At 40.3% G+C, this 1,085,314-nt stretch overlaps 6 protein-coding genes, 2 long non-coding RNA genes and 1 pseudogene across 16 annotated transcripts; 3 read left to right on the forward strand and 6 right to left on the reverse strand.

The window, feature by feature from the left end:
• Positions 1-37,373: 37,373 nt before the first annotated feature.
• Positions 37,374-262,395, reverse strand: RSU1 (Ras suppressor protein 1). The gene is made up of 9 exons (XM_003831179.6): positions 262,086-262,395; positions 261,731-261,842; positions 226,619-226,669; positions 208,937-209,057; positions 199,346-199,464; positions 197,396-197,478; positions 197,017-197,131; positions 139,488-139,620; positions 37,374-38,128 (listed from the first exon to the last, which is right to left on the reverse strand). The coding sequence occupies exons 2-9, from the start codon at positions 261,837-261,839 to the stop codon at positions 38,026-38,028; spliced, it is 834 nt and encodes a 277-aa protein (XP_003831227.1). The 5' UTR covers positions 261,840-261,842; positions 262,086-262,395; the 3' UTR covers positions 37,374-38,025.
• A 6,658-nt stretch (positions 262,396-269,053) lies between these two features.
• CUBN (cubilin) lies at positions 269,054-583,997 on the reverse strand. The gene is made up of 68 exons (XM_003831178.7): positions 583,868-583,997; positions 574,405-574,750; positions 573,882-574,011; positions 572,590-572,685; positions 571,538-571,576; positions 568,378-568,479; positions 567,584-567,687; positions 560,275-560,401; positions 558,484-558,646; positions 555,381-555,512; positions 554,102-554,197; positions 549,920-550,038; positions 548,885-549,071; positions 547,590-547,702; positions 544,488-544,722; positions 532,638-532,819; positions 530,065-530,227; positions 528,741-528,931; positions 516,303-516,447; positions 515,902-516,080; positions 513,082-513,247; positions 512,540-512,756; positions 509,982-510,112; positions 491,907-492,096; positions 490,427-490,587; positions 489,503-489,684; positions 488,217-488,373; positions 485,420-485,607; positions 464,202-464,352; positions 434,504-434,685; positions 428,271-428,445; positions 426,655-426,824; positions 398,511-398,670; positions 396,361-396,474; positions 394,086-394,196; positions 392,590-392,718; positions 391,347-391,479; positions 384,184-384,389; positions 383,115-383,299; positions 381,743-381,935; positions 377,242-377,439; positions 372,316-372,462; positions 369,735-369,925; positions 369,392-369,575; positions 364,120-364,294; positions 362,779-362,957; positions 359,976-360,185; positions 359,185-359,325; positions 357,965-358,146; positions 351,961-352,132; positions 350,655-350,861; positions 348,422-348,571; positions 345,970-346,091; positions 345,257-345,482; positions 343,629-343,816; positions 335,032-335,188; positions 333,606-333,755; positions 322,100-322,300; positions 319,576-319,705; positions 314,800-315,017; positions 296,296-296,504; positions 285,967-286,129; positions 285,412-285,617; positions 281,330-281,477; positions 280,098-280,279; positions 276,328-276,493; positions 273,888-274,123; positions 269,054-270,171 (listed from the first exon to the last, which is right to left on the reverse strand). The coding sequence occupies exons 2-68, from the start codon at positions 574,521-574,523 to the stop codon at positions 270,064-270,066; spliced, it is 10,869 nt and encodes a 3,622-aa protein (XP_003831226.3). The 5' UTR covers positions 574,524-574,750; positions 583,868-583,997; the 3' UTR covers positions 269,054-270,063.
• Positions 583,998-591,490: 7,493 nt separating this feature from the next.
• TRDMT1 (tRNA aspartic acid methyltransferase 1) lies at positions 591,491-646,773 on the reverse strand. Of its 7 annotated transcripts, none has more exons than XM_008956572.7 (11): positions 646,278-646,773; positions 619,327-619,436; positions 613,593-613,669; positions 606,917-606,988; positions 606,238-606,303; positions 605,057-605,126; positions 603,897-603,980; positions 602,214-602,536; positions 599,429-599,486; positions 598,254-598,383; positions 591,491-593,892 (listed from the first exon to the last, which is right to left on the reverse strand). In XM_008956572.7, the coding sequence occupies exons 1-11, from the start codon at positions 646,339-646,341 to the stop codon at positions 593,792-593,794; spliced, it is 1,155 nt and encodes a 384-aa protein (XP_008954820.1). In that variant the 5' UTR covers positions 646,342-646,773; the 3' UTR covers positions 591,491-593,791. The 7 variants fall into 7 exon arrangements, with proteins under 7 accessions (XP_008954820.1, XP_003831225.1, XP_008954824.1 ...); XM_003831177.7 differs by having other exon boundaries at positions 602,193-602,536; XM_024930460.4 differs by lacking the exon at positions 591,491-593,892 and adding an exon at positions 596,658-596,847 and having other exon boundaries at positions 602,193-602,536.
• Positions 646,774-658,925: 12,152 nt separating this feature from the next.
• On the reverse strand, positions 658,926-673,495 carry LOC100993576 (uncharacterized). Its single transcript, XR_609336.6, has 4 exons — positions 672,788-673,495; positions 670,498-670,734; positions 660,863-660,970; positions 658,926-660,047 (listed from the first exon to the last, which is right to left on the reverse strand). It is a non-coding gene; the product is annotated as an uncharacterized LOC100993576 (long non-coding RNA).
• On the forward strand, positions 672,254-682,348 carry VIM (vimentin). Its single transcript, XM_003831176.5, has 9 exons — positions 672,254-674,742; positions 675,407-675,467; positions 678,334-678,429; positions 678,517-678,678; positions 679,446-679,571; positions 679,922-680,142; positions 680,599-680,642; positions 681,047-681,132; positions 681,983-682,348. The coding sequence occupies exons 1-9, from the start codon at positions 674,180-674,182 to the stop codon at positions 682,022-682,024; spliced, it is 1,401 nt and encodes a 466-aa protein (XP_003831224.1). The 5' UTR covers positions 672,254-674,179; the 3' UTR covers positions 682,025-682,348.
• Positions 682,349-759,827: 77,479 nt separating this feature from the next.
• On the reverse strand, positions 759,828-898,740 carry ST8SIA6 (ST8 alpha-N-acetyl-neuraminide alpha-2,8-sialyltransferase 6). Of its 2 annotated transcripts, XM_034930052.4 has the most exons (8): positions 898,304-898,740; positions 897,708-897,806; positions 834,467-834,556; positions 803,890-803,976; positions 775,813-775,957; positions 771,424-771,536; positions 767,444-767,536; positions 759,828-765,766 (listed from the first exon to the last, which is right to left on the reverse strand). In XM_034930052.4, the coding sequence occupies exons 1-8, from the start codon at positions 898,402-898,404 to the stop codon at positions 765,298-765,300; spliced, it is 1,197 nt and encodes a 398-aa protein (XP_034785943.1). In that variant the 5' UTR covers positions 898,405-898,740; the 3' UTR covers positions 759,828-765,297. The 2 variants fall into 2 exon arrangements, with proteins under 2 accessions (XP_034785943.1, XP_054948422.1); XM_055092447.2 differs by lacking the exon at positions 834,467-834,556 and having other exon boundaries at positions 898,304-898,517.
• Positions 830,887-852,207, forward strand: LOC117974515 (uncharacterized). The gene is made up of 3 exons (XR_008619890.2): positions 830,887-831,026; positions 843,039-843,136; positions 851,889-852,207. It is a non-coding gene; the product is annotated as an uncharacterized LOC117974515 (long non-coding RNA).
• Positions 898,741-1,026,972: 128,232 nt separating the features above from the next.
• Positions 1,026,973-1,027,906, forward strand: LOC100992512 (pre-mRNA-splicing factor 38A-like; annotated as a pseudogene).
• A 12,024-nt stretch (positions 1,027,907-1,039,930) lies between these two features.
• On the reverse strand, positions 1,039,931-1,067,193 carry HACD1 (3-hydroxyacyl-CoA dehydratase 1). Of its 2 annotated transcripts, XR_010113227.1 has the most exons (8): positions 1,066,842-1,067,193; positions 1,053,652-1,053,769; positions 1,053,448-1,053,466; positions 1,053,282-1,053,370; positions 1,049,017-1,049,138; positions 1,043,923-1,044,101; positions 1,043,370-1,043,432; positions 1,039,931-1,040,107 (listed from the first exon to the last, which is right to left on the reverse strand). XR_010113227.1 is itself a non-coding variant. In XM_034930056.3 (7 exons), exons 1-7 carry the CDS (start codon positions 1,067,096-1,067,098, stop codon positions 1,040,025-1,040,027), a joined length of 867 nt encoding a protein of 288 aa, XP_034785947.1. In that variant the 5' UTR covers positions 1,067,099-1,067,189; the 3' UTR covers positions 1,039,931-1,040,024. The 2 variants fall into 2 exon arrangements, 1 of the variants encoding a protein (XP_034785947.1); XM_034930056.3 differs by lacking the exon at positions 1,043,370-1,043,432 and having other exon boundaries at positions 1,066,842-1,067,189.
• Positions 1,067,194-1,085,314: the final 18,121 nt, after the last annotated feature.

Below are 1,085,314 nucleotides of genomic sequence, written 5' to 3' on the forward strand. Positions count from 1 at the left end.
TGAATTTGGGTAATGCCTCCAGATTTGGTGTGTTTTTTGTTTGTTTTTTGCTTAGTCTTGCTTTGGCCATGTGGGCTCTTTTTTGGTTCCCTATGAATGTTAGGATTGTTTTTCTAGTTCTGCGAAGAAGGCTGGTGGTATTTTGATAAGAATTGCATTGAATTTGTAGATTGCTTTTGGCAGTATGGTCATTTTCACAATATTGATTCTGTCCATCCATGAGCATGGGATGTGTTTCCATTTGTTTGTATCATTTGTGATTTCTTTCAGCAGTGTTTTGTAGTTTTCCTTCTAGAGGTCTTTGACCTCCTTGATTAAGTATATTCCTAAGTATTTTTTTTTGTTGTTGCAGCTATTGTAAAAGGAGTTGAGTTCTTGATTTGATTCTCGACTTGGTTGCTGTTGGTGTATAGCAAAGGTACTGATTTGTGCACATTAATATTGTATCCTGAAACTTTGCTGAATTCATTTACCAGTTCTAAGAGCTTTTTGGATGAGTCTTTGGGGTTTTCTAGGTATACGATCATGTCATAAGCAAACAGTGGCATTTTGACTTCCTCTTTACCGATTTGGATGCCCTTTATTTCTTTCTATTGTTTGATTGCTCTGGCTAGGACTTCCAGTACCAAGTGGTGAGAGTGGGCATCTGTGTCTTGTTCCAGTTCTCAGGGGGTTGCTTTCAACTTTTCCCAACTCAGTATAATACTGGCTGTTGGTTTGCCATAGGTGGCTTTTATTACCTTAAAGTATGTCCCTTCTATGCCAATTTTGCTGAGGATTTTAATCATAAAGGGATGCTGGATTTTGTCAAATGCTTTTTCTGCATCTGTGGAGATGATCATGTGATTTTTGTTTTTAATTCTGTTTGCATGGTGTATCACATTTATTGTGGTTGTTAAACCATCCCTGTATCCCTGGTATGAAACCCACTTGATCATGGTAGATTATCTTTCTGATATGCTGTTGTATTCTGATGGCTAGTATTTTGTTAAGAATTTTTCCATTTATGTTCATCAGGGATATTGGTCTGTGGTTTTCTTTCTTTGTTATGTCCTTCCCTGTTTTTGGTATTAGGGTGATACTGCTTCATAGATTTAGGGAGAGTTCTCTCTTTCTGTATCTTTTGAAATAGCATCAATAGGATTGGTACCAATTCTTCTTTGAATGTCTGATAGAATTCAGCTGTGAATCTGCCTGGTCCTGAGCTGCTTTGTTGTTGTTGGTAACTTATTAATTACCATTTCAATCTCACTGCTTGTTATTGGTCTGTTCAGAGTTTCTATTTCTTCCTGGTTTAATCTAGGAGGGTTGCATATTTCCAGTAATTTATCCATCTCCTCTAGGTTTTCTCATTTATGCATGTAAAGGCGAACATTCATAGTAGCCTTGAAGGATTTTTGGTATTTCTGTGGTATCAGTTATAATATCACCCATTTCATTTCTAATTGAGCTTATTTGGATCTTCTCTCTTTTCTTGGTTAATCTCACTAATGGTCTATCAATTTTATTTATCTTTTCAAAGAACCAGCTTTTTGTTTCATTTATCTTTTGTTTTTATTTCAATTTCATTTAGTTCTGCTCTGATCTTGGTTATTTCTTTTCTTCTGCTGGGTTTCAGTTTGGTTTCTCTTTCTCTAGTTCCGTGAGGTGTCACCTTAGATTGTTCATTTATGCTCTTTGAGACTTTTTGATACAGGCATTTAATGCTATGAACTTTCCTCTTAGCACCACTTTTGCCGTATCCCAGAAGTTTTAATAGGTTGTGTCACTATTCAGTTCAAAGAATTTTTTAATTTCCCCCTGGATTTCATTGTTGACACAACAATTTTCAGGAGCAGGTTAATTTCCATGTATTTGCATGGTTTTGAGGGTGTCTTTTGGAGTTGATTTCTAATTTTATTCCACTGTGGTCTGAGAAAGTACTTGATATAATTTTGATTTTTAAAAATGTGTTGAGACTTGTTTTGTGGCCTATCATATGGTCTATCTTGGAGAATGTTTCATGTGCTGATGAACAGAATGCATATTCTGCAGTTGGGTAGAATATTCTGTAAATATCTATTTAGTCCATTTGTTGTAAGGTATAGTTTAAGTCCATTGTTTCTGTGTTGACTTTCTGTCTTGATGACTGTCTAGTGCTGTCAGTGGAGTATTAAAGTCCCCCACTATTATTGTGTTGCTGCCTATCTCATTTCTTAGGTCTAATAGTAATTGTTTTATAAATTTTAGAGCTCCAGTGTTAGGTGCATATGTATTTAGGATTGTGATGTTTTCCTGTTGGACTAGTCCTTTTATCATTATATATAATGTCCCACTTTGTCTTTTTAAACTGCTGTTCCTTTAAGGTTGGTCTGATATAAAAATAGCTACTCCTGGTGAATTTTGGTGTCCATTTGCATGGACTATCTTTTTCCACCCATTTACCTTAAGTTTATGTGAGTCCTTATGTGTCAGGTGAGTCTCCTGAAGACAGCAGATACTTGGTTGGTGAGTTCTTATCCATTCTGCCATTCTGTATCTTTTAAGTGGAGCATTTAGATCATTTACAGTCAATGTTAGTAGTGAGATGTGAGGTACTATTCTATTCATTGTGCTATTTGTTGCCTCTATCCTGTTTCTTTCTTTTTTTTTTTCATTGTATTTTTTTTATGGGTCCTGTGAGATTTATGCTTTAAGGAGATTCTATTTTGGTGTATTTCAAGGATTTGTTTCAAGATTTAGAGCTCCTTTTAGTAGTTCTTGTAGTGCTGGCTTGGTAGTGGTGAATTCTCTCAGCATTTGTTTGTCTGAAAAAGACTATCTTTTCTTTATGGAGCATAGTTTTGCTGGATACAAAATTATTGGCTCATACTTGTTTGTTTAAGGAGGCTAAAGATAGGACCCCAATCCCTTCTAGCTTGTAAGGTTTCTTCTGAGAAATCTGCTGTTAATCTGACAGGTTTTCCTTTATAGGTTCCTGATGCTTTTGCCTCACAGTACTTAAGACTTTTTCCTTTCTCTTGACCTTAGATAACCTGATGACCATATGCCTAGGCGATGATCTTTTCGTGATGAATTTCGCAGGCACTCTTTGAGCTTCTACTATATGGATGTCTAGATCTCTAGCAAGGCCAGGGAAGTTTTCCTCGATTTTTCTCTCAAATATGTTTTCCAAACTTTTAGATTTTTCTTCTTCCTAGGGAACACCAATTATTCTTAGGTTTGGTTATTTAACATAATCTCATACTTATGGAGGCTTTGCTCATTGTTTAAAGTTATTTTTTTCTTTGTCTTTATTGGATTGGGTTAATTCAAAAGCCTTGTCTTTGAGTTCTGAAGTTCTTTCTTCTACTTGTTCCATTCTATTGCTGAGACTTTCCAGTGATTTTTGCATTTCTCTAAGTGTGTCCTTGCTTTCCGGAAGTTGTGATTTTTTTTTTATTTATGCTATCTATTACACTGGAGATTTTCCCATTCATATTCTGTATCATTTTTTAAATTTCTTTAAGTTGGACTTCACTTTTCTCTGGTGCCTTTTTGATTGGCTTAATAATTGACCTTCTGAATTCTTTTTCTGGCAATTCAGAGATTTCATCTTTGTTTGGATCCACTGCTGGTGAGCTAGTGTGATCTTTTGGGGATGTTAAAGGATCTTATTTTGTCATATTACCAGAATTGTTTTCCTAGTTCCTTCTCATTTGGGTAGACTATATCAGAGGGAAGATCTGGGACTCAGGAGCTGCTGTTCAGATTCTTTTGTCCCACAGAGTTCCCCCTTGATGTGTTGCTCTCCCCTTTCCCTTATGGATGGGGCTTCTGAGAGCCAAACTGCAGTGATTATTATTTCTTTTTTGGATCTGGCCACCCAGCAGAGCTACCAGGCTCTGGGCTGGTACTGGGGAGCATATGCAAAGAATCCTGTGATGTGATCTATCTTCAGGTCTGTAAGGCATGGATACCAGTACCTACTCTGGTGAAGGTAGCAGGGCAGTGAAGTGGATTCTGTGAGGGTCCTTGGTTGTATTTTTGTTAAGTGTTCTGGTTTTGTGTTGGCCTCCAGCCAGGAGTTGGCACTTTCAAGAGCACATCAGTTGTGGTAGCATAGGGAAGATCAGGTGGTAGTGGGGGCCCTAGAGCTCCCAAGAGATAATGGCCTTTGTCTTTGGCTATCAGGAGAGGTAAAGAAAGACCATCAGGTGGGGGCAGGGATAGGCGTGTCTGAGCTCAGACTCTCCTTGAGTGGGGCTTGCTGTGGCTGCCGTAGGGGATGGGGATATGGTTCCCAGGCCAATGGAGTTATATTCCCAGGGGGATTACGGCTGTCTCTGCTGCATCACACAGGTCACCAAAGAAGTGAAGAAAAGCAGGCAGCCACACGCAGGCCTCACCTAGCTCTCAAACAGCCTGCAGCCAAAAGGCCAGACTCCTCTCTTTCCAACCATGCCCCAACAACAGCACCAAGTTTATTTCCAGGTAGCCAGTGAGCAGGGCTGAGAACTTGCCCCAGGATACAAGCCTCCCAGCTCTGAAAGCAAGCGGACTCACAGTTCCTCAGTTGTCCCACGGAGCCTGCAGCAGTAGTCCTTGGAGCAAAGGGTCTGTGGATTCTCTTAGCTTTCCTGGTATGTTCCTGCATTAGTCCTTGGAGCAAAAGTTCAAGATGTAGCTCTCCACACACTGCTCTGTCCCTTGAAGTGGGAGATGCAGATTAGTTCTGCCTCCTATTCTGTCATTTCTCCCCCTTTGGTGTTCTTATCCTCTCAGGCAATAATTTTTGAATACTAGAATACTGCCTCATGCTTCTGTGCTGTATGCAATGTAGCAGCTACACACACAACACGTTTTTGTGTTGTGTGTGTAGGATTAACATTTTCTCCATCACTTAAAGCCTGGAAAATCAACAAATGAAAAATGAAGCTCTGATTTGGAGGGTTTGCCCATTTCTGTGGTGTAAATCTAGTGTGTAACCCTCTAGTATTAATTACTAAGCTGGAAGCTTGATGCGGGGAGGACAGACCCTTATCTGCTATGCACACAGCTGTATCCCCTAGACATTGTACAGTTTATGGTACATGCAAGAAGAAAACAGAAACTCCTAACCTTTTGGGAGTTATTTCATTAAAATTGCTTGGTTTAGAGAGGTGGTTACTTTTTGTTCCTATTTTGTGACTGAGATCTAGCAGTCCCACAGAGGGCTGAGAGGGTTTCCCAACATCCTTTCCTTCCTTGGTCAGTAACAGGGATGGTTGAGGGAAAGAAGTGAATCAGAAAATCCAAATTATATTTCTGCCACTTAGCTCAGAATAAATTCCCAGTTGAAGGTGGACTTCTGTAATAAGAAAGAGATTAGATATCCATTCTAAGCTTGCTTTCTTCCTCCTCATGTTTGTATTAGTCACACTTTGTCTTCATTCCTTACCATCTTCGTCCTGGTCCTAAGTGAATGCTGCCTGATTGAGCTATTAAGTGTCGCTTTGCAGGTAAGGCTTTCCTTGGCCACCATATTTAAACAGTATGCATCTCACATCACCATAATCCCTTTGCCTTTCTTTAGTTTTCTCTGAAACACTCTACACACTATATATTTAATATATAGAAATTATATTTATTATTTCTCCAAAACACTGTACATACTACATATGTTTATGGGTTCATTTTCTGCCTCACCCTACCAGAATGTAAGCTCCAGGAAGGCAGAGATTTTTTGTTGTTGTCTATTTGATTAAAGTATCTCCAGTTCCTCAAACAATAGATATTAAATGCATAAGCCAATGTATTGAGCACCTACTTTGAACCACAAACTGTTCTAAGAGTGAGTGGTAAACAAGAAAGACAAAATTTCTACCCTTAAAATTTACATTTTAGCAAATTTCAACTTATATAAGACCATAATTCATCAATGATTTATGTGAACATAACAACATACAGCATACTTACATAAGACCATAACTCATCCATGACATGGATGTATACCACAACATACTTAAGTATACCATAACATACTTATTATACTTGTTAAGTATACAATAACATGCTTACATACAACAATTTACATAAGACCATAACTCATCAATGATTTACGTGAATTCTTTTTTGTTTAGTGGCCAAATCATTGATGAGTTATGGTCTTAGGATGTAAGTTGGAGGTAGGGTACAGGTTGATTAGCCAAATCCTAAATTAATGGAATGCCTCTGATATGGTTTGAATCTGTGTCCCAACCCAAATCTCATGTTGAATTGTAATCCACAGTGTTGAAGCTGGGGCCTGGTGGGAGATGGTTGGATCATGGGGGAAGTTTTTCATGGTTTTACACCATCCCCCTTGGTGCTGTCCTCACTGTGCTGAGTTCTCATGAGATTTGGTTGTTTAAAAGTGTGTGGCCCCTCCCACCTCATTCCCTCTTGCTCCTGCTCCAGCCATGTGAAGTGCTCATTCCCTCTTTGTCCTCAGCCCTCATTGTAAGTTTCCTCAGGCCTCCCCAGAAGCCAAGCAGATGCCAGCATCATGCTTCCTGTATAGCTTGCAGAACCATGGGCCAATTAAACCTATTTTTTAAAAAATACATTTCCCGGTCTCAGGCATTTCTTTTTCTTTTTTAAAATTGAGACAGGGTCTCATTGTATCACCCAGCTTGGAGTAGAGTGGCACAATCTTGGCTCACTGCAACCAGTGCCTCCCAGGCTCAAGTGATCCTCCCACCTTAGCCTCCAGAGTGGCTGGGACCACAGGTATGCACCACCACACCTGGTTATTTATTTTTGTGTTTTTAGTAGAGACGGGTTTCGCCATGTTGCCCAGGCTGGTCTTGATCTCCTGATCTCATGATCTGCCAGACTCGGCCTCCCAAAGTGCTTGGATTACAGGTGCAAGCCACCACGCCCAGCCCTCAGGCATTTCTTTATAGCAATTCCAGAATGGACTAATGCAGCCGTACTTACCCATTTCCCATTTAGAAAAAGTGCAGCTTGCTGCCAGAACTCATTTAATTTTACATAAACACGCTCTTTGAAGTTGAAGCAAATCTTACTGATTTTCAATGTGAAAATGAAATATAAAACATGGCTGGGGCATGGTGGTTCATGCCTGTAATCCAAGCACTTTGGGAGGCCGAGGTGGGTGGATCATTTGAGAGCGATCAGCCTGGCCAACATGGTGAAACCCTGCCTCCACCAAAAATTGTCCAGGCGCAGTGGCTCACGCCTGTAATCCCAGCACTTTGGGAGACCAAGGCGGGCAGATCACGAGGTCAAGACATTGAGACTATCCTGGCTAACACGGTGAAACCCTGTCTCTACTAAAAATACAAAAATTAGTTGGGTGTGATGGCGGGTACCTGTAGTCTCACCTACTCAGGAGGCTGAGGCAGGAGAATTGCTTGAACCGAGGAGGTGGAGGTTGCAGTGAACCGAGATCTCGCCACTGCACTCCAGTCTGGGCAACAGAGCGAGACTCTATCTCAAAAACAAAAACAAAAATCCTGTTCGTGGAGTTATTTGTAAACAAAACTAACATCAGAATCATCCAAATCATCAGAATTGTCTGTTTCAGAAAAATCCGATTCACGAAATGAATTTTCAGCCTACGGCTGTTAGAGAATCATATTAACATCATGTGTAGGAATGCTACGTTTTCTAGAATTTGACATTTTCAGCAATTGAGAATTACTATATTTTGTAAACGGAAATGCCACTACTAAAAACAGAATGCTATAAATAGAATGATGTCTTTGGTTTCCAAAGTCGATGAAATAGAGCGATACGATAATAATAAAAGTGAGCTATTTTGTGGCAAAGTTATCTCGGGGTGAATGCTGCATCCACAAGTACTGCTGGCGAGTATTCTCGGGGCAAACAGGAAAAGGGTTAAAAATCACTGCTTTTTAGGCTGAGATTTCACAGAAGTTATGTAGACACAACCAAGCATCAGGAGTGAGGGCAACAGAGAGCTATGTTAAGCATTCAAGAACCTAAGGAACAGGGTGCTGTGAGCCCTTGTTGGACAAAGTTGCTTGCTGACAAGATCCAGCAGCTCATGAATAAATACAAATTTAAAATTTTAGCTTAATTACCAAATTTAGTGTACATTTAGTAATTAGGCCAGGTGCGGTGTCTGACGCCTGTAGTCCCAGCACTTCGGGAGGCCAAGGCGGTAGGATCACTCGAGCCCAGGAGTTCAAGACCGGCCTGGGCAACATAGTAAAACCCTGCCTCTAAAAAATATAAATAAATTTAGTAATTAAGATGATATAGTGGAAGAACTAGCTGTGAACACTGAATCTCTTTAGATAAAGGACTAAGGATAAACATAATGGCAGTTGTGGTTAGGACCATAATGAAAACCTTATAAACCTTGACAACATAAAAATAGTAATAAAACTGCAAAACTAGAAGGAGGAGGGAAAAATTGTAGGAGGAAGTATGAATGCTAATTTTCTAATCTTTTGTAGCAAGGAGTCAACAGAATCTGTTAAAATCAAAATACATGATTTAAAAATTATAATGGGTTGTTAGTTTTACTTACTGAGTTTTGAGAAGTCTATATAACTCGGATACCCATTATGAGATACGTGCTTTGCAAATATTTTCTCTGGGTCTGTGGCTTGTCTTTTTTTCCTCTCAACAATGTATTTTGAAGAGCAGATGCTTTAAATTTGTGAGGAAGTCCAATTTATCATTGCAATATCCCCAAGTTGGAAAGAACCCAAATATCCATCAACAGGTAATGATAAACAAATTGTGGTACATAGGTATAATGAAATATTATATGGTAATTAAAAGGAATAAACTACTGATGCATGCAACAACACATCAAATAATCTCAAAATAATTATCTGAGTGAAATAAGCCAGACAAAATGAGTGTGTATTATATGATTCTATTTATAGAAAACCCTTAACAAATTCAAAGTAATCAATAGTTTATAGAGAAAGAAAGCACATCTGTTTGGCGAAACATGGCAGGGAAGGGTAAATGGAATCTGCAAAAGTGTACGAGGAAACTTTTGGTAGTGAAGGTGTGTTCACTCTCTCGAGTATGGAGATGGTTTCACGGCACGTACAAAGACAAAACTTACCACCTTCAATGCTTGGAGTTTGTGCAGTTTATAATTCGTCAAGTATAGCTCCAGAAAGCTGTTATAAAACAGAATAAGTCTATTTACTAGTCTGTGTTTTTATTAACTTTAGGGGGATTTTCCTTTTTTTTTTTTTTTTTGTAGACAGAGTTTTACTCTTGTTGTCCAGGCTGGAGTGAAGTGGTGCAATCTTGGCTCACTGCAACTCCACCTCACAGGAGTGATTCTCCTGCCTCAGCTTCCTGAGTAGCTGGGATTACAGGTGCCCATCACCACACCCAGCTAATTTTTGTATTTTTAGTAGAGATGGGGTTTCACCATGTTGGCCAGGCTGGTTTCGAAATCCTGACGTCAGGTGGTCCACCTGCCTCAGCCTCCCAAAGTGTTGGGATTAGAGGCGTGACCGCCTGCACCCAGCTGCTTGTTTCTTACATGTGAGGGAAGCTGCGCTAGATACAAAATGCTTGGAGAGGTTGGGGGTGGTGGCCAGGCAGAAGAGGAACACTTGGGGGAAGTATAAAGAACAGGGTTTATTTGCCACACAGCAGTCATTCTTGCTCCTGCCCTTTAGCTTTTTATGAAATGCAAACACATCCTTACAGAGTGTGCACAGTTCCTGACTTGCTCTTACAAGGCTTTGTTGTTTCTTAATTCCAAATTATGACATGGATTGGGATTTTTTTCCCCTTACTTCCCTTGTTAAAATAGAAATAAAACAACCATTAGTAATTTTCAGATGGTTCCATTCTGAAAAATTTATCAGTAGACAATTGAATTTTTTTGAGACACTGTTTTGTCATGTTGGCCAGGTTGGTCTTCAACTCCTGACATCAGGTGATCTACCTGCCTCGGCCTCCCAAAGTGCTGGTATTACAGGCATGAGCCACTGCACGTGACCTTTTTTTCTTTTTTCTTTTTTTTTTGAGATAAGGTCTCACTCTGTTGCCCAGGCTGGAGTGCACTGGTGCAGGGAATACGGGGGTACACCACCATGCCAGGCTAATTAGAAAGAAATTTTTTTTTGTAGAGACAAAGTCTTACTACATTGTCCAGGCTGGTGTCAAACTCCTGGGCTCAAGCAATCCACCAGCCGCAGCCTCCCAAAGTATTGGAATTACAGGTATAAGCCACTGCACCCAGCATGAAGTACTTTTTACATGTATATATGTGTGTGTATATGTATTATGTAAGTAATATATATCACATGAGCATGTATAAAATATATATACATTATATGTAACATACATTTAAATGTATATACATATGTATATTAAATATATTTTATGTGTGTGTATGTATTTAATATGTACTACATATCTTAAACATGTATACATATTTATGTATTTGTGTACATAAACAAGGTTTGAAACAATGTTCAATGTGAATGATAGTAATTAGTGGTGAACTGACTTTTTTAAGACTCTATTTTGAGCTCTGTATTGCTTGAGTTTGTTGATTTGAAGCATACTGCATTTTTGGTAAACAAATAGTTATTAGTTACTATGAAGAAGGTGAGTGGCAGGAAGTCAACCGAACAGGCGGAAGAGCATTTCCGGAACTGGGAATTCTCATGGGAATAGTCTGAAGTGGGAGGGGCTTGGTGTGAAACAAACGAACAAGGAAAAAAACACACACAAAAAAACCCAACAGTGGAACATGAGGGAGTGTTCAGAGACGAGGGGAGGGCAGAGAGAGATCCTAATTCGATAGGACCTTGTAGGCTACCTGAAGCATTTAGGACTTCATCCAAGCTTGAAGCAGGGAAATATCCTATCATGAGAAGATCACTGTGTTTAAAGTCTAGAGAGGTGACTGCTGTTTTTTTTAAAGGTATAGTCATAGGAAAATTATCAGTTTTGGTAAACCTGAGAGAACAACAATCCAGAATATATTGGGGTTTCCGCTAAAATGAGGTGTGTTCTTCAGTCCCAGTGGACGCCACTCGGCAGTCAGTATTTTCGCCCAGGCTGGTATCTGTGCCTTTGAAGGGGAGTCTCGCCATTGCTTTGGGTCCTGTCACCCTCAGAAGATGATATAGCTGTAATCACACATATATATTCCCGTACAACATGGAGATCAAGCTTTGATCAGTTACGAAAGGAGAGTTCCTCATTTAAGATAGGCAGACAGAGAGAGAGAGAGAGAGAGAGAAAGGCGGGGGTGGGGAAAGAGGTAGAGAGGGAAGTGGAGCATGGGGAAGGAGGCAAAGAGGGAGGTGAATAGTGGCCTGGGGAGGGAGGCAGAAAGTGGGAGGTGACGGGGTATCCAGAGGCAGAGCGAGAGGGAGGGAGGCAGAGAGGGAAAGAGTGAGGGAGGAAGCAGAGATAAAGGGGGAGAGGCAAAGAGAGGTGGAGTGGGAGGAAGAGAGACAAACAGAGGGAAAGAGTGAGGGAGGAGGCAGAGAAAGGGGGAGAGGCAGAGAGAGAGAGGTGGAGTGAGGGGAGAGAGACACACAGAGGGAAAGAATGGGGAGGAGACAGAACGGGGGAGAGGTAGAGAGGCGAAGTGAGGGGAAGAGAGACACACAGAAGGAGAGAGAAGAGGGAGGGAGAGGAGGGGAAGAAAGAAATGGAGAGACAAAGAATTGCAGAACCAAGCACAGCTGAATGGAGTTCATACGAAACTGAAAGCAGACAAGAATAGAGAAGGAAAGAAGAGAGAAAAGGAGGGTGGAAAAAGAAATAAAATGAAGCAAGAAGGGTCAACAGCAGCAGATCTGGGTGAATCCCTCCAGGCCCCAGCCTTGCTGTAATTATTTAGCTCAGTGAGTTTAGGCACCAGCGCCAGCCCCCCGAGGGCTCGTCTGAGACCCTTCACTGTGACCAATTAGTTTCACTGCATCCCCTGATCTGCCTCGGTCATTTTTCATCACCTCGGGTCATGGGCTCCAGGTTTTCACACCTCAGGTTATTTTTCTATGAAATGGGAGCAGTGATATATTTTGACCTCATGGGACTGCTTTTTAAAAATGTGCATAATTTACTTGAAGCAAGAATGACAATATTTAAAAAAGAATTCTCAATTCAGAGTGAATTTTTTTGCCTTTTCTAATTTGTCAATAAACAAAAGTTAACTAAGGCTCTACTTTTGTGTTCAAAAAAGCCCAGTTCCAAGGTCAAAGCTGTGGAGGAGACAAAGTAGATATTGAAAAGCATCCCTTTTCATCAAAATTCACAACTTCTCATCTTCAAATGACAATGTTAAGAAAATAAAGAGGCAAGCCACAGATTGGAGAATCACAATACATATATCCTTTTTTTGTTTGTTTGTTTTTGTTGTTGTTGTTGTTGAAAAAGAGTCTCGCTGTGTTGCCCAGGCTGGAGTGCAGTGGCACAATCTTGACTCACTGCAACCTCCATCTCCCAGGTTCAAGAGATTCTCTTGCTTCAGCCTCTTGAGTAGCTGGGACTACAGGCACGAGCCATAGAGCCCAGCTAATTTTTTTTCCTTTTTTTTTTTGTATTTTTAGTAGAGACAGGGTTTCACCATGTTGGCCATGTTGGTCTCAAACTCCTGACTTCAAGTGGTCCGCCAGCCTCGGCCTCCCAAACTGCTGGGATTACAGGTGTGAACCACCACACCCAGCCTATAATACATATATCCAGCAAAGGACTACATCTAAAAAATAAAAAGAATTATTGCAATTCAACGATAAGACAACCTGATTTTTTTTAATGAGAAATGATATGAATCAATATTCACATGCCTGAGCACATGGAAAGAAGCTTAACATCATTAGTCATTACCCACAACTACATCCTTCTACAGACCCACTACAATGGCCGAAAGTTAAAAGATTGCCAACAGCAAGTGTTAGCAAGTGTAAGGAACAAGTTGAAGTCTCATACACTGCTCATGAGGATATAAAATTGTTCAACCCTCTTGAAAACAGTTTGATAGTTTCTTATAAAATCATATTATCATGTGCCATACAACAGGGCTCCCCAACTCTCAGGTGGTGGACTGGTACCGGTCCCTGGCCTGTTAGGAACCAGGCGGCACAGCAGGAGGTGAGTTGGGAGCTAGCGTTACTGCTTGAGCTCCACCCTCCGTCAGATCAGCAGGGACATTCGATTTTTTTTTCTTTTTCTTTCATTTTTTTTTTGAGATGGGAGTTTTTTGCTCTCGTCGCCCAGGCTGGAGTGCAGTGATGTGACTTGGCTCACTGCAACCTCTGCCTCCCAGGTTCAAGCGATTCTCCTGCCTCAGCCTCCCGAGTAGCTGGGATTACAGGTGCATGCCACCGCACCCGGCTAACTTTTTTGTATTTTTAGCAGAGATGTGGTTTCACCATGTTGGTCAGACTGGTCTCGAACTCCTGACCTCAGATGATCCACCCGCCTTGGAGTGGAACCCTATTGTGAACTGTGCATGACCAGGATCTAGGTTGTATGCTTTGTATGAGAATCTAACGCCTGATGATCTGAGGTAGAACAGTTTCATCCCAGAAACATCCCACGCCACCCACAGTCTGTGGAAAAAGTGTCTTCCACAAAATGAATCCCTGGTACAAAAAAGATTGGGGACTGCCGCCCTACAATACTCTTCCTAGATGCTTACCCAAGAGAAATAAATATGTCCGCAACAAAGGTTTATTTATGAATAGATAAAGCAGCTTCACTGATAAAGGCCCCAAACTGGAAACAAAAATGGCTGTCATCAATTGAATGTCTACACATGTTACACTATGTTCTCACAAGCCGAAAAAAGAAAATGAACGGCTGATACAGGAAACGTGGGTGAATCTCAGAAGCATTGTGCTGAGTAAAGGAAGCAGACACAAAATTCTATACTCTTTAAGATTGATTGATATAAAACTCCAGAAAAGAGAAATCCAATCCAATTCATAGTGATATAAAATACGTTAGCATTTGCCTAGGGCTGAGGGGTAGAGGGTGTTACCTGGGAAGGACCAAAAAGGAACTTTTGGGGTGATAAAATGTACCTTGATTGTGGTAATGGTTACACGGGTGTGCACATTTGTCAAAACTTACGGAAATGTATACTTAAATTGGGTGTATTATTTTATTGTATATAAAGTGTACCTCAATAAAACTGATTTAATTTTCTAAAAAAAATAAAAGCTTACATCAAGGGGTAGCAAGACTAAGAATCATTGCATCCTTAGGGCATTTTATTCCAAATTATATCAATTTGAGGAGGTGGAGAATTTTCTAGTAGGGGATCTTAAAGTCTGTCCTAATATTAACATACTTTCTATATTAATGTTTCTATCAATCATATCTCAATCTATAAAGTGACAAAGATGCTAAGTAAATCAAGCTGCATACCAAGTCCCTCTAGTGACATCTTGACTATCCTTTATAATGTCATCTGCCTTCAAACAAATCAGATTTTGTCCTAAGAGGTACTATTCATAATATTGGTGCCATCGGTTTTACATTTATTGTGCGTACTGGCTAATAGCAAGGTTTTTTTAAGCTTAAGAGGCTCAAGTGATGTTTGAAAAATATCTGAGATGAAGAATGTAGTAGATGAATAATTTCCTTAATCAGTGTAATTGCCAAGAAATTGATTATCACAGTTTATAACTGGTTCGTAGGAATATTTTTGAAGGCCTTGGACTACTGTCAAATTAAATGTGTTACCAATGATCGTTTATATTATGAAAAAGAAGAGAATAATCAAAAGCTACTTTTTCATATCCCTTCTGCTCAAATTCCTTCCAATTACTGTCACTCATTCTTTTGTGGAATTTATTGCCATTACCTTTTCATGACACACTTGAGCTCTGATGTACCCATAAGAGCAAGAATTGTTGCACAAATGCAAAATGCTCTGATTATAGCAGAATAACGTAGACTTTGCTTACGCAAGAATGACAACATTTCCTTGCTGCCTTAATCTTTGCAAAATGTTCCTTGTCTGGTTCATCCTAGATGTGCAGGGCTTATAATTCTGTCAACTAACACCTGTGGAAAGGTCTCCTTTGGTTGTTTATTTCTTGTTTTTTGTTTTGTTTTGTTTTTGAGATGGAGTCTCACTCTACGGCCCAGGTTGTGGAGCAGTGGTGCAATCTCAGCTCACTGCAACCTCTGCCTCCCAGCAATTCTCTGACTCAGCCTCCTGAGTAGCTGGGATTACAGGCACCTGCCACCATGCCCGGCTAATTTTTATATTTTGAGTAGAGATGGGGTTTCACCATGTTGGCCAGGCTGGTCTTGAACTCCTGACCTTGTGATCCACCCACCTCGGCCTCCCAAAGTGCTGGGATTACAGGCGTGATCCACCATGCCTGGCCTCCTTTGCTCTTAAGGTAAATCTAGTTGCAGGGGAATCTAGGCATCTCACTTTCCACTTTGTTTTTATTTGTCATTATTAGGGAAACTAAATGATAAGGATGATTTAAAAGTCTTCTAGAGTTACCAATGCCAATTGCCTGACTGATGTGGACAGTGGGATTTTTTGGTCTGACGTCTACCTTCTGGCATCTCATTTTGGATCATCTTCAGTAATAGGTTTCATTCTTGCTTGAGCCATACCCGTTGCACCCTTAGAAGGAAACCAACCAACAAGCATCTATTGCATACTAGGCACTGTAGAACAAGTTTTAATTCTCCAAACCTCCCTACAAGGTAGCGATTATTGTTGTCATTTCCATTTTTGCAGAGAAGAAAACTGAAACTAAGAGAGGTCATGTCATTTCCCCAAGGACACACAGCTAATGATTAAAAGAGGTAGGAGTCAAATGTAATCAGTCTGACTTCACAGTCACCAAGGTATACTACTTTTCTTATTGCAAACCTTGGTGCCTACTTATGCAGACATCAAAGACAGTCCAACTCTGTTCAATGGAAGAGAGATTTTGCACAGAGAATAAGGATAGACTCAACCCAAAACTAAAAGTCAATCTGGTAGAGAGTAGAAAGATAGTTACCAGAGGCTGGGAAAGGGTAGCATGGGGTAGGGAGAAGTGGGGATGGTTAACAGCTACAAATAAACCCTGAAGTAATTAATAATACCTAGTATTTGATAGCACAGCAGGGAGACTATAGTCAAAATAATTTAATTGTGCATTTAAAAATAACTAAAAGAGTGTAAATGGATTATTTATAACACAAAGGATAAATGTTTGTGGGGATGGGAACCCCATCTTCCATGGTGTGATTATTAAACATTGCATGCCTGGATCAAAAGATCTCATGTACCCCATAAATATATGCACCTATGTACTCACCATTTTTTTAAAAAGTCAACTTGGTATATAATTTTGACCTTATACTGCAAGCAAATTAAAATAAGAACAGTAGTTACACATGTGAATCCTTTACTAAAACTCTCCTAATTTTCAACAAGTTTGATCCAAATAAATTCATTTTTAAGAGCTAATCAGAAAATATTTGGAGCGCAGATAGATAGTATCTGTATCTATTAAACGTGTAGATTTACACATTTACACAGTAGATTACAGACCACTAGGCACCTGTAATCCCAGCTGCTCAGGAGGCTGAGGCAGGAGAATCGCTTGAACCCAGGAGGTGGTGGTTTTAGTGAGGTGAGATCGCACAACTGCACTCCAGCCTGGGTGACACAGCGAGACTCTGTCTCCAAAAAAAAAAAAAACCACTAGGCAATTGGAGATGAAGACCAGAGTTTTAAGATAATCATTCCACATTAATTCCTATTAATTACAAAATTTAGATTGCACATTTTTGATTCAGTATTTCCACTTCTCAAATCTGTCTTACAGTAAAACTTGCTCAAGTATTGAAATACATGTGTGCAGAAACATTCTTGGCAAAAGCGATTGTCGGAGCAAAAACAAAGAATCCAACAAGCCATAATTGGAGATTGGTTAAGAATCTTTTGCTACATTTATTCAATGGTATTACAATGTAAATTTAAAAGAAAGAGATAGAGTTATACCATGTAGGAAGCTATCCAAAATATATTATGTAGAAACGTATATGATGCATAACAATATGTATGCTATTTTTGTAAAAATAAAAAGATATATTTGCATATGCATAGAAAAACCAGGAAAGATACAGTTTAATTATTAACAGGGGTTATCTGTATGAAAATATTGATGAGATAAATATAAGGAGGGAGGATAATATTTTATTTGTTATCTTAAGTACTCTCAGATGTCTGTAATAAAAATGTGTGTGTGTGTGTTTTAAATAAAAGCAAAGTAGGCCAGGCACAGGGGTTCATGCCTATATTACCAGCACTGTGGAAAGCTGAGGCAGGTGGATCACTTTGAGTTCACGAGTTCAAGGCCAGCATGGGCAACATGGCAAAACCCCATCTCTAATAAAAGTACCAAAAAAAAAAAATTAGGTGTGGTGGCACACACCTGTGGTCCCAGCTGCTCAGGAGGCTGAAGTGGGAGGATGGCTTGAGCCCGGGAGGCAGAGGCTGCAGTGAGCTGTGATCATGCTGCTGCACTCCAGCCTGGGTGACAGAATGAGACTCTGTCTCAAAAAAGTAATAGTAATAAATAAAAGCAAAGTAGGCCAGGTGAGGTGGCTTACACCTGTAATCCTAGCACTTTGGGAGGCCGAGGCAGGCAGATCACTTGCTGCCAGGGTTCGAGACCAGCCTGGCCAACATGGTGAAACCCCATCTCTACTAAAAATAAGAAAATTAGCTGGGCTTGGTGGCATGTGCCTGTAATTCCAGCTATTCAGGAGGCTGAGGCAGGAGAATCACTTGAACCCGGGAGGTAGAGGTTGCAGTGAGCTGAGATTGTGCCACAGCACTTCAGCCTCGGCAACAGAGTGAGACTCCATCTCTAAATAAATAAATAAATAAATGCAAAGTATTTGAATGTATAGTGCTCTTTACTTTTTACAGTATATTCAGGTATATGTAGTCATTGTTTAATTTTCATTCTGTGTTTTTTATTTCAAAAGCTGTAAGGGTATAAGTGGTTTTTGGTTCCATGATGAATTGTAGAGTGGTGAAGTCTGAGATTTTAGTGTACCCGTCACTCAAGTCATATACGTTGTACCCAATATGTAGATTTTTTATCCTTCCTACTCCTCCTACCCTCCCTGTATACTCATTTTTAAAAACTGAATGAATAAATCAAATTATTAACAGTGATTATCCCTGGACAGTGAGACCAAGATTTATTTTTAATTTTGTGCTGTATGTTTTATATTTAAAAGTTTTCCCTCATGAATGTGGATTGATTTTAGTCATCATAAACTGTATGAGTCCCTGGGGAGAAACATTCTCCTTTCTGGAACTTGGCTCTATCAACATCCCAAATAGACTGAGAGAGTAGGATGATCCTTTACTTTTGTTGGGCAAAACAACATATTTACAACTTAAAATACTTGGTTCTACCAAACAAACAGAGTGTTTTGGTTTTCTGAACATACGTAGGCATGTTCTTGTGTCCCGAATGTCTTGGAAATATCAGTTCCCAAGGCCTGTATCAGTTGTCCCGTAACAGTTGTTAAGCTCTTGACTGCAAGTAACAGAAGTTCCAAAAGAATGTGGCTTAAATGATAATACTATCTCATATTAGAAAAACATCTCAAGATGGTTCTAGAGTTGGTTAATTCAGTGACTCAGTGTCATCATGAGAGACCCAGAATTTGTGTGTCTTTCAACCCTGATTTTCTTGGGAATATACTAAAACCAATCCATTAACAAGGACTAATCTACATGAGTGAATAGCAGAAAATACGGTTACATAGGAGAATTAGGACAGGACTGGAAATACAAATGTATTTAGATATAAAAAGAAATAGGTCACCGTCCTGATGAGTGTGTGTAAGGGAGTTGGCTTCCCTGCACCGTAAGGATTGATTTCATGGGGGACAGACTGGATTCAGGGAAACAAATTGGGAAGATATAACAGTGTCCTTGGCAGCTAGGGGACTGAATTAGGTGATGATAAGGGGAACAGAAGGGAGTGGTAATAGATTAGATGAATTTTATAGGGAACATGGACAGAACCTGGCTAGATATGGAGGGTGAAAGATAGGAATAATTAGAAGATAAAGTTTTTGATCTTGGTGGCCTCAAGGATGGGAATAAAAGTGACAAGATTTGGGGGGGATAAAAGCCAATTTTTGTTCACAGGTGATCGTGGGTTTTTTCATAACCATGTTGAAATAGAGGTAGCAATGAAACATTCCAATAGAAATGACCACTAGGCACCTGTAATCCCAGCTGCTCAGGAGGCTGAGGCAGGAGAATCGCTTGAACCCAGGAGGCGGTGGTTTTAGTGAGGCGAGATCGCACCACTGCACTCCAGCCTGGGTGACACAGCGAGACTCTTGTCTCCAAAAAAAAAAAAAAAAAAAAAACAAAAAAAACCCACTAGGCAATTGGAGATGAAGACCAGAGTTTTAAGATAATCATTCCACATTTACCAGTCCCAAATGGGGAGATACGACTTCAGAACAGTGTGACTACTTTCTCCACAACTACAACTTGCACGAAGTACAAAGGTCATAAACTCACAAACTTTAAAAAAAAATCTATGTTGTTCAGTCCACAGGTATTACATGTTTCCAATCCTATTAATTTCTCATTTAGCCATTCCCTCCTGAAGAGGATATAGGATATGGGCTGAGAAGAGAAGATTATTTCTCTGCAGAGTTCATTTTATGTTTTCAGATACCATCATCATCCAGGAAGATTTATTTATTGACAAATTAAAGTTGAGCTATATCGGGTGTTGCACAGAGATAACAGCACAGATATGGTCCCTGGCTTTGAGACTTTTACTTATACAAATGAGTGAAGTATTCACAGGCAGAAAAAACAAAATTCTAAACAATGGACAAGTAGGAAGTATGGACATTGTGTACAGGTTGAAAGTATTGCAGAGGAGAAGGAAGAGAGAATATTAGAGAATTATAGGGAACATTCCATAATTATACAAAATGGTAAAAGAGGCAGTGCAGTGTGAAAGTGAGGTGGTCACGGGACTCCTGTCCTATCATTGAATCACTGAACTACTGCATGGTCTTCAGCAAATCAGTTAAATTCATGGAGTTTTCATCTCTCCATCTGTCAAACACCACTGACATCTGTTTGAGGAGAAATTTACCTGTTTGCTTATTCAACAAATGCCGATTGAATTTTACCTCCATATGATGGTCCCTGTGGTTGGATCTAGAAATGTAAAAATTAGCATAACATAACCCTTACCTTTGGAGAAAGTTAGTAAAAAAACATTTACTAGGAGGGAAGTGTATCAGTTGGTATGCTTTTGACTGCAAGTAACAGAAGTTCCAACAAAATGTGGCTTAAATAATATCTTGCATTTAAAAAGTCTCAAGATATAGAGGGTTCTAGAGTTGGTTGATTCAGTGGCCCAATGTCATCATGAGAGACTCAGATTTTTCTGTCTTTCAACCCTGATAGGTTCAGTGTGTTGGCTTCAGTCTTCACACGTGTGGATAAAAATGGCTGCCACAGCTCCAGCCATCAAATCCTGATGCAACTGAAGATTGAAACTGTGAGGATTAACAGAAGTGATGCATATACAATGCATAGGCCTTGGCACCTAGAAATTGCTCAATGGATTTTAGCTTTCATTTACTTTTGATATTATGTGATACTATCTTGCTCTAAAGAAATTTCTTATATTGGATTGCTAGAGCTTTCATAACAAAGTGTTATGGTTTGGCTGTGTCCCCACCCAAATCTCATCTTGAATTGTAGTTCCCATAATCCCTACATGTTGTGGGAGGGGCCAGGTGGACATAATTTAATCATGAAGGCTGTTACTCATGCTGTTCCCATGAGATCAGATGGTTTTACAAGAGCCTATTCCCCTTTTGCTTAGCACTTCTTGCTGCCACCATGTGAAGAAGGATGTGTTTGCTTTTGTTTTTGCCATGATTGTAAGTTTCCTGAGGCCTCTCCAGCCCTGCAGAACTGAGTCAATTAAACCTCTTTCCTTTGTAAATTACTCAATCTCGGGTATGTCATTATTAGCAGAGTGAGAACAGATTAATACAAAAGTCTCAAAAACTGAGTGGCTTAAGCAACATAAATTTATTGTCTCATAGTTCTGGAGGCTATAAGTCTGAGATCAAGGTGATAGCAGGGTTGGTTCCTTCTGAGGGCTGAGAAGGAGGGATCCATCTTAACCTCTCTCTTTGGCTTTAGATTCATCTTCTCCCTGTGTCTCTTCCCATTATCTTCTCTCTTTGTATGTCTCTCTTTTTAATAACATTAAAAGAAATAAGATCATCAGTCATATTGGATCAGTTGCTCACCCTATTCCAGTATGACTTTATCTTAACTAAATATATCTGCAGTGACTCTGTTTCCAAATAAGGTCACACTATAAGGTTCCATTGCTGAGGACTTCAACATACAAATTTTTGGGGAGGTATAATTCACCCTAAGAGCACTACTCATTTATGTGCTTTAGTTCACGTGTCTGTTTACTAAAGACTTTAAAAAGATTTTAAAATCATCTTTCCAGAGAGAGAAAATAAGTGAGGAAATAAGAACTTGGCCAAGTGTTCAGTGTACTGGGTCTCCCTTCTATGTAGCATATTCCCTTTCTCTGACTACGGGTGGATTTCTGATCCACTTGGAGGTGAAAGCTGTTGTGGAAATTGTGCATATACTGAGCTCTTTCTAAAAATAATTATGTTATCTTCCTTGGTTTTGTTTCTGTCACTCTTTTCCCTTCCAACTTCATTTCACTTATTTTCTTGCTCTTTTTAAGAAAAAGGGGGAAAATCATATTGTATTCATTTGCATTTCTTCCCACAATGGGGGAAAATACCAATGGCCAGGAGCTTGTGAGTGCATTTTTGTCTTGTTGCCATCCTTTTCTTCCATGAGAGACTGTGGCTGGAAGTTGTCCATGGTTTATGTAGTCCACCAACCAAAGCAAAACATAATACCTTTTACCAATTTTCAAGCTCTTCTGGATGCAGGAAGGGTTTGTAAGCTATGAAAAGTTGAGTGAGCACTCTCAGCTGCTTTTGGGAAACACAAAGATCATCTGGATGGTCATTTAGGACCACAGTCACTCTGCCCCTGGCCTGGAGGGAAGCTGGATGGGAGGGAGCCCTGAGTTTCATTGCTGGAAAGAGATGGAAACTGACAGGAGACCTAACAAAGACTCCTGCTCATCAGGTGGATAGCAGCCTTCTTCATTGTCTGGTCTTGGCTTCTTCATTTATACTAGCTCCTGGCTACCTTCCTCTTCCTTTGTCTTTCTCATCCACCAGACCTCTTACTGTTTGTGAACTGAAGCTTTTTAATTTTGTAACTCAGAGCCCTCCAACCCAGAGCCATTTCCACCAGTGCACACTGGCACTTTACACCCACTCGGTGGAATGGAGAACTTGGCATCTACCCTGCTGTTTGATAAAAATGATCAGGTTGGTTCACGGTGATTACTCACAGATGCTTGATTCACGGTGATATGAACAATTTTTAATTTCAAACTAAGCTGTCTGAAAACCAAATTAAAGACTTCTCGTTTCTTTTTTAATGCTTACCATTAATATTTTTAAAGGAGAAAATGAAAAAAAAAAGTTTTAACATCTCCAACAGTGTGTTCCATGAGTTTCCTGGTGGGAGGTGATAAAGGCATTTTTTTTAACTGACTAAAAATGGTTAGCCACAACACCATGAAAATATCTCAGAATGTTTTAAAATGAAAAAATTCTGTGACATGGAAATAGCAATTTAGAGGGGGCCCAGGGGTTGATGGAAGCTTTGAATGGCTGATTTGATTCTTCTCTAAACCTCATGATTTCCACACCAATTTCCATCTACTTCAAAAAAGCAAGCCTCCTGAGATACAGAGCTGGGGGGTGGGGGGAAATGGGACCATTTGTTATTTTGGACACAGATGATTCCAACTGAGGGAGGACATTAAAATGTTTCAAGAAACACAGCCTTTGAAATACAGCAAGAGGTTCACATCTATAACAGACTCTTCCGTAATGTCAACCCCCTCCACCCAGTGCAGAACCCTTTTGTGACTCTGCAAGCTTCAGAGCTCACTCCCTAGGCACCTTTGAAGCAGTGGAATTTAGCTAGAGCCTGTACCGATGCTTAACAACTCTTGTGCCACACACAGATCTAAGCATAAAATTATGGTAGACAACATCATTCTCAAAACTTCTGTCACGTTAAACTTTTCTGTTGAAAAGTGGGCAGAAGTCCGCTGCTTGGCTGTGTATTTCCAGAGGGAGGAGAATGAACACCCTTAAGAGGAGGATTTCAGTTGATCTGACTGGAAAACAAACAAAAAACTTTAACCAAATTTACGTGCCCAAAATAGAGGCGTGATGAAGGCAATTTAGGATGATTTGCCTTTACTTCAAACAATACTGAATGAAAATGTGACTCCCATCATTCTGGTTGTTAATTTTTTATTGTCATGCAGATTTTCCACGACAATTTTTCTGCTACCTTCACCTGCCTCCTCCATGTTATTCTGGCAGTTCTAGGCTTTTGATGCCCATGAACAAGGCTACTCAAGGGCTATCCCTCGAACATCTTTCTAGATAATTAGTTATTCTGGGGATTCCTTATTTTTTATGGATTCAAGCTCCCTCTTAGGGAGAGCTGCTTGGGGTTTGTATCCTTGTTTTAGAGGAGATCGAGGGTTTATAGGGGTGAGAGAGAAAGAGTAGGGAAGGAAAAGATGTAACAGGATGCTGCTGTTCATACAGGTTTAATGTTTGTCCCACCCTGGGTGAATGAAAAAGATCAATGGGTGGGGATATGTAAACATACAACTTAGCACTGCCATATTATGCTGGGGTTATTTGAATTTAACTGAAACAATGTGTAAGGAGCCAGAACATATCAGAGACCAGGTCAAACAATAGTTAGTTCTCTTCCTTTATCTTCTGGCTCTGTTAGCTTGGGAGAGAAATCTAGTTCCAAATGAACAGAATGGTCTACAAGAGACCTGCTGGAAATATATGTGTCTGCTAAGGGAATTGAGATGGATTTTTAACTCAAATGTAGTTCTCTGCTTCAGGCAGTCTTCAAAAGGTATAGGAAACCACCAGCTCTGTTTCACTAGCCCTTCGGTTTACTTGATCTTTCTCATTGGTTTTAAACAAAATACGCTCATCTTTGCATGAGCTCTTATTGTGCCTTTCTGAGATAATTAATGAAAGGGGGTTGTTTTTGGTCTTTTGGGTTGTATTTTCACCCCAACCTCAATCAGTCTCTGACGTTATCCAAATAAACATCTTGTTATATCACGTTCCAGGTATCAGGGCTTTTACCATGTGGGCTTTGAATCAGCTTGACTTGACCCTGGTGGTTTGCCTTCAAATCCAACAGTGGGGCTGAGTGTTTTGCACTGTGGCACAATAACCATTATGCCACGTTCTTAGGCTACTGACACTTTCCTGTTGGTAACTCCATGCAGTCTCCAAATAGCAAATCTCCTAAATCACTCAACTCCTCATAAAAAAGACAAAAGCTACAGATACTGTCATTCCCACTTTTCAGATGAGGAGAGTGAGGTATATATATACACACACATATATATATATATGTATGTGTGTGTATATATATGTGTGTATATATATGTGTGTATATATGTATTACATATATACATATATATTACATAGATAGATAGATTGATTGATTCATGCGTGCATAGGGTCCCAGCTACTTGGGAGGCTGAGGTGGTAGAATCGCTTGAGCCCGGAATGTCAAGGATGTTGGGAGCCATGATCATGCCACTGCACTCCAGCCTGGGTGACAGAATGAGACCCTGTCTCAAAAAGAAAACAACAAAAAAAAGAAATTCTGAGGATAGACCACATTAGCATACATTTCTTTGGTTTGTTTCTATTCTTCTTTAGTATTTTACTGAGATGATTCTTTAATGATGTCTGGATGTCCAGATTCTTGTCTTTATTTTGCCACTAATCTGCTGTGAGACTCTTGAATTTCTGGGATCACTCAACTTGTCTCTGTGCTTCTATTTTCTCATCAGCCAAATAAAGGGACTGAACAAGATGTTCTCTGGAAGCCTTGCCTGAGCACATCCTTCAAGGTTCTCTGACATCCAGTTTTCAGACTATGATCTTTGTATAAGAGGAGGAGGGGGATGTGGATAAGATGATGACAGTATTTTTTTTTCCCAAAACTTTGATTAAACGAAATTGGCTGAGTAGGAAACTTATATCTATCTACTCTTGTCTCCATATATAATGGCATAAGTTGCTAACTATATGCAAGGAAGCATTCTTGGGAAAATGTGAAAAATGTAAATGTGGTAAGAACTCTTTTATAATGTGTACATATGATCTCTATAAAGTTGGTGATCTCTGTTCTCTTGCAGTCAGAAATCATATAGAAAAAGAAATCAATGAGAAGCTAGGAGGGCTGTATTAGTGCCCTTGAAGGGTAAAATGGCAAAATGAAAGTTGTCTTATAACAGGAATGTCATTATCTGATTCAGTGTGACGAGTTGGTGCCTGGACTCAGATTAGTGTCATTGCAGAGCTCTGATTTTATGACAGTTTGTTAAATGCTGGTGCAGTGGTGAACTCAATTTGTGCTAATTGGTCTTCATGCTGAAAAGAAGTTTATTACCCTTTTAAAAAGTTAGCAGTCAAAACCAATAACCAGATTAAATGCCATCTTCCCAGTTCTTGGTTTTCTACAAGAATGGAAATGGGTATGGATATACCATTGCTATGGAATAGAATGGCTGCCATTTTGCTATTTAAGGCCAGTAAAATAAATGCTGGTCTTGTTCACCTTGGTCTCCATGCAGAAAATGGCCTGACACAGCTCATCACCCAGGGGCTACTGTGCCAAGACAGTCTGATACATCTATTCTCCACCTCTCCCAAGTGGTCTTTTAAATAACTACATGGGATCATATGGATTCTCTGCTTCAAATCCTTCAGTGGGTTCCCTTTGGGTTTGTAAGCAAATCCAACCTCCATGAGATGGCTGGAATAGCCCTGTGTCTGTTCACTGCTGTGTCCCTGGTGCTGGGAACAGCATGAGGCATGGAGTAAGTGCCCAGTGAATGCTTGTTGAATGAATAAGGATCCTGCAAGGTCTTGTCCCTGTTCTTTCCTACCTCTTCACTCTGCTCCAGCCACACTGACCTTCTTCCAGTTAGAGAAACAGACCATGCTCCTGTTCTGCTGAAGAGCTTCATCATGCCGCTAATTTCCTTCTTCTTGTCTAGTTAACTTCTGCTTTCTTTCAGATGACTCATAATTCCCTCAACAGTTTTCCATGATGCTCTGATCTTACTTGGTCCCTTTTATTATGCATTCTTACAGTACCAAATTCTTCTCTTTCAGATAATTATCCAATTCTGATTGACACAATTATTTTGTGAATATTAGTTTATAGTTTCTTCCATTACGCTAGGCTATTAAGTTCCATAAGGGCAGAGATTGTGTCTGCTTCATTTAAAACTATATGCTCAAGACATGGAATCAACCTAAATGTTCATCAGTGGAAGACTGGATAAATGAAACCTGGTACATATACACCATCGAATTCTATGCAGCCATGAAAAAGAACAAGAACATGTCCTTTGCACAAACATGGATGGAGCTGGAGGCCGTTATTCTTAGCAAACTAATGCAGGAACAGAAAACCAAAGACAGCATGTTCTCACTCACAAGTGGGAGCTAAATGATGAGAACACATGGACACAGACACTGGGGCCTGCCTGAAGTGGGAGGACGGAGAGGATCAGAAAAAGTAACAAATGGGTACTAGGCTTAGTACCTGGGTGATGAAATAATCTGTATGACAAACCCCTGTGACAAGAGTTTACCTATATAAAAAACCTGCACATGTACCCCTGAACCTAAAAGTTAAAAAAAAAAAAAGTGTATGGATGTTTCATAATCAGTGCAGTATAGACATGTAATAAGCACCCAATAAGTATTTATTTTAAAAATATTTTAGAGGGCTGGGTGTGGTCACTCACGCCTGTAATCCCAGCACTTTGGGAGGCAGAGGTGGGTTGATCACGAGGTCAGGAGTTCGAGGCCAGGTTGGCCAACATGGTGAAACCCTGTCTCTATTAAAAATATAAAAAATGAGCTGGGCATGGTGGCACGCCCCTGTAATCCCAGCTACTGGGGAGGCTGAGGCAGGAGAATCGCTTGAACCCAGGAAGTGGAGGTTGCAATGAGCCAAGATCATGCCATTGCACTCCAGCCTGGGCAACAGAGCAAGACTCTGATTCGAAAAGTGTGTGTGTGTGTGTGTGTGTTTGTGTGTGTGTATTATATATATATTTCAGAGAAACCATTGCCATATTAAAAACTTAATTCTAAATATTTCATATATATACACATTGATGATTATACAATGATGATTGTCACACTGATGCTTTTTTAAAAAGGGTATACAGTAAAAAGAAATCTTCATTTTCTATCCCCAGATGCAACCTGTTACATTGCTTAGATCTCATTCTTGGGATAATCTGTGAATATATAAGCATATATTTCACATATGTTCAACAAATAGTCTTTTGATGAATGAATTCATGAATCACTCTTATTGCAAACCCATTGTGAAAGTTTTTCATGGGGGCAATTAGATGAGAGCTTCTCATTCTGTTCATAAAACTGTGTTGAGTAAGCCTTACCTAGGCAACAACAACAAAAAACCCATAATTTAGCCAGCTCAGGAAAAATAAAACACAAAAACAAACCTTTTCATATTGAATCTTTTTGTCTTTGTTTATAGCTCTGGATCAGAAAATCAACAATGATTATAGAATGTCACCCAACTCCTACAAAGAAAGGAGAATTCTTTAATGAGGTAACCAAAAAGATTTTCTTTCCACAGAAGAGATAATTCTGTTCTTAGACTTTATTTTAGCAACAGAAGCTACCTGGTGAAATAGGAATCTTTCAGGTTTGGTTTTGTTTTGTTTTCCCGAGACAGAGTCTCCCTCTGTTGCCCAGGTTGGAGTGCAATGGCACAATCTCGGCTCACTGCACCCTCCGCCTCTGGGGCTCAAGCGATTCTCCTGCCTCAGCCTCCCAAGCATTTGAGATTACAAATGCCTGCCACCATGCCTGGCTGATTTTTGTATTTTTCGTAGAGATAGGGTTTTGCCATGTTGGCCAGGCCGATCACCAACACCTGACCTCAGGTGATCTGCCCGCCTTGGCCTTGCAAAGTCCTGGGATTACAGGAATGAGACACGGTGCCTGGCCCCATTTGGGTTCTTAAATGGGGAGCCAGAAACACAAGGCTGGGGTAGAGAATGTCCCCAAGGCACTCCGGGGGATTCACTGCCCAGGCTGATTTGCCTCATCCAAGGCAGTTGGTCACACATAGTTCTGCGCCTCCCAACAACGGAATGCAGAGCCAGACAGCCCTGGTTTGCTCTGGCTTCCCTGTTCTGAGTACAGTGGCAACCACTGCAGGCAACGTTTCATGTCGCAGCGTCTGCTCTGAGCTCGTTCTGGGCGCCTGCGTTTGTTTACTAAGTGCACTATATCCAAGTACCACCAATGTCGTGGTGGCTTAAACTAGCAGAAATGTGTTCTCTTACATTTCTGGAGGTGAGAAGTCCAAAAATCAAGGTGTCAGGAAGACCACGATCCCTCCGAAGTCTCACGGGAAGGACCCTTCCATGCCCCTTCCAGCTTCTCCTGTTTCTGGCTGTCCTAGGCTCTCTGGGCTTATTACTGTATCCCTCCAATCTCTGCCTGTTTCATCAAGTGGCCTCTTCCCTGCATGTCCCTGTGTTGGCACACAGCCTTCTCATAAGGACACTGTCATTGGATTTAGAGCTCACCCTAATCCAGAATAACCTCATTTGAACATGGCTAACTGTATCTGCAAAGACTATTTCTAAATAAGGTCACATTCTGAGAGTTCCAGTGGACATGAATCTTTGAGACACACTCTTCAACCCAGAACAGTGTCCAAGGCAGGCAAGTGTGACCAACTCTCTGCGGGGTCTTCCCAGCCAGCAGGGACACCAGTATCTTTTACACACCTGAGGTTTAAATAACTACTTTCTCATACCATTTTTTTTTTTTTTTTTTTTTTTTTAGCTAGGGTCTTGCTCTGTTACCCAGGCTGGAGGGCAGTGGCGTGATCATAGCTTGCTGCAGCTTGGAACTACTGAGGTCAAGAAATCCTCCAGCCCCAGCCTACCTAGTGATGTAGTTAACATCACTAACTACATCTGCAAGGACTATTTCTAAATATTTCATATTAGTGTCTTTGTAGAGCTCTGATTTTATGACAGTTTATGAAACATCGGTGCAATGGTGAACTCAATTTGTGCTAATTGCTCTTCATGGTGAAGAGCAATGTTAGAGAATACAAGCCACCACGTTGGTGGTATTTGAATATAGTGTGCCTAGGAAACAAGTAGCTAGGACTATAGGTGCTTGCCATCATGCCTGGCTAATTTTTAGGATGTTTATTTTAGACCTGGCATGGTGGCGGCTCATGCCTGTAATCCCAGTACCTTGGGGGGGGGCCAAGGCGCATGGTTCACCTGAGGTCAGAGGTTCAAGACCAGCGTGGCCAACATGGCCAAACCCCGTCTCTACTAAAGATACAAAAAAATTAGCTGGGTGTGGTGGCGCATGCCTGTAATCCCAGCTGCTTGGGAGGCTGAGGCAAGAGAATCACTTGAACCTGGGAGGCAGAGGTTGTAGTGAGCAGAGATCGCCCCACTGCACCCCAGCCTGGGTGACAGACCAAGACTGTGTCTCAAAAAAAAAAAAAGAATTTTTTTGTAGAGACAGTGTCTCCCTATGTTACCAAGACTGGTCTCAAACTCCTGGCCTCAAGAGATCCTCCCACCTTGGCCTCCAAAGTGCTGGAATTACAGGCATGAGCCATCGTGCCTGGCCTCATGTCTTTATGGCCTTTCATTCAAATCCTTCCAGTTACTGATCCTAACCGGCAACAGCAAAGCTCCACATCACACTGGAGCTGCTAAATGGTTTGATGGTCTGCATCTCAGACCCAGCCTTCCTTAATGAAAATACTGGTTTCACAGCTGCATTGTGCACGGCGAGTTAAAAAGTGGCTCTTTGTTAAAATCCTGATTGCACAATGACAAATACAGCAGCCCACACAAACAGCGAGATTGTCCACCTGGTGTGGCAGGGCTATTTTGGGTGGCGCTCTGGGGGAGTTATGAATGGACTGAGCTTCTTTCCCTGCTTTCAGCTATTAGTCAGTGGAAGCGCTTTCTTCCTAGGGCAGGAAGGAGTCAGTTTTGCTGACAACATCTGTACACTGGAAATGGCAGCATCAGAATGTGCTGGGCAGTCGATGTATACAGAAGACTGTGTCTCCAGAGACACATAAAGTTGGTCCTTTGAATGCAGACACTGGGAGGCTTCCTGGGGTGGTCGTTGGGGGACAGCACAATTCTTGACCCCAGGGAGCTGTGTGTATGTCAGCTATGTAACTGAAGTCTTGTTGATTCTAAGGAGGGTCTGACACAAACCGTAAGTAACTGGAGATGAGCAATTCTAATTACAAGTCTTTTCTGATAATGCTTTATTTGTATCCAACCCTGATTGCTTAATTCACTCCCAATTCCTGGGTCTGAAAACATAGAGATATTGGCTGACTCCTATATCCCATCACAGGACATGGTCTCTCCATTTATAGAGGGAGTATAAATGCTTAGGGAAAAATGTCAGTAGGGCATTAGAAATTTCCAGTGGAAACAGAACATGCATGCAATAATGTTTGAATGTCCAAGGTTTCAGGTACTCACTAGCTGTAAGACCAGGATGGATGAGATGCGGTCTCTCCTCTCTGGTTTTCCTTTCCTTTTCCTTTTCCCTTTTTCTTTTCCTTTTTCCTTTCTCCTTTCCTTTTTCCTTTCCTTGATAGAGTCTCACCATGTCACCCAGGCTGGAGTGCGGTGGCAAGATCACAGCTCACTGCAATTCTGATCTCCAGGCTCAGGTGATTCTCCCACCTCAGCTTCCCAAGTAGCTGGGACCACAGGCCTGTGCCACCACATCTGGCTAAAAAATTTTTTTTGTAGGGACAGTGTTTCATTATGTTGCCCAGGCTGGTCTCTAACTCCTGAGTTCAAGTGATCCTCCCACCGTGGTCTCCCAAAGTGCTAGGATTACAGATGTGAGCCACCTCACCCGGCCCTCAGTCTCTGATTGAATGATTAAAAAACAAAGTCTCCAGGTGGTCTGATGATGCTAGCCCAAACCTGCTTCAAAACGAAACCCAAAGCCACTATCTATTTCAGGAAGCGCTGCTCTTTGGGTGGGTCATAGGAGGGAATCCCCTTTGGAGTAAAATAGTTCACTGATAGGACAGTGTTGGAAGTGAATTTCTGGATGAGACGGGGAAAGGGCAAAGTTATTCTCAGAAGTGAGGCTTATCCGCTTTGGTCAATCCATCACTGAACCATCAGAGAGATGCTGTCGCCTGACCAAGCATGAGGAACAGAGACAGCAGAAACCAAAGGTTTCTGTCATTTATAGAAATGGGGTAAAGCGGTCATCATGCAGTAACTTGAATGTGTTAATAAAATGAACACTTAAGGAGCTCAAAAGCAGAAACTTCCTTCATCGGAAGGAAAATTGCTGCCTTTTGGATAGGCCAAGGGAGTCTTGATTGACAGCAGAGTGTGATGTGGGATTAAGGAAAGGACATTAGCTCTACAGTCAAATGCATGTTCTTTTCCATCCTTCCTCTGCCACTTGCCAGCTGTGGGCTCTTGCTGGAAGTTCCTTAATTTCTCTGAGGTCAAATTTCCCACAAGATGAGGATATCCATTGAGTGAGAATGAAAGGAAACAAAGTGCCTGATACATGAACAGGCTGCAATCAATGAGTGCTATTATTAGTAAAAGAAAATAGATTAAGAGGGAAATTTAACAGTGGCCAATTACCAAATTCTATTGTGTACAAAATAAGTATGTGGTAAGAAAGAGGTAATACACAAAATGTTTATGCAGTCTTAACAGAAACATGATGTTAGAGCCCAGGAGTCTCCCAAAGCTGTTGTTGATGGGAAGATCAATTATAAAAATAAGGACACACCATATATGGTAGGATCACATGATACTATAAATGGAGAGATACACACAGGAATGATTAATGCCTAATTTTAGGTCACAAAATGTCCAGAGAACAGAGACTTTTCACTTTACTTGCCAATTCTGCTGCTTCTAAACATCTGAATTGACTCACATTGACAAGGCCAGTTTGGATTTTGCCTTTGACATGAACCCTTCTTCTGGGTTCATACAGGTAAATTGGGGTGCCAGCCCTTTCTGGTTTTGTTACTGAAGAAATTGATGGTTGTTTGAGGAAGGCTAAATGGTCAAGTATGAAACAATTGTGTAATTATAAGGAAAACCAAACATCCAGGTAAAGGTTTGAACTCTTAACAGGGTTGCATAAATTCTCACCTGTAATAATATTCATACATTTTTTTTCCCTTACGAGAATTCAACTTTGATAAAGTAGCCCAGAATGATGAGGTATAAAAGGGATGTCTAGGACTTTTTCCCTTCCCTCTACCTTAATATTAGCTTTATATCATCCAAATCACAAGTATCCAATTTGTAGTCTATTCAATTAAATAATTATTGAGCCCCTATTGTATACAAGGCACCATTCTGGGTGCTGGGGATGTAACAGTTGATAGAATAATCAGCAGAAGTTTCTCTGGAAAGGGCCAGATAGTAGAAACCTTTTGCTTTGTGAGCCATAAGGTCTCTGTGTCAGCCAGTCAGCTCTGTTGTGGTCACATAAAAATAGCCACAGACTGGCTGGGCATGGTGGCTCATGCCTGTAATCCCCGCACTTTGGGATGCTGAGGCAGATGGATCACTTGAGGCCAGGAGTTCGAGACAAGCCTGGCTAACATGACAAAACCCTGTCTCTATTAAAAATACAAAAATTAGGCTGGGCGCAGTGGCTCAAGCCTGTAATCCTAGCACTTTGGGAGGCAGAGGTGGGCGGATCACGAGGTCAGGAGATGGAGACCATCCTGGCTAACATGGTGAAACCCCGTCTCTACTAAAAATACAAAAAATTAGCTAGGCGTGGTGGCGGGTGCCTGTAGTACTAGCTACTCGGGAGGCTGAGGCAGGAGAATGGCGTGAACCCGGGAGGCGGAGCTTGCAGTGAGCCAAACTGCACTCCAGCCTGGGAGACAGAGCAAGACTCCGTCTCAAAAAAAAAAAAAAAAAAAAAAAAAAAATTAGTTCAGTCTGATGGTGCACACCTGTAATCCCAGCTAGTTGGAAGGCTGAGGCATGAGAACCACTTGAATCCTGGAGGTGGAGGTTGCAGTGAGCTGAGATTGTGTCACTGCATTCTAGCCTGAGCAAGAGAGGGAGACTCCCTTTCCAAAATTAAAAAATAAAAGAAAAAAAGAAAAGAAAAAAGCAGCCACAGACCTTAAGTGAATGAGAATGGCTGTGTTCCCACAACTTTATTTACAAAAACAGGCGTGGGCCAGGTTTGGCTTCTGGGTGCCTCTGAGCTGTAGCTGGCTGACCCTTTTCCTGGAGGAACCTCTACTTCGCTGGGGTGGGAGGCAGGTGACGGACAAAATAAATTGCAAATTTAAAGCAGGGTAATCAGGGGAGGCTCTGTTGAGAAAGTGACTGTTTAACCAAGATTTGAAGTAGATGAAGGAGTTACAGGTATACATTTGGCAGAACATTCTAGAAAAGGATCACCTGCACAAAAGTCTTGAAGGGGGAAGAACCTGGAGGAGTAGGGGGACCCTAGACCCTGGTAACCTAGGCTTTCACTCTGAGTGAAAGACACAAGGGGACTTCACTGGAAGACAGTGGGCAGAAGAGCGTCCTGATGTGATGTCAGCATATAAAAATTTGCTCTGTTGCATGGAGATCGCAGCGCAAGAGCAAAAGCAGGAGCCCCACCAGAGGATACCAGAGTGGAGCAGTCAAGAGGGCAGGGTGACCTGGGCCAGTGTGGAAGAAGATGATGCGAAGTCTTCAGTTCATGTTATGTTTTGCAGGTAGAGACTAGAGATTTTCTAACACGGTACTTGTAGGATATTATGACTACGAAGCTTTGTTAGAAACCGAACTATTAGTGACTTAACTTTGCAATCTGAGGCAACAAACAAGTGTTGTGTGCAGAGTCTGTAGAAGGAGGTAAAAGTACAGGATAAGAAACATGGACGGGGCAACTTGTATTTTCAGTGAATATGGACACAATGATTGGGACAACCCAGTTCTCTGCAGTCACAGGATTTTCTCTTCTATATTTAAGTTTATCAAAGTGAAGATTCACTTCTGCAGAGTGGTGTACAAGTCACTTCTATTCCAAAGGGCGAACCTGATGTGACTGGGGGCCTGTCGCTTTCCTAACGTGGGTTCCACAGATTATAAGGGCGGTACAAAGCTTAGAGAAGTGGTTCTGTGGCCAAATGGCCCATCCACTTTTTCTACTTGCTCCTACCTTAATTGAAAAAAAAAAAAAAAGGCTCCTAATAAACATTATATCACCTCCAGCAAATAAAGAGAAACACTTCTCTCCTAGATCTGAGAACCATTATACAGTTTATTCTCAAATAACCTGCCTTACCTATCCCACAAGGCTCTTGCACAGACCATGTGATTATGTGTATGAAAGTATTTTGAATAACATCTCTAAGCTACCTAGCCACGTGGGCAAGGACAGTGTTTTACATAAAGGGGAGAAACCCTGTGGAAGAAGTTTCAAATGAGGAATAAAAAAATATGCACGGCTTCCCATGTGGGCTCTTAGCACTTGGAAGACCAGACTGCAAGGCATCAAAGGCCGGGGGGGCGGGGGCCAGCTAATTTCACCATTGGGCTAAAAAGGTTAGATTATCTTTGTGAAAAAGCCACCTTTCAGCCGGGCGCAGTGGCTCATGCCTGTAATTTCAGCACTTTCGGAGGACGAGGCGGGCAGATGGATCACCTGAGGCCAGGAGTTCGAGACCAGCCTGGCCAACATGGTGAAACCCCGTCTCTACTAAAAATACAAAAATTAATTGGGCGTGGTGGTGGGTGCCGGAATCCCAGCTCCTCGGGAGGCTGAGACAGGAGAATCGCTTGAACCCGGGAGGCGGAGGTTGCAGTAGGCTGAGATCACGCTATTGCATTTCAGCCTAGGTGACAGAGAGAGACTCCGTCTCAAAAAAAAAAAAAAAAAGGCCACCTTTCAAACTTTGGATATTTTGTTTGCTGATCCAGATATCAAGTAACTAAAAACTGTAGGAAAAGACGTGAAATCCATTTTGGTAACAAAAAGAGAAAAAACCCTCCTGACATTTTATATTATGGCTTGAGCTTAAATATATATTTCCTGGATTGCATAATATACCATGACATACCAATTTGATTTTGAAAAACACATGCATTTAATATTTTCTGATTACAAAAGTATGTTCATTAGAAAAAATTTAAGTACAGAATGAATAAGTAAAATTCTAGAAAGTCTTAGTTCACAATACAGAGATAATTTAACTGCCTTAAAATTGTGTTCACCTCTATTTAATTTTTTATGCATACATATTACAAACAAGCTTCCTTTTGACACAGCTGGGACCATCCTTATATAATTAGTTTGAAAAATCTTGCTTTTTCTGTTTAATCAGATGTTATGATTCTCTCCCTTTGCCCTTATTGTTGAACAATTTTTTTTTTCTTGGAAACAGAATCTTGCTCTGTTGCCCAGGCTGGAGTGTGGTGGTGCAATCTCAGCTCAGTGCAACCTCCGCCTCCTGGGTTCAATCAATTCTCCTGCCTCAGCCTCCTGAGCAGCTGGGACTACAGGCGCACGCTGCGACGCCCGGCTAATTTTTTGTATTTTAGTAGAGACGGGGTTTCACCGTGTTGCCCAGGCTGGTCTCAAACTCCTGAGCTCAGGCAATCTTCCCACCTTGGCCTCCCAAAGTGTTAGGATTACAGGCATGAGCCACTGTGCCTGGCTGTTGTTCAACAATTTTTAATGTCATAAAAGCCTCATGCAGACACACCGTAATTCATTGAACCCCTTTTCCACTGACAGGGATCAGGCTTTTCTCTGTTTTTCTTGTGTATGCAATGCTATAAGGACAATTCCTAAACATTGCAGTCTGTGGGGATCTCTGATAATTTCCTCAGGATACATTCCTAGAAATAAAAATTCTGGGCCCCAGTACACAATCTGAAGGTTTTGCCACCTATCGTCAAGCTGCTGTGGCCTTTCTGGAGCGAAATTTATATTCCCAGTAGCCATGTGAAAGCATGTTTATTTCATGTTACTCCTCTTGCACTTAATACTGCCTTAAAAAATATTTGCACACTTCTCTTTGTTACACATGGCTTCTTTTTGCTTTGATCTGTATACTTTTTAAAAATATTACCAGTGAGTCTTCGATGATTGCTTCACGTTTCTGGGAGGTATTTCGTTCCTGTGCGTTTCTGGTGTTTTCATCTTTTGAAAAAAATGACTCATAAGAGCCCTTCATATTGTTAGATTTTTACTAATGCTTTCTTGCTGGTTTAATTTTAGGTTGTCTTTCCTATCCACAACAGCAAAGGCCTTGTTCTCCTTCGTGCAATCTCAGAAGCTCAAAAGTCAATTACAAAAATTCAGGCAGAGGCATACATGGCACCTAGAAAAATGGTATCTATCCCTAAACAGGGGATGGGACCTGGGGAAGCCACTTCCCACATTTAAATGTTCTATCAGGAATTTGTCTAGAAGCCAGAAGTTTAGACCTTGCTCTGTGGCCTCTCTGATTGAAATGCGAAGTCTTTTCCTAATTAACTCAGAACTTGTTGTTTGATTGTGATTTTTGACTTTTTATATGCCCCAGTGGGTCCTGGTCTTGGGAGCTCAACTGGGAAGCCGAAAGGACACAGCAGAGAAGGGCAGGCCCCCTCTCCCAGGCCATTTGAAAAGACGGTGCATCTTCACATACCATTTTTTTTGTGTCGGCCTTCTGGGGTTGACAGCCCTTTCAGTGAGCACAAAACCTCAGCTTGCATTTATTTTGATTTTCGTAGGTATCACTGTTGAAAAGAAGGAAAGCTGCCTATCACAGATGTTAAACAATTGATTGTTTAATGACTCTGCAACTGTGGTTTCCACCCTGGGTGTGGTGTAGCGCGTGCACATTTACACAACTTCCTTGGCATCGAAGTCGCTTAGAAGAATGCTTCGATGTGAGCAGATTTTCTGCTGTGACAAAATACACAGTTGAGGTTTTTTCTCTCTCCCTTTCACAGTTCTTGTCTACCAGCCCCTGGCAGAAATCACCATTTCTTCGGCGAAGGAATGCTGCTTTCCAAAATCCTTTGGCAGAATCTCCTAGAGATTTGTTTTTCTGCTTCCTAATTTAGAAAGTCTTCAAAGAAAAAAAAAACTTGACAAATTAATGTGAGAAGAAACGAACTGTGATTTAATTTTGCATTTCTTTCATGAAAAGTTTATCATGTATAACCAATAAAATTGGATAAGATGATTTTGGGGGAGAAAAGTAAATGAAAATGTGTTATACCCCAAGATCAGACTGTTCTTTTATTCTGAGTCAATAAGTAACATGTGATACAAACTCAAGATTTTATTAAAATCATTTGTAAGTTAAATTAGCATATCTCGGTGGTTGGTGAAGGAAGACTTTTAATAAAGCAAAATAATGAGTTATGTGAATCAACAGAAAGAGTGAAAAGTGTTAACAGTGACATTTAAATGGTTACATGATTTTAATTATTCTTTTGATAATAAGCAACCTTGTGTTGTCTATTCAAGAAAAGCCAGAGCCCACTATGGAATTTGCAGTTGAATAAGAGCTTTGTTCCCTGCTTTTGGTAATGTTAAAGAAACAAATGGAAATGGTTTAAAGACCTTATAAAAATCTCCCACCTAGCAAAAGAATCTAAAAGGTAAGGTGGGAAGCATTAGAAAGAGAGTGAAAAGAAAAATAAAAAAGGCCTCACACGCATTGGGTTTATTTGAGAGACAGAGCAAGAGAGAATGAAGTGTTGGAGAGAGAAGGTGCTGGAAGGCCAGCCGATGCCAATCCCTTCCTTATCTGTTCTTGGCTGCCAGGGGTTTCCGGCTGATCTTTTTCGATTTGTCATTATTCTTCTTCGGTGGTTCTGGGTTGGCCTGCATGTGTCTGCCGTAGAGGCTGCAAAGACAGAGAAAGGACACTATCAGATCTATTTTGCCAACACAAGATAGCTTTCACTGGAAGAGCTTTCAGGAATAGAAGAATCTCCAAAAATATTCAGTAAGCCAAAGAAAACCAAAAGATCACTTCTGTGTTCTCTGGGTGCTACGCTGTGTTGAATATAAAATTCTCTTACACATGCATGCCATGCCATGATGTCCGATCACAGACCAGTCTCTTGGGATTTCACACTCACTGGGAGAAGTGGTCAGGCCCTGCTCAGCCGTTCTGGACTGAAGTTCAAAAGCTTATGAGTGTTTAAGTCGACAATGATAAAAATGGGATTGAATGGAAGAGACAGAGTGTCCATTTAGTGAAAAGCGAGCATGATGCTTGGCCCAAAAGCCCAGGGGCTGGCTAATGGGACAGAGAGCAATGGTGTCCGAATCTGTGCTGGCTGCTCACCCATGATGGATAGCGTGGGGCTGGCCACCACACATCAATGCCACATTAATAAGTACCGCTGATTAAATGCTGACAAAGTGCCCTATAATTACGGTGGATGGCATTCATTGCGCAGCGAAGCTGGCTCCGTGGCTGAGAGGATTTAACTGAACAGCAGAAGGTAATTAATCGATAATTTATGAGTAATTCTGATTAAACCAAATTAAAAGCCACCCTAATATAAATACAGCTCAAAATTAACTCCTTTTATTGATATAACTTTGTCTCCACGAGAGCCTGGTGGGTGTCTCAGGTCCTCTGCAGCAAGGGCATACCCGGCTCCACAGCCCGCAGTTGCTGTGAATGAGGGTTGGCACAGAGCCTGACGTCCCTGTACCAGGTGGCCCAGCTCCAGCATCCACACAAGGAATATGCACACTCTCTGGATGCTGGCATCTTGGGCTGTTTAGCATATACTGGCATCCGGCATTTTTTTTTTTTTTTTTCCTCAGTGTCTCACTCTGTCACTCTGCTCCCCAGGCTGGAGGGCAGTATATGATCATAGCTCACTGCAGCCTCAAACTCCTGGGCTCAAGCGATCTCATGGCTCAGCCTCCTGAGTAGCTGGACTACAGATATATGCCACCATGCCTAGCTAATTAAAAAAAATATATATATATCATATATAATATCTATTATATGATATATGATAGATAATATATGATATAGATGATATATATCATATCTATATCATATATTATCTGTATATCTATATGTATCATATATTATATATGTATCATATATTATCTATCATATATATCATAAAATATACTATTATCTATTATATATAAATATATATATATATATATATATTTTTTTTTTGAGATGGAGTCCTATTGTGTTGCCCAGGCTGGAGTGCAGTGGTGTGATCTTGGCTCACTGCAACCTCTGCCTCCCAGGTTCAAGCAATTCTCCTGCCTCAGCCTCCTGAGTAACTGGGCTTACAGGCATGCACTACCATGCCCAGCTAATTTCAGATTTTTAGTAGCAATGGGGTTTCACCATGTTGGCCAGGCTGGTCTTGAACTCTTGACTTCCAGTGATCCACCCATCTCGGCCTCCCAAAGTGCTGAGATTCAGGCGTGAGCCACCATGCCCCAACAAAAAAATTATTTTAATAGACATGGGGTCTCACTAGGTTGCCCAGGCTGGTGTTACACTCCTGGCCCCAAGTAATCCTCCTGCCTTGGCCTCCCAAAGTGGCATTACAGGGATGAGCCACTGTGCCTGGCCTCCAATACTAGTGTTCTTGATGACATCTCCACCATGGCTGACAGGCAGAGGGGAAAGGCTGGCAGATGGAACTGCCCAGTTGATTTTGTGATCCAGGAAAGCTGGACGCTATGGTTTTGAAAGGCCATACTGTATTCTAACTATTCCAGTCTTCCAAGTGTTGCCTTGGAGGCGGTACAAGCAGGTTCCATCCGCGGTCACTTTCCGGAGTGTAGAACACAGGGTTCAGAGCTGGCCAGAGACAGACCTACGAGCCAGGGCGTGCACATCCAGCCAGGTGCTGGGATTGCACTCCAGGAAAAGGGGAGGCCATTCTTTTGCATCAAGAAGTTTCCATATGTCCTAGACAGAGAACATAAGAGCCTGCAAATTGGCTTTCCACATCTCTAGGAATTAGTTTGGAGGCCTTTTTGCTTGTGTAATGGAGACAGTAGCCCTGTCCTGACCAGCCCGGCTGTGCCTCCTCTGAAGCCACAGAAGAAGAAACAACTCCTTAAGAGAATCTGAACTTCGGGAGGCTAAGGCAGGCAGATCACGAGGTCAAGAGATGGAGACCATCCTGGCCAACATGGTGAAACTCCATCTCTACTTTAAAAAAAAAAAAAAGAAAAAAAAAGAAAAAATTAGCTGGCATAATGGTGCATGCCTGTAGTCCCAGCTACTCAGGAGGCTGAGGCAGCAGAATTACTTGAACCTGGGAGGCAGAGGGTGCAGTGAGCTGAGATCACACCACTGCACTCCAGCCTGGCAACAGAGTGAGACTCTGTCTCAGAAAAAAAAAAAAAAAACTCCATGAAAGCACATTTTTCAACCTATAGGGGCTCCCCCAACCTACACTTTTAAAAGGGTCACGGGTACCCCTGAAGACGAGGCCATGGCCACCTGGGGGTCCTGGGTCCTGTGTCCCAGGTGGGAGACCACTGGTTTAGATAGGGAGTAAAGTTCAGCGGGTCCAACCTTGTCTTTGTTGCTGCCCCCAATTTCCAAAGATACCTGTGTTCAAGTCCTGAAACCTGGGAGTATGTTACCTTACATGACAAAAGGGGCTCTGCAGGTGTCGAAGTTAAGGACCACCCTGCATTAGCCATGTGGACTCAACCTGTGTTCCTCCTTCTCGGCATCTCTCCCAGACACAACAAATAGGCAGAGGAAATGCTCAAAGTAGATCCCTCCATTCTATTCCTCATCCTCCAAGCTCCGAAACATGCTTACTCCTCTAATAGCACCTGCCCTTGTCCTCGGATGTTGATCTACTCAGGGCCACTGACTCAATGCTCAAGGGCTTAGCACTGCAGAGTAATAAACCCTGGAGGCATCAGGTCTCCAAGCTCCCCTCACCTGGCAGGAAGCAAGGGTCTGACTCTGTTATGTGTCTTCACACAGGCACCTATGGCCTAGGTAGCTTCAGCTACACACACACAGCTTCCTTCCAGCCTCAGAGATCTTTCCTCTATTTCCCAACCCCTTATCCGCACAGAGCAAAAAAATACGTATGTACATTTTTATTCAAAGACAGTTTCAAACTTTAAGGATTATTATTTTTTCAGATGGAGTCTTGCTCTGTCGCCCAGGCTGGAGTGCAGTGGCACTATCTCAGTTCACTGCAGCTTCTGCCTCCCGAGTTCAAGTGATTCTCGTGCCTCAGTCTCCCAAGTAGCTGGAATTACAAGTGTGTACCACCATGCCTGCCTAATTTTTGTATTTTTAGTAGAGAGGGGGTTTCGCCACGTTGGCCATGCTGGTCTCAAACTCCTGACCTCAAATGATCCACCCACCTTGGAAAGGCTGGGATTACAGGCGTGAGCCACGCACCTGGCCTCCAAACTGTAAGGATTCTAAAAGTCGACAGAAAGATGACTCCACTGTTCATGCCCATGGAAACCTAGCAATACCCAAGTGTAAGGAAAGAGTCTTGGCAATGATAAGAGGTCAGCAGAGGGAGAGGAGCAGTAGGAATTGAGAGGAATTGACAAGGCCCTTCTTCGAGTCAAGTGTTGAATGCGGGAAGGGCTGAGGTGGGTGTTCAGCTTGGCCCTGACGATGGGGATCCAGGCAAGCGATTTCAGAAGGGGTTGCAAAAGCTGCAGGGCTCTTCTCCTTTTTCGGAGCGAACTGGAATGTTCCACTGTTTCAGTCTCTGCCTTTTTATATTCAGATCCCACTGTGTGTGTCTGAACATCCTGGGGCTGCAGAACAAGTCACTACAAAGGGCCAGGTGGGAGCCAGTGGCCCTGAACTTGCTGTTCAAATCCTGCTTTTGACGTTTATTAGCTGATGACTCTGGGCAAATGATCAGCAATGTTTGCCTCCCTCTCCGTGCCTCAGTTTCTTTATCTGTAAGCTAGAGATGTCGTTTGTCTTCCTTGCAGGGTGTTTCGGTAAGCCCAGCACCATGGCAAACCTACTGGAAGCAGTCAGCGAATGCTTATTGAAAAGTAGGACAGACATGGAGTTACAGTCAAGAGTGATTAAATCAAGATAATTATATGATTACCTTCCTTCTTTAGGGCTGTTTCCCCTGCAAAATAACAGGGTATTTTCTATCAACACTAAATCCCCAAACACCTCTGGAACAAAGGTTTTAATCCTTTTTGAAGAAAGCAACTAAGACAGAGCTAAATGCATGGCCCACTTCCTCAGTGAGTCATCGGCAGGGCTGGATGACGCTGCTGTCCGCCGCACGATCCTTTAACTCCTCCAGCTGTGTGGGCAGATGAGAGCTGGTGTTTTACTAAGCGGCCATAAGTGGCCGTTTTCACAGGGATGTGGCTATGGCAGTGGCGGTGCAGTCACAACAAGCTCCAAAGTCTGGTGTTCCATTCCTGGCTCTGCCAGTTACGAGCCATGGGGCCTCAACTGGGCAAGTAAGTGTGGTAGACAGAATCACAGCTCCCAAAGATGGCCACATCCGATCCCTGAAACCTGTGACTGTTATTTTCCATGGCAGTGGGGACTCTGCAGGCATGACTTAGTTAAGAACCTTGAGCTGGGAAGAGAATCCTGGATGATCCCGTGGGCTGAGTGTCATCAAAAGGGTCCTTATAAGAAAGCAGCAGGAGGGACCAGCTGCAGGGGTACACATCTGTAATCCCAGCACTTCGGGAGGCCAAGGCAGGAGGATTGCTTGAGGCCAGGCATTCACGACCAACCTGGGCATTACAGGGAGACCCTATCTCTACAAAAAGTAAAAAAAAAAAAAAAAATTAGCCAGGTGTGGTGGAGCACACCTGTAGTCCCAGCTACTTACTTGGGAGGCTGCATTGGGAGGATCGCTTGAGCCTGGGAGTTTGAGGCTGCAGTGAGCCGTGATCACACCACTGTATTCCAGCCTGGCCATAGGGCAAGACCTTAACAATCAATCAAAAATAAAAACAGGCAGGGGGTCAGAGTGAAAGAGATTTGAAGATGTTACACTGCAGTCTCTGAAGTTGGGGAAAGGGGCTATGAACCAAGGAACACAGGTGGTCTGTGTAAGCCAGAAAAGCAAGGAAATGCTCTTCCCTAGAATCTCCTGCAAGAGGCAACCTAGCAACACTGGTTTCAGACTTCTGACCTCCAGAACTGTCAGGTAATACATTCGTTTTGTTTTCAACTACTAAGTTCTTGGTAATGTGTTAGAGCAGCAATAGACTACTAAGTTCTTGGTAATGTGTTAGAGCAGCAATAGAGAACTAACATAGTAGGTGAGCCTCTCTGGGCCTGACAGGGTGGCCTGTCCGTGAGGATTCTGCTTAATTTCAATAGGGAAAATGAGTTTCTGGGGTAAATTAAAAAGATGGAAAAATGAAAGAACCAAGATGCAGAGAGGCAAGGTGTGTCCCAAAGGAAAAATGGGTGTTGTTTCTACGAGAGGAAGTGCAAATAGCTTTGCAAACTGTCCCCTTGCTACTACGAACTGGCTGGTCCCTGTCCCACCATCCTCTGAAGCTAACACTCGTGGCTTGTTTTGCATGTACCTGGATTGAATTTATAGCAGTGACTGACTACAGAGGACAGAACAGTCAGTGCCATTGAAAGACAACCTATTCCTTGCAGTTCCTGAGAGGAAAGTGTGTGGCATACCATGCAGGGCCATGCGGGGAAGTGCCAGGACTGGCGAAAAACTTTTGTCCTGACCTCTTGTAACTTGTACTTTTCCCCCAGGGCCTTGGTGAACAAAGCTTCTCCATCTCCTTCACCTGGGAAACGCCAACCATCCCTAAGACCTGGGCACCACTGTCCCCTCCTAGACAGCATGTGCCCTCAGGGCCACTGCAGCTCTCTGCTCATGTGGTACCTGTCTGGCCCTACAGGAGCCCACCACATCCTGCACTGGGGATTCCTGGAGAACAGTCTCTGGGACTCACAGCCACCTCTGCCTTCCACACCCTGCTCAGCCCTGAACGATGTGTGCCCTGGGGAACCTCCCTCACCTCCCACAGTCTGATGTCTCCATCTCCAAGAGGAAGATGAAGATTCCCAGCTACCATGGAGAGCTTGGGAGAAGATTAAATTAGGGAAACGCTCTTGTCCCTTGGGCACACAGTAGGCATTTCAGAATGACAGCTGCCGCTTCTAACCTCTCAGGAAGCTTCTCTGACGCAGGCTACCAGGGCCAACTCCTTCCACCTCTTGCAGGCTGCTGCCATGCCCTCGTGCTGCCCGGAATCTGCACTGCCAGCCTGTGCCTTTGGTGTAGATCTTTCTGGGAGAGCTTCGGCGGGCACTGCCACTCGGCTATGACAGCTGGAGAGTGATAAAGAGAGCCTGGCCCAAGGTCACCCATGGGGCTGCAGTGGCTGGTGGGTAAAATGCTTAGCCCAGGAACTGGAGGAAACCCTTTGACATGGAGCCCTAGAGCATCTCTCCCCTGACAGCCGGGGTTTGGAGAGGAGAATTGGGAGATGATTAAGAAGTAGGAAAAAAACGAGAAAGCGCACTCTGAAGTGACACAAGAGGATCAGTTGCTCTTGAGAGTCTGGTAACAGGCTTCTGTCACTGAAGACGGTTTCAAAGATGAGATGCCTGCGACGCTCTCAGTGGTGGGAGATGAGATGAGTGAACCAGTCTGCTAGGCTCACAAGGGCTCTTGATCTCACTGTGAAGCCCAAATGCCAATGTGGGAGTGGGCACTGCCCTGAGTTGCCACCCCAGGAACCCCTGCTGAAGCCCATCTCTCGAAGGATCATGGGGAAACGATCCTGGAGACTGCCTGGGTCGGTAGGCTGGTGACTTCGGTGGCGTGCTGTTAAAACAGCCTGCAGACAGGCCGCTCCAAGCTCCGTGCAACTGACCACTACCGCCTGGACAGCTAAGATTGCACAGCAAAAAATTCCAGTCCACTGTACTCAGAATAAATGTTGTAACTTTTTTTTGATTAAGCAGATGTATTATGCATGATTTTCTATTACTGACAAGTGGTTTATTTTGGGGGGGGGGGAGTTTGAGACAGGGTCTTGATCTGTCCACCCAGGAATGCAGTGGCATGATCGCAGCTCACTGCAGCGTTGACCGCTGTGCTCAAGCGATCCTCCTGCCTCAGCCTCCCAAGTAGCTGGGGCTACAGGTGCAGATCACCATGCCCAGCTTATTTTAAAATCTTATTGTAGAGATGGGGTCTCACTATGTTGCTAGGCTGGTTTCAAACTCTGGGGTTCAAGCAATCCTCTCACCTCACACTCCCAAAGTGCTGGGATCACAGGTGTAAGCCACAGCGCCTGGCTGATACGTGGATTTTATTTAATACGGGCATCTTCATTTTTGGAAAAATTGAGTCTTATGTCAGATCCAAGGGTCTCATATCCCTTTGCTGCAGCAGCAAGGAAGACCCCCCCCCCCCCCCCCCACCGCAGAGCCATTCATTCTTAAAAATGTCCTCCCGTGGCTCTAGGATGTCATCCTGGTTCTTGTTTTCTCTCTGGACACCTCTTTGGTCTTGTCTGTCTTTGTGTCTTCTTTCCATCTAATTTTATAACTTTAATGATTGTCTCCGAGCAGCTGCTCTCCAAGTCCTCATCAGCCCACTGGGACATTTTGGCTATGAATCCCCAAAAGGAAGGGAAGAGTCCCTCACCCCACCTTCCACAGGTCTGTCCCTCCATGTCTCCAGAACTTCAGGAGCAAACGCTAAGTTATTTTGACATTATCCTCTTTTTGTTTTTGGTCACCATATTAATCAGGTCTGATAGGAATTTAGTTTCCTCTACAGTAGAAGTTCTTAGCCTAGGACCCTAGAAGTGTCTGAAACTCTAAGTAAAGTTGCATATGTATATTTCGGCAGAAAGGGACCGCAGCTTTCATCAGCTCCTCAAAGGGCCCATAACTCATTAATTAGCTGTTTTATGGTACCTCGTTTATTTCCATCATCCACTCCTTTTTTCTTCTTTAATCAGGCCCATGTCACATGGCCATTCAATTATTATAATGGTTCCCTTCTTTTTCTTCCTGATGCAGGTGACTTCCCTTCCCAGTGTGTCCTACACAGGATGTCTGAACAACTCTTCCTGGTGCATGGATGAAAAACAGCAACCTCTGGCCTCTGGATGGGGTACCTAGCCTGGCACCTGGCACGGAGCAGCCACAGCGCATGTGGCTGGGGAATCTGGCTTGCCTAATGTCCTCTCTTTCTGCACTAACAGGCGTGTGCAAGGTAAGGCTGGGCTTGAGGCAGGCAGGGCAGAGTGCAGGAAAGATGGAGTGAGTGTGAGTTCTGCCACCTATTAGCTGAGTAGCCTCAGAGTCCTTTGTCTTTCCAGAACCTCTGCCATGTGAACTGGAAAAGGGGAGTATTCGCTCATTATCTCTCTGGCAGGTGAACTGGTAATCAGGTTGACTTGGGCTCACTCATTGAAAAATGAAAAAATGGCTAACTCAATCTGAGGCCTGAGATAAGCCTTTCCTGACAGCCAACATTCCTTTTGGCTTGTTGTTGTTGTTGTTGCTTATCTGTGTTATTACTGCCAGGAATGCCTGCTTAGGTCCCCTCTGCAACTGAGATCTCCTCTGTCCATATTTTGAGGCCTTGAAGACTTTCACAGCTTCCTCCTCCCCTTCTCCATTCTGCCATCACAAAGCCCTATGGGATGTATCAGGATCTCATCACTAAGTCCTTGATGATACATAAAGTGACTCCTGACCTTGGCATGTTATCTCAAAACATCAGCAGAGTGCCGTGATCACAGCACAACATTTCCAATGCAGCTAACGTGCATTCATTATTCACTGTCACAACAACCCAGCGAGGAAGCTCCTATTATGATCATTATTTGTTAGATGAGGAAATTGAGGCTTAGCAGCTTGAGGCTCCGATAAACCCAGGCAATGACTCCAAAGTTCAAACTCTTAAAGCACTAAGTTACCTCATCTCCCATCTTGGTTTTGTTTTCTTAAGAAGTCTACCATTTTCTGCAGGGCAGGGAGTGCAGGCTTAACTTCTTTTGTAGTCTATACACTCCAGGCACTGCTAGAAACACACTGTGTGCTATGTAAATATTGTCTTTCAGAATGCCAGGTATATGAGAGGTGCAATATGCTGTTCTGAAGTCGTTTGCTCGTGTCATATGTATCCCTACTGTTGTTTTGGGTGTTTCCATGGCAAGTCCTCATACAGACCAAGAAAAGAACCAATTTTAAAATCTCAGGATATGGCCAGTGAAAATAATGGAGAAAAATAATTTTGCTTCTAATCTGTAATCTTCTGGTAGGATGCTAAATTTAAAATCTCTGCAAATAGATCTGCGGACAAAGTGTGAAGTCGAGATTATTAATAAGCACTTGCGATAGCTTTATTTCTCCTAGCCGGCAGCTATCAGGGGCTGGTGATAGAACCTGAGCATGTAAATTGCTGAGTCTTAAAGAAAAAAAACATTAACAGTTACCCTAATTCCTGTGAGAAGTCTCATTAATTCAAAAGGAAATGATTATTTTTCTTTTTGAGATCAAACCTCCAAGAGATGGTTCCATGCAATTTACGAATGGCAGCGTGTGTCTGTCACATTCTTCTCCATTATAACCTGCTTTCTGTTCCCAACATAGTGGAGAAAGAAAGTATAAACATGCATGCACAAATGGCATCTATATAAACAGCCACAAGGAAATGTGTAGTTGGCTTAAGACAGATAGCAAGCTATATGAAAAATAGGCTATAATATATAAGGCAGATTTCAAAACAGCCATATATTCTAGACTCACGATCTGCCCCACTGGAGGGGAGAAATGAGGATTCTGGCAGAGCAAAACTAACAATATCATGCAAAAAAGATGCTCATTAAACTTCATCATCCTGTCTACTCTAATGATGCTTTTACTTAATAAAAATTCCCGGAGCAGTTGCAAGGATATTAGGTAAGGTCTTTGGTTATGTATCAGAGGTCCAAGCTGTCACCAGCAGGCATGCAGTTCAGGAGGTATGTTCCCTGGGGAAGGAGCTTTCACGGAATACATGCAGAGAAAAATCAATAACTGCAACTTGCTTCCCTGCTTAAGCATTTAAGAAAATAGGTAATCCTTTTAAATTAAACTGCAAAGTGCTAAATGTTGCAATTTCCAGAATAAACTCAAAGGCAAAAGGAAATCAGTCCAAGGGCACTGGTAAGTTACTTCCCTGATAGACTTCATACCTGGAGTGGATTTCTTTTATTTATGAAAAGAAAGAATCATTTTAGTACTTGGCATCTGCAGAGACTAAAAAGAGACATCCAACTGTATATGTATGTGCTTGTAATACAACGATACACAAACCTATTCATAAATATAAGGAAGTAAGTTAGGAATTATTTTTGTATGGGCAATTTACCCGTTTAAAAATTACTCTTCAAAACCACTACTATGAAAATGCACTAACTTGAATCTAGCTCTCAGAACCTAAATAGTAATCATCTAATGGACCTCTTAAAATGGCCAGCTGGATGATGATACGATACAGTCACCAATGGTCACTTTGGCCCATATTAACATAACCTGCTTCAGATTTTATGCCCTGCCAACACAGAACTAGCTGGGGATGACTCTGGTCGGGGCAAGAGTGAGGCACCACCCCAAAACTTGAACGTATGGGGAAATAAGGTTTTCCCCTGGGTGTAAAGTAATAAAAATCAACACAGAATACATCAAAGCAGAAACATGAAAAGTCACCCAAAATAACACCAGCGTAACTCCCAGACCAGTGCGCCTCGACTATAAGCAGACCAGGGATATCAGCAAAGCTGGAGAGAGAACCTGCCCATCAGAGTCAGCACTGAAAACGGGGGAGAAAATGCAGGCAGTAGGGACCAGCGGCTGTGAGTTCTGTGGATGCCCTGGCGGGACTATGTGCCTAGGAGGAATCACAGAAAACAACACAGCACCGCCCACCTGGCACACGCGATCCACACCTGCACGGTCCAGCTTCTGGCCAGCTCCCCTCCATACCTTCTGCCACGACCCTCCATGCCCCTGATCCCAACTCCTTAGGGGCTTCTGTTTCCCATCGCTATTCACTCTGCCTGGAATGCTCATCTCAAGGTCCCCCTGAGACAGGCGCTACCACCATTCCCATTTGACAGGTGGGGAAACAAGGCCCAGAGTTTAAATACCGTGATGTGACTGCAGGTGTTGAGACTCAGGGGTCTGGCTGTGCTTCCCTGATGTTAGTGTCAACATGACTCAGTCTTAGGTCCATCAGGGTGTCCTGTCACCCTGGGTGCCGTAACTGGTTTACACACAAGCACAGGGCCAAGAAGAGCCAGCGAGAAAAACAGGCCTCACATCGGAGCTCAAACCACATGGGAAGAAAAGTCCTTTCTTTTCTGTTTTACTTGAAGTAGGAAGGATGAGCCCAGATCTGCTGGTACCTTGTCCTAGCACTGTGGCGAGAGAGCCTGCTTGGGGGAGAAACCAGCAGACAAAGCAGGATTGAAGGACGGAGAGAGACTGGGCCTGAGGACATTTTGTGGGTCCCCATGCCTGAAGTCAGCTGTATTGCTGGATGATGTTTAGTGTAAAATCATCAAATAATCCCCCTCCCTCTTAGGCCTTGTGTTCCTTGTAATCAAAGCAATGCTGGTCTTGATGAATACATCACCACTCTGGTCTACTGCAAATGTGAGTTCCCCAGCCAGGTCATCTTTGCCCACACTTTCTATCTTTGACTATGTTCATTTCCATCATACCACTCGTCACCATCTAGTTATTTATTTGATGTCTGTTTCCTGCCTCCCCTGATAGAAGGTTCATTCCTAGAGCACCAGAACCTTATCTGTCTTGTTCAGTGTCCCTGGGACACACTAGAAATGTTTGTTGATTGACTTAATGAAAGTGTGTATAGCTGTACTTACTAGGAAGTATTACAAATATCCAAATACATGGATCCCAACTGGATCATTAGTGCCTCTGAGACAGGGACTAGGCCAACATCACTTTTGTTTCTCCAGTGCCTGGTGCCTCATACACAACTGTCACCCCAAAAATATGGAGTGACTGAACATCTGAGCCAAGCATCACTTCCTGATGTCCTCAATTCCATGCTCATCAGGTGACTACCATCAGTCTACTGAAGGGATCTGTGCTGTGCAGACCGAGGCAAGTGTTCCCATCTTTGGGGGCAGTTATCCTCTGTGGTGGAATTCCGGTTCCTCCAACAACTTCTTATGTTTTTTCCTCAGTTGGCTGCAGGGTTTCATTTCTCTTGCCTTTTTGAGACAGGGTCTCACTCTGTTGCCCAGGCTGGAGTGCAGTGGTGCAATCATGGCTCACTGTAGCCTCCACCTCTTGAGCTCAAGTGATCCTCCTGCCTCAGCCTCCTGAGTAGCTGGCACAAGCACATGCCACCATGCCTAATTTTTTTTCTTAAACACCTGGCTTCAAGTGATCCTGCTGCCTCAGCCTCCCAAGGTGCTGGGATTACAGGCACACCTTGCCAGCTTGCAGGGCTTCTAAGGCTAAAGGGAAGACCAGGCACTCAGTAAAGGCGCTGCAGTGCCGCTTTGTGAGGCCTTCTGGGAGCCAGGCCATTGTCCTCTTGCGGACACTTTTGTACAGTACTGTGAGCAGGGTGATTCTACTAAATTCCTTTAAGGTACAAAGGACTTTTATAGAATGTTAATTATTTTTAATGTTGATAAGAACTAGTTGAAGATAGTAATTTATAAGAGAATTTGGTTAAAATTAACATTATATATATATATTTTAAACTATTTTTATAGATGGGATCTTGCTATATTGCCCAGGTTAGTCTCAAACTTCTGACCTCAAGTGATCTCAGACTCCTGAGTAGCTGGGATTACAGGTACAACTCACCAGGCCCAGCTAAAATTAACATAAAAGTAGTGTTTTCTTCCCTTTGTTGGAAAAAAAATCAGAATGAATTTTTATTATCATGGAAGGGTTAGAGTCTTTCTGGCCTCACGAGGCTCCTACATGGGCAGATGAGGGTCGTTCATGACCTCTGAGTCATTAGGCTGGTCATCACCAGGGCAGGATTCCTGTAGTGTGCGCACAGGAAGCTTCTCTGCCACGTTGTATATACTAAGTCATTGAAGCCTTAAGCAATATCACGTGAAGGAAACCATGTGGAGCACACATTGTCCTGTGGCTCTAGATGTAGTGACATTACACAGATCTGGTGTCCCATGAAAAGGAATGCCAGTATCTAGAGAGAAGCCTTTGCTTTCTCTTGTTTTACGATAAGGACAAACGGTAAAAGCATACCATACATAGTGGTATTAGTATCACCACTGATATTCCTCCTCCTCTCCCTATTTGTGGCTGTTGGCCATCTGCTCTTGGCACTGTCCCTCCCTCTCAGTTTCTCTCTGCCCAGGTGACCTGATGATTTCACCACAGCAGGTGACACATGGCCGTGTGCTATAGTTTGGATCTGTGTTCCCACCAAATCTCATGTAGAATTGTAGTCCTCAGTGTTGGAGGTGGTTGGATTATGGGGGCGGTTTCTCATGAATGGTTCAGCACTATCCCCTTGGTGCTGTTCTCGTGATAGTGAATGAGTTCTCGCGAGATCTGGTTGTTGAAAAGCATGCAGCATGGACGCCCTTGTGCTCTTTCGTTCTGGCTCTGCCATGTGTGCCTGCCTCCTTTGCCTTCCACCATGATTCTAAGTTTCCTGAGACCTCCCCAGAAGCAGAAGCCGCCATGCTTCCTGTACCTCCTGCAGAACCATGAGCCAGTTAAACCTCTTCTATATAAATTATGCAGTCTCAGGTATGTCTTTATAGCAGTGTGAGAATGGACTAATACACCATGTCAGTGGAAAGCTGGACATCACGTTGAATCTAAGTTCAGGCCTATAGGTTTCAGAGTGCAGGGCAGAGAATGGTGAATTGGAATTCAGAAGGCTTTGGGATTAATCCACTAGCAGGGTGATTTGCGTTTCCCCAAACAGAAAAAGGAGGTGTGTGGATCTAAACAGGGATGGTAACTATCTGGCCTGAGCACTGCTACTCCCCATCTCGTATCCACGGCAGATATCACACACTGAGCAGGTGCTCTGTTGGAATGTGCCAGACCTCACAAAGATAAAGCACTCCAGGCAAAGGATTCAACCTGGTCAGGGTTGGGCATCTGAATGGAACTTACATGCTTTGCCCAGGAACCCTGTAGAGCAAATCACTTTAATATTAACATATTTACCCCTTAACCAAATCATGTTACGTGAAACTCTACAGGGCTTGTACCTCTAAGATTCCTTCTGTGCTCTGGTTAGATTATGGCATGATAATCTATAATTATCGTGAGTTTTTTTGAGACAGAGTCTTGCTCTGTCGCCCAGCTGGAGTGCATTGGAACATTATCAGCTCACTGCAACCTCTGCCTCCCAAGTAGCTGGGATTACAGGCACATACCATCACACCCGGCTCATTTTTGCATTTCTTGTAGAGATGGAGTTTTGCCTTGTTTCCCACGCTAGTCTTGAACTCTTGGACTCAAGCCATCCACCCGCCTTGGCCTCCCAAATTGCCGGGATTACAGGCGTGAGCCACCACACCCGGCCATTATCATGGGATTTTAGACAGCACTGTATTATTTTCCCCCCCTCCATCGCCCATGGATTTTCTGGAAGGTGAATCACGTTCCACTTATGGAGCAGACCAGGTGTGGTGGCTCATGCCTATAATCTCAGCACTTTCGGAGCCTGAGGCAGGAGGATCCTTTCAGCCTAGGAGTTCAAGATTAGCCTGGGAAACATAGCAATACCCCGTGGCTGTTTAAAAACAAAAACAAGTAGAGTAATGATATTTTAAAAATCCTTAGGAATCAACGCCAGAAAATACCCAGCTACCTACTACCTACATGTGCATTATCTATGCGGCTCTCACCAGGTGAGCTTTAGGCAGAAGCAGCTCAGAGAAACTGCATCTGGTACCTTTTCCCACTTCCCCGGCAAAGACAAACTTCCCTATGTAAGCCGTGTTCTCTTTGAAGTGGCAAATACTACCCACAAACACAGCATCTCATTTCTGCCGGTGTGCAGGAAGAGCAAAGTGGTATTTAGGAGCAACTGAACACCTGGCAATGGGATAAGGGAGACGGCATCTCCGAGAGCTCAACAGGAGATGAGACTTTGAACTCCATCTCTTCTTTTTTCACTTTCACATTTTTGAGTTTTTTGGAAAAAAAAATCCTGAAAAAGAATGAAGAGTTTAACGTTTAAAAAAATACTTGTAGCCCTGGGTAGATTCAGCAGACTTAATAATTTTCATCCATTTCCTCCTAGTTTGTTTAGGGACAGGGTCTTGATCTGTTGCCCTGGCTGCGGTGCCATCATAGCTCACTGCAGCCTCAAACTCCTGGACTCAATAGATCCTCCTGTCTCAGCCTCCCAAAGTGCTGGGACTACAGGTGTGTGTGCATCATCATGTCTGGCTGATTTTTAAATATTTTGTAGAGATAGGGTCTTGCTGTATTGCCCAGGCTAATACAGAACTCCTGGCCTCAAATGATCCTCCTGCCTTGGCCTTAGACCTCCTCCTCCTCCTCAGACCTTCTGGGATTACAGGTGTGAGCCACGGTGCTCAGCCTAAAATCAGATTTTTAAGAATCCCAGAAAAATGTATGGTCTGCAAGTGCAAAAAGCTTAAAAATAAAGATGTCTATGATCTATGAGAAGATTCCATGCAGCAAGGAATTGAGTGGGACCCTGGCACTGCCTCACCTAGGAGCTGCCTCTGGCTAGGGGAGAGCCTTAGCTGCTTCATGCCCCCAACAGGCCCCGTAGGCTGCAAGCAAAACTGTGGCTGTGGGTGGGGAGGGAAGAGCCGAAGCTTGTCATAACAGCCCCTAGCATCCAAGAATCCAAAGTGTTTCATCTAAGAATCTCACCCACAAAACACCCCTGGAAGGTGCTAGAGCATGCTAAATACAGCTGGTGAAAGCGAGGTGGAAGTAAAAGCGTGGGGTGGAGATGGCAGAGGAGCAGGTGTCTGCAAAGCCAAGCACCTCCTGGGCCCCGTACGACGACACTGGATGGAACATTCCAAAGGAACGTGTGCACCATGGTTATTTTCAAACGTCAACAAACCATGTTCTGTAACAATCGTCTCCTACCGCCCCAACAATATTCTCATGGAAAAGTATTCTTCCCTGAACAACGATCATCCAAGAAGATTTCCATCCAACGTATCTCCCCAAAAAGGTAAAACAAGCCCTCTTTTATTTAGTATTTGCTCACTGAATACCTCGAGTGAGTTAATTTCTCATAAGCTGTTTCTAAAATCTTCTTAAACACACATTAGTATGTCCAATTTGCAGAGACACATTCCATATTCCACTATCTCTGCAGAATAGCCCTGTCCAAAATATAACTTGAGCCATGAATGTAGCTTTAAATTTTCTCGCAGCTGCATTATAAAAGTAAAAAAGACTGGATGGAATTAATTTTAATATCATATTTTATTTAACCCAATATAGCCAAAATATCATTTCAACATGTCATCAATTTAAAAATGATTCATGATCTATGTTATCTGTAATTTGATGATGAATAATTTAGTAAATTTATTACATAAATTTAATGATTTTTTGAGTACTATGTCTTTGAACTCTGGTGAGTATTTTAGAGTTAGAGCACACTGTCCGTCAGACAAGCTACAGTTCAACAGCTCAGGAGCCACCTGTAGCTGGTGGCTATGCTACTGCACAGCAGATATAGACAAGCTGAATACGGTGGAGTTGAGCCACCTTCTTGTACTTAGATGAAAGACATTTTAAAGGCTGACGGCCCCTTTCCTGTCATCCTGGCACTTGGTTACTTTTAATACTTTAGAACACGGATGGCCAACCCTTGGGCCGTGGACAGGTACCTAACCGCAGCCTGTTAGAAGCTGGGCCGCATAGTAGGTGGTGAGTGGCAGGCGAGGAAGCAAAGCTTCATTTTTTATTTACAGCTGCTCCCCACTGCACATGCGAGAGATCTAGGTTGCACGCTCCTTATGAGAATCTAATGCCTGATGATCCGTCACTATTTCCCATCACCCCCAGATGGGACTGTCTAGTTGCAGGAAAATAAGCTCAGGGCTCCCACTGATTGTGTATTATGGTGTACTGTATAATTATTTCATTATATATTACAATGTAATAATAATAGAAATAAGGCATACTATAATGTAAAGTGCTTGACGCATCCCAAAACCATCTCCCCGCAACCCTGCTGGTCCATGGAAAAACTGTCTTCTACAAAACTGGTGCCTGGTGCCAAAAAGGCTGGAAACTGGTGGTTTCGAGTAAGGAAGGATACACACAGGAAATCTGTTATCTAGAGTCCTGTTTACCTAGAGATTTTCCCAATATCCTTATTTGTAATAGTTGTGATATTGGAAAGGTTTTTAAGCCAAAATGAATAACTCCTGAAGCCCGTAAATGCTACTTGGTTGGAGAAAATATGTTCAGTCCTTCTCTTCCCCCAAAGCACAAAAACATAAAAGCAGCTTTAAGAGCCAAAGGTCCCCAATGCCCAGCTGGCTAGAGTGCATTATCCATGAGGCCCTCCCTGGGGGCGCAAGCAGCAGTGACTACAGGCTGGGTGCATTCATGAGTTTGCCATTTCCAGGGTGGACCAGACTTCCTCACTCAGCTGTGATCCTTCTCGAGTGGCCATACTACGTCTAGCCTCTGGGCCCATTGCCAGGGAAGACGGGCTGCAGGGAAGTCTCCAGAATAGGCTGCAGTGGCCAGGAGGAGGGACGTCCCAATCAGGCTTTTATAAACAAGGCAATAAACTGCTTAGAAATCCCCTGGTTATAATAGGGCTAACTGTATTTTTTAACTTCCCCATTCTTTGTTGAGGTATTTTTTTTCCCCATAAAATTTAGAAATACACAACTGAAAACTAAAGAAAAGGTGAGATCCGAAGACGCTACTACTGAGTTCCCATAGATGTCTTCATTATTCTTTTGACAACTGTTGATTTGTTTCCAAATACCACTTTGCTTCTTTCCCTGCAACAAGACAGCCCCTCACCCACTGGTCTCTTTGTGTTCTCTTGCTCTGCTTCTAACTCCCATGTACTGGGGGCTGACATCTGCACCTCCAGCTAATAGTGACAGTAAACCCTTTCTCATGGGAGACACCTGTATAGAGTTAACTTTTAAAATACACAGCAAGCAACGCTGGTATGACTCATGAATACTGGGTGAAAGCAAGGCTTCTGGATAGACTTACTATCCAGGCTGCTTTTCCAGAGAGCGAGAGAGGGAGAGATAATGAATATGAATGAATCTCTCTTTATGTTCAGCACCTGTGTGAAAGTTATAATGTACAGCAGACTGGTAGAAATGACTTTGAAATTCATTCGTGATTCTTGGCAGCTGGGTACCCTTAGACAAGTTACCTAACCTCTCTGATAAAAGTGCTTTATCCTCCATAAAATAGGACTGATAATAATAGCACATAACTCAATAGGGTTGTTGGGAGGACAAAATAACAGAAATACAGAGTGCTCAGCAGGTATCAAACAGGTGCTCAATAAACCAAGGCAATGCCACACTACGCTCAGAACTGGGGTTGTCCATTCAAATGTGGTTGAAGCCATAGAGTTGCAATATGCCTTATGGTTGTGTGCCCAAAGTTTTAGACAAAACACTGTTTCTTTCCAAAGAGATATATATTTTTTAAATGTTGCAATATGTATGCTTGAGGAAAATAGCAAATGGCAGAGAACATAAGGAGGAGGCCTTGGATATGAAACTACCAACAAGTTTAGTCACTTTCTGAGCCTGGTTTTCACTGAATATTACACATGACCATGCCAGTCATTGCCAAAGACAATCACCAAGATTCTGCCTGGAGGAAGGTGTAAACTCTTTTTGCTCTGTCCATGGTCCTGAACAGGCAGCTCCCAAGGACTAATTGAAAACATGAATAAGGGGACTGAGTATATCTTCAGTCCTCTGCAGCTCTCCCATTCACAGGCTAAGCTGTTCTCGAATCTGTTCAGATGGGAACCATATTACGTAAGAGTCAATAATCTTATGGTAACTCTGCAGTGAAAATGTCATTTGTTGTAATGAACACTGATCATAGGTTAAGCCTCTAGCTACTCTCTCTGTTATTTTTCATTATACTGTTCCTTGCTCTGTTATATTTCAGGAGTACTTGGGGAATTCATCCAACTATGTTCGCTAGTCAGCTCTTCGTTACCCAGATTAGATTCTGCTAAGATGCAATGGAGCAATTTGCAAACACACTGATTCTTAAGGAAATGCATCAGACACTGGTTATATATTCTCTCCTGATGCCAGCAGGCAACCTTCCCCCCTCCTCTTCCCCCTGGTTATTTGTCCCCTTAATTTGCTATTTTCCTCTCTATTTATCTTCCACTCAGTTCACAGTATGGTTCTCCAGGCCCAAATCTTTGAGAGAGCATTAACAATGCATTTCTGGGTATTTTTTCCTTCAGTAATAACTCTTTGTTCAATTCAACACCCAGAATAATGTTTCCAAAATCATCATCGCCTCTCCCCCAGCTCTCACTTGCAAACACCACTCTGCTTACATTACAGTTATTCCCCCTCTGGCTGCTTTAAAGGACACTAACTCCAAAAGGCACACCAGTGAGGCAAAGCTGGAACTCTTCCATTTTTTAAAAAAGCCAATATGAAAAATTCATTTTGCATGTTGTATATTAAGCATGAGAGTGGAATTTCCATATGTCTCTGTGCTTCCTGCTCCTGGAATTGCTTGTAAGCAGGCTGTGAGTCTCCACAGAGACTACCTTCCTGCCACGCCTTAGTGGTCATGACCAGCACAATGGTTCAGAGACTGTGTGGGTTCATGCCAAGAGTCGGCACCTTGGTCAGAAACACTAGTGGACTTCACCACTCTAACTGGGTGTAGGGCTTCATCCCATCCCCATCTGAGCCTGGGCATCTTTCGTTTTGATTAGACTATTAGCTCTGATCCTGGTTGCCACTGTGCTGGAGAATAAAATATTACAAAAATGACACCTGCAGACACCAAGAATCTGGGCTTGCCACCTTGGTTGTGATTTTAGGGCAGACTTGGCTGGGAATGTTCCCTTTTCAGGGAAATCTAGCTCAATGAACTGAAATGTATTCAGACAGGCATGTTGCAGTAATGCTATATTCTCTGTTACTATACTTTCCTCCTGATATGCATCAGAGAAAAGCTGAGAAGAAACTTTTATTAAAATGTCTACAGCTCGTTAAAAAAAAAAAAAAAAAAAAAAAAAAAACCTTTCCCCAGACATGACATCTTGCTTCTGGTGAGTGCAGAAGACTAACTACTGATGGATATGAAGATCACATGTGTGTAAAAATACAGGAAACAATCTCTTGCCAGGCTATATTCCTTGGGAATTTGAGGTTACAAGGCAAAACTACTGGGTCGGATTCAGGGGTACTCGCAGGGATTGTGGACAACAGCATTAAGGCCAGAAAAAAAAGTTCAAAATATGGGTAAGGAATAATGTTAGTGCTGAGATGAGCTATATAACCCTAACATTTAGGAACAAGAAGTACAAAGTAGGTAAGCAAAGCTCCCCCGTACTTAATGGAAATAATCGTGCTTAGCAGTTAATTCACCAATATCTAAATTTCAAATTAGGTATAACATATAAAAACTGTAAACAAGCAAAAATAATCTGAAAATGTTGTAGATGTTAAATCAAGAACCAGCTAGTCCATGTTCTTACTAACTTATGGGATCTAAAAATCAAAGCAATTGAACTCATGGAGATAGAGAGTAGAAGGATGGTGACCGGAGGCTGGAAGGGGTAGTGGGGGGCTGGGAGGAAAAGTAGCGATAGTTAATGGTTAAAAAAAAAATAGAATGAACAATAATTAAACGAGGCACTATAGTCCCCCCACCACAAGACAATTGTAATCAATAATTTACACTTAAAAATAAGAGTATCATTGGATTGTTTGTAACAAGGACAAATGCTCAAAAGGATAGATACCCAATATACCAAGATGTGATTATTACACATTGCATGCCTGAGCCACAGTATCTCATGTTCCCCATAAATACATACACCTACTGTGTACCCACAAAAATTAAAAATAAGCTTTTAAAAGAGGAAACAGCCACTTTTTGATATGCACCAGAAGACAAAAAGCAAGCTGCCTTAGATGACAGACAATAAATAGACTTACCCCAAATTCAAGAGGACTCACTAAGGAATAGATCACCATGCAGAGCCACCGAGGCAAGAATCCTGAACAGGTCTGAGCCTCATTTACTCATATCTAAAATGGGCATTCCCTGCCTTACAAGAGCTCCTGAGGAAGCACTAAATATGGAAAGGAAAAACTGGTAACAGCCACTGCAAAAATATAACAAAATATAAAGACCAAGAACACTATGAAGAAACTGCATCAACTAATGTGCAAAATAACCAGCTAGCATCACGATGGGATCAAATTCACATATAACAATATTAACCTTAAATGTAAATAGGCTAAATGCCCTAGTTAAAAGACACAGACTGGCAAAGTGGATAAAAAGTCAAGACCCATTGGTGTGCTGTATTCAGGAGACCCATCTCACGTGCAAAGACAAACAAAGGCTCAAAATAAAGGAATGGAAGAATATTTACTAAGCAAATGGAGAGAAAAAAAAAGCAGGGGTTGCAATTCTAGTCTCTGACAAAACAGACTTTAAACTAAAAAAAGATAAAAAAAGACAAAGAAGGGCATTACATAATGGTAAAGGGATCAATGCAACAAGAAGAGCAAACTATCCTAAATATATATGCACCCAATACAGGAGCACACTGATACATAAAACAAGTTCTGAGAGACCTACAAAGAGACTTAGACTCCCACACAATAATAGTGCAAGACTTTAACACCCCACTGTCCATACTAGACAGATCAACAAGACCGAAAATTAAGAAGGATATTCAGGACTTGAACTCAGCTGTGGATTAAGTGCACCTAATAGACATCTACAGAACTCTTCACTCCAAATCAACAGAATATACATTCTTCTCAATGCCACAGGGCACTTATTCTAAAATCAACCACACAATTTGAACTAAAACGCTCCTCAGCACATGCAAAAGAATGAAATCGTAACAGTCTGTCAGACCACAGTACAATCAAATTAGAACTTGGGATTAAGAAACACTCAAAACTGCACAACTACATGGAAACTGAACCTGCTCCAGAATGACTCCTGGGTAAATAACGAAATTAAGGCAGAAACAAGTAAGTTCTCTGAAACCAATGAGAACAAAGAGACGACATATCAGAATCTCTGGGATATAGCTAAAGCAGTGTTTAGAGGGAAATTTATAGCACTAAATGCCCACATCAGAAAGCTGGAAAGATCTGAAATCAACACCCTAACATTACAAGGAAAAGAACTAGAGAAGCAAGAGCATACAAATTCAAAAGCTAGCAGAAGACAAGAAATAAGATCAGAGCAGAACTGAAGGAGTCAGAGACAGGAAAAACACTTCAAAAAAACCAATGAACCCAGGAGTTGGTTTTTTGAGAAGATTAACAAAATAGACCACTAGCTAGACTAATAAAGAAAAAGAGAAGAATCAAATAGACAAAATAAAAAGGGGATATCACCCCTGATCCCACAGAAATACAAACTACCATCAGAATACTATAAACACCTCTACTAAAACTAGAAAATCTAGAAGAAACGGATAAATTCCTGGACACACACCCCCTCCCAAGACTAAACCAGGAAGAAGCCAAATCTCTGAAGAGACCAATAACAAATTCTGAAACTGAGGCAGTAATTAATAGCCTACCAACCAAAAAAAAAAAAAAAAAAAAAAAAAGCCCAGGACCAGATGGATTCACAGCCAAATTCTACCAGAGATAAAAAGAGCTAATACCATTCCTTCTGAAATGATTCCAAATAATAGAAAAAGAGGGACTCCTCCTCAACTCATTTTATGAGGCCAGCATCATCCTAATACCAAAAACTGTCAGAGACACAACAAAAAAAGAAAATTTCAGGCCAATATTCCTGATGAAGGTCAACAGGTGAAAATCCTCAATAAAATACTGGCAAATTGAATCCAGCAGCACATCAAAAAGCTTATCCACCAAGGTCAAGTGGGCTTCATCCCTGGGATGCAAGGCTGGTTCAGCATACGCAAATCAATAAAAGTAATCCATCACGTTAACTGAATCAAGTACAAACACCACGTGATTATCTCAATAGATGCAGAAAAGGCCTTTGATAAAATTCAACATCCCTTCATGCTAAAAACTCTCAATAAACTAGGTATTAATGGCACATATCTCAAAAAGAGCTGTTTATGACAAACTCTAGCCAATATCATACTGAACGGGCATTCCCTTTGAAAACTGGCACAAGACAAAGATGCCCTCTCTCACCACTCCTATAGTATTGGAAGCTCTGGCCAGGGCAATCAGGCAAGAGAAGGAAAGTATTCAACTAGGAAGAGAGGAAGTCAAATTGTCTCTGTTTGCAGATGACATGATTGCATATTTAGAAAACCTTACTGTCTCATCCCCAAAACTCATTAAGCTGATAAGCAACTTCAGCAAAGTCTCAAGATACAAAATCAATGTGCAAAAATCACAAGCATTCCTATACACTAATAATAGATAAGCAGAGAGTGAAATCATGAGTGAGCTCCCCTTCACAATTGCTACAAAGAGAATAAAATACCTAGGAATCCAACTTACAAGGGATGTGAAGGACCTCTTCAAGGAGAACTACAAACCACTGCTCAAGAAAATAAGAGAGGACACAAAGAAATGGAAGAACATTCCATGCTCATGGATGGGAAGAATCAATATCATGAAAACGGCCATACTGCCCAAAGTAATCTATAGATTCTATGCTATTCCCATCAAGCTACCATTGCCTTTCTTCACAGAATTAGAAAAAAACTACTTTACCTTTCACATGGAACCAACAAAGAGCCCATATAGCCAAGACAATCCTAAGCAAAAAGAACAAAGCTGGAGGCATCATGCTACCTGACTTCCAACTATACTACAAGGCTACAGTAACCAAAACAGCATGGTACTGGTATCAAAACAGATATATAGACCAATGGAACAGAACAGAGACCTCAGAAATAACACCGCACACCTACAACCATGTGACCTTCGACAAACCTGACAAAAGCCATGGGGAAAGGATTCCCTATTTCATTAATGATGCTGTGAAAACTGGCTAGCCATATGCAGAAAACAGAAACTAGACCCCTTCCTTACACCTTATACAAAAATTAACTCAAGATGGATTACAGACTTAAATGTAAAACCCAAAACCATAAAATCCCTAGAAGAAAACCTAGGCAATTCCATTCAGGCATAGGCATGGGCAAAGACTTCATGACTAAAACACCAAAAGCAACGGCAACAAAAGCCAAAATAGACAAATGGGATCTAATTAAACTAAAGAGCTTCTGCACAGCAAAAGAAACTACCATCAGAATGAACAGGCAACCTTCAAATGGGAGAAAATTTTTGCAATCTACCCATCTGACAAAGGTCTATTATCTAGAATCTATGAGGAACTTAAGTAAATTTACAAGAAGAAAACAACCCTACCAAAAAGTGGGCAAAGGATATGAACAGACACTTCTCAAAAGAAGACATTTATGCAGCCAACAAACATGAAGAAAAGCTCATCACCACTGGTCATTAGAGAATGCAAATCAAAACCACAATGAGATACCATCTCACACCAGTTACAATGGCAATTATTTAAAAGTCAGGAAACAACAGATGCTGGCAAGGCTGTGGAGAAATAGGCACACTACTACACCGTTGGTGGGAGTGTAAATTAGTTTAACCATTGTGGAAGTCAGTGTGGCGATTCCTCAAGGATCTAGAACCAAAAATACCATTTGACTCAGCAATCCCATTACTGGGTATATACCCAAAGGATTATAAATCATTCTACTATAAAGACACATGCACACGTATATTTATTGCAGCACTATTTACAATAGCAAAGACTTGGAACCAACCCAAATGCCCTTTGATGACAGACTGGATAAAGAAAATAGGGCACATACACACCGTGGAATACTATATACAGCCATAAAAAAGAATGAGTTAAAGTCCTTTGCAGGGACATGGATGAAGCTGGAAGCCATCATTCTCAGCAAACTAACACAGAAACAGAAAACCAAACACCACATGCTATCACTCGTAAGTGGGAGCTGAATGATGAGAACACAAAGACACAGGGAGGGGAACTCACACACTGGGGCCGGTGGTGGGGTAGGGGACAAGGAGAGGGAGAACATTAGTACAAATACCTAATGCATGTGGGGCTTAAAACCTAGATGATGGTTGATAGGTGTGGCAAATCACCATGGCACATGTATACCTATGTAACAAACCTGTGTGTTCTGCACATGTATCCCAGAACTTTAAAAGAATTATAAATAAAATGGGCATTCCACCTGCTACCTAATAGAGTAGTTATGAGGACTGAACATCAGGTACTTAGCACCTCATTGAGAATGATTCCCTTAGAGGACAATGTTTACAATTCTGACCAAAATACTCAAAACACGTCTACTATGAAGTGCTAAGAAATTAAAAATGAATGGCAAGACAGATGGAAGCCTGCTTCAGAAAAATATTACTTGATAGAATACTCACGTAGTTTACAAAATATTCTATGCCTTCTGCGAGCAGCAAGCATCTACCTGGCAGTATGTGACAGAGAGTAGCATGTTTTCACCTTACAGTCTTCTCCATGTGGTTCCAGATACGAGTCTTCACTAGGGAGAGCTGATGGTGACATGATCTACCATCAATGTCCCCTCTGTGATGGCAACGGGAACAACTGCTGTGATTCAGAGTGAACCAATCTAGGCACATCGGGTTCCCTGCTCTTTTTCTTGGGAGGTACCACTTAATCTCACCCCAGTGTAGCATTAAAACAGAAACAGAGGGAGTGAATCAACTCTCCTGCTTCCCATCAGTAGGTATCTTCACTGGGTTCCCTAAGGAAGTGCCTCGTGTGTTTCCTTGAACAAGAGGTGGCAGGACAGAGCCCTCAGCTCAACGGTACATCAAATAAACTCTGAACGACTGCTGAGCCTAGACATATGGACACATGGACAGAATATGGTCATTTCTTAGCTAGAGTTACAGAGAAAAAGCAACTTTGGCAGTTATGTTAGCTATATCTATCTCCCTTCACTTTTAACTTACAAATTTCATTTTCCAAAGAAGTAAAAATATATTGCAACCCATTTAGAAATTCACAAGGGAGTTCAAAAGAAAACTGCAGAAGTATCCCACTTAAACATAACTTCTGCTTCTATTTTCGTATATTTCTTTCAAGTTTTCATCCAAGGTACTTAAAAAAACAAACCAGTAACAATCACAGGGTGCCAACAGGTTTATACATTTATATAAAAATTATGACATCAGTATACCACATACTCATAATTATTGACAGGCTACCTATGAATTCATGCTATGTTTCATAATTAACGTGAACATTGCTCTGTTTTGGGGGAAACTGCTTCAAATATTCTGCTTTATCAGAATAGCAATGTCAGTGGTGTGGCTTTGAGCAGGTTATTTAACCTATCTAAGGTTCAGTTTTTCTCATAAAAAAGTAGGGATCAATAATATTAACCAGCAACATTAAAGTGTTGTGAAAGTTAAAAGCGAAAATGCACTTAAAGTAAGTATCTCGAAAAAATGTAGGCTGCTGCTGATGTCAACAGTGGATGATAGTGAAGTAATTTCTCACGGAGTTTTCTTGAAAGGAATCACATCTACATATAAGCAAAAAACAGTGAGGAGGGGAGGGAGGATCTGGTCTTTCATTTATGCATGAGATTTCTTTGAGAACTGACATTCAGTGGGGAGACCTAACTCACCTCTACAGTGGCGGAACCAAATGTGGCCTCAGCAGGTCTCATGAGGGGTCAAGACAATCTTCCATTTTTGGGGGAGGGGAGTTACTGGCATATGAACAAAATGTTAAAAAAAAAAAAAAAAAAGTCTTGCTCATGCCTGTAATCCCAGCACTTTGGGAGGCCGAGGCGGGTGGATCATGAAGTCAGGAGATCAAGACCATCATGGCTAACATGGTGAAACCCCGTCTCTACTAAAAATACAAAAAATTAGCTGGGTGTGGTGACGGGTGCCTGTAGTCCCAGCTACTTGGGAGGCTGAGGCAGGAGAATGGTGTGAACCCAGGAGACGGAGCTTGCAGTGAGCCGAGATCGCGCCACTGCACTCCAGCCTGGGCGACAGAGCAAGACTCCATCTCAAAAAAAAAAAAAAGTCTCAAAAATTGTAGTGAATTTTATTTTGTAAAAAATTTCTCCCTCTCTTCTTTCTATTTTGAACAACAATGCAAACTGGGCAGTCCTGAAACCAGAATAGGTGCAGAGAGACTCTAAAAAATTCCCTTGCAGTGTTTTTTCAATCTGCATACTTAACCAAGTAACAGTTTAAGACCAAGGACACACAGAAGAATTAAAGCAACATAATGACTTATGTGTGACTTATTTGTGACACAGGCACAGTCGTAACCTGTGCAATTCTGCCTCTGCCAGGGGATATTTGGCAATGTCTAGGGATATTCTTGGTTGTCAATTGTCACACCTAGGGGTGCCTGTGGGGGTGTGTTATTGGCATCTAGCAGGTGGAGATCAGGGATGCCACTGAACATGCCACCCTGCACAGGACATCCTGGCCCAAAACATCAACAGTGCTAAGGCTGAAAATTTCTGGTGTAAGAAAAACTTACAGGTAAAATTAAATCTGAGGCCCCTACGAATATTAACACTATGGACAACTGGCTCTGTTTCCCATACCCAGCCTCAGTCACTGAAATGTAACATTTCCTTCCAGTAGTCGTTCCCAAAGGTGTTCTATGAGAAGATTCTATGTGTACACAGATGCAAGTTGTCAATTTTAATGACTGTATTAGTCTGTTCTCACACTGCTAAGAAAGACATACCCAACACTGGGTAATTTATCAGGAAAAAGAGGTTTAATGAACTCACAGTTCCACATGATTGGGGAAGCCTCACAATCACGGTGGAAGGTGGAGTAGGAGCAAAGGCACATCTTACATAGAGGCAGGCAAGAAAGCTTGTGCTGGGGAACCCCTCTTTATAAAACCATCAGATCTCATGAGACTTATTCACTATCACAAGAACAGCATGGGAAAAACCTGCCACCCATGATTCAGTTACCTCCCACTGGGTCCCTCCCACCACACATGGGGATTATGGGAGCTACAATTCAAGATGAGATTTGGGTGGGGACACAGCCAAACCATATCAATGACTATGTATGTAATTTTATTGATAGCAAATGAAACCTAGTTTTCATTTAGAATACTGCTATAGTTTTTTAGAAATAAATTTGAGAACTGAACTTATTAAAGGAAAAACATTATAACAATACAGGTGCCTTGCTTGAGGGAATGGATACTCCATTCTCCATGCTCTGATTATTTTGTACTGCATGCCTGTATCAAAACATCTCATGTACCCCATAAATATACATACCTACTAAATGCCCACAAAAATTAAAATTTTAAAACCCCAATACAGGTGCTGTTTGAACATGACAAAATACCTCCCCTGAAAAAGTGTTTCTGTGCTTACTTTGTGTTTTTATATAGATACTATTCACATTGGCTGTTTTAACAGATTCAACTGGAGGCTGATGACGACATGAGGTCAACAAACTTCTCCAAGCTCCAAAATGAAAAACAAAAGCATAGATCCACCATTTCCAAGGTTTCTTTTTCTGAAGAGAACTGTGCTTGTAACAATATATTCAGGGATTTCAGAACCATTGCATTAGGGAAGCGTTCTAAAGAGGGCAACTGATGTTGACTTTAGAACAGCAGGCAGAGTTCTGGAAAACACTCTGAAAAAGTGCTCAGGTGGAAAAACAATTTCTCTGGATATATGATTTTATTGAAAAAGGCTATAAACTAGGGCTACAGAGGGTTTACACACACACATACACACAGGTGCAACCTGAACTAAAATTAGCACTCAGTGAGAATAGATATGGGAAAAAAAATGTTGAATGGCAGAGTTCGAGGAGAGAAAAGCATATCAAACTGAGCTCCCTGAAAGATGAGCCTAAATCTACAAAGGATAAACCTTTGTGAATCACCACGGCCCAGGATCAAGGTTAAGGATCCTTGCCCTTGAGGTGTTCTTGGATGATTTAAAGTAAATGCTACTCATGAAAGTTTATCAAGGAGCAAGCAGAGTCTCAGACTGCCTGGCCTCAGGGCCCCTGAACAAGACCCACAGCGCTCTGGCAGGCTAATTTAAAAGAACTGCAATTTTGCAGACACAATTCAATGATCTGAATGTCTAAGTATGAAATTAGGAGAGAGCTGCATGTGAGACTACAACTCAACTTGAAAAAAAACTATAATAATTAACACACTGTGTAAATCAAGAAAAAGTACATTCTAATCTTTTTTTTCCCCCAACTTTCATTTTAGATTCAGGGGGTCCATGTAGAGATTTGTCACCTGGACAAAATGTGTGATGCTGAGTTTGGGGTACTAATGAACCCATTGACCATGTACTGAGAATAGTTTTTCAATAGTTTTTTGAACCTTGCTCCCTCTCTCCCACCTGCCTCTAGTAGCCCTCAGTTTCTATGGTTGCCATTTTTTCGTCCATGAAGACCAGTGTTTAGCTCCCACTTATAGGTGAGAACATGCAGTAATCTGGTTTTCTGTTTCTGTGTTAATTCGCTTAGGATAATGGCCTCCAGCTCCATGTGTTGCTGCAAAGGATGTAATCTCATTCTTTTATGGCTGTGTAGTATTCAGCGGTATATATGCATCACATTCTTTTCATCAAATCCGGCACCGATGGGCACCCAGGTTGATTCCAGGCCTTTGCTATTGTGAATAGTGCGGCAACAAACACACGAGTGTATGTGTCTTTATGGGAGAATGATTTCTTTTAGATATATACCCACCAATGGGATTGCTGGGTTGAATGGTAATTCTGTTTTAAGTTCCAGTAATCTCCAAACTGCTTTTCACAGTGATTGAACTAATTCATATTCCCACTAGCAGTATATAACCATTCCGTGTTCTCTGCAGCCTCGCCAGCATCTGTTGTTTTTCTGACATTTTAATAACAGCCATTCTGACTGGTGTGAGATAGTATCTCACAGTGGTTTTAACTTGCATTTCTCTAATGATTAGTGCTGTCGAGTATTTTTTCATGTTTGTTGGCCCCTCATTACAACTTATCTTCATAAAACCCTTCTCCAGTTACAAGAGATTCAAGAAACTAGAATTCAGTGGATATTAATACATCAGTGTCAAGAGACATTAAAACATAGGTTTTAAGGTGCTTCTTTTTGAGCTCTTGCTCCTGGCTCCTTAGATCTTAGACCTTGGGCTCTGAAGTCAAAATGAGTATGAAACCCAGTTCTGCTTCTCAGTCTAAGGGCTCACATTCAGTCTTCTGTTTGTAAAAAGGGATTACCCACAACTAGGTATTGTTCTAGGTACAATTTTATGATGTGCTGGGTGGTCATGTCAACTACACATAGTGTATTGAGTCCCCTCTTTGACCACTTCCCCGTCCTCTAGCTCAGGGTATCAGGTCCCTGCAGGAGGCCAAGCTTGCACATGTGTGTGTGTGTGTAAGTGTGAACAGAGTCAACAATATCAATAATGTAATGGCTGGTAGACCGACTGAGAGCTGAAGGGCTGGAGTAGACATCCCAGCTCAATGCCAGTTACTTCCCTTTCTGGTCCCACTGCCCTGACCTCTTTCCTTCCACCTCTGTGGCTGCCCATCACTCCTCACCTTTTGGAAATATGATCCCTCCTCCTGAGAGCCCAGTTCTAGCCATCCCAACTACTTCTGCCCATGACTGTCAATCCTCCCTCTGAACTCCAGCTCTTCAGCCTGCCAGGTGGTCCGTAACCACCCTTGTGCCCCAGACTCCCAGGGGTATGATACCCTCCCATCACTTACACCGGCTCACTACTGCAACCCCAGAGCAGGAAGGGCACCAGTGTAGTTTGAAAAGCTCCCTGACCCCCATAATGCGACACTTCTCTTATTCACTCATAGTGTTGTGAAAATGCTTTGACCTCACTCTCTGAAATACTGGCTCTCTATCTGTGCACACTCTTTGATTAGGTGGAGATTCTGAAGGCAAAGACAGAATCTTATAAATCTCTGTCCACATAGTCTGGTCCCAAGCACGCAAGGTATACTTAATAGGTAATTGCTCATGGGCTGATTGATTAAAAAAAGTTCAGACTGACTCCCGTCACAGGTTCCTAAGAAATATACCATGAAACTGAAGGCTACAGCTGGCTTCCTAATTAATATTAGTCACTTGGCAGTTCTTAATTAAGAACTCTAAAACAAAGACCCACCTTTCCACCATGCCAAGTGGGTACCACCTTCATTAGTATTTAAGTGATGTAGCCACAACTTCATTTTTATGCTCTTTTCTCTGCCCTGCCAGATGGGAACATTAGCTGCATAGTATTTATTAATATAATAAACAAAGACAAGTGCAGAAACTTGGGGAAATTCAGGCAGAATCCGTCACTTGTACTCTTTTACTGCAAGCTTTTCATGTAAGCTGAAGGAAGGCTTCTCTTGTCCTGCTCCTGAGAGGAAGTGAACCAGACTGGACTTGGGAAGCAGACTCTCTCCCAGTCACCAACTGGGAAGAGCTTCTCTCTGGTGGGGTCTGGTGTGTCCTCACCAGGCCCGCCCCAACCCACTCTCATGATGACCGGAGGATCACCTGTCCCTGCCTCACGAAAACAGTGGGGACTTTTTAAACTAGAAAAGATCTCAACAGAAAAATCTCACCATCCTCAAGATAATCACGCATTCACTGAAAGAAGCAAAGCGGTGTTCCTGTGACAGCAGGGTCCCCAGTGCGTTCTGATCGGGAAACCCACGACACGTTTCCAACTCTGTACAGAAGCATCAACCATGACTTGGTAAGGCTGCTACCTGCTTCAAGGCCCTGAAACAGGCATCACTGAGTGACCCACATCAATGTCCTGGTGGAAGTGTCCCCTGTCACTCTCAAAAATGTCTTTGCCTGACTAATAAATTATTTGCTCACCTTACTTATCAGGTAATGAGAAAGAAAGTGGACGGAAATCAAGAAGAGGTGGGTGAATGGCATCAACAGGTTATACACACCCATCCTCTTGAGGGCCCATTCTGGTCTAAGGAGTAGGAGCAAGAGGTTGGGCTTTGAAGTCAACACAAGATTGAAATCAATCCAGTTCTTCTCATAGGCTGGTTGACTGGGGAAAGGGCTCAGACTCAGGCTTCCTGTTTGTGAAAAGGGATTACTCACAACTAACTACACTGCAGGGCTGTTGTGAACATTCGGTAACATACACAAAACACTGGGGCATGGTATTACAGCTGGCAAGAGATGGGATGGGCGCTCAGTGCATTTCAACCAATCCTTTTCCTTTTTTCTTTTTTTTTTTTTTTTTGAGACAAGGTCTTACTCCGTTGTCCAGGCTGGAGTGCCAATGATGCGATCAGGACTCAGTGCAGCCTCATCCTCCCAGGCTTAAGTGATCCTCCCATCTCGCCTCCTGAATAGCTGGGACTACAGGTGCATGCCACCACGTCCAGCTAATTTGTTATTTTAAATTTTTTGTAGAGACAGGGTCTCCCTATGTTGTCTGGGCTGGTCTTGAACTCCTGGGATCAAGTGATCCTCCCACCTAGGCCTCCTGAGGAGCTGGGGCCACAGGTGCATGCCACCACACCTGGCTAACTTGTTTTTTTATGTTTTGTAGAGACAGATTCTCCCTATGTTGCCCAGGCTGGTCTTGAACTCTTGGCCTCCCAAAGTGCTGGGATTATGGGAATGCGCTACCATGCCTGATCAATCCTTTTCCTTTTCATAAGCACAATTCTAAAAAATGATCCAGTAAGCCTACTCGGGCTCTTCTGTGGCAATGCTGGCCTGTCTTGATGCACTGGGGAGGATGGAACAGTGGGTTAAATGCAGAGATTCTGGGGTCAGACAGATCAGAGTCTGAATCCCAACTCCTCTACCTCCTAGCTCTTTGTCTTTGGGGAAACTACTGAAGCTTCAGTTGCCACATCTGAAAAGGAGAAATGAAAATCCTAGTAGCCTGGTCTCATAGGGTGGCAACGCTTCACTGTAGACTTTTGGAAATCTATAGGGCAGTTCATGATCGACCTCATGAATGGGGGATTCTACTAGTATTTATTGAATGAAGGTTTGGATGCCAGATGTCCTTCATGAATAAGCCAGGCCTGGAGCATTGGGAGTGGTCTCCCAGGCTGCATACCTTCTCGATGTCCCAGTGGGTAGTCATGGAAACGAAAATCCTGTTTACAAATATTTGTGCCTAGAACCTAAATCTGTTTTATATGTGAATGCAAAGCATTTTCTGGCCAGTAAGAATGTATACTGATATTCCTGTGCAAATGAGGTGAGACTGAATTTGGGGAACTTTTCTAAGAAGTATTCACCAATTTATAATATCACTTCACTGACAGGACGACCAGTTCTAGTGTGAGTAGCTAGAACATCACTTCGCTATCAGTCTGCAATTACAGCTGTTAGATTCGCAGTATTTCTATGCACAGATGCAAATGTCTATTACTTCCCTCCGTTATAGCCAGAAACAAATAACTTATATATTGAATGTACTCAACAGTCAATTCTATTCCCTTTATTTCTTCATTATGTTACAGTTGGGGAATTATAATGACTTTTAAAACAATTACGTGTAGAGTAGGTTATGTTAGCTACAAGATCTATTTCAGGATCATAGTGGCATGACAAAAATGTTTGTAATGAAGGATCTGAGAGGTTGCAGAATCTTTCTCATAGGGTGAAGATTAAGAAGTAACAATTATTGGCCAGGCATGGTGGCTCACACCTGTAATCCCAGCACTTTGGGAGACCGAGGCAGGTGGATCACTTGAGGTCAGGAGTTCGAGACCAGCCTAACCAAAATGGTGAAACCCTGTCTCTACTAAATACAAAAAATCAGCCAGGCATGGATGGTGGTGCATGCCTGTAATCCCAGCTACTCAGGAGGCTGAGGCAGGAGAATTGCTTGAATCTGAGAGGCAGAGATTGCAGTGAGCCAAGATTGCGCCATTGCACTCCGGCCTGGGCAACAAGAGTGAAACTCCATCTCAAAAAAAAAAAAAAAAAAAAAAGAAGTAACCGAATTATGGTACCGACTGCGGAGTCCAGCACATATAGAAGCAACTGCCTAAGAAATGTTGGCTTCTCTGATGATCATTAATATTATCAGTAGCCACCCTTCTTTCCGCCTCCTGTTGCTTGACTAACTGCTAGTAGAAAATGAAATTTACTTTCTGCTTCTCCATTCAGAGGTGAGACCAGCGATGTTGAAGGGCACTCTTCCTTGAGTCAGAGGGAGACTAATAACGTATGGCAAACCGCCCAGAAGGAAGAGAGATTTTTCCAAATAGCTCTGACACTCACAGAGGGTACTTCATTAGCCTGTCTATTACAAACCACTTACGACACATATTTATTGACAACAATCTGCCAATTGATTAAACATCTCAATATATGAAGCTGACTTTTCATTAATTAGCAGTTTGGAGAACATGATCCTAGAAATTAGGGTGGATAGTTTTGAACATTCTTGCAACACTTTGATTTGCTTTGACCTTCTGTAAGAATATCAGCGCATTATAAAATCAAAGACTATGTCATCTTCCTCCATATCAGAACACATTATTCATACCACGTGTTAACATACCTATATGCTCACACTTCTCAGTAGATTCGATTTACCTTCTAATCAATTTAAGTCGTGTACCTAATACTTAATTTCTTTCGATATAAACCTTAAAAACATCACTGACCACATCATTTAACTTTCTGTAAGTGAGGTGTCAAGTTCACTTATTAATTAGAATAAACAAACTGCAAGAAATTTTACATTTTAAACTCAATAAACAACTACATGAGAAAGGAAAGGCATTTGTTAATGCATGCTGTGTATTTTTTCTCAACAAGAGATACAAGTAATTGTTTTATATGACACATACGATTTTTTTACTTTGTAGTTGTTTTATAAGAAATGTGAACTTACAGGGAAAAAACATGGGGCAAAGTGCCCTGTAGTTTAGCCGAACATGAGAACCTTGGTTTATAATTAAGTTTTTGCCTCCCTCTCTCTCTCCTTTTTTAAAATTAATTCTTACTTTTCATTCATTGTTTGACTTTCCAGTCAATCAATGTAGAATGAATTTCTTCTCCAAAGGTGGAAGAAAAATTCTTCCTCAACCACACAAGCAGCAAGGTCCATGAAGAGAGATTTTTCACTTTTACAGCTTTGCTTGTGTTCAGGTCATTTTCATCCCTCCTCACTGTCCTCCGTTCCTCATATATTCCTCAAATGCGTCACTCTTGGCCACAGCACTATCAACACCGCTGCGATGGAGTGAAACTCAGGCTGTGTTCCTGTGTCTATCAGCTTGGGGTTTGCCTGGGAGCCTGCTAGACCTGCAGAGCTCTCCACACTTCAGTGTGCATAGGAATTGCCTGGGGACCCTGTGCACATGCAGATTCTGATGCGGTGGGTCCGGGGTGGGGCCTCAGACTGTGCATTTCTGACAAGTTACCAGGTGATATCGATGCTGCTGTTTGGGAGACCCTACTTGAGTATCAGATGTTTATGCTGCTGAACTGGCCCCTACCCTCCTTAACCTTTTGAACAGGACCGAACTGCCAATCTCTACCTGTGCCAAGAGGGGCTCTGCAAAGGTGCAGCTTCCTTTCTGCAGAACTAGGACAGGCAGGAGGCTCTGAGTCTGTTTAAACACAGAGGGCTTTCCTTTCTGGCTCAGGGGAGGGAGAATTGAGGTCACTGAATTACTGCATGGTAAGAATTAAAAGTATCAAGGAAAAGCTGGATGAAGCAAAGAAAAATGAGATTTAATAAATATAATTCCCCTAAAATTCCTTCCTTGGATGCAACAAAAAGTATCTGAAAATTCAACCCTAAATGTAATTGGAAAAGAATCTCAGGGACTCTAAAGCAGTTTCTTATAACATCATTCCTCCCTCAACTATACTTGTTCTGCTCTGGAACAATGGAATTTATGTATCTGTCATTACCTCTGTGTAAATTTTCCCTGAGAAATGACTGTATTTAGAGTGGTTCACGTGTCTCTAAAGGAAGTGGGGGAACTCATTGACCTGCTGCATCCACAGGTGACACTAAGGGGAAATTTCTGTGTCTGCCACCAGACAGTCCTGTATGATGAAAAATGATTGAGCTGCAACATTAGACAAAACTTATTTTTTATATTGTTATAACAGCCACCCTCATTTAACAAGAAATTATAAATTACTTAACTTTCTTTGAGAAAAAAATGACTATTAAAAAATCCCATGGAATCCCCAAAAAAGTATTTATGGATGCTCTTTGTTTACTTTTTAAAGTTTTTAAAATTTTTTTTTAGTTTTTGAAAGGCGGCTTCTCACCATGTTGCTCAGGCTGGTCTCAAACTCCTGGGCTCAAGTGATCCTCCTGCATCGGCCTCTCAAAGTGCTGGGATTACAACAGGTGCAAGCCACCGCCCTGGCCTTTGTTTACTTATTTATTAAAAATTACTCTAGAATGCATGCTTGGAATATTGCCTGTATCATATCATATGTGTTGCTAAATAAAGCTACCCATTTCATAACTACACAAAATGATTAGGAAGTTTCCATCGTGTTCTTTACTCTGTGTTCCTTCTCCACTAATATTTGATCTCCTTCCTCCTCTTTTGACAAACTCACAATAGATTATCAGCCCTTCTAATGATCAAGGGTCTGCTGGCCTCTTTCTTATTCGTTCCAATGATAGCTGGTGACAGCATCAATCTTGCGTCACACAGCTCCATGAAGTATCTGCCTGCCTTCATCTCTGTATCTCATTAATGGAACTGTTGATGGGAAGGAGTGAAATGATGCTCAAAGCTGGCATTAGCACAGCCGACTCCCAGACTGTCTCTTTGTGAGCCCGGCAGCTTTGTTCACACCACGACCCCACGCTACAGGTGTGTTTCATGATTCCTTCTGCAGTGGTCATGATCCATTTAATTGAAGATATTTCTTCCTGGGTGGTACTTGCTAGAAAGGCTTCACAAACCCAGGACACAGTATGAAGGCAAATTAGATAATCAAACTTAGATATTCTGAGAACACCTCCCAAATGTCATCTCCAATTTAATCAATGCCAGTCTTTTTGCTTTACATAGAAATAGCCAAGCTCAATCCCCTCTCTAACAGAAAGTAGCAACTAATTAACCACTTCTCTAAACCTTCTCACTGCGAGCAAGGGTTTGGGTAGATTTCACTCAGATCTCAGTTAACTCAGTCCAAAAGTTTCCTGGCTTAATCTGCATTGTTTTCAGTTTTAAAACATTTCTTTCTTATTTTATGGTTTTTCATTTTTCTCAGCAACAACAAACATCAACACATTTGGGTTCCAGGGTCCCTAAGGTTCCAATCGTAATCAGCATCCAACTGTCTGCTAGCAAACCATTTCTAATAATTAATTTGGCCATCACAGAGAAAACTGTCACGTTTCACAGGAGAGATGTGAAGGCAAGCTCTTGCATGAGAGCTGCAATGTCATCAATTGGGGGGACGGTTCCAAGCATGTCTCCAGAGGGAAGAATTCAGGGTGCTGAGATGAAGCCACAAATAAGCCCAGGGCGCACTGACGCTGGGGCCTGTTAGCACGGCAGGGACATGGCCACATCTCAGAGAGTGCGCTTGTCCTGCGGTGGCCACCATCAGAACCTCGGCTGTGTGTTTCCATGAGCCTCACAAGGAGGGGAAACACGGCGTGACTTTTACCATGGGGAAAAAATAATCACACAATTGGAGGAGGATCCCTGTACTGTGCCCTAGAACATCTTTAAACTCCAACTGGGCCACCACAACTTAACAAAAACTCCCTCATTTAAGTTTTGCCATTTTCATTTTAAAAGTGAAAAGTGTCACTCAATCATTATGCTTACAAGCCAGAAAAGAAAAAGAGGATTTTACCTGGTGGGACAATTCAGAATCCCACAGTCCTTTGTTTATACTGCTGGTCTTATGTTGCCAAGTGACAGCACATGGTGGGCCCAGGACTCCTTCCTTGCCCCAACTTCTTTGTCCCTAAGGAGTGCACACCTCTTGTTCCCATTCTAGGATCTTGTACCAAGCCACAGATAAGGCCAGCACAGAGGGGGCACCCCAGAAATGTTGATTTCATCCATTTTCAAGTTTGGATTGGTCTCGGTCATGGGGATGGGGGACAAGGGGACCTGATGTTCATGGCAAATGTGATTGATTCTGGAAGAGTCCAGAGAGTCCTGGAGCTCAGTGAAATTAGCTGCTGCCTTGACTGACAAGCTCTTCCACCTCCTCTCTCAGCATGGGCCCTACCCCAGAAAGCGGGTGTGGGAATGACCCAGTGCCTCTGTCATCATCTCACCACCATATAGCAACACTTGCATCATTATCTTTGTCTTCTAAAGTCAAGGAGAAAAAACATGACCTCACATGTTTTTTCAAAAAAAATATTTTTGGTCTCCCCTGGTACATACATGAGATCAACCAAAGCAAACCCCTATGAAGCAATAAACAATTTACCAGATTTAGAATTCTCCATAAACTACAGCAAAGAAATTGCTTTCTTAAACTGGATGAATAAGCTATTGAAAAAACAAGGCCTTTTAAAACTCTTTGATTGGGACTCCGTGCTGTCTTCTCCTCTAATTGGAGGTAACAGATACCTCCTTGGTTTATTAGTAATAAGTTGGACGTGTCTTACAAAACCCGAGAGACCTTTTTAAAAAAAGCTCCTAATTATGATTCAGAGATATCCACCAATCTGTGAGGAAAGTTATGGTTGAAAGCTGGCAAACTGCAGTGCCCCTGCATCCTATCACAACCACCATGCCCCACAACACCTGATTTTCCACAAATTCTTTCTACAGCAAACTGCTTGCTTCTACACAAACTCTTCTGTAAGAACCCTAAAGACAGGCCGAGTGTGGTGGCTCACACCTGTAATCCAAGCACTTTGAGAGGCCAAGATGGGCATATCACTTGAGCTCAGGGGTTTGAGACCAGACTGAGCAACATGGCAAAACCTCGTCTCTACCAAGAATACAAAAAAAAATAGCTGGGTGTGGTGGTGCACATCTGTACACGTCCTAGCTCCTAGGGAGGCTGAGATGGGAGGATCTCTGAAGCCTGGGAGGCAGAGGTTGCAGTGAGCCAAGATCATGCCACTGCACTCCAGCCTGAGTGAGAGCCCATCTCAAACAACAAAATTTTTAAAAAAACCCTGAAGACAAATATAAATGCAGATGGTCCTACTGGTTGGCTATTTATGGTACCTTTAGACTAGAGTTTCTCAGCCTTGGCACTGAGATGTTCTGGGTCAAATCATTCTTTGTTTTGGGGGGCTGTCCTGTGAACTGTAGGGTCTTTATCGGCACCCCCTGGCTGTTACCCACTGGATATCAATAGCACCCCCACACCAGCTGTGGGAACCAAAGTGTCTCCAGAGAGCGCCAAGTGTCCCCAGCGGGAGTGGGGGTGTGTGTGAAATTGCTGTGGCTGAGAGTCATTGCTTTAGAGTTACAAATAAATGGACTTTTGGGTAGCTATGGAGAGCATCAGCCGAACATGGGAAACGAGTTGTCTCTATAGACCAATTTAAAAATCAGCACAGCTTAGGGTATGATGGCCCCTGGGTAGGAAAAAATGTTAATTTGTGCCTCCAAGAAAAAACAGAAATAAAATGCTTATTGTGTCCAACACCCATCCCCACCTGGGGAGAGGAAAAAAAAACATCCAGAGCTGTTACCCCAAGCTAGCTTTAGTCTTTCTTCTTATCATGGAAGAAAGGTTATTCAGCACTGGTGTGGTGAGGCTGAGTCCTCAAGGAATGTTCTGGAATGCCTGAGTCCTACACAGTGACTATGTTGAGGTGGTGAGTCCCAGGTCACTGGGGGTATTCAAGCAGGGGCCAGACGACAACCAGCTCAGGGAGGCCGTGAAAAGGACTCCACCCAGGGCAAGAGTTTGGCCTAAGTGACCTCCACTGTCTTAACTCCACGATTCCATGGGCTTCTGTGTGCTTTTCAATGCTCACACTCCTCAGAGTCCCTTCCAAAAAGGCAGTGACAAGCAGAGGGCATTTGTCCTGCCCTGGGTGGGTCAGGATCTCACAACCCCAGGACCCCGAAGGGTGACCGAGACCGATTGACATCTACCTCCACCACTGATCACCACCTGGTTCGGGGCTATCTCCAACTGGTTTTCCCCTCCCAATTCCTAATTCTCATTAACCTGAAAGACAGATTACGGCAGTGCACGATCTCACACTGATGTTCAATCTGTCTTTTCCAGCATCCTCTATTTATCAGACAGCTTCCACCAAGTGAACCATGACTCCTCAGTCTTTGGCGAAGTGCACCTTCACCAGGCAGTGCTGAAGTTTGGGAACAGCTAGAAGATTAACAGAGAAAGATTTATAGCAACGCTTATTTAGATACATTTACAGACCAGAGCTAGCGCAAAAATGGCCCTGGGGCTACCGACTCTGTCTGGTGGGAGGAAACAGAAATTTCTTCTCTCCTGGCTAGAGAGAGCCCAGGCAGACAAAACACTTGCCCAGCAGTACTGCAAAGTAATAGAGGCAAAAGTTTTGTTAAGCTGGCTTCAAAACAAGCCACAACAATCCAAACAGTGGATGCGCAACCTTTTTTTCCTCAAACCATCCAAATGCATCTCCCGGTATTTGTTGTAATTAAAACAGAATTGGAGCTATTCATAGGTATTTAACTTTTTACACACGAGTAGAGTCCTGTATCACCTTACAATGGTTTTTTGAAAGAATATGTGATTTTCACACAAAAGTATATACTTCATAGCAGCCTCATCCTTTTGCCTCCGCATCTTATGTTCTAGATTTTTTCTTACTGTGTCCAGTATATTAAATGCTGCTCAACTCCCATGGGATAAAAATGTACACAGAGGTGTCTTTCTATCCATTACCATTTGGCACAATTCCACCAAAAATCAAAGAATGTGGGGTCTGGAATGGACCTTACAGGTCACCCAGTTACCTCAATTACCTAAGGAAATTGAGTCCATGGATGTTCGGTGATGTTCCTAAGATTTGCTAAGACTTAGCTGTGACTAAGTAGAAACGACAGAAGCTAACTCTCTATAGTGATAGAAATTCTGTCTAAATTTCTAACTTGTAAATTTCTACTTTTCATTTATTATAGCTAATTTTCTGTCTTCAGGGGTGAAACATTTGCCTGGTTACTTTTACAGAACAACTACTTCAGAAAATTGTTTGGCAGTTTCTTACCAAGTTATTATATACCTATTCTATGACCCAGCCATTCTGCTTCTGGGAAGAAAACAGACGTCCATAAATGAATGCTCACAGCAGCTGTATTCATAACAGCCTCCTACTGGAAATAACAATCATGCCCAATATAGGCAAATGAAATACACAAATTGTGGTACACATGTGCAGTGGAATATTGGCTGCTTTTGCCAATATCCAAACCAAATTCTCCTGATGCAGCAATGAGAAGAGAAACTTCAATTTTCTTGAGTTATCACCTCTTGAATTATCATCTTTCTACTTTTCTTCTCTATCCCTCTGCTAACCAACTATTTCATGTCCTTTCCTCTCTCTGCTAAACTCTAATATGATAATGCTTTCTTCTCCATCCTCCCTCTCAGCTAGCTGATAATCCTGCTTCGTATTTCACTGAGAAAACTGAAACACTCCAAAGAGAACTTCTGTCTGGTCCCCACACCCTTACCAGCCTACCATGCAGCTACTATACATTCTGCCTTTTCCCCTGTCGCTGGGACTCTGGCCAAGGCCATTCCCTCCACTGGCATTCAAGATCCCAATCCCTTTTCTCTGCACAATGATACTGTCCCAGCAACTGGGCCTATCTCCTACCTCATTGTCCCCACTCTGTTAGCCAACCGCAATTACAAAAGACACATTGTGTTACTGCCTTTCTTAAAAACACCATTCCTTAACCCTACATCCTCTTCCAGCAATTGCAATTTATTTGCCTTCACTTGGAATAAACTGTTCAAGGGCTTATCCATTTTGTACCCATCATGGGTAAGCTTCTAACCCCATTACGTCACCAAAGCCAGCTCCTGGCCTTGCTAGGACCTCCACATCCTCAACTCCAAAGGCAACCTCTCCCTCTTAACGTTACTCCAGTCATCAACAGCAGTGGGCAAAGCGAACAACGTTTACCTTCTGGAGATACTCAACTCCCTTGGTTTCCAGGACACCGCGCCCTCTCGGTTTTCTTCATGACTGGCTGCTCCTCCTCAGTTTCCTGTGCTAGTCTCTTCTCTTGCTGCTGGTGCCTCCAGGCTTGGTGTATGAAGTACTTCTCTTCTTTTTATACTCACTTGCTAAGTGATCTCTTCCAGACTCATCACTATCAACCAACAACACATCTCCATCTCCAGCCAAGATCTCAATCCTGCCTCCAGATGCCCAGAGCCACCTGCCTACTGAATATCTCCACTTAGATATCTGGAGGCAGCTCACCTTTAACTATCCCCAAACTGCCCCCTCCTTCAAATCTGTTCACTCTCAATATTCCCCCATCTTAGTAATGCCAACACCATTCTTCAAGTCGCTCAGCTAAAATATAAAGTGAGCCCTGACTCCTCTCCTTCTCTCCCATCCTACATCCAATTCTTTGCCAAACTCTGTCCCTCTCCCGCTTCGAATAAGTACCTAGCATTTTACGACTTCTCATCCTGTCTGTGGTTGGCACTCTGGGCCAAGCCACCTTCAGCTCTTGCCTGGATGATTGCAGTTGCCTCCTGTTTTCTGCGCTTCCCTTTTTACCTCCTTGTAGCAGTGATCATTTTGAAAAAATTACTCTGATCTTGTCACTCTTTTGCTTAAAACCCACCCAGGCTTTTGGGTCTCCTTGTGAACAAAGGCCAAATTCCTTAAAATGGTGCAGGAGACCCCCTATCTGATCTGTCTCCTAGCTCTCTCCTGTGTGAACCTGCTTCTCCCTGGGGGCAGGGCGGGTGCACTTGCCAGTCCCACTGTCTGAAACATTCTTTCTCTAAATTTCTGCACATCCTTTAGGTCTCTGAGGTCTTCTTTGATCCACTATAACTGTGCAATCTCCTTCCCTCACATCCCCTACCCCTCACATTCTTATCACCCACCATCAGGCACAATACACAGCCATCTGTTCACTGTTTGTCTCCCCACTAGACTCCAAACTGCATGAGGACAGGGATTCTGTATTTTATTCCCTTTTGTAAGAAACAGGCACTATAAATATTGGCTGAATAAATAAATGAATAATAAAAGAACGGCTATGCTTGTATTGAGTGGAAGATGTTCCCTTATTTCCTGCAACCAAAGCATTAAAGATAAACCACATTATTAACAAATTAGCTAGCTGAGGCCACTGCTCTCCAAGCCACCACAAGCAGTTTCAACTGCACCAAATCAAACCATGAAGAAATTCAATCTTGCCCCCACATGAAATAAAAAGAGCACTTTTATGATATCCACAGTTATCTGTTAATTCAGTAAACGTTCATGAACATGCCACTGTGAGCGTAAACTAGTTAGACAGGAGGAATCAGGAGGTTGGACCAAAAAGGGGTTTACGCAGGGGCCTGCCATCTACCAACCTGTGCAGCGGGGAATCTGCAGTGAACTTTGCTCCCCCATCCTGACTCCCTTAAGAGTGGACGCCGTGCTAGTTTATACTTGTCATTTTCCTAAGGATTTTTTTTTTTTTAACTCATAAACCCACTGGAGTTTCAGTTCTGCGAAGTCTTTTCAGGCCATGATGTGTGATACTGGAGAATCTTTAGGCGGGGATGATCTGCGTAAGACACAAGACTCCCTGTTTTTCAGTTTTGTTCTTTTAGTAAACCTCAGGCCATGCTGGAAAAGCAGACCATGGAAAACAGAGAGAACACACAGATAATCATAGGGCCCCATTATGAAGAGAAGCCATTCTAGGCATTATAAGAGTGAGCATTTAGATGACCGTGTAAACATGACTAGTAAAGCCACTTAAAATGAGAACTCAAGACCAAGCGCTGACTAACGGCAATTTTCTGCAATTAGTAATATGGATCCTCAAAAAAAAAAAAGTGATTTTCCTAGCAGAGAGGAGAGTTGGATAGGAAGAATAAAGGAACACAAAGAACAGTACCCGCATCCCTAGACTCTGAACAATTAAAGCATCGGCACATCATTTCTTCCACACTGTTTCCAAAAAGACCAAAGGAGAAAAAAATCATCATCTGTTGCATTTTTATGGTACTTTCCAGCTTGTAAATCACCTGAACATACCTTGTCTTTTCTGCCCTGATAAAATTTGAGTGGTGGCCAGAATATTGTAGCGATGTACTTTTTCATATATTTTGATTTAGATTTATATATTTTATAGGCAAAGAACTTGAAGTTAAGCTACTCTTCCAAAAAGGGTTCTATGGTCAATTAAGTTTGGGAAATACTGCAAGCTGGGTCGGCTCCCTGGACACTCATGATGTACAACTGCATATCAGAAAACAGTCTCGCCAAGGTTTCCAAGCTCATTTGAACGTAATGCCTTTTTTTCGCGCGTGTGTGTGTGTGTGTAGTACCTTTTAACATCCTTGTGTCTTACGCAGATCATCCCCGCCAAAAGATTCTGCAATATCACACATCGTGGCCTCAAAAGGCTTTGCAGAACTGAAACCCCAGTGGGTTTATGAGTTCAAAAAAAATCCTTAGGAAAATGACAAGTATAAACTAGCACGGCATCTGCTGTAAAGTAGTCAATCACCGAGTGTTAGTTTCTTTGCTTCCGCACAAGGACAGGGGCCCCAAGGTGTCCTCACAGGGGGCTCTTTGAGAGGTTCGTTTTGGATGAGATGAGACTGTGTTCTCGGAGATGGTAATGGATGCCCAGAGGCTAGCACATACAGAGGCTTTGCAAACCCTAAGCTAAACCATGACACACGTGTCATTAAAATACACACAGCTCAATCCCGTCCATATAACAGCTTCTGAAATGCGAGGAGGCCTGGCGGGAATGGTGGGGTGCACGGAGGAGGGCCGCGCTAGACGAGAAAATTCTACAACAGAGCATTAACTCAAACACCTTATGGTTTTCACAACTTAAAGCATGGATGTAGACTTCAGTGGATAATTCATGCTTATTAAATATGTGTGAAATTATTGTGATTCATCTTCCTCCTGTGTTTTAAATGACTTTGTAAAACCCAGACTTGGCATCAACAGAAATAACATAATGCAGTGTAAAATGATCTCATTATTACAAGTATCCTTTAATGCAAAACAATCTCGGACAGTTATTTCGTTGTGATCCTGAAGGACTTCTTTCCTGTTGACGAGTGGTAATGTATGGGGTAAATTATTTCTTGCATATCATGTAAATGGAACTTCTGAACTCATTATGTATAAATTATTAAGTTATAAAACACCACTGCTAATAAAACTGTGGCTACAGTGAGAAGTGTGATCAAAATCACACGTGACTCCGGCCTATTAAACAATAACATATTAATCCATAAAGCTGAAAGCAGCGTATCCAGTTACTATAATTAAAATATGCTTCACTACTAATTGCCTTACCAATCCTTAAATTTCCCTCAAACCATTTTCAAACGGTGGCAAAACAGCAGCCCTTACTATTATATCTTCTAATACTGGTGAAGTAAGAGAACCCTTGTAATAAAGAACCTTTTATCTCTGTTCTAAGGCAATCCTATTGATTAGTATGAAATTATAGCTGGCAAAATATTTTGGTACAATTAATGCGGGTTTAAAGGTAGAAAAAAATCTATGCACAGAACTGGAGGGGAATAACAATGTTTCACATATTTCTGCCAACATATTAACTAATACAGCAAAAAGGATCCTTGATATGTCATTTGTTGACTGATGAGAGCACAGAGCTGAGACTCGGGCATGAAATTTTATTGCCAAAGACATTTTCATCTGCAGCCAAATCACCAGGGAAACACTTTGTCAAACAACTTCATTCTGCATGGAGACTTTGTGACAATATTGGCATCCTAAGAATTTGTTCGGGTTTTTCCTATTGCATCTATCTGTCTGTGCCTGGAAATATTTACAGCAACACCGCAATTCAAGCGGACATTTGGTTTAGCACCTAGAAACAACCCAGCCAGCTCATGTTTTATCTCACCAGCGAGCTTCAAATAAATGCTCAGAAGTTGTATGCTTTTTAATATAAATGAGACAATATATTTTAGAAAGGTTTCATATCAAAATTCCATTTCATATTAATGGGAACCGATCTAGCATTGGGTATCTACAAAGTTATGGGCCAAAGTTTCCAAAGTTTCTTTAGAAGTACCCAATCTTTCTGCCTGAGTTTAAACCAGAAAATCAGAAAAATTATGACAGGGGAAGAGAGGGAAGGAAAAGGAGAAAGAAGGAAGGAGAGGGAGAGAAAGAGGATAAATGCTGGACTCTGGTCATCTAGAATTGCATTTTTAATTTTAGATCCTGTATTTATTTTGCCTGTGGTGGGAGCATAACCCCGAGAAACAACCCTTGATATTTCACACCTCCTCTTATCTAATCATCACTTAGGTGCTGCCAAATTCTCAACCCTAAGTAACTTTGTTAACCTCTTCATCATCCCCCTGGTCTGAGTTTCCACTGTCTCTCATCTGGCTCCTGAAATAGCCTAGCAACCAGCCTCTCCACCTCATTCTATGCACAGAGTCTAAAGCAATCTTTTCAAAAAGTCAATCTGATCACACCCCTGCCCTTTCACATTTGCTACTAGAGGATAAAAATCCTGAACATGGGCCACTGGGCCTGGAATAAGGTAGCCCCTGCTTGCATTCTGACCTTCCCTGGGACCACTGGTGACTACTCCAAGCATAGTCAATTTCTCAAATGGGCCTTACCCTCTGCCGCCACAGGGCCTTCGCATGTGTGCTTTTCTCTGCTGGGAACGCCTTCCAGGCTCACACCCGGATGGTACCCGCCTTCTCATTCCTTCACCTGGTTAGCTCCTGCCCCTCTTCAGGGGTTCGGCTGGCTGTTGGGTCCCCTGTTACAAGCTCTCATAACACAGCCTGATTCACCATGCTTTGAGCTTACATCTATTTATGAAGCTCCCTGTCTTCAGGTACCACTGAATCCCTTAGCCAAGGGCCTGTCATAAACATGAAACAGGTTCTGAGGCAATGCTGCTGACTGAAAGAATGGAATTGAACAATGGGTCCTCCCACAGCATTATTATTAGGGAAGAAGGCTTGTAGTATCATTGTTCCCACCATGGCCACCATTAAAGTCAGGCTCTACGTTAGGAAAACTAGCTAATGCATGTTACGCTTAATACTCAGGTGATGGGTTGACAGGTGCGGCAGACCACCATGGCACACGTTTACCTATGTAACAAACCTGCACGTCCTGCCCATGTACCCTGGAACTTAAAATGAAATAAAATAAACACTCAGGCTCTAGGATCACAAATGGAATCACCTGACAACACTACAGTCCACCAACTAATTGGTTATGTTTTCAGGTTGTTTGTTTCCTCAAAGGAGATTGAAGACTTTAAAAAGTTTCAGCCTGGCCAACATGGTGGAAACCCATCTCTACTAAAAATACAAAAAATTAACCGGGCGTGGTGACAGGCACCTGTAGTCCCAGCTACTCGGGAGGCTGAGGCAGAAGACTCGTATGAACCCAAGAGGCGGAGGTTGCAGTAAGCCGAGACTGTGCCACTGCACTCCAGCGTGGGCAACAGGGTGAGACTTTATCTCAAAAAAAAAAAAAAAATTAAAAAGGTTATTCACACACCCACACTCACATCTGCATATGGAATTGGTTGTTGTAAGTACATCTTTATTAGGACAAGCACACAGCCAGGGCTTGGGTGGGCCCATTAATGAACCTGGCTCTCTGAAACTCTCAGGCCAGATTTCCATTGCCAACAACAGCCCCTGCCTTCCCAGAATGTGACTTGGAGCCTGAAAGCCTGGATAATTCTTCAACTTCTGCTACTACCCAGGGATATTCATCCCAGGTTCACATCCAGTAGCAGTCGTGCCCACTTTCACAGCAGACCGACTTCCCATCCAGGCAGGAGAGCAGGAAGGCACGGGCTGGGTTGTACAGTTTGGCTCTGAGCAGGGTAAGGCATCAGAAACCTGATCCATGTAGCAGAGTGGGCAGCAGGGCCTGGAACCTGGCCCAGGACCCTCTGACAAGCTGGCTGCTCCAAGTGTGAAAAGTGTCCCACAGGATTCCTTTTAGCGCTGACAATCTAAGATTCAGCTAACTTTCGTAAACTTGGTATTACAGGTTTATAAAAACATCCTGCTGCTCTTGATTTTTTTAGGATATGGAAACAGAGATGGAATTGATAACAGGCAGCAGTCTGATTTCAGTCTGATTCTGATTTTCTGTCACCTGACACATCACCTGATAGAGAGGAATACTGAAATCCACTTTCTCTGTAAAAACGTTACTGAAAAAAACAGTGAGATGAGCTAAGGCAGGCAGGCAGGTAGGGAGGAGGAAAAGAGGCAAGGGACATGGTAATAAATGTATGCAAAACCAAACAGGATAATCCAGAGAAGCTGTAGAAAAACAACGTGCTGCTCTGTGGAGACCCACAGAGGGCATCTTGCAGGCAGAAACTGCACCAATGCCAGCTTCTCACCTTGGACTCTGGTTAGCAATAGGAATCTATTACCAGTGATAGATTTTTGAGTCTCTAACCTTTCCTATCAGTGATTTTTCATAGACTGTCTGCTGCATGCTGGGGGAAGAGCCACTTTCGTCTTAAGTTTTTTGGCCATTAATGATATCCAGGATGGCATGTTTTCATATGGTAGGTAAACAAAGAAACATCATTCTTGGCGTTATGTAAAATTAGAGCATTATTCTTAAAATTCAATTTGTAACATTCTCTTCTAGTCATACAGATAAATATTCTCTAAATGGAACCTGAAATCATATATTATGTATGTAAAAGCACTAATCTTAAACCTATTTCCAAAAGACTAACCACGGCATCAAACAAAATCCTTGTAAATTCCGTTTTGAATTTATGCATACTTCTTCGCCAGTCTCAACATTTCAATAGTTATGCATTCCTTTGCCTTCTAAAAGCCAGGTTTATTGAGGTATAATTTATGTACAGTAAAATTTCATGCTTATTCTTTAAATAACAAGTCAAAACAAAAAACTACCAATGCTTATAATTAAAATGTTAATTTTAAGAGGTGAAATGTTAACAAGTCCTTTTTGATAAGTACAAGTGTTTACTGCTTACTTTACTTAGGAGACAAAAAAAATCAATATTTTCATAATGATGGGATTTGTAAAACAGCACGGCTATGTAGAGATATCACCTTGAAGGACAGTTGTGAATCTGTACAGAACTAGTTTATTTAATAATCATAATACAGTATACAAACTCAGTAATGCCCAGCTATGGGGGTGATATGGATTTGTCTGGATGACTTCAAACACATAAATAACAATTTATAGAAAAGCATGGAAGATGTGATCTGTTACTGAGACATGAAATACCATCATTGCCTTAAAAATGATAGCCACCCTTTGCTTCAATGATTCCTAGTAGATACTTTGAAGATGTAAAAGTTATTTTCAGTACATAAATAATGCTCATACATTAAAAAGTTGGCTAGATTATTAACTTAGTACTTTGTGGGCAGAAGCTTTATTTATAATAATGAATGCATGACTTAAAATATATAAATTATATATTACATACAAAATTAGGTTAGAAACAAGTATATTGGAACTCTTGTTGCCTTACTTCTCCTCCTCCCAAGAATTAAAATGACAAACACCTTGTATTTCATATTCACTCTCACTCACATAACATAAAGTGAGCAGTATGCAAAACAGCCCATAGAGTTACCTATCTGCCTTTATTAACTCTGTGATCTTGGGAAAGTTAGCTAACTTTTCTGTGTCTCAGTTTCCAAATCTACATAATAGACTTGGAACATGGTTCTCCAAATGTGCATACTAAGAGCAACTGCCTTAAAGGGTTGCTGTTAAGGCTAAAGTAGAGAATGCAAGTATATTCAGCCCTTCATATCTGTAAGCCCAATCAACTCCAAATAAAAAAAATACTCAAAGAAAAAACAATGGATGGCTGCATCTGTACTGAACAAGTGAAGATTTTTTTTTAAAAAAAAACTTGTCATTATTCTCTAACCAATACAGTGTAACAACTATTTACATAACGTTGACATCATATTGGGTATTATAAGTAATCCAGAGATGATTTCAAGTATAGGGGAGGATGTGCATAGGTTACATGCAAATACACCATTTTATTTCAGGCACTTAAGCATCTGCAGATTTTGGTATTGTAAGGTGGGCAGAGGGTGGTGGGGGGGTCCTAGAACCAATCCCCTATGGTTACTGAAGAGTGATTATATAGTCCCTAGAGCTGTGTTTGGCACCTGCAAAGCTGTCAATAACTATAAGCTGGGGCAATTCCTATCTACAACTCACTACTATGCTCTCCAATGAAAATGACTTACAAATTATATAGGAAGTTCATGTTTTCAAAGTGAGTCATCTCCACAACAAACATGTTTCTCGATAGTCTGAGGGATCTGAATTTAAACACTCCCCTTTCCTACCCTAAGTAGACATAACCACAAATATGGTGATTACACATTACGTGAGTGGCATTTCCCACGTGCCAGATACCTGGCTGTGTGTGTTTTTCTGCACTATCTTATTATTCTTCAAAGTAGTGCTTGGATATATGTGCTATAACAGACTTCACATGTTACGGAAGAGGAAATTGAGCCCTAAGAGAACTTAAAGGTCTTGCTCAAGGTCATACAGCTAAAAAGTAGTGACTCTAGAACAGAAACCAGGCTCTGGGTCTCCCAGACCTGTGGCATTAACTGCCACACATAGCGCAGTGTTCTGATTTTGCCTGCTAAATGGATCTGCAGAAAGAAGAAAAGGAAAGGGAATATTTATGGTGAACAGTAGAGCAATATTCATAGCAGGAGGAAGTAAGAGTGAACATTTTCTCAATCCTATTAATAAAAGTGATCTGATAAGCAAAAATGTGTATTGTGACAGGTTAAATTACATTTAAGAAAACACCAGTACAAATAATTGAGATTTAATTATTTCATGGCATTTCTGCAATCACCTATTTTTTCATGAAAGCATTCCAGAAAACCCTATATTCCTGGTCTAATTTTATCTGAAAGAAAATAAAATCAAGGAAATTGTATGATAATATTTAACAGTTCTGATTTCTCAACACGCTTCCTCATATATCTTAAAGGGGGGAAAAAGCAGTCTTGTTGGAATGGGTCCAGAAGTTTCAAGATACAAATATATTTTTCCTTAAGCCATTAAACACCATAACCAATGGGCAAAATCATTTTATATGGCTTTCTAAAATATCATGTCAGAGTTGCAAATTTCGTAAACATAAATAAGGATTTGGGCTAGCAAGGTTGGTGAAGGTCACTTCTACTCTCATCTTTTAAACCATATCTTGGAGAGTTTTTAAAATGCAGAAGTATTCATTCTAGGTGAGATTTAGTACCAAAGGTGGTTTTGTTTGTTTGCATGTTTCCCAAAAGCTCATCTTTTCCTCCAAAATGTCATAGAAGATATCAGAAAAAGAATGAATCATAATAATGAAAAACCCTGAAAATCCAAACATTTCATTGGAAAATAAACTTTTCCAAAAGAAAAAATTTCTTTCATGTATGCAACAGACCTAGGATACTCACTTCATCTCTCATAAATCAAAGATTACAAGTCACAATTTGGCTGGGTGCGGTGGCTCACGCTGTAATCCCAGCACTTTGGGAAGCTGAGGCGGGCGGATCGCTTGAGCTCAGGAGTTCAGGACCAGGCTGGGCAACATGGCAAAACCTCATCTCTACTAAAAACACAAAAATTAGCCAGGCGTGTGGCGCACACCTGTAATCCCAACTACTTGGGAGGCTGAGGCAGGAGAATCACTTGAACTCGGGAGGCGGAGGTTGCAGTGAGCCGAGATCACGCCACTGCACTCCAGCCTGGACGACAGAGCGAGACTCTGTCACAAAAAAAACAACAAAAACAAGTCACATTTTGTCTAAAAGGTTTTAAAATATATATATGTGTGTGTATATATATATACACACACACATATATATAAATGTGCATTCAAAACAGAAACCACAACTACAACAAAAGCAACAGCAAGAAAGCAGTTTCTGGAACCACTGGGCACAGCTCTCATTCTGGTGTTTTGTGATATCCCGCCCCTTCTGAGTGATAGGAGAAAGCCCGTTCCCCATTTGGGAGGGTTTCAGTAAAGGAGAAAGACACCAGGTCAGGAACACTGTGTTCAACTGTGGCCTCAAACATCTTAACTGTCAAGAATCAAGACTCACAACAGCCCCTGCTCACTATCCGTACAGTCAGGAGCCGTGGTTTATTCATCCTGGTATCCTCCTTCTTGGTTCAATGACTGAAACATCATTGTTTACAGATGAACCATCACCTCCTCTCTGACTCTTTTGCCCCGATCAAGTCCCTTCTCTCCAGCAGAATCAAACCCTTCCACCCTGATGTTCCCATTGGTCCCCGCACACACTTCCATCGTAGCTCCCCAAACACTTTATTTCATATATTTAAAGTGTTTTTTTCCTTCCTCCTACCCTGTATGTCACCGAGGCAGGGCCTCAAGCTCCTTCCAGCTCCAGGGGTTACCACATGGCACATGTCAGTCAATACTTCTGAGTAACAGTCTCAAAGATACCATGGTGGCAAGCATTAGCTTGCAAGGCATTGTAACTAATAATATTAAAATATGTGAGTAAGCACATGGATAAGATGTCCAGCATCAAAGCCATTAGGGAAATGCAAATCAAAACCACAACGAGACATCACACTGGTGTGAAATGAGGCTGGAATCAACACGCAAACCAAAACCACAATGAGATAGCATTTCATACCAGTGGGTGTGAAATGGGGCTGGAACCAAAATGTCAGATGGTAACATGTGTTGGCCAGGATGTGGAGTACTGCAACTTTTTTTTGTTTGTTTTGAGATGGAGTCTCTCTCTGTCTCCAGGCTGGAGTGCAGTGGCATGATCTCGGCTCACTGCAACCTCCGCCTCCCAGGTTCAAGCGATTCTCCTGCCTCAGCCTCCTGAGTAGCTAACATATGCGTGCCAATGCACCCAGCTCATTTTTTATATTTTAAGTAGAGATGGAGTTTCACCATGTTGGCCAGGATAGCCTCAATCTCCTGACCTCGTGATCTACACGCCTCGGCCTCCCAAAGTGTTGGGATTAGAGGCATGAGCCACCGTGCCCAGCCCGTACTGGAACTTTCACACATTGTGGATAGGTATGTAAAGTGGTTGCAGGTGCTTTGGAAAAGAGTCTGGCTGCTCCTCAAACGGTTAAACATAGTTACCATTTGACCCGGCAATTCCACTCCTAGGTATACGCCCAAGACAAATGAAAACATATGTCCATGCAAAAACTTGTACGGAAATGTTCACAGCAGCATTACTCATAATAGCCAGAATAACCCAAATATCCATCAATTTGTGAATGGACAAAGAAACATGGTAAAACCATATAGTATGATGTTATTCAGACATAAAAAGGAATTAAGTACTAACATATGGTATGACTCCATTTATATGCAATGTCCAGAACAGGCAAATGTAGAGAGACAGAGAGTAGACGAGTGGTTGCCAAGGGCTGGGGGAAGAGAAGTTGGCGGTGATGCTAAGGGTTGTGGCATCTTCTGGGGGGATTATAAAATGTTCTATAATTGACTGTAGGGATGAATGCTAACTGTATGAATATATAAAAAGCTACTGAAGTGTACATTTTGAATGAGTGAATTGTATGGGATGTGAGTTTTATCTCAATAAAGCTATTTAAAAAAACTCCACCACCACATGAGCTCTTTGGCATCTGACTATTCTTTAACTGGCACATAGGCAGGAATTGGGATGACTGCTAAACTGTGTGCTTTCTTCTTTTTCTTGTTTTTCTTTGAGACAAGGTTTTGCTCTGCCACCCAGGCTGGAGTGTGGTGGCCTGCTCAGGGCTCACTGCAGCCTTGACCTGCTGGGTTTAAGCAATCCTCCTACCTCAGCCTCCCAAGTAGCTGAGACTACAGTCATGAGCCATTGTGCCTGGCTAATTAAAAAAAAAAAAAAAAAAAAAAAAAAAAAAATATATATATATATATATATATATATATATATATATATATATTTTTTTTTTTTTTAAGATACTAGGTCTCACTATGTTGCCTAGGCTGGTCTTGAACTCCTGGGCTCAAGCCATCCTCCTGCCTCCACTTCGTAAAGTGCTGGGATTACAGGCACTAGCCTCCACACCTGGCGTTATGTGCTTTCTTCTGAATGAAGTGTCTTTGAATCACTTTTGTCTTTCATCTCACAAAGACTGATCATTTTGGGGAAAGGAAGGCAGTTCAAAGGCGGCTCAATCAACCAAAGTCAGATAACCTGTTTCTCAAATGCTAATGTGCTGACTCTGGGCAGAGAGCTTATTGCTTTTCTCCTTCACATTGCCTACGAAGATAGGTCAAAGTTTGCTATGAGCCTCCACATTTGAGAGAGAGGAGGAGAAGCTGTAGTCTACAGTTAGCCAAGTCGATGGCTTGTTTGAAAGAGCAGGAAGGGGACAATAGTGAAGAAGGGAGATGGACAGATGGCTAAAGTAAACAATGGGAATTCATTTTTTTTCTAAAATCAAATGGGAAATTCAATTATTCACTATTCTACTTGAAAGCACTGCTTTCCAGAAAATTAAATGTACCTGGACTACATTCAGAAGATTTAGAACAAAGAGCTGCCAGCTTTCACAGTTTATTGTTGAAAACCAAGATACTTAAAATAAATAAATAAACAAATAAATAAATAAATAAATAGCTTTGCTTTACTATTAAGAACAGGAAACCGTGGGCTGTAAAATGTTAAACAGTTTACCCAAGTCACAACTATAAAAGCATTAGTATAAAAGTCATTAGCAAATGACTTTAAGATTTCATTTATTTATAAAGAAAGACTTCTGTGGTATATTCACTTTCCTCTTTCCAGTAGATACTCTATAAAATGATTCCGTTCTGAGACTTTTAAATGGTTAGGAAAAATCCATTTAAATATTTCCCTTAAAATTCACAAGAACTTTATGAGCTTGCTTATTAATCAAAGATTTAAACAATCTCATCTTTATTTTAATTTATTTTTTGAACCATTAATGCAGTCTTAACTTAAAAAGGTTTTCATTCTCTTTTTTTAGAAGCAAGACAAATACCCTAACAAAATGCAGATTAGAAATGGCTCTTATGAATCACGAAGGCATATTCAGCATGTATGAAAACGAGGAATTAAATCAGTCTCCTTCTCAGAGATATGCATCTTATTTCATTATCCAAACAATTGGAATAGCTTATTTATCCAAATCAAGTAACACAATTAAAAAGAAAAAGCATATTCAAAGGGGAAAATCTTATCAGTCTTTAAAAGAGAAATATTGTACCTGACAGCTTTGTAACTCCTAAGAGGTACTCGAAATCAGACTACTAAAAAAAGACAAAAGCAAATAAAAATTGTAACTTTCCAATATGGAAGGGGCACACACAAAACAGAAAATGAACTCAAATGCCCTGTTACTACCTTGCAAATCAGCGACAAAACTGCCAAAGAGGAAAATCATTATCTTCAATTTTCCCTATTAAGTTCTTTATAGGCACGTGATTTTTCTAGGGGGCACACGGCACAACAGAACTATTTACTGAATTTAGTATAAAAATTCTCTGTACAAAAAATTCAACCATCTTCACAAATCACTAATGTGTGTTAATGTCCAAATTTTACCAGAAATGACTCCTGTAATCTTGTTTGAAATGAGATTTCATAAGAGACATAAGGAGATTTAATTTTTGGGGGAAAAAACCCCACCATTCATATAGCAATAAAGTCCCAATTTATCACTATGAAAAACCAGGCCCTAACACTATACTAGGACTTTTGTTTAAAACCAAAAGTAAACACATCTTGCCATTTAAAACTCTTCAAATTCCACTCCTTCCCAAGGAACTTTTAGAACTAGGCATTTCTCATCACTGAGAAACACGGTTGTAGAGCGCTTTGTAAAATTACACATATGCAATTATCTCATTTATTTTGACAATAATTAATTCTCTCTTTCCCTCAGGCTCAATCTGTAAGAATGGAATCACGCTAACAGAAAGCTAAATTAAAAGATGCAGGCATGTCCATTCTGTAAAAGCTGAGACTATCTCTAGCTCACTGAGAGGTTATTTTAAAAATTCTGTATATTTGCAGACACGTCAAAAGGTTGACAGGAGGAGGCAGGTTCATGGGGTCTCATTAATCACCTTTCTATTATAACAGAGGTTTAAGTGAAGATTATACAGTAGCATAGTTAAGCACACTTCCAACAACATTTTTCTTCCTCAAAATAGCACTGACCTATTGTTACGTTTATCAAACCTGCCACACAGTAGGTCCTCCATAAATGTTCACTGTTATTCATAAAGACAATGATAAAGGCATCTTTTGAGAAGAGACTTACAAGTAGACAGGCAAAGAAGAGAAAGAGGCAGAAGAACAAGAAGCGGATCTAACTAAAACTGGAAGTCAGCACTAATAAGGAGTCCTGAAAAGCTTTTTTTTTTTTTTTTTTTTTTTTGTGAGACAGAATCTCCCTCTGTCTCCCAGGCTGGAATACAGTGGCACAATCTCGGCTCACTGCAAGCTCCGCCTCCTGGGTTCACGCCATTCTCCTGCCTCAGCCTCCTGAGTAGCTGGGACTACAGGCGCCTGCCACCACACCCTGCTACTTTTTTTTATTTTTAGCAGAGATGAGGTTTCACCGTGTTAACCAGGATGGTCTTGATCTCCTGACCTCGTGATCTGCCTGCCTTGGCCTCCCAAAGTGCTGGGATTACAGGCGTGAGCCACTGCACCTGGCTGAAAAACTTTCAATGTTTTTATCCAAAAGGAGAAAGCAGTGAGTTTTTCATAATGTATATTTCATTCATGTTTTTAATATTTATAACAGATACACACAATTTACGAACAAAAATGTGCAGTATGGAATTTAGATTTGATTTACTTGAATCATCTTTATTAGATAAATTAATTTTTATTGTCACATATTCAAGATGATCTGCACATGAATTTTTACTATGAAATAGTTTAAAACTTTAAATGCCATATGCATCAACGTTTTTACTACTGAGCTATGATGTTCCTTTTTATGTATTTATAAAGCTTATTTTTCAAGCTGATGTCAAGGCATACAGGATTGAATCAATGATATGAAGCAACCTCTTTATTCTCTTGTTTCTAGGTTAAAAGGTGTTCTGTGTTTAATGATGAAACTTATTCATTTATTTTGCCAACTTTTCATCTAAAATTTATTCAAGGAAGTGTCAGTTCAAATGTACTTTGTTTGAAAGAAAAATGTCAAATGCTCACCCTTGAAGATTTTATTTTTTTACCTTAGTTTAGCATAAGCAGATAAGTTCTCAGTGTCACCACTGCTGGGTTTCCCTGCTATTTTTATTTTCCACTGACAGAATATTCAAAGCTGACAAATGTTGTAGAAAATACTTAGTTATTAAAAGCTTCAATTTACAGCAAACAGTGACAGTTTCTTTTGCTCCTTATAAAGCAAAATCGAAGAGGTGTAAATATACAAGGCAAGGTAGAACAAACACACTTTGCATACTTTCAAAAACAGTTCTAGTAAGTAGTGCTCATTTGAAATATTACTCTAAAGGTACTAGTTTAGGTCTTGATTCAAAGAATAAAAATTGAATTATGGCTGACAAATCTCAATAGTACTTTAAAAGCTTGACTTACAGATAGCTTTTATACCTAATGAAGCCTTTAAAAAATAACAAATAACTGACTTAAAATAACAGACATAGTTTAAACTAATGTAACACTACGTGTTTGCCAAGAGGAAAACAAAATAAAGTAAGTAAATGAAATATTTATTTCTACTTCAAAGAAATGGCTGCTTTGGTATTGAGTTAAATTTCCTAAATATACCAAAATTGACAGTAACTCAGACTTTTACATTTTACTAAATTTGGGGGAGGAGAGAGCGCATTTATGTACGCAAAAACTATGTAAATTCTGAGTGGTGCGGGGGAGAGTAAAAACATTTCAGAGACAACACTAAAATGCTTCTTATTGGAAAGCACCCTTAAATGACCTCTTTGGAGTCTAAAGGTTGTGCTAAATGTAAAATATATTGCCAGCATCACCTGGAAATGAGGAAGAGAGATGCTAGGAAGATAATAAACAAAACAAAACGAAAAACTGGAAAATTCTCATAGAAAAAGAAAGCAAACTTTTTCCTCTTCAAGAAGCATGTCATCAGTAAAAGGAGGCTGATTGAGAAAGACTGTAGCTCTGAAGCAACAGGAGGGGCGCTGATAACAAGAGATGATTCACCTGCCCCAAAGCAAAAAAAACCCCGAGAATCTGGAGGAATGAGCCATTCTTAAGTGGAAAAAAACATTTCCCAAACTTGCCAGGATGATCGGAATGTTCCATACCTAAACTGGTATATTGGTTATACACGTTTGTCAAAACTCAGGGAACTATATTATATACACACAAACACACACACACACACACACACACGGTCTGTACAAATGTATGTAAATTACACTTCAATTAAAAAAGAACTCATAAACATGGCAAATGTATAAGTTTATTTTAATGTATTAGATACAAAACTAAAAATCTTATTTTATTTATTTATTTTTGAGACAGGGTCTGACTCTGCCACCCAGGCTGGAGTGCAGTGGTGTGATCACGGCTCACTGCAGCCTCAACCTCCAGGGCTGAAATGATCCTCCCATCTCAGCCTCCCGAGTAGCAGGGACTACAGGTGCACCACCATGCCTGGCTACATTTTTTTTTTAAAGAGATGGGGTCTCGCTCTGTTGCCCAGGCTGGTTTGAAACTCTTAGGCTCAAGTGATCTGCTTGCCTCAGCCTCCCAAAGTGCCGAGATTACATGCGTGAGCCACAATGCCTGGCCTAATTAATTTTTAATGAATCTTTCTTTACATAGAGAACAGAAAAATATAAAAGGGAGAGCTAAAAAAATCTAGGGAAAAAAATACAAGTAAAGCCGAGAGACAAACCACTAAACTTTGCATCACCATTGGAAAAGAAGTATCTTTCCAAAGGTTCTAACAGTGCTCATGAGGCAAGCGAAGAAAGGGAAGAAGCAGGCTTCAAGTCTGTGTAACTCCGACATATGTTACCTACTTTTAATAAACAAGTTTCTGTGTTACAACAGGCTATTAACACTATCTCCATTTTAAAGTTGATGAAATATACAGAACAGTTCAGTGACATCCCTAAGGATATACAATTAGGAAACAGCTAGGATACAAATAGATCTCTAAAACTCCTACACATAATTCTTCTCACAAAACAATACTCTGTTGTGTGTGTGCAGAGGGTAAAAATAAAAACCACTGCAAGTTTCACATGGTAGTAACACGGCTTTCCCTCCTCGCCCACACAGGATGGATGAGTATAAATGTGCCGGGATGTGCTTTGACTGAGAGCATGAACTGAAACAATCGAGATTTTTTTTTCTTAAATATTCATTCACTCCTTGGTTGAAAATTCTGCAACAAGTAATACTTGTGCCTAAAAATACATATAAGCTAAATACTTAGGGCCAAAAGGGGTCTCTGGCTACAAACACTGAGTATTATTTTTTATTTCAGTATGCAATTTGTATTATGATTTGATTGAAGTCAGCTGTACTAGATTTCAGAAGAGCAGAAAGAAGATAATATCGGACAAGAGCATACTACCTGTGCATTAATAAGTGGGATATGCTTTCTAGAAATGGTACGAAAATTGGGGAGAGGGGAGATTGAATTATCAAAGGAATTTCACAGAATTTCACTGATGCCCAATGTGACACCAGAGCTAATCCCTAGATTTATAAACACACAAGTAAAGGCTCTACATTAATAATGCCTGTTTCTCCATACACCCCCAAGTAACCCTAAGTGCCTACAGTAAGAGGGTAACTGTGACTTCTTTTTCATTTTTTTTGAGATGGAGTTTTGCTCTTGTCACCCAGGCTGGAGTGCAATGGTGTGATCCTGGCTCACTGCAACCTCTGCCTCCCGGGCTCAAGCGATTCTCTTGCTTTAGCATCCTGAGTAGCTGGGATTACACGCGCACACCATCACGCCCGGCTAATTTTTGTATTTTTTGTAGAAACGGGGTTTCACCATGTTGGCTGGGCTGGTCTCGAACTACTGACCTCAGGTGATCAGCTCACCTCGGCCTCCCAAAGCATTGGGATTACAAGTGTGTGCCACCGCTCATATGGTGTGACCCTGAAACACAAATGTGTGCCATATTTGGTTTGTTGCCTACATCTAAATTTCCAAAAAAAAAAAAAAAAAAAAAAGGAAATTGGCCAGGTGTGGTGGCTCATGCTTGTAATCCCAGCACTTTGGGAGGCTGAGGTGGGTGGATCACTTGAGGTCAGGAGTTTGAGACCAGCCCGACCAACGTGGTGAAACCCTGTCTTTACTAAAAATACAAAAATTGGCTGGGCATGGTTGTGTGTGCCTGTAATCCCAACTACTTGGGAGGCTGAGGCACAAGAATCGCTTGAACCCGGGAGGTGGAGGTTGCAGTGAGGCAGACTGCACCACTGTATTCCAGCCTGAGTGATGACAGAGTGAGACTCCATCTCAAAAACAAAAACAAACAAAAAAAAGGAAATGATTTAGTGTGAATTTAAGAATCACAACCTTTAACACAGCCCAAGTGCACCTTTTCCTTCCTAAATAGAGAAATGGGCCCAGCATAGTGGCTCATGCCTATAATCCAAGCACTCCTGGAAGCCAAGGTGGGAGGATCACTTGAGGCTAGGAGTTTGAGACCAGCCTGGGCAACATAGTGAGACCTCATTTCTACAAAAATTTTTTTTTGAAAAACAGGTGGGTGTGGTGGCATGTGCCTGTAGCCCTAGCTACTCAGGAGGCTGAGGTGGGAGGATCACTTGAGCCCAGGAAATCGAGGCTGCAGTGAGCCACGAACGTGCCTGGAGTGCTGGGCAACAAAGACTTTGTCCCTTAAAAAAAAAAAAAGAGAGAGAGAGAGAAATGCATTCTGTATCATTCAATAAAATAAGTGAAATGCAATCTAATAATTAGTCAATAGATATTTAAAAATATCACTTGCTTCAATTCAGTTGTGACAATCTTTATAATTCTCTCTCAAATGAATTTTGCATCTTCTTCTGCAATGAGAAATGGAAGACAAGAAATGGATAAAGGCAAAACCACTGCTAATATTTGACAACAATTAAATAAAGTAAAAGACAAAAGGGCAATGCTTAAGAGCACGGGCTTGGGACTTAGGCTCCAGGTCAAAGCTGGGATCTGTCACTTAGAGGTTAACACTACTGAGGGCAAAGCACTTGATCAAATCCTCAGTTTGCTGACCTACAAAGTGGCGATGATTATGTTTTCTGCCTACCTGAAAACTTGTAGAAAGAGCTTAGCAGAGTATGTGATATACAATAACTGTTTGATAATTATATATTATATACAATTTGCATATGTATGCAGTAATTGCTTATTATATAATTCATATTCATAAAATTGTTAATTATATATGCATTTAAAGCATATGCCTATAATACAGGCATACCTTGTTTTCTTATGCTTTGGAGATACTGAAAGTTTGTGGCAACCCTATGTCAAGCAAGCTTTTGGGTGCCATTTTTCCAACAGGAGGTGTTTACTTTGTATTTCCATGTCCGCATCTTTAGCAGCACATATTTTAAATTGAGGTTATGTCCACTATTTCTTTTAGATACAATGCTATTGCACGCCCAATATATCTTAGTACAGTATAAATGTAACTGTTACATGCACTGTGACTTGCTTTATTGCACTATTTGCCTTACTGCCATGTTCTGGAGCTGAGATATCTTTGAGGCCTGCCTGTAATTATATTGAATACTACTGTGATAATAAAAATACAAGAAATGTGATTTTTTTTCTTAATATATTTCTCATTATGAAAGTTTATTAAAACATTTCTATGTTTTTAGCCAAAATAATAAATCATTGAAATTTACATGTTGTTAGAAAAAAATAAATTAGGTTGCACATAATAATTAGAGAAAAATTACAAAGTACTGGAAAGCATAAAGAGAGAAAAAAGTCACATACAATCCTACCACTTAAGAAAACTATTAATATTTGAGATGTATCCTTCAAAGCTTTTTTTTTGTTTCCATACAGATTTGCCTTGGGATACAGACTCTCGGCTTTTCAAATTTATAGTATGGTATGAAAATTCTCCAAGTCATTAAACCACCTTATACATCACAACTTGAAATGGTTGCCTAGGATTCAATCATATTGTTGCATTGTTATTTACTTAATCAATCAAATCTCACGGCATTCTGTTGTTTCCAATTGTTAGTATTACAAATGAGATTAAGTTTTTGTTTGCTTGTTTGTTAAGGGGATTACCTTATGTACAAAATAAAGAGAACACCAGCTAAAGAATTCTATTTTATTTTAAGGTGTCAACCAGGGCCTGCAAAGTGAGATTGTATAAAATCAATGTATTTAAACAAGTGATTCTCAGGTAGCTTCGCTATTCCTTTCCATCCTTGACCAACCAAGTATGCACAAGCATATGCACAATCATGTATTGAATTAACAGAGGTAAAACTAGAAGGTCTTATCTACCTAACAGAATCGGCTTATATATATTACTTCATAAACACAACATGTAATGCACAAAGCAAAGTGGCTTTAACAAAAGTCGGACATTTTATTCAGGGTTTTTAAGAAAATGGTTTTGAAATATGCCATCTGATTAAAAAAATTCCCCACTTCTACTATTGAATCAACAAAATTAGTAATGAGCAGGAACAAAATGAGAGACAGTTTGGTAGCTGTCAGTGTTTTCCAGTACAGTACAAATAGAAGAACCGTCCACACAAGGAAAACACTGTTCTCTTTAAATCTTGGAAATATGCAAATACAGTATAGCTTTAGAGGCTGAGAAAACTGGTTCTTTATTCCGCAGAGATTTTCCTGTCAGTGTAACAAGCTGAAAACAAAATATGAATGACACGTGCACATGCTTAGCTGATGGAGAACACAGAGTCAAACAGGAGCCACATTAACCTCTCATAGAGGTTATATGACTTGCAGGCAGAGATACTGATTCAGATCTAGTTCACTGCTACCGAGTTTCACAAGTATTCAAATCCAAGTGTGGAAATTTTTCCCTAAGATGGTAACTCCTAGTACTTCCTTTAGCTTCCCTGGCTAATTAGGTAACTTACTTGACCATTCAGTTTAGTTCAAGAATTAAGAATGTTTAATAAATAGGCTGTCTGGTAGTAAGAATATGTATGAATATGTCTCACTAAATACTGAAAGTTATTTGGATACTAAGAATTTAAAGAACAAGGCAATATGATCACTGCACTTATTCTAGGTTAGACTTTTGGGATTTTTTTTTTCATTTTTAATATTACCATAACATCTCAATCATACTAAAAAAAAAAAAAAAAAAAAGCAATTCTAGGGTACATTTTATTCTTCCAGAGTAGACATCTGTGTTTGTTTGCATAGACAGACTTCAGAATATTTTATTATTCCTTTCCTATAATCTTGTTCAGCTGCCCCGGAGGTTATGCCTCCAGACAGCTTTGAACCCATTATCATCAAATTCTGTAATCCAAAGGGCCAGGCACGGTGGCTCACGCCCGTAATCCCAGCACTTTGGGAGGCTGAGGCGGGCAGATCACTTGAGGCCAGGAATTCGAGACAAGCCTGGCCAACATGGTGAAACCCGATCTCTACTAAAAATACAAAAATTAGCCAGATGTGGTGCACACTTGTGATCCCAGCTACTCGGGAGGCTGAGGCACAAGAATTGCTTGAAACTGGGAGGCGGAGGTTGCAGTGAGCCAAGATCACACGACTGCACTCCAGCCTGGGGAACAGAGCGAGAATCTGTCTCAAAAAAAAATAATAAAAAATTCTGTAATCCTGTCTCATTGGTTCATGACAAGATGCAACTTGATGCCCCGGGGGATTCTTCTAGGGGATAACAGGGCTCAGTTGCTTGATTTCTCTCTCAAACATGGAGAATTTTAGCAGTTTGTGCCTTTTCCTTTATTCCAATCACTATATATTTTGTGTTTTAATTTTTCATTTTGTATGTCAATTTGTCAATTTCCATTTGCAATAGAAATAAAAGCAGAATATATCTAAGAGGGCTATTCCTTAAGGTTCTCTTTTGAATTATTTAACCTTGGAAATTGGGATGAAGATAAACAAAACTGGTATCCATCTGGGATGCAGTGGATTTTTCTCTGCAGGTATTTATTTCCCCTTGAAAATATAAAGCACATCTATCTCAATATTCAAGGTTTGACCAGAGAACAATTTGGCTTGAAAATATTTTGGTGTGGACGGGCACAGGGGCTCATGCCTGTAATCCCAGCACTTTGGGAGGCTGATGCAGGCAGATCACTGGAGATCAGGAGTTCGAGACCAGCCTGGATAACATGGTGAAACCCCGTCTCTACTAAAAATACAAAAATTAACCGAGCATGGTGGCAGGCACCTGTAATCCCAGCTACTCAGGAGGCTGAGGCAAGAGAACTGCTTGAACCCGGGAGATGGAGGTTGCAGTAAGCTGAGATCGCGCCACTGCACTCTAACCTGGGTGACAGAGTGAGATCCCGTCTCTAAAATAAATAAATAATAAAAATATTTTGGTGCTCGTTAAGAAGAACAGATAAGATTTTTGTTAAATCAGCTTCTCCTTATGTTTGATAAAACCCTAGAGAACTTAGACTATACATGTCTGCCTTGGTCTTTGCAGGGAATTAGATTGAGACCATCAGAGTTCCTGTGGCTCCGTATCCTTGCCCACAAACTGTATTGTTCCAAATGTTAATTTTGCCAACCTGGTAGATATAAAATGCTGTCGCATGGTTTTAATTTATAGCATGGTTTTAATTTCTAGCTCTCTAATTACAACTGAAGTTGACCATTTTTCATGTATATTAGCAAGTCATGTTTTCTTTTCTTTGAAATGCTTGTTCATACCTTTTATCAATTTATCTTTCTTAAATGTTTTAGATACTAATCGGCTGTCAGCAATGTGTGTTGCAGACCACTTTTCTCAGTTGTGGCTTGCATCTTTTCAACTTATTAATGGTATTCTTTGATAAAGAGAAAGTTCATTTTAATGTAGTTGAATTTATTCATCTTTCCTTTACAGTCTGTGTTTTCTTGAGTTTGGGGTAAGAAACCCTTCTCTACTCTGAGGTTATATTCTTTTTTTTTTTTTTTTTTAAAGTTCTTTGAAAGTTCTACTGTTTTCCTTTCCTTTAAAACCTTTCTGTTGGTGATTTAAAAATACAAATATTCAATATACCTGGAACCGATTTTTTGTGTACTTCAGGATCTGGTTTCATTTTGTTTCTCCACATGTATGATCTTGTAACTGCATGATTTATTGATTAGTTCATTCTCTCCCCATTGATCTGCAATACTCCTTCCATTGTAAGTCAAGTGTGCATATATGCATGAGATTATTTATGGGCTTTTTATCCTGTTCCATTGGTCTCTTTGTCTATAACTACACTGGTACCCTAATACCAGGCTGTCTTCGTTATTATAGCTTTATAACAGACCTTAATGTCTCTAAGGCAAGACAGCCCATCTCTACTACTTTGGTTCTTCCTCAGGAGGGTTTTGGTTATTTTTGACCCTTCACTCTTCCAAATAACTGCAGAATTAGCTTGTCAATTTGAACTCTTTTCTTACTGGTTGCTTTTAATGTCTCCTCTTTTGTTTTTGGTGTCCACCATGATAGGTCTAACTATATATGTATTAGTGCTGCTTGGTATACAAAGTGTAAACTGTATCAGAGGATTCCAATGTTCCAGCGTTCTGAAACGTCTCAGTCTTAAATTGTTTCTCCACTAGTGGGAAATAATTCTCCATGGGACTCACAAACTTTTGCATATTTTGTGAGCAGAGGCCCTGACAGCATCAGTTCTGAAAAAACTATTCAAGGATATTTGGAAGATAGAGATAGTATCTCTCTGGAGCAGACAGCAGATTTGTTTACTGTCTAGTAAGGTAATACTGTCTACTACGATAAATAATACTAAAGATAATGTCTCCCTCCAAGGTAAAGAGCACATTTGCTTACAGACCATTTTAAAAGGCTTGGGCTTCCGAAGCTCAGATGTCTTTGGGCATGACTCAAACTCACTGCATGCCCAGTGTGCATCAGGGCCACAACATCCCCATGGGACTTGGGGAGCAGGGGGAATTGGCTTGAACATAAAGTTCATGCTACCTGTTGTGCAGTGAGAAATAAAGTCCTTTGTGTTTGACCCAGGAATGTTGTGTCTTCAAACAGCATCCATGAAACTGTGGGAAGCTAATTTATGAGCTTGGAAGGAAGGTAAAATCTCAAACCTTTCCCAATTCTTAACTTCTCTCATTTTCAGTATTTTAATATAGTGGATCTTCAATCAACATATGTTAAATCTTTTCAATCTGTCATCCCTATGTCTTACTCTCTCTTTACTGTTTTTCATCTCGTTACTCTGTGTTTTGTGTTGGGTTATCTTTTTCATGACTTTCCAGTTCATTTATTCTTGAACTCTCTTTTTTTTTTTTTTTGAGGAAGGCTCTCGTTCTGTTACTCAGGCTGAAGTGCAATGGCACCATCTTGGCTCACTGCAACTTCCACTTCCTGGGTTCAAAGTGATCCTCCCACCTCAGCCTCCTAGTAGCTGGAATTACAGGCACACACCACTACGCCCAGCTAATTTTTGTATTTTTAGTAGAGATGGAGTTTCACCATGTTGGCTAGGCTGTCCTCGAACTCCTGGCCTCAAGTGATCCACCCACCACAAACCTCCCAAAGTGCTGGGATTACAGGTGTGAGCCACTGTTCCTGGCCCACTTATTCTCTCTTCATTTATGTGTAATACCCTTTTTAACCTATCTACTGAAATTTTAATTGTGATGATTATATTTTTCATTTTTTGTTATTCTATTATTTTTCAGATCTTTCTGGTTGTTTTTGATGGTTGCTGACTCTTTGCTCAACGTTTTTCTCTATATAGCTCACATGTATTTTTCTATATGCAGTATTCTGCACCCCAGTGTTATAAGGCATGGGGGATGTAGATCTGTGTTTCTTGTTTCTGCTGAGTCTTGCAAATTTTGGCTTATGTTATTCCCTGTTTGGTAATTTTTCATTGCTTTCTTGAGAGTGTATGTGTGATATGTAGAGAGTGTGTGTGTGCGTGTGTGTGTGTGTAAGTATTTATGATGACTTCATATCAGCTGAATCTGTAGGAATTCTTAGGACACGATTTTGTTAATGCTTTGCTCCAGATTTATGCTTATCTTTACCAAATGCCACAGAGTTCCACCAATTTGGAAACAAGTTATCTACATTTTTTAAATTAGAGTTTCCATGACCTGGCAAGTAGCGTATACTTATACTGCATGCCCATCCAACATTAAGCTTATAGTCACAAATGGTTAGGAGAGGAGAGAAGATGACTATGATGACTACTATTTTTCCTTGATGTAGAGCAATGGCAAAAGCAGACACATTTTCCCATCTGCTTCCTTTCTTGGTAGGCTAATTTTTTCAGCTCTGACTTTCTCTGAGGGGGTAGCCCCTTTGAATGTGCTAGCTTTGTGAAAGAGTTTGGTCCTCCAACTGCAACCAAACCCCAGGCCTAGTCATCTTTTTCCATAGTGGTTAAGTTCTGAGTTCCTTACATGGGCATTGCTATTGAGACAGTCCTGGTCTCCTTTAGCACATTTCTTTGGTTTCAAATTATTATAAGGTCTTTCTGCCCCTTGAGGATTTTCCTCTACTCTTACAAGTTCAGCAATATAGTTATAAAATATATTTCTCTGACTCATTCTGCATCTAGTCTACCATGGTGAGAAGGTTTTCAGAATATCTGGTCCTCATAAACTATCATTTCTATATGTATATTTTGCCCATGCACCCAAGAATTGGGCATTTTTCCCTTTTTGCAAGTGCCTTTTAGAGATGGTTAAAATTAGTTGACCATACAAGTGGGCAGGAGAGACTGCAATTATAGCTTTTCTGTAAGTTACAAAATTGAGACCAAAATTCATTCTGTAACACCCACACAGCTGGTATAACCCAATACATTGATCAGATTGGCACTCCTATTTTTACAAGACAAAGAATTTTCACAGATTATTTTACTTCATGTGCCCATGGTGTCTACAGACAGCACTTCTCTTTGAGAAATACTGGTAAATTTTTTGAATGGATTTCTGATTAATCAAAAAATCATAAATCCTTGTTAACTAATATGTGTTTCTCTGAGATACACACTACACACCTAAAAGAGAAGTTACCATATATTTTTGGTAAATAACTCAGCTTGTTCCTGACTGCCCATAGACTTCATTTTTTCACTTTCCTAATAAAATTACACTGACACCTTTTGCCTGTCCTTATAAACATATTGTAGCCTACTTTAACCCTGATGGACTCTTGGGTGTCTTAATTGTGGCAAATTTAGTCACAGCATTAGAAGTATATTTTTGGTGACTTCAAACACATTTTTTAAAACTGTGAAATACAGGAAAAGAAGAATCAATAAATGAAAATGGTGCTGAAATTCTATTTTTGTTTAAACGAAAGGAGCTTCCAAACTTCAACTGGTTAGATATTATCTGATCACTCATATGCTAATTCATACAGACGTATTTTAATTACAGAAAAAAATTGGGTTATTTTTCTCCTGCCATTTTAAAAGTAAAAGACAAAATAATCCAAGAAATCAAGCATGTGATAACATTAACTATTCTGTGAAGTTAAAGATAAGATTAAATTTGACTATAGTCCATGAGTGAGTGAGAAACTGGCTGTGGTAATCATCATTTCGGGGGCATCTCTCAGCAATCTTTAAAAAAAAAAAAACACCCTCTAAGTCTGAAAAGATGAGAGCAAATTTGCTCAGCGTAGAAACAGAAAGGAGCTAGAAATAATGACGTAAAGAAAAGCCCATTCATGGTGTCTCAGATGGGTGCTTTCCCTTCACGTTGCCTGAACACCTTTAAATATCTTCCAACCAGATCTGTATGCGCCATGAGAGCCTGGCAGACATGGTTAGGATCGTTCTGAAAAATTTTTTCAAGGCAGTCCATTCAAAGGCATCCTGTTCTAAACAAAGGGCCCTATGTGCTCCTGTACACCAGGAGGAAGAAGCATGTGTGATGCTCTGTCTGGATCTGCCCCTTTTCATGCTTTCAGAGTGAAGAGAGGAGTCTTTATCCTGGAAAGATGAAGGGATTGCAAATAAAGATGGATTACTATTTAAGGTTGTAATTTGCTTATTTGGGAGTCTACTTTCTTCAATTGAAAGAGCTGTATCAAGCAAGACTCTTTGAACATTTCCTCCTAATGCTCTTGATAATGGGTTAAAAATATTCTTCAATTAAGCCTCAAAACTGCTCTGTGGAACAAGCCCAGGGCCATTATCTCTGCCATTATACAGTGCAGGAGGCTCTGCAGGCTGGGAAGCTACGCCTACAGCCAGAAAGGTCACATGAATAGCCACTCACCGCGCAGTACAACTACATGTGTCGTCAGTATGCAGAGGTCACCCTTGCGCTCTCTTAGTTTCACATGTGACCACGAAAATACAGAAGGAGGACTCTGCTCTGCATACCCCACAGATCAGTGTGACGACAGTCTTTTCACTTTCACCTCAACTACAAAACTGTGGCTGAGCCAGAAGGGAAGCTTCCACTCCCATGCTGTGAATGAGATGAAATCCACCCTCTTTTCAGACTGCCCTTTGGCGACAGGTGGGTCCCAGAGCCAGGAGCAGGTAGTGCCTCTAAGAAAAAAGAGTGCTGGGTAGTAGTGGGGTCTTTCTTGGGCAGTGACGGGTACAGGGGCATTTTCAAAGAAGAGTAGTTCAATTACTCTACGCTCCAGGCGTCACAGAAGGGACTAGGGTTAAATATGACTCCACGAACACTGTTTATGGTACCAACACTGACCTTTCCTTTATTGCAAATTTTATAGAACCTACTAAAATATACTGCACAGAAGCATCTAATGCATCTCCTTTAACACATGACTCTATTTTATAAGGAAGAAAGGCTTTATGTTAATTTTAGAAGTTTATGAGGTCTTGAGGGAAATTACAGATCACTCCACGGACATTCCATTTTCTGTACCCATACCAAAACGACCACTATCGTCCCAATGAGGAATTCAGGGAGAGCTGCTCACACGGACTGATGATGGCTCTAGCTCTGCGACAGTCAGTCACTTTCTGTGTGACTCTTAGGTATGTGGAAAGATATTTCTGGAGGCTTAAAAGTCACTAGGACACCAAATCCAGAGAAGCAAGGAAGTGTTACATACTGCCTAAAATTTCACGTACTGCTTATTTCCCAAAATTATTGCTGCATCTAAGACAACATTGATGAATGCTTCTTGCTAATAAATGAGTGTTTCAAAACAGGCCGAGTACTAGGCTTTGAACCAGGAGACCTGGGTTAGAGTCTGCAGTCCCAGATGGGTGATCCTGCACTGGTCACTTGACCTATGGGAACTACGCTTTTTACCTACGCAAAGAGAGGTCATTAAACTAGATTATCTGAGACTTCTTTGAACTCTACTATATTATAATTTAATTAGTACTCTAGCTTAAGAGTTGTACAACTTTTCTTTCCTAATATCATCTTCTAATGAAGTCTTTAGCAGTTTAGAGACATAATACCAGAAATAAACTTCTCTTTACTATATATTCTTGCTAAAACTCTAGCCTATGCTTGCTGAGGCATTCCATGATATACTATTATTAACACTGACAGCACCTAGTATTTATTGAATGCTTATTATGTGTCTGACTCAGTTCTTTTTTCTTTCTCTTTTGAGACAGATTCTCACTCTGTTGCCCAGGCTGGAATGCAGTGGCACGATCTCAGTTCACTGTAACCTCAGCCTCCCAGGTTTAAGCAATTCTCCTGCTTCAGTCTCCTGAGTAGCTGGGATTACAGGCGCATGCCGTCACGCTGGGCTAATTTTTGTATTTTCAGTAGAGGTGGGGTTTTGTCATGTTGGCCAGGCTAGTCTCAAACTCCTGACCTCAGGTGATCCCACCTGCCTCAGCTTCCCAAAGTGCTAGGATTACAGGCATGAGCCACCACACCTGGCCACGTTCTAAGTGCTCTTATATGCATAATCTCATACACTCTTTCCTAACAACCCTCCAAGATGAACACTATTATCATCTAATTTTACAGATGAGCTAACTGGTGCTCAGAAAGTTAAACAACATAAACACTAAGTGGGGGGCTCAGGATTTGAACTAAAGGAAGTCTGACTCCAGAACCCACCACCCAAATACACTGTTAAATTGAATGACCACAGCAACGCATTAAATTCTCAACAAATAATACTCAGAGCAAACATAGTTATCTCAAAATCTGCATGAAGAACACAAACTTCTATTCTTCCACAAAAAGCATTCACATCTTGTCCAGATTTTAAGGTAACAGAAATATTTTGACACATAAATATTAATGATATATAATAACTTTTCGTATTGAACAAAGACTTCTGTCTAAAATTTATTTCTTAAAAAAACTGCATTTTTTTCCCCATGGAGATATCTTCTAAACCTATGTAAAAAGATCATATTAGGCAAAACGGAAAGAATAAAATATTTAAGACATGCTGACACTGAAGATACTCCACGGATCATACTAAAATTTAGATAAATTTCTATTACGGTACTATGATAAATGGACAAGATAATATATTGGACAAAGGAACAAGGACTTAACAGTTCAACTAGGCAGCTATGCAGTTATGAATAATTTTAATAAATATGCAAAGCTGGTATTCTGCCACATAAAATAGCTAGTCAATTGTGAACCTGAAATATATTTTTAAAGTATACTGTGTCCTTGGGATTAAATAATTAATCATAACTTTCATGAATATCACTATTTTTGACCCTATGGTATCTGCATTTTTGGCTTATGCTTTTTTAAGATTAATTTTGATCTCTTCACCATTTTATCTGTGACTATTTTACAGGTTATTAATATAACTCAATTTTTATTCTACAGCTATTCTAGGTCTGTATACTAGAATACATTGATGATCCCTTACTACAAGTACTTTTATACCTAGAGATAGCACTGCTGAACTAACTTCAAGGATATGATTTGAAATAATAGATCATATCTACATCTTTGAAATATACACAGAAAGCCACAGAATGCATGTAGAAACAAATACATCTAAAAGGTCAAAGGGTAAAGAAGCAAGTACCCTTCTCCTGTAGTAACTGAACAAGGACATCACAACTGCACTCTCAAATAACATGTTGATCTGAAGATACTTACTTTAGACTTTCCTAATGGCCAAAGCTTGAGATGCTGGTTCAGAGAGTTATCTGGGCCAGGCGTGGTGGCTCACACCTGTAATCCCAGCACTTTGGGAGGCCGAGGCAGGTGGATCACATAGTGTTTGCACTAAGTATTTAAAAATAGTCCAAAACTATTGTAACAAGTTTGTGTTTTGCAAGGATAGACCTAACTGCCCCTGGGAAATCTCTAGGCGGGCTCACAGCCACCTTAAACTCAGGGTGTTAAAAAATGAGCCATCAGCTGGGTGCGGTGGCGCACACCTGTAATCTCAGCACTTTGGGAGGCTAAGGTGGGTGGATTACTTGAGGTCAGGAGTTCAAGACCAGCCTGGCCAGCATGGTGAAACCTCATCTTTATATAAAAATACAAAAATTATCCAGGCATGGTGACGCATGCCTATAATCCCAGCTACTCAGGAGGCTAAAGCAGGAGAACTGCTTGAACCCCAGCGTTGGGGGGCGAAGGTTGCAGTGAGTTGAGATTACGCTACTGCTGCACTCCAGCCTGGGCGACAGAGTGAGACTCCGCATCAAAAAAAACCAAACCAAAACAAAGCAAAACAAACAACAACAACAACAAAAAAAAAAAACAAAGAAAAAAACAAGTTATCTGTTAATTACCACTGAGTCATAAAGACTCTGGGTCTATCTCCAGCTCAAGAATAAAACTGACACCAAGGAGGGAACTTATACTTTAGCTGTCTGTTAGTTAATCTGAAATCACCTCTGGGAAGCAATATATTTTCTAAGATTCACTTTTCTAATAATGTTCATTATAGGTACCCAAAGGGGTAGGGAATAAAAGTTAAGAGCACTGAGAATTTGGATTCAGATTCTGTCTTGTTATCTTAAGCTAAATCTATTTATTACAATTAACCTCCTTTCAGTTACTGAGTACTAGCGAGTGACATGAACTAGTGACTACTCTGTATATATTATCTCAATTCTCCAAACAATGCAATTAGTACTAGGGTACAATTAAATAGTACCATAAAATATGCCATTAACTCTATTATTTATTATTATTATTATTTTTTTTGAGACAGAGTCTCCCTCTGTCACCCAGGCTGGAGTGCAGTGGTGCTATCTTGGCTCACTGCAACCTTTGCTTCCTGGGTTCAAGTGATTCTCGTGCCTCAGCCTCCCAAGTAGCTGGGATTACAGGCGTGCGCCACCACACCGGGCTAAGTTTTACATTTTTAGTAGAGACAGCGTTTTGCCATGTTGGCCAGGCTGGTCTCGAACTCCTGACCTCAGGTGATCTGCCCACCTTGGCTTCCCAAGGTGCTGCAATTACAGGCATGAGGCACTGTGCCTGGCCAAAATATGGTATTATCACCTCTACTTTACATAGGAACTATATTCAATGAGCCTGCCAGATATCAGGTACTTAGGCTCTAAGCAAAATTTGGTGAATCAAAAAGATACGTAATCTGAGCCTAAAAGTTACATTCTAGTAGAAAAAAACGTATTAATCAAATAACCACACAAATAAATATAAACATATGAGAACAATAAATGCTAAAGGAGGAACAAGGTATTCTGATAATAGAATAACTGGTAGACTAGGACTGAGCTTGGAGTTTGCAGTGAGAAATACTTGGGTTTCAATTCTGGCTCTACCACATATTAAAACTGTAACCTTGAGCAAGTTACTTAATCCCCCTGTATTTCAGCTTCTCCTTTGGGGAAATGGGGATAAGCAGTATTCACCTCATAGAGTTATCATGATTAAATAAGTATTCAATGAACATTAGATGCGGTTGTTTTCTGTTATTATCATTATTTGACCTTGATGAGATGTGGGGGCAGTGGTCAGGGGTAGACTTCCAAAAGAAAGTGATAAAAGACCTAAAATCTGCAGAACAGTGGAAATTAACTGTGCAATGAAGGAGGATGAGCATTGTATAGAAGAAACGTTTCAGGCAGAGGGACCGGTGGTTGAGAAGATCCTGTGAGCAAAATATATTACCTAGCTAGATCGTCTTGGGTTGGTCATTTAATCATTTTGGAACTCAATTTCATCATCTAAAAAGCAACAAGGAAAATGAGATCATTTCTATGGTTTCCTGAACTTTATAATTCTATAAAATTTGAACATCATAAAACATTTGAAATAGGATTTAATTGAACATGTTTTTTTTCCCCCCAAGTTTTATTGGTTTCCCTGGTTCTCAGTGCAATCACAAAGGTCCTCAGATATAAATTTCAAGAGCATTCCTATTTTGTCTCCTTTCTACTCCCCTTCCTCTGATCTCCCTCATTATTAACTTTCCTAGATCTGTAAATAAAAGGAGGCACACTGCAGTGACCTCGTTTTCTGTCTTTGATGGTGGTTTACACTTTTCCCACTGTGATGTCAATTTGCCGTTTCAAGAGTATCAGCCAGTGACATGATTCCAGGCAACTATGTCTCCTCAGAAAGCCTGTTGTGTATAAATATGGCTGGTTACCTGTTTAAAGTTACCAAACTTCTCAGAGAATCTTATATATAGTTATGGCCATAAGACATGTTCATTCACCAAGAGGTGGTGCACTTTTCCTTTAACACTGTTGTGCTTTCTGTAGCGGTTCAAGCCTCACTACTTTGACCTGCAGTCTATTACAAAGAGTCTTTGTAAGTTTCTGTTGTTTAAGAGGAGCATTTATACAAATGTTAGAATTGTGCTATCAGATCTTATTTTTCCCAAAACAAATGCTAGACCAGAGCTGTGCATAGTGTGACCTACAAACATGCAACTCTTAATATGTTACAGAAGAAAAAAAATTCAGGGCATTAAAATAATGCGCTCACGATCATGTGACCACCCAGAATGTAGAACTGTCATTCAAACCCAGGCCTGCCTCACTCTAAAAGGCCCATGTGATTTCTGTTGTATTGTCTTCTTGAAATTAACATTTTCTGTTCCCCCTCCCACCCCTAAAGCACCATACTGCTTTTTAACCATTTTTCATTAATTCCCCTTTTGGAATTTCTACCAGCTGCTGATCTTTCACCGTGTTTGGCTACTTACCCACCCCAGGGAAAGCCAAGCCAATGTCTTCTTTCCACATCATCAAAGAGAAACCTCCCTCTTCCTGTCAGTGACACTCATCTACAAAAGCTGCCATTTCTTCATCTTCTCTTTTTTTTTTATGTGTGTGTGTTGTTCCCCTCCTTGTGTCTAAGTATTCTCATTGTTCGGCTCCCACTTACAAATGAGAACATGTGGTGTTTGGTTTTCTGTTCCTGTGTTAGTTTGCTGAGGATAATGGCTTCCAGCTCCATTGGTGTCCCTGCAAAGGACATGATCTCATTCCTATATTATGGTTGTGTAGTATTCCATGGTGTATATGTACCATATTTTCTTTATCCAGTCTATCACTGATGGGCATTTGGGTTGATTCCATGTTTTTGCTATTGTAAATTCATCTTCTCTTCTTTATTCATACTTACATGCCCAAAGTCAGAGCAAGAAGGCAAAAGTGCTGGTATTTAATAGCATATAGTATGTCTTTCTTACCTTATAGACTGATTAAGAGGAGTTCACAGAAACTGTAGTCTCTCACAAATGGTGTCTAGGTCCATTTTTCCCCCCAAATGATAAAACTAAGATCTAGATAAAGCAGTTTCTACTCAGGCTCATGTAGTGCAAATCAATTCAGTAAGTTGTTTTCTAAGCTGACCAGGTGAATTGTTTACTTCCCATTGCTTATGCTGGAGAATAACTAAGGAGAAAAAATGTAGAACATTTTAAATTACAGAAGAAAGCACAGGGGCTAGCAAAGTTGGCTTGGTGCCTAAAATGAAAACAGACAGATTTCGACAATGTTCACTGAGCTTCCTACATAATTGTACATGCTAAAGACTCCTTTTTATTCCATGGTAAGATCCAAGATATGGCCACTCAATCTGATAAACAAAACTCCTCAAAGCAGCTAGCAATGCATACACACAGACATGAATTGATAAACTGAGATCCTACCTCTTCAAAGCAAAAGGCCCTGAAGCTAGAATATTCTGTTGCTGCAGTGTTCTGGGCTGCACTATAATGAGGGGTTGCCAGGCTGGTGACTAATCAAAGCAGGGGTTCTGGGAGGACTTGGCCACAGGAAGGTAAGTTCTACCTCCAGCCTAAACTTGCTTCCTGAATTCCAAGCCCATAAAACCTTCTCGATTAGATATCTCTCCACTTAAGGGTCTCCCAAAACCTCAAATTTAGTGTACATAAGACCAAACTCATCTTTCATGCTCCCTGCTTTGCTTCTTTTTCTTCTGGTGTTCCCTTGATCAATACTGGTCAGCACCATGGATAGCGCCACAGAACCTCTTTTTTAAAGCCTGAGTCTTGTTCTTGTCACCCAGGCTGGAGTCCAATGGCACAATCTTGACTCACTGCAACCTCCACCTCCCAGGTTCAAGTGATTCTCCTGCTCCAGCCTCCCCAGTAGCTGGGATTACAGGGGCCCACGACCACGCCCGGCTAATTTTTTGTATTTTTAGTAGAGAAGGGGTTTCACCACGTTGGTAAGGCTGGTCTTGAACTCCTGACCTCAGGTGATCCACCCGCCTCAGCTTCCCAAAATACTGGGATTACAGGCATGAGCCATCACACCCAGCCAGAACTCTTTTAAAGCTCCTGAAATGACTGAAATGAAAGAACCTTGTGGTAGAACAATTTACACCTACTCCTATGTTCATCGCAGCACTACTCACAATTGCAAAGACATGGAATCAACCTAGGTGCCCATCAATGGTGGGCTGGATTAAGAAAATGTGGTAGAAACAGGGTCACACTATGTTGTCCAGGCTAGTCTTGGAACTCCTGGGTTCAAGTGATCCTCCTGCCTTGTCCTCCCGAAGAGCTGGGATTACAGGTGTGATCTTTTGACAATCTTTGATAGCTCTGTTGCTTTCTGGATTGGTAAGATGTTTGAGGTTTTGTTGTACATTCTCCTGATAGGGACCTGCCATTAGTCATTTCCTCAAAGGCCCCAAAGGGGGTTGTTTTGTTTTTGTTTTGAGGCAGGGTCTTGTTCTGTTGTCCAGGCTGGAGTACAGTGGTATGATCAGAGTTCACTGTATCCTTGATCTCCTGGGCTCAAGCAATCACCTCAGCTTCCCAAGTAACTGGGACTACATGCTCATACCACCACATCTGGCTCAAAGGTTTTTTTTTTTTTTTTTTTTTTGAGATGGAGTCTCACTCTGTTGCGAGGCTGGAGGGCAGTGGCGCGATCTTGGCTCACTGCTACCTCTGCCTCCCGGATTCAAGCAATTCTCCTGCCTCAGCCTCCCAAGCTGCTGGGGCTACAGGCACACACCACCATGCCCCGCTAATTTTTGTAATTTTTTTAGTAGAGATGGGGTTTCACCATGTTGTCCAGGAGGGTCTCAATCTCTTAACCTTGTGATCGACCCCCCTCGGCCTCCCAAAGTGCTGGGATTCCAGGCGTGAGCCACCATGCCCGGCTAGCTCAAAGGCTTTTAAGTGAGAAATTGTATATAAGATAATCCAGGATTATCTTATTTTACAGTTTTTCAGTTACTTAAAAAGGTAAATCCGGCTGGGCGTGGTGGCTCATGCCTGTAATCCCAGCACTTTAGGAGGCTGAGGCAGGCGGATCATGAGGTCAGGAGACTGAGACCATCCTGGCTAACACGGTGAAACCCCGTCTCTACAAAAAAATACAAAACAAACAAACAAACAAACAAACAATTAGCCAGGCGTGGTGGCGGGTGCCTGTAGTCCCAGCTACACGGGAGGCTGAGGCAGGAGAATGGCGTGAACCCGGGTGGCGGAGCTTGCAGTGAGCTGAGATCACGCCAACGCACTCCAGCCTGGGTGACAGGGCAAGACTCTGTCTCAAAAAAAAAAAAAAAAAAAGGGTAAATCCATACCTGCCATGTGACCCACCCATTCCACTCCTAGGTGTTTACCCAAGAGAAACAACAGCACATGTTCAACAAAAGACTTTCACACAAAGGCTCACAGAAGCTTTATTTCTAATAGCCCCTAACTGGAAATAAGCCTAATGTCCATCAGCAGGCAAAAGGATAAACAAACTGAGGTATATCCACACAATGGACTACAAATCAGCAATGAAAAGAAATCAACTACTGATGCATGGAACAAGAATGAATGACTCTCAAAATACTTATGCTGAATGAAAGGAGCCAGTTTTTTTTTTAAATAGAGTACACATTATATGTCTATATTTATCGAACATTCTACAAAATGCAAACATACAGTCAGAAAGTAGGTCAGTGGTTGCCTGGGGATGGGGGAAATGAAGGGAGAGGCACAAATGAGAAATATGGTTTATACACAGGCACAAAAAAACCCTTGAGGATGAGGAATTTGTTCACTGTCTTAAGTTGATTGTTTTACAGATGTATACATTTATCAAATGCATCAAACTGTACACCCTAATTGTAGTCTGTTTTATGCCAATTGTTGTCAAATAAAGATGTTAAAAGAAAAACAAATCTATCTGGCCCAATGTCACAAAGCTAGCATAGGGCTTGAACCCAGGCAGCCTGTTTCCAGGGCCAGGATTACACCCACTGGTCTACAGGTGGAAGAGAATCTAGCATGTCTCCTAGGGCCAGCTTATTCTCCAAGGTTACACCTGCTCCTCATTAAAAGGCACTTCATAGTTTTAGTACATTTCCTTAGGTGGTAGTCAGAAGTCCTTTGGCCCCATAGATACGCTTCTTCAGGGTCCATAAGTCCTGCTGGCAGAAGCGTGCATCTCCGGTACCTGGTAGGACTCAGAGACCAGAAGCGCTGTGATACTCACAGTGGTTCTGACAATTGCTGTGGAGTCCCTGTTTCTCTTTTGTATAGCATGCAGCCACACTTATTCTCAAAAGCAGGACATTTGCTCCAACATGAACAGAGCAGCTACAAATTCTTCTTTTTACTGGTACCATACATAATTAAAATGAAACCATGTTATTTCCACATTTTAGGAGAAGGAAACAAAATACCAATTTTCTCCTCAACACTTAATTAACAATGGGAATTTGACTGGGAGAATTTTTCTTAGCAATATAGAAAATTAATTCCATCTGTGAGAAAATTTAAGCTCAAATGGAGAAGCCCTGTCTTGACAGGATTCTTCTGTGTGGAGAAAAGCCAAATGTTTCTTGAAGCACGTGATCATGCCTGACCGTCGCTGGATGTCCCTGTGTTCAACAGGTCAGGCTCCATCTCAAATGACGCAGGTGGAAGGATGAGCAACGGCACAGCCTCCTGCAGCACACGGATGCTTCTCAATGGGGCCGATCAGGAGACCCCTGGCACCCAAAGACTGCGTGATGACTGAGGGAGTCTTTATGCTCGCTTCCGCCTAGGTCCTTAGGCTCAGAGATCAGACTCTAAGTACTTTTTCTGACTTGCCAACGTAACCCGCACATATTTTAAGGGCTGGAAAGAAGAGCTGCCTCCCCTCCCCTCTCCTCTGCTGTTTATTTTCAAGCAATTACTATAGTTCAAAGCCTGCCAATTTACCTTTTATAGGCTCTTTCACACCATCGTGATGGAACACAAAAGCAACACCTGCATCCTGAGGCTCTCAGCAGCCAATATCTAGGTCCTACACACAGAGGTGTCTGTTAGGGGATGGGAGGCCTGGCTGACTCAAAAACAAAACAAAATATAAGGCAAATGGGCTGAGTCCAGGTCAAACAAAGCGTCTGTTTTTGTTTTGTTCCCCTTCCCCTGGCCCCCGATATTGCCCTTTAAAATTCTGTGTGCAGGAGTTTCTTTCAAAGCCTAGCTAAAAAGAGCGACTAGATTTGATGGGAAATAGCTGGTTGGGAAAGGCTGCAGCCTTGGAAACATCAGAGCAACATTTATGGTGATGGAAGTGGTAGTAATAATATGAAATCTGAGCAACTCAGACACAAGGAAAAGCGAAACACTGAAAATGTGTCACGGATGTGTCACGGAAGGTTTTTTTTTTTTTTAAATCCTCTAACAGAAATGTTTACACTGCAGGTGACAAAGTATGCTTGAAACAACAACAGCTCTCATCGAATATTCAGAGAGTCCACTAGGTGCCAGGCAATGTCTGAAGCTCCTGAGGACAGAGCAGTGTACAAAACTAAGTCTCCCGCTCTTGCAGGAGACTCCATTCTAAGCATAAGAGAGACGATAAAATTGGAGGCAGGAGTGGGTGGTGGGCGATGGGGTCCACTTTAGATATAGTGATATGGAAAAAATTTTGTTGAGATGGCATTTGAACTGAAACTTGAATGAGATAAGACAGCAAGCCTAAGGTCATTTAGAAATTGAATATTAAGTGTAAAGCTGGCCAGAAGCTGTAATCCCAGCACTTTGGGAGGCCGAGGTGGGCAGATCACTTGAGAGTCAGGAGTTCGAGACCAGCCTGGCTCACACAGTGAAACCCCATCTCTACTAAAAATACAAAGATTAGCCAGGCGTGGTGGCACGCGCCTGTAATCCTAGCTACTCGAGAGGCTGAGGCAGGAGCATCTCTTGAACCTGGGAGGCGGAGGTTGCAGTGAGCCAAGACTGTGCCACTACACTCCAGCCTGGGCGACAGAGTGAGACCCTGTATCAAAAATAAATAAATAAAAATAAAAATTAGCTAGGCATGGTGGTACATACCTGTAACCCCAGCTATTTGGGAGGCTGAGGCATGAGAATCACTTGAATCCAGGAAGCGGAGGTTGCAGTGAGCTGAGATTGCACCCCTGCACTCCAGCCTGAGTGACAGAGCGAGACTCTGTCTCCAAAAAAAAAAAAAAAAAAAAGTGTAAAGCTGTTAGTGTTAAAAGACAAACATTAGTGCCCAAGAAAATCAGGAGGTAACAGACTTCAAAAGGTTTTGTAGTTATGTCTTCCCTATGTCACTGTTATTGTTCCATAATTAAATGGTATTCTATCTAGACATCAGGTGACCTAAGGCTTTCTACTACTGAGTGGCCCACTCTTCTTTTTTTCTTTTTTAAAGTATAAAACCTAGAAGGAGGTCGCTGTTTCTTTTTCTTTTCAGGCAGGTATTGCTCTGTGGACAGTAACAAGGGGAACTTCCTGAGCTTACACACTTGGCAGCCAATTCCAGAACACTAGAGACCAGCGTCAGGAAGAGACAAGAAAATGAAAATTTGGAAATATGGGATCACTGTTCACATAAACACATGGTTTCATTTAGTACATATGGCTTGGCAAAGGGGGACTGGATTAATAAATTCTGGTAATATAGTAAGGACAAAATAAATGTAAAAAAGATAGAAGTAAATGGAGAACATCAACATGAACGCGTGCTCCTTTGAGTAGAAAGTAATTTTTCTGCTTTGTCACTCAAATAGCTGGCAGACCTGACATCACCCTGCCTCTGCTTCCATGCTCTACAACTTTCTTGGGCCTCAGATTTGGATGCTAATATGATTTTCCACTTAGTGGATAAGAGCTCCCTGGAGAAGGGCTCATTCTTGGATGGGCAACAGAATTAGAGCCTGAGTCTAGAGCTAATAAAACAAAGACAAAGAAGGGATCACGCAGAAAGCTTGGTAAAGACTGTCCTGGCCAATCTGATTACAGTCAGTTGGTACATGATGAGCCAAGAAAGGCCAGGAGTCCATCCTCAACTCCAAAAGAGACAAATACTAGTAAGTATTCTAGAGAAAGGTCATACCCTTTAATATGCATTAACAGACTGAAGCCCGACTACAAAATAACACAGGTTGATCCCTGTATTAGTCCATTTTCATACTGATATGAAGAAATACCCAAGACTGAGTAGTTTATAAATTAAACTTCTTATGAAGAAAAAGAGGCTTAATGGACTCACAGTTCTGCATGGCTGGGGAGGCTTCACAATCATGGCAGAAGATGAAGGATGAGCAAAGGCACATCTTACATGGTGGCAGGCAAGAGACTGTGTGCAGGGGAACTGCCCTTTATAAAACCATCAGATCTCATGAGACTTATTCACTATCACAAGAACAACATGAGAAAAACCCACCCCTATGATTCAATTATCTCCCACTGGGTCCCTACCACAACATGTAGGGATTATGGAAGCTACAATTCAAGATGAGATTTGGGTGGGGACACAGCCAAACCATATCAATCCTTCATCCAGAATTCTTGGGACCAGAAGTGTTTTGGATTTCAGATTTTTTTGGACTGACATATTTGTACTCTATTTACCAGTGCATTATCTCTAGTCTGAAAATCCAAAATGTTCCAATGAGCATTTCCTTTGAGTGTCATGTCAGCACTCAAAAAGGTTCAGATATGGTGCCTTTCAGATTTTGGATTTTTGGATTAGGGATACTCAACCTGTGTAAGTGTGTGTTATATATCCACTGTGGGCTGCAGTTATACAGGTTGAGTATCCCTAATCCCAAAATCAGAGGGTGTATCTAGCAGAAAGATAGATTTGTACTTGTTGTACCAGAACCACTCAGATAAGGGGTTGTTAAATTACAATCAGGGTGAATTGCAGGAAGATAGCCTTGAGGGACTAAGGAGCTGGCAGTAGGAATACTGTTAGGGACCCTTGAATGTCGCATGTGCCTGCAACCCTAGTATGAGGATGAGGCCTTGTAGGAGGCTGAATTTGATTCAAGAACCAGAAAAGTCAAATGATCATGTACATTCCCCTAAACTTCATACACTGGCTTCCCTTTGAGGCTATCAACAAAAACTTAACGTTTTCTTATTTTCTTCCCAGATGTTACTCAAAGCAACATGGAAAATGAGACAACGTTCTTTTAAACTGGCCAGAACTTGATTTCTGGCTTTGTCATCAGTTGTTTTACTTAAACGATGACTGTCCGTTTTCTCGTCTGAAAGCAGAGGCAAACTGTGAACCTACAGGAGATGAATTCTGTAAAGAACTCACCAGGGCCTGGATGTGCATGGTAGGAACACAGAAGTCAATAAATGTCAATTCTCTCTCCTTAGTGTAACTGAGGCAAACTGTATCACACACTAATCTACATGAAGAAAATAAAAATGGGGGTAGGAAGTTGGGAGTAGCTGACTTTATAATGCAGGTCCTGAATTTTTCTAGTAAAAGCCACTCAATACTCTTAGTACTGAAACCAGAGTAAACCCAAGTCGTCTTGTATCATGCATGTGTACAGTGGCCTGCAAGGAGCTGTTTCCCCATTTGCAGTTCTCTTCTAAGCATGTTCCAAAAATTTATAAAGAATATTTTTACTTTATGGCCAGTATTTTTTCTTGTTGCCCTGTCTCAACTAAACTTAGAAAAATGAAGCAGAGACTGTCTTCAGAAAACTTAAAATAATATAGCTCCAAGATTATAAGTATTTCAAAACAAAAACTTTTATTGACAACATTTACATTTCTTAGGAATTATCCAGAATTTAGCACCAAAATACATTTGTTAGTTGCAAGACACATTCTATTAAAAGATCACACCACTCACGCAGTTTCTATTGGGAATGCACAAGAACAGATTAAACATGCTCATAATCCCACATAAACAGTCTGAAACACACACGTCATCTTAGTTGACAGCTTAAAAAAATTAAGGAGAAAAGAAACAAAAAAAAAAACCCTTGTCTCACTGTAGGAATCCGAAGCGCATTTCCATCCTTTAAGACACAATCAATTCTTTCAAGATCCATTCTTCCTTATTTCAAACCCTCATGCCCTTTCAAAAATCGAAAAGCCTTTCTCTCACTTAAAGTCTTAGGTGGGAAAATACCCCTAACAAAACAAAACAAACCCAACGTAGAAATCCATTTTCTTGCTTTTTCTTTATTCTTCTCTTTTGTTGGTCTTCATGAATGACCATCTTTTTTCATTTGATTCTCAAGGAAAAACAGACTGCCACAGATTCTTCCAAGAACACAGGAAAGCCTAATGTTATCTGACAGGTGTTATAAACAGCGGAAGATTTCACAATGCTTCAGCCAAGAATTGGGATGGTCCATGCATTAAGCGAGAAACCTTCTCTCAAGCTGTCTTTCAAATTGTCTCTTTCCAAGATTCGGGACTCATTTTACGAGGTGATATCACCTTGAAAATTTTTAGTGTACCTGATCAAAGGGAGACTAAAAAGGAGGACTTCCACACAATCTTCAAATGAATGAAAATAGGAGATAGTGTAGACAAAACCAGTTACAAAGCCACATTCTTTGTGATTTCTTCCTTTATACATTCATGGGGAAGTAAAAACTTCCTACTGGGGAGTATTTTCTTTTTTTAAGAAATAATCTTTTCAATAGTGAATACATGTGAAAATAGGACATTCAATAGGTACCACAGGATAAAGAGTGAAGAGGATGTGCCCACTCCTCCCTGTCTCTTGCCATCCAGTTTCTTTCCCTAGAGATAACCACCATTACTACATTACTAGTTTATTGCCTATCCTTCAGGAATATTCCATCCACTTACAAGCACAATCACGCATTCCACATGCCCCATGGACTACTCCATCATGGAAAAAGAGAAGGCAGACAAGTGAATCACAGATCCCTCAGATTCGAATTAAAAAAAAAAAAAGTCTTGCTTTCAAACATAATTAGTTTATTGGTTAAGGAAATGTTTCATTTGCACTGTAAGAGTAATGTGGTAAAAAGATCTATAAAAATAACGAAGTACCATAGGGAAGACATAATCTAAGCTGAGTATTAGATAGAACACATTTTAATGTTTCCAGTACTGTTTATTACCTACCACCAAAAACAATGAACTGTATAACTTGGAACACTCCAGACCCCAGAATGGTCTTTTCAGAAATTAGGGTGACCTGTCAGAAGTTATATAAGACACTGGGGATGTCATGTGCAAAGCCCAGTCAAGAAGGAATCTTGCTCTCAAAAAGACTTGTTACAGGAGAAAAAAACACATACTTAACTACTAAAATACAGGTAGTATTCACACCAATAAATATTGAGTGAGAAACTTACATATAGTACATACAAGGCATACAATGTCTGACACCTGGGAAAGAAGTGATAGCCACTGTTATTAAAATTACTACTAATGAAAGTAGAGGCCCTAAAGAAAGATGATAAAAGGAGCCTAGAGTTGATGGGCAGTAGGGAAACCTTCCAAGAAAAGATCTCTGAGGAAGCGATATTTAACCTGAGACTTGAAGAATAACTGGGCATTCAATAGGTAAAGATGTGAAGAAAGAGCATTCCAGACAGACAAGGCAGCATACGTGGACGTGAGGTGGAAAGCAGGTTGTATCTCTGCTGGGATGTAACCCGGCCTTGTCTTTCTGGGTCCATTCCCAGCAGCTCTGTCTGAAGGCTCTCTATTGCCAGCTCAGCTCCCATGTGGCCCACCATCACCATCCTTCTGCCCTAGAGGATACTGTGATGCAGGAACACTCAGGGCAAAGATACGGTGATGGAAAAACTCCCCTCATCTGGCACAATAAAGACTCAAGTTTTTTTTTTTTTTTTTTTTATGAGACAGAGTCTCACTCTGTTGCCCAGGCTGGAGTGCAGTGGCACAATCTTGGCTCACCGCAATCTCTGCCTCCCAGGTTCAAGCGATTCTCCAGCCTCAGCCTCCGGAGTACCTGGGATTACAGACGTGCACCACCGTGCCTGGCTAATTTTTGTATTTTCAGTAGAGATGGGGTTTCACCATGTTGGCCAGTCTGGTTTCAAACTCCTAACCTCAAGTGATCTGCCTGCCCTCGCCTCCCAAAGTGCTGGGATTACAGGTGTGAGACATCGCACAAAGCCAAAAACTGGATTTTTAAGAAATCTGGTCTCTTATTACACCTTTAACGGGGTATCAAAAACAGTGCCGAGAATACAGCAGACACAGGCCTGTGTCTCAGGACAGAATGTACACGTGAAGCCTGGACATAAGAAAGGCAATCTGAATACCATTTTCCCATGACATTCCAAAGAGCTCAAGTTTAAAAAAATAGTAAGAAGAAGAAAAATAAAAAACAAGGACTGTGTTAGTTCATTCTTGCGTTGCTATAAATACCTGAGGCTGGGCAATTTATACAGAAAAGAAGTTTAATTGGCTCATGGTTCTTCAGGCTGTACAAGAAGCATAGTGCTGGCATCTGCTTGCTTCTAGGGAGGCCTCAGGAAGTTTACAAACATGGCAGAAGATGAAGGGGGTGCAGGCATGTCACGTGGCAAAAGCAGGAGCAAGAGGAAAGGGAAGGGGAGGGAGGGAGGTGGCACACACTTTTAAACAACCAGATCTTGTGTGAACTCAGAGCAAGAGCTCACTCATCACCAAGAGGACGGCAAAAGCCATTCATGAGGGATCTCCCCTCTGATCCAAACACCTCCCACCAGGCCTCACCTCCAATGCTGGGGATTGCATTTCAACATGAGATTTGGGTGCGGACAGATATCCAAACTATGTCAGGAAAAAACGAAACAACAAAACAAAACAAAGAGCTCAAGTTTAGCACCTTGTTCCCAAGGGAAAGGGCTGAGCTCAGTAACTCTTAATTTTGGATGACAACTCTAATAAAATCCAGAAGAAAATGGAGATACTGCATTAAAATAAATGCTATAGGCTTAACATTGGGAAATGATGCTTCCTATTGTGTGTCTATTTAGCAGTCTTAGCCTTATAGTTACACCAAACACAACATTCTGCTGGAGAAAAACAAAGAGAAAAGGTTGACCTAAGACAGCAACTATCACCCTGCTGACTATTTGCATGAAATTATCAGTAAGTTCTTAGATATTGGTTGTAAATATAATGCACAACTGACAAAAAGCACCATCTTAAATGATCCTTTACATGCCACTTTCTCTAACCTATTAAGATGCTCGTTGTTTCTTTGATTTATCTGATAATAAATTTTTCACGACTGTTAAGTCTCATAAAATTGCTCTGGTGCTGACTACACTGATTAATAAGTCTGAAGAATCGAAACTGTCAGGAATTCGTGTGTAAGAATAAGTTACTGCCAAACATCCATTAGATATTCCATAAAATATGGAATGAAAAGGTTGATCTGGTAATTTTATCTTGGATCCATTTTCCCGTAACAATTTGTATTCAGGGTCATCATTGTCTTCTATTGCCTTAAAAAAATCGATAAAGCAAATCCAGATGGGAGGCAAATTTAAGAATTAAATTGAATTAAAAAAATAATGAATTGATGTCAATAAAATATGTTTCCTAGAAAAATAAAGAACTGAGGATTAGAAATCATTGCTGGGACGACCCTCAGAGATGATCTAGTTTGAAACTTGAGCTGTGCAGATAGGGAAGCTGAGGTGGGTGGGATGAGGTCATTTGCCATGAGAAAACTGACACTAGAAGCCACCTCTAAGATGAGTAATCTAAGAACAAGTCCTATGTATATGCCATATATATGTGCTGTATGTTTTTTAAAAATGTTATTTTGATTTTAAAAAGTTCAAATTTATAATAAAAATCAATCCATCTCTACCTGGAGCCTTTTTCCTCTAACAAGTCCTATATTCCTTATTTCCCCTTCTTTTTCCTTAGTGTTTCACGGAAGAGTCACTGTGTCTTTACAGCATGGTGCATCCTATGAAAATAAGCACTCCATCTTTGATACCTCTCTCGGCATGCTGAGAAAGCAAGCCAGCTTTAACTACATGAGAAGAGAATTCTGTGCCTCTTGATGCTACCCACCAATCCATAGATCTCCTGGGACAAGGTAGGAAAAATGAGACAAAAATCATGAAGGCTGTAGATGTGGTGACCAGAGTCCCAAGATGGGACAGGGAATCTCTGACTCCACACTCTATAGGGCAAAACCCTCAGAGGCATTCGAACCAGAGTGACTCCATCTTGAGTGAGGGCTAGGAAAATGAGGCTGGGACCTGCTGGGCTGCACTCCCAGGCAGCTAGGCATTCCTAGCCTCTAAATGCTTATAGTTACGGGAACAGACTGATAATGCTGACTAAACAGACCCAGACTTGGGAGTGTCCTGATATCCCGATATCTGGAGAACAAAGGCATTCCTAATTTTGCTTTAAAGATAATATTGATTCTTGCAAAATATAGTAATTAAGAAAATTAATCCTTTATCAGAAACCCTTGTAGCAGAACACATCTCTCCACAGTCTTTTAAAATCATTCATACACACACACACACACACACACACACACACACACACGCATGTTACCTAGGGTGGACATGCGTTCCTCCTCTTACTTTCGGGAACACCCTACTCTGTCTCTGGAGTAGCTGTTCTTTCACCACTTTACTTTCTTAATAAACTTACTTTTACTTTGCCCTGCAGACTCACCCTGGATCTTTCTTGTGCAAAATCCAAGAACCCTCTTTTGGGGTCTGGATCGGGACCCCTTTCCTGTAACAAAACTCCAACAGCCATCACACAGGACCACACAGGTCCCAGGATCCACACCTACTGGAGGAGGTCCCATCACATGACGCAGACCCTCCACACCGCACATGCCCTCCTTGCCGCAGATGCCCTCCTTACGAGTGAAGGACACGATGGGGGTTGGTGCTCTGTGGAACCCTCCCTTCATGAATTCTCTACCAAATAGGACAAAGAGGCGGTTTGTTAGGTACCTTTCATTCCTAACGCATCTTCAAATTCAAAGCAGCTTTTGTTTTAACAGGGTCCATTCTTAAAAGATTAACAATAACAGACCCCTCTGCCATTCCTTACAATGAAACAGTGGTAAATGTGCATTTCTGGAGAATAACATGATGTTGAAACCCAAGCCTTAAGACAGGAATGGGTGTGTGGTGTGTGGTGTGTGTGTGTGTGTGTGTGTTGTGGCAGGGGTGTGGATCAAGACTTAGAGAGCCATTTAAACGCACTGGCTCATAAACAGAACGTGTCTCCCTGTGAAGGTGTAGAGGCTACAGATGAAAAGAGGAAAATGAAGGAACAAATTCATAAAGAACTCAATGCCGTTTCTGGGCATTTGAGTAACAATAAATATTTCATTCTATTGTGTTTGTATATTATTTCATATGTGTTTATAAGGCTCATGGTATTAAAAAATAGCCCAGGAAATACTGTTTTCCACTATAATGGTTAATTTGTAAATCGTCTCATTGGGAAGATAGACAATTCTATCACCTTTGACATGCACATACTTTTGATTGATGTTGTTTATATGGAGACTGAGTAAATTATCATTGAAGTTTTAGTTATTTTACATGGCAAATTTACCAAATACTTTTTTGTTGAAGTCCTAACCCCCTAACAAAAAGAGTAGAAACTCTGTAAAATATTTGGAGAGATTTATTCTGAGCTAAATATGAGTGACCACAGTCGTGACACAGCCCCCAGGAGGTCCTGAGAACATGTGTCCAAGGTGGTTGGGGCGCAGCTTGGTTTCATGCATTTTAGGGAGGCATGAGACATCAATCAAATACATTTGAGAAATATACTGGTTTGGTCCAAAGGCGGTTCAACAATTCAACTTCAATTCAATTGTTCAACTTCGAACAATTCGAAGCTGGGTCTTCCAGGCTTTAGGTAAATTTAAACATTTTCTGGTTGACATTGGTTGAGTTTGTCTAAGACCTGGGATTAATAGAAAGGAAATGCTCAGGTTAAGATAAAAGACTGTGGAGACCAAGATTCTTGAAGTGTCATACTGGCTGTCCTTAGAGACAACAGATGACAAATGTTCCCTATTCAGACCTATAAAAGGTGCTAGACACTCAGTTCATCTCCTCAGGATTGGGAGGGTGGTGAAAGAAAAAGATCTAGCTATGTTAGCAGAGATTCTTTACAGATGCGCATTTTCACCCACAAAGGATGGCTGTGCAGGGCCATTTCAAAATATGGCAAAGAAACATGTTTTGGGGTAAACGATTTTTATTTTCTTCTTTGTCACATAATGTTATGCCAGAGTCAGACTGGAAAGTAAGTCAGGATATGTAGGGTTAAATAAAACCCATCTGATAAGAATTTATGGTTTGTAGGGCATGACTCCCCAACTCTCTAGATACGAATTTTGGCAAGACAAAAAAACCAGAGCTTAGTCCTCAATGGTCATATTTGGAGACAGCATTTTTAAAGAGATAATCAAGTTAAAATGCAGTCATTAGGGTGGGCCCTCACCCCGGATAACTGATATCCTTGTGAAATGGGGAACTTTGGACACAGAGACAGAGATACCTAGAGAGATGATGATGTGAAGCAGCACAGGGGTAAAAGAGCCAAGGAGAGAGGCCTTAGACAAACCCTTCCCTAACTGCCCTCAGAAAAAACCAATCCTGCTGACACCTTGATCTGGGACTTCCGGCCTTTAGAACATGAGACAATGCATTTCTGCTTTTAAACCATGCCGTTTGTGGTACTTGGTTATGGCAGCCAAAGCAAACGAATACAAATAGTAAAGACAAAATCAGCTGTCACCAGGAAAAGAAAAAGAAACACCCAAAAGCCACTGTACTTATTCATTAACCTGCCACAAAAAAACCCCAAAACTTCAATAATTTAATGTCCAAATAGACACTACCTAATTGGATAGAGAATATAAAGTATGTGCATTTTGACAATGACAGTATTGCATATGTTCCAAATGAGATTATTTAGGCCGGGTATGGTGGCTGATGCTTGTAATCCCAGGACTTTGGGAGGCTGAGGTGAGCGGATCACCTGAGGTCAGGGGTTTGGGACCAGTCTGGCCAACATGGCAAAACCCCATCTCTACTAAAAACACAAAATAATTAGCTGGGCATGGTAGTGTGTGCCTGTAACCCCAGGTACTCGGGAGACCGAGGCAAGAGAATCGCTTCAACCTGGGAGGCAAAGGTTGCAGTGAGCCGAGATCGCACCACTGCACTCCAGCCTGGGCAACAGAGCGGGACTCCGTCTCAAAACCAAACAAAACCAAATAAGATTATTTAAAAATGAACTGTTACAGGAAAGGGGTCGCGATCCAGACCCTAAGAGAGAATTCTTGGATCTCACAAAAGAAAGAATTCAGGGTGGGTCCACAGAGTAAAGTTAAAGGAAGTTTACTAGGAAAGTAAAGGAATAAAAGAACGGCTACTCCACAGACAGAACAGCCCCAAGGGCTGCTGTTTGCCCATTTTTATGGTTATTTCTTGATGTTATGCTAAACAAGCGGTGGATTATTCATTCCTCTCCTTTCTAGACCATATACGGTAACTTCCTGACATTGCCATGGCATTTCTAAGCTGTCATGGTGCTGATGGGAGGGTAGCAGTGAGGACGACCAGAGGTTACTCTCATCACCATCTTGGTTTTGTTGGATTTGGCCAGCTTCTTTACTACAACCTGTTTTATCAGCAAGGTCTTTATGACCCGTATTTCGTGCTGACTTCCTATCTCACCCTGTGACTTAGAATGCTTTAACCATCTGGGAATGCAGCCCAGCAGGTCTCAGCCTCTTTTTACTCAGTTACCATTCAAGATGGAGTCGCTCTGGTACATGCGTCTCAGAGAGAACTATTAAAGTGGAAAATAATATTTTATTCTTGACTACATTTTAGAAAATATCAAGAGTCTTATAAACAAATAATATGCAAACACAGTAGAACAAAATATGGAAAGTTATTTCCTTAATGCTTGATGAATACATTGAGGCATGGATAAATGCCTGTGAACATAACTCACATTTAAGTTTTTTATCTGATAAAGTTGATTGAAACTCCTTTCATAGCATTTTGCATTTTAATCTAAAATAACTGACAACACAGAAGAACCCTTAAATGCCCAAAATTAAAAATTTAAAAAACCCCACAAAACCTCCAACAATGCCTGGCCAGGATAAGAAACCAGAGTTCAATAAAAAACCAGCATGTAATAAAACAAGTTATTACTGTGTAGAGATTAGAAACCACAAACAGTTTTGATTATAAAAGCGCCACTTTTAAATTTATCTCTCAAATAAAAACAGCAAATGCAGGCAATAATTCATCTCAGCTGAATAGAAAGCACCAAGCATTGAACTTTTAAGATTCCTGGGAGTTAATAATCAATATGTAGAGCTGACCAATTTCACTTCACTGAGGTCAATATCCAATAGTTCAATATGATTATATCAAATGAATAGCATCCAAAAAGAGGAGCTAAGAATACCTCCTCTTGAAGAGAACATAATCTGACACATTTTGGGTTTTTTGGAGTATGGATGGAGTCTAGCTGATATTTATTTTGCTTCTGTCAAGTGAGACAAATTATCTACATTCTATTTACCTTAAATTGATACTGTAATGTATCATGCTCCACTTTAGGAGATGTATAAGGCACGCCAAATGCAGGCTCGACAGTCAACAATCAAGTGAGGGGGATGGAGAAGGGAACAGGGGAAAGAGGGGACTGGAATAGGAGGAGAGAGACACACACACAGAGAGAGACTGAGATAGTTTTACTCTTTAAAGTCCTATGGAAAAGCCTTTTGTAGTGCAAGGTTCAGGATAAATCTCTCTTCTCCCTTTGATGTTGCAGCTGTAGTTTTTTTCCCCTATGCCCCTCTAATAGTTATCCACAACTCTTCAAAGATAAGTACACTAGTCATTGAATAAAATGCAAATTGCTTTGAGTAAAAAAGGCAACGAGCATAGAGTTTTTTCTCACTGGTCAAACCTGAGCCTACCAGGTCCCAGTCAGAGCTCCCAGGCAAGCACAGAGTGCCGGAGGATTGACCACATTAGAGGACCAGAGGGAAGTAGTGAAGAAAGCAACGTGGATATGGGAGGGTACATTTTCCAAGTCTTTATTTGCATCTATTGCATATCACAGTGAAAAACACTCCAGAGTAGGACACGTATAAAATGGAGTCTTACTAGATGTCTTCAGGAATACAGCTAGTCTCCTGAAGCTGGTTTTTAAGCCCTAGTAGAGTTTCACCTTTGACCTTCATAGGATTAGGGGATGGAAGTTCCCAACTTAACTCACAGAATCCAAGTGTCCTGGAAATATCAAATGGGAACAAGCACCTTCCATTTAAAAAACTGAACCATTTTGCATGAGATATAAAATTACAGAAAAGTAAAGCCTCAAAAGCCTGTGAAAACATCATATATTGAATAAATTATGAAAATGCAAAAAAGGGAAAAATACTAGTTACCTGTGAAGTATATATGAATAATAGTGTTAACCAAGTTACAAGGCAGAAAAAAAAATCCTTTAAATGCAAAATACACTAAGCAATCTATCACAACACTTGGAAGAGAGTAAGAACTTACGTATTCTTCCTTACATCCTCTGTATTCCTCCTGACATATTAAAGAGGGAGGTATCAGTTTAGCAGGGTAACTGATACCTCATGATCACATACAGGAACAGTTGAGCCATTAAACAAAAAATCAAATTATTATTATTATTATTATTATTTTGAGATAGGGTCTCACTCTGTCGCTGGAGTGCAGTGGTGTGATCTTGGCTCATTGCAACCTTGGCCTCCTGGGCTCAAGGCATCCTCCCACCTCAGCCACCCAAGTAGATGAGACTACAGGCATGTGCCACCATGCACGGCTAATTTTTTTCATTTTCTGTACAGACAAAGTCTCACTATGTTGCCCAGGCTGGTCTTGAACTCCCTGGGCTCAAGTGATCCTCCTGCCTCGCCTTCCCAAAGTACTGGAATTACAGGCACGAGCCACTGCACCCAGCCTTCAAAAGTTAATATTACATATTGGCTTACTTTTATTCAGTAGAATAAACATTCTGGAGTTTTTTGTGTTTTAAACTGTGATGCTACCTAATTTTGTCATTGAAGTTAACATGAAATAAGAGATGTGACACAATACACCCCAAATATAACATATTATATGGGTTTCCCTTTTCTCTGATACTTTTTAGCAATACTGGTTAAATGCAACATATTTTCTTGCAAATAGGTCCACAGATGCCAAAACTTTGAGTCACATATTATGGATAAAATGTGATAATGCATTTTCAACTTTAAAAAAGAAAATATAGGCCAGTCGTGGTGGCTCAGGCCTGTAATCCCAGCACTCTGGGAGGCCGAGGTGGACGGATCACGAGGTCAGGAGATCAAGACCATCCTGGCCAACAAGGCGAAACACTGTCTCTACTAAAAAAAATACAAAAAATCAGCCAGATGTGGTAGCGAGCGCCTGTAGTCCCAGCCACTCGGGAGGCTGAGGCAGGAGAATGGCGTGAACCCGGGAGGCGGAGCTTGCAGTGAGCCCAGATCACGCCACTGCAGTCCACCTTCGGCGACAGAGCGAGACTCCGTCTCAAAAAAAGAAAAAATAATACAAATATGTACCATTCATAAAGAAAATATATATCACCAGGAAGAGAATACAGTCAACTTGTAAAATGTAAAAACTACCTTTATGTTAAAACCCAGGTGCTGTGGTGCATGCCTGTAATCTCAGCGCTTTGAAAGGCTGAGGCAGGAAAATCTCTTGAGGCCAGGGGTTTGAGAGTAGCTTGGGCAACATAGCAAGACCCCCAGTCTCCACAAAATAATAAAATAGAAAACTAGCCAGGCGTTGTGGTGTGTGCCTGTAGTCCCAGGTACTAGGGAAGCTGAGGCAAGGGGATTGCTTGAGCCCTGGAGATCAAGGCTGCAGTGAGCTATCATGGTGCCACTGCACTGCAGCCTGGGTGACAAAGTGATACTGTGTCCCTAAGGAAAAAAAAAAAAAAATCTTTACAGAAAAACAGTTCTTCATTTTCATGTCTACTACACAGAAATTGTTTTTCTGTGGCTTAATTTGAGCTATTTTCAGATACAGCAATGAAAAAGAAGAGTCTACATTGTTCTACATACTGATTGTCACTATGTTCAATTTACTAACCACTAGAAAGATCCTGGAAATTTAACCCTCTCCTCCATCTTTGTGAAGATATTTATAAAACCATCTGCTAGCTCTGTGCACCCATTTATACTTCATCAGATGTTTATTAAGTTTTTCTTAGAGATAATTTCCTACAGTGAAGGGCCGTTTTAAAATGAATGGGCTCACCTATTAGGTTTGAAATGCCCTAGCCTTGTGGTGGACTGGTTGTATCAGTGAAGTTATTTAAAGAATTTCTAGGCCACTGACTCAGCAGTCACTAGAGGATATAGTAGTTGTTTAATAAAGCCCATGTACGTCCATTATAGCTTGTAACAGGTTTGCACAGCGTGCAGAAGAAAAATAAAACATTAATTAGCTTTAATTCCACAAGTAAAACAATGTGAAAAACAACAACCAACAGCCAAAAGAATGTTTCCTTATAAATCAAACAGGATGATTTATTTGGCTAGATTTCTAATAAAGAGGAATTCTCAGCTTTTATCTCATGGTTTCCCACCATTCACCAAAGACTGCTTTGTTAAAATGTTTCTGTTAACTAATATGAATAATAGTATGGCTGGTCTTTCATTTAAGGTTAAAAAAACGGAACACAGAAAACACAAATGAGTGGGGAACTTTTCCGGAGAGAGAAAAGAAAGGTGAAAAGACAGGCAGAATGACGAGGAAGCATCTTGTGAGTGATGCCATGCTGGAAATGAGGCTTTAGGACTGCCATGCTTGGCAAATTGCAGTTTTCATGATGACGTCTGTTTGCCAAATACCTCTTTCAAGGGAAGCATTTTCAACCTAACATTTGTCAAACCTCTTTTGTTAACTTGTTGACAAGAGTTAACTTGTCAGCTTTTAAAATGGCTTGCAGTTGCTATCCACGTCCCTCGATGGAAATGTGCAAAGTGTGAGTTACCCCCTTTCACAAAGGATCTTGTCAAGGGTGCTGACTTCAACTTGACTGCCTCTCCTGGGGGAAAAAAATCTACCTTCTGGAAACTTAAGTGATGAGTATTCCATCATAATTCTGCTTCAAAGAAATAAAAGAGGTCGAAGAGACAACCACCATCAAATAAAGAGTTAACAGGTAATTGTATAACTCAGCAACAGTTTAAAAACACAACGGAGCATGTAGGATGTGAGCTTCAACGACCCAACCAAGCTCATCATTTTATGTTAACCGGCAACTCAATGACACCAGCCAACACGTTCCCCTGTGGAAGGCACGAAAGATGAAGAGACAGCAGCTTCCACCTGAGACATGATGAAGGGGCCGTGATTAATGCCCAAAATGTTACTCCAAAGAGCAGTCTCTGAAGAACTATACCTCACCATCCTTCCAGCCACACCCCTCCTGCTTAATGGAACAAGTTCCCATCTTCATGAAGCTAAGTCATCTCCAAGTATTTTAATTCTGCTGACACACTGAATTCATTGTTTTCTTTCAAGTATCCATGTCTCCTCTTGGAGTCCATTAGAGCCTATAAATCAGATCATCCATCCTCTCTGCCCTAGACTCAGAAGAACTTAAGGACGTGCTCTGAGGAAGGTCACCGTGAATGCCGATCACAGACATGAATGAAAAGAAAATATTCCGATAAGTTTTTTAGTTCTTTATTCCTCTCATTTAGGTAATGGGTTAACTGGTTAGAAAAAAGGGGTTGGGGTGGGGGAAGGAGGAGGAGGTTCACAGGCGTTTTAAGTGCCAAAACCAAAAGTATGTTTTCATGGTAGTTTAAAGATAGACAGATAAATACATATCCGCAACACACAGACACTGATAAATATATAAGTAAGGATTCTTTTTAATAAAGGGGAAGTATGCGGCTTAAACAACAGAGACGAAGTGAAAATTAGGAACTATAATAAGTTTTAGACTAGAAGATCAAAAACTAAGGCAATGAATGTGAAATTTGCTTTTTTAAAAAAACTATGAGTATCATGAATAAACTGCCGCCCCCGAAGGCTACCACATGTAAAACGTTTTTAAAAAGTAGCCAAATACCTGCTAATTTGCGTAATATTTTTCAGATAGGATACTAAAAATCCCCTAATTATGAAATGGCTGCTTCAAACAAAGAGTTGAGTTGGGTTCTAATTGTATGAGGATATACTTAATATAATACAGATCTATTCATATAAAGGAGGCCCTTAATTTTGAAAATCAGTCTGTGTTAATCTGGTGAAACACAATAGCGGCATTTTTGTGCAGTTTTTTTTTTTTTTTTAAATGACTAAGAGTTTGACTTATTGTCTTATCAGCTAACAGTCCATATTTTGGGCTAGTATGTTTGACAAAGGGGTGACGACAGCTGCTACAGGAGAATGAGAGAAGGACAAAAAAACTGAAATACCCAAAGTAACCAACCTTCTTCTCCTTCCCAAGGAGGAGAGAAGAGAACTCACAGCAGGCCTCTGCCCTAGCATAGCTCATGTACCTTGTGACCTCCCAGCAGAGGATCATGTAGATGCCCCTAAAAGCAGCCGTTATGGAACCAGCTGGTCCCCGTGGAAAGGAGGCAATGGCTCTCCGGTGCTTACTGAAGCTGCTGCTGCTTCTTTTTTTTTTTTTTTTTTGAAACACGGTTTCACTATGTCACCCAGGCTGGAGTGCAGTGGCGCCATCTATCTCAACTCACTGCAACCTCCACCTCTCAGGTTCAAGCGATTCTCCTGCCTCAGCCTCCCAAGTAGCTGGGATTACAGGCACCCACCACCACACTCGGCTAATTTTTGTATTTTGAGTAGAAATGGGGTTTCACCATGTTGGCAAGGCTGGTCTTGAACTCCTGGCCTCAAGTTATTCACCCTCCTCATGGTGAATCACCCCACAATTCACCCCAAAGTGCTGGGATCATAGGCGTGAGCCACCGCACCCAGCCTACTGAAACTTTTTAATGTTGACTTAACTGCATAAAAGGTAATCCAAGGCTCCATGAGGAAATGAAACAAAAAGTTAGCAGACACATTGCTTAGACTATGCCAACCCCCCAAAATAGGATGCTAATAACAGACATAAAAACAGATATACCAAATATGTTATAGATACCTCTCATTTATCCAGAATCCTAACCACATACAAATCAGTTAAAATAGTCTGTAACAGTGCAGAATGGTGATTAATTGCCTAATAATTACTTTGAGGTAATACAAAATCCAGAAACTCACAATTTAATCTTTTAAAATTAAAAGCACTTTCATATGCAATGTATTCTCATCCTCTGTAAATTATAAACTGATCTATGGAAAACTAAAAATTGTTAACCAGAATAATAAACAGAGAATTTCCTCTAATTCCAGATGGCTAGGAGTTTGTTCATGCATTTTTCTGTATACTATCATATACAGAATGACTTTCTTCAAGATACCATACAAACCAAGCTCTAAATAGCTTCCTGTTTACTAAGAAAAAATTAGAGCCCATCTAAAACTCATGATAGCAATGATTAACAATTTACAAAGAAGATAAACAATCATCTACTAATTTGTGACTATATTTTCACACATTTTCATAATTAACTAATTTCTAAGGGTGAGCTACATTCGTATTTTTTTTTAAAAAAATTGAATCTGTAATAACTGTACATATCTATATGGCTTATGAAACAATTAATACACATCCTATACCTATCTCATTTTATCCTTAAGGTAAGTCTTTAGACTTATACTGTAAGTGTTATAGTATTGTCTAAAGTAATCTAAGCCATGCTTTACATTGCTTTTATATAGGAGGATACGGTATCATTTTGGCAATTTTAGTGTATTTCATTTTAAGGCCATTGTTCTTTTTTCTTTTTTTTGGGGTGGAATCTTGCTCTGTCGCCCAGGCTGGAGCGCAGTGGCACGATCTCAGCTCACTGCAACCTCTGCCTCCCTGGCTCAAGTGATTCTTGTGCCTCAGCCTCCTGAGTAGCTAGGATTACAGGTGCCCCTCCACCATGCCCAGCTAATTTTTGTATTTTTAGTTTCACCATGTTGGCCAGGCTGATCTCAAACTCCTGACCTCAAGTGATCCACCCGCCTTGGCTTCCCAAAGTGTTGGGGTTGCAGGCGTGAGCCACCATGCTCAGGCCGGCCATTATTCTTTACAGCTTGTCTTCTCTGTTTCTGTCTGGTGGAAACATGGCCACAGCAAGTGCTAAATGTTTGACCAGGAGCATGGTGCTCAGGCTGCAAGACTGCAGAAATGCAGCCAGCCACTTCTGCGCAGAGGCTCTGCCCTGCCAATCAATCCCGACCCACTGGCCTGGCACAGATTCACAGGGTTTTCTTGAGTGTGGGACATATTTCTGATACCAAAGAAAAAAAAAAGAAAAGAAACTCTTAACTAAATGTGACCTTTAGCAATCTTCTAGCTTTCTTCCAATAGTTGGGATGTTAAATTCTCAAAAGTTGGTGCCAGGCTGGGCATGGTGGCTCATGACTGTAATCCCAGCACTTTGGAAGATGAAAGCAGGATTGCTTGACACCAGGAGTTTGAGACCAGCCTGGGCAACAAAGGGAGACCCCGTCTCTGCAAAAAATTTAAAAAATTAGCTGGGCATGGTGGTGTGCTCCTGTAGTCCCAGCTACTTGGAAGGCTGAAATGGAAGGATTGCCTCAGCCCAGGCGCTTGAGGCTGCAGTGAGCCGTGATTGTGCCACTGCACTCCAGCCCAGCAATACAGTGAGACCCTGTCTCTTAAAAAAAATAAATTAATTAATTAAAAAATAAAATTTAAAAGTTGATGTCAGACACAAAAACAGATTACATTTGACTAGGGATGTTTTTGTCTTTTTTGTATATGCTTAAAATTATACCAGATCTCAGCATTTGGGGTCAGGCAAGCATTTGATAAATGACAGTTTGTTTTGCAGCTGGGGGCTGGGATAAGGTAGGAAAATAATGATGGTACATATAACAACAGAAGCACGTGGAAGTGGCAGAATTTCTTTCAACCTTGACACATGGAGGAAGAAAGAAGCAGGAATGGTGAGGTTTTTGGGACAGTTTTGCATAGACTCCTTTCACCTGGAGTGAGGACTTGAGGTATTTGGATGCTGTGACTTCAGGCTGGCAGATTCCGCTTCCTCTCCTGCCTTTTCCTTTTCTCTAAGAGATTATCATCTCACTACAGTACAAGCTTCTCTATAATAGAATGACGCATTGCTAGTACTCTCTACTGATTTTATAAATAAACTGCTTAACAATTTTGTTCAGAACACTTGTAATTCTTTGCATTCACAGAAGAAAAAAAATATGTTCTGATCTGAATGGTGAATTTCCTTAGTGCCATGAATATTCAACTAATTTAATACCTCAAAAATTCTCTAAAGAAAATCGGTAAAAATCCCCTTGAAAATATCAATAAAAAACAATTTACAAATAGAGACAATGACCACATGCTGTTTTTTCTTGTTTTTGTTTTTTTCTTTTCAGAAAGGGTCTTGCTCTCTCATCCAGGCCCGAGTGCAGGGCATGACCACGGCTCTGTGCAGCCTCAATCTCCTGGGCTCAAGTGATCCTCCCAACTCAGCCTCCAGAATAGCTACAATGACAAGCATGCACTACCATGCCTGGATAATTTCTTTTACTTTTTCTTTTGTAGAGATGGGGTCTTGCTATGTTGCCCAGGCTGGTCTCAAACTCCTGGGCTCAAGCAATCCTCCAGTCTCGACTTCCCCAAATGCTAGGATTACAGGTGTGAGCCACACCACACCTGGCCGACATGCAGTTTTTAATAAAACATTTTAAAATGCTAAGTGCTAACTGCCATCAATAGGATACTGTCACATAATATTTTTAAAGGCGTAATTATAAATACTATAAAATCACAGTCTACTATTTCAGAAAATCAGAGTCTACTTACTATTTGTATGTCTCAGAACGGATATACTCAAAAACATGGGACACGCCAAGCTGGAACTGGTCTGCAATGGGGGTCACCCAGGGATTGTTCTCTGCTTTGAATACCTGCTTCTGGCCAGTTAAATCCAAGTTTCCTGGGAGGAAAAAAAAAAAAAAGTAAAGGTCACTTCATCCAATACAGATCAGGTCTAAGAAGTCCTTCTCAGTAATCACAGCCTAAGTACCCTAAATCAAACCCTAAGTGCCTCTTGGATCATTTGATGTCTTTTAAATTTCTTAACCCAAGTCATCACAGGTACACAGTCATGACAGTACCTTGGCCCCAGAAATTAAGAACAAAGGAAGGAAGAAAGAAGACAGATGGAAAAGAAAAGCAGAGCAGAGGGAAGGAGGTATTTGCTGCAGAGACAAAAATGACTTGTTCAAGATTAAGAGAAGTGATAATATGAAAACCATTTAAAATTCTATCTTGACCATGTCAGTATGCATCATGCCTTGTCCTGGCTGATCTTGGGCCCAATCTGATCAACACCACTTTTTTCACCAATCAAGAAAGCATATGAATGGAGAAAGACAGGAATATTACCCAAGCCAAACCGTTGTTACTCAAGTATAAGAGCATAAGCACATCTCGGAATCAGCCCTAAATGAATCTCATTAACATGGCAGTGATAAAGACTAATTACCTTTTAAAATCATTCCTCATTTCATTCTCCAGCAATCTGGAAGGTCAGATACTAATATTACTTTATAGGTGAAGAAATGGAAACTTAAGGAAATTAACTAATATGCCCAAGATCAGAAAAAGCCAGCATGAAGATTTCAAGCTGATGCTCAATCTCATACACCTTCTACAGTGTCTGGTGAGGCCATCAGATTACATACCAATCTAGATAAGGTTGAGTTAATGAAGGTAGCATAAAAAAGCCAGCAAGCATGCCTCATCTGGATATCCTCTGTTAATGACCAGTTGACTGTTTTTTTTTCTTTTTGATATATTCAAAAATGGAAAAGGCAATGTGTGAAAGAACTTCCTAAAATGTGCTCGCCTATGAAAGCAAGAAGCAGAGAAAGAGAGGTTAGGCAGCAGGGATATATGTGAAGGTCTGTCCCTAAAAGTCCTACTGAGGAAATCAATTTTCAGACTTCTCGTCCATGGCCTGGTACTGTTTGAACCTAGAGACACAGCAAAGATTTTTGCTAAGACACAACCGAAGTTACGTGCTGTTGCTGTTCCCAGGTTCTACTGCCTATGTTTTCATAGATGGTAACTCAGGACAATGAAAACATATCCTGGGATGCAAGTATAGCACAAAGCAAATCACTGCCTAGCTGATATGAGCTTTGGAAATGAAAGGATAAATGAATTTTTTTATGCGGAAGATAATGCAATATTGCTTGTTAAAACAAAATAATAGATACTTTGAATCTTTCCTTTTTGTTCTATGAACTTGCAACTATTCAGAAAAACAAAGAAAAGAAAAACGACTACAATTTCACAAAATCTTTTTAAGAAAACAGACACTACTAAATATCAAGAGAGAGTAATTCATCATCTTTCCAAAGCTACTAAGAATTTGTTGGCGCTTGGTACAAAAATAAGCAGATCCATTTCTCTCCAAGATTATCAATATTGTCAATTTCCTCATCTTAATGGTTAAACATCGTTAGTCAGATATTAAGTCACTTGGGAAATTAGTGAGCTTGATTCTCTAAACCATGAGTCAGAAAGCTGCCTAGGGCGAATGAAAACCCAGGGGTGGTATGCATTCTGCTTAGCTGAGTATCTCACCTGGGTTTCATCTTGTTGGCAAGGGGCTGCCATTGATCTTTGTTTTTATCTTTACTTAGGGAGGGGGTTTTTAGAGTCCCAAGAATGAAACTGACCCCTTGTTTACATTTCTCTATAATTCTTATTTCCTCTTAAAATCTAGTTTGCTGCACTTAATTTATCTTGCCTTCCATATAATTCCTTCATGGTTTTTTCCTCCAATTTTTCCTTTTCCTAAAAATGAATATAATATACATTCCTGGAAAGAAGCCATCCATTTAAAAACAAGTCTATTTCTGATGTGTCGTATTTTATGTGCACGATGGTATGTTGCCCATTGTGCACAGGGGGCAGGACTAGTAAGGGAAGGGGTTACAAACCGGACAACAGTGACCACGGTGCAGCAATGCCCTCATCAGCTGGGAATGGTAGTGCTGCAGCTCAATATATCTCTCTTAAAACATTCACCTGAGAAACAACCTATGCTTACATCTTGTCATCTTCCTGCCTCTAATCTCTGCCCACAGACATCAGCATGAATCAACTATGAAAAAAATAAACTTGAGGTGTTTGGAAAAAATATGGGTATTCTTGGCCAGGAGTGGTGGCTGATGCCTATAATCCCAGCACTTTGGGAGGCCGAGGCGGGTGGATCACTTGAGGTCAGGAGTTCGACACCACATGGCAGTTTGGCCAACAGGGCAAAACCCAGCCTCTGCTAAAAATACAAAAATTAGCCAGGCACAGTGGTGCGCACCTGTAGTCCCAGCCTCTTGGGAGGCTGAGGCAGGAGAACTGCATGAACCTGGGAGGCGGAGGTTGCAGTGAGCCGAGATGGCACCACTGCACTCCAGCCTGGGTAACAGAGCAAGACTGTCTTAAAAAAAAAAAAAAAAAAAGAAAAAGAAAAAATATGTGTATTGCAAAGTAGATGAAAAAAAAGCAGCAGAAGCCATGAAAAGTATAAACTACATATTTATGGAATAGGACAGAAATGAATTCCTAAGCTAAGGGGATTTTCTAGTTAGTGAGTATTTTGCCCTAAATATCTTTCCTTCTTCTGCAAAATTGGTTATCCTAATGAGAAATATAGTCAGAACTTCTAGTTGGTAGAATTTTATTCTGTTGAAGAAGCGTCCAGGATTTTCAATCATTTACACAACTGCTTTGCTTTTAACATCTGGTTCAGAGGGGGGATTGCAGGAACACACCTTTTTTTTTTTTTTTTTACTTTGGGAAGAGGGAGAAGAGGAGGGAAGTCAGCTACATTTGGGCACAGAGCAGCATTTCTCACCACACTGTATTTTCAGGGCCCTTGGCAAGCATGAGAACAACGTGGAGCAGGGAAAGGATCCGGGAAGGATGACACACACAAGTCTCAGCTATTTCAAATTTTCCCTGGGAAGACTTGCTTGGGATAATGAGGGGAAGAGACTCCTCTTTTCTAGCCTGCATCACAAGCTCCCTTCCGCCGAGTCCCAAGCCTTGCCCGATCATCCGAAACTGAAGGTATGTTATGAGTAAAGCTGGTTTTAAAGACCCCTCCTTGAACTTAAGGAATAGGTACGTATTTCTGCGGGAAAGAAGCACTCGTGTTCTACTAGTGACAGCCTGCAAAACCACTCTGGAACGCACACAGCCTCTTGTTAACTTATTAACAGCATCTTACTAAGTGTGCAGTCTTTTCAGTGGTAATCCTCTGAAAATAATGTACTAAAGTTCTATGCTCCCTGACTGCCACTCATGGAAGGAGAATAATGCCAAGAAAGGTCAGCCATGTTCTCTGGGCCCTTTTGTCTGAAGCCTGTAACCCCCTGGAGATCTGTCAATCCCAAGTGATGTCTCTATTTAGGTGCTGTCAGTGGAGACGGCAGAGGCATCACAGATTGCTAATGACGGCTGCTAACTGGAGCACACAGGAGACGCTGGATGCGAGCTAGACATACTCCCTTAAGGGAAAAGGAGTCACATGCTGATGTCTACAAGTCAGAGTTAACAGAAAGGACCACAGGCTATTCACGATCATCTTCAGTTATATCACTTCCAACCCATCTGCATATTTTAGCTGGGATGGGGAGTGGGAAGGAGGGGACAGATGACTGGGTTACCCTCCCCACCCTCATTTACTTACTTCAGTATCAAGCAATGCTACTAAATTAAATCCACAAGTGCTTCCTAAAGCTACATGAACTTAAGAGCCTAATAGAAAAGAATGATTAGGGTTCACTGGGGAAAAAAAAGAAAAGAAAAAAGCTTCTTGTATGATGTTGTTCTTTCTTTTTAACAAAGAGCCATGAAACCCAGGTATAATGTCCGTGGCAAACCTTAAAGGAGGAAACTATTATAAATGACAGAAATGGAAACTGCGCGAGCGAAACAGAGCAATGTCTCTTTGGAGTTAGAACTGGGACTTGCTATAATAGGGCATGCTTGTTTTGTTTTTCAACTTAATGTCGCCGGTGGATAACACAATACCTGTTTCTGTAGCGCTGCAATCCTCCCAGCAAGTGATTTGTCTCTGGGTTCTCTTGCCTCACTCTGCACCAGTTGGGGATGAAGCAATTTCAGAAGAGGGTTAATATAATTAGAGTAAAGCTGGCCATTATATTGTGTGAAAAGATGACACCCGACTCATACTGGCCTAGCAACAAGTTACCATTGCCTCGGCAGAGCTCGTCTGTCAGCTGTCGGAGGTAGGTTCCCTTTTAAGTAATAACATGCAGGAAGCATCTCACCCCGCTGTCAGTCAGCCTGCAATCGCTCTGACGCCACACGCTTCAGTGCGTTGAGTTAGGAGCCCTCACCCATCCCCTTTATTAGAAGGCTGAGCGGCGCTCTGGTGGTGTTCTAACAAGGATCAGGCAGCAGGATTAAGCACTGTGACAAAGAGGATCTAATAAGCTAGAAAGTGGTGCATCTACAGACACGCTGGCTGGCTCCCAGACACAGATTCACTTTGCTCACTCCTCAGTCGGAAGGCGCAGGCCACTGGGGAAGCCAGGCAGCGCCGTGATTAGCAGTGACCCTCTGACCGATGCTGCTATGAAGATCGTATATCACTCAGAGGCTTATTCTGCAATTGCAAATTGGATTTTCCATTTTATTACCTGCAAAAGGACCACATATGCTTCTTTCCAAAGCCTCTAGTACAGCAAGCTTTGCCATGCAACTGCAATTGTGTAAACATTAAATCATGCAAAACACTCACTCTCCTTGCTGGTTATAAATGTGATTGAATGCAATAGACAATTGCAGCCCCATTAATAAGCATGCTCATTTTCACTTATGGAAATTGGTTGTTTCCATAATCACACTCTAAGAATTCTTCCTGAGGATTCAAAATCCTGAAACATGTGGCTAGCAGCACCATTTATCACATAGTAAGCAATCGAGGCGATCTGGGCAAATTTTTCACGTCATCAAAGTAGCATTCCCTCTCTTCCTAATTTCAAAATGGTACCACAGAGAGCTTTTTTAAATTAATGCACTCCAAAAGCCATGCTCTCGCATTCACTCATAAATATCTAAGACTGTGGTCTAACAAGGTAAAACTAAAAAAAAGTGGCTGATTGGGTATAGTCCATCATTACTATACTAGATTTGTCCAAAACCAAGCAACTGATTTGCTCAGAAAGGATCGAGATGAGACATAATAACAGCTGAAAGATACCTCCTCTCTGCGGCGAATCCTCACATGGAAGCGAACCACAAATGACTCCAATACAAAATAAAAGCTACATTTAGGGACTCTCCCACATAGACAAAGATTCTACACATAAGTCTCCATAATTCTCATTATCATGTGCTAGGCTACTAATTATAGCAGTGCATGATTACAGACAAATGGCCGACTCTGGAAAGTTCCTACTTTTTCACTTCTTTAGGAACACACTTTACTGAGTGGAAAATGATCAGAAGGCCTATAAAATGCTCATATTGTAATAGACAGTGTCTGCAGTAACTAAACATTGGAAACAACTGGAAATTTCATTACCAGGTGATAAGCAGAATAATGTGCTATAGCCATACTGTGAAATGCTATTCAGTTATTAAAATAGAGTTATTTGTATGCACTGACCTGGAGGGAGGTCTGTAACTATAATTAAAACAATGAGGATCTACCAAGCTTGCTATCAACCAATTTTTGAAAAAATACAGTAGAAATCCATATATGTATATGACTAAATGTTTATGTGTAAAAGAAGAAAAGGATAATATTAAGTTTTTAAGGTTGATTTTCTCAAATAAGGGAAATATTAATGTTGGTTTTCTCAAATTAAGGTAGGGCAGGAGGTTGAACTGGCAGAGCAAAGGATAAACATTAATTACCGATTTGGAGAATTCCATGTTAACAGTATGGATTATTTTCATAATTAAAAAAGATTAAAGTACATTGAAAGGGAATGGTCAAAAACAAATTCAAAGCACATGGTGCACACTAATTGGTACAAAACAGTATCCTTTAATTTAAGTATAGCCTATTGCAGCGAACATCATGCTTGTGGCCCATTCTCTTCTGTCTGCGTAGTAGATGATGGTCTAAAAACCTAAGTGGAATGAGAATCTAGGTCTGAGGTTGCTTTTCTTTCTGTGCATCATCAATGCAATGTAAGCTGGGATGTCTCATGACAGCTCTCAAATTTATTCTGTGGGGAACGCAAGGCCACACTGTCATTCCGACAACTGTCTGCTTGGCCTTTCCAGCAACACATTTTTAAAAGAGGCATTCTGTACATTTAATGCATGCATTGCATTGCTGCTTTAAGATACATACTAAAATAAACGGCTACTCTTCGGATCTAGTCGGGGAAGATAGTACAACTTACACACACACACACACACACACACAAAGATTTAAAAAGAGAAAACCACCACCCTACCAAATGGTTCCAACACAAGCAGCACCTGATTTAAGTGTGTGCTGGTGTGAAGAGGCCCAGAAGCCCTTATGCCAAAGAAGAAAAATAGCATTTTACATTGCTTCCATCTGATGCTCTTCTTGGCCATTTGATATCTGTGGTCCAGGTTAAGAAGGGATAGAAAAAGCTCTCAGTTGCTTATAAATATAATTAACCAGCAACAGAACAGTGCCATCCTCAACAGTCACCTCCAAGGTTGCCTTATGTTACAAGTTGAAATGGCTGTTAAGTAAATCATTTATGTTTTAAACCTGGCATTCATTTAGGATTTCTCAATCATTCTTCTAAATGTGGGAGGCAATCTTGTTTTTCCTTGCCAGATTTCCTTTTTATTGCTCAGGTAATGTTAGGACATAATGGACAAAAGTCTGGTGGATCTGGCTCCTGATCTCAAGAACGATTCACTGACTTGGGCAAATCCCAGAGTGAAAGAATTGAAGATGGGAAGCCTCTGCCTAGATTTCAGAGAATGTAGGGAAAAGCCTGGATGTCCAGGCAGAAGCCTGCTGCAGGGGCAGAGCCCTCATGGAGAACCTCTACTAGGGCAGTGTGAAGGAGAAATATGGGGTTGGAGCCCAGACACACAGTCTCCACTGAGGAACTGCCTTACTGGAGCTATCAGTGGAGGGCCACCAACCTCTAGACCAGAGAATGGTAGATCCACTGACAGGCTGAACCCTGCACCGGGAAAAGCTGCAGGCACTCAACGCCAGCCCAATAGAGCAGTCACAGGAGCTAAACACTGCAAGGCCACAGGGAGCCATCCAGGGCTTTGGAAGGCCATCTCTTGAATTAGAGTGCCCTAAATGTGGAACATGGAGTCAAGGGAGATAATTTTGATGTCTTAAGATTTAATGACTGCCGTGCTGGGTTTTGAACTTCCATGGGAGCTGTAGCCCCTTTCTTTTGGCCAATTTCTCCCTACTGGAACAGGAGTATTTACCCAATGCCTATACCTCCACTGTATCTTGAAAGTAACAAACTTATTTTTTATTTTATAGGTTCACAGGTTGAAGGGACCAGCCTTGTCTGAGGTGAGACTTTGGACTTTTGAGTTAATGCTGGAATGAGTTAAGACTTTGGGGGACAGTTGGGAAGGCATGATTATATTTTGCAATGTAAGAAGAATACGAGATTTGGAGGGGCCAGGGGCAGAATGATATCGTTTGGATCTGCAACCCTGCCCAAGTCACAGGTCGAACTGCAAACCTCAATGTCGGAGGGAGGCCTGGTGTGAGGTGGCAGGATCATAAGAGTAATCCTTCATGAATGATTTAGCAACATCCCTCTGGTGCTGTTCTAGTGACAGCAAGTAATCACAAAATCTAGTTGTTTAAAAGTGTGGGGCACCTCCCTACTTCCTTTCTTGCTCCTGCTCCTACCATGTGAGTCATCTCACTCCCCCTTTGCCTTCTGCCATGATTTTAAGTTTCCTGAGGCCTCCCCAGAAGCCGAGCAGATGCCAGCATCATGCTTCCTATAAGCCATGCAGAACTCTGAGCCAATTAAACCTCTTTTCTTTATAAATTACCCAGTCTAAGGCATTTCTTTATAGCAGTGCGAGAACAGACTAATACAGCAGCGCTGGTTGTGTTAGAGGAATGGACAAACATTTTCCCTACATTGCTGGTTAGAATCCCAACTGGCACCTCTTCTCTGAAAAGCAATTTGGCAATTTCTATTAAGAGTTGTAAAAATGTTCATACTGTTTGACCTGGTAATTCCACCCTAGTAATAAATTTATGCTGAGGAAATAATCACTCATATTAACAATGATTTATGAATACAGATTTTCAACTGAGTGTTGCTTATGTCCTTCTGAACAACTAGAAACAACTCAGATGTCTAGGGGGTTGGTTCATAATTATGAGAAATTCAGAGCATGGTATAATATGTAGCCATATGATTAAAAATGTTTTCAAATAAAATTTAATGACATGGGGCAATGGTCATGACATAACATTGAAGGTCAAAATGAAGGCTGTAAAACTTATACAGCATGATCTTAACTTTTTAAAACACCATAAATATATACACAGGTGTATAGGAAAAAGACTAGAAGAAATACACATATAAGTGTATATGCATATGAACAGAGAAAAGACTGGAAAAAAATCTCAGAATTTAAAGTGGTTATTTTTGGATGACAGATCATAAATGCTACCCTTTTCTGTTTCCCAGATTTATTGAAGCAGGCGTTCTCAAACTTGAGTGTGCATCAGAATATTTTTTACAGAATGACTACAACTTTCAGAGTTTTTAGTTTCATAGGTCTTGGGTGAAGCCCTAGTGTTTGCATTTCTAACAAGTTCTTAGTGGATGATGGTGTTTCTGGTCGAAGGACCACACTCTAAAAGAAAATCAAATCCCTTTTCTTTCACAAGGATAAAATTTTTAACATTAGAACTTTAAAATTTTAAATAAAAGAAAAAATTAAATCTATTTTGAGTACTGAAAAAGAAATCTGAATTTTTAGATACTATCACAAGTTCTACAAAGGATAAAAACCCACCAACTGGAGAATCATCATTATCATAATAATATTGGTTTTTATTTGTTATACATGTACCATATACCAGGTATCATTTCAGGAGCTTTGCATACATTATTCCAGGGTGTCACAATAATCTTGCATGGAAGGCATTATTATGATCTCATCTTAAAATTAAGAAGCAGCAACTACCATTTTGGGGGTTTAGGATTCATACTCAAGGTCATGTGACTAGTAGGCAGCCAGGCAGGTATTTAAAAACCAATTTATCTGGCTCTTTCAGAGGCCTTGGTCTTTCCAGTACATGACACTTAACAGATTTTCTCCCTCCTTTCAAAAGGTATTGAATGTTGTTGGTATAATCAATAATGTGAGATGATTTAGGAGAACTGGGGAGTTATACACAAAAACAAGTCACTCACCTCCCTCACAGGGCCCAGAATTCTGTCATCAGAATCATTCCCTTTGGGCTGAAAGCCCTATTACCTGCAGAAATTTTATTTTTAAATTAAAACACCCTAGTGGGGTAATGCATTAGGTGAATAAACTTTCTTTTCTTTTTGATTAGTTTTTTTGGTTCTACTTTAAATTGGTTATTTTTTAAAAAAATAATATACTCTGCTTTTGTTAGTTGACTGGTTAATTTTTCCCCCACTTTTTATTTGCATTAAAATACACATAGGATAAAAATTATCATTTTCATGATTTTTAAGGGTATGGTTTGGTGATATTAATACATTTGTAATTTTGTGCAAACACCACTGTACCATCTGCCTCCATAACTTTTTTTCATCTTGTAAAACCTTAATTCTAAAACCATACAACAATAACTCCCCATTTCTCCTTTCCCTTATCTCTTGGCAACCACCATTCCGTTTATCTCTGTGATTTTGACTGTTCTAAGTATCTCATATACATGGAATAATACAGCATTTTTTCTTTTGGACTGGCTTATTTCACTTCATATAATTTCCTCAAGGTTCGTCCATGTTGTAGCATATGTCAAAATTAACTTCCTTTTAAAGGCTAATATTCCACTGTATATACAGTCATCTCTCAGTATCCATGGGGGACAGGTTCCAGGACCCCTGTGGATGTCAAAATCCACGGATGCTCAAGTCTCTCATATAAAATAGTGTAAATTTTCATATAACCTATACACATCCTCTGTATGCTTTAAATAATCTCTACATTATTTATAATACAATGTAAATGCGACATAAATGATTTTATACTATATTTTAAAATATGTATCTTTAAAATTGTTGTTCTGCTATTTTTGTTTTTTTTCCCCATGCATTTTATTCATTTTTTTGAGACAGAGTCTCGCTCTGTCACACAGGCCGGAGTGCAGAGGCGTGATCTCAGCTCACTGCAACATCTGCTTCCCAGTTCAAACGATTTTCCTGCCTCAGCCTCCTAAGTAGCTGAGACTACAGGCGAGTGCCACCACACTCAGCTAACTTTTGTATTTTTTAGTAGAGATGGGGTTTCACCATGTTGGCCAAGCTGGTCTTGAACTCCTGACCTCAAATGATCAGCCCACCTCGGCCTCCCAAAGTGCTGGGATTACAGGAGTGAGCCACTGCACCCAGCCCCCACACATTTTATTTATTTATTGGCTGATTCTTTTTTGAGAGATGCTGTCTCTGTTGCACAGGCTGGTGGTGGACTTCTTGGCTCAAGCAATCCTCCTACCTCAGTCTCCTGAGTAGCTGGGATTATAGGCACACACCACCACACCCAGCCCAAATGTTTTTGATCTGTGGTTGGTTGAATCCATGAATGCAGACTCTGTGGATAAGAAGGGCCAAATGTAAACACCATATTTTGCTTATCCATTCATCTGTTGATGTACATGTGTGCTGCATTCACATTTTAGCTACTGTGAACAATGCTGCTATAAATATGGCTGTACACATATCTTTTTGAGACCGTTTTCAATTATTTCGGGAATATACTCAGAAGTGAAACTGCTGGATCGTATGGTAGTTTTAATTTTTCGAGAAACTGTCATACAATTTTCCATTTCCACCAACAGTGCACAAGGGTTCCCAACCTCATCTTTTTAATATTTGTAAATTTTTTTATAGTAACCACCCTAATGGATATGAAATTATATAGCATTGTAGTTTTCACTTGCACTTCCCTAATGACTAGAGATGTTGAACATTTTTTCATGTGCTTATTGGCCATTTATGTATCTTCCTTGGGAAAAAGTTATTCAAGTCCCTTGCCATTTTTCAACTGGGCTGTGTTTTTTATTGTTGCTGCTGTTGAGTTTTAGTTCTCTATATACTCTAAATTTTAATCCTTTATCAGATATACAATTTACAAATATTTTCTCTCATTCCATGGGTGGTCTTTTTAGAAAAAATAATTTTAGAAAATTTTAGAAAAAATTTTAATTGACACAGTGAAATTATACATACTTATGGGGGTACAATTTGATGTTTTGATACCTATCTATGCTATATAATTATCCAATCTGGGTGGCTAGTATTCTTCACCTCATGCACTTATTTCTTTGTGGTGGGAACATTTGAAAGCCTCTCTTCTAGCTGTTTCCTAATATACAATATTTCACTGTTAGTTACAGTCACTCTACTGTGTAACAGAACATCAAAATTTATTCCTACTGTCTAATTGTAACTATGTATCCACTGGCCAACATCTCTGCATCCTTCCTTCTCTTCCCTCCCCTCGCAGTCTCTGATAACCACTATTCTACTTCCTGTTTCAAGGATACCAACTCTGTTTTTGTTGTTGTTAAGAAAAAAAGATCTCATATGAGTGAGATCATGTGTTATGTGTCTTTCTGTGTCTGGATTATTTCACAAAACATGACTTCCTTCAGGTTCATCCAATTGTGGCAAATGAGAAGATTTCATACTTTCATGGCTGAATAATATTCCATTATGTATATACACATTTTCTGTATTCATTCTTGCATTAATGGGCACTTAGGTTGATTATGTATCTTAGTTATTGTAAACAGTGCTGCAATAAACATGGGAGTTGAAGTTTTCTCTTCAACATAGTAATTTCTTTTGGATATATACCTAGTAATGCAATGGCTGGATTGTATGGTAGTCCTATTTTTAATTTTTTGAAGAATCTCCATACTCTTTTCCATAATGGCTAATTTACAATCCCACCAACAATGTGTTTCCCTTTCTCCACATCCTTGCCAACCCTTATTTTCTCTTTTTAACAATAGCCATGCTAACTGGAGTGAGGTGGTATTTTATCGTGGTTCTGATTTGCACTTTCTTGATGATTACTGATGTCGAGCGTTTTTTCATATACATGTTGGCCATCTGTATGTCTGCTTTTGACACATGTCTATTAAGGTAGTTTGCCCATTTTTTTAATCAGGTTTTTTTTTTTTTTGCTGTTATGATCCTGTTATGTTCTGAATATTAACCTCTTGCTGGATACATAGTTTGTAAATATTTACTCTCATTCTCTAGGTGCCTCTTCACTCTGTTAATAGCTTCCTTTGCTGTGCAAAAGCTTTATAATTTGATGTAATCTTGTTTGTCTAGTTTTGCTTTTGTTGCCTGTTGCTTTTCAAGTCTTGTTTAAAAAACCCTTCTCCAGGTCAATGCTGTGAAAAGTTTCCTCTCTGTTTTCTTTCAGTAGTTGCATAGTTTTGGGTTTTACATTTACATTTTAATCTGTTTTGATTTTTCTTTTTTTTGGTAAGAGGTAGAGGTCTAGACTCATTCTTTTGCATGTTGATATCCAATTTTCCCAGCACCATTTACTAAAGAGATTTGTCTTTTCCTTAATGTGTGTTCTTGCTACCATTAAGAAAAATTAGTTGGCTATAGGTATGTAAATTTATTTGTCAGCTCTCTATTCTGTTCCACTGGTTTATGCGTCTGTTTTAAAGCCAGTAACATGTTTAGGTTCCCTCAACTTTGTAGTAGCATTGACCCTTGAACAACTTTTGACTTCCCCCAAAAAACTATTAATAGCCTACTATTGATCAGAAACCTTACGGATAACATAGTCGATTAACATATTTTGTCTGTTACATACATTATATACGATATTCTTACAATAAAGCTAGAGAAAATGTCATTAAGAAAAACATAAGAGTAAATATATTTATTATTTATTAAGTGGACGTGGAGAATTATAAAGGTCTTCATCCTCATTGTCTTCCTGGTGAGTAGGCTTCCTGTTGAGGGATTTGTCTTGCTGTTTCAGGGGTGGCAGAAGCAGAAGAAAATCTACATAAAAGTGAGCCTGCACAGTTTAAATCTAAGTTCTTTAGGAGTCACTGTACATTTTGAACTTGGTTGGTGTGATACCTCCAGGTTTTTCTTTTTGCTCAGGGTTGCTTTGGCTATTTGGGACCTTTTGTGGTTCCATATGAATTTTAGGATTTTTCTATTTGTGTAAAGAATGTCATTAGTATTTTGATAGGAATTGTATCAAATCTGTAGATCATTTTAGGTGATATGGCCATCTTAACTATATTAATTCTTCCAAACCATGAAGACAAAGTAGCTTGCCATTTATTTGTGTCCTCTTCAATTTCTTTTGTTAAAGTTTTAGAGTTTCAATATAGAGAGCTTTCAATTTGGTTTTGTTTCTATTATCTTTTTTTTTTTTTTTTTTAGCTATCGTAAATGGAGCTGTTTTCTTGATTTCTTTTTCAGATAGTTAATGAACTAATATTAATAATGGTTAATATATAGAAAGACTACTGATTCTTGTATGCTGATTTTGTATCCCATAACTTTACTGAATTCATTTATTAGTTCTACCAGTTCTTTAGTAGAGTCCTTTGGTTTTTTTTCTTAATTATACTTTAAGTTTTAGGGTACATGTGCACAATGTGCAGGTTAGTTACATATGTATACATGTGCCATGCTGGTGTGTTGCACCCATTAACTCGTCATTTAGCATTAGGTATATCTCCTAATGTTATCCCTCCCCCCTCTCTCCTCCCCCCACCCCACAACAGTCCCCAGAGTGTGATGTTCCCCTTCCTCTGTCCATGTGTTCTCATTGTTCAATTCCCATCTATGAGTGAGAACATGCGGTGTTCGGTTTTTTCTCCTTGCGATAGTTTACTGAGAATGATGATTTCCAATTTCATCCATGTCCCTACAAAGGATATGAACTCATCATTTTTTATGGCTGCATAGTATTCCATGGTGTATATGTGCCACATTTTCTTAATCCAGTATATCATTGTTGGACATTTGGGTTGGTTCCAAGTCTTTGCTATGGTGAATAGTGCCGCAATAAACATACGTGTGCATGTGTCTTTATAGCAGCATGATTTATAGTCCTTTGGGTATGTACCCAGTAATGGGATGGCTGGGTCAAAGGGTATTTCTAGTTCTAGATCCCTGAGGAATCGCCACACTGACTTCCACAATGGCTGAACTAGTTTACAGTCCCACCAACAGTATAAAAGTGTTCCTATTTCTCCACATCCTCTCCAGCACCTGTTGTTTCCTGACTTTTTAATGACTGCCATTCTACCTGGTGTGAGATGGTATCTCATTGTGGTTTTGATTTGCATTTCTTTGATGGCCAGTGATGATGAGCATTTTTTCATGTGTCTTTTGGCTGCATAAATGTCTTCTTTTGAGAAGTGTCTGTTCATATCCTTCTCCCACTTTTTGATGGGGTTGTTTTTTTCTTGTAAATTTGTTTGAGTTCATTGTAGATTCTGGATATTAGCCCTTTGTCAGATGAGTAGGTTGCAAAAATTTTCTCCCATTCGGTTTTCTATATGTAAGATCATGTCTGCAAACAGGACCATTTGACTTCCTCTTTTCCAATTTGGATGCCTTTTATATATTTCTCTTCCCTAATGGCCTAGGCTAGGACTTCCAGTACTATGTTGAACAGAAGTAGCAGAAGTTGGCATCCTTGTCTTGTTCCATATATTAAAAGAAAGCTTTTCCTCATTCAGTATGATGTTAGCTGTGGGTTTTTCATACATGACCTTTATTGTGTTAAGGTACATACCTTCCATAACTAATTTGTTGAGTTTTTATGAAAGAATGTTGAAGGATGTCAAATGCTTTTTCTGCATCTACTGAAATGATCATATTGTTTTTGTCTCTTTTTGTTAATGTGATGTATTACACTTATTGACTTGCATACGTTAAACTACCCTTGCATCACTGGTATGAGTAATACTTGATCACAGTGAATGATCTTTTTAATGTGCTGCTGGATTCAGTTTGTTAATATCTTATTAAGAATTTCTGCATCTATGTTCACATTACAGATATTTACCTGTAGTTTTTTTTGTTGTTGTTGTTGTATCATTGTCTGGTTTCGGAATCAGGGTAATGCTGGCCTCATAAAATTTTACAAATACTCCCCGCTTATCAATTTTCTGGAATAGTTTGAGGAGAACTGTTATTAGTTCTTCTTCAAATGTTTTGTAGAATTCAGTAGTGAAGCCATCAGGTCCTAAGCTTTTCTTTGATGAAAGAATTTTTTAATTTTTTTTTATTTTTTATTATACTTTAAGTTCTGGGATATATGTGCAGAACGTACAGGTTTGTTACATAGGTATACATGTGTCATGGTGGTTTGCTGAACCCATCAACCTGTCATCTACATTAGGAATTTCTCCAACGCTATCCCTCCTCTTATCCCCTACCCACCGACAGGCCCCGGTGTGTAATGTTCCCCTCCACGTGTCCATGTGTTCTCACTGTTCAACTCCCACTTATGAGTGAGAACATGCAATGTTTGGTTTTCTGTTTCTGTGTTAGTTTGCTGAAAATGATGGTTTCCAGCTTCATCCATGTTCCTACAAAGGACATAAACTCTTTTTTATGGCTGCACAGTATTCCACATGGTGTATATGTGCCACATTTTCTCTATCCAGGAAAAACTTTTTATAACTAATTGTCTCACTAGTTATTAGTCTGTTCAGATCTTTAATTTCTTTATAATTGAATCTCGGTAGGTTGTATGTGTCCAAGAACTTATCTATTTCTTCCATGTTATCAAATTTGTTGGCATATAGCAGCTCATAATATTCTCTATAATTTTCTGTATTTCTGTAATATCAGTTGTAACATCTCCTTTTCCATCTCTGATTTTACTTGAGTCTTGGTTTTTTTAGTCTAGCTTAAAGTTTGTTGATTTTGCTTATCTTTTCAAAAAACCAACTCTTCGTTTTGTTGATCTTTTGAATGTTAATTTGTCTTCATTTCTGCTCTGAGCCTTATTCTGTCTTTCCTTCTATCAATTTTGGGTTCAGTTTGTTCTTGTTTTTCTAGTTCCTTGTGGTACGTCATTAGGTTGTTCACTAAAAATCTCTCTTCTTTTCTAATGTAGCTGTGTATCGCTATAAAATTCCCTCTTAGAACTGCTCTCTCGCTGTGTCTCACAGGTTTTGGTAAGATGTGTTTGCATTCTTATTTGTCTCAAAGCAATTTTTCATTTCTCTGTTAATTGACCCACTGGTTGTTGAGGGACATGTTGTTTAATTTCCACGTATTTCAAAGTATCCAAAGTTGCTCATGTTGTCGTTTTCTAGTTTCATACCATTGTGGTTAGAAAAGATACTTGATAGGATCTCTATCTCAAATCTGTTAAGATTTGTTTTGTGGCCTAGCATGTGCTCTATCCTGGAGAATATTCCATGTGCAATTGAAAAGAATTTCTATTCTGCAGCTGTTAGAATGTTCTGTAAATATCTGCTAGGTGCATTAGGTCTTTGATGCAGTTTTAGTCTGATATTTCTTTGCCAAACTTCCCTTTTATAATTTATTGCAGTTGATCTGTACCTTTATGTGCAATCATGTTTGTTTTGTACATCTGTATGTTTCAGGGTTGAGTGCATATGTATTTGTTACAATATTCTCTTGTTGAATTTATCCTTTAATCATGACATAACGACCTTTTTTCTTTTTCCAGTTTTTGACTTAAAATATGTCTTATCTGATACAATTATAGCTACTCCTGCTCACTTTTGGTTTCTGTTTGTATGGAATATGTTTTTCCATTCCTTCACTTTCAGTTTATGTTTGTTTTCAATGATGATGTGAGCCTCCTGTAGCCAGCGGATAGTTGGGTCTTATTTTTAAAACCTGTTCGGCCACTCTGTATTTTTAAATTTGAGACTTTAATCCATTTATATTCAAGGTCATATCGATAAAAATTTATTCCTGCCATATTGTTGTTTTCTGCTTGTTTTGTAGATCCTTTTTCCCCTTCTTTTACTCATGTTATTTTCCTTTGCGGTTTGGTGGTTTTCTGTGCTGCAAAGTTTTGTTTTCTTTCTCTTTACTGTTTATTATTCTGTAGTAATTTCTTTCTTTGTGGTTACCATGGGGCTAACATAAGAGTCTTCTAGTTACAATAGACTACATCAACCTGATAGCAATTTAAATCTGGTTGCATGAAAATATTCTAGACTTAACCCCATACACAATTAATATTTTTGTTGCCTTAATCTACTTATTATATATTTGTAGCCACTAAGTGTGGTTGTTGTTGTTTTTGACCATTTTGACTTCTAAGTCTTCATACTAGAGGATTGAGAGATTTACATAGGACCATTAAATCACTAGAGTATTTTAAGTTTATGAATTTACCTCTACTAGTGAGTTTTACACCTTCACATGTTTCCATGATAATTATTGTCCTTTCTTTTCCAGTGGTAGCACTCCCTTAAGCATTCCTTATAAGGCCAACCTATTGGTGACAAATTCTCTCAGCCTTTGCTTCTCTGAAAAGGTCTTTATTTCTCCTTCATTTCTGAAGGATAACTTTGTTGGATATAATATTCTTGGCTAAGAGTTCCTCCTCCCCACAAGCCCCCCTTCTTTCAGCACTTTGAATATATCATCCCATTCTCTTCTAACCTGCAAGGTTTCTGCTAAGAAATCTACTAGTAGTCTAATGGACATTCCCTTGTGCGTGATGTGACACTGTTTTCTTGTGGCTTTTAAAATTCTGTCTTTAACTTTTGAGAGTATGATTATAATGTGCCTCAGAGAGGACTGAATCTAACTGGGGACCTCTGAACTTGCTGAATTCCTATGTCTGTATTTCTCCCAAGACTAGGGAAGTTTTCATCTATTATTTCATTACATACGTTTTCTGTGCCTTTCTCCAACTCTTCTCCCTACGAGGTTCCTATAATGCAAACATTTGTTCATTTAATGGTTTCACATGAGTCCCACAGGCTTTCTTCACTTAAAAAAAAATCTTATTTTTTTTTCCCCTCTGACTGGGATAATTCAAGAGGCCTCTCTTCAAGTTCAGAAATTATTCTGCTTGATCTAGTCTGTTGTTGAAGCTTTCAGCTGCACTTCTTATTTCATTCATAATTCCTCAGCTCCAAGATTTCTGTTTGGTTCTTTATGACACTTATCTTTGTTGCATTTCTCATTCTGATGCTGAATTGTTTTCCTGATCTCACTGAATTATTTGCTGTATTCTCTTGTATCTCCTTGAGTTTCCTTAAGATTATCTTAATTTATTTTCAGGCATTTCATAAATGTCCTTTTCTTTGGGGTCTTTTACTAAAGACTTATTGTATTCCTTTGGAGGTATCACGTTTCCTTGCTTTTTCACATTCCTTGTGTCCCTATGCTGATATCTGAACATCTAGTAGAATAGTGACCTTTTCCAAGTTTATGAAGTAACTTTCATTAGGAGATAATTCTTCCTGTAGATAGGTCCCAAGGTGTCATTTGAGTGTGGTGAGTTGGCTTTAGTTCTGGGTGGACTCAGTAGCATGGTCTACATGTAGTTTTTTCAGCTGCAATCTTCATCAGCAATGTCTGCAATTGCCTCAATGGCCTATGCTGTAGGTATTTGTGGTAGTCGTAGTGTGTGGTTTTGCTGGGAGTAGGGGTGTTGGGCTGGCTGTTGGGCTGAATGTGTATGGGTGTGGAGGGCCAAAAGGCTCTCCAACAGGCTTTTCAGGGAGGTGGGGCCACCACTAGTCTGGCTGTTGGGCTGAGCTCAGGTGCATATGGGTGTGGCTAGCTGAGCAGCTATGCAGCTGTCTCTTCAAGAGGATGGATGAAGAGTCTACTTGTCTGATGCTGTGCCAGCTGCACATAGGTGCAGCTGTGTCAGGTGGCCCTGTAAGAGTCTGTCTAGAGGAGCAGGTCCACCACTGGCCCAGCTCTTGGGCTGGATGCCAGCGTGAAATGGGGTTGGACAGCCCTGCAGTTATTTGGGAGGGAGGGCTGCTGGTGGACCAGCTGTCAGGCTAGACATAGAATAGCATTCAGCTGCTCTTTGGGTGTCTGTATGGGGGAACGAGGTTGCCACAGGACCAACAGTTGGACCAGCTATGGGTGCACCATGCTTGGTGGGACAGGTGGCTATGGTGCAGGTATGTGCAGGAGAGGTAACTGGCTGACTGTTCAGTGACTTCAGCACCGTACAGATCTGTCTGTTCCCTGGGGGGTGGGGGGGGGGGTGGTGTGTCACTTGGGTTTGAACACTGGGGTCTCAGTCATTCCATGTGACCATGGTCATGGTGCTGCAGGTACCTGTGTGAATGTGGTATAAGGATAGCTGGGCCTCCAGGATGAAAAGAGTCAATTGCTACTGGCGCGCAGGGCAGGATGCACTCTAGTAGTGGGAAAGGTTCAAGACGGGACAGAGTTGAAGCCGCTTAGATTGCGGGTCCTCAATGTGGACACTGAGGCATTGCATCTGTGTGAGCTCCCGGCTACTCTCCAAACTGGATTGGGGACCTGTGAAGTTTAGGGGACTCCTATATCAAAGACTTCTAGCATTTCTGGTGGCAATGGGGACTGCTGGGAATCACCAGCATACCTTTCCCCATAAACAGCACCCCATGACTGCCAAGTCTCCACTGGTGGAGATTGTGGCAGAGGCAGGATGCCTCGCTCACCTGTCCATGGTGCTGTCCTGGCCTTCCATGCACCAGACTAAGTTCGCTGCTCCCCTAGTGCTGTCCAGCATACTTCCTCAGTCACTCTAGTTGGAATATAGTTGTTTATTTGTTGTTTAGATCCCCTTTTGGGGGAGGGATGAGCACTAGGCAACTCTCATTGGCCATATTGCTCTGGGTTGTCTTTTCGTTGTGTTGATGTTGTCTTTTGATGCACAAAATTTTTAAATTTTCATGAAGTCCAATTCGCCTATTTTTTCTTTTGTTGTCTGTGCCTTTGGTGTCATAGCCAAGAAGTCATCTTCAAGTCCAACGTCTTGAAGATTTTATCCTACGATTTCCCCTAAAATTTTTAAGTTGTAGTTCTTACATTTAGGTTTTTGATTCATTTTGAGTTAATTCTTCTATATGTTATTAGGCAAGGGTCCAATTTCATTCTTTTGCATATGGCTATGTAGTTTTTCACTTCATCATTTCTTAACAAGACCGTGTTTTCCCCATTGAGTGCTTTGGGCACACTTTTCAAAAAATCACTTGACCATATATGCAAGAATTTATTTTTGGGCTCTCTGTTCTATTCCATTGGTCAATATGTCTGCCTTTAGGCCAGTACCACACTGTTTTGATTACTGTAACTGTAGCAAGTTTGAAATCAGGAACTGTTAAATCCTTCGGTTTTGTTCTTTCTCAAGATTGTTTTGACTACTTGAGGTCTATTGCAATTCCATATGAACTTTAGGATGGGATTTTCTATTTCTGCAAAAAACATCAGCGAGATTTTCATAGCAAGTGCATTAAATCTACAGATTGCCTTAGATAGTGTGATATACTTTCACTAATAGGACAGAACAAATATTTTTAGCAGGTTGCATTTAAATATAGGCAAGCATTTCCCTATTCAAGAGTCAAAACAAAGAAGAAAAATTTTTCTTAATCAGATAATTTATTTACATAGTCTTTAAAAAGAACAAAATCTCATGTAAGTATATGTTGAACAAATCTTTTTAAAAGAATAAAATCTCCTCAGTCGGAATTCTTGAGGAAAATCATCACACAGAGATTATGGAAACTGAAACTATCTCAGAAAAAGTTCAAATGTAGGAAAAGGAAGAACGGGTCTAGATAGGGCATCAGAGAGATGCCTTCACAGGCAGGCTAAGGGAGGTGGGTGCCAGGGCCAGGGCATAAATGTTCAACTGAGTGTAGCAGGACTACGATGTTCTGTGGGAGGCTTGGAGCTCTTGGAGTTGAGGTGTTATATTTTAATCTATCTTTATTTTTAAGAGTAGAAACGTCTACACTATTGCAGAGAAAAAGCCATGACTCACTTTTCACAATGTACATGGCTGATCCTAAGCAGTTCTGAGAGCCCTCACATATTTCTGCAAGTTTGAAAATGCTGCTTTCTCTGGGAAGTCGGGTAGGGAATGAGAGGCAAAGGGGATATGCCCTCCTGATCCCTGCCACCTCCCTCCACACATGATATGAGCACCAAAAGACCATACTCATCAGATGAGATAAGAAGACTCCAGGGGACTGCCTCTTCAGGAGGCACTGATAAGCGTATTTCAACCTTTGATCTATAACCATGTATACAAATACACTATTGATAACATTACTTAGAAAAGGAGTCTGACCATGATCTAGATGCCTGTACAACTAAAGAGCCCTTTCAGAGAAGTTTGGAGGGTATGAAGGGTTATTAAATTTTAATTTCTAAAATATGTAATAGGAGGAAATGACTTCTTAGATACCTTCATAGGAGATAAGAGGTCAAACAAATACAGACTGATTTAATCACTGTGCATATGATCACGTAATCTTAATATTCACCTTAAGAACCTTCCCTTTTTAATGTCTAACCTCAAACACTGTTGCTAAAAAAGTATGGGAATTTTTTCAGCCAATAGGACAAATACTGAAGTTTAAATGTCATTGTAATATATTACTAGACACTTGCTCATAGGGAAGTATGAAACGAAATTAACTTTATTTTTTTATTTACATATAAATACCCTTGAATCCAATTTTATTAAAGGTTAAGTAAGGGATCAACCTACTATACAGAACCTAAACTTAAGTTATATGTAAAAATGGCTTGTTTCAGCTTTGCTTCCCGCTCTGGGGCTTATATTTTTATTACTTTGGTGCTATGTGTTACATTCGCTACAGAGGCTGGAGATGGTGAGTGTGCAGATATTATGTCATATAAAATATGTACAAAGATAATTAAGAAGTATGAGTGACATAACTGCCAACTCTGCATAAAAACTGCAACAACTGTAACTTAAATTCCAGTGAATTCAAAATTCTTCATGCTAAAAATAAACCAATCCAATAGTTTTTAGGTTATATATTAACAATGCATTTTAATGCATTTTCATGAAACATTTTCACTTGTTCTCAGGTTTAACAAGAATATTTCAGAAGAAACAACGAAAAGAAAAGCACAACTATCTGAAAGCAATTATTTCCATATAACCATGTATGTAAACACACAGATAAATGTACATAACCTTCTTTAGGACTGGAGAAATCTGAGAAAAGCAAAAACAACATACCAAAGCTAATATAAATAAAGGATGCCTTATTGTCTAGTATTACTCCACAGTCAAGCACAGACCAAGGACATAAACTGTTGTACTTCAAAAATTTAACAGTAGGACTCAAGAAAAATGAAAGCAAATTAACTATATGACTCAAGGGAAAAAATGTCTATCCCGCCTCTCAAGGATCTACTTAGACAACTTACCAGTCCTAACACATAAAAACGCATTACTATAAATAACAGAGTGAAAGTGGAGATCTACCACAATTTTGGACGCGGGTGAGGATGATTACATCATGCATTTGTTTCCAGTATTTTTGGAAAGCCAACTGTCTTGGGTTAAAAATATGAAATACTGTCACAGTAACAAATAACAAAAAAAGAAAGTACTATGATACTCTACTCAAGAAAGAAAACAATCAACAAACACAAAGTCATTTTCAAATGTGAAGGTGTTTCCAAAGCTCAATTTATTAAAAAAAAAAAAGAAAGAAAGAAAGAAAGAAAAGAAAAAGAAATAGAGCTTGAATTATCTGGGCCCTGGCTTGACTCCAAGCATTGGCACTTCTTGCTACTGGTTTACACAGCATTTTCCATACCCAAATTCCAGCTTGCTACTATCAATTCCCAAATTCCAGACTATTCTAATATTCCTTAGCATTAATATAATAAAAATTGACATCAAAAAAGGGTACACAGAATTTATACTCAGTAGCAAGAATCATTTTAAACACAAAATAACAACCTTAGGCAGTAAATAAACTATATGTGACATGTTATACATTATTCGTATTTATCATTTTATTTGATTATCCTGATCTGGAAAGTCAAAGAGATGGTCACAAGGGCAAAAATTTTTGTTTGGTAGTAGTCTGACATCAACAAATGTGAACAAATGGCGTCCTCTAATCTAATGGAGAGCCAGGTCCCCTAGCCAATGCTGAAATTTTAAAACGGTAAATGGTACATCTTAGGAGAAACAAAAGTAGGCCTCTCAGAATGCTCAGACTCGTGGCTCAAATTTTCTACAACTGTATTTAAAAATTGTAAAATAAAGTAACAACAAAAAAAGTGGTGGCCCGGCATGGTGGCTCACATCTGTATTCCCAGCACTTTGGGAGGCTGAGGTGGGCAGATCACCTGAGGTCAGTAGTTCAAGACCAGCCTGGCCAACATGGTGAAACCCCGTCTCTACTAAAAATACAATAATTAGCCGGGCATGGTGGCGGGCACCTGTAATCCCAGCTACTTGAAAGGCTGGGACAGAAGAATTGCTTGATCCCTGGAGGTGGAGGTTGAAGTGAGCTGAGATCGTGCCACTGCACTCCAGCCTGGGCAACAGAGAGCGAAACTTAACCTCAAAAAAAAAAAAAATTATGTTGGCTGGGCGTAAGGCTCATGCCTGTAATCCCAACACTTTGAGAGGCTAAGGCAGGAGGATTGCTTGAAGGCAGGAGTTGAAGACAAGCCTCAGCAACACAGTGACAACCTATCTCTACAAAAAGATAAAAAATTCGCCGAGTGTGGTGGCGCATGCCTCTAGTCCCAGCTACTCAGGAGGCTGAGGCAAAAGGATCACTTCAGCCCAGGAATTTGAGGCTGCAGTGAGCTAGGACCACACCACTGCACTCCAGCCTGCACAACTGAGGGAAACTCCATCTCAAAAACAAAAACAAACCAGAAAAACCCCAATGTCATTCAAGATCATTCTTACAGCAATCCAGTTTCTTTTCCAGTCCCTTTCCATCAGACAATGGTGGCTCACTTGTATCACCCCAACACACCATGGGCTGTCGCGCTTCTTCACCTACCCAATACCCTCTTCTCCCCTCTGCTTCCTAAAACGTAACTTATTTGATGTCACCTCTTCAGAGACGCCTCCTGGATGTCTCCACTAAAAGTTGCTCCTTCTTATTTTAGTTTCTCCCAGAATCTATTGGTTTGTTTCACAGTACTTAATATATTTTGCAATTATCTTGTTCATGTTTATTCCCTTTGGTCTGTCTCTCCAACTGCACTGTAAGCCTCATGGGCACAGGGGCCGCACAGACTTGCTCAGTGTGGTGCCTGGTGATGACGGCTTCTCTAAGCTCTGTCTGCATCAATGGCTGCTATGTCTGTGCTCCTATCACCTGGCCACATCCCACCGTTTCCTTACCAGCTTCTCTCATTCAGTAAGGAAAAAGAAAACAAAAATGTTTGCCTTAAATGAATATCTAACAATTCAAGATTGGGGACAATGCTTTTTGCATATATACACCAGAGGAGACTAGCCCACATGCTTTATGTATATAATCTCAGCCCTCAAAGGAACCTGCAAATTGAGGTGCTTTGCAGCCGAGGAAAATGTGGTGCAAGGATTAACTCATTTCCCAAAGGTCGCAGGGTCAATACACAGTAAGGCTGGGATTCAAACCAGGGTCTGTTCCTTCCTATGTGGCACAATCACGTGTCTGAAGGGACATTTGCTTTCCTTCCCGCAACTCTTTCCAATCTTTCCTTTTTCCTCGTCTCTTCCCTTTAAAGAAACATGACAGTGGCAATGGCAAATAAATCTTGATGTTCTTTGGAGTCAAGGCAACTGGCTGATTATCCCTAAACCAGTACCTAACCATAGTTATGACAGAAAACATAGAGTATATTACATAAAATATTCTGGATAGCAATGAACATCTATATCTCAGAAATAATTCTACAAATATACATATTGAACAGAAATAAATTATCAAATAGAAATTAAATGTCCAACAGAAATGCACATAGTCACTAAATCATGACAGATAGTGGCAGAATTACTTAGATAATCTCTGAATATTTTACAGCAAAAAACAACATGTATAATATTAAAAATAATATTTAGGGAAGAACTCTAATTTTATAGTTAAACTCAGGGTAAACAGAAAATCCTCTTAAATTCTTGTTCAACATTTTCTCATATAAATAAGTATCCTACACAGAATATACAAATAAGTATACTACTCTTAAGGAATGCAACGCCCTCTTTCACACATGTGGATGTCTTGTGTGTATGTGCGTATGTGCACACACAAACCCCCATCCAGCTATCACATGGTTCTTAGCAGTTATTTCATATGCCACTGGATTCATCTGTTAGGGCTGCCATGACAGCCTGGGCACCATGGCGAAACTTCACGTCTACAAAAAATACAGTCATTAGCTGGGCATGGTGGTGCACTCCTGTGGGCCCAACTGCTTGGGAGGCTGAGGTGGGAGGATCACCTGAGCCCTGAGAGTTTGAGGCTGCAGTGAGCTGAGACTGCACCACTGCACTCCAGCCTGGACAACTGAGCAAGACCCTGTCTCACATAAATAAATAAATAAATAAATAAATAAATAAATAGAGTATCTGGTTCTGGTTCATCAAAGTACATTTTCATTCACAAACATTCCATTAGTACAGTTTGTGTCATGAAGATAAATAACTTGTCCGTCAGGTGCTCTTGGTCTAGTGGTTCATATGGATACTGAAGAAAGAGCTCATGAGAACACCACAGGCTCTTGACCCAGTGTAGAGACAGCAGTGAAGAGGCTCGGAATGACTTTCTGGAGGAGATGCTTAACCAGATCATAGTGAATACAGCAGAGTCTCCAATATCTCTGGAGGTGGAAAGCAAAAACCACAATGCAAACAGGGAAGCAGGGGAGACGAGTCCAGAGAGGCAGGCAGGGGCTGCACCATGAGCTGCCTTTCTGGCTGGGCTAAGGAGCTCCAGCTTTACCTGGACACACCAAGAAATAATACAAGGGTGACAGCATGAAAGCCACAAGGTCCAACTGCTTCCAATAGAACACTTGAGCCATTCTGTACAGAGCAACAGTCATTGCCAAACACAGGCTTCCTGGCATGTGGCTGGGAGGCCTAAGCCACTTCCCCAGCGATTTGTTACTCATGATGGTTGAGTGACTTATAAAATGTTCTTCACAAATTAGACTAGATCCAAGATTAACCCTTTAATGGTATCACGCTCATTCTCTTGCATTGCAATAGGCTTTTCTGAGTGGGAGAGATGTGGGTGGCAAATCACTTGATAACTGCAATGGAAAATCGACGCCCTGGTATTCCTTCTCCATTTCCATACATTGCCATTAGAATCCCAGATGTACTAGCAATATGAACTTGGACAAGTTCATATTTACCCTCTCTGCATCTCAGTTGCCTCATCTAAAAATAAGGATTCTAAGTGCTTACCTTACTAAGGGATTAAAACATCAATGTAAAGCTGTTAGAACAAAGCCTGCTACATAGCAAGTACAACAGAAATCTGTATTATTAATTACTACCGTGACTATTGCTACTGCCACTGTACTATCATAGTAGGTCTCTCTTATCCATGGTTTCAATTTCCTGGTTTTAGTCACTCATGGTCCAAAAATAGGTGAGTCCAGTATGAAGAGATATTTTGAGAGAGAGATACTACATTCACATAGCTTTTATTACAGTATATTGTTATAACTGATCTATTTGATTATTATTGTTAATCTCTTACTGTGCCTGATTTATAAATTAAACTTTATCAAAGGTATGCATGTATCAGAAAAACAGAGTACTGTTTTTCTAGGGTTCAGTACGATCTGCAGGTTCAGGCATCCACTGGGGGTCTTGGAACATATCCCACACTAATGAGGTGGGAATACTGTTTAAGAAAACAGATGAAAATAAGAACCTCTGATCCAGGAAATGGATTTGATGAAGCATGGGAGCTGACACCCAGGCTTCTAGCTGGTGGATGTATGAATGGTGGTGTCATTGACCTAAGCACAGAATTCAAGAGGAGTGGAGGAGCCCAACCTCAGGCCTGCTACAATGTGAGGTGCCTCTGGAACATGAAAGTGAAAATATCCACCAAGCAATAAGATTTATCATCTGGGGTATCAGGTGAGAGGACTAGCTAGGTTGGGGATATGGAGTTAGAACTCATGAGTGAAGAAATCCAAAATTAAAGTTAAGGATATTATGGGTCTATATAGCATTTACAGAAGGGCCAAATAGACAATATGCCAGACAATAGAGGTTAGAGAAAAGCAAGCTATCTGTCTTAAGAGCACACTTTTTATATAACTCAAACTACATATGTGTATATCTGTATATATGTGTATGTGTGTCTATATACATATATACACATATATACATGTATACAGCCACACATATATACATATACATACACATATGCATATATGTATATGTACACAGATATACATATATGCATATAGACACATACACATATATATGTATATGTATATAGACACACATACATACACACATATATATCATGTGATATATATGTATACATATATCATACGATTTGCTGTATTAGTTGGCACATAATTTGAGCTGGGAGAGCAAAGTCCATCGCAATGTGACTTCATTATTCTTATGAGTGTTTTCAACTGTGGGTACCATTTTGGTGAACTGGAAAGCAAAGATACAGTCAGACATAAAGGTTACATTTCTCTTTAATTATATAAGATGCAACGTTTTTTCAACCTTCAGATAAAAAATTTTCTCAAAAATGTTGCTGTCACTTTAAATCTTAAACCTGTGTCTATTTTTAAAGAGATACTGTTCCTTCTGTAAAGTTATGGCTCTGATCTGAAGGGGCTGCCATGTTGGCACCAAATTATACACATTATACACACTAGAACAAAAAGCGCCTCCCTACAGTTCAGTGAAGCATTTGAGCAAGAGCTCCAATGGCAGATTCCAGATGCTTTTTGATGATGAATGAGATTAAGCTCATACTCAAAGGCAGTATAGAATAATTCTCCATTCCCTGATATTAAAAACCTATAAAGGAACACAAAGCTAGCCACATACTATAGTTTACTCCCTCTGGTTAAAGCATTCTTCTGAGTTAATCAGCCTCCAAGAAGAATGGGAAGCTTCAGATGGCTTGGCAGGTGTCATGGCTAACACAGGACAGTGGACAGCCAGGCCTGCAGGAAGATGGACTAGAGGGTGGAGGGCAGGACGCTGGGACAAATGAGGGGGAAGAAGGTGACTGAGATGGCCCCAAAAGGAAACTCAGTCCACCCGTGCAGAGATACACCAACATGGTAAATATTCACCATGTTAGTAATCCTCACATTATCAGTCCTGGGTTGTTAAATGCACTTATTCCTAAGCTAATTTATGAGACATGCATTTTTATTTATTTTTTTGAGATGGGGTTTCACTCTTGTTGCCCAGGCTGGAGTGCAGTGGTATGATCTCGGCTCACTGCAACCTCCATCTCCCGGGTTCAAGCGATTCTCCTGCCTCAGCCTCCCGAATAGCTGGGATTACAGGCACCTGCCACCATGTCCAGCTAATTTTTTTGTATTTTTAGTAGAGATGGGGTTTCACCATGTTGGCCAGGCTGGTCTCGAACTCCTGACCTCAGGTGATTTGCCTGCCTTCGCCTCCCAAAGTGCTGGGATTACAGGCATGAGCCACCGGGCCCAGCTGAGACATGCAGTTAAACAGGAAGGAACAAAAACATTTCTGTATATTCTCCTTCCCTAAAATCTACTGTGAAAGACAAAAGAATAAAATATAATAAAATGGTTTCATAAATAAATGGTTATTACTCCAACACCACAAACTATAATGAACATTAGCTGAATACAGGGAAACTGGACCAAAATGAGGGAGGGCATTAGCAGTGAACACATGGCTCCTTGGAATGCAAGCATGACACAGATTTTTCTCAGTCCTAAAAGAACACTGAAATGAGCCATTGGCTAAAGGGCTAAGATCTGAGTGAGAACATACTAAAAGAAAAGGGGCAGCAGTGGGTATCCCCAGAGAAACCCTGCTAACAGCACATGGCAGAAGAGGAGCAGAAGGGGGAATCACGAACAGTGACTTTACTGTCCGAGAAGGAAGTGACAGGAACGAGGGAGGGGACATAGTGCTCACTCATCAACCCACTGACAGCCTCTATTTCACTGCCAGTCCCAAAGTGGGGAATGACTCAAAAGTGACAAGGCTGTTGCTTAAGCCAGTAAGTAGCTCAAACGAGAACTAGGGCTGACACACAGATAATTCACATATCATGGGAGCAAGGAAAATGAATGAAATACTGCTCTATGCAACAATCGGGATCAATCTCAAGAAGCAATGTTGAGTGAAAGCAGCCAGAATGCATACTGAATGGTTCCGTTTATGTAGAATCCCAAAACAGCAAAAGTCAATAATATTAGAAGTTGAAGAAGTAGCTACCTTTGAGCAGAGAGGAAGGCCTGCCTAATGACTGAAAGGAGACCAGAGGAAACTCTGAAACTCCAGTGGTATTCTATTTCTTCACCTGAATAGTTGTCGTGAGTTTTTGCATGTTGATCATTCACTGAACTATAAGATTATGTTATATGGACTTTTCTGTACATGTACAATGCTTTAATAAATATAGTAGAGATGGGAGAAGAGAGAGAGAATATGAATAAATAAAAATAAATAATCCTATGTACATCCTAGCAGAGAAAGCAAGTCATCATTAAGTGGGAAACTCAAGTTAGCCCCCAATGTCACATTAAGGAAATTCAATGCCCAAAGACAGTATCTACAAGATTCCAGTAAAACAAAAGGTGACTCGAGATTTTTATACCTAGACAAATTATCTATTAAATGAGAAAGGAACAGATACTCTGAAGTGTTAGGGTCTGAATGTTTCTGTTCCCTCTACAATTCAAGTTCAAACTTAATTATCAACGAAAGCATCTTGAGAGCGGGGGCCTTCAGGAGGTGATTAAGTCATGATGTTTATAAGCACACCTAAACCCTTGTGAAAGGGATTCGGTGCACTTATAAAAGGGCTTGAGAAGGGAAGTTCACTCCTCTTGCCCTTCTGCCTTCTGTCATGGGAGGACACAGCATTTCTCTTCTCCAGAGGATGCAGTGTCACCAGATGGAATGCAGCCCTCGCCAGAAAACTAAATCTGTCCGCTCCTTGATCTCAGGCTTCCCAGCCCCCAGAATGGTAAGAAATAAAGTTCTATTATTTATAAATTACCCAGTCTCAAGTATTTTGTGAAACCAGCACAAAATGGACTAAGGCATCAAGTATGCAGGAACAAAGGATATATAACATAAACCATATTTGAAATAAACAAAAATAAAATTCTTGGCAATTAAATCTAGCCAAATAAGCAACAAATCAAAAAGCTATCAAAACTATTTTGAAAATTACAGTTTAAAATACAGTTATATATGTATAAAACATACACAGGATGTAGATACATAGGCACGTATATATGTGTATATACATATAAAACTTCTCAATATTGTCAATAATTGTTATTTTTACTTTACAGTAATATTTTAGGAAGTAATAGCTTAATATTCTTGGACTCACATAGTAAAAGTTCAGAAATTACTTCATCTGATTTTCCTTTCCCAGATTCAAATTTACATTTAAAAATATTATGTTTCTTCATTTGTCAATATAGTTACCTGCTTCTTGACCTACCTTTCTGTCTATCTTAGGAACGTATCTTTTTTTTTTTTTTTGAGACAGAGTCTTGCTCTGTCACCAGGTTAGAGTGCAGTGGTGCAATCTCAGCTCACTACAACCTCCGCCTCCCAGGTTCAAGTGATTCTCCTACCTCAGCCTCCTGACTAGCTGGATTACAGGTGCCCACCACCAAGCCCAGCTAATTTTTGTATTTTTAGTAGAGACGGGGTTTATACCAAGTTGGCCAGGATGGTCCCGATCTCTTGACCTCGTGATCCGCCCATCTTGCCCTCCCAAAGTGCTGGGATTACAGGCGTGAGCCACTGCGCCCGGCCAAGAACGTATCTTGAATGACTGTCACCAAAACATACTTCTGATTATTTCAAGGTGGTGGGAATTTGACTGAAACGTTTTTAGCTTTCTGAATGTTTCAGTTGGTTGAAAAAATGAATATAAATTATTTTTATGAGAGCAATACCATCTTTTTTCTCACATTGAATTAGTTACCAAAAAAATGGCCCGGCTGCCTTCTGCTCACCACCCTCCTACTCTACCTCCCCTCCCAAAATTTGTAGTATTTAATGTACCTAAAAAAATGGACCTCTTTATTTACTATCTGTAGGCATTGGATGAAGCGAGCCAGTAGGTTCAAGGAACAAAACAAAATCCACCATGCAGAAGGGCGTTGCATATGGTTTGACTGTTTTATAAACAAGATGACAGATTCTGATGACTAAACTTGTTTTCTCATTATCAAAAGCAACACTCTGAACTCCAGAACATTTGCTATAACAACTTACCTGGAGTTAATGAGGGAAGAGTTTCAAGGAACTAATTAATGTGCATTCCTCACAACACAGGCTGCCAGTTGGTGGTTTTTGCCAAGATGCCTACCACAAGGGAACAGGATGTGGCCTCCCATCTTACCTATAGTGACAGGAGTCATTGACTTCAGAGTGGACTCACCTGGGCGGAAAGAGTGACGATGTTCCGCCTGGCTGCATCTTTTGTTATAATTTCACAGAGGAGATAACTTGATTGGAGGCAAATGGATACAAATCCTCCCAAAGCACCCAATTCAACTTTTATATCAAACTTAAAAAACATGCTACCTTTTCTGAGATAAATATGTGTTTCTGGCAAATTCACGACCACAATGAAGGCCAATTAAAGTTCAAACAGAAGCTGGCAGAAATTTCATTTCCCTCAGAAACAGCAGAAGGCTGTTCAATCATGGATTGCCGCTACCAATATGCAAGTATTACTGATCACGCGAGGTAATAACGGCTGGAATTTCAAAATCTGTGTCTCTAAAAATATACAAAATGTCCAACTCGGGCCACTGTTTTTGGCACAAGTTCTGGGAGACTCTTAGGGAGAACATTTCGTATTTTTCACTCCGGATCCATACTGTGAAGCAGGCCCTGAAATTTCCAGTGATGACATGAGTAAACAGTAACAGTAAAGTGATAAAATAAGAAAAATTTTAAAACAGCATTCAAGACACCACTAGCCAAACGGCATCGTGCTAATGACTTCTACTTTTAGATGACAAGTCGTGCTATTTAGACAACCAAATTTCATTGCAGACAGCCTTCAGGAACAGGTACCAAGGCAACCATACCGCTGCCAGGCTGTGGGTAGCCGTGAGGGACTAGAGGAGGGAGAACACACGGATGAAGATCCAAAACACCACCACAAACTTAAAAAAATTATCTACAGAAAAACTAAAAACTGGACTTCATTCAACACCCATCTGGCATCTAGGAGAGAGAAAGAAATCACTTAGGGCTCCCTGTCTTCAACAAATTGTATCTTTCAAAACTGCAAGTAAGGCAGATTCCAACCCTCTGAATGAGACTATTTGCAAGAGATTTGGGTGGTTGACACTTTAGTGTTATTTCTGGACATGACATCTTTGGTTGATTACTTGGGTATAAAATAATGAGCGAGTGGCCCCTGTCATTTACTCCTGTTACAACAGTGAAAAGCATGCCATTGCTGCTGTCAAAATACGTCATAAAAGACTCATATTTCAAAATAGTTTGGTGTCAAAAGCTATTAATCATAATATCAATATATAGAATGAGGGAGGAGAGCAAAATAAACTTCATTTCTCCCCAATATGAAGAATAAAAATCAGTCACATATACACCTACACCCTTCATCATACCCAGACCCAAATCCCAGTGGAATCAGGATCAGGAAGTGAGGCAGAACCCTGCAGACCAGCCAGCTCATCCAGAAGATGACACATAGGCCCATCGTGAAGCAGGGGAAAGAAACCATTTTCACAAACGCAACGGAACTATGAGGTTCATAGGTGTGTTACTATGTGTGGGAGGCGGGGTGATGGCTCCCCAAATATATTTCTGTCCCAATCCCTGGAACCTGTGCATATCAGCTTATGAGGCAAAAGGGACTTTGTCGAAGTGGATAAGTGAAGGATCTTGAGTTGGGGAGGTTATCTGGGTGGGCCTGATATAATTACAGTGGTGCTTATAAGAGGGATGGGAGAAGAATCAGAGTGAGAGGAGAATGCAATGTGATGACGGTAGCAGAGAATGATGTGGTAGGTTCTGAGGATGAAGTAAGGGGCTGTAAGCCAAGGAATGCAGGCACTCACTAGAAGCTGAGAAAGGCAAGGAGCCATTCTCCTCTAGAGCCTCCTGAAGGAAGTGACTTGGGTGACATGTGGAGTCTAATTCAGTGAAACAGATCTCAGACTTCCGCCCTCCAGAAGCGTAAGAGAATAAATCGGTGCTGTTTTCAGCCACTGTTTGTGCTCATTGTTTATAGCAGCAATAGGAAACTAAGGCACTATGCAAACATATGCCGTGTATTTATCTCCATTAGCACTTTCAGCTACTCTGCAACTTATTTTTCTAGGCCTCAAAATACTATTCATAAAGCATCTATGCAAGCTTTTGCCTCCTGTTACACAAAATGAGAGTAGAATAATCTACTTTTGTCTTGGCACAGAAAACTTGCAATGAAATGCAACACATTTTAATTCTTACAGAAGGCTATGAAACATTATTAGCGATATTGCAAAAACAAAAATACACTTCCAATTCAGACCCACAAAATGAGTACTCTTCGATTATAATTCTATTCACCTCCCTGTGAGTACCATGCTATTGGTTTTCTTCTGGGTGTGGCAGGAAGTTTCAGTGAAAGAGAAAGAAAAATTAACAGATAAGCCCAAGTACCTGGCCACTCAGGCTGAAAAGGGAGTGGTAGGGGAACTAAAGGCTAGATAGTCAAGGAAGGCTAACTGTATGCTAGATGGCCAAGGAAGGCCAAGGAAGGTGATCACTGATCTGCCCGCCCCCCTCTTCGCTACTCCTTATAACCACAAAGGCATGAAAAGATATGGAGACCTCTGAAGCAGTCAAAACATAAAGATACTATCACTCTCAGAAGGCTCTGCACTAGGATTCAGATGGGTTAGGGGTTTATTTTTCTTTTTTATGGCATTGATATCACTGTTTATGTCAAAGATTGTTTGCAAAAACAGCTGTGATCATCCCTCCCTCTCCTCTGTACCTTCCATGCCCTTGGTGTTTCCTTGTACACTGGCTCTGGGCCTAATCAAGTGAATTGCTTTGGTCAATAGAGAGGGCATTAGCAAATGTGAATGTAACAGACTTGGAAAGTGCTTGTGTACCTGGGCTTATGTCTTAGTCCATTTTTGTGTTGCTATAATGGAATACTTGAGGCTGGGTAATTTATAAAGAAAAGTGGTTTATTTGGCTCCTGGTTCCACAGGCTGCACAAGAAGCATGGCGCCAGCATCTGCTTCTTGTGAGGGCTTCAGGAAGCTTCCACTCAAAGCAGAAGGGGAAGGGGAGCTGTTGTGTATAGATGACAGCGAGAGGATGGAGGGATAGATGGAAGGGAGGTGCTAGGCTCTTTTTAAGAATCAGCTCTCCTGGGGACTCATAAAGCAAGACCTCACTGGTTACCATGAGGACACACCAAGCCATTCAAGAGGGATCCGCCCCAATGTCCCAAAGACCTCCCACCAGGCCCAACCTCCAGCACTGGGGATCAAATTTCAACATCAGATTTGGAGGGGACAAACATCCAAACTGTATCAACTTGCACCTCATGCACGTGAGCTGTACCTTGTACTATCCCTGGAAGAGACCACCATGTGAACAAACCCAAGCTAGCACATCAGAAGGCGTGAGAAGCCACCCGGAAGAGAAGTGCAGTGCCTTGGACAACGGTCTGCCAACCACCACAGATGAGTGAGACCATCCTAGGGTACCCTATTAGCCAACCCCCCAGCCAACCCCACATTCAGGAGAGAGCCCAGTAAATATCAGCTTAGACAGTTCTGACAAAATTGTAAGATGGTTTTGTTTTAATCCACTAGATTTGGGGGTTTTTTTTGTGCAGCAAAAGGTTACTGGATATAATCTATAAAGCTAACACCAACACACTGGAGAAATTATAAAAAATAAAACACAAGTAGAAAAATAAAATCACTGAGAATCCCAACATACACGGATGTTAACCAATAATTTTTTCATTTATTTATGCACCTATGTGAATATTCTCTGTAACTGGAATCACACTGTAAAGCAATGTTGTTGTTTTTTTTCAGCGAGACTGAGTCTCACTCTGTCGCCCAGACTGGAGTGCAATGGCGTGATCTTGGCTCATTACAACCTCCGTCTCCTGGGTTCAAGCGATTCTTGTGCCTCAGTCTCCGAAGTAGCTGGGATTATAGGTGCCCGCCACCATGCCCAGCTTATTTTTGTATTTTTAGTAGAGACGGGGTTTCACCATGTTGGCCAGGCTGGTCTAGAACTCCTGATGCACCTGCCTTAGACTCCCAAAGTGCTGGGATTACAGGCGTGAGCCATAGCACCCGGCCTTGTAAATGCAATCTTATAATGTGCTATTATAAGTATTCTCATGTCATTTTATGTTCCATCATCTACTAGTTAATTTAACCATTTTTATATCAAGGTGGCTCAAAGCTTCTACTGTTAAAAGTACTGTGGCAAATGAAACCCCGTCTCTACTAAAAAATACAAAAAATTAGCCAGGCGCGGGGGTGGGTGCCTGTAGTCCCAGCTACTTGGGAGACTGAGGCAGGAGAATGGTGTGAACCCAGGAGGCGGAGCTTGCAGTGATCCGAGACAGCACCACTGCACTCTAGCCTGGGCAAAAGAGCGAGACTCCGTCTCAAAAAAAAAAAAAAAGAAAAAAAATACTCTGGCAAGAAACATATTTATACTAACCTTTTCTGAGTTCCTGATTATTTCTTGATGATAGAATTCCAAGGGAGCTTACTGCAACAAAAGGTTGGAAGCTTTTACAGTGCCTGGCATATACTCCAAAAATGGGTCTAGAATTAACACGCTAATTTACAATCCAACAGCAATGCATGAAAATGTCTATTTCACCAAACCTTTACTATCACTTTGCATTATCATTTTTAAAATCTTCGTTAATCGATATTCTAAAAAATAGTAACTTGTTTTCATCTGCATTTCATTGATTGCTACTAAGGCTGACCAGTTTTTTATAGGCTTGGTCATTGATCTTCTCTTGTGAAATATCTGTTCTTGCTCATTTTTTTTTTCTACTGAGGTATAAAAAGTAGCTTTCTGCCATTTATCTCCAACACTTTTGAGAGTGGTTAAGATAAGCCGATACTGTTGGGACAGGGCAGAGATATTTAATCCCAGGTCCCATGGTCAAGTATATACAATTTTTCCTAGACAGAATCTATGGCTTTCATTGACTTCCTTAAGGGGCCAATGGACTTATAAACTCTGAGAACCAACTGGGCTAAATGAGGAAGTACAGTATCAGTAGCTTCCACCCAACTGATGCCTCAGTATTACCCAACTAGTCACAGAAGACCTAACTGAATGAAAAGCAGGAGTTCTGATGAGTGCTCATGGAAAGTACACAAAGGGACAGAGACCATAGCCTAGTAACAGTTTAAATTTATATTCAAGTCATGAAATGTAATATATACCACTGCTTTGCGTTTTCTCTTACCATTGTTGATTCTGCTATGTGCCAGCTAAGGTCTCACCTCTACTTGCTGTGGACTGAGTATTTATGACCCCTCCAAATCCATATGTTAAAGCCCTAAGTGCTAATGTGTTGGTATTTGGAAGTAGAGTCCTTGGAAGAGAATTAGGTCATGAGAGTGGAGCCCTTATAAATAGGATTAGTGCTCTTATAAGAACAGACACAAGAAAAATGATCTCTCTGCCACGTGATGATACAGAAAGGATGTGTCACCTGGGACCAGAAAGAGAGCTCTTGCCAGGAAATGAATTAGCCAGCACTTTGATCTCAGATTTCCCAGCCGAAAGAACCATGAGAAATAAATTTCTGCTGTCTAAGTCACCCAGTCCATGGTATTTTGTTATAGCAGCCCAAGCTGACTAAGATACTGCTGAAGCTTTTTTAGACTATCTCAAGCCATGATGATTTCTACCCAGGCTACATTTCTACTGCAGTGATACCTGGTGTTCCAATTTAACAGGTTAACTATTGTTCAGGTTTCACTAGGTTAGTAGCTCTGTTAGAAACAGAACTGGGTCATATCTTGTGTGTCTTTCAGAAAGGCTTACGAAGATATTAGATAAGAATTTAATAAACATTTCATAGGTTCTTAACCACTTCTGCAGAAGTGGTTAAAAGCTCTTGGTTAACTTCCAAGGTTGAAAGCAAGGATGGAGTTTGATAAAGTCTACCTGCATGGCTTTGACAGGTTACTCTAAGCTTAACACAGCAAGTTGAGAAATAACAGTCTGCAAGATGTTATAAAGTTGGGCAACTAACTTTTCTGCATTCTCTTATAGCAAATTACAGCCGGCAAAGTCTTTTAGATAGCAATTGCTTTCAATTCCTCATCTGTAAAATGGGAAAAAAGTAACTCCACCTCATAGAAATATCTTATTTAAGATGACCTATCTTAGGGAAGATAAGCACTCATAAATGGACTATTAGTATCATCAGCCATCATCGTTACTAGGCAAATATTTTCACCTATATTCATTTCTAAAAGCTGGTCAATTTAAGGCACTGAAATGCAAAGTTATATAAATCTTATTAAAATAGAAAACCCGGCTGGGCATGGTGGCTCATGCCTGTAATCCCAGCACTTTGGGAGGCCGAGGTGGACGGATCACCTGAGGTCAGGAGTTCAATACCAGTCTGGCCAACATGGTGAAACCCCATCTCTACGAAAATTAAAAAAAAAAAAAAAATGAGCCAAGCGTGGTGGCAGGTGCCTGTAATCTCAGCTACTCAGGAGGCTGAGGCAGGAGAGTTGCCTGAACCCAGGAGGCAGAGGGTGCAGTGAAGTGACATCACACAATCGCACTCCAGCTTGGGTGACAGAGTGAGACTCTGTCGCAAAACAAACAAACAAACAAAAACAGAAAACCCAATGTTATTCAAAGTGGTGTTTGCTATAGTTCAAGTAGTGATCAGCGAAAACTCAAAGTCTGAAGCAACAGAAAGCTGTGATAAATTAGGGCTCAAAGAACTGTTATAAAGGCTATGACACAGATGCAAAAATTTTTGTGAAAGAAGTAGGTGAACTGCTAAAGTAAAAAACGTATATATACTGAGCATGCAGAAATTCTAGAATATCTATTAAAAGCTTGAATGAGCTTGAATGAGAAGAACAAGCTGAATTTTTTGGTCACTGTCCTAGGAACACAGCAAGTTGAGAAATAACAGTCTGCAAGATGTTATAAAGTTGGGCAACTAACTTTTCTGCATTCTCTTATAGCAAATTACAGCTGGCAAAGTCTTTTAGATAGCAATTGCTTTCAATTCAATCAACCAAAATGACCAATGAACCTTTAACACTAACCATTGATCTTGCTAATTACGTCTGCCACTATATCAGCTTCTTTTGTTCCCAGTCAGCCCTCTTCCAACACGATTCCAATTGCTAAATTGTCAGAACAGACAAAGTGACAGATTTAGTGTTTCATTGGCAATTTATATAACTGACTGCAACACTGTTGTAGTGAATCATGATTTATTTGTCTCACATTGCAGCACATAACCTTTTAAATGCAAGGGGGAAGAAAGCCAACACCTCTTTAAAGTTTAATATGTGACCATCTACCACTACATCCTATGATCTGAAAGAGAGCAGATCAAATGAGTGATGTATTGCTTTTCCCTTTCAATACCTATAACTTCCTGCACTAGGCATTCATGCATCCTGTGCTCACACACTCTTCTTCATTTGCATGTGATTCAGAGGGAAATCTGGTAGATATACATGAATGACATCTATACCAGTCAGTGGATGCAACCTAGAATAAAGGGTTACAATGATGAATATTTGGGGTGGGAATTCTGTACTAAAGGGCACATGCGTGGATATGGGGGCATCTTAAAACTCTCCAAATTAGATGTAAAATGTCATATGTGAAAATATATATTGGGGGGTTTATCTCCATAGGTTTCGCTTGTTTCTTAAAGATTTTTGAAAAGATGAAAAATAATGGCTTAAGGAAACTTGACTTATTGTTGCAATAATGAAAAAGAATGATAACATGAATAAGCAGGTGAACAATGAAACAGTATCACAGGATATCAAGTTTTACACCAAGGCTCAGCAGCAAAAAGTAAGAAACATGAGAAATGGTTGGTGTTATGGGCTGAATTCCATCCTAACCCTCAATATCTCGGAATGTGACTATTTGGAAATGGTGACTTCACAGAGATGATTTAGTTAAAATGAGGTCATATGAGTGGATCTTAATCCAATATGACTGTTGTCCTTATAAGAAGGGCAAAGCTGAACACAGACAGGTACTGAGGGAAGGCACAGTGAAGACACAGGGAGAAAAGGGCCACCCACAAGCCAAGGAGTGAGGTCTAGAAAAAATCATTCCCTTAAACCCTCAGAAGAAACCAATTCTGTTATTTTGACATTAGACTTCTAATCTCCACGAACACAAGAAAATTTATTTCTGTTGCTTAAGTCACCCAGTCTTTGGCACTTTGTAATGGCAGACCCAGCAAACTAATACAGTTGGTCTCGGCTATAATAGTGCATTAACAGATAAGTTAAAAAGCAATAAAGACCAAGAAATTATCCTAGGGGTTAAAAACTTGTTAATACCAAGAATAAAGATGAAAATGGTCTTAAAGAACATGTGTACATAACATGAAGTCTGATATGCATCCTAATACTGCTATGTCTGCTATGGAATCCAGCCAGTGAATGCAGGGTTGAGGGAATGACCTGAGCAAAAATAACCTCTGGCGGTTGTGTAAATGGGTAAGAAAAGAGCAGAAAAATAATTATACCTTTCCACATTGGCAGTTATCAAAAATTAATCCAGACTTTTGCTTCTGGCATTCTGAAGTAACTGGACAAAACGTATAATAGAAATGCTTCTAGATATTGGGCAATGTATTAGTCCATTCTCACACTGCTAATAAAGACATACCCAAGACTAGATAATTTATAAAGGAAAGAGGTTTAATTGAGTCACAGTTCAGCATGGCTGGGGAGGCCTCAGGAAACTTACAATCATGGCAGAGGGGAAGCAAACATGTCCTTCTTCACGTAGCGGCAGCAAGAAGAGGTGCCAAGCAAAAGGGGAAAAACCCCTTTATAAAACCAACAGAGCTTGTAAGAATTCACTATCACAAGAACAGAAGCATGGACTAACAGCCCCTATGATTCATTTGTCTCCCACTGGGTCCCTCCCACATGTGGAGATTATGGAAACTACAATTCAAGATGAGATTTGGGTGGGGGCACAGCCAAACCATATCAGGAAACAAGCAGCACAGGACTATGATGCATGAGGGAAGGGAAATGAGTAAGGAAAACTCCACATTCACTCTGGTTTTCTCTGAGAAGCATTTCCAGACAGCTGTGCAAGAGTGGATCAAACAATACAGTGGCAATGCTGAATTGAAAGGACAGAAATCAGAGTTTGAGGCTACTCAAGGAGCTGGAATTTGTGGGGCAAGGAGGGCATAGCAGGAAAGGAGCTATGAAGAAAAAGAGGCCCAGAAAGCTGCACGGGAATTCCCATGAATCTTTGCCAAATATTAACTACAATCTTCAGGACAAGACTCCTAAAGGCTGGGAAAGAAAAAACAAAAACTACCAGGGAAAGACCAACTACGAGGAAGATATAACTACCAGGGAAAGACCAATTACAAGGAAGATATAAGCTAAACAATCACTGGAGTTTTCACAGAACTAGAAAACACTCACACTCTGATCAGCCAGAGAGTAACGATGTTACTAAGCACCCTGGTCAAGAGGTAGTAATTCCAGAAGTCTTAAGATTAGGGTTAATATAGCCCAGGAGTAAAGACTAGTAAGGACCAAGTCTAACAGGCATTAAAAACCAGCCCTGAAAGAATCAAGCTAACCAAAAATTAACGACCTGCTAGAATGAAACCCAACAGACCATAAAAAAAGACAAAAAGAATTCATACAACCAAAAATGTACTATTCTTAATGTCTACAATACAGTAAAAACCAAAAACCAAAAAACAAAAAAACCCACAGAAAACTAGACATGCAGAGTAAGAGGAAAAAAGTGGCTTACAAACAAAAGAAAAATCCATCAATGCAAACAGAATCAGAAATTACATTACCAGATAAAAAAGTTAAAACAGCAATTTAAAATATGTGCAAAGATTTAAAGAAAAACATGAACATAATAAGGAAATAAATAGCATCTAAATTGAAAAATGAAATTATAAAAAGAGCTATACCTTGGATACACTTGGAAGTGAAAAATGCAACATCTGAAACAATAAATCTTACTGAATATGCTTATCAGGAGATTAGACACTACAGAACAAAAAAAATCACTGAACTTAATGACAGTGCACAAGAAACTATCCAAACTGAAGCCAAAAGCTGGATGGTGGGGGAGGGGAGGGGGGAAGATGATGAAAAGAAACAAAACAAGATAAAAAGTTTTGTATAAGTGACCTGTGGAAGATATCAAGTGATCTAACATAAGAGTAATGTAAGTTCCAGGAGAGGAGAGAAAGATGGGAAATCAATCAATCAATTTAAAAAAAGGCTGAAAATTACTAACCTACCAACCAATCAATTAATTTTAAAAAATGGCTGCAAATTTATCAAACTTTATGAACACTATAAACCCATATATGAGACAAGCTCCATAAAACTGTCAAAAAGAAATAAAGAACATGTTACATGAGAAACTGCTAAAACCCAATGATAAACAGAACATTTTAAGAGGCCACAGAAAAATGGACACAGAGAACAATGTAAGAAAGACACTAAAACAATGCAAACCAGAGACAAGAAAACACCCTTGAAGCAAGGTAGAAGTAAAAAAAATAAAAAACCTGTCAACCTAAAATTTCATATCCTGAAAAAAATTCCTCCAAAAACTGAAAACAAAATAAAAATATTTCAGATAAACAAAAGCTAATTAATGACCAAAAAGAACTGTACTACAATAAATACAAAAGAAAAAATTCTTCAGGATAAAGGCAAATGATACCAGATGGAAGTGCCTATCTACATCAAGGAAAGAAGAGCATCAGAAACGGTAAATAGAGAAGCGGCAGTCAATGTAAAAAACTTTTTCCTCCTCTCTAAAGTTATTTAAGAAAACTAACTTAAGGAAAAAAAAAAACAATATTACTGGGAGTTATAACATATCAACTAATGTAACCTAACATTTATGGAACACTGATGGGGCACATAAAATTTTTAAGTGTGCATGTAAAATTCACCAACTAGAGAATATGCAGGCCCATAAAACAAATCAACAAATTGTGAAGGATTAGAATTATATAGACTATGAATTTTGATCAGGACATAATTTAAATTAGAAATCAGTAACAAAATGTTTCGGATATCTCCAAATACTTGAAAACAAACAAATTCTCAATTTCTAAATAACAGGCCCCAGGTCTTACAAAAGAAAATATTTGAAACTGAATGATAATGAAATTACAGAATGTGTGAGATGCTGCTAAAACAACTGAGAAAAACTTCTAACTTGAAATGCTTACACTAAAAAAGAAGAGGCCAGGCACAGTGGCTCACGCCTGTAATCCCAGCACTTTGGGAGGCCAAAACAGGCAGATCACGATGTCAGCAGATCGAGACCATCCTGGCTAACAGAGTGAAACTCCGTCTCTACTAAAAAAAAATACAAAAAATTAGCTGGGCCCGGTGGTGGCCACCTGTAGTCCCAGCTACTCAGGAGGCTGAGGCAGGAGAATGACATGAACCCAGGAGGCGGAGCTTGCAGTGAGCCGAGATAGCGCCACTGGACTCTGGCCTGTCTGAAAGAGCAAGACTCTGTCTCAAAAAAAAAAGGAAGAAAAACTGAAAATCAATCACGTAAGCTTTCACCTAAACAAGCTAGAAAAATCACAGCCAGCTGTACTCAGAAGAAGAAAAGCAAATCATTGAAATACAAAACGAAGAATAAAATAACTCAGTGAAACTACAATCAGCTATTTGGACCAATCAATCAAAGGAGGGAAAAATGGAAAACATAAATTAACAATAAAAATGGGGACAATACAGACTAACTCGGAAGAAATGTACTTTTAAAAAAAAAATTATTTTAAGTTCCAGGATACCTATGCAGAACTTGCAGGTTTGTTACGTACGTATACATGTACCATGGTGGTTTGCTGCACCTATCAACCCATCAACTAGGTTTTCAGCCGCACATGCATTAGGTATTTGTCCTAATGCTCTCCCTCTCCTTGCCCCTCACCCCCCAGCGGACCCCAGGGTGTGATGTTCCCCTCCCTGTTGTCCCTGTGTTCTCATCATTCAACTCCCACTTATGAATGAGAACATGTGGTGTTTGGTTTTCTGTTCCTATGTTAGGCTGCTGAGAATGATGGCTTCCAGCTTCATCCATGTCTCTGCAAAGGACATGAACTCATTCTTTTTTATGGCTGCATAGTATTCCATGGTGCATATGGACCACATTTTCTTTATCCAGTCTATCATTGATGGGCATTTGGGTTGGTTCTAAGTCTTTGCTATTGTAAATAGTGCTGCAATAAACATACATGCACATGTATCTTCATAGTAGAATGATTTATAATCCTTTGGGTATATACCCAGTAATGGGATTGCTGGGTCAAATGGTATTTCTGGTTCTAGATCCTTGAGGAATTGCCACACTGTCTTCCAGAATGGTTGAACTAATTTATACTCCCACCAAGAGTGTAAAAGTGTTCCTATTTCTCTACATCCTCTCCAGCATCTGTTGCTTCCTGACTTTTTAATAATCACCATTCTAACTGGCATGAGATGGTATCTCATTGTGGTTTTGATTTGCAAGAAATGTACATTTTCTTCCCTTTTTTTTTTTTTTTTTTTGAGAAAGAGTCTCGCTCTGTCGCCCAGGCTGGAGTGCAGTGGCGCAATCTCGGCTCACTGCAAGCTCCGCTCCCAGGTTCACGCTATTCTCCTGCCTCAGCCTCCTGAGTAGCTGGGACTACACATTTTCTTTCTTTCTTTCGAGGTGGAGTTTCACTCTTGTTGCCCAGGCTGGAGTGCAATGGTGTGATCTCAGCTCACTCCACTTCCTGGGTTCAAGCAATTCTCCTGCCTCAGCCTCCCGAGTAGCTGGGATCACAGGTGTGCACCACCACACTCGGCTAATTTTGTATTTTTTGTTGAGATGGGGTTTCTCCATGTTGGTCAGGCTAGTCTCGAACTCCCGAACTGAGGTGATCCACCCGCCTCAGCCTCTCAAAGTGCTGGGATTACAGGCGTGAGCCACCGTGCCCGGCCAAAATGTACATTTTTAAGACATGAGAATTACCAAAAGACTCTAGAGGAAACAGAAAATCTGAAGAGCCTTATATCAAAAAACTGAATTCATAATTCAAAACTTTCCCACAAAGAAAATTCAAGACCCAGATGGCGTCAATAATGAATTCTTTCAAACATTCAAAAAAGAAAAACTATCAAATTTTACTCATTTTATGAGACTTGATAGTCCTGAAACAAAAACTATACAAAGATACTATAATACCAGAAGAAAACTACAAACTAATATCCCTCATGAATGTGGAAAAATTTTAAGTAAAATACTAACAAATGAAATCCAGAAATATATAAAAAGGAAGATACAAAAAATAAAAGCCACATAGACATAGAAAAGGCATTTGACACAATTCAACATTTCATGGTAAATCATTCTGCAAACAAAAAATAGAAGGGCATTTGTAAAATCTGACAAGGGTTACACAAAAAAATCTTACAGATAACATAATATTCTATGGTGAATGACTGGATGCTTTCCCCTTAAGATTTAAGACAAGGATGTCTGCTCTTGCCATCTATATTCCACACTGTACTAGAAGTTGCAGCCAAAGTAATTGCCAAGAAAATAAAATTAAAGACATCCAGATTGGAAAGGAGGAGGTAAAACAGCTCTCATAAAGAGAAAATTCTAAGGAATCCACTAAAAAACAATGAGAATAACTGAGTTCATAAGGTTGTAAAATATAAAATCAATACAATATCCACTGTCTTCCCACATACTAGCAACCAACAACCCAAAAGTAAAATTAAGAAAATAATTTCATATATAATAGCAACAAAAATAATAAAATGCTTAGGAAAAAATTTAGCAAAAGTATAAAAAACTGTGAAATCTACAAAACATTACTGAAATAAATCGAAGATCTAAATAAATGTAAAAAAATCCCATGTTCATGGATCTGAACTGAAGCCTTCATATTGTTGAGATTATGATAATCCCTGAAATAATCTACAAATTCGGTGCAATTTCTACCAAAACATAAGTTGGCTTCTTTGTATAAATTAACAAGCTGATTCTAAAATTCATATGGAAACTCACAGGCCTCAAAATAGCTAAAACAATCTTGAAAAAGAATAACAAAGTTGAAACTAACATGCCCCAATTTAAAAACTTACTACAAAGCAACAGTACTAAAGATAGTGTGGTACTCGCATAAGGATAGACATATAAATAAGTGAAATAGCATTGAGAGTACAAAAATAAAACTATATATCTGCTGTCAATTGGTTGTTGACAAGAGTGCCAAGACCATTTGATAAAAAGAGAACAGTCTTTTCTACACATGGTGCTGGAACAACAGGACAGCCACAGGCAAAAGAATAAAACTGAATCCTTAGCTCATATCACATACAAAAATTAACTCAAAATGGATCAAAGATATAAATGTAAGAGCCAAACTATAAAACCCTTAGGGCTAGGAGAGATGGACGGATTGGAGCGAGAAAGAAAAGGGTATGGCGTTTCATTTTGAGGTAACAAACGATGTTCTAAAGTTGTGATAATGGTTGTACAACTCTGAACATACTAAAAAACACTGAATTGTACACTTAGAATGTATGAATTGTGTGGTATGAGCTGCAAAAATATTCAGGTGAAAATTCCAAGGAGAGAGCAAAGATCATGAAAAAGTGAGAGGAGGTTATTGACAGCGGCTCATGAGTGAGTGAGGGTGATAAGTAGCATGGAAACCATGGGTGCCAGATGGGCCTTAAATATTCCTAGGGAACACTGAAGAGCTCTAATTGACAAAGGCATACAATCCACTCTGTAATTTTCTAAGATCACCTTGACTACGGGGTGAAGAATGGATTGTAAAGGGAAGGTAGGAAGCAGGAAACCAGTTGGGAGGTTATTCTAGCAACCCAGGTGAGAGATGAGGGTGGCTTAAACCAATGTCTTGGGGAAGCTTACATTCTAGCAGCCATTTTGTAATGTTTATTTGTGCAGCTGTTTCTTTCTTTCAAAGATTTTCTTCATGAAGGTAAGGGTTATGTATGTTTCATTTAACCAGTGCTCCCCAAACTGAACTGATTACAGAAATATAATGTATATGGGGTTGGAAGTCAGATTCTGATATGGTTAAGATGGATTCAATAGGGGCTGTCCAAGGAGAAGAGCTGATATTTTTAAAACAGCAAATATAAAAGGCAACAGAGAGTACTGGGTGTGTTAAAATCACTCTACGTATGTTGAAAAAATGAGCATAAGCTTATTTACTAATATTAGAATGCTATCACCTAAAACTTCACAGGAGTATAAATGGTACAATTAGATGCTTTTGTGTAATGGGTAGTCAACTTATGGAATTAATACTCAGTTGAAAATGTGAAGAATTCTGGAAAGGTCTAAATATAAATACGAAAGACTGATCCATGATGTCACGGTAAGGCCTAGATTTCTGGTGTTGACAACATGAGGGACAACTGTCACCCACTTCACTCCTTTCGAACTCCCACTGCAGTCTGAAAGAAACTCACACTCATACACGCATGCAATACCATTTGGGTCTGACTCAGTATAATCTTGCTTTTTTTTTCTTTTAACATAGGAACACTATAATATATAGGAGACGCCTCAAAGGGAGAGGCTACATAAATATAAGATATTATATATGTATTGAGGTGATAACAACTGTATTTACAGACATGCCTCTGGAATTAAAAAAAAAAAAAATTAAATCTGGAACGTTAGCACTGCCGGCATTTCTCCCAGGGCAAAATACATTTAGCATCCTATTAAATCAAAGGAAGTCCACTGCACACAGTGGCAAGCTTTTCCAGCTGGTGTTAACACAGATTGATGCACATGTTCAATCACGCTGAACCTGACGCTGGGCTTCCTGAAATTTATACTACAAAACGGAAACGTTTTATGTGTTGCAACTTCCCAACCCCTTTAAGGCAATAACTCACCAGGCAGAAATATAATTCACTTAGCATTTTAAAAATCCATGCTGAAAACATTTTCTGGGGCTAAAGATTTCACTGAAATAGAATATATAAAATGGAACTTGTTAAAAAATATCATGTAGGAGACTGGACGGGAGTCATTTTTGATTATCAGTGAAGGCCAGGGGAATCAAAGGATATGGTATGATTTTTTGTGAAGTATGGCAAAAGAAATATTAATGCAGAAACAAAATGTAGGAGCATGCAATAAAATCCAAGTCAAAATTCAAAGTTGGGTACAAATATTCTATTCCCAACATTTTCTTTTTCAAATAAAATTAAGGCATATATTTGGAACCACAGCAATCTGTCATCTAATAATAAATTAGGCCTTTTTATTGGCTCAGTTTTGACACATTGATGGGTATACCATTGGGAGGAATGCTTATTTTTGAATTAGGAAGATCTGAACTAAAAACTGGATTCTGTCTATAATAAGCCATGTCAATAATGTGGCCTTAGGCAAGTCACAATCTCCCTTGGTCCCATCATCTTTAAAAAGAGGCCAGAGAGCTCTCCTTGCCTACATTATACAACTGAGATTAAGTGCATGAAACTCTTCTGCAAATTACGATATTCTGCACAAAAACTAAGCTATGTCTGTAATTATATCTAGCTTAAAACTAATCTGAAAAATGTTAGTGATCAATTGACAAATTCAACCTTATTCATGCGAAAGTGGCACAGTTTACAATTCCATAAAGAACATCCTTGTCACTTACTGCTCTATCTATTAAGCTAGACCTTCTTTTCATAGTAATAGGATTTAGGCAAGAAAACCAATTCTGATAAACAACATAAAGCTGCCTTGGGTTGGGGAAGGTAATTACCCCGAATCAAAAATCTAGTCTAAAAAAATTAACTTTTTTATTATGTATTTGGAGTCTGCTTATTCTAGACATAGTTAATAATCACACTGCATCTTTTCTTAAGGAAATAGTTAAAAGATTTAGCCAGGTGGGTGCCTCATTCCTATAATCCTAACATTCTGGGAGGACAAGGTGGAAGGATGGCCTCAGCTCAGGAGTTCGAGACCAGCCTGGGCAACATAGGGAGACTCAATCTCTAAAAAAGTTAAAAAATTAGCCAGGCATGGTGATGCATGCCTGTGGTCCCAGCTACTTGGAAGGCTGAGGTGCAAGGATCACCTGGGCCCAGAAGGTCAAGGCTGTAGTGAGCCATGATCATGCCACTGCAAGCCAGTCCGGGTGACACAGAGCAAGACTCTGTCTCAAAAAAAAAAAAAAAAAAAGAAAGAAAGAAAAGATTTCATATGAGAGCTGAACTACTTTGTCGAACTCCAGAAGAGACTTCTTTTTCTATAATGCTTTTAATTTATAATATAATAAAGATTTCAAAAGATGGATTTATATAGCATATTTTAAACATGAAATAAATTACTAATATGTAGACAAGTGACAAAAGCATTATAGTGTAGGCACACAACTGATATAACAAATGAAGCAATTGGTTCAGAACAGTGGTTGTTATCATGAATTCTGGGAGAATAAAAAAAATCCCCAATGAAATAAGCGCTGTCACAAAAGGTAATGTTAAGACAGTGAGAAATTAAACAATTAGAAAATAATGTTGTCACTTGCAGAGAGGTAGTTTAAGATCTTAATATGGATAAAGAAGTGAGTCTAACCAGTTAGTGCAAGTACTACAAAGTACCCAACACTTACTAGGAACAAGTTAATAATCATATAAAGGATGTCAAAAAGGAAGAATTGAATGAATGGGCGAATGAGTGAATGAAACAACCAATGGTCCAACCAAAAAGCCAATCAGAGCTTTTTACACAGAACAACCAGAACTTGCTCCCAGCCTCAATATAACACTCCCAAGAAAGGCACAGACTTGGAAAATTGCTTGTAATTATAAAATTCTTAGGATGGGTGGACTGCAGGCATACTCTTCTTGCTATGTCTTTTGTCCACCCTGAGTACTGGCCATGCAGAATCCCTTCATCTGAGCTCCTCCCTCTTGCCCCTTCTTTTCCCTCGCTTTTCTCTTCTGACCCTTCCTATGTGCCTCAATTTTCACACAGGAGGATAATTCCCAGCCTTTCTTTTATCCACAGGATACACTGACCAATCCCACTGTGTGAGGTGAGACTTTGGCTTTGGATCTACTCTGTTGTTTCTTTCTCACTAGGCACTCGGTAACTAACTGCCTCTTCCCTGTCAAAAGGGTGGGGCTGGGGTGACCTCTCTGCTTAGACTGTTTCAGAAGAGCCCAGGTTTCAGAAAGTTGGTCTCTAAACAGTCAAAGTTTAATAGCATAAATATCCACTGTGCCCGTATGTGTATGTGTGTGTGTGTGTTCATTTACCTAACATTCACTGAGCAGCTGTACTCATTCCTGAATCAAGGCTAAATTCTTTAAGCAGATTATCCTTTTAATCCTCACAAAGACACCATGAGGTGGGAGCTGGTATTATCCTCATTTTACATGAGGTACAGAAGGGAGGTAAAATAACGTTATCTGTTCTAGTCCGTTTTCACGCTACTGATAAAGACATCCCCGAGACTGGGCAATTTACAAAAGAAAGGTTTAATTGGACTTATAGTTCCACGAGGCTGGGGAGGCCTCACAATCATGGTGGAAGGCAAGGAGAAGCAAGTCACATCTTACATGGATGGCAGGAGCCACAAGAGAGGGCTTGTGTAGGAGACCCCCATTTTTAAAACCATGAGATCTTGTGAGACCCATTCACTATCACAAGAACGGACCAGGAAAGACCCGCCCCCATGATTCAGTCATCTCCCACCAGGTCCCTCCCACAATGCGTGGGAATTATGGGAGCTACAAGATGAGATTTGGGTGAGGACACAGAGCCAAATCATATCAATATCTGAAGGTCACAGAACAAGGCAGTGGGAGAGTGAGGTTTGAACCCAAGCCTAGTGATGGAGAGTCCAGCACTTAACCTCTATCCTCTACTGTTTACATTTAAAAAATGTTTTAAACCTCTGGATAAAATAAATGGGAACCAGTTGACAGAATGACAATAACAGAAGAGAAGATAAACAAGACACTTATAATCAGGGACTTAATTGACCAAACAAAGAATACTGGATTTTCTTCTTCCCTGCCTCAGAAAAGAAAGTTATTTTTCTTTAGCTTCTTAATGTCCACAGGAAAACGATTAAGAGATATAACAAGAGATTTTTGACTGTACATCCACTCATTGTTAATTCTGTTTATTCTGGAGTATATAATTGAGAGGAAATTCTCAATTCATAACATCCTTTACTCTCTGAAGGGGATTAGTATTTGTTTCCACTCTTCACAAGTATGCTAGAAAATACTATGCTTCTCATAGTTACTGTAGTAAAAAATGCTATCGATTGTGGGCACAAATTGCAGGGCACTAAGCTGGCTAGCCCCAGGTGTATGCAGCGTTGCAGACATACGTCCCATAGGCTGCTGGGATTGGTGCAAATAAGGTTTTGATGTCTATAGCACTTTGTTTTGTTGCATGCCGAGCAGACCAATGTGATTTTTTTTTCCTCTTCTCCAAAGGCAAAATTATCTGGGTAACAAATGCGGGACAAGAGGTCCCATTACTGCCTAGAAACCAAGAAACCAGAAACGATTCCAATTCAGAACAAGCAGCAGAAACCATGGAATGCTCAGGAAAGAGAGTTAAGCAAAACACAGAATCCAGATCTTCAGCTCACACAACAGCAGTCTCATCGGCAGGTGAGAAAATGTAGAAATGGAATAGAAAACTGCTAACAAACCCCAGCTGACGTCACCAGCTCCCAAATCACTTTTTTTTTTTTTTTCTGGGGCTGTTGACCTATTCTGAGGATTGTTCAGGGTATGCATTGAGTTTCCTTTCTTCACTACCAACGCAGGATTTTTATCCTCTCTACTAATTAATTCTTCAAAGAAATAATATATAAAAGAACAAAAAAGGGGTGAAAGTTCAGTTAGCCACACGGCTGGCTGCTTTTTAGGAGTCTGGATGCTGGCTGAAAATACTGGGCAAAAAGAGACTTCTGCATTCAGGCAGGCTCCAGAGGATATTTCAGTTATGTGCATTCCACTGTCCTGTCCTGGCCGAGTTAACTGCATATGTCAGGAAAAAGAGAATAATCCCCCAATCCCCATCTGTCTCGTAAGAGAACCCCTTTTCCCTATGAAGCTAAAACACACCACACAGCTCCAGCAATGGGGAGCCATCTGTGGTGTCAACCGAGGTGGCCACAGTCCCTGAATGGCCACGGATGTCTGCCTGGGAGTCAGCCCCACCCATAAACATCCTCGATCCTTCTGGCTTCAGTGTTTAGGAACCACAGTGCTTCAGGCTCAATCATTCACTCTCTGCAGTCACACACAAGGGATCTCATCCAATTTGTAGTCTTAAATGTATGCTGATAATGCCCCAAACTATATATGCAGCCTAGACTTCTCTTCTGGACTCTAGATTCTTATACCCTATTGCCTTCTCAATGAGCCTAGACGTCTCTTCTGGACTCTAGATTCTTATACCCTATTGCCTTCTCAATGAGACACCCCTAAGGCATCTCAAATTTAACATATCTGAGGCTCAGGTCAGGATGACCTCCTCTCCTCAATCCCTCTCCTCATCTACTCTTCCTAAAATCTTTCCCAGCCTTCCAGTTGCTTAGACCAAAAACCTCACAGTTAACCTTAACTCTCTCACCCCTCATCTAAACTGTCACCAATTCCTGTTAGTTTTGCCTTTGAAACAGATCCAGTATCCGACCATTACTTCTACCACTACCACTACCATTTGGATGAAGCCAGCATCTACTCCCACCAGGATTGCTATGATAGTCTCCTATCTCTCAGACTCTCCACTTCCACCCTTGCCCTCTGCCCTCCAGCCTATTTTCAGCACAGCAGCCAAAGAACTCCTCTGAAAAACAGTCAGGGGCTACACACCATGGCTCATGCCTGTAATCCCAGTGCTTCAGGAGGCTGAGGCAGGAGGATCACTCAAGCCCAGGAGTTTGAGACTAGCCTGGGCAATACAGCAAGACCCCATCTCCACAAAAAACTGAGAAAACCAGTGGGGCACAGTGGTGCACGCCTGTAGTCCCAGCTACTTGGGAGGCTGAGGCAGGAGGATGGCTTGAGCCTGGGAGACAGAAGCTGCAGTGAGCTATGACTGCACCACTGCACTCCAGCCTGGGTGATCACATGAGACTCTGTGTCTAAATAAGAAAGTCAGATCATGCTATGCCTTTCCTCAAAACCCTTCAATGTCTTCCCATTTGTATCAGTTTCCTTTTGCTGCTCTAACCAATGACTACAAGCAGTGGCTTAAAATAATAGAAATCTAGTCTCTTACTGTTGTAGAGTGCACAAGTCCAAAAACTGGATTTTATGGAGCTAAAATTGAGGTGCCAATAAGTCTGCATTCCTCCTGGAGCCTTCGGGATTGCAGGCGGGAAATCCAGCTGCATGCCTTTCCAGTTTCTGGAGGCTGCCTGTACTTCTCGGCTCGTGGCCCCTTCCATGAGTGACTCCAGCCTCTTGCTTCTGTCACCACGTCTTCTACTCCTACCTCTGACCCTCCTTCCTCCCTCTTAGGAGGCCCCTTGTGATTACACTGGGCTCACCTGGGCAATCCACGATAATCTCCCCATCTCAAGACTCCAAAGTCCATAAGTAAAGTCACTTTCCCTATATAAGGTAACAAATTCTCACATTCTGGTGATTAGGACGGGAGCATCTATAGGAGCGCCCATTTCACCCGGAGTAAAAGCCCAAGTTCGGACAATGTCCTACTAGTTCCCATGTGAACCAGACCCCATTTCCTGTCTAAGCTCATTGCTTACAACTCTCTCCCCTTCACTCACTCTGTTCCAGCCACACTGGCCTTGCTCTTCCTCAACACAAGCCCACCCAGGACCTTTGCACTAACCATTCTCTCTGTCAGGGGACCTCCCTCCTTCCTTTAAGTCTCTGCATAAAGGGCACCACCCTATGAGTGAGGGTTTCTCTGATTACCCGTTCCCCAGCTGGGCTCTCCCTTCCATGCTCCATTTTTTTCCCAGAGCTCTTAATACCACATATCTGTCATTCATATTCTCTCTCTCTTTCTTTTGTCTTCTCCCACTAGAACATCATCAATAACGCATGTTCTGTCTCTTGTTCTAATCCCTAGCAAATACCAGGGGCTCAACAAACAGTTGTTGAATAAGTGACTCTTACTTTACCGGAAAAAGCAAGTTCCTTGGACTCAAAGGTCTGCCCTCAAATAGGAACTTAACCTGAATGAATAAATGAATGAATGGGTACACGAGACTCAACTTACATCTCATTTCTTATAGGTATTTAGACTAATATGAAAGCAAGTGCTTTACTACTTAAGAACCAGACATAACAGTTTAAATAGCTTATTCAAAGACACACAGTAAAGGTAAAGTAATACAATCACATATTAAACCTCCAGCCAAGCCCCTGACTTTATTTTGCTGTGTCCCTGTATGTTCTCAGACCTGATAAATCAGAACTCGCCTGGATTCTCTTGCTTGGCTCAAATACCAGTACCAAAAAGGTTACAAGTCAATAAACTCTGGATTTATTATGAAAGGAAATTTCACAGAAATCTCAAAAGCATTTATCTCGTGTATTCAGATATGTAAAAAATATACAGGGAGAGATCATCATCCACACTTTAAAACACCCCCAGAAGCAAACCTGCAGCATAAGCTTCATATGCATCACCAGTGCCCAGCACTGCCCGTCAGCCAGCCCGGAGCAGCATCCAGATGGTCACCTCAGGTCTTGGGGTCACAAAAAAACCAAAGACGATCCCATCCTGGGGCGTGTTTACTGAGGGGAAAGAGACATGGGGACAACGCAACTGGCTTGGAAAGGGCCAGCAATTTGTCTTGCAGAGGCCATCTCAGCTGCATTTTGCAAAGTGTTATGCTAGCCTTGCTCACATGCCGGCAAAGCCCACGCCAACTCACCATCCAGCAACATCTCTCCGCCTGCCTTTTCGGGAGAGTGTGCTGGGGTTGTGTTTTGTTCAAACTTGGAAACTGCATTTCTAGGAATCCTCTTACCAGCATATGGGTGGGAAAAAGGACCTCACCATGATCAGGAAGCTGGACCCAGAGGAGGGACTGTCAGGTTCAAATCTCACCTGAGTCACTAGGTGTGTCCCCACAGACTTGTCACCAACCAACTCTCTCTACGCCTCAGTGTCCTCATCTTTAAAATGTCTCCTTATAATTCTTACGATAATTATAGGTGATATTGCAGGAAAAACATTTACAGTGCCTTGCAATTCCAGGCCTTAATAGATACTATCTATTATTATAATAGCTGTTACTGTATTAGTATTATACTAATCTTGACTTTTAAAAAAAAATCACCATTCAAAAATAAATAGTCCATTTGTCTTCATCTTGAGTTTTGCTTGTGACAGTGACTTCTAAAGGTTTATCACTTACTTACAACTGTTTGTCTATAATCAGGAAAAACTGCTATCAGGCAAATGTTAAGATTAAGCTTTTCTACATATGGCTGGCAAAAATAAAGTCATTTAAAGCCTTCCCCCTCAATTCTACACCTGAATAAAAATATACATGATTTGTTAATGGAAAGCCTTACAGAAATGTTGAACAAATATTACCTCATGCAGTATTTAAATAAGATAAGCAAAATGAGTAAGATTTTAAAATATATACATAGGCATGCGTAGGTTCAACTAGACATTTTTGTGGCAAATTACTGTCTGATAAAATAATTGTTTAATATCCTACGTTGCCTCACTGCTTGAAAAATGAAATAAGATCAAATGACATCAAAATACACATTTATTTTTCCGTTTCTACTAACCACACTAACCAAGCATACATGTCAGAGGCATTAAGTGAGCTTTACACCAAGTTATAGAAGAATTCACCTCACACAAGGAGATTCTGATTTAGTAGGTTGGGGAGGGAGCAAGTTTTTGAGTTCTGCAGAAGCTCCCCAGCTATTACTTATGCTAACATCTGTGGTTATTAACCACTGTAGAAGATCTCCTTTTTTTTTTTTTTTTTTTCCTTTTAACAAGGTCTTGTTCTGTCACCCAGCCAGGAGTGCAGTGGCACGATCACTGCTCACTGCAGCTTTGACCTCCCAGGCTCAGGTGATCCTCCCACCTCAGCCTCCCGAGTAGCTGGGACTACAGGCATGCACCACCACGTCCAGCTAATTTTTTGTACTTTTTGTAGAGACGGGGTTTCACCACGTTGCACAGGCTGGTCTCAAACTCCTGGGCTCAAGCTATCCGCCTGCTTTGGCCTCCCAAAGTGCTTGGATTACAAGTGGGAGCCACCGTGCCCAGCCCAAGATCTCTCTTTTAACAAGAAGTTTTTTGCCTTGAAAATGTTTGCAAAAAGCGTTTCTTGATTCTGTCACCCTACTCCCAAAGCAACACTTGACTACTTGCAACTCAGTAAAGAGAAGCGTTGAGTTGCTCCTCAGCCCTTAAAAAATCATTAAATAATCCTCTGGGTGGATTTTTAACACTAGCAAGAGAGCTAAGGGAAACGGCAAGAGAGGAGGCGGGACTTCCCAGCTGGTCCACGAAATCACGTGACTGCCTTCCCTTTAGACTAATATGGCTGCCAACAGAACTCTAGGTGCTGATAGGCGTGCTCTGTGTCTCAGTCTTCCTATGCGTAACCATTAGCCACATGAGCCTGCTCATAACCTTCCTAACGTCCTGTCATCCAAGGTCCTTGCTTCATTAATTCAGTCAGTGTTTTCTGAGCACCTACTGTACCCGAGGGAACAAATAGAAAAATGTCCCTGCCCTCCTGATGACTGCATTCTAATTTCTAACAAATGGCCTCTTCAAACCGCCAAACTTGTTTAAAGAACTGCTTCCTCAATGTGTTTCTTAAAAATGATGGTATTTTGGAGTAGAAAAGCAAATAATCACAGTTTGAGAAAACAATGCGGTTCAAAGGATTGAAGAAATGAGAGGCTATGGAGGGTCTGCACAAGAAAAGATAAGGGAACTCGTGAACCTTTTGCAGTGGAACGAAGCAGTAACAGAATTACTGGCTTGGAGGTTATTTCTGGCGGGGGACATAAACCCACCCTGAAAATAGGAACGACCTGGCAGAGAAACAGGATTAGGATTCAGCAGCCAGGAGTAGGATCCATTCCCAGCAAGAACATATTTAACAATTCCTACTAGAGATGGGATCAGGAGAGAGGCAAATCACGACCCGCAGAGGTATCAACATGTTCAAGTAGCCGTAACAACTACTTTAACTATTTGGTAAAAGTTTTTCCAGGTCAATAAAAATTTAAGGGGTTAAAAAGTAAGAGTGATACTTAAAGTTATTAATAACCAACCAAGACCCAGAAAGCTTACCCAGCTAGTCAATGAGGAGCCAGGGATAAGGCTCTTATTACTAATCCCATGCTTTTCCCACTACATCACGCAGGGAGCTGAGCGGGGTCATCTTTCATCAGCAGTTTCTAAGACACGGGACACTACAGCTGCAGAACACAGGATCGGGGAAGGTCAAACCTATAACAGCTAACTCTGGTCAATGACAAATGGTTCTCAAATGATCAGCATCGTGTGCCTAGGTGGAGAGTGTTTGCCAAGAAGAGGACAGAGGTTGTTCAGAATTGCTACATTAGGATAATTGTTATTCATGAAACCCAGAACTAAGTTCATTCATCAGCAACCTTACCTAGTTCTGGGGGCAGAACGGTGAGGCGGTTCCCCTGAATGTGGAGCTCTTTAAGCTGGGTAAGCTCCCCGATTTCCTTAGGCAGCGAGATCAGGTCGTTATCCCTAAGGCTGAGCTAAACAGAAGAAAACAAGTTGTCAACATATTTACACATTAAAAGGTGCTCCACAGAAACTCTCATCCTCTATGTCCTCTCTTCTACTAAAGCTCAATCCTTTCCATGTATTTACAAGTGCCGGCAGATAATCAAGAAACACTATCAGGAGTAGTGGTTTATTCCCACAAAACAAACCTTACTCCTGCTCAAATTGACTTGATTCTACCCCTACAAGGCTGCAGCAGTGAATTGATTTTCTAAGAATTTAGATAAATTACTTACTATCTGCAACTTTGTGAGCTTCCCAATATCTGGCGGCAGGATTTCAAAATCGTTGTCACTTAGATAGAGTGCACGCAGGGTGGCTGCAAATTAAACAGCAATATATAAACAGGGTGGCATGGAACACAACCATTTGAGGTCTGATCAATACGAGGGAGTCAGCTTTGATTAATAACCCTGGCTTGGTGAAAAGCCTTTGACATACCTAGGGCTCCCAATAATAACAAGCAGGTCAAACTTAGATTTACTGGCTTATTGTGTAGCTGGTGTGTCCAGGAAAACATCTATATCCAAGAGGAATGACGCAATTAACAACTGTGGGCGCCAGCATTTTGGGGCACAGAGTTTCAGCACATTTTCAGAAAAGATTGCTATTCTTCTCATAGATTACTTTTGATTCACATTTATTTCTCCATTTGCATCCAAAGTAAAACAAAGAACACTACTGTGCCACTTTTATGGATACCTACGGCAAAAGGGTTCTTTCAAGAGAATACAGCTCTGTTAAAATAGACCTTTTCCTATGTAAATAGCACTGTGTTACAAATTAATGGAAGGCTTTCTGGTGATGGAGGCTATAACCACAGCTCATCAGTTCCATAATCTGACTAATTATTACTACGTGTTTCTACAGCCTTAAGGACAAAAGTAAATGAAGACAAAGAGGCTAAAATAATGACACGAAGTTAACAGAGTAAATCCTAACTTAAGGAGAATATCAGTAGTCAGAAATTTGTTCATAATTATTACACAATGATAATACGATTCCAACCTACTGAAGGCTAAAATTCTAAAGCATCTGTTTATCTTCAACCAAAAAAGCTGAGTATAATTAGATACATGTTTTGTTTACCCGTATTTATTTTTTAGAGACAGAGTCTCGCTCTGTCACCTAGGCTGGAGCGCAGTGGGTCACTGCAGCCTCAAACTCCTGGCCTCAAGCACTCTTTCTACCTCAGCCTCCCAAGTAGCTAAGATCACAGGCTCATGCTACTATGCCTGGCTACTTTTTAAATTTTTATTTCTAGAGACAGGGTCTCTCTATGTTGTCCAGGCTGGTCTTAAACTCCTAGCCTCAAGTGATCTTTGTAGCTCAGACTCCCGAGAACTGCATGTTAATATAACATAATAAAAATAGTTGCTCCACTGCCCAAGAAAATACTTTATAGTTGGTTTCATGTGCTTGAGAAAGTCATAGAAAGGTAATGTACATAAGGTAAAAAATAAAATTTTAGAGACCAGCTCTGAAAATTCAGATTTTCTGAATGCCACGCAAGTTACTATTTGAAGAAATAGAACACTGATTTAAGGGAAGCAAACCTTGTCCAAAATAGTGCATGAGTTCCCAGAAGAAGTCATTTTTTAATTTTCAAAAGCATCTCCAGCAAGAAATTTGTTTGCATATGAAAGAATAAAGTGTGTTCACCTGTGGCCAATAATTTCTTAATGCCTGTGTACTGGATAAATAGGTCAATAAGAGTACTTTTTAAAAGGCTGAAAATAAGAATACTGGCTGGAAAATTTAAAAATTGTGTTACTGGTTTATTAATAAATATTTTTAATAAATAATTGGTTGGAATATCCTGGGCAAATATCCTACAAAGAATTAATAGCAACATAGGAAGATACTTTTTTTTTTTTTGGCATGCTATTTAAAAAGAAAGTCAAGTCTCTTAGCTAAATGTGAGGCTTGATCTCATTTAGGTATATAATCTCTCTCAGAATGTTGATATGACATTACTAAGTCCACTTCAGCCCAATGGTGTCACATAACGATATATCAAATGCACATAATGCTGAGCTACGAAGGAATATTCAAAAGGAGTCTCTAAAGAAAAAATTATCTCTGTCCAATAATTTCTCTTGTAGTTTGGGTCCTGGCAAATAAATTTCCCTCTCAGAACGCAAAGTACAAGGTTGAGGAGATTTATAGAATTGAAAGTTTCTTACTCAGGTAGAAGAAGTTTCCAGGAAGAGAATTTTCGCTCAAGTTGTTGTAAGTCAAGTCCAGAACCTCAAGAGCTGGCAGGGAGCCGAAGCCTCGTGGCAAAGTGTTCAGCCTGTTCATGCTGTTGCAGGGGGACAAAAATCTATGTCATGACACCAAAGACACGTTCATACAGACTATCAAGGGCACCTCTGTTTCAGACGCTGAAAGTTTAAGACAGTGCCATGATCCTAGAGTCACTTTATACTTTATTTTTATTTTTTATTTTTTTGAGACAGGGTCTTACTCTGTTGCCTAGGTTTTAGTGCAGAGGCATGATCTCAGCTCACTGCAGCCTCAACCTCCCCAGGCTCAAGCGATCCTTCCACTTCAGCCTCCCAAGTAACTGGGACCACAGGTGCACGCCACCACGCCCTGCTAATGTTTGTATTTTTTGCAGAGATGGGGTTTTGCCATGTTGCTCAGGCTGGTCTCAAACTCCTAAGCTCAAACAATCCTCTCACCTAGGCCTCCCAGAATGCTGGGATTACAGGCGTGAGCCCCCATGCCCATCCTTTTTTTTTTAATTAAAAAAAGCATTTATTTAATATTTACAATGACAAAGATTGTACATACTTATGGTGTACAACATGATACTTCTGATGTATGTATAATACATCGTGGAATGGTTTAAATCACACTATTTAACATATGAACTGCCTCATATGCTTGTCATTTTTTTTGTCTTTTGTGGTGAGACTGCTTAAAATTCACTCTCTTAGCAATTTTCAATTATACCACATATTGTTATTAACTGCAGTCACCATGATGTACAATCCATCTCTTGAACTTATTTCTCCTAACTAAAATTTCATGTCCTTTGGCTAACATCTCTGCAATTCCCCTCTCCCTCCAGCCTGTGGTAACCATTTTATTCCCTGTTTCGATGAGGTTTACTTTTTTACATTCCACATATAAGTGAGAAGGTGTGGTATGTTGTCCTATTTAGGCTAATAATTTCAGTCAGACAGCTTACATGTTCTTGAAACACTTGAAAATTTCTTAGTTGTTATTTTCCTCCAACGGTGAAACTTAATCACTGCTTTACACAAAAACTCAAACCATTACAAAATATCTTTCCTTGTAAAGAACAACTTCCCTATGAACGTAGTGATAATATCTCAAAATATACACATGAAGCTTTGTAGTTTTCAGGCTTTTGCTTGATTTCATTCCATTTATTCCTTTTTTGGAGGGAAAATCTTTTTTTTGTTCTACAACTGCTAACACTGAAAATTATCTTCAATTAGAATGGTGATGGCCAGGGGCTGGAGGGAGGGGGAATGGAGAGGTGTTGTTTAATGGGCATAGGATTCAGGTTTGCAAGATGAGAAAATTCTGGGGATTGGCTGAACAACAATGTGAATACGCTTAACACCACTGAACTGTCTACTACAAAGACGGTACATTTTGTGCGCATTTTATCACAACCTAAAAAATTTTTAAATCATACAACTGACCCTCGAGCAACATGGGTTTGAACTGCCTGGGTCCAATGACACATGGATATTTTTCTTCTGCCTCTGCCACCCCTGAGACCGCAAAACCAACCCTCCGCTTCCTCCTCAGCCCACTCAACATGAAGAGGACGAAGAACTTTAAGATGATCCACTTCCACTTAAAGCACAGTAAATGCACTTTCTTTTCCTTATGACTTTCTTAATAACATTTTCTTTTCTCTAGCTTACTTTATTGTAAGAATGCAGAATGGAATACATGTAACATAAAAAAGATGTGTTCATCAACTATTTCTAGTTTTGGGAAGGCTTCCAGCCAACTGCAGGCTATTAGGAATTAAGATTTTTCGGAGTCAAAAGTAACATGTGGATTTGTGACTGCGTGAGTCATTGTGTTGCTCCCTCAACCCACGTGTTGCTCAAGGGTCAATTGTGTGTGAGTGTGTGTGTGGGGTGTGTGCTGTGCGTGTGTGTGGTATTGTGTGTGGTGTTATGTGTATGTGTATCTGGGTGTTTCGTGTGGTGTGTGAGGGGTGTGGTGTGTGAGGGGTGTGGTGTGTGCAGGACGTGTGGGGGGCTGTGTGTGGGGGGATATGTGTGTGGTGTGGGGTACGTATGAGTGTGGTGTGGTGTGTGTATAGGGTGTGTTTGGGGGTGTGGTGGTGTGTGTGTACGCAGTGTGTGTGTGGTGTGTGTGTGGGTGTGTTTGTACACGGTATGTGTGTGTGCTGTGGGTGTGGTGTGTGTGGGTATGTGTGTGTGCGCGTGTGTGTGTGTGTGTGGGCGTGTCTCCAATGAAGTCTAAGGGAATTTTTTTCTACACTATCTTTTATCCTTTCTTCAAGCCCCTTATTTTTCTTAATGCAGTTCCCTTTGAGCATACTTAAAAGCCAATTTTTTAAAAAAAACTTTAATAAAAGTTGACAGATATTGAAAGTTGGAAGGGACTGTGACAATAAAAATCATTCTAGCCATCGATCCTTCTCCTAACACTTTCAGCTCTGTCCAGCCCTACCAAGAGGGCCTCACCAGAAACAGCTGACAGCAGAGGGGGCAACCAAAAGGGAAACGCGGGTTCCCCCTGTCAGGCAGAAAATGTCCCAGACAGACTACACCCAGCAAAACTACCTCCACGACTATCTACTGCCACGACAGCAAGAACAAACATTCTCCATGAAGTCACAATTTGTGAAGCACACTATGGCAAGGACTTCGCTTGTTCACTAAAACTACCTTGCAATACAGGCAAGATGGAGCTTGTCATTAATGCTATGTTGAGATGAAAAAACAGCCTAAGAGAGGGTGAGGAGCCAAGACTTCAGAAGTGACTGATGAAGATGACATGTGTCTGGAAACACCCCATACCGCACGGAGGCCAAAGCTGCTCCAGACCCTTGGGCTCCGATACAAGGATTCTGAGAAGAATTGCAAGTCAAAGGAAGGAGAGCAGAGAAGACCACACTAGGTGCTTCTGTCTTTAAACACTGCTTTAAGTTATCTGTTTTTGAAAACTGCTGATTCCTTAACATTTTTCTCTGCAAATAAATACACTTTTGCAGTATTAGGTAGAGGAAATCCACGGTTAGACAGGCTTAGAGGGAAGAGGCATCTCACCTGAGAGAGAGATCCCACTCAAACTCCAGCCCAGAGCAAGCCTGGAGCCGTTCCACCTCCTGGTGGCAAGAATCTACTTAATTGCAGATTCCTTTTTCCTTTGAGTGACAAACCAATACCCACAACATTTAAGGAACACAGCAGAGTCCCATGTGCCGCTGACAGCAGTAAGTAACAGTAGTAGGCACACCACCCTGGCGGGCAGAAAGGAAGCCCTTAAACAAATGCTAAAACTTCAGAAGAACTGCTAGCAACAGCCCCAGCTACAAAGCGGCCAAGGAACTGCAGAGACTTCTGGCCACCTCTCCGGACACCAGTCCAGGTGGATGGTGACATGGTGGCATCTCTCTCTGCAGAATGAAGGATGGAACATGCTGGCTGTCCCCCCTCCCTCCAGCAGGTGCTAACATCCATCTCCATCCATCCACATTTCGACACATAGCAATTCCATGCTCAGGGCCCCACTCTGACACTGCTAGCAATCAAGGTTTCCATGAGAGGCTACAGTGGGGGTAGCAAAAGTATGGAGCTTTAAGGTAGGAGAAAGCTAGGTGAGGAGACCGGCTCCAGCACTTGCTAGCTACGTGACCTTCACCAAGTTACTCAGCTTCTCTGAGATCCAGTTTCCTCAACTATAAAATGAGGCTGACAACACCTTCAGGGCAGGATCACTGAGAGGATAAGAAAGAAAATATCCGAAGCACCCAACACCCAATCCATGGCTCACACGTGGCTTCTCAGGGAATGAGAGCTGTTGCTAGAATTATTTTTCAAAAGATTTGAGAGAAAATTTTGATTTAGCCCTAAGCGAGCAAGCTCACCTCATGACAAGCCACTCTGGATAGTCTCAACTATCAAGTGTGGTTTTCTATTTGTGCCACACTTGCTTAATCTCAGGTGACTTCAGGTGTTGAAACATAAAGCTTCGCAGGGCTCAGCTATGCCAAGTGGTATCAATTCTTTTGTTTGCATGGGAAGATGTTTCAAATGCGTGTTGGAAGTGGGCAAATGCCTGCATATGATGGAGAAGTTGATAAAACCAGGGGGTTTCAGGCTATTTCAGCATCTTTTTTCCTTGTCTTCTAAAGCCCCAGAAAGGTCTGTACTAATGTCTCCTTTTCAGAGCAGTTTCTTCTCCGCAGGTTGTCCTGAGCACCTCCAGCTTCAAAGAAACCTTCTTGTCTAAAGGCACTAATTTTTCTCACCTCCACAGTGACCTACTCACACTTATCAAAAATAAAAATTAAAAAAAATCCAGGCCGAGCCCAGTGGCTCACGTCTGTAATCCCAGCAGTTTGGAAGGCCAGCACAGGCAGATTGCTTGAGCTCAGGAGCTCGAGACCAGCCTAAGCAATATGGCAAAAACCCGTCTATACCAAAAAAAAAAAAACCTACAAAAATTAGCGTGGCGTGGTGGTGCATACCTGTGGTCCCAGCTACTCAAGAGGCTGATGTGGGAGGATCATTTGAGCCCAGGAGGCATAGGTTGCAGTGAGCGGAGAGCATGCCACTGCACTCCAGCCTAGGTGACAGAGTGAGATCTTGTCTCAAAAAATAAATAAATAAATAATCCAAATCCATAAATACCCAACACGGGACTTAATAAAAACTTCTATGTGTTTATGAGACAAGCTCTAGCAACAAACAAGATCAAACGTTATTCCCGAATAGTTGGGCACGGTGGTCCTGCAGTGAAGTTACCCTAGAAATAATCATCAACATGGATAATTGTTGAAGCCACATCAACCTATGTGGCTTCACACTTTTTGGAAAATAACTCTATGAAATAAACCACATTTAAGGAATTGAGAACAGAACTAAACTTTCTTTTACTTATTCAGGTGGCCTAAAATTCTCTCATGTCTTACAATCATCAGAATAAACTGTAAATGCTATAAAAACTTTGAAAGCAAATTCTGATGGAGGGTGCCTTTTGGATCACACATACAAGTGGCTTCCCATCTCCATTCTGTGATCTCCTGTGTGTACGCTTTTCACCCTGGCTCCTTAGAATAAGGAGTCCTCCCTATAACTTGCCTCACTGTGTGAGTATAATTCTTTATGCCATTTGAGGACAGAGCATCCTTTAGTGAAACCCATCTTAGCTCCTTTCTCAAAGAACTGGGAGTTTTGTTCAAACTTTGACAACTCCGTCTATGTAGCTATGTAATTATATACAAAAAGCTTTACACAATCAGTACAGCACCGACAGCCAAAAATGCAAACAACTCCAAAGAGAACAAGAAGGCAACTAACATGCATTCATTGAAAAATAAAAGTTTAGGGCCGGGCGCAGTGGCTCATGCCTGTAATGCCAGCATTTTGGGAGGCCGAGGCAGGTGGATCACCTGAGGTCAGGAGTTCCAGACCAGCCTGACCAACATGGTGAAACGCCATCTCTACTAAAAATACAAAAGTAGCTGGGTGTGGGTGTGTGCACTTGTAATCCCAGCTACTCGGGAGGCTGAGGCAGGAGAATCGTTTGAACCCAGGAGGTGCAGGTTGCAGTGAGCCGAGATCATGCCATTGCACTGGAGCCTGGGCAACAAGAAACTCCATCTCAAAAAAAAAAAAAAAAAAGAAAAGTGTACGACTCTGTCCTCTGCTGCCTCAAACCAAAATGTTATTAGGAAAGTCAAAAAAGAACAAAATTTGAGCTTATTATCTTCTTCCCAAACCTGTCTCCATCTGTTGTATTTTTCAGCTGCCCAACACAGAAATGAAGGTATCATTCCATCCCATCAGTTACTGTCTGTCAACGTTACCGCCTGTATATTTTTCATATAAAATACCCCCCTGCCTCCACTGTCACTGTCCTAGTTCACCTGGGAACTGAAGCTCAAGTTCTTACTGGTCTCCTAACCTCTAGTTTACCTCCCTCCACCCTCTTCTCCATACTCTTTCATACGGAAATGTGACCATATCTCCTATCTGCTACTCTGCTATGCAAATTTCTCAAAGGTCAGTATAAAATTGGAGCTCATTTATTTATTTTTGTATGTATTTATTTTTGAGATGGAGTCTCACTCTGTCACCTAGGCTGGAGTGCATTGGTGCGATCTCAGTTCACTGAAACCTCTGCCTCCTGGGTTCAAACGATTCTCCTGCCTCAGCCTCCCAGGTAGAGTAGCTGCGATCACAGGCAAGTGCCACCACACTTAATTTTTGTATATTTAGTAGAGACAAGGTTTCGCCACGTTGACCAGGCTGTTCTCAAACTCCTGGCCTCAGATGACCTGCCAGCCTCAGCCTCTCAAACTTCTGGAACTACAGGTATGAGCCACCATGCCCGAGAGGAGCTGCTTTTTTTAGCACAGAGCGCTTTTCTTAGCACTTTTTACTTCCTGTCATTATTATAAACATTTATTTGTTTATAGTTGGTTTCCCCAATTGTAATGGAAGCTCCATCAGGGCTGGATGGCCAGTAGCTAGAACAATGCCTGGTACACGGTAAGGAACTTGGTAAATCCTCATTCACTGAACAACAGACATCCAGGATTCCCTCTCTAGCCTGACCTCTGACCTGACAGCCGCCTGCCTCACACTTTATACTCAACAGTGCCAAAAAACTGACAATTCCCAGGCCCCAGGCAGGCAGTGCTGTGAGCGTTTAAATATGTCATTCTCAGCCGGGCACGGTGGCTCCCACCTGTAATGGCAGCACTTTGGGAGGCCGAGGCGGGTGGATCATGAGGTCAGGAGATAAAGACCATCCTGGCTAACACCGCAAAACCCCATCTCTACTAAAAATGTAAAAAATTAGCTGGGCGTGGTGGCGGGCGCCTGTAGTCCCAGCTACTTGGGAGGCTGAGGCAGGAGAATCTCTTGAACTCAGGAGGTGGAGCTTGCAGTGAGCCAAGATTGTGCCACCATACTCCAGCCTCGACGACAGAGTGAGACTCTGTCTCAAAAACAAAACAAAACAAAAGAGTGCCATTCACTCCATCTGAGATGCCTTCCTTCAACTTGTAAGTCTGAGAAATTCTCACGCATCAAGTCTCGGCTCCTGTGCTACCTGCTGTGTTCGTGCTCCTGAGGATCTCATCTGTGGACTAAAGTGCTCCCCGGTCTTGCTGTTCCCCCTGTTGGTCCACAACCGCCAGCATATCTGTGACCTCATTGGTCTGTTCCTGTTTATAACCAGCCTTGCCCCAATTGGTAAGGTCAGGGACCATAACCTTCACCTTGGCTCCCCGGTACTAGGAAGATTCCTGACATAGAATAATCACTTACATAGTCATGGAATCAATGAAAACGTAAATAAGACAATTATGATGATAACAATAGCTAACTAATACTAGGTACTGGTCAGTATGTGCCAAGCACTGTTCCTAGTGATTGAGATTTTATATATATATATATATATAAAATAGATATAATGTGTATATATATTTCATTTAATAAATGAACAAATTAACAGTAAGAATATACATCTATATGTAGTTTTAGCTTCTTTCTCACATACAAATTAAAGATCAGGATAGAATAGCCTGTAAAACCAAGATATAAATGGAGCATCTTTTCATTTCTGCTTTGCCAGATGGGTATACAGGCTCCAAATTTGTAGGGAGAAAAAAAAAAAACCATCTCATCTCAAGCGATGTTCCTCCCTCCTTTTAACTTCACTTTCCCTCAGACATAAGAATAAAGGCTGCCCATGGATCTCACAAAGTTGGTCCCTAGGCCCAAGTGAACTTCAAAATAATGTGTCTGACCAAACTCCTTGTGGGAGCAATAAACTAAAAATCATTCCATGAATGAGATTTTTTTTCATGACTGCTCCCTATTAAAATGGCAAATACGGCCAGACGCAGTAATCCCAGCACTTTGGGAGGCCGAGGCAGACAGACATGAGGTCAAGAGATTGAGACCATCCTGGCCAACATGGTGAAACCCCATCTCTACTAAAAATACAAATATTAGCTGGGCATGGTGGCGTACGCCTGTAGTCCCAGCTACTCGGGAGGCTGAGGGAGGAGAATCGCTTGAACCCAGGAGGCGGAGGCTGCAGCTAGCCGAGATCGCCTGGTGACAAAGCGAGACTCTGTCTCAAAAAAAAAAAAAGAAAAAAAAAAAAAAAAACCTGGCAAATACCTGGCCAGCATCTATTGCCACTCCACGTCAATCACTAACTTAACTAGAGCATTTAGTGGCTACAAATTTAATGAACATATGACTTCGCACAGAGACTGCAGCGTGAGTGGGCAGTTTCATCTGATAGCTGCGCCAATGAAGATGAAATTCTGATGCCGCAGTTCCGGTTGGGGTCTATGGATGTATTTGTCTGTTCTCCCATTGCTATAAAGGAATGCCTGAGGCTGGGTAACTTACAAGAAAAGAGGTTTAACCGACTCATGGTTCTACCGGCTGTATAGGAGGCATGGCAGCAGCTGCTTGTGGGGAAGTCTCAGGGAGCTTTTACTCATGGTGGAAGGCAATGCAGGAGCATGCTTATTACATGGCAGGAGCAAGACAGCACAAGGGGGGAGGTGCTACGCACTTTTAAACAACCAGGTCTCACAGTAACTCACTCACTATCATAAGGATAGTACCAAGAGGGGATGGTGCTAAACCATTCAGGAGAGCTCCGCCCCCATGATCTCATCACCTCCCACCAGGCCCCACCTCCAACACCGGGGATTACAATTCCACATGAGATTTGCTGGGGCCACAGACCCAAACCGTAACAATGGGGTCTGAAGGAGCCTTCAGACCCAGAACCATCTTCCCAGCTTGGCCGCTAACCTCAGGGGTGACCAGGAGCCAGGCCCTTAGCCCCTTTGAAAAGGCTTGGCTTCCTCTGTATACAATGAAAGCACTAAAACCTGCCCTCCGTACCTCACAAATGTTCAGAGGGTCAAGTGCTGCAAGGCAATACACAAAAATAGATTATCATTATTATTATTTACTGCTCCCTGGTTCTGCAACCTCAGCTGAATCAAAACTCCTCTCTTCACCTTTGCATAAACAAAGACAGGACTGTCACCTCTCAGCTAAAGAGAAGAACTGCATAAATGAATGAAGCATCATTAGGGAAAATATTCTTCCCTCCATGGCACGAAGGTGCTTTGTAAACTATTCCAATTTAACACAGAGAGGAAAAAAAAATCAGCCATATTACCACTTGTCCGCCAGTTCATGCTATGCAAATAAGTCCCTTCTCGGTCAGCAGAACTGAGATAAAATTTTACTGGACAGAAAATACAATAAAAATTTAACTTCCTTATTGCGCCAACGATTAGCCTCAAATTTAACTTCCTTATTGCGCCAACGATTAGCCTCAATTAGCTCTCAAATATGCACTAATGTAGGCCACTGAAAGAATATATTAAAACAATAAAATTTTTTTAAGACCCAAAACATAAAAAGAAATTAGAAATCCACTTCTGTGCAATAATATAAAAGGAATTCCTCCCCTGGCCTTACGCGGCACGCCCCTTCCACTCTCTTCCTCTCCAACCTTTCCCCTCCACTGATACTCACCCAAGGTTCAGGTGTTTGAGTTTCTGAAGGCTACTGATCTGTGTGGGCAGCTCCTCGATTTGGTTATTAAAAAAGTTGAGCACCTCCAAATTCTTCAGTTCTGCGATGTTTGGTGGCACCGCTATGGAAACAAAAATGCTGAGTGTGAATCTGGGAATGGAACTCCTAGCAAGGGATGGCAGCGGCACATTTTGTTTTTCTTTCAAAGCAAAGAAAGACATAACTTCAAAAGGGCCATCGAATTCACCTACCGGTCTTATTTATTTTTTACAGGTTTTTCATAAGCAGTCACTCACTTCTGAGTGGCTGCTTAAATGCTTCTTCATATATGGTTAGCTAAGTGCTTGGCATAGTTTGTTTCAGATGGACAATGAGGGGGGAAACAGAGCAAAAATGCACAAAAGAGAATTTCTGTACTATAAATAGCCTATAAAAATGAATATTATGAAGCATATATACTTATGGTTGTCATATACGATCTTCTAAGTGCAACTTTTTTTTTCCTTTTGGTTTTCTTGCATTGCCGTCAGAAGAAATGCTTCTTCGTATATGATTAGCTAAGTGCTTGGCACGGTTTGTTTCAGATGGATAATAGGGGGGAAACAGAGCGAAAATGCACAAAAGAGAATTTCTGTACCACAAACAGTCTATAAAAATGAGTATTATGAAGCATATATACTTATGGTTGTCATATATGATCTTATAGGTGCAATTTTTTTTTTCTTTTGGTTTTCTTGCATTGCCACCAGAAGAATGATGGAGACCTCCAAATCCCTTCCGGGATGATGTACATTGAAGCTGCTTAAATAACCCAGTATCTGAAAAGCTGTCCTCTTAACATTGCATTAATAACAATATAAGCTCAATTTTAAATGATGAAATATTCACCCTCCCTAGTTTCTGATTTTGGCCTCTGGAGTAATTTATCTTGATCAGTAACACACACACACATACATACATATACACACACAAAGGTTACATCGGATTAGCAAGAGATCGATACACTGTTATTATATAGAAATACAAAAAGTCAACTCAGTAGCATGCTACGAATACTAGTATTCAGATCAAAGGTGAAAATCAACCACTGGGGACCTGAAAGGTTCCTCCTTCCCTAGAATATATACACTTGAAAATACAAATGTAAAAGCCAAAGGCATCTTTATCTTAAAAGCACAAACTGTAAATTGGCAGCAGCAGGAGTTTCCATAGACTGTAATTCATCTATCCCCTTTGCTCTTCAGTCTTTCTACAAACATTTCTGTGGGTGATAAGCTTGGCCATGGTTCACGTAAACTCTGATACCAAGACTATCCAGATAACTAAGAACATGAACAGGGGCGTGGAACTCAGCCTGAGAAAGTGTGATGTCTCTTATCAGTCAGGTTTACTTCCCATCCCATCTGCTTCCTCCAGGGGTGCCCCAGGAGGCTGGGAGACCAACCTGCTTCCTGCAGTCAGACCTAAACTCAGACCCGGGAGCACCTGTGATTAGAACCACCACAAAGGTGTGTGTAAAATGCCAAACATACATCTAAAATATTTAAGCAGCTAGCCATTTCAAGACGACCAATTGATAACTCCCAGGGGAACAAAAGTAAAGGGACAGGCACATTGCTTATTATAGTTTTGAGTCATCATTTTGAGCTTTCTGAAATGTCTAAGGTATCACTGGCCTTTTAGAGGTAAGGCTTGGTGAAAGGTAAAAGAGATGCTTTCGCTGGAAGAAGGGACTGTGAAGAATACAGATTACTCTGAACTGGGGCACATGGGCAGGGAGCAGTGGTCTAGTGAGCAGCCCCTGGGTGAGCTCCTGAAGTGGCCGTTGATAAAAGAACGAGTTTTCATCGGGTAATCTAGACAGCTCAAAGTTCCTCCAGAACCCTCCGTCTTGGATACCTGCAGGAATGCAAATGAACCCTACCTGTACAGTGTGGCTGCAAATGTACGTTCTTTCTTAGGTGCACAGTCCATGGAACACTTCTGTGTCAATGAATGGTATTCACTGTGTGTAAGGGATTACCAAGAAAATCACCAGGGCCGGGAGCGGTGGCTCACACGTATAACCCAGCACTTTAGGAGGCCGAGGTGGGTGGACTATCTGAGGTCAGGAGTTCAAGACTAGCCTGACCAACATGGTGAAACTCTGACTCTACTAAAAATACAAAAATTAGCTAGGCATGGTGGCAGACGCCTGTAATCCCAGCTACTCGGGAAGCTGAGGCAGGAGAATCGCTTGAACCTGGGAGGCAGAGGTTGCAGTAAGCCAAGATCATGCCATTACACTCCAGCCTAGGTGACAAGAGTAAAACTCTATCTCGAGAAGAGAAAAGATTGGCCTGGTGCGGTAGCTCACTCCTGTGATCCCAGCACTTTGGGAGGCTGAGGCAGGTGAATCACCTGAGGTCAGGAGTTTGAGACCAGCCTGGCCGATGTGGTGAAACCCCATCTCTACAAAAAATAAATAAATAAATAAATAATTAGCTGGGCATGGTGGTGCACGCCTGTAGTCCCAGCTACTCGGGAAGCTGAGGCAGGAGAATCGCTTCTGGGAAGCAGAGGTTGCAGTGAGCCGAGATCAAGCCATTACACTCCAGCCTGGGTGACAAGAGTGAAACTCTATGTCCAAAAAAAAAAAAAAAAAAAAAAAAAGAAAAGAAAATCACCAGGCTGTCCCTTCTGGGTCACTGGATGTCATCTTCTCCCCCCAGATCATAAAGTATATACATTACAGCTGCCCACAGACCTCATCCCTCCCCTGTCCACCCTCCAGCTACCACTAAGCCTTCATCTGATTAGTTTAAAGAGCACATTCATCTGATTAGTTTGAAGAGCAATAAGGAAAGTTAGTGAAACCAGGAGAAAATGATGATCTCAATTTAGCCACAAACCAAGAATAATGCAGCCAGAATTACTGCCTTCTTCCCGAAGCTACTCTGCCAATGCAATTAAATGCTGGTCTAAAGGTATCGCCTTTTTGACAGGATGAGAGATTATTTCACTCTCCTTGCTAAATCAGTCCAATTTAAAACCACAAATTATGCTAAATGTGATTTAGGGCTTTGTTTTGTGAACGCAAACAATAACCCCATATTCAATTTACAAAACCTCTCCCAGCCTTTTGGTGAGCATGTGAATTTTTCGTTTAAGACTCCATTCAAGCTAGACGAGGAAAAAAAAAATAATACACAGCTAATAGTCTCCCTCAATATACGGAATTTTTTTTAACCCCCAGCCATAGTGAAAATCTAAAGAAATTAACATGCAGACCCTTCTGGATGGGATGGTATTCACTCTTTGAACCAATATTTAGAGAATGCTGATTAGGTGCACAGTGCCATACTTTGCACACACAGCATCTCAATACTTGGGAGATAAAATAGGAAAGCATGTTATTTAAAGAAAGTAAGTTACAAAAGACAGGGTATCAAAGTCAATCAACTGAAACAGGCCTAGTGCTTGGAAAATAAACTACTCTCAACCAAACTCTCTGAAAAAATAACCAGTTAGCAATATGAATTGTGCTATGACTAAATCCTATATATACGTGGCGGGAACAATTTTAGCTATTCCAAAAAGGCCACTGCAATATTTTACCAGTCAAAATATTCTACTGGAATTTTCTAGATATCTACAGGATGCATGAGCAAGAAGCATTTTAAAAGCTAACTGTGCACATCAGTATATTTCTTACATCTTTGAAATGATCCTTTTTCATCAATCTGTCCAGCTTCTGATCTATGACCCCAGCTGACCTATGACACCAAAGGAACTAAAGAGCAACGTGGTCCCTGACCCTACAGTGCTGTGTGTGCCCTCACTCAACTCATAACCTCTCTGGGCCTCTGTAAAATAAGAAGGCTGGATTATGACCATTTCCAAGGTCTCTTCCACCTCATTTTAACATTCCAGGATTCTAAAAGGAGATGGATTATGAAAATCAATGATATGGCTTTAAATAATTCAACAAATGGGGCTCTCAATTAGGAAGCTTAGTCATGTAGAACTTCGCTTCTGACAGAGAATTGAGTATCATTTTCTGCCTAGCCAAAGATGGCTGCTTTAATTTTGAGACTTCAGTTGCTAGGTTTGCAGGAACAGTCCCAAAGGACTCAGATATCCCCTGGCTCCTCAATGTCCCATTTCACTCTAGCCACAGGATCACAGGACTGCTGGGGACGCTGTCATCCCAGAGCCTCTGCTGGTGTTTTGGAAAGGTGACAAGGATGTGGTCACATCACCCCAGAGACAAATCTCAAAGTTTCTTCTGGACTTTGCAGCAGCAGTTCCGCCTAACACACCCGGCATGACCTTCTTTCCTTCAGTTCCTCCTAAACTGAAGAAACTGAATGTGATTCAAGAGTTTTGTCCATCTGATGTGCCAGCCCAGACTTGGCAATTCAGCACTCCCATCTCCCCCAGCAGTTTCTGGAAGGTTCCACAAGCAGCCCAAAGTGCCTGAAGGGTTCATTAACTTCTCTTTGGCCGGAAGCACCTCCACTTTGCTGGACAGGCTGGAGAAACCAAAGTCCATCTGCGTGAAATACTGACACAGCCCCTTCCTGAGCAACAGCTTTACTCCTAAAAGGACATGTATCTACGGCCATCGGTAATATCTGCAACAGGCAGGAGCCAGCCAGTACTGCACCATCGATGCACATTCACAAAATCAACTATCAATCAGCTCAAGAATAGGCTTCCCCCAACTGGCCAGCAGCCTGCAAACTGTCTCCCCTCCATAGGAAGAATCAAAATCACCTGTTGTAACAATCGCAGTTTCAATTCTCTCGAATAGAGTAAGGAAGATTCTGTTCTATGATCTAAAATTAATAATTCCACAACCAACAACTCAAAGCATTTTAGGAGTTTATACAATAATAATTAGCAGGGTATGTTCTGGGCTGGGCTTTCTGATGGACAGCCACTAGTTATATGCAGCTGTTTGAATTTAAATCTAGATTAATCAAAATTAAATAAAATGATGAATGCTACTGTTGGTCACAGCAGCCCCATTTCAAGAGCTTGACAGCCACATATGGTGACTAGTGGCTCCACTACTGCATGGCAGGGATACTGACCGTTTCCATCACCGCAGAATGTTTTATTACACAGCCCTACCCGATGGCAGTGGGTCTCAAACCACAGAGACGTCAGAATCACCAGATGGCTTGCTAAAACACAGATGGAGGGGTATCCCGGAGTTTCTGATTTAGCAGGTTTGGGGTAAAGCCTGAGACTCTGAATTTCCAACAACTTCCTGGGGGATGCCGATGTTGCTGGTCTGGGAACCCTCTTTTGGCTCAGAAAACTTTTAATTCATTGGCAGCATCACGATTATCAATCCAACACATATGTCCCTTACCCCATGCGATAATGCGATGAGTATAATAATCAATCTGATCGAAATAAAGATGCCTCTTGAGCCTGGGGAATTGATGACACGTGAAACAAATGATACTCTAGGTAGCTTAACACGTTCAACATGGATGCTACAGTCAAACCCTTTCTAGTCAGCTTCTGCTTCCCCACACAGGATTTTATGGTAAGATCACTGTTGCTTAAGACGGACAACTTTCCAGAGGAGAAAAGCCTTGAATTCCCTAGCACACTGAATTAAGTCACTCAGTGGCAAATTCATCATGACCAAGGGTAGTCATACAAAGAGATGTCACCTGCTCTACTGCTCGGCTTCAAAACACTGAACCCTAATGGCAGGATGCTGGGTGGTAGTGACTGTACAGACAGATCGGCTTGGGTGCAGCTGATATGGGGGCTTTTTGAGCAAAAGCATCTTGGGGCCCTTGAGGCAAAAAAAAATCAAAGCTGTAAGCAGCGACAGACTCTGAGAGCAGCAGGCACCACGCAAAAAACATAAGGACAGGAGCTCTGCCTGGGTGCAGCCCACGGGAGGGTCAGGGGGTCACACTTTGGTCTTTAGAGCCATATGGTTACCAGTGACAGCCAGGTCCTCTTCAGCTCCAGAAGGGCAGCACTAGACCCTGCACCATGCTAACACACACCCACGGCTGCCAGGAAGCCAGAAGCTGCTCCAAACACATGGCGCTTTCCCTCCGCAGCACAGGCATGAAATCTGGAGGTGACCTCCACCCACCATCTCCACCAAACTTCTGGGGAGTTGGGGGCTGCACTACACCCAACTGTTTTTGCAGAAGCACCAAAGGATGTTTTCAGAGCTGGTGATTCCTGAGCTAGGGCTGGCCCAGGGCATGAAAGCCAGGGGACCCAGACTCTTTGAAACACGTGAACTGATAGCTCAACCTCTGCCTCCAGTGATGGATTGTGAATTACAGCAAGGGGATGAAGAGGAGGACTTAAGGCAGGTACTTCGTGGGAGGCAACTGCTCACAGCCAGGGCCAGGACAGCAGGTGGCATTGTGGCATGTCGGCCCTTGTGCTGCAATGGAGGCAACGCTACTGTCTCGTGCCCATTTCCAGGAAGCAAAAGTGCCACCAATCCTCGGGCCAAAGAGTCCCCAAAGAAACTACATAGAATGAGTCACAGCAAAATGAAACTGAGTAGTATTGCTTCTAAAAACCTGACATATTGCTATTTAAAAAAAAAAAAAAAAAGGAAGTTTTTGTCTGTTGTCATAACAAATGAAAATGCCTGGGCAGATGTTCACAATGTCATATATTTCTGCAGCTTTTTTTATAAAGCATAGAAGGACAGAGGATGGCAAAGGATATTAAAATTAGCTTGTTATTTAGATAACTTAGTATGTTACATTACTACAACCAAGTCACTAGAAAAATTACTCAAAACATGAGAATAGGTGAAAATGAGTGAGGTTCTTCATTATATATACGGGAGGGGGGGGGATAGACCATTTATGAGAAAATGGTGAAAGCAAACATTTCCTTGCCCCAGCATTTGATGAATATGATACTGAAAAACAAGCATCCCCCTTTGGCCTGAATGAAGTAAGGGAGGAAAAAATCAAATTAGCAGAAACTAGATGAAATATGACGTGGGGCATCCGTGGTCAAAGTAAAAGCACAGCCTTTTTAATCTCTAGCTGTAATAACTGGAGAACATGAGTCCATTCATATCACAGAGGTGGTGTCTAGACTAATTACATACATGCCGATTCTTTCAGCAAATCCTAGTTCTCAATGCCATTTTAATGATTATACATAAAGAAGAATCTTCTCACTCTCGCGTAGGAATAATTACACTCTTCAGCACTTTATATGCCAAAAAAAAAAAGGCCATTTGTAGTTATAGTGATTAATTACCTTTGTTTTCTGGCCAAAAACACAAGGTGGATAATAATGAACTAATTACATATTACCACAAGAGTCTGATGTTCAAAAGTATACTAATGATAACTGTCTTCACAGATTTTATGGGATTTCCCCCAAAGCAGCTATTAAAGCAGTGAATTACGGTAGTTCCAGGTTATTTAAAAACATAAAGTTTATGAAACAGTAAAACAAATTCTCATTTAAAAGGTTCTACATGCTCCTCAAGGTAAACATAAAATAGCAAAGTATCTAAGCATCTACCCCAAGAAAGGCCAACATCCTCCAATTATTAGCTTTATAAATAACAATGGTAATGTACTTTTGGTTAATAAACAACAAGTATTACTGGGGACCTGTGCCCCAAAAGCACACGCTCACTCTATGCTATCATGAGCCGCCTCAGGATTCTATAGCCTAAGTCATTTTAGTAAACAAAAATATCCCCTGGCTTAACTCACCGCAAAACAATGGTCCTACTCTTTCAGCAGCAATGTGAAAAATCAATTACGTGAAAATTAGAGGAAAAAAGGCATAAGCAAGTGATAAGGTCGATTTTAGAGGATAAAGCCAAACATGCAAAAATGTATGTTCCTGAGCTATAAAAAGTATGTATGCATAACCAAACAAATTTCCTAAAAAGCTGACAAGTATGGATTTCTTCTCCTCTGAGGATATAAAAATTAGTTAATGCCTGAATCTTGTGTTAACTCCCAAAGCATCTTCAGGAGGACGTATGAACTCTGAAATCTTGCAGGAACACCACTTCTAAATTGCACTACAATTCTGATGTGCGACCCCTCCAGCAAAGCCATACATCAATAAAGAGCTTTAATTGGGGAGCTGGGAGGGAGAAGCAGCACTGAGGAAAGGAAATGGCATTCAGTGGCCTGGGGAGGAAGTGACATCCAGCGAAGGGTAAGAAAAGGAAGGGTAGGAAAAATGCCTAGAAAATTCCAAAACACTGGAAAGAGAGAGGAGTAGAATATGAAAAAAAAAAAAAAAAAAAAAAAAACAACTTCAATCCATCAATGGAAAAGAGCAGGCTCAGTGTTATAAAAGGACTGATCTAGGCTCTTTTATATGAGTACATGCCTTTACTATGTATAATATATATGGATGTATATCTACACATAAGCCTCGATTATTAACATTACAAGGTAGATAGTCAGCAAGTCACATTCTATCTTGCACTCTTTTACATGCACACAGAAAAAGCACGTTTTGTCATTAGTTTCTGTCTTATTTCACAATTAAGAATTAATCTAGGCTGGGTGCAGTGGCTCACACCTGTAATCCCAGCACTTTGAGAGGCCGAGGTGGGTGGATTGCTCGAGCCCAGGAGTTTCAGACCAGCCTGGGCAACAGGGCGAAACCTCACCTCTACAAAAAAAATTAGCTTTGCATGGTGGTGCATGCCTGCAGTCCTAGCTACTCCAGAGGCTGAGGTGGGAAGATCACTTGAGCCTGGAGGTTAAGGCTGCAGTGAGCTGAGATTGCACCACTGCACTCCAACCTGGGCAACAACGTGAGACCCTGTCTCAAAAAAAAGAAAAAAAAAAGAAAAGGAATTAATCCATCAAATCCATCAAGAGGCCACAAGTGGACTGCTTCTCTTCCTACCAGACCTTATGTTTAGGGTCACTGCATGAAGAGGGCAGGAAGGGGAGGAAAAGGAAGAGGCCCAGGGCTAGGAAAATCCACCAAATCCACATGGGAGCTTTGATCATTCCCTTCGAAATAACCCAACTATGGCTTTTAACCTTAGGAATTCTCCTGTTCTTTGATTGGAAGGAGTAAGGATCCAGAGCCACAGGAACGCTTCGTCCATGGAGCTCCTACACTGACCTAACGGGACGTCAAGTGCACACACAGATCACTTGCAGAGGCAGCAGGGGACACGGCGGAGCAGCCACTTGGAAGCTGTACAGAAAGCTCTGTTGCCTCCTCATTCTGGTCACTTAACCACTTTACACCTGCCTCCTCCACGTGATACAGAGTGGGGGTTCAACAAATTCACTCTTTCCTCTTTCACTTCCTGCTGAAGTTATTATATAGGTGTTGTTCTTGATGGTCCCACAGGCTGTGGGGTGCCTTGTATTTCTTTCCACACAGTGCTGGTTCAGTTGGATGAAAAGGAGGGCTTCACAGAGAAAGATGAGCATTCATCTCAACTTTCTGAAGGATAAGCCAAATTCAGAGAAAGGGGTAGGAACATCAGTCTTTTTAAAAAAATCAGGTGACTAGAACAAAGAATAGATAGGCAGGGGAAAAAAGCTAAAGAACCAGCAAGAAATTAGACAAAAGAGGGTTCAGACTGAAAACAGCAAAACGCAAGGTCAATGAGTTTGTTACTGGTTATCAATTGTATTTGAGTGGTTTTGGTCTATGAGGCTGACTGATGAACAGAAAGAAAAATGGAAATGGGAAAGGTATTCCGTTAAAAAAAAAAAAAAACTGCATATGCCCCTATGCCCACACACGTTCTGTTCAACCCTGGGAGCTACACGATTGCAAATTCTTATTTAACAAAATGTAAATTTAAGCAGATTAATAAGATGGCACTTATCAATGTTTTTTAAAAAGTCATCAAGAATGAGTTCTGTGATGCATTAAAAATCATCTAAAGTTTTATACAAATCTCCAAGGAGCATCTCCTTTAAGAAATAGCATCATTAGGCCAAGGCAGGCAGATTGCTTGAGGCCAGGAGTTCAAGACCAGCCTGGCCAACATGGTGAAACCCGTCTCTGCTAAAAACAAAAACTAGCTGGGCATGGCCATGCACACCTGTAGTCCCAGCTACTAGGGAGGCTGAGGCAGAAGAATCGCTTGAACTCGGGAGATGGAGGTTGCAGTGAGCCGAAATCACGCCACCGCATTCCAACCTGGGTGACAGAGTGAGATCCTGTCTCAAACAAACAAACAAAAAAATAGCATCCCTATGTCCACACTGCATGCAAACATACTAGTGTTATCTTCATCCGATTCCGGAGTTTCTAAATCTGAGCTGCATGGACCTCTAAAGAATTCATGGATGAACACAATGGGATCCACAAGCCTCTGCTGGAATTACAACCATCACGTGCACTTCTCTACGGATCAGGGTTGTAGTTTTCACTCTATTATTTAAAAAGATCAGTGACTTAAGAAAAGGTAAGAAGGCTGGGCACAGGGGCTCACAGTGGCCTGTATTTCTGGTACTTTTGGAGGCCAAGGCAGGAGGACCACTTGAGCCCAGGAGTTTGAGTCCAGCCTGCGCAAATTAGCCAGGCGTGGTGGTGCACATCTATCTAGGAGGCTTGCTTGAGCCCAGGAGTTTCAGGTTACAGTGAGCTAGGATTGTGCCACTGTACTCCAACCTGGGTGATAAAAACACTATCTCTAAAAAATAAAAACATAAAAAAAGGGAAGAGATGCTCTACAAGAATGTATGTACCTAAGTATTGCACCTCTTAGTATATCTCCTCTATCATTCTGCACACATACTCACATGTACACACACATCAAGTGATACAGGAGAGAGGGCATCAACTGAAAATGTATGTATAATATTTTGCTATTAAATCAATTCTGTTTGATAGACATTCTATCATCAATAGCAATAGAAACCTTTTTCAGGATCAGCCCTGCACATGGGCTAATTATGAGTTGGAAAGTGACAGGCTTACACTCCCCCGTCTTATTTTCTCCACAGCCTGCCACCGTTCTGAAGTTCTCACGATTGGGGTGGTTCCATTTAAAAATATATTGTGGAGGAATTAGCACGTTAGCTGGCTTCTGCTTAGCACAAAACAGGACCTCTAGAAAAAGGATTCTAGAACAGGTACATTTTGGTTGGTGGGGCTGACAACAAAAGGAATGGGGGTGGGGGGTGGCCACAGTCTACAAGCTGAGGACAGATAAGATGCCACCGGCAGGACACGTCTTCGACTTCATTCGCTGGCCTTGGCTGCACTGGTTCTGGGTTCCTGGGTCAACAGACCCTCCCATAGCATGATCTCAGGTGCTCACTCACTACAGCCAAAAAATAGCAACACATGCCCAACTGCCAGTGCTTTTTTATGGTAACCTGACTACCGGTACCATCAGATAGATATTGTTTAATTAATAGCTGTTAGACTCAAAGATACTATGCATATTTTTTTAACTCTCATCTTTTAATGATGGCAGAGAAGCAAACTGATAAATGTGCAGTAATTTAAAAAAATAAGTTATTGATCAAAGCCTCTGTATTATAAACACATTTACACTCTGTTAAAATGCGAACAGCAAGTTGTTTTGATATTGTCACAAGATAAATTCATGACACAGAGACCATTTATTTTACATATTCCCCCCTCATGGTTTAATTTCATACAAGCCATGCACAAGAACTTTTGCATAAAGCATGACAAATAATCTATGAAGGAGGGAATAACTACAGACTTAAGAACAGCAAGGTCTGAGAAGAGTGGTGAAGGTCATCCTCAGGAATTCAGACAGTTAATTCTTCTCAATCATCCCAGCAATCTATTATGTCTGCATAAAAAGGTTTCAATGTATTATGCTTTTTAAAAACTGCTAAATTTTCTTCATTATAATTGGATCTACAAATTTTAAGAATGCAGTATTTTCATGTGAAATATGCTGCTTAATTTGTTTATAATATGACTTATGGGAGATAATCAATATATACATCTGCATAAAATTTAAAAGTATTAAGTTCTATGTACTTAGGATATTATCTTTGATAAATAAATTATTGAAACCACCAAAGAAGGTATCTTAGTATTTCTTGTTTGTTATAATTCTAAATTCATACATAAGCTATAACTAATAGGAAATAGTGTATATTACAAAAAAAAAAACCACATTTTGCCATAAAACTTAGGTTTACTACCTGCCTGGCCATTTCCGATGCATTAAATGATGAGATATGGTCACAGTGAAGACCTGAAATTGTAGGCAAAACTGCCAATACCTCAGGAAAAGGTTTTACATGGCAGTTAAAAGTATAAAACTAAACAATTACATTCAGAGACCCACACTTTTGAAAAGTTTTACATAAATGTCGGCTCCTCAATGTTTGCACAGAGCAAAAAGATATCCTTGGTTATTTCTTGCACAAAATGACGAATGTCTAATCCTCAACACACATGGGTCGCAAAATTAAAAAAAAAAAAAAAAACTACTGTCATATTTAAGCCCACCATTCCTTGGCTCTATGATTGTAAAGATGAGATGGCCATCATTTACTGGACATAAGGTCATGTTTTCATTTATTTTTTATTTTTTTTTTTGAGATAGGGTCTTGCCCTGTCACCCAGGCTGGAGTGCAGTAGTAGCTTGCAATGTTTACGTGTGGGTTTTGCTGTTGGAATAAAATTATTTTTAAAACTTAAGGAAAACTTCACTTAAAAATGTAATGCCCAGAGCTTGTTTTATCACTGCTACAGAATGCAATTCATTTCCTGTTGTACATTCATTTCATATTCTCCCCAACACAATGGAATTGAGCAGTATACGAATCAGCATAAATATGCACAAAATACACATTTTCCTGATTTTTACAGTTATTTTTGAATTAAAATCTGGTTACATAAATACTTCAAACTTTCTTCCACAGATTAAAAAAAAAAATCTCAAATATGCCCAATACAAAATACTATGGAAAGCAGTATAATTCTTTCAACGTAAAGGATATTGGAGGAAGAGAAATGTTTCTAATTTGAGAAAGTAGCCATAATAAACACTAAAAAATGATATGTGAAACTGAATATTTTCATGGTAGGAGAACAAAAAACACAGCATACCTCCTTCTATAAGGATTTACCTTAAATGTGGTAAAAACTGCACTGTGTAAGCAGCAATAGCAACATGCCCTGTGGTGCCGGGCCGGAGAGCCTGCACAAAATTTATTCTCACAACAAAGTTGGTTTCTAATCTTTAGGTACAAAACCTGGAGGAGACATATGTGTCTCAACAGTGACCTCTAGTGGACAAGTCTTAAAATGGTTGTCCCCAAAAGAAACTCCTTTTTAAAAACAAAAAACAAGTAGGAAAGCATTTACAAAGCTCACACTTCCAAAACACCATAAAACCTAGGGATTGGATTAAGGAGAAGACTAAAAAAGACTCAGCTGACAGTGGCTTCAAAGGGAGGGTAACCACAGAGGCCAGGGGCAGGAAGGAAAAGCAAAGAAACACAGGAAGATGACCTTCGGCATTATTGCTGCCTTCCCACGCATCTGAGTGGTCATGATAACAGTTTCCCTGGCTGCGAGTCCTTTGTGTGCCTGAGTAACACATCACAGCCCATCATTCCTTGGCTGTATGATTGTAAAGATGAGATGGCCATCATTTATTGGACATAAGGTCATATACCTTTTTTTTTTTTTTTTTTTTTGAGATAGGGTCTTGCCCTGTCACCCAGGCTGGAGTGCAGTAGTACAATCACAGCTCACTGCAGCCTCAAACTCCTGGGTTGAAGTGATCCTCGCACTACAGCCTCCACAGTAGCTGAGATGCCTGGCTCATGTTTTTTTTAAGAGATGGGGTCTTGCTATGTTGCCCAGGCTGAAGGTCATGTATCTTTAGAGCATCACGCTCTACCATGTTTGAAATGAGCACACAACGAGTAAGAAACAGAAGTCTGTGGCAGCCACATCTACTCAAGTCCCTATACCAGTTAATCCCAAAGAAACCATCTGATCCCAATGTTCCCCACTTTCTCTCCAGCCAGCAGTTTCCTCTCTGCCCTTCCCTGTCATTCACATACCTCCTGGGAGCAATGAACACTCGGTTTATACAGGTAATTACTGCGAAGCCACTAAGGGCCCAGTCACAGGCATTCAGGAAGAATATGAAATGATCCCTGCTTCCACAAAAGCTGACCATCTATTTGGAGAGAGAAAAAAAACACAAAGGAAGAGAAGGACAGGGAATGCCATGCTGGAGTTAAAGAGTCTACATGCAAGAGAGTTTGGGGAGGAAAGGCTACAGATGGGCCAGACCAGCCAGGGGGCCCCCAGGGGAGGATGGGGAGAGGCTGGTAGAGAGGAGGAGGGAGGAGGAGAGGCAGGCAGGAGTAGATCCTGGGCCCAGAGGCATGGCTACGGGGGGACAGAAGATGATCCATCTTCCTAGAGCAGCAAATGAAGAGGAGAGGCTGGCATGGGATGTGGGGCAGATTAGGGCAGTTTCTGAAAGGCAAAGAGGGACAGTGAGTGCATGAGAGTGAGCCAGCCTTCTGCCAGGTGCGTACTGCATCACAGGCAGGTGCTCAAAGAAAGCACTGTTTCCGAAAGGATCTTTAATCTGAAACTCTTCCCATTGGGCCAGGATGGCTTTGCATTCTGACTTTGCCAATGACTTTGTTGCATTCAAAGTCAGTACCTGCCCATTCACAGCAAAAAGGCAGAAGAAAAAAATTCACTTGCAACTATTCTTCCCATCTCCTTAAACACATCATGCATATATACATATCTAGGAAAGTTGCTACAGACAGATTAAGTCCCCCGCTGACTTCAAAAACCCATCAACGCTGCCCCAAGCTCCCAGGTTTAAACTCAAATAGTGTCACCATAATAGTCTTGGAGCATTAACAGCAATTAGCTTGACAATACATAAATATTTTTATGAACTGCAGTATCTAAAATTTCAGGAATTTCTGCTCCCAGATTCTTGAGGAATTTCAGAATCACAGATCCCACTTTCAGCTTCCTCGTCGCCTCACTTTTACTGCCCTGGGTGGACATGTCAAGGCCAAAACCACTGGCAAGAAAAGGCAAGTCAACCACGTGCCACACTGTTTCAATAACCCTGTAGATCTTAAGTCAGTGGAGTCAACAGTGTCCCCAAATCAATGTCCCAGTTTGAGTAAACCATTCATTCCTTCCATGAGTACATAAGTGGAAATGTCAGAGAACGGTGTAATTGGCATACTAAGAGAAAAACATGAATACTTTTGCAAGATAAAAGCAGTGCCGGGTGAGGGGGTGGGGGAGTTATCTTTTGAGTCCCTGTGGTTTTAATGTGGCGTTGTCAGCTGGTCCCTATTAAAAACAACAGAAAGTGAAAGACACTGATTACCATAAAAAGTGACAGCAGGGTGTGCCTAGCCACTTACATTTAATGCGTATTTATATTTCCATCAAATGGACATATTTACTATAAACACTTGAAAAACTATAGCAAAGTCATTCATTTAAATGCCAGAAAAATAGTAAAGGATGCTAATTTGACCTTACTGAAACAGATCGGGTGTCAGTGACACTACTCAGGATGGCTTGAAACAGAATTTACCAAGACTATTAATTAGAGTTTACTGGATTAGGTCAAGAGTGTCTCAAATGGAGTGAAGAAAAGGAAAAAAAAAAAAAAAACTGGCAAGGCAGAAATATAAAGTTTGGATTCTTTCACAGTCAGTCTCCTGAATGGCCAACACAATGTAACTCCACATATAAATATGCCCCTCTAAATTAACCTAATATTATAATGCCTGGAGGAAGAAACTGATCCATTGACTCCTGAGATTTCTATCTTTGTGAAGATGTAAAAAGAAATAAACTACAGTGATCTGAAAGATGTTTTTAAAGAAGAGATCAATGAATGATATAATAGAAATAAAGGTTTTGCTTTCTTCCTGTTGGAGACAGGGTCTACCTCTGTCGCCCAGGCTGCAGAGCAGGGTCGTCATCATGGCTCACTGCAACCTCGACCTACTGGGCTCAGCCTCTTGAGTAGCTGGGACCACAAGTGCTGGACCCACTATGTCCAGCTAATTTTTTGATTTTTGGTAGAGATGGGGGCCTCAGTATGCTGCCTTGGCTCGTCTCAAACTCCTAGGCTCAAGCAATCCTCCTACCTCAGCCTTCCTAAGTGCTGGGATTACAGGCATCGGTCACTGATCCCGGCCAGTTTTGCTTTCTTGTGTAAATTGGTTTGCACAAGATAAGCAAAACAAGATATCATTGTTGTAACAATGGTAAGCTTAGCAATTTCTTAATTGCTAAGTAAAGTATTTCTTAATACTTTACTAAACTACACAACAGAACATATCAGTTATTACTGCTCACAAATCTTGGGGGATTTAGGAATCACGTGGTCCACGCTTCAAAACAAACCATGAATCCCTTCTGAACTGAGAATCGGGTCTCTGTGGACCACGGGACCATTTCCCAGAAAAACAATGGAACCGGCAATAAATTACCTGTTACAACAATGACCACACATGACTTGTAGGTCTCACTTTTGGCTTCTGTGGCCACCACTACTTAAGTGTGACAACTGTGCCGTCACTCTGCCTTGGCCTTACAAATATATGCTTTGGCTAACAACGACTAATCCACTTGTTTCTTGCACATGAGGGGACCCTGCTGCCACTCTTAATTCTCAATAATCAACAGCTCTGTGACATCGCTTCAAGCTGTATATAATGCACATACACACATAAATTCGTGACACAAATCCCTCAACATGACATTCTGCTCAATTTTACTGGACTCGGAAAGCTCCTTCACAAATTCTTGCCACATGATTAGAAAATCATTCAAGTCTGCAAGAAAAATGGCAAGCAAAAAGAACTGACAGTCATTAGGAATGGGAAAGGAGCGTGGGTCCCTGTCATTAAAATCTTTAAAGCCACAGCTCTACGAAGAAAATGGCACATCATGCAAACAAGATAGTCATATAAAAATAGGCATTCATCCTACTGTATGCTAAGCAGATACGTCTACTGTGGGGCTCTATGGATGCCCAGCAGAATTTTTCTTTTGGGGAAGCCAGACTCAAAAATTTGAAAAATGCAGATGTAAAGGTATATCATGTATACAATTTTGCATCTTTTCCTCCATCAAGCAGGGACGGAAAGTGTATTGAACAGTTAAAACTTTTCCTTTTGAGGAGGAAATATAAATGAAAACAAAGAACTCATTCTAATAATTTCAAGTTTTCAATGCTTTCAAGTAAGTTTTGCTCATGAAATGCTCACCAATGGTCTGGCAGTTCAGGTCAGCATAGCATTTACTATCTCTGAATGGAACCACTTCCAGAGCAACAATGTCATTTTTTATCTCTTTGGTTTATAAACATGATAAGAAAGAATCTTCAGGCCAGGCGCCACGGGTCATGCCTGTAATCCCAGCACTTTGGGAGGCCAAGGCAGGAGGATCGCTTGAGCCCAGGAGTTCAAGACCAACCTGGGTAACACGGCAAGACCCTGTCTCAAAAAAAAGAAAAGAATCTTCAAAGTAGAGCTAACTACAAAAGGACAAAATACAGGATGACAATATTCTCATCTTAGTGTCACCAAAGTAAACTAAGGTTTCTGCAAATAATCATTCGTCATTAGTTTCTCCCAAGGAAACAGTAACAGACTCAGCAGTGCCATAGGATTACCTAAACGTCAGAAACTGTAACAAATGAGAAACATCACTTACTTGTTAGCTTGTTATGGCTGAGGACCAGTTGTGTGATATGGGATAAGGTAACTAAAAAGAAAAAAAAAAAAGTCAGTCAGTAAATGTATCACTGTATCCGGATTCTACCTGTACTCCTACAAAGCAAACGGCAAAGTTATTTTCACAGGTTGAAGCATTATCGCTCACCAAAATAGAAGCTAGGATTCATGTAACACGATCTATTCAATGTTAAACCAAAGGAAGAAAAGGCATGCAACTAACCGTGCAATTAGCTCAGCAAGTTAGAGCTAATCAGATTAATGTCACAGAATCCAACATGACGAGGGCCAGTTAGCTCTGCGTGGCGCCCCGGCCTGCTTGCCCAGCCATTAGTGATCCATTTCAATTATCTGTGCCAGTCAGAAAGAACAGCCAAGGGGGCAGAGGTGCACAGGGGCCTTACCTTGTGCCAAAAAATTTTAATTATTATTATTTTTGAAGCCACTTCATCCAAACAGAAACTTTATCTAGCAGAAGGCCGCCAGTGTTATTGCTTCAGCTATGTTCCGTGCCCATCCAGAAATTCTCCTCCATGCTATCAGATGATCAGAGTTGAAACCCTTCACAATTTCTTCTAAACATATTTTGGTTGACATTTCAAAGCACTGATTTGAAATGCAGATTGCTCTCTGGCTTCAAACATTATCATGGTGGTTTAATCTGCTCAGTAAGATTAGGTTTGCTTAAAGGATGGTTTTTCTAACTATAAATAAAGAAAATATATACAGAGCCACAAAAGTAAAAGAGAGAAATGATCTCCCCTCTACTCTGGGGTCTAAAACTTTACTGCATGTGTCAGCATTTACACACATATGCATATACACGTGTGTGTGTGTGTATGTGTGTGTGTGTGTATGTGTAAATTTTTCCAATTTTTTTTTTTTTTTTGAGACAGGGTCTCAATCTGTTGCCCAGGTTGGAGTACAGTGGCACAATGTCAGCTCACTGTAACCTCCGCCTCCCAGGTTCAAATGATTCTCCTGCCTCAGCCTCCCGTGTAGCTGAGATCACAGGTGCATGCCACCATGCCCGGCTAATTTTGTATTTTTTGTAGAGATGTGGTTCTCGGTATTTTGCCCAGGGTGGTCTCAAACTCCTGGGCTCAAGTAATTCTCCCACCTTAGCCTCCCAAAGTGCTGGGATTACAGGCATCAGCCACTGTGTCCAGCCTCCAATATTATTTCTTTAAGAACTTTCTGTTAATGCAGTAGAGGTTTTTCCTTAAACGGATAAGACAAAAATTTTTCTCAGGAAGGGTCTCGATGTTGGGGCTCAGCACGCTTTGAAGAAAATATGCATCACTTCTACTGACCACAACTTTTGCTTTTTTTTTTTTTTTTGAGACTGAGTCTCACTCTGTCGCCAGTTTGGAATACAGCCGCGCAATCTCAGCTCACTGCAATTTCCGCCTCCCAAGTTCAAGCGATTCTCCTGCCTCAGCCTCCACAGTAGCTAGGACTACAGGTGCGTGCCACCACGCCCAGCTAATTTGTGTATTTTTAGTACAGATGGGGTTTCACCATGTTAGCCAGGATGGTATCCATCTCTTGACCTCATGATCCGCCCACCTTGGCCTCCCAAAGTGCTGGGATTACAGGCGTGGGCCACCGAGTCCGGCCGCATGTTTTTTTTTGTTTTGTTTTGTTTTTTCAAACCATTGCAAACTTATAGAGAAGTTCAAAATGCAATACAAAAACCTGTTTTCCCAGCTTGAACCACTGAGATTAAGCTGCTGGCCTGATGCCCCATAAAGTCTATGGTATATCTCCTACAAGCAAAAATGTACATAACCACAATACAACCATTAAAACAGTTAACCCAGTACATGAGGACCATCTAATCCTAGCCCCCCATTCAAGTTTCTCCAAATGTCCCAATCATTTATTTTAGGGAAGAAATAGGATCTGGTTGAGAATTCATGCTGCAGGTAGCTGTCAGGTCTTTGTCGTCTCCTCTAAGCTGAGAATTTCTCTTTCCTTGACTTTCGTGACCTTGGCAGTTGTGAAGATTGCAGGGGCAATTGTTTTGTATTATGTCCCTCCATGTAGAATTTTTTTTTTTTTTAACATGACCTTGCTCTGTTGCCCAAGCTGGGGTGCAGTGGTGCAATTACAGCTCATTGCAGCCTCAGCGTCCCAGGCTCAAGCAATCACCCCACCTCAGCCTCCCAAGCAACTGAGACCACAGGCTCACAGCACCATGCTTGCTTGATTTAAATGTTTTTTTGTTTTTTTGTTTTTTTTGTTTTTAGAAATGGGTTCTCACTCTGTTGCCCAGGCTGGAGATTTGTCATTTGTTGATTCTTGATTCATTCATCTGTATTAGTCCATTCTCGCATTGCTATAAAGAAACACCTGAGACTGAGTAATTTATAAGAAAAGAAGTTTATATGGCTTATGGTTCTGCAGGCTGTACAGGAAGCATAGAAGCATCTGATTCTGGGGAGACCTCAGGGAACTTATGGTGGAAGGCAAAGCTGGAGCAGGCATCTTCACATGGGGTATTAGCCTGTTCTCACACTGCTAGTAAAGACATACCCGAAACTGAGACTGCGTAATTTATAAAGGAAAGAGGTTTAATGGACTCCATATGGCTGGGAAGCCTCACAATCATGGCAGAAGGCAAAGAGGAAGCAAAGGCACATCTTACATGGCAGCAAGTAAGAGAGCGTATGCAGGGGAACTCCCCTTCATAAAACCATTCGATCTCGTGAGACTTATTCACTATAACAAGAACAGCATGGGAAAGCCCCACCCCCATGTTTCAGTTACCTACCAGGTCCCTCCCATGACATGTAGGAATTATGGGAGCTATAATTCAAGATGAGATTTGGATGGAGACACAGCCAAAGCATATCACATGGCCAGGGCAGGAGGAAGTGGGGGGTTGGGAGGAGGTACCACACACTCTTAAACAACTAGATCTCATGAGAACTCTATCACTATACAGTACAAAGGTGGTGTGATGGTTAATACTGAGTGTCAATTTGATTGGATTGAAAGATGCAAAGTATTGATCCTAGGTGTTTCTGTGAGGGTGTTGCCAAAGGAGATTAACATTTGAGTCAGTGGGCTGGGAAAGGCAGACCCACCCTTAATTTTGGGTGGGCACCATCTAATCAGCTGCCAGCATGGCCAGGATATAAAGCAGGTAGAAAAAGGCTAAACTGGCTTAGCTTCTGAAAAGGCTAAACTGGCTTAGTCTCCCAGCCTACATCTTTCTCCTGTGCTGGATGCTCGCTGTCCTCGAATGTTGGACTCCAAGTTCTTCACCTTTGGAACTTGGACTGGTTTTCGTTGCTTCTCAGCTTGCAGATGGCCTATTGCAGGACCTTGTGATCGTGTGAGTTAATACTACTTAATAAACTCATTCACTCTCTCTCTCTCTTTCTATATATATATACATATATACATATATACATATATACACACATATATACATATATATACATATATACATATATATATACATATATATATATATAAAATATTAGTTCTTTCCCTCTAGAGAACCCTAATACAGGAGGGATGGTGCTAACCCATTCATGAGAACTTTGCCCCCGTGATCCAGTCACCTCCCACCAGGCCCCACCTCCAACACTGGGGATTACAATTCCACATGACATTTGGTGGGGACACAGATCCAAACCATATCAGCATCTTTGGCAGGGATATCGCAGAAACACTGTGCTCTTGTCATGGCACCCTACCTAGGACACACGACTTCCATTTATCCCATTGATAAGGATCTTCACTTTGATCGCGGAAGTCTGCCTGGCCTCTCCATTGTCAATGTCTTGTTTTCCCCTCTTGTAATTAGTAAATTTGGGAAAAGGAGGAAGGGTACTTTGACACAATGTCAATATCCTGTTCCTCACCAAACTCTAAACTTATTGTGTCTTTTGATCCCCAATCAGGGCAACTTCCCCACGCCCCCACAATTGGGATATCTGGCAATGTCTGCAGACATTTTGGATTGTAACAACTGTGGCCACTAGAAAATCTAAAATTTCATTGGTGACTGGCATTCTCTGTCTGCTGGATGGCACTAATGTAAAGCACTGGTGTAGTGGGTGGAAGCCAGGGATGCTGACACACATCCTACATCACGCAAGGCAGCCCAACCCATGACAAAGAACTGTCCACTCCAAAAGGTCAACAGCACTGGTGCTGGGAGATCATGGTTTATTTAGTTATACTTGTATGGCTTTGCAGCTTGCTATTTTAGCTGATGGGTTATAATCTATCATTATTATTTACAGTGATGGTTAAATTGCCCCTGATTTGGCCAGTATGAGTCCATCCAAGCTGGCTTATTAGTCCTTTCGACACACGCCCTCATTCTTGCAGCACTTTCTTGCCTTCTGACACAAGATATTCAGGTTCATCTTGTATTTTTTCTGCCACAGTCCTGGAATCAGCCATTTATCCCATGATCTCTGGTTCCCTCATTCTTGCAGCACTTTCTTGCCTTCTGACACAAGATATTCAGGTTCATCTTGTATTTTTTCTGCCACAGTCCTGGAATCAGCCATTTATCCCATGATCTCTGGTTCCTTTTTGTGGGAAATAATATTTATAAGCCAAAATTCAGGCACTAGATGTGCTCATTACTTTGGGGTAGGGGGAAGTTAGGTACCCTCGTCCCCTCTCAGTGGTCAGAGCTAGGGAATAACACACTCCTAACACCTGTACTGATTTCACTGTCTACTTCTATTTTTAAACACCCTACGTTCACCCCAATCTACTCAATTCCAATACATCTCAGGGCTCATTCTAGTTTTCTCCCTTCCCGTATTTGTAATTCTCTCCTCTAACGACGAGAACTCCGCTTCCTTGGCCTTTAAACCGTTTACTTATTTAATAAATGCCCCTATATAGAGCTACATAAAATGGTTATCTTACAGTGAAACCGGGACAGCTCTGTGCTCATCTGCAAGGACACCTGGAAGTTTGGTACTGATTCTTAATCAAGATAAGGAGGAGTGGGCCAGCTTAAAGTTAAAAACGCCCCTGGTGGTCCCCAGAGCCAGCTTGCTTGACCATTCAGGGAGGTGCGGATCGGATCGATGCCTTACACCTGGACACAGGGCCTGGGTTGGCTTGGTGACTGGCCAAGCACAGAAGACAGTGCTTGATGTTTCTGCCCAGGCTCTCCTGACACCAAGATTCCTTGGACACGTGTTGATGGTTCATAATCTGGAGACAAAATGTGCCCTTTGGAGCCACAACAGTGAGTCTCTTGGGTCACTGATGCTGGCTTGTGCTTTCTTCCTACAGCTGAACCACCTCCTGTGCTTTTATTAAGTCTTCACGTGAGCAGGTGCTGTGGAATCTTGCGAGCCCTTTCAATTATCCAACACGTGTTCCACTATGTAGAGCAACCAATCTCCCCATCACCCCTTCCTCCTCACTCTGCCCTGATACTAAACTCCATGCCAGGCCACCTCCACCAGGACGCCCTCCTCACTCTGCCTGGGCCCCGACTTGCCCAACCCGCACGGCTGCTCTCTTCACCAAGGCGCCAATGCTCCCCCGCAGGCCACCCCTGAACGCCTCTGTTTTCCTGTCCCACTGATATGGTTAGGCTGCGTCCTTGCCCAAATCTCACCTTGAATTTTAATAATCCCCACATGTCAAGGGCGGGGCCAGATGGAGATAACTGAATCATGGGGGGTGGTTTCCCCATACTGTTCACGCGACAGTAAATAAGTCTCACAGGATCTGATGGTTATATAAATGGGAGTTCCCCTGCACACGCTCTCTTACCTGCCCCCATGTAAGATGTCCCTTTGCTCTTCCTTCATCTCCTGCCATCATTGTGAGGCCTCTCCAGCCATGTGGAAATGTGAGTCCATTAAACCTCTCTCTTTATAAATTACACAGTCTTGGTATGTCTTTATTAGCAGTGTGAAAACTAACTAATACACCCAGTTAATGGCTTTAGGACTGAATTGTTACAGAATGGGACAGAAAGAGGCCAAGGGGAAGAAGAAAAGCATTTTTGTGGCTTTTAAACAGAATCCTGATAGTGGTTTCCCACATCATGGTTAAGATTTTATATGCTGCAGAAATCTCACACATTTTTATTTCTTTGAGTTCAGATTTTTCTGTCCACCAGACAAAGCACTGCTCTATCCCTGAGATGTATAGTCTGACATGAAAAAAATCTCCCCAGAAATCCCTGATAACAAACAAGATTATTAAATAGATTCACAGATGTATCAGTTAAGACTATGCTCAGCTTCATGTAAGAGCAAACCACACTCAACAGGAGTTACACAAAACAGGAGTTTCTCTCATAGGCAGTCCAGAGGCCCCTGGTTTCCCGTTACCAAGCCATCCCCTATGCATGGCTCCCACCTTGCTAGGGACTACACATTTGAAAATTTTCCCCAAAAAATTCATATACGGAAGCCCGAATCCCCAGTGTATGGTATTGGGAGGCGGGGCCTTTGGGAGGTGATTAGGTCATGAGGGTGGAGCCCTCATGAATGAGGTTAGTGCCTTCATAAGAGGAGACATGCGAGACACGATCTCTTTCTCCACTGGGTGAGGATACAAGAAGGTGGCCTTCCACAAACCAGTAAGACAGCCCTCACCGGACACAATGCATCCGTCAGTACCTTGATCTTGCATTTTCCAGGCTTCAAAACCACGAATAAAAAACTTCTGTTGTTTAAGTAACCCAGTCTATAGTATTTTTGTTATAACGGCCAGAGCTGACTAAAACACACCTCAAGGTCCAAGACGACAGCCTGAGGTCAGCCATCACATCTACATTCCTCTCAGGAAAAAGGAAACGATAAAGAAGGCTTCCTCCTTCAGGACACTTCCAAGAAGTTGTACAAGGTATTTCCACTTACAAGCAATTAATCAAAATTCAGTAACACAGTGATGCCTAGCTACAAGGCTGGCTTCTGGATGACCACGTGCCAGCTAAAAATTAGGGGTTTTATTACCAAGAAAGATGGGTGAGCTGCAACTGGCAGACAATTAGCAGTGTCTCACACCTGCAGACCAGCCATCTGAGAGTCACTGAAGTCAAAAGAAAACTGAAGGTACTCCCATCTTCCCTTAATTTCTCCGAAAATAGCACAAGCAACTAATTAGCAAGGAAAAAAAAATGTTGCTCTTCTCAAAAAAGTGCAAAGTTCACAAGCTCAGGTTCACGAGGACAGATTTAATGAGGGAAAACTGGTTCTTTTCAGTCATTTCATCATGTCCTTTCAACAAACACTTAGCAGGAGAGAAACTAAAAAAGTTTAAAAGTTGTGTTTTCTTTTCTTTTTCTTTAATGGAGAAGAGAAATTCAGTAGTTGCTTCACCCGATCACACCACTAGAATGTATTTTTCTTTCTCACTCTTGCCACAGGGCCACATGCTAAAGTAGGTAAGAGGAAGAAAAACAAAAGCAGAAAAGAAAAAGTTAATAAAAGATCTTTGAGAAAAATATTTAGGGCAACAAAGGACTCCAGGTCGGGTCTGCAGGGAAGGCAGTTAAGCTGAAAGAATCAACAGACCCCCACAAAGCCCGGACAGGCAAAGACCAAGTGGAGACAGACGTATTTATACAACCAGTCACTCCTTTCCACTCGGGAATGGTGAGTTCACTGTGAGTCTTGTATGGAAACTGCGCTGTTAGAAAAGAAGGGAGAAAAGGTCTACCAAAATAGAATGGGTTATTTAAAAGTACAAAAGCTGCCCCCGTTGAACATGTCGGGAAAATGGGAGCAGGCTGTACCACTGACCCGCTACTGCTGCCTTGCTGACCGTAATCACACCTAGTAGATTTTCTGCTGTGTTGATAACATCCTCTAATGCTCCTGCTAACCAGACACCGTTCAGAATGAGCTCCCCCAAAGCAGTGAGAACAAAGTGTTATTAAAATTCCTAAAGCAATATTCAACCATGCTTTGCCCGGGCATTTTCAGAGTAGAATACATTTCAAAATTCAACTCAGTAACTAAGAAAACGTGTTGACGTGCACAGTTAAATACTACAGTGCCTTGGTTATCATTCTACTCTAGCCTCTTTAGGAATGTTATTTAGGTGAACGTTGGATCTGGCCAAAATGAACAGAGGGAAGCAAAATCAATGGGAGGGAAGCATTTGTGGGGTGTGGGGGCAGGGTGAGGTTGCTGGCACTGTCCCTGTGATTTATGATTTTTTTATTCTTGAGCCAGGAAGGGAATCAGCAGGAAAATGCTCAAAAGGAACTAGTTGGTTCAATAATTTCAAAAGAAAGACAATCAAGGACTCACGCAGGCACTTATTGACTGGATATTTACTGATCACACTCAGAGCGCCGGCCGTCTCTACCTTGGAGATTCTCATAGAGGCAGCATCGACCACACATCCTGATTAGCCTGGAATGGTCTTGGATTATACCAGCTGTCCCTCTAAAAAATGTCCTGGTTTGGAGGATAAGCTACACGACCACCCAACTTACGGAACAGAGAATATAGACCAACCACCTAACACGCTAGGTACAAAAGAATCATGGACACTGAGAGGTGGATTTAGAAAGACAATGGCAGTTCAGAAAGAGATGTTACTTATCGTAGGATGACAAACTGAGAAATGCTTTAGGGTAGAGAGTACACCATGCACCCAGGGGACCTACACAACTCATGGGTGATGGAGTCAATCCCAGGCTTATCTGAGCACAGAGATGAAAAACAGGGAAGGCATATGATAGGGTCTGGCTCTGTGTCCCCTCCTAAATTTCATGTTGAATTGTAATCGTTTGTGTTGAGGGAGGGACCTGGTGGGAAGTGACTGGATCATGGGGGTGGATTCCCCCTTGCTTTTCTCATGATGGTGAGTGAGTTCTCACCAGATCTGGTTGTTTGAAAGTGTGTTAGCACCTCCCTATTTGTTCTCTCTTTCTCCTGCTCCCATCACGAAGACGTGATTTCTTCCCCTTCGCCTTCCACCATGATTATAAGTTTTCTGAAGCCTCCCAGCCATGCTTCCAGGTACAGCCTGTGGAACTGTGAGCCAATTAAACCTCTTTTCTTCAGAAACTACCCAGCCTCAAGTAGTTCTTTATAGCAGTGTGAGAACATACTAATACAGGATATAACATGGAAGGAGTGGTCAGTATTTTAATGGAGTAAATTCAGAAAAATCAAAGAACTAGCTGGAGTGCAGTGGCATGATCTTGGCTCACTGTAACCTCCACCTCCCAGGTTCAAGCAATTCTCGTGCCGCAGCCTCCTGAGTAGCTGGGGTTACAAGCATGCACCACCATACCCAGCTAATTTTTCTATGTTTAGTAGAGACGGGGTTTCACCATGTTGGCCAGGCTGGTCTCGAACTCCTGACCTCAGGTGATTCACCTGACTTGGCCTCCCAAAGTGCTGTGATTACAGGCGTGAGCCACCTGTCAAAAAAAATAAAAATAAAAAATAAAAAAACTGGGCAGATGTGGTGGCTCATGCCTGTAACCTCAGCACTTTCGGAAGCCGAGGTGGGCAGACTGCCTGAGCTCAGGAGTTCAGGATTTCAGGACATAGTGAAATCCCGTCTCTACTGAAGTACAAAAAATTAGTCGGGCATGGTGGTGCATACCTGTAGTCCCAGCTACTCGGGAGGCTGAGGCAGAAGAATTGCTTGAAACCAGGAGGCGGAGGTTGCAGTGACCGACATCACACCACTGCACTCCAGCCTGGGTGACAGAGCGAGACTCCGTCTCAAAAAAACAAACAAACAAAAAAAAAAGAAAAATCGAAAAACTAAAACTCCTAGAGAAAGAATCATTATGTCTAGATAACTCATGGAAGCAGGTATCAGTATTTGAAATAGGTCCCGCTTTTTCCTCTTCTTCAGGATAAAGTAGACAATATAAGGAAGGAAAAATAAGCAGGATACAATCCACAGCCCTGTAAGATGACATTACAGACTCGTTCCCAAGGTGGCCCAACTTATCACAAAGATGTGGAACTCTGGAACTTGTCTCCATAGTTTTCAATCTGGCAAATTAGGAAGCAAATGATTCCTTTAGTAGCACTTCAGAGATGGGAAAAAGTTCTAGTGTCACAGAATGGCACTTACATCCAGACAGATGAGGGCGAACAAAGCCAGGATGAGACACGGGAAATGAGGCCTGAAAACACACAAAATGATATGGAACTTGGAAGTTTCTAAGATCTTCTCATGGGTGAGCATTGGCCATCTTGGACTCTAAATGAAAGGTTCTGTAACGTTGGCCATAAAAACTAGACTGCAATCACCAGTTCAGCTCACAGACTGTGCATTCCGAATGAAAGCCACTAAAAAGGCCTTTGCTATCTGCAAAGGATTCATCACTTTTTTGTTTGTTTTGAAACAGAGTCTCACTGTCGCAGGCTGGAGTGCAGTGGCACAGTGTCGGCTCACTACAACCTCCGCCTCCCGAGTTCAAATGATTCTCCTGCCTCGGCCTCCCGAGTAGCTGAGACTACAGGCACGCACCACCACAACTGGCTAATTTTTGTATTTTTAATAGAGACGGGGTTTCATTATGTCGGCCAAGCTGGTCTCGAACTCCCGACCTCGTGATCCACCCGCCTCAGCCTCCCAAAGTGCTGGGATTACAGGTATGAGCCACTGCGCCCGGCCAGGGCTTTTTCACACCTCTTGTGGTTTCAAATGTAACATGCTGGAAGAACCACCATACCTTCTAGAATATTCAAAGGAGTCTGCCTTGTTTTAGCACTGCAGGCTGCACTATTCCAATTCTGCAAGATTCTACAAGTTGCACTGTAGACAGAACCCTCGGCAGTTGTGCACAGAGACAGCCACGTTAATGCAAGTCATCCCAGAGTTCTAGACCACAAAGAATTAACTGGATCTTAACATACAGCACGGTGTAAATGGCCTTTCCATTTTGGTTCCCTGGTGGACTAGAAACAGCCACAGCTTTAAATAACCCTCATCAGAGGCTCCACAGGAATGTGGAAGCTGGCCAGATGTCAGCACCGGGCAGCAATGCTGACCAACTTGAGCTCTGCATCTCCGTGATGCTGCTTAAAATGCCTGCCCATGTCGCATGGCTGAAGTTATTTCACCCTTGGTAGTAGGACACAGATTCTGATCTACTTACGTATGCAGGTTCTGACAATGTATTAAAATGAAGACAGACAATAAAATATTTGATATCAATAAATAATAAAAATATCATATTCACCAACACACCCAGAATCATAAAAAGCTTTCTTCTGAATTTTGTTCATAAGTTAAAACTTTTAAAATATCACTGTGGGATGAAAGCTTTTCCTTATTTCACAACTAATTAGTGTGCAGGGTTACTGAAACTCTTCAGTAGTAAGTTTTCAAAACACTTGAAATTTTGAATACTTGACTGAATTCTACTATTTATAGATAAAGGGTCTATCAATCACAATTAAGTCCTCTCTCAATCAATGACAAAACAATTGAACATAAATGACAACTGAAAAAAAAGATGGCCCCTGTTTCTACACATAATAGCAGCAAATTCACCTATCTTGAGAACCCCCCATGAGCTGGTCACTAATTGGGGTCTATGAGTCCATCAGGACATTAAGGAGAAAGAAGACAGACAGACCCAAGACACTGGTATTTAAATTATGGAGCCCACATCACTCCTGTCCAAACACATAGTTTTTGCTCCAGGAAAAAATACACAGAAAAACTATTTCTGAAGATGCCTGAGAGAATTAAAGAGAAAAATATAGTAAGCCACCTAAGATATGCAGTCACTGGATGGTATTAACAAAACTTGGTGAGCTACAACTACTCTGCAAGCCACTGTACTTCTTTGGTGGGACAGGGATAGAATATGAGTGAGATGCAGCTGCTGCCCTCAATGAGCTTCCTCTGCAATAAGGAGATGAAATAAAACACTAGGATACAATACAGAAAGTGATGGTGAATGTTATTTGTCAACTTGACTGGGCTACAAGATACCCAGATAGCTGGTAAAATGTTCTTTTCCAGGGTCTGTGAGGGTGTTTCCAGAAGAGATTAGCATTTGAATCAGGGGACTGAGTAAAGAAGATCTACCCTTGCCAATGCAGGTGAGCAATAACCAATTCATTGAGCGCCTCAATAGAATAAGAAGGCAGAGGAAGGGAGAATTCGTGAAGATCCATCTTCTCCTGCCCTCAGACATCAGAGTTCCTGGTTCCTGGGCCTTCAGATTCTGGGACTTGCATCACTGACACGCACCCCTCCTATGACTCTCCAGCCTTTGGCCTTGCACTAAATTACATTACCAACTGTCCAGGTTCTCCAGCTTGCAGACAGCACATCATGGGACTTCTTAGCCTCCATAATCACCTGGGCCAATTTCCATAATAAATCTCCATATATATATTGCCTATGGATTCTGTTTCTCTGGAGAACTCTGACAGGCAGACTTGTAACATAAAAGTAGTAAGCTGCTTTGAAACTCCCATTAAAAGGGAAGTGCCTGAAAACTTTTTTAGGGTTAATAAAACCTTCAAGGACCAGAGTCCTTTTTATTTTACTTCTAACTACCTTCCTCCTCTGTCTCTTCTTTTTTCTTTTTGGCTTGTTTGTATTGACTAATTTTTCTAGCATAAACTATTTTATTTGTGTAACACAAAATATATGTAGTTTTAGAAATCATGGTTGTAGAACGTTGGAGCCAAAGGAACTCTAGAAATGAAAGAACTTAAGCTCCTCAATTTATAGATAAGAAAACAGTGGGCCAGAGAAGTAAAGGTATTCTAAGATTCCACGGGCCAGCAGAATCAGTACAGAGTACAATCAAGGTTTCCAGATTCTAAATCTTGAGCTTCTTCTTTGCAAACTGGAAAATTATTATTGACACCTGGATGCAATGTCCTTTATGACAGCAATTCCAACCATAATAAAAATAATATAAACCTGAATCGAAATTTCCTTCCTATCTAGAATAAAATAAGACACAAAAGCAAAGCAAAGAATGCACAGTTCCTAGCAGGTGAGACCTGCCCTGTCATCCCATGAGATCCTGAGAAAAATCACTGGATTGTTCTGGAGCACAAATTCCTCATCTTTAAAATGAAACAAATAAAAGAGAGAAAAAAGATTATTTATGTAATGACCGCTACATCAATGTGTTGCGCTGAGCACTTCACATATGTGTTCACTAGAACCAAAAATGTTAAAACAGTCCTGGCGTGGTGGCTCATGCCTGTATTTCCAGCACTTCGGGAGGCCGGGGCAGGCAGATCACCTGAGGTCAGGAGTTCGAGACCAGCCTGGCCAACATGGTGAAGCCCCATCTCTACTAAAAATACAAAAATTAGCCAAGTGTGATGGTGGGTGCCTGTAATCCCAGCTACTGGGGAGGCTGAGGCAGGAGAATTGCTTGAACCCAGGAAGCAGTGGTTGCAGTGAGCTGAGATCACGCCACTGCACCCAAGCCTGGGCGACAGAGTGAGACTCCATCTCAAAAAATAAAAATAAAAAATAAAAAAAAATAAGGTAATAACAAACAACAATAGCTAATGCTTACCAAATGCTTAAAACATGACTGGCACAGTTCTAAGAACTTTATCAATTCACCTATTTCTCACGATAACTACTACAAGGCAATAGTAGTCTCTTCTTCCCTCTCAATTTTAGATGAGAAAAATGAGGCACAAAAGGTTATGTAACTTGTCTGTGATTTCAGAACTAGTAAGCAGAGAGAACCCCCTAAAAGCCATTTCCAAACAAGAAGCTGATTAATTCTGATACTGTCTTACTGGCTAAACAAATATGCCACCGGTTGCACCCACAATTTGCCAACTGCATGGCATTTTATGATGTTCAAAAGACAAGAAGGAGTTTAAGTACATAGGTTATTTTTTTGCCAAAGTTAAGACATGAGCGGTATTAACGGTGCACACTTTGCATTTCAGAAAATCGGGTGTATCTTCAACCCCCGGGACCCCTAAACAAGCCGCCCAGGTGAGGCACCGGCACCCTCTTCCCAGGGGCTGATGTCAAACGTTTCTCTATGACTCTCCATTCTCCCCTTGAGCAGCAGCGCTCTGCGTCCGCCTCAACCTTCCCCCATACTTCTCACCTGAACCTGGCCCCACATTTCCCTGGGAAAAGTAAATCTTCTTTCCAAGCAGGAGGAGCTGGAATCCTAAACCTGCTGCCTGTACAAAAGCCACATGACTCTTGGAGCTCTAAGAGTTCTAAGTCCCTCAACAGTCACTAAACATTAGAAGCCCATGGTGTGCCACCTGCTCTTACCCGAAGGCAAAACATGATTTGGTCTCGTAGGCAGCTCAACCATTATTTTTAACCTTGGATTTTGATTCTCTCCCCACATGTCATCCCTTATCCTGGCCTCCAAGTGTTGCCTTCTCCAATCCTATAACCAGTCACCTAGATTGACACTGATCATCAATCAGCCCCTAAGTCAAACTTAGGTCTGTTTCTTCTGATCTGCTCCAGGGCCTCGCTAGGTCTTCACTGTGTGTGATGTCTTTTCTCCCAATTCTGCTCCAGTCCATTCCCTCCGCCTTTCTCTCAACACTGCAAACAAATCTGCCATCAATGACACCCACAAACCCTCACCCTCTTGTTCTTTCCTCACCCCAAAGGCCCATTAGACTCTTCACCCCTAAATCCCCCTCTTATCAGAGCTCCCACAATGGCAGCTTCAAAACAGACTATGCCACTGCTCAACAAGTATGAAATTGTCAAACTGTTCATCACAATGATCATTTTTTGAGTACCTGGTCTGCATCAGATACTACATACACATTATCCTTCATTTGAGGAGAAGCTTATTTTTCCCACTGTACCAAGGAGGAAAAAGTGTAGGTGCAGGAAACGTGGAGGCAGCATGGCAGATTTTAGGAATCCTGAAGCCCTACATCAAAATAGAGAAACTAGGCAGCAAGAAAAAATTCAAGGACACAATTTACAACAAAACTAGGTTATAAAGTGTCCCCACAAAAAACTCCAAAATACAAGTAGATGAGGACAAGCTACCAGTAACCCAAAGATTGGCGTGATATCAGCATGCATGTGATGAAAGCAGAGAGAACCCAAGGAGCAACTAACAAACTTGACAACTGAGAACCCCCGAATAGCTAAACAAATTCACCAGAAAGCCCAGAAGACCTCTGTGAGAATAGCAGCTGAAATTAGGAAGGGTTTGCCCATTCCAACAGCAGGGCCTGCAGTAGGGTCTGATGGATTAGGACAAGTCTAGGCCCTGTGACCTGGAAACTGACCACCTAGGGCTCCCTGGCAGGACAGGGCCTAGAATCAAAGCTGGATAAGACAGAAATAATAGAGACCAATGATAGAGGCACACTGCCTATAGGGTAGCCCTACTCCACAAGGAGCAGTAAGTAAAAATAAAACGCTTTTAAAAAGAGAGAGAAAAAGAGACCAAGGATAGAGAAGATCCAGATAAAAGTGGGCAGAAGGACTGAACCAAGTCATCTGAAAGCAAGCCACTGTATTTCTGAAAACTACATAAAATCAACCAGAGGACAGAGCTCTGTAAAGTTAGAAAAGCTATCTAGAACTAAGCCTTCCTCTGAAAGTTTAGGAAAATTAATTTCATTTAAAAATGAGCAACATAAAAAATATTGGGAGCAAATCCCGTAACGTTATTATGGAATAAAAGGAAAAAGAAAGTGTAGAAGAACATCATTGACCATGAAAACTCACTAACCAAAAAGATGCCCAGAAAACAGGGCAAAACTATAATTGACTATTTCAAAACAAGGTAAAAAGCCATTACCACAATGATACATGACATAAAACAGAAACATAAATCTGATTTCCAAAAATTCAGCAATAAAGGGACAAAACTTAAGAAAAAAATTAGAAACAAAAAAAATTATTTCAGAAATGAAAGCTAAATTCAAAGACATATAAGAGCAAATAAACACAATATGTAATACTTTACAAGAAACAAAAGTTAAAGTGGGGATTTCTTCTTCTTTTTTTTTTTTTTTTTTTTGAGATGGAATCTCGCTCTGTTGCCCAGACTGGAGTGGAGCGGGGCAATCTCGGCTCACTGTAACCTCTGCCTCTCGAGTTCAAGGGATTCTCCTGCCTCAGCCTCCAGAGTAGCTGGGATTATAGGTGCCCACCACCACGCCCAGCTAATTCTTGTATTTTTAGTAGCGACGGGGTTTTACCATGTTGGCCAGGCTGGTCTCGAACTCCTGACCTCACCTGATATGCCTGCCTCGGCCTCCCAAAGTGCTGGGATTACAGGCATGAGGGATTTCTTTTAAAACAAAGAAATGAAGCAAGAACAGGGATCTGGGCAAAAGTGACAAATATTAAAGATGGGCAAAAAGATCAACATACAGACCCCAGAAAACCATAAAGAACATAAGGAAAGAGCTCATAGACTAAAAATCACAATAAAAATACTTTCTTGAAATAAAAGGTATTTAAAAGTTTTGATATGGTTAGGCTGTGTGTTCCCACCCAAATCTCATCTTGAACTGTAATCCTCATAATCTTCGTATGTCAAGGGAGAGACCGGGTGGAGATAACTGAATCATGGGGGTGGTTTCCCCCATACTGTTCCCCCGATAGTGAGTTCTCATGAGATCTGATGGTTTTATAAGGGGCTCTTCCCCCTTCGCTCAGCACTTCTCCTTCCTACTGCCTTGTGAAAAAGGCACCTTGCTTTCCCTTCCACCATGATTGTAAGTTTCCTGAGGTCTCCCCAACTATGCTGAACGGTGAGTCAATTAAACCTCTTTCCTTCATAAATTACCCATCTTGAGCCGTTCTTTGTAGCAGTATGAAAACAGACTAATACAATTTTCAAACTTTAAAGAGCATACTACATACCTGGGAAATAATCAGACCAGAATGACCTACGCCCTACACCAAGTCATACTCCAGTAAAATTACAGGAAATAAAATTGTATCACCAGACTTTCAGACAATGCTTTATGCCAGAAGAAATAGAGTAACACATCGACAACACTCCAGAAAAGAAACTGTCGAGTCTCTATACCTGTAAAATTGACTTTCATGTAAAAAGAACACAAATTTTTATGTAGTATCCACAGAAAAAACTCTGGGATTATTCTCTTGATACCTTTCTGAGGAATATTCCAGAGTATAAGCTTCAGACAATCAAAATAACTAGAGATACATTGTCCTAAGGACTCCTAATGCGCATAAAAGATAGGGGTGCCTGTAGAACTAAGACTACGTGAGGGCTAAAGGAGAGACTGCATCATAGGAAATGGCTACAGGTGCTGAAAATCTAGATACAGTTCAAATTCTAAAAAGCATCATAGGAAATGGCTACAGGTGCTGAAAATCTAGATACAGTTCAAATTCTAAAAAGCAGGGAGCAGTATTTCCAAAATTAATACCAGATTAGAGATGTATCGGGTTTCTGGTTAGCAAATAGAGATTCTGGACGTTGTCACTACCATACTCACAGTATGAAGAAAGCTGAGCAAAGAGAAAACAAACAACTCTTCCATAGATTCATTAGAAAACTCAGGTCACAGGGCAAACCACCATACCGAAATCTAGAGACAGGCAAACACAGAGAATCACAGCATAGTAGGAGCAGAAATACCTGCTGGAGCCAGCAACCGGTAGGGATGCCTCAAGGGTAACTGCCGAATTGCCAGAGGCTGAGTGGTAGACTAATTTGAGAGATTAAAAACAACAACAACAACAACAAAAACAACAACAAATTCCTGGGGGCCCGGTCTTAAGGGGTCTCCTGTACTTTGCTGAGTTTTACCTCTAAGAGCCCTACCAGGTTCTAAGGGTGAAAAAATTAGAAAAAAAAATCCCTCTGTGCTTCATGGAAGGGGAGAAGAGCAACCACTGTGAAAGAAGCCCAAAGCATTCTGCTCTCCTTAACAAACAGAGAAATGATTTAGCAGAGCCTAGGCTACCTGGGATTTACCAGAGCCTGACCAACAGGAACCGATGGAAATACCCAACTCCAGCCCGCTCACACCTTCCTGTCTCAATTTGGTAGCGGGGGGGGGGGGGGGGGGGGGGGGGGGGGGGGGGGGGTGCGGAGGAGATGCGGGGAAGTTGAGAAACAGCTGTGAAGGTCACAGCCAAGTGGCACAGGCTCACTAGAGAGATCTAAGCACAGGATTACAGAACGTTTCCCTTTTCCCGATGCCTTCTCATCAGAAGGAGTCCTATAAAATAATACGGAATTACAGCAGAAGTTCAAGGCTCACACAGTATTTAAGGATTCAACAGGGAAAATCTAAGACAAAAGGGGAGGAAAACACAAGAGAAAATTTTACCCTCTGACACCAAAAGCTACAAAAATGTGAGAACTCGCACTAAAAGCCTATTTACCTCAGTTCCTTTTACCCAATGCATCATGTCTGGCTTACAACAAAATTACAAGGTACTCTAAAAAGAAGAAAGGCTGAGGAGAGAAATCAAGCAAAAGAAGCACACTTGGATATGGCAGATATTTTAAAGTTATCTGACTGGGACTTTAAAATTAATATGATTGATATGCTAAGAGCTCTAATGGAAAAAGTAGACAACATGCAAGAAAAGATGGGTAATGTCAGCAGAGACAAAAGCCCTAAGAGAATGGAAAGGAAATGCTGGAGTTCACAAACACTGTAACAGAAATAAAGAGCACCTCTGACTGGCTCATTAGTAGAATGGATACAGTCAAGGAAAGAATCAGTGATCTTGAAGACATGTCAACAGAAACTTCCTAAACTGAAAAGCAAAGAGAAAGAAGAGTAGGAGAAAAGTAAGACAAAATATCTAAGAACAATGGGATAATTACAAAAGGCATAACAGGCATGTTGGTTGATTATAGTTTACAGATAACTGAAATGAATGATACCGATTCTATAAAGAACAAGAAGAAGGAACTGGAAATGTCTGATTTTAAGTTACCTGCACTGGCTCTGAAGTGGCACAGTGTTATTTAAAAGTGAGTTAAGATTAATTGTACATGTATATTGCAAACTCTAGGGCTATCATTAAGAAGTTTTTATTCCTTGCTTTATCCTCCTTCTAAAAAATAAATTTTTAAATGTACATTTGCTGAGAAAACATAAAATGGAATATGTTGTGAGAAGAGAAAATGAAATCATATTAAATGCTCAATTAAAGCCACGGAAAGCAGAAAAAGAGCAGAAGACAAAAAAAAAAAAAAGAACAAGGGCAAGAATAGAAAACACTTACTTTGTAGGTATTAATCTAAGTAATATCAATTATCACATTAGATGTTAATAACCAAACATATCAATTATAAGACTATCAGTGTGGATCTTTTTTTTTTAAAAAAAGGATCTAACTATATGTTATCTATGAGAAATCCACTTTAAATATAAAATATAGATACAACTAAATTAAAAGTAACGGGATGGAGAAAGAGATATGACGCTAAACACTAAGCAAAAAAAGCTGCAGTAGTCATGTTAATTTCAGACAAAGTTGACTTCAAGGCAAGGAAGATTATCAGAAATAAAAAAGGGTATTACATAACGATTAAATGGTAAACTTTCCAAGGAAGGCACAGCAATCCTTAATGTGAATGTATCTAACAACAGCGTCAAAATATGTTAGACAAAAACTTATAGAAATGCAAAGAGAAAGAAACAAATTCACTATTATACTTGGAGACGTCAAGACTCCATTCTATCAGTAATTGACAGACCCAGCAGGCAGAAAATCAGTAAGGACAGAGTTAAAAACACAACACCACCATCTATCAGCTGGATATAATTGACATCTATAGACTACTCCATCTAACAGAAAAATGCACATTCTTCTGAAGCTTGCACAGAACATTCATAAACATAGACCACATTCTGGGCCATAAAACACCCCTTAAACTTAAGAAAATAGAAATTATACAATATATGCTCTCAGTCCACATTGGAATTAAACTAGAAATCAAACAGAAAGATAGCTGAAAAATCCCAAAACATCTGGACATTAACAACATATTTCTAAATAACATGTCAAAGAAATGTCAAAAAATGTTTAAAAATATTTTAATTAAATGAAAACGAAAATACTACTTATCAGAATTTGTGAACTGCAGCAAAATCAATGCTAAAGGAAATGTATAGCATTAAATGCATGTATTACAAAACAAGACAGTTCTATTAGGTTGGTGCAAAAGTAATGGCAAAACGGCAATTACCTCTGCACCAACCTAATAAAATCAATAAGCTAAACTTCTACCCTAGAAAACAAGAAAAATGAGAATGAATTGAACTACAAGTAAACAGAAAAATATTAATAAAAATTAGGGCAGAAATCAGTGATACTTAAACAGGGAAATAATGGAGAAAATCTCTGAGTACAAAAGCTGGTTTTTGGAAAAGATCAATAAAACTGGTAATCCTCTAGGGAGGCTAACCAAAAAAAAAAAGAACGAATGAATCACAAACAGAAATGAAAGAAGGGCCATTACTACTGATTTCACGGATGTTAAAGGGATAATAAAGTAACATTATAAACAACTCAATGTCCAAAAATGTTATAACTTAGATAAAATGGACCAACTGCTGGAAAGACATATAATCTACCAAAATTCACACAGGAAGAAATAGAACATTCGAGTAGGCCTACGTCTATTAAAGAAATTGAATGATAAATTAATAACCTTCTAAATGAGAAAGCACTATGCCCAGATAGGTTTACTCATGAATTCTACCAAACGTTTAAGGAAGAAATTATACCAATTCTCTACAATACCTTTCACAAAATAGAAGCAAAGAGAACAATTTCTAACTCATTAAGCCAAAGACATTACAAAAAGGAGAAACTACAGACCAATCTCTCTCATGGACATAGATACAAAAATCCTCTACAAAGCGTTAGCAAATAAATTCAAAAATGTACTAAGAGTACACACATTGACCAAGTGGAACTTACTCCAGGTATGCAAAGGTGGTTCAAATTCAAAAACAAAAGCAATCCATCACTTCAAACAGGTGAAAGAAGGAAATCCATACGATTATATGCATAGAGGCAGAAAAAGCACTGGAAAAATTCAACACCCATAAAAACTCTTAGCAAACTAGGAATAGAGGAAGAACTTTCTCAACTTAATAAAAAATATCTACAAAAAACCTACAATTAACAAGATACTTAATGTTAAGGAACTAGTTGCTTTCCTACTACAGTTGGGAACAAGGCAAGGATGTCCCCTCTCACCACTTCTAGCCAAAATCAGATTGGATGTCCTTGTTAACGCAGTAAGGTAAGAAAAAGCAGCAAAATGTATGCAGATTGGAAAGGATGAATTAAAACTGTCTTTCTCCACAGATAATATGATGTCTACGTAGAAAATCCCAAAGAATCAACAAAGAAGAACTGAAACTAATAACTACAGCAAGTTTGCAGGATACAAGGTAATATACAAAGGCAACTGCTTTTCTATATAAAAAATTAGAATTTTACATTAAAAACAGACCATTTACATTAACACCAAACAAATGAAATATTTAGATATACAGCTAACAAAATATGTACAAGTTCTATATGAGAAAAGCTTCAAAGCTAGTATGGAAGAAATCAAAGACCTAAATAAACAATGAGATACTTCAGGTTCATGAACAGGAAGACTCAACATTGTTATGATGTCAGTTCTTCCCAAGTTGATCTACATATCGATTCCAGTCAAAATACCAGCAAGTTTATGGATATCAACAAACTGATCCTAAAATTTACATGGAAAGGCAGAACAGCCAATGCAATATTGAAGAAAATACAGTTGGAGCACTGACACTGACCAACTTCAAAACTTAATGTCAGTTATAGTAACAAGACAGTGTGGAGTTGGTGAAACAATAGACAAGTAGGTCACTGGAATAAAATAGAAAGCCCAGAAATAGACCCACACAAATATAATCACCTAATCTTTGGCAAAAGTGCAAAGGCAATTCAGTGAGAAAAGGAGTCTTTTCAACAAACGGTGCTGAAACAGATGGACATCAACACACACAAAAATCAATCTAGACAAAGACCTAACATCGTTCACAAAAATGAACTCCAAATGAATCACAGACCTAATGTAAAACACAAAGCTATAAAAATTTCTAGATATAACAAAGGAGAAAAATCTAGTTGACCTGAGATTTGGCAATGACTTCTTAGATACAATACCAAAGGCACAACTTACGAAGGAAAAACTTGATAAGACTTCATTATAATTAAAAATTTCTGCTGTGTGAAAAATATCATTAAGGGAATGAAAGACCAGCGCAAACAAGGAGAAAGTATTTGTTAACACACATATCTGATAAAGAACTAGTATCCAAAATATAAAAAGAAGACTTAAAACTCAGGAACACCAACCCAATTAAAAAGTACGTGAAAAATCTGAATGGACATCTCACCAAAGAAGATAAACATATGGCAAATAAGCATACGAAAAGATGCTCGGCATCATATGTCATTAAGGAATTGCAAATGGAAACAATGAGATACCACTGCATACCCACTAAAATGGCTAAAATACAAAACACCAACAACACCAAATGCTGGTGAGGATGTGGAGCAACAGGAAACCTCATTCTTTATTGGTAGAAAACAAAATGGTACGGCCACTTGAGAAGACAGTTTAATAGTCTCTTATAAAGCTAAACATAATCTTATCACATGATCCAGTAATCACATTCCTAGGTATTCGCCCAGATGTGCTGAAATCTTCTGTCTATACAAAAATCTGCACAACAATGTTTACACCAGCTTTATTCATAATTGTCCAAAGTTGGAAGCTGCCAAAATATCATTCAATAGGTGAATGGATAAGCAAACTGTGGTACATCCAGACAATGGAGTATTATTCACTGCTAAAAAGAAATGAGCTATCGAACCACAAAAAGACATGGCGGAATCTTAAATGCAGGTTGCTAAGCAAAAGTAGCCAATCTGTAGAGGCTATATACCCTATGATTCCAGCTATATGACATTCTGGAAAGGGTAAAATTACAGAGACAAACTGTGACATTTCAGTGGTTGTCTGAGGTTTTGGAAGTAGATAATGAGGGAGAGGGGATGAAGAGGTAAAGCAGAGAGGATTTTTAGAGCAGTGTAACTGTTCCATGTGATACTGTAACGGTGAATACATTACATTAATTTGCCAAAACCCATAAAACTATACTATATACAGTGAACCCTGATGTTAGCTATAAGCTTTAGTTAATAATAATGCATCAACAGCCTGGCTAACTTGGTGAAACCCCATCTCTACTAAAAATTAAAAAAAAATTTGCCGGGTGTGACGGCACCTGCCTGTAATCCCAGCTACTCGGGAGGCTGAGGCTGAGGCAGGAGCATCCCTTGAACCTGGGAGGCAGAGGCTGCAGTGAGCCCAGATCACACCATTACAATCCAGCCTGGGTGACAGAGTGAGACTCCATCTCAAATAATAATAATAATAACGCATCAATATTGGTTCAGCAATCATAGCAAACGTAACACACCAATGCAAGATGTTAACATGGGAAACTAGGAAGGGGGGATGGAGGAGAGACGTGGATCTGTACTTCCTGCTCCAGTTCTCTGTGAATCGAAAACTGCTCTTTAAAAAATAGCCTTTTTTTGGCCGGGAGCGGTGGCTCACGCCTGTAATCCGAACATTTTGGGAGGCCGAGGAGGGTGGATCACGACGTGAGGAGATCGAGACCATCCTGGCTAACACGATGAAACCTTGTCTCTACTAAAAATACAAAAAAAAGTTAGCCAGGCGTTGTGGCGGGCGCCTGTAATCCCAGCTACTCGGGAGGCTGAGTGAGGCAGGAGAATGGCGTGAACCCGGGAGGCGGAGCTTGCAGTGAGCGGAGATCAGGCCACTGCACTCCAACAGAGCGAAACTCCGTCTCAAAAAAAAAAAAAGAGCTTTTTTTTTTTTTTAAAGAGGGAGAATGAAGATAGCATATGCATAAGACAACTGTTTTTAGCAATACTGGCATTAGTAATATTAGTATTGTTAATTGCGTGTCAGGTACCAAATCTGAGACTGTGAGATATTCCAATTCTATCATCACCCATATCTGTAAGAGGCACGCTTCTGAGTGGAAGGGAGGTCAAGATGAGGACTAGAAGGAGGAGTTAAGTAAAAGCCTTGCATTCTGTTATGTATTTCCATTGGAACTACCAGTATAAGCTCAGGAGGCTGGCAGTCTCAGGACTTAAAGGGAGAGTGACTAGGAGGAGCACCAGCTCCCAACCTACTGATAATGTTTCTTGCTTTGAAAATCTGTCAACTTGTACTGTCATTATGCACTTATCGATACGAATACTTCAATAAAGTTTTTTGGAATAGATTTTTTAAAAATTATGTGTAAGTATTTTGGGAAGATGAGGGTTCCTGTTTCCCTGGTTCAAATGGGATAAACATAGGTAGTGTCCCTGAATGCATTCCTAAATTGTTACAGAATCATTAGCCCAGACAGGACAGCTACCATGGCTTCTAGAACATGACCGGGTGGCCACAGGCACTCAGCGTGCTCGCTGTATTGGCCGTTATCTTCATCTCCTCCACAGGGTATGTGCATATGACTGTCAGAAACGAGTAAGGCAAAACAGGAGAAGCTGAGAACACTGCTTCCGAAGTCTGCATGTGTGGCTTCAAATCTGAGCTCTACCACTTATTGTCTGGGTGACTTTGAGCAAGTTAATGATGCTCCCTAAATCTGTTTCCTTACCTATTAACTATATAATGACAATACATTGTGAGGTTTGAAAGATTAATCCATACAGAGGGCTTAGCACAATGCCTGGTATGTGGCAAATGTGTGCATGTATTATATTAATACACTCCATGCATAGATGGCATGGTATTTCAATCATATTACCTATTTTCATCCTCCTAACAAAGAGTGCACAACGTTGTAGAATACAAACATATAACAAATTACACAGGCATCTTTGACACGCCCTAAAGACTTAAGCATTTACAGCTGTTTCATTATTTATTTATTTTGAAAGAGTCTCACTCTTCTCGCCCAGGCTGGAGTACAATGGCGTGATCTTAGCCCACTGTAGCCTCCACCTCCCAGGTTCAAGCGATTCTCCTGCCTCAGCCTCCCAAGTAGCTGGGATTACAGGCATGCACCACCACACCCAACTAATTCTTGTATTGTTAGTAGAGAGGGGGTTTCATCATGTTGGCCAGGGTGGTCTCAAACTCCTGACCTCACTCAGGTGATCCACCCACGTTGGCCTCCCGAAGCGCTGGGATTACAGCAGGCATGAGCCACTGCGCCCAGCCTCACTTACAGCTGTTAAGAACACCAAGTTACATAGACCACCATTCAAACACTGAGATTGCAAACCACATTACCGTTCTCCGGTCTGCACTGTGTCCTGAAAAACTAAGAGGCGAAACCTCCTTGCAAGTAATTGCTTGTTCTGATGTGTGCCTTTCATTTGGCCTCACCCTTAAAATATAAGCTACACAGAGTCCAAAGGAATAATTAATGGATATGCAAAGAAACGGATGAAATAAGAAGGATCTTTATGAGGTATGGATACTATAACTAAAACTACCATTTAATGTACTTTAGGTTTATTCTATTTGATACATGAACCAATATTTCCCCAACACAATCTTTTCTAGCCCCATACTTTGTAGTGTTTTAAGCTAATGTTCTAAGTTTGAAGACAAAAGAAAATGAATTAACATATGGTATACAAACATCTCACATCTGATCATTCCATTCTATTGAGATTAATAGTTTTTCAGGAAATCATAAAGAAAGTGGGGAGGGTTCTGCTAATATTGATGGAGATTAAGTTGCTTCTTATGTTTTCTTCAACAGTTAAAGCTCTGCAACCATCCTGTAAACCCAAGTTTCCAAGCTGGCAGGGCTAGCCCAATAACACTATTTTATTTGCCTAACACAGTGTTTTAAAGAATTCTGAGACAAGGTACGGTGGCTCACGCCTGTAATCCTAGCACTTCGGGAGGCTGAGGCAGGCGGATCATGACGTCAGGAGATTGAGACCATCCTGGCTAACACGGTGAAATCCCGTGTCTACGAAAAATACAAAAAATTAGCCGGGCGTGGTGGCGGGTGCCTGTAGTCCCAGCCACTGGGGAGGCTGAGGCAGGAGAATGGCATGAACCTGGGAGGCGGAGCTTGCAACGAGCCGAGATCACGCCACTGCACTCCAGCCTGGGTGACACAGCAAGACTCTGTCTCAAAAAAAAAAAAAAAAAAAATTCTGAAAATGAATGCCTTACCGTAAGGCAGGCCCTAGGAGTCACCTCTCCTTGGCATCCAAGCCTGGCCCTGGTGAGCCCTTCGGGGCTAGGATACAACACAGCACAGTATCACACAGCAAACCTTTCAGACACACTCAAGAGTGAACTCCAACCGGGCGCAGTGGCTCACACCTGTAATCCCAACACTTTGAGTGGCGAAGGCAGGTGGATCACCTGAGGTCAGGATTTCAAGACCAGCCTGGTCAACATGGCAAAACCCCATCCCCATCTCTGCTAAAATTACAAAAAATTCGCCAGGCGTTGTGGCAGGTGCCTGTAATCCCAGCTACTTGGAAGCCTAAGGCAGGAGAATCGCTCGAACCTGGGAGGCGGAGGCTGCAGTGACCGTCATCATGCCACTGCACTCTAGCCTGGGCAACAAGAGTGAAACTCCATTTCAGAACAAAAAACAAAAAACAAAGTGAACTCCGTTTCCACCACTGCCTGAGTGACACTGGGGACTTTATAGAACCTCCATAGCTCTCTACTTTCTCATCTATAAAATGCTGACAGTAATCAGGTGAACCAAAGAGGGATGTTATGAGTGTGAGAAGCACTTACCACAGAGTAGGCACTCAGGTCTGTATCATTTGAGAACCTCTAATCTAGATGTTATGGAATGAACTATGTCTTCCCAAAACTAATATGCTGAAGCCCCAATCCCAAATACCTCAACATGTGACTATATTTGGAGATGGGGCCTTTAAAGAGGCGATCAGGTTAAAATGAGGTCCTTAAGGTGGACCCTATCCCAATCTGACTATTGTCCTCATGAGAAGAGGAAACTGAACAGACTGAGGGACACCAGGGATGCAGAGGGAAGATCATGTGAGCACAGCAAGAAGACGGCCACTTGCAAGCCCAGGAGAGAGGCCTCAGGAGCAGCCAGCTCTGCTGACACTATGATCTTGAACTTCCAGCCTCCAGGACCGTGGGAAATAAATTTCTGTTGTCAAAATCACCCAGCCTGCGGTGTTTTGTTTTGCAGCCGTAGGACATTAACAAAGTAGGTATTATTAATCCTATTATTGGCCTTTTGGGCTTTGCTAGCACCTCAAACCTGAAATACTGTTTTACAGCATTAAGCATCACACGCTGATGTAATCTGCTCAATGGGGACACTGCAAATTCCATTTCCTTTGATTGGAAACATGCTCTGATCAGCACTTCTCCATTCAGAGGCCACATGCAAGGCAGCTGTGAAACATGCCAACCTCATAGATACTCTGGTTGACTGTAACATACGTGAGATTTCTTTCACTGTGAGCTACACAGATAAAATGCCATTAAGACTCCATCTCTCTACCCAAAGATAGAACCTGGCGAATGAAGGTGGAAGAACTGTAGAGGCAGCAAAGCTCTGTGTGGAGATGAGACGAGCTGTGTCCAGCCTCCCAGGGAGCCCAGGAGCAAAACACAGAGGCTCAACACTGACCCCTGCTGCTCACACACTTGATCTAGACCAACTGCTCCTTGGCCACATTTTTACATCATCCTTTGGTTTAAAAAATAAAAAAATTAACCCACCTGCACAAACTTGCTATCCAAAGAAGAGGTCTTTATGCTGAATTAAAAAAAAGTCATCTCTAGTCTTTTCTCTAACAATGGATCTCCTGTATCTAGATTGTGTTTTCTTTCAACTAGGTTCATGTGAATTTATGAATAAATAATACAGGGTATGGTTTTCAATTATTATCCATACCAATTGTAGCATTGGTTATAATGGCAAAGCAGTGAGTGTTATAGTTTCTTATGGTGAAAATATAACTACTTCACATGTAACAGACACCTTATAGTCACCTTAACATAACAAACAATAATTTATCAGTAGATAATTTTAAAATTCAATATAAGACCAGGCACAGTGGCTCACACCTGTAATCCCAGCAATTTGGTAGGCCGGGGGTGGGGGGGGGGGTGGTGAATCACCTGAGGTCAGGAGTTCAAGACCAGCCTGGCCAACAGGGCAAAACCCCATCTCTACCAAAAATACAAAAATTAGCGGAGCATGGTAGCTGGCACCTGTAATCCCAACTACTCCAGAGGCCAAGGCAGGAGAATTGCTTCAACCTGGGAGGCGGACATTGCAGTGAGCCAAGATCGCGCCACGACACTCCAGCCTGGGCAACAGAGTGAGACTGTGTCTCAAAAAATAAAAAAATAAAAAAATAGAAATTAAAAAATTCACTGTAAACTCCCAAACGAACTCTGGTTACATAATGCCTATCATAAAAAAATACATTCAATAAATAGTTACTGCAGGACACAGAGTATTTTAATTATTAGTGGAAAAATTACCAGTTTTCAAAGCATGTCTGCCATTCTCAACAGAAACTTGGCCACAAGCACATCCCAACGAAAATCCTGCTGCTGTTCCCCCAGCAGCCGCCCCCCGGGCTATGCACAGCTCTGAACTCACCAGTGTGTGGCCATGGCTGTTCCTCTTGACCCTAGCACACTGGGCCCAGCCGCCAAACTTCTCCTGGGAATTCTGACTCAGGTGAGGAATAAGGCAGTGGGTGTGCTGGTTTGACAAGAGCATGGGACAGGTGGGCAAAGACCACTGAGAAGTACCATCACCAAGATTTCCAAGAAATAAAGATACTGTTTTGCACTTGTTACACCATCACAGATACAACGGTTTTTACAATAGTCATGCACCGCTTAATAATGTTTCACTCAACAATGAACCACCCGGGAGGCTGGGGCAGGCAGATCGCTTGAGTCCAGGAGTTCAACACCAGCCTGGGAGAAATGGCGAAACCCCATCTCTACAAAAATTACAAAAATTTGCCGGCAGTGGTGGCATGTGCCTGTAATCTACGCTACTTGGGAGGCTGAGGTGGGAGGATCACTTGAGCCCAGGAAGCCGAGGCTACAGTGAGGCAAGATCATGCCACTGTAGTCCAGCCTGGGCAACAGAGTGAGACCTTGTCTCAAAAACACAAACAAACAATGGACCACAAATATGACAGTGGTCCCATGAGATAACAATAATGTACTATATTTTTACTGTATCTTTTCTATAAAGACACACACACTCACCACCATGTTACAATTCCCTATGGGATTCCATACAATCACATGCTGTACAGTTTTGTAGCCTAAAAGCAAAAGCCTGAGTCACAAGCACACCATCTAGCCCAGGTGTGTAGTAGGCTACACCATTTGGGTGTGTGTAGGGACATTCTGGGAATGATCACACAATGACAAAATCTTATTATGCATTTCTCATAACGTATCCCCACCATTAAGTAATGCATGACTGTTCTAATAATAGCAAGTATTAAGACCATCAGGTACCGGGTGGTACACTAGGCCCTTACAGATATTAATTCACAATGACCCTATGAGGTGCTCTTATTATTCCCATTTTATAGATGAGGCACCTGAGGCACAGAGAGGTCAAGCAACTTGCCCAAGGATACACAGCTAGTAGCAAACAAAAAAGATGCTTACAAAAAAGCCACCGGGGCTACTAGGGCCAGAATGTCAGAGGACCGACAAAAAGTCAAATGCCATTACTGATTCAGGCATGCCAAAGGGGCTACAACTCTTCTTTGTTTCAATGAAACATTTCCAGTTTTAACCCTATCATACAATCAAAAATAGAAGTTGTCAGTTCCATCTTGTTCCTGATAGCTGGAAACTGCTTCCCTGTGGAAACTGCAGAGAAGCCTGCAGGAAGGAGACAGAGTACATGCTCTTTCTCCAGAGCTATGCTTTCTCCCTTAGCCAACCTTAATCTCTTAACTAAAAGCAGTAACATTCCTTCTTCAATAAATTTTTCCCAAGTACTATGCCAAGTAGAGAGACACTTCAGCTAGGCTGGATGGGATGGTGGGTCAGAACTGAGTATTCTCGAGGGGCCTCCGTGAGGAGGTGACAGGAAAGGGAGTCATGTGAATAGTTAAGTCCTTCCTTCTTTCAACAAGCACTAACTGACAAGGGGGCAAGGGCTAGCTGGAGAGAGAAAAACGAAAAGGGCTCCCCAGGCCAAGATGCGGCGTGTTTAAAAACAGAAAGGTGGGCACATACACACAACCTAGAGGAGTGAAAACATAAATAATTTTAAGGCCGGGCACAGTGGCTCACGCCTGTAATCCCAGAACTTTGGGAGGCCAAGATGGGTGGATCACTTGAGGTCACGAGTTCAAGACCAGCCTGGCCAATATGGTGAAACCCCATCTCTACTAAAAATATAAAAATTAGCCAGGTGTGGTGGCGCACGCCTGTAATCCCAGCTACTCGGGAGGCTGAGGCAGGAGAATTGCTTGAACCCAAGAGGTGGAGGCTGCAGTGAGCAGAGATCACGCCACTGCACTCCAGCCTGGGCAACAGAGCAAGACTCCATCTCAAAAACGAAAAACAAAAATTAAAAAACAAAAAATGATTTTAATAGATTATAGCTAAAATTACAGGTCCTCCACAGCTCTTTAATCTATCCCCCAAAGAAGGTCGACATGGATAGCATGTGTTCCAGGTTTAACAAGACTTTTGAGATAGCTCTTCCAGATAACCCATGATCACATTTGTTTATTATTTTGCCTGGTCCTTTAGAAAGACCACTCCCTTGAAAGCAGGTTGTTTTCGAGATTTATCTGAAAAATATTTTAGTCTAACTTGGAAAAAAAATGATAAAGGTTTGACCACCCAGAGAGGGCAATACACTTGAAGAGATTAAAAAATCAGGAAACACTGAAATAAGAGAAATGAAAGAAAGCTCCTCCGGCTACAGCTGGGATTCTGTCTCTATGGAAATGGAAGCTGATTACAGGGCCCTTCAAAATCAACTTTATCAACCAAATGAAGACAGCTGCTGCTTGGGAAAGAGTTTCTGCAGTGAAATCTCTTTAATAAAAAGAATAAAATCAGCAGCATTACGATTATGCTGGGAAGCTTTTTTTTTTTTTAAGAGACAAGGTCTTGTTCTATCACCTAGTAACACGATCATAGCTCACTACAAACTCAAACTCCTGGGTTCAAGCAATCCTCCCACCGCAGCCTCCCTGAAAGCTGGGACTTGCACATCACCCTCAGCTCATTTTTTAATTTTTTGTAGATATGGGGTCTCACTCTATTGCCCACACTGGTGTTCTTGGAAGCTTTAAGGAGAATGTGTGTGCAAATTACATGCCATGTTAAAACAAAATGATGGAAAAGAAATAAATTAGGACAAATTTTAAATAAATAGCTATCTAAATCAATTAGAACCTTAGGCAAAAGTACCAAACACTACAGGCTCTAATAAGCCACACAAAAAATTCCAACACCTGATACAAATGCCTTACCCAGTCGAGTTAACAAAGAAAAATTCTTGGTTCAGACTATTGACTGTGTTGGAACTGGGTATGTCTGAGGCATATGGGCCTATAGCTGGATATTCATATTAATAGTTAACATTTAATGTACGTTATTGGATCTAACACTAACTAGTTAATAACTAACATTTAATGTGCATTATTGCATTTAACGCAAACCATTAAACCAGTCTTATGAAGTGGTTACTTAGGTTACCATTTGTTAAGGAACTTGAAGATCAGAGAGGTTAAGTAGCTTCTCTAAGGTTACACAGTACTAAGTAGCAGAATTTGAATCCACGTCTATCCAAATCCAAGTTCCCCTCCTATGTGCTGTACTCCTCTGCCTCTCATGGTAGGAAGTGAGCATTTCTAGAATCTGGCTGGACTACTAGAAAACTGTAGAACCTGTCTGATATCTGTCTCCAGCCTAAGAAGTTTTCCCCATCAGAAAGTTCTTGGTACCTAAACTCCTCAAAACATCTTTTAAAGGTAATTTGCTGTCTCTAAGGAAGGGCTGCGTTAGAAGATACAACTCTCCCAGGAAGAAAGACGGGCATCTCATATGCTTAGTAGTACAAAACCTTACTTTTATCTTCAAAGCTTAATTCTAACCTCTTGAGAAATTAAACAAAGTAAGAATAATAAAGGGAAAACTTGAGATGCAAGAAACAGCTATTCTCTGTACATAAAAGTTTAAGCTGTGTTTAAGCTGGATACTAATATATAAAACTTCCTGGTTACAGCTAAAAGTTTATCAGTAAAGAAACATGGAGGTTGGGTGTGGTAGCTCACATGTGTAATGCCAGCACTTTAGGAGGCCAAGATGGGGGCACTCCTTGAGCCCAGGAGTTTGAGGCCAGCCTGGGCAGCATAGCAAGACCCCATCTCTACAAAGAAATAAATAAAACCATTAGCCAGGCGTGGTGGCGTGTACCTATAGTCCCAGCTACTCGGGAGGCTGAGGTGGGAGGATTGCTTGAGCCTGGGAGGTTGAGGCCCCAGTGAGCTGTGACTGCACCACTGCATTCCAGCCTGGGTGACAGAGCGAGACCCTGTTTTCAGGAAAAAAAAAAAAAAAAAGAAAAAAAATTCTTACACTTATAATTAATGTAGCCATGTGAAGTATTTTAATACTTGTATATATTAAGCACTGTGTCAGTGTGTGTGCACTGCTGAGAAGTGAGCCCTGGTGGAGGCTTCGAAGAGCATCCCGGAACCCCCTAGGCTCCGAGGAGTCCTGAGGTCAGGGAGTTTGCAGAGAGCAGCCTTGGCTCAATGCTACAGAAGCCAGAGGAGGTGGAATCTGCAAATCTCCAAATTCACTTCCACCCAACTTCCCAAAAAGTACTATTATCCTTTGTTAGCTACTTCTTTAGGAAAATTTAAGAATGATCTCGCTTTTCACCACCCAATGTTATACCGGAAATATACTTCAGGAAGCAAGTGGCTATCTTTTCTTCCTTAACAAAAGCCAAGGCTTCAAAGAGATAACGGAGCTGAACCGAAATAGCTAAGCCATTCTCCCCATTTATAAATATTACATAAAGTCTCCTCCTCAAAAGCCGAAGGGTACAAAGCTCCTCTGCTGAAAGCAGCCTCTCTTCTACCCGGTGAGAATGAGTGCTGGAGGGAGGAAGGCCATGCGGCCAAGGGTCCCGCTATGCATCATCTTCCCTATCCCCTTCTCTTTCTGCTCTGTATCAACAGTGGCCCCAATAATGACCATGGTCATGGCAGAGCCGGGCAGGGGCAGCAAGGGGCAAACTCAGATATCCAATTCCAGAGGCATCTGCTCAGTTGCTGACAGCAAGGACCCTTACGGAATGCAAGAGACCAACACACACCAAGCCTGAGAGGCTAACTAGTACACAACCTAAGTTTAATGGCACGTATTTTCATAAAGCCTACGAAACGCAAATCTACGTTTCCTCCCTTTTCCTTCTGCCAAGACATATCAATAGCATCAACTCCAACCTCTGTCCCAGGCAGGTTTTCGAACCGTGAAAACCATGAATTCACAGTAAACCTGACTCTGCCGTTCTCTCCATGCCTAAATGGCTATCCATCGCCTTTCAGGGTCTCCTGAACATCTCCCTTCTTCTCTCTTGTCACATCCTGGAGTTGATATCCCAAACTCACAGGCCTAATCCATCATTCTTTCATTTTCTTCATTCCTCAACTATTTTTGAGCATCTACTGTGCTCCAGGCACTATTATTAAAAAAATGCAAGCATGAATATTGCACAGCTTTTGTCTTCCCAATGTCCCAGCAGAGAAGAGAGACTTCTAGATTAAAAAAGAAAAAAATCAGTACAATCCTATGTGAGAGGAGTCACAAAGCAATACACACGACCACCTTCACAGAGGAGGGAAGGGATATGTTAGCCTGGTGCAGACGGATAAGGTTTTACACAGGTGGTGATGTCTAAGCTGACTCTTAGAAGTAAAAGGATTTCAGGTGCAAAAGACTGAGAAAGAGGGAAAACAGAATTCGTAAAGGCACCAAGATCTGAACGAGTAGGCTCTGGTCCGGGAAGGGCAATAGGTTCAGAAGGGCTGGAATGCCAGCTGCATGGAAGGGTAAGGTTGTGTTCAGATTCAGAAAGGCCTTGTACATCACGCCAAGAAACCTGGAGCATTACCGTCGATAATGGACAACCTGGAGAAGTGCGGAGAGGGTTTAAACCAAAGCCACGTCAGCCTGAAGAACTGCTTTAGCTCGCTTATCACAGGTTTTTCAAATATTAGAATTAGTAGCCAACATCTAAAAATTAGCAAATTTCACATAAAAATATAGAATCTTGGTTCCTTTAAGAAAATAATCTGGCACATTGGGCCGACATTCCTATGGTGACATGTGTCTGAGTAGCAGGTGCAGCAGCTGGCCCCTTCAAGTGGGACACCTATCACCTAGTTCATAACCGCCCTGACCGCCCTCACTTGGAGGCATGTGAATTTGCAATCCCTGATTTTAAGGGAGAAGGTAACACCATAGACAGGGGTTACAGGAAAATGACACTGAAAGTGACCCACTGATTAAACTGGGCAGTGAAACTGAAGGCAAGAGGGCAAGTTAGGAGGATTTCACCACAGCATGAGGAGGTGACAAAAGCCTGAACCAAGTTCGGAGAATAAATACTCAGAAGAATGTAAAGATTCAAGAAATGCTTAAAACGCTCCAGGCACAAGAATGCTTATTAATCATGGAACTTTTCTGTGTCATTTGTTCATGGACAAAGACTGTATTAGGAGACAGGAAGGACTCAAAATTAATTTTCAATTTATAATTAAAGTGACTATTAAGCAAACTGTGGAAAATCCACCTCAATGCCATACAGCAGAGACAACCGATGAGGCACAGCTGTCTGTGTGATTCTCATCGTGGACTCTCAGGATCGTTTTCCAGGTGGAACAGAACAAATCCTACTGCAAACCCTCTGCGCGAAGCCCCTGACAAGTGATGTTTACAAGCAGGGGCTGGGGTCTAAACCAGTACAATCGCTCACAGCAGGACCAGCAGTGAATTGGCAAACTTAGAAAGCCTTCCAGCTCATCCAAGGGAGGGTCCTGCCCGAGAACTCACAGAGGCCGTTGACATCCAGCATGTTGGAGATGCCCCGGTCACTCATGTCCACTTCGGGCTGGTTCTTCTCCCGGCTCTCCTCCACCAACTTCTTCAGAGACTTGGACATGGTCTGCACCAAACAACAACAAAGCACGTGGGCGATGACAGCAAGCGCAGGGGCAGAAAGGAAAGAGGCCTTCGCAGCCACTCTGAGGCTTCCCCAGGGTTGGAGCGGGTGGGCGTCCGAGGGCGTCCCAGGGGCTGGTCCGGGTGCGGGGAGGGGATGGGGTAGGGCAGGGGAGTGGGAAGGGTTCAGCCCCGCTGCGGCCACGCAGCGAGAAGCAACCCCAAGTGCAACACCGCACACACTCACCACGGAAGGTAGCCCCTAAGAGGATGGGCGTGCAACCACAAGCTTCGCCAGAACGCACTCCGGCTGCCCTCACTCCCTGCAACACCGGCACTGAACAGCGAACACGCCCTGTCTCGGCGCCCCGCGCAAGCGCACACAGCGCCGCTGCCAGCTCCACGCCCGACCCTACCCATATTAGGAGAACAGCTCTCCAGACGTGGCTCCAGGGCCAGGCTCCGCCCTTAAAAGTCTGTGGAAGAGGCTGGCTAATCACGTTCGTTATTCGTCTTCGAGACCCCGCCCCACGCTGAGGATAGTTTATCCCCGTGGCGTCCACCCCACGGTTTGGGACGCTGATTGGGCCGAAGTTGGCGCGTGCGCAGTAGACTTGGCGCAAGCTCAGTTGATGGGTCGAAGCCCAGAGGGCTGTGGGCGGAAGTGGGGAAGTTTGTGGCGTGACTGTGTAAGGGAGGGTGGTGGCTCAGGGTGGGTGTTGCGAAAGCTGGAAGTAAATTGCTTCCGAATGTTTCGCTTGTGTAATAGCCACTCCACTCGCCAGAAGTTGCTACCCTGAGCCCGTCTCCACAATGTGCCTCTGAGGGACCTTGTGGGGCACGCAGCTTCCCGCCCTATTAAGAGCTTCTCCAGGCAGGGATTCCGGCGCGGTCTGCGTTTCCCCAGCGCCCCGCTGGAAATCTTTTTTGACAGGTTTCTAAGGCTGGCTTTTAGCCTTTTTACTTGTAGCTAGAACCTACAAGTAAAACCCTACTATTTTAAAAGTCATTTGAAAACACCACTAAAGCGATGTGTCTTTCCCAACTAGGACTTTTACATTTGTGAAACATGACGTTCTGGCTTCCAGGAATCTCCTGCTTTCTCTTCCAAAAGCAACCAAATTTTAAATCCCAGAGAAACTGTTGCCCTCTGCCTCCCTATTTCCTGACCCAGTCTCAGTCACCCAGCAACATCCTGTGCTTCTCTCACCAAAAACCCTGTCCTAAGAGACTATTTTATACTATGGAATAAAAATTGGCACCAGGCACTTTTCTTTTATTGGTCACCTAATTTGATGATAAGACGGATGCCACACATATGCATTTATATATTGTAGATTGTGGCAGGGATCAAAGCCTTAAGGAGATGTGGTAAAATAATGTAATTATATCTCCGAACCAATTGGATAAAAAAAGGATCTGCACTCTTAAATTCTAAAGCAGGTATTTCTTGCTTAAAAAACATTCCAGATGAAAGAGTTATTCCTCCATTAGTCTTCTTTGATCTGGAACCGTCCTTGGCTTTTATGTTTATTGAACTAGACATTATTTAAGAATACAGACCAGGTATTGTGTGGAATATCCTTTAAAGTAAGTTTGATGTTCCCTTTCAGGTTATGAATTTTTGGAGAAACACCACTAAAGCGATGTGTCTTTTCCAGTGCATGATATCAAGGTACAGATGGCATCGGTTTCTCCCAGTATAGGTGATGTTCACTTAGGTAAGGTAGTATCTGCCAGGTTTCTTCACCATAAAGTTACTATTTTTTTCTTTATGATTAAAAATAATGCTGGGGGGAGGTGCTACTTGATTACACCCCATTCCTCATCTAATTTTTACCCACAAGTTTTAGCATCCACTGATGATTTTCTAACTTCATAATTTCATCAATAAGTATTAGTTGGTAATCTCCTAATCCATTTATTTCTTGAATCATTAACTCTTTTAAAGCAAAAGTCCTGTTTTGAAGCAATCAGAATTTTTCTTATCTATCAATTTCTAATAGTCAATCTTGCCTATGTAGGCTGAAGACATACAGTACCTGTGTTAGTCGGCTAGGGCTGTCGTAACAATATACCACAGCCTGGATGGCTTAAACAACAGAAATTTCTCACAATCCTGGAAGTTCTAGATCAAGGTGCCAGCAGATTTGATTTATCCTGTGGCCTCTCCCCTGCCTCGTGGATGACTGTCTTCTCTTGGTGTCCCTCCAGGGCATTTTCTCTATGCAGTCACACCCTTGGTGTCTCTTCTTCTTTTTTTTTTTTTTTTTTTTTTGAGGCGGAGTCTCGCTCTGTCGCCCAGGCTGGAGTGCAGTGGCGCGATCTCGGCTCACTGCAAGCTCCGCCTCCCGGGTTCACGCCATTCTCCTGCCTCAGCCTCCCGAGTAGCTGGGACTACAGGCGCCCGCTACCACGCCCGGCTAATTTTTTGTATTTTTAGTAGAGACGGGGTTTCACCGTATTAGCCAGGATGGTCTCGATCTCCTGACCTCGTGATCCACCCGCCTCGGCCTCCCAAAGTGCTGGGATTACAGGCGTGAGCCACCGCGCCCGGCCTGGTGTCTCTTCTTCTAAGGACACCAGTCCTATTGGACTGCTGGCCTATAATAACACCCTGCATTTGTTTCATGAATGTACTCTCTTCTCAAGTATCACCGAGGATAATAGTTTTTAAACCTCTCTTTTGTTCACTCAATTATATTTCTTCAAGGGTCCATTCTTACGTGTATTTATCTAGTCTTTTCCATAGAAAAGAAGGATTCTTCCCCTCTCTGGTGATTGATTCTTGGTTGTCCTTTTGAGTTCAAGTGTGAAGATCTGAACTGGTTTTTCTAGATAGCTGGAGTGGTCTCTTGTTTGTTTGTATTGTTTTCCTCCTAGATCCCTAGACTGATAGTCGAATTTCTTTAGAGGCAAGAACCCAGTGTTATGCCTGCAGGTCATCACCCGGCTACCTTTGCAGGTGGAGGGAAATGGTGGATTGTGAGTGCCAGTTAGGGCAACTCCCTGACTTTGGTTTTAGCCCCTCACACTGCACCTGCCAGCCCCACATCCAGGTAACACCTGGAACAGAGAGTCCCAGCCCTCCTGCATGTCTCTCTTGAAGTTATTTTGAGCTGCATGCCTCCATTCACTCCTGTTTCATAGGAATTTGTTTTCACTCCCATTTGAGATAGGAAAAACCAAACTGTTTTTGCTACTCTCCACTGGCTCAACACTTCTGACACCAGAGAATCCCCCACACATGAAACAGTTCTCCAGCAGACACCAGCTCGGTGTCTTACAGTTTAACTTAATTCTGACACTGTCTACCTCAACTTACAGTCAAATCCCACAAGTTAAAGGTTCATTTCCACAAGACTTTAGGTTGACTGTCACCTACACTTCTGACTGACCAGCTATAAATCAGGGTTCCCACACCCCCTTCTCAGGTTTGATTAATTTGCTAGGATGATGGTTAGCCTGTCCAGGGTCCTGATTGCTAGCAGTGAAACTTCATGGTGACACAATTTGGAATCAGGAAACTTATCCCTTGGCCACTAGATCTGGGAAGTTGGCTCAATGTATGTTTCACCAGATAAGAATGTTAAGGTTTTTGCCTCAGGACTGGCTCAGGAAGTCAAGCAAGATAGAGCTGGGAAGTGTGCTTTGTGAAGTTGGGAGACATCAGCTGCTAGTCTTGTATGGCTGTCTTGTTCTCTGCTTTATCTTCAGTGCGCTGAGTACATATCACATAGCTGATGCTCAATAAACATTTGGAAACAAGTGAATTAAATGTAAAGCAGAACCAGAGGATATACGGTGGGTCTTACGAATGAGAGTACAGTTGACTCTTTTCTCCTTCTTCCAGTTGAATTACTCAAAAACTGAATTACTCAATAACTACTTCCCTTGGCTATACACGAAAATGTCATTCTCCCAAGCCTGACCATCCCTAACCCACTAAAAAATCACTGCTTATTTCCTAGATGCCCAGCCTGGAAGATTTTGTAAAGCTTCATTTTGTCTCTTTTTTTCTGTATTTTTAATTTTAAAATTACATAATAATATTGACTATGCTTTCCTCAATTTCAGGTACACACCTCCCAGATATTCCAATATGCGTCCTAGAAAAGCATGCCCTTCTGAGTGGAAATGATACCGTTACTCTAATGATGCAGTCCATGATCTAAGCATCATTTTTTTGACAGTGACATCATGTTAATCTTTCTTTCAGACAAGTATTATGTCATTTCATGTTATTGTTAAACTTTCCCTGTATTCTGTACTTTTGCAATTCATTTTTTGATAAAAGAGAAAGATCTTATATCTGTCACATTTCGTCTGTTACAATTGGCCCATTGTTGTAGCTTATCAAGACCTTTTGGATTTGATGGTGTTACTTACCTCATTCACTGTCCTTTCCAATATAATTGTCACCCATAAAGTTGATATATCTATCCATAATACAAAAAGGGAGCAGGAATTTTTGTTGTTGTTGTTTGTTTTTTTGAGATGGAGTCTCACTCTGTAACCCACACTGGAGTGAAGTGGCACGATGTTGGCTCACTGAAACCTCCGCCTCCTAGGTTCAAGTGATTCTCCAGCCTCAGCCTCCTGAGTAGCTGAATTTTTAAGGTTAGAGTATTTTATTTCTGTGGCTCCATACTCTGTCCAGAAATAATTATCTGCCATTTGAATATTAGAGTAAGATGAAGTTACATTCCTCAGCTTCTTTCATTCACATGGTCTTTTGTTAATAACCCTTGATTTTGCATAATTAACATAAAGCAAATCTCCTTTGTAAAGGCTTCCGCTTTTCTAGAGGCACTGAAAAACTTTATAAAAGCATTGAATTTTCTTATGAAAAGGAAGCTAATAACTACCTCACTTAGTTACATGTCTGGCAGCATTAGAGATAAGGATGTGCTACTGAACTTTCTACTTCTTGTTAAGTGGCAAACCATATTGTTTATTTATAACTTAACATATTGTGTTAAGGAATAGGCAATGGTGGTGCTTATGGAAACTTTGTACTCCTGAGCGTAAATACATAATAGAGTTTGGATATTTGTCCCTGCTCAAATCTCATGTTGAGTTATAAAAGCCAGTGTTGGAGATCGGCCTGGTGGGAGGTGTTTAGATCGTGGGGGTAGATCCCTCATGAATGGCTTGGGCCATACCCTTGGTGATAAGTGAGCTCTTGCTCTGAGTTCACATGAGAGCTGGTCACTTAAAAGTGTGTGGCACCTGTACCATACTCTCGCTGTCTTGCTCCTGCTTTCACCATGTGACATGCCTGTTTCCCCTTCGTCTTCCTCCATGACTATAAGCTTCCTGAGGCTGCCCCAGAAGCCAAGCAGATGTCAGCACCATGTTTCCTATAAAGCCTGCAGAGCTGTGAGCAGATTAAACCTCTTTTCTTTATAAGTTACCCAGTCTCGGGTATTTCTTTATAGCAATGCAAGAATGATCTATTACAGAAAATTGGTACCAGGAGTGGGGTTTTGTTATAAAGATACCTGAAAATGTGGAACTGACTTTGGAACAAGGTAATGGGTAGAGGTTGGAAGAGTTTGGAAGGCTCAGAAGACAGAAAGATGAGGGAAAATTTGGAACTTCTTAGAGACTGTTTAAAAGTTGCAACTAAAATTCTGATAGTGATATGGATAATGAAGTCCAGGCTGCCAGGGTCTTCGATGGTAATGAGGAACTTAGTGGGAACTGGAGCAAAGGTGACACATATTATGCCTTAGCAAAGAACTTGGCTGCATTCTGTCCATGCCCTAGGGATCTGTGGAAGTTTGAACTAAAGAGTGGCAACCTGGGGTATCTGGTGGAAAAAATTTCTAAGCAGCAAAGTGTTCAAGATTTGGGCTGGCTGCTTCTAATAGCATGTGCTCAGATGTGGGAGCAAAGAAATGACTTCGAATTGGAACTTATATTAAAAAGGAAAGCAGAGTGTAAAAATTTGGAAAATTTACAGCCTGGCCATATGGCAGAGAAAGAAAAAGCTTTTTCAGGAGAGGAATTCAAGCAGGCTGTGAGGCATCCACTTGCTAGAGATATTTGCATAACTAAAAGTCAACTGCTAATATCCAAGATAATGGAGAAAAGTCCCCAAAGGCACTTCAGAAACCTTTGCTTAAACCCCTCCCATCACAGGCCCAGAGGCCTGGGAGGAAAGAATGATTTCATGGACCAGGCCCAGGGCCCTGCTTCCCTGCACAGGCTCAAGACAGGGCTCCCCACGCCCTGGTCACTCCAGCTCCAGCTATGGCCCAAAGGGGCCCAGGTACAGCTTGGGCTGCCACTTTGGAGAATGAAAGCCATAAGCCTTGGCAGCCTCCATGGGGTGTTAAACCTGCAGGCACACAGAGTACAAGAGTGGTAGATTCTTGGCGGCTTCTCCCTAGATTTTGGAGGTGGTATGGAAAAGCCTGGGTTTTCAGGAAGCAGCTTTCTGCAGGGGCAGAATCCTCACAGAGGACCTCTACTAGGGCAGTGTAGCAGGGAAATGTGGGTCGGAGGCCCCACACTGAGTTCCTACTGGGGCACTGCCTAGTGGAGCTGTGTGAAGAGGGCCACCATTCTACAGGAGAGTGGAGAATACTCAGAGAAATTAAATAACCAGGAGAGTACAGGGTCCTGGGGATAAATGAAGAAAAGGTTCGGCGTGGCCAGGAGAAACAGAAGTTTGAGTCAAATGGGAGGGAAATAGAGAATTCAGAGGTTACAGCAAACTTCTCTGTAGTTAAGGCAAGGTCTTTGGAGAAGCTCAGATTGACCTAGGGGCATGGCAAAAGGTAAACACAGGTGAGACTTGGCCCTGGCTTTGGAGGAGTATGGGAAAAGCAGGTACATCTGTATGGTAAGGAGGAGAGTCATACTACTACTAATTGACATAGAAGCTAGCATTTACCAATTACTTAATATGCACCAGGTATTGTTCTGAGTCTTTACACATATATACTTAATTATTGCAACCCTGTGAGACAGGTAAAATAATCCCCTTATACAAATGAAGAAACTGAGCACAGAGAGATTGTGTAAGCACTTAACTAGTACAGTTAAAATTCAAACTCAGGCAGCTTGGCTCCAAAAATGAAGCTCTGGAAGATTCATATATATATTGAATTCTTTGCCAAAATGTAAAAATTAAACTTGAAAATTTATATATGTCCCATAGTGAAAGACAGAGTTTTAATAAGTCAAAAAATTAATGCAGCATAATTGTGTACAATTCAATAATGTTTATTATGTGTAATTGAACATTCACAGGAAATTTATGCTTCTATATTATCATTAACTTTTGTTGTTCTTGTTGTCATTTTTGAGATAGGGTCTCAGTCTGTCACCCAGGCTGGAGTACAGTGGTTAATTCACAGGGTTTCACTGCAACCTTAACCTACTGGGCTCAAGTGATCCTCCTGCTTCAACCTCCTGTGTAGCTGGAACCACGGGTGCATGCCACCATGCCTGGCTAATTTTTTGATTTTTTGTAAAAATAAGGTCTCACTTTGTTGCCCAGGCTGGTCTCAAACTCCTAGGTTCAAGCAATCCTCCCATCATGGCCTCCCAGCGTGCTGGGATTATGGGTATGAGCCACTGCCCCTGGCTATTATTATTAACTTTTAAAAATGTATGTCACATATGCCATAATCATTTCCAATTCTTTCAAAGTTTTTTTAAATTTCAGCTCAAAATATTAGAATGAAATGCACACTCAAGACTAAAGAAGCTATATTCTATGTTCGAGAAAATGTACAAATATTGATTCTGGTTTTTTTTGTTTTTTGTTTTTTTTGAGATGGAGTCTTGCCGTCTCGCCCAGGCTGGAGTGTAGTGGTGTGATCTTAGCTCACTGCAACCTCTGCCTCCTGGGTTCAGGCAATTCTCCTGCCTCAGCCTCTCGAGTGGCTGGAATTACAGGCACCCACCACCACGCCTGGCTAATTATTATATTGTTAGAGAGATGGGGTTTCACCATGTTGGCCAGGCTAGTCTCAAACTCCTGACCTCAGGTGATCAACCTGCCTCGGCCTCCCAAAGTGCTGAGAATACAGGGGCGTGAGCCACCACGCCTGGCCTACAAATATTGATTCTATCCATGGTTTGGTGAAAAACCATACAAGTTCAGCTTATTCTCTGTGGCATCAGCAGGGGTCATGTATAAAGATGGCAGAGTCCTGTCCAGCGTGCTGCAGAGGGAAAGTGCTGAGTGAACACGAGTTGTTACCCACTTAGCTGTCCCAAGTTAATCGGAATGCGGATGGACGCCGTGCATAATCAGCATGAAATTTTATGAAGAGCTGATTTGAGGAAGCCACGAAGGGAGCTATGCTGGTGTCCTAAAATTGAAAAAAAAGTATCCAATTATATATTTCACATATTTGAACGTTTTTCTAGGAATGTTAGCCTAGTAACAAAGTACCACATAAAGAAACTTTATAGAATGTATGGTGAACCTGCATATATTTCTTGAAGTAACCTTGCAAAGAATGAATGCAAATGCTTTACAAAGGAATATTTCTGGGTGTGGGGAGTTGAGGGAAAATGGGGAAGGACTGCTAATGGGTACTGGGTTTCTTTGGGGGGGTAATGAAAGCGTCCCAAAATTGGCTGTGCTGATAATGGCCACACAGCTCTGTGAACCTACTAAAAACCACTGAATTGTATACTTTAAGGAGATGAATTGGATGGTATTGAAATTGTATCTCAATAAAACTGTTATCAAAAAACTTGAACTTCTTATTCAAGTTCTTACTGCAAATTTAATTTTTCTGAAACAAACATATATAATTAAAATGATCCTATTAAGTAAAATATAGTATTTTCATCCTCAGTGTTTATAGTTTCCTCTTGAGATTTATTTTCATATACTTCTGTGGAACAGTGTGTGTTTGTGTGTGTGTTGGGGGGATACATGGGTCCCTGTTGTCTCTCACTTTCTATTCATTCATTTGGCAAATATTGATCAAGGCACTGCCACGCTGCAGGTATTAAGAAGACATTAAAAAATGAGCAAAACAGGCAAAAAGCCCTGCTCTCATGATGCTTACATGACTGGCTTCTCCTGCCTCAGCCCTACCCCAAGTCATCAAAACACAGGCTTATTTCCAAGATACTCACTTACTCAAGTTAAGTGTAGATTTTTTTTTCTGTAAGAAATACATCAAGGAATATACAATATTTTTATTCCTATGCACATCTACTTTTTACTTCCATTTTAATCTGCTTCCAAATTTCAATAACTTCTTTTATATTGACAAACTAGTGTGTCACCAGACTGTCAACAGAAGTTTTAGAATCTCCTTTGATTCTCCTTGTTTGTCCCATTATTCTTTCATTTGCTAGATCTTCATTTTCTGTAGCTGCAAGGGATATAGGATTTCCCTGTGAACAATGGTATTTACCATAATATAAAATATCTCCAAATCAGGGTTTGTGTTTATATTAGCAAAATAAGGAGCTACCTCTGTATGTACATTGTATGTATTTAAATACTGTATGTATATAAATATTACAAGTTTAACAAACATATTTACATGCATATTTACATACATAAAAAGTTGAATTGTATACTTAAGGAGTATACATACAAAAGTATACAACTTTCATATGTATGTAAATATGCATGTAAATATGTATGTATGTAACATGTAAAAGTTGTATGTATGTAAATATTAGCAAAATATTACAACTTCCAAAAAGTTGTAAGTATGTAAATATTAGCAAAACAAGAGCTACCTCTGTACTTCATGTTTTATGCTTATGTTTTACATTTTTTCATTTATGTTTAACATTGATAAAGTGTTAAAGAAATCAGTGGTACCTTTAAGAAAAAAACAATTACACATGAAATTATATCCACATTTATAAAAAAATGTAAAACTGGGAAAATACCGTAAACACCAACAGTTAAAAAAATTGATGTATCTCGCTATATACTTCAACTTAACGTGGCATTGGATTAAATGGCCGTCACTTCTCTCAGTGACTCGGTTTATACTTGTTCAGTATAAACCTGAACTCGGTTTATACAAGTCCAGGATATACTTGTTCTTTCCACCTTATGGGAGTGTCACTGTGGGGATCAAACGGGGTTGTATGTTTGCAAGCCACCGAAAACCATGCCCACAAAAAAACCCCTACCAATATAAAGTCATGGTATTGTTAAAATTGCCTCTTTTCCTCCCTTTTGAAATGTTTGTAAATTTCAATTCAATGTCTAAGAGCTGATTAGCTTCTAAATCTGATGTGTGGCACATTTACTGGGGTCTCTCTCTCTGTGGGCCTTCTGTGCATCCCCGTGATACAGTGTCTGCTGGTCCTGTGATTACCATTTCTCACCAAGTAATGTAACTATATGTATAAAGATATCACTACCAAAAAGTTTAAGTGTTGTCTGTAGTTGCAAAAAGTTCAAGAGACCTAAATGTCCACTTAGAGGGGCTTCATTAAATAAATTAGGCCACACTCGTGCAACGGAACACTCTCCAAAACTTAAATATGATGCACCAGTGTTTTTATTGATATAAGTTACTAATGATATATTGGTAAGTAGGAAAAACACACCATCAAACAGTAAAAAATATGCATGTAAAAATATATGCAAATATATTCAACGAAAGGTGTTAAGAATATATGAGAATGCCCAGGGTTTTAGAAAAATTAGACTATTTTCTGATACTTCTGAAAACAGCATTTATCAATTTTATAAATAGTAAGTTATATTTTAAAAACCATCTAGATTTCCAGCTGATACAGTTCTCTGTCTAGTTTGATTACAAAGTCTAAGTGATTAAAGGGCAGAAAAATCAGAAACAGATACCCGCTTGCCAACAGCCAATTTTCCCTTACTTACTCTCTTGTTATTTTGAGATGGAGTCTGGCTCTGTCGCCCAGGCTGGAGTGGAGTGGCGCCATCTCGGCTCACTGCAACCTCTGCCTCCCCGGCTCAAGCAATTCTTTTCCCTCAGCCTCCGGAGTACTTGGGATTACAGGCGTGTGCCACTATACCAGCTAATTTTTGTATTTTTAGTAGAGACGGGGTTTCCCCATGTTGGCCAGTCTAGTCTCAAACTTCTGAGCTCAAGTGATCCACCTGCCTGGGCCTCCCAAAGTGTTGGGATTACAGGTGTGAGCCCTTACTCTCTTTAAGTATCTACTTGCACATCAAATGAGAGGATCGTAAGCACAGATGCCTGCAATATTGAATCAACGTCAGATTCTGAGTTGTTTAGGGAAGATATCAGAGCTTTACAAAAACAAACTATCGGTCACCATTTCTTCAAATAATTTCCGCAATTTTCAGCAAGAAGTAGATAAAATAGAGCCACGTGTCCAAATTTTCTACAGTTCTATTTATGCAGAAATAAACATGGGTATTCAACCCTAGGCAGTGCACTGACGTCACAGAGGGAGCTTTTTTTTAAAAAACAGCGCGCTGTGACTCCTCCCTGGGAAATCCCGATTCAGTGGGTTTCGGTGGGAACTGGAAGTCTAATGTAAGTAACTCCACAGGTGATTCTGACGCAGAGCTGATTTTGGTAACTCTTAATAGTAATTTAATGCAATGCCCACCAGATGGCACTCATGCTCCCAGAATAGAAAGGCAAGTGGGAAAACTGCTCAATTTGTTAAAGGCTGTGCTTCCTCCTCTGCAGTGTCTGCCTTTGAAAGTCTACACTAGGCCGGGCCCAGTGGCTCACGCGTGTAATCCCAACACTTTCGGAGGCCGAAGTGGGTGTATCACCTGAGGTCAGGAGTTCGAGACCAGCCTGGTCAACATGGCAAAACCCTGTTTCTACTAAAAGTACAAAAAGTAGCTGAGTGCGGTGGTGGGCGCCTGTAATCCCAGCTACTCAGGAGGCTGAGGCAGGAGAATTACTTGAACCCGGGAGGCGGAGGTTGCAGTGAGCTGAGATTGCGCGCAGCACTGCACTCCAGCCTGGGTGACAAGAGCGAGATTCCATCTTAAAAAAAAAAAAAAAAAGTCTACACTAAGTGACTCATTATTGTCTAAAAATAACAAATGGGAATATAAAATGTTTGTTTTACTCACGCCTCCGCAGTATGGTCCAGAGGATGGAGAGCTGGCGTTGGGCCCATCGTAGAGTGTGAGATAGTTCTGGACACAGTCTCCTGGATCGTCAATGCTGATGAAGTAGAAGTTGATGGTGACAAGCCTTCCAGCAGGAGCAACAAGGACCCACTCGCAGTACGTGTTGTTTGGGTATGTGCCTGGATAGCCAGGGCTGGTGAATGAGCCTCTGTCTCCATAAAGAGTTCCACCACATCCTGCAAGGAAAACAGGACAAGAAGTTTGCTTCAACAACATATAAACCGTCCAGTCTGGCTTGTTAGGCAATAAGACTTTATTTTCTTGAGGTGCTGAGACTCTGCAAGAATAATGGAGGCAGAAATCCCTTTTCCTTTTCCTCTTCTTTGGGCTACACCCTTTCTCCTCGCTTCCCCTCTCTTCCCACTGCCACCTCCACCTCTTCCATCCTCCACACACGTGCCTTTGCCTGCATATCACAACCCAGGGATAACTTCCTCCAGGACTGTACTTTGAAAATTGGGAGTTGAGAGCAGAATGGAAAAAAAAAAAAAAAAAAACTTGATAAAGTAACTGTGGGAGAAAATCAAGTTGTTGTCTGTGTGCTTTCGATGGTGTAGAGATCTTTGCATGCCCAGAGTTGACGCCAGTGATGTGAGTGAAGTAAAATTAGAAGTAAAATTCAGCACTAAACCAAGAGGGAGTGCATTATTGTAGGTGATGGCAGGAATGACTTCATTATAAAAGTGACTTTACCAGGCTAATAACTGACATACTTAAGGTCAAATACTTCAAGTTTTGGTGTTAATTTGTTCAATTTGATAATCTGTATATGAAGGCTGTCATGATTGAGACTATATATCTGTGGAGATCCAGGTCATCTCTGGGACAGGAAGAAGCTGGCTGGCATAGTTACAGAGCACGTGGCTGGGCCTCTGACCACTGAGGTCTAATCTCACCTCCACCTCAGTCTAGTGGAGCATTTTGGGCAACTCATTAATCTTGGTGGGTTTTTTTGTTTGGTTGGTTTTGTTTTGAGACGGAGTCTTGCTCTGTCGCCCAGGCTGGAGTGCAGTGGCACGATCTTGGCTCGCTGCAAGCTCCACCTCCCGGGTTCATGGTGGGTTTTTTTTTTTTTTTTTTTGAGACGGAGTCTTGCTCCATCACCCAGGCTGGAGTGCAGTGGTGTGATCTCGGCTCACTACAGCCTGCATCTCCCAAGTTCAAGTGATTCTCCAGTCTCAGCCTCCCGAGTAGCTGGGATTACAGGCATGTGCCACTACACCCAGTTAATTTTTGCATTTTTAGTGGAGATGGGGTTTCACCATGTGGGCCACACTGGTCTGGAACTCCTGACCTCAGGTGATCCACCCACCTTGGTCTCCCAGGGATTACAGGTGTGAGCCACAGCACCTAGCTTAATCTTGGTGTTTTATTTGCTCGTTGATAAAATTTGAGCATTGGAGGTCACCTTTAAGCTTCCTTTGGGTGCCAAGATTCCGTTACCCACGATTGTCTTTATAGAACCCTTTTCTTAAGATATTTAAAGTGAGTTCTGTTTATCTTTCTTATTTTGAAGGTATTTTGGTATTTTGGGATATTTTATAAAGGTATTCCTCCTCTCTTGAATTAAATGTATTGACATGACTTAAATTTTCTTTAGTTGTTTGATAAACAGCCAGCCAAAAATGTGAGAAGATACTTACTACCCTAAAAAAAGCAATTTCTTTCCAGGACCGCCAAGAAACGTCAGGGCCTGCGAGAAGCACAACCACTCATATATATGCCAGAATGTGTTCATAAGTTGGATTTTTGGTAAAAATTTTTCTTTAAATTCTCAAAGAACTTCCTTGATGGTCAAGCCAAAAGTCAAAAAGTCTAAAAAAATTTAATTTACAAGGAATTTTTGAATCTTCCTACCTTACCTTATATATGCTTCATATATGAATATATATTCTTTTGTAAACAGAAATAATGAATAAATGTAGAATTTAAAGTAATCTGGCCGGGCGCGGTGGCTCATGCCTGTAATCCCAGCACTTTAGGAGGTTGGATCACCTGAATTCAGGAGTTTGAGACCAGCCTGGCCAATATGGGGAAACCCTGTGTCTACTAAAAATACAAAAATCGGCTGGGCATGGTGGCGCATGCCTGTAATCTCAGCTACTTGGGAGGCTGAGGTAGGAGAATCACTTGAACCTGGGAGGTGGAGGTTGCAGTGAGCTAAGATCACTCCACTACACTCCAGGCTGGATGACACAGCGAGATTCCATTTCAAAAAAAAAAAAAAGTAATCTGTACTTTCATTGTTAAAATCTCTATTCTTAACATAAACTAATCAGGTACACAGGTAGCTAAAAATATAAGGTTACTTTGCCTTTTACTATTAGACACCTCATGTTTTTCTCACAGTGCTTTCCCGTACAAAGTGCAAATGTCTTACGAGAGGGTGATGAAGTCCAGATGATTTCATATCCACGATCAGAAGTTACACTATCACTCTTAAATCGTAGGTATAGTTCATTATTTTGAGAGAAGACAGGGTTTGGCAGCAGAGTTCCACAGTACTTGCCCAGTAATGGTGAATTGCTGTTACTTCCATTTCTCACCTTTAGGAAGGAGTCATTCATTATTAAACTTACACTTTCTTCTCTAAGGTATATACATTAAAATGGGAGACAATTTGAATGATGACATTGGTCGGAAAAGCTTTGTCTTTTTATACAGTTAAGAATGAAGGGTTTTCTGAAAATACATGCAGAAGTCACCTTCACTTGCAAAGGGGAAAAATGTTCCATGTGTAGATCAAAAAACATTTGCATTTGGATTCGGAAATATCTGTTAACCTACAGCAATTAAAACACCAGGCAGCTTTTTTATACCATAGTTTGTGCTGTGATCCTGCAGCCTTTGTTTTTGGGGAAACATTTTGGAGAATGTAGGTGAAGTGAATTTTTAAAAGGTGGAGATGGGTGGGGGCAATGTTGCCTGCTCTGTTTCCAGTCAACTATTACACCTTTTTCATTGTGTGTGTGTGTGTGTGTGTGTGTGTGTGTGTGTATGTGTGTGTGTCCACGTGTTCTCATTGAAAATTACTTGGCTGTAAAGAGGCTATGAAAAAATACAATGCAAAGTATAATAAAGTTCAGAACGAAAGGAATTTCTGCATGGGCAAAGGACAGAATTATAAATCTATACAATGTCTGTTGTTAAATATGTTTTACAAACACATTCTGAGGCCTTGTTGTTTTTTTGTTTCAACTCATTTTTGAGTAGACACATATAAAAACAGGAGATGAGCCTCTGTTTTATAGGGAGAGAGAACCACACTATGAACTGAACCCCTTTCTGTCCCTCAGCCTGGCTCCTGCCCTGCATTCACAACCATCCCTGCTTCCAGGAGGGCTCTCGACGCTTCTTACGGAAACGTTACGCGGGCAATGTATGTTGGAACCAGCCTGACATACAGAAATGCTGATTTTACTGATCTATGTATTCAAAGTATTGGAAGTTCCTCTGTTCCCTATATAATTCCATGGTTTAAACTTTGGTTAATTGCTGGTATCTTAAGTCACAGAGTTAAGACATCTTGCTGGGCTGTGTTGATCAGGTGAGATTGCTTTTAGGTCTATGTAGTAGCCCATGGGAGAGAATAATGCCTTTCTAGTGCTTTGGGGACTATTCTGCTGAGTGTTTAAACAAAGTAACCTTGCCATGACAGAGTAGCCAGTCATCCGCTAGTAGATGGGAGGGCTGCCATAGCCAGCACCACGCTCTTGAGTTTGGGCGTTTTTCCCTCAGGGTCCTCTTTCAAAATGCCGTTGCTCTGAGAGGAGCAGCGAGATACTAATTTCCACCGACACTGCTGACAACTTGTCTTATTCACTTTCCTCTCCTAGGAAGAATGGGGCCACCTAGAGCAGTGGGCATCTCTGGGACATCAGAGGATCTTGAAAGGGGAGGTGAAGGCATGAAAACAGATTCCAAGCATGGTCTAGAGCTCGGCCCTCGCTTGGTAGTAACACAGTCAGAATTCTCAGTCAGACATTTCCGTTCCCACTGCAGTTCACAAGAACGGAATGCTGAGGCTTCCTGGTACAGCTGCCAAGAAACTATGCCCACAGCCTTCCCACTGAGAGCCAGATGGAGCTACATTTTACAGGCCTAAGCGGTGGTTTCCTTTCTTTGCTTATGGGACAGGAAGTTTCAGATCCATTCTGTGGAGTAACGAAGGACAACTAGGAGGAGGAATTCTCACTCTCCACGGCTGGAAAGCAAGGCTTTGCTTCCCAGCATCTATCAGGCAAATGGCAAACGGTGACTCTGATCAATAATGGTCCATTCAAGCTGGAGTGAGTTAAGAGTTAGTTGCACTGTGACTCCAACCTAACGGGATTATTCCATCTTTCCTCCAGATCCCACTCTCCTCATTCTTTCTGCTTTACACTTCATATAAATATTTGGATCTCCATGGTGGGGGAGGTACACAGGTCCAAGTTGAATAACCTGACCGGCACAAAGAATAACTGTATTTGCCTCTTCATTTCCTCCCTGCTATATACATCTTTCGGTCTCCTGTCGTGGCGAGTATTCCTTTAGAAAAGGCATGAGCTTCCTCCGAGTGTTATTTATGGCACTATATGTTAAGGCTATTGATTAATAAAGGATTTAGATGAATTCCAAAGGGGAGAGCTTTCCAGGATGATAAAACTCCGTGTCAGGAATCATGTTGAAGCTAAACCCATATGCAAAGACCATATGCCGGAACACCCTTCCTGGCCAGGCTGGGCAGAAGGTGCCAGCAGCCCTAGGAGCCAGATCAGATGAGGGGGGTTGCAGGGGAGAAAAGAAAGAAAAGAAAGAAAGAAAGCCCTTGGTGCTAAGAAGCAGAAGATGTTTTGTTGGGAACAAAGGCTGAAGCTACCAAGAAACTATCAGCTGAGCAGAGGCCCGCTAGAAAGAATCGTCCTACAGAATGAAAGGAGCCCGCTGCCTACACCGGTACATTTGCTTATGCTACAAAGGTCAAATCCTCTTGGGCAGCTTATTTTGAATGAAGACCTGATTAAAGAGGCAGTGAGAAAAAAAATAAAATAAAAAATACAACTCCAGATCAGGGGTAGAGGAACAAGCACACTTTTTGGAAACTTTACTGAAGACTCTTGTGTGGTGCAAAGCCAGTTTAGAGACGGTCAGGATGAGGTTTAGATTTAAACTCCACTCACAGAGGAACTCAGCATCTTTATGCTCTTGGTTTTTAGGTTCCACCTAAGTATATTTCCTAAGGATGAATGCATTTTCGACAGAGCTTGCAAAGCTCAAACCCCGTGAGCTCTGGGGTTTTTCTGGCAAAACACAGGGGCTGAGTTCCACACACTGGGTCCACATCAGATGAGGCTTATTCAGACTATCTCCTGCCTATGAGCGATGATGTTCATGTTCCATCTCATATGCCCAATGCAGGCAATGGGGCAGAAAGAGCACAGAGGGAGCTCATCGGGGGCACTGGAGGACCCCAAAGTTTCAGGCCCACGAGGCGCATGGTTCTGCCTGCTCCAGGCACAAGGGGGCTTCTCTCTCAGTGTGTCCTGGGGTGGGAGTGGAGGGTGGGTGGGTGGACGATGGGCAAACAGTGAAGTCACTTCTGTGCCCAAATTCAAGCTCTGGAGTTGTGGTGAAGAAAGGACAGACCACACCCCCTGAGACCAGGGAGCATTTATTCAAGGAAACACTTGTCTTTAGAGGATGTTGACGATGCCCCAAACTTACTGTAGCTGTCAGGAAAATTAGGTGAGCTATTTAGTATCATTGAGTTTCATTTTACAGAACCAGCATGTTGTCCTTAGACTTCCCTCTGATCCTTTTAGGTCTCAACTTACATATTGCCCTCTTGAGCCTTCTAGTTCCCAGACTGAGTTAGGAACCCCAACCCATGCTGGACTCAGTTAGTCCTTTCCACATTGTGCTGTAATTGGCTATACCCTATCTGTCCTTCCTGCCAGACTAGGAGTCTCCTGCAGGCCCTGAGGTTCCCAATTTCCGGTGTTTGGACTGGTGCTCTGTAGATGTTTAGGGAATGAAAGGGTAATGAATAAATTAATGAAACAAATAAGAATCATATAGTATTAGCAGCACTAGAGAAAAGGTGTAAAATCTTAAGTGATCCACCATCTTTTAAATAATTCATTCAAACAATATTCAAATGCATGTCACCTCCAAGAAATCGTTTCTGCATTCAACTGAGTTCTCGATGCCAAATGAATGAAAAAAGAGGGAAATGGTGTGGTTCTGGGGGGCCGTGAGAGTAACGGTGCAATCCTTGTCATTGTCGTAGTTATCTGGCCATCCAGGGCTTCTCAGGTTGCCAAATGCCTTGTGATAGTCTCTGTTGCAATCTTAGAGGAAAAATATGCATAATTAATGTATGCATTCCAATATTTAGTGCTCTTTCAACTTCACAGGAATCCTTCAAAAAGATCATTACATTTGATAAACTTTAGAAAAAAGTAATCCAGCTTCTTCGTTTACCTTTGAGATAATTGAGACCCTGAGCAGTGAACTGAATTGCTCAAGCAGCACACACAGGTGCAACGCAACAGCTCGTTCACACAAACACGCCTACAGGAAGCATGACACAGGAGGCTTCTCCTTTAAAGACGAATACTTGAGCATCCTTTGAACTTTTCTGATCACATTGAGGTGGAAGTAGCATTCAGACTCTCTTTTCGACAAGGATGCTACCTCCAAGACAGAGTTTTGCACAAGGATTTTAAATCCATTGTTGAGTTATTTGTGGCAAATCGTTCTTTACCTTTTTTTTTGGTAAAAAAATACCAAAAGTACTTTTGTTTGTTTTAACCAAAGGAAGCTTTCATTTGAGTCAATTCAAAATAAGTACTAAATAAAGTGTTCTGTGAAAATAAACTTCTTAGTGATAGTAATCAGGTAACTCTTTCAAGGCTTTTTGCTTTTTACAAAATAATTTTCAAAGATTTTCAATTTTGTGATTTTCAATTTTGTGAAAATACTAAAAACCTCTGCAATATAAACTTTAAGGTAAATTGTATGATATGAGACTTATATTTTGATAAAGCTTTTGTAAATAAATATATATATTTCTTGTAAATAAAAATGTATATTCAATGTGGTTAAGTGTATAATTAATAAGATAACTGGCATATTTTTAAAATCAACTACATATACTTTGAAGAAAATGCTAGCATTCTAACCATCCTGGTTAGTATTATATGCTCTTTATCTCTTTAGAAACCAACTGTAGTAATTTGCTAAATTCGGCTGGGTTCTAGTTAAGAGAGGGATGTGGTTTTTGTTAACAAATCCTAATTTACTCACAGGAGTCAATTCTAGAAATAATTGTAATTATTCTAGGAATAATGGTAATGATGGCAGCTTTTCTGAATAAAAGATGAAGTTCCTGGCCTCACCTGCAATCTGATAGGTGAAACTCATTCTAGAGTTTCTGTTTACAACTCCAGATTTGAAAATGACAATTGCAGTACTCATAGAAGAATAAAACACTGGCACAGCTGAAGCATTTCTGCCACAGAACTGAATTCTTGAATTTCCGTGACCCTGAAATGAAATGGGAGCCAAATCATGTTAGATTTAGTCTTAGAAGAGAACAGGCCGTAACAGAAATTAGACTGCATATAAAAGTATGGTTTAAATATTTAGCCATGGAAACCAGCTCTGTTGTTGGAAGTGCTCTGCAAGAAGACTCACGTTGGCCTTGGAATTGATGCAAGTTGCACCTTCCCAGAGGAGCAGGAGGAAGGGAGGCAAAGCTTCTGCTGAAACCACAGACATTTCCCTGCTGAAAATAAGATCCCTCGCCTTTTATGCAACTTCCTAGCTGAGGCCTGTGCCATTGCTCTGAGGATCGCTAGGCTGTTTGAGAGCTCACTGGATCTCTCCTCCTGGGGCTTTTGCCATTGTCCTGAGCTCCATGGGACTAACAACCACCATCGCCCTGATCCAGCCCTTACTACCCCTTAGCAAATCTAATCAGAGCCTTTGGTTCCACTGTACATCCCCCAAGCCAGCCGGGGCCTGTCATGAGGTACCGGTTCCCCTTTGCAACACTAGGGCAGCCCTTATCACCTCTCAAAAGCCTGGAGTAAATGCAGTCGAATGCCCATCAGTTCTTGGGTAAAAACAAGTTGTACCAAAGTCAGGGTATTTGCAGCCTCCCTGTCACAGGAATGTCTCTAATATCTGCAGTCCTTAGGAACCTACTGAAACACCCCACCCGTCTCTGCTTGCAAAACTCCTGTAACTGCTCGGGGCTTCCACCCCTTTTCCCCACTGTCTCCTGCTCTTGGTCCTTGTCTAACTTTGCTGTATCCTGTGAACTTTAACCGCACTGTCAGTCATTCTCTGTATACATCCCCCACCTTTCCACTTTGTGGCCTTAGCAAAACCTGGTTCTCCAGCAGCCTCCTGGTAGAGGCTGTTCTTTACCCATGCTCCACAGTTCATTGAGTGGGAAGGGTGGGGGGCCAGCCTCGGGGGAAGGGAGGGATGCTCCACATTCCTCACTGCAGCTTCCATCCTCGTCTCAAAGCTGGTTCTCCTTCGACGGTCTCTACAACTGGCCAAAGATATTCTTACCATTATCGTCACTCTCATTTACTTTTCTCCCAGTTACTTCCCTTCATTTATGAAAGACTTGAGGTGTCTCAGCTCATAGTCATCTCCTGCCCCCGATTTCCTTTCTGAACCCTTTAGAGGTTTCTGTGTTTTTATAGACAAGCCATTAAACACCCTTAACTTTGTATTTCTTAACTCTAGGGCCTTCCATCTCTGCATCTCTGTTCATCTCCAGTGCCAGCTAACCACTGAACATCCTCCGTAACCACCCGACACATCATTCCTTCATGATCTGCCAATTAGGGCTGCTCTGTCTACTCTTGGATACCCCGAGAATCCCAGTTTCTCCCAGCTCATCCGTCAATGTTTGTCTTTCCTCCCTACCTACCCAGTCTGAAACCCTTGATTGTTTCCTGTATTCATTCAGTGGAAAACATTATTCAGTTATGACAAACACTGGGTCTTACTCGAGGCTGCTCCAGCTGCTGTTATGTTTCAGCCGGTGCCTCGTGCCCTGAAAGTGCCATTCTGTGCCCCACTGATCCCCATTGTCTTAGCTTCGTGAAGCCAGGGAAAATTGAGAGAGCTTTCACCCAAAGGGCCTGTTCCACTTGGCTGTAAGTCCTCTAGGGTACCACTGGGTAATGAGATTTTGTCCCGAAAACCATTACCAATGGAATGACGATAATCTAGCATCTTGTCCACCTTGGGAGCTCATCTCAGCATCTATGCTTTGCACAAAACTCAGCAAGTCCAGGGTCTATTCAGCTGCCAGCACATCTCACGCCTCTTCACACTGGAGTCACACAACCTGGACTTTTCTTTCCCCAGCAAGACCACATGAGAAGCAGGGGACCCCAGATTTATAATGAAGGGGACCCTGAAAACTCAGAAGACAACAGATACTCTACTAGTCCAGCATATGGGGCTTTGACCATGACATTTTACTGGAATGAACTGGGGAGGGTTAGTTGCTCCCCAAACTGCAGAAAGACAATCCAGGTATTCTCAGATGTTCTCCCGGTATCCATCCTCAGTTCATGGCCAATCCCTTTGCATATTTTCCCCAGATAATCTCATTCTTCTCATTTTTCAATTACCTATCATGATAATGATGATGCACAAAAATCTTTGGGCCTTCGGTCAACAACCCACTTTGTGTCCAACTGTCTCCTCAACATCTTATTCCAGAGGAAATTCAGACTCAGCCTTTTTTAAAGCTCAAAATGGATTTTGTTGTTGTTGTTGTTGAGACGAAGTCTCACTCTGTCGCCCAGGCTGGAGTGCAGTGGTGCGATCTTGGCTCACCGCAACCTCCGCCTCCCAGGTTCAAGCGATTCTCCTACCTCAGCCTCCTGAGTAGCTGGGATTACAAGCACGCACCACTGCACCCAGCTAATTTTTTGTATTTTCAGTAGAGGCAGGGTTTCACCACATTGGCCAGGCTGATCTTGAACTCCTGACCTCAGGTAATCCACCAGCCTTGGCCTCCCAAAGTGCTGGGATTATAAGCATGAGCCACCACACCCAGCCCTTTTCTTTTTATCTCTCTTATATTACCATGAATATAAACCTATCGGACTAGTGCCAAACAGCCTCTTCACTGATTCTCTTGTGTTCTGTACTGACCCTTTCAATTCAACCTATACATAAATCCCACTAACTAGAGGTATTTCTCCAAGCATGGTCCGTGGAGCTCTGGTACTGGCACCAAAACACCAGAGGTGTTTGTCAAAAATTCAGATAAATGGGTGTTACATGGGGGATTCGGTCTCTGAGGGTGGGCCAGGGAGGATGCACTTTTAAGATGCATCTTAATGCATTCTTAGGCACATGAAGCTTTGAGAGCTCTGGACCTGCAGGACCAAGTTCAAGTTTCTTGACACACCTGATTGGAGGGCTTTGTGTATGGATGAAAAACACATTAAGCTGGAAGTAACTTAGAAAATTATTTCATCATGAAACAAACAACCCCATCAAAAAGTGGGTGAAGGATATGAACAGACACTTCTCAAAAGAAGACATTTATGCAGCCAAAAGACACATGAAAAAATGCTCATCATCACTGGCCATCAGAGAAATGCAAATCAAAACCACAATGAGATACCATCTCACACCAGTTAGAATGGTGATCACTAAAAAGTCAGGAAACAACAGGTGCTGGAGAGGATGTGGAGAAATAGGAACGCTTTTACACTGTTGGTGGGACTATAAACTAGTTCAACCATTGTGGAAGTCAGTGTGGCGATTCCTTAGGGATCTAGAACTAGAAATACCATTTGATCCAGCCATCCCATTACTGGGTATATACCCAAAGGACTATAAATCATGCTGCTATAAAGACACATGCACACGTATGTTTATTGCGGCACTATTCACAATAGCAAAGACTTGGAACCAACCCAAATGTCCAACAATGATAGACCGGATTAAGAAAATGTGGCAGATATACACCATGGAATACTATGCAGCCATAAAAAGGGATGAGTTCATGTCCTTTGTAGGGACATGGATGAAGCTGGAAACCATCATTCTCAGCAAACTATTGCAAGGACAAAAAACCAAACACCGCAAGTTCTCACTCATAGGTGGGAATTGAACAATCAGAACACATGGACACAGGAAGGGGAACATCACACACCAGGGCCTGTTGTGGGGTGGGGGAAGGGGGGAGGGGGGAGGGATAGCATTAGGAGATATACCTAATGTTAAATGACGAGTTAATGGGTGCAGCACACCAACATGGCACAGGTTTACATATGTAACAAACCTGCACATTGTGCGCATGTACCCTAAAACTTAAAGTACAATTAAAAAAAAGAAAATTATTTCATCATGGCTTCATTACTTCAAGTGTTTTGCAAATACTGGTGAAAAGGTCACTAGATGTGACTGCCATTCATCCTATAATTGTTACCTGCGGTGAGTCCTGAAGCTGTAAGTAATTCTGCGTGCAGTCTTGCGAGGTCAGCTGTAATGCCCACACAGTTATCTTGACCTGCTGATGCGGAGGGGAGTCAATGACCCAAGTACAGATGGAAAATGGGACATCTGGGTCTGATGAATCGGGTGATGAAATATTTTGTGGGGTCCAAGTTGCATTGTATGTTCCACCACAAGGCACTGGAGAGGGAAGAAAAAGCAACACAGGAGACATTTTATTCATGTCTCATCTCAGGCAATCTTTAAAATTCTGTCTTCCCTGCCTCCCACCCCGGAGGAGCTATATTTTCATCACTCTATTAAGAATTCAGGGTTTATATCCTTGACTAAAGATTGTATCAAATTTGTACCACAGATTAAACATACAGTAATTAACACGGTGTTTAGCAATTGACATTGAGTTTAGATAGTAATTGACATTGAGTTTAGTAATTAACATTGAAATTTCGATATAATAAGCAGGGCATTCTTTTCAGTGCATAAATACATGTGTATTTCATAACATATAAAAATGCTTCTCTTTACTCACTGTCCATGATGGTGTATGTAGCATTAAATCCTTCCCTTTCTAATGTTAAGTCACTGATGAATTGAACCGTAAGGAAGTTACCAGAAGAGATAAAAGGAGCAGGTACTGTGGAACCACAAAACGTTCCAGCCAAGTTCGCATTTTCACTATCCCCATCATATAACTGAGAAGAAAAACAATTCATTACTTCTCCATTACTAAAAAAAAATTGCATATTTCACACTAAATTGGATGTGAAGTCGCAATAGGTCACGATTAAACATTTTTACATTGATTTTCTTAGAGGTAGTCTTAATTTAGGAACAGAATTATAATTGGATTGATTATATTATGACTTTCAGGAAAAACCTGTTATGACGCCTAACATTTTTTTCCTCTTTGGGAAATATATGATTTTTAAAAGAAGGTGTTATGAGAGTCCGCTCACCCGCTGCTGCTTTAACCTCTGCACCGACTCACACTATGGCCCCAACTGCTCTGATCTCTTGCCTAGATGATCACTGCAGCCTCCCATGAAGCCCCTGATTCTGCTCGTGTTCCTCTTTAGTGTATTCTCAAAATGTCATCGAGAGGATACTGTTAAAATGTAAGTCACACCATGTCACTGCTCTGCTGAAATCCTCCTAACTGCTTCCCATCCACTCAATAGAACAGCCAAAGGCATCACAATGGCTTTCTCTCCTCTCCCACCCCTGACCTTTCTAATCTAATTTCTTATTGTCTTCACTTTGTTCGATTCTGCTTCTTGAGCCAAACCAGGTGTGTTGCTGCTTCTTGGGTATGGCATTTGCTGTTCACTTTGCCTGGAATGCTCTTCCCTGTATATCCACATAGTTTGTCCTCGTGCATTTCTTCAGGTCTTTACTCACATATCCCCAACTCGGCCGGGCGTGGTGGTACACGCCTGTAATCCCATATACTTGGGAGGCTGAGGCAGGAGAATAACTTGAATCTAGGAGGTGGAGGTTACAGTGAGCTGAGATGGTGCCACTGCACTCCAGCCTGGGTGACAGTGCAAGACTGTCTCAAAAAAAAAAAAAAAAAAAAAAAGATATCCCCAACTCAATAAGGCCTTCCGGATGTAAACTCTCCCAACATTCCCATCTCCTTTCCTGCTTGATTTTTCTCCACAGCAAGCAACTGTTACCTTCTTCTATATACTACATATTTAGCTTTTTTTTTGAAATAAGGTCTTACGCTGTTGCCCAGGCTGGAGTGCAGTGCTGCAATCATAGCTCACTGCAACCTTGAACTTCTGGGCTCAAGTGATCCTCCCACCTCAGCCTCCCAAGTACCTGGGACTACAGGTGCATGCCACCATGCCTAGCTAATTAAAAAAAATTTTTAGAGATGGGGTCTTCCTATGTTGTCCAGGCTAAACTTGCTTATTTCATTGGCTTTCCCTCTGAAGAGAATACAAGTTCCATGAATGCACAGATTTCTTTTCTGCTCACTGCCATGTTCCCAGTTTTTAGAAAAGTGTCTGCACGTGAGAGGCTCTCAATAAATATCTAATAAATAAATAAACAAGTGCTTTGATTCCTCTGTCCCACTAGCCCTCCCAAAACTGTTCTCCCAGAGCCATCTTTACCTCAATGTTTCAAGCCTACAACTTTAGTCATCTCTGATTCCTCTCTCTCTCTCTTCACTCCACAACTACTCCAATCTACCTGCAAAATACATCCCAGAGGGCTCCATCTCCAGGTGACCTCCATCGTCCTTCACCTGTTCCCACTGAAACATCTTCTTAATAGGCCTAATTCCAGAGCAGCCATAGTGTTCTCCACTGAACTGCCTGCATGTCTGCAAACTCCAATGAGGTGATGCTCCTGCTGTCTAAAATGCTCCGGCAGATCCCCATTGCACCTAAAGTAAAATTCCAGCTCCCTCCCACAGTCTGCAAGCCCCAGCTGCTCTGGCCTGTGCCTCCTTCCCAGGCTGCCCACACCTCACTGCTAGCTGCACTTCCTTCATCCCAGGAGGACTCCTGTCCACAGCTCTGTTCCTGCTGCTCTTCCTTCCTCAGGTGAAGCTGAACCCACACAGCTAAGGACTCCCTGTCATGGGCCCTCACCTGACATGTCACCTCCTCAGAGAAGCCAATGCTATTGAATGTTGCCCTCCCATAGCATCATCCTGTTTTATTTTCCTATTATAATCAAAACTGATCTTATTTATTGTTTATTTACTTTGTCCGGTCTCTTTCCCAACAAGGATGTAAGTCCCACGTGTGGGGAGACAGAGAGTCTGTCTGACTTCTTCACTGTGGTGTCGCCAGTACCCAGAACAATTCCCAACCATGGCTCCCTTCTAGAAACATCCATTGAAATAGTGGGTGCTTGGATTTCTCTGAAACACATAACTAGAAAACGTTTTCTTCTGAGTAATCTCCATTTTACTTCTAAAATGAGTGTCTGTGTGTATCTAACTCCAAATATTCAATTCATAACAGAGCTATGATGTGTTCAAGGCCTCAGAACAGCCATGACCATGACCACTGACATTATTCTAAAGTGCTAGGATTATGTAAGACAGGAATGACTAAAACCAGTCATTGTAAAAGAAAAAGAAATGCACCACTAGATGGCACTGTCTTTCCAACTTAAACATGATTTTAGTTAATTCAGAACCAGATGAAACTCGAGTTTTCTAATCTTCACCCCTTTGTTTCATGGAAGAGCACATTTGCCAAGTTTTAGGTCATGCACTTTTTCTGGTAAACAAGTTAAAATTTCATGATAATCATTGCTGTCTTTATGATCACATTTATATTAGCAAGCATTTTTATTCTGGGACCTGTGTGCCAGGCCTCTGTGCTAGATCCCAGGCATACAAGGACATGTAAAGCCCTTTCCTCATCTTCAAGACATAAGACCCCTTCATGAACAAAGGAGAGTAAAGGTCTACAAATTAAATATACAAATACATATATTTGTGTATATATGCACGTACATTATGCATACACATAAATATATGTGTGTATATAAATTATATACAAAATAGAGAAAAATAAGTGCTACAATAAAATAATGGGAGTGTATCATGAGAACCCACGTGATGGAGACTGACATTTGGGATGGCCCTTAAATGTAAGTAGAGACCTTCCAGACCTGCGGGGCGTGGTGGCTCATCCCTGTAATCCCAGCACTTTGGGAGGCCGAGGCAGGCAGATCGCCTGAGGTCAGGAGTTCGAGACCAGCCTGACCAACATGGAGAAACCCCATCTCTATTAAAAATACGAAATTAGCCAGACGTGGTGGCGCATGCCTGTAATCCCAGCTACTTGGGAGGCTGAGGCAGGAGAATTGCTTGAACCCGGGAGGCAGAGGTTGCAGTGAGCCGAGATCGCACCACTGCATTCCAGCCTGGATGACAAGAGCGAAACTCTGTCTCAAAGAAAAAAAAAAAGACCTTCCAGACCTACAAAACAGGAAGGGTATCCCAGCCAGACAGTAATAAATGCCAGGCCATGGAAGTGTGAAATGCATGGCACGTGTCAACAACTTCTGACCCCCTTCATTGGCCCTGGAGGCCAGGGTGAGAGAACAGGAGAAATGACGAAGTCCAACAAACAAAGCTGTGAAGTTCCATACATTTCATCCAAGGAGTCTGGATCTGATCCTACGTGATGTAAGATCAGATTTGGGTTTTAAATGGATAACTGGTAAATGTGAAGGAAGGTAGGAGGCAGAAGCCAGGGCTGGATGGAAGGAAATGACATACATACCTGGCCCCAAGCTGGTCTTGTGTTAGTTCATTCATTGCCATAGTAAGATTTCTCCTAAGTGAGTTGAAATAGCTTGTGGCCTCGGGATAACTGACACAGGAGGCTCTAAACTCCTCTGCCTCAAACCCAAGATCTCTATCTGCTCTCTTGTTCTCTGATAACACTAAATCTTCACTACAGACTTTTGCCAGGTTGCCCTACAGTGCGTTGCAGGGGACGCCCTATCTAATGACGAGGAGGGGGAATCGTATATAAACTGGGATATAAATGGTGCCTTTAGGATCTACACCATTATACGCAGCTACGGGCCACATTCTGGGAGCAAACATTTCCTGGCACAACTGTGATGGACCTGGAGCTTGAATTACGTTCTAAGTCTTGTGGATGTGGGTAAGTGCTGAGAAGAATGTTATATTTTCTCAACTTTTAGAAATCTGATCGTTTTAGAATCTGCTAAAGATCCTGAAGGCATTGTACAAATAACTTAGTGGCAGGCAGGCTCTGCTACAATCACGGCAAAATCCCACATTTCACCCAGCTACTGACTTGAGCAGTTAGAAAAACTGGGAAAGAAAATTTTTGGATTTTAATTTCTACGAACTTTTAATGCACAAGGGCAATAGACTTTGATATTGGACTACAATTCTTTTCAAAGGTAATAATTTCATACATTAATATCCTTAGGACTTTATCTTTTAATATTTTCCTGGGAATTTGATCACAAGAGGATTTTGATATTCTTACTGGGAGCAGAATCTTAGAGTATCTTCGTGAATTCTTTGATCTTATTGCAGAACCTCTGAGGAGGCCTGCAGGGCAACATACCAGGGCGTAATTTAGTATGGGAAGAAGAATAGAGAGTGACTTCTCCGGTTTGGGGCTAAACTCTGACCCATTTCAGAATCTTCTGGAGAAAAAATTATACTAGTCCCAGATGTCTGGGAAAAAGCCACAAAGAAGCAATGATTAGAATCAGCTCTACAAGAGCAGGAGTTTTCCTAGTATTGTTTTCTAAAATCTCTATGTTCTTCTCTAGTTCTTGCAGCAATGTCTAGAATATAGTAGCTATGCTAATTAACACTGAACTGAATGAAAGAATGAATGAATAGTAGGTACGACCTCATGTGGATAGGAACGTGATGCCTTCCATAGACTGCTGATCCTCTCCCCAAAGATGGACAGCCCCTCCTCAGCTCCAGTGTCTGACACAGACTGAATGGTTAAGCCCGGTGCATTGAGTCAGACCTTCTCAATGAGGTCAATACCACCCCATAGGGAGTGTTTTGCACAAGTGTGGTGGTTTTTGGGTCATCACTATAATTTGGGCCTATAACTGGCATTTAGTAATTCACAGGACAGTTTTGCAAAGTGAAGATTTTTGTCCCACATAACTTTTGAATGTCCTGTCAGACATTTGTGTAAAAAAAAAAAGTTATTTATAATTATTTGATCCCAGAACCTAAGTCCATTTTATATATAAACACAAAAATATTTTTGCACAGTTTTGATATGCACCAAATTTCCAGAAATGCAATTATTGTGTAAGCTGAGGGAAGACTGTACTTTGTTTGGTTTAGAAATGTTTGTTTTGAGTTTTTCCACCATTCTGGAAACTTATCTTGCAGATGGTGATGCTGCTATTGGCATGTGGGTTGCAAATACAACCCACCCGTATTTGTTTACATTTATACTTTTTATTCACCACCATTCTACATATAAAAGGAATCTATTTTATTATGTGACTTTGTGTAGCAGTGTTAGAGTATTTACATATGTGAAGACACACTATTTTATATACTTTCCTTTTATTTCTCCTTTTCATTGCCTTTGGGATAGTATAGTGATTTTCTGAAATTACATTATGGGTAGGTTATAGCATAGATGACATTCACTTCAGGTGGGAAAGGAAGGATTACAAAATATTGGCTATGAAAAGGGGCAGTGACACCTGTAATCCCAGCACTTTGGGAGGCCAAGGTAGATGGCTCACCTAAGGTCAGGAGTTCAAGACAAGCCTGGCCAACATGGTGAAACCCCGTCTCTACTAAAAATACAAAAATTAGCTGGGCATGGTGGTGCATGTCTGTAATCCAAGCAACTTGGGAGGCTGAGGCAGGAGAATCACTTGAACTCGGGAGGCAGAGGTTGCAGTGAACCAATATCGCACCATTGCACTCGAGCCTGGGTGACAAGATAGAAACTCTGTCTCAAAAAAAAAAAAGAAAGAAAAGAAAAGAAAAAGAAAAAGAAAAGGGGCACTGATGGGGTTGAGGAAAAACTGGGCAATGTTAGGATGAGGACCTCTCTCTGCTGGTTCCATACTTCCTGGCAGAAAAAGTCAGCTAGGTTCATGCTCCTCTCAGTTTCGTAAAGGATAACAAAAGGGAGTGAGTTTCTGTTCATTTTGTAAATTCCAGCCCAGCCATCACCCTCTAGAAAGCCTTTCCTAGCCAACACAAAGCCAATCAGAGCCTCTTCTGCTCTGCCCTTCTATGTTGTTTCTATTTATGATTTTTGTCATGTTATGCAACACGTTATACAATGTGAAAAAAATGTCCGTTATTTAAATGTATTTTGGCCGGGCGTGGTGGCTCATGCCTGTAATCCCAGCACTTTGGGAGGCCGAGGCGGGCGGATCCCAAGGTCAGGAGATCGAGACCATCTTGGCTAACACAGTGAAACTTCATCTCTACTAAAAATACAAAAAATTAGCTGGGTGTGGTGGCGGGCGCCTGTAGTCCCAGCTACTCAGGAGGCTGAGGCAGGAGAATGGCGTGAACCCGGGAGACAGAGCTTGCAGTGAGCCGAGATAGCACCACTGCAGTCCAGCCTGGGCAAAAGAGCAAGACTCCAACTAAAAAAAAAAAATGTATTTTATTTGTACTTTAAATGTAATTATTTAAATGTATGTTTTTTGTTTACATGTCAGTCTCCTACACTTTACTAGCAGCTCCTCAAGAAGCTTGAACTCTTCAAGAGATGTCTTTAACTCTCTACATCTCCAGTGATGCTGGTACAGGGCCTGACACATACCCTTGCCAACTAACTCCTGCAATGGATGCGATGTGGATTTCAACAGAGACCGCTCAGTGACATGCACAATTCACTACGTGATTCAGTTACCGTAATTACTCTCCAAGTCAACCCTTTCACAAACGATCATGATAGAATTATGAAGGAATAACGGAATTGGTATGATTTTACTTGTGTATCTACCACAGAGTTCAGTTAAATTAGCTTTTCTAAAAAGTGATTTGATTATAATCTCTAAAAAAAAATCTAAAAGGAATCAACCGTCCCATTTATCACAGAAAAATCTCTTTAATAAAGAAAGCTCCAAGCTCCACATTCCAAGGGCTATTCTTTGATCTGCCAGTTTAGTGGTAGTTGGAAACGTTGCCAATGCAAGGAAATTGCTTTTCCAAGGGGGAAAACAAGAATAGTTCTGAACAGAATTTATTTGAAAAAAACGATATTTTATTTTGAAGCAAGAAAATAACTCCTTGTTTTTGATATTGCAGTTTCTGGCCTGAATGAATTGCGGAAATTCAGACAATGACAGGCTGTTTTGATGACATTATCAAATCACACTCCATAAAAATGGATCTTGAGAGTAAATCCAATCAACTCTCCTAGCAGGGCCATACTCAAATCATTCTATAAGAATTTAAAGTTGTAATTTTATATGCAAATCCATTATTTTTAGTTTTTAATAAAAAGAAATTCCATAGTGCCCATGCCTATTTGGAATTACTCCAAGGGGGAAAAAAAGGGAGGTAAATTTGTTTACAATTTATGTCAGGCACAGTGCTAAACGCTCTAGTACACATAATTTCAATCCTCAAAACTGCCTTTCACAGTAGGTACTATTATGTGATTTAAAGAAGAATTGACGAAATGATGAGGAATCGGGGAGATTAGGAAATTTGTCTGACAGCAAAATTGGGTTAGAGTCCCCATACTGTCCGTCTCTAAACCTTATTACCTTTCTGTAAAGCCAGGAGAGCTCTCAAACAGTTTTGAATTCAACTTTAGGACTGCTCTAGTCATTTTGGTCTCTCCCAGCCTCTTTTTTTTTTTTTTTTGGCGAAAGTATCTCACTCTGTTGCCCAGGCTGGTGTGCAGTGATGCAATCACGACTGACTGCAGCTTATACCTTCTGGGTTCAGGGGATCCTTCCACCTCATTCTCCCGAGAAGCTGGTACCGTAGGTGCACAGCACCACACCCAGATAATTTTTTTGTATTTTTTGTAGAGACGGGGTCTCACTACGTTGCCAGGGCTTGTCTCAAACTTCTGAGCTCAAGCAATCTGCCTACCTCTGCCTCCCAGTGTGCTGGGATTACAGATGTGAGTCACCGCACCCGGCCGGCCAGGTCTCATTTTAGGAAAGGAGAATTAAACTGGAATTGACATTCCTTGCTATCTTTAGTCTTTCATGAACTCCTCTGATCCAGCTTCTGTGCCAATACTTTATTAAAATGGTTGTCATCCAGTGCAATGAGGCTGTTCTTCATCTTTCCCTTTCTTGGCCTCTACTTTACAATTCAATAGTATTGACCACCCATGCTTTGTAAAAGAATCCCCCTGCCCCTTGACTTCAGGGATACTACACTATTCCTGGTCTTCACATTTATCTTTTCATGACACGTCTGTTCTTTTCCCGTGCCTTTTGCCTTCTCCAACTGCCTCCCTGGGTACTTTTCCTGGAGCTGAGAGCCTGACTCTCTGAAATCTATGCTGACTCCCTCTAAGAAAGCATCCTTTCTCCTGATGGAAGGAAGGCTCTTTGCTGTGTCCTCTCTATTCATGGAGCTGTCTTCTCACTAGAGCCCCATTCCATTCTCTGCCCACTGCAGTCTCACTTGTCTGTCTTGCTCTCACCAAAACCACACTGTTATTTTTCTGGTCTCCAAGCCTTAGCCCTTTTCATAGTAAAAACATAAGCATATAACTACGTGCTCAAATGGGTATTCCCTCCACAAATTTTCCTTCCTTTTCTTTTAAAATTATTTTCTTTAAAGTTTATTGCAATCCTAGAACTTAAGTTTCTCTTGCACCCCTCTTGCCATCACCGCCATGGCTGCACCCCTGATCCAGGTCTAAGACTGACTTTCTCACCTAGGAGGGACCTCTCTCTGGAGCCCTCCCAGCCTCCTCTCCTTCCAGTTCCCACAGCTGCTGATTTCAGGTTAGTCTTCCCTAGCTACTGCTGTTGTCACCTCACTCATTGGAAAACCTTCAACCACTCCTTATTTTCACCCGCACAGAGTCTAAAGTCGTTAGTTTGACTTTCAGGATCCTCTGTAATCTCAGTATTTCTCTATGTAGGCCATCTTATTTCTTGCTACTCTTTAGCACTATTCTGCTTCAATACAGCCAGCCTCTTTACGCTTTCGAGAACATGCACATATCAAGTTCTATGCCTTTTTGAAAATGTTCACCTTGCCTGAATTCTCTCCTGACCTGAGTAAGTTTTCGCTTGCTCTATCAAGTCATTCTTGATCACACGAGTTTCATGAACTTTCTTTCCTTCTAAGCTTGCACATTGCTTCAAGCCTGCATCGAATGCATTCATTAGCGCTTAAATGCTGACTATCCTGAACTATGCATTCTTAATTTGCATGTGTCATCCCATAATTTTCTAATCAGACTTAAGCTCCTCATAAATACAAATCTTGCCATACTTTTTATTTTTCCCCTGAGAGTGCAGTAGTAAATATTGATTGATGCTACTTAACACTTGTAATCTGAACCTATATAACCTGATAGGTATAATAGTTTAATATTAAAGTCATTAAAAATTGAACAGAAGTTTCTTGATTTACTTTTTTATTTTATTTATTTATTTATTTTTGAGATGGAGTCTTGCTCTGCTACCCAGGCTAGAGTGCAGTGGCGAGATCTCAGCTCACTGCAACCTCCACCTCCCGGGTTCAAGCGATTCTCCTGCCTCAGCCTCTGGAGCAGCTGGGACTACAGGCGCCCACCGCCACACCCGGCTAATTTTTTGTGTCTTTAGTAGAAACAGGGTTTCATCATGTTGGCCAGGCTGGTCTCAAACTCCTGGCCTCAACTGATCCTCCTGCCTCGGCCTCCCAAATTGCTGGAATTACAGGCATGAGCCACAGTGCCCAGCCTTTATTTACTTTTAATGGGATTTCAGAACCATTTTAATATCTAAACATAATGTGATAAGCAAATCTATAAGCCTAAGAAATAGACAAATTAAGAGGTGATTATTTGTGTCACTGACATTGTTTATTTTAGGATTTGCCAAAGGTCCTTTGAGTATCTCTCTCCAGAAAACCGACCTTCCTATAGATCGTCTCTTGCAAGACATTGATGAATAGGAGATTTAAATGCTAATGTTGGAAGCCAGTCACACAAAATATTTGAGTCACCCATATTAAAGATTAATTTGATATGAAGATAGAGCATCTATAATATTAAATGTAGCATCACTGAAGAATAGGTCATTTTAAAAAGCAGTAGCACCTGTACTCACAATTAGCAGGACTTCCTGTAACGATATAAACTGGAATACACTATATTAGAGTCTGGGATGAATAGACTCTGTTAAAAAAATACAACAGCCTTACCTTTACATAATCATAAAGGCATCTTTGCCTAGTACTTGCTGCCTCCAGAGCAAATGTATTGAAGGTGAGGTGAATTACTTTGTTTACAGGTGCAATTATGATCCATACACAGTTTAAATTCTTGTCATACATTCCATTCGAATCAGAATCAGGAGAGGCAAAGGTATTATTCCAGCCTGTCAGATAACCACCACATCCTTGCTGAGGCCCTGCATTAAAACAAAGACATCACTATGCAGACCAAACAGAACCGACCTTACATTGTACATGGAGGGTTTTTAAAAAGAACATAGTTTCCATTTTCTGTCACACTCTGAGAACATGATCAGATCATTCCCTCCTGGGCTCCCTCCTTTCCTCCCTCCCTCTTTTCTTTTCTTTCTTCCTTCCCCCCACCCCGCCCCATCTCTCCCTCCTTCCCTCCCTCCATCTTTCCCTCCCTCACTCTATCTTTCCCTCCCTCCCTCTATCTTTCCTTCCCTCCAACTTTCCCTCCCTCCATCTTTCCCTCCCTCACTGTCTTTCCCTCCCTCACTCTCTTTCCCTCTCTCCCTCTATCTTTCCCTCCCTCCATCTTTCCCTCCCTGACTCTATCTTTCCCTCCCTCCCTCTATTTTTCCCTCCCTCCCTCCCTCTATCTTTCCCTCCCTCCCTCTATCTTTCCCTCCCTCCCTCCCTCTATCTTTCCCTTCCTCACTCTATCTTTCCCTCCCTCCCTCTATCTTTCCCTCCCTCCCTCTATCTTTCCCCCCTCCCTCTATCTTTCCCTCCTTCCATCTTTCCCTCCCTCCCTCTATCTTTGCCTCCCTCCCTCTATCTTTCCCTCCCTCCCTCTATCTTTCCCTCCCTCCATCTTTCCCTCCCTCCCTCTATCTTTCCCTCCCTCCATCTTTCCCTCCCTCCATCTTTCCCTCCCTCCATCTTTCCCTCCCTCCATCATCTTTCCCTCCCTCCCTCTATCTTTCCCTCCCTCCCTCTATCTTTCCCTCCCTCCCTCTATCTTTCCCTCCCTCCCTCTATCTTTCCCTCCCTCCCTCCCTCTATCTTTCCCTCCCTCCCTCTATCTTTCCCTCCCTCCCTCTATCTTTCCCTCCCTCCCTCTATCTTTCCCTCCCTCCCTCTATCTTTCCCTCCCTCCCTCCCTCTATCTTTCCCTCCCTCCCTCTATCTTTCCCTCCCTCCCTCTATCTTTCCCTCCCTCCCTCTATCTTTCCCTCCCTCCCTCCCTCTTTCCCTCCCTCCCTCTATCTTTCCCTCCCTCCCTCTATCTTTCCCTCCCTCCATCTTTCCCTCCCTCCCTCCCTCTATCTTTCCCTTCCTCACTCTATCTTTCCCTCCCTCCCTCTATCTTTCCCTCCCTCACTCTATCTTTGCCTCCCTCACTCTATCTTTCCCTTCCTCACTCTATCTTTGCCTCCCTTGCTCTTTGCTTCCATAGCAGAGCCTTCAGGTGTCTCCTTCTTATTCACAGAGTTGCTGAAAGAAGTGGGAAAACACATAGGGTTCTACAGACGTTTTTGGGATTGCTGATGTGATTTATTGAAGATTTTCCTGGCCTTGAGAAATCCAGTTTTATACAAAATCAAGTACTTTGCATAATAAAGCTGGTGGAAAATGTGCATATGTTTTACTTTTATGTTCCGCTTTCATGAACACTGTCAGACTGAAAACTGAATTTATGAAGAATTTACCCAACAAACCAAGAAAATTGCTGCCAACAAATCTTTTATTTACACAGTGTGATAGAAAGCGGCTGAGAGGCATTTAACACTGCAGTCCAGTTTATATTCAGCCACAGTCTATATTTAACTTTTTCTTTTCCAAAACATGAGAAGCTAAAGGAAAAAATCTTTATAGAAGAAAAACACCTTCTTTGAGATAAAAATTTTATAATTCAGAATAAAAATACAAAGGAGAGATAAAGAATGATCTCAAGATGATTAAACGGTCTACCATAAAAGAATACAAAAAAACAATCCTCAGAACATAAGATTTAGTTTTGTCTACTCCATGGCCTAAGCAGACAGCTCAGAAATGATTTAAGAAGAGCATAAAGGGATGAACAATTTATTGACAATTTTGAAAGAAATGGTGAAATAAGCTCAAAATAGCCCTAGTAGGAACAGGGATTAAACTGGTGCTGAAACTAATGTCTATAAAGCTTGTATTCTACACAAATATAGGTCATGGCTAGTTCCAAAGTTAAACTTCGCTGGGATTGGCCTTCAGTCTATTTTTCTCATTCCATTTTCTGCTCACGGTGAAAAGACTGCTTTCAACATTAGGGGGTGCTAAGATTTTGTACTTGGACCTTGGCAGTAAACATGAACAATGGTGGCTCTCCTGAACCCTGTCTGTAAATCCAATGGATAGCAAACGTGCAGGGTGATTTTTGTTACAGGCACATTACTTAGTAGGTCAGGCTTGGCCTGTCCATAGCTTCTAAGTCAGGCGAAACTATAGAGTATTTGCATAGTCAGACATTTCCCAAAGTTGAAATGCTTCCAAAGGCCCAGTCCCTGATATATTCACAGAGGTCATCTAGGACAAAATTATTCTGAAACGTAAGCAATACGCAGTGCTTCACCACATGTTGCTAATGATTCTGCTCATCTGAAACGGGCCTGCAAACTAAAGAGAGGGTTGGAGTTTGTGGAGTTTGAGCAGCTTTGATTCCAGTGTGAACTGACTGTTACTTAAGGAAACCACTTAAGCTTACTGGCATGCGTAGCACAGAAGAACGATGACTGAGGGTATGAATGGATTGATAAATTTATTTATTACATATTGTTTCAATATTCAAGAAAGTATATTTAGTATTTAAGTAGAAAAAGATAAATGATAGTCCATTAGTAGTAAGACATAGATAAATAATGATGACGCAATTTAGAAAATGATAGGTTCAGTAAAAGAGGCAGAAAAGTCTTACAGTTTTGCAAAAAGATGAAGATTACTTTGGGCTATGAGGATCTCAACTGTTCCAAGGAGGAGGTGATTTGGATCTGGGTCTTGAAGCATAAATAGAATAAAACCATGTAGAAATGGAATTGGCATTGGCAATTCCAGCCTGAAAGAATCTCTTGATCCAAGGCTAAATGGGCAAGAATTTACATTATATGCATGGGCAAGCATAACTCTGAGAAAAGAATAGGGCACATGAAGGAGAATAATGAGAATTAGGATTGGGAAAACAGGATGGGGTCTTCTATAGAGGGCCTTCAATGCTGGATTATACAGAGTTTGGCTGTCAGACTGTGTTCTGTGGCTAATGGGATTCAGTTGAAAGATTTTTAATCAAATAAGTGGTAGAATCAGGATGCACTTGCTAATCAAGTCTTATCTAAAAACTGATCCAGAACCAGCATTTTACATGCAAGGGAACGAGACTGAAGGAGATGAGACCAGGTGAAAGGACATTGCTGTGGTGAGGGCTGCAGGTGGGAGCACTGAAGAGTTGGAGGTAGGTAGACAGGAAAATGCTGTTGCTGGGCATTATTCTATTAATCATCAGCTTCAAAAACTAAATGTTATTTTTAAACATTCAAGCTATATTTATCACTACTTGTTTATTAATTGTTACTAATAAGTTCATAAGGGCAAGATGGCAATTGTACTTGGGCCCAGTGAATGCCATTACACACACTTATTCTGTAGTACTACTGCTATGACTAATGCCATAAGGCAGCACACCCACATTCCAGGGAACCCCAGAACAAGCATCCTTAAATCACTGATGTGTTTGCCATGGATTGAGTGGTAAATTGGCTGATCCATCCTCCCTCCTTTCCTTCCTTCCTTCCTTCCTTCCTCCCTCCCTCCCTCCCTTCCTCTCTTCCTCCCTCACTTCTTTTTTCTTCCTTTCCTTTTTTCTCTCTCTCTCTTTCTCTCTCTCTCTTTCTCTCTTCTTTCTCTCTATCTCTCTTCCCCTCCCCTCCCCTCCTCTCTCCTCCCCTCCCCTCCCCTCCCTCCCTCCTTCCCTTCCTTCCTTCCTTCCTTTCTTCTAGATGAGGACTTGCTATGATGCCCAGGCTGGTCTCGTATTCTTGGGGTCAAGCAAATCCTTCCACCTCAGCCTCTTGAATAGCTGGGATTACAGGTGCATGCCACCATGCCCAGCTTAACTGGCTGATTTTTAATTCTTCAGTCTCTCTCTTTGCACTGCACTAAAATGGAGAGTATATTTTTCTGTGCACTTGATGTTAGGCTTGGCCCTACGACTTGCTTTAGAATGAGTGTTAGTGGTCATGAAGCAGCCAGAGGCCTTAAACGTGCTTACGTTTTGTTCTTGTTTTTATTGTTGTCTAGGACTTTGTGCTCCTGTGATCCACTAAGATATCATGTGCTGAGTAACTGCTGGTTCAAAGAAAAAGTGGATTCATGTGGAGCAGACTTGAACCCAGACTCAACTTTACAGCCAACTACAGCCAACCCGCAGCTTGGAACGGAGGCAGGCAAGCTAGTCCGTGGACCCATAAGTAATAAAAACAAATGCTTTCATTATAAGACACTGAATTTTGCATGGTTTGTTAAGTAGCACTGTCATGGTAATAGCAGACTAATACATACAACTAATATTAATAGCTTGTTTAAGCTATCAAACTATAATAGAGCTCATTGTTCAATTCACAAAATATACACACAGAATAAAGAACATGGAGAAAAATATCATGAGATAATCCTGGCCAAAATAATCAAATATTTGAAGTGAATATCATATTACATGAGTGAACAGTTATTTGTGTAGTGCAGGGAATAGCAATTGCTCTAATTCCCCCTCTTTAGTGCTTAAATATAGCAAAACTGCTCCATGCAAAATGAAATGTAAGTGTATATGTCTTTGAGAAAATGTAATGATCAATATTAACAAAAGAAGGGTTCTTTCCCAAAAGGAGCTATTGCCACATTGCTCTTTCTGTGTTTCAATGGTGGAGGAATATAAACAAGGGTGACCTCTGTGACTATGAAATAGAGTCCCATGCATCAGAAAGTCATATATATTTACCATACTGATATTTTGAAATTGCATTTTTTAATGTATAAGCCATCTTAACCTTGATATGTTTAGCATCACCAATCCATCATTTCCTCATTACTACACATTTTTGGGCCACCTAGACAGCTCTCATCCATCAGCACCTGCCTCATCAATCAGGTGTGTTAGTCACTCTCTGATGACACAGTGTGTCCAAGAACAAACGTCACTCTAACTTTCTTCCCTGAATTGGAAATATCTCTCTCACACAAAAGAGCCATTTCTTCAGAGAAAATACATGTTTTGGCTAAAGAAATATTGGAAATATAACCCCATAATAAGGAGTGAGATCCAGGTCTAAATCTACTTAATTAAAAGTCGGTAACCGAATCCTGAATTATTACCTTCCAATGACTAAACCTCAGAGTGAAGCTTAAGCCAAGATCAATCTGATAAGGGAAAAAATAGTTACATTCTCTTGGATAAAACATCTTGAAGGCTTCAGTGGAGTCAGATACATTTTTAAATCGTTATTTGGAGAATTGACATTTTTGTGGCTCACATTCTATACGGCTGACATTTTCCTGAGGTTGTCTGGATAGTATCTCTGCCTGTCTGGTTGACCACTACTGAGAAGGTGCACAGTGTGCTGTACCAGCAGATACAGACTGGCTTGACTTCAGGCGCTCTCCTGTTTCCAGCAAGCCATCTGTGGCTTTAGGCTGCAGCTGAAGGAAGCTTTACTGGAAACTACAGGAAGCAGAATACAAAGACATTTAAAGCTGGTGCCTTAGGGAAATGCGAGCACACCTAGACAGCTTCCTTTCTACCACCCAGGGATGCAGGGCTAGAAATGCATTATCCTTTTTTGGAATCAGCCTTACTGTAATTTATAAAGCTGCAGATACACAATTGCCCCAAAGCAGTGTATTCATGTAAAAACATTCTACTAGGTTTCAGACGAACCTGTTTTGTCTTTTTCTCTAAAAGTAAACAGTGTTTATTATTTTACTCCCTAATCTCCAATGTGTACAATACTTCAGGTATAATATTTATGTTTTACAAGAAAAAATGTTAGTAGTTTTTGTAATGAGGTTTTTTATTGTTTTGTTTTTAATAGCTTCACTTAATTTGACTCACTTTAGTTATCCTAATTAGAAACCCAGCTTAATCTAAATTAAAATATGTATTTAGTCTGGTAATATTTAGGAATCATAAAACTAAAAGAATGGTAATTTGCTAAAAGAAAGGTAATTTCAGCAAGCTAATCAGTAGCTGTAGTTAATAGAAAAAGAGCAATACTTGTATAAAGAACTTAGGAGAAGGAAAATTTTATCGTTATCTTTTAATTTATCTTGCATTATTTAGATATCACTGAAAATACTCTATGTATACATCATTAGCCCCAGAGCATTTTATGAGAATCATTCTTTCCAACTTGGAAATTAACAAAATAATTTACTAAGCAAAATGACATGATCATGTCAGTTGATGCTGAAAAAGGATTTGACAAAATCCAACACACATTCATGATAAAAACTCTTGGCAAACTAGGAATAGAGGAGAAATTTCTTGACTTGATAAAAACCATCTGCAAAAACCTACAGCTAACAGCATAATTAATGGTGAAATACTAAACGCTTTCTCCCTAAGATCAGGAACAAGGCAACGATATTGATTTCACACCCCTCTAACTCAGCATAGTATTAGAATTCTTGCCAGAATAAAGCAAGAAAAAATATATAGAGAGACTGGAAAGGAAGAAATAAAATTTCCACTTTTGCAAGTAACTATTAGCTGCAGAAAATCCCAAGTAATATGGAAAAACATTCTTAGAACTAATATGTGACTTCAGCAAGAACTCAGGATAAAGGAACAATACACAAAAATCAATCAAATTTTAATATACTAACCATTACATGTGGAGACCAAAATTAAAAAACAATACCATTTATAATCATTACAAAAAAATGAAATATTTAGGTATATACTTAATGAAGCATATATAGGCTTATGTGATGAAAATTACAAAATAATGTAATAAATAAAAGAAGGCTTAAATAAGTCTAGATACATATATGTTCATGGATTGGAAAACTCAACATAGTAAAGACATCAGTTTTCCCCAAATTGATGGATAGATTTAATGCAATTCCTATAAAAATCTCAGCAAGGTTTTTCTGCAAACATCAAAAAGCTTAACTTATTTTTATTTTTATTTATTTACGTTTTTTTTAGGATAGAGGCTTGCTCTGTCACCCAGACTGGAGTGCAGTGGTGTGATCACAGCTCACTGCAACTTTGAACTCCTGGGCTCAAGGGATCCTCCTACCTCAGCCTCCCAGTTAGCTAGGACCACAGGCAAATGCCACCATGCCTGGCTAATTTTGTTATTTTTGGTGAAGACAGGGTCTTGCTATATTGGCTGGGCTGGTCTTGAACTCCTGGCCTCAAGGGATCCTCCCACCTTGGTCTCCCAAAGCTCCGGGATTACAGGCATGAGACACTGCACCCAGCCTTTATTTTAAAATTTATATGGAAAGGCACAGGCCTTCAAATAGCTAAAACAACTTCACAAAGAAAAATGAAGTGGGAGGAATCACTCCACCTGATATTAAGGCTTACCATGTAGCTATAGTAATCAAGACAGTGTGATATTGGTGAGGAGTTAAGACACATAATCAATGGAATAGAATACAGAACCCAGAAATAGACCTATACAAATATATCCAACTGATTTTTTTCAAATGTGCCAATGCAATTCAATGAAGGAAGGACAGCCTTTTCAACCAATGGTGCTAGAGCAATTGGACATCCAAAGGCAAAAAACTGACTTCCACCTAAATCTCATATCTAAACCAAAATGAGCTCAAAATGGATCATAGACACAAATGAAAAACGTAAAATCATAAAACTTTTAAAAGAAAACACCAGAATAATCTCTGGGACCTTGGGGTAGGCAAAGAATTCTTAGACTTGGTATCAAAAACATGATCTATAAAAGAAAAAGTCGATAAATTGAACTTCAACATTAAAAACTTTTGTTCAGTGAAAGGCCAATATAAGGCAAGAAAATTAAAAGGCAAGATATAGACTGGTAAATAACATTTGCAAACCACATACTGACAAAGGATCATTGATTGAGAATAGATAAAAAGCTCTCAAAACCCAACAGTAGAAAAATAAACAATTCAATTAGAAAATGGGTAAAAGATATAAATAGATATTTCACCAGCGAATAGATATATAGATGACAAAAAGCACGTGAAAATTGTTCACCATTAAATTAAAACCACATGAGGTATTAATACACACCTACCAGAATGGCTAAAATAAAATTAAATAACAACAACAGCAACAATAACAGTACCAGGGGAGGGATGGGGGTCCCCAGTTATAGAAAGCAATGGCTTCCTAATCAAAATAACACAAGCCAGAGCATGATGGAATAGCATCGTAAAGTCCTGAATGAAAATAAATGCCAAATTAGAACTCTATACTCAGAGCAAGAATCCCACAAAATTTAAGAAAATCAAGTCATTTTCGAAAAACAAAAACAAAGAACACTTTCTACCAGAAGATCTCCAATGAAAGAAACATAAAAGAGAGGTCTTCCAAAAGAAATACATTAATCCCATATGGAAGCATAGAATTTCAGGAAGAAAAGAAAAATAACAGCAAGGGTAATTTTACATTATTAGTAATTGTGTAAAACAATAAAAATGTTTTGTGTACCTATTATGTACGTGGAATTAAAATACTTGGCATAGATAGCACAAAAGACAGGAAGTGGGTAAGCGGGTTTAAAATGTTCCAAGGTCCTTGGATTGATTATTGATTATAACATGATAAAAGTATCAACTTTAAATTAGATTCTAACATATTAAGGTTGAATACTGTAATCTTTAAGGTAACTACTGAAACAAGAGTAACAGGATGTATAAATAATAATTTTAAAAGGGGAGTAATAAAAAAGTGATTAATTTTAAAAAGAAACGATAGTTAAAGGAAAACAAAAAGAAGTGGGACAAACAAAACACAAATAGTACAAAGGTCTATCTAAAACTAATATTGTTAGTAATTTTATCAGATATAAACACATTAAATTCTTCAATAGAAAGGCATAGCCAAACAAAAGCCAAATATATTCTTCAGGATAGAGACAAGTTGAAAATAAAAGGGTTTAAAAACATGTCATGCAAATATGAATCAAAAGAAAGCTATGGAAGTTATACTAAATCAGAACAAGTAGAAATTAAGGTAAAAAGCATTTAAAAACGTTGTTACATAATGGTATCAGTCAATCCACTAGAAAGATGTAATAATTATAAATGTACATGTGCCACATTATATGGCTTCAAAATAAAAAAGAGCAAAACTCCAGCCAAGATGTTTCTACTGAGCTTCTAACTCTCTTATCTGACTACCTACTGAACACTAGCTGGATATCCTAAAGGCATCAAATTCTCCAGACAAAACCCAACATTTTTATTATTTTATTCTGCAAAGCACTGTCCTCTCCTAGTAATTTTCCATTTGAATAGTGGTGTCACAAGACATTGTCCAGAAACCTTAGGAGCATTATTATTTCTTCTCCCCAAGCCGCTTCTCTCAAATGGAACACTGTGTTATTGATTCAATATCTTGAGGATTTCTCCTTTCAGTCTCTTTCTTTATTTTCATGGTACCACGGCTCTTATCATCCCATGCCTAAACTATTGCAATACTTTTCTAACTTTTTCCCTGGAATGCTGCTTCAAAACATCATCCCCACAGGTGCTGGGATGTGCTTTCTAAAATAAGTCTGACCAGATGATAGCACTCTCCAGCTCAAAACAATGACTGGCTCCTCTTTGCACATGATACAGAGCCCTCCATGTCTGGCCTTTGCATATCTCTCCTCTCTCAGCACCTATTGTTCTCTGCCTTATGCCCCAAAGCATTACCAATGTTCAGGTTAGCCGGCATCCATTGAAATGGGATGCACCTGTAACTTTGTGCATGTGTTTTATTTCTTCATAGATTTTCCATTTTCCCAATGAATGCCTTTTTTTTTTTTTTTTTTTTTTTTTTTTTGAGATAGAGTTTCACTCTGTCACCCAGGCTGGAGTGCAGTGGTGTGATCTCCACTCACTGCAACCTCCGCCTCCCAGGTTCAAGGGATTCTCCTGATTTCAGCTGCCCGAGTAGCTGGGACTACAGGTGTGTGCCACCAAACCTAGCTAATTTTTGTATTCTTTGGTAGAGATGGGGTTTCACCATGTTGGCCAGGCTGGTCTCAAACTCCTGACCTCAGGTGATCAGCCCGCCTCAGCCTCCCAAGCTCTGGGATTACAGGAGTGAGCCAGCATGCCTGGCCAAGGAATGCCTTCTTATCCTTCCAAAATAATACTATTTATAGCTAAAAATTCTTGCATGTGAAATGAATGACAAGTATTTTCTAATTTAATCACTGAACCCTATAAGGTCATTATTATTAGTGTACTGTTTTTACAGATAAAAAAAAAAATCAATACTCAGAGTGGATAAGTAAATTGTCCAAGATCGACCTCATTGAGATGTACAAACTGAGTTTGAATCTGGGATGTGATGCTCCACGTTTACCCTCTTACCCACTGCACCAGAATTCAGGACTCACATTCTCTGAGGTGCATGCTCTAACAGTCCTGTGTCCTTTCTTCCACGGAACATCCAAGTACCATAGATCCCTTCTTTCCTGCTTCCAGTGCCCTTTTGCATACATTTCTGTTAAAAAGAATCCCTGCGGGCCGGGCGCTGTGGCTCACACCTGTAATCCCAGCACTTTGGGAGGCTGAGGAGGGTGGATCATGAGGTCAGGAGTTCGAGACCAGCCTGACCAACATGGTGAAAGCCCGTCTCCACTGAAAATACAAAACTTAGCCAGGCGTGGTTGCATGCGCGGGTAATCCCAGCTACTCAAGGGGCTGAGGCAGGAGAATTGCTTGAACCTGGGAGAAGGAGGTTGCAGTGAGCCGAGATCACGCCATTGCACTCCAGCCTGGCAACAGAGTGAGACTCCATCTCTCTCTCTCTCTCTCTCTCACACACACACACACACACACACACACACACACACATCACATCCCTGGGTATTTTTATCAATTGCCACAGAGGCAATGAAGGCTTACTAAGAAAATCATGAGTTTGGGGGACAGTCAAACCTAGTTCAAAGCCTGGCTTTACCTCTTACAAACCCTCTGGACCACAGACAAATTACTTAATCTCTTAAATTCTTCTTTCGTCCTTTGTAAAATGGGGTAATTCCTGTCTCATCTGGTAGCTCTGAGGATTAGATAAAGTAATATACATCAAGCAGCTCATGCTACATCTGGTAGCGCACAGGTTCAGGGACAAGCAGTGATTTTCACGATGCCCTGGGATTTCCTGACAAGTCTTTACTTGTGAGCGAGCAAAATGTACAGCTACCATGTAATATTAACAGACTTTTCACATATTAGAATGAAGAGAAGAACACAGTCCCACTATTATATTTCCTAACAATTTATTTATAACAAACGAATGTTTTAAAATTTTTATTGCTCACTGCATATATTTTGTTTTTATGTTCCTGGGAATGCTATAACAAAGCCAGGCTGATCTGAGTAAGGATGTTGATTATTATAGGGAATTTATGGGTACAAATAATTTAACCCAAAATAACCAGTTACCTGCGACAAAACTAGGTTGCGTCTTGTGTTTTAGATTACACATAATTAGTGCTTCTTCCCAGCACCTGTTCCCTTCAGTGTTTTTCAAAATGTTATCCTATAATTTACCATTAACTCCATTTTATCACTTAGTTTGGTCTCCACAATACCATGTGGTTTTATTTTCACAAGGACAGCCCCATCTTTCAAGACCAGGAGTGGCAATCTAGTCATTGGTGGGGGCACAGACTCCAGTGTTGAAATATGTTTATTAAGAACCTTTCCTTTCTTCTTGCTGATTTGGTATTTAACTCCTGTCTACTTGCTTTTGTAAAGTTTTGGTGAACTAAGCATTTCTTGGTTTCTTTATCCTGTTCCCACATTCTCAGCTCAGCAAAAAACCTTTCCCCATAAAACCCACAAAGAATAACCTGAAGATAACCTTGTCTTTAGGATCATCCCCCAAGGGAAGTCTAATCACCAGTAAAAGGTACAGGGCTTAAAAAGGGCGGAAATAAGCTTAGTTGGGTTTTTCTTTAAATGGGTTTACAGTTTCAGCTCATCTCATTCTCAGACTTCATCACAGGGAGCAAATGACATTAGGAAACCAGAAAAATGACATTCCTTGGTTGCTTTCGAGCAATACCCTCATTATTGCTAAACTGAGAGTTATTTGATCAGTGATTTATCCAATTATTCAAGTTATAATTCAACTTCCTTATTACATTTGTACTTCTAACAGTAACGTGAGCTGACAACTTCAATCAGGCCACCAAGAGGTACCTAGAGACGCATACATATATTTTTTATGCCATTGAATTTTTAAGTTTATTCTTGTATTGTTTAACTATTTTAGAATGCCTCACAAAGTTTAAATTTAACACCAAAACTGGGAAACTTAAACATAACTAGAAGCAGAAGTCTGAATTGGACATGTTAGATTTTTTTTTCCATTTGTTGTGACCATGTTTTCCATCTTTGTGGCCCTAGACTCTCTTCAGCTTTCTCTGTCTCCTTTCTTTCTTTCCTGTTTCCTTCTTTTTTATCCCCTTCAACTTCCTCCTGCCACTCCCACTGTCTTCATTTAGCGTGTTTGAGAGACATTTTCCAGATGTTAAGGTAACAGGCAAAAACTCACAGGCGAGAAACACAGATGACCTAAATACTGAGTGTGATCCGGTATTCCTAATTCTCTGAGGATGAAAGTGATTCAATTTACCTCCCTGTGTAGAGCTTACCCAACAATTATATAAACCAGGATTGAATTTTGAGAATGAGCTGAATCTAGATAAAATCTAATGTGTTCTATATGGTATATTATTATATCTCATTATAAAATATGATTTTGAAGTAGGCACAATTTATCCATTTATTCTGTAAATCACTCATATGGACAATATCGATGGAGTAACAATTGTGCACCAGGCCTCTGCAAGGCCTGAGGATTTAATCAGAATGTAGCTTTTGATTTCAGATTTAGGTTATAAAATGTACTTTAGGATTTGACGGTTAGGAGTCACTGCAAAGTGGGTAGGAAAGAACAAAAAATCACGGTAGCATGATGTGGTCCTGTTGAGAATGTTGATCCCTGCCCACCCCACCCTCAGCCACCCCCCAACCTTGGAAATAGGGTTGGGGGGGGCTTGAAAATTTGGGACTTCAATATTACTTTCTAATACATAGAGTCTTTCACTCTGACAGCTAAGGTGCTTTCCAGAAATTATCTGCTTTATCCCCATCACATTCTTAAACAGTTGTAATATTTCAAATAGATCAGTTTTTTAGTAGATAAAAATTGAGATTCAAAACATTATAGGGCTTTTCTAAAGCCGTATCACCAGGCAATGATATCATGCATCAATCAGCTCTTTCCATCTGGTCATATGTCTTTTTTTCTTTTCTTTTTTTTTTTTTTTTAGATGGATTTTTTTGCTCTTGTTCCTCAGGCTGGGCACAATCTTGGCTCACCACAACCTTCACCTCCCAGGTTCAAGCGATTGTCCTGCCTCAGCCTCCCGAGTAGCTGGGATTACAGGCATGTGCCACCATGCCTAATTTTGCATTTTTAGTAGAGACAGGGTTTCTCCATGTTGGCCAAGCTGGCCTCGAACTCCCGACCTCAGGTGATTCACCCACCTCGGCCTCCCAAAGTGCTGAGATTACAGGTGTGAGCCACCATGCCCAGCATTTTTTTTTTTTTTTTTGAGACGGAGTTTTGCTCTTGTCGCCCAGGCTGGAGTGCAGTGGTGCTATCTTGGGTCACTGCAACCTCTGCCTCCTGGGTTCAGGTGATTCTCCTGCCTCAGCCTCCCAAGTAGCTGGGTTTGTAAGCATGCACCACCATGCCTGGCTAATTTTTTGTATTTTTAGTAGAGACGGGGTTTCACCATGTAGGCCAGGCTGGTCTTGGACTCCTGACCTCAAGTGATCTGCCTGCCTCGGCCTCCTAAAGTGCCAGTATTACAGGCGTGAGCCACCGTGCCCAGCCTACCTGAACATATTTATACATTTGTTGGACTGTAATTCATTCTGTCCTTGTTATACATGTGCTTGGATATTTTTGCCTTGGTCTCTTAGCAAAGGTCTCTGAACTGACCTTAATGCAACCTGACTCATTCTCCATGTGACAAATACCCCAGGTGGAGGAAGGCAGACAGTGGCCCTCGTCGTCAGCATGTGTGCTCTGGGCAACAGGGGCTGGCTGGGAGCTTTGAGTCCAGGTGAGAGGTGAAGCCAGTTGGACTTCCTGGGTCAAGTGGGGACTTGGAGAACTTTTCTGTCTTACAAGAGGATTGTAAAATGCACCAATCAGTGCTCTGTAGCTAGCAAGAGGATTGTAAAATGCACCAATCAACACTCTGTAAAATGCACCAATCAGCAGGATCCTAAAAGTACCCAATCGCAGGGAGGATTGAAAAAAGGGCACTCTGATAGGACAAAAATGGAACATGGGAGGGGGCAATATGGGAAAAGAAGCTGGCCACCCCAGCCAGCAGCCGCAACCTGCCCGGGTCCCCTTCCACGCTGTGGAAGTTTTGTTCTTTTGCTCTTTACAATAAACCCTGCCACCGCTCACTCTTTGGGTCCATGCCAATTTTAAGAGCTGTAACACTCACCACGAAGGTCCGTGGCTTCATTCTTGAAGTCAGTGAGACCACAAACCCACCAGAAGGAACCAACTCCAGAAACACAGGCACTGCCACCACTTGTCCCTGAGGGTGCGTCTTCCCCATCTGTCTTCCTGTGCTGTCTGTCCCCCTGCTGTCTTGCAGGGGACACCCCTCAGTCTCTCCTTGGCAACTCACTAATTGAAATGCCTGCAGACCTCCCATCTAATAGAGCCAAGTTCCATTTTCTACACTGAAGTTTTGCTGAAGTGTTATAGAATACATCATTTTAGAAAAAAAATGAAACAACGATGCTACTGCACAGTAAATAAATAAGTTTACTGAAAGCCCCTGATCTAACCCTATGTGTAGAAGTTTGGTGTGTAGTGTGACGTGCATATTGTGAATAGGCCAAGCAACTTTCTGGTATGAGACCCCCTCAGGAAGAAGAACTGGAGGCTCTGATGGTTAAAAATATGTTTGCAAGTGTGAAGTGCTTTGTACAGGACACACATAAGCAGAGTCAAGGCAGGAGCCGACCCTGCTGGTAAAGGAAGGGGCAGCAACTAAACTAGCAGAAGTTAACAGGACAGAAGGTACTTAAAAGCATCCGTTCTGCCTACAGGCCATGCCCACTTAGCCAAATCCACAGAACCAACAGCTTTTTAAACTTTATAGGAGCATAGAAGCCATTGACAATCTGATGCAAACTATGAACTCGGTTAAGAAAAATGCTCCGATTTGCAGATTATTTCAGAGTTTCACAGATTGCTGCAGCCCAGTGTGATCATTTTGCTGGTTGTCAGCCATTCAGGATCAATTATTCATATAGCATTGGAGCACAGGGGGGAGACGAGCAGGCACATTTCCATTGCAGTTAGAGATCAGCTCCTGCTTGCCAAATGTGCTTTCTCCTTACCTTGCATCCATGCATATGGGCCTCTAGCAGCAGAAGTTCCGAGGAAAAAGGAGACCCAATTTCACTACATATTTAGTAATTAGCAACTAGGGATAGTTCCCCCAAATTTGCTGTGACTCACTAGCAATACAAATATAACAAATGCACAAGGCGAAATGAACCTAATAGTCACATAATTATATAAGCCAATCTCTTCATCCTGAAAAATCGAAGCAGATGTACATAAAACATTGCCAAGTGTATAATCTAAATAGCAAATCTGCAAAACCCTACTTAGTGTTTTAGTTAAGATCGAAACGGAAATGTCATAGACTAAAATGGTCTCCTCTTCACATCAATTATTTACTAAGTGAAGATATTGTTTTCCAGGCTGAACAAACAGCTTTGTAAATGAAAATCCACTATCTGGTCCACAAAGTTGCTTTCCCTCTCTTCGGGGGAAAGACAGAGTTGTTTTACACAAATGAGTTGGAGGCAAAAGGGGCATCCTATTAGCCAAGTTTGTCTTCATCCAAAGCTGTAACTAAACGACTCTATAAACCTTACAGTCAAAGCTATTCTTATTGTTCCTTCCCCCTCTCCTCACTACAAACAACAAAAACCAAAATGAAACAAAATTTAAAAGTTATGCAGAATGATCAATAAACTTGTCAGTGTGGTCTTGAAAGCTTTGTAAGACCACTGCAACGCAAAATCATAATACTTAGGTTTTCACTTAAACATTACCATCAAAGAGTAGTTACAATGACTTGAAGTATTTCCACGTGGCTGATGGCATTTATGCAGATGAAAAAGAGGTAAAAATCATCTTCGTGAAATACAGGGGTAACACAATGCTGGCAAGGAGTTCCGTTTCTACATTCTCCACTTAGACCTTTTCTCTAACTGTGGCCAGAGGAAAACAGTAAGTGACTGTAATTGTTCAATGACTCATGCATAGAGAATGCTTCTGACAGTGTAAGACTTTTCCTTCTGTTAAATCACAATAGGTCTAAAAATGTCTTCTTTGTGGCTTGGAAAGACATGGTAATTGAATGAGGCTAGGGAACCCTGGCTCACTTGAGAAGCTTCATGAAGATGATAGCAGTGAGGAGATTGTTAACACAACAATTACCATTTTCTTGTGAGACTATATTAGGAAAAAGAAAAACAACTTGAAAGGTAGCAAAGCAAATGCAGGCATAGGACATTTGGTCTAAAGTCTGTGCTAAAGGCAAGAATATATCCCTTTTTTGTGCAAAAAAAATCTCCAAAGGAAAATTAATTTTTCTTTCAAAATAGCCTTCTGGCTTTTGTATGCTACTTCACCTACACAATTCTGTTAGGGCAACACTCTCTCACTGCCCGTGAGACTTGCTTTCAAGTTACTGTTGAGACAGCTTAGTAGGGGAGGTGGCAAAGGGATTTCCTGATACAATTTGTCTTGAGGTGTGTGGTTTACCGGGAAGCCTTCAAAACACAATGTCTAATTGCTTTCCTCAAGTACTGCATGGAAAAATTCACATGCCCAATATCAAGAAGTTGAAGGTAAACTCCATTTTGCATCAGAGAAACGAAGTTTATCCACACTATGGGAGAAACAGAAAGTTTGAAAAGTGAATCAGGGTTATTATTACAGAAAACTGCCTGGATTTTTCTGAGTCTTCACAGAGTATGAGATTTGTTTGGAGAGTTGTGCATTTTTAGAACATTAATCACATCTATATTCAAAAGGAAAAGGATCAAAACACTTTCCAGAGTCGAATATTAATGATCTTAGACTGTGTAACCGATGCTGTTAGAATAGCCAAACAGGTAATTGATTAACTACCTTTCATTTTAAATTATTCAAAATTCTGAGTTAATTTGATATGGGTATTTCTCACCGGCGGTGTTTGATGTGGATAATTTATTTCTCACATGCAGTGGGAGTAATCTGGGGCATATTTTCAGTTTATCCTCTCACCTAACTTTACCTATCCCCCCTACATCACCCTCTCCAGTCCAAATTCCTTCTCAAGCATCAGCTTCCAACTAGACAGCTCCATTTAAACATGTCTTCCAACTTAAAATACTCCAAATTAAATAAAACATTTCTCCCTTAAATCTTAGTCTCCTAAGCCACCATCATCCAACAAATTACCTATAGAAAGTCATCCTCAATTCATGTCCTCATTAAAATATCATCAGAGTCCAAACACTGTGCTTCCAATGTATTCTGCCTTCTGTCTCTCAGATTTCTGCCCTTCCCTTTATCTCGTTCCCCTCTGGGTCCGTTCAAGGCTTTGACACTTCCCATCTAGATTTCTATCATAAGCTTCTTCCTTCCCATGTTGTAGGTTCTTCTAGCCTTCCTCCACTGTGCTACCAAAGTGATCCTTTTTTTTTTTTTTTTTTTTTTTTTTTGAGACAGAGTCTCACTCTGTCACCCAGGCTAGAGTGCAATGGTATGATTTTGGCCCACTGCAACCTCCATCTCCTGGGTTCAAGCAATTCTCCCACCTCAGCCTCCTGAGTAGCTGGGATTACAGGCACACACCACCATGCCCAGCTAATTTTTGTATTTTTGTAGAGATGGGGTTTCACCATGTTGGCCAGGCTGGTCTTGAACTCCTGACCTCAGGTGATCCACCCGCCTCAACCTCCCAAAGTGCTGGGTACATTTGTTGAGTGATTTTTTTACAACATTAAAATATGTCATACGTAAGTTTTAAAACCAAGCCCTTACATGGCATATTCTTCTAAGCTTCAAGGAAAAGCAATCATAATCAGGTGGGAGTGGGGGTGGGGGCGGGGAAATTAAATAAAGCAGAAAGGTAACAGTCCTGAAAAATAGATTTACAAGTCCAGAATTCTTACCCAATGTCTGCCGGAAAGACATCTTCCAGCCTTTTGCTGTCTGAAATGAATCTGTCTTGAACACCAGGAGCATACTATTATTGCTGCTCTTCACATTTGGTGGGCGCTTGGAACCGCAGAATTTGCCAAGAAGGGGATCGCTGGTATTGGCACCATCGTAAATTGCCAGGTAGTCATGGGAGCAGGAGGTGGAGGGAACCACATCAAAATCACTGAACCTGTGAAATGTACCTTGTTAATACTGATGTTTCCATTTGGACTTCTATTAAATTGTAGCTTTAGCTCTTGCAAAAAATGACAAGGAAAAAACTACCAGTAGAGCATTCAAAACTCACTTGATAGGAAATATTAGAAATCAAACAGTACTTTACCGATCGGTTCAAAAGTTTAGCCAAATTTGTTTTTAGTAATTACAATACACCAAAAACTGTGACAGCAGCTGGGGATGTCAAAGTGAGTAAGATACAGTCTTACATTTCAAGGAATTCACAGTCTAGGGCATATTAAAGTCCATCTGAGAACAACTTTTGACAAGTTGAACTGATATTTACTATCCCAGCAATACTTTAGTTTTTTAGGTCTCATTAAAAATACCATATTTACTCTTCCCTTGTTATTTTATGAGATGAAGTAGAACTTATGGGAAGCATGTTAATATAATAGAAGAAATGCTGCTTTTAGAATCACAGCTCCATTCTCCTCACAGTCTCATTTTCCTCTTTTAAAATGAAGTTTATATTAAGGTCAGGTGAAGAACAGGAAATTCACATTTAAGACCTCTGTGGTGGTCACTGACACTTCTGCACATGGTCCCAGCTCTCTGCCTCCCCAGCACTGGTAGGATTGCCCTAGGGGCACACTTTGAGGCTTGACATGGCTGCTAGGAGTTGCTTTGACCACAGAAATGTAAGCAGAAGGGATACATATTACTTTACGGAAGAAGCTTTACAAATGACTACTTGCTTTGCCACACTGCCTTCCCACTGCAGTGATGATCATGGAAGCAAATGTAAAAACGAAGCTTCCATCAGCCTGGGTTGTTGGATGACCACGATGAGCAGAGCTTCCATGCCAGGCCACACTGAACATGCTCATTAGAACGAGAAATCAACTTGTTGAGTTAAGCTGCTGTGAGGTGGAGTTGTTTGTTACTATGTGCATAACCTATCCTGACAGATGCATCCCTAACTTTTCTCTGTCTTATACAGTGTTTAATTTAGGCCTCATTCTTTGTCATTTCAAATAACGATTTCTAGAGTTCCTGGACAAGCAAGGCTTCTTACATGGATTTACTTTAGAGTTTTGTGGTGGGTTTATTATAGCTTATTTTAAAACTTGTTTAAAAAAAAATATTTGATATCCTGTCCTCATTTTTATAGGTTCTTCTGCTTTTTCTTTTTTTTTTTTTTGGGGGGGACAGAGTCTCACTCTGTTGCCCAGGCTGGAGTGCAACAGAGTGGCACAATCTCAGCTCACTGCAACCTCTGCCTCCCTGGTTCAAGTGATTCTCTTGCCTCAGCCTCCCGAATAGCTGGGATTACAGGTGTCCACCACCATGCCTGGCTATTTTTTTTAATTATATGTATATTTTTTAGTAGAGATGAGGTTTCTGCCATGTTGGCCAGGCTGGTCTTGAACTTCTGACCTCAGGTGACCTGCCTGCCTCAGCCTCCCTGTGCTGGGATTACAGGCATGGGACACCATGCCCAGCCTGCATTTTCAATTTATTTTGGCAGTAGCTCTAATAAACAATTCATAATATGGAATAATTTTGAAAATATATACTAAATAATATATATTTATATTAAAATATATAACAAATGCTTCCTTTTAACAGCCTTGAGAAAAAAAATTGTTGGTTTTTTTTCTAAAAGGTTTTGGTTGGTTGAAGGTTTTCAGACTGATGCTGAGGAACAAGATGAAAACCGTATTGATTTTCTTTTACCACATTTAACATTTAATGTTATTGTAAAAGATCAGGGAAGAACAATAGCTAGATAATTTCCAACAACACTGTATTCATTTTAATTCTCTACAGACAACACATTTATTTTCCACAAAAAGAATCCACAGAGATAAAATCTGAGTTTCTAAGAGGACTTAAATCTGCTTTGGCTTTTTATTTTACATCATTTTCCCAGGAGAGCACAGAAGAGATCTGAAAAGCCCATTGACAGAAAAGCTTGTGTAACCAGAATCTTTTGAGAGCCTTTTATTAATGTCTGTATCTTCTACCACACCTAGAATCTTATCTGTTTCCTAGAATGTAGGCTCTTAGTGAGCAATAAATAATTTTCTAAACCTGCAGATGTAGGCTGGGTGTGGTGGCTCACACCTGCAATCTCAGCACTTTGGGAGGCCGAGGCAGGTGGACCACTTGAGGTCAGGGATTCAAGACCAGCCTGGCCAACATGGCAAAACTCCATCTCTACTAAATATATATATATATATATATATATATATATATATATATATATATATATACACACACACAAAAAAAAATTACCCAGGCTGGTGGCACACACCTGTAGTCCCAGCTACTCGGGAGGCTAAGGTGGGAGAATCGCTTGAACCCAGGAGGTGGAGGTTGCAGTGAGCTGAGATCACGCCACTGCACTCCAGCCTGGGTGACAGAGTGAGAGCTAGTCTCAAATAAATAAATAAGTAAAATAAAATAAACATGCAGATGTAAATTTCATTATGGTGAGCTCCAGGATCCAGGCTGAAAACTGAAAAAATATATTTAGATTGTATACATACATATATATATATAGATAGACAAAGAGAGAGAGAATATATAACATACCTCTATGAGTTGGTGTGTATACCATGGTCGGAATGTTTGTGTTCCCCTAAATTCATATGTTCCCTAAGCTAATGGTATAGGAAGTGGGGCCTATGGGAGGTGATTAGGTCATGGGGGAGGACCCCTCACAAATGGGATTAGTGTTTTATAAGAGGCCCTTCCAGCTCATGAAGACACAGCAAGAAGGTACCTTCTATGAGCCAGAAAACAGGAGCTCACCAGACAACGAATCTGCCTTGACCTTGGACTTTTGCAGCCTTTTGTTGTTTATAAGCCACCCTAGTTTATGATATTTTGTTAAAGCAACCTGAACAGAACAAGGCAATAATCAATCCTACACATATGAGAAACAAACAGTGAGTCACAGTAGCAAATGGCTCCCAGTTACACTTCCACGCCTGTGCAGGCGTACTTCACAGACCTTCTGCTCCTGGCCATCTGACAGTTTCTGTTCTTTTGTCCCCAAGACCTAAAGGACACTCTGTTTTCCTACAAATAGTCCAGGTAAGAGCTGCAGTTTTCTTCGAGGTCCAGCCTATAGAACGCCTGATACAGGAACCAAATCAGGCTTGATGAGAGATGTCTTTCATCAAGACATCTCTTGTTCACTTGGAGAGCCAACTGATACATGAGGCCTCTGGAAGTAAACTGCAGGGAGTACAGAATCTTTAGGGTAGAAAATGATCACAGACAAATAGAGGGGAGGTAGGTAGGTAGGTAGGTAGGTGTGGTCTTAGCCCATCAGGCTTCTGTATGGAAAGTCCTACATGACCATGAACTATACTACTGTCAGAGTTTCCCACTACATGCCATACGTATATCACTGAAATAGGCTGTCAGGTGAAAACAGTCTTGAATTTTATCATTCTGGAGAGTGGGAGGTTGCATCGCCCTCATCAGTCTTGCTGGGAATAGGTAAGACTGGGAAGAAAATTGACCAGCGATGCAAGCTCTCTCTCATAGCATCAGTTTAGAGGTGTTCTGACACAGGTATAAAAATAGATTTCTTAAGTAGTTAGAAAATGTATCCTTTGAGGCTGGGTGCAGTGGCTCAGGCCTGTAATCCCAGCACCATGGGAGGCCGAGGCGGGAGGATCACTTGAGTTCAGGAGTTCGAGACCAGCCTGACCAACATGGTGAAACCCCGTTGCTACCAGAAATACAAAACTGAGCAGGGCATGGTGGCGCCTGCCTGTAATCCCAGCTACTCAGGAGGCTGAGGTAGGAGAATCTCTTGAACCTGGGAGGCAGAGGTTGCAGTGAGCTGAGATTGTGCCACTACACTCCAGCCTGGGTGACAAAGTGAGACCTTCTCTCAAAAAAAAAAAAAAAAAGAAAAGAAAAAAGAAAATGTATCCTTTGAGAGACAGTATTGGGAAACATTGAGGATGTGGTGTTTGGAGGAAGCCTGGCATGAATACACATTTTGACTCTTCATGTGTGTGTTACTTTTGGAAAGCAATTTGATCCTTCTGAGCCTCAGTTTCCTCATCAGTGAAATGGGAATAATCTATACAATTCCCAATCTAGAATCTATATATACCTCATATGACTGTTTTAAGAATACAATGAGACAATTACGGCACGTGTGAATCAAAGTTCTTTGTGTATAATAAATACCCAACACATGGCAACTGCTTTCTCTTGCCCTTCCTCTCTCCTTTGATTTCAAGATGGGCTTATTATACCTTGACAATCCATTTTATGATGCTCCTTCACAATTGTTGGGAAACTATAACGACTGTTTTAACTGGTGAGTGCTTATTTTTTGCCCTTAGTTACTACCGGCTTGTGTGGAGAGGGGGAGTGTCATTTCCCAGGTTGAACTGTCATCTAGGATCATCATTCCTCCGTGTAGATTTCCCTCCAGACTGCCGATGAGAATCAGTGCCCTCCATCAATAAAGGAATGGCTCTTCTATAAATAATGCTGAAAGGATTTTCTTAAGAAAGCCAATTTGTCTTACGTACTTGAGCTCGATCACCTTGTCGTCACTAACGGTGATGGTATACAGACAGTGCATATCATTTGGGTAGTCTGTGTATGAATAGGCAGGACTCGTGATGATTCCAGAAGAGAAATTGAACACACCACCACAGGCTGCAACAGAAGACAAGGGAATATGAAGAGAACAACGATTAGTCCCAGCATGGAAAAATGATTTTAAGAGATTCTATACTATTGTACATTTTTCCCTAAAAGAGGTAATAATTATTTTTCTTGAAGTGACTTATATCTCCCTTCACTGTGTTTACACATAATTCTGATTTTTCCACTAGGAAGGAAGATGAAAGACAGCAAGAGGGTAGAAATAGGGAAGAATATTTAAAGGTTCATCTTGGAAAGGAATCAGTCTGAGTCAAATTAATGGCCAGAGTGAAAATGACAAGAAGGAACATTTCACCATCACTTCGCTGTATTTCATTGACAGGTTGAGAGAGGGATGACAACAGTAACGAAGTATGGAAAAGGCGGCCAGAATGATGTTCTGGGCGTACAGATCTAGGAAAGGTTGTGATCTGGAAATCCGAAATAATAGAGGTCCCTGTCTCTTCTGTTAGGGATAGAATATTATAAGGTAAACTACTGGAAATCATTTTTGGAACTTTCCAGTTTAGTTCCTTCTGTGGGCTCAAATGCATAGCTCTCCAGTCTGGTGGATTTGCAGTCAGTTGTGAGACTGGTAAGGACTCAACTTGCCCCAGTTTGTATTAATATCACTGATCCTCAATCCTCAACAAGCAGGAGGAGGCCAGGCCCATTCCTCTCCAGGATTCCAGCAATTAACAGCTCAGAGCCTTGAGCTAGACCCATTAGTCAATAAAACAACAGACATAAAAATGTAATAAAGCCTTCTTATCCACAATATAAAGTGATTATTTTTGCTTGGGTTTACATTTGAGGATCAGATTGTACCTCCTGATGATCACTCTCCCTGCAGTGGAAAGACCTATCTATGTATATTTATGATTCTAAAATTATAATGGGGTTAATGCATTTTGAAGTATTTCCATGGTTTATACACTATCAGTGGACACGTTCCACTTTACATCCCCAGAAATGAGGAACAAATTGGGGCTGCCATGTCAGGCTCTTTATTTCTTTACTGTTTTTGCCTCAGCTGAGCCCACCTTGCAGGGAGCACTCTTCTCTATGTGCCTGTAAGTACTTGTGTGTTCAGACTCCCAGGTCCGTCTGTAAACGTGAATTACATGTCAGATAAGGGTAGCAATCACTCCTTTTCACTTTATACGTAATTATGTGGTCTCTGGAAGTTTATCAAGGCCTAAATAACTCCCATCTTGGCACAATATCAGCATTTGAAGTCTTCACATCAACGACACTCTTTAAGTGGGACTCTTATACTAGAATATATTGAATCTTGACGACTTCCTTGTAGGAAAATGAGAGATTAAAGAGAAGAAGAATATAAAGCAGGAGTTTACCTCTCCAAAGCAGCAGTTGTGCCAAAAGAATAAAACAAATCCATCCTTCTCTTTATTCAACAAGAGGACGGGAGAGGAAACGTTAATTGCGTGGTTCTATTCTGCTAGAGCCAACGGAGCTACACAGCCATATGTAGTCATACTTTACAAACTGTGGGAGTCAGGATGCCGATAGCAGCTGATGTGAACAAATTATGGAGGCCCTTTTCAGAAGTAAATACATATTTTTAGTCTTCTCTGGGGATGGGAACAATAATTTATTCCAAGGGAAACTATTTAACTTTCTACCTTTAGCAATGGGTTTGGTGGAGCAAAGATGAAATAGACTCAAGAAAGATGTTACAAGATTTGTGTGCCAGTTTGACTGCAGCTGAGATGTCTATTAGATAGTGCATAAATATTGTCAGCAAACTAACCAGGCAGGAGGGGAAAAGACTATTCAAGATCAGGAAATGCAATCTTAGAATTTTCTGGGTAGCAACAAATGCCTCTGTCCAGTCTGTTGCTCCTCTTTTCTCTTTGCCTTTGAAGCAGAGAAGCTGTAAATTATAGCATAGTTGAATATATCAATCTTTTCCATTAGGGCTTGTGCTTTGTGCATAGTGTTTTAAAAAAGTCTTTCCTATCAGATTGTAAAGACATTCTCTTATATTTCTTCTAAATATATAAAATATTAATTTTCGTATTAGCAAAATGACTTGAGGAAACAAAACAGGCATCTGGATAATTTGGACTAACAGGCAACTTTGTGTAAGGTAAGAAAAACAAAAAAATAGCAGTAGTATTTATTTAAATTAAATTACAAAACAAATGTCAATTCTTCATTTGATTTTCAGAGTAGTTCTAGCCAAAGTTCCTGAAAAAGGTCCTCTTCTTTTTAAGAAACAATGTGTATGTGTATTTTTTAACCATGAACCTCACTGACAATCTTTTTCCCTTAAATTCTCTGAATCTTCAAGTTAATGCTGTATGAATCGCAGTGAAAACTCTTTGTATACATTACTCAGAAAAGAAGAAAATTCCAAACTCTGTCATTATGGCTACTCACAGATTATCCTATAGGAAAACTTGAATCCGAAGTCTGTGATTTGCTCGTTGGAGTAGAAGTTAAGCAGAACAGGCCCGGCGATGGTGAGGGGAGCTGGCATCTCATCCCCACACACAGTAGCAAATGGGGTGGACGTGATGCTGTAACCTCTGATAATGTGCACGCCATCATTGACACAGCTTCCCGTCACAGCAGAACGAGCTGGAAAAGGCATGGAACAACCGCATTATGATCAGAACCTACACAAACAATTAATGCCATAAAAATAAAAACAAAAATGTGATGATTCATGCAATTGCTATAAAAATTAAAATGAGAAACAAGAGATATTTAACTTAGTTTCCTGTTGAAACAATGTTTAACTACAAAACAAGCACAGGTATGATAAAACAGGTAGGACTTCACAATAGACACTTTCCACCTTGAAACAATTCAGAATTTCCTTTCTTTAGATAACGGTTCCTTTAACTCAGTGACTGTAAACTGGGGACCGTGTTGCCTCCCCAAGAACACCTGGCACTATCTGAAGGCATTTTTGCTGTCACACTGTAGAGTGGAGTAGAGACCAGGGATGCTGCTGAAGATGCTGCTATACACAGGGCAGCCCCTACACCCCGGACCCTCTGGGACCCACAAAAAACTACCTAGCCCAACATGTCAATAGCGCTGCTACTGAGAAAACTCGCTCCAAGCTTATGTCCAGATAAGGGACTCCTATCATGGAGATATCATTAGAAACTCCTTAATGTTTATTGAACAACCATTTTAGATGTTCACACAAACACTATTAGTGTTTAAGGACTATAAAATATATATTATTGTTTTGTTTGCCAATTATAATGTGAATATATGCTCCAGCCTACCATCCCCCCAAAGAAAAATATAAAACGAAATAAACAAGAAATTAAAAAGATATGTGTCCACTACAACATATCCAGTGATTTTTGTAGGTGAACACATACTGTTAAAATATTAATTTGGATCATACCTAATTTGTATTAATAGGAAATGACACCCATATGGTAACCTAATTTGTATCAATATGAAATTACATCCATCATGCATTTGTATGTGATTAAATATTCTTCTAAAACATTATATTAGGGCCAGACATGGTGGCTCACGCCTATAATCCCAGCACTTTGGGAGGCCTAGGCGGGCGGATCACCTGAGTTCAGGAATTCGAGGCCAGCCTGGGCAACACGGCAAAACCCTGTCTCTACTAAAAATACAAAAATTAGTCAGGTGTGATGGTGCGTGCCTGTAGTCCCAGCTACTCAGGAGGCTGAGGCAAGAGAATTGCTTGAACCTGGAAGGCAGAAGTTACAGTGAGCTGAGATCGCACCACTTCACTCCAGCCTGGGTGATAGCGCAAGACTCCATCTCAAATAAAATAAAACATTATATTATTATGAAAGGAAAGGAAAAAAACCATCATAACTTTTGCACCAACATAATATATTAATGCCTATATCAAATTCCAACATATAGATGTGCCATCCACATTCCATCAATCCCCTATTGCTTGAAATTCTATATTCTCCACATTTCTGTAAATAAAAATATTGTTGAAACAAACGTTCCTGTACATAAATATTTGAGGAAGTTCTTCATTATTTCATCAGAATAAGTTTTCAGAAGTTAGATACTGGCACTAAGGTAAGACTATTTTTCAGGTTACCAAATGATCCCTAGATTGGTGTTGCCAACTTACTCTCCCACAACATTTTTGGCATCTGACATTCTTCCCAATTCTACATTTTCATTGCCCATAGGAAAATGTTATGCCCATTAACAATCACTCCAGTCTCATCCTTCCTGTATATGGTCTCCTGCCCTACATAATTACTAAACTACTTTCCGCCTCTATGGATTTGTCTACTCCGGACATTTCACATGAATAAAATCATGCAATATGTGACCTTTTGTGGCTGGCTTCTTTCACTTAATATAATGTTTTTGAGTCCATCCATGTAGTAGCATGTGTCAGTATGTCATTCCTCTTTATGGCTGAATATTTTCCTTTTTATAGTGATAGCACATGTTGTTTATGTATTCATCAGTTGACAGACATATGGTTTGTTTCCACCTTTTGGCTATTATGGATAATGCTGCTACGAACATTCATGCATGAGATTTTGTGTGGGCACATGCTTTCAGTTCCTTTGGGTATATAAATGGGAGTGAAATTATTAGCCCCCAAATTAGGTATGTATTTAATTTTACTAGAAACTGCCAAACTATATCTCATAGTAGTTACATCAGTATACATTCTCACCAGGGATGTGTGGGACTTCCAGTGCTCTGCAGGGATGCCAACATTTGACATTGTCAGTCTTTTTAATTTTAGCCATTCTGGTGCATGCGAAACGAAACTTCATTGTGATATTTAATTTTAATTGCTCTGATGATTAACAATGTGAAATACTTTCCCATTTTCATTTACAAACCACGAGAACAAAATGCTTTTATTTCATGGCGATGCTAACTTGAACATATATCTAATGATCCACATCACCCCAACACACAAAATTTACTTACTTACAAATGCCCCATTGGGAATGACCAAAACTACATTATTTTATATAAGCACATACTATGGCACGGTGGACTCTGAAATCAGACATCCTGTTTGCTGTTTGCTGTTAGAATACTCTTCCTATAAGAGCACGCTGACAAAATCGTTATGCACACTTACTTTATAATTCCAAGTCCCCTGTCCATAGACCTTGGTTCAAAGGTGGGTGTGTGACCCAATCCAGCCCAATAAAGGTGAATTTCAACACCCTTGTTTGATATTTGGAAGTTGGAATAGAGGTAGTAGTATGCTGGTAAATATAACAACCACCTCTCCGAGAGATTTGTGGCATTTGCCAATTTCCATCGTATAAATACTCCCACGATAGCCAATTTCAAGCTATTAACAACAAGTCATTAAATGCAGAATAGGAATAGATGAGCAAAATTGACTCTTGCAAGATGGTGCAACCCAACTCTAGCTTACCACGGGATAGAAGCCGTCTCTCTTTCTGATGTGGGTGAGGAGTACCCACTGTGAGAGCAGCACCCCTACAGCAATGAGAGGAGCCAGCCTTAGGATGAGGCTCACACTGGAGTAGCACAAAGTAAAAACAGAAACAGTTGAATATTTGATGACATAATTAAAATGCTGAATTGAGAGATTTGAGGCACACCCAACTTTGAAACCTTCCAGAATTAAAAACCAATGAATTGCTCCTTTGTGTTTAAACCAGGTTGAATCAAGTTTCCTGTTAATTGTGCCATAAAACCTCATAATGGATATGGTAGATATTTTTATGATTAGAGTCACTGTTGCTATTGTTTATACAACCCCACCATCCTGACCATGGTTGATTGATTGATTGATTGATTGATAATTCCAGTCAATCAATGGCAAGGCATGGCATCAGACCCAATCCAGGCCAATCAGATGTGTCCAAACTGCAACTGAGTAAGAGTCAATGGTAGGAGCCAAAGATACTAAACTTAAAAAATGTCTGCAGCCATGTTTCCTGACACATTAAGGAAGCCAGGCTGCCATAAGGGAAAAAGAAGTTGTGCAGCAATCAGCAAAAAGAGCGGGGAAGAGAGAGCATGCTGACAGATTCTTGTCCCTGGTTTCCTTTGTTCTAGAAGCCCTTCCTTTGATGAGATGAAATCACCCAGTATCCTTCTTATAAACCCTACTTTGTATCTAAGCTAACTTTTGAAGATAACTTGCCATTCAAAGAATCTTGACAAATACTTTTAAAAAGCATCTCTGTGCATTAAAGAGTTACCACACATTCTTAAATCATTTTAAGAATACATTCAGCTCCTTCGCTAAGATTCTCTTCAGCCTGCAGAAATCTTGAGGTATCAATTCAAGATATACATTTTTAAATTAACCTCAAAGAATTCCCTTATTTTGAAAATGCTGGAATAGAAATATTTCTAATTGGGCATAAATCTATAAGTTGAAAGAGTGAAAGACTGAACTTCAATGGCCTTTTCATGTAATTAGAAGCAATATGATGTGGGAAAAGAGGACAAAAAAGAAATAAGTTAAACTCAGATTCATGGTTTGAATATTGCCAAATTATGTACCTTAGTTATAACCTCAGTGTTTGTCTTTAAGACATCAAAAGCTCCACTGGAATTTTAAAAAATTCAAAGTAGATGAGTTTGAGAATAAAACAATTGTGCATTAGTTACAGAAATTATTTAGCAACAATACATCAAGTTATAAAACCAAAATCACAGAATGCAGGGAAAAATTGCTGATGCTGGATTGAAATCTTGGTCCCACATTTGATCAAATAGGCTGCTATGCATGTGTTAGGTATTAAAGAGTTAGTTGTTAAGTTGTGGGCTAATGATATAAATGATCACAGTGGCAGTTGTCTTAGAAAACAGTGAAAAGGCTGTGAAACATAAGGTATAGTGTCACTTATACTTGATTATGTTGACAAATAGTTGATTAAAGGAACTAGTTGAAATACAGAAAGTTCATTCATGAAATGGCAGTGGTACGAGACTAATCAAAACTCATCAACAATTTATTAAATGTCTGTATTGAACAATAAGGAAGTTTGTTGGGGAAATGCAGAGGAAGTTGACAAGGGATTTTAGATTTTTTGTAGATGGCAATAGAATATCAACTAACTAAACAAATTATGTAAGACAGTCTGCTTCTCAAAGCTTAATTCAGTAAAATGTAGAAATTATAATATCTGGCAACTTATTTCATGGATTAAAACATTCTTGTATCCTTTCTAGTAGTCGTTTGTTTAAGGTAGGATGTTATGCCCTTTCAAATTCTCTCCAAAAGAAATCAAACATGTACATAATATTAGAAGCTGGTAAAATTAGCTAAAGTCTAAGAAAATATAAAGAATTAACAACAACAAAGTAATATGCAAGAAAATGGATATGTGTGTCACTAGACGTTAAGTACTTTACACACATATATCATATTCTAAAGTTCTATATATCCCATCACTGCATTAGATCAAAAATATCAGCCTGATTCTTCAGTGAGAAGGTGTTGATGACAGACTAAAGGCATCAGAAAATAATTATATTAAACACTTTCTCATCATTATTGGAAGAGCCAATTGCATGTATAATCAAAATATACACAACACTCTCATAATTGGGGTGACTGTCTTCTAGGGAGAGAAGGAAACTTAGTTGAGGTTTGGAAAAACTTCTTCAAGAAGCAAGATGGATATCACAGTTGAGTTTATGACCAAGAGGCAGCATTCGATCAGACATATGCGAACTTGTGAGGAAGAGAAGCACCCTGAAATTGAACAACACTTTCTCCGTGGACTAGAGTCCACGTCATGGGACCGGGAACTCAGTAATTCTTAACTCTATCTTCAACAAGTGATTTGATAGACATTTACTACTGAAATCTCTGAGCTGCAAAACGATTCCCTATCATTTGTTTTTATGACTATTTTCCATCCTTCCTAAAAACTTTAAAACATATTCATCGTTTGCAATGGGCAAGGCTCTATGCCATGCAGTAAAATTTAATTTTTTGTTCTATTTTTCCAGGATTTATTACTGGGCAATGTCTAATTCCAAACTTCATCATAGTTCTAAGAACTATGAGAGAACTGAAGGAAAACTAAGGATGAGTAATTCCACAAATAGAATAAACTTGTGGGATTTAGAGTTGGACCACAGTTTTTCTCCAAAGTGGGGGGAGGGTGTGGGCCGAGACACCAAAGAGGACTAGAGATGAGGGAAAACCCTTTGTTTGGGATATTTCCATGTTGTAGATAAGATCAAGTATTTTCAGGAAATAGAAATGGGTTCTAGGGGCCAGGCACAGTGGCTCACACCTGTAATCCCAACACTTTGGGAGGCCGAGGCAGGCAGATCACTTGAGGTCAGGAGTTTGAGACCAGCCCGGCCAACAAGGTGAAACCCCATCTCTACTAAAAATACAATAATTAGCTGGGCATGGTGTCTGGTGCCTGTAATCCCAGCTACTCGGGAGGCTGAGCCACGAGAATTGCTTGAACCTGGGAAGCGGAGGTTGCAGTGAGCTGAGATCGCACCACTGTAGTCCAGCCTGGGCAACAGAGCAAGACTCTGTGAAGAAAAGAAAAGAAAAGAAGGAAGGAAAAAAAAGGAAGGAAGGAAAGGAAAGGAAAGGAAGAAAGAAAGAAAAGGAAAGGAAGGAAGGACGAAAGAAATGGGTTCTAGGCAGAGGCACATGAATTACCAGGCAGCAGTGACTGCGACCTATCATCTGTCTTGTTAACTTTACCCTGAGTAGCTGGGAGACTGGTCTCCTCTACGGAGGCATGATTCAGAGGAGGGGGAAGCATGTACTAGTATACAGCTAAGTTCCATTGCGCACGAAGGCCAAACAAATTAAAGTAAATTGGAGTGTAACACAGGCAAACAAGGGATTTCACAGAAACTACACCATCTGCTCCAGTGCTCTGCCAATTGAATAAAATATCAATAGGAAACATTTCAAAAGGACCACTGCCCACTTTTTTCTAAAGTAATGTGGAATGCGACCGCATTCTGAGTTCTTTAGAAAGAACTGAGAAAGCAAAGAGAAGAAACAGTAGTTGAGCAATACCAGTTTTTAAAAAATTTAAATAGGAGGAAATAAAGAAAACTGACAAAGCTCATTTATTGTGCTTCTTGATGGGGAAAAAAATGTCAAAAAGAAAAATCTAAAACTAATTTTTTTTTACTTTTTTTCTTTAAGCTTTCTATTAGGTATAACCCATAAACTGGGACTTCAGTTAATCCAAGAGAATTTAGGCAAATATTAGGTGTGAATCTGGGCCCACTCCTGTTGGGGCTTTGAAGCCATCTCTAGAGGACCACAAGCAAAGGCATTTGTCCCTCTGGTGTTTCCACCTCATGAACTGAGTGCTGCTCCACCCTCCAATGCTTGTCAAGAATTCCTGGATCTGAGAAACACTGAGTTTACAGTTTACTGCGTGTAGAATTTTTAAATTGAGAATTTCTAAATTCCTCATTATCACCAAGGTGAATTAATGTTACTACCCAATTTTTTTTATTTTTTAAATTTTATTTATTTATTTATTTTGAGACAGAGTCTTGCTCTGTTGTCCAGGCTGGAGGGCAGTAGCGCAATCTTGGCTCACTGCAAGCTCCGCCTCCCGGGTTCACGCCATTCTCCTGCTTCAGCTTCCCGAGTAGCTGGGACTACAGGCGCCCGCCACCACGCCCGGCTAATTTTTTGCATTTTGTTTAGTAGAGACAAGGTTTCACCGTGTTAGCCAGGATGTTCTCGACCCCCTGACCTCAGGTGATCTGCCCACCTCGGCCTCCCAAAGTGCTGGAATTACAGGCGTGAGCCACCATGCGCCCGGCCTACTATCTAATTTTAATGAAAGAATAATCAAGGTTTAGAAGGCACTGGCTTGCTTCATTTTGCCTCAAGAAGTGCTTTATCTATGAAGTAAGAAAACTGGATCTATAATTTTTTTTTTTTTAGCAGATCGAGCGCATCTAGCTGGCCATATGAATAATGAGAACACAAAATTTTGGACTGTTTAATATTTGGGAAAATAAAATAAGCAGTTATTTAATAATACCAGATTCCAAAATGAGGACAAACATCAATGGTCTGTAGTTCATGGAATGTCTAGTACTGGAAATGTAAAAGTAATGAGAAAGTTAGAGAAATTTAGACCAACATTAAACTTGGAGCAACTTACTTTGTGGTAAGCGGAAAGTAGGTCACTGAGCCTTTGTAACCTAAGAGTTGAGTGTGGTTCAACAATCTGTATTTTTCCCTTCATGGTAAAACCCTCCCTAAGCAGTTGTCAATGTTTAGTAGACGCCATATAGGGACAAGTGTGTTTCCTCACAGTATTTTGTAGCCTGGGATACCACATCTTTTCCTTGCCAATCCCACCTTTTGTGCTAATGGTCCACCAAGATGACAGATCTAGAACCTTCATCACCACCTAAGTCAACACTGGCTCTGCTGGGATCCTGGGCTCAGAAATGCTTAGCCATTTGAACAGGGTCTCTCAGAAACAGTTCCAAGTGCCTATAGCAGCTAGAAAGGCCAAGGCTCCTTCAATAAAGCTATGACCTTCCTTGAGAGCAATTCTCAGTTTCATCCCAATATATTGCACATGAATCCCTCAGGCTCACTTTAGAAGGGCTGGGGAAAGGTTACTTTTACTGTAGCTAGCGAATCTCTAGCTCGGTGATGGTATTCAATAAATGTCAGCATTGATATGGTTAAGGATAAGAAGCTAATTATAAAATAAATTTGATTAATGTCACCCTTTTGGGGAATCATCATAATTAGATGAATCTATAGCCAGAAATTACTCAGGCAGCAGTTTGAAAATGCTGAACACTTAAACACTGGAAATGTCACAAGGCATTGTTGTAAGGATACCATCTTAGAAAAGAATCAGTCTTCAAATGAGTGAGGATTGGCAAATCCATTAGTGGAAGCAGAAATCAATCTAACATTATCTGACTTTCAGAACTACTATTATACATATATAATAAATATATATTAGACACACACATACACACATATATAGCAAAGTGCTATATATATATAAGTATCAGAAATAAAGGTGAAGTAATTTGCACAAAGTCACTTGAATAGCAGTAAGTGGCTGACCTGGCATTAAGATCCATCCTAAATGCTGTGCTCACTTTCCCTGTACTATACTGAGATATTCCAGGGCTGCTCCCCTTTTTCTCACCTGATCAACTGAGCTCAGGGAGCTGTCTCAGGTCATGATAGAGTCTCTTATAATAATACATATACCACTGGTATCAGCAGTGCTTTCTGTGGCTTTATAGTACAATTACTAGAGTCTCCTTTCTTAGTCTGAATGATACGGTCTTGTGAGATGCACTGTTCATTTAACTTAATGACCACAAACACAAAATCCAAGCCATATGTTGTTCCCCTGCTATTAAAATAATTGTCCTAATTATAAAAGTAACATAAAAGTTATAAAGAAGAAAATAAGCATCTCGAATAAATCTGTCACACAGTGGTGACAACTCTTAATGTACTGGTTAATAGCCTTATAGATTTTATTCACACACATTATTTTAAAAAGAAAATTGGATCATCTTATACAAACTATTTTACCCTCCCTCAAGCCTTCATATATCATGGGCATCTTTTTATGGTACTGGGATTTTGGGCTAGCAAATGCTGAAAAGATGACACTTTATATTCCATTTTTACAGTGACATACATTGATTTACACTTGGCATTTTTTTAAGCAAACACATGTGCTAAAAATTACAACTGCAGAGATGTATGAAAAGGCAGTGAGGTCATAGGAAAAAGGATTAAGTGAGACAAGCTTTGTTAAATTTATCCATTTATGAGTTCTGACATGTCATTTTTATAAACCATACATTTCCCAGATGTTGAAGGCTATAGAACATTTTGCAAAGTGTAACTTTTCACTGCCATGAGAGACTAACCCAAGAGTAAGAAATTTCGAATATACCGAGGTAGCTTGACAAATCTGCAGATAAATTGTGGTTTAGAAATAGAAAGCTGATATGTAACAAGAAAATTAACGTGGTTATAAGTGGTTGAAAATGCCCACCTATTTGAAGGAATTTCCTTTCCACTGTGTGAAAGCCTCCATTAAACACCAAGTTGTGTCTATTGTCAGTCAAAGCCCAGCCCAAATCGGCATCTCTACTGTTCCCTCTGCCAACGGCCCATTCCCCAGAGTGGGAGAATGAACACAGAGGGCACTTGTGGCCAGGAACTCAGGCACTGAAGAGTCAGGACTGAGAAGATGAAGATGACCGAGATGGAGCAGAAGAAAGAATGCCCAATGGTAGTATTTACTAAAAGCAGGGCACATATATTAATTTTTTCTTTTTGAGACAGAGGTTTGCTCTTGTTGGCCAGGCTGGAGTGCAATGGCGTGATCTCGGCTCACCGCAACTTCTGCCTCCTGGGTTCAAGCGATTCTCCTGCCTCAGCCTCCTGAGTAGCTGGGATTACAGGCATGTGCCACCACACCTGGCTAATTTTGTATTTTTAACAGGGACAGGGTTTCTCCATGTTGGTCAGGCTGGTCTCGAACTCCCGACCTCAGGTGATCTGCCCACCTTGGCCTCCCAAAGTGCTGGGATTATAGGCGTGAGCCACCGTGCCCAGCCTATATTAATTTTATTAATTTACTCACTTATTCAATATTTGTCAAACACCTATGTTGACTCAATAAGACAGTTTCTCTCACTGGTTTGGTTAATAGTGTGTGCATGAATGTGGGTGTGTGTGCACACGTATGTCTATAAACTTTAAATGCAAGTGAATAAATTAAAAGCTATGTTAACATGAAACATTTCAGACTTATTTTCTTTAAGCAATTTATGCAATACTTATGTTGTTAAAGTTCTCTCACTATTTTTTTACTTCTAGATGGAATACATAGAATAATACTTGTATTCTTTAAAAATTGGATGAAATTTTAATCACGTTTACATTAAATCTACTCTGTAACATATTTTCAATATTTTCTTTAAATGGTGAGTTTTAGACTTCTGCCTCTACTTACTCCTCATTCATTTCTGAAGAACCAATTAGAGTTTACTTAAGAATGAACTTATCTTCCAAGGCTATTATCAAAATACAAGAGAAAAGTTTTGGCAAGGATGTGGAGAAAAGGGAACTCTTCCTTGTACACTTTTGATGGGAATGTAAATTAGTGCAGCCATTATGGAAAAATGCATGGCAGTTTCCCAAAACATTAAAAATAGAACTACCATATGATCCACCAAGTTCACTTCTGGGCATAGATCCAAAGGAAATCAAATCAGCGTGTCCAAGAGATTATCTATACTGTTGTGTTCATTGCAGCATGATTCATAATGGCCAAGACATGGAATGGACCTGAGTGTCCATCAGTGAATGAATGGATAAAGAAAATGTGGTAGATATACACAATGGAATACTCTTTGGCCTTAAAAAAGAATAAAATCTTGTCATTTGTGACAACATGGATGAACCTGGAGGACATTATGCTAAGTGAAATAAGCTACACACAGAAAGGCAAACATTGCATGATCTCACTCGGATGTGGAATCTAAAAATGTTGAACTCATAGAAGCAGAGAGTAGAATGTTGGTTACCAGAGGCTGGTAGGGTATGTGGGAGTGGAGATTTAGGATATATTGGTCACAGGATACAAAATTTCAGCTAGAAGGAATAAGTTCAGGAGATCTACTGTACAACATGGTGCCAATAGCTAATAACAAGGTTGAATACCTGAAATACTTGATTACTTGCCGAATACTTAAAAATTGCTAAAAGAGGTTTTAAATGCTCTCCCCACAAAAAGTGCTAAGTATGTGAGTGAGCAGACATGTTAATTAACTGGGTTTAGCCACTCTACAACATGTATATATGTCAAAACATGTTGTACACCATAAATATACAATTTTTGTTTGTCAATTAAACGTAATTTTTTTAAAAGAATAAACTTACCTTCTAAGTGGAACGACACAAAAGTCAAGAGGACCACTGACAGAGGATTAGCCTCTATGACATAGGTGCAATTCATGTTGTTGTCATATTGTTTTGGGTAATTTGGAGAAATGATGTAACCTGAAGGGCCAGTGAAATTACTTCCACATCCTATGTGGGAACAAAAAGTCATCATCAGATCATTTATTTCTCATGTATCTATTTTGTCCATGAAGGAAAGAGGCATTTTCCTAAATTATCTATAGACATAGCTCCCTGAGATATTCCAAATGGAAGAAGCAAGAACGAAGAGAATACAGCTCTGATTTAAAAACATACATATGTGCTTAATAAGAATATTATATATTTTTAGAAAATGCTGCAGAGTTTTATGGACTGAGTCATCGTAATATTACCACAAATCTACTGCAAATCCCTTAATATTAAGATATTAAGAAAGGATAAATGAGCAAAGATAGAATATGGTTCATGCAGATAAAGAAATAAAACAGATAAAAAATGATTTGTATCTGATTAGTACTTTACACAATTAATGTTTTTTAAATGTCTTATTATTAGAAAACTGCTATTTTCATTACCATTGTAATCTAGCCAAAACAATGGTTGCTTTTTAAAACTAGCTGGATTTATTAATCCCAACTCTTATCAAATTCTTACATGCATCCCTGGTTTTCGAAACAGAAAGAAATATCTTTTCACCACTAAAATGATTTGTTTTCATACAACCATTGACTAGTTAATCCACTTCACTCTCTGATCTATCAAGCACGAAAATATATCTATCCTTTTAAATTGACATTAAAACACACACAAGTACACACGTGCACACTTACACAGTGGACTACCTGCCGACCTAAGATTTGGTCTGGGGTTGTCTTTCAGTACTTCCTTTCCAGCACTCTCTGATTCAGTCTGAAAAACCTGTCTATTGTATTACTTCCTCTAATTCCTTTCCTCAAACTTTTCCCTAAACAGTGGTTTGCCATGAGTGGCTACACTTGATTTAACTCAGCCAACAGGCACACATGGAAATTCTGAATTCAGACGGGCCTGGAGTGAGGCTCAGGAATCTGCATGTGTTTCAAGCCCCTCACGGGATTTTGTGGTCAAGGTGCCACAGGCCAGCCACACTGGTTGTTTGCTAACGAACTAGCCATCTGCGCTTCTGCCCAATATCAGCCCACTCTGGATGCCAGGCTTATTTCTAGACGTTGGCTAGTGCCCCTCATGGCTTTTATGTCACTTCTCAATTCAGTTCTGTTCTCACTGCTATTTGGAAGAAAGGTGTCTTCTTGGGATTAGGTGACTCATCCTCCCCATAGACCCCCATACTCCTCCCCTAGACCCCCAGGTTAGCCAACCCTGCCTGCCTGTGACAACCACACTCCCTCAAAGACCTCTGGGTTTGGTTCTTAGGGCTACTTACGGCTAACAAAGGACGCAGAGAAGCCCTGAGCTGGTGCCTCCTGAGACTGGAAGACGGCAGTGAATGTGTTACTTGGTGTGATAATGGGACCCGGAGCCACGTTCCCACAGCCAGTGGCTAGCAGGGCTTTGTCGACCTCCTCAGTTCCTGCCCACACCTAGCATGGACATACACAGAACTTTAATGCTCAAGGGTTTCCCATCAATATTTTAATGCACTTAGGTTTCAAAATAATGGCACTCACACATATACAGAACTAAGCATAAGAGTAAACAAAACACGGACAAATCTGTAGTGTTTTCTCTTGAGAATAATTTTTTTAAAGCTGTTTTTAAAATAGCATGTCCCATTCTTGACTTCTCTAAGGAGATGGCGTTCCTTTTTGCATAGCTGGGTGGTAATTTTTTAAAAATCCAGCTTCCTGGATCACTGTTCGGTTTCCTCATAACTTCTAGTTGCCCTGACCTAGCCGAGCTTCCCGGGTGCTGAGGGAGACGGAGCAGCCAGGTGGAACTCAGCCCTGCTCCTGGGAAGATAGCAAATTGTGGTCACAGCTGGAGAACACCAGCAAGCAAGAGGCACATCGTGGTGCATGAAGAAAGTGGGCATGAATTCCAAGTATACGTATAATCAGCATGAAATGGAATAAATCAGAACACTTCTTGGCTGTGTGGAATTGTAGGGTCCATTTTGATGAAAAGCTGACATCCAGCCAGTGTGTGCTATTCACCAAAGATTTGGTTGGCAACTCCCAAGTAGACCTGGGCTGTCACTTAATTGGTCTGGCCACCTTGAATGACTGAATTTATATACTCATGCAAAAAACAGTTGCTAGGAAATAAACGGTGAGCACCAAAATTCCAAATCAAACCAATTCTTATCAGTCCAGGGAAAAACAGAGACATGAATCACAGAATCATAAATTTACATGCAAAATTCCAGCTATAAACAAGGCATTATGATGGGGCTGTTGAGAATATATAATTGGTGGCTTTACCTAACTGGGGGAAGTGAGCCTGCTCCCAGCGAACCCCGATGGCAGGAAAGGCCATGGCTAGTTCAGAGAACAGAGAGAAAACCAAGGAGGAAGGGGTGAGGAAGCCTGCAGAGGGGGCTGCAGGACACGTTAGAGAATCGGGCCACTGTCCTGAATACAGCAAGGAGCCACCAGGAAGCTTGGTTTTTGGAAAACATTACAATTCGGAAAATAGGAGTCAGAAAGGATGCCGGAAAACAGTCAGGTAGGTTTTGCCCTAGTTCAGGTGAGAGATCATGGTTATCTACAATGCTGAGTCACTCAAGGAAAGTATGCATATTAGGTAACGAATATACAAAACTTGGGGGAATAAAACCCCAAAAACATTAAACATATTAACCAGAGAAGCTCGTCCCAGTTCAGAGGTCTCAACTAGGAGCAATTTTGGGACCTCTGGCAAGGTTTGTAGTCATTTTTCTATTGTCACACTCGGTGTGATGGGTAGTATCTAGTGGGCAGGGGCCAGGACTATTGCTAAGCAACCTACAGTGCCCAAGACAACTTCTCTCCCAACAGAGAACTATCTCAATCAAGGATGTAATTGGATGTGTATTAATCTTACTTGACTATTCAACATTTTCTTCACATGGAATGATACCAAATTACTCATTCCAAACACATCTTTTCTCAAGGATATTCCTCACCCACAGCAATAAAACATCAAGTCATTAAAAACATTTCTATTGGGAAATCAGTCCATAGGAAGAGATGTGAAATAGCACTGATTCATAGCATTGGTTTAATAATTCTCAGCTCTTTAAAGCCGTATTGTTTCAATTGATTTTTAAGCACTGGGTATCCAGCTGTTAGTCATCCTACTGAAGACAAATTATATTAGCCATTTATTAGATAAGGGAGGTGCCTGGCGCTGGACCTACTGAGAACAAAAGTGCAGATATTCTGCCAAATGCCTAAGATCAATAAAAATGTCAGGAAAAAAATGCACCTACTCAATTTTACTTAATGATCTCTAATTAGATTTCCCCCTAATAATCTATCCAAGGAAACAGTATATGGCAGTTTTTTATCCACATTTCATAAAATTATAAACACAATTTATCAATAGATAATCTGTATATATATTTTATATATATATGTATTTTTTTGAGACAGTCTCACTCTCACTCAGGCTGGAGCGCAGTGGCACAATCACAGCTCACTGCAGCCTCAACCTTCTGGACTCAAGTGATCTTCCCACCTCAGCCTCCCAAGTAGCTGGGACTACAGGTGCGTGCAACCATGGCTGGCTAGTTTTTTGTATTTTTTTGTAGAGATGGGGTTTTACCATGTTGCCCAGCCTGGTCTCAAACTCCTGGACTCAAGTGATCTGCCTGCCTTGGCCTCCAAAAGTGCTGGGATTACAGGCATAAGCCACCATGCCTGGGCCATATACTATATTTTTACAAACATTACTAAACAGGCAAAGTAAGAAGGGCTAAAACTTAATAAAGAGCCTCAAGTTCTTTAATGAAGGAATCCAAGAATGCTTGAGTGCTTATACTTTTCTGAAGTCATTAATTATAGATCTGACATCTCTACCTTTTGGCCTGGGAACATAAGTTTAATAATAATGATGATAATGGTGATGACAATGGTAAAGAGTTATTCAATATTCATTTCTGCCTTGCCTATCAAGAACTCATTTCATTGGCTATATGACAGAGGACTCATCAAAACTATATTGAACCTACAAAATGTTACTTAACTGTCATCAGGTCAAAAACTTTCTGATTTTTCTTAGTGTTCTATATAATTCAGTCAGGTTGTAGGTTATATTTTATCATTCAACTATTTTTTTAAACAAATGTTTACTGACATAATTGCAGATTCACATACATTTGTAAGATATAATATGGAGAAATTCCTTGTACACATTTCTGAGTTCCTCCAATAATGACATCTTGCAAAACTGTAGTATACTATCACAACCAGGTTACTGGCATTGATATAACTCACCAATTTTACTCAGTTTCCTAGTTTTACTTGAACTCGTGTGTGTGTGTGTGTGTGTGTATTAAGTTATATACAAGTTGTACACAATTGCATTCAAGATACTGAAATTCCAATACCACAGGAATCCCTAAGTTGCTCTTGTTATTTATAACCACATACAATTTACTCCTACATTGCCTTCTCTCTAACCTCTGGCTCTCTGCTTTCCATTTCTAAAACACTATCATTTCAAAATATTATATAAATGGAACAGCAGAGCATGTAATCTTTGGAGGCTGCCTTTTTTCACTTGGCATAATCCCTCAGTGATTTGTCCAGATTGTTAATCTATGAATAGTTTGTTTTTATTCAGGAGTTACATTCCACGGTAAGCAAGTACCACAATTTGTTTAACCATTCACCTGTTGAAAGGCCTTAGTGCTGGTTTCAACTATTACAAATAAAGGTGCTATTTATATAGATTCGTAAACAAGTTTTTGTGTAAACATAGTTTTCATTTCTCTCGGATAAATGCCCAGAGTGCAATTGGTAAATATTATGCAATTGGTAAATATTTGTCTTCGAATAGGTGTGTAGTGATAGCTCACTGTGGTTTTAATTCATACTTCTCCAGAAGTTAATGACGTTGAACATCTTTTCTGGTATTTATCATCTGTAGAGTCTCTTTGGTGGAATATCTGTCCATGTCTTTTGTCCATATTCTAATAGAATTGTTTGTATTTTACTGCTGAGTTTGAGAGTTCTTTATATATTTTACATAGTAGTACATTGCCTATGTGAAGAAAATGAACAGGCTGGCTACAGACTGGATGAAAATATTTCACATGACATAAGATTTTTAATTTAAATGAGGTAAAATTTATCATTTTATTTTTTCTCTTATGAATCATTCTTTTGCTGTTTCATCTAAGACCTCTTTGCCTATCTCCAGGTCCTGAAGACATCTGCTATTTTTTTTTTCTCTAGAAGTTTTATATTTTACTTTTCAGTCTATCTTCTATTTTGAGTGAGGTTTTCTACAAAATATGAGGTTTAGGTTGAGATTCATATTTTTTGCCTGTGGATGTTCAATTGCTCTAGTACCATTTGTTGAAAAAACCATTCTTCCTACATTGGAATGTTTTTGCACCTTTGTCAAAAATCAATTGAGGATGTTTGTGTGAGTGTATTTCTAGGTGTTCTGTTTTCATCTGGGTTTTCAACCAATACCGCATTGTCTTGATTACTGTAACTAAGATAAGTAAGCCTAGGTAAATAGTAAGGTAGAATTCTTCCTCCCATTTTATTCTTCTTTTCCAAGATTCTTTTAGCTATTGAAGGGTCTCTGCCTTCATATAAGTTGTGGAAAAAGTTGTCTATGCCTACAAAAGACTTTGGAGAAATTTTGATAGGAATTGCATTAAACCTATCCATCATTTTGGGGAGAAGGGACATCTTTACTATGTTGAGTCTTCCAATTCATAAATATAATTGTCTCTTTCATTTAGGTCTATGCCAGCATTTCATCATTTTTAGCACTCAGATCCTGCACATATTTGTTTGGGGCTTACTTGGCAATGAGACCATTTCTATATCTACACTGATCCATCTGATTCTTACCAGGCACTTCCCATGGGAAAAAATGGACGATTGAGGGAGACAGAGCTTTCTCCTGTTTGGCCTCTTACACCACAGCAGAAAATGATGAAAGACAGGACTGTTACTTACATTTTGGCCTGTTGTTTTAATTAGCTGCTCCAACACTTGGCAGCTCAGTTCTCTCCAGCTCAGCTCAGTGCTTAATAAGATATTCTTTCTGTTATTGTTTTTTAGTTCAGTTTTAATATAGTCAAAGAACACACTCTGTATTTCAATTCCTTGACTTGGCTGAGGTTTTTTGATGTCTCAGGATATGATCTACCTTGGAACGTTACAAGAGTTCCTAAAAAATTGTGTATTCTGATGTTGCTGTGTGGTGTATTTTACATATATATACATATATATATATACACACACACACACATATATATACACACACACATATGTCAATCAGATCCTATTAACTGACGGTTTTGTAGAGTTCTTCTATATCCTTGTCATTTATCTCTCTAGTTGTTCTATCAATTACTGAGAGGAGAGTGTTGAAGTCCTCAGCTATAACCGAAGATTTGTCTACTTCTCTTCTTAGCTCTATCAGTTATTGCTTTATGTATTTTGTGCCTCTGTTGTCTGGTGCATACACATTTAGGAGGATCATTATGTCTTCCTGGTGGATTGATCCTTTTATCATTATGTAAGATTCCTCTTTTTCTGTTGTAATTTTCTGTACTCTAAAGTCTACTTCATCAGATATAAATATATCCACTCCTGCTTTTTTTGGTTAACCTTTGCATGACATCCTTTTCCATCCTTTTACTTTTCATGTACCTATGTGGTTGAATTTGAAATCAGTTTATTATCACTTAGATCATGTTTTGGCTTGATAACCTGTATTGTGATTGGTCTAACTAAACTATTTACAATTATACTGATATATATCAGTTCTGTGTCTACATTTTATTATATAATTTCTGTTTACTTTATCTGCTTTTTGGTCCTCTATTTCTCTTTTCTTGATATCTTGGGGATTCCATTTTGATTGATATTAGCATTTTTCTGTACATTTCTTCACACAGTTTTGGTAGTGGTTGTTCTGGGTGTGACAATGTGCCTATGTGATTATAGTAGTCTACCAGCATCCACATCTGACCACTTGTGGAAATGTGATTTCCATTTAGGTCCCCTTTCAACTTTTCCATATCATTATACTGAGTATCAGAGGGCATTATAATTTCTTGTTTTATTAAATATGATTCACAAGCTTTATGGGGAAAAGGATATTCTATTGTATGTATACATATTTTTGCTTTTTCCACATTCCTTTTTCTTTTCTCATGCTCCACGGTTCCTTAATAATTTCATTTTTGTTTGAAGAACTTCTGTTTGACCATCTTTAATGGTAGGTCTCCTAGTGATAATTTTGTTTAGTTTTCCTTCATATGAGAAGTTTTTATTTCCTCTTTACTCCTGAAAGATAGTTTTCCAGATATAAAATGTATGGTTGACAATTCCTTTGTTTCAGCACTTGAAGAATATATTGTCAATTCATTAGGGCCTCCATGGTTTCAGATGAGAAATCTGCTTTTATTCTAACTGGTCTTCCTCTCTAGGTAATGTCCCAATTCTCTCTGACTGCTTTCAAGACTTTGTGTTTGCCTTCAGTGTTCAGAAGTTTAATTAAGATATGTCTGAACTTACATTTCTTTGTGTTTATCTTGGTTTAGGTTCAGTCAGCTTCTTGAACCTATAGGTGTGTTTCTTTTGCCAAATTTGGGAAAGTTTACAGCCAGTAGTTCTTTGACTGTTCTTTCAGCTGCACTCTCTCCTCTCCCTTTGAGAGAATTTTGAATCTTTTGTTATTGTCCATGAGTCCCTAAGTCTGTGTTGATCTAGTTTGTTTGTTTTTTCAGTCTATTTTCTCTTTGTTGTGCAGACTGGGTGAATTCTATTGTTCTATCTTCAAGTTCACTAATTCTATTCTCTGTCATCTCCATGCTACTATTGAGCCTATTCAGCATGTTCTTTATTTATGTTAGTGTATTTTTCAGTTCTATAATTGCTATTTAGTTCTTTATTGTAACCATTGTTTTTTTGCTGATATTTTCTATTTGTTTCAAGAGAGCTCGTCAGTGATTGTTGAAGCATGTTAATGGAAGCTACTTCAACATCCTTGTCATATATTTCAACATCTGATTTATCTCACTGTTGACATCACTTGATTCTTTTCTCTTTCAAGTTGTGATGTTCTTGATTCCTGATACGACGTGTTCTTTCTGATTGTACCCAGCACATGTCATTTATTATGTTAGGGAACTTTGGGTCCTATTCAAATCTTTTATTTTAGCAGGCTGTCACCCTGTTTATGTTTACCACGTGGCCTTGCACTTTTTGTGGGTTACAGTTCCAGTTGCTCTTCAATATTCAGAATCTGTGTGGTGGAATTCTGGTCTGCTTGGTTTACATGGTGCTACCAGGGCTCTCACTGGTTCTTGCTGGTGCTACCTGAGGGACTCTGTGTGTTTCTCAGTTGAAGGCAAAGGGTATAGTAATTTTCCCCTACCACTACCCCCGGGTTCCTCAATGTCTCTGGGTGGAAGAGGAGCATGTCTGGCCTGTGGGGACAAAGAGGCTTCCCAGACTGGCCCCTTTCTGTGACTGGGACCCATTTTTCCAGTCCCACCTACCCTGGTGTCTCTGGGTGGGTAAAGAGAATCTCAGCTTTACAGGTGTTAAGTGGCTTCCTGCAGGGGCTGCTTGCCGAAGCTGGGTCCCTTTACTGGTTCCGTCCACCCACACAGCATTTCTTGGCAGAAACAAGCATCTCGGGCCCATTAGGAGAAGACGAGTGCTTCCCATGGCCACTTACTTTTCGCAGGGTTCCTAATCCATCCCACTCGCCAGCAGTGTTGGGCTTGCCCGATGTTATCAGAGGGACCCCCATTCAATCCAGAGAAGGAATGAGCCTAGGCCATTTTCCACATTCCAGTTTTACAACTGGAGCACTTGAAAGTTTTACTTAAGTCTGAATACTTCATATTGATTCATTTCATGAGAAGAGAGTTCATTTAGTTCATGGAAAAAGCCATTAAGTGTATATTAAATGTATTTTATTATATACATATGTTATACACATATGAGATTTTCATTTAAACAGTAAGCATGGGTCAATGAGATATAAAACATCATTTGAGAGTTGATAGGAAGTAATAACACTGACAATAAAAGCCACTTTGACTCATCAAGTGACTTTAAATTCCAAGTACTTAGCACTACCTATGTTATTACATCGTATTACCTCCAATGCTTAAAACAGCCCCACTAAAGAAGGAATCATGCTCTTCATTTTACAGTTGAATAACTTAAAGGCCAATTGTTTAAGTAGCTCAGAGAAGAACATGCAGGTGGTAGGTATGACAGACATGAATGGAGGGGCTAACGTGACCAGTGTTATTTCCACTGGAAAGGCACAGTGGAAATAAGGCACTCTTTCTCTAAAAGGCACAACCTTTTAGAGATATAACTTGGAAGATGCAAAACAGTACAGATGAAATGAATTTCTAAGACAGTCATCGTAGTCACAAGTCAGTGGAAAGTGACAAGCCACTGCCACACGAGCATCATTTATAACTTTAGATTTTGAAAGAGCTTTGCTCTCCTGATGCCCCATTCCCATCATTTTTACATGGTTTTCTCACGGTTTTTTCAGACTGTGGGGTCTTAATGCCCAAGGTGAAGGCTGGCATTAGCTGCTCCTTCAACGTTCCGTAATTTTTGTGGCATGCTTTAAATTTTGCCTGTGGTAGTGCCCTACATTATAAAGGGCATTTTTCCCTTTAGGATCTATTAGAAAAGTAAGAAAGAAAAGAAATTCTAACTCCTAACAGTCGAGGTTTCTCACTTTCTCACTTTTCATCCAAGGAATCCAGGCAGCAAAATTTTCTTACTTTGAGCGACAATGAATCATTTCTAGCTTAAACACTAATGTTCACAAAACCAACTTGGCTCCAATTAAATGAACAAGTGTACTAACCTTCACGAAGCTATTCTGACATTGTCCATCACCGCTGGGGATTAGGAAGTTGTTGTCAAAGCTGATCTCCAAGTGTTTACTTTTGTGAGTAATGGCCGTCCAGGAACATCTGCTGTTTTCGGGAAAATTCTGAGGCCAGTGAGGGGATCTGATTGTACCATTATCGGAATGAAATATTCCACCACAACCTACAATATTGCCATGTAAAAAGCCATCAATCAGCAAGGAAAGTAATTTTGGAAACTCAAGACTGCTACAGAAGGAAAATTTCTAAATGTGAGATTTCAATTCATCATTTTTTACAAGTGATCATCTTCCAGTCAGGTGCACAGCAAGCTCTCTCCATAAATGGAAAGGTGAGTTAAATTGAGAGAAAATTTCAGCTGTTACAGTTGTGTTACATTGATATTGAATTCAACCAAGAACACTAATCCGTGCCATAGAGAGGATAGATTTCCATCCTGTCTCCAAACAGGAGCTGTATTTTTATTCTCTTTGAGCCTATGTAGTATATGTAACCTGGCAATGCTAAGTTCTGTATTTTATTACCATTCACACATGAGAATATTACTCTACACTCCATTTGCAACATTACTCCAAGTGGACTAGAGAAAGTGATTTTGAGTTGGGGAAAATTCTTTTATTAAGCAATCTGATTGATTCATATTGAAACTGACTGATGGATCAAAATTAATTACGTAGATTCAAAGGAAGAAAAATCTAGAATTTTCATACAAAACAAAATGAAGTTAAAGAGGCATTCTCCGAATCTTTTGCTGTGAAACCCCTGGAAATCAGGGATTCACCTAAAACTCCCTTCTCACTTCAATAACAGCCAGTGGTTGTTAACCAGGGGAAGTCTGACTCAGTCAACAAAGAGCTTCATAATAACTGTGACTCTACCAGAAAGAATTGTCTTGTGTAATATACAAGATTTACAGAAATCCCTAATAAAGTATGTGATAAAAGTCCTTGTATTTTCTGAGAATTTTCACAATGTTTATACTTTCTATGCACAAAAACTATTCTTTTAAAATGAAATCTGTCATATTTTGACCCAGGACCCATTCACTACAGCATTTGTTCTAAATTACAAATCTCATCTTGTCACCTTCCTTTTCAAAACTCTTCAACAGTTTCCCATTGTTCAAGGGATAACATATAAACCAAGGCTCTTTATGTTGTGGACTTATTTTCCTGCCCTCAGCTCACCACTCAGCATTCTGCTTTTAGGCTCCAAATATTTTCAAGCACTTGGGATTCCAACTCATGTTTCTTAACTTGAGATTCCCAGGTTGTGCCATACCCTTTTGCCGATGAAGGCAGCATCATGAAGTGTTGAGATCAAAGTTTCTGGACTGAATTGCCTTTATTCAAATCCCAACTCTACCAATTATCGGCTATGTATCTGGGCAAATGATCAACCCATGCTTCCTCAGTCTCTGCCCATGCAAAATAGAGACGTGAGGTATTGATATTGTGTTATCCCACCAGGGTTGCTGAATGAGATGACATGTGCAAATATTTAGAATTAAGCCTGATGTAAAGTAGGTACAAAATGTACATATTATGAGTTCATAATATACATCACTAAAAAGAAAATCAAATGGAGCAAACATTTCTTTTACCTAAAGTTTGTGTGTTCCACGTAGCATAAAATCCACCACCTTGCAATGAATGATCTGAGTTAAAAGTCACGACCAGCTGATTGGAACCTGACTGTATTGTCCTGGGGTTTGAATTTCCACAGTATTGTCCTATGATGGGTGATTCAGGGGACCCACCATTCCTGACAGTGACAGAGTCCCAAGCACAAGTTGTATGGGGTTCAATATCAAAGTCACTAAATGTGAGCTGCAGGAGAAAAAAGAAAATGGTTGTCAGTGAGCTTTTATCAACCGTTACGAAGATAAGGCCCTTACAAATCGTTTAATTTTGTTTTAATTTTTATAATTTGTATTTTTGTCTCTTATTTAATTCTCCCTTCCCCTCTACTTTTTTTTCCTTATTGAAGGTTCTCTTGGAAATTTTGAGAAAAGACATTTCCCTGGTTTGAGATGGCAACACATATTAAGAAACTGAATACACTTCTCTCTAAGACGCAGAATTATCTTCTGCGTATATCTTTCCCTATGCTTAAAAAAGAGATTTCACTCTTCATTAATAATAAATGCCAATGTATGTGCTCTAGTGAGAAAATGTTAGGGAAAAACAGTGATCTCATTGTAGAATCAAAGCCTTCTCTAATCACTTGCTTACTAAAAGAGCTCCATTTTCATGCAGGACAGGCTATTGTGGTTCTATTGTCTCAGAAGCATTTCACCCAGTCATTAGCACTCACAGTGATGGTGTGCCCTTGTGGGGCCTCCAACAGCCAAGAGCAGTGGGTCAGGCTGTCATAGGCATTTGGATAGTTGGGGCTTGTGATCACTCCACTGTCACCTATCTGTATTCCGCCACAATCTGAAATGAGATTGGTAACCCTCTCAATAAAACAGAAGTAAAAAAAAGAACCAATAATGCCAAAGTAAGTAGTAATCATAACCATCAGATTTTGTGATTAAAAACATAGTAAGGCCAGGCATGGGGGCTCATGCCAGTAATACCAGCACTTTGGGAGGCCGAAGTGGGCAAATCACCTGAGGTCAGGAGCTCAAGACCAGCCTGGCCAACATGGTGAAACCCCATCTCAACTAAAAATACAAAAATTAGCTGGGCTTGGTGGTGTCTGCCTGTAATCCCAGGTATTCAGGAGGCTGAGGCAGGAGAATCACTTGAATCAGAAGGTGGAGGCTGTAGTGAACCGAGATCATGCCATTGCACTCCAGTCAGGGTGACAGAACAAGACTCCATCTCAAAAAAAAACCATATATATATATACACCATATATAGTGTATATATATATACACACACCATATATAGTGTGTGTATATATATACACACCATATATAGTATATATATACACATTATATATAGTATATATAGTATATATATAGTATATATAGTATATATATTTGTATATATAGTATAAATATATTTGTATATACTATATATACTATATATATTTGTATATATATATTTGTATATATAGTATATATATTTGTATATATAGTACATATATATTTGTGTATATATAGTATATATATATTTGTATATATATATTTTGAATATTCTTTGTATATGTATATTTTATGTATATATATGTATAAAATAAATGAAATTAAATAGAAGAAAAGTAAAATTGGGTAAAAGTTTAGGAATAACAAAATTCCATATGGTATTAGCATAGAAAATTGAAAATTGAAAAACAAATACATTTCTGAAGAATAATATGGTCTGGTGTTCAATACAAATAATACTGTTTACTGAAACCTGACTCTTCTTTGAATCTGATGAAGGAAAATCAACTGGCAAGATGGTTGAGTGAGTAGATAATCAATTTCACTCCTTCAACCAGCCATTTGGTTATAACACAAAGGAATGTTAGATAAAACCATAACTAAAACGTATTTTGATTCATAGCCAACTCAATGGAAAGAAAAGCAGCTCTCCAAAATCTAGCAGCAGTAAGTGTACTCAAAGTGAGAGGAGTGAAACTGAAACAGTGAAGTCTGAGAGGGTAAAGAATGCAGGTTTGGGTCCCAGGGTTGGGCTCTGAGGTTTTGATGACCGGGTAGGAGGAGAAGATAGGTCTCTGGGTCTCCACAGAAGGAAGGACTGGAATTGAGACTTTTACATGAAGTTGGGAATCTAAACAAACTGGCTTGCTCGTGAAAAGGGACTAGAAAACCTCCCATTGCCAAGGGAAGCAGTCAAGAGTAGGGCTGGGTTTTCCAGCACAAATTCTGAATGTTGCATATGCAAATCCAACACAAAACACTAGCAAATAATACCCATTATATGTATAAAACACACATCATGACAAAATAGGATTTATCCCAGAAATGCAAGGATGGTTTACCAAGAGAAATAAATCTTTCATATAATTCGTCACATTAACTTATGAAAGGAGAAAAAGTTGAATCATCTCAATGGATGCAGAAAATCATCTGATAAAATCTTATGCCCATTTACATTTAAAAAAAGCTTTTTCACACTAAGGATGGAAGGGACTTTCTTTAACAAAAGATATTTATTGGAAACTTAAGAGTAACCAATATATTTAATAATAAAATGTCATAGACAGTCACATCCAGGTCAGAAACAAGATGCTATCATTCCTTCTGTTCAATATTCGATGGTGGCCCTAGCTAGCAAAAGGATGCAAGAAAATGAAATTAACTATTACGACTGAAAGCATAAAGAACTAACATTTGCAGAAGTTTACACAGAAAGATCAAAGAGAATCTATAGACAACACATTAAAACTAATAAGAGGATAGCTAGATCTTTGGACTAAAGTTACATGTATGCAAAATTATAAATTTATAATAATTACACAAATTATAAAATAATTTTAAAATTATTAAATAATAATTACTATTAATAATTATTTATTATTATTAATTATTAAATAATTATTGGATAATTTTAAAATTTAATAATTTTAAAATTATGCAATTTATTATTGAATAATTTTAAAATTAAATAATTTTAAATTATGCAAATTATAAAATTTCTAGATATCAGCCACAACCAATTAAAAAATGTAATTTAGAAAATCTCATTGATAATATTAACAAAACTAATAGCTATGTAGAAATAAATCTAACAAAATATATATGAAATCTTTATGGGAAAAAATCATTAATCTTTATAAGTAATTTTATCAAGATCTTAATTATAATTCTTACCTGTAAAGGAATACTTTGCATGGAATCCAATGTGTTCTACACGTTCGTTGGTGACAAAGTGAATCCATACCTGAGAATAAGGTATAACCAATGGCAATGTAGGCTTTGAAGGACCACAAAGTCTCCACATCAGGGGCCCATCAGCATCACCTGAACAAAATAATATACCAAGTGCCATCATTGACACAGCTTTTGAGAAATACATTCAATGAATTTGATAAAAACAAATTTCAAGATATTCATTGACACACATTTAAATTCTGATTTAGTAGCAGACATTGCACAATGTTTGTGTGTCTCTGTTAACTGCAACAGAAAGTCCCTCCAAGGGGGTAAAACAAACACAAAAAAATCAAAGCAATTTTGAAATGAACCTCTATGATGGACACCATTTTGTTCCAATTTGTGTTTTCATAGTTATTTCAGCATATCTAAACAGAGATACAATGAATTAAAATAGCACTTTTGGACACACCTTTTGTAGGGTGTAGGAAATATAAATACCAACAGTGATAAAATATATCCTCAAGATAAAGTGATCATTGCCTAAAATTTGAAAGATTTCTTCACTATATTCAATCAACTGAAATGGACTCAATATTTGGCATTCAGGCCAAGAGCTGTCAGATCTGAGCCTAATATTTTTCATGAAGATTACTTTTCGTGGGTTTGATGAACATGTACAGAGCACCAACAGAGCTCTCATTTATCTGCTTTCTTTTTATTCTGTCAGATAAACATCACTGGTCTTCTAAATCAATGATATATAGTATTTTGACTGCCTCTAAACCTGAGCAAATAAAGAGAAGACAGCATTTAGCTGACTGAAATTTGAGATACAGCTGTTCTGCTTAATACCACAAGCCCGTGGTTTTGAACCAGGCAGAGGGGGTGAGGGTTTATCAGAATTCCATGGAGAACATTCTCAAACCACAACTTCCCTTTCCCTTATAAGCCTTTTTAGACTCTTCAGCCTCAGGGAGGTTGGAGGACTCTCTGGCTGAGGCCCTTGGTCCGTGGGTACAGGCTCTATCAAATTCTCCTTCCTGAAAATTCTGTCGCTCACGTTCTCAAAGGTAATTAACATTGACCTCTCAGTTTCCCAAGGACTTCACCAACTAACTGATGAGCTTCTGCTGCTTTCAGCCTCCTTTTCTTTAAATTTTGGGATTACACAGAACTCAGCAAAACTTTTACAGTATGGATGATTATGTACTATTTACAATATTATTGTCTTCCTCTATCTACTTGTTTATTTACTGAGAAAAACATGTCAGCATAATCATGGAAGCAACCTAATGAATAACCTACACCTTGACCATGGGAAAGAAAGAAAATTGATTCATCCTCTTTGAATACAGAGTTTTAAAAATTCTTAAGAGAATTATGGTTTATTGAGTACACCGCAATCCTTTTCCATCACGAAAACCAAGACAAATGACTGCTTTGGGGTTATTTCCCCAAATAGCTTCCATGTGTTTCTCCATCTGGTATATTGCAAAACTTCTTTTAACTCCTAAGGCCTCAGGAGAATTTCACAGAGCCTTCATAAATCCTGGAAGTTGAGGAAACTGCCAACACATGCTGAGCATGCTAAGTCCCAGTCTCCTTGGAAAGGAGTCTTGATAGTAGTGGACTCTCACTTCGGCAAAAGTCACATGCCAGGAAACGAAGTGACTGTAACACAGAGTCTAGTTGTACAGTGATCTGCCTCACTCACTGTTCCTGGGGTTCGTTTTCCTCAGCTGGGCACACAGAATTATGGCTTTGAACAGAGTTCTTTTGGATCGTGTGTACCTATGTTAGAGCCATTTGACTCCCTTCATTGTTAGTAGTCTCCAAGCATAAGAAGAATATTGTAGGCCAGGCGTGGTGGCTCATGCCTGTAACCCCAGCACTTTGGGAGGCCAAAGAGGGAGGATCACTTGAGGCCAGGAGTTTGAGACCAGCCTAGACAACATAGGGAGACCCCATCTCTACAAAAAATTTTAATAATTAGTTGTATGTGGTGGTGTACACCTGTAGTCCAAGCCACTTGGGGGACTGAGGCAAGAGGCTCACCTGAGCCTGGGAGGTTGAGGCTGCAGTGAGTTATGATCACACCACTGCACTCCAGGCCGGGCAAGAGAGCAAGCTCCTGTCTCAAAACAACAACAACAGCAGCAACAACAACAAAAAAGATAAAAAGAATATTGTAGATAAATGGGAGAATGCATTCTTAGATGGAACTCACCCACTCGAAACTCGAGGACATCAAATTGACAGTCTTGGTGACTTTCTAGGTAAAAATCTTCAAAATGAATGGAAATGGATGAATTTTCCTGATTTGGATTGCTGAGAGTCCATTCGCAGTTCAGGTTTCTTGAGTAATTCCTGACTCCGTCATAGCCAGGAGAAGTAAAGTTTCCTTCAGGAGTATTTGGAAGAGACCCACCACACACTAAGAAAACAGAAGGCAACAGAGAAAGTAGTAGTAAGATTCAGGCCACAACAGAAGAGATAAACAATACAGGAACAGTAACTAAAACATCAACATTACTGCTTTGATTTGTTTTTCTAGATGCAGTCAAGCTTATGGGTAAAAGGCATGCAAATTATGGAAGTTTCTGCAAGTTTATAAAGGAAAGATGTGCAAAAATCAACAATTTCTCTATTTTCCTGTTGCTGTAGATTAAGTGGTGGGCGTTTGGCTCTGTATCAATAGGTCCAAATATTGAGGCCTACTGTTCATTAATATTTACTTTAGAGGAATACATAAATATAATGGTGGCAGGTCCTAATGGCTTGATTAGCAATTCTCCACTTGATCTAATAAATTATTTTAAATCAAACAGATAATAGGACATTAATTTGCCATTAATTTGCCCCTTTTTAATAAAGGAACAGATGCTTCTTGTACCAATGAAATAGCTTAGCGTTTTTCTTTTAATATTCACTCCCACTTCTAAATTTTAAAACTTCTAAATTTTAAAACACTCCCACTTCTAAAATTTAAAACCCTTTAAAATTTTGAACCCAATTCAGGAAATAGGAGGATATTTATAATTAGAGGCCATATCTTGCTTAATTTTGGAATATTCTATATCAAATCAAACCTCCCATTTATTTTCACTGGAAATATGTGTGTGGATAGATGACTAGAAACAATAAAGCCTGTTCTGTCCCCAGCAAAATTAATTACTCTCTGAGACTAAGTCACCCTCTAGGAGGTAGATGGTTTCTTTCAGCACAAAAGAATTGACCAGGGACTACGGAATAGGTCACCAACCCTCATGGTAACATGACCTGAAACTGTGCTAGAAGCTAACCTAATAGCATTAAAAAGTTTCAAATTCACTATGGCAGTTTCTTTCTGAAATCAGAAAGCTTTTTTTCTGTCTGCAGTGCGTTTTTGATCTGCTTATGTGTGTTTGTCTTATGTCAAAGATTCCAAGTATCACTAAAGGGAAAATGGATGGCTCTGCTGCCATTGGCAGTAGCTGGGGGCATCTGCAGTGCCCCTGATTAAAATGGGGGGCATTTACAACATCTTACATTACCTGCATCTTCACTGGAGGTATAGGAAGCAGTGAAGCCGCCATATGGCCTGGATCCATCCGTGAAAAAAATGACTTTCATTGTGTTTCCTGAAGATTTAATCTCATTGCTTACATTCACACTACTACACAGTTTCTCTAGCTGGGGTGAGTTACTTCTAATGCCATTGAATACCTGTTGGAAAAAGAGTTTAACCTTCAGGCACACAATCCATCTTACTGCATATTTCCTAGGAGGTGATATTCCCAGCCCAGACCCACTTCCTTTTATGGGAACCCTGCCCCAAAATGAATGACCTAACAATGCAGGTTTCTATCGCAGTGCCACAAGCCACTGTTACCCCGAGCACATTTTGTGACTTCAGGGTGATTTCACTAGAATGAAAGTATTGCAGTAATGCCTTCCTGCCATGTGGTGATAGATTAAAAGCTGCTATACACTTTGCAACTGGAAACTGTGCTCTCAATGTAAAGGAGATGAGCCATTGTGCTTACAATGTGGTCTGCAGAGCTCACTGATGGGCAGTTTTTCTTAACAATGCATCAGGACATTTGTTACTTGGAAGGGAAGCTTAAATATCAGTTTCTGATGATTTCATGTACATAATAAAGCAGATATTTTTCTTTATTTACTTTAATTTTTATTTATTTATTTATTGAGACAGAGTTTTGCTCTTGTTGCCCAGGCTGGAGTGCAGTGGTGTGATCTTGGCTCACCGTATCCTCCACTTCCCAGGTTCAAGCAGTTCTCCTGCCTCAGCCTCCCAAGCAGCTGAGATTATAGGCATGCACCACCATGCCCAGCTAATTTTGTATTTTTAGTAGAGATGGGGTTTCACCATGTTGGTCAGGCTGGTCTTGAACTCCTGACTTCAGGTGATCCACCTGCTTTGGCCTCCCAAAGTGCTGGGATTACTGGTGTGAGCCACAGCACCCAGCAAGCAGATATTTTTAAATACCTTGAAAAGTAATTTGAAAAATCAATCTCCATCTGCAATTAAACATAATAGTTCTTTCCTCATTAGTTATGGATTCAAAGCTTCAATTTTCTTACTTATTTGAATTTCCAATAATGGATTATTATTGACTCTAAAATATTAAATAATAGCTGTAGTCATTCACATAGTTACAACAATTCGCAAACTATTCTTCCAATGCTTTATAAAATCAAATGAATTTGCATGACTGGTTTTCACAGTTCAAAAAAAATCTAGATGAAATAACTGAACAATAATTCATTGATTGAATGGTTGATATTCCCATTTTTAAAAGGATTTGAATGACTCAAGATTAGAAATAATGACTCAGACTATGGCACTAGCAGTTATGCAGAAGGAGAATGCACTCCACAACAAAAGATGTCATCTCTTTAAATTTACTATAATTAATCAAACTTAGCTCTCTGGGGGCTTCTGGTGTAAAGTGTCTTCTGGCTCACTGGACCAGAAGAAGAGTTTGCTATCATTTACTGAGCAGACAAAAATGCCAGTCTTTGCTTATCATCCACTCAGCCTGTCTTATCTAATCAACAAAACACCCTCCCAGGCAGATAACAGTATCCCTGTTTTCCAGATTAAGATACCAGAATCCAGAAAGATGATGTAATTTGCTGAAGGTCAAATAACTAGTAATAATAGAACTGGGATTCAAACCATCCCTCTGATTCCAAACCATTAAGTAATGCATAAAGAAACAGATGAGGAAAAATATTTCTATAATGCTGAAAACAGGAATGGGCACCACATTGATGGAATCAAAAGGAATTAGAACCAACTATAAGGTTAATGGGACATGTTGGAAACTGTGATCAATGGCTGTTATCCTGCCTCTGAGTCTGCCTTTGGCATAGAATCACAATGACTGAACATGTTATAGTCATCCATTTATCACATGGACTTCTGCTGTTAGAAGCAACCAGAATGCAATTCCCATCATTGTCCTCTAATCCCTTTTGTACTTAGAAACTACAACTCTCAGAGTACAAATGGATAGGAAGCAGGCACGTGAGATTTAGGATCTGCTATGAGCAGGGACAAAATCAGACACAGGTCTTATTGTAGGACACACTGGGTGGCATAGCTTTTTATTTTCTCTATCTGTACAGAGAGTCAGATAGGCAGGTGGGTTTAGAGAAATTTTAGGCTCAGTCCAGCTGGATAAGGTATTAGCTAGGAAGCAGTGCAATGAAAGTTAAAGCTGCCTCCTCTGCACCAGCAGATCTTCTTTCTTCTTCACTCTTTTCTTTTTTTCTTTCATCTTTTACTTCTTCTTTTCTCTTTCTCCCTCTCCTTCTCATTCTCCTCCTCCTTCTCTTTCTCCTTCTTCTACTTCTTTTCTTCTTCTCTCCTTCTCCTTCTTCTTGTTCTTCTTTTTTTCTCCTTCCCCTTCTCCCTCTTCTCCTTCTCCCTCTCTTCTCCCTCTTCTCCTTCTCCCTCTTCTCCTCCTCCTTCTCCTTCTCTTTCTTCTTCTTCCTCTTTCATCTTTCTTCTTCCTCTTTTCGGCAAGTTCTCAATCAAATAGAGTAGGGGCAAAGGCCACCCCACATGCCCTTGTTTGGAGCAGAGTAAAGAGGAACCAAAATAAACATTGAACATATAAAAATACATTTCAAAAAAAGGAATGTGGACATTAGAACTAAAGACTCAGAAGAAAAATTAATTCTGAAAGTGATTCGTTGCTGGAGTTTTAACCTCCCCAAGAGAAAAGACCTGTGGATATGACATTTGTAGGTTTGCAGGTTTTGCTAAAGAGTCAGGGCCCCCTCATGCATACAGAGATACCAGTCATCCTTTCAGTAATTCATTCTTAAATACGAATGAATAGCCAAGGATCAGCAGACATTTAGGGAAGTGACTAATGTAAAAGACAGAGACCAATATTAGTAAACAGGAGATAGGAACATGAAGAAAACTGACCCCAAATGAGCAACACAAAACTTCAAAATTATTATTAATATATTCATATATATTAATATATCAAACATATAAAATATTTAAATATATACTTTTCAAGGATTTATGGTAAAATAAAGATAATTGCAGGTATACCATTTTTCAAAAGATTTATTGCCCTTGCCCATTTCCTTGGGGAGCTGCAAGAGGGTATGCCTCACCAAAAGAGGAAATTAACCAAGAAAGGGACGTGCATAGCATCACAAAGTCAGCTCTCTAGCCCAGGAGAAGAATGAAGGAACTTGCACATTTGATGGCAAAGGGAAATTCTGAAATGACAGCTAGCATCAGGCTTGCAGCTGACGTACAAAGGCTCAAGGAAGGATATTACTGAGGAAAAGAAATGGAACTGGTATGTTTTACTACAGAAGGTAGAGATGCACATCTGGGGTGGAGAGGGTGTGGACGAATTGGTGATCAATGCATAAAACCCAAGAAAATGTAAAGAGGACCCAATTATTATTATTCCTTAGGAAAACAAAAGCAAAGGTTGCCATACTACACTACTTGGCTCAGTTGTGAATGGTGTTTACATAATCATGGTAATGTCAACTGAACAGCAATTTAAGCAAAAGCTGTGACATATGTATTTTGGGAGACGATTGGGAAAGTATATAAACATTGCATACCCCATGTGTGTTTGTGGTGGCAAAGGGGTAAGTCTCATCTTCTAGAGTAGGATGTGGATAGATAATGTCCAAAAAAAGCAAGGAGTAGTAGAATAGGAATATTATTTAGAAATAATGACATAAAACCGACCAGCAGTAGCTGCAAGAGTTATAAGTTGATAATTAAGGGATAGGGAGATGACAAGTAAGATCTGCTTTGGAATTTGTGGTTGTGACTGTAACTTTTATTTGAGATCTAAAACTATGACTGTTCATATTCTCTTTCCTAAAGGACATGTGAATACTCTGCTTGTAAAATTCCTGATAATCATTATATTCAGTATGATTTAAACTATGAACATAATTTCAAAGGTAAAAAACAACTGTTAGCATATACATCAAAATTTTAGTAATACATGAGTAGAGTTAAAAATATCTTTATATTTTTTATTTTCTGAACTCTCCAAATATTGCTCAGTAAGCATCCATTATATTTATAACCAGAAAAATAGATTAAAATCAGAATTCAAGTGGATTTATATCACATGATTACAAGTACATAAAGTATGCTTTGCCAAGAAGAGATGAGAAAATGAATCAAAATGTGGTATAGTGGGAGTGGTTAGTATTTTTTCTACTTCATCTTTGTTTATATAATTCAATCAATAATAGGAAAAAAGTTTCTTTATAATAAACAAGCTTAGTCCAAAATTTCCTGGCTCTCAAATAAAAGAAAACACACTTGGTTTCTTATTTTCAAGATCTGAAAGAAAACAGTTCAGTCCTTCAGATATTAGAACTTGGAAATAAAATCTGAAGGTTGAATGAGATCATTTTACAGCAATACAAAGTGGTCATAAGATACAAAGATATTTCATATTTTTGAAATTCACTACCCAACAGGAGACGATTAAACTGAAAACAAAAGTGGCTTGTTATAAAAGGGATAATGATAGTACCTCTACTATCCATTCATTCAACAATTATTTATCTCTATTATGTACAGGCACTGGGGATTCAGTGAATCCCCGGCAGTGAATGAAACTATGGCTTGACCTCAAGGAGCTTACATTCTAGTGGGGGAAGCAGACAATAAACTGATGAACAAATCAAAATGATGTATGGCAGCAGGTGTGAAGTGCTGCAAAACAACATGGCAGAGAAGGGTCAGGCCAGGGTGGGGTCTGTAATATAAGGTACTTAGACCTTATGGATTAAAAGACATTCGAGCAGAGACCCCAGTGAAGTGAGGGTGTGGAGCAGGCCGCCATCTGGGGAGGGGCATTCCAGATGAAGGCAACAGCCAGATGGGGAGCATCTCAGCACATTCAGGGAACGGAATGGAGGCCAGGTGGCTGGATCCCAGAGAGCAAAGAAGAGAGGAGTTTGAGATAAGACAAACAGGTAGAAGAGGGAGGGGCAGCAGATAATGTCAGCCAGGTGGGCCACAGGTGCAATTTGGGATTTTCCTCTGAGTTAGATGAGAAGCCATTAGAGGATTTTCAAAGGCAGCAACATGATCTGATTGAGGTTTAAAACCATCACATGCTGCTGTGTTGAGAATGTAGGGAGAGGAGAACGGAACCAGGGGGACGAGGTGGAACTTTCTAAAATAATCCAAGTGAACGGTGGGGGTATTAGTAGTAGATATGATGAGAAATAGTTCAATTGTGGATATTTTTAAAGATACACCCAATGGGACTTGCTTATAGATGCCATATAGGGTGTGAGAGGAAGGATTCCAAAATAGACATCAAGATTTTTGACCCAAGCAACCAGAAGTTTGGAATTATTTACTGAGATAACAAACACTGCAGAAGGGGCAAGTTGGGTGGAGAAATTTACTAATATTAATCCAATCTTCCTATCTACACACACATATGTGTGCACAGCACTTCACAGTTAACAATCTATTTGTCATTCACACTCAGGGATCTCATTTGCTTTCTTTCACTGCAGGAAGCTGAGAGTGCCGAAGGCACATCTGAAACCACTGGAGGTTGGTGACATGGAGGTCACGTAGCAGTGCTCTCCCAGCAAGAGTCCCTCTGTACCCCTGGAGAGAGCAATGCTTATGCAGGACCACCCACCTGCTCAGAACTTTCGTGGTGGCTTGTGCTGTGACTCTGGTCCCATTCAGCTATGTGCTGCTGTAGGCTTAGCTTCCCACAGCCTCTCCAGTTTTGCCATTTGTCATGATCATTCACTCTTAAAATTTATTCTATGACCCCGATGCACAGAGTGATAGCTGACAGTCTCTTCAAACAACTTTTACAATTATTTTGACAGGTTACTGTGATTTTGTTCTTTCAACAATACTTCGAATTGGTCTGAGTTATAGTTGCATAGATGGCAATTTTCCTGACCTAGTTTTCTGACTATGATTTATGGGTCAGTAAACTCTTTAAATGATGGAATATAACATCTCAGGCGGCAGGGAACACTTACTATCACATGCTCATTGTTGCAGGACGGATGCGTGGCCAGCCTCAGGTTGTTAAACATTAGGGTGATCCGCCTTCCCTCCGGGGCGGTGATTCTCCACTCGCAGATCCGGCCATGAGGATTTGGGTTCGGGTAGTTGGGAGAAGTAAATGTTCCAATAGAGCCCTGAAGATCCCCACCACACTCTGACGTGGGGAAAAAGCCAAGAAAACTTTCAATCAAATCAAAATGTTTCCTTCCATCAAGAAAGCTCTCAAAATTCAGGTATTTAAAAATTATCCTTCTAGATAAAATTAGTCTCCGTGTTTATTTATGTGCATGAGGATTTTAGTGAACATATACATTCATTTTTTATCTCTATTAATATTTAACCCTGCCTTCCATGGGTGATAGTCCGCAGGCAGCAATTTAGTTATCATCATGGCCCAAGAAATGAGAGACCAATGAATGTAATGAACTTAAGAATCAGGAAAATCGGGCCAGGCATGGTGGTTCACACTTGTAGCACTTTGGGAGGCCGAGGCAGGCAGATCAGAAGGCCAGGAGTTCAAGACCAGCCTGACCAACATGGTGAAACCCCGTCTCTAATAAAAATACAAAAATTAGCCAGGCGTTGTGGCGTGCACCTGTAATCTCAGCTACTCAGGAGCCTGAGGCAGAAGAATTGCTTGAACCCGGGAGGCAGAGGTTGCAGTGAGCTGATATCATGCCATTGCCCTCCAGCCTGGACAACAGAGCGAGACACTGTCTCAGAAAAGAAAAAAAAAGAATCAAGAAAATTGGCCAGGAGTGGTGGCTCACACCTGTAACCCCAACACTTTGGGAGGTCAAGGCAAGACCCCATGTTTACAAAAAAAAAAAAAAGAGGAAAATCAGAAAGTTAATGTTAAGTACCCAGTTTTTCTGAACAAGATCTTTATTTCATCTGAGTTTGTTGGGTTTGCAGTAAGACAAATTCTGAGTAACTACAGGACTCTCTTAAGGTGGGCATTACAGTATAACTCTCATCCTCTTATTATCTCTCTCGTGATACTAGTTATTTTCCCTTATAGCATTGATCACAGCTGTAATTTTTCATTTATCACTGTGACTTTCTGATTAAGGTCCAAGAAAATAGGGGTCATGTTTTGTTTTGTTTTTCAAATATTTTAACACCGGTGCCTAGTACAGTGTCTGTCCAATGCAGGTGCTCAATGTTGTGTTGAATGAATCAATAAACTCACCTTCCATACTGGATTCAAATCGCAGTCTGAATCCTGAGGCAGTCACAGAGCCGTCTGTAACAAACCTGACCACAGCAGTATTGCTAGAAGTGTCTACGCTGTCAGGAATGGTGTTTCCACAGTATCTGCCCAAGATGTTTCCTGTGAGAGACAAATAATTAAATATACATGTCCAAGTGATTGATTTCTTTTAACCTCTATTCAAGGTGTCCTGTGTGTACAAAGAAAATAATAAAAAACAAGACCCTGCCTATGAAGAAACGTTAATCTCTGTCAAGACAACAGGAAAACATGAATAAAAATGAACGTATTCAAATACATGAAGAAGTGAAAAAAATGCAACCAATTAGGGGAAGGATATCTCAGCACAATGAGGAAGGCTTGCTCATTTGGTTGAAAAAATGATCTGAGACAACAGAGTGACAAGTATCTGCCTTATGCTACCACTAGGAGACATGCATGATTCCTTCCCCGTCTCAAGCTATAGAACACCCCTCAAATAACGGCATGTGGCAATGGGATGTCTCAGCAGCAAGAGGTGCCTTCCCACTACCGTTGCTCTCCCCAGGTGGCCTCCAGGGTGGGCTATATGACACCTGGGCTCTGGGCATCCATTGTTAATGGTAGAATTGAGGGAGAGAATCACCAGTACTGCCCAAAGCTCATTAGTCTGCACTTCTCTGCAGAGTATAGATGTGCTTTTGCCTTTCTTGGAAGTGAAGAAACTTCAGAGGCTGAATAAGTACATGTGAAAATAAACACCCAAAAGAGAGCAGATATATTTTACTAACCAGAGGTATGATTGTCCCAGATCTCCACGAAGTCTTTTTCACAGCCAGAAGAATTCTGAAGGTTAAAGTCTTCAAAAGAGATGGTGAGATAGTGTCCAGAGAGCCCCTGCAGATGCCATTCACAGAATAAGTTGTCTCTGTATGGAAGTGTTGGATGTCCAATGCTTTCAACAACACCACTTTGCCCTGGTACTCTTCCCCCACACTGAGCTGCAAAAAATAAAAATAAATAAATAAATAAGAAAGCAAGCAAGCAAGAAAGATTGATTCTATTACAAATTTTGTTTTCTTCATTTCACCAGCACATTTGAAAACTTTTAGGTGCCAAGTGACTCTGAATTGAAGTTTTTAAAATTCTGAAAATGGTTAGTGCTTTCCTCATTATTTGAATTCTACTGTTGATGTAAACAGAAATGATATCACAAGTCCAATACAATAATGGGAAACAGAAGATGATGACTAAATGGAATATTCTGTAATGTCACATTAATTATTTTGGGACACTATGTAAGAGCTAATAGTCGCAAGTAAGTTTCATCTCAAGAACCAACTGATAGGCTGATCTGGCCTGCCTAGTACCCTGTGTTGATCCTAAAGACTGAACCCAAGCTCAGCTGGAAGGGGTACTGTGGGGACACCTGCCATTCCTAGTTTTACTCTCAACTAAACAGTTCACTACAGTAACTGATATCTCAGGGCCTTGAAAATTACTATTCAATTATGTCTTATTAGCTGGGTGTGATAGCTAATTGAATTATATGCAGCTTGACTCAGGATATAACATGATCTATGGTGTAGTTAAACATTGTTACCACTAGGCTTTCTGAACGTTCGCGGTATTAAATATTTGTTTGGTTTGTGTCTAAACCTATTAGATACCAAATTATGTGCTATTGTGACCATATTATAGTGAATCTTCAACCGCTCATTTTTTAAATAAGGAAATCAAAATGCTGAAGAGGCATATTTGCTTTCTTTTTTTCTTTTCTTTTCTTTCTTTTTTTTTTTTTTTTTTGAGACAGAGTCTTGCTCTGTCACCCAGCCTAGAGTGCAGTGGTGCAATCTCGGCTCACTGCAACCTCCGCCTCCTGGGTTCAAGCAAGTCTCTGCCTCAGCCTCCTGAGTAGTAGGAATTACAGGTGCCCACCACCATGCCTGGCTAATTTTTGTATTTTTAGTGGAGACAGGGTTTCACCATCTTGGCCAGGCTGGTCTTGAACTCCTGACCTCGTGATCCACCTGCCTTGGCCTCCCAAAGTGCTAGGATTACAAGCATGAGCCACCATGCCCCACTGACATGTTTGCTTTTTATCCAGTGACTGATTTGGCACTAGAGACTCAGAGAAAAAAAAGGTTAATTATTTTATATATGATGAGGAATTCAAAGACACTGTTCTAAATAGAGTTACCTGGTTCTTAAATGGTTTTATTACTTAAAGTAATAAACATACTGCATTTCTTCCTTTTCCTTGGGGGATACATTCCAAGACCCCCAGTGAGTGCCTAAAACCTCAGATAGTACCAAACGCTATACAGACATATAGACTATTTTTTTCTCTATATATGTACCTATGATAAAGTTTGCTGTATAAATTAGACATAAGAGATTAACAACAATAACTAATAATAAAATAGAAGAATCATAATAGTATACTGTTAGAAAAGTTATGTAAATGTGGTCTCTCAAAATATCTTGGTGTACTGTACTCACCTATTTTTGGGCCTCTGTTTACCAAGGGCATTGAAACCATGGAACATGAAACTATGGATAAGAGAGAACTACTGTATTTCATAGTAAGCTGAAGAAACAGGAGTTTGATTTAACCACATATATTTCTTCACAAATAAGTTAGAGAAAATATAAAATATTTAAGTTTACTAAGATTACTTTTTAAAATGAAAATTAAAAGAGAAATTAAGGTTGATTAATGACTGTAGTTTCAAACATTTACACTCCTTACTTATTTCTAGCATTAAAATATTTTTAAAATTAGGCAAACAGACTTATTTTTAAAAAGTCATGGTTTTTAAAAAAGTTTTAACATATTCATTCTATAATAACTCTTATTTAATATAAAAATGTTTCCCGGGTTTTCATAGTTTCGTGTTTTACAGTTAAGTCTTTACTCCATCTTGAATTAATTTTTATATATGATATAAGGAAGGGGTACAGTTTCGTTCTTCTGTATACTGCTGGCCGGTTCTCCCAGCATCATTTATTGGATAGGGAATCTTTTCCCTATTGCTTGCTTTTGTCAGCTTTGTTGAAGATCAGATGCCTGTAGGTGTGAGACCTTATTTCTGAGCTCTCTACTCCATTCTATTGGTCTATGTGTCTATTTTTGTACCAGTACCATGCTGTTTTGGTTACTGTAGCCCTGTAGTATAGTTTCAAGTCAGGTATTGTGATGCCTCTAGCTTTGTTCTTTTTGTTTAGGATTGCCTTGGCTATTTGGGTTCTTTTTGGGGTCCATATGAGTTTTAAAAGAGTTTTTTCTAGTTCTGCAAAGAATGTCATAATAGTTTGATAGGAATCCCATTGAATCTGTAAATTTTGGGGAGCAGTATGGCCATTTTAATAATATTGATTCTTCCTATCCATGAGCACGGAATTTTTTTTCATTTGATAGGGTGGAGGGTGGGAGAAGGGAGAAGAGCAGAAAAAATAACTATTAGGTACTAGGCTTAGTACCTGGCTGATGAAATAATCTCTACAACAAACCCCCAAGCACGAATTTACCTATATAACAAATCTGCACATGTACCCCTGAACCTAAAATAAAAGTTTTAAAAAAATTATTACCTATAGAATACTTGGCCTTGAATCCCACATGTGTGGGGCTGTTGTCAGATCGAAATCTCAAATACATAACCTCTCCTGAGGACCACTGACTGCTGGGCAAAGATGTCCCACAAAATTTGGAAAGTATTGGTGCATCCGAATCCACTCCATCCCGCAACTCAAGGTAGTTGGAAGTACAGCTGAAGTGGGAACAAAATTCTGTTAAATTTACATGGTCAGATGCTTATTTTGATAATGACAACCTTACTTACTTTCTTTGAAGATATTATTAAATCATCATTTCTTAGCATAAAAAACTATGATAGAATCAGCATAAGCCATGTCACTTTAAAATGCTGTATGATATTTTTCCTAATAATACATTCTTTTATTAGTAGCTCAAAAGACAGGTTTTACATGTTCTACATTCAAGAATATTTACTTCCCTTCCATATTCTGTATTGGTTTTACAAACGTAAATGTTGCTTTCAAATTAGTCCCTATGAATTTCAAAAAACAACAAATATTTTGTTCCACACAATGACTTGATACATTTCACAGGACAAAGATAAATTCTCTAACAGCTCTGTAATTGGGACTAATGGAGCGTCCCAACTGGAATTTTCTGTGTCCATAAAAGTAGATAAGCATGTATCTAACGTTTCTTCAGGAAGTCACATTAGCCAATTAATGCTCCATGAGTGGAAAAGTAGTATTAGACCCAGTGCCAGAAATAGCAACAAAAGATCTTATATCCAAGTTTTGCACCACAGCTGCATTCATGCAAACGTATACACACTTTTGTTCAAGGAAAGAGAAAAATGTTTTCTACAATCAATATAGTTTTTCTTTCTCTTCAACATAGTAAGACTTACTGTTTTGTAATCCCTTCAGAACTCTTATTAAATAAAGACTGAGAAATTATACTGTGCATGCTTTAGTACTGTTCCGACAGTGCTGACCCCTGGTGATACACCACACAAATTCCCATTTGTTAAACAGACATTTTATCATTTGTGACACCGAATATGAGGCTGGTCAAATAAATATTCATCTATCAGAAACATGATATATTTCCTGTGGGAGGAAGAATGGATAACATCAATCTCAAGTAGCCACCCTCAGTGTCCCTTGCAGGAAGTGTCTAGGGTCACAAGGGACAGTATCCACGTACATAACTGGCTCAGCTGATGGGAGAGTGGCTGGCCGACTGTGTTTTCAGGCCTGAGCCATTAAGCATTTCCCTTTTCCCCTAGATTTCCTTGCAGTATGTGCTACTGAAAGAAATGGACTGTTTTGAGACATGACGGTTAAAAAATACTAACTTTGGGTAGGAAAAAAATGAAAATGGAAGTGACATACTTGGGTGTTACTTCAATATCGAATCGATCTTCAAATTGCAGCTGTATGCGTGTTTCCGGTGGAGCCGCTAAGATCCAAATGCAATCAGCGTGCGGGGGATAATTATGAGGGTGGTTGGGGGAGGTCACATACCCAGCAGAATCAGCATCATGGATGTAGACGTTGCCCCCACAGGCTGTGAGCAAACACACTTAAATCAGTCTATGATCTGGTGAAGGGGATGCAGTCAATGGCCACAAATCATCTTTTAAAGTCGACTTCTCTGTATTTTGTCTCCATTTCCTTTCATCTGTTATGATCCTCATTTTCTTTTCCAGCAAACAAATTCTCAATTTGCTATCGAGGGAGCTACCAGGTGTGACACTTTTTATTTTGCCAGACCATCTATCTATTCTCATTGGAAATTTCATTCTTTCTTAAAGCCAACCAAATGATTATGGCACATGGTGCACGGGGCAGAACATCACAGAAGCATGAATAAATATCCACCACTTCGATAAGCATGTAAGTATGCTAGCAGTTACAGCTTCCCACTGAGCATTCAGTACAGCAGAATGATGCAGAGCTATGATCTTGGTATATTTAAAAGACTAAGCAGATATATCTTTGCACAACTCGGGGAGCATTCATTCATTACATTTCTTCAGGATTTAGATGCATTTGAGAACCAAGATCAATGGAATGAAATAATTTATTAGTAATGTTATGCCAGAGGATAAAGGAGCTTTTTAATATTTCTTTTCTAAAAAACCAAAGCATTATCAAAAAATATTTTTCTATTATCAATAAATATTCGTTGGCGTTTTCAACAAACAAACCAGAGAGGAGTAAAAGTACTTACAATGCCAATGAAATTAACCTGTCCAATCACTTAGCCATACACATACTTGATCTGCTCAACTCTAGAATATTTGTGTCCACTGTCACTCATCCACTTATAGTCACATCCTGAATTCTGTCATACTTCCAACTCCCCCATCTCTGAAACTCTAAATTGCAAATCCCTTTGATGAGCTCCAACTCCCTTGCTTCGTGTCTTTCCTTCAAACTTCCCTTGCAAAATACCAACTCCGTGGTTGTGTTCAATTCAAGCCATTCATTCATGGAAATTGATGCCCCTGCAAATATATGTTCTCCCATCTCAACACCGCCAAGCAATTCACCCATTACTTTTCATATAAACTACAATGGCTGTTTGGAACTTTACTCCCTAAACCCTTGACTTTCCCCATTTCCTCTTGATTCTAAGCACATTACATTAGGCTCCACTTTACAAAGAAAGTAGAAGAAATCAGATGAGAATCTCTTCCATTTGTTACCCCTAATTTATTACTATCCTCAATAAATTAATCTGCATCTCTACACTCTATTTTTCCCTCTGTACATTAACTTCCTGTATCTCTGGATCAAGTTCCCATCCTATTGTCTCCTCCAGGATCTTGCCCTATTTAATCTCTCTCTCCCTATCTGTCTGTCTGTCTCTCTCTTTCTCTCTTTTCGCCCTTCCTTCTTCAACCCTATGAAAGCACTCATGTTCTCCCAAGTCACCTCACAGTTATATGCCCAAAGAACTTTTTAAATTCTTATTTTATATCCACAGCATTTAACACAGTTGATCACACTGTTCTTCTTTACATTTTTGTCCCTTGGCTTCTGACACCAAGCTCTTCTCCTCCTTTTACTCTTCATGTCATTCTTCCTCTGGCCCTTGGGCGCATCTCTCCAGGGCTTCCCTGACATTGCTGGAGGCCCTCAGGAATCCTCCTGTAGGCCTTTCATCTCACTCTGAATAATTCCCCAATTGCTGTCATACATCCTCATGACTTAAATGATAAGCAGTCTGTTGATTATTCCGTATTTACAGATTCAGTCTAGATCCCTGTTCTGACCTCGAGATTCCTGTTCCAACCACTTACTGGGCATCTCCAATGGAGGTAATTCAGAGATTTCAAACTGAACTTGTCTCAAATGAACATTCTCATTTGCTCGTCATCCAGAGCTCCATACCTGAGTCTGCTGATGACAGCATCAGCCCCTCTTCCTATGGACACTCTGCATCCACTCTTACTGCCTTATTTTTCTCCTTGATACCTTTCACCATATGGCATATTATATATTTTACTTATTTATTGTCTGCATCTTAACACTAGAATTAGGTTCCATGAGGACATAGATTTTGTTTGTTTACTGCCATATCCCCGGGGCCTGATACAGTGTCTGTCCCATGGAAAGTTCTTGATAAATGTCTGTGGGAAGAATGGATCCACCCAGCCAAAAACCTAACAACTGCTCCTAAGGCTCCTCCCATCCCTTCCCTCCTGCCTCACATCCAACTGACCGCCAAATTCACTCAATCCTGTATTTATAATATCTTTGATATGCCCTCTCTCCTACCTTCTTACTGCCATTGCCTTAGTTCAGGGAGTAAATTTTTTCCCTAAATTACTCTTTCATCTGGTCTCTCTCTCTTCAGCCTTCCCCGTCTCCAATGTTTTCAGTGTTGCAGCTACATTAGTGTTTTTAATCTGATCACGCTGTTCAGGCTTTGGAGCAAAAACTTCCAGTGCCTCCCATAACCTTTTGATTAACATCTTAACTAACTGAGGGTGGCATCCAGGGCCCTGAGCAGAGTGATTCCTGCCTGCTTCATCACTATTATGTTTATCTCTTTTTGACTCTGTTCTCTAGCAGTAGTGAATTCTTTCAAATTATTGAATATGACTTGTAACATTGAGACTTTCTATGCATTCACATCTTTTTATCACTGATGGGCAAATCTCTTCATCCACTTCCCCTGGAACCCTCTCTGATGTCCTGGGCTGAAGTAGGTGTTTCTGTTCTGTGCATTCCTCTTTCTGGCACTTATTATACCATATACCATGTTCTTTTTTTTTTTTTTTTCCTTTGAGACAGGGTCTCGCTTTGTCACTCAGGCTGGAGTGCAGTGGTATGATCGTGGCTCACTGCAGCCTCAACTTCCCGGGCTCAAGTGATCCTCCCAACTCAGCTTACTGAGCAGCTGAAACCACAGAAGTGCGCCACCATGTTCAGCTACTTTGAAAACTAAGGTCTTTCTATGTTGCCCAGGTTGGTCTCAAACTCCTAAGCTCAAGTGATCCTCCTGCCTTGGCTTCTCAAAGTGCTGGGATTACAGGCGTGAACCACCGTGCCCAGCCTTATATCATGTTCTAATTGTCCCTTTGCTTGTCTGTCTCCTCTACCACACTGTGAACTCCTTGGCAGAACTCGGTGGTTTGCATGATGTGAAACACCTTGTAAATGTTTGATTAATTAATTAACAGGGCTATTAATCAGGTGAGAATAAAAGGCATCTACCACAGGGTCCTAGAAATCTCAATCAACCATAGCGAAGGAGTGTCTCTGGAGAAAAATGGTACAAAACTAGGTGATTTGATGTCAAAAAATGTTCACAAAAGGACCTAGGTTAAAGGCTGAGAAGTGGGAGTGGCATGGAAATAGATACGGTGGGAAGATAGCCAGATAGACGTGGGAAGTAGAAGGCTGGCTATAGCTATGGAACGTGGTTGAGTTGGTAAGTAGAGAGAAATAACAGCGATGCTGTTGTTTCAGGTTGCCAAGAACAAGTTGTGAAATCAAAAGACTTTTAAGTCTGATGTTAACAGCAGTCATAATAAGCTTCAAGAAAGACAGGGAGAAAGTAATGGCCATAACCATACTTGCATGAACAGTGAATCCACAAAGGAATAGAAGAGGTGCAATGTCAAACACACCCTTAGTGTATCTCTTAGTGTATCTGAATTACCACTAAATGTTGACTTTAAAAATATAAATCAAACTGAGTCTATTGGCTGAGGACGGTGGCTCACTCCAGTAATCCTAGCACTTTGGGAAGCCGAGGCAGGTGGCTCACCTGAGCTCAGGAATTCAAGACCAGCCTGGGCAACATGGTGAAATCCCATGTTTACCAAAAGTACAAAAATTAGCTGGGCATGATGGTGCATGCCTATAATCCCAGCTACTAGGGAGGCTGGGTCAGGAAATCACTTGAGCCTGGGAGGCAGAGGTTGCAGTAAGCTGAGATCGTGCCGCTGTACTCTAGCCTGGGCGACAGAGAGACCCTGTCTCAAGAAAGAAAAAAAAGACTGAGTCTATTATAAACAAAAACAAAAGAGTAGAGTTATGTAGGATGGGTAGGATGGGCTGACGTCTACTCACTAGACTCAGGACACTGCTACTCTTGAAATGCTTTGGTACCAGGTGAAAACTGCCCATTCATGACTCAGCTGCAAAGCTCAGCATCAAGAGATGGAGGGATGAGAAGGTCCCAGCTTAGAAAGCAATGGCGCAGGTGCCCACAGAGCTGCATTAAAGCTCCCTCCTTGTGCCAGAGCTCTGGGAAGTGACCAAAGCTCCTTCCCTGGTGTTCTGGACCTTACTCAAGCTATTTGCTTATTTTTGTGTGTCAGTTGGTGAAGACTCTTATTCATCTCTTTTACCAAAATAAAGAAACCATGTTGACTTTAAATCTCATACAATGTGCAATAAAACCTATGATTTCATTTACATATATATATATATGAATCTGGGATTCAAGTCATAGGATCATTTTGAAATCTATATTATCTAACTTCTGGTGGGACAAAGGAAAAATTTATTATTATATTACTTTCTACTGACATTACTCCCCTTTTTTGAAGTGATGCCTATTTATTTATTCAATTAAACATTACTAAAAAGCAAATGTCATCAAAATCAAATCATTACAGTAGAATTAAATGCAATTATAATCAAGTGTAATTAAGTACAAGCAATTAAGGATATCATGTAATATATAATTAAATCAGTAATAATAGAATAAAAAAATTATGTGTTCTTTTGAAAACAGCATACAAATTATTACAAAAATAAGGCAAATGTAAGTCTTATAATGTTTCTGTAACTAGAATTAACTTACAATTAGACATCTTATAATGGAAAGGTCTAAGGAATTTCAGGGATCAAGAAGAATAGTTTATTTTATACTCATGGAAAATTTCACTTTGGTCACTAATTAGGTATGTGGCCTTGGAAAAGTCCAAGCCTCATTTTATTTATCTTTAAAATGGAAATAATGATACTTTACTTGAAAAGTAGTCACGATGAGATATTGAATGTATCAAATATAATAAGTACTTGAGAGTAGGCATTCTTATTAATTCTATTACTGTTGGTTCAGAAAAGAAAATTTTATATCAAAGAAGATCAAGCAATTGCAGGAAAAGCAGATATAATTCTCAGTGAAAATACTTACCTAAACTCTTTGCCTCATATTTGATTTTAAATCCTTGCCCTTCATTACTGTGATCAGAAATAAACTGAACAAACATTTGATTATCCGAGGTGAACAGAGTTGATGAAGCACGACTGCCACAAAAATGACCATTTCCTCCAGGGGGTCCCAAGGGTGGAGAATAGATATCAGGACCATTTCTTAGCTGGAAAGACAAATTAAAATTGCATCAACTCCTTTACATTGCAAAAGAAGGAGTACGCAATTCTTATCCATTTATGTCCCAGGAGAGAAAAATTATCATTTTGTTTTCTGCATGAAGTCTATGGAAAATGTAATTAGAAAGGGTAGCAGCAAGACCTACCACCAAGTAATCCCCCTGGTTGCAAGAAGAATCTCCATTTGGAATCTGGAAAGGCTGTTCAAAATGGACAGCGATGGTCAGGCCACTTTGGACCAGGACGTGCCAAGAACAGTTGAGGTTGGATGGGTAAGTCTCTGGATACTTGGGGGACGTGATGATCCCTCTGTCTGCATGCAAATATCCACCACAGCCTTCCCACAGAGAAACAAAGGTCGGTTATTTAAATAGCATTGGCAACTGGATTTTTATGCTTTCTTAGTTTTCTTGGGGGGTTTTCAAAGTGGAAGCAATAAAAATGCTTGAAAATAAAGCCAGAATGCAGGAAATGATTATCATAACAAGCATGTATTGAGCACATGCTATTGGCTACTCAGTTTGTGGTGGTCATTGAGATCTGGGATACAGAGGTAAGTAAACAAGACAAATTACCTGCTTTCATAAAGATTTCTTTATAGATGGGGAAGACATGCAATAAACAAATACATGATATGTGAGATGGTGATAAATTCTATAAAGAAAAATGGATGAGAGGAGGGAGAAGGGTACTTTATTGTTAGAGTTAAGTTAGAAAAGCCACGTCATTGGAGTAACATCTCAGCAGAGACATGAATGAAATGAAGGATCAAGCCAGATAGTTATGGGGGAGAAAACATTCCAGTTCAGAAAACAGTGTAAAGGCTTGATGTGTTAGAGGTACATCATGGAAGTCAGAATGGATGAGGCAGAATGAGAGATTCCAAAGGTAGCATGGCTAGGTCATGCAGGAAACTGAAAAGACTTATTCTGAATAAGAAGAGGAAGATGTTGAAGGGTTTTGGGCATCAGAATGGCATGATCTCACTTAAGTTTGAAAATATCACTCTATGTGCAGTCCTTAGACTGTAAGGGGTGGAGGACAGGGAAGGACAGGAGCAGAGTGTCCAATAAGGAGGGGACCGCCTGAGGCCAAGGAGAGATGATAGGTGCATGGGCTAGGCTGGTAGCAACAGAAATGGAGAGGCGTGGTTGGAATCTAGATACACTGTGAGGGTAGAGCCAGTGTGATTTGTTGATGGTTAAGTGTGAGACAAACAGAAAAGTCAAAAATAACATAAATATTTTGACTTAAATAATGAGAAAAATGTACTTTCCATTTGCTAAGATTATGAGGAGTGTAGAATTGGGGGGTGGTGGCGTGGAAAAGGATGGGAATAAAGTGTTCAACTTTCAAAGGTGAAATCTTTTTTTTCTATCTATCTATCTATCTATCTATCTATCTATCTATCTATCTATCTAATTGGGATACAAGTGGTTTTTCGTTACATGGATGAATTGCATACTGGTGAAGTCTAGATTTTAGTGCACTGGTTCCCTGACTAGTATACATTACACCTAATATGTAGTTTTTTATCCCTCATACCCCACCCATCCTCCCTGCTTCTGAGTCTCCAAAGTCCATTATACCACTCACAGGTTAAATTTGAAATACATTCTAGACCGGGAGCTGCCAAGTATGTATATATACATAGATACACACACATATTTATATACATTATATACATATATAAACACACATATTAATTCCAATGGTTCCACCCTTACTATATACATACATGTGTATACATGTATGTATGTATAATAAGTTGCGATACATAGTAATATATACATGAGAGTGAGAGGGCAGGAGATAAAGGAAGAGGATAAAAGGAGGAGGCATTAATTCTCCAGTTGTCAGGGACTAGAAGCTCATCAGTAAGGGCAGACATCTCACACAGCTAGTTAAATTGTAGAGGTGAAAATGTGTCTTAGGTCTAGTTCCAAAGCCCATGCTCTTAAGCCACTATGCAGCCTGCCTCCCTTGAGCGTGAGGAACACAACTTATCTTCAGTTGCTCCCTACTTTATAAAAGGTATATATAAGCATGGAGGAAATATTAGATTAATTTTTAATGTTAGATTGAGAATCTACTTTAAAATTATGTTTTTTGATCAAAACATGAGAGTCTTTCACTCTTCCTTGGACTACTTTATCACCTTTCAGTTAGTTTGGATTTAAGGCTGTTACTGGACTTTACATGTCAAGTTTGAAAAGTCTCAATCATACTGTGCATGATGGTATCCCATATATGGTGCCCGCTTTTGACTCATCAAATTCATATTTCAAGAGCAACAAACTCTTCCTGCCAACCCTCAGATGGCTGACTTCAACCAAGTACTTTATGAGAATAAATGATGACGTTTTGCTCCTTCGATGAGTTATGGATATGAGCTGTGCTCTATCTAGTTCCAGCCCTCAGCTAGGCTGAAAAATTGCTTTAAAGCTCTCTCTCATGCATTCCCTGGACACACCTCCTTTGGAGCGAAGATGCCCCACTAGAGACCTGAAGGCAGCACACTTTTGTACGACTTGGCCCCAGTGCTTTGGATGAGGACTCAGCACTGATGTAAGGGGAGCCAGCCATCCAGAGCCTGGGCAGAGACCCGTGTCCTGTGACTTGTCTTGTGTCCTGGTGCCCAAAAAAATTATATTAGGAAGAGAGAAAGAGAGAGGAAAAGAGAGGAGATGTGATAACATGGGATTAAAAAATATTTGAACTCATTACTCTTGTGAAAGGATGCATTGAAGCCTGCCCTGGTTACACTGGAGTCCGAGGTGAAGCGGATGAACATGTACTCTCCAGTAGACCGGATGGGCCCAGGGATCTCTCTGCCACAGAGAACTGCTAGCTGCTGGGCCAAGTTATTGTCTCCTACGTTGAAAGAAAGGGAACAACATGAAAGTACATCTTGAGAATCTACTCTACAATCATTTGCAGCTTAGCCAAAGCAGCTCACACATTTTTCTCAGAACATCAGGACTCGTAGGAGATAATGGGATTCTCAAAAAGAAGGACCCCTCAGGGGTGATATCATTCTGGCTCCAGCTTGCAATGGTGCTTCCTGCCCTTTTCTTTACCCCCACCCCACCCACCCCCCCTTTTTTTTTTGAGATGGAGTCTTCCTCTGTTGCGCAGGCTGGAGTGCAGTGGCACAGTCTCGGCTTAATGCAGCCTCTGCCTCCGGGGTTCAAGTGATTCTCCTGCCTCAGCCTCCTGAGTAGCTGGTTTTATAGGGGTGAACCACCACTTCTGACTAATTATTGTATTTTTAGTAGAGGCAGGGGTTTTACCATGTTGGCCAGGCTGGTCTTGAACTCCTCATCTCAAGTGATCCGCCCTCCTCAGCCTCCCAAAGTGCTGGGTTCTTTACCCTTTTCGATAAAGACGTCTTTGACAGTTTCCACCGTCTTTCTAAAAACTGGCTGCCAGTTCTCCCTGTCACTAAAACTCAAAATCAGAGTACCTGGGATTGGGAAGCGATGGAGACCCAGTGATGATATGTCTGTCGATTAGAGACTCTGACCTCAGTTACTCTGATTGCTGAAGGTCAAGTAGGTAAAAGAAAAAAAAAAAAGTTGGCTCTTTGACCTCAGATCCTACACTAATGTTACAATATCATTCATCAAAAGGTATGCAATTGTATGTGCCCTTTCTTCAGTGCCAGTGGGTTTTTTTTAAACAAAACTTTTCATCTGTGTTTGTTCATTGCTTTTGTTTGTTTTGGTATAAAAACAACCACACATTTGTGTGGAGGGTGAGAGAAGAGTTCCAGCAACTGTGCCCCACCCCCACAGAGACACAAAGGACAGCAGGGGCACCTCACGTCTCCTTTCATCTTGATTATCTTGGATATAAGCTTTGATCAAAGCCCCTGTGCCGGCTGAAACCAAAATGGAGCAAAGGGGATTATAGCAGACTTGGATGCCGTGGCTGGGAAAATATGTTGTTTTTTTTTCTTTAGTCCTAAGGCAGAGAATTAATAAATTTCGAGTTTATAAAAAACAAAAATAGAATATGAGACATGAGTAAATATGCCCTTTTATACAACCAGCCACATGGATTCTTTGTGGCACTGACTACAACTTGAAACTCATTCATTATTAACCACTTTAGAAAATAAGTTATTTTCTATTCTTGTGATTACAAATGTAATGGCAGAGTTATAAATACAAAATGCTCAAAATGGCATTCTTTGGAGGGTTTCTGATCGCTGGAAACTTTTGCGTTCTTTATAATTCAAAAGTGTATCTCTTATACTTCTTTTGCATTTATAGTAAGTGCACTTCATTATGCTATTTTGCTACACATTTCACCCAATATTATTTTTTGTTGACTTATTCTCTGATTACCTGTACTACAAAATTTTGAAGTTTATTATATGTTATTAGTTCACGTGTATATTTTATCACTGGATGAAAGTGAGTTGAGTCTATTGATTTTGATTTCTTTTCTAAAATTCACTCCAGATCATCTGGTGAAACAATGCTTATCTCAAAATAAGTGCTTGTTGATTAGCCTACCCATTAGTGGGAAGATGACCCAAAAATCACAGATGGTTTGTTACTTGCCCATCCACCCCTTCAGTCTTCATACTGAGTACTGGGGTATTTCTGGAGCCTTCCAAAACTTCAACATATAGATTGCAGAAAGATTGAGCCTAATCTTTAAAGAGGAGGGGAAGTCGAAGAACAGTAAAGGCTAGCACTAGAAGGCAACTTGGCAATTCTTTCTCTAGTCCAACCTCTTCAATTTACAGATATAGACACTGAGGCCCCAAGATTATTCAAGACTGACATTTATTGAGCAATTACTATATACCCCTTTAAGTGCTTCACATGTACTATCTGATTTTATCTTCACAGTGACACTATTAGGTGGGCATTTATTTTTATCCCCATTTTGTATATGAGGAACTGAATCTTACAGGAGATACAAGTCACTTTGCTGTATGCAAGGGCTTAGAGATAGAAGTTAACAGTGATGTTAACCTTTGCAGATTAACCTCAGATGCCCCAAAACCATGCTATTAAATGATTTATCTAAGGTCATGAAGAAAGTACACTTAAGATCTGGAACTAGATTAAAGGATTACTGATTTTTTAATACAATTTCTTTTCTATTTAAAAGTTTTGCTAGGACCAATGTAGTTTCATGGACTCTCAGTTTGGAGGGATCTTTGGTATACAGAATGGGTAGATGCGTGGTCTGGAAGAAACTGATTCATTTTGAACCATGGCAACTCTATAAAATGAATAAGCAGGTGGGACAGTGACTCATTTCTCCCAAGAATGCTGCATGACCCTCTCTGGGGTAGCCCAGGAAGGTTCACAGCCTCCATACGGCCAAAGGCCTGTGATGACAGGCCAATTGCATGAGCAGGAATAGCCTATAAGTATCTTTGTCTGTGGCCAGTTGGCTTTAGATATTTGCTTCAGAATGTTACATGCTTCTGCTACTCAGAAGCAAAAGGCTGGCTGGGCAAAGAACAAATAATTGAAGTGGGATTTAAAATTTAGTCATAGGCCAGGTGTGGTGGCTCACGCCTGTAATCCCAGCACTTTGGGTGGCCAAGGTGGGCAGATCACGAGGTCAGGAGATCAAGACCATCCTGGTTAACACAGTGAAACCCCATCTCTACTAAAAATACAAAAAAAAAAAAAAAAATTAGCTGAGTGCGGTGGCGGGTGCCTATAGTCCCAGCTATTAGGGAGGCTGAGGCAGGAGAATGGCATGAACCCGGGAGGCAGAGTTTGCAGTGAGCCAAGATAGCGCCACTGCAATCCGGCCTGGACAAAAGAGTAAGACTCCGTCTCAAAAAAAAAAAAAATTAAATTTAGTCATAAAAATATATTAACAATGTGTAAATGACTACAATACTCACCAACTCACACAGACTAGGCACTCAATAACTATTTCTTGAATAAATAATTAAACAAATGAGGAAGGAAGGAACCTTATTGAGCATCTACTCACATTGCCAGTGCGTAAAAAGGAATCCATACGGAAAGGCCGCATAACTAATTTAAAACATTTGTGTTGTTTTGGCACGCACCTGAGTTTCTTTAGCTCTTTCAAGCCGCCCTGTGCCTGAGCAAGGACACTGATTAAACCTCTCTTAGAAATTTCCATCTAAGTAAACTGAAATCTAAACTATTCCAAATTCATCATCTACAAAATGCTTGTACTTTTGCTAAAAAGATTTCATTTATTACTTTCCTTAATCCTCAGAAAAAGCCTGTGAGGGAGGTATTTGTCTATCTCACAGGTAGAACGGGTTTGGAGCCACTTTGTGACCTGTGCAAAGCCACACAGGAAAAAAGGACTGCTCCCCAGAGTCTCTGCTTCCAAGAGAAGTTAGTGATGGAACAAAAACAACTCAATGGAATGTGATTTTAAAAGAATAACCATAATTTACTTCATAGATGCAGTTACCTACTTAAGATTTTTTTCAAAGATATTTTTTAAAACTTCTAGTAGGTTCTGAACACCAGAATATGTGTGCAAAGACACATATCCTTTCCATTACATGAAAAGTTTTAAATTTCAGTATGCACAGGAAGGCTTAGATGTGAAGAGAGCATTCTGGTGCTTTGATGCTCCTCTGTGCAACGTGCTGACAGCCGATTGCTGATGGGAAAATGGGGGAGAGTCACGCTTTGACATCTCATCACGTGTGTATGATTGATTTGAGTCTCCACTTAGTGTCCTGCCTCTACAGAAGGGACATTAAGCACCTTCACCATTCGATTTTTCTCTCTCAGCAGGGGTCTAGGGATCAGGGATAAGGGAGACAAGATCTTGCACACCAGCAACCTGTGGGCCAAAGGCAATCACGTTTCTTTTTGCTGAGAATGTATACATCTAACAAATGATGCTGTGGATCTGGGGGCCACAGTGAGAAATACTGACGTGGAGGATGTGGCCTTTCTGCTGTCCTCCTTCATTCCAGTCCCTGTAAACTGTGAAGCCCAATTTTGCATAAGGCATACATCAGCAATATTTATGTCTCTAACTTTATGTCACATAGCAACACCATGCCTGTGTACAAAGGAAAGAATACAACAATATCACCCCTTAACTCTACCTATTCTACCCACATTCAGGGGACAAAGAGAAATGAATACATTACTATTTTACATTCTTCTTATTATTATTTTAGAGACAGGGTCTCATTCTGCTGCCCAGGCTGGTCTTGAACTCCTGGACTCAAGTGATCCTTCTGCCTCAACCTCCCGAAGTGCTGGGATTATGGCGTGAACCACCGTGTCCAGTCACATTACAATTATAAGTATTTTTTTCAGCCAGAAATATAAAATATCAATATTTATCTCAGAGGAATCTCAATAGGACAGGTGAACAATGTTGACATTCAGACTATTCTTTCCTTCTTAAGCCTCTAAAAAAGCCTTTTTTCCTTATAGAAATGTGCTATTCCTGACATTCTGTGACCGGTAATTTAATACTTTCTATGTCCTTCAGAAGTTGTAGCCATTTCTGGTACTGATGCCTTCCTTGACCATAATATCTGTGTAATTCCAAACCCTGTGTAACTCCATCCGTTGATGGAGGCAGTATGCAAGTCTGATGATAATGGACTAAAACTAAATATGTGTCAGGGTTGAAACTCAGCATTCTTTATAATGTTCTCACCATCTCGTATCACAAGACTATCATAGGCACACGTTCGGTGAGATTCAATGTCCAGGGAAAGGACGTTGAGTTCCACGGTAGAGTCGGGAGCCTGGATGAGCCACGTACAGTCCACTCTATTACTGTAACTGTCAGGCCAGCCCGGGGAGAAGAGAAACATGGGTGCGTCTCCCGTCCTCAGGAAGCCACCACAAGCACCTGTAGAATAGAAAGCAACATCTTTGACACCGCCCTAATGGAAAAGACGCTAGCTAGCACTTTTTCACTTGAAAGTGACAGCCCTCTACTGAAAAGAAGCAACCAATTGAAACAATTTCTCAGAGAAATCAATGAATATCGTATGTAACCCACTGATTCGGAGAGCTGTAATTTCCACAATTGATCTTTGATGTAAAAAAAATGCATTGTGTTCTCCATTTTCACCATAATTTTGCTATATAACCCATTTAATATCGAGTGCTATTTAGGCATCAATAAAGACACGTAAAGGATCCCCTGTATTACTGAGGTAGAACTGTATTCATTCCTGTGTTTCTCATGTTTCTTTATCATTTTTGCGTAGTTACTTATGTAATTTATATCTAGGCAATTTTGAGGTGACAGATTAGGGCCTTCTCGGGGTCTATTTTTGGGCATGTGCACAGCTGGGCTATGTGTGTGGCCTTCTAGATTTCCAGAAACATGTTGGAGCTTTTCAAAGCCCCAGTGGGCATCTCCTTCCCCATTTTTTCCTTTCAAGTTTACTGGTCAGTTTCTCATTAGCTGTAACTGATGTCACTGCCTTGCACGGTTGTGATGTGAAACAGCTGTTGCTGATTGTTTTCGGCAAAGACCCCAGGGACAGGGCTGTTTACAAAAGAGAGAGCTCTTGCCCAGGTCCTGTGAAGACAAGACCTGAGAATGCAGTTTTCCAGGAAGTTGCTAAACTGGAATAATGGCAATGCTGAGGAGATGCGCTGTTTTCTGGACCTCTGCGGCCCCACCACCCACAGCTGTTAAAGCTGCTCATTTTCACAGCTACTGTGGTCATGAGGCTACTACAAAGCTAGGAGGAGAGAGAGAGATGGGAATAGGAAGAGAATGCCACAAAAATGACTCTTACTGAGATTCAGTGATTTTTCTTGAATAAATATGCCGCAGATTGTTGTAAGGCTTTGGTCTATTTCCAGAGTTCTCAAAAAGTTGATTTTAACAATTATTTTTGCCATCACTTTTATGTAGCAATAGATTTCAGAGATCCAATCTTCACCATTTCAGAAGTTTACGACTTTTATACCATAATATGTTTGAATCTTATCAGGGCCAACAGGAAGTGAATATAAAATGTTGCAGAACTAGGTCCTGATTTCTTTACCCTATTACTATGTAGGCTACAGATTTTTTTAAAGCAATTTCGCATGGAAAATCTGAATGCTGAATGTTATCCAGTATCTTCAAATTTTAAGGTTTTCCTCTATGTGAAATATTTCTTATCTTGAATTTGTAAAATATAGTTATAATGACTGTGGGTCATTAGTGCTGTTTGCCAAATATTTCCTTTGTCTCCACTTCCAAACACATGGTAGAACTGCATTCTGCAAGTGGCTGAGAGAGGCCATTTGACCAGTTTTGGCCAATGAACTATGAGCAAAAGGCATGTGTTACTTTACACTGAGCACTTTTAAAACGAGACATCCAAGGGCTCTTTTGCCTCCTGCCATGGTCTCAGGCAATATCGCAGACAATGGCAGCTCCAACAGCCTGAGTTAGGAAGTGATGGATGATGAGAGGCACCCAGTTAACATGAGAGGAACATGTAGAAGGAGACCTGTTGTTTTCAGCCCCTAAGAGTTTGAAATTGTTTGTTACCGCCATATGGCTGAGCTTTTCCTGACTGACACACTGACTGCTTTTCCTACTCAACACATTGAATTTCCTTCAGTTGACCCTAGTCCACAGTAAGCTCATTTTTCTTCCCTTGCTTGTTTGCTACTGTTACCACTTGCTTTGTCATGTACCCATTTAATTAGGATACCATTACTTAACTCACATATGAGTGTTTTTTCTTTCCCAATCTCTTTTATTTTTTATTTTTACTATTTATGTATTAATTTTTAGGACAGGGTCTCACTGGAGTGCAGTGTCATGATCACTGCTCACTGGTAGCATTGAACTCGTAGGCTCAAGTGATTCCCCTGCCTCTGCCTCCTGAGTAGCTGGGACTACAGGCATGCACCACCATGCCTACCTAATTTTTTAAATCTTTTGTAGAGATGGGGTCTCCCTCTGTTGCCCAGGCTGGTCTCAAACTCCTGGGCTTCAAGCAACCCTCCTGCCTCAGCCTCCCAAAGTGCTGGGATTATAGGCATGAGCCACTATGCCTGGTTCCCATTTCTTTTAAGCTCCTGGAGAGTAGAGATTGTATCTCATTTTCCTTTCTTAGTCTTCTCAGTGTATCCATAATAAATTCTCAATAAATATGCATTGATTTAAAATAAATATATGTGTGTATAAGAAATGCTGATAGGACAGGACGGATGCAGTGGCTCACGCCTGTAATTCTAGCACTTTGGGAGGCCGAGGTGGGCAGATCATGAGGTCAGGAGATCGAGACCAACCTGCCTAACACGGTGAAACCCCATCTGTACTAAAAATACAAAAAAAATCAGCCAGGTGTGGTGGTGGGCACCTGTAGTCCCAGCTACTTGGGAGGCTGAGGCAGGAGAATGGTGTGAACCCGGGAGGCGGAGCTTGCAGAGAGCTGAGATTGCGCCACTGCACTCCAGCCTGGGCGACAGAGCGAGACTCCATCTCAAAAAAAAAGAAAAAAAAAAGAAAGAAATACTGATAGGACAATGCTCAATAAGTTGACATATTTCAAAATATTAAGGTTTTTTTAGTTTTAATGATACTTTCACAGTGTGGTATCATTACAGGATAATCACTTATGCCATCTAGATAATTAGTAAACTCTAAAATTCTCCTGACCCCTTACTTTCCTTTTTTCTTTTTCTTCTTGACTAAGAAAAATAAGGTTTATGGCTCTCTTCTTCACCTGTCCACTTACATCATATAATTATGAAATTTCATAATAAAATATTAGAAGAAAATTTGTTGGTATAATATTTTACACAAGTAAATAATTCTTTTCTACCTTGAGGGTTGTAAATATAAAAGAAAGCTTAACTCAAGTTTATTTCTAAGAGCTCTGGATATATCCATCCAGAATTAAATGTTGCCTCTAAATTGCATTTGTCAGTCTTGCTGATGGTTCTTTGCTCTTAGATAAACAGATCAATATTTTAAGTAAGAGATTTGTATTCAGTGTCATGAAAGCACCTTATTAGAGAGGTAAGAACAACATTTCAGAATGGAATACTAAGGGACATTAAATAAATATAAGTACAAATTATCTTCATTAGTGACTTCTGCTGATATAAGAAGTTAGAAGCAAATAGGCTAATCTTTTAAGTCATAGAACAAGTTCAGAGTTCAAATATTCTTCAATGAGATACCATGATTCTGTGTTCCAATCAAGTATTCAAGGACTTAGAATATCCTCCAAGAAATATCTAATGAATTTCTTCTATGTCAATCCTGAAATCCATAAGAAACGCTCAAATTCATTTAAATAAATTGCTTTTCTTTTCTTTTCGAAACGGAGTCTCACTCTGTCGCCCAGGCTGGAGTGCAGTGGCATGTTCTCGGCTCACTACAAACTCTACTCTGCCTCCTGGTTCAGGCAATTCTCATGTCTCAGCCTCCCGAGTAGCTGAGGCTACAGACGCGCTCCACCACGCCCAGCTAATTTTTGTATTTTTAGTAGAGATGGGGTTTTGCCATGTTGGCCAGGCTAGTCTCGAACTCCCGACCACAAGTGATCCGTCTACCTCTGCCTCCAAAAGTGCTGGGATTACAGGCATCAGCCACCGCACCCGGCCTCATTTAAAAATTTTTCAAGAAAAAAGTCTCCCCAAACAATGCTAGCTCAATATTACTTTCACTGAGAGGATTAGGAATGTAAAAAAGTAAAATAAAAGTTTAAAATTCGGCCCATTTTACTTTGAAACATGGAAATTTACAACCAGCTAAGGAGAAACTGAAGCATTTCTGAAGGTACATTTGAAATAAAATGCAGAAGAAAAATAGTTACTTTTATGAGTTGGTCCTTAACTAACTGATTGTATGTGTGTGTGAATGTACATGTGTAGTATCTGCAAATCAAATTTTCAGGGATTTCTAAAGTGGTCTCTAGAAATTGTAAGTAGACGATCTTATGGATATCAAGCCCCTAATTAATATAAACAATATAATGGGACCTGCATTTTTTAGAAAGAAACATACAATTTCTACAAAAGGTAGTGTTTATGAATTTAAAACAACATCTGAACATATGGTGGAAGGGCTTTGGGGCTGTACTTATTCTTATTTTTATATCTGACCCCTGTTATGATAGGATCCTTTGAAACATTGGCCTGCACATATCAGTCCTAAAAAGAACTTCATTTATTACCAAACACACCTGGAGCAATGGTAGGTAAAACACCATCAGGTGCATCCACTGCAAACCACTCCAGAAGGAACCCCTTCCCCGAGATTGAAGAGTCGGAGTAAAAATGAAATGTCAAAGAATTTCCAGTGGAGCTGAAAGATTCAGTCTGGGTACCACAGTAAGCTCCAATTAGGCGGGCGTGAATGCTAGGCCCATCATAGATCTGTACATAAAAACAGATAATAGAGCATTGTATTATCTATATTTTTCTTCACAAAAAGATAAAATAAAAAAGATGCCTTATATTATTACAATGTTTTCATAACAAAAAAATGACAAATGAGTAAACATTTAATTTTAGCTTAAAACAGATACTGCCAGAGAATATAAAATATTATTGAAGGTAATTTAATGTTTTGAAAACATTTGCATCTTTGTTGCAGAATTATATTAATAAACATGCACTGTGGGAATCACTCATAAGATGATTTACAGCAAAATTTGTGGATGGAAAAATAGGAACCAGGATGGTTGCCTACCAACAGTACTTAATAAATGTGCTTTGGGGCTTCAAAGGGAGGAATTAGGAAGAAAGAAGGGAAAATAACAAGAAGAGAAAAGCTTTAATGAGAGAAAGTGGACAGGTATCCTAAAGGAGTCCATATTTCCATAGAAGGAAAGAAGAATTAATGACAACAAAATAGCCAAAACTTGTAGGGCTCACCATGTTCAAAGCACTTAGTAAATCTCCTACCTTTGGTTTTAAAATCTCAAATTACCTATTTTGAGGCATATTCTGTGATAATTTTTAAATAGCTCAGGACAAATTCATATGAACAGTTATTATAAAATACTCTACCAAACAAATTATGTAATAAGTCATTCCCATACATACTGGGCACCCATCAGGCTCTGGGATCTATTCATGACCAAGAATCCAAGATGAATAAGGTGGGGTCATAGCCTGTAAACATCCGATTGTGTTTCTGGAATTGATATGGTAGCCAGTGTCTGGATAGCAATGATCACCATGATTTTTATATTTATATTTATTTTTATATGGTCATTAAAATTTTTAATACTCTAACATAAAAACAAAGAGGATAGTAGGAAATAAGACAGAATAAATACTTATTTAGGACATACACGCGTGCTTAGACAAAGCTCAACAGGAAAATTATAATAATCCTAAAAAACCCCTTAGATATGAAATGGAAAATAATAAATACAATACTGAAATTGCCTTTGTCCATGTAATCTAGAGGCAGTCTGCTCTAAATATGATTTAGAGCAGACTATCCCACATGATTTGCAAATGCTTGAATAGACGTTACCTTGGATTTATTTTTACCAATAGCAATTCACCAATATTTATGAACATTGATTGCATGTGGAAACTCACCCTTAATTTGTCATAATAGCAGTTTTGTATTTCTTCTATGTCCATCTCCAAGATTCTACTATGGACAACGTGAGATGCATTCACATTTACTGTCCATTGGTAATTGGAGTTATGTGGGTAGTTTTCAGGCCAGAAAGGAGAGGCGACTTTCCCATGAGTTCCCACAATATTATTATTGCCAAATACTAGGAGGGAAGACAGAGTAGTAAATCAGACCCACTTAGAATTGCTCTTTAATCAAATGAAAAAAACAAAAGGCAAAGGGTGTTGAAAAGGATGGACTTTTAATTGACTGTGATTTCTTTTCTGACTATTGAAAGAAATACTGCTTCCTTTTTGGTTTCTGGGCTATCACTTCCTTAGCAAAGGTCCTTAAAACGTTGCATGGTGTGAAAAGAGGCCACAACTTCCCATGTGAAAAGGGGTTCTGAGCCCCTAGGGGACTTGGGGACATGGGAAGGTGGGGTGAGCAGCCCCACTCTCTAATTTTGGTTTATCTATTATACTTTGTTTTTCAAAAGAATGGAACATTTAAAAAAATTTACAAGAAAAACTGATAGTTTGAAATCACATATGAAATAGCCAATAATGGAAAAGTTGAGCTAGAGAATAAAAATATTTAACATTTTATGCTATTAGAAGAATACCCTATTGTTGTTATATGTGAGCACTTAAGCCAATCCCAAAGTAATACTAAATGTCTTAAATGTGAAGAACGTAGAGTTTATGAAATCAAATGAAACACACTTGATATAAATACACCAAACCCAAACTATAATATATTACCAGACTCTAACACAATATCATGAAAAAAACTAATTTAACATTAGGTAGAAATTAGAGCTTAAAAAGAACAATAGAACCATTGAGAGTGCTCTCCCTTGCCCTTATTGAGCCATTCATATATAATTCAGTTTTTCTAATACGTTATAAGGTAATTCACAAAGACAATGTAGGAAAATAGTGTAGAGTTTAGGATTGTTCTTGCTTAATATATTACTGAGAAAATTATTATTTCTAGTTTGTAAGACATATTCTGGAAGCTATCACTAAAATAGAAACAACTTACTCTTCATAAATGTGGCCTGGAAGCCTGTGCCGCTGCCAGAACCATCCGAGATAAATCTGACCCACAGGGTATGTCCAACGATGGAAGAATAATTGAGAGGGAAGGAGTTTCCACAGTATCGTCCCACCAAGTGACCCGTGGCATTTCCTTCACGGATCTCCACAAAATCTCTGCTGCAGTCCTGAGAGTCTTCCAACTGGAAAGATCTGATTTGGGGAAAAAAATATTTAAAGGGATTAAATTGAGAGAATAGACTTTGGGATTCTCCCGGATCACATGCTAGGTTAACCCGTTCACTTTTTTAAACTTTCTTTAACTTTGATCACAACATTATTTGGCTGTCTCAAAAAATTTCTTTCACTCGGACTTGTTGAAATGTGTATCCAATAGCTACAGAGACGACGAATACACTTCCATCAAGGAGTTTTCTTCCTAGTGGGCAAAACTGGGCGAGAATACAGAAAAAAAATATATAAGGCAGAATAGTGTGAGTGCCATCAGAGTTATAAAGTGGCGTTTAAGAATTGCAAAGCAGAGGCATCATATCTGATTGTGGTGCTCTGCAATAGCTTGATGGGAAGACTTTTTGAGATGGAAATATACATGTGAGCTGGATGTAAGCACTATAGATGGTGGGCAAAGAATCATGCCACCAAGGCACATGTGCAGAGAAGGGTGGGACATATTGAGAAAACTGCGAGATACCTGGTTTGTTTAACACACTGAGTACCTCTAAGACATGGTGTGGGTTGGTTGAAGGTAAATAATAAAAAAAAAAGAAACCATTAAAACACGTAACTGGGGCAATATGATGGGATCATTTAGGTGGCACTTAAATGCGCCGCAAAGACGTATATACTTAATTTCTGGAGAGGCAGCAAAATTATGGGATTTGTAACAACACCCGCTGGTGCTTGAATGTGACCTATTCAACTTGTCTTATATTCTGCAACTATGATGTGATGGGGAGTCGAGGCTAGGAAATAGTATCTACCTCATATGATGTTCATAGGTAACATATCTAAAGAGTCTGGAACATGTAGGTGCTAGTTGAGTACTTTCAAAACTTGGCCTTACTGCTTAAAAACATGAGCTACTCAAGATAAAGTGGTATTGGTGTAAGGGTAGACAAATGGATAAATGGAATAGGAAAGAATTTCCAGAAGGGGACCCACAAATACACTGTCAATCCAATTCAATCCATGGTGCCAAGACAAATCAAGGGGAAAACTCATTTTAACAAATGGTGATGCAATAACGGATATCCTTATGGAGAGAGAGGAAAAAAAGAAACTCTACCTCTGCCTATCTTCATACACAGAAACTAATTTAATATTTCTCAAGGATGTAAATATAAAGGCTAGAAACATAAAGATCCTAGAAGAAAACATGGAGAAAAATCTTTGTGACCTTGGGATGGGCAAATATTTCTTAGATAGAATGCAAAAAGCACTAACCATAAGATAAAAAATTAATAAATTTGAATTCATAAATAAACATTTCATTAAAGACATGAATAAGAAAATGAATAGGCTGCGTGTGGTAGCTCACAACCATAATCTCAGCACTTTGGGAGGCTGAGGTGGGAGGATCATTTGAGCCCAGGAGTCTGAGACCAGCCTGAGCAACACAGTGAAACCCCCTCTCTACAAAAAATAAAATGTAGCTATGTGTGGTGGTCTGTGCCTATAATCCCAGCTACTTGGGAGGCTGAGGCAGGAAGATGGCTTAAGCCTGGGAAATAGAGGCTGAAGTGAGGGGTGATCGTGCCACTTCGCTCCAGCCTATGCAACAGAGTGAGACTCTGTCCAGAAAAATATATATATTTAAAAAAATGAAAAGGCAAGTTACAGACCGGGGTGGGGAAAGGGGAGATAATCGTAAAGCATTTATCTAGCAAGGGACTCAAAGTTGAAATATAAAAGGAATTCCTACAGATAATGAAAAAACAACCAAATTAAAAGTGGACAAAGGGCTTGAACAGATATTCATAAAAGAAGACAAGAAAATGGCTACCAAGAATATGAAAAGTACTCTGCATGATTAGTCATCAGAGCAATGCAACTTAAATACCACAGTCAGATATCATTCCACACCCATCATAAGGGCTAAAATTAAAAGGCTGACAAGATCAATTGTTGACAAGCGTGCAAAGCAACTGAAGTCTTATATATTCCTGGTGGGACTGCATACTGACATAGCCACTTTGAATAATTATTTGGGAGTTTCTCATAAAATTAAATGTACATCCAATTAATGCCCAGAAATTCCACCCCTAAATATATACCCAAAGAAAATAAAAACACATGACCAAGGTAGTATCCTGAATGTAAAATAACTCCTGCAACTCGAAAATTAAAAAACAAATAACCCAATTAAAATGGCAAAGAAACCGAATACACATTTCTCCAAAGAAGATTTATGAATGGCCAATAAAAACATGAAAAGATTTTCAAACATTATTAGTCATTAGAGAAATGCAAATCAAAACCACAATGAGATAACACTACAAACCATCAGGAAGACTATTATTTAAAAATGGAAAATAAGAAGTGCTGATGAGGATATGGAGAAATTAGAACTCTTACGCATTACTAACGGGAATGTAAAATAGTCCATCCCTATAAAAAAGTTTGGTGGTTCCTCAAAAAGTTAAACATAGTATTATCATATGAACCAGCAATTTCACTTCTAGGTTTATACCCCAATGAAACGAAAGCACGAACAAACAGGAAAGGGGAAAGGGTAAAGGAAAAAGGGAAGGGAAGGGAAAAGGAAGGGAAGGGAAAAGGAAGGGAAGGGGAAGGGGAAGTGAAAGGAAGGGAAGGGAAGGGAGGGGAACGGAAGGCAAGGGGAAGGGGAAGGGGAAAGGAAAGGAAAAATGTACTTCTCTGTCATGTGTATCTTTCTGTTAATGCTCAACATTATCCATTGCAAGATTTTACTTTATGCTAAGTATAGTGCTCCCCTGGGGCTCTATCTCAGCGAATGGAGGAGAATAGTTAGAGATAACCAGCCTGGAGGCTCTGGCCACCTCAAGCCCTACCACTAATCAATATACCAGGCACATCTCTGGTCACTCCCTGCCTACCAGACCACAGGGGTGAAGTAACCAGTCAGCTCTGCTCTAACCTAGCTCTCAAGCCAGATACTAGCATTGGTAGGTCTCTAACCAAATCAGTAAGCCTGGTGGTAAGCTGGTGGCTCTCACAATCCCACCAAGGTGGGTCACTACAGTATAGACCATCTGGACTAGTCTAGATGGAATTTTTATAGCAAGCTATAACTGATAACTGAAATCAGGATATATCCACATCAGACAAAGCAAACCACATATTTGTCTCCTTTGACAATCTGATGATTTATAACACAATATTTCTATCTTCAATCATTTTTTTATTTTGCAAGGAATTGGTCTAAATCCATCTTTGGGATGGCTGCCAAGTTTCGTGCATACATTCAGGCTCAATTTTATTACCCATAATATGAGCAACAATGTGAAATACACTAAAATTGTTTTCTTCTGCTTCTCAGAAAGCAGAAAGGGAAGAAAGGGAGATCATTTTCCTCAGAAGGTAAATTACACGGAGTTGCCTCTAAAATCTTTCTATGCAAAGTGCATAATCCAGCAACATCGGCATCACCGGAGAGCTTGTTTGAAACAAGGAATCTGGCCCCACCAACCAACTCAGTGAGAAAGTGAATTTCAGCAAGATCCTAGGTGATCAACATGCACATTAGCATTCTGTCCGATGCTCCAGAAGATTACAAAGTGAAGGTCTTTTCTAAGTACTTGACTACTGTAATCCAGTGCTAGATGGCAGAAAAGACATTCCGTTGGACATGGTGGTAGGCAAATACCTAGAAGGATTAAATGAAACTATAAAAAAAGCTTTATTATGCTTGGAAGTCTTTGCTTTAGGCTGGTACATTTTATAAGCAACTACACCCTTTGGCTTAGATCTGTTAGTAAATGTAGGATGTGGAACAAAAATAGTACAATCACTGTTTCTTATTATCTCATTCTGATTCTTGAACTGAGACCTATCACTTTCTAAAAGCACTCTGCAAGTATAAAATACAATTTCTGTCAATTCCCTGCTCACCAAACCGCAGGGGTGAAGTAACTGGTCAGAAAGATTGCACTGCACTTTGAATAGAAAGATTTTAGAGACAACTGCATGTAATTTACCTTCTGAGGAAAATGATCTCCCTTTCTTCCCTTTCTGCTTTCTGAGAAGCAGAAGAAAACAATTTACCATATTTCACATTGTTGGTCATATTATGGGTAATAAATGGTTAAATATATGTCTTACAAAAAACTCCTTTTTAGGTTTTATTTCTCCCCGTTCCTTTTTGTTGCAGATTCAACCATAATTTCTCCAGTCTTCTTCCCTACTCAGTTTCACCACAATCCCAGCCCCATGTTTTAGAACTTGATGTGATACACATGCTTCTCATACGCTCTCACACACTCCAGGGTAATGTTTCCAAGCATCCATCTGGATAGAATTTAGACCAGGGCAGAAATAACTCACAGGCCTTGCCTTCTCATTAATCAACTGCAAAAAAAGAGGCATCTTGCAGCCTAAAAAGTCCATTTTAAAAATAAAACTCAAGCAAGTAACTCAGAAGAATCAAAATTAACTTCTTACAGGCGAGAAAGGAAATAGCTGAGTCATTACGATGTTCTATATGGTAATTAAAATGTAATGTCTATTAAGCACTGAAATAGATGAAACTTGCTTTCTGTGTGTGTAATCTCCCATCCTCTGGAAGGAGAGCCTAGTGCTGCCTGTTTGGATTTATTTGTGAGCTATCACAGAAGATACTTCAGAAATGATAAAGATTGAGAGAATTAAGTCACCAAACATTTGCTATGCACTAGCTGTGTGGTATGTGTTTTAAATTTGACATCTTCTTTAACCTTCACAGTCCTAGAAATTTGAAATTACTATAAATTTGTTTATAGAAACTTGTTATTATTATCCCACAGAAATAAAATGAATTTAATTAAATAGCTTCTTAATGTTGGCTTATGAGTAATTTGTCAAGACCTGAAATCTTGTCTGTCTTGAACACCTAGCTCAGTTCCTGGCAACCACTGAATGACAGCAGTCAACAATGTGAATGTGGTAGAGACAAATAGGAAAAGACCAAAAAAAAAATCATTTTATTTGGCAATTCTGATAGGCCTACTAAAGCTGTGCGAAGGGCTTTGGATTTTATTCTAAGGACAATGATGGTGTTTTATTGATCAATGTATAGAAAGCACCTCACAGGAGTGTAGCATGTGCCAACTCCATGCCTAGCACATATTAGGAGCTTAATAAATATCTGTTGAGTGAAAGAATAAATATATGTCTAGTAAACATTATAAAGTATATAGATTTCTTCCCATCCAGAACTCTGTGCTCTTAGAGAAGACAAAGACAAACCAGGCCAGGCACAGTGGCTCATGCCTGTAATCCCAGCACTTTGGGAGGCCAAGGTGGGTGAATTACTTGAGGTTGGGAGTTCGAGACCAGCTTGGCCAACATGGTGAAACTCCATCACTACTAAAAATATAAAAACTAGCCTGGGATGGTGGCATGTGCCTGTAATCCTAGCTACTCAGGAGGCTGAGGCAGGAGAATAGCTTAAACCCCGGAGGCGACGTTTCAGTGAGCTGAGATCACTCCACTGCACTCCAGCCTGGGCAACAGAGCCAGACTGTGTCTCCAAAAAAAAGACAAACCAAAACCTCCTTCCTGTGAGGCAGCTTAAACTTGCATTGCCTTTCGGCATGCAGAGGTTGTCTTTGTTCTAACACAAGGCCACTTATACCCTGAAAAGGCTCTGTCTGATTAATGGATTAAAAAAAGCAACTTGAGATGTTTGAACTTGGTCCACAAATAGGATAGTTGTCCCATATTTTTAATCAGTTCCTGATGCACAGATTAGCAAGTCTTGGAAGAAAAGTAAGACTTTTAAATAAACAGGCCAGGGTCCTCAAAACAATCCTCTTCTCTCAACCATAAGTTACTTATATTCTCTTCAAAACAGAATTAGCAATCCCAACCACAGCCTAGTAATATGTAACATAGACTGGTAAATAAATTTTAATTCAAAACGGCAATTTAAATTCCAGGATCTTATGTCTCAATATACAATAAGCATCCATTATCAGTGTGACGTGTCACATATACCTCTCTATCAGTTGATTAAAATGTGTGCTTTTTACATCTACTCTAGGAGATATTATTGTTGCTGTCTAATTTAATTCAAGACCACTCAGAATGTGATAGGATCCTACTACTAATTCCATATTTATAGTCCATTTCAAAAAGTGTCATAGTGCAATGAGGAATATGAAAGTGTTCTAAAAAATTAAATTTAAAGTTTAAGTAAGTTTAAGTTTGGAAGTTAAAAAAACTTCCAAAACCATTCTTTTTTTTTTTTTCAAGATGGAGTCTCACTCTGTTGCCCAGGCTGGAGTGCAGTGGCTCAATCTCAGTGCACCACAACCTCCACCTCCCAGGTTCAGGGCATTCTCCTGCCTCAGCCTCCCAAGCAGCTGGGATTACAGGTGCCCACCACCACTCCTGGCTAATTTTTGTATTTTTAGTAGAGACGGGGTTTCGCCATGTTGGCCAGGCTGGTCTCGAACTCTTGACCTCAAGTGATCCACCCGCCTTGGCCTCCCAAAGTGCGGGATTACAGGCATGAGCCACTACACCCAGCCCCAGAACCATTCTTCTGACAGAAATAGAAGGAAAGGTGGATTGAGGTAGGGATAAGATAAAAGCGTAAAGAATGCTTAATTGAGATGGGAGGGCTCTGCTGGAATAAACAATACTAGTGATTCCCTGGAAGAACCTTAATGTGTCTAATTCCAAAAAAAAGATAAGATTCCTGTACTCTGAACATGAGTGCGCCACAGATTCATTCATTCACCAAGGACTCAAGAATATACTTTTGGAAATGTTAGGCAGGACTCAAGAACCATGGTCGAGAGAATCTTCATGCTATTTATAACTCAAACTGTGACTGAAACAGAGGAAATTTGGAAAAATACTTCCTAAATTTCACATACACTATGAGTTGCCCACCCTATTAGCACCAGAACTTCTTTCCTACAGATTCATTAGCACTGAAACAATACACCATAAAAAAGGATTTACATAAAAGACAGCTGGAGCCCGTTGCCAGGGGAACTAACAATGTTCCAGACACATTCCACATTAGGGGGATAAACGTCTGGGTAGCCAGGGCTGTTGAAGATGCCTTCAGCCATGTAGAACGTTCCACCACAAGCTGGAAGAAAATAGAAATAAAGTGAGTATCAGAGCAAAGACTGCATCAGACACTACAAAATAAAGGAGAAAGAACGCTAGAGCCATTATCAATGTAAAAGAATAGATAGTATTTCCATCTCACATTTTAAAACATTCATGTCATATAAAATAAGGGAACAATTCTGCAAACTGAAGACCAAGGGCCATGCAGTGTGGTGGATTAGAAGGAATTTCTGCAATGTCTTTTCTCAAAGCCGTTTCTTCCTGTGAACGGTAACTTTGAAGAATAAAAGACTTGTTTACCATCCTACAGCCACTTGGCTTTTGTGACCAGGATTCTATTCAACCCTGGCCTAGAACCCAACACAGCATGCTTGCTTTCCCTCTCAGTAGAGCACCGAAATGCACACACCAATCTTCTAGGTGTTCTGTAGCTTTTAACCACTAAAAACAAGGAAGATGGCAGTGACCAACAGCACTCTCTGGGCTAAGAGGCTAAGAAACCCAGTCCTGGGTAACTACTCGTTCCTCTCCTCCCCAGGTTGGGGCTGCCTTAACAAACAAGCCAAAAAGAACACCAGGGTGAGCGCGGTGGCTCACACCTGTAATCCCAGCACTTTGGGAGGCTGAGGCTGGTGGATCACGAGGTCAGGAGTTTGAGACCAGTCTGGCCAACATAGTGAAACCTCATCTCTACTAAAAATACAAAAATTAGCCCGGTGTGGTGGCGAGTGCCTGTAATCCCAGCTACTCAGGAGGCTGAGGCAGGAGAATCGCTTGAACCGGGGAGGCAGAGGTTGCAGTGAGCCAAGACCGTGCCATTGCACTCCAACCTGGGCGACCAAGTGAGACTCCGTCTCAAAAACAACAAAAGAACACCAAGTCATCTGATAGCATGGCATGTAGCTGAAAAGACAGCTACATTTCCAACCAATCCTCCACACTTCCAGAGTTCATTATTGCTAGAATTGACAACACGATCACTTAATTGGGAAGAAGGTAAGATTTGGCCCAGAGGTGATCTCAGGAAACTAGCTCCCAACTACGAAGGTCAGAGTCCCCAATAACAAACCAAGAATTTCTACCACATCCCTGTTAACCGCTAGAGTCAGGTGCTAAGGTTTCTTACCCGACACTGATGCAGTGACCGTGGTGTGGAAACCCCCAGCACTCATGCTAGAATCAGAGACGAACCTCAGCGTCAGGGCGCTGCTGAAGGATGTGATAGGATGGGGCATGTCGGTGCCACAGTAACGGCCTAAATAATGAAGATAACGACAAGGAGAATGAATGACAACATGGCAGAGACCGCTGTTTCTAGGAAACACATCTTTACTCGAATTACCAGAGACCAAAACAAAGTGAAGAAATTGCCACTAGGAGAACCACTTCATTCAGGGTCAGTGTTTGAGACAATACCCGATGATTTAAAATAAACTATATATAGGAGCTATATATAGGAGAGGTGATTTATAAACATGTTCAAGAACAATAGGACCAGAGGAAAAACTTAGATGACTGAGGGACACATGTACCTAAAGCAAAAATCTCCAGCCCAGTTGGACCCATACAAATAAATGCACTAATATCCAATATTTTGTAGCACAGAAAAGTGTGGATGCTGGAGCCAGGCTACCTGGATTCAGCCCCTGGCTCAGCCATTTGCTAGCTGTGTGATCCTAGGCAAGTGACTTACGTGCTTGGTGCCTCAGTTTCCCCACTTGGAAAAAGGGGCATATTGAAAATAATGAAACCTATCTCATAAGATTACAAGGATTGACCTACTATTTATAACATACTGAGAACAGTACTCAGCACAAGGTATTGCTATGTAACAGCTTGTTAAATAATATACCCTTATCCTTGGTCAAATGCTTACTAACAAATGCTGTGAGAGGTGTGCATAGGGTGTGGAGAGTTCATTGATTGTTCACTATTTTCTCAGACACTGTCCTGGGCACTGGGAATTAGGCAACAGGCAAAACAGTCTCCTCTCTGACAGACCTTGTCTTCTAGTGCAGGATGAGAAGTTTTTACAACAAAATTCAAAAGTTAGGAAATTTACGGAGAAAGCTTAAATGGCCTGGTGTGTGTGTGTGTGTTTGTTTGTTTTGACTGAGAGCATTTCAGAAACTAGATAGCGGCACTCTTTAATTTTATTGGGATGTCTAACAAACAAAAAGACAGATTTTTAATGGAATTAATTAATTAATTAACTAATTAAGTGCTTTTTTTTTTGCTTCCACTAAGGACAAGGCTGAAAGAAACATGCTCCATGTGAATGTAAGAACTTGGTCAAATATTAACAAGAAATTTCTGATAGAATGCTATCTAATGCTGGGATGGGTTGCATTCCACTATTCTTTAAAGCAGCTGCAATTTTAAAATGTTTTAAAACATATACACAAACTATTCACACGTTTGAATATATTAATAAACAGGCTGAGTTCCCTGAACCCCACATTCAAGCCTGCTTTCTTACCCTCTAATCATCTTTATTTGGCTTAGGCTGCTCTTTCTATTTATTGGAAACATTGTAACCTAGAATGGCAGCCTATAAATATGCAGATCTATAAATAAAGCACAGCCAAGACCACAGATGTAGATGAGTGAACGCTGAGGTACCTCGGAGGGGCGCGTCTTCATGGCCCCCATCCAAAATTTCTACAAAGTCACGTGCACACGTTGTGCTTCTTTCAAGTTCAAAGTGGGTAAAAGAGAGGGTGATATGATTTACTGGAAGAAAAAAGAGAAGATTCTCTCGTAAAGTACTGGCAAATAAAACATACAGGGAGATGGGGCAAGACGGGGAGGTGGGGATGGTTAATGACTATAAAAAATAGAAGGAATGAGTAAGACCTGTTTGATAGCACAACAGGGTAATTGTAGTCGATAATAACTTATTGTACATTTAAAAATAATTAAAAGAGTATAATTGGATTATTTGTAACACAAAGGATAAATGCTTGAAGGGATGGATACCCCATTTCCATGATGGGATTATTTCACATTGCATGCCTATATCAAAACATCTCATGTACCCCATAAATATATACATCTACTATGTACCCACAAAAATTAACAATAAAATTTTTTTACAAAATAAAATTAAAATTAAAAAACATACAGGGAGATAAATTTTACTTCTGGTAATTTCATGTAAGGGTTCTCCAGCAGAGAAGTAATGAATGAGGCGGGTTTGCACATGGTTGAAGGGATAAAGCAAGGGAAGGGGACAACTTCTATCCTAGATGGTTTCCTTTGAAGAGTAATAGAATAGATGGTTTCCTTTGAAGAGTAACGGAATAGATGCTTTTGAAAGTGCCTGTGGCATCTGAAACACTGGCAGTGGTAAATAAGAGGACTCCTGGGTAGGTTCATTCCAGGCACTATAAGGGAATATCTTGTTGGAAAATGCCGTCTTTCCAGTTTTTATATCACCATTGCTGTGTTCCTCGCAGAAGCATTTTTCTCAATAGACTCATTTCCTTAAATTCGGATTCTTTGCATGTGCTTGTAAATAAGGCATTCTTTTCTCCCTGGCGCTCACATTTTAGCTCACTCAGTTTTATTTTCAGGCTAGAGCTAGTGCCCTAAGGTTCAGAGACATTTATCAAGAAAGTTTTGAATTACTTGCAGAACAGCAAGCACCTGGATACATTTTCTTTTTGTTGTTCTTTAAGCTCCCTAATCTTCAGAATAGGATCTTTTCCTATTGCTGTTCTTGAACCAGTGAGATCTTTCATCTAAATGCTTTACAACTCATTAGAAAATAATCCTCAGGCACAAACTTCTCAGTTCAAGGGAGGGGGCTTCTTTATCTACAGCTCAGTTTCTGGCTGGCTGGCAACTTTCTTTGGGGCTCCACCTCCCCGTTTGAATTGGCTAAGGATGACATCATCGGCTGCCACATCTTATGCATGTCAATGAAGATACTAGCAATTTGTTAACTCCTGACATCCCAGGGGAAAGTGCTAGAGAATATTTAAGCCAAACTCTTCATTTTGCAGATTACTTTTTCATGGCCTGATTAGCTTAAGTGACTTCCCTATTTTCACACAGGCGATTAATTACTGTGCAGAGTGAAGAACTTAAAGCCTTTCCTACATTATGCCTGAAACTGTATTTTCCTGCAAACCTCAAAGGAGGGCAGGGCTCCTCTGAAACAGGATTCAGAAGGGCCCCAGCATCACCCGCTTTGCAGCCATTCTGTCATGTCCTTGAGGGGCATTTCCTGATGTTCTCTGTCTGTAAAATGAGGACAGAAGTCCTTACCATCAGACTGTTACCAGGTCAGAAAATAAGATTCTAGGGTTCCAAAAAAGAAAAGAAAGTAAGCGTTTATTCAATGTTTCTTCTAGGCCTGTGCTGGAATAGTACCTTGCAGGAGAGCCCAGGTTTTATGAATGTTTGCTTTGATGGATAGTTGCACGCATTGCATTCTGGCCCGTGAGTCACTGATTCTCCAGTCTGTGACTCTTCTTCATTTGTTCACTCAGCAACTGTCTTGAACATCAGCTATACTCAAGGCACACATGTCAAAAACTATTTATCGATTATTTTGGTTTACCCCCAATCTCATACGCCTGCATACGCCTGTTAATACAGCAAGGTTGTAGGTGTGTTGTGTTGCTGTGCGTGTGTGTGTTTTTTAACCTTTGCTAGGCCTTGAAATGAAAAAAAAGAAATTGTTTTTAAATTTAGAAGCAACTGTAAAAATGACTTCCCTATCAGATTAGGAAATGCTTGTTCTTATGCACATCAGGAATTGGGACTTGCAAAAGATGAAGAGGAAGGCCATCGATTGTTAGCACTGAGATAAGAAGGTTACTCATAGACTGACCTTCCCACAGACACCGTCTCTCCTGTGTGCCTTTTCTTTTTCATTTTTGTTACTTACATGGAGGTTGCGCTTGAATGATCCAGCTGCAGTTCTGATTGTTTGGATAATTGGCAGGGAACCGTGGAGAGGAAACAGTATCAAATGAGCTGGTGAGGATGTGGCCTCCGCAGGCTGGGGAACACACAAACACACATACATGTCATATGCTTTTCATTTCTACTGACCGTACAAAACAATTATTTGATGAATAAAACCATCAGTGATTTTTCTTCTTATTTCTAAAATGCACACCAAGAAAGTTCTCCATAAGGAGAGCTGTACATAAACCATGAGAAAACAGGAGCACAGTTTATATTTTTAACAATTATTCTTCAACTACAGGAAGTAGGAAGTGGCAAAAAGCAAAAGATTAAATGTCTATGAATTGCCTAAGTCATTCAAACAAAATTCTTGCATGGATTCACTTACCCTGCCCACTCATAAATCATAGGTATAGGGATAATCTGCTTATAAATGACCTCTTTTTTTCAGGAAAATAAATACTCAATTGAATAAGGCTTCATAAGGATGACTGCAGATTACTAGAGAAGAGCAAAATTCGATGTGAGTCTTGAAGAGGGAGAGGCGGTCACCGCTGGAGGGCGTAAGAGGAGTCTTGCTGAGGAGGAGGCCGAGGCTAAACTAGGACTTGGAGGGTGAGAAAAGGGAGGCCAGGGAGGGGACTGCCTGAGCAGACACAGAGGAGCATCTATAGAGGCTCAGCTGGAGCATGGGGTGCCCCAGGGATGTGGGTGACTGATGCTGGAGAGAGGTCAGGGTGGGTTCTGGGGCTCTTGGTTAACATCTGCAGGAGCTTGAGCTTTATTCTCCAGGCCAGGTGGAGACAGGACAGACATTGAGCATTCCAATGGCATGATCAGAGCAGGGCTTTTACAGGCGACCTTGGAGAGAGATGGGGTAAGGGTAGGTGACTTTCAGGAGGTTGTTATAGTCCGGATGAAAGCTAGCAGGGACTTTTTACTATGAAGCAACATACAAGTGAATAATAACATGCAAAAGAACTATTAGGAAACTAGTTTTTCTTTAAAATCAACAAGAATATAGTCTGTCTTGCTCCAAAGTCTAAAGGTCTATGGTGCGTATTTGGGAGACCTCGATCCAGGCACTGTCCCCATCCAGAGCTCTTTACTACAGAATATAAGCGAGTTGACTAAGATAGACATAATGACTACACAGACTAAATGTATTTGTAGTGAATGTTCTGAATCATCTGAATACAAGTCATCTGTGACTATGGGATAAGGGGTTCATCTCTTAGAACGAGCAGATGAAAGGCAATGGGTAAAAAGGTCTTGGAGAAGTGGTGATTTAAGAACAAAAATGGCCAGGTATGGTGGCTCATGCCTGTAATTCTAGCACTTTGGGAGGCTAAGACAGGAGAATCACTTGAGGCCAGGAGTTTGAGACCAGCCCGGGCAACAGAGCAGATCCCATCTCTAAAAAAGAAAAAAAATAGCCAGGCGTGGGGGTGCACCTATAGTCCCAGCTACTCAGGAGGCTGAGGTGGGAGGATTGCCTGAGCCTGGGAGGTCGAGGCTTCAGTGAGCCGTGATTGCACCACTGCACTCCAGCCTGGGTGACAGAGAGAGACCCTGTGGAAAGAAAGGGAAGGGGAGGGAAAGAGAGATGAGGAAAAGGAAGGGGAGGAGAGGAAAGGGAAGAAGAGGGGAGGAGGGGAGGAAGGGAGGGAACAAAGAAAGAAAAATAAATGGAAAACAACAGTGACTCCTCAGTTGGACAATGGCAGGATTCAGAAATGAGGGAAACCACTGCTTCCGGGGGCTGGCATCTGAATACATTACAAGCAAGTCTTGTAATTGATAGCAGTGTATCCCATTCTAGTGTAAAGCCTTGGGTAGTGCTAGATCAGTGAATTTGGATAAAAACTTTTCTATACTGTTTCTAGTCTTAAAAGCACTTTTAAACTTGTTAGAGATGCGGGTCCAAAGGAAGTCAGAGAAGGAGAAGGTTACAAGCATCAGGAGTTGGGATAATTGTAAGTCACAGTTCTTTTGTTCTATTTAATTTTTTACACGTTAAGTAGAAGGCTGTGATCAATTTCTGAGCACAGGTCTCATTTCACTGTTGCACCAAACAGAGCACTGAAGGATTTCTCTTGTGCTTGGGAAGATCCACAGGGTACTTGCCTTGCCTGAATTGAGCTCGGAAGCCTCTGTTCTGTCTGGAAGGGCCAGACTGAAATCTCAAGAAGAGGCTGTTTCCTGAGGAGACGATGGGGTTAGCCAGCTGCTCCCTTCCACACGTCCTGGCAAGGCGGGACATTGTGGAGCTTAAGCCATCGTATGCCTACAAGAAAGGAGACAGGGCAAACAGTGGTTCAGATTCACATCTAGAAGGCCTGTATTCCACGAACTGTCTGCACGCCGATGTACTAGTGGATAATCACACGTTTGCTGGATCTAGGGAAACTGGCTTTATTTTCTTGTCTTTTCTCACAGCTGTAACAAGTCTTTGGTCATTTCTAGGGATGCTGACGTGAATTTCGGCAGGACTTCCTCTGTCAGAGCCACTATTAGATTTCTTGATATCTTCATAAATGCCGTCCCTTCCACACTCCTCTTCCTCCCCAACCCCAGTGTAGTCACCTCACAGGCCATGCCCACAACATGTGCTGGAAATGTGTAATGCAAGAATAGACACATGAGAAAACAGATGAGAAATAATGATGAGTGATGAGCATTTGTTGTCAGAATCCCGACATTGGTTGGATCTGTTTGTTCTTCATAAGTTTCGTGATAGGGTAATGCTCAAGAGAAGAGAAATGGCAGAATTCTTTTCAAATGATAGGGGTGATATAAGGCTGATTTAGAAAACTACCTCTCTCTCTTTTTGCCCGTGCATGGTGGCTCACATCTACAATCCCAGCACTTTGGGAGGCTGAGGCGGGTGGATCACCTGAGGACAGGAGTTCAAGACCAGCCTGGCCAACATGGCGAGACCCTGTCTCTAATAAAAAATACACAAATTAGCCAGGTGTGGTGGTGTGCACCTGTAGTCAAAGCTACTCGGGAGGCTGAGGCAGGAGAATTGCTTGAACCTGGGAGGCGGAGGTTGCAGTGAGCTGAGATCCCACCACTGCACTCCAGCCTGGGCAACAGAGAGCGAGATTCTGTCTCAAAAAAAAAAAAAAAAAAAGGAAAAGAAAATTACCTCTCTCTTTTTAACTGTTGGTCTCTGTCTTGCCTAGTGCCATGCTGGGACCTAGCTGACCCTCCAGACATGTAATGAAATGGAATCTATGTCACATATACCTGAAATCTCTGTATTGATTTGTAAAATTTGAAGCTTACTAATTTGCTTGGAACTCAGTGTCTAGATGAATTTTTGAATACTCTTATGTGTAAATCAGGGGGGAAATGAGTTCCTTTGCTTGGATGATTAATAATAACTCCCATTCATTAGTGCTTACTATGTGCCAGGAACTGGATTCAGCCCTTCACGTACACTGTCCCATTTTATCCTCCCAAATTTCTTTCTGTTTTTAAGAACAGGACAACAGAGGCACAGAGAGCCTAAGTAATGGGCCCAAGTCACACAATTCCTAAGAGGGAGCAGGTCACGTTGAATCAGACCACTAGATTCCAGAGTCCAGAATTGAAACCCTTTCCTCTTGTTCACTGCAAGGTATCAACTGAGCAGGACGCATGCATCAACCTGCCAACCATTAGAATGTGACTGAAAGTATGAAGGTAAAATATGGCCATTTCATTAAAAACAAATTGTCATTTATATTTCATAAGAAAATCTTGGGGAAAAAAATAGAAAGTTCAGAGATTCAATGTAAGGAAGGTACTTGCAAGTGACTTTAAAAATCTGGTGATGATCATAATCAGTGTTCTGTTTAGCTCACAGGTATGATTCTGCATGTTCTCTTTAGCCACAGGTATGATTGGCAGGATATTCTCAGTTTGGCTTATACAAGCCCATGAATCAAATATCAATAGGATTTTTAACTTTCTGAGGAGCTAAAGCTCTTACAATAATAAGTTTAAAACAAATGTGGGTCTGTTCTGGAGCAGCAATTCTTTTCTTTTTTATTATTTAATGTTCAAAATTTAAATATATATATATTTATCTCCAATAAATGAAACCTGATGACTGATTTTCATTCAACAAAGATTGATTAAAAACTAAATTCCATTTTTCTAACCAATTCAAACTATAATTTCCAATCTAGTATGAATGCTTCCTTTGAACACATTAAACACTGTAAACAGTAGACAAAATGACATTTAAACCATCACTACAAAACCTCTTACTACATTCATATTTGAGTCTACTCTCAAATATCACCACCATTGGTTTAATTCAAGTCTTTATTATCTCTATACTTGGTTTTATGCTGTCCTAAGGTTATAGATACAGCATCCTAAGCTTTTAGTAATATTCTATTAATACTGTCTTAGTTTTAATAGCAAAGGATAATGAATACCTTCTTAGAACATCTGTGGTTACAGAGTATGGAGAATATACCAATTGAATCTTAAGGCACAGACTATTTACTTCTCTCAAGATAATTTATTCATTTATTTGCTTAGAATAGCATTTTTTCATTTTTATAAAAGTTTAAGATTCAATTTTATGAATATATATAGTTTATATTTATTTTTTATTTCGGTTTTAACTGATGCATACTAATTGAACACATGTATGAGGTATAGTGTGATGTTTCAATACACATATACATTGTGTAATTATCAAATCATAGTATTCAGCATGTCCATCAATTCAAACATTCATCATTTATTTGTGGTGAGACCATTAAGAATCCTCTCTTCTAGTTACTTTTAACACACTATAATATTTATAAACCATAATATTGTTTACTGTGGGTGCCCTACTGTGTTATAGAACATCAGAACTTATTCCTCTTACCTAACTGTAATTGTGTACCCTTTGACAAATATCTCCCCATAATTTCCTCCCTGTTACCGTCCCCAGCCTCTGGTAACCACTATTCTACCCTGTACTTGTGCAAGATCAGCATTTTTACACTCCACAAATGAGTGAGATCATGCAATATTTATCTTTCTGTGCCTGGCTTATTTCCATGAACATAAAGTCTTTCAGGCTCATCCATGATGCCACAAATGACAGGATTGTGTTCATTTCTAAGTACCATCCCATTGTTTATATATATCACATTTTAAAAATCTATTCATCCATTGATAAGTCTTTTTGTCTTCAAAAGAAGACATACAAATGACCAACAGGTAAATGAAAAAATGCTCAACACCACTAATCACCAGTGAAATCCAAATCAAAGCCACAGTGAAATACCACTTAATCCCAATTAGAAAATAACAAGGGCTGGTGTGGATGTGGGGAAAAGGGAACCTTTACACACTATTGATGGGAATGTAAATTGATACAGCCATTATGAAAAACAGTATGGACATTTCTCAAAAAATCAAAAATAGAGCTACCATATGATCCAACAGTCTCACTCCTGGGATAAACAGACAAAGAAAATTAAATAAGAATGTTGAATATATCTGCATTTCCTTGTTAACTGAAGCACTAGTAACAATAGCCAAAATATGGAATCAACCTAAGTGTCTAGCATTTCTTAATTTTTTAAACTAGTGGAACAATGGGTTCTATGGTGTTTATAGACTTCTCAAAAAAGAAAAAGAAAAAACTCTAAGATTTTGCAAGTCCATGGACTCACAAAATAAGACTCTTCTGGTTTTAAAAAAATTTTCTCCGAAATTCAAAGGTCCAAGGAGTAAGTACATATTGTTTCTTCCCTCTCACCGTCCTTGTTTTCAGTCTGAGTGGTTGGAATCCTCTCAAGGGACAAGAGGAAATAAGGGGAACAAAAGTAAACTAAAACATTAAGGCTGAAATCTTCAGAAAATCACCCGAATGACCCATTTCCTTGGGGATCCTTTGAAAGGGGCACACCTAGAAGCTTTACAGACTTCCCAGCTATTTCCCCTACCCCCAGCCCCTGAGGTCCTGGAATTACAAGACCTCTGCTAAAATTCATCTGGCTGAAGTAATACTTCACAAGGAATGGATCAAAAATAGAAGGTTTTCTCGAGACCAGCCTGGCCAACATGACAAAACCATGTCTCTACTAAAAATACAAAAAAAAATTAGCCAGGCATGGTGGTGGGCACCTGTAATCCCAGCTACTCAGGAGGCTGAGGCATGAGATTTGCTTCAACCCAGGAGGCAGAGGTTGCAGTGAGCCGCGATTGCACCACTGCACTCCCTCATGGGTGACAGAGTGAGACTCCATCTCAATAAAAAGAAGGTTTTCATGTGTCCCAGAATTCAGATTACATACCAATAACACCCCAAATGTGATGAGCATGTTATAATTTTACAAGCTCCATCACAAACATCCTAACCTATGTGATTTTCTATAAAAATAAAGACAGGGAGGCAAGTGCGTAAGCTATTAAACTACTGTCTCATTCAATGTAAGCTAGTAAGTCATCCAAGTTCACATCACTAGTGAGTAGCAGAGTCTTCTCTCTCCAAATTCTAGATTTACCATGTTACTTCTCTTTAAAATGCTCATGACACACCTCAGTCTGCTTCTTTGTGATACCATAGAATACCTGAGGCCAGGTGATTTATAAAGAGCAGAAATTTATTTCTAACAGTTCTGAAGGCTGGGAAGTCCAAGAACAAGCTGCCAGCAAGTTACAGCCGGGTCTCTCTGCTTCAAGGTGGTACCTTGAATGGTGCATCCTCTTGTGGGGAGGAACATCATGTCACCAAGTGGCAGAAGTGCAGAAGAGAGAGAACCTGCTCTTGCAAGCCCTTTTTATAGCAACATTAATCCATTCATGATGGCAAGGCTTTCAGTACCTGAACACCACTCAAAGGCCATACCTCCTGACACTGGAGGAGGTATTAAGCTTCCAGCACACGAACTTGGAGGGGACACATTCAAACCGTAGCATTATAGTTATTAAGTTTTATGTACCTAATTGTCATTTTATGAAATTTTAAAACCTCAGGCTATCAAGGAGGGAGAATATTTTTAACAGATTTTGAAATATAAATTCTTTCATTTGAGTGTTTTTAACACTTATAATATCAAAGCAATAGTCTCAGGCTTCGTGTGGTGGTTCACGCCTGTAATCCCAGACTTTGGGAAGCTGAGGTGGGCAGATCACCTGAAGTTGGGAGTTCAAGACCAGCCTGACCAGCATGGAGAAGCTCCATCTCTACTAAAAATACAAAATTAGCCAGGTGTGGTGGCACATGCCTGTAATCCCAGCTACTCGGGAGGCTGAGGCAGGAGAATCACTTGAACCCAGGAGGCGGAGGTTGTGGTGAGCTGAGATAGTGCCACTGCACTCCAGCCTGGGCAACAAGAGCGAAACTCCGTCCCAAAAAAAAAAAAAAAAACAAAAAACAACTCACATTTAAAGTTTCAGTTTATAAAATTCCACAAGAAAAGCACTTCAAGGAAGAAAATATGAGAAACCTTGCTCCCATTCATTTACAATTCTAAAGTCATAAAAATTATCAATATGAATTTCCCCTTAACTTCCATTTAGTTCCCAAGGCAAAGCTAGCAAATGATATTACTATTGGATACACATATATTAATATAACATATAATTCTTACTTAAGTCTACTGCCAAGAGTTTGCTAGGCCTCAGCATTGATTTTCCGATCGTTACTTAAGTGGTAAAAGTCAGGGCAATATACAAACAAAATAAAACTTTATACATGTCAACTAATTCATTTCTAGATGATAGTAATAAAATAAAAATTTGAAGTTGAAGCCACAAAATAAAAAGTGGCCACTGTCCCCCAGAGAATTCTAACTGCCGAAGCTCTTAAAACAGAGGCAGATCTAGTGGAGTGGTCATTTAATTTCTACAGAAAAGTTGACCAGTCCTTTTGTAAAATATCCAGAATTTTATAAAATGCCAAGATACTAACACACATATTCAAAATACATATGAGGCCGGGTGCAGTGGCTCACGCCTGTAATCCCAGCACTTTGGGAGGCCGAGGCAGGTGGATCACCTGAGGTCAGAAGTTTGAGACCAGTCTGGCCAACATGGTGAAACCCCATCTCTACTAAAAATACAAAAACTAGCCAGGCGTAGTGACGTGTGCCTGTAATCCCAGCTACCTGGGAGGCTGAGGCACGAGAATTGCTTGAACCCGGGAGGCAGAGGCTACAGTGAGTGGAGATGGTGCCACTGTACTTCAGCCTGGGTGACAGAATAAGACTCCATCTGAAAACAAAACAAACAAAAAACCCCCACAAAAACAAAAAGCTTAACTTTATTATATAAAAATAGACTTTTTAAAAAGTACAGAACCTGGCACATACAGGCAATAAATGTTTGATGAACAAATGAATAAATGAATATGTATGACAGTTGCTGGTCTCTAAAAATTGAGAACTAGGGTTGAGGAAAACCCTGGGCTAAGAAACAGCTGTCCTTGCCCTCATGGATTCAATGCTGTAAACATATAGTAGACACAATTGTGGGTAAGAGGCTATTCACAGGGGGACAGAGGTCAGCTCGGCTGCTTTCTGGGCAGGCTTCCTATATTCCAGGTCTGAAGGAGAATGAAGGGGCCCAACCACAGGGCACAGCCAATGTCATGCACTCCGCTCCCGGGGGCCCTTCACCAACAGGGTGAGAGAAGGCAGAGGCAGAATGTGGGCAGAGGACATCGGACCCGTCCCCAAGGCCCAGAGTATTCTGAACACATGATATATTATGGTGCTATCAAGTCCCCTCCACATCGTCAGCTCTAGCCAGAAGTGAGAACTAAGCCAAACATTTATGAAATTTCTTTTAATTATTATTATAATTATTATTTTTGTAGTCAGGGTCTTACCCTGTCACCCAAGCTGGCATACAGTGGTGTGACAGCTCACTGCAGCCTTGACCTCCTGGGCTCAAGGGATCCTCCCACCTCAGCCTCCCAAATAGCTGGGACTACAGGTGTGCACCACCACACTTGGCTAATTTTTAAATGTTTTGTAGAGAGGAGATTTTGCTGTGTTGCCTAGTGTGGAACTCCTGGCTCAAGCGATCCTCCCACCTCAGCCTCCCAAAGTGCTGGGATTATAGGCATGAGCCACAGTGCCCGGCCTTAATTTTCACACCTGATGCTTTGATACCTTGAGGAGATTTGCATAAATGTCCATCATTTCTAAAGTTAACACGTGTTCAACTTTGTCGCATGTCAAGTGACACAGGAGGAAAACCATTCAAGTGAGAGACCAACATCCCTTCCTGGTGGCATTTCTAGTTCTGGAGGCCTGTGATCATAGTTCTAAAGAACGGTAATGTGGGAAAATAAAGAAGCCAAGCAAAGGGAACTTTTTACTTCTCATAAACACCTTTGTCGTATAAATAAGCATTATTTAAAAGTATGTTGCATTATTTAAAAGTTGGTGGCAGGATTCCTTTTAGAGGGAAAAGCAATCTCTTTTTTTTTTTTTTGAGACGGAGTCTCGCTCTGTGGCCCAGGCTGGAGTGCAGTGGCGCGATCTCAACTCACTGCAAGCTCCGCCTCCCGGGTTCACGCCATTCTCCTGCCTCAGCCTCCTGAGTAGCTGGGACTACAGGCGCCCGCCACCGCGCCCGGCTAATTTTTTTGTATTTTCAGTAGAGACGGGGTTTCACCGTGTTAGCCAGGATGGTCTCCATCTCCTGACCTCGTGATCCGCCCACCTCGGCCTCCCAAAGTGCTGGGATTACAGGCGTAAGCCACGGCGCCTGGCCGGAAAAGCAATCTTTATTGACGAAAATATCTTCATAGGCTCTCAGAACATGAGTATAGTAGGGGAGGTGTTATTTTATGTTGTTGGGGACAAGCTGCCCCCTTCTCTTTGCTTCCTCATCTGTTGCTAAGTTTCTTAATCTGCAAAATTGGATTAATATGAATATACAGCTCATACTGTTCACAGGAATGTTAAAAGATACAAATACTTAGGAGAGTGGCTGGCATGTAGTAAGCATGTGATAGATGTTAGCCTCTAGTATCAAAGTGAGACAAAGTGGGAGCTAAATTGCTGTGTAAGAAATGAAGTAGGGAATTAGAAAGCTATGGAGGCAAAAAAGAAAAGAGAACCAAGGGGTGGGGGGGGGGGGGGGGGGTTGTCCAGAAATACGGGTAGGTAGGAGTTGGAGAGATAAGAAATGAAAATTTTCCAACTGGAGATTGTAGGTGTGGGGGGTGGTAGGCAACTTCTGACCCAGCTCTCAGTGAGCCCCACATCCTGGTATTCATGCCTCTGTGTAATCTCCTCCCTGGCGTATGGATAGACCTCGTGATTTGTTCTAATTAACAGAATACAATGGAAGTGATAGTCTGTCACCTCCATAATGTGGTGAGAAAAGATGGTTCCTGCCCTCTTGCTAGCACTTTCTGTCTTGTTGGACTCTCTCTCGTCCTCTCTATTGCTTGCCCTGGTGAGCAAGGTGCCATGTTCTGAGATACTCCGTGGAGAGGCCTGTGTGGCAGGGAGTCAAGGGAGGCCTCAGCCAACAGCCTGCAAGGAACTGAACCCTGTGTACATTCACATGAGTGAGCCAGGAAGCACGCAGGTGAGTGGCACCTGGCTTCCTGACCCACGGAAACTGTAAATGTTGTTGTCTTAAGCTGGTAAGTTCTGGGGTAAGTCTGCGGGTATGGAATGAAGAACAAAGGCTTCCGAAGAATGAGGCTGTCCAGTGCTGTATTCAAGTCACATGCTGTACTGCTCTTTGCAGTAACCACCTCAGAGACCTCACCTAAAAATGAGGGTAGGTAAACTCCCCTTGCAGCCTCATAAGGTTATTGTAAAGATCAAATAAGACAATGTATTGAAAGTTTTGTGGAAACTGATTACAAGTATGAAGGTAAGTTTTTCTCATTTCGTTCCAGAAATTCTCATATATACATTTCTTTTTTCTTTTCTTTTCTTTTTTTTTTTTTTTTGAGACAGAGTCTCACTCTGTCACCCAGGTTGGAGTGCAGTGGTGCTCACTGCAACCTCTGCCTTCCAGGTTCAAGTGATTCTCCTGCCTCAGCCTCCCGAGCAGCTGGGATTACAGGTACACACCACCACGCCCAGCTAATTTTTTGTATTTTTAGTAGGGACAGGTTTTCTCCATGTTGGCCAGGCTATTTTTGAACTCCTGACCTCAAGCAATCCATCCACCTCAGCCTCCCAAAGTGCTGGGATTACAGGCATGAGCCACTGTGCCCGGCCTCATATATAAATTTCTAACGAAATTTAACAACATACAGAAAAGTTAAAAGCTAGCAATTCCACTTCTGCAGGTTTACACTAGAGAAAGTCTTAGGTGGTTACATACAGATATTGCTACAAGAATATTCGGTACAAAAAGTTGCTAAGGAAAAATATTGCAAGCAACTTAAATGTTCATTAACAGGAGAATGGGCAAATGACTTGTGGTGCATATATAAAATAGAATGTGTAGTGACTAAAAGAATGCATTAGATCTGTATGCGTTACAATGTAGAAAATGTGAAAAACAGAATAATGAGTGAAGAGAGCAAGTTGAAGAAGGATATGTAGCGTGTGACATGATGTACATAAAGTCTTAAAATATGCAAAATAATATTTCATAGTGTGTATGGATATATGCATATAATGAAAAAACTATAAAAACCTTCATGGGAATCACAAACCAGAAATCTCATTAGCAGTTTCCTCTGGGACGGGGAACAGGGCATGGGATCAATGATAGGAGCACGTGGGACTTCACCTGTGTCTTGAACAGTTCATTTCTGTTTGGGAGAAAACAAAAGAACTTGAAGCAAATGTGGCAAAATATGAAGATTTGGCCAGTCTGGACAGGGAGAAGTTTTTGTATGTTATATACTTTGTATGCATTATATAGTCTGTATTTCTCTACATACTTAAAATATTTCATAGTAGAGTGTTCAATAAAGAAAAGAAAAGCTATATAAAGGAAATAATAGGAAATGTACTAAGATTCACATATAAAGATACTCCTCATAGCATTGTTATAACAAGAAAAGAAAAAACCCATTAATAATCCAAATGGTTAATAATAAACCATGGCTAACTGAATTACAGCACGTCCATTTCATTGACTAGCCAAAGAAACTATTTAAGAAAATTTCAAATAATATGAAGTGAAAAAGGCAAGATATAAAATTATATATAATATTATCGTAACTATGCATGTTTGTGTGTACATGAGTACGTGTATATATTTGTATGTGTGTGTTTGTGAGGGAAATAAACCAAAATTTCAATAGTTTGTATCTATATTGTAATACTAAGGATGGCATTAATTTCTTATTTCTTCTTTTCTGTATTCTACAAATTTAATATGAGGAGCATGTAAGATTTAAATATAAAATCTATATTAAAAGTTCTTTAGTGTTTCATCACTCAGACGCATAAGTGATTACATACAGACATGAAAGGGCACTATTCATATAACAGCACTGCAGTACCCAAGCCAGATGGCTACTAATGCCAGTTAATCTAGCCTCTTGCTGCCGCCAGGAATGTATCAAGTTTAATGGACGTGGCTTCTGTTTTAAGATCTCCAAAGCATCTGTTCACTGCCTAATATCTACAACTGTGCCCCAGTCCTCTCCCCTAAGCCCTAGGCTCGTATAGACAACTGTATCGTAGACATCATCTCTTCCATGTTCCACAAACCCCAAAAATCAGTGTCTCAAACTGAAGCCCTCTTCCTGTCCCTCTCATTTCTCCCTTACCTACATTTCTTGCCACAGTAAATGCCGGAAGCATGTACCCAACGGCCAGACCGTTTGGGGAACCGCCCCCATCCCTGCTACATGTAGTGGATCAGCATGTTCTAACATCTGTTTGTCCGATGTATCGCTTGGCTCCTTCCCTCTACTTCATCCATGTCCCTCTCTGGTGTCTTGGTGTGGGGCCTCATTACATCTTGCCTAGGCCACTACAACACCCTGAAATTTCCCCTGCCTTCCGTTTGTGTCTTCCTTCCATTCAGTCTCAAAACAACTCAGTGCACAGCGTGCGCTTTCTAAAATGTAACATCACATACTAAAGTAAAGCTGAGCATACATTTTTAAACTGCACGAAATAAAGACCAGTAATCACGCATGCTTTGCCTAAGCACTAAAGACCACGTGATTGACATGGACGTGATGCAGAGCACTTCAGCGGCTGCCCCTCTCTGCTGTAATCAAAACCCTGGGGTGATTAAATGGCTCATGACCACCTGACTGAAATGTCAGTCATCGTTTGCACCCCTCATGACTGAGGGGGAAATGAATTGTAGCTTCCTCAGTAATATCTGTATTTTTATTTCAAAAAAAAAAAAACAGGAATATATTCCCTGAGATTGTTGGAAAGTAGGAAGTGAGGAATTTTTTTCTACTGGATTTTTTATCTTCTTGTTTACTAAGTTTCATCTTGCTCAGGGAGAAAATTTTTTTTAAAGATTCCTTAAGATCTTTAACATAGCGTTAATAGTAATAGAAGCAGGAGTCATTGTAATAGAAAAATTAGGAATAGCAGCAAATACTTATCTGAACCAGACACTGATCGGTACTTTAAATACATTTGTTTACATTTGATTCTTACAGTTCCACTTCGCAGCAGGGAAAACTGAGCTCTGAAAACATACATGACTTGCCCAATCACACGCTTAGCAGTGCAGAGCCAATATACAAACCCCATCTGTCTGACATCCGACCAAGTATGATTAAACCTAGAGAAAAGGTGAAATCAAGTTGTATTCATTCAGTGAGAATGTTGAGAGACCTTGATTCTGTGAAGCTAAGTGAGATATTCACGGTCTCCAAGAAAGAAAACCACAGCAGCTCTGGAAATAGGGTGGGAGTCCCCCATCCTTTGCATTTGAACCTGCAATCAAGCATCCTCAGTAGCATTTGAGAAAGTCTTGTATTGGGCTCCTGTGGCTTTCCAAGTGGTTGGCATCTGTCCTGCATTCCATTCCAGTGAATGTGCATGAGATTCCCAGCATGGCTCACTTAGCAGAATGGGTAACAAAGAGCACAGTGTCTGGGGTCAATACATAAACCCAGAACTTCTATCGTTGCCACATAAACTTGATTCTATTCCTGGATTCAGATATGAAGCTCCTCCTTGTCCTTCTCTGGTCCAACCACCATTCTCTGGTCTAGTGTGGCCTCTTTCTCACCTGGACCCTTATGCTTTACTACATTTTTTTTTTTTCTGAGACAGAGTCTCGCTCTGTCGCCCAGAATGGAGTGCAGTGGTGCAATCTCAGCTCACTGCAGCCTCTGTCTCCCAGGTTCAAGCAATTCTCATGTCTCAGCCTCCAAAGTAGCTGGGATTACAGGCATGCACCAGTACACCCAGCTACATTTCGTATTTTTAGTAGAGACAGGGTCTCACCATGTTGGCCAGGCTGGTCTTGAACTCTTGACCTCAAATGATCCACCCACCTTGGCCTTTCAAAGTGCTGGGATTACAGGCATGAGCCACTGTGCCAGTCCCGCTTTGCTACATTTTTAACTCCAGATGGTAACACAGGTCTCCTGCCCTGGATTGCCTTTGATCTTAGCAGGGTGCAAAAATGTGGTGAAGAATAAGACATTTAGGGCACAGGAGAGATAATTCACATGGAGGTGCAAAGTGATTTTGAGGATCGAGAGTCCATGAGGTATTTTCGCATGTTATAATATGGCGGTATAGCTGCTAATGGAATTCCCACTTTGGAATACGAACTTCTCCAAAATAGAGGAAACATTAAGTGATAGGGAGGGAAATCCCTCAGGAAATTATACAAGCTGTTACAGTCATAAATGTGAATGCAGAAGGAAATGAAAATATTACTCATTATAGCATCTTTTCTTGGGGCTGGGGAAGGAGGAAGCATCAGTTTCCTTTGTCAGTGATTTTTTGCCAGTTACGCTCCTTGGAAATTCAATACTAAGTTCAATTCACAACCCCACATCTCATATCACGATGCGTTCACCCCTATTTCTTTGTTCTACACTCTCCCACTCAGTCTTCACATCTTACAAGAGACTATAAACTCTAAAAATTTGCAGTTGTTGTGAGCACTGACTCAAAGATTCCTGGAAATGTTGACATGAGAAGAAATCTAAGACGCTCGTTTTACTTTCACAAATAAACATTTAAGGAGAGTCTGAGCTGAAATGGAAACCAAGCCAAACCAAATCCGTGTCCACAGATTGAGAGCTGTGGCTTCAACTCAACTCTTCCTTCATCTTGCAGATTCAAAGCACTGGCTCAGCATTTGGTTGTTAATAAGACACCTGCACCAGGACGCAAAGTAGCTAAGCATGTTGATACAAATGCAAGTCACAAGATAAACGTTTGAAAAAGATCATCCTCAAGTATCAGATGGAAACAAAAATTCCTGTGGTGGGGCGTAAAGGAGGGAGGGAAGAAAGAGAGAGTGAGAGAGAGATAGATGGAGGAGAGAGAGAAAGAGACAAAAAGGGAGAGTGAGAGAGAGATAGCTGGAGGAGAGAGAGAAAGAGACAAAAAGGGAGAGGGAGAGAGAGGAACAAAGAAAGGGAAAGATAAGAAGAGAAGGAGGGAGAAAGAGAGAGAAGGAGAGACAGAGGGAGAGAGAAAGAAGGAGAGACAGGGAGAGAGAGAGAAGGAGAGACAGAGGGAGAGAGAGAGAAGGAGAGACAGGGAGAGAGGGAGAAGGAGAGACAGAGGGAGAGAGAGAGGGAAAGAGGAAGAGAGGGAGAGAGAGCAAGAGGAAGAGGGAAAGAAAGAGGGACAGAAAGACAGGGAGAGAGAGAGAGAGGAAAAGAGAGGGAGAGAGGAAGAGGAGGGGAGAGAGAGAGACTGGTTTCTGTCATGGATTTGTTTGTAAAACAGTAAATATTTAAAGAAGACTTGTTTCCATCATCTCTTTGAAACCCAGAGTTCTATTATTCCTGTGTCTGTTTGCTCTGCTTTGGAAACGATCAGTGTTTTAAAAGGAAACACATCATGGGTGGTGTATTACAAAAATACAACAAAAGAGGATGCTGCGTTAGGTATCTGCCCTGTTCCACCCTGCATTTTATTGTCGAATAATGGAACAACAACAGACACTGCAGCTTTGGGTGGGAGCACAGGGAATTTTTTTTTTTTTCTGGATCACATCAGACACTTTTCTTTCTTTCTCCTAGATAGACACAAAAAGCTTCAGAAGTTACTAACCATATTGCTTTTGCTTTTGCTTTTTGGTACCAGGCTCTGTTAGCCCTCGTTTGTGTTTTCCTCCAAATGAGAGGCAGGACCTGGACCATGGTCGGCTTGCTTTGAGCTGCTCCTTGCTGATTCTCACAAAGCAGACATTCCAATGATCTGAGCAAAGAGGATGCTGGAAGCAGAGGTCAGGAATCTCCAGGGGCCAGCTGGTGCTGCTGAACGGACTTTCCTCTTCCTGCTCTCACACTGAGCTACAAGCAGCCTTTCTAGGAGATCAATAAGAGCTTGCAGAGCTACATGAATCGAAGACTTAGAAGAAAGGCTCTAATTAAGCAATTAAACTGTCAGTCAGAGGTCACTTTAATACTCAGCCTTCGTGAAAGGAAACGTAATGAAGCCACTTGCGTGCTGACCAGACAAGGCCATGCCCAGCCGATGGGTCCCACAGCTACCTTAGCAAGAAATGCTCCTGATGTGTCACTGAGGAGAGCCCAAGGTTAATTACACCAGACACTTGAAGGTGACTGAGCAGAAAGTGCAAATATATTACCAAATGTGTTGAAACCTGCCTGCAAGTCCAGCTTCCTGATTAGCTCCCCTCGATGCCATCACAATTTCAATAGAAGTCAGAAAATCCAGTTTTTCCCTTTTCTCATTATAGCAGCATGCAATTCTAGAAAACGCACTTCTGTGATGTTATCTAAGTCCTCATGTGGCTCACAACACGAAGACTGTATATCAATAACAGTGCCAGGGAGTGAACTGAGTACAGCACATTCCCGATGGTGTCCTCTGAGATTTTCCACCAAAGCACTGAGCATTGCAGGAGCAGAGATGACAAAAATTCATTTATTCAGCTATGCATCTATTAACAATTCATGCATCAAAAACATTGGTGCTTTGGCGATATAAAGACTACTGCTGTGGGTTCTGTGAAAGAGGATGGAGGCTGTGTATTACTGCTCCATTTTTTTTTTTTTTTAGATGGAGTCTTGCTCAGTTGCCAGGCTGGAGTGCAGTGGCACGATCTCAGCTCACTGCAGCCTCCGCCTCCGGGGTTCAATTGATTCTCCTGCCTTAGCCTCCCGAGTAGCTGGGACTACAGGTATGCTCCACAAAGCCCAGCTAATTTTTGTATTTTTAGTAGAGACAGGGTTTCACCATGTTGGCCAGGATGGTCTTGATCTCTTGACCTCGTGATCTGCCTGCCTTGGCATCCCAAAGTGCTGGGATTATAGGCATGAGCCACTGAGCCCAGTCTACTGTTCCATTTTTAAATGTTCATTTGTTTCTTCTACTTGGCGAATTTTGCCTTTGTTTCCATGACACCAAGAGTAATGGCTGTTACATGTGGGCTTAGCTTGCCTCAATTTGGAACCTATGGGGACTAGGCCTACTCTAAGAAGAGCTTTCTATTGTATTCCCAGAAGAGTATGGGGATAGTCTTGTAACCCAGAGATCATGTGAAGCCTGGTGGCTGCCTGAGGTTGACTTCAACTTTGAGGATGAAACCACCACTGACGTCACTGGGCCCTCAGTGGCCATTTCATCTGCCATCTTGTCCTCCTTTTCTTACCCACAAATGCAACTCCTAACTGAATCCTCTTCCCTAGTTTTCTTCTTTCTGCTTGTGTTCCCCAGGCACCTGATTTTCTAAATAAGCAAACTAAGAACTCCAAGCCATGAAGAGGGTGAGGGGTGGTACATGTCCAGAAACAAGCGCCTGGCAGTGTCTGGTACATATTTGGCACCGAAGGGGAAAGTAATGAAGGAAACCCTGACCTCCTGGCTTCAAAGCAAGGACACTTTCCATTTCATATTTGAATTCTTAACACTTTTCCTTCTATTGACAAATGAAGGCTGGGCTCATCAGATATAGAAGTCAAAGTGGGCTGGGCACGGTGGCTCACGCCTATAATCCCAGCATTCACACCTGTAATCGGAGGCCGTGGCGGGTGGATCACCTGAGGTCAGAAGTTCAAAACCAGCCTGACCAACATGGTGAAACCCCATCTCTACTAAAAACACAAAATATTAGCCGGGCATGGTGGCACATGCCTGTAATCCCAGCTACTTGGGAGGCTGAGGCAGGAGAATTGCTTGAACCTGGGAGGTGGAGGTCGCAGTGAGCTGAGATCACGCCTTTGGACTCCAGCCTGGGCAACAAGAGTGAAACTCCATCTCAAAAAAAAAAAAAAAAAAATCAAAGTGGCTCCAGCCTGATACTAAGTTTATTTTCTCCCTCTATTTTTCCAGTCTGCCATTCCGTTTCCTGTACATAACTGCAATTTTTATATTTTACCAAAATACTTATTCACTTCGTAGGAAGCATAAGGCTTTCGTTTTAGTGCTGATCCTGCTGTTAATTTCTACTTAGCCTTGACCCTGACATTTCTGGATCTCAATATCTTTTTTATTTTTTTAATTTATTTTTATTTTTTGCACTGCCCCACCTCCACCTCAATGTCTTTTTTTAAAAAATTAGGTGACAACAGCAAACGAACTCTAAGCTTTCTTCTTCCAACCTTAACATTCTATGTATCTATAGGTTTATGACAGTTAATCATATATTAAATCATATTTAACATACAGCTAAATTACTATTTCTTCTTCTAACAACCCAAATTGTTATAGAAGTTTTGAAAAAACAGGATGGCTGGTCCCATTCCAGCATAATTTTCATTGGTATTTAAAGAGTACACTTGAACTCTATTAAAAATCTCCTGAACCCCAACATTATCTGACAGCATCACTGGCGACTGAATATTTTTCTCTTTGCTAATAACTCTGTCTAAGCAACAGGACCAGGACATTAACTTGTATGTCTCCAAAATGAATGATTGGCTTTATATGAACTGAGACTGCAGAGATATTATGTAAGATGTTGGACTTTGGGGTACGTTTCCCATCCAGTGTCCATCTGGCTGTAAAGATAGAGGGCTGGTGCTTCAACGCCGGCCTTCATGAATCCCTGGACAACTAACTGTAACTGCAAGCCAAGCTTCCAGCCTTGCCAGGGCATTGCCTGGTGTGGTTCCAAACCTCTGCAGACCTCCTGTCCCCTTAAGTGGGCACTTTTGGCAAATATATAGCAGATCTCCACCCCAACTTACCTGGACAGTCTTGTTTTCTTTTAAAACTTCCTTATCTTTTTGTGAAGTTGATTTATAAATCATCCAAGAAAAAATGACTTAGTTTGTATACAATTTATGCAATTTTTAACATAATGAATTTATAAATCAGAAAAATCTTGTGCCAAGCCATGGGTTTCAATTTCTTACTCTAAAAAATACAAAATGAATAGAACCAATCTGGTGCTTCTTGGTGTCTCTGTCCTGAAAACATGATTTTCTCTATTGTTCGCCTGGCTCTTACAGTCAGCTGCTCTTTTTCCACCCTGCCCTCTTGATACAACTTAAATTTCTCCATTTTTTTTTAAAAAACCAACTCTCCACTGATTTTGGTTAACCCATTGGTTACTGCCCATTTTCTCCTTATGCCACTCATTTCCGTAACTCTGGGGAAAAGCTCAGAAGCTCCTGCACCTCCTAACCACTGTGACCTTGAGTCTTCCACCACCACCCGCCACAATCCTGATCCTTGCAGGTTATTAAAGACGGAATCCAGGGGCTTTGTTGCAATCCTCATGCTCGTTGGTATCCTGCATGGGATTTGATACCTTTGATCACCCACCCTTGAAATTCAGCTTCCCTCGTGGTTTGAATGCTACCACTCTCTTCTGGTTCTCTGCCAAGCACTCAGCGCACCTCCTCAGCCTCCTCTCCTCTGATCTTTCATCCACCCGTTACATGGCAGTGTTTCCCCAAGAGTTGGCTTGGCCCCTTTCTCTTGGTAAAATACTCCTAAAAGTGATCATACCTACTCCCACAACTTTAATAACCACCCAATATACAGAAATTATCCTCAATTGTATATGTCTAGCTCAGATCCTATCCCAAGCTCTGAACTCTTATGTCAAACTATATAATATTTAAACCCAAAAGTTTACAAGTCAAACTCACTATCATCTACTCCCTTTACTCAGTTAATGGCCTCATCATTCACAATTTTTTTTTTTTTTTGAAACAGGGTCATGCTGTCACCCAGGCTGGAGTACAGTGGTGTGATCACAGCTCACCGCAGCCTCGACCTCCCATGCTCAAGCCATCCTCCCACCTCAGCCTCCTGAGTTACTGGGAATACAGGTATGTGCCACTTTGCCAGGCTAATTTTTTTATGTTTTTTGCAGAGATGGGGTCCAGGCTGGTGTCGAACTCCTGAGCTCAAACAATTCTCCTGTCTCGGCCTCCCAAAGTGCTGGAATTACAGGTATGAGCCATCATTCCCAGCCATTCATTCATTCTTCAAGCAAATAGCCTTCCCCCCACCATCTCTATCACCAGCCCCACCCACCACCATGTAATTAGCCTCTAATTCTAGTGACTGCCACCGTGACAGTTCTCCACGTGTCCCTGAGCTCTCCATGTGTCCCAAGACCACTGCCTACTATGAGACCTTATCACCTCTGATCCAAGCTTTTTCCATTGCTTCCCAAACAGACATGCTACCATCTTTCTTTTTCTCTGCCAACCCATTCTTCACACACTGCTGCCTGTTGTCATTGTAGAATACAGCTCTGAGTATGTTATTCCCGTTTTACAGAAAATTTTCACTGACTCCATACTACCTATAGGATAATTTCAAATTCTTAACTGGAGCAGAAGAGAGCTCAGATGTCTTCTGTAGCCCCTTGGTCTCCACATGTTTCCCAGCATTTGTTCACGCTCCAGGGACAACACTCTCATTTTTTATTCCCAAATGTGTGTGCACCATTTCCCCATCCTTCCCTTGCAGCCTCCTCTCGTGGCCTCACTGCTGCATTTCTACTGGCGAGACTCTGCCACTTAAATGTCGCCTCCAGTGTGAACGCTTCCCTGGCTTCCAGGCCCAAATGAATGATGTCGGCCATTTTCACAATGATTCCAGAGCACTGAGTCATAGATATGCTAAATCCTAGGTGCTATACTACGAGAAAGATTCGAAAGTAGGCTCTTCTACTTAAGAGCTTGAGGCCCAGAATTACAGATGGCAAGTCCTGACCCTGACTTCTTTTTTTAAAAGACTTTCACCTTAGGTTCAAGGGTCCATGTGCGGGTTTGCTATAGAGGTAAATTGCCTGTCATGGGGGTCTGGTGTATAGTCTATTTTGTCACCCAGGTAATAAGCAAAGAATGTGATGGGTAGTTTTTCAATTTGCTCCCTCCTCCCAGCTTCCAACCTCGAGTAGGCCCTGGTGCCTGTTGTTCCCTTCTTTGTGTCCATATGTACTCAGTGTTTAGCTCCCACTTCAAAGTGAGAACATGCAGTATTTAGTTTTCTGTTCCTGTGTTACTTCATTTAGGATTATGGCCTCCAGCTCTAACCATGTTGCTGAAAAGGACATGATCTTGTTCATTCTTGTGGCTCTGTCATATTCCCTGGTGTATATGTAGCACGTTTTCTTTATCCCATCCACCATTGATGGGCATCTAGGTTGATTCCATGCCTTTGCTATTGCGGACAGTGCTGTGATGAACACGGGCATGCATGTCTGACTCTGACTTCTACGTGCATTTCTGCTCCTAGTATTCCACGCTGTCTCTTCTTCTAGTCCTCATTAAATGAACCTCCCCCAAAACACTCACCATCAGCAGCATCATAATGGCTAGCACAAGTGGAGAACTTTCTATGTGACAGCAAGCAGGTCATCTATATTATCTCAAATACCTAACAATAAATCTGACCCAGGTCCTCTTATTATCCCCAATTCCATTAAGGAAACTGAAGCTGAAAGATTAACTTTCTTCCAAAGAACACAGCTAGAATATCACAAAGTCCAGGCTCAGCCCCAGATCCACCCTATATTAGAGCTAGATTTCTTAGCTGAAGCACTGTGCTGACTCACACTATCGGTGTGGCTCACCTTTTATTTTAATATCTTGCCTGGGTGCTTAGAGGTATTTGCTTCTAATGTCTCTTCTGCCCACTGGCTGGGATTTTCCAACTACAATTAACTCTTTTTTTTTTTGAGAGGGAGTCTCACTCTGTCGCCCAGGCTGGAGTGCAGTGGCGTGATCTTGGCTCACTGCAAGCTCTGCCTCCCGAGTTCCCGCCACGCCTGGCTGATTTTTTATATTTTTAGTAGAGACGGGGTTTCACCATGTTAGCCAGGATGGTCTCGATCTCTTGACCTCGTGATCCTCCCGCCTCGGCCTCCTAAAGTGCTGGGATTACAGGCGTGAGCCACCGCGCCCGGCCTACAGTTAACTCTTGAACAACACATGTTTGAACTGCCTAGGTCCACTTAAACACAGATTTTCTTCCGTCTCTGCCACTCCTGAGACAGCAAGACTAGCGCCCCCTCCCTCTTCCTGCCCAACCCACTCAATGTGAAGATGATGAGGATGAAGACCTTTATGATGATCAACTTCCACTTAATAAATAGTAAATATATTTTCTCTTCTTTACAATTTTCTTGATAGCATTTTATTTTCTCTAGCTTACTTTGTTGAAAGAATACAGTATGTAATATATAAAACATATAAAATATCTGTTAATTGACTGTTTATGTTAATGGTAAGCCTTCTGTCCATCATAGGTATTAGTAGTTAAGTTTTGGGGGACTTGAAAGTTGTATGTAGATTTTTCACTGCACGACAGGGAAGCAGGGGGCCAACGACCCTAATCCCAGCATTGTTCAAGAGTCAACTGTACTTCATACAGCATTATCTGATTCTGACAACTTGTTTGGACTATTATTACATTTTATATTTTGCCTTACCTACCAGCCCAAACTCCTCCCAGCACTTGTTTTTGAGTTTATTTTCCATCTCCGTGCCTAAGACCCGATCACATTTGAGGTTTCACTCCTGCTGTTTCCTCCTGCTGCACTTTGTTAAGCCAAGCCCAGCTGCATGCTGAAATATGGCAGTGTTCATAGAAAACCTTGTCTGTGTGTTTATGTCCCATGTAGGTGGAAAACCCTCCTCATGACCACAAGAGGGAAAATCCTAGCCATGCTGGCATGCTGTTGACCTAGGCTTTGGTTTGGTGATACACTTTGTATGTTAAATTCCATGGATTCTGCACTGTATCAAAGAAAAGAACACCATGCAGACGAGGGAGGAAACAAGGGGTAGAGCAATACCCACCATAGTCAAAACTATAAGTAGCTTTGTCTCTGGCCCATTCAAACTTCTCTTAAAGACCCTCTTTTTTTTTTTTTTTTTTTTTTTTTTTTTGAGAAGGAGTCTCGCTGTGTCGCCAGGCTGGAGTGCAGTGGCGCAATCTTGGCTCACTGCAACCTCCGCCTCCTGGGTTCAAGTGATTCTCATGCCTCAGCCTCCCAAGTCGCTGGGATTACAAGCACACACCACCACACCCAGCTAATTCTTGTATTTTTAATAGAGATGGGGTTTCACCATGTTGGCCAGGATGGTCTCAACCTCCTGACTTCATGATCTGCCTGCCTAGGCCTCCCAAAGTGCTGGGATTACAGTTGTGAGCCACCACGCCGGGCCAAGACCCTTCTTTTGCCTCAATATTTATTTCACCTTTATTCCTAATTTTTTTTTTTAACAGGGTCTTGCTTGTTGCCTAGGCTGAAGTGCAGTGGCAAGATCTGTGCTCACTGCAACTCCTGCCTTCCACCCTCAAGTGATCCTTTCACCTCAGCCTCCCAAGTAGCTGGGATTACAGGTCTGTGCCACCATGCTTGGCTAATTTTTTAACTGTTTTGTAGAGACAGGGTCTCACTACATTGCCCAGGCTGGTCTCAAACTCCTGGGCTCAAGTGATCCTCTTGCCTCATGCTCCCAAAGTGCTGAAATTACAGGTGTGATCTACCATACACAGCCTCACCTTCATTCTTAAAGGAATTTTAGGAGAGCATAGAGTTCCTGGCTGGTAGTTACTTTTTTTTCTTTAATCTGAATATATCACTCTATTGCCTTTAAAACAATTTTTTTTACTTCCAATCCTGGTTGAAAAGTCAGCGTTTAGTCTCTACTTTCTAACAAGCAATCTGTTCCCCACCTACCTACTCCTCTAGCTGACTGTAACATTTTTTCTTTATCTTTGTTATTATTATTTTTTTTTTTAGAAAAGTACATCATTCTATTTATCCTGCTTTGCTGTTTGGGTTCCTTGAGATTCTATTTTTTTAATGATGACTTCCACCAGTTTTGGAAAAATTTTAGTCAGTAGCTCTTCAAAGTTTGCTTCTGTTCCATATATCTCTCTTTTCCTTGTGAGACTCCAATTAAGTGTGTGTTATATATTTTCTGAGTGTCCTCTATGTGTCTTAACCTCTCTTATATATTTTTCATCCTTTTTTTATCCATACTTTTTTCTGAGTATATTCTTAACTTATCTTCCAGTTCACTGTTTCTCTGTAGTCACTATTTATCTCTTCATCTCTGCCTAATCCCCCCAAAAAACCTTCTGCTGAGGTGTTAATTTTAGCTATGGTATTTATCAGTTCTCAAATTTGTAGTTGGGTCTTCTTCATATTGCAATGTCACTTTCTATAGTATGCAGTTCCTTGCTGAAAGTTCTCAGTTTGACTTTTATTTCCATGAGTTGAGTAATCACAGTTGTATAGCAAGTGTGCCAGGTAACTTTAGTATCTGGCATATTAGTGGATTTGTTTCTATTGTCTCTTACTCATATTACATCTCATTTTTGTTATATTGTCCCCTCAAGTACATGACTATCTTTGATAGTGTGTTGGTGATACACACAAGATACAGGGAAATACTAGGTAGAAGAGGGCAGTTCCCCAGCAAAGGCCCCACTCTCAAGCCTGGAAACCCGCGGCCCTAAATGGGAACAGGCATTCCTGTTTCCACACCCAAATTTTGCCTTTTGGCCTGCCACACCCCCTTATCCTGTACTCATATAAACCCCTAAACCCAGGCTTCAAAAGTAGACAAGCAGATGAGCAGATAAATAGAAGAGCAGGAGCAGAAGAGCAGTACAGCAGAGAAAGAGAGAAGAGAAGGAGCATCTGAACATTGAGAGGAGTTCAGCCAGGGTCAGTCAAAGAAGAAATCGGCCATGGGACAGTGAACTCCAGGGGGAGGATCATCTTCCCTTTCCACCCCCTTTCCAGCTCCCCATCCATCCCACTGGGAGCCGTCTCCATCATCCAGTAAAACCCCTGCATTCACCATCCTTCAAGCCCATGTGTGACCTGATTCTTCCTGGACACCAAACAAGAAGATGGGTACCAAGAGGACACTGAGCTGGTTAAAACTTAAGCCATCTGAGGATGGCAGAGCCAAAAGAGCACTGTAGCATGCCCACTAGGGCTTTGGGAGTTGTAGGCACCCACCCCTAGATGCTACCATGGGGCCCGGAGTCCAGAAGCACTCTCCCCAGCTCCTGCAACCCCTGTCTGCATGCTTCCCTGCCCATAAGGGGTTTGAACATGCAGCACTTGAACAGATGAGACACACCCCCGTTGAATGTCCTGTAATGGAGGTCAGGGAACTCTCTTATTTAATCGGCTATTATACATGAAAAATTATAGGTACAAATGATGTCTAGAATGTTAATATCTCTCTTTGAAGAAGATTTTAAATTGCTTTTGCTGGATGTCCAGTGCCTAGATGCACGAGAAATACAAGATTCACTCTCATTATTCCATGGCTTCAGATTTTGGGGATTCACTCAGGTAACTCAAACATTGAATGCAGTCTCAGTGAAGGCTGTTTTCCTTTCATTTTACCTAAGATACGAATGGCTTACCAAGACTGCCACTCTAACAAAGCTCTGGACTCAAACTTTGGTCCTCTTTGTCCTGAGAGGCTCTCAGAAGAGCTGCTAAACCTTTGTGGATCAGTAAAGGCCCTGCAGGCAAAAATGGTCCCAAAGACTGGACTCACACCTCTCTCAGATATTCACTCAGAAACTTCACACTACCTCATGAGCCATTGGCTACTTTTAGAAAGATGTTTGTAAATGTCAACCAAAATTTCGAAATGGTCTTTGTCAGGAGAGTAGCTGGATGTTCTACACGTTCAGTCTGCATGATGCTTAGCTAACTTAGACTCTGAAGACTCATTTGGATGGTTAATATACAGTGATAAATAAACTTAACTTGCATTAATAACCTAATCTTGTAAAATAATATTGAAATCATACCATTAAAATGGACTACTTGGAAAAATGTAAAACAACCTTTGAGTTTTTTTGAGTTAAATTTGAAAGAAGCTAGCCAGTTGGAACTTGTGTAGGAAACTATCAGGACGCTAACATTGAAAGATCCAGTAACCAAGAGAATCTGGTTTGTATTTGAATGAAATGTTGATATACACAAATGAAAGATGAAAAACTTTTTGTTAGAAAATCAGGTAGCCCGGAACAAGACAAGGGTGCCCTCTCTAACCACTCCTATTCAACATAGTATTGGAAGTTCAGGTCAGAGCAATCAGGCAAGAGAAAGAAACAAAGCATATTCAAATAGAGAGGAAGTCAAATTGTCTCTGTTGCAGATGACATGATTGTATATTTAGAAAACCCCATTGTCTCAGCCCAAAATCTTCTTAAGCTGAGACAGAGGCAACTTCAGCAAAGTCTCAGGACACAAAATCAATGTGCAAAAATCACAAGCATTCCTATACACCAGTAATAGCCAAACAGAAAGCCAAATCATGAGTGAACTCCCATTCACAATTGCTACAAAGAGAATAAAATACCTAGGAATACAGCTTACAAGCGATGTGAAGGATCTCTTCAAGGAGAATTATAAACCACTGCTCAAGGAAATAAGAGAGGACACAAACAAATGGAAAAACATTCCACGCTCATGGATAGGAATAATTAATATCATGAAAATGGCCATAATGTCCAAAGTAATTTACAGATTCAATGCTATACCCATCAAGCTACCATTGACTTTCTTCACAGAATTAGAAAAAAAACTCTAAATTTCATGTGGAACCAAAAAAGAGCCTGTATAGCCAAGACAATCCTAAGCAAAAAGAACAAAGCTGGAGACATAACATTACCTGACTTCAAACTATACTACAAGCCTACAGTAACCAAAACAGCATGGTACTGGTACCAAAAGAGATATACAGACCAATGGAACAGAAGAAAGGTCTCAGAAATAACGCCACACATCTACAACCATCTGATCTTTAACAAACCTGACAAAAACAAGCAACGAGGAAAGGATTCCCTATTTAATAAATGGTGTTGGGAAAACTGGCTAGCCATATGCAGAAAACTGAAATTGGACCCCTTCCTTACGCCTTATACAAAAATTAACTCAAGATGGATTAAAGACTTAAATGTAAGACCTAAAATCATAAAAACCCTAGAAGAAAACCTAGGCAATACCATTCAGGACATAGGCATGGGCAAAGACTTCATGACTTAAACACCAAGAGCAATGGCAACAAAAGCCAAAATTAACAAATGGGATCTAATTAAACTAAAGAGCTTCTTCATAGCAAAAGAAACTATCACCAGAGTGAACAGGCAATCTACAGAATAGGAGAAAATTTTTGCAATCTATCCGGCTGACAAAGGGCTAATATCCAGAATCTACAAGAAACTTAAACAAATTTACAAGAAAAAAATAAACAACCTCATCAAAAAGTGGGCAAAGGATATGAACAGACACTTAAAAGAAGACATTTATGCAGCCAACAAACATATGAAAAAAAAAGTTCACCATCATTGGTCCTTAGAGAAATGCAAATCAAAACCACAATGAAATACCATCTCACGCCAGTTAGAATGGCAATCATTAAAAAGTCAGGAAACAACAGATGCTGGCAAGGATATGGAGAAATAGGAACGTTTTTACTCTGTTGGTGGGAGTGTAAATTAGTTCAACCATTGTGGAAGACAATGTGGCGATTCCTCAAGGATCTAGAACCAGAAATACCATTTGACTCAGCAATCCCATTACTGGGTATATACCCAAAGGATTATAAATCATTCTACTATAAAGACAGATGCACACGTATGTTTACTGCAGCACTATTCACAATGGCAAAGACTTGGAACCAACCCAAATGTCCATCAATGATAGACTGGATAAAGAAAATGTGGCACCTATACACCATGGAATACTTTGTAGCCATAAAAAAGGATGAGTTCATGTACTTTGAAGGGACATGGATGAAGCTGGAAACCATCATTCTCAGCAAACTAACACAGGAACAAAAAACCAAACACCACATATTCTCACTCGTAAGTGGGAGTTGAACAATGAGAACACATGGACACAGGGAGGGGAACATCACACACCGGTGCCTGTCGAGGGGTGGGGGGCTAAGGGAGGGATAGCATTAGGAGAAATACCTTATGTAGATGACGGGTTGATGAGTGCAGCAAACCACCATGGCACGTGTATACCTATGTAACAAAACTGCAGCTTCTACACATGTATCCCAGAACTTAAAGTATAATAATAATAATAATAATAATAATAATAATAATAATAAAAGAAAATTAGGTAGCCAAAAAATTTAAAAACAGAAAGAAAAAAGAAACCTTCAAAATAAAACTTCATTCACTCTTATATGAAGCGTAAAGCATTAGTTTCAGGTAGGAATGCATTAAAAGTGTTGGTAGTAGTGATGGGACAGAAGGCAGGAAAATGCTTGGTAGAAGAGGTTGAGGTCCCTGGTGAGTGCCCCACCCTCAAGCCTGGATCTGCCACTCAAAGTGAGAACCATCCCTGTTTTCCCACCCAAATGTTGCCTTTTGGCCTGCCCTGCGCCCATCTGGTGCCCATAAGAACTCCAAGCCCCAGACTCAGCAGACACACACACACACACACACACAGAAGAGAGAAGTGTCTGAACGTCAAGAGGAGAAGAAGGAGCTGGACATCGGAGACTATGGTCAGAGAGGAGTTCAGCCAAGGAAGGCCAGACTCCTGCAACCCACTTCCTCCAACCTCTTTCAAGCTTGCCTTCCTGCTGAGAGCCACTTCTACCTCTTAATAAAGTTATCCACATTCACCACCCTTCAATTTGTTTGTGTGACCTGATTCTTCCTGGACACTGGACAAGAACTCGGGTACCAAGAGGTCAGGGTGTAAAAGGCTGTCACCCTGACCCTCCACTGAGCTGGTTAACACTTAGCTGTCCATGGATGGCAAATGCTAAAAGAGCACTGATTGCAACACATGCCCTTTGGGGCTCTTGGCGTCGCAGACACCCTCTCCGAGATGGCAGAGCTAAAAGAGCGTTGTAACAAGCTTGGACGCTGCCGTGGGCCGTGCACAGAGCCTGCTCCCACCAGAGAGGAGGGACCAGCCAGTTCTAGGGTTCGTTCACCCCGGTTCCTGCATTCGTCTATTCGTGTGCTCCCTCCTGAATTCAGCTAGGCAGCAAAGCAAATAAGCCACCCCCTTCGCAAGTCCTGTAAAGCAGTCAAGGAAACTCTCACATCTCAGTAGCAGAAACTCTTTTTGTCATCTGACCAATTCATAGCCATATTCCTTCTCCTCCACTCCCATCTCCCAACCTGTTCTATCAGAACATGGATTTGTTCAAGTAGCAAATCAAGATATCCTTGTCTCAAGAGAAGCAGAATCCTGTGAAAATCCCAGATGCTTAATAATAATAATTGATCTAAAACATTTATGATAAATCTATTCCATGATACTTTCTGGATCTCTTTTGTAGTCAGTTCTGGCTAACGATATATCAGGGGCTTTTTTGGAAAATTTGCTTTCCTTATTAAAAGAAACACAAACAAAACAGAAATAGTTAACACTATTGCTTCTTCCTTTTTTCAGAGGTAGACTCAGGTAGGACATTCAGATAAAAACCACTGCAGCCATTTTTTGACCATGAAGTAACAACAAAATGAAAAGCCAACAGGCTAATAATGGTAGCGCAGAAACTGACTTGCTAAAAAACCTAGAGATTATCTACTTCCTGATTTGTTTTTAGGTAAAAAATAAATGTCCTTATATTTTAAGTTGCTAATAGTTTGGTTTCCTATGATTCAACATTAAAAACACCCATAAGTAATACATTCACTAAATACGCTTATATGGCAGTGTTTTGACCCAGGTTTGACTGGAGACAATGCTTGAAATTTATGTCACTTACCATAATACAAGAGTCTTGTGGTTCAAGATCAAAGTCAGTGAAGTTCAAGAGAACACGATGATTTTTGTCAACCCGAATGACCCAAGAACAGTCTGTGTTGCTCCTATAAGGACTGGGGTAATTTGGAGAATGAATCTCTCCACTGGGAGCCTGGAAAATCCCACCACAACCTGGAAGTGGGGAACACAATTATTTCATGAGAGGAATCATGGATGCTCTAAAATAATCCATTACCTGGTTGTATAGATCAATACATTACTTTGCTTCACTATCAGTTAGTCGATGCTAAAAACACTGAAGAATTTGATATCCACATTAAGCCATTTATCCCAACAGAATAAGAAGGGATGACATGGATGATACTAAGAAAATACTTCAAACACTTTAAATACAGATGCCAAAATTTATTTTTAAAAATAATTAAAAGGAAACGCAAATGAAATCACGTTTTCACAAAGCCATGGAACGCTGCTTCTTCACTGTCCTCTAAAAATATAGCATACTGGAAGAATAACATGTTTCCTTCCAAGAATTGTGATAATCTAGTAATGCATGCATTTAAAAATAATTTAATATCTACCCTTTAAAAATTTAATATTCAGATATAGTACAGTTACTTAGGTTTTTAAAAATTCCTTTGATGTTATCAAATACCTGTTAGTTCAATGTCTTCTCTATGACCCACCATTTCTTGGATTTATGATAATATAAACCAATAATAGAAAACTTTGGCACTATTTTCTAATAATGGAGAATCATTTAGGGGTAATCTAAACACTAAATGTGTGTGTGTGTGTGTGTTTATTTAAATTCCTACACAATTAACTTTAGGGGAGAGCTGTTATATAGATACCTTGGTTATGATAGAGTTGACGAAGTATGGCCATAAGGTAGTCTGGGATCACATATGTGCTTTGACGTTTTCTAGCTGTGGAACTTTGGGCAAGCCACTAACCTTTCTAAGCTTCAGTGTCCACACTGGTAAGATGAGGATATGAAGCGGACTTCCCTCACAGGGTGGTTGTAAGGACTAGAGATAATCCCCATAAAATAGTTAGAAAAGTGCCTAGTACACAGTAAGCATTCTGCAAATGTGGCTATATCTAGTAGTTGCATATGCTAACATCTGTTACACTATTTTGTGCCATAGATTTTTGTTATAGTTTAAAAATATACAACAGGCAATTTATTTAGACTACCTAAAATCTTGGGCAGAAAGTCACCATAGAACACACAGTAATTCCTTGGGATTCACAAATTTAATGTTTGCAAGTTTGATATTTGCCAAGAATCTAAAGGTCTGTACTATGGCATGAGGTATGGAGGCTGGTTAAGAGGTATGAGCCCTTGGAGAGTGGGTCTGGCCTATCACCCTAGTTCTGCTCTCACCATGGACTTACACACTTACATTCTTGCTTTCACATATGTGGTGACCCTTAGGAAGTTAAACTTTATCACGTATTTTAGGGAAGGGTATATGTCAGGTCTCAGTAGGCTGCCCTTTGGGATGTCACTAAGTTATCAGAGTGTAGCCTTCATACGTTTTCCCAAGCATTTCATGAAATTTAACGAGGGCTCGGCTTAAGTACTTTAGGAAACCTCCTTTTCTCACTCACCTCCAGTGACTGCTTGCCATGACGCATTGAAGCCTCTCCCATTTATAGACAAGTCGGTCTTGAATCGAATTGCTAGCTCATTTCCAGTGCTGGAGACCTGCATGGGGTTCTCAGGTGATCTCTGGGTACACAGTTGGGCTATTCTGGGAGAGTGGAAATCGGGGCCTCCATAGATCTAACATGGGATGTAGGAAAAAAGACTTCAAAAAATATTTTAAGCAATTACAGGCCCTTGCCCTGGCTCATTTTGACCCCCGGCTCCTTGGGTTCTATGATTATTAGAGATTGAAATCTCAGCCTCCCTGGGTGGGGATGCACTATAAACTTGAGCTGAGTTTTCAAAGGCACTCCCTGTGCCTTAGGAACACACAAGTTCAATCACCCATAAAATGCCTTCTTGTTTCATCAGCCAGAATTGCAGAGGAGGACGGAGTAGATTATTCCAGAATCTTGCCTATCTCCTCTTTTTGTCTTTTGCATGTCTTCGTGGGCTTTCCTGCTTTCTCTAGCAGAAACATTACAGATCATACAATATTAAGTCGATTTTCTGAATTTTAGGGGGACCTTTAAAAAAAGAAATGTCTGATTTTCTAACTCTGGCACATATGATTAGTCTGAGCATAAAGCCATTTTGTTATGAAAGTTGAGTTCACTGAAGGCTACCAATATCCCAGTTATATTTTTAGGAATTTCCACCTACCCTGCAAACTGAATGTTTTCTAAGACCACACATTGAATATAACACGTATGCTTCTTTAGGAGGAGTGGAAATACCAGCTCTCTGGGTGTGTTTTGGAGCCTAAGGAAGGGGATGCTATGCACCCTCCCTGTGCCTGCTCCCAGCACGCCCATGCCCAGGAACCTGACTAAGTGCATCCCACTTTTCGGCTCAGGGATTGCCCTAGAGTCTGCCTTAGTCTCCAGATGGCTCCTTCTGATATAGACAGCAGACAGGGAAACACTGGGTAGAAGAGGGAGGTTCCCTGGCAAAGGCCCCATCCCCAAGCCTGGAAACCCACGGCCCTAAATGCGAACAGGCATTCTTGTTTTCACACCCAGATGTTGCCTTTTGGCCTGCCACGTCCCCATCTCCTGTACCCATATAAACCTCCAACTCCAGGCTCCACGAGCAGATGGGCAGATGAATAGAAGAGCAGAGGAGGAGAAGAACAACATGGCAGAGAAGGAGAGAGAAGGAGCATCTGAACATTGAGAGGAGTTTGGCTGGGGATGGTCAGACAGTTGATCATCCACAGCACAGCCAAACTCTATGGGGAAGATCATCTTCACACTCCATCCCCTTTCCAGTTCCCCATCCATTCCAATGACAGCTACCTCCATCACTCAATAAAATCCCCACATTCACCATCCTTCAAGTCCGTGTGTGACCTGATTCTTCCTGGATGCCAGACAAGAAGTCGGGTACCAAGAGTCACTGAGCTGGTTAACACTTGAGCCCTCTGTGGATGGCAGAGCTAAAAGAATACTGTAGCCTGCCCATGGGGGCTTTGAGAGTCACAGGCACCCACCACTAGACCCTACTGTGGGTAGCATCTTGCCTGGGTTCCTGCACCTGCCAATCTGCATGCTCCCCCTCCCATAAGGGGTTTGAGGGCACCACAGCCGAACAGATGTGCCACACCCCTGTCACAGGTCCTGCAACAGGGTGGTCAGGGAACTCTTTTGTTTCACTTCTAGATCTATCACACATGACTTCAGACCACGTAGGCTCCTCCAAATCTGCCAAACTGTCTGTCTGACTGGAATCCAATACCCCAGTGACATAGTCCTCTGGAAAGAGTCTCCTTGGGCTCACGGAGGGCATCTTGCAGGCAAGGATAGCCTAGGCCAGGCCTCCAGGAGGCCTCACAGACAGGTTTCTCAGTCTCCTCTGGGTCCTGTTTATCTCCTATGTGTATGTGTGGGGCTGGGGAGGGTGGCGAAGGGAGGATGGGAATCAAATAGAAGATGCTGACTCCTCATCTTCAGGTCTTTTCAAACTTCGATTTGTAAAAGAAAGACCATCTTTGGGAGACAGTTTTCAAAGAGTTGGTATCTGAGACCTTCATAACTGCAACTGCAGCCATCCATGTACAGGCACTCAGGACCAGAGCCAGGAAGGCGGCTCTCAGGGGGATCTGGGCACAGCGTCCTCCCACCCTCCCTCTGTGCCTTTCCCCCACCTCGGGACACTCTGCCCCCATTCCTCAGCACCCCCGGCCCTTGCCCACCCTCAGGACCCACTGCTGACTGATAGGAAAATCACTCAAGTGTTCTCTGGGGAGAGGGAGTGAGAACAAGAAGCCTACTTTGGGGAGGAGTGTGTGATTTGAATCTATAATGATTTCTTTGTCTGATTAACTCCCCCCAGCCATCCGGTAAAGGCCAAAATGAATGAAACTGCTGTTCCACAGAGGGCTGAGCACAAGGACAGTAATTGCAAAGGAATGAAGCATACCAACTGCTTCAGGCTTATTTTTATTAGGAGGAGCTGATGTTTGTGCACTCCCCCTAAGTCCCATCAAAAGCAGGGCTTTAGGAAGAGCCCTGTGTGGCCCCTGACACGTACACATATGCAAATGGCAGAAGCAAGCTTGCATGGTGTGTAGAGCCAGCTTTCTTTCCCATTTTCAAGATCTCCCTACCCCCTTGCCTAGGGCACAGTCCCCACAGCATGAAACTGACAGCATGTGCTCCCAATCACCCAAGCCCAATCAACAGCACATATTTGGAAAGACCACTGAACTCAAGTGTTAAGTTCTAACAAAGAAAACTCGCACGTCGGCAAAATATTCTTTGTTTTCTCGGCTCAAACATCCCCTTGAGATCACAAACATAATGGGTATGAGTTGGCTGGACCCAGAAGCCTCTAGAAGAATAAACACTGCCACTTTGGACATTATTTGCTTCCCTTCTCGCAAGGCTGAGCTCACAAAAGCCTATCGCAGAGAGGCCAGACTGAGGTAACTGTCCACACCAAGCAATTGTCCTGGTTTACTGCTTCAAGGAGTGGATTTCCTTTTCTGCCTAATGCCAGTTCAGAATCTCTCTAAAGACTTTCTCAGAGATTAAAGTAAAATCAGGCAGAGTGTTTCCATGACCGAAACAATGGTCCTTCTGGCTTCCACAAATAAAACCGATAGTACATGACTCTTCAAAAGAAGAAAAAGATGGAAAGAATTTCAGGGCGTGGTTCATTCAACTACAGCATATGACTAAACTTTGGGGGAAAAAGAAGTGGTCTGATGATCAGAGATTTAAAAATGTGTTTTAGCAAATGCTCAGGATGGAGGACATTTCAAAGCCTATGGTTTTAATCTGTTTTGAACATTTCTTTCTGCTCTGTTAGCTCCATTTATTGTTACAATCAAGTCAGCATTCCGGGGTTATGAGTAACCAAACAGCTGCTGCTTTTTGCAATGGGCCACTTTCCGGACTCTGATTTTTCAGGGGAAAAATGGCTTCTGAATAAATTTTGTGAAACCCAGGTAAGCCCAATACTTAGTGACTGTAAGGCCCCACTTGACTACACTCACATGCAGGCTGAGAAAGTCAGCAAAGTTTTTAGATCACATGCCCATCATGGGTAACAAACTTTTAAACCCACTACTAACATGTTATCAGCAGCTAGGGAGGGGTGAAAAAAACCATTCCACCACCATTAGCCCAATTTTATTACAGCGCTTTCCAAATGAACATTTGCAGAAAAGCAAAACAAGGCTTTTGAACAAAATGTCAGAGGGTTGCTCATTTTAGCTTTCAGAAAAAAACTTTCCCCAAATATTTAAGAGCCTCAGAACAGTCCCCCAAACCCTGCTTTTGGTGGAACATGGGAGGCCACTGCAATGTCAGCTTGTCATAATAAAAATAAGCCCCAAGCAGACTGTGCGTCTTCTCACAGCCATTTCTGTCAGGCATAGGGCTCTCCTTGAAAGCTGCTTCTGCCTGGAGTCCCTGATTTCGTCCCTCAGGCCCCAGGCCTGCTTGTAGGGAAGAGCCCCTGTCTCTACTTTCTCCCGTAATGGGTATGACACAACCCGAAACACAATTGGCCCATTTATAATTTGCCAAGTGGGCAACAATCACACGCACTTTGGAGTATGAAAATAAAGGGTTTGGAACATTGCACATAGCTGTGGAAGATCCACCTCCAGCCCTTTGTAAGTGATAAGGGGTCTTATGCAACCAAGCAATATCCTTGCAGGCGAGCGAGGCCATCTGAACATTCTGCACGTGGATGCTAGTCCTATTTTGTGCTGTGAGTGTGAGTTTCAGGAGGCACCTTGTTTCTCCTCTGAGATGGAGTCATGACTTGGCAACAGTCCTTCCATGAAGACTTTCCAGTTCTATCTGATTTCATTTACAATTACAATAGTAAATTGTCTGTAGAGCTACAGTAAATGAAATCAGAGATAGAAATGGTAAGTCTTTTAGAGCTACTAAAAGTAATTCCTTGTGACTCTCACTGAGAAGGATGACTTTACTAAATTACTAAAAGTGATGAATTACTAAAAGTAATTCCTAGTGACTCTCACTGAGGGGATAATTCCATTTCTTTTCAAGGTAAGAACTTGTTTTATAATTAAAGGTTTTGTTAAAGCTTCCTGTAACGTCCATACTATTCATATCGACCCCTTGCACCCTGCACCCATCTATGGTCTCAGGATTTGCTGGAGTGTTGAGCAGTGACTGGCTTCAGTTATTAGCTCTTCCACTCCCCTTCCATGTGGTCATGGAAAAGCCCATTAATCTTTTTGAGCGTTAGTTTTGACCACTGTAAAATGGGAATAAAATTCCCCTTTTACCTCATGGAACGATTTAATGTTTAAATGAGAACATGGAGGTAAAAATTCCTCTGTACAGTGCCCTAAATGTGCATTATTATGGTGTGACAATCAGAGACTTTGATGCTTTCATTCATTCCACAAACATCTATTGAGTGTTTACTCTTTGCCAGGTACTCTGTGGAGCTGGGAATATAGCAGTAAAACAAAGCAAACAAACATCTAGCCTCATGGAATTTAGGTTCTACTGGATATAGAATCCTTGTCATGCTGTGCTACAGCAGTCCCTAGAGCTGAGGTGACAGGATTTTTGTGTGTATTTGGAAGATATTAAAGTTTGCAGACAGGTCAAAGTTCAAAGTATACATAATAAATGTATTACATACATGTAACTATATATAACATATTACATAATTATGTAGTGTATTATATACTTACATTAAAATATATAATATAATAATCTATTATAATAAATATTAATTATTGTAATTGTTAATTATTATAATTTATAATGTAAGTATATAATATACTATATAATATATTACATATATCTGGGACATATCTATATATGTTATAAAATTATATAAGAATATTACATAAATAATGTAACTATATAGTATGTTATATAATTATAATGAATTATATTTATATAATTTTATAAACTATAACAAAATATTTTAAAGCTATATATTTAAAAAATATATATATATACACACACACATATTCTAATGACTAAATTCCTGCAATTAAACATTGATTATAATAAACTTTTGGGCTCAAGATTCTCAAAGACTGTTTTAATGATCCAAGACACACCCTTCGCAGAAGCGCTGGGAAAATTTTCATCTTCAAATGCCTCATGCTACCTAGGTGGCCATTTTTTTACAAAAGCGCTCTGCGGCAGATGGCCCTGGCGGCCCCTTGAAGAGCAGCGGCAGCCCTGGTAGGCCGTCCCTGTGCTTGTTGGCAGTGCCCAGTCTCTATGCTCCGCCACACGAATGCTGTTTCTGGGGGAGCTTTCTCAGACTGCAAGTGTGAGGTGTTAGCCATCCCAAGTGCAGTCCTTACCAATGGGAACCAGAGTTGGCGGACCAGTGCCTCCACTGTGGTCCTTCAGAAGGTCCCAGCGGACGGAGCCCAAGTTGCCCCCAGGGGCTCCCTCTGCTGGTTCCCCCTCCTCCTTTCCTTCACTCACTCGTCCTGGGCTCCTGCTTCCTGGCATCACCTCCTAACTCAGCTGCTGCAAGGCCCTCAGGCATTGCTTCAGGAAAACCCAAACCACATATTAATCCCATGTCTACCAAATGATCACCGAAGGGCTGATGCTCATTAAAATGTCTAAGAATAGAACACTGCTGACTACTGGAAAGAATTCGGAATCTTGGCAGAGTGATTTCCTGTTCTACCCCAAACTTTGGAATGTGCTGAAAAAACCGTCTCACTTCCTACCTCCAAGACATCAAAGTTGCACCTTGAATGATACTCCACATCGAAGTCATGGATGGTGAGCTGAATGCTATTCCCGGGGGCCGTCCTAATGTACCAGATACACTCCTTGTTTGGTGGATACCTGTTGGGGTACCCGGGGCTGCTGAAGGAGCCTGTGGCCCCAGATAGCTCTCCACCACAACCTGTTAAAACAGCAAGGCTCAGTCAGTTCAAAGTGGGCAACAGCCCGTGGAAAATAATTCCAAATTCAACTCACCGAAAGGCCATCAAAAATATACAATGCCTATTTTAGGAGAAAACTGTTAAGTTACAATAAAGTTATAATTACACAGTTATAAAACAATGAGAAAAAAAAATCATGGCTACAACTTATTAAGTTTATCCCTTCAAAAAAAAAAACACTGGATTATATATAATTTAGTACAATAGTGCTCGATCCTTTTTCATACCATATCAAACCTTTGTACTTTAAAAAAAAAGTCATTCTAATTTTAGATTTTCTTTATTATAATGAGGTAAGAATTACATAACATAGTCGGAAGTACAATGGACCTTGTGAGCCGTGGTCATGAACTTCAGGTCCCTGGGCCTTCAGTGTCCTTGTAGCTAATACATTATTCCGCAGTCCCGTGCAGATCTAAGAACTAGAATTTTAAGGGCTAAAAATCCTTAGGTTTGTACCAAAGACTGTAGGAAATAAACAAGTAAATTATATAGTTCCTAACTCAGCAAATTTATATTAAAAAAATACAATGGATATAGAAAAATCCAACCAAGGAAAAAGACAACAGCATGTGTTTCAGAATCTTGATATGTCATGCCTTAGAAAGCCATTCAGGCAGACCATGACAACAAATAATCAAATGCTGTAGCCTGCGGCACACAGTAGAATAATGCCACCTTTCATTGAGTGCTCATATGGGCTTTCCATGTGTTTTCTGTTTCAGTACTCATAAGGACCACATGAGGTAGGTACTGTTAGGATCCCATTCTTAAATGAGCAAATCAGTGCAAACAGAGGTGGTGTGGATTTTCCAAGGTTAATTGATGCTAGGACACTAACTGAGGTGATCTGGTTGTATCTTAATACTTCATTACTATACCGCACAGGCTCTCAAATCGTTTGCAGGAATTCAGACAGAGATTTCAGTATGGAGAGGAAGAGAAAACTTTGCAGAAGAGGTAAAATTTGAGGAAGGCTTATGAGAGACACAATTAGAAAAGAAATTATCTTGTCTTCCAACAGCAATTTTTGGTGATTAACAAAACATTTTTTGCTCTTAACATTTCTGGGCCTCTTTTTCTGTTTTTTTTTTTTTTAAATATTCTTTATTGGTTGGTAAATTCTTCCAATTACCTTCTCTTATTCTTCATCAAGGCTTTTTATGTGCGATCATTAAAAAGTCAGGAAACAACAGGTGCTGGAGAGGATGTGGAGAAATAGGAACACTTTTACACTGTTGGTGGGACTGTAAACTAGTTCAACCATTGTGGAAGTCAGTGTGGCGATTCCTCAGGGATCTAGAACTAAAAATACCATTTGACCCAGCCATCCCATTACTGGGTATATACCCAAAGGACTATAAATCATGCTGCTATAAAGACACATGCACACGTATGTTTATTCCGGCACTATTCACAATAGCAAAGACTTGGAACCAACCCAAATGTCCATCAATGATAGACTGGATTAAGAAAATGTGGCACATATACACCATGGAATACTATGCAGCCATAAAAAATGATGAGTTCATATCCTTTTTAGGGACATGGATGAAGCTGGAAACCATCATTCTGAGCAAACTGTCACAAGGACAGAAAACCAAACACCACATGTTCTCACTCATAGGTGGGAATTCAACAATGAGAACACTTGGACACAGGGTGGGGAACATCACACACCAAGGTCTGTCATGGGGTGGGGGAAGGGGGGAGGGATAGCATTAGGAGGAATACCTAATGTAAATGACGAGTTAATGGGTGCAGCACACCAACATGGCACATGCATACATATGTGACAAACCTGCACGTTATGCACATGTACCCTAGAACTTAAAGTATAATAATAAAAAATAAAATAAAAGTAACAGCGCCTCCTCACTCCATTATGAGTAAACGTGCATTTTTCACATGAATAACATTAAACTACCATGGCTTCTAAAGTAAGACACCAAGTCTGAGATCTTGTCTACTGTCCACTCTATGCAAATTCCTCCTGTACAGTGAGTTAGAAGAAAAGCTTTTAAAAGTTAAGGAGTTAAAAAAAAAAATCTCCGTGCAGAATTCCCCACTGCACTGAGAAGCACTGAGAATTCTAAGAATCTTGATTCGGCAGAGAAATCTGACTCTAGCTCAAAGCACTACTACCTTCTTGACTTCTCAGTCTTCTTTCACTTGAAAACCTCTGCGTTTTCAGACTTTAAATGTATTGCACAGAGCAATATCTTTCCTGTGTCCTAAAAAGTTCCCGCTTTTATTTCTAAAGCCTACGAAAAAGCTGTTTAAAATTAGAGGTGCTGACATTGTTTAGAGACTATGATGAATCTTAAAAAACACAGGTACTGTAAAAGATGAGAAAATATTTGTCCGACTACAACAACACATGGCAAATATTCCTGAAGCCAAAATCATCACAGATTGTCCGTATCTCCTGTACCAATGCCCAACTCCAGGGAGCACCGCTCACAGGACATTCTATGACATGATGCTTCCGGAGTGGTACAACACAGTGCCTCATGTAACTCGTGTTAAGATGTACCACCTTTTACTAAAATACATTACAGGTAAGCAAAGCCTGTTACTGAAATTTTTTTCTCAACTTGCATTTTCAGCTCAGATGGTTCTTTCTATCAGTGGTATCAAATAAATTATCCAATGGAAAAAATCTAGAGGAAAATAACTTTATGGCCACATGATATAAAAGATAAGAAGGAAATGAAAGTTTAGATAACTCATTTCTGCATTTTTATTTAGCATTCGTTCATCAGCCAATCTGATTCAATTTTTTTATCTTAGTTGATTCACATAAAACTCTGTGTAACATTTTTCCATTGTCTTTTCCAATTGTTCTACGTTTCCTTGTGAATTCCTTCGCAAATAACAGGATACTAATACCCTTAAATTGTCGCTGTAAACTGGAATGGTAATACAGATTCGTGGCATTCAGTAATGCTTTAAAAAAATTACAGTATAGTTACATGGACCCACAATGTCTTTTTTCCTAGTATTTAAAGCAAATAATCCACAAGGTTTTCTTTAATAAAAAGAGCAAAATTTTACTTTTAAGTATATCTTGTTAATAGCACATATATGTATGCTTCTTAAAGAAAAATTTCTTTTTCTTTTCTTTTTTTTTTTTTAGTAGAGATGGGGTTTCATCACCATGTTGGCCAGGCTTGTCTCGAACTCCTGACCTTAGGTGATCCACCCGCCTTGGCCTCCCAAAGTGCTGGTATTACAGGTGTGAGCCACCATGCCCAGCTGAGAAATTTCAATTTTATAAGTGATACTCTGTCAGGAAAAATATTGTATGATCATGAGAAAGAGGGAAAGAAACAGTTAGGGCTTGAAATCTCTGAAGTTTTCTTTTTCTCCTTCATGCTCTCACTACCTCTGAGGATTAACATATCAAAAGGAAACATTTGAATTAAAAGTTCACAGCAAATGCAAAATAGGATAGATTAATTTAGTGGTACTTTCTGGTCAAAATTATACAGTACTAGGAGGGTGCAGCACACCAACATGGCACACGCATACATATGTAACAAACCTGCACGTTGTAATTCTGGTAATTACGGTAGAAACTTAACTGTCTTCGTATTTCTAAAATTTGAAAGAGGTAAAATAGCTTCCCAATTCCATTTATTTATTCCTTCATTCACTCATAAGTGTTTACTGAGCATCTGCCCATAATACAAGCAGTGCTATAGAAGCCAAGCGTATTTAATATCTCTTGAAAAAAAGAAAGACATTTATAGACATAAAAAGTGTTATTGCCCACATGTCTTCTTGCAAGTTATTAAACCCTTTTTCCTTTTCCTTCAGTTTACTAAGAGTAATTTCAATAAGTTTTTATTTGAAGAAAACAATGTGAATACTATTCTATCCTTTACATGTTAATCACTGGTAAGTTACAAATAAGAATAAATAACTCATCCTCCCATTACCAGTCATATTTGCGACTCTAGATGCATGACAAAGGGATAACAAACAGGGAAGGGAAAAAGAGATGGAGAATACACAAGTCTGGAGAGGAAAGAAGTTAGATAAACCAATACCCATCAGGAAATAACACAGGCAGGGATGTTTACACCACCAACATCCTTGTCGTCATCCGGTTACCTGTCTGGTTGAATGAACAATAAATTGTAAAAGAAATAGAGAAGTTTTTAACACTGGTCATTCATAATCTAAAATAGATGACAATGATTTAGAAAAGCCTTTCAAAAGAAGATAAAAGAAGATAATTTAAAAGATGAAAATACCAGCCAGGTGTGGTAGTTCACACCTGTAATCCCAACACTTTGGGAGACCAAGGTGGGCAGATCACCTGAGGTCAGGAGTTCGAGACCAGCCTGTCCCAACGTGGTGAAACCCTGTCTCTACTAAAAATGCAAAAATTAGCTGGGCGTGGTGGTATGTGCCTGTAATCTCAATTATTCAGGAGACTGAGGCAGGAGAATTGCTTGAACCCAGGAACCCAGGAGGTGGAAGTCGCGTTGAGCCAAGATCACACCACTGCTCTCCAGCCTGGGCAACAGAGCAAGACCCCGTCTCAAAAATGAAAAAGATGAAAATACCAACCAAGAAGGGAACAGTGACATGAGGAATAAAGAGTTTTGAGAGAAATAGACACACTGGCTCTTTGTCACTTTGGTAAGAGAAAGTTTTCATGGAGTAGACACGATTTTAGAACTGCTTAATTGGCATGTTAGATTGCAAAACTTTTGGAAACATTATCGTGTAACAAAGGAAGCACGGGCTGTAGTTCAGACAAATGGGTTCCTAAACTGGCTGTGATAGTTCCTAGGTAAGTAATCTAACCTTTCTTTCATCTATAGCTGTATGAATACTTACTTCATAGGGTTGTTACATAGAATGAATGAAACAATCCAAAGTTTTTAGCTAAATGTTGTGCATATCATAATCCTTTCATACATGCTGTGTATTCTATCTTTACATTTTTTTTTTTACTCTTTTCTTTTGAAACAGGATCTTGCTATATTGCCCAGGCTGGTCTTGAACTCCTAGGCTCAAGTGATCCACCTTTCCCTCCCAAAGTGCTGGGATTACAGGTATGAGCCACCACACCTGGCCGTGTTTTGTATCCTCACAAGACTTTATCCCCAGATTTGAGACAAAGACTTGGAGCTAGAAGAGGAATTACTGGTGAAAAAGCTCTCATGAATAGCGAGAGAAGAGGTAAGAAATTGGTTTTTCATTAAGGTGCACAAAAATGTTTTAAAAGACAATCCATATTTTTATGGTAGTTCAGTTCTCAAGTGCTTTTATTTTATTTGAATTATTTTTATTTGAAATGCATTATTTTATTTGAAATTAATCATGACAACGGGAGGCAGGTAACAATGATGTCAGGCCCATTGTAGAGGTGAGCAAAGTGAGGTTCAAGAAAGCTGTGGAACATGCTCATATCACTTAGTGAATGGCAGATGTGGGTACAAAACCCTATTGTGACACCAACCCTCCCCGATCCTGACCTCCACTTCTGTGTTCTCTCCCCCATGCCTTGCCGAGAATTTCAGCTCAAAGGCACGGAACTAACAATGTTGAATGCTGCCCTCATTACTGTCCTGTCCCTCCACTGAAGACAATCACCATAGCAACCTGGAAAACGTAAACAAAGCAAAAACCTTTTAATTGACTTTGAGGCAAAATCTAACAGAATACATCATTAGACATCAGCTGAACTGGAATAAAATAATGCCCTGAAGAGAAGCCTAAGTTTTTCAGTTTTAAAGAGTTAATCTTTATAAAAGTTTTAGAACTGGTGACTGATCATCTGTTTGCCTTGATTTTCCTCCAAACTCTCACTCATCAGCTGAAAGGAAGTGCTTGCTTTATCTGCAGGAAGCACATTGATCTGCTGAACTCATAACAACCAAGAGTTACAAGCTGTTGCTAAACCTGCTTACTTGTGTAGATAACTTAAAATATGTTCATAAAAGAACTTCACTAATATTGTTTTGGTTTTTATCCAAAACAAGCCATGAGTTATAAAATTCCAGTACTGAAACATTCAATAATAATCTCCTATGTAGGTACTATCTTTAAGTTCATATCTGTGTGTTTTTAATAAAAGCTTTAATAAAAGCAAACCAGTAATGAAACAGCTAAATGGAATCCAAGGCACAAAATTTAAAAAGTAAATGCTGAATTGCCCGGCGACTGCTCAAATGCAGTCAGCGCTTTGCTGGCTGGCATTTTCCTGAAACCATATGCCATAAACTGATGGCATCAGGAGGAATAACATCTTGAAATAGACATGGCTAAAGCCCAAAGAGGATGGCAGAAAAGGAAGAGAGAAGTGATTCAACACCGACACCCTCCCACCCTTATCCCTTCATTCCTAAAGGAAATGCCTGGGAAATCAATAGTTGCTGTTAAAACGAAGCCAAAAGCCAAGGCACAGTGAAAGAGAATTAAATTTTAAAAGTAATTAGTGAGGATGTTCACGTGCTTCATTAAAATGCTCAATTTATATTTTAATAGCTTTTTTTCTATAACTTAACAATAAAAACTCTTTCTGCTCTATAAGACCTTGAGATGTGCCTCACTGGCAAGGCCAGTTTGCCTTCCTTGTGTAAAAAGGCGGCTTGTGGGCTGGGCGCAGTGGCTCATGCCTGTAATCCCAGCACTTAGGGAGGCAAAGGCAGGCCGATCACAAGGTCTGGAGACCGAGACCATCCTGGCAAACATGGTGAAACCCTGTCTCTATTAAAAATATAAAAAATTAGCTGGGCGTGGTGGCAGGCACCTGTAGTCCCAGCTACTCAGGAGGCTGAGGCAGGAGAATCACTTGAACCCAAGAAGTGGAGGTTGCAGTGAGCTGAGATCACACCACTGCACTCCAGCCTGGCGACAGAGTGAGACTCCATCTCAAAAAAAAAAAAAAAAAAGGCAGCTTGTGGAGGAAGGGAGGACACAGAAGAGAAACTGCCAGCAAGGACTCTTTTGGTAAGGCAGGTGTGATGTGAATTGGTAACTAAGAGCTCAGAATCTGGGGAAGGCCCAACCCAAGGCAAAGTGAACTATTTCCTGGAGTGAGTATACAGGCCTCACTTCCGATACATCTATGAAACATAAAAAAACGTAATTACAAGGATTTTGAACAGAAACTTTCAGGTCAGGGAGGGTGGGGAAGTGGACAGGAATATGTGCTCCTTAAAATGGCCAAAGTTGTCCAAAGGTGACTGGCATGTAATGAGAACCACAAAAAGTCAGTAATTCCTGGTTTGATGTTACCAGTTAATTCCCCAACATTTCACAGGTATGTGGCCAAGTGATAGGCATCTGTCCTACTAGGGTCACTAGTCCTCTCTGAACACAAGGCCAAGGGTGGAGCTCCTCAAATTCATAAGGACATGAAGCATGTGCAGATGGATTTTTCTGAGGGATTTGGTCAGATAGCATGTATTCTGTGAGGAAGGGGACACAAACTGGAGTGATCACGAGATGAAATCAAAGAAGAAAATCAAGTAATATAAAGGCCAAGGAACATAAAATTTCCTTGAGAAAAAAGAAGGAAGAAAGAAGAGAGTGAAAAGGACGAAGAGGACAAAACATCGTGACTCCAGGAGAGGAGAGAGTTGTCCCTGTATTGGGTTGAACACTGTCCCCCCAGACTTATGCCTACCAGGAACCTGTGACTGTGACCTTTTTGGAGGAAAGGGTCTTGGCAGATGCAATCAAGTTAAAATGAGATCATACTGGATTGGGGTGGAACTGAAATCCAATATTCTTGGTATCCTTATACGAAGAGGGAAATTTGGTCCCAGACACCAAGAAGGAAGAAGGTCATGTGTGGATAGAGGCAGAAATTGGAGTTATGCATCTACAAGGCTTAGAAAGCCAAAGATAGCCATCAATCAACAGAAGCTAGAAGCAGCAAGGAAGGGTCTTCCCTAGAGCCGTCAGAGGGATGACCCTGCCAACACCTTGACTTTGGAATTTCAGCCTCCAGAATAAAGAGAACAAATTTCTGTTGTCCCATGCCACCCAGTTTGTGGTACTTAGTTACAGTAGCCCTAAGAAGCTAATATATCCTCATTCTTTTCCTGATAATTGAGGTGGCCAAACTCCCAGGTAGGTACAAAATGGTAACAACTATTTGTGTGGTATTCAAGGAGTGCACATTTGTAAACCTTCTGTATTCCATCTTGTAATTATTACTTCCTATTTGTCATCTTGAGGTTTAGAGGATGGTTGGTCAAGGGTAAGATTTTCATGAAAACAGAAAAGGTCTATTGTTGAGAAAACTAGCAGCAAATACAGGGCCAGGTATCACATCAGGAAGAAATAGGTAAACCCAAGAACCAGGGAGTTAAGTCATAACGATTTTTAGCGTTGGAGAGTCAATGAACGTTTAGAAAGTTTCATGTTCCATGGAGACTTCATCCTTGCCCCATATTTTGTGATAATCCATTTTATTCGACTAATTTCTATACAGCAGTGGATATAAAGTAGAGCGTTGGGTTTCAATGGTAGAGATACAATAAAAAAGAGTGAAAGAATAAGTTATTGCATGAAGTCAGTGACTTGGAAAACAGATACAAGAAGCTTAGAAATCAATGCTGTGGACCGCTATAAAATGACCTTTACATTCCTATTCAAGATGTCATATAAATACTCAAAGTTAAGACTGTCATAGCCATCTGACTATCTAAGACGGCCTAGATCTAAATACTGATGTGTTTCCCTTTAGTACATCATCAAAGAGAAAGAAATCCAAAGAAGCCATAATTTTGGAGTTTCTGTGTAATATAAATTTTAATTTCCTGTATACAAAAGGATACTATCTTTCATCTTAACCTAGAGAAGTTAGCCAATCTTGTCATCTTTTCACTTTGATTAACTTTATCAGTTTCCTTTTAAGCTACTAATTTCAATCAAATTAAAAAATGATTTCCCAGTAGAAATCCCTTGCTTACAATTCTTCAGGAGAAATCAATCATTTGATCAATCTCTTTTCCCTCTCCTTGGATGTTTTTGAAATGATTAAAAACTTCTAAACAAAGTTTAGTATAAAAAGGTACAAGGAAAGAAATGAGACTAAGATAACTGTACTAATCTTCCCTGAAATAAGCAGTCATGTCTAAGGCTACTGAAAGCTTCTTTATGAAATCCCTCAAACAAACAAAGACAGAGAAAACATGTTCTCTGTAGGCAGTTTCCAAGTTCAACAGTCATACTTCTATTTAGAAATATTATTCAAACCTGCATTCCTTCAATTTCATTATTTTGGTACACAGGGCTCTTGCAGGGAAAAGCTCAAATTGCCTCCAGGGACCCACATTGCAGGCCTCTCCCTGATTCCTTCCCTCACCTCCTCCAACCTCTAACCTTCCCTCTGCAGGGAGAGGACTCCACCCGGGGAAATGGACACATGTGGGCAGCACCACATCCATGGCAGTGGTGTTCTGTGACCCTTTAAACTCTGTCCAAATCTGAGTCTCAAGGTTGTTTTCTCTGATTACAACATCCCATGCTGCAGGCCCCTCGCAGGGCAAATCCTGCATCCAGCCTGGGTCCTTGGCTTAGTGGAAGCAAAACAACTAAATTACCCAAATCCTCACATGCTCCACCCCATTCCCATGGTCCACTCTAGCCCAGCCAAGCTGTTCTGGGAGCAGCTACCCTTTCACTCTTCACTTTAATATAACTTCTCCCTCCTGTAAGCGAGTTTGTATAACTAAACCTTGGTAACTGACCAGATGATCTCCGTGGTTTCTCCCAGATCGGTGGATTCCATCAGCAACATATAGCAGCTCCAGAACAGCACTTTATAAATGAGTAATAAAGCAGAAATTGTGTTTAAGGATTGCAAATAACATCAGCTATTTTGAACTTGTCTTTTGCCAAGCAATGCGCCCCTCCACCCCAACCCACATATTATTGCTACTTGAACCTAAAGAAAGAATGAATTGTGTAATTTAGTGGGAAGCCTTTGAAACTGGATCACCATTTACTTGGGAAAGATTGCACACATCTCTTTAAAAACATTTATTATTATGGGAATTTATAAAATTACCTACTATAAGCTCTGACCTTCTTTGCATTGCAATATCATTTGACCTTTTTTTGCAATGAAAAGCTGTGGGGAAAAAATATTTGCTTTCAGGCACCATCGTGCTACTTATTGCATGGCCTTTGAGTTTGACATCACACACTGAGTTTTGTGCTCCGATTCCATTGCTTAGTGGATTTGTACGTTTGGACACGTCACTTAACTTGTCTCAGGCTTCTTCCTCAGTTTTCTCATCCATCATAAGGGAATGATAATGCTCATTTAAGAAAATTATTGGGATGAGACATGAGATTGTGTTCGGAATTGGTTTCTTCCGGTGGGTTCTTGGTCTCGCTGACTTCAAGAATGAAGCCACAGACCCTCACAGTGAGTGTTACAGTTCTTAAAGATGGTGTGTCCGGAGTTTGCTCCTTCAAATGTTCAGACGGGTCCGGAGTTTCTTCCTTCTGGTGCGTTCGTGATCTTGCTGCCTGCAGGTGTGAAGCTGCAGACCTTCACAGTGAGTGTTACAGCTCTTAAAGGTGGTGTGTCCAGAGTTGTTCGTTCTTCCCGGTGGGTTTGTGGTCTCACTGACTTCAGGACTGAAGCAGCAGACCTTCACGGTGAGTGTTACAGCTCATAAAGGTGGCGCTTTCGGAGTTGTTCATTCCTCCCAGGGGGTTTGTGGTCTCGCTGGCTTCAGGAGTGAAGCTGGAGACCTTTGGAGTGAGTGTTACAGTAGTGCGGACCCAAAGAGTGAGTAGCAGCAAGATTTATTGTGAAGAGCAAAAGAACAAATCTACCACAGCGTGGAAGGCAACCCCAGTGGCCTGCCACTGCTGCTCAGGAGGCCAGCTTTTATTCCCTTATTTGGCCCCGCCCACATCCTGCTGATTGGTCCATTTTACAGAGCACTGGTTGGTCCACTTTACAGAGTGCTGATTGGTCCGTTTTACAGGATGCTGATTGGTCTGTTTTTACAGAGCGCTGATTGGTGCGTTTACAAACCTTTAGCTAGCCACTGAGCGCCAATTGGTGCATTTACAATCCTTCAAGCTAGACAGAAAAGTTCTCCAAGTCCCCACTGGACCCAGGAAGTCACATTTTTAAATTACATATGTTGAGTCATGTTTTAAAATGATAACATCAACAACAGTAATAGTGAATGAGATGTCAAACCAATGCACTAAGCGTTTAATCATATTTTCATTCACTCTTTATATGGCAAGATAGTTTATTTTTATCATAATATCTTCAGACAAATTTAAGATTACATTTAGGTGGTAAAATCTATATTATTTATCCTGCATTCCTTCAATTTCATTATTTTGGTACACAGGGTCAAAATAGTCTATATTTGAGTAGCCTGTGGAACTAGGAGGAGAAAAAAATCAGGGACAGAGTATATTATTGTCATTACTGATCTACAGATTATCAAATTCTACTAACTCTTATAAGTGGTAGTTACTGTCCTCCACCAGATTTGTTCTGTTTGTGAGACAATGCTGCTGCCACCTGGCACTGCTTCCTCTGTTCCTCTGAGTACACAGTGCATTCACACAAAACAAGTGCTTGGATATGTAATGTTTGAAACAAATATGGCAACATTTAAGTCAATGGTCAAAAAGAGAAACCTCTGGGGACAAAAATTCAGGTTCTACACTGAACGTCACATTTGTTCTGAGTTGGCTTAGAACTCAAGTTTCTACACTTCATTTTTGGCTGCTACGATATTTGAAACTGAAAAAAAAAGTGTGATTTTGGTTTTTGTGTCATACGAAAAAGTGTGGAATCCCCTGAAAAGTACATGCATTTCTCTATTGGGGATATTGTTGCCAGGGAACCAGAACACAAACAGAAGTTTCGAGAAAGCCCTTTCTTTGGCCCAGATCTCAAGGACTCTTATTACAAATTGTGCAATCTGTGATTTGGGAAGGTCATGGTGGTTTGAGGGTTATTTTTTTTTCTTTTTATAACTGTTTCAAAGAGTGGCAATAGAAATAGAACTCCAACTTTTTCAAACAGTGGCGACATGGGAATGGGGCAGCGAGACTCCTGAGAGGCCCTTGCTGGTGAAGAGACTCAGAGCCAACATGAGATGAAGGTCAACTCTGTGGATGTGTATTTACTGCTGTCGTCAAGGAGGCAGAAATGTCAGGAGTGAGCTTTTCCACTCATTCTGAAAGGTCTGCATATGCACAGCTTTAATGCTGCCTCTGATCATTGGGACCTTGCTGGAGAAACTCTGAAGTCAAGGCCAAAAGAGCTGCGGGATTTTCTTAGTCACTATCCCAACTTTACAACAAGGAGTTATTTAGAAACAGATTTCTTAGAAATGAGCATCGTCCATTAAGAATTTCTTTGCAGAAAAGATATAAGTGAAAATTTGTCATAAATAAAAATCAGACTGAGTATCATGATGCAGAAACCTGTGCTTTGGTTCCACACTAAGATGGAACTCATTTCCAGTCTCCATGCTTAAAATTATTTTAAGAGTATCACAAAGACAAAAGCCCAAAATATCAAATAGGCTAAAAAAGCCATCATAAACAGGATGGGATATAGCATGTATAAATGTGAGAGAAAGAATAGTCAGCATTTAGGGAAATATCTCTTAACTTAAACAGAGCTAGTTGTTTTTAAAAGCTTCTCTTTTACTTAAATTTCTACCAAAACCAAGCAGGATTTCCTTATCTGACATCACATTCTTGAGGTTACTTTGGAGGCGGATGGATGGGTGCTTTACCATTTCTCTCTGTGTGACATTATGTCTATCACAGCCTAGCAGGAAGCGACACTGTGAAAGCAATTCCATCACCTACGGAGAGAAGGTCTGCGCCTGAGATTAGAACCAGACAGTGTGATTCACAGCCCAGCCCTGTGAACCTGCCCTAGAATCTTTGCTGACCACAATTCATAAATCACTTTCATTGCCAACATCATACTTCCAGATTGTTGTGAATTTTTTCACCACGTGGCAGCAAGGACACACAATAATAAAAATTTTAAATTGAACATTTTTTGTTCAATAAAATTTTTTCGTTCAACAAAAGTTTTTTGTTCAATAACAAAAAAGAGCCCTAAAATCATTTTCAAACTGGAAAACTTAGGTAATCATGAGTCTGTATTTCAAAGTTATAACTTTGAAGAAATTATTAGGAAGAGAGAATGCGGCAATTGGTCTAATATTTTCTGTGCCAGGATTTATCACAGCACTGGCCACATAGCCCTTGAGTGTCTTTGCTGAGGATTCATCAGAATGTTACTCACCTTGGATCATCAGTTGTCTTGTCTCTGCAGACCGCTATTCCCTGCTCTTAGTAACCAGGACCCAGAATTGTCCCCTGGGGTTGCCTCTGTCACTGTGATCTATGATGTCTCCAGTTGTAATCTCCTCCCTTGACATTTCCCACTCCATTGTCTAAAACAACAGTGGTTCCCTTTTCCTTACTACATTAAGTTCACACTAGTCTGGCTGGCTTTGAGAGTTCTAAAGAATCTAGCCCAGGAGGTCTACAAAGCCTCATATCCCACTGTCTTCATTACATCAGGCTTGTTTCTCTCTCTTTCTTTGCTCATGCTTATCCAGGCACCATCTGTCATTTCTTGTCCTGATCATTCTTCAAGGGCTCTAAAATCTCAAAGAGTCCGTGAAGATTTTCCCCAGTGACTTCCAGCCTCCTTACTAGCCTTGCAATAGGCACCTCACAGTTCAGCACTTGTTAGTTTTCTACACCTGCTTCCTAACTGATCATGCACAGCTTGAAGACAAAGACTAATGTGGTATTTCTTTCATATGCCTAAAAATACCTTGCACAGTTTTGGATACATATTTCATTATGCTCACAACTCCAAATTCACCAACATGTAGTTTATTCCAAAGTCTCTTTCTCTGGCCCAAAACCTCACCTAATTTTTATACTGACACCGGCAATTGCTGAAAGGATACATTCCCTGAACATCTCAAATTCAGCATGTTCAAATAGAAGCTCACAATTTCCCCCCAAACATGGTCTTTATCTGGGATTTCCTATCTATGAATAATGGCACCAACACGCGCCAAATCATATACTGCAGGAAAACGGGAGCTATCCATGATTCCTTCTTCTGTCTCCCAGATTGACACACATCTACTCCACCATCAGATCTGCCCATCCTACCTTCTAAATAGCTCTTTTATTTTTTTTTAGCAGAATCTCACTCTATTGCCCAGGCTGGAGTGCAGTGGTGCCATCTTGGCTCACTGCAACTTCTGCCTCCCAGTTTCAAGCTATTCTCCTGCCTCAGCCTCCTGAGTAGCTAGGATTACAGGCACGCACCACCACAGCTGGCTAATTTTTGAATTTTTAGTAGAGATGGGGTGGGCCAGGCCAGTCTCAAACTCCTGACCTCATGGTCCACCTGCCTTGGCCTCCCGAAGTGCTGGGATTATAGGTGTGAGCCACTGTGCCCAGCCCTAAACAGCTCTTTAATACGCTGCCTCACCCACTACTCATTTCCTTTCTCCCTGCCCTGACTAGTCACCAAACTCTCAGTCTCTTCCTCTTCTTGGGCATCCCTCTACTTACCAGAACTCTTATTCTAAAGTGTACTTCTGTTTGCATCACTTAATTCCCACTTAAAAATCCATCGGTGGTCTTTCCCTGATGGCAGGATAAAATCCAAATTCTTGTGATGTTTCTTATCAGTTGGTTTCCGATAACGTGTCCTGCCTCAACTTCTATCACTCCCTTTCCCTAGTGTTTCTCACCTTTTGTTCATTATCAGCCCCCTAAGGAGATTGTTCGGACATTTTTTTCCAAATTCTCAACCATGAAAATTTAATACCACAAGTATATTGCATATCTGTTATGTACTGTATATCTTTATGCTTTATACATTAAAGAGTAAGAATTTCTTAATCCCCCTACCAAGAGCCAATTTTACCTCCTTGGAGTTGATACTGCCCCAGTGGAGAATGCAGAGAACGTGTGGTCTAGCTGAAGGACTTGCTCTTTGCAAAACTTTTGTGCCCTCACGCCTTGCTGCTTCTACCTAGAAATGCCTTCCTCTCCTGGATATTTGTCTGATCAATTCTTGCCCATTCTTTAAAACTCAGTTCAAATGTCAAAGCTGCCTGGAGGGCCCTTCGAACTTCCGCAGTCTGTCCTAGCTATTTTTTTCTGTGTTCCCATGGCGTCCTGGATTATGTATATATTTCTACACTTGGTTTACCCGCCTTGCCTACTCTATGACTAACTCCCCAAAGTCAAGAATGTGATCTCCTTCCTTTCTGGTATGGGCTGAATTGTATCTCTGCCAAAATTCATATGTTGAAGTTTTAACTCCCAGACCTCAGAATGTGATTGTCTTTGGGGATAGGGCCTTTAAAAAGAGGCGATTAAGTTAAAATGAAGCTCAATGGACTGTAATCCAATCTGACTGGTGTCCTTATAAGGAGCAAATTTGGACACACAGAGCTATCAGGATGAACACACACAGAGAAAACACCATGTGAGAACACAGGGAAAAGGCAGCATCCGCAAGCCAAGGAGAGAGGCCTCAGGAGAAACCAACCCTGCCGACACCTTGACCTTGGACTTCCAGCCTCCAGGAGACAGCACACTTCTGCTGCTTAAGCCTCCCAATCTGTGGCATTTTTGTTACGACAGCCCAAGCAAATTAATACTCTCTATATTTAGACACCAAGCCCAAAATATGTGCTGGATGGTTGGTTGAATGAATGAAAAACTTCTTCTCAAAAAATATCTGCTGGCACAGGTTATGTGTAATTGACATGTAAATAATCATGTAATTAACATGATTCACAGTTGTAGCTGCCTGTTCATTATAGGCTGGGTCCAGCAGATCTTCTCCTAGAGCCCAGCTTACTCACCCTCACACACCCTAAGGCACTTTCTCTCACACAAGACAAGTGGATAACAGAATTACAAAAGATAAAACCTTTGTCTTTAAAGGGTGAACCTCCCAGAAATCCTACTACATGTACTCTAAGTCACAAAAGGAATATAATTTTTGAATGAGAAGGAATTCCCCTGAAAGACCAGTGATAAACAAAGACTAATGAAAGACCACTCGAGAGAAAGAGACCTGGAGCAAAGATCTAACTTTAAGAGAAACACTGCTGACCTCATGGCGGTTTTCTGCCAGTGCTCTAAAGATGTTTTTTAAAAGCCCTTTGGTACAGTGCCTCATGCCCACAGGTAGTCAAGAAGGCACTGGCTTACATCCAAACCGAGCCAGTCATAAAAGATGTTGACACGGTTTTTAAAATGTTCTCTTCTAACTAATTTCTGAAACTTCTCAAGGCTTGAGAAATCTCCTTAATAGCTAAAAGGAAGATAAAATGGACCCAGCCCCCATTTGAGAGGCTGATGTCATCTATCTTCCCAAAGAAAAGGCCACTTTTTCCTTTGTGGAAATCCTGGGTGACATCACCTCCTGATCACATGCCCCTTAGCCCTACTCCTGCGAGCTCCCAGCTGAAGGGTTCCCTCCCTTTGCAAATGTCACTCTCTCACTCACAAAGCTCCTTGACCTTGTTTGTATGCTGGATTCCATCACTAAGTGAAAGAAGGCTTCTGGGAGCAACGACCAGAAGAGGCAAGGGGGTCTGTGCAGCTGGTTTGGAGGCCACTTTTCACACAGCCTGTGGAAACTTCTGTATTCCCCACCCCTATCCCCCACCCCCTCCCCCCGCAACCCAGATGGAGGCCTCCAAGGCCGAATTCAGCCGCGGGACAATGCTGTCAAGGCTGAATACCATGAACCGATTAGAGACAGGGCAACTGTGGCCATTTCTTTATTTCCAGGGTGGGGCCCTCTTTGAGGACCCGCATAAAAGGCCCTGCAATGTTACTTTGTCTCATGTCTACATGGCCATGTTCAGAAAGAGCCCACAGATAAAGCCTCGTTGTAGATCCGTTTTCTTAAAGCCAATAGAAGGTTTGTGTCGTTCACAAAGAAGCATATTTTGTAAATGCGTTTGTGTATGAACTGGGGAAATGAATGAAGTGTGTAGGAACTCTTCCTCAGAAGCAGTGCTCAGGAAATGATGTTGCTGCCAAGTTTGAACTCTCTGCTTGGTGTTTGGAGATCGTACTGCACAGTTTAGAAAAGAGTCCAGTGGGGAGGGTGGGGCAGGGGAAGGGATTGCAAGGTGATAGGATTCTGAGGAAAAGAGGCTGGGAGTTTAAAGCCGCTTGACCTGGCCAGGGCAGGAAGAGCAACTCCAGGGCCAGCGTTAGGGGGGCTGTCCTGAGCCCTCCACCTGATTCTGAGAACATCCCTTGCGGGGCTGTGCAGGGAGAAGCCTTTCTAATTATTTTCCTTCTGATATGTTACACACACTCACACAAATGCATTTAAGAATGTTATGACCAGCTCAGTGGCTCATGCCTGTAATCCCAGCATTTTGAGAGGCCGAAGCAAGCAAATTGCTTAGCTCAGGAGTTTGAGACCAGCCTGGAAAACAGAGAAACCCTATCTCTACAAAAAATACAAAAGTTAACTGGGTGAAGTGGTGCACCCCTGTAGTCCCAGCTACTCAAGAGGATGAGGTGGGAGGATCACCTTATCAAAAGGCTGAGGCTGCAGTGAGCTGAGATCGTGCCACTGCACTCTAGCCTGGGAAATAGAATGACACCTTGTCTCAAAAAAAAAAAATTACAATTACACTTGAGCATTGAGAGTAATTTTTACATTTATTTAGCCCCATGGCTGTAGAGTCCCTGCCCGTGTGTGGTGTGTGTGTGTGTGTGTGTGTGTGTGTGTGTGTGTGTGGTGTGTCTCTTGAGCACTGAGAGTAATTTTTACATTTATTTAGCCCCATGGCTGTAGAGTCCCTGCCCGTGTGTGGGGTGTGTGTGTGTGTGTGTGTGTGTGTGTGGTGTGTGTCTCTTGAGCACTGAGAGTAATTTTTACATTTATTTAGTCCCGTGGCTGTAGAGTCCCTCCCCGTGTGTGTGTGTGTGTGGTGTGTGTGTGTGTCTTGAGCATTGAGAGTAATTTTTAAATTTATTTTGGCCCCATGGCTGCAGAATCCCTGCCCGTGTGTGTGTGTGTGTGTGTGTGTGTGTGCTTAGCCACATCATATGCTTAGCTCTGCAGCCACCTTGGCAGCGCTGTTTCTCTTCGACTCAGTTCCATCCTCTTGACTTCTCAGGTCCCTCAGGCTCTCCCTGCTCTCTCCTATCACAGGGTCTTTCTTCTACCTGGAATCCTTTTCCTTATCCTGCTTGCCTAGTTAACTCCTGCTTACTTTTTAGGTTTTGGTTCAGAGGTCTCATTTGCATGGAGATCATCCCTGACCTCCTGCTGGGCCCAAGTCAGATGCCTGTGTGTGCCCGCTTGGCACTACTCACGGTTTTGATTTTCTATTTATTTAAGTGTGTTTTTGCGTGATGTCTGCTTCTCCCACCTAGCCTAGCTCTGTAGAGTAGAAACCAGGCCTGCTGGTCTGAGTCACTCTGTGTCCCCCGTCTCAGCATAGTACCTGGCACAAAAGACATCCTTAGTGTCTGTGGAATGAACAAATGCGTGAATGATACATCATGATTTACGTCTTTCATTTACCTCCAATGGATCAAAAATGGCGGGACCTCTCCCATGGAAGAGCTCGCCCTCTCTGTGGGCTCCCCTTCTCAGGTTACCTCAAACTAAAGACCTACTTCAGATGCAGAGTATTGAACTCTGTGTACCTGTGGCATTGCATACCTGTAGAATATGATAGTCAATTTTGCACACATCTAAATGACTAAAAATTCCTTTCCAGAAGTTTCCTCCCAAGTATAATTTACATATTGTGAGCAGCACAGAGTTAAAAAACAATTTTATATTTCAGTTCTGGTCCCAGCTGGCAACATTTTGTTGCATAACTCTGGCTCCGAGTTTCCAGCAACTGGGAGAAAGTTTTGAAATAGTAAACAGGAAAGCAGAATAGACAGAGGGTGCCTTTGACTCTCCCAAAAGAAGACAGATTCCAAGTAGAACTGGTAGAAAAAAATGTTCCCAACATAAAACTCAGAGATTTCACCAGAATATTCAGCACCTTGGCTGGAAGAGCCCATTGATACAATAATCTGGGCACAGCCTGCCATGACCGTTCAATCAAGCTCCTTAGAGTGGCCTTGGGTTAGTAAGGCTAGAACAGCCTGGAGGGGAGAGGAAGCAGCCACTTAGCAGAAAGTAATCAGCAAAATCACTGCCCTCCCAAACTCTCCATCCTGACTGTACGGATGAATCACTTAAGGAGCATTTAGAAATTAGCAATAGTCAGGGCCCCGCTGCAGACCAATTGAATCCTGTCTCTGGATATCGGAACCCAGGCATGGGCACTTTTTAAAACTCCCAGGCAATTCCAATGGTGCATCTAGGACGGAGAACACTCTCCAGGGCCCTGAGCCCAGGCTTCCTGGTTAACATTTCTTACCTTCTACACTTCTGTCCCTGGGGGAAAGTTCTCTCTGCTTTAGATCTTGCTATTATCCTACTGTCATTAAAACAAACAGTACAATGTGCCCTTTCAACATCTCAGAAGGATTCTCCAGTCTCTAGGGATACTGTCTTTCTACCATCTGATTTCTCCAGTCTCAACACTTGCTCTCACCTTGTTCCTCAGAGTGGTCCATAGAGCAGCACCAGCAGCATTACCCGGGAGCTTGTTAGAAATGCAGATTCACGGGCCTTGCCCCAGACCCCATCCTCTATCCAACAAGATCCCCAGGGTTCATGTGCACAGGAGCATCTGGGTAGCACGTATGCTCTGGAGAATGCCCCAGCCCTTGAAATTCTGGGCCATTTCCCAGGATTCTCCTGACCTTTCTGTCTCTTTTCACACTGTTTCTAGTTAGAATCATGTGTTTCAGAATCATGGAATACTACAGATCATCTGTATTATAGAGATGAATCAATCCAATCCCTGCATTTAATGGATCCATGAGTTGACTTAGGTTGAATCTACCCACTTGGGCCAGGTGCAGTGGCTCACACCTGTAATCCCATCACTTTGGGAGGCCAAGGCAGGAGGATTGCTTGAGCTCTGAAGTTCAAGATCAGACTGGGCAACATAGCAAGATCTCAACTCTACTAAAAAAAGAAAATGCCAGGTGCAGTGGTACACACCTGTAGTCTCAGCTACTCAAGAGGCTGAGGTGAGAGAATCACTTAAGCCTCAGAGCTCAAGGCTCCAGTGAGCTATGATCAGATCACTGCACTCCAGTTTGGATGACAGAGCGAGATCCTATCTCGATAAATAAATAAATAAATAAATATCTACTCACTTGATGAAGAGGAAGGTCCAGAACTTCTACAAGCTTAATTATCACAACTCATTTACTTTTGGAATTCCTAATGTACGTTTCAAGCTGCAAGTAGCTCTGTGGATGACCACTGACTATTTTTAAATAGAAAGCCCCACACATATTTTAACAGACATACACTCAGAGCCCAGTTTATAATCTCAGAACGCCTAGCACTCCTAAGTGTATAATAGGGCTATTCAGTTATAAGTAGCTCTGACATTCCTATAATGAGTGCACCAGAATGTGAACAATGTTAAGAGTCAACCACTGCACACATTCATGTGTGCTCAGCTAGAGCTCAGCCCTGATTTTGACAGCAGGGCCACAGCTTAGATGTCTATGCTTGATTCCTGGTATAATCTTGGAACTCCACTTCTCTTTCCAGTTGATTGAAATACACCAATGAGCTCTAGCATCATGGTTGAGAACTACTGCTATGAGACCCACAAGCACTACATGTTCCAGGGCTAGATCACTCTAAGACAGTAGTGTGTCTGGAATTTATTCCTTCTGGTGGGTTCTTGGTCTCACTGACTTCAAGAAAGAAGCCACAGACCCTCACAGTGAGTGTTACAGTTCTTAAAGATGGTGTGTCCGGAGTTTGTTCAGATGTTCAGATGTGTCCGCAGTTTCGTCCTTCCAGTGGGTATGTGGTCTCGCTGACTTTAGGAGTGAAGCTGCAGACCTTCACCATGAGTGTTACGGCCCTTAAAGGTAGTGCGGAGTTGTTTGTTCCTCCCGGTGGGTTCGTGGTCTTGCTGACTTCAGGAATGAAGCCACAGACCTTCACAGTGAGTGTTACAGCTCATAAAGGTAGTGTGAACCCAAAGAGTGAGCAGCAGCAAGATTTATTGTGAAGAGTGAGAGAACAAAGCTTCCACAGTGTGGAAGGGGACCCGAGCAGGTTGCCGCTGCTAGCTCGGGTGGCCAGCTTTTATTCCCTTATTTGGCCCTGCCCACGTCCTGCTGATTGGTCCATTTTACAGAGCACTGATTGGTCCATTTTACAGAGTGCAGATTGGTCCGTTTTTACAGAGTGCTGATCGGTGCATTTACAAACCTTTAGTTAGACACGGAGCGCAGATTGGTGTGTTTTTACAAAGTGCTGATTGGTGCATTTACAAACCTTTAGCTAGACACAGAGCGCTGATTGGTGCATTTACAAACCTTTAGCTAGACAGAAAAGTTCTCCAAGTCCCCACCTGACCCAGAAGCTCAGTTGGCTTCACCTCTTAATCCCCCCTCTAAACAGGACACCCCAACTGCTGCTGGGAATTGGGTGATGACCACTCTAGCTACTTCCCGCTGGATAGGGGCAAAGAAGGGGCCCTGCAGTTGTAGTGTCCTCCAGAGGGGAACTCTTTAGGCCAGTGAAAGGGTCAGTGGGTCGGTCCAGGGGTCCTTGATAGAAGTTGTTAGTTGAGCTCATTTGGGGTTCCATTTGTAAGACCATCTGTAGCTTGATGGCCTTGATTCTAGAGGAAACAAATTTGACAAGGAGGTTAAAAATACAGGGCCCGAAGGCAAGTAATAGCAAGATGGCTGCCATGGGACCTAGAAAGGGGAGAAGCCATGTTGCCCAACTCCAGAGGTTGGTATAAGAGTTTGAAAGGCATTGTCTGATATCAGAAGCCTTTTCCTGTAAATGCTGGGTGGCATCTCGTACTATCCCTGACTGGTTAGTGTAAAAGCAACACTCTTTCCCAAAGAAGGTGCAAAGTCCTCCTTTCTCAGCAGTGAGGAGGGTCTAGGCCTCGGCAGTTTTGGAGAGTCACTGCTGCCAAAGAGTCTATTTGGGATTGTAGTTACTATCCTTACTGGACAGATTTTGTTATTTCTTGCAAACTGTCTGAGAAATGCTTTGAGAGTGTGTGGTAGTAGGATAATGCATGTTACACTGTTAACTTTTAGCAAACTCTACGTTAGTAGAAAGCCTTGTAACTTTGGGATTTTAATTTTTCTTTGCTATTAATAAAACCTCATTCCATCCATATTAACTTAGAATTGGTATAGATGGCTCCTTCCTGATTCTGTAAGTACTTTAAGATTTGGCTGAGTGAAAACAACTTGCACATTTGAGCAGACCAATTATTAGGCAATTTTCCTAACTCTGCTTCTACAAGAGTTTCCTGAATACCCATTGTGTCTTTTTCCTTAATCACCTGGGAGGAACCATCTATATCCTGTCCTGAAGGGAGTTCCTCCTATGTCTGGTGGGACCTTTGTATGGTAATTAAGACTTAGATCCCCTGTTAGGAAACTTGCTGGGTTAAGGATGTTTGATAGGAAGGCTACGGGTTGTCAGTGGCCTCAGTGCTTTCAGGTTATGCCCTTGTTTACACTGACAACAAGGTGGTATTGGAGTGTTACAGAGTTACAGAGAAGACCTTCAATTATCTATTATAGGTTTTAAATTTACCCTGGCTTTTAAAGGAATAGGGTACACTGTTTTTTCTTTACTACTTCTATCTCTTTCTCTCTCTTTGACTCCTTTGTCTCTTCCTCTCTTTCCTTCTCTGACTTTGTCTGTCTCTTCCTCTCTCTCTCTCTCTGACTTTCTCTCTGTCTCTTCCTGTCTCCTTCTTTTGACTTCCTATCTTTCTCTTTCTCTCTCTGTCTCTCTGTCTCTTCTTCTCTCTCACTCTCTGACTTTCTATCTCTCTGTCTCTTCCTCTCTGTCTCCTTCTCTTTCTTTCTCTGACTTTCTCTCTGACTCCCTCTTTGTCTCTCTCTTCCTCTCTCTGTCTCTCTGTCTGACTTTCTGTCTCTTTCTTTCCTTTCTGCTCGTCTTTCCCTGCCTCTGCCAGCCACTTATGCTGCTGTTCTCCTCTCTCCTTCCCCTTTTTGATGGCTTCAGCAGTGTAAGACTGCCACCTTCTTGGGTTTTGGCACTGAGTGCAATAACTCCATGATTTCCTTGTGGTATTTAATGGGGGTTCCCCCAGAGGTTAGGAACTCCCTTTCTTTCCATATTGCAGCACAGGCATGTAGGATTAGATAAGCATACTTGCTATCTGTATACACATTTATTCTTTTTCCCTTTCCCAGTTCTAAGGCTCGAGTAAGTGCCACTAGTTCCGCTAACTAGTTGCTGGTCCCTGGGGGAAGAGGCTTACTTCAGTATGGTTACATCACTAACTATGGCACAACCTGCCTTTCGTATCCCATTTTCCACAAATGAACTTTCATCACTATATAGGTTAAGGTCAGGATTAGCTAAGGGGACTTGTAAAAGATCATCTCAGGCTGCATAAATCTGGACTATAATTTCTTGGCAGTCATGCTCAATTGGTTCCCCATCCTCTGGGAGAAAAGTGGCAGGGTTGAGGGCCGTGCATGTACGTATCTGAAGCACTGGTCCCTCAAGGAGTAGCACCTGGTATCTAAGTAGGTGGTTGTCTGATAGCCATAAACTTCCTTTGGCACCTAGTATGCCATTTACATCATGAGTAGTCCAGACAGTGAGATCCTTTCCTTGTATTATTTTGATAGCCTCTGACTATTGCTACTATATCAACTTTCTTACTTAGGTATGCCACTGGTTGTGGGGTTGTCCCATGAGTCTAACGACCCCAAGAGCTATTCCTGCTCTCTCTGTGATGTATAAAGAAAAGTTTTGTCCTGTGGGAAAGCTTAAAGCTGGAGCTTTTACTAGGGCCTGCTTTAAGGTTTTGAAGGCTGTTTCTGCCCCTGGTTCCCATTCTACTAGATGAGTATTTGCCCTCTGGGTATCCTTGATTAGAGTATAGAGGGGCCTGGCTATCTCCTTGTATCTGGGGATCCACAGTCAGCAAAAGCCGATGATTCCAAGGAACCCCCGCAACTGTTTTAATGTCTTAGGGTGAGCATAATCCAGTGTAGGCTGCTTTCGTTCCTTGCTGAGGGCCCTGGTCCCTCTGGCTAAGATTAGGCCTAGATATTTGGCCTGCTGTAGGCAAAGCTGGGTCTTCGACCTAGATGCCTTGTACCCTTGATTAGCTAGAAATTTCAAGAGATCTAGAGTCGCCTGCTGGGATGAGGCTTCCAAACAGGTAGCCAAAAGTAAATCATCCACATTTTGAAGGACCAGAGTGCCTGGACTTGAGAAGTTACCTAGATCTTGGGCCAGTGCCTGAGCAAACAGATGAGGTCTATCCCTAAACCCTTGGGGCACAACTATCCATGTAAGTTGGGACGTGTGGTCTGTGGGATCCTCAAAGGCAAAGAGAAACTGGGAGTCAGAGTGCAGGAGAATACAGAAGAAGGCATCCTTGAGGTCCAGAACAGCAAACCAATCTGCCTCCCTTGGCATTTGAGAGAGCAGGGTACAGGGGTTCAGTACAACTGGACATAGAGGAATCACCACCTCAATGATGAGTCCAAGAGCCTGCACTAGTCTCCAATGACCATTCGATTATTGTACTCCTAGAATTGGGGTGTTGCAGGGACTGCTGCATTTCCTTACTAAGGCTTGAGCTTTTAAATGTTTAACAATATCCTGTAATCCTTTATGAGCTTCAGGCCTTGAGGGATATTGCCTTTGATAAGGAAAAGTGGTGGGGTCTTTTAGCCTGATTTGGACTGGGTGGGCATTTTTTACCCTTCCAAATTGTCCTTCCAGTGTCCAGACTCCAGGGTTGATTCCCTCCTCAAGTAGGGGAAAACAAATGGGTAAATTGTTCCCCATATTCATGTAGATAATAGCTCCAGCTTTGGCTAATATATCCCTCCCTAATAAGGGTGTGGGACTTTCAGGCATAACAAGAAGGCATGTGAAAAGAGCAAAGTCTCCCAATTACAACTGAGGAGGTAGGAGAAATACCTGGTTACAGGATGTCCCAGGATTCCTTGGATGGTAACGGACCTTGAGGACAGTCGTCCAGGACAAGAGATTAACACTGAGAAGGCCATGCCAGTGTCCAGGAGGAAGTCAATTTCCTGGCCCTCAATGGTTAAATGTACCTGGGGCTCAATGAGGGTCATAACATGAGCTGGCACTTGCCCCGGGCACCCTCAGTCCTGTTGTTGGATCATCTGGTTGGGGACTTCTGCCGGAGAACCACTGCACTCTGGGGCAGTGCACCTTCCAGTGATTGCCTCAGCATAGTGGACATGGACGAGGGGGCGGCTTGTTTCTCACTGGACAATCTTTTTTAAAGTGTCCTTGTAAACCACACTGATAACAAGCCCTCCCAGGTGATTGGCCTGCTCCATTTTTTGTCCTTTCTGAACCACCAAGGTTTGTTTGTCTGAGGACCATGACTAAGGCTGTGGCCTTTCTCTGATCTCACTTTTCCTTTTTGGGTCTGTTCCTCTTGGTCCCTATTATAGAACACCGAGGTTACCAGGTTTAATAATGCCTCCAGATTTTGTTCAGGGCCCAGGGCTCGCTTCTGGAGGCTTCTCCTGATATCTGCAGCTGATTGGGTAATAAACTTATCTTTTAGGATCAATTGACCCTCGAGTGAGTCGGGTGACAGGGGAGTATATTTTCTTAAGGCCTCCCATAGCCGTTCGAGGAAGGCAGAAGGATTTTCTTCCTTTCCTTGAGTTATGGTGGACATCATTGAATAATTCATGGGCTTTTTCCTAATTCTCCTTAGTCCTTCTAGAGCCCAGGTCATTGGATGTTTACAACTCCAGTCCCCATAATCTGAGTCGAGGTCCCAATGGGGATCCATACTGGGGAAGGCTTTTTGACCAGTAGGGAATTTGTCCCTTTCTTCAGCTGTCACCCTATCATTTACTTCACTAAGACACCAGGTATCTCCAAACTCTTGGGCTGCAGCTAAAGCCGCATTCTTTTCATTAAAGGCCAGGGTTTGATCTAACAATAGCAAGATATCTCTTCAAGTGAGATCAAAGGTTTGCCCTAGACCCTGTAGGACATCTATGTACCTATCAGGATCATGTGAAAACTTCCCCAGGTCTGTGTTGATCTGCTTTAAATCAGAGAGGGAGAAGGGGACATGTACCTGGGTTGGGCCAAATTCTCCTCCCCCTACAGCTTGAAGGGTACATAACCAATATCCCGGGGGTTTTTGTGGTCCCTTGGAGATTTTTTGCTTATTTCCTTCTGGGTGGGGGAGATTAGAGGAGGCTTATCATTAATAGGGAGCGGAGCTATAGGGAGGCTAGGATATGGGGGTAAGCTGAAAGGTCCTCCTGTGGGATGTAAATTGCAAGCTTTGCATAGTTGTGTATTCACCTTCAATGAAAAGAAAGCTTGGACATAAGGTATTTCACTCCATTTGCCTTTCCTCTTACAGAAAAGGCCAAGCTGCAGGATAGTATTGTAATTTATACTTCCCTCAGGTGGCCATTTATCCCCATCAGAGACAGAATATTGGGGCCAGGCCATAGTGCAGAAAAAAAATGAGCCACCTCTTTTTCAGGGTTTGAGGGTCAAATTGGTCCCAATGGCTTAGGACACATTTCAAGGGTGAGCCTGTTGATGCCTGAGTGTTTCCCATCTGAAAGACAAAACTGCCCGTGGTTTTGGTTTGTTTTGTTTCTCCCTCTGCCCAAGAACCCGCAACAGTCCCTGGACCCTGCTGATCGGAATAGTTGCACTCACCAACGCAGCAGCAGAAATACTAGTTTTCCTCCTAGACCACAAGGAGGACTGAGGAAGGTCAGATTTAGTGGCCCTTACCAATGTATTCTCCAAAACCTGCACCCTTGCCTGTCCTCCTAGACCACAAGGAGGACCAAGAAAAATTGGATTTAGTGGCCCTTACTGACACATTCTCGAAAACCTGTTAGAGTCCTAAGCATTCTCTTGTTAGTACTGGGACCTTACCCGCATCATATAAAGGTGTTATGCCCCAAAAATGAAGCAGAGGGCCATATCCTGAGGAAGGGAAGGGATCTCCAGAGTTGGAAGAGTGATGCCTTTTGTCCTCACTTATATGAATAGGAAGGATACAATTTCTGATGCTACCCATATCCTAGATTCAGGAATAGCTTTTGATAGGCCTGCTTGTCTGAGGAGGGATCCTAAAATTCCAGATAGTACCCCCTACAATGGGGCTTTGGGCAAAAATTATGTCTTTCTGATTGGTGAGCCCAGGTGCCTAAAGAAGGTAACAGAGTCCTGGAGTTTATACTAGAAATCATTCTTACAGGAGAACCTAGAAAAGCAACAGAGACAGGGAGTGGTTTTTAGAAGCGGGACTAGCCTCAGAGAAGAGAGGCGAGAGGAAATTTGTCTGACAGGCATTAGGACCCAGGAGGCAAGGGTCAGGATAGATAGGATAGATGGGCAAGTCTTGCTTGGGTGACATGACTTTGAGAGTTCTACTCATGGCTGCAGGGTCAACCAACTTGTTGGGACCCCAGAGCTGAATGGCTTTCCTCTCTGTCAACCCTCAGCTCAGCCCAGAAGTACAGGAAAAGCGGAAGCTGGTTCCAGGCCAACCAACGCTCCCACTTCCGAAGAGTTGGGGGTTGTTAGAGAGCCGTTTCCCAGAAAGCCTGACACCCGTGTCTTTAGTCCGGCGGCCATGCTAGTCACTTTTAACTGGCCGACAGGTGCCCGGTATATAGCCCCCAAATTCTAAGGAAAAATAGGACAGAATAGCAAGCGAAAGGGGTCCAATGGTACTCACCGCTTGGTGATTGTCCCATCTGGGTCACCAAAATGTGTCCGGAATTTATTCCTTCCAGTGGGTTCTTGGTCTCGCTGACTTCAAGAATGAAGCTGCGGACCCTCGTGGTGAGTGTTATAGTTCTTAAAGATGGTGTGTCCGGATTTTGTTTGTTCAGATGTTCAGATGCGTCTGCAGTTTTTTCCTTCCGGTGGGTTCATGGTCTCGCTGACTTCAGGAATGAAGCCGCAGACCTTCGCAGTGAGTGCTACAGCTCATTAAGGTAGTGTGGACCCAAAGAGTGAGCAGCAGCAAGATTCATTGTGAAGAGTGAAAGAACAAAGCTTCCACAGTATGGAATGGGACCCAAGTGGGTTGCCGCTGCTGGCTAGGGTGGCCAGCTTTTATTCCCTTATTTGGCCCCGCCCACGTCCTGCTGATTGGTCCATTTTACAGAGCACTGATTGGTCCATTTTACAGAGCACTGATTCATACATTTTACAGAGCACTGATTGGTCTGTTTTTACAGACTGCTGATTGGTACATTTACAAACCTTTAGCTAGACACAGAGCGCTGATTGGTGGGTTTTTACAGAGTGCTGATTGGTGCATTTACAAACCTTTAGCTAGACACAGAGCGCTGATTGGTGCATTTACAAACCTTTAGCTAGACAGAAAAGTTCTCCAAGTCCCCACCTGACCCAGAAGCTCAGCCGGCTTCACCTCTCAGTAGTTTCCAAACTTTAATTACCAGGGAGACCAGTTAAAACACAGATTATTGGGCTCCACTTCAAAGTTTGTGATTCTGTAGGCCTGGGATGGGGCCCAAGAATTTGAATTTCTAACAGATTCCAGGTAATGCTGATGCTGCTCTCTAGGGACCACATTTTGGGAACCACTGCTCTGGGGCTCTCCACTTGCAGATTGGCCCACCTGAGATTTGAAGACATTTCAGATCTCTTGTTAAAGAAGACCTTTCATCTTCAGAGGAATGATGATCCCTACCTCCTTCCTGAACCACCATTTCGTAGGTGGGATCCAGATGTGCCCCTTCCTGTTTGACAAGTACAACACATGCCTCTGGCTTTGTGCATCGCAGCTCAAATTCTCCTCCTCTCAGGCCAACCCTACCCCTTCCTTTTCCCCAACCCTGTCTGACTTTCATTCTTTCTAGTCTATCCCTACCCTTTCTCTGCTTAACGTCAAGGTGAGCCTTAAGTCTCATTCTATTCCATTGCACCTGAGATACTCCCACCCCAACTTGCAGTTAGCTTGCTATACCCAGGTTCAACTCTTCATCCCTAGAAACTTCATTCTGCTTCTTTCTTTATCTAAGGCAATTTATTACTACACCTACAATTAACCAAATTCTTTCCACTTTGATGTCACTTCCTCTCTTAATCCTAACAGACTTAACTCTCCAAGTTCCATCAATGTCTAAGTATATTTCTTAAACCCTTGCATGAGATTACTACCTGGGTTCCATTATTTGTTCATGGTATTGTTTCTAAGTTTGGAGCCGAAAAAGAAAAAATTCTTGGCCAAATAGCAACTGCAAATACAACTGAGATCAGCACCTGGCTTACCGTAAACAAACCACTGCATCTGAAATCCTTTCTCACGGCGGCCAACCCCATCTGTAAGGAGCAGCACTTGAAGCTTGGAGCTTGTAGTACTCCCTGGAGGGGGCAGGTCTACTCCACAGTAGCGTCCCATCCGCCGTGGTCCATCATAGAGCTGAAATTGAAGAGAAACTTTCCCATATAAAAACACATGGTTTGTGGGATGGAAAAATCCAAGTCTACACAAGTAGCAAAAGCTGTTCCTTGGTTCAGAAGTTAGAAGTAAATCTGCTGCAGTGGGTTGAGTACACAGAACTCAACATAAGAATTAAAAATTGATAATTGCATAGAGAGGGTATTAGAGATGGATCTGATTCCTAAGCCCAATAAATTTGGAAACCCAACTAGTAACTTTTGGTTTTATGTCAACCTAGCAAGTCCAAAGTATAATTCAGCCTCAGAATACGGAAATAGTAGGCATTCACATATTAACAACACATAGGGGGGCTCAATGAATAGCAGCTATTATAATTGTAAGATATGATTTAAAAATATTTTTAAATGTTTATGGGTACATATTAGGTGTATATATTTATAGGGTACATGAGATACTTTGACACAGGCATGCAATGTATAATAATCACATCATAGAAAATGGGGTAGCCATCCCCTAAAGAGGTAATTTTTAAAATAAATGCTATCTGTAAAATAATCAGACATTTTAGAAATATATGAAAAAGGAAAATACAAACATTGATTCGACTAAAGACAAACACTGTTAATATTTCATTAAATCCAAAAATTTCTCTTGATACTTTTTTCATTTGTATATATGTGTAATATACCTATTTGTGCAGGTGTATATATGTGTTTATACATTTGAGCTATGTATTTAATTGTGTTTCTTGTTTTTCATTGAACATATCACTTAATTGTGTAAACCTTGGCATAAAATGCCACAAATATAATGTATTTATATTATAATTCTATTGTTGTTTCATTTAAGATATTTCCAATCTTTTGCTGATATAAATAGCTGTTTGATACTTCAAATGTTTCTTTTAAAAGATTCCTAGAAAGGGAATAACAAACAGTATAATCATATGGCTCTTTATAAAATATTATTAAATTTCTTTCCAGAAAGTTTATACCAACCTATCCTCCCACAAGCAGTTAACAGAGGTGTTTCTTTCAGTGGAGCTTTGTCAATTATGATGACGATCATGTTTTAAACTAGTACTGACAGTGAAAAATTGCCTTTTTGTAATTGTCTTAATTTGTGTTATTTTAATTACTTTGACATTGAAGGATTTTTTTTTCATGTTTAGGGGCATTTAGATTTCTTCTCTTATAAATTGTTTACTGATGTCTTCGCCCATTTTTCCATTGAGGTATTTATATATCTTCAAGGAGAAATGGAGGGTGCAAGGTTGTGTCCCCTTAACCTACCTCATTTAATGATTTTATCAGCTGTATATCTCCAAACTGAAAAATAAAAATTAAAAAACACAAAAATCTCTCTACTATATCTCTTCACTTGAGAAAGATAATGGCAATCCAACAAGACTGGCTTCCTCAGGACTAAGGCCATTACATTTTCACCTAATCGCCTTCATGTTCCCTTTAAACACTTTGTTCCAGTTACCCTTGGGATAAGCTGCCCATGACAACGAAACATAAAATACCTGGTAATGGACTCATGGATTTCCTCGAGGATTCCCTTGGAGAGTACATCTACTTAAGAGTATGTGTGAGTGTCTGTGTGTTTGCATGTGTCCGTGCATAAATGTATAATCTGGATTCAATGAATTCCAGACTGATCAAAATCATTTTCATTGAAAAAAATGTTATGACATGAAATATTGTTTGAAACTTATTGATTTGAGTGTGGAGAACTTTACCACCAAATGTTACAAAGCACCTCCATGGAGCCGCCCCTAATCCCTGCAGTCAGGCATAAATTAGTCTGCCTTTGAAAGCCCTTAGCTTTTCATCTGTGCTTCTTTTGTGGAAATGGTCACATCCCCAGGCATTCTTGTTATGGGCTTGTGTGTCTTACCTCCCCTACTGATTGTGAGTCGCCTTAAAGCACAGACCACCTCTGGCCTTCCCCTCACTGCCCAGAGCAGGGCTTTGATAAAGGCAGGTTCCCCATGCATCTCCAATGAATGAACGCAGTGATTTCCCCCGCCAGCTGTATTTATTTTACTTAGGACCCAATCTGCACGATTATTTGCACTCTGTACAGTTAGATAGGTAGTAGTGCCATATAATCCTCAATTTCAACAGGCTCCTCTTAGACCATAAAGGATTTGGACCCTTTGTGCCACTCCGCAGAAGGGAGAACCAGGTGAGGGCCTTGTTTAAGGTTATGATAAATCGCAGATTTTTAAACCTTGGCCTGTCTCGCTGAGTTCTCAAATCGGCTGCTCATCATAAGTGCTTGTGAGATTTCAGGGAAGGTCAGCAGATATTTTTAAAAAGACAAGCTCAGAAGCCTATTATGTCATTCACCCCAAAGCACTAAACCTAAGCATTTTAAGCAGATGAATAAAGATGAGTTTTATTTTTCAGGGTTACTGCTGTAGCTTCCTTTTTTCCTGTTTTTCATACTGCTGCTTTGAATGTGTATATTTATTATCAAGTTTCTAATATTCTACACATTTATCAGAAGCCTCCCTTATAATGAATAGGGGAGAATGAGAGAAGAATAAAGCAACAGAAAATGAAGAAGGAAACGAAACGGAACAGAAGCTTTTCACCTTAGCGTTCAGTCCCACCCTCTCATGCAGGCAGAGAAACCGGAGGGCGAGAGGCCAACCTTGCAGTCTGTGCTTCTAAATCCCTGCTTCCCTGCAGGAGATTCATCTCAGCTTTAGAGTTTTTCTTAATTCTAGGGCATGAAGTACAGTTCTAAACTAATTAGCACAGAAACAAACATACTGCTCCCAAGTAGTGGAGTAATTAGCAAGCAAATGCTCTACCATCTTTCACTCCCCAAATCTTAACCTTTGGATTGTAATTTAGTGACCAAAGCATAAATTATTTCATTTCTGTCAGGCCTCTGAGCCCAGGCTAAGTCATCATAACCCTTATCCAACAAAACATAAGGTAAGATTTCTCCATAACTATAATCACCCTAAGCTCGATGTGTCTTACGGAATACTAGGTCGCAACATGTTGCGGAATCACATTTCAGTTCTGCACAAGGTCATAAACAGCATAGCATTTTTGCCTGTCAGCTCTGCAAGGTTAAGAGACGTGGCATTTTCACGTGATTTAGAGAGTTTTTTTTTTTTTTTCCTTCCTTCTGGATGGGATTACACATTGAAGGAGACCCCTGGATCTCAGCTGTTCAGTGGTCTTTAATAACACATTGTAAAAGTACTGGGTGGGGGTGCAGGGGCTAGGCAGTAGGTTTGGGGGGCAACACTGATGAATGACAATTAGTTTCTTTTTGCCTTTGAGGGGGAGAAAATTATGCATTAAAATAAGCATCAAATAGACATTTATGAAAATGCTTAAATATAATGTCCAATCAAGTAATAAATGTGTAGAACAATGTCTCGAAACGGAAAAAAAAAAACTCATACCTCGTTTTTTAAAGTTTGCCGTTAATAAAATCAGGTTTTTTGTTTATATTCACACAGATGGGTAACGTCACCTCTACAATTCATTCCCGCACAAATTGACCACCCAAAACCACACAAAAAGGAACAGTCATTTTTCAAAGTATACAAATACAGGTTACCATGGAAACCCGTCTCGCTGATTCTGATTCTGTTTTCAGAGCAGAATGTTAACCACAGGACGTTCCAGCTGTGACTCATTGCAACTACTGACAAGCACGCTGGAGTGGCCCTGCTTTTAGAGAGCCTGAAGATCTACTCAGAGTGAACAATACTTGAAGTTCTAATTGAGTTACAGAAAGGAAACTAGTAAAAACTAAGAAAGATTGCGATTCTCACCTTGAATATGCAGATCTAATTTCTATAACTGTGTTTAGGGGTATTTTTCTAAATTACTAAAATAATGCTTACATTTTCAAATTGGCCATTAAATATATCTTCAGATGTGGAGATGTGTATATTACAAAACCTTCCTCTGTGAAATCTTTTGTTATTCTCTTAAAGAGATTATTCATTTAGGATTTTCGTGGCTTAGGTCCCCCCACCCCCACCCTACCCCCAAATATCTCAACTCCTCTTGACACACTCAGAGAGGAAGGAAATCTCTTGCCTTAGCCATACTTACCAGTTTCTACTTCCTTTGCGCGGGTTTGATAATTTGGCACATAGTTTACAATACCATTAGTGAATTCAGACTCCAGTTGCAATAGGAAGTGATCCGTGGACTTCTAAATAGGAAGGACCCATAACAAAGGGGAGGATATAACACTAAAGACACCAAGTGTGGTCAATCACTGATAGAGATCCAATTTTTTTGTAAGATTGAGGGTACTTAGGAATCACTGAAAGTCAAGTTCTAAGTGAGCAGAGACCCAGACACCCCACCTGTCCCCTCAGTAGAAATCAACTTTATGAACTGCAGGATCTCCAAGAACAAAAATATGTCTTTCAAGTGCCTTGCTTGCTAAATTGTTTTATGGCTAAAAATTTAAAACTGTAATAAATTAAAATTACAAGTAATTATCTTATATATATGAGCTTGGGATGTAGAGATTAACTTTCTTTCTTAACTATTTTTTTGTTTGTTTGAGACAGGATCTTGCTCTGTTACACAGGCTGGAGTGCAGTGGTGCAATAAGGTTAACTGTAGCCTCACCCTCCCAGGCTCAAGCAATCCTCCTGCCTAAGCCTCCTGATGGCTGAAACTACAGGCATGCAGTACCATGCCCAGCTACTTTTTTTGTATTTTTTGTAGAGACAGAGTTTCGCCATGTTGCCCAGGCTGGTCTCGAACTCCTGGGCTCAAGCAATCTGCCCACCTCGGCTTCCCAAAGAGCTGACATTACAAGTGTCAGCCACCATGCCCAGCCCCAAACTCATTTTAGAATCACAGTGAGTGACAATTAAAACTCAGCCCTTTCTGTTTTAGATTGACATCTAATTCATACTGTTTGTAAATGTTGTTTCTTTTATTTCCTGGAAGGTCTTCTGGAAGAAAATTCTTTTTTATAGGAGATCAATTTTAAGAATTAATTAAATATAGTTCATGTAGAAAAAGCAACTCAAGAGTTTCTTTAGGATGATATCATTAAAACATGGAGAAACTTCTGGAGAATAATTTGGTCCATTTCCAATTATAAATCTTTGCAAATTCCATAAAACCTCTATTCTTTAGAGCTTAATATGTAATTGAAATAATTCATCTGCTGTGAGGAGAAATTTTGGGTGTAGTAGAGAATCCCCTATTCTTTCTATAGAATAAAAATTCTACTCAATGAAAAGATGATCGTTCAATTTTTGAGAACTATACTCAATCAGTTTATAGAGTGGCATTTTGAAGTCAGTGTCACTAATAGAAGATTATATTTCAATCACAAAGCAGGAAAGCAATTTTATTGTAGAATGTACTAGACTAATGTCAATGTGGCCAGAGCCAGGCTCTGTGTTCATAGCCCAGCTCTAAAATTTAGAGAACACAATTTTGTGAAAATTATTGAACTTCTTCAAGCTAAAATGTCTTTATCTATAAATCTGGCACCATAATGGTACTTATCTCATAATATTGTTGCCAACAGCAAATGAGATAAACCACGTAAAAGGTTTGCTATGAGGCCTGGCATGTGGAATGTGCTCAAATTGTTACTCTAACTCTTTGTCAGAGGCAAAGGGAATCAACATTTTTTTCCAGAGAAACCACCCAAAATAGCTATGAGAAAAGAAAGATGTTGGGGATTAGAGAACAGGAGCTGACTCACATAAAAGAGTTCACAGAAATCGTCACTGGTAGGGCAGATGGGGAAGTGATGAATTCAGTGAGGAGGTGGAGGCCAATCCTTGCAGTGTGTTGCTATGACAACTTGGGCATTGTGGAGACTGAGGCATCCTGGACAGCCATGCAGAAACCAAGGCGAATCATCCTGTGTTGGGTGGAGATAAGCATGCTGTGTGTGTGGAAGGGATTGCGGGAGGACAGATCATGCAGGGGACAGCAGCAAAGAGAGTTAGGAAACCAGAGGCTGTTAAGGCTGCCACGGTGAGGTGGATAGAGTCCACTGGCAAGCAAAGTGGCTCTCATGGTAAAAGTGAGAAGCATTTCTTCCTGTTGCAGCCTCCCTTCCCCTTTGGGTCCTACCCAGCCCTGTAGTTCCTGCTGCTGAATCACTGGAGATCCAGAAGGATGGGACCTAGGGAATTCTCAGGGCATCTGCTCAGATGTTCCCCACCCCAAACAACCATCACAGCAGGATCTGTGGAGAGGCCTCATTAGGGTGATTGTTAAAAATGTTGTTGCTGAGGTTTGCACTCACATCTCCTGGAAAAACTTGGAACTTTATCCAAGTTTAGGTTACTTTAAATTTGAAGGGCTTTGAAATGTTCCTGTAACAACAGTAGAAATTGCAAAGCAAGAATCACAAAGGCTGGGTGTGGTGGCTCACGCCTGTAATCCCAGCCCTTAGGGAAGCCGAAGCGGGTGATCACTTGAGGCCAGGAGTTCAAGACCAGCCTGGGCAACATGGCAAAACCCTGTCTCTACTAAAAATACAAAAAATTAGCCGGGTGTGGTGGCGTACGCCTGTAGTCCCACCTACTTGGAAGACTGAGGCAAGAGAACCACTTGAACCCCAGGAGGTGGAGCTTGCAGTGAGCTGAGATCGCACCACTGCACTCCAGCCTGGGAAACAGAGCAAGATTCTCTCAAAAAAAAAAAATAAATAAATAATAAGAATCACAGAGGAGATACAGCGCTTCCATTGTGGATAAGCAAAGCCCAAGGGGGCAAATGCAAAATCAAATCATGGTGGATAAATGAGGCAAATGTAGAGGAAGGCTGATAAGCAGAGCATGGTTGATCCCAGCTGACTCCAAGATGGCCCTTGGGAGGCTAAGTCCCCTCCATAAGGCACATGGCCACTCATAGCATGCTCCCTGACATAGGCACAGAAAAAGCCGCCTTGCCATGTGCTGACAGGGTGGGGCAGGAAATATGAAATATCATCTAAAAGTAACAATTACTCATAATGTTGGGCTTTGCATGAGAGCAAAAAAACCCATCGAAAGACCACATTTTGAGTTACTTGGTGTCACCCTGAGTTACAGGTCTGTCTCATATAAAAACCAGCGTTTCCTTTCTATGTGGTGGCTAGTTGCTATCTGCTCTTACTAGTGAATTTACATTTTTATTTCTGCTTTCTATATATTACTCCTATTAGAAGCCACAATTTGGGTCTTTTTATTTTTTAAATCATTGTCCAATCATGGGTGTGGGAAAACATTTAACTACAAAGATACTTATCTCAGAACTGTTTCTAATGGTGAAGATTTGAAAAGATTCTAAGTGTTTCACAACAGGAATTGGTGGCTGTATTGTGATGATGGGATGTGCAATGTTGAAAATGACATAATAAATAACATGGGGAAATAGTCACAAGCTATTGTTAGGTGAAAAAAGTCATTATGGGTTAGTATGTATTGAATAATCTCCTTCGAATATTAAAATAAAATAAATATACAAGGAGCGATGACAGGAAATCAATGCCACCAAATATTAGTAATAGTGATATAATTTAGGATTTTTTAATCTAGCTTTTTCTACATGTTCCCAATTTCCTATAATGACTATAAATTCCTTTGTGATCTGACAAATTTATTTTTAAAGCAATATCTTTGGGGACCTATTGACATGGCAGTAGAGATATGCATTAGTAATGCTTCTCCAATCTCAGAATTTCATACCCTTTTAGACTGTCAAATAAACACCTGGCCTACTAAAAATATTATATTGTCTATCTCCACAATCTTTTCTTAAGTATCTCAAGGTTATATGTAAAAATTAATCCACTGAAATGTTACCATGTAAGGTAATCTGCTCCAGCATTCATTTAAAATCATATTTTGCCTATAATGCTTCCTTTTATCATAACTAGATTTTTATTATTAATTAGGCTAATTATTTACAAAAAATTATTTCTTTATTCCCATGATGCGACTATCACGCATTGCATGCCTGTATCAAAACACACCATGTACCCCATAATATATACACCTATTAATTACCCACAAAAATTAAAAATTTTAAAAATAATAATGTCTTCAGATGTTCAGGGACTGACGGTTTCATGTAAACATATGTTTCGATAGTCACTGATGGAGCAAGGGCTCCTAAATCCCTCCCTAGTGGTAAGTGAAATGCCTTGAAAGCTAAGCATACTCTCCTGTGTATACATGAAAATTTAATTCCATAAACCTCAGCCTTCCCTCTGCCAATTGTCCTGCTACAGTAAAACACTAAACATTTATTATTATTATTTTTATTATTATTATTATTATTATGCCTCTTAAAATTCTCAAGACCTGCTGCAGATGGTCTCAGGAACAGAGAAGAACCTGGTTCATAGAACAACATGAAATCATAGACCTTTGAGCTGGAAGAAGCCAGAGGACTGCCATCCGGGCTCTCCCTGAAGACAGTGAGAGCAGGAAAAGAAAGTCTATTAAATAAAGAGCCTGCCGGGTGCGGTGCTTCACGCCTGTAATCCCAGCACTTTGGGAGGCCGAAGTGGATGGATCACGTGAGGCCAGAAGCCTGAGACCACACTGGCCAACAAGGCGAAACCCTGTCTCTACTAAAAATACAAAAATTAGCCAGGCGTGGTGGTGGGCGCATGTAATCCCAGCTACTCAGGAGGCTGAGGGAGGAGAATGACTTGAATCTGGGAGGCGGAGGTTGCAGTGAACTGAGAATGCAACACTGCACTCAAGCCTGGGCAACAGAGTGAGACTCTGTCTCAAAAAAAAAAAAAGAAAGAAAGAAAGAAAGAAAAAATAATAAATAAATAAATAAAGAGCCAATGTAGGAACTGCAGGGTAAAGACATGTTTAAACAAAATTCTGTAATGTTGCAATTGGAAATCTTTCCCATTTTAAAAAGTAGAAAGTCAATATAGTTAACTGAAATCCACAACTGTGATTACCAGTGTTTAAAATTTAGCATTTTGCTCAATGCATGCTTATTCATACCATGAGCCTGTCTGATAGTGGAAGAGACCTTTCGGTTGCCCTGCCTTTGGCCAGTCTGAGGAGCAGAGCAACCTGAGGTCAACCAGGAAAGGCAGTGTGCATAGGACAATTCAAGTTCTGAGCATCTAATGGAATTTTTACTGCTTCAGGGTAGTTCAGAAATTATTTTAGGTTTGATTATTATTCATCCTAATTCTGTCCTTCATGTTTGAAGAGAGGAAACACGCAGAGTTTCTTTTGAATCTGAGAGCAGAGGCTCTTTTGAAGGTTGGAACGTTTGGTTCATTAACTGCTGCAAATTAATGCAATCATACGAAAATCCTTCATTGTGAAAGATGGTCAGAAAAGATCAGCATTTCTTTTTAAGGAAAGGGATTCTGATCACACTGAAATAACATTTCTTCTTTCAATTTTTATAACTAAAAAATCACATTTCACTCAGGCAATCTTAAAACCAAAATTTCTTCTAAAATGCCTCATGCTAAACTCAACGACACTACAAAGCATCTGGCTTCGCTAACTAATGGATATACTTCATTCTAAACTCTTTTTGAATCCAGGTATCATGCTTAGTACGGTGCTAGACTCATATCTGGTATCAAGTTATAAATTGAAATGTTTGGTAAACTCTTCCCAGCTTTTATGCATGTTTTTGAATAGCAGCTGAACTCAGAATTGTAATAGCTTATCTCTAAGCTCTAAGCAAAATGCAGAAGTCCCAGAAGCAAACTTCCTCTGACAGACAGTTCCAGGAAGCATGACTCATCTGCCCAGGAAGCGTTGGCGGTGGAGCCATAATCAAAGTCGGCTCAGATCCACCGCTGCTCAGACAAAATCTCATCTGCTTCTCTGCATCTCGCCAACTGGAAAACAGGATTTTATCTACAATCCCAGTGGCTTTTGTAGGAAAACTGGGAGGCAGGAGAAGCAGCACTGCTTTCAACACAGTGGGGCCAATTGATGTTAATTACAACTGGGAAGGCTGCTCTGGAAACCACAGATTTATTTACCACAAAATGCTATAGAGCAAGGGCCCCAGTCCCCAGACCAGTACTAGTGGCATTAAACTCTCATAGGAGCATGAACCCTATTGTGAACTGCACATGCGAGGGATCTAGGTTGTGTGCTCCTTATGAGAACCGAATGCCTGATAATCTGTCATTGTTTCCCATCACCCCCCAGTGGTACTGTCTAATGCAGGAAACCAAGCTCAGGGCTCCCACTGATTCTACATGATGGTGACTTGTTTAATTATTTCACTATATATTACAATGTAAGAATAATAGAAATAAAATGCACAATAAATACAATGCACTTGAATCATCCTGAAACCACCCTCCCACCCCACCCCTGGTCCATGGAAAAACTGTCTTCCACAAAACAGTCCCTGGTGCCAAAAAGATTGGGGTCTCCTGCTTCAGAGCACAAAAAAATAATCCATGAGACTATGTTTATGTTAAAATAACCATAGATAATATGTATTAGCACTTATTCCATGCTGGTCATTATTCTAATTTAAAAATCCTAGCAGCTCTGTAATGCAGGTAGTATTGTTATCTTCATTTTAGAGTTCTGGAAACTGAGGTAGGTAGAGGTTTAGTAATTTAATATTTTGAAAGGCATCAACTACTCAAGAAGAATTTTTCCTATTTCCTTCTGTGGCAATTATTTTCTTAAGAATAAGCATTGTTGGTCGGGCATGGTGGCTCATGACTGTAATCCCTGCACTTTGGGAAGCCAAGGTGTGTGGATCACCTGAGGTCGGGAGTTCGAGACCAGCCTGACCAACATGGTGAAATCTCATTTCTACTAAAAATACAAAAATTAGCCAGGTGTGGTGGTGGGTGCCTGTGGCCCCAGCTACTCGGGAGGCTGAGGCAGGAGAATCATTGGAACCCGGGAGGCACAAGTTGCAGTGAGCCAAGATTACGCCACTGCACTCCAGCCTAGGCGACAGAGTAAGACTCTGTCTCAAAAATAAAATAAAATAAAATAAGAGTTGTTAAACTCCAGGATACAGCAAGTCTTTATTCTCTGTAATAATAGAGAGTAACCAAAACAATTTTTAAAATGATAGGGACAATACGAACACTCCTGTTAGTCACTGAAATTAAAATTTTTTTCATTATTTTTCTTAACAGAGCTTTGAGTAAAATAAGTGGACAAAAATTGTTGGTTTTATCATTTGTCATTTATCCTTAGTGAGAAGTGTCAAAATGCATTAACCATGCAGGCTGCAGGCAGAAAACAAGAGGAAAATTAAATGTCTTGAGAAATGAATCATTAATTATATCTCAACCTAAAGAATTGAAGGCTCTCTATTTGTGAATTTCTCTACACCTTACTGAGGTGTTTCTCTTACATCAGCATCAGTGCAAATAATAACAGTGAACATTTATAGATTTGTTCGCTATTTGCCAGACTTTGTTTTGGCTCTTTACATATATGGATTCATTGACCCTTATTACTCCGTTTTACAGAAAGGGAAAGTGAGGCACATAGACACTAAGGAACTTGCCCAAGGTCACCTAGCTACTAAGTAGTGGAGTTTGGGTTTAAACTTCATTCTGAAGTTACCTGCTTCACTCTGAAGCAGGTACAGAGACTACCAATTTAGCACATTCTATCATATGTCTGGGGGCCTAGAAGACATTCTCTTGCGAATGAGTGCTAGAGGACTTACTACATCTTTGTCATTAGCATCCCATGGTAGTCACCAGATAGAAGAGTGCTGGCTGAGGCAGTTCTAATTCCAGTGACTCCCCTCTAGAACAATAGAAAGCACAGTGCCTGGAGCTGTTTTCAATAGGGAGCTAAAGACTGGCGTTTACCTTTAAACCAAGCAATTTGGAAACTGAAGAATCATCCTTGGCACCTGTTTGGAATCTGTTATGCCGTCATGTGACCAGCAGTGACGTGCACTGCAAACACAAACATTGATGTACGCTTCACTTATTAGAGCGGATGCAAGGTCTTTCCAAGGATAGAAGAAATTTGCCTTTAAACAGATTCTGAGAGCACAGAGAGAAAGCAAAGCCCTTATGGAGAAGTCCATGAATCGAGTTAGGGAACTCGGAAGAGAAAGAAAACAAAATGTGAACTCTGCCTGGAGAGGAAGATAGACCTTGCCAGGGAGGAGCCACAGCTCCTAACTGGCAGGGCACAAGGAATGGAGATGGCATTTCCAAGAGATGGAGGTCAGCTGGTGTAAGGGTGAGAAACCATTTCCTGAAGTGTCCCAGGAAGAAGCTGAATGACCAGGCAGGAGCTTGGCTCTCTCCAGAAGGGGCATGGAGGGGAGTAATGAGCATTTCCTGAGGACTCAATATTTTCCAGCTGTGTGGATTATTATCTTCATTTTACACACGAGAGAGCCAAAGCAGCCAGACGTTAAATTCCTTGCCCAAGATCACAGCTGGTAAAGAGCTCTGGAGCCAGGTGGACTCCAGAGCCCACACTGTATTCGTGCAGCACTGAGTGTGAACGTAGTTTCATCACTTCCTGTAGTGATGACACTTCCTGCACTGAGTATGGTTCCCCATCTCAATCCCTGTTCTCCTGTGAGCATAATTATACTCAGTTACTGGACTCCTATGAGGACAGACAATTATATCTATCAAAGTATTGGTAGTAGTGTCTAGCACATGATGGGCATTGCATTAATGACAAATATTACTGTAATTCTCAAAATAAACATCTGAGATGCAAATAACTCTCTAATGCCTCATGAACTTCAAAGTTTGCTTGTTTGTATGAGGGGAAAATGAAATAAACTTGGAAAATATCTCTAGAATAATGTTTTCCTGAGAATGTTCTATGGAATACAAATGTCCAATAGTTGTTCATTAATCAGACTTCTGGGCAAGGATAATCTCTTTGGGACTAATCTCCCCTGGTGGTTGTCCCTGCGTGCAGTTCTATCAGGCTATATTCTGATGTCTCCCTTTCCTTCATCCTGTTGTTATCCATTTCTGTCAATTGTACCTCCTAAGTGCTCTGAAATCATTCGATCTCATGCTTCCTCCCCAGCAATGGTGAAGACCTGGAGCTCTCTCTCCCTTGGCCTATAGCAATCCCCTTACTGGGTCTCCACCGTTACTCTTACCTCCCTCCAGTTTATTCTGGTAGCCAGAGTGATTGTTTTAAAAGTGCAGGTCTGACCACATCCTTGAAAGACCTCCTGCTGCTCTCCAGGAGGTCTCTGAAACTCTTAATGTGCCCACTCTGCTCTGCAGGCCAGGTCCCTGTCCACCTGAGAGCCTCACATTGCTCTCCTTCCAGTCCCTCACATCTCAAGCCTCCTGGCACCTGGTGTGTTATTCATCCTCAGGGAGGCCTTTCCTGACCCACAAAGGAGCTCAGTTCCCATCTCATGCCTTCTGGGTGCACTATAATTGTCCCTCCCAGCACTTAACACTGCCTGTGGTTAAATTTTTATTGTGTGATAAATTGATTAAGGCGTGTTTCCTCCATCATGACAAGGAAAACTGATGCTAAAACAGTCACATGTCCATAGCCTAAGTGTCTAAAATATATCCTACTGACTGGATGCATGGATAAAGGAATGAAGAATGCATATTTAGGATAGTGACAGCCTGAGGAAATACCACAGCAAACACAAAACAAAACAACAAACCCTGCTTAATTGTGTTTTAATTTGGCATATCGCAGATTTATTAGAATATAGGTCTCTATTTGTGAAACATCTACCAACATTTGTGGCAGAGACAGTTATGTGGCTTCTGCAAATTGACTTCCCCTTCCTTTGGTTTCATGAACTACCACATGGAAGCCAGGAACACCTGCCTTTTACTCTGATGTGATTAGAAATAACCTGTGTTGCAGTAAGCAACTGAGAATGTATGAGTTCTCCATAACAGCTAGCATCACTTTAAGTATTGACAATATCCCATGAGCCCGATGTTTCTCAGTCATGGTATATGGAAAATGTTGTTTAGGCTATAGACATGGAGAATATGGACGTGACACTGCAAGATTCAGGGATACTGGTGATGTTTTTTATCCATTCTTCCTCTTGGAATGCATTATTTTGCAACTGAAAGGAGAATATGGGAGTGCAACAAACTGTGATATAAGCATTTGGGGTGAACAGGATGACATCAGCAAGGATTTGGCAAGAGATGAAATGCATGTTATAAAGACTGGAGGGAAATGCCTTTGATTGAAGTTCCCCACACTATCACGAGGACTTGAAATGGACTTTAGTAGAAAAGGGGAAGGAATAAGGAAATGATTTAATGGAAGATGATAGTGGTCAAGGTGCCCGATAAGGAAAAGGGGGAGAAAGTTTAGAATCAGAATACAAAAACTGTAAAGTGAATCTGACATTTTTAATATAATGAGGTAAACATAATATCAACAGTATGACCAGGCCTTGGTGAGATAAAATACATAACTCAGCCATAGCAATGGAAGAGTAAGTCCTCACTGGAAAGTAACATTTAATAGCAGGCAAATGTATGTTAACAAGACGCCTATTAAGAGACTTTTCCCTCCCCAGGAGAGAGCATTGAAGTGAAGATAAAACAGGCTATCTTGGTGGAAGTGGGCTATGAACAGTGGTCTCAAGTGCTGGACCAGGGGCTTGTGCAAAGCTTGCTCTTGGGGAATCCTCAAGGATTTGATTAAGTCTGGGATGAGGACTAGGAATAAATTTTTCTAACAAGATCCTCAGATGATTCTGGAATGCAGCCAGATTTGGTAGCCAGTTATAAGGACTTTACCCTCCCACCTCAGCTTCTTTTCAGTAGAGACTGCAATCTTTTGTAAAGGAAATCTATAAACACTAATGTACCAAAAGAAATCTACGGGAGTGGCGACGGGGAGACTGTTTCAACCATCTGGACACCTATGAGATGTCTTGTTCCCCAAAAAATGTAGCATTTGTTGAATTCTTTATATGCTCTCCTCATATAAAGGAGACAGTGAAGAGAAGTGCAACTCTGGACTAATTCTGGCTAGCAAAGAAGTGGTTGTTAATATGGAAGTGACCAAAACAATAGGAGACAGTGATCGCCTTGCCTTAACTTAGAGCCTGTGATGGCTGACCACTTAACTGGACTAAGGTTTTGGGGATTCAAACTTCAAAACAAGATATAAACCTATGGATAAAAAAAAAATAAACAAATGAAAAAGCAATTGAAAAAGGAAAGAACATTCTAGAAAATTGGCAAATTCTGAAAAACTAAATTCTCACTACAAAATCAGGAATAATTTTGGGGGGTGCAAAAAAGGAGAACCCTCTAAAGAAATCAATCTAAGCAGAAACCTAAGAGGCTCCATGGAACTTTCTGACCATTTTATGGGTACACATACGAACTAGCTAAACTTTGGGAAATGGCACAGAAAAATATTGTTGAACATTAGAAAAAATGTCTAATTTTAAGGCTGTGACTAGGGCAAATGAAAGAGGGAAACATGGATGGCATGGATGCTTTCAGAAGAGAGTGTGATGTCAATGAAGAGGAGGTAGAAACATGCCTAGTTTGATTTTGAAACTGGAAGCAGAGACATGGAATTCCAGTTTAGAAGATAAAAGAGTCAACTCCTTTCAATGAACTTTTCCAGGCCTAAGGGAATTATATTCCACAGCACTGAAAGTTATAGTCATCACAGAGCTGATTTTGTAATCTTGGTGAATTCATGGGTGCTTAGTTCATGGTTAATGTTTTCGGCGCAGCCATGAAAAAGAGCAAGATCAGGTCCTTTGCAAGAATGTGAATGGAGCTGGAGGCCATTTTCCTCAGCAAACTAATGCAGGAAACAGAAAACCAAGTACTGCATGTTCTCACTTATATGTGGGAGCTAAGTGCTGAGAACACATGGACACATGACAGGGAAACAGCAGGCACTGGGGCCTACCTGAGGGTGGAGGGTGGGAGGAGGGAGAGGATCCAAAAAAATAATGAGAACTAGGCTTAATACCTAGGTGATGAAATGATCTGTGCAACAAACACCCATGACACAAGTTTACCTACATAATAAATAAGTTCAGGGTATGTGTACTACTATCAGGGTAGTGCACATACCCTGAACTTGAAAGTTAAATTAAAAAAAAAAAAAGTTTTAGCATTCCAGCAGAATCTATGCCCCTGCTCACGAGTTCTGCTTCTGCCCAGAATATAATCTGTGAACATCACCGGCTAGAGGGCTTGGCTACACTGCTCTAATGAGTACCGTCCATAGGCAGGCTAGACCCATGCATTTGCTGTCGAGCTCAAACACATGAGCTCCCTGTGCTGGGGATTTGTCACCAAGGGAAAGTCCGGTTGTATGCAAGCACTTGAGGTAAATGATCCTGTAGGGTCAAGGCTGGGGTGGTCATGTGGTTGAAGCTAAAATTCTGAGGTTGCTGAAACTCAGAGGAAGCCTTTGGGGAGAGGGATGGGAATGGATGGGAACAGTCAGGGAGCAGGAGCAGAGCCTTAGGAAGTGGGAGTGGAGAATCTGCCTCACTGTCTTGGCTTCCCACCTTCTCCGGGCTTCTCAGCCTCTCCTGTGTGTGGGGAGGTGTGAGCCTTCTCAAAGTAACCAGCCTGTCACATGCGCCTGTCCTCTTCATGTGGCTCAGATTGTGTTTCGGTGCCACCACCAAGAGTGCGAGCCCAGGCAAGGAGAACCAGCAGGGCTGCCAGGGGGCTGAAGGGAAAACGTTCCAGCTTCCAAGATGCGGAAAGATTCATTCTAGAATCTCGTAGATCAGTAAGATTAACAGTAATTTTTGGAAAAATTCTAAATTAGACACTAAAAATAATTTGTCAACATGAAGCAAAGAAAGAGGTGATTATAATAAATGACACCTGCTTATCTATGGAGTCATGCAAAACATTGATTTCTCTTTGCGGCAGTGTCAATAGAATGGTAGACTTGGGGGCTGCAGGAACACTTCCCCATGATCCCTGTGAGGGTGACAGGACGCTGTGAGAGTGCTCCCAGGGTATGTGGTGTTATGGCTGAGAGCATCGGTGTGGAGTTACAGTGCCTGCTAGAAAGCCTGCCTTGACACTTATAATCTTTCTGAATATGAACAACCTATATCTGCCTCACTTTTCTCACCTAACGAATGGGGATAATATTTCTTATAATACAGGGTTGCTGTGAGAATTACCTGGCAAATAATACACGCTGAATAAATATTAGCTTTTATTACCTAGTAGTTTGAATAGTGCTATTCCAAAAGCACTTAATAATAGATCAATTTTAACCAAAAGAACCTATCATTTAAGAGTACTTGAAATAGATGCAATCTTGTTTGACATTTTTATCAATTATTTTTGAAGAAGTACTAGGTCAGTTGCCAATGAGCCTGTATGCAAATGAATAATGCTCTGAAAAGCAATGAATGAAGATTTAGGGAGGTTATGATGTGTTGGGATTCTCAGACAAAATCAAATCTGACTTATTAGGAAAAAATATCTCTTTAGATTCTTAAAAATCATATAAACTAAGGCTATAAATTCATAATAATTCATGTAAAAGTGATATGGAGATTATAAATCTTGATATAGGCCAATATCATGACTTAGCTACAATAAACCCCATTTAACTTCAGCATAGACCACCAGAAATATATGAATTGGATAATATAGTTCCAACCTACTTGGGCCTAGCCAGGTTTAGTTGAACTGTTGCATCCAATTCTGGGGCCACATTTAAAGAGGCACTGACACACAAGAGAACATGCAAAGGAGTGTGTCCCACACACGTGAACTAGATGAGGACCAGTTAGGGAAATGAAGGATAAGGATTGGAGAAAAGAAGCCATCACTTACTCTGGTTTGTTACAGAGAGCCTCAGAATTCAGGGACCTAGACTTCAGTCTACACTCATTCTCCTCTTTGTACCTCTTTACACTGTCTGGTTCCTGCTCTCGCCACCCCACAAACACTGCTCTGACCAGAGTCACACTGATCTCCAAGGGACCCTTCTGAACCACAACCTCTCTCGACTGCTCTTCCCTTGGCTCCCATGACACAGTCACCTCTTTTTTTTTTTTTTTTTTTTTTTTTTGAGACAGGTTCTCACTTCATCACCCAGGCTGGAATGCAATGGTGCGATCCCAGCTCACTGCAAACTCCGCCTCCCGGGTTCTAGTGATTCTCCTGCCTCAGCCTCCTGAGTAGCTGAGATTATAGGCCTGAGCCACCATGCCCAGCCACAATCACCTCTTAGTGTTCCTACTTCCTCTTCTCACTACACACATGCTCCCTGTTGACTTAACAAATACCCTGGGCTTCCTATACATCTCCATGTTGATTTCTCCCAAATCTATCATTTCCATTTCTATATTCAATCACTCGTTTGAAATCTCCTCTTCTGCATGGAGACTCAGACTCAAAATAAAAATGGAAGACTGAAATCAAGTTGTAAAATACAGCCAGAACTCTTCAGGTTGATTCCCCATGTTTGCATGGGCAAATGGTCTTACTCCTTTAAGCAAACGGTCCCTTCTCCCACTGTATATTTTATTTCCAGATCTGAAACATTTTGTTTTGCCCAGAGGGTGAAATAATAAAGGATGGATTTGGTTTCCAATGGGATCTTTTCCAACCTATTCCTCTCATCAAGGCGGGATAGTGTCTGACCAGCACGTAATTAAGTCTTTTTATAGTTTCCATTTTATTAATTCAGAATAACTAAATTCTGGCTTTAGTAACAGGCATCCAATTGGGATTTGGGGAAGTCAGTTGAAAAAACCCAGAAGCGATTAAAATAATGGAAGCTAGATTTCTGTGAGTTTTCTCTCTGTAAATGGTTGTTTGTGTGTTAAAATTTCCATCATAGACCAGCTATTGCAGCTATTGCTCTGGTCTGGCCTCTTGGCTCACAGAGATGGAAAACAATCTCCTCCCTCTGGCAACAGCGCCATTTTTTTGGAAGGCCTTTCTGAACTTCTGGTTCTCATTTTGTATTTTTGCTCTTTCACCGTCAATGTTGCACAAGAGAAATGGCATGACCATAACATGACAGACACGTCATCCATAAGGGGCTCTAATGAGCTACTCTGCAGTTGCTGGAACAAGCATTTTTTAATTTGAGTTTTTAAACACCTTTTTGTTGCCATTTCATCCTCAAATGAGTCGAAAGAAGTGGAGTTCAGGTCCTGGAAATGTTTCATCTCTTTCCTACCCCCGCTTTCTGCCAAAGCCTCCTTTAAAGCCCAGTTCAAAAGCATCCTCCTTTCTGTAGCTTTCTCCATTACGCTTTACCAAATCACGATTATGGTGCCCAGCACACTGTTATACATACAACGCTCGGCAAGGTCATGAGTCCTATTTTGGTTTGTGCTCCAATTTGTAGGATTGCACTGCGTGTGTAGGAGGTCATACAAAAACGCCAGTTTGGAATTCAATCTTTCTCATTCATTAGTAGTTATCATTAGACTGATACTAAAATATGGCTGTGATATTCAATTCAACTTGAACTTACTGAACTCCTGTAATGTCCCACCTGTATAATAAGTGCCTGGGTTACAAAGTTAGTAGGAGACAGCACAGACCTTCGAGAAGCCCACAGTCCAGTGGGAATCAGGATAGTCCTAACTGGTAAAAGGAGGTATGACCAACTGCTGTGTTCATGGTATAAACAAAGGGCTTTGAAAGCAACTTTTCTGCTTTTTCTAAAACACAAACAAGGTCTCACCATGTGAAGAAATGGATGCCTATTCTAGTAGTATCTTAATGATACCATCCTGGTATCATTAAGCTTGTGAAGACCAGTTGAACTCCAGGTCAAGGAAGGTGGACTTTAAAACCATTGCCAAGTACGTGCTTGTAAGTTTGTTTCATGTTGTGTCATATTTTCTTAGAATACTGGTAAACAAAACTTTCTAATGGGTAAACACTATGGCTAATATTTCTGTAATATTATACTTTTGTAAGTATAAGGCAAAATTTTTTCCCAAAAAATTATCTCTGAAAAACAAGGGAATCTCCTTATAGTTAGGACCTCACAGAGTCTCTCAAAGTGCAGAATGCTTTGTTGTCACTCTTTGTTTTCATAAACAAAAGTGCTATTTGGAAAATATATGTCAACCTCAAACAACCTCAACCAATGCTAGTTTTCCTGCAGAACTTGTAAAAACACAATTAAGAACATTTTACAAGAATAACATATTTTTGCCTGGGAATATGACCCCAGAGTTGCCAGCAATGGATGTTGAAGTCTTTGTAAGTAAGACTTCTAAAAATCACTGACCACCTTAAAAACAACTACCTTAAGTCACTAGGCTGCAGGTAGGTGGGCAGGTGGGAAAAAAATGTCCTGTTATCAGAGCAAGTACTTATCACTTCAGAAAGGGTATCTAGTGAAAACATATGTGGATTTTTTGAAGTATTATATATTAACAATATAGACAGAAATAAAGATAATGCGTTAGATGACTCAAAAAGTTATTTTACTGATGACGAAACGTAGATGCCAAAATAACCTCCCAATTTGTAGCCCTAAAAGTTACATATGCAAGTTATCAAAAAGCTTTTTAAGTTAAAATTTCTTATTGCAAAAATAACATATTACCTTATATTCAACATTGCCTAATATTTAAGCAAGATTTATTGCCTAAAATTGCATACAGACAGTTGAATAAATGTTACTAGTGGTCATGATTATAACAATTGAAACTTCAATTTTACAAAAATAAAAATATGCTGAAATGAACTTACATTTAAAAATAAAAACAACAATTAAAACCATGATACCTCATACTAGAAAAATGACATCTTAAATAAATCCAAGATACCCAAACATTTTCTGATCTCTTATACACAGAGAACAAACATAAAAACAACCAACAAAAAATAGAGGTTATTACTCTCCTTCCATGTAAGTTAAGTAATATGAGGTCAATGAGTCCAGAAGTTACACTGAAACCTAAAAACATAGATAGTTCTCTGTATTCACAATTTAATACATTAAATATGAAATATACCTGTTCAAATACCATGGGTGGTTGGTGTGTTATAGATGCGTGGGGCAGAGTTAGGGATTTTATTCTAAAAAGCATGATGGATTCTAACTTGACACATCTCCCTTGATCTGAAAAAGCAGTGATCAATCAAGCTTTATAATACATACCTCTAAATAATCTGTGGAGCAGTTTATGTGATGTTCCAAGTCAAATGCTAAAAATGTGTAGTTCACAGTGTTGCCTGTTGTTGCCCGGATGGTCCAGTTGCAATGCTGATTTTCAGAATAAGGATTCGGATACCCTATACTCTCTAAGATGCCATAGGTTTGATTGACTATTACCACATTCTCACATGCTGGAAAAAGAAATGACTGTTAAGAACCACTATTATATACTTCATAAGTGCTCCAAGATGAGATTTTCCTTTAAAAAAAAAATAAAAATCATCTGTGTATGTACACACACACATATATGATGTGTATATATGTGTGTGTATATATACACACACAGAGACACACACACATATATATTTGGTGCAGTATTTTCATAGTGAAAGGATTTCCATTTAGAAGAAATGTGAAATAATACTGAAGTGAATTCAAACTAAAGAGTCATGAAAATTAAATAGTCATGTTAAAATAGGCATCAAATTCCCTTGAATTTGTGGAGAGCAGAATAACTTGGTTATATTCAGGGATCAGTCTGATTTGTTTGTTAGAGAAGTGCATTCGACATTCTGTGCTGCTGTTTTTTTAATGTTAACATGTGGAAGGGACAGAAATTCTGACTTTTAAATTCAACAGTTTAAAAACCCAAAATCCTATGGGAATGCTAAAAACCAGTAACAACATGGCTTTGTTGAACATTCAAAAGTCTGCATGAAATTCACAATAAAGGCTCCGTTCTCCCTCTAGTTAGTCATCAGGAAGTACCAAGCGAATAGACAGAGTAGAAAGGATTTAAAGAAGAAAGGAAAATGTGAAATTACAGAAAAAAAGTCTTCAATCCAATGGTGGCATTTTCTTGAGCTGAGTTTTCAACAAAACCAAACCAGATACCTCTAAGTATGTCTAATCCTGGGTGCCCAGTTCAGCCAATCCTAATGACTTAAACAAGGAATATATTATCTCTACGATGTGCAATAAAAGAGAACGAGAAATAAACAATATATGGAATGAGCTGTCTCTGAAAGTGTGATTCATAGATACATTCCTACTACGATATGCTTTCTGAAGGTGGGTAGAACACCATTTATAACTTTGGTTTAAAAAAGTGTACATTTGTGGCTCTTCAAAATATTGCTTTGTTGGAGCAGGGAGAATACTTAAACCCATTCTGTTTGAAAATCTTTAGGTCGCAGTTTTGTCCATAAAGGATTTTTAAAGAATAATCTTATTGTTTTAGAAGCCTGTGAGAAGGTACACCTATTAGGCAGATAGGCATCACGTGCCTCGATGACTAGGGGCAACACAGGGCCCAGGAAAATACATTCCAGTAAACCACATGGGCCACTCTCAGCACTCAGACATTACACTACTTGTAAATCTCCAATTTCCCATGGCAAATTTTACAGATAATCTCACTAGTTTGCTCTGATTTTGCCTCTTACGTGCACTCATTTACACTTTCAGGATTCTGAAATTATGAGAGAAAAATAAAATATCTCAGAAATGAAAAGAAAAAAAAGAAACCCTTAAACAATCTGATTATAACCAGAAATAGATTAGCACAGCAGTAATAAAATTAGATAAATGATTACATAGTCAAACAGATGTATCTCTGATAGAACTTAGGAGACCTTTTTATGTACTAGTGATACATTTCTGAAGAACAAAGCTATATATTAAAACTCAATATTCAAAACTATCTAGGATTCAGCCTAATCCCCAGATATAAATCAATGTGAATCTTAAAATTCATACATAATCAAGGTTAAATGTTATTACTCTTTCACTTAATTCAAGGGATATTGTGTATACAGTTAATAATTTTGTGATTTTTAATTCCATTTTCAGATAATTACATAAAATTATGGATAAATTTTGATTCTGTGGGAAAAGATAATTGTGTAAAATTATGGATAAATTTTGATTCAGTAGAATTATGTTTCCAAAACCTAGACTTTACTTTGATAAAGTAAAAGTCTCTATCAAATAACAAATTCAAGAAAATATTGTTTTCTTGAATGTCCATTTTGGAACTAACTTCAAAAAGCATTTAATTCTAGAGCTAGAAGGCAGGTTTAGAGACCATCTAATTTAATCTCCTTTTCTAAAAGAAGAAACCATGGGACCACAAAGAAAAGTGACTTTCTCAAGGGTTAGGAGCCAGAACAAACCCCAGGCCCCTTGACGTTTTGCTCAGTGTTCCTTTAATTCCATCATGTTGCTATCTGGGAAAAGTAGATTTAAAATGGCATCTGTACAATGGCCAGGTTTTTCTACTGTAAAGAACATGCTTATTCCATGCATGACTCACATGGACCACAGCTTTCCCTAATAAAATTAAGGTACTTTTTAAGGTAGAGACTAGTGTGATAGAATACTATGTACATTGGAATAATATAATGTACACTGCAAGACTGCAATGTGTGAGGCAAATGAAAAGCTATTAGTCATTAGTCTGGTACACTGATCTTTCACTGAATTGCAACTCTCTCAGCATATTAAATACTCTTCTAAGTTTCTATAGTTTGCCAGATGTTTTAGTTATATGAGATTAAATTTAATACGTATTTCTCCCTCAAATGGAGTTAAACAATTCACAGAAGAAACTAAGATGAAGTTCAATTGCTCACACCAATGCGTTACACTTATTTCAGTTTGTTTCAAGAATTTGAAGGCCCACTCTAGGCACTGAACAGCCAGTATACATACTTACTCTGCTGGTATTCACACTTACTCTGCCGGTATTCACACTTACTCTGCCGGTATACACACTTACTCTGCAGGTATTCACACTTACTCTGCCGGTATTCAGCCTTGAAGCCACGTCCTTGCTGACCTTCATCTGTCCTCAGTTTTATAAACATGCTGTCTCCACTAGAACGAATAAGAGGGGGTTTCTCATCCCCACAAAGCTGAGTTAGCAGATGAGAGTTGCTACTTGGGCCATCATATACCTTTAAGAAAATATTTTGAATGTTAGATGGTTGAGACTATAAACATTATGTAAAGGACTATAATCCAGAAGAAGTGAGGAAGAAAAAATATATATATTTATTATGTATATATATTATAAATATATTATATGTAATTATATATAAAATATTATGAATATTAATTATATATTTATAAATAAATTTATTTAACACATATTTTTATATATGTATTAAATACATATGTTTATATTTGTATTAAATACATATATTTATATTTGTATTAAATATTTATATGTAAACATAAATATATATAAAATAAATATATCTTTATATATAATAAATATATATTTTTTGTTATATATATGACATCACAAAAGAATAGCCATGAAATAAAATAACCTTACAAATTATATTTAGGTATTTATAAACTCAGGCAATTAAGCTGTGGACATGTGCAGCAGTAATAAGCGTGTGAGCTTACGCTGAAGGCTGAAGATTGAAAATGAAAGCCCAATACATATTGTAATGCCACAGCTGATGTCAATTGTCCTCCTTGTTTTTTGATTCCATAGTTTATGATTCATGACACTTCAATACATTTTTATTTAGATTTTTAACAAATGAACAATGGTGAATTGCTGTACTGTGAAAAGTCCTAGTTGAATGACTCATATTATCTTCTCTACTTCGCCAAAACCGAATTCTAAATTGTGATTTTTCAATGCATATGTGGAAAAACATAAATAATGATTATAATAAATCCTGTAATCCCTTTCAGGAGATTTTCACCATATCTTAATAGTCTATCAATATATTTTAAATACTTAGTGTATCGAGCCATTGAGTACTTCACCATATCTTAATAGTCTATCAACATATTTTAAATACTTAGTGTATCGAGCCATTGAGTACTTCACCATATCTTAATAGTCTATCAGTATATTTTAAATACTTAGTGTATCGAGCCATTGAGTACTTCGAAGATGGTCACTTTCACCAAATTTCTTTTATGTTTTTATTTTGTTTGAATTTTTATATGGATGTTTGGTTTAGATGCTCCCCTTTCCTGAATCTCGAAAATAAAAATAAGTGCATTGTGCGTTGGGTGAGATGGGAGCAGGGAACAATATGATGGAAACATTATACTTACAGCCAGGTAATCTAAAGTGCAGTTTGGATGATGCTCCAAGTGAAAGTCTTTGAATTCCAGTTCAAATGCGCTGCCGTGGCTAGATTTCAACCACCAGTAGCATTCAGAGCTGTGGTAATAGGGCATCGGGTAGTTGGGAGATATGAACGTGCCGCTTGAAGTGGTGAGATTACCCCCGCAACCTAGAGGAGAAAGAAATGGAATGACGCACACCCCTTTCCTTCCGGGGAAATTGTATCTTTTTGTCTGCATTAAACTGGTGCCATTCTACTATCCTTTAAATCAAATTGCACAGCAAAATGGCATCATGAAAGAGTAGTTATAGCCTAAAAATCCAATTTCTATTTTTTTCTTTCTTTTTTTTTTTTGAGATGGAGTCTCACTGGGTCACCCAGGCTGGAGTGCAACGGCATGATCTTGACTCACTGCAATTTCCACCTCCTAGGTTCAAGCGATTCTCCTGCCTCAGCCTCCCTAGTAGCTGAGATTATAGGCACCTGCCACCACATCCAGCTAATTTTTGTATTTTTAGTAGAGACGGGGTTGGCCAGTAGAGACTATGTTTAGTAGAGACTATGTTGGCCAGGCTGGTTTCAAACTCCTGACCTCAGGTGATCCCCCTGCCTCGGACTCCCAAAGTGTTTGTGAGTACGGGAGTAAGCCATAGCACCCAGCCCCAATTTCCATTAATGCAGTTTCCTTATTCTAACCAGGATTCTTATTTATTGATAAAAAGAAACTAGAACTTTCTTCCTTTGTCTGTTAAAAAGAAATGGCTGCTGTTAATTTAAAATTATTTGCAATATTGAAGTTTAAATACAGCTGAGCAAACATGGACAAGTGATGGACAGAGCATGACAATCCCAGAATCAAGAAACCAATCAGATTGGCTTCTCCAGTAAAAGACAGCTCTTTGCTATTTACCTGTTGATGACCCATCCCAGTAAGCTGAGAATCCAGACCTTGTGTCTATTTGGTCACTCTTAAATTTTAACCATAGTTTGTTACTATGAGAGATGATTGTTGGGGGTAGATTTGAGCCATAGAATATTCCCAGCAATGGTGATTTTTCATAGCCTCCATCTCTGGAAGAATACAGAAATTAAAATTTATTGGGTTACTGACAATATTACTGTATAAACATTTAACATAATTTGAACTTTGGGATTGCAAACATTAGCAGTTTATTGGATGAAGTAATTTCTCTCAAACACTACACTTACTCTAAAAAACACGATTTTAACTTTTAAATTTTTAAAAATCGTATTTGAATGACTTAAAGAATAACCATCATTCATGGCTGGCATGGTGTTTTATATAACCAATCACAAACTGAGAGAATATGTTTAATCTTCACCCTTTCGAATAAAGCCTCTGGCAAATGTGTCAGAGAAAACACGATAAAGAAACTATACTATTAACTATATAAACATACTGCTGTATTTTACAGAGAATCTTTCAACGTTTTCCTTCTGATTTGGAAATTTTTGAAATGTAATATATCATATTTGATATATTTAGCAAAATTCTGGAAATAGCATTTTCCTAAAAACTTTTGGGGCCTTAAATCTAGTTTATAATCTGTAGCTTTTTGAAACAAACAATAAAAAAGGGATTTATTCAACATCAAAGTCCAGTGAGTAACTGCTGTAAATTAAGAAAATTATGTCATTTTAGCACGATAGGGTCCAATTATGATTTATTATTTTAATACCTTACTTTATATTATAGAATAACATTTATTATAATACATAAGATTCCAGATTTAAAATCCCAAATAAAACATTTGATATAGATGCCCACCAGAATGATTAGCCTAATTTAACTCAAAGTAGTGGCATGGAGAGATAGTAACATATAAGTTAACTTACTTTTACTGCAAATATAACTTTATAAACACATTCTTTCAAAATGATGATAATGAAAGAATAATGCCTTCTACTGAAATTCACAAGCATAGACTTTTATTACCTGAACATGAAAACTTTGTGAAAACTTTAAGATTGCTATCCTGCCATCATTTTATAATATAATTAGATTAAATGAACAGCAAACAGCCTAAAATTTACATCGATTTTACATAATTAAAGTAGGTATTCAACAGTAGCAAGTTACATCATTTCAGAGTAGTAGCACATCTGTTTCTTTGCCCACATAAAATCTGGAGTTTATTTTCAAGTATTTCAAATAAAATAATCACTTCAAAATAACCACAGAATCTTATGCAATTCCTGTATTTCTCCTAAGTCAGGCTCCAAATGACAAACTTTATTTCTTGCAAGAAAGTGCACAGCAGGGAGCTTTGCAGAGAAGTTCCGTATTTTTTTCCTTAATCTTCCTAGGAAAGATTATTAATGAGAATAAATAATGAAAAGATTATAATGAAATAAATAAAAGTGCTGACCTGATTTCCAGAAAATCTGTATAATAGTTTCCAATGGCTTCCTCCAAGGAGAAGTTTGTGAAGTGCACTGCAATCAGTTGGCCAGTTCTCACTGTGATCCGATAAATGCATTCCCAGTTGTTGGGATAATTACTGGGGAAGTTTGGAGAAGTGAATGTCCCCAAATCATCTGTGTAGTCTTGCAAACATGCTGTGAACAGAAACAGACCATAAGAGAGAAAATAGAAAATATTGATATGTTTATAATACATCCAGTAATATGTATTTCATTAATTTGTGCCTATACTTGATTTTCAATAAGCCATTCTGGAATGTGCAAATAAAGATTTCATTCTGAAACAAAGTTTTTGTAATCTTAAAGGCAAAATAATTACCAACACTAAATCTAAGCTATGGAGTGGAAATTGTTATATATATCTTGAGTAAACAACCCTTTAAGTCTTGAAAGTGTTAGGTTTTTCTAATCCTTGCAAATTACCATAAACATTAAAAATTAGGATCCACTGCAGGAGGGCCTAGAAATAATTCAGTCTTGTCTTTTCATAAGCTCCCTTTAAAGTGGTTTTCACCAAAGCATGCATTTATGAGAAATGACAAAGCAGGTACCTCCACCATGGGGTGAAGAATAGGGGCCCAGGCTCAAGGATCAGAGTGATCTCAAATGAAAACCCTCTCAAACACTGACAAGCTCTGCAGCCTTGGGAGAGTTACTGTACTTCTCTAAGCCTTAGTTCTCACATCTCGCAAATGAAGAGGGTTGCTACCTTTGACTGAAGGTTTCAGAGTTAAAGATAATGCGTTACAAGGGCTTAGCCCATGATATGCACTCAGTAAATGGTGGTCATTTACATTATAAGGAAGACATTAGGTGATTTATAAAACATTTAGCATAGTACCTGGACAATTTTGAAGTCCTAAATAAATATCTTCTTTAAAAACTTTTCTAGTTTAACAGTTTTAACGTTACCTATTCAGTCGATTCTGTGTTTACTACCACCCACTCAATCTCCTATGCCCCCCAAATCTGAAATATTTTACAAAGAAAATCTGGTTTGAATGCTTTTGTTTTTGTTTTTGCTTTTGAGACAGGGTCTTGCTCTGTTGCCAAGGCTGGAGTGGAGTGGCGGGATCTTGGCTCACTGCAACCTCTGCCCCCCGCGTTCAAGCAATTCTCCTGTCTCAGCCTCCCCAGCGGCTGGGACTACAAGCTTGCACCACCATGCCCAGCAAATAAGTGCATTTTTAATGTATTTCCAATTGCATCCAGCCATAACCTAAATCTAGGGTATAGGAGTAGACAGAGGTCTCCTACTGAAAGGTTTTGGATACAATAAACTATTGTGTTTCATTGTGAGTCAAAATAATAATAATAATAAGGATGTTTAGTTATGCTGTTTCCCTAGTTGCTGCTATATAATCCCCATACTCAGAAAAGAAGAATCACTGGTATTGAAAACATAGAGATGCATAGAACATATTATAGGTTCTACTATCTGTGTGTAGCTCTCAAAGGAATGGGCATTCGCCAGATATTTGATGTTACTCTATTTGAAACAGCAAGCAATCAAAGCTTTACTTTATTGAAGGAATTCACAGTGACATTTAACACCAAAGATTATGTTTAACTCCAAAAGTGTAGAAAAGTATGCTTCTCTGTAGTCTGCCAAAATATTTCCACAAGTGGAAAGGAAGGTAGAGAGGAAGGGAATAAGACAGACAGAAAGGAGACAACAGGAAAGGCAGAAAAGAGGGATAAAGAGAGCGGGGAGGAGTATAGCATTGGTCTATTAATATTTCAGACCCAGTAATGAAACTTACTAAGCTAAAAAAAGGACATCAGATGAAAGCAATGACCCAGTATCCCTGGGTTGACAGAATAGACAGACTCATTGACCCACACACAGAGAGCTTTAGCCAGTAAATCAAATATTTAGAGGAAATTATCTGTCGTCACTTGTTCTTGCTTACTCACTGTACTCCCGGAGGGGAAATACAATTGTCTTGCATATCTCTAATGCAACTTGTCTGCGGGAGAATGTTAAGTGTGATTAGGTTCTCAGGTGGAGGAACCTGAATTAATGACATTTTGGGGCAATAATGGTGGGTAGTTCCCCTTTATCTTGCTTACATGCATGTGATTATTCTGGAACAACTGGTGGGAGTCTGTTAACCTGTACTGAAATTTTGATTTACTTACCAAGCTTCTTTTCTGTTGCTGGCACAAAAGTAAACTACAGTTCTTGATGTGTTCCAATGATATTTACACCATTCACTTTGTCTGAAATGCTTTGCCCTTTACCTAACCCCCCACCCCACAACCCCTGCCAATACACAGTTTAAAATATACACTCTTACCCATCATTTAAGGTTGGCTGAATCCTTTCCCAACCAAGCAGAATTAATTTATCTCGCATAATAAAATTTTATGCAAATAGCAATTTGAACCCCAAACATATTTTGTAATTGTTTTTATGTGAGTATATTTACCTTACTAAACCTTGGGATATGACTAAGACCTTATTAACCATTATTTACTATCACTGTAGTACCTGGCCCAGATGAGGTCCCAGTAAGTAGTTGTTGAAATATTATTACATGATGTGTTGGAAACGAAGGGGACTGGTACATGCATCTAAGTTCCTCCCACTCTCCCTACTCCATTCAGTTCTTCTCTTTCAAACTACCCCTAAACCCCAATCCTACGACTTCTATTTTTCTCACCTCATTTTTCCTCTCTCTCTTCTTCCTGTACTCTATCCTGGTTGGCTGAGGTTCTTTAATATTTTTTAAATTCCAGCTATGACAAGCAACTGTACTAAACTAGCTGCTCTCTTTAAGAACTGTAAAACTGAACAAAATATTGGACAATCTGCAGTACAAGATTGTGATTCTTGACAGAAAGGAAACTCATGATGTACGACTCTTGATTTCCTCGGCTTTCTACCTGTGCAGAATTTCCTGACCACAGAAGGGAGCTGAAGTCCAAGTAGTGAATGACAGTCCTACTGAGCTGATGATACAAAGATTAGAGTTGCCAAAGCAGCTGGAACTATATGGAAATTCTACAGAGAAAAAGAAGTATATAGAGAGGAAAGCCGGGCATCTGAGTAGGGCTTCCCATGGATTCTTAGCTAAGCCTGGGCTGAGAATACATAAGGTGAGACTTCAGAAAGCATGTCAGACAGGAGCTGCTACTAGGCTGGAAGCGGAAACAAGATCATTCAGAGTTCTCTCCCATTCCAGAACGGGGATACCTCCTTAACACCTCAGGCATTCAAATGAGACACCTAAAAGGCCATATCTTACAAGCGAAGACCATGGCCAAGAGTAGGGCTCTCTAGAACTCCCCTGCCAAAGGATAAGTCTTAACAAGACCTGCAGGAATCATAGAAGTTGGAGGTTGAGACCTAGCAAGTTAGAGGGGCTCGAGAAACAGGGATGTTCACAAATATTCTTTAGCAAGTAAAGATATAAACCTATGCAGATACAAAGTAATCAGCTAGATATCAAACTAGCTTCAGAGGAAGATAAGATAATACAGAGTGTCTACAACACATAATTTACCCACATGATATGGGACACCCATATCATGTCCCAACCTATCATGTCCACTATAAAACCCAAAACTATTACAAATGTTAAAAAAAAAAAAAAAGAGAAAATATGGGCCGGGTGCGGTGGCTCACACCTGTAATCCCAGCATTTTAGGAGGCCAAGGCAGGTGGATCATGAGGTCAAGAGATCAAGACCATCCTGGCCAACATGGTGAAACCCCATCTCTACTAAAAATACAAAAAATTAGCTGGGTGTGGTGGTGGGTGCCTGTAGTCCCAGCTACTCAGGAGGCTAAGGCAGGAGGATCGCTTGAACCTGGGAGGTGGAGCTTGCAGTGAGCCGAGATCATGCCACTGCACTCCAGCCTGGCGACAGAGTGAGTCCGTCTTAAAAAAAACAAAACAAAAAATGAGAAAATATAATCAAATCAAGAAAAGAAATGTCATCAGTAGTCAAGAAAAATGTGGTCATAGTTGAGAAAAAAAATGTCATCTTGTGATTCAAAGATGATCCAGGTGTTAGATTTAAAAGAGAAAGACTTTAAAGCAGCCATTAAAAATATGTGCAAAGACTTAAAGAAAAAGCCTTAAAAAGTAAACAGATAAGAAATTTTGGCCCAAAAAGGGAGAAAATTATTAAAAGGAACCATGTAAATTATATAACTTAAAATTACACTAATTCAAATTAAAACTTCATGACAAGTTTAACAGTAAACTGTAGGCAGAAGAAAAAAAGGTCAGTAAACTTTAATATGTATTAATAGACGTAATTTATATCTAAAGAACAAAGAAAAAAGAACTCCAGGAAAATGAACAGATATTTAAAAAAACAAAGAAAAAACAACAAATAGGTTAACACACATACAATTAGAGAACCAGAAGGAGAAGGTAATAAAAATGGGCCAAAAAAAGAGAAGGAAATAGGGGCTAAAATTCTCCTAAATTCTATGAAAAATGTCTAGTAAGATATAGGAGTTCAGTCAACACTAAACAGGAGAAATAAAAGAAAACTACACTTGGACATGTCAGAGTGAATCTATTAGAAAACAGACACAAGGAAAACACAGAAGCCAGTTGGGGCGGGGGTGGGAAGCCACATCACAAACAGGGACATCATGATAAGGATGACAGCTGGCTTCTAATCAGAAGCAATGGAGGCAAGAAGAAAATGGAATACATCTTTAAAATGTTGAGATGGGAAAAACAGGTTTAAATATCCAGCAAAACTACTTTTTTAAAAAACGAGAGTGTAACATTTTTAGACAAACAGAAGCTGACATAATTTGTCACTGGAAGACTTGTAGTGTATGAAATAATAATATCCATTGGGCCAAAGGAAAATGATACCAAACAGAAAATATCTCCAAGAAGGAATGAAGAACACTGGAAATGATAAATCATTGTATAAATATAAATGATAGGCTTTCTTTTCATTATCTCCTTAAAAGAGAATTAGTGATTTAAAGCAAAAATAATAGTAAGGTGAATTTATAATATAGAGAGAGAAATAGGGGGTGCAGTGGCTCATGCCTATAATCCCAGCACTTTGGGAGGCCGAGGTGGGCAGATCACCTGAGGTCAGGAGTCCGAGACTAGCCTGGCCAACATGGTGAAACCCTGTCTCTACTAAAAACAATACAAAAATTAGCCAGGCGTGGTGGTGCATGCCTGTAGTCCCAGCTACTCGGGAGGCTGAGGCACGAGAATTGCTGAAACCCGGAAGGTGGAGGTTGCAGTGAGCTGGGAGCTTGCCACTGCACTCCAGCCTGGGCAACAGAGTGAGACTCAGTCTCAGAAAAAAAAAAAAAAAGAGAGAGAGAGAGAAATAGTGATTTAAAGCAAAAATAATAGTAAGGTGAATTTATAACACAGAGAGAAGTAACTAAAACAGCACACAGAAGGATAGGCACATGGAATTACACTAGTATGACAGTATTTCACTTGTGAAGTATAAAGGGGAATTTGTGTAATATGAAGTGTCAGGTATGAATTGGAAGGTATGAAATGTAAAGCAGCTGCATATTAACTCTAAGAAAACTTGCTTATAAGTTAAGGAGTATATTTTTAGACCTAATGTAAAAATACAAAAAAAAAAGGTATCATTAAAAAGACAATGAAGGAAATAGAATGGAATACTAATAATATTCTGTAAACCAAAATGAAGACAGAATAATGGCAACACAAAAAGAGATGAATGGAAAACAACTACCATAATGGTATGTTAAATTCAACCATAAAAATAATTACATTAGTTGTAAATGGTCTAAATACTTCAACTAAAACACAGAAAAAGCAGGACCCAATTATATGTTTTTTACTATACATGCACATTATATATAATGACGCCAATATATATAATGGTGAAACTAAGTTGTAAGTAAAAGAATGAAAAAAGATATACCATATGAACAGTAAATATAAGAAAGCTGAAATCACTGAAATAATATCAAACAAAAGTGACTTCAAGAAGGATAATATTATTAGATTTATAGAAAGACATTTCATAATGACAAAGGGGATGATTTATCAGTAAAACATAATAATCCTAAATGTGCATGCACGAAGTAATAGTTTCAAAATACACGAAGGAAAGTGAAAAGGCAAAAATTAAAGAAAAAAATAAAACCATGATTAGAGTTGAAGATTTTAACACCTTTCTCTCAGTAACTGAAAATGAAATAGATAAAGATGAATAGGGGTATAGAAAATCTGACCAACACTCAGCCGACTTAAAGCTAATTGACAGAGAGCACTACACTTAATAACTGCAGACAACACAGTTTTTCAAGCATACATGAAACATTCAGCAGCATAGGCCACATGCAGGGCTGTAACACAATTCTCCATAAATTTTAAACAGTTGAAAACTTAGAAAGTATATCATTTAACCACAATAAAACTGAAATTATAAATCAATAAGACATCTAGAAAACCTACAAATATTTGAAAGTTAAATAATACATTTGCAAATAATCCATAGAACAAAGAAGAAATCACAAGATAATTGGAAAATATTTTGAACTGCAAGTTAGTGAAAATAAAACATTAAAATTTGGGAGGTGGCTGGGCACAGTGGCTCACTCCTGTAATCCTAGCACTTTGGGAGGCCAAGGCGGGCAGATTACGTGGTCAGGAGTTCAAGACCAGGATGACCAACATGGTGAAACCCCGTATCTACCAAAAATACAAAAATTAACCAGGCATGGTGGCGAGCACCTGTAATCCCAGCTACTTGGGAGGCTGAGGCAGGAGAATCACTTGAAACCAGGAGATGGAGGTTGCAGTGAGCTGAGATCGCACCACTGCACTCCAGCCTGGGCAACGAGAGTGAAACTCTGTCTCAAAAAAAAAAAAAAAAAAACTGGGGAGGTGAAGTGAAGTAGTGCTTAAAGGCTATATCTATATCTATCTATCTGTAGTTAATTTTTTTCTAAAGAAACTAGAGAAAAGCTAACTAAGGCAAGAATTAAATGAAATAATATAAGAACAGAAATCAATTAAATGGAAAATGCAATAGCAATAGAGAAAATAAACAATGTCAAAAATTGGTTCTTTGAGAAAATTATTAAAATTGATAGAATTCTACCAAAACTGATCAAAGAAAAAAGAAAAAAAACACAAATTACCATTTTCAGGAATGAAGAGGGGATGTCACTATGGAATCTTCAGACATTAAAATAATAGAAAGACACCATTACAAAAAACTGTGCAAATATATTTGACAACATACAAAAAATAGATGGATTCTTTCAAAATTCCCATAACTGACTCAAAATGAAATAGAAAGCTTTAATAGTCTCTATGAGTTGAAGAAATTAAATTTGTAATATTAAACCTTCCTACAAAGAAAACTACAGGCTCAAATAATTTCACTGGTGAAATTGTATCAAACAATTAAGAAATTGTTTATATTCCACAAACTCAGAAAATAGAGGAGAAGATATTTTCTAACTAACAAGACCAATATTACTCCTATACCAAACCAGACAAAGAAATTCAGGAAGATTACAGTTCAGTATGTCTTACATTGATGCAAAAATCCATAAGAAAATTTTAGCATAACAATTCTGAATACACGTAAAAATTATAATAGATCAGAACCAGGTGGAGTTCTGATGTATTATACAAGATTGGTTTGACAGTGGAAAACTAAATCAACATAATTTACCAACTAAACAGAATAAAAAAAGAAAAGCTTTGAAAGATACCAAAAGATGCAGAAAAATTCAACACCTATCCAGGATAAAAACTCAGCAAGTATGCCCAGAAGGGAACTCCACAAACTGATGAATGGCATCTATGGAAAATCCAAAGCTAACATCATACTTAAGTGGTAAAGGACTACACGCTTTCCTGTCAAGATTAAGAAAAAGGTCAACATTCCAACCTCACCCTTTCTGTTCAAGAATGCACAGAAAGTTCTAGCCATCACAGCAATACACATACACAGAGAAAGAGGGACAGAGAGAGAGAAGGGAAAAAATAAAACTTATTTGACTTATTCACAGTTATTGTCATCTATGTAGTATATACTAAAGGATTTATTTAAGTTATTAGAACTAATAACTGAGTTAAACAAGACTGCAGAATACAAGATATGTATACAAAAATCCATTTATGTTGCATATATCAGCCAAACAACCAGAAAGTAAAATTTTAAAATAGCATATATAATATGGCATGTCATTTTATAATAGCATAAAAACACGAAACAGTTGATAACACGTTTAATAGAAACATGCACAAATTCTACACTGAAAACTTTATTGCTGAAGGAAATGAAGGAAGATCTGAATAAATGGAGAGGTAAAATATGTTCATGGATTGGAAGGCTGAATTTAAGATGACCTTTATCCCCAAATTGGTCTGTAAATTCAATGCAATCTCAATCAAATTCTCAAGTTTTTTAATATATTGAAAAGCTGATTCTAAAATGAATATGGAGACACAAAAAATCTAGGATAGCCCAAACAATTTTGAAAAATAAGTATCAATCTAGAGGTTTTATACTTCCAGATTTTAATATACAATATGAAATTATGTAACATTAAGTAATATAATGTTCTATTGTTAAAGGGGTAAATATGTACAGCAGTGTGATGAAATAGAGATTCCAGAAGCAGACCTACACATGAACACAGGCAGGTGATTTTCAACAAGAATGCAAAAGCAATTCAGTGGGAGTGGGGGTGAAGGAGAATCTTTTCAATAAATGGTGCTTGAACAATTAAATACCATTTGCTAAACACACTTGGACACATAACTCACACCATATAGAAAAATTGATTCAAAATGGATCATAGAACACATATAAAATCTCAAACTATAAAACTTCTAGAAGGAGCCGGGAGCGGTGGCTCACGCCTGTAATTCCAGCACTTTGGGAAGCCGAGGCGGGCGGATCACAAGGTCAGGATATCGAGACCATCTTGGCTAACACGGTGAAACCCGTCTCTACTAACAATACAAAAAATTACCTGGGCGTGGTGGCGGGCGCCTGCAGTCCCAGCTACTCGGGACGCTGAGGCAAGAGAATGACGTGAACCCGGGAGTCGGAGCTTGCAGTGAGCCGAGATCGCGCCACTGGACTCCAGCCTGGGCGACAGAGTGAGACTCTGTCTCAAAAAAAAACAACTTCTAGAAGGAGGCACGTGGGAGATCCTGATAACTTCGGTAGTGAAATATTTCTCAGACAAGATACAAAATGCACTAACCATAAAAGGGATAAAAGGATATATTGAACTTCTGTTCTTCAAACGATACCATAAGGAAAAGAAAAGTTTAGCCACACACTGGAAGAAAATACTTGCAATACATTTATCTGGCAAAGGACGTATTTGTATGCAGAATATATAACATATGACTCATTAATAAGAAACAAACAAAAATGAACCATATGGTTTTAATGAACACCTCACAAAAGAAAATAAATGAATTGTCAAAAAGCATGTGAAAAGGACTCAGCACTATTAGTCATCGGGGAAATGCAAAATAAAACCATCGGATACTGCTATGCAACTGCCAGTGGCTAAAAATGAAAAGACTGGCAATATTAAGGATTGGGAAAGATGGAGAAAAGAACTGCTGCAAGGCAGGCAAGCCCCCATATTGGGACTCCACCCAGGAAGGTTTTGGACTTCGCCCAGGAAAGAATTCAAGGGTGAGCTGGTGGTAGAAAAAATCAGCTTCACTGAGGTATCAGTGTTTCAGCTCCGTGACTGCTCCTGCAGAGCAGGGCTACCCCATAGGCAACGTGTTGAGGGTAGCAGCCTGGCGCAGTTGTGCAGTCATATTTACACCCACATGCAAATTAAGGGGTGAGTTTTTTGGAAATTTCTAGAAAAAGGATGGTAACTTCTGGGTGTTGTCATGGCAACGGCACACTGTCATGGCGCTGTTGGGCATGTCTTATGCAGAGGTGCTTCTGTCTCTTCCCTGTTTTAGCCAGTCTTCCATCTGGTCTGGTGTGGAGCCCCAACTCCTATTTCAGAATTGTCAATCATATAGGTGGGAATATAAAATGGCATAACCACTTTGGAAAACAATTTGGCACTTTCTTATAAAGTTAAACATATCATTACCATATGAGACCCAGAAGTTCTACTCCTAGGTATTTTACGCAAGAGAATGAATATGTCCACAAAAAACCTGCAAGTCAATGTTCATGGTAGCTTTTTTTGTAATAGCTAAAAACTGGGGAAAAAAAGCTCGACTATCTAACAACAGGTGAACAGATAATCAAATTATGATATATCGATGCAATGGAAGGCTAGTCAGCAATAGAAAGAAAAAAACACATAAATACAGCAATATGAAAAATTTCCAGACACATTATGCTAAATGAAAGAAGCCAAGCCGGGTGCGGTGGCTCACGCCTGTAATCCCAGCACTTTGGGAGGCCAATTTGGGCAGATCAAGAAGTCAGGAGTTCAAGACCAGCCTGGTCAACATGATGAAAACCTGTCTCTACTAAAAATACAAAAAATTAGCCGGGCATGGTGGCGCACGCCTGTAATCCCAGCTACTGGGCAGGCTGAGGCAAGAGAATCGCTTGAACCTGGGAGGCGGAGGTAGCAGTGAGCCGAGATCGCGCCACTGCACTCCAGCCTGGGTGACAGAGAGACTCCGTCTCAAAAAAAAAGAAGCCAGACACAAAAGAATACATACTATGTATTCCTGTTCACAGCTGCCTTTTGCACAGTTAAAACTATTCTATATTGGTAGAAACCAGGTGTGTGTTTGCTGACATAGAGGTTGTTGAGGAAACTAATAAAAGGAACACGAGGATCCCTTCTGGAGGGACAGAAGTATTCGATAGCTTGAATGGAGAGGTAGTTAAATGGGTGTACACAATTCTGAAAATTATGGATAAATTTACTGAAATTACAGGGAAAAATCCATATTATGTTAAAAGCTTGAAAGTTCTGTGCACAGACAGGTTGCACTCTCTAGAGAAAGTCCAATAAATAATTCAGATATCTAATAAAGAATACATAAAACTGAAATAGAGAAATAAAACATCATATTTGAAGGGACCCCTGCTACACATATTAAACAACAGGATATTTAATCTTAAAACCTGATGGTAGTTTTACGAGATTCAAATTTCATAGAGAGAAAAATTACTATTCTCTGAACTTAATGCATCTATTTCTTGAAAGATTAAAAACCCCTCTTAACTATCACTGAACTCTATAGATGTTTACATTTCTTCCCTTGACAATATAAATGGCTCCTTCTAGAATAATAGTAATACTGAAAAATATCAATACTAAGTTTTGGTTTCCTCTTGTGATTTTCAACAAAGCACAAATGATTAAGTTAGAATGTGTTTCCATACAAGGATATTTATGTGTTGGCATGATGCTTATTATTACATCAATACAAAATGCAAAGATAAAAATGTATCTATGCCTTTTATTTTATCTTATATTGCCAAAGGAAAATTCATATCCAATATCAGTTTAGCCTTTTATTATGGTCTAAGAACATTTACAAAGAAATGGAAAATGAAAGTACATTTTTTCTATCCCCTAAATTCAACTGAACTAGCAATGGAAAAGCACATCTCTGAGGATCAAAGACAACTGTTGGCAAAACTCACATATTTTTCTCTCTGACCAACCTCAAAAAAAACAAAAAAGTAAAGAAAGAAATGAAAAAACATACAAATGCCTTCTGTGGACCATTACAAAAATCACAAAACTAGACTTTTCTAAAACTCACAATGTATCTTTGCCTTCACTAAACATTTTCAAATAAGTTTTTGTAACACAGGACTTGGCTCATTATCAAACGGGAAAATGAGAAACATCTATAACCTTCCAAACCACAAAGCAACAATGATATCAGTCCCATAAAATTTGAGCCACAGAAATAGGATAAGCTGATCCTCTGGAGAGAGGAATGCATCTCATAGGGAGACTCTAGATTATGGGGAACTGCTCCAGCTCCTTCCTGCTTTGCATTATGGGATGATTTATGTGACTATCCAATTACATTGAGGCTCAATCTTTAGGCTATGCTTTCTGAAATCACTTATGAAATGTTTGGTTTCTGAATGAATCCATATGACCTCAGATATTCTAGGAATGTGCTAAATAAACAGCCAACCCAGGAGCCATCATCTGCTTCCACAGACATATTTGGTTTAGCATCCTTCAAAGTGAAGACCCAAGGGAAGATATAATTACAGGTTCAGTTTCTCCCTTAAGAAAGAAGAAGCCTTCTCAATCAAACTCAACATTTTGCTACAATTTTCTGCTAGGCGGTCATGGTCATTGCTTTTTCTTTTCCCTCTCAGATGACCAGTGCAGATTCATATAGAAATAAGCAAAGTAGCTATTGTAAAATTGTCCTTGGATATTGAGAATCATATTTTATATCTGGCAAAGTCATGGTCCTTTACAACTCTAATGTAATTTTCACATTGAATGTCTCATTTTGTCTTCCTCAACTTTGCAAAACAGCCAGGCATTATCACCACACTTTTTAGAGAGGTGTAGATGAGAGATCTCAGGTTCCTGGAGATTAAATTCTAAAAGACACTTAACTTCAGACATGGCCAAGATAAAATATGAACCCAAGTTCCCTCTTTCCAAATCCTATTCTCTTTAACAATCCCTGGTTTTTCTTTTCTTTTTCTTTTTCTTTTTTTTTCATGGAGTTTCGCTCTTGTTGCCCAGGCTGGAGTGCAGTGGTGCGATTTTCTCTCACCGCAACCTCCGCCTCCCAGGTTCAAGCAATTCTCCTGCCTCAGCCTCCAAGTGGCTGGGATTACAGGCATGAGCCACCACGCCTGGCTAATTTTGTATTTTTAGTAGAAACTGGGTTTCTCCATGTTGGTCAGGCTGGTCTCGAACTCCCAATCTCAGGTGATCCGACTGCCTCGGCCTCCCAAAGTGCTGGGATTACAGGCATAAGTCACCCTGCCTGGCCACAATCCCTGGTTTTTCTACACAGGAAATGTCAATTTAAGGATGAAGACAAGTAGGGAACTCAGAATATCATGATTAAGCATTTTGTTGCATTTTTATTCTAAGGAGTAAGAAATATAACAAACAAGATAAATGAACTGAGCAGAGAAGTGCTGGGACACCTGTACATACAAAATTATGAGAAAACATTAGCCAGTAAGAAAGTAAATCTTTAAAAGACGAATCGACTTACTACAACACCTTTTCCAGAGGGAAAATATCTGAATCTCTCATAGCAAAGAATACAGAATTCAAGGTCGATAGAAATAATCAGAGAGGCTTGTGAGTTGTCCAAAGTATTCCAAATTATGGCTGGGTGCGGTGGCTCATGCCTGTAATAACAGCACTTTGGGAGGCTGAGGCAGGGGGATCACCTGAGGTCAGGAGTTCAGGACCAGCCTGACCAACACGGTGAAACCCTGTCTCTACTAAAAATACAAAATTAGCCAGGCATGGTGACCATGCCTGTAATCCCAGCTACTTGGGAGGCTGAGGCAGGAGAATCACTTGAACCTAGGAGGCAGAGGTTGCAGTGAGCTGAGATCTTGCCATTGCACTCCAGCCTGGGCAACAAGAGCGAAACTCCATCTCAAAAAACAAACCAACAAACAACAAAAACAACAACAAAAAAAACCCAAAAACAAACAAAAAAAAGTATTCCTAATTAGTATCAAGGCTGAGAGTAGGACCAAGACTTCTGACCTCCCTACAGCATCCCCTTTCCCTGTGTCATGAATAGTACTTTCCATCATGAGCAGTTACAGTCCAATCCACTATTGTATCTCCCTTGTAATTCTACAGCAATTCACATGCTAAGGCTTGACTTTCAGAGTCCTTGATAAACTACAAAGTTTCACTAGAACCCCTTGAATTGCTTGGCGAACAAGCACCCTAGACCTATTTTAATCAGAATTTCTGGGTGGGGCCCAGATGCCTGAATTTATAGCAAGAAAATCCCCCATCTCAAATTTCTTATGAACACTAGAATTTGAGAACACTACACTCCCAAACTGAAGTTTTAAAATAGAAACAAAACTCTCTTTACCCGTTTAGTGTAAAGAAGGCCTCTTTGGGCATGTTTGTCATCATTTCTTAACTTTGCACTGCTAGATGCCTCTTCTGAGCTCATTCCAGGATCACTGATAAAAAACAGCACTAACCACCCACTGATGAGTAGGTGGGAACCCTGCCCTGGGAAGGAGGGAGGCCAAGAAAGCCCAGTAGGGCTCATCTCTAATCCTGTGTTGTTGTTGTTGGGATCATCCTTGGCCATTTCCCTGGACAATTGTGAAGGTTTTCGCTTTGCAGGAAATATGAAAAATCCACCACAGTTTGATGATAGCCCTGAATTAAATGTTACTAGCTGTTATATGCAGTTCATTTAGAGCGTTTCTAAGAGCTAACCTAGACATGGCAAAAGCAATGGATTCTAAGACGGGACTCAGTTGTTTAGTCTGACTTTCAAACCAATCAGCTATGTATTCTTGGGAGGATAAATTCAACATCCTAGACTTCTATCTCCCTCATTTAAAAGTTAAGGTAACTGGAATAGATTTGTGCTTCAAACTTTCTTGACATACCCTAAAAAATACATTTACATTAGCCACCCATGTGCACGGAGATACTACAAACAGGTCTCATGAAGCGGCACCTTACTTTGTATGATAAACTCTGATACTTTCTCTCCTATTCCTTTCTATCCTACTCCATACTTTTAACAATCACAAGTAGCAACCGAATAAATTAATTTCATGACTCATGAATGAGTCATGAATTGCAGTTTGAAAAGCATTGGACTAGATGTTAAATAGGTTTTCCTCTAATATTAAAGTTGAAAATGAATCAGGTACATTTATCTGTTCCTGTTTATACTTTTAAAGTTCCCTCTTAGCAGGATTATATATTAATGTATATGCAATACATGTTAATAGAATATAAAATTTTACTTTAAATTGATAACATTAGTCAATTACATTCTCTCAGGATTCAAATATTTTGTAGTTTGAATGAGCAAAATCTAATACGTTAAATTAAAGCTTAGTCTTGTAATTTCTAAGAACTTCGTAAGAGTTTTAACCTGTTAACCTTGTACTTGTTAGTTCTTTTCTTTCTGTTTTCCCAGGCACATCTGGATAAAGGCAGAAACAAAGTAACAAGGGAGGAAGTCCCAGTAATCACAAGAAGCCAATCTTTTTTCTCCCAAACACATATTTTGGGGCTGACATCATAGCCACATGGCACAAACTACAGATGGAAAAGTATCTGAATTTAAATCCGGAAACTTAACCTTTATCAGATGAAGACAAGAAAGACTTCAGCAGGCAAACTCACACCTGTTGGGCTGAGGAGCTAGAAATCAACAACCAAATACCAACATTACTGCTCTGGAAATAACTTCTGTTAGAACAATAAAGTAAGATGAGGGCCAATGACTGAGCTTCCCTTGATGCTTTTCCCTGATGCTATTTTATTCTGCAGAAAATATCCAACATACGATGACACCTGAAAAGAATGAGTCCTAGCATCTCTGTGTTTCCACACCAGCAGCTCACTCTGACTCTGGCTGCCTTCTAGGTCTAGCCACTGCCTTAAAGGACTAGCCCACGACCTGGTGTCACCAGCCCAACACCAGCTCAGTCTCCTGACACCAGCCCTTCCCTAAAAAATGCTGCAGGACCCCGCCTCAGCAATGCATGAGAGCCGATCTCTCAGGTCTTGATCCATGGGAAACTGTGACAGGCTCCAGAATTATAAACAGAAGGTGTGTTGTGTCTTCCTGGATCTCGTCATCTGATTGCTATTTAGAATGGCTTGACTGTGTTAGTCAGACCTATGAGTTCATCCAACAACAAGCGGGCACAGTGACCAGCCGGGCTCAGCCCAGGGACAGAAAGCAAACACTCCCTCGTCTGTGATTTCAGCCTTATGCAGACCAAATAGAGGCCAAAGTAATGATTATCACACAGGGAAGCCGGCTGGAGAATCTTTTGAGTTTCTATGAAAACATCGTCTCCCCTTCACTTTTATCGCTTGCTTTTTCTTCTCTCTTTCTTTATAATCTCCTTTCCTGTCCAGTTTGCTTCTATCTCTTTCCTGACTCATTTTTATTTTACCTGTATCTTATCTTTCTGAAAACTTTTAGAATTAAAATCTAATATCCTCCCTGCCCAATTATTTTAACTGCTCTGGGTTCTTTCTGCACAAAATATTGCCTTACAAGCTAGGATGGTAATAGAATTGTTTTACAAAGGTATGTCTTACTTTGCATATCATTACAAAGATTTCCACATTTTCAGGAGGCCCTGCCTGTATTATATGTTATCTAAGATACAGCCAGTTTATTCATGCAGCAAATTAAAATTATGTTCATAGATGATTAAAGCCAGAAGTCATCCCTCGAAGATTACCAAATCCAATTCCTTAATTTTACAGATGAGAAAACTGTGGCCTAGAGAGTTCAAGTGACTTGCTCCAAATCCTGATCTAATATTCAGTGTGCTTTGGGGCCAAACATACGAGACAGATAAAACTACAACAGCATGAAAAATTGTGTGCACCCTATAATTTCTTAAGAAACCAATTTTGGTCACTGGATGTTAACCACCTGAATGAAGTCCAGTGAATACATCAATCACACACCATAGCCTATTGTAACTGCCAGGGATTCCATTTCGCATGCGCTTGCACTTGAGCTGGATAATGAACTGCTCCTGCAGAGGTTCCCACCTGGGAGAAAAGTATTGATTGATTCTCTCACACTCAGGATTCTGGAGCAAATCTAAAGCCATGCTTTTGAACATAGAACTTGAACTGCTGCAGAGTTTTGCCTGAAATGAAGAGTAGTGGCCAGCCCCTCTGAAGGAGAAATAAATGGGAAATTGGGTAAGATTTTGAGTGGGAGATGTTTAAACTTTTATTTATTTTAGGGAGTGGGGACTTTAAAGGATAAGCATCTGGGGTTCTCAGGATGCCAGAGTGTGTCACAGGGTGCATGTCCCAACATAGGAAAAGCTACCAGTTCTTTCTGGAGGGAGCTCAGTGAATTGTACCATGCTGCTGGGGTAATCCCAAAGCAGAGAAATGCTTGGAAGCATGGTCACCATATGCCTACTATGGGTCTATGCTGGATGTTATTTGGGTCCTTTAATACAATGATGCAAAAGGAAAGCTCAGAGTCTCTAAAAAAGAACACATCCTAGGGAAACATGAGCCTAACGAAATATGACTCCTTCATCAATCCCATGCACAGGCTCTTGGGGCTGGGAGCATCTCTGGTTCACATCTTACCTCAAAGACTGTGCCTGCAAAAGGGATTTGTTTCCTATACTTCATTTGCAAAGAGCATAGTAATAATGAGTAATTAAGTAATAGGAAAAATACAATGAAAGGAATAAATGCTGAAAAGTTTAACTTCATTAGGTCAAATTGAGAAATGCATATTTTGCCAAGAAATCTTCCATTCCTTTCCCTGGAATTTCATGCGGTAGTCTCTAATTTTTATACATTGTTATTCTGTTTCTAATTTCTTAACATAAGTATTCAGTCTCTTTGGTAACTTTTCATTCTGATAGAATTTTAAAAGATGCAAGAATGAGCTCCTGAATTCTTTTTACCCAGATTTGTTATGTATTTGTATTCTGCTCCCATTACTTTATCATTTCTCTCTCTCTGCCCCCCCCACACACACGTGCACAGACACACAAATATTCACACTTATTATCTCAGCCAATTCAGAGTACTTTGGAGACATTATATTTCTTTACCATCTGAAAACTTCAGTGTATTGTTCCTAAGGGAAGAAAAAACATTCTTTTAACAAAACCACAGTACAATTACCAACATTAGAAGATTTAATATTGACACAATATTCTTATCTAGTCACTACTTTTAATAAGGAAGGTATTTAAGTCACTACCCTTTATTCTAAATATAGCTCTCATTGTGTGCCACAGGTTTGCGGATGATGTATTCTCATTGTGTTTTAGCTATTAGCACTGTTTTGCAATGGAGTCAATAAAACCGAGTATGCAATGCTGTTTTGTTACCTGTTGCTGCACTGATTGCTTCATAGTTTATTAAGAAGCCTTCATAAGCGAGGTCGGAGTCAGTCACAAACACCAGCATCAATGAGTTACCACTGCTTGTGAGAGACGGCAGGATCGATTTTCCACAGTATCTATTCCAAACCAAGAAAGGACAGATGTGTGTATTTTAGTTTGGTATATTGAAAATGATGTAACAAAAATTTGGACATGTAAATATAATAATAGGTTTTGTTCTCTACCTCTCATCAACCTTAAAACACAAATATATTTCAGGCAAAAAAGATTTGCAAACTTACGAAAGATTGTCCTGTTCATGATTATATCCCTGAAATGGTTTTAGGTATGTGACTGGCTATGTGAGTTGTCATGTATGAGAAGTTTAGTAAAAGCTACACTAGATCGCCATATAGCATATTAATACACTTTTTAATAGAAATGTAATAAACTTATACAACAAGGGGAAACAATATATCATAAAATCATAGAGTCATCTCTCTAATCTAAACTCATAGATCACTCAATCCCTGTGCCTTGCCTTCCTCATCCCTAAAATGGGAATGATGACAGTACGTACTTCATAGAGTTGTTTTGAGAATGTGATGAGTTAATACCCTGTATATAAAGCACTTAGAACAGTGCCTACAATCGTAATCCCTATAGAGGGAATCTATTGTCCTTAAACAGCTCACTTATAAAGATATAAGAGTGATGATTCAGCCATGGCATGTTTCTGCTGAACAAAAGCAGTTTAGCTCAGAAAAACTATTCTATTAATGTTAAAAAGAGAGTTGTGATAAAAGACAGAATGCCATGAGCTTTTATCTGGAGAAATACCTGTAGGAAAAAGTGACAATAAAATAGGAATCTCAAATCAAAGCACACTTGGTAAAATTAACCAAAAGAAATGATAAAGAAAACAAAGATAGAAACCAAAAAAAGAGGAAATGTTGAGTACGGGAAATGGATAAGTCAATTGCTAAAGGAGAAAAAGAAAGAAAATTTGGTGTATAATACCATTGCAGTGTGAAAAAAAATTTAATATCTTCATCAAAATAAAGGTAGGTGAACTAATTGATACTTTAAATGCCTTCGTATATGCCCATGTATATGAAATTTGGGGAAGATCATTATAGTTTATGCCATTCAGCAAACGTTCTGTATTTTGCAGTGGTGATGTGTTAAGTACCTTCCCAAAAAAGAAAAAGAAGAAAGTTAAAAAGATGAAAGGTTAGGATAAGAAGGATATTTAAAACATGAATGAGAAATAAAGAAAATAAAATGCAAGATAAAGACATTTTAAAATATCAAAAGATTTCCATTTCCAACAGAAATGTAATAACAGGGGCTAGATTTAACTTTGCACCTGAAACAACAAAAATCCTGGACAAAAACGTATAAAACAATGGCTCTCAAAACACTGGATATCAAGCAATGTAGGACAACAAACCTTCAGAGACAGGAAACAAATGAGTTTAAAGGCAAAACTGAAATGGATCAACCTGTTTCCAAGTAGCTTAACTGCTTTCCAGAACAACGTTCATGAATACTTACAGGAATATGACAATGTCCAGCAGCCAAAAACATAAAATTGAAAATGTCTGGTATCCCACTGAATATTACCCAGACATGAAAAGACATGGGAAAGTATAACTCAGAAAGAGAGGAAAAATCAATCTATAAAACCATAGCAGGAAACAATCCAAATGTCTGAATTAGTAGATAAAGTCATTAAAATAGCTACAACTATATCTCACAGATTTTTTAAGCTAGAGAAAAAAAATTCATGTGTAAAGTAGAGACATGGACTATATATAAAATGACTCAAATTGAACTTCTAAAATGAAAACTACAATATCTAAGATGAAAAATACACTTGGTAAAGTTAATAGCAGATTAGACATTGCATAAGAAAAGATGAGTGAACTTGAATATATAGTAATAGAAACTTTCCAAAGTAAAACACACAGAGAACAGAGGCTTGAAATCAAACAGACTATCAAGAGAGTTGTAGAACAATTTCAAGTGCCTAATATACATGAAATCAGAGTCCCTAATGGGGAGGAAAGACAGAAAAATATTTTAAGAACCAGTGGCCAAGAATGTTTCAATTTGATAAAACTACAAATCTTTGGATCCAAGAAGCTCAACAAAAAATTATGCTAATTGAGGAAAGTCAGAAAAACATTCAGTACGTATAGTACGATTCCATTTAGATGATATGCAAACGAATCTACAGAGATAGAAAGTAGATTTGTGGTTTCCTGTGGGTGGGGGTGAGGAGCAAAAGCAAGGAATTATAACGGAAAGGAAGAAAGTTTTGTGGATAGTGGATATATGCATTATTTTAATTTTGGTTTTGACTTCATGAATATATACAGATGTCAAAACTTAATGCCTACAGGCCACAACTACAGAGTAGTTATGTAGAAATGCTCATTAAGAAGCATGAGGATCTCACCTGGTTTTCATAACACAACGTGGTCGATTTTAAGATCCTTCACTGAAGCAGGAAATCAGTGAAGTTTTATTGTTAAACAAACAAACAAAAATAACCTTACCTTCCAAGGGATGTCTCAGAGTCAGTGTCATAAACTTCCAAGTAGTCGTTTGTGCAATTGTAATGAAACTCCAGATGAAATGTTTCGAACATTAAATGAATCAGGTGATCAGGTTGGACTAATATATGCCAAGTACAGTTGATACCGTGGGGGTAGACATTTGGATGGCCAGGACTTTGAATGGTCCCTGTTGATTCTGTAAGAATTTCTCCACATGCTGTTGAAATAAAAATTATAATTACCACAGCAAGTAACCAAGCTACCTGGATTTCAAATTAAAAGGCTCTGATAATAACCTCTTCAAAGATTAAAAGTAAAAATGTTTCTTAGATGCCACTTAAGATAACCTGATTTTTCTCTTATTAATAAGTAACAATTAACTTTTGATATAAATGTTGATTCAAAAATATATATTCTTTGTCTTTGAGTGTACTTTAAAATTTTTCACAGTACAGATGATTTTCATATAATTTATTTCTATCATTCACTTATTCTGATACAAGCCCAAGAGGAGGAAAAAAAAAAAGGGAACAATCTCTTACCCAAATCCTCAGCACTGAACTTAGCCATGAAACCATGGTTTTCAGTAGAAGAACTTTTCACGAATGTGACATAAAGAAAATTGTACACAGATGTTATAAATGAAGGTATGTCTGTACCACAATACTTTTTATTTTCAGGAGAACCCAAAATGGAACTGCTACCAATCTAAAATTAGAGAAGATATGTTCAACTATGTTGTATATCAATTTTGAAAACTGCTTCAAGAATAATTATTTCTGAAATGTTTTTAATAGAGTACAAATCAATTTGAGAATACAATCAATTTTAGCACATTTTAGTCACCCCCCAAAAAACACTCATATCCTTTAGCAGTCACTCCCCATTCCCCTGAAACCACAGCCCCAGGCAGCCACTAATCTACTTTCTGTCTCTGTAGATTGCCCATTTTGGACATTTCAAACAAAATGGGATTATACAATATGTGGTCTTTTGTGATTAGCTGCTTTCACACTGTATAACATTTTCAAAGTTCATCCACGTTGTAGCATGGATCATTATTTCACTCTTTTTTAATGCCTTATAATATTCCACTGTAAAGATATACCACATTTTATTTATCCGTTTACCAGTTGATGGACACTTAAGTTGTTTCTACTTTTGAAATTAAAAATAATGATTGCATTTTGCTATTTGTACATGTTATTATAGATGATGACTATAGATATATTCACATACAAATTTTTGTGTGGACATATATTTTCATTCCCCTTGAGAATATATCTAAAAGTAGAATTGCTGGATCAGATAGTATCTCTATGTTTAACTTTTTGAGGAACTGCCAACTGTTTTTCAAGGTGGCTGTACCATTTTACATCTCCACCAGGAGTGTATAAAGGTTCCAATTTCTCCACATCCTTGTCCACACCATTATCTGACTCTTTTTATTATAGCTATCCTATGGGTGTGTCCTTTTGTTTTTGGCATTTTTTTTTTTGATACAGGGTCTCACTCTGTTACCCAGGCTAGGGTGCAATGGCACAATCATAGCTCACTGCAGCCTCTACCTCCCAGGCTCAAGTGATCCTCCTACCACAGCCTTCTGAGTAGCTGAGGCTACAGGCATGTATTACCACACTCAGCTATTTTTAAAATTTTTTGTAGAGATGGGGTCTCACTATGTTGCCCAGGCTGGTCTCGAACTCCTGAGCTCAAGTAATTCATCCACCTTGACCTCTTAAAGTGCTGGGATGAGGTGTGAGCCACTGTGCTCAGCCTCCTTTGCCCATTTTAAAAATCAAGTTATTCGTTTTTAATTTTGAGGAAGTTATTTTTCTTTTTTCTTTTTTTGTTTGTGCTTTTTGTGTCATATTTAAGAAGGCTTTGCCTAAACTGAAGGGCATAGAGACTACTCCTAGGTTTCTCCTAAGAGTTTCATGGTTTTAGCTCTGACATTTAGGTCTATAATCCATTTTTAGTTAATTTTTGTGTATGCTATAAGGAAGGGGTCCAGCACGATAATTTTGCATGTGGCTATTGAGCACCATTTGTTGAAAAAATGAATTTTCTCCACTGATATGTTTTGGCATCATTTTCATATATCAATTGGCCATAAAAGTATGTGTTCACTTCTGGACTTGCAATTGTGTTCCATAGATCTATATTTATATCCTTACTTCAATAAGATACTGTCTTGATTATTGTAGCTTTGTTCTAAGTTTTGAAATCAGGAAGTGTGAGTCCTTCAACTTAGTAATTTTTCAAGAACATTTTGGTTATTCTGGTTCCCTTGCATATTCATATGAATTTTACGATCAGCTTATGTATTTTTTTAAAAGAGCCCGCTGTGATTTTTATGGGGATTGAATTGAATCTTTAGCTCACTTTAGGGAGTATTGCCATCTTAACAATATTGTCTTCTAATCCATGAACATTAAATGTCTTTCCATTTATTTAGGTCTTTTTAAATTTCCTTCAAGGACGTTTTATAGTCTCAGAGGACAAGTTTTACACTTATTTTTAAAACTGTATTCCTTCATGTTTATTATTTTTTTATGCTATTGTAAATGGAATTGTTTCCTTGATTTCATTTTCAAATTGTTCATTGCTGGTGTATAGAAAAAGAAAGATTTCTATATTTTGATCTCATAACCCACAGCTTGCTGAATGGATTAGTTCTAATAGTTTTTTATGTGTGTGGATTCCTTATGATTTTCTATATACAAGGTCATGTTATCTGTGAATAGAGAGAATTTTACTCGTTCCCTTTCATTCTGGATGCATTTTATCTCTTCTCCTTAGTTAATTGCTCTAGCTAGAATTTCCAGTGTAATGCTGAATAGAAGCAGTGAGAACAGACGTTCTCGTCTTTTTGTGACCATAGGGGCAAAGCATTTAGTGTTTCATAATTAAATACGATGTTAGATGTGAGTTTTTAAATGAATGTCCATTATGAGATTAAGGAAGGTTCCTTCTATTCCTAGTTTGTTGAGTGTTTCATCATGAAAGGATGTTGAATTTTGTCAAATCTAGCAAAATCCAGATCTCACATCTATTGAGGTGATCATGGAGTTTTTGTTCTTTATTTTATTGGTACCATGTATTACATTAACTGATTCTGGGGTTTTATATCAACCTAGAATTCTCGGGACAAATCTCACTTAATCATGGTATATAAATCCTCTTTTTGTGCTAGATTGACTGAACCAGTATTTTGTTGAGGATTTTTACATATGTATCCATAAGACATATTGGTCTACATAAACTGCTTTCATTTCCTCTAACAGATTTGAAGACAACAACCCATAATATTTTTTATAATATACAACCAAATACAAATTCAAAGATTTTTTCCCTCTTACCTCAACATAATCTGTTTCACAGTGGGCAGAACTTCCAGTTTCAAAGACAGTGAAGTTGAGGAGAATGACTTGGCTTTGGGGCTGGTGGATGGTCCACCTACAGGTTCTTTCTCCAGGATACACATTAGGAAAAAAAGGCGAGCGAATGACCCCTTCTCCAGTTAATTCACCCCCGCAAGCTGTAAGCATAAAAATTATAGTAGTGCTTGTCCAGATATTAATAATTTTATCTCAAGTTTTTTGCAAAATCTATTACTGCCTGAGGAGATAACCGAATATAACATTTCTATGAGAATATTTTCCACTTAACACTTGAGGACATAAAATGACTAAATTATTTTGAAGAATTAAAAGATTACAATCAGGCAAATTAGACATTTAAAAATTATATGTTTCCTTACCGACTTGATAAACAGCTCTGAAACTAGCTTTTTCAACAGAAGCATCTATTTTAAACCTGATCCAGACACTATTAGTAATGGATTTAATGTGAGAGATGGTTCCGTTGCCACAGACTTTTCCAAGTAAGGTTTCACCATCTCGAACCTAAAGAGAAAAATAAAATAGAGATGTAATTCTAATAAAGAAACTTACGTCGGCAATGGTGGCATTACTTGGAGATGAAAAAATGGCAGATTCAAAATGAATGATAATCCAATTTGAGTTACATATTTCTATTATTTTCTAAAGTAGTAGGTCATTTTTAAGCACAATGCAATAACATGAAATGCTGATAAAATCCTAAGCCAATAAAGTCCAAAATCACAAGAATTTAAACAATGTTCTCCTAATAATTTTCACAATATCAAAGAGGAAATAAATTCACAATTTAGACTACTTGGAAAACAATAAAAAATGAGAATATTACCTATGAAAAAATACACGTGTTAGCCAAATCTGCAATCAAAGAAAGTTATGGACTAAACTACTTTTGCCATTGAAAGAAAAAAGGAAAAAAAGAAAAGTTGATGAAAGAGAGAGAAAGTAAAAGAATGTAAGGAGTCAACTTAAAAACTTAGAAAGAAGGCCAGGGACAGTGGCACACACCTATTATCTCAGCACCTTGGGAGGCCAAGGTAGGAGGAATTGGAGACAGCCTGGGCAACATAGTGAGACCCAGCTCTATGTACAGTTTTTTTAAGTTAGAAAAAAATCCTTAAAATGAGGAAGAATACAGTAAAAAGAAGAGCAAAACTTAATAAATGAAATACAAAATCATGTGGTATTCATAAATACATTCAAGAACTGTTTTTTTGAGGAAGGTTATGGGTGGGGATATAAAAGACAAATCTCTGGCAGGTCTAATAAGAAAATAAATATATAAGCACAAATATACAAAATTGAAAATGACAAAGACACAGATACTAAGATTTTTTTAAACGTGAAATCTATGTACAACTCTATGAATGTTTTTAATGGGTTATTTTCAGAAAAAGTATAACATTAAAATTATCTGAAGGAGAAGAAAAATAAGATTTGAACAGACATAAGTCATAAATAAAATTGAAAACATTATCAAATAATTATTCCCATCCCACCCTCAACCCTCAAAAAGAAAAATCTCCCATAAGATGCTCTACTTAGTACATTCTTTAAAACTTTTAAGGAAGAGATAATTCCCATGTATAATTTATTCTAAGCCATCCTCAAACATAGAATAATTTCCAACTAATTTTTGTCAGAACGCTGTTACCAAATCCCAACATAGATTATAGAAATAAAAACTATAGACTGATGTCACCTATTAATATAGATACACAAATCCTGAACACAGTTCTAGAAAAATAAATTCACAGTCCATTGCCAGCTTATATACCAGATCAAATATGGGAATAATAATAGTGCAAGAAAGGTTAGAAATTATAAACTATAAATTAACTTCCTCAGTAGATCAGATAAGATAAGCCATATGATAACTCCATAAATTCAAAAAACATTGTTAGCATTCCTGTTTTATTAGAAAAAAAAGGAATTTCCTTCATATAATAGACTACTGATTTTAAATCAATAACCAGCTCTTTTTTTTTTTTTTTTGAGATGGAGTTTTGCTCTTGTCACCCAGGCTGGAGTGCAATGGCGTGATCTCAGTTCACCGCAACCTCTGCCTCCTGGGTTCAAGTGATTCTCCTGCCTCAGCCTCCCAAGTAGCTGGGATTACAGGCATGTGCCACCACACCCAGCTAGTTTTGTATTTTTAGTAGAGACGTGGTTTCTTTATGTTGGTCAGGCTGGTCTCAAACTCCCAATCTCAGGTGATCCACCCACCTTGGACTCCCAAAGTGCTGGGATTACACGCGTGAGCCACTGCGCCCGGCCAAATAGCCAGCTCTTATAGTATAGTGGCCATGAACGCAGTCTATGGACTTGGGTTCAAAACCTACCTCTGTCACTTACAAACCACCTCACTTAATAGCCTTGAGCAAGTTACTCTATCTAAGCTCATGGGGTTGTTGAAGCAAACAGATGAAACAATAGTGTGAATTCCTTAGCCAAATGTTTGGTAATGGAAAATGTTGACTAAGGATAGCTGTTGTTATTCTGGACATTTTTAGAGGTGAAACACTGGAGGCTTGCTACTATGAGCAGGAATTATTCAATGGATATATATACCGCCGCTGTTCAGTACAATTATTCTGAAGGATACAGCCATCCAAATATTAATTCATTCACTTCATTAACATTATCAAGGCATGAATAAATGCCAGGAACTGTGCAGGTGACAATACCATGAAACAGTCACTGCTCACAAGGAACTTACAATAGGCAGGAACATTTTTGAAAAGTATGATGACTGTGGTTTTTGGGGAAGCGCAGGATGCTTCATTGTTACCTAACCAATGGTTCTCAGCAGGGACCACAATCTAGCATTTGGGAAATGTGTGAGAGTATCTTTTTGGTTTTGTGTTAATTATTATCACAGCAATCATGGGGCATTACTGGCATTTAGTAAGTAGCAAGGGACCAAAGACACGAGGCAGCCTGAAATGTGAGCGTCACACACAACAAGAATTCTCCTGAATCTGTGTGACATTCACATAAGTGAAAGTTCTGTTATTGGGTGTAAAATCTCGCTCTATTTTACATATTAAGCGCAAAGTAGTTTTGTGCAATTTTAATGCATACTGAATTCTCCAGGATTACAAGTAGAGTGTAAATTGAAGATTCTTTCTCCTGGAAATCTGTCAAGAGTTAGTCACTATTTCTGAAAAATTAGTCACCAACCCACATAACTGTGTCAGCCTGCATTTGTACTGTCATATTCACAGCAATTTGGGGTCCAGACAATCAACTACTTTATTTTGTCTTCAAGTACAGCTTGCCTATGTTTTCAGATACTGAAATAAATGTGTTTTTATTCTGTTACTTTATTTTTTCTTAATGTTATTCTTACAACTTTACATATTTTTAAATATAATGTGTCTAGTGGGGTTAAATCAGTGAATTTCATTTCTGAATAATCAAGGAGTGATTTAAAAAGTCTTAAATTGTAGAGAACCACTGGGTTAACCAAAGACTCTGAACTCACCCAGGGGATTATGGAAAACTCAGTGGAAATAACATTTAAGCGGAGACTTGAAAGCTGAGTAGGAGTTATCTAGGCCAAGGCAAACAGGTAGTAAAGAGAAGATTTTTCTTTGTTTTCTTTTTTTTTTTTGAGATGAAGTCTCACTCTGTCACCTAGGCTGGAGTGCAGTGACACGATCTCGGATCACTGCAACCTCCGCCTCCCAGATTCAAGCAATTCTCCTGCCTCAGCCTCCCAAATAGCTGAGACTGCAAGGGCACGCCACCACACCCAGCTAATTTTTGTATTTTTAGTAGAGATGGGGTTTCACTATGTTGGCCAGGCTGGTCTTGAACTGTTGACCTCAGGTGATCTGCCTGCCTTGGCCTCCTAAAGTGCTGGGATTACAGATGTGAACCACCGTGCCTAGCCAGTAAAGGAAAGATTTTAAAAGGATGATATTCAAAGTTGGTAGGGATGTGGCAACACAGTTACTCTCATCCATAACTGGTGGAAGTATAAAGTTCTGGAAAATAAACTGACAATAGGTATTAAGGGTATTTCGCTTCTAACACTGTATCACAAGGAAATTCAAGATGCAAGAAAAGACATATACAGATCCACATCAAAGTCTGCTCTATAATAGCAATAATTGAAACCATTCTAAAGGCCTAATAATAGTGAGGTGATTAAATAAATTATGATTCAGCCATATGATAGAGTCTGACACAGACACGAAAAATCACATGCCTCTCCACTGACTCAGGCTCATACTAGTTCCTTTCTCTGAGCTCTTACAACATCTGTAACACAAATTTCACATATTGTAGTAAAGTTATGCTAAATTTATCTCTAACCAAACAGTAAGTCTCTGAGGGAAGGGAAAAATTTCTGTTTGCCCTTCAGCATCTAATAAAAAAAACTTTGCAAATAGGTATTTGACAAATTCTTGTTGATTCATTAATTTTAAGGTACAGTATGATGGTTCAGTTTTTGTTAGAGATACAGACATACTGCAGCTCTTGAAAACTAGAAAGCATGAAACACAGAGTAAGTTATCTTCCTGCTCTCTAATCCTCCAGGGTTCTATTTGCTTCTTCGAAGATTGTAGTCTCTCTTCTCTATTTTGCCCATTAGAAGATGACAAGAAGGAAAAAAAACCAGCCAAATAGCATCACTGCAAGCTAAAGTGGGCCATTCCCCTGGGCCCCAACTAATGAAATTCAAGGATTTTAACAAGGAGAAAGGCAGCTGTAGTCCAAATGTTTTAAGAGGAACTCACAGGGCTCAAGGGCCCTGAACCTAGAAGGTGCAATTGATTTTGGCTCTGTTTCTCTCTCTCTGTGTGGAAATGAAACCTTATTAATTCTGAAAGCCTGTATTCTCCCTGAATCCTAGACATGGCAATACTTTAACTACAACTCCTTTGAAAGAGACACTAGAATAAAATTCATCAAATGTTCTAAAGTGACCCTAGCTACCTCTGCAGCATGTATTGCATTCAATAATCTAGGACTTGATAAATTTGCATGCCCACCAAAAAAAAAAAAAAAAAACCTCTTTCCTTTATGCTCATGAACTGGGATGGATGGCATTATTTTACATAGTTACTCACTTCCCTTCCTGTAAAAGGATTGACTATCTATGCTTTTTGCCATGTGACTTGCAATACCGCCATACGGAGAATTAATACATAATCTTCCCATTGACTATGGGCTTAGCCATACGACTTGCTTTGCCCAACAGAGTGTGAGCAAAAGTGATACACCAATTTCCACGTAGAAGCTTTGGAAGTCACTGCATAATTCAACCATCTTTTACTTTTCCCGCAGCAAGCTCTAGAGCCTGGGTCTCAGGACGGTGAAGGCACGGGAAACTGACATAGGAAACAGAATTGCAGTGGATCCAAAACTAACGTGCTATTGTGAGCAAAGAATAAACACGTTATGGAAAGCCACAGATGCTTTTGGTTTGTTATTGTTTTTGATTTTTCTGGTTGTTGTTACTAATTGTTTGTTATTGCAGCATAACCTAGAGAAAGATGACCAATATCTGAGTCTGGTTTGTGCAGAAAAACTGAGTTTTTCTAAGTCAGGTGAAGCCATGCCGTGATCACTTGCAGAGGATTCACAGCGAATTCATTCTTTTTAGTCAATCGCATTTGCAAGGAAACAACAAGAACCAATTCAAAATTCTAGTGTTTCATGGACCAGGTTCAGATTTCTTGTGGATTGCCTTATTCGTCCAGGAAACACTGAAGGTTTCAGGTCCCAGGATGTTAAGCATATGGTGTATTCCAAATGGCTTCCAATTTTTACATTCATCAGATTAAACTAGTTCCAGAAGAGAAACTACTCATAAAAAAAACAAGTTTTTGTAAAGGAATGATTTTCTATAGAGAGAACTAAAATTTACTGGGCTGAGAAACACCATTTACATGAAATTTTAAATGTGGGCTTTTGAGCCTAGTGAGTCGTGAGCTTTAACATCTGGAATGAGTCAAGTCCCAAAGCCATGTCTTAATACGCACGCTCATTTGTCTTCCTCTGCTATGAATCCAGATTTGGTTTTATACTATAATTTCTAAAATATAAGCATTAAATTTTAATTCAAAGCCATTCAAATATGCTGGCACTTACGCTTAGTCCATCTGAGAGCTGAAAACAGAACCACACTGTATGGTAGTGTTTAACATGTGGCTTTCTGTGAAGTGAGCTTCAGGCTGACATACATCTTAGCTAAGTAAAGACTGGACCTTAGAGAGGAGCCTTGGGCTAATCTGGGTGAGCAGGAGAGGAATGAGGCCCTGCCCCCAGTGAGAGAATAAGGGGTGAGGAGGATAAGAGATGAGAGAAGCCATTTAGGATCTCAAAATCATTTACTTTGGTTATTATCCTTTGTTCTTTATTAGTATGTTTCATGATTTTTAGAGTTGGTATTTTAAACCTTTTCATGCCTTGTGAAACAGTGTCCCTTCTAACATCTCTATTAATAAATAAAATCTGATCTTTTAAGATCTGATATTCTAAAATCAAGAACACATGAATAAGTTTTACCTATAAGTGCCTTCCCTCATGATTGCAAACTCCAGTAGGTCACCTTCTCCTGCCCTCTCTTCTCCTCCCCATCATCATCATCATCATCGTCATTATCATCATGATGTTAACTTCAGTGAGCATTCATTGTGTGACAGGCACCATGTGACAAGGAACATTCTAATTGTTTGTCCTTGCATATAGAATATAACCCAGGCTCTTTATCTCAGTCTACAAGACCCTTCAGGGTCTAGCTCCTGCCTAACTCATATTTCTCTCTTCCATCCCTGTGTGATTCCAGCCACCCTGGTCTATTTCCAATTATTTTAGTTTATTTTTTCTGACTTCAGTCTCTAGGGCTGGGTTAGCACCACTACCTGGAGTCCTCCTTCTCTCAATTCTTTGCATTTCTCACTCCTCATCTGCAGATCCTACGTACAGGGTCTACAGATGAGAATGAGCTAGCCATACAAAGACCCTTGAGAAGCAAACTCAGACTGCTCCACTGAAGTCAGTAGCCCTGTTCTTTTCTCTTACAGTACTGTTTCTTTCCCGCCCATACTTATCTCCTCTTGAAATTATGTAGTTTGTGCTTACTTATTTAATATCTATATTACATACCCATTCCCTAGCATGGTGACTGAAACCTAAGTGGTTTGATAAATATTTAGAGAATGAATAGATAAATGAATGAATGGTCTCTTTTAGTCCCTTTTGGGAAACTACTAGTACTATCCCTATTACACATGAGGAAGCTGTGGCTTACAGGTATCTTGCCTTTAGTAACACAGAGAGCTGAAGGGTTTTATCATGTTTCCATGCAATATTGTTTCCATTTTATATCAGAAAAGTACCAGCCATACCCTCTATTTGACCTAGGAATTTGTAATGTTCTTGATAATGGTCCATCCATATCCTCTTATTCCTGCTTACTGCTGTACATCACGCATGTTCAATGGGTTTGCAGCTTCTACATGAGCATGCAACTACTTCAAACACAGCAAAAATGTATTCTCTACAAGTTCTCACAACTCCAAATTAGGTGTTCTATCATCTCTCAGTCTGTTTCCTGCCTCCCACTACTCCAACCTACAGAATTATTTCACTAGAGGAATGGCCTATCTTCTTCCTTCACTAAAAAGCATCAGGATGGTCCAGCAGTTGTGGAAAAACTGTGCTCACAACAACAGAGCTCAGAGTCTAACCAAATGTTCCTAGTCTCTGTCAAAACCCTAAATCCAATATGCTCAAGAATGCAAACTCTTTTTTGTTTTTTGTTTTTTTTTAGATGGAGTCTCACTCTGTCACCCAAGCTGGAGTATAGTGGCATGATTTCAGCTCACTGCAACCTCCTCCTCTTGGATTCAAGTGATTCTCCTGCCTCAGCCTCCCAAGTAGCTGGGATTACAGGTGCCCACCATCACACCTGGCTACTTTTTTGTATTTTTAGTAGAGATGGGGTTTCACACCATGTTGGCCAGGCTGGTCTCAAACTCCTGACCTCAGGTGATCCACCCACCTCAGCCTCCCAAAGTACTGGAGTTACAGGCATGAGCCACCATGCCTGGCCAAGAGTGCAAACTCTTGAGGATCTCCCCCTTTTCCCTTTATCCTACCCTCTCTAGAAAGATATTTTTCTGACCTACAATTAATTTCAATATGTACTTAACAGAAAAACAAAATACTATTCAGCCTATGTGGTGTGTTTGCTTGCCCCAGGCCTTATTCTTTTTCTGACATTTAGGTGTGTAGTCTGTGAATTGCAGCCATGAGACTCTGAGCAGCAGGTCCACTTGAGGGAAGCAAGTGCCTCATGCATTCCACAAGTCCTGGCTCTCCCCCACCCAATCCCAAGCTCATAGCGGAATCATCTCAATGCCTAAGAAGTCACAAAAGGAGGTCCTTTGTGAATTTGCATTCATCTAAAGACATGCAGGAGATGCAGGAGGGCTGCTTAGGCTGAAGCAGGAGTGTAGCGGGGAGGGAGAGGTAGAGGGAAGGATGGAGGGGAAGGTGGTGAAAGAAAAGGTTCAGACGGAGGACAGACCTTCCTGCCTCAGCTTCTGCTCTCCTGCTTTCCCAATTATTTTGGTTCCCTTCTTTTAAATCTTAAAGATTTTACCAGGGAGTTGAGTTTCATCACATCTCACAGGTTTTGATACACAGCATTTCCTGTTTGTCATTTTCTATGTAGTCTTTCATTTTTTATTTCTTTCTCAAGCCAATGATTATTTTGGAGAGTTCACATACTTCCACACACTTGGGCATTTTAAAATGTTTATAAATAATCTAGGGTTATGTTATATTGTGAAGAGATGTACAATTTCTGCTTTGTTAATTTACTGGGATTGCCATAGAAGTCTAAAATATGATGAATTAGGGTTCAATGCCACTTGTAGAACAGGTATATTCCCTAGATTTCAGAAATAAAACTCAATGTAAATTACTCCTTCCTGTCTTATTGATTATATTTTTCAACTTTTCTGTTTGTATTTGCTTTCCACATCTAAGAAACAACAACTTCTCGAAAGCCCTTCTCTTTCTCCAGAAGGCACATCGCTCTCCCTGCGTCTCTTGTAGAGCCCCCTTTCCGGTTCCTCAGTGTCTCGGGAGAGGAGGCAGATACTTTAGGAATGGTCAAGGAGATTTGATGGGTGAACAATTCTACTCATTTCCCTTCGTATCCTACCTCAAGCCTTCACCTTAACATCGTATAGCCTTCTGAATTTATTATTCAGCCTACAACTTCCCTTCTCTGGGATTTAAAATTAAACTTTCATTACTACCTATGTGTCCTTCACTCAGAGTTCTGATGGCTTAAATCACTTATGAAATATTAATGAGAGGTGCTGCTTTTTATTCTGGAAAGATGCTTCCATCACCTTCATTGAACTATTCTATACAATTTAAAAGCTCTCTTCGACAAAAACAGATGAACTAACAATTGATCTGTTCTTGTATTCATTCATTTGTAGCCATGTCACATCTTCCATGGGTAATGTATATCTTTAAAAGTAGAAACTTCACTTAAGAGAGATATATAAATCTAAGAATTAACATGTTAATGTGTGTTTCTTGTGTTAAAAAAAAAAGATATGCTACACTGGGTCAATATCATTCTTATCTTTTGCAGTTAAAATCTATTCTTTAATGAGTGCTTATGGAACTCTCTTACTGAGCAACAGTAAGTCTTTCAAAACCACAGTATCTGTGAAAGATACACACTCAGCAATGGTACCTTAATCTTCATCTGAAGGATATGTTTGCCTGGCAACCAAGGCACCTAAAACCACACAAAGAGAAGATCTAGGATTCTTAAAAGTACACCTATTCACATGCAAAGTAAATGTCCTTAGGATCATTCTCCCACATCTCTGTAGAATTTCTTTTCTCTTCTCCACTCTTTCTAAAATTTTGGGTGGACTGCTTTTACTCATCAATGGAGTCAGTAAAGGACAAAGTCAACCCCCCTCTAAACCACCAAAGTATTCGAAATACCAACATTCTTTTTTTAATTCTTTTTCATAAATATTTCATTTTTTAGAGATAGCTTTAAAAAATGAAGACATCATTTTAGGGAACAATATATTGAGTCATAATAATGTCATTAGAATTTGGTTCCTGTATCACTTTCTTCTATGACCACTATCTGAAGAACAACAAGAGAAGTGAATATACTTTTTAGAAAACGGGTTCAGTTCACAAATTTTCCCAATGGATAGAGATGATTTAAAGACAAGAGCTTTAACCAAAGTCAATGTACGTCCATCTAGAATCTAATAGAGGTACATCTAAGTTTTACTTTGACAATAACTAGAGTTTGACCTTTGTGAGCCTCAATTTTCTCATTTGTAAAATTAAGGTCCTTGCTGAAGCCAAAATTCTACAGGTTGGTTGTATTCCTTTAGGTTGGTTGGTCAAAGATATAATATAAAAATCTATCTATTAATATTTAAATCACCGTACATGACCTGTCCTTCTGAATAATACAGTTTTTTTTCCATCAACAATCCTTGAGGGAAATTTGGTCAAGACTTTGAGGATATGTGGTTACATCAGAATGTAGATACCTCGCTGGCCAACTGTGACAGCCACATCGGCTGTCTCTGAACTGATAAATTCAAGGCTAGAGTTAAAACTTTGTTCCAGAAAAACCTTGCACTTGCATTATTTTTTTTAACACTTCAAGCTTCTTTTTATCATTTATTTCCTTGATTCTACCCCCAAAGTTTAGAGAAATAGATAGGACATCTTACTGAAGTAGGAATTGAAAGATCCAGATAAAGAATTGTCCAAGGTTATACGGTCATCTGACAAATGAACTAAAATAAGAAGTTAGGTGAACTAACTTTAATCCCCTTCTGGCTACAAAACATTCCACCATTCTGGTTTATGAAATTAAATCTTCCAAAGCCAGTTTTATGATTTTTTGTGCGAACTTTTAAGAAGAATTCAGAGGAGTTCATGGAACCGCTCACTGAAATTCAGTTCTAGTGTTCTGCAAAGCCTGAGAGGATGAACCATTCAGAGGTACTGATAGTTCTTTAGAACCATAGAATCACCATGAAGGCTTTAATAGAAAGGGCCCCAAATTTCCCTGAAAATTATAGTTACATTCTTGCGCATCTGAGAAAATCATGATGCTCGGCTTCATGTTTTAGTCTAGTGATCGGAGAGCCAGGTATGGAATTGGGTAATTCACAAGACCTTCCTCCCTATGGAAGATGAGACACCTCTTGTAGTCAAAGTCGCACAATTGCATTTCTGTTCTTACTGAAGATCAGTATAACTAGATCTCCTAAATTTGAATCCCAGCTCCATTACTTGCTAGACATGTAACCATGGACAAGTAACTTCCCTGGGCTACAGTTTCCTAAGATTAAAACAGAAATAATAATGATTGTTGAGAGGATTCAATGAAATAACTCACGAAAAGCACTTACCGCACATGGCAGGCAGTAAGCTGACAATAATCATTATCTATTTAATTTGTTATACTATTTTAAAGTCTTATAATAGTGCCTAGAGTATAGGAAGCACTCTCTAATTGAAAGCTATTTTTGCTCTTCTCAAAAGTTAAAAAAAGGGTTAATAATTTAATTTTGATTTACATAAAAATATTTGAAATTCTTCCATAGTGTAAAACTTTAATATACTTTATAAGAGACTTTAGAAAACCTAAATTGAATAAATATACCCATTCTGAAATGATCTGAAATAAAAATTTCTGGATTAAAAAAAATGCAGGCCGGGTGCAGTAGCTCATGCCTGTAATCCCAGCACTTTGGGAGGCTGAGGCCGGAGAATCACCTGAGGTTGGGAGTTTGAGACCAGCCTGACCAACATGGAGAAACCTCATCTCTACTAAAAATACAAAATTAGCCGGGCGTGGTGGCACATGCCTGTAATCCCAGCTACTCAGGAGGCTGAGGCAGGAGAATTGCTTGAACTCAGGAGGCAGAGGTTGCGGTGAGCCGAGATTACGACATTGTACTCTAGCCTGGGCAACAAGAGCGAAACTCCATCTCAAAATACATACATACATACATACATACATACATACATACATACATACATACTGCTGTAGTGCTATGGTCAATGCACTTCAACTAAGTCTAGCTAGATCTTATGCTAAAGTTCTGTTTCCTCTGTCTAAATGTAGAAAGAAGAGGACAGGAGGTCACATAGGTTTTTCCTGGATGAATAAATGGATTTAACTTGCACAAACAAACAAAATTGTAAATTCTTCTCTAGTTTATGTAAAATGATTATGCCCAAAAAACAATGTTTTATCTTGCTCAACACTTTAATTTGTGGCTTGACCAATAATTTAGCATAAGAAATACCAGGCCCAGCAAACAAAAACAGCCTGTCTCTGTTTCAAATATTCCCTGTATTACAATCATTACCCACACTTAAATCAAAATTAAAGATTTCTGGAGGAGAGCAAGCAGAATAAAGGAAGGAAAAACCCTAACCTCCAAAACAAGGGTCATTCAACACTTAAACTTTATTACCACTGACTAGCTGGGTCATCTGGGCAAATCCCTTCACTTTCCTGGGTTGAGTTATTTCCTGTATTAATTATTCTAGATAATAAATCTGTATCTTATTAGTACATCCTATCAGCCTTATTTGCCTGCACCTTAGTCATTAGAGCTTAGTTATTATTGTATTTCTAACAAGCTCTCAGGTATTCTGGCTGCTGGTGGCCCAACAATCTTTTGAAGACCACCACTCTGCAGAATATAAAAATGCTGATGAATGTCATCTCAGGGCGATTGAGTAGTGAAAGTTACCTCAATGTAATTCTGAGAACTGTCACTCTGGCATTGCAGCTCCACGTGGGTGAAGTTGATTTGTATTTGTTCTCCCTGGGGCTGCTTCATCATATAGACGCATTGCCTGGTGTGAGTGAAAGGCCCAGACAACTCAGGCAAGAAGAGTTCACCCTCTGGGTCCGTGTAGTTCCCACCACAACGCAGATCCGCTAAGAACAGGGAAGAGACGAACAGGTCATGGCAATGGCATTGCTCTGGCTTGCAGGCATTGGATCCAGTTTCTAAAAATTTACACACACACACACACACAAGCACATACCCATTTTATTCACCCTCTATAGGCTTGTGCCTCTAATTTTAAGATTTTCAGTTTGATGTGTTGTGGGACATCTCTGTAGTGGCTTAAAGAAATAGATGCAAAGATGTGTGATCTAGCTTCCAATCTGCCATTCTCTTCTATAAGTTGCTTTTTAAATACATTAATGCTCTGCTTCATTTCAATAAGATTTGAGACGGTTATTAAAAACATGTAACAAAATAAACTACATAACTGTATACATGAAGCAGATTAAAGAAAAAATGAATACAGAATAGCAAGATGTAGCCAGGGGGAGTTGATTTGCACGGAAAACAATTGAAAGGGGAACAGGAGGTTGGCACCAGATTCCGTGGAAAGAAAAGGAAATGAAGAAAGGGGACAAGTAAAGATGTTCTTTGTTACTCTTCCTGATATTGAAACTTAAAAGGTACTTTTTCTGAGAACATTTATTAAGGGCACAATAATAGATGTCATAAACAAAATCCTCCACTTCCCTAAAAAAATCCAAATCATAGAGTATTTCCTGTGTTTTGTTGTTTGTTTGTTTTAAGGTATCAAAGCAACTGAGGTCCTAACAGCTAATAGTATTTGGCTGGAAGTGAAGCTCTAGAGTCTGGGACACTGTGATGCTGGAAGCCAGCCCCAGCCCCTGTGCAGCTGGACTTGATCCGAGGATAAAATCCAGAGAGACTGCACTGCTCGCATGCACAAACCTCTCTCACAACTAAACATCAAACACCACGAGGGACCTGGTGCCCTGAATTATTTAAGTTTGGGTGCCTCATACATCTTTATCATGATGTGGATCCCATAATTTAGGGATCAAAGGGTATTGCAGTATTAATAATAGAACATTGGGAAGATAAAGAAAAAATATGAAGCTATGAGAGAAATATTTGTAAAGAAATGTTCTTGGTCTAAGACAGTCAGTCATCCTCTGAATCACATTAAAATATAAAACAGATGTAAGCATAGCATTGGCCTTCAAATCCCTCTTAAGCTCCCAAATGGTAGGTTACTTACAAGGTGATGTTAAGTAGGTAATATGGAAGCCTTGGTCACTAATCTGGGAGTCTGAATGGAAGTGAATTCTGGCAAAGGGGCCAGAAGTCTGGAGCGGTGGGACAGAGAAAGTGGTGCAGAACTTCCCAAGAAGGGGGTCCTGATACAAAGGACCATCTCGAATCTAAAACAAAAGGATGAATCATTAAGCTCAAAGTGGTCAGATTTTTAACAAACTAGGTCACTTTGGATATTAACTTCATAAAATCTATCATTTAAAAGTGATCGCTCAAGGAAGTTTCCCCATCACATCCAAATCTAACTCACGGCTGAGGTTCAGCAAAGGGTGTCTCCTTCTCCCATCACCCCAATGCCTTCTCTCTGTCTGATTTTTTTTTTTTTTTTTTTTTTTTGAGATGGAGTCTTGCTCTGTCACCAGGCTGGAGTGCAGTGGTGCGATCTCAGCTGACTGCAACCTCCACCTCCCAGGTTCAAGCAATTCTCCTGCCTCAGCCTCCCAAGTAGCTGGGACTACAGGCACCTGCCACCATGCCCAGCTATTTGTTGTATTTTTAGGAGAGACGGGGTTTCACCATGTTGGCCAGGATGGTCTCAATCTCTTGACCTCATGATCTGCCCATCTTGGCCTCTCAAAGTGCTGGGATTACAGGCATGAGCCACCGCGCCTGGCCTGTGACTGGATTTCAATTCCAAGGCTGGACATATAGTTTGAATTTTTGTCATGATGTTACTAATCAAAGATCTTTCCCTTTTGATTTTTGCATTATAAATTCTTAGTGATCTAGAAGAAAATGAATATAAGCAAAGAAAACAGAAGAAGGAACACCATTGATGCCAACTGATTCATAACTTGGTCCAGGTTTTCAGAAGGGTCAGAGGTAGAGAGGAAGTGCCATCAGATTAGACACAACAGAAAGACAGGTTAGTGAATTTAAAAATGCAACTTTGATAGTAAGTAAGTACTACCATGATAATGACGTGACCTTAGAAATCCTTTTCTAATTGTTGGTTTTTAATCTATGATGTAATCATGTCAATCTCTCTATAATTTTGTTGTAATTGCAAATTCTATACTATATAGACCACTGAGGAGTCAATGAACTAAAGAATATTTTAATATGGTCAATTTTGTCTATTCAAATTACTTTTCTTACTGGGATCAAAGTTAGATGGCAGCATTACTTTATTCTAATATTTAACTGGTTCTTTGAAATACTGTAGTTTAAAGAGAAATGAGAGACATTTCAATATTGTCAGAGTGGTTGACACTTTCTACCATATGGTCTCCAGAAATGAATGTGTAGGAATTTTTTAAAGCCTCTAATTTTAACTTGATGGAATTTATTGAAAATTAATTTCAAGATAACTCACTTTTCTGTCAACATTTAAATGACCATTTTGTAGAAATTTTCCAGAGAGAGACAGATCTTCCAGTCATTCCCAAAGGTTTCAAATCCATTATTGCTGAATTACTAATGACTTTTACTTGCAGAGCCCCTTTTTGACACCACATCCTTCTATCCTTTATGAATAATTGCATTGACTCTATCCCTCTCTAATGGACTTGGAAATGCATATTGTCTTTTTCACACTACTGCAAGGGGCTGAGATTTATGGTGATAAAAAATACAGGACAACCTGGGAACTCAATCTTCTCCATTATCTTGTCAGGCTACAAATGAAGAGCAACACTTTTTGATGCACCTACGTACAAACGGCATTTGAATATAAGAGCCTTTTCTCCTCCTCCATATTTTAATCTTTTACTAATGGGTAGGCAGAAGGAGCTTCGGCTGATACCTCTCCTCTCAGTAATAATGATTACTTTATTCCAGGAACCTAACCCAGTTCAACACAATCACTATTCTTTTTCTTTTTCTTTTTTTTTTATTTTTATATTTTTTAGACAGAGCCTCACTCTGTCACCCAGGCTGGAGTGCAGTGGCACGATCTCAGCTCACTGCAACCTCCGCCTCCCGGGTCCAAACGATTCTCCTGCCTCAGACTCACGAGTAGCTGGGGTTACAGGCACCCGCCACCTCGCCCAGCTAGTTTTTGTATTTTTAATAGAGATGGGTTTTCACCATGTTGGCCAGGCTGTCTCCAACTCCTAACCTCAAGTGATCTGCCCACCTCGGCCTCCCAAAGTGCAGGGATTTCAGGCTTGAGCCACCACACCCGGCCTCTTCGTGGAATACTACAGTTAAGCTGTGAAAGACCTTGCCAGTTTACCACAGACAACTGAAGGTTTGAATCTGCATTGAAGGAGATGGCTATTACTGAGTGTTTATTTCATAAATTCTGCATTCTCATGGCAGGGGTGTGAGCTTCCAGGTAACACCATAGCAGGGCAAGGTAATCTGTTTCCCAGATTCAAATGGAACCCAGAAGAAGAAGCAACAAACAGGTACAATTAAAAATAGAGACTTTGCAAGAGTTAGATATTGACTGACTACTGAGAAACACACCTAACTACAGCTAATATTTTGGGGTCATCCATGGGCATGGCTAGACCATAGTGCCCTGAGTCCTAATCATACTGTGATATGTTCTATCTAAATATAATTATTTACCTCAAGGTAATCTTTGTTGCAGTCATCATGGTGCTCGAGGCTCAAGGTCCCAAAAGTAAATGTTACCAGGAGGTCAGGACTAGTTACAACAATCCAGACACAATCTCTTCCTGGGGGATAGTTTCCAGGATACCCCGGAGACTTAATAGAACCGTAAGTACCAGTCAGTATACCTCCACACTCTAAAATAAGAGGGAAAAATAATGTTACATTTGTATAGATGTTATAATTCATGGAGAATGATCAGAGCCCTTGGCGTAAGAAGCCAAACTTTTTAAAATAACTATGAGCAGTTTTAGACACCCTCATAAATTAAAAAAGACTTACATTTTCCAGTTTTATAAAGTTACAAGTCTAGAAGTATCAATTGATAAACAAATGAATCACCCATGTGTCAAGCTCTGTGCTTGTGAGCCATCACATGCTGACACTATTTAAACAGGGCTGAACCATCTGAGGGATGAATACCAGGATTGTAGAGTCATCTTTTTCACTTTGATGATATTAATTTCTGTATGTGAAATTGTAAAGAATTCCAGAACTTCTGCCAACCTCTATGTGTTTCAGCAAACCAGATCACTTTGCATATTAAAATGGTTAAGAGCTACATAATTTTCATTTGAGAAGGTTTCTTAATACTATCATATAGTTAAAACATTCATTTAATAAATGAAAGAATTCAAATGTCTGTAGTGATCGAGCCACTGTTCCAAGAATGGAGCAAGTGAGGGACTGAGCCAGGCTTTCTGACGCTGACCCCACTACCATCCTCATTATACCACACCGGCCCCCTAACGTTGCTGACTAGTGACTGGAAGAACCTGCTCTTCATTAATACCCACATTTATTTAACAAAGAATCTGTAGTGGCTTAGATTTCTATGAGAAGTGCTACTGTAAATCAAATGATAGAAACACTAAATAATAAAAATCCAGATTGTAGTCATACAGACATTAGAAATAAGTGAGATAGGTAACATTTTAGATGTGTAAGATATGAAATTTACATAGCTATACAGGTTGTTCAAATAAAAATTTTGCTGCCAAAGTAAAAAATGAAACAAATTAGTTCCATGAGTCTCATTGTTCCTACTGAGAAAACATCTCAGTTCCTCAGAAAAAGAGGCATTTCCCAATGTAATACTTTAAAAGTTACCAGTTTTAAATGCATAAAATAGCATAAGCAAAGGAAAAGATTAATGACAAAATAAGAAAAAATGCAATATGCAACAAAGAGTTATTATCCTAAAATATACAGAACTTCTAAAAAGAATAGAGACATGAATAGAGTGCACTGAAAAAAAGTTCAGATGTCTCTTAAACATACGAAAGGATGTTCAACCTCACTCATCACAAAGAAGGTGCAAATAAAACTTTAATTGAGATGCCATTTCATACCCCTCAGAATGTTAAAAATGCAGAGTTTTGAAAACAAATTATTGGAGAGGCTGTGGGGACACAGACATTCTCACACATTGCTAGAGAATGCAAGATGGTACGATCACTACATAAGAGAATATAGCAATACCTAGCAAAAACCTATGCATTTCATTTTTTTTTTTCGACCAAACAATACTACCTTTGGAAAGATATCCCAAAGGTACATTGGCAAAAATACAATATGACAAGTGAGTAAGGTACTTTGTTGCAGTAACATTTGGAATTCCAAAAGATTGGAAACAAGACTGGGTGTGATGTCTCATGCTTGTAGTCCCAGCACTTTGGGAGGCTGAGGCAGGAATATCATTTGAACCCAGTTTAAGAACGGCCTGGGCAACATGAGGAGACCCCATCACTACAAAAAATAAAAAAATAAAAATTAGCTGGGTATGGTGGTTTGTGTCTGTAGTCCCAGCTACTGGGGAGACTGAGGAAGGAGGATCACTTGAGCCTGGGAGGTTGAGGCTGCTGTGAGACACGATCGCACCCTGTCTCAAAAATAAAAAACAAAAGACTAAAAAGAAAATGGCCAAAGGACTGGAAACAAGCCAAATGTCCGTCAATAGAGTATTGATTGAACAGAAAATGAGACATCACATAGTGGCATACTATGCTCTGATTATGGAGTAATCTCCAGGATATATGATGTGAAAAAAAGCCAACTATAGACCAGTGTGTATATTATGCTCCCTTTTATCTAAGAAAGAGGAAAATACAATTATATGAGATCATCTGCTTAATTTTTAAATAGAAGGATAAATCAAAAACTAATAAAAACTGTTCTCTAATGGGGGAGAAAGAACAGAGTGGAAGGGACAGGAAAAAAAAAAGCTAGACCTCTCATAATCTACCATGCCCATTGATTTGGCTTTGCAACTATAAATATATTTTACATAATTATAAAGCAAAATTTGAGAAAAATGAAAGAAATCTTTAAAATCACAACTGAAGTGAAACTGGTGAAATAATTGCATTGAGCTGACAACCATAGAGAGTAGAAATATTCCAAGGGACCTTAAACACTGTAATTTGACTATACCGCTCAAGCAAAACATATTTTAAATACACAAAAAAGAACAAAGAAATCTTAAATGGTTTCCAGTTATCATACCATTAGTAATAATATTAGTATTGTTATTTTGAAAATATGTACAGTAGGACTAAGTACATAAATAATATGTTCATGTCATTGGGAACCAGGATTTTTACTGTATGAGAGAAGAGGTAGAAATGTAAGGTAAAAAAAAGAAAAAAAAAAGCAACTCTATAATCTCAATATTCCAATATAGTGTAAGATTACTATGAATATATAGGGTATTTTTTTCTTTAAAAAACAACAAAAAAGTGTTTTCTAATTCTGTCCACTGAAAGGTCTAGAGACGATGACACACCCAGTACCAATAGCCGTCCGTAGCACCCAGATTGTGAGATCTAAATACCATTTCCCACAGAAAAAGTCGGAGCTCTTTAGGGAAATCAGGGTTTTCAGTCCTGAGGTAAATAATGTGCAGGAAGAGCCTAGAACATCTTTTCTGACCAGAAAGCAAAGAAGCTTTCAAAGGTAACTGGAGTTTGGTTAAAGAAGTTCAGAAACTAACTGGAAAATTTTCCAGAGTTTTGAAAACAAATTATTAACAAACGTAACAAACAAAATACGGAAAAATGTTTCATTTTTAAATGCCTAGAATTGATTAAAGCACATCAAATGTGATATAATATATAAATGTACAGATATCAAAAACAAAATAAAATAAAATGGAATAAGTGACCATTTTGAAGAATGCTAAGGAACCAAGTTATTAATTTGAATACTTTTTAAAAAAAGAAAAAGAAAATCAAGCACTTATCCTACGTTTCCTACATGATCTCTGTAAGACAGCAACCAAATAGCTGATATGAGTAAGTTCTATTCCATTAAAGAACTTCAAATAATAAATAAATAAAGAAGAAATAATAAAATCAAACTATTATCACGTTGTAGGTCTCAATGAATAACTCATCTAAATAATGAACCTAAAGAATGCTAAAACCATTAGAGAAAGTGCAAAAGAGGCTTTTAATGGGAAGTTCAACCTGAGGAGATCAGAACACTCTGACCAATGTTAACTTCATAATAGAAAAGCAGATTTCATGTATCTCCTGAAAAGATTATTTTTTACCAAAATAAAACCCCCTGGATTTAACCAAACTTTTTGGTATAAGTACCAGTTTACAAACAACATGACAAATGGCATGTAGAATATAAACAGCAGAATCCAAGATGTGGGATGATCTGCAGAACAAACAATCCATTTCTTTCACAAATAAATTTGAACAATGGGCTGCTCTGCCTATGGAGTAGCCATTCTTTATTCCTTTACTTTCTTAATAAACTTGCTTTCACTTTACTGTATGGACTCACCCCAAATTCTTTCTTGTGCAAGGTCCAAGAACCCTCCCTTGAGGTCTAGATCAGGACTCCTTTCTGGTAACATCTTCCTGGCAAACCCCACAGGGACGATACGGAGGAAACCCCTGACCCATAGGAAACAGACTGTAGCACCAATTGGCAGACTGTGGATATCACCTTTTATCAGAGTTATGAACGGGTCTCACCATACTGACGCTTTCTGACTAAGCTCCTCTCTACCCTGAATACAAGAGACCCTAATAGTTAGGCAGGAATATCATCACCCTTATTCATCCTGAAGGAGTTACAGAAAATGGACTGTCGTCCCTCTACAACCCTTAGGATTAAAGGTCCCCTTGTAAAAGGGAGTGGGGTAATAAACCATAGGCATTCAAAGCAGAGCAACTCCATCTTGAATAGGGGCTGGATAAAATAGGGCTGAGACCTACTAGACTGCATTTCCAGGAGTTTAAGGAATTCATAGTCACGGGATGAGATAGGAGGTCGGCACAAGATACAGGTCGCAAAGACCTTGTTGATAAAACAGGATGCAGTAAAGAAGGCAGTCAAAAACCACCAAAACCAAGATGGTGAGGAAAGTGACCTCTGGTCGTCCTCACTGCTCACTATATGCTAATTATAGTGCATTAGCATGCTAAAAGACACTCCTACCAGTGCCATGACAGTTTACAAATGCCATGGTAACATCAGGAAGTTACCCCACATGGTCTAAAAAGAAGAGGAACCCTCAGTTCCAGGAATTGCCCACCTCTTACCCAGAAAACTGATGAATAATTCACTCCTTGTTTAGCAAATAATCACAAAATAACTGTAAGTATACTCAGTCAAGCAGTCCATGCCACTGCTCTGCTTATGGAGTAGCCATTCTTTTATTTCTTTACTGTCTTAATAAACTTGCTCTCACTTAAGAAAAAATGAACAATGATTAATGATTGATAATAGTAAGGAATTACTGTTTGTTTGTTTTAGTTTTTATCATTTTCAGGCATTGAGAACAAACAGCAAAGGACTGTAATCTCTGAAAAGAGAAGCATATGAAGTATGTCCCATACACACTCAAGAATTCAAAGAAGTGAAGCCCAAGGAGACAGCAATACCCTTGCTATGGCAAACAAACAACTCACGATTTAGGGCTACCAAAGCATCTGGCGGTTTTGGAGCTGCATACTATAAGGAAAGCAGCTGCATGGAAATGGCACCTCAAAAATGTACAGGCATTTCCTTGGGTCCTTAGCTCATTCCCAAGCTGCAAATGCACAGAGAAGACAGCAGGTCTAACTAACAGAGAACAGTTTCAGAGGGGAGGGAAGTTGCTAAGAATTGAAGAGAGACTGCATAATAAATACTGAAGGGATGTGTTGCCTCATTCAGTCAGAAAGGAGATACTTTTATGAAAACCCTGAGAACTGAATTGAAACCTGAGAAAAGTATGCTACAGGAGTAAGATTCATATTCTAGGAAATATGACAATCCACCAGGATTCATGGAAAATTTGAAATAGGTCCCCTGTAAATTCAAGCCTTGATTGAATGAAAGTGATCTGCCAGGAACATAAGTGCCTACTAGAAAAAAACCCAACCCTTCTGAGAGGAAGATAATATAATCCAGAATCCCTGCAACATATCACGTATAATGTCCTGCTCACAATAAAAACTGACTAGGCCTGTAAGGAAGTAGTAAAAAAAAAAAACAAAACCCAATAATAAATAAAACAGGCAATCTGAGCAAAGCCAGAAACATTCCAGATACTGAGGCTACCAAACAATGACTCCAAAATAACTATGATAAAACTTAGAGGAAAAGGTTGACAAAATAGTTGAAGAACATTTCAACAGTACTTACAGACTTTCCAAAACAAAATAACCAAATAGAATCAAAGCAAAAAAAGAAGGCAAGAATATAAAACCATAAGAACTATTAGAAACAGTCAAAACCTTCAGCATATGTGTAATTTGAGTCTCAGAAGGAGAAGAAAGAGGAAAAAAGTGGCAATGCAATATTTGAAAAAATATTGGCTGAAATTTCTCAAAATTGTATAAAAGAAAGCAACCTATAGATTCAAAACTCTCAGTGACTCTCAAGCAGGACAAACACAGAGAAAACCAGATCTAGATACGCCATAATCAAGTTGTGGAAAATTAAATATAAACACACAATAAAAGCAGTGAGGGAGGAGAAAAAGACACATTATCTTCAGGAGAACAACAAGAATTACTGCTGAGGTTCCTCTCCCTCAAAAAATTATGGAAGTGACAAGACACTGATGTGGTATTCTTAGAGAGCTAATAGGAAATGGTCAACCTAAAATTCTATGTGTAATAATATCCTTCAAAAATTAAGGTAAAAAATGCATTCTTAAACAAAAGCTGAGGGAATCTGTCTTCAACAGACATGCTCTGTGAGAAATATTAAAATATGTTCTTCAGGCTGAAGAAAAATGATCCCATTAGAATGTAAAATGGTCTGTTTGCAAATGGCATGATCTTTCATACATAGAATACCCTAAAGACTCCACCAAAATACTTTTAGAACTAATAAATGAACAAACTAATTCAGTAAAGTTACAGGATATGAAATCAACATATAAAATTAGTGCATTTCTATACATTAACAACTAACTGTACAAAAAGGAAATTAAGAAGAAAATCCCATTTACAATAGTGACAAAAAGTTAAATACTTAGGAATGAATTTAACCAAGAAAGTGAAATATCTGTATTTTGAAAACTATACCACATTAATGAAAAAAAGAAAATATTTGGTGTTCACAAATTGAAAGAATACTGTTAAAATGTCCATACTATGCAAAGCAGTCTACAGTTCAATGCCATCTCTAACAGAATTCCAATGGTATTTTTCACAAAATAGAAAAAGAATCCTATAATTCATATGAAACCACAAAAGACCCCAAATAGCTAAAGCAATCTTGAGCAAAAAGAAGAAACCTGGAGGCATCCTGATTTAAAAATACATTTAAAATAAAAATACACTACTTGATTTTAAAATATATTACAAAACTGTAGTAATCAAAACAGTATGGTATTGGCATTAAAAACAGATATCTAGACCTATGGAACAGAATAGAGAGCCCAGAAATAAGTCCATACATTATGCTGAATTGATTTTTGACAAACATGGCAAGAACATACAACATGTAAAGGATAGTCTATAATAAATGGTGCTAAGAAAACTGGATATCCATTTGCAGAAAAATGAAACTGAACCCTTATTCCCACACCACATACAAAGTCAACTCAAAATTAAAGACTTAAACATAAGGCCTAAAACTGAAGAACTAATCCAGGAAAACATACAGGAAAAGCCCTATGACATTAGTCTGAGTAGTGATTTTTTGGATATGACCACAAAAGCACAACTGAAATATATAAAAAACTCAACTCAATATCAACAAAACAAACCCAATCTTAAAAATGGGCAAAGGATCCAAATAGACATTTCTCAATAGAAAACATATAAATGGTCAACAAATATATGAGAAAATGCTCAACATCACTAATCATCATGGAAATGCAAATCAAAACCACAATAAGATGCCACCTCATACTTGTTAGAATGGCCATTATCGAGAAGATAAAAGACAACAAGTATTGATGAGATGTGGAGAAAAGGGAACTCTTGTTGAAAGTATATTGGTACAGCCATATTTAAAACAATATGGAGGTTCATCAAAAAATTAAACACAGAGCTACCACGTGATTCAGCAATCTCACTTCTGGTTATATATCCACAGAAAATTAAATAAATATCTGGAAGAGATATCTGCACTTTCATGTTCACTGCAGCGTTATTCACAATACATTCATACATTCACCATAGCCAAGATATGGAATCAATCTAAGTGCTCATCAACAGGTAAATGGATAAAGAAAATGTGCAATATATAAATACACAAAAACACACACACAGACATAAATGGGATATTATTTATCCTTAAAAAGAAAAGGAAATCCTGTCATTTGTGACAACATGGATGAAACAGGGAGACATGCTAAGTGAAATAAGCCAGACATAGGAGGACAAACACTGCATGCTCTCGCTTATATGTGAAATCTAAAAAAAGTTAAACTCATAGAAGCAGAAAGTAGAATGGTGGTGGCCAGGAGCTGAGAGGTGGGGGCAATAGGGAAATGTTGGTCAAAGGGTAAAACGTTTATGTTCTCTGGAATGAATAGCTTCTGGAGATCTAATGTACAGCATGGTGACTATCATTAACAATATTGTATTATACACTTGAAAATTGCTGAGAGTAGATCTTAAATATTTTCACCATATTGACTAAAATGGTAACTATGTATGATAGATATATTAGTTAGATTGTGGTAATCATTTCACAAGTTATACATATATCAAAATATCAAAACATTACATTGTACATCTTAAATATATATAACTTTCATTTGTCAGTTAAGCTCCAATAAAGCTGGGAAAACATAAATGCTTGAAATATTGGGAAAAGAAGATAAAAATAATATAAGAAAATAAATAAAGCAAAAGTTTCAGAACAAAAAGGTGGCAAATCTAGAATCATAGTTTGAGATTTTACTATAACTTTCTGACTAAGTAATAAAGCAAATATTTTTTTAAATCAGTAAAGAAATTTAATATTTGAAAAACACTATTTACCAACTTGACTAAGTTAATATAGGTAGAGGACTACATCTAACCATTACAGAATATACATTCTTTCCTGTCCATACAATAAATGCACCAAAATAGACTTTGGTCTATAAAGTAAATCTCAACAAATTTTAAAGATTGAAATAATATACTGCATGATTAGTGATCACATTGGTAAATAAACAGTATAATTTTAATAAAACCTATGGTCACAGAGAATTCAAAATAAAAATGACAAAATACTTTCAGCTGAATGCTAATGAAAACATACATATTAAAACCTGTGGGATGCAAATAAAAGTTCTCCAAGGAAAATGCATTAGTTTTAGTGCATACATTAGAAATTCTAAAAAGTTCAAACTCATTTGTCAATGCTTCCAAGTCAAGAAGCTAGGAAAAAAATTTTAAAGTAACCGTACACTAGGTGCAAAATAACACAAGGGAAGAAAATGATAAAACCATGAGGAAAATCAATGAAATAAAAATCAACAGAAAACATTAACGGAGCCAATAGTTGGAATTTTGAAAACATTAGTAAAACTAAAAAATCCTTGGTAAGACTTATCAGGGTAAAAAGATAACATAAATTATCAACATCAGGAATGAAAAGAGACGACATCACTACAGAGCCTACGAACACTAAAACATAGTAAGAAAATATTCTGAAAGTACAGATGAGTTTCTTGAGAAAAAAATTCCCAAAACTGAAAAAAGAAGAAATGTAAACTCTGAATAGATCTATATTGAATACATTGAATCATAATTTAAAGCCTTCTCACAAGGAAGCCTGCAGGCTCAATTAACATTATGGTAAATTATTTCAAACATTTAAGAAATATTGTCAATCTTACACAAATCCTTCCAGAGAATATAAAAAGAGAGGACACTTTTCTATTAATTTTAAAACATTGACATTACCTGTAACTTGACAAAATTACAAAAGAATATCACCCAAATATAGATATAAAAATCCTAAAAATATATATTAGCAAATAAAATCTAGCAATGTATAAAAAGCATAACTTGCCATGAACAAATGGAAAATATTTGATGAATGCAAGGTTGATTCACCATTCAAAATCAATCAATTTAACTCACTATATTTACAGAATAGAGGACAAAAAACATATGATCACCTGAATAGAGTCAGAAAAGGTATTTTATATGTTTCAACACTCATTCATGACTTTTTAAAATTCTTGGTAACTAGGAACAAAAGGTGTGGGGGTTTTTATAATTCTTTATAAATTCTGACACCTCTCCCATTTAGAAGTGGGCCTATGTCCCCTCGCCTTGAATTTGGGTCAGCTTGTGACTAAGTTAACCCATTGAGTACGGCAGAAATAACACAATGACTTCCAAACATAGGCTGAAAAATTCCCACGCAGCACCTGTCTGGTTCTATTGTAATGCTTGCTCTGAGAGAAGCCAATTGCCACGAAAAAAGTTTCACTATTCTAAGACAAACTTTTTAGAGTAGCCACATGTAGGCACTCAGGTCCATAGCCTAGTTGAACTCTCATTGAAAGCCAGCATCAATTGGTAGCCACTGGAGTAGGCCATCTTGGATATTCAGCCCAGTCCAGCCTTTAGACAGCTACAGTCCCAGCTGACACCCGCTTATAACTGCTGAATAGATTTCAAGTAGCAACTGTCATGTTAGGTTCTTTCCAAATTCCTGGCCCACAAAATCAGAAACAAAGTCAAATGATTAATGTTCTACAACACTAAATTTGTGGGAAATTAGTTATACAGCAATAGTAGTTGACACAGGAAAGAACTCTCTTCATCTGATAAAAATTATCTGTGAAAACTTACAGCTAACATCATATTCAACAATGAAATATTGAGCATTTCCCCATGCTGCTGGGGAAAAGACAAGGATTTCCTTTTCACCACTTTTATTCAGCTTGGTATTGAAGGTCCTAGCCAGGGCAATAAGTCAAGGAAAAGAAATAATAGTTACAAAGACTGGAAAGGAAGAGGAAAAATATCCTTCATTCACACATGATGTAATTATGTATGTTTAAAAAATCCAAAAGAATCTACAAAAAATAATTAGCCATGATGAGTGAATTTAACAATGTATATGGAATCAAAATCAAATATTTAAAAAATACATATTTTTACATAACAAGTGAAAAATTAAATTTTAGAAAATTAATATTTCACTAAGCATAATATATCAAATATCTGTAAATAAATCTAACAAAGATATGGAATACTGAGACACTGAAAGCTATAAAACATTGCCAGGATAAATGAAAAGAGAACTAAATTTAAAAATAGTTTATTTTCATGCATTGGCAGGCTGAATATTTTTAAGATGTCATTTCTTCCAAAGTTAATTATAGATTCAATGTAATTCCCATAAAATTCTTTGGGAAAACTGACAAGTTGATTCAAAAACTTATATGGAAATGCAGAATATCCAACATCTTTGAAAAGAACAAAGTTGAAATTACATTCTCAGATTTCAAGCTTCAGAAGTTAAGCCTAGGTAGCATCAGGATAGATAAAAACACCAGTAAAAAAGATGAGAAAATGCTGAAATTGATCCACAGATGTATTGATGAATGAATTGGGGGCATGGTATACTGATCTCTTTACTTTTTATTTGTTTAAAACTTGTATAGTAAAAACTTAAGAGAAAATAGAATAATTAAAACAAAATAATAACAAAAAGAAAAAAATATTGAGTGATCATTAAGATGAAGGAATACTACATGAAGGGGTGGACAATGTCCTCAATATTCCTGCAGTAAACTACTAGTAGAGCTTATAAAAAGGCTGTTCAGTAATTTGATAAGGGACCAACTAAGACTCATGTTTTTTAATCCCTTCTATTTCATGCTTACTTTGTTGTCTTTAGACACAAAATAAATTCTAATTCATTCTAGGTTGATTTGATTTTAAAGTAATTATGGTTGGTCACAGTGGCTCATGCCTGTAATCCCAGCACTTTGGGAGGCCAAATTAGATGGATTGCTTGAGCCCAGGAGTTTGAGACCAGCCTGAGCAACATAGAGAAACTCCATCTCTATAAAAAACACACAAAACATTAGCCTTGAGTGGTGGTGCACACCTGTAGTCCCAGCTACTCAGAAGGCTGAAGTGTGAGGATCACTTGAGCAAAGGAGGTCGACGTTTCAGTGAGCCGTGATCAGGCCACTGCACTCCAGCCTGGGCAACAGAGTGAGACCTTGTCTCAAAATAAATAAATGAATAAAATAAAATAAATTATAAAAATATTATATATCTTCAGATCCCAAAACATCTCATGTATCCAAAAGTCTAACACTGATTAAGAAAACTAAATAACCTCAAAATTTTGCTTGCTTTTTTTCTCCAGGTTCACACATACCTGGTTGCTGTGTTTCCCATCTTACTGTAAAGCCTCTCCCATTTCTTAAATGTTCAGAATAGAGATGAAAATAGAGAGCATTGTCACTGCTGAGAAGTTCATGAGGGAGGCTGGAGCCACAAAATCTTCCAAGTTGAAAAGCAGAAGAGGAATCTCCATCATAAACCTGAAGAAACTCGTGTGGACAGTTGTCCATGGATTCTAACCGGAAAAAAGTGAAAGTGATACGCAGGACCTAAAAATACAAAGGCCACATATATTATCTTTTACTTCCATGTTAATTTTAAAGTATTTCTCCCACTTCCTAGGCAGCATTCATACTGAGGCACTTTCAAGAGCTAGACCTATCATTCCCTAATTATCCACCAGTACATATGGCAATCTATATACTAAATAACTTGTGCTAAATATTGTTAAAAACAAACTTCAACTAATATCAAAATATATCAAAAAATCTTAATGTTAATAACATAGATTTACCCCAATTTCATTAAACTTGTCAAGTCCACCAGACCAAGGTATGTCAAATATATAACTGACATTGTTTCTAAAGCAGTAAAATAAATTGGAGATTTGAAAATCTACCTGAATTAAGTTGAACTGGCTAATATTACCATTCACAAGAATGTACACCCTAATTCCCTGAATAACCTGTGGCCTGTATCAAACACACAGACATTCATCACTGCCCGCCAGGGATGTTGATTCCAGAGGGGCTAAGATTCTGACGCCAGCCCAGACCGACACGCTCAGGTGTGGGCGGAGTAGGCGGGATGTAGACAAGCAAGTCCTAGAAGGCTTCAGGGACTGGACATAATTAAAGGATGAGTAATACCAAGAGTAGAGAATGAGAGGAAGGTAACAGGAAAAATACTGAGCATACAAGTAGAAGAGAATAAACACAAAAATGTGTCCGAATGGATTAGAATACAGACTTCAAATATAGTAATATAACTTATAAAACATACTGACAACCTCATTTGAGATAAACAATCAAAAGAAGGCTGTCGAATTTAATTTTCATCAGAACCTAAAATCACAACAATATTCAGTTAATGAAAAAGAATATAAGGAATTTTTGAAATTCTGTGCTAGGGTATTTTAAGATCAGTTACCTATTACTACATGACTTTCTTAAAACAGTTTAAATGAAACTCAAATGTTCATTAATTGAACTATCCTGATTTGTATATATTTTCTACCATATTATGTCCATTATGAGTGAGAAGATATGAAATCACAATAATCAAGAATAAAACAAGATGAATTTTCTTGCGAATTGGTAATAAAAGTATTACAAGTTTCTCACCTAAGAATATTTTTTTTTCAAAAGAATGTTTTCAATGCCAGGAAATAGAATTCATGAAAACTAAATGGAAGGAAGGAAATTCACATAGCATACCCACTGGGAAATTTATTTTGGAGTTTATTTTAGTGTGAGGTTACCAGGTCGCAAATAGTCCTCCCTCCTCAAGGGAAAAAAAAATGTTTTTTGACCCTTGTACAATGCCCTCTGTAATAGTTTGCTGGAAAAAGTTAATAGGATTTCAAGGGAAAATTTTATCTATTCAGACATACCATTTTATTTTTATGAATCCAGGAGGTGGTTGAGAAACAATATTTAGAAACGCCTGGGTAATTAATATCGGGTATAAGAGCACTAAAAACCTTGGACTTGGATCTTAATTGAAGAGCGTTCACGGAGCGGCTCAGAGTGACAGGCTGTGGAGGCGACTGGCCTGTGTCTGAGTCACTGCATGCCACTTTCGAACCACATGCACCTGGACACACTTCTCAATGGCACTAGGCTCTGTTTCCTCATGTGTAAAATGAAGATAATAATTTCTATCTTTCAGGGTTATGAGAGTTAAAAATGGAATGCTGTAATATATATGAAGCACTTAGCATAGAACATGGCAGAGCAAAGACATTTGATAAGAAAACTATCTTAATATCAGTGGCCATTTTTGCATAATAATCAACATAAAACTGAGCAACCATCTTCTAAAATACTGTCTCAGTAACAACATGATTTTACAAATTAACTAGTGGCTTGCAGTCAGTCAACCAGTGTAGAGAATCATTCATGCTGGAGAAAGCATGGACTTTGGAAGCAGACAAACTTGACTTTGAAATTCAACTATTACAATTACAAGCTAAGAAGTGTTAACAAAAAATGTTTAGCTTCACCTACTTTTCATTATTTCATCTATAAAAGGAGGATCCTCTTATTTATTTATTTATTTATTTATTTATTTATTTATTTATTTATTTTTGAGATGGAGTCTTGCTCTGTCACCCAGGCTGGAGTGCAGTGGCGCAATCTCAGCTCACTGGAACCTCTGCCTCCTGAGCTCAAGTGATTCTCCTGCCTCAGCCTCCCGAGTACCTGAGATTAAAGGCACCCATCACCATACCTGGCTAATTTTTGTCATTTTAGTAGAGCTGGATTTTCACCATGTTGGCCAGGCTGGTCTTGAATTCCTGACCTCAGGCAATGTGCCCGCCTCAGCCTCATAAAGTACTAGGATCACAGGCGTGAGCCACCAGGCCTGGCCTTGTTACTCTTTTTTTTTTTTTTTTTTTTTTTTTTTTTTTTGTGAGATGGAGTCTTACTCTGTTGGCCAGGCTGGAGTACAGTGGCACTGTCTCCTCTCACTACAAACTCCGCCTCCTGGATTCAAGCAATTCTCCTGCCTCAGCCTCCCGAGTAGCTGGGATTACAGGAATGTGCCACTACACCTGGCTAATTTTTTTTTTATTTGTTTTATTTTTAGTAGAGACAGGGTTTCGCCATATTGACCAGACTGGTCTGGAACTCCTGACCTCAGGTGATGCACCCACCTCATCCTCTCAAAGTGCTGGGATTACAGGCAAGAGCTACTGCACCCAGCCCCTGTGACTTATTTCAAACAATTAATGTAAGGTTATCAAAAGGTAGGTATATGTCTAGCCAAAATAATGGCACTCCGTACTTAGTAAGCACTCAATATATGATAGTTGAATTATCATTGCATGTATTTTATGTAATGAAATATACACATACTCCATATTTATATATACAAATATAATATGCATTTGGGCAAGAGTTACTACATTTACCTTTCCCATTTCAGTTTTGATAACCCAGAAGCAGTTAACATCATGAACATAACCAACATCCGGGCTCCTGTAGCTGAAGCTTCCATTTATTCCTGAGAGGGACTCTCCACAAACTGCAAAGGAAAAGATGAACTGTGCTTTTCAGAGGTTCCTAAAAGGAAGAGGTTGGGCAACTGTAACCCTGCTGCTGATAAACTTAGAGAAAATTTGAGTAATGAAGGTTGGAGATAAAAGCCCTGCCGTTCCCTCTCCTCTGTGCCCTTTTTCTGTCAACTTCCACAGAAATCCCACCTCTTGTTCAAAGCTCAGCTGATGCCTCATCACCTGCTCCATGAACTGCCATGTCTTATGTTTTCACTGATTCCCATTCTCTATGTCCCTGTGACACCCGATTTCACCCCACACAACATAGCTCATATCTTTAACTCTTGTATCTGTTCTCCCACTGGGGTTGGTCTTGTCTCCTCAGCTGCAAGGTGAGCAGTTCATAAGTGGAGACAGTATTTTACACTTTCATATTTTTCCATAGGGTCTACTATTGTCCTAAACATATAACAACAACCTCTCAATAAATGTGTTGATTCCAAATCAGGAGTTTAAGTGAGGGGCAGAAGAGTCAAAAGTGACTTTATGGAAGAAGTTGAGAGGGAAGTGCTCCTGAGGGACAGACACATCTGGATGAGAAACAAGGAAGATGTGTGAGGAGGTTTATCGGGAGAAACATTCCAAATAAATGAACACAGTGGAAAATACTCATGGTGGTACATGGGGTCTGGTGACGAAAGAAAACTTGCTTGAGTGAAGGTATTTCTAGGGAACTAGTGAAAAAAAAAGGTTAGATGGATTGAGTGAGACTTGGTTATAGAAGATCATTGAAAATTAATCCCAGTCTCTATTTAACAGGCAACGGGAAGCCACTGTGTATCCTGGAAAGGGAGAGTGACTTGATTCAATGCAGTACTCTAGGGAAATTAAGTGGCTGCTCCTCAGAAAACTTCCCTTTAGAAAACCATAAAAGACAATACCTTAGCATGTTTTATATTCAAAAAGGACATAGTGAAAATGGCAAATACCAATGTAAGTATTCTTTGGAAAAAAAGTTCTTGGCTTACAGTGAGATTTATAAATATTTAGCTTGTGAATTTTATACCATTTCTGCAAGGAAAGACTTAGTTCTCAGTATCTGAGCAACTGGACAAGAAAGTGGGTTTAGCAGAGGAATCTGTTGAGGGACTCACTAAAGGATGCTGCTGCTATGCTGTGAGCATACGTGGCATAAGAAATGCTGACTGTACCTTGCTGAGGAACCTGACAGAGAGCTCCAGTCCAGAGACGTGTGCATTCACAACTGAAAGAATCAACGCCATCAACACAAGTTCCTCCATTCAAACAGGGGTTGCTCAAACACTCATTGATGTTTTCTGTACAGTTGACACCTGTCCAACCTGAGTCACACTTACAAAAATAACCAGAGACAGTGTCCTAAGGAGAAAAAAACACATAATACCATAAAACAAATGGATAGACAATAAACTTTAATCAATCCAAATAATAGGAATGTAGTGCCATGGAGATATATAATATATAATAATTATATATAATTATTATATACAAATAATATATAATTATTATATATTTAAAAATAATTATTTCTGTAATAATTATATATGTATAATTATATATATATAATTTTTTTTTTTGAGATGGAGTCTCGCTCTGTCGCCCAGGCTGGAGTGCAGTGGTGCAATCTCGGCTCACTGCAACCTCTGCCTCCCGGATTCAAGTGATTCTCCGGTCTCAGCCTCCTGAGTAGCTGGGATTACAGGCATGCGCCACCACACCTGGCTAACTTTTTTCAGTAGAGACAGTGTTTCACCATGTCAGTCAGGCTGGTCTTGATCTCCTGGCTCGTGATGCACCCGCCTCACCCTCCCAAAGTGTTGACATTACAGGCATGAGCCACCACGCCTGGCCTACTGATATATTTAACAGGTGCTACAAATATATATGTATTTATATGTAAGTATTTTCTAGTAGTCTACTTGTTATTAATAGGTTTAAATGGTAATTGTTTTGTATGTCAGATTTATTTAGATCAAACTGCAGGCATAGTTTTAGTACTTCATAAACCGCTGAGACAAAAAATTAACTCAATATTTTTTCCTGAGAACTAAAATCATTATCTATCTTTCATCTGAGAGTTCTCGACAGTTCCTTATCTGAAACTTGACTCATTATCTTAACATTCCTGAATCCTATAACGTTACATTTTATAGGCATGAAACTAATTCTCAGGTACTCTCTGTCCACAGGAAGAACAAAGGACTCACGATGCATTGTCCATTTAGACAGGGGTGACTTAGGCAAATATTACTGAGCTGCACACATCCATCTGGCCCATAGCCATTTCCAGTATAACCCGGGAGACACGTGCAGAGAGGTAAGGAACCTGTTCAGAAATAAAAACAAACATGTAAATACAGGTCTCCTCCTCTGTTCAGATGCAGTATCTAAACTCAGAATCTGCTGTCTAGACAAGGATCCACCAACATCCAGTCTGCGTATTTTGACGGGCAGACAAAACAAGGTATGAGGAGAAAATATTAGAATCTTTATTTTTGTATTTCTTATCTTAAAATAAGAAAGCCATTAAATGCCTTCCACACATTATTGACGTACTGGGTTGACATGGGTGCTGTCAGCCCATATGTCAGATGGTCCTGAGCTGTGCACAAAGGTGAGCTGCACCTGGGGAAGACAGACATTCCTCATCATGGAGGAGTTAATGCAGAAAAGGAGATTCTTATGATGAAACTATCTGTTGCAAGCACTGGACTTACTCTGACTGAGTTAATCCTCCCAAGAGCACAATAGAGGGCCAGGCACAGTGGCTCACGCCTGTAATCCCAGCAGTTTGGGAGGCTGAGGAGGGCAGATCACTTGAGTTCAGGAGTTCGAGACCAGCCTGGCCAATGTGGAGAAACCCTGTCTCTAATAAAAATACAAAAATTAGCCAGGCATGGTGGCACACGCCTGTAATCCCAGCTACTTGGGAGGGTGAGGCAGGAGAATCACTTGAACCCAGGAGGCAGAGGTTGTAGTGAGCTGAGATAGTGCTACTGCACTCCAGCCTGGGCGACAGAGTGAGACTCCATTTCCAAGAAAAAAATTTTTTAATAATAATAATACTAATACTAATAAAGAGCCCTATGGAATCTGTAATCCCTGAACTTTGGGAGGCCGAGGCAGGCGGATCACCTGAGGTCAGGAGTTTGAGACCAGCCTGGCCAACGTGGTTAAGCCCTGTCTCTACTAAAAATACAAAACAATTAGCGGGGCATGGTGGCCTGTAGTCCAGGCTAATCAGGAGGCCGAGGCAGGAGAATCGCTTGAACCCAGGAGGTGGAGGTTGCAGTGAGCCAAGATCCTTCCACTGCACTCCAGCCTGGGCGACAGAGCAAAACGCCATCTCAAAAAAAAAAAAAAAAAAAAAAAAGCCCTATATAGGTACTCTCTTATAATCCCCACTTTACAGATGAAGCCAGAACACAGACAGCCTGTCCCGGCCAAGGACACACACACACACAGCTAGAATGAGGGGAGCCCAGAGAGCAAGCACCCCCCTCATGTGTAGGCTGCCTACAGCACACCTGTACAGGAGTGTGGCTTACAGAGGCAGGCCACATGTCCCCAGTTATGTGGATGTGCAGATTGCATGCTGCCAGTTCTAAACAGGCTAAATAGCTATCACAGAATGAACTTAAGTCTCTAAAAGATGTTTGCAATAAAACCACAGATTGAAGATAATATAGTAACATAAATATATGGGGACATCAACAAAATACCAGCACCAAAACTTCTCCCACACTTCTGATGAGCTCCTCATCGCCAAGGTACAAGGTTAAAACAATGGCAGTCAAATTAGGTTGGGAAGGAACTTGGTCAAAAGGAATTTGAAATGATCGTGTCTATTTAAAACATGAATTAACATCCACGATTAATTATGATGTACATGAGGTAATAGCTAACAATAGTTTTAGAGCATCCAGCGTCTTGACAGTTTTCTTACGCAATGTTAGGTAAAAAATACTCGTCATAGACATCACAAAATTTTACTAAATTTAATATCCAGAGACTTTTCCAGATTTCTCACTTAATAGCAAAAAGCCACATCTCATTGCAGAAATATATGTTCTTTCTACTACTGCACAATGGTTGAAATAATACAAGGAAATCAATGTGGCAGTTAACTACATTCCTCCATCAGCAAGAACTGTTTAAGATGGATAGAAAAACCCTGCTGAATAATTTAAAAAATAGAACAAATTACACAATGTGACAGATTTACAGTAGAATTGAATGACAATATAAGTTGTTCTTTTTTTTTTTTTTTTTTTTGAGACGGAGTCTCGCTCTGTCGCCCAGGCTGGAGTGCAGTGGTGCTATCTCAGCTCACTGTAAGCTCCGCCTCCCGGGTTCACGCCATTCTCCTGCCTCAGCCTCCCGAGTGGCTGGGACTACAGGTGCCCGCCACCATGCCTGGCTAATTTTTTGTATTTTCAGTAGAGACGGAGTTTCACCATGTTGGCCAGGATGGTCTCTATCTCCTGACCTCGTGATCCACCCGCCTCGACCTCCCAAAGTGCTGGGATGACAGGCGTGAGCCACCGCGCCTGGCAAAAATATAAGTTTTGTTATGTTCTCAGCTTATATTACTTGCAAGATTCCACTTCAATATTAAAAAAACACAAATATTTCTTTTAAATAAATAATTGCCTAGAAATGCATTTTTTATAGTTAATTACTTCTTTTAAAAATATTTATAGGGAAAAATGGAGTAAGCAAGCTCTGAAACTGTTGAAGCTCTGAGTAGAAATTTTTTAAGTTTCCCAGGGTAAGCTTACAGGTTGCAGTAAAGAAGGGCAGCCTAAAAGTACATAAAGTGTTATTAATACTTCATGTCATCAACATTATGACTGTCCTCCATATTAAAAAAGAGTTATTTTTGTAATAATATTTGTTACAAGCACTTTACGTATAAGGACTCATTTAATCATCTGAAGCACCCTGAGGTAGGTGCTATTATTATCCTCATTTTACAGATGAAGAACTAAAGCATAGAGACTAAGTGTCTTGACTGAGGACAAGCAGCTAAAATATGGTAGAGCCCAGGGAAAAATGCAAGCAGTCTTTATCTAGAAATCATGCTCCTAACCACTTTGGTATGTTGATAATCATTTAATAAGCATTTAGTCACAAGTATATGTGTGTGTGTGTGTGTTTACATACACATATATGTTCTTTTCTATATATGCAAGTATATGACAAATTAATAAAAAATAAAGGTGGTATCTTGAAATAGCAAGAGACATGATTATTCAAGAAATGGAATTGGGTCCACTTATTTGAGCAAAAATACCAAGCCAGATCTCTATTTGATGCTACGGATAAAAAATACATTCTAAAAATATAAAATATCTTACCATAAAAAAAGAAACCATAGAAGTATAAAAGAACATGTACTTGACAATTTTTAAAGAGTTCAGTAAAGAAAGCCTTCCTAAACATGACTGTGAAGGGAGAAATAGTAAGAGAAAAGATTTATCTTTTTGACTACGTAAAAATTCTAAACTTCTGAATAGCACTACCACTACAAGATTAAAACAAAAACAACATGCCAGGAAAAACACTTATAAAACATAAGACAGATAATGAGATAATGTCCTTAGTACATAAAGAAATTTTACCAATCAGTAAGAAAGAAAGAGAGCAAAGGGGATGAACAAGTAGAAAGATGCCCAGTGAAAATGTGGAAAGTATTAATTATTAGTAATCAAAAAGTATAAATGAAACTAATGGAAAATCTAATTTTGCCTATAAAACTGACCAAGATGAAAAATAATAATAATATCTATTATTATCAAAGATGGAGTAAATATGTATTTTTATACACTGTCAGTGAATACATAAATTGATACAATCTTTCTTGGAGAAAGTTTAGCAGTATATATTTTGTTAAATTACAGGGTTAAACCCTTCTATACAGCATTGCAAACACTGTTGGTTGTCACCCTAGATCTATTTTCTACTTCCTTCTTTCTGAACTCCTTATTTCAGCTGGACTCAGGATGCCTGAAATATAGAGTGTACTTCCCAAACTCCCTTTGCAGCAAGGCTCAGTTCTAAGCAATGGCCTAGAAATGGAAGAGTCCTTTAAAAGAAGGTGGCATTGCCTTCTCCCTCCTTTTCTCCTGCCTGCTTGTTGGAATACAGTCGTTAATTAATTAACTGGCTTAATTACCTTATTTCCTAAATCAGAGCAGACCATTAAAGAGCACAGTTTATTACATATTTAAGAAAGCCAAATGTGTAGTTTTATGGCATGGATTAATTTTAGGTTTGAAGGTCAAAATAACAATTTTGAGAACAGAGGATTTTGTGTTTAAGATGTTGAATTGGTTTAGAAGGTCATATTACAATACCCAAAGCCAAAGAGAGAGATGAGTCATTACCTAGAGTTGAGGAGCATGAGGCATCTGGGTGGCAGCCTCCATTACTGACTGAGCAGATGTCTATGAGTGTGCACACTCTTCCGTCACCCTGGTACCCTGATGAGAACAAGAGCCAGGGCATAAGAAACAATGTCAAGAAGATGGGAGGACAAAGCCTGTCTAGGATTCAAATATCATGAAATGGACCAATCAGGGATCCTCTATCATCAAAACAAAAAATATAAGTATAAAATGTCATCAACAAATGAAATTTCATAAATAAGAAAAATAACAAGAATTAGTAACCTGATTTCATAAGCAATGTTCTGTGTTGTTTCTAATGAAAAAAATATGTATAAAACTACTGGTAGACTTAGAAAGTGCTGACACTAAGAAAGTTAATATTTTTATATTACAGTGACTCTGATGTTCTTAGAGGTCAATTATTATAGAAGCCCAAAGTGCTGTAGTTCCATGTTATTTAAACATACAAGGTTTCAGTTTATCCCTTAGTACTCCCTGAACTTCTTGGGTAGTAATTCGATTTAGATTAGAGAATAGCAGAAAAGATTTCTTTCCAGAAAAGGAGGGAAACCAACAATTACGATATATGCCTACTGTGATGCCTGTGGTTTAGTAAACTTGGTATATGCAAAACAACTCAGGAGTGCATGATATTAACAAATTATTCGTGAGGGCAATGGAACAGTAAGTCTGTGATCCACTCAGAAAACTTTTCAAATTCTGCATTATCTCTGTAGCTATTTGACAGTTTGTAAAGTTTGTTGTTTTCTACTGATATTCAAAATGTTTTTTCTTTCTTATCATAGAGTTGTACTAATGTGTCCTGAATTCACAAGATAAGCAAAACTTTCTGTACTATTTCCTCTCCTAAGACAGAAATAATATTTTATTTTTTATTTTTTTAAGACAGAGTCTCACTCTGTTGCCTAGGCTGGAGTGCAATGGTGCGATCTCAGCTCACTGCAATCTCCGCTTCCCAGGTTCAAGCGATTCTCGTGCCTCAGCCTCCCGAGTAGCTAGGTTTACAAGCATGCACCACCATGCCCAGCTAATTTTTGTCTTTTTAGTAGAGACAGGGTTTCACCATGTTGGCCAGGCCCGAACTCCCGACCTCATGTGATCTGCCCACCTCAGCCTCCCAAAGTGCTGGGATTACAGGCATGGGCAACTGCACTCAGCCAGAAATCATATTTTAGATGGAGCACTAGATTCCATATTCATATGTCTGTGTTCCCTGTGCTGGGGTCAGGAGGTTGACATTGAACCGAGGCAGCACCTGGTGGACAGGCCTGGCAGTGGGAAGACCCAGGTGTATTCACACACTCAACGGGTGGAGCCACAGAACAGCCGCCGTTATTTATCTCACATTCATTGATATCTTCGCAAACATATCCATTGCCTTGCCAGCCTAGGAAAACAAGAGGATTTAAAAGTTTAGCTCTATAGACAAGTCAACAAGGAAGAAATACAAGAGTCAAAACATATAAAAACCTTCTCCACCTAAGGAACTATAAAATAAAAATGAGATATGCTTATCAGATTGGCAAAAGTTGTTTTGAATTCTTAAAATCAAATTCTGACAACAAAGTGGGCAAATGGGCTCCTCTTATATGCTGATAGTTAGACATTAAATTGATATAACCTATTTGGAAAGAGCTCTGGCAGTATTCACTAAAATTTTTAAAATACATAGACTTTGACTGCCAGTTGCACCTATTAAAACTCAGCCTATTGTGATAAAACTACCAGTATGCTAAGATGGTAGTATACATCTTAGTATACTGGTATAAGCAGGTAAGAGGATGTCTACCGCAGCACTGTTTAATAGCGAAAAACCCCTCAATTATCAATAGAAGCATAGCTGAACACCTTATGATTCATCTTTGTGACCAAATACTAAAAGCGCTTTTTAATATCATATGTACACCTGTACACCTACATTTGCATACACACACATTGAAAGAATTTTTGTATATACATTAATTAAAATACTAAATGTGGCTGGGCAAGGTGGCTCATGCCTGTAATCCCAGCACTTTGGGAGGCCGAGGTGGGCAGATCACCTGAGGCCAGGAGTTCAAGACCAGCCTGGCCAAAATGGTGAAACACCATCTGTACTAAAAATACAAAAATCAGCTGGATGTGGTGGTTCACGCCTGTAGTCCCAGCTACTTGGGAGGCTGAGGCAGAAGAATCCCTCAAACCCGGGAGGTGGAGGTTGCAGTGAGCCAAGATTGCACCACTGCACTCCAGCCTGGGCGAGACTTTGTCTCAAAAACAAAAACAAACTAACTGTTAAAATCATATGGAGGATTGGGCTCATACTCCTAATTTGGGGAAAGAATTTTTTAAACTCTTGCATATGTGCTTGCACGAATGAAGAATAAAGTAGAAGAGGAAGGAGAACAAATGACTAATGGTGTCATTAGGAAGATGAGATTTAAGAATTTTACTTTAGTGGTTCCTATTGTATTCAATGGTTGTAGATTTATAATTCAAATTATTAAAATTATAAGAATTCTTAAAAACTTTTAAAGATTTAAAAATATTCACATTCTTTGATTTAAGTAGAATCCTCTTCTAAGACTCTGCCTAAGAAAATTATCATATTTGTGCATGGCAAAATGTGTACATGAAAAAAAGTTGGAAGAAAAAAACGCCCAAATGTTCATCATGGTCCTCTGTGTGATAAGATCAAAGGTATTTTTGTCTATTTTTTCCATATTTTTGTAGTGATATTTTATAAGCAGCATATATTGCTTTGCTGCTTATAAAATATAACTACTATATATTTCAGGAAAAATAGGGTGATAAACAAGAAAACAAAAAAATTGTTTCTTTTTTTCCTCTCCAACAATAAAAAGAAGAATGTAAAAACATTGCCAGTCTTCTAATTTAAATAATTTATTTTTCTGATTTATAGTTTTTAAAGATTGTCCATGATAAATTACCTTCAAAATGTGATTGCTTGCAAATTGTGCTTGCCCCTGAGAACTAAGAGGGAAAAAGGCTTTATAGGTTTTTTTTTTCCATTTCTTTCCAGTTTTACAAGATCTAAATATATACACGCAGAAAACCACTAAACCAAAAATCACTACGTGGGGCAATAGGTGTGTGGGGTTTCTTGGCGAGAAGAAACTTGCCAAGAAACTTGGGTTTCAGTTCTGGCTATCTGTAAAGCTATGCGATCTTGGGCAAGTTATTCAACCTCTTTAAGCTCAAGTTCTCATATTGTAAAATGTGAGTAATACTTATTTTTACCATGTCTTGATTTTGTTGTAGTTAAAAGAATTAAAAATTGCTTATACAATGCCTTAATAACACTTTGATTAAAAATAAAAACCAGGCCGTGTGTGGTGGCTCACGCCTGTAATCCCAGCAGTTTTGGAGGCCAAGGCAGGCAGATCACTTGAGGCCAGGAGTTTGAGACCAGCCTGGCCAACATGGCAAACCCCGTCTCTACTAAAAATACAAAAATTAGCTGGGTGTGGTGAGGTGTGCCTGTAATCCCAGCTACTCAGGAGGGTGAGGCAGGAAAATCGCTTGAACCCAGGAGGTGGAGGTTGCAGTGAGCTGAGATCATGCCACTGTACTCCAGCCTGGGTGACAGGGAGAGACTCTGTCTCAAAACAAAACAAAACAAAACCAGCTACTATTATTACATTATCTTTGTGGCTCCATTTCTAAGAACACCCCTGGAGCGCAGATGAACCTGAGGTCTGGCTAATTGCCTACCAATGCACCCAGCACAGTGCTTTGCTCATAGTAGGCATCCTACAAAAAAAAAAATGTGTGGAATATATGATGACTATCTCATAAAACAAAAGATGCCCTCGGATTCAAACACAGGCAGTCTTTGACTAACGGAGCCCATGTTTTCCATGACTCAACATATGGCATCCCTGGAGATTCAGTCGCTGCAGGGCATAATGGAGCTGGATACCTCTGTTTAGGTCAAGGCTGCAAGATACTCTAATGACACACCCAGGCAAGAGCTACTAGACTGTGGTGGAGATGCAAAGAGGTCAAATAATTTCCCCGTGTGTACAAACATCTGGTTAGTATGAAAGCTGGGACTAGAGTATCTCTTTTGATCTCAAATCTGGTCAGTTAGTGGTCACTGCAATGCAGTGTCTAACTTACAAATTCTATGGCTAACCTTGCCCCAAAGTCTGACTCTAGCACAGTTTTGGACAAGCCTCCCCCTTTTGACATGGAATTGTGATAGCAGTGAGATCGTCGAGCAGAACCAGGACACAAAACCGGATTTGAACACCTCCTAAGAATGGTCTTCTTACTCATCAATAGTGAAAGAAAATTGATTCTGGCACCTCGCCAACCTGGCATGCAGAGCCTGGCATGTGGCCCTGAGAATGTACCTGTTGGACAGGCCCCACAGTAGAAAGAGCCTTGAGTGTTGAAACACTGCACAAGTGTGGAGCAAGGCCCGGGCTGGAAGCTGCACTCGTCTCTGTCCAGCGTGCAGGCAGGGCTGTTGGGTGAAGACATCCACCCAGCATCACAGATGCAGCTGTACTTGGGCTGGCAGGATGACAACAGCGTGAATAAAGACAATCATGAAAATCAGCAAGAAAAGCCTTTGAACATTTCATCAAGCCCCAAACTGTTTATCCTCTAACGTTCATTTCCATAAGGCCAATCCACTGGCTTCTCTTTTTCTTCCCATATGATTAAGCATTTAGACCAGACCATGCAAAAAGTGAAACATCTTTATTTCAGAGTAAAAGCAAGCTATAATTTCTCCCAAAGATGCCAGGGAAAGAGTAACAACAATCAAGAACTGTAAGTCAATATAATTAAAGTCAATCAACTCAGCCTGCTATGTTTTTAGAGGGAAAAACACCCATGTAGGCACAGACCTTGGAAAATCAATTCCGTTTGTTTTTCTTTGGAAAGTTCTTCCTCCTACCCACCTCCTCAACCCTTCCATCCCCATCATTGGACGGGAATTATTTTCCATCACATGGGTAGAAAAAATACAACTAAAAATAAAGAATTGAAGTTCTCGGGCCGGGCGCGGCGGCTCACGCTTGTAATCCCAGCACTTTGGGAGGCCGAGGCGGGCGGATCACGAGGTCAGGAGATCGAGACCATCCTGGCTAACACGGTGAAACCCCGTCTCTACTAAAAATACAAAAAAATTAGCCGGGCGTGATGGCGGGCGCCTGTAGTCCCAGCTACTCGGGAGGCTGAGGCAGGAGAATGGCGTGAACCCGGGAGGCGGAGCTTGCAGTGAGCCGAGATTGCGCCACTGCACTCCAGCCTGGGCCACAGAGCGAGACTCCATCTTAAAAAAAAAAAAAAAAAAAAAAAAAAAAAAAAGAATTGTAGTTCTCATGAAGAGCCAAGCCAGCCAAGACTGGACAACCTTGAGGGTCAGGAGTCAAAGTCATCAGGACGCAGGGCATGGAGGGTCGTTCTAGGGAGTGGGCTCTTAAGAGTCTGCAGCAGTTCCAGAGACCCAGGCTGGGAAAAGTCAGACTCCTTGAAACCACATGTTGCCAACAAGACTGGTCCTTTTATATTCCTGTGTTTTCTCACTGTTAAAATAAAACTTACAAGGCCAAGAGAAGGTCTTATCTCAGAGAGAGTCATGACGGGATAATAAAAATGGTCCCATTTCGGCCGGGCATGGTGGCTCATGCCTGTAATCGCAGCGCTTTGCGGGGCTGAGGCGGGTGGATCACCTGAGGTCAGGAGTTCGAGACCATCCTGGCCAACATGGCAAAACCCCGTCTCTACTAAAAATACCAAAATTAGCCAGGCATGTTGGCATGCTCCTGTAATCCCAGCTACTCAGGAGGCTGAGTCACGAGAATTGCTTGAACCTGGGAGGTGAAGGTTGCAGTGAGCTGAGATCGTGCCACTGCACTCCAGCCTGGGTGACAGAGTGAGGCTCCATCTAAAAAAAAAAAAAAAAAAAAAAAAAAAAAAAAAAAAAAATCCTATTTTACATAATGACATCTTAATCTCTGGGTCCTACTTCCTGCATATTTCATCTCCCCTCCTCGCCTACGTCCCACTTACAGACAGGAAGTGACTTCACCTCTGCAAGCTCCAGGTAGTGCTTGTATGCAGTGGGCATACGAGGAGGAGGAGCTACTAACCATGCCTCTCTGCAAGGAGGCACATATGGGGAAGGGACCCACCTCTCCAGCTTGCTCTCGCATTAAATCCTCACAGATGCCATGGACACAGCGTGCCACAGAACCCCCTTCACAGTCGTCATATTTGGATGCACACTGGGGTCCGTACGTCTCAGGTGGGCAGTGACAACTGTTGGTTACACAAGAGCACAATGTCAGGGCATGCGCTTTGGGGCCAGTGCCTGTCTCTTAATATCAATGAGAAAAATAATTCAAATTACAAATCAACGATGTTAACTTGGAATCGTCAGCCAGCAATGCAAATTTACTGACTGGAGTCTCGGGAGAAAATCACTCTGCTCTGCTCCAAGTGGTGGATTGAGTAAATACAATGTTGGTGAATCACAACTTATTATCTGGTAAGCCTAGCGCTATAAATTCTTGTGTTATCAGGTCATCAAACAGCATTTTCAAAGGTCAGATGTGTATAAGCCACAGGTAATGGAGTTAGTTCAAGAAGGTAAAGGGAGAGATCAGCAAATCCATTCATCATCTGTCCAATTGGACCTGCCACGAAGCACAGGCAACGTGGGCTACACTGATAACTCCGAATGCTCTCTAGGATTATATAACCCCACACGCAATCCAGTGTCCACACCTCACAGTCTGTGATCATTATTATTATATTACAAAGGGCAATATGTCTTCTATCCATAAAAAGTGTAGTTATATAATATAATACAGTGGCATTTCTTTCATAGGCACACTTGAATTTCCAACAAAATGTGGTAATTATCACATTATGCGTAAGCTAGCAGTGGGTGCTTTGTTACTAGAAGATTTAAGTCCAATGATAATCAAATAAGCAATGTTGTTTTAAACCCCTGTCATTGTTAAAGCTGCTTTAGCCTTATCTCTGCAGCTTAATGGGAACTTCTATGATCTGAGCATGGGCGCTCGGGGAGGAGGAGGGTAGAGGAGTCGCAGAAGCCTAAGCCTATCCCCACATGCCAGGGCACATCTGATGGAGAGGGAGGGCCAGGCCCAGAGGTTGCCGATTGCCGGACTTGAGCAGAATTGGCAAGAAAAGCTCTCATGGGGGAAATGACTGTTGGTGCCGGGGGTCAGAGACAAGGAACAGGGCATGCCTGCGTGGCCAGGCCTCCCTCCCATGCCATTCTACAAAGGAAAAGAGCTATTTTAACAAGACACAGTGAGGTACAAGGAGCTTAGTAATGTTCATGGATGACAATGTATGAATGACATTGTGGGAAATTAGCATTTGACTGTTCGAAAGGCATCAAGAACCAAACTCCAGGCACAGGATTCGGCTTGCCTGTGGTGGGCCCCAGAACCAATTGCTGGGGTGGCAGCTTTTTGGCAGTTTCTAAGGAAGAGGAGAGCAATGAGTGTGGCCAGAAATGGAGAATAAGAATGCAGGGAGCACCATCCATGCATTCATGTCGGGAGGCCAGACTTAGCAAATAAAAATACAGCATGCCCAAATAAATGTGAGTTTCCAATAAATGAATATTTTTTGGTATAAATATGTCCCATGCAATTTACAACATCAGTATATATTTACATAAAAGCTGATTCATTAATACATGACATTTCTGAGCATTCCAAAGTTGCCTTTGGAACGGCTCACTAAGATAAAGTCATAGGAAAATAACAATAAATGATTAAACTTAAAGAGAAATTGAATTATCCATCCCCCCCATAGACATTCATATTCCCCGCATCTCTCTCTACTTTCCTTCTCATATTGTTTTCTTTCCTCTTTGTCCTCCCATCTTTACATAGAATATTTGTACAGAGAATTTAATTAGACTCTTGAGGATTATGGAACTTTAAAACAGTTCATACACATATTTGAGCATTTGATCCAGGAGGCTTCATTACTAAAAGTTTACTTTGCCACCTGTCCCAACACCTCCCAAAAATGTTTAAGAATCTTTTTTATTTTTGTTTTTGTTTTTTTTGAGATGGAGTCTCACTCTGTCACCCAGGCTGGACTGCAGTGGCATGATCTCAGCTCACTGCAACCTCCGCCTCCCAGGTTCAAGCAATTCTCCTGCTTCAGCCTCCCGAGTAGCTGGGACTACAGGTGCATGCCACCACACCCGGCTAATTTTTTATTTTTTTTTTTTAGTAGAGATGGGTTTTCACCATGTGGTGAAACCAATTGATTAGTTACTGATTTAGCAGAAGTCACTTTTCTAGAGGTAGAGGCTGGTCTCGAACTCTTGACCTCAGGTGATCTGCCCACCTCGGCCTCCCAAAGTCCTGGGATTACAGGCGTGAGCCACCGCACCCTGCTGAAGAATCTTTAAACCAACTGTTACTAGCTTTCTATTTTCTATATCTGGGAGATCTGAGTGTTTGGAAACCCCTGGGATAAGATTGCCTAGGTTTAAATTTTGGTCCTTCCTGTTAACTGTTCACCCAGACAATGTACTAACTCCCTCTGCCTCAATTTCTTATGAAATAATAGTGGTAATCTCTGTGAATTATGGTCATATTGCAGTCTAAAGGCATTCCCCTGTAGCAAGTGCTAAGAAGATTGTCTTTATTTTATCACTAAGTGCTTAACTATTGCAAAATGACATAAGATTTGAGAGGAGATTCTGGTTCATGGACCTGCAGTTAAATCCTTTCTCTTTATCTCTCTCTTCCTTCATCCTTGCTATTATCACTGGGAGATGAGTAGGCATTAATCCTATACTGTTCTCTAAATAGCTACAGAGTATACTTCTTTCACTTAAGTTTAGATGATGTGAGAAGATAGAGAAAGGGAGGAAGAAACTCAAGTAAACCACAGGATTCCTTCCTGTGATCCTCAAAGACAAGTATTATTAATCCCATTTTACAGACTAACATTTCCCAAAACCACAAAATGAATAATTGGCAGAAGATAAATAGACACTTAGGTCTACCCGACTCCTGCACCATTGTTCCTGCATGTTATATTCTTACATTCTGATAAGTAGAGTTATATGAAGATGCTGCATTTTTATGCACCTTTTTGTTTTGTTTTGTTTTGAGACAGGGTCTTGTGCCCAGGCGGAGTGCAGTGGTGCGATCTCGGCTCACTGCAACATCTGCCTCCCAGGTTCAAGCAAACTTCCCACCTCTGCCTCTCAAGTAGCTGGGACTACAGATGCGTGCCAGCACGTAAGCTAAGTATTGCATTTTTTGGTAGAGACAGGGTTTCACCATGTTAGCAAGGCTGGTCTCGAACTCCTGACATCAGGTGATCCACCCACCTCGGCCTCCCAAAATGCTGGGATTACAGGTGTGAGCCACCGTGCCCAGCCTCATGTACCTTTTAAACATAACAGGGTTAACAGGCAAAATATATTTTCAAGGTGTCTTGATATGGCCTTTAAAAATGAACAATTACTTATATACCTCCCTAAGTGAAAATAAAAGCCATATATTGTATTTTTAAAACAAACTTACTACTATTCCTGCTTTAGTTATTAGTTACTGATATAGCATAAGTGTCTTTTCTATGACCTTTTATTGCCAACTTGGTTCCAGCAGAACAAATCTAGGCTTTTCTTTGAAAACATTGCAAGTGCATTTTGGCAATTGAGAAGAGGTTAAACACACTTTGATAGTCATAGTTTAACTTGTGTTAGAGTCCATGGTTCAATACTAATTTTACTGACTGAGTGAAAAAGGTAATAAGTTTAATACCTAACTACCACCTGAGCTAAAACTAGATTATCCTCATTGTTTAAACTCTGTATGATGTAAAATCTACCAGTGATATGAATGGAAATAAGTGAAATAAAATTTACTAATCATCATGTTTCTGGAAAACCAGAGAAACTCAACTTTTTGTTTTTCTGGAAAGCCTTCTAGATCTGAGCCCTAAATGTACAACACACACCATCCATGCATGGCAAGTTCAGATCCCAAGGGCTGTCTTAAATCCAAAGTAAGCAGGGGAGGCTGGGCACGGTGGCTCATGCCTGTAATCCCAGCACTTTGGGTGGCTGAAGCGGGCAGATCACCTGAGGTCAGGAGTTTGAGACCAGCCTGGCCAACATGGTGAAACCCCATCTCTACTAAAAACACAAAAATTAGCCAGGTATGGTGTCAGGTGCCTGTAATCCCAGCTACTCAGGAGGCTGAGGTAGGAGAATTGCTTGTACCCAGGATGCAGAGGTTGCAGCAATTGCACGCCAGCCTGGGTGACAAGAGCAAGACTCCGTCTCAAAAACAAACAAACAAAAACAAACAAAACAAAACAAAGTGAGCAGGGAAACAATAAGAATCACGTCTTCAGAACAAACAGGGAGTAACAGCATGGAGAAGTGGCGAAATATAATTGTGTTAGTTGTCTGAAGCTCTGGGTCTAGACCTCAAGCCAAAAGAATCAGTGGAAACAGAAAATGATGTTTCTTGTGCTATAATCATTGTTCTAAAAAAGAATTTCCACCAGAAGTTTACCTATGAAACAGGTATGAAACAGGACTTTCCATGAATGAGTATCTGCACCTTTTCAGAGGTCTTTACAATGGCAAATTATTAATCCAGTTAAAGACTCCTTTTTCCGTCCAAGTAAAAGAGCTCAAAGAGTTAAAGAAACTGAATGAGGTCCAAACTCCAAAGCAAACTTTGATGCCATGACTACATTTTTGCAGGTCCAGATGATTCTGAGGCTCAAGTTTTCTTTTAGCTAATGTGTGCTGAAATTTCCCAAAGGGTTTTCTAGCCTCAGTGAATATCCTGATTAACAAGGATTTAACCTCACATAATTAACAGAACTCAAGAAAGTATCTAAATGTTCACTTGTTTCATTACACGTGGATTCCACAAAGCAATATCTTATGCTCATGCACCTTTTTTCATTTTCTTTTATTCCCTCAAAAAGTCTCCAACATATGCCTGAATTAGGGGACTTAAAGTGTAGATAATGAAATGGAATTCATGAGGTTTCAGAAACTATTCCCATATCAAGAGAAAGAACCCTGATTTAAACGCTCTGTTCTCTAACGTCCTCCAGCAAATCTATGAAGGGCAGAGTCTAGGAATCAAGATCATTTCCAAAGTCATCCACACATCATCAGTTCTTCTGCATTCTTGCTCTCCTTTATAAAAGAGTGCAAGAGAGAATTTCGTACTGTTCTTACAAAGTTGAATCTGTCATTTAGAAATGCAGCTTTCAACAAATAAATGGTTCCTTCCCTCCTAGCTCTCATTCCGTCATATGTGTGTGTGGATAAAGAACTCTAACCTCTGACATGCTGCAAAGAGTGGTAAATAGTAAAAGGGTTTTTGTTCTGTTTTTCATTTTGCAGGGGGAAAAAATAACGTGCTGAAAACAGCAACAGCCTTTATCTTTGTCTATGGATCTCATCACAGTTTGCCCATACTTGTCGCTCTATTGGCCCACAAGACTCCAAAAGACAGTGATGATAAAGGAAGACTAGGAGTGAAATCTAATCTCTGTAACATTCCTAGATATCAGGAAGGTCAGAAAGTAGAAGTTCTAGGAGCCTGGACATTTGCCACCAATACCTCTATGTAGCAATCCTCCTTGATAAATGCCCATAAACAGAAATCAGGAGATAATGGGTTCAAGGAAATGAGAGACTAGACTGCATTTTGCTTCCAGCCCAAGCCTAACAAAGGCAGGGAAAAAAGGCTTCATTTAAATGAGAAACAGAGTCCTGGAATCAAAAAGCTCTTTAATAACATAACACTAAATTTAAGTCAGAAGTGGTTAATTTTACTTTTGCATAATGATTGAACTCATAGACATATCTAGTAGAAGTTTGAATAATTTGAGTTTATAACCTGGAATGAGTAAAAGTTTTAAAGATCAGATCAAAAAAACAAAAGTATCAAATAAAAAGAGAAGGTTTGTGACTGCATTTTTAGAAGTGTGCATTAATAGTGATGGTTTAACATGGAATACTATGCAGCCATAAAAAATGATGAGTTCATGTCCTTTGTAGGGACATGGATGAAGCTGGAAACCATCATTCTCAGCAAACTATCACAAGGACAAAAAATCAAACACCGCATGTTCTCACTCATAGGTGGGAATTGAACAATGAGAACACATGGACACAGGAAGGGGAACATCACACACCGGGGACTGTTGTGGGGTGGGGGGAGGGTGGAGGGATAGCATTAGGAGATATACCTAATGCTAAATGACGAGTTAATGGGTGCAGCACACCAACATGGCACATGTATACATAAGTAACAAACCTGAACGTTGTGCACATGTACCCTAAAACTTAAAGTATAATAATAATAAAATTTAAAAAAATAGTGATGGTTTAAAAAACAAAATTACTGCACTCATTTTTGCTGGAAAGACTAGAATGGATATTGTTATGTGGAAATTGAAGAACAAGATAGCAGAGACACCAGTAAGAGAGCAAATAATTGCTCTTTAATCCAGTGAGATTCTACTCCAGAGCATTGAAAGGATTTGTTCATTCTATAGCAGAATTTATTTATTAATCTTTTAAAAATCATATAATAAAAGAGACCAGCCAAACTATAAGGAAAGACAATGTCTAGTTTAAAAGGTGACTTCAAAGAACTGTACAAAAGTAAGTTTGGCATTGATCTGCCTTAATTTTTTGGACTTCGTTTTTAGAAAGACAATGTGTGTGTCATCAGCAAAGCTTTGATGATGGATATCCCTAGAGCATGATGGGAACATAGAGGCCCTGAGATGCCTCACTCTGCTTAAAAAGGGAAGGGAAGGTTTCCTGCAGAAAGTGATGCCTGAGCTGAGCAGGAGAATTCTGTGGACAAGTCACTTGACAGAATAAGTCAGAAGAGAAGATAGAGCTGTACTGATAATGATGACTGTGGTCAGAGAGAGTTACTTCATTCATTGAACCTCAGTTTAATCTTTGACCTCGTTATGGTCACATTTTGACATAGCATTGAATAAAGCTCTCTTTACCCAAAACTATGAGCTTGCTAATACATGGAAAGAGTACAGCTGGGGACACTGGTGTGGTGGGGTGTCCCCTTTTCTACTTAAGGCCATTCAGTGGCTCCCCTTCAATGCTCTGGCTCTTCCTAAGTCTTCAGCTCCTTTTGCACCAGGCCATGCTTACTCTCTGTGCCAATCACGGGAGCCTTCTTCCGGTTCCTTGGGGATGTTAGAGCAAGGATTTCTTCACGGGGTGAGAGTAAAGGACTCATGAGCTTTTCTTCAGTTAAGTAAAAATAGCTATGTAGACATTAAGCAAGAGCTAAATATTTCCTCATGGAGTACCAACTTTTGGTGGAATACAGATAGTTAATTTAGGATGCTCTTAACTATGGGATGTTTTAGGCCTTCAAAAATATACCTGATATTTACCAAAAAAAAAAAAAAAGTTACCTGTAACTTCCCATTGTATTAACACATGTGCCTCCATTCTGGCAGCTCAAGGGTGTTCCTGAGTAAATCTCACATTCGTTAACATCAGCTAAGCAGAGAGGACCCTGTGATCATATAAGGAACAAAGTCAGGTGCCAAAGGTCACAGAGGTATCTGGAGCGAACATTCACATGATACGTTTAAGGATTTATACGTGGACAGTATATAAGTCCTCATAAAGTCAAATACAATAATACTGATATTAACCCCTGGCTATTCTTCCTCTGGAACTCAGATTTCACCTAATAGAACACAAGAGCTCTTCATAAGATCACAGCAGTCACAGGAGAGGAATCCTTATCTAACCATAATAGAATCCTCAGTTCACAGTGGTGCTACATCTGGGAATACTTACTTAACTTTTTTTTTTTATGTGCATGCTGGAGACAGTTTCCACCGTTATCAGAAAAAATAAACAAACAAAGAAAATGAGAAAATTTGCATAGGTATGTCAAGATTTGTTTGGTACTTTCCAATGCTGAACAATTTAAATTACTGTTAACAGAAATATTGTGTTCTTCCAGGCAGTTATCCAATCAAGTGAACCTCTCCTTTCAATGGCTTTAGTATTTGGTGGGTTATACAATCATACTCACCACTGTTTGGGTTTTAGCATACCTGGTATATTTCAATTTGATTTGGGAGGCCACTGAATCCTAGAAACTTTAGATGGAGAATTAAATATGCCTGATGATTCCAAGGAAACCACAGATGCTGACCTGCCATCATTCTTAACCAAAGAGTAGGTGACTCACCTTCCACTGTGGGGGACAGATACAAAAAAAGGAATCATGCAGATTGAGGCAGGTTCCACCATTCTGGCAAGGATTGCTGCTGCAAACCTTTTTGTCAACAGTCTGAAACAAAAACAGGACAGTCAATGAGATGACTTGCAGTCAGCAGCAACAAAACGCATGTTACCGTGCACGTGGGATTACATTTAACTCTTAATCAGTGGGGGTCTCCTTCTACACTTTAAAGCCATTACTTATGTTCTTCTTCAAATCACCTCTCTTGTGAAAAAACAGAAAGCATTTTCTATTATCAATCTTGTTCCTATTCCTTAACTCTCAGCATGCTTTTGACCACGGGTGGGATGAAGTCTGAGGGGAGAAGATTCTCACTTTGTCTTGGAAAAGTATTCACCTGAGAAAGAGACCTCAGTGGACAGGAGTAAAGGTTTCAGGTGTGGAAATAATAATGGATGTTGCTATTGCACAAAGAAAATAAAATGGAGATTCCGGTTATTTTACCGGTGATTCTTATCTTTGGTCCCTCGAGGTGAGCCTTTGAAATATAATCATCTGCTGCTGCTGCCCCTCCTCCCATGGGTTAAGGTGACTGAACTCCTGCTCCAAGTCCCTTTGTTAGAAATGTGGCCAGCTAAGACATATCTTTCACCCTGGTGCTCACCTGACTGCTTTCAGCCCAGATCACAAACAGACCTACCTTTGTCTACATCTACATCTACACAACCTGGGGAATCTGACCCTATGTCAGCTACCAGTTTGAATCTTGTTAAGATTTTTATTGCCTTTGGGTGCAGAGAAAACTTCTTTTTTTTCTTTTTTCTTTTTTTTTTGATATTTTTTTTCTTTTTTTTGAGACGGAGTCTTGCTCTGTCGCCCAGGCTGGAGTGCAGTGGCGCGATCTCCGCTCACTGCAGGCTCTGCCTCCCGGGTCCATGCCATTCTCCTGCCTCAGCCTCCTAAGTAGCTGGGACTACAGGCGCCCGCCACCACGCCCAGCTAATTTTTTGTATTTTTGGTAGAGACGGGGTTTTACCATGTTAGCCAGGATGGTCTCGATCTCCTGACCTCGTGATCCGCCCGCCTCAGCCTCCTAAAGTGCTGGGATTACAGGTGTGAGCCACCGCGCCCAGCCAGAGAAAACTTCTTTAGAGGGAACACTTGATTATGCAATGATGGCCATTTTATGAATTTCACTCATAGTCCAATTGTCTGGGTTTTGATTGGTATCGTTGTTTTGTTTGTTTGTTTGTTTTTGAGATGGAGCCTCGGTCTGTCACCCAGGCTGGAGTGCAGTGGTATGATCTCGGCTCACTGCAACCTCCACCTCTTGGGTTGAAGCGATTCTCATGCCTCAGCCTCCTCAGTAGCTGGGACTATAGGAATGTCCCACTACGCCTGGCTAATTTTCCTATTTTTAGTAGAGACAGGGTTCCACCATGTTGACCAGGCTGGTCTCAAACTCCCAACCTCATATGATCCACCTGCCTCGGCCTCCTAAAGTGCTGGGATTACAGGCATGAGCCACCGTACCCAACCTAATTCTCTGTTTTTAAAAAGTTAAAATAGGGGCAAACTGTTCACTACATTTCATATATATGTATACACACACATACATATATATTATATATGTGTCTATATATATGCACATACACACACACACATACAAATACAACATACTATATACAGTGACTCATAAAAAAATTACGTCTGTTTCCTTCATTTTATGGATGAAATAGAAAGCCAGAGGATAGCCAACTGACTCAATACCATTTTCTGCAAAGCACATTCCTTCTCCACTTTGGTCATAAATTAGATGACCATACATCTGGGGGTCTCTTTATGAACCCTGTTTTATTCCATTATTCTATTTTTCTCTTTGTGCTAGCACAACAATTGGCTCTGTCCATCATAGAATGCTCTTTAAAACATTAACCACAAACTCATTCAAAGGTTTTCTGTCAGACAAAAGCAACACTGTCTGGGGACTAAAATCTTAAAAGCCTACAGGGGCCCAGTAGAAAATGAAATCAGGAGTCAGGAGGAAGACAATAGGGAGTGGTGGGGACTGTGGTGGCCAGAGAGCATTTGCCCTATCCAAAGGCACAAAGGCATTCACATTTGAAAATCATTCAATGTTCCTCCTGAGGGATGGGGGTAGGAGGACCAGCCAAGCAAATATAATGAAGCCCTCCAGGAGACAAAACTTGAGTGCAGTGTCACGGTCCACAGCACTATTCTTTACTCATTTTCTTTCGCTCAACTACTCTCTTAAAAATGACAGCTGAGGGGTCAGTGTATTATCTAAGTGGAGAAAAGGAATACACGAACTTGATCATCAAATGACAAAAAGGTTTGCAGCAGCAATCCTTGCCAGAATGGTGGGACCTGCCTCAATCTGCATGAGTCCTTTTTTTTGTATCTGTCCTTCACAGTGGGACAGATCAAACTTAAAAGTAGAGGAAAATGCTTGAAGCATGAGCAAAACAGATGAAGAATATTTTTGCAGAAATTCTTACACTGGAATCCCCAGACTTTTATGCAAAATTTTAAATATGAAGAGATTCTGTACATTTCTCTGCATAGAAGGTTACAGCTTCCATGAAAGTCTTTAAAAGGTCAGCTTCCTACAAAAGGGGTAAGAAGCCTAAGTTTACATAGATCAGTCTACAAGCATGTAGTACAGTTATACAATGTTTTCTGTAAGAAACTGTTCAAGTTTAATTACCAGCAAATGTCGTTTTAAGAAAATTCGGACTATTTTGTGATACATCTAGACTTCCGAGCTTAGTGTCAGAGAGGATGCTTGCTTTCTGAGCCCCAGTCCCTGATGGGAGAATCAGCAAGTTGGGAGATCACTAGCTGACCAAGCACAGCACACACAGCTAAAGGGTAATGGTAAAGGATGTGGGCTGTGGGCTGCAAACTCAGGGTCAGAAGCCCTAACAGGCTCAGAGACCTCAGCCTTGTCATTTCATCTGTCTTAGACTCAGCTCTGCATCTGCATCCTGGGAAGCATATGCTGGGATGAGAATTAAATTATGGGAAAAAGCAAGTTTTTAATATTAATCATCCATTCACCTTTAAAATAAGAATAGCAGCTCTATTAATGATTCTAGTATGTTTTCTGTGAACGATGTTGGGTATGTAGTAGGATGAGACCTACCTGCTGCAAGCCTTGGAATTTTCTCTCAAGATCCACCAGCTGGCAGTAGGGAAGAAAAAGCTTCAGTTAGCTGGTTCAAAGGCATTGCACATGTGATGTTATATCCTTGACATATGGTCCTAATGCCCTCTGCTAGGGACACACTTTGTTCATTCCTCCTTTTATTCCCTTTTTCCTCTTCATTCCTCTCCCCTCAGGATTTTCTTCCTTCCTATTCCCTCCTATCACATAGATTTCTGGGGTTTTTTTAAGTTTTTTTTTAAAGTACAACCCACTGATAAGTTGACTGATTGCTTCTCTGTAGGCAGTGGCTATGGGAATGTTCATAAATGTCCAGTGATACATCCACTTCCCCAATAAGAAGGTTGCTCTCAGAACTTCAGCAAGGCTTCTTCTTTCTTTCTTCCTTTCTTTCTCTCTCTCTTTCTTTCACTGTCTTTCTCGCTGTCTCTCTCTCTCTCTCTTTCTGTCTTTCTTTCTTTCTGTCTCTTTCTTTCTTTTTTTTTTTTTTCCTGGCAAGGTCCCACTCTGTTGCCTGGGCTGGAGCACAGTGGCATGATCATAGCCCACTGCAGTCTCAACCTCCCTGGCTCAAGCCATCCTCCCACTTCAGCCTCCCAAGTAGCTGTGAGTACAGGCTCATGCCACCATGCCCAGCTATTTTTTTTCTTTTTTTTTGGTAGAGACGGAGTCTCACTATGTGGCCCAGGCTGGTCTCAAACTCCTGGGCTCAAGCGATCCTCCCTCTGTGGCCTCCCAAACTGCTGGGATTACAGGCAGTTTTTTATATTAATCATCCATTCACTTGCAGTGAGCCACTGCTCCCAGCCCAAGGCCTACTTCTGCAACAAGTGCTTGCACAGCATTTCCTGCCTTCTGTCCATCACTTCTACAGCCTCCATTACAGCTGTGTCATTTAACCAAACAGTGCGTAGTTACATGCTAAATCTCTAAAGAGCACACAAAGTTGGTATATCCCCTACAAAACGGTTACTTATAAAATAGAATTAGGGAGAACTCATTGGTTCTTATGACGTAGATGTCAGACTTACCTTGGAATTAAGCTGATAGATTTGACTAGATATATTTTGAGGCAGATCAATTGCACTCCCTTTTAACTCTATAATATCATCTTTGTTTTTCTGGATCTAATTTTAGAAAAAGAAGAAGAAATGAAGAGCACTAGTGAAAATATCATATTTATCTTTACAGTAATATAATTAAAAACTTGAGTAGTATTCTACTTTAAGCACTAAGATCTTGCCTATTATTATAAAAACCAAAACAACACCATGCGTAATAAACACTGGGCTAAAATAGCCACAGCATAATTCCACTTATCCTTTTCAGTAACAATAGATCAAGGTATTTTCCTTTTGTATGTTTTCCTATAATACCAGTTTAGGGTGCGTATTAAGAAACCTGGCTTGGAAGCAGACTGTTTAGGTTTTAAGTCCTGGCTCAGCTATTTATTGCTGTCCTGGGCAAGTTACTTAACTGCTTCAGGGTTTCTTTACCTCTCATAAAACTAGGGTGACAATAAAGGCCACCTCATAGGACAGCTGTGAAGATCAAATGAGATAACATCCATACGGTGCTAAGCACAGTGGATGGCCCACAGTAAGCTCTGAATAATGCTGACTTCTAACATTATGACTGAAATATGCAGTGATTATTGGGAAATGAAAACACCCAGTAAGGCAGGAGAATAACTGGCCAATTCTGTTCTGTGGCAAAAGCAAACTGGTCACATGTCCACATATCCTTGGTGCCCTACTTCCTCGCATCCCCTGTGGAGGAGTTTCAGTTCTACCTTCCGTGCCTTCTCTGGACTAGGGTGCATTGTCTGGCACAAAGAGCTTCTATCTTTTAGCATACTCCCTCTACCCGCCATTAACCCCAGGCCATCGTCCTTTACAAGAACATGTCTGATGCCCAACTATGTTCTCTATGCTAAAGATTCAAGGTACACTAGGAAGCGGGAGGGAGGTTGAAGACAGGTTGATTAATGAATACAATATATAGTTAGATAGAAGAAATAAGACCTGGTGTTTGATAGACCAGTAGGGTGACTATAGTTAACATTAATCTATTGTACATTTCAAAATAACTAGAAGAGAACAATTCATATGTTCTTAGCATGAAGAAAAGGTAAATATTTAAGGTGATGGATATCCCAATTACCCTGATTTGAACTTTACACATTATAGGAATGTATCAAATTATGTATTAATAAAAAATAATAATTAAAAAAGATTCAAGGTACAGATTAATCTAGACTTGTTCAATTAAGGCACCATATATGGATATACAAAATGACTTCAAGATATTTCCAGTGTATTACCTGATGTAAACACTCACTGAGATCTTCATCATTTAATTTAATTTTTCCCAGGGATCCGGTTCTAAACTCAATGTTTTGAGCAGACCCCGTAAGAAACACCAAATTTCCTCTCTCTGTAGCCATTCGAGGCCTATATAATTCAAACCAGAGAATGCATCAGTAATTAGCAGGTACAATTTTTAAACCAAAATAACAAAGTTTCTTACTGAATAACTACAGGCCAAATACATCTTCACTTTTTGATCAACTCAACCCAACTGCCCCTGCTCATCTGCCACTTTTTTCTCTGCACATTTCTCAGAGATACCTCCTGGCAATTGTAAACAGATTATTTGCAAAATGACAGATAATAATTTGTGCATAGGAAAGTAATTTCATACCTCAGTCTAAATGTTTTTCCCTGTTTGCTTCTCAACATAATTTTCCTCAAGAAAAATTGCACCTTTGTTTATCTGGCTATTTGGGAAAACTGGTGAGGAATTAGCCTAGTCCCTGAGCAGGAATGACCCATGTGTTTACTTACTGTTGGAGATTGATGCTTCTTTTTTGTCTCTGCAGCTCAAGTTCTCCAGCTTCGCCATTTACTTCAGCAAATGTTAATAAGGTAAGCAAACTCCAAAGAAAAGGTAAAGACATGTTCATCACCAACCTCCCAGGTTGGCAGGTAAGAGTGAGGCCACTCCAACCAACTGAGCATGGGATTTTGGAGAACAGCAAACCAGGCAGGTGTACTTTGAACCATGGAATATCCTGTAACTGTTGAGTTTTTTCTTCTTTGCCCTAGAAGGCTATGTTATTTTTTCTTCCAGAGGGATGTAAATGATCTTAGATCTTCAGTACTCTTCAACTTGTGAGAGGTCAAAATCTACCTTAAGTGATGCGCAACTTAATCATTATCTATTTGAACTTTGAAACAGTAACAAGCAGCTTTGAAAACATCCACTTAAACAATCTTTGCTTAAGAAGTAACTAGGTTTCAACAAAAGTAAACTGGTCATTATCTACACCTTTCTCTGTTCCCCTCCTTCCTCACCTCCCTTGCAGAGGAGTTCCAACTTTACCCAGTGCTAGGAAAACTAGTTATCCACATGCAAAAGAAGTTGGAGGCTTACCTCATACCATATGCAAAAATTAACTCAAAAAAGTTCAAAGATCTAAATCTAAGAGCTAAAACTATAAAATTAACTCGCAATGGTTCAAAAAATCTGAAACTATAACATAAAACTCAGAAGAATAGGAGAAAAATTCATGACCTTGGATTTTGGATTTGGCAATGATATCTTGAGTATGATACCAAAAGCATGGGCAAAAAAAGAAAAACACACAGACAATCAAAAGATATAAATTGGAATACATCAAAATTAAAAATGTTTGTGCATCAAAAAATACATTAACAGAGTGAAAAAGCAACTCACAGAATGGAAGAAAATATTTGCAAATCATATATATATGAAAATGGGTTAATATCCAGAATGTACAAAGAATTTGTACTTTTTACTTTTCATCATCCCTGTGGGACCTATGGACGGCTGTGGAATCCATTCCCACTTTCCACACTGCACTATACACCCTTCCAGCTGGATATATGGTTTGAGGACATGGAGCATTGATGTCCCCACTGACTCTGTGCTGGGACTACAGAAACCACTGAGAGTGATGAAAATATTCTACATTTCGATTGTAAAATCAACTATTGATGCACTCAGACTTCCCATGAGCACACAGACAAAACTGAATTTGAGGGAGAGCTGTAAAATCTCACTTCTAAGAAAAATCTCTAGGTAATTACCATTGCATTGGTTAATACCCATGCAGGCTCTTTCAGGACAAGCCTCTTTGTGTTTTACTTATTTTGTGTCTTACTTATGTAGGCTCTTTGAGGAGAGGATCATTATGTACCATAGTTTATAATTCTTTACTTATGCCGGGCGCGGTGGCTCACGCCTGTAATCCCAGCACTTTGGCAGGCCGAGGCGGGCGGATCACGAGGTCAGGAGATCGAGACCATCCTGGCTAACGTGGTGAAACCCCGTCTCTACTACAAATACCAAAAATTAGCCGGGCTTAGTGGCGGGCGCCTGTAGTCCCAGCTACTCGGGAGGCTGAGGCAGGAGAATGGCGTGAACCCGGGAGGCGGAGCTTGCAGTGAGCCGAGATCATGCCACTGCACTCCAGCCTGGGGGACAGAGCGAGATGCCGTCTCAAAAAAATAAAATAAAATAAAATAAAACTTTACTTGTGATACTCAAATAGTCACTGCTGTTAAAAATTTTTTTAAACCTTCCCAATTTCTTCTATATGTCTCTTGTATCTGCTTCTTTCACTCAACATAATGCTTTTGTAATTCATCTGTGCTGTAGTGTATATCATTAATTGGTTCCCTTTTATTATTGAGTAGTATTTCATCATATGGCTATCCCATAGTTTGCTTCTCTACTCATCAGTTGATAAACACTTGAGTTATTTCCAGTTTGGGACTATTATAAATAAAGCTGTTATGAACATTTGTGAACAGGTCTTTGTGTCAACATAGGTATCTCATTATGATTTTAATTTATATTTCCCTAATGACCAAAGATGTTGGGCATCTTTTTATGTATATTTGCCATTTGTTTATCTTCTTCGGTGAACTGTCTGTTTAGATATTTTGCCTATTTTTTAAAATTTTGTTGTTTGTCTTTTATTGATTGTAAGAGCTCATATATTCTAGATACAAGAATTTTCAAATATGTATTTTGCAAACATTTTTCTGCCAACCTGTGGCAAGTCATTTTGCTCGCTTAAAAATATTTTTCAAGGACAACAATAAGACACAAAAGACTACTTCCTAAGTGATTCTATATCATATGATTCCATATGAAAATCTAAAAAAGCCAAAACTACACTGATAGGCAACAAATCAGAGGCCAGGGGTTGGGGAGGAGATTGATCGCAAGGAGGCATGAGGGAATATTTAAGGGTGATGAAAATGTTCTGTATCATGATTGTGATTGTGGTTGCATGACTGTATAAATTTGTCAAAACTCATAAAGCTGTATACTTAAAATAGATAATCTTTGGTAGATGTAAATTACAGCACAATAAAACTGATTAAGATTATTTCTCTTCTATATTTGTAAATGTCTTCATATATCAGGATGATACAAAATATTAATTTGGTATTAAATTAAATGCTAAGAAAAGATATCCAATAGCCTTTACATCAATAGAGATGAAATTTATCATAATAAATTTGTTTATTTGAAAGCTTAACAACTTGGCATGGGGTGGAGGGAAAGCTTGACAATATGAAATTTTTGGCAAGTTTAGAATAGGATAAAATAGTCTGGGCTAGAATCTTCCAATCAAAAGGACAATTCAAACTCTCTGAGCTCTGGACGTAACTATTTTCATGATTATACTTTCTTAAAGACCACTGAACTCAGCTAATCTTTCCAGTGCAATAGAAAAGGCCTCCAGCATGATCTTAATAAGGACTTCCTCTTTGACAGGATTTTCCTGTTTTGTTAATTAATGTGTTTATTACTCAACAAAGTAAAGATAATCTCTCAGCTCCCAATCTAAGCATTCAATTGCTCATTGTCACCCATGTTAGAAAAAAAAAAGAAAGTAACCGTCTTTCAAGGTCTGACTGACTTTTAGTGATGAGTTAGGGAATTTTACATCCAGCTCATTCACTCAACTCTAGCTCAGATCAATAGGCAAGTCAGACTGTCTGCATATGTTGACTCTGTGAAAAGCAATATAAAAATCAATTGCTGTTTCCAAGGCATTGTCACTCATTCTGTTTACTTACTCTGTTCAGAAATACTTCAGGAAAGATGAATTAAAGTAGTTTTAGAATCTATGACCTTCAGATCTATATGGTAGATAACCTCTCTTCTTCTCCTCCCCCAAGGTTAACATTCTATAGACCTGAAATTCTATCTTTCATTGACTAGTAAAGCTCCTGTCTGTTCCCTAATCTAGAATGCATTCCACTAATATTCTGCATGTGCCCTTTACATATTAGCCATCTATAAGATGATAGGAACACGAAATGTAGTAAATTGCAGATTCTTCCCTCTGAAGGCTCCAGTCTAGGGAAGACCACATGGTTGAAGGTTAAGAACATGGGCCTGAAGCTCATTTATGTGCGTTCAAAGTCTGACTCCATCACTTACTGACAATGAAACCTTGTTTTTTCATCAGCAGACAGATAATAACATCACTGAAGTTATGTAAAATGTTTATAGCACGTTAGGTTTCTGGCACAAAATAAGTGTTCATTAAATATAAGCTGTTATCAACATCATGTAAAGAAATATAATAATCCTCACCCTCCTGTATTCTCTCTTGGGTTTAGATTCCTTAAAAGAAAAAATGACAAAAAGAATTCACAGCTGTCTTTATAATCTTGGGTACAAGGAGAAGCAAGGGTGTCTGATCATTTCTCCTATAAAAGAGGATTTCAGAGCAGAGAGATGAATTGGGGACTTTGAGTGAGGAAGATGATTGCTGACCTGGAGTTAAAGGTGTGAGGCAAAGGTAACTGATGTCTAAGAACAAGGCAAGGTGACTCCAGGAAGCACAGAACAACTCCACATTGGTGGGTGGAGAGCAAGATTCCATTTAAATCCAAGAGTTTTGAAGAGCAGGCAATCCAAAAGAAACGGTATCATCCTTGAGTGGAACTGAGTAACCAGGGTGAGGAAGCTTTTATATGGGGTGCTAGCAATGGAGCCCTCGGACAGGGAAGATCTGCTCTGGGGGATGCTCAGTGTTTGGAGGAGGGCACCTAGTTGGAGAGTTTACCTAAGAAACCCTTATGCACATTTGTACGCATTCATTAAAATAAAACCCTTACGGCCTGGCGCGGTGGCTCAAACCTGTAATCCCAGCACTTTGGGAGGCCGAGGAGGGGGTGGATCATGAGGTCAGGAGATGGAGACCATCCTAGCTAACACGGTGAAACCCCGTCTCTACTAAAAATCCAAAAAATTAGCTGGGCGTGGTGGTGGGCGCCTGTAGTACCAGCTACTCAGGAGGCTGAGGCAGGAGAATGGCTTGAACCCGGGAAGCGGAGCTTGCAGTGAGCTGAGATCATGCCACTGCCCTCCAGCCTGGGTGACAGAGTGAGACTCTGTCTCAAAAAATAAAAATAAAATAAAATAATAAAAAATAAATAAAACCCTTAGGTCAGAACACTGATAACATCAATGGCATGTTGTAGACTTTAAGTTTATAATGGTGTCTGCTGTACTGTTGATTTCCACTCATCAGCCTTTACTCTCTTTGACTTCTTCAGCAAGACACATGCAAATGTATTTTGCATTGTTGCTGATACCATACATGGTACATGGAATGAGGGTGGTATCCAAATGTTCAGTGTACTGCTCATCCATAACTCATGACCTGCTGACTTCTGCTCCGGTCCTGTCGCATGGTCTCACCTTTCTCTTTCTTCCTCATCCTGGCTCCACAGCCTTTCTCACTGAAGTCTTAGCTCCCTTCTCTCCCTCCCTCCTTCCAAAACCACCTGAAGGTGGTTGTAAGAATCAGAATGAACTACTCCTTTCTCCTGTTTTTTATGTTTTTCAGGATATCTCTGTGCAACCTTTTCTCCTTCTGTGACATCCACTTCTCCTCCCTTTATATTCTGAATGCTCAGTTCTTTGCTCCTCCTTTAAATAATTCCCACAGACTTCACAAATAAAAATTCCTGTGGTCATCAAAAACATACATGAAAGTTAATCCCAGTATACTAGAATTTCATATGAGGGGAATTTAAGGTTAAGAAGGGGTCATGGTAATCAGAATATGGCTAAGGACAAAAACAGAGGTGGGGGGAGGGGGGGAGAGAGAGAAAGAGAGAAAGAGAGAGAGAGAGAGAGAGAGAGAGACCTTTATTGGAGAACAATGGAAGAGAGAATTAACTCTGCCTGGAAGGGGAATGCAGGCTTCCCAGGAGTCCATCTGAGTAGTTCCCAGGTAGAATAGTGGAGTGAGGAGTTTCAGGCAGAGTAATGGTGTACACAAAGCTTTTCAGTAGAAAGTAACTCAGCAGGGCTACAGCAGTGTGTATATGTGGGAGATGAAGTTTTAAAAATGAACAGGAAGCCAAATCAAGAAGGACTTTGAAATATCATTTTAATGAGCTTAGATTTTATTTACTTTTAATACTGCAGAATTATGAGAGTCTCTTAGGGAAGAGATTAACATGGTCATGTTTGCATTTTACAAGCATCCCTGTGGAGCCATGTCTGAGACCCAGAGTTGGTAAGGAGTTTAGAGTACATGTTTCCCCCGCAGAAGGAGTCTCACTCTGTCACCCAGGCTGGAGTGCAGTGGCGCGATCTCGGCTTACTGCAACCTCTGCCTCCTGGGTTCAGGCAATTCTCCTGCTTCCACCTCCCGAGTAGCTGGGATTGCAGGCACACACCACCACGCCCGGCTAATTTTTGTATTATTATTAGAGACGGGGTTTCACCATGTTGGCCAGGGTGGTTTCGAACTCCTGACCTCGTGATCCGCCCGCCTAAAGTACACTTAAAGAGATGTGACCTGGGGAGCCTTAAGGCAATGGACAGTCAGATGAGGAGACAGTGAGAAAGATATTCAGAAAACAGGCTAAAGAAATACTTGGGCAGTTAATATTTCATTAGAACTATTAGAGGGGGAAGTTGGCCAGGTGCAGTGGCTCATGTCTGTAATCCTGACACTTTGGGAGGCCGAGGCAGGCAGATCACTTGAGGTCGGGAGTTCAAGACCAGCCTGGCCAACATGGTGAAACCCTGTCTCTACTAAAAATACAAAAATTAGCTAGGTGTGGTGGCGGGCACCTGTAGTCCCAGCTACTCAGGAGGCTGAGGCAGGAGAATCACTTGAACCTGGGAGGCAGAAGCTGCAGTGAACCATGATTGCACTATGCACTACTGCACTCCAGCCTGGGCAACAGAGGGAGACTCTGTCTCAAAAAAAAAAAAAAAAAAAAAAAAAAAAAAAAAGAACAGAGGTTTCTTGCTTGGAAAATTGGAATTGGAAGGAAAGAGATGTCATTAATTGAGTAAGAGAATAATCAGGGGAAGAAGATTTTGGAGGAAAGATAGTTCAGATTTGGATACATAGAGCTCTAAGGAACATCAACCACTCTGCTGCTTCACAGGCCTCACTCTCTGCAAGTGGTTTAACCATCTAAGATGGGAGTGGGGAAGATGTAGAGATGGCGTAGACTAGAACCTTGCTACTCCAAGTGTGGTCCACAGACCCAGCACAGGCGTCACTCAGGAGCGTGTCAGAAATGCAAAATCTCAGGTGCTACCGCCAACCTGCTGAATTAGAATCTTCATTTTACAAAGATCCCCCTCCCTGCCAATGATCTGTACACTCATTAAAGTGACCTAGGAGCACAAAGACACCTTCACTCATGAAGAGAGTCAAGTGGTCCCTGCCATTGCGTCTGCATTTCCCTTTCTACATTTTTCTTAGATTGATTCTCCAATTTTTAAATAATTTTCTATTTTCCACCTCTTTGTCTTGTTTTGTTATACTTTCTGAGAAAGTATTTATCTTTTAATTTTCTAGTAATTTGTTTTAAAATGTTGCTATCATTTTAAATTTGAAAACCCCTTTTTTGCTTTTTGCTCTTGTTTCGTAGTTGTAACATCATCTAGTAATTTTTAGATAGTTGCTTTTTGACGTTTTCTTGTTTCCTGTATGGGCTCTGTTTTCTCTAAGTTGTTTTTCTCCCATTTGTTTGCTGGTTTAGGTCTTTCTATTTCATGCTAGAGGCTTTCCTCAAATACCTATGGATCCTTATATGTTCATTGACATTTAAAAATAACACATTACAGAATGGATGGTAGGCTCTGTGTGCATGGGTGGTGATTATAACTGGTAGGCTTTGCCACAGAGCAACTGAATGGCAAACTGACAATTTCACTGGGGAACCCCAAATGCCCATCTTTGAAGGCATCTTGCCCTGGAGACATTCAGAAAAAAATTCTCCAGTTTTCTACCTGGACTAGTAGAGGTGACTGGAGATTTTATACTAAGTGTACAGACTTTACTTACCCTCTTATTTTCTATATTTTTCTCCAAATTCTTGAAGAGCATCTCATTGCCACATTAGTATATTTCACTGCTGTTTTTTATACCAATGTTCACTTTTTATTCCTACCAGCTTTATCTAAATTCCATTGTTTTAGAGGCTTAATAAGCATTTAGTGAAGATATACGAAGTCCTTGACCATGGGGGAAATTTGAAAGAAGTAAATTTATTGACCTTCTCTGATTTACAATAAAGTCATAATGTGCAAATCTGGAGAGCCAGAGTTAGGCAACATTACAAAGACAAGTGTGACAAGATGGCACAGATACACAGTAGCATGCTGTTAAGTAAACAGCAGGTACCAAACTAGGAAAGATGTCCAAGGCCCAGTATGGGCACACTATAGAAAGTGGTTCCACTGGCCGGGCGCAGTGCCTCGTGCCTGTAATCCCAGCACTTTGGGAGGCCAAGGCGGGCTGATCATTTGAGGTCAGGAATTTGAGACCAGCCAACATGGTGAAACCCTGTCTCTACTAAAAATACAAAAAAATTAGCCGGGCATGGTGGCACACGCCTGTAGTCCCAGCTACTCAGGAGGCGAGGCTGAGGCAGGAGAATCGCTTGAACCCAGGAGGCGGAGGTTGCAGCAAGCCGAGAGCCACTGCACTCCAGCCTGGGTGACAGAGCGAAACTCTGCCAAAAAAAAAAAGAAAAAAAAAAGGTTATTCCACTTGTCCAGCAGGGTGACCTTGAAGAAAAGTGGCTGGGTAAAGGAAGAGACATCGACAGAAGGCCTTAAGTGGCAGGTTAAAGAATGTTGATTTAATCTTTTTAATAGGGGGATGTTCTTTTATCTTGAGTGCAATAATCCTTATGTGATATTTCTGCTAGGCCAGCTGAATTTATCTGGAGGACTGGATCAATGTGGGAGTCATAAAAATGAGGAGAGGGTTGAGATGCAGAGGTGCGTTGGAGGATGGACAAATTGGCAAGATTCTCACACCCCTAATGCTAGCTCCCATTACATGTTATAGCTTCAATCTGGCTTTTGTGCTTTTTTTAGTCCCTTTTCATTTTCATATCAGTTTAAAACAGAACACTGTAGAATTAATCTGGTTTTTAGTCGTTAATGGAAACATTTGTGAATATAACGATCTTTTAACCTTCATGACACTTAATTCATTCTCTTTTTCAGGGACGTAACATTGCTTAAAAGATACATTTACATATGTCAGTTTTGTGATTTTCTGCAAAATTTCGGGGCAATATAACATTGTTCCAATTCTTTCATTTTCCATGAAGGATTACATAAAATAATTATGGAAATCAAGGTACATTTAAAACTATTCTTTTGCCCATTTCATGGGAAGTGCATTACCACGTAGGAAATTACCAAGTCTACTACTGTGATGAACTGATCTTTTTGAAAGCAGTGTGGTCTTGGCTCAAGGCACATAAAGCAGACATTTGTTCTCCATGCTCATTATTACAATGACTACAATTATCTTTGAGTAGAATGAAAAAGAATTATGAGTTAATCATTACCATTTAAATTACTGAGGTTTGGCAGAGCTTTTCCTGAGAAAGCAGATCGTTGAGAGTTTGGAGAACTTTTCCACTTTTTTCAAGTTTTTTTTTTTTAAGTAATATAATCCCTTCATAAACAATGAGAAAAAAATAACGAAATTCAAATCCAGAGGGACAAACGCAATAGGGGAATAGGGCTTTGGAGGAGGAGCACAGGGGTGTTCGTGGCACATGTATACACACGTGTGCACACACAGCTTCCTAATTGTAACTCAAGCAAATGTTACAGAAAACATAAAATATGCACTGGAGGGTCTCGCATCATTATGAGACAGGGAGTGGTTAAGGATCAGCCATAGCAGAGGAGATACTAATTGCTAGGATTAAAGGCTCCAAAAGCTAGTAAAAAAATCAACAGAGCTTTCTCTACCTCCAACAGCTCCCGGAATGGGGACTTCAGCAGCTCCATTGGATTAATCCAAGCTTGGTTTCCAAGGTGTGAAGCAATGAAGCGGAGTTTACCATAGGTGAACCCTCCTGCCATCCTGTTCCAAATCAACCTAAAAAGGACAAAATGAGTTTTCTACTTGGTGACCCCTAAAATTCCCCAAACAAGGCGGTGAAGTTAAATATTTAGACACCATTCATACGATAATCAAAGGAAAATGTCTGATTGCACTCAGACTTCAGCATGAATGACAGAAGAAGTGTAGGTGGTCAATAACTGCAAACAACTTATATTGGATCTGATCTTAGGAAAAGGGGAAAGTACATCTTTGTGATGATATTTTGTGTTCTATTAGGGGAGGAGAGCAAGAGAGGTGAGGATGTCACCACCGAGGGGGGGAAGAAAAAAACAGTTTGGTTCTCTTCTGGGAAGGAAAATGAAAAAAAAAGAAAAAGAAAACAAAGTTTGGGGATACTTGGCACTCTTCAGACTCTGCCTCTTGTACCTTTAATTGGGAAGATAGACGCAGAAGCAGTACACACAGGCATCTTTATCTTGTGAGAGGAAGCTTTGCATTACGGATGTGATTTACGGTTAGAGGAGTGATTTAACAAGGCTGATGCCTTACAAAGGGGCATCATTCCCAGGGGATTTGTTAATTGAAGTGCCACATAGATCTGTGGGAAGATTTAAGGTGTTGTCATCAACGGCAGAAAGGATGAGATGACCTCACTTCTGTCTTTTTCAATGCCATTATTCTAAGATCTATAAAAAACAACACCTTTGTATGCTTTCTTTATAGTGACTTGGACCATATTTGTTACGGAAGTACTGCTAAATCAAGCTTTGTCAACAATTCCTAGACTATGTTTAGAAGAGACATAAACAATACCCTAGGAGTTATACACAATTTTGGCATTAAATATTCTTCCAGTAACATCTAATGTGCTTCTCTTTTTTTTGAGACAGAGTCTTGCCCCGTCACCCAGGCTGGAATGATGCAATGGCACGACCTCGGCTCACTGCAACCTCCGCCTCCCAGGTTCCAGTGAGTCTCCTGCCTCAGCCTCCTGAATAGCTGAGATTACAGGCACATGCCACCACGTCCAGCTAATTTTTTTTTTTTTGTACCTTTAGTAGAGATAGGGTTTTATCATGGCCAGGCTGGTCTTGAATTCCTGACCTCATGGTCCGTTCACTTCGACCTCCCAAAGTGCTGGGATTACAGGTGTGAGGCACCATGCCCAGCACTTCTTTTCTTTTTGGCTGACAGAATTATTCAAACAATCCCCCAAGCCATGAAAGAACCTACAATTCTATTATCATACTCAGCATACTCATATCTAAGTCAGTTAATTGGACAATTATTTATTAGGTACCCACTATCTGTCAGCATCTGAGAAAGGTACTGAGGATACACAAATGGGCAAGATGTAGCTTCTGCTCTGGAGGAAAAAAGTCAGCAGGGGAGGGGATTATATTACATAGCATCAAGATGCAAATGAGTTAGCAACTTACAAGCTTACAATGACCAGACTCTACAGTAAAGACTTGAAACTGAGTGTTTTGAAAGAAAGAACATTTTAAATTATAAAACTAATATTATGCCACATTGATGAAAACAAAAACAACAAAAAAGATCACATTCAATTGAAAAATATAAACAAGAAAAATTAAAATGCTATTACTCTAACATAACTGCTATCATTATTTTATTCCAATCTATTTTTAGATGAATAATTTCACAGTTATAATCATTAGCCATATGTTAGGTGTCTTCCTTTCATCTTTGATTATTTCACATATCAGATAAGCCTAATTCCATGTTAACTACCTGCTCTCCCTAATAATTGTAAAGAGCTGCATAGAGGTATATGTGTATCGATATATATATAGATAAAACAGAGATCTCTTGAAGGATGGTTTGGCTAGATATAGAATTCATAGTTGACAATGCCACCTCCTTCTGGTCCTCATGGTTTTGGATGAGACATCTACTGTCATCCAAATTGTGTCCCCCGCCCCATGGCAACGTGTCATTTTTCTCCAGCTGCTTTTATTTATTTATTTATTTTTGAGACGGAGTCTCACTCTGTCACCAGGCTGGAGTGCGGTGGCATGATCTCAGCTCACTGCAGTCTCCGCTCCTGGGTTCAAGCCATTCCCCTGCCTCAGCCTCCCGAGTAGCTGGGACTACAGGCATGCACCACCATGCCCGGCTAATTTTTTTGATTTTAGTAGAGACGGGGTTTCACCATGTCGGCAAGGATGGTCTCTATCTCCTGACCTTATGATCTGCCCCCCTTCACCTTCTAAAGTGCTGGGATTACAGGTGTCAGCCACCGCGCCCAGCCTCCAGCTGCTTTTAAGGTTTTGCCAAATTTGGAATGTTTCCAGCCATTATTTAAATGCTCTTTCAGCTCCATTTTTTCCCCTCTACTTCTGGCACCCCAAACATATAAATGTTGGTTCTTTTGTTATTGTCCCACAGGTCCCCAAGGCTCTGTTAATTTTTTTTGTCAGCCTATCTTTGCCCTATCATTTAGATCAGGTAAATTCTACTGATCCGTCCTCAGGTTCACTGATTTCTATCTTCTGTCATTTCCTCTCTATTACTGATCTCAAGTTTAGCAAAAGATATAAATGTACAGATTCAAGAAGGTGAATGAACACCAAACAGGATATTACATTCACTTTGAAATATCTGCCACTTTGAAAGAAATTCATGCCAAGACACATCATAATTAAATTTCTGAAAATAAAGTTAATGTAACAGACAAAATGTCCAGGATCTAATCAAATTATCTGTTACCACAGAATGTTTTCTATTTTGGTTATTTTTCAGTTACATAACTGCCATTTATTTCTATTCTTAAAAATTGGCATATAGTGCACTTACCATAATGGTTCTTTTGTTAACTTCTATTTCTTTGCTGAGCTTTTCTATTTTTTGTGGCAAGACAACTTGTAATTACCTGTTGAAGCATTTTTATGAGAGTTGCTTAAAATCCTTGTCAAGTAATTCCAACATCTGATTTGTCTCAGTGTTGTCATCTGTTGACTGTCATTTCTTATTCAAGTTGTGATTTTTCTGGTTGGTATGACAGGCTATTTTACATCGTATCCTGAACCTTTTGTCTATTATTTTAATCTTTTATTTTTAGTAGGCAGTCACTCCATCTATGTTTAGCATGCAAGCCCTGGCTTAGTTTTTGTGGGCTATGACTCCAGTGGTAATTTAGTTTTTAAAGCCTTTGCAGTGTTATTTTGGTCTGCTTGGTTTATCTGGTGCTGCTGGGGTTCCCGAATGGTCCTTCATGATACAACTTTAGGGAAAGAAGGATTTCCTCCCAAGCCAGGTCCCATGGTACCTCTGGGAGAAGGGAGTCTCAGGCTCAGGGTAATAAAAAATCTTCCTGAGTTAGATGCTTTTTGCCAGAGGCCCCTGGATGCTCATCTCTCAGCACAAAAGACAAGTCTCAGGTCTGGATGTTTGTCAGTGGGGTTCCTGATATACCCCCGTGCTGGTAGAGCCAGACTCACCTGGTATTACCGACTAGACTTCAGTTCCCTCTTCTGTAGGAACGAGCCTCTCTGGGCTGTCTTCTATTGTGTGGTTATAGGTCGGGAAACACCAAGCCTGGGTAACCTTCCTCTGTTGGGTGAGGGGTCAGATGTCTTGGAACCATGTTGTTCCTCTAGTCTTGGGGTCCCTCCGCAGTGTGTCTTCCTGTTCCCACCTTTCAGAATTCTCCTTCTGATTCCTCTTGCATTATTTTATAATTATACTTACCCAGAGTTTATAATTACACTTTTCAGGGAGGAGCAGGGAGAAATAAATCTACACTCTCTTGTCAAGACCAGAAGTCAGAATACAGTATTTTAAAAAGTTTTATTTGCACTACTTTCCAAAAGCCAAAAGCCTATCCCAGAATTATTTTTTAAATCATGTGTTCCAGACTTGAGTAACTTTGGCTGTTCCTCTGGGCATGGAAGAAGTGGCAGTAACAGACAAATCAAATAGTTTTCAAGAGAACAACTTAAAGACATTGTGTGAACTCCACAGTGTGGTCCTTTCTATGTAGCTTCAATATTGATTCCAGTATGGTTCCTACATTCACTCATTCAACAAATATTTATTGAGTGCTTACTATGTGCCAGTACTGTTTTAAGTCACTGGGGGGAAAACGTATTAACAATCTCTGCCCTTGTGGAAGTTTACATTCTCTAAAACATGAAACATTTTCCATTTTTAAAACTCAGATCGTAACAGCTATTCAGCTTATTGTCTACTCATTCATAGGATCAGCTCTTAAATATGAAACTCGACTCATTTCTACTACACAAGGAGTATCACATTCCATTTGGTGTTTTCAGTCATTTTTTTCGCATGTGAAATTTAACTGTAAGGAACCAGCTAAGTGAGTAAAATAGCAAATATTTTAGTAAAAACGACATTCATGCTAGATTAAATTTAGAAGGCTCAAATCTGTTAAATGTCGACATGTTTAACCAAGCACACAAATATGATTGCAAATATATGTGTGGGTGTTTTTAAATCTCAGTGACTTTTTATAAGTTTTCCTAAAAATAAATGATCGTTCAGAGGCCTGCCTTAGGAAGGCCATTTTAACAGAAGCTGACCAATGGAATGCAGAGTGAGAAGGAAGGTGAAGATGATCTTTGGTTATGAGGCTTGAACTTGGAAGATCTGGAGACTAACCGTACCATAAACATTAAAGTCAAGAGTGGAACTGACTATAGAATGGAGTGTGCTTAGGTTGCAAGCATGCTAAATTTGATGCAAATCCGATACAACTTGAATAGCAAGATATCCAAGTTAAAAATGTCCCAGCATGAAGATTCTAGAATAGGACTTAGGAAAACAGCAGATTTAGAGTCATCTGGGTGTCATCGGCAAAATGGCTGAAGTTGTAGGAAAGGGTGAGAATCTCTAAGAAAAATGGCATGAAAAGTGAAGGGTAGAAAGAGACCTGAGGACGGAACCTTCAGATAAGTCAGCTCCAAGCCTCTGCTCTTCTTTTTCTCTTTCTCTCTTTCACTCTCATCCTCTGACCCTCTAGGCGATCTCATCTGATTATAGAGCTAATTTAGCTAAACAAACATGTTCTCTATGTACACTCTTATAATTTCAATCTGTCCTGATAAAAATAGAAATCAAAATGCAAACAAAATACAGAGCAAATATTTGAAGTAAACACTGAAGCCATGCTAGGTACAAGCAAAGAAATGAAAAAACCCTAGGCTTATTCAGAAAAGAGTTCTATGGGAAAACTCAGTTCCTATCTTGTAATTTTTGTGAAAATTTCCGGTCTCATATTTATAGGAAAAATGAGATTTTGGAAGCTTTTGGAGTCAAGTGTGGTGTACTTGAGGGAGACTTCAGTAAGTGCTGGATGTGGCTGAAAGTAAGACTCAGAATCTATGGTAAATATAAAGCCAATGTATATGAGAACTTGGGGAATACAAAGCCAAAACAGCTCATTGCACATGCTCATATTTCTTGAAAAAATATATTTAAAAAGAAATAAATTCACAAGCTAAGACATGAATGGTGATGGAGTTTGGATCTTGATTGTGTAAGATTTTGAAGAGCATGAGTACCTTAAAATGTTCCTAGACAGCCTAAAGAGAGAAACGGAAGCTAGAAACAACAACAACAACAAATACTTTTTCTTTTTTTTTTTAAACTGAAGCTTTAAAATTTCACCAGCAAAGACAAGAAATAGTGAAAGGGAAAATGATGCACACAGGTTGACTCACGCAAACTGAAACTAAAGAACATGTGCAAGATGCTTAATGCCTTTTTAAAAAACATGCAAAGGGAGGCTGGGCGTGGTGGCTCATGCCTGTAAAACCCAGCACTTAGGGAAGCCAAGGTGGGTGGATTAACTTGAGGTCAGGTGTTCGAGACCAGCCTGGCCAACATGGTGAAACCCGATCTCTACTAATACAAAAATTAGCTAGGTGTGGTGGCATGCGCCTGTAATCCCAGCTACTAGGGAGGCTGAGGCAGGAAAATCACTTTAACCCAGGAGGGGGAGATTGCAGTGAGCCGAGATCACGCCACTGCACTCCAGCCTGGGCAACAGAGCGAGACTCAGTCTCAAAAACAAAACAAAACAAAACAAAAAAAACAGCAAAGGGAAACTCTCAAATGAAAGGCATAACTAGACATCTTGGTGGGTGTGACAGAGGTCCAGAAAAGTGCTTGCTAAGAAGCTGATATGATAGTTGTATATAGCACATTTGAATGGTAGATGGAAGAGATTAACTAGTAGACAGAGGTCCAAAGGCCATGTCTTTAAAAATTATATAATCTCAATGCAATCACAGGCTACAAGAAAACTGCTGAGCCTATATGACCCTCACACAGTTTCAAAGTCCAAAGCTATTAGTAAGTCAGTGTCATAACTGGTGGCCTAAAACAGAATCCCAAGCCGAAGGCCAAATTATGACAAGGTAACCTGTTCATAACATAAGCAATTCAGGAAAACCCACTTTAATCTCTTTGTCTATGTGGGATTAAAATTTGGTCCTTATTGTGTTATCGTGGCTTTTTTAGAAACCTCTTGTTTCTAAACTCTTAAGTTATCAAAGCAAAAGAGCAACCAGGGTGACTTTGGTTTGGATGCAGATGCAGCTGGCCTGCAGAATGCATCCTTTAGTAGGTGCTTGATGTTAGATGAAATGTGGTTGCTTCTTTGTTCTGTTCTGCTATGGCTAAAATTAAATCAGTTGTATTTATCTTTAGTTCATTTCTCTCTCCTCAGAAGTCTCCAGCTTAATCACTCTAGACCTGAACTAGGTTGAGATGGGAGCAAAAACCCAGATGGTGATTTCTGCTGAGGACTTCCACCCCTACCAATGCGTTGAATTGCCTGCACTCATCTCTAACCCCATCCAATTTTACATCCCACATGGTAGCAATACAGCCTTTCAGGGCAACTTAAAAGCCTCTCTACTAAATAACTTTACCTCTTTGAAAAGTTGGATCATTTCAAGCAACAGTTTACCCTCAAATTTCTAAAAAAGTGCTGGGTGGACCCTCACTGTTCACAATTTCAACTACTGTTTTTGCCTCTTTAGAAGGCTCTACTTTTTGAGGAAGAATAAGTTGGCTGAAGGTTGGAGGTATTTTCTCATCTTTCCAGACATAGGGCAGTGCCCATGGTGAAGGTCTGATTTCACAGCCAGAACACCATGGCCAGGTCCTCTGTGAAGGTGATGCCTCATTCCTCTTTCTTGCCTGCCACTGAGGATTCTCAGGCTCTGACCCCTCCTACAATGACTACCCACCTCTTCGAAATCATTTTCCAATTATGACTCATTTTGTTTACATTAATTGATTTGGTCATCTTTTAGAATTAGTTTTGGATCCTGAAGACATACTAAAAATATGAAGCAGGGTAATAAATACCTTAGAATTATCTGGCAAGCCGTTTAAAAGAGCAGGGATGATGGGAAAAGGAGAAAGAAAAATCGGTTTACTGTAAGGTATGGTGAAGACTGAATTACACATAGTTCTCCTGAAAACGAGAAGCTATGTTTTCCAACATCTGAATAAATGTACAAGTCCAAATATCAGGAAACAGAATTTCCAGTGCAAATTTTATATACAGCATTATTACCAAAAGCATATAGCAGATATTCCATAAAATAACATTTTCCAAATTAATTACGCATACATATACATCTGCTAATTGAATGACACTGGTAGATACATCTTCATTAAGATGTGAGTTTTATGCTTGTTACTGCATATTTTCAATTATGAATTAAAGGCAAGAATCACCGTCTTCCTGTGAATACATTCCCATAATTTAAGAATTCCACTAAGCTACATTCTGTCTACCAGTTTGTAAGCAAATGTCTCTACAGACCTTTCAAGTATTTATAGTTGGTGCACAGTAACTCGACACTTATTTTGTATAATGTTGCTCAACCGAATGTGGGATACTATAATTATAGCATAATTATTCATAGTTACAGTAAAACTCTAAACCATTTTATTTAGAATATTTCAGCAGTGAACAGAACCTACATGAAAGTGTGCCAAAATAATTTGTGATTGTTTACTGAAATTTATGAGACTTGTAATAGGCTCTGTCTGAACACATATGAAAAATGTAGATAGTGATAGTTTCTGTATATGGGCTGGCTTACAGCTTCCCTACATTCATATTTATCTATGAGTTCTGAAAAATTGGTAATAGAGTATGATTTTTTCAATTGCAGTAAAATATACATAATATAAAATTTATCATTTTAACTATTTTTAAATATACAGTTGCAGTGGCATTAAGTACACCCACACTGTTGTGCAACCATCCTCCCCATCCACCTCCAGAACTTTCTCATCACCCCAATCAGAAACTTTGTATCCATTATGCACTAACTACCCATTCTCCGTCCCCACAGGGTGGCTTATTTCACTTCGCATAATGTACTCAAGGTTCATCCATGTCACCGCATATGTCAGAATTTCCTTCCTGCGGAAGGCTGGTACTATTCCACTGCATGCACAGAACACACTTCCTGCATCCATTCATGGGTGAATGGGATGACACTTGGGCTGCTTCTACCTTTTGGCTACTGTAAATAATGGTGTTATAAACACTGGTGTACAAATATCTGTTCAAGTCCCTGCTTTCAATTCTTTTGGGTCTATAGCCAGAGGTGGAATCGCTGAATCATAGGGTAATTCTATGTTGAATTTTGTGACGAACCTCCATAGCGTTTTCCAACAGCAGCTGAACCATTTTACGTTCCCACAAGCAATGCACAAACTTCCAATTTATCCACCTCTAAATAGCTGATTTTTAAGAAGAAAAATTTGAATTAAAATCTTGTAATATGATTTCTGGACTTGTTTCTTTTCATCTCTCTTCTCTTTGTCACTTGCTTTTATCACAAACCATAGAATTTATGATGCAAGACTTAGTTTGATTAGAAACCCTAATTCCAAGAGGTCTGCTGAGGAAGAGAGACAGAGAAAGTTAAAAGTCATAAAAGTTCATTCAGAGTGTATGTTGCTACAATAAAGAACAACTGGGGGGAGGGGAGTAGTGTCACATGACATGGGATCAGAGGGCAGCTTCCTCCCTGAAATCTTAACGTCATGCTACATTCCTCAGCGTGCAAAGGCAAATTCAACTCAGAAGCTGAGAAGACAAAAACAAGCTTTGATAATAGTCAACTAAAGGAAAGTACATACAAAATGAAGAAGGAAAAATGAGTTTTGTCCTTCAGATAGAGGCTGAGGAAAATGTAGATAATGTGCACCAACAGTTTCTGTGGCCGCTTCATGGAGAGGTAATCAAACATTTAGGATTATTTTTCCTGACTTATTCTTCAGTCTGCTGTATAAATTGAATGATGATAATTTGGTTTACATATCATATGCATTTGTTTAGATGAAATAAAGAAATATTTACAGGATTGGAAATTAAGTAAAACATTCAATGGGCTAGAATTAGAATCATTATTTTAAAATTAGAAATAAAAAACTTCTTTAATTAACATAAAAATATGTTATGCCTGTTATGACACTTCACAAGATACTCATGTAGACACTAAAGCTCTAGTGCTCCTTGATTTGTTTATAAAATCATTTTTAAAAAGAATATTCCACATATATATTTACCAGTTTCATATGAAAATATACTCTCCATAAAGCATAACAATAGTTCGTATTTTATAAAATACAGTAATATAAATTTGATGAAACACGTGGATTTTTTTAATAAAATCCAAATTTCTTAATAAGGACAGATTAAAATAATTTAGTTAAATTTCACCAGAATTAGTTCAAAATAGAATTTCAGAATTACTCTCTGAAAATGAAGGAATATCATATGACCATCTTTCAGAGTTATTTCAAAATTATTCATATAGGATTTTGATTAGTTTAGCTACTACATGCACGTTGAGACTATTTCCAAGTAGGCGATAACGCTGTTTCACTGTTATCTTCTCAGGAAATCCTAAAAAGACAAAGAACAATTTAAAGAAATCATTTGTAATCACAATTTCCAGAGATGAAAGGATGTATCCTTTAGTAAGGGCACAGCGGTCATTTCATAAGTAAATCACTAAGGTCTCCATGAAGTTTTATTAACAAAAGAGAATTTGGAGCCAAAAATATTCTATAACATTATATTGCCTACACAGTGAGATAGTAACACATCACATTATGTGTTATGCTCAGCACACACACACGTACACATATAATATCCACAGAACTCAGAGAAATGCATGTATTAGTGCACTTTTTAAAAAAGCTGTGGCTGCTATTATTTCACAGTTCTTTCTTTGATTTAATAATCCTTTTATGGATATAATTTGCATAGCATAAAAATCACCCATTTTAAGTGTACAATTAAGAGGTTGTTAGTATAGTCACTGAGTTTTTCAAACATCTCCATTATCTAATTGCAGAATATTTTCATTTCTTCAAAAAAAAATTTCGTACCTATTAGCAGTCACTCCCTACTACCTCCCGGCCCCCAACCATTAATCTACTTTCTGTTTCTAGGGGTGTCTACTGGATTATATTTCATATAAATGGAGCCATAAAATATGTTGTCTTTTGTGTCTGGTTTCTTTCACTAAACATGTTTTAAACATTCATTCATGTCATAGCATGTATTAATACTTCATTCCTTGTTGGTGGTGAATAATATTCTATTGTATGGATTTATCACATTTTATTTTTCCATTCATTCGTTCATAGACATTTGGATTGTATCTACTTTTTTGGCTGTTGAGAATAATGCTGTTATGAACATTCATGTATGTTTTTGTATAGATACGTATTTTCAATTCTCTTGGATATACATAGGGGTGAAACTGCTGGGTCACACACTAACTCTATGTTTAATGTTTGAGGAACCATTAGACTGTTTTTCAAAGCAGCTGCACCATTTCACATTCACACCCAACAGTGTATGAGGGTTCCAATATCTCCACATCTTCATCAATACTGTTATTGTTTGTCTTTTCTATTTTAGCCATCCTAATGAGTATGAAGTAATATCACATTGTGATTTGATTTACATTTCCCTAATAACTAACTAACATATTTTTAATGTGCTTATTGGCCATTTATCTATTCCTTTTGGAGAAATGTTGACTCAAATCCTTGCCCATTTTAAAATTGGATTTCTCTTTTTTTAATTGTTGAATGGTAAGAGTCCTTTACATATTCTGGATACAAGTACCCCACGGGTGTTTTTACACTCTGCTTCCACAAATTGCCTTTCTCATATTGGACTTCCATTTGCTACATTCCTTTCTTAAAACAAAAAGGCCCATGGATCCCTTATATGCTGGAAGAAGGCCTTGCAAATATCAGCATAAAAGACTGTCCACGTACAAGAGTGTGCACTATAATGTTAGTTATAATGGCAGGATTCCACATTCAGCATACTCTAGCATAGCAAGGAAATAAAGGAAAAATAACTTAGATAAGAAAATGAAAAACAATTAGGAGCATTAAGAATAGCAAAATTTCATATACTCATGAGGACAGGAAGGTAGAATTAGTTACAATAAAGTTGCTTCATTGACACTTGACATTTTACTAACTGCAATAAAATAACAGCAATTACTGTTGCAATTAAACATGATCATAAAGTTTCTATTCTAAAGATAATATCTTAGGTAAGCACATTATTTATCTAAAATTATTTACTTCAAAGTAGCCAGAGGTACAAATGTACCTACAAACAGGCTTTTAGACTATCCCAGAGATGATCTTTTGCAATATTACAATTACCTCAGAAGGAAAGAAAGGTTTGAAAACAAACAAGTAAGATTCGTACAAATTATATCTATGTGTGTGTGCACGTGTGTGTGTGTGCGCGCATCTGTGCATATTTCTTTAAATCTAAATTATTAGGTTGGTGCAAAAGCATTGCAGTTTTTGCCACTGAAAGTAAAGCATCTGTGCATATTTCTTTAAATCTAAACTATTAGGTTGGCACAAAAGTAATTGAAGTTTTTGCCATTGAAAGTGACGGCAAATTACTTTTCTACCAATCTAACAACTTGTGAAAAAAATGACATAATTTTTTAAGTTAAAAGACAACTTTTAAAAAACGTAGATACATTAAAAATAACAATGATAATCCTCAAAAACAAAGAAACATGGGATGAACAAGGTCAAGATATCAGCTTTCACCCGCAAGGACAGGTTAGTGTTTTTCTTCAAAAGCCCGCTACCGCAGAATACGCACCACCAGTCACAGAACCAGGACAGAGCGTTTGGAAGGATCAATGCAGATCCATCATTGCCAGTAGACAAACAGCTCAAACAATGCCCATTTTTGGACCCAGGGTCAATAATGTTGGAAACACACATGAGGGACAGTTGTGTCACGGTGCTGCTCAGTGGTGACATCAGGGTAAGCTCAACTCCAAAAACATATCACGTATTTTAGAAGGAGGTTCAGTAATTTCAAAGGCTGTTTTTCTAAGTATTATACATATAGATTCAGAGAGCTTTGAAAAATTCTATTTCACCCACTTAAAATTTTAAAAAATGAGAAAAATATTTATGAAATAAAGATTATAAAAGTAAATACATGGCTCATTCTAAAAATGAAAGCTAAAATAAATTTTACATTATGTCTCAGATATTAGATAAGAATTTCATAAACATTGACTCATTTAACTATCACAATAACTCTATGAAGCAGGAGTTATGATCATCCTCATTTTACAGAGAAGTAAACTAAAGAAGGGAACGGTTAAGGTGGGGCTGGGATATGAAATCATTCAGTCTGACTCTGGGCTCTGTGCTCCTTACCAAGGTTCAGTATTACCAAAGTGACTACTGCCCTTTGAAAACAAAAAAGCACTGAAAAAAAGCTGAGGAATTCATTTTAATTGAATAGTTAATCTCTTTTCTGTCTTCAAGAGTATGTCTGATTGCTCATCTGAAAAAAGGAAAAAAAATAGTAGCTAGGAAAGCAGACTAGGAATGAGAATTCTTAAGTCTAATTCTCAGCTCTTCTATTTGTTTTGTAATGCTGTCACTCGTTTTGTGACATAAACTACAAGGAAAGTTTGTGTTTTTCTTAAACAACACTTCCCAGGATATTTGGGACAAAAATGAGATCACCAAGAAAGAGGCAGGGAGTACAAAATAAACCTGGTTGCTGCGACTACACTCAGAGAATCAATTACCAAGAGAGTAGTCAAATTATATTGGCAGTTTGTTCCCTATGTACAAAATGGTTGTGTTCCAAAACCTCAGCTTAAATCCATTATTTAGAATTTGAAACACAATCTATTAAACCCATTATTTATTTGAGGGATAGTGCCATATTAATATTACAAAAGTATTGGACTTAACAAAGTTTGACTTTTCTGCATTCGAACTCTCAAGAGTCCTCAAAAGCACATTTCCTCCTTCTCTAGCCAGGGAAGCATTCGAGGGAGGTGAGTCTTCCTCCCAGCCCATCGGCCAGGTACTGGGAGCATGCCCACCCCAGGCCTAAGAAACCCACAGCCTCCTCAGAGGTGAGAGCACTGGCCCCAGTAGTGGGATCAGGGAGATGGGCTGGGGCATCTCTGAGAAGGCCAAAGCAGTGTGTCCAATCTCTTCAGAGCACCAATCCCTGGACTTCTTGGACTGCCAATGGAATTAGGCCTTTGACTTTCTCACTCTACAACTAAATCTTCCCATTTGTTCTTGAGATTCCTTGCTGTAGATCCCCAATCTTTCATTAACTCTGTGTCAATTCATCTCCTGTGTCAATTTCATCTTCTGAGTCCCCCTTTCGTTCCATTATGAAAGCTCCTTCCTAGACAGCCTCTCCACCTCCTCTTTCTCCACCTACCCCTTGTAGGGAAGGATAGGGGCACACAGCTGACACAGGTGTATCTCTGAGGAGAATAAATACCAATACACCCCCACCCTTCCAAAATAATCCCTCAACTGCCTTTTAATTTATAAAAAGCCAATCGAAAGCATTCTTTCACAAGCTCTAGTGTGGGGTGATTAGGAGAGGACCTCTGGAAAAGAAAATAAGCTGGAAAGGGGATGCTATGCACAGCCATCTGTGGAAAGAGGCAAGGAGTTGCCAATGTGACCCTTCTAGCCATGCCAACCTCTGTGACCCACTACTGGAGTTAGAGAGGGGGAGAATGAGTCAGTAGAGAACCGAATGAGGCAGTTATGAGGGGAAAGAGGGCAGAAAGATGCCATAAATGGCATGATCAGGAAAGGAAAGAGGTTTCTTGAGCCCATTTGTTTAGGCAAGTCCTAGACACACAAGTCCCTAAAGATTTTTGAGAGTTTTAATACATGAAAGCTGAATTCTGCACGTATCCCACATACCGAACTCTGGAGGAAATCCAAGGAGATTTGCTATTTCTTTAGGAGTGAAATATCGCAGTTTAAGTATTAACAGCTTTGTTATCTGTTCTTCTTGTGACAAATTGGTAAGGGATTTGTAGATATTCTCAACCTGTAAGAAAATACCCAAGATAACTAAAAAAGTAATGTGCAACTAGATTTAAGATCTCCTGCTGTGAGATAGTTTAAACTCGATGGACATACAGTCTGCTGTAACACACAGTGGCAAAGTGCACAGGGCAAAATGGCTCTGTGCAATAGACTACATATTGGCTCAATAAGGGCAATGTAAACTTTGAAAAGAAAAAAAGGTTAACATTCAACAGATCAGGATATTTTTCAGGGTGTCTGTCATTTTTGAGCCCTTAAAATAAAATCCTAAGAGTATAAACAATAAATGACAATATAAAAGAAATATAGTGAAAAATGCAAAAGAAGCTTGACAAAACAACAAAGTCGATTTTACAATAAAACAGGAGAATCATTAAAACTTTTATTTTTATACTCAGGTTCATCAAGATACTTCCTTAAAACGATTAAATATATTAAGCAAATATAATTTCTCAAATCCAGACATTCAATTGCCTATAACAGAATTTTTACCATGGGTAAATTTTATCAGTAGTTAAAAGTTTGAATCAGTATAAAAGATAATGTGATCTCACTTTAAAAGTATTCAAAAAAATATAAAATTTGCTATATATTAGACTTGTATTCAACCATGACACCATGAAGAGTTAACAACTGAAGTATTCATAAAGCACATTGTTAAGATTATTTTTTTCCTTAAAAGGAAGTTTTATAGTGTGTGCTGCAAAGGAGGGCTCCAATATTAAGATGTTTGTACAACATTTTAGAGAACATTAACTATTGTAGGCTGAGTTTCAACTACTATTTATGGAATAAAAGAAAAGCAGAAGGTAAAAATAAGAAAAAGAAAAACATAAAACATTCCTTGTGCATATACTCATGTAGAGCAACAAGAAAAAGATTTATTCAACAGTAATAAAATATTATATATATGAATATACATATGAATGAATAAAATATATATTCATGGCCAGTTGAATGCATAAAATTATTCTAATGTTCTCAAAGTATTAAACAATTTTAGTTAAAAGTTTTAAAGTGTTTTAGCTTTAAAACATGCATAGTACCTGCACATCCTCTGCAGTCTGTAACACAGACCCTGTCCCTTCTATGTAGCTTCCATATCTGAAAAATCAACACAACTATTATGCAGCACCTGATGTATGTGTTAATGCTAAATTTCTTAAATATTTATTGAATGAATTAATCAATCTACACAGTTACATCCTTCTGAAATATCTTGAATAATGTCACATAAATATCCTTTGCAGGTAAAAAATTACTAGGTAAAAGACATAATATAGTTTCATTTAAACGTCTCATCAATGGGCCGGGCACAGTGGCTAATGTCTGTGATCCCAGCACTTTGGGAGGCCCAGGTGGGTGGATCACCTGAGGTCAGGAGTTCGAGGTCAGCCTGGCCAACATGGTGAAATCCTGTCTCTACTAAAAATATTTTAAAAATGAGCCAGGCGTGGTGGTGCGTGCCTACCTCAGGAGGCTGAGGTAGGAGAATCTCTTGAACCTGGGAGGCGGAGGTTGCAGTGAGCCAAGATCACGCCACTGCACTCCAGCCTGGGCAACAGAGTGAGACTCCATCTAAAAAAATTATAATAATAATAAATAATAAATGTCTCAGAAATGAAACATGGCACAGTTTTTTGAGTTGAGTAAACACCACTGAATGATGAACTATAAATTGTCATTTCTTTTTATTAATTGTCTTGTCTTGAATGTTCATCACTGGAAAGGATGCACTTTATATTCAAATATAATTCAATATTGGCTCCCTTGCCACATTAACCTAAATGTTGTATAGGGGAAAAGAAATTGCTGCCATTTTTATCAGGCCTGAACCATGATTTCCTCTCAGGAACTCACCACCCTGCTCTCTAACACCACAGCAAACACAGTGCCACTGATCCTATGTCTGCTTGTCATTTAACACAGTATGATTTTATGATCACTTTCATACAACAATCAGACCATTATATAAAAAACTGCATAGAAAGTATAAAACACTTCAGAAATGCAAGTCATTAGCAGTATTTCTCTCTCTAAGATTATTGCCAAGCTGGCTGTTCAACATATTAGCATTATTTCTTTTTCACAAAGAAAACAGTTTAAAATAAGAATTTGAGGGAAAAAGTCAAACCAGGAAAAAAATAATTTTTTTCAAACTGTCTTTTTCATATATATTACACATATAAATACGTGTGTATATACACACAGTATCTATACCAAAATAAATTTTACCATCAGGCTCCTTTTATGCCATCTTTATAATTAGAAAAGAATTTCAAGGTTGTTTTTTATTACAAAATTGCTAAGTCTTATTTTATGAGAGTCCTAAACAGAACCTATTGAACTTGGTAATTGACAACAGCCCAGTGAAGTCTTCCAAGATAATGGAAAGCAATAAACCCTTTCCCCTGAAGTACAAGGGCAGAGTATAATAAACTCAGAATGACTCTGGTATGGTTCTACTGGGGTACAGTGTATCATACAAGATATTAATAGCTAGCTAGAAGGTAAGAACAGAAAGCCTGAATTGACAAATCATACAACTACCTACCAAATGAGGTTGAGTAGCATTCAGAAAGCACAGACAGAGATCCTTGGCAAAATTTTTCTTTTTTTTTTGAGACAGAGTCTCACTCTGTCGCCCAGGCTGGAGCGCAGGGATATGATCTCGGCTCACTGCAACCTCTGCCCCCCAGATTCAAGCGATTCTCCTGCCTCAGTCTCCCAAGTAGCTGGGAATGCAGACACCCACCACCATGCCTGGTCAATTTTTGTAGTCTTCATACAGACAGGGTTTCACCATGTTGGCCAGGCTAGTCTCAAACTCCTGACCTCAGGTGATCTACCTGCCTCAGCCTCCCAAAGTGTTGGGATTACAGGCATGAGCCAGCGTGCCCGGCCAAAATTTTTCTTAAAAAGGTCTAATTTTCCCCATTCTAGGTTTAAAAAAATTAGTGAGAACTGTATTAAATGTTCAAGTAATAACCCAAAGGAAGCCCTCTAAATGTTCATGAATAGGTAACCAGTAAAGTAAATTATATAATATACCTACACCATGAAAACAGAAAGTCCTTTAAGTACTGATATGCGATAATATTCTATTTATATTGTGCAGTGAAAAAAGGGGCATATATATAATATCCTGCCATTTACTTATAAAGGGGGATAAAATATACATGGATACTTAAATACACTTTCAGATACAATACCTCTGGAAGATTATACAGTAAACTGATATCATTGGTCACATGTGGGGAGAAGAACTGAATGGTCAAGAGACAGAAATGGAAGGGAGTCTTACAACCTTAGTTATCTTTTGAATTGGAAACCTTGGGCATATATTACTTATATAAAAACCTGAATAAAATTTAAATTTAAAAGTTACCCTAATATTCTCCAGATGACTCAATATTACTTCTTTAGTTTAAAATTTAATTTCTTATTATACATTGATCATAAGAGTGAACACTTGAGGTATGATGTGCCACAGAAGTGCTAAAGAATTAGCAAGTAATAGTCTACAGAAACCATGTCTCCACTATGGGTATTTAAGCTCCTATGAAGGTCACCAAACAAATGACATTGTCTTTTATGAGCACTTTTGTGGGTGGTGCACATAATGTTCTGCCAAACGGAATTTTTACTTGTGTTCTACTGGAACACGAAGCAGGCAATTAAGGGAAAATACCTCATTCTAGCAAAAACATTTTATAAAATGCTCCTTGTTTTTAGAAGAACTTAAAGAAACAATAGCTTTAAAAAACCTGGTTATTTTGGATACAGGATGAATAGATCTTTAAAACCTACCCTTTGGTAAAGCACACGGACCTTCTACAAGTGGGCTGAACAATGTCTAATAGAAGAGCATATCGCAGCAATGACTTTGGTGGTAAAAGATACTGGTTCACGTCAGTGTCATCTTCAAGAAAATCTTTTAGCATTTTCACAGAGAGATCACTATCTTGTTGATTTTTCCTGTGAATTTCTTCTGCAGTTTCAAGCTTAAAAAGAATGGCATCTTTTCCAGAACACTGTATGCTGCCATCAAAGCTAATATTTGGTTCAACGTTCTTTTCTTGAATTTTATTTTCTACATCCATTGCATATTTTTGTGGATGTACAGATTCAATTTTGGGGAACTCCATCAGTACCTGGCATTACATAAAAATACACAAATTGTCAAAAGTTGCATTCAAAATAAGAGAAATTAATAATGTCCAGTCAACATTACGAAAAAAACCTCATTAGCCTTTATGGGGTTGCCATTAAAAGATAGAAATTGTGGTTTACTTGTATTTGTACAAGTTATTACACGTCATTAATCATATAGCTATATTGTCATCAGGCTACAGATGATTTATTTCATGGATTAGTGTTTACAGTATTTATTAATAAAAACATTCAATAAACTAACAGAAAGTATATACTGAATATAGATAAATCACATTTGTATCCTATTTGGAAAAGAAGTTTAGAAAGCAACACTAACATTTCCAGAAAACGTGTTTTGAATCAAGTTTTGCCATACTCCTTCATTAAAAAGGAAAAACCAAAACATAGCTATGATCTAAAGGAAAACCAGCAATTAAAAAAAGAAAAGCGGTTTTCACTGTGAAAGGTTATTTCTACTCATGAGTCCTATGGGAAAAACTTGTTTCTGCAAAACATACAACCATGTATAAAGTCCTATTTTGTAAAAGGAAAACCATTCCAGGAATTTTTAATGATGAAGTCCTTGAAGTCAATGTATAAAGTTACTATTAACTTAATATAATGTGTAAGGTATATTAACTTTACATTGGAATTGGCTACTATGGAAAGGGAGCAATATTAGTATTATATTATAAAGGGATTGAGGTGACACTACCAATCCCTTATTAGTAGACATGACTTTTGTGTCCTTACCTATGAAAGTTAAGGAGAGTTTCGCCGAACTGCTGAAACTCAGTTATCCATCCCCGTTTTTTGACCTAAGCATGTAAAACTGCTCACATAATTAGAGATTCTTTCTGTAGCAATTAAGCATTTTATTCTAGCTTGTACTAATCATTACTATATTTTAATCAATTAAGCTAAATAGCATTGGCTTTAAAGAAAATGCAACCCATGTATTAAAATATTTGTAAGCCACTTTTAAGATAAAATATTATCAAAAGTAACCAATGGCTTCTATGGGAAGGATAAAATGATAAATCCAAAATAGTCAACGGTCAAAAGGGAAATTATGGGGGAAGGAGGAAGATAACAATACTAATGATAAGTTTTTTAACTCATTTGTTTTCTAATGAGGAAAAGAAACATTGTTTTGTTTTGTTTTTGTTTTGTTTTAAACAATAAAAGTGGCAAGATGAAAACGGCCTTGAAGATGGACCTAGGGCATGGTCTATACTTTAGATTCTATAGTACACAGAGACAGCTACACAAAGTAGTTCTTGAAAATAAATTAGCAGACTAATATATATGTATAATAAATACGCCATAATATTCATAATAAAATTCCAATCATAATACCTGACCAGGGGCTTGAAAGGGTAATGGCTCTGACTGAAGCTTTGCAATAAGAAAATATCGTAGCCTTGAATTTGGAATGCCAAGCTGTAAGCAAAGCAAAGCAGTTAGTTACTCTAAAAAATTAAAGAGAGTGGTACCAACTTTAGCACCAAGTTAAACAGCAACAACAAAAAACTCAAACGAGCCTACATTTAGCTTCTACCACAGCAAAATTTGCTATGGATTTGTAGAAGACTCCATTGCAGTACATTTTAAACTATTAAGTTGCTACTTTGTACTTTTATTTGAATGAGTTAAAGATTGAAGCTGACAAATATATCTACAAGTCACTTCCATTTTATATTTCCCAGCTAAGACGTAGTATAGATATTTTTATATTCATTATTGATAATATATTAATAATTTAAAAATTCAAATATAGCTATTCTTGGCTATTTATTACCTCATTTTGTTAAAAAAGGATGATTCACTATGTTTTACAAGCTAAAAGGCAATAAATATGAAATAAATTTAAAGAGATCAAATATGTTGCCAATTTCCACAGCTTGTATCTTGAATTTTTATAATGGGTTTTCTATTAATTTCTGGGCAAAGAACAATATAATATGGCTAAAGATGACAAGAAACTAACAAGAACAATAACAAAAAGCTGACAGCAACACTTGCAAAATTCAAATCAGTCAAATAACTTGTCTTATCATGATCAATTACTTAAATTTCTTATCCATGAAATGGAAGCAGTGTTTTCAACTTAATGTTATGTCCCCAAAGCAGTAACTAGAAAGTTACTACCTGTTTATATTGTTTTCTATTTTGGATTATTTTGAAACATTAACATTATTAATTATTAACATTATTAACACCAAGTTTGGAAATACCAAACTTGACGTATTTTCAAAATATGCTATCCTTTGCTCTCTAAAAGAGAAATATAGTCTCTCTTTCAAGCTATATAATTTTTTTTCATAAAATATGTATGAATGAATTTATATGCATGCACTAAATTTTTGGGAAGGAAGACCCATAATCTAAACTATTTTCAGAGTTTACCTATAATATTATCCAAAATAAAGCCATTCTGCTTATCAAATCAAATTTCCTTTGGGAAAAAAAGCCTTTAAATTATAATTTATATAAGCATTTATAACTGTGATACCTACAGAGGTTGGAGATAATAGAAACTCTTGGTACTGAAAGCCACAATTTTCTATTGTTTGTATCAAGAGGTCTCTAAAAAGAAAAAAAAAACTTTAATTCTTTACTTGGAAAGGCGGTTCTTATTTAAATAATATACACAAAAACTGGGTTTCTTTTGTTTGTTTTCTTGTTTTTTTTTTGGTTTTTTTTGAGACAGAGTCTCACTCTGTTGCCCAGGCTGGAATGCAATGGCGGAATCTCGGCTCACTGCATCCTCCGCCTCCCAGGTTCAAGCAATTCTCTGCCTCAGTCTCCTGAGTAACTGGGATTACAGGCACCCACCACCACGCCTGGCTAATTTTTTTGTATTTTTAGTAGATACAGGGTTTCACCATCTTGGCCAGGCTGGTCTAGAACTCCTGACCTCATGATCCACCCGCCTCGGCCTCCCAAAGTGCTGGGATTACAGGCGTGAGCCACCGCGCCCGGCCCACAAAACCTCATTTTAAGTGAAAACTGTAGCTTCACTTGTTTAGAAAGATAATGACCCTATGTTTTTACTAAGTTCAGCACCTCAGAAATAATACTGAATCAAAAGATATAGATAATTCATTACTACAAATAAATAAAGCTGCCAGATAAATTATCCAAACTGATGAAAGTCAGAATTGCTAATCTAGTGATGATCAATCTGCCATGGGAACTAGAACTTTATCTTCAAGGTGGCCAGTCAGATGGGAGCACTGTTACAGACAGCAGCTGACTCAAGGACTCGGGTGGATGCTTTCTCTCCAGCTGAGCCACCATCTGAAAGAACCCCGACACAGGGATTCTTCCTGCATCCAACTGTAGGGCAGAAAATACTTGTCAACAGGACCAATTCTTACTGAAAACATTTCTACTTCCACAGAAATAAGCACCAATATAAATGACTAAAACTGAGAAATGCCATTCTTACCAACCACTTACTCTAGAAAAATTCGAAAATATCAAAATAGAAGAGAATCGGTTGAACAAAACTTGGTAATACTTATTGTAATACTTACTAATACATTATTAGTAAAATCAATACTGATGAGTAAGACATTTAATATATAAAATGTCAGAATGTATGCACTGGTTTTTAAGATTTTTATTTCACAACAGTTCCTACTATAAGATATACCAAGTCTAAGATGTATGCAAGACAAATACATTTTTTTACCTTGTAGAAGATACTTCAAAACCTTTAACGTTTTCCAAAAGAATATACTTTGGTAATTTTTGTAATCTATAAAAAAATAAACAAATGGAATTCTAAATATCTCATTACTAAGAAGAAAAAGTAAAATCATTACTTGTGGGAAATACGAGGTAAGTAATTTTCTGAACTCTTTTTAAAATGGAATTTTATAAGGCTGGAGACAACATATATTTTATTCATTTTTCCCTTAAACACAGCACACTTGATAAAGTTAACATTTGAAATGTTGATTTCCATTGAAGTTTATCTCAAGCATGGGTTCACACAGAGCCTCTGTGGTGTCAACTGAAAGGGCGGCTACTCACATAGAAGGGTGGCTTTAAGGGTGTGCACATATTTCCAGGCCATGGGTAACAGCATTCACTAACATTAGCACCATCTGCATCAACACTATGAGCAGAGGCAGCAGAATCTAGCTAGTAGGCTGTGATTCCCTGTCACTCACTGTGGTGGCAAGCATGGAATTGTGAAACATTTGCAGTTACTCTATTAGTCATGGTAGGAGAAGATAAATGACATGCCCAATATCTCAAGGGAGCATGTATAAATGGCTATCCTCTACAAAATGACAAACGTCACATTCTTCCAGACCTGGAGTTTCAAATTAAAGGTAAGCTTGTACAGGAACCTAAGTTTTTACCTTGGGAGAATATCTAGAATATATAAGAAGCTATTCGTCCTTGAATCAGTCATATCACCCTGCCGGCCAATCCTAAAGGGGTAAAAAATAAATAAATAAAACACAGAAAGTTTATTAAGAATCTGATAAAAAGATGTCAAATCACTTTTTAAGTCAAAAGGAGAATAAAAATAAGTTAGTCCTCACAAAAAATAGGGTCATCTTTGTTGTTACAGAGAAGAAAATACATTTATTCATTTATAAAGAAAAAAAGGGTCCAGGTGCAGAGGCTCACGCCTGTAATCCCAGCACTTTGGGAGGTGAGGCAGGTGGATCACGTGAGGCCAGGAGTTCGGGACCAGCCTGGCCGACATGGTGAAACCCCGTCTCTACTAAAAATACAAAAATTAGGCCGAGCGTGGTGGCTCACATCTATAATCCCAGCACTTCAGAAGGCCGAGGTGGGCAGAACACTTGAGCCCGGGAGTTCCAGACCAGCCTGGCCAACATGGCAAAACTCCATCTCTATTAAAAATGCAAAATTCAGCCAGGCGTGGTGGGGTACGCCTGTAATCCCACCAACTAAGGAGGCAGAGGCACAAGAATCACTTGAACCTGGAAGGCAGAGGTTTAAAAGAAAAAAATCCTTACATATCTAATAAGTACACTTAAAATTTATCTTTATAAAACAATATGACAAATGACTTACATTAATCAAAAAAGAACAAGAAGTCAGTACAGAATAAAACCAACTGCTCTCTTAAAATCACTTTGTTTAGGAAAACACACACACATGTGCTGGCTGACTACACTTTTTGCTTTCCCCTTGGTGATATAACCAGAGTTCAGATGAATGAACTGCTGAATGGAGTAGCAACCCGAAACTAATGGCACTGGTGGCCAATCTAAGCCAATCAAAGCAGTAGGTAAAACTAACACAATTTTGTCCAAAGTAAATAGGAGAGACTTAAGCTGAAGTCTAGATTCTATAAGCAGGAGGTGCAACTTGGTTAGAGTAACCAGGGTCAAAACAAGTCATGTAAACAGGCAGTATTTGGGCTAGCAAATAGATCCTACAAGAAAGATTCACAGCATGACCAAAGATAAAGCAGAAATGAAGACTTGAATTGAACCCGAGCAGCAGGAATAGAGGATCAAGCAGAAAAGCAGAAATGAAGACTTGAATTGAGCCTGAGCAGCAGGAACAGAGGACCAGGGTTCAAAAGCATGTGTATAGAGGGAAATTTATAGCACTAAAAGCCCACAAGAGAAAGCAGGAAACATCTAAAATTTACACCCTAACATCACAATTAAAAGAACTAGAGAAGCAAGAGCAAACACATTCAAAAGCTAGGAGAAGGCAAGAAATAACTAAGATCAGAGCAGAACTGAAGGAAATAGAGACACAAAAAACCCTTCAAAAAATCAATGAATCCAGGAGCTGGTTTTTTGAAAAGATCAACAAAATTGATAGACCGCTAGCAAGACTAATAAAGAAGAGAGAAGAATCAAATAGATGCAATAAAAAATGATAAAGGGGATATCACCACCGACCCCACAGAAATACAAACTACCATCACAGAATACTATAAACACCTCTACACAAATAAACTAGAAAATCTAGAAGAAATGGATAAATTCCTCGACACATACACCCTCCCAAGACTAAACCAGGAAGAAGCTGAATCTCTGAATAGACCAACAACAGGCTTTGAAATTGAGGCAATAATTAATAGCTTACCAACCAAAAAAAGTCCAGGACCAGACAGATTCACAGTCAAATTCTACCAGAGGTACAAAAAGGAGCTGGTACCATTCCTTCTGAAACTATTCCAATCAATAGGAAAAGAGGGAATCCTCCCTAACTCATTTTATGAGGCCAGCATCATCCTGATACCAAAGCCTGGCAGAGACACAACAAAAAAAGAGAATTTTAGACCAATATCCCTGATGAACATCGATGCAAAAATCCACAATAAAATACTGGCAAACCAAATCCAGCAGCACATCAAAAAGCTTATCCACCACGATCAAGTGGGCTTCACCCCTGGGATGCAAGGCTGGTTCAACATATGCAAATCAATAAATGTAATCCAGCATATAAACAGAACCAACGACAAAAACCACATGATTATCTCAATAAATGCAGAAAAGACCTTTGACAAAATTCAACAACCCTTCATGCTAAAAACTCTCAATAAATTAGGTATTGATGGGACATATCTCAAAATAATAAGAGCTATCTATGACAAACCCACAGCCAATATCATACTGAATGGGCAAAAACTGGAAGCATTCCCTTTGAAAACTGGCACAAGACAGGGATGACCTCTCTCATCACTCCTATTCAACATAGTGTTGGAAGTTCTGGCCAGGGCAATCAGGCAGGAGAAGGAAATAAAGGGCATTCAATTAGGAAAAGAGGAAGTCAAATTGTCCCTGTTTGCAGATGACATGATTGTATATCTAGAAAAACCCATCATCTCAGCCCACAATCTCCTTAAGCTGATAAGCAACTTCAGCAAAGTCTCAGGATACAAAATCAATGTGCAAAAATTACCAGCATTCTTATACACCAATAACAGACAAACAGAGAGCCAAATCATGAGTGAACTCCCATTCACAATTGCTTCAAAGAGAATAAAATAACTAGGAATCCAACTTACAAGGGATGTGAAGGACCTCTTCAAGGAGATCTACAAACCACTGCTCAATGAAATAAAAGAGGATACAAACAAATGGAAGAACATTCCATGCTCATGGATAGGAAGAATCAATACTGTGAAAATGGCCACACTGCCCAAGGTAATTTATAGATTCAATGCCATCCCCATCAAGCTACCAATGATTTTCTTCACAGAATTGGAAAAAACTACTTCAAAGTTCATATGGAACCAAAAAAGAGCCCACATTGCCAAGTCAATCCTAAGCCAAAAGAACGAAGCTGGAGGCATCACGCTACCTGACTTCAAACTATACTACAAGCCTACAGTAACCAAAACAGCATGGTACTGGTACCAAAACAGAGATACAGATCAATGGAACAGAACAGAGCCCTCAGAAATAATGCCACTTATCTACAACTATCTGATCTTTGACAAACCTGACAAAAACAAGAAATGGGGAAAGGATTCCCTATTTAATAAATGGTGCTGGCAAAACTGGCTAGCCATATGTAGAAAGCTGAAACTGGATCCCTTCCTTACACCTTATACTAAAATTAATTCAAGATGGATTAAAGACTTAAATATTAGACCTAAAACCATAAAAACCCTAGAAGAAAACCTAGGCAATACCATTCAGGACATAGGCATGGGCAAGGACTTCATGTCTAAAGCACCAAAAGCAATGGCAACAAAAGCCAAAATTGACAAATGGGATCTAATTAAACTAAAGAGCTTCTGCACAGCAAAAGAAACTACCATCAGAGTGAACAGGCAACCTACAGAACGGGAGAAAATTTTTGCAATCTACTCATCTGACAAAGGGCTAATATCCAGAATCTACAATGAACTCAAACAAATTTACAAGAAAAAAACAAAAAACCCCATCAAAAAGTGAGCGAAGGATATGAACAGACACTTCTCAAAAGAAGACATTTATGCAGCCAAAAGACATATGAAAAAATGCTCATCATCATTGGCCATCAGAGAAATGCAAATCAAAACCACAATGAGATATCATCTCACACCAGTTAGAATGGCGATCATTAAAAACTCAGGAAACAACAGGTGCTGGAGAGGATGTGGAGAAATAGGAACACTTTTACACTGTTGGTGGGACTGTAAACTAGTTCAACCATTGTGGAAGTCAGTGTGGGGATTCCTCAGGGATCTAGAACTAGAAATACCATGTGACCCTGCCATCCCATTACTGGGTATATACCCAAAGGATTATAAATCATGCTGCTATAAAGACACATGCGCATGTATGTTTATTGCGGCACTATTCACAATAGCAAAGACTTGGAACCAACCCAAATGTCCAACAATGATAGACTGGATAAAGAAAATAAGGTACATATACACCATGGAATACTATGCAGCCATAAAAAGGATGAGTTCATGTCCTTTGTAGGGACATGGATGAAGCTGGAAACCATCATTCTCAGCAAACTATCGCAAGGACAAAAAACCAAACACCGCAAGTTCTCACTCACAGGTGGGAATTGAACAATCAGAACACATGGACACAGGAAGGGGAACATCACACACTGGGGCCTGTTGTGGGGTTGGGGGAGGGAGGAGGGATAGCATTAGGAGATATACCTAATGTAAATGATGAGTTAATGGGTGCAGCACACCAACATGGCACACGTATACATATGTAACAAACCTGCATGTTGTGCACATGTACCCTAAAACTTAAAGTATAATAATAAAAAAAAAGCATGCTATTTATCTTCAGAGTCTTAAATAAGTTACCTGGCATCATTGGTCAGTTTCCTCATACCTGATGGCAGGACCAAAACCATCAGTGGATCTGAGGTTCAGCTATGGGATTAGACTGGATGTGAATAGACTTCTCAGAAATCTTCAGTTCTTATTTGTCCTTTCCTGTCAGACTTTCACATGAGAACTACAGAATCAGTTACTCCTGCCATCAGCAGCTGGAGCTGTGCTAAGACAAGGGGGAGGTGGGAGTAGGAAAGCTACGGTGCCCTCTGCAGTATTACCTGAGGCTTCACAGAGCTGAAGCTGCATTCCGCTGTGTATATCCTGCTCACTGTACTCCACAGGCCACACTCTTGCACGTGCCTAGAGCCACCCTGAGATGGAATGGCCTCTGCCTGCTCTGATACACTCGTAATCTACTTCCAGACACAGTTCAGACATCACCTCTGAAAGAATTCCCTTCTCTTGGTATGCAGCAAGCCCTTTTCTCCTCTGTACGCCTGTGACACTTTCAGCATTCTTTTATTATATAGCTTATAAGATCATTTAAGATAACATTATAGGATAATTATTTGTCAGCCATTCCCATTAGAATATGAGCTCCCAAAGGACAAGAACTACAGCATCAAAAATAATGCCTGGCTTGTAGGTGAACAACAAATCCTTGGGAAATTCATTTCCTAGAGAATTGTTTAAATAAATCCAAATGTAGATGGAAATTTGGCATTAGAATATTCATTCACTGAATTAGACTGGTTATTACATATGATATTCTACTTAAAATCATGGAATATATAAAATGATTGACAAATCTTGGCTCTGACATTCTTTAATTGTATATCCTTGAGAAAGTGAACCTTTCTATGCCCCAGTTTCTCATCTGTAAAATCATTGTAACAGCAATGGCTACCCCATAAGCTTGTTAAATTAAATGACATCCTCTGCATAAGACATAGACACTTAGAGGATTACTACTGCTATTATCATTTAAAATCATCCAAAATACTCTTATTAAAAACATCTAAATGAAAATGAATTAGTCAAGATTTGGTCTAAGATATAATTTCCTGAAACATATAGCCAAATATATGTATACACACATATATATAATTTTTTAAATGAAGAGATTATAATGTTGCTATGAAAAGTCAGAATTATTCAATGTACATATGAATTTTAAGAAATGTAAAGTTCACAAGTGCATGCTTAACTAGCTTTTAAATTGTACAATTAAGCAATTTAGGACTTGAATATTTATTGTGGAAATTCACTTTGCTTAATCAGTATTAGAAAGATATTCTTGAATGCTCATTAGTTTAAATGAATTAAGGTACTTTGGGCTGGAAATAAACATTGTGTCTTAGGTAAGTATAAAAGAGGTATCCTACAGTCTTGCATATCTACTTTTGACCAAATTAATTTGCTCATCTGGTAGCAACTGCTATTTCCTTTGTGATTAATGCTTAATTATAAATATGAATGGAGGCTGGGCATGGTGGCTCCGTGTATAATCCCAGCACTTTGGGAGGTCGAGGTGGGAGGACAGCTTGAGCCCAGGGCTTTTAGGCCAGCCGTGGCAACATAGTGAGACGCCATCTCTACCAAAAATTTAAAAATTAGCTGGGCATGGAAGTACATACCTTTAGTCCCAGCTACTCAGGAGGCTGAGGCAGGAGGATTGCTTGAACCTGGGAGATTGAGGCTGCAGGGAGCTGTGATCATGCCACTGCACTGCAGCCTGGGTGACAGAGCAAGACCCTGTCCCAATAATTATTATTATTTAAAAATAAATAAATACATACATAAGTAGATAAAAGGATTTATGAAAAAATTTCCAAACTATGAAATGCAGCTAATAAACTTCAGAGTGTCCATGTTTGACACTATAGTATGATCTGATTTAGTAAGTCCTTCAAAAGCACTTTCTCTACACTTGATATGGTTTGGCTGTGTCCCCATCCAAATCTCATCTTGAATTTCCACGTGTTGTGGGACGGACCCGGTGGGAGGTAACTGAATCATGGGGGCAGGTCTCTGCTGTGCTGTTCTTGTGACAGCGAATAAGTCTCATGAGATCTGATGGTTCTATAAAGGGCAGTTTCCCTGCACAACATCTCTCTCTTTACCTGCTGCCCGTGACTTGTTCCTCCTTGCCTTCCGCCATGATTGTGAGGTTTCCCTAGCCACATGGAACTGTAAGTCTAGTAAACCTCTTTCTTTTGTAAATTGCCCACTCTCAGGTATGTCTTTATCAGCAGCATGAAAACGGACCAATACAACACTGAAATATTTATGACACATACCTTGTGAATGGCTGGCAGGGAGGGCTCATTAAAATCATATCGAAAGATAATCTGTCAAACTCTTCAAGTGTAATGCCCTGAGGAATGAACATTTAGGGGGAAAAAAGAACATAAAAACATGGATAGAATGGGGAAGAAGGAAAATACTAACTATAATTAAATATATCAGAAACTGAAACAGTTTATAATACAATGCTTGTCAAATCAACTTTGGTTAACTAACTTCTCAAAGCAATCCTGTGAAGGAAGTGGGGCAGTAAACTGAAGCTACAAGAAATTAAGTGACTTCCCCCAAGGTCCCAGCACCAGCCCAGAGCTGGAACAGTTGTTTCCTGGATCCTAAGCACATCTGGCCTGTATCACGCCTCAAGTGTAACACTGCTGTTTTCTAGAGTAAAACGTGGAGAACCTTATTTTATAATTGATAACCTTCATGGGGATGGGGTCTAGGAAATTTTTAAATACCTACCTGTCAATAATGTTCTTTATTGAGCAAATGTGATATGCAGACCAGTCACCATCCCTTTCATATACATCTGTTAATATATTATCAAATGGAAAAGGGCCTCATTCTCAGATATCCACAATTATTTTGTTTTGCAGTTGTGTGCAATGAACTTCAAATGACTGTTGACAAGATGAATCAAAAGAATTCCTAATGGGCTAAGTAGCTGAAAACTGTGCTGTGTTGCTCCCTTTCTATATCTCAGAAGACAAACGCAGGGAAGCACACGTCAGGGGTTTGCCAACTCACATTAAGCACTCTCAGTGCACATCTTTAGCTAGAAACTTAAAGAAATGAGCCCAGAATCAAAACCTTCCTAATTATAGCCCACTTCTAAGAAGTTCAAGCACATGAATAAAGCAGGAAAAGCTTTACTCTGAATTCTGTAAAGAATGAGTTAACGTGGGAACATGTCAGTTGTCTCCATTGTATTAACAGTTTGAATGTGCATGTCTATCAGTTTTTGATCATAGGATTTTAAATAATTAAAGATACATCTGTGAAAATGAAATCAAAATCAGATATTGAAAATTTCCTAAAGCACTTCTCGACTCCCCAGTGTTAAGGAAAGCAATCTGAAAATCCTACACTGAGCAGTCTGCCAAAACACATGGGGCAGGGTATTAGCACATCACATTCAAGTTCAACAGCCTGTACATACAGGGCCATTATGATAAGCAACTGGACGTGGAATGATAACAGCTAAATTCCTAAAACTAAAGCAAAAATAAAACAACAATCTCTCATAGCAATTATTCTAGGGGCATCCTATGTCTAGAATTGAAAGGAAGTAAACAGAGTCAATGTCTCTAATACAGCTAGCCACTAAAAAAATTCCAGCTTTGACAGATTCTTGAAAATAGTGATTTTTTCAATAGTGTAGGCCAACTGATAAGGCAGTTAGGCAAAAATTCATCACTAAATTGAACAATTCACAACTTATTTAACTTGGTATTCTAGGTCCATGAAAGCATATTTGGATTAAATAGTCATGGAAATACACAGGTTGTTTTTAATGACTAAATATTTTAAAGCCAATGGAAATTGATTTTTTACATTATATGACTATACAAGTTAAGGAAAATACTTTTGCTTTCAGATAATATTAGATCAAGTCAGTGTGCTAACACTGTTCATCCTGTATTGACTGGCAGGTGTATTTGTCCCTCTGCCTGCCTTATTGCTTATTTTCTCAGAAAGTTTTCTGGCTATTCTTAAACTGAATTTTCATTTGAACTTTAGGAAGAACTTGGCAGATTAGAAAACAACAACTTTTGACTATTTTATTGAAGTTATAGTGAAACAGAGCCAATATTTTTACAATATTCAGCCATCCTATCCAAGACCACAGTACGCTTTCATCATTTTTCAAATCTCTTTAACTCCCATGTGAGTTATATAGATTTCTTGTTATACAGATTCTTGTGTTGTTACTAAAAATAGGAACTTTCTCCTATTATGTCTTCTAGTAGGTTTTTGTTTGTATATTGTATGCTATAGGTTATCATATTTTTGTAGCCGGCCTCCTTATTAAAGCACTAATTGTTCCTCATATACTGTTTTTGCTTAACTTGTTGGTATTTTCCGGCATACTCAATCACATTTTTAAATATTTCTATTTATATGATATTTCTCTGTGTAAGTACATTAGCTAACAGATCCACAACTATATCAAGTAATAGTGCTAATGGTGGACATCCTTGTCTTTTTATTATTTTAATGAGAATACTTTTAAAGTTTCACCATTTGGTATGTTACTGGATTTAGATGTGTGTGTGTGTGTGTGTGTGTGTGTGTGTGTGTGTGTGTGTGTGTGTGTGTGTAGTCAAGGTCTCAGGCAACCAGGCCAGCAGTCAGGCTCTTGGAACATTTGCATTCTTAGTCCCAGAGCCTTCATTCCGAGGTGTCCTTATCTGAGGCCTTGAGCAGAACTTCTCTGCCAAGGCCTCCTTGTGTGGGGAGGTGTGGGAAATCCTGAAGACAATGATGACACCTAAAGAATGTGCCACTCTGACTCAGTCCCCAGCACTTTTCCACTGCTAGCCCTCCCTGCTTTCCCTTCCCTTAAGGCCAAGGATTCCCTCAACAGTGAGAGGGCCCTCACGTATACACTGATCCATGGGTAAATGGAACCGAGAGAGTGGCATTGTCTCTGCTTTTAGATTCTTGCCAGTAACACCACCGTAAGTGAGTGAAGGCTTAACTCTTTTGTTTTTGGCTTGTGGCCTTAATCAGCTACTTTAACGCTCTTGACAGCTGAGCTTTCTCTTTCCCGGCTCTGCTGAGACCCTGACAATAACACTGAATAATGTCCTAAAAAATTGATAGTTTCATTTATCTGCAAAGACATATTTTTTGTGTCTCACTGCCTCTTCCCACTCCGATTACATTATTATTTCTACACTGCAAAGCTTTACAACATTTTCAGCTATTTTCTAACCATAGTTTTCCTCCTAACACGGCAGCTTCATTCCTGGGTTTTCTACTTTGATTCATCTCTTGCTCAGCTAGATTAAATGATGCAGTCATCTGTTCCAGAAGGGCTCATGGATGTTATATTGTAAATTTCATTCTAGAAAAATTTTTATCTATTTTTATTAAGAGTTTTTGTTCCACTGGAGTCATTCTCTTCTTCAGAGGCATTAATGATATTAATCACGGATCACTCTGTCTTCAGTAGCTATCATTTACTCTACAGTATGTAACTGGAGAAAGTGAAGAAAGAGAACAGATATTATTTTTGAAGCAATAATGGTCAAACCCCCCAAATTTGATGAAAATTATAAATAAGAAAAGCACCACAAGGTCCAAGCACTACAAATAAAGAAAAACATAAAGAGCACATCAAAATAAAACTTTTCAAAACACGTGATAAAGATAAAATCTTAAATGTAGACAGAGAAAGACAACATATTAAGAGGAATGAAAACAGAAATTATTACAGACCTTAAGTCAGAAATTAAGTAACCCAGATAATACTGGAAAGTATTAAAAGAAAACAAACAGATTTTTACAAAAATATCTTTCAAAATGAATGTAATCAAAGATTCAGTGGGCCACGCACAGTGGCTCATGCCTGTAATGCCAGCACTTTGAGAGGCTGATGTGGGAGGATCAGTTGAGCCCAAGAGTTTGAGACCAGCCTGGGCAACATAGTGAGACCCTGCCTCTCCAAAAAAGAAAAAAAAATGAGTAAAAATTATATTTCACAGTGAAGACAAAATAAAACACTTTTTTACTCAAAAGCACCAAGGTAATTTGTCCCTTTCCACATATAACCAACAAGAGACACTAAAGAAGGTTTTTCAGGAGGAAGAAAAATTATATCACATGCAAACTTTGATCTAAAACACAAGGATAAAAAGTGCTGAAAATTGTAGGTATATAGATAAATATAAAAGACTTTTTGTGCTTTTTAAAAGTTCTTTAATAGATATTTGACTATTTAATCCAAAAAATAGTAACAATGTATGTTGGTGCCTATAACATTCGTAGCAGTAAAGTGCAAGACAAAATATCAAAATAGACCAGTAGGGGAAATTGGAGGAATACTGTTAAAATTTAAACATAAAGTGGTATAATGTTATTTGAAGACGGGCTTCCACAAGTAAAAGATGCATCTTGTAAACCCTAGAGAATCCAATAAGAAAATAAAGCAAAGATAGATATAGATAATTCGATATTTAAAAAGAAATTTCAGTTTACATTGAATATTATGACTAATTGTCTTTAAAAAGACATTAGTGAAGAATAATGAATTTTTTAAAAATCCAGATAAAAATAGTGACAATGTAAAATGGTAAAAACACTTCAAAAACTTCGAAAATTTGGTATTTTCTCATAAAGTTTAATAAATGTAGGTATTTATCCACAATAAATGAAAACTAAGATCCACACAGATTTGTACATATATGTTCATTGCAACTTTACTTGTAATGGTAAAAAACTAGAAACTACTTAAATGTCTATAATAACGTGAATACATACACATACTGTAGTATATGATATTCTACTGTACAAAATATCACTCAACAATAAAAAAGAGCAAATTATTGATATACAACAAAACATGATGAATTCCAAAACCATCAACACTAAACAAAAGCAGTTCCACTCAAAAGAACTACACTCTTATGATTTTATTTGTGATATACTAGGAAGGGAAAACTTAATCCATAATGAAAAGAAAGCAGATCCATTGTCGCCTGGGTTGGGGTTGGAGACTGACAGAAATGTGGCACTAAGAACAATTTAGCATGATGGAAGTGTTCTAAGTCTTGAGTGCGGTGGTGGTAGTTACACAGTTGATGATTGAGTCGAAACTCAAACTGCCCACTTAAAATTACGTACAATAAACTACATGTTTATTGCATGTAAATTATGAGAAATTTCATGAGAAATTTGTTTGTAAAATTTTTCATGATAAATTAGGAGAAACAACACAATTTCTTTTTTTTTTTTTTTTTTTTTTGAGACAAAGTCGACCAGGCTGGAGTGCAGTGGCGCGATCTCAGCTCACTGCAACCTCCGCCTCCTGGGTTCAAGTGATTCTCCTGCCTCAGCCTCCCAAGTAACTGGGACTACAGGCATGTGCCAACACACCTGGCTAATTTTTGTATTTTTAGTAGAGACCAGGTTTTGCTATGTCAGCCAGGCTGGTCTCAAACTCGTAACTTCGTGATCCACCTGCCTCGGCCTCCCAAAGTGCTGGCATTACAGGCGTCAGCCACCGCGCCCAGCCAATTACATATTATTTAAAAAATAACTCAACATAAATCAGTGTTTCAATACTTGTGCTGAAGTCACCACAGGTGAAAAAGGTTAACCTTGACAGGTTTGCTAAAATAAGAAGCATTCAGTAATAGCCAATGATATTCTCCCTTGTTCTTACTGCATGCTATATATATTGCATAAGTATTTAATAAAAGCAAATACTTTTTCGAAGTTCAATATCACCACAGAACCAAGCATTTAGAAGTCAAGCATATCCTTACATTTCAATTATTTCTCTGAAAGACCAAAATATTTATCTCCCTGTCTATAGCTGGACTTTTTTTTAAAAGCATGCTATCTTCTGATAGGATATAAAATGTTAATCCCCTTCTCCTGAACTCTTAAATTTATATATGCTTTATCTTCCAGTTAAGCCAACGGAAACCAGTATTAGGCAGTGTTTTTCAAACGCATTTCCCTTGCTATATACTTATTAAAACAATGACAGTTACTCACTTCAATTGTCTTGGCAAGTAACTGTGTGTGAGGAAAATTATACTTGTATACTTCATTAGCGACAGTGTTGACATCAATGGCAGCCACCACTTGTGCAGGTATACAGCTTTCTGTAATGATAAATGGAATATCTTGAAAAGAAAAGTCCTTAAGTTCATTATAGAAAGAAATCAAAATAGCAGAATTTAGTAATCCATTTCCTTATTTCCTCATTTATTAGCCTCATCTCAGACTGTCAGTGGAAGGTCAGGCCTGGGGAAGCCAGGCATGAAGTGAAATATTTGAACATGGACTTCTGGTTCATCTCTCCAAACAGCATTCCAATGCTAAAGATAAGATTTAAATATTTTAGTGCTTACCTCTTATATTTGCTTTCCTCCCTCATTAAGAGACACACTTATAAGTCAAATAGAAAGTTTTCCTAAGTTAAAACAAACCAAAAATTGACAAGGGAGATATATTCTAAAAGCTCTATGATTTGGAACTTTATATAAATAAACTACCATTTGTTCTGCACCTTCTCACATTAATACAATGTTGCTTCACAGTACCATTGAAAATGCTTTGTTTTTTTAGTAACAGCTTTATTGAGATGTAATTCACATTTGACAGAATTCACCCCATTAGAGCTTACATAAGTTTTTAAATGAGATGAACAATTAATTGGTATCCAAATGTAAATGGTTCATTTACCAACATTTTAAATGTTGACAGACCAGAAGAGAATATAAGAAGAATAAGGGAAATAATTATAAAGGAATGCCTTCACTGCCCTTCTGTCTTGCTGGTGAAGAAAATCATTTTCAAAATGGTTTCAGATCCAGATAATTCTAGCATATTCTTTAATGTTAGCCGAAATTGGAACTCCACAATTGTAGCCGTAGCTATATTTTACAATGACCACCTTCTTTCCCCAAATATGTATAAAACCAATTATGTGCATGCCCTGACCCAAGTCAGGAGAAAGTGTGAAGTTTTAAAAATAAAAGTATTTGAGACTTCAGAAAATCATCAGAGAAAGCAATACAATATTACATAGTAGATCCAAGTAGCTGATTCTTTAATACCATTAGCTGATTAATAGTTAGCTGATTAGCTTACCCCAAATATCAAAAAAGGAAAAAAAAAAAAAAGAATGGTGTGAGGAACTAGGACTCATACAGCAGGCACCCGGAAATAAAAGCAGACCACAGGAGACAGGGCAAGGAGAAAGGCTCACACACGCTCAGAAAACAATCATAACCTTCCACTGAGGCCTAGAAGAGATGAGGCCAGGAAGAAAAGAAAGGCACAAATGTCTCCAAGGATTTATACTAAATGGCTGCTAGGCTCAAGACACTCAGCAGGTATCCTGCTGAAAAGTAAGATCCCCTGCGTGCTGCAAACTTGGTGGTCTCATCAGTAATGCCATAGACAGCTGCCTCTTCTGCATTGAAGTGCAATAACTAGTTACTGGCCTTAGTATAAAATAAATTTGAGGTTATAAATTATATCTGTTAAAGCCATCAGATCTTGAAACATAAATCAAGAAGGCTTCTAAACAAAAGAAAATATTAATATATAAGGATCCATTTGCAAACAAAACTATCATAATTCAAGTCAAGAATTAAGCTACTACTAATCACTGTAAGAGAGCTGAAAATTAAATAAACTTCATTGTACTATTTTACTGTTTTGTTAAATATGTTGTAATCAGCATGATGTAGCCTGCTTGTATTTCCACCATATATGAAGCAAACAGGGATTGCCTGACACTGGTTAATAGGACTTGTATCTTTTTTCAGGCAGAGTGAAAATGTACAGTGATGTGCTGAATCTGCACTGTAATCAATAATTAATTTTATGTTCTTGTGTTATATGCCTGGAGGTCACAAAAACTGACAAAAATCAACTGCCAAATGAGTATTTCATATGGTGATCCAAAAACTGATGAACTGAAAGTTCTTTCTCAGGAAAGAACAGATTTTCAAAGCCAATAAGCAAATGCACTGTTTGCATGGATTGATGCACATATTTTAGACTGTTATAAAATTAGGACCTACTGCATAACTTAAAAAGTTATTTCTATTAAGAGAAATGGATGTACTAAGATATTACTGACACTAATTCAACTTGCCTTCTCAAAATAGAATTGGGGGGTGGTTATTGTTTCTAAGGAAAAGGTTAAACTTACAGATAAGTTTTAAAAAGCAAACCTGTCAATTCTGTCAAAATCTTAACTTGAATTCCAAAGACTAGTTGCCTTGATATTTCTTAGTATACAGTTTAAATCTACAATCTCCAAAATTCTTTAAAGTTACATATATAGATTTTGAAAATGTATAATTAAAAATGTCAAAGTGAATATAATTCTGTAGAATTTTGCCTATGTGAGCTCCATCACTTGAGTGATCCAAGAGTAGTAATTCTCAAAAAGGAGGCAGAATTTGGGAAAGGGATTCGTGAGTATCTTTTCATTGAAACAGAGGAAGAGGATGTGTTTTCAGTACTTTGATGTATTACTTTGCCTAGACTTTATTCATGACATTTCAATTATTATTCAGGATTTCATATTTATTAACAGGAAGCCTGGTTTGAAAAAAAAAAAAAAGGTGAGATATCCTACTTAGAGAAACACAATTATTTATTTTATTTATTTATTTATTTATTTTTTGAGATAGTGTCTCACTCTGTTGCCCAGGTTGGAGTTCAGTGGCATGATCTCGGCTCACTGCAACCTCCACCTCTCAGGTTCAAGCAATTTGATTCTCCTGCCTCAGTCTCCAGAGTAACAGAAACTACAGACACGTGCCACCACACCCAGCTAATTTCTGTATTTTTAGTAGGGACAGGGTTTCACCATGTTGGCCAGGCTGGTCTCAAACTCCTGACCTCAAGTGATCTGCCTGCCTCAGCCTTCCAAAGTGCTGGGATTACAGGTGTGGGCCACCACGCTTGCTGAGAAACACAGTACAAATTATTTTAAAAGGTTGTCAGATTGGCTCCGAAAGGAATACATAAGGACATCACGCTTCCATTTATATGAGGACTAAATTTAAAAGGTAGATTTAGTTATTTCAAGAGAGACTTCTAGGTAAGATGTTAGAAATGTCACTGAGGATACATACATAATTCTTGCTTTCAATATGCTTCTTACAAAAATAGACAAGAAACACACACACACACACACACACACAGGCAGACATTTGAATAGCAATACTTTCCTTTCCTTTTCTGATGATTCTTTCTGGAAACGCTGTAGGGAAGAACTTTTTGTTGGTAGTAGTGAAAAGCTTTACAAGTTCACACTCTTCTTGACTTTCCTAACCAAATAAATAAAAAAATTTAACTGTTCTTGTGTAGTTATTAATGTGGGAAAAAAATCAATATTTACAAGATGTAAATGCAAATGTAAAAAATGTAAATGTAAAGACGTTATGTTAGATAATATAATGCAGTTTGAAGTTTTGAGGAGGACCTTGAGAAAGAAAATTAAGGCATAACCAGTCCACTTTGAAATAAGGAAAGAAATTTTTTAAATTATATTCCTTCTTTATTATTTATTTTCTAATCTATATCTCATACAGGTGAGTAACTACTGAATTACTCATTATACTCACACCTGAGACATTTAATCAAGTATGTTAACACTGACATCTAGTTGTAAGATGAAAGATCAGTTGAATACATCCAATGTCCTTTCATTCAAAGTGCTGGCTTAGTTAGGAATAAAAGTACTAAAGAACGTACAGACCTATAAGGATCTGAACTTAAAATTGCTGCCAAATGTTTTATCACTATTAGTAAAGTATATTGTTTGGTTCTTTTTAAAAGTTCTTGTATTTTGCTGGGTGAGGTAGCTCACACCTGTAATTCCAGCACTTTGGGAAGCCAAGGAGGGCGCACCATTTGAGGTTCGGAGTTTGAGACCAGCCTGGCCAAAATAGTGAAACCTCATCTCTACTAAAAATACAAAAATTAGCCGGGCATGGTGGCACACGCCTGTAATCCCAGCTACTCAGGAGGCTGAAGCAGGAGAATCGCTTGAACCCTGGAGGCGGCGGGTACAGTGAGCTGAGATTGCACCATTGCACTCCAGCCTAGATGACAGAGTGAGACTGTGTCTCGGAAAAAAAGAAAAAAAAAAAGTTCTTGCATTTTAAAAATTGCTGATAAATTATTTCCAAGAATAAAATAAAAAATACATTAAAAATATTTTTCAAAGATCCAGTTTCCTTAGAAAGTTTCCATAGTCAGCTAACAGTCCAAACAAAATTTACTTTGTGTCAAGACATACCTTAGATTATTATTGTTACTAACACCAGACTAAATATAAGAGACCACCAGCCAAAATACGGATAGGAACTGCTGGAGATCTATGAAATTATCACGTCCTTGACACTATATCTTAGGATAATTTATTTTTCAACAAAATACCAAAAGACATACCAGAGCCAGAGAAGTGGTGGAAGAGAGAAATATGGCAAATTAATGTAAAAAAAAGGAGCACAGTGAAGGAATCTACAAGGAATGGAAAATAAAGATGTTACGTCAGATAGTATAATGCAATTTGGAGTTTTGAGGAGGACCTTGAGAAAGAAAATTAAGGCATGAGTAATCTTTCCAGAACGTCTCTAGGAAAGTCTATTTAAAGTCATGTTGATGTCATGAGGTAGCTAATACAGCTTCTCCAGCCCCTCAACCCACAACCTCACACCAGCCCTGAAGCTTTCCTTGGCAGAAGAGAAGAGAAAAAGCAATTTAGTTATCCACTTTCAGCAGGGGCTACAGAAAGGCCACATAACCCAGCATTACCCTTAGTCCTGAGGATGCAGGGACCTCAATTTCCAGGGGCATAAACTGGTCTCTAAAAAGAATATAGGTAACGAACGCCTAGGATATAGTAAATGCTCAATAATTATTAAAATTCATATTCACTGCTTGGCATTTATCTGGAATATTATAGATTAAATAGATAAAATAATAATGATAATGATTATTTTAACTAAAATTTAAAAATCAAAATTAAAACAATCATTATCATTATTATTAAGGTTAGAAAATTAGACCAGCGACAAAAGCTTAAGACTCATACTGTTCATCTGGGAGATGAATTGCAGGAGAAATATTTTTGAAAGAGTTTCAAGTAATGTAAGAAGAGATCTTCACAAATGACAAAAACTAGCTGATTCCAATCTCTACTAATAAAAAAAAAAAAAGGAAAAACAGAAACGGGCTAAAATTTAATCCCAAGAGACTAGCATTGATGGGAAAAGCTTTCCTGACCTTGCTATCAAACCCTAGAATGAAAGAGAGAAATTGGAGGTATTGGGGAAAGGATTTTTTTAACACAGGGCAGAAAAATTTTCTTCCCAGGATATTTATTACTTGTTTTATCCAATTTGGAGGAGGATAGTCCCACTAAGCAAACCTCTAAAAACACTTTCTAGCCCTGATACTCTATGAGCATTTAAGTAAGAAGTATAGGTCTTCAGATCACCTTTTACTACTTGCCATTATTGACAAAGATCTTGGCCTTTTCACCCTAATTCACTGGTTAGAAACTAAAGAACTGATACAAGAGAAATGCTCTTTTATGGTTATGTTTGTCTATTAATTTGCCTTTCCTAGATACTACGTTTAAAATAACTATTAAGGAATAAAAATAGTAAGTGAACTACGACAAACAATATAAATTTTCTCTTTCTGCCGGGTGTGGTGGCTCACGCCTTTAATCCTAGCACTTTGGGAGGCTGAGGCGGAGGATCACCTGAGGTCAGGAGTTTGAGACCAGCCTGGCCAACATGGCAAAATCCCGTCTCTACTAAAAATACAAAAATCAGCTAGGCATGGTGGTACGCACCTGTAATCCCAGCTACTTAGGGCCTGAGGCAGGAGAATCGCTTGAACCCACGAGGTGGAGGTTGCAGTGAGCCGAGATTGCGCCACTTCACTCCAGCCTGGGCAAAAGAGTGGAAATCTGTCTCAAAAAAAAAAAAAAAAAAAAAAAAAAAAAATTTCTCTTTCCATATTCGGTACAGAGAAAACCTGATTTGTGGGAATCAACATGAAGTAACATTGCATTAATGCTTAATTTTTTCCTTCTACTTATAACTGTCTATTAGGAGGGAAACTAGTATTTCCTAGACAAAGCTGGACCTTAGGTGAAATAGTGCCGTGCTTTTTTTCATGATAATCAATCTTTAATTCCCTTCTCCCTCTTCCCATTTCAAACTACCTAGCAAAATGCTAAACTGAACACTAAGCAAATGAGTACTTAAGAAACAGTATGAAAAATGGATAGCAAACAACATATTTTTCCTATTACAGAACTCAAGGAACTTCACAATTTCTCCTTAGTGCTCAGTCTCTTTGAAGTAAATTTTACATCAAATTAAATTTTGCTAATGAAATTTTACTAATATGTTTTACTAATGACTCAAAAATATGATTTCTAGTTATACTATCTCTGCAAAAATTATTTGCATATCCCAACATTTATTTCTTCCTCCTCTTCAATAACCAAACATCAAATTTATTCACTGTGGCAATGCACCCTGCTAAAAGGATATCTGCCACCCCTCTACAGCTAGATGCAGCCATGGACTAAGGTCAGACTAATGAGACAGAATAAGTGCATCAGACTCTCAGAGAGTGTTCTATAAAGGAAGAGAGTGGTAGTTCCCTATGCTCTCTGGCCTTTCCACTGGAGGTTTGGAAAGCAGATGTGATGACTTGAGCTCCGTTTGCTGTGACGGACAATGAAGGCTGATCCGTGCACTCTCATCACACTCCAGTTCACTCTACTGTCACATTTTTCCCAGGACAGTGGCTCCCTCACTAGACTAGTCAATCATCTCAGTGCTGACACCATGTCTCATTCATATGGGTACTCTCAGCACCCAGGCATTGCAGTAATTGGCACAGAATAGGCGCTCAATAAACGTCTATTGACTGAATACATACAAGAGAATAAGTGAATTATACTTCCTAAAATCAACTCCTGATTATTACTGATTACCCTCCTTGTTCTCCTGTTTCTGAGAACACTGCTAGCTTAAAAAGTATTTAATATGTCTGAACTTATATGATTATCTATCTCAATGCTCATTTTTAAGTAATTGTTTGACATTTAGGTCAAATTTTTTACCTTGGAAACACCGACAATGAAGTTCCCAAGAAACCCACAAAATTCTATTTATGTTACAAATGTCTTAAATATAGTCCCAATAGTGCTATTGTCAGGCAGTAAGTAAATATCTGTGAGATTACCTATCATGTACTGAGCACTCTACTGAGGATACAAAATGAGTGGACATTTGTTTTCTGTTTTACCAGCATCTGGCCCCTCCTTTTCTGGCAATAGTCCCAGATTTTCTCTGGGGGAAACTTATATCACTCATGCTCTGTTGAAGTGGTTCAGATGGCCTCAAATCTCCCTCTCTTAGCTTCTAGAAGCCTCGGTCAAGTGCCTGAGCCAGTAAGACTAGCCAGATCGGTTTCAGGATGGGCATGCAACTCAAAACAAGCCAATAAGGCACAATAAGAGGTGACCCCTGGCTTTTTCTTGTGTAACTATTAATAGCAAGAGTTGCTTGATCTTTCTTACCAGGTTAAACCTTGGATGGAGATAAGTTCAGAGGCTACTACAGACATTTTGATGCAATAAGGGGAGAACATATATAAAAATGCACCCAACCTAGAAGAAACAAGCCTGAGATACATGGAGAAAAAAACTGGTTTCTGGTGACATGATTTGAGCCCCTGCTTCAAACTCTAACCCTAACTGGGCCTACATTTGGACCTGGTCAATTTAATGAGTCCATATTTACAACTTTTAGGAAACCAGTCTGAGCTAAGTTTCTGTCACTTGCAAATAACACTTCTAAGTGGCATTCAAGTGAACACAAACTAATATGCCATTTGTTCCTATGAGGAGAAGCATTTCAAATTCCAAACTGGCAAAGAGAGCAATATGAAGGCAAAAGTCCTGTAAATAAGTAATTAATTAACCATGCATCTACAAAACAGAAGTATTCTTCTTGATAAAACTGTTCTAAATTGAAGAAAGAAGGTCAAGAGTCTTCAATTTGGGGAGTGAAGACTTCCTTATGGTAATACCCAATTACCTATTTCTATATATGGATACTAAATACAACAAATACAGAGAGAGAGCTACTTATAAACTATAGCTCCCATGTCTTTTAAGGAGCACAGAATATTTTCAGTTGCCCAGTCTCATCAATTCTTACAAAGCTCAAGTCCTGAAAGTAAAACAGTTAAAATAGAAATTTCATTACAAGCAATTCAAAAATACCAAATTTTAAATGATCGATAAACATATAAAAGATGACAAACCTCATCAATAATGACAGAAATCCACATTAACCAGTTTTACCTAGCAGCTTGGCAAAGATTGGATAAATGAACACTGTCTAATGCCAGCAAGGATTTAAGAAAATGTGCTGTCCCTCATGTCATTTGTGGTATAAATTGACATAATTCTTCTGATTATTAGACCTAGTTATACTACATCTGGAAATGTTTGCTAAGGAAAATTGTAAACAAGTATGTAAAGATAAGAGTGTAAGATTACATACATGTATGAAAATAGAGATGTTAAAAAGATAACATCCATATTTACTGTCACAAAGCAATATCCATATTATTTACTACATAGAGCAGTTACAGAATATCTTGAGTAAAAATCCAAGTTTTATAAAGTGTATGTGTATGTGTATGTGTGCACCTTAAGAGAGAGAAAACAGCAAATATCAACAGAGGCTATCTCCTGGTGGTGAGATTTGGAGGTAATTCTTCTTCCTTTAAACTCTTTTGAATAATTTGATTTTTTCTCATTGAGAATATACTATTATTTTATTTATATCTTTATTTATTTTTTTGAGATGGACTCTTGCTCTGTCGCCCAGGCTGGAGTGCCGTGGCATGATCTCAGCTCACTGCAATCTCCACCTCCTGGGTTCAAGTGATTCTTCTGCTTCAGCTTCCTGAGTAGCTGGGACTACAGGTGTGTGCCACCACGCCCAGCTAATTTTTGTATTTTTAGAAAGAGACAGGGTTTCACCATATTGGCCAGGCTGGTCTCGAACTCCTGACCTCGTGATCCACCTGCCTCGGCCTCCCAAAGTGCTGGGATTATAGGCATGAGCCACCGCGCCTGGCAAGAATGTACTATTTTTATAATTGGCAAAAAGCAAACAAAAAAATGACGCTTATTTTGGAATGAAAGAATTCAATGCTGCTCTTGGTTTTGACCCTGAAAAATAACAAAAGGAAAGTAACAAGGACAGACAAGAAAGGTTTGGCTCTTTTCTCAAGGCATGCCAATTGTGCTGTGACCTGTCACAGGCACATACACACCAGTAAACAATTATAACTCATTATAATTACAACAATTGTAACTCAGTGCATTATTTTACCTGCTAACTCAACAATAATCAAAAGAAAAACTAAAAATTAAACTACCTTATGAAAGTCTTCTAAAGATCAGCAAGTAGCTAGCATACGCCCAAAAAATGTAGAGCTGAAAGTAACCTATTCACATGCTTATAGAAGTCAAAAGATATAAACTACTTAAAAAGTCAAGAAATAATAGAAACACATGTGATGCGGTCAATTACAGGTGTGAACAACAAAGACTTTGATTTTGTTTTACATACATTTGTTTTGAGTGAATGACCACTCATGAATGGTTCCTTACTATAAAATGTTTACAGTCCTCTTTACTGATGCTTTCTCATAACTTATGAGGTGATCATTTCTGACATATTTATGGAAAAGTCAATGAAAAAATGAGAAGTGACATAAACATTAGTACTCTATATCTAGTTAACTGAATTTTTTAAAGACTTGTAAAAATATAATTATTTTAATATTTTATAACATATAGTATAATATATATAATAATTAACTCACAAAGATCCCCAAAATTAGCCTAAGAAAATCCTCTCTAAATTTGTCTTCCCATTCTGAGCCTTCTTTGCTTTATAGTTAGCCCTCCTTGAAAGCTTCTACTTTTCATCATTATTGACTCAATAAAATTTCAAATCCTATCCTGCAAAACACTAGCAGTATAATTTCTGCTACAGATACCTCTAAAAGGAGAGTTAAGTTTTACAATTTTGCACTAGGCCAGAAAGTATAGGCTTGTCATAAGACCTGTGCACTTCAACTGCCTCACTCATTTCCCCTTTCCAAGTCTCCTCCTAACTACATCATTCTCTACAAATCTTTTTCCACTAAGCCACACAGTATTCAACATTAGGCATTCTTATTTTATTTTTTATCAAAGCTATCTTAGGGACAGTCTTATGGAATTTTTTATTTTGTGTGTGTGGGTGTTCATACGTCCTGATGAAGATTTAGAATATGGATATCTGTTTGTGTATTTCTTTCTTTCTCTGCTAGAATACTGCATTTAAATCCTAGCTTGGCTATTTCCAGTTGTGTGATCTAGGCAAGTTTCTTTGTGTCTTTAAGCCTCAGTATCTTCACCTATTAAGAGGATAATAAAGTACCCGTGCCATAGAATTTTCTGAGGATTAAATGAGTTAATAACTATAATAGGACGTGGACATCTTTGGGGATTATTATTTGATTAGTGTCTGGCATATAATAAATGTTTGCCATTATTATTATTGAAAGTGCAAAGACTTTTTAAAAATGATAATATCAAATGCTAGAAAGGACCAGGTGTGATTTAAAAATCATCAGTGCAGCACTTCTCAAAAGAAGACATTTACGCAGCCAAAAGACACATGAAAAAATGCTCATCATCACTGGCCATCAGAGAGATGCAAATCAAAACCACAATGAGATACCATCTCACACCAGTTAGAATGGCGATCATTAAAAACTCAGGAAACAACAGGTGCTGGAGAGGATGTGGAGAAATAGGAATGCTTTTACACTGTTGGTGGGACTGTAAACTAGTTCAACCATTGTGGAAGACAGTGTGGTGATTCCTCAGGGATCTAGAACTAGAAATACCATCCCATTACTGGGCATATACCCAAAGGATTATAAATCATGCTGCCATAAAGACACATGCACAGGTATGTTTATTGCAGCACTATTCACAATAGCAAAGACTTGGAACCAACCCAAATGTCCATCAATGATAGACTGCATTAAGAAAATGTGGCACGTATACACCATGGAATACTATGCAGCCATAAAAAAGATGAGTTCATGTCCTTTGTAGGGACATGGATGAAGCTGGAAACCATCATTCTCAGCAAACTATCGCAAGGACAGAAAACCAAACACCACACATTCTCACTCATAGGTGGGAAATGAACAATGAGAACACTTGGACACAGGGTGGGAACATCACACACCAGCGCCTGTTGTGGGGTGGGGGGAGGGAGGAGGGATAGCATTAGGAGATATACCTAATGTAAATAACAAGTTAACAGGTGCAGCACACCAACATGGCACATGTATACCTATGAAACAAACCTGCATGTTGTGCACATGTACCCTAGAACTTACAGTATAATAAATAAATAAATAAGGTCAATGCAGTTGTGAGCATCAATTAACAGTCAATATTTCAATGAATATTTGGTGGTATACATTTAAAACCCTAACAATTACTTTGGATTTTTTAGTTTTACGTTTTGGCACATTTCTTAAGGTGTGATAGGCAAAATAATAATCCCCAAAGATATCCACATCCTAATCCCTGAAACCTGTGAAAATGTTACCTTACATGGGAATGAGGATTTTGAAGATGTGATTAAACTTGAGATGAGGAGATTATCCTGAATTATGCAGGTGGGCCCAGTATAATCACAGGAAGGACTGAGGAGGGTTAAAATCAGAGAAGGGGATTTGGAGATGGAGTAGAGGTCAGAGAGAAGGCTTTGGGATGCTACACTTCTGGCTTCAAAGATAGAAAAAGGGATAATGAGCCACGTACTATGGGCAGCCCCTAGAAGCTAGAAAAGCCAAGCAAATGAATTCTCCCCTAGAACCTCCAGAAGGAATGCAGCCCTGTCGATACCTTGATTTTAAGACTTCTGACCTCCAGAATTATAATAAACCTGTGTTGCTTTAAGCCACTAAGTTTATGTTTGTTACAGCAGCAATAGGAAACTCATACATAAGATAATAATTAGAGATGTAAAGAAAATATTTATATATAGGATAAGTGATGCTATTTTATTTATAATAGTGTAAATTTATGAATGATCTAAATGTCCCAGAATAGATGATTAATTCGAACAAATACTGTACTTTCATAAAGTGGAGTATCATACAACCATTAAAAGTTTATAAATTCTACATTTAATGGCAAGCGAAAATATTCAACATATTCTAAGTAAAGAAAGAAAGCTATAATTTATTTTAATGTTCATGGTCACATTAGAATAAAGATTTAATCTAAGCCTTCACCAGTGTTTATGTCTGCATTAGCATCATTGGTGAGTTTTTTAAATTTTCTTCTCTATTTGTGTAGCATTGGTATTGCCCAGTAGAGCAAAATCTCTGGAAAAAGGAACATGACTGTCTCGTTCAATGCTGTATCCTCACCATACAACACAGTAAGCAACAAAGAAAAATCACTCCATAGTTACGTACTGAATAAATGAATATTTTCAGTGTGTCCCAATTTTTTAACAAATGTATTACTAATATTGCTAAAAATAAAAAACAAGAAATGCACATAATAATTTTTAAATATTCAACTTCACTAGTAATCAAAAATTAAGATAACAATTTCACCTAGTAAATTATATGGGTTAACATATTATATTGGCATATTTATGGTCACAGAGACGTTATTGAATATAAACTAGTATGTCCTTTTAAAAAAATAATTTGACAATCATCAACAACCTTTAAAATGTTCATGTACTATAGCTTATTCGTTAATTCTACAAATATTTGTTGAGCATCCACTATACAATGGTGCTTTTAGATCCAAGGATACAATGGTGAACAAAATAGAACAAAATGCAACAAAAAAATCCCACCCTCAAGGAGCTTACATTCTAGAAGAGGAGGCAGTCAATTTTAAAGATAAACAAGTACAATACAAAATATGATAGGCAGTAATAAGTGCTAAAGTGAAAAACAAAACAGGCCAGAGGATAGGGAGGCAGGGCAGAGGATACAAGTTTTGGTACTGAGAACAGTTCACTGTGCATCTTTCCTGACCTTTTTCTGTGTCTAAACACAAATACATTACACACATACCCACTGTATGTGCCCAAACATAAGACAACTAGAATAAACGTTAATCCCCTATTTTCCCCATGAGAATATCCAAAATTAGATTTCTGGCCGTTTTCATTATATAAACGTTTAAGGATGTAGCCAAAATAGTCAAATGACTTCATATTGTATAATTTATAATTTAAACATATTTTATTTTTTATATTCAGTTTAATTACTATTTTTATATTAAAATTAGGTTCTACATTAGTAAAACAAACTCCGTTTTTTGAACTTTTTTTTAACTGGCATGAAGAATTACAGCTCTTAGGTGTTAACATGGGAAGGGAAAAGGGTATTTATCCCATTTAACAGGTATGGCTAGCTTGTATTCAATAAATATGCACCTGAAGAAGCCATCTGAGGTAATCTTTAGGATCCGTTATGAATTTATAAAGATATAATTCCAGGTAATATCTTTAAAAAATAGAGAAAGGATTTCTTATCCCCTGACTACTGAACTGGACAATGCTTATGAAAACCTTTTACCAACCCTGTCAAGTGTTTATTCATGCTCCGCAAAATATTTTCAGCAAGTATTTCCTGTGAGTTTATAATCAGGTTCATTTATGAACTCAAGACATATTTATTGAGCATGACTGAGGCTGGCTCTGGCTCCAGGCAGAGATGATAAAACAACGAATCCCTGCTCCCACAGAGCTTCACACAAGGAGAAGCCTCCAACATATTTTATACAGCACTATCTTAGCATGTTCATTTGGAAATATTGTATATTTTCTACTCAAAGTTCATGAAATGATTTTATTCTACTTTCTCATGAGCCTCTTTGAAATCAGGGTCACTATCATCAACAGAGCCACCTTTTAAATCATCTAACAGTGTTCAAGGACACACCAACTTTCCTTCAGTCAGAGTTACTTGAGAACTAGCCCTTTTTGAGTTCGTGTATAATGATGTCACTGGAAATTTTATGCCCACCACAAATACCCAGTAGCTATTTGTGATTTCCGTGAAGTAATCACCTACTGTATTGCTTTATAAGGTAATTTTCAAAAGGCTTGTTTACAATAACATCCAACACTTGTAATTGTGAGGTCATCCTCCTAAAAATTACTTCTAGATCTTTAAATTCATTTCTATGGTTTTTGGCCAATTCCATTGAGTGACCTCAATAAGCATCTAGAACTGGTATTAAGTTTCTTCAGGCTAATGTAGTTTATCCAAGCAATACTTTATTGATTTGCTATTTTTGAAAAGTTTAGTAATTGAGTAATATGAAGAGATTTCCTTTCGGAAGACTAAATTATAAGGCCATACTCTCTTTCTGAAGTATAATTTTTCAGGTAAAATGAATACCTCATATAGAAGAATTTATGCCAAACATGTCTATAAGAGTATATGTATATATGTTTGTATTTTGCTTTTGTTCTTAGTTAAAATACTGGGATCACAAGCCTTTTGAATTTACAGTCATGAAGGAAACGCAAAAGATGATGTCTTCATAGCGAAAAACCCTTGGATTTTAAATGTAGTGCCTTTGCCATATATTGATATGCAAAGCCATAAAAAATTTAGAAAAATGGTAGATTCACATCTTTTTCTTCAAACCATGGTACCAACATTCTGACAGTTCAAAATTAATGAAAAGAAATCTCACTGGATGGAGAACAAGCTAGAGATTAAGTCACAATCAACAAAGAACATCATTTAATCTGAATATCCAAATAATATAGTTTTAACAATTATCTCAGCAAACAATAACACAAAAATAAATTGAGAACACAAGAATAACATCCATTCTGAAGAAGCAGAGAAATTATTCTGGTACTTTATTACCATCTAAACCTTAGCGATCTATTAAAAGTTTAGCAAAGTTTTAAAATTCTAGTTAATTTAAAATCATACGCTAACATATGATTTAAATTTAACTAGAATTTTTAAACTACAAATCCTTTGAATTATAGGTTCTTTTTGAACCAAAATTCAACTCTAATGAAGGCATCTGCCAAAGTCTATGGGGTCCTGTATGTGCTAAAAGACTCTGGCATTTGTTTCTTAAGTCTCATTCATTGAGTACTAGAGGGTAATTAACTTCATTATTGAGTTTGAACAAAAATCAGTAATGGATGCACAAGAACTATTTAATATTAATGTTCGGCTCTCTAATAGAGCTGTTTTACTTTAGACAAAGGGGTTTGGCTAGGTTTGTGTTGATTTAAAGTCTCAGAATGAAAATAATTAGTGGCTATAAGTAAAAGAAATCATTGGTCCAGGCGAAGTAACGGTAATTTTTAAAATTCCAACATACACTTTACCTAGTCCCTAAAAATGAGATATAATTTTATGCTTTTAGACAAGATGAGAGCTGGTTGGCACTATTCCTGGGTAGCACTTTTCACCAATATTTCTGATAATGTTCCATGGGAAAGCAAAAGGCAACAGAGATTCTAAAAAGGTTCCAGACACCAAACTGTACATGTAACCTTGACCTTATTTATCATTATGATAATAATCACTGTGTAATTATGTGTAGATTTGCTCTCATACATCAACTTCTTTTCAACTTTGAAAAATAAAGAGTTCATATTTCTTGACAGGAATAAAAGAGCAAAAAAAAAAAAAAAACACTTAAACTTAATTATTTTGGCCATAGCTCACTGTTAGCATATGATTTAAATTTTACAGTGAGTAAAGACCAATTTATTCTCAAAAGCCCTGATTATTTTGACAATATTTAAAATGTTTTAAATAAAAAGAACGAAAAAGTTTTATCATGTATTACAGAAAAATATTTGTTATCTATTAAAATCTCACACACAACCATGCCTACAAAAACTCTTCATGATTCAGACTTAATACTTAAGTTTAAACTTATCACAGTAGGATGATATCTACATCAAGCTGCAGATATTTCACAGCAAGCATGCCTATAGTTCATTTTTTCATTTGTTCATTCACGCATTCAACAAGTATATAAAAGGATTATTCCAGACAAAGCCTATCCTATCATGGAGCCTACATTCTAGAGGACAGAGACAGACAATAAACAAACAAGTTTAAATTATGCCTAACAATAAAAAGTACTATGGAGAAAACTAAAAACCAGAGCAAGACAGCATGGGAGAAGGGAGTGGTTCTAGTTTTATGTAGGTCGGTTACAGAATGTCTCTTTAGCAGCAACCTGGAAGAGATGAGGGGATGGGCCTGACAGATATCAGGGAGAAGCACTTTCTAAGACAGAGAGAAGAGACACGGCAAAGGCCCAGAGATGGGAACATGCTGGTTTTGTAGGAAGAACAACCAGGAGGCCAGGGAGCCTGGAGTAGAGTGAGCAAGGGGACAGCCACAGGAGATGTGGCCCCAGAGAGAAAGTGTCTCTAGCCCAAGCAAGCCTGGGGACCCATTCAGGACTCTGGTTTTTGAGTGGTCGGAGAAGCTCCTCATGAGTTTTAATCACAGTAATAACTTATCAGATAGATTTTTTAAAGATCACTCTGGCCACTCTACTGAAAACAAACTTGCGATGCCAGATCAGAAGCAAGATCAGTTAAGAGGCTACTGCAATAATCCTTTGTCCAGGGTCCCAGAAAAGTAGCTCAGGCCAAGCTTAGCTGCAGTGCTTTATCTGGAAGGAAAACTCTGAAGCGGCAAGAGTTAGGGCAGTGAGGCAGAGAAGGAGGGAGTGCATTAGCACGTCGGTCAATGCTTCCCAGAAACCCAGCCAACTGCTCTGGCATGAGGGATTTGGTAGAGCCAGGCTGGATGGGATGACCACACCTCAGAGCTGTCAGGGGAGGGCTGTATCTGCTGTGGGAGATGATGAGATGCCCTGCAGTAGAGACGCTACTGGGTCTGAAATAGCACTTCCCATCTTCTCACTGGCATTTGAGCAAGGAGCACCGTAGCGGGAGGAGGGAGAGAGTTGTATCTGCTGGCTCCTTTCTCATCCTGTCTGTTACCGGTCAAAAGTCCCCCCAAAGCGTGACTCCCCACCTCCCTGCTACCTACACACACAAGTCAGGTTTTGTGATCTGACTCCTCAAGACAGCTACTGAGCAGACAGAGTGCATGCCCACAGCCTGACGCTTCACCTGAGTCCAGGTACAGGGGTCGACAATCATTCTGAGGGTCAAGCTCGGCCATCACCCCCTGACAGTGTCAGATGAGGCAAGGTGGCATTAGTCAGGGTGTGACACTGAAGCAGCAGCCCCAGGCCAGGAGGCAGGTGGGGCCAAGCAAATCTGGGCAGCGCAAAAATTAAGTCTGACAAGACAGGAGAGAGATTATAGATCAGGTGGTAAAGGTGAAAATGGAGAGAAATGATAGAGTTATAAATATAGTCTGAAGGTAGAGCCTGTAGAACTGGCTGATGTGGGTGAAAAAGAAGAAACAAGATGACTCCAAGGCTCAGGTGTGGGCAACTAGAAGAACAAAGCCACCTGTTATTGGGGTGAGGCAGGTTACAAGAGTGGCAAGTTTTGGAAGGGATCAGAGACCAGTAGTTCAGCTTTGGGCATTCTAGGAGAAAACAGAGATAGTAAGAACGACAATACCTGCCTAATAGAAATATCACAGAGAAGCTTATTTCAAAGTTCGTCCAAATTATGAACACAGTTGGCTAATAGGTATAGCCCTGGCGCATCTTTTCTTTCACAACCCCAGCATCTCCCTCAGCTCCATCACTGCCCTTTTGTTGCCCATCAGACATTTCCGGAAACACGCACTAAGGAGCACTGTTTTCACAATGTAGGTGTGCTCTCCTTCCCCGCAAAACAAAAGGGTGGGCAGGGGGCAGGAGCAGCAGGGTCCTTGCCCAAATATAAATACATATGGGAAGCACTGTTTTAAGCCAAACAGCTTCTTTACTTCTCAAAACCTGATACACTTCACGTGTCTGGAGAAGGTCTCAAGGAAAGATGTTGTGTGGAGAGTTTCTAAACGTATTTGAACATCAAGGTACACTGAATAAACAAAATCCATATGATCCTCTCAAAAGATGTGGAAAAAGCTTTCAATAAAATCCAACATTTCCTCATGATAAAAACCCCTCAAGAAAGTAGGCATCAAAGGAACATACCTCAAAATAATAAGAGGCATCTATGACAAGCCCACAGCCAACATCATACTGAGTGGGCAAATGATGGAAGCATTCCCCTTGCGAACTGAAACAAGACAAGGATGCCCATTCTCACCACTCTATTCAACATAGTATTGGAAGTACTAGCCAGAGCAATCCCTCAACAGAAAGAAATAAAGGAGCCAGGCACAGTAGCTCACACCTGTAATCCCAGCACTTTGGGAGGTCGAGGTGGGCTGATCACCTGAGGTCAGGAGTTCAAGACCAGCCTGGCCAACATGGTGAAACCCCGTCTCTACTAAAAATACAAAATTAGCCAGGCATGGTGGCGCATGCCTGTAGTCCCAGCTACCCGGGAGGCTGAGGCAGGAGAATCGCTGGAACCCAGGCGGCAGAGGTTGCAGTGAGCCAAGATTAAGCCACTGCACTCCACCCTGGGTGACAGAGTGAGAAGACGTCAAACGATCTCTCTTTGCAGATGATATTATTTTATACCTAGAATACTCTAAAGACTCCACCAAAAGTCTACTGGAACTAATAAATGACTTCATCAAAGTTTCAGGATACTAAATTAATGTGCAAAAATTAGAAGCATTTCTATACACAAATAATGTTCAAACTGAGAGTCAAATCAAGAATGTGATCTTCTTTATAACAGCCACAAAAAACATATAAAAATACCTAGGAATACATCTAACCAAGGAGGTGAAAGATCTCTGCAAGGAGAACGACAAAATACTGCTAAGAGACATCATACAGGTGACAAACAAATGGAAAAACATCCCATGCTTATGGATTCAAAAAATCAATGTTGTTAAAATGGTAGTACCGCCTGAAGCAATCTACAGATTCAGTGCTATTCCTGTCAAACTACTAGCATCATTTTTTCATAAAATTGGAAAAAACTATTCTAAAACTCATATGGAACCATAAAAAAGCCTGAATAGCCAAAGCAATCCTAAGCAAAAAGAACAAGGCCAGAGGTATCACATTAACGGACTTCAAACTATACTAGAAGACTACGGTAACCAAGACAGCATGGTACTGGTACAAAACAGACATATTAGACAAACGAAACAGAATAGATAACCCAGAAATAAAGGCACACACCTACAGTCATCTGATCTTCAACAAAGTAGACAAAAAAAAAATGGGGAAAGGACTCACTATTTAATAAACGGTGCTAGGATAGCTGGCTAGCCATATGCAGGAGAATGAAACTGGAGTCCTACCTTTCACCATATACAAAAATTAACTCAAGATGGATTAAAGACTTGAACGTAAGACCTCAAACAATAAGAATTCTAGAAGAAAACCTAGGAAACACCACTCTGGACATTGGCCTTGGAAAAGAATTTATGACTAAGTCTTCATAAGCGATTGCAACAAAAACAAAAATTGACAAGTGGGACCTAATTAAACTACAGACCTTCGGCACAGCTAAAGAAACTATCAACAGAGTAAACAGACAACTCACAGAATGGGAGAAAATATTTGCAAACTATGCATCTGGGAAAGGTCTAGTATCCAGGATCTAAAAGAAACTTAAACAACTGAACAAGCAAAAAACAAACAACCCCATTTAAAAACTAGGCAAAGGACATGAACAGATACTTCTCAAAAGAAGTGGCCCATCAACAAAATGAAAAAAAATAGTCATCATCACTAATCTTCAAGAAATGCAAATCAAAACCACAATAGTACAGCATCTCACACCAGTCACAATGGCTACGATTAAAAAGTCAATAAAAGGCTAGGCGTGATGGCTCATGCCTGTAATCCCAGCACTTTGGGAGAACGAGGCAGGTGGATTGCTTGGGATCAGGAGTTCGAGACCAGCCTGGTCAACATGGTGAAACCCTGTCTCTACTAAAAATACAAAAATTAGCCAAGCGTGGTGGTGGGCACCTGTAATCACAGCTACTAGGGAGGCTGAGGCAGGAGAATAGCTTGAACCCGGGAGGCAGAGGTTGCAGTGAGCCAAGATTGCACCACTGCACTCCAGCCTGTGCAACAAAGCAAGAATCCGACTCAAAAAAAAAAAAAAAAGTCAAAAAAAAAAAAAAACGCAGATGCTGGCAAGGCTGCGGAGAAAAGGGAACCCTTATGCACTGTTGATGGGAATGTAAATAAATTCAGCCATGGTGGAAAGCAGCTTGGAAATTTCTCAAAGAACTTAAAACAAAACTACCATTCAACCCGGCAAGCTCATTACTGAGTATATATGCAAAAGAAAGCAAATCATTCTACCAAAAAGACACATATACTTGCATGTTCATCACAGCACTAGTCACAACAGCAAAGACATGCCCATCAATGGCGGACTGAATTAAGAAAATGTGGTATATATACACCATTGGAATACTATGCAGCCATAAAAAAGAACAAAATCATATCCTTTGTAGCAACATGGATGCATCTGGAGGCCACTATCCTTAGTGAATTAACACAGAAACAGAAAACCAAATACCTCATGTTCTCACTAATAAGTGGGAGTTAAACATTGGATACTCATGGACAAAAAGATGGCAACAATAGACATTGGGGACTACTAGAGAAAGAAGGGGGGCAGCAAAGGTTAAAAAACTAACTGTGGGTACTATGCTCAGTGCCTGGGTGGTGGGATCATTGATACCTCACATCTGAGCATCACACAATATACCTAAGTAACAAACTTGCACATGTACCCCTTGAATCTAGAAGTTGAAAAAGAAAAAAAAAAAAATTTACCCCAACCCCAAAAAATACTTTGCAGTGAAGTAAGCACACATTATTCCTCACAAGAAAAGATAAGTAATTCAATTGTCTAATGGGAAGTTAAAGTTCTCTTTTACTGAATACTCAAAATTCATCTTACATATTTCTTTTTTGTATTTCAAGTTTATTAACTTCCACAGCTGCCAGAGAAGAAATGATAAATTTATTTTAATAGGACAACTTTTTACGTTGCTTCACTTTAAATCTGACTTGCTATATAAGAGTAACTAGAAGGAAAGAGGCATGAAAAGGAAAATTTTATAATCCCAAAAACAGGTATGTATAACCGAAAAAAAAAATTAAGCGGTTCATATGCCATCCCCTAACAACTGATGCTATAAAAATATCCTTAGGTGACATTCATATCTACATACAAATACACTTCATCGTAATGTAGTTGCCTGATTCAGTTACAAACACACCCAGTTACAAGCTGGTCTGGTAGACTCCCAAGTTGGCATGTAAGTCGTTGAGGAACAAAGACAAAAGAGATTCAGAAAATGAATAATTAATACGTGACAAATGAGAGGCTTAGCATTTTAAAAGAAAATATTAAGGCTGAGTAATTCTTACTAAACACAATGAAGTATTATGGGGTAAAACTCAAAGCCAACTCCTTGGAAGAGCTTTAGAAGCTATTTGGCAGACAAGCCTTTTTGCTTTTAAGGCTGACTCCAATATTTGACTATATAGAAAACAGTCATCCAGCTAGAGCTTTCCTTTATTCACCACCTTAAACCACACTTTACTCTTCTCCTGATACTACATTTTAAAATGAGAAAAATACAGAATCTTATTTGCATATATTTGCAGGTGACCTTGCAGACTCCACTGACATATAACCTGCGACACTACTTCTTCCACTGCTTTCTGAAAGAAGATATTTTCACTTGGAAGATTCTCATTAGCCAAAACTTTGTAGACTGTGCAGACATAAATATCAAAGTGCACATAAGTAGTTTCTGTATAGGTCAAATATGTATTTAAAAATGTAATAGACATTGTTATACTGTGGCCATCTAGAATCTTTGCCTATGTTTCCTGTATTTGAAAATTTGCCACAGTATGGATCCTTCCTTCCCCAAATAGAAGCCAGAACTCACCTTCTCAGCTTCCCTTGTCTGGCCGTGGTATCTAGTGCCTACCAACCACCTGCATCCACATGATAAGACCTCAGTTTAGAGTTAGCAGTGTGAGGAGAGACTTCAATTCAGAGGTAGCAATGGAAGGACTTAAACAAATGAGGAAACCCATCTTTCTGGCGAGGGAGGTGGTAAGAGGCATCCACCTCTCAAGGGAAAACTGCGACAGCACTTCTGGCTTCCAGAACCCAGCACTGTTGGTGTAAGCTGTGATGTCGGGATAAAGCTTCACTGTGGCAATACCCACACTATAGTGTGGGCAGTGCTCCTGTTCAACTAACCTGTTTGTTGGGTGTCCTGGAGATTCTGTGAGTTTCCAAATGTTTTTAATTTTTTTTTCCTGATTATGTTAGCTAGAGTGGATTCTGTGGGTTGCAACTAAGAACTACATATAATACAAAAAAAGAATCTGGGCTAAATAAACCTTCATCATTTGATAAAACGATAGCAGAATGATTATCAATTCAATAGTAACCTCAGTAGTAAGCTAGAAAGAGTGTGGTACTGTGCTAGAGGCTGTACAGGAACAGAAAGGAACAGCAAAGAATGTTACATTTAAGCCACGTAAATACATGGGAAAATAGATATAAATAAAGTTAAATGAAATTTAGAAAATACAGAAGCATCTATGTAGTGACTGTAAAAATGCAACAGCATACTGGATATGCTGATAAGGATGAAAAACTTTTATTGACATATTTTTTAAATGTTCACTGGGTTTAAGGCAAATCTATCATGTTGCTAAAGAAATTAAATATACTTTTTATAACTGAAAATTCAGTAATGTGGGGAAAAATATTTGCAAATCATATAAGACATTAAGATCCAGAATATATAAAGCCTACAACTCAACAACAACAAAAAGAAAATTCCAAAATGGGCAAAGGCCTTGAATAGACACTTCTCTGTATTGAAGAAAACAAATGACTAACAGGCACATGAAAAGACCCTCGACAACCCGGCACAGTGGCTCACACTTGTAATCCCAACACTTTGGGAGGCCAAGGTGGGTGGATCACCTGAGGTCAGGAGTTCGAGACCAGCCTGGCCAACATGGTGAAACCCCATCTCTACTAAAAATACAAAAAATTAGCCGGGCATGGTGGCAGGGACTTGTAATCCCAGCTGCTCGGGAGGCTGAGGCAGGAAGATCGCTTGAACCCGGGAGGCGGAGGTTGCAGTGAACTGAGATCGCGCCATTGCACTCCAGCCTGGGCAAGAAGAGCGAAACTCCATCTCAAAAAAAAAAAAAAAAGAAAAAGAAAAGATGCTCAACATCTTTAGTTATTAAGAAAATGCAAATCAAAACCACAATAGGATATGATTTCACATCCATCAGAATGGCTACTATTTTTTAAAAATGGAATAACAAGTGGAGAATAGGGAGATGGAGGAAATGGAGTGCTCATGCAATGGAAAATTGTGCCGCTGCTGCGGAAAACAGGCTGGTGGTTCCTCAAGAGTTACACAGAATTATCATATGATCCAGCAATTCCACTGCTAGGTCTATACCCCAAAACTTAAAAGTAAGGACTCAAACAATACTTATATACCAATATCCAAAGCAGCACTATTCACCATGGTCAGCAGGTAATTGATACAACTCAAGTGTCTATCAACAGATGAATGGATACACAAAATTGTACAGCTATACAATGGAATATTATTCAACCACAAAAAGAACTGAGATATTGATACAGGCTACAAAATAAACGAACTTTGAAGACATTATTCTAAGTGAAATAAGCCAGACACAAAGGGACAAATGTATTATTCTACTTATGTGTGGTACACAGAGTAGACAAGTTCATAAAGACAAAGCAGAATCAAGGTTACCAGGGACTAGGGGGAAAGGGAATTTGGAGTTATTGTTTAATAGGTACAGAGCTCTGTTTGAGATGATTAAAAAGTTTTAGAAACGAACAAGGGTAATGGTTGCACAACATTGTGAATGTACTTAATGCCATTGAACTATACACTTAAAAATAGTTTAAATGATACATTTCATGTTGTGTTTTACCACAATAAAAAAATTCCATTATGAACCTTATCTAGAAATCAGTCAAAACTGAAGTTCAATATTATTCCTTTTGTGCTGCTTGTTATATTATCTAATGTATAGATCCAAGGAAGTTAGTAGTTCTAACCAGAACAACGGCAACATAGCATAGTTAAAAGGTCAGGTAGGTAGACCTAGGTTAGAATACCGGTTCTACCGCTAACTAGTTTATTACATACTTAAAAAAGGACCTGAATTTAAAAGATCCCTAATAAACACTAGAGTTAGCTGCTGTTATTAGTCTTTATTATTATATTAAAAACCACCTGGAAAGGAGCAATGCATTTTATTACAGGTAAATTTTAAACTTTAGTACATCAAATAAGTGAACATTGGAAGGCAAACAAGTGTGGAAAAATATTTGCATCAATATGATTAAGAGTCTATATCCCTAATATGCAGATTTCCACCGAAAAGATGAGAGAGCAGAGAGGTACAGGGAGGCAGGAAAGTTGCTTTGGATCACAGGGTCAGCCAGGGAAGGCCAATATATGAACTAAGACATGAAATGTGAACCGAAGCTAGAGTGAAAAAGTCTGGGGTTAAGGAGCACTCTAGATGAGGCAACAGCAAAAGCAAAGGCCGCAACAGCAAAAGCAAAGGCCAGAACATCGAAGAACTTCGAGGGTTTGAGGAGTAGAGAGAAAGAAAACCAGTAAGCCTCGACAGGAAAGGCTGAGGAAAGAATTCAGGGAATCGTTTAATTAGAATTTCAGCTTTGGGTGTTGACGGTGAAGCGGGATGCTGAAGGGAGAGTGGCAGATAAAATTGAAGAGAAGACAGAAGCCAGAACTCACAAGCCTGTTAAGATGGGACTGTGATTACAATCTCAAAAGCAACCATTTAAGCAACGAAGTAACATGATCTGGTTTACTGTGCAAATGATCATTCTGCCTGCTAGAAGGAAAACAGATGGAGTAGGGAGGCAGAATGGAAGTAAGGAGAGAAGCTGGGAAGCTATGTTAATAATTTAAATTAGAGAACATAATAGCTTGGATTCACAACAGTAGAACTGGCAATAGAAAAACGTGTACAAATTCACATTGCATTGGCTAATAGGAGAGAAAATATTTTACTCTTTCATTAATCCCAAAACTGTCACTTAAAATTACACAATTTCCCCTAACAAATTAGCAAGGATTAAAAATTGATAATACATATCCCTGATGAATATGTAGTTAAGGCACTCAAAAATCTCTGAAAAGCAATTTGCTATCCTCTCTCTCAAAAGCCTTAAAAATTCTCAGTTTTTCACTTAGTAACTAGCACACAGTTAAGTCTTACTGTTGAATTAATTCCAACAGTTAGGAAATATGCTTAAAGAGAAAATCGGCATTATGCTCAAGAATGTAACTGTAGCACACTGTACTTGCAAAAAACTGAAGAATGATCTAAATATTCGACACTTAAGGAATGGTTGAATCACAGCTTATGATAAAGTACTAAGCAATTCATTAAGGAGTTTCAAGATACGGGAAAACGCGGACATTATATCACTTTAGAGAATTAACAAAGAGTAAATAGTACTAGAGTTTTGCTTTGATGCTGCTAAGTTTTAAAATGAGAAATAAAGATAGAAAGCCAGCAAACAAGTACTAAAAACTTAATGATCATTGACCTAGTCTAGAATTGAAACTCAATAAATCTGCTCAAAAAACTTATATGCTAAACCCATTAAATATTGTCTGCATCTTACAGTTACTCTTGTTACTCTTGGTCCTAAATAAGGAAGCAGGGAAGTTTCAGTTTGGTGGTTGTCTTAGTAATTTAAGAATAAACATGCACCTTCAAAGCCTGTTTGTCATTCTATATCCCCAGCTCCTAGCACAAAATCTGGCACAGAATAGGAGCTCAATAAATAATTTTGAGTGAATATCACCAAAAGTAAAACTTTCAGTTCCAACTCAGCATGAAAGAAATCAAAAACCTCAAAATCAAAGACGTGCATAAAAGTAATAGTTTGCTTGATAATATCTCGTGATGTCGTTTTAAAATAATAGTGATAATAATGTATAATATTTGGAGTGGTTACAATGTATCAGGCACTAACAAGCACTTGACAGACTTTAATCCTTATAATAATTATTCTCTTTTAAAACCAGGAAACAGGTTCATCACTGTTCACGAAGTAGCCCAACGTCACACTGCCACCAAGCTGGAACTCAGTTCTCTGGCAACTAAACGCAGAACTACAGAAGACACGTTTCTTTCCAACGATCAGACTTCCAAGTTCTTCAAGCTTCCTCTACCATCCTATTTAGCATTCGCAAACTTCTACCTTGAATTGTAGCTATTACCCCTTCCAAGATCCATCTCTCACCAGGGGAGCCCCTGCCAGCTCCCTCCCTCCCCAGCTGGGAAGCCCCCCAGGATGAAGGACCGAGTCTCCATGCTTCTCGGTGGCTGCACACTTAGAATGCGGGCTTGGCACCAGGCGAGGGTCTCTCCCCTTTGATACCCTTTGAGGTTGATTTACTGCCTTGCGAATCCCGACTCCCAACTGGGCCCTTTGAGGCGCCATGTGCGGCCCCTCGAGCCAGACTCGGCGCCAGGAGAAGGGAGTCAGCGTCTGGAGGGGTGGACAGGGCGGCGCGCAGGAGCTGTTTCCAGGACAACCGAGGGCCGCCCCACAGTGTCCGCCCCTAGCGTCTCGCCGCTCCGCCCCTTCCCGGCGCGGGTGCTCCAACCAGCCCCCGTGAGCGAATAGAGAGAGGGGTGCTCGAGGGACTCTCACCTCTCAGCGCGTGGTGCATGCCGCCCACGCCGCTGTACAGCTCCAGCACCCGCAGGGGCTCCATCCCCGCGCCTCAGCCGCCGCAGCCCCGGAGCTAGGCCTGCCGGTCCGTCGCTCCTCCTCCCTCCATCGCGCCGCTCCCTCAGCCTCTGGTTCCGCGGCGTTTCAGTTCCCCCGTCTCCTACCGCTCTAGGCTCAGGGCTTCAGAGGGCCTCGCGGCCTGGGGGTTGGCAAGGGTCTAGAGGGGAACAAAGGACGGAAAACAGTAAGGCTTCCTGAATGAATGGCAGCCACTCTGTAGCCTGATTTACGCTCCATTTCCTTCTTTGGTGTCAGGGGCCTTGATTGGAAAAGAAATCCAGAGTTCAGTAAAGGGGAGAAAACTGCCTTGGTTTCCAAGTGAATTAACACTGGTTAGAAGCCAGAAAAAAATCATTTTTCAAACAAGCTGCTTTTCTGTCACTTAGAAGCCTGAACATTCAAATGTTCTTTCCACAGTGTGCCTTGTTTCCTGCCTGCCCTGGGTCAATAGAGAGAAATTAGACCAGCCTCTCTCCTAGAGAAGATTCCAGAATTATAAGTAAGGACACAAGTCTACTCGCAGCAGAGAAAGCCCTGTGTGCGTGCTAATAATACAGAGGATGTTTGTTGTGTCTATTAGTGGGGTTAATTATGTTTTAGCTTGGAAATTCCACCTACATAGAATACACAGTGAATATCATGTAGGATTATTTATGGGTCTTGATTCCTCAGGATGATCCAGTAACCAACTGTTAGAGGCTCATGTTGACGAAAAAAGCCAAACTCCATAAAACGTTTGAAGAGGTTTATTCTGAGCACAAGGTGAGGACCGTGACCCATGACACAACCCCACAGGGTCCTGACAACATGTACCCAAGGTGGTTGGGCTACAGCTTGGGATTATATGGTTTTAGGGAGACATAAGGACATTAACTGGTATATGCAAGGTGTACTTAGTTTGGTCCATAAAGATGGGACAACTCAAAAAGGGGAAGGATTCCAGGTTACAGGTGGATTCAAAGATTTTCTGATTGGCAGTTGGTTGAAAGAGTTAAGTTGTGACCTAAAGACCTGGAATCAATAGAAAGGAATGTGTCTGGGTTAAGATAAGGTGGAGACCAAGGTTCTTATTATGTAGACGAAGTCTCATACGTAACAGGCTTCAGAGAGAATAATTGGCAAATGTCTCTTATCATGTGTAAAAAGATGCCAGACTCTTAGTTAAATCTCTCTTGGATCAGGAAAAGACCTGGAAAGGGAAAGGGAGTCTCTATAGAATGTAGATTTTCCCCATAAGAGATGGCTGTGCAGGGCCATTTCAAAAAGTGTCAAAGAAATTTATTTTAGGGTAAAATGCTTTGATTTAGGGCCTGCTATCTTTCATATGATGCTATATAGAGTCATGTTGGAATTTTGGTATCTTATTGCTAAGAAGAGTCTGTTTTGTCAGTATGAAGATCTCTTGTTTTAATATTAATACTGGTCAGTTGTGCCTGAACTCCAAAGAGAGGAGAGTATAATGAGGCATGTCTGACTTCCCTTTCCCAGCATGGCCTGAACTAGTTTTTCAAGTTTCTTTGGAATCCGCTTGGTGGAGGTGTTCACTCAGTCAGTTGGGGGGAGCTTAGAAATTTTGTGGGGGGAGCGGTGCTTACAGTCAATTATAAATAAAAATAATGTACCCATATGGAGGATAGAAAACGTTCCCGTTGTGAAGTGTTCTTCTCTTTGTTCCCAACACTGCCACAGGCTTTTGTTAGGGGGAACTTGGGGGTACCACTTGTAATAACAATAACTGATTTGTTAAAAATGTTGCATGCCTGCTAATGTAATGCTGTTAACAAATAAAAGTATAACCACTGCACCCAAATTATAGAATTCACTGGTTCCTTTTGATGTGGTCTATGAAATTAACTTTTTAAATTGTACATGTGCATTGGCCACGTGCTTTGCTTTTTGTTAGTCACTTTCAGATAAGAAGAGGTGTATGGTAGAAAAATACCAGATAACTCAGCTTTAGCCCTAGCATTGCCAGTTAACTGATTGTGTGACTTTGAGGTGACCCTGGTTTCCTCGTCTGTAAGTTAAAGGAGAAGGGAAAAGAAAGAGATGGATTGTTGAGGGTGTTTTAGTTCCAAGAAATGAATTCATGGCTGAATTCAAATTAGAAAAAATGAGACCTGATTTGGCAACCTGTTAATTATTTATTGAATTTGAAATATGTAGAAAGAAGACTTGTTACCTGCTTTAAGCAAATGTACTCTTAAACTAACTCAGCTTACAGAAACCATGTACACACTGACATATGTATAATGCATGAAGCAAACTTTTTAAATATTTATTACATATAGTACCAGAAATAAACATCAGTACATAAAATGTAAAGGGAACTATGTAGTCATAGTGATTTATATATAGCCAAAAACCAATATATTAAACAAATCTGGAATTTTCAGCATTCGTGCTATAAATCAAAATAAATGTGACAAAAGACCTTACCTGTAGGGGAGAGACAGTACAGACACATGGCAGAGTTAATGAAAAATACCAACCTCCTGAGAGGAAGGAGCCTCAAACCCCTTCCCCACTTAGGCTGATTACAAACTGTTTACTCTGATACTTAAGGATCTTCACGGTATAGCCCTGAACTTACTTTTCTTCCTTAACTTTTTTCTCTTCTTGAACTCTGCTATAAATGAAACTACTTGGTGTTCCCCAAACATGCCCTTCAGTTCACTTCTCTGTTTGTGTTCTTTCCCTTCTCTAGAAATCTCCTAGACTTCTTTAAGACCTATACTTCAAGTGGAACCTTCCTTCTAGAGTCCCAGCCTAAAATATCCTGACACATTGCAGCTCCTAGGTCTCCCTCATCTTCTGAAATACAGATCACACTTGCACTTGTCATTCAATCCTTCCAGTTATTCTAGCCCAATTTTCACCTCATATGTGCCACATCCTTATGTATTATTTCCTCTCTAAGGCTTATCTCGTGATAATTATTTCAAGAATGAAAACTCTCTCCATAATCATAATTTACAACTATCTCCATGGAAGCATCTGTAGATATTAGGCCCCCTGGGATTATGTATGCAAATGTCTTCCAATCACTGGCACAAATTACATGATTTGGTGGAAGAGTGGGAGGGCTGGTGGAGGTGGTACAATAGGGAGTAGCTGAGGAGAAAAGTGAGGTGAGCAGAATGAAAGTAAATAATGATTACTTTTTCCGAAAGCAAATCCCGAAGGCTCATAAGAGAGAAGAAAAGCTCTCTAGTCCCATAATTTCCCATAAAGTCATCCTCAATGATATGTACAATACTATTTATATTTTAATTAAAGAAACTAGACATACTTTTAAAAAAGCAAGCAAATATCAAAACTGGAATGTTAGTATATTTACTACATTTTCTCTAAAAGCAGAAAATGCATTTCTTTAAGAAAAAAACACATTAATTAACACCTGGAAAATAAAGGCACATATAAAGCATATCAGAAATAATTAAGGGGCACATCACAATACTAAGGACCATATTAAAAGAGTAATAGCACACAATCAATTATTGAAGGCACTGGGCTTGGAATCTAATGACATTTTTATCTTCTACCCTTATGTGTTCTTCCACTGATCATTAATATCTAATTAAATGAAATAAAGTTTTCCAAGTGCTGAAAATGCTTTTTCAATCATCTTTGAATTTCCATGATCCAGGCCACTCTCTTTCTCAGCAAAACATGATGTGGATTCCTATACAGGCTCGCTTACAGGCTGAGGACACCCTGCTTATGCCAATTTCAGTCATGAATAAGTTGCATTCTGGCTTTATCCCAAAAAAGAAGGTCTTTATGAATTGAATGGAAAAAGAAAAAGTCATATGAGAAGAAATTGACTATAAGAAATGTCCTCAAGAGAGTAAATTTTACAAATTTGAATTGGAAAGGCCCACAGAGCTCATTTACCACTTCTGAGCTCCCACTTATTTGAGAATGCCTTCTACTGTTTTCCTGATCCGTGGGCAATAAGCCTCAGCTTGCAAACTGCTAATGAAATGTTTCATGGTGAACAGCTGGAATTATTAGAAAATTCTTCCTTATAGTCTCCTAAATTCCAGTTTCTTTTAGATTTGCCCTCTGCACTGATTTTAAAGAATTATTCCTCTTCTGGCTGGGCACTGTGGCTCATGCCTGTAATCCCAGCACTTTGGGAGGCAGAGGCGGGTGGATTACCTGAGGTCAGGAGTTCAAGACCAGCTTGGCCAACATGGCGAAACCCATCTCTACTACAAATACAAAAATTAGTCGGTTGGGGGCTGGGTGAGGTGGCTCACACCTGTAATCCCAGCATTTGGGAGGCCGAGGCGGGTGGATCACCTGATGTCAGGAGTTTGAGACCAGCCTGACCAACATGGTGAAACCCCGTCTCTACTAAAAATACAAAAATTAGCGGCTCATGGTGGTGCATGCCTGTAATCCCTGCTCCTCGGGAGGCTGAGGCAGGAGAATCGCTGAACCTGGGAGGCAGAGGTTGCAGTGAGCCAAAATTGTGCCATTGCACTCCAGCCTGGTCAACAGGAGTGAAACTCCATCTCAAAAAAAAAAAAAAAAAAAAAAAAAGATTTTTTCTCTTCTATAATGATTTGCTTTGTGGTTAAAAATGCAAGCTTGAGAGCCACAGTGTAGACAGGAAGCACACGTCTGCTGCTGCTGCTCCCTAGCTAGGTGACGTGGAGAAAGTCACTACATCCTTTTTTGAGCCCAAGTGCACCTCTAAAATGTATAAATAATAGGACATGCAGTTGCTATGAAGATTAAAAGCACTTAGCCCGGTGCCTAGCACAATACAAATAAATGTATGTTAAATAAAGAGTGCCTGTGCAATGACATCCTCTAAGTGATGCATTCTCAGTCCTGTCGGCTATGAACTATCACATGGCATGATTCAGATCCCCCGCATTGGTCACAGTCCAGCTTGGTGATACCCATTTTAGGAGCCAACACTGCATGAAACAAACTGAACATAGATCAGCATATGGTAGAGCGAACCAGATGGCTATAGACATTCAAGGGCTCTAGGGCAGCTTTAGGCCCTGTAGGAAGTGTTCAGGGTTCCTCGGCTTAGACCATCATGGAGTAAAGACTGAAAGTCTGGAAGCTACCTCAGCCCTGACCGAGTAGGTGCTGAGTATGGAAATAAAGAAGTCAGAGAATAGACAGCAGAATTCATAGTAAAATAGATATCGCTTAACTCTTAACTTCCAGAAGAACCAGGATTGCTGTGAAGGCCAGAGCTACACCTCTGACAATCTTCGGGGAAAATTTTTTCAGTGACCTTAACCAGGATGCATGAACTGGGGAGATCTGGGGTGCAGAGGAGGGAGGGGAACCTATTTTATAGCAGCTAGTCATGTGTTGACTCTTTCATACACTAGGCACTGAGGAGATTTGCAATTAAAAAAATTTAAAAAGCAGCCGGAGTGGTGGATCTTGCCTGTAATCCCAGCACTTTGGGAGGGCTGGCTGACAGAGCGAGACTCTGTCTCAAAACACAAACAAGCAAGCAAGCAAACAAACAAAAAACTTACAAAGTGCAAAACTTTGTAATCTATTTCAGACCATAAAAGTGCCAATAGTAAAAAATGCAACCGAATACTTTCATTTCCTAAGCATAGGGGATTTTTTCTAATTTAATTGATTCTCACTATCCAATAGGATAACCAGTAGCCACATTTGATAAATTAAGTTTAAATTAATTTAATTAACATTAAAATTGAATTAATTATACTAGGCACATATCAAGCGCTCCGTATTGCTCAGCACAGATGTAGAATATTTCCATCATCACAGAAAGTTCTATTGGGCAGAGCTGCTATGCAGTGATGGTCCCTTTTAGTTACAGCCTTTATTAATAGCCCATCAATAAATGACCAGTGTTGGAATGTGTGCATCAATTATTGCATACTGAGCACCAATTTTAAATAAATGTCCCCCAAAATATGGGGCAAAACGAACTCAAATTAAAGCAAACCTTACAGCTAAACATTCTTTCTCTTTCTCTATTATCCAGTCACCTTACTGATAAACTGTCATGGAGGAAAAGAAACAGGAACAGCAGATGTGTTCTGTCAGTGGATGTGATAAACTTTCAAGAGAAAAAGAACAGATGGAAAATGAACTTCATGATGTCTTTAAGGAGTAGTACTTTTTTTTTTTTTTTTTTGAGACAGAGTCTCACTCTGTCACCCAGGCTGGGGTGCAATGGTGCAATTTCAGCTCACTGCAAGCTCCACCTTCCAGGTTCAAGTGATTCTCCTGCCTCAGCCTCCCAAGTAGCTGGGATTACAAGTGTGCACCACCACACCCAGCTTTTATATTTTTAGCAGAGACGGGGTTTCGCCACGTTGGCCAGGCTGGTCTCGAACTCCTGACCTCAAGTGATCCACTCGCCATGGCCCCCCAAAAGCCTGGGTTACAGGCATGAGCCACCGTGCCCAGCCAGAAGTAGTACTTTTCTGTTATAAAGTATATTCTAGTGACTTCTGACTGTGAATAATGTTATCTTACACTTATCTCAGAAGGAATAAAAAGAAAACATGTTTTTAAAAATTAGGATCATGAATAAAGTTAATTATACATTTTCTGCCAAATAAAATAGAAACCATGCCATTTGCCTCATACTTTACCATTTCAAAGTACTCATAGATTTTTAACATGGATTTTGCTCTTGGAGGCTCATTCTGAAATTCTCAATTTAAAAATATTTTGCAGCAAATTTAAAAGATGATGTTTCAAAGTAAATATAGTGGGATCCATTCTTAAAAACTGCTTTCTTAACTTCACAGAAAATTAGAACTAGAAAGTATCTTAAGGACTATTTGATACACTGTTTTTTAAACTATTTTTAGAGATAAATCCTTTTGTTCAAACAAAATCTCCTCCGGAATGGGGAGCAAAGATAGAGAGGTAGAGCAACAGCTACACTGTAACTTAGTATAAAAGATACTAAGTAGACTCAGTTGGTCCTGCCTGCTGCCCCTCTACACCCAGAGACAAGGCCAGGGATCTAAACCAAAGCAATCATAGGAGCCACAATATGTCACTTCCTGAGAGCAGGCTGACCTGAGGACTGAGGGGAACTTCAGAGATCTATGAAGCAAACTTGATCTGATATGGTAATGCATGCTATAAAAGCCAGACAAAAATGTTAACATAGCTGCACAAAATAGAGACTATCTCAGAAACTAATGTTTAACATTGATAACAGATCCCCTGCCCAATCACTCCTGCAAAGACAGCTTGATACAGTACAAAGAATATGGTCCTTAGAACTAGATGGATTACCATGGATCCTGCCTCAAATACTCCCTTTCTTCACATATTAAATGGGTAATATTTGATAACAAGGTAACTGTGTGTGTATATATATATCATGTGTATATAATTGTACACGTATCAATTATATATGTGTACATATCAATATATACATATATCATTTATATGTGTACATATCTATATATACAATGTGTGTATATAGACAATGTATATATGTACATTTCAATATAAACACAATGTATATAAGTGTGTATATATGTATATATATCAGTATATACATATGTACACACACACACTGATAGATATATATCAATAATGCGCCTAGAACAATAAATACTGGTTTCCTTTCACTTTCTGAACAACTTTGTCATAATATATAACCCATTTCTTCTAACAATAGGGAGAATTATTTTCCTAGTATGTTTTCATAAAGGGTATATTACCAAGAGATTAATTTGCATATTGCCTAACAAGGTGTCTTTCTTTATTGTTTTCTATTATAGCCTTCAATCTTTTCAGGTGGAAAAACACGACCCATGTTGAGAATATAGGAGACAGAATTTAGTACCTTGGAGAGCTGTTAGTACTTTGCTCCTTTTCTCTTGTAATTTATCTGAACATTTAGAACTGCTCAAGGTAACCAAAGAACACAAATCAGACCTACCCACACCAGGAAAGAGAAAACACACATACACATACACACATACACAGGCACACAACCCTTCATAGTCTTTTTTCTGCATTGCTACATCATCAGAACTGATAAACTAAAACCCAGAGAAAATTCAGACAAAAACTTTTAATTTTACCCTACTTAGGTACTAGTTTAGGTAGACAACAGTATCACTTAGAATTGTTCTCATATGATCCAATAATGACAAATATAACTAAAATATAATAACACTTTCATAGTACTGCCATGACTGTATCTATTCACTCTGTAAGAAAAAACTTCCTATTTAAAATTATTAAAACGTTTCTTGTCAGTTTCAAGTCACTTACGTGAGCATATTACAACATACAAGCACATTTCATTTTTCAAACTTTCTCCTCTAGCCTCATGTTCTAGAGGCTGTCAACCTTTACTTTACAGAGTTAAACTTATTCCTGCAGATCAAGACTAAAATGTTTTATTTCCATCTAAGGTAATTACTGCTAAGGTAAAATGTATAAATCCTCCAATGGGATTGGTACTATGTTTAGTCACTCAGAGAATACTGGCTGACGAAAATAGACCACATTCCAAAAGACAGAAAAAGTATGTTTGACTAATAGGAAAATAATAATAACACAATAATGACTTGTATGTTTCAAATAACTTTATAAATGTTTAAAATGCTTATTAACCCATTTTAGACCTATCGGCTTTTCTTTCTTAATATTCACTTTTTTACAAATAAAAAGTAGAAAACTTCATGTCATTTGCTCAAAGTCACATAAGTTAACATTCTGCAGGTTAACAGATTTATTTGAAAATCACACAAACATATTTTTAAAAGAAGGGAATTTAGACGATAACACTAGTTTTTTGAGGAAAAAATAGGCTGGAACTCATCAAATAAAAATGAAAGGGAGTTAGTATATATTTGAGGAAGGATTTCATATTAGGAGTTAGACAGGATTCTGGTTAGGAAAGAATGTCAGGAATCTGCATGTCTTTTTTTTTTTCTCCTTTCATTTTAGGACCAAATCCTAGAATAGAGTGAAAAAAGAATGCAACAAACAGCATTATTTATATATCTTTGCACAGTTTTAAAATCAAAAAGCCGTTTTATCGTGTTACTTGTTCCCTTGAGAGATGAGGCATTATTATTTGGAAAATAAATTTTTGATTATCACCTAAAGTGAAAGGGACTTAATAAACAAACATTGGAAAAGCCCAAAGTACTGAAAGCTCAATATAACTGCAAGAGTCTCTCTTCTGACCATTTTTTCTCTTTTTTGCTAATAGTAAAATATGCATGCAGTTGTGTGATCTCAGCTCACTGCAACCTCCACCTCCTGGATTCAAGTGATTCTCCTGCCTCAGCCTCCTGAGTAGGCTGGGACTATAGGCATGCACCACCACACCTGGCTAATTTTTGTATTTTTGGTAGAGACGGGTTTCATCATGTTGGCCAGACTGGCCTTAAACTCGTGACCTTAACTGTTCTGCCATTCTTGGCCTCCCAAAGTGCTGGGATTACAGGTGTGAGCCACCGGGCCTGACCATAGCTAACATTTTGAGGTTTCTCCCCCATAGTCTTTGAACTAATTGTATTTTACCCAAATCAGAATCTTATTGCATATGTTTTATACCTAGCTCTTTTTCACCTAATATGTTATCATTATCAGTTCTGTACTTCATTAAACACATCAAAGATATATACCCTTTTTAAATGCTGACTTTATTTTTCTGAATTTTAAAATAATACATGCTAATTTCCAGGGGTAAAACAAATTACAAAAGTATACAAAAATTAAAGGCACTTCCTTCTGTTAACCTTGATTCCATCCTCCCCCTTAAAAAAAAATTTTAAGTTTGTTGAATGTCTTTTAATAAAGATGTTCATTTCCGAAACTATGATGAGGCAGTCGCAGACATTTTTGACATGAGCTCAGAGTTGTACGCATATGTTTATGTGGAGTTTTCATATTTAAAAATATTTATGCCTGAAGTGCAAAAAATAATAATTTAAAGAAAATACATAATACATGTTGTTTAATTTGTCTTAAGACTGATGTATTTTATATACATGGGAATCCGGAATCATCTTACAACTGAGAAAAGTTAGCAGTTAACTTCCTCTAAACGTTACATTTTAAACACATTTTAGCTCCCAAAACAATATGTCAGGCCTCAGATATGCACTCTTTCAAAATTCTGCCTATGAGGAAAATACTAAATATGAACATTTCAAAAATAATTCACCTTTAAAGCTCTATTTTGTGATTAGACTGAGTACCATGAAAGTCATAATTACAACCCTTGCGTGTGTAAAGCATCTTCTCCTCAGCAGCCTCAGCTCCTACAGGATGATGGTCTGTAAAGTCAGGGCATCCACAAAGTGATTTATTCCCCCTTTTACCTTCAATATGGTGCTATAGACCACATTTTGGCCATTGCAGTGCAGTAGCTCATGTCTACAATCCCAGTGTTTTGGGAAACCAGAACAGCAGGATCCCTTGAGGCCAGAAGTTAAAGACCAGCCTTTAAACAAAACAAAACAAAACAAAACAAAACAAAAAAATTTAATTAGCCAGGTGTGGGGGTGTGTGCCTGTAGTCCCAGGTACTCAGGAGGCTGAGGCAGGAGGATCACTTGAGCCAAGGAGTTTGAGGCTGCAGTGAGCTATCATTGTACCACTGCACTCCGGCCTGGGTGACTAGTGAGACCTGTCTCTCAAAAAGAAAAAGGAAAAAAAAATGTGTATATTTTGCCTAAGGTACCCAAACACTAGAAACATATTCCAAAGTGAAATATAGCAGTATAATGCAAGTTTTTCAAAGGAAGGGGGACAGAAATAGTTACATAATTCTTACAACCATATACTTATGTTGAAGTTATAAAAGAGTTGAAGATTCTTGAAGACAAAGAGAAGATCTTTGGAGAAAGTTATCAGCATGCTATAGAGGCTGTCTGCTTTTCACCTCAAGCCTGAGACAAGGAGACTCAGAGAACCACCGAGAGAGTTTAAAATGTAACCGTCTAACCTTTGAGTTTGGGGAGGCAAAGTAATTCCCTTGGATAGATCTGAGCCATACAAGACAGAAAGCTGTCTTAAGCCCTGTTCAAGGGGTCACTCACAAGAAAAAAGGTGTCATGCAAAAAGGAACAAGGGGTATACCACTGAATGACTCCTAGGGGCTGTGGCAGCAGTCACAGAGAAGCAGGACACAAGGGCATGTCTGCATGTCAGGGAAGCTTTGAGAAAGAGAAAGAGAGGGAGAGACAGAGAGAGAGAGAGAGAGAGAAAGAGAGAGCGAGAGAAGAAAACCCCAAAGAAGCACCTGCTAGAAAAAGGGCCAGCTTTGAGCATATGCCAAACCTTGAGGTGTAAACATCAGATCACCAATAGCCCTTGTCAAGTAAGAGTTTTCTTATCTCCTGCACCTCTTTCCCTCTGTGAGCTCTAACCCTGCAGTGGCAAGAAACCTTAGTTAGCAAAATGAGGAAAGAGGAAGGGAGGCACCTAAGTAGGGAGAGTGAGAAACCCAGGACTTCCCTTTCCTAAGGCACAGTCAAGCCACGGGAGGGAGGATATTAACTCTCGGGCAAGATTGAAATTTTGCAAGTTACATACATGTGAGCTTTGTAAATTACTATGATCACTTTTCTCCTTAGAAGTGATCAAAGAATGGTTTGGTTTTAATAAATGACTGGAAAAGTCACAGGAGCTGCACAAATTTTCATTTGTAAAATGATCGTTTATCAACTGCTCTCTTGTCTTCTTATTCCTTCCTGCCCTTGGTTTTTGGACACACATTCTTTTTTCTCCTCTTTATGCCATAGTTTAACAATATCATCACCAACCATCAACACTTATTGAGGATTTACTCTACTCCAGACAATCGATTATGCATTTTATATACATTTCTCATTTCATGCACATACAACTGTTATTATCACCTCCATTTTTTATATCAAGAAAATGAGGCTCTTCCAAGGTAGCATAATTACTGAGCATAGGAGCTGAGAAATTTACCTTGGGTACTCTGACTCCAGAGTCCCACTTTTTTTCCCTGAAAGAATGAATGAAATGTATTTTCTCAGTTCAAAGGATACAAAGTATCAAATTTGCCTTTTTTTTAAACAAACTGTCTTCCAGACCGGAGTGCAGTGGCATGATCATAGCTTATTGCTCACTGCAGCCTAGTCCTCCAGGGCTTAAGTGATCCTCCCACCTCAGCCTCCTGAGTGGCTGGTACTACAGGCATGCAACACCATGCCCAGCTAATTTTTAAAAATTTTTCATAGAGATAGGTTTTTGCTATGTTGCCCAGGCTGGTCTTGAATTCCTGGGCTCAGGTGATCCTCCCACTTCAGCCTCTTGAAGTGCTAAAATTATAGGCATGAGCCACCAGACTTGCTTTCTTTAATAAAACAGAGCTCTCAAAAAAATGGATCTCCCCCATCTCATGAGAAAATTGAAACATTCCACTGAAGGAGAATTAACAGAAAAGTAAACATAGCTACTTTTTGTAATCAGAAAACTTGCTGATGTATACTCTTATTCCAAACCCCTGGATGATGTCATTATGTCAACAGTCCTTTAGGATTCCTCAACCCAGACATAAAATAACAGTCACAGCACTAGCATATCCAAAAATGGTATTGCTTTATTTTTTAAAAATATATTCCTTTTTTGAAATATCAATCGAATCAATTTTATTCTCACAACAATCCTGTGAGTAAATATTATTTAAAAATATATTTTTTGAAGAAACAGATTAAAAGCTTTAAAAAATGTGATTCACTGAAAATCATATAGTGAATACATGATAGAGTCAGCACTAAAAAGGCAGATATACCAAAGAGAGACTGAAATAAGCAACTCATATTTTGTATCGACTTCGAAACACCTCTTTACCATCAGTGTTTGTATTAATCATTCTTGATCTTTATACTTCACATTTCTTGGTAATCCAAATGCTTCACAAGTTCTCTTACACATCCTGAATCTCTTGCTTCATTCAGCGAGATAATTCCTGGTGAGCAGGAATGCATATGGTTTTCAGATGTAGAAACTGGGATCTCCAGAGACAAACAAGTTGGCCATGGCAATGGGATACAATAATCTTATAGGATTTTACAAACCTGATTTGAAGTTTTGTCCTAATATGGAAAGGTATGCCTTTTCTCACTAGAGAGATTATTCTAGGATTTTAGAGCCATACCAATATATTTCACGGTAACCTAGTGATCTGGAGTGCCCCTCTCTGAGAAAGCAAAGATTCTGCAAGCAATTAGTCCTTCAAATCAAATTCCTGGCTTTTACAAAACTGCTTCTTTTTTGAATTCCAAAAGTTAACTAATTCTTTTCTATCTATTCTTCATTTCCTCATAAGCGAACACTCATCAATTTCCCCATTTTCCAACCCTATGGTTTTCTTATTCTACGTGGCCACAGACAGGAACAATTCACTAGCACAGTGGTTCTCAGAATCACCTGGTAAGTCTTGTAAAAACACAAATTGCTGGGCCCCATGTACTCCCAGAGTTTCACATTCAGTTGGTCTAAAGTGGGGCCTAACAGTTGGAATTTCTAACAAATTATCCGGTAATGCTGATGCTACAGGTCTGAGTAGCACATTTTGAAAATCACTTCACTAGTACACCCCCGACGTGTTGTCCTGATGGATCCTTCCAAAAAATTGTTCAGATGCCAAGGCTCGTGAATCACACACATGGTACTTAATGCCTGGGCCTCACATCGAAGGCTTCTATATTGAGAAGAAAAGAAATATTTGTCATGACTCATTGCCTTTTTCAAGCTGTTCCAGCTACAAAATTAAAACCAGAAAAGGACTCAATTGAAAGCAAAATAAAAACAGCTCAAGTAACACTGTCCAAATTTTGAGATTTATGGCATGATTTCTGGAATTAGGACAAAAGGTATACTAGTGATTCAGGTAAGTCCTGGGCTGACCACACTGGAAGCTGGCATCTCCAAGGCTCCCGACAAACCCTGGAACCCAAGCCAAGTTGCTCCTGCACTACCCCAGAAGCCAGCTCAGGTCCTTGGCTTGTGGCTTGCTTTTTCTGTCAACAGTAAGTTCTTCCACAAAGCTCTCCAAACACATTAGCAACCTATAACTCTTTTAATTAACTCATTTTTCTACAACTTCTCAGCTATTTTTAACACAGAAAAAAAATGTCAATTGTCAAGAAATAAACGCTGTTGGGCCATCAAGCAGGTAGGCTGTAAATCTGAACCGAGAACCTAGCCAATGAATTTCCTTACGATTTCTTCCTTTTGTAATAGCAACACTCAGTGGAGATTTTAATTCCATTTTTCATATACTTGGGGAAAAAATACGGCATTTTATGTCATAGCATAAAATTCTTCAGCATTCCATTTTAGTTATTAAATAATGACTAGTATTTGAAACAGCACTGTTACATTAAGTAAAAAAAATTGGCAAGAAATGTCAACTTAGACATTTAATAAGATATGTTAATAAGATAATAGTTCTGCTTAGAAAATAAGGTGTTAGTTCTACCTTTAACGTATCAATATATTGTAGGAAATACTGACCTTTTATTCTGATCACCACGAGTCCATTAAATTTCAAAATGTGGGACAGCCAGTACATGATATACTACTAAGTAATAAATCTATGTCATCCAAAGGGAGCTTTGCTGTCTGAGTCCAAAAAAAAAGAAAACAGAAGCATAATGGTAAGGTTACTGAACGCTCAGGTCTTGAAATAAGTCATTCTGTATGAGCATGAGTCACCAAAACTACTTCCTTAGTGATAAAAGTTGCCTAAGTAACATCAATGCCTCCCTATGCTAAGAAGGATATGGGCAGTGTGTTGGGTTTCAGACCCACTAGTCATAGTCATTTCCTTTACTTAATTGCTAACTGCCCTTCCTGGCTGTAGTTTGGGGCCTGTGTTTTAGGTAGTAACCCAGCAACTAGTTATTATGCTATATTTTATCAAGGAGAACAAAACAGTAAACTTTGTATTCCCATGGATTTCAGAGTAAAAGTCAATGTTATTTCACCAAGGCCCTCTGACTTAAGGGAGTTATTGTGAAACTGTTCAACTAGGTCTCAATGTGGCCACATCATTATGCAAGACTCAAAGGCAAAATGATTTAACAGAGAAAAGAGGAGCAGATTGGGAGCCCTCTGAGAGGAAAGGAGGGGTGGTATTCATTTCTGTGTCCTTAGCACCTAGCAGGGAGCCAGCTCACCTAAAGATTCAAAATGCAGGCCGCACAGGGGCGGTGGCTGATGCCTGTAATCCCAGCACTTTGGGTAGGCCAAGGAGGGGTCACTTGAGCTCGGGAGCTTGCGACTAGCCTGACAACACGGTAAAACCCTGTCTCTACAAAATATATTTTAAGAAAATTATCTGGGCATGAGGGCATGTGCCTGTAGTCCCAGCTGCTCAAGAGGCTGAGGTAAGAGGATTGCCTGAGCCCAGGAGGTCGAGGCTACAGTGAGCTGTGATGGAGTCACTGTATTCTAGCCTGGGTGATATTGCAAGCTCCTGTCTCAGAAAAAAAAAGACTCAAAATACATCCACCAAATGGGGTTTGCTGGTTCTTTTCAAAATAATCCAATCTATGAAGTAATTGTGCCACTGCTGAGTTAGGATTTCATCGGGCTTTGCTGTTGTTGTTGTTGTTGTTGCTGTTGAGATGGAGTTTTGCTCTTGTTGCCCAGGCTGGAGTGCAGTGGTGTGATCTCAGCTCACTGCAACCTCCACCTTCTGGTTTCAAGTGACTCTCCTGCCTCAGCCTCCCGAGTAACTGGGATTACAGGTGCCTGCCACCACGCCCGGCTAATTTTTGTATTTTTAGTAGAGACGGGGTTTCACCATGTTGGCCAGGCTGGTCTCGAACACCTGACCTCGTGATCCTCTCACCTCAGCCTCCCAAAGTGCTGCGATTACAGGCATGAGCCATTCATCAGACTTGTTAACACATATATGCCTTTGTTTTTCCCTTATATTTACCACAGGACTGTGGTATTTGCTGCTGTTCCCCTTGCAGACATGTGAAGTACATTAAGCATGCTCTATTTTAAAATCTGACATACAAAAGCAATGAGATTAGTATTGCATGAGAAAATTTAAAAACTGGATAGTAAGCACACATGTATTATCAGTATCGCTGTTGGGTTTGGCCTTGAGAATCTTGGTTGCCTATAATTCCCTGAGCCTCCTCTCATTTCCAAAAACTCCCCCATAATTCTTGGATTGCACAATAGTACTACCATGAAGGACTACAATGTTAATAAATCTCCCTAAAAATCAAACTAATAGACGGTAAGTATAGGTAGAAGTTGTTTTTAACTGATATAAGTATTGCATTCCAAAAATGTGGTTTTCTTTCTTTTCTACTAGCAAATGGGGCAAAGCATTTTTATTCACTTAATCGTATGCAAGATTCAAATGCCATAATTATCCATTCATTCTGGTGGGTTGAGTCAGAATTAAGAAATGAGATCTCCACAGAAAACCCCTAAAACTGTCTATGGACTTCTTGATGATTCATTAAGGGCACCATATTCTCTGAATCAAAATGGGTCCTGTTGCTGCATCAGAACAGGAAAAAAGTAGACCAAAGAGACAAACATCATGATAACAATGCCAAAGAGATTTGGGGACATCTCCAACGGTAGCACAAAATTACTATGGCATATAAAGTACTACAGCACAGTGAGGTTTAGAGTTTGGGGACTGGAGCCAGAAGTCCTGTGTTCAGGTCAGCCACTTCTTGGCTGGATAAACTTGAGTAAGCTACTTACCTTCTCTGTGCCTCAGTTTCTTCACATGTCAAACCGGGCTGTCGTGAGGATTAAATAAGTTAACCCATGGGCAGTACATAATGATTGCTTTCATATGTCATAGGCACTCAATATATGAAAGCAATCATTATGGTTACCATTAGCCTTTCTATCCAGGTCAGACTCCAGTTTTAGCAATGATATCAAAGTGTGCCTGGTGATGATTGTTTGGGGTTCACTCAAAGACCTAGTATTGGTCAAGGACTGTGACAGCTAGCCTAGAGTTAGCAAAGGAAAAACCCTGGCCTGGTGTGGTGGCTCACGCCCGTAATTACAAAACTTTGGGAGGCTGAGGTGGGTGGATCACTGGAGGTTAGGAGTTCGAGACCAGCCTGGCCAACATGGTGAAACCCCATCTCTACTAAAAATACAACATTAGCCGGGCATAGTGGTGGGCACTTGTAATCCCAGCTATTTGGGAGGCTGAGGCAGGAGAATCGCCTGAACTTGGGGGGCAGAGGTTGGAGCCGAGATAGTGCCACTGCACTCCAGCCTGGGCAACAGAGTGAGATTCTGTCTTAAAAAAAGAAAAAGAAAAACCCTGATCAAACACATCAATATCTCTGCAGTGTATTCTATCACACCTGTCTGAAGTTCTAGAGATGCCATTCAAGTAAATTACAATATTGTATTGGAAAAACTTCTCATAATTTATGTCACAAAGAACATGTATTTAATCTATATTAAGCTTGAGTACCACAGAATTTTTTTGTCCATATGCCACATATCCATATGAGTCACATTAGAGAACATATTTCTAGTACTTAGCTAATTAGAAATACAAAACCTTATTCAGTGGTTTGGAAATCGTCATGGTAGAATTACAAAGACAGCTGCCAAATCCTTTATTCTGCTACAGTTAACTCTGAATGGTCTTTCTTTACTTATATCTCATTGTAATGTTAATGAATTTTCTTATCTTTTCATCCTTGCATATTGTCATTATGTCATTTTATATTTCCTTCCATTTGCTACATGGCTTCATTTAGGGTTACTTTGTGTTATTTTTTTTCTAGAATTTGTCTTTGATTTTCATTTCCAACCTCTGCAAATCATACTGATCTTTGTCACCATACACAAAAACCAAAGCTTGAGAGGTTTATTTTAAACTCTGAGTTTATCAAACATATTCACAATTAAATATAATATTTAATATACTGAAGAAAATCATTTCACTGGCTGAGTGAATGTGATATGCCAGAGTTAAAGCATCTCCCAATTGTCCATTTTTGAAAATATCAGTCAATTCATTAATCAGTTTTGAAATACATAAGATGGAGTTCCATTATATTTTGCAGATTTATAGGAAAGAGATTATGACTATATAGATGGTCAATAATCCCCTTCCAATGTCACAGGTTACCATAAAGGCAAATAAAAATTTACATTATAAATTTATCTGTTCTTTAAAAGAAAATTAATAAACTGATATGCACATCAATAGGAGACTGGCTAAGGAAAATGTGGTACATATACACCATGGAATACAATGCAACCATGAAAAAGAACATCAGCCAGGCACGGTGGCTCACGCCTGTAATCCCAGCACTTTGGGAGGCCAAGGTGGGCAGATCACCTGAGGTCAGGAGTTCGAGACCAGCCTGGCCAATATGATGAAACCCCGTCTCTACTAAAACACAAAAATTAGCCAGGCATGGTGGCATGCACCTCTAATCCCAGCTACTTGGGAGGCTGAGGCAGGAGAATTGCTTGAACCCGGGAGGCAGAGGTTGCCGTCAGCCAAGATCGGGCCACTGTACTCCAACCTGGGAGACAGTGAGACTCTGTCTCAAAAAAAAAAAAGAGATCATGTCCTTTGCAGGAACATGGATGCAGCTGGAGACCATCATCCTTAGCAAACTAATGCAGGAACAGAAAAGCAAATACTGCATGTTGTCACTTATAAGTGGGAGATAAGATGAGAACACATGGACACAAAGAGGGTAACAACAGACACTGGGGCCTACTTGAGGGTGGTGGGTGGAAGAAGGGAGAAGATAAGAAAAAATAACTATTGGATACTAAGCTTAATACCTGAGTGATGAAATCATCCATACAACAAACCCACATGACACGAATTTACCTACAAAGCAAACCTGCACATGTACCCTTGAACCTAAAATAAAAGTTAAAAAAGAAAATTGTGCTATTAAACAAAATTATTATTAGGTCCCTTACCTAAATATCTTGAGAAAAAAACTTCTACCACTGGGGAACTACATGACCTCCTCAAAGTAGGCAGAGTAAATTCCCAAGATGCCAATTGCACTTGGCAAATTTTCTAGCTGTGGCATAATCTTTTTCTGTGTACAAAAAAAAAAAAAAAAAAAGGAAAAACAACATTATAGGCCACTGGGCAAATACCTGCTAGTTTTCTTATGGTAGTCTAACTCAGCCAGTAACTAAACTGGGATGATGTCATTTAGGGCTCTTTCAAGTGACATGAGGTTTTTATAACTGGATTGATGGGTTTTTTGTTTGTTTTTGGTTGTTACTGTTTTTTGATCAAGTGAACTAATACTGAAAATCTGGCTTTAATTCTTTGTCCAACATCAGCTGGAACTTATTTTTGCACTAGACTTCTCCTCCATTTGTTAATTAAACTCTTGTGTTCCCTCTACATACTTACCACCTTCTCTTTCCTCTGTCATAGACTGTGAATTAGACATTGATGAAGTTAAAAAATCACTTATAGTCTACAGGGAATTGTGAGCTATGTTTTCCCCCTCAAATGTTCAAAGATACCTCCCAGAAAGGGTCTTTAAGGTTTTTCTTTCCCTTCTGATGTTTTAAACACTGTTTTAGAGAATCGTGATGTTCATGATTTTATACTAGCTATGGGAACAAGACTAACACACTCAAAGCAGCTAAATGACAATAAAAGACCATCTACTTTATTCCTTTAAGGGAACAGATTAGAAGTGCTTAGAAATGCTGTAGACCCTGGGCCATGGTCTGATAGTGGTCAGTGGGTATTAGATTCTTGTAGGAGCGTGAACCCCACTGTGAACTGTGCATACCAGGGATCCAGGTTGTGCACTCTTTACAAGAACATAACGCCTGATGATGGTGAATTGTATAATTATTTCATTATATATTACAATGTAATAATAATAGAAATGTTTGAATCATCCTGAAACCATCCCCCCGCCTGGTCCATGGAAAAATTGTCTTCCATGGAATCGGTCCCTGGTGCCAAAAAGGCTGGGGACCACTGCTGCATAATGTAAAACCACACTATCCAATTATAGCTCACCTTCATGAGACTATAATTTATATAGACTAGAGAAGGGAAGATATTTCCAGGTTAAGGGACCTGAATTAACCGTCTTTCAACTCAAATTAACTTTCCAACTAATTATTTCTGTCTGGAATGCATCTATTCTTTCTTTCTTCTTCTTCTTTTTTTTTTTTTTTTTTTGAGATGGAGCCTCATTCTGTCGCCAGGCTGGAGTACAGGGGCACAGTCTCGGCTCACTGCAACCTCCGCCTCCTGGGTTCAAGCGATTCTCCTGCTCCAACCTCCCTAGTAGCTGGGACTACAGGCGGGCACCACCAGGCCCAGCTAATTTTTGTATTTTTAGTAGAGACAGGGTTTCACGATGTTAACCAGGATGGTCTCCATCTCTTGACCTCATGATCCACCCGCCTGGGTCTCCCGAAGTGCTGGGATTACAGGCGTGAGCCACTGCACCAAGCCGCATCTATTCTTTTAATTATCCTGTTCACAAGGCTCAGAGCCCACTCGATTTTTCTTATCCCCTAGCCCTTAAACATCACAATTGCTTAAAACATCTCCGCGTCAGGCTCCCTTTACCATCCACTTGATCTACCTCAAGCAGACCTCAAATCAGCCTCATTCTCCACCCCTAAAATACAGCTACAAGCATGTCTTTCTCCTAGTTGAAATTCACAGTGCATTCCCTCTGCCCACCACATTAATTATCAACTCCTCTTCCTGGCATTTACTCATCCAACGCATGGCCCCACGTTAACTTTCAGTTCCCTTTCTCCCCTACAAATACTCCATAATCCAGCAACCCTGGGATTATTCCTGTTCCCTAAATGTCCTCAGCACTCTGCCACCCACACAGTTTTTGCTTATACTGTTTGGTCAGCACTAGAGCAACCTTTCTTTGCCATGATAAGCTGTAGAAATTGTACTCATTCTTCAAATACTATCTTTTCTAATGACATTTTCTGTTCTCCCCCAAGTAGATAGGATCATTTGTTTTCTCAACAATATTTAACTTATTTTTAGGTATAGTATTATAGATTTTTTAAAATTTAGATTTAGGGGGTACATGTGCAGGTTTGTTACATGGGTATGTTGTGTGATACTGAGGTTTGGGCTTCTAATGATCCCGTTGCCCAAATAGTGAACATAGTACTCGATAGGTGGTCTTTCAATCCTTGCCTCCTCCCTCCCTTCCCACTTTGGGAATCCCTAGTGTTTATTGTTTCCATCTTTGTGTCTGTGTATACTCAATGTTTAGCTCCTGCTTAGAAGTCAGAACATGCAGTATTTGGTTTTCTGTTTCTGCATTAATTTGCTTAGGTTTATGTTTTCTACTTGTATCCGTGTTGCTACAAAGGACATGATTTCATTCTTTTTTATGCTTATGTAATATTCCACAGTGTATATGTACCATGTTTTCTTTATCCAATCCACTGTTAATGGGCACCTGAGTTGATTCCATGTCTTTGTTATTGTGAATAGCGCTGCAATGATTATTTCTCCACCTATGCTCTTTAGCATTTTATCCTATCTGTGCTACAGCACTCACTTACCACATTCTGCTATGTATTCCAACTCTTTATCTGCTTTCTAATCCTTATACAAAGCTATGAGATCCCTAGAGGCATAAAAAGTACCTTACTTACTGAAATATACTAAGAAGCATTGCAGGCAGTGCAAAAAAATATGAATACATCTATCTGTTGAATGGAATATGAGGAAAGACCTGAGGGTGGGGGAAATGTACTATATTCATGGAAGAAGAAGGAGCTTAGGGTTCTACTGAACTCGCTGCCTGGGGGGAACAGTGGAAAATGAGGATAGATATATATACTTGACATAACTTCCAAAGGCCACTAGATAACTATGATCCTCAACCTCCTCTGCAGGAAAATTTCTGTTTCCCTCATAGTCTTTATCACCAGTTGCAATCATTTTGTTTGTTCCTTTATGAGTATTGTCTCTCCGTATCATATACATATATGCAGACTCAACACTATGTTCCAAGAGGCTTTGGGCCATACCTGCTTTGGTCCCTTCCCCAGTGTCTACCAGACTGCCCGGGACATGGCAAATACTCAATAAATATGTTTCGAGTAAAAGAATAAAAGTTGTGTATCACGATACCTTGTGAAGATTAAATGCAGTCATGTCTAAAGTGACTAGCACAATGCTTAAACATAATAAGCACCAGTAAATATTAGCCCCACACCTATATTTCTTCCTTCTATGAACTACTCATGTATTGATGTATATATTCAACAGATGTGCCTGGCTTTTCTCTAGCCACTGGAAATAAAATAGTCAACAAAAGAGAGAAAAATTCCTACCTGCCCTTAGGGAGATTACATTCTAGTGAGGAGATGAGCAATTCCTGCCAAGAAGTTTAAAGAAGGAAGTTTTTGGCCAAATGTGGAGGCTCACACATTTAATCCCAGCATTTTGGGAGGCCAATGCTGGAGGATTGCTTGAGCCCAGGAGTTCAAGACCAGCTTGGGCAACATAGCAAGACCCTGGCTCTACAAAAAATAAAAAGTTAGCTGGGCATGGGTGGCACTCCCAGCTTCTAGGGAGGCTGAGGCAGTAGGAATGCTTGAGCTCAGGAGTTAAGAGGCTGCAGTGAGCTATGACTGCACCACCGCACTCCAGCCTAGGCAACAGAGCAAGCCTTTGTCTCTCTCTCTCTCTATATATATATATAAGTTTTAAAGAAAAAGGGGTGATGGTTTGAAGATAGATGCATTGGTGGGAGAAAAGAAAGCATGGAGGGGCCGGGCGCGGTGGCTCACACCTGTAATCCCAGCACTTCGGGAGGCCAAGGCGGGCGGATCACGAGGTTAGGAGATTGAGACCATCCCGGCTAACACGGTGAAACCCCGTCTCTACTAAAAAAATACAAAAACTTAGCCGGGCTTGGTGGCGGGCGCCTGTAGTCCCAGCTACTGGGGAGGCTGAGGCAGGAGAATGGCGTGAACCTGGGAGGCGGAGCTGGCAGTGAGCCGAGACCGCGCCACTGCACTGCAGCCCCGGGGGACAGAGCGAGACTCCGTCTCAAAAAAAAGAAAGAGAGAAAGAGAAAGAAAGAAAGAAAGAAAGAGAGAGAGAAAGAAAGAAAGAAAGAAAGAAAGAAAGAAAGAAAGAAAGAAAGAAAGAGAGAAAGAGAGAGAGAAAGAAAGAAAGAAAGAAAGAAAGAAAGAAAGCAAGCAAGCAAGCAAGCAAGCAAGCAAGCAAGCAAGCAAGCAAGCAAGCAAGCAAGCAAGCACGGAGGAACGGAAGCCAATTGCAGTATTGCAGGAAGGAGGTATGAAATGGCTTGGATCTGAGTGACAGCAATGTAACACAGGAGTGGATCCAGGAAGAGCGGGGCATGATACCCATTGGATCTGAGATGGAAGAGTTAGTTAGGAAGTGGCAATTATGAAAGTTTCCAATCTTGTTGTTTTGCTGTATTGCCCTGAATAGACAGGGAAGCTGGCAGGGGAAGCGATGGTGGTTCATGGGTTTTAGGGCGTGAGACGAGCTAAACCCAATCTTGCATGCTATTCCTCCTAAGAGGCAAAACGGAATCTAAATGAAAATTTTTAACTCACAAATGAAAGTAATGTTTTAGAATGCAGGTGAAAACAAATCTCCCTTCTTATATAGTATGATCACTATTACATCATTTGATTTTGTTTTTTACATCATTTTACATCGTAAACATGGTGTTATAGCTGTCTGCCAAATTCCTCTAAAAATATGCCCCTTCACAGCAAGATCTGTGTTAATCATCCCATCAATTCAGTTCCTGGAACACAGTAGGTCCCTAAATAATAAGTCCAGCACTTAATATTTGTGAATTGAACTGGTTGATAGTAAGCAAAATTTTGTTATCAAGGCAAACAGAAAAGATAAGTGCATTTAGAGTCAGAAAGGCCTCGATTCAAATTCTTCTCCCCTTCTTCCCACCCCTGCTAGTCATACAACCACAAGAAATTTGCTAGCCTGCATCTTAGGCTCCTCGTTAGTGAAATGGATGATCAAGTCTATCTTGCAGGAGGGTGTGAGTGCATTAAGTTAAATTAAGTATATACACAGTGTCTGTCATTCAGTTGGCATCGACATTACTTATTATACTATTTATTATTATTACCTGTATTTCCATGGATTTTAGGTTTTGCTATGGTTTTCATGCTCTCAGTGTACCCTCCTTCTTCTTTCCAATATTCCATCCAAACAGTCCTGCTAGATGCTGTTCTCTTGGCATGGCTAGTCAGCTTTCCCAAAGCCTCCAAAGGCCAGTAAGCTTCTGTCCACACGGCTGGCTGGTCCATCAGTTTAAGTCACCCAGTTCAACTGACATCATGACAGCTTGCAAATTCCAAAATCACTGTTGGTAATTTAGATGTGGTAGTGTTTATGCCTGGCCTATGAATTATACCACCATGTCTTTATTTATATGCAACTTGCATCATGCTGTGTTGAAAGCAGCTTCCCAGTCCAGCACTTAAAAATACTTCTCAGATAGGTTTTCATAGCAATTAAAAAATAAACACAAAACCCGGGAAAGCTATGTCTGTGTACCCAAAAGATACCTAAGAACATAGTAGCATAGAGAGCAGGCTGAGTTGTCTCACTCAAGGATGTGAGTTCAGATTCATTGATCTCCCTGACTGAAAACTATCACCCATTGATTGAGGCACTGTATATCTTATCTCAGAATGAAATGAATTCTTAAGTCTCATGAATTCTACATGAATGAATGAAAGTGTTTCTGCAACTTTCACTTCTCTTACAGCCCACCAAAAACAATGGCATTTTCTAATAGGAAAAACACATTGAACGCTGTATATGTGCGTATGTATATGTGTGTGTAGTACATACATATACTTTATTTTCAGACAGGTTCTCACTCTGTTGCACAGGGTGGAGTGCAGTGGTGTGCACAGCCTACTGCAGCCTCAATTTCCCAGGCTCAAGCAATCCCCCTGCCTTAGTCTCCCAAGTAGCTGGGACCACAAGTGTGCACCATCACGCCTGGCTTTTTTTGGTTTCATATATATATGTTGCCTAAGCTGGTCTCAAACTCCTGATCTCAAGCAATCCTCCGGCTTTGGTCTCCCAAAGTGCTGGGACGACAGAACACCTATACTTTTATACATTCTATATGCATCAAACAAACATATGTCTGTGACAAGAGAGCAGCCTATCACAGCCCAGAGACTTCAGAATGGGGACAGGTTGGAAGGAGGAGCTACCTATCCCTGAGATGATGAAGAGGACCAGTGCCCATTCCAGGAGACATCACCGCAGCCCTGAGGAATCGGCTATGGGCACCAGCAGGGCACAGTGCCACACCTCGCCAATGCCTTGTCCTCCTTTTCCATAGTGAGTCAGTCAGCAAGCGTCGCATTGCCCTGGGATCGGCACTGCACGTAGAAGTGAGTTCCACACTCTCTTCCTCTCATAGGGAGATCACTTTTCTCATTCTAAGGGTTCCAGGCAAACTCACAATGGTGGCATTTGCTGAGCAGTGGCTTGAATAAAGGGCTCTCAGAAAGCAAGATGTAACTCAGAGCATAGGCTTGTCCTCCAGGGCACCCAGCCCCAGGAATGCTCTTGGGGAATGACCTGCAGCCTCCCAGTGAAAGAGAGAATAAAAGAAAGCCCCAGCAGGCGAGCTGGGCAGTAGAGAGTCCTGTAATTCCACCTTGGCAAGCACCATTTGCAAGAACGAACTGGGATAAGGTAAACAAAATATTGCCTAAAAGAGGCTTGTCCAAAGAAGTCAGAATACGCTCTTCATTTACCTCTAAATTATGTTTCTTAAATACCAAGTAACCTGCAGTACCCCCTGCCGCCACCAAAAAAAAAAAAAAAAAAAAGAGAGAAATACTTTTTTTTCTCCTATCCACTGCAGAATCAATTTTACAGTGGTTCTGCAGTTAATCTTTTCAGTACACCATAAATCTAAATACTCAAAAAAACCTGTGCCTTTTCAATTGCTACTAAATCACGAGAAGACTGATTTACATAGTCCCCTTTTATCTCCCTTGGCGGGTAAGTACTCAGCTCTGCTCGTTACTAATATGGAAACAACAGCCCTTGAATTGAGTGATTTCCCTAGAAAGGTTAAGGTGACCGAATCTGAACACTCCCTCCATGTCTTGGACACGAAGTTTTTTGCTGCGTAGACAGTTTTATCCCCCTCACCCCAAGGTCAATTGCACGAATTCTTTTGGAAAACAGGACCTATGGCATTTCCCAGACAAATCACCGTGAACCCTGTACTGTGCATTGCTGTCCTAAAATTAACACATAAATCTATTGCCGCCAAACATTCTGTCATTTGTGTTATATAATTGCCTTTCATTTGAACTCATTAATCAAACTGGGGTTTTTAAGCAACACCTAATTAATTCTTTAACTGGCTCATATTATACCTTTAATGACTTCCACCAGGGTAAAAACCACTGATCACTGAGTTCGATTTTGAAACTACGGACGTCGAGTTTCCTCTTTCACCCAGAATTTTCAGATCTTGTTTAAAAAGTTGGGTGTGGTTTCATGGGGGGAGGGGGAAGAGCGAGAGGAGACCGGAGGGACGGGGGCGGGGACTCTGCAAGAAAAACCTTCCCGGTGCAATCGTGATCTGGGAGGCCCACATATGGCGCCTCTCCAAAGGCTGCAGAAGTTTCTTGCTAACAAAAAGTCCGCACATTCGAGCAAAGCCAGGCTTTAGCGAGTTATTAAGAACTGAGGGGCGCTCTTGTCCCCCACAGGGCCCGACCGCACACAGCAAAGCGATGGCCCAGCTCTAAGTTGGTAGCACTGAGAACTAGCAGCGCGCGCGGAGCCCGCGGAGACTTGAATCAATCTGGTCTAACGGTTTCCCCTAAACCGCTAGGAGCCCTCAATCGGCGGGACAGCAGGGCGCGGTGAGTCACCGCCGGTGACTAAGCGACCCCACCCCTCTCCCTCGGGCTTTCCTCTGCCACCGCCGTCTCGCAACTCCCGCCGTCCGAAGCTGGACTGAGCCCGTTAGGTCCCTCGACAGAACCTCCCATCCCCCCAACATTTCCCCGCCAAGGCAAGTCGATGGACAGAGGCGCGGGCCGGAGCAGCCCCCCTTTCCAAGCGGGCGGTGCGCGAGGCTGCGGCGAGGCCCGAGCCCGGCGTTCCTGCGCTGTGCGCGCCCCCACCCCGCGTTCCAATCTCAGGCGCTCTTTGTTTCTTTCTCCGCGACTTCAGATCTGAGGGATTCCTTACTGTTTCCTCTTCCCGCTCCTTTGCCCGCGGGTCTCCCCACCTGACCGCAGCCCCGAGGCCGCCGCGCGCCTCCTCCCACGCCCCTTTGGCGTGGTGCCACCGGACCCCTCTGGTTCAGTCCCGGGCGGACCCCCCCTCACCGCGCGACCCCGCCTTTTTTAGCACCCCAGAGTGAGCCCAGCTCAGACTATCATCCGGAAAGCCCCCAAAAGTCCCAGCCCAGCGCTGAAGTAACGGGACCATGCCCAGTCCCAGGCCCCGGAGCAGGAAGGCTCGAGGGCGCCCCCACCCCACCCGCCCACCCTCCCCGCTTCTCGCTAGGTCCCTATTGGCTGGCGCGCTCCGCGGCTGGGATGGCAGTGGGAGGGGACCCTCTTTCCTAACGGGGTTATAAAAACAGCGCCCTCGGCGGGGGCCAGTCCTCTGCCACTCTCGCTCCGAGGTCCCCGCGCCAGAGACGCAGCCGCGCTCCCACCACCCACACCCACCGCGCCCTCGTTCGCCTCTTCTCCGGGAGCCAGTCCGCGCCACCGCCGCCGCCCAGCCCATCGCCACCCTCCGCAGCCATGTCCACCAGGTCCGTGTCCTCGTCCTCCTACCGCAGGATGTTCGGCGGCCCGGGCACCGCGAGCCGGCCGAGCTCCAGCCGGAGCTACGTGACTACGTCCACCCGCACCTACAGCCTGGGCAGCGCGCTGCGCCCCAGCACCAGCCGCAGCCTCTATGCCTCGTCCCCGGGCGGCGTGTATGCCACGCGCTCCTCTGCCGTGCGCCTGCGGAGCAGCGTGCCCGGGGTGCGGCTCCTGCAGGACTCGGTGGACTTCTCGCTGGCCGACGCCATCAACACCGAGTTCAAGAACACCCGCACCAACGAGAAGGTGGAGCTGCAGGAGCTGAATGACCGCTTCGCCAACTACATCGACAAGGTGCGCTTCCTGGAGCAGCAGAATAAGATCCTGCTGGCCGAGCTCGAGCAGCTCAAGGGCCAGGGCAAGTCGCGCCTGGGGGACCTCTACGAGGAGGAGATGCGGGAGCTGCGCCGGCAGGTGGACCAGCTAACCAACGACAAAGCCCGCGTCGAGGTGGAGCGCGACAACCTGGCCGAGGACATCATGCGCCTCCGGGAGAAGTAAGGCTGCGCCCATGCAAGTAGCTGGGCCTCGGGTGGGAGCTGGAGGGAGAGGGGAACGCCCCCCCGGCCCCCGCGAGAGCTGCCACGCCCTTGGGGATGTGGCCGGGGGGAGGCCTGCCAGGGAGACAGCGGAGAGCGGGGCTGTGGCTGTGGTGGCGCAGCCCCGCCCAGAACCCAGACCTTGCAGTTCGCATTTCCTCCTCTGTCCCCACACATTGCCCAAGGACGCTCCGTTTCAAGTTACAGATTTCTTAAAACTACCACTTTGTGTGCAGTTGAAGGCCCTTGGGCACAATGAGAGCCAGTCCTCCAAACTTTCAGAAAGTTTCCTGCCCCTTCTGGCAGGCTGCCAATCACCGGGCGGGAGAAGGAAGGAGGGGAAGGCGGTGGAGGGAGCGAGACAAAGGGATGGTCCCTCGGGGGCGGGGATGGCGGGGCTGTCCTGTAGGTCTGTGCGGCCACCGTGATTGCCCCTCTGCGCGGTGCCCGAGGTCCCGCTGAAACCTGCCGAGGGCAGCAGGTCTGAAAGCTGCAGGCGCTAGTTGCGCGGAGGTGGCGCAGCTGCTCTGGAGGCGCAGAGCGAATACGTGGTGGTTGGGTGTGGCCGCCCCGCCCCTGGCGGTTTCCTAGTTCCCCTTTGGTTAATGCGCAACTGTTTCAGATTGCAGGAGGAGATGCTTCAGAGAGAGGAAGCCGAAAACACCCTGCAGTCTTTCAGACAGGTTTGTAGACTCTCTTCCCACTCGCAGCCTCCTGACCCCACCCAACACAACCCACGAGCAATTCTAAAAGTTGCTTAACTCACGTCTAAAAAGTGCAAAACTTCAGGGCTGCGCGTAAAGCCCTCTAGTGGCGGGAAGACCACAGGTTGGAGCTTCTCATGATTAGAAAAAATATTAATAAAACCCCTTGAACGATTTTTTTTTTTTTGAGACGGTGTCTTACTCTGTCGCCCAGGCTGGAGTGCAGTGGCGAGATCTTGGCTCACTGCATCCTCCGCCTCCCGGGTTCAAGCGATCCTTGAATCATTTCTAAGCAGTTCCTTGGGACATAAAGAAAAATCTTTTAACTTTTTACTTTGTTTCCCAAATGTTGCACAGTTTTGCAACACATTGACCTTCTGGTTCGAACGGTTACAATTTTAGATTGTGGTTTGCCAAAGTCAAGTTGCTTAATTTTTACAAGGCCACAAAAAGCGCAATTATGCCCTGCAGTTTAAAATGGAAAACGTGTTGGAAGATAAGAAAACTTAGTTTCCAACTGGAATGGAGCCAGCAAGTTTCTTTTCTTCTTTGCAAATTCTATTGTGGCATTAAAGTTCGATGGAAGTATCACTATGCACAACTATTTTGTGATCTAATAAGGGTGAAAAGGAGCCATCTGTCCCCTCGGCTAAGGGGTATTAATGGTTTCTATGGGCTTCACTATGGAATGTAGATACAGACATTCTGGCAAATGTGGTGGCTCTGGACAGAAATAATAGGAGTCTTTGTATTCCCAGGGAAGCTTTGCAACAGGCTACATTCTTACTGAATATGTAATGATGTAAGCACGGTTCTAATTGGACACAAGTATTTGCTAACATCCGTTATCTAATATCTGGCCCAGACTTGAGAAGTATGTAATGTAAAAAGTTTTTAAAGCTACAAGCATACCTCACATTTTAAAAGTCCTTTCTTGATTGGGTTCTTGTGTTCTTTAGCACTCTTGCCATAAAAAATAATAACAGTAATAAACCCAAGGCTGAAAAACTGAATTTTAACTAAAGGGTTTTTGTGCGTGTTTTCTTTTTCACCAAAATTAGATGGGCTTACAGAATTTTTAACTTAAAATTGGAATCCAAAAGCCAGAAGATCCCCATTATAGTTTATAGTTTTATTCCCTGGAATATTTACTGGGATTAACTGCAAAGCACTCTCAGATGAATAGTGTAGTATAACATTTTGAAACTGAAATACATTTACCAAATTAATTTAACCACAGCAATGTGTGGTTCCTTTTAGTCCTTGAGCATTTTTGATTATCATACCTGTCATGTTTTCTGCAGTGTAGTGAGTTAACATAAAACAACATCAATACAAAAGATCCTCTGTTTCGAGATTAAGCAAAATTCCTCATTCTCTTCAATGTGATAGAATACCACATTGATCTTTCTTTGGAGGTTAGTAAAATATCTTTTATGTATTTTTCAGGGCTTAACAAGTAAAAATCAATGTTTTCATCAAGTCTGATCTTTTTGTCACCCACTCTTCATTCATTTTTCCACTAAGGTGATAGAAAAGTCTCAACAGTTTAAGACCGTAAGGCTATAAACTCCAAATATAATTGCTGACAAGATAAGCAATCCTCACGCATCCTTTTGAGAGGAAATAAAATCTTAGTTGCAAGATTACATATTCTGATTTGGAATGCTGAGCTTTTTAAATGGAAATATAGAAGGACAGCTGAATCAGCAAAAATCCTTTATGTAGTTTCATTCTTTGCAAGCTTGACCAGTCATTCTGAAACAGGCTAACTGAACTGATACAGTGGCAAGTGAAAAAGACACGCCTTTACAGGATGAGTCAAAGGAGTTTTAGAAGAAAAATCCACCAGAGAAAGCAAAGCAAATACAGTTCAGAGTTACATTTCTTTTCCATTTTTTCCTGAACTGAATCTTTGGCATGCATATCCTGAATTGGGTTATTGAATATAAATCTAGCCTTGTACAGTGGATGCCAGATGACTACATATTTGCTTTGGAGCCTAAGGATAAGTTTCAAAAGATTTGAGTGGAGAAAAAAAGCTAAAACTCTTGAAGCACAAGTTTCTGTTCTCCATGTACTCAAGTGTACATGAAGTTGTGAAAATTTGTCCACCTCTACCATCATGTTATTCCATGAAATTACAAAACAAATCTTAAAAATGTTGTGGCATAGATTTTCTAGATTTAAAAAGTAATTAAATTAAATGAATTACTTTATTTTTTGAGACAGAGTGTCACTCTGTTGCCCAAGCTGGAGTGCAGGGGCACTATGTTGGCTCACTGCAACCTCTGCCTCCTGGGTTGAAGAAATTCTCCTGCCTCAACCTCCCAAGTAGCTGGGACTACAGGCATGTGCCACCACACCCAGCTAATTTTTGTATTTTTGGTAGAGACGGGGTTTCGCCATGTTGGCTAGGCTGGTCTCGAACTCCTGACCTCAAGTGATCCACCTGTCTCAGCCTCCCAAAGTGCTGGGATTACAGGCATAAGCCACCATGACCAGCCTTAAAAAGTAATTTTAAAATATCACTGGTAAAATGTGGATTCAGTCATGATTGAGTGCAGTTTACCATGTGTGTGGACATTTATTTATTTTAAAATTGTCGATCACCACCTTGAGTAAAACACAAGCAGTCACAATTAAAATATATTAGTGAGCAGGAGAAAGCACAGCATATTATAGCACTGAATGATTTATAAACCTATTCCAGGGTCATAAAATGTGTCAACGCCTTTTCTATAGTAAGGAGACTAGGTTCAGATGGTTAATCTAAGACAAATAAATGAGATAAGCCATACACTTTTACATCCTCCATGTCCTGTCTTTTCTCTGTTCAAAATAGGATGTTGACAATGCGTCTCTGGCACGTCTTGACCTTGAACGCAAAGTGGAATCTTTGCAAGAAGAGATTGCCTTTTTGAAGAAACTCCACGAAGAGGTTAGTGGAGTGACTTTCAGGGAATGAATGAGGGTAAGGCAGCCCCCACGGTTGGCAGAGCTGACCGTCTGTCTGTTCTTTTTGCAGGAAATCCAGGAGCTGCAGGCTCAGATTCAGGAACAGCATGTCCAAATCGATGTGGATGTTTCCAAGCCTGACCTCACGGCTGCCCTGCGTGATGTACGTCAGCAATATGAAAGTGTGGCTGCCAAGAACCTGCAGGAGGCAGAAGAATGGTACAAATCCAAGGTAGGAAACAAATCAGTGCGGCTTCAACCAAAGAAAAGCATTGTGTTCTCAAAACCCCATACCTGTGTGTGATTCCTAAATATCCTCTAGCTCCAATGCAAAGCTGGCTTTGACTTCTTGCTCATGTTGTGTTTGTCACCACAGCCTCCCCACCACTCACATCACCTCCTTTATTTATTTATTTATTTATTTATTTTCTTATTTATTTATGAGACAGAGTCTTGCTCTCCTGCCCAGGCTGGAGTGCAGTGGCAACATCTTGGCACACTGCAACCTCCGCCTCCCAGGTTCAAGTGATTCTCCTGCCTCAGCCCCCTAAGAGCTGGAACCACAGGCAAGCACCACCATGCCCGGCTAATTTTTGTATTTTTAGTAGAGATGGGGTTTCACCATGTTGACCAGGCTTCTCTCAAACTCCTGACCTCAGGTGATCCACCCTCCTCAGCCTCCCAAAATGTTGGGATTACAGGCGTGAGCCACCACGCCTGGCCACATCACCTCCTTCAGAATAGCAGACTCTCTTCCCCCAACCTTGCCTCCAAGTAAACCCCAATGCCATACCTTTGACCTCCACTGTGTTGAAATGAGCACTGTAGAGTGAACTCTGAAAATACTAATGTCAGTACTCCACTACTCTTTCCCTGGCTTTCAAAACAGAAATTTAAACCTATACTGGAAGACATTCAGTGAGAAATATGATTTTTTTTTCTAAGAGATTCAAAAGACTTGAATGTGAGCAATCCACATTTCTGTTTTCTTCCCGACAGTTTGCTGACCTCTCTGAGGCTGCCAACCGGAACAATGACGCCCTGCGCCAGGCAAAGCAGGAGTCCACTGAGTACCGGAGACAGGTGCAGTCCCTCACCTGTGAAGTGGATGCCCTTAAAGGAACTGTGAGTACCAACCCTGCAGTAAAAGAGGGAAAATAATGACCCATTCTGCTGACTAAGCTCATGATGATACCTGAACAAAATGTTGAGTGAGTAAAAATGTATATCATAATGCAAAGAAAATGAGTTATCAAGACAGACTCAAAAGGGACTTCATGGAACTCTTGAAGGTTTTAGCTTGCCTATATCATTGCTTCTAATGTGAAGGACTTGGTACTCGCATTCTCCACCTAAAATTAGAGTGGTCGCCATTTGACGCTAATGGAAATTATTGCAGAAGGTCTGTCAATGGTTCTGGGAACAGCTGGGTTTTTCTGAGAAATAACACCAGACATCTTTCTCACCTCCTGCAGAATGAGTCCCTGGAACGCCAGATGCGTGAAATGGAAGAGAACTTTGCCGTTGAAGCTGCTAACTACCAAGACACTATTGGCCGCCTGCAGGATGAGATTCAGAATATGAAGGAGGAAATGGCTCGTCACCTTCGTGAATATCAAGACCTGCTCAATGTTAAGATGGCCCTTGACATTGAGATTGCCACCTACAGGAAGCTGCTGGAAGGCGAGGAGAGCAGGTAGGGAACTCAGACTTGGATGCGTGAACTAATGGTGACCATTTGTTAGGCCCTGTGCCACTGGGCTCTAAGCAGTGTCACATTTAATCTTTAGAAAGTTTCTTTGAGGTAACTACTTTCCACTTTTTGTAGAGGAGGAATTTGAATTGAGAGAGAGTAAGTGACTTGCTGAAAAAGGGTTAATTAACAGCAGAGCTGGGATTTGAACCCATAACTCTGTCAAAGCCTCCACTCCTAACTCCTGCTCATGCTCCTGTGGAGAAAATGCTTGTAGTAACATATTTTAAATGTACTAACAAGACCAGTCATGGGAAAATGTTTCTGAGACAAATCTCTAGTTTATGATTTAAAACAGTACGTTTTCTTACGTGACAAAAACAAAAAGTGTGTTAATTTGTTCCCAGTGGTTGAAGTTATTTGCCAACAATTTTACTGTTTCTCTTCATCTGTTTATAGGATTTCTCTGCCTCTTCCAAACTTTTCCTCCCTGAACCTGAGGGGTAAGCATTTTATTTCCCTTTAGGAAAAACGTCAGCAGCTTGTAACCACTGTGTTTATGTCAAAGCATTCATTTCTTTTAGGATATCTGAAAAAATGCCATATAAGAGAAAACTCTATAAAACATCTATAATTTTCAAACCCAAGTACACTCTTGCATTCTATGCTTTAAGTTAAATGCAAACTCCTTTTTCCTTCTTCCTGCTGCAAGTACTGTCTCATCCTGATGCTCAAGAGTGTCAGGGCCTGGGTTTGCAAACAGAGACTACCCTAAAATTATTTGGGGAGTAGTACTTTACACAGTTGCCTCTCCCCCACAAATCATAATTGTTTCAGTAAAATGGTTACTTGGTTTTTCCAAGAAAAAACTCATTTTTACTCATTTTTGGCCTGTTTGTTTATTTAGAAACTAATCTGGATTCACTCCCTCTGGTTGATACCCACTCAAAAAGGACACTTCTGATTAAGACGGTTGAAACTAGAGATGGACAGGTTGGTATCTTTTAAGTAAAAAATAGGGTAATCTCAGACAGGAGTTGATATATTTTAAAATCAATGAATCTGCATCTCAGATACAGCTGGCTAATTTGAGAGGTTCAGGTTTCATTCATGCCTACTAAAAAAAGAATAGGCTTCTTCTTCCAGCAGTACACACAGCCAACTAATTATTTGGCTCCTGGATGTGAAGTTGAGATAGCAGTCTTCCTGTGCTCCAGAATTAGTGATTTGCTTTGGTGCTTAATTTGAAGTGGGAGTAAGCTTCCTTAAACCACTTCCTAAAGCAGCTACGTGAAACAGCTTCACTAGACTACCTCAATATGAGGAATGTTTTGATCCTGGACATATGGTGTCTTCCTACCTCCATACTTTACAGATTCCTAAACCCATCTATATAATACAAGCGTGTGCCATACGATCATTTAGTTTCTTATTACCTCCCTATGCCAGGAAAGAAATAGTTGCAATTTATTGTAGTCATCATGAAATCTTCCCTTGCACATAAATTTAAAATGTACCTGCTGCACATTTTAATATGTCTTAATTGCTTTTAAACTTGGCTGTGTTGTGTACAACTATTATACCATCTTTTATAAACACAGTTTTTTAAGAAATTTCTTTTTGTAAGTTACAACATTCCACTGGATCCTTATATTGCCTGTAGTGGAAGAGGGTCTTGTGTGTCTGCCCCTTCTAGCTTTCACTCATGCAGATGCAACATAACCTTCTGATTTGCACAATAAATTACATATATTTAGCAGGATTTTTATTTGCCGTGATATATAGGATAATTTAGTCTTTGGCATGTGGCATTATATTTATTTTGGGTTTTTTTTTTAAACAGGTTATCAACGAAACTTCTCAGCATCACGATGACCTTGAATAAAAATTGCACACACTCAGTGCAGCAATATATTACCAGCAAGAATAAAGAAGAAATCCATATCTTAAAGAAACAGCTTTCAAGTGCCTTTCTGCAGTTTTTCAGGAGCGCAAGATAGATTTGGAATAGGAATAAGCTCTAGTTCTTAACAACCGACACTCCTACAAGATTTAGAAAAAAGTTTACAACATAATCTAGTTTACAGAAAAATCTTGTGCTAGAATACTTTTTAAAAGGTATTTTGAATACCATTAAAACTGCTTTTTTTTTTCTCCAGCAAGTATCCAACCAACTTGTTTCTGCTTCAATAAATCTTTGGAAAAACTCTTTTGTTGTGTTATTTATTGGATAATATCTAAACAATTCTCTACTTGGTCGTGTTAGTTAATTTGTCATTACAATCATGTAACTTGATAAATTCAGGTTATTTATGCTTGAGATGTAGTTCTTCATTTTGTCATTTTTGATAGACCTCACTTTTGATTATTACTTAAAAACATTTACAAATAGGTGCTGTCGAATAAAATAACTTGTACCAAAATGAAGATAGGTCTCTATAAAATGAGCTCAGCTCTGTGATTTTAATCATAACAAACAGACTTCCTAAAATTAAAAAATAAAAACTTTTTTAGTACATACAGCATATGAGCAACACAAATTCCACTTTTGGAGTTAAAGCATAGGAAGTTGCCAAGATAGAGGGGCTTATCTTCCGCTAGCAAGATGCAGAGAAATAGAAAAAGTTCACCAAGTTTTTCTTTTATTTAAGACAGGATCTCACTTTGTCACTCAAGCTGGAGTAAAGTGACTCAATCATAGTTCACTGCAGCCAGCACCTCCCAGGCTCAGGCAATCCTCCCACCTCAGCCTCCTCAGTAGCTAGGAGTACTCAAAACAAATAAACAAATGTCTAACTTTAGCCTAAAATGTGAGTTGTCTTCCCAAAACTAGCCACACACCTGGCTAATTTTTTAAATTTTTTGTAGAGATGGGGTCTCGAAGCGTTGTCCAGCCTAGTGTGGAACTCCTGTGCTCAAGCAATCCTCCCTCGGCCTCCTAAAAAGCTGGGATTACAGGCATGAGCCACCACACTCAACCTAGTTCACCAAGATGTAATATATGAAACTGTTCTGCTTTATTGTTTGTGTGTGTGATAGCTATACCTATATCCATCTATCTATAGATACAGATATTTGTAAAGACCTTTGTGTTTGGAGAATGGCATTAGGCACAAAATAAAACCTCCTACCTTTTCTTCCGGGGAGAAGAGATTATTACATGTGAATCACATGGTGCTAACTGTAGGTGTAATAAGGTTTCAAAGTCTGGAGCAATAAAAATGAAGTGGGGCAGTCATGGAAAGCTCCCTAGAAAGCACTCAGTGTGAGCATAGAACTTATATAAATAGACGAGAGAAGGTATTGCCAAGACACAATAGTGTAGTAATGGTCAATAATGTGCGTGCTGGAGTGAAAACTTCGAGTACGTTCTCGGACATCTCTAAGTTTCAAATTATGGAAATATTATTATCTTCTCTCCTCCGAGAATGATGTGGTAGACATTGTCATAATTTTTCTGTGTTTGCATCTGCCTCTCTCTGGAGTTAACTAGTAAGATGGTTCTCACAAAGCCCTGCCCATTTGCAGGAATGTTCACTGTGATTTTTATCATTTTGGTTACTGTGGGTACTGCATGAATAAAGAAAGGATTGGGGCTGGATGCAGGGGCTCATGCCTGTAATATCAGCACTTTGGGAGGCTGAGGCAGGTGGATCACTTGAAGTCAGGAGTTCCAGACTAGCCTGGCCAATATGGCGAAATCCTGTCTCCACAAAAAATACAAAACTTAGCCAGCCGTGGTGGTGCATGCCTATAACCCCAGCTACTCTGGAGGCAGAGGCAGTAGAATTGCTTCAGCTTGGAAGGTAGAGGTTTCAGTGAGCCAAGATTGTACCACTAAACTCCAGCCTGGGTGACAGAGCGAGATCCTGTCTTAGAAAAAAAGAAAAAATGGATTGGCTGCTGAAGTAACTCCTAGCCATTCTAAATGTAAATTCTAAACGTAAAAGTAAACTTTACATTCTAGTTTACTTGGGACACTCTTGGTTTATGACTGTTGTGTAAGCATAATTATTAATAATAACAGTTTGGACAATAGATTGTATGTGGTCAGGTCATGCTACCCTTAGAATAATCTTACAGAAAATGTGTCTGTCCCCTCAGCCCCCATATTCAAACAACTGACATGGACAATGGCATAATTAATTTTATTAGTGTAAACATCCAGGTCTTTGGGCCCTTATGAAACTTTTTCTATTTGATTTTTCGTTTTGCTTTCTGTTCTTTAGCCATTCTCACCACTGTTCCCTGCAGCCTCCTAACCCTAGGATCCCTGTCTCCTCTTCCACTTCTATCCCACCTTTGGCTTATAAGGGTCATCCAGGGAAGACCCCAGCCCCATATTGGCTTTCTTCACACACCAGACTCCTTATTATTTTTTTAAAAAATTGAAAAACAAGCCACAGTTTTCTTTCAGGGGAAAAGAACCAGGACAGCAAGTTCTGCTCATACCTATTGAGATTAGTAGACTCCCACCCTTAAAAATCCTTTACAGATGGGGGCCAGGCATGGTGACCAAGGTGGGTGGATCCCCTGAGGTCAGGAGTTCAAGACCAGCCTGGCCAATAAGGCGAAACCCCGTCTCTACTAAAGACACAAAAACTAGCCAGGGGTGGTGGTGCACACCTGTAATCTCAACTACTCGGGAGGCTGAGGCATGAGAATTGCTTGAACCCAGGAGATGGAGGTTGCAGTGAGCCGAGATTGTGCCACTGCACTCCAGCCTGGGCAACAGAGTGAGACTCTGTCTCAGAAAAAGAAAAAAATATCCTTTAAAGATGGAAACAACAGACACTGGGGACTTCAAAAAGGAGGAGGTTGGGAGGAGGGCAAGGGTTGAAAAACCACCTATTGAGTACTTGGGTGATGGGTTCAATAGAAGCCCAAGCTCTAGCATTACGCAATATATCTATGTAACAAACCTGCACATATACCCCCTGAATCTCAATTAAAAAAAAATATCTTACAGCTCTTTCTAAAGTCACATCCCAGAAATGGAAAAGAGGAGTGGGCCTCCCTTATCTGTGACTGTCAGAAATTAGACCATAATGAAAAGCTTCGCAGGTGCCCCATCTCAGAAGAATTCAAATTTATTTCAGTCTTCTTTTATTTTATCTTTAATTATACTGTTAGTGTTTTTCCTTATCTTCCACTTTGAAAAATTTATAAAAAGAAATTATGTTCTCACCACCTATGGTGAAAGAGAGATTAATGCTTGGTTCCTTCATGTATAATATTAATCCAAGATTAAAGGAGATGGAAAAAAGTAGGTGGATGGGGAGAAAGAAATGGTGGCATAAAGTGTTTAAGTCTGAAAAAAGTTACTAAGGGGATGGTGAAATCCATGGAACTCATGTGACTGTAAAGTCCTACTAAGTTTTCTCACAGTGACAGATGGAAGAGGCTGCTGGTGAATGAAACAAATGTCTACTTTTAGCCTAAAATGTAGTGAGTTGTCTTCCCACAACTAGCCGCTAACATAGGCGCTAAAAAAATAAAATCTCTTCCCAGGCTATGAGACTAAGGGAGTGAGTGTGTGTAGTGATGGGGGAGGGAGACAGACTTTCACTCCAACTATCGTCTGAATGTTTGTGTCCCCCCAACTTTGTATGTTGAAACCTAACCTGCAACGTCATGGTATTCAGATATGTCTCTTGTGAAGTGATTAGTTCAGGAGGCTGAAGCCCTTGTGAATGAGATTAATGCCCTTATAAAAGAAACTCCAGGCTGGGCGTGGTGGCTCACACTTGTAATCTCAGCACGTTTGGAGGCTAAGGCAGGTGGATTGTTTGAGTCCAGGAATTCCAGACCAGCCTGAGCAACATCGTGAAACCCTATCTCTACAAAAAACAAAAAACAAACAAACCAGGTGTGGTGGTGCACACCTGTAGTCCCAGTTACTCGGGAGGCTGAGGTAGGAGAATCACTTAAGCCCCGGAGGCAGAAGTTGCATGAGCCAAGATCATGCCACTGCACTCTAGCCTGGGTGACAGAGTGAGACCCTACCTCAAAAAAATAAATAAAATAAAATAAAGCCCATAATCCCAACACTTTGGGATGCTGAGGCAGGAGGATTGCTTGAGACCAGAGTTCAAGACCAGCTTGGGCAACAATATGAGGCCCCATATCTACAAAAAATAAAAATATAAAAAAAACAGGCATGGTGGTACGTGCCTATAGTCCCAGCTACTTTGGAGGCTGAGGTGGGAGAGGATCACAGGAACCCAGGAACTCAAGTCTGCAGTGAGCTAAGAAGGTGCCACTGTACTCCAGCCTGGGTGACAGAGGAGACCCCATCTCAAAAAAGACCCTTAAAAACCCACTTGTCCCTTCCATCATGCGAGGACACAGCAAGAAGGCACTTTCTATAAACCAGGAAGTGGCCCTCACCAGACACGGAATCTGCTGGTGCTTTGATCATGAACTTCTCAGCCTCCAGAACTGTGAGAAACGTTTCTGTTGTTTAAAAGCCCCCCAGTGCGCATGATTTTGTTACAGCACCCGAAGCAGCCTAAGACAGCTCCATCCTAAGGATTACTCATGAGCTTTTTGAAGGAAGCAAGGATAAAGCAGACACTATGCCCACACGAAGGCTCCCTCTCCAACCTGCCAGACCAGCTGCATGAGGAAGGGTCTGTACTACTCAGCTAGTGTTACTGTAACAGAATACCACAGACTGGGTGGTTTAAACAACAGAATTTTATTGTCTCACAGTAACAGAGGCTGGAAGTCCAAGATAGAGGTGCTGGCAGGGTTGGTTTATTCTGAGCCTCTCCCCTTGGCTTGCAGATGACACGTTCTCCCTATGAACTCACATGGTCACCCCTTAGTCTGTTTGGTCTGTATCCTAGTGTCTTCTTCTAAAGACACTAGTCCCATTGGATTAGGGCCTACCCATATGGCTCTATTTTACCTTAATCACCTATTTAAAGGCCTTATCTCCAAATACTGTTACAATTTTTTTTTTTTGAGATGGAGTCTCACTCTGTCACCCAGGCTGCGGTGTAGTGGCACAATATTGGCTCACTGCAACCTCTGCCTCCTGGGTTCAAGCGATTCTCCTACCTCAACCTCCCAAGTAGCTAGGATTACAGCTATACACCACCATGCCCAGCTAATTTTTGTATTTGAATAGAGACGGGGTTTTGCTATGTTTGCTAGGCTGGTCTCGAACTCCTGACCTCAAGTGATCTGCCCACCTGGGCCTCCCAAAGTGCTGGGATTACAAGTGTGAGCCACCACGCCCAGCCCCAATACAGCCACATTTTGAAGTACTGGAGGTTAGGGCTTCAACATATGAATTTTGGGGAAACACACTTCAGCTTATACTAGGATCACCATTAAACACTGGGAAACACTCTCCTTGTCTGTACTCACAATAGGTCTGTAATACAGATTTTCAAAATCTGTAAATTTGCAAAATCATTGATAGGGAATGCATGGCTTACAGATTTGTTGATCATTTGTGACTGCCCAGCTTCTCCATTTTTTTTTTTTTTTTTGGTCCCTTGTCTAGAGTCAGGGCAGTCTGAGGTCAGTTCCATGGAGTCTTTCTACAAAGATCTTTCATGTCAAGCAAATACTTCTTTTAGGGCACTGTAGGAGGTGAGCAGGCAGCCATCGAAGACCTTGGAAGAGTCAATAAGTAGGGTACCCGCCAGTGAAAATTTTTCTCATTCCACAATACCAGAAGGCCGATTTCTTAGGAAGTTTCAGTTTCTTGTATGTATCAGGCACTATGCTAGGTGCTGGCTGTACAATGATAAAGTTTCCTCCGTTACTGAGTTCACAGTCTATCAGCCTAATGGGAAAGAACGGAGAACATAAGGAAAATGCATGAGGTGTACTATATATGTTTACTGTACATAGTACATACAAAAGCCATACAGCACAAGTAAAGCCTACAGGACATGCTTACAGGCAAGCACTATCTACTTCTTAAATCAACTGTAATCCATTAATTCCAGTCCCCATATAACAGCTATCTTCTCCAGGAATATTGACCAGTACGGCCTACCCGTTTTACTTGGTAAATGTGGCAAAGCAGACCACCAGGTCAGTTCAGTTCAATTCAATTCTCCTTGATGCAAGGTAACCTGAAGGAGGGTCAAGTTCTGTCCTTGGAGTTCAGACAGTAGATTCCAGTCCTGATGCTGTTCATAACTCAATATAGGCTTCTGTCTTTCCAGAATATGAGATTTTTTTCTATTATCTTCTCCTTTATGTTGTTAATTATATAAATTGTACTTATATTATTTTATTTATTTATTTTTCATAGTGGCTTAAATGTCCTTCTCTGCTAATGTCAACATGTGAATTACATTTATCCATCTTTTGTTTTTGTTATGATCATTTGGTCTCTCTTTTTTTATTTTTTAGCATGTCTCATAATTTCTCCTTAATGCTGGACATTTTAAATGGATACTTAGGTAGGACCTGGATGATGTTTTCTTCCTCTAAAGAATAAGAAAAGTTTTCTTTTTTACAGGCAAAGGGAGAACCAGGCATTACCTCGATCCTGGCCAGAGTTAGTTTTAGCCTTTGTCAGGGCTGGTTTATTTTAACATTATCTTAGTACTGGTACTTACTTCCCAACTGCGTTCTTTAGCCCTAGTGTGGGGTATTTCTTGGCCTCAACTACAACCTGTGTGCGTTTATCAAAGCCCTTCCACCTTGGCAGAGCTAAACTCTAACTTCTGTTTCTCCAACACTACTCAGGTGCTGAAATCTCTGCCCAACTTTTAGCTTCCTGGGTGCTGTTTTCTGCTGTGTTTCTTGTAGCCTCTTCCTGAACATGCAGCTTAGGAGACGGCCAATAATTGGAATGAATTCCTGTCCCCTCAGCCCAATAAGAATTCCATTTTATGTTTGAGCTCTCTCTCCCTCATTTGGAAATTACCCTCATGGGAAAAGCCAGGCAAACATGAATTTTACCTTGGATATTTTTCTTCTTTCAAGGAGTATAACTCTCCAACTCAATTCAGGACTGCATTGTTTGCTTTCATAGGCATTCAAACAGGTAGGGGTGTGTGTGTGGTGGGGCAGGGTGTGTGTGTGTGTGTGTGTGTGTTCCAAATACTATAGTTGTTTTTATGGAGGGGAGAGGTACAGACATCCCCAGCTTACAATGGTTTGATGATTTTTCCACTTTACAATGGAGTGAAAGAGATATGCATTGAGTATGCTCCTTGACTTAAGATTTGTTTACTGGGAGGTAACCTTACCATAAGTTGAATAGCATTTGCATTCCAGTTATCTATTGCCACTCTGAAACATCTAACTGCAAAACTCAGCAGCTTAAAAGAACAATTTATGTTTCTGTGAGTTGGCGCAGCTGGAGAGTTTACTTGGGAATGTTCATGCAATTACAATGAGAGGGCAGCTGAGCTGTGGTTATCTGAGGCAAACTGTACTGGACTTGTAAGATGTTTTCTTCATTCTTCTGTCTCTTTCTTCAGTGCTCCTTGACTTATTTTACTTTCTACTAATTATCTCAGAATCCAGGGCCTAGGCATCTCATAGCAAGATCTCAGGTTATTTATGCTTCTGCCATTGTGACTCACTGCTAAGAGGCAGAAAGCAGTAATGTCCAGGTTTGATAAGGGCTGCGTCTGTAAATGGCACAGGATAATTACCATTATATTTTGTCAGTCAAATAAGTCACAAGGACCACCCAAATTTAAGGGTAGAGAAGCAGATTCCACTTCTTCTTGGGACAGTGGCAAGGTCACACTACAGAAGAGCATGTGAGATGAGGTAAGATTGTGTGCAATTTTGGCAAATACAATCTACCATAGATACAACCTATTCTTCCATTGTTTACTTTATGATTTTTCCACTTTATGATGGTGCACAAGTACCATGCATTTGGTGTGCTCCTTGACTGAAGAAGAGTTTATTGCAGGGTAGCTCAACTAGGTTAATGAAACACCATAAATCTTTTAAACAGGAAGTCTCAATCAAAACTGACTGAAGAAGACACGAAAAACCTAAATAGGCTGGGAGCGGTGGCTCACACCTGTAATCTGAGCACTTTGGGAGGCCGAGGAGGGTGGATCACCTGAGGCCAGGAGTTCAATACCAGCCTGGCCAACATGGTGAAACCCCGTCTCTAGTACAAAAATTCGCTGGGCCTAATGGCATGCGCCTGTAATGCCAACTACATGAGAAGCTGGGAAAGGAGAATTGCTTGCACCCTGGAGGTGGAAGTTGCAGTGAGCAGAGGTGGCGCCGTTGCACTCCAGCCTGGGCAACAAGAGCAAAACTTTCTCAAAAAAAAAAAAAAAGAAAGAAAGAAAAATCTCAATAATCTCATTACCATCAAGTCAAGTCAATAGTTAAAAGTCTTTCTTAAAAGAAAATACCAAAATGACCTAACAGTTAAGTTCGGCCAAACATTTAATATACAAAGTCAAGTCATATGCTTTCAGATCAGAAAATTAGGAAACATTATCAAACTTACTATATTTGTGAATCTATTTGTGCTACTGTCACGAAATATCTGAGACTGGGTAATTTATAAAGAACAGAAATTTATTTTTCATAGTTCTGGAGCTGGGAAGTCCAAGATCAAGGTGCTAGCAGGTTCCCAGTCTGGTCAGGTCAGCTCTTCATTTCCAAGATGGTGCCTTGTTGCTGTAATGTTCCCCTCTGGAGGAACATTGTGTCTTCAGACGGCAAAAGAGATGGAAGGGGTGAAAAGGGTTGTACTCCCTCTGTCAAGACCTTTTATAAGAAACCTAATCCCATTCATGAGAGTGTAACTGTCATGACTTAATCACCCCCTCAAGCCCACGCCTCTCAATACTGTTGCATTGGGATTAGGTTTCAACGTGAATTTTGAAGGGGACAAAAACAGTAGCATAACCTTAATTCCAAAACTATACAGAGATGCAACAGGAGATGAAAATTGCAGCCTAACTTTATTCAGGGATATTGAGGCAAACATCCTAATGAAGTATCAGCAAAACAATTGTGTTGGCTAAGGTTCTTTGAGAAGCAAAAAGTGGGCTTAGATGTACAAGGGACTTGTAGAGAAGGATAAATGGGAAGACGTAGGAGTAGGCAGGTGAGACTTCAGGTTTTAATTTAAGTCTTACACCAGCGAAAGGAGAGAGGGAAGGATGGAGGAATAGGAGTACCTCGGATTGCAGGGCAGACTCAAGAAAATTTTGGCCAAGTCAATGAGGGGGTCCTTAAGTCAGTCACAGTTTAGAGGAATTTTATGTCCCATAGGAATGGGTCAGTACCATAATCTTTACCACATGCAGTCATTGGTTGGGAGGAGGCTGGGGGAAGCATGCTTTTGACCCAGATGTAGTGATGATCTAGAAAGGTGGCAAGTGGAGCTGTCAGTTAATGATGCTCCCTGAAACAAGAGATGTTCATGATCTATTTTCCTTGCCACTACACAAATCTAGCAATATATTTTAAAATGTTTGAATGTATTATCAGTGTATAAAGATAATACGCATGATGGATATAGCTCAGAAAAGTAATATTATTTTAATATTCAAAATTGATGTACACAATTTAATACATTAAGAAATTAGAGGAGAAAAATGGTGGGATGCAATGGCTCACACCTGCAATCCTAGTGCTTTGGGATGCTGAAGTGGGTGGATCACTTGAGCCCAGGAGTTTGAGGCCAGCCTAAGCAAAATAGTGAAACCTCATCTGTGCAACAAATTTAAAAAAATTAAGAAGAAAATAATTTAAAAAACAAATAGATGGGCGTGGTGGTGCATGCCTGTAGTCTCAGCTACTCAGGAGGCTGAAGTGGGAGGATTGCTTGAGCCCCAGGGGTTGAGGCTGCAGTGAGTTATGATTGAACCACTAGACTCCAGCCTGGGCAACAGAGTGAGACCCTAGCTCAAAAAAAAAAAAAAAAAAAAGGAGAGGAAGAAAAAAAATTAAAGCAGAAAATCATGTGATGGAGAGAGGAGAAAGGAAAAATCCTGGCAGGCAGGCAGTTAGGGTGGGTCCTCAGTTGAATTTTTTCAAACAAAAGAACAGCCTGAAAACTCAAGCTGCAGGCACAGATAAGGGAACTTGAACAAGGGGGCTTGCTTGAGACATGCCTACAGCCACACAGATAAGAAACACTACACGGGTGACTTGTCCAGACATGCCTGCAATGGAAAATTCTGTCCCCTAACATGTGCACACCAAGGGGAACAAAACAATACGGAGTAACTCAACCTAATGGCCTGCATGCGCATTAGGAGGACAGGGTGGAGCTACCAGAAATTCACACCTTATGCAAATGAGATGTCTAGCCCTCATCGGTTTTTTATAAAAGCTTTTGCATTCAGTTGTAAAAATGGCAACCCTTTTCCAGGCCCTTTCTCCACAGCAGAGTGCTTTCTTCTTTTGTTTATTAAACTTTTGCTCCAACCTCACCCTTTGTGTTCACACTCCTTAATTCTCTTGGTCATGAGACAAAGAACTCCAGGCGAAACCTCATAACGAGAGACTGCTACATTGTGGTGTATTGGCTAGCCTGTAACATGATCTGCTTGAAATATAGAAAAAAATATTCCATAAAATTCAACATCTAATCATTATAAAAACTTACAAAAAAAATAGGAATATAAAGACTTTTCTTAACTTGGTAAAAGATCTATAAGAAACCAAACTTTGGGAGGCTGAGGTGGGGGTTCACTTGAAGCCAGGAGTTCAAGACCAGCATGGTCAACATGGTGAAACCTCATCTCTGCTAACAATACAAAAGAAATTTAGCTGGGCATGGTTGTGCATGCCTGTAATCTCAGCTACTCAGGAGGCTGAGGCTGGAGAAACACTTGAACCAAGGAGACAGAGGTTGCAGTGAGCAGAGATTGTGCCACTATACTCTAGCCTGGGTGAGGGAGTGATACCCTGTATCAGAAAAAAAAAAAAAAAAAGAAAGAAAGAAACCAAGAGTAAATATAAAAAACAATACTGAAATAATATAACTAGTCCCTATAAGATCAAAAGAATACCCACTATCCATCCCCACTCCTATCCAATATTGTACCACAGGAAAAAAAAAAAAAGGTCAGGCACAGTGGCTCATCCCTGTAATCCCAGCACTTTGGGAGGCCAAAGTGGGAGGATTGCTTAAGCCCAGCAGTTTGAGGTTAACCTGGGCAACATAGTGAAACCTTATATCTACAAAAAATTAAAAATTTAACTAGACATGGTAGTCCATGCCTGTAGTCCCAGCTACTCAGTGCAGGCAGGGCTGAGGTGGGAGGATGGCTTGAGCCTGGGAAGTTGAGGCTGCAGTGCACTATGATCATATCACTGCATTTCTGCCTGGGTGAAAGAATGAGACCCTGTCTCAAAAAAATAAAGACTTAAAAGGCATAGTGGCCTGGCGCAGTGGCTCACAGCTGTAATCACAGCACTTTGGGAGGCTGAGGTGGGCGGATCACGAATCAGGAGATGGAGACCATCCTGGCTAACACGGTAAAACCCCACCTCTACTAAAAAATACAAAAAATTAGCCAGGCATGGTGATGGGCGCCTGTAGTCACAGCTACTCGGGAGGCTGAGGCAGGAGAATGGCGTGAACTTGGGAGGCGGAGCTTGCAGTGAGCTGAGATTGTGCCCCTGCACTCCAGCCTGGGCAATAGAGCAATACTCCATCTCAAAAAAGGAAAAAAAAGGCATAGTAATAGAAGAGATTAAAATGTCATGAATTACAAATGATACTATTGCTTATTTGGAAAATCCAAAACTATTTACAGATAAATTATATATAAAGAAAAGCAAAAGGCCAAGAGGAGATAAGACACCCCAGATAAGATAAGATAAGATAAGATAAGATAAGATAAGGTGAGGTAAGATAAGGTGAAAATGGGATAAGATAAGGAGAATATCAAGATAGAAAAACACATCCTACCAGATACAGCTGTAGTAAAATGTAATAGTGTAGATTGGTACAGAAACAGGCACCAAGGAAACATAATTAAGCACTCAAGAATGAACCCATGTGTATGAAATTTTATTTCTGATAGAGCAAGCATTCCTCTAACATGCGTTAATTAGAAAATTACCTTGAGGAGGACCCTTAAAAGGGAGATGCCAGCATTATATAACCAAAAGTTTTTCTGACAGTTTTCTGTAACATGTACCAACATTCTCTTTCTGTCCCCTGTCTTCTGACCTGAAGAAATGTGTTCCTTCTTTAAGGAAAAAGGATGATGAATGGATGGTTTTAATGTCCCTTTATGACTTTTCAAAGATTTCTTTGACAATACACAAATTTCATACCTAATTGTCCACCAACTACAAACAAAATTAATTTTAGATAAATACATAGTCTGAAGTTAATTCTGGAAAGCCTATATTATGCTTGACAATCTTAAAAACGTTTCTCTTTCTATTTGTTGCCAATTTCACCCCACAAACCTTATCTTTGAATTCCAATTAAATATGGATAATATAAATTACCATTGTAGAATCCAGTGTTTGTAGGGTTATGGGTGTAGTCAGATAACTGAATGTTCTCCTTACCAGCTCCAGATAAATTCTCTTCCCCTCTGTGATTCATTGATCATAAATCGGTTTACTGTGAGGAAAAAAAGAAATGGATAGGTTGACGTTGTCCCCAGGTGGTAGGTAGGATGAACTGCCTATAAAACAATGCAATACACTCCAGACAGTACACATTTCAAAATGCTTCTCCCTATGGGGTTTGACAGGTACAGACAATTTTTGTTCCAAATGCCATGTGCTTTAGCAAATCATTCTGCCTATTCTGAGTAGTCACCTTTCAAGCCATGAGTTACCATTTGAGTTCTTTTGCCTCAAACTGATGGAGAAAATGAAAACAGAATGTCACCCATGCAGTTCCAGTCTGTTGTATTCAAGAATTTGATATATTCAGACCTATGCCTGGCTTTCAGTACCATGAGCTAATGACATTTCTTGGCTTGACTATAAAGTTCTCTTGACAATACTGTGTGGGTGAGATTTTACCATTTGTGCTAACGTCAACAACAAAAGCAGGACCTGGTAATGCCAACAACTATCTAAAGAAGGTCGATCAGAAAAACGACAAGGCGGCCTATTCCAAAGCAACACTGTATTCTTATAATTTTGTTAATGGACCTTCTTTTTAATAGGTTTCTGCAAATAAAGTTTGAGGTTATAAAATGTGAGCCTACTAGAATGACACAAAGTTGAATTTCAAATATTGTTTTTTTGGATGTTCTAAAAATACATTGTAAATGGATTTCTGCTAAGGACGGACTACTGTCTTCAAACCTAGAGAAGATAAATTGTGGAATCAAGCCAGCTGCTCAGAGAACATAGAGAGATTTGGGGTCTCTGGTTATGCATACTAAGTGCAAAGCTATCACGTGGCCCAGAGGCGGGCAGGCCTGCTTGACTTTAATAATCAGTGCCTGCAGTAGCTAGCCTGTCCTTGGGAAATGGGTGTCTATAGCTTTGGGCCCTTGTGTAGCCTCTGGTTGGCTACCATGCCCACTCCATTTTTATGCTCATTTTCCCAGTTCCAGAGAGATCAATGCTGAGGCTGGCTAATATTAATTGGCTGTGTCATTTTGTCCACTTGGCTGTTCAGTGTGACTTCTGTGGTGGGATGCTCTCTGGTGGCCATTAACATGTGATACAAAAACTTTGTGTACAAAATTTTTTGGATCACATGTTAATGTTTTCATTGCTGTGCATCTCCATTTTGTCCATCCACCTGCCTCTACCCCAGCCCTCCTTGTGTCTAATGGTCTGGTCCTTTTCTTTACAGGCCTTTGACCCGCTAGCCATGCTGTTGGTCTCAGCCTAGGGATATCTATATAATCTTACCTTGGGTTCCTTCTCCTTCTATGCCAGAAACACCACTTGCATCCTGCTCATTAGGAAACTTCTTTCCACTCCCCACTATCCTTTTTTCTTTTTGAGATGGAGTCTTGCTCTGTTGCCCAGGCTGGAGCGCAGTGGTGCAATCTTGGCTCACTGAAACCTCTGCCTCCTGGGTTCAAGCGATTCTCCTGTCTCAGCCTCCTGAGTAGCTGTGATTACAGGCACGTGCCACCGTGTCTGCTAATTTTTGCATTTTTAGTAGAGACAGCGTTTCGCCATGTTGGTCAGGGTGGTCTCAAACTCCTGACCTCAAATGATTTGCCCACCTCGGCCTCCCAAAGTGCTTGGATTACAGGCCTGAGCCACTGTAGCCAGCTCCCACTATCTTTTAAGGCCACCTCTGAATATGTCAGCAATGGAACCACCAGGTATTTTCATCATATACCCACAAACTGAGCCAACCCATATATAAACCAAACTCAAGTTGTTCCTCGTTCATCTGGTTGTGTGGCATCTCTCCCCATAGGGCCACGGGTGTGAGCTGGGGAAGGGGGATTAATGCAACCATGGATGGTGACTTGGGGACCTCTGGGCTGCCTGATCCTGCAGCTTACCTGTGCTCTCTGGCCCTGTTCAGGCTTAACTTGGGATGTATCATTTTCATCTTTCGTAAGATACAGTAACGGTAACTATTCCTCAATGATATGATTCTCTGCAGATGACATGGCCTTCCTTCAGAATCCAGGGGTCTGCATAGTATTTTTCCTGTTTGGACTTTCTATAAATGACACACTACATCTTTTCTCACCGAGGACCCCTCTGACATCAAAACGTCAGCTGGATGTTATGGCCAATGAATCAAGGCTGCTCATTCCATGGGCTGGACCTGCTGCAGAGTCCTTCCTTAGATATTATGGCCAATGAATCAAGGCTGCTCATTCCATGGGCTGGACCTGCTGCAGAGTCCTTCCTTGGATGTTATGGCCAATGAATCAAGGCTGCTCATTCCATGGGCTGGACCTGCGCAGAGCCCTTCCTTGCTCTGGACTCACAAAGCAGGCAGCCCTCTGTGTTAGCTGGTGTATGGACAAGAGCAGCATTCCATAAACCAAGAAGGTTCCAAAGAGGTTTAACAGGCTGTGTGCTGTTCTTTGGGGAAAGGGATGCAAGATGCAGCAGTTGTTTTTCACTTTGGAGGGAATAGCCAGGCATTTCCCTAACCTCTGACCCCTAAACACTTTATAAAGCAGCAGGTCCCTGACTTTTCACAGGGTTTATCCTCCACCTTCTGCTATGCATATTTCTTACCAAGGCCTTCAGTGTCCTGGCCATCTCTTCCTGGTCCTGCTCAATCAGTATGATGGCATTGATATGGGGAATGGATATGATATTCTACGGGATGTCTAGATCTCCTTGGATTCCACCACAGCTGAGAGTGGGGAATTAACAGAAGCCTGGAGCAAAACTGTAAATGAATGTTCCTGTCCATTCCACGTGAATGCAAACTGTTTCTGATAAGAATAGATGCTGGGCGCAGTTGCTCGTGCCTGTAATCCCAGCACTTTGGGAGGCCGAGGTGGGCGAATCACCTGAGGTCAGTGGTTCAAGACCAGTCTGGCTAACATGGCAAAACTCGTCTCTACTAAAAATACAAAAATTAGCCAGGCATGGTGGCACACGCCTGTAGTCCCAGCTACTTGGGAGGCTGAGGCAGGAGAATCACTTGAACCTGGGAGGTAGAGGTTGCACTGAGCCATGGTTACACTACTGCACTCCAGCTTGGGTGACTAAATGAGACTCCATCTCAAAAAAAAAAAAAACACACACACACACACAAACCCACATTTGCCAAATCAATGGCAGCACGCTCTTACTGGAGACATTATTAATCTGTTCTAGCAATGCCACTTTCAGCACTGCAGCCAAAATAGGACTACTACTTGGTTGAGTGTGCATTATTAGTCTACAGTCATTTTCTTAGATCCAGCCAGTTTCTGCAAGGCTCAGGCCGGTGGTGAATTGAACAGAGATAGGACAGAGCTCACCACTCCTGCATTCCTTTGGTTTTTAATGATGGTATTTATGTTTGCCACCCCCTGGTATGTGATATTGTTTGTGATTTACTATCTTGACCATGGAGGGGGCAAGATTCAGACTTCTACTTGACCTTTTCTACTGTGATAGCTCTTACCTCGTAAGCTAATGTCCCAAGGTGGGGATATTCCTGCTGTCAAGTACATTCATTTCAACTCTACACTTGCCGACTAGAAAAATGATGAGTGGACTTCTCTATGCACCCAGTGGGCCCACTCTGAATTAGACTTTACCCAGCACCCTGTTTGTTTCTTTGTCCCCAAATCCCCCATTCTAACAGAGGGGCCATAGTGTTGCTTCAGATCTCTGGGTACTATAATCAGTTGAGAGCCTGTGTTCAAAAGTCCCCCAAAAGGTCTAGAGATTCCACTTACCCCAGTGTACAGTTGCTCAGGTAAACAGCTACAGATCTGTCTGGAGAAAAGTCTTGGGAATCATTACAGGAATTATTGCTGCAGCATTGCAGAGTTCTTTCTCTTAGGGTTCCAAGTACCTCTTGAGCCAATAGCTTCTAGATCTGAAAACTGAGTAAAGTCCGAGAACTGAGCAAGGTATGAAAACTTTTTATTGGGTGATCACCATTAGTTTTCTGCTCCTCCATTCTTGCCTTTTTTCTTGTTGTAGAAATTAAGAAGGCCCCTTGCTGGTTGACTGTCTATTTTTCCCCTAAAGGAGCTAGGTTCTATTAACCATCTTCACAACTTTCTGTAGGCCAAGACTCTTTGGCTGCTCTTCCAAGCTTGCTGGTCACTATGGTCATCGTGACTCCCTGGCTTCTAATGGTTAAGTGACACCCCATCCTCCACCATCAGTCCAGGCCTGCAGACCTTATCTTACTAGCTGTTTTCTCTGATCACTCCTGGTTCCAACTGTGTCTGTTCAGGTCTTCTAAGAAGTAGAAGCCAAGACAGGATTATATGTACAAAAGATTTATTGGATGAAATGTCTGTGATATGGTTTGGCTGTGTCCCCACCCAAATCTCATCTTGAATTCCCATGTGTTGTGGGAGGGACCCAGTGGGAGATGATTGAATCATGGGGGCAGGTCTTTCCTGTACTGTTCTTGTGATAGTGAATAAGTCTCATGAGATCTGATGGTCTTAAAAATGAGAGTTTACCTGCACAAGCTCTCTTTTTGCCTGCTGCCATCCATGTAAGACATGACTTGCTCCTCCTTGCCTTCCACCATGATTGTGAAGCCAGCCACGTGGAACTGTAAGTACACTCGACCACTATCTTTTGTAAATTGCCCAGTCTTGGGTATGCCTTTATCAGCAGCATGCAAACAGACTAATACAGTCTGTGACAGATAAAAGAAGCTGGAGAAGAAGTAGGCAGGACAAGCCTTCAGATCACAGTGTAAGTTTTATATCTGTAAAAGGAGAGGAAAAAGGAAGAATTGATCTGGAAGAGTCTGAGCTTACAGAGCTTCTCTAAGAAAAGTCTTGTCTAGGACTATGGGGTGTCCTGAATAAAAGTTGCCCATTAGAGGAATCTTTCAACAGGCAAATGGTCCTATGCCAGTGTACATGCCCGGCTACGTCACTGGGTGGGAACAGCTTAGTGGTATAATTGGTTCAGAAAGAATGCAGGGGTATGACAGCTTGAGACTGTCAATCAGCTGTATTCCATTTCTCAAAGGGAGCTCTGAACCTCCATAGTCATCTGTTTGGTCATCAGGGCCACACACTAATTCTTATTAAAGAAGAGTATTTCCGTAAATGCAGCAGAATCTGCAAAGATTCCTCTGAGCCTCCAATGAGGAGAAAATATTACATTTTGAGACAGAACAGTGTATGTGTTCATTCTCATTTTTCAGACTGTGCCTTGGCTCTCTCTGCATTTGAGAAAAGAAACTCATTACATATCCAGCCATCCTTTGATGGCCTCATCAGCTACACGAAGGCCCAATTAAAGTTTTAAAATTATTGTTTTCCTTTAATGTTATTAATATGGTTTGGCTCTGTGTCCCCAGCTAAATCTCATGTCAAATTGTAATCCTCATGTTTTGGAGGAGGGGCATGGTAGGTGGCCATTGAATCATGGGGGCGGACTTCCCCCTTGCTGTTCTTGTGGTAACAATGAGTTCTCAGAAGATCTGCTTGTTTAAAAGTGTGTAGCATTTCCCTCTTCATGCTCTGTCTCTCCTGCTGCTGCGTGAAGAAATACTTGCTTCCCCTTACCCTTTCCACTCTGATTGTAAGTTTCCTGAGGCCTCCCCAGGCACCTTCCTGTACTTCCTGCAGAACTGTTAGTCAATTAAACCTCTTTTCTTTATAAATTTATACTAGGTAATTTATGTAATTACTCAGTCTCAGGTAGTGCTTCATAGCAATGTGAGAAGGGACTAACACAGTCATTTACTCAAAGTGACTTTCCTTGATCTTCTTCTTTACTTTGTTTCGTTATCCTACCTTACTTTTCTTCTACACACTCATTACTATCTATGTTATTCCGTATTTATGTGTTTGTTTACTTTATAATTTTCTGTGTCCTCCATTAGAATGTAAGTTTCATGCCAGTAGAAGCCTCTTCTGTCTTGTTCACTGGAGTATCTTCGGTGTTCAGTTCATACTGCCTGGCACAGAGTATGTGCATAACTTGTGATTATTTTGAAAGAGTAGATAAAATCTGTGGTAGGCCAGCTTCCCCCATACATACCTAAAACCAGTCCTCAGAGTGGAGGATGGGGATAGAGAACTAATAACATTATAGACACTTCACAATCATCCTATAAATAAAGCATTATCGCCCCCATTTTGCAGATAAGGAAACTGTGGTTTATAGAAGTTAAGTAATATTGACAAGGTCATTTGGCTAGTAAATTACAAAGCTGGGCTCTGAATGCAGTTACACACTATATGTCCTCAACCACTATAGAATATTAATAGCAAAAATTAAAAAAACCCTCTAGCTTGTAAATAGATGAGGTTCTGGGAAACACTGAGCCAGTTCAATTTCCAAACTTCTTGAACGTAATGACTCTCACCATCAAGCTACATAATCGCTAAATTATAAAACCGGCAGTGTGAAAAATCCTAAAGCACTTCTGAATTGTCCACCTAACAACTGATTACATCCTCTTCTGCAAAGGGAAATAAAACTGTTTGCTAATCAGGCCTCAGAAAGGCTTAAGTGTTCCACACCGAATATCAGAAATCGGGAAAATCATTAAGTCATTACCTCGTGCCAAATTGAATGCTACAGTGTACTTTTCTGGTATTTTAACCTGTCTAGCATCTAATGACTCAGAAAGCATTTCTCTTATTTAATCCCTCTCAGCGTTTTTTTTTTCCTTACTGAGAAGCTACTATTAACCTCTCTTGTCAAGAAAGTGAGTCTCTTCAGATATCTGTCAAATAATTTTATGTGGTTAACCTAAAGCAAAGCTTTTTCTAAAAAAAAATAGAAGGATCGTTCTGAAAAGGAGACAAGAAAAAGCAGTCCAGTGGGAAGAACATAATTGTCTTAGCATACCCGTTGCTGGCAGATGCATGAAAAAGCCACACAAATGAGACACCAGCAGCTAAAATCAAATGCCTGTCAGCTTAAATTGTAGTCTTTGGTTAACCTGATCAATTATTCAGCCTTCTTACACATTTAATAAAGCTCCAGAACAGAGCCCAGAAAATAGTTGCATATAAAATATTCTTTGAGAAATAAATTACGCTTTAGTAGAAAGCTACAGTCTTTACCTAAGCTAACGCGGATGATACTTCAAGTGAGCTATCCTTCCTGCTAACTTCTGACTTTTTTTCTTCAAAGGGCAATCCTTTTTGAATTGGCATTTAGCATGGTAGTATTAGGTTGGGGGAAAAAATCGTGTTTTTTTGCCATTAAAAGTAATAGCAATAACTTTCGCCCCAACATAATAGTTGCTTCATTCCTGGAGAGTGGGATCTGCTTGGTTTACCAGCCAGAGGGCTTGACAAAATCTGACTTTAGTGTCTTTGAATGTCCTTTTCCAACATCTGCACAGAAATATCTTCATGGGAGAAAATCATCTTTTTCATTAAAAAATGTCAGTGTGGGAGTATGGAGAGAGGAAATAGGGAGAGAAAGAGAAGGAAAGAGGCGCACACATACAGAGACAGAGAGAGACAGGGAGAGAGAGAGGGCAAGAGAGTACTGCCTTGGGGTCACTAACACCCTTGAAGATATCTCAGAAGATTGTTCCAACCAAGTAAAAATGTAGAAAAAATGTCGCTGCTCCTTCTTCAGACACAATGGATCTTGTGAAGAGCCTGGTAGGGCAAAAACTTGAGAGGCCATTGTGGTGGCCAAAGAAATACTGACATCTACTGGTGGGTTCGGAAGTCACAGGATTTTTCCAAGGGCCACATTTAGTTGCACGGAATTGAAAATATTAAAATCCAGTGGATACAATTAGGCATTCCTGAGGATCCCTTCTAAATACATTTTTAAAATTAACTTATGACCATCAAGACCATTTCTGAATTGTCTGTTCTTTAATCCACCAGATAGATAATCATTGACTTAGTCTCTATACCTGAAATATTTCACACAGTCCAGGGAAGAGTAAAACGAACAAAATTCCTTTCTCTTTATGACCCCAGGACCTACCTCATCAAAAACGGTGCTTTGAAAAACAGCAAGAAGAATGGGAAGTAATATTGCTCAGTCAGAAGATAAACCTGTGTTCACATCCAGGAACTTTCATTTATTGGCTGTGTAATTTCTACCAAGTTACTTTGTCTCCCAAATCTCATTCTTTCTCAGCTGGAAATGAGAATTGAGGATACCTGCCCTAAATGACTCTGTCAGTAATTAGAGACGACGAACTCAAAGTGCCTGTGGTTCACATTACACACTGAGTAATGGCCGGGTGCGGTGGCTCACACCTGTAATCCTAGCACTTTGGGAGGCCGAGGCGGGTGGATCACCTGAGGTCAGGTATTCGAGACAAGCCTGACCAACATGGTGAAACCCCATCTCTACTAAAAATACAAAAATTAGCTGGGTGTGGTGGCATGCACCTGTAGCCCCAGCTACTCAGGAGGCTGGGGCAGGGGAATTGCTTGAACCAGGGAAGTGGAGGTTGCAGTGAGCTGAGATGGCACTACTGCACTCCAGTCTGGGTGACAAAGCAACGCTCCATCTCAAAAAAAAAACAAAAACAAACAAATAAAAGAAACAAAAAAACTCAGTAATGGGATTGTTGTTACATTTAAAGGATAGAAACATCCTGGGACCACTTGCTTCTTGACTGACCAAGCTGTGATTAAGGAGAGTACTTCTCAAACTTTAATTTGCACTCGACTCACTAGGGAATCTTGTTAAAATGAAGGTTCTGTTTCAGCTGCCAAGGGCGGGGCCTGAGATACTGCATCTCCAGCAAGCTCCCAAGAGATATTGATATGCTGGCCTGGGACAGCACTGAGTAGCAAGAATCTGTGGGGTCCAATCCCTACTAGAGGTCAAGAGCATTGAGGTGGCCCCTGTCAATTGGCTTCCTATGTGAGGGGAAATAGCTCTCAAAATTTCAGTTGTTTCAAAGTACAAACAAAGTGTACATAAGAAAATTGCCAGGAAAGATGGGTTTGCCTAATGTAGAAACACTAAAAATTGGCCGGGCACAGTGGCTCACACCTGTAATCCCAGCACTTTGGGAAGCCAAGGTGGGTGGATCACCTGAGGTCAGGAGTTCAAGACCATCCTGGCCAACATGGCGAAACCCCATCTCTATTAAAAATACAAAAAACATTAGCTAGGCATGGTGGCACGTGCCTGTAGTCCCAGCTACTCGGGAAGCTGAGGCAGGAGAATCGCTTCAACCCAGGAGGTGGAAGCTGCACTGAGCCGAGATTGCACCACTGCACTCCAGCCTGGGCAACAGAGCAAGAGACTCCCTTTCCAAATAAATAAATAAATAAATACTAAAAATTTACTTCACACCCATTCCCAATATACAGATTCTACTTATCATGAGAGAGAAGAGGTGTTTGGGTTCTGAATCAGAAATACCCCCATAGGTTAGACATGGTAGGTCACACCTGCAATCCTAGCACTTTGGGGGGCTGAAGTGGGAAGATTACTCGAGCCCTGGAGTTTGAGACCAGGCTAGTCAATGTAGCGAGATCCTATCTCTACAAAAATTTTAAAATTAGCCAGGTGTGGTGGTGCATGCCTGTAGTCCCAGCTACTCAGGAGGCTGAGGTGGGAGGATCGCCTGAGCCCAGAAGTTCACGGTTGCTCCAGCTAGGGTGACAGAATGAAATCCCAGTAGTTAATTTATTCTGTTTCAGCTTTAGGCTTTCTGTAGAATCTGGCAATGGCAAGCAATTAAGCTAAAGGGATCTGGAGTCACAGATGAATTTGCATCCTGACTCGGTAACTTGCCATCTGCCAGGTCATAGACAACTTCCTTAACTTTTCTAGGCCTCAGATTTCTCAGAGTATATTGTGAATATTGTGAACAGTTCAATGAGATAATACAGATAACACATTAGCACATATACTGCTCAATAAATGATTGTCTTATAATTGTTTTTAGACAAAATAATGCAGCTGTTATTTCTCCCCAGCACACTTTTTTTTGAGAATGAAGTCTCTCTGTGTTGCCAAGACTGGTCTTGAACTCCTGGGCTCAAGCGATCAGTCTCCGGATTAGCTGGTACTACAGGCAAGAGTCATCCCTTAATTTTTAAGTAAAGCACTATAGCTTTGGGGAAGATTGTGGTAGAGCAAGCAGTGGAACAGCACAGAATGCTGTTTTGCAGGAACTAAGACGCAGGTTTAAATCCTAGTTCCACCACCAGAATGGTGGAGGACTTTGGGCTGGGTTATATAGTGTCTCTGGGCTTCAGTGTTGATCTGCACAATAGAGAGATGACAATGTAGGCAGTGTGAGGATTAGAAAACTGTCAAGTCCTGCTATGCAATCAGCCCTCAAAATTAGTTGCTATTAACAACAGTGGGTTTTTTGGCTTATGTTTTTGTTTTTGTTTTGAGACGGAGTTTTGCTCTTCTTGCCAAGGTTGTAAGTGCAGTAGCACAATCTCAGCTCACTGCAACCTCTGCCTCCTGAGTTCAAGTGATTCTCCTGCCTCAGCCTCCCGAGTAGCTGGGATTACAGGCACCCACTACTGCGCCTGGCTAGTTTTTAGTATTTTTAGTAGAGACGGGGTTTCACCACGTTGGCCAGGCTGGTCTTGAACTCCTAACCTCAGGTTATCCACAAGATCCGAAGTGCTGGGATTACAGGCATGAGCCACCGTGGGATATTACATAATACAGTGGGATATTAATATTGATACAGTGTTTTCTGACTTAGGTTTGGTAGCTCCTTAGACTCCCCTGACTCCTCTACCTAGATTCCTGCTTTTTTTTTTTTTTTTTTCACCCAGGCTGGAGTGCAGTGGAGTGATCTTAGCTCACTGCCACCTCCACCTCCAGGTTCAAGTGGTTCTCCTGGTTCAGCCTCCTGAGGAGCTGAGGGCAGCTGAGGGACTGCAGGAGTGTGCCACCACGCCCGGCTAATTTTTGTATTTTTTACTAGAGACAGGGTTTCACCATATTGGCCAGGTTCGTCTCAAACTCCCGATCTCAACTGATCTGCCTGCCTCGGTCTCCCAAAGTGCTGGGATTATAGGCATGAGCCATCATGCCCAGCCCAAAGTCATGTTTTAATTATTGTAATTAGTTAAATGATATTTTAAAGTATTTTTACACACGGATAATTTTTTACAGTATACAAATGTTTTCCTTGCATATTAGCATCATCATTTTGTAAAACAATGGTGTAAAGTAGGAAGGGTGAGTGTGCTTTTATTTATTTATGTATTTTACAAGCAAAGCAACAGGAATTCAGAGAAATTAAGCAACTTGTTTAAGACCATGGAGTTCGCAATGAAAGATATTCTCACTCCCACAGAACTTATGGTAGAGCCTCATGGAGCAGAAAGTAGTATTTAATTGGGCTGGTGAAAATGCCCCGTGTTTTTACCACTATTGGGTGATTGAGACTTGAGCATGATTGATGGAAAAAGTCACTGTATATCGGCTCAGAAGAAATGAGTTCAAGGCCCAGCACTGTTACTTTTCACTGGTGATGTTGAGCAAAACCATGGTTATCTCAGATTCTTGCTTTACCTGTAGAAGAAGGACTTTGAACTAGATCATAGCCAACAGTCTTCTTTGCTTTTAAACTGGTTGTAGGGATGGTGGGGTTAAAAGAAAAACTGTAGCCAAGTTAAATTTAAAATAATTTAATTTAACAAAGAACGACTCATGACTCAGACAGCATCCTGAGCCAGAGTGAGCTCAGATACTCCAGGACAGCCAGGTGGTGGAAGAGGATTTATGGACAGAAAAAGGAAAATGACATACAGAAAATGAAAGTGAGGGACAGAAACAGCCGGATTGGTTGTTGCTTGGCATTTGCCTTATCTGAACATGCTTTGAACAGTTGGCCAATGTGACTGGCAAAACTTGGTGACTGGCGCAAGAGTAGGCTACGGTCTGTTTACAATTCCATTTAGTTTATGGTTCACTATGTACAGAGAAACCTTTAGGCTAAACTTAAAATATGTAGGGAGGTAACTTTAGGCTAAACTTGATTTAACAGTGTTCATTGCCAGAGGAAGAGAGATGTAGAAAGTAAAAAGTTCCTCTTCAAATTATCCCTTCTTGTTAAAGAATAAATCATAAGTGTTAGAAATCATAGTTTCTTTTAAAGACTAACTTTCTTCAAACCTCCTTGCTTCACACTAATAACTCTTTTTTAAGCCCTATATTATGTAGCTGTTAGATATAAAGGAATGAGTACATTCTATGTCCTTGTACTTTAACCAAGATATCTGTGCTGGACATGCTCACAGGCATGTCCCAGCTCGCAGCCTATACCCCTTCCTTATTTAGGAATGTTACTACTTTTCTAAGTCTTTTCATAAACAACTTCCACTTTTCCTTTGTTGTACATTGCTTTTATCTATTTAGAAAATTTTAAGTTGTTAGTCAATCAGGTTCAGTTTAGATTGTGTGGTCTGGCTCCAGCCAATGGAGACAGGACACAGTAGCAAGGGCAAGCTGTTTAAGGGATAAAAATTGCTTCCCTCCTTCTCGCCATTATTCCATCTGTGAGGAGCACCCTTTCTGCAGAAAGTAAATTTGCCTTGCTGAGAAAACTTTTTGACTGAATGATGATTTTTCCTTGCAGTACCGAGGAACAAGCATTCTGTTTCTGAATAAACATTTTACTTATAACAAGAGATAAGATTAAATATAAGAATATATTATATTCTCTATTTTAGATAAGATTGTCCTTGAATGTTGAGGATATAATGTCATCCAAAGCATCATCCAACAGCAACACTATTCTTCTGTTAGTACCCTTTTCTCCTTTTTAGGAAATCTCCCATAGTGTGGAAGTCTTTCTACTGAAATCTAAGTAACAGACAATTCCTCTTTCTACCACAAAGCAGTCAGGGATGGAGGACTCTTTCCTTGGACTTCAAATCTTCAATGAGTGTTAGGAAGGTAGAGAGATGTCTGAGGTTCATGTTCATGGCCACATCGTTGATGATTTATGGACTAGACACAGCGTGCTCTTTTGTGTGATTCCAGCTCTCTAGCTTCCCCAGACTTCTTGGCTGTTTTTTCCAAGCCTGGTCCTCCATCTCCCATCTCATTCCAATAAATTGGAAATGCAGTTCAAGATAGCCAGAGTTGGAGTCTGTGGTATTGGGGGAACCTGCCCCCAATATTTCAATGTAGGTTCTTTCTATTTTCCCTAAGTGTCGGCGGGTCTGAGAAATAAAGAGAAAGAGCACAAAGAGAGGAATTTTACAGCTGGGCCGCTGGGGGTGACATCACATATCAGTAGGACTGTAATGCCCACCTGAGCCTGAAAGCCAGCAAGTTTTATTAGGGATTTTAAAAGGGGAGGGGGTGCAAGAACAGGGAGTAGGTCACAAGATCACATGCTTCAAAGGGCAAAAAGGAGAACAAAGATCACATGCTTCTGAGGAAACAGGGCAAGGACAAAATCAGGAACTCCTGAGAAGGGTCTATGTTTAGCTGTGCATGTATTGTCTTGATAAACATCTCAAACAACAGAAAACAGGGTTCGAGAGCAGAGATCTAGTCTGACCTTAAATTTACCAGGGTGGGGTTTCCCAATCCCAGTAAGCCTGAGGGTACTGCAGGAGACCAGGGCATATCTCAGTCCTTATCTCAACCGCATAGGACAGACACTCCCAGAGTGACCGTTTATAGACCTCTCCCCAGGAATGCAATTCTTTTCCTACGGTCTTAATATTAATATTCCTTGCTAGGAAAAGAATTTAGCGATATCTCTTCTACTTGCACGTCCATTTGTAGGCTCTCTGCAAGAAGAAAAATATGGTTTTTTTTGCCCGACCCCACAGGCAGTCAGACCATATGGTTGTCTTCCCTTGTTCCCTAAAATCGCTGTTATTCTGTTTGTTTTCAAGGTGCACTGATTTCACATTGTTCAAACACATGTTTTACGATCAACTTTTACAGTTAACACAATGATCACAATGGACCTGTGGTGACGTACATCCTCAACTTACGAAGATAACAGGATTAAGAGATTAAAGTAAAACAGTCGTAAGAAATTTTAAGAATATTATTAGGGAAGTGATAAATGTCCCTGAAATCTTCACAATTTATGCTCCTCTGCCATGGCTCCAGCCGGTCCCTCCATTCGGGATCCCTGACTTCCCATAACATCTGGCTTGCCACTAAGACCCTGATGAACCAAGCCAGCATTTTTTTTTCTTTTTTTTTCTTTTTTGCTAAAGCTACTGCCAACCTTCTTGCGATGATCTGAGGGAATACAATTTAAACCATGATTCATAATTGTGCGAGGTACATGAGTCACCAAGAAAGGCAGGGTAAGTAATTACAAAGTAGTTATCTCTCTTTCCATAATTTTAAATTGAATATCACTTTATTCTCCATTTACAGACAGAGAGATTACAGGCAGTAATCTTCCTTTCTAAAGCTGACAGTAACTCCCACAGTAATAAATGGAAGCCTGTTTAATAAGAAATATTTACGTATGTGACTGTGAGCACAGCTGAAAACGTGGTGTTCTTCGTAAATTTAGAACTGCATTTTCTAAATGTCAAGTGTTTATTACCTGGAAAAAAGAAAGGAAAAACAACTCTACATTTTAGACGTGTTCTACAGCTTCCTTGATGAGGCATTTTAAGGACCATTAGTTGTCTAAATAGAGATTGTATTTTAGAGTGGAGAATATGAAAGAGTGTTCTCTAGTTTAAGGTTATATCCTTTACCTTGTGATAGAGTCAAGCTGTAAACTCAAAGCAAGCATTTGGCACTCTGGTTATTCTAAGTCATCTTTCTTTGCTCTCCCTTTTAAGTATCTTTCTTCACTTTAAAAACAAACACAAATAAAAGCACCTATCACAGGGAGGGCCTCAAACGAGGGCTTAATAGGTGTTGCTTCGCTTCCTCTTCTCTTTTCTTTAGTAGGCAGACTAAATTCTATGACTCTGATCTGAGGGTTAACAGTAGTCCATCTATGAATTCTATGGACATGATGTATCTTATACTGTGGTTCCTGGAAATTCATTTTATCAGGAGTGAGCGATCTTTTCAGAAAAGCTGCTCAAGCTTGAGCCCGGGAGGTGGAGGTTGCAGTGAGCTGAGATCATGCCACTGCGTTCCAGCCTGGACAACAGAGTAAGACCCCATCTCAAAAGAAAAAAAAAATCTGCTCCAGATTTTCAGAAAGGAAAATAAGATTTTACACACACACACACACACACACACACACACACACACACACGGTTTTTGTGTCTGGTAAACTAGCAAACTGTCTCATCTGATTTCTTTGCCATCATTTCTGCTTTAAATTAGAACTCTAGAGAATGTAAATATCTAATTATCTACTGGTCAGCTTCAGAGCTTTCAGGCTTCAAAGAAGTTCAGTGTGGTTTTTGTGTGATGGTTTATGATATGGATTATTCAAGGAATTCTTTCCCCACTGCCTCCTTTATTTTTGCTCTTGTTTTGCTCTGCAAAGTCTGGGGTGTAGCCAAGCTCAGAGCTGATATTGCCTAGAAATTCATGTCAAGGCATGAGTTCCATGAGATGTATCTTCATGAGTCAGAAATACTAAGGAGAGTCATTTCTTATGGAGGTGCACGTTGTAGAAAGAATTCTAATGGATAACTAAACAAACCATTATTTTGGAAGAAGAAAGTAGCCTGAGTTGGCTTCTCTTGACCTTACTTGTGTAGACTGCAGCATGGATTCCACAGTGGGTATCTCCCACTATTTTTTTTTTTGAGACAGAGTCTCAGCTTAAGAAAAGCATTAGCAATTAAGATAGTGGGATAGGCTTGGCAAGGGGGCTCACGCCTGTAATACCAGCACTTTGGGAGGCCAGGGCAGGTGGATCACTTGAGGTCGGGAGTTCAAGACTAGTCTGGCTAAAATGGGGAAACTCCGCCTCCACTAAAAGTACAAAAAAAAAATAGCTTGGTGTGGTGGCACACATGTGTACTCCCAGCTACTCCGGAGGCTGAGGTGGGAGGATCGCTTGAACCCAGAAGGCAGAGGCTGAAGTGAGTCGACATTGCGCCACTGAACTCCAGCCTGCGCAACAGAGAGAGACTCTGTATCCAAGAAGATAGTGGGAGATAGGGCTGGGCACAGTGGCTCACACCTGTAATCTCAGCACTTTGGGACCAATCCCACATTTCCCTTCTGCACTGTCCTGGCAGAGTTTCTCTATGAAGGCTCCAACCCTGCAGCAGCTTTTTGCCTGGACATCCAGGAGTTTCCATACATCCTCTGAAATCTAGGTGGAGATTCCCAAACCTCAATTCCTGACTTCTGTGCACCCACAGGCTGAATACCACCTGGGAGCTGCCAAGGTTTGGGGCTCACACCTTGGTCACCAGGCTGGAGTGCAGTGGCGCAACCTCGGCTCACTGCAACCTCCGCCTTCCGGCTTCAAGCAATTCTCCTGCCTCAGCATGCCTCAGGCATGCACCACCACACCCAGCTAACTTTTGCATTTTGAGTAGAGATGGGGTTTCACCCTGTTGGCCAGGATGGTGTCGGTCTCTTGACCTCGTGATCCACTGGCCTCAGCCTCCCAAAGCTTTGGGACTTAGTGCCCGGCATCCTAGCTGTGCCAGCTCCAGCTGTGGCTAAAAGGGGTCAAAATACAGCTTGGGCTGTTGCTTCAGAGGGTGTGAGCCCCAAACCTTGGCAGCTCCCATGTGGTATTCAGCCTATGGGTGCACGGAAGTCAAGAATTGAAGTTTGGGAACCTCCGCCTAGATTTCAGAGGATGTATGGAAACTCCTGGATGTCCAGGCAAAAAGTTGCTGCAGGGTCGGAGCCTTCATAGAGAAACTCTGCTAGGGCAGTGCAGAAGGGAAATGTGGGATTGGTCCCAAAGTGCTGAGATTACAGGTGTGAGCCACTGTGCCCCGCCCTATCTCCCACTATCCTTTTTGATACAGAGTCTCTCTCTGTTGCCCAGGCTGGAGTGCTGTGGCACGATCTTGACTCACTGCAGCCTCTGCCTCCCAGGTTCAAGCGATCCTTCTGCCTCAGCCTGCCAAGTAGCTGGGAGTACATATGCGTGCCACCATACCCAGCCAATTTTTTTGTATTTTTAGTAGAGGCGGGGTTTCACCATTTTGGCCAGGCTAGTCTTGAACTCCCAACTTCAAGTGATCCACCTGCCCTGCCCTCCCAAAGCACTGGGATTACAGGTGTCAGCCACCACACCCAGCCTCTCCCACTATCTTAATTGCTAACGCTTTTCTTAAGCTGGTGCTTGCCAGCTTCTTTGCTCTCCCCTTTAAGCCTCCTTCTTCTCTTTTAAAATAAACACACATAAAAGCACCTAGCACAGGTGTTGCCAGCTTAAGAAAAGGAGCTGGAAAGTCTTAGACGAATGATTACTCCATCAGCTGACATTTACTATACATCCTGCATGTGATGAACAACAGTGTAGGGCAGGGCCCTTTATAATAGTGATACATTTTTGCAAAAATTCACAGTTCACATAGGCAAAGTGTGCACGTCTCACAACAATCCAAGTGTTAGGTACACTTCAGTGACAGGAGACAGGGACTCCCTTTTACGGGATAATAAGCACAAAAGGGTGCAGCATGAAAGTCAATGGCAGACAGCCCCCTGCTTTCCCAGAGAAGAAACAGTTTACCTCTTCATTGGGAGAAACGCAGGCTCTCAAAGCAGGAGAATGGAAATGAGGCAACTGGTTGAGGACTTCAGCTTTCAGTGGCACAACATGGGGCTGGAGGCGTAATTAGCTTAGCAACCGGCTTGCTAATGTGGTGGTTTAAAACTCAGCAAATTGTTCCATTATCCCTCTACATTAAAATAATCTTTCAAGTGGTTCCTTCACTCTTCTCAGGGTAGGTTTTCAGTGGTTTAAATAATTCAGTATCCTCTGGAGAATCTCTAGTATGAAAACTTCTAGTTCCTGAAGTACACCAAAAGATGAAATAGAACCCTTTTGTATGACACACTAGAGCTCCTTTAGAGGCAGTGGTTCTAGAAAATTGAAGCTTCAATCCAACATCTATGATGATTACCGTAGATTATTGTTGCTGGCATTTTATGATGGACATCTTAAAAACTCATCCCATGTGAAATGAGACAGCTCTACCAATCCTCAAGGCCAGAAATACAACACAGCTTTTGGCTCTGTCATTCATCCACTGTGGGTCTACCTGGAGCCATTTGATCCTGCTGAGCTGCAGCCTTCCCTTTTGCAAAATGAAGAAGAATGCCCCCTTGGGCCAAATGGGACAAGGTATATGAAAAATCACTGAAAATTACCATGTTCCACCCATCTATAAATGTCATAAGTATTGATGACTAATACATTGGAAAAAATAGACTCTGATTTATAATCAATGGCAGAGCAAAAACTCACAGAAGGAAATTAACACATAATAATGGTTCAAATAAGGTGAGATTTGCCAGCACAGGCAAGCTTTCATGTCCCTTTCAAGTTCCATGTGATTATGGTATATAAAACATCTCAGAAATGAGATAAAATCCATTTAGCTAGGTGACATGCAGGGAGGGCAATTATTTTTCATCAAATATGCACAACAAAGCTGGCCAGTCTCAATTTGAATCAGAACACACTGCTGTTCTATTAGCTGGAAAATTAACAGGAATTTTATATCAAAACACTACTAACATAAAAAATGAAGCCAGTGTGTTTTACTATGATATTGCAGAGCTTATTACATGAGTAAAGAAGAATCAATATGCTGAATTTTTCTTTTAAGAATAAGAGTTTCATTAAAACCTGAGAAATAAAACCATGTTAGCATGATATAATCTATAGTTGGCAATCAAGAACTCCATAAAAGTATTCAATATTTTGAGAAAGTCTTAAAGCGGACTGCATAACAAACCACACGGCCAGAAGATTAAATCCAAATTATAGCATTATTCAGAAACTGGCTCAGTCAAATAGCTATTTCCTGCCTCTCCTCCAAACCCTCTAATTGCTTTCTTAACCTTGGGCTCTATTTCAATTTACGGTGATTTTTTAAAAATTTAAAGTTTATGTAAAATAACTTCAGAGTGTGAATGACATGAACTTGATGATTCTAACTCTTCATTTTTTTCAAATAGAGAAGCCCAGCAACTTGGTAGGACCCAATTCCCACCTTATTTTGATACTCCAGAAATAAGTGAGTTGAACATCATCAAACAGAAAAACTCAAAATAACAGTGTAACCTTCTTTTATTTAGGATTATAAACATCATACAACTTTTTTATTAAAGAAAATGATAATTTTTATTCAGTTCCTTAAAATTCACCCTATAGTCTCTAATTCAATGTTAATATAAGTCTTGAGGCTGAGGTGGGAAGATCACTTGAGGTCAGGAGTTTGAGACCAGCCTGGCCAACATGGTAAAACCCCATCTCTACCAAAAATACAAAAACTAGCTGGGCATGGTGGTGTGCGCCTGCAGTCCCAGCTACTTGGGAGGCAGAGGCAGGAGAATCACTTGAACCTGGGAGGCAGAGGTTGCAGTGAGCCGAGATCCCATCTCTGCACTCCAGCCTGGGTGACAGAGTGAGACTCCCTCTCAAATAATAATAATAATAATAATAATAATAATAATAATAATAAAGTCTTACTTTTGGTTATTTTCTAATCTGAAGTCTTCCCCACTCACTAGTCTAAGAATATGACACAATTGTCCCCTATTAAATCATCACCTTTTGTTGATTCTTGCTCTTTCCAGCTATCTTGAAACATAAATATAGAAATCTCAGGTTAATGGATATCTCATATTTGAAGGCAAATGAACACTATGTATAGCTATAAAAGAATGATGTACACCAGGCTCAGCCATGGTGCACACCATCCCTCCTATAGAAACCTAAAATATCTATGACTTGTAGTAGATCAAAGTTATGAACCTATATTCCTTCTTGTACTTACTTCAAATCTTCTTGAAAGAACTTTAAAAATGTGAAGGTTATATTATTTCTCTCTTACCAAACAGATGGGATCACAGTACTTCTAAAATATTAACCTCATTCTAGATTTCACTTTTATTCATTTCTTGTTAAAGAGAGAATATAGGGCATAGTGAATGGTTTTGGAAGCATGAGGAAGTTATTTTTATATTTACCTCAAACTTATGTAAATGCCCTCTTTTTACACCAAGTCCTTGCTGTGTAAAGTAAAGAGTACATTGTAGTTATTGTAGTTGCCACTTCTTCTTCTTTTTTTTTTTTTTTGAGACTGAGTTTCGCCCTGTCACCCAGGCTGAAGTGCAGTGGCATCATCTCGGCTCACTGCAAACTCCACCTCCCAGGTTCAAGTGATTCTCCTGCTTCAGCATCCCAAGTAGCTGTGATTTCAGGCGCCCACCACCACGTCCAGTTAATTTTTTTTAATTTTTAGTAGAGACGGCATTTCACCACGTTGGCCAGGCTGGTCTTGAACTCCTGACCTCAAGTGATCCATTCACCTCGGCCTCCTAAAGTGCTGGGATAACAGGCATGAGCCACCATGCCCAGCCCACTGCTTCTTTTTCCCTAAAGAAACAGTAGCTCCCCCAACCTCACAGGCTCCCCTTGTGAAAATAAACACTGAAATGATATATTTGAATTGATAAAGCAAAATAAATAAGATGCGACAGAATAAAGTAAGGGAAGTAAAGGAACACTTTCTTGAGAAATCAAATATATATGAAGTTTACTTCTCTATTCTGGTTTGTTCACATCTTAAATTTGATCTGCATAATATCTGGTAAAGTTCTCCCTGTGGTTGCAGCAAGACATTCAGAAATCAGAATATTTGACTTAAGGAGTTAAAACTACAGCAACATAAGAAAAAAAGTCTGTTAAGAGTACAATTTTAAAAGTACTTAGCCTTGGCCAGGTGCAATAACTCATGCCTGGAATCCCAGAGCTTTGGGAGTCTGAGACAGGAGGATCACTTGAGCCCAGGGGTTTGAGACCAGCCTGGGCAACATGGTGAAACCCTGTTTTGACAAAAATTATAAAAATTAGCTGAGCATGGTGTTGTGCACCTGTACTTTTAGCTACTTTAGCTACTTGGGAGGCTGAGGTGGGAGGATCGCTTGACCTTGGGAGGTGGAGGCTGCAGTGAGCTATGACTGCACCACTGCACTTCAGCCTGCCAACAGAGAGAGACCCTGTCTCAAAAACAAATAAACAGGCCAGGCGCAGTGGCTCACACCTGTAATCCCAGCACTTTGGGAGGCTGAGGCGGGCAGACCCAACGCCAAGGCGGTGGTGGGCGACAGAGCAAGACTCCATCTCAAAAAAACAAAGAGAAACAAAAAAAGAAAAGAAAAAACTTGGTCTCTTCTGTGTGTCAGATAAGATTTTAAGTGCTAGGGATACACAGTGAACAAGATAAAGACTCTGCCCTTCAGGTGCTTAAATTATATACTATGTATGTGTGTATATATATGTATATATACATATATATGGTGAATTTTTCCCATTTTCTATTTCTATTGTATACATACATGGTATATATGTTATATATACATACACACACACGGTATACTTACATACACGGTATATATCTATAATGTATACATATGTATGTATATATACACATATGTGGGTATATATATATACCCACATATGTGTATCTATATGTGTGTGTATATATATATACACACACACACACACACACACATATATATATGGTGAATTTTTTGCATTTTCTATTTCCTTTCCGAGACCATGAGTGTAAGGGGGAATTTGGAACAATACATTTATGGTGGTAGACATCAGAAAATATTTCAGATCTCACAAATGAAGCACTAGCTTCTTCCCCCACCTTCAGGAATGAAATCACTCCTCCATATTAAACACCTGGATAAGCATTGCTCAGCTTTATTAAATGACCGTTTGTGAAGTGTCTGTGATTAATTGCAATCAACTCATTTATTCAGTGCTATCTGGCACTAGAACAGATGCATTTAACATGAGATAAGATAAAGTCCCAACCTTTAAAGCATATGGAATTTACACATGATTTTTTTAAAAAACAAACAAGACTAAAGTAATCAAGACAAACTCAAGTATCTTTCTATGTAATCTAAAGCAGGGGTCTGCTTTATGAAAAAAATGACATATTTTGACATAAAGCTTCTGTTTTTCCTGGTAGAATTGAAGGTAAATAGCTCCGCATTTCATAAAATTATGAGCTTCAAAATTTCTCTCCCCAGACCCTGTCTCTGCCGTCAATATCTTCCCAGGTCTGCCTTGGGAAAAGTTTGTGACGTTCTACTTTTTAGGAGACCATTTTGCCATTATTCTTTCCACCTCCTTCCACTCCCCAAACCAGAGAGAATATGGTATCAGTTAAGTAGGGACTAACAGAAAGCGATTCTTTCAGGTGTGAGCCCCAGCTGAGGTTTGAGGGGAGTGGGTGGATGGGCAGATAGCTGAAAGAACACTCAGGGGGCCATAGGCAGGTGAATACGGTTTTATGCAGCAGCTCTGTCATCAGCAGCGTACTCACACCGTCCACCTTTACCTCGGCTATTTGCTCCAGCTCTGAGGCTCTCGCCGACCCCACCCCTGCAGCTGCGCTCTCTGGCCTACAAGGCCAGCTCTCTCTTACAGGGAGAGCAGCTTAACTCTTTCCCTCTGGGCACAAGCTGGTTCCTGGCTCCCCACTGCCTGCCTTCAAGGTGACCCACTCTCCCTTACAGGGGTAAGTAGCCTTACTCTCTCTCTGGGCACCAGCGCCCGACCCATGTCGAGCCATTCCGTTCCGTGCTGGGCCGAGCCAAGCCATATGCACGGTGTCAGCCGGGCAGTTATACTTTTTCAAACAATAATGGCTCAAAGACAGTTATGAGCTTACCCAAACAGGTTATATAACAAGTGGAGTATTGTGCCTGTGCCCTAAACTCACTAAGACATGCAGGCCCGGATGTCTGCCTCAGCCTAATTCTTGACCAAAGCTCATCCGTGTAGCTTACAGATTCACTCTTAGGTATTTGCTCAATCACACGTTGCATTTTCTCTAAACCTCTCATCCTATGTCCTCAATTCCATACCCACCTCCCCACCACCCTCACCACCCTAAACTTCCAACAGAGAGAGTAGAACATTTTTAGGATACAAGGAACACCTGAAATCACCTTTAGGCCTTTTCAGTGGATTGAAAGGAAAACCTGATGTTGACCTTTGGATAGACAACCAGGAGGGAGGGCCGTCAAATAGGCGGCCCTAGAATGACCCCTGAATCAGAGCTGGAGGACGCAGGGTGAGCCTTGTAGAGGTTTAGGCCAGGCTGTGCTGCTGAAGAAGAAAGGTCCTCTGGGTCTCCTCATCACTGACACCTTTCTCACACACACACACACACACACACACACACACACACTCTCTTCCCCAAACCCTTAATTCAGGCTTCTCTAGGGAAGCAGTTTTCACTTTGTTTTTTCAGCAGGTATTCATGATAGATGTGAGTCATGTCTACCACACGACTCACTCAAAAGGGGTGCTGGGATGAACCCTGAGAGTGAGTCACGTGATAGAGTCTCACTCTCATTTCATGTCCAGGGAACAGAAGATTCTGCTTGGTAGCTGTAACTCACTTTCTTTCCTGGACATACAGAATTCTGCTTGCTAGCTGTAACTCGCTTTTTCTTTCCTTCCTTCCTTTCTTTCTCTCTTTCTTTCTATATAAAATTCTGCTTGGTAGCTGTAACTCCCCTCCCCCTCCCCGCCTTCCCCTTCCTCCTTCTCCCCTCCTCCTCCTCTCCTCCTTTCCTCCTCCTCCTTCTCCTCTTTCTTCTCCTTCTTCTTCTTCTTTTCTTCTTCTTCTTCTTCTGTTCTCTCTCTCTCTCTCGCTTTTGTTTTTTGAGACAGGATCTAACTCTGTCACCCAGGCTGTTGTGCTGTGGTACAATCACGGCTCACTGCAGCCTTGACTTCCTGGGCTCAAGCAATCCCCCCACCTAAGCCTCCCAAGTAGCAGGCATTACAGGTGTGCACCACCTTGCCCAGCTCATTTTTACATTTTTTGTAGTGATGGGGGGAGGTCCTACTATGTTATCTAGTTGGTCTTGAACTCCAGTCTCAAGCAATCCACCTGCCTTGGCCTCCCAAAATGCTGGGATTACAGGCATGAGCCACCACACCTGGCCTACTATCTCTTTCTTTCCCAAGGAAAGTATACGAGAGTTGTTCATGGGGATAACTTTGCATCCGCTCTATTTTAATTTTTAAAAAGTGAATCATTTGTCAACTTGGGCCATTAAATTATTATTAGTTACCACTGAATCCCAATGTACCTCACAACTAATCTCAGTGCTTCTATGGAGAGCTATGACCAGAGACGTTCCTCTAACCAAGGCTCAGCAAACTACTTTTGTAAAGGGTGAGGCTGTAAATATTTTCAACTTTGGGGGCCATATGGTCTTTGCCACAACTATTCAGCCCTGCTGCCGTAATACAAAAGCAGCTGTAGATGATGATGACTCAACCAATGGGTGCTAGTTATGTTCCAATAAAACTTTATTTGCGATGATGAGCAGGCTGATTGGGCTCAGGGGCTGGGTAGTTCCCCAACCCTGTTCTTACCACCTCTCGCCCACTCTTGGACTCAGACAGGACCCTCATCTCCCTCCATCATCCAGTGTTAGCCCATCCCTGGTGGGTTTCTCTCCTCTGCAATTCACCATCCTCTCCCCTCCAAACAAAATCCGAGGTAGCTTACTTTTCCTTGAACATTTGATATTATTTTACTTACATTTCTTAAACTGCTGTCTGATATCTGGAAACATTCCTGTGCCTTTTATCTTATTTTTGCCTGTGGTAATATGTACTTTTGACAGAGAAGTGTGTTTGAGAGTGCATTGCCTCATTAAAAAGAGTACTGCTGCATGTATACGTTTTCCAGTCAGCAATAATTATTGCCAAATAGAGCAAGGCTTCTAATTAACAAGCAAATTCCAAATTCCAAATGGTGTACCAGACTACTTAATTAGATCTGTTGCTTTTTAATTCCCTCACTGAAAGTCTCAGGCATGGCTTTAACTCTATTTTGTCAGTTATTTTCTTTAGCCTAACCCTGGTCTTACTGTAGGTCATGCTAATTATTCTCACTAATTTATTTGCTTACTGTAGTTAGAGGCTCTCTTACCCTACACAGTTCAGGGAATGTCAAAATCTCTGTGACCCATAACTCTGGTTTTATCTCCCAGACAACAAGAGCAATACCTGACAATGGTTTTGTTTGTTTTTCAGATCTAGGTGTTTTTTTTTTTCCCTCTCTCTTGCCTGCAACCTCTACATTTGTTACACAATAGAATATTTCAACTCAAATAAATGGCATGGAAAAACAGTATGTAGCCTGGTTTTACTAGAGAAATGAAGCTCAGGGCTAACATGAAGATACGGTGCTAGGGAACGGCAGGAGAGAAGGTTGAAAAGCTTAAGTAATGAGGATTTTGCCGAGAGGACTCCAGAGTGCTTTCCTCCTGTCCTTTTCTCTGGACTCCAATTTCCAGCTGTTTCTCTGCAGTTTGGCACCTGCAAGCGGTTAGCAGACCTGGAGGATGTCAGCAAAGCCTCTACCCAGGCCCACAGGAAGTAGCTTAGGCAGGATTTGTTTCCCTCTTGATGCCAGATCAACTGTATGAGATTTCTATTACTGCTGTTACAAATGACCATGCATTTAGCAGCTTAAAAACAGCACGAATCTATTATCTTACAGTTCTGGAGGTCAGAAGTTCAAAATAGGTCTCACTGGACTAAAAGGAAATTGTTGGTGGGGTTGTGTTTTTTGAAGAGGCTTTAGGGAAAAACTCCATGTCCTTACCTTTTCCAGGCCACCTACATTCCTTGGCTCATGGCCTCTTCCTCCATGTTCAAAGCCAGCAAATGAGCCTCTTCAAATCTCTACAGGACTCTGACCCTCCTGCCTCCCACACCTAGATAATCAAGGATAACCTCCCCATCTCAAGATCATCTGATTAGCAACCTTAATTCCATCCACAATCTTAATTCCCCCTTGTAATAGAACATATTCACAAATTCTTGGGATTAGACATCTTTGGAAGACCACTATTCTGCCTATTACCTCAACTGAGTCTAAAATTCAATAATTGAGAGTTCTGGGGCGTCTCTATGCATTTCATCAAAATTGCTGAATTCCAAAATGAAGAATAAATTTTTACAACATTCTAGACATAAAATTTAGTAATGTATACATACACATATAAGATTAGCATTACATTTACCTGTGGAATGAACATGGAAGAGTTTGGACACCCACAGACTAAAATCCAGGAAATGTGTTTCCATCTAAGATATCATTCAGCCATCAAGGAAAACAAAGACGTTTATAAATATGCCAGAATTCCAAAACTATATAATCTGTGAACATCCCAGGAGAATATTCAAGAAAAAAACTTTTAGCCAAACAACAAAATATCTCACATGTCAGAGGACAGAGAAAGGGGAAAAGAAGATTAAATAGTGGCCAATAAAGAACATTTCAAAAAATGTATACATTGTTAAGCCTAAACAGAGAATGGTAGAATATAAAAATTAGAAATTATGCATTTAATTTTTTTTGGCTGATCTTAGTGATAGAAATCTAATTTGCCATTTTATTTGATGAGAAGCCTTGTGAGGAAACTAGATTTGGTGACTTAAGTCCTTAAGGGCTGTGCTAATACTGCCTTTCTTAGTGTTAGATACAGCTAGGTTCCTCTGCAAACAGCATGCCCAGTTCTCCTGTTCGTTATTCTCTCATTCCAAGTACCCACCCCCTGCCCCTGCTTTTGCTGCACCTTAACCTGTCTAAATATACTTAGACATGCCACAGCCCCAGTCCACATTCCTTTCCTTATGTGGGAATAGGTTAGCTTTCTAGTGCCCTGTAGGTGACCCCTTCCTCCTCTCCCTCTCTCCTCTATCACACACCTACCTTATCTAAGAGAGTTTAAATGTTTAGCCAATTGAGACCAATTTACATCGTGCAGTCCAACCCCAGGCAATGTGGGAAAGACACAGAGGCAGAATCTGCATTAGGAAGAAAACCCCCTACTCTTCTTTGCTCTGCGTGCTCTCGTGACAGCCAGGTTTATGAGCAGCACCCTTCTGCGGAAGTAAATTTGCCTTGCTGAGAAATTCTTTGTTTTACTGCTCATTTTCTTTGTGACCCCGAGCTCTTACTTCCAACATTAGCAAGATAACAAAAAAAAGATAAAGAATATTTATTTCCTGGTGACCACGAGAGCACTGTAAACAAACAAACAGTGCTAGAAACTAAAAGCATTCATGGTCTGGGAGAACAAACCGTATGCTAGCTTAGTTAGAGGTACTGTCCCTAAATTTACTGATAGTTATAAGAAAAAAACAACAACAGGAATTCCTGAGAAATGTAAGTGTTTGACAACAAGGCCTGTAAATATAATGGTTTAACCACAAAGCTTGAAAACGTTTGTTATGGGAAATTGATTTTCTTCACTTCAGCTGTAAATTAACTCATCAGTTTTGTGATAAGTAACCTACCACTCAGGATGTGAACTTTCTGGCCTTGTGATAATGATTCCACCACACTGTGCCTGTTCTATTTTTTAGAGAGCTTTTTCTTCCCTTACCAGTTCTATTCCCAACAGTATAGAAGTGATTTAAGCTGCCTCTGACAGATCTGATCCATATAGAGTACAAAGCCTCTTTCTTCCATGCACTGTGAGTGAAATACTAACAACAGCCTTGTACTAAAAGTTATAAATTTAGCAAAAGCTAGGCCTTGAGGGGATGGGAGTGAGTTAAGTAAAATTAAAAGTAGTCTAAATTTATCTTCTTTCTGGTGTATGAATAAAAGCAATAGGGAAATAGAGTATCTGAAGTATATAGGAATTCTATCTTGCTTTCATGTAATAGTCAAGAAACAGTATTTAATTATGAAGCTAATTGTTCAAACAAAGAAAAAAACTAACACATTTTCAAAGGAAGAAATTTTAAGAGACTACATTCCTTGATCATAATCTGATACAGTTAGGCAAAAAATAAAACTATGCCTCTATTACTCAGAAAATAATAAATCCACTTCTACTTAAATCTTTGATAGAAGAGAAAAGTCAAAATAAAATCATCAACTATAGGTAGACCAGTGAAAGGAAGGCCACTACATTCTAAAACCTCTGGCACACAGGCCGGGCATGGTGGCTCCTGCCCGTAATCCCAGCATTTTGGGAGGTCGAGGCAGGCAGATCACTAGAGGTCAGGAGTTTGAGACCAGCCTGGCCAACATGGTGAAAACCCATCTCCACTAAAAATACAAAAATTAGCTGGGTGTGATGGTGCGCACCTGTAATCTCAGCTACTTGGGAGGCTGAGGCAGGAGAATCGCTTGAACCCAGGAGGTGGAGGCTGCAGTGAGCCGAGACCACGCCACTGTACTCTAGCCTGGGCAACAGAGGAAGGAATTTATCTCAAATAATAATAATAATAAAAGTATCTGGTACACAATGACAACTATACTCATTGGGAGATTACAACCTTGAAAGCTGTGTTGGGGGTCCCCAAGACCACCCTCAGGCTTGTCAATATACTAGTAGGACTCAGAGGAGTCAGAAAAGCCGTTGTGCTCACAATTACAGCTTATTGCAGGGAAAGATGCAGATTAAAATCAGCAAAATGCCAAGGGTCATGGAGCAAAGTCCAGGAGAAACCAAGTGCCAACTTCCAGATGTCCTCTCCCAGTAGAGAAACACAGGTGCATTTAATTCTCCCAGCAAGAATGTGTGACTATATATGCAAAATATTGCCACAGCCAGGGAAACTTACCTGAGGCTTGGTGTCCACGGTTTTTATTGGCAGAGTCAGTAACATAGACGTAGTACATGCATGATTGCCCTCAGCCTCTCAGAGCAAAAATAGCAAAAATAAGCATCACCATAAATCACATTGTTAGCATAAACGATCTAACTAAACTAGTACCAGGTAGCCCCAGGCCTCAGTCATGCAAAACTCTCTGATCCTGCAGAATATTTCAACATCTCAGAGCTCAGCTCCCAGGAGCCAGCTACAGCTGATCGTAAAGGCAGGCCTTCTTTGGGAACATGTGGAGTTTAGCAGCCAGACCTGCAGTTAGCACCTTCTGCACAAATGTCTCCATGATTATAGAAGAAACAATAAATTTTTTAAAAAATTCAATGCTTGGTTTAAGAAATTCGAAATAAAAAAACAAAAAGTAGCACAAGAAGGAATTAAGATAACAAAAATAAATAAAATGTAATAATAGGTTAAATATATCCCAAAGCCAGTTCTTCCAAAGGACCAATAAAATAGACAAACTTTCATGAGTTTAATCAAGAATTAAAGAGGACAGAAATATACAAGCTTAGGAATGAGAAAGAAAACATGACCATAGATAAGGAAGGCATTAAAATAGTTTTAAGAATATCCTAGGACAATGTGTAGAAATAAAGGTCAAAACCTGGAGGAAATGTGTATTTTTTTAGCAAAATATAAGCTGCCACTATTGATCCCAGAGGAAGGAAAAACCATGAATAAACAAATTACCATAGAAGGGATGGAAAAGGTAATGGAAGATCTACAATTAAGAAAGACAGCAGTATAAGATATTGTCACAGCTGAGGAAAGCCCTCTAGCAAGGAGATGCAGGTGTTGGCAGCTGGAAGTCCAGCAGGCATTCACAGAAAAGGTAAGAGTGAGAGGACCCGACAGAACACTGATAGTATCTGCAACAACTACTAGGGCAAAAATATGTTAATTGCCCTGGTAGGCAAGTAAATGCACATTAAAACAATAGACATCATTGTGCCCCATAATATTGGCAATTACAAGGGGGAATTACAGATGCTTATGGCTGGAGGCCCACAGGAAAAAAAGATTCTCTTATATTTGGTGGTGGAAGTATGAATTGTCACAACCTATTGAGAAACAATCCAATAATATACATTAAAATTCAAGTTGTGTGTGTGTGTGTGTAATTTGTTTTAGCAATTCCAGTTCTAGGGATCCATCCCATGGAAATAAAATAAACACAACAATCTATAGGAATATATGATCAGGGAGATTTTACAGCAATATTGTAGAGATTTTTAGAAAAGAAAATGCCAATCAATAGTAAAATGGCTGAAAACATATTAATACCTCCATACCATGTACAATTACTCAGCTATTAAAAATGAGTTATGGCCAGGCATGGTGGCTCATGCCTGTAATCCCAGCACTTTGGGAGGCTGAGGCAGGAAGATAATTAAGGCCAGGAGTTCAAGAGCAGCCCAGGCAACATAGTGAGATCCCACCTCTACTAAGAATTTAAAAAACTTTAAATAAATTTATAAAATAAAATTTTAAAATGAGTTAGATCTAAATAGATCAAATCAGAAGAATTTTTCAAAGTATTATTAAGTGAGAAAGCTAAGATATGGAGGAATTTCCATAATATGATTTCATTTTGGTAAAAAAAAAGTTAAATCACATTGTATCTGTGTTTATGCTTGTACAAAAGCATGAAGGAAGGTCCAGAAGGATGCTCAGTAGCTTGGTACACAAGGTACCCTGCTTCTGCTGGTGGTGGAGAGAGATGGTAGTAATGCCAATGTTTGGGAAGGAAAGAGAGAGAGAGAGACCCAAGATTAAAAAATATGTATGATATCTCTGTTAGCCCATTTTCACATTGCTATAAAAAAAACTCTCTGAGACTGGGTAATTTATGAAAAAAGAGGTTTAGCTGACTCACAGTTCCATATTGCTGGGGAGGCCTCAGGAAACACAATCATGGTGGAAGGTGAAGGGGAAGAAAGGCACTTCTTACATGGTAGGAAGAGAGAGAGACTGAGGGGGGAAGTGCCACACTTTTAAACCATCAGATCTCATGAGAACACCTCACTATCACAAGAACAGCACGGGAGAAATCTGCCACCATGATTCAATCACCTCCACCAGGCCCCTCCCCTGACATGTGGGGATTACAATTCAACATGAGATTTGGGTGGGGATGAAGAGCCAAACCATATCAATATCTATGCATCATTCTATATGTGTATGGATATAAAGAAATATATGAAAAGCAGGTCTCCAAAATTAAATAGTATCATGTGACAAGATATCAGAGATGGTTTTGCCTCTCTGTTTCACATATTTTTGAGTCTTAATTTTAATTAATGTGTGTTTGTATTAGTCAGGGTTCTCCAAGGAACAGAACCAATGGCAGAGAGAGAGAGAGAGAGAGAGAATAGATGATTTGATAAACAGAGAGATAAATAGATGATTTAATAGATAGTTAGAGAGATAGATAGGAAGATAGAGGATAGACATAGATAGATAGAGATAGATAGATGTTTAGATAGATAAATACATAGGAAGATAAATAGATCGATGATAGGGAGATAGATAGGAAGACTGATAAATCATAGATGATTTGATGGATGATAGATATATGGATAGGAAGACAGATAGTGATATGGTTAGGCTGTATCCCCACTCAAAATCTCATCTTGAATTGTAATCTCCATGTGTCAAGGATGGACCAAGTGGAGGTAATTGGATCATAGAGGTGGTTTCCCCCATGCTGTTCTTGTGATAATGAGTGAGTCTCATATGATCTGATGGTTTTATCAGCATCTGGCATTTCCCCTGCTTGTACTCATTCCGTCCTGCTGCCCTGTGAAGGTGTCTGCTTCTCCTTTGCCTTCTGCCATGATTGTAAGTCTCCTGAGACCTCCCCAGCCATAATAAACTGTGAATCGATAAAACCTCTTTCCTTTATAAATTACCCATTTCTTCATAGCAGTGTAAATTGGTTCCAGAAGTGGAGTGCTGCTAGAAAGCTACCTGAAAATGTGGAATAACTTTGGAATGGGGTAACAGGCAGAGATTGGAACAATTTGGAGGGCTCAGAAGAAGAAAGGAAGATGTGGGAAAGTTTGGAACTTCCTAAAGACTTGTTAAATGGTTTTGACCAAAATGCTGATAGTGATGTGAACAATGAAGTCCAGGCTGAGGTGGTCTCAGATGAAGATGAGGAACTTGTTGGGAACTGGAATAAAGGTGACCCTCGCTATGCTTTAGCAAAGAGACTGGCAGCATTTTGCCTCTGCACTAGAGATCTGTGGAACTTTGAACTTGAGAGAGATGACTTAGGGTATCTGACAGAAGAAATTCTTAAACAGCAAAGCATTCAAGAGGTGACAGAACATAAAAGTTTGGAAAATTTGCAGCCTGACAATACAAGAGAAAAGAAAAATCTATTTTCTGGGGAGAAATTCAAGCCACCTGCAGAAATTTGCATAAGTAACAAGGGGCCAAATGTTAATCACCAAGCCAATGGGGGAAATGTCTCCAGGGCATAACAGATAACTTCATGGCAGCCCTACCCCCCATGACAGGCCCAGAGGCCTAGGAGGAAAAAATGGTTTTGTGGGGCAGGTCCAGCGCCCTGCGGCTGTTTGCAGCCTTGGGACTTGGTGCCCTGCATCCTAGCTGTGCCAGCTCCAGCTGTGGCTAAAAGGGGTTAACGTACAGCTTGGGCTGTTGCTTCAGAGGTTGTGAGCCCCAAACCTTGGCAGCTCCCATGTGGTATTAAGCCTGTGGGTGCACAGAAGTCAAGAATTGAATTTGGGAACCTCTGCCTAGATTTCAGAGGATGTATGGAAACTCCTGGATGTCCAGGCAAAAATTTGCTGCAGGGTCGGAGCCTTCATGGAGAAACTCTGCTAGGGCAGTGCAGAAGGGAAATGTGGGATTTGTGCCCCCACCGAGTCCCCACTGGGCCACCACCTAGTGGAGCTGTGAGAAGAGAGCCACTGTCCTCCAGACTCCAGAATGGTAGATCCACTGACAGCTTGCAGCATGCACCTAGAAGCCACAGACACTCAATGCCACCTGTGGAAGCAGCTGAGGTGGGGGATGGTACCCTACAAAGCCACAGAAGCAAAGCTGCCCGAGGCCATAGGAGCCCACCTCTTGCATCAGCATGACCTGGATGTGAGACATGGAATCAAAGGAAATCATTCTGGAGCTTTAAGATTTAATGATTTCCTTGATGGATTTCAAACTTGCATGGGGCATGTAGCCCTTTTGTTTTGGCCAATTTCTCCCATTTGGAACAGGAGAATTTACCCAAGGCTTGTGCTCCCATCATATCTAGGAGGTAACTAACTTTCTTTTGATTTTACAGGCCCATAGATGGAAGGGACTTACCTTGTCTCAGATGAGACTTTGGACTTGGACTTTCGGGTTAATGCTGGAAAGAGTTAAGATTTCGGGGGACTGTTGAAAAGGTATGATTGCATTTTGAAATATGAGGACATGAAATTTGGGAGGGGCCAGAGGCAGAATGATATGGTTTGACTGTGCCCCCACCCAAAATCTCATCTTGAATTGTAATCCACATATGTCAAGAGCAAAACCTGGTGGAGGTAATTGGATTATGGGAGCAGTCTTCACCATACTCTTCTAGTGATAAGGAGTGAGTCTCATGAGATCTGATGGTTTTATAAGCATCTGGCATTTCCCCTGCTTGTACGCATTCCATCCTGCTGCCCTGCGAAGAAGGTGCCTGCTTCTCCTTTGCCTTCCATCATAATTGTAAGTCTCCTGATGCCTCTCCAGCCATGTGGAACTGTGAATCAATTAAACCTCTTTCGTTTATAAACTAGGCAGTCTCAGGTATTTCTTCATAGCAGTGTGAGAAACAACTAACAGAGATAGAGAAAGAGAGATGGTAGAGATAAATGGATAGATAGGATGATAGATGATAGAGACAGATAGATGATTTGATAGACAGATAAATGGGATAGAAAGAAAAAGGAAGGAAGGAAGGAGAGAGAGAAAGAAACAGAAAGAAAGAGATAAAAAGAAAAGAAAGAAAGAAAGAAAGAAAGAAAGAAAGAAAAAGATTAATTATGAGGGGAATTGCCTCACAAGACTATGGAGGCTGCAGAGTCTCACAGTGGGTTATCTGCAAGCTGGAGAGCAAGGGAAACCAATACTGTGGCTCAGCCCCAGTCTGAAGGCCTGAGATCTGGGGTTGGGGGGGGCCACTGGTGCAATCCCAGAGTCTGACAACTGCAGATGCTGGAGTTCTGACGTCCAAGGGTTGGAAAAAAATTGGCATCTCAGCTCCAGGAGTGAGCAAGCAAATTGATCTTTTCTCTTCCTTTTAGTTCTCTCTGGGCCCTCAGTGGATTATAAGGTGCCACCCACGTTGGTGGGGGCAGATCTTTCTTCCTCAGTTCACTGACTCAAATGTCAGTCTTTTCTGGAAACATCTGAACAGACATACCCAGAAATAATACTTTACCAGCTATCTGGGTATCCTTTAGCCCAGTCAAGTTGACACCTAAAATTAACCATCACAGTGTTCTTTTATGACTAAAAAAAAAAAAAAAAACTTTTATGAAATAGAATAAAAGAAACTTCCAAGCCAGAATTTCTCAAAGAGGACAAATTCTGTGAGATATTTATTGGGGGTGGCTGAATTAAGAACACTGTGATCAAATAAGTTTGGCAAACATGAAAGTAAATGAAGTTGAATGTTTTCTTTACTTTAGAACTTCCAGGACCTTCTCTGTGTATGTGCATGGTAAGTCCCCCTCAGTATATGCTATGGTACAAACTGTTTCTAGATCTTATTTAACCATAGGATGCCCAACACCTGCCCTGTTTGTGAAGTGGAAAGCCGTTTGAGATTCTTGTATTTCTTGGACCTTCTCTAGGGAGTGAATAGCCACAGAGAAGCTTTTGGAGCAAGCTAGTAAATGTTTTAGGAAAATTAATATGGAAGTGAGGTGCTAGACAATAATGGTTTCTTTTCTCAAAGACATAAATCCCAGTGGGGCAGCTGAGTATTTTAAGGCTGAGATCATTAGTGGAATATTTTTTCCTTCACTTTGTCCCTCAGCTGCCCCCAGTGACTTACACAACTTCACAACTCTGTAGTTCCCTCATCTACAGCATAGGCAGGGAAGGTAGAAGGGGTCAAGGTAAGCCATTTGCTAGAATACCTGGTGGGAAAGAGATGTCATGGAATCCCAATGATGAATTTTGCTACAGTTGGTGTAGTAGTCTGTTCTCGCCCTGCTATAAAGAAATACCTGAGACAGGGTAATTTACAAAGAAAAGAGCTTTATTTTATATATATATATATTTGCGATGGAATCTCGCTCTGTCACCCAGGCTGGAGTGCAGTCTTGTGATCTCGGCTTACTGCAGGCTCACTGCAATCTCCACCTCTCAGGTTCAAGCGATTCTCCTGCCTCAGCCTCCCTAGTTGCTGGGAGTGCAGGCACTTGCCACCATGCTCAGCTAATTTTTTTGTATATTTAGTAGAGACAGAGTTTCACCATGTTGGCAAGGCTGGTCTCAAACTCCTGGCCTCAAGTAATCCACCCACTTCGGCCTCCCAAAGTGCTGGGATTACAGGTGTGAGCCACTGCGCTCAGCTTAAGAAAAGAAGTTTAATTGACTCATGGTTCTGCAGGCTGTACAGGAACCATGATGACTTCTGCCTCTGGGGAGGCCTCAGGAAACTTACAATTGTGGTGGAAGGTGAAGAGGAAGCAGGCACATCTTATGTGGCCGGAGCAGGACCAGAGAGAAGGGAAAGCGGGAGGTACACACTTTTTTTTTTTTTTTTTGAGATGGAGTTTCGCTGTTATTGCCCAGGCTGGAGTGCAATGGCACGATCTCAGCTCAGCACAACTTCTGCCTCCCAGGTTCAAGCAACACTCCTGCCTCAGCCTCCCAAGTAGCTGAGATTACAGGCGCACACCACCACGCCCAGCTAATTTTTGTATTTTTAGTAGAGACGGGGTTTTACCATGTTGGTCAGGCTGGTCTCGAACTCCTGACCTCGTGATCCACCCACCTCGGCCTCCCAAAGTGCTGGCATTACAGGCATAAGCCACCATGCCCAGCCGGAGGTACACACTTTTAAACAACCAGATCCTGTGATAACTCACTCACTATTATGAGAGCGGCACCTAGAAAATGGTGCTAGACCATACTCGAAGGATCCACCCCATGATCCAGGCAGCTCCCACCAGGCCCCACCTCGAACACTGGGGATTATAATCCGACATGAGATTTGGGAGGGGATACAGATCCAAATCATACCAGTTGGTGTTGAAATCAATGGAGCACCACTATGGCAGTCTCAAAGAATGGTCTTAGAATTCATTCATTAATATAAACCATTTCATATTTTTAAATGTGCTAAAGACTGTTATACTTTTACTCCCATCTGCCTCATAGAGAGGCCCAGCTCAAATGTTCCCTTATCTTTGTCTTCTTTCCTAATCTCTGCAAATGAATGAAACTGATCACTTTTCTGAACCTTCAAAGACTTTAGCTTTCAGTATCAGTTCATGTCATCCAGGAAAGAGATATCAATATAGAATAACACATGCAAGAAATTTATTAGGGGAATTGGAATCCCCTGTAGAAGGTAAAGGAGAGGAGGAACAAGAGTCGGCAAAGCTTCCAGACCAGGCTTGCAGTCTGATACCTGTGAAAGAAGAGGGAGGAGGAGGTGTCAGGAAGAATCTCAGATTCCAGTGCAGCTCTGAGAAAGCCTGGCCAGGATGATGGAGTGCCCTGGAGCAAAGATTGTTAGAGTGCTGCACTGGAGCAGAATGGTTTGGCTCAGGTGTCCCATCCTTACTGACTGGGAGCAACCCAGAGAGTGTATGGCCCTGGCTGAAGTCTGCAGTGGGTCCTGGAGGTGTGGCCAGTGGAGCTCTTTAGCTAACTCCACTCCCCACAGCAGGTCTCCTCCCGGAGGATCCGCAGGAAAGTCTGCACAGCACAGCTGAGCTATCCCCCTCTATTTCTCACTTGCTGTGGCTCACTTCCAGGCTTTATTAGAATTGCTTCTTACATATTTTATTTCCCTAACTAGTGTGTTGCATTCTTGAGCATAGGACCCATGTCTGATTTATTCTTGCAAGTTTGCAAATCTGGGACGTACTTGGAGGGACCTAGAGACTCGTATCTCAGGATCCCAAAATTATTAAGCCATAAGGAAAAGTCAAGCAGGGAACCGCATCAGGCAAAGCTGCCTCCCATTTGATTCCTAAATAACAAAGCTACAAAGATAAACAAGATACCTCCCTCCCTCACAATTTGCCCACAAGGAAATTCCCTGTGGACAAGGGACACACAGAACTCAAAGTCATCCCTCTGCTCATGTGAGGCAAATGCATATCTGATAGCTTTCTCTGCCCTTTTGTTTCACCGAGCCACACTAAGGCTTGAGTGACTATTCCTCTACTGTCATCTCACAGGTAGATTGTGTATTCAGTGAAAGGCTAATCAGAGACTCAAAAGAATGCAACCGATTGTCTGTTAACTACTTATGACACGGCAGCCCTCTTCCTGGCTTCAAGTTGTCCGACCTTTCCAGAGCGAACCAGTATTCATCGTACACATATTGACTGACGTCTCATGTCTCCATAAAATGTATAAAACCAGCCGGGTGCGGTGGTTCACACCTGTAATCCCAACACTTTGGGAGACTAAGGAGGGTGGATCATGAGGTCAGGAGATCGAGACCATCCTGGCTAACACTGTGAACCTGTGTCTCTACCAAAAATACAAAAAATTAGCCGGGCGTGGTGGCGGGTGCCTGTAGTCCCAGATACTTGAGAGGCTGAGGCAGGACAATGGCATGAACCCTGGAGTCATAGGTTACAATGAGCCAAGATTGCGCCACTGCACTCCAGCCTGGGCGACAGAGCGAGACTGCGTCTCAAAAAAAAAAGTATAAAACCAAGCTGTTCACTGACCACCTTGGGCACATGTTTTCAGGACCTCTTGAGGCTGTGTCACGGGCATGTCCTTAACCTTGGCAGAATAAACTTTTTAAATTGATCAAGATATGTCTCAGATACTTTTGGGTTCACATAACACAAAACGAATGGTCAGAAATGGACTTCCACAGTAATAATTATTTCTTGAATACATCATGGTGTGAAATTGAGGGTTTCCTCGGCTTCTGCAATTAATTGCCCTTAGCATCTTTTGAATACAACAGTTTCCTATCCTGACAGCCTTCTCTTGTTTACTCAGGAGTTCAAGTGTTCACTCGCTTCCTAAATGCTTTTCCTTCCTTGACAGCGACATGAAGCTAAGTGAGACCAATCATTTGCAGGGGCAGGTACTCACTCCATAACGCATTTCTCATCCACTCTGTGCAACACTCCACCTGCTAGTATGCATGTAAGACATTAATTGTATACATTTATCATGCACCTTTTATAGGTAAATTTGTACACATTTACCATGCACCTTTTATAGGTAAATTTGTGTACATTTACCATGCACCTTTTATAGGTAAATTTGTACACATTTACCCTGCACCTTTTAAGGATTCAAGCTGTACGTACAGGTGACACAGACTACAAAAGTCACTTGGTAAACAGTTCTAGTTTGAATAAACCAAATTCAAGTTAGTATAATACTAATATGCAAAAAAGAGGCTGCTGCTAGGCAGACCAGGTCAAGTCTAAATAATCTCTCTTCTCAACAATCTCTTTTTGTAATATTGGGTCAGTATTGTTTGGGTGGAGAGTTACTATTTTTTCCTTTTAAATCAAAATGTAAACGTTGCTCTTTTGAACTACTGGTTAAGAGCTGCCACCCTGAAGACCTCATAGAAAAAAGATAAATGGGAAGAAGTCATAATTCTTTTTTATAACCTGGTATCACTATTACTCATGCTGATCAAATGGCTTCTGGTGGCACTACCATTGCTATTTTGCCAGTAATTCAGAATCAGTTGAAAACACAGAAGGTAGCTTACATTCATTCAAACATACATATGTGCATGGAAAGAAAGAAATATTTCCTTTGGATTACTGTATTTCAGAATGCCAAGAACACCATGGGATTAATGTCTAGCCTGAGAATGGAGAGAAGAACTAACTTTTTATCGAGTGTTATTTTATGTTAAAAGAAACACTACTTTTTCGTTTTCCCCAGTCACTTGCACCACATTTATGAAATTATGAACCAATAAATATTTTTGAGTTCCAACTAAATCATTTATAGCACAGAAGACCCACTTCATAAAAGAGATCCAGGCTAGAATTTTTTTAATTGTCTACAATAAAGATCACATGAGCTGAAATTTATGAATACTGGAGGCTTTACAAGTTGAATCCTGAGCAAGCTGGAGGATCTCCACTATTCCCTGCCACCTAATTTTTTGAGGATGAAAAATTGTCCCCACACCCAGGAGGTGAGAATTTTATTTCCCTGTGAAACAAAAAGAAGAGGAACATTGACCTGTGAGCAACCCAAAGCACCCTCAGAAAGCTTTGAAAATCAAAAGCTGAAAATAACTATCAGCCCAAGTCACCATTTAGCAATCTGGAGAGCTTGGGGTTTTTTTTGTTTTTTTTTTTTTGTTTTTTCTTTTTTGAGACGCAGTCTTGCTCTGTTGCCCAGGCTGGAGTGCAGTGGCGCAATCTCGGCTCACTGCAAGCTCCGTCTCCCGGGTTCACGCCATTCTCCTGCCTCAGCCTCCTGAGTAGCTGGGACTACAGGCGCCCGCCACCATTCCTGGCTAATTTTTTGTATTTTTAGTAGAGACAGGGTTTCACCGTGTTAGCCAGGATGGTATCGATCTCCTGACCTCGTGATCTGCGCGACTCAGCCTTCCAAAGTGCTGAGATTATAGGCGTGAACCACCGCGCCCAGCCGGTTTAACTTTTAACGTGTCCTGTGGTTGCGATCTAATATTTTGACTCTCTGTAGTTTATAGCTTGTGAATAGCATTCTGTGTATAATGAGAAAGAATCATCCATTAGAGCAGGTGCATTTCTACAGGGCTGTCAGCATTATGCATTCCACTGGACACCTTTATGTCCCATGCGTGCCAACCGTTCTCACCTCTGTTAAACTGTAGAAAATAGAAGCTTCTATTAAATTGCCATTTCAGCACCTGCAATTCTGCTAATCCTTCATTTCAGGAGAAGAGCAAATCTGATTTAGCCACAGTGCAGGTTATTAGATAGTGGTGATTATGAAACTTCGGTTCCCTGATAGCTACTCTATGCTAAAATAAATAATCCTTTAAGAAAATATGACGATGCCCCTCTTCCTTCCTCTCTCAAATATTAGTTTTGTACCTAGTGAATGAAGTCAAATGACATATTGCAGAAAATCTCTTGAAGGCAAGATTGAGCTGAAGACGTGGGTCACCTGAACACAGTGGTTTCACCTCTGGTTCTCGGGTCTGATTGAAACGAGTTTTGGAGATTACAGTTCAGTCCCTAGAGGGCCCTACAGGATAGTCAATCCACATCAAAAAGCCATTGCGTGTATGAATTCATGCTGATTTTATGTGACAGCCTGTTTCCATTTAGACAGGTTGAAGCACCACAGAGCGGAATCACTCCTCTTCCGGTAAGATTAAAAGCTTACCCATTTTTGCACAGAATCTTTCACCAGGAATTGCTCTTACTACTTTTTGTTTTCTCAGAATCATAAAATCTTTATTTTCTGATAGCAGAAAACATTTTGCCATCCATTCACCTTCACTTCTTGCAGAACAGAAGTGTCATAACTAAGACACCAGCTGGTTCAAGGGGCGTTCCATTATTTTAGTTATGAAGAAGAATTACAAGGCTCTAACTACAACTAATAGCAGGCCTTAAGGTTTTAAAAATGTCAGCCGGGTGTGGTGGCTCATACCTGTAATCCCAGCACTTTGTGAGGCTGAGTCAGGCAGATCACTTGAGGCCAGGAGTTTGAGACCAGCCTGGCCAACATGGTGAAACCCTGTCTCTACTGCAAATACAAAAATTAGCTGGGGGTGGTGGTAAGTGCCTGTAATCCCAGCTACGCGGGAGGCTGAGGCAGGAGAGGTGGAGGTTGCAGTGAGCCAAGATAGCGCCACTGCACTCCAGCCTAGGCAACAGAGTGAGACCCTGTCTCAAAGAAAAAAAAAAAAAGTCACCTCCGGAGGAACCATATTATCTACTCAATGGGTCTCTCATTTCTGCCTATCAATGAGTTAAACATTTTTTCCCAGAAGATTCAACTTCTGGGAAATCCACTGGATTTAGTGGGAAAATAAATTAATAGTAAGGCTTTTTAAATCTTACTTATTTCTCCAGTGTGTATTCATGTTGGATAAATCCTTAAGGAGAAGACAGGTTAACTGAAAATTTATTAAAATTTCTAAAGGAGTTGAGGATTATGATGATCATGGATTATTCATTTACTTAGGAGTTGTATGTATCTAAATTCAGATAATAAAATGAGAAGATGGTGATTCAAAGAACTGCGGTGAATGCTTTACAGGAAGCTGAGAGCAAAGCTTAACGATATGGGCTTAGGAGTCACACAGACCCGAGTTGAATTCCTGCTGGCTTCTCCTCTTTTTAGCGGCTTTGGATAAATTATTCGCCTTCTCAATGTCTCTGCTTTCTTATTTTTAAGATAGTGGTTGTAGAATATCTCCTTACGGTGTCTGCTTAGACCTCATAGTATCCTTCCTCTAAGTAAGTCCCCTCCTCCTATGTTCCTGCTCAGACTGGAGTGTTGGCAACCATGTGAGTTTTTTTCCCCCAGCTTTATTGAGACAAATAAAACTTTGTTGATTGACAAATAAAAATTGTGACCAGGTGCAGTGGCTCACGCCTATAATCCTAGCACTATGAGAGGCCAAGGTGGGCAGATTGCTTGAGCCCAGAAGTTCAAGACCAGCCTAGGCAGTATAGTGAAATGCTGTCTCTATTGAAAAAAAAAATGCAAAAAATTAGCCAGGTGTGGTGGCATCAACTGTAGTCCCAACTACTTGTGAGGCTGAGGTAGGAGGATCACTTGAGCCTGGGGAAGTGGAGGCTGCAGTGAGCCATGATGGCACCACTGTACTCCAGCCTGGGCAACAGAGCAAGACCCTTTCTTCAAAAAAATTGCAAATACTTAAAGAGTACAATATGATGTTTTGCATAAGTTTATTTTGTGAATTGATTGCCACAATCAAGCCAGTTAATATATGTTAATATATTAAAATATGCTGTGTGTTTCTATGAGGGCTGAATTAACATATCCATTGCCTCACAGTTATTATTTCTGTGTGCGTGTATGTGTGTGTATGTGTTGAGAACACTTAAGATCTCCTCTCAGCAAATTTCAAGTGTACAATATGTAATTATTAAGTGTAGTCACCATGCTGTACATCACGTCTCCAGAACTTATTTATCTCATCTATAACTGAAAGTTTGTACCATTTGATTGACATGTCCCCATTCCCCCACCTCTCCTTCTACTCCCAGCCTCTGGCAACCATCACTCTACCCTCTGCTTCTGTGAGTTTGACTCTTTTACTTTCCACGATAAGTGAGATTCATGCAATGTTTGTCTTTCTGTGTCTGGCTTGTTTCACTTAACATAATGTCCTCCAAGTTTATTCATGTTGTTGCAAATGGCAGGATTTCCTTCTTTTTTAAGCCTGCATAATATTCCATTGTGTGTGTATGTATATTTCACATTGTATCCATTCATCCATTCACCACTTCGGTTGTTTCCATATGTTGGCTATTGTGACTCATTTAGCAGCCATGTTTGTTACTGCATGACTATTATCTGGAGTGGATGTGATGTGTGACCCAGACCGAACCATTAGCTTTCCTCTCCCGGGAAGTTGTAGTTGACATGAAATAGCTGTCACTGAATCTCTGTTTGTGACTGGCACCAGAGAATGGTGGGGTAGCAGGTGCGAGAAAAGCCAAGAAAGTCAGACAGCAGAGAACTAGAAGCCATATGTGGAAATCAAGGTCAATGTGGTTCCAGACATAGGGAGCATGACTGAAGAGGGGACTGTCTTGGTATCCCATGGCCTTTCGTTTCTTGGCTTAAGTCACACGAGAGGCCAAACTGCTCTTGACTGAGGCAGTATATTTTAGTCAATTTCCTATTTATTTTTTAGATATTTTAAAGTGAATTTCCTATTAGTAGAAAATAAAATACTCACACCCACTACAAGGCTAATAGTACCTAAATATGAGGGCAACTGTGAAAGTTAGAGGATATGTGTAAAATGCCAGCAAGTACATTCAATAAATAGTAGCTACTTTTTTATTTATTTAGAGACAGGGTCTTGCTCTGTCACCCAGGCTGGAGTGCAGGGGCGGTGAGATCACGCTCGCTGCAACCTCGACTTTCTGGGCTCGAGCGATCCTCCCACCTCAGCCTTCTAAGTAGCTGGGACTACAGGCACATACCACCACGTCTGGTTAATTTTTGTATTTTTGGTAGAGACGGGGTCTTGCTATGTTGCCCAGGCTGGTCTTAAGTTCCTGAGCTCAAGCAATCTGCTGGCCTCGGCCTCCCAGAGTGTTGGGTTTACAGGGGAGAGCCACCGCACCAGGCTGGTAGCTATGGTTATGTCATTTTTCCTATAAGTAAACTGTGAATATACTTGCAGTAAAGATCATTATTGGAGAGATTTTAAAGTAAGTGCAGATAACAGGGAAACCATAAATTGGTAGAAAATCTCATTGTTATAATTTATGCTAACGTGCTTTCCTAGAAACCCAAATATAAAGTTTCTGTCATCTGTGTTTCCCAGTGGCACTGCCAAGGAGTCACAGAGCTCTAATTTAGGTGTATGTGTGTGTGTGTTGTTGTGTACTTGTGTGTGAATATATATGTGCTGTGTATGTGTTTTATAGATGAAGATAATGCATTTTCATCTCTTATTGAATTCAGATTACAATTATAATAAGAGCAGTTGAATATCATCTAATAAAGATTACATTACATTTTATTACATGCTTTTTCTTTTTTTTTTTCTTTCTTGAGACAGAGTCTCGCTCTGTCACCCAGGCTGGAGTGCAGTGGTGCAATCTTTGCTCACTGCAACCTCTGCCTCCCAGGTTCAAGTGATTCTCCTGCCTCAGCCTCCCAAGTAGCTGGGATTATGGGCGCCTGCGACCATGCCTGGCTAATTTTTGTATTTTTAGTAGAGATGGGGTTTCACCATGTTGGCCAGGCTGGTCTTGAACTCCTAGCCTCAAGTGATCCACCCGCCTCAGCCTCCCAAACTGCTGGGATTGCAAGCATGAGCCACTGCGCCTGGCCTGATTTTTCTATTTATGCAATCACTTAATAAGCTGGGGACTACGAGTTATATTTATGAAAGCTAGAATTTTCAACTAAAACAAAGGAGTTAGCAGTAGCATTTAGTACTTTAGAATTATGATGCTTGGTCAGTGGCAATCTCAGGGAAAGCTTTTGGGGGTCTTCCCCTTTTGCATAGGATCCAAAAGCATCCCTTGCATAGTGCAAAGCATGGATTTTCCAACAGTTCATATCACCAGATGGATGGTCTCACTCGGTTCCCTTCTATCTGTGTCTCAAAGCAGCCATTTCTTATATGTGCTCATCTCATTCTTAAAACACTTTGCTAAATATAAGTGATAGCAATGAACACTTCTAATGTTCTGATTCCCAAGTTCTTTCCTCAAAGCTACAGTTCTAGTAGGCACGTGGTCTTCTTCCCAATTTGTAGCAGTGACAGTTTTGCCAAAAGTTTGATTCAGCATGACAACTTTTCCAAGCCTTCCCTCCTGCCTTATCTATATTGCACGACCTTAAGGTAATTTTTTTTTTTTTTTTTTGAGACGGAGTCTCGCTCTGTCTCCCAGGCTGGAGTGTAGTGGCGCGATCTCCGCTCTCTGCAAGCTCTGCCTCCCGGGTTCACGCCATTCTCCTGCCTCAGCCTCCTGAGTAGCTGGGACTACAGGTGACCACCATCACGCCCGGCTAATTTTTTTGTATTTTTTTTTTAGTAGAGACGGGGGTTTCACGGTGTTACCCAGGATGGTCTTGATCTCCTGACCTCGTGATCTGCCCACCTTGGCCTCCCAAAGTGCTGGGATTACAGGCGTGAGCCACCGTGCCCCGCCAGCCTTAAGGTAATTAAAAATAAGTGGAAAAAAAGAGGCAGGAGAGACAGAAAAAAAAAATTAACTGGTCTTGATGATTACATCTAGGAAAGAACACAGGTTTGGTTACTAACACAAGCAACTGATAGGAAGTAAAATTTCAGAGACTTTTCTTAAGTTTTTGAGGGAATCACATTGGCAGAGAAACCATAAACACAGAATAAAAAGATGTCTTTGCTCGTTCCTTAAAACATTACTTAGTCGCCAAATGAACCAAATGCATCTTTATACTTTTTCAAGGATTTAAACACAAAGTAGTTATTGGGCTTTTTTTTTTTTTTAAGATGGAGTCTTGCTTCATCGCCTAGGCTGGAGTGCAATGGCACAATCTCAGCTGGCTGCAATCTCCGCCTCGCAGGTTCAAGTGATTCTCCTGCCTCAGCCTCCTGAATGGCTGGGATAACAGGCGCCTGCCACCAGGCCCAGCTAATTTTTGTATTTTTAGTGGAGGCGGAGTTTCACCTTGTTGGCCTCGAACTCCTTACCTCAGGTGATCTACCTGCCTCAGCCTCCCAAAGTGCTGGGATTACAGGCGTGAGCCACCATACGTGGCCTGGATTTTTTTTTTTGAGACAAGTTCTTGTTCTGTCACCCAGGCTGGAGTGCAGCAGTGTGAACATGGCTCACTGCAGCCTCCTGGGCTCAAGCAATCCTCCCTTCTCAGCCTCCCAAGTAGCAGGGACTACCGGTGCTTGCCATTACACCCACCTAACTTTTTAATCTTTTGTAGAGACAGGGTCTTGCCATGTTGCCCAGGCCAGTCTCAAACTCCTGGGCTCTAGTGATCTTTCTGTCTCAGCCTCCCAAAGTGCTAGGATTACCGGCATGAGCCACTGCACCTGGCCTGACTGAAATATCTTAACAATACTTGACTTATACTTTAAAAACAGTGCATTAATTTTGCCTCTCTTGAATGTCGATTAATATTTTAAAAATCCAGTCATTTGAATATATCTTTGAAAACAGTTCTATTATTTTATTTTGAAAAATGACTTCATTCAAGTATAGATTTCTAGAACCTATGAGAAGCTGCATTTCACTGGAACAAAAATAATGTAGGGGAAGTCCAGGGTGCCTACTAAAAATTTCTGCGCTTGGAAATCAAAACTAAAAGACAACCATTTATATACCTCAAAAGAAAAAAGAATAAGATGCTTTACAATGTAGTCTTGATTAATTGCAGTTTAAATATAATGGCAGAAGTATCTTTACATATATAATATTGACTTTATTTCACTACAAGTTACATTTGCGTACCGTCAGCTTTTAGGATGTTCTCATTGACACATCTCTGTTCCACACTTTTAGAGGTTATAAAAGGAATGTGTAGGCCCAGAACACTGGCTCACACCTGTAATCCCAGCACACTGGGGAGTTGAGGGAGGTAGATTGCTTGAAGCCAGGATTTGGAGACCAGCTTGGACAATATAGTAAGACCCCCTCTCTACAAAAAAAAAAAACACAAAAAACAAAAATTAGCTGGGCATGGTGGTGTGCATCTGTATCCCCAGCTACTTGGGAGGCTGAGACGGAAAGATTGCTTGAGCTCAGGAGCTGAAGGCTCCGGTGAGCTGTAATTGTTCCATTGCACTCCAGCCTGGGCAAGAGAGCAAGACCCTGTCTCAAAATAAAAAAAAAAAACACAGAAATGTGTGTGAGATAATAATAATAGTAATAAACAGCTATGGCTACGTGTGTTGAGACCCTATGTGCTTCTCACTTTTCATGGCTCATTTACCCCACAGCCTTATGGGCAAGGCAACTCAAAGAAATAATTAACTGCATCTAAAATTAGTATTTATTTATTTAAACTTAGAGACAGAGTCTTGCTCTGTTGCCGAGGCTGAAATGCAGTGGTGCAGTCGTGGTTCCCTGCAGCCTCAAACTCCTGGGCTCAAGTGATCCCACCACGTGGGCCTCCCAAGTAGCTGGGGCTACAGGTGTGTGCCACCACAGTGGGCTAATTTTTTAAACTTTTTGTGGAGATGCAGTCTCACTACATTGTCCAGGCTGGTCTCGAACTCCTGGGCTCAAGCAATCCTCCCATCTTGGCCTCCCAAAGTCCTGAGATTTCAGGTGTGAGCCACGATGTCCAGCCCCATCCTGCCTTTAAAATGTCCTCCCCTCCCACCTTGTCTTGGACAAAGTAGTCATCACTGGTTTGTTGATTTGGGGGAATGAAAGAAAGAACTTTAGAGATGAGGACAGCAAACCTCTTAGGGCAGGCATCTCTGAGCTCTCTTCTGAGACCTGGCGGGTGGCTAAGCAGGCAGAGCCCTCAGCATGCCAAGGGACTTCAGTTCATCAACTCCGTGAATCTGACATATGGTTGAAATATTGGGAACAAAAAAAATATGCCAGCTTTAAGCTTTGAGACTGTAGATCTATGAAAAATAAAATGGGAATGAGATCATTGTCTCATCAGGAATCTAGCTTCTGTGAAGTGTCTGGGGAAAGATGGATGTTATATTTAATGTCAGAAGTGCCAGTTCATACTGCTCTTTATTAAACGGAGGTGCTTTGCCATCCCCATTGTCTCAGAGGTTGACAGGTCATACCTCCAAGTGCCTAATATTATACATACAATTTTACTGCCTTTCTACTGAGGAACTAGAATGAAAAGTCAAACTTGTTACCTGTGATGGGATGCTGTAATGTGGCTGGTTTGTTTTTGTGTCCAGCTGTATTACTCTGTTTTCATGCTGCTGATAAAGACATACCTGAGACTGGGTCATTTATAAAGAAAAGGAGGTTTAATGGACTCACAGTTACACATGGCTGGGGAGGCCTCACAATCATGGCAGAAGGTGAAAGGCATGTCTTATGTGGTGGCAGGCCAGACAGCATGAGAACCAAGTGAAAGAGGTTTCCACTTATAAAAGCATCAGATCTCATGAGACTTATTCACTACCATGAGAACAGTATGGGGGAAACTGCCCTCATGATTCAATGATCTCCTCCCAGGTCCCTCCCACAACACAAGGGAATTATGGGAGCCACAATTCAAGATGAGATTTGAGTGGGGACACAGCAAAACCATGTCACTTGCCTTGCAACAGTGCCAAGGTTGAGAGCTCACAAAATACTTCCAGGTTCATGGCTCGACCAGTAAATGTAGTGAAGTCCTTAAGGTCAGAATTCATTGATTCCAAATTTTATTATGCAGAAGAAAGAAAAACATCCTTGGAATACATGTCATAGGAAGCCTATAGAGTCCTCTGCTTGAAGATGTGTTAAAAACCAGTGTTCACCCCTTTGCTGGAAATGGAGAGAAGACAGGGGAACCCTAAAACCTTCCAGGGTTTTGTAATAATCCTGAGAAAGGCTGTGACAAAAATGAATGACCCTGACATTTTCTTAAGGCATACAGAAGAAACCAAAGACTTCTGAAGACCAAAGAATTCTGTTTTGTTTGATTCACTGCAGTAAATGTGTTGAATGATATTTTGGAAGAGAAAATCTGCTGACTCTCATCTCTTGCTCAATTTTCTAATTTGCATCCAGAGACCATGTAGGCTGCTTAAAAGCTAGCTAAAAATGAGTTATAATAATAAGAATTTTGTGAAGTATTTTCAGACTGTATTTCCTGACAAGTAAAATACCACTCACCAGTTGCCTACAAATATGCCAAAGAATAGCAAAAACACTAGAAAAATTCTTCTCAGGAACTGAATAAATAACTGACTCAAGGATTGCAGACATAAATAATACTCTTGTTCTTCACCCAGATGGAGGAGGCAATCGAGTATGTTGGTAAAGAAGGAAGTTTGTTTTCTGCAATTCATTTCTAATTATATTGTAGTTATATAAGCAGATGATACTGTTCTTAGAAAATACTTGGTGAGACCAGGCTCAATGGCTCACACCTATAATCCCATTACTTTGGGAGACCAAGGTGGGAGGATCGCTTGAGCCCAGAATTTCTAGACCAAACTTGACAACATAGTGAGACCCTCTCTCTACCAAAAGATACAAAAGAAATTAGCTGGGCATGGTGGCACATGCCTGTAGTCCCAGCTACTTGGGAGGCTGAGGTGAGAGGACCACTTGAGCCCAAGAGGTGGAGGCCACAGTGAGCCGAGATTGCCCCACTGCACTCCAGCCTGGGCAACAGAGCAAGAGTCTGTCAAAAAAAAAAAAAAAAAGAAAGAGAGAGAGAGAGAGAAATATGGAAAGAAAGAAAGAGAAAGAAAAGGAAGGAAGGAGGGAAGGAAGGAAGGAAGGAGAAAGAAAGAAAGGAAAAGAAAGGACTTGGTGATTTAGGAATCTAGGATGAAGAATCATAATCTCATTCATATAACCCGAAATCAATTGGTAATTTCATCTAAAGGAGCATATGGGAAATTTATTATACTATTCCTGAAAATATTATTACTAGGAAATTTAAAATATTTCAAAATAAGAAGTTATTATACATGTATTTTTTTAGTTTCCACTTATCAGCTGTAAATCTACCTCAAGTTTTGAATCTTTAATTTTCTTATCTATAAAATGAGGATAAAACACTAGTGACAACCTCAAAAAATTCAATAAAATGACAACTCAAGGAAAGTTGGTGATAGTTTATACAAATCTCAGAAGTTATTTATAAATAATAGATTATGTATTTTGGTTTTAGTCAGTTACAAGTAGCTGAGTCCTTATATGATATCTACTATGATAAGAAAATATGCTGATACCATGTTTATTACATGGCCATCAGTGCTCAGTGATATTCAATATTTACAAATGCAAACATTGTAAAACAGGCTGTTTATCACAGAAGCCCTCTAGTTATAAAACAAACATATTTACCCAAAGATATGTATTAAATGAAACGGAAAGAACTGGAAATTTATCAGATATTAAGAATTATTTAGAAATTGTATGGAATTTTTAGTAGCTTCTCAAAACATAGAAAAGACAGACAAAAAGCAAGAAGCAAAGAAATGTTTTCTTAAGTTTTCCAATATACCATAAAAATGTTAATAATTGGCTAGGCGTGGTGGCTCACGCCTGTAGTCCTAGTGCTTTGAGAGGCTGAGGAGGGAGGATGGCTTGAGGCCAGGAGTTCAAGACTGGAAAACATAGTGAGATCCCATCTCTACAAAAACTTAAAAAATTTTCCAGATGTGGTGGTACACTCCTGTGGTTCTAACTACTCAGGAGGGTGAGGTGGAAGAATCGCTTGAGCCCAGGAATTCGAGGCTTCAGGGAGCCATGATCACACCACTGCACTCCAACCCGGGGTGACAAAGGGAGACTGCTGGTCTTTAAAAAAAAAAAAAAAAGTTAATAATTGTCTCTGGCATGTATAGACAAGGAAGCCTGTTTACTGTTATTACCGTGCCATGGAGATGGGAGGAATATTTTGTCAACAGGGAAAATAAATATTGGCACCTCCTCTTGAGTGGGCTGGTACCTGTGTTTAAATCAGGACCGGTTTTATTTTTCTTCTTTTTTAAAATTATACTTTAAGTTCTGGGATACATGTGCAGAACTGCGGGTTTGTTACATAGGTATACATGTGCCATGGTGGTTTGCTGCACCCATCAACCCGTCATCTACATAAGGTATTTCTCCTAATGGTATCCCTCCCTTTGCCCCCCACCCCCCAAAAGGCCCCAGTGTGTGACGTTCCCCTCCCTGTGCCTATATGTTCTTATTGTTCAACTCCCACTCATGAGTGAGAACACGTGTAGTTTGGTTTCCTGTTCCTGTGTTAGCTTGCTGAGAATGAGGATTTCCAGCTACATCCATGTCCTTGCAAAGGACATGAACTCACCCTTTTTTATGGCTGCATAGTATTCCATGTTGTATATGTGCCACATTTTCTTTATCCAGTCTAACATTGATGGGCATTTGGGTTGGTTTCAAGTGTTTGCTATTGTGAATAGCACTGCAATAAACATACGTGTGTATGTGTCTTTACAGTAGAATGATTTCTAATCCTTTGGGTATATACCCAGTAATGGGATGGCTGGGTCAAATGGTATATCTAGTTTTAGATCCTTGAGGAATCGCCACACTGTCTTCCACAATGGTTGAACTGATTTACACTCCCACCAACAGTGTAAAAGCATTCCTATTTCTACACATCCTTGCCAGCATCTGTTGTTTCCTGACTTTTTAATAATTGCCATTCTAACTAGTGTGAGATGGTATCTCATTGTGGTTTTGATTTGCATTTCTCTAATGACCAGTGATGATGAGCTCTTTTTCATATGTTTGTTGGCTGCATAAGGTCTTCTTTTGAAACCTGTGTTTAAATTAGGACCAGTTTTATTTTTCACACAGTGAATTCTTTTTCTGATCTTCAGGAGAGCTATAATTACTCTGGTGTCTTCAATGTCTAGCTTTAATTGTATCCAGAAATATTTTGACAATAGCTGACAATAAATATGTTAGGATATTTAAGTGATAGGTTGCTTTTGCCTTTAAAATGCTGAACGTATTAATCTATGAAGATATTTTGTGGCGTGGGTAATTCCATTTACATTTCTTAGAATGAAGGAAAAGAAAAAGAGAGATTAAATGTATTTATGACCGCAATTGGAAGCTGGTACTGGAATGAACCAGGGAAGTACTGGAACTGACCTCACAGTTTTCTAATTATGCATCATTTCTAGAGAGATGCCCATTCAGAAAACAAAATCCATTCACAGTAGAGATAAAAAGCGTTCAAAATTCAGGCAATTCCCCTAAAGACCTTTACACACCTATGTGACCAGGTATCAATGTCCTCTTGAATCTCAGAGAGTTAGAAATATGCCATCTCTGGTTAAGAGTTTAAAAAACCTGAACTTTAAACTTTTCAGTAATGATGTGGTACATTCTTAATGAATTCTGTTTACGAAATTCTAATTTCAAAGAACCTTGGTGACTATATACATTGCCATTCAAACTGGACAACTTTGAGAATGAAAAAGGATAAACTAGGACTGTCTGGGCAAACTAGGACATATGATTACTCTATTAAATAGTATCTTTATAAAATAATATTGCACATATTCTTCTATTACTTGCAAATTTTCTTTAAAAACCCTCCAGACTGTGTTTTTGAGATTAACCCATTGAAACATATACTTTTTAAATTTAGTTAATTTTTATCTTCTCGTGGTATTGTAGTGTGTAATATGCAGTTTATTTATCCACTATCTGGATTAATGTGTCTTTTTTATTTGCATTTATGAACAATGCTAGTTACCAGTACATCTCTCTTTGAGCACATGGGCAAGAGTCTCTCTTGGGCAAATACCTGGAAATTCATTTTCTGAGTTTCTGATGTGTGCATCGTCATCTTTACTAGACATTGTCAAATTGTTCTCTAAATTAGTGATTCTAATGTACGTTCTTAAGTGTAGATTGAGATTAATCATTTAGCGTTATTCATAACTTTTCCCCCCCAGTCTCTTGGACTGAAAATGGTATGTCAGTGTGATTTCAATGATTACATTTTCCTGAGTATAAATGAAGCTTAGATTTTTAAAACTGTGAATTATTTCTTTTTATTATTAACTTTTTTGTATTTAAATGTTTTTGTCTTGATTTAATGTCAGTAATTATATAGTCTGGAGAGTAATCCTTTGTGTACTATATTTTCATTTTGTTCATGGAGTTTTTTTACTCCACAACTTTTACTTTTTACTCTATACCTTTCTTTTTAATTTGCTAATACAAATATACGACTTTTAAAATAAATATCAGAAAACAAAACAAAAAGAATAAACTCTTATAAGCTGTTGACTTACTGATGTAAAATGAAAAGATGCATTGTCTTCAGAGATGTTTATTGCTAGGAAACCAACCATTGTCCTGTGAGCAGAACTACTGTGGTGCTGCTAATGTATAAGACACTGCATGATTCTTAGAAGAGCAGCTTGGGTGAATACTGAATGAAAGGGCGAGTATTTTAGGAAGCCATCAGCATTGAGCTCTTTAGACAAACTTGTTAAAATATCACTATCTTTACCCAAAGATCAGTAGGTCCAGAAAGTCTACTACAAAGTCTAGTCTTAATAGCCATTTCTAAGACTTCACACATGAGCACACATTTCATTACACTTGTTTGATGAAAAAACTAATCAAGGTATTGTCTTATGAAAGAGAAAAATAAGAATATCAGATCCTCCATATTACATTTCAATTTAATACAGAACACCTAGTGTTAACACACTATGATATTAATAAAATATCAATGATATTTTTATATCATCTAGTGATATTAATAAATATGGATGATATTTATGTAATATCATCTAGTGTTGACAGAGTTGACACACTATGATATTGATGAAATAAATCAATGTTATTTCTAGATCATCTAGTGTTAGCACACTATGATATTGACGAAGTACATCGATGATAGCTGTATAATTTCATCTAGTGTTAACACACTATTATTCATATCTTAGGGAGATATTATTCCTAATATCACATTTGGTGTACACCATGTGTGTACACCCTGTAATATTATTCATAATATCCTAGGGAGATATTACTCCTAATATCAAAGTGAGTATACACCCTGTGATATTATACGTAATATCCTAGGGAGATATTACTCCTAATATCACAGTGGGTGTGAACCCTGTGATATTATTCATAACATCCTAGGGAGTGATTACTCCTAATATCACAGTGGGTGTACACCCTGTGATGTTATGTGCAATATCCTAGGAAGCCATTTCTTCTAAATCACAATAGATGTACATTCTATGATACTATTGTAATATTCTAGGCATCGATTACACCTAATATCAAAGTGGGTGTACACCCTTGTGATGTTATTTGTAATATCCTGGGAAGGTATTACTCCTAATAACACAGTGGGGGTAGGCTCTGTGATAGTATGGTAATGTTTTAGAAATATATTACTCCTAATATCACAGTGGGTGTACACCGTGTGAAATTATTTGTAATATCCTAAGGAGATATTACTACTAATATCACAGTGAGTGTACACCCTGTGGTATTATTTGTAACATTCTAGGAAGATATTACTTTTAATATCACAGTGGGTTTACACCAAGTCTGTGCACCTTGTTTTATTATCTGTGCTATCCTAGGGAAATATTACTCCTAATATCACAGTGAATGTACACCATGTGTGTATACCCTGTGATATTATTTGTAATATCCTAGGGAGATATTACTCCTAATACCACAGTGAGTGTACACCCTGTGATATTATTTGTACGTATCCTGGGGATATATTACTGCTAATATCACATTAAGCATATACCATTTGTGTAAACCCTGTAATGTAATTTGTAATATCCTAGGGAGATATTACTCCTAATATCACAGTAGGTGTACATCATGAGTATACACCTTCTGTGATATTAGGAATAATATTTAGGAGTAAATAATTAGGAGTATTATTTGTAATATCTTAGGAAGATACTACCCCTAATATCACAGTGGGTGTACACCATGTGTGTACACCCTTTGTGATATTTGTGATGTCCTAGAAGGATTTTACTTCTAGTATCACAGTAGCTGTACACCCTGTGATATTTTTCGTAATATCCCAGGGAGATAATACTTCTAATATCACGGTGGGTGTACACCCAATATCACAGGTAGTATGAAGGGTGTAGACCCACCGTGATATTATTCGTAATTTCCTAGGGAAATATTACTTTTAATATCATAGCGGGTGTATACCCTGTGATATTATTCATAATATTTTACGGAGATATTACTCCTAATATCACAAGGGGGTATACACACTGGGATATTATTCTTAATATTCTAGGGAGATATTACACCTAATATCACAGTTGGTGTACATTCTGTGATATTATTTATCATATTCTACAGAGACATTACTCCTAAAATTACAGTCCGTGATACTGGACGTAATATTCCATTGGGGACAGGATGATAGTACCCGCAATATTGCAGGGGGTGTGTACACACCCCTGTAATACTGGTCGTAATATCCAGGGAGAAGCAGGATAATGCTACCGGTCGAAATATCAAGGGTGGGACAGGATGACAGTACCCCCGACATCGCAGGGCATATATACACCACCCTGTGATAGCGGTTGTAATATTCAGAGGGAGATAGGGTGATAGTACCCCTATTGTCGCAGGGGATGTGTACACCCCCCGTGATACCGGTTGCAGTATCCAAGGGGGGACAGAATGATAGTACCCCCCATATCACATGTGGCGTTTTCACTCCCCTGTGATTCCGGATATTATTTCCAGGAAGGGACAGGGTGATAGTGACCCCAATATCGCAGAGAGTTTGTACACCCCTTTATGATACTGGTCGAAAAACCCAGCAGGGGGAAGATTCATAGTACCCCCGATATCGCAAGGCATGTATACACCCCCCTATGATAGCGGTCGTAATATCCAGGAAGAGAAAGGATGATAGTACCCCTCTATCGCAGGGGGTGTGTACACTCCCCTGTAATACTGTCTCGCTGTTGTCGGCGTGGGCTGGAGTACAATGGCGTGATCTCGGCTCACTGCAACCTCCCCCTCCCAGGTTCCAGCAATTCTCCTGCCTCAGCCTCCAGAGTAGCTGGGATTACAGGCATGCACCACCACATCCAGCTAATTTTTGTATTTTTTAGTAGAGACAACGTTTCACCATGTTGGCCAGGCTGGTCTTGAACTCCTGACCTCAGGTGATCCACTCGTCTTGGCCTCCCAAAGTTCTGGGATTACAGGTGTGAGCCACTGCGCCCAGCCATATCATCTAGTGTTAACATGCCGTGATATTAATAAAATGTATCAATGATATTTATCTATTTCATATCATCTTGTGTTAACACACTATGTTATTAACACAATATTGATGATATTTATATAATATCTTCCAGTGTTTACACACTGTGGTATTAATAAAATATCGATGATGTAATTTAATCAGTGCATAAAAGGAATTTTTAAAAGGTATTGATGTAAGTATTGTTTCTAGAGTGAATGCATGTCGTGTCTAGTAACTAATTTTATGGGGGAAAATTTAATGTCACCTACAGCGTATCTGCTCAGTGATCAGCAGGATGGCATTCTAAGAAGCTTCAGGACTTGAGAGAAGATCGCGAAATGTGGAGACCGAACTATTTGAGCTCAAACTCTAGTTCAGTCACTTAGGAGATAGGGGAAGATACTTATACTAACTATGGTTAGTTGCCCATCCAACATCATTTATTCCTCCCTTCCTCCTTCCCGACAGAACCCTCAATTTGCTCAGGTACACACGTGTCCGCCTTAGAACCCCTAGGGATGAGATTAAAGGTGAAGGTTACACCCCAAATCCCTTTGCCAATGGCTACTTTAAGAATAGGCATGTGGGCCGGGCGCAGTAACTCAGGCCTGTAATCCTAGCACATTGGGAGGCTGAGGCGGGTGGATCATGTGGTCAGGAGTAGGAGACTAGCCTGACCAACATGGTGAAACCCATCTCTACTAAAAATACAAAAATTAGCCAGGCGTGGTGGCTCATACCTGTAATCCCAGCCACTCAGGAGGCTGAGGCAGGAGAATCGCTTGAACCTGGGAGGTGGAGGTTGCAGTGAGCCAAGATCACACCACTGCACTCCGGCCTGGGTGACAGACCGAGACTCCATCTCAAAAATAAAAACAATAAATAGAATAGAATAGAATAGAATAGGCGTGTGGACAGTTTGAACCAATGAGAAACAAGCAAAGGTTTGTAGGGGCTTTAAGGAAAGTTCTTTCTTCTGGGATAGTCCAGAAGTGACCTTCTCCTCTACATTGCAGATATACAGATGTACAGATATGAGACCTGCATGTATGACACTTGTTCAACAGCTGGTCTCAGCATGAAGTCATCACACACAGGTAAACTGGGCTAAGACGCCACAGGGAAATGAAGCCAGAACCAAAAGGTGAAGGCAACTGTTAAGCTTCCCTGTCTCTGGACTTCCAGATCTGTGAGCCAAGAATTCCCAACAGTGTAAAAGAATTTGATGGGGCTTTTTCATATTTGTGGCTGAAAGCACTCTAATGGTTCTAAGCCAGTTTTTTATCTGTGAAAGTCAGCTGGATAGCTATATTGCATTCTTCCAGTAATTCATGATAATACATGTAAAGTATTGGGCACAGCGCTCGACACAGAGCAAGCTTTTAATAAAGGATACCAGATGTAGGGTGTTGGTTGTCTACACACTGAATACCTGCTACTAACTTAGGGAACAATTAAGCAAATGTTTAACAGCCTGGATTTTTGATTGCTTGCATTTTCACATCAGATGAGTTGGTGATATTAGTGTCCCGGGAAGACACTGTAATCGCTGAGGTAAGGGTTTTCAATCTCTTTGAGATCCTCAAAAGACAAAGAATAGAATAATAATGCAGTGATATTTTATTGGATGTCACACACACACACACACACACACACACACGCATACACACACACTCTTAAAGGCCCAGAAAATAAACTAATTTATCAGAGTACAACATATTGGATAATTCCAAAGTTAATTAAACTTTAAAATAAATCCAGTAGAATAAACAAAATTTATAGTATAAGCTTGAGTGATAATTCCTTAAATGAGAAAAGTTAAAATTTGGAACCAATCACAAAGAACGGGACAATTTAAAAAAAACAAAAAACCAATATAATGATGGTATTTAAATTTTAGATGTTATTTTTTTCAACTATCAACAACGATGAAACTAAAAGATACTGATTAAGCACATGGGCTTTGGGTATACAATCGGAATTTGAAACTTGCCCCTAACGTTTGTAACTATAAAACCTAGGGCAAGTTTCTTAGCCTTTCTTAACCTCAGGTTTCAGACTTATAAAATGTAGATAGTAAAACTCTAACCTGACTTAGGTTTAAATAAGATAAGATAATCTAGGCCAAGTGCTTATATAGGTGCCAAATATATAGTAAGCATTTAATAAAAAAAAATTTTTTTTGAGACAGGGTCTCGCTCTGTTGACTAGGCTGGAATGCAGTGGTGTGGAAGGCAGCTATGCTAACCACTATACCACCAACGCCTCAGCAAGTGGTGTGATCTCTGCTCACTGCAGCCTCTGCCTCCTGGATTCAAGTGATTCGATTCTCGTGCCTCAGACTCCCAAGTATCTGGGACCACAGACTTGCACCACCATGCCGGGATAAGTTTTGTATTTTTAGTAGATATGGGGTTTTGCCGTGTTGCCCAGGCTGGTCTTGAACTCCCGACCTCAAGTGATCTGCCCGCCTCTGCCTCCCAAAGTGCTGGGATTACAGCAGAAGCCACTGCACCCGGCCAATAAAATGTTTCTATTAAAATAAAACTTTCTTCTAATAGAATTAGTGCCATGGGATCCCACTGACTCTGGTGGTCTAAGTTGAAAGTGATCACATAATCCTGGGACTAAGAAGACAGGCTCAAATTTCAGATGGGCAGAGGGAACTACTAGAAGATATTTGCAGCAACCCCATAAAGACAAGACACAAACACTATAAAAATAAAATCAGAAGGTAATTTCTCCTTCTGAATAAGGTGAAGTACCAAGGACTGGATTTAGCCGCCATCTAAACAAATATAAAAAGGAAAACCAGACAAGCTATATGAAACAATGGTTTTCAGACACTGGACATCAGGCAACTCAGGACTGTGATCCCCAAGAAAGAGAAAAGAAATGAGGTGAGCCTACTGATGCCCAGCCCACTGCCTGGAGGGTTTGCAGGCTATAGCACAGGCAGGAGGAACTCAGTGGGGTCCAGAGGTCTGAGTAGAGAGGTTACAGATGTAGGAGCCTGGAACACCAAGGGAGCTGCAGAAGGAAGACAGCTTCATGGATCTCAGCAGAGGGTTCCCTCTAGTCTTCAGCTCAGTCCTGACCAGCACATGTGTGGGAGGAAACTACCTGTATTAGTTTGTTTTCCTGCTGCTGAAAAAGACATACCTGAGACTGGGCAATTTACCAAAAAAAAAAAAGACTCACAGTTTCACGTGGCTGGGGAGGCCTCAAAATCATGGTGGAAGGTGAAAGGCACATCTCACGTGGCGGCAGAAAAAAGAAGAGAATGAGAGCCAAGCAAAAGGGGTTTCCCGTTAAAAAACCATCAGATCTCGTGAGACTTACTCACTACCATGAGAATAGTATGGGCGAAATCGCCTCCATGACTCAATTATCTCCCACTGGGTCCCTCCCACCACACAGGGGAATTATGGGAGCTACAATTCAAGATGAGATTTGGCTGGGGACACAGCCAAACCATATCACTACTTGAGTCTGGGAAAAGTCACCCCAAAGGAGCAAAGGGAACATCCCCTGAAACTTAGAAGACCAGCAATAATTCATGCTCCCACCCAACAGAAAGGACAACCTTGCCCAGCAGGTCATTGAATAACATGGGTTCATTCAACATTGTTTTGTTATATTGTTGATGAGAAAAAAAAAAACTTTAATTGCTGGCTGGGACCACTGTCTGTGTAGAGCTTGAATGTTCTCTCCACACATGCCTGGTTTTTCTCCGGGTACTCCAATTTCTCACTATATACCAGAAATGTGCATATTATGTGAATTGGTGTGTCAACATGGTTGCAGTCTAATGAGAATACTGGGTGTGGGGTGTGGATGTGAATGTGTCCTGGGATGCAGGGGAATCCTGCCAGGTTTTGTTCCCTCCTTGCCCTGAAGCTGCTCGAATAGGCTCTGGCCACCTGTGACCCTGAACTGGAGTAGTGTACTCACAAGGGTATTGTCTGAGAACGGGAAAAAATTAGAATAGACACAAGAGAAAACTAAAATAAACACCAAAAAACTAGAATAACCACTGCTCTCATTCCAACAAAGACTAAAAGTAAGCCTCTGAAAGAAGCAAATTGTTTCTAAGTTTGCAAGTAACTCAAATGCTTTGGGAATAAATTTTAAGATATTTGTCAGAATATCAAAATATCCAGCATCTAACAAAGTAAAATTCACAATGTCTGGCACTCAATAAAAAAATTACCAGACATTCAAAGAAGCAGGAAAATATAACCCATAATGAGAAGAAAATTAATTAGTAGAGACAGATCCAGGAATTACACAGATGATGAAATTAGTAGAAAAGGACATTAGAAGAGTTAAAACTATATTTTATGTGTTGAAGAGGGTAGAAGAATGATAGCACAGGTCAAATAGAGATGCTATAGACTAAATGTTTATGACTCCCCTAAATTCATATGTTGAAACGTAATCACCAATGTGATGATATTTGAAGGTAGGGGTTTTGGGAGATGATTAGCTTATGAAGCCAAAGATCTTATGAATGGGATTAGTGCCCTTATTGAAAAGGCTCCAGAAAATTCCATCCACCCTTTTGCCATGTGAGGACACAGTAAGAAGAAGGTTATTTATGAACCAGGAAGTGGGCCTTCATTAGACCAAGGCTGCCGCCTGCATCTTGTACTTCCCTGACTCCAGAACGGTGAGAAAGAATAGATTTCTGTTATTTGTAAGCCAGCCAGTCTATGATATTTTGTTACAGGAGTGCAAATGGACTAAGACAATAGACAAGGAAGATAGAAAAAGAGACAAATCAAACTTCTACAGTGTTTTAGATTAAAAACACATAGACTGAGATTAATGGAAAATTAGACATTGCAAAAGAAAATACTAGTTAGGTTGAAGAAATAGGAACAGAAATGATCCAAATAGAAATTATGTAGTACACAAAGATAATAGAAATTATCTAAAGAATTTACTTTGGAAAGTTCTTTTCCAAAGAAAAAAACAAATAAAATGAACAGAGAATCAGTGAATTACAGAACAAATTAAAGTGGCTTCATATGTATGAGTAATTGAAGTCCCTGAAAAGGGAAAGGGAGTACACAGAAAAGATTTGAAAATAATGGCAAAAAAACTTTCTAAATTTAATGAAAGCTATAAGCTCACAGATCTATTAATGAGAAGCTCAAAGAATTCCAAGTACAAAACACATAAAGAAAATGACACCAATACATATAAAAATAAAAGTGCTTAGAACCAGTGGTAGAAAGCAATATCTTAAAAGGAATAATAACAAAAAGATATATGATGTATCTGGGAACAAAAATAAGGATGACAACAGACTTTGCATTGAAAACGATACAAGTCGGAAGAATAGCACACATTTAAAGTAGTGAAAGATGCCATCAATCTAGAATTCATCGCCAGCAAAAATATCACTTGAAAATGAAGAAATAAACACTTTTCAGACATACAAAAGCTGAAAAAATTTATTACCAGGCAGTCTGGCACTATAAGGCATGTTAAAGAAAATCCCTCGGAGAAATGATAATCATTAAAAGTCTAAATCTTCACACAATATGAACACTGGAAATGGTAAATATAAGTAAATATAAATTCTTTTCTTACTGGCTATTCGTATGTGGAAAACTGAAACTGGACCCCTTCTTACACCTTACCCAAAAATTAACTCAAGATGGATTAAAGAATTAAATGTAAAACCCCAAACCATAAAAACCCTAGGAGAAAACCTAGGCAATACCATTCAGGACATAGGCAAAGGCAAAGACTTCATGAAGAAAACGCCAAAAGCAATTGCAACAAAAGCCAAAATTGACACATAAGATCTAATTAAACTAAAGAGCTTCTGTACAGCAAAAGAAACTATCATCAGAGTGAACAGGCAACCTACAGAATGGGAGAAAGTATTTGCAATCTACTCATCTGACAAAGGGCTAATATCCAGAATCTACAGGGAACTTAAACAAATTTACAAGAAAAAAAGAACCCCATCAAAAAGTGGGCAAAGGTTATGAGTAGATACTTCTCGAGACAGGACATTTATGCAGTCAACAAACATATGAAAAAAAGCTCAACGTCACTGATCATTAGAGAAATGCAAATCAAAACCACAATGAGATACCATCTCACGCCAGTCAGAATGGCAATTATTAAAAAGTCAAGAAACAATAGATGCTGGTGAGCCTGTGGAGAAATAGGAACGCTTCTACCCTGTTGGTAGGAATGTAAATTAGTTCAACCATTGTGGAAGACAGTGTGGCGATTCCTCAAGGATCTAGAACCAGAAATACCATTCAACCCAGCAATCTCATTACTGGGTATATACACAAAGGAATATAAATCATTCTACTATAAAGACACATGCACACATATGTTTACTGCAGCACTATTTAAAATAGCAAAGACATGGAACCAACCCAAATGCCCATCAATGATAGACTGGATAAAGAAAATATGGTACCTATAGACCATGGAATCCTATGCAGCCATAAAAAGGAATGCGATCATGTCCTTTGCAGGGACATGGATGAAGCTGGAGGCCATTGCCCTCAGCAAACTAACACAGGAACAGAAAGCCAAACACCACATGTTCTCACTTATAAGTGTGAGTTGAACAATGAGAAAACATGAACACAGGTAGGGGAACAACACACACTAGGGTTTGTTGGGGTGTTGGGGGCTGAGGGGAGGGAACCTAGATGACAGGTTAATAGGTGCAGCAAACCACCATGGCACATGTATGCCTATGTAACAAACCTGAACGTTCTGCTCATATATCCTGGAACTTAAAGTAAAATAATAAATAAGTTAATCAATTAAAAAAAACAAAGATAAGAGAAAAAAATATTTTCTTTAAAAGGAAAAAAATATTTTTGAGATGAAGTCTCACTTTGTCACCCAGGCTGGAGTGCAGTAGCATGATCACAGCTCACTGCAGCCTCGACCTCCTGGGCTCAAGCGATCCTCCCACCTCAGCCTCTCAAGTTGCTGGGACTACAGGTGTATGCCACAATGGCTGTGTGTGTTTTTTTTTGTTGTTGTTGTTTTGTTTTGTTTTTTTGTATTTTTTGTACAGACAAGGTCTCGCTATATTTCCCAGGCTGGTCACGAACTCCTGGGCTCAAGCGATCCAGCCTTTTTGGCCTCCCAAAGTGCTGGTACTATAGGTGTGAGCCATCATGCCCAGCCTTAAAAAAATATTTTTGAAAGGTAACTGACAGTTTAAAGCAGAAAAATAATAATGTCATGGGGGTTTACAATATATGTATAAGAATAATGTGTGGCATTAATTACAAAGCACCAAATAAAAGGCAGATTTCCAGGTCGTATCAAAAAGCAAAACTCAACTATATTCAGTTAATTAAAAACACTTTTGATATAAAGAATCAACTTAGAAGTAAAACTACAATAAAAAGATATGCTAACAGTAACATAAAAAGCTGGAGTGGCTATAATAATATCAGACAAATTAGATTTTAGAGAAAAAATATTAGTAGGGATAAAGAGGATTATTTTATAACAATGGATCATTGATCAAGAAAACATAACAATCCTAAATATTCATGCATATACTAAACAGAATTTCAAAATGCATGAAGCAAAAATCGCTAGAACTGCAAGAAGAAATAGAGCCACGATTATTGTCAAAGATGTAGCACTCTTCTCTCTATAATTGATAGAAGTATATAGAAAATTAGGAAAGATAAGACTTGACTAATAGCATCAAATAATCTGATCTAATTGACATTAGTAGAACACTCCACCTAACTACAACTGAGCACACATTCTTTTGAAATGCACACAAGATATTTACCAAGAAAGGCTGTATTCTGGGCTGTAACAAAGTCTCAATAAATTTAAATGGATTTAAATCCTACTAAGCATATTCACTGACTACAGTGAAATTAATTTAAAATGATCTACGGTAACACATATGAAAAAAATCAGAAATATTTAGAAACTAAATAATATACTTCTAAATAACCCTTGGTCCAAAGAAGATTTCAAAAGGCAGTTAGAAAGTATTTAGAAAGGAATGAAAATGAAAACATGACATATACAAATTTGTGGGAAACAGCTAACGGTTTTTAGAGGAAAATACAGCACTAAATTCTCAAGTTTAAAAAAAGGTATCTCAAATCGATGACATTAGGAAACTATAAAAGGAAAAGCAAATACAGCTAAAGAAAAGAAATAATAAGGACCAGAGAAGAAATCAGAGACCAAACAGCAGGTTCTCGAGACAATCAATAAAATAGATAAATCTCACACTGGACAGACCAGGGGCAAAAGAGAGAAGACACAAATTACCAATGTGAGAAATCAGACAGGGGGATCATTGCAGACTCTACAATATTAACAGATAAAGGAATATTATGAACAACTTTATTACAATAAATTCTACAACTCTGATGAAGAAGATAAATTTCCTGAAGAACACAAACTACCAAATCTCACTCAAGAAGAAATAAACCGTCTGAATGGTCCTGCATCTATTAAAGAAATTGTTCAATATTAAAAATCTTCCCTCAAGGAAAGTTGTAGGTCAGATGGTTTGTCTGGTGAATTTTTCCAAATGTAAAGAAGAAAATGCTGAACTTATGCAAATTCTTCCAGAATAGCAAAAACTAAAACATAAACACAAACAAAACCAATACCAGCTTTGAAAAAGAATTAAGATTGGAGTTTTATCTCAAGACTTATAAAGCTACCGTAATAAAAATGGTATGATATTGGCATAACAACAGACAAATCAATGAAACAGAATAGAGTCTACAAATAAATAAACCCAAATATAAATCAATTGATTTTCAATATAGGTGCAAAGCAGTACAACAAAGTCTCTTCAACAAACTCTACTGGAACAACTGATCAGATATATGCAAAAATATGATTTAAACTTTACCTTACACTATGAACACATATGTAAAATAATTAACTCAAAATGGCTCATAGGCTTAAATATAACAAACTATAAGTCTTCTAAAAGAAAACATAGGAGAAAATCTGTTACCTTGGGTTTGGCAAAGATTTCTTAAATTTGACACCGAAAACACAAACTATAAAATTTTAAAAATTAATAAACTAGACTTTAGTAAAATTAAAAACTTCTGCTATTGAGAAACACTGTTAACAAAATGAAAAGGCTGAGAAAGTAGTTGCAAAATACATTCTAATAAAAGACTTGTATCTAGAATATATAAATATCCTTTATAAGTCACTTACAAGAAGACAACCCAATTAAAAACCGCCAAAATATTTCAGCAGACACTTCATCAAAGAAGATATATGGAAGTCAAATAAACACATGAAAAAATAATAAGGGAAATGAAAATCAAAATCACAATGAGATACAGAGATAAAACTGTGTACCCAATAGACTGTCGAAAATTAAATACTACTCAAACCAAATTTTGTCAAAGATGTCAGGCAACAGCAACTGGCATAGGCTACTGATAGGAACATGAAATGTTATAACCACTTTGTAAAACAGCATGGTAGTTTTCTAAAACTGTTAGACATACATGGACCATGTGACCTAGTCATTCCAATCCTAGATATTTGCCCCAAGGAAATAAAAATATGTTCACAAGAAGACTTGCACATTAATGTTCATGATACCTTTATTTGTAATAGCCAAAACCAGGAGATAGTAAAATGTTCATCAACAAATGAGCAGATAAGCCAATCGTGGTCCATCCATATAACATAATTCTACTCAGTAAATAAAGGCATAAACTACAGATACACAATCAACATGAATGAGTTTTAATATTATTATGTCGAGCAAAAGTGCAAGACAAGAAATGAGTACAGACAGTAAGATTCCATTTATATAAAATTCTAAAAAATGTAAACAGTCTATAGTGTAAAAATGTAAATGTCTATAGAAAAACAGATTAGGAACTTTCTGGGGATGAGGGTGGGATGGACAGGGAGGAGGAAGAGGGAGGGATTACAAAGTAGCACAGGAAAACATTTTGGGGTAATGAATATATACATTGTCTTAATTGGAGAGACGGTTTCATGGGTATATGCACGTACATAAATATGTGCCGTTTATTACATGTCAATGACATGGGATAATACTGATTTTTCTTTTCATTTTATAATTGCATAATGGAAATAATATTGGCTTTAGAGTCAGACATATGAGTTGAATACTAGCTCTGCTCTTATATATAATGCAACCTTATATAAGTTACTTACAATTTTGAGTCAGCTTCTATATTTATGTAGTAGTAAGAGTATCATATGTGAGTATAAGAATATATACGTCAAAGGCTTGCTGTATTAAATATAATAACGTGTATATTTTTCTTCTTTATCCCTAAACCCACTCCGATTACCCTCTTCTTAATGGGTACCCTTCTTGTATTTGACACGTAGCCTTGAATATGTTTGTATGTATGCATGCATACACTTTAAAGTAATTAAATGGCATTGTGCTAAAGCTTTTGTTTTCCCTTTATGCTAAATTTAAAGGACATACCCTTATTTCTGTATATATGTCCAGTAAGTTGCTTCTAACTGCTGTATCGTATTCCACACTATGTATCCAGTCAAGTTAGTTCACTGACTTCCGAAGAGACAGATATCTGTGTGTCCAATTTGTCTACTTACTACCGCAAACCATAATGGAATAAATACCTTAATACTTGTTTTTTTGTGCGGATCAGAACAGGTCCTCTTGGCTGTATATGCAAAAGTGCAATTACTGGACTATAGGACAGACATATGATGAATTTTACTAACTCAGTACTCCTAGGTTGCTTTCCAAAATGATTCAATCAGCTTATACTTCCACACTTGAAGTTAATGACCTTACTAATTTTTACCAATGCAATGGGTGTAGTATCTCACTTTCATTTGCATTTCTCAGGTTACTGGTAAATTTGAGTATCACTTCCTATTCTTATTAGCTACTCAGCTTTCCCCTTTGTAAATCACATTCTTATCTTTTGTTCATTTTTATATTGAGTTTCCTGTCTTTTACTTGTTGATTTACAATTCCTTGGAATGTCTCTCTATTAATGTCATTAATTTTATGCATTACTAAAAGCTATTTCAGTCTGTCCCCAGCCTATTAACTTTAAGGTGTCATTCACTGACTAGAACTCTTTCATTTAATACAGTCATAGCCATCCTTTCTTAACCCAACTATTTAAAAAGATATTTTTGGGTCATGTTGAAGAAGTACAGTTCCTCACCTGTATCTCAAACATAATTCTCCTACATTTTCTTCTATGAGCTTTAAAGTTTTCTTTTTAATCCATCGTTTTCATCCCTCTGGAGCCCAACTTTTTATATGGTGCAATGTAGGCATTTATTTTTCTCCATAGAGTGAGCCAATGTTTCAATATTATCTGCTAAAGAGTTTGCCCTGTCTCCATTACATAAGTAGTGCATCTTTATCATATATCACCCACATTTTTTTTTATAAAAAGAAGAATGCTTCTGGAAGAGCGATGACCCAAAATAAGAAAGAGCATGAGAAATATTCTTGCCTTTCCACTCTCAGGAGGGTACTGGTGACACTGTTCCTCGCTATGGGATCAGCCTTCTGAAGCCACATGTAAACAGGAAATCTTCAACACTCCTAGCAGCCTCAAGTGGATTTATTAGATCAAGTGCAGCAGATATATCAGATGAATTCCTACAATGCCTTCAATTTTTAATGGCATAATAATGTGTTTCCATGTCATGTTAGATAAATTATATGTCTTGAAGGTCACAATATATTATATATCACATCTTAACTATACTTCTGCAGTAGCTGTTCAGGATGTTAGTGGACCTGTTTTCCACAAAATTTTCCAATTTTCCCAAAGCTTCCTAATTCATGGAGTGATTTAGGGTACTTGACATTACATAATACTTAGCTGGTAAATTTTTTATAAGCAAGGAAAAATTTAGGCAAACACAGGTCTGATTTGCTGCTTAATTCTGTATTCCACAGAGAGTCCTCAAAAAAAGACTTTTTGACTGATTACCTGGCTGAGAGCCCACGCAGTTACTGGGTTAGGACTTACATGAAGAACGAAATCTCCTTTAGTGAAAGCCATGATCTATTTGTCATTGCCTTTTGTTCCAAGCGAAAAGCACCAGAGACTTCAAGGATGTTCGAGGATTATTATACTGCGCAAAAATTAACACTATGCAATTGATCATGAAGCCCTTTGCAGGGACCACAGAGTACTATGGACTATATACTTAAATGAATATTTCTGCCTTGCCTTTGGATTTGGCCGAAAATTATATTGGAATCTTGTTATTCTGTTTCATTGCTCAATGAGGCTGAACAACAAGTGGAAAATAGAATCCAACAAGCTGGTATTTCTCTTAGAAACTGGTATTATGTAGCATTATGAGCTAGAATCCTAACTAAAGGGCTACTCTTTTTTTTTTTTTTTTTTTGAGACAGGGTCTCACTCTGTCACACAGGCTAGAATGCAGTGGTAAGATCACAGCTCACTGCAGCCTCTACCTCCTGGGCTCCAGTGATCCTCCCTCCTTAGCCTCCCAAGTAGCTGGGACCACAGGTGCACGCCACTATGCTCAGCTAATTTTTTTGTTTTTTGTAGAGAAGGGTACTCACTATGTTGCCCAGGCTAGTCTCAAACTCCTGGCCTCAAGTGACCCACCCACCTTGGCCTCCCAAAGTGCTGGGATTACAGGTGTGAGCCATTGCGCCTGGCCTAAAGGGCTACTCTTGTCTAGTACCAGAACTCAGACTTTCCATTCTCAATGCCCTTAGATGTACTTGAGTTTTAAGAGCAGAAGATCACATTAGATCTAACAACATTTAAGCAATGCTGATTACATACAGATTTCTTGGGAGTGTCACAGTCAGACTTGGTTGTGGTGAATCTACAAATCTACAAGATGGAGTTTATAGTTTTTCTTTTTGTTTTGCACTTGGTGAAAAATTTGCAATGATTCACCAATACAGAACAAAAAGAACTGTGACTTACGTTTTACAGTTTACATAGCTGACATGCTGTATTGTAAACATTCATGTTCTATCGTATTTTAGAAAGTTCTAAGTAATGTTCTGTTTTAGAATGAAAGAACATTATTGGTACCTCACAGCAGGATATATGGAAGGTGGGATATATGCTCTACCAGGAAGAAAGTGTCAGGATTCAATGAGGCACTGTGTCTTTCACTCCCTTTAGTTCTCTGCAACACACTGACTATGCTAGAAAGAGAGTAGGAGAGCTTCAAATAATAGCCAACAACCCCAATCTGCTGTGAAATCACAACTATAGACCCACTTGAGAAAAAGATAAAAAGAATGCACATGTTATATGTGTCACAATGAATGTGTCTAAATATGACAGATTATGGATATCGATCATACACCACATCAGCTTTGTAAATCATAAAACATGAGTCACAGTTCTTGTCGCTCTGTAATGGTGAGTTACTGCAAGTTTTTCACCAAGATCAAAATAAAAAGAAAAACTATGAACACTATTTTGCAGATTTGTAGATTAATTACCACCAATTCTGACTATAACATACTTTATGAAATCTCAGGGTGTCTGTTTAGCCAAAGATTTTTGGCTAACGTGAATCTAGGTAGGATTGTTGTAAAATTTCAAATGTGCTTTTAGGATGGCAACACAGATGTCGAACCAGAAACTTCAGATGTGTTAACTTGGAAATGTCTACAATTTTCTCCACAAAAGAAAACCCGCAAACATTCTTTTTCTCCTAAGCTTTTACTGGAACATGGGTATCACTATGCTGTTTGATCTCATACCATTTGGAATATTTCTGAAATCCATATCAGTGACACTAGAGATTCTGTTTTGATGTTCTAAAGAAAAATTTTTAAGATAGGATATTATATGGGAAAAAAACTTAAGTAAGCTCTAAATGTCCTAACTATATGTAAGTTTTATTAAAATAGCATATAAAGTCCCCACATTGTATATTTAATTATTTCAGTATATTTTGTTACTTTTACTAATCAATTACATATTTCTAATATCATCAATGTTTTCAGGCATCCACAGGGGGTCTTCCCATATCTGCAGATTAGGGGAGACTATTGTACTTTGAAATAGATTCCACTGAAATGGATTTAATTATCCCTGCTTCTGTTCCTTGTAGCACTTTATTCATAGCTTTTGTCATTGTAATACTTATCATACCCCATCATAATTAATGATATGCACATCTGTTTTCTCCTACAAGAGGCAATAATCCTTCTTGTCCTCTCACAGAGCCTGGTGCAGGGCCTGGCATGAAGTAGTTATTCAGTAATTTTAAAACAAAATTGAGTGAGTGACCCCACAGACAAGACAACAGGTAAGAAAGACTGGGTATTGTAACTGTTCACGTCCTTGAAGTATATCGTATAAGTGAGAGAGAAAAAAGTGTAAGAATGAGGCAGGAAGTTAAAATAAAATTATTAAGTGTTGAAGAAATGTAGACATAAGAGGAAAATAAATGGCTTAAATTCAACCAAAATATCATCACAGCTATTATTAAAAGTGAATTTAATCAGAAGCAGGCATACTGCCATACTCAGAGAAGAATTTCATTCCCGAATGATCAAGAATTTTTTGCTTAAGTATATAATTTTCTTGCATGCAGTCTTTGAGACAGAAAAATGGGAAGGATATTATTGATAGAGACCTGCCACAGAAAGAAATCCAGTGGATACTGGTAATGCAGCTATTCTCTTTAGAAGAGATCTCCAAGAAAGCATGCTTTTATTATCGGTCTGGTGAAGGTGGAGATGGCTGGTATAAATAGTAAGAAAGAAATATTCTTTGAGTCCCTACCTCACACCAAAGGCCATGCCAATAATTTTCATAAATTATAAAAATTTGTATGAGTCAGATATCATGGTGTCCATGTTATAAGGAGAAAAAATGAAGATGAGAAGAATTGAATGACTTGCCATCATTGCAAAATGAGTGGGGAAGCTTTGGTCAAACCAAATTTTGGGGCTCATCTCAGAATACTCTTTAGCCACCTCCTTTGGTGTTTGGAGACATTGTTAATCACCTACTGCATTATATTAAAATTATTCCCATTTCAAGATACTTTGTTTAGGCGACTTCACATTTGCTAAATTGCAGTTTGAGGATTCCTTTCATGTGAAGTTGGAGGATCTGGCTGTATTCTTTGGGCATCTGATGGAAACCATGTTTAGGTAGCTTGTTGTCATAATAGTGATGGCTGACAGGTATGTCTTCTACAGTTTTAGAGAAGGGCCAGAATCCATACAGCTTCACATTTTTACACAGTTCCACTGCAACACTTGTGATCATCAAGCCGGTGGACAAGCGGTATGCAGTCACACCTTTAGTTCTCCAGAAAAGGGCCAGATCTTTCAGGTACTTGGGATGGAAAAATAGAACCTTTTGTCTTGCTTTAGACTCTTCGAGCGTGTAGTACACTTTAAAAGAGGTACCCGTGTTGGCCCTGAAGGAAAATGCTGGCAGAAGAAAAAATGCATCTCCATAGGTTGCAATGTCCTCCAGAAATAGGGCTTTTTTTTCCTTTAAGTTCCCGTATCTGCCAAATTAAAAAAAAATTATAGTAATCCCAAGAATAATAATAAAAGTAGCAGTTTTGATAACATAAAGCTGAATTTACCATTGGTCAAAACACTGAACGATTTGTATACTGTATATAAAACAGATAAAGTGTGGACTCAGAGAAAACTCATTCAAGTAAGCCTCATGTCAGTATCAACGGCTAGATCTTCATCTCTCTTTCTTGGAATCCTTTCAATTTCTACTTTCTTACTGGGCTATACCCTTACTGAACGGACATTTCTTGTATTATTTTCTATTCTTATTCGTTAATTTTTCCTAAAGTTGTTTTTTGTTATTGAAACACCTTCCAAATGTATAATGATAAAATATTTTTTCAAGCATAGTATGCATATCAATACATTTTAAAAAATTCATTGAGCTGCGCACTTATGATTTGCACATCTTTTGCACATATTTCATTATAAGTTTCCTTTAGAAAACCGAAGATAGACTGGGCACAGAGGCTCATGCTTGTCAGCACTTTGGGAGGCTGAGGCGAGAAGATCACTTGAGGCCAGGAGTTCGAGAACAGCCTGGGTAACACGGCGAGACCCCGCCCCACATCTCTATAAAAAAGAAAAATATTAGCTGGGAACGGTGGTGCACGCCTGTGGTCCCAGCTACTTGTGAGGCTGAGGTGAGAGGATCCCTTGAGCCCAGGAGTTTGAGGCTGCAGTGACCTGTGATTGCACGGCTGCACTCTAACCTGGGTGACAAAGAGAGACAGAGAGAGAGAGAGAGAGAGAGGAAGGAAGGAAGGAAGGGAGAAAGAGGGAAGAAAGAGAGAAAGACGGAAGAAAGAAGGAGAGAAAGAGAGAAAGAAAAGAAAGAAAGAAAAAGAAAGGAAAAAGAGAGAAAAGAAGGAGGGAGGAAGGAAGGAAAGAGGGAAAGAAGATTTAAAATATCTAAATGCAAATATAGATATACGTATAGGTTATTTTTTAAAATTTCCTCCATGCATTGTAGTATCTATGTGTATGATTTAAATAACTTAGTATCCTGGTAAGTATAATTGTGAGTGTTTAGAAAATATACTTTGAAAGGCAAGTTCAATATTTATTTTATTTTCTTTCAAGGGATGCTATAACTATTAGCACGAACATATTCTATTACTAATGCTTATCAGTCACTTTTGATGAAAACAATGGAGTAAAAACTTTGTATAAGATTACTTCTTAGCCAACAATTGTATGGTAGTTATGTGGCAGAAATGAAAGATGGTAATTATCTTCTAGTAATAAACTCTCTAACGTGATAACTGTATTTTGCCAGGTTGTCTTAGCCCTTACTCTCTGAAGTTTCTAAATAGAGTAAGTTTTATCAAGAAAGTGCTACCAAGAAAAAAGAGTAATGCTAACACTCTAAAAGAAAATGGAAAAAAGTGGCTTCATTATTGTTAAAAGAGATAAAGAAATAAATATGTTCTCATTTGATTAGCTTATGACATTGGAAGTACAACTGAATCATAACTCTTATGAAAAACGACCTTGATAGAATGCCACAATTTGCAAATGAATTCTTATATATTTTTCCAAAAACTCATTCCACCTGTACTGCAAGTCAGTCTCAGCAACAAGATCAGTGCTTAAGCTGAGAAACATGTTGAACAATGAAAACATGTTCCTGATCAGTTATGTAACTTGCAGCTACTTACTTCAGAGTTATGATGCTTGGATTTATAGTCACAAGATTTGTTTTACTGCCAACATCTTTACTAACATCTCCTGTGGTTGGGGGTAGGTTACACCTGAAATTTGAAAAGAAAATCATTTTCAAAATAGAACTTGTAGAAAAAAGATTGTATACACACATATGCACGTGCACGCACACACACACACACACACACACCTATCTATAATAATTGTTCTTATGTTGGAGAAATCATTGCTATTGAGACCCTCAGAATCCATTTGGTTTCTATTTTAAATTATTTACTTTAATAATTACTCAGTTCTTAGTTGACATTTCAATGTTGTATAAAATATACACCTTTTTTTTTTTTTTTTTTTTTTTTTTAAGGCAGAGTCTCACTCTGTTGCCTAGGCTGGAGTGTAGTGGTGCTCTGGGCTCACTGCAACCTCCGCCTCTCGGATTCAAGCAATTCTTCTGCCTCAGCCCCCTGAGTAGCTGGGACTAAAGGCATGCACCAAGCTAATTTGTATTTTTAGTAGTGATAGGGTATCACCATGTTGGCCAGGCTTGTCTTGAACCCATGACCTCAAGTGATCCACCTGCCTTGGCCTCCCAAAGTGCTAGGATTACAGGTGTGAGCCACCGTGCCCGGCGAAAATTACAAATTTGATAAATGCTTTCAATATGGATAATAACTTTTATAAGTATCAAAGCCAGAAGTGACAATTACACCTTGTCTAAGTTTAGAAGAGTTCCCAATCCTTTTATTAAAATTGTTATTTATATTATTTCTATTGATTATGTTCCCATAGTGGTATGATCACCAATTGGCATCTTCTTAAAAACTTGATGTACTGTGACTAAAGTTATACAGTCTGCCAGAAGCAAAGACTAAATTAAACAAATCAAAACCTCCCAATTCCCATGTGGATAGTTTTGCCACCAAATTATGGTTTTAATAAATAAAATCCTAATGTTCTTATAGTGATGTTTTCAAACTGATGTTCTCATCTTCCTTTGAGTACTAATTTGCTTTTAAATTGGAAAACAAATTAAGAATTCTAATTTTGAGTAATTATATTCTTGTCACAAAAAAGGAAAAATTGGTTATGACTTTCTAAATATCATTTACTGAATTTCAAGTAGTAAGGCTAAACATAAGAAGGGAGCATCTTTGAGTGCTTCCTAAGGAAGGTTGTTCAAAGTTGATGTGGTCTATAACATGAGGGAAGATGAAATAAGCTGTACCATGTCCTATAAAACACATGAATGAATGAAACATGAACTTCCCTCATTGATATAAAAGCTATGTCAGAAAATAAAATAAATACGGCACCTTGGTAAAATAAATATGAATCAAATATCAATAATACATATTAAATGATAAAGATTAATCATAGGTACTAGGCCATAAAGGTGATCTCAGTAGTGGGCCTCCCACAACAAATGTCCTTTCCAGAACAGTCTCATATTCTTCTGAATAATCAGAAGTGATTTCTAGTAGAATATCATAGGAGACTCCATAGGGAAGGGTATTTTATAGAGGAAATACAATAAGTTTTGGCTTAAAACTTAAAAGAAAAATATCTCAGAATATATTTAATTCATGAGTCTAAAATGCCTGTGTTTCTAGATTCTACTTTTGCTGATGCCAGGTATTTTCCTGAATATAGAGTATACACACACACACACACACACACACACACACACACACACACACACAAACAGTAGTATAGGTCATGGTATGTACTATACCATGCATGCATGGTATGTATGCATGTATTATAGATGTACATGCATACATATTATAGATTATATATTATATGTAATATTAGTATATTATATAATATGCATATATGTAATATATGTATATTACATATAACATGTATATATAATATGTAATATATAATATGCATACATATTATACATATATAACACATAATATGTATATAATATGTAATATATAGTATGTATACATATTATAAATATATAACACATAATACTGTTATATAATTGTATTTATTATATGTATATATGTATACATATTATACATATATAATTACATATAATACTGTTATATAATTTTATACAGAATATATGTATATATGCTATTATAGATTTATAAAATGTATGCATATTGTTATATAATATGTACATATGTAATGTATACATATTATACATATATAATTACATATAATACTGTATTATATAGTATATTATATAGTATACAATATACTATTATATATTATATACTGTACAATGTACAATATATTACATACTATCTATAATACAGTATTATATATTTATCATACATATGTATAATATGTATATATAATATGTAATATATAAATACTACTGGATTATATGTATTACAGTATACGACAGTATATATGTGATTATATATATTACTACTACTGTAATATATATGTGATTATATATATTACTACTACTGTAATATATATGTGATTATATATTACTACTACTGTAATACATATATGTGTATATATAAACTGGTATAGTAATATATAGCAGTGGTATATATAGTCATTGCCTATTTTTGTTCCTCACACACTTTATTCATAGCTCCAAATCTTTTGAAATGAAAAATAAAAGTTTGTTTTATGAACTTGCAACCTGAAGCACCAAAATAAGTACAGGCTTAAAAAATTAAGTATATTTTAAAGACACCAAACACGTCTAGCCCTCATTTTGCCTTTCGGTTCAAATGGCTAGTTTTAAAGGAAATTCTATATTCGGGAAAATACCTCTCATCAGCAAATGTGGAATCTAGAAACATAGACAGTTATTTTAGAATTATAAGTGAAATATCTGCTGAGATATTTTTCTTCTGGGTTTTAAATCAAAACTTATTGTATTGCCTATACTTGCTATAAAGTATAATGAATGTTTAGGCCTGATCCTCATTACAGATGTTTTGGGAATTTTAAACCTATAAAAAGTCTACTGCAAGAAGAATTATCTTCCTTATGGCTTTTTCACACTGGATACTTGAACAAAATGGGTAAACCATTCAGATATTGGCCATTTTAACAGTAATCATGAAGAACACATTCAATAATTGTTGCACTGTCGGGTCTATTGTGGCTTCATCATTACCTGCAGCACAAAATTTAAAAATGAGATTAAAATTGGGAGGGAGCTGTTTACTAGAAACCCTGTTTCTTTTTCAGTTGCTTAAAAGGGCAGCATTAAATCAAGAGGGATCAAAGCATCTCCTCTGATGTATGAAATCAGTGCTCCTAAAACAGGAAGAACTAGACTTCCACTTAGTCTTTGAAAAGGTGCATTTCAATTGAAACCCATCCTCAGAAGGATAAATTACCTTTCCATTACACTGAGACAGTGGAGATGCTTTGGTATGGCTTATTAGTACAAGGCACACAGAAAAACCATTTTGTTTCTATTTTTGCATGCTAGCTGATATTCAGATAGAAAACATTTTAAAAGACCAGAACTTAGAAGCTGTGCAAATTTGTTTTTTAAATTGCAAGCCAGAAAACGAAATAATGATACAGTTTGCAGGGCTGAAAAATGTCTTGATTAGCATTTTCCCGAGTATTGTCTAAGAACAAAACATCCTTGAAATGCTCTGTTAAACAAAAACAAAAACAAACAAACAAATAAAAAAAGATCTTCAAGGTCAGGTGAGCCTGAGACATGCTGCCCTCCGGAGTCCTCCCAAGGTAGCCATTAACGTACTGAACGCTCTGAAAGGTCCTGCCCTACCAAACCCTCTTTCACCACAACTTCACCCAGAGTTTCCTAAACATATATAAACATAGCACATTTTGATTCTTCTGGTATTGACATTCTGAGGAACTCATGAGCCATATAACACTTCAGGAAACCTTCCCGGGTAATTAGTAGACTTTTGTAACAGAGCTCAAAGGTGAAAATATACAATGGATATCTTTACACTATCCCCCTCTGAAATACCCAACTGATCTTTTGTTTCAAAGAAACCAATTTGATAGGTCTTACCTAAAAACGAAGTCGGATTTATCTATTTCAGTTCCACAGAGAGACTTATTCAGAATTCCCCCATTTCCGACCACTGCACACTGATTATAAGGGTAGTCCACAAAAGGCTGGGACTAGCAGGAGAAAGTGGAAAACTACCATGAAATACCGTTAATTTTAGAACCATAGACAACAGCTTAATTCTAGTAACTTAACTCTTTATACATGCTAAGGAGAAGAATAAGAACAAAAAAAAGCAGCAGCCCAGTTTGCTAATCAACTTACTATGACTTAGCATAAAGAACCAGCTGGGGCTGGGTGCAGTGGCTCACACCTGTAATCCCAGCACTTTGGGAGGCCAAGGAGGGTGGATCACAAGGTCAGGAGTTCAACACCAGCCTGGCCAAGATGGTGAAACCCCGTCTCTGCGAAAAATACAAAAAAATTAGCTGGGCGTGGTGGTGGGTGCCTGTAATCCGAGCTACTCGAGAGGCTGAGGCGGAGAATTGCTTGAATCCAGGAAGTGGAAGTTGCAGTGAGCCAAGATGGCACCACTGCACTCCAGCCTGGGCAACAGAATGAGACTCCGTCTCCAAAACAAAACAAAACAACAACAACAACAAAAACCCAGCCAGGTGCAGTGGCTCGCATCTGTAATCCCAGCACTTTGGGAGGCTGCTGAGGTGAGAGAGTCACTTGAGGCCAAGAGTTTAAGATGGGCCTGGGCAACAAAGCAAGACTCTGTCTCTACAAAAAGTAGAAAAATTGGCTGAGTTTGGTGAAGAGCGCCAGTAGTCTTTGCTGCTTGGGAGGCTGAGGTAGGGGAATCACTTGAACCTAGGAGTTTCAGGCTGCAGTGAGCCATGATTGCACCACTGCCCTCCAGCCTGGGCGACAGAGCAAGACTCTGTTTCTTAAATTTTAAAAAATGTGTAAGTAAAATAAAATAAAATAAAATAAACCATTATGTGAACCTAAGTTTCATTTCTCTTGAGAGAAATAGACGTCATAGGATACACGGCATAATGTAATAATACAAAATACAGTATCGTGTATTTTTCATCACATAATTAAGGAAAAAAATTAGAATGGCAAAACCCCATATTCTGCCTTTCTGATAAACAAGGACATTTTCAGCAAGAAAGAGAAATTAAAGAAATTAGGAAGCAGCATTAAATCTATTCTAAGGCATAAAATTAACAGGTGATTTAGCAAAAATTTCCTGTGCTTCTTAAATAGTTAGACCTTCAGGCTCAGTAAGGCATTAGATTTATGCCTGCCGTCTCTGCGAATGACCAGCCAGCGTGCTTCAGGGAGGCCTACCAACTGGACTGACGTATTTCAAATTAATTTCCAAGACCTGAATCTTTCTTATTCCTTTTAGGACCCGGCCTGCTTACCCCAGAAGGTTTCCTATTTTCCCCAAGTTCTCTGCAGACTGAAATCTAACTTTTCAATTCAATGGTGCGCTTTCCTTCCCTTTCCTGGTCACTTTCCATGAAGTAATAATGTGACCTTGAGCCCACGGCCAGGGTGCCGGCTCGTGCTTCCCAGTGATGAGGTCCTGATCTACCGATTTTGTCTGTAGGATTAAGGTGTAAGTCCTCAAGAGCAGAGAGGCTGTTTATTATTTTTAATTTCCTTTAATTCCCCTCATTTTTCCCTCCTGATCTTGTGTAGTGCAATGTGCGCAGCTTTCAATACCCATCTCATGGGCTTTCAACAAGCTCTCCCACCTTCTCACTACGTGGCTCTGTGAATAAATCTTATTCCTTTTGCAAAACCGGTATCACGGTAATTAATTTACTGCACATGCGCAGAACGAACCTGACCCTGGCCTGTAACCATTGAAGGGGCCACTGGTAAATATTCAGGAATTTTGTGAGCTGGTTTTTTAAAGCATTGGTAACTAAAAATTGTCCAGGGTGGGTGTATTGACACCACTGAATTTGGCAAAGGTTGCAAAATCAAGGCACATCACCCTTGTCAAAGTCAGTTTACCAGCCCAACTGACAACAGCCCAGGGCCGATGTGGTTCTGAGCAGTCCGGAGTAACAGAAGATGCCCCAGAACCACTGTGACTGCTGTCTGCCCCTAATGCTGGCTCTGGGAGCTGTCCAACTAGCAAAGAAACTCGGTTTCAGTACAACTCTCTTTGTAGGTTTGCCTTTGAAACGTAAAAGTCATATTGCACTTTTTATGCAAGAGGCCCTATTTCATGTACATACTTTATTAGCACATTTAACCTACACAGCAACCTTTTGAGTATTTTACAGATGCGAAAATGGAGGCATGAGTCCAAGTAACAGCTAGAAAGTGGCAGAACTGGGATAGGAACCCAGGCAGTTTGCTCCAGAGTACCTGCTCTAAACCACTACACATTATCCTTTCTTACAATTCCATGGATTAAAATGATAACTTAATTATGTATAATTATGTATCTTATTCCTGGTTATATCTGCAATGGCTAGCAGAGTGACTGGCTCTTACATGAATGGTTCCTAGATACCTCAGGCTATTTCATGTCACTGAACTTCTAGCTCAAGATGGTATCTACTAAATGGTGCCACCATAAATTCTGAAGTTTATAGATAGGGTAGGATGCAAAAATGCAAATAGGCTCATTATGGTATAAAATAGAAAAGATTACTGAAGGAAACATGTCTCAAATTATGCACTCACAATAAGGAATGTTTTTCTCTGGTTTCTTGGTCAACTGGGAGGAAAACATCTATATGCTTTAGTATCTCATGTTCAGTATGAATTTAAGTAAATTACAAATCTCAACGTTTCCTTAAATAAACCTCCTGAGAAAATGCAAATGTGCACGCTCCACTGCCTGCTCATTGCCCACTCTGGTTGAAAATCAACTTTTATTTTTTTCTCTGCAAGTAACTTAGCCAAGTTTGTGGAGGAAGTGGCTCCATATCATTTCATTAAAACGTTTAATGCCATCTTCTTGTGTGCCCAGCAGTTCGTCCTGGAGAGTTTCGTGTAGAAGGGCAGAGTAAAGCAACGTGGGAAAGAGGACATCTCCACCACAAGCCCCGTCCATGAAAGGAGAAGGCTGGAGCAACACAAAAATAGGGACCTGGCTCTGCAATTGCTGCCTTATTGACTGCAGAATTTCCTCTCCCCAGTTTAAAAAAGAAAATCAGTATAAATTTGGAAAGCAGATGCAGTTCCCAGTTGCATACATAATTATCAGGCCTATATTAAGTTAATCCTTTCAAAGTGCCAAATGAGGGTAAAGTAGTTGCTGCTCCTCTGTTCTGGTCACTCGAAAACATGGCAGACACTGGCAAAACCTGCATGGATGAATGAGTGAAAGGGCTCACTGTCAAACTTTCCAAGGCTTTCCCTGATAGGAAAGATAAATACTCTTTCCTTATCATCTTTTCAATCACTGGTCATTTCAGGGCATCATGAGAAAGCTTTATATTTTTGTCCCCTTTTTCTTCCAGAAAATTTACAGTATTTTTTCTCTATCATTTTCTATTTATTTCTCATTCATTCTCAGCTAGTTATTCTTCCTCTGAATCCTAATATAAAAAAAATTGGAACAATTTACATGAGCAACAAAAATTAGCTGAAAGAGGTCAAAGCTCCAATAAAAGAAAACTGTAAGAATCTCATATCCTACAGTTAGTATACTGCATGTGTAGAGGGATCCTATTTTGACCATCTTGATATGGCCTAGTTGTTTTTTAATGGAATCATAGAAAGACGCTGGAGAGTGTATGTTTATAAGCAATGAGATGTTTATGTTCCTCAGAACCAAAACTTCCCCAAGTGTGGGTTTGCATTAAGGGTCGAGTTTCTCCTAACTGTGTGAAGTGGTTTTATATCATATCATTACTCATTTTTCTAATTTTACAAATTGGTAGTGAGCGCATATATGTACTGGGAAATGTTCTAGGGGTTTGGGATATATCTGTGAACACAGCAGACAACAATCTCTATCTTATGGTGGGTACGTTTATTGACTATAAATTCTTACATATTTACTTCCCAAAGATGAGCCACATAAACGCACCGTTCCTTGGGAAGGAATTGATTTAGTCACCATAACTGACAATTGGAAGAATCTTATTTGAGATGAAAAATGGCCGTCTTCACAAGCCTCAGTAATTACTAAGCAGGAAGCCCGAGTGTCTCATCTCATTCGAAGAAGAGTCTGGAAGACAGGACTGGAAGAGCTTATCATTTAAGATATAAATAATCCTTCCCTACAGAGCCACACTGCATTCAAAATGGCCCTTTTAAAAAATGGCTCATTGTCCAAATTTTATACAACGTAACAATATGGTATTTTAATTGATTCCATCATAATTGTAAGTTACAGCTTAAAGTAAAAGAAAATTCACCTGGAATGGTAACATAAATAACCCACCAGAAATCTTTACTCACCACTGGAAACATATGAAAAATGTTCTTCTTAATTGGGATTTCTTTTTTGCTTTCCACCTCGTAACTCATATTAGTCCCAACTGGAGTGTTATTCTGAGAAACAACAAAGTTTTGAACAGCATCACAGCAGGAAGCAAGTTTGGCTCTGCAAAGGAAAAGGATAAAAAGGAAGCCAAGGTATAAGATTAAGAAACCGAAAATGCAGACCACAATGGACAATGCCGAAGAGGATTTTGCCAAACTGACTTTCAAAAAGAAGATAATTATTCACAAAGATGACTTTGATTTTTGTCCTCCAGGTTTCATATCCCTTGAGGATTGGGACTGACTCTCTTTCTTTTTTTTCGTTCTTTTTTTGTCTTTTGTTTAATCTTATTTTGATTTCTTTTTTAATTTTTTTTTATTTTACTTTAAATTCCGGGATACATATGCAGACATGCAGGTTTGTTACATAGGTACATGTGTGCCATGGTCGTTTCCTGCACCTATTAACCCATCATCTAGGTTTTAAGCCCCACATGCATTAGGTATTTGTCCCAATGCTCTCCCTCCCCTTGCCTCCAACAGGCACCAGTGTGAGATGTTCCCCTCCCTGTGTCTATGTGTTCTCATTGTTCAACTCCCACTTATAAGTAAGAACATGTGGTGTGTTTGGTTTTCTGTTCCTGTGTCAGTTTGATGAAGATGATGTCTTCCAGCTTCATCCATGTCCCTGCAAAGGACATGATCTCATTCCTTTTTATGGCTGCATAGCGTTCCATGGTGTATATTTACCATATTTTCTTTATCCAATCTATCATTGATGGGCATTTGGGTTGGTTCCATGTCTTTGCTATTGTAAACAGTGCTGCAATAAACATACGTGTACATGTGCCTTTATAGTAAAAAGATTTATATTTTTTTGCCTATATACCCAGTAATGGGATTGCTGGGTCAAATGGTATTTCTGGTTCTAGATCCTTGAGGAATAATCATACTGTCTTCCACAATGGTTGAACTAATTTACACTCCCACCAACAGTGTAAAGGCGTTCCTATTTCTCCACAGCCTCCCCAGCATCTTTTTCTTGACTTTGTTTTTTTATTTTTTGAGACAGAGTCTCACTCAATCTCCCACGCTGGAGTACAGTAGCATGATCTTGGGTCACTGCAACCTCTGCCTCCTGGGTTCAGGTGATTCTCCTGCCTCAGCCTCCTGAGTAGCTGGGATTACAAGTGTGCACCACCGATGCCTGGTTAATTTTTTAAGTAGAGACAGGGTTTCACCATGTTGGCCAGGCTGGTCTCGAGCTCCTGACCTCAAGTGATCTGCCTGCCTCAGCCTCCCAATGTGCTATTTCTTGACTTTTTAATAATTGCCATTCTGACGGGAATGAGATGGTATTTCACTGTGGTTTTGAATTGCATTTATCTAATGATCAGTGATGATGAGCTTTTTTTCATATGTTTGTTGGCTGCATAAAATGTCTTCTTTTGAGAAGTGTCTGTTCATATCCTTTGTCCACTTTTTGGTGGGGTTCTTTTTCTCTTGTAAATTTGCTTAAGTTCCTTGTAATCCTGGATATCAGACCTTTGTCAGATGGGTAGATTGCAAAAATCCCATTCTGTAGGTTGCCTGTTCACTCTGATGCTAGCTTCTTTTGCTGTGCAGAAGCTCTTTAGTTTAAAATCAATGTGCAAAAATTGCAAGCATTTCTATACATCAACAACAGACAAGCAGAGAGCCAAATCATGACTGAACTCACATTCACAATTGCCACAAAGAATAAAATACCTAGGAATATAGCTTACAAGGAATGTGAAGGACCTCTTCAAGGAGAACTACAAATCATTGCTCACGGAAATAAGAGAGGACACAAACAAATGGAAATACATTCCATCCTCATGGATAGAAACAATCAATATTGTGAAAACAGCCATACTGCCCAAAATAATTTATAGAGTCAATGCTATTCCCATCAAACTACCATTGACATTCTTCACAGAATTAGAAAAAACTACTTTAAATTTCATATGGAACCAAAAAAGAGCCCATATAGCCAAGACAGTCCTAAGCAAAGAGAACAAAGCTGGAGGCATCATCCTGCCTGACTTCACACTATACTACAAGGCTACAGTAACCAAAACAGCGTGGTACTGGTACCAAAACAGAGAGATAGACCAATGCAACAGAACAGAGGCCTCAGAAATAATACCACACATCTACAACCATCTGATCTTTGACAAACCTGACAAAAACAAGCAAAGGGGAAAGGATTCCCTACTTAATAAATGGTGCTGGGATATATATATTTTTTTTTTTTTTTTTTTTTTTTTTTTTTTTGCTACAGAGTCTTGCTCTGTCCCCCAGGTTGGAGTGCAGCGGCACAATTTCAGCTCACTGCAAATTCCACTTCCCGGGTTCAAGCAAATCTCCCGCCTCAGCCTCCTGAGTAGATGGGACTAAAGGCACCTGCTACCATGTCCGGCTAATTTTTGTATTTTTAGTAAGGACAGGGTCCAACCATGTTGGCCAGGCTGATCTTGAACGCCTGGCCTCAAGTGATCTGCGCCCTCAGCCTCCCAAAGTGTTGGGATTACAGGTGTGAGCCACTGCACCTGGTTTTTTTTTTAAATCTCACTAGACTTCTAACTGGCCCTGGATTGTAGCATGGTGACTTGGCAAGATAAATGGCAAAGCAGTTAAACACACTTAGGTAGGGACCTACTTACCAATAGAAAATGCTCATGAATATAACATTTTTAAAAATACAAACTTTCTTCTGATAATACTGTTATAACACTAAAGACAAAAAATGAGAGGATTCATTGTAATGATTTTATAATAATTATAAAATACAGGCTGGGCGCGGTGGCTCACGCCTGTAATCCCAGCACTTTGGGAGGCCGAGGCGGGCAGATCACGAAGTCAGGAGATCGAGACCATCCTGGCTAACACGGTGAAACCCCATTTCTACTAAAAATACAAAAAGTTAGCCGGGCGCGGTGGCAGGCACCTGTAGTCCCAGCTACTTGGGAGGCTGAGGCAGGACAATGGCGTGAACCTGGAAAGAGGAGCTTGCAGTGAGCCGCAATAGCGCCACTGCACTCCAGCCTGGGCGACAGAGCAAGACTCCTTCTCAAAAAAAAAAAAAATTATTATTATTATTATAAAATACAGAAACTAAGTTAAGAACAGTATCACAGTCACTAAAACAATACATAATCATTTATTATCAGACAAGTCCAATGAAAAAAAGAAATATACAGTGAATTTTTAAGTGGGGTGAATTTAAAGTTGCCATTCCTTGTAGAAAGCCCAGCAAAGCATAAATTAATACCAAGCTATGTTTCAAAATGATTACCATGGAGTGAAACATTATTATTAGAATGTAGATCTAGGAAGTGCTTTCAAGGATCATCTGAGTTAACCCCCAACCTCTGGCAAGTGCATGTAGAACCACTTAGAATTCATATTTCATTTCTTTAATTCTCCAATGATGTAGATGCCTTAAAGTCTCTTGATAATTGTTCCAGGGTTTAATCAACCTTAAAGTCAAAGAGATTTCTGCATTTGCACAACGAAACTATGTTTTAATGTAAATCTATTTTCCTTGTTAGGTTTTCATAGAATCTCCTTATGAAAATACTTCACGTACTTGAAAATGGAAATCAAGCAAAGCTTTAGCCTTTTTCAATCTTGCAGAGTTTACAGAATTTTCTCTTCTCTCAGGTTTTCCTCATAGGACCAGTTTTTCATGATTTTAGTCATCTCTTTTCTCTTTAAACCTCAACTTATTTCTCCATATTACTTAAAAATCTGTATCCAAGCCAGATCCAGTCATAAGACAAGAGTCAGTGAATATTCAACAAGAAATGTTGACGGTAGTGAGTCATTAGAAATAGTCCTTCCTCAGTCCACACTTCTATTATTGGTTTAGTCCTGAAAAGTAAGCTTCCAAACATGTTTCTACTGAATTTTGCCCTTTTGCAAAAATACAATGCTCTAATTTGTCAAGGTCATCTAAAATTTAGTCTTCTGAATTCCAATAATTCTCAAGACGTGAAAAGTAGGGGTAATATTTGCACCTCAAAGTTAAGGTTTTTAACAATACTTCTTATCAGTTAACTTAAATATGTTAAAATAGTCATTAAAATAGTATATCCTTCTTAATTGGATTCTGTCACCCACTTATTATTTCTTTTTGTATTTTACAACCTACCATTCAAAAAAGATGGTTCCTGGAGATTAACAAAAGAGAAAAAATGCAAATGAAATGGTGTGTAGTCAAAAACATGATACTAAGGAGTTTTTAATTATACATTTAATTTGATAAAAATTTGTGTGACATATTGCAAATTCAGAAATTCTTACGCGTATATAATTTTTAGTGGCTCTTTTATCCAGCATTTTGAGAAAAAGCAACATAATAAATTCTCATTTACCTTTGGCAAACAATTTCTCTAAGGATATTCAGTGCCCTCAAGAATATTGCATCACCAAAAACACTAAATCAGATTTCTCCTTATGCTTTTTAAAACATTAATAGAGTTTTTGCTGAATTTTTTTTTTTTTTTAGATAGAGTCTCACTGTGTTGCCCTGGCTGGAGTGCAGTGGTGGGATCTTGGCTCACTGCAACCTCCATCTCCTGGGTTCAAGCAATTCTCCTACCTCAGTCTCCCGAGTAGCTGGGACTACAGTCGTGCACCGACACGCCCGGCTTATGTTTTGTATTTTAAGTAGAAATGGGGTTTTACCACGTTGACCAGGCTGGTCTCGAACTTCTGACGTCAAGTGATTTGCCCGCCTCAGCCTCCCAAAGTGCTGGAATTACATGCCTGAGCCGCCGCACTGGGCCTTTTTCTTAAATTATATATTTTAAATATCGTGTAAAATTTCCAAACCTGTAGGAAAGTTAAAAGAACTGGACAATAAGCGCTTGAATAACCAGCAGCTAGATTTGACAATTAACTTTTCACTATATTTGCCTTATTGTGTATCTGTCCATTAATCCAATTTTATAGTTGTACTTGTTGCAATTCAAAGTAAATTATAGATCTGAGTGCATGTCACCTTCAAACACTTCCTATCTCCAGACCCTCCGCCAAGCCCCAGAGGACACTTTTGTGATGATTTTTCACCACAAATTCGTTTTTCCTGTTCTAGTATATGAACAGAATTATATCACATGTATGCTTTTTTTTTTTTGAGGTGGAGTCTCACTACCTCACCCAGGCTGAAGTGCAGTGGCCCGATCTCAGCTCACTGCAACTTCCACCTCCCAGGTTCAAGCGATTCTCCTGCCTCAACCTCCCGAATAGATGGGATTACAGGTGCCCGCCACTACGCCCAACTGATTTTTATATTTTTAGTAGAGACGGGGTTTCACCATGTTGGCCAGGCTGGTCTCAAACTCCCGACCCTAGTCGATCCACCCCCCTCGGCCTCCAAAAGTGCTGGGATTACACGTGTGAGCCACCATGCCTGGCCTACATGTATGCTTTTAGGTAAGACTTCTTTCACTCAGCCTAAATGTGTTTTGAGATTCATATATGCTACCATATGACATGGTTTGGGTCTGTGTCCTCATCCAAACCTCATGACGAATTGTAATCCCGTGTTGGAGGAGGGGCCCGGTGGGAGGTGACTGGATCATGGGGGTGGATTTCCCCCTAGCTGTTCTCGTGATAGTGACTGAGTTCTCACGAGATCTGGTTGTTTTAAAGTGTGAAGCACCTCCCCTTCTCTCTCTTCCTCCTGCTCCGGCCGTTTAAGATGAGCCTGCCACCTGTTTGTCTTCCGCCATGATTATAAGTTTCCTGAGGCCTCCTCAGCCACGATTCCTGTGCAGCCTGCAGAACCGTGAGCCAATTAAACCTCTTTTCCTTATAAATTACCCCATCTCGGTTATTTCTTTAGAGCAGTGCAAGAACAGACTAATACACCTTGTGTAGCAGCAGACTGTTCTTTATTCCTGGAGTAGTAGTCCATGGTATGGATGTACCAGAGTTGGTTTAGCCATCCCCCTTGCAACTTTTGAAGATCTCACTATCAAAAATCAACATTCAACCCCAAAGCACTGGTTATAATCTCCCAGGAAAAATATCAGAATTATAATCTAAGATGTCACAGGCTAAGGGGACTTTTCCAGCTTTGTGCGGTGGCGGAGTGATAAGCATATGCTCTTTGTCACTTTCCAGCTCATCCATGTGACAGCGAGTAAGAGCCAGTGTTGGTATAAAGCTGACCTGCTTACAACAAATAAAACAAAATGGAATTTTTATCTCTATTATGCTATTTCCCATCACCCCTAAAGTCAGAATCAGTTCTGATCTTGGGTGACTCTAAAGTCAACTAGACATGTTCACAATAATGGGTATGGCCATTGCTCCCTTCTTGGGTAAAAAGAAGAGGATACATTAAGAAATGGAGGACACTGTGGGTATTCATCAGAAATCCTGCCATTTCCATGACATCTCAGTTGTCTATAATGCAAGGTTTCACCTTCCATGGCAGTAAATATCCCCACCAGATTAGTAGGCCCAAGCCTTAACCTGGTAAAACACTGTACACTTTTGCTATTACCCCCACCCGATTTCCACAGCACACAAGGAGGCAGAAAATACTATTATTCCTTTTTTTTTTTTGAGACGGAGTTTCACTCTTCCCTCCCAGGCTGGAGTGCAATGGCGCGATCTCAGCTCACCACAACCTCCACCTCCCGGGTTCAATTGATTCTCCTGCCTCAGCCTCCCAAGTAGCTGGGATTACAGGCATGTGCCAGCACATCTGACTAATTTTGTATTTTTAGTAGAGAAGGAGTTTCTCCATGTTGGTCAGGCTGGTCTCAAACTCCCGACCTCAGTGATCCGCTCGCCTCGGCCTCCCAAAGTGTTGGGATTACAGGTGTGAGCCACCGTGCCCGGCTGTTATTCTCATTTTAAAGATGAGAAAATTGGGATTGAGAGAGGGTAAGTTATATGACCAAAGCGTACAGTTTGTAAACAACTCAAACCTTTGTGTTTTGACATCCACTTTTCTACAGTTTACACTAGAGTATGTTGTAATTGGGGAAATGTCATTATCTAAGCCTGTTCCCCTTGGATGCTTTCCAAAATGGTACCACCATAGCATAGATAGTTGTTCCCAAAGTAATGCTGGTAGCATCTTGCTGAAAACCTACCTAGACTCAATTCAAAGGCTATCATACAATGTACATATAAATGCTTCAAAGCCTGTATAACTGAGACATTTGAGGCTCTCCTTTTACGTGGAAGATGTATAAGCTGCCCTATGGGAGCAGGATTATCAGGTGACCCGAACAATGCGCCCTAAAATAAATTGAAAAGAAGCCTCTGGCCTGCTGCGAGTCTAACTCTTGCTGCGTTCTACCTTCAGCAATTTCCTCCATGCAACCCAGGTTCAAAAGAGCATACACTGCCCATCCATGTGGCATCCCCCAAGGAAAGAATTGAGACTTTCTGTACTGCACCGAGTTCTAGAATTCAGGAGAGTTCATATACTTTGAAAAATGCTTAACTTTCAAGGAGTAGGTTGGTTCTGGGAGAATCTGACTTAGTGCTTTTCACCTGGATCTATAAAGATGAAATCGAAGATCTGCAAAATCACCTTTGCATCCAGATGTCAAATCATCTTTGCATTACAAATTCCTTTTGAGAAAGGGATCTTTATTAAAATTGTAAAAATTCCTTTTTTTTTTTCACTGTAGGTGCTATTTTCTTTTTCTGTTTCTTTTGTTTGTTTTTATTTGTTTCAAGTCTCAGGTCAAAATTCTTCTTCAGTTCTAAATGCAGTGCTTCCTGGATTTCCATGAAGTGTTAACAACTACTTAAGGCTTACAGTTCACAGACCGAGGCTAACGACCTAAAGGCCCAAACCCATGGCTCCCAGGCACCTCTTCTGTTTATTAAACTCTGAGCCTCCCTAATGAGAAGTGAAAAAGTTCCCATAAGGTAGAGGCTGCGGGCACTTTCCAGGTATTGATAAAGAGCTACCTTTCCAGAATTCATTCTCCATGATTCTAATGAGGGTCCTAGGAAAAAGAGTTTTAAAATGCAAGCACAGCAGAAAGTCAAAGGATTTACTTAACATCCAAATCATTTCTAAAATGGCCACATTTCTTTTTCTTCACGAAAATATAACATACATAGGCCAACAATCCAGCACTTGCCTGTCTCCTGTTGGTGCCCCCTTTTTTTACTTCTCTTCTTGCCTCATTTGACATGTAATTCATGGATTGACCAATAATAACAATAACCAACATTTAGTGCATTCTCACTGCATGCTAAATATTTTACATAGATTATTTCACTTAAACCCTACAATAGCCCTACAAAGTAGATGCAATTAATATTCTCATTTTATAGATGAGGGTAACTTAGGATCATAAAGTTAAGAAGGTCACATATGACACGTTCATTCACTCATTCATATTTATTTAGCACCTATTAAATACCGAGCTCTATGAGAAGCGCTGGCTACACATTGGTCAATAAATCAAGCATTGCCTCTGCCTTTATAGTGTTTGTGATCCTGTAGGAAAGAAAATAAAAAGGTTTAGAAAGATGACTTGTAAGGCAGTAAGTAGCAAAGCAAAGATTCAAACCCAGAATTCAAACTATTCCTCTAAAGCCATTGCCAGGGCTTGCACTGCAAAGAACTGTTAAATACAGTGAGTTCTAAGTTTCTCTTGAAAGAATCAGTATGTCGATATGTTCAGTTCTTTGTTCTCCATCTTAAAGTTTAACTTCCTCGTTCTCTTCGTCTCCTTGCCCCTAGTTTCCGTAAACAAACTTCCCACCAGTTCTCATCAGTAGTTCACATCTGTTCCCCTGGTCACCTGCTTCGTCCTGAGTCACCCCGGTCACCTGCTCTGTCCTAAGTCACCCCTGGTCACCTGCTCCATCCTGAGTCACCCCTGGTCACCTGCTCTGACCTGTGTCACCTTTAGTCACGTGTTCCGTAACTGTCTTTCCTGCCAAAACTGCTCACCCTGCCACTCTGGCTCGTACCTCTGCTCTCTTTAAAACAGCCAGTCGGAATTAGCTTAGACTGTGCAGTCCAAACCCAGCCAATAGGGGAATGTCGCAGCAGTAGGAGCTTCCTGTATCAGGGATAAGAACCCCTTCCCCTCCCTTGTTCAGGTGTGCTCTCGCCATTGCTCCCTTCATGAGACACACCCTTCTATAGAAGTAAAATTGCCGTGCTGAGAAAATTTATGTTTGAGTGCTATTTCTTTTGCAGCACCACAAGTTTATTTCCAACAAAACCATGGTGTGCAATGGGGGAAATTAAAATGTTCTTATCTGAGCCACTGTATCTTACAACCCAAAATATTTTTCTAGATTTCTCAAGTTCGTATTTGGAAGAACTTCTTTAACAAAAAATAAAACAGCTTTCTGGGCTCAAGGGGCCTTTCCATTGCTGTCACATAGTGTAGAAGACTCACCCCCTGCACCCTAGCTGCCCAGCCTCCACACACAGTCTTCATGTCCCAGTGACTGCTCTAGACTTTGCAGGAGTCTGTGTGTTTGCCTGTGGGCTTGTGTTGTGCAGCTATGGGAGGCAAGGCCCAGAGAAGGTGAAAGAGAAAGAATACTTTGGTATTACAGGTTGAGAACAAGTCATCTCTGGTTAGAGGCCACTGAAGGCAAGAAGATTTACAGGCTTTCACTTGACTTTCTAGAACCCGGCAGTGTGCACTGGCTTTCCAAAATTCAAGTGTGATCTGAAATTGCATATTTAAAGGAATCATGGCTACAAAGGGAAGACAGAGATACATACAACTCTATAATGTTCAAAACCATGCCTAGTGTGCTTGGATCTGTTGTGGAAGCTTACTTTCAAAGGCAATTGACAAACCAGGGCCTGTCTGGAGGGAACAGATTGAAATCCATGGTAGGTGAAGAACTAATAACGTCCCGGCTGGAGAAGAGCAGATTCGGAGGATTCAATAGCTCTCTTCAAATATTTTAAGGACCATAAGGTAAAGGAATAATGAGATTTAACTTCTGTAGCTTCAAGATACAGAATGAGGACTGATATGGACTGAATGCTTGTGTCTCCCCAAAATAAATATGTTGAAACCCAGAGCCCCAGTATGATGGTATTAGGAGGTGAGGTCTTTGGGAAGTGTTTAGGGTCACGAAGGTGGAGCTCTGATGAATGTGAGGTTACAGTAAGAAGCTGGGGCCAGGTGCGGTGGCTTATGCCTGTAATCCCAGCACTTTGGGAGGCTGAGGTAGGAGGATCACAAGGTCAGGAGTTCGAGACCAGCCTGGCCAACATGGTGAAACCCCCATCTCTACTAAAAATACAAAAAAATTAGCCAGGTGTGTTGGCAGGCACCTGTAATTCCAGCTACTCAGGAGGCTGAAGCAAGAGAATCGCTTGAACCCAGGAAGCAGAGGTTGCAGTAACTGGAGACCGCACTACTGCACTCCAGCCTGGGCAACAGAGCAAGACTCCATCTCAAAAAAAAAAAAAAAACAAAAAACAAAAAGAAAGAAAGAAAAAAAAAGAAGCTGGCTGTCTATAACCCAGAAGAGGGCACTCACCAGAACTTACCAGAACCATGCTGGCACCCTGATCTTATACTTCACAGCCTCCAGAACTGTGAGAAATAAATGTGAGTTGTTAAAGCCACCCTGTGTATGGCATTTGATGATAGCAGCCCAAGCTGACTGAGACAAAGACCGATACATAGAGCAATTCAGCCCACATTCACTGAGCAGCCAGCGGTGATGTCCATGGCCCAAGGTCATGGTATTACAATTTGCAAAGTATTAAATACAAATATGAATAAAACATGGATGGGGCTTGCCCTCTGGGAGCTTACGTGTATTAAGAGAGACAGACATAAAGCATCACTAGCATTTAAGTATCATTTCACTATCATATGAGGCTATGAGAGCAGCACAGGGGAGGGGCACTTAACCAATCTGGGAGTTAGGGGAGATTTTGTGATGGAGCTGTTAACACAGAACCCAGCGCACAGGAGGCACTTGATAACTATTTCCTCATTGAATGAATAAACTTGTGTTTGAGGATAATTCTTTGGGTCATATAGGATGGATGGCAGTGGAAGGAGATCAGAGGGAAGAAAGCCAGCCGGGACATGGCTGCGAGGTTGTTACTAGAGTCACCTAATTAAAGATTAAAAGGGCCTACATGAAACAAGTAATTTTAAAGTTGAAAAGAGGAGGAAGGAGACTTGCGATATATTTAGTAGGTGGAAAGAACGGCCTGGGCACAGTGGCTCATGCCTCTAATCCCAGCACTTTAGGAGGCCAAGGCGGATGGATCATAAGTTCAAGTTTGAGACCAGCCTGGCCAACATGGTGAAACCCCCTCTCTACTAAAAATACAAAAATTAGCCGGGCATAGTGGTGGGTGCCTGTAGTCCCAGCTACTCAGGAGGCTGAGGTGGGAGGATCACTTGAACCCAGGAGACGGAGGCTGCAGTGAGCTGAGATCATGCCACCATGCTCCAGCCTGGGTGACAGAGACACCCTCTCAAAAAATAAAAATAAGTAAGAATGACAAAGGCAGCAGGGCGTTATGATAATGGCTCAATATGAGATGCTCTTCTTGGTCTTCCCCTAAACCTCAGTACTCCCAGAGCAAATCATTCCTTTCGCAAATATTCATCAAGGGCATCCCGGGTGCCTTGCGCTGTGCTAGGCTCTGGGGATATGCCAAGGAATGACCCAGACCCCCAGCCTGTCCTCTTCTTGCTCCTGGGACAGCACAATGTAGATGAGAAGCAGAAGGTGGAAGAAACCTCTGAACAAGGTAACAAAGGTGAACAACGGTTGTTAACTATGGTCCAGGAAGAAAGGTCAGCAAGATAGAGGGAATCTTTTCTCTACAAAGGGTCACTGAACCACAGGAAGAAAAATCAATAGACGGTTGTGCAAGCAAAGAACAATTTGATTCTCCCCTAGAGAGCCATAGAAAATATTGTATTCGTAAGCTCATAAATGTTTGAAAAGGGAATAGAAAACTATTTAATGAGCTCAGAAAATAGTTTCTAAATTTCAGCTCTGATGTTATTGGTGCCTGCAGAAGAGAGGTGGAGAGGTTAAAGAGAAAGAGCAAACTAAGACTGCAGAAACCAAGGGAAAAGAAGAAGAAGAAGCAGGTGAACATTGCACGAAACACAGGAGGAAAGAAAAGTAATGGGTACATGAAATAAAACACAGAAAGAGAGCCCTGAGAAAAACAGAAGAGATGAAGACAGAAGGCAAAAGACAGTCATCCACAGAAACCAAGGATGTAGAGACACATGAAATAGACAGCTAGAAATGCAAACACGTGATCAGAGGAGCAGGTTTACACAAATAGAACGTTCTACAGAAAGTGCCCGGAAAGAGAGACGCCAGACAGTGGCTCAGATAGGAGCATAAAAAGGGAAAAGTATTTGAAGCTCATGTCTATAGATGCATAAATAATAATAATAAATACATGGATGGCTTGTACTGTCTCAAGCACTCTTCCAAGCACTTTATATATTATTTAATCCTTATAAGAGCATTATGAGGGAAGCGCTATTATCATCACTGTTGTCCCCATTTTTCAGATGTAGAAGCTGGGTCAGAGCGGTGAAGTTACTTGCCTGAGGTCACACAGCTAGCTAATGACATGACTGAGACTTGGACACAGGCAGTCTAGTCTTAATAGCTGTGTGCTCTTAATACTGCCCTATATCCCTCTAATTATTGTCTAATATATGCACAAATAAACCATGGCAAAGATGCACAGAGGGGGAAAAGTCAAGAAGAAAGCCCACACAGTCACTGTCACAAGATATGAATAAACTCTGTTGTATTAGTAAGATTTCACGCTGCTAATCAAGACATACCAGAGACTGGGTAATTTATAAAGAAAGGAGGTTTAATGGATTCACAGTTCCACGTGGCTGGGGAGGCCTCCCAGTCCTGGCAGAAGGCCAGGAGGAGCAAAGCCACATCTCACATGGTGACAGGCAAAGAAAGAATGAGAGCCAAGCGAAACCACTTGGGTCTCTTTTCTTATAAAACCATCGGATCTCATGAGACTTACTCACTACCATGAGAACAGTATGGGGGAAACCACTCCAGTGATTCAATTATCTCCCACTGGGTCCCTCCCACAACATATGGGCATTAGGGGAGCTATAATTCAAGATGAGATTTGAGTGAGGACACAGTCAGACCACATCATCTGTCCTTCGTGGGAAAATATCTACACCTTTGGAAATTTTGGAAATTGTGATTAAATATTCTTAAGCTGTGCTGAATGTTCCCAGCTATATGCATAAGAAAGGAGGGAAACAGTGTCCAAATCCCTCCCTCGCAAGGGCCAGGGAAGACCCAGCCAGATACAGGTTAAGGGGCTGCAGGTTGGAAACTGGAGTGCACAGAGTCAAGGCTAAGGGTGAAAATCCCTGCCCAGGCAACAGATTGCTTGGGGCTGGGTGAACCAAGACAAACTCCTGCAAAAAAGATAGGATATCTTTTCACGTGGACATGAATGGACAAACAAATCAAGCACTTACTACTATTCTTACTACTAGGAATGTAACAGAAAAAAAGACAGAGAACATCCCATGGAGAACTCTTAGCTAGTGGGAGAGAGACAACAGCAAACAATTAGAACACGGTGCTGTCAGTCTACACTGCAGCAGGCGGAGGAGGAGGGAAGAGCTGGGCTAGGCCAGGCCTACTATATACCTCTGAGGCATCACAAAAGGAGCTGCAAGGGGTGAGACTGCAGCACAAAGGCCCACTTCCTCTTGTGACAACAGTGGACCTTTGAGACTGAGATGCCTGGAGCATTTCAGGTGCTGCTCTGAGTGGGACAATCCACTCCCTAATCTTGTGTTTATATTTTGCTGGTTCTGTAATTAAAGCAAAGTACAAGCAAGTTTGGCTGAGTACAAATCCACAATCATGCAAGCCCAAGGAACTGGGCCAGCCATGGCGTCAAGAGCACGTTGGAAGGTACCTAAGCCACCCAAAGTTTGGGGACTCAGCTCCCCAGAAGACACAAAGCTTAAGCTGAAAACTTAAACAGAACTAGCCAGGTGAGGCAGGAGAAGGAGATGGAGGGGTAAAGACTGTTTGAGAAGCAGGAAGGAGGGAAATGTGAAAGCCTGGAGAAGAGAGAGAGAGCATAGAATGTGCAAAATTCTGAAAGAAATCCTGTGTGGCTTGGCAGATGGAGAACTAGGTGGAGAATGCTGGAGAACTATAGCAAGAGTCTTACAGGCATCACAAAATCAACAATGTGGCTTTCTTCTATGGGAAAGGGCAAAGCATTGAAGGGTCTTATTTATGGAAGTGACACATGGGATATGCATTTTAGGATGTGCACCCTGGCTTCAGTGAGGATAGATTAGTGGGTCTGCAGAAAGATCCCACTAATCAGTTAGAAAGATAGGCAATGACACAGTGTTGCAGTGGCCACCATCAACTCTTTCTCTCCCTACATGCACATGACAAGAAATGAAACCTAAAATTCCTCCGCTTGAATCGGGGCTGGCCTTAGAAAGTGCTTGAACCAGTAGAATGTGGCAGAAGAAGTGACACTCTGGGATTTCCAGTGCGAGGTCATAGAAAGTGTTGTGGCTTCTGCCTGGATCTCTTGGAACGTTCATTCTCTGGACACTTCCCCAAGGAATCCAGCCATTCCCCAAAGGAATTGAGCCTTCTTGAGCTGCAGGAAGCTCAAGTCACATATGGAGGTTCCTTTGAAGATCCTTTAGATGGCAGCTCTAGCTGAATTCCTAGTAAGCAGTCAATGGTAACTGACATGTGAGCGTCACATCTTGGATGTCCAACTCAGGCGAGCTCTCAGATGACTCCAGTGGACTGCAACCCTATGAAAGCCCTCCATTAAGAGTTCCCTGGGCTGGGTGTGCTGGCTCACATCTGTAATCCCAACACTTTGCTGAGGTGGCAGGATCGCTTGAGCCCAGGAGTTGCCTGGGCAACATAGGGAAACCCCATCTTTACAACAATTTCAAAAATTAGCTGGGCTTGGTGGCATGCTCCTATAGTCCCAGCTACTCAGGAGGCTGAGGCAGGAGGATTGCTTGATCACAGGAGGTCAAGGTTGCAGTGAGCTGTGATGGTGCCACTGCATACCAGTTTGGGTGACAGAGTGAGATCCTGTCTCAAAAACAGTAACAACAACAACAACAACAAAATTCCCCAGCTGAGCCCAGGCAGCCCACGGAACTGAGAGAGAATATGAAATCACTGTTTTAAGCCATCAGTTTGGGGGCAGCTTATTATGCAGCAATAGATAACCAACATGCCAGTTAACAGAGAACAATAGCTATGTGTGTCTGGGCTCTCCAGAAAAATACAATCAACAGTCTATCATCTATCTATCTATCTTATATCTGTATTATCTATCTATGTATGTCTCTATGTATCTTTGTATCTATGTATTTATGTATCTATCTATCTATCTATCTATCGAGACTTAAGAATTGGTCCACACAATTGCAAGGGCTAGCACATCTAAAATCTGTAGGGTAAGCCTGCAGGTTGGACATCCAGGCAGGAGTTGATTCTGCAATCTTGAAGCAGAAATACCTCTTCTCTGGGACACCTCAGTTTTTGCTCTTAAGGCCTTTAATTGATTGGGATGAGACCCACCCACATTATCAATGGAAAGCGCCTTTACTTAATGTCAATTGATTGTTGACGTTAACCACATCTACAAAATACGTCACAGCAACACTTAGATTAGCATTTGATTAAATCACTGGGTACTATAGCCTAGCCAAGTAGACACATACAATTAGCCATCCCGGTAACCCAGACCAGAGATGGGTGGTGAGATTGCAAAAGGATAGATTTAAAACACATTTAGGGTGTGAGACTTTAGCAAAAGTTTGGCGATGGACTAGAAATGGGCACTGAAGGAGAAGACAGCAAGGGTCATGCAGGGGTTTCTGATTCAGGCCACTGGGAGAAGGATGCTGACTTCTCTGATACACAGAGTAGCGTAAACGAGAGGGGAGAGGGCAATGATAATAATGAAGGTGGTGACCTGTTGTGGTTTTAATTCATGCTAAGACTTGTAAAGAAAAAAAAACGGGATCACGTTGCAGAATCGGAGTGAGATTGTGAAAAAGCAGGACTGTGAAATCTTTGGAAAGAAGTAAGGGATGCACCCATCCGGCTGCCTTCAGGTGCCATTTGCAATGAGCATAAAGCTGTGACAGAAGTGACTTGGAAGGATCCCTCCAGGGGTCTAATTGCAAGAGTGTCCTTTGCCTGCCAAAGCGGGTGGATCACGAAGTCACGAGATCGAGACCATCCTGGCTAACACAGTGAAACCCTGTCTCTACTAAAAATACAAAAAATTAGCCGGGCATGGTGGCACGTGCCTGTAGTCCCAGCTACTCGGGAGGCTGAGGCAGGAGAATCGGAGGCTGAGGCAGGAGAATCGCTTGAACCCGGGAGATGGAGGTTGCAGTGAGCCGAGATTGCGCCACTGCACTCCAGCCTAGGCGATGGTGAGACTCCATCTCAAAAAAAAAAAAAAAAAAAAAAAAAATTAAAGCTGATTGTGAATTGCTAAGTGTGAAAAACACAAGTTCTAAAAATACAAAATCAACAGTTAAGATGAATGTTAAGATTTCAGAATATATTTTAATTTGCAGACAAAAAAATCTAGGTCACTGCTATTATTGTTCAATGTGTGAAGAAGAAAATGTAAAGAAACCAATTTTTGTTGACGGATTATAAACTTTTATTTAGTTAGATATTTTTAGGGAAGGAAAAGGGAAGAGTAGGAAACTTTTTTTTTTTGCAGACTTTGGCAACATATTGAGAGCCTGAATTAACACTGAATCCTATGAAAACAGTTTTGTAATTATAATGCTGAATCAGTCTTATGTGTAATTACACCAACATGCTACTCTGTGAAACATTTCTTAAGGGAAATGTTCGTGGTATATTTTGTATTTATGCCACCGTCTTTTATAAAAGGTCTCATTATTTCATGAACTTCAATTTACCAGACCAAGTCCTAACTGTAGGCTTAGGCAAGGGCCAGCAATGCACGTATATTTCAAGGAGCTTCGTTTGTGCTCTGAGAAACTGTGTCTTGCACAGGTGGAGAAACAGGTAGGCAGTTCAGTTCTGCTCATGGCCATTTAGTGAGGCGGGTTCACATACCTAAAGGGGCCCTAACTGCTCCCAGAAAGCCAGCGCGCATCTCAGGCATTGTTCCAGGACAGCTCCCACGGTTCGCTGTGGAATTCATCATCTTCCGCTTTTTGGCTTCAGTCCCACACTCAGCTTCTGTTTTTGCCTGGCCTCTGGGAACTGCTTTTGGCTTCTGGCTCCCTTCCAAATCCTAACTTTTCATCTATGCCCTTAGGCTTCACCCAGCAGAATCTCAAATAAGAATGATCCCTTCCTACCCTGGGTTCCTCAGCCCTTACTTAGCCCTAGTGAAGGGCTAAGTAATCTGGGGGCGGGGCGGGAAGCGTAACTCTTGGCTCTGCCTATACTCGAGCTGATTACTTTTCAGGGAATTCAGAGCGACTCCTGATTAGACCTCAGAGCACGTGGTTTGACCGGCCATCTGGAAAGGGAGGGACAAGCCACAGACAGTTCATATAAAGGTAAATCCTTTTCTACGGAAAATAATGCACAGAAAGACGATAACCTAGAAAGTTGAAGTTTAATACTTTCTGCTTGGTGTGACCTACTTTCCATCATGAAAAGACCAAAGAAAGTTCAAACAGAACGAACTGAACAGGAAGAATTGGTCCTTACCAAGAACGTGGTATAATCCATATGAAATGATCACAAAAGCAAAACTGGGGTTTATAATTGTTTACACATCCCCCTAGGCAGAGGACTGGAACAGAAACTATTATAGCGTTATTGCTCCATCACAGACTTGCTGTATTTATTGCAGATACCAAGAGTTTAAACTAGTTAGTAAAATATTAATTGTAAGCCAGAAAAATGATATTAAACTGGAAATAATCAGAATAGCTACCATGTGCTGAGATTCTAATATATAACGGACTCTGTACTGAGCATTTGACATATTGAATATTCATAAAAACTCACAGAGGTTAAGTATTGCTCCATTTTACTGATAAAGACACTGGCTAGGAAAACTGGCTTAGCCTAATAAGAATAAAGACGTTGCCATAAATAACCAGCGGCAAAGGTAAAATGGTGCCTTTAAGATGTTCTAGTAGGAACTCATTCACTTACAGGGGAGATCAAATTTAAAAGAAAATGAAAGATTAGGGATAACAAACAAGAAACATCAATAATAAAATGCCTGAAACAAACAAGACACATGGAGTCAACTTAAAGCTGAGCCTAGAAACCAGACTGTACTCCCCAGCCCTTTCCAACTCCTAGTTCCTATAGTGAGTCTTAACCTATTTTCTGAACCACCTAGAAAGATCCTTTGTTCTTCCTGATGCATTACATAAAACACATGACTCAGATTAACCAGGTCTGTAAATTAAATAAACACACACACACATACACACACAAATGAAAATGTATTAATCGTGGCTAGTGTAATGAAGGTGAATTTCAGGATAATACATCAGCAATGACTTAATCAGGTTGTCCAGGGAAGGCTTCCTTGAGGAAGGGATAACTGGTTCTAAACTGGTTGGGACAGGGGTGGAAGTGGTTGGAGCGATGTGGCCAAAGTCCGTAGTCCCTCCAGTTATTGGGCAAGAAGTAGATGAGAAGGATTCATCGTGGTTCATGGTGACCAGTTTGAAGGTCATGGAATAAGTAGAAGGTACTATGAAAGAGTAGGTATAGACAGCTCCTTCCAGGATTTGGCTGTGTCGTGGAGGACAAAGCATCTTTGAGTATTTAAGAAATGAAACAAAAAATAAAATCGAGATGGCATGCTGACATACTGTGATTTTAGAATCGACTGGCTCACAATGAATGCTTGCTTCACACCAAAGGAGTAGTTTATGTTATTAAGAAAACAGTGATCTAGCCCCAGCTACTCGGAAGGCTGAGGCAGGAGGATCGTTTGAGTCCAGGAGTTCGAGACCAGCCTGGGCCACATAGTGAGACCCTATCTCAACAAAACAAAACAAAACAAAAATGATCTAAGAAATCCAGTGATTTAGGGATTCCAAAGGCAGGAAAACATTCCATTTCAGCCCCAATAGATTGGAGGAAAATTAAGAGCTTCAAATAGACACCACCCTTTTTTTTTTTTTTTTTAGCAACACTTCTATACCTCAGTTAAAATAGAGTTGTCTATTGAACTAGCCACTTGGTACATTGGGAAAAATCCCAGCAACCTACAGGGGAGCTGTCTGTAGTGTGTGTGATCATCAGGCTGACATCACACTGACAGGTAAGATACGGCCATTGATAGTTGACCCTGCTTCAGGTTAATCCGTGACACTAATCTCAGAGTAGAGTTTAATCTTCAAACTAGGGCTCCCTCAAAAAATTGGGAAGGTGGCATGACCTGTACATTTAGAATCAGAAAGTCAGACATCAGTGATTGCCCCTTAATGAATCTAGTGAGATACAAAATGGAAGACATGGTATTCAGAAAAGCCAAGAATATTATGAGACCTCAATAACTGGAGAAGCCTCATGTCATCATCTTGCCACTTTTCCCTTTCCCTGAAACTGCTGAGTGTTCCCTGCCCCCACCCCAGCATCTCTCTTCTAATTGCTCTACTGGGCTTCTCAGTCCATGTCTTCATCACTTCACACCTGGCCTAGTGCAGAAGAGGCCACCTGTCCTATCTATCCTGCACAAGTCTACTGCACTAATTATTTTGACATGTGATGGCAGAGGAGGCAATGGATATTGAGAATTCCAAGCCTAGATATCCAGTTCCTTCATTTACTAGTGATGACACCTTGGAAAATTCACCTCAATTCTCTGAACCTCTACCTCTTCATTTGTTAAATGGGGTTAAAAAAAAAAAGTTAAATTTCTTCCAGGATAAAAGTAAAAAAAAATTTTAGTACTGTAACCAGGACATCTATATTTAACCTTCATTTTATGTTAAATTATTCCACCATCACATACTAGATGAAACCCAAACTCCTAGGGCCCCACATAACATGACAGCTAAAGAAAGAAAATGAATAAATACCCAAAGGAAATGAAATCAATATGTTAAAAAGATACCTACACTCCCACGTTTACTACAGCATGATTCACAATAGCCAAGATGTAGAATCAGCCTAAGTGTCCATCAATGGCTGAATGCATAAATGAAATGTGGTATATATACACAGCAGAATAGTATACAGCCTTAAAAAATGAGGAAATTCTGTCCTTTGCAGACAACAAGAATAAACCTGGAGGACATTATGCTAAGTGAACTAAGCTAGGCACAGAAAGACAAATACTGCATGGTCTCACTTACATGTGGAATCTAAGAAAGTTGAACTTATGGAAGTACAGAGTAGAATGGTGGTTACAAGAGGTTGGGAGGAGATGATGGTCAAAGGGTACAAAGTTTCAGTTGGGCAGAAAGAATACATTTTTCAAGATCCATTGCACAACATGGTGACCATAGTTCCTAATAATGTATTGCAGATTTCAAAACTGCTAAAAGAGCAGATTTTAAATATTCTCACTAAAAAAAAAAAATGTTAAGCATATGAGCTGATGGATATGTTAATTAGCTTGATATAATTATTCCACAGTGTATGCATATATCTAAACACCATATTTTATTCCATAAATAGATACAATATTCATCAATTAAAAATAAACATTTAAATTTAAAGGAATAATAAGTAAAACTCTTCAAAAAGTCCAAATTCAATCAGCAACTCAGATGTCTAAGTTTTTCCCTTAACAGCTAATGCGTACATTGATATCGTTAAGTTTGTAAAAGACCAGCTCATATATTTGAGTAGAATGTCAGAACTAACGCAAGGTAAAATGAAATATAAAAGAATATGATGATTAAAGCAAAGGATAGGAAGTCAATTGAAATATAAACTCATGAGTGAAGGAACAATGTTAAAACACTGGAGAAAGATCTATCTACTTTGATATTGTAACAGTGTAAACAATGTAATGTACCAATGAAGACATCGCAAGCAATGTTACAAGGAAAAGAGAATTTGAAACACAAGGCAGCCTGAAAGGGAGCTTATTTGACATGTGAACATAAAAATATATAGCTAATATTGAGTACAACTTGGGAGATAAATTTTGAAGTAGAATTTAGAAGACCAGTGAACCCCACGTGAGTTCCATATACTTTGATGGCAAAGTTTATATTCTGAAGACCAAGGAGAGGAGCTAGTCCCTAAATGTGCAAGAGTTAGTTTCTGTTATTAAATACGGCAGAAGTAATGACATGGTGTGGTTTCTGTTGCTTTTTCTAAATGCACAGGCATGCTGTATGGTAATAACAAACAGAAGATGATATGACAGTATATTAATGCTGAAAAATGGTCTTGATGCAGAGGAAACAAAGAAAAAAGCTTTTTCAATCTGACAACTGACCCAAATCACCTATCATAAAGTACACACATCTTCTTAAATTAAAAAAAAAATAAAATATGTATTGCTTTCAGCTGTCAATGTAGTCACCCTGTATGAATTGTAAACAGCAAACATTTAGAGGCTCAGAAAAATGAACTTAGTCTTGTATTATCGAAAGAAGCCCCTAGCAGAGATGATTTTTGGTTTTCTCCAAGAACTTTGTCCTACAGAACAAAATGCCTGGGACATAATAAGGTTCAATAAATGTTAATTGAATGAAAAAGTGTAAGCTCACAAAACACCAAAGTCAAACAATACTGTTGCTTTTGCAGAAATGGTTCAGAAAATAAGTGAAAACTTTGTGGTAAAACTAAGTGTGGTTTTCCAGTTTTATGATCTAATGCAAAAATTTGATTAACGTATCCCATCTCTTTTCATAGTTTATATCGTTTCACAAAGTTAAATCATTAAATGGTATGGTTTGAATAATGTAAATGTCATATAGCTGAAACAATTAACATAGGTGGTAGATATGCAGGTGTATTTTGTTTAACACTATTTTCTTCAAAGAACATAAATAAAAATGAAAGCAATATGGTGACTGTTATTTTAGAAATATCAATTAATCTACAAATACAGCACTGGAATCTTTTCTCACATATCCAACACAAGAAAGACAAAGGAATAACTTCCAAGAAATTTTAATCAAACCTGAGGGGATAATACAAGATTTAATAAAATTGCCACAGTGTAATAGTTATCTGTAACAAAGTAATCAGGCACGAAATACCTGTTTTACAAGTCATTTGAAAGGTATCTCATTTGCATGAGTCATAAATGTGTGGGTTGACATAATAGCACTGTTTCCTGCCACTAAGTTTTCAGTAAATATGTGATTGATAATATTCAGTCATCTTGGATTCCAGCTCATCTCTTTGAAACATGACGATGTCTATAAAAATCAAATGGTATTAGTGGCTCCAAAAGAAACTAAGAAACAAAATAATAGTGTGTGTATTTCGGGGTTGGGGGCGGGAAGAAAGTAAAATAGAAATTAAGCACTGTTACTGTGTACGTATTAGTTTTCTGTAATTGGTTACACAAATGAATACAGTTCTTTTAAGTTAGAAAACTATTCAAGAAAGCTAATGCAGTAATTACCATGCAAGTTACCTAGGGAATCTAAGACTAATTACTGGAGCTCAAAGATCTGCGGGGATAAAACCTGCTTACCAGAAGTTTCCAGAGCTTCACAAAGAAGCCTTCATGGGTGAAGCAGAAGAACTGGGGAAGGAGGACTAGAGGGCATCCCATATCATGTTTAATTTAAATTTAACCATCTCAATGTTATTCTCAAATAGCTGAGTGTCACGCTCAAGCAAATGATTATCCATCAGTTTTCTAAAAATCAGAGGGAGAGACTGTGAAGAGCAATAATTTCTTAGACTGAAATCCAGGTAGATTTTTCACAAATTATTCTGTGCATTAGCTTGTCCTTGGAGGGAAGGGGGTGGGGACCTCTTATAAGAGAATCAATCAAGCTTTTAAAAGCAGAAAAGGCAGACACCTCAACATTGTTGACTTTGTACTGCTACACCTAAAAGAAATTAGATACCAAGAAAGAACAGAGAGCAGGACATCTTCAACTCTTACTTAAATCTCTCTTTAACTGAGTTCAACTAGTATCTCACAAAATGTAAATTCATAGCAGAAACTTAGAATCTGTGGTAAATTTCAGGTAAATCTGAGCCAGACTCACACCTATGCTTGGGATAACCATGCCATCTTGGAAGGTGATTGGATAGGCATCCTGGATAGGCAATTGAATCCCAGAGTCTCAGGGCCAGAAAGATCGTTAGAAATACATTAGTCCATGTGGAAGGTTCTAGACTCTTGGAGAATCTGATGAAAGCCACAGATTCTTTTCCCAGAAACATGTACAAAATCTCACAATTTTGAAAGTTTTAGGAAACCGCTTTCATGGACTTCAGATTAAAAATCTTCCTAGTTAAGCCTTTCATGTTTCCGGGTAAAAGCTGAAGGAAGTTTGAGACTCAAGCGCCAAGCTGCCAAGCTCTCAGACCCACAATTAAGTGCTGAATGAGTAAAAGCTTAGGAATCTATAAAAAGAGGACAAACCCCCTCGTAGCACAACAAGAAAGTTAAAATAAAATTGCTGTGAAGATAGACTTGGAGAAGCCCTATGTCTTACAAAAGCCAGATTTAAACTGCAGTTGCTTTTCTTTTTTGAGAGAATTCATTTTCTCTTAGCATTTATATTTTCCCCAGACCAAGGAAAAGGTCTTCTGTATCCAGTTGTCCTAAAGTCAGCTCAAACACATCCTGTCCAAGATGCTTTTATCTTCTCAATCCAATTTCTCTTTGAAATCTTTCTGTCAGTAGCAGCATGAGTATTCCAGATGCAAGATTTCTCATTTGATTTTATTTTTCTTCTCCTTCAATGAGAGAACTGGAAGTCAACAAGTAACCAAGTCCTACCAAGTCTTCAGTCATAGAGCAATTTATTGGGTACCTTCTATGTGATAGGCACTGGAGATACAAGGATAAACAAGACAATGCCATGTCCCCAAAGGGCTCATAGTCAAGCATCTCTCTCTTGATATTTTCATAGCTACCGTTGATGTTGTAGGTGGTCACCATTCTGTAGTTACTCGTCTACAACCAGCCCCTACCTGCTCTGATTTTTCTACACTACTCCCTCCCTCCTAATACTCCAACTTGCTTTCATTCATTATGCTGTCTGAATACTTTCCCTAAAACAATAAATTCAATTTGTAATTCCTTTGCTAGCAATATTGCTCTTGGGCTCCTGGTATCTACAGAATGTCTGTGGACTTTACTCTGATAACCAGATCTCCGTGCATCAGATCCTTCCTTGTCTACCTGAAATTATCCTCTTTATCTTGCGTACCTAATAGTACAAGTTCATTGCTCCAGCCCAGCTGGCCTTGAATCTTATTGGCCTTTCTTCCTGGCCTCATCACTCCCAAATTGGTCTCACCCTCCCTTTGCAGCCATCTTCAGAGCTATAGCTCAAGTTCTGCCTCTTTTCACAAAATATTTCAAAAAACTATATCCCACAGTGATCTTGCATTAAAATATGACAGTATTTGTCTAAATCACTCATTCTGATATTTAATCATAAATATTCATACTTATATTTCTTGTCTTTCTAAAGTGACTACAAATTCTTTGAGTTCAGTAAGAAAACATGACACTTTTTTGTTTACTTTCATGCATCCATTTCTTTAATTTTTTTTTTTGTTGAGGCCCTATTTTGTGCCCAGCACTCTACCAGGAACAAAAAAAGACTACAGTGCTCTAAACTATACAGTGCCTAGTTTAGAAATATGCCCATAAAAAGAACATTACAATATAATAAATATTCAAGTCAATAAATAAATGTCTGTGTGCCTGTTCTCTTCTATGACAACAAAATGTATTATAGCCCCAGAGGCTTACTTTTTTTTTTTTTTGAGACGGAGTCACTCTGTCAGCCAGCCTGCAGTGCAGTGGTACAATTTAGATCACTGCAACCTCCGCCTCTCAGGTTCAAGTGATTCTCCCGCCTCAGTGATTCTTCTGAGTACCTGGGATTACAAGTATGCCCCGTTATGCCCAGCTATTTTTTATATTTTTAGTAGAGATGAGGTTTCACCATGTTGGCCAGGCCAGTTTCGAACTCCTGGCCTCAAGTGATCCACCCACCTCGGCCTCCCAAAGTGCTTGGATTGCAGTTATGAGCCACTGCGCCTGGCCTAAGATGTTTACTTAAATTGGCCCTGAAGGGATGGATAAGCCATTTGGAGTAATTGTCATGGTTACTGATGCATTTTTTTTTAATGTGAAAATGGTACTAAGGTAATAATGGCTGTACCCTCCATGGACCAGCCATCTATACAGATTCTATACCTCATAATCTGCAGCAGTGACTCTCATACAGCTCTGGATTTGAAGAGACTGATTTTTGTCCAAAAAAAAGAAAGGAAGACAAAAGATTTACAGATAATACAGTTATTAAATGGAGCCAGACATTGTGAGTGGATACTTATAGAGATGATTTAAGGCTCTGAATAAGGTTACCTTCCCCCAAGGGAATCCCCAAGAAGGGATTTCCTTTTGCTCCTATCGGGCATCTAAGCTAAGAGCAGATCTAAATCCAGCTCAGGATGGAAATGCTTCAAAGTTGGCCTTCAGTTCTTTTTTTTTTTTTTTTTTTGAGACGGAGTCTCTCTGTCATGTCACCCAGGCTAGAGGGCAATGGCACAATCTGCAACCTCCGCCTCCTGAGTTCAAACGATTCTCCTGCCTCAGCCTCCTGAGTAGTTGGGATTACAAGTGCATGCCACCACGCCTGGCTAGTTTTTTTTTTTTTTTTTTTTTTTTGTATTTTTAGTAGAGACAAGGTTCCACCATGTTGGTCAGGCTCCTTTTGATCTCCTGATCTCGTGATCCACCTGCCTCAGCCTCCCAAAGTGCTGGGATTACAGGCATGAGCCATACACCCAGCCCCTTCAGTTCTTTTAAAAACTGGTTTTTCCAGGGATTCAAAGTTGGCCTTCAGTTCTTTTGAAAACTGGTTTTTCCAGGGATTGCTGGAAGCTCTGCTCAGCTTCTCTGCCTCTCAGCCAAATTTTGCTTTTGTATTTGGCAAGTTCTTTGTGAGAAAAACCAGCCCAAATTGATGGGTTCTCTTCACCTTCTGGGCTTTAGTCCTTTAAATTCTCCCTGCCTTCGTGGCAGGGAGGACCTGCTCCAGTGTCCTCACACAGGTGTTTGGTAGATTTTGTTTTATTTTCATTACTCTCAAGAGGCTTGGTCTGAACTTAACAGCCAGAAGTAAAAGCTCCTATACTCCCTACTTTGATCATTACAGTCATTACAAATCTATCTTTCCAGCTAATTATCTTAGATTGATCCTCAATAGCTCACTACCTGAATCTCTCCCTCTTCTTTTTTTGTCTATTCTGCATATGCAGAAAGGTTTCTCAAAATCAGACTCTGTTATCACTTGTTGACCCTGTGATCATTTAGGTTATGATTGTGCAATTTTCAATCTCATCTTCCTGCCACCAGGACCTCTCAAATCCAGTCTCAAATAGATTGAATTTGGCATAAAACGTCCTGGAAATGAAATCGTTGAACAGGAATCCCCTTTCCAGCCTCTCTTCCTAAAATATCAGATAGGAAAGATGTTTAATGGTATCCTCCAGGAAGTCATGATATCCATGTGTCTACCCAGTGGAGGGAAGATATACCCATTTTAGCTTTGACACCACCAGGAAGGCACTCTTTCACCTACTCGGGGTGGAGCAGAACCCTCCTCACATTGGTAGCAGAATCAAAGGCAGTTGGTCCAATCATACCAGCATATTCTGACTAAAGAAGGAACAGGCAGAGCCACTATATAAGGCAAACAAGAAGAGCTGCCTTCCCACATAAAAAAAGAGAACCATACTGCAGATATTTCTTAAGAGTATTTTAGGGGAAAGCAAAATCTCTTTAGTAATTTTTTTACAAGTTTAATGCTTCAAGTAAACTTTGAAAATAATGAGTAAAGATAAAGACATGTCTCTGGATTGTAATAGGATAAAATAATTTGGCATAGGACGAAATTGGAATGGGATGTACAGGAAAAAATCAGAATGTGGAAAAGGAGGAGGAAGAGGAAGAAGGAGGAGAAGGAGGGAGAAAGGAAGGAAAGAAGGAAGGAAGGAGAAGAAAAAATGAGGAGGAGGAAAGAAGAGGAAGAGGAAAAAGAAGGAGGAGGAGGAAAGAAGAAAGAAGAAGAGGAAGAGGAAAAAGGAGAAGGAGGAGGAAAGAAGAAGAGACAGGAGAAGATGATGAGGAAGAAGGAGGAGGAGGAAAAAGAAAAGAAGCCCCGCCCCCCCAAAAACCAGAGCAATCTAGACCGAGCACAGAGACAACTGACCTTGATCTATGATATGTGGAGGTATGGGGGTAAGAACTATCAGATAAGTACTGATGCTGCCTCACTGCATATTGCTTTAACAAAGTTTATTCCTGTCTGGATGGGCTACAAGTTTTCCAGCTACAGCCCTATAATGGTCAAGTGATCACCTGGTTTTGCCAGTTGACACCTCCTTCCTGGGTTATTACTTAAAGCAACTCACGCCCCTGAATGTCACTTGTGTTAAAAAGTGAATGAGGAAAAACTGGTAGAAAACAAAAGTTGTTCTAAAGTGATGGGATTAGAGATTATGTTTTCCAAACATACTTTAATACGATGACATTTTATTTACTAAACAAATAAATACTAAATGTAAATGGTACCAAAAAACACAAAATCTTCTAAAATATAACTTACAAAACATACTAAAATCTTTCTTTTGAATTTGGGAAATTTTGTAATTCAAACAGTAACATAATGCAAATTTCTACACAAGAGATGGAGATGGAATGCCCTGTGCCTCGTGAGAGGGTCTTAGAATTCAGTTGGCCTCATTGCCAGCTAGGGTTGGTTCTACTTCTCTTTTTAATAACATATTGCCTATTTTTCTACAAAGCAAATGAACAAGACATTTTTTAAATCTCATATTATTTATGAAAAAAATTACCTAAAATTTGCATATTCTTCTGCTTGCCGTTTCCATGGACAACTCTGTATATCTGTGATAATCTGAAGGTAGTCGTTCTCTGAATACCTAAAAATTAAATGTCAATATAATTAGAAAATAATGATCTCATATGTAAGTCTTCTTAGAAGATACTGTTATAATCTACTCCCTTTAGTCTATAAATATTTTTTGATATAAGGTGAGGCAGAAATAATTAAAATCATACTCATTTCAAAACACTGAGAAAATACAATTTGTAAATGATTCTTATGTTGGTTTAGGGATTTATAATTTGCACATGTCATAAGCCAAGTGTAGTATTAAAAACCGTGACAACACACCAACTTGCATATGTATCTAATGGACATTTCACCTTGGCTTAAAATAATTGACAAATATATATTTATAGATGTTTTATAGATGTTTGCCATAAATATGTACTCAATAGATTTTTTCAGACTCTAAGTTCACATATTTACCTTGGAATGTATAGACAAAATTTTCCTCCAAATAATTATCTTAAGTTATAATTTTGAACTGTACATTCAACACCCAGATTGGACTGTTGAGAGAGAAGTTTATTGACATAAAAAATCTATAGGTAGAGTGGCATAGTTTGAGAAGCACTGAGCAGGATCCCAGTCCCTGGTAGATCTCTCCCTATCTGAAATTCCACCATTAAGTATTAATTTCTAAAGCACAGAATATCCTTTAGTCTTTGTGTTCTCATTTGAAATGCAAATATCCCATTGAGTGAGAAAACTCTTAAATTTTATTTCAATTAGTAACTTATTCATTAGTTGCCAGGTATTAGTGATCAAAGGCTCTACAACAATGAGATAGAATATATGTTGAAGACATAATGGAGAAGAAAAATGAAACCAGACTAATATCTAGATTGACAGAACATGATGAAGAGTACTGGGAATGGAAAGTATTAACATATACATGAAAGACTTTTTCTTATTTTTCTAAGTCTTCTTGAAAGAAAATTGCTTAAAGTGACTATAATAATATTTGAGGTGGGCTTATGTATGTAGACATAAATGCATGAACTATAGAACAAAGGCCAGAAAGAGGTGGGGGCGGGAAAGTGGAAATAGAAGTGATATAAATCATTTGACAACTGACACCAATAAGAAAAAGATGAACATTCTTCACCTAAAACAACAAGCAAAACCAAACAAAATCATAAAAATGTTATCATAAAAATACTCAATCCAAAGGCAGGCAGAAAGAGGGAAGGGAACAAAGAACAGGTAAATAGAGAACAAACAGCAAGATGGCAGATTTAGGCCCAACTGTGTGACTAATCTCAACAAATATAAATGATCTAGGCATACCAACTAAAAGGCAAAAAATTTCAAACTGGGGGAAGAAAGAAGATGAAGAAGAAGAAGAGGAAGAAGGGAAGAAGAAGAGGAAGAAGAAGAAGGAGAAGAAGAGGGAGAAGAAGAATCAACCAATCCACATGTTGTCTACATGAAGCATATTTTGTATAAATAAGCAAATAAAAGTAAAAAGAATCATTAAAACAAAGTTAGAAGGGCTATATTCATAGTGTATTTCTGAGCAAGGAATATTACTACAGGAAAATAATATTCCCAAGCAAAGAATATTAGTGAAAAATGAGATTAGAGTAGAAATTGATAAAATCTTTAAAATTCAATGAGATCAAAAGCTTGTTCTTTGAAAACATCAATTAAATTGATAAAAAACTCTTGCCACACTGATTAGAAAAAAGTCAGAGAAGATACAAATGACCAGTACCAGAAATGAGAGAGGATGGAGCACTAAGAATCCTTAAAACATTAAAAGTATAATAACTTTATGCCAAAATAGTTGGTGACTTAGGTGCAGTGGAGATATGTGTTGAAAGACACAAACTACCACAGGCCACTCAAAAGAAATTAATAACATAAATAGTCCTATAGCCATTAATAATATTGATTTTGTAATTAAAATTCTTCCTACAAAACACACACACACACACACACACACACACGGCCCAAATGGCTTCACTGGAGAATTTTATCAAACATTTAAGGAATATTAATACCAATTGTATGCAAAGTCTTCTAGAAAATTGAAGGGAGTAAGATACTTCCCAACTCACTATATGAGAACAGGGTTACCCTGATACAAAAATAAGGAAAAGACGTTGGGAAAAAAAAAAAAAACAGGCAGGCCAACATTTCTTATAAAGATAGATGCAAAAAATCCTCGACAAAATATTATTGAATTGAATCCAACAACATGAAGAAAGGATAAAGCACTGTGACCAACTGAGGGGTATATCAGAAATTTGGTTTATTTTAAAATCAATCAAAGCAGCTCACCATATTAACATAATTTTAAAAAGCACAAATAATAATCTCAGCACACAAAAGTATTTGACCTGATCCAACATTCAGCAATGACAAAAACCCTCACTGTAAAACAGAATTTCCACAATTTGATAAAGGACATTTACAAAAACACCTATGGCTAGGATCATACTTAATGGTGAAAGACTGAATGATGAATGCTTTCCCCCTAAAATCAGGAAAAAGACAAGAATGTCCACTTTCACCACCTCTATTCCACATTGTATTAGAGGTCCAACCAATGCAATAAAGAAGAAAAGGAAATAAAGCCATCCAGATTAAAAAGGAAATAGTAAAACTGTCTTTATTCAGAGATGACATAATCATCTAATGATTGTAGAAATGATGTATACATATGCCAACACTTGACAAATTATACACTTAAGTTGAAGTTCATTGAACATTACTCCTCAAAAAACTTTTAAATGTTTATTACTAAACTAAAAATTATATTTTCAATGATGCTATAACTAAGATAATAAGCATTACATATCAGCCATTTTTAAGGATCCAATATCTAAAATTTGAAATTTGATTTATTATGAACCTACAGTATATTTAAATTGATATACTTTTTTAAAGAGTTCCCTGGATAGCTAAGTTGCTACTTCCTATGAGCTCTCAGACTGCTTTGACCAACGTTTCTATAATAGCCTCTCTCATGTTAAATTTAATTATGACTTTACATGTTGGTTTCTTGGTCTCTTCCTTCCCCTCAGGACTTTGAGGACTGACCATTTCTAGCCCAGCACAATCCCTACGACATGCTGATTTGTTTTTATTAACCTAGGAAATGCATTTTATTTATTTATTTAGAGATGGAGTCTCCCTTTGTTGCCCAGACTGGAGTGCAGTGGTGGGATCTCGGTTCACTGCAACCTCCGCCTCCCAAGTTCAAGCTATTCTCCTGCCTCAGCCTCCTGAGTAGCTGGGATTACAGGCGCGCGTCCACATGTCCGGCTAATTTTTGTATTTTTAATAAAGACGAGGTTTCACCATGTTGGTCAGGCTGATCTCGAACTCCTGACCTTGTGATCCACTCACCTCGGCCTCCCAAAGTGCTGGGATTACAGGCCTGAGCCACCGTGCCTGGCCTGGAAATGCATGTTTAAATATAAATACAACATGTAATGAGGTCGTAAACTATTCTGAATAAGCTCAAAGCTTGGATTATGATTTCCACTTAAAACTTCCCTCAGTACTGACTTACTTCCACTGACTTTTCCTATTTACAAATCTCCCCATTTAAAGCCCAGCCCTCCTTCAATGTATCTATCGCTTGAGAATTCTCACGTTAGAGCTCAGTAGCTCATTAGTCAATTTTCTCAGTCCGGTAATCCAATTCAGCCAGTTTCTTAGCATTAAAGGCATGCATATGTGTGTGTGTGTGTCCTGTTAAACTACTACCCCCTTTTTCCATGAGTAACGCATACATTAACTGTACCCATCTTCCTTTTTGAGCTCCCTCAATAATGATCAATGTAGAACTTGCCAATTAGTTCACATAGGAAATTGAGAAAGGGGTTTATATTGCTTGGTAGTAGTGATCTAACCTCTGCAACTTAAAGAATACAATAAATCCCTCCTTTTGGCTGACTCTTGGACTTGAGAGTAATCTCCTTTCTCAGCCCTCTTTGTTGGCATGGCATGGGTGTGAGGATCCTCTCGTCCTTTCCTCCATACTTTATCTTATTAATATGCTGGAGTTGGCTCATACAAGCTTATGGGAGCTGACTGCTAAGTTTTCAGGAATGTTGTGAACAGGTTATTAAACTATTGGTAGCTTGAAATCAGCCAAAGTGGAAGCATTTACACCACAGGAATTGGCAAATTTGACAAATCAGGTTTCTCTGCTTCCCCCCTCCACCCAAGCTAATAGTAAAACATGAATGAGCTCACCATAGCTCCTATACTTCTCATCCCAGCTGTGAGCCTGTTGGCCTGGCTCATACTCATTCATTATCCCCATAGTTTGAGCTTCACTGAGGCTTGCTGAAAAGGCCAGGTAAGACTTTGCTGCCACATCTAACTCATCAAATAAGACTGATCCAGAGAGGTTCTGGGTTATACAAAACTATCATATAACATCCAAACAGCAAGTACTACCTTAGCAAATTAAAGATTACTTTATTACTACCAAAATTGTGTGCAAATGCTCCTGAGTATATGATACTTTTATTTTAGCTTACTTGAAAAGCAGAGATTGTTTTGCAATCATTCTTGCCTGTATATTGAGCTTAGTCTGGAACATTAAAATTGCCATCCATGGACAATTGGGAAAAATGTGCATTGTAGAATATGGATAGTCTTCAAAATATTTTGTTTTAAACACCCCTCCCCCTATATGTTGTAGCTGGTTCCAATTTAACCTAATATTGAAAGACGCCAATCATAATGTATCTAAGCTTACTGGCAGGTTAGCTGAATAAAATGGCCTTTGACTTTATGGTCACTGATATGTAAAACCAAGTGAATACCTTATAGCAGACCCATCTATTATTAGATATACTTCTGGCCATTTTACAACTGGAAGACAGTACTCAAGGTACTTACTCCCTGAGATTTAATGTTCAAAAAATCATTTATACATCCAATCTGGAAATGAAGCCTTATCCTCTGACATTATAGAGGGGAAGACAAAAGAATAAGGGATATAAAAGGGAATTTTTTTCTAAGTGCTTGCCCTTTTTAGTGAAAGTTAAATCACCAACAGCTTTTTGAGAAAATTAAGATTGCCACAGGATCATCGCAATTATAAAATGGAAGCATGGTGTAACCAAAAATCATTTGAGGAGGAAAAACCACATGTGTGCTCCAGCTGTGGGCCAAGTTGGGGATAGGTGTATCTCTGCAACAGCTTCCTGTTAAGTAAAATGTTCTAAATCACATCATATTTTCTGCACACTTACATATATAATTGATTTTCAGTTTATAAAGCACAGATCTCACCCCAAAATCTTGGGAGGTAGCTTTGCTTCAGATATCATTTCTGTTTTTCTGGATGACAAAACTGAAAGTTCTGAGAAGATAAACAGCTTGCTCAATATTGCCTTGTAGGTAGATGAGCTAAGAATTAAACTCATGTCTTTTGATTCACATTCTGGCTCTTTCCAATGTATCATATTGTATCTCATCTATTTTCTGAAAATGAATCCCATCAGAAATGTTTTCTGTCCCAAGACATACAATAAATCACACTAAATAATGCAGCAAGTTATGTTCAAAGGAATAAATAATGTCTATTTAAATCATTATTAGTAATACTCAAAATGAACCACAAATTATAAATAACCTACTAAATGATAATAAATGTCATATTAAAATTTTAAACATTTTTCTAGAAACGTCTCTTTGAAGATGAAGACCCACATGCTGTGACTACTTTTATCTCAATTAAGATATAAATAGGGCTTTTCAAGCACTATAATTTATGGTTAATTAATTAAATGGTTAAATATTTACAGTAGTTCCCCCTTACGTATGGTTTCATCCTCTTCAGTTCCAGCCACCCATGGTAAACCACAGTCCAAAAATATTAAATGGAACCTTCCAGAAATAAACAATTCATAAGTTTAAAATCGTGGACTGCTCTGAGTGATCTATGAAATCTCACATCATCCTGCTCCATCCTGCCTGGGATGTAAATCATCTCTCCGTTCAGCAGATCCACCCTGTCTGTGCTACCTGCCTGCTGACTTACTTACTTAGTAGCCATCTCAGTTATGAAACTGAAAGAACATAGTATATATAGGGTTCTGCACTATCTGTGGATTCAGGCATCCACAGAGGGTCTTGAAAAATATCCCATGGAGATAAGGGGGACTACTGTATTGGGTACTTACTACGTACATAGAAGTTATCTTGGAGATACTCATTTACTAGTCTCATGTAAGCAGCTGAGATACCAATTTGGTTTCCTATGACATCTCTTCATGGAGAAAGCCAGCCATTTTTCATCCATTGAAATGGGTGGGGACAACACAGTAATATTAAGTCAGTAGTTTTCTGAGTGATGTTCTGTGTAGATCAAAAAGTCTTTTGCAGCATTTTCACCAAGCCCCTGAAGAGCTCAGCTCTGCTTGAAAATAAATTCTGCGAACGAGTACAGTGCTACAAGACTTTCAGTCAATACAGTCAATCATTTCCACTGGGTAATACTCTTTAAAGGAATAGCTAATGAGTGTATGAAAGCTAAACTAGGAGAAGTGTGTGGCAGGTAGACTGAGTTGAGCTATGCAGTGTCACCGACATTTCATCCACTAAAGGTAGAAGAGTTCAATTTACATCGTTTTCAGCTATGCACGATGGTAACTTCTAATTAGAGTGTCATGGGTATTGTCAACCAGCATGGGAAAAAGGGATCTGCAACTTTTATTTTCTCCATATCTTTTAATGTCCCTAAGACAAGTTAAATAAATATTAGAACACAGCTTCAGAGATTAACTCCTGAAGATACTAATGTACTTCTTCACAGCCCCAATGAAATCTCCAAAGTGCTGTACTGTATTATTTGAAAAAGCCAGGCATCCTTTTTTTTTTTTTCAAGGGATGCTTCCTCTGTTCTACAAAATTAACTTATTGGGTACTGGTATTAAGTATATACTTAAGATGTGCTAGGAAATGCTGTGAGCAGTGACTAACCTCAGCCAACCAAGAGGGAATGGGGTATCTGTTTACAAAGAGGTGGGATGTGATGTAGCAAAAGCTATAGATTGGTGGAGCACACTAGGGCCATCAACAGGGTAGAGTAAGAGAGCTGTTACCACCCACAAATCTACAGGTGACCCAGAAAGAGCTGTAATTGTAGGTGAAGACAAGGGTGGTAGCCTTTGGTAGAAGATGCAGTCATCCCTAATCCCAGCCCACAGAGAGGGATCCATGGGAGTAAATCCCCCAAACTGTCTCTCTTTCCACCTTCCACTCTCCTGCCAATGACTCCCATAGGCCAAACCTAACCAGAACCCAAAGGGTAAGAGAAAGAGGGTCCAACTAATGTAGTCCAAGGAAGTCAGCCTCAAGGACATGCAGCAAGAAGAAAAAGCACGGATGGTAGATCTGAATGATCAGCCAAGAATCTATAGCACAAACAGCAATCTATTCATGATATTAGTTCTCAGCATTATTTTGGGGTAACTGAATTGTACTTCAATGGAAAATTTGATACAATGCCAAAATCAAGCAGTAGCTCACAGCAAAATACAAAACAGAATTTTCAGTATCGTGAAGCTTCATGTATTAGTCCATTTTCATACTGCTATGAAGAAATACCCAAGACTGGGTAATTCATAAAGCAAAAGAGGTTTAATGAACTCACAGTTCACCATGGCTGGGGAGGCCTTACAAAATGGAGGAAGGCAAAGGAGGAGCAAGTGTACATCTTACATGGTGGCAGGCAAGAGAATATGTGCAGGGGAACTGCCCTTTATAAAACCATCAGATCTCTTGAGACGTATTTACTGTCATGAGAACAGCAGGAAAAAACCCGCCCCCATGATTCAATTACCTCCCCCCAGGTCCTTCCCACAACACATGGAGATTATGGGAGCTATAATTCAAGATGAGACTTGGGTGAGGACACAGCCAACCATATCACTTCTTCTTCACAAATATCTGCAACCTGCAAATATGTCACCAGGATAAAGAGAATCAATAAACAAATAATGAGTCTGATATTTAAGAGTTTTGTATTTCCTCTTGCCATACAATCACTGTAAGATTTCTAAAGATGAAAAAATGATGACCCACTTTTCAAGTTTCAAGGAAATCTCCAGATGTATAAGAGAATATTCAGAGATGAAAGTGACAATTTAGTGATCTTATACCATCAGTTTTTACAAGTAAGACCTATAAATTGCAGAGTCTGATAAAACCAATAAATTCACTATTTCACCATTTCTTGAAGTTACAACAGTAAATGAGCAAGCATGCATAAAACACCTGCGAAGATTCTTAAACCATATATGAGTGGCTATTAACCTTTTGCATCTTTAATTGTCCGAACACACATAAGCAGAGCTGACCCTTCCCTCCCTCCTGACTCTCCTTTGCACCACCCCTATATCTATTACGTATCCGTACAGCACTTATCCTTTTATTTTCATATATTTATTGAAAAAATATTTATTGTGCATTTGCTATGCATGAGACATTGTTCTATGCATCAGTAATAACCAACAAAACACAAAAATCTATGTTCTCCGCCAGGCGCAGTGGCTCACGCCTATAATCCCAGCACTTTGGGAGGCCAAGGCGAGTGGATCACCTGAGGTCAGGAGTTCGAGACCAGCCTGACTAACATGGACAAATCCTGCCTCTACAAAAAAAAAAAAATTACAAAATTAGCCAGGCATGGTGGCACATGCCAGCTACTCGTGAGGCTGAGGCAGGAGAATTGCTTGAACCTGGGAGGCAGAGGTCACAGTGAGCTGAGATAGCACCATTGCACTCCAGCCTGGGCAACAAGAGTGAAACTCTGTCTCAAAAAAAAAAAAAAATTCTATGTTCTCGTGAAGTTTATATTGTAGTAACGGTTGATAGCAAACTGAAATAATACATACATTAATAGCATGTTAAAGTGCTAGGTACTTCAATGTACTAAGTAATACAAAAACAAAAAAAAAGGAAAGAAGGACAATAGAAAAAGAAAGTACGAGGAATAGTGTTGCAGTTTGTGTAGAGTCGCCAAGGAAGCCCTCACTGAGAGGTGGTAATTGAGCAAATACTTGAAAAATGTATTAAGTAATTAATAAAGTAATAATTAAGTAAGCTGTGCAAATACAAGGGGGTGGTGCAAGTGTGGGGAGAGCATTCTGGGCAAAATGAAAGAAATTGTAAAGGCTGGAGGTAAAGGCAGGCATGGTGTGTTTGAGGGACACTAAACGATGTGGGTGGCTGTAATCCACCTCTGAGTCACTCATGAATCCAGTCATGAAGGTGGCAGGAGATGAGATCAGAAAGGTAATAAGAAGTCTGATGCTATTGGCCTTGCTATTCAAAGGGTGGACCTGAGACTAGTGGTACTGGCATCACATAGGATAGGCTTGTTAAGAATGCAGTATCTCAGGCCCCATCCCTGACTCACAAAATTAGAATCTATATTGAAACAAAATCCCACAGGTGATATGTAGTTAAAAGTTTTTAGTAGCTTGATTGCGACATAATTTGTATGCCACACAATTCACCCATCATATGTGTACTGTTAAGTGGTTGTTATATTCACAGATACGTTCAAACATCATCACAGTCAATTTTACAACATTTTAATCACCTCAAAAAAAAATCCTGTATCCTTTATTACCCCCTGCATCCCATAAGTTTTGGTATGCTATGTCTTCATTTTCATTCATCTTAAAGTATTTTCTGATTCTCCTTTTGATTTCATCTTGGATGCACTGGATATTTAGAAATGTGTTGTTTAATTCTCACCCATTTGTGAGTTTTCCAAATTGTTTTTCTGCTATGTATTTCAAATATCACTTCATTGTGATCAGATATTATGCTTTGTATTATTTCTGTTCTTTTAAATGTACTGCATTTAAAAAAATGATCTAACACATGGTATATCCCGGAGAATGATTTGTGTGCTTTTGAGAAGATCATCATAGTCTGTTGTTACATGGAGTGCTGTAAGTCTGGTGGGTTTATGGTGTTCTTCAGGGTCTTCTATTTCCATGTTAATCTTTTTCTCATTGTTCTATCCACTACTGAAAGTGGATATTGAAGTTTTGAATTATTATTGTTGACTTGTTTCTCTCTTTATTTGCTTCATGTATTTTGGTGCTGTTATTAGGTGCATACATGTTTATAATTATTATATATTGCTAATGGATGACCTTTATCATATAAAATCTCCTTCTTTATCTCTTAACTTTATTGTTTTAAAAGTCTATTTTGTCTGATATCAGTAGAGCCACTCCAGCTTTCTGGTTGCTATCTGCACAATGTACCTTTTTCCATCCTTTTACTTTCAATCTATTGTATCTTTGAGTCTAAAGTGTGTCTTCTGTAGACAGCATAGAATTGGATCATGTTTTTAATTCAGTGTGACAATCACTGACTTTTTTTTTTTTTTTTTTTGGAGACGGAGTCTAGCTCTGTCGCTGCAGTGGCATGATCTCGGCTCACTGCAAGCTCCGCCTCCTGGGTTCACGCCATTCTCCTGCCTCAGCCTCCCCAGTAGCTGGGACTACAGGCACCCGCCACCACACCTGGCTAATTTTTTTTTGTATTTTTAGTAGAGACGGGGTTTCACCTTGTTAGCCAGGATGGTTTCGATCTCCTGACCTCAAGATCCGTCCGTCTCGGCCTCTCAAAGTGCCGGGATTGCAGGCGTGAGCCACCACGCCCTGCCTGACAATCTGTGACTTTTGATTGGGTGATTTAATCCATTCAAATTTAATGTTGTTATTTATATAGTTAGATTTATGTCTGCTATTTTACTTTTTGTTTGCTGTATGTTTCATATTCTTTTTTGTTTCTCTATTCTTCTTTTATAGCTTTGTTTTGACTTAGGTAAATATTTTCTAATGTAGCATCTTAACATCTTTTATAATTTTAACTATTTTCAGTGTGGTTGCTCTAAGGTTTACCATACACAACTTATCAGAATCAGCTTCAAATTTATACTAGCTTAATTGTAGGGATACATAGAAATATTATTCCTACATAGCTCTATTCTTTTTTCTCCTTAATTATGATGTTATTATTATAGGTATTAGGCCTATTAATGTTACAAACCCAACTCTACCTTGTTATCATTATTATTTATCATCTCTTGTCATTTCTATAGCACAGTATACCTTTGCTCCAACCCACTTCCTTTGTGCTGTTAATGGCAAACATATGCATATATATTTGAGAAGCACTTGTAAGAAACTTGCAGGTCACTGGAAGAACTTTGTCCTTTATTTTGAGTGAAATTGAAAGACTTTGGAGCAGAGAAGTTATCTGTCTACTTACAGAAATAGGATCCCCCTGCCTATTTTGTTGAAAATAGTCCTTAAGAGAGCAAGAGGTGGAAGTTGGGAGAAAATTAAGGGATATTTGCCATAATCCAGCAGCGGGATGAAGGTGGCTTAAACCAAAGTAGGATTGGTGGGGTTAGGAAGAAATCAGCAGCTTCTGGGTTTGATTTGAAGGTAGCCAATAAGATTTAATTATAGATGGGACATGGTATGGCTAAAAAGAGAGGAATCAAGGATAACTTCAAAGTTTCAGGCCCAAGGAACTGACAGGATAGACATGTCATTAACTGATACAGGGAAGAGTGCTAAAGTGCAAAGTTGAGAGGGAATTCCAGGACATCAGTGTGAGACAGACTAGGTTTGAGATCCCTTACAGGCATTCCAGGAAAGCTCTGACTGGGCAGAGATACATACAAATCTGCGAAGAGGTTCAGGTGGGAGATAGAAATTTGAGAATTGTCAGTATGGTATTTAAAACCATGAGACTAAATGAGGTCCCTGAGGGATGAGGATGAAGAGAAATGAGCCCTGAGGATTGAATTCTGGGGCATCCAGTGTCAAAAATAAGGAGACGTGAGAAGGAATCTACAGTGAAGAATGAGAAGGGGCTGGGCACACTGGCTCATTCCTGTAATCTCAACACCTTGGAAGGGAGAGGTGGGAGGATGACCTGAGATCAGGAGTTTGAGACCAGCCTAGCCAACATGGTGAAACCCCTTCTCTACTAAAAATACAAAAAATTAGTGGGGTGTGGTGGTGCACGCCTATAATCCCAGTTACTTGGGAGGTTGCGACAGGAGAATCGCTTGAACCCAGGAGGCAGGGGTTGCAGTGAGCCAAGGTCATGCCATTGCACTCCAGCCTGGGTGACAGAGCAAGACTCCATAAAAAAAAAAAAAAAAGAAAGAAAGTAAAAAATGAGAAGGGAAAGCCACTGTATGATAAATATTTGTTTAAATGTACAACTCTCTTAATATACTGTGGACTGCTAAGAAATAGAAATAATATATTTATTGTCATGCTCCTTATATACAAGAGTTCTAAATCCATTCTCAACCATGTATGCTTTGAAAAAGCTCACCAGTGAGTCTAATGCACTCTCCAGGTCGAAAATAACTCGTCCTATGCTTGCCATGGTATTGGGCACTTAGTAGTTGCTTTGTATTTCTGAAATTAATATTTAATGTACGACTAGAACTTAAAAATGTCCAAAGCTTTCAGACACCAATTTTGAACAATGACAATAATTAGCCATCAGCCAGGATCTTACCAAGAGAAACCATACTGATACCCGAGCTTCAAGTAGGGTACTGCTATGTAAGATAATGCTATCTAAGTATATTTCTATCATGGACGCTTGTGTAAAATAAGTAACAAAAAGTGAGGAACGTGTGTTACTATTTTGGAGCTGGATCACTTTTGAATAGCTTCACATTATAAAATCAAAATCCAATGCTTTCTGTTTTCAAATTTCTGACTTAAAATTCTGCTGTCATTAAGAGTGGTGCCTCGGAGTAGTGGAAATAGAATAGTTAGAATTTTATCCAAATCCCAGCTCTGCTATTTGTAACTGGCTGATGTTCTGCAAGCCAACCTCAGAGCTCATTTGTCTCACTTGTAAAATTAAAATAGTAAAACCTACTCTGAAGAAATATCGCAAGAACTATACATACATTTAAATTACCTGGCAGAGAGTCGGCCCACAGAAATGGTAATTGTGACTATCACTATTGATTATTACAGTAATAATAATTATTGTCATTATGACAAAAATATAATAATGTAAAGGATTATGAACTGAGTAATGGGTTAGTTACCCATGACTATGTAACAAATTACTCCAAAACTTAGTGGCTTAAAATAACAGTAAACATTCATTATTGCACACAACTCACAAAGTCTCTTATGACCTTTCTTGAAAGTCACACATGATTTCTGCAATATTCTATTGGTTTCACGGGGCAGCCCTCTTTAGGCTGACAGGGACTATAGAAGTGTATAAATACCAGGAAGAGAGGATCTTTGAGGCTGTGATCTGAGAGACCAAAATAGATGCCCTTTTATGAACTAGGAAGGATCACAAGGTTAGGAAAACAAAAGTTACCTACAGATCGAGGGTACAGGGCATCCAGCATGGCAACTCCATAAATTCCCATGGCTGCAAGAAAAAACACACTCTTTCTAAACTCCCTAACAGGAGCTATCAGGCAATTTATCAGGCTGATTTATAACCCAGATAACCTCACCTCTGATTGGACGGAGGACAGCCTTACAAACATTGTTTTCTGACAAGCAACTCCAGCAGATCTTAAACCAATTTCATCAGCTTATAGAGGCTGTGCACAAACTGTCTTTGTGTCCTATAGTTCACCTTTTGACATAAAGGAGCCAAATTCCACCTCATTTAAATCCTAAAACCCACCCCAAAGTGAATATGGGATGTATGTTACATATATAGCACATGCATTTGACTCCCCCTTATAAATATGCATAACTTTTTCCCAAAACCTGCTGAATATGTTTGACTTTACCATGTAATACAGACCCTGCGAGGCATAAAACCCAACCTGCTCTTCCTCTCTTTAAAGAGAGAGCACCTATGGTCCACACTGGAGACTCTCTTCCCAGTTTGCAAACTGATACTGCCAATAAATCCCTCCTTTCTACTATTTTAGCCGTTCGGATGGTCTTTTGGATGACAGTCACCTTGCAGCTCTGGCTACCACAAATAGCAAATAAACTATACCTTTAACATTGCCTGTTATATTTGAAGACATTGAAAACAGCAACAGATTTGCTATCTTTCCCGGTGCCACTTTTAAAATTGAAAATAATTCCAATTATTTCTCAATGACTTTAAATAAATTTGATTATTTTTATTGCCATGGTCTTCCCAGAAAGGCTTCATTCAAATGACTAGTTATTTGAGGAACTATGAGGAAGCCTTCTGATATGAATGCGTAATCAACATTGTAGTCTAGCAAGCCAGCGTTTCCATTTTTCTCTGAGAGAAAATTCAGTTTTGTTTCCAGTGACAAATACTTATAATAAAATAATACATAATTCCAATCTTCAGCATAGTAAAAATGATAGTAAGGAAATCTTACCAAGTGTTAATTAAGGAATTCAGATTAGGATTATGCTAGTTATCTTTTAACATCAACAACCACCACACACACACACACACACACACACACACACACGGGAAAAATAGTCTTTTATTTCTCATCCTCCCACTAACAGATTGCGTGACTTTGAACAAATCATAATCCCATTTTTTTATCTTTAAACTGAGGGAGTTAAAAAAAAAAGTCATACATGCTCATAATTGAAACAAACAATATACGAATTCAAATAATTTAAGAGAGACTATGCTTTCAAACTCTTAGACTGTAATTGTTTTTCATGTACTCTTTGAAGTACAGAACGATTGCTAAACCACCTTTTAATAAATTTGACATAACTTTTGTTTAAATGCAAACATTTTCAGAGGCTTCTATCTTACTCTCAATATTATTACCTCTGCCGAGTGTGGTGGCTCATGCCTATAATCCCAGCACTTTGGGAGGCCAAGGCGGGTGGATCATCTGAGGTCAGGAGTTCGAGAGCAGCCTGGCCAACATGGTGAAACCCCATCTCTACTAAAAATACAAAAATTAGCCAGGCATGGTGGCGGGCACCAGCTTCTTGGGAGGCGGAGGTAGGAGAATCACTTGAACCCAGGAGGCAGAGGTTGCAGTGAGCCGAGATCGTACCACTGCACTCTAGCCTGGGTGACAGAATGAGGCTCTGTCTCAAAAATAAATAAATAAATATATATATATATATATATATATATATATTTAGCTCAACTGCCCTCCCAACTTGAAATTTTATATCAGCAAACACAGCCTTTGCTTTGATTACCAAGAAGAATTTCCCAAAATACTAAGAATGTAGTGTGTTGGTATGAATGGCTATTTTGTGTGGATGTAATATTTTCTGATCTATAACTCTTCTTTTTTTCCAATTTCATATATATATATATTTTGAGACAGGGTCTCACTCTGTCACCCAGGCTGGAGTGCAGGGTTGTGATCATAGCTCACTGCAGCCTCAACCTCCTGGCCTCAAGCGATCCTCCAGCCTTAGCCTCCCAAAGCAATGGAATTACAGGTGTGAGCTGCCATGCCCAGCTCTGGAACTCTTAAAAACTGATGAGAAAAGGCAAGTTAAAAGGTCAGAGGTGAGTAGAAAGACAAAAATGTACACATCGCTTTAAAAAGCAATCAAAGCACCATAGATTTAAAGTAGAATGGAAACAAGTCATACATCATTCTGGGCCAAGAAAATCTTGTCTATGACCAAAAATCTTTCTTCCTGATGGACAACTTGAAACTTAGGACTACTTGCATAGTTAGCAGGCTGTCAAGTGATATGCTCACACTTGGGCTTTTTGAAGTTTGATCGGCCATAATTTATACCTTTTCTTTTCAAGCAGCAATCAGGTCATGTTGTTCTCTCCAGGATAATAGAGTGAAGAACACTTAGGGCAAGTCTTCAGTTCACTTTGCATTTCACCCTGCAAAACGGTACCTCCCGAGTAGCAACTTTATGCCACCCCATGAGGAAGATATCTTTCAGAAAATTCAATTGTTCTCAGTGATTTTAAGTGGTACAGCATGAAATAGCTCATCAAACATAGACACTCACCTATGGCGTAAGCCGCACTTAGTCTGTGCAAGGCAGATGTTCCAAATCTTGATTCTGAGCATTTGTATTTTACCCCAGAAAGCTATCTGAATACAAGTGAGCCCACCATGCATGCCCTAGCAATTGTGCAGAAAGTTACAGGGCAGTGGCTTACATGCTGTTCCTTAGAAGACATCTCAATCCCTTACTAGAGGATCTATTTAAATGCTCCGGTGCTCAGAAGATGTACAAGATTGCTGTTGTTTAAAAAAAAGTGTTTCTTCCCACCTTTAAGAGACACCCTAGAGGCCTATAATCAATAGAATGATCAGAATGGTAGAGCTATTTAATACATACGTGGCAGAGACGCCTGGCGGATTACCACTGATTGGTGCTCCCTTTCTGTAGTACACACTTGTTGCTACAAGCAGCTGCCCAGCTAGACACTCCATTCCCAAACACCCACCGCACATCAATGCCACTTGCATTTTATTAGTCAAAACCCCCAACATGTCTCCATCTAGAAGGGTCAGTCCCAGATGGCAGAGTGACAATGGGAGTGATGTGCGCCCCCTGCAGGCTGCGTGCAGTATCCGCTTTCTCTTTATTAGTAGCTACTCTTTGAGCAGCAAGATGGTTGAAAATGGCTTGATCTTAAGATGGAAGGAACCAGTATCCCTGAATCAACATCTGGGGGAAAAGCCACCCAGGAGCGTTGCCTGATAAAGAAGGAATATTTTACACTGTGCGAGAGAGAGTAAAATTTTGTGCGCAGACTTCCGAGTTTTGAGAGCTTTTATTAGAGCAGAGTGTCTACTCTAACCAAATGGTAGAAACTGAACAAACCTAATGATCCATTTTCTTGGGAGCCAGGACTCTTGGGGGAAATGAAAGAAAAGCATAAAAAAGAGAAGGCAAAACAACAGAAGCAGAAAAACCCAAGAAAAGGAAATAAGTTGATTTCCTGGGTCAGCACCTCTAAGTATCTGCTCTTAGAAAAATCATTTCATTTATCTGAGGCAATGAGGAATAAGATGGACAGCTTGGATATCCATAGAGACATTTTTCTAAAAATACAGGCAAGAAAGATTACAAGTAATAAGTTTGCCAAACTGAAAAATGAGCGAACTAGCAGTGATAAGATGGCTATAAAGCATTTTTAATACAGTATAATATTTTATCTGGGAGATAACCTACTAGAAAGAATAGAGCTGCAGAAAGGCAGAGAAATATTCAAGGGAAGAGGATGGGGTAGAAAAAAAACAGAAAAGTACAGACTCAAAGTAAGAGAAAGAGTCAAAGAAGTTAAAATAGGTTTCAAAAAAGTATTGGTTTATAGATTTATAATTTTTTTTACATCTAGGAATTAGAGTTTGTCAGGCCTCTGAGCCCAAGCTAAGCCATCATATCCCCTGTGACCTGCAGGTATACATTGAGATGGCCTGAAGCAACTGAAGAACCACAAAAGAAGTGAAAATAGCCAATTCCTGCCTTTACTGATGACATTCCACCATCATGATTTGTTCCTGCCCCACCCTAATTAACCAGTTGACCTTGTGACATTCCTTCTCCTGGACAGTGAATCTCAGGAGCTCCCCACCGAGCACCTTATGACCTGCCCCTGCCTGCAAGAGAAAAAACCCCTTTAACTATCATTTTCCACTACCTACCCAAATCCTATAAAACTGCCCCACCCCTCTCTCCCTTTGCTGACTCCCTTTTCAGACTTGGTCTGCCTCCACCCAGGTGACTAAAAAGCTTTATTGTTCACACAAAGCCTGTTTGGTGGTCTCTTCACATGGACACGCCTAACAGAGATGGTATAAAAATGCTTTGAAAACCTAAGAAAAACATTCATTTAATTATTTGTTTATTCAACAAAAATTAATTGAGCAACTGCTATGTGCTGAACCCTTGTGATTGGCACCAGGGGATAGGCATGTGAACAAGACATTGTCCCATTCATTTTGGAGCTCAAAATCTGAAACACAGAATAAAGAATTATGGCACAAAAGACCCTATCCCACTTGTTCTCCTAATGGCAACTGCCTAATTTTCGTTTATTCAAAAAATATAGTTAAGACTAGGGGAGAAAAAGAGCACTTTTCCCTCCCACTATAACTCCATCTTTCTAAATCCTATTTTAGCAATGTGAAAGGGACAGATAGGCTGAAGAAAGAGAAAATTCTAAGTCTTTAACAGACCATGACAAAAATAGGGCCAGATAATTATTTCTAAGAAAACGAAATTACTTTTTTATCGCCATACACTGAATGGCTTTCCCCATTGTGCTCCCTAAGTCTGTAATAGCACTGATTATGGAACACACAACCCCTGACCATAGACAATACAACCAAAAAATTAGTCTCCTGTGTGCAAAACAACACTTTTATAACAACAGGCAATTCATGCCTGCTGTCTCTAGACCTTTGCCAAACAGAATACCAGTGCAGGCTAATTATATAAGCCAGCTGAAAATTGCGTGTGTTTAATGGAAAGGCATCCCCTTAAAGAATAGCTGAGAAAAGGTCTTAGCACCAAAAACAAAACAACAGAGAAGGAGTGAGAAGGCAAACATGGGGGTATGGGCACCCGGCATTCTCATTAGCATACCGCAGTTAACCACTTTTGTTGATGCACATCAAAGAGTTGTCAAATTCTCTGCCTTGAAAAAGATGCCTTCCATGATTAGAGAATTTTCTCCCTCGCTCACTCAGGTGTTTTGCAAAAACACATAGCTATTTGTAACTCGCAAGTTGAGAACTTTTGTCACTTTGGAAAGCAAAAACGGGTAATGTCAGAGACCACTGAAGAGAGTCAAAGGCAAGTTTTACTCACTAATTTGCACATCTGTCAAGGAATATAGCCAGCTTTCCACAGGGTCCGATGGAGCAAAGGCCAATTTTCCCGTTCTACTTTTCCTGCATCATTTTGTCTATGTCTGATGTGTGGAGGGTGCCACAAAAGGTTTGGAACTCAAGTCCCTCAGGAAAAGCTTCATAAAGATCCTCGTAACACCCACATACCCAACAAACAACAAACAAAACAACAGCTTCAACATCAAAACCGGCAAGTAGTGCATCTCCAATGCGTGAACTACTTTAAGTCCACCCCCAAAATCAGTGACGTTATCATGAAAGAGGAGAAGCATTTGCAAAAGTGTCTGTCCCAACCAGTCTATAGAAACCTAGAGTCCTGGCAGGAATGATGGCCTGCTCCAATGAGGGAATTTAAGAAGGGATTAAAGGAGGGACTTTTCAGCCAGGCACGGTGGCTCACGCCTGTAATCCCAACACTTTGGGAGATCAAGGCGGGCGGATCACGAGGTCAGGAGATCAAGACCATCCTGGCTAACATGGTGAAACCCCGTTTCTACTAAAAATACAAAAAATGAGCTGGGCGTGGTGGCGGGCGCCTGTAGTCCCAGCTACTGGGGAGGCTGAGGCAGAAGAATCGCTTGAACCCGGGAGGCAGTGGTTGCAGTGAGCTGAGATCGCACCACTGCACTCCAGCCTGGGTGACAAGAGTGAGACTCTGTCTCAAAAAAAAAAAAAAAAAAACAAAAACCGAAGGGACTTTTCCCAAAGATCTAGCTAGGCAAGTTGTAGAGAAATACAGGTACAATAGTAGGGAACTATTAACAGCTTATCCCTAAGTTCAAGGGTCCAGTGGAGGGAATGGGAGAGAGGGAGAGAGAGGGAAAGCTAGAGTGAAAGTGAGAGAGAAAGAGTAAGAATGAGAAAAGCAGAGGGTGAGAGACCTAATAATCACCTTAGCGTTTGTTCCGTGATGCAGCACTTCTTTCAGTCAAGCATGTAGGCCAGGAGTGTTGGGTCACACCTGTGAAAGGAAAATACCTTGGGCCCCCAAAATCACTAAGGAAAACTCAAGCTGGGAACTGCTTAGGGCAAACCTGCTTCCCATTCTATTCAAAGTTATCCCGCTGCTCACTAAGATAGATGCATATCTGATTGCCTCCACTGGAAAGACTAATCAGAAACTCAAAAGAATGCAACCGTTTGTCTCTCACCTATCTGCGACCTGGAAGTTCCCTCCCTGCTTGGAGGCTTCCTGACTTTGCTTCAAGTTGCCCCACCTTTCCAGACCGAATCAATGTACTTCTTATATTGATTGATGTCTCATGTCTCCCTAAAATGTATAAAACCAAGCTATGCCCGACCACCTTGGGCACGTGTCATCAGGATGTCCTGAGGCTGAGTAACAGGTGTGTCCTCAACTGTGGCAAAATAAAAACTTTCTAAATTAACTGAGATCTATCTCTGATTTTCTGGGTTCACATTTTGGTAACCATGAAGGGATTCTGAGTGGAGATGCCCCTCACCTTTGACAAATCTCCTTTTGGTGCCTAGTACCAGCATGAGCTAACTTTATAGCTCAAACCAATAGGACAATTTGCTGGGGTCTGAGAGCACCCTCAAGAGAATCCCTGATCTCCCAAAATTTGGTTGAGATCTAAAGTTTATTTTTCTGTACAACTCCTTTTTGGGGGGACTTTACTTGCTTCCAACAGGAAGGCAAGTTTTCCTGCTTCCATGTCGATGGAAGACAGGTACCTCCTTTATGGACCTTGAGCTCGCTTCCAACAGGGAAGATAAGTTTTGTTTTGTTTGTTTCCTGCTTCTAGGATGGTAGAGAGCAGTCTACAGCTTGAGACCCATGACTAAGTAAGAAACTGGTTTGGGATTCCATCTTGCCAATTATTTTAAACAACAAAAGTTAGTATTTACCAGCTGGTGTTAATGTCTGCTTACACTTACAGCACTCAGAAATCATGTAATTTGTGTGATCAGTGTTAGTTTTGCTTAATGGTTTTGTTGTTTCTTTCTGTCTTGGTCAAATCCGAAGGGGAACCCTAAATTATGGGGAACAGGGTCTCTGAAGTGGGAAGAAAATGGCCATCAAAAGGAAAAAAAAGATTTTTAATTTTAACTACAAAAGGGGCTTTATTTACATAACAAGGCCACCTTTTTGCCAGCCAGACCAAACTGAAAGAGCAATGGCTGTACTTCTGAAATAGCAGCATTTTGTCCTAGCTGAAATCTGGTAATAAGATTTAAAAAACAAATTTGTGTAAGGAGCTCCATGATTAAAAGTCAGCTTAATGAAAAGGCTAACAGCCAAGATGTGTGTGTGTATGTGTTCATGTTTGTGTGTATGTGTACATGTTTGTGTGTATGTGTGTATGTGTACGTTTGTGTGTATGTGTACGTTTGTGTGTGTATGTGTACGTTTGTGTGTTTGTGTGTATGTGTATGTGTGTATGTGTTTGTGTGTATGAGTACACGTTTGTGTGTATGTGTATGTGGGTATGTGTGTTTGTGTGTGTGTGTTTGTGTTTATGTGTACATGTTTGTATTTGAAAGGCCTTCATGTTTTGAGGGTTTTTTTTGTTTTTCTCTCCTAAGATCTTGTGTTTTTTTGAGCAAAAGTTTTTTTTTTTTCTTTATCTTCTCAGTTGAATGAGTTCTGTTGTCACCTGATTTTTTGACTAACATAGTTATTGAAACAGAGTTTACTCGGGTTTTTAAGGAAGAGTGTAGTTTAATTTGACTCAAATAAAAATGAAAGTGTCTCCCTCTAGTACCACCAGACTTTTTCTCTCTATACCTTATGATGTAAATTTTACTATTTGATTTTCATCTGAGTTGTTTCCTTTAATGTGCAAACTTAAGGCTATTTAGCTGACAACTACCTAGGGTTGTAAAACACATTATCAAGAATCTGAAAGTCTATAATAGGAAAAAGGGGGTGGGGTTATAAATCTATAAAATATACCTCCATCGGCATGCCTAATACGTCTTTATATGTTTTTAGGTGTTGTGTACACAATGTTTCACTACTAAAAATACACAAAAGAGCTCTAATTAATTGGCTTTAAAAAAAAGTGCTTAAATCAAATACCAAAAAAGACTAGTCACATGCTTTTAAAGGTTATATAACTTAAGTAAAATCTTTAATAAATAAGCTGGCTTTAAAATTATTGGTAAAGTAATATTATAAGTGTCTTAAGAATTGCCAGCATACATTTTTGTTTGTATTTATTAATCAAGCAGTTTCATACTTATCCTTGCCAAGTACTATGAGGTGTCAAAATTTGGCATGGGTTACAAAACTGTAAACTCAGCCCCAAACAGAATGATCTTTGCTTGTGTAAGTTTTAATAAGTGAGACATTGATATGGGTTTAATGAAAATAGCTGTATCTCAAATTTAGTAAGATTATCATAACTTCTAATCCTGTGGCTTTAGGCAGTCTAGTCCACAGACAATAAAGAGGTTTGTTTTGGGAAAGAACTGTTAGCATCTTTGTTTCAAAGCTAAACTATAAACTAAGTTTTTCCCAAAGTTAGCTTGGCCTGTGTTCAGGAATGAACAAGGATAGCTTGAAGGTTAACAGCAAGATGGAGTCAAGTCAAAATTTTTTCATGGTCTCAGTTATAATTTTGCAATGGTGGTTTCATAACTTTAAATCATGACTATCACAGTTTTCATAAATAATCTAGGTAAACTATTAAAATAAATAATTAGGTAAATGTAATGGGATAAATACTTGTAGACAAACTGGTCATAATTTAGAATATAAAGTTGTATTAAATTAAATAATAGATATTTCATATTTGGGAATTTTCCAATAAAAGAAGTTTCAGTGATAATTTTTTTTTTAATTAAGGTTATTACATCCATGTATCTTCTTGCTCTTATCACCCAGGCTGGAATGCATTGGTACAATTTTGGCTCACTGCAACTTCCTCCTCCCAGGTTCAAGCAGTTCTCTTGCCTCGGCCTCCAGAGTAGCTGGGACTACAGGTCTCCGCCACCATTTCTGGCTAATTTTTGTATTTTTAGTGGAGACAGGGTTTCACCATGTTGGCCAGGCTGGTTTTAAACTCCTGACCTCAGGTGATCTGCCGGCCTCAGCCTCCCAAAGTGCTGGGATTACAGGCGTGAGCCACCACACCTGGCCCCTGTATATGCTTTTAAAGTCCTTGTTAACATTGAGTTACAGGGCTTTAACTCCTGGGTTTGAAAAGGACATCAAGTCCTGCTAAATCTTAAACACTGATAGCAATTAAAGCCTTATCTTCAGGCCCCGTACAAGATGCCAATCAAAATAAACTGCATGCCTGAGATACAGGGCAAGAAATTAAAGCTATTCAACACCTCAAGGCCCAGGGACTACTGTGAAAGAGGTGGGCCCATAAGATCGTAAGGGCCGATTTTGAAAGTTAAAATAAGTTTAGTTTCTCTATAAATTAACCGTTAGTGTCAAAGGCACACTGATGCAAAACTAGTATACGGATCCCTGCGTCAGATTAACAAGATTTTCTAGAAGCATTAACCAACTCCTTAATAAAGGTTATAAAGGTTATAAAAGGCTTGTGGAAGTTATATTTTATAATGAAGATTAAATTTTATAGACTGTTTACAAAATTTTGAACAAATGTAATTGGCTTCATGCTGTTTTTATTAGGGCTTCTTGTTTAGAAAATTAAGTCTCTTCTCACAAAGAATGAAGGTTTTCACTTTTTTTTTTTAATACTTGAATTATCACTTTGGTTAAATAAATGACTTCACAATGACCTGTAATCCTATTTTGTAATATCAAGTGTTTTAAACCTTTGATATATGACAAACTTTCTAAAATCAAATTATCAATTACGTCTTTTTCTAATCTAATTAATCCTTTAAGACATTAGGTTCCCTAAAGTCCAAAAAATGACATAATTTGGCTTATTTGGTATAAAAATTATACAGGAAGCATTGTCAAATATAAAGTGGTATTTAGTTTTCTTAGGGCTGTATTTGTATAAATATGTTATTGATATGTGTTCCAAAATTATGGGAAACTCCTGTAATTCTGATATAACTTAGTGTACCTTATCAGTAATAATCATAATTGTTATAATCATTGTGTGCCACAGAGATAAATTTTCTTGTCAATTGTGTCTTTTGACTATGGCTGTCTTAAAACTTCTTTTTCATCCATGGACAATTGTTGTCTTGTTTTGTTCCTCTTTAGAGGGTGGTTTTATAATCAGCTATAAAACTTCAACAGGTGCTTTTAAATGCAGGTTTCTAATAACTTTGTAGATTGTGATATCAGAATGCAGGAAAAACTTTCAGAACTCATGGAGAGCTAAAATATTCATGAGTATCAAGCAAAACACAGGAATTAACTGCATGGACTAAACCAATCCTTTTGACTTTTTGCTTAAAATGTTTACTGATCCTTTGTTTTGTTTTTCAGACTCTTAAAACATTTCTTTTGAGCTACTGACAGCTTGTAACAATTTAGTATACTCCCCTGAACAAAATTTGGAGCATATTTGTTTCTAACTGATTTCTCTGGAATTTGGAAACTATTTGTGTATATTCTTAACTTACGGCAATACAGTTCTTTGCGTAAGTGCAATAGGAATCTGTTTTCATTTGTAACAGGACACAATTGGAGAAACTGGTTATTTTACCAAGGCTTTGACTGGAATGATGTGCTTTCCTTTAAAGAATCAAACTTGACTTATGGAGCCAATAAAGCCCTTGGAAAAACTGGCCTCAAATTTTGTGTACACAGTCCCTGTACAGGGTTTCTGACTTGTGGTAAAAACAGAATGTCACTTTCTGACAGGCACAGTAACCCCAGGATAAACTTGGAACCTCAAGAGGAGAGGAAATTGATGAAACTCGTAAGTATTTGATGGCACAAATCCATGACTGGGCTTGGCTTTTAAAAAGTCTTATCTGAGATTGCTTCTATGGAACAGAGTTCCATCAAAGCCAATTTAAAAAACTATGTAAAAAATAATTATTCATGCTGTACTATATACAAATAATTAGGCCAAGTATAATAAGCAAACCAGTGCTACCATGATTTGTCTTTAATAACATGGGAAACTGGAGAGAGAAAAAAATTGTGTTTCAAAACGATAGTACACGTGTTAAATTCTAGTCTTGCCTAATGTTTTCTTTTCCATTTTTATTATTTTCTACAGTTTGGACCAAATTCTAATTTTTCTTGGCTGCAAGTCTTCAAAATGATGTTTTCATTTTTTTTTCCAGTTTTCCTAATTTGGAGTCACTAAAATCTAAGCTGTGCTTTCTTCAAACCACGAGAACTGAAGCCAGACAATTTAAACTTAAGAAGAAAACAACAGCAACCAATTTACATACATAAGCTACTTTCATACCTACTTACTAATGTATGGACTTCCGAGTAATTGGCCTATATCAATTTTTCCAGGATTGTTCTTTTGTTTGTAGTTTTTTCCCCCTTCCTCCCCCTAATTTTCTTTTCACAGGACAGGAGACTTCACAACCTGCTAAAATGAACTTTCAGGACCTACCCATCTAGGAGTAAACCATCCTAGCAATGAAAGATCAGATGAAATCTGAAACCAGAGAGTCTGTTTTGTTTTTGTTTGTTTGTTTTTTTGTAAAATCATTTCTCCAAAAGATTTTAAAAAAGAAAAAGGGTGAAATGTGAAAGGAAAATATCTTGGGCCTCCAAAATCACTAAGGGAAACTCCAGCTGGAAACTGCTTAGGGCAAACCTGCCTCCCATTCTATTCCAAGTTATCCCTCCCCTCACTAAGATAGATGCGTATCTGATGGCTTTCCTTGGAAAAGCTCATCAGAAACTCAAAAGAATGCAACCATTTGTGTCTCACCTATTTGTGACCTGGAAGTTCCCCCCAGACTTCGAGTCTTCCTGCCTTTGCTTCAAGTTGTCACCCCCTTTCCAGACTAAACCAATTACTTCTTACATATAATGATTGATGTTGTCACGCGTGTCTGTGTGAAGAGACCACCAAACAGGCTTTGTGTGAGCAATAAAGCTTTTTAATCGCCTGGGTGCAGGCGGAGTGAGTCGGAAAAAGGAGTCAGCAAAGGGAGATAGGGGTGGGGGCAGTTTTATAGGATTTAGGTAGGTAGTGGAAAATGACAGTTAAAGGGGGTTATTCTCTTGCAGGTGGGGGCAGGGGTCACAAGGTGCTTGGTGGGGAGAGCTGGAGACATATTGTCCAGGAGAAGGAATGTCACAAGGTAATGTCATCAGTAAAGGTAGGAACTGGCTATTTTCACTTCTTTTTGTGGTTCTTCAGTTGCCTCAGGCCATCTGGATGTATAAGTGCAGGCTTGGGCTCAGAAGCCTGACAGAGGTCTCATACCTCCCTAAAATGTATAAAACCAGGCTGTGCCCCAGCTACTTAGGGGAAATGTTGTCAGGACTTCCTGAGGCTGTGTCACGGGCTCATTCTCAACCTTGGCAAAATAAACTTTCTAAATTAACTGAGACCTGTCTCAGATTTTCTGGGTTCAAGTGCCTGTAAACACAACACTTTGGGAGGCCAAGGCAGGAGGATCACTTGCACCCAGGGTTTTGAGACCAACCTGGGCAACACAGAAAGACCCCATCTCTACAAAAAATAGAAATTAGCCAGCCATGGTGGCATGCACCTGTCTTCCTGGCTATTCAGGAAGCTGAGGCAGGAGGATCGCTTGAATACAGCAGGTCAAGGCTGCAGTGAGCTGTGTTCGTGCCACTGCACTCCAGCCTGGGTGACGGTGAGACTGTCTCCAAGAAAAAAGAAAGAAAAGCATGTAGTTAACCTCCAACGACATCAAACACAGAGTTTCTTCTCCTTCCTCCTGCAAGGCTCTTGTATTGTTTCGAACCCTGAGAGAACGCCAACAAACAACACAAGGCAGTGTGGAGCAACAGGCAGTTTTAATGAGTGCCTGAAGGCAGACCTTCAGGCCATTTCAGGCCGAGGCCTAAAATGGCATCAGCCCCAAATGAGGACGGGCAGGGGTTTTATAGTCTCCTGTAAACAGGAAGTGTTTCAGTCTGTGTATCTACTGCTACGTGATACCCGGTAGGCCTCTCTCTGGGTCTTCAGAACAGCTCTCTCCCCGCTTCTGCAATCTTGCTGACGCACGCTGATGACGTAAGCGGCCTTGCGCCTTGGGACTGGGCCTGAGAAGGGAGGAGTTATTCAGGCCTCCGCCAGCTTCAAGGTCCTGGGGAAGGTCTTTCACCTCCCTCTTTCTGATCTCTTTTTCATGCTCCTCCTTGCTCCAAAGAAAAGCCGGATGGCAAAAGAGCCCAGAACCTATTGGTGAGTTCCACGTACGTCAGCCTCCCTGGGAAAAGTCAGGCAGAGATGAAACTGGGGGGTGAAAAGCTATGAGGGTGGAAGTGGATTGAGTGGGCCCAGTGGAAGACGCACAGCACCGTGGATTCCCCTTGCAAGCTTAAGGCCCGCTAGTTGGAATTTAAGGAAAAGAAAACAATAATTTTTTTATTTTTGAGACGGAGTTTCGCTCTTGTCACCCGGGCTGGAGTGCAGTGGCGCGATCTTGGCTCACCACAACCTCTGCCTCCCGGGTTCAAGAGATTCTCCAGCCTCAGTCTCCCGAGTAGCTGGGATTACAGGCATGCGCCACCACACCCAGCTCATTTTGTATTTTTAGTCGGGGAGGGGGGGGGGGTTTCTCCATGTTGGTCTGGCTGGTCTCGAACTCCCCACCTCGGGTGATCTGCCCGCCTCAGCCTCCCAAAGTGCTAGGATTACAGGTGTGAGCCACCGCGCCCGGCCCAGAAAACTAGGATTTTCATAGGGCTATCCTTCAGTGAGAAACGGAGCTAACATACAGGACTGGACTGCTGTCACATCGATTAACCCAAATCAGAGATCTTAGCCAGTATCAAGCTTTCCTAATAATTTCAAAGATCTGCAGAGAAATGAGGGGAAATGGGGCTAGAGGTGAAGTGAAAAAGTTAAGAAATTTCTGCTGAACTCTAGGAGAGAGATTGCAACTCCTTTTACTTGTCAGGATAGAATAGACTATGATATGATAACAACGCCAAGCTCTCAATTGCTTTACAAAACAAAGGTTTGTTTCTTGCCCATGAAATGCCCAGTGTGTATCTGGAGGGCCGTCTAGGACAGCTGTGCTGCATGTGGTTTAAGGCTTTCAATGGTTCATTTTCTGTGTCGACCTGACTGGGCTCAGGCATGCCCAGATAGCTGGTAAAACATAATTTCTGGTTATGTCAACAGACTCGGACAAAGCAGAGACAGGCTTGGGACATCAAGGGTGGACACCCCAGTCCTGTCTTCCCACACTGCACATGGCCCAGGATAGTAGGTGAGGTTTCTAGGTGAGGTCAGTGGGCTTCCTCACACAGCAGGAAACTTTAAATTGTTAAACGGTTTCTCTTTTAGACCCAGGGAGTTCCACAGCCTTTGAGCCATTCTCCAGGCAGTCCTGCCTCCTGGATCCTGGATTCCATTAACTTTAAGCAGGACCTCAGCCAGAGATCAGCCTGCTAGGGACACTCAATGGATGTGTCTCTTCCTCTAAGCAAATATCGTTAGTCTATTTACCCAGAGGCTCAGTGGAGAAACAGGTTAAACCGGTTTACCTACCTTGGTTTCTTTATCCCCAGATCAAACTCCAACACCCCCAGGGAAGGGAAGGAATGGATTAGAGGCAGCTGTATAAACACTATTTCTAACATTAAAAGAAGCAGTGTGTGTGTGAGAGAGAGAGAGAATTATTATTAGGAAGAGAAAGTGAAAAACATGAAGGCAGGAAGACCGCTCACTGGGTCTTCCTTGTATAGGATTGGCATGTGGAAATCAGCAATACCTCTTACTGAAACCATCTTTGAAAATTATAACTGAGGAAATTATGACATGAAAGAAATCAGACCTAACTGACTCCATCTTGCTTCTAATCTTTAAGCTGTCCTTGTTTATTCCTGGGTGTAGGCCGAGCTAACTTTGAGAAGGAATTCAGTTCGTGGTTTGAGTCTGAAACAAAATTGATAATAGCGCTTTCCTGAAAGGACCCCCTTCTGCCAGGGGACCAGTCTGCCTTTGCAGGACTAACAAATCAGCTACAAGATTAGAAATTACAGTTTAGGGGTCATGCAGACTCTGGCTCCAAGAGTCTGAACCTCCCCATGTTGCTCCTGGGGATACCATCACTATTGTAAAACCTAAGATCAGTACTTGAGATATTTTTCAGACCCTAGACTGGATGGATCAGCTGACACCCCCCAGACTCATAATCTGGCTCAGCCAGTTCTGCCATCCCACCCAGGAACAGAAGATGGCAAGAAAAACTCATTTCAACTCCCTGATTCGCTCCAACCTGACCATCAGCACTCCCCACTTCCCAAGCGTCTACCCTCCAAATTATCTCTAAAAACTCTGATCCCCGATCCAACGCTCAGGGAGACTGATTTGAGTAATAAAACTCCGGTCTCCCACACAGCCAGCTCTGCGTGAATTACTCTTTCTCCATTGCAATTCCCCTGTCTTGATAAATCGGTTCTGTCTAGGCGGTGGGCAAGGTGAAACCATTGGGCGTTTACATTATCCTGAACCATCTTCAAATGTTGTCAGGCAAGCATAAAGCAAGATGAAACTCGGATTATTTCCTTTCAGGGAGGTTACAGGCATAACCTCGTGTCCCTGCCCAACACACACACATCCTTTGTCCAGCACCATTGGACTGGGCACCTTCTAGGAACAATCAGAGTCTCAGGCCACCAGTGCCTCTTCCATGTAGATGAGGCATGGAGCACTTGGATTTCCTTTTTTTGAAGGAGATCATGTAGCAAACCCTCTAAAATCTAGGATTGTAAGCAGCGCAGGGGAAGCTGAGGGAGTGTCACAGCTGAGACTGGGGGTAAATCGTTCACCTGGCTGAAATCGTAAGCACAATTTTATACAAGTATGTATTTTTCTAGGATAGCGTTCAGAATACATATCATGTTCTCAAAAGGATTGAGGGCCTATAAAAGTTTAGCCAGTAAAACTACATGGTGTTTTGAGGAGTTTTTTGGTTGATTTTAGAGACAGGATCTCGGTCTGTCACCCAGGCTGGACGCAGTGGTGCAATCATAGCTCACTGCAGCCTTGAACTCCTGGGCTCAAGCAATCCTCCTTCCTCAACCTCCTGAGTAGCTGAAACTACAGACCTGAGCCACCACATTCAGCTAATTTTAAAAATTAGTTTTAGAGTCAGGGTCTTGCTCTGTCCCCTGGGCTGGAGTGCAAGTGGTGCCATCATAGCTCACTGCAACCTTGAATTCCTGGGTTCAAACGATCCTCCTGGCTCCGCCTCTTGAGTAGCTGGGATTACAGGCAGATGCCACCCAATTTTAATTATTTTTTGTAGAGATGAGGGTCTTGCTATGTTGCTAAGCCTGGTCTCAAACTCCTGGCCTCAAGCAATCCTCTAGCCTCTGCCTCCCCAAGCACTGGGATTACAGCCATGAGCCACCGCACCTGGCCCCTACATGGTATTTTTAACAAATGCGGATCCAGGGACAAATAAGTTGAGTCCCACTGCCAGGGTCTGACCCTGGTACACATTGTTTGGCCCCGGGTCCATCATGCTCATTAACAGGAGCTTCAGAGCCCAGTGGTAAGCCTGAGAGTGAACAGTCTCATATTCCAAATGACTTCAGAGACACTGTCAAACATTCTGAAAATAAAACCGTTGTTGTAAAAGGAAATTAAATGTGAAGAGTAGAACTTACCCTTTCGTTTTGTTAGAGAAAGACTCAATGCCATATTGCAGATTTTTGCATTTCTCCGTCAGTTGGAGTGACTTCTCATTCAGATATGTGCTGTTTCATGAAAGAGATTTTTAAAAAGATTGATTTAAAATGAGAGCTTATAAGATATTGTTAACAAAAATCAGATTTAATTGATAAAGTGTGTCCAAATGAAGTCTCATCTTTACTCCATTATTGGATTTCTCCATGGAAAAGGAAATTAATATTTTCACCTCTGATGGGTCTAAATGAAAAAAAAAAAAAAAAAAACTTATGCTGTGAAGTCAAACATAAAAGAACTCTATTTTGAAGACCTTTTTTTTTTTTTTTGAGATGGAGTTTCACTCTTGTTGCCCAGGCTGGCGTGCAATGGCACAATCTCAGCTCACTGCAACCTCCACCTCCCTGGTTCAAGCGATTCTCCTGCCTCAGCCTCCCGAGTAGCTAGGATTATAGGCGCCTGCCATCACGCCCGGCTAATTTTGTATTTTTAGTAGAGATGGGGTTTCTCCATGTTGGTCCGGCTGGTCTGGAACTCTCGACCTTAGATGATCCATCCGCATCAGCCTCCCAAAGTGCTGGGATTACAGGCATGAGCCGTCGTGCCTGGCCTTTGAGGACTTTATACTGGCAGGTTTTCATATTCTGAGGTTAGTATTTACAATGAACAAGTTATTTAATAGTTTTAATCACTGTGTGTTTATTTTATTTTTATTTATTTATTTATTTATTTATTTATTTATTTATTTTTTAGATGGAGTGTTGCTCTGTCGCCCAGGCTGGAGTGCAGTGGTGCATCTCGACTCACTGCAAGCTCCGCCTCCCGGGTTCACGCTATTCTCCTGCCTCAGCCTCCCGAGTGGTGGGACTACAGGCGCCTGCCACCATGCCCGGCTAATTTTTTGTATTTTTTTAGTAGAGACGGGGTTTCAGCATGTTAGCCAGGATGGTCTCGATCTCCTGACCTCGTGATCCGCCTGCCTGGGCCTCCCAAAGTGCTGGGATTACAGGCGTGAGCCACCGCTCCCAGTCGCGTTTATTTTTAAAGGATGTTTTCTTCGGTAGAAAATATGCAGACATAGGAGATCATTAACTCTCTCCATAATGAACACAAATCTGGCCTTTGATTATTCTGATAGCTGCAATATACTGGCCTGGTGCTATTTGTTTTATAAACTTTGAAAATTGGAGGTGGAACAAAAGAAAAAAAATCTGAAGTCAGGTTAAGGACATGGGTTACAAAGTTAGCCTGCCTAATGAGCCTCAGGGACATAGGCATGTTATTTAACCCACTCCAGGCATAGACTTCCATATTTCTAAATCAAGGATAATTGTGCTTACCTCATAGTGTTATTGCCATGATATATATATGCTAAGGAAACAATGTAAACCACTTGTAACATGCGTCACATATATTAAGTGCTCAAAAAAAAATCAACTGTCTCTTTCCTTAGACTTAAAAAATATATATGCAACTCTAACTTGCTGTTAATGCATTTATTTCATCATCCTGAAGGTATTCGTTGATAGCCTAATATGGGTTGGGCCCACACACAGGTTATTTAGGACAGAGAGGAAGAGAAAATAGACATGGTCTTATTCCCTAATGGAGCTTGCAGTCTGAATAAGGAGAAAGGTATCAATCAACAAATAACCAAACAAATGAATATAGAATTATGAACCGTGATTGGTTATGGTTGAACCAGAGTAGGTGGCTCAGAAGAGTACGTCTCTACTCACACTGAGGGGTCAGAGGAGGCCTCCAAGGGAGTGTCATTTAGATGGAGACACCCAAGGATGATCCAAACAAAGTGGGTACTGCGTTCAAGGCAGAGGAAAAAGTGTGTGCAGGCCAGGCCCAGTGGCTCACACCTCTAGTCCCAGCACTTTGGGGAGCTGAGGCAGGTAAATCACTTGAGCCCAGGAGTCCAAGGCCTCAGTGACCATGATCGGGCCACTGCACTCCAGCCTGGGTGACAGAGTAAGACCCTGTCTCAAAAAAATAAATGTGCAATGGTTCCAAAATGGGGAGCAGCCTGGATTATCTGAGGAAATAAAAAGATAATAGGATTCAAGGTTGAAGAGCCATGGGGTGATTGCAGAGAAATGAGGAGAAATGGGGCAAGAGAGGAAGTGAAAAAGTTAGGAGGTTTCTGCAGGACTCTAGGAGAGAGCTGATGGCAACTCCTTTTACTTGTCAGGATAGAATAGACTATGATGTGATAACAACGTCAAGCTCTCAGTTGCTTTACAAAACAGAGGTTTGTTTCTTGCCGATGAAATGCCCACTGTATGTCTGGAGGCCCGTCTAGGGCAGCTGTGCTCCATGTGGTTTAGGGCTTGTGATGGTTCATTTTCTGTGTCAACTTGATTGGGCAAAGGGGTGCCCAGATAACTGGTAAAACATGATTTCTGGGTGTGATGTGAAGGTATTTCTGGAACAGATGAGTATTTGAATCAACAGACTGAGTAAAGGCTGCCCTCACCAGTGTGGGTGGGCAGCATCCAATCTGCTGAGCACTTGGATGGAACAAAAAAGTGGAGGAAGGGTGAGTTCACTCTCTCTTCTTGAGCTGGGACGTCGTTTTCTCCTGCCCTTGGACATCGGTGCTCCTGGTTCTAGGACCTTCATATTCAGACTGGGACTTAAACTGTTGGCCCCATGGTTTCCATCAAAGTCTCCTCAGCCTTTGGGCTTAGACTGAGCTACGCCACTGGCTTTCCTGGGGCTCCAGCTTGGAGAAGGCAGGTCATGGGACTTCTCAGCCTCCCCTAATTATGGGAGCTAATCCCTCGTAATAAATCTCTTGCTATCTCTCTATTGTTTCTGTTTTTCTAGAGAACTCTGACTAATACAGGGATCCGAATTGCTTCAGTCTTGTGGCACCTTCATTTCAATAACCTGCTTCCATAATTGATGTGGCAGGAGAAGAACATGCTGGAAGGTCTTGCCCTGTATCCAAATGTTTGAACCAGAATTACAATGCATCATTAGCCAGAGCTGGTCACATGCCCCACCTGATTGCAACGTGGGAGTCAGAAATGAGCCACCCTCCTGTGTCCCCAGAGAGGAGATCTGACACAGGTGTAACTGGAGACTTCAGCACACCTGTGTCCATCGGCAGGCAGAGAAGTGGACAGATTTGAGATCCATTCTAGAGGCAAGACTGACAGGACTTCCTAGGAGATTGGATGTGGGAAGTGAGGGATAGGAAGGCATAAAGGTAAAGAAATAAACAAGACAGATTCATAAGTAATTCTCCAATATTTCTCAGAAATCCTTTCTAAAAACACTGCCTGCAGAGTACACATGGGCTCACAAAAGTCTCTCTTAATCCTGATAGAATTTATCTCCCCCGCCACTTCCTTCCCAATTCCCTCTAGTTCAGTCTCCACGCATCATCCTCTGTGCTTTCTGAATGTATTATACTGTCCAAGGATTTGTTTATTTCCCATTTGCCTTGTATTTTATGCAGGCAGGACTGTTAATGAAGTGAATTACCAAGCCAGCAATGCTTTGAATTACGATGGCGTTGCAGTATTGAATTGTGAAACCGTGACCAGTAGACACCAATAGGATTGTGTCTCCTATGCCTCTTCTTAAATCAGAGAGGGTATCTTTTTAAATAAAAACTCAGAACAGGTTTAGTTGCGCAAACTAAAATCACAGAAGATACGTGGAAGCAAATGAGAGGATCTGGGGTAGAAGTGAAGGTGACAGAATGAAGTCTTGGGGACCAAACAGGGTCTTCAGAGTCAGCAAGGCCAGTCTCTGAATCTGGGCTCCACTCTCTGACTTTAGCTCTTGAGCTTTGGGATTGCCTTTAAGAAAAAAAAAAAAAAATCCTTACCCAATAAAGGAATTTTAGGAATTTAATGGGATGTATATAAAAACACCTGACAAGCAGAAGTCAGTAAATAGATGTGTTCTTACTCTCTCAAAGTCATTATTGCTTTATTTCCTCAAATCAGTCATTGTTATTGCCATAGAGGTAGGAAGCATCTCACACTGGTAAGAAGTCACCCAGTAATGAAAGGTACAGACAGAGAAGCCCTTTTAGTTATCTTTGCTTCTGTACCTTCCCTGTCCCCTCCTTTTCATTTCAAGAGTCTTCAGAGTTTTCTTCCTTTTTTCATCTAATGTCATTCGAACTTGCTCCAGAAAGAGACCTTCTCAATTCTGGGATAAGAGAGGATACTAGCTGTGAGCAGATCCCATCTAAGAGGTTGGGGCACACCACAAGTGAAGACGTTGGGTTGAGTCCTTTTTTAAAAAATGCTGATTTGGGAACATCTCTCAGACAAGTCATAGGGGATTGAGAGAAGTTGATCAAGGTGAAAGTAGGAATTGCAAAGACTCTAAACCAGGAACAACATGGTGGCACAAGAGATAGCTGCAAGACAAGCGTGGGCTGATTTGTAAGCCCAGGAAGGATTACTGGGTGATGTGGTTTGGCTGTGTCCCCACCCATATCTCATCTTGAATTATAGCTTTCACAATTACCACGTGTTGTGGGAAGGACCCTGTCGGAGATAATTGAATCACGGGGGGCAGTTTCCCCCATACTGTTCTCATGGTAGTGAATAAGTCTGATGGTTTTATAAGGGGAAACCCCATTCGCTTGATTCTCATTCTCTCTCTTGTCTACCACCAAGTAAGACATGCCCTTCACCTCCCCAGCCACGTGGAACTGTGAGTCCATTAAATGTCTTTTTCTTTATGAATTACCCAGTCTCGGGTATATCTTTATTAGCAGCATGAAAATTGACTAATATACTGGGGATCATATCACATCCTGCTGCAGGAGAACTCCTTTCCAGGTAGAAGTCCAGCATATGAATGCAGAGGGACCCACCTAAAACTAACCAAGTTAGAAGTCTGAGCAGTTGAGTCTAGGGACAGAAAAAGAAGAGGACTCAGTAGGGTTGCCAGGCAAACTCTGAGAACCAAAACCCTGAAGCCAGGCTCTTACAGGCTCAAAGTATGAATTCTGTTTCTGTGAATTCTGAGACAAAAAAAATTTTTTTTAATTTTATTCCAATTTTCTGTTGAAAGCACTTCTTAAAAACTTGCCAGTCATGGTGGCTCATGCCTGTAATCTGAGCACTTTGGGAGGCCAAGGCGGGCAGATACCTGGGTCGGGAGTTCAAGACCAGCCTGACCAACATGGAGAAACCCCATCTCTACTTAAAATATAAAAATTAGTTGGGTGTGGTGGCACGTGCCTGTAATCCCAGCTACTTAGGAGGCTGAGGCAGGAGAATTGCTTGAACCCAGGAGGCGAAGGTTGTGGTGAGCCGAGATTGCGCCATTACACTCCAGCCTGGGCAACAAGAGCGAAACAAAACAAAAAACGCTTCATACCAGAATTAGCTGAAATAGAAAAAATGACCTGTTCACATCAGAACTGCCAAACTATACAGTTGAGAGCGCCCCCAAAGAGACAAGTCATGGGAGAGACCATGGCGACCCTCATGGTGTTCTGCTAGAGCTCTGTAGTTGGGTTAGCATGAGAAGCCTCCGACCCATGAGTGGAGATGGCTCTAACTGTTCTGCCAATACTTCTCTAATTGCTCCATTAGAAGATCACAATCTCTGTTCACATGTCACTGTGCAAGATTATTTTTCTGCCCACTTGTAGCATTTGTCACATCTTGACAGCCCTATCAATTCCCTGATCCACTGACATCTTGTCACCTGGCAAATCTGCCATAATGTAGCAATACAGCCCCTGGCATCCTATATTCCTATACCTGACTCATGAGGAGTGCTGGAAAAAAAATCATGCGGGTGGTTTGGTGCCTTGGTAACTTCATAGTGTCCAATTTGTAGGGCCTTTTATATACCTTGGCAATTCTATTACATGCCCAGTTCCCTCCATGGCTACATTAGGCATCCACTGTTTCTTATTGTCTTTGCCTATTCTCTGGACTCCTAACTTCTCATTTAACTGTGCTCCTTTTTCAGAGAAACATGGTGCAGCTTGGTGAGCATTGGCCTGTAAATACAAGCCACCCTGACTTTCCTTCTCAGAGAAAGAAATGCCTCCCCTCTCACAAAAGAATAATCCACCTGCCATCACATCCCTCTCTATCTCCTCTGAGATCCAGCCCATCCCTTGATTTTTCTCTCTCCTGAATATTTCCCCTTTCCCTACCACAGTCCTTTCCCAGCTCAATTCCATCTCAAAATCAAAAACAAACGAAATCACCCATTCTGCTATGCTCCTCCATCTATTGCCTTACCTTTCATTCAAAGTGCAACCAACTCTTGTCCTTTTTCTTTACCTGCAAATCCACTAAACCATTCTTGGAAAGCATCACCAAGTCCAAGAGCTATTTCAGCATTTGCCATTTGACCCCTGAGGGTATTTGAACCACTGACAACTCACTTAGTACCTGGCTTCCACCACAGTCCTCTCTTCTTGTCCTTTGACCTCTGACTACTACTCAGGGTCCTTTCGCGGTTTCTTTCTTGGGCCAGTGCATAAGAGCGGGTGTTTCCCATGAGTCTTCTTTTTCTGATGTGAATGTAAAGTAAGTGGCTGGTATTCAGTTTACTGGTGTTCCCCCATACACTGCCTCCATGTCTCATGTCTTAGCCTGCTGGCTTCCTGTAAACATCTCTGCCAACCTTTTTCTCCTTCAGCTCCACCCTCATTTTCTCTGCGAGGGGTTGTCTCGTTTGCACATTGTTTTTTTTTTTTTTTTTTTTAGACGAAGTCTCACTCTTGTCCCCCAGGCTGGACTGCAATGGCGTATTCTCAGCTCACTGCAACCTCCACCTCCTGGGTTCAAGTGATTCTCCTGCCTCAGCCTCCTGAGTAGCTGGGATTACAGGATGCCTGCCACCACGACTGGCTAATTTTTGTATTTTTAGCAGAGACAGGATTTTACCATGTTGGCCAGGTTGGACCTCAGGTGATCCGCCTGCCTCAGCCTCCCAAAAAGCTGGGATTACAGGCGTGAGCCACCGCGCCTGGCCTCCTGTGCACATTTGATCACATCATTTCCCTGCTCAAAGACCTTCCATCCCCATCGCTCTTGAGATGTGCTCCGTACTCCTTATTAACTGGGCATGCAAAACCATCCACCACCTGGCCCCTGCCTGCATTTGTTAACCATTAATTGGTACACATTTCCCGTTTTTAATTCCTTCCAGTCTTATATTATGGCTTCTGGCTGCTTTTATTATTTGATTACAGAATTTGTTTGTTTGGTACTGGCAACCAAGACTTTAGGCATGTTTTCATCACTTCAGTATGTTGGGGGGCGGAAATCTTTAAAAAGGTTGGAAAAAAAAGATACACAAAAACAAGCAGTTCTGCTATCACTGTTATCCACATATGGTTGATATACTTTTAAAAAATTATATATGTATAAGTCATTCTTGAGTTGAAAGTGATCACTTTACAAGCCCCACTGACAAGATTACACAGAATAGCCAAAAGCTTAGAGACTACAATGGCTACTGCCAAGTAAGAAAAATTAAGACTCTGGGCTGGGCACAGTAGCTCATGCCTGTAATCCCAGCACTTTGGGAGGCTGCGGCAGGTGGATCACCTGAGGTCAGGAGTTCAAGCCCAGGCTTGTCAACATGGTGAAACCCCGTCTCTACTAAAAATACAAAAATTAGCTAGGCATGGTGGCGCATGCCTGTAATCCCAGCTACTCAGGAGGCTGAGGCAGGAGAATCACCTGAACCCGGGAGGCAGAGGTTGCAGTGAGCCCAGATTGCACCATTGCACTCCAGCCTGGGTGACAGAGCAAGACTCCATCTTAAGAAAAAAAAAAATAAGACTCTGATAGTGCGAAGAATGTCTCTTGAAGGAAACAAACTATTCAATCCCTACAAAATAATGCCATCAGTGCTTACCGATCATCCACAAAGACCTCTAAAACATAGAATTAATGTCACCCTCTGTATATGACTCGTAATTAATACAATCATGCAATCGGACCCCTGGCCAAGTAAAACATCCCAAAGAATAATCTGCAAATGGGCAACAAAGGAGTTTCAAGAATATCCCAAATTCTATTTACAATGACTATACAGGGGCTAAAACTGGATTGTGAATTTAAATGTAAAGCTTAAAACCAAATCAATGTTACTCTCTCTGAAGAAAGAATGTTTTAACAGACAGGGAATATTATCAAAGAACGGAAAGCCCAAAGGGTTATACAGTTCTTTCCATATACTTAGAAACACTCTGTCCTCATTCCAGGGATGAGGAGCCAGGAGAGCACCCTAGCCACCAGCATCCTGAGCACTGTAGAGGGATGTAACAGGCTGACCTGCCCCTGGGACAGAGGCCACAGTAATTAGCTGTGCACCAACTTCCAGCTCATTAAGCAAACTTCTAATTATAATGTAGCCACCGCCCCTGCAACACACATACACCATGTAGTTTTCCTGAGGGAGAAAGGCAAGCATCGTAGTCTACTGCATGGTTTGAATACTCTTTTTAATTAACAAATTAATATTCTGATTTATAAATCGTCTTGTATGAATCTGGTTAACAAAAGTCTGCCTTTGTATATCCATTATACTCAGGAACTGACAAAATCAAGTCACGGCGCCTACAAAGATGAGGGGCAGATTCTGGCTGCCTTTTAATTTCGTCCTTCACCTGATATCTGTGCCAGAGAATGGTAAGTTCTGGAGATTAAACAAGGTAGAAAACAGTTTCTTTGCTGCCTTGAAGCAAACAGCCTGGTGGGGATGACAGACAAGTAAACACACAATTACCATCTGAGCTTGCAGAATGAAAGCCGGCTATCTTCCATAATCATATTAATTTCAAGAAACCATGATTCTATGTTTTGGTGAATGCCATTTAATTCAAAATAGAGGAACTTTTCCTAAAATGACTTCATAGAACTTCATTCTTTTATACACAAACATTGCAGGCAGCTTAAAATTGCAAAAATGTCTGCAAATAGTATCTGCTTAGTTGGCTTTTATTTGCCTTCAGTTACCCTCAATGAAGATTAATTAGCTAGCTCTCTGCTTCTGAGTCAGTTACCATAATGTATTTTGCCCTCCTACCATAGTTGCAAGATAGTTTTCAACAATGTAAAATCAGCCAGGTGTGGTGGTTTACACCTGTAATCCCACCACTTTGGGAGGCAGAGGTAGGGGAGGGTCTTGAGCCTAGGAGTTTGAGACCAGCCTGGGTAACATAGTGAGACTCCTGTCTCTATATACAATTTAAAAATTAGCCAGATGTGGAGGTGTGTGCCTGTGGTCCCAGCTACTCAGGAAGCTGAGGTGGGAGGATTGCTTGAGTCTGGGAGGTGGAGACTGCAGTACGCTTTGATTGCACCACTGCACTCCAGCCTGGATGACTGAGGGAGATTCTGTCTCAAAAAAAAAAAAAAAGTAAAATTGTAACTCTCATGCACATATAAAATGAACATGTGTGAAAGCTTTTATTTTACTCATAATGAGGGAAGCAGTTCAAAGGAGAATGCAGAGCACCACCACCTTTGCAGATCGGGAATATTGAGGTGAATTTGCCAGTAAAAGAACTGGCAAAGTGAGGGGCAGGGTGAGTCATTAGGACCTCTATCATGCAGGACATAATTTGCATATTTATGGACAAGAATTATTTTGCATTGCTATCAGTTAACTGCAACTTGGATTATAAAATAGCTCCCACAGGATCAGAATCAGACACTCAGAGGTGTGTGATCTGGCCAGGTGCATTGGCTCATACCTGTAATCCCAGCACTTTGGGAGGCCGAGGTTGGTGGATCACCTAAGGTCAGAGTTCGAGACCAGCCTGGTTAACATGGTGAAACCCCATGTCTACTAAAAATACGAAACTTAGCCGGGCGTGGTGGCACATACCTGTAATCACAGCTACTTGGGAGGCTGAGGCAGGAGAATTGCTTGAACCTAGGAGGCGGAGGTTGCAGTGAGCTGAGATCACGCGACTGCACTCCATCCTGGGTGATAAAGTGAGACTGTCTCTAAAATAAAATCCTGGCAAACCAAATCCAGCACATCAAAAAGCTTATCCACCATGATCAAGTGGGCTTCATCCCTGGGATGCAAGGCTGGTTCAACATACGCAAATCACTAAACATAATCCAGCATATAAGCAGAACCAAAGACAAAAACCAGGTGATTATCTCAATAGATGCAGAAAAGGCCTTTGACAAAATTCAACAGCCCTTCATGCTAAAATATCTCAATAAATTAGGTATAGATGGAACATATCTCAAAATAATAAGAGCTATTTATGACAAACCCACAGCCAATATCATACTGAATGGGCAAAAACTGGAAGCATTCTCTTTGAAAAGTGGCACGAGACAGGGATGCCCTCCTTCACCACTCCTATTCAACAAAGTGTTGGAAGTTCTGCCCAGGGCAATCAGGCAGGAGAAAGAAATAAAGGGTATTCAATTAGGAAAAGAGGAAGTCAAATTGTCCCTGTTTGCAGATGACATGATTGTATATCTAGAAAACCCCATCGTCTGAGCCCAAAATCTCCTTAAGCTGATAAGCAACTTCAGCAAAGTCTCAGGATACAAAATCAATGTACAAAAATCACAAGCATTCTTATACACCAATAACAGATAAACAGAGAGCCAAATCATGAGTGAACTCCCATTCACAATTGCTTCAAAGAGAATAAAATACCTAGGAATGCAACTTACAAGGGATGTGAAGGACCTCTTCAAGGAGAACTACAAACCACTGCTCAAGTAAATAAAAGAGGACACAAACAAATGAAAGAACATTCCATGCTCATGGATAGGAAGAATCAATATCGTGAAAATGGCCATACTGCCCAAGGTAATTTATAGATTCAGTGTCATCCCCATCAAGCTACCAATGACTTTCTTCACAGAATTGGAAAGAACTACTTTAAAGTTCATATGGAACCAAAAAAGAGCCCGCATTGCCAAGACAATCCTAAGCCAAAAGAACAAAGCTGGCGGCATCACGCTACCTGACTTCAAACTATACTACAAGGCTACAGTAACAAAAACAGCGTGGTACTGGTACCAAAACAAAGATAGAGACCAAAGGAACAGAACAGAGCCCTCAGAAATAATACCACACATCTACAACCATCTGATCTTTGACAAACCTGACAAAAACAAGAAATGGGGAAAGGATTCCCTATTTAATAAATGGTGCTGGCAAAACTGGCTAGCCATATGTAGAAAGCTGAAACTGGATCCCTTCCTTACACCTTGTACAAAAATTAATTCAAGATGGATTAGAGACTTCAATGTTAGACCTAAAACCATAAAAACCCTAGAGGAAAACCTAGGCAATACCATTCAGGACATAGGCATGGGCAGGGACTTCATGTCTAAAACACCAAAAGCAATGGCAACAAAAGTCAAAATTGACAAATAGGATCTAATTAAACTAAAGAGCTTCTGCACAGCAAAAGAAACTACCATCAGAGTGAAGAGGCAACCTACAGAATGGGAGAAAATTTTTGCAATCTACTCATCTGACACAGGGCTAATATCCAGAATCTACAAAGAGCTCAAACAAATTTACAAGAAAAAAACAACCCCATCAACAAGTGGGCGAAGGATATGAACAGACACTTCTCAAAAGAAGACATTTATACAGCCAACAGACACATGAAAAAATGCTCATCATCACTGGCCATCAGAGAAATGCAAATCAAAACCACAATGAGACACCATCTCACACCAGTTAGAATGGTGATCATTAAAAAGTCAAGAAACAACAGGTGCTGGAGAGGATGTGGAGAAATAGGAACACTTTTACACTGTTGGTGGGACTGTAAACTAGTTCAGCCATTGTGGAAGACAGTGTGGCAATTCCTTAAGGGTCTTGAACTAGAAATACCATTTGACCCAGCCATCCCATTACTGGGTATATACCCAAAGGATTATAAATCATGCTGCTATAAAGACACATGCACATGTATGTTTATTGTGGCACTATTCACAATAGCAAAGACTTGGAACCAACCCAAATGTCCATCAGTGATAGACTGGATTAAGAAAACACATACACCATGGAATACTATGCAGCTATAAAAAAGGACGAGTTCATGTCCTTTGTAGGGACATGGATGAAGCTGGAAACCATCATTCTCAGCAAACTATCGCAAGAACAAAAAACCAAACACCACATGTTCTCACTCATAGGTGGGAATTGAACAATGAGAGCACTTGGACACAGGAAGGGGAGCATCACACACCGGGGCTTGTTGTTGGGGTCGGGGGAGTGGGGAGGGATAGCATTAGGAGATATACCTAATGTAAATGACGAGTTAATGGGTGCAGCACACCAACATGGCACATGTATACATATGTAACAAACCTGCACGTTATGCACATGTACCCTAGAACTTAAAAGTATAATAATAAAAAATAACAACAACAAAAGTCAAAGAAGTATGTGATCTCAACAGTGCAAACCTATCCACTGTGGCACAAAATTTTCCCTACACCATGAACACTATCGCTGCCCATCACTCTAATGTTAAGGGAAGGATTCACAGGAATGAGCCTCACAGACTCACTTCTTCTGAATTTCAGTCTCCCTCCACCCCACAGATTACCCCAAACAGGGAAACAGATGGACCTGGCTCAGGCGTGAGTCCTTTGGGCAGTCAAAGTATTGGCTTGACTCAGTTGCCTGAAGTGGGAGTTATCAAAAGGACAGATTTGATATGGAGATTTATAAAAACCTCAAATTCACTGTGCAAAAGTGGGACCCTAATTAGGAAATGGTGTCTTTAGGCGAGTAGAGAGAAAATAAAATAGACACAGATTGAAAACAAGTTGCAAACATGAGCATCTGTGCCTCATTTCACTGGTCCAGAAGTGACAGGTCCTTGGCTGTGGGAAGCAAGCCTAAAAGTGTAGAGTCAGTGTGGAATTCACCCACAGTGCAGTGTTTCTGTCTTTTTTAACCGACTTCCAACGATATTCTCTTACTCTAGGCTGGTCTGAAGGTAGTGAGTTATCTCAACTGATTGTTCACCGTCAGTTACAGATTGAATTCCTCATTCTACTCTTTTTCCCCTTCTCATTACTGCACTTGTCTGGTCTAATATACATATTTTTTCTTACTCTAAACAGCTAAGATTATTTTGACCTCTCTTTAGTGTGCCTTGAATTTGAAAATCTTGGATACGCTAAGTATTTTTTAATATTAATATCCACATTCCCTGATGTAAAAATCCTCATATGCCATCTTAGTTAAGAATGAAGGAGCCGGGCACGGTGGCTCATGCCTGTAACCCCAGCACTTTGGGAGGCCAAGGCAGGTGGATCACCTGAGGTCAGGAGTTTGAGACCAGCCTGGTCAAATGATGAAACTCTGTCTCTACTGAAATTACAAAAAAAATTACCCAGGTGTGGTGGTGCATGCCTTTAATCTCAGCTACTTGGGAGGCTGAGGTGGGAGAATCGCTTGAACCCGGGAGGCAGAGGCTGCAGTGAGCAGAGATGGTGCCACTGCACTCTAGCCTGGGCGACAGAGGAAGACACTGTCTCAAAAAAAAAAAAAAAAAAAAAAAGAATGAAGGCCATAAGAGTGACGTATATTGAATGGTCATTAGGTGCCATGTGTATTGTTTTAAGAAGTTTACACATGTGTCATCTCATTTCATTTACTTCTCACATTGAACATACAGGTTAGATACTAGGTCCATTTTATAAACTGAGGAAATTGAGACACTGGAAGATTAAATAACATACCCGAAGTCGCTGTCCGAGTTGGAAGCGGAGTGGAGTTTTGAACTCAGACGTTACGCCATTCTACCTCCCTCATACGGGAAAATTTGCCCTTGAATGGAGAACCACCTCATTGTCCACAGCACCAGCAGCCCCTCCATTGTATCGAATTCTGAGTCTATGGGAGCTGACAAAGATGTTCTCCTTAACCAAGCTACCCCAGTTCTTTTTCAAGAAGGCCTCATCCTTGGACACAGCCTCAAGAGCTCATCTTAGCAAAGATTTTACTAAGTCAGTTTGGCCAGAATCCCCTATGCTTAATATCTGACCATCTTTGATTTCTGATAAAATTCTTCATCCCTCACCATGCCCTAGGTGATGTCTGATCACCCTAGTCAGCCTTACCCAGAATTGCACCTTACCTCTGATGTTTCCTCTTAGTGATTTTCCATCCACTGACCCCGCTTCGCTGCTCCTTGCCTATAAATCCCCACTTTTCCTTGTATTCGAAGTTGACCCCAATCTCTCTTCCCTACTGCAAACCTCATTGCAGTAGTCTCTACACCTACCACAATAGTCCTGAATAAATTCTGCCATACTGTTTTAACGAGTGTCATGAATACTTTCTTCTTTAGCAGAGCTATTTTGCAATTCTATAAATTGTGCATAACTGATAACAGTACAAAATAATTCTTATCCATAGGTATGCAAATGAATTGTGTCCAGGGGAGAGGCAACTCTCCCTCTCCCACACCACAAGGAAAAAGTAGTTCTGCCTCCATTGACACACTCAGCTCAATAGTTCTGATCTATACATGTAAATGTATCTATTCTGTGGATTCTCCTTTGAACTGGTTATAACACCTTTCCAGTTTTCTCACTGATAATTTAAATTAAATCTTTACGGTTGAGCCCAGGAGTTCGAAAGCAGCCTGAGCAAAATTTCAAGAACTCATCTTTATAAAAAAATTTTAAAAAATAGCCAGGCATGGTAGTACATGCCTGTAGTCCTAGCTACTCCAGAAGCTGAGACAGGAGGATTGCCTGAGCCCAGGAGTTCAAGCCTGCAGTGAGCCACGATCACACCACTGAAATCCTGGGCAACAGTGAGACCCTGTCTAAAAAATAAAAAATAAAATAAATATTTAAAAAGTGATCATTTTCGTAGCTGTATGAAATACATGATTTTACCTTATATGAAAATTATCTTTTAACACCTCAAATGAGGTTGCTGACAACATTTTTGAATCAAATAAACAAATTACAGTGATCAAGAGGATAAACTTTAAAGGCAAGTGGACAATCACTCAAATTCCTGCTCTAATACACACTAGATGCTTAACCTTAAGAAAGTTATTGGCCGGATATGGTGGCTCATTCCTGTAATCCCAGCACTTTGGGAGGCCGAGGCGGGCATTTCACAAGGTCAGGAGTTCAAGACCAGCCTGGCCAACATGGCAAAACCCTGTCTCTACTAAAAGTACAAAACTTAGCCGGGCGTGGTAGTGGGTGCCTGTAGTGACCCCTACTCAGGAGACTGAGGCAGAATTACTTGAATCCAGGAGGTGGAGGTTGCAGTGAGCCATGATCATGCCATCATTGCACTCCAGCCTGGGCAAGAGAGCAAGACTCCATTTCAAAAAAAAAAAAAAGAAGAAAGTTATTTAGCCCTTCTATGATTTCAGCTTCCTCAGGTGCAAAATGAGAATAATCCTCTTTGATGAATTTGATGCAAAATCTGTATGAGACAATGCATAAAAACACTTAGCACAGTCATTGGAGTGGAGACCCTGCTTAATAATCAGTATTCAGCAGTATTTGTTAAGAGAAACCAGAATGTGTCACCTCAAAATATGCCTCTTTGACATAAATGTTTTTTGAGCTAAAGGCAATTAAGAAGCAGACAGAAAAGCTCTCTGCCTTCCTTCTGTTTGCCTAAAAGCAGGGCAGAGAATTGCAAAGACAAAAGGTCTTCTACCCTCCCCCTATTTTGCACCTAAAGCCAGGATATAAATTCTCCTTTACAACCTTTTATCAGCTCAGCAACAAAGCCAGGAGATTCTGCCAGTGGACTTCACTCCCTTCATTTCCCATAAATTTGCCTTCCCACATTTTCCCACTTCTAGGATCCTGGGACAGCTTCCCCTTTGTCTTGTCACTTCTCTGAGCTGTATATTCTTTGTCGAATATACGACATAAGCCAGACTCCTAAAGCCACTGCTTTGAGTTACTTTTCTCCCACGGGATGTGCACTGCATGCATTAATATACTTGCTTGTTTTTCTCTTGTTAATCTGTCTTTTCTTGTGAGTCTGTCCCAACTACAAACGTATGAGGGTTGAGGAAGAGTTACTTTTTTCTCCCATTCATAGTCCATACAGCGGCAGTTGTTACTGTCTTGGCAGGCCTCTTAAGGCAGCACTTCTTCAACTGCAATGTGCCCATGAATCACCTGAGAAATGTGTTAAAATGCAGATTCTGGTTGAGTAGATCCAGGGTAGGCCCTAATATTCTACATTTCTGAAATCGAGGGCTAATCTTTTTTTTTTTTTTTTTTTTTGAGATGGAATTTTGTTCTTGTTGCCCAGGCTGGAGTGCAATGGTGCAATCTCAGCTCACCAAAACCTCCGCCTCCCGTGTTCAAGTGATTCTCCCCCGTCAGCCTCCCTAGTAGCTGGGATTACAGGCATGTGCCACCACACCTGGCTAATTTTTATTTTTAGTAGATATGGGGTTTCTCCTTGTTGGCCAGGCTGCCTTGAACTCCTGACCTCAGGTGATCTGCCCGCCTTGCCCTCTCAAAGTGTTGGCATTACAGGTGTGAACCACCGCGTCCTGCTACTGAGGGCTAATCTTTTAAGTTGCTTGCACCTTGTTGATTTTTGCTGCTTGTTGATTTTTTAAACCCACATAGCTTAAAGTCAGGCTGCTAAATGCTGTAACTTAGCCTTCACTAGCTTCCCTATAAATAACACTCTGACATATATGTCACCATAGTAACAATTGCTTAAGTTGTCTTTCAGGAACTTGGGGCAGCCCCTGTCCAGTTCAAACCAGCTGAGACCACCAACCCTCTGAATGCACCTGCATGGATGTCCGAAAAGTGACACTTGCCATCAGAGGGCCAAAACTCCACCCTCAGATCATGTTAACACTGCTATTTTCTGACCATGTGTCCTAAGAAGAGCCGTGAGCCCAGACTGCACTTGCTCAGATCACCAGTTACCTCACTTCTCCCCACCCTCAATCACCTTTCCCCACCTTAGACCATCCTAATTCTTTACTCCATAAATATCCCTAAGCACTATCCTTGAGGAGGTAGATTTGAGAGCTGTTCTCCCATCTCCTGACTGGGTTGCCCTGTGAATAAATCTTTTCTCTTTTGCGAAACCCACTGTCACCATGATTGGCTTACTGTGTGCAGGCAGAATGAACCTGGTTTGGTGTCACATCTACGAGCTCCCAGACAATGCCAATCCCACTGGACTAAGGGTCTCACTTTGAGTAACAAGTTCTTAAAAGTCTCCTGGATCAAGTTCTTCTGCCCTGACCGTCTTTTTCATAATAGTCTAGAGCAAGACTTCACACACAAGAAACGTGGGACTGTCTCATAGGCAGAAGGGTTTGTGGGAAAAACAATGAGTCCATTTGAAAGCTACAAAAGTAAAGTGAGCTGTCATCATGTCACCAATAAGTGTTCTGTTTTTAATTTTCAGATAAAAATCATAATAAAGGAAATAATGGAAGAGGAGACTTATGTTACTGGGGACATTTAACATAATTATTTTCCTGATTCAGTGGCATGGTTCAGTCTTCCAGGAGTTCTGCTACAGAGAAGAGAGTAACCCCCATCCATCATGGCCAAAGCACCCAGTCAGGCTCCGCTCTGGATCCAGCCCGACAAATGCAACCCTTGAATAGGGTTTGTGCAAGCAAACTGGATGACGACCGAAGAAACCCTGTCGCTTCTGAGAAGACACCCAATCCAAGAATGTGAGTTCTGGAAATGTCATTAAATGTCAGTTATATACATGCTTACGTGTCCATATTAGCTATGCAATCACCATCAGCAAGTTCTTCTTCTCAACCAAAAAAAGAAGTAAATTTCTCTGCTAATTAAATATTTCCTCAGGCCAGGCATGGTGGCTCACACCTGTAATCTCAGCAGTTTGGGAGGCCGAGGAGGGTGGATCACTTGAGGTCAGGAGTTCAGGATCAGCCTGGCCAACATGTGAAACCCCGTCTCTACTAGAAAGGCAAAAATTAGCTGGGCATGGGGGCGTCTGTAATCTCAGCTACTTGGGAGACTGAGAGAGGAGAATCGCTTGAACCCGGGAGGTGGAGGTTGCAATGAGCCGCGATGGTGCCACTGCACTCCAGCCTGGGTGACAGAGCGAGATTGTCTCAAAAAAAAAAGATAAATAAATGAATAAATAAATACATCTTCACTAAAACTCAAATAAGTGAATTTTGAGAGAAGAATTTTATTTTTTATTTTTATTTATTTATTTTTTTTGAGACGGGGTTTCGCTCTTGTTACACAGGCTGGAGTGTGATGGCACGATGTTGGCTCACCACAACCTCTGCCTCTCGGGTTCAAGAGATTCTCCTGCCTCAGCCTCCCAAGTAGCTGGGATTACAGGCATGTGCCACCATGCCTGGCTAATTTTCTTTTCTTTCTTTCTTTCTTTTTTTTTTGTATTTTTAGTAGAGATGGGGTCTCTCCATATTGGTCAGGCTGGTCTCAAACTCCCAACCTCAGGTGATCTGCCTGCCTTGGCCTCCCAAAGTGTTGGGATTACAGGCGTGAGCCACAGCATCCAGCTGAAATAAGAATTTTAATGGGAAAATATCTTATCTGTATTCAATGTTGACTCCATGCTAATTTGAGTGTTTGAGATGGCTATTAGGTGCTGTAACATTAAATAATTTACAAATACTTAAATATTTGAACCATAACTACAGTTTTAAAATAAGTTTACTCATCTAAGAGTGAAGATTCTCTTACAATCTGGAAGTCTATAGCTCAACTTTTACATATTCATGTTTTATATTCATTTTCAGGAAAGCATCAGGTTCAATACCTAGGAACTCCTGTAGAGGGTGTTGTGGAATCTTCTTTAAAAGAACAAAACAAGGCAAAACAAAGTTTAATAGGGTAGAGCAGCCAGGTGTGGTGGGTCATGCCTGTAATCTCAGCAATTTGGGAGGCGAAGGCAGGCAGATCACTTGAGCCTAGGAGTTCAAGACCAGCTTGGGCAACTTCTCCTATAGACCCTGCCTCTACCAAAAAAAAAAAAAAATGAACCTAGGAGTATGAGGCTGCAGTAAGCTGTGGTTGTACCAATGCACTTTGGGAGGCCAAGGTAGGCTGATCTTCTGAGATCGAGAGTTTGAGACCAGCCTGACCAACATGGAGAAACCCCGTCTCTACTAAAAATACAAAATTAGCCGGCATGGTGGTGCATGCCTGTAATCCCAGCTACTCGGGAGGCTGAGGCGGGAGAATTGCTTGAACTCAGGAGGCGGAGGTTGTGGTGAGCCAAGATCGCGCCATTGCACTCCAGCCTGGACAACAAGAGCGAAACTCCATCACAAACAAACAAACAATAAACAAAAACCATAGAGTGATTTCTGGCCAACAGAGCAAGAAATAAGTGAACCAGTGAAAACCGGTCCAAGTCTGGGAGTCAATATGGAAAAGCTGCCTAATTAATGTGGAAGCCCCAGGGAAATGATATACCATGAAAACCTAACACTACAAAAACTAGTTGTCAGACACATGTGAGCAGTGAACAGAATCCTAATATGCTGGTTTAACATTCAAAACTGGAGAGTGTTTGTGTATCTTCTAAAGACTGTTTGGGGTTTATTTGTGGAGTTCAGCTGAGTGTCATCAGAACAAAGATTAGTGCAAAAAATCTTTCAGAAATCATGCCCAAACATTTGCATGCACCTTAAATAAGAAATGAAATGGCAAGAAGAGTATGTCACAATAAAGTATAAATAGCAAGTGACATGTCTCATCGTACTGAGACAGTTTTATAAATGAGGCAAAGGCCTTGTCAAAAAATAATGATGATTTTCAAAATTCTGAAATGCAAAGGAGAAAACTACTTCATTCAGTTAACAGGAAGCACACAAGAATCTCCCCATCAACCAAGATTTTTTTTTTTCTATAACCCACGCTTTGTAAGACGATAATAACAAAAACTATAAACTAGAATTTGTTGAAAGAACAACTTCTAGAATTTGCCCTTTATCTGCTATTTTACCATTGTCATGTCTGTCTCTGGTATGACTTCCTCATCTATTAGTAGTCTCCTAATAAATTTGAACAAATGAATGAATGAATAAGAGACAACTAAGCATGAGGTATTGCAAGATGGTAACTCATCCAGGGAAAATTAAAACCTGGAGTGGATCAGATGGAAAAACAAAATAAGACACTAGAAAAAAATCACCAGGAGGGTTTCAAACCAAAAGATCCCCTGGTTAACCTTCAGCTAATTATAAGATTTAATTAACTAGAAAAACTCAATCCTTGTTTATTCTATTTAATTGAGATTTTACCATATTTAAAATGATGTTACTCAAGTGTTCTCATTAATATTTAATGAAAGTGTGAGAGAATTGGCTAACCAAATTTACTGTGCTTAGGTAAACTGTAATTAGGAAGGGTTAGCAGAGCATCCCAAGGGACCTATCAATCACAAAATGAAGCGATACAATTACAGATGAATTTCAACAAGGAAACACACAAAACAGTGATCCTCAAAAAAGATGGAATAAAATTACTTGAATGTGGTAGTCGGTTCTGAGAAATGCAATCAATCACGTGTCATTTCAGACAACTTAGAAGGAATAACCCTACCCAACAGACTTGAAATCTTTGTGTGTATGTGTGTGTGTGTGTGTGTGTGTGTGTGTGTGTGTGTGTCTGTGTGTGTGATAGAATTTCACTCTTGTCACCCAGGCTGGAGTGCAGTGCGATCTCGGCTCACTGCAACCTCTGCCTCCCAGGTTCAAGCAATTCTTCTGCCTCACCCTCCCTAGTAGCTGAGATTATAGGTGCCCACCACCACACCCGGCTAATTTTGTATTTTTAGTAGAGAAGGGGTTTCACCATGTTGGCCAGGCTGGTCTCGAACACCTGACCTCAGGTGATCTTCCCACCTGGGCCTCCCAAAGTGCTGGGATTACAGGCATGAGCCACTGCACCTGGCCCAGACTTGAACTCTTGATTGCATGAAAGTGTATTAATCTTCTATCTGCTTATTCCCAATTTCCCAGCTGATAAAATGCCCCACTGTTATTTCACTTAAATTTGGAATAACCTGCATCTAGTTAAGTTGGAGCTACTTTGTCTTGTTGCAGATTTTCTTTTGCTTTGCTGTCTTCATTCTAACTTGGCAGAGCCCAGGTGCTTTGTCTCTATTTGCCTGCAAGACCTCTTTTCCAAGACATGTCAGGTTTCTCTCTAAAGCACCTTCCACCTGGAGGATATCTGTTCTTGTTCTTTAATTCCTGGCCCTATTTCCTATTCATCTGAAAAACTAGGCTTTGTGAGCAGGATCATGCATGGCAATGAGTGCTAATGAGTTTTTAATGTTTCACACTTCATGATGAACATATATTTGCATTTCAGAAAATGCTTTTAAGGAATGTTTTTTTTTCTGCCCTCACTCCTAACTCGATTGCCTTTAAGCAAAACCAAAGAGAGCCATGGCCAGCCTGTTCAGATGGCTGCAATCATTTAAGCCCCTCTCGCTGCACTCTGGCCCCTCTTGCCTCCCTAGCCTGCCCATGCTTGCCCCTGTCTCAACTTCTACCCCCACTCCAGCTGAAGAGATTTGCCATTCTCAGCTTTCACCTTTGGGGATCCCTCTTGACCATGGTTAGCAATTGCTGTGACCATCCTCACATCACAGATTTTTGGGCTTCTGTTTCTTAGGACAATGCCTGCTCTCCCTGCTAGCCTATCCCTCATCCCAGGCCCTCCAACCTCCAGCCACCCCAACTCTAGAGCCACATCCTATCCCATTGACTAACCCAACTGCCAAGCCAAGCCCAATCCCCAGACCTGGAGCTCAGAGAAATTATTAATCCAATCAAAGGCACTAAAGTTGGGATTCTGACTCTGAAGCAGGTACCAAATTTTGGACAGAGAGGGGCTCCTGAAACCATACTATTCCTGCATTAAGTGTCTGGCACTAGGCAGGGGATATGATGTGATCTAACAAGGCCATGCACTGGAATTAACCTGCGTGAGCTCCACTTGGCTGCCCTCTAAAGGTCAATGCATTGTTTGAGCCTAGGGGAGCCAGTCACTGCTACATCAATGGCTGCATCACGGTATCCTTTTTAGGACTAAACCTGCATTTTCCTAATATTCAGGTCTGTAGGAACTTTGACTGCAAGAATTTTACAGGAATGGGTAAATATCTGTAAGTACTTAAAAGTATATATGGTAATATACAATATGATAGAAGAAATAAGACCTAATGTTAGATAGATCAGCAGGGTAATTACAGTTTACAACCATCTTTTGTACAATTCAAAATAGCTACAAGAGAAAAAGGTGAGTGTTTTTAGTATAAAGAAAAGACAAATACTTAAGGTAATGGATATCCCAAGTATACTGATTTGATATTTACAAATTATACAAATGTATTAAATTGTCGTGTGTACTCCAAAACTATGTACATTATTATGCATCAATTAACAAAAGATAAAAGTATGTATGAATCAGTAAGTACTTCTAAGTACCTGTAAATCCATATAAGTGCACATTAGTATAAGAGAACTAAGGAGAATTTGAGATCAGTGTTTACACAGTGCTAGCATTTTGTTATCTAAAACACCTCTTTTTCAACTCTATCAAAGATTGAATGCATTTTTTAATTCAAGGAATATAATATTCAGGATGATTATTTTTATTACAGCTGTGGGCTTTTTCCTTGGGCATTGAACGCTTCCATTTAGTTCAACTACTTATTATCTTTTCTTCTCCTCTTCTTTTTTTTTTTGCTTAACTTTCTATTTCTTTCCCAGTAATAACATATATTTTCTCAACTTCTTAAATCTCTTTATTAGATACAGTCGAATGTAATTTGGAATTTACGAGTCTTATCACATTCTCATTCTGCTTGAGCAATTCAAGATATAAGAAAAACAGACTGTCTACATTTCTTCAGAGTTCCTCCAACTATTTGCTTAAAATTCCTGAAATTAAAATTATAGTTCTTTGACATCGCTTCTGTCTAATCATTGCTGATACCTGGAAAACACCAAATGGCTTACTTACACAGTGTCCCACTCTGAAATTTCTCACATAAAGGATTGTCTTACACAGAAATACTGACCATTTTGACAAGGGAATGGCCCTAGAATTGGGCCAGAGCTAAAAATAAGCAGAATAAACAATTTTGATATTCTTCTTCAATGGTCATAAATCTAGTTAGCATATTATCATTTACATATTATGATTTTGTTCATGATAGTTGTAGTAGAATGGCCTAAAGAAATCAAGATCTGTTTTATCTTCTACATTACTTTAGTTACTGTAAGACTGATAACTCACATTATCGTTTACCAAGTATTTCCATTTGTTCCTTGGAATAATCCTGTGAAGTGGGTATTTTTTATCACTAGTTTCATATAATGAATATATTACTGTTAATGTCAATACATTCTATTTATCCAGCTCACTTATTCTAGTATTCTCTCTGCAGTGATTCTTTAATCTCATTGAGAAGCCCCCATGCCCAATACACGCCTCCTATATTCATACACGCCTCCTATCTTCATTTCCCTCCTTCCCCAACTCACACCCTTGAAAACATTCTTACCTCTCTTGTTTCTTTTTCTGTTGTCCTTGACTGGCAAATTTGGAGGCGTGGATGTACCCAACTCTTTGCCATTTGGGGCTACCCCCAACTAGCCAAATACTGCTAGAGAAACTCTCCTGAATGATTTCACTCTAAGCTCTATGAACTTCAAATGGGCATTTAAGGATACCTGGCAGTCCTACTGTGTTTTCCTAATAAATTTCATTTTCCTCTTTCAAAATTGTTATTTATTCTCCCGTCTCCTCCAACCTCCCATATCCCCACCTCCACACTCACTCTCTGCTGCTGATGACCTCACTTCATACTTTATTGAAAAAAATAGAAGCCTGCAGAGGAGAAACACTTTCATACTGCTCCCACTGTATCTAAAAATCTCTAAGTTTCTGTGCCTGTCTTAGTCAGCTTGGGCTGCCATAACAAAATACCATAAAATGAGTGGCTTAAACAACAGAAAATTTTCATCTCATATTCTGAAGACTCAAAATGTTGGCATCGTTGGTGCCTGGTGAGGGCTCTCTTCCTGGCTTGCAGACAGCTGCCTGCTGGCTGGGTCCTCACATTGTCTTTTCTTGGTGCATGCATGAGGGAGAGAGTGCTAGTGTCTCTTCCTCTTCTTATAAAGACACCAGCCCTATCAAATTAAGGGGTAGCTCTATGACCTCATTTAAATAGAATTATCTCCCTAAAGACCTTATCTTCTAATATAGTCACATTTGAGACTGTGGCTTCAACATGAATTTTGGGGAGACAGAATTCAGTCCTTCAGAGTGCCTGTGTTTTTCATCTTACCATATGTTACAACAGAAAAAAATGTCCCTGCTCTCATCAAAAATCAATAACCCCCAGTATGTTCTGGCCCCTGCCCATCTCACTTTCTTAACATTACTGACCCCCTCATCTCTTCCTTCTCTTACATAACTAGGGTTATCCTTCTCACAAGCACACAAACACGCTCCTCCCTTGACTCCATAATCCCTCTCCATCTCCCAACTCATTTTTCTACCCCCTGTAAGCACCACTTCTCTAACAAATTATCTAAAATTACTGCTTCCCCTTCCTCAACAATCTATTCCCTCATCAGAAGACTTAAAACTGGCTAATGTAGCTTCTGGGACTCAGAAAATGAAAGCCCAAAATATGACACTTCGGACTTCAAACTGAGAGCACATGGAGAGCAGCAAATGCAGAGAAGGACTTTTCCCCAAAGGTCCCTCCCTACCTAAACACAGGATTCTCCTAAGATACTCAATCATTGTCAATCGCTTTCCCAGGGTATCTCAATGACTGGGAGAAGACTGAAGCCTATCCCAGGAAAAGAAGACTAGAATTGATGACACACCAGGAGTCCAAATGGGCTTTGTCTCAGACTACCATCTGTTCTTCAGGCCCATTCATCTTCCCTAAAACTCATTTACTCCTCCTCTAAATTGTCTGCATCCCACCCTTCCCCCTCCCTGTGAAGAAGGGTATATAAGCTTCTAAATCCCATTGGGTCATTGGACACTCACCTTCCTGGAATGCACGCATACACATAATATATGTGTTAGCCTTTTCTCTCATTAAGTGATCTGTTAGTTTATTTCTCAGACTCAAATATCAGACATGCAGAGTGGAAAGAAAGGGCTCTCTCACCCAACATGGCTCATCTCAAGCTCATCAAAAGCCCCCATGTTCCAAATTCAATGGACGCCTCACTTGTCTTTTTTTTTTTTTTTTTTTTTGAGACAGAATCTTGCTCTGTCACCCAGGCTGGAGTGCAGTGGCATGATATCGGCTCACTGCAACCTCCACCTCCCAGGTTTATGCGATTCTCCTGCCTCAGCCTCCCGAGTAACTGGGATTACAGGTGCGCCACCATGCTCAGCTAATTTTTTTATTTTTAGTAGAGACAGGGTTTCACCATGTTGCCCAGGCTGGTCTTGAACTCCTGACCTCAAGTGATCCACCGGCCTCAGCCTCCCAAAGGGCTGGGATTACAGAGGTGAGCCACTGTACTGGGCCGCACTTATCTTACTTGATCTTTCAAGAACACCTGACCCAGTCAACTGCTCCTCTTCCCTGAAAACCACATCACACTCTCCTGGTTTTCTTTCTGCATCCCTGGCTGCTCCCTCTGCCTCTCCTTTGCTGGCTTCTGCTTCTCTTTCAAGCCTCTAAATGTGGGAATACCCTAGAACTTGCTCCTAGATCCCCTTTTCTTCTCCACCTATCTCCAGAGCTAAGTGAGCTCATTCTACTCTCTGGCTTTGAGTCCTGTCTCTCTGGCAATGACACCCAGATTGATATGTGCAGCTCTGACCTCTCCCTTGAGCTCCAGACTCATTTATATGGTCAAAATGCCCATCTGACATTTCCAATTGGACGTCTAATAGTCTTGTCAAATGTAGCATATCCAAAACATAACCTTTGACTTCCCTCTTTTCCAGTCTTCCCCATCTCTATGGATGGTAATGAACTGCTCAAGCCAAACATTTATCATTCGGATTCCTCTCCTTCTCTTCTCTCCTATACCCGGGCTTTTGACGATTCAGCCGTAAATCCATCTACTTCTCTTTATCGGTACTTCTATTGCCTCATTCAAGGCACATCAGCTCTTGTCTGGATGGAAGCCATGGCCCCATAAGTAGTCTTTCTGCTTCAATTGCCTGACTGCCACACATTCTCTATGCAGCTATCAGAGTACTCTTTTAAAAACTTAAATCATACTTGTCATACATGACATATTGTCATGCCCTTGCTCAGAACCCTTCTGAGGCTTCACTTATTATTAGAATAAAACTCATCCTTACCAAGGCTTGCATCCTACAACATAACCTGACTTAGTAGATCTATTTCCTCCTTTCCTCTCTGTATTGGTCCATTTACATTGCTGTAAATAAATGCCTGAGACTGGGTAGTTCATCAGGAAAAGAGGTTTATTTGGCTCACAGTTCTGCAGGCTGTACACAAAGCATCGTGCCAGCATCTGCTTCTGGTGAGGGATTCAGGAAGCTTACAATCATGGCGGGATGTAAAGGAGAGCCAGCACATCACATGGATAGAGAGAGAGAGAGAGGAGACAGTGCCAGCCTTTTTGAAACAACCAGATCTTGTGTGAACTCAAAGAATAAGAACTCATTACTGCCGAGACATTCATGAGGGATCTGCCCCCATGACCCAAACACCTCTCACTAGGCCCACTTCTAACACTGAAGCTCACATTTCAACATGAGATTTGGAGGGGACAACCATCCAAACCCTATCACCCTCCATGATCCATTCTTTCTGCTTCTCAAATATGCCATGTTTAGGGCTGCTGTTCCCTCTGCCTTGAGCGTTCCTGTTAGTGCTTCAGGTCTTAACTCGAATGTCAGCCCCTCAGAGTGACTTTTGCTACTCCCTGTGGAACGCTCACCTCCCACCCCCACCATCAGCATTTATTTCGACTTCTTTCCTACCACTTAGCACAATGAGCTCCAGGAGGGCAGGCTTTTGTCTGGCATGCTCCCTGCACATTCTCCAGCACCAAGCACAGACCTGGCACACAATGAATGTTCACTGAAAGAATGAAGTTGATCACAGACTCTCCACCCAGCTCCAGGCTGCCAAAATAAGCCCCTAATTGCCTTCCCTGCTTCTCCTTTTGTTCCTGCCCCATCTGTCTCCTAGGGAGAACTGTCTCAGCTAGACCAGTCCTGGGCTCTTCACACATCAGAGTTAGAGAGTTGACAGGGAATTAATAGAAGATAGAACCTGAAAGGCTTAGGAGGGGTAAGACTTGGAGAAATCTGTTGTCAGTCAAAAATAATAAAGTAGAGAGGTGTATGTGAGGAGGTAGGGGAGGGAGTACAGGAAGGGGAAAGAAATCTATATAGTCCAGGTGTAAGTGAGAAAGTTCTTTCAGCATTTGTCAAACTTGAGTTTGGGAGAGGGTGTGGGAAATAAATAACTGAGAAGAGTAAATGGGATTGCAGCATAGATGAGGATTCTGAATTAGGGCCACTCTGTCACCCAGGCTGGAGTACAGCAGTGCGATCAAAGCTCACTGCAGCCTGGAGCTCCTGGTCTCAAGCAATCCTCCCACCTCAGCCTTCCAAGTAGCTGGGACTACAGGCATGTGCCACCAAACTCAGCTAATTTTTTTTGCATTTTTTTGCAGATATGGGGTCTTGCTTTGTTCAGGCTGGTCTCAAGCTCCTGAGCTCAAGTGATTCTCCCAAAGTGCTGGGATTACAGGCATGTGCCACCACGTGCAGCCTGGAGCCCTTTTTATGTACTTTAAGAAGAAGGAAAATAAGGACACAATTTTTTTTTCTGGCATGTTGAGTTGTGCTTCCTGAAATACCAGCCTGGGCTGAATGCCATGGGCCTGTGATTTCAACAAGGTTACATACATATGAGAAAACTGAAGCTCTGAGTGTTCATAGGACATGACCACTGTCATTCAGTTGATAGATGACAAAAGGAGGATTCGAACCCATGGCTTTTACCTACAGGGCCCTTGTTGTTACAAGCATTCTCCTTGCTTCCCTCCAAAGCAAGAAATGAGGTTAGCCAGTCATATGGCCTCCAATTGTTATCATTTTCCTTTCAAATTGTTTACAGTAATTTAAGTCAAGCTAGCTGGGCGCGATGGCTCATGCCTGTAATCCCAGCACTTTGGGAGGCCGAGGCACGTGAATCACTTGAGGTCAGGAGTTCGAGACCAGCATGGCCAACATGGCGAAACCCCGTCTCTACTAAAAATACAAAAATTAGCCAAGCGTGGTGGCAGGTGCTTGTAATTCCAGCTACCGGGGAGGCTGAGGCAGGAGAATCGCTTGAACCTGGGAGGCAGAGGTTGCAGTGAGCGGAGATCGTGCCACTGCCGTCCAGCCTGGGCAATAAGAGCAAGGCTCCATCTCAAAAAAAAAAAAGAAAAATTTAAGTCATGCTCACCAATCTATGGTTTCCAAAATAAATCTTTATCTTCCCTTTACATATCAAAATAACATTTTTTCCCTTTGTCATTTTCTATCATCTCTCAACTTCTCTGTGAGTCATTAATGATCACCAGTAGTAAATATCGAATTATACGTGTAAAGAACCTTTAGTACCAGGCTGTAATTTTTCTCCATGTGGAGAATGAAATTTGCTTAAAATGACTGGAAGAGCTGGGGGCAGTGGCTCACACCTGTAATCCCAGCACTTTGGGAGGCCAAGGCAGGAAGATTGCTTGAGCTCAGGAGTTCGAGACCAGCCTGGGCAACATGGTGAGACTTTGTCTGTACAAAAAATTTTTAAATTAGCTGGGCATGGCAGTGTGTGCCTGTGGTCCCAGTTACTTGGAAGGCTGAGGTGGGAGGATGGCTTGAGCCAGGGAGGATGAGTCTGCAGTGAATCATGTTTGTGCCACTGCACTCCAGCCTGGGCAACAGGGCAAGACTCTGTCTCAAAACAAACAAACAAAAACAAGAAAACAAAATAAATAACGACTCCACACAGTCGCGTTTCCATTGCCTCCTTTATGGCTAGATGTTTCCAATATGAAGATCATTGTCTTTGAAAAGGAAGTCATAGACAGAAGAAAAAAGGAGCTGTTCTGATTTCCCCACTCTCGGGGAACAATATGCCATCTGCTCCAAACAATGAGCATCATATCCCTCTCTTGTTTTTGTTTAAAACATGGCTATCAAAAAACATTGGAGGTTCTTGTATCCTTTAGCTTTTTTCCTACAGTCTTCTTACAACTTCACAGCCATTGATTTGCACACATTTTTTTAACACACACTTTATCTTTCCACCTACCCTTTCTGAATCTGATATCATGCAGTCATGCTAATTTGAAAGATGCTTTCCTATTTTTTCTTTTGCATTTATATCATCAGAATTTCCTTAAAAAAATATTACCACCTGGTGGAGACTTAAATAGACACATGTTTTCCAAATGGATCAGGAGGAGGTTTTAAAATGATAACCATGATATAGTTAACTTTTAAAAAAAATTATTACCTCAAAGTCTAAAGACTCTAAAGTGCTTTATAAAAGAGATAGTGGGCCGGGCGCTGTGGCTTATGCCTGTAATCCCAGCACTTTGGGAGGCCGAGACGGGCGGATCACGAGGTCAGGAGATCGAGACCATCCTGGCTACACGGTGAAACTCCATCTCTACTAAAAATACAAAAAAATAGCTGGGCGTGGTGGCGGGCACCTGTAGTCCCAGCTACTCGGGAGGCTGAGGCAGGAGAATGGTGTGAACCCGAGAAGCGGAGCTTGCAGTGAGCTGAGATCACGCCACTGCACTCCAGCCTGGGCGACAGAGCGAGACTCCGTCAAAAAAAATAAATTAATTAATTAATTAAATAAAATAAAAGCTAGTGCACATTTTTGTTATGGTGAAAGTCATGTGAATATTTGCATTACATGTGATCATACCCAAAAACTCTATAAGGGTCATCTAGAGACTAGATACTCATGCATATCTCCTGGGGCTGATTTAGGCACCATGAAATAGTTGATAACACCTGTACAGAATGCTGTGGCATGCCACCCAGGCCCTCTACTTTCATCCTGCCAGCTACTGGGAGTTTTGTCTGCTGATGGCCCACACTGGATCCTTCCCACACAGGTGTCCTCTGTGAAAGGAACTGTCTCTTCCAAGGTGACACCTTGTATTGGTGTCACACTACTATAAAGAACTGCCTGAGACTGGGTAATTTATAAAGGAAAGAGGTTTAATTGACTCACAGTTCCACCTGAGTGGGGAGGCCTCAGGAAACTTACAGTCATGGCGGAAGGCAAAGGGAAAGCTGGCACATCTTCTAACAGGGCGGCAGGAGAGAGAGAGCAAAGGGGGAAGTGCCCACACTTTTAAACCATGAGATCTCATGAGAACTCAGTCAATGAGAACAGAACACGAGAACAGCAAGGGTGAAATCACGAGAACAGCAAGGGGGAAATCCAGCCCCATGATCCAATCACATCCCACCAGGCTCCTCCCCTGATACATGGGGATGACAATTTGACAAGAGATTTGGGTGGAGACACAGAGCCAAACCATATCACAGCTCCTGGGAGGCAGCCACGTCATGACTGACTGATGCCTAGCCCCTTACCTGGGGTAGAACACAACTGGGAAAGGCCATGCCAGCCTCAAGCCCCCTGTGGAACTGGCTGAGTCCTCTGTTGCAACTGCATTAGGATCTATCTGTCTTCTCCTGCTGCTTAGTCCTGTTTCCCTCATGGGCATTGTTCCTGAGAGCACTTCCTAATAAGTGTCCTATATACAAATCTGTATCCCAGAGTGTGTTGCCCAGGAAATCCAATTTACAGCAGTCCGTAATACAAAAGAAATTGTATAGTATGTAGTTTAATTGACCTGTGCTTCTAACAGGCATGCAAAAAAATTGTGTGTATAAATTGCCCAATTAACTAGCCCTGAATGAGTGAGATCTTAGAATTAAAAGGATTCATACAAATTAGAACAAGTCTTAAACTTAATTTTTTTTAAAGACTGGGTCTTGCTTTGTTGCTCAGGCTAGAGTGTAGTGGTGTAATCACAGCTCACTGCTGCCTCAACCTCCTGGGATCAAGGGATCCTCCTGCCTCAGCCTCCCCACTAGCTGGGACTACAGGAGTGTGCCACCGTGCCCTTCTAATTAAAAAAAAAAAATTGTTGTAGAGATGGGGTTTTAGTATGGTATCCAGGCTGGTCTCAAACTCCTGAGCTCCAGTCATCCTCCCTCTTTGGCTTCACAAAGTACTGGGATAATAGGCAGGTGCCACTGTGCCCAGCCTTCAATTTTATTTCCTTTTGATGACGATATTTTCCATGGGTACGCAGCCATCAAAGTATAAAGGAAACAAGTAGAGAAGAATAAAGATTCTGCAAGTGTTTGCTTTATACAGCCCTTTTCAGAATTTATTATAGACAATACTATAGATTTTATTTAGTATAATATAGAATTTATAATTTCATACATAAAGATAACTTCAATCCTAAATCTGCGTCAATAAAGTAGAACACCTAACAATGATCTCTTTCACTTTTAATCAAGATACAATCTTTAAGCCAATAGAAACAGTCTTTAATCACGCTAAAAGAGAAAAAAACTGAATATTGAAGAGCAAAATAAATTAAAAAATCTTTAGGGAAAAGCTTACATTTGAAAGAGTCAACTGTTCTAAAACGTTTGTGAAATACCATTTTCAATGTCCAAAATAATGAATTTATTCCCCGGTCCACATTTTTGCCTGAAGCACCTCCCCCCTCCCACAAGTAATTAAGAGTTATTTTATGGGACAAGAGTTAGCCAGTCAGATCCAATTACTGTGAATCAGAAAGACAAAATTTATATATCCTTTTCTGTCCTCCCATAATTCCGATCTTCTCTTTACCAAATGTTAGCCAACAGCTACTTTAATCATAAGCCTGATAATGTACTACTTCATGGCAAATAGACCTTAATAATTCTACTCCTCTCTCGCTGCCAATCCTGTACTGAACAGTGAGAATACATTGACATTGTCAAGGTTCAAGACACATTGATTAATCAGGTAATACACATTCTAAACACTTAGTGAAACGGACTGTAAAAAAACTATTTTACTGACTCTGAGGGGCAACAATTTGTCTTCTTGTACTTTAATGACGATGCTGTGTCTATGTCTTTACAGTCAATGGTACTTAAAATTACCTGGAATGACTGGGTTTCACTGATTGAGTATCACTTAAAAGCCAACTGAATTTTGCTAAAATTTCCAAAATTAAACAAGAAATACTGAACAATTTTCAGCATGCTAAGAGATAGAGAAGCGAATGATAGAAAGGATAGAAATTATTGAACAATACTTTCTAGATAGGATGATGCACAAGGCTAATTTCACTTTGAATACAGCCAAGTGGAACATGATGAAAATCCCGTTCAATGTAACAGAAAATAAATGTGCATGGGTGCAATTTTAATAGAATAGTACTGCCATTTATTTGGCTGCACCGGAGCCAAGGAGACACTCAGGGAGTGCTTGGTAACAAAAAATATGGACCTGATAAATTATGCAGCCAAATTAGCAAGTAATTAGACAGAAGCGTTGAAACTGCACCAGAAACAGCAGCTATCCCAGAAATTCCAAACACGTACTAAAACAAATAAGTGGAAGCTTGTGAAATTCACTATATTTACAATTGCTCACTCCTGTTTTCAAAATCCTAATAATTAATTTCCTTGGGGGAAACTTCTGGAATCCCCCAGAGTTGGTTTCCTTGTCATCTGTTTTCGTAGCATCTTATTTTCATTTCCTGCACATAACTTAATATTCCTGGGATTCAGTAATTTGTGTTTCCCTCCTCCAACTAGCTCCATGAGTCTAGAGACCTCATGTCTGTTTGGTTCTTTGCATGCCTAGCACAGTGTGGGTTTACATTACAGGTGCTCCAAATATACTTTTTAATAAATTCATAATCTTCTCACACACTAGCAGTTCTCTTCACTTTCCAGGCTTTTCTGGGTTGTTACTTGCATTGTCTCTAGATGCTCTTCCTTTCTCTTCCACTACCACTCTGATGAGAATACAACAGCAGACAGCATCCCTAGAACAACACGACATCTACAGAAAAGGGGCATGCCCCTCCCACCCCTTTGTACTCTGCACACCAAAATAGATCACTTGTTCCAGTGCAGTCAGGCATCCCTGCTGGGCCCCAAAATACATAGGCAATAATCTCACAGGAATCTTACATCTCTGTCTGAAATCATCTTCAGAACCACACAATATATATCTTACTAGGTGCTCTGTAGATAACTAAAGTGATGCAGAAACCACACATGTTCATCCAGTACCTACCACGTGACAGTTATTGCAAAATTATCCCACATCAAGGACAGACAGATAGCAAATCTCCCTTGAATCCTTCTGTCCAGCTATGGTCATGCTCACACTTTCTAACTTTCCGCCTGCAGCAACATTCTCTCCATCACCCCAACTGATGCCTTAACTGCCTTACCTTTGACCTCTATAACATTATTTCCAAATTCTTTTTTTTTTTTTTTTTTTTTTGAGATGGAGTCTCATTCTGTTGCCCAGGCTGGAGTGCAGTGCTGCAATCTCAGCTCACTGCAGCCTCCTCCTCCCAGGTTCAAGCAATTCTCATGCTTCAGCTTCCTGAGTAGCTGGAATTACAGGTGCACACCACCATGCCCAGCTAATTTTTGTATATTTAGTAGGACTGAGGTTTCCACATTTTGGACAGGCTGGTCTCGAACTCCTGACCTCAGGTGATCCACCTGCCTCGGCCTCCCAAAGTGCTGGGATTACAGGTGTGAGCCGCCGTTCCTGGCCTATTTCCAAGTTCTGTTGTTGCATCATTGTCATTGTAACAGGCACCATATTTCAATCCTGCCTGTGCCCCCACACAGTGTGTGTGTGAGTATATGAGTGTGAGTATAAGCCTGCCATCTATTAATGTATTCATTTAAAGATTGTGCTCTGATTGTCAGTGATAAAAGACAAACCGTATTTTCATTATACAGGGTATTTCGACAGGTCTAATATGAGATTTCTTCTCACTCCATTTATTCATACTTATTTCATTATCTCCCTGTTTTACTTGCAGCTGTGCCCATCAACCACTAATTATTTTTCTTTTAGGAAGAAATAATACATATCATAAATTTTTTTTTTTTTTGAGACAGAGTCTCAGTCACCCAGGCTGGAGTGCAGTGGCACAATCTCGGCTCACTGCAACTTCTGCCTCCCAGGTTCAAGCGATTCTCATGCCTCAGCCTCCTGAGTAGCTGGGATTACGGGCACAAGCCACCACACATGGCTAATTTTTGTATTTTTTAGTAGAGACGGGGTTTCTCCATGTTGGCCAGGCTGGTCTTAAACTTCTGGCCTCAAGTGATTCTCCCGCCTCAGCCTCCCAAAATGCTGGGATTACAGGCATGAGCCACCACGCCCAGCCACCCGTCAATGTTAACTCTAAAAAAATTGCTTCATCTTACCACCAGCTATTTGGGACTCAACATTGGAATAATAACCTAGGAATATTCTATAAAGTGAAATGACTTTCAGAAATTACAAACATATATGTATATTTTATATATATATTTATTTACATATACACACACATCTCGAGTGGCAGGATACATGTATACATATAGTTGTCTCAATTTGGGTTGTCCCAAAAGCAGACCACAAGACAAGGACTGAAATATAAGCCAGGCATGGGTGGCTCACACCTGTAATTCCAGCGCTCTGGGAGGCCAAGGAGGCTGAATCACCTGAGATCAGGAGTTCAAGACCAGCCTGACCAACGTGATGAAACCCCATCTCTACTTAAAATATAAAAATTAGCTAGGCATGGTGGTGCGCCTGTAATCCCAGCTACTTGAGAGGCTGAGGTGGGAGAAATGCTTGAAACTGTGAGGCGGAGGCTGCAGTGGGCCGAGATCATGCCACTGCACTCCGGCCTAGGCAGCAGAGTGGGACCCTGTCAAAAGAAAGAGGAAAGAATGAAAGGAAGGAAGGAAGGAAGGAAGGAAGGAAGGAAGGAAGGAAGGAGAAAGAAAGAGAAAGGAAGAAAGAAAGGAGGGAGGGAGGGAGGGACGGAGGGAAGAAAGAAAAAGAAGGAAGGAAGGAAAGGTAGGAAGGAGGAAGGAAGGGAAGGAAGGAAGGAAGGGAGAGAAAGAAAGAAATGTAAGTAGGTTGTTTAGGAGATAATTGCAGGTAAAATGGGAGGGGAGCGGGAAGGTGGAGATACGGTGGTATAAGGCCTAAAATTAAGATCCAATATTATGCATGCTTTGACATCTGGGAAAAACTGTGAGGGCCTCAAATGCCCTAACTGCAAGTTCCCATCCCCACTCTTTTTCCACAGAGTTCCCATCCCCACTCTTTTTCCACAGATAAGGTACCCTAGCCAAGCCATCCTCCTTATCACAGGAACCAGTCACGGTTCCTGCTTATCTCTGAGTAGTGGGGTTCAGTTGCCTGCCACCCCGTAGCATTATTCAAACGAGACAGTCACATCCTCCCACAGGCACTAGAGGAAGCTCCCCACCCTGCTGATACTACAAAGCCAGCCTCCCACAGCCCCTGCTTCTTCACTCTGTTCCCAAGTGCTGGTGACCCTGTGTGGCACGCGATGTCCTCTTCTGCCCTGCTTTGAACATGTGGGACTAATACATTGCCATCCATCTCCTTATCTAGTGCTGGGTGTCATGTGTCTAGGTATCCCCATAATCCTGGGGTGAGAATCTCCCTTTACCAATGGGGTGACTAGGAGGCAATTAAAACAGATACATAAGGAAATGCATGTCATAAAATGCGTGCTATCTAGCAAGTTTTTACATGGCTAACTGAGAAACTGCAGCAAAAAACGGTGTGGAGAGTTCTGGGAGCCAGTGAGAACCAGCTTCAGAGATACCCAAGTGGGAAAAAGAGCTGGCGTTTTTAAAAGCCAACACTTGTCAGTCATTGATTGAAGGCTGCTCCCAGGGACATTATTTCTCCCACATCTCAAGGAAAGTGGTTCAGCCAGCCAGAGAAAGCCCTCAAGCAAAGAAATGTTCAGGTTGGCAGGTGGAAGTTGACTTGCAAGCACTTTCGTTGTAAGACCTGAGGGGCTACGGGCTGAGCCTGGCTGCTACAGTGTAAAAGCGTGGTGGTCTTTTAGACCAAAATCCTGTCCCTTCTTGATATTTTCCACAAAATTCACGGATCTACTGGCAGAAAGACTTCATCTTTTGGTACAGAAAAAGTTCTATGCACGGGGCCAGGCGCAGTGGCTCACGCCTCTAATCCCAGCACTTTGGGAGGCAGAGGTGGGTGGATCACTTGAGGCCAGGAGTTCAAGACTAGCCTGGCCAACATGGTGAAACCCCGTCTGTCCTAAAAATACCAAAATTAGCCAGGCATGGTGGTGTGCACCTGTAGTCCCAGCTACTTGGGAGGTTGAGACAGGAGAATAGCTTGAACCCGGAGGCGGAGGTTGCAATGAGCTGAGATCGCACCACTGCCCTCCAGCCTGGGAGACAGAGCAAGACTGTGTCTGAAAAAAAAAAAAAGAAAGTTCTATGCATGAAAGGGGGAAAGGGGGATAAAGAAAAAACAGAGAAAAATGTTCAATGCCACGGTCTGATGATCATAGATACTGCTAATACCTCCAGCATTGAGGAATGAGAGTTCTCAGATGTTAGCATGTATCAAAGTCATTAGGAGGGACTGGGTTTCAACTGGAGGGTCTCTTATTAAGTCTTCTGGGGTGAGATCTGAGAATCTGTATTTCTAAGGAGTTCCCTGGTGCTGCCAATGCTGCTGGCCTGGGGACCACACTTGGCTCTAGGCCAAGGTTCTACAACCAAAGGTTTTCAGATGTAGAGCGATGGAGACCTGATGGAGACCTGGGATGGGGATGTGACAGAGTCAGAATGATTCCAGAAGAGGCCTCTTCAAAGTGCGCTGCACCATCACAGCATGAGCCGAAGCCATAGAACAATCAGCAGCTTTGTCTTTGCTGCCTCACAGTTACAGAGGAGAAGGTGATGGGATTTCCTTTCTATAGATCAAGGTCACGGAGACAGTCAAGTGAAAACAAGAACTTGAGGATGGCAGCTGAATGTGAATTCAGCCAAAGTCCTGATATACATGGACATTCTTCTCCAGGGACAGTATGACAAGGGGTTTCCAAAAAAGACAATATTGAGAACTGAAGTCAGACTCAGTCTCACAGAGGCAATCATTGGACACTTGCCTGTTGATAAGGCGATGCCTTGCACTTCGTCCTTTATTCCTGAAAGAGCAGGAGCAATGGCCTATCGGAAATGGCCAGGTATCTTGGATTCATGGAAACACACTTGCTGATGAAAAGAGGACAGCCCTGACTAGCACTTTCTCTTTTTGCCTCTGAGTTTGAGTAGGCAAGAAGTACACAAGAGTCCTTCTATTTGTATGAAGAAAAAGAAACAAGATCATCATGTTTATTGTCAGAGCATTTTGAGACATTGTTTTGACTTCATTTTAAGCCCTGTTAACTTTTAGTCTTATCTCTGGCAGATTTCCTCACTAAAGTGAGTGACCAAATCTCCCTCAATGTCCATTTCTTTAAATGCTATCACATAAAACCTGGAACATGTATTCCATAGGTTGCTTTGATGATAAGCAGATAATATGTGCCAAGCACCCAGCTGGGTGTGTCCTGGTGCAGCCGCCATTGGCCCTTCCCCTCCCCTCCCCACACTCTGTCCTTCCTTAGTTGTCTTGCTGATGGCTTCCTGTCTGTAGAGTACATTACAAACCCTAATACTTTCATTCATTCACTGATGTAGCAAATGCTTATTTTTATTTGATATATGACCCTCCATAAATGCTGGAGATACAAAAATGATGGGTAGTCCCTGCTGTTGCATTGTTCTCAATCTACCCTAGAAGTGGGCAAATAAAGTCAGTCGACACTGGCGTCATACTGACCTATGTGGAGAAACACACAGGGAGAAAGTTACAGAGAGGAGAGGCCGTTGGAAGGGCTTCCCGAGGAAAGCAGCCGCTGAGCTGTGTCTCCAGGGAGGAGCTAAGCAGCCGGCTAGGTAGAGGAGGAGGCGGCCAAGCAGAAGGAACAGCAAGTAAAAGGGCGCAGAGGCCAGACAGAAGAATGTGTCTGAAATGATAGAAAAGGGGACAGGAAGGTGAAGAGCAGTGCCAAGAAGCAGAGGACAGCCACAGAGCTGGCATCGTGTGATGCGGAAGGCATGGTCAAATTCGAGGAAGCAAGTAATACAAGGATAGATGCCTGTTGGCTATGTTGCCGACCATCTCGGCAGAAAGCCTGCTGGGAGAACAGTAGGTGGGGCAGAAGTCAGTCTGTGATAACCTGAGACATGAATGGGGGTTGAACGCTGTCAACATGTTATGTGGCTTTTGTGGCCTGAGCTGCACCGCCACACCCCCTTCCTGTTGTGTGTGGGGATTCATGATGATATTAGTAGCACATACAGTAAGCGCGATCTGGGGCTTCATTTAACATCTTGTGTTTTGTTCTGTAGTGCCCCCTCCTCCTGTTGGTTTATATCTAGTATTAGTAGATATATCTCTTTAAAACTTGGTTTCATATTTTGAACTACATCAATTACCCTTACAATTTATGATCGCTTATTCATTTATACTGCCAGTTTTTCACTTTAGGGATATAATAGATCATCACCACGACTAACCCCACCACCAGCACCCCCACATACTCCTCAGTACTTTTTCTACCTTTTATTTCTATTTTTCTTTTCTGTTTTCGAGGCAGGGTGTCACTCTGTTGCCCAGGCTGGAGTGCAATGGCATGAATTCAGCTTTTCTTTTACTTGCTGTTCCTTCTGCTTGGCCGCCTCTTCCTCCCCCTGGATGGTTGCTTAGCTTGTCCCCGGAGACACAGCTCAGCGGCTGCTTTTCTCGGGAAGCCCTTCCAACTGCCTCTCCTCCCTTTCACTTTCTCCCTGTGTGTTTCTCCCTGTGTGCCCATGAAATCTTCAACTCCCACCTCCTGGGCTCAGGTGATCCTGTCACCTCACCCTCCTGAGAATACCTGGGACTACAGGTGCATGCCACCGTGCTCAGCTAATTTTTGTATCTTGTGTAGAGATGGGGTCTCACTATGTTGCCCAGGCTGGTCTTGAACTCCTAGGCTCAAGCGATCTGACCGCCTCAGCCTCCCAGAGTGTCAGGATTACAGGCGTGAGCCACAATGCCTGGCCTTACTTTTTCAACTTCTATTTGTACTTCACGTTTTACCATTTGGAGCTTCATTTAGCATCTGGTACCTTCTTCTATAGCATCTCTTCTCTTCCAAATATTTATATTCTTTGTTAAAATTTTTTTATTTCAATAGTTTTTGGGGTACAAGTGTTTTTTTGTTACATGGATGAATTGTACAGTGGTGAATTCTGAGATTTCAGTGCACCCATCACCCGAACAGTGTACATTGTACCTATGTGTAGTTTTTTGATCCCTACCCCTCCTCCCATCTTCCCCTTTCTGAGTCTCTAAAGACCATTATATGCACTCTGTATGCCTCTGCATACTCATAGCTTAGCTCCCATTTATAAGTGAGGATATACAGTTTTTGGTTTTCTACTCCTGTGTTACTTCATTAAGAATAATGGCCGCCAGCTCCATCCAGGTTGCTGCAAAAGACATTATTTTGTTCCTTCTTATGGCTGGGTAGTATTCCATGGTGTATATACACCACATCTTCTTTATCAACTCATTGGATGGGCACTTACGTCAGTTCCACTTCTTTGCAATTGTGAATTGTGCTACTATAAACGTGTGTGCATGTGTATTTTTCATATAGACTTCTTTTCCTTTGGCTAGACACCTGATAGTGGGATTGCTGGATTAAATGGTAGATCCACTTTTAGTGGAATCTTCACGCTGTTTTCCATAAAAGCTGTACTAATTTGCATTCCCACCAACAGTGTCTAAGTGTTCCCTTTTCCCCACATCCTCGCCAACATCTGTTGTTTTTGACTTTTCAATAATGGCCATTTTTTGCCAGAGTAAGGTGGTATCTCACTGTGGTTTTAATTTGCATTTCCCTGATGATTAGTGGTGTCAAGCATTTTTTCCTATGTTTGTTGGCCATTTGTATATCTTCTTTTGAGAATTGTCTATTCATGTCCTTTGCTCACTTTTTGATGGGATTATTTTTCTCTTGCTGATTTGTTTGAGTTCCTCGTAGATTCTGGATTCTAGCCCTTTGACAGATGCATAGTTTGCAAATATTTTCTCCCATTCTGTGGGTTGTCTATTTACTCTGCTGATTATTCCTTTTATGTTCTTATTAAGGTTACGTGAAAGACTTGCTCAGTGTGATCTGGGGCTCCCTCTTGTGGCAGACAGTGGCCCAAAGCCATTCCCAAACCCCTTTCCTTTCCCTGCCTTCAATACACAGGCACCAAGCGAGACATTTATATTTCTAGACTTCCAGAAGCCAAGGCTGAGCATGTGACACTTATGGCTAAAAAGATTTAGGCAGAAATCTTTGAGTAGGGATTTCGTTTTCAACTACAAAGGCAAAGCCTCATTAGGAAGAAGCCCTTTGCTCTCGTCCTTTTTTTTCTTCTCAACTGTGATGCAGACTGCCCCAAGGGCTGCCACCTTTGGCCGACATGAGGATGAGAACTAGCCGCTGAGGATGGCTGGAAGTCACCTGAGGATCAGGTAGCTCCCACCCCGAGATGGAGGGTAAGGGAAAGAAAGTCAGGGCAGGTCTTTTGAACCACATTTGTAACATTTATATAAAAGAAATTTCTTCACAGTGCTGTTTTAAAAGTATTTTAAGCACATCATTTCAAAGTGTGACCGGAATAATGATATACCGATTTGAAAGCAGTTATTTTAGTGAATAAAAGTTTCGTTTTAAGGGGGGGGAAAGGGTGTGACTGTAATATAGATTTATTTGGATTTCTGAAAAATATAGCCCGCCTGGGCTATGGTAGAAAAAGCATAAACTGTTAGAACAACAACACAGAGCCCGCTGTAAAAACAAGGAAAGAATTCAGAAAGCCAGCGTGAGATCCTCTTTGTCCTAAAAACAACCCTGCAGGAAGGCGTCCTGGGTTCAAGTCCCAAGTTGTATACTTACTAGCTGTGTGACCTTAGGCAAATCACTGCAATTTCTCTGTGCCTCATGGTCTTCGTTTGGGAAAAAAAAAAAAAAAAAAAGGAATTTGCCCAACAAATAGTCAGTTTCTACTATATGCCATTATTATTCCAGGCACAACAGTAAATGAAACAGACAAACATCTCTGTCCACATGGAGCTCGCTGCCTAGTAGGAGGAGATAGATAAGAACAAGTACTGTGAAATATATGTGGTGTCATATGGTGAAAAGTGGTACAGGAAAAAATAGGGCAAAGAAAGAGGAAGCGGAAAGTAGGGATAGGAGTGGAGGCTGAAGGGAGAGACAGCCGGAAGCCGGAAGCCGAAAACCGGAAGCAAGAAGTAGACTGGGTGGGTATCTGGGGGATGCTCATGAAAGACCCTTAGTCCAGGAAGAGAACACTGTCGGAGACAAGGCGCCAGAGCATACTATGTTCTAGAAATAACTGGAAGTTCCATGCAGCTGGAACACAGTGAGCAAGTAGAATTGAAAGAGATGAAGTCAGAGAAGCAGTGGGGACCAGATTTTTTAATGACTCACCAGCCTCGGAAAGGACTTCAGCTTTCACTGAGTGAACTGAGGAGTCACTGGAGGAGAGGACAGGATGGAGTTTGTATTTAAAAGGACCACTTAGTGTGCTGTTTTGAGAATAGATTCTGGAAGGGGACACTAGTTCTGAGGCAATTACAACAATCCGGGCAGACAGGAGGAGAAGGTCCTTTTCCACCCCACCCATTTGCCGTGATGTAATGCGTACGAATGTGAATTTCAAGAGACTGCCTGCGTTTATGATACATTATTATTGCCAGTTTATGACCTTTATGCTAAAAACATGCTAGCAGGAAAAAATATAGCCAACAAATGCAGTTGCATATGAGCTCACAGACAATGATAAACACACTTTTCAGCTTTTCAAAGAGTTGACACCAAATTGGTGTCTGATTTAGATCCTGCTTAATGGCTCAAGGAAACAGATGAGTGAGACCTGTTAAAGCAAACTAAATATGGTCTGAGAACTCCGTACTTCTATATTTGGGTCCTTGTGGACGAACTGTAACCTAGCTTAATAGTCAGACAAGATTGAAAAGTTAACTTAGAAGTATGTGCCTATAACAATAGCTGAGTTTTGGCCAATCCCAGCGGCCATACTTCAACGACTCATAGACTGCTAAGTGTTCAAACTGTGTTCAAATAAGACAAACGCCAACCTGTAACCAACCCAGCTGTTTCTGTACCTCACTGCCAATTTCTGTGTGTCACTTCCTTATTTATTTATTTATTTTTTTGTCTATAAATTCACTCTGACAATGAGGCATCCCTGGAGTCTCTCTGAATCTGCCGTGATTCTGGGGGCTGCCCAATTCATGAATCGTTTGTTGCTCAATTAAACTCCTTTAAATTTAATTTGGCTGAAGTTTCTCTATTAACAGACCAATGACAGGTCACATCCCAACTTCTCTGGCTTCTTTATATGACTCAGGAAACTAATGAACATTTTAAATCTGGGGGAAAAAAAATAACCTGTACCATTCCTCAACAGGACAATAACACATTTTTATATCAGCTTGTTAAACACACGTGACACATCTATATCAAGTTGTTACACAAACACCCTTGCTTAAATAATTGTTAAACACCTGTGGTCCAAAAAAATAATCACAGGGCATCACTAATTTATTTGCCAGATTAAAGATGTAAGATAGAGCTTTAATATCCAACCGTTGGTAATCAAGGAAATTCCAATTAAAACAAAGAGATACCATTTTCGCCCATCAAGCTAACAAAAATATAAACATAATAATACTTAATGTTCATGATAGACCCCAACTGATCAGAAACAGATGCTGGGTCCATGGTAGGCACTTCCCAAGTGTAGACAGCTACTCAACCAGGTATCCACCTCTGGAGTCCCTGGAAGGAGGGCCAGGGGCTGGGGACAGAGCACCTGGGACTCAGGGATGCAGCCCTCTCAGCACTTTAATAACTGGTATGGCCATCCTGGCTTGAATATCAGCTCTGCCTCACTGTAGCCCCAGTAATCTCTCCAAATTACAGACTTCATCAGGTCATTCACCTGAAAAGCCTTCAGTAGAGTCTCAAAACCTGTGAGATAATGCCTGAATTATTTAGCAAGGAGTGCCCCTTTGTTTTCTAGCCCCCCTATCTACTTTTCCAGCCTCACATTCACCTGTCCTCAACACATATCCTGGGACCCAGCCATCCCGAGGGATTTTTCAGCTTCACAAACCCATCTTGTTCTTATATCCTTAAGCCTTTAGATGTGGTGCAAATGTCTTCTTCCCTCCTTGCCTGCTCAAGGAATTTCTACTTATCCTTCCAAGACTCAAAACAGGCACTTGTACCTGTTTAGCCTCCCCTGGCTTCTCTCCCCTGGGCTACCCCCTCTTCATGCCTAGACATATCTCAAGGACAGCATTTATGCAGAATGGTCATTACACATGCTGCTTCCCACTCTCTAGATGGGGGACTCCTTGGGAGCAGGGACAGATGCTTTCTTGGGACTATGTCCACAGATTCTGAAACTCCGGCTGACCAGGGCAGAGTCCCAGAAAATCTTCTAAGATTCAACAATTGATGTGCTTTGCTACAAACACTGCAGATCTGGACCTAGCACCTGCCTTCCTAAGGAAAGAAGGATGTTTTTACCCGATCAAATTAGGTACCACCTGCATATTCACCCTGTTGGTACCCAGGCTCTAAGATAAGAGCACAGGTTTCCTGCAGCATAAATATCCACTGAACGGATGAATGAAGCCATTAATAACCTTTTGACTGTGTGCTAGAGTCAGTACTGTGCTGAGAAGAATATTTTCAAAAGAAAAGAAAATCATCTTTTTGAGTGAGTTGGGATAGAATCTTTGGATATAAATTCATTCTTTTCTTAGGGGACTTGCTCTTAATGAAACTCAGGGTGAATGAGGCGGATGTGCTTATTCCCTGGACCTTCCTGAAAGTACAGTGCAATCCCACAAATACAGCCTGCACGCAGCAGGAATGAAGGGTGAACCTGTGTCTGTAGGTGTTGGGAGGACACACACACACACACACACGGGAAAGGGAAACTGAGTTGGTTAACTGCAACTTGGGTAAAGTAAATAATGAGGCCTCAGTGCGTGTTCACTGGCATGGTTTATGGTTTCTCTTGTGACTTTCTGGAGAGGGCAACTTTCTGGAGGTGGCCACCAGAACACCAGCTTCCGCCTTTAAGGCTGGGCACAGACTCTCCGACCCACCCACACAGATTGGGGCAGCTCCAAGCTCCCAGATTCGGCAAGGACTCCCATGCTGAGAAAGCTCTCCAGGTTATTTTCAAAAATGGCCTGGGGCCTAAATTACACTCAGGGGGATGCCAGCCCCCTGGAAAGCCCCCTGAAGCTGACCATGCGTGGCTTATTCTGCATTCCTTGTTGCTGCTGCATATCTGAATTCATTAAGTTTGACTTCGTAATCTGAAGAGATTCAAAGATCTGAGCTGGTCTCTTGCCTCTCAGTATGGTATGTGGCTTCTAGGCCAAATTCTATCACTTCCAGGTCTCCCCAAGGTCCTCTGTCCCCAAAAGCCTGTCATATGTGCTCACCTCCTTCTTCCAAGTCCCCTAAATGTCCAGAAAGCTTTATCTCCATTTCCTATGAGACACACTGCAGCTTATCTCTGTTTCACCATCTGGAGCCTAATTCCCATGAGGGCAAAGACCATGAGGAACACAGCCTTCAGCTTTGTGACCTGGGACAAGTTACTGACCTCTCTGTGTTTTGGCTTCTCCTTTGGTAAAATGAGAATATTACCAGTTCTACATAATAACGTTGTGGTGAGAATTAAATGAAATCATACTAAGCTGCTGAAACCTGGCACTTAGGAACAGTTGAATAATTGCTAAACTTCCTTGGTTCTATTCAGCTTGACACAAAGCCCCATAGATCACAGGGACTCCCATTTGGGTGACTATTCTCTATCTTAAACAAACAGCATTTCAGCCCTGACTTGAACTGCTTATAAAATGGGGGGTTGGGGGGCAGGCAATACAAGAACTCTGAATATTAATGGAGAATTTTGCCCATTGTGTCTGTGTCTCACCTCAAGATATTTTTTATAACAATGTGGATTCCCTAACGAGACTTCTTAAAAGTTGATGCACTTCAAAAAGTTACATCCTCTCATATCCCAACAACAAAATTACTTCTGTGAAAGTTGATTATGTGAATTGGGTGATTCTTGCCATACCCAAATAAATCAGAGTCTAAGGACCAGCGGAGGGAAAAGCATTCTGCACATAGCACCTGTTTCAAAAATTATCCACAAACCCAGCTACTAAAACAATGTGCTGTAACCCTAAGATGAGTTTTACTTAGCAGCTGCTGGAATCACCTGCTGCGACTCTAAGACTAGTTTTACTTACCACTGTCACTCACCAGTCAGAGCTTGCCAGCTCCCAAAACCTTCTATCGTGCCAATGAGCTTTCTTTCAAAACAATACATAACACTTCTCTTACTGATAAAACTCCAATATTGTTTGGCTGTGTCCCCACCCACATCTCATCTTTAATTCCCACATGTTGTGGGAGGGTCCCTGGGAGGGAGGTAATTGAATCATGGGAGCAGGTCTTTCATGTGCTATTCTCATGCTAGTGAGTAAGTCTCACTAGATCTGATGGTTTGTTTTTGTTTTTGTTTTTTTATACTGTAAGTTTTAGGGTACATGTGCACAACGTGCAGGTTTGTTACATATGTATACATGTGCCATGTTGGTGTGCTGCACCCATTAACTCGTCATTTAGCATTAGGTATCTCTCCTAATGCTATCCCTCCCCCCTCCCCCCACCCCACAACAGTCCCCGGTGTGTGATGTTCCCTGTCCTGTGGCCAAGTGTTCTCATTGTTCAATTCCCACCTATGAGTGAGAACATGCAGTGTTTGGTTTTTTGTCCTTGCGATAGTTTGCTGAGAATGATGGTTTCCAGCTTCATCCATGTCCCTACAAAGGACATGAACTCATCATTTTTTATGGCTGCATAGTATTCCATGGTGTATATGTGCCACATTTTCTTAATCCAGTCTATCATTGTTGGACATTTGGGTTGGTTCCAAGTCTTTGCTGTTGTGAATAGTATCTGATGGTTTTATAAAGGGTAGTTTTCCTGCACAAGCCCTCTTCCCTTGTCTGCCACCCTGTGAGATATGCCTTTTACCTTCCACCACGATTGTGAGGCCTTTCCAGCCACGAGCAACTGTGAGTACATTAAACTTCTTTCTTTTGTAAATTGCTCAGTCTCAGGTATGTCTTTATCAGCAGCATGAAAACTAATACAAACTCCCAACCTTCTCTTTGTTCTTCAGGCATACCCAAGAACACTCCATCCGTGTGTATGCCCCAAATTGCAATTCTATGATTCCCAAATAAAACATTTCACTTACAGATTCATTTCTCTCTCTCTCTCATACGTATTTCACGTATATTTGAGACAGGGTCTTGCTCTGTTGCCTCAGGCTGGAGTGCAGTGGCGCAATCACAGCTCAATGCAGCCTTGAACTCCTGGACTCAAGCAATTCTTCTGCCTCAACCTGCCAAGTAGTTGGGACTACACATGTGCCATCACACTCAGGTAATTTTATTTTATTTTTTAATTTTTAGTTTATAGAGACATGGTCTCACTATGTTGCTCAGGCTAGTCATGAACTCCTGGCCTCAAGAAATCCTCTTGGCTTGGCCTCCCAAAGTGCTGGGATTACAGGTGTAAGCCACCATGCCTGGACAATCTGTATATTTTATTTTGATTTCAGCATACTTGGTGTCAGAAGTGGGGTCTGAAGCAGACTCACCTTGGAGAGATCAACAACAGGCCCTGGAACTATGGCTTGTAGTACCCACATTCAGGCCCCTTGGACCCCCTGTTTCCTTCCTTCCTTCCTTCCTTCCTTCCTTCCTTCCTTCTCTCTCTCTTTCTCTTTCTCTGTTTCTCTTTCTCCCTTCCCTTCCTTCCCTTCCTTCCCTTCCTTCCCTTCCTTCCCTTCCTTCCCTTCCTTCCCTTCCCTCCTTTCCCTCCCTTTCTCTCTTTCTCTCTTCCTTTCTTCCTTTCTTTCTTCTGTCACCCAGGCTGGAGTGCAGTGGCCCAATCTTGGCTCACTGCATTCTCTGCCCCCTGGGTTCAGGCGATTCTTCTGCCTCAGCCTCCTGAGTAGCTGGGACTACAGGTGGGCACCACCACGCCCAGCTAATTTTTGTATTTTTAGTAGAGATGGGGTTTCACCATATTGGCCAGGCCGATCTCAAACTCCTGACTTCGTGATTCATCCACCTCAGCCTCCCAAAGTGCTGGGAATACAGGTGTGAGCCACCATGCCTGGCCATGCCCCCCTGTTTCTGTAGGTTGCCTCTTTTACTGCCTGTTGAGTCTCTCTTGGACTAAACTCTCTTTTTATTTTATTTTACTGAGCTTGATTTTATTTGGGAATTGGTTATGAGAGGTCTTTCCCTCTCCTGGTTATGAGATCTCCTGTTTAGAAAGGGTTTTTTCCCCTCCTGGTTACAGGGACTTTTCCCCACTGGAGAAGAGTTATCATCTTTCTTGATAAGTATGTACTTTAGACTCCAATTCATTTGCACACTTAAGAGTTTAATTTGGCTTTTGTGTATTCGGCATTAAACCGAATCACCTGGATAAATTTATTTACAAATGGGCTCTCAAAGTTCAAAGGCATGCCAATATAGCTCCCAGCTCTGGGACCCCAGCTGGTAACATATACAAACATTATGGAGATTATTCAAAGAGTCTGTTTTTCTGAAAGCTAAACTAAAAAAAAAAAAAAAATGACACCTATAAAATCATACAGTCCAAATAGGACACATATCTCAATTGGTATTTGAAGGCTCCAAAACACATTCAGGACTCAAAGACTGCCTCTGAGCTAGCTGAGACTTTCCGGTCCAAAGCCTTTCCCCTCCCTTCCTACACCTCCTCCTCTTTATCTTTCTCTAAGCTAAGCTCTCTTTTTCCAAAACTCCTCAGCTATTCTGTCATACTGACTATTTAAGTAAAGACACTTGGAAAGCAGAAGATAACAAAGAAAATCATTTTGACCTTTGCGGTATTTATTAAAAGCAAAAGATTAAATTCCCATGTAAAAGACACTTCCTCTGTACTAAAAGGAAAGGCAAACTCTCATCTTTGAGGAAAAGGGATGAAGACCAAGAGAATATTGCACAGACCTTGTTAGAATAACTCTTACCTTTTGAGCCTCTTCACATAATTCAGTCACATTTTCAGAGTTAACAATTCTTTTTCAATCCAGTGTGTTGGTCACTGACTCAAACTGCTTTACCCAAAATGTGCTTCACAGCCTCCATAAGATGACATATTATGGCAAATAAAAAACACAAACCACCTTCCAAACTACAGCTTTTTACAGTTTTACAGTTTCTACTTAATTTCAAGTTGAAAATGCTATCTTCTTCATTTAAAATGATAATTTCACTTCTTCCTCTTCCAGCTTTTCAGATTCATATCTCAAGTGTTTAGGTATTCAGCTTTTTACACATCTCACTACATGTGATTTACAGGTCATGCATTATTACTTTCTGTGCTTCTTCCCTCTCTCTTTTTTTTTTTTTGGAGATGGAGATGGAGCCTCTCTCTGTCGCCCAGACTGGAGTGCAGTGGTGCAATCTTGGCTCACTGCAACCTCCGCCTTCCATGTTCAAGTGATTCTTGTGCCTCAGCCTCCCAAGTAGCTGGAATTAGAGGCACCCACCATCACATCCTGCTAATTTTTGTATTTGTAGTAGAGGCAGGGTTTTGCCATGCTGGCCAGGCTGGTCTAAAACTCCTGACCTCAGGTGATCCACCCGCCTCGGCCTCAGCAAAGTGCTGGGATTACAGGCGTGAGCCACCATGTCCAGCATATGTTTAACTTTTTAAGAAACTGCCAAACTCTTTTCCAAAGTAGCTGCACTTGGACCTCCATGAATGTCTGATTTGGTGCCAGCAATCTCTAAGCTTCATCTCCCCACCGTGTCTGTGGCCTCCTGCACAATCCTAAAAAGGCTCACTTTACCCCCACTTCCCACGTGTCAATTTAGAGACTCCCAGGCCAACGGCATGTGAAGAAGAGGAATCACTACAAGGCATGCTGAGGCTATCTCCCAGGAGGAAATGGCTCATTAGAAATCATTAGAGCAATAAAATATCTATGCAGCTGTTCCTACAAAGTTCATGAACACAAATGGAGGTATTTTCAATTGTACAACAAAGATTCAACACTCCCTAGAACTATGTGGATCTTCCAACGAGGAAAGGAAGATCTTAAATAAACTCCCAGTGCCAACAATCTTAAATCGGATGCCAGCTCTGGCTTCACTCCATTACAGCAATTTGAATGGGGTATAACTATGGGATTCAGGATGACAGTGCCTACGGCTTTCATAATCATAAGCAATAGGAAATTACTCCACAACTCCTGGAGGCAAAGGGATACTGATTTTTAGTCAGTTTTGTAATAGTTTCTCAACTCAATAGTTTCTCGAATGTATTTTTTTTTTTTTTCAGACAGAGTCTCACTCTGTCACTCAGGCTGGAGTGCAGTGGCATGATCTCAGCTCACTGCACCTCCGCCTCCCGGGCTCAAGCGATTCTCCTGCCTCAGCCTCCCAAGTAGCTGGGATTACAGGCGCCCGCCACCATACCCTGCTAATTTTTGTATTTTTAGTAGAGACGAGGTTTCACCATGTTGGCCAGGATGGTCTCGAACTCCTGACCTCAAGTGATTCACCTGCCCCGGCCTCCCAAAGTGCTGGGATTACAGGTGTGAGCCACTGCGCCCAGCCTCAAATGTAATTTGTAATAGTTTCTCAAATGTTAAACTTTGCCTCAAGGTCTTAGGGCTATCCATACATTCATAAGGAGTAGACAAAACTCCTGTGCACTACACCGGCTATGCACTCTCCCTGTTCTAAAACTTCTTATCCTCCTCTAACCCTACCCCAGGACTTCCTGCCTATGTGAGTAATAAACCCTTCTGTGATCCCACTAAAGAACCACTGTCAGGAGCTTCGGCAGTAGAAGCTAACCTTGGGAGGAAGCCTTCTCCATGTCACGGTGGCATTGCTACAAAAGTCATTATAAAAGGCATGGAGTTGTATCTTATTGGGATTTTGGTTTGCATTTCCCTAATGATTAATGATGTAGAACATTTTGTCACATGCTTATTAGCCATCTGTCTATCTTCTTTGCTGAAGATAGGTCTTCACATCTGCCCATTTTTAAACTGGGGTTGTCTTCTTGTTAATTGAGTTGCGAGAGTTCATTACATATTCTGGATACAAGTCTTTTATTGGATGTATGATATACAAATATCTTCTCTCAGTGGATGGCTTATGTTTTTATATTCTTAATGGTGTCTGTTGAAGCACAAACTTTTTTTTAATTTAGGAAAAATATAATTTGTCAAATTTTTCTTTTATTGATTATGCTTTTGGTGCCACATCTAAGAATGCTACCTGATCCAAGGTTCTAAAATTTTTCTTGTATGTTTTCTTTTGGACATTTTCTGTCTGTAGCTTTTGTCTGTGATCCATGTGGAAACCATTCTTCTGTGTATAGTGTAAGGTAAGCATCTAAATTATCTTTATTTATTTATTTATTTATTTATTTATTTATTTATTTGAGATGGAGTCTCGCTCGTTTCCCAGGCTGGAGTGCAATGGCGCGAGCTCAGCTGACTGCAACCTCCACCGCCCAGGTACAAGCGATTCTCCTGTCTCAGCCTCCCAAGTAGCTCGGATGACAGGCATGCGCCACCACGCCTGGCTAATTGTTTTGTATTTAGTAGAGACAGGGTTTCACCATGTTAGGCTGCTCACGAACTCCTGACCTCCGGTGATCCACCTGCCTCAGCCTCCCAAAGTCCTGGGATTACAGGCATGCACCACCGCACCCGGCCCCTGGATCTAAACTTATCTTTTTGCTTATAGAGATCCCATTGTGCCAGCACCATTTGTTGAAAACTATCCTCGCTCCACCATCTGGAAGTCCCACCCTCTAAATTTGTTAATTAATTTAATTAAGTTTCATTTGAAAGAATCTGTCAAACTCAATAAAATTACATTTATTAAAAAGACTTATCTGAAAGTTCCACATTTGAAATTGGCCCTAAACACAAGCTCTAATTTTTATTGTTTTTATAGTAAAGACGATATAAAACAATTTTTTTTTTTTTTTTTTTTTGAGATGGAGTCTTGTTCTGTCACCCAGGCTGGAGTGCAGTGGTGTGATCTGGGCTCACTGCAACCTCCACCTCCCAGGTTCAAGCGATTCTCTTGCCTCAGCCTCCCAGGTAGCTGGGATTACAGGTGCCTGCCACCACGCCTGGCTAATTTTTGTATTTTTAGTAGAGATGGGGTTTCCTCATGTTGGCCAGGCTAGTTTCAAACTCCTGACCTCGTGATCCACCTGCCTCGGCCTCCCGAAGTGCTGGGATTACAGGCGTGGGCCACTGCACCCGGCCAAAACAATCTTTTAAAATGTTATATGTGTCTCATTCTGCCAAAACACACTCTTAAGGAAAATGGAAGAAACCTTATATAGTGGGCAATGTTTGATAAATGCAATATTTTCCACATTGTTACAGCTTTTTCCAAGAAACCAGCCCAAGAAACCAATGTTACTACTCACATATGTGAGTAGTGATATACGACAAAATCAAAAAATTTATGTGAACACTTTTTAGCTTAGAATGTGCCATTTTTCTTCAAAAGGATTGTCTAGCAGCAGCCCAGCATAAACCTGAGTAACATTAATTTCTGCCTTGGAGATGCATTTTTAAAAATCATTATTTTTCTAAAGTTACATTTCTATACAAAGTTTCCATTGATCTGTAGCTTTTCAAAGAGTGTTCAAAATCCTACAGAAGCGAGTGCTAGCATTGACTGAAGAGATATGTGATCATTAATCTCCAAATTGTTTATTTGAAAAAATTCTCCTAAGTACAAATATCATAAGACTTTATACCAGCTTATTATTCAAATTCTTTGTTAATATACAGTCTGCCTTTAAGAAATAATTATAGATATGGGTTTTCAACTCTGCAGGTTTAAATCATCCTCTTCCAATTAGAAAATGTTATTTTATATGCTTACACATAAGCACACAACTATAAACTCAGGCTATTTTGTCACGTAAATCTCACTGTCTATCCATCCTGTAATACAACATGGTAAAGTGCACCTCCAAAAACCTAGACAAGGCAACAAAACTCAAATCCCAAAAAGCTGCTGTTCTAGATTATAAATGGGGTACAGTGGTAAAAAAGATAGACAAGGCTTCAACTTCCCAGAACTACAATCTATTGCATGTGTAATGTTCCCTAGATATAGGAAGCATAAATACTTTGGTATACCCAAAGTGAACATGGTGTGTTGGATGGACTCCCAGCTCAAAAACACAAAAATGTGCCCACAACTTAATGTGCAAACAGTAAAGCAACATTGGCAAATATAAATATGTAGGATATAGGTGTCCTCCTGAAATAGCAAAGTACCAACAATATTATAAAATACGTATTATAGACTTAGAAGATACCTGGCAAACACCAGGTTTTGGAATCACACATTTATTTTATAGAGTTAGGAAATGAGGGGATATAATCTCAAAAAAAGAATATATGGAATCCAAATGCAGCTTCTAAAGACAGCATTCCAACAGAGGTTCCAGCAACCAGCGAGAGACTTTAATCATTTGCACAATTAATGGTCTCTTTACAACCTCAATTTCTTGGAATGCTGCATTTAAAAATTATACGGTAGAGAATTTCGGTGTATTTTACAATAACAACAATAACTAGCAAGATAACAAAAATTGTTTTACAATAACTGCAAAAGCACAGGTTGTGCCCTATAAAATTATCTTTAGAAATAATTATGCCCATGGATATGAATGTTCCCCAGAATTAATGACTGATTATCTACAGCATGTACAAATCATTCTTAGTACTTGGTGAAAAATCGTAATAAATTTGTTTAAATCTGAGGACATAGAAAAGATGGGCTTTGCTGTCCTGGACAAGCTAAACTCCTAAGTGTATGTAGATAAATGTACTACAGCAATGATCATCTTCCTAATGGCAAAGGAAGCTATAAAACAAGGCATCGGGGAATAAAAGAGCACCTTTCTCATGTTTACCAAACCATCCGTGGCTTTTTAAAGGGCTTCTCTTTTTGCCCTGCAAATGAGAGATTACAGAACCCTCGCACCCTTAGATCACAGAACAGCTGAAGACTACTGACTCTAAAAGGAATCGCTGCACCTTGCAAAAGAGGGGATATATTTCTTTCCTTTTCTTCCTTTCATATCCCTTCTGCTGTAACCAAGCCTCTGGTCTCATTATTTCCAGCGTTAGCACCTAATAGGCCAAAATGTCTGTGTTTCTCTATAACCACCCCTCCAAAGATATCCTTCCTGCCTCCTCTGGGCAGTCAGGTTTTTTTTCTTCTTTCACATTTATGCTAATGCCTGTTGCCTTAAAGGAAATGTCTAATAAGGAGACACTGAATTAATACACAAGACCAGACAACGCTACCCAACTAAGGAAGTCTTGATTTTTGTTGCAGGGAAACCACCTTTGCTTTGACATATGTGTGTAAACGGTATTGTCTGTCGAACGTTGCCTCGTGAGTCATAAAAAGAAACATCCCAGCCTCTTTGTTAAGAGAAGTGCTGTCAAGTAAGTAGTAGAGTTATATGAGTGAGACAGAAAATAAAATTCCACCTCCAACAACCTCTGAAATGGGAGGTGGGTCATTCAGACACCATTTCTTCATGAACTGCTGCCCCGTTCCTCTACCCAGTCCACAGAGGAAAGGCAATAGCAGGGCATTTCCTTGTGTCCTTCAAGCTCTCCCTGGCTCTCCTGTGCACGTGAAAAGACACCCATAGAAGCTCGGGGTGACTGCAGCCCATACTCCGTAGCCCTCTACCTGGGTCAGCTGCCCCGGACAATTGCACCTGATAGCTTTTCCAGAGCAGAGCAGCCAGAGAGGTGACAGAGAATGAAAGCACTGAAAAATGTCAACCTGGGAAGCAAATGTGAAACCCATTTCCAAACAGGGAAGGCAAGGAGAAAAGCAAGTCACATCAGAACAGAGATGGGGGAGAAACCCCTCTGAGTCTTAAAAGAGAAGGGTTGCAATTAAGATGGAATTAGGAAGTAGAAAAAGAAGCAGAATGCAAGATTTAAGCCCATTTCAAAGCTTTTCAGAAACCAGACTCAAGGCAGCTTTAAAGCATTCTGAATTTTTAAAATCAGAACACATATTCGTATCATTACTTCAAAAAGCAAAGACACAACAGTGAAAAACCTTTTATTGCTCTTGGAAGTAAAATCTAATAGCCTTCATCTATTTGGAGCATGAGGTAGAAAGGAAAGGGGTAAAAGGGTAAAAATCAAGTGTTCTAGAGTTAGGTTTAGTTTTCTTTTTTCAAGCTCTAGTTCACACTCATCTTGAATTTTCTGAAGCCTGTAGTTATGATCCCATTGTGAACATATACAACAAAAAATGTCAAATAAAACATTATTACAACTTTCAATATAAGACAGCAGAGAGTAAACAGTGCCTGATTTTCTCTCTTCCAGACTATTTACATTCTTACGAACAGACACAAGTCTACACAAAATGACAAGCGCACATTTCGGTGGCAACAGATCAGCTGCTTCAGAAATTTATCTGGCTTGGGGAAGAGATATTATTAACAAAAGCAAATATGGAACCACTCTGAGGAATTACCAGCAGCTGATGTAAATTTTCACCTCAGAAACAGACCAGGTCCAGGGAGAAAAAAACTAGAGAGGTTTTGATTCTCCTCCCACCGTCTGCCTTTCTTTTCCAAAGAATAGAGAGCCTGCCCCAACTGGAAAATCAGGTAGCTTCTCCCACACAGGAAGGGATCTGCTGCCTGAGGCAGAAAGGGCTGCTTGGGTGCCTCTGTCCCCAGTGCCCCTTCATTTCTCTCTTCCTACATCCTCTTGAGATTATATGTTGATTACATTATATTCTATTGTATCGTACTACATAATACAGCAACACTGAAAGAATGAAAGGAAACGGGAAAGGGAGTGAATTGGCCTTTGTACCCTGAGGATAGGAAGAGGGTGGTGGATACTGGGACAGCCTGGTGGACCCAGCCCTCCCAGGGTTATTAGATGACATTTGTCACATACCATTCCTGGCAGCAGCGGCAGGTCAGGGTGACCAGGATCACCTAGGAATGCATGTACTTCTGACAGTCATGAAACCAAGGCATGAGAGCAAGAGATAGTTTTGGGGTCTGGTATCCAAAAATTCAAATTAGTAAATTTCATGTTATGTGTATTTTATCACAATTAAAAAAAAAAAACTCAAACTTTAAACATTCAGAGATTTGTTTAAGGGGTATATGGCTCTGGTATCCATAATGCTGTAAAAAGGGAAATCTTTTAGTCCCTGAGGTGGACAGCAGCAAGTCCTAAGTCCTCCAATCTGATAAGCATAGTGGGACAGAGGACTCCTCACTTGAGGACATCTAGGTCGAAAACAAACAAAAAAAATCACAAAACTTATGAAAATATTCTATAATGTAGGAGGAGGCTCTTGCTCTTAAAATGCAGAGAAAAATCATACTTTTGAAAAACAGTTAACTACAAGAAACAGGAAATCTTTAGAAAACATTCCCTTGGTGGACTCAATGAAATATAAGAAAACACAAAATAACAAATGGAAAGTGAGATGTAAAAGGCTACTTAAATGCTTTCTGAGATGTAAACTGATACGGTAAGGTTCAGGCTGAGAGAAGAAAATAATTGTAAAGAATAAAAATGTAACCAATTTACTGTTTTTGATAGAGCACAACAGAGAAGTGACACTTCGGAAAAGTAATTCAGTAACATGGAAGACAAATTTGAGAAGCCATCCCAGAAACCAGAGGAAAAAGACAAAGCCAAAATCTGATAGAGAAATAAAGTTATTAACTTGGGGAGGGGATGGTGAAGAAAAGGCAGAATAAGAACCATGCGAGACAGAAAACAAAGATTCACTTCACAAAATAGAGGAAAAATGTCTACAAAGCTTTAAGAATAAAAAGAAAAAAAGGGCTGGGCGCGGTGGCTCATGCCTGTAATCCTAACACTTTGGGAGGCTCCAGCGGGTGAATCACCTGAGGTCAGGAGTTCAAGACTGGCCTGGTCTCTACCAAAAATCAAAAAAAAAAAAAAAAATTAGCTGAGCATGGTGGTGGCTGCTGCCTGTAATCCCAGCTACTTGGGAGGCTGAGGCAGGACAATTGCTAGAACCCTGGGGGCAGAGGTTGCAGTGAGCCAAGATAGCCCCATTACCGACTCTGTCTCAAAAAAAAAAAGAAAAGAAAAGAGAAAAAATAATAAAGCTGTGATCAAATAACAGAATCCATGTATGAAAAATAAGAATTGTGGCCGGGAGCAGTAGCCCGTGCCTGTAATCCCAGCACTTTCGGAGGCCGAGGGGGCTGGATCACGAGGTCAGGAGTTGGAGACCACCTTGGCCAACATAGTGAAACCCCATCTTTACTAAAAATTAGTAAATCCCATCTTTATAAAAATTAGCTAGGTGCAGTTGTGTGGGCCTGTAATCCCAGCTCCTGAGGAGGCGGAGGCAGGAGAATCACTGGAACCCAGGAGGCGGAGGTTGCAGTGAGCTAAGATTGCGCCACTGCTCTCCAGCCTGGGCAACGAGAGCAAAATTCCGTCTCAAAAGAAAAAAACAAAAAGAATTATGTCCTTAAAATACAATAAAAGCTTTCATGAACTACCAAAAAAAAAGTGCCCTCAAATATCTAAAGTTTCGTGACTATAATCCATATTCCAATGCTAAAAATATTAGACTTATGCAAATAAATACTAAGCTTATGACCAAGAAAGAAATAAAGAACAAAGAACTGAAGAAATGAGGAAGGGATCATTTAAAATGATAAATTCCAAGCAATGAAAAGATAATCTAAATAGTACCAGGTTGTTAAGCAGTAACTCAATTCAAATCAAAAAATAATTTTCATAGGAAAAAGTGTATAATAAAATAATAATTACTAACTAAAAAGTCCACCCCTTTGCCACATGACCCCAAAAACTATGTAGATTAATTTAACTAATATTAAAATTAAAAAAAAATTTTTTTGAGATAGAGTCTCACTCTGTCGTCCAGGATAGAGTGCAGTGGAGCGATCTTGGCGAGATCATGTTCAAGTGATTCTCGTGCCTCAACCTCCTGAGTAGCTGGGATTACAGACACCCGCCACCACATCTGGCTAATTTTTGTATTTTTAGTAGAGACAAGAGTTTGACCATGTTGGCTGGGCCGGTCTCAAACTCCTGACCTCAAGTGATCTGCCTGCCTTGGCCTCCCAAAGTGCTGGGATTATAGGTGTGAGCCACTGTGCCTGGACTAGTTTGAGGCCAGTTTTTTTTTTTGAGGCCTAGTTTGAGGCGCCCAGCCCTTTTTTTCTTTTTATTCTTAAAAAGAATAAAAACTAGGCCAGGCACAGTTTTAATTAGCCTTACCAATTAGCAAGTAGAGGCCAAAGTCCTTCTGCAGAGGAAAAGGACCACAGGAAAGGGAGAGAAAGGCCTTTAAGATAAATAGCAGGTGAACCTCTATAGGAAAACAGAGACATGAAGGTGAGGTCCCCCGTCTCTGGTAAACTCATGGTTCAATCATCACAGATGGGCCAATGAAACAGACACCAACTAACCAGGACATTCAAAGAATAACAGCAGTTGCTGTCCAGGACGTCACGGCCAGCCACACAATCCCAAATCATCACCATAGATGTTTAAAGCCAAAGTGGACAGCTGCCACCAAAAGGTGCCAAATCATAGCCAAGACATGGATGTTCCCATGGAACTCCAAATTAGCTAGTTACACAAGCTTGTGCAGGCCGTTTCATTAATCTCCCAATAATTCAACTCCTCATTTCTAATGATTGGATATTTGGGTACTCACTTATGGCATTATGGCAGGGTTTTTATTGTTGTTGTTGTTTTTGAGACGGAGTCTCGCTCTGTCACCCAGGCTGGAGTACAGTGGTGCAATCTCGGCTCACTGCAAGCTCCGCCTCCTGGGTTTACTCCATTCTCCCACCTCAGCCTCCCTAGTAGCTGGGACTACAGGTGCCCGCCACCACGCCAGGCTAATTTTTTGTATTTTTTTTTTTTTTTTTTAGTAGAGACAGGGTTTCACCATTCACAGGATGGTCTCAATCTCCTCACCTTGTGATCCACCCACCTCGGCCTCCGAAAGTGCTGGGATTACAGGTGTGAGCCACTGCGCCTGGCTGGCAGGGTTTTATTGAGCTTCTTTCATAATCAAAATGAAATTAATATTATTTAAGAAAATAATATTTTAGAATAAAATATTCAAAGTCTTCACCTAAATGACTCTGAAGATAAACAAAAAGTTCTAAAATGTAATTATAAAGTTTAGAATGTATTTTTAAAAATCTAAACATTATATATAGAAACTGAAGAAATGAGTCCAAAGCTGCATTCAATGGAAAATTCATAGTATTAAATATTTTTGTTACAAAAAAGAGGAAAAATAACATAAATAAATCAAGTATTCATTTCAAGATATTAAGTTGAAAAAATAGAATATTTTAAAAGATAAAAGTACCACAAAGGAAATAGAACATGAAAATATATATAAATTGAGAAATAAATCCAAGAGCTGGTTATTTAAAGAACAAGAAAGCCAATGAAAAACTTTGACAAAGCTTATTAGCAAGAGAAAGGATCCATTGTAATGGGTTGATATTTTGAAAACTACTAGTTTATTTTCTCTGTTGTCTTTCTGAGTATATGACCTTACCCTAGCCCACTTGAAACATCTTTGCAGGGAGGAAGAAGAGATTAAGACTTTTTCCTGAAAGAATGCAAAAAGAGAAGATAAGGTAATAATCCACTTTAGACAAGTAAAATAGAATTTTTTGCAGCCTCAAGAGAATATATTCCAAATTCTTTTCATTCTCCCACTTTAGCACATTAACCATCTTACCTGGAAGACACAGCTCCTTGAATTTTCCCAATCCTTTGCCTCTAGTCCCCACAATTTATCATTAAGGCTTGAGCTTGAGTTAGACCTGGAGGTTTGCATCAGGGCAAATAGAATATGAAACAGGGAAGCCTGCAAATTTCTGGAACTGAGTCAGTAGGAGCAGAAGAGCAAAAAAGAGGAAAGTTTTGGCTCAGAGAGGGAGAAAGATGGGGGCAATAAAAAGCTAGTGACAAGAGTAACAACGAGGACAAAAAAGCTTTGCTTCCTCCTCCAATCAGGATTTTGAAATAGATCACTTCTTGGGCAGCACTCCATTCTGAGATAACTAAGAGTAGGGTGACATCTACTTGCTGGAGCAAGTAGAGGGAGGCCATGATATTTAGTTTTCTGAACCAATTTTGGTTCTTATATGTTTAGATGAGGCCCAGAAATAGGTGAGAGGTGGCTGTGGAGCTAGCTAGCAACAGCTGAGTGAGTAGCATCATAGCAAATGTCGCAGAGAGACAACCCAAGATAGGATCAGAAGAGAATCTTTGCTAGATCCCTGAAAGGTACATCAGTAGGATCTCAGGTGAGGACAAGACTAGCCAGGAGCAACAGCAGGTGCAACACCTGAGGGAAAAGAAAGAGCCACAAGCTGCAGATCTTATCATTGGCTCTCAACAGAGTGCCTGGACACCGGATGGAAAAGGATCAACATCACCCTGTAGATTAGAAGGAAAAGATACCATAATCATGAGTTTCAACTCTTGACTGCTGCGTCACCTAAGGCCCCCTCCCTAATATACCTGAATGTCATCTTTTTCTTTTTTTCTTTTGAGACAGAGCCTTGGCCTGCCACCCAGGCTGGAGTGCAGTGTCATGATCTTGGCTCACTGCAACCTCCCCTTCGTTGGTTCAAGCGATTCTCACCTCTCAGCCTCCTGAGTAGCTGGGACTACAGGTGCACACACTCACACCCAGCTAATTTTTGTATCCTTTAGTAGAGACAAGGTTTCATCATGTTGGTCAGGCTAGTCTCGAACTCCTAACTTCAAGTGATCCACTCACCTCTGCCTCCCAAAGTGCTGGGATTACAGGCGTGAGCCTCCGTGCTCGGCCTACTTGGATAGCATCTTAAAATGAGATGAGATGGTAGGAGCAATCCGAGAGCCTGGGCATTTTTCCTCAGAAAGAACAAATATTGCCAGAAAGAGTCTCTTCAATTGTCACCTCTAAGCTTTTGCCTGGATTGAATATTTGAACACACACACACTCACAGACACACACACACACCATCTTTCCCAGCACCTATGGCAGGCAACACAGTGGGAGATTAAACGTGTGGGATTCTGGATTCTCCTGGCCTGGGTTTCACTCCGGGCTCCACGATGTGTTAACTCTGTGACTATGGGCAATTTACTTCATCTTGTTGCTTCGATTTGCCCCTCTGTAAAAATTAGAATAACAATAGTTTGTCTTAGTATTTCTTAAGGATTCAATGAATTAAATGTAAAGTGCTTATTCCCAACAGCAAAGTCATGGAATCAACCTAAGTGTCCCTCAATAGAGGACTGGATAAAGAAAATGTGGCATATGTGTACCACATACTACAACTCAGCCATAAAAAAAGAAGGATTTAATGTCTTTTGCAGCAACAGGAAGGGAACTGGAGGCCATTCTCTTACATGAAATAACTCAGAAAGTCAAATACCACATGTTCTCATAAATAGGAGCTAAATAATGTGTACATATAGACACAGATTGTGGAATAATAAACACTGGAGACACAGAAAGGTGGGAGAGTGAGAGTGAGGGGAGAGCTGAGAAATTATCCATTGGGTACAATGAGTACACCCTATTTGGGTGACGGTTGCACTAAAATGCCGACTTCACCACTAGGCAATATATCCATGTAACAAAAATGCACTTTACCCCCTAAACTGTTTTGAAAAATTTTTAAATTAAAAATGTCAAGTGCTTAGATCAGTGTCTGGCCCATAAGAAGAGTTCATTAACTGTTGGCTCTCCTTATTCCTACCAGCATTATTACCATGAGGCTCATGTGGGAAGATCAGACCAGCTCCAGAAAAATGAAGAAATTACAATTTCTCTATACAACCAAGTAGTATGGTGGATTAAAACTTGCACCCCTGCTCCATAAATAACCAAAATCATAAATGATAAAGGGGACATAAAATAAATCAAACCATAAAGAGGCTTTTACAAACACAGAACGGTATAAATTTTAGAAAGCTTAATAAAATGGGCCATATTCAGAATTATGAGTTACCTATATTAGCCCAAGAAGTATGCCAAGTAGAAAAGAAGTATGTCAAAAGAAAGTGAAAAATTCATCAAAGAATTACCTCTAAAAACGACCTGAGATCAAACCATTTAATGAGTACATTCTTTGCAACTTTCCCCAAGGGTCAACCCTCGAATGTGTAATAGCCACAGGACTTGGGAAAAGATGGAATGCTTCTCAGTTCATCAAGAAAGCTAGGCTACCTATAGTACACCAACCTGAATAGAATAAAACTATAGGACACTATTTTTCTCAAAAGCTTTTGTTACTCCAGGAGGTCCTAGTGCCTCTAATATGCTGTGAAATTCCAATGAGGGGGTGGCAGGCAGTGGTGTTCCTCACTTCAGGGTTTATCCAGCCACTTCCAGACCCTTCTCAGAGCCCTGCTAGAGCTTCCTGGAGTTACACCATCAGAAGATTAAGGTGGATCCAAGAGCCAAGAATATAGAGAAGCATACGCAGAAGAAAAGGGATTTGCAAGAGATAAAAAGAGGAAAAGAGACCGTATAGAAGATGGCAATCATAATAGCAATGCTAAGGCAGGAAGCAGTACATTCTGCTTGTGAAAATGTAAATTGATTCAGCCCTTCGAGGAAGCAACTGACAATGTGACTTAGAATCTAAAGAGTACATACTCTTTGACTTACTAATCTCAACTCCTATCTGTCCATCTTGGGTAATTAATTTGAAATGAAGATAAAGATTTACATACAAGGATGCATTTCATAGAATTACTGATGGCAAACAAAATAAAACAGAAACAAGAAGCAACCTAAATGTCTGAAAATGGAAACTATTAAATAGATTATGGCATGTTCAGATAATAAGTTATGCAACAATCCAAAGCAATGTTTTTGTGGGGGGAGGGGAATGTAATGACAGGTATAGGTCTAGGATTTTTAGAAAAAAGGCAGAACATAAACTGCAATGTATAATCTAAGTTATATTTTTGAAATATATGTATATAGAAAAGACTACTGGAAGAAATATAGACCAAAACCACCCTGAATATGGTCTCTGAGAGGTAAGGACTCTGAATGAATAACATTTTCTTTTATACAGTTCTATTTTCTAACTTTCTGCACAAAGCTGTATTACTTTTACAATCAGAAAAAAAAACAATTACTGCCTATGAATAAATACACATATGAATGATAAGAAAAAAAATTTAAGCCTCCAGTCACTAAGGACAAAATCATTCCTAGCATGCAAAACAAACCTGAATCTTAACACCGGTGCACTTTAAAGCATAGAAAACAAAAAGCAAACCAACCAAATCCCTCCATAAAGACAGGCTGAGCTGCTTCTCTGGAAAGGTGGCGGGGTGGGGGGCGGGGGTGCTTTCAACACACCATTGTCGAGAGGAAAACTCAGCACCTGTTTTTCAAATGCAGCTGCTGGAGGATCCCCCTTGATTCAAAGACCATTCACATCGAGGCTTAGAGGGTTGAGGGAGTGTGAAGGGTGCCCCCCCCCAACCCCGCGCCCTCTTCAAACGGATCCCCCTTGATTCAAAGACCATTCACATCGAGGCTTAGAGGGTTGAGGGAGTGTGAAGGGTGCCCCCCCCCCAACCCCACGCCCTCTTCAAACACACGCACACTCTCACACTCAATCGCGCCGTCCCAGCCTGCCTACTCCCAACGAGTCCAAGCCGGTGCAGCCGCGCCCCATGCCCGGCTCGCAGCTCCCGAGCCCCAGTCCGCCCGCGCTGGGCGCCGCTGTACCTGTTAGTGGCGCGCGGTACCGCGGTCGCCGGGCTCCGGAGCGTCCTCAGTGCTGCGGGGGTGCCGTGGGTGGCCTCCCTGCTTTCCTCCACCAGAATCCTGCACAGCCGGGGAGAAAACTTAAGTTGCTACACCCCGCCGGGAGCTGTTGGCTGAAAGGCTGGGAGTCGCGCTCCTTGCCTGGCAGGGGGATCTCGCACTCCCCGGCTCCCAGGCCAGGTCCCCAGCCCCAGAGTTGGAAGAGCCTTAGGGCGGGAAGGAAGAGACAGCAAGGACCAGAATGGGGAGCATGAGAGCCTGATGCGGAACCCGACGGCAGGTCCCGCTCCATAGCTGCCTCGCCCAGAGCGATGCGCGCTACAGCCCCCGCAGCCCTGACCGGTCCCTCTGCTCCCCAGCCGCCGTCCACCGGTCGGAGGGTCGCCTCCCTGCGACCCCCTCCCCCACTCCACTCTCAGGCCGTCGCCGCCCGTGGGCTGCTCCCCGCCGCGGCCAAAAGTCTCCGCGCCCGAGGAGAAGCGATGGGCGGCTTGGGGGTCCGGGGGCGCCAGGCGGGGCGCGCGGCGCGGGGCGCGGCCGGCGGGTGGGTGGGTTACCTGGCGCGGCCGGGCGCGTCTGCCGGGCACCAGAGCAGGCGCAGCAGCAGCAGCAGCAGCAGGCTGGCGAGCAGGGCGAGCAGTGCGCCCCCCGGCCGCATCCTGAGCCACAGGCGCCGCCGCCACCGCTGCTGCCGGGGCGAAGCACAGCCCGGGCGGCCCCGACTCGCGGCTCCCGCCGCCGCCGCCACCGCCGCCGTGGCCGCAGCCCCGCGCACCCACAGCGTTCACAGGCGGCAGCGAGGGGCGCCCGCAGCCCACCCGGCAGAGTCTCCGCGGCGGGCGGAGAAGCCGCGTTCGGGCTCGCCCCGGGCTCCCGGCCCCGGCCCGCGGAGCGCCGCGATCGGCTGGCAGATGACGATTCGCCGAGCTCGCCGCCTATCCTCCCGGAGGCGCTCGGAGCTGCTGCGGGCTCCGGTCGCCGCTGCCACTGCTGCCGCCGCCGCCGCGCGGGGTCACCTGAAGGTTGGGGCGCGGAAGCTCAACTCCGTGCTGATTGGGCTCCAAGTTTTCTGCGCCCTCGCCTCGTCCCGAGTGCCCGCGAATCCCCCGGACGCCCACTCAGACCACCCAGCCACACCACAACTCTGCCTGCGGAGAGAGGAGGGGAGAAAGGGGCCGCTTCAAAAACTTTCAAAACTGTGCAGTCGCTTGGCTGGATCCTCCCACGCATGAAGAAAGCTGGGGACTGGGGAATTGCTGGGTGGATCATGACCCTGAACAGAAGCAGTAACCTGTGCTTACTTCAACCCAGATTCAGAGGGACAGCGAATTGGTATGAGGGGCTAGGAGACCTTTAGGCGTGAGCACGTTACTACCTGGAGACCCGTTTAGCCCCTGCCTGTATTTGCAAATAGTTTTATTGGAAAACCTCCATGCCCATGGCTTTGTATTATCAGTGACTGCATATGGCTGTATGATCTAGGGCTGCAAGGGCAGAATTGAGTAGTGATGACAGAGGTGGCATAGCCCACAGGGCCTAAAATATTTACCATTTGAAACTTTCCAGAAAAAGTTTGCATACTGCTCTTAAATAAGCAAGAGGCCATTAGCTTGAGGCTGTCTCTGTACGTTGAGTTCCCACCTAACAATGGAAACCTACATTAGGCTGTAATGAACAAGGGGCTACGGGCCAATCACGGGCAACCAACTCATTATACCAGGCCCCACAAGGCAGCCTGCATAGCTATAGCCAATCAGTTTCTCCACTGTGCTTCTGAGTTTGGCCTATCAGGCTTTGCTGCTCACATCACGGGGTGGACCCCACTGGACCTCCTCTGGTTGTGAGTGCTGCCCAATTCATGAACCCTTTGCTCGAATAAACTGTGCTAAATTTAATTTGTCTGATGTTTTTCTTTTAACACTGCTATGGGCTGAATGTTTTTGTCTCTACAAAATTCATATGTTGAAACCCAAATCCTCAATCTAATGTGGTGGTATCTGGAGGTGGGGCCTTTCATACCTGATTAGTTCATGGGGTGGAGGCTTCCTGGTGGAATTAGTTCCCTCATAAGAGCAGGCAGCGGGGAATTTGCCTCCTCTCTCTCTGCTCTGTGCAGTGTAAAGACACAGCATGAGGGCAGCTTTCTCCCAAGCAGGAAGAGGACCCTCACCAGAACCTGACCATGCTGGCACACTGATCTTGGGTTTCTTACCCTCCAGAACTGTGAAAAATAAATTTCTGTTCTTTCGGTCACCCAGCCTATGGTATCCTTCTTATGGCAGCCAGAACTAAACCACGGTCTAGATCATATTGGTTAGTATCGCATTTACGAGTATCTCATCTGTTGCAGGAGAGTGATCCAATGACACTATGAAACAGACTGGCTCTCTATTTATTTAAAAGTGGGTCTCAACTCTTTATGCCCCAAACTATCCTGACTGCCCAAGCCCCCACTTAGCCACTTCCCTAGGTTTTAATTCCATTGTGGTTATATGCAGGCTTATAAAACTATTCACTCTTACTTTTGTATAGTTTTGAGATTTTTCCAAATGCAACCCTTGGATTCCACCATCTTGGGAGTACCTTGATAAGATCTTTTGAAATGACTTCAATTTTGAAAAGGCTTTCATGAGTTAACTTTCCCAAGCAACAAAAATATGATATTTCAACTGACATCTCCTAGAAGCGTATGGTCTTCACCTGAAAGAGGCCAAAGTGAGAACCATTTGGGAGCAAACAGGCCAGACAGCCAAATAAAGCTGTCACCAAAGATTCCATCACAAGAAAACATATATCAAGGCAAGAGATACCATGTCCCTAGTCTCTTTCTGCTAATTCCGGATTTACTGTAAAAACATCTTGTTGAATACAAAACAGAAGTTTGCACATAATAATTGATCAATAAATGTTTGGTCAATGAATAAAAGCACATAAGAACTAGTGTTATTTTTAAAGAGAAAATGGAGCAAAAAAACTAAAAATAAATGTGACTAGGAATGTGATTTCCTTCTATAGCTCATCACTGCTGTTAATATATGTACTAATCAGGAATAAAAACAGGCTTCTACTTTTATATAAAACTAATATTTATAGGGATTCAGTTGCTTCATCTGAGTATGATATAAAGTAATGCTATATTCAGGTAGTGATAGAATAATACAGTAATCTAATTCTACATATTTCAAAGTTTAAGCCATTTGTTAAATAAGTAGAATATGGCACAATTATCTAGAAAATGAAGAGTTGCCTGGATTTGAAAGATATTCCAATTTTTTATCTCAGTGCAGAAAATTGTGCAGAAAACTAATGCTGAACATGGTTTGCAGAAAAAGAAAAAGGCATTATTGTATCAGCCAGGAAGCTGCAATTTCACCTAATTTACTAAAGTTTAATATTTCAGCACAGCTGGGCTCAAGGCAACAGCAGAAGAGTCAGCCTTGCACTGGGTTCCCTAAACACCCTTGCTGCAAATGAAGTTACTTTTTATCAAGCCAATGGCTATCAGCAGGGGACTCACAAAAGCCCATTTTAATTGGAAAAACAAGTGTAAATTTGCAATGGGAATTCTGAGCCCAGTGTTAAAATTTGACAGTAGGGAACTTTACCACAAGCTTTCTAATTTAAGACCTGGGTGGGTAAGATATGAATTATCTTGCTCATCCTTGAGAGAGAAAGAAACCTGACAAGAAAATGATACCTTAACATTATTAGCCATAGAACCACTACTGGAAAAGTGAGCATTTGGTAGCTTAACATTTCCAGGCTTGACTTGCACCCCTAAAGATCTATGCCATGTAGTAATTTGAAATGCTGCTGAGGCCAGGAATTGAAACGTAAACTCAGGTTGACATCCAGATGCTGTTCCCAAGCTTGTGTAAGTGGCGAGCCTACCTCACTCACCCAGTCCACTCCACATGGGCCTCTCATTTTGTCTTTGTTATTCTTTATTCATCATCATGAATGTCCTTACCTTCATAAAATAACTTTTAAAAAATGATTGGGAAGTTTCGATATATAAAAAGTCTCCAGGCCTATGGAAATCTTGAAAGTTGAAGTTTCTGATTTGGAGTGTAAGGTTTCTTATTTGGCTAACAAGTGACTTTCCACAAAAAGATGATTCAGGGGAAAGCTAGAAACGTGTAAGGTTTCCATAAGTGTGGATTTGGGGAGTCAGAAAGATGAATCACAAATATCAAGAGTCTACCTGACATTTGATATATACATAATATATATGTATATACACTATATACATAATACATAATGTACAGAATATATAGCGTTATATACATATTGTGTATACACATTATGTATACACATACGTATTATGTATACATATTATGTATATATTATATACATAGTATATACTACATATATACATAATATATACTACATATATAATATATAATGTATATATACACACTAGATACATTATACTATATATGTATGTATATATATTATATATTATGTATATATATACTATGCATATACATTCCATATAATAATTATGCATATGCAAATTGTTATATAATATTATGTATATATAATATTATGTATATTATATTATATTGTGTGTATACATGATTATATATTATGTATATAATATAAATGTATAGAAACTATATATACATATATTTGTTTACATAGTATGTATATATACTGATAGCTATAATGTATCTCCATAATCTTTTTCCTTATATTGAAGATTCTTACTGATATATAACAGTGAATGAGTGTACATAGATATGCTATATCTCTACATAGATTATGTGTATATATACACACACTATATAAACAAATATGTGTATATAGAATGCATATACATGTATACTATGTATATACACACTAAATACATAGCAGATACAAATATATCTCACTGGTATATATGAACATCTTCAATATAAGGAGAAAAAGGAATGCTGTGAGAAACACACAAAAAATTGATGCACCAAAGACTCTTTTCTTCATTCGGGAGACATTTTTACCTCTCTGTTTAGAAAGGATGATTTCTGATGTTTCAGACTGCTTGATTGGTTTTTGTAACATTAAAGATTTGTGAGGACTGCAGGACAATAGGTCATTTATAACATTAAGCTATACCTTGGGGAGGACGTTTATAAGACTATGATAACCAAGACTACGTATTTTCAATAAGTCATAGGACATAAGTAAAAGTAGAAATGACTTGAAGAAATCAACGACCTCAGTATCTCTCCAAATATGTCTTATTACAGATTTTTGACCGCTGTTAGTGGAATATTGAAGAATGGGGGCCAGGTGCAGTGGCTCACACCTATAATCCCAGCACTTTGGGAGGCTGAGGTGGGCAGATCGCTTGAGCCTAGGAGTTCGAGATCAACCTGGGCAATATAGCAAAACCCCTCCTCTATAAAAAATACCAAAAGAAAAAAAAAACTAGCAGGGCATGGTGGTGTACACCTATGGTCCCTGTGACTCTAGAGGCAGAGGTGGGAGGATCACTTGAGCCCAGAAGGTGGAGGTTGCAGTGAGCTGAGATGGCACCACTGTACTCCCTCCTGGGTGATGGAGTGAGGCTCTGTCTCAAAAAATAATAATAATAATAATAAAGTAATTCTATGCATAAAGTAGTTTTAATTTAAAGAGTATAACTAAAACTATGGGACAAAATATAAGAATTATTATTCACTTTATAAAATAGATTTTTAACATATAAACATTCAAATTTCCTAAATCCCTCTCTTTGGAATGCACTTAAAACACTATAAAGGACTAAGAGGGGAAATGCACACTATTTATTAATATCTCAAGACTATAAAATGGCAACAATCCCATTTCACAAACTCCCTGCTTAAAGCGAACTAATTGGACAAGAATGCCAATTTCAAGACATGTCTCCTCTATTTATGATCTTATATTTGTGGGAAACAAGTAGAAAAGTTGATTGGGTATGGTGGCTCATGCCTGTAATCCCAACACTTTGGGAGCCCGAGGCGGGAAAATTGCTTGAGTCCAGGAGTTCAAGACAAGCCTGGGCAACACAGCAAGACGCTGTCTCTGCAAAAAATCTTTTTTTTTTTTTAATTAGTCAGTCACAGTGGCTCGTGCCTGCAGTCCCAGCTACTTGGCAAGGGGAAGTGGGAAGATCACCTGAGCCGGGGAAGCGGTGGTTGCAGTGAGCCAAAACCATGCCACTGCACTCCAGCCTGGGAGACAGAGAAAGACTCTGTCTCTTAAAAAAAAAAAAAAAAAAAAAAAAAAAAAAGTAGAAAAGTTTTTAAGGCCCTACTAATTCTCAATTTGAAAGGGCAAAGGCTACGAGTAAACCACAGTAAAAACAAGTAGTAATCAGTGTGAATAGCCAGGGCTGCAAGATTAAAAAAGAGCTGGAAGCTAACATTTCTGCTTTCAGCAAATGTAGCGTTCTTGCCAGAGGAATGCTAGTTACCTAGAAATGCTGCTAAATTGAGGGAGAGATGCTACAAAAGAATGTTGTGGCTACTGACTAAAGTCAATTTACCAAGGAAAAATGAGTACCTGTTCTACCTATCTGATAACAAAAAGTTTTTGATTTACCGATTTTCACACCAAACTGGCCTCTCCCAGGGTCAGAATATCCTGCCTAATTTTAGACCCTGTCAGACCAGGCAAAACTTCAGTTGTTTCAACAGATTGAGGGGTGGAGAGTGAGCATGCAGAGATAATATGTCAAACTCTGTCAAATTTCTTCCTCCAACTTCTCTTCCCCACCTCTTCATTCCATATAACCTAAACTATAAACAGTAAACTGAAAAAAATACGACAGCCAGCCCATAATGCAAAACTAAATTTCAACAAGTGCACAAAGAAAAAAGAAGGACTGCCAGAGAATTTCCATTCACAATATTCCTAGCAAGTAGCAGAAAGGAACAAACATGACTTATTTCAAAGATGACCAGACAGGAAAGGAAATTATGCAAATGTTCTGGAAAATATAAGATAAAAGGAAAGAAATGTAACCAGTAAAAAGGGAAGTGAAGAAAATGTGTTGGAAGAGACTTACTCCAGGAAACAGCAGACAAATTTAAGCAAGATCACTTCATACTCCCCAGGAAACTAAATATAACATAAACACTATGGTAGGAAAGTCCAAAGAAAGAAAAACTGAAAAAGAGGTAGTAAGGCAGTAGAATATGTTGAGAAGTGAACTGACAACATTAAAGCAAAACAAAACAGAAAAATGTTGCAGAACTTAGAATATCTGGCAGCACTTATATGGCAAAAATCTGAATCAATGTCGGATTGAACTGGTGACAATTGCAAAAAAGAAAAAGAAAAAGCACACAGGAAAAGGACAGGGAAACTACACTGATCAAAAAAATATATATATATATCAGAAACAGATTTTTTTTTTTTTTGAAGATGGAGTTTCACTCTTTTGCCCAAGCTGGAGTGCAGTGGCATGATCTCGGCTCAATGCAACCTCTGCCTCCCAGGTTCAAGCGATTCTCTTGCCTCAGCTGCCTGAGTAGCTAGAAGTATAGGTGTGGGCCATCATGCTCGGCTAATTTTTTTGTATTTTTAGTAGAGGCGGGGTTTCGCCGTGTTGGCCAGGCTAGTCTCGAACTTCTGACCTTAGGTGATCCACCTGCCTCAGCCTCCCAAAGTGTTGGGATTACAGGTATGAGTCACCATGCCTGGCCCAAAGACAGATATTAAATATACATCTATTTTTTCTTTTTAAGATGGAGTCTCACTCTCTCACCCAGGCTGCAGTGCAGTGGTGCAATCTGGGCTCACTGCAACCTCTGCCTCCCAGTTCAAGCGATTCTCCTGCCTCAGCCTCCTGAGTAGCTGGGATTACAGACAGGTGCCACCACGCCAGGCTGATTTTTGTATTTTTAGTAGAGACGGGGTTTCACCATGTTGGCCGGGCTGGTCTCAAATGCCTGACCTCGTGATCCGCCTGCCTCAGCCTCCCAAAGTGCTGGGATTCCAGGCATCAGCCACCATGCCTGGCCACATCTATTTGTTTATTCAGCAATTCAAATGAAAGAACAAAGTTTATATACCATAAATCCCCAAAATTACAACACAAGAACCATTACTATTTATTCTTATGGTGCAAGGATGTTTCAACATGAGAAAATCTAATTTTATTTACCATATTATTGGGGTATTGGAGGAAAACCATTATCATCTTAGAAAGGATATATTTAGCAACCTTTCCTAAATTAAAAAAAAAAAAATTTGAGGCCGAGTGCAGTGGCTCATGCCTGTAATCCCTGCTACTTGGGAGGCTGAGGCAGGAGGATCACTTGAGCCCAGGAGTTCAAGGCCAGCCTGTCAACATAGCGAGATCTCATCTCAAAAAAAAAGAAAAGAAAGAAACTTTAGTAAAACAAGATGAGTTTGACAGCAGCTTCAAATAGAATGAGAAAACAAATTAATATCTTAAATCAAAAAGGAGCCAGATGCTTAATTGCTTAATAAAAACAATTTCTTTCAAACCAAGAATGAGACAGGATCTTAACAATCGTTTGAGTGAAGTGTGTCCATGGTCCCGTGCAGGTTTTTGACATGCCATTTGACTACTCAACATACTAAAAATAAGTTTCTTAATATCATTGAAGCATTAAACCTAAATAAAACCATGTAAAATACTCAACACTTTTATCCGTAGCTTAAGAATCAGTATAACTGAAAAGTATCAGTTGTTCCATTTCTATATTTAACACTAAAAATTACTATTGACTTTGTACCTATCTCTGACAATAGAGAACAGAAAATTAGCAAATAGCTGATTCTACAGTCATTGGCAACTAACCAGAATAATAATCCTCACTACTGATTTACAGGACCAATTTTGTCCCTACTTATATGCATGTAGGTTTTGGACTTGGTAGAAAATTTCCAGGTCTATTGACACAAGCAATTCAACTTTTTCTTTTCATTTAAAGGCCTCTTTTTCCCAGGCATCTTTCTAGAACATGATCTGATATATCAAGACTGAGGATAAATATTTAGGGATATTTGGGAATCAGGCATAAACTTCAGATCATTTTCTGGTTACATCCCTTCTATCAGTTCTCTACACTTGGGAAGGAAATGTATGATGTGGTTGTAAAACACAGGGTCAACGTGATTTTGTCACCGTGCCTTTGCTCTTGCCATTCTGTTCTCTGCCAGAAAAGCTCTTGCTCCAGATATGTTCTGGACTTAACCCCCCTTTCTTTAGTCCTATCAAATATTGCCTTAATAAAATAAGAACTACCTTTCAACCGTAGACACTCAACATCTCCTACCTCCCTACATTGCTTTATGTTTTCTCTACCACTTGTTACCACCAAATACATTATGTATTTATTTGTACATTGCTAGAGACTTCTCCCAATTACAATGGAAGCTCCATGAAGGCACAGACTTGGTCTATTTTGCCCTTTTCCTGCGTTTCCAGTGCCTAGAACACATGGAAGGGACAAAATAAGCATTTGTTAAATACAGAAATGAATGTAAATGCCAAAGTGTTTATAATATGCAACTGACATTTTTCTGTAGCTAACCTAACCACTGCCTTTCCTCTGAAAACTTCAATGGCCTTTAGAAATGCTGGGTACAATCACAGTAATGATAGAAAAGTAAATATAAGGAGAAGTTTCCATCAGTAAACAGTGCAGAATAAAGCAGAATGAAAGGGCAGATAAATGTGTCAGCCACAGACTGAAAAATTTCGAGCAAGTTGTTTTCCCATGAAAATATTTTTTCCCGCTAAAAATTTCACTTGGTCATATTTCTTTGGAAAAGATGACGTGTCAATGTAGTACTGAGATTTTAATAGATTACTCCGCAATCTTCCCATGCTGATACTCAGAGCACCCTGTTGTAAGATACAGAGCATGAGGTTTTTATTTAAACAGGTTTGGTGTGGATTTTGGCTGTGCCACTAACTGGGTATGTGACTCTGAGTGGGATGTTTAATTTCTCCGAGTTTCTTCATCTGCAAAATGAGGGTGAAGTGAACCTACTAGGGACTCTGTTCGTCCTCCTGGGTTCTCTAAATCAGAGGTCCCCAAGCCCCATTATTAGTCCGTGTCCTGTTAGGACCAGGCCACACAGCAGGAGGTGAGTGGCGGGTGAGTGAGCGAAGCTTCATCTGTATTTACAGCCGCTCCCCATCACTCACATTACCACCTGAGCTCCGCCTCCTCTCAGATCAGCAGCAGCATTAGATTCTCATAGGAGCACGAACCCTACTGTGAGCTGCGCATGTGAGGGATCTGGGTTGCTTGCTCCTTACGAGAATCTAATGCCTGATGATCTGTCACTGTCTCCCATCGCCTTCCAGTGGGACCATCAAGTTGCAGGAAAACAAGCTCAGGGCTCCCACCAATTCTACATTACAGTGAGTTGTGGAATTATCTCATTCTATATTACAGTGTAATAATAGTAGAAATAAAGTGCGCAACAAATATAATGCACTTGAACCATCCCGAAACCACCCCCACTCCATCTGTGGAAAAAATGTCTTCCACAAAACCAGTCACTGGTACCAAAATGATTGGGGACCACTTCTCTAAATGAAGGGCACCCTCAGCCAGCAAGATGCCGGAGCCAGACGTGAGTGTCACCCCTCACTCCCGGTTCTTCTTTGGTGCCTCCAGCCACCACATCCAACCCATCAACACACTTTCAATGTCATCAATATCTCTTGAACCCATTCCTTTCTCTCCATCCACACGGCCATTTGCCTTTTCCATGGTCCAGGCCACCACTATCTCTCCTGTCTGGATTATTGCAACAGCCTCTTATCTGATTTTATTGTGGCCGGTTTGCCCACCACCACACCACCACCACTTCCCCTCCATTCCCCAAACAGCAGAAAGAATGATGGCCCTAAAAGACAAACGTGCAGTGATCTATTGCACAACAGCGTCTGTAGCCGATGCCTGGTGGGATTGTTTCTGTTGCCTGGCCTCCTTGGGTTTATGCCTATTTACCAATCCCTGTTCTCTAGTCCTCCTGGTGTTTCCAGTACTAGCCAATAAATATCCTCCCTTTAAATTCCACCGCTGCCCAGGTCAATTACTTGTAACCAGGAGCACTGACTGGCACATCATGAAATGTCCAGTCCCTCCATCCCCTTCTAACCAACCTATGCTTCCAGTGGCCTCCTGTTCATGCCTACATCCTTAGCATTGCTCTGGGATTCAAGCATCTCTCACCTCTCCAGTTTCCTCATCTCATTCTGTACTCCCGCCACATTCACCCTCCCGCAGTTGAGCTAGCGTGACATACGCTCTCTTGCTTCTGGACTTTTGCACGTGCCGTGTTTTCTCCAAGACCCTCCCCTGTATGCTGTACTCAACACCCCCCAACACCCCCCAACACCCACCCATCCATCCTTCCCTTGGCTAATGTCTACTTGTCCTTTGGATCTCAGCTTCAAATTCCCTCAGAAAGCCTTTCTTGAACACATTGCATGTGAACTTACATCTTTCTAATGCAAGAGGGCTCTCTTCATCTAGCAGCTGTAGGCAGCTTCACACCGATTGCCCTATAGGGTCCCGAAGAGATGGCTTTCACCCCAGCTTCAGTTAGAAAAATCCTTCCACAGGACCCAGCTGGAGTCATAAGCTCATCTTCCTAGTAAGAGGGATAAGGCTGTGGCTGTCTAGCTGCAGTCACACGCCGTCACCTGCAGAGTTCTTTGATCACCCCTTTCCCCTTTGTGGGGTACTTTCCCCAGAGAGCTCAATACTTAGCTATTTTATTTAGAAAAAGAATTTCTGATCTTGAGTGAGAGGTGTCAGGGAGAGAGAATTGGAAGGGGGTGCATTAGGCATTTCTGGAGAAAACCGTAAGGATAGAGACCTATAATAAGGACACAGCTAAAGTAGGGCATTGTGAGTTGTATGAAGGCACCGGAAGCTTAGGGCTGGGAGAGAGAGTTCTAGGAGGTGGGAGAAGAATTCACAAAGGAAGGGGAAAAGATGGACTTCCGGTGCTTTGTAAATCCACCCAGGCTTGGTGGCAGTCACTGCTATTTATAGATGAAAAGGCATCCCTGTGCTTTCAAGTGTCAACAAGAGAAAAGAAAATAAACCTGAGACGTGGGTCAGAGAGACCTGAATTCTCAGTTCTGCTCAGTTTGCTAAGACAACCTCTCTGAGCCTCAATTTCCTCATTTATAAAATAAGGACAAAAATATCATTCTTGATACTAAGTGCCCAAAGCAAGGTGCACAACTATGTATAGTGTGGTCCCATTTGCCTTGTTTAGGAAAAGTAGCATATTACTCAAGTATCACTCTATATACACGAAGCGAAGCGGTAGCCGTGGTTATTTCAGGAGAGGAAGCATTGGAGTGGCATGAGACTTCACATTCCACTGTATAGTCCTCTGGCCTTTTTAGAATTAAGTGCTAGGTATGTGCTTTAACTATTCTAATGAATTCATTAATTGCATAAGAATATCTCTCTCCCAGAGTTCTTGCAAAGAAAACACCTGTAATCCCAGCACTTTGGGAGGAGGGGGTGGGTGGATTGCTTGAGGTCAGGAGTTCAAGACTAGCCTGACCAACATGGTGAAACCCCGTCTCTACTAAAAGTACAAAAGTTAGCCAGGCGTGGTGGTGCAGGCCTGTAATTGTAGCTACTCAGGAGGCTGAGACAGGAGAATCCCTTGAACCCAGGAGGCGGAGTTTGCAGTGAGCTGCCATCTCGCCACTGCACTCCAATGCAGCCTGGGTGACAGAGCGAGATTCTGTCTCTAAATAAATGAAAAAATAAAATATATTGTGGGTCTAAAGATATAACACATTCTGTGCAAAGGTGTTCTGAACAAACAGTGACCCAGGGACCTATCTCATATTTATGTTGTTCTTCTAAATATATATTTTATTTACTATAAAATGTTTACCTTTTTTCCTAAAAAGATACTATAAATTATTCAAAGCCCAGTACATTTCACCATTGCTTTCCACAGGTAAAATAGGTTTCTTGGATCACTATCAAAGTTTTTAAAAAGCAAGCCTGAGAGCCCAGAAAAGTACAATTCAGTAAAATCAAACACTCATCCAAGAGACTTATTTGTTCCAAAAGCTAAATATGGAAAATTGGATGTCCAAATGGAATACCAAAGGTTGGCATTTGGGGATTAAGAAATAGTACTGTTGTGATTAGGAAATTGCACAGAAATTAGATCTCTCTTCTTCTGTACCCTACAAGAGTAGGAGGTGAGAAACTAAGATCTGGAGGCATTTTTGATCTAGAGTCACATGAATAGCACAGGAATTGTTATTTAAAGCCAAAACATTCTGATAATTAAGAAAATCCTTGATGAATAAAATGCCTCATTTCAGATCTCTTCCTTTTAGATGTTGTCCCTTCTGTTCCTTCATATTTGGCCATGGAAATGATAATCCCTCAGAAGAATTTTCGATGAGAAGACCTCTGTTTAGCATTTCACATATTCGTACTCACCATGCTTCCAGAGAGCATTTTCTTTTTTTTTTTTTTTAATTTTATTTTTATCTGGAGAGACAGCTACAGCTATTTTTTTTATTTTTTATTTTTATTTTTTGAGACGTACTCTTGCTCTGTCACCCAGGCTGGAGCGCAGTGGCACGATCTCGGCTCACTGCAACCTCCGCCTCCCAGGTTCAAGTGATTCTCCTGCCTCAGCCTCCCGAATAGCTGGGACTACAGTCGCCCGCCACCACGCCCAGCTAATTTCTTAGTAGAGACGGGGTTTCACCATGTTAGCCAGGATGGTCTTGATCTCCTGATCTCGTGATCCACCCGCTTCGGCCTCCCAAAGAGCTGGGATTACAAGCGTGAGCCACCGTGCCTGGCCTTTGGAGAGCATTTTCTTACAGTCTTACATTCGCTGAATTACTTAGGATGGCTCCATCCCAAGGATGCTGATCACCTCGCTGTTCCAAATCGCTTAGGTTATAAACCAGAATTCTTATTCTCCCAGACTCTACACGAGCTCTAAGTGGTAATTTCACTTTTAAGTTGTGAGATAACCGTATGTTTACCCAGCTTAATTAATTTTCCCTTGGAAAAATGTTCCTTTAATTATGTTTTGCATATTTGAATGATTCCGATTTTGCACCTGTGTTCAGAGGCACCTGATTCTAATGAATTGATTATCTAGGCTAGAGAATGAATATAATTATATTTTGCCTACTTTGATGATGAACTTTTCATGTGTGACCTAGCTGGCATTTTTGTACCCTATCTTATCACCTCATTAACTCCATTAAGACGTTTCAGTGATATTTAACATCTTATAGAAATTTAGTCAAATTTATATTATAACTAATATTATAGAGCCAAGACAACTTGCCATTCTCTTCTTGCTTTCTCTGGGAAACTTACTAACTTGGAACTTCTCTCGGCCAATTATTTTCACTGTTTTATCCCCTCACAGGCATTTTTATTTGTTTTGCTTTGACAATTTTTCTTTGACAACCACTTTGTCTGTTCAATCAAGTCTCCAACATACACACAAAATAAAAATTTGAAGGAGTTTTTCAAATCACTTGAGCCAATATCATATTTTGTGTTTAGATTATTGGGCTAAGGAGAGCACGGCTCCAATTTTCTTTCCTGCCTTATCCAGACAACAGTCTAATTACCCTTTCTATTCCAGCTGTGAAAGCTAACCCGTGGGAAGAGAAATGATTCTTTTTCCAGGTCCCAAAGCAAGTTATTAGCAACTGTGAACCAAGGAATCTCTACTGTCTCCACAGGTGCTCAACAAATATGACCTCATGTTGCCACTGAATTGGAAGAAGATATTTTTCCTTTCTTCTGAGAACTATGGCATGTTATTGCTGCTACTGATTTCATTCCACCTTAGAATTACTGATGTTGTCCTAGTTATTTTAAATCTGTTCTGGAAAATAGTTTAAATAAGTGCAATAATATCAGTAGTATTACTAGGACTCATGTTTTCAGAGAAAATGCCTTTAAAATGAAACAACTTTTACTTAGGAGTTTTGTTAAGTAAGTATAAATTATAGGCATGTGTCAATGATATAGTAGGATAGAGATACAGGAATAGACTAGTGTCACCACACACTTACACAAAATGTTTAGAGATTTAATTAGAAGAAAGGACAGCTAGATAATAAAAATTTAATACAAAAGATTGCCAAATCTAAAATTACAGACTAAAGATGAGTTGCCATTTTAAGAATGTGCCTTTTTATAGAGCTGGTCATCAGGTTTAAGCAGAGCTGAACAGACGAATATTATCCAGCCTAGGAAAGGAAGATTCCTTCTCTCTGAAACAAACAGCACTTAATAGACACCCGAGGGAAGGAAAATTCCTCATGCCTTTTTCACATCCATTCATTTTTACATAAAACACATATTCAGAATTTATAATGTTTCAATACTGATATTGAAATAATATGACTTATTCTGAGCCCCACATAAAAGTAACAGTTCTCCCATACTTTTTTTTTAAAGGAATGACCAATTAAGCTTTTAAAATTGATTTTTACTTGTCTCTATATTTAAGAAATTTAAATTTACCTTTTTTTCTCTTATTTTCTTTTTAATTGTTCTTTTCATTTAAGGAAATACATTCAAACTCACAGTTTTCCTGTTTGGTAGTCAACACTCTTAGTGGACAGGAATGTTGACTGTCTTTTTCACACTGTATCCCCGGCACTTTCAACCACACTGTTACTTAAGTAGGTGATAGAAAACATTTGCAGAATGAATGGATCCATAACATATTAAAGACACAGGTTAGGAGTTCATTGGCAAAATATGCATTATGATGATGTCTCATAAACATAAATAAATTTCATAGTACTGTTGGGACTCAGAAAATAATACCTCAAAATGAAGGTCTCCGAAGCAAAAGTTTTTCTCTTTTTCCTGCCCTCCGTCTCTCATCCCATTCTCTCCCAAGGCTAGCCATGGAAACTAGAATCTTTCTTCCCCAAGGCAGGTCATAGAAACCAGAAATGCTTTTTCCCCCAAACCAGCTAAAAAACCTAAAGATATCATTCTAACTCCCCCACCCCCAAGTTTCCATGTAAAAACCAGCCATAAGGGCTGGATGTGGTGGCTCTTGAATAATCCCAGCATTTTGGGATGCCAAGGTGGGAGGAGCACTTGAGTCCAGGAGTTTGAGACCTGCCTGGGACCCAGACTCTACAAAAAATTAAAAAATTAGATGGGTATGGTGGTACAAGTTTGTAATCCCAGCTACTCAGGAGGCTAAGGCCAGAGAATTGCTTGGGTCCAGGAATTTGAGGCTGCAGTGAACTGTAATCACGCTACTGTACCTAGCCTGGGTGCCAGAGGAAAACCCTGTCTCAAACGAAACAAAACAAATAACCCACAAGCCATAAAGAAATTATTTGATCTACTTTGTTTGACTGATACGGTTGGCTGTGTCCCCACCCAAATCTCATCTTGAATTGTAGCTCCCATAATTCCTTCGTGTTGTAGGAGGGAGCCAGTGGGAGATAATTGAATCATGGGGGTGCTTTCTCCCATACTGTTCTCATGGTAGTGAGTAAGTCTCACGAGATCTGATGCCTTTATAAGGAGAAACCCCTTTTTGCTTGGCTCTCTCTCTTTGCCTGCTGCCATCCATGTAAGATGTGACTTGCTCCTCCTTGTCTTCACCATGATTGTGAGGCCTCCCCAGCCATGCAGAACTGTAAGTCCATTAAACCTATTTTTCTTCCTGGTCTCAGGTATGTCTTTATCAGCAGCAGGAAAACAGACAAATACATTGACTATAGGTCATAAGACCCTCATTCCAGAGAGGGTTGTGCCCCATTCCCAGATGGAAAAATTGCTGCACAGAGAGGCCAAGAAGAATCTAGATAGAAAGTCCTTGCTGGGTTTCCCCACTCAGTCCATTAACATTAGATCAGACCCTTTTGTCCAAGCCTATTTCTACATGGCTGTTCATATTCTGTTGCACCTAAGTAAAAAATTGACAATTACCTTTGTATCTTTGGGTCTTCACCTAAAAGCACTCACGTCACATAAAACTAAGATCAAGGCCAGGTGTGGTGGCTCACGCCTGTAATCCCAGCACTTTGGGAAGCTGATGCAGGCAGATCATGAGGTCAGGAGATCGAGACCATCCTGGCTAACACGGTGAAACCCCATGTCTACTGAAAATACAAAAAATTAGCCGGGCATGGTGGCGGGCACCTGTAGTCCCAGCTACTCGGGAGGCTGAGGCAAGACAATGGCATGAACTCGGGAGGCGGAGCTTGCAGTGAGCCGAGATCACACCACTACACTCCAGCCTGGGCAACAGAGCAAGACTCTGTCTCACAAAAAAAAAAAAAAAAAAAAAAATTAAGATCAAATAAATGTGTATGCTTTTTTCCTTAATCTGCTTCTTTTCAGTGATTTCCAGTGAAACTTCAGAGGGTGAAGAGAAAGTTTTCACTTGGCCCAGACAGTGTCTTGAGATTTTTTTTTAATTTCGGAGGCTTCTTGAATTTGAAAATGGCAGATCTATGGAATTCACCAGCATGATAAACACACAGACCATAACATTTTCTCCTTCTGAAACCCTGGCAAGCCAGACTAAATTCCATTTTTATTGGGGAAAGGAGGCAAGTTCTCCAGTGATGTCCTCATCTGCAGCATTCTTTCAGGAACAGAAAAAGCAGAAAGTGTACAATAATAGCTGGGGCCAGGCACAGTAGCTCGTGCCTGTAATCCCAGCACTTTGGGAACCCAAGGTGGAAGGATCATTTGAGGCCAGGAGTTTAAAACCAGCCTGGAATACATAGCGAGACCCCATCTGTACAAAAAAATAAATAAATAAAACATAAAATAATAGCTTATTGATCAAGATCCACAGCTATAAGAAGTGGACCCACCACACTCACTCACAGCATAGGAGCAGGTGGTAGAAGGCAGAAAGAGAATCATTCTTAACACAGAAGCAAGAGATTTTCAGCCTCAGCATCTGAGAGTGGCCTTTCCAGAGGCTCTGGTGAAGCCACCTTGCCCTAAACTGATGTGGAGTCCTGTAATAATCAGTTAAAGGGTTTGTTAGTGGCGTGGGTATGTTATATGGCTCTGGATTTAGCGGGTGGAAGAAAGTCAAAAACCTTTGAAAAATATAGGCTAAAATGCTTTTCTCTGTGGTCCAGTTGTGAGTTCTGTCCCTCTGCTGTGATTCTCAGGGAACACTTCACATGCACAGATTGGCTTCCTTGTACCTTAACTGGATGACTCCTCAATTTGACCTCCAGCTTTGTCCTCTCTAATGAACAGAAAACACTCCTGTTTCTGGAAGCTTCCTGGATATCTCGCCACTGTGATTTCCCACCAGCACCTCACTTAAGTTCTTATCTGCTCCTCCTGCCCAAACTAAACCTTCCTCTTGGCCTATTTCCTATGACGATGCTATTGAGCCACTGTCAAGCCTCTCAGGTTAGATTTCCTAGATTTATCTTTATGTTTAATTTCTCCCCCTCTCATTTCACCTCTTCAATATATTTTCTCTGTCACCACCTTCCCCTCTTCTAGCATCGAAACTGGTCCCTTGACTTCACTTACTTCCTAACCTGATCGATCCTATATGGCACTTCCAAAATATTTTTCTTCAGAGTTGTCACACGTAGGTCTCATGCCATGCTGCTGTTCTAAGAGCAAATATGCAGTTTCTCTGCATTGCAAGGCAGTTGAGATGAAACTGAGTAGGAGATGGGTAGGACTTATTTCGCAGTCTCGAGAGGATGAAGTGAAGAAACTAGGCTGGGATCACACCTGTAACCCCAGCATTTTGGGAGGCTGAAGCAGGAGGATGGCTTGAACCCAGGAGTTCAAGACCAGCCTGGGCAATATAGCAAGACCCTGTCTCTTCAAAAATTAGCTGGGCATGTTGATTTGTGCCTGTGGTCTCAACTACTCAGGAAACTGAGGTGGGAGGATTGCTAGAGCCTGGGAGATCAAGGCTGCAGTGAGCTATGATCATGCCACCGTAGTCCAGCCTGGGCAACGGAGTGAGACCCTGTCTCAAAAAAAGAAAAGGCAAAGAAAAAAAAGAAAGAAAGGAAAGAAACCAACCAGCAGGAACCAGCAGAAGATGAGGAAAGTGATCACCAGCTATCGTCATTGCTTATTAGCACAAGACACTCCCCCCAGCGCCATGACAGTTTACAAATGCCATGGCAACAACCCAGGAAATTACTTCTCTTTTCCATGGTAACAACCTGGAAGTTACTGCCTCATTTCCTAAAAGTTCAAAGTAACTCCCCCTTAATTTGCACGTAACTGAAAGTGGGCTCACATGAGTATAAATACAGTGGCCAACAGCCCAGGCTGTTGCTGATTGTGGTGCCCTGCTTGTGAGTTAGCTCTACTCCATAGGGAGCAGTAGCATCCAATTAAAAGATTGCTGTCTTAACTCTACTGGCTCATCCTTGATTTCTTTCCTGGGTGAAGCCAAGAAACTTCGTGGGCTTAGTGCCACTTTGGGGGCTCACCTGTCCTGCATTAACTCCACAGTCAATATCCAAACTACAAACTATACCCTTGTTATTATCAGCACCGGGACACCAAGGTTCAACATCTGTGTGAGCTCAGATATCAACTTTTTATGTGTCAGTTACTTCACTTGAAAAGTGTTCTGTTAGGGTTGTGTAAAGATTGAGTTAATATATGTATATTAGGCACTTAGAATAGTACCAAGCACTTAGTAGGTATTATATTGGTGTTTCCTGTTATGACCAGTCTTAGAGCCTAACAAATAGAAACACCATTTCCCAAACATGTCTTCACTTTTATCATTTCTCAACTGATACAGTTTGGCTCTGTGTCCTCACCCAGATTTTATCTTGAATTGTAATCCTCCTGTGTAAAGGGAGGGACCTAGTGGAAGGTGATTGGATTACGAGGACAGTTTGCCTCATGCTGTTCTTGTGATAGTGAGTGAATTCTCACGAGATCTGATGGTTTTATAAACGGTAGTTTTTCCTGCTCTCTCTCTTGTGGGCCCCCACGTAAGACGTGCCTGCTTCCTGTTCCGCCAAGATCGTAAGTTTCCTGAGACCTCCCCAGTCATGTGAAACTGTGAGTCAATTAAACTTCTTTCCTTTATAAATTACCCAGTCTCGGGCAGTTCTTTATAGCAATGTGAAAAAGGACTAATACGTGAACTTTTGCTCAAATTGTTCCCTCTGCCTTCAATGACCTTTTCGTCAATATAAAGTCTACCCATTTTTCAAAGTCTACCTCAAATACCAATACTTCCCTTGAAATTTTCACTTAAAAGTCTTGTCTGTTTTTGAATTCAGGATAATACATCTGCCCCAACTACCTTTATTCTTAAGAAATAAAATAATATACACTTTGGTATTTTAAAGTCTCTATGTAAGATGATATTCTATAGAGCTGTTATATTACTAAGTTGATCTTTTTGTTACAGCCATACTCCAAAAATTTTCATTATGTTATTTTATTTCATTTGTAAGTGAATTTGAAATCATTTTCAAGAGCAAAATTAGAAACAAAATCCCAGCTTTAGGAAGAAATAAATCAGAGCTTTCCAAAACTAATATTTTAGGATTTATGAAGGTTTTTAAGAGAGAAGAGTTTAAATATTTTTAAAGTATAGACTTATAAAGCATTTCTGGGGAATCTGAAGAAACAAATATAGCATTACACCAGTATTATGCTATTTAATTTTATTTCAATCAGGTGATGTTAAAGTTTGAATGGCTATTTTTTTTTCTTTCAACTGTATTTTCTCTGCTATATTTCATGCATTGTAAGACTTTAAAGGTTGGCCCCTTGTGGAGACAAATTACACCTGGGGAAATTAGCCCAGGTGTTGGCAATTAATTATGGAGCCAGAAACTCCGCAGTGATGTGAGACGGAGCCTTCCCACCGTGTTCTCTGGACTCCTTTTTCTAAGATGCTGGATCTTCAATTTTAATGAGGGAAAAGTGCCCCTCTGTGGTTTGTACTTGGACTTGGTTTTTTTTTCAATGTAAAGATTATGTTCTTTCCCAAGGAAAAGCCGGCAAAGCTAGGAAGAAGGCTGTACTCATCTGGATTTTAATTTTCTCCTCTTTGGGATCCTTATCAGTAGCAAATCACCTTTTAAGTCATCCCTTCACCCGTCCACCAGCCTCAAATCCATGCCCTCACACTATCCCTCGTCCATTCTCACCTAGGTGCCTTCAGAGCCAGGATCCCTCCAAGAGCTCGCCCATCCTAATGTTTTCAGGAGGGAAACAAACAGAAAATGCTTTCAGTAATGGTCTGTGCTGGACTCCTCCCTCCTTTCTCTAGTTATTCTTTTCCCACTCCCACTCCTCCAACCTCCCTGCCACACCAAAATTTCTAATTCCTCTGATGCATATCCTCTCATCTGTGTTTATTCTTTCAAGAAGTTTATTTTAGGTTTGTGTGCATTTATTTTTTTCTTTTTTTGAGATGGAATTTTGCTCTGTTGCCCAGGCTGGAGTGTGGTGGTGCCCAGGTTGGAGTGTGGTGGCACAATCTCAGCTCACTGCAACCTCTGCCTCCCAGGTTTTAGCAATTCCCTTGCCTCAGCCTCCCGACTAGCTGGGATTACAGGCGTGTGCCACCACACCCCGCTAGTTTTTGTGTTGTTAGTAGAGACAGGGTTTCACTATGTTGGCCAGGCTGGTCTCGAACTCTTGACCTCAGGTAATCCTCCCACCTCGGCCTCCCAAAGTGCTGGGATTATAGGCATAAGCCACCACGCCCTGTCTTGTGTGCATTTCTTACTGCATTACGTAAATGGTCTTGAGCTACAGGTAGCATTCTTTCTTCCAACTGTTACTCAGCACTCTGTCTTTGAGAATGAGCCATGTTGCTGTGTGGACGTTCAGTGCATTGCTTCTAAGGGCTGCCCTGTGTTCCACAGCAGACATACAGAACATTATACTGATCCTCTATCCCAGAGATAGGTACCCTGATGGCCTCCAACTCCCACAAACAATGCTATGATGAATATCCATAAGCCTGTTCCAACGTGGGCCTGTGTGTGAATTCCTTCCAGAAATACCAAGAAAGAGAATTCCTGTATCCTAGAAATATGCATACTCAGTTTAAAGATCCCCTGCCCGGATGTTCTTCAAGACTGCAATACCAATTTATACTTCCACCAGCCTATTCATGAGGGTGCCTGTAATTCCACATCCCTATCCTTTGCCAGGCTATTGTGTGGAAATGATACTTCATTGTATGTTGACTTACAATTCTGAGGAATAATATATTGGAGCAACTCTTCTGTTTGTTAACTTTTATTTGAATTTTCCCTTCTGTAAATCACCTATTTGTATTCTTAGATTTTTTGTTTTGTTTTGTTTTGTTTTGTTTTGTCAGGGTTCCTACCTTCTTCTGGTTGATGTGCAGAAATCCCCAGTTCCTTGTGTTTTCTAGGTTTCGGTTCCTTGTCAGCTTTAGGCCTTGCCAATGATTTCTCAATATCTGTCACTTCTAACCTTGTCTGTGGCATCTTTCATTGCATGGAAATCCTTAGTTGTTTCTTTATGATATATCTTTTGCAAAAGTAGAAGAAGCCTTTTCCTATCCCTCATATAAGGGGATATTCTCATGCTATATTTTCTATTAAATCTGATATGTATATTTTTCATATCCAAGTCTTTATCTGGAGTCCAACTTTGCAGGTGGTACATAGGAATCAGTTTCAACTTTCTTTATATGGGAGTCAGTGTTTCCAACATCATCTACTAACATGTATGCTTTCATATTAATCTGTAGAGCCATCTTCATCATATATTAAGTTGCTGAATTGTCTGTTCTGTTCCATTGTTTTACTGTCTGCCTGTCTACCAATATCCCACTGTTTCTAGCACTGTGAGGCTTTGTACTATGTCTTAGTATCTGATAGAACAGGAGCAGCCACATTTGTCATTTTTCTAAAGATCAAATTGACCATTCATGGACCTTTAGTCTTTCACATGAATTTTGTAGCAAATTTAACCACGAATTTCATTGAAATTTCCTTGACTATATAGATTAATTTGAGAAGAATTGACATCTTTATAATATTAACATCCATCCAGAGACATTGAAAGTGTATTTAGTTGGATTAATTGCTATGTCCTTTGTTCAGTTGAAAATTTTTTTCTCAAAAAAGGTTTATTCTTTGTTAATTCCTAAATACCTTTAGTTTTTATTGAAATTGTAAATCATGTCTTATTTTTCTTGTATTTTCTAGACAGTTAATACAAGCATTAAAAATTACTGATTTTTATGTTGATCATGTATGCAGCAACCTTGATCAACTCCCTTCATTGTTCTAGTAGCTCATCTATTGATTCCATTCCTAGGTAAATTATATTATCTATCTCTTTCTTGAACAAGCTTTATACACCATTTGTTTTTCTTTTTTTTATGGCATTCACTGGGATTATGTTAAGCAGTAGCGGTGTTAGAGACATACATTCTTGTCTTTTCCTCTATTACAACGTGAACTTTTTTGTTTTGGGGTATATAGTGGTAGGAAAAATATCTCCTTTTTTCACTTTCTCACTTTGTTACAGAAACTCTGAATTTTAACTAGAGTTATATCCATCCAGAATTAAGACTGCCTTCACCATCCTCTCTTGCAGCTAGATATGACCTCGTAATTAAGTTCTGGTCAATGGGATATGAGTAGAAGTTGATGTGATCATCTTTTGCTTGTAACTTTAAAAAGGGCCACCCTATCAGGAATCCCGTAGATTGCTTCTGGAGGTAGAGAGTATGCATGTAAGAAGAGAGGTTAAATGAAGCTTCCTTTCCCATCACCCATATCAGAAATGGGTATGTCTTCCAGTTCCTTGTTTCTGGTGGCTGAAATGCAGATATAACGGTGGTATCCAGAGTAACAACAGTGGATCATACAGATGAGGCCAGCACCTCAGGATGACACATCAACATAATAGAAGGAGAATAGGCCCCCATACCATGAAATTGCCGCATTAATCCTGAACTGCTGTTGAACAAACAACACACACTTGGAGAAAGTACTTAAATTTTTATGTATACCCTCATGTTTAAATGCCATATGGCTAGATATAAAAATCTTGGCTCAAAGTTCATTTCTCTTTGTTTTAAAATGCTAAGCCATTGTTTTCTTGTATCCAGCATTGCTATTGAAAAGTTTGATTTTTGTTTCTCTGTAGATGGTCTGCTGTTTATCTCTAGAAACTTATAATTCTCTTTGTCTTTGATGTTCTGAAATGTGACTATGGCATCTAGGCGAGGGAGTTTTTGTTGCTGTTTATTTATTTAATGTATTCATCATGCTTCACGCTTGGTGAGCACCTGTTCCAGTCAAGAATTCATCTTTAAACTCCTCAAAAGAATAGGCATTTTGAGTAGATAGTCTCCCTCAGTTACAACCTACTTGCCCTAGAGAGACAGAGGTGAAGAAAGTGCCAGAGTGTGGCTAGTCATTTCTCATATACTGTTATAAACTCTTCATTCTTGGAAGGCTTTTGTTCTGCTCTGATATTAACCTGAAGACCCTGGCTATAATGGCTGATTCCTGCAGTGAAGAGTGTAGCAACCATTAACCCAAGACCTTGGAAGAAAGAAGAAACAGCAGAACATAAAAGCTTTTTTCAAGCTGTGCTCTCACTGTGCCTGTGAGATCCTTCTCCTCAAGCTGTCTCTGTCGCTCCAGCCTGGCCCCCATTTCACCCACCATCCACACATAGGAGTTCACCCCACTGTTCACATCCCCCAGGATGTTCATGCCATATTTATGTTAGTTTCTCAGCTCCAAGCTTCTGTCTTACTACTAGATTCTCCAGGGTTGATTTGGGAAAAGAAAGCCAGCAACCCATCCTGGCTCACCATCCTAACGAAAAGCCAAAAATCAGATACAGGAATTGTTTAAGAGGCTTTGGCTGGGTGGAGTTATGCACACCTGTAATCCCAGCACTTTGAGAGGCCAAGATGGGAGGATCACTTGAGCCTAGGAGTTAAAGATCAACCTGAGCAACATAGTGAGACCCCCGCCCCCCATCTCTAGAAGTAAATAAATATAAAAAGAAGTCTTAACAATTGGCAATATTGTTGCATTAATAGTCAGACTTTTAATCTGGAAGGAAGGGAAGTTACCCTCACTAGAGCCTGGAGAAGAAAGTAAATTCATCCAGATGCGATGTTGCTGGACTACCTGACCACTTTTCCATGCTCTGTAGGTGGCTACAAGGTACTCAGACAATCCCTGAGATCATCTCTGGTGAAAAACATGACCTGGGGAAGGGTAATATTTGGAAATTCCCTAGGAGGCCACCCTATCGGCCGTAGATTGAAGGTTAAGAGTATGCATGTAAGAAGAGAGGTTAAATGAGGCTTCCTTTCCCATCACCCATCTCAGAAGCATATCACACATTGAACACAACCAAATAGGACTGTTCTGGGTATGCTGTGGTTTTTGGTTTTTTTCCCCCAAATTTGCATGGGTTGTTCATTATCGAAATAGGGATTGCCTTAGGCACCTAAGGGAAGGTCATCCTCTAGGCTGCTTTTTAGCATGTAAAAAATGCAGGGGGAAATCGTGAAAGGACTATTAATGTCTGTATAACTCATGGCTGCTGAGTCAACTTGACTTTGGCTGAGCCCAAGGACCATTTAGAAATCACAGCCTCTGGACATTGTCATACCCTGATGCCCAAAAGAAACTGTCTGGGACTTCCATTAAACTGATGGATGTCAGGAATGGGTATAAAAGTTCTAAAATCTTGCATGAGAAATTGGAAGGGTCTGAGTTTGTTCTCCTAACTTTTCCAAAGAAAAAAAGGGAGAGATATCTAATCTTTTAAAGTAAGCATTAGAAAACTCCAAATCCAAATGACAGAAGAGCCACTTCTTAAAAAAAAAAAAAAAAGCAAATATCAACGGAAGGTAATATTGTTAGTAATCAAACTGGATTGATCCAGATATAACACTATCATACACTACCTTTATTATCTGCTTCTCAAATTTCCTTCTCTCTATCGCATTATCTCCCTCTAGGGACACTTTTGCCTATCAGTATTAATTAAATGTGAACGTTAACATGTAGGAAGATTTATAACTTCCTTGGCCTGACAGCTGTGCTGAAACTGAAATGCATCAAAGAGGATGAATGGCCCCGTCTGCCACCCATGAATGATGATCACTTCTCCAAATTGGCCAGAGAGTTTGAAAAAGTATTTTGGGGAACTTGCCAGCTAAGACTTTTCCATTCCACCTCCTCACCTCTTTCTAACCACTGCCACCATCATAAAAGAAGCACGTCTATATGAAGCACTGTGGAAAATTGGGGCCCGGGTGTGAAAAGTGAAAAAAGTGGAGTGAAGACCTGGTGATCAAATGCCAAATTGCAAAGTTGCAAAGAACAAATATTTTGGCCTGGAATCATCCCTATTTGTATCACAGCCAGTTTAAGCAAATAGAATAATATGTGTTCGTATAATCTATCAGTACAGATTTAAAATGGGTCAGAAACACAATTTTTGTCCTATTTTAGACTGTGGATCCAGATGACAAAAACAATGGATGTCAAAACACCTCGGAAGTTTCAGAACAGAAAATAGAGAAAATAAATTTGACACTGGAGTCATCTCTGATCATGACATTTCATACAGTTCTCAAAACCAACTTATCAAAAATTTAAAAATGTATCTATGTTATGGTTTATAGGAATTGCATGAAGTTTTATTCCACTTTTACTATGCATGCCATCTATTTATATATTCAAAGTGTTTACATTAACATGACTTTACTATGATGTCTTTGTAGCTTTATTAGTATAATTTGATTGGCATAACTTGACTCTTCCAGGGTACTCTTGCCCTCGGAAATGACTTGATTGTCCATTACTGGAAGTTCCCAAAAGATCTGTCAGCTTTTCACTGGGAAGCATCAACTGTTGGTTTACAATTCTGTCAGACTCTTGAACCCCTTGCCTCAAATTCTTTGCCATGCTATTTCCACTAACCCTAAATTTGTAAACATGATCCTGACCCAATCTTAGTCAAACTCTTGCTTTGAAAGCCCCACCTTAAACCAAACTTCCAATTCTCAATAAAATCTGACCTTGCCTTTCTCCCTGAAACCCTGTAGAAACTCTGCCAAGGGAGCGTTCTCCCAGAGCGTGGTAAGCAGTAAGCTCAGCTTTGTCTTACCAACAAGCTGTGTTGATGAGAGCTGAGAAACATTCAACAGAAGAGCATGCAATATTGCTATATATTCATTAAAAGCATTTAGAGCATACAGAAAAAAGAATGACATAAATGACAAATTATTTTTCACTTTAGTAAAGATTTATGTGGGAAAGAGGCTGATGGAGAGATTTTTCAATTGTAATAAATAGTAAATGTGTGGGTCTTGTGCTGCGTATATGCATGCCCTGTATAAAGCAGCAAACCTCCTGCCCAGCACCCCTATTCCTCATATCTTGTTGCCCTTTTTGGTGGGTGGAGGAACAATGGTGGGAGCTTCAACACTTAACACCATCTGACACACAAACATACAAATTTGCTTATTTGTTTACTGTCTGTCTCTACACTCAGTCCTAATGTAATTGCCCAGTGAGTTCTTCCTGACTGATGTACAGGCAAAACCACTTCACTTAACCTGTGGTATTGCAGTAGAGAAAGAGTTTAATTAACCCAAGGTCTCCAAGTGGAAGGACTGGAGTTATTACTCAAGTCAGTCTCCCTGAGAACTAAGGGGCTTGGGATTTTATGGATAATTTGGTGGATAGGGGGCCAGGGAATGGGTACTACTGATTGATTGTGGGTGAAACTATAGGGGTGTGGAAAACAGTCCTCCTGCACTAAGTCCATCTCTGAGTAGGGGGCCACAGACCCATTTGAGTCATGAATCACAAATCCAGGTGGGGTCAGTCAGTTGCCAGAATGCAAAAGTCTGAAAAACATCTCAAAACACAAATGTTAGGTTCTACAATAGTGATGTTGTCTATGGGTGCACCTGGGGAAGTCACAATTCTTGTGACCTCTGGCCACATGACGCCTGAGCAGTAAAGGATCATAGAAACTACACCTGCATTTTAGCAGATTTCAGGCCCCTCTTGTAATCTTAATCTTGTGGCCTTTTATTAGTCTTACAAAGGCAGTTTCAGTCCCTGAACAAGGAGGGGATCAGTTTTAGGGAGGGTCTGTTATCATCCTTCCTTCCAAGTTAAACTATAAACTAAATTCCTCCCATGGTTAGTTTGGCCTCTGCCCAGAATTGAGTGAGGACAGCTGGCCTGTGAGGCTAGAAGCAAGACGGAGTCAGCCACACTAGATTCCTCTCACTGTCATAATCTTTGCAAAGTTGGTTTCACTAACTCAAATATAAACTTCATGAGGGCAGGGACTTGGTTTATTCTGTGCTGTGTCCTCAGCACCTAGAACACTGCCACATTTACAGTGAATATTTGTTTAAAGAAGGAAGAAAGGAAGCAAAGAGGGAGCAGAGGGGAGAGGAAGAGAGGAAGGGAAGGCAGAAGGGAGGGAGGGGGGAAGCTAAATTATGGGAGGCGAGACTGTCTAATGACAAATGCCCAGACTTGGAAGTTAGATCTGATTCAAATTCATTCACCAACTTACTAGCTATATGACTTCAAGCAAAATACTACAATTCTTGATAGCCTGTTTGCAAGTTCTAGCAGGGGAATGCGGCTACTCATGTACCCTTAACCAAAGACCTGTCCTCCTCTATCGGGGTTGGTCATCCTCTTCAACCTAGCACACAGCTTCAGGAGGGATGCACATGGGGCAGTGAGTGAGGAAGGGGACACCCACCTAGCCAGCCGGATCAGCCACATCAACCCTGGCCATCAATGGGGTGACAGATGCCACAGCCAGATCCCCCTCACATCCAAAATACTTTAAGCCTCAATTTTCTCATCTATAAAATGGAGGCAATAATATCCATATTGCATAGTTGCAAGAACAGAAAATGTATAAAAATATCTGAAAAGTATCTAGCATAGTTCCTTGCAAGCAGTAAACTGTTAATAAATATAAGATCCATATGTAAAAAAAGAAAATTCATAGTTATTTAGGAAAGAATGATAGCTAAGCTTTGCATTCTAAGAGAGTGGAGGCATCTGCTAACATATTTTTGTAGAAAATGGGATATTCATTGGAAAAAAAAACACCTAGATGAACTTTTTAGGTTTAGAAAATAGGGGTCGTTGGGCAAGTCATAGAGAGAAGAATTTAGTCAAAGGTGCTTGCTTGTTTTGCATAATTAAATGATGGATATGAAAACTTTGTGTTTTCTGGTGGGAACTCAGGAGATAGTACAATGTGGACAGAGTGATGGGGAATTCCTTTTTCCTCTACTCATCTTAGGTTCATTAGCTGGATCCCTGCAAATCAGACTGCTGAAAGTCAGATGAACAAGAGAAAGGCCGGGCATGGTGGCTCACGCCTGTAATCCCAACACTGTGGGAGGCCGAGGTGGGTGGATCAAGTCAGTAGTGCAAGACCAGCCTGGCCAACATGGTGAAACCCTGTCTCTACTAAAAATACAAAAAGTAGCTGGGGATGGTGGTACATGCCTGAAATTCCAGCTACCCAGGAGGCTGAGGCACGAGAATTGCTTGAACACAGGAGGCAAAAGTTGCAGTGATCCGAGATCACAACACTGTACTTCAGCCTGGGCAACAGAGTGAGACACTGTCTCAAAATAACAACAAAAAGTTTATTAACACGTCCATCCTGCATACACACAGGAGAAGTTAGTGATGAGGGACTCATAGGGGTGGTTAGAACCTGGGCTTATATAGCATTATAATAAAAGGACAATCATTTTACAGAGAAATGACAAGACAAAGGAAAAGGGCTTTGGGCTTTTAGGAAGAACAGACTGTAAGAAGGTGAATGCATGGAGGAAACTAATGGAACTTAAAATAAAAAATAAAATTAAAATAAAAATTTAAGGGTGCTCCAGAATACTTGGTGATCCAGACAAATAGTATTTTCATACAATATTTGTATATTTTTGAAACAGAGTCTCACTCTGTTCCCCAGGCTGGAGTTGAGTGGCACGAACACGGCTCACTGCAGCCTTGTCCTCCTGGGCTGAAGCGATCTTCCTGCCTCAGCCTCCAAAGTAGCTGGGACTATAGGTGTGCATCATCATGACTGGATAATTTTTAAATTTTTTGTAGAAATAAGGGTCTCATTATATTACCCAGGCTGGTCTCGATCTCCTGAGCTCAAGTAATCCTCCTGCATTGGCCTCTCAAAGTGCTAGGATTACAGGCGTGATCCACGGTGCCCGGCCTTCATACAATATTTTAATAAATCAAAATTAATGCAAAAAGACCCAAGATAGACAAATATCCAATTTTTAAATAAAGCCAGGATCATTATGACTGAATTTTTTTTTTCTTTTGGCCTCAGGCTGCAAATCTGGCTCAACACAGCACTGTGACTGATTCTGACTTTATCTGAATTTTTTTTTTTTTTAAACAGTGTCTCGCTCTGTCCCCAGGCTGGAGTGCAGTGACATGATCATAGTTCACTGCAGCCTCGACTTCCTGAGCTCAAGGGATGCTCCTGCTGAGCTCAGCCTCCTGCAGAGCTGGGAATACCAGCACATGCCACCATGCCTGCCTTATCTAAAATTTTGATATTTTGTTCATCATGGATATTTTTACATTAATTTTGATATCTTAAAATATTGCATTAGTCAGGGTTCTCCAGAGAAACAGAACCAATTTAGATAGGAGAATCAATCTAAATCTTGTTTTAGATTTATTATAAGATACTGGCTTATGTGATTATAGAGGTGAAAATTTCCTCCCTTCTGCAAGCTGGAGACTCAGGAAAGCCAGTGGTGTAGTTGGAAGGCCTAAGAGCCAGAGAGCTAATGGTGTAGATTCCAATCTGACTCTGAAGGCCTGAGAACCAGGAGCATCAAGAAGAGAAGAATATTGATGTCCCAACTCAGTGGTCAGGCAGAAAAAGGGCGAATTCCTCTTCCTCTGCCTGTCTGTTCTTTTCAGGCCCTCAACGCATCGGGTGGAGCCTGCCCTCATTGGGCAGAACCATCTGCTTTACTCAGTCCCTCCATTTAAATACTAATCCCTTAGTATTTAAGAGATTGGGAGGCTGAGGCAGGAGGATTGCCTGAGCCCAGGAGTTTGAGGCTGCAGTGAACCGTGTTCATGCCACTGCACTCCAGGCTGGGCAACAGAGAGATGGCTGTTCCAAAAATATATTCAACACCTTCACAGACACACCCAAAAATAGTGTTTAATCAGGTATCTGGGCATCCTGTGGCCCAGTCAAGTCGACACAGAACATTAACCATTGTAAATATTATTTATCCTAATTACTGCGTGTTTTTTTTGTACCCTCTGAACTTTTACACCAGAAGTGAGTGAGGCCCTGGACCAGCCAAATTCTAGCTCTGGGCCACGGGTATTGTGTTATGTATGTGGATTTCATGGCAGTCCAAGCAATTTAAGAAATATTGATTGAACACCTGCTGAGTATCAGGCATGGGGTTCAGTTCTAGGGAGTGAGTAGTAAGCAAGACAGTCAGTCCCTGCCCTCATGAAGCTCACTGTCCACTGAGTGAAATGTACATGAAACAGTCAAGATGATAAGTGTTATGGAGAAAATACAAAGAACATGGAGAACCTACAGCAACAGGGCTTTTTTTTTTTTTTTTTTTTTGTGAGATGGAGTCTGGCTCTGTCACCCAGGCTGAAGTGCAATGGCACGATCTTGGCTCACTGCAACCTCCGCCTCCTGGGTTCAAGAGATTCTCCTGCCTGAGCCTCCCGAGTAGTTGGAACTACAGGTGCGTGCCACCATGCCCAGCTAATTTTTTTGTACTTTTAGTAGAGACAGGTTTTCATCATGTTGGCCAGGCTGGTCTCAAACTCCTAACCTAATCCTCCTCCTAAACCTCCTCCTAATAAAAATTATCTGGGAGTGGTGGTGCCTGCCTGTAGTCCCAGCTACTCAGAAGGCTGAGATGAGAGAATCACTTGAGCCCAGGAGGTCGAAGCTGGAGTGAGCTGTGAACATGCCTGCACTCTAGCCTGAGTGACAGAGCAAAACCCTGTCCCAAAAGTAAATAAGTAAATAGAAAATTAAAATTTGGAGATGGTACAGGAGGAGAGAGAAGGTGCATATTACAGTGGCCTAGGCAAGAGAGACAGTGGCCCAGGGCTAAGTGGTAGCAGGGAGAAGAGAGAAGTAGAGACATCTCTAGATGAAGTAATCAGGATGTGATAGCTCATTTAAAGGAGGGGTGAGGTGGAAGAAGGAGTCTAATGTGATACCTGAGTTTCCAGCTTGGGCAACTGAGTGGTTGGCGGAGTCATTTCCAGGAGATTGGGCATATTAATTAAGGTAGTAGCTGTATACACAATAGAAGTTGCTAACTGAAATGATCTTTTTTTTTTTAAGAGACAGAGTCTGTTCATGTCCTTCGCCCACTTTTTGATGGGGTTGTTTGTTTTTTTCTTGTAAATTTGTTTGAGTTCATTGTAGATTCTGGATATTAGCCCTTTGTCAGATGAGTAGGTTGCGAAAATTTTCTCCCATTTTGTAGGTTGCCTGTTCACTCTGATGATAGTTTCTTTTGCTGTGCAGAAGTTCTTTAGTTTAATTAGATCCCATTTGTCAATTTTGCTTTTGTTGCCATTGCTTTTGGTGTTTTAGACGTGAAGTCTTTGCCCATGCCTATGTCCTGAATGGTAATGCCTAGGTTTTCTTCTAGGGTTTTTATGGTTTTAGGTCTAACGTTTAAGCCTTTAATCCATCTTGAATTAATTTTTGTATAAGGTGTAAGGAAGGGATCCAGTTTCAGCTTTCTACATATGGCTAGCCAGTTTTCCCAGCACCATTTATTAAATAGGGAATCCTTTCCCCATTGCTTGTTTTTCTCAGGTTTGTCAAAGATCAGATAGTTGTAGATATGCGGCGTTATTTCTGAAGGCTCTGTTCTGTTCCATTGATCTATATCTCTGTTTTGGTACCAGTACCATGCTGTTTTGGTTACTGTAGCCTTGTAGTATAGTTTGAAGTCAGGTAGCATGATGCCTCCAGCTTTGTTCTTTTGGCTTAGGATTGACTTGGCGATGCGGGCTCTTTTTTGGTTCCATATGAACTTTAAAGTAGTTTTTTCCAATTCTGTGAAGAAAATCATTGGTAGCTTGATGGGGATGGCATTGAATCTGTAAATTACCTTGGGCAGTATGGCCATTTTCACGATATTGATTCTTCCTACCCATGAGCATGGAATGTTCTTCCATTTCTTTGTATCCTCTTTTATTTCATTGAGCAGTGGTTTGTAGTTCTCCTTGAAGAGGTCCTTCACATCCCTTGTAAGTTGGATTCCTAGGTATTTTATTCTCTTTGAAGACATTTATGCAGCCAAAAAACACATGAAAAAATGCTCACCATCACTGGCCATCAGAGAAATGCAAATCAAAACCACAATGAGATACCATCTCACACCAGTTAGAATGGCAATCATTAAAAAGTCAGGATACAACAGCTGCTGGAGAGGATGTGGAGAAATAGGAACACTTTTACACTGTTGGTGGGACTGTAAACTAGTTCAACCATTGTGGAATTCAGTGTGGCGATTCCTCAGGGATCTAGAACTAGAAATACCATTTGACCCAGCCATCCCATTACTGGGTATATACCCAAAGGACTATAAATCATGCTGCTATAAAGACACATGCACACATATGTTTATTGCAGCATTATTCACAATAGCAAAGACTTGGAACCAACCCAAATGTCCAACAATGATAGACTGGATTAAGAAAATGTAGCACATATAAACCATGGAATACTATGCAGCCATAAAAAATGATGAGTTCATGTCCTTTGTAGGGACATGGATGAAATTGGAACCATCATTCTCAGTAAACTATCGCAAGAACAAAAAACCAAACACCGCATGTTCTCACTCATAGGTGGGAATTGAACAATGAGAACACATGGACACAGGAAGGGGAACATCACACTCTGGGGACTGTTGTGGGGTGGTGGGGGGTGGGGAGGGATAGCATTAGGAGATATACCTAATGCTAAATGACGAGTTAATGGGTGCAGCACACCAGCATGGCACATGTATACATATGTAACTAACCTGCACATTGTGCACATGTACCCTAAAACTTAAAGTATAATAATAATAAAATAAAACGAAATAAAAAAGAGACAGAGTCTCATTCTGTTGCCCAGGCTGGAGTGCAGTGGCGTGATCTCAGCTCACTGCAACCTCCCCCTCCCAGGTTCAAGCAATTCTCCTGCCTCAGCCTCCTGAGTAGCTGGGACTACAGTCACACGCCACCACGCCCTGTTAATTTTTTTTGTATTTTAGTAGAGATGGGGTTTAACCATGTTGCCCAGGCTGGTCTCGAACTCCTGAGCTCAGGCAATCCCGCCTGCCTCGGTTTCCCAAAGTGCTAGGATTACAGGATTCAGGGCCACCGCGCTTGGCCCTGATTTTGTATGTTACATACTGTACTTAGTTACACCATGAAAAGAATAAAATTCTTTTCAGACAAAAACAACAACAACAACAACACGGAAACAATTATATAAGTTAATTGTCATATCATGTGATAAGAAATTATGGGTTGTCATTAATCATTTTGAATAGAAAAGTGACATAAGATGTTGGCAGCTGCATATTATATAGTAACAGACTAATAATAGAAAGATCTTCAAAGTCTAGAAATCGATTTCATTTTCATTCATCCAGTTTGTGTTTCTTGGTTTATTATTCATACATTCTTTAAGCTTGACTTTCTAAGAGGCTTATTATAGGGGAAAAAACGTCATAATTCTCAGTATTTATTTTGAAGGGGATTGGAATGATTTATTCCCTAATGTTACAAACAGACAAAACAGCATTCTCTCCTGGGATCTCTGAGATTTTACAGGTCCTGTTCAATGATTTTTATTGTATTTTCCATCAGTGTTATGTTTATTATCTGACAGGTTTAAGAAGAGGAAAAGGATAATATTATTATAAAGAAAACATATAAAACATCACCTTGGGTTTAACATGCTTCAAAATGTCTACAGTGCCACATTTGCTCCAAAATTACCTATAAGCAAATAAATAGCAGCAGCAGCTAAAAAGTTTTAATCTCCCCCAGTCCCCCTACAAAAATAGACAGAACCACTGATACAGCAAAGCAAAATCTTGTGGACGTCTACAACAAAAGTGATAAGATATTCCCATGAGGAGGAGGGGTCAAACCACTAACAGCAATAAGATATGTATGGTAACGGCCCTGGGAAGAAACAGAAGAAAGAAAAACGACTTCCAAAAAACAGCCTAGAAAGCAAATTAGCAACAGGCAACCACTCCCAAAAGGAAAAGTCTGTTCTCCACATGGAAGCTACCCATTCCCAAAGGGAAGAGACACTCTCGGCATGGAAAAATACCATTTCCAAAGGGAAGCGTAAACTCTCAGCCTGGAAAAATACCATTTCCAAAGGGAAGAGTAAACTCTCAGCATGGAAGGTACCCATTCCCAAAAGGAAAACTCCACTCTCGGCTGGAGTACCCGTTCCCAAAGGGAAGAGTCCACTGTCAGCATGGAAGCCATCCATTCCCCAGGGGATGAGTCCACTCTCAGACCATCAGGTCAGTCTGACAAGAGCAGCCAAAACTGTTGGTGGGGGAAGGGGGTGCCTTTGCAGGCTCCAGATCTCCTGCAAACTCTGTGATTGCTCCGACGAAAATGTGTTTAAAAAGAGAGAAGTCTTGACCGGGCGCAGTGGCTCACGCATATAATCCCAGCACTTTGGGAGGCAGAGGCGGGCGGATCACAAGGTCAGGAGTTTGAGAGCAGCCTGACCAACGTGGTGCAACCCCGCCTCTACTCAAAATACAAAAATTAGCCAGGCATAGCGGCGCATGCCTGTAATCCCAGCTATTTGGGAGGCTGAGGCAGAAGAATTGCTTGAACGCAGGAGGCAGAGGTTGCAGTGAGCCAAGATCACACCACTGCACTCCGGCCTGGGCAACAGAGTGAGACTCTGTCACCAAAAAAAAAAAAAAAAAAAAAGAGTGTTTGTAATTCTAGAAGTTAAAATTCACAAGGAAGAGAAAACGGTTAATATTTATGCACCGAAATGCTCAACGCTGCTTTCATAAAGTAGGACAAATCCCCATACTGAAGAGAGACTGCCAGGCCTTGAATGGAAACAGAACAGAACAGGGACACCAAAACTTAAGAAAGAGGAGAGCCACACCGAGCTGGAAAGGGAACACATCTCAGAATGTGGTGTGTTCAGATCGAAGTCCGTGTTTGGATCTCAGTTCATAGATCTCAGTGCAGCACAGTAACAGCAGAAAACGAAGCCCTAGAACACCGGCCCTAGGGAAGATATTCCCGGCATCCTCCTCTCTAAGAGGATAGGAAAGCCGTGAGCTAAAGCGTCATTGTGCTTGAATATCCCATATGATGTAAATTTAAAAAAAAAGATTAAGTGGACAGAGAATATTATTCCTATAGATAATGAAATCATGTCATAAAGACACGAACTTACAATAATAAAAATATTAGCCCAACATTTCCAAATGAGCTTAGAGAATTTCAGAAAATGATTGTAGCCATGGAAGAATGCCATAAATCAGAATTAGAAAATGAGCCTGTAATCTTAGCATTTAGGGAGGCTGAGACAGCAGGACTGCTTGAGACTAAAAGTCCAAAACCAGCCTAGGTAACATAGCAAGACCCTGTCTCTGCAAAAAACAAAAAATTAAATTAGCCAGGCATGATGGTGTGCTACCGTAATCCTGGCTACTTAGGAGGCTGAAATGGGAGGATCGCTGGAGTCCAGGAGGTCAAGGCTGTAATGAGCTATGATTGCACCACTGCACTCCAGCCTGAGTGACACAGTGAGACCCTGTCTCTAAAAATATTTTAAAAGAGGAAAAAAAAAGAAAATGAGATGATTGGACAAAAGAAAAGTTTGAAATGTGAGCTAAGAGAATTTTAAAAAGAACTAGGAGTAAAAGAAAAAATAATTTCAGAAATGAAGACCAAAGTAGAATGAGCTTAAGGACAAATAAACATCATAAGAAAAAAAGAGAAAATAGAATGAGAGGAAAATAAGAAATTAAAACAAAATTTTAAAAAAAGATAAGGGCTGGAGAAGCCAGGTGTGGTGCCTCACACCTGGAATCCCAGCACTTTGAGAGGCCGAGGCAGGAGGATTGGTTGAGGCTAGCAGTTCAACACCAGCCTGGGCAACATAGCAAGATTCTGTCTCTACAAAAATAAAAAACATATTTTTTAAAATTTTTGAAAATGATTTGGAGAGGGAGTAATAGATTATTACTTATATATTAGCATATAGGTAATAAGAGTCTCAAAAGAAGAAAGCCAAAGCAAGGGGAATGAATACAAACTGGAGCTATAGTTCAGAAAAATGTTACTGATATCAAGTAGATCTGAGTCCACATCTTTAACGGGCACATGAGGTACCTCGGAAAATCCATTGATAGTTGCCAAAATGAGACTTTTTTTTTAAAGTAAATTTATTGAACTGAAAGAAAAGGGAAAAACCAAATGAAATCTTTAGACATCAAAGTGAAACAACCAAGCCACTCATTAGGGAAAGAAACTAAGACGGACAGATTTCTCAACAGCAACATTTTATACCATAGGGCAATGGAATAAAGTATATTACAAACAGTTAAGAAAATGTAGTCAAGGCCGGGCGCGGTGGCTCGCGCCTGTAATCCTAGCACTTTGGGGGTCCAAGGCGGGCAGATCACCTGAGGTCAGGAGTTTGAGACCAGCCTGGCCAACATGGTGAAACCCGGTCCCAACTAAAAATACAAAAAATTAGCCAGGCATGGTGGTGCGCACCTGTAATCCCAGCTACTCGGAAGGCCGAGGCAGGAGAATCGCTTGAACCCAGGAGGCGGAGGTTGCAGAGAGCTGAGATCACACCACTGCACTCCAGCCAGGGCAACAAGAGCAAAGCTCCCTTCCAAAAAAAAAAAGAAAAGAAAAGAAAATGTAGGCAAGAATTTTATACCCAGTCAAGTTTAAAGTCATGCACAAACTGTTAAGAATATGCCAGAACTCATGGAGTATTGTTCTCTGTGCCCTTCCTAAGGAACCTACTAGAAAAAGACAAACAAATGACCGAAGAGGAATTGGCATAAGGATCAGGTGGGCGTTGAATATATATATTTACCTGTATAACAATCATTACATGATGGATACAAGGGTGACCCTATAGAATGTAGTTGTTACACGATACAGTACTACTATAAACAATTATAACACAATTGCTTTTAAAAGCTATCTTTATAAAGCAAGGCAAAATGAAATGAATAAACCTAACTGTTCCATGAGTTGGTGGCATAAGCTCAGACAGAGGAAGTATTTTAATTAACTTTAAAATACAGTAATCTGAGGTTACATCCCTGGTGGTATGTACCATAAAATCAAACAAGCAGAAAGTCTTAAACTGTTTTTTTAGCATTCAAATTTCTACTAATACTATTGGCATTGCTATTCTGAAACTATTACTTTGTTAAAATAGAGACAGGGTTTTGCTATGTTGCCCAGGCTGGTCTCGAACTCCTGGGCTCAAGTGATCCTCCTGCCTTGGCCTCCTAAAGTGCTGTGATTACAGGAATGAGCCATCATACCTGGCCAAGCTGTTATATAAGAGAAATCAAGTAAATAATTATGTGCATGCTGTTAGGAACCAGGATTTTTCACATGAGAAAAAAAAAGATAGAATCAAATAAATACATTAAAACTTTATAATCCTAAAATTTCAATTGGAAATGTAAATATGAACTAATAATGTAATTTTAAAATATATACACACATATATAGACTTCAGTTCTGTTCTTTAAAAGGGCTTACTAGGCCGGGCGCAGTGGCTCACGCCTGTAATCCCAGCACTTTGGGAGGCTGAGGCGGGTGGATCACATGAGGTCAGGAGTTCGAAACCAGCCTGGCCAACATAGTGAAACCCCACCTCTACTAAAAATAAAAAAAATTAGACGGTTGTGGTGGCACACACCTGTAATTCCATCTACTTGGGAGACTGAGGCAGGAGAATTGCTTGAACCTGGGAGATGGAGGTTGCAGTGAGCTGAGATCACATCATTGCACTCCAGCCTGGATTACAGAGTAAGACTCCACCTAAAAAAAAAAAAAAAAAAAAGGGCTTAATAATAATAAAACAAGTAGCAGTGAGTACCCCTGGTGTCTACGTTGTGGAATATAAATACTATTTTGCACTAAAAGAAACTAGAGCTTCTTGGACAAATGGCTAATTGCAGGGGTAGGGCAAGAAACACACAAATATTTTGTAACGCCAAAATATTTGGCATTACAAATGCCAAAAATTTGTAAATCTTAAATATTTTGTGCCAAAACAAGCCTAAATCATCATGTCAAAATGCCTTAAGGAGTCAAATTGAAGAGTCTTCAACTAGCCAAATATGGGACCATTGGAATTTTGAAGGAATATTAACCACTCTTAATTGAAATATGCCAGATATGTCTCAATCCTTTAGTCAGTAATGATACTAAAAGACCTCACTGGTCACATATGGAAGATGCTAGGAATCAACTCGTTATTTTGAAAACTGATGCAGGTAAAATGAAATCAAGCCATTATTTTGCCTTATATGTTTGAACTGTACCTGAGACAGTAACTGATGAGGGAAAAATTTGGAAGTATTCTAGCTAATAAAGAAACGTGATAGAATTAGAATATTACTCTATTACAAACCTTAATGAAATAGTAAATCATTAATGGCCATTGATATCACAGAGAGCCAACCAGACATATATGCCTCTGATAGAAATATACAACCCCGCTTAGGAAATATTACCATCAAAAAATTAAACCGGACTGCTGAAGCAAGGACAAATAAACATCATAAGAAAAAAGTGGAAAATGGAATGGAAGGAAAAATAATAAAAATAGATTATTATTTATATATGAGCATATAGGTGATAGGAACCTACCCAATTTAAAGGAAATGCAAGGAAAAGAAACATGTTAAACCATACATATAGGGATGCAATCAGATAGTTTTAGAATATGGGACGCTTGACAGAGAAGTGTCCTGCCTTCCTTAAAAAATAAGTTATAGGCCGGGCACAGTGGCTCACGCCTGTAATCCCAGCACTTTGGGAGGCTGAGGTGGGCGGATCACGGAGTCAGGAGATCGAGACCATCCTGGCTAACACGGTGAAATGCCATCTCTACTAAAAATACAAAAAAATTAGCCGGGCGTGGTGGTGGGCGCCTGTAGTCCCAGCTACTCGGGAGGGTGAGGCAGGGGAATGGCGTGAACCTGGGAGGCGGAGCTTGCAGTGAGCCGAGATCGCGCCACCGCTCTCCAGCCTGGGCGACAGAGCGAGACTCTGTCTCCAAAAAAAAAAAAAAAAAAAAAAGTTATAATGAACAAAAAGAAGGGGAAAGATGAGAAATCTATAGATAAAAAGGAAAGTAAGAGACATATTAACAAATTGCAGTGTATGAACCTTATTTGTATCTTAATTCAAATAAGTCAACTGTAAAACAATTATGAGATAATCAAATGTAAACACTAGTTGAATAGCTTAGAATATTAACAAATTATTAACGTTTTAAAGTTTAATATTGATGCTCTGGTTATATTTTAAAAGCGTTCTTATGCTTTACAGATTCATACAAACATATTTTTGGAGCAAAGAATATCATAAGACTGTTTCAGATTTTAAAATGAGCTTGCCTCAAAATAATCTGGTGAGGCAAGAAAGTATAAATGGACCAAAACTGACCTTGAGTTGATAATTGTTAAAATCGAGTGATGAGACTTGGGATTTGTTATACTATTGTCTACACTTTTGTATATCCTTAAAATTTCCGGTCGGGGGAATTTAGAAAACACACATGGTTCTGCCTTTTTTGTGGTTTTTTTTCTACTCCAAATTTATCTCAACCAGTCAGTGCATCTACTATAAGTATGCTAGATTAACTTTTCAGGTTACCCAGCCGTTTGAAAATGGGCCCTAAGTTAAAAGAATAAATCAAACTCTAAAGGTGACATATTTCCCTTGATGCTGGTTTATATCATTTGTCAATGAATTTTAATAAACACTCAGTGACATACTGATTGCTTTATACTAAATAGGCAAAAGAGAAAATGGATTATACCACTGGCACGAATAACACCATCTATCAATGCTGTGTGGCATGGTGACATCACTTTTGAAATTATCCCATTTCTTAATAGATGAAAATATCTTTTGTCATTTAAAATTATTATCCTGCCTCGGCATTACACGTTCACCTAAACGTAATTTATGAAAACCTCTACTTATGTAATAATTTTTATTCCTGCATGTTTTTCATCTTTCAGTTTATTTTAACAAGGCTGCACCCGAGCAGGAAAAAGCTGAAATTGAACTTTGCATAGCTAAGTAGGAGGAAGAATGTTGTGTTCTTCAAACTGGATTGACACAAAGTATTCCACGTGATGCAAAAATTAATAAGAAGTAGCCCTGGGCTTTTCTTTCTTATAGCTGCATATTGCTTCTAGCTTTTCATTCTCTTGTTATTAATTGGTCACAAATCTTGTTTTAGCTATCTCAGTGTTCCTCTCAGCTGATTTTTTTCTTAACCAAAATAATATATCATTCTATTTTTACAGTACATGACTAATTTAGGCAATCACTGCAGTTTTAATTAATGGATTATGATCAAAGTGTTCAGCTTCAAACCCCATTATTTTAGGCCAGAAATAAACTTTACAGCCAGTGATATAGTACAACAGTGGATCTGGACATCTGGAGGTTCACTGCCACATGGCATGTTCTCTGGGTCTCAGTTTCTCATTTCTCTGGGTCTCAGTTTTCCTCCTTCAATATTTCATTGAATAAATATTTATATACCTTCTAAGTGCCCACATTTGTGCTGAAGGTAGCAATACAGGGGTAAGTGTGATATCACCTCCTTACAGTGGTGTTTGAATTGACACCAGAAAGATGGTTAAGAGTTAGAAGAATGACGAGTCAAGGATAGGAGTGTTTTGAGCAAGGAGAAATTCAATGGTGCTTAGGAAAAGGATGTGTATACAGTGAGGATATAGGATTTAGAATGAAGGAGGACTTTGGGAAGCCGAGGCTGGCAGATCGCCTGAGGTCAGGAGTTTGAGACCCTCCTGGTCAACATGGGGAAACCCCATGTCTACTAAAAATACAAAAATTAGCTGGGTGTGGCGGCTTGCCTGTAATCCCAGCTACTCGGGAGGCTGAGGCAGGAGAATTGCAGAAACCTGGGAGGGAGAGGTTGCAGTGATCTGAGATCGTGCCACTGCACTTTAGCCTGGGCGACAGAGCAAGATTCCGTCTCAAAATAAAAAAATACAATGAAGGAGGAAGATAAGAAAATAGGCGTACTTGCTGAATGATAGGATTAAACTAAATGGCCCATTAGGTCCTTCCAGTTCTAAATGCTTACATAACTGACCAGGCATGGTGGTTCACTCCTGCAATCCCAGCACTTTGGGAGGCTGAGGTGTTCTGGATCATTTAAGCCCAGAAGCTTGAGACCAGCCTGAGCAACCTGGTGGAACCTCATCTCTACTAAAAATAGAAAAATTAGCCAGGCGTGGTGGCATGTCCCTGTAGTCCCAGCTACTCAAGGGGCTGAGACAGGAGGATCACCTGAGCCTTGGGAGGTCGAAGCTACCGTGAGCCATGATTAGGCCATTGCACTCCAGTCTGGGTGACAGAGTGAGACCCTATCTCAAAAATAGAATGAAATAAATAAACTAAACGCTTACGTAACTGTGTAGCAGTTGTTGAATCAGAGAATCTACTTTATCCTTTATTACCACCAAGACCATTTGCAAATTCTTAGCCTCTATAAATCTCAGTCTTTTCTATAGAATTGTGACTATACTTACCTTAAGTTTGTTGTGGTGCTTAAATAAGATAATATGTTTAAAACCTGTGTCTGGTATAACCTAATCATTGTGTATAAATGGTAATAGAAATGTATAAATGGCATAAATGTATATAAATGGTAATAATCATTGTTAGCTTATATTTTATGTTACTCAAAGAAGCTTCTGCACCTACTACCTTACTTTATTTTAAAAAAAAAAGTCCTAGGAGAGACTCATGAGAGTGTTTATTACTCCTGTTTTACAAATGAGAAAACTTGAGCTCAAAGAGGTGCTTTAGGAAATGAATGGTGGAAATTGGTCTCTTGGTCTCCTGTTCAGCTCTTTTCTTCTCCCCATCACATATTATTTTTCTATTTTAGCTTCTGTTTGAACAAGTAAGAAATATTAACACAGACTGGGGGCTTGTACAGATTTGTTTATCTTATGGCTGAAGATTTTAGGTTTTCCTTTGAGTCGTTTTTCTATTATTCTAACAGATTGATCTTATACAAAAACAGTTCGTCTTATGCTAAGCCTTCTTTTTGGAGTGTTAAGATTCTGAATGTCCTGTCACTCAATGACCTGTTAGGATGAAGACCAGTAAGTGTTTTTAATCATTTTTAGGAGCACCATAGTCTCTGCTCCGTCATTCTTCCATTACTTTAGATATGTGAGCTAAAGCTTTCTTTGCAAGCTATTTCTCAGGAAATCAGTAAAGCTTCCACTAGCAATTGCCTCAATTGGATGACATATCTCAAATAAAAAGTCACACCATTTGGGACCATGAGCTCATCTTCCCTTGACAATTTAGGAGAAGTAGGCTCATTCCTGGCTTTGTTTTTACTTGAATTACAGATACAAAAAACCTAAAAGCTATTCCAACCTTTGGAAGTGGAGGAAAAGAGGAAGATAGACCTGAAAGAACTTGTTGTCTGCCAACATTTAAACACTTCAGAGCTGACCTGTCTATTATTTAAAACAGATTAAACAGAATTTCTCCTCTTCAGCAGCTGTGCAGTCAAGTGTGTGTATATTGCAGCTTAGTTCTTTTCCAGGCAGAGTCTTTATTTCATCTAGGAACACGAACGAGATGTTTTCTGACAACAACTCGAACTGAAGGGGACATATAATTTATTGGTTTGCATAACTGTGTTAAGGAAATGTTTCTTCTGCTATTCACCTCCAATTTGGCTGGGTGTTAAATCTGTAGTATAGCTAAAGATGTTTTCTAAATATTAGATATCCATTTTGAGTGTGATAAGTGTCCCTTAATTTTTTTTTTTTTTTTTTTTTGAGACAGAGTCTCACTCTGTTGCCCAGGCTGGAGTGCAATAGTGCAATCTTGGCTCACTGCAACCTCTGCCTGCCAGGTTCAAGTGATTCTTCTGCTTCAGCCTCCTAAGTATCTGGGATTACAGGTGCGTACCACCATACCCGGCTAATTTTGTATTTTTAGTAGCGACGGGGTTTAACTGTGTTGGCCAGGCTGGTCTCGAACTCCTGACCTCAAGTGATCACCCGCCTCGGCCTCCCAAAGTGCTGGGATTACAGACATGAGTCACTGTGCTCGGCTGGGTTGTTTTCATGATGGGAGGAATCTATCAAGAGACTTGGTGCTGCCCGCTGTCTAGTCATTACCACAGAGTACAGGGCTGTCAAAGGTCTTGTTTTAAGTCTGTTTCCCTGAAAATTATCCCTGGCCATTTGCTTTGAATAGTTACATTTCAAAAATAAGATCTTTATTGAAAAAAGCAAAGATAAAAGTGAGAGGGAATGAATACCAATGCCAGATATCACACTGGTAAAGATTCATAGAATAGACAGGGTAGCACAAACATTGGTTTTGTAGGTTTCCTGACTCTTTTCATGGCCCTTGGAATGGTTTTACCCTACAGCCAAATTTCACATTTAGGGTGCCATCATCAATAGGGTTCTTTGCTACAAGTCAATTAATTAAATTGGTGGGTTCTTTAATATTTTAGACACTATCAATTAAATATGCACATAATAAAAGGCCTATACATTCCCATGAAATACCTGCTAAAATGTTTAAAAACTGGCCGGGCGCAGTGGCTCATGTCTGTAATCCCGGCACTTTGGGAGGCCGAGGTGGTTGGATCACCTGAGGTCGGAAGTTCAAGACCAGCCTGACCAACATGGAGAAACCCCGTCTCTACTAAAATACAAAATTAGCCGGGCATGGTGGCACAAGCCTGTAATCCCAGCTACTCAGGAGGCTGAGGCGGGAGAATTGCTGAACCCAGGAGGCAGAGATTGCAGTGAGCCGAGATCGCACCATTGCACTCCAGCCTGGGCAACAAGAGTGAAACTCCATCTCAAAAAAAAGAAAAAAAAATTTAAAAACTGGTGATACCATGGAATACTATGCAGCCATAAAAAAGAATGAGATCATGTCCTTTGCAAGGACATGGATGGAGCTGGAGGCCATTATCTTTAGCAAACTAACACAGGAACAGAAAACCAAATAGTGCACGTTCTCACTTACGAGTAGGAATTAAATGATGAGAACACATGAACACCTAGAGGGGAACGACACACACTGGGGCCTTTCAGAGGGTGGCAGGTGGGAGGAGGGAGAGGATCAAGAAGAATAACTGATGGTACTAGGCTTAATACCTGGGTGACGAAATAATCTGTACAACAAACCCCCATGACACAAGTTTACCTTTGTAACAAACCTGCACTTGTACCTCTGAAAAACACAAAAACTGGTGATACACGTTTCAAGTGTGTCTGTGTGTATCTATAGTCTTTCTGTGAGCTACAGAGTGAGAGTAAGACTCCTCCTTGTCTATTTTGACCTCCCACTGTACCCTGACCAGGACCTGCTGTAACAAATTTCTTCTCTTTCTAGTCTACGCCTTTGTATCTCATTTACCTCTTTCTCCACATGATGCTTGAGGCACCGTACCGACTCCACTTTTCTCAGTTTATCAAAATCTATTGGGCATGGTGGCTCACACCTATAATCCCAGCATTTTGGGAGGCCAAGGCAGGAGGATCACTGGAGGCCAGGAGTTCGAGACCAGCCTAGGCAACACAATGAGACCCTGTCTCTACAAAAAAAAAAAAAAAATTTTTTTTAATTAGCCAGGCATGGCGGCACGCACCTGTAGTCCCAACTACTTGGGAAGAGGCTGAGGTGGGAGAATTGCTTGAGCCCAGGAGATCAGGGCTGCAGTGAGCTGTGATTGCACCATTGTACTCCAACCTGGGTGACAGAGTGAGAACCTGTCTCTGAAGAAAAAAAGAAAAATCTGGCCAGGCACGGTGGCTCACATCTGTAATCCCAGCACTTTGGGAGGCTGAGGTGGGTGGATCACTTGAGGTCAGGAGTTCGAGACCAGCCTGGCCAACATGGCGAAACTCTGTCTCTACTAAAAATACAAAAATTAGCCAAGTGTGGTGGCATGCGCCTGTAATCCCAGTTACTCAGGAGGCTGAGGCACGAGAATCGCTTGAACCTGGGAAGCGAGGGTTGCAGTGAGCCAAGACTCCACCATGGCACTCCAGCCTGGGCAACAGAGTGAGACCCTGTCTCAAAAAAAGAAAAAAGAAAAATCTACACAAATGTGCTCCTTCTATTACTAAAACCAGGATCAAATGACTAATTTTATTTGACTATATGTGATAACTGCTTTCAAATTCATGACCATCATTCACTCTGCTTCTCCTTAGGAAATTTTTGTCTCATGGGTGACATATGTTTTGTAGGAGTTTGTGTTTTCCTTTTTGCTTTGGCTTCCTGGATGTTCAGGGTCAAACTTGTAACCCAATTTAGTAACTCCAATGGCCTTATGCCTTGCATTGCTGCATAATATGTTCTTTCTTCTTCTTTAATTTATTTATTTTTTTTGAGACAGAGTCTTGCTTTGTCACCGAGGCTGGAGTGCAATGGGCTCAATCTCAGCTCACTGCAACCTCCACCTCCCAGGTTCAAGTGATTCTCCGCCTCAGCCTCCTGAGTAGCTGGGATTACAGGTGCACACCACCACGCCTGGTAATTTTTGTATTTTCAGTAGAGACGGGTTTTCTCCGTGTTGGTCAGGCTGGTCTCGAACTCCTGACCTCATGATCCGCCTGCCTTGGCCTCCCAAAGTGCTGGGATTACAGGCATGAGCCACCACGCCCGGCCCATAATATTTTCTAGTTTGTTTTATCTTGCTAATGAATGTAAATTTTTCTCTGGCCTTGATTTTTTAAATTACTCTCATATATAGCTTTTAAACCCTCATCAAAATTTTTGTAGAGTAAATGAAAGTATACACATATGTATACATATAAATGCATATTATTTATATGTGTAAACTTATACATATAAATAAGTCCTTCAGTTATAGAATGCTGTTGAGAAAATCAGAGGTATTTTTAGGAGGGTACAACTAAGACAAAAGATTCATGCCTCTTTAGGAAAATACGCCTGAAATAAAATAACATCATGCCTAATAATTATCCTCTAGTTATTTTCCTGCAGCCTTACCACACTAATCCATCATCTTGAAATTATCTGTCTTAAACACAGATTAAATCACATTACTTATATAATTTACATAATCATAGTACTTACATAATTATCTGTCTGAAACAAAGATTTAATCATATTACTTTTCTGCTCTGGAACCTTAGATGACACGATTACAGAATAAGGGCTGAATTCCTAGGCATGGCATTCAAAATCCTTATAAGATACCACCCTCTTGGCTCGGCATGGTGGCTGACGGCTGTAATCTCAGCACTTTGGGAGGCTGAGGTGGGCAGATATCCTGAGATCAGGAGCCTGGCCAACATGGTGAAACCCCATCTCTACTAAAAATACAAAAATTAGCCAGATGTGGTGGCGGGCACCTGTAATCCCAGCTACTCAGGAGGCTGAGGCAGGAGAATTGCTTGAACCCAGGAGGCAGAGGTTGTAATGAGCCGAGATCACGCCATTGCACTGCAGCCTGGGCAACAAGAGTGAAACTCTGCCTCAAAAAAAAAAAAAAAAAGATTCCATCCTCTTACCTGTCAAGCCTTTGCTCTCTTCCTAGATCTAACGTATTCTCCTCGCAAAAAAATTTGGACTACGTGTTTCTGGACATGACCTGCCCTTTTTTCTCCATCTTTAAGACTTTTCTTCCTCCCCTTTTTCCAAAGCCCACAGAAAATACCTCTTGCCTTCCTTCCTTCGACCTGACATACTTCCCAGCCTGGGTTAATTTTAAGAACATCAACATGTTAATGATCCTCTTAATGAACATATGATTTTAGAACAACACAACAAACTGGTGTTCTCTTTTGTATTGACATTGAAACCTTTTTGTATCATCACTTCTTCCCAAGCTCTCCTCCAGAAGTCTATCTTTTAGCCCAACATGTTCTCCCTTCTGTGCCTGGTGCTTATTCTCTAACATATTTGGAAGCAATAGACCTTAATAATTGAGAGGTGTGGCTGCGAAGTTAACTCAACTTGGGTTCAGCCCACTTACTTCACCTCATCTGCAAAATAAGATGATAACACAGAAAACTTTAAAATACGTCCATAAATTATTTGACAACGCTCTCATGAAGAGGCAGAGTCTGTGTGCCCTCCTCTTGAAACTAGGTACACTCGTGGCTTGTTTGTAAACAATGAAATGCAGGAGAAATGACACTCGGTAACTTCTAAGACGAAGTAAACAAAAAAAAGTTATGCAGCTTCTTCCCTGTTCACTGAGATATTCACTTGCGGAGGCTTAAACTAGCATTTAAGAAGTCCAATTACTCTGAGGCCACCAGGCTATGAGGAAAGCTAAAGGCCCTTGGCTAAATGTCTGGTAGGAAGCCTCAACTGAATTCCCAGCCAACAGCCAGCATCCATTGCTAAGCATGTGACTAAAGACCTGTCCAGGTGATGCCAGCCCTCAATTGTGAAGTTCCTACTTGTTCATTGAGCCTTCCCAGTTGACCAGCCTTTATGGAGCAGAGACGAGCCATTTCTGTGTTGCTCTGTCCAAATTCCTGAGCTACATCCTGCAAGAACATAATAAAAGAGTTTCTTTAAGCTAGTAACTTTGGGGATAACTTGTTATGTGGCAAAAATAATCAGAACAGAAATTTCACACCTAGAAATAGAGTGCTACTATACCAAAAATCTAAAGCATGAGGCGTTGGCTTTGAAACCACTGTCTAGCAGCAGCTGAACGGGCTTTGAGGAGACTGTTATCATCTTAGGCTGGAGAAGGCTGTTGGTGGGGACTTGCAGAAAAGCAAGGAAAATGTCATTAGAAGCTGGAGGAAAGCAAAATCATTTTGTCTAGTGGTGAAAGTCTGGCCACACTGTCACATGTGGTAATGTGAAAAAAACAGAAAATGTTGGATGAAAAATGCGGTACATATACACCCTGAATACTACTCAGTCATTAAAAGGAATGAAATCATGTCTTTTGAAGAAACTTGGATGGAGCTGGAGGCCCCTATTCTATGGAAGTAACTCAGGAGTGGAAAACTAAATATCGTGTTTTCTTACTTATAAGTGGGAGCTAAGCTATGAGGATGCAAAGGCATAAGAATGATGTCCTGGACTTTGTGGAGGAGTTGGGAGGTTGGTGAGGGATAAAAGGCTACATATTGGGTACAGTGTACACTGCTCTGGAGATGAATGCTCTAAAATCTCAGAAATCATCACTAAAGAACTTATCCATGTAGCCATAAACCAACTGTACTCCAAAAACTATTAAAATAAAAAAATAAAAAATACACAATGAGAAAATAATAATTACAAAAAAATTTTAAAAATAGAAAATATGCTTAAGGAATTTGATGATCTAGCTAAGCAAATTTCCCCAGAAAATATTAAAAGAGCCACTTGACTTTTTCTTTCTGTCTGTGATAAAATGCAAGAGAAGAGAGATGAGCTCAATTCTTGACCCAAAGAAGCTGCGAGCATGATAAAATGGTCATTTTCAGCTACCAAGTTTTGGGGTTATTTGTAGCACAGCAGTAGTAACTGGATCAATACCTCGAAGGATTATCGAGAGGGTTAAATAAGACATGTACATAAAGCAATGAGCATGGTGTTTGGCAAAAGAAATGCTCAACGAATGGATCTTAAGGTTAACTCTTCGACTGATTTGGCTTTGCTTAAAACATTTAGCATGGCACTGGAGTGTGCAAGAGGTGCTTAACATATGCTCGTTGACTTGAATTGAGGACAGACTCGAGGACAGAAAAGATGAGTTTGCAAAAAAAACCCACAATCTTATTTTCCTGACCTGAGACGGAATTTTTAAAATATTATTAGAAGTTGTATTCTTGTTACAGTCTATGAAATTCTAAAATTTATCTTGGGAAGAAATCAGACTGTACAATTCATTTAATCCTTGCCTTTTCAGCTAAGTCTAGAGTAATAAAATTGTAAATGCCTGGGTTTGGTGAATAATAGTTAATTTGGGCCCAGGCATGGTGACTCAATCACATAATCCCAACACTTTGAGAGGCCAAGGTGGGAGGATCCCTTGAGCCCTTGAGCCCAGGAGTTCAAGACCAACCATAGGCAACATGGTAAAAACCCATCTCTGCAAAAAATTAGCTGAGTGTGGTGGTGTACGTCTGCAGTCCTGGCTACTTGAAGGAGGGGATGCTGAGATAGAAGGATAGCTTTGAACCCAGGAGGTTGAGGCTGCAGTGAGCTATGATCATGCCACTGCACTTCAACCTGGGTGACACAGTGAGACCTGGCTCAAAAAAAAAAAGGTAATTTGGGAAATGAGAGGTCTTGACTATCAACTGTGGATATGGATATTGCTGTGGTCCACATCTGATTCAACCTTCACTGCAACTATAAAGTTAGTGAGATTTTCTCCCCTCTCATTGAATCTTACACATCCTTAAACCCTTTCCACAATCTAGCCTCATGCCCATCGTCCTCTGTCCAGTACTGTAACCTACTACATCCCATCCTGCAGAGTCAAACACAGTAAGGAATTTTTATACTTAAAGCGTTTAAAAATTTTCCTGGAGACAAAAATCCCACTTAAAATATGGCAGTATATGAATCACAAGTATGAAAATCTCTTACTATAAAAACAGTCACTAACTTCTCACATACTTTGTCACAGTTGGTGCAAGAGACAATGCACTGCGACCGATGAGGCTTGCAGGGTCCCTAATCTGTGAAGTCTTCACTTCTCAGGAAGGAGGCCAAGTGACCACAGCAGACAGCTCACTTAGAAGGAATTTGAAGAGTTCAAACTCAAGCAGTAAAAATGCATTCTGATGCCTCTGTTGCATGTCTGATAAATGGTCTTTTTCTCATTACCCAGTGAGAAATCTTGTCTAGAAACTTAGCTCTTCTTGCACTAACGTGCTGTCTTGCTCCTGCTAATGAACTGCTTGGAAAATTTTAACTTCTCCCTTGAAACCCTTGTAGTGGCTGGAGTCCTCGCTAACTATGACAGACTTCTCTAACAGTTCACGATTAGGGCTCCATAAATTACTTGTGCCAGCAATCTCCATCACCAAGCCAGACCAGTGTTTCAGAGCACTCTAATACTTTCACCAGACCCCCCAATTAATGCTTGCCCACTTGGCCAATGGTATCCCTTCAGAACATCTGCCTTTACATAGACATTTCCTGGCATCTGCCTTATCTGGTGAATGAGACTAGTTTTATTCTGGCCAAGCAAGTCATGTGGAATCAAACAATAGTAACGTGAGGATGAAAAGCTTCCCTGTTATTTATGTATTTATTATTTTAGAGACAGGGTCTAACTGTGTCATTCAGGCTGGAGTGCAGTAGCTGCAGTCATAGCTCACTGTAGTCTCAAACCCCTAGTCTCAAGTGATTCTCCTGCCTCGACCTCCCAAAGTGCTGGGATTATAGGTGTGAGCCACCATGCCTGGCCGCTGTTCTTTAAATGGTTCTATTTCATAGCTATAAAAAAACAAATAGGCAAATTCCTTTGCTCCTTGAACTGCTCCTTTAGAGAAGCAAAAAGAGGTTTCAAAATATCTGTAAAATGAGGTGAAAGGCCATACCTTTCTGTCATCTGAATAATGATATTCCTGCTGAGAAAAGGGCAAATAGTAAATAATTTCTTTTCATACTAAAGATATATAAAACATGGCTTTAAAATTTATCTCTGCAACACTGACCCAAAATTATTTTGGTGCTAGGGAAAATCTTTTCCTAGAACTAAAATAATAACAAAAAGGAAGGGGAATAGGCCGGATACAGTGGCTCACGCCTGTATTCCCAGCACTTTGGGAGGCCAAGACGGGTGGATCACCTGAGGTCAGGAGCTTGAGACCAGCCTGGCCAACATGGCAAAACCCCATCTCTCCTAAGAAATACAGAAAAAAAAATATTAGCCGGGCATGGTGGCGAATGCCTGTAATCCCAGCTACTCCGGAAGCTGAGACATAAGAATTGCTTGAACCCAGGAGGCAGAGGTTTCAGTGAGCTGAAATCATGCCATTGCACTGCAGCCCGGGCAACAGAGTGAGACTCTGTCTCAAAAAAAAAAAAAAAGGAGGATAAAAAAGATAAAAAAGGAAGAAACACTTCTACATGAAGACTGATCTCCTACCTGTTTTTAATTCAAGAAGCACTCTCTGAGGAGAGGGGATGGGGAAAGAAGGATAAACCATTAAGGTCCATCATCCTATTCCATTAGGAGAAAACTCTGAGAGATAATGAGACGGAAAGGCTCGACAGGTTTCCCCAAGGACAAAGCCAACTAGTTGCTTCAAGCAGCAGCTCCAGAAGAGCAACTATAAATTTCTTAGATCTCACACCCATTAAAATTCTAGGAAAAGGAGGCTAATTTTGCAAGTAGTCAGCTCGAACTTCCTGTTATGTGTGCCTCTTATAAAATGTCGAGAAGAGGATTATATGACAGGAACAGTTGAATAGCTACAGCAAAGTTTCCAGGTTCTCTTAAAGACTATGTAAACAGATTCATCTTGAGAAGTCTACAGTTTTTTTGTTTTGTTTTGTTTTAAATAATTAATTAGATTTAAGCACAAAAGGAACTATTTAAATAATTACCAAAGGTACTACCAATGCTGTTATATAAGCAATATCTCTGCTGCGTACCCACTGGTACTGCTATGCCCTGTGGAATATGTATAAAAGAGGCATATTATCAAGAGAGGACTAGCTTTGGTAAATTGAAGACCCAGTGAAAATGGAAAGAAAATCTCTGGCCAGAGTAGTCAAAGTAATTAGGAAAGGAGAAGAAACAAGATGTTGACCACAGTGAGGGTGATTAGGTGCAATGGTAGATCATTTCCAAAGATGGCTGCCAATAATTGCCACAGTCCCTGAATGTGCAAGCCACTCCTTTCATCAAGATTCATCAGTCTATCTCTCTCCCCCTTGAATCTGGGCTATGCCGTATCTTGCTTTGACCAAGAGAACATAATGGAAGTGATGGGACATCACTTCACCTAGACTTCTAAGCCAAGGCCTTAAAAGAACTTGTAGCTTCCACTTTCACTTTCTTGGAAGCCATTTATTATAGGCTAGACTGTAACATGGTGAGAAACCACATGGAGACAGTGGTCCATGCCTGTAATTTCAGTGCTTTGGGAGGTCAAGGCAGGAGAATCGCTTGAGGCCAGGAGTTCCAGGCCAGCAAGACCCAGTCTCTATAGAAAATAAAACATTAGCTGAACATGGTGGTGTGTGCTTGTAGTCCCAGCTACTTGAGAGACTGAGGCAGGAGGATCACTTGGGCCCAGGAGTTCAAGGCTGCAGTGAGCTATGACTGCACCACTGCAGCCCAGCCTGGGCCACAGAGCAGACCCCTCTCTCTGAAAAAAAAAAAATTTAAAAAAAAAAGAAAGAGAGGCCGAGCCAGTCCCATCACCCAGCTTAGGTACCAGATGTGTGAACGACCAACCTCAACTTGAATGTTGCTGCCTCAGCAGAAACTAAACGCAGCTACAGGAGTGACCACAGCCAACACTCACTGGAGCAGAAGAACATCTCAACTGAGCCCAGCGAATTATGAGAAATAACAGTCTTTAATAATAGATGGAGAATTGAAATAGGTTCTCTGTCCCCAGTGACAATGAAGAGCTAGTTTGACAACATATGTGCCTTGATTGGTGAGTAGACCAGATGTGTGGACAAACTTCTGGGTAAGTCAGTGGCTTCCTGAAAGATGTGCAGTTTATTAGTCCATTTTCATGCTGCTGATAAAGACATATGCGAGACCAGATAATTTATAAAGAAAAAGAGGTTTAATTGATTCACAGTTCCACACGGCGGGGGAGGCCTCACAATCATGGCGGAACGCAAAAGGCATCTCTTACATGGCGGCAGATGAGAGAAAAACGAGAACCAAGTGAAAGAGGTTTCCCTTATAAAACCATCAGATCTTGTGAGCCTTATTCACTACCACAAGAACAGTATGGGGGAAACCATCCCTGTAATTCACCTCCCACCAGGTCCCTCCCACAACACATGGGAATTATTGGAGCTACAATTCAAGATGAGATTTGGGTGGGGACACAGCCAAACTATATCAGGCAGTAAAGCGGTATCCATCCAAGCCACCAGAAAGCCATTGCCAGTTCTGACAGGATGAAGAAAGAGCAGACAAACTGGGATTGAGTTGAAGGGTTTTCTGAACACTTCCAAACTTAGACCATATGGCAGAATCCCAGAAAGCCAAATGATGCAACACAGAAACAATAGCTCATATCTGTTTGCAGGGTTGTGGGGAAGGGAATAAAATGGCAGTCTGTTGAAAGGTGCAAGGAATACAGATAGGTGACGGGGGAAATTGATACAGACACATGAAGGCAACCAAAGCTAATAAGCCAGTCATCAGAGGGGCGCTGGGGAATCTCTGGGAAATCTCTGGAAATACACTGCAGAATGACGCAAGCCACTCGAAAAGGAAGCCAGAATGAATGACTATGTTCATGCATATGCAAACATGTATACATATGCATGGACGCCGATGGTTTTCTGGGAATGCTGCAAAAGGAGTAGAATATGCCCCTTGGTATATTCCAGGAAACTGATTTCCCAGGGAAGGCAAAGTAAGAAGTGCATGGAATAGGCTGGGTGTGGTGGCTCACACCTGTAATCCCAGCACTTTGGGAGGCCAAGGCAGTGGATCACAAGGTCAGGAGTTCAAGACCAGCCTGGCCAAGATGGTGAAACCCCGTCTCTACTAAAAATACAAAAAATTAGCCCGGCATGGTGGCAGGCGCCTGTAATCCCAGCTACTCGGGAGGCTAAGGCAGAGAATTGCTTGAACCCGGGACGCAGAGGTTGCAGTGAGCTGAGATCGTGCCACTGCACTCCAGCCTGGGCAACAGAGCAAGACTACATCTGAAAGAAAAAAAAAGTGCATGGATTAAAATTTACAGGTGAGATCCACGGACATTTTTGGTGAAACCGAACTCACAAGCTGTGATCGTTGCCAACTAAGCAGTCAGACATGAAGCAATCTTATCTCAAAACTGCAGAACATTTCCTGACAGAAAAGATAAACACAAGTCTAATGGATGGGAAGCTTTGCAGTGAGAAAGCCACATCTTCTCACTTCTGCATGTCACACCACTCTATGGGCTAGTCAAGTGACAAGCTAATTAATGCATCAGAGTTCCCCAGAAACTGCTAAGACACTGAAAACTGTTTCATGAGGACGCAAATTTTATTCAGTAATGAGACTAAATATAATAACTGAGAAGAATGTTATTGCAAAACATCAGGCAAATGAATTACTGTTTTCATGACAAAGGTCTTAAAAGCGACAAGAGAGAGATTGTATATTAAGCAACTTTACTAAAATATTCTGTATGTAATGAAATAAAAAAATTTAGATAGGGATTTGCACATCCTTGTTTTTGTGTCTAGATCAGGTTCTTGATAAACCAACTTAATTGTGTATATAATTGATATTTATTAAAGTATAGATTTTAAAATATTACCCTATTAAATTGTTCACAGTGTTGAGGCATTTCCACTGCTTTGTTGTCAAAAACACACGTCTAACTTCTAATAATTCCTTAAAAGTTTCCCTAATTTTATTTTCCCTTCTATATTTCCAGACTAGTGAACAAATTCATTTGGTAGAAATGGTATTTTAGAGATGAGATTCAAGTACGTATTATACTTGGATGAAAATAAACAAAGTAATGATGACTTGTTTTTGAGTCTTTCAATTTTTTCATTCTTACTGTGTCTAGAGTACGACTATTCTAATACAAACAACCTGTTTTAAAGAATCAAAACATAGCAAATGTATAACATTATATCGAGATTTGAATTTAAGATAATGAAAATTATTGCAAATAAAATAACAGCTTGTATTTGGCAATCTGTAGCCAGAGACTATGATATGACAAATAAAAATATTTTTAATCAGAGAAAAAAATATTGGAAAAGAATTTCCTTCTGTTAGCACAATTAATTTATAAAATGCTGGTAAATATCTACCCTTTACAGTGTGACGCTATCTATAAAGCTTTGCAGTTATTTAATTCATAAAGCAACTCTCCTTTTACAGGTAGCAAAAAAGAGATACTAAAAAACTGGCCTGTGGTCTCACAACCCACAAGGAACTTGGAACTCTAAAGTTGAACCTCTCACAGCACTAACCGCAAACAAGAGTTTTGGTGGCCTTTGTGATACCAGAGAACAGCTTCTCTTTTCTGTTCTAGTGCTTCAAGTTGACAGTGTTGCTAATGATTTAGGATCAAGATCATTAATTCTACACATTTTACTACATTAAAAAAAATTTTTTTTTGAGACAGGGTCTCACTGTGTCATCCAGGCTGGAGTGCAGTGTCACAAATACAGCTCACTGCAGCCTTGATTTCCTGGGCCCAATCAGTCCTCCTGCTTCAGCCTCCTGTGTAGCTGGGACCACAGGCACGTGCCAACATGCCCATCTGATTTTTTTTTTGTAGCGATGGGGTCTTGCTATGTTGTCCAGGCTGGTCTCAACCTCCTGGGCTCAAGCGATCCTCCTGCCTCAGACTCCCAAAGTGCTAGGATTGCAGGTATGAGCCACTATGCCCAGCCCATTTTTAAAATAACATATGGAAAGCAGAGTTATGTTAGCAAAAATTCTTAAATTTGTAATGCAAACATTTCAGTAATTCTTTAGCTGGAGAAAAAAAGAAGTACTAATAGTGCAAATTCTTGGTTAAATAATTTTAGCTAGCAGTAAATTATCAGTGTATAATATTTGAAAAAAGAAGGGAATGTTAAAAGACAATAATCCTGCCCAGAGACATCGTACAAAATTTTAGCAGCTGGATAGAAGTATTGCTGTTTTGCAATGAGCCTAAGGGATTATTTGGTCCAGTTCCCATCTTCGGTAGCGAAGGCATTTTTTATCCAGTAAGGTTAAGTGACTTATCCAGATTGCGTGGCCACTAAATGGTGGAGAGAAGACAAGAACTTCAGTCTCTTGCTTCTCCACGTACTTTACCTTTCTGTGCTTGACAACATCCTTTTAACTTCTGTACAGAGAGGGGACCCAGCCTGCTGGAGGAAAGGCCCAAGAGAAGTCGCCGATCCCAGCTAAGGAAAGTAGACATGTAAGCCCCAAAGAGAATGCTTGCAATTTACAGACTAGCCAGAAATTTATAGCTTTTATCGAACACATTCAAATACGTTTGAAAAACAAGAACGTCCACAGTCCGGATGGGTGATCATGAGTTATATCAGCCCATCTGCCTGATCATCACACTTCTGATATGACTCATTGTCACTTCAGAAAGTATTTGTTATGGTTTGAATTTCTGCATCTGTTTCTGGAAGTTGTAGGGGGAAAAGTTGAATTAATTTTGAATTATCAATACTACTGCAGAACACTAAAAAGTGATTTGCATCTATTTTATCTTATTTTTATTTTTGAGACAGGGTCTCACTCTGTCACTCAGGCAGGAATGCAGTGGTGCCATCACAACTCATGCAGCCTCAACCTCCTGGGCTCAAGCAATCCTCCCACTTCAGCCTCCTGTGTAACTGGGGCAACAGGCACGCACCATCACATCAGGCTAATTTTTTTTTTTTTTAAGAGATGTGGGCTCACTATGTTGCCCAGGCTTGTCTCGAAGTCCTGGGCTCAAGCAATCCTCCCATTTTGGCCTCCCAAAGTGCTGGGATTACAGGTGTGAGCCACTGTACCCAGCCAAGGTTTGTGATATTTTAAAACAAGGGCTAATACAAATTACTTGTAAAACAAGTCTCAAGTATATTTTTAAATTCTAGATTGGTTTTCTCCTTTATTCCCCAATCCTAGTGCCACTTCCAAGGCTACATATACTCACAGAATTAAAATAATTATAATATCCATCTAAAGAATATTTTTAATAGCATGACTATCTTGCCACATTCAGACACAAACAAGGTTATTACACATCTTTAATTTTATTCCTTAAGTGCTCACTTGCCCAGAATTGCCCCCAAGAATTCTGGAAGTTTTTCCAAGAGGAGAGAAAACTGTGAATCTGATCAGTCCTGACTTTCATTTTCATTGTTTAATGCTGCTGCCAGATAGTTTCTTGAAGACCCTGTGTCATTGTCTACTCTGGTTTCCAATGATCCTACTGCTCAGACCGTGAAGTTTCTTAAAAGGAGAAAGATCCCTCTCTCTGTGGTACTTCACAGCAGGGCCCTTATGACTATAGTTCTTTTATTTGCATTCACCTACTCAGTGCCCTAAGCCCATGCAGACTAGCGGAAGCAGGAGCAATTTCCAGCCTCATCCAAAGGTTGCCCTGAAACCAACAAGCAAGGTCCTATGTTGATCCTGGCCACAAGCCCAGACAATCCCTTCCTGATATGAGTTCTGTCTTGGAAATTCCTGGTATCCATGCAAGCCAGCCTCAGACATTAGTCAGCACCACCTCAGTTCTCAAAGCAGTTCTTCAATAACAGAAACAGTAATGACATTAATACTTAAAAGCCTGTTCTAAGTACTTTGTTCATTTAATTCTCATAGGAATCCAATCAACTTTTGCCACATTTTTCTGATGAAGGAATGGAGATATCAAGAGATTAGGTAGCATAGCTTGTAACTGGCAGGGGCGGGAGGATTTGAACCTAGGAAGGCGGACTCCAGAGCCTGTACTTGTAACCACAGCTCCCTTAAATTCCAAAGGGAAGAGATTGAGGTCTCTGTTTCCTTGGAGGTTCCCGGAGCCCTGTGTAAGGATGTCCCTCCTGTCTACTTCCCCAAACCCAATACCTTAAAGATTATAGAGCAGAGACTTTGTCAAACAACAAATAGTATTGCATGATCCACTCCACAGAGCAGTTAGGCACCTCCGTGTCTGGGTAGACAGAGGCCATCCAAGTGATCCTTCCAAGAATGAAGAATAAAAGTCACTGTCAAAGGTGATTTTTGGTCTCCATATGAGTGAGAAGTGTCTAGAAACTTTTAAAACAATGGTTTAGGTTTTTTTGTTTGTTTGTTTTTTGTGGTTTTTTTTTTTTTTTTTTTTTTTGAGACAGAGTCTTGCTCTGTTGCTCAGCAGGTTAGAGTGCAGTGGCACAATCTTGGCTCACTGTAACCTTTGCCTCCTGGGTTCAAGCCTTTCTCCTGCCTCAGCCTCCCAGGTAGCTGGGATTACAGGCATGACCCACCACACTTGGCTAATTTTTGCATTTTTAGCAGAGACGGGGTTTACATCATGTTGGCCAGGCTGGTCTCAATCTCCTGACCTCAAGTGATCCTCCCACCTCGGCCTCCCAAAGTGCTGGGATTACAGGCATGAGCCACTGCACCCGACCCAAAACAATGGTTTTTAATATGGCAATCATAAAACTTGCATCAGGGAGAAATGACATCTTTATTTTCACTATCTGTTCACTGAAATCTAGCATTTTCTTCACTTATAAATATTGGTGACAAACTGTAACAGTATTAGCAATACCTGTGGTTTTATGACCACTTGAAATCACATGTATTTTCATATCACAGCCATTTGCAGATATGTCAGAAGATCACTTCTACCTACTCACTACTTTGAAATTCTGCTAGTCACAAGACTAACATAACTAAATCTTATGTTCAGATGCCAATAAAGAAGCACCTATATTGCTACATTGCAAATACATTTTTCATAGTTTGGTAACTACATTTCTTTTTTTTTTTTTTTTTTGAGATGGAGTCTCACTTTGTTGCCCAGGCTGGAGTGCAGTGGAGTGATCTCGGCTCACTGCAAGCTCCGCATCCCAGGTTCAAACTATTCTCCTGCCTCAGCCTCATCAGTGGCTGAGATTACAGGCACCCACCACTATGCCTGGCTGATTTTTTGTATTTTTAGTAGGGATGGGGTTTCACCATGTTGGTCAGGCTGGTCTCGAACTCCTGACCTTGTGATTCCCTTGCCTCAGCCTCCCAAAGTGCTGGCATTACAGGCGTGAGCCACCACGCCCAGCTGGTAACTACATTTCAATAGAATTGGTGTGCTTTGTAATCCTATGTATCCTGTTTAATGCATTTTAAAACATCATTCTGAGAAGAGATCCATAGGCACAAAGAGATTCAGATCCCTGTTTAAAATGGATTTCTCTCTCATGCTCCAGAGCTTTAATCCCTTTCAAACAATCTCTGTGTGTCTCGTAGGCATTGGTTTCATTCATTCAACACAGCAGTTCCTGTCTTCCATCTCTAAGGTCAGCTCTAGACCCTCCCAGAGAGCCCAGAAACAGTGGATCAAATTTGGAGGTCCTGCCACAGAAAGTTCTATTACCTGGGCTTAGAAATCAAGCCAAAATATAGCTTTCTTTGAGGGGAGAGGAGGAACTGGACAGGGCAGTTGTGTTTTCTGGGCCTCTGGAGAAGACAGGAGGACATACAGGCCAGCGCTCCCTGGCCTATCTGGGTGCGGAGGGAAGACACCAAGCTGAGCAGAGGAGACCAATGCCTTTCCAGCAGGCACCGCTGAAATGTAGTGGGCATCATGTCATGTCACGTGCGGCTGCACGACAGGCCATAGAATGCCATGGTTAAGACCATGGACTCTTGAACTTTACCACCTGGGTTGGTTTTCTACCTCCACCACCTCCTAGCTATAGATCTCAGCCATGCTGCATAACTTCTCTATGCCTCAGTTTTCTCATGCATAAAATGGGAACAACTGTGCTCACTTCATAGAGTTGTTAACTACAGATTCAAAGCATTATACATGTAAAGTGCCTAGCACTTAGTAAGTGCTCCAAAAGAGTACTCTGGCTACAATCTCTCCCTTTCCCAGTACTACGATCAGTATTATTATTTGTAGTTTTCCCCATCATTAGGAGGATGCACAGGGTTGGCCGATAAGGTGTTTCAATGTAATCTACCAAGTACTTCAATTCGTCACCATTTAGGATTGTGCACATTATGACTCCTGACTACTAGGAGGCTGTATCAGTCAGGGGTTTCCAGAGGAACAGAACCAATAGCATGTGTGTATCCACATGGGAGATGGAAGGAGGTTTATTTTAAGGAATTGGCTCATGCGATTATAGGAACTGGCAAGTCTGAATTCTGCTGAGTAGGCCAGCAGGTAGAGATCTACGGAGAAGCTGATGTTGCAGCTCAAGTCCAAAGGCAGTCAAGAGGCAGAATTCCCTCTTGCACAGGACACTGCAGTCGTTCTTCTCTTCCAGACTTCATCTGATTGCATGAAGCCCGCCCACATGATGGAGGGTATCTAATCCATTCTGACTGCTACAACAAATTATCATAGCCTGAGTAAGAGAGTCTATAATAAACAACCACCAGCATTTATTTCTCACAGTTCTGGGGGCTGGGAAGTCCAAGATCAAGCTGTTGAGAGGGCTGGTGTTTCTTGTTGTGCAGACAGTTGCCGTCTCGTTGTATCTTCTCATGGTGGAGAGCAGACAGAGACATTTTGTATCTCCTCCTCTTTTTTGTTTTTTTGTTTTTTGTTTTGAAACAGAGTCTGCCTCTGTTGCCCAGGCTGGAGCGCAGTGGCACGATCTCAGCTCACGGCAACCTCTGCCTCCCCAGTTCAAGCAATTCTCCTGCCTCAGCCTCCTGAGTGGTTGGAATTATAGGCACCTGCCAGCACACCCAGATAATTTTTGTATTTTTAGTAGAGATGAGGTTTCACTGTGTTGGCCAGGCTGGTCTTGAACTCCTGACCATGTGATCTGCTGGCCTTGGTCTCCCAAAGTGCTGGGATTACAAGCATGAGCCACTGCACCTGGCCTCCCTTCCTCTTTTTGTAAGGGCTCTAATCCCATTCATGGGGGTGCCTCTCTCATGACCTAATCATCTCCCCCAGGCCACACCTCTAAATACCATCACAGTGGGGACTGAGGTATCAATATATGAATTTGTAGGGGGGCAAGCACTCGTTCTCTAGCAGAGGGTAATCTGCATTCTTCAAATCTACTGATTTAATCACACCTTAAAAAATACCTTCACGGCAAGATCCAGACTGGTGTTTGAGCAAATATCTGACTACCATGGCCTAGCCAAGTTGATACATAAAATTAACTGTCGCAGAGCCATGATCACAATGGATTTTTCATAGACAAATGCTACTTTTTGCTCTGCTGATGAAAATCCATCTTCACCAAGGCCTAGCAGTTGTAGACGAGGACCGAGCCATCTACCAGATAGGTCGCCAATTCTGATGAGACAACATGTTGCTGCAGAGAGCACACTGAAATCTCTGAGAACTGTGTTTCACTACCTAAGTCAGGGCCTTGAATTCAAACAGTTGAAATTCTGCTTTCTCTTCTCCATACTGGAATTTCCCAAGAATGGGAGTCATGCATGTAACCACCGACCACAGAGCCAGGACAGTCCTGCGGCCATTACAAAGCAGCACATCTATTTAATATTATTTCACTGGAAACCAGGTTACAAACAAGTCCAGGATGGAATCCTCTCACTGATTCATGAAGTGTTTCTCAGGAAGAAATGCATCTTTGCGGGTAATTTGACGGCTCGTCCACTGAATGCCTGCTTGAAGAAGGAGGAATCTCCCAGTTATGAAGAAATGCCCGCCTCTTCTTCCACCGGGCTGTGGGGACCTAGCCAAGATGCAATTTCCAGAGACAAACAATAGAATTGAAATAAATATAATGGTAATTCAGCAAATACTATTTTTGTCCTTTTGCAGGTTGATCATAGTGGTAGCTACAGAGGTATGCCTCTCAGATTTCCTTCCAGAGAGTCTACTGCAGGGAGTCTCTACTCGCCGCCCCCTGGGATCCATCATGACATTCATTCAGAGGACAAGAGTCCTCTGTGTTGCTTCCACAGTGGGGATACCAGAGCTGGCCTGTGCGGGACTCCTCCAACAGGTGCCCTTGCTTGGGGCTCTCTCAGAACTGTGCTGCAATCTGGGCCCAGCGCAGGGGCTCACACCTGTAATCCCAGCACTTTGGGAGGCCAAGGTGGGTGGATCACTTGAGATCAGGAGTTCGAGAGCAGCCTGACCAATATGGTGAAACTCCATGTCTACTAAAAATACAAAAAATTAGCTGGGCATGGTGGCATGCAACTGTAATCCCAGCTACTGGAGAGGCTGAGGCAGGGGAATTGCTTAAGCCCAGGAGGCAGGTGCAGTGAACCGAGATTGCGCCACTGCATGCCAGCACCTGGGTGACAGAGCAAGACTCTGTCAAAATCAAAAAAAAAAAAAAAAAAAAGAACTGTGCTGCAATCTGAAGTCTTCCTAACCAACCAGCCCTCCCTCCCTCCCTTCCTCCTTTCTCTCTTTTCACAGGTATCAGACCTACATTACCATCTGAAGCTCTCTCCATCCCTTTCTATTCCCTCTCCCTGTATCCTTCACAGAAGTTCACACAATAAATCTATTGCATGTCTACACTCATTTTGGTACCTGCTTTCCTGAACTGACCCAACCTACTCTGTTCTGTTGCTTTTATATTGATGTACAGAGAATAACTGCTGTTGTGACATCCCTTGTTAGCTGTAACTAGGAGAATCACGCATCCTGATTTGCCCAAGCTAATCCCAGATTACATTTTCTATCAAGCATAATTATTAACAGCCCCCTGCATACTCTCAAAGTCTCCCACTTTGGATAAAAAAAATATTGTTAGCCCAGCTTTAGGCTATATCCAAAGATTAGTCTCATAAAACGTTTCCCAAAGTGTATTTTGTGGACCATAACTCAGAAAATGCTCTAGGAAAAAGAGCTCGCTGGACAAATAAACTTGGGAAATACTCTTGTAAACTCACCACTCCTATTAGTGTGTTCAAATCTTGGACTGAATCTTAGAGTAGTAAATCCTGCAGTAGAAAATCTTGTTTAACTTTGTTGTTACTCAGTGTTTGGTAAGCTTATTTGACTACAAGACTTTTTTTTATCTTGAATCCATAATACCATTGAGTGAAGCACTGCCAAGACTGAATTCTCTCTACTCGCTCAAAGTATCAGGGGTTTCAGAGTACAGCAGCTTGTTCACTCAGAGGTGCTGGCTTGATGCAAAAAACAACTGGGCCCCAGTCTGTTCTGGCTCTGGATTCACCTCCGAGAGCAATTCACATTAGCAACTGTGATCCACAAAGCCATGTGGGCCCTTGGTTAAGTGAGGTCATTTGGATTTAAATGTTGCTTTTAATGGCTTCTAATTTTGCCCATAAAATTTTTCAATCATAAAAATCCTTATTTTTAGTACCAAATTGGAAATGTTGTCAACAAATCACTTCATCTACAGTCACTGAGGTGATTTCAAAGAGCCCCTTCCATCTGGCCAGTTCTCTTGCTCTCAGCCCTGCCAAGACCACACCAGAAACCCAATTTTTTAATTTGGAATGCTAGAGTTGGCTGCAACCAAATTTAGTGTGCACTTTCAGCTCACTCAATCTCTTGGTTTCCCCTCTTACATTATGTACATGTATATCTGTCCTCCCCAACTAGATGTAGGTATTTTAAGGATACACATGTACCATAGGCATCAACATACCACCTACATGGTAGGGTTTGAATGTAAATGTTCTCCCACATTCAACTGTTGGAACTTAAAGCCCAGTATGATAGTATTAAAAGGTGGGACCTTTTGGAAGTGATTAAGTCACGAGGGCTCCGGCCTCATGAAAGGGATTCATGTCCTTATGAAAGAGGTTTCCGAGAGGGCCTCGCCCTTCTATGTCTTCCGCTGTGTGAAGGCACTACATTTGTCCCTTTTTCCCTTCCATCTCTTCCACTATTTGAAAACATTGCATTTGTTCCCTCTGAAGGATGCAGCAACAAGGCACCATCTTGGAAGCAGAGAGCGAGGCCTTGCCGGACACTGAATCTGCTAGCACCTAGATTTTGGACTTCCTAGGTTCCAGAAATGTAAGCAATAAGTTTCTATTATTTATTAATTACCTAAGTCTAAGGTATTTTGTCATAGCAGCAGAAATGGACTAAGACATGACATATTTTGGGAAAATGGTTTTGTCTAGTGCTTTGTTGAAAGAAAGAACGCAAAGGAGAGAGGAAGGGGGAGAGAGAAGGGGGTGTGAAAAGGAGGCCAAGGGAGGGAGAAAAAGAGGAAGGAGGGAACAAAGGAAGGGAGGAAATGAGGAAGCGAGGAAATGAGGAAGGGAGGAAATGGGGAAGGGAGGAAGGAGGGAGGGAGGAAGAAAGGAAGGAAGGAAGGAAGGAAGGAAGGAAGGCAGAAAGGGAGGGAGGGAAGGAGGGAGGGAGGGAGCGAAGGGAGGGAAGGAAGAAAGGCTTTTACCAGCACAAAAGAAAACTATAAAAGATGGCCTTATGTTTGTACTGAAAAGACTAACTTGATAACTTGATATTTGGTCAAAATAGTGTTTATGTTCCGTTGACACCCTAACATGTTTTACACATTACAGTTAAAATATATTCCTTTAAGTGTTCATAAGGTTAGGAGCCCAGGGAAACAAAAGAAATGAATGAAGTGCAAGGGTCTACTGTGTTTTCATTAAAGAAACCCTGATTCAATTTATTTCAGCTTTATGTTATCTTTTTCCATCTTCCAACTAACTGAATTCGTTATTAACTTAATTATGAATTAAACTGAAAGCTATCTTGAGTACTCTTGATATGCAGGAAAGAACAAGAGCCTAAATAATGTATATATTTTAAATCCTTAGGTAAGGATATAGTTCTCTTGCTGCTCTGTAAATACCATGACCCTTATTTTTAAAATGTAATACCAAATTCCCTGACTGGAAAGAAACATGATGGTCCATTATATTATCATTATATTTTTTATTCTGGGTCCTAAATCATTCAATGAGATAAAACAAAATGCCCCATTAATGTTAACTACTGACCTATTCAAATATAAATTTTAAAAACTAAAGGACTTGTTCAGTTCTTATCATCACTTTCAATTTTCTGCCTTTAAAAATTGGGGGAGTCTGGGCATGGTGACACATGCCTGTAATCCCAGCACTATGGGAGGCTGAGGTGGGAGGATTGCTTGGGCTCAGGAATTTGAGACCAGCCTGGGCAACATAGTGAGACCTCGTCTCTACTAAAAATAAAAATTTTTTAAAATGGGGGAAATTATTTAATGTAATAAAGTATCATTTTTATACATTTCTGATTACATTTAAAAGGAAATATCCTAAACAATATATTGTTTATGTAGACTCAACTAAATCCAGTTATTATTATTTTTTAATCAGAAAACAAGAAATTTAAAATTAGCCAGGTGTGGTGGCTGGTGCCTGTAATCAGCTACTTGGGAGGCTGAGGCAGGAAAATCGCTTGAACCCAGGAGATGGAGGTTGCAGTGAGCAAAGATCGTGTCATTGCACTCCAGCCTGGGCAACAAGAGTGAAACTCAGGCAAAAAAAAAAAAAAGAAAGAAAGAAAAAGAATAAAAGAAGAAAGAAAGAGAAAGAAAGAAAGAAAGAAAGAAAAGAAAGAGAGAGAGAAAGAGAGAGAGAAAGAAAGAAAGAAAGAAAGAATTTTAACCACCAGTTTGAAATGGTTTTTGTCTAGTAACTTCTGGTATAGCATTTTGAACTTCCATTAAAATATGGTATGCAACAACAGAAAAAAAAAAAAAGTACCACCAGGAAAATCTAGTATTGGGGATCATTTCAACTTAATATAAGTCCAAGAGAATTGCAAACAAAATGAGCCTGACTAACTGAAGAGAATAGGGAAAGACTCTCTTCCTGCTCCGGTATTATTTTCCAGGTCTGATATAGAAGACCTGGGCCATGGAGAAGACTGAGCAGCTGTCCCTGTTCTGCATGTGTAGACTTTTGAGATACTCATGATGCTATCAGTCTTTCCTCACCTTCACTGCACCTCTTCAACCAGCTCCTCTCTTTCTAAATCCATTTGGAGGCTGCAATCAACATAAAATAAACTGAGCAGAAAAGTCAGTGGAGGTCTGGAAGTAATGCTTTTAGTTCTAAAAAATTAGTCTGCCCAGATTCAATCAAAGACAAAACATTTTATACAGCAACAGCTCAGCCCACGCTCCTCACTCTACACTGTCTACTTAATATTGCTCTCCTTGCATGTCCTGCTGACATAGTGAGTCCAGAGTGGACTCACAATCTTCCTCCTAGAACACACACGCTGTCTCCCAACAAAAGGCACTGTCATTCACCCAGTTAATTATCCTACAAGTTGCCGGTAGTTCTTACTCCTCCTTCTCCCTCATTCATATCCAAATCTGTCATTTCTGCCTCTTACTCATTTGTCAAAAGCATTCATTACTCCCCATCACCACACTACTTCCAGCCTTCGCCCTCTCTTCTTTTTAGGAGTAGTTGTATGATGGTACCTCTTTTAAATTTTATTTTATTTTGTTGAGACAGGGTCTCACTCTGTTGCCCAGGCTGGAATACAGTGGTGCAATCTCAGTTCACTGCAATCTCCACCTCCAAGGTTCAAGAGATTCTCCTGCTTCAGCCTCCCAAGTAGCTGGGATTACAGGCATGCACCACCACGTGCAGCTAATTTTTGTATTTTTAGTAGAGACGAGGTTTCACCATGTTGGCCACGCTGGTCTCAAATGCCTGGCATCAAGGGATCCGCCCACCTTAGTTCCCAAAGTGCTGGGATTATAGGCGAGAGGCGTGGTTACTTTTTTTTTTAAATTTTACTTTAAATTCTGGGATACATGTGCAGAATGTGTAGGTTTCTTACATAGGTATACATGTGCCTTGGTGGTTTGCTGCACCTACCAACCCATCATCTAGGTTTCAAGCCCCACGTGCATTAGGTATTTTATTTGACCTAATGCTCTCCCTCCCCTTGACCCCTACCCACTGACGGGCCCCAGTGTGTGCTGTCCCCTCCCTGTGTCTATGTTTTCTCATTGTTCAACTCACACTTATGAGTGAGAACATGCGGTGTTTGGTTTTCTGTTCCTGTGCTAGTTTGCTGAGGATCATGGCTTCTAGCTTCATGCATGTCCCTGCAAAAGACATGATCTCATTCTTTTTTATGGCTGCATAGTATTCCATGGTATATATGTACCAGATTTTCTTTATCCAGTCTATCATTGATGGGCATTTGGGTTGGTTCCAAGTCTTTGCTATTGTAAATAGTGCTGCAATAAACATACGAGTGCATGTGTCTTTACAGTACAATGATTTATATTCCTTTGGGTATATACACAGTGATGGGATTGCTGGGTCAAATGGTATTTCTGGTTCTAGATCCTTGAGGAATCGCCACACTGTCTTCCACAATGGTTAAACTAATTTATTTTCCCACCAACAGTGTAAAAGTGTTCCTGTTTCTCCACAGCCTCGCCAGCATCTATTTCTTGACTTTTTAATAATTTCCATTCTGACTGGCTTGAGATAGTATCTCACTGTAGTTTTGGTTTGCATTTCTCTAATGATCAGTGATGATGAGCTTTTTTTCATATGTTTGTTGGCCGCATAAATGCCTTCTTTTGAGAAGTGTCTGTTCATATCCTTTGCCCACTTTTTGATGGGGTTGTTTTTTTCTTGTAAATTTGCTTAAGTTCCTTGTAGATTCTGGATATTAGACCTTTGTAAGATGGATAGATTGCAAAAATTTTCTCCCATTCTGTAGGTTGCCTGTTCACTCTGATGTTAGTTTCTTTTGCTGTGCAGAAGCTCTTTAGTTAGATGCCATTCATCAATTTTGGCTTTTGTTGCTGTTGTTTTGGTGTTTTAGTCATGAAGTCTTTGCCCATGCCTCTGTCCTGAATGACATTGCCTAGGTTTTCTTCTAGGGTTTTTATGGTTTTGGGTTTTGCATTTAAGTCTTTAATCCATCTTGAGTTAATTATTATACAAGGTGTAACCACAGTTGCTTTTGTGTATCCACTTGCCTGGGTCACAGGGTGCCCAGATATTTGGTCAAACAACTCTGGGTATCTCTGTGAGGGTGATTCTGGGTGAGATTAATGTTTCAATAGGCATATTGACCAAAGCAGATTGCTCTGCCTCATGTGGGTGGACCTCATCCAATCAGTTGAAGGCTTGAATAGAACAAAAAGGCCAACCGTCTTGTGAGTAAGAGAGAATTCCTCCTGCCTGAATGCCCTAGATAGGACATCAGTCTTTTCCTGCATTAGGACTCAAACTGAAACCTCAGCTCTCCTTGGATCTTAAGCCTGCCGGCCTTTGGCGTGGAACTTACGCCATTGGTTTTCATGGTTCTTGGGCTTTCGGACTCAGACTGGAGCTACATGCTCAGCACTACTGTGTCTCCAGCTTGCCAACTGCAGATCTTGGGACTTGCCAGCCCCTATAATCACATGAGCCAACTCCTTAGAAGAAATATCTTCCTCTCTCTCTCTCTCTATTTATATATATATATACACACACACACACACACATATATATATGGATATGTGCCTCCTATTGGTTCTGTTTCTCAGTGGAAAACTGACTAATACAAGTAACCCCCTAATCATCTCCTCAGGGTCACTGCCTCCCCACCCTATCCCATTTTCCACAGAGCATCCGGGGTGATCTCAAACTACACGTCTGATCATGGCACCACCCTGCCTAAAATCCTCTAAAGGCTTTTTATTCATCTTAGGAAAATACCCCAAATCCTCAACAAAGGCTGCATGGTCTGCCCAATGGGGCCCCTGCACTTAGCTTTAGCCACTGTAGGCTTCTTTTTATCCAAATGCCCTAAACTCTTTCCTGTCTCTGTGGCTTTGTACATTCAGTTTCCCTGCCTCAAATAGTTTTTCTTCCACCGTTTATGATGCTAACTCTAATTCATCCTTTATTGCCTCCACTTGAGGAAATTTCCACAAGTTTCCCAACCTGCAATTATAGAACAGTGGTACCATTATATGTGACACCCTGCATTTTCCTCCGTGACCATGCGTGTTGCTAAAGGTTGCTTATGTAATGGTTTGTTTGATGTTTATTCCACCACTGCTCTGCAATTCCATGCCCGTGGGGGTATCTGCAATGCTTGCGGGAATTGCACATGGGAAGTCTTCTAACAATATTTGTTGACAAAAATGAATGAATACGTTATTTGCAATAAACCTATATAAATAGAGTTCTTTTTTTTTTTTCTTTTGAGATGGAGTCTTGTACTGTCACCCAGGCTAGAGTGCAGTGGCGCAATCTCGGCTTATTGCATCCTCCGCCTCCCGGGTTCAAGCAATTCTCCTGCCTCAGCCCCCGAATAGCTGAGATTACAGGTGACTGCCACCATTCCTGGCTAATTTTTTATTTTTTTTTTGTATTTTTAGTACAGACGGGGTTTCACCATGTTGGTCAGGCTAATCTCGAACTCCTGACCTTGTGATCTGCCCACCTTGGCCTCCCAAAGTGCTGTGATTAGAGGCGTGAGCCACCATGCCCGGTCAAACCTATATAAATAAAATAACATGAGTAAATATAAAAGCATGGACAAACACAGTCTTTTTTGTAAAAAAATAAAGGCAAAACCATTTAAGTACCAGAACATACTCCAAACTGCTATGCCTCTTCCTTAATATCAGACAATTTGTATGTTTAAATTTAGTTTGTGAAAGTGAAATACTTTATTTTAAAAACCTGAATTAGCATTTTAATACATAATAATATGTGTTCTCTAATAACTAGGTTGCAATATAAAAATGATTTAATTTCTTCATATAATATAATGGGTGCCAGTGGGATTGTGTAAGGGAGATGGAGGTACCTGTGGAACTAGGAAGGAGAGAGAGACAGTAAGTAAGGGAAATATCAGCAGAAGTAATAAAGCGCGATCCTCAAGTGCTTCTAGAAAACTCAAGGGAGATGTCAGCACAGGGTCTCAGAGCTGACTGGGTAGGTTTGAAGCTGGACTGTGCTATCAGTTTAGGGGCATGAATTCATGAAATAAGATCTTTAATATCACTAAATTTGTACTCAGAGTCATGGGGAAATTTGGATTCCATATGTAAAATACCTGGCACATTATGGCTGAATAAATTTTAGTTTAATCACTTTTGGTTTTATTTTTTGTGTTTTGTTGTTATTGATGTTTTGTCAATTAAAAACAAAACAAAAATGACTTAGTTTAGGTTAAATTTCACTTACAGTGTATTAAAATGATGCTGCCTTTACAGCTCAGATCTGAGTTGTATCATTACATTTTTTTCCTAAGCATGGGAATATTTTGAGTCATATCTTCCACCCCTAGTGAACATTTTTTTTTCTTTTTTTTTCTGTGATGGAGTCTCACTGTGTCACCCAGGCTGGAGTGCAGTGGTGTGATCTGGGCTCACTGCAGCCCCCACCTCCCAGGTTCAAATGATTCTCCTGCCTCAGCCTCCTGAGAAGCTGGGATTACAGGCATGTGCCACTGAGTCTAGCTAATTTTTGTATTTTTAGTAGAGACGGGGTTTTACCATGTAGGCCAGGCTGGTCTCGAACTCCTGACCTCAAGTGATAGTTGGATCACTTTTGAATGACCTCAATGATTCAATTCTTTTCACTGGAGAAGGCTAATAAGCCAGACATCTGTACCTAAGTTCCTCTTTATATTGGCTTATATTGGCTAGGTGGATCCTATATATATTTAGGATCCACCTAGATCCTATTTTCAAACTTTACTGTAAGAAAGAGCTAAGAAGTTTGTAGAAATACCAGCTCCAGGGCCTACCACCGCCCGCAGAGACTTTCATTCAGTGGTTCTGAGGTGGGGCACAAAAATCAGGATTTCAACAAGCTCAAGGAGTTTCTGATGTAGATGGTCCACTGGCCACAGTTTGAGAAATGCTGATGTTGAACCTGTGAATAGACCTATGGTAACTATACTTTAAAACTACTGCACATGGTTGATATGGTTTGGCTGTGTCCCCACCCAAATCTCATCTTTTACAGTAGTTCCCATGATCCCCACATGTCATGGGAGGGACCCAGTGGGAGGTAACTGAATCATGGGGGTGGGTTTTTCCCCATGCTGTTCTCGTGATAGTGGATAAGTCTCGCAAGATCTGATGGTTTTATAAATGGGTGTTCCCCTGCACAAGCTCTCTTGCCTGCGACCATGTAAGACATGCCTTTGTTCCTCCTTTGCCTTCTGCCGTGATTGTGAGGCCTCCCCAGCCATGTGGAACTGTGAGTCCATTAAACCTCTTTTTCTTTATGTATTACCCAGTCTTGGGTATGTCTTTATTAGCAGCATGAGAACAGACTAATACAATGGGATACTATGGTGTTAAACCATAAATAAATAAATAAGATAGACTTCAAGAAAACACATAAGCCTCTGGGTGGTGAAATTCTTACCAATCTTAATTTCTTTTGTACTTTTCTGTATTCCCTGACTTTTACGTTGAGATGCACTTTTTTTTTTAGCTTTTATTTTTAAGTGTAGGGGTACAAGTACAGGTTTGTTACATAGGTAAACTTGTGTCATGGGGGTTTGTTATACAGATTATTTATCACCCACATATCAAGCCTAGTACCCCTTAGTTATCTTTCCTGATCCTCTTCCTCCTTCTACCATCCACCCTCTGATGGGCCCCAGTGTGTGTTGTTCCCCGTTTTGTGTCTGTGTGTTCTCATCATTTAGCTCCCACTTGTAAGTGAGAACATGTGGTATTTGGTTTTCTGTCTGTGTTAGTTTGCTAAGGATAATGGCCTCCAGCTCCATCCATGTCCCTGCAAAGGACATGATGTCATTCATTTTTATGGCTTCATAGTATTCCATGGTATATATGTACCACACTTTCTTTATCGAGTCTATCATTGATGGGTATTTAGGTTGATTCCATGTCTTTGCTATTGTGAATAGGAGATGCACATTTTTAAAACCAGAAAGAAATGTTTTAAAAATGATTAATAGCTGGACATGGTGGCACATGCCTGTAGTCCCAGCTACTCAGGAGGCTGAGGCAGGAGGATCGCTTGGGCCCTGGAGTTTCAATCTAGCCTGGGCAACATAGCAAGACCCCGTGTCTAAAAATAAATTAATTAGTTAATTAAAAAATAACAATGAGTATATGCTGTCTTGGTTTTAGTCTATGGTTCACTCATACCAGTGGACCAGTATGAAACAGCAAATATTTGAAGGAAATACACTAAAATATTAAAGGTAGTAATAGGTTTCGGCGGAGAAAAAGATCCTCTTCTTGCGTTACTTTTTAGCTCTTTACTCACCTTTTTGGTGGAAGAACGTTAACTTTATCTTTAAAATATAATAAGGATGTTTTCTATCCAAAGAGTTATCATCCATTCTCAAACCATTTTATAAAGTGCCTGACAGTTTTGACAGAAGTAATGCCAGGTATCCATCACAATTCCTGCTCAGATACTGAAAATAAAGCAACACAAAACTGGGAACGCCCTGAAATTGTTTCGATTGAGTCTCAAATGTCCTTCTTTTGTTTTGTTCTTTTTCCTGTGCTGGCTTAAGTTCCTCCAGCCTCACCCCACCCTATATTTTCTGGCATAGTCATTTCCTATTCTTAAATCCCCTGCCCCTATCCAAACAAACACCAAGTATTGCTTCATTTTCATCTTTAAAGTACTCACAAATGTTAACTCAAGGAGTCCCTTGTGCCTAGAGAAAGCCCACCTACACTGACCCCCTTACTTCCATACTTCCTCGCTTTCTTAGGCAGAAATAATGAGGGTCCAGAACTTCAGCCCTCCTGACTCCAGCACTCACAGCCTGCAGCCACTGTTGACCTTGAGACCACAGTACGAATCCCATTTTACCCTTTGCCTCTAGTTCAGTCCCAGCAGCCCCTGACTCCCAGATCACTTCTTATATCTTGCGTTCTAATGATTATTAGATTATAGTTCTGGCCAGACATGATGGCTCATACCTGTAATCCCAGCACTTTGAGAGGCCCAGGTGGGTGGATCACTTGAGGTGAGGAGTTCGAGACCAGCCTGGCCAACATGGTGAAACCTTGTCTCTACTAAAAATACAAAAAACTAGCTAGATGTGGTGGCATGTGCCTATAATCCCAGCTATTTGGGAGGCTGAGGCAGGAGAATCACTTGAATCTGGGAAGTGGAGGTTGCAGTGAGATGAGATGACACCATCATACTCCAGCCTGGGTGACAGAGTGAGACTGTCTTTAAAAAAAAAAAAAAAAAAGATTACAGTTCTGCCTATGGCTTTTCTGTCCTTCCCTGTAACTGCTCTTTATCTCCCAAAAATCCCCCTCCACTGTGTTCATTGAAACTTATGGTCCATTCATCGCATAATCCGTTAAACCTCAACTTCTCTCTCAAACCAGTCAGTTTTGCCAGGGTGCAACATGATCATTACTAAAACCCACCATGCTATTCAAAATGACCTTATAAAAACCACAGAGTTTATGGAAAAAGTAGCATTGGGGCACAATACTCAAATACTTTGCCAGTGACACCTTAAAAAAATAGTAACCTAATTAAAAGAGCAGCACAGTTTTCCATATGTTAAATGGTTAGGAAGGATATTACAAGAAATACGGCACTTTACCTTGAAAAAGACATGAAGTGTGCCTATGGAAGTGGGTGACAAGGAAATCAAACCAGAACTAAATAACAATACAGTAACCAGGAAACCCCCCAAATAACTGAAAATGATATAGTACACTTCTCAGTAAACCATGGATCAAAGAAGAAATCACACTGGAAATTAGAAAATGTTTTGAGCCAAATGATAATAAAAATGATACATCAAAATCTATGGTCTGCCACTAAAGCAGTGCTTAGAAGAAAAGTTATTTAGTTTTAAATGCACATATTAGAAAGAGAATATTCAAAGTCAATGATCTAAACTTTCACTTCAAAAAGCTAGAATCCAAACAGCAAAATAAACCCACAGAAACTAAAGGATGGAAATAATAGATGAAGGAAGAAACTTATGAAATAAAAAAAGACAAAACATGCAGAAAATCAACAAAACCAAAGTTGGTTTTTGGAAAGATTAGTAAAACCAGTAATCCTTAGAAAGAAAAGAAAGGGAAAAAACACTTATAACAAATATCATGAATGAATAAAAGGACAGCATTCTGGATCCTATGACATTAAGGAAATACTAAGGGCCAATGCCTAATTTAAAGAAAATTCCAGGCCCAGAATTCACTGGTGAATCCTAGTTAACTTTTAAGGAAGACGTAATCGCAATAATACACAAGCTTTTTGTGTAAAAAGGAAGACAGAACATTTTCCAACTCTCTTTTTTTTTTTTTTTTTTTGAAACTGAGTCTCGCTCTGTCGCCCAGGCTGTATAGTACAGGGGTGTGATCTCAGCTCACTGCAAACTCCACCTCCCAGGTACAAGCAATTCTCATGTCTCAGCTTCCCGAGTAGCTGGGATTACAGGTGTCTGCCACCATGCCCGGCTAATTTTTGTATTTTTAGTAAAGACGAGGTTTCACTACGTTGGCCAGGCTGGTCTCAAACTCCTGACCTCAAGTGATCTGCCTGCCTCGGCCTCCCAAAGTGCTGGGATTACAGGCGTGAGCCACTGTGCCCGGCCCCAACTCATTTTATAAGGCCAATATAACATTGGTGAAAGGACATTACAGGAAAACTACAGACTAATAGTCCTCATAAATATAAACACAAAAATCCTTAATAAAATATAAACAAGTCAAATTTGGTAATATTATAAAAAGGATAATATGTCAACAAAAAGGACAATTTATTCTAGGATAGAAAAATACTTTAACATTCAAAAAGCAAGTAATGTATGCCATGATTTTAATGGTTCCTCAAAAATTCATGTATTGGAAATTTTACCCCCAATGCAATAGTACTGAGAACTGGGGCCTGATGGGAGGTATTTAGGACATGGTGCTTCCACCCTCATGAATGAATTAATGCTGCTATTAAACGGGCTTGCTGGAGTGGGTTCCCTTTTCCTCACCCTTTCACCTTCCACCCTGAAAGAACAGTGCTTTCATCTTGAACTTCCCAGCCTACAGAACTGGGAGAATAAATTTCTGTTCTTTATAAATTACCCAGTCTGTGGTATTCTGTTATAGCAGCACAAATGGACTAACACAATGTAATTCACCACATTAGCAGAATAAAGAGGCAAAACATTCAATTATCTCAGTATCTGAAAATAAAGCTCTAGATAAAAGTCAATACTGGGAAGGTGCGGTGGCTCACGCCTGTAATCCCAGCACTTTGGGAGGCTGAGGCAGGTGGCTCACTTGAGGTCAGGAGTCCGCGACCAGCCTGGCCAACTGGTGGAGGTTGCAGTGAGCCAAGATCCAGCCTCTGCACTCCAGCCTGGGCAACAGAGCAAGACTCTATCTCAAAATAAAAACAAACAAACAAACAAAAAAGTCAATACTGGGTCATAGATAAAAGTCAATTGTCCATCAACAAGAGAATATATAAATTAATTATGCTATATTCACAGGATGGGATACTACTCCATTATACCCACAAACCAATAATAGAGGGAATTTTCTCAAGTGGATAAAACTTGGCAACAAAAAACGTTCAGCTACTATCATTCTTAATAATAGACTGTTGAATGTTGTCCTCCTAAGTCAGAAATACAGTAACGACGTCTACTCTTACCACTTCTGTTCAATATTGTACTAGTGGTTGTAGCCAGTGCAATAAGGCACCAAAAACAGATAACAAAAATTGGAAAGAAATAATTTAGACTGTTATTCAAAGATAACATCACTTTGTACGTAGAAATCCTAAGGAACCAACAAGTTGCTAGAACTAATTTGAGTTTAGCATCATTGTGGGTTACAAGGGCAATGCAGAAAAATCAATTATATCTGTATATACCAACAAAAAACAACTAGAAAAATAAATTTTTTTAAGTTACCACTTAGAATAAATGACATTAAATACTTTTGAGTGGAGAGTACTCAAACCTAAAAATTAAAAACATTGCTGAGATAAAGGAGACATAATAAAAGAGTGATATACAATCTTCATGGAATGGACTAGCTTAGTGGTATTAAGATTTCAATTCTCCCTAAACTAATATTTAGATTCAGTGCAAGCCTGGCAGATGTTGGGGTAGGTGGGAGGCAGTGGAATCATATTGCTGATGTGAGTGTAAAATAGTACAACCTCTTTGAAAAAACTGGCAATTGCTGATAAAGTTAAACACAGAGTTACCTGTGACCCACAGATTCTACTCCTACCCAAGGGAAACAGGTAAGTGTGTCCACTAAAAGACTTTTCCAGAAATACTGATTAAAGCTTTATTCATGATAGGTCAAAAGTGGACATAACTCAATTGTCCATCAACAAGAGAATGTATAAACTAATTATGGTCTATTCACACAATGGAATACTATTCAGTGATAAAAAGAACAAACAACAGATACATGTTAGCACATGAATGAGTCATGAAAATATTATTTATGGTGATTGAAAGAAGCCAGACACAAAAAAAGTACATATTGTAAGATTTCATATGAAGTTCAAGAATATGTAATACTAATCTCTGCTGTTGGAAATTGGAAGAGAAGTTGCATGTAGGGTGTGGGCAATGATGACAAAAGGGCACGAGATTATTTTCTGAGATAATGGGACTATCTTATATTTTGATGTGAATGGGGATCACACTTGTGTCTGTGTGTGTGTGTGTAGACATATCTCAAGCTGTACACTTAAGATTTATGCATTTTAACATGTATAAATCATACCTCACTAAAGTATTAATATGTATATATACATATATATTCTCCCCCTCATGCCCATCTCCCTTCCTGCTCTATTTTTCTTTTTTCACACTTACCCTATTCTGAGTTACTACATTATTTCTTACTTGATTTTTACATTGTCTGTCTTCCCTAGTAGAATGTAAGTTCTCTAAAGACAGGGCTTTGTTTGGTTCATTGCTGGATTTCAGCGATGAGAACATTATCATATATTAGACAGTTAAAAATATTTGTTAAGGAAATGGAAGGTATCCACATTTTATGCCTTATATTTATTTATTTATTTATTTATTTATTTATTTTTGAGATGGAGTTTTGCTCTTCTTGTCCAGGCTGGAGTGCAATGGCACAATCTCGGCTCACTGCAACCTCCGCCTCCTTGGTTCAAGCATTTCTCCTGCCTCAGCCTCCCAAGTAGCTGGGATTACAGGCGTGTGCCACCACGCCTGGCTAACTTTTGTATTTTTTTAATAGAGACGGGGTTTCACCATGTTGGAGAGGCTGGTCTCGAACTCCTGACCGCATGTGATGCACCCACCTCGGCCTCCCAAAGTGCTGGGATTACAGGTGTGAGCCACTGCGCCCGGCCATATGCCTTATGGTTCTGATTGTGTAATTAAAAGCTTTCTTTCCCATTAAAGGAATGGCCAACAAATGGAAGAAACAATGGCTTTCCTCTCACTCCTGAAACCAAAATGGTGCTGAAGGTAGACTCTTTCAATTCACATAGGCAGCCACTCTCTGAACAAAACAAGGACTCGGAATCACAGAGTCACCACTAATCCTCTTCTACTTTTCTCTTTTCTGTAATACTTCTTCTTCCTCTTGTCACTTTATCACTAAACTCAAACGCTGAGTCTTTTAGCAGTGGCATACTTAGCATATTTGACATCAACAGCATATCATTTTTAGCCCACCCACCCCCAAGAGGCCAAAATTATTTTTAGTAATAGCCATGCAATGAAATAAATCATAATAATGGCCAGAAAATAAACACAGTGAAAATTGATTTTAACTCTCTCTGTATGATTATGCCAGAAAAAACATTGTTAATAAAATTAAAATTAATATTATGATACAAAAAAAGAAAAAGGTAATGAATTAATTCTTTTTAATTGGATTTATATTTTTATCTTGAAAATGAGGGGAAACATTTTTATCTATGTTCAATCTCAGTAATGAACAATAATATGTTCTATTTTAAAGTCTAAATGACTTCATCAAAACTGGTCTTTTCTGGCCAGGTGCAGTGGCTCACGCCTGTAATCCCAGCACTTTGGGAGGCTGAGGCGGGCAGATCACTGGAGGTCAGGAGTTCGAGACCAGCCTGGCCAACATGGCGAAACCTGGTCTCTACTAAAAATACAAAAATTAGCCAGGCATGGTGGCAGGCACCTGTAATCCCAGCTACCCGGGAGGCTGAGGCAGGAGAATGGCGTGAACCCAGGAGGCAGAGGTTGCAGTGAGTCAAGATCGCACAACTGCACTCCAGCCTGGGCAACAGAGCAAGACTCTCCATCTCAAAAACAAAAAAACCTGATCTTTTCTGTATAGATGGTCATGCAACAGAGGGCTGAGTCTCTCAATCTATGTATGTATGCTCACCGATGACCAAAGTACACTTCATTCACTTTAGTTTGAAAGCCTTTGTTTCACACAAAGCCACAGATACATGAATAGTTTGGAAAAGTTTTAAAGACAAAGATAAGTTTGGCAGAGATTTTATAATAAATCCCAGAACTTGCAATACTGTCTATGTGTTTGTTTCTTCAGGATAAATTCTAGCAGGTTTCAGATGTACCCACAGTCAAGAAATCTTAAACAAAATTAAAAATGTCAAGTGGTCACACAGAATGACAGATTGAAGCAATTCAATTTCTGGTTTCTTTGTCTTTACAATCACTGTGCTGTCTTTTTAAATTTTTAATCCACTGTTTAAACACAGGGATGCATATGAGTATCACAGGTTTTGGAGGCCTAAACCACGCCTGAAGTGAGTGCCAATGATTCTAAACCATGACAAACTGAGTCTCAAAGCAATCATTGTGTAGCTGAGTCCACGTGCATCTTAGTCTGTGTGCGGTTATGTAACTGGACATTCTCCAAGTTAACTTCTATGTAGACTTCAGTGTGTATGAAAACAGAAGCTAAAATGTTCTTATTTGAGACATACATACATAGCACTAAAATTCAGCAGGAAACCATGGTTGTTCAGAATCTAAAACAATAAAAAAAGGGGGGGTGGGATATTTTATCAATTTTACATAAAATTGCTGCTCCACGGTGATGATAAAAAGCCAAACCCCTTTCAGTCACTTTTCTCCTTGCTTTCCACTTCTCTACAGACAATGCATCCTCTTAGTGCCTGTTCCCAGGGCTGACTGGTCCCACTGCCCTGCCCCTGGGGTGCTACTGAACTTCAGAGAAATTTTTTACAGTGTCCTGTCAAAGTTAAATAAAAATATACAGATGAGGCTGGGCACAATGGCTCACAGCTGTAATCCCAGCACTTTGATAGGCCGAGGCAGGCAGATCACCTGAGATCAGAAGTTTGAGACCAGCCTGGCCAACATGGTGAAACCCTATCTCTACTAAAAATACAAAAATGAGCCAGGCATGATGGTGGGTGCCTGTAATCCCAGCTACTTGGGAGGCTGAGGCAGGAGAATTGCTTGAACCCGGGAGGCAGAGTTTGCAGTGAGCCAGGATCACACCACTGCACTCCAGCCTGAGTGACAGAGTGACTCCATCTCAAAAAAAAAAAAGTGTGTGTGTATGTGTGTATATATATATATATATAATCATCTGTATATATATGTATACATATATAGACACACATATATACATATACATATACGCACACACACACACAGATGATTCTCTAAACAAAACATCTTGTTTGGGAAAACAGAATTGCAATTGAGGGCATACACACAGACGGAGGAGGTCTTCAGTATGCTTGAAGAACAAAGGGAAGATTGGAGGTTTTATGAGAAAACTCAATGTTAGGTATTGCTTTGGAAGAAAGCTCATTGGCACTAGAGCTTTGAGGAGCTGGCAAGCCCTGATTGGTGAGTGACAACAATAGGTAAAACTAGTCTTAAGGTGGTCATGGCAGGTCGTTTCAGCAGCTACCAGGTGAAACTTATCTTAGGGTAACAGCAGGTCATTTCAGCAGCTGGGCTTGGGGATGATTCCTGAAGCAGGTGCTATGTGCCTTGAGTGCTTCCGCCCTCCCTGCCCCCAGGTCCCTTGACTTTTATTTAGTTGGGTATGATGAAAATAACTCAATTTCTATAATCAATTCTCACAGCGCTGGCTCAGTGTCGTCTGACACCCCACCCTCCCTAACCTAGGCATGCAGAGAGCAAGTCAAAGAGTCTTGGCACCAAGTTTCACTGCCCAGAACGCTCAGGTCAGCAACTGGGAAGTGTCATGGAAAGAGGATGATGTGCGAGGGACTCCAGCCCCTGAGTAACAGTGCAGGGCGAACGTCGGAGGAACTCAGGACCATTCATTGCCTTTCCGTGTGGGTCTGTCTGATGATTTACATAGAAAAGGGAGCATGGAACGAGAAGTAGTGATCTGATTCTGATGACAGACACTGGAAAACTCGGAAAATGAAAAGAGGAAAACACATGTTTAAAAATGGCTCTTGTGCCGGGCACGGTGGCTCATGCCTGTAATCTCAGCACTTTGGGAGGCCGAGATGGGCAGATCGCTTGAGGTCAGGGGTTCGAAGCCAGCCTGGCCAACATGGTGAAAACCCATCTCTACTAAAAATACAAAAACTAGCTGGGCATGGTGGCGGGCACCTGTAGTCCCAGCTACTCAGGAGGCTGAGGTAGGAGAATCGCTTGTACCCTGGAGTCAGAGGTTGTGCAGTGAGCCGAGATCACATCACTGCACTCCAGCCTGGGTGACAGAGCAAGATTCCGTCCCAGAAAAAATTTACAAAAGGCTCTTTCTGTAAAGAATGCCAATGACAGTCATTCATGTGAACACGCAGCCATTTCACTAATCGCCATACAGCATATTAACAATAGTCCACATCACCACATATGTGTCACAGTAAGTGCTTTTAATTGGACAATGTGTACTCTGTCTTTCTATATCACAGTTTATATAACTCACGTAGCCTAAGCTAGCCTATGTGCCCACAGGTTGAAAGAATCTCACGGAACGTTAGTCCCATGAATTTTTTGTCCCCAGTAAAAATCTGAATGCTGGGAAGCTCTGGGCTTTCCACAGTTGGAATGAAATTCCTGTTACCTCCTTTTGTTTACAAGTCTCTCTCCATGGCCATCATAGCCACTGCTACTGTGCTTCCATCTGTTTGGATTCAGGCTAACTTTGAGAGGCAAGATGGAAACTTCTAGTGCTTCAACAAGCAATTATTTGGGATTGTTTCTCGCTCATTAATCAAGAAGGCAGGCACATGAAGTTCTGCTCTCTGAAGTGCTTACGATGTTATCCACCAGTTAAGGGGATTATGAACTATCCCTCACTGACTCAGACGTATGACAACAATAGGTTCCAGATTTCCCAAAAGTTCTGATTTCAAATATTCTGTGTCCCAGCGCTTCATTCAGAAAGTAGGGTTTCTGTACTCAGGGCTTGTGACTGCCCAGCTGTGTTACTTGAGGAGTGATGCCTGAGAAAACAATGAGGTTTGTTTGCAGTGGTGGACAAAGTGCTGTCTAGTACTGTTCAATGTTAAGCTTTCTTTAGAGAGGAGAACAAGATGGTAGTGTCAGTGGACATGGCCCCAGACCACCCTGATGGCTGGCATCATGGAAGTTGGTCACCCTCTGCAATCAGGAGCCAAACCTTCACACACAGACTTGGCTAAATGGATTCAATTGCTGTTTCAAGATGTTTGCTCTTTCCAAGCAAAGAAATGATTGGGAAATTATGGTTCCTTATGAAAATAATAGACATCAAGTTTTTTTAAGAGACAGGGTCTCTTAAGAGACAGCCTGTTGCCCAGGCTGGAGTGCAGTGGTACAACCACAACTCACTGTAACCTCAGACTCCTGGGCTCAAGCAAACCTCCTACATAGCTGAGACTGCAGGTGCACACCACCATGCCTGGCTAATTTATTTATATTTTGTGTAGAGATGGGGTCTTGGTATGTTGCACAAGCTGGTCTTGGACACCCAGCCTCAATGGGTCCTCCCACCGTGGCCTCCCAAACCACTGGGATTACAGGAGTGAGCCACTACTCCCAACCAACAGGCAACAATTTAAAATGATGATTATATTAGTTTTCCATTGATACTGTGACAAATTACCACAAATTTATGGTTTAAAACAACACAAAGTTATTATCTTTGATTCCGGAGGTCAGAACTCCAAAAGAAATCGGTAGGGCTGTATGCCTCCCGGAAGCTCTAAGAGGCAATCCGTCTTCTTGCTTTTCTGGTATTCACATGCAGCCCCCATTACTCAGCCCTTGGTCTCCACCTCACTCTGATCTCTGCTTCAACTGTCACATCTCCTCAGTTTCTCCCACCTCCTTTTTTCTCTCATAAGAACAGTTGTAGTTACATCAGATGCACTCGGATAATCCAAGATCATCTCCGCATCTCACCTGCTTTATTTAACCACATTTGCAAAGTCTCTCTTGCCACAGGGTGACATAGTCCTGGGGGTGAAGGGAAACAGGTGATTATTCTGCGTACCACAATGATCCTGACACTGTGCCATCACACAGAAGAGCATTTCTGATACGACGTTAATTGAAGGAAAATATACAATTGAAATTATTACATGGCATATAAAAATGCACACATGGAATACAAAATCAAAATTAAATGAAATGCCGGGTCCAGTGGCTCACATCTGTAATCCCAGCACTTTGGGACGCCAAGGTGGGCAGATCACCTGAGGTCAGGAGTTCGAGACCAGCCTGGGCAATGTGGTGAAACCTCATCTCTACTAAAAATACAAAAATTAGCTGGGCTTGGTGGGCGCCTGTAATCCCAGCTACTCAGGAGGCTGAGGCACGAGAATCGCTAGAACTCAGGAGGTAGAGGTTGTAGTGAGCTGAGACTGGGCCACTGCACTCCAGCTTGGGCAACAGAGCGAGACTCTGTCTCAAAGAAAAAAAAATTAAATGTGAAGAAAGTTCTGTAAAAGTAGCAAGAATACAGATGCTTTTCTTTCCCGTATCCCTCCTCCAAAGGAGAATATATCTTTTTTTAATGGTATATTCTAGAGAAAAACAAGATGTGACATTTATCAGAACACACAAAGATAGTAGTTAAAAATGGAAAAATAGTACATATGTTTTCTTTATCTCAAGAATTAATTAAAAGTCTTATTTCCCTTCCTAATTTGTAATGAAATGGGAAATAAATAAATGAATGAAAGCAAAGTCAAGATAGGTTCAGTTACATGACAGAATAGTTATCACTTCAATTTTACTTTCATGATTCAGTCAATAAATAAAGACAGCATAGTTATTCACAATATTAAAAGAGAAAGAAAAGGTAAAATATAAAGCTAGAGACCTGACTCTGCGCTGATTCTTTAGAAATTCAGTGTTTACAGTCTAAATGTAATTGTTATCAATTCTTATAACAGTTTTCTTGAGCTATAATTCACATACCATAAAATTCACATTTATAAAAGTGTGCAAGCTGGGCGTGGTGGCTCACGCCTGTAATCCCAGCACTTTGGGAGGCTGAGGCGGGTGGATCACCTGAAGTCAGGAGTTCGAGACCACCCTGGGCAACATGGTGAAACCCCGTCTCTACTAAAAATAAAACAATTAGCCAGGCGTGGTGGTGGGCGCCTGTAATCCCAGCTACTAGGGAGGCTGAGGCAAGAGAATCACTTGAATCCAGGAGGTGGAGTTTGCAGTGAGCTGAGATTATGCCACTGCACTAAATTTAGCCTGGGCAACAGAGCAAGACTCCATCTCAAAAAAAAAAAAAGTGTGCAATTCCTGGTTCTGAGTACATACATGGGGTTGTTCAAGCACCACCACTGTCTAATTTTATGACATTCCATCATCCCCTAAAAAACAATATCCATTAGCAGTCACCCCTCATTTTCTCTTTCCACCAAACCCCTGGCAACTACAAATCTTTTTCTCTCTATGAGTTTATATATTCTGGACATTTTACATAAATGGAACCATACAGTATGTGATCTTTTTGACTGGCTTCTCTTGCTTAGCATGTTTTCATGGTGCATTCATGTTGAGGCATGAATCTGTATTTTATTCTTTTTCAGGGCCTAGTAATATTCTAGTGTGTGCATATATCTCTTTGTATTTATCCAGTCACCTATTGATGGACATTTGAGGTATGTCTACTTTTTGGCTATTATGCGTAATGCTGCTATGAACATTCGTGTACAAGTTTCTGTGTGACAGAGTTTTCATTTCTCTTGGGTATATACCTAGGAGTGGAATTGCTAGGTCATATGGGAACTTTATGATTAACATTTTGAGATGCTATGGCCATCAAACTGTTTTTGGCCATCATACGGTCAAACTGTTTTCCAACCTGGCTGCACCATTTTACAGCTCTACCACTGATATACTTTGGATATTGATCCCTGCCAACTCTCATGGTGAATTGTAATCCCCACTGCTGGAGGTGGGGCCTGGTGGGAGGTGTTTGGGTCATGGGAACAGATCCTTCACGGCTTGGTGCTATCTTTGCGGTAGTGAGTTCTTGTGAGATATGGTCATTTAAAAGTGTGTGGCATCTCCCCCCTCTTTTGCTCTTGCTTTTGCCAAGTGACATGCCTGGTCCCCTTTCACCTTCTGTCGTAATTTTAAGCTTCCTGAGGCCTCCCCAGAAGCTGAGCAGATGCCAGCACCATGCTTCCTGTAAAGCCTGTAGAACTGTGAGCCAATTAAACCTCTCTTTTCTTTATAAATTACCCAGTCTAGTATATTTCTTTATAGCAAACCAAGAACGGCCTAATACAACCACCAATGTTTGAGGGGCCCAATTTTTAGACATCCAACCTTGCCAACACTTATTATTGTCCAGGTTTTTTGTTTGTTTGTTTTTGTTTTTGCTTTTTGAGACAGAGTCTCACTCTTATTGACCAGGCTGGAGTGCAGTGGCGCAATCTTGGCTCACTGAAACCTCTGCCTCCTGAGTTCAAGTGATTCTCCCGCCTCAGCCTGCAAAGTAGCTGAGATTACAGGTGCCCACCACTATGCTTGGCTAATTTTTGTGTTTTAGTAGAGATGGGGTTTCAGCATGTTGGTCAGGCTGGTCTCGAACTCTTGACCTCAGGCGATCCACCCGCCTCAGCCCCCGCAAGTGCTGGGATTACAGGCATGAGCCACTGCACCTGGGCTATTGTCCAGTTTTTAAAATTATAGCCACCCTAGTGGGTGTACAATGATGTCTCATTATGACTTTGATTTGCATTCCTGTAATCATAACGAGGTTGAAACATCTTTTCATGTGGTTATTGGCCATTTGCAAATTTTTTTTGGAGAAATGTCTATTCAACTATTTCTTATTTTTTATTGCTGAGTTATAAGATTTATTTATATATTCTGAATACAAGCCCTTTATCAGATATATGATTTACAAATATTTTTTCACTCTGTGCATATGTTATTAATTTTTTTAAAACCAAACACATTCTATGTTTGCTTATTTGAGATTACAACAATGCCAGAAAAAGTTCCTCTGGATATAATTCCTTTCACACTGGTATTTTTCTCTCCATTTCTTTCCTTCTGGTTTGAAGATCAATGTTACCATTCTAAAATTATTTAACATGTGATTGTCAAAAATATTACCTTGACATTGAATGTATAGTTCATTTCTCTATAAACTATTTCTCCTTTGTATCTTGCACTGCAGTTTTCATTGCCTTTTATCCATAAACAACCCAAAATAAACGGTTTTCCAATAAGTGCTCTCATCTCTTGTGTCTTATTCATAAAATTGAGGCTAATATTCCATCTTGTAGCTCCAGATAGTCCCCACAGGCTGCTCCTGTCAAAATTCAGAATAACCAGGGATGAACTTCCTGCTGTGTTTAAGGGCTGCTTTTTTCTTCTTTCCTGCTGTCAGGACTGGCTGCTGTGCGTTTCAAACATGACAATCATTTTAGGAGCCATAATCCTTAATTGTGTAAGTGATAATGTCCGTCTAGGCTATCTCCAAATTTTAATAACCCAGAAGTTTATATAAAAGGGGACATCAACCAAAGTAATTGTCCGGAATAAAATAGACATTGCTTTTCTGTGACTCTGATTATCTTTCCTTTTAGAGGGTATTGCTTTTGCTTTCTTTCTTTTCCTTCCTTTTCTGGCTGTGTTCATTCCCCTCTCTATCTTCAGGAAGCCATTGACATGCCCTCAACTCACACCACCTCTTTCTTTTAGCTTCTTCCTTGAAGCTTTCTCTATGAGAAGATAACCTTAACCTGACCTGAGTTTTTCATTCTGCTTTTAATGTAATTTTCACTCTTTGGGTCTTTCTTAAAACCTAAACTCTTAGCATTTAAGATCTTCTTCCAACACTCTTAGAAGGCATTTTGATAAAATGTTTTTCAGGGCAAAATACATTCTTACTCTGAAATGGGAGTTCTGTGTATCTTTTGGTGATCGTGCAGCATGGGATAGTATTATTTGATAAGGCCAGGAAAGAGTGTTTGCACTGCAAAATCTGTGAATAGCTTAGGTTAGTATCTCAATTTTTTTTTAGATAGGGTCTCACTCTGTCACCCAGGCTGGCATGCAGTGGCATGATCACAGCTTACTGCAGCCTTGACCTCTTGGGCTCAAGCCATCCTCCCACCTCAGCTGCCCAAGTAGCTGGGACAATGGGTGTGCACCGCCACAATGGCTAATTTTTAAATAATTTTTTGTAGAGACGGGGGTGTCACCATGTTGCCCAGGCTAGTCTTGAACTCCTGGGCTCAAGTATCCTCCCACCTCGGCCTCCCAAAGTGCTGTGGTTACAGGCATAAGCCAATGTGCCCAGCCTCAGACTGTTACTGAAGATTCTGAGGACTTTTTTCATGGCGGAGGGGAAGCCTTGAAAGCTTATATAGTTGATTTCATTTTCCTTTCTACCTGACTCTCATTCATTTAAAATTATCTGGAAATTCAATTGTGGCTTACGAATTTGATTAACTAAATGATCAATTAGATAATAAAGCAGATTATTGGACATCCACATAATGGAATACTCCATCTCTAGTAAATAGAGCAATATGAAATAATGTTCATGTTAATGGAGAAAGCAGTTATAGGTTTGGTGTGATTATAACTATACAAATAAAAATGTTCTTGATACTGAAAGGAAATACACCAAAGTACTAATATAAGTAAGAGTGCACATTGTTCTTTCTGCTTGTCAGTAATTTCCAAGTGTTCTGCAAATACAGATTTCATCGATTCTAAGATGCACTTTTAGGCCAGGTGCAGTGGCTCATGCCTGTAATCCCAGCACTTTGGGAGGCTGAGGCAGGTGAATCACTCGAGGACAGGAGTTCGAGACCAGCCTGGCCAACATGGCGAAACCCCATCTCTACTAAAAATACAAAAATTAGCTGGGCATGGTGGTGCACACCTGTAATCCCAGCCACTTGGGAGGCTGAGACAGAAGAATTGCTTGAACTCGGGAGATGGAGGCTGCAGTGAGCCGAGGTCGTACCACTGCACTCCAGCCTGGGTGACAGAGCGAGACTCTGACTCAGAATAAATAAATAAATAAATAAATAAATAAATAAATAAATAAATAAGATGCACTTTTGCAGATTTTAATATCTCTGAGATTGAGATGTACCTTGCAATTATGCATCTCATTCCTGCAGCAACTGCAACACAGTTATCATTGTGTGTGCATGAGCATCAAAACTGCCAAACTCTGCGTCTGTGCCAGCCACTTGGAAGGCTATCCCAGAGTCAAGAGTGGAACACTCATTTAAGAAATGCCGCATCAACAACACCCTTGTTGGCACAGAGGACAAGATCTTTTGCAAAACACAAATCTTGATGATTTCATGTCAAAACTCATTTAGAGGAATTTGACTGCAAGCTGAAGTTTTAGTAATACCCTAACCAATTTGTTTTGCTTGTATTTCTTTGAGCGTCTGTATGCCTCACGTATGCAGAAGAGTGATATATAATTAATTCATTTAACCTCAGCAAAAATAAGCCTATAAGAGTTTTTTCTGTTTGTTTAAAATGTCCTTTAAAAAACTTTTAAGTGATAGGAAAGCATAGGGGAGTTATATACATATATACATATGTAAGTGCACACACACACGCACACACACACACGCATATATGTATATTCTTTTTTTGAGACAGGGTTTCACTCCCATCACCCAGGCTGGAGTGAAGTGGTACAATCGCAGCCCACTGCAGTCTCTGCCTCCTGGGCTCAAGCAATCCTCCCACCTCAGCCTCCCATGTAGCTGGAACCACAGGTGTGTGTGCCACGTGCCTGGCTAATTTTTATATATATTTTTTTTCTTTTTTTTTTTCTTTTTTTTTTTTTTTTAAATTATACTTTAAGTTTTAGGGTACATGTGCACATTGTGCAGGTTAGTTACATATGTATACATGTGCCATGCTGGTGCGCTGCACCCACTAACTCGTCATCTAGCATTAGGTATATCTCCCAATGCTATCCCTCCCCCCTCCCCCCTCCCCACCACAGTCCCCAGAGTATGATATTCCCCTTCCTGTGTCCATGTGATCTCATTGTTCAATTCCCACCTATGAGTGAGAATATGCGGTGTTTGGTTTTTTGTTCTTGCGATAGTTTACTGAGAATGATGGTTTCCAATTTCATCCATGTCCCTACAAAGGATATGAACTCATCATTTTTTATGGCTGCATAGTATTCCATGGTGTATATGTGCCACATTTTCTTAATCCAGTCTATCATTGTTGGACATTTGGGTTGGTTCCAAGTCTTTGCTATTGTGAATAATGCCGCAATAAACATACGTGTGCATGTGTCTTTATAGCAGCATGATTTATAGTCCTTTGGGTATATACCCAGTAATGGGATGGCTGGGTCAAATGGTATTTCTAGTTCTAGATCCCTGAGGAATCGCCACACTGACTTCCACAATGGTTGAACTAGTTTACAGTCCCACCAACAGTGTAAAAGTGTTCCTATTTCTCCACATCCTCTCCAGCACCTGTTGTTTCCTGACTTTTTAATGATTGCCATTCTAACTGGTGTGAGATGATATCTCATAGTGGTTTTGATTTGCATTTCTCTGATGGCCAGTGATGATGAGCATTTTTTCATGTGTTTTTTGGCTGCATAAATGTCTTCTTTTGAGAAGTGCCTGTTCATGTCCTTCGCCCACTTTTTGATGGGGTTGTTTGTTTTTTTCTTGTAAATTTGTTTGAGTTCACTGTAGATTCTGGATATTAGCCCTTTGTCAGATGAGTAGGTTGCAAAAATTTTCTCCCATGTTGTACGTTGCCTATTCACTCTGATGGTAGTTTCTTTTGCTGTGCAGAAGCTCTTTATTTTAATTAGATCCCATTTGTCAATTTTGGCTTTTGTTGCCATTGCTTTTGGTGTTTTGGACATGAAGTCCTTGCCCACGCCTATGTCCTGAATGGTAATGCCTAGGTTTTCTTCTAGGGTTTTTATGGTTTTAGGTCTAACGTTTAAATCTTTAATCCATCTTGAATTGATTTTTGTATAAGGTGTAAGGAAGGGATCCAGTTTCAGCTTTCTACATATGGCTAGCCAGTTTTCCCAGCACCATTTATTAAATAGGGAATCCTTTCCCCATTGCTTGTTTTTCTCAGGTTTGTCAAAGATCAGATAGTTGTAGGTAAGCGGCGTTATTTCTGAGGGCTCTGTTCTGTTCCATTGATCTATATTTCTGTTTTGGTACCAGTACCATGCTGTTTTGGTTACTGTAGCCTTGTAGTATAGTTTGAAGTCAGGTAGTGTGATGCCTCCAGCTTTGTTCTTTTGGCTTAGGATTGATTTGGCGATGCGGGCTCTCTTTTGGTTCCATATGAACTTTAAAGTAGTTTTTTCCAATTCTGTGAAGAAAGTCATTGGTAGCTTGATGGGGATGGCATTGAATCTGTAAATTACCTTGGGCAGTATGGCCATTTTCACGATATTGATTCTTCCTACCCATGAGCAAGGAATGTTCTTCCATTTGTTTGTATCCTCTTTATTTCCTTGAGCAGTGGTTTGTAGTTCTCCTTGAAGAGGCGCTTCACATCCCTTGTAAGTTGGATTCCTAGGTATTTTATTCTCTTTGAAGCAATTGTGAATGGGAGTTCACTCATGATTTGGCTCTCTGTTTGTCTGTTGTTGGTGTATAAGAATGCTTGTGATTTTTGTACATTGATTTTGTATCCTGAGACTTTGCTGAAGTTGCTTATCAGCTTAAGGAGATTTTGGGCTGAGACGATGGGGTTTTCTAGATAAACAATCATGTCGTCTGCAAACAGGGACAATTTGACTTCCTCTTTTCCTAATTGAATACCCTTTATTTCCTTCTCCTGCCTGATTGCCCTGGCCAGAACTTCCAACACTATGTTGAATAGGAGCGGTGAGAGAGGGCATCCCTGTCTTGTGCCAGTTTTCAAAGGGAATGCTTCCAGTTTTTGCCCATTCAGTATGATATTGGCTGTGGGTTTGTCATAGATAGCTCTTATTATTTTGAAATATGTCCCATCAATACCTAATTTATTGAGAGTTTTTAGCATGAAGGGTTGTTGAATTTTGTCAAAGGCTTTTTCTGCATCTATTGAGATAATCATGTGGTTTTTGTCTTTGGCTCTGTTTATATGCTGGATTACATTTATTGATTTGCGTATGTTGAACCAGCCTTGCATCCCAGGGATGAAGCCCACTTGATCATGGTGGATAAGCTTTTTGATGTGCTGCTGGATTCGGTTTGCCAGTATTTTATTGAGGATTTTTGCATCAATGTTCATCAAGGATATTGGTCTAAAATTCTCTTTTTTGGTTGTGTCTCTGCCAGGCTTTGGTATCAGAATGATGCTGGCCTCATAAAATGAGTTAGGGAGGATTCCCTCTTTTTCTATTGATTGGAATAGTTTCAGAAGGAATGGTACCAGTTCCTCCTTGTACCTCTGGTAGAATTCGGCTGTGAATCCATCTGGTCCTGGACTCTTTTTGGTTGGTAAACTATTGATTATTGCCACAATTTCAGCTCCTGTTATTGGTCTATTCAGAGATTCAACTTCTTCCTGGTTTAGTCTTGGGAGAGTGTATGTGTCGAGGAATGTATCCATTTCTTCTAGATTTTCTAGTTTATTTGCGTAGAGGTGTTTGTAGTATTCTCTGATGGTAGTTTGTATTTCTGTGGGATCGGTGGTGATATCCCCTTTATCATTTTTTATTGTGTCTATTTGATTCTTCTCTCTTTTTTTCTTTATTAGTCTTGCTAGTGGTCTATCAATTTTGTTGATCCTTTCAAAAAACCAGCTCCTGGCTTCATTAATTTTTTGAAGTGTTTTTTGTGTCTCTATTTCCTTCAGTTCTGCTCTGATTTTAGTTATTTCTTGCCTTCTGCTAGCTTTTGAATGTGTTTGTTCTTGCTTTCTAGTTCTTTTAATTGTGATGTTAGGGTGTCAATTTTGGATCTTTCCTGCTTTCTCTTGTGGGCATTTAGTGCTATAAATTTCCCTCTGCACACTGCTTTGAATGCGTCCCAGAGATTCTGGTATGTTGTGTCTTTGTTCTCGTTGGTTTCAAAGAACATCTTTATTTCTGCCTTCATTTCGTTATGTACCCAGCAGTCATTCAGGAGCAGGTTGTTCAGTTTCCATGTAGTTGAGCGGCTTTGAGTGAGATTCTTAATCCTGAGTTCTAGTTTGATTGCACTGTGGTCTGAGAGATAGTTTGTTATAATTTCTGTTCTTTTACATTTGCTGAGGAGAGCTTTACTTCCAACTATGTGGTCAATTTTGGAATAGGTGTGGTGTGGTGCTGAAAAAAATGTATATTCTGTTGATTTGGGGTGGAGAGTTCTGTAGATGTCTATTAGGTCCGCTTGGTGCAGAGCTGAGTTCAATTCCTGGGTATCCTTGTTGACTTTCTGTCTCGTTGATCTGTCTAATGTTAACAGTGGGGTGTTAAGGTCTCCCATTATTAATGTGTGGGAGTCTAAGTCTCTTTGTAGGTCACTCAGGACTTGCTTTATGAATCTGGGTGCTCCTGTATTGGGTGCATAAATATTTAGGATAGTTAGCTCCTCTTGTTGAATTGATCCCTTTACCATTATGTAATGGCCTTCTTTGTCTCTTTTGATCTTTGTTGGTTTAAAGTCTGTTTTATCAGAGACTAGGATTGCAACCCCTGCCTTTTTTTTTTTCCATTTGCTTGGTAGATCTTCCTCCATCCTTTTATTTTGAGCCTATGTGTGTCTCTGCACATGAGATGGGTTTCCTGAATACAGCACACTGATGGGTCTTGACTCTTTATCCAACTTGCCAGTCTGTGTCTTTTAATTGGAGCATTTAGTCCATTTACATTTAAAGTTAATATTGTTATGTGTGAATTTGATCCTGTCATTATGATGTTAGCTGGTGATTTTGCTCGTTAGTTGATGCAGTTTCTTCCTAGTCTTGATGGTCTTTACATTTTGGCATGATTTTGCAGTGGCTGGTACCGGTTGTTCCTTTCCATATTTAGCGCTTCCTTCAGGAGCTCTTTTAGGGCAGGCCTGGTGGTGACAAAATCGGTCAGCATTTGCTTGTCTGTAAAGTATTTTATTTCTCCTTCACTTATGAAGCTTAGTTTGGCTGGATATGAAATTCTGGGTTGAAAATTCTTTTCTTTAAGAATGTTGAATATTGGCCCCCACTCTCTTCTGGCTTGTAGGGTTTCTGCCGAGAGATCCGCTGGTAGTCTGATGGGCTTCCCTTTGAGGGTAACCCGACCTTTCTCTCTGGCTGCCCTTAACATTTTTTCCTTCATTTCAACTTTGGTGAATCTGACAATTATGTGTCTTGGAGTTGCTCTTCTCGAGGAGTATCTTTGTGGCGTTCTCTGTATTTCCTGAATCTGAACGTTGGCCTGCCTTGCTAGATTGGGGAAGTTCTCCTGGATAATATCCTGCAGAGTGTTTTCCAACTTGGTTTCATTCTCCACATCACTGTCAGGTACACCAATCAGACGTAGATTTGGTCTTTTCACATAGTCCCATATTTCTTGGAGGCTTTGCTCATTTCTTTTTATTCTTTTTTCTCTAGACTTCCCTTCTCGCTTCGTTTCATTCATTTCATCTTCCATTGCTGATACCCTTTCTTCCAGTTGATCGCATCGGCTCCTGAGGCTTCTGCATTCTTCACGTAGTTCTCGAGCCTTGGTTTTCAGCTCCATCAGCTCCTTTAAGCACTTCTCTGTATTGGTTATTCTAGTTATACATTCTTCTAAATTTTTTTCAAAGTTTTCAACTTCTTTGCCTTTGGTTTGAATGTCCTCCCGTAGCTCAGAGTAATTTGATCGTCTGAAGCCTTCTTCTCTCAGCTCGTCAAAATCATTCTCCATCCAGCTTTCTTCCGTTGCTGGTGAGGAACTGCGTTCCTTTGGAGGAGGAGAGGCGCTCTGCATTTTAGAGTTTCCTGTTTTTCTGTTCTGTTTTTTCCCCATCTTTGTGGTTTTATCTACTTTTGGTCTTTGATGATGGTGATGTACAGATGGGTTTTTGGTGTGGATGTCCTTTCTGTTTGTTAGTTTTCCTTCTAACAGACAGGACCCTCAGCTGCAGGTCTGTTGGAATACCCTGCCCTGTGAGGTGTCAGTCTGCCCCTGCTGGGGGGTGCCTCCCAGTTAGGCTGCTCGGGGGTCAGGGGTTAGGGACCCACTTGAGGAGGCAGTCTGCCCGTTCTCAGATCTCCAGCTGCGTGCTGGGAGAGCCACTGCTCTCTTCAAAGCTGTCAGACAGGGACATTTAAGTCTGCAGAGGTTACTGCTGTCTTTTTGTTTGTCTGTGCCCTGCCCCCAGAGGTGGAGCCTACAGAGGCAGGCAGGCCTCCTTGAGCTGTGGTGGGCTCCACCCAGTTCGAGCTTCCCGGCTGCTTTGTTTACCTAAGCAAGCCTGGGCAATGGCGAGCGCCCCTCCCCCAGCCTCGCTGCCGCCTTGCAGTTTGATCTCAGACTGCTGTGCTAGCAATCAGCGAGATTCCAAGGGCGTAGGACCCTCCGAGCCAGGTGTGGGATATAGTCTCGTGGTGTGCCGTTTTTTAAGCCGGTCTGAAACGCGCAATATTCGGGTGGGAGTGACCCGACTTTCCAGGTGCGTCCGTCACCCCTTTCTTTGACTCGGAAAGGGAACTCCCTGACCCCTTGCGCTTCCCAGGTGAGGCAATGCCTCGCCCTGCTTCGGCTCGCGCACGGTGCGCGCACCCACTGACCTGCGCCCACTATCTGGCACTCCCTAGTGAGATGAACCCTGTACCTCAGATGGAAATGCAGAAATCACCCGTCTTCTGCGTCGCTCACGCTGGGAGCTGTAGACCGGAGCTGTTCCTATTCGGCCATCTTGGCTCCTTCAATTTTTATATTTTTTGTAGAGACAGGTTTTTGCCATGTTGCCCAGGCTGGTCTCAAACTCCAGGGCTCAAGCAATCCTCCTGCCTCAGCCTTCCAAAGTGCTGGGATTTACAGGCGTGAGCCACTGCAGCTGGCCATAGGAAAGTAGTATATTTTGAAAGCATATTTTCTTCCTTAGCATTATATAAACTAATGGTGCATACAATCTATGGCATCTTAGATATCGCTGCATGTAACACACTCCAAATAACAGTGGTTTCAATGAAATGGAAAGGTATTTCTCTCTCCCACAACTGTTCATGGGTGAGTGATCTGGGGTTGGTATAGTAAGTACTTGACAAAGTCACCTAGAGATTTGGGCTCCTTCAGTCATGTCACTTATCCATTTCTAGGTTGTTCCTCTAATCCATGTGGCTTGCCATCATACTTGTGCTCCTAGTGGTAAGAAAAACAAGGTGAAAAAAAGGAACATGCCCTCTCCCTTCAGCATATACCGCAGAAGCTACGCACATCACTTCCTTACATAACCCATGAGCCTAGGCACATAGACCCACCCAGCTAGCTGCAAAGGAGGCTGGGAAATGTCTCTATTCCGCCTTAGAGGTCAGCAAACGTTTTCTATAAAAGGCCAGGGAGTAAATATTTTAAGCTTTGCAGGACACAGAACATCTCCATTGAATAGTCTTTTTGTTTGCTTGTTTCTAAACATCGCCTTACAAATGTAAAAACATTCTTAGCTTGTGGGCTATACAAGAACAGGAAACAAGCTGGGTTTGACCCACAGGACAGTTTGTCAATCCTTGTTCTAGACTGTCTAGAGACATATAAAGCTAGAATTCCATTCTCTTTTTTTTTTTTTTTTTTTTGAGACAGAATCTCACTCTGTCACCCAGGCTGGAGTGCAGTGGTGTGATCTCAGGTTCAAGCTATTCTCCAGCCTCAGCCTCCCCATTAGCTGGGATTACAGATGCCTGCCACCACACCCAGCTAATTTTTGTACTTTTTAGTAGAGACAGGGTTTCGCCATATTGGCCAGGCTAGTCTCGAACTCCTGACTTCAGGTGATCCACCTGCCATGGCCTCCCAGAGTGCTAAGATTACAGGCGTGAGCCACCACACCTGGCCTTTAGCAACTGTATTTAATGAGCACATATTACTAGTTAAATATCAACATTTTAGAGAATAAAAAATGTGTTAATAATTTAGACTATCCATTCACAAGCCTTTGTTTTTCATCGAATGTGATTTATAGCATAGTGATACATTACAAATAAAATAACTGTTAAAAGTTCAAAGCTGGCCAGGCATAGTGACTCACGCCTGTAATCCCAGCACTTTGTGAGGCCGAGGCAGGAAGATCATGAGGTCAGGCATTCGAGACCAGCCTGGCCAACACAGTGAAACCCCATCTCTATTAAAAATAGAAAAAATTAGCCGGGCCTAGTGGCAGGCACCTGTAATCCGAGCTACGAGGGAGGCTGAGGCAGGAGAATCGCTTGAATCTGGGGGGTGGAGGTTGCAGTGAGCCGAGATGACGCCATTGCACTCCAGCCCAGGTGACAGCGCAAGACTCCATCTCAAAAAAAGAAAAAAAAATTCAAAGCTGTCACCTCACACCAAATAGGTTACTATCAAAAACAAACAAACTAGAAAATAATAAGTGTTGGTAAGGATGTGGAGAAATTGGAACCCTTATGCTCTGAGGGCGATGTTAAATGGTGCGGTCGCTATGGAAAAGAGTATGGCAGTTTCTTAAAAAATTAAACATAGAAATTACTGTACGATCCAGCAATTTCGCTTCTGGATATACCCAAAAGAATTGAAAGCAGAGTCTTGAAGAGATATTTGTACACTCATATTCATAGCAGTGCTATCCCTAATAGCCAAAAAGTGGAAGAAACCAAGTGTCTATTAATGACTGAATGGGTAAACAAATGTACTGCACACATACAGTGGAATATTATTCAACCTTAAAAGGGTGATATAGGCCAGGCACGGTGGCTCACGCCTGTAATTCCAACACTTTGGGAGGCCGAGGGAGGCGGATCACGAGGTCAGGAGATTGAGACCATCCTGGCTAACATGGTGAAACCTCGTCCCTACTAAAAAATACAAAAAATTAGCCAGGCATGGTGGCGGGCGCCTGTAGTCCCAGCTACTTGGGAGGCTGAGGCAGGAGAATGGCGTGAACCTGGGAGGCAGAGCTTGCAATGAGCTGAGATCGTGCCACTGCACTCCAGCCTGGGCGACAAAGCGAGACTCTGTTTCAAAAAACAAAAAACAAAAAAAAATGGTGATATATATGCTATATCCTATTTAGGGTAATATAATATTCTGATATATGCTACAAATGGATGACCCTGAAGACATTATGCTAGGAAAAATAAGCCAGCCACAAAAGGACCAACACTGTATGATTCTACTTATATGAAGTTCCTAGAGTGGTTAAACTCATAGAGACAGAAAGTACAATGGTGGTTTCCAGAAGTTGGGAAAGGGAACAGGGAGTTAATGTTTATTGGGTACAGAATTACAGTTTTGCAAGATGAAAGAGATCTGGAGGTGGACAATCATGATGGTTGTACAACAAGGACAATGTGCTTAATGCCACTGAACTTACGCTTGAAAAAACATTAAGGTCTCCAGCTTCATCCACATTCTGAGTAAACTAGCACAAGAACAGAAAACCAAACACCACATGTTCTCACTCATAAGTGGGAACTGAACAATGAGGACACATGGACACAGGGAGGCGAACATCACACACCGGGGCCTGTTAGAGGGTGAGGACCTAGGGGAGGGAGAGCATTAGGAGAAATACCTAACGGAGATGACGGGTTGATGGGTGCAGCAAACAACCATGGCACGTGTATATCTGTGTAACAAACCTGTAGGTTCTGCACATGTACCCCAGAACTTAAAGTATAATAAAATAAAATAAAAACACTGACTGGGTGTGGTGGCTTATGCCTATAATCTCAGCAGTTTGGGAGGCCGAGGTGGGCAGATCGCCTGAGGTCAGGAGTTTGGGACCAGCCTGACAAACATGGAGAAACCCTGTCTCTACTAAAAATACAAAATTAGCTGGGTGTGGTGGCAGATGCCTGTAATCCCAGCTAATCAGAAGTCTGAGGCAGGAGAATCGCTTGAACCCGGGAGGCAAAGGTTGCGGTGAGCCAAGATTGTGCTGTTGGACTCCAGCCTGGGCAATAAGAGTGGAACTCCTTCTCAAAAAAAAAAAAAAAAAAAAATTAAGGTCATCGATTTTAGGTTATGTGTATTTAACCACAATTAAAAAAAAAATTCAGGGCTGGGCACGGTGGCTCACGCCTGTAATCCCAATGCTTTGGGAGGCCGAGGTGGGCAGATTACGAGGTCAGGAGATGGAGACTATCCTAGCTTACACGGTGAAACCCCGTCTCTACTAAAAATACAAAAAATTAGCCGGGCGTGGTGGTGGCCACCTGTAGTCCCAGCTACTCGGGAGGCTGAGGCAGGAGAATGGCGTGAACCTGGGAGGCAGAGCTTGCAGTGAGCTGAGATCAGGCCACTGCACTCCAGCCTGGGTGACAGAGCAAGACTCCATCTCAAAAAAAAAAAAAAAATTCAGACCTTCACATAATTGTTTAATTCCTATATAACGTTTTGTTTTGCATTTATAACAGTTCAGTACTAGATAAATAAATGAGTTTTTTTTTTTGACTTTTGTTTTTCAATTATGTGCAGGAATTAGTTGTAATTTCTCATCACTGGTTTGAAGGCAAAGACCTTAAAAATGAAGAAAAGAATTTCCTAATCAGTGGTTCTCCACAGCAGGCCTACCCTGGGCTTTGTGGGGGAAATCAAAGTGGGAGAGTTTAAATTGTCACAGCAACAGGGAGGATCGCTGGCATTGGCGGGGAGGGATCAGGAATTTGAGAACTTCTGCAATTCAGGGAGAGTCCTGTCCAGCCAAGATTGTGCCTGTCTCTCAGGACTTGCATGAAGATGAAAACCTACTGATGACTCGCTGAGCTCAACTTGGATAAAGATGTTACCCAAAAAAGGGGTCTTGATCCAGACCCCAAGAGAGGGTTCTTTGATCTGTCACAGGAAGGAATTCAAAGCAAGTCACAGAGCATAGTGAAAGAAGCGAGTTTATTAGAAACTTACAGAGAAAGGCATCCTCAGAAAGGAAGTAGAGGAAAGCCCTGGCTTTAAGTCTTTCTTAAACACTGAGCTGTGTCCACGTGCAGGTGAGCAGGCATCATGAAAGATGTGTTACTCTATTGATTTAAAGAGAACTAGCCTTGGCTGGGCGCGGTGGCTCACGCCTGTAATCCCAGCACTTTGGGAGGCCGAGGCGGGTGGATCACCTCAGATCAGGAATTCAAGACCAGCCTGGCCAACATGGTGAAACCCCGTCTCTACTAAAAATACAAAAATTAGCCAGGCATGGTGGTGCACACCTGTAATCCCAGCTACTCAGGAGGCTGAGGCAGGAGAATTGCTTGAACCCGGGAGGCAGAAGTTGCAGTGAGCCAAGATTGCACCATTGCACTCCAGCTTGGGTGACAAAAGTGAAACTCTGTCTCAAAAAAGAAAAAGAAAATAAAAACTAGCCTTGACAGTCTAGTGTGTGAGTACACCAAAGCATACCAATTATTACCTAGAAAGCATATATTCTTATGGGTTTTGGGGCGTCTGGATTTTCTGATGCTGTAGGAGTTTGTCCTTGCAGGGATTACCAAGCTGCTTTCTTAGCTGTAAGCATCTTGGAACCATGGGTTGCGCCTGGCAAGAAATGTGCTTTCCTAGTTTAAAGATGGAGGTCTTCTTAAAATGGTGTCACCCTGGCTTTCCTTGGCTCCTGCTTCCCTAACATACCTATAAACCAAACTGTTACTTTTTTTGCACGTTTTTATACATTGAATTTTCTAGGACTGCAATGACTATATATGAGGGACGTTTAAAATTTGTTTTGGAACTTTGCCAAGAGTGGTTCACCGTTTGGGGAAATCACAGGACTGATTGCAGCACCAATGCAACATACTTGAATCTGGCTGTACCTGCAGCGGTCACATTCATGGTGGGCCTACAGGGAGGGGCAGGCATCCAACAGCATTGTGTCTGCCAGTGTAGTCGCGTCCAAATATTTACATAGGAAAGGCTTATTATTTCAGTTATTCTCTTATTATTTCTTTTGCTTTTTGGATCTGATGTAGAGAACCTATATTTAAACTGGGAGTCGTTTCAGATAGGATATGATCACTAATTGAAATCCTTGAAAAATTAGAAGATTACTTGGAAAGGTGAGTCCAAAGCCAGCCGAGGTTAGAGAAGGAACAGCTGGAGATCCTTCAGAAGCCCACGGTCTTCTTTGACCAGCTATTTACTATGCATTTTCCTCATTCCTGAATTCTTGCTGTTGATGAAGTTCTTCAAGGCTAAGAAGGGAAAAGGGGTCTCTTGAAGGCAGTTATGGCTTTATAAGATAATTGCAGTCAGGAGTATTGAGAGAGAGAGGAACAGAGAGAGAGGAAAGAGTTAAGAGAAAAAGATTTATGGTAAAGAATTGGCTCATGAGATTGCGGTACTGGGAGGTCTGAAATCTGCAGGGCAGGCCGGCAGGCTGGAAGACTGATGTTGCAGCTGGAGTCCAAGGGCAGCCTGGAGGCAGAATTCCTCCCCTTTCCAGGACCTCAGTCTTTTTCTCTTAAGGCCTTCCAGTGATTGGATGAGTCCCATGCACATTATAGAGGATAATCTGCTTTACTCAAAGTGGACCGATTTAAATGTGAATCATATCTAAAAACACAGCTCCACAGCAACATCTAGACTGGTGTTTGATGAAACATCTGGGTACCACAGCTTAACCAAGTTGACACAAAAATTAACCATCGCAATAACCAAACAGAGCTTGGAGTGAAGGTGTGAAGGTAGATATGGGTCCCTGGAGGTGGGAACGCCTCTCCCTCTGAGCTGGAGACAGCAAGCCTAGAAAGTCTCAGTGAGCAGAGGAAGGTGGCCTCTTCAAACTTGACTGGAGGCTAAGATTCAGCCAGGATTAGCATAGAGACCCTATTTCCAGTTTTCCTTGGAGCACGGCAGAGTGCCCCAAAGCCAGGTGTCCAGCTCCCCAATCTTCATCTCCTGGTGTTTTGATCAAGGTGTTGGGGACGGTTAGTGGCCAGTTGCTCCTAGCAGGCACAGATTCCAGAGAAGGCACAGTCCTGTTCTTTCTACCTGAGACACAGCCCTTGGATTTAGTGGAAGAGGATTAAGCCCTAGTCTTGGGAGATTGCAAACTCTCCTAGGAGGCAGAAGGCAGCAGAGATCCCAGTGGAGGATGAAAGCTCCCCAAGAGGGTCCCAGAGGACTCACACTCACCCCAGAGAAGACACACAGGTCAGGGAGAAAAGGTTAGATTCTGAATGGGAAAAAAAAAATGGAGACTGAGACCTTCTCAGAGGAGTCCCCTACACTGTCTTTGTTTTTGTTTTTTTTGAGATGGAGTCTTGCTCTGTCACCCAGGCTGGAGTGCAGTGGCACAATCTCTGCTCACTGCAACCTCCGCCTCCCAGGCCCAAGTGATTCTCCTGCCTCAGCCTCCCGAGTAGCTGGGACTACAGGCATGTGCCACTACACCTGGCTAATTTTTGTATTTTCAGTAGAGATGGAGTTTCACCATATTGGCCAGGCTGGTCTCAAACTCCTGAACCTATGCTGCACCCACCTCGGCCTCCCAAAGTGCTGGGATTACAGGCATAAGCCACTGCGCCCAGCCAAGGAGTCAGCAACACTTTAACCATATCACATAACATGGTGTAAAAGGTCTTGGTATTGGTTTATTTCTTAGGAGAAAAGTAGAATGGAAGAGAAGAGAATTATTGAGCATTGACTGTCTACCAGTTGCTATGTTAAGCACTGTACGTGTATTATTTCAATTCAATCTTTAATTCTACCCTGTTAGTTAAGTAGGATTATTAATCCAGCTTATGCAGAAATTAAGCTTAAATAATTTGGCCAAGGTCACAGAACAGGTAAGTGGAGGGGCTGGAACTCAGATGCAGGATATCTCATTACGAAGTTTGTTTCTGATGTGGTACCAGGCAAGTCCCAAAACTGGGGCTTAGCCTGGGAGGATTCTTGGCTTTGCCCAGGAAAAACATTCAAGGATGAGCCAGCGGTGTTAGGCAGCAACTTTTCTTGAAGCGGCAGTGTACAGGTGTACAGGAACAGCAGAGGGACTACTCTTTGCAGAACAGGACTACCCCCCCAGGCAGTGTGCCCAGAGTAGCAGCTCAAAGGTAGTTCTGCAGTCCTCTTTATACTCACTTTTAATTACATTCAAATTAAGGGGCGGCTTATGCAGAAATTTCTGGGAAAAGGGTGGTAACAGGCTGGGTGCTGTGGCTCACACCTGTAATCCCAGCAGTGTGGGAGGCCGAGGTGGCTGGATCACCTTAGGTCAAGAGGTCGAGGCCAGCCTGACCAATATGGTGAAACCCCGTCTCTACTAAATATACAACAATTAGCCAGGCATAGTGGTGTGCACTGTAGTCCCAACTACTTGGGAGGCTGAGACAGGAGAATGCTTGAACCCAGGAGGTGGAGGTTGCAGTGAGCCAAGATCGCACCACTGCCCTCCAGCCTAAGAGACAAAGCAAGACTCCGTCTTAAAAAAAAAAAAAAAAAAAAAAAAAAAAAGGTAACTTCTGGGTCCTCAGGTCGTTGCCATAGAGAGGGGTAACTTTCAGGTGTTGCCATGACAATGGTAAACTGACATGGCCCACTGGTGGGTGTGTCTTATGGAAAGCTGCTTCCCCCTCCACTCTATTTTAGCTAATCCTCAATTTGGTCCGGTGTCTGAGTCCTACCTCCTACCTCACTTCTAAGCCCTATCTTAAGCTTCTTTCCAGTAAAAGGAAGATGAGGCTTGTGGTGTTATGTTGTACATTGGTTTTCGTCCATGGTTACTGATTCATAACTCTCATAGCCCTTGTTGCAAGTCTTTTGTTATGAAGTTGGATGTGTTAGGCCTCAGGCGCGGACCTCCAGAAACAGAATCTCTCTTCTGCCCCCTTTTCACCCGCCCAAGGCAGGACTCTAAGAGTCCCCTGCCCTTCTGACTGTGGGTCTTAAGACCCTCCCATGAGAAGGTCCCACCCAATACCCTGGGGGAAGGAACACTGATGGCATGAAACTTTCATAAAAACCCAAGAGGACAAGGTTCAGGGAATTTCTGGATAGCTAAACGTGTGGAGGTTCCTGGAGAATGGTGGGCCCAGGGAGGGCGTGGAAGCTCTGCACCCCTTGCCCCGTATTTCACCCTAGGCATCTCTTCATCTGCATCCTTCACAGCAGCCTTTAGGATAAATCAGTAAATGCTAGTGTTTCCCTGAATTCTGTGAGCTGCTCCAGCACATCAGCTGAGTTGAAACAGATCACGGGAACCCAGATTGAAGCCGGTCAGTCAGAAGTTCTGGAGGCCCAGACCTGCAACTAGAGAGTGTGTTTAGGGGAGGGGTAGTGTGGGGGACTGAGCCCTCAACTCATGGGATCTGACGCTATCTCCAGGTAGATAGTGTCAAAACTGGATTAAAGGATGCCCAGATGATGTCTACTGCTTGGTATGTGGAGGGAAAAAACATTCCGTCACAGAAATCTTCTGTGTTGAAGACTGTTGTGGTGTGAGGGTGGAGGAAAAGCACGGTGAGAGAGAGTTTTCCCTACACGAGGCCTTCCCAGGAGACTGCACATGGAGGGAAGGATCCTGTGCAGAATTCTGGGGAGGAGGGTAGGCTGGATCAACAACAAAAGCAGTAGAGAGACTGGGAAGGGAAAGAGAAGAGATTGATAAAGGAGGGGATTTTTAGTGCCTGCCGCAAAAGGAAAATCTGGGGAAGTGAGAGGTAGCTAAGTAGAATGTTTAGGAATTCTTGTGTGTGCGATGCTGAATGAAACTACTAAAAAGGAAACTTACAAGAAAAACCTATGCTATTCTCAACACTTCTGGAGTCAGACCGCAGCTACCATTGCCTTTCTGTTCCTTCTTCCTTTTTATGAAGTACAGGCCTAGGTCACCTGGGGCCACAATGAGGGTTTCTTTCATTTTGTTTCAGATTTTCTAAGATTTTGTTTTCCTCTTCTCAGTGTTTTTCAAACAAATCCCTTCCTTTCCACCATGACTCAAATCTTCTTTATCTTACAACTGCATGTTACAAAGGCTTAATTTGCTTCTCTCATGGTTATCCTGAACATGATCACCATATTAATATCAAATGTTGGCTGCGCACAGTGGCACATGCCTGTACACCAAGCGCTTTGGGCGGCCGAGGCAGGTGAATTGCTTGAGCCCAGGAGTTCAAACCAGCCTGGGCAACATGGCAAAACCCCATCCTATGAAAAAATTCAGAAATTAGCCAGGTGTGGTGGTATGTGCCTGTAGTCCCAGGCACCTGGGAGGCTAAGATGGGAGGATCGCTTGACCACCGGAGGTGGAGGCTAAGATGGGAGGATCCCTTAACCACAGGAGGTGGAGGCTAAGATGGGAGGATCCCTTAACCACCGGCGGTGGAGGCTACAGTGTGTCGTGATTGTTCCACCACTGCACTCCAGCCTGTGCAACAGAGTGAAATTCTCTCTCTAAATATATGTGTGTGTGTATAATATATATAAATATGTATATATGTATACATGTGTGTAATATATACTTGTAAAAATATATGTGTGTATATATGTTTACACATATATACACACATATTTTGTATATACATATATAGTTTTGTATATGTATATATGTATATATAATGTAATATCTGCATTTAATTCTCTCTCTCAAAAATTCTCAATAGCCTCGTTTAAATTCTTCAGCCTAGATCCAAGACTCTTTAGAATTGAAAGCTGTAAATTATTCAACAGTGTCTGCCAAGACTGTGGGGACAGATCTGCGGATCAGCTAACATCCTGTCTAACCCCATCACCCTCTTCCCATTCCCCACCCTACAACTCACAAGACAGTCCCACCACCACACTCCTGCTCATACCATTTCAATCTGGAATTTCATCCCATTGCAATCCTATGCTTTTTTTCAGCACAAAAATCAAATGAAATGTTTTCTTAACTTTTTTTAGCCCATAATTAGCATGTTGTTCTCCAAATGATTATCTATTTCACACACTTGTGTCAGTAAATAGAGTATACTTGGCTGCAAGCTCAATAAGAAGAGGCAGTTGATACATGTAACAAAATAAAAAGTGAGTTAGTAGCTACTCTTGCACACCTCAGTTATAAAATAGTGCAGGAATCTCGGTGAAGAATGACGTTATTACATTTCCCAAGCGGCATTTCAGTGGGGGTCTGGTTCTTGGTATGAGATATCTGTCCTTGTCCTTAGATATGTTGATGGTCTTTACTAACAAGAGCTATAAGATGAATGGGATAGAAAAAGAAGAGGGCTTATTTGGGTAGAATGCAGTCCTCGCCTTTGCAAAGCCAAGGGCACAACCCTCAAAAGAGTTGAATTTATGGTTATATGGGCCAGGTGCTATGGCTCAGACCTGTAATCCCAGCACTTGAAGAGACTGAGGTGGGAGAACTGCATGAAGTCAGGAGTTCAAGACCAGCCTGGGCAACATGACAAGACTGTAGCTCTACAAAAAATAATTTTTAATATTAAAAAAATTATAGTTATGTGGGTAACAGGATGAATTGGCGTCTCACTCACTGGGCCACATAAGTACTGCTAGAGTAGGGAAAAAAGCCTGGTATGCTCAGGCAGAGAAGACATAAAGACGGAGAACCCACCATACCTACCATCACCACCACCACATCCTCCACCTCTCCCTCCATCTCTGTCTCACGTTGGCTTCCCCACAGTTATAGATCCAGGGCTAAGAGGAGTAAATAATGAAAGTGGGGATTGCATGTTTCCTGGCAATACTTTCATTAAAGGACAGAGAAGAATGTGCATCAGAGAAATTCAGTCTAATGCTATCAGCTGCAGGCTGGTTGGAAATACAGGCAAATCTCCAATGACGTGACCAACAACTAGGGGATACAGGGAAGGAAGACTGAGCTCTTCAACCGCGTGAGTTCCAAACTGAGTCTGCAGGCAGTTAATGAGATCAGTGGGTTTGGCCAACAGAGAAGACAGAAACCTTACCACCACCAAAGTAGGGTTTCTTATATAAGGGGATGACAAAAAGGGGAGAGCCAGCCAGCTCTCTATTGGCAGTGACATAAGGACGTGACTTTTATCCTTGTGATGGTTATACTGAGTGTCAACTTGATTGGATTGAAGGATATAAAGTATTGATCCTGGGTGTGTCTGTGAGGGTGTTGCCAAAAGAGATTAACAGTTGAGTCAGTGGGCTGGGAAACGCAGACCCATCCTCAATCTGGTAGGCACCATCTAATCAGTTGCCAGTGAATATTAAACAGGAAGAAAAACGGGAAAAGGAGAGAGACTGGCTAGGCCTCCCAGCCTACATCTTTCTCCTGTGCTAGATGCTTGCTGCCTTTGAACATCAGACTCCAAGTTCTTCAGTTTTGAGACTCAGACTAGCTCTCCTTACTCCTCAGCTTGCAGACAGCCTATTGTGGGATCTTGTGATCATGTAAGTTAATACTTAATAAACTCCCATATAATATATGATATATAATATATATCACATATCATATATATCATATATCATCTATTATATCATATATCATATAATATATATCATATATTATATAAAATATATATTATTAAATATATATATTTATGTTTATATTAAATAATATATTTAATAATATATATGATATATGATATATTTAATAATATATCATATAATATATTTACTATACATAGATCCTCTAGAGGGACAGAACTGATATATCTATATTATAGATTATATATGGTAATATATATAATAGATAATAGATATTATATATTATCAGTTCTGTCCCTCTAGAGAATCTATATATATGATATATATATAAGTTCTGTCCCTCTAGAGAATCTATATATATATGATATCTACATATATATCAGTTCTGTCACTCTAGAGAAAATATATAATATGATATATATAAAAATATATACATCAGTTATATATATTATATATATTCTGTCCCTCTAGAAACGACAAATACAGTCCCCCTCTTTGTCTCCTCTCCACATCAATACCACAATACTACAGTGAGACATTCCCAAATCCTCCATCCTGGAATCCTAGTGTCTCAAAAGCAGAGGTATAGCGGCCACATTACAGAAATGAACAGTCTCATCCTATGAATCACTGGTAAGAACATATGTGGAATATTGTTCTTAGTCCTGTGCATCAGATGTTAAGACATTTTTAAAAACTGAAGTGTGTAAAAAACTTGTGTAAAGTATAAATTAGATACAGTAGTGTCTCAAAATAATTTCCTAAAGAATATTTAAAGAAACCAACCAGGCACAGTTGCTCATGCCTATAATCTCAGCACTTTGGGAGGCTGAGGTGGGCAGATCGCTTTAACCTAAGAGTTTAAGACCAGCCTGGGCAACATGGTGAAACCCCATCTCTACAAAATATACAAAAAATACAAAAATTAACTAGATATGATGGCATACAACTGTAGTCCCAGCTACTAGGGAGGCTGAGGTGGGAGGATTGCTTGAGCCCAGGAGTTCAAGGCTGCAGTGAGCCATGACTCTACCACTGCACTCCAGCCTGGACAACAGAGCAAGACCTGTCTCCAAAAATATATATATATGTATAATATATATATTTTGTATATATATTATATATATATATATATATATTTAGGCTGGGACCCGTGGCTCACACCTGTAATCTCAACACTTTGGGAGGCCAAAGTGGGTGGATCACCTGAGGTCGGGAGTTCGAGACCAGCCTGGCCAACATGGTAAAACTCTGTCTCTACTAAAAATACAAAATATTAGCCGGACGTAGTGGTGTGTGTCTGTAATCCCAGCTGCTCAGGAGACTGAGGCAGGAGAATTGCTTTAACCTGGGAGATGGAAGTTGCACTGAGCTGAGATTGCACCACTGCACTCCATCTTGGGCAACAGAGCAAGGCTCTGTCTAAAAACAAACAAACAAACAAACAAAAAAGAATATTTAAAGAAACTGATTGTCTTTAACCTGAAGGAATAGGTAAATGTCTTTAGACATTTGAAGAGATGCCATCTGGAAAAATTAGACTTATTCTCTATGGTTTTAGAAAGCAGACAAGGAGTAAATGTGTGAAAGTTACAGGGATGCAAATTTTGTCTTAATAGTGGGAATGGATGAACTTTCAAAAAAGTAAGGATGGCCTGCCCCAAAATGGATGGTGCCATCACTTGACATATTTGTGCAGGGGCTGTATATTAATCCACTAGGGCTGTTGTTGAGGAAAGCTCAGCACTGGAGTGAAACTAAAGCAAATGATCTTCAAGTTCCACCTCCCATTCCACTTCTAAGATTTATATTTAATGATTTCTTATGTCGCCCAATTTTTAACTCGGTTTCTGTTTGTTAATTCTTATGTATGTAAGTCTTGTTCTCTCATTTGATATAAATCATCTGCCAGGAAAACGGTCTGTATATATGGTGCATAATGACAGGCATACCTAAGATGATCATTACATAATTAGGTCCCTAGGATTATTATCTTGTGATCAGAAAAAACTTTTAAGAACATCTGGTCTTAGCCTGGCCAACATAGAGAAACCCCGTCTCTACTAAAAACACAAAAATTAGCGGGGCATAGTAGCACGCGCCTGTAATCCTAGCTATTCAGAGGTTGAGGCAGGACAATCTCTTGAACCCAGGAGGTGGAAGTTGCAGTGAGCTGAGATTGCACCACTGTACTCCAGCCTGGGTGACAGAGCAAGGCTCCATATAAAAAAAAAAAAAAAAAAAAAAGAACATCTAGTCCCCTCTTCTGATATTTAAACTTCCTCTACATTATTTCTCCCAAATGATCCTCCTCTTTCCCCCGCTACTTGAATACCTTCATTGATGGTGAACTCACTAACTCACAGGAGCTCCATACCGTGTTTAGGACAACTTGACCACAAATTTCACTGTCTCAGTGATCTGTTACTGAGTAACAAACCACACCTAGAATTAACGTCTTAAAATAACAGTGATTTTTATCTGTGGATTGGCTAGGTGGTCCCCCACTGGTTTTGCCTGGGCTCAATTAGGTGGCTGCTTTCAACTGATGGACGATCTGAGCTGGAAGATCCAAGATGGCCTCACGTGCCTGACTGACAGACGTCACTGGCTATTGCCTAGAGCTCTTTGTTTCTCTCTCATGTGACCTCTCATCCTCCTCCACACTAGCCTGACTTCATTATATATCTTAGGACAGAATTCTAAAAAAAATGAAGGCAGAAACTCAACAGCCTCTTGAGACCTAAGCTCCAGGTTGCGTACACATCACTTCCACCATATTCTTTCAGTTAAACCACAAGGGTGATCCAGACGCACAGGGATGAAGAGAAAGACCCCACTTCTGAAAGGAAGGGACGGGAAACCCACACATATGTGTGAGGACATACATAATAGGAGGGGTGAAATGTGACCCTGTTACACAATCTAAAGTATTTAAAGAAGGCTGGGTGTGGTGGCTCACGCCTCTAATCCCAGCACTTTGGGAGGCCGAGGTGGGTAGATCACCTAAGGTCAAGAGTTCAAGACCAGCCTGGCCAACATGGTAAAACCCCGTCTCTATTAATAATACAAAAATTAGCCGGGTGTGGTGGCGGGTGCCTATAATCCCAGCTACTCGGGAGGCTGAGTCAGGAGAATCGCTTGAACCCAGGAGGCAGAGGTTGTAGTGAGCTGAGATCACGCCACTGCACTCCAGCCTGGAGGGGACAGAGCGAGACTCTGTCTCAGAATAAATAAATAAATAAAATGAAGTAAAACAAACAGATGAAGTATTCAAAGAAATTATACAGAAGTCTTCCTGCCTCTTACTCTTCCTATGGGTCCTTGAACCTCTGTCTTGGTCTGTTTCCTACTGCTTATAACAGAATACCTGAAACTGTGTAATTTATAAAGAAAAGGAATTATCTTTTACAGTTATGGAGGCTAAGAATCCAACATCAAGGAGCCACATCTGGCAAAGTCTTTTTTTAATTGAGATAAAATATACACGTATAATTTACCATCCTTACTATTTCTAAGTGTACAGTTCAGTGGTAAGAAATACGTTGATGGCTGTTGTGATACCTCAGTTCTTGCCTTCTTAGTTTAAAAGAATTTAAACAAGAGACTGGGTGCGGTGGCTCACGTCTGTAATCCCAGCACTTTGGGAGGCCCAGGTGGGCAGATCACTAGTCAGGAATTCGAGACTAGCCTGGCCAATATGGTGACACCCCGTCTCTACTAAAATTACAAAAATTAGCTCGGTGTGGTGGTGCATGCCTGTAGTCCCAGGTACTCGGGAGGCTGAGGCAGAATTGCTTGAACCCGGGAGGCGGAGGTTTCAGTCAGCTGAGATCGCGTCACTGCATTCCAGCCTGGGTGGCAGAGCGAGATTCCGTCTCAGAAAATATAAAGAATTTAAACAAGAGACATATAGTGTAGGGGATGCAGCATAGAGTAATTTATTGCAAAGGAAAAAGAATATTTTGAAAGTTAGGTACAGAATAGACAGTACATCCTCAGGGAGAGAGGATTCAGGGCAAGCTGCTCATAAGGATGAGACAGCAAAGACCGTTACTAGGGAAAGGGAGTCTTACATGATTATTCATGAGGGAGTGGGAAGAGGCGTTGCTAGTAAGCATGTTCTGGGTTGTCTTCTGGCTGCACAGGTACAGTAGCTGTACATGCTTCTTCATACATCATATGTCTCATTAGCATCTTAAATCTCCACTCTGGGGTGTGTTTTTTACTATTATAATGATCAAAGGGTGAGTTTGAGGACAGGTAAAATCAAAATATGTGTGCACTCTCGAGGAGAAAGCCCCTACTGAAGATAACTTTGCTTGAATGAGCTCAACTACAATGCAAATGCTGAGGCTTATTGTGTTGACTGTACAGTCACCACGGTTGCTACGTCCCAAGAACGTGGTCATTTCCTTGGCTACCCATCTTGCCTCAAATACATTTTTTGTTTTTAGATGGAGTCTCACTCTGTCGCCCAGGCTGGAATGGAGTGGCATTATCTCGGTTCACTGCAACCTCCGCCTTCCCGGCTCAAGCAATTATCCTGCCTCAGCTTCTCCAGTAGCTGAGATTACAGGCACGCGCCACCATGCCTGGCTAATTTTTGTATTTTTAGGTGAGTCGGGGTTTCACCGTGTTGGCCAGGCTGGTCTCGAACTCCTGACCTCAAGTAATCTGCCTGCCTCGGCCTCCCAAAGTGCTGGGATTACAGGCATGAGCCACCGCACCCAGCCATGCCTCAGAAACATTTATATCCTTATTTTTCCCTTCATCCCCTTTCCCTACTCCTTCCTGGCCTCTGGTAACCACAAGTCTGCTCCCTATCTTCATGAGTTCCACTGTTTTTAGCTCCCACACATGAGTGAGAACATGAGCATCTGCTTTTCTGTGCCTGGCTTATTTCACTTAACATAATGGCCTCTAGTTCCATCCATGTTGCTGCAAATGACAAGATTTCATTCTTATTTATGAAATAAAATTCCATAATGATATTCCATTGTGTATATATACTACATTTTCTTTTTTTACTTTTCTCTTATTTTTTTTTTTTTGAGATGGAGTCTCACTCTGTCTCCCAGGCTGGAATGCAGTGGCACGATCTCGGCTCACTGCAACCTCTGCCTCCTGGGTTCAAGAATTCTCATGCCTCAGCCTCCCAAGTAGCTAGGATTCCAGGTGCCTGCCACCAACCCCCCACTAATTTTTGTATTTTTGGTAGAGACGGGTTTCACCATGTTGGCCAGGCTAGTCTTGAACTCTTGACCTCAAGTGATCTGCCCACCTCCAGCCTCCCAAAGTGCTGGGATTATAGGCGTGAGCCACCATGCTGGCCTGTGTATGTGTATATATACTACATTTTTTTCATCTGTTCATCTGTTGATGAGAGGCTTCTTTCTGGTGGGGACTCCACAGAGTCCCAATGGGGCACAGGGTATCACATGGCCAGGGGACTGAGCACACCAACGTGCTAGCTCAGGTCTTTCTTCCTCTTTTTGTAAAGCCACCAGCTCCCCTCCCATGATAATCCATTAATCCATTAATCTATGATGGAGTAATCCCTTCATGAGGGCCGAGCCCTCATGATTCAAACACCTCTTAAAGGGCCTACCTCTCAATGATGCCACCTTGGGAATTAAATTTCAACCTGAGGCCAGGCACGGTGGCTCATGCCTGTAATCCCAGCACTGTGGGAGGCCTAGGCGGGTGGATCACCTGAGGTCAGGAGTTTGAGAGTAGCCTGGCCAACATAGTGAAACCCTGTCTCTACTAAAAACACAAAAATTGGCTGGGCACAGTGGTACGCATTTGCAGTCCCAGCTACTCGGGAGGCTGAGGCAGGAGAATCGCTTGAACCCGGGAAGCAGAGATTGCAGCGAGCCAAGATGGTGCCACTGCACTCTAGCCTGGGTGACACAGCGAGACTCCATCTCAAAAGAAAAAGAATAAATTTCAACGTGAGTTTTGGAGAAGACAAATGTTCAATATTCAAACCACAGCAACCTTTAAGAACCACACTAAATAAAGCAAATCCTTTTTTCAAATAACAGCTTTTCCACTCTTTGAAGAAAGTTGAAATAGGAATGCCAAGTCCTTTCTACCTTTGTTCTTTTCACCATTCCCCAACTTGACTTATTGCCTTTACTGCAGAATTACAGAATAAATGCCAACTCATACTTATTGATTCATAAATTCTGCAGCATGGGCCCCTGCAGTCTGTTTCAACAAGCCCTCTGGGTGATTCTCACACATGTGAAAGCATGAGAACCACTGGTCTGGTTCTCTTTGCTTGATCATCTCTCCATGGTCTTTAAAACTATGATTTTTGTCATTCATCTGCTTGCTCTAATTGTTGCAGCAGAAGCTATGACCTGCTGCTACTTACCGACTTCTGTATAGAAGCAAAAGTTTTCTGTACTTGTTCTTAATTGTTAGCATGGTATAAATGCAATGTCGCTATTTGGTAGCAAATATTATCTCCCTTTATTATGACACCAACTTTTTTTAAGGAAACTTTATTGTCAACCATGTGGTTTGGGTGACATAAATTCCATCTCTAGCCTCAGAAATGGACCCTGATTCGCACAACCAAATTATTTCATGCACTCGTCCACAGTAATTGGTTCAAGAGCAGATACACAAACTCACTGAATCCTGTGGTGTTTGAGGGTTTCTGAAGAGAGTTGTTTTCCCCACTTCCACTGGTTTTAATGGAGGAAGGACATGTTTGAAATTGGACTTCTTTTAACTAAACCGAGGAGCCTGAAACCATCACTGGTCACTTTTTTAAGGCCTGAAAACATAGCCCACCCTGCAGTAGACCAGAGAGGTGGGATGCATGTGACATTATTTTAGCACTGAAGCAAGCAACTCCTGAACCCCACTCTACCTATGGAAATTTCATGTGCAAGAAGAGTGACCATCCGGTCACTGTAGTAGAGATGGGGTTTCACCATGTTGGCCAGGCCGGTCTCGAACTCCTGATCTCATGATCCGCCCCCCTCGGCCACCCAAAGTGCTGGAATTACAGGCATGAGCCACCGTGCCTAGCCTTAATTTGCATAATGTCTTTAAAATGCAAGAACAAATGTTTGTGATGTCCGTAGAAGTAGTAGAGGTGGTACCACTTGTAAAATTAAAGGTTAAGGATGACAGTTCTAATTTTTATTCTGTTCGTCCATGCAACTTAAACTTTATTCACATTTGTAACCTTAGATGTTAAATGGAAATAATGTTCACGGCCTATTGCATTCAGTCACAATGAAGCAAAAACTACGTATTATAAATCACAAGATGAAAACAAATTACTATCTGCAATCGGCCAGGCTACATTTCCTATCCTGACACCTGAGGTTCGTAACATTATCTTGGAGGAGCCTTTTGGTACCTTTAAAAAATGGCAATATAACTCAAAAGTGTGAAGTTGCAAAACTCATTATTTTAAGAGCATGATCCTAATATAGTAGCACATAATAAACCCTTACCTTTCCTTTTCTGTGACACAGCTGTCATCTGGGCTTTGACTGTGGCTGTTAATTTAGTCTATGACTACTTAAATTCCAGCTGAGCCAAAGAAACTGTAGTTCATTAAAGTCCATTTCTCAATTCAAACAACTGCCAACCACACAAGCTGTCCCTGCAATTAAGAAAACGTAAAGTGATCCCCCACAGAGAGGAATGAAGTCAAGTCAGAAGCTAGGCCAGCAAATCATTTTCGTCTTACGGCTTCCCAGAAAAGCTTTGGCAGGGGACATGACCAGACCATGAACTATGATAAATAGATGAAGGCTTGTTTGTGTCATGCCTCTATATATTCAACACCCGAAAGAACATTTTTCCCTGGACTGTGCTAGGTTCTGGATTCTGTCCAGATTTCATATACTGCCAATATTTCTGCGGCAAGCAAGTTTTATATGATAAAGAAACCCGAAGAGTTTTAGGAAGGGTCACAACATTGAGAATATCAAGTCGACACTGCTTTACTTCTGAATTCCTTCATTATAAATTCAAATAAGCTTCAGGAAGCTTTAATTCCACTTTTCAATGCATACTTACAACTGAGCTATAAATTTCTTTGCACTCAAAGTAATTCCTTTTTTTGTCTTTCAGCATGAAGAAATATGAATTCTATACACAATTATTGCAGTGTTTATTCAAAAAGTCACTTATCCTGTCTTCCTAAGAAGCAAAATTATTGTATTAAACACCACACTGCTACCTTCCTGACAGCATTTTTACATGTCCTTAATTTTAATACCTCTCTAGGTTGTTCGCTTGATTCGTTTTAGGGAAAATATGAGAACCTGAATTTAGTTCACTGCCATTGATGACTCATTTTGCAACCTTGTTTAAATCAGATATTAATAATCAAATACAACGTTGTGCTCCAACAAGTCTGACGATTCAGAAGCTGTTTGGAATTCATGAAATCAATACACAAATATAGAATCATTATTGCTTTGCCAAATGAAATTTAATAGGAAGGCGTTGTTTTGGACTGAGCTGCTGCACTAAGCCCCAACAAACCAGAGCAAACCAGAATGGAGTCAGTCATGCTAAGTACCACATAGTCAAACTGAACTTTAAAATGGTTTTCCACGGAATAGGAAACTCACCGCAGCCAGTCAAAAGGAGCCTAGTCACCCTGAATAGGCATGATGAGAAAGTTCTCTCAGCCTGAATCCTAGAAGGAGAGTAACTTGGAAATGACCAGTTGGCTTTCTGTTCCCTGTTTCTGCTTCTGCAGCTCTGTATGCCTATAAAGCCCACCTCCTCTGCTCAGCCCATTGGAGGGTCTTTTCTATTTCATAAATGAGACGGTACCTAATTCATGAATTGCTAATAAAAGCCAATTTGATATTTTAACAAAATATGTTGAAATTTTGTTCTTCAACAGCATGAACCCCAAACAATTTAGCAGCTCACAGCTTTACTAGCTCTATCTCAGTCCTCCACAATCTCTCACTACTTTCATTTGTCCATCCCCACCTCCTCATCTTCCTGCCACAGTCACACAGACACACACACTCAGCTGTTATTTGAGAGACTGAAATCAAATCAACTGAATAAGGAAATTGAACGCAAACTTAACTGGTTGATTCTTTTTTTCATCATATACATTGTTCCCTCATCTCTGTAATACCTTTCAGCTACCTACTGGGCAGAATTGATGGAAAAAATAAACATGTAGATCAATGGCATAAAATACAAAGCCCCATATAGATCCCTCTAAATGTGGATTTCTATAGTTTCAAATTATAGAGAGAGACATCACAAAGCAAAATATAATCAGCTTGCATATGCCAAAGCACGTGTGTCCACTGTGGAGGGGGTGTTGGAAGCCCATAACTATAAGGAACAAGAGAGAGGAAGAAAACTTGCAGGAGAAGCAATAGATGAAAGATAAATGTCCCTATTAGATAAACAGCTCTTTGAAATTTATTTTTAAAGAATGAAGAATTCCATAGATGCAAACACTGAAAAAAACGGTCATTTTAGTAATGACTATCAATGCAATTCTTTTTTTGTTTTGTTTTGTTTTGTTTTTTGTTATGTTTTGTTTGAGACTGAGTCTTACTCTATCACCCAGGCTGGAGTGCAGCAGCACAATCTCAGCTCACTGCAACCTCTGCCTCCTGGGCTCAAGTGATTCTCCTGCCTCAGCCTCCCGAGTAGCTGGGTTTACAGGTGCACGCCACCATGCCCAGCTAATTTTTGTGTTTTTAGTAGAGACAGGGTTTCGTCATACTGGCCAGGCCAGTCTCAAACTCCTGACCTCAAATGATCTGCCCGCCTCAGCCTCCCAAAGTGCTGGGATTACAGGCATGAGGCACCACATCTGGCCGTGTTAATGCGATTCTAAAGTACCATTCTATACTTTCCTGGGCACCAGCATTGTATATAATTTGTTTTAGCTATCCAGCTATGTTTTTGCCAGTGGAACATCCATGAATACTACTTCCACATCTGGCCCATAAAAACTGCCTGCATGCAAATTTGTGTGTCTCTTCTGCTGTGCTAGAGTGATAAAGACAGTCAAGTTGATCTTGAAAGGCATATGTTAAAGACAGCATAGCCATAAGATAGAAGGAGCCTAGGTCCCTGGATCCACTGCACAGAGGTGGGTTATACACCCATCCTTTTTGATTTTATGTTAACCTGCTGAGACTTCTGGATACATTGGTTAAAGTAGCTAGCTTTACTCTACTACCTGCTTTTAGTTTGAGGAGTTCCTTTTTTTTTTTTTTTTTTTTTTTAGATGGAGTCTCACTCTGTTGACCAGACTAGGCTGTAGTGCAGTGGCATGATCGTGGCTCACTGCGTCACTGCTACCTCTGCCTCCCAGCTTCAAATGATTCTCATACCTCGGCCTCCGCAGTAGCTGAGATCACAGGTACCCGCCACCACACCCGGCTAATTTTTGTATTTTTAATAGAGATCAGATTTCACCTCGTTGGCCAGGCTGGTCTCAAACTCCTAACCTCAAGTAATCCACCTGCCTCAGCCACCCAAAGTGCTGGGATTACAGGCGTGAGCCACCACGCCTGTCCTAGTTTGAGGATTTCTAATTAGCTTTAGCAAGAAATTAGAAGGAAACAAGTTGGAACGCGACAGGAAAGAAAATCTCAAGTTAAAATGTTGTAGCCCCCATACAGAAAACCTTGATTCCATTCTTTCTCTTTCAATATAAACTCTTCTATTCTCTTATCTGTCATTTCCCTTCTTCCTGATTAGACTTCATTTTTTCATCTAAGAGAAAAACCTCATAGGTTTGGTTTCAAATTATCATATCAATAAACACTGAAAATACCCTACCCAATATCATAAAGAAAAACAGAATTATTGATTAACTACTCTACAGCCAATAACAGCAGGTTTCTCTTTGATGGATACATGTAAACTATCTCATAGCCCAAGATCAAACCAAAGAAAAGAAAGTCTGAGAGCTTATGGCCATAGGATGCATTCTTATGTCAAAATTTAGTTGTTGTTGTTATTGTTGTTGTTGTTGTTGTTGTTGTTGTTGGATGGAGTCTCCCTCTGTTGCCCAGGCTGGAGTGCAGTGGTGTGATCTCGGCTCACTGCAACCTCTACCTCTCAAGTTCAAGTGATTCTTCTGCCTCAGCCTCCCAAGTAGCTGGGATTATAGGTATGTGCCACCATGCCTGTCTAATTTTTGTATTTTTAATGGAGACATGGTTTCACCATGTTGGCCAGGTTGGTCTGGAACTCCTGACCTCAAGTGATCCACCCACCCCGGCCTCCCAAAGTGCTAGGATTACAGGTGCATTTTTTTTTTCTTTTTTTTTGAGATGGAGTCTCTCCCTGTCACCCAGGCTGGAGTGCAGTGGTGCAATCTCGGCTAACTGCAACCTGCGCCTCCCAGGTTCAAGCAATTCTCCTGCCTCAGCCTCCTGAGTAGCTGAGACTGCAGGCACCCGCCACCACGCCCAGCTAATTTTTGTATTTTTAGTAGAGATGAGGTTTCACCATGTTGGCCAGGATGGTCTCGATCTCTTGACTTCGTGATCTGCCCACCTCGGCCTCCCAAAGTGCTGGGATTACAGGAGTGAGCCACCGCACCCGGCCCACTCACACTTTCTTGATGCATTTTTACAAGGGCAAAAAAGGGACAGACTCACTCCTTCCAGCCCTTTTATAAGGACACCAATCCTATCCAGTCACCTTCCAAAAGCCCCACCTCTTCATACCATCACCTTGGGCTTTATGTAACAACATAGGAGTTTTGAAGGGACTCATATGCAAACCACAGCATTTTCCCCATCAAACTCCTTCAGAACCCTATGCCTTTGGTCAGGCTGCTGTTGCCTCTGCCCAGCACAGAAAAAAATGTTAAAAATAAACAAACATCTATTTATATTTTGTGTAAATAAAATCTACGTAATCCCTCAAGACTCAGCTCCAGCCTGCCCTCCTTTGCAGAGTCTCTCCTGAGTTAATTGGCCCTCTTCCGTACTCCAATAGCATATTCGCAAAGCACTTGACATGTACATTTTTAATTGCAAGTTGATCTGTCCTTAAAAAAAAAAAAAAAAAAAAAGACTGTAATCCCCTTGAGAGCAGGAACAACCTTTTATGTCTTCATGCCCAGAGCACAGTGTTGGCATATGGATAGTTCTTTAATAAAGTTGTTATATGGCTGAGTGAATTCTGTAGCTTAAAAGCTCTTTTGAAAAATCATGCCAAAATCACTTGTTAACCGAACCCCACACCTCAAAAGTTTTTGTTTTGCTAGAAAATAGTTGAGTAGCATGATACTAAGGTATGGTAGAGAGTAGATTTGTTTAGACTAGGTATTTTTTTCTGTTGCCGGTTACAATTTATAGTTTATCAGAAATTCTCATCAGGTGCTATGTTACAAACAAGTGTTAACAACGGAATTATCTAGTACATACTTCTGGAATTCAACATTCTGTTGATAGGATTCATTGATTCATTCATTCAATAAATATTTCAATACTTTGGGAGGCTAAGGCGGGCACATCACTTTAGGTCAGAAGTTCGAGACCAGCCCGGCCAACATGATGAAATCCCATCTCTACTAAAAGTACAAAAATTAGCTGGGCATGGTGGCAGGCACCTATAATTCCAGCTATCCAGGAGGCTGAGGCAGGAGAATCGCTTGAACCTGGGAGGCAGAGGTTGCAGTGAGCTGAGATTGTGCCACTGTACTCCAGCTTGGGCAACAGGGACTCTGGCTCAAAAAAAAAAAAAAAAAATCAATACCTATTCTGTGCCAAGCTGCTTTAGGTGTTGGTGATGAAACAATGAAAGAAAGGAAAATAAAAAGACCAATAGGCCTGCCCTCATTGAGTTTATGATCTATACAGTGGGACCCACAAACTATGAAGATATGTGTTTTGTCAACTGTTATTTAAAAATTAAGTTGGAGTTAGGGGATATAGAATGCAGTGGAAGGAAGAGGGTTGCTACCTCACAGGGTAGTCAGGGAAGGCCTCTGTGACAAAGTGACATTTTGAGCAAAAACTCACAGGGAAGCAGTGCCAAGGGCATTGGCCTTGAGGCAGGAGCATGGTTGGCATTTTCTGAGGACAGCAAGGTGTCAAGTGTGACTGGAGCAAAATAGCAAAGGACAATAAGGTAGAAGGTGATTGTGACAGCCGAGGAGAAGCAGCAGATTACAGAGGGCTTAGCAGGCCGCATAGTTAGGACGCTGACTTACTCTGATAATAAAAGTAGAAGTGGGTAATTACTGGAAAGTTTTGAGAAAAGGAATGACATGATTTCACGTTGTTTATTTATTTTTGAGATGGAGTTTTGCTCTGTCACCGAGGCTGGAGTGCAATGGTGTGATCTCGCCTCACTGCAACCTCCGCCTCCTGGGTTGAAGCGATTCTCCTGCCTCAGCCTCCCAAGTAGCTGGGATTACAAGCACCAATTTCACTTTGGTTTAATAAAATAATTACTATGTTAAGAGTAGTCTATAGGGACCCAGGGATTAAATGAGGAAACCAGTTAGGAGGCAATTGCAATGATACAGACAAAAGAAAATGATGGCCCAGCCCAGGATAGGGTCAGCCATGGAAGGATGAAATGTCTGCATCTGGATATACTTTGCTTTCTGTTTGGTTTTGTTTTTTAGATGGAGTCTTGCTTTGTCTCCCAGGCTGGAGTGCAGTGGCGTGATCTCGGCTCACTGCAACTTCCTCCACCTCCTGGGTTCAAGCGATTCTCCTGCCTCAGCCTCCTAAGTAGCTAGGACTACAAGTGTGTGCCACCACGCCTGGCTAACAGTTGTATTTTTAGTAGAGATGGGGTCTCACCATGTTGAGTAGGCTGGTCTCAAACTCCTGACCTCAAGTGATCTGCCCGCCTCAGCCTCCCAAAGTGCTAGGATTACAGGCCTGAGCCACCAAACCTGACCACGCATCTGGATATATTTTGAAGGTCAAACCAGCAAACAGAAATATGAAAGAAAATGTCACATCAACAATGACTGCAAGGTCAGGGGAATAGCAAAATAGATTTGCCATTTACTGATATGTGGGAGTTTATTAATGTGTATCTTTGGGGGAAATACAATGCTTTCTTTATTTTTGTTTCATTGTAGATTATAAGGTTATACTTATAACTTATATGCTTAAGAATTCTGAGGACTATTTTAGGGTGCTCCTTTTCTTCTTCCAGTTCTTCCCAGTTACCAAACTCTGAAACTTCTTTTTCAAGAATGTCCCAAACACCTCATCCACCTTTGCCTTTTTACTCATGTTCCTTTCTTTTGGTTCTCAGAACTTCTTGCCTGGAATCATACAACAGCCTCCTAAATTGGTCTCCAGCTTTCAGTCTTTGACCCTTCCAGTCTTTCTCACAATGACCAAAGGACAGACAGGATCGTCACCACCAGGTTCAAAAATCTTTGTTGGCCTTTGTCTGCTAAATGAAGACCATGCCTCTCCGAGAGAGGCCCAGCATGTGCCCCTTGGTTTTTTGTGTTTTTGTTTTTGTTTTGTTTTGAGACAGGGTCTTGCTCCATCACCCAAGCTGGAATGCAGTGGCCCAATCTCAGCTCACGGCAACCTCCGCCTCCCGGGTTGGAGCGATTCTCCTGCCTCAGCCTCCCGAGTAGCTGGGATTACAGGTGTGCACCACCATGCCCAGCTAATTTTTGTATTTTTAGTAGAGACAGGGTTTCCCCCTGTTGGCCAGGCTGGTCTCAAACTCCTGACCTCAAATGATCCACCAGCCTCAGCCTCCCAAAGTGCTGGGATTACAGATGTGAGCTACCATGTCTGGCCCACCTTGTTTTTATCTTGTATGCTCCTTGCCTCTCTTTGCACCATCCGCTCCTCCCAATCCTTCTCCAGCCCCCATACACATTTCTAACTGTGCATGTCAAAATGTTACCAATCCTTTCACAGCCATCACTCCAATGAAGGCTTCAAGCTTCACCCAGTGAGAATAATCCTTCCTCCCTTACATATTCACAACCTTTGGGCCTCTGCTTAACACTGTGTGTTATTTATTTTTATTTTTCTATGTCTCCTTTTGGGTAGTGACTTACTGTATGAGAATACAGAAGGCCAGGCGTGGTGGCTCACACCTGTAATCTCAACACTTTGCGAGGCTGAGGCAGGAGGATTGCTGGAGGCCAGGAGTTGGAAACCAGCCTGGGAAACAGCGATAAAAATTTTGCTGTAATTAATTTAAAAAAATTTTTTTAAATAGCTGGTGCGTGGTGGCACACATCTGTAGTCCCAGCTACTTAGGAGGCTGAGGTAGGAGGATCACTCGAGCCCAGGAGTTCAAGGCTGCAGTGAGCCATGATTGCGCCACTGCACTGTGGTCTGGGTGACAGAATAAAACTCTGTCTCAAAAAAAAAAAAAAAAATACTGGGCCGGGCGCAGTGGCTTACACCTGTAATCCCAGCACTTTGGGAGGTTGAGGCAGGAGGATCAGTTGAGCCCAGGGGTTCAAGACAAGCCTGGGTGACAAGGCAAGACCTCTGTGTCTACAAAAATATTAAAAATTAAATTAAAGGGTATATACCCAAAATAATATAGATCATTCTATTACAAAGATACACGCACAGGTATGTTCATTGCAGCACTATTCACAATAGCAAAGACATGGAGTTAACCCAAATGTCCATCAGTGATAGACTGGATAAAGAAAATGTGGTACATATATACCATGCACTACTATACAGCCATAAAAAGGAGCAAGATCATGTCCTTGGCAGGGACATGGATGGAGCTGGAAGCCATTGTCCTCAGCAAACTAATGCAGGAACAGAAAACCAAACACCGCATGTTGTCACTTATAAGTGGGAGCTGAACAATGAGAACACATGGATACAGGGAGGGGAACAATACACACTGGGCCCTGTCGGGGGAGTGGGGTGGAGGGAGGGAGAGTATTAGGAAAAATAGTTAAAGTATGTGAGGCTTAATACCTGGGTGATGGGTTGACAGGTGCAGCAAACCACCATGGCACACGTTTACCTACGTAAAAAACCTGCACATCCTGCACAGGTATCCCAGAACTAAAAATAAAAATTAAATTTAAAATAAAAATTTTAGAAAACATCGAATTTGTCTTATAAACCAGACATCCACAGGGTTCAGTACAGTCATTCTCCTAATTGGTCCCTAAAAAATATTTGTTGTGGGCTTTAATAGCCAAATGCTGCTGCATTGAGAATGGTCTTAATATTGAGAAAAGGTTCTGCAGGATTTGGGGTTGGCCCTCACATAAACAGTAAACATATACACATTCATTTTTCAACTGCATTTTCCCTTATATTATTATCATAGTCTGTTTAAAACAAAACTACCCAAACAATGTATTTTAAAGGTCATATTCAAATACTATCATAAATATAAGCTTCTCTAGAGTAATATTTAGAAAACATTGTAAAATAAATTAGATGTTTGGTTCCTCTGAGGCCAAGCCGGTTTTCATTTTCTTGTGCAAATAAAAAATATTGATTTTTCCTTTTTGTCTGAGGAAAAAAACAGTCTTTAAAATATACTAGGCAGACTGCTTATGTGCTACAGAAGCCAGATGTCTCAGAGCACTGAAATAGAAAAATTAGTGCTGAATCTCATAATGTAAGAATATCTTAAGGGAAAAGTGACAAATGTTGTGATTTGGAAACTTGAGGCTAGCTAGTTAGATTCTGCCTAATATCAGGGGCACCTCCAGGATTTGCTTCACTGCTTATATTAATGTTATTGGTCTCAATGTCTTTTTCTTACTAGATTGTTGCCTCTAAAGCCACACTTTACTCCTGTGTATTAACATTATTGGTATAGGGCCGGGTGCAGGGGCTCATGCCTGTAATCCCAGCAATTTGAGAGGCCAAAGCAGGAGGATCGTTTGAGCTCAGGAGTTGGAGACCAGTGTGGGCAAGACCCTGCCTCTATAAAAATAAAATAAAATAATACAATAATTGGGGTAAATATATTTTTCTGCACTAGATTATACATTTCTTGAGGGTGATATTCCGTAAAATTATTGGCATAAATGTTTGTCCCCACTAGATTTTAAGTTCCTGGAGGGCAGGAACTGTGCTTTCTTTATACTCCCCATGGCTCTTACCATAGTGCTTTGCACTCAGCATTCCCTCAAGCAATCTTCACTTCATCTCGCCCCTTGACTACTACTCCTTTCAACTTTTCTTCCTTTGCCAAAGGACACTAAAACACCCAAGTGCTATCTATGATGTAAAACCTTGTATTTCTTGTAATACAGGTTCAGAAGCTGAAACAGAGATCCAAAATAATAGTAGTTTAAACAGCCCAGGTGTAAGCTTCCCAAGACTTACTCCTGCAATCTATCCTACCTGCACAGGTGATTCTGGGCTACTGTGTATGGTTGTGCAGGATGTGTACTGCACAACTCTACGGAGTCCCATTCACACTGTGGTCTATGGGAATGGTGCTCACAACTGCACGGCTGTATTCAGCAGCCCTGGAGCTGCTCCATGGTGGTAAATATCCATGTTCCTTTATTTTAATTGCTCCATTATTCTTAGGGAGTGTCAAGATCCATCATGTCCTAAGATGGATCGCTGGCTTGACATCCATATCCCACTAAGGGCATGCTTACTGGAAGCTGCATGTCACTTCCACTCACATTCCGTTGACTAGAACTTACTCATACAGCCATGCCTCACTAGGAGAGAGACTGAAAAATATCTTTAGTCTCAGTGCCAAGTTAAAACTGAAGGGTTCGATTACTAGAAAAATGGAGAACTGATTTGGGGGACAACTAGAAGTCTCTACTACAAGCCAGAATGCCACCTTTCATTTTGGAAAGTCACTTTCATTTCAATTTCTACAGTCTTTATTACAACCATCACTACACCTTGACTCCTGACAGCACAGCGCTTTTTCAGGCCCACTTTATTTGTTGCCTGACCTCCTGCAACAGTCTTCTAATATTTCCCTGCCTCTAACCACTCAACTCCAATCTATGACTGATGGGAAATGCCAGATAACCTGATCCAAATCCATCTCTCCATTCTTAATTTTTCCTGCTCTTACACATGCTTTTGCTTGATTCCAGCTGAATTCCTCGTTCCTCCTTGTACATTCTGTATCTTCTTACCTGTGGCTTTTTGTTTGTTTGTTTGTTTGTTGAGATGGAGTCTCGCTCTGTCACCTAGGCTGGAGTGTAGTGGCACTATCTCAGCTCACTGCAACCTCTGCCTTTCAGGTTCAAGCAATTCTCATGCCTCAGCCTCCCAAGTAGTTGTGATTATAGGTGCGTGCTACCACACCCGGCTATTTTTTTTTTTTTTTGTAGTTTTAGTAAAGATGGGGTTTCACCATGTTGGCCAGGCTGGTCTTGAACTCCTGACCTGAAGTGATCTACCCGCTTCGGCCTCCCAAAGTGCTGTGATTACAAGCGTAAGCCAGAGCACCCAGCTGACTTGTGACTTTTCTCAGACTGTTTCTTTGCCAAATTGCCTTTCTGCCCTGATTCCATGTCACTATCTTAATTGCCTTTTCAGTCACAGCTCAAACTACCCACCCTTAGTCAGATCGGTTCTACTTCAAGTAAATATCCATATACTAATTTTTACTTCTTATTTACATGCAATTATGTGGTAAAAGGTACATATTTTAAGGATCCAATTCAAAATCTTTTTAATATCTGTATATACCTATTGTGGTTGGCAAAATGTTGGTCCCCATGACTCTCACCTCCTAGTGTCACATCTGTGAACATGTGACATTACGGGCCAAAAGGGACACTGCAGGAGTAATTAAGGTTACTAATCAGTTGACTTTAAGACAGGAATATTATCGTGGATCATCCAGGAAGGCCCAGTGTAATCGCATGAGCCCTTAAAAGTTAATCTTTCTTTTTTTTTATTGAGACGGAGTCTCACTGTGTCACCTAGGCTGGAGTACAGTGGTGTGATCTCGTCTCACTGCAACCTCCGCCTCCTGGGTTCCAGTGATTCTCCTGTCTCAGCCTCCCAATTAGCTAGGAGTACAGGTGTGTGCCACCACACCCAGCTAATTTTTATATTTTTAGTAGAAACAGGGTTTCACTGCTGTCTCTGTCTTGCCACTTTGTGAAGAAGTTACCTGTTTCCCCTTCCCCTTCCGCCATGATTGTAAGTTTCCTGAGGCCTCCCCAGCCATACGGAACTGTGAGTCAATGAAATTTCTTTCCTTTATAAACTACCCAATCATGGGTATTTCTTTACAGCAGTATGAGAATGGACTAATACAGAGACAAAAAGAAAAAAGAAAAGAAAAGAGTGGGACTGAAAGCATACAAATCCCTGCATGTGTGACAGACCAGAGACTCCTTTCCCTGGTCTTATAACAGTGATTGTATATCCAAGCAACCTTGAAATGAAAAGAGCTCCTGATATATACCGTAGGCAGCATTTCATTTTGGTGGAAGAAAGAAAGGTCTATTTAATAAATGCTGCTGGCATACTCTCAAATCAATGCAGGCAAAAATACAATTAGATTTCTATCCTATGCCATGAACAATCAAAATTTCCAATGAAAAGAAAGTTAGTCAAGCCATAAAAGAAGAAAATAGAAGAGAGTGTACTTAAGATTTGGAGGTACCTAGGTCTTCTAAGCAAAACATAAAATCAGGGGAAAGACTAGAATTTTGTACACAAAAATTTGAATGTCCTATAAGACAAAAGCCATCATAAACAAAGCCAAACACATGCACCTGATGGAAAGAAACATATGTGACAAAAAATGCACGTACATAACTTATCTATGCACTTACAAGTCATTAAAAAAAGACTCATCATTCAAGAGAATACTGTGCAAATAACATGGAAGAGCAACTCACAGGAAAAATACAAATAGTAAGACCTGAAACCATAAAAACCCTAGAAGAACACCTAGGCAATACCATTCAGGACATAGGCATAAGCAAAGACTTCACGACTAAAACATAAAGCAATGGCAACAAAAGCCAAAATTGACAAATGGGATCTAATTAAACTAAGAAGCTTCTGCACCACAAAACAAACTATCATCAGAGTAAACAGGTAACCTACAGAATGGGAGAAAATGTTTGTAATCTATCCATCTGAGAAAGGGCTAATATCCAGAATCTACAAGGAACTTAAACAATTTACAAGAAAAAAACAAACAACCCCATCAAAAAGTGGGCAAAGGATATGAACAGACACTTCTCAAAAGAAGACATTTATGCAGCCAACAAACATATGAAAAAAAGCTCATCATCACTGATCATTACAGAAATGCAAACCAAAACCACAATGAGATACCATTTCACACCAGTTAGATGGTGATCATTAAAAAGTCAGGAAACAACAGATGCCGGAGAGGATGTGGAAATAGGAACATTTTTACACTGTTAGTGGGAGCGTAAATTAGTTCAACCATTGTGGAAGACAGTGTGGCAATTCCTCAAGGATCTAGAGCCAGAAATACCATTTGACCCAGCAATCCTATTACTAGGTATATAACCGAAGGATTAGAAATCATTCTACCATAAAGACACATACACACGTACGTTTATTGTAGCACTATTCACAATAGCAAAGACTTGGAACCAACCCAAATGCCTATCAATGATAGGCTGGATAAAGAAAATGTGGCACATATACACCATGGAATACTATGCAGCCACAAAAAGATGAGTTCATGTCCTTTGCAGGGACATGGACAAAGCTGGAAACCATCATTCTCAGCTAACTAATACAGGAACAGAAAACCAAACACTGCATGTTCTCACTCATAAGTGGGAGTTGAACAATGAAATCGACACAGGGAGGGTAACAGCACACACTGAGGCCTATCGCAGGATGGGGGGCTAGGGGAGGGATAGCATTAGGAGAAGTAACTAATGTAGATGACAGGTTGATGGGTGCAGCAAACCACCATGGCACGTGTGTACCTATGTAACAAACCTGCACATTCTGCACATATACCCCAGAACTTAAAGTATAATAAAAAATGAAAAATACAAATAATACCAATAAGCACATGAAAATAGTTTCAATTTTAATAATCAAGTAAATACAAATTGGGAAAAAATAAAAAGATTTACACTATTTAGTGTGAGAATATGGGGAAATGTGCTCTCATACCTGGCTGCTGGAATTAAACTGATGTAGTTTTTGTGGGAGGAGTACAACTAGCAGCATCTACCAGAATCTAAAATGTGTGTTCCCCTTAATCTATCAATTTTACACTTAGGAATCTCTCATATGTGCATTCAACTGCACAAAGATACAACATACTTGGGCCTGTTACTTAACCTGATTCTTCCTTGGTGATACTGATTCTTCCTTGGTGAAATGTTTATGACAGTAGTGTATGCCTCATTTCATTGTTATTTTCAAATGAGATAAAGAATACATGGCCTGTACAAAATAAATTTCAATGAATAGATCAAAATCAAATCTTGACGTTACTGTGATCCCCATTTTATTGTGACATGGTTGTTTTATGTACCTATATAGTTATAAATTATAAACAAAATGTCCATCAATAGAGAAGTATATATTATGAAAACGCATGTACATATACGTACATACGCACACAAATCTCCAAGCTGTTCAAGCAAAATAGCAAAGTCACAAAATATTTATAGATTATTTCCATGTATTTATCCCTCTGCGTGTGTGTGTGTGTGTGTAAAGGGAAAAAATGAATGAGTGTTTTATAAAGATTTAAAAGGACACCAAAGTTTTATTAATGCCCTAAGTATTGGGCAAAGGGAATAACTGAAGAGGTACTGACATTGTTTTACCCTGTGTTATTCTGTATTGTTTGAATTCTGTCCTTTCTGAACAGCCTGTAGAGGTTTAATGTTCCCATTAAAACCAGTGAACTTGCCTCATCCGAAACCACAACAGCTGAACCGTTTGACTTCAATCAATTCTAAGCAACTTGGTCATCTGTTTTTTTCAGATTAGAAATGATAGAAGATAATTTATAATCCGTATTTTGCATACCAATGAGGATGAAAGAGACTTACATCTCATTTTTTTAAAAAGGGACTTAGGATAATGAGCTTAAATTTTTTGAAAAATCATCTTATTCCTAACAATGGCAGATTAATGAAGCATTTCTGAACGAAATTATTTCATCATATCTGACTAAGGAACTCTTCATTTGAGAAAGCTATAAAATTTTTATATTCTTCAATTAATACTATACACAAAAGATTCTAAAATGGCTAACCGTACAGTGAAGGATGCACACAGCATCCACGGCACTAACCCTCAATATCTGGTGGAGAAGATCTTTGAACGCGAATCTATGAGTCCAAGTTCTGGAAAGAGGAGTGCTTTGGACTTACGGCTGAACTTGTAGTCGATAAAGCCATGGAGTTAAGGTTTGTGGGTGGCCTCTATGGTGGCAACATAAAACCAACACCCTTTCTGTGTTAAACTTTGAAGATGCTTCAAATTCAACCCGAGAAGGATATCATTGTACAGTTTATCAAAAATGAAGATTTCAAGTATGTCCGCATGTTGGGGGCATTTTACGTGAGGCTGACAGGCACTGCAATTGATTGCTACAAGTACTTGGAGGCTTCGTACAATGACTACTGAAAAATCAAGAGCCAGAACCGAAATGAGGAGTTTGAATTGATGCATGTTGATGAGTTTGTTGATGAACTATTGCACAGTAAGAGAGTGTGATATCATTCTGCCCCGGCTACAGAAACGCTATGTATTAGAGGAAGCTGAGCAACTGGAGCCTTGAGTTAGTGCTCTGGAAGAGGACATGGATGATGTGGAGTCCAGTGAAGAGGAAGAAGAGGAGGATGAGAAGTTGGAGAGTGCCATCAACTGATCACTGCCGGAGAAGCTACGGAGACTTGGACAAGTCCCGTTGCTCTCCCACACTGCGCTACAGAAGGAGTAGGAGTCGGTCTCCCAGAAGGTGGAATCGATCTCCCAAAAGGAAAAGTCCCTCCCTGCATCGAGAAAGGCATCGGAGCAAGAGTCCAAGACTTCACCGCAGCAGGTCCCAAGATCGGCGGCACAGATCCCGTTCCAAGTCCCCAGGTCATCACTGTAGTCACAGACACAAGAACCACTCAAAGTCTCCCGAAAGGTCTTAGAAGAGCCACGAGAAGAGCCGGTGAGGGAATGAGTAATGGACTCAGTTTGGTTTTAGTCCACATGGCCTCCTGTGGATATAAGGATATGTCTATGTGGAAGGATTAAGATCTCCCCAAGGTAGCTATAAGAATATTTTAGTTTTTTGGCCAGGCGCAGTGGCTCACACCTGTAATCCCAGCACTTTGGGAGGCTGAGGTGGGCAGATCACAAGGTCAGGAGTTCGAGACCAGCCTGGCCAATATGGTGAAACCCCGTCTCTACTAAAAATACAAAAATTAGCCAGGCGTGATGGCGGACACCTGTAGTACCAGCTACTCTGGAGGCTGAGGCAGGAGAATCGCTTGAACCCGGGAGGCGGAGGTTGCAATGAGCCAAGATCAGGCCACTGTACTCCAGCCTGGGTGACAGAGCGAGATTCCATCTCAAAACAAAAACAAAAACAAAAATTTTAGTTTTTTTCCTGTCAAGTTTCTCAACCTTTATTTTTAATGAAGGAAGTGCTGAGTTTTGTTTCTCTTTTTAATCATACTCAACATTAGTTTTTGACCCAAGTAACCTTGACTGTATTCAAACTTATGAGAGTAGAGAGGATCTGGAGGTTGGGGATATGAATGACAAGGAAAGGATGTGGCCACCTGATAACCCTTTCCCTTTTTATCAAACCGGACCCACCTGTTTCCCATTTATCTGTAGTTTAGTTTTTGGTTTGTTGTGGTTGGAACTGCCTTGAGAATCCTGGGATTTGTACTGCTGCTATTATTCAAAGACCAAATGAGTAAAACATAGTAGCTCCTAACTTGTTTCCAGCAGCAGCAAGTGGTAATAAACATGAAAACTGGTTAGCAGCAGTTTTGAAAGAACAGAATGCATTCAAATTTAAGGCTTCTTCTGGGTCATCAAAGCCAGTTTCATCAAACGGTTCAACAGAGAGTGGCACTTAATACCCTTTATACAGCCCATGGTTTCATAGTTTCATTTGTTCTTGCCCACAAGCTTGAAATCCAGGTTAAGGTATCCAGCCTTTATCACATAAGCATTGACATTATCCAGGCCTAGTCAGTAGCAGTAGGGTAACAGGATTGAAAAAGATTTGATGGAGAGGAAAGTATCTAATACTAGTCATGGTTTTGACCTAAATTGCTGGACAATAGTGCCATTCACAAAGTCAGAAAATACAGCAGGAAGAGATGGCTTTTAGAGGGGCAGAGAATTAGAAGATTGTGGTAGTAATGAAAATGATGCATTCAGTTTAACAAGTTTAATTTGAGACAGCTGTGGTATAGCTAAAAAATAAAAAGCCCATAAAGTTGGAGATAGGGACTAGAGTTTAATATAGCAATCTAGGCCAGAATTGACAATGTTTAAGTAATTGTGGAATCTGTCAATAAGACTCTCCAGAATGTTTATATATATATGTATCAGAAATCCACACAACAGAACCGTAGGCAACACCCACACTGGTGACAGGAAGAAGTAGAAGTCACCTATTGAAAACTGGAATGACCCGTTCAGAAAGACAGGCAAATTAGGAGAGAGTACATGAAAGAAGCCAGGGGTCAAGAATGCAGAAGCAAAGGACGGACTAAAAAGCCTCCGTGGACATTGATAATCAAGAGATTATTAAGATCTTTGCTAGAAGAGTTCCTTTACCTGTACTTAATTCCCTTAAAAAAAAGAAAAGTGATTGAATGACTTCCAGCAACTGTAGTCCCGGCAGGAACTGTGGAGACCAGCTGCCCTGTGGGATCCAGTTTTCCTTGGGAGGTTGTATCTGGTCATAAGATAAACATTCTATACATTCTATTGCCTGCTCTTGAACTGAAAGACTTCAGCAGTATTAAAGCATTTTTTAGTCTTATTTGAGCTTTCATATTCTTCAGTGATTCCTTTCATAATACCTGAGTTAATAAAAGTGGTCTGGGGCCGGGCACGGTGGCTCACGCCTGTAATCCAAGCACTCTGGGAGGCTGAGGCGGGCGGATCACAAGGTCAGGAGATCGACACCATCCTGGCTAACACAGTGAAACCCCGTCTCTACTAAAAATACAAAAAATTAGCCGGGAGTGGTGGCGAGCGCCTGTAGTCCCAACTACGCGGGAGGCTGAGGCAGGAGAATGGCGTGAACCCGGGAGGTGGAGCTTGCAGTGAGCCGAGATCGCGCCACTGCACTCCAGTCTGGGCGACAGAGCGAGACTCCGTCTCAAAAAAAAAAAAAAAAAAAAAAAAAAAAGGTGGTTTGAAAGAGTGAAAGAGCTCTTATGGTTTCTGATACAACTGTATAGGACTACCTTTTAAGATTAAATATAAGCATCCCTACATAAATGTAAAAAAACCTATACATAAAAATTAATAATATGCTGACTCAATGGAATTCTCTAAAAGATCTTCTGTTGTGAAGATAGTAGCCGCACCGCCCCCCATCTTCCCTGGGGCATGTCAGGAGAGCAAAACCCCACTCTGCCTGCCCTAACAGCACTGCCAGGGGGTCAGGCTGGCTGGAAAATATCTCACCAGTGTCTGCCTCATTTGAAATAGTCACTGTCAAAAACCATGACCAGCAGGATACTGTATATAACCTAAAGGAGACCGAGCTACAGGAAACTCCTCTTTACTATGCTACTACTAAATAAACTGTAGCCTTCTACTTCTAATTCAAGATAAGGAAAACAGCTAAACACAGGCAATCTTTCAAACTAGCAAAAGCAGAAAAAACTACGGGAAAAGAAAATTTTACCAAAACTATTCTCCGTAAGTGATTCCATCCAAGAAACAAGTGAGGTAGGACTTCAGAAATTTCACCTGGTATGACTGTTATAAAACCATGAAAAGCAGCAATGTCATTAGTAACAACTAACATTTATTGGGTACTTATATGGGCCCACCTCTGTGCTACAAATTTATAGATATTACATCATTTGCTCCTCAGACAACTGCTTATTCCATTTTACAGATAAGGACTTTGAGGCTTAAGAAAGTTAAGTACTTTTTCTTTCAGTTCTATTGGGTACACTAAATATGGCATTTGTTAGAAGTTAAGTACTTTCTCCCAAATCTAAGGCAAGTTTCACTCCAAAGCCTTGGCTCTTAACCATGACACATGTCACCATTCCACTACTGTGACTGAGAATCTGTGAAGACCTGTCATGAGAATCTAATAACAATTATACCCTAAGGTATTGTGTCTAACTTTTATTTTGTTAGTATTTGCCAAAAAAAAAATACTTAATAAGTCCATCTTTACCCCTAAGAAAATACTGATAGCTTTAAACTGATCCATTTCATTTACTACAAGATTATAATTGGTACTAAAACAGCTCAGCCTTAATTCCTAAAACATTAAAATATATGTGGTAAAGGTTTCTTTGCCTCTGTTAATGTTTATCCAACTAAAAATATACTTTTAAGTAAGAAAACTGAATGTTTCCGAAGTTTACAAGCATCTAAAGTTAATTCACAGAAATATTTTTAAATGCTTTTTCAAAAACAAAGCAAATAATATCTCCATAAACATATTAAATAATTTGGAATTTTCCAGGGGCAAAAATGCGTCATAACTATAAACATACAACTTGTAAAATAACCAACATTTTCACAAAATAATGCTTTCTAAAAAACCTTTTTACTAGCTATGCTCACACCTAACTTTTGCTACTTGTCATTGTTATTTCATACAACTTACAAACAGACAGTATCAACTCTACTTCAAAAAAATGTATTGTGAAATTTTGAACTTTCTGAAATTTCAATTCTCACAAGATGTAATACTTTTTCTTTTTTTTCTTTTTCTTTTTTTTTTTTTTTTTTTCTTTTGGAGACAGAGTCTCGCTGTCACCCAGGCCACATTGTAGTGGGTAATACATTTTTAATGCTATAAATTGTTTCTATATGAAATTTCTCATATATGTTGATTTTGGAATTGAAACAAAAAAGTAATACCAGATTTTGGAGCAAATGTTTATGCATACAAGTTACAAATAAAGTTGTAACTTTGAAAAAATGAATATTTGATGCACGAAAATCTACAGACTCCAGGCTAACAACTGTTCTAAATTCAGTTTTTCTTCTTGAGTACACTTAATGTAAATTAACCTTTCCATTTCCTCATTTCTTAAGATTAATTTCTGTTGCAAGGGTTTTAATAAAGTTCAGCGAAAGTTTAACTCAATAAAATCAGCTTCTGAACACATTAATTTAGCCACAAACCTATTTTAGTCAACTTATGATTAAATTAAAAATCATTCAGACAAATTATAATTATTTTGTGTTTTGCATATTTCTCAAAAACAGAAGCATATGCATTTCCCACAATCTTGAATATATTCCTCCCTAAGAAGGGGTGTGCGTGTGTGTGTGTGTGTCTGTGTGTGTGTGTCTGTTTGTGGGAGGGCTTATTAAACAAAAGACACTAGAAGTTCTATTTAAGTAACAACACTACTACAAAAAAAATTTTTTTTCTTTTTTTTTTTTTTTTTTGACACAAGGTCTCACTCTGTTGCCCAGGCTGGAGTGCAGAAGCATGATTATAGCTCACTGCAGCCTCAACCTCCTAGGCTCAAACAATCCCACACCTCAGCTTCCCAAGTAGCTGGAAGTACAGGCATGTGACACCATGCCTGGTTAATTTTTGTATTTTTTGTACAGACAGAGTTTTGTCATGTTGCCCAGGCTGGCCTCCAACTCCTGGACTTAAGTCATCCACCCACCTCAGCCTCCCAAAGTGCTGGGATTACAGGCGTGAGCCACCACACCTGGCCCAAAAATATTTTAACCTACTTTCTAGTTGTATCTAGTTTATATCATGTCATCAAATTCAATACAACAAAAATACCTAATTGGATTTTACGATTGTTTTTTCTTCCCAGCCACACTACTTAAGTGAATGGTCAGATAAATTGTATGGTTATAAAATATTTGCTAAAAATATCTGTCAGACTATGGACTATGCAGATATCATTTTTCATTTTTATAAACTTAAAACTACAGTGTTCATTTTGATAAGAAACAATGAGACATGACTGTAGGAATGCTGATTTTTTTTTCTTTCGGTTCTATTGGGTACACTGAATATGGCATTTGTTAGAAGTCATTCCCCACCTCCCCACCCCTTCTTGATATTTCTTTTTTTTCTCCCCACCCTGAGACAGAGTTTCGCTCTTGCCCAGGCTGCAGTACACTGATGTGATTTTGGCTCACTGCAACCTTCGCCTCCTGGGTTCAAGTGATTCTCCTGCCTCAGCCTCCCAAGTAGCTGGGATTACAGGCGTCCACCACCACGTTTGGCTAATTTTTATATTTTTAGTAGAGACAGGGTTTCACCTTGTTGGCCAGGCTGGTCTCAAACTCCTGACCTCAAGTGATCCACCCGCCTCGGCCTCCCAAAGTGCTGGGATTATAGGTTGAGCCACCACACCCAGCCTTTCTCTATTGCAGTGTTTCTTAAAGGCTGGTGGGACAACTGAGCTGCTTGCACCATAACTGCCTAGCACCTTGCTAAAAAATTCAGGTTTCTTAGCCCCACAGCTGCTGATGCAAAATCTCTAAAGAAAGAATTCTGAGGTCCTCATATGATTAATAAATGATTTGATCTGAAAACCATTTTTCTACAGTCATTATCCTCAAAGTTAAACCACAAAATGTTAACTGAATTTAAGAAAAATTGTTAATTTTCAAATTGTACAAATTGAATTTAAATATGTAAGGCATGGTCATTAATCCAGAAACAAAATGTATTTTTACAGCCATCTCAGTTTTGCATTATATATAATTTTAGCAAAGCAGGAGAAGATGGTAAGAGTATAAAGTAATGCGGAACAGAATGCTGCAGTTAAGAACTTTTGAGCAAAATGGAAGTATATTAATTAATACCCAGAATTTTCTAGGGTATAATCTAGAGGCACAAACATCGATGTGAAGGTTGAGTTAATAATATGCCTGGAAATTGCATATGCATAAATAATTTAGTGCTTTTTATGCACTTAAAAAGACATCGGTCTTCATGTATGAGATCGCAGCCATATTAATCTGGTTTTTAAAATCCAGGCAGGGTGTGGTGGCTCATGCCTGTAATCCCAGCACTTTGGGAGGCCGAAGTGGGTAGATCACTTGAGGTCAGGAGTTCGAGACCAGCCTGGCCAACATGGTGAAACCCTGTCTCTACTAAAAATACAAAAATTAGCCGGGCATGGAGGCGTATGCCTGTAATCCCAGCTACTTGGGAGGCTGAGGCAGGAGAATCACTTCAACCCGGGAGGCAGAGGTTGCAGTGAGCTGAGATCATGCTATTGCACTCCAGCCTGGGCAGCAAGAGCAAAACTCTGTCTCCATAAATAAATAAATAAATAAATAAATAAATCCCAATGTCTTGTTTCACAAACTCCTATAAATGAGAACTCCTTCTATTATTAAAATACCCATGTGCAACCAAAACATTAAGAAACAAAAGCCCTGAGACATGAAAGTTAACATCACCAGAAAATGGAACAATTTCATATTCCTGCCCAAAGGTACATAATTAAATCTAATCATTAGGAAACATCAAATGAACTCAAACGGAGGGACCAAACAAACTCAAATGGAGGGACTGTCTGTAAAACAACGATCCTGTACTGTGGAAAATGTCCAAGTCACGAAAGGTGAAGAAAAACTAAGGAACCACTCTAGACTAAAAGAGATGATAACTAAATGTAATTGCTAACCCTGGATTGGATCTTGACCCAGAATATACATGTGCATGCATACATACATGTCAACGAGACTGGAATAAGGTCTACCAATTAGATAAAGGTATTGGATTCTTAAACTAAATATGGCCTGAGAAGCACTCTGTACTTCTATATTTGAGTCCTTGTGGATGAACTGTAACCTAGCTCAATAGGCAGACAAGATTGATAACCTAACTAGGAGTACGCACCTGTAACAACAGCTGAGTCTTGGCCAATGCCAGAGGACATACTTCAACCACTCACAGACTGCTAAGTGTTCAGACTGTGTTCAAATAAGACAAATGCCAATATGTAACCAATCCAGCTATTTCTGTACCTCACTGCCGATTTCTGTACTTCCCTTTTTTTGTCTATAAATTTGTTCTGAACGCAGGGCATCCCTGGAGTCTGTCTGAATCTGCTGATTCTGGGGGCTGCCCGATTCACGAATCATTCATTGCTCAATTAACCTCCTTTAAATTTAATTTGGCTGAAGTTTTTCTAATAACAGTATCAGTGTTGATTTCCTGATTTAGGTTATGGTACAGTGGCAAGGTAGCACGATGTCCTTGTTCTTAGGAAATATGCACTGAAGAAATTAGGGGTTAATGTTTCAACTTATTCTCAAATGGTTCAGGAAATATTATGAACAGAGAGAGAGAAAACTATAGCAAACGGGGCAAAATATGAACAAGTGGGGAATTCAAGTGAAGGGTTTAGAGGTGCTTTTCCTTCTATTCTTAACAACTTTCCTGTAACTTTGAAATTATTTCAAAATAAAAAATGACCAAAATATTTTAAAAGCTATAACAGGAACACAAAAAAATCTAAAATGTTTAGAATATATTTTTAAGCTTCATATCTAAAGGAGAGACCTATGTCTATTTAAATATTTTGTAAATTTAGACTAAAACTATAAACAAATTGAATTTTAAGTTCTATTCAATGCCTTCATACTAGAAATTACAAAACTGCATTGCTTATTTTTTATTCTATCAATTATATGTGTAATCCAAATCTAAATGTATGTGAAAGGTAAATACCTCTATACGTCCCATATTCATATGAAAAATATTTTAAATGTTGCCTTTTACTGTTTTTTTTTTCCTTCAAGGATCTCTTAATGATTTATTGTATTGGTCTCATCAACTATAACTGATTTTGTTATGAAGTAGTTTTAGTCCAGAATTCTGTCAATTTAGTGGTGCCCTAATATGCTTATACACATATAAGTAACAAATAACCCATCCCATCAGATTACCAACACACTGTATTTGTTAAAAGCACAGATAATTATTTTGCAATATGATTTACTAACCAATCTAACCCAGTAATTTTGCTAAAGGTTTACTGCGTAGGGGAGAGAGAGGTAAGATAAGAGGAAGATGTTAATTCCCTACAACAGGGCCTGACACACAGTGGGCATGAGTTACGTATTTGTGAAGAGGAAAAGGGATTATTGCAAAGTTTAGATCATTTGCAATATATCACTAGAAACTATGACATTGCAGCATGATAATTAGATGCTTAAAAATATAAAGATGAGAAAATAATGCTTCTGAAAATCTACAGATGTCAAGCAACAAAAACTCTTGGTGAAAATGACTTTCTTACATTTCTGGCATGCTTTTTTAAAAAGCTAAAACTATCAAGGATGTTGCTATATTCATATCAAATTAACATTTTGAAAAATATTTTTTAAAACTTGCATATTGTATAATATAGCAAGCTATAAAGCTATGAAAATCAAAAAAACAATCAGAATATGAAGGAATTGTCACCAAATATAATTGAAAGTTGCTAGCATCAAAATTTCTTGATCTGTGTTTCAAATGCCCAAGTCTGCAGGACTGTATTCTAAAGTTCTATCTGATACAAACCCTGACTTGGCTATTGAAAGTTATGGTCATTTACGGGGAAAGTCAAAAGAAGATGCAGTCACAGAAAATGGTATAAACCAAAAATAAAAGCCCCGTCCCCCCCAACACCCAGTCATCTGAATGGACTTCCTCCTCAGCTAGGGCTCTTTTAAAATGTAACCTGAGAGACTGGTTCAGGCCATGACAGGAAGTGGGAGTCAGACATGCCTGATTATACATCTCCAGCATTAAAATCAACACAGACTTTAAGTCTGAAACATTTTACAACTATTCTCTCTGAAGCCTGCTGCCTGGTGGCTTCATGTGCATGATAGAAATTTGGTCTCCACAACTTCTTTTTTTTTTTTCTGAGATGGGCTCTCACTCTTGCCCAGGCTGGAGTGCAGTGGCACGTTCTCAGCTCACTGCAACCTCCGTCTCCTGGGTTCAAGCAATTCTCCCACCTCAGCCTCCCAAACAGTTGGGATGACAGGGGTGCGCCAGCACACCCTGATAATTTTTGCATTTTTAGTAGAGATGGGGTTTCACTAAGGGAGGAGACCACCCCTCATATTGTCTTATGCCCAATTTCTGCCTCCAAAGAAAGAAGTAAAACTAAAAGGCAGAAATGAAATCCACAGGCAGACAGCCTGGCAACACACCCTAGGCCTGGTTAAAGATCGACCCCTTACCTAACCGGTTATGTTATCTAGAGATTCCAGACATTGTATAGAAAAGCATTGTGAAAATCCCTGTCCCGTTCTGTTCCATTCTGACTACTGGTGCATGCAGCCCCCAGTCACATACCCCCTGCTTGCTCAATCCATCACAACCCTCTCAGGCAGACCCGCTTAGAGTTGTAAGCCCTTAAAAGGGACAGGAATTGCTCATTCGGGGAGCTCGGTTTTTGGAGACGTGAGTCTTGCTGAAGCTCCCGGCTGAATAAAGCCCTTCCTTCTTTAACTCGGTGTCTGAGGGGTTTTGTCTGCAGCTTGTCCTGCTACATCACCATGTTGGCCAGGCTGGTCTCGAACTCCTGAGTCTCCACAACCTCTTATCGCAACCCAGACATTCCTTTCTGTTGATCCCAGGTTTTTGGATAAACTCAACCAATTGTCAACCAGAACATTTAAAAATCTACCTATAAGCTGGAACCCCCACCCCCAAAATTGTCCTGCCTTTCTGGACCAAACCAATGTATTTCTTAAATGTATCTGACTGATGTCTCATGCCTCCCTAAAAATGTATAAAACCAACCTGAACCCCGACCACCTTAGACACATGTTCTCAGGACCTCCTAAGGACTGTGTCATGGGCCATGGTCACTTATATTTGGCTCAGAATAAATCTCTTCAAATATTTTACAGAGTTTGACTCTTTTCTGTCAACACAAGTGTAAAGGAATTTCAAATATTTTTTCCTTTTAAAATCAAACTACTGTTTAGCACTTCATTTTCCAAACAAATAACGTTTAGAATTGGTCGAATATAGAAGATAAACGAAATTTAAAGTTTAGGTGTACTTTGCATGTGTTAAAGGATCACCAAATAGTTTAATGCATTTTTTTATTAAAGTTAATCACAATTCCTACTTCAAGATATTCCACAACATAAGAAGAAAAAGTATTACAGCCACTTGAAGGCAGTACTAGTTGAATTAATGCAAATTTTAGAAATATGATTTAAAATATTTTTTGCAAGATAGGCATCTAATAAAATAAATACGTGAAATTCTCATACTATGTAACCAAAGGTAAAGACTCCCTGACAATTTCTTCCATATAAAAATCCAAGATGAAACTGATCACATAGAGTAAGAGCAGAATGAATGTTAGATCTTTTGAGAACTAGTAACCTAATCCATATTGCTCAACAAAACATTCAGCTGCAGAGGAAACATTACAATGTAATGTAATAAAAGAAACAGCACCTTTGAAAAACCAAGTTATTTAAAGTAAAGGTTTGCAAAAATGTTCTGAACTACAAATCTCTGTGTGAAAATAATCTGTAAAGGAGGTGGTAACACAAAATCAAGTAATTTTTAGAAGTGTAATGTTACGTGTTGATTATAAATGGAAACAATACAGAACATTTAAAGCCAAAATTACACCTAGATATCTATAGTGGGGGAAAAAAGTTCCTTTTCTTTTAAAGTCACATATTTAATATTCTCTCAAAAACTGGGTTAGTAAATCAACATACTTGAATAAAGGAGGGAAATTTTTTAAAAGACCTATTTACAAATTAAGGCAGTTATGAAAGTAGGTCTGGTGTATCTTTTTTATTAAACACAAGGACAGGAACTTTATTACAAGACTTTTTGCTATTCAATGGAATTCAGAATGAAAGGAGTCTGTCCAAAGATCATACCCCAAAATGTTTAGTTACCTAAGTACCACAAAGGGATTATCATAACAATTGTTACAAGATAATTCTACAGTATAGAGAAGACTTTCTCAACCAAAGTTCTGAGTACAGCATGATCATCTTCCTCATCATCATTATCATCATCATCATCATCACTATTTTTCAGAGATAGGGTCTTGCTCTGTCACCCAGGCTTAAGTACAGTGGTACCATCATAGCTCATTGTAACCTTGAACTCCTGGGCTCAAGTGATCCTCCCACCTCAGCCTCCCAAGTAGCTGGAACTACAGGCATGTGTCACCATGCCTGGTTAATTTTTTTTTTTATAATTATTTAGGGATGGGGTCTTGCTATGTTGCCCAGACTGGCCTTGAACTCCTGGGCTCAAACGATCCTCCTGCCTCAGTCTTCCAAAGTGCCGGGATTACAGGCATGAGCTACCACTCCCAGCCTGAATAGAATATTATAGTCAGATGTCATGTTATTTTTTTAATAGTGGGGCAAATACTTATGCTCTTCCTAACCCCTTAAAACCTTCACAGTTGAAAACCTTATCCTTAAGTGGCTAATTTAAATAAAAAGCAGATTTCCTTAGCAGTGTAAGTAATTTCAGCTGCCTAGAAATATTTCCAAAGAATATTTTCCAACTGTGACATCTACTTGAATATTTGTGTGTTTTTATGCTGCTACTTTATCTACATCAAAAGTCTTACTTTAGCAAATTATATCCACGCTTCCAAACACTGTTATTAGTCATAATGCTGCCTTATTTCCTGAAAAAATAGATTGTGGGTTCAAAAATACCAATACATTATTAACAAGTTATTATAATTTTGCATTTATTTTCATTTATAAATATCACATAAATATCACTAGCAGGTATAATAGTAAATCGTTAAACTAATTTCTAAATATTGATTTAAAAAGCTTTGAGCATTTTTCAAAAAAAACTTAGCAAAAGTTTTTTTTTCCCCCAGATAATACACCTAATTATTTTCCTAATAATCAATACCTACCCAAAAGTTACTGATATTTGCACAGTTCTTGTAAAAAATAGATCTGGCACAAGAGGAACACAAATACTGGCAAATACCACACGTCTCAAGTTATATTTTAAGAAACCATACAATCCATGATATTTCACAAAGTTGTTTATTCTTGTTATTAAAACTTGGACTCAGGTAATCTTGGTTATTCTGGAAAAAGCACCTTGTTTGCAGAGATCATTTAATCATCCTTTTCTACAATCACCTCTCCATGAAGCACCTTTCTTCTTTGACGTAACATATGAAAATAGAGTTGTGGAAACACTTCAGTGAAAAAGAAAACAAAGAAAAATAAGCTATTGCTTTAAATTATTTATACTTGAAACCTGTTAAATGTGGCAATGTTAGAGAGTAAATACATCCCATACCACTGCTCTTCCCCGGATATTTACAGAGCTCAAGAGTATAAGAGTGCAAATGGAAGCCCACATACCACATGCCTAAATATTCTAATGCTGTAACTGTTGAGGTTTTGTTTTTACTTTTGCTTATTTATTTTTTTTCCTGAGAGAGAGTCTCACTCTATTGCCCCAGCTAGAGTGCAGTAGCATGATCTCAGCTCACTGCAACCTCTGCCTCCCAGGTTCAAGCAGTTCTCCTGCCTCAGTCTCCCGAGTAGCTGAGATTACAGGCATGCATCACCACCACACCTGACTAATTTTTCTATTTTTAGTAGAGATGAGATTTCACCAGGTTGGTCAGCCTGGTCTTGAACTCCTGGCCTCAAGTGATCCGCCTGCCTCGGCCTCCCAAAGTGCTGGGATTACAGGCATGAGCCACTGCGCCCGGCCTATTTTTGCTTGTTTTTAACAAACTTAAATACCTTGATAAAAATACCTTCATAATGACCAGGAAGACCATGTTTGAGTTTAGAATTCTGAACTCTTTGGAATGCTGCGCCAGAACATTCCAGCACAGGGAAAACTGGCCCACCCAGCCTCCTCTTCTCCATTCTACTGGCTGTATCCTGTACTGCAAGGGGTCTCCTGCACATGTGTGAGGATACCCGGGTGCATACATCTAAGCTTCATCCATACCCCTCACAAACAGCTGCCCCCTGGCTATCCTGTTTCCTCAGGGGTGCGTATACTGATACATGGTTAACCCTCAGGACCATGGATCAAGGAAGAAGCCTGGTTAGGGCCCAGATGCATGCTCATTGCCCTCTGGGTAGCAAATTCCATGGTCTCAGGTTTCTAGAATGTGATCTAGAAGGCAGTGGGGTGCTGTGTGGAGTGACCACAGAAGGGCTACAGCAAGGTCCTCTTAACAGAGGCTAAAGCAGAAGCTCCTCCTGGCTGGGTGTAAGGGTATTTAATCCATTATATAATAATACATAAATACATATGTTATTAGGTCAGTTGGACAAATTGTCATCTGTCCAGTCAAATTTGAAGAATATTTTGAACCAATTTGAACCAGTGTTTCAAACCAGTGTTTCATAGTATAAATGTTGGTGGATAAACAAATTAATATCAGCTATAAACAATGCCAGTGTAAAAATATTTCTGAATATGATGATCAGAATAATCAAACCAATGAACCTTATCACAAAACAAGCTTTGAATATCCTGCTTAGGCAACTTTGGATAAAAATTTCTTTATAAAACTTAGCTCAAACAGAGCAAAAATACACAATAGGTTTTATGTCTTTCTATTTAGGTTCTTCCTAACTTAAGAAAGGTTACCATCACATTATATATACCTAGGGGACTAAATTTACTCAGGTCATAATTACTTAAACTCACTGACCAATTATTGTAAATACTTCCATAAAATTCCGAGTAGCTGAACAGAAGGTATGGGCTTGAGTTCAAACCCTGGCTTTACTCACCAGCTAGTGATTTTTTCTTTTTTTTTTTTTTTTGAGATGGAGTCTCACTCTGTCACCCAGGCTGGAGTGCAGTGGTGTAATCTTGGCTCACTGCAACCTCTGCCTCCCCGGTTTCAGTGATTTTCCTGCATCAGCCTCCTGAGTAGCTGGGACTACAGGTGCCCACTACCATGTCTGGCTAATTTTTGTATTTTTAGTAGAGACGGGGTTTCACCATGGTGGCCAGGCTGGTCTTGAACTCCTGACCTCAAGCGATCCACCCACCTTGGCCTCCCAAAGTGCTGCGATTACAGGTGTGAGCCACCACACCAGGCCACAAGCTAGTGATTTTTAAGCAACTCACTTAACCTCTTTCATCTTAATGTAAATGAGAAATAATACTACTACTTTTGAATACTAAGTACTCAAAAAGTACTTTTAATTAGCAAAGGATTTAATAAGTAAAGTAAAATTAATTGATTTATTACTAACATTAAGAATGCAGGGGGAGGAGGGAATTTAAAAAAAATGCAGTGGAAAACATGTTCTGGGCTGAGTGATCCTCTGGCCAGTGGGACTCAGTAGCTGGCAGCATGGTGAACTGGGAAGCTGCTACTGGTACAGGCCAGAGTCTACATCTCCCAGGACAACTGAAAAAGGTGCTTCAGGCTCTCCATTTCCATGGAGATGCCTCAAAGGCCATGAGGAGGAAGAGAACCCACTGTTTGAACCTGTAACTGTCAGACAGACACCGAAGCAAGCTCTGGTTCAGTTCAAGTAATGCTACCATTAACCTGCCATTGGGAAAAGAGAGGGATGTGAACCAATAGAGTAGGCATCCCCTCCTTAGCTCTCCCGAACTGGCTGGGGTAGAAAATCAGATACAGAATCAGGCTGAAGTGGTAGAAGACAAGGGGAAAACATATCTTTCACCACTAAGTCAATTTTGACTTTGGGAAAGATACAAGTTGGAGACATCTGCCGGGGGCAGGGGCTCACGCCTGTAATCCCGGCACTTTGGGAGACCAAGGTGGGTGGATCCCTTGAGGTCAGGAGTTTGAGACCAGCCTGGCCAATATGGTGAAACCTCGTCTCTACTAAAAATACAAAAATTAGGTGGGCACTGTGGCAGGTGCTTGTAATCCCATGAACCTGAGAGGCAGCGATTGGAGTGAGCTGAGATGGCGCCACTGCACTCCAGCCTGGGCAAAAGCGCAAGACTCTGTCTCAAAAAAAACAACAAAAAAAAGTTGGAGACCTCAAGGGGCTGGCCAAGTTTTATGCGCATCTCCTTTAGATGAAATAATTTGTATCATGTCGATGTAGATTTTAGAGCTATCAATATTTGACTTAAAAATATATCACTATTAGCCCCCCCGCCTTTTTTTTTTTTTGAGACAGAGTCTCACTCTTGTTGCCCAGGCTGGAATGCAATGGCACCATCTCAGTTCACTGCAACTTCTGCCTCTCAGGTTCAAATGATTCTCCTGCCTCAGCCTCCTGAGTAGCTGAGATGACAGGCATGCGCCACCATGCCCAGTTAATTTCTGTATTTTAGTAGAGACAGGGTTTTGCCATGTTGGCCAGCCTGGTCTCGAACTCCTGACCTCAGTTGATCCACCTGCCTCGGCCTCCCAAAGTGCTGGGATTATAGGCATGAGCCACGGAGCCCAGCCTCACTATTAGCAGCACTTAAATGGAGTAAAGCCTTACCAATTCACTGCAACTGCTGAAAGATGATGAGAAATTAGTGAAGAGGCTGATTTATTCAAAATCCTTTAAGAAAAGAGGCTTTATTATTTGCAAGTACATAGAGCAACACAAATAAGACTCAAAACTACTCCTAGATGATTTTTCCAAGTATATGCTTAATGAATAGATAGAAATGATCTGAAATTTTCTTGGACACAGTGTTTATACTCAGACATATAATTCTAAATGCTTGTAAAAAGTGCACTAATGCTTTAAACATGATTTGTTTTTATCTTTCTTTAAAAAAATCATACTAAGCTGATGTTTAAATGATTTTGAGAAAGCAATAATCCATGCGTTAATTTACCTGCCTTTATTCTCATAGCTAATGAACTGTCTTCTGCCTCTATCTCCCTTCACTTTTCCCAAATTATCAGTAAATATGGGGTTAAACTGAAGTTTTAATGTATTTGTAAGCAATTATTTCTAATTATTTCCCCTTGCATATTATTATATCCTTTCAAAAATCTCCACATCATATGTCAAATCAAAGTACTAATAAGTATATACTTACAAGGTATATATGATGCCATGGTTATAAGAAGAAAATAATAGTAGTCAAAAGAGACATTGTATTTGTTAGGAAGTCTTATTGAAAACATTCCTGTTTTCTTCACATATGGCAAGGCAGCGTATATTGTAAGAAGTTCACCAGCAACTCCAACAGGATATAAGATGATAAAAAAATTATATCTGGAGAAAGAAAAACCTCAGAGAATTATTTTTCTAGAATAATCATTAGACTTTACATTGCAGGTCTATTGCTACTACTAAATTTAAACTTCAAAGTTCTCTTTTCTTTACATATTTACAATAACCTTACGTAAGGTTAATAGTTCTACTTTAATCATTTGCTTATTGATTATCATCCTTTTTTTCCTAATACCAGTTTCCATAATAGGCAATGTCTTTTTAATAAAATAGTATCAACTTATTTTAGAGTACCAAAATACTTTCATGTATTAAAAATTGTATATGTAGTTTTTCTTGTTTTTGTTTTGAGATGGAGTTCGCTCTTGTCACCAGGCTGGAGTGCAGCGGCACAATCTTGGCTCACTGCAACCTCCACCTCCTGGGTTCAAGTAATTCTCCTGCCTCAGCCTCCCAAGTAGCTGGGATTACAGGTGTGTGCCACCACACCCAGCTAATTTTTGGTGGGTTTGTTTGTTTGTTTGTTTGTTTGTTTGTTTGTTTTTGGTTTTTTTTTGAGAGGGAGTCTTACTCTGTCGCCTAGGCTGGAGTGCAGTGGCACAGTCTTGGCTCACTGCAACCTCCACCTCCCGGGTTCAAGCAATTCTCCTGCCTCAGCCTCCTGAGTAGCTGGGACTACAGGCGCCCGCCACCACGCCTGGTTAATTTTTGTATTTTTAGTAGAGACGGGGTTTCACCATGTTGGTCAGGCTGGTCTTGAACTCCTGCCTTCAGGTGATCCACCCGCCTCAGCCTCCCAAAGTGCTGGGATTACAGACATGAGCCACCATGCCCGGCCTATGTAGCTTTGAAAAAAGTATTGTAATGGTAACTTCTTTGGTGCATAAAATCACAAATGACTGCTTTTGTCCGCGGCAGCTAGTAATTTATTGATCAAACACTGCGTTTAAAAAGACCAGTGATTATCCTAAATTTTATATCTAAACCTTGAAATTACCAAGGTAGTTATTTTTAAGAGGCATTTGAAAAAGTCTTTGTGGTTACTAATGAAAACCAATTATTGCAGAAAACTGATAATACCACCTGAAGCATGAGTAGCTACTAATGAGTATATTATATTGTCTAAAACTGCTACCGTAACAAAATAAATTGACAAGTTAGTTCCTGAATTCCCACATTAAAAGAAGAGTTAGCTTGTTTAAAGTAGAGCTAAGAAAGTTCTGCTCTAAATCCAAAGTCATCATGTGTTCATTTGGTCTGTGGCAAGGTCTGGAACACACAGTAGGCCAGGCATCCTGTATGCTTCCAATTAGGAAACACTCTGTGTTCTACTGGCTGGTCTCCAATAAGAGGGGCCTAAAGGATCCAAGATGATCATATTTCTTCATTAAAAAAAAAAATCATTTTTCTCTGACTCAGTCACTATACAACAGTTACCACAGAAAACTTAAGAGGCCAGAGTGCAAGACCACCCTGGGCGATATAGTAAGACCCCGTCTCACAAAAACAAATTTAATGAGCAGAGCACAGTGGTGCATGTCTGTCACCCTAGCTACTTGGGAGGCTAAGGCAGGAGGATTGCTTGAGCCTAGGAGGTCAAGGGGGCAGTGAGCCAAGACCACACCACTGTACTCCAGCCTGGGTGACACAGCGAGACCCTGTCTCAAAAAAATAAATTTAATTTAAAAAAAGAAAAATGTTTTTAATTTAAAACAAAAGGCCAACATTTTGATGGAAAAAGAAATCAAATTAATCTGTATTTTATTTAATCATTTTGTTGGCATTAAGAAATATCTATAAAGAAAAGTCAAAGTTGTCAGTATTGAAGAAGCTTGGAGACAAATTAAAAATCACCTTATTCCTGTATGTCAGGGATATGCGAAGATAAGAGATGGGGAGAAGGGCAGAATTATTTGCCAAAATAGATGAGCTGTTCAAGAAAGAAGAATGATTCCTTCACTGTACCTGTTAATCCCTTCCTGGCCTTGGAGAAACTCCCTGCTTTCTTACCAGTTTTGGGTAGTTATTTGTGTATCATTTAAATCAATCTTTCCCTACACCTCAATTTATTAAATCCCATAACTGGACATTTTATATACCTGTCTCAGTAAAATACCCAAACTGATTAAGTTGCAATTTTTACTTTATGTGGTTTTCAAAAGATTTTTTTTTTTGGCAGGATTGTTCTTCAATAGAAGAAAAAATTAACACTGCTACAATAAGCTAGTTGAAAGTCTTAAGGGCAATGAAAATTTCTAATGAAATGGGAACAAATTATATAATTTGACTTTACTTGCACTTCAAAAAGATTGCATGTTACTACCTCTCTAAGTTCTGAGGGCAGTATGGGAGATTTAACTATGGATAGACCACATTAAAAAAAAAGATACAATGCTTCTTTGAAGGTTCCCAATTACTATCTAAAATTTTTTTGAAGGGAGTGCATTTTAAATCAATATGAAAAACCTAGCTTAATATATACAATTACCTATTCTGAGGACTTTTCCAAGAACACTTATGACACATAAATAGAATCAAAGTATATTCAAACTGTAACAATAGGCCAAACTACTTATAACTAAGAAGCCATTTCTAAAGTGTAGTTTTATTTGAGAACAACAGCTTCAACATCTGAACATAAATACAAATATTATTTTACATTACTTAATGGAGTTGGGAAACATATTTAGATGGCTGGGATTTTTAAGATCTTTTTGACATGAAACATAATTATTTATGATTATGATCAACTGACAAAGTATTATGTAACATATGATTTCAAAGCTGAAAGACTGTATAACTTGTTTAACATTAAGGCAATGGATAAACACTTTCTTTTTTTGAGACAGAGTCTCGCTGTGTCACCAAGCTGGAGTGCAGTGGTGTGATCTCAGATCACTGCAACCTCCACCTCCTAGTTCAAGCAATTCTCCTGCATCAGCCTCCCAAGTAGCTGGGATTACAGGCACATGTGGCTAATTTTTTAATTTTTTAGTAGAGATGGGGTTTCACCATGTTGGCCAGGCTGATCTGGAACTCCTGACCTCAAGTGATCCGCCCACCTTGGCCTCCCAAAGTGTTGGGATTACAGGCATGAGCCACCATGCCCAGCCTGCAATGGATAAACACTTTCTAAACAGCAAATTTAAACATACGATGGCAGAGTTTTTATCTTTTCCAGACACTCAAGACATGCAAATGCATTCCAAAAGACAGACACACAAAGCCATCAAGTCTAATGTGCCGACCTCAGGAAAATATGCAATGTACATTCTGCTATCCTCTTCAGACAAATTTTGTAAATTCAGCACATGAAAAGAGACTATATGGTAAGTTAGTATTTTCAAAGGTGCCAGAGGTCCAGAACATTGTCATGCGAAATGATATTGATGTGTTCTAGGATTAGAGTCCAGCTACATTCAAAACTGCCAACCTTTAAAAAGCCCAGTCACTAAAGGTAAATACATTTTCATGTACAGTAAGATTAAAACCAACCAAATCCATATAAATGGTAGTAAAACCTTCTTATGACAGACAAGACACTTAAGTTCAAATTATAATTTCAAAGTATCTCATCATATACAAAGTGGTAAGCCGCAAGTGTCTAAAAAAGAGCTAGAGAATATTAAAAAGTCAAAAAGAATATATAACATGGCCAGGCGCAGTGGCTCACACCTGTAATCCTAGCATTTAGGGAGGCCGAGGTGGGTGGATCACCTGAGCTCAGGAGTTCGAGACCAGCCTGGGCAACATGGTAAAACCCCATCTCTACAAAAAATACAAAAATTAGCCAGGTGTGGTGGCCTGCGCCTGTACTCCCAGCTACTTGGGAGGCTGAGGCAGGAGAATCGCTTGAGCCCAGGTGGTGGATATTGAAGTGAGCCGAGATCGTGCCACTACCCTCCAGCCTGGGTGACAGAATGAGACCCTGTCTCAAAAAAAAAAAAAAAAGAGAAAAAAACCCATAAAACACAATTAACAGTGGTTGTCCTTGGTTAGAGAGATTATAAGTAATTTAAAAGTGGTTTTCCTTCTTTTTGGTTTATATATTCTCATTTATTATATTTGAACATGTATAATACATGAGATTAAAAAATAGTAATTGACCAGGCATGGTGGCTCACACCTATAATCCCAGCAATTATCACCACCTGACATATCACATATTATTAGTTTATGTTTTGTCTTCATCATAAGACAGAGAATTTGTTTTGTTCATACCTACATCTCAGGCATGCAGTAGGCACACAGCATTTGTCATTGTTATTGCTACCATAAAGTACAATACAAAGAATCAAATGAACAAGTCTATACTGATTTGTGACTTGTTCTCCAAAGAGCAGTTTTGCTTTTATAATAACTTTCTAAAATGTCAATTGCTCAAAGAATTCAAACTTCAAGAAGAACAGATATCTTTTGCTTTAAAAACGGTTGCTTTAGGATATATTTGGAGCCCTTCAAATATACATTTTATCCACATTCCAAATAATACAATTTTAAGTAAGTGTGACTTTTAAAAATGTCTCTGCAACTTAAAGCAAAGAAAAAAACCAATCGCATTGTGTAAATGGTATATATTGTGGCTGCTAGATTGACTATTAAAATAATTTACATCACAGACAAAAAAACATATTTTGGTACTGCTTATGTAAGCTAATTCCAAAAATGTATATTGTGCTTTCCAAAAAAAAATGAATGACTAATTCTGAGGTTGAGGATACCACAATTTGTCTCACATTGATTTCACTCAAAATATTTATTAATACGATTCCTCTCTGATCATTAAGCTTTTAGAATACAAATCATAACTTGTATAATTATTAGTTATACCAGTTATACCTCCTATAACAGCATTCTGGCATCGTGGGGCTGAAACACGAATTTTAATTCTCTGGCGTTAGCACACAAAATAAGCATGCACAGGACAATGAGAAACTAAACTGCAAGATATCGCCACCTGGCCCATTTAATGAAGTATGGCAAGTGGTCAAGAAGGCTGAATGTGTAGAAGGAATAGCGAGTGATCTCTGTCACAGTCCACGCGACCAGAAAAAGCACCACACTCTCTTCATTCTGGATCTGCAGAATTACAGAGAAACCCAGTGTCATTCAACCTAGAACTTACTTTTCAGTGAAGGTACTTACTTTACTTATTTATTGCCTTTTATTTATAATGGAATGTTAGGGTTAGGCAAATGCAATATAGAAAACTTAATGCAGTCACCATTAACATAATTAATTATAAACGTGGAACTTAAACGTATCTTATGCACAGGAATAGTTGACCATAGACTCGTTTTTCTTCCCTCGTCCTTCACTTCAGGCAATAACGCTATCATCGGAGGACAATGTTACCTTGCTGAAACCAAAATCTGACCCTCCTACTTCTAGTAATCATTGAATCACACCTGTTCTACTGTAGGACCAACGCTTGAATTGTTCACTCATCTTTGGCCCTTTTACTACTATTTTAATTCAGGGATTTATCATCTCTCATCTTGACTACTGTAACTGTTTCCTAATAGTCTTTCCTCTCTTTATTGTCCTCATGAATGCAAGTTTTCTTTTAAAAAGAAGTCAAAGAAACAAATACATAAAAAACAAATTGGAATCAGCTAAGTCCTGTGATTTAAAAGTTTCACTGGTCCCACACTTCTTAACAGAATAAGAGGATGAGCCCTAATACCTGGGCACCATATTCAAGGTTCTTTACAATCCTTGCTCGGAAATCTCTCCAACTTCATCTACAATTACCCAACCCTTCTACCTACTTCTCTCTCTGGTGACACTAGATGTTGTTATTTCCAGAATATGCTCTGAACTTGTGCAATTTAACACATGCTATTCACTCTCACTGGAATGTTACTCTCTTATTCCATAAAAAATATTTTCCTATCTTTCAAGATTCAGCTAAAACATCTCGCCCTCTAGAAAACTGACTCCAACCCTCTCCTCTCACCCTGAGCAGTTATTTGCTCACCACCTTTATTTATTTATTTAGTTTATTTATTTATTTATGTGAGACGGAGTCTTGCTGTGTCACCCAGGCTGGAGTGCAGTGGCATGATCTCGGCTCACTGCAACCTCCACGTCCTAGGTTCAAATGAGTCTCATGCCTCAGCCTCCGGAGTAGCTGGGATTACATGCCCTGCTAATTTTTGTATTTTTAGTAGAGACGGGGTTTCACCGTGTTGGCCAGGCTGGTCTCGAATTCCTGATCTCATGTAATCTGCTTGCCTCAGCCTCCCAAAGTGCTAGGATTACAGGCATGAGCCACCATGCCCAGCCCAGCACCCTTCTTCTACTGTACTTTGTTCATATCTGTGTTGTGGCATTTGCCAATCTGTACTAAGAGTTGTCTGGCTAACTCTTGTACATGTCAGCATTCAACATCTGTATCCCTCCTTAAGGGAAGCCTTCTTTCACTCCTGACGTCAGACTAAGTCCCTAGGCATACCGCAACGCATACCGAGCTCTTGCTTCAAAGCACTTAACACTTATATGATTAAATGTTTGTTTAGCTTCTCTCCCAAGTATAGGCTCCACCAGGTGAGAACCATGTTTGTTTTATCAACAGCCATATCCCAGCACACTGCCGGGAACAGATAAGGTGCATGATTAGCATTGTGCATGATTTGACGTTAAGTGTCCCCCACTTCCCAACAGCCAGTACACTGGACAGCTGGGATTGCCTTGTTCTTTTTTTTTTTTTGAGACAGAATCTCGCTCTGTCACCCAGGCTGGAGTGCAGTGATGCGATCTCGGCTCACTGCAACCTCTGCCTCTTGGGTTCAAGCGATTCTCCTGCCTCAGCCTCCCGAGTAGCTGGGACTACAGGCGTGCACCACCACACCTGGCTAATTTTTGAATTTTTAGTAGAGACAGGGTTTCACCATGTTGGCCCGGCTGGTCTCCAACTCCTGACCTCAAGTGATCCACCTGCCTCAGCCTCCCAAAGTGCTGGGATTATAGGCGTGAGCCACCCCACCCGCCCACCTTATTCATTTCTGTAAATCCAGAAATTTGCACAGCACCAGGTGTAGAGAACGCATTCAATAATATTGGTTGAATTAATTAACGAGTGCTGAATAGGTACCAGTGGGAAATTATCGTCAGCAAAAAATAAATAGGAATATTAAGGCAGTGATCCTCTGGAGGATAAATTGGGCAGATGGGTCCTGTTTTATTTTTGGAACTCGCGACTCTCAAGCTTCCCTTTACCTCCATCTCTCTAGTTAATGTCTAGTTAATGTTGTCTTTCTTCTTCATTCTTCAGACTCATGGTGGTCCTAACTCAGCTATTATATTCCCTCACTGCCTGGAAGAGTCTCTCTTCTAGTCTGTTAATGCTGTCCTCCTGCTTTTAAACTAGTAGGCAAAGTTAATTAATAGTTTGCCTCTCCCATTTCATGTGCTCACTGCTATCTGCACTATCTGCATGGCAGTCGCTGTTTAGGGTGCAGGTAAATCATGCAAGATGAGTGAAAGATACCAGTCAAGAGGGATAAAGTATAAAGAGCAGGAGGTCAGTGAGCTGTCCCCATGTAGACAGGAGGCCAGTGAAGCTAAGAGGAACAGAGAAGAGGTCAGGTGTCAGTCCCCAAGCATCTAAGAAAGGCATCTGAGAAATGGAAAGGAGGCCAGAGATCTGTCCTCGAGTAGACAGGAAGCTCTAAAGGCTGTCAAGAAGGTCAGAAGGGTTGACATAGGAAATGTTCCTGTCATGGGTTTAATTTTTTTTTTTTTTTTTTGAGATGGAGCCTCACTCTGTCACCCAAACTGGAGTGCAGTGGTGCGATCTCAGCTCACTGCACCCTCCACCTCCCAGGTTCAAGCAATTCTCCTGCCTCAGCCTCCCGAATAGCTGGGATGGCAGGCGCCCACCACCACATCTGGCTGATTTTTGTATTTTTGGTAGAGATGAGGTTTCACCACGTTAGCCAGGCTGGTCACGAACTCCTGACCCTCAGGTGGTTCACCCACCTTGGCCTCCCAAAGTGCTGGGATTACAGGCGTGTGCCACCTCGCCCGGCCCTGTCATGGGTTTAAAATGCCCAATATCTTGACATAGCAGCATGGTGTCTATCTCGCCTGAAAGGTTTGAATCATTAATTAGATTCAATAATTAGGTCTGTCTCCTGTCATGCCTCAATAAAAATTGTTTATTTTTCCTAAAGCTCCTTAGCAATTTTTTGACAATTATTTTTAATTGAAAATTTAAATTGCATATATTTATGGTGTACAACATGATGTTCTGAAATATGTACGCATTGTGAAATGGCTAAATCAAGCTAACGAACCTATGTATTACCTTATATACTTATTTACTTGTGGTAAGATCACTATTCTCTTAGCAATTTTCAAATATACAATACATTGCTATTAACTATAGTCACTACGTTGCATAATAGATCTCTTGAACTTAATTCCTCCTAACTAAAATTTTTATCCTTTGACCCCTTCTAACTTTCAGTCTTTTCCGTTTGTTCAGATCTACAGAACTGCATTTACTTTTTATGTCTGTTGCTGTAATACTCAATGCTAAATAAGATATAATTTTTTTTTTTTTGAGATGGAGTCTCGCTCTGTCGCCCAGGCTGGAGTGCAGTGGCACAATCTCAGCTCAATGCAACCTCTGCCTCTCGGGTTCAAGTGATTCTTCTGCCTCGGCCTCCTGAGTAGCTGGGATTCCAGGTGCTCGCCACCACGCCTGGTTAATTTTTGTATTTTTAGTAGGAACAGGGTTTCACCATGTTGGCCAGGCTGGTCTCAAACTCTGAGCTCAGGTGATCCACCCGCCTTGGCCTCCCAAAGTGCTGGGATTACAGGTGTGGGCCACTGCGCCTGGCCAGAAATAATAAATTGTATACTGACAACTTCGATTACATAATCAAAGAGGACAACTTGGATTGAAAAGAAACTTCTATAGAAAAGAACATTTTCTGCAGGTTATTTGACAGAATCTGAATACTGATTTCAAAAACTGGAAAATATCAAAGGAGAATATATTACGGATCTAAGATGCCAATATTTGGGATTGTTTGTGTTTCAAAGTCATTCTGCTAAGGCACTAAGTCAATGCACAATATCTCAAACTCAAACCCAACTCCTTTTTGTCCAACGCTTCCACTTCCTGAAATATACAGATGTTAATATTTTAGATTCCTATGAATGGAAAGCTTTCCTGCAGGCTCAAGTAGACAACATGTTTGTGTCACTTACTGGTTTTATACTGTGAGTAATGAGCCACACCATAAAGATTCTTGAACTCACTTGGACCCCAGTCACAAGCACAGAAGTAGGTACAATTCCTTAAAAAGAAAAACAAGTCAACTATTGCCCTAAAGGCAATTTATAATAAAAGTATAAAATTAAAGCAAAAACTCACCAATTAAACAGTGAACTATCTGTAAGCAAATAGAAAAAAATCATTACGTCAATAATAGAAAACATTAAATAAACCACTGTCAACGTTGGTATTCAGCAAATCCACAGGTGGTATGTAATCAGCAAAATCATATTGATTTTGCACAACAAAAAATGTTCACATAAATATTACAGCAATAGAAAAACAGCATGATGGAAAACTTACCTCAAGCAAGGCAAATGTCTGGAAAAATTTAAGTGTCTTCTGAATGCTTTTATATAAACCTCTGTGTGTTCCTTTTTCCATATAAAAACGTACCATGGTAATAGCTAGAACCAACCACCTAAAAAAAAAAAGTATTTCATAAAGTTCTTTCGAACTTAATACCACTGATTTATACATTTGTGTTTACAGCAGCATTATTCAAAATAGTGAAAAGGTAAAAGCAACCCAGGTGTCCATAAGTGAGTGAATGGATACTTGAAATGTGGTCTATACAGGCCGGGCACGGTGGCTCATGCCTGTAATCCCAGCACTTTGGGAGGCCAAGACGGGCGGATCACAAGGTCAGGAGATCGAGACCATCCTGGCTAACACGGTGAAACCCCGTCTCTACTAAAAATACAAAAAATTAGCCGGGTGTGGTGGTGGGCGCCTGAGTCCCAGCTACTCAGGAGGCTGAGGCAGGAGAATGGTGTGAACCTGGGAGGCGGAGCTTGCAGTGAGCCAAGATCACGCCACTGCACTCCAGCCTGGGCGACAGAGCTGTCCGTCTCAAAAAAAAAAAAAAAAAAAGAAATGTGGTCTATACAGACAATAGAATATTAGCCTTAAAAAGGAAAAGAAATTCTGACATATCATGCAACACGGATAAACCTTGAAGACCTTATGCTATGTGAAATAAGCTAGGCACAAAAGGACTAATACTGTATGATCATTTTTTCTTTAAAAAATTTCTTTTTTTGCATTATGTGTTGCTGTCATCTTTAACAAAGAACAATTATTGATTGATTGATTGAGACAGGGTCTCACTCTGTCACCCTGGCTGAAGTGCAGTGGCGCAGTCTTGGCTCACTGCTGCCTTGACGTCCAGGGCTCAAGCGATCCTCCCATCTCAGCTTTCCCCATAGCTGGGACTACAGGTGTGCGCCATCATATCCAGCTAATTTTTGTATTTTTTGTAGATATGGGTTTTCGCCATGTTGCCCAGGCTGGTCTCAAACTCCTGAACTCAAGCGATCCATCCACCTCAGCCTCCCAAAGTGCTGGGATTACATGGTGTGAGACACCATGCCCAGCCTGTATGATTTAATTTATATGAGGTATACATAGGGTAGTCAAATTCATAGAGACAGAAAGTAGGATAGTGGTGGCTAGGGGCTGGGGACAGATAGGGCAATGAGGAGTTAGCGTTCACTGGGTGCAGAGTTTCAGTTTTGCAAGATGAAAAGTTATGGAGACAGAAAGAAGTAATGGTTACACAAAAATGTGAATGTACTTAATGCCACTGAACTTACACTTTAAAAAGTTAAGATGGGCCGGGTGCAGTGGCTCACACCTGCAATCCCAGCACTTTGGGAGGCCGAGGCAGGTGGATCACCTGAGGCCAGAGGTTTGAGACCAGTCTGGCCAACATGGTGAAACCCTGTCTCTACTAAAAATACGAAAATTAGCCAAGCGTGGTGGCGCACACCTGTAGTCCCAGCTACTCCGGAGGCTGAGGCAGGAGAATTGCTCCAACCCGGGAAGTGGAGGTTGCAGTGAGCCAAGATCACGCCACTGCATTCCAGCCTGGGTGACAGAGCAAGACTCCATCTCGGGAAAAAAAAAAAAAAAAGTCATCAATTAATATTTACTTAATTTTCACTAACAACAACAACAACAACAACAATTGCCGAGCCACAGATAGAAGATCAGCCATGGGCCTCCTTTCAAAAAGTTGTTTAAAAAAAAAAAAACAAAAGAAGAGGCCAGGCGTAGTGGCTCACCCCTGTAACCCCAACACCTTGGAAGGTTGAGGTGGGTGGATCGCCTGAGGTCAGGAGTTTGAGACCAGCCTGGCCAACATAGCGAAACCCCGTCTCTATTAAAAATACAAAAATTAGCCAGGTGTGCCGGTGGGCACCTATAGTGCCAGCTACTCGGGAGGCTGAGGCAGGAGAATTGTTTGAACCCCTGAGGCGGAGGTTGCAGTGAGCTGAGATGGTGCCACTGCACTCCAGCCTGGGTGACAGAGTGAGACTCTGTCTCAAAGAAAAGAAAAGAAAAGAAAAGAAAAGAAAAGAAAAGAAAAGAAAAAAACAGCCTGGGCAACATGGCAAGATCCCGTCTCTACAAAAAAAACAAATTTTAGAGGCATGGCGGCACATGCCTGTGGTTCCAGCTACTTGGAAGGCTGAGGTAGGAGGATCACTTGAGCACAGAGGCTCTGGTTGCAGTAAGCTATGTTTGTGCCACTGCAGTCCAGGCTGTGCAACAAAGACCCTGTCTCAAAAAAAACAAGAGAGAGAGAAAGAAAAAAGAAAAAAATACTATATGCCCTCGCTTTTAAACTTACGTTTGCATATAAATATAGCTTATGTTCTGTGAATTAATCGTGCTTTAAATATAAGCTAGAGTTGTGGAGACCAGCTTTCTCATACTACTTCTTACTCTTCCTAAAGTCACCAGTGAGAAGTTATTTTTTTCCAGTTTCCCTTGCAATTACAAAAGCACGTTTAAGTTTAAGCAACTTACCTCATCTGTAACTTTTTAAAAGCTCTAATAACTCACCCAGGGAAATGAGGAGCTACCCTAGTCTTTTAGATAGTCTCCAAAGAGTCTAGTAAGTAGATTTATGAAATATAAAATTATCATGCAGTTTTAACTTTTTTAACCAAACAACACTCATACAGTGGACAAATGGCTTGAGAAGATTCCTGCAAAGAATCTACTAACTGAATCTGATGAAAATGCATGCTCAAGAGAATAATAAGATGGCAGAATGACACTTCTATTCTTAGAACATAATAAGGTAAAAGCAATGACTTGTTTATCAGATTGGCAAGAAGTCAAGTAAATATCTGAAAGGACCACAAGGACCTTTGAAATGCAGACATATTCATGATAATAACAATGAAATAATAAGTGTATTGTCAGAGTGCTTTCTATGTCTTAGACACTGTTTTCAATGCATAACATATTAACCTCAAATCCTCACAATAACCCTATGAGGCGAGGGTCTTCTATTATCCTATTTCACTACTGAGGAAATAGGCAGAGATGGTCACACAGCCACCACTAAGCTCGGAGTATATGCTCTTAAGCCACTATGCTGTATCGGTCTGGCTCTAAGTATATACTGTGCCCTGAGATACTAGCTAATGATAGCAATTCATATTTACATTATAAATATATTTTTAAAGTTATATGGAGAGTCTATGCTCAAATATTTTAATTGATAGTAGCATGCTATCCAAAAAGTTTGAAGGCCACTCTTTTAGATGAGATATCATCTTCCAGAACATTCAGTTACTTACCCTGAGTCTTAGAGTAAGTTAATGACTGAGTCTGAAATAGAACCTCTGCAGTCTCTAGACTCCCTAGTCCTGACCCCTTTCCACTCTACCCCAGCTTCACTGTGGCTACAACTGATGGATCCATCTCATGTGAGCACCAACACTGAACTCAGTGCTGGACTGATCCTACGGCACTCATCGGAATCATGCTTTAGGTACCTTCCAAAACTAAAGTATTATGATTTCATTATCTTCAATTCAAAGTCCCCATATTTCTTCTACTAAGAAAACAAAAAGTTTATTAAGATATTTTCATTCACATTTTCCATACACTTGTCTTTTTTAGGTGAACCCAAATCAGATGTCCACAAAAGATAAGTGTGAGAGGCAGTTATTAACCTACCAATCAAAGGAGTCATTTGGATGGCAAGTTTTCTACATCTTTAAACAGCATTGTATAAAAATCCATGCATCGTTAGCATTATAACAAGTTCTACTGTTGCTCCATAGGTGGCAGTATTGTACCACCTAGCATAGTATCATGATCATGCCACTCACTAAACTGTGGGAAATAAAAGAAATTGACAGGCTCAGGGGTTTGAAAGGACCCATCGAACCATCTATTCTAACCTCTTGTCTGTTTTTCCTAAGTAAGGCCAGGAGCCAATTGAATCAGGGTTCATTTCCTAAGCCCTCCATCAGAAAGGGTGACAGTCGAAGAAAGTCTCTCTAAGGGTCCTATATTGAACTAGTTTTGAACTTCCTTCATCTATCGGTTTAGTAACTATAATAAAACAAACAGAAAATATTTCAAAAGCAACTGGAATTTCTGCAATTAGGATTTTTTTTTTTTTTTTTTTAGACAGATTCTCGCTCTGTCCCGCAGGCTGGAGTGAGTGGTGTGCCCATGGCTCATGGCAGCCTTGGGTTCCCAGGCTTCAGCAATCTTCCCACCTCAGCCTCCCGAGTAGCTGGGACCACAGGGGTGTACCACCATACCTGGCTCATTATTGTTCTTGCTGTTGTGGGGTTTTTTTTAGTAGAGATGGGGTCTCCCTATGTTGCCCAGGCTAATCTTGAACTCCTGGGCTCAAGCCATCTGCCTGCCTCAGTCTCCCAAAGTAATGGGATTACAGGTGTGAGCCACTGCACCTAGCCAGACTCTCTCTTTTGTGATGCCAGCAGTTACTGATGATCATTGGCTAGATCCATTATTTCAACAATCATTGAAAAACAATATTCTAGCTTGCTATTTCCTTTGTATACCTCCTTTAGCCATTTGGAGGCTTGGACCGAAGATAGTCTTCAACTTTCATATACTCCACACTTTGTCTCCTTTTTTTTTGAAATGGAGTCTTGCTCTGTCACCCAGTCTGGTGTGATTTCGGCTCACTGCAACCTCAACCTCCCAGGTTCCAGTGATTCTCGTGCCTCAGCCTCCCAAGTGGCTGGGATTACAGGTACCTGCCACCACACCCAGCTAATTTTTGTATTTTTAGTAGAGATGGGGTTTCAACATGTTGGCCAGGCTGGTCTCGAACTCCTGACCTCAAGCGATCTGCCTGCCTAAGCCTCCCAAAGTACTGGGGTTACAGACGTGAGCCACCACATCTGGCCCATACTTTCATATATTGTTCATTGACACCTCTAAACTGCCTTTTCTAGATAAAAGTTATACTTTTGTTTAGCAGCCAATATGTGAGTGCTTCAACTGATTGTACACCGGCACTCATGCCAATAACGAGTCAAGCAGAAAGATTCATAAAAGAAAAAACGCTTGAGAAACTGAATTTCACTAAGATTTAGACACCTGCTCTTTGAAAGGCACTGTTAAGAGAATAAAAAATCAAGCCCAAACTGGAAGAAAATATTTGCAAATCACATATCTGGTAAAGCACTTGTATCCAGATTGTATAAAGAACTTTCAAAACCCTGTAATAGGAAATCAAACAGCCCATTAAAGAAAAAAATGCGCAAAAGGTTTTTTTTTTTTTTTTTTGAGACAGAGTCTCGCTCTGTCACCCAGGCTGAAGTGCAGTGGCGCGATCTCGGCTCACTGCAAGCTCCACCTCCGGGTTCATACCATTCTCCTGCCTCAGCCTCCCTAGTAGCTGAGACTATAGGCGCCCGCCACCACGCCTGGCTAATTTGTTGTATTTTTAATAGAAATGGGGTTTCACCATGTTAGCCAGGATGGTCTCGATCTCCTGACCTCATGATCCACTCGCCTCGCCCTCCTAAAGTGCTGGGATTACAAGTGTGAGCCACCGTGCCCAGCTAAAAATGGGCAAAAGATTTGAACAGATACCCAGGAAGATATATGATTGGCAAGTGAAGCACATGAAAAGATACTCAGTATCATTAGCTACTAGGGAAAACAAAATCAAAATCCCAATGAGATAACAGAATGTACTTCTCAGAATGTCTAAAATTACAATGACTGACCACACCAAGGGTTGGCAAGGTTGTGCACCAATGGGAAGTCCCATTCATTGCGAGAGGGAAGATAAAAGGGTATAACCACTTTGGAAACCAGTTTGGCGGTTTCATAAGAAATTACGCTTTGGGAGGCCAAGGCAGTTGGATCATTTGAGGTCAGGAGTTTGAGACCAGGCTGGCCAACCTGGTGAAACCCCGTCTCTACTAAAAATAGAAAAAAAATTAGCCAGGCATGGTGGCGCATGCCTGGAGTCCCAGCCACACAGGAAGCTGAGGCAGGAGAATCATTTGAATCCACAGGCAGAGGTTGCAGTGAGCCGAGGTTGCACCACTGCACTCTAGCGTAGGTGGCACAGTGAGACTCCATCTCAAAAAAAAAAAAAAAGAACGAAAGAAATTAAACACTTAACTACCCTATGACCCAGCCCCTCCACTCCTAGGTATTTACCCAAGCAAAACAAAAGCATATGTTCGTACATAGACATGTACATGCATGCTTATAGCTTGATTTGTAATAGCAAAAACTGAAGAGAGCCCAAATGTCCATCAACAAATGGATGGATGAACAATTTGTGGTAGGTCCATTTGCGGATCTGTCCTCAGCGACAAAATAGATTCTACGCAGCAATAAAAGATATGGCTCTTACTTAACATTCTGGGAAATGAACCTTGGGTTTCTTGTTCTATTAAATCATACTAAGTATACTGTGAAAATATCTTACTTTCTCTTTCTGCAAGAAGTGCAATTTTAGGCCAGGCGCAGTGGCTCACACCTGTAATCCCAGGATTTTGGGAGGCCAAGGTGGGTGGATTGCTTGGGCCCAGGAGTTCAAGACCAGCCTGGGCAACATGGCAAGACCTTGTTTCTACAAAAAATTTAAAAATTAGCCAGGTGTGGTGGCACGTGACTGTAGTCCCAGCTGCTCGGGAGGCTGAGGTGGGAGGATCACTTGAGCCTGGGAGGCTGAGCAGTGAGCTGAGCTGGTGCTACTGCACTCCAGAGCCAGATTCTGTCTCAAAAAAAAAAAAAAGTACAATTTTAAATAAACCACTAGGAATAAAAATGAACATTTGTAAACATCCACTGTGCATCAGGCATCCTGCTAAGAACTTCATATCCATTATCTCTTTATTCCTTTATAATCTAGCTAAGTAGTTGTGCTGTTCCAACTTTACAGATGAGAAAACTAAGAGTCAGAGAGGTTAAGTAGCTTATCTGAGGTTACCCAGCTACAAAGGAATGAGACACAACCTTTAAACAACACCTTTCTGTATTGTGTACAGACTAAAATCCAAACATGTTAGCAAAGCATCTAAGGCCCAGTGCAATGCCCCAAGCTACCCGTACGCCTTCATTTCCCACTCTACACTTCAGGCCCTCTTCTTTTTTTTTTTTTTTTTTTTTTTTTTTTGAGACAGTCTCGCTCTGTTGCCCAGGCTGGAGTGCAGTGGCATGGTCTCGGATCACTGCAACCTCTGCCTCCCGGGTTCAAGAGATTCTCCTGCCTCAGTCTCCTGAGTAGCTGGGACTACAGGTGCACGCCACCACACCCAGCTAATTTTTTGTATTTTTAGTAGAGACAGGGTTTCACTGTGTTAGCCAGGATGGTCTCGATCTCCTGACCTCGTGATCCGCCTGCTTCAGCCTCAAGTGCTGGGATTACAGGCGTGAGCCACCGCGCCCGGCCCAAGCCCTCTTCTTGATGCCTCAACAGATGTCTTGCAATTTCAGATCTCTGTCCTCTAACTCATGCTGTTTCCCCACTTATGCCTACTAAGTCCTTCACCGCTCAGTTTAAATGCTGTGATCTCTCACAGAAAACTTTCTCTAATTCTCCCTACCTGTCTGTCCTCTGACACATCTGCTTAGCACTTATCTCATTATTTTATTGCAATTGTTGTTTATATATTAATGCCCCAGGTTACCCTGCTTCAAGGACAGGGCCTAAAGTATTTGAAGGACAATGCATTTATATATACGGGCACAAAAGTATTTGTCAGAAAGAAAGAGAGAGGGAGGGAGAGAAATGCTCACTTCCCTATTATGAGCAAGTGCCATAAAAATCCTTACATCTGGCCAGGTGTGGTGGCTCACGCCTATAATCCCAGCACTTTGGGAGGCTGAGGCAGGCAGATCACGAGGTTAGGAGATCGAGACCATCCTGGCTAACACGGTGAAACCCCGTCTCTACTAAAAATACAAAAAAATTAGCCAGGCGTGGTGGGGGGTGCCTGTAGTCCCAGCTACTCGGGAGGCTGAGGCAGGAGAATGGCATGAACCCGGGAGGCGGAGCTTGCAGTGAGCTGAGATCGCACCACTGCACTCCAGCCTGGGCGACAGAGCGAGACTCTGTCTTGAAAAAAAAAAAAAATCCTTACATCTGCCAGGCATGGTAGCACTCACCTGTAATCCCAGCTACTCATGAGGCTAATGCAGGAAGTCACTTGAGCCCAGGAGTTTGACGCCAGCCTAGGCAACAAAGCTAAACTCCATCTCAAAAAAAAAAAAAAAAAAAAAAAAACCCTAAAAAATCCTTCCATCCTTTAAAGGTGTAATTCTTCTTCCAGGAATTTATTACACTAAGCCACGAATTGAACAGAAACAAATAAAAGCAAAATGTCATTAGGGGCATGATTTAATCCATTATGGTATAATTAATTCTATACACTCAAATGTAACTGTCAAAAAGTATAATTATGAAAAACAGATGAAAACCTGACAGACTATTAAGTGAAAATGGAAAAATATACAATACAGCAGATATTATAACAACAATGCTGTAATACATTCACTCATTCATTCATTCAAATATTTATTGAGTACTTCATGGAGTTTACACTCTAATGGAGATGACAGACAATAAGCATTGCGAATAAGTAAAATGTATTGTACAATCATATGAAAGAAAGTGGGATGGAGAAAAATAAACAGGCAAGGGAGATAAGGAGTACGTGTTTCACTATTCAAATTAAGATGGCCAGGTAAGGCCTCCTTGAGAATGAAGTTTTGAGTAAAAACTTGGAAGAGGGGGCTGGGCGCGGTGGCTCATGCCTGTAATCCCAGCACTTTGGGAGGCCGAGGCGGGTGGATCACGATGTCAGGAGATCAAGACCAACCTGGCCAACACGGTGAAATCCCGTATCTACTAGAAATCCAAAAAAAATTAGCCGGGCGTGGTGGCGGGCGCCAGTAGTCCCAGCTACTCAGGAGGCTGAGGCAGGAGAATGGCGAGCATCCGGGAGGCGGAGCTTGCAGTGAGCCGAGATCTCCCCACTGCACTCCAGCTGGGTGACAGAGCAAGACTCCTTCTCAAAAAAAAAACAAAAACAAAAACAAAAAAACTTGGAAGAGGTCAAATATTCATATGAAAGATAAAAAGAAAATGAAAGTGTGTGATAGGCTGATAAAATAACAAGCTGTATTTTACATTTATGTAAAATTTTATAATATTTCTTAAATACTATTCCATTGCTTTGCAATTTGGGGGGTGTGTGTGTGTGTGTGTGTGTGTGTGTGTGTGTGTTTTGTTTTTGAGATGGGGTCTCGCTTTGCTGCCCAGGCTGGTCTTAAACTACTGGACTCAAGCAATCCTCCTGCCTCAGTCTCCTGAGTAGCTGGGATTACAGGTGCATACCACTGTTCCCCACTTGTTTTGAAAATTATTACAAAAAAATTAATAAACACGCCAAAGTTCTGTTAACAGAGAAATAAAATAAGTTAAATGAACAAAAAGAGCCTCAACTAGTCTTCTGCTGTCCACCCTATAAAACGTGTAAGTTCTTGTCCCGATTTCAACACTACAACTTCTTCAACCTTATTTACCACTATTCCCCAACAGCACCCTCCAGTTCAATCAAGAGAATACATCAGGCTTGCATATCACACCTATTTCCAGAATTTATATCACCTGAAATGTCTACTCTCTATGTATGCAAATCTTATTCCTTCTTCAAATCTCACCGCCTCTAGAAAGCATCTGAAGAGTCAGTTACAGAGATTATTCCATTTCAATATCCCTTATTTTTGTAAATATGACAAGGAAACTTCTCAGTAGAGGCAGAAGGAGACAAGTTTAGAATAAGCCCTGATTTGCCGGGGAAGGGTCAGAGGGACAGAATGGAGAAAGCATTTAATTCTGCACCAGGTAAGGCAGGAGACCCGGAAAACTTCAAAGAGGTAGATTTGATTAGAAGTCATGGGAATAACAGGAGAACATTATACAAAAGTGAAAAACCTGAGCACAGAAGCAGAGCGCTGTGAAAATACATGGTGCTTTGAGGGACGAGTGAGTCAGAGATATCAAATGCAAGTTGACTGGAAAGGGGAATCGGGAGCAGATTGCAAAAAGCCTTGAATGGCAGACAGCCTGAATCCCTTAGATCAGGGTGGAGGTGGCAGGGAGTCACTGAAGTCTTTAAACTGGAGCTATGCATTGATGTTCATTTTTGAAATATCAGTTGGCTTTCAAGACAGAGAGTCAACTGAAAAGAGAAAGGACAGACACCCAGTTAACACAAGGCAGATATTTCAAAATGTTTACTGGCTGGGCACGGTGGCTCACACCTGTAATCCCAGAACTTTGGGAAGCCATTGTGGGAGGATCACTTGAGAACATCCTGGGCAATATAGCAAAAACCTGTCTTTACAGAAATTATTATTATTATTGTTTTATTTTTTTGTGTGAGACAGAGTGCAGACTGGAGTGCAGTGGCACGATCTCTCAGCCTCCTGGGTTCAAGCGATTATCGTGCCTCAGCCTTCCAAGCAGCTGAGATTACAGGCGTGTGCCACCATGCCCGGCTAATTTTTGTATTTTTAATAGAGACGGGGTTTTGCCATGTTGGCTAGGCTGGTCTCAAACTCCTGGCCTCAGGCGATCCACCCGCCTCAGCCTCCCAAAGTGCTGGGATTACAGACGTGAGCCACCGTGCTCGGCCTACTCTACAAAAAAATTTTCAAATTAGCTGAGGATGGTGGTGTGCGCCTGTAGTCCCAGCTACTCAGGAGGCTGAGGCAGGAGGATCGCTTTGAGCTTCGGGGTTGGGGCTGTAGTAAGCACCACTGCACTCCAGCCTGGAAAACAGAGCAAGGGCTTGGCTTAAAAAAGAAAAAAAAAGGAAATAAAAGGAAACGTTTATTTTATTTTATTTTATTTTATTTTTTGAGACGGAGTCTCACTCTGTCGCCCATGCTGGAGTGCAGTGGCGCTATCTTGGCTCACTGCAAGCTCCCTCTCCCGGGTTCACGCCATTCTCCTGCCTCAGCCTCCGGAGTAGCTGGGACTATAGGCGCCCGCCATGGCGCCCGGCTAATTTTTTGTATTTTTAGTAGAGACGGGGTTTCGCTGTGTTAGCCAGGATGTTCTCGATCTCCTGACCTCGTGATCCGCCCACCTCGGCCTCCCAAAGTGCTGGGATTACAGGCGTGAGCCACCGCGCCCGGCTCCGGAAACGTTTATTAACCAGACTATCACAGAGGTGAGAGAATTCTTTCAGTTCCGAATGCATTTAAAGGCAGCATCATTTCGTGATTGCTGAATTGTTGTAAATACATTAGTTTTCTCTCTTTCCAAGATTATAATTTAGGAAGAAAGAAAGATGAAGTAGCAGGACAGTGGAGTCAGAGAGTCCGGGTTGAAACCCATGTCTGACTGACACTTGCTGGCTGTGATCTTGGGCAAGTATCTGTGCCTCACTCTTCTAATCTATATAATGTAATATCATGTGCCCCTCACAGGACTTTAAAGGACTAAAAATACACCTAAAATAACCAACACAGTCACCTGCAGTCCTCAGTAAACAACATTTGTATGAACTGTATTTGGCATTCAATATCATATGCTAAGCACATAATAGAAACTCAATCACCATAGGTAAAGATTTATTAAATTTTTGTCAATCACATTTTTCTATAAACCCTGGAGAAAGTTTAAAATATTAAGCCGGAAGTGGTAATCCCAGCACTTTTGGAGGTTGAGGTGGGAGGATTGCTTGAGGCCAGGAGTTTGAGACCAGCCTAGCCAACACAGTGAGAGGCCATCTCTATTTTTAAAAAATTAAAATAAAATATTAGGCCCGGTGCGATGGCTCACACCTGTAATCCCAGCACATTGGGAGGCCAAAGTGGGGGAATCATTTGAGGTCAGGAGTTCGAGACCACCCTGGCCAACATGGTGATACCCTGTCTCTACCAAAAATACAAAAATTAATGGGGCGTGGTGGCCCACGCTTGTAGTCCCAGCTACTCCGGAGGCCGAGGCAGGAGAATCGCTTGAACTCCGGAGGCTGAGGTTGGCAGTGAGCAGAGATCGCGCCAATGCACTCCAGCCTGGGCGACAGAATGAGTCTCCGTCTAAAAAATAAAATAAAATACTGTCAGGGCGGGATGGCTCACGCTTGTAATCCCAGCACTTTGGGAGGCCGAGGCGGGCGGATCACGAGGTCAGGAGATGGAGACCATCCTGGCTAACATGGTGAAACCCCGTCTCTACTAAAAATACAAAAAAATTAGCCAGGCGTGGTGGCGGGCGCCTGTAGTCCCAGCTACTCGGGAGGCTGAGGCAGAAGAAAGGCATGAACCCGGGAGGCGGAGCTTGTAGTGAGCCGAGATCCCGCCACTGCACTCCAGCCTGCGAGACCGAGCGAGACTCCGTCTCAAAATAAATAAATAAATAATAAAAAGAAAAAAAGAAAATAGTAAACTTTTCCTCGCGTTTACATAAGTTAATACTTCGAGTGAAAATGGGAAAATAAGTTTTTTAAAAGGCAGTGCAATTGAGAAATGGAAAAGCATTTTCCCAACAGGTTTTGAGAAGCAGTTGACACAAAAGTCACTTTGACAGCTCTGCGAAGAGCGACAGTCATTGTGTAACCTTAACTTGCAAAGTCATACTCAAAGCCAAAAATCAAGGTCCAGCTTATCAGCCACGGAGCCTGAGGCCATAAAGATGCTGGGCAGGAGCTCCACGCTGGGATAAGTGGGGTGGTTATTTCAAAATCGTCCCAAGTGACAAGCTCTAGGACGTGCTGTGCTTTAAAAAAAAAAAAAAAAAAAAAAAAAAGTCGCGGTGAAATTAACAGGGGCGAAAACTCTGCCCAGCGATCGCAGCATGAAGCTCTGCGCTCCCGAGACCATCGAGTGGCCAGGGCTGGGCGCTCCTTCAACAGCAGCGAAGGCAGCGGCGCCCGGGCCGCAGCCGCCTCCCCCGCGGGCCGGCACCGCATTCCTGCCCGGGTCTATACTTAACCTCCGGCCAGCGCCCCGCCGTGCACCGTATTAGGCAATGCCCGGCGCGCAGGGCCCGGCCCCCCCGCCCGCTCCATTCAACCCCGGCGGTGGCCGCGGCGACAGCTCCCCTCCCCCACGGCCGCTGCCCGCGCCCCCCGCGCCCCTCACACCCCGGCCCGCGCCCCCTGAACCCGGAACCTCCGCGGACCGCGGCGCGGGGAGGGCCCGAGGGTGCCCCGCGGCGCGCGTACCCCGCGGTCATGGCGATGTCGTAGAAGGTGAGCCAGGCGGTGGCCAAGAACCCCAGGCGCCTCCGCTTGCCGGGAGCCTCCCGGTCCTCGCCGGCCTCCGAGGCGCCGCCGTTGGTGCCGTCCTCGTCGCTGGACGCCATGGTGGCCGCGCACCTGGGGGACGTGGGAGAGAGCGGCAGGAGCGTGGGAGGGGACCCTGCCCAGCCTGCAGCCCGAGCGCCGCTGCCCGCTGCCGCCGCCTCCGTCAGGCGCCCCATGTGCAGCGCGCAGGGGGCTCGGCGCAGCCAGCCCTATCGACCGCGAGGGGGAGGAGCGGACGCCCCCGGCCACCGCCCGTCACGCCCCCGCCCCGCCCCGCCCCTTGGGAGCGCGCGCCACTCGGGGGCCAGAACGCCTGGCCCTGGCACTGGGGATCCAGGACCCGCAAGCCCCGGCACGCTTTCCAGGCGGCGCTGTAGTTTCCGCTCCCGAGGAAAGTGCACCCGCCTCGCTAGCTGCGGGGGCCTCTTCATAGAGAGACGCCCAGACGCCTTGCGCCCTGGCGATGCGCACCCTGCGAGTGCATTTAGTGGGGACACAGGGAACGCACCTGAACTTGGCGTGGCTCTGCCCTGCCTGGCCTTTTGTAAGGCAGTTTCTCAATACGCAGGCAGGGAGCGGGATCTTCCCGCCACTCATTCTTTTCTTTTCTTTTTAGAGATGCGGTCTCAGTCTGTCTCCTAGGCTGGAGGGCAGTGACGCGAACATAGCTCACTGCAATTTCGTGAGCTCAAGCAATTTTCCCACCTCTGCCTTCCAAAGTTCTGTGATTACAAGCCTGAGCCACAGCGCTGGGCCAAACATTCATTCATTCTTAAGAGCTTCTGGGGAAGAAACGCCTATTTCGCCCTGTTTCCCGTTTACCAGCGAGTCCAACAGGTCTTCCAACAGTGAGAAGACCGTCCCACTTGAGTGATTTTTTTTTCCTTTTTCATTTCTTTTTTTTTTTTTTTTACAGTCTGGAGTGCAGTGTTGTGATCTCGGCTCACTGCAACCTCCGCCTCCCTGATTCAAGAGATTCTCCTGCCTCAGCCTCCCGAGTAGCTGGAACTACAATCATGCACCACCACGCCCGGCTAATTTTTGTTATTTTTAGTAGAGACGGTTTCACCACGTTTGCCAGGCTGGTCCCGAACTCCTGGCCTCAAGTGATCCACCCGCCTTGGCTTCCCAAAGTGCTGGGATTACAGGCGTGAGCCACCGCACCCGGCCTCACTTGTGTGAATTTTACCGGAGCGTGTGTGTGTGTGTGTCTGTGTGTCTGTGTGTGTGTCTATTTACCAAGTGTCAGGCCTCTGAGCCCAAGCTAAGCCATTATATCCCCTGTGACCTGCACGTATACATCCAGATGGCCTAAAGTAACTGAAGAATCACTAAAGAAGTGTGGCCGGTTCCTGCCTTAACTGATGACATTACCTTTTGAAATTCCTTCACCTACTGAAATACAACCCCCAAATTCCTGACTCCTCCCATTTTATTAGCTGTGTGAACTTGGACAACGTAACCTATCCATGCCTCAGTTTCCTTAGTGGAAATAATTTTTAAAAATCGTGAGCAGAGATCGCCCGTTGCACTCCAGCCTGGACGACAGAGTGAGACTCTGTCTCAAAAAAATAAAAAAAAAAGGAAAGGAAGGCTGGGTGTGGTGGCTCACCCCTGTAATCCTAGCACTTTGGGAGGCCGACGTAGGCGGATCACTTGAGGTCAGGAGTTTGAGGCCAGCCTGACTAACATGGTGAAACCCCGTCTCTACTAAAAATACAAAAATTAGCGGGGCGTGGTGGCGGACGCCTGTAATCCCAGCTACTCAGGAGTTGAGGCAGGAGAATCGCTTGAACCCAGGAGGCACAGGTTGCAGTGATTTGAGATCGCCCCATTGCACTCCAGCCTGGGTGACAGAGCGAGACTTAGTTTCGGAAAAGAATAAAAATAAAATAAAGGGAAGAAAGAAGTAAAACTGTTTGCAAATGAGAGCAATGTGTTTCCTAGAAAATCCCAGGAATCTCGAGGAATCCTAAAAAAAAACCTACTGGAACTACAAGATCAACATAACAAAAATCAATTGTTTTTCTACATGTGTACACGGAACAACTGGAAAATGAAATTTAAAATAAACCATACAATGTTAATCAGCATCCAAAAACATGAACTATATAGGGATAAATTTCACAAAATATGTGTGAGATGTATACACTGAAAATTATAAATCATTGCTCAAAACTACAAATCTCTGCTGAGAGAAATGAAAGATCTAAATAAATAGCTGTTCCCTGCTCATGAATTGGAAGACTCCATACTGTTAAAATGTCAATTCTCTCCAAATCCCAGCAGATTTTTTTTTAACTTGACAAGCTAACTATAAAATTCATACAGAGGTACATAGGAAGAAGAAAGTTGGAGCACATATGCATCTGGTTTAAAGACTTACTATAAAACTAGTTTTCAACACACTGTGGTACACATAAGGTGAGACATAGAGATCAGTGAAACAGAATCAAGTCCAGGGATAGACCCATATGTATATGGTCAATTGATTTTTATAAGAAGCTAAGGTAATTTCCATGTGGAAAATATAATCTTTTCAATAAATGAAATGACTGGATACCCATATCAAAAAATAAATCTTACCTCACACCATAGACAAATAGTAAGTTGAAATGAATGACAGACCTAATCATGAAGCTATAATTACATAATTTCTAAGAAAATACAGAACAATCTTTGTGACTTTGGGGAAGGTGAAGATTTTGGAGGTAGAAAAAAGCACTAATCATAAAAAGGAAATAAAAGACAGATTGAACTTCATCAAAATGGGAAACATCTGTGTTTTCAAGACAACATTAAAAAAGTGAAAATATTCACAACAGATGTCTCTAACAAGGAATTTGTATCTGGAACATATAATGAAAGCTTACAACTTAATAAAACAATTCAATTTTTTGAAATGAGCAAAAGATTTGAATACACACTTCACAAAGATATAGAAATGGCCAATAGCCGGCCAGGCACTGTGGCTCACACCTGTAATCTCACCATTTTGGGAGGCTAAGGCAGGCGGATCACCTGAGGTCAGGAGTTCGAGACCACCTTGGTCAACATGGCAAAACCCCATCTCTACTAAAAATACAAAAATTAGCTGGGCGTGGTGGCACGCCCCTGTAATCCCAGCCACTTGGGAGTCTGAGGCAGGAGAATCACTTGAACCTGGGAGGCGGAGGTTGCAGTGAGCCGAGATGGCACCACTGCACTCCAGCCTGGGCTACAAGAGCGAAACTCCATCTCAAAAAAAAAAAAGTAAAAAAGAAATGGCCAATTACACATGCAAAAGTGCTGAATCTTATTAGTCATTTGGGAAATGCAAATTAAACCCACAACGAGATAGCACCACACAACCACTCAAGTGGCTAATATATTAAAATGTTAGCAAGGATTGGCATTCTCATACAAGGCTAAAAAGAATACTGCTTTGGAATATAATTTGGCAATTTCTTACATCAATATACACTTACTTAGCATATGATCCAGTAATTTCACTCTTGGTATTTAACCAAGAGAAATAAAAACGTATGTCTACACTAAGACTTGAAACCAAATGTTCATAGCAGCTTTAGTAATAGTAATTCCAAACTGAAAATAACTCATGTGTCCATCAATGTGTGAATGAATAAACAAATTGTAGTGTATTCATACAATGGAATATTACTCAGCAATAAAAAGGAACATACTATTGTACATGTCACATGAATGAATCTCATTAACTTTGTGCTGAGCAAAAGAAGCCATACACAAAATATTATATAGTATATGATTACTTTTATATAAAACTCTAGAAAAGCAAAATCTAATCTAAAGGGACAGAAAACAAAAAAGGTTGTTTCCTGAAGTTGGGGATTCCTGTAGGGAGACTAGACTAAGAATAAATACAGGAAAGCTTTTGTAGTAGTGTGAATGTTCACCATGTTGATTGTGGTGGTTACACAGCTTTACATATTTGTTACAACTCATCATACCGGCTGGGTACAGTGGTTCATGCCTGTAATACCAGCACTTTGGGAGGCTGAGGTGGGCAGATCATCCGAAGTCAAGAGTTCGAGACCAGCATGGCAAACACGGTGAAACACCGTCTCTACTAAAAATACAAAAATTAGCCAGGCATGGTGGTGCACGCCTGTAGTCCCAGCTACTCGGGAGGCTGAGGGATGAGAATCACTTGAACCTGCAGGCGGAGGTTGCAGTGAGCCGAGATCATGCCACTGAACTCTGGTCTGGGCAACAGAGACTCATCTCAAAAAAAAAAAAAAAAAAAAAGCTCATCATACTGAACACATAAGATAGATTCATTTCGTTGAGTATAAATTATTAAAATTGATTTATAAATGCCATGAACACTACATATTTTAACGTGTAAAATTTATAATACTGATATGTTTAACATGAAACCCAAATGTTGTGGCAGAATGCCTTCGTATTTTGCAGTTAATAGTTTCCCTACCAAATATTCCTTTAAAGCATCGAATCTGCCACAAGATAGAAGTCATTTTCACAACAGTAATGCATGTTACAAAGTTCAATATAATAACATTTCGAAAAATAAACTTTTAAATGCCCTAGGAATAAATAATATTTCAACAGATTTGTAAAATCGTCCCTATAAAATGTGAATTTACCTTGTACTATGTAGAAATAGGTGATACCAAAATGAATGAAACATGGAGCCTGTTTTCATGAAGCTAACAATTGTTATAAAATGGATAAGAAATCCATACAAATTAATATATTCTAAGATATGTTATTAACATGCCACCTCTCATGTGCCAGACACTTCAGCTGATTTAATCCACACAATCTTTTCAGGTAGGTATTACCATCCACATTTTACAAATGAGCTCATTGAAGCCTGGAGAAGTTAAGAAACTTGCCCAAGCTTCTCAGCCAATGGGCGGTGATTTTGAAGGACCACTGACTCCAAAGCCCATGTTCTATTATGAATTGCAGAATATAATAAATTTGGAAAGAGAATTACAAAGTGCTTTGGGAGCTAAAGAGCTGTCGAAAAATGTGATTTGTTTGGAGAATCAGAAAATGACTCATGCAAGAAATCACTTTTAAATGCTTAAAGAATAAGTATGATTTCAACAAATCGCAGAGGGTATTGCAGGCTGAGAGCTGATCATGAACACGGGGGCGGGAAAAACAAACAAGTTTGAGGAGAAGTGAGTCGTGCAGATGAACGAAATGTTAGAGGTATTAGAGAAGAAGGATAAAATAGATACATACGGAGAACCACTCTATTTTAAAAGGCAGTATGAGCTTCTAAAGATTTTCAGTATGAAAACTACAGCAAAGAAACTCTGTTCTCAAAGATTAATTTGGGCCGGGCGCTGTGGGTCACCCCTATAATCTCAGCACTTTGGGAGGCTGAGGTGGGCAGATCACCTGAGGTCGGGGATTCAAGACCAGCCTGGCCAACATGGGAAACCCCGTCTTTACTAAAAATACAAAAATTAGTGAAGCGTGATGGCGCGCACCTATAATCCCAGCTACTCAGTAGGCTGAGGCGGGAGAATCGCCTGAATCTAGGAAGGAGAGGTTGCAGTGAGCGGAGATGGCACCACTGCACTCCAGCCTGGGTGACAGAGCGAGACTCTGTCTCAAAAAAACAATTAATTTTGCAGCAGTGTATCAAATAAATTGGTATGAGGGGATGCAAGAAATGAGAGCTGTAGTCTAGGAGATAAGTAAGAAAGACCAGAACTGGGTTGGTGGCAATAGTCGTTGGAAAGTGGATGGTGAGGAGAACTTCAGTTTCAGCTGAAGAGGAAGATGAATAAGGAGATATCTTAAAAAATAAAATAAGGGACCGGGCGCAGTGGCTCACGCCTGTAATCCCAGCACTTTGGGAGGCCTAGGCGGGCGGATCATGAGGTCGGGAGATCGAGACCATCCTGGCTAACACACTGAAACCCCGTCTCTACTAAAAATACAAAAAATTAGCTGGGCGTGGTGGCGGGGGCCTGTAATCCCTGCTACTCGGGAGGCTGAGGCAGGAGAATGACGTGAACCCGGAAGGCGGAGCTTGCAGTGAGCTGAGACTGGGAGACAAGCGAGACTCCGTCTCAAAAATAAATAAACAAATAAATAAAATAAAATAAAATTAGCTTTTGGGGTACAAGTGGTTTCTGGTTTCATGAATGAAGCATATAGTGGTGAAGTCTGAGATTTTAGTGCACCTGTCACCTGAGTAGTGTACGTTGTACCCAATATGTAGTTTTTTTTAATCCCTCAACGCCCTCCCCACCTCCCTGCTTCTGAGTCTCCACTGTTCACTACACCACTCTGTGTGCCTTTGCATACCTATAGCTTAGCTCCCAATGATGAGTGAGAATATATGGTATTTGGTTTTCCATTCCTGGGTTGCTTCACTTAGAATAATGGCCTCCAGCTCCATCCAAGTTGCTGCAAAAGACATGAATAAGGAGATATATTAAGATAACAAGAGAATGAAAATAAGATTTTTATTCGTTGTTTTTTATTTGCCGAAGGTGTCATGAAAGAGGGAGAGATTGATTATCTATTTGGAATGGGCTATTTTATGAAGCAAGATGACTCCGACAGTGGAATGATGAGGGATTAAGAAGATGGATGAAAAGATTAGGGTTTTGTTTTTGTTTTTGTTTTTGTTTTTGACACGAAGTCTCACTCGTCTCCAAGGCTGGAGTGCAGTGGCGTGATCTCGGCTCACTGCAACATCTGCCTCTTGGGTCCAGCGATTCTCCCGACTAGCTGGGATTCCAGGCACCCACCACCACATCCAGCTAATTTTTGTATTTTTAGTAGAGATGGGTTTTTGCCATGTTGGCCAGATTGGTCTCAAATTCCTGATCTCAGGTGATCCACCTGCCTCGCCCTCCCAAAGTGTTAGGATTACAGGCATGAGCCACCACACCTGGCTGGATTAGATTTCAAAAAGAGAAAAAAATCCTTCTTTCTCAGACAGGAATAAAGAAAATGGAGATAGAGATATTTTGAGGTAGGGAAAAGAAAGTTGAGGTAGGTAGCTCCACTGAGGGTAAGGTGTCCTGAGGGCAAATAAGGTTTGGAATGGCACCTCATATATAACTTTATTTTACTTCTCAAAACATCATATTATTTTCCCAGTCTAAGGAATAGCCCTTGCCTTTAGAACAAAGGCATTTAGAGCTCTCTTTTATAACCTGAGCCCATAGAGGCCAATGGAATATTACCTCCTAGTCCATGCCATGGAAATCCTCTGATCCAGCCAGGCAGGTCTGTTCCCTGTCCAAAAAGTGACCTAGAGAGACTTTAATCCAAATCTCCTTTCTGTTCACCCTCCCTAACCTGTTGTTTTCCCTTCCCAACTGCTCCCCAAGCTGCTGTTTTCCCTTATACAAACAAGAATGTTTTGAAAATCTCATTCATTCTTCAAAGATGTTTCAAATCCCAATTCTTTTAAGTGTCTTTCCCTGACCACTTAAATGTACATTAAATTCTCCAACAGTTTGTAGTGATAATGTGTCGTTTCTTTTGGCATTTCATTATACATCATTTTCTGCTTTTCCAACAGTTTGTAGTGACACAAATAGTTTGTAGTGATACCAATAGTTTGTAGTGATAATGTATCGTTTCTTTTGGCATTTAATTGTATATCATTTTCTGCTTTTCCTTAATTTACACTTGTGTATGTTTTGTCTATGAAGAAGAAATGCATATGAGAGATCACAAACTATATTTTAAAAAATCCTTCTCAAAAACCCATTAGTGTTTTGCAATTTTGAACAGCTTTGTGGAGTTATAAATGACATAGAACAAACTGCATATATTTAAAGTATACCATTTAATAAGTTTTAACAAATGTGTCCTCTGTGAAACTTTCACCACAATCAAGACAGAGAACATATCCATCACCTCGAAAAGTGTCCTCCTGCCCTTTTGTAATCCCCACCTCCTCCCCTGGCAACCACTCATCTGCTTTCTATCACTGCAGAGTAGTTTGCATTTGCAAGAAGGTTGTATAAATAGAATCATACATGACGTACTCTTTGTTGACTTTGTTTTTTTGTTCACTTGGGGTAATTACTCTGAGCTGGTCCTTGGCTGGCCCATGGGCATGTGATCTGTGTAGTCCATAGAGTCTTGCACTGAGAAGGGCTCTGTGCTTGTTTGGGCTGGGCACAGTGCCTCATGACTGTAATCCCAGCACTTTGGGAGGCCAAGGCAGGAAGATCATGAGGTCAGGAGATCGAGACCATCCTGGCTAACACGATGAAATCCCATCTCTACTAAAAATACAAAAAATTAGCCGGGTGTGGTGGCACACGCCTGTAGTCCCAGCTACATGGGAGGCTGAGGCAGGAGAATCCCTTCAACCCAGGAGGTGGAGCTTGCAGTGAGCCGAGATAGCACCACTGCACTCCAGACTGGGTGACAGAGCGAGACTCTGTCTCAGGAAAAAAAAAAAGAGAAAGCCTCCCTGGTTGTTTGAATGCTCCACTGTCTTTGTTTTTGAAGTTCTTAATGCTTTGTGAACAAGAAGACCTACATTTTCCTTTTGCACTGGGCCCCACACATTATATTGCTGATCCTGAAATAGAGATTCATCCATATGTGTGTATAGATTAACAGTTTATTTTGTTTTATTGCTGAGCAGTTATTCCATCATATGGATATCCTACAATTTGTTTATCCATTCATTCACCAAAAGCATTTGGGTTTTTTTCCAGTTACAAATAAAGGATCCATGAACATTTGTGTACAAGCCTATATAAAGATATGCTTTCAAGCTGGGCATAGTGGCTTATGCATATAGTCCCAGCACTTTGAGAGGCCAGGGTTAGAGGATAGCTTGAGGCCAGGAATTTGAGGCCAGGCTGGGCAACATAGCAATACCCTATCTCAAAAAAAAAAAAAAAAAAAAAAGATACGCCTTCATTTCTTTTAGGTAAATACTGAAACACAGAACGACTGAGTAACACAGTAAGTGTATGCCTAACTTTTTAAGAAACCACACTGTTTTCTAACTTTTTTTTTTTTTTTTTTTTTGAGACGGAGTCTCGCTCTGTCATCCAGGCTGGAGTGCATTGGTGCGATCTCTGCTCACTGCAAGCTCCGCCTTCCAGGTTCACACCATTCTTCTGCCTCAGCCTCCCGAGTAGCTGGGATTACAGGCGCCCACAACCACGCCTGGCTAATTTTTTGTATTTTTAGTAGAGATGGGGTTTCGCCATGTTAGCCAGGATGGTCTCGATCTCCTGACCTCGTGATCCACCTGCCTCGGCCTCCCAAAATGCTGGGATTACAGGCATGAGCCACTGCACCTGGCCTGTTTTCTAATTTTTTAAAGAGATTTACAAATGTTTTACTTTTTGCACAAAGAGTTAGCATGGTTTCTTTCATGGGATGGATGACCTGGATAATCCATTCAAGGAAGTTCCCTTAGTACAACTTAATGAAACCTATATCCTTTGCATACTGGGGAACATATTGAAGCTGTATTTTTGGATCACATCATGCTGATTTTAGCAAGAACCCTGGCCAGTTTCACAGGTGGCTCTAGTATAGCTGCTGGAGACCCATCTTGCCCTTAAGAGTAAGAGATGAAAGGAAACAGCTAGCACATACATGCACTTTTCAAATTTTTCCAGTTTTTCTAAAGTGGTTGCAGCATTTTACATTCCCATCAGCCGTGTAGGAGAGTTTCAGTTGCTCCACATCCTAGTCAACACTTGGTGTAGTCAGTCTTCGAAATTTTAGACATTCTAATAGATGTATTATTTCATTGTGGTTTTAATTTTCACTTCCCTAATGACTAATTATGCTGTTGCTTTTCATGTTCTTATTTGTCAGTTGTATATTTTCCTTGGTATAGTTACTGTTCAAATCTGCCCAATTTTTTTTTCTTTCTTTTTTTTTTTTTTTAGACAGGGTCTCACTCTGTCACCCAGGCTGGAGTGCAGTGGCACGATCTCAGCTCCATCTCCCGGGTTCAAGCGATTCTCGTGTCTCAGCCTCCCAAGTAGCTGGGATTACAGGTGCAAGCCACCATACCCAGCTAATTTTTTTTTTTTTTTTTTTGAGACAGAGTCTAGCTCTGTTGCCCAGGCTGGAGTGCAGTGGTGTGGTCTCCGCTCACTGCAACCTCTGCCTCCCGGGTTCAAGCAATTCTCTTCTCTCAGTCTCCCAAGTAGCTGGGATTACAGGTGCAAGCTACCATACCCAGCTAATTTTTTTTTTGATACAGAGTCTTGCTCTGTTGCTCAGGCTGGAGTGCAGTGGTGTGGTCTCGGCTCACTGCAACCTCTGCCTCCCAGGTTCAAGCGATTATCCTGTCTCAGCCTCCCAAGTAGCTGGGATTACAGGTGCCTGCTACGACGCCTGGCTAATTTTTTTGTATTTTTAGTAGAGATGGGGTTTCGCCATGTTGGCCAGGCTGGTCTCGAACTCCTGACTTTGTGATCTGCCCACCTTGGCCTCCCAAAGCGCTGGTATTTACAGGAGTGAGCCACCACAACTCTGCCTGTTGCTGAATTTTGTGGTGGATTAATTGCTTTCTTTAATTATTAAGTTTTGAGACTACTATATATTTTCTAGGTAAAAATCTTTTATCAGATATATGATTTGCAAATATTTTTTCCCAGTTCATGGGAGAATTTTTATTTATTTATTTTTTTAGAAACAGAGTCTCACTGTGTTGCCCAGGCCAGTCTTGAATTCCTGAGCTCAAGCAATCCTCCCACTAAAGTGCTGTGATTCCAGGCATGAGCCAGTGGGAGAATTTTCTTGACAGTACTTTTCACAGGGCAGAAGTTATTAATTTTGATGAAGTTCTGTTTATCAATTTTTTTCTTTGAAGGATTGAGTTTGTATTGTTATATCTAGGAAATTATTGCCTAGCCCAAGGTAACAAAGGTTTTGTCCTATTTTCTTCTGGAAATTTAATATTTGAGGTTTTTATTTGGGTCTATGATCCATTTTGAGTTAATTTTTGTATATGATACGAGGTATGAAATGAGGTTCATATTTTTGCTTATAAATATCCAAGTGTTCCAGGGCCATTTGTTGAAAACCTATCTTTTCTCTGCTGAATTGCTTCTTTACCTTGTCAAAAATCAGTTGTCCATTTACGTATGAATATATTTCTGTTAGGTCTATTCCGTTCTACTGATCTTCTTGTCTGTCTTTATGCCAGTAACGTATTGTCTTGATTGCCATAGCTTTATAACAAATCTTGAAATCAAGTCATGATTGGTGTTTGTGACAGTGACAGTGTTAATGATGTTAGTAATCTGTAATGTGTATGTTCTTAGCACATCATGATAGAATTTGACTAGGCATGGTATGGTTACTACAACAGGATGAGAGCAATGATACCACTAGAGAGAAGTGATAGCATTAATTTCAGAGGAAAAAAAACACTTTAAAATTTCACCAGTTTTTCTATTTGTAGGCATCGCAATAGGAAGGAATGTGAGGAAGAAAGCTGGTGCATTTGGGAGAACACTTGTGAAATGTAGCAGAAGGCCAGGCGTGGTGGCTCACGCCTGTAATCCCAGCACTTTGGGAGGCCGAGGTGGGTGGATCATTTGAGGTCAAGAGTTCGAGCCCAGCCTGGCCTATATGGCGAAACCCCGTCTCTACTAAAAACACAAAAATTAGCCGGGCATGGTGGCGGGCGCCTGTAGTCCCAGCTGCTCAGGAGGCCGAGGCAGGAGAATTGCTTGAAACCGGGAGGCAGAGATTGCAGTGAGCCGAGATTGTGCTACTGCACTCCAGCCTGGGCAATAGAGCAAGACTGAGTCTCAAATTAAAAAAAAAAAAAAGTAGCAGAAGTGAGCTGTAGTGGAAACAAATACAAAGAAAGGGAACGAGAACTGAAACATGAAGAGCAAGAAACCTATGAACACAGAGGACTGATCTGGGAATGATAAGTTGAGCATTGTGGTTTGGAAGGAATATTGGAATTCATTTAACCCAATCTCCTTATTTTTTTGTATTGATGTGAAAACTGAGAGACAAGGAAGGTCCCTTAGAGCTTATCTATAATCTCCTTTAGAACGGAATCAATCGTGCAAATTTGGTTCTAGGCTGACAGTTGAAAGTCAAGACTTTGTAAGTAAAATCCTTCTGTTCTGTAGGCATATTATTGTAAATAAGAACTTCATTCTTAAAGAACAATTTCATACCTTACAAAATTGATTATGAAAATAAAACAAAACATACGCATATGCGATTTTGAATATTAATTATGTAAGACTAAAAACAGTATAAAAAGTAGTATTTTAAACGCTCCTTTGGGGAATATTTTCTACATTGGCACAGATATAGTCCAGGGAATTTTAGAATGAAAATAACTTTTTTCCCTTTGTAAATATGTAAATTTCATTTTGTAAATATGTATATGCATATAGAGTAAGCATATGCATTTTTCATTGTGCTAAATGTTGAATTGCCTTCAAAGCTGGAGTCATCTATTCTGAAAAATCTTTGAACGGTAAATGATGGGAAGGAATAGATTCCTTTGTGAGGTCTTCAGTTTCAAAGATCCTTACAATGTATCAGCTGCTGAGTCAGCAGAATCAACATCAACCCAGACTAGCTGGTAAGTGTTGCTAATCTAGTTGCCTGGTCTGTGGTAGTTACTAGGTGTTCATAAAAGAAAAAGACATGATCTTTATAATAGTGAAAGGCAAAAGTGGAAGAAGTCATAAATTGAATTATGGTGAATTGGATGAGTTTATATCATACTATTATTTGTTATGAAAAGGTTATTTATAGACCCTGACATTATATAGATTGGTTCAAACTTCTCCAAATAAGAGACGTCAGACTATGATAGAGCAGCTGTTCCAGAATATCCATTAGGAGCAAAAGAGCGACAGGGTTGGGGACAGGCCTGCAGTCTAGCTGCTGGGAAAGGGTCTGACTGAGGCTGTGGTTTTCAAACATTTTTGCTTTTTTGAAACATATACCTTCTCTCATATTTTTAAGTGATCTACAGTTTTTTTTAAATCATAACCCTAAACAGTTGCAAAGGATATAATTTCTGGGAATTTTAACAGCTTTATTTAGGTGTAATTCAAATACAGTATCCGTGCATATTTAAAAATAAATATTGGCATATATACCAATATATGTCGAAAATGTAGTAACGAAAGCATTACTACAGTCAAAATAATGAAGATAGAGCATCGCCCCTTCCCACCCTTTCCCCCTCCCCAAATTACCCTATCTCTTTTAAAAATTTCCAGTGAAGCCATCTAGGCCTGGTGTTAACTTTGTTGAAAATTTTTAACAAGAAATTCAAATAGAGCTTTTCACATTAAATATTTCTTGGGGCTGGGCATGGTGGCTCACGCCCATAATCCCAGGACTTTGGGAGGCCAAGGAAAGAGAATCGTTTGAGGCCAGGAGTTTGAGACCAGCCTGGGCAACATAGCGAGACCCCATCTCTACAAAAAAAAAAAACATACAAATAAATAAATATTTCTTCAGTGAGCTTTATTAGTTCATGCCACTGAAGGGATTTGCCATTTCCTCCGTGTTGTCCAGTTTATGGGTCTAAAATTGGTCATAATATTTTCTTATTATCCTGTTAACATCTATAGCATCTGTAGTGATGCCACTTCTCTCATTTTGCAAGTTGACAGTTTGTGACTTTTCTTTTTTTCCCCCTAATTAGTCTGGTTATAGTTTTATCAATTTATTAACCTCCTCAAAAAACTGGCTTTAGTTTCTTTTATTTTCTCTATTTGTGTCTTATTTCTCATTGATTTCCATTCTGATGTTTATTACTGCCTTTCTTCTGTGTACTTTGGGTTTCATTTGCTACTTTTTCAATTTTTTTAAGGTAAAAGCTGAGATCATTGATTTGAGACTTTTCTTCTTTTCTAACATAAGTGCTAATTTATACTATAAATATCTCTGTAAATACTGCTTTACTTGCTTTCCACAAATTTTGTTATGCTGTGTTTTCATTTGTATTCTATTTAAAATACTTTTCAATTTTCATTTCTCTTTGACCCTGGATTAGTAAATTAGTTGTTATTTAGTTTCCAAATGTTAATTAGTATGTTAATTTGTTTCCAATATTTGGAGACTTTCAATTAGCCTCTTGCTACATACTTTTAATTTAACTCCATTTTAGACAGAGAACATACTTTGTATGACTTGAATGTTTTTAGATTTATTGAGATTTGTTTTATATCCCAGACTATGATCTGTCTTGATAAATACCTCATGTACACTGGAAAATAATGTATATGCAGCCTTTATTGGATGTAGTATTCTAACAAGTTCCATTAAATCAAGCTTGTTGTTAGTACTGTTCGAGTCTCTATAGCCTTACTGATTTTCCCCTATTTGTCCTGTCAATATTGAGACAGGGAAGTTAAAATTTCAACTATATGATGTAGTTGTTTATTTTTCCTCAAAATTCATCATTTTGTTTCATGTACTTTGAAACTCTGTTATTATATGCAAAAATGTATAAAATTGTTATATTCTCTATGTTTTTATTTTTAAAATAACTTTCTTATACACATCATATAGTTGGGTCTTGTTTTTAAAAAATAGACTGACGATTCCTGCCCTTTAATTGCAGTTTAGATCTTTTGTATTTAATATAATTATCAATGACTAGGTCAAAATCTATCTTCTTACTTTTGTTTTCTATTTGTCTCTTCTGTTCTTTTTTCTTCTTGTCCTCATTTGCTGCCTTTTTTTGAATTATGTGAATTTAAAAAATTTTTATGTATTTCCACCATTGTCTCTCTATATCCTTTTGTTTGATTTTCTTTTGGGGGGTATTGCTCTAGAGGTTAGAGTATGCATTTTTAACTTATCATAATCTACTTTCAAATAATATTTATACCATTGCATGTATAATGTAAGAACTCTTCCAGTATTATATTTCTATTTGTCTTCTCCTATCTTTTGTGATATTATTTTGATATATTTTACTTTTGCCTATGCTATAAACCCCATAATACAATTATTTTTGTTTTTAAATATATTTTAAAATGAGAAAGAAGTGTCTTTTATATTTACTCTCACATGACCATTCAGATTTTCATTTTGTTTTTTAGATTCAAATCTCCAAGTGACCCCATATTTCTATTGCCTGAAGAATTTTGGATTTTTGTTTGTTTGTTTGAACATTTCTTATTGTGTAGGTTGCTGATGATGAGTTCTTTCAGCTTTTTTTGTATGCAGGGGATGTGGCCCCAGGACCCCCATGCAGATACCAAAATCTACAGATGCTCAAGTCACTTTATTTCAACTTCATTTTGAAAAAGATTTTTGCTGATATAAAATTCTACATTGACAATTTTTAAATTTCAGGACTTTAAAGGTACTATCCACCATCTTTTAAAAAAATTTTACAATTTTATTAGGAGTCTACGGTAATTCTTATCTTTATTCCTCTATGTATAATGTGTCTTTTTGTTTTCTGGATGCTTTTACTATTTTATCATTATCACTGATTTTCAGTAATTTGATCATGCTGTGCCTTAGTGCCGTTTTGTTGTTGTTATTTATTATGACTCGGGTTCACTTACAGTCTCAGATTAGTAAGAATATAGTTTTCATTTAATTTGAGAAATTTTGGGGGTTTTTTTGAGACGGAGTTTCACTCTTGTTGCCCAGGCTGGAGTGCAATGGCGTGGTCTCGGCTTGGCGCGATCTCGGTTCCCCGTAAACTCTGCCTTCCAGGGTTCAAGCAATTCTCCTGCCTCAGTCTCCTGAGTAGCTGGGATTACAGGCATGCGCCACTATGCCAGGCTAATTTTGTATTTTTAGTAGAGACGAGGTTTCTCCATGTTGGTCAGGCTGGTATTGAACTCCCAACCTCAGGTGATCCGCTCGCCTCAGCCTCCCAAAGTGCTGGGATTACAGGTGTGAGCCACCGCGCCCGGCCCTCCCCACCCCTCTTTATTACTTTCTATGGAACTCCAATTACCCATGTGCTATACTGCTTTATATTTTTCTATAGGTCATTGAGATTTTTTATTTTTCAGTCTTTCTCTTCTATGTGCTTCAATTTTGTATAGTTTCCGTTGCTGTGTCTTCAGGTTCACTTATTTTTTCTACTGTAGTGTCTAAACTCCCATTAATTCTTTTTTTAAAATGATTTTTATTCTTATTTTTTGAGATGGAGTCTTGCTCTGTCGCCCAGGCTGGAGTGCAGTGGCACGATCTCCGCTCACTGCAAGCTCTGTCTCCCAGGTTCACGCCATTCTCGTGCCTCAGCCTCCTGAGTAGCTGGGACTACAGGTGCCCGCCACCGCACCCGGCTAATTTTTTTATTTTTATTTTTAGTAGAGACGGGGTTTCACCGTGTTAGCCAGGATGGTCTCGATCTCCTGACCTCGTGATCCACCTGCCTCGGCCTCCCAAAGTGTTGGGATTACAGACGTGAGCCACGCCTGGCTAAACTCCCCTTAATTTATCTAGTGGAAGTTTTATGTCAGATAGTGTAATTTTAATCTCTAGAATTGCCATTTGCTTCTTTTTTGATGCCTTTTATTTCTCTCCCCATTATATTCATCTTTTCGTAAGCCCTTGAGCATGTTGATCACAGTTAGAACTCTTTAAACATTCTTATGTTAATTCAATCATCTCTTTAATTTCCGGGTCTGTTTCCATGGACTGATTGCCCTACTGGTTATTAGCCACGTTTTCCTGCTCCTTTTATGTGTTCAGTAATATTTTATTGGCGTCTGGCCATTGAAGAATTTTATATTTTTGAGTGCCGTAAATATATGTATTCCTGTTAAGAGTTTCATACTTTGTTCTGCCCCTGATTTATGTTGCCCAGCTTACTTTTCAAGAGTTTACTCTTTAAGCTTTTTTAGAGCAAAGGTAGAGGTAGACTTCCATGTCAGGCCACTCCCCACTACTAAGACATTAGCCTTTTGGGGTATTTACTTAACACTCAGTGTATTCAACGAATTTTCTTCCTTCTGGCTTTGAGAACTGAAATGATTCCCTGACTTGTATGAACTGTTGGGATTTTTCAGATTTTGCTTCCCTGGTAGTAGGTCTTTGCCTAAAAGTGCTTTGCCCAAACTTGTAGAGCTTTACCGTACCCATGACTAGATTGTCATTCAAAGCCGCAAGGGGAACACTTGTGCAGACTTCTTTCTTTTTTTTGAAATGGAGTTTCGCTCTTGTTGCTCAGGCTGGAGTGCAATGGCGTGATCTTGGCTCACTAAACTTCTGCCTCCCGGGTTCAAGCAATTCTCCTGCCTCAGCCTCCCAAGTAGCTGGGATTACAGGCACCTGCCACCACGCCCAGCTAATTTATTTCATTTTTAGTAGAGACCGGGTTTCACTATGTTGGCCAGGCTGGTCTCCAACTCCTGACCTCAGGCAATCCACCCACCTCAGCCTCCCAAAGTGCTGGGATTACAGGCGTGAGCCACCACACCCAGCCCCTTGTGCAGATTTCTGAAGCTCTTCCCTGCATAGCACCCTCCTAATATATTGCCCTCCAAATTCTAGTCTCTTGGTCTCCTCAAACTTTGATTTTTGTCTCTTCAATGCAATAAGACCTTTGGGTTCTTTTGGGGCCCCACCTCCCTGTGCCACAGCCTAGAAACTGATTCCAGGCAGAACGCTATTGTAATCATTGGGCTCACTGCATATGTTTCCTTTCTTCTTGAAATCATAGTCCAGTGCTGCCTGTTGTCCCATGTTTGAAAGCATTCCATATATTTTGTCCAGTGTCTTATTTGCTTATTGTAAAAAGGTAAGTCTGGATCCTGTTACTCTCTCATGGCCAGTAATGGAGGTTTGCCATTTTAATCATAATAAATTTTATTTATTTACTGCGTTTAACAAACATTTATGGAATATCTACCGTGAAGAGCCCAGAAACAGGGAAAAATGATTCAGACTAATGCTTATAGAATTAAAAAGTTACAATATTGTGGTAGCTTTTAAGTATGACCCCAAAATTCTTTGACACTCTTTCCACCAAGAGGTAAATTTTATTTCCTCTTCCCTTTAGTGTAGATGCTGTGACTGCCTGTCCAAAAGAACATGACTGAAATGATGCTGTGCTTATTTCCTAGCCTAGGTCTTAAGAAACTGGCAGTTTCCCGGCTCTTGCAATACTCAGTTGTATGCCCATCCAACACACTGAGAGGAACCAAGCAGATACATAGGAGCTCCCATGTAGTTGTTCTGGTTGGTAACCCCAATGACTCAGTCAACTGCTAGGACCAACTGCCAGACATATAACTGAGCAAACTTTGAAATGACTATAGCCCTGGCTGTAGTCATTCCAGCCTCTGAGCTACCCCCGCTGAGACTGTGTGGTCCTGGCTAAGTTCTAACCAAATTTCTGTTTGTAAGCAAAATAAATGATTGTTGTTGCCCTAAGATGCTAAATTTGCAATTTGCAGTGCTTTTTT

The sequence above is a fragment of the Pan paniscus genome, chromosome 8, assembly GCF_029289425.2.
Source record: "Pan paniscus chromosome 8, NHGRI_mPanPan1-v2.0_pri, whole genome shotgun sequence".
Lineage (NCBI taxonomy): Eukaryota > Metazoa > Chordata > Mammalia > Primates > Hominidae > Pan > Pan paniscus.

Bases quoted from the DNA above. Each gene is read 5' to 3' on its own strand.
- ST8SIA6 (XM_034930052.4), bottom strand. From the start codon at position 898,404: ATGCGGCCGGGGGGCGCACTGCTCGCCCTGCTCGCCAGCCTGCTGCTG. The intron at 775,958-803,889 runs GTAATTTTTTTC...TTTCCTTTGCAG, and splicing joins GAAGAATATGCAAATTTTAG to AGCCAAACTTGCTTCCTGCT. The intron at 771,537-775,812 runs GTGAGTAAAGAT...TTCTCCTGCTAG, and splicing joins TTTTTCATATGTTTCCAGTG to TCCCAGCCTTTTGTGGACTA.
- CUBN (XM_003831178.7), bottom strand. From the start codon at position 574,523: ATGAACATGTCTTTACCTTTTCTTTGGAGTTTGCTTACCTTATTAACA. The intron at 568,480-571,537 runs GTAGGTCTCATC...TTTTTGTTTCAG, and splicing joins AATTCCAAGGCTTGCAGCAG to ACTGTTGACAAAAAGGTTTG. The intron at 319,706-322,099 runs GTGAGTAGCCAT...CTTCTGTTGCAG, and splicing joins GTTTTCCTATAGGATAATCT to CCTGTGGTGGTGTGTTCAAT.
- VIM (XM_003831176.5), top strand. From the start codon at position 674,180: ATGTCCACCAGGTCCGTGTCCTCGTCCTCCTACCGCAGGATGTTCGGC. The intron at 680,143-680,598 runs GTAGGGAACTCA...ATCTGTTTATAG, and splicing joins CTGGAAGGCGAGGAGAGCAG to GATTTCTCTGCCTCTTCCAA. The intron at 680,643-681,046 runs GTAAGCATTTTA...TTGTTTATTTAG, and splicing joins TTCCTCCCTGAACCTGAGGG to AAACTAATCTGGATTCACTC.
- RSU1 (XM_003831179.6), bottom strand. From the start codon at position 261,839: ATGTCCAAGTCTCTGAAGAAGTTGGTGGAGGAGAGCCGGGAGAAGAAC. The intron at 197,132-197,395 runs GTAAGTAATTTA...TCTTCTGTTTAG, and splicing joins AGCTCACAAAGTTGCAGATA to CTCAGCCTTAGGGATAACGA. The intron at 139,621-197,016 runs GTAAGGTTGCTG...TTTTCCTCCCAG, and splicing joins CGTTCTGCCCCCAGAACTAG to GAAACTTGGATTTAACTGGC.
- TRDMT1 (XM_003831177.7), bottom strand. From the start codon at position 646,341: ATGGAGCCCCTGCGGGTGCTGGAGCTGTACAGCGGCGTGGGCGGCATG. The intron at 619,437-646,277 runs GTGAGAGTCCCT...TTATCATTACAG, and splicing joins CATGCACCACGCGCTGAGAG to AAAGCTGTATACCTGCACAA. The intron at 605,127-606,237 runs GTAAAAAAATGT...TTTTCTTTTTAG, and splicing joins TTTGAAGTATCTTCTACAAG to AGACCTCTTGATACAAACAA.
- HACD1 (XM_034930056.3), bottom strand. From the start codon at position 1,067,098: ATGGGGCGCCTGACGGAGGCGGCGGCAGCGGGCAGCGGCGCTCGGGCT. The intron at 1,053,770-1,066,841 runs GTACGCGCGCCG...TTTTTTTTTTAG, and splicing joins GACATCGCCATGACCGCGGG to GTGGTTGGTTCTAGCTATTA. The intron at 1,040,108-1,043,922 runs GTAAGTATATAC...TTTTCACTGAAG, and splicing joins CATGGCATCATATATACCTT to TGTTTCCACAACTCTATTTT.